A 919,919-nucleotide genomic window follows, 5' to 3' on the forward strand; every position below is an offset into this window, starting at 1 on the left:
GTGCTCTTAATCGAACGCATGGTAAAAACAAAATCTGGCTTGATGTTTCCTGGGGGTGTGAAAACCTTTGTTTAGAGCCCTTGTGGTTCAAGTAAAGTAAAGAAAGGTCAATATATGTTCAGTGGGGAACTGGGGTGAAATCTGGACATAAATTTGCAGCCTTGTACCTTAGAGCATATTCATTTAAAATATTTGGGAGTGTTAACTTGTACTTTGAAATAAAATCATTTTTAAAGAAAGGTAAAGCCTGCTTGCATGAAATAGAAGCCAGGGTGAAATAGAAAATATGTCAGGAGACCAAGCCAGGCTTTGAATCCTTCCTAAGACATTGGATGAGGCTTCTGGAGGACTTCAGATTGATTATACATGTACTACCCTGAAAATAATTCTTCTATTCAAAGGTGTTGGAGAATATCTTTCTTCTAAAGCTACCAGGTGTGAGATCAGGTCTGGTCTAGCACATACCTAGGTTTTAATGTTATAGTATGCATTTTATTTAGTTTTACAATTTTATTTATTAATCCCATACAACCTAATTCTAGGAGCTTCGACTGGATTTTTTGGGATATTTCATGTTTAAAAATTTTGTTTCTGTAAGCAGTTGTGTAATCTTTTTTTTTTTTTTTTTTTTTTTTTTAATATTTTATTTCCCCATAAATCAACAGAAGTTTTGTAATGTTTACACGATTTTCTTCCAATTTTCCAAATATGCATTGTCTATATATTGGATACGTAGCTCCATCTAAATGAATTCGGGTCCAAAAATGCTTTCCAGGATGCTCTATATACAAAAGGATTTTATTTTAGATTTACATCAGAAATTTAGCTTCAGGTCTTAATTATTTGCTTTGATTTATATGATAACTTCAGAAGGGTACGTTTTGAGGCTGTAGCACATGATGTGTAGAAAAAAATAAAAGAAAACTTAAATGGCATTGGTAATGACTATGCTATCAAGAAAACCTGGTTTTCTTTCCTCACTTGCAATTCTTACTACTTTTGAATTTCTCCTTGACAGCTTTCCTTTCCTCGTGTTCCATCTACACTCAGATATCTGTGCACTGCCTTTACATGTGAATTGGATTTCTCTGAAGCACTCGTGTCTGGCTTTGTACACTATTTCTGCCTTGTCTGAATCCTAGGAGCAAAGCAGGTACGTTGCTGGAAGTCAGGGCATTTCTGTGCTACTGCTGAGAGCAGGGGGAACTACAGCCACCCTACTTCTCTTCCCCCAAGCAAAGAAAGAAAATCCCAGCTCTTGTCTCTCCCTTTTGAGTCTATTGTGAGGAAATCCAACCAAAGATTCCAAGAATAGCAGAAGAGTTATTTCCTTTATGAACCACAGATGGCTGCAGCATGCATCGATCATTTTAGCCTCGTTCAAGGCAGACTTCTCAGGAAATCCGGTGGTGAGAGCTGTTGTAAAGTGGTGGGTAATTCCCTGGTAAGTGTCTATTGCTCCTTGTAAAACACTGTGGAGAACTATAGCAGAGTTTGCTTTATCTCTGCTTTTGTAAACCTTCTTAGGAAACTCAAAGCTAATTTTACAGCATGTTTGCTGAAACCTACCATTCAGCTTTCCCTTAAAGATAGCCCATTTATCCCTAAAACATCCATGTAGGCACTTTTTATCTTCCATACAAGCGTTGTTGGCTTGTACTGGAGCCTTTCAGGAAGGAAAATAACTGATCCATTTCTGAACTGCATGTTTGTCTTTGATTCTGTCCATCATCTCCCCTCAAATCCCTTATGGCATCTCTCAGTTCTGTCCTACCATACTCAAGCTTTTCCCTACAGCGTAAGAGCAGTCGGTTATTTATTCATAGCCTGGCTTGCTAGAATACTTTGGGACACTTGTAGGATGGTACTGGCACTGCTGTTGTAGTAGTATGGGGAGTGCTCAGCCTTGTGCTGTCTGATGAAGGCTGCAGCTGCCTGGAAACACCAGGAAACACACAACAGAGCCCATGTCTCAGGCAGGGATGGGTCATGCTGATACCAGCACCGATTTGTGGGCAGGCAGCATGCTGTGTGCTGTCTGAGGTCTGTAACACAGGTTCATGGCTGTTCCTTTACTTTCTAAAGGATTAGGATTGTCCTAAAGCAAGAGATTTCACTGAACAGTCTGGGATACAGAGTGAGCAAGCCCCATGTTGTTAATTGTAGCTTTACCATGCTTGTATCTGTAAATTAGCAATGCCTCAGGCTGCTTTAGTTCTGTACTGTCTTTGACACCTGGTGTATTTCAGTGGACAGACCCTGCTACACTCACACTTAGCTCATCTTTCTCAACCATACTCAAAGCAGCCAGCTTTTTCCTATAACCTTCTTAGCCCATGAAGTGTGTTAATCTTTAAGAAGAATTTTTTACCTTGGTGAAACTGTCAAATCTTGCTCATTTTTTTTCCCCATTCTTTAGCATTTTTTTTCCAAATGTTCTCTTATTGTTCATCTACTGCAGGCACTGTCCATAGTTAAAAGGACACCCTGTATTTCACAGAGGTATTTGTTTCCGTCTGGCCTGTTTTCTTACATGGCTGAAGTAACAATGAGGTAGGGATTGATGCTGCCTGCTCTTGAATATCCTTGTCTTTTCATGGTAACTTGTGGATAGTGAATACTGAATTTTGAAACATACAAGAAAAACTTTTTTTGCTGCTCTTTATCAGAGGCTGGTTCGCATTAAGGAAGTGATCTTGTTAAAGGATCCCTGCTGGTAGAGTTCTTCCTTTGTGAAGTCTTACTGATTTTAATGGGACCCTACACATGCAGATCAGACTTGCAGGATCATGAGAAATGCCTTGCTTAGAAACTTCTCATTGTAAAATTGATAAAGCAGCCTGGAAGTACCATCTCCTGTATTTCTCTAACCTTTAAATGCATCCAAACAAAGCTAAACCTTCAAAATATCTAGGTTGACTGTTGGGTAATCATGAGGCTTTCCAAGGAATCTGGACTGGCTGAATCTCTGAGCTGTCAGGTCAGATGCACCATCAACTATGTACCTCCCTGGGACTTTCATCTGAGCCTTCAAGCTGAAGACTCGGTGGTGCAGAAGCACAGGGGTATGTGCCTGAAATCAGCACCTCTCCTAGAAGAAAATGATGTTTAATTTATAGAGAGAGGCAGCGATTTACTGAGTTTCTGGAAATCTCTTCTAAGAGGCCTTTAATGCTTGAAATGCTTGTTTTACAAATGGATACCCTTCCAATTCTTCAGTTAACCAAAAAAAGAAAAGAAACAAAAAGTGCTGAGTAGGTTAATAAGCTATGACTTTTCTGGACAGACACCTTGAAAATTTGGCTCCTTTTTTTTGTTCATCAATTTATACAATGATATTAAGCTGTTTATCTGGGTGCCAGGATACTTTGCTGCTGACTTCACAGAAAAGCTTGATGTTTTCTTTTGAGACTGCTTTTCACTGCCAAGACAAGGTCTCTGGGTGGATTCACACCTTGTAGCTGACCTTCTTGGCATATTAATTCGGAAACCATTAAAGCTGGGGGGAAATAAACAATGGTGGGTCCTAATGGACTCATTTTCCATGAGTTGGCAAACTGCGAATGGTAACTTCTTCTATCTCCTCTAGCAGACAAACATTTTTATTTTTGGTATATGCTGTTACTGAAGAAGGGACGTGTTCTGGGAGTCCTCTTTGCATTTAGGGCTTTAAATGTGACTCACTGAACACCCTTTTAAAAAGAGAAGGTCACGTTTCAGCAGATGATTCAAAACTTAAAAAGGTGCTGTGAAACCAGATCAACTCTAAGCCCATTCATTCCTTGCACTTCTCGACAGAAAAGGAATGAGAAAAATGATCTTTCACTTGCATTATTTCTATTTCACTGCTGAAGTTGAGGGCAAAAAATGCATTTTCTTATTTTTCTTTTTCTGTTTCAGAGGGAGATAAATTACTTAGGAAGGAATTCCATTCCACTGGGAGGAATATGATCAAATAAACTTTGCTGTTTACTAGCAAAGAATTATGACGAGAAAGAACTGTAACATAAATAAGTCAGAGTGATAAGATGGTGATAGAGAGCAGCAGATTTCTCCCATTCTGAAATGTCCATATCAATGTTGAATTCATGCCCCCCAATCTGCTTTATTTTTTTTGTTTGTTTGTTTTTAAAAAAATCAGACCAACAACTGGACACTGTGAGCTTTTAGGGAGCAAAGCTCTTGCTGTTAAATCTCTTCATAAACCTTTCAACAGGACCTCTTCCCTAACACCTTTAGGCTATTTATCTCATCAATATTGTTTTAATTAACAGTGAATGTTGAATCTGCTATGTTAAGAAAGCTGTGTTTCATCCATCTATTTAAAAATAATGAATTAAGCTTTCCTCTGCATATACCAGCTTTTTTTTTTAGGTGGTGGCATCCTCCATGCATAACATCTGTCTATAGTAGTATAGGCAGGATTTAGATTTATAAATAAGAAACAACCTAAGAAGACTGAAACATTCATAAATGAATTACATAGAAATGAATATTATCTCTCCACTTAAAAAAAAAAATAGTTTGATTTTTTTTTTTTTCCTTGGTCCTATAAGAAAGGACAGCATTTTACTCATTTTGAACTCCTTCAGTTGAGGTGTGAGGACATGCACCTGCTCCCCACTATGGTCCGTGGAGGTCTTACTCTGCTATTAGGTACTTGCACAGTGACTGGAAACCCAGCCCCCTCCCTGCTCATCCTCCCTTTCTTATTTCGTACACGTGTTGTTGGAGATCTTTGTCTGTTCAGCCCGCATGCAGACAGGTAGAATCTCATTTTTCTGCCTCAGCACAGGCTCAGAATAAATGCATGTGGATTTCTCAGGAACGCTGTTCTCATCTTGAAGAGTGCCCAGTTAAAAGCACCCGGCCCGGGTGGTGATGAAGGCTCTCACTCATGTCACATTTATTAATGCTGAGACCCTTGAAGTCTTCCATCTTCACAGCTGACTGCCTGCTGCCTTTGAGCCTTGGTATTTTCATCTCAAGAACTGGAACTTGAGACCTCTTGACTTTGTTTGCTAAATGCTTTTAGCACCTCCAGATGGCTTGTGAGTCAGTGAAAGCCAGCGTGCTGCAGAAATTATCACTTCCAAGAGAAGTTAAACACGTTTCAACTCTGTAGCTAGGATTTGTATCAAGACTTTTGAGCAGGCCATTAAAATTTGTCCTGATCATTCTCCTTAAATGAAATACTTCAGCTATTAAGCATGCACAGAAGGGCAGTAATCAAAACTTTTCCATAGCTGAACCCTATGGGGAGAGAGTTTAGACCTGAGCATCTCAAAAGTAATTTTTCTGTCTTGTGGTCAGGGCAGCCCTGTGACATGTAGGATCCTGAGCAAGGCAGAGGGAAGGTGTTGAGAGCAGCTGTGCTGTTCACCTGATTCCCATGAGTGGGAAACATAATTGTAACTCTGATTTTAAGTACATTTATAAACAAGGGCTTATATATTAGTGCTACAAATGTGGCAAGGGTTATAAGGAGCGGTAATATCTCTAATTAAACCATTTCACGGAACTGGAAAAACAGAAGAGCCTTGAGCCCTAAAGCTTTGGTATTAACAAATGGAATGGAGTGAATGAATAAGTGGATCAATTAACTTAATAGAAAAATTAAATGTCATTGTCTGCCTCTCCCTGGCTGAGCAGCTGAGCAGTGTCATTGAACCACAGTTTTCTTTCCTTCCAGCTGTGGATGGACATGCAGGGGGTGGGAGCGTGGTGGTGGGGAGACTGAGCTTGGCTCTTAGCCTGCCTCCTAGGGCTGCACTCACTGCTTCCTCGGGGCATCCACCCCAACTTCCCAGGCACTCGCAAGGGCTCCTTTGTGGCATGGAGAAGACAAAGGTGGAAATAGAAAATGATACACTTGCTCTACCATTATTTCATTTTAATCTAAAATTGATCACTAGGATGTACAGCTGTCCCCTTCCCTGCAAGATATTTCAAGAAAGTGGAGAATTAAGGTATTGCAAAATCCTTTGAAAGGAATTTAGATTTTAGTTCTCTGGCTTGCTTGCTGAATGCAGTCCGAGAACTGCGGCTGCACAAGACTATCACTTAGGAGACAAGTGTTTTCCAGTTGTGTTCAAGGCCCTGAGAGGTGAGGACTGCGTGCGCACATCCGAGCCAGCTTTCGTCCTGGAGCACGCAAGCGGTCGTACCAGAACAAGTGAAATCTGTCTCTAAGCTGTCTGCCTTGAAACTGGGAACTCCTATTTCATTGGGAAGAATGCAGGTGTGGAAAGAATGCGCGACTTAGCGGTCTTATCTAATCTGAGTCTCTTTCAAAAGTACTGGCCTGGCCATAAATATTAATTTTGAAAATTCTTTTAGCAATAATAGCCAAGAGTGGGTTCTAGCCATATGAGGTTCCAATACTGCTAAACAGCTAAAATGCTGAAACTAATCTGAAATATGAATTTTGCAATGCTGGTACATTGCAAACAAGCCAACCTCTGGATTTGGGCACAAACTTAAGCGGGCCCTTGGTAGAAATTTTTAGAAGTGGCTCAGGTGATGCTCACCAGTCCTCTTTCCGCACGGTAATTTGGAGACGGCTGTTGTGGCACCTGAGTTCACCTTGCAGCCTCTTTCTAGCCTTGCTCCTCCTTGCAGACTGTTCCTGTTTGTGGTGTTGGTGTTGCTGGGGCACCGCCACCTCCTGCACCCAGCAGCAGGGGCGGCTGCGGAGCCTTGCAGTTCTCCTCCCCGGAGACAGTTACTCTAAACAGCGGAGCCGCTGTTTATCCTGGGGGCCAGGACTCCATCAATTTGTCCAGTTTATGTTGGGAGGAGGCAGTAAAATGCAATGCTTACAAGAACTGACTGCATGCACTCCCGTATAGGAAGCCAAGAAAGCCCTGGTGTCGCTTGGCCGCTCACGAGGTGGGTGGCAGAGACCACCCTGGGAAGAGGTGCAGGGTATGGGGGGGCTGGATGGTGTCGAATCTGCAGCTGGGATGGGGAGAACACATCTCCCAGGTGTGGGGAGGCTCTAGGGAGGTGCTGGCAGCAGAAAAGGCTCCCTGGAAGGGAATGGGAGATGACATTTGGGCTCTTTTGTGGGTCTCCGCTAGACATTATAGGTGATGGGGAGTGTATGGGGAGCTGGTTTGGCTTGGGAGCAGTCAGGGTGACAGTGGGATGCTGATTGCTACTGAAAAAAAGGATGAGAATGGACTGGAGGGAGAAGGCTTTGGCATCTGGAGAAGCTGACAGCGAAGCCTTTACTCAGTGTGTCCTTGTCCAGAGCTGTGTGAAGGTGAAACCTCCCACTGCTGAGAAGGTACTGAGAAGCAAGTGCTAAATCCAGGTGATGGTGAGTGCTGAACAGCGCTGGTCTGAACAAATGGCACTTGGTGGGGACTGATATCACACCTGTACACACAATGGGCAAAAGTAAAACTGGTGAAGCTAATGAAATAGTTTTCAGAGACGATTCACACAGGATTGAGAGTTCAGAGCAGTTTGCAGCGTTTCTGCAGCTGTCTGTTGCTAACAGGACCCTGTAGATGTTGGCTTCTTGGCTTGCTGGCTACCAGCAAGGGAAGGAGGCCGATAGCAGAGACAGAAAACTCCTGCTGCCCTGGTGTGCTGCAGAATGACGTTTTGGCAGGGAAAACTAACAGGAAGAAAAGATCCTGACAGCACTGCTGTCCTCCTGTTCCCACCACAGCACCTCCCAAATCCAGCAGGTAATGTGAGGGAATGAGATCAGTGGCTGATCGTGGCAGATGTCTGCAGAAACCTGAGACACTCAGCAGGAAGAGCCAGAAAGTGCAAAGGCAAGTCCAAATGATGAAAACAATGGTGTGTGGGTTTTGTTCTTTTTTGTTCTAACTTGAAAGCTCCTCTGAAACTTGTTAAGCTAATTTGCAGAATGTGTTTTGCACAAAGCGTTACTTTAAAGCCAGAAGTTTCAGGAAGAACGGTTCAGAAAAAGTTCAGTTAGGGAGCTGTTTTGATTAAATACGTGTAGGGGGATCCATCCCTGTCTGACAGCGTGGTTGGGATCACGAGATGGCCCCAGCTGAGCACGTCCAAGGAGGGCAGCTCCTGGGGCCAGCAGCCCTGGTGCCAGCCCCACAGATGGGAACCTGGCTGCTGAAAACATGGTACTTTTCCTGGGGGGTAGGGGGAGGACATCCCATAACACTTCTCTCCTTGAAATCATAGCACTCTTGAAGAGCTGCTTTATGGCTGTCCCTTCTCAAAGAAGGAAAATAAAAAGTCAGCCAGATCCCCCCAGGAACTTCCCCATCCCCTCAGCAGCCCAAGCTCTGAATGGGCAAGGTCTGTTAATTTGGAGCAGTTTGGCAAAGCATTGAATTGGGCCCGAGCAGCATGCTTGGCTATTATTATTATTCCAGATCACTTGTTCCGCCTGTTTGAGAGCTACGATCCTCGACAGGTTTGGATTCCATTTCATTCAACAATTTTGTAACCACGGGTAACTGGAGAAATGACATGGCTTTGCACTGCTGCATGGAGGCTGTCAAGGTTGTCAGGTTTTACAATCAACCTGCTCTGACAGCTCTTCTGCTTTGCAGAATTTACCTTGCAGAGTCTGCTCAGAAAAAGCATTCTCTTTGCAGCATTTAATCTAAAAGGAGAACACAAAGGAACAGCTCACGAATGCTGCTGTAAAAGATGGGTATGTCTCCAGAGATACAGGATCTGGCTTCTTTTTTTTTTTTTTCTTTTTTTTTATGGAGTACACACTGGAATAAGTTTACTTTGTTCTGAGTCATATTGTGAAGGATGAGGTTCAGTATGGACTCATCCACTTTATTTTGTGTGTGTTTTTTTACAGACTGGATTGGAGAAGCCTGTAAATCTTGGAGACTTTGGAAGTGCAAAGGGGAAATAAGTCTGCCTGTGGTCAGCAAGGGTTTCAAGGCTTCACTTTTTTTTTTTTTTTCCCTCCTTTCTGAAAGTCTGCAATTGTCTTGCGTGATGGGAGGAGGGACACCCTGCCAGGTATCATGTGCCAGCTGACAGCCAAATCCCGTGGGCATTTGTGGTGGTAGTTACACCCGACTGATGTTGTGCATGAAGAATATCATGTGTTAAGTTTATCTAGGACAAAGGATTAAAGCACTTAACCTAGAACAATTAATAGTTTAATATAATTATTTTGCTTTGGGCTTCTTGTTTAAGTTGTACTCATCTTGATTCAAATGATATTTCAGTCTCTTCCTCAAAACTCTCCCCAAAAGTCTTCAAATAAAATCCTTTCAGTTGCAAGCCTGCCTGAATTCTCATACAGATACTTGACATTCTTCATGCACCAGTAAAAACATGACAATTTGCTGTAATGGATTTTTTTTCCTTGGTCTTGAGCACTGCCTTACAGACTCCCCAGAGCCCCTGGAAGTTTGTCCAGGCTCCAGAAAGCATCCTCTGGGTGATAAACTTGCTTCCCAAGCCTTAAATTATCTAAAGCCTGAAACAGGGGAAACGTGTGCCCAGCAACTGTGTTAGATCAGTAGCAGACAAGGGCTCTAAAGCTTTTCTCTTGCTCTCGCTTACTGGCCTCTATTAAATTCTCACACTTTGCCGTTCTGTCTCCTGTGCAGTTTTTTCATCGGATGAGAATTTGGTCCCAGAAGTGCCCAAGTGCTTGCTTACACATGAATTGTGTCTTGTTTACCATCTCATCAGAGATTGATAACAGCTTCAGAGAGATCTCAATGCCCATGAAGAAAAATGTGGAAGGGCCAGACCTAGTGGGGAATAAGGAACAAAAACATTGCACCAAAGGCCAAAGAGCAAGTGCCATCAACTTCAGTCAAAGAATAGAGATTGTTCCTGCTTCCCACCAGGAGTGTTGGTAAACAAAGGCTTTCAAATCCAGGTAAGGTGAGCACTGTTTTGGAAGGATAAATTTAGCAGTGATTAAGCGAGCTCTTAATTAACCAAATATTCCCCCTGCTTGGCTTTCCAAATTATTCAATAACTGAACAATTATAATGAGCTCAGCGAGTAATTACTATCCATTCCAGATACTGCCCTCGCCAACTGCAGCTTTCTAACCACCAGCTGTTAATGTGCCAGGAAATGAAGTCCACAAAGTGTGAGTCAAATAATTGAAAACCAAACAAGAAAAAAAAAAGAAAAAGTAGTTTTAGAGGCAATGGGAGGAAAACTGCCTCCACCCCCACTCTGTGCTGAGTCCTTAAGTGTGTGGTTGCTCCAAGACTTAGGAACCATTATACAAATTGTTAGTGTCGACCAAATCTGCAGTATGACGTTTTCAAGGGTGCTCTAGCAAAGATATAAAAGTTTGTGGTGTCCCTCAGGAAGGTCCCTGCTCTTTATTCTGCCTCAGAAGGCTTTACAGAGCCACCTGGGGGCTGACGTGCATCTCTGGAAGGGAAGCCACAGCATCACTTAGTGAGTAGGAAGGAGAAAACAGAAGGTAAAGCCCAAATCAAGCGCGAGCACAGATTTTAAAGATAGTTCTGGTTGCTGTAGGGTAAAGGAAGCTGGATCATGAATTCAGCCGTTTACTGGTCTGAGTGATATTTAAACAAGCTCAAGTGCATCAAAGCTTCTCACACATGATTTTTGAAACAGATTTGAAGATGTGGTTTCATAACCACTTCTTTTCATGGCCCATCAGTTGTACTGGACTCACACAGGCTGGGGGGTGGACAGTAAATCAGATCGGCAGAAGCAACAGTTGGTTTGGGCTTGATTGGAGAGGAGAGAAAAGAAAAAGCTAGAAATCAGAAAGGCTTAACTCTTTAAAAACCTTAGGGCTGCAAAAACAGATGGACAGCCCAACCGAGGGGCCAGAAGAGGTTTAAGCTTGAGCCACTCCAAAGGAGATGTTTGTCACATCGTGCTCCTAGCTATGCAGATGTAACTTCTCTGCTGGAGTTGAAGGATTTGCTTAGAGCAATCACGCTTGCAGTGACATGCCCGCTTTCTGATTATGTTGTAGAAATCAATAAACACTTCTGCCTTCTCTGCAGGCAACCTGAAACAGCAGATTTGAAATTCAAGAGGTATAAAATTTTCCCCAAAGCCTCAAAACTCTCCCTGGGTGTTTCAGGGTCTGGCAGGGTTTGTTGCTGTGGAACAAAGTGGGGATGGGAGCAGAGTCCCTGGGAGAGACTGCAACTTGTTGCCCAGGAGGAAAAATAGCACAAAGGACAGAGCAGACAGAGACCAAAGAAAAACAGAAGATTAAAATAAGAACACCAAGGACAGGAACAAGCTAAAAGCAAACATATTTTCACTGAACAGACAAACTAAACGGTCACATTTGATCCATGATCTTTCTGTAAGAGCTTCGTTCAGTGTGGGCAGAAGATTCAGCCTGTGGAGAATGAGGGGAATGCAAAGTCGTTAAGGTAGGTCCAGGACTGAAGTCTGTAATTACACATGGACCCTCCACAGACAGAGTTTGAAACACATGCCTCAGAGCTCTCTAAGCTAAACATTTAGCTGAAGAATGAGGGAGGACAAAAACATCTATTAAGATGCAGCTTTTTTTTTTTTTTTTTTTTTTTTTTGAGGCCTGACCTAATGGTCTCTTTCTGTGCCCTGACACTGCTGGGGACTTCATGCTCCTGTTTCCCTGCCACCTCTGTAACTCCTCACCCTGCACCACAGAGCCAAAGCGGGATTCAGGGGCTCCCATACCGGCTCTCCTCATGCTCACAGCAAATGGGATGAGAAGAGAAGAAGATTTGCAAGGTTAGATCAAGTACTTTTCTGCAACAAAAACCTGCCAGGAGGTAAGATTTGGAGAAACTGTGAGGCATGAACCCACTCAGGACTGCCTACCTCTTTCCCCCTCCCTATTTCTCCACTGGGTGTACAGGTTTATCACTGGAGGCAGCGTGGAGCTGACACAGTACTGCCTTCCTAAACCTCCTGCCAGCCTAGAGCAATTCTCATTCAGGTTAATGAGTAATCTGGTGTGGCACATTAACTAGTTCATTTTTGCATATTGTAGGTAATGAAGCCTTTTCCCCCCACCCAAAGACCTTCTGGGATGACGAGCACAAAGGATGGGAGCAGGGGAACACAAGCGGTTCTCCCAGGCTGTGAAGTTACAGGCTTAAAGTTTTTTTCTTGCCTTTTATTGGACTAAACCCAAGACTTCTTGCAGGTTTTATATATATTTTTTTTTCTGAATAACAGAGATAGATAGTGAGTACCTGGTGCACACAGTGTATGGTAGAGAAAATACTCACTTGGATGAATGGAGGAATAAGGGCAAGTGCTGCTCCCGCTCCGTCCCCATCCCTCCAGTGTGGGCCCCCCGTTTAACCCAGGTCTGCAAAGAGCTTTACCCATAACTTTGGGCACTGGAGGCTGCAGAGCTTCACTTTCTCATCCTCCCTAAGAGCAGCTGCTGCAAAGACAGAGCGGCACTTTGAAATTAGGGAGATGCTTGCCATAGTAAACTCATGTTTGTATTAAAACAAACAGACAAATGAAAGCAGCGAAGCAAAGTTAGTCGGTTGCTATTTCCTCTGCTTCTGTTGTTGGGAATTACTCGTGCTGTGCCTAAGGCAGGCGGAGGTTCCTCGACAGATTTAATCACTCTAAAAGGATGCCAAGAACAAAATGACAGGGAAGCACTGCCGTGTTTAGCAATCAGGATCGTTCTCTCTGTTCAGCTTCCTCTGCATCAGGATCCAGCACTGGAGCAGGTCGTGGCACGGGCTGTGGCTGGGAGGGATGCGCTGCCCTTACCTTCACCAACTCCCGTGCTCCTAAACCACAATGTGGGGAAAAAGGCTGCCAGGAGGTAAAGAAGAAAGATTTTGCTTCTTTACCATAGCTCCTGCTATTGTTTCTTACCTGGGAAGAGGCTGTAGAGAGGGTATTGATGCAGTGAAATGATGATGCTTTTATCAGAACCATTTCAGCCATGCTCCCTGAGATGCCAGCCAAGCGCAGCTGCCATTGCTGGGGGCTAAATTATAATCTTTGATGAGCGGCTGCCATTAATCTAAAAATGGATGAGAAGTTCTTCTGGTACACAAACATTTCTTCCATCTGACCATTAATAGCGAACTGGAATCCTGAGTTACTCCTAAAAGGAGAGCTTTTAACTTTTGTACCTAAGACCAAGGATCTCAAAACTTATCACACACATTAGCGGTGTCTTAAGACACTCGTGCAGACCATGGAAATTACATCGCTGTTTTACAGGCAGCAAACTGAGCAGCAGCACAAGGGCGAGTGACTTCTCCGAGGTTACACAGCAAGTCTATGGTGATTCTGAAAGAGAAGCCCGGACTTCCCACCTCCTCCCATTCACAGTAATCTCCCTCTTCAGCTTGGATGTCAAACACTGTCTCGATAGGTGGCTGCAGCATGACAACCCCTGTAAATCTCCTCTGGATTTTATTAGCTATCATGCTTTCAAGCCTGCCTGGATTACTTATCAACAGCTTTCAGGATGAATGGCCTGTGAATCCCCACCAGCAGATGATGGGAAGGAAGATAAAGACACACTTGAGTGGGATCAGATAACTGCTGCTGCTGCCTGCACAGTGCTGCTACTGCTCCCGAACCAAGTGCCAAAAGCAGTTTTCAAAATGTGGGGGTAGAGGTAACTTGGGCTTCAGCTAATTTCATAGTAATGCCATTCATCTAAGACATTCGCTTCTACAGTGTTAAATGAAAAAAAAAACTGTTACGAAGGAAATAGCAGAAAGTCGATTTAAATCAGTGGGGTTTTGTTAGAAGCATTGCTATGTAGTGCCTCTTCCTGAGGGGCTTCTTGCACGAGCCAGGGGTGGCTCTCAAATGTGAAGTCAATATGGTAAACTGAAAGGTGTAGAAATGTTCTGAATTTGGTGGAAGTCCCTGATGAGGTTTGCAGGAGCATGTATATGAAGTTGTAACTGTCTCAAAAATTCGGTGTTTATGGACACACCACATTTAGTTTCAGGAATCTGCCTTGCTTTGTTTGGATGAAATCATATTTGTTTTCAGTTAAGAATTCAGGAGCTGAACTCAAGATCCTATCGGGCGTGCACAAGGAAAGGCTGACGACATCTTAGACGCTGGCCTAAACGCGCTGAGACAAACTTAGCAGATCCTACTTCTTCCCCATTTGCACCATTTTGGCTTAGGATTGTGTCCTCTGCCAAGCACAGCTGATATGCGGGGTGGTTTGCTGTTGCACCAAGTTATTTACTGATTTCCCTCCAGTGATCTTGATGGAGGGCTTGGGTGGGATCTTTCCCAATAGTGAAGTGCAGCCTTCCCTAATAAATTCAACAAGTGCTTAACTCTTCACCTTGCTTCTCACTTTTGAAGGGTTCCTAGTGTTAACTAAAATCTTTCATTTACATTAAAAATTAAATTACAAGTGAGTTCCAAAGAAAATTGGAAAAGTGGAACTTGAATGCCAGAAGAATTCTTCAGGATTCATTTTCCCCTTTCCTCTTTAAATTGTTTCTTTTCTCGTGTTGGGACAGGAGGAAGGAAAACATTGCAGCAGTTTTGCTTTGGTGTGTCCCATTGGGATCCTTTTCTCTGGGGCCAGGAGGGCTCCAGCTGGGACCGCAGATCACAGAGCTCAGTTCTGGGCACCCGAAACCCTCTAGGCTGCAGTGAGGATGCCCCAGGGGTGGCAAACACCACACCAGAAACTCTGCATGGTCTGGGTTCCTCAGTGGGGCTTTTGATATACATCCCTTTACAGTTTTAATACACCTCAGTAACTATTAATTTCACATGTCCTACTGCTGCCTGTTGTATCCTAAAGGTTTGGCCAAGTGAGCTGGTAGCGAGCTCCTTCCCCTGCCTTTGCAAAACTCACCCTGGGCCACCCAAATCCCCCAGATGCTTTGCTCCCAGCTGATGCATCCTTTCCCTCTGCTGTGCTTTAAGTACATTCCCCATCAAGGGCAAAAAAAGCTCATATAGCAATTATAATAATTTTAAAAGAGCACTTATTTTCTGTGAAGCTGCTGCTACAGTTCGGAAGACAAAGCAATTTATTTCTTCCAAGCCATAGCAATTAACTCCGAGTCTCTCCAATTCCTCTGAAAAACTTGAAACTGACAACAGCAACCAATATTATGTGGCAAAAGCAATCCGCAGCTGGGCTAAGCTGTAGTTAGTCACCAGCTCTGGGTGTTTCCGTGGGTGCTGCCAGCAAGGCTGCTGTGCAAAATGATAGGGATAAAGTTAGTCTGGGTTCGGCACAGGAAGAAAGGTGGGAGAGCAAAGTTAGCGCTTGGGAGTGAGTTTTCTCTGCCTAACAGACTTGTTCTGCTCAGGAGATGTTGTGGCAACATTATATTTTCAGTAAATTAAGTGTTGTTATGTAGTCAGGTTCTGTGCAACTGCTACATTTTAAAACCTGAAATAAAAAGCAAATTTCCTTCCTGAGAACCTCAGGAGGGAAGATTGCTCCTGCCACCAGAGGGACTCCAAAACACAACGGCCAACTTTCCGGGGATGACCAGCGTTTCTGAAATGTGTGTTATCTGCTTCCACTGCTCAGGGGCTGGGCTCAGATACAAAGTTCGTGCACTTTCTATTCGGATGCTGCTGGGGGAACAGATTCTGTATTTGCTTCTGAGCAGAGCAACCTTGTCACCCTGCCTGATCTCCTGGGCTAACAGAACTGGGCAGCATGCCTTGCGAGGTACAAAGCACTCATAAAACCACCTCCACTGCCTTTCCTGGTATTCCATCACACAATAGGCACCCAAAATGACTGCTAAATAGGAGTTCAAATGTTAATGATTTGCTTGCATACACAATTAAACTGTAATGTGGGGCTTTCAAGCGTTTATGGCAAATGTGTTGTTAAAAAGTGGGGAGGAAGATGAGCAAAGATGTGTGATACAAGGTGAAGTCTGCAAAAAGTCAGTAAGCTTCAAATGTATTCTCCTGAGCATGGGGAAAACAGGTATTCTCACTTGTCCCACAAAGGACCTGCCTTTTCTTTTTTCAAGTGAAAACAGAAAAATTGCTGTTGCTGCAGTAGATACTACCTTAGATTAAAGGAAGGAAAGAGCACTCAGGATGAAGCTGCTTTTCTTTCACAGCCTGCTCTTTCTGGTGAGCTGGGGAGGAACAGAGTGGGGCATACAGATTTAATACCAAGGGATGTTGGAGAAGATTTTCTAGTGATTAAGCTGTTAAGATGTTTTCTTTCCTATAAAGCCCATATGGAGTTTTGCAGTGACAACCTCTGTCCCAGCGACAAAAATACTGTCATCTTTCCTAAAATTACCATCTCCCGTTTAGAGACTAGCTATGTTGCTAAACCTGCAGTAGAATCGCATAGGGCACACACATCTTGCCTGCTTGAAATGTAGGAGAATAGCCAAAGCAATGCTGTTTTAAAATAATTCACAGCATTTTGCTTAGTTACAGCCCGATGGACTTCCCTGCTGTTATTTCATCCCAAGCTGAGATGCTTCAAGTTTACCTAAATAATAAGATGCTTGCAGTTTCCAGAGCCTCATCATCTGGATTCTGGTTATGTGACTCCCAGTTTCCGTATGAAACGATTTTGTAACCTCTCTGGTTGTGGAGAGCTGGTGTGTTTTTTATCTCATGATTTTGGGAGCCCTGACTCATTCTTTTTTTCAGTGTTGGACAGGTAATGCTCCTGCCTCATACAGAAAATAGCTTGGGCTGCTGTACAGAAGTTTTGTGGGGCCTGCATTGACTGTGTGCTTATGAACTGAGATCCCACCAACCCCAAAGAGCGGAGTCCCAAGTCCTCCCCAAAATACTCTGGGTGAGCAGCAGGCAGAGCTACCCCATATGGGAGCTTACAGGTTGTGTCAGCCCCGGACAAAGCTCTGTGCTATGGGCTGGCAGCAGCAATCCCAAAGTTAACTACCCCGTTTTTTTGTTAAAGGAAGATATATGAAGACTTTATGCCTGTTTCCAACATGTGAGCATACTGAGAACTGCCAAAGCTTCCGCAGTTACAGACAAGAGGAACTCGGTTAACGCATCTGCTCTTGCAGGATATTTATTAAGTGGGTCAAAGCTACTGACTTTTGGCAGTTTAACTGGTCCGATGAGACAATAAGAGAGATGTTGTTTACACAAATTTATCTCTTAAATTGAGCTCTGATCCCCGGGAGTACAAGAGGATCCCAAGGAATCACATTTGCAAAGGGCCGCGGCAGGCAGGGGGATGCCACATGCTGAGCTGCTGAAGGGCTGCTATTCATTACACACAGCAGTGTCTTCTGATCACTGGCCAGTTCTGCTTATTAAATAGGCTCTTGTCTGCCCGAATGACATGCTTTGTGGGTGTCATCAAATTTACTGGGTCTCTCCTTAGAGGAACCTCACGTGGGTTCATCAGAGCCTGACAGGTGAGGGGAGCAGCTCCGAGATGGGATGGGCTGAAGCTGGTCAAGAAACTTGACAGCGAAGAATACCTCATACTTGGTCTTTCATTTGGGTGCTTCTCCATCAGCCCTTTGGTGTCAGCAGCTCCAATGCTATGGCACAAAGTGTGCACCCCGTGTGCTGCTCAGCGGGGCAGCAGGAGCCTGCTAGGGGACAGCTCGTGGAGCGCAGCCCACCCTAACCAAACGCTTCTGTTGGCTATCCACTCACTCTGGTAGGACTGTGTATGTAACCCACTCTTCTTTTTTCTTTTTTTATTTTTTTTTTTCTCAAGCACAGCTCTCTTCCAGCTCCCCCTTCTCGTTACTAACTATGGTTTTAGGCTGTTTGGCACCAGATATTTTAGCACATGGTTGTTGAGGCAGGAAGTGTATTCCCCAATGCTCTTTTTGACACCTACACCGCTCTTCCATCCTTTGCTTTCCCTGCATGGCTGCTAACAGATATACGCTATTTCATACTGGATAACCATCCGTCCTACGGCTGCCTTGCAATGCTGGGGTGGGACAGTGGCTTTCAAGGACCTTCTCCTGAGGCCAAGCACTGGAAATCAAGACACACCAGGACTGTGTCAGGTTTTTCTTGTGCTCCATGAGCAGCACAGTGTGGCACACCTTGTGGATGACGCATGCACTCCAGCCTTTCCACACCGCCCTTTGAGTTAAGTCTTATCTGTGTTATTCTTACAGGGGAGTGACTTCCAGCCTTGGAAATGGGAAGCAAAGGGAAAGGAACAATGGCTTCAGAATTAATAATAAAAAGAAATGAATTAGTTCCTGAAAAGTTCTCTACAACTGTTGAAGCCCACTCTGCCCTGCCAGTTCCCAGCAAGAGCTGTGTTTTAGTCCCCTGCGTTTGTAAGGAAGCTGGCACCGCCACATCCCTTTCTACCACCCAGCTTGGCAGTCTGCACAACGCTGGAACATCACAAAGTGGGTCGCAAACGTTTTGAAGAAAGTCCTGTGATGAAAACTAATGTAAACAATGCTAAGGTGAGTTCCTTATTGCCCCTTCCTGAAAAGCACCCCAAAAACTCTGCCTATATGCCAGACTTTGGGCACAGGAACCTATTTCCCTGGTCTTTGTCCAACACGTGCCCTGAGGGGGTTATTTTTCTGCCTTTATGCATAAAATCCAGCATGTAGCCATGCTGTGTTCTCTGCTCCCCATCCTCGGCTGCTGTGTAGGCACTTTGTGTCTCTGCTTGAGCACAGACGTACCCTAAAGCTTGGCACATGCTGTGAGAGGATCACCCAAGGACACAGAAACCCAGTACCACTGTAGGGCTGCTGAGTTCCTCCTCTCAGTCAGGTCGAGGTAGGGAGGTGCCATAAAAAAGTGGAAATGACTGCTCCTTAAGCAGCTGTCTGTTGTTTCAGAAGTCCCTGGACATTGCCAGCTGCTGACAACAGTTTATGCAACTCTTGCTGTGCTTTAGTTATCCCCAGAGTCGGGGCAGATGGCTTGAACACAACTTTATCCCCACTTAAATGAGCTCCTTAGAGCACAGCTGAGAGCAGCAGCCTCTCCCCTGCTTAACGAACCCCTCGGGCTGGGTGAAGAGAACGTGGGAGGGGAAACCTGACATGGTCCACTTCTTAATCATAATTTATTTTATGAACTGAAGTTTTATAGTTGACAGGCATCGCTAGCATCTATGGTAGAGGTTTACCACTAGATGTTAAGTGGAAAGAGAATGAGCAAAATACATCAAAGCAAAATACTTTTGGTGAGATTTGCCAGGATTAAGTTTGTCCTTTTTATGATGAGTCTCACAGTACAGGTCTCAGTCATTTTTTTAGAGCCTCAGCTCTTTGAGTGACAGGATTATAAGAATGTTCTTTTTTCCTTTCTGAGATAAATTTTCAGTTTTTCAAACTCTGTTGACTGTAGAGAAAGGGACCAACTTAAAATCAGTGGCAGATTAAAATCATCTTGGGTAGAAAAGTTAAAATATGACATGCCTTTTTAGATAACCCAGTGTTTTCTGACAGCTTACCTCGTGGGTTTTAAATGCTTGGAGTTTGCAGTGCTGCTGCAATGAATTTTAAAATACAGACTTTGATCAAACTGTAGTGCACTACAATATAACAGGAAATAGAAAAAGGGGCTTAAAGGTCTCCTTACACACACTGTGAACAGATAACAGATATATATAGGGCAAACCCAGGGCTTGCAGCTACTTTAAGCAGTCCCAGGACAATTTCAGACCTTTGTGGATCTGGTCCAGCTGTAGCCGGAGGATAGCACTGAGAAGTCACACAGGAGAACCGGAGCAGAGCCAGAGCTTAGCAAAGCGCAGCAAAGCTTGTAAAGAGTTTGCCAAAGAACTGAACAAAGTATCCAACTCATCTTCTGCACCCAAACCAGAGAAGGATTCATCCACACCCGCGAATGGCAGGACCCTCCTGACAGCCCTAAGCCCCAAAAAAATGAAAAGCATCTCACTGTACCTGAGGTCACACGACTTTGTACCCTGACCTATAGCGACCACCAGAAACGAGTTCTTAGGACCCCGCAGCGCGAAAGGGTCCCAAAGCCCTACCTTGGCCAGACGCTCTTCTGGTCCTGATGTCTCCAGAGAGCCTCCTCTTCCTCACTTGTCCTTCAGCGTGGCCATGCCCAGGGCCTCCGAGCTGTAGTCGTACTGGTTGCTGGAGGACATGGAGCGTCCCCAGGAGCACTGCAGGTTGGAGCCCCGCTTGCGGAAGGAGGAGGTGAACCTGTAGAAGTTGCGGTGCCGGTTGCGCAGGTACTCCCGGTAGTTTTTGGTGAGCAGGGTGTAGAGGAAGGGGTTGATGCAGCTGTTGCTGTAGGTCAGGCAGGTCACCAGGTAGTTAATGCACTTTTGGGTTTGGGTGGTGAGCTGCAGGGAGCTGCTGTAGAGTCGCACCAGCTGCCAGATCCAGAAAGGCAGGAAGCAGGCCCAGAAGACCAGCACGATGCTGAAAATCATGATGAGGACCTTCTGCCGGGGGGACCTCTTGCTCTTCTCCTTGTGGGGTGGGTTCCTCTGGGACTCCAGGTAGGTCCTGGCCAGGCGCGTGTAGAGGAAGCCGATGATGATTCCCGGGGCCATGATGCTGGTGCTGAACAGCACCGTCAGGTAGGTCCGGTAGGCGTCCACGCTCCAGGTGGGCGCACACATCCTCTTCACCTTGCCCTCCGCCTTGCTCCCCTCCGTCAGGGTGACCATCAGCATCATGGGCAGCGTCAGCAGCAGCGAGACCGACCAGACGGCGCCCGCCGTCACCTTGCGGTAGCCCCGCGACCTCTTCAGGGTGTCCAGGGGCCGGGTGACGGCCAGGTAGCGCTCGGTGCACATGAGGGTGAGGGTGAAGATGCTGGCGTGCATGGTGAGCAGGTCGAGGCTGAGCAGGATGCGGCACCCCAGGTCCCCGAAGTACCAGTCCTGGGCCAGGTAGGTGCAGACGATGAAGGGGATGGTGGAGAGGTACAGCAGGTCCGCCAGGGCCAGGCTGACGATGGAGCTGTACATGGGGGCGGCGCAGCGCGCCGAGTGGCACATCACCACCAGCGTGTACACGTTGCCCGCCACCCCGGCCACGTACATCACCGACAGCACCGTCCCGAAAGCCGACGGGATCAGCAGGGGGCCTCCGCCCCCGGGGGGGCTTCCCCCGCCGCCCCCGCCGCCCCCCGCCGTCCCGTTGCCCCCCGCCGCCGCCGTCCCGTTGGGCTCCATGGGCGGCGGCGGCGGCCCCGCAGCCCCTCGCTCCGAGGCTCCGGGCCCCGCCGCTCCGCCCCCCGCGGGAGGGCAGCCCCCGGGGAAGGGCCGCCGCTGCCCCCCGCCCCGCTCCTCCCTCCCCCGGCCCGCTGGGGGCGCGGAGCGGCGCGGGGGGGACGGCGAGAGGGGGGCTCCCCAGCAGGCGGGGGCGACCCCCGCTGCTGGCCCCGGCCCCTGTCCTAATCCCGGGTCCTAATCCCGGGTCCTAATCCCGGGTCCTAATCCCGGTCCCGGCCCCGGCTGCGCCCCCCGCTCCCGGAGCTCCCCGCCGCCCCCGCCAGCCGCTCGCTGCCCTGCCCGAGGCCACCCGGCTGAGGCGGCTCCGGGGCGGCTGCGAGACGCGGTGCTCGGCGGTGAGGTGCGCTCAGAGACCGACCGAGGTGGAGACACTCAAAACTGGGGCTGAAACAGCCTCTTTTTTTTTTTTTTTTTTTTTCCTCCCCGTTTCCCTCCCCCCCCACCTCTTTTCCTTCTCTCTCTCTTTCTCTCTTTCTCTCTCTCTCTTTCTCTTTCTTTCTTTCTTTCTCTCTTCCTTTCTTCCTTTCTTTCCTTCTTTCCTTTTCTCTCTTTCTCTCTCTCTTTATCTCTCTTTCTCTTCCTTCTTTCCTTCTTTCCTTCCTTCCTGCCTGTCTGCCTGCCTGGAAATAGCTTGTATTTTGGACATGGGTTCCCCTTACTCTAAATATCACAGTATTATTATGGTGAGATTTAAGTTTGGGCTTCAGTGGCAGCTGATTCACTTGACGGGTGTGAAGTACAGATGGTGATGAATGAGGTTGACAGAAACAACTTTTCCAAAGCGTTAGATAGGAAATCGGGGGTAGCTGCAAAATCAATGAGCACCTTCCACTTCAATCTTGTTTTAGAGAAAGCAGAGATCAGGGCAATCCACAGTTAAGGGACAGCTTTCCAAGGGTACAGGAGAGCTGTATTTCCTCAGCTCCCATTGATTTCCGATAGGAATTAACTGTCTTTGATGCCTTCAAACATTTCTGCTTGCATCCAGCCTGCTAAAATGACTGTTCTGTGCTTATTTGCTTGTTTTAATCCCTGTCATCTGAGTCCCTGTAGCATGCTACAAAGTGGTGAAACTCTTGTTGACTCCTGTTGGAGCAGGATATAGCCCTTTAAAATACTGTATCGACTACTCGGCTCTAATTTGCAGTAAGTTAATAAGCACACACATAACTCTGCTTTGCTACCCAGCTCCTGCATGTACGTGTCTGTTTCTAAAGCCCTACAGAATGCCTAAAACTCAATTCAATAAAATAGCTGGTTCCAATACAAACTGAATGCTGGTGAGGGAGAAGAAACTCAACTGATTTTTTGTCAGGCAGGGATTAGCTTTATCAGCTTCAGCTAAAAGACAAAGTTGACATCCAGGTGCTGAGACGGAGATCTTTTTTCACTCAAAATTCGGCCTCGATCCCGTGCCAGCGCCCTCAGCAGCCCTGCATTCCTCTGCGGCAGCTGGACCGAGCAGCTGGGAATGCAGGCGGATACTTTACCAGGGCCAAATCCTGCCTGCATGGCAGGCAAGGGGATCGACTGCCACAGACTTCAAGTAAGATCCGGAGTTGGCATAAATAGACCATCTCTGAGAATTAGGTTGCATGCAACTTTTGCAGTCCTGTCTCCTTTTTGTTTTGAAGCCCTTTTCTACTCTGTTTTGTCTTCTGCCCTCATTTAACGGCTGGGATGGAGGGCCAAAAGGAATAGAATAGGCATTTTGTTGTCTGCCGTGTTGCCTGCTTTGTTTTGACTGGTCCCAGAAGATGCCAGAGACAAGCAGTGATACATTCTTCTAAGCAGAGAATTACTTAATCTGTTTACTGAGTACCCAATTTCAATTTCCCGTTTTTCTTTCCAGTAGAAGAATATTTAATTGAGCAACGCTAAGCATTAGTGAGTCCACAAGACACTTGTTTTCTTAAACATGTTGGATACTCACATGTAGCCATGGGAACTTACTCCTATTAAACTCTTAACAAATACTTTGCTGCCCGGAGTCATTCTGCAGCCTGCTCTTTGGGCACCATGCACTTCGCCCCTGTGGTGCTCTGCTCTTGCAATGCACCGAGTCTCTTCTGCACGCCCACACAAACAGACCCAGCCTGGTGGAATTGGGCCTTGGAGTGTATGACAACTGTGATCAATCAGAATTAGAAAAGGATGATGCAGGAGCCTTGGATACTGATGGCTCCTGTTTGGTTTGTACACAAGGTGCACATTTTGCAGCAGTGTGGGTGACAAACTACTGGGAGAAATGATTTTTCCATTTCACCAGATGTCTAAAAAAGGACTGCAAGAGTCTTGCTGGAAGATGTGTTTTAATCAAATAGAAATACTGAGTTCAGTGCAGAATTACTGTCAGAATAAGTCTTCAGGGACATATTGCACACAAAGTCAAGTAATCAAGGATTAATTTATCTTCTATGAACTTCAAAATCTGTTAATCCCCATGTGTTTTTTCCTGTAATATCCTAAAAAGTATCGATGGGAAAATGATTAATAATGTACTTCATGGACAAAATTTCCCCTTTGGTGGCATTTGTGCTAATGCACAAAAACATACCCAGCCACCTTAAAATACAGCTCCATTTTGTGTGTTATTGTCTATTTTGAATAGGAAGTTTTTTCAGGTGCTCAGTGCCTAATTTTAGAATTTCCTAACTAAATAGTCTGCTTATTAGGAAGTAGATAATAGCAGTCTATTTGAGTAGCCATGTCCAATGGCTTTTTTTATAAAGCTCTTGGTTTGCTTGGCGAATAAATAGCTGGTGCTCCATTGTTTGGCTGTGAAGGTCAACATATATATGGCGGAGCTGAAAGCTGCAATCCTGGAAAATGGCAGGGCAGCTCTAATTACTGCATTCAGCTGTGACAGGCTTCAAAACAAGAAGAGGAAGGGCAAGAGGAAGGCAGCGAGAGAGTGGTTGGAAGCAGAGGCTCCTTGTCAGGGACTGTGCTGTGAGCTGTTGTTCTCCTGCAGCACGATGCTGCTGGAATTCAGTTGCTGAGAGTGAATTATGGACTTCTGGATGGGGAAGGTATGAAATGCCTTCTTTTGGAGGAAATGCCTTCTTTATCTCCTCCTCAGAATACATCAGCTTCTTATGCTCTGAACATACCGATGCTGTGATCCAGCCTTTTGATGGACTGCCATTAGCTGCACTGACTCTGCCTGCCCAGGTGAGCACTGCCACCTCTTGCAATGTCCTTGGGCCCTGTCACCCCATGGCCACCGCTCTGGCCATTGGATTCTGGCTCAGCAGGAAGCAAAAAGATTTAACTGACCACTGGGCAAAACATCAGGAAAGTATTTCGCTTTTGCCAAATTCAGAGAGGTCTTGATACAGCTTCCATGTGAGAAAGGCAGAGACTGAGCCAGCTCTGGAGAAGCCCAAGGGTGAGGTTTGTCAGATCCCAAACACATGCTGCCAGATGAGATCCATACATTCACTTCTTAATCCCAAACTTAGGGGCTCAAAGTTATCATCTGTTGGTTTAGCGCCTGTAAACGGAATGTGATGTTGTAGTGAAAGCGGATGACAAAGAGGTATCGAAAGCAACTGCAGTATAATATCCCCAGGGATACCAGAGACTGATCTGGTTGCATTGCTCAAATGAATAGCGTACACCATGCAGAGCCTTTTCTCAAGTTACAAACATGCTAATATATAATCTCTGCAGCTTGGCAATTGAAGCTCAGTGGAACAATGTTTACTCTCTGCCATAATACGCATAGGTCTTCATCTGTCTTTGAAATTGTTTCTGAACCGGAATCTTCACTCAGGTGCGAAGGATTATGTAAACCCACAGACCGTGCGCAGCATAACCCGCTCAGCTCAGTGGAATCACTCCTGAGCTGCAAAGCTATAAGCACAACCAAATTTGATCCACTTCTTCTGAAAGCTTGTCATTAATACTTACATTTACAGTTGTCTTCTGCAGTCAAACATCCCTTTAAACACAACTTTACAGGTACACTTTAATTTACCATTCGGGCTCTCTCTCTCCCTGCTCACGTTTTTAAGAGGGAGGCATGGGAGGAATTTCTGGGGAGAACCTGAGCCCTACCCGAGATCTAAAACGACCGCTTAACATATTTCAGGCAGCATTATTTCAGGAACGTAATTGAGTGGGTTTTTAAAAACCCTCTCGTATTTAAAGAACATAGGAGGGACTTGACTTTGTATCTCTTAACTGCAGCGCTCACGAGCAAGTGCCTTGCTCTGGCGTTCCTCTGCTGTGGCTGAAGGAGAAGCCTCTGCTGGAGGCTGCCTCAGAGGCACGCTGCGGGCTCTCCACGGGAAGGCACAGCCAGGGCTACCATGGCTCGTGCCATGTAATTGCAAACAACCGTGTAATAGATTTGGGTCCAGAAAATCTGCTCCTCACCTGCTGTACATCCAAGGCCGTCAAGGCTTTTGTGGAGTGCTGTGGTAAGCCTGAGATCTTTGCTTCTGAGGATTATCTCTGACAAAGACCATGGTGTGCCACAAGAAAAGAGGGGAGATCAAAGGCTTTCTTCAGCGGAGGAAGAGTGCAAATTGTGTGCTATTATAGTGACTTAGAGCAGTCAGGGCTCTGGCAGGGTTTTTAGGATCTTCTTGTGTTATAGCATTTGAGCAGAGATCATTTTACAATGGAAAAAATATGTGTTAATAACCCCAAGTCATTTCCTGGGGAAACTCAAGCCACTCTTACGCTTAGATTGTGCAAACTCTTTCTCCCTCACCTAACAGACAGAATTGTGCCCTGAAAGTCCTCTGCCTCCACACACACAAGAACAAAGAAGACAGTTCTGGCAGGTTTCGGGGTTTTGCTCTCTTGCCATGCAGTGACCTGCACGGTCCTGTGCCCCGCAGCAGGTTTGGTCTGGCGATCTCTGTGACTTCTCCTACAGCTGAAGATGCTCTGGAAGTAGCATGCTCTGTGCAGTGCTGCTTCTGGTGCTTGGCTTGGTTTTGTTCACTTTAAGTACCCTGTTCTACTGATGGAAATATTGTAGCATTTGTGTCTGCAAATTTCTCCCCCAAAGAAGGATCAGCTCCTGCTGCAGCTCTAGCTCTGCTTGGAGAGGTGTGCAGAACCTGTGGCATGCCTGCACTGCTGTAACTCGACCTTTTGTCAATAAAGGGTTTCAGATACTGGAAGCTCTCTTTTAATTCCTGATTTAGGCAGTATTTCTCCGTGTCCACGCACAGCCGTTACCTTCAGCTCAGTCTGCATTTCGTAAAAGCAACCGCAGGAGGAGCTGGTGGGGAGCAGCCAGCTCCGTGCCCTGCACGCCGGAGAGGGAAACTCTTTCGGCTTTGGAGGAGCGATTAATAGGAGAACGGATGTTATTTCATCTTGATTTTATAAAAAATATAGAAAAGCACTTGACAGATGTGAGGAAAGGGTGGAAGTCCAAGGAATCTCCTTTTACCAAAGAAAGAGTTCACAGTCAAGCCTCATGCTCAGTGTCTGGGTCGGAGCTTGCTTGAGTGAGCGTGAGCTTGTCCCTTTGTTTCAATGGGCTTTGTGGCCAGTAATTAAAAAAATCCCCAAACCAAACAAGAACCCTTAGCCCCCTCTCTGAACAGAGGTTCAGGCCAGAGCTGGACCCAGTTTCGGGGATGGAATGGAGCGTGACGTGGCAGCACAGGATGCTTTTTAGGGCAGGATGCCTGAACCTTGTCCAGCAGTAGCCATGCTTGGTGCTTGGGCAGTGCTCCCACTCCTGGCACAGCTTTTGGGGTGAGGGTGCAGGGGTGTGGGTGACTCAGCGCCTCTCGCCTCTGCTTAGTCATTCCTCTCCCTCCTCCTCTAGATGTCTTCCTCCCAAACCCCTCGGGGACGCGGTGCAGGTGTGCATGGTATGAGCAGAGCAGGCTGTGGAGCAGCCTGGCAGCACCAGGCAGGGACTCTGCTCGCTGCCAGGTTTTTTCCATAAGCTGACTTTTGCCTCCAGATTTCAGTGCCTCTGGAGAAGCTGGGAACCATCTGATATATTTTTATGTTAACTTAATTATTTGAGGGTATGTGTCGGAGTCTATTGCTGTCAGATGCTGCTGCTTAAAGGGGAATTACAGCCAGGGAAAACTCCATCTGGGTGGGTACTTACATGGGTTTAATGAGAGCAATGAAATCCTTTTTGTTCCAGGTTTTCCATTGCCTTTGGATCAGGCCCAGACTTTGTCTCTCCTTAGATCTGCCTTCAACTTGTTTTAAAAAAACCTTGACAAAACGGAGCAGAAGCATTGCTCCATGTGCCTTACATCAAGTCCTGAAATTGTTCCCCAGATGGCTTTGTTGGTGAGCCTGCCACCTGGGACGGCTGCAGTGGCAATCCCTGGGGCAAGGTATCTTGTTCCCATCCTGCCCAGTGAAGCTGCACCAAGGTGTCACAGAAGGGTGCTGCTGCTCCTTGGTCATCGTGGTGAGCCGGAGACGTTGGTTCCCAGGAGGCTGGTGGCCGTGCTGGGCAGGGGTGAGCAGGGTAGGATGGGGATGAAAAGAAACCTGGGCGAGGAACACTGATAAAGGAACCGCAGGGATCTGTTTGTTTGTTTATTGGAGGGGATTGAACCTATTTTTAAATTCCATTGTAGATTGTAGGCAATCAGAAAATCAGTGTTCAGAAACTCAAAGACTTAAGAGCTAACCACTCAGAGCACAGCTTTTTCCCCACTGGCTGCGGATAGCCAGGTACACTTATTATTCTTTACTAATCAGCCTGGGACTAGACCAGCATATTTATGTAGGAACACTAAGACTTTTATTACTGAAGACAACCCAGAGCTCAGGCCCCTACAGTTTGTCTAGCAAATTGAATATTTGATTTTCCCCCAGTAATAGTATGTTTTTCTTGTCTCCTGGCAGTTTGCATAAAAGCTCTGAAGTACGTGACAGACGGCAAAGGGAACATCCAAATCTGCTGTGCCATATGAGCAGCTCTCCTTGCAGTGGGCATGTTCCTGGCTTCGCAAGGCTTCACAGCCCTAAAACTGTTCCGTGCTTCCTGATGGGAATTCATGCCTTTGCCTTAACTGTCAGCAATAATTCATACGTATTTGCTCCCAAAACATGCAATGTTAATGCTTCCCTTTAATATAAAATGTACCTAGGGTTGGTAAAGAGGGGGGTCAGTAGCCCTGATTGCTGCTGTTGTCTAGGCACTTCCAGAAGAGATGCTGTGGTGATACACACTTCCCCAAATGATGGCTTTGATGTGAAGAATACATCCCCAATGGTAAGTTGGTATTTGGAGTCAGCTGCATTTGTGCAGCAGTGTCAAAATAGGGTGAAGCCCTTTTTTTTTCTCCCCACTTGGGTGACAGATACTTATGTGGGATCCCTAGAGATCTCCCCTACTTTCTGTCATCCTTCCCTTAGTAAATTTGCTGCTGCTTATGATAACCAGGCATTTATCTGGTAGCAACTGCGAGGGTGACTCGGGCAGTGGTGGCCCACGGATGTGTGGCTGCAGTGGACAGGAGCAATTGAATGTTTTTTTAGGGGCAGTAGCTCACAGAAGCCACCTCAGAAACCTCTACAAGATTAAGCAAAAAAAAAAAAAAAAAAAAAAAAAAAAAAAAAAGGAAAAAAAAAGGGGATTTATCATCAGCTGGATTTCCCTGCAATGGGCTTAACAGGAGAAACAAAACACAAGCATGGCTCTGGCAGGCAGAGCACGGGGAGGGAAAGCTGCAGCCATGTAGCTGCAGGTTTGTGTTCCTTCTGGGGGGAGCTGCGGCTGGATAAAGGGCTGGGGAGCTCTGCATGGGATGTCACTGAGCTCTGACAAAATGCCACATCTCAGAGTGGTTTTTATCAGATTGAAAAATGCAGCCTTTTTGAGACTTACTTGGACTTGAGAGCAGGATATTTACTTCCGTGAAGGCTTGCAGGAGAGCTCCTATACCCCGAGCTACAGGTAGAAATAGAAATACCTTCAAGTTTGCAAAAAGTGGGCCAGAAGCAAGTGTGTGTGAGGTGTGGGACTCCTGCAAGGAAGGGATAGGAGGTGGTGTTGGAGCAAAGAACCGGCCCTGACAGTTTTGCTTCGCAGCCACCAATTAGGGGGTGGATTTTTGCTGAAGTCCAGAAGCGGGGCTGGGATTTCTCCGCCTCCCTCAGTGCTCAGAGGGAGGATGTGTGGGGACACCAGCAGTTTTACCTGTCAGCTTCAGGGGAGATCTGACTGCTGAAGAAGAGCCTTATCTTGAATCCCAAATAGCTTGGATGAGAGAAGGATAGAAGAGAGGTATTCTCTGCTAGGGGCAATAATCAACTTTTCTTTTTCAGGGTCCGGGCTGTAGCTTGGAATATTTTAATTTAAACAGGAGAAATAGCAGAAGACATGGTATTCTTCACTTTCCAAAGGGCTCCCTGTTCCCTCCTACCTTTCCTAATCTGTTTTTAAAAAGTCTCACTCTTGGTAGCATGGAGTTGAAAGAAGGTAAAAGAGTATCTGACAGACCCGCTGGGACTCAGGGTGGATTTTAGAGACCTTTACATCTGGCAGTTTAGAGACTGGAGACCATTATGTCTGGCAGTGCTATGACTCGATTTGCCTAGCCTTCACGCTGCTGGTGGCCCCAGGAGTTGTTCTCTGCACTGCCACTTTGAATTAGCACGACACCAAAGGGAAGGAGGCTCTCAGAGCATTTGCCTCCCAGAGAAGTGCTGAGATGTCAGCTCACGTTGACAGTTTTCCTGGCACGTCCTTTGTTGTTTGAAGGTGCCATCGCTGCTCAGTCCTTGGGGTGTCACAGCTCTGTTACTTGGCTGAGAGTCAAACACAGATTTCCAGAACCTCAAATATTGATTACGCACTTGAAAGAAATAGTTGCTTTTCAATTGGTGTAGCAACAGCATTTCTCAGTGAAGAGAAGAGCCTCTTCCAGCCCCTGTGATGCTCCTCAAATGGGCAGTTTCATTACTCAAGAAAAGGGGCCACTGTAAAGGTTTTTCATAGATACCTAACATGCTTTTAAAAACCTACACCTTCTGTTTTCATAAAGCTCTTAGGGATATAGGGCCATGCATTTGATTGACCATCAGTGGGATTTAGGCACTGAAACAGCTCTGAGGGGCCAAGCTGCCCCAGCTGCAGCGTGTAACCCTGCAGGGTCCTGGCGGAGTGCTCCTTGGGAAGGGCTCTGGTCGTCAGACAGCGTGGCTGGAGGTTTCTGCATCTACTGCAGAAAGTGGCTGAAAAAGGAGCTGCTGGTGGCAGGAAAGGAAAGGGGCTGAACATTTGTGTGTTCCTCTTTCCAACAACAAGCCCTGCCTTGTAGCACCCCCCTCTGCACAGGCTAGCTGTGCTTCCCTCATCACTTGCTGTCAAAGCCACTTCTGCTGGGGGTCCCCGCGTTTTGGCTTCCTGCTGCAATTCTGTAAGACCCAGAGAGTTCTTGATGAAGACCCATTTCCATTTTGAAATGAGACTTAAAACATTTTTTTGATTTTACTCTGTATGTATTCCATGCTATTTTTCTCCAGCAAGGGAAGCTGTCTGCACTGCATTATGCATTAGGCTCTTGAAAGCATAACTAGTTATGTAATTATTAGAATTATATTTGCATTCACAACTAGGATGTATATAACTCATATGTTAATGCATGCTAATTAAATACCAATTAATCATTTTAAAAAATGAGGTTTGAATCTATACAGCTATCACAGATGTAGTAAATACTCATTGCTTATGAAGAATAAATCAGGTGTGTTTTAATATGCAACCCCAGTCCCATATAAACACATACTGCCAATTATTTAGAAAGGATTTAAAGTGTTTCTTATTCATATTACACAGCTACTGCTGACTGAGTGGCAGTCATTATAACATATTTTACTACTTTTACATTATTGCACATTAATACTTCCAGCTGTTCACACTGGGCTGGCTTGTGTTTCAGCCATCAGAAAATGTGCAAATTCATTACGTTTTACCCTATGAGGTAGAAGATTTACTCATGTTTAATCCTTCAGATAGGCTGCTGAAAACCAGTCACCTTTGTACGGTTTGAAGCTTTATGGCTTCGGTACCTGGCAGGGTATCTTGCATTGCTTTATCTGCAGGCTTCAGAAATTCTGCGGAAGATGCTTCGAGTTCACATAGAGCTGAGAGTGTTTGATGCTTCTGATTTAAGAAACATTCGAAGTTGCTGCTGCCAGAGAGGGAAACAAGCTTTTGTAAACTCTGTCTCTTGTAGAAGTTTCTGCTGCAAGGGTAGAGCTGTGTTATCGGCCAGCCGGCCCCTGGGGGGGTGAGTCCAAGCTCAATTAGCAGACTGTGCTGGCTGCTGCCCACGGTAAACTGATAATGAGCAAACTGGAAGGCTTGTAGTGTGTCAGCAGGCAGGGTACTGAAGAGAACATGTCACCCACCGGTGACCCTTACAGCAGACAGACTTGTAAAGCCACGGGTGCATTCACTGAGGACTGAGGACAACGCACTTGTCCTCCCCTGCCAAGGGATGCCTGGAATGACAGAGGGCAGCAGCACAATGATGGTGGGGATGTGAAGCAGTGAAGAGAAAAGGAGCTGCAGGTGGTGGTGACATGTTTGAGATGGCTCCGCACTTCTTGTGACACCTGGGATTTGGCTTGTTGGGGGTATTTTCCAGGCTTTTGCCATGCTGGGTGCTTGCTTTTGATGGAGTTTTGCCTTGGAAGCCATTTGCTCCATGCAGAAACAGGCTAAATGTGGTTTTAGCCCAGCAGGATGCGTAGTGCAGAAGATGCACCCCTCAGTGGTCCTGTGCTTGCTCACTTGCACGGGGCTCTGCCACGTGGGACACCTCTGTCACGCTGCCCAGGGAAGCTGTGCCTGGGAATTTCCTCGCCTTGGTCCCCAGGAGCATCCACAGCAGCGGGCTCCTGGTGCTCCTCGGCCACCCCTGGCACAAAGGACACTGAAGCCAGCTGGAGACCAAGGCAGACAGAAGGACAGGAGGGATTTAATTAAGAACTGGCACGCTGTGCAACCGGGAAAGAGCTAATGACCCCTGGGGTGGCATTAGTGCATGCCCCACAGCCCCCTAAAGGGGCTGCAGCTCCTGAGGCACGTTCACCCCCGTGTCTGGCTCCTAATCGAGGCCTCCCGAATCCCTGCCTTCGGCACTTGTCCACAGACAGCTGCAAGGCCTCTGGAGCAGAGCCCTGCTCCTTCCCTGGCCTGGCTGCTGCTGGCGAGGCTGACAGCTGATCGCTGCTGTCAGTTTGTCATTAACCCTGGGCTCACCTCACCGGGCTTCACCCGGAGCTTCCTTGGGCTGGGCCCTGCAGAGAGCTGCTGTGGCCTTTCCTGGGCTTGACTGCCTTGTTATTCTCCCCTGCATTTTATTTTTTTTTTTTTTTAATTGAGAAATAATGTAGCAAAAATCTGTTTAATATACACAAATTTATACATGTATATACAAATTCTGCGAGTTTCTCAAATCCAAGCAGTAACAAGTTAGGTAATGACAGAATTAAAGGCTTAGGGTTTTCATGCAGCCTCTGCTATGTATTTAGATATTTCTTTAACATTTCTTTCATGTAGTTTCAGTAGTTGCTAATTCCTGATGCATTTACTCTCCCTTAAAATATCCCTAAATTCCATACAACCCAGGGTTGGGCTGAAGCACAAGAAGTTGTCCTTCTTTTGCTAAACTATCCCCATTTTAAAGTCTATATTCCAGTGTCAGAACAGTTAGAGATTTACTTCCCATGTTTATTTTTTTTTTGCTTACTTTGTTTGTCCTCTCTTCTAGGAATTAGGCTCACTGTTTTTCAGGATCTTTACCTTTAATTTCTGGAGATGGTGATATCTTAAATGGATGATCTCAGCTCATTTGGTTTCATTCAGAAACCAATCAACCTAAATCATCTTCAGTGGTAAGTAATGAAACCAAGTTCAAGCGCTTCTCAAAATGTTTTCCAGAGAGCCCTGTCTGAGCTCAGAGTGTGCTGTGTTTATAGGATGATTTAGGTCTGAAGCTCACTTGAGAATTCATCAACAAGGTAAGAGAGTGCTAGTAATGATTCTAATTTTTCAAGTCAGGACGTGAGTGTGCCAGAAAAGCTCTGTGCATCCTTTCAAGTTACTGCAGCTCTCTTCTGTTCTGAGAACTGGGAACATGAAGGACATTTGGATGTTACTTATTTTTCTGATCATGTTATTTTTCAACAGAGAAATGTAAGTTTCCTGTTTCCAGCAGCAAGATTTATTGCTGTGTATTAGCAAGAAAAAAAGTCCCGTTTTACTAAAAGTTCAATTCTGATAGCTCTGAACAAAGTCAAGCCTGGATGGTAGATACAGGAGCAGCAACAAACGTGATGTGACCACTTTTTGTTCAAGTAACATAAATGTAAAAATAATGGGGATGTTAGGATAGTTTACCACTGTGGAAAACAAACATAATTCTGCATCCTGAACAGTTTTTTGCCTCAGAGGTATTAGGCTGGCTGGTTGTATTCTGACAGGCTCAGAAAATTGGTGATGATGCACTGGAAGAGGTATATTCTCACATGTTTCAGGCAGGTAGGTTCCCCCCTGGTGGGAATAGCCCTTTCTCCCCTATTGAGGCATAGGTCCTCCAGCTCATAGCATGTAGCGATCACCACAAATTACTTTAAGGCAGTCTTGGCATGGATATATCAGGAGAATTGATGAAGAGCCTTTAACCTTTGAGTCATGAACTCATTTGTGAACACAGCTGATGTTAACCCTGTGTTAATTAATGCTCCATGGCTCTTGGGTGTGATCTGTTGATGGATGTCAAACCAGTTCCCAGAGAACAACCAAGCCGTGTGTAAACCCACCAAAGCTGGAGCTAATGGAGCTGGTCTGGGAATACATGTAATTAAATCACAGAGAACCAACTTGAAGCAAATTTCTAAGTTGGTATGGGGAGTATACATATGCTGTTTCTTTTCGAAAGATAAATAAATGATTTTAAATGCTATACAGACTTCTCTTGTTAGGCTAAATTCACTTGAAAGTGTTTATTTCCTTCAGAAGAACATCATGTGGAATAGAAATTGTTCAGTAACAAAGTAAGCTATAAAAAGGTTAATGATTTTAAGGTGAACTTAGATATAAGCACTGATATCTTTACAAGTCATGCTATTTCATTTTTTGTGATAATGTACTGAAATGAAAGAAACAGATGAGCACGTTTTTGTCTACATAAAATTGCTTTGAAGTCAGGGGCAGACTACATGTCTGTGCTTCTTTGCTTGACATTTTAAAGGCCTGGTACTAGCATTTAGCTATTTAAACTTTTGCCTTCTAGCTTTGTTTTAGGAATAATGAGCATCTTTAGTGATTTGTAAGTGGAATTTAATGGTACTTCTTGCAAATTAAAAAAAAAAAAAAAAAATCCTATTTCTGTCCTTTTCAGATGTCTGGGTTAAAAGCACCTCCCGCTACCCTTTTAGTCCCCGTGTCCCAATGGAAATGGTGAAAACTTGGACAGGGAGAAGAGCAGGTTGCTGCAGTAGTCTACAGGCCTGATGTGATGGGAAGAGGAGGGAGAAATCCCCCCATACCTCTACAATAATTCTCAGTGATCCCTGTCATAGGGATTTTACTGTGTGCAGTTCATATAGAGGGAGCTGAGGCATGAGAATGACACACGTTATTTTTTGTAGTTGCATTAAAAAAAAGTATTTGGGCTAGAGATCAGCTTCTAAACACATCTTCTGTCACTGCACATGAAGTGAATCCTGCTCTGAGCACTTCTCGTGCTGTCCATTTGGAAGAATTATTGCAGGATAGGTGGTTTCATCAGCGGGACTCTGACATTTGTTAGAGGCTTCCAACAAAAGGTGGTGAGGTGGAGGCTGGTGATGAATGAGCCAGGACAAGGACCGGGGCTGCTCTGCTGTCGGTGCCTTTTTCCAGAAAGGAGCAGGGAGCGTGGCGAGCAGGAAGGAAGAATTTGCTGAGAATAAATTCAACACAGTGGAACAAAGTGTTCCCCTTAAATGTGTTCTTCAGCCAGAATAGCAGCAGCGTTTCTGCCAAGTATGGGGCCTGCTGCAGGAACAGTTTGGCAAGGGGAAAAATATAGCCAAATTTGTGTGAAGCAGTCTGATAGTGGGTGGCTGGATTATGCAATTTTACTGATATCCAGACTTTATTATCCCTCACAAAGTGTTTCTGAATTAAGCAAAATGGTAGAGCAGCTGACTCTTATTTTTTCTTCTTCGCTGCCCCCTTTCCAAAAGTTGTGCATTTAAACACCTCTGTTCCTATTCTTGAAACCTGAGACGGAAAGCTGGGAGGACAGAGCTTGTAATGAAATCCTCCTCAGGAACCTGAGGGCAGGGCTGCAATATGAGCTGTTGCAGTGTCGGAAATTCTTGGCTTTGTTGAAGCTTGGTCCTGGAAGGGATAGGCCAGAAAATAACCCCCCCTCTTTAAAATTTAAAAAAAAAAAAAAAAAAAAAAAAAAAGAGAGAGAGGAAAAATATGATATCCCTTCACTTCAGTGTACTCTTTTGTAAGTGTAGTCATTTCTGGGAGAAGTATCAAGATTTACAGTTATTCTCGACACTGCCATGAGGGATGAATGAGCTCTCATGAATGGAAGAATCATCATCATCATGTGGAAATCAGTGTGGTTTTGCCTTGGGAAGAGTGATTGTAGCTCAACTGCTTGTGTACAAACAGGAGTCCTCTTTTAATTGCCTGACTTGCAAATTAAGGAAATCCAGACAGTTTGTTCTCACTGTGAGTAGCTTTGACTTCATGTGGATATGAGTTTAGTTAAGGTGTATTTAGGAACACATCTGTCTCATCCCTTGTGAGGCCTTATTCTAGGAACAAGGGAGGACTCAGCTTGGGGTTTCATCTGCCACGAAGATGTCAGAGCTGGAAAAAAAAAACGCTGCTGCTGTAACATGCTCTTATTGATTTAGCCAGTATGTTCTGGAGCCCGTGAGAGGTGACAAACAAAGGCGACCCACGGAGACATTTTGCACTGTGGTGCTTTTCAAAGCACAGCCCAGCGCTGAAGCAGAACCTTCCCCTGAATGTAAGACGTGGAGCCAGTGGTCGGCTCTGCAGGAACCAGGCACAGCAATGATAGCCAGCATAAATGAACCCTCAAAGGAATTAATAAGGGAATGCTGCAGCCCAGGTCTGAATACTTGATTTGTGAAACTGAATAGGAGCAGTATTAAATTAGAAGTACCTTTCATCACAGCCTAAATCTGGTCAGAGCTTTGGTCTCCTGTGGCATCTAGAGGCTGTTATCAGTGTGATTTGTCCCCAGCCTTTTGACCTGGGGTTTAAAAACATCTATCCCAACTAGCACAGTGACTGAGTGGATGCAGGTGGGCAAATGCGTGTGATACCACTACCATACCAGAACCTGTGACTGTGAGTTTCGAGCTGAAACAATCCTGCAGAGAGCAAGAAAAAACACTTCTGGCTCCAGAACTTTGCTGCTCTGAGGCCGGATCCTTTTTGGTGGCTGCTGCCAGAGAGGGGGACCTATAAACGGTCTGAGTGGAGCGTCCCTGGGTTTTGATCCTCTGTCTGACTGTGTAAACTTGGACCAGCTGCTTCCACCTTCTGTGCTTCCCGGAGCAGTTCCTAAACAAAAGCACACTTGCTATAAATTTCCAGTGCCACTTTGGCAGTGCGCTTATTGAGTTTTCCATTTTCCTTTTCTGGATTTTGTTTCCTTTCACCTTTTTAAGTTTCTTCCCTTTTCCCCAGTGGAGTGCTTATGTTCCCAGATTAAAAACAGAAGTTTGTTCAGGTTGATTTGTTAAAAATGTAGTTTTATTATGCTTTCAAATGGTATTTTCCATATAAAAATATTTACTTTACTAAAACCACATCTTTCTGATGGAAGAATGTCTGGGTTTAAAAAAAAAAAAGTCTAGTAGCTTGAGTACATAAATGTTTCAGTGGTTCTGTAATTTCATAGAGCAAAACAATTAGGTAGGGATAACAGAATTCTTCATTTTAGTGAAACCCAATTATAAAATTATTTTCTCATTGGCTGAAGTGTGAAAGCTTCATGCACTATAAAGACCTTTTGAATCCTAGAAATGTTAATGTTGAAAGTGTGAAACCTGGCTGTTCTCAAGTTTTTATCAATGCACTAAAGTAATGGGTGAAATTTTAATCTTTGTGGCATGCCGCCCACAGATAGCGAAACTGTAATTTGTAGTTGCTTGTTATTAGTAAGTACAGCTCTGTGGTGGTCAGAACTGGAGGATTTTAGGCCTCATGTTTTGGGAGCTGATCTCTTGGTCTGTGGCTGCAATCAGGCCTGGCAAGCCTGCAGTAAAAGCTCTGACACCAGCCTGTTGGCTTGTGATGTCTGTGCTGGAGACCAAATCCAGCCTGGGCTGATAGTGGGTTGTTTTTATTACAGGGCTAACAGCATCCTGACCTCCTCCTCCTGCAAGGGATTTTGAAAATTGCCCCTCAGGTATTAAATCCCACAGCTCTCCTCAGCAAGGCTCCTTGCTCCAGAGCTCTGTTAGCAAGTGGTGGCCAGAAAAACAGTTAGAAGCTGAAATATATTATTGTGAGAGAAGGATTAGAAACTAAACGATAACCTTAAGTCTTAAGGAAATTCTTTTGGTGGTCTGGATGTAGCTGGCTTCCTCCAGCCCAGTGTCATGCTCTTCCTCCCTGAAATGACCATTCCTCCTTTTGGGACAGAAACTCCTTCTGCACGTTGCAGTGTCTTGGCTCTTTCATCGCTACTGTGAATGCAAAGGAGTGGCTCACCTGCTGCTGCTGACTCTTTACCTTCTGGTGATGTGCAGAGAGGTGGTGAGAGCTTGTAGAAGATGGGAAATGGTTCCTGAGCTGATCTGCTGGCAGCACATGACATGATACTTAAGTACGACATCTGTTGCATTTCTAAACAGCAGAACAGATGAACAAGCAACTCAGTGCTGCCAATTCCCCAAACCATTACCCCCAAAATGGATTATTCAGTATACGTAAACAAGCATCACCCATATCGCTCCTTGGACACAATGCCTGGTCTCTGGCAGCTTTGTAAACCCAGCAAAACAAGTACAAGCCTATGTCTAGCAGGCGTTTCAAGGTGGTGTTGTTTTAGCTATGCTAGAACATAAAAGCTGTGTTAAATAACTGGGGGAGAACGTGGTTTAATTAGACAACATGTATATCTCCATTGAAACAGATCTTGTGAGGCTACCTATTGATTTTCAATCTGCAGTAAAGATTAAGGCTGTTACTGATTAAATATCACTTTGTCTTTCTCTGAGGACAAAAAGTTTACCTCTTTAACTGCTTGAACTCTTAGGGAGACTTCCAGAAGGAAGAAGAAAAAAGGGTGAAGAAAAATCTTAATTTTCTTGTTGTTCGAAAGGGGTAGTGCTATCAAACCTATTCCTCTTCCCAGGTCCCCAGTGTATATTTTGCATAAAAAGCTCAGCCTTCCAGATTTTTCCAGATTTGTACAGATGGCAAGGAAGAACACTAACTGATGTTTTTCAGGGTTTTCTGAGTGTCTGGAGTGATATTTCCAAGCAGCTGGAGGCACAGCGTGGTTGTGTGTTGCAAGGTAGTGTGAAAAGTCCTTCATCTCAATGCACTGGCTTTTCATATATGGGCACGAATATTTCCTCTGCTGCACTGACAGTATCCATTTTGCAGAAAACAATAATGCAAGCAAGAAAACAGGAGGTTTTCTGCCAGGGCCATGTCACCAAAGGCCAGACTAGAGCCTGATGCTTGGTTGTAAAGATATCAGCTTGTCTTTAACTTGTTGTTCCTGCTCCTCTGTGCAATTTGGAGACTTTGTCACGAATGAGGACTGCAAAGTGCTGCACGACGTACAAATCCAGAATCAAAGAGCCTCTTCTGTGCGAAGCCTGCATTGCCTCTGCCACCCGTGCCTGACAAACTGAAAGTTAGCAAAGCCTCCTAGTAGCACCGAGAATGAAACTCCTGGCTTAGAGCAATATAAAGCTTTTCTGGGAGAGGGGCTGGTTACAAACACCTAGTTGGTGCCAAAAACTTTAAGCCCAACTATTTTTTAATTGCAGCCCATGAGGAGTCTCTAGAGACTCTAGGCAGACGTGCCTGAGATACCATCCCATGGCCTGGCACTGCACAGGTAATGATGGAGAAAAGACAGAAAGGGGAGGCAGGAGGGCTTGCCAGCTGATGCCTGGACAACCAGCAGCAGCCACTGGTGAGTGAAAGCTGCCCATAACCCCCCCTCTCCTTGCAGGGGCCACCCAAAGCATCACAGGGAATGCAGCAGATCACATCTGGAAGTGTAAAAGCAACTTGAGCATTTTGGTGATGCGGATCCCTGGTTCCTACTTTCTCTTCAGCGGAAGATCTTGTCCACCCCGACCTTCTCCCTGCTCCCTGTCTGTGCTAATTAGACTGGGCTTTGAGGTATCCAGCCTTTACATTAGTGATGCTGTTATAGAATTTCTCTTAATTTAGCCAATTGTGTTAGAAATTAACCTTTGGCATTGGAAGACCCTCTTGCAAAGAAATTGTGTTGATCCTTGATTAGTGTAGTGAAAAGCAGCTGGCAGCCACTGCTGCAAGTTAATTCTACTGGGCCAATAAATTTAGGGCAGTTTTTTCTGTTGCAGTTAAAATACAGGACCTGCAATATTGTTGCACTCGTGGCAGCCGCATGTGAACAAACACGCTGACCCAGCAATTTTGCAAGCATCCTGAATGATAGATTCAGGTTTCTTTTGTCTATCATATATCTAAGCAATAAAGTGGAACTTGCAGAATCCAGAATGGTGATTTTTACCTTAATTTTCAATGTAATGAAGGTCAGAACTCAGCTCAGAGATACTGCATTTTTCGTGGCTCTGGAAAGCAGAGAATATGGATTAATTATTTAACTGAAATCTAAGTTTGCAATACTTCATGTGTTACATTGGCGGATGAGCTTCAGGTTTGGAACAAGGCCATGCGTTTGCACTAGCAGGAAATTAAAACTATCAACTACAAGCTGGTACTAAGTGCTGGTGAGTCAAAATGTGATGATAATAGGAGCCATGTTTCAGAAACAAAATGTTCTTCACTGTCAGCAAAAGAAGGTGCTGGTTGCTGAGACATGGGATCCTTTTCAGTTTATAATGCCTTATGAGACTTTTTTAAAAGAAATGTAATGTGCATTTTCATGGATAATGGCCCATACTAATTACTTTGAAGGTCTGCAGAGAGCTCTGTAATATCGCTGCATAGTGGTGCATGTATGCAGGCAGATAAGCTAGTAGTCTACCTGGTCACTGTTGCAGGAAGCACGGCCGAAAGCACGACAGACACCAGTAGAGTCAGATCATGCTCCACTTCATTGCCTGAATAGCCTAACTTTTATAGTGAACTTAACAGGGGCAGATAGTGTTTCACACAAGATCATTGGTCAAAAGCACTCAGACAAACAATTACAAGAAAATAACCCCACCTGCAAGAAAACAACCCCCTTGTGATTAACAGTCACGTAGACCTTGTCCTTGAAGCCGGATGCTGGTAACAATATTTTTCTAAATTCCAGAATTGGGCGACGTGGGAACACTGTTATGGGAACTTCTCAGTTGCCCTGGTAGCTTGGTTTGCTCAGCTGCAGCAAGACATGGGATTTTTGCTGTTTCAAAAAAATCCCTCAACAAGTCACCAACACTGAAGCTTCTAAAAACATCATGATCTTTAATTTGCTTTTTTTCTTTCTTTCTTTGTTATTATTTTTTTTAATTCCCAATCTCTGATGTTTCTTTGCAACTACCTGTGCATTCTCTGCATGGAATTCACACAGATATTTTGGCAGTGGATGCTAGCTGTTAGATTTCAGATGGTTTTTAGACATCGATGTCAAGAAATGTTACAGGATCATCAGTTGGTTGTTTTTTTGTTTTTTTTTGTTTGCGGGGGAGGTGGAGGTATTGTGATTGAATAAGAGTATTTGTCTTTAATCTTTCCACACTAGCTGCTATCATAGTAGTTTGGAGAAATACCAAAAAAAAAGAAAAAGCCTTATTTCTTATTGTCCTTTCATGTTGGAGCAATGAGAGAAACTGCTGGAGAAAGGTCACTGAGCTGTCAGCAGTGCTTCTATAGCAACCTACAAGGAGAGGACTTTCTGGCTTTATTTATTGAGGGCAAGAAGGGTTCAAGATGGTTTTGCTGATGGTAGGGCTGCTCTGCTAGGAAACCTTGAAGGAGGGTGGGGAAAAAAAAACCTTGGGCAGCAGGGCACCCTGTGCACAGCTGAAGGTTAGCAAACCCTCCCTGGGCTGGTGACCAGAGTGGCAAAAATTATGTTGTGAGCCTGACAAGTGGTATTTGGCACCGTAGTGGAAGTCATTGCTTCCTGCCATATGCTGTCTCTGCAGGAAGAGAGATTGCTGTGTATTTAAAGCAGCAGTTGGGAAGCTTTCCTCATGCAGATGAGGCCAAGCACTAAATTTCAGGCTTTTGTCTGGACTGGGCATGTCCTGGGGTCTCCTGATGGCATCAGGTGGGCTTGGAGCAAGGTGGGACCCTGTGGAAGTGGTGGTGGATTGTGCTGTAACCAGGATGTGCTGTAGAGCATGAAATTCAGTGTAGGAATAATCAAAATGACAAATGTAATTTCCACTATTAATTTATTTAAAGTGCTGTTTATTGTAGTTGGAGTAAAACCAAGCATAATACACCAGTAATCTCTTAAATCCAGTTTTCCCCGATGAACCATTTGTATTGGGCATGTTCTTTAACAGCTGGAGAAATCTGAACAACCTGTTGTATTCCCATTCCAGGCAGAGAGCTTCATAGGAAATGTGTTAAATTCTCCCTTTACTGATCAGATAAAAAGGGTGAATGAAGAGAGAAATTACACTGCAACATCATTGTTTTTAATCTGATGTTAATAACTAGGCGAATAGATTTTTTTCTTTCTTCCCCTGTGATAAATCTTACTCAGTTTACCTTTATACCACTCTTCACACTTGCCTGGATTATTCTTTTCACAGCAGAGCAGCTTTTAATATAGTGACAGGATCTGTGACAGAAGAAAGTGTGATATATGTCATTGCTCATCTGTGTGCATGAGTCCTCAAATGTAAAAGGAAAAAAAGCCCCCTAGAGATTTTTTGCATTCTTCTTTCTAAGTGGTAATTATGAAAGATCTTGAGAATCTGTTTGAAAATTCTCTGAATAAACTGTTTCAGGAAATACTTGCTCAGGGGAAAAAAAGAAGTATTTTACAGGAACACAGATTTCCATCTGAACTTTCAGTGAGAATTTTTTCAGGGTAACTCATTTTGATTACATTTTGATCTAATGTGCTAGCAGGAAATCATGATATTTAGACCAAAATTACCAAGTAAGGCACTTTTGAGGAGGAAAGTTAGAATATTGGGGGGAAAATAGTTTTTATTTTTTTCTTCCTCCAGTTTAGGAGAACCAATAGAAGTTGACTAAGCCTAAAAGCCTGTGTTTTGGCTAGTCCAGCTTAAAAGGATCATCAGAAATTGTGCAGCATTGACGTGTAAGAATTCAGTAGGCATTTCAGGTTAGTCATCAGAAACTTCAGACTCATAATGAGGATTGTCAGCAATAATTGATAGTGAAAGCAGTCAGCTTTCCTTAACTCCTTCATTAGGTTGCCACTCAACTACCAGTGGGTGTCTGTGCTGCATTTTGAGATGCTCTGATAGAGTACCGTTAAGAAGTGGTTATCTGCCCAGCCAGAGGAAGGATATGTAAATGGAAAAGCCATTTATATTAAAAAAAAATAAAATAAAATACATATTTCATGGAGACTCTCTGCTTTTCTGAATATTTTGGACTTGTGCAAAGAGCCAGAGGAATTTGCACTGGGCCAGGTTTGCTTTTCTGCTGCAGTGTGTTGGGCTGCCCCTGCCATCATCCCCTCCCTCTTGCGAGTGTGGGATTTGTGCCTCGGGTTCTTTTTCTCTCTTTCTGCTTTTCTCTTCCACTAGTTCTGGATTCCTGTTTGGGGAACAAAATGCCTTTAAAAATAACTCCATTCTTGGGGGATCTTGCTGGGAAGATAGCGGGGGGTGCCCTTCGTGCCTGCACTAAAGTTCACTCTGTAGCTGGAGGAGAAGTACCTGCTTCCCTTTAGCTGTTGAAAAAGCCCAGAGCCCCAGTGTGCTGCTGCTTTTCCCCTGGGAAACTTCACTACAGGCTCTGGGTGAAGATTAACTCAGCCATGTTTAGGGTAGGCCAAAAGCATGCAGGAGTACTGGGGTACAGGAATAACACCTGCTGAAGCATGTGGAGTGCCCCACAACCATTTTGCACGTTCCTCATCTACTAAAACATCAGTTTTTGCAGAAATTGCTGATTTCCCCTTAGTTCCCCCTGTTGCCTATCATGGATGCTCTCTGTGTTCCTCTATCCATGATAAATGAGGCAACAAACTCCCACGTTTCCCTGTCACCTGAGTTGCTTTTTAGTATAATTTTTGTTCTCATGAGGCTTTAGTACCAAAATATTTTATTAGAGGGCCTGAAGAACTGTCAGTCTTTTATTTTTTTTTTTTTAAGCTTGAAGATGAGGTAACACAGGCTCTGTTTCACTTTTTTTTTTTTTTTTTTTTTTTTTTATTCAATGACAAGTGGTGCAAAATAGTAATTTGTGTATAATATTTTAGAAAAGTGCTGGGGGTCCAGTTTAATTTATATAAAAAAAAAAAAAAAAAGATTCAGTTTGCTTAAATAAATAGATGAATTCCCCTGGGTAGAAGATGCTTGCAGACTGCAGCAGCAGGCATGGGACAGGTCTCTGCTCATCACAGAGACTTCCCTGCCCTTGGCAGCCACCCCATAGCTACCTCGCTGCATCCCATGTTGCTGGCCAAATTCTTACTGGTTGCAACAGATGTGCTGGTGGGGTTGTTATTACAGTGCTGCAGGGCAGAAACAACAATTTCTGATATGTTCTGGAGAGTTTTGAGCATGGTCCCAGGGCACCCAGCATTGCATCTTGGATGAGCATCTGTGAAGTGCTCATGTACCAGCCTCTGCATCCCAGCTCTCCGCTTCATCAGATGATGTATGGTTACATGGGCAATGTAGATATGGAAAATGTAACTTTCAGCTAGCAAACTTATCAAATCCATGCTTTGCCCCAATTATGACTATTGCTTTTATTAATTTGTGTTTTACATTTATCATTAACAACAAGCTGTTAACAAGTATATAATGTTATTTGGAAACTAGCTCACAGAAGCATAACGCAAAGCTTATAGAGGATTTGAGAAACCCTGGGTGGGGATAGGAAATCCTCATGGAGGGGGTGGGCTTGAAAAAGCTCTCTGATCGACGTCTTCAAATGCAGCACTTGTCGCATCCTGCCAGCCAGCGCTGCTGCAGTGCACGTGATGGCTCAAGGGCCCAGAGTTCTCAGTAAAACATGATTATTTTTTTTTTCACCTCTCTTTCTGAAGCTATCCAGATTCACAGCCCCAAAAGAAAAGAGACAGAGCATGGAATATTGAAGAGTTCTGATAATAATTCTGCATCTCCTCTTTGAAATGAGGCAGTTTCACACCTGCCAAAAAAAAAAAAAACACCGCATTTTAGCCATGTTTTGCAAGAAAATGTGGGCAAAGTGTAATTTTAAGAGTACATCAGCCTTTCTGGCAGTTCACCATGTAAATTTTGAGTGCCTTGGCCAATTTCAGCTAGAACAAACAAAAGTTTCAGAAATGCAAGGCTTGTAGTTAAATAAAAAGGGCACTTGAGGAAAACACCATCAGAGGACCCACTGAGGGAAGGGAGTGCAACCCCAGGATTTATTAAGCTTAGAGGTAGCTACAAAGGAGAAGTTATGGATCGCTCAGCAGTGGCAAAGCCATCAGCAGGAATCTGTCACAGCTCAGAGCACAAAACCTGACCTGGCACCAGGTGGGGGCTTGCTCCTCTTTGCATTCTCTGCTGTGTTGTAAGGAGCAGCTGCAGCATAACTGTGTACAAACCCTGTCAGGTTGGACTCACAGGTTCATTGCAAACAGGATTTATAACTTTTGGCAATCTTGGAAATAGTTGTTTACTCTAACAGGATAGCTCATTTAGACTCCAAAACCAAGACACTTTTTTTTTTTTTCTCCTTAATCTTTTCTCCTTTAGGACTGTGTTGCTTCCTCAGTGCTTCCCTTGTGCTGCTCTCAGTGCTTTTCGAGCTCACTAATTGCATTTCTTCCCATGCTATTGCTCAAATCTTCTCTGTCAACCTGAATCTAAGCTCTAGCAGCTTGAAATCAGAGACGGGCAAGCATGTCTGTGTGATTAAAGGCTTGCTCCAGCACCGGATGATGTTTGAACAGGTTTGCCCACGTGAATTCATACTACTTGTAGGATGTAATTGTGGACAACTTGACAGCGTTTTCTGTCTGTGAAGATTTGAGCTGACTTGAGCTGTGTTTTCTCTAGATGTAGTCCTCAGTTGTTTCCCTGGCTCTTGCGTGATAGGAAAGAAAAATCATTGACGTAAGACAAATCCTGAGGAAAGAAAATCGAGAGACCTCAGGTTAATGAAGTTCATGTTCTTCCTGGACTGACTGCTGCAGGATCTTGAGGAAATCACTTCTAGATGATGATGATCTCCTTGTATGCGTCTTCAGGAGTAACAGACAAAAGAAAAAAAAATCACTTGGTACATTGATCCTCAGAAAACTGGGGATGTGGTTTTGAGTAGTGTTGGCTTCTCACTGGCTTTTGGCTACAACATCCCAGCACAGCCCATTCCCCAGTTTAATTACTTGTTGCTGCTATGAAGTGCTTCTGTGTTTTTGTTTAAAACCTCTTGCCCTGTAGTTTCATGTGATGTTCTCTGGTTCTTGAGTTGCAGGAGGTGGTGAACAGCTAGGCATGTTTGATTTGTGGAAAACCACTTATCCCTTTGACTTGAAGTTGTCCTATCTACATCTTCTACCTGCCAGCTTTCAACTGTGAAAGCTCACAGTCCTTAATGGAAGAACAGCTGCTTGTTGGTGGTTTGTTTATTTATTTATTTTTAGATTATTATTTTTTAAGTACTGTTATTATTTATTACTATTATTTTGCTCAGAAAAGGGTGCAAGATTCAGCCAATACTGGATATCCAACCACCACCCTGTTCTCCTATAGCACTTCTTCCCAGTGCTATAGAATGGGATTTCCACACCCCATTTCCTTTCCACGTTGTTTTTAGGGAATATTCTGCCTTACTACAGGCATGTAGGTTTATGAGATGTGCTGAGGGGTTATCTCTTCTCAGATGCTGCATTTGCATTCTGCAGGAACCATGCTGTTATTCTCTTCCTGCATTTGTAAACCATCTACAAGTTAAAAGAAATGCAGATTTTATTCTAAATAGGGTGGAGGTGATTAGCAATGTTCATACTGGTTCACAAACAAGGAGCCCAATTTGCTTAGCTTTTGCAAACCAATGAAATTTCTGTGATCCTTAGTGAAAAGATTGGGACGTCAAAATGTTGTCTTGACCTTGTTAAGTCATTGATTTTTTTTTTTTTCTAATTGAAGCCTTAATCAAAGAAAAATGAGGATGCTTCAACTCGCTTCTCACCCTCACAACAAATAAGAATGCTAACTGCCAGAAAAATGTTCTAATGACTATGTCATGTTGGTCCTCTGAAAAAAGACAAATGCTTTAAATGGAATTATGATAATGATGTGATCATTGTCTGGGTTGGCTTAATGAGTTTAGCAGCTGTTACAATATTAAATACTTTGCACTTAAGAAAAATAATTCCTCTTCCATTCTAAAAAAAAAAAAAAAAGAAGATCAGAAAAAACTGTTAGAGCTTTTGCTGTTGTGCTAGATACAGCCCATTTAGCTCTAACCAGTGCCAAAATAACTGCTGGTTTGGACACTGTGGTCTTCACTGGGTGTGACAGCTTAGATGCTTCAACCCAAACAGAAGAATGGGGTCTTAGATGCTGCATCCTGAACTAACCAATGACTTATAGGAAAGCCTGACATATCCTAAAAGGGTGGAAAGATGATTGGGACGTGTGTTATATGTGAGCATATGCATAAAAATCTGAACTGAGAGCGTCAGGAAAAAGAAAGTTCTCTGTCAGCCATAATTAATCTGGGTGTTGGTGGGATTGCAAAGAGGAAAAACAAGGTGAAATGTGTAGGGAACAGGAGAGGAATGACTGTAGGAGACTCATCCCTTATCTGGGTCTGTTAAGCCCCCTTATCATTCTGACAGATGGCAGAGGGTACCCCAAGGCCACTTCCACCACTGGCACTACTTTGCCTCCCCTTGGCAGTGCTGCCCTGGGGATCAACAACTCCTGGAATAACTTCCTACATCTCAGCAGGTAACCTGCAGAGCTCAGGGAGGGGCAAACAGCAGGTGCTGATGGAGACAGCTTGCGTGGCTTTGCTGGAGAGCTCTTCTTGACCTGTCCCAGTCCAGCTGAACACCGCAGGGTCTGCTGAAAATGCCAGGCAAGAGTCAGAAAATGTGCATGCAAGAAAGTCCAATTTCAGTGGAGTTTCTTCCTTGAGAACAAAGTAGTTCATAACTCAAACTGTGGAAAAACTTTCTTTATGCCATGGATAATTTTAAACTGTAATGAAGAGAGTTTACATACATCATTGTTAACTTCAACGCTCAAATGTGTGATATCCTGCAGAATGAGATTTCCTGTCGTTGTGCTCTGTTTTGAATGAGGGTATTTGGTTAGTGTGCCTGATTGCTTGGGACAGCTCTTCAGCACTGATTTCACTTTTAAGCACACAATGTAAATGCTTCCATCCTGTGTTGTCACTGTGAAGGGGCCGTGTCAGGCCAGGGAATGGTGTCTGAGGGAAGTAAAGCTTTTGTACTGGAAATCTGAAATGATTTTCCAGGCTGTTGAAATTTAATTAGTTTTACTGCTTAATAATGATTCTTTGTATCTTTTGTTAATCCTTAACAAAAATGAATTCAAACATCCGTGACTTCTGACGGAGATGTAAATAAGAGCTGCATACATTTTCTGGGTACTGTGTAAAAAGCAATCTCTTTGCCCTCACCATTGGAAACTCATTCACCATCTCTAAAAGTTTGGAATTAAATAAAAATGTTGAGTCATGCCCAGAACATTAGAAAATATTGGGAGTATTAAAATACAGTCATAGGCTTCATGGTGTCATTTGCATGGGAAAGTTAATGAAGTGTTAAGGAATACTCAAGAGATTGAAGATACACAATAGGTCACAGTTCAGAGTCCTATGAGTAGGGTGACAGTGGTCTGAGTCACGGCATGACTCTGTCTAGACACGCACACCTTCCTTCATGCCAGGAAAAAAAGTAAGGTTTCATTGGTACCTGGGTAGAGATCCAGGCATAAATACTGTAACTACATGCAGGGTTTTTGGTACAAAGGATTTACTGATGTGTTCAGGTATTTATTCTTTTCCTAATGCCTATTCTTGAAAACATGGTAGGAGACATCAAAAAATACCTACTTATTTGTTAGACGGAGCAAATGTTCTGCTTTTTTCATTTAGTCAATTAAGATGCTGTTAGTAAGTACAAAATGTTTGTTCTAGACAAACTGATATATGAAGTTGAGCTGGGTCTGCATTTTCCAGGAACAAACAGTCCCGTGGAATGCGTACTCACTGCTTGGAGCCGGGAGAAATGTCAAATGCAAGTAGGTTTTGAAAAATCTCTCCAGTTGCTCAGTGTGAATATCAATGATGGTGGTTTGGTTTTGCATGATAAACTCATTCAGCTATTAAATTACTGGAAAGAAATCCACCACTTCAATAAAGAAGCCTGAATGAATTATGTGCATTTATAAATACAAAGGATGTCATTATGATTAGTTTCTGACCCTAAAAAAAAAAAAAGCCACTTCACAATTTTCCTGTGGTTTTCATTTATTTAAAAAAAAAAAAAAGGCATTTTTTTTTCCTTTTCTCTTAACATAAATTACACTGCTATCAAAATCCTGATTGTGGACCTCTGAACCTCTGTTTGTTTTGGTATAAAATTCTACATTAACTTTTGGGGGATTGTCTAGCCTATAAAGGTACTTATTGATATGTATGGCTGAACATAGCAGGTCTATACAAGGTGAGTGTGCTTATACTTATGTGTGACAATATCACATGTAGTAACTTTGTTTTCACCTGTATACAGAAATGTAGTAGCTACACCTTGTGTAGCTTCTGGAGTTATTTAAAGGCTTAATGGAAATAGACATATGAAACCATATTGTTAGGAGGACATGAGGAAAAAAAATCAGATGGCTTCTGCAGTTCTGATATGATAAATCTTTGGGCCTACAAGATAAATCTTGTTTTCTTGATGGGTTTGTTCCCAGTGGCTAACAACGGAGTGTTCCTTCCCCTGATGGGCAAAAGGCAGTGCACCCTGACTTTTCCTGGCCCCCTCTTGCCTACCCAGGCCAACCACAGATTTCCTTCTTGAGAAGCGTGACTTGGATTAAAATTCTCTCACTTCTGACTGCAGAAGCATATCCTCAAGCTCAAACCCTCTGATTTTTAGGGTTTTCTAGCCAGGACAAGGTTTGAAAATTCCTCATACCCTCCCTCCCAGCTTTTTGAAATTATTTTTAAATACTGCTTTTGGAAACTCTCCAGAGGGATGCAGAAAAGAATACTTAATCAGGGTGTATAAAACATCCAGTATTTGTTTCTCAAATGGTCCCACAATTCATCAAGATACCTACTTAAATGCCCCTTTCCTCCTCCCAAGAACCCTCATGTCTATTTTTTTTGAAAACAGAAACTGATAAAGAGGAATCTCTTCAAAGCTGTGAGAGTAACCAGTAAGAGACCAGAGTCTAAAGCTATTTTGGGTCTCTGGGAAAGGTGATGGCTCTGTGTAGTGTTTGTGCAGTGTCCAGCTTTGGCACAGCCCCTGGCTGGTACCCAAGCCACAGTTCCTTGAGCGCTTCTGCAACACCCATCCAGTGCTTGTACCTGGCTTTCCTTCCCAGGGCAGCCCTTCTGTGCTCTTGGGTGTAGATGTAGCTTAAAAGCCATTTTCTGGAGGAAAATTGCTTCTAAAAATGTGCTTTCAGGCTAGTAGACACAGAGCTAATTCCTGTCAGCTTCAACCTGGAGTGGCTTCTGACGAGCTCCCTGGCTTGCGTGGCACAGGAAGCCAAAGCAGATGAGCACAAGAGCCTCTTGTCTTTTATAATTAACAAAGACAGAAGCAGTTTTGCCCTTGATATTTGACATTTATAGAGCATGACACTATGTCATCTGCTGCTGATCTTGTCTGGAGGGAATTCAAGGGTGAGGTGTCCTGGCTGACTGAGACTGATTTGGTTTGGTTTTGGATAAACATCAACTAATTTTCCATCACGATGTTGAGCCCTTGGAGATCCTTCCTTGCATGACTGATGTAGGTTTGTAAATACAGAGCTGGGCTGGGCTTGGGGATGAGTCGGGCCCTCGGACAAGCAACACAGGAGAGATGGTGAGGCCTTGCGCATCCCTCACCTGCTGATGGTCTAGGCAAAGGCTGCAGGTCTGTGATGTTTTAGTAACACATCTCCAGCTCTGCTTTTTTTTTTTTTTTTTTTGGGTGCTCTGGGTGCAAGCCCAGGAGACGCTGTGGGTTTCATCAGCATGAGGTGCTGCACCAGCTCTGCCTGGTGCTTTCTGCTTGTCTGAGTAAATGAGATGACAAAACCTCGTGGGGTGGAAAACCTCTCAGGGTGGTGAGCTGGGCAGGGGACACCACGTGGCTGTGATGTTGGCCCTGCAGCAGGTGCTGGCTTGCTGTTGTTTTCAGCTCTTTGTTTTATTTAACAAAATAGACCTGATTTATATTGAGAAGGTGTTGAACAGGAATGTGACATTTTTATTTCTTTTTTAATTTTGACAAAGTACTCAAGTTGCATGCCAAGTTGGTATGAAACTTTGATTTTAAATAAAATGCAATGGTACTATGTGAAAATCCCAGGAAACCTTGAAGGTAGCTAAGGGGTGTGTGTAAATATGCAATGCCCTGTAGCTGGGAAGTTTATGAGGCATTAAAGCAGTGCCTGGAGCCCTCCAGTGCCATATAAACTGTTCTGTTACATAAGCATGTTGGCTGATGGCTGGGCTCGTGGATATAAATTCCCTCCAGGCTGCTAAAGGGACCATGCTGCAGCCTAGAAATGCCTGCTATTTATTATTTTATGGGTCTGGGGGCAGTGAGACGGCTTAGCTATGCTTAACCCTCCCAGCGCTTCACAGCCACTCCAATGCAGAAATCACCACTAAGCCTTTACTCGAATCATATTTCTAGCCTCAAATTGCTTCAATCCCACTAAGGATTTTTCTAATCGTAAAATCTGCCCCAAAGTTTGTACAATAAGGTAAGGGCATCCAGGAGCAATCAGTTTGGGTTTGGACCTGACAAACCCCCTGGGATGCTGCCAGTACCTCTGGAGGAAGCTGAGCTGGGGACGGGTGGCACAGCTGCACCAGTGGGGCCGGCCTGGACCACGGATTCTGTGGGGTGGCAGCATCCCCGCAGCCTGGCTGCCCACCTGAAAGTAGTGCCTGAGCAGTTCCCACAGCTGGAGCCATTTCAGCGGCTTTTTGCCTTGAGTGGGCTTCAAGCGGTTTAATCCAAGTGATCCTAAGGAAAAGCGATACTTGATGAAGCTTCCTCTGCGCTCCTAGTACAGGCATGAAAGCAGTGTTGGACGGCTCAGAAATGTCTCAAAGTAATTTTTGTATCAAGCCAGTTCATGTATTCTGGCAATCCCAGTGGTGATGATGATGTTGGAGCAGCCGAAGCTCAGTGATGCCCAGGAGATGGGTCGCTTATTTGCCAGACCTTCAATATTTCTGCCTCTGCAGTGACACCGGCTGGCAGGTGGCACCGCCATGCCAGAGGGTGCTTTGGGGGATGATTATTTTTGGGTTGGCATAAGCTCGTGACCCTCTGTGCTTAGACTGCAAAATGAAGAGCTTTTAGCACGTGGAGAGTTTTGGGTATATTTGTGTTTAACATCCACACTGCTGTGCTTGTGCACTGAAGAAGAGGTGATGGCCTTTGGAGAAGTCAGTGGTGTTTTCTCATACTTAGGGGCGATCTCAGGCCATCAGACAGCCATGTCCTGCTGAGATGAGGTGGAACCCACTGTGTGGTCCATCTCCAGCTGTCTGTCCCACCTGCACCTTCCTTACTGGTGTGTCACCATGAAGTCAGCACGTGGTTTCCCCACCTGAATTCAGCTGCTGGTGCTTTCTGATGGAACACTGGAATTTGGATTCAAAACATAATCCACAAACCCTTCCAGCTTCTTTTCAGACAACTGAAAGTGAACTGTTCTTGGCCAAACCTGAGCTTTTGTAGGGTTTGGCTGAAGAGTGTCTATTTCCAATGGTTTATTTCCAAAAATAACTCAGTTTTTGGCTGATAGGAAGCAGAAAGATAAGATTTTTTCCTCCATAGCAATGCCTCTTCTTACAGCTGAAATTAATCATGTGATAAAGATATCTGCTGCATCTAATCTCAACATTTTGGAGTTGCAGTGTGGATAAATACTTTGACACTTGCCCAGTTTGCTGTCTCAATATAGATGGCTCTGAGAGTTATATCATTGTCTTGGTATTACTATTGGGCAGGGAAATACACAGAGGTCTGGCACAAAACTCACTCGGAAATGTTTAAACACTTTCAGTATAAGTGTGACTGAGCAGATAACTTGCATTGAAAATAGGAAGGGAACATTTCTTCTACTGGTTCTCATTCTAATACATCTGATGTATTGCAGTTACTTAAAGCTAGCAGAAGTGAATGCCATGCTCAGTAACAGCAGTGCACATTTTTATTACTCTTCATCCTCAGTGTTTTGATGTTCCTGGTCACCTGTCAGTTATTTCCCTTCCCCAGAAGGCACAGGGTTGGGTGCAGAACGCTGAAGTGGGCACCAGGAGGTTTGTGCAATTCCTGTCTCTCTTACTGCTTTGCTGGATTTTGGATAAATTCTTTGCTGTGCCTCAGCCTTTCTGTTCTAAACAGATCATAATGTTTACCGCCACTGTGCAGTGCTTTGATTTCTACAGGTAAGATGCTAGGAATAAATTAGTCTTATTTTGCTGTAACATAGTATGCCTTTCTTACATCTCTTCACCCTGTAGCACCTCTTTTGATGATCCCCTTGTTTACTGCTTGTCTTTTAATTAAATAATTTATTTATTTATTCCCCTTTCAGTTGCAATGCAAGATCCCAAGGTACGATTTTCACAAAGCAATTTGGCTCTGTGAAAGATGGGGTGGAAAGGGAGAGGGTTTCCACCCACGTCCTGTTTGTGCAGCTCCATGAGGTGTCTGGGCTCAGCCCGGTCGCTGGTCCAGGTCTGGATAAAAGCTCTGTAGTGCATCAGGGTGGCTCGGGGAAAAGACTGGGAGATTTGGGGGGAGCTTTTCTGCTTCTCTTGTTTAGAAAGCAGTTCTTTTTGGGCTGTTTTCACCTGGTCAAGGATCAGAACCCTGGTCTACCAACCAGCTAGCTGCTGTTACTGCAAGCTGGATGGAAACATTTCCCTGGTGTTTGTTTGTTTATTTATTTTTCCCCATAAAGAAACCTCATAGGACACCTGTATCAGAGCCTTCCCAGCTCAAACCAGCCATTCGTGCTGGGTTAAGCAAGGCTTGGACCTGAGCAGCATGTTTAACCTCCTCCCAACCTTTCTTTGCTTTCCAGCAGCCTTGCAGGTGTTAGCAAGTAAATACTGTATGCAGTAATTTTCCCAGTAATATCCCCATGTAGTTGCCATTAATATTAATAGCAGCTATTATTTGCTAAATGGACTTCTTGGTTAACTGTGTATTTATTGTAGGTTGTTTGAATAAAGTCAGAGTGTGATCATTGCTATGTAGCAGGCTTGAACGTGGGGGAAAGAGAAGAAATAATTAGTTGGCAGGTAGCCTGTAATTACCTGGATAGCATGGTCCTGCTATGCAATTAAGTGCTCAGCACTTGCTATGTAAATAAAGTGACCAGCCTGGCTAATATGTCCGAGACAGTAGGTTAACATTCAGCGCACTTCCACCTGCAAATCTTTGTAAAAAAGCTGATTTCCTTCCTAAGCTTAATTCCCCACTGGTGTAAGTCCTGCACGAGTCTTCCTATGGAAGCTGAGTACAACGGGCAAAAGTCAGACTTCAGGTCACTTTGCTGGCTTTCCTAGTTGATTAATCTGGCAGGGATTTATGTTAATGCGGTGGAGCTTTGCAAAATTGAGTTCCTGTATTTTGGCAGCTGGAGTCATTCTGAGTTATAATTTAAATGTCTGTTTAATAATCAGAAATGTTTTTTTGGTCAGTGAATCTGATTAATATTTCATAAGAGGTAGAATCCCATTTCTCTCATGCTTCCTTACACTGGCACACTTTAATTTATTCTTCAGTCATTAGAATGGTAAATGGGAAGGAAGGAGGGGGATTAAGGGTGTGATTTTCTAGGTTGTTATTCATCTTAAAGAGATGGAGCTAATTATAAAGCACCTTTAGCGCTAAGAAAGGCCTGGTGGTTGTGAGGGGATGTGATTTGCTCTTCTGTGCTGAACTGTGTTGTTTATAATGAGTGTGCATAAACAAGATGTGGCTTCTTCAGCCACAGCCATTGATGGCTCTAAAATTCTATTCTTAAGTGCATTTGAGCATTTTGTAGCTCTTATCCAGGGCTAGATGTTACATGGGGCATCCTTGTAGAAGACTCAAGGGTCCTTCACTGCAGGGAGTCCCTGCTCCAGCTCAGTTCTCCTCCAAATTATCATCAACTTCTGATGTGGTACTGGAGAATTTGCTTAAATGATGGGTTTCATGAATGGGGATCAGCCACATGCTCCTTATTTTGAGTGCTCTCAAAATAAGACACCACACTTTTGGTAGTCTGGTGTTTTATTTGCTGATGTCCCAGGTCCTTTAGCTGTAGTTTATGGTGGACGTTCCCAAAAACTCACTTGATGCAGTGAGGTCAGGCAGTGGAGGGATGCAGGCATTGCCAAAAGGCACCCAGGGGGCTGATGTTATGCTCAGTGGGTGCAGTTCTGAGCATAAAAATTTCAGAGCACTCGAAAACAGAACCTGTTATAAAGTTAGTATCATAAAGTGTACCTGCTGGGAGACAAACTTGATTTCTTGCATTTCCTGTCTTCTGACTGCTTGACTTGGCAGCTGTAATAATGTTTAATAATAAGGTATACCTTATTGATGTTCTCACTGGAATGATGGAAAATACAGTTATCCTACAATGAAAAGAATAAAAGCAACAACCCTGTGTAACATTTAAATGACTTCCTTTTGCAAATAAATAGGATGGAAACCCTTTTTCTTTGTGTTGTATTAGTATTCCAGTTCAGAAAGAAGCAAGCAATCTTAAATGGACAGAATTGCTACTGTTAGGAGGAGTAAAATGTATATTTTAAGATTGTTAGTGTATGCATGCACTTAAAATTACATGTTATACATTGTAAAATAAACTGAAAGAATAATTCCTGTTTTTTTGCTTCTGTCTAAAGTGCAATCCAGAATTGATATACTGAGAGAAAGAAAGGAGAAAAAAAAAAAAAGTAAAACTGTTTCCTGAAAAATAATAAGCACAATGCTTTAGGGAAGAGGAGAATTACTATGAGAAACCGATTCTAGGCAATACCTAATGTTGCAATGGCCAAAGCATGATATCTAATTACTTCTTGTTTTCCTCAAGTGGAGGAATGCTGCAAATCAAATGTTTTATTCATTGGAAGAATGGTAGTGTCTAAATCAAAGCCGAAAGGCATCATACCAGTGTGATTTGTATTGCCGGAGAGATGTATAGGAATCCTTCAAACCTCCTGATTAAATGTTGTTTGACAATAGACTCAAATTATTCATCAACTATTTGTCTGTGCACAGTAGCATTTTCTTTTGATCCTCTTTGGGTTATCCATCAGGCTCCAGCTTACCAGAACTGAAGTGGAGATAAAAATTCTGTTGTGCCAAGGAAAGAGGAGGACAAAGCTCTCGAGGCAGACTTGCAGGCTGTATTGCATGCAGTTGTTCTGCATCCATCCTTGGCAGTGGGGGAGGATAATGAAACAGAAGTCTTATGTTGTAAATATGCAACTGTACAGCTCGTGGTTAGGATTTTAGGATTTGTATGGTAGCAGTGTGATTTGCTTTGACTACAAGTGTCTGAATGCCTGTTTAATAATTTGGTCTAGAGCTGCCTTTGCCTCCTTGGGTTGGCTTTTTTTTTTTTTTTTTATAGCCTGGATGTGGATTGATGGAAAATATTTCCCAGGTCGCTGCACAAATTGGAAAAAAAGATTGTGGTTTTCTTTCACCTTTCTCTTAAGCCTGGCCTTCTGTGGTCTTTCTTTATAATTTGAGCCCTGTCTTAGAATCCCGAAACTCATGGAAGACATTTGCTTTGTATATATATAAAGGGTATTTATTAACCGTTGGATGCTGTACCATGAGTATAGACTGCAGGGAATCCTCCTGGCCACTGAGTGTCATTGTTAACTCAGGAGAAGTGGGGTGTTGAGAAAAAACTCTCTCACTGGGGAGATGAATCTGTGTGGGCAGCTTGGGAAAGCATTGAGTGTGCTGAAATGGTTTGCTGAATGGCAAGGTCGGTCTTTAAAGAAAAACTGCTGCATGTTCCCAAGCACTCTGGGAGCTAGATTCATAAAAATTCACAAAATGCATTACCGTGGTCCTGTCACGGAGCAGGATCCTTGGCTGAGATGAGCTTAATGCTCTGAATTTTGGGGATTCCCATGTTTGGGCACCTAAGGCTGCTCCCTGTTGCTTTTGGTTCTCTCCTACTCAACTGAGGTCCCATATTGAGTTCCCCTCCCAGACTCCCTGGGCCCTCTTCCTTGGGGCTTGTGCCTACTGAAGTCAGCTCTGTCATGCAGGATGAGATGATGATGCTTTTCTGCCCTGTGCTGTTATGTGCCCGTGTAGTGCCCTAGTGCAATGCCCAGTACTGTGCAGCAGTGAGGGTGTGGGGCTGGTGCTCTTGTGCAAGCACAGGATCTTCTTCCAGCTTGCAAAGCCTTGAAATGCAATAGTCTAGAAGAGAGCCATCACCACCAGAAGCAAAATTATTTCCATAGAAGGAAAAATACTTGAAGAAAAGTAGTTCAAACAGTGGTTTGTGCAGCTGTTTTCAAATAGCCAGTGAGTTTTATTACCTGAGTATTGCTACTTCTCTTTATGGCCACGTGTTATGTGAGCAGAGTGCAATTTCCTGATATCTAAACTTGTGAATTAATGCTTTTACTGAATGTATTATTCATAGGGTTGGTTGGGAGCCTTGAAATTCCCTCGCCTTACTATGGACTATTTGCTGTGCAAGGTAAGCTGATCTTCATCAGCAACAGCATCAACACTGGGACTAAGATAAGGACTCTCTTTTGGACTCTGGGCTTGAAATGTGCCCTGCATTCGTGTTAATAACACTGACTTCAGTGATGGCAAGAGGAAAGGACATGGCTGGAAGGCATCAGCCTGGTGTTCAGAGAAGGAAACTATCGCAGGTAGGAAGGAATGTGATGGCTGGGGTTGCCAAGCTAGTGCACTTTAATGCCTCTTCTGAAAACCATCTCACTCTTACCTCTGTGTGCTGCCTCTCATTGAGCAGTTCTCTGCAAGTTTCTCTTCAACTGGGAAAAGAAGGGTCCTTTCTCTGCAGGATGGCAAATCTATTTTAAAACTCCTATATTATTGGAAATAAGATACTGGTGTTTTACTGACTGAGCAGGAGAGGAAGCCCTCTTCAGCTGCATTAACTTCTGTAGGGTTAACAGCAACATTGCTATTGCCTAGTAGTTATGTTGCCACAAAAACACCACCTTTCTGGCCTCAAAACCTCCTTAAACCAGGAAAGGGCTTTGCACAACCCATCTGGGTGGTGTGGCTGGAGCAGGACAGTCAGGAGAAATTCCACAGTCTGCCCATGTCTAGCCGGCTCGGTGAGGGTGGAGAGGAGTGGGGTGGAGGGAGACGATGGTGCTGTGCCAGAAACCACCTCCTTCCCCTGCCGTAGCCCCATAGCTGTGGTTTAGCTCCTCACAATCCCAAAGTTGAGGTGGTTCTCACACAGTCGTGCTAAATCACTTTTCTTCTGGCAGGGATTGGGTCAGACAGTGGAAGAGCATTCTGCATGGCATTTAAGGCCATCAGTTTCACTCACTTGCTGTGGGGTTTCTGTGATTTCTGGGTGCCTCTTTGTGCAGAGTCCTAAGTGCCCTCAAGTGCTGGAGGAGCAGCCGAGAAGCTGTTCTGCCCAAATTGATTTGCTGTAAATTATGAGTAAAAAAAAAAAAAGTATTTGAACCAATCTCTACATTCTTGACTACTTTTTCTTCTCTCTCTCTCTCTCTCTTTTTTTTTTTCTTCTCCCCTCGAAGTCACTTTTCCTTAGTGGATGAAGACGTAGTTCAACTCTGCTTTAATCTGTGACCAGCTCAGAGCCCTCTGGGAATACCGGCATATTTTTGCTCCTCTCTCAATGTTCCCTGCCCACTTGATTCACAACCACTTATCTCAAAGGTTTCTTGCACAGCTTTATTCAACGCAGGCTGCAGAGAGACCTTATCTATTCTGGGCAAGAGGTAGCACAAGCCTAGCCTTACACCAGCATGTCCCTGCAGCAACTGGGGGAAGCACTGAGCGGAGACAAAGTAGAATGGGCATTAGAACAGGAAAGAAAGATAATGTTGAAAAAATATAGAAGCACTGTGTTTCCTCTCTTCTGGCAATACTTTTTTTTTTTTTTTTTTTTTTTAAATTCTTTCCTGTTTAGCCAATTAAAGTCCTTAATTGCCACCCTGTCTCTATTGACTCTAGCAATTGGCACCATGCTGCTCGTGTCTGCTGCCCTGTGAGCTGACCGCTTGCACTCAGGGAAAAAAAATCAAATAGAGCTGTTTGGAAAGAGTAAATGTAAATGACATAAAATTACAACATCTGAACCCAAATCAGCATCACTTCCACATATAGATGTCTTGTTTCCTATGAGAATATTTCTAAAATGTGTTTCAATGTCAATCTTCCCTAGAAACTTCTGTTCTACAACAAAAGCCACTTACCCTGCAGCAGCTGCATGGTGCTGGGCTTTCAAGGAATGGTGTCCTTTGGTGCTTGGTGTTTGCCCTTATTCTTGGGGGTGGTGATGGAGGATGGTGTTTTGTGAGGGATTTACTTTTAAAAGTCTTCCCTGTTGCTTTGGTCTAACACATCTGCCAGATGCAGTGATGGCTCTTTAATAAGAACGATCCTCTCTGTGAAATTTTGCCTTTGGACAGGCGCTTTATTAAGAAGGACATGAGCAGGGGAGTGATTTCACGCTCACAGACCTCAGCTAGGTGATGCGTGATTGAACCCTTCCTCAGGCTGTCGGCTCCCAAACCACAGTGATATAATGCGGGTGTTTCTGGCTGACCGGCCGCAGCAGGAGCTCTCCTGCTTTTAATTTTTGCAACGGCTTCAGCATCCCCCCCAGTTCCTGCATGCTGCTTTGCTTCTCATTCAATTTGTTTCCTGATTGATGGTTAGCACAGAGCTTTTTAAATAGGCTGTTTCAATATGCAAAGTTGCAAAATGTTCACCTGATGTGCGGCACTTGTGCCAGTTCATGACTTTGGAATGGATTGCTGGTTCCTTAGTGAAATTCTTCTTGAATGAGAGAGACTTGGAAAGAAGGCAGCATAACGTGCATTAGGGCGAGGAGACCTTATCTGCTGCTTTCTGTCATTAATCTTCAGCTTTTCTCATTCTCTTCCCAACTGTTCCAGTATTATCATGCCTTCTCCTGGGGACAACACGTGCTCTGCTCCGTTACTCAGTGCTCCAGGAGGGATCAGGGAAGGCTTCCATGGGACCTGCCATCCTTCACCAGATGTGACCATGGGCAGGATCAGCCTCAGAGCCGAGATAGCAAGCAGCAGGGATTGTTTTTGCAGCCGCTGAAATCAGCCATGCTTGGGTTGAGGAAAGGTGTCTGCTGACCCGGTGTAAAAGGTGACTAATTGTCATCTCCCTGTGCCTCCCAGAGCTGTGGCAGTTTGTAAGGCCAGCTCAACGCATTGTCACAGGCGGACAGGATTGTAAAGGTTAGACAAAAGCTGCTGCTCAGCTGCTGCTTCTCCTAAATCAAAGTGCCTCAGCTGTTGACATCTTGGAGAATTTGTTGGGGGTTTAAAAAATTAAAATAAAAGGGCATTAAAAATATTAAAGTTGCTGTATTTAACTTAAATGAGTCATTCTATAGCGGCCCCCACGTTAGGCTGGTGTATAATACTTTGAGGTGATTGCATTAGTCAACTAACTTCAAGGCAGGGCTGGATGCATCTTGTCTTTTCTATTTGGACTCAATTTTATCCCGATTATAAGAACAAAAAAACAAATCCAAACAAAAAACTCTCTAAAACCAACCAACCAAATAAAACCCCAAACAAACCAAGAAGGTAAATACATTCCCCCTAATGCAATGAAATATGACATGGCTTTGGGCTTGGCGCCTTGCTCCTTCTTTATGAAATAGTGTTTGGGTGACCTTTGTGTTCATGAGGCTGAAGGGGGCAGTGACTAAGACCTGGCAAGGCGAGGATCTGCTCTGCCAGCTTTTTCCACAGCACTGCTGCCAGAGACCTGAGGAGAAGCTGCTTTTTGCAGACTGCTCCCTTTGGATGGTGCTGAGGGTTATTTGTGGTCTGCAAGTGACCACCTGAGCCACGGGGCGTTCCTTTGGACTGAAACTCCTGATTTTCCTCTGCTTGTTTCTGAAAGTCTCGGGGTTAACTCTTCCAGCAATGAAGGTTTACGTGGCGGTGGGTTATATTTGCATGCATTTTCATCATTTGCTAGGCTTTTTCTGATCAAAAATACAACTTGTATGCACGGCTACAAAGGCTACAGGATGCTGTGCAACTAAAGGGAATGTTTGCAGAGCATGTTGTGGTGCAGGCTGTGCTCTGGGTGATGCTTTTGGGAGGTTTGTTGGCATTGCCCCTTGCTGGGAAGCAGACAAGGGTAGTGGCATACAGCCACTTATTTTTCTTTTCCACACCAATATTTCTGAAAACACATTTCAGTCTCAAAAAATACACCTTTAAAAGTAATTATATGTTTCACAACTCTGTAATATTCAGCATCAAAAGCAGTATTTTTTTTTCCAACAGTTTCCCTATTTGAGAAAGCAGTGGCTTTTTTTTTTTTTTTTTTTTTTTTTTTATATTTGGGGTGCGAAGTGGTGAAGTGCTTTAGCCACAGCCCAAACTGAAGTCACTGCTGCAGGTGCCAAAACCATATTTGCATCCCTGGGTGCACCCGTCCCCTCACAGCACCTGACATCTGCAGTGGCCACGTGTGCTCACACTCTCTTCATGTGTTTATTTGTGTACACACATCTGGCCGTGGCTGTGTTGTTATTTCACAGCCTGGTGCTGTTTGGGGTTCTCAACAAGTCTTGGGGACAGCCCCAGGCAGCAGGGGCTGCAGCAGCAGTGCTAATTTGGAGTCAGGGATTGGGCCCTCATCCTCTTGTGTTTAGCAGTGCTGGTCTGAAGATTTTTAACCTGCTGGAGCCTTTGTGATGTTGTCCATCAGCCTCATACCAATGCCCTAAGCCCTGGATGGGGGCTGCGATGCACCCAAAATAAATACATGATGCAAGTGAATGGTAGTTCGTGTGGGGATGGCTGCCTGCCATGAAAGGCACAGGCATGTCAGGTCTGTCGGCTGCTTTCCTGTCTCATTTTGAAAACAGGTGAAGCAGTGAGGAAAATTAAACGTCTGGGGTTTTCATAGCAAAAACTTAATATAAATAATTCTGCTTGCTAGCACTTCCCGCCCCCAGCATCTCCCCATGTGTTTATATTCTGTCTGCATGCCAAAGGGTTTACATTTTGCAAGATAAAAGCAATTTTAATTCTAACGTAGTGCTTAAGTACTTTTTATTTTGACTCAGCAAGATCCTCTATTGTTGGTAAAACTTCGTTTCTGCGCCATGCTCCCAGGCAGTTGTTGGAATGACGTGGGCTGGGGCCGCCAGCAGCTTCCCCCAGCATGCCAGGGATGGTCACCCTGCTCCTGGCCCCTGCCCCAGCCTGGCAGAGGAGCTGCAGCCTCCTTCTCTCATTCCCGGGGAGAGGAGTTCTTCGCCCCCGTTCCCATCTACATTTGCATGCTGCAGAGCTCTCCATCCCCAATTATTGTTATATTATCTTGCTCTGGAGCGGTAGCATTTCTTTGATGAAAGAAAATGAAAAAAAGTTGAAAAGTGTGATTTTTTTTTAAAATTTATTTTTGTTTTTAATTGGCTGACACTTTCTCCTTCCTACTTAAAGGGCTTTCAACAGTAGGCTTTTCAGCTGCATTGGTGTCCTCTAATCTCCTCACTGCCCCTGATCACCTGGGAGGCTTTTGGTTAAATCAGACCCGTTCTCTGGGCAAGGCTGTGTTCCTGAACTCCAGAGGAGCACAAAATCCTGCCAGGGTTGAACTTAGCAGGAGAGCTTCACATTCCAGCATGTTGCAGTAGTGCTGGCACCTTTATGCCCAAGTAATTCAATAATCTACTGAAAGCACGAAATCTTCTAACCAGTCCCTTTCCTTCGGACTTCCCAGATGCAGAACAACAAAGCCCATGGTGAGCATTGTGGCAGTTGCTGCATGGTCAAAAACTGTCTATGTTTAATTGAAAACAGGCTTGCAGGGTTATGGGAAGACATTTGTCCTGTTGCCTTAATCCATCCTCGAGCAATCGAGTCACTGATGGATGTAGTGACACATGCACATACATGATAGCACGTGTGGACACATGAAGGCACTGGGTCCAAAGGAGGAGTGGCACGAGTGGGTGTAGGGTGTGCATGGGGCCAGGACTGGGAGTTGTGGTGTAGCAGGGACCTCCCCTGGCTTCTCCTTCCTGTCAGAGGGGAGTTAAATCCATGTCAGCTGGGATTGCTTTGCAACACAAATTGAGGACAAAGCTATTAGCATACCATGCTTTGCTGCTAGGTCTTATCTCTGAATTACAGGTCAATGAACATGTTTATTTGCTAAGTTTTCTGCTTACACTGACAAACTACTGATGGTTTATTCTTATAATAGCTCCAAGGTCAGAGCTGACCATTAGATGCTGGGAGCAGCACTGCTTTTTGCTTTGGAGAGAGTGTGGAGTGCATTCCTCATGCTCATTGCCATGGTGCTGCTCGCTGAGAAGTTCATTACGGTTCTTGGAAAAATATGTCCTGTCCCCACGCAGGACTTGCAGGCTGTCAGGGCACAAATAGCACAAGGCCTCCAATTTGCTTAGAAGATAGTTAACAAAGCATACAACAATAAATGCAAAGGGAACAGGAAGGTTTTTAACAACCTGTTGAAGAGACTAATTAGTCTGAGTTGGGGGACAATAAAAGATGAAAACATGAATTGGAGAAAACAATGAGCCAGTCTTTCATTTCCTGTAAATGGGCTTTGAAGTGAGAGGAGCCATTCTCCCCTGAGAATTTGCCTTACTGTACTTCACTTCTGATTTTTTTTTTTTTTTTTTTTTTTAAAGTACAGTCCTCTCCCAAGGTCTACATGTCTGTGAGAGGTAGTTTAATTTATTAGTTTGAATTCCAAGCCTGAAGTCTGTCTGTGCAGGACTTCAGATGCTGAGGCCTCCAAGCCTTTTTTGAATAATGAACCAAAAGAAACAGCAGCTCTGATAGTTTAAATTGGCTTCCTCTTTTTTTTTTTTTTCTTTTTTTCTTCTTCTTCTTGTTACTGCCTCCAATTTTAAGGATCTAAACTTCTTTAAGGGGATAGTGTGATTTTATTACTTGAAACAGCTTACAGGTATAAAAAGCTTATGAGTCTCAAAAGGTACACCTTCTTATGAAGTGCCTTCGTGTGTTTAAAAAACAACAACAACAACAACAAACACAAAACAAACAAACCTTGCTAAATTCTGAAAATGAACTACTAGTGGCAAGTAGTCAGAATGGAAAAGAACAGCCAGGTGCCCTTCAGGTAGGGGCAGCTCCCTGTCCGTGCCTGTTTTATGAGGCAGCTTGAAAAGGGCTGCAGAAAGAACCAGGAGCAGCCACTGTGAATCTCAGCATAGTCTTAAGACAATAGCCTACTGTGGATCTCCACCTCCATGCAGTAGTGAATCCAGCTGCAGCTTTTGGGTACAGACCCAGTGAAACCGTGGACCTTTAATTTCTATCAGTAACAGAAATAAGAGCAGGTTAACAGGGCTGGTGCTGCTGGGAAAGAATGACAAATGCAGGTTTGGGAGTGGGGTCTGTCAGTGGGATACAGGAACAGGAAGGGAGAGGTTAAAAGCTCCAAGTGACCCCACAAGCCCTTAAGCTAAGCATAGCATGCAAAGAGTAAAATGAGATGAATAAATTCAAAAGACTCACTGAAGCCCTATCCCTTAGTTCAGATAACAGGAACAGGCAAAAACTTTTTTTTGTGCATAGAAAAATTGGAGATGTAGCAGAGCAGAACTTGTTAGAGGGCGCCTTGCTTAGTTAGATTTTTTTTTTTTTTTTTGTAAGGTAGGAAATGGTTTTAAATACACTCATCTACCAAAAGTGATAGACACATTCTCCTTAAGTTTAAAACTTTAGGTTTATCCCTTCTCTTAGGTATATCAGGAAAAAAATCTAAATACAGAGAAGTATATTTAGTATTGTTTTATAAACTGGGGAAACTGAGGTATGGAACTGCTTGACTGAAAGACCTGGGTGCTGCAGGACACAAGGTGTGTGCCTCTGCTCACTTGCAAGCAGGTCAGCTCATGGCTCTTCCCAGCTGGTCCTCTTCTGGAGGCAAACACCTGTGTAAACCCTTTTTTTTTCCTCTCCCCTCTGCCTGTTCTGAAGTAATCATCTTCCCAAAGGAAGATCCATTAATTTATGGCCCCAAGTTTCTGTGCCGGCTCTTTTATGGGAAGCAGTTAATAATCTTAATCTCTGTGAATCACACGCTTGGTCAGAAAGGCCCTTCAGAGAGGTGTTTGAGGAACATGTAGATGTTCCTTGAATAATGCCATTTATTTATTTATTTATTTTACTTCCCCCTCCCCTCCTGGTCTCTGTAAAAAGCACAGCCTGCATCTATGTAGCTAATCAGATTTTCTTGCTGATTGGACCCTAAACAATTACTGCATCTTTGGCTTCCTAATAGCTGGGCTGTTAAGAACAGAAGAGGCTCTATTAGGAGACAGAGACGCAACTGGGAGCATCACAGGTGATGCCAACTAATGTTCTCTCTAGAGTGCACCAGGAGTTCAACCCTATATGACTAATTAATCACATTGTGAAACACCTGCAGTGCTGGATTGGTGTTAATCAGACCAGGCTGGGGACCAGCACGCTGCCCTGGGCAGCACATGCTGCCGAGGAGGGGAAGCATCTCTCAGCTGAGAGGTGGGTGCTCATCCATTTATTAGAAGCAGCTTTAGGCCTTTGCCCTCCCTTCCTTGTTTCCTAGTGCAGATTAACTAAGAGACAAAAGGTTACTTCTGACAGCTTTCTGGGCTGCTGCTGTGACCAAAAAAAGTCTCGGTGACGGTGTTTTGTTTCTCCAGAATAAATGATGTGCTGTTTTCTCTTCTTGTAACGACACAACAAAGCACTGCCAGGAGCCTGGTGTGTCTGAGGATCCCTGTGATAATGAACAGGAAAATGAAGCCTAGTTCTTGTGAACAATCTTGTGTGTTAAACAACCAGAACAGCAAGATGTTGAGACCGTTAGGATGAATGTACGTTGCTCATCGGTAAGAGGATCTGAAATAATAATACAGAATTGTTATTTTTACTATGTTTAGATACTGATCAGCAAGCAAAAGCCCCCATGTTGATCCTGTAAAAAGGTTTCAGGATGAGACATGTCTGAATCCCTAACTCAGCTGGTTTTAAGGAGGGAGAATGAAAAAGAGAAGCTCAGTTTGCTTCCTGCTGCTGCTTGCCCCAGGGCTCTGCAGAACTGTTTCTCCCCCATGCATCTCTCATCCCTTTGCTGGTTCTTCAGATGCTCTTGAAATCTCTACCCAGGTGTTGTTCCTCCTCTTGGGACTGTGGTTCTCTTTAGTTTTGGTCATGTAGCAAACAAATGAGGTGTGAAGAACTGAGCAGAGGGAATGGAAGCTGTTCATGGGGTGTCTGCCTTTGGTCCATAGCAGCCCAAGTCTGCTAGCATCAAAAGTACGCTTTGAGTTCCCATCTTCTCTGTATTCTTCAGGGAGACGGGTGAATCTGTGGAACTTGCCTGATATTTCTGGTGGGATTTTCACTTATAGCATGATAAGTCACTCCGTGATTTAGTGATTGTTATTGATTTTATTTACAGTACAACTCTGCCACCAGATATTAGAATAAGAATGATGGGAGCTATCAAAGCGTATTAGAAAGGAGGTCTGGGGAGAATTGGAACTTGATATGATACTATTGCTGTTGGTTGTTTTTCATCTGGTATGTGAACTGCTTTGAATCCGGGGACTTCACAAATGGAATAGGTCATTAATCCTAGAAAAGCTTGCAAATTTCTACCAGGTTGGTTAATACTGGAATTTCTGACGTTATAGACATTCCTTCTTGTGCCTTGGTGTTTAATGTGTGATGGAGCTTTGTTCAGAGCCTCTTTTTTTCACACATGTTGTAACACTTTCCTAAACCATTTGCTCTTAAATTAGCATCAGGGTGTGGAAGATTTCTTTTGTTTCTTTGCCTTTCTGTGGTAATGCTTTGTTGCACAGCTTTCTTCTACATATTTAATTACAAAAAACATTCCTCAAACCGTTTCCACCTGAGACTCATCACTGCAAAATTAATTTATTTTTTTCTCCTAGAAACAAGTTTATTCCCCTAAAGATGGGGATGTGTAGAGATGTATCAAGTCCCACTAAACACCTATGCATTAGGTATGACATCAGGGGGGCTTTGCCACACTGCAGGTGGCTCTGACCTTTATTTCAGAGGTGATCCAGCACCACAGAGCTGAGGGCCCAAATGGTTCTGCCTGTGTACTGAAAGACTTCAGTTGATGTGAACGTGGGGATTGCCTCTGGAGGTGCTCTGGAAAGAAAAGCAGCTGGGACTGGAAAACAAATGGGGATTTCTTGTAGTTCCTAGCCTTATTGGTTTCCTGGTGTCAAATATTTTGATTTCCTTTATTGTTCTAAAGGCTTGATTCTGGCTTTAATGAAGCTGTGGGTAAGGTGTGTTATCTAATCAGGCTAAAGCTTGTGTTCCCAGAAGGAGCATCTAATCCATTAAGCCTCTCTGTCATCAAAACACTTCACTTCCCTTTTCAAACCTCCTTCTTAGCTCTGCCAGGTATTTTTGTTTTCCTGTCAGGTTAGGTCTTCAGTCTCTTTTTCTTCTCTTTTCTGGATCTCTTCCAATTTGTCTCCACTTTTTTTTTTTTTTTTTTTTTTTAATCTTCAAACATTAACTTAATCTACAGGAACTGGAGACTCCCTCCTGGGAGAACAAGCAGCAAGTATTTGAAGTGTTGCATTGTTTGTTATCGAGGTTGAATTGTCTGCTAATTAGAGAGTAGGATTAGTATATTGCTACTGGGGAATATACTGGGAAACCATAAAGGTGGTGTTTTTGTCCTTTTACCCCTTGTTTTGTAGCTCTTCATATTAGCGGCTGTTTCAATTGCTGTATGGCTCTTCCTCTTGGATCTTGTGATGTGCAGTTCTCTGTGCTCCCTGTCAGGGCTGGAGGACCTCTGTTGGTCGATCAAAGTATTTTTGTAATAAATGAAAGGTATTTAAATATAATCATACTGTGGTTACATGACTTATACTGAACTGTATCTCCTCTGGCTGGAATGCATATGATTTTTGTCTGCCACTGGGATGGCTACTTCAGCTGATCAGTGCTCCATAATAAAATGTTAATGGGCCAAAATAAGGGGGAAACATCACATGAGAAAGGAGATAGGCTGTTCTGATTTTAGGTGTGTGTATTTGTGTGGAGTCACAAATAAATTGTGACTCCAGCTGCAGTACAGGACTGGACTTGTGTTTGAAGTGATGTCTGATGGATGGGATGCTGAGATGTATTAAAGAAAGATGCTGGTAGCAATTTATTTGTTTTATGGAAGTAGCTCTTTTCCCTGCTAAGGACAGGTGCCAGCAGCTGCCTGTGGTTACCTCTCTAAATTTGTATCAAGTAGGAGGGAAAGAGAAGAGGAAGACTGATTTGAAAAGGAAGTTCTTTGGCTTTATTGATAGAGAACCAAGATCCATCTGAAAGCAAGGGTTTCTGAAGACTTGAAAATGTGCCATGAATTTTTAACATCGGCTTCTCCTGCACAAAGTAGGAAAGCTTTTTGCTGCCAGTATTCCCTATAGGTTGAAAAGGCAAGGAGCAATTACGAAAGGGAACTTTTTTTAGCAAAAAAGCTGCTAGGAAGAAAATGTCTGTGGCTCTGAGTGTCAGGGAAATCTATGGCAGGATCTTGTCCAGAGCTTTGGTCTGTCCTTCAGAGTGCTCATATACTGTGGGCACAGGGAGAAGGTTCCTGTGAGAGCCAGCTCTTATCTGCCTCTGCTGCTTCGTCTGCCTGTTCTCAGCAGATTTGGAGGTCTCTGGGGGCTTTAATGGTGAGGATTTTCCATGTTTCCTAATGAAGATGCTCCTACAACTCTTACAAGGCTGATAATCTTTATGTGATTTATACAGTCTTAAATATGTTTCTTCTTAATGCTATGGGTGGTTTAGCACAAATAAATGTCATTTGAATGTACCGATCCACTGCTCAGCCTAGGAATTTCCAGAGGAAACATTTTATTTGTGTAGACATGCACGTACACACACCCAAATGTGCAAATGGGCACGTGTATATATAATTTCTGCTCTTATGTTGCTGGAACACCCTAAAATAGCCTAAATGTATGTGAGTAGCTCCAGCAAACAAATCTAAGATGTAAGAGTTCATGATTATGCTATGCAATAAGCAGCAGTTTTCCAAATTGAGGGTCCCTCAGTGATTATGAATGCTTCTCTTGCACCTGTTTTCCCCTGATAAGGGACAGGAGTAATAAATTCTTCTGAAGATTGCTTTTTCCCTGGCCAGGTAGTCAGGTGGATGAAAGACTGCAGGCTTCGATTTGTAATGCCACCTGTTGGGACACTTATACTGAGCAGCAGTAAGGAAGAGGAAAGGAAAATTGGAAAGAAGACGCACAAAAAGGCAAACCAACCCAAATGTTCTGCAGGAACAGCCAGATGAATTACAGGAACATACCCCTCTTCTGGAGTGTAAGCTTCAAAGCTATGCAGCTCTGGCTAAGAGGGAATCCAAACCCACATGCTGTTTTCCCTTTGCTGATGTGAAGCCCAGGTGGTGTGCAACCATCAGCACATGCTGCTCCAAACTTCTTGAAAAGTTGATATATTTTTTCTAGGGAGGGTCTGGATTGTGCCCACCCTGCTCTGCAGCAATTCCCCTAACTCATGGTCTCTCCCAGCAATCTATCCTCCTTTTTCTTTCTTGTTCCATGGAAATGGCAGTAAGAACGGCGGGTTAAAGCTGTGTGCTTTCCTACTATTGTTTTTCTTAACATCTGTCTATACTGAAAGCCTCTAATAATGAGTGGAAAGTTATTGATGACTACAGTAGGGTAATTAATCTGGCCAAACCTTAAAGGAATTTTTACTTGGGAATAAGCTGCTGCTACAGTCCCACTTTCTTTGCATTTTATCATTTTGTCAGTTTTTCTATCTGTTGTCTACATCGTACTTTTGGTAAAAGATGTATATATATATTTTATTCTTCAAGTCTTTTCATTTTTGAAAGTTCTAAAGTGTTATTGCAGAACTCAGAAATGAGTCTACTGAATAGAAAGGCCTGTTGGGGGCAGGGGGGCAAGGCGTAGGGGTGAGTGGAATTCCTAAGGCAAAACATAGCAGTAATTGACAACTGAGCTGATAAAAGATCAGCTCTGTGAGTGCAATATTTATTCACTGTATAACATCAAGCTGTGTCTTCACAGAGCACCGTAGTTGTGTTGCAGGAAACTTTAATAAGGAAAATGACCTTGTTAAGTGATCAAAATGTGATGCTTAGGAGAAACTAAATGATCTTGTTAGAAATTCAGCTAAAATATTTGCTTAAGCAATTGACTAGAAGCCTCCTAGACAATGCACATCTTTATTTTCCACTGCTGGTAAGTGCCACAGGGTTGGTGCAGAGTAGTAGGAACCAGCCTTGGAGCAGCTGCTGCTGTGAAATGCTGCCTGCATGGGGTGAGCTGGAGCTCGGCAGTTTGCCTCTTCAAAGAGGAGCTGGAGCACAGCAGAGTCAGCAGCTGGAAGAGCTTTGAGTAGAGTTGTCATTTGGGGATCAGGCTCTGATATGTCCCCTTTTCTTTCTGCTCTTTGTGAGCACATGACTGACCCAACTGGGACAGTTGTGGAACAGCATCAGTAGCACCAGGCACAGGAATGTCTTACACCTTATGGTATAAAGCACTGGTTGTACAGGCAATGCTCTCACCTCCTCTGTGTGGCCTCAGGTGGACCTGGATATAACGGGCAGAGAAGCCTGTGGAGTGTGGGGGTGTGTGTTTGTTTTGGAAAACAAACAAACAAAAAAACTGTACTGGACCTCATGGTTTCTTCTGCCTCTTGTATGTGCTGCACAGTCTCCTGGCTGGAAGTTTGTCCTGTCAAGTAGCCTTCTGAGTAACTTGTCACTACTCCTTGTAAAACATTCTTGAGGCTGACATAATAAAATCTAGGTTGATTAAACCATGAGATGCAGTGAAAGACACGATTATTAACTTTCCAGCTGTTCACTTACAGCCTTCTGTTTCTCTGCTTTATTGGTGGTTGGAAAATGATCTTCTTTCTTTCTTTTTTTTTTTTTTTTCCCTTCCTCCTCACCCTTTCTCTGGCAGGAAGGGTTGTCTTATTCTAAAAACCACTATGAGAAACCACAGCTCATAAAGTCAGTATAGGCATCTTTGTGGGGAAAAAAAATAAAAAATTAACCTGGATTCAAATCCAACTTCCTAGCAAAAGGCAGTTTTGCTCAAATATGTGAGCAGCTTTGCTCTCATTGAGATAGATAAAGTTGCCTATATTGAGCCTGTGTCTAACTGGGCAGGACTCACTGTTTTTGAATTAAGTTTTGATTAAATAAGGCCAGTGGCATTTGGACTGTGTAATGCTCCTTGCTCTGACTGTAAGCTTTTCAGGGTGTAGCTCTATCATTGACTGGCATCTTCTGCTTTTTTTTCTTTCAGATAAAGAATTCTTTTTTTTCCCTATGAAACCATGAGAAGGCAAATGCTGCTTCTCAGCACTCATGTGGATATCTAAACCTCACTATAAACAAAACACAGAATTAGGATTTTTGTCTTGTTTTGCTGCTTCTCATCCTGGCTCCTATTTCTAACTTGCAAATTCTCCCCTTGCCCCAGTGGCCAATCCATGTGTCCCTTGGTAGAAGGTGGTGTGTCTTTCTTTTTTGAAGTTCCTATAATTAGGTTGGCTGAGACCAACCTCTTTAAGTCCTTTCTTGAGACTTAGTGCATCTTGGGAAAACATGGAATAATTTCAGCTTGCAAAGCATACAGTATCGTTCTTTACTGACAGGTTGTGATGGAGGGACAAAATCTTTCTTCAGGCTCATGGTTTCAATGGGAGGGGAAGTAATTGAAGTGCAGCAGAAATGACAATTAATGGCTGTTTAATAACTGAAAGGTAGGGCTTGATTTCTGCCTTTGTGTTATGAGAAATAATGAGGAATATATCAGCATGAAGGTTGCCTGAGGCATGGAAGGCTTTGCTCCTGGGTGGGCAATGGGAGCATTCAGCTGTGTACAATTGCTGTTGGGAAAATCCACAGGACAAATGCAACAATTTCACGTGCCATTTCCCAATTTTTATGCTTTTCTTGTTTTTGACTTATTAAGGTTTTCTACAGAATGTGAAAATTGCTGTTTATTTTTTTCCAGTTGCAGCTGGCAAATCACTTGTTTGAAGCTGGACTGTGTTGCAAAGTGTTTGCTTACTTAAGTGGTTTATTATTTTTTTAATGAATTTCTATGATCCTTATATTTCAGTCACCCTGGCTTGGTGCTGTGTCCATGTTGTTCTAGGACATCCCTGCTTGTCCCTGCAACTGCTTTTCAGGTTTGATCTTGAAAGTTCTTGTGACCTTCAAGGTATTGCTCAAGAGATCAGTCCTGAAACTTTGAGGGATTTGGACTCCTTTTGATTTATGGCATCTGCTCTTATGGGCCAGGATGACTCTTTACCAAAAGACTTAGAAAGGAAAAGGAGAGGAGTCTAACAATACCCAGTTTTCAGCTTAATAGATGTACAGGCTCTTTAGATGTCTGCAGTCTCATTCTGAAGTTTCAGAGGCATTAACACTGATTGGATCAGGCAGGGTGGAAGCACAGTATTCAGATGTTTCTGTTTCTGGGATTTGCACATGGAGAGCTTTGTGCCTGAAGCATCCTTGGCCACCAGCAGCATAGGCTATTGCAATCTTTTTCCCATCCCACCGTGAAACTCAAGACTAGAGGACTGCTATGAAGAAGCGTGTCTTGTTTTGTGCACTGGGAGGTCACATGCCTTCATTTTTGTGGCAATTTCCCAGCTCCCAGTGGGCACCATTAGAGCAGACAGGAGGGGTGGCATTTCCCAAGCGCATCCTTGCTTGTGGCAACTGCTGCTCCCCGCTCGTGGTTGGTTAGGACTGTTTGTCCTTCCTTCTTTTCCTGCAATCCAGAAAGATATCAGTGCAAGTCAGCTCCTCTTTAATGGTACTTTCAGTGCCATAAACTCTTTTGAAGGCCGCAAAATTGTGGTTGTTCCCCAGAGTCTTTCTCAAATGATCTGAAGTCTGGAAGTGATGGCACTGTGCCGCCGTGGTGTCAGATGGCCTCAGCTGTTCTATCTTAAATATCTGCTTTACCACACCTTCCAGGAATGCATTTGGTTCACTGCATCTTTCAGATAAATGTTTCTTATTGCAGCTCTTGTCTCCATTTCTAAGTGATAAGGAGACCTATTTTTTAACTTATGAGATCATGTAACATGAATTTGTTGGAGGGTAATTTCACTAATTCTCGTTGTGTACACTGACAGCACAATTATCATCTCACTTGACAGCTGTTCCCTTGAATTTTAAACATCCAAAACACATCCCAAGTTCACTGGAGGAAACCAGCGGTGTTACAGTCTGTGGTAGAGAAGCAGTTAGATTTTAGAGAGGAGAAAGTGTATTTCTGCAGTCCCAGAGAAGGCATATAAAGTGCATAAATGCCAGATATCTGATGAGACAAGATTTGGGAAATATCAGTTTTAAGAATGATAATTTAAACCAGGGAATTTCCTGAGGCAGAAGTTATGATCAAACACAAGGAGATAAAATAGAAAAATAAGGAATGTTAATTTAGTAAAACTTTGGCAATCTTTGACCAAATTTTCTATAGAATGAATGGGGAAGAGGCAGCTTCCTGTGATGTTTCCTTTGACTTTCTCTTGCAGCGTGAGCCAATTCTGCTGTGTGTTGTTCACTTCAAGTGTTGTGTGGGAAAAGGAGCTAAAGCATAATTAGGTGCTACTGGGGATCGTGGTGATGTTTCCAGTGACACTGATACACACTGGACTTGGTCTCCTAGAGTAAATCTTTCAAAAACAGCAGTGTGAATGAAGAAAATGCCAGTTGGTGAGTCTTCATTACTAAATGAACCCCAATTTTGATGGCCCAAACTCAAATGTGGTGTCTTGAAGGTATCAGAATTAGGCTGTGTCTATTTGTTGGTTGGGGCTGAAACTCTGATACAAGGCAGATGACAAAGGGTGAGACTTCAGTGTTTCCAGAATTATTTCTGTTATCCATCACTTCTTTTCTCCTCTCTCTTGCTAGGATTCTGCTTATTTTCTTCAGCTGAGAAGGGGGGGGACGGGGGACGGTCAAAACTTCCAGGAGGAGCCAGATGTACAAATCTCATAAAGTATTACTTATTAGGGGTTGGATAGTAGAAATCTGAATCTCTGATAGGTATTGTGAGTCAAGCTGTTTAAACAGACGGTTTGAGTATTTGATGCATAAAAAATACTGAGGATCGGTAAATAGGTATGAAAATCTTGGCTACTTATGATGAATTGCATTTCATTTTAACTTTTTCTTTCTGAGGGCTGGGTTGCCCACAGGGTGTTGTATCAGGGTTTTGGAGAAGAAAAGCTTGGGACCTCTTCACTGCTCGATGTATTCCCCCAACCACAATGGACCAGACGATCTTCTGGTGCCTGTAGCGTGTTCTGTATTAACTGGTGAAATAGTAAACCGGGAATGAACTTTAAGATAATTTCATTTAACACAGTGCTGAGTTCCTCTTCTGTAAACTGAAGAAGTTAAAAACCCAGTTGCCTTGGAGACAACACAGCTATTACCTGGCAGGGAAATGAAGGGGCCGTATAGGATTTGTGTGAAAAGCGCACTTGAATTTGTTCTGCACCTTTTCAGGGAGTTCATCTAGCTTCTGCTATAGTTCTGTTCTAGGAACAGTGGTTCTCTGTGTCCTTTTTGCATCAGAAATAGGGAAATATTTGTCAATAGATGGATTTCCTTTTCTATTTATGTTTGACTAGAAACTGAGATTAGAAAACTTGGTTTTATGGTACTGTTTTAGTAGAAGAGATGGTCTAAGATTGTCAAGCATGATGCCTCTTTAATAGCACCAGTTACGGATGGGTGCTTAGGACAGAGTTTGCCTTGATGCAGAGCACCTGTACTTCAAACTTCAGTGACCATGAACAGAGTGGGTGGGATCCTGCAGTCCTCTCCTGGAGGTGTTCAGCAGCTGCAGTAATTAATGTCTGTATAGCAGAGATCCTGGTTATCCTCTGTGTCACTGCATGGATCATTCTGTAGTATTACATACTTGGCCTTTTTGTGCATTCTGTTGAGCACTTCTGTAGCAAGTGCTGCTGGACAGCTCAAGTATTCAAGAACAAGGCGGGATTAATTCACTTAATCTTGCTAACCAGCGTTCAACAAATTTGGCAAGTTTCCTCTCATTATGTGAAATTAATCTAATTTGTTCCTTACTCCTATTGCCAAGAAATGAGGTTTTGTCCTGATCAGCCCTTTTGATAGCCAGTTGCTTACTGGATTTTCCCCCTTTCTGCTCTTAAATCTTTGCCCTGGCTTCACCTTTTGCTCCCCATTACCTCTGCAAAAGTTTCCCAAGTCTTCTCTGGTGGATGTCTGTCTTCATCTCCATTTCCCATCTGCTCTGATTCCTCCTAGCAGTATCTGTTGCTCCAAGTGTGGTGCTGCTTCCACGGCATTAGACAAGAGTAGTTTACTGATGAATGCACACTGACTGATACCTTTCCCTTTAGAACACAATTTTTTTTTTTTTTTTGTAATATTATTAACTACGGTGATTGTTCAGGCTTGTTTGCCATTGTGTATGTTGTACTTACTGTGCTTTCAGTCTGTGCAATCAGCAGGACATGGAGGGGATGCTTTGGCACCTTCACTTAGTGATTAGTATTTGTATAGCACTTTGAAAGCTTAAAATGCTATAAGAGGGATAAGTAATATTACTAATAACAACATGCTCTGCTATACAGAATGGAGCTCCTGTGTATTCATGGTGATAATCCACAATCTCCTCTTTTCTAAATGCTGTTGTCTGTGTGATCTGCCTCTAGCTTATCTTCCTCACACCTGTCAGAGTGCTTTTCAAACAGCTTTTCGTCCTCCTCTGATTAAAGGCACAGAGTGGGTGGTGGGGGGGGGAAGATTCTGCTCAACACAATTCAGTCCTCTGGTTTCAGTGGCCATGTCCAGATGTGGTCATTAGACCATGTCAGGGGACTTTTGTCTAATGAGTTTTTCACTAATCTGTCTGATTATGTATTGTTGGCTGAAGACCTGCCATTTATTAAAGCCCATTTGGTTTTCCTCAGCATGTGAGGTTTCATATTACTGGAGGAGTGCTCTCCTGAATCCAGGTAATGTTTCATCTGAGTTCTTTTTGAATTCATTTATTCTTGTCACTCCTTGGAAGATGAGCTTTGTGGTAGAGGGAGAGATCAACACAGGCACAGAGAACATCAGCCATTAAGAGAACAAAAGCCTCTGAAGATGAAATGCAAAGCTTCCTCCCTCCTTTTTCCAGTTCAGAAAGCGGGGTGAATTTTGTGTTTGCTCCTCAGCGCATTACTGCTGGGTCTTAGCGTAGGTAGGGTTGTAAAATTCCCATAGGAACTTGTGTGCTTGGGATTGCGTGGGCTGACTTGGTCAGACCTTTCTGGCCAGGATGCTCCAGGTTTTAGCTTGTTATTTTTGTCCTAGTAAAGCTTTTCTGGTAGTTTCTAATGCCTGAGCCCCAAGCCCTGGAGCTTCAGCGCTGAGGACATCTTTCTGCCAAGCACCCTGAGCTGCCTCAGGATTGCAAGAGCTCTTAAACCTTCTGCATGTGCTTGGGGGATCTAATTTTGTGGGTGCTGTGCCACAGACACCTGCAGGGTGAGGTGGGAGGTTATTTTCAGAAGACGACAAGACCCATGTTTGGCACTGCTTTTAATCTCCTCATAAGGTGGTGACACCAGCTTTATTGCGCTCTTCTCCAAATTTCATTATAACTGCTTTTGAAACAGTTGATTTAGGTGACAGCAGCGAGGCTGTGGCAATTCCACTTCTTCCAGGTTAAGTAATATACTGCACAGTGTGACCCCCTTTTGCACTCATATGCTTGAATTTTGAGGGGGTTAAGGCAGGATATCCAGAAGAGAGAAGTCCTGATGGAATCAGTGGAATCGTGCGCTTGTTAAATGACTGTTCTCCTTTGGCAGGACCCCTTCCAGTGCACAAATAGATGTGTGCTCAGTAGCACACTGGCATCGTCAGACTTCAAAAAGCATGCTTTAAAACTAAGCAGAGCAAGTGGCTTTGTTCATTGCGGGCTGATTGATCTTGGATGTTTTCGCAGGACCTGCTCAGGTTTCCAATGCTGGTAGCAAAATTTTGGTGTACTGGTAACCTTTGCTGCTTTACCAGGAGACGAAAAAGATGATAGTATCTTTTATTTTTTTTTAAAGGGAGACATAAAGCCAATAATCTAGATAATGTGATGTATTTATGGAGCTTTTGACCATGAATTAGAAGAAGGGCTAATTCAGGGACAGCTGTGTTTCTGAGGAGCTGTTGAAGGGAAGTTTTCTTGCTGAGCTTTTAAGTGTGCTCTCTGGGGATAACGGGAGCAGAGGAGCTGAAGATGGAAAACAGTGAGCAGTGGCTGAATCCCTGGAGAAAATGTAAGTGCTCTCAAGCAATGCTTTGGAAGCTGGTCCCACTCCCCTGTGTGACCAGAATAGGATTAGAAGTTGGGACGCAAGACTTGAAAGTGTACTTCAGTTTTGTGGGCTTTTAAAAATGATAGCTGGGGCATTTGAACTGTGGAGGTGTCTATCACAACAAGTTTGACGGTGTTGTCAGCTCGTGTTGTGGGAGGACTGGCACCACAGTATTTAATGTGCCCATCAGCAAGAAGGTGCAGAAGAGCTGGACTGGGCTGCATTTTTTCTTCTGCCTGGAAGAGCTGGTGAGTTACTACAGCCTTGGAGTTCTTCAGGTGGGTTTGTGGGACTGTGCAAGTGAACTGCCCAGTTCTGTGCCCCTCATTTTGATGTGCTGGGGTGCAATCCCCTTGCTGAGGTACCTGCTGTGAGCAGTCTGAAATGCAGAAAGCCAGCCTGAAATACATGGGTCTTTTTAGTATACTGTCCCCATTTTGACTCAATTCTTTAAGAACTTCCAAGTATCAGTATAGTAGAGCAATCTCACAGAAATGTGGAAGAAGGTACGTGGAGTGTGATGAAGGGGAGAATCAGGCTTTCTGAGGAAACTCATTATCTATTTTTAGAACATGCAATAACCAAAATCAAATTATTGAACCCTTACCAATAAAAAAATCAACAATATTGGGCAGAGGCTTCTCTTTCAATTACCTGCAGCATGTTCAGAGACTTGAGTGTAAATAGCAATTCAAAGCTGCCTACTGCATAGAGGCTTTAATTAACTCTAATGATAATTGCAGAGCATGCGTTGCCATTTTGGGCAACAATTACCCAGCTTATGTGGGAAATCTTGTGTGGGTGGAAAGTGGTGGGGGGATGGGACTTGAATATTTTTTCTCATTGCTAACTGGGACTTTTAGATAGAGGAATATGCTTTCAGCCCTGAGAACTGAAAAATGCCTGACCCTTGCTGCATGTGTTCTTCTGGCCTTGCAAACTCAGGAGAAATGGAGCCTGGTTTAGTAATCATTTTTATTGTGAAAAAGCAGGACTGGTCTCTTCATTTACCTTTCAACATTTCAAGGATCCTTCTGAATGGGAACAGAAAGACAGCTTTTCTCTGCTAAAAGAATAATTGCTTTGAAAATCCAGAGGGTGAGGATGGGTATGTGCTGCTGTAGGAAACCCAGGTCTTTGCAAATGAGCTCATCTTGATAAGGGTGGCACCTGTGGGATTGGGCTCCAGGCTTTCTTCAGCTGTCTTGGAAAGCCTGCCCTAAATGTAGCTGTTTCTGAGAGCACAGCCTCCTTCTGTGGATAGTGTTGTACAGACCTGTCTGTAAATCTTGGAAGTTTTCTTGCATGTAAGTGGGGATGTGTCTTTAGTGAACAAACATAATTCAGCTATAAACAAAAACTCAATTTTAGTAGCTTTTCTTAAATGTACCTTTCTTCTAATACTCCATCAGAATTAAAAGTAATGAAGACTTGGGGCTCCAGTTCTAGGGCAAGAAGAACACACCACAACTCCTTGGGGTTCCTGTTATTGCCCATTGTTGTAGGAAAGCTGTTTCAAGTTGTCTTCTTGGAAGCATTACTTTTTTAAAAGTGAACAACTTATTTTTATTTCAAGAAGCTAAACCTAGTGGAAAAACTTGCTCAATGTTCATTTTTTTGGTCACTGTTTGATGGACTTCAAGAATGCTCTTATTTCTGTAATACAAGGACTGAAAGGATCTCTAAATGTTGCATTTCACATCTATGTTGTTACCTAAGCATAAAAAAGTGGATGAAAAGCTGTTTTTTTTTTTTTTTTTTTTTATTTTTGACTAGAAGAGTTTGAAAAAGAACCGGTGCTGCAAAGGCACAAAAGAAGCTCCCCTACAAAGACTGGTGTGAATGGGAAGCTGTGTATATCAACACTTTGAAAACTCAAGTAATAGCCTTATTTCAGAAGTCAAAATGGCACTATGAAGATGACTTTTTTTTTCTGCTTCCTGATCTTAAAGCATATCAGATGGGCAAGATTCCTTCTAGAGTATAAAAATACAATTAATGCTTTGCTCCAAAGTTTGTATTAATTGCACATTGACCCTAAGCTGTAGTTATTGCTTGGAAAGGATGAAAAAGAAATAAAGATAATCTTTACAGACTGTATTAGAGGTACCATGCCTGGTGTTTGCTAAAAACCTGCTTAACCTGAAAAGACCATGAAGTGATTTAATAAAGCTTTCTATATCTAAGCTCTGCTCTGGTCTTAGGTGAAATAAGCTTGACGCAAACTGAGGGTAAGATTACTTGTGTAATTCATACCTCCCTTATTAGCTTAGATTTATTTCCTTGGCCTCACCTCTCTTGCAGAGGTGACTTCTAGTTCAGCTGGCAGTATCCACCACTTGCTTTGATGCCTTTTTAGGACTTCCTGATGGGTCATGGCTAATAACTTTGGTGTGAGGTGGGGCAGAACCAATAGAGAGAACTCTGAACCAATTACTATGCTACTGTAGTAATAGTCATGTTTGATGTTTTGAGTTCAAAGGGAGATAAAGGACCATTTCGGATGCAGATTACAGTTGCTGGGTGTCATTGCAAATATATTTCTTGGTGACTATTTCATGCTGAGGCTCCCTGGAGCGTTTGAGCTGATAAAAGGTTGCCAAGCTCTGTTTTGCATCAACTCTAATCGTGCACTGATTCTACAATAAAAGGGCTGGAAATGATTCTGAAATCATTATACTACCACAGGAGATATGCTTGCTGAGGATGTGCGTGTGCTTGTATTCATTGCCTGATTGAGGGGGTGGGACAAACACACAACCGTTTAAACCTACGCTTTATACATGCCCATTTATGAATTCCTCAGCTGTGCTCATTTTCCTGGAATTTTATAAACTGTTCTTGACTCTTACCGTGACTTAAAACCATATCTAGTCACAAAGAAGGTCAAACCTAGAAGTTGAAAGTGGCTTTAAGTTCTGCTAGCAATGCTGATGGAGAGCAGTGTTTTAAATTGTGTGCCTTAAAGTAACATGGCAATGCAGGCGTTTCCCAAGGTTATAATATATGTGGGAACTTTGCAATTATTCTTAGCTATTGTGTGGTAATCATGACTGTGGCACTGCTGTGCTACAGCTATTTTTTCCCTCTTTTCTGTTCTGCTAGGAAAAGACCATTAATTAAAGCTTCAACACTACAGCAACCCGCCACTCTGGTCTCAAAAGTTGTGCTTTCTTTTCTTTTGTTCATCTCCTGGAACTTATTTATTTTCAAGACTGGAGCTAATCAAAGGTGAAAAATATACAGACTCCAGCAACAGTGTGAAGCTTGTAAGTCCTCAAAGAATAGTTTTTCAAGAAAAATACCTGTTCATGTGTCCCATTGACTTTTAGAGGTAAAACATTTTAACTACAGTACTTTTTGCACCATAAAATGACTGGGTGAGAGTGGGTAGTCTTGTGTGTGTCAGTGGAACTGTTACAGTAATTGTTTTTGTCATGTGGAGCCTGGGAAATGATGCATCCAAAATGATCTTCGGAATCACCTTGCAATGGGAAGGATATGACTTCTTAGGACATAAGAAAACAAAGGAAAGATTTAGGTCACAGGAAAACAAAGAACCTAGGTTTTTCCTGGTTTGCAGGGCTGAGGTGCTGGTCTTGACAGAAAATATGTCAAAATGATGTGTTGAGTTAAGCAGCAAATAATAAAGGGAAAAATAGAACAGTTGTATTTCTGGTCTTAAAGCAGTTGATTCTTTTTTTCTCTGCTGTGTGATAATCTCACTATCTCTATTGCTTATCAGAACAGAATTTCATAATGTAACATGCAGAGAATGTGGTTTCCATCATAGTGCTGCAGGTGCTTTCTATTTTATCTGTTTAGCAGTTTTATCTGCTCTTGCAAACAAACAGGTTCAGAGCTGATCACTGAGCGTGGGTAACCTTAGGGCACTGCAGAACTATCTAGTGCTACACTGGTTGCTTGTGCTATGAGCAGCCCTAAGTTTAACCTCGGATCCTGATCTCAAGTCTATCTTCAGGTATGTATTAGCAGTGCTCTCACCTAGTCTTAGTGTGAGGCTGATCACCATCAGACTAGAAAACCTTGAAGTGTTTTCCAGTCACCTGTTCTCCTGTTAGGGCTGTAATCAAGCTGAGATTCAAGCCCATTTCTCTTAGTTTCTGTCCAGATCTGCATATGTTTAATAACACTTTAATAACACTTCTTTGGGTCTAACAGATTCTGCCATCACTTTTTTTTTAAACCTTCTCTGCTAAGACTCTGCCTGAAGGATTTCAGGGTTGCTACTATTGCAGTCCATATCCCCATGTTTTTGTTTTTGTTTTTGTTTTTTTTTTTTTTTCTTTTTTTTTCCTTGTCTCTGAGTGGAGAAGCTTTTGCATCCTTGTTTGACTTTTCTGGTTTCATGTCCTTCCCCAGATCTGAATCACCACAGTCTTGTGCATGTGCTTCAGTATCATCTGTATCCACTAGTATGCAGGAGTCTCATGCAGAGACAATTTCTTTGCCATGCCTGGTGAGTAGGCATTTGACTTGGAGGTATAATAGTGGTGGCAGGAGGATTTTCTCTGCTAGTCCAATTTTCTGACTAGGCTTGTGCAACCACTGCTCTCCAATGATCCTCATGATGATGTGGCAGTTTTCCTTAATAATAGTGATCCTATTCTGAAAGGTGACTTAAAACGTATATTTCATTTCCTGCTGCTCAGCACTTTTTGTGCATGTAGTAATTCCTCTTTGGTTGATGAGAACCTGTCTTTACAATTTACAAGATGTCATAGTTAATTTGCCTCTTTGCCCTTGTACTAGGAAAAGCAGTTGGGTAGCAGAGCAATAAAGGTTCCTGAACAGGATCCCATGCTTGTCATAGAAAAATATATATACTGAAATGAATGAAGGGTAACAGACTGGATGGGAGTTGATCTGAGTGCCTTTCCTGGTAGCTGTTAATGAGCACAGGGGAGGATGTTGTCAGATCTCTATATAAATAACTTGTCCTGTCACTTCTTTTGCTGATCAAGAAGTATGGGGACAAAGCTGGAGGTGACTTTGGTACTTCAGACGATTTTATTAAGATATGTGGAAAGAGGAACCTGAAGTCTGCAGTGAGCTGAGCAAGGCTGGATTATGGGCTGTCCTGCTGCTCTGAATCTGCTAGACAGCCCTTGCTCACAGCTCTGCTGTGCAGCATTTCCCAACCTGTTCTTGCTCGCAGGTCTTTCATGGTGTTAACCTGGTGCTTCTGTTAGAGCCTGGTAAGCAGCTTAACTAAATCATATAACTCAGACTGGCTGTTGACTTTGCTTGCCTAAACTGCTTGTGGTGCACAACAGACTTCCAAGTGTAACCTATTGATTGCATTCACAATATGTGGCTTCTGAGAAGTCTTACATCACTGCTCTGCAAGAAGGCTGTATGCTGCTAATTATTCTGACTTAAGGGTAAAGTGAACTTTTAAGTTTGTAATTGCTTTGTAGCTAGAACTTTTATTGGTTTCTCACAGGTCATTTTGTTGCTGGCAACTTCTCTGATCAGGAACCAAATCACAAGATTTAATAGCACCCAATTTTAAAGATACAGGGGCATTGTCAAAAACACTGGAGCAAATGCTGCAGCCATCGGTAAGAGAAATAAGTCATGCAAACTCCAAATATGTACAGGTACAGTATCCTGTAACAGCTGTAATGAATACAATTTTGGGGTCTGCAAATAAACAGATAAGACCTAGAAATGAGGAAGAATGTCTTTTTTTGGCACTTGGAAAGAGAAGGCAAAACCTTCCCAGCTCTGTTGTGAAGAGAGACTCATCCTCATTTAGAGACTCCATCTGCAGATGTTCCAGATATGCAAAACACGTCCCTCTTTGATAGTTGTCTGCTTGAAGCTTGGACCAATGGAGCTGAAATGTTCCTGTACTGCAACATATGGATGTCTCAATAACTTCATCGATGTATGGGAGCAATTCAGCAGCGTGTTACCATTGCAAAATGCAATTGCACAGTTGTGCTGCCATTGACCTCCAGCCAAGTTCTTGGGAATTTTAAATAAGATGCAGCTGAGCTACCCAGCATACACTGATACAGAAATAACAGTAGTACAGAGTTTCTGGTTCAGAGGGAGAAATACAGAATTTTGTTTCCCTTTAAAGACTGCAGCTGCACTTATTTGTAAGACATTACCAGTGCTTGTTGAAGCACTCATGTTTTGCACAGCTCTGCAGCTCCTTGGCCGATGACTTATGGGGCTCGAGAAACCAAAAAGATGCCCTTTCCTGCTGAATACTGTCTGATGTAATTTCTAAAAGAACTACACTTTCATACGAAAAGCACTTTCATACCATTTTAACTAGCATTAATTTTATGATTATATGTGTGAAAGCCACATCTCCAGTCCCTAATTAGGATTTAGATTCCCATTAGTCAGACTGATCTAATGACAATGAGGCATCTGATAATGACATGAGACATTGGAAAGGCAGCATTTCTTATCAAATAGCTCATTTGTTTTCCAAATGGTCAGCAAGCACTAATGAGCAAGTCCTCCCCAGGCTTCCTTTTAGGAAAATAACTCTGGGTAAAGAGCTGGGTGTTATTAGGCCATTTGTTTCCATCAGCAGCAGAACTACCAGGCTGGCATTACACCTGCAGTTGTATGTGGTGCTCAACACCTGAGACTTCTGGAGTGGTAGCTGGAGAGAAGCTTTACGTGGAAATCTTTGACATTAAAAGCATAAAGAAGCAAGAAGCCCATCACTGTTAACAGCTTATATGTCCTGGAGACAGCGTCCTTAAAGAAAGAAAGTGTTTGGGCTTTTGGATAAGGACTTGGTGGAGCTGCAGAAGGTGAGGTGCTGAGCTGAGGCTCTTCAGTGAGGGGAGGAGAGCACGCACTGAGGCATTTACTTCTCATTGCCTTAGTCAGAAAGTGCCCAGTCCTACAGGGAAGCACTGGGGAAATGTATTTGTGAGGAATGAAGTGCGTTGCTAGCCTCTGTCAAGTGTAATCTGTAGCAGGCAATTAACAGTGAGCTTGCTCACTCAGTGCCAGAAGAGGATGGGTATGGGTGAGGGCTGCCAATTCTCGTGCTTGTTATTCTCCCAGGGAAAGAGGGTGAGCTGAGCCTGGTTCCAATGTCCACACTGGTCACACCTCTTTCTGGCAGGGTAATTTTATTTTTCCCTTTTGCTGTGAATATTCTTAAGTAATGCTATGCAGATGGAGGGGGGAGAGCTTGTTTTCCCAGGGAGCTGCTGATGTCCTTCTGCCAAACATCTGTTGCGGTGCCTTTGTAAGCTGCTGCATCTTCTTGCACCTGCCAAATCTGAGCTGGTGTCTGAGGACCACTTCATTGCAACTGGGGGGGGATGAATGGAAGCCCTGGCAAGGTGAGAAATCAGGTCAGTGCTGCCCCTGGAGACAAGGCAGGCAGAGCCAGGGCAGGTGCTAGAGAGCAGCAAAAGAGAAATTGGGTACTTTTTGTCCAGGAGTAAGCAACTGTGTGGCAATCCATGAAAACAGCAATCGCAACAAAAGGGTACAATTGCCCCAAGGGTCTGGAGGCCATGAACTCTAAGCTGTGGATAAAATTTAATCTCTCCTGAGATGTAGGAAATTGAGAATTGGCTTCAGCATTCCTTCACTGGAGGAATAGTTCAGAGCTATTCAAGAGCTTTGAAAACTCATACAGAACTAGACTGAACTCTGAAAGATATCAGTTTGAGCACATTTTGGTTAGAAAACCAGCAAACCACAAAAGATGATGCAAGCTCCCTTTAGTAGCAATGGTAATAATGTGCTGTAGTGTCCTATGGCCCCTTTTGAAACAGTTAGGGCCAGCCTGAGTCCTGGCTCATCCCATTCTTGTTTTGAATCCTGCAGGTTAGTCCTTTGCCCTTTAAACGAAAATCTTGTTCTACAATGAATGCATCATTTACCTGAGTAAATGCTGGCAATTGCATTTTTCTTCATCACCGTCAATAGACATGTCTTTTCAAACAAACAGAAGCAAATTTCTTTTCTTTCTCTAATGATTCTCCAGAGGAAGTGAGCATGTAATATACATGCAAATGGACTTTATTCAGATTATTCAGTTTTAAGAGTTGTTTTTTCACCTCTTACTACTTGGTTGAGCAGCATAAACTTCATCTGCTTCCCAAGTCCTGACTCTGCTGTAGTGAGTCTCTCTGTGTGAAGTTACAGCAGGAGCACAGGGCCCTTCCAGGCATTGGAAAGCTGAGCAAATAGACTGGTTAGAAGCAGTCAGCAAGCGTCTGAGCAAAGTTCAACCCTGTGCCCCGGTTGCCTGAGGATTCCAGCTATAAAAAGTCCTGCTGTCAGCTTTTACTTCAGGAAGAGGCATATCTGCTCCCAGTGAGGTCCCTGACCTGCTTTCAGCTATATCACTCGCACCTTGCAGGCGTCCCTGACATATAAGGTGGCAGCAAATTACATGGGGACTTGGGGCATCCTTTCTTATGGAAAGTAGGTCTAGCTTTCAGGTGACTTATGATCTTTCAAAAATCAAAACATATTTCATGAAGAGTCTAGAGTTTGTTCTTTCTATGAATAATAACGTATTGGAGGCAGTGGGAAAGAGCAATGAAGAGCACACGCTGCAAGCTGATTCTAAGACCATTGCTTAAACCTGAATGTCCATCAGTGGTCACTCAAGTGAACCGTGAAGGCCTTCATGTGAGGAGCTTTGGGTTGTTGTTAGGTGTTCACTGTCACCACCTAATGTAAAGTTCATGCACTTGCTGTTCAAAATTCAGGCTGGACAATAAACCAATGGGTATTGCTTGATGTTTGCAACAACAGGCATCAGAGAAATACTTTTGTCTTGGTGAAACTGATGCAAGTCCAGAGCAAATGCACTCACTGCAGCTGCTCCACCCATTGTATGTATTCTCCAATAATAAAAAAAAAGTCTAGAATAGACTTTTACACTACATTTTAAAAGTAAGTTTCTTGTGGTTTATGATAAAATTACTTTTGTCTAGGAAATTGCAATCATTTGCTATGCACTTAAATCAGTCCTCTATGACTATATGTGCTCCTAGTAGACACTAATTAGATGTTAGGACACAAAATTACAAGCCAGAAATACCAGCCATGTTTTTGTCTTGCAGTAGTTACTAAACACTTAAAGAACTACAGTATGTCTGAGGCTGTGTGGTATTTGTTGCACTTAGTGCACATTGGTACTTGTTAGCCACACTGAAGAGCAAAATCAGTGGGAATAAGTGGTGTTTGCCTACGGGACAGTGATTCAAATCCACCTCCAGTAAGAACTTGAGCAACTGAGATCTGGATTTGATGTCGGCCTCTGTCCCTTCCTGTGTTTTGAAAAGCTGCATCCTCAAACGTGGCCATTCACAAATACGTTTCAGCCTGTTAGAATCCAGGCATCAATCACTTATTGTAGGAGTGTGCTATTTTTTCATCTGTTTGATGGAAATGCTTTATTTCACAGCTCTCATTTATGCCTTTAATGAGGTACTATTTTTTTAATAATAGGTACTAACAGGCCCTTGATAATACAAATTAAGATCTTTAAGGTCCAATATATATAATTGTCAAATCATTTTGTTCTTGACAGTACCAGGGGGTGTGGAACAGGAACAGTATGTGCTATTTCAGTACCAAAATATTCCTCCAGAGGGAGAGAGCAGAGGCCCAGGAACACTTGTGGTCTCTGCCCTGAGCCACTGAAAGGTTTGAAATGATCTCATATCTGCCTTGGCTTTGAAATGGAGGAAGCAGAAGCCCAGCTGTGGATAGTCCTGTGCTATAGAAGATACCAGTCTATAGCTAGGATGTGTGCTTTGACTAATCTTTCTGTAATGTAGCAACACCTTCTGGCTCCATGTGTCTTGTCATTCCTCTGGCAAGTTCACCCTCTTTCACACAGACAACGTGACAATAACTTCATTTAGTTACGGGTTAAAGAATCACTTTTCATTGTAGAATTTTTTTATTTTTATTTTTATTTTTTCCATTTGAAAGCTTACGTATAACGGAGTTGTCACCGATGGCCTGCTACTTTGTTAGCTCAGTATGAATCATTCCAGCAGTGCCTTCCCCATGCCATATGGTCCTAATGCCCTGGCTTTGATAACGTGCCCGCAAACAGCAGGTACCACTGGTTGTAAACTGAGAGATCTGTGAATCTTTCCTTCCCCCAGCTGGACACATGCTGATTTGATTCATTAAATGGCTTTTGCAGAGTGTTTTTTGAACTGCAGAACGGCTCAAATGGGAGTTGTGGGTACCATCTGTGGTAAGAGACGACCATTTTTTTGTCTTTTTTTTTTTTTTTTCATTTGAGTTAGAGCTCCTCCTAATTCTTTGCTTAGAAATAATGGGGGATTGCAGTAGCCATTCAGGCTATACAGAAACGTAATTTTTCTGGGTTGCCAGATGGAAGTGGTCACTCACTGGGGGACTGCCACCACTTCAGCGAGCAGTTATTTCAGAAAAAAAAAGTCTCGTTTATCTGCTGTAGCAGTTGAGTGTTATGAAGTGCTTCAGACAGGCTCCTACACTTCTGCTTTCTAACCTAGATTTGGTCTAGTTTTACACAATCGTCAAGGCTATCCCCCTGAGAGATGAAGATTGTATGCTACTCAGGGAACCAGCTGAACTGTAAGACTTCAAAATGCTGGAGGTTATGAGGGAAGGGAAAACATTCAACAATTGTTAATTACACTTGGCTGCTCAAAATTGCCCAAAGGTGTGCATGGAGAAAGGAAATTGATGCTGCAGATAGGCATGTAACTTTGGTATTAGAAGGGAAGTAAGATAGAATAGAATCACTGAGGCTGGAAAAGTCTTTCAAGATCACCAAGCCCAACCATCAACCTGGAACTCTATTGAGTTCCATTGCTAAACCATGTCCCTTAGTGCCGTATTCATGTTTCTCTTAAATACCTTTAGGGATGGAGACTTCCACTTTCCTGGGCAGCCCATTACAATGTTTGACCACCCTCTCAGTGAAGAAACTCTTCCTAATATCCAATGTAAACCTCCCTTGATGCAACTTGAGACTGTAAGATATGGTAGAATTCAATCAGTTGCTAAAATATGGTGAATTTCTGGCATGTATCTAGAGCCAGTGCACAGTGATTAGCGCATCAGACTGAGACAAATGTGCATTGGAAGGTGACCTCATGTTGAGAATGGAGTTTTACTGGTTTCTTTCTTCTTTAAAGAAAGAACATAGTGATGCCAGGCTGTATGTAAGCTACTGTTAGTTAGCCAAGTAAAGTGTAGGTGTTAACATCATTTAGTGTCCTTTCTATCCAAACATCAGAGGACTGCTTTTGCCTTATAATGGCTGTGGCTGAGCTACAGCACTTTGTTTCCTTCTTAGTCATTTATGGTGCTCATCCATTAAACTTACTACAGTGAAATTAAAGAACTGTGTCTATAAGTCTTTTAATTAAAAAAGAAGTCAGGAAGTGCATTAATGAGCTTATCATAATGGTTGCTTTTATAATGCAGACAAAACACTGTTTAATATTAATCAGAGAGGAAAGAAATTGAAGGCCAAATGTCAACAGCTTCGATTGAGCAAATAAGAAATTTTTTAAGAAAGCCCATGTGAGCTCCAGAACCCACAAGCCTGCAGGGGAAGGCTGGAAAGGATATGTTTTGTCACAGGGTGGCACCTTGTAAAGTGATTTGCCTCTGTGTCTACAGATAAGGAAGAAAATCCATGAAATTTACTGTTTCTTTGGCTTACGTGGGGAAAATCACTGCTCACAGAGGAAGTCTGGCTTCTGGGTTTCAAGGGGTGCCTGAAGTCAGTATTTAAAAGTAGATGGATGTGTAGGCTAGGCTTTCATCGTACTTTTTTTTTGTTTGTTTGTTTGTTTGACTAAAGCAGGAAGAAAAGGTAGATTTTTCTTTCTGGTCACTCAAATACTTTCTAGTTTTTTTAAGGGTCATGTGATTAGAAAGGCATTTGATAATGTTACTGACAACTTTTATGCCTCATTGAAATGTGGAGTGTGATATAGGAAATGACAGTTGTGCGTGACATTGCTTTCTCCTGTGTGGAAAAACTGCAGCTAGTTGTCAGTGATGCTGCTAGAAATTCCTTCCTCATGGAAGGAATTGTCTGTTAGGAAGGGACCCAGATAGCTGGAAGAGGAGGCAGATCTGGGAGCTATTAGAAAAAGCATCCTTAGTTGGGCAGAAATCTTGAATCTTAAAGAGATTGTAATATGCAATTGAAATTGTAAGCAAACAGAAAACAGATCTCTTCTGTGCCCCTCTACCCCCTCTGATTCTGAGAAATTCCTCCCTTTTGGCATTGCATCCTCAGTTATCCAAATAAGCACTGCTGTCTAGGTTTGGGATACCAGAGAAGCATTAACTATGTGAGCTAGACAGGATTATTGCACCTCATTGGAACTTAAGAAGGAACTTAAGAAATCACTGGCAACTGCTGCAGGAAACCTGAGCTTGCCAGGTACATGGTGTAACCACTGGTGATCTCAGTGGTTTTGATAACCTGCCTATTCCTCTTGCCTCCCTGTGCCTAAGGAGCCCAGATAATTGAGTCCTGTAAAATCTTCCACATAAGACTTAATTTTCATGGTCACATTGGTGTTCGCATATATATATATATATATGTAAATATAAAAGCAAATCTCTCTCTACCTGCCTTTAGTTTTCTGTTGTTTGAACTGGTTTTGCTCTGTTGCGTTAAAGGGGTGTAGCTGATTAACCGTTATGGGCCCGGTTGGATTCAGAGTACTGAACCAGTCGGACATTCACCAAAACTGGGGGTCCGTTCGGACATTCACCAAAAACGTAATAACCGCCTGGGGGTCCGCTCAGACATTCACCAAAAACGTATTAACCACCTGGGGGTCCGTTCAGACATTCACCAACAATGCATTAACCGTCTGGGGGTCTGGTTAGATTCAGAACACTGAACTATCACGGATAACCACCCTCACCCTAGTTGCATTAATGAGAGCTATCACAATGCAATCAAGTATGGTTTATTACAGCAACAGATAATCAGGTTCTTTTGGATTGCCAGTGATAGTGACTATCTGCAAAAGCAAGCTAGTATGCATGAAATACACAGGTGTTACAGGTGTTCTAGGTGTGGGTTCTAGGTGTGGGTTCTAGGTGTGGGTTCTAGGTGTGGGTTCTAGGTGTGGGTTCTAGGTGTGGGTTCTAGGTGTGGGTTCTAGGTGTGGGTTCTAGGTGTGGGTTCTAGGTGTGGGTTCTAGGTGTGGGTTCTAGGTGTGGGTTCTAGGTGTGGGTTCTAGGTGTGGGTTCTAGGTGTTACAGGTGCGCAGCCTAGAAATAAACGCGTTAAAAGGATCAAAGACTCTATAGAGATTTATAAGCAAATATTCAGATCTCACCCAAAGGCGTCCCAATGGGGGGGGGAAGAGAGGCTCAGCCCGTCGACTGATCCCAGGAGTCACGAGGTCCTAAGGATGTTGTATGTCCTCGGGATGGTATCTCCCCTGACGATGGTATCTTCCCTAACATCCCCTCTCTCTTGGGCCAATTTATATTATTTTCTATCTTTTAGGTGGAGCTTGAGTGGCTCTAGTCAAGCATATCTTAGTTATGATTGGTGTAAAGTTTTCCCGTTTCCGTTTAAAGTAATAGGCTCCGAGAAATTCAGGGCGCATGCTCAGTGAGGGGTGGTCGCACCTTGGAGGCGGGTAGCGTTTGGGATGGAGGTGTGTTTTGGTATTATAATGATATTATAATGAGCAAAAAGTACACTAGGGTACAGCATTTGTCAAAACATGACAGGTCTTTGGCTTAGGGTGGCAAAAAGTGCAGCTTTGTGCACAAGAACAATCGAGGCCCCACCTGATTACAGAGCCTAGCCGTGGTGTCTCCACTCCACTCTACGCTCCGTGGTGTTCCTTAGAGCTAGCACACCAAGTTTCCCCAGCGCGATAGCATCTAAGGTTGGGAGCCTAGGGAACGCTCAGATAATGCAGTTATGCCCTACCCTGAAAGCCTCTTCAATGCTGTACCTTTTCCTTAAAAGTGTGAATGTTAGTTTTATTTTCCTAGTTACTTCAGGCATTTACACCACATGCTCATCACCTGTTTATTACATACATAGCAGTTCAGTGCATTTATGACAATGTATAGTGCTATCTTATTTTGTGTGATACTGCTAATACGTAACTGGGAGAAGTCACATAATAAGACCTTGGACTTGAACAGCAAGTGGGTGTTGCAGGAGTTTGGTCTGCACCAAAAAGCAGGGATGTGTTTTCTGTGGTGCTTAGAGCCTACAGTGCCCAGGTGTGTTAAGTTAAATTCTTGACTATTTTTACAGTTTTCTTTAAGAAAGCTTAGGCAGGACAGCCTGTGTCCAGAGGGTTGACAGGGCAGCAGCAGCATGAGTGCTGTAATTCTTCTGTATGGGCAGTGTAGGCAGAGCCCAGCCTTCTGTACAGCCTCCCGTACATTAAAGCCATGAATCAACTTCAACAGAATTAATGGAAGAAAGGGAGCTTGTTGCTGGGTTTTGGATTGGGCCTATTTCCAGAAAAGACCATTTGCATCAGACATTTCATTTGAGAGCTGGAGGTTACTGGTCTGTGACGAGCTTGATATCTCACTTCTGCCCTTTAACTCAGTTTTTATCTCCATCCTCTGCTGTGGACTCATGCCAGGTCATAACTAGTTATGTCAAAATTCAGTAAACTATTCTAAGCTGAACTGGCATTGTGTCCTGCATGCGTAGAGCTTGGCCAGTTTGGTTGAACTGACATATGCCATCTCTTTTTGTGTATACAGAACAGCACGTGAGTCCCCATGTCACGTGTGCGTGGGCTCTGCTGGCCTCTCTGGTGGAATGTGATGTTTAGCCCAGCTCCCAGCCCCTTCTCAAAATTCAGGCATCTTTAGACTTCTTTTTCTGCAGTCCTTGACTGTCATCAGCTCAATTGTCTGTCTCCAGCTTTCTTATTGTCCTTTGCATTATTTTTTTTTTCTAATTTGCTTGGTTATCTCTAAGGATGTAATAAATGAGAAGGATGAAGGTGACTTGGCATAATTATCATCTGGTAGGTTAATGGGGCCCTTCAACACACACAGTGATTATAAACATTAAGTCCAATTAGGAACATGGATAACAGTTCTGGAGAGAGCTGCATTTCTATATTTTCTGAACTGTGATGGATTTCCGCCCTTGCAGGGCTCAGTGTGTTTAGCTTCTCTGTATTTATGTATCTCCTAGGAGCAGGAAAAATACCCATAAATACTGGGCAACGTCCCCAGTACTGTGGCAAAAAGAGTACATTTTAACATCTTTGACCACTAGCCCTGGGGATTGCAATAGGATACTCCAGGAGGAGGAGGAATATATCAGACTAGCAAAGTGAAATGAAGAAAAGGGGGGGAAAAAAAAAAGAAAGTAGAGAAAATTGCAAGGCCAAAAAAAAAGCAAGGATAATAATAATGAAGGGCTCAGGAGAGGATGTGTAACAAGCAGCTAATTCATGAGTACAGGAGGATGAAACTTGCTTAGAAATCCTTTATCGGGCAGCCAAGGTCAGGTGTAGAAGGTCGGGGGGAGGTTTTAGAGAAGGCACAGTATGTGAAGAAGAAGGGTTCAGAACTGTCTCAAATACTGATGAAATGTTAGTTTATTAGTCACCTAGATTGCAGGAATTGTGTGGCATCTGAGCTGTACCAGTCTATATAGATTTACTAGGGAGGTATAAAGCAAGGAGACAGAGGAGCCACCTTGGAAGGCCACACTGTGCATGGAGGTGAGGGCAGAAAGTGGTTCCAGCTGTGTGCCAGTGGTAGCAAATCAGAGTGCTTTGCTTTTGTAGTCTAGCTATTGTAACATTTAGCATCAAATATCTTAATGCAGCGTGCAGAAAATGAATTCTCAGACTGTGGAAGTCTGCAAGTAACTACTTTTTGTTTTTAGTGACTCCAGCCATAAAATCACACTGACTGCTTTGTATTGCTGGCTTACAAAGTGCTTGGATATCTATGGGTAAAAAAACAACTCATAGGAATAGATTGAAAAATCTCCTCTGGACTTTATGTGCAGCGCTTATCAAGAAATGGGCTATGAATGTAGTTACGTGCTTCAGATGGTGTAGGTCTATGGAGTCCGTCCTTTATGCAAAGGATGTACTGTGAGACCTGAAGTATAGCAGAAAGTATAAATCCAAGTACCGTGTGAGCCTTTAATAGGAATGAGAAGAAGTGGGCAGGAATGTGAAATACACAGGGTCATATTCTGCTAGTTTTACACAAAGCAGATGCTGCTGACAGTAAGTGAGGTAAGGCAGAGCTGTAAGATGGCAAGTGATTTGTCTGCCAGGCATTTGTGACCAAGGAAAGTACTCTTTGCTCTGCCAGGCTGCCCATGCAGAGAACTGTGGCTCCAGTTACGTGGTTAAATACTCCCCTGCATAGCTGGCTCATATAGCTTGTGCAGCAAGGAGTGATAAAGTACTGGGAGCCATGACGAGTCTGTTTAAGGTCACGACCATAAAATTTGCTAAGCAAACTGTTAAACTTAACAGCATGTGTGAAGAGGGGTCTCAAGCTGGGCTTTAGGAGGTGAACCAACAGGCCAATGGGGCAGGGAAGATACCAAGCTGTTAAACAGTCTGCTAGAAATACACCTGCAGGGCAAGTCCTCTTGGAAAAATAAGCTTGGGCTCCCAAGAAAATGGCTGTGGGGTGGTGCCTGTGGCAGGGGCTGAGGCTGAGCCTGGCATACCTGCAGGGTTGGACCTGAGGGGAGGTGGAGGCCTCATGCCAAGGCTGCCTCTGGATTTCTTTGGGAGAGTTGACTCAATGACTTGGTGAAATGAATGAGCTTAATCCTGCATAGCAGAGGGCCTGCAGGTGTGGACAGGCTGTTGTGTTGTCTGTGACCTCCACGGAAGGTGAGCTGCCAAATGCAGCTCCATGGCAGATCAACAGTGTGAGGCTGTGCTCGTCTCGGACCACCCCAGCAGAAATACTCTGCGATGTAGTTTTAAAGGTCAGAGACATACAGAGATAGAAGATCTCCCCAAGGTACAAGCTCTTAGCTTGTGTGCTAAGAAATAAATGGCACTGAAAGGCTCTGTGGCCAGTGCTCCTCTTTCTTGGAGAAGTGATTTAGGGAGCAGTCTCAAGGCAGAAACAACACAGTTAAAGCTCAGCTACAAATCAACCAAACCGACACCTGAAAAGTCACTTCAGGACAAAGGAAGAACAAGGCAAAGAGCAGAAAGCAGGAAGGGTAGAAAGCAACAGGTGGGTAAAAGGTGGGAATTCAAGAAAAATGCTAGAGAAAGATTTTTTGTAAGGCTCTGTCCCTGTGTGGGACTTCAGCTTAGCTTGCTGACTGAAACCTTGCAGCTTCAGTGCAAATGAATTTGTCTTCATCAGTCCCTCCTGTAATTAAACAATTTGAAAGAATCCTCCCCAAATCCCCAACCCTGCCTGTTGTACTGCATCTCACCCCAGTCTGCTTTCCTCCTGGACTGGTAGCTTGTCAGAAGGGTTTTGGAGTTGGCTGGCTTTGCCCTGAGCTGTCTCTGATTCATATTTAATCAGATACTGGACAAGATACTGGGTCTGAGCCCAAACCACTAATGCTCAATCAAAGGTTATGGTTCAGAGATCTCTGCTTAACTACAGCTTGCATATAGGTGGATATATTTTTCACCAGTCTCTGGACTAATTATCTTCTGTTAGTTGTCTTTGCTCTCAGTGCCCTGTACCTAACTTGTACTCCAGGAATGCAAATATGGTTTAGCTTGGCTTGAGTTCCCCTATCTCTCTGAAATGTTGTGGGTTTTGCTTTCCTTTGCATTCAGAGCATTGCTTTGCTCCTCTAATGCTGTGATTGATGCCATACTGCTGTGTCCATCTCGGCCAGGAATGGCACAAGTAGGCTAAAACTTCTCTGTAAGTTCTGGCTGTGGAGATGGAGAGCATCCTGCAACAGAGGGAAGCTCTGGGTCTGCTCAGCCTCTGCACTGCTGCAAGTGCCTGGACTATTTTTACTGGGGACAGTTATTTAAGTCAATGTCCCTGTGGGCTTCTACAAGCTAATAGTCTGAAATGAAGAGCTCTGAATGTGTCCTATTTTTGGATCCTTGTGTAGCACAGGAAAGGGATGAGACTTTTATTCCCTGGGGAAAACCTATTAAGTAATTTCAGATGTAATTCATTTTCAACCATGATAAATATTCTATGGGATTCATGCTGTAATCACAGAGCTGAAAAGATCCTTGGGATCGAGTCCAACATTGCATTTTATCTTTGTGTACCATCTCCACATCATCTTGGAACTCTAGCTCCAGGAGCTATTTTGAGAGAGATTGTAGCTGCCAGGGCTGCGCAGCTCTGTGCCCAGCCGCTGCCCTCCTGGCACCACCAGCTCATGTCACACTGTGCTTAGTTTAACTGGAAAAGTCTAACTGGAGCTTGTGGTAAGCTGATGCTGTCCAGTCTGGAGTTTTGGTTGTGTCATGTGTTATGACGGCTTTCTTTTCCCTCTCTTCAAAGTGCTGCCAGAGTAATTTTTCTTTTCTAATCCTTCATCTGGTGAATGTTAAACTGTTTTTTTTTTTTTTTTTTTTGTTTTTTTCTAGTGTGCATGACCTCCCAGGCTAGTTTGATTCCTTGGATCTCGGTGAATGTTGCATCAGGGCATGGAATAGCAACTGTGTTCACAGTAACCAAAATAAAAGTGTCACAGACTGTTAATCAAGAGAAGTCAGCTGGGGTCAGAGGAGCATTCCCAGCCACTTTGCATAAATGAGATATGAGTTTGAAATCTTGCTGCTCAACAAGATTAAATGTGCCTGTGGCCTTTTCCACCATAGGAATTCTGACATCCCTGCGTGAAAATGCCAAATGTTTTTTCTCTCGCTGTAACCTTGTGAAGCGTGGCAGCCAATGTTATCGGCCAGAAAGCACTACATTTGCTTTATCCAGGCCCCAAATTCCCATGGCAGGCTGAACTTATCCCATGTAGTTTTAAGCATGTGAAACGCCTGCTTCATGTCTATCTAGTCAAGGAAGTGAGATTGGCCAAAGGACAGCCAGACAGATGGCATAGGGAAAACACTGTGGGCAATGAAACTTCTTAAGTCTGTCTTCGGGAGTCACAGTGGAAGAGCACCGCTTTGGGTGGAAGAGTGCTGATTTTTGTCAGAGGTATGTCGGTCTTGCCCAAAAGTGCTGTGTTTTCTCCTGGCAGGGAATTTCACAGCATGGTATTTAAACCATTGAACTGGGCCACGTTAGAGGTGCATTGGATGTGTCTGTAGCTCTATCCAGTGCTACTGAAGCATTGCAGATCATCACATGGTTCTGAGCAAGGCCTATTTAAATCTTCCTTTCCCTCCTGCTCCCATTTGTCCTCCACTTTCTCAGTGTTTCCCTTGGCACTTTGACTGATTAAGCTATATCTTGTTTGACCAAGTTGTTCCTTGTCTGCTTTCTTTAGCTCCCTTCTCTTAGCCAAGCCATAAATCTGGATTTATAACTCTTATTGTTTCCAGAGAACCAGACTGCAAAACTGCAGACAAAAGGTTATGACTTCCCTAAGGGATGTGTTTGAGAGGAAGAATTGGCCTATCAAGTGGAATAGATGCAAAGTAGTAGTTGAAAATAATGGATGAATGATTTGGAAGGAAATCATCCCTGTTTTAAGTAGTCTTCAAAGGAAAGCCCTTTAACCTACACATTTTCCCTTTCAAGATCTCTGGCTGTTCTGGGATCTGATTCACGTCAATTGTTTCATCATTTGCATAGCGTTATTTTTTGAGAGACTTCTCCTCTGCCCCTGGGTCATTTACAAACCTGAGCTACAACAAAGTGATTCCCCAGGGATTGTCCCCATGTGGGAGTGAAGTGGCCATGGAAGTGGGTCAGACTGCTGTGATCTCAAAGCTCTCAGTGTAAAGGTTTGCTAAAAGCAAAGACACAGCATGACTTTCTCGCGTGCTGTCTAACTTTTGGCTTGGTTGGGATTAGGGCTGCTAATCAGCTCCTGTTTGTGGTGTCGGTGAGGAGTGAACTTAGGGGGTTAGTGGGGTAGCACTGTTATTTCCAGCTGCTGTAACCTGCTCAGTGGTTATTACCCCTGTCTCACTCTGGGTTTTTCTTTCAGATGAAGGGAGTTCTGAAAGGGAAATACAGGAACCCAGCTGCATTCATAGGATATCTGCATGCTTTTAAACAAATAGCGAAGAAATCTTCCAATGTAGCTTATTGCAAGGTAATTGTGCAATGCATCTGGCTTTTCACCTGTGTGAATGCGTTGTTTGATAGCAAGGGTTCTGTGGACATGGAGTGTATCCTGGCTGGTCATTATGATGGAGCATGGGAGAGCATCATCTCTCCCATGAATATCCTTTGCCAGTGAGTCTCAGTGCTGCAGCTCCCACCTGGGCACGCACCGGCTGCTTTCCTCCTCCTCTCTGATTGAGCATCCTTCTAGAGCAGCTGCTGTCATCATTTCAGTGTAATTGAGCAGTGCCTGAACACAATGGTGCCTCACGACTCCATTGTTATACAAATGCTGATAATAAAGGCTTTTATGCACGTTATTGGACTCGGTATCATCTGTTTGGGACAGATAAACTGTAGATCAGTGAGGCTGTCTTAGCTGAGACCATATATTGGTGAGCATGCAGTAAATCTATGATTAGCAGTGGCTGGTTCTGCTGTGGAGCTCTGTGTAGAGGCCGTTGTATCTTCCTCTGCAGGAATAGAATAGTTGGAGGAGGAGAGTGGTTAAATCTGCTTGGTGAACCCTTCAAAATCCTTGGATTTGATGCTACTTACTAAGAGGATCTCTGCTTATTGCAACCATAAAAATGTTTTTGTGCTGTCAGCAGCCGAGTGGCAGTCCTGGCAGCAATGCTAGACTGCTTAGCATTTAGGATTGCAGGGAACAATCATTGCAAACAGCCTCTGAACTAGGGTCCCAAAGGAGCAGAGAGGAGTCCCAGACCTCTCTTCTCTGGGTTTGGCCTTGAATGTTCTCCTCTGCACATGGTGGATGCGGGCTAAAGAAATCTGTCTTGCAGCTTGATGGAGATGGACTTATGTATAGATCAAATTTCATACAATTTCACACAATTTCATAGATTCATAGAATGGCTTGAGTTGGAAGGGACCTTAGAGATCTTCTAGTCCCAACCCCTTTGCCATAGGCAGGGATGCCTCTCACTAGATCACGTTGCTGAGGGCAACCTGGCCTTGAACACCTTCAGGGATGGGGCATCCACAGCTTCTCTGGGCAATCTGGTCCAGTGAAGCATTTCCTTGAACTCCATTATTACTGGGTGATGTCTTTGTCACTTTTTCTTCAAATAAATGGGAATCACAGCCCTGAGACAGCAAGCTGGGCTCTGCTATCACTGCATTTCATTGCCCCTCTGCAGGAGCTGGCAGCCTGCTACCCAGAAAACTTCAAAAAACAAAGCCCTGCAAACCCTGTTTCCATAAAACCCTAGAGCTTCCGAAGTGCCGGAGACAGGAAATTGTTGTGCTTCAGTGGCGAAGCTGAAGGAGTCTCTGGGTATATGCAAAAAGCAATCAATGCAAATTTGGAAATCTAAGTTGGCATACACTTATGGAGTTGCAAATCAAACCCATTACTGGAAGGCTGTTTATTAGCTATTGTGTTTTGGTAATTGTTATCGTCATGCATTAAAGCCTTCGGTTAATTCCACCTTTTTCCCCCTGACAAATTAAGACTACTTTGCTCCTTAAGGTCTGGTCTAGTGGCAAGCAACAGCAGTACAGAATATAGATGGAAAATGTTTTGATGTTAGGTGCAGCACTTGCATAGCTCAGAAGCTCCAGGGAGAGAGCAGTTTGTTAACTCTTCATGCCCTGCAATGGGAATGAGCACCAAGCCTGGCTCTCAGCAACTGTGTGCTGAGACCAGCTGCTCATTTCACCTCACTTTTGAGAAGGAAAAGCTTTTCTGGTATGAACTAGCAGTTTCCAATCTGTGTGGGCTGTCTCATCCTAGAGAGGAGGCTGCAAATCGGCTCAGTGCTTGCTGCATGTGGTGATCTGTGACAAGCTCCGAGGGTAGCTCTCAGGTTAAGTGTTTAGGAAATCATTGCTCTGTGTTTATAAATCATTGCGCTCTCTGTTTATGTAAGGTTTCTGGTAATGTACAACCAGTGCAATACTGTGGCTGAGGCTAGTACTAATTCAGAGTGCAAATTTGCCCCATATCCAGTAGTTTAGTGACTTTACTCTATATTTGCACATCCATGGAAACAATCACTTTTGCCTGTAAATTGACTTGCTTTTCTTCAATGTCATGAGTCATTCACAAGCAGTTTAAAATCTGTCAATACCTGTATGAAGTATTTCACGAAGTAACTTCTGGTTTGTAAACTGAGGCAAGCAGTGCAGCAGCTCATAAGCAATGCTGGAATTTGGATCCCTGTTGGTTGGTACAGGTTGGCAAAGCAGAGCTGCAGCCTGCTCTTTGTGCAGTTTGGAGTGCAACCAGTTCAAACTTCTCACAGCAAAAAGTTTTCTAGAGTAGATTCCAAATGACTGTCAAAAGATCCTTAGCTGATGTGAATGAAAACAAAAAGCCCATCTCTCTCCCCACCAAAAATTTTTCAATAGTTTTTTTTTTTTTTTCCTAGTGAAGAATTAAAACCTGTTTTGCTGCTTAGAGCAGTCACATCTCCAAAAATTGCATGTGTTTTTTGGCAAGTGCTGTCTGAATCTGATAATCCTGGCAATCTGTTGCATTGAGATTCTCTGTTTCAGAAGATGGCATTTTCAGAATTGCTGTTGAGATCCCAGCTGAAGGAAGTAGCAGCCTCATCATTTTGCTGCCCAATAAAACATCAATGAAAGGAGGAAAACAGCTGGCAGACTGAGCTGAAATCTACTTACGGCCAGGCTCCTGAGCCCATCCTCCTTGAAGCATCCCTCCCTAAGAAGTGTTTTGAAATAGGAGTGATTTTGAAGGGTTTTAGCTGTGAACTAGAAGCATGATCTTTGGATCTACCTAGTAAACTCTTTCATGGTGACTTTGCCCTAATTGAAATCAACACCTGTGTGAAGACCGGCTGTGCCAGCTGCAGAGTTTTAACTGGAGCTGTAGGACCAGAACATCAGCTGAGTTTGCATGCTCAGCAGCCTTTGCTACAAAAAGCTTTCACTGTCTTCTCTGTAGCATGAAGATCATTCAGGTCCAGGGCAGGAGAATGGGGCAGTGTCTCAATGCAGAAAGCTGGTGTGTGTTTATTTCTGGCTGGTGAGCCATTTATCTGTGTGGCTCTTCTCTTCACAGCCATGTGCTAACAACAGTGTCTGCTCTGCTGAGAGCTGGGGTGAGACTCATCCCATCTAATCCAGCAATGTAAAGCTACTTTCCTATGGGAATCCGCTGGGATTCCTGTGGGCCCCAGGAAAGCTTTCCGCTGGGGCCCCTGCGGAACCAGCAAGGACGGGTTGAGCTGGATGCTCATTTTGAGGTGGCAGAAACGATGCTACCAATGATAGCTTAAAGATGAGTTCATTGTGATGGAGCTGCTGGATGTATTAGTTGCCAAGACCACTAGGCATCAGCACTGAGACCTCTGCTCTGCCATGCCCAGTGAATACTGCTCTAGTGACCAAGTGATGTGCATGTGCTTGCTGTTTTCACTCTTGATTTCACTGCAGACCATGCAGAGGGTTGAGGCCCTGGGTTCGTATTTGGGCTGAGTGTTGGACCCAGTGCTGAACAGCAGTGTCAGGCTCTCCTCCAAAGGCTCTCCCCTGCTCTCACTGGTATTGCAGACTCAAGTGCTCACTGGCTTGCGGTTCACTCTCCTGGTCACTGTCCAGTGCTGTCTGCAACCCAGTAATGAAAATAAACTGCCTAAGATCCCCCATTGAATTGCATAAACATTTGTGGTGACAGAGAGCTTTTGTGGGGTAGTGTAGGTCTGTGATGGGCAAGATTTCAGCCTCCACTTACAATAATCCAAAACCTGATATTAGCTGGAGAAGAAACTATTGCTAATGCAATTCTCTAGGCAAATTCTGTGCTTACGAACCTCCTGCCTGCTGTATCCCACTGATCTGACTATGGATGCTCAAATTCAGCATCAGTAGAAATCCTGACTGTTCACTGTGTATGCTTGTGGCTGCTGTGTGGCTGTTTATCTCCCCGTGTCTGTTACTGAGGCTTAAGAACTTGGTTTGTTTAGTCCCAGAGTCTGCCCTTGACCGTGATGATGTCAAGGATTTTTCTGCGGCTTGTAAAATTGCTCATTCATATAAATGCAGCCGAATGGTTCCCATGGTGACAGGGCGCTCAGCTTGCTCCATGCTGGGAAAAAAAGGATTTGCATTTATGAATAAATATGATGCCCTGTTGGAGAGTCTGGGCTGGGAGAGGGGGAAACAACTGCCATAGCAGATGGTGGAGGGGCCAGTGTCTGGGTGAGGAGGGGCTCCTGGAGGTTGGAAAAGATTTGGACTTTGCATGCTCTCACTGCGAGACTCACCAAGGTGTCTCACGTCTTACCATCACCGCAGTGTTAATTGGTTATCTATTGGAAGAGGCTGGTCTCCTGTGTGGAGGACTCAGGAGCCTGAGTTGAAGCTGTTCGGTTACCTAGCCGTGCACTAGGGCACTGTGAGGTCTGCAGCTGGAGAAGGACAGGCTGTCCTAGTGTGTGTGTGGGGGGAGGTGGTGAGGAGCCCATGCTGTGAGTGGGAATTATTTTTGATAGTTTTTTGCTTAAGCTTTGCTCTGGAGAGAATTAAAGTAGCTGTGCATCCTGTCGGGAGGGCTTCTTTGCCCGTTAGAGGACAGCCTGTGTTGGAGGACATAGAGGCACTGAAATTCAGGTGTCTGCATCCATGCAGCAGCTCACGGTGTTGGAACTCTTCAGGTGCCCTTGCCACAAAGGCTGTGAGCAGAATTTTGTCAAATTGCTTTTGCCTGGTAACCTGAATGAATCACAAAGCAGCCACTAAAGATGAGATCATCCTTGTTTTAATTTTTACTTTTTGTCAAACTGAGTGTTAGTGTGTCCCAGCGCTGGCAGACCTAGCCTAGGTAAGGCTGGCAGCTGGGAGCTGTGTTGGTGAGGAGCTCATAGTGGGAAGCTTAATTTACAGCTTAGCTGTGGTTTTCAGTCCCCCTAGCATTAGCTGAATCAGAGAGTTGTGAATATAAATTCCAAGGCAGTTATAAACATACAGGACTAAACCTATTCCTCTGTCTCTGGGGTGTTCAAGGAGACACATCAGGGATGGGTTTTCCTTTTCTAGCTTATTTGTGCTTTTGTAGAGGATGGACCTGAAATTGCTTGGGAGCTGTCAAATTGACAGGAATTCCTGTACCTTTTCACTGTCATTTTGTGTGCTTTCATCTCCCCAGCAGATAATGCCCTCCTGAAGTTCTCAGTTATTCCAGGACCCCCTGTCCTGTGTGCCAGAGCTGTAACCCCATCCTTCTGGGGCTATAGCTGCCGTGGGAAAATGTCTTGAGTATTGGTCACTGGCTACAGGGCCATATTTTATGGCAACTTGTTAGGTCATCTTCTTCCTCATATTAACTGCTCTCACCTTCCTTCTCCAACTCACTCCTGTTTTCTTCATTTTAACCTTTTTCGTTTTCTCTCTCAACTCAGTGCTGCTTTACCCCACGGCTCTGTTTCTGCCTCAGTGACTGCCCTGTTGCTGCTGTGTCTGGGTCTGCCTGTGTCCAGCCTGTGGTGCTCGATAGCCTCTGAGACAAATTCATTATCCCTAGTCCTTGTTCTCTCCCTGGACATATGCAGAGGGAGAGCTTTCTGGCTTTACCAATTCCAGGGCGTGCTAAGCTAGGAGAAGAGTGAAAACAGAGCTGAGGAATGCAGCACACACTGGTACACTTACCTAGTGTCTGTGCTAAAATGGGGGAGATAATTGCATGCCATTGCTGCTTGCTGCGTTTCATTAAATCTGATTTTTTTTCAAGGGAGATGCTTGCTTAGGCAGGAAAGGTGCGCAGAGGAGAGCGCTGTGGTAGGTTCAAGCAGCAGAGGTCAGCAGAGGGATCCTCTGCCTGCTGCTTCCCTCCTTTTGGGTTCTGGAGAAATTCCAGGTGTGACAGACATGAAAATGCAGTGTTGGGAGGGCTTCCATCGGCTGCTGGTGTGTCCAGGCTGCTGGAAGCAATCTGCTGATGCTTTGTCTGCCCTAACCCCCACCCCTGTGGTGCTCCGTGTGTTTGTGCTGGTTGACTTCAGCTGGCAGCTCAGGCTGGGATTGATTTACCAGGAGGAGGGAAAGGCTTTTGTGGAGCCAGAGTGACCCTATCCTTGACCCTGTTGGAGCTGGTGCAGTGCCCGCATGCCACGGATGCTGCGCAAGTATGGAGAGCGAGGATCATTTCGGGAAAATGGGGTTTTATTTTCCATCTCTTCTCAACACAGGAATTACAGTAACATGAGTCCTTCCGAGTGACAGCATAGCCCTCTGATGCGCTCATGGGCTGGGTACCAAGTTCCTGCTCTGGCACTGTGAAACGGCCGCAAATAGCGGGCGAGGGCACGAGCTGTTCCTTCGTTTCTTCCTCTGTATCACGAATTTCGTGGAGGTCAGCACGGCGGTACCAGCCCCACTCCTGCGCTCTCAGCCTCCGTCATCGCCACCGGCTGCGTGCGGTGCTGAGGCTCCCCGGAGCATCCTGGTGGTGCTGACTCACCGGCGGTGTTTGGAGCTGGATCCTGCTCTTTGCTTTTGACTCATCTTTCAGCTGAGAGCGCAGCCGTACTCCTTTCCAGTTGTTCATACGCCTTTCCGCTTATTTGTGGTTACAGAAGGACAGGCCCTGTTGCACGCTGAGCACTGGTGGGGCAATGTTATCACAGCTGGTGATGTGTGGCTGTGCCGTGGTGTCACACACAATGGCGAAGGGTTTGCTTTGGTGTACAAGTGGTGCCTTGAGGACCAGCTGAATGTCACCGCTCTGTGATGTTCATGCTCCAGGTCTGCTTAGGTCTCCACTGCATTCCTCGGTGCCATGTGGCTGTGCCCTGACCCTAACACCACCTCGCTTGCAGGCCTTCCATGCCCTAAGATCTGTTCGGCACCAGTTTGAGCAGAGGTCTGGGCAGCAGTTAGCTATAAGCTAGCACCATGAAGCCAGCTCCCTGCTGAACATACAGCTTTACATTCACCTTCTTTGCCTTTGAGACATAACTCTGAATTTTTACATCGCTCGTATCCTTTTCAGGATGGCTATTTTGTAGAGAGTTTGGTAAAATGGCTCCACAAATCATGACCGCTATTAACTGAATGCTGTTTTCCTTTAGTGGCAGCACGTCTGTTTCAGGAATGGCACGCAAAACCTTGTAATTTCACTTGAAAAGCTGTCATAAAACAGTCTGTCTCACCCTGACATCCTGAAGACCACAGACCGCTTAACATTTGATGCGTTTTGGCACCCTGACTAGTTTGTGGCCACTTCTTGGTGTGTTATTTAAGATGCATTTTGGCAACCTGACTAATGTGTGGCTGTTTTTCTGTGTTATTTGAACTTTCATGAAAATGTGTGATCTATTACCAGCAAGGCCCAGCGGCAGACCAATGGCACAATTTATTATCTTCTAGAACTAGAAAACAGCCTCTCTCTGTAAGGGTTTTATGTATCACTCACTATCTGTAACTCTTCTATCTGACAAATAGTTAAATAAAACTTTTTATTTTGTTTTAAATCTTCTGGGTTTCAGGCCCTGGAGGATGGTTTAATGGTTAAAGCTGGATAGCTGTAAGACCTACAGGTCTGTTACTCAAAAGAGGTATCTTTTAAGTTTTAGGGTATATTTCAGGATTCTCTGTAATAGAGGCACATACATTTGTCAGCAGAGAACTACTTAGCTACCTCAATTATATATATTTTTTAAGATAATAAGTATATCAGAAGGCACTTAAGATCCTGTAGGGTTAACTAAACATCCTGTTACTACACACAGAAAATAACAGTTTGCATCTACGCAGAGGCTTTGAGTCATTTTATCAATGGTTGTTGCAGCAATCTGCTCTTGGTAGCATTAAAAAAAAAAAAGCCACAGTGAAATTTCTTATCTGTTTTTCAAAACTGGGGGCCAGATTTCCAAAGGAAAATGCCTTTGTGCTTGCTGAACAGGGCAAAGGCAGGCAAGATGCAGCCCTGTGAGGGATGCTGCGTGGCAGGCCAGGGCGTGGGGAATGGTAGTTTTGTTCCGATTTGGCCTATTTTGCCCTGCTGTGCTGGTGAAGTGCTTTCCTGACTGTAGGAATGTTTCTGTTGAGCAATACAGAGCTGCCACTGGGATGAATAATTCATAGAGTAATCAGTCATGGCAGAAAGTTTCAACACTCAATCAGGTATCTTTGCTTTTTTCCCCTCTTAATTCAGGATATTGCTGACCTAATTTATCTAGGGGATGATCTTAGCTGATCTGGATAGACAGGGATTAATTTAACATTAGAAACTGCGGGGAATGATGTGATAATGAAATATTAAACCCTTTACCTCGATGCTGCCTCTCTCCCCAGGCGGCAGGGCGGTACCGTGTTTGGTGTCCCCACCAGCCCTATGGCCCTGGGTCGCACACGTGGCTCTGTACATCAAGTGTTGGACCGCGTTTTGGGGCTTTGGATCCTATTTCAGCTTTGCCACTGCCCTGTTGAGTGAATTTGGAAAAGTTGCTTCGCTTTCCTGTGCTGATGTCACTGACTGTTGTAGGTTGCTTTGGCTGGTGGAAAACACAATGGCAAAGGATTGCTCCACGAGGGAGAGAGGTTGTGCTCCAGGGATAGAGATGTCTTCAGTGCTGGGAGCACAATGGGACTCTCGTTTTAGGAAATAAGGATGGTGGAGTTGTTGTTCTTTGTGCCACTGTTGGTGGTTTTGGGTCTTAAGGTTTCCCTTGGTGGGCTGGAACATGGCAAAGCACAGCCTGCTTTCTGAGCAGGAGCAAAGCTTAGAGCAGTGCCCATGAAGAAGGGGAACCCTGTCCCACAGCAGCCCGGGAGCCCCACTTTCTGATTACTTTCTGCATTTTCTTCAGTGTTTCTTTCACTGTGCGCTGTATGACTGACAACTTTGATATCAGTCATGTTTAATTTAACCCCTAAATTGGCTCTGAATAAAGCCACCTTCCATAAGATGCCAATAAAGAAAACGTGTGACTTCTGATGCTCCAAACAGGCTCCTGAGGCCATGGAGGCATCTACAAGCACCAGCAGTGAGGGCAGCAAGGTTGTGAGCATGGCACAGGCCCCTTGGCTTTCTGCAGCGACATCAAACTTTGCCCTTGTTTGTGGCTGGCTCTTGGCCTGGCTGCTGTGTGCTGTTTACTTTAAATATTTTTTATTTTGAAGAAATTATACGAAGCGGGACTGCTGAAAATGCTTAATTTGTAATTTCATCCTAATACAACAGGGCTGGGATAAAATCTCATAGCTGCTAGCGAGATGCTAGCTAAGTATGCTGGTTATATTTTGATCTCAGATGTTAGTGCTTTTACTGGCTGAATATATTGGTTTGCTCTGGGGGTTTCTCCACATGACTTTCAGCCAATATTGATACTGTCTCAAACCACCGCTGCTATATGCTCTTACTCTTTACTTTATCTGAAGGAACTGTGTGTTTTCGTGCCTACTGCAGGTCTGTCCTGGCATATCCTCTCACCTCCTGTGATGGCTCGGGGCTCTGCACTGTTTGTAGGAACAGCTTCCCTGCCACATCCACCCAAAGCAAAGGGGTTTGTGCGTGTCCTGCAGGTCATACAGTCCTCCTCAAAGCCCGCAGTGGGTAGCACTGAGTTAATCGACTGTCAGTGTTTTTGCAGGCTGGCACAAGGTTTTTTTCCAGCCCTAGCAGCCACCGTGTGCTTTCCATCCACGCGTTCTCTGAGAAACGCTCGGCAGTTTCCCCTTAACTCTTCACGTGTCCTGAAGTGCAAGAAAAGGCCCACAAGGGAGCAAGTTAGGATTTTCTGTAGAGAGGTAAAAGCATGAAGAACTTGAGGTCTTCACTATAAATTTGGAAACAAACAAATACAATCAGTCCTAGATATTTTTTCCCGGTTACTTTTGTATGTCCTGGCATTGTGGGCTGGAAGGAGTTTTGCATGCTGCTTACCCTTTGAGTAGTGCTTGGAAATTGAGTTTTTTTTTTCTTTTAGTGTGGTATCTCAGGGTAAGGAGAACAGAGTTCACCTTTCCTGCCTGTATTGTCTTTTAAATTACTTCTGCCCTGCTTTGGCTGAGATGGCTTCATAAGCATTCCTGGGCTCGTATGAGAATAACAGTCAATTTTTTGCATTATACAGCAGGGGGGAAAAAAAAAGAGGTTAATTATAAATGCCTTCTGGGAAGCTTATGTGGTGCATTAATTACACTCCGTGGAGAGTGCACAGGATTTCTGTAAGCACTGCTAACAAGGTGCTCTGTCTGGGTATGCCTGTAAGAGCAAACACAGCGGTCCCAAAGCTCATGCTAGGACCTCGTGTGTTACCATTTCCTGGATCAGGCTGGAACTGGGGAAAAAGCTGGGGTGGTGTGTAGTGAAGGGTTTGCCTTGGTTGGGTGCATGAGGGCTTGAGGATGAGTGTTCTGACTGCCTCGGGGAAATTGTGAAAGGGAAGAGGAGCCCACGGTGGGCTGACAAGCCTGGTTAGCTCCCCGGCCAGCCTTGTTAGCCTGCCTTAGGCAGATGGCTGAGGGAGAGCATCTGTTGGGCTGGGGGATTTGACCTGGAGAGCAGAGATAGGAGACGGGGTTGTGAAATGCAGGGACGGGATGTTCATCCCCACAAAACTTGGGGATGGGCCTGAGCTGTGCACGTTACCAGGACTTCTTCCTGGAACTACAGTCACACGTGAAGTTATTTTTACAATGGGTACAGTGTACAAAGGGTCACAGGACATTATATCCACCCTTGCCAAACCAGACTTGGTCTAATTATAGCAGTCATTGCACTCCTTCTGAAATCACCACCACCACAGAGGAATTCCTCACCCCAGCCTAACCTCAGCAGACCTTTACTTGCAAAATTAAGTGGAAAGTGAAACTTAAGTGTCAGGTGAAGCCTCTTGTCTCACCACAGTACCTACTGTAGCCTTATCGAGTTACCAAGCCCCAAGAGAGTGCTGCAATATCTGGCTGCCCTGGCAGGGCTATTTGCATGAAAGGCTCAGACAGAAGATCTCCGGTGGGGCAGGTTGGGCTGCCCTGGGTCAGCAAGGTCCTGCCTGCAGAGGGAGACTGTCTGTCTGTCTGGAGCAGTCCCCCAGCGAGGGGAGACAAGGGACAGTCCCAGCCTGTCCTGGCTGGGGGCCCTGCCCACATGGGCACAGTGCTGAGGAGTTATGGCCCCAAGTCCTGCTGGACTATGCTAGTCCCTATGGGGTGGGCTGTGGCACAGGGGCATGGTGAGCAATGAGCTGGTGGGATAACCTCCTGAGCCACCTGTTGGTCTAGTGAGTTTGTTTGAGAGTCCTTTTCCAGATAAATCCAAGAACTGATGGGAGAGAAAATTTGACTCATACCACCTCATCTTCACGTCACAGGAGGAGGATAAATAAGTGTGAGAAGATTCCTTGAGCTTTCATTTAAAGTGATTTTGACTGTTTCATTGAGCTAACATCCCACACTGATGCACTTCTACGCTATGTATCTGAGTCATGTCATGGTAGTTAATCAAAACTACCTCTATTACTACTGCTGTTCCCCTGATCAGGCTGATAAAATCTAAGAGAAGCCATATGGCTGCTTAGTTTGCAACGCAGAATGCTACTGAGCTCAGCTTTTACGACCTGTGCTTTATTTTAATGCTTCTTGCTGCTCAGTGCAACTTAGCTGGCAGTTGTACAGGTACACCCCACATCGTAAGAATTTAATGTCAATAAGCTTATGGAAAAACGGACTGGCTGGCTTCCTCATGGGGAGGGATGAAGAGTCTGCTCAACCATGAGCTGAGCAGGTTCTGTAGTCTGTCCACCCTGCATGCTTCTCCATGAGAAGCTTGTGCCTGTCCTGGGTGACAGAGCCAGACGGACTCTGGTACCTCTGCAAATTGCTGTGGGTGGCCTAGGTCCTACTTAGGTTTAAGTCGCATTGTAGATCAGCAGTCCTCACTGTCCTAAAACTTTCTGAAACTAATTGAAAACTTTCTCTCTTGGTTTCTACTGATGCTGTTACAGGCACTTCTGTTCCTACACCCTAGTCCCGTGCCCTTTTACATTGCAGTTCCCAACTGAGGGTTGTCCAAATGTAAGTGGAGTCAGGGGCAGAGAAACTTTGTGCTCAAGAACACTGCTAAATTTTGTAATTCCTCCTCCTTATTTAGAAGGTTTGGGGATAGGTTCAGAGCTACAGCCACTTCAATGGTCTTGTTGCAGAAGCTGAGAGCTTCTGAAGCTCAGGTCTATCCACAACTTAATATATGACTTCAATACTCATGCAAGTATTGTAGATCAGGTTACGGAGCTGGTTTTGGTATTCTGGGACTTTGTTTTAATGTGGGCCGATAAAGGTTAATTCTAGAAGCATCCTGGTTTTGGTAGCTGCTATGTTTTGGAGCAACCATAGCCTAGACAAGATGCTGCAAAGTCCAAATGAGGGTGTCCCTGTGTGTGCCAGGCAGTTCTTGTAGGTGTTCCTCAACTTTGTGGAGGATACCTACTGTGTTAGTGGCATCCTTTATCACCAAACTTTGGCTACCAACTATACCTGTCACTGTTGATTTTATTTTGATTTTTTCGAGCTTTAGGCAACAGAGCCGTGTGAATTGAACAATCTCCTGTATCATCTGTCCTAGAAACTTCATGCATTTTCTGTTTCTTTTTATCTTTGTTATAGATCTATGTATGGATCAGGGCAATTATTTATTAAGGGATCAAGCTGCTATTGCAGTTTTCTTCAAAAAGCTGTGAGCAACATCCTGTGATCTTCTGGTCAGCCATAAACTTTCCAGCTGAAATCCCCATTTTGTTATATCATTGAGGTCCCTTTTAGTGGGTTACAAACTCCAGCTCAGCTGGAGGCAATTATTATCTGATATGTATCCTGAGTAGAACATAATTATACTTGTCACTAAGTGGCACTGTGTAAATTACTCTTTAATTGCTACACATCAAATCAGCAGCTACCCGGTCATTTTTCTGTGAAGATGGAGTTCCAGTACTAGCTTTGTCACTCTGGCGTCTGCCTTCACCCAATCTCTAGTATGTTCTTTTTAGGGCCTAAGAAGTAATTTTATGTGATGAAACCTTTTAAACGTATCTGGCATTTGTCCATTAAAGCCTTTGTTGGCCTTAAATGTGTTGGTAGAAAGTTTAATGTTAAAAACATAGGGAGCATGGTAGAAGATATGTCCTTCAAGGACCGCTGTCAAGATAATTATTGCATATCATTTGGGGCCAAAACCTCTTTTCTGGCTGGTATGCTCATAAAAGAGGGGCCGTTGGCAGGGGCTGAGGAGTGTAGCCATTTGTCATGATTTAGTTGGGCTATGCTAAATTTTTTGGCCTTACTACGGTGTAGATAACTGCATTTGAACACTATTGAAGTGGATGCAGTTTTAGCCCTCTTAACCCTTCCTGGGTTCAGAGTGACCAGAGGGGAGGAAAATGCTGATCTGTAGGAGTGTTTGGATCTTGGTGTGAAGCTGTTTATCTTACATAACAACATCTGGAGGCCAGGCCTCAAACCAGACTGCTTCGTTTGGCTGCCTTCCCATTTGGGGCGGATCGACACACATCCTGCTGGTTCTTGCAGCTCAGGCTGTGGTGGACGAGCCTGTGGTCCGTGCTGCCCTCCTTCAGGACCTCTTTGTGGCAGCAGCTCTGAGCGTTTGTTACATACAATCACCCTGCAGGCTTCCTACCTTGATGCTGGGGGATTGAGAAATGAGTTCAAGTTGCTCTGTTATAGAATGTCAGGTTGAAATCCAGACATAGAGTGGAAATCTGAGGGCACTGTGTTACAGAAGAATCGCAGGACTTTGCCTGCTTTGTCTGAGAAGGGGGCTCTGCCTGTCCCTCTTGAAGCACGAAGCAGATGGGCCTGCTCATGTGGATGGCTGCTGGAGCAAGGTCCTTGCCTTGTGCTTCTGTCCCTCTTCCTGCTGCTGACACCAGATACCCTTGGCAAAGAGGCTGCAAGGAAAAGCCAGGGCGAGCAGCCAGCCAGCCCTGCTTTTACATTCCAAGGCTGTAATTTCTAAAGCAGTTTATGCCATCAAGCGTGGACAGACTGTTCAGAATAAAAGAAGGAACATTTCCAGTTAGAGGAAACCTCAATAGTGTGCCTATGCAAAGCCTGTCCAGTCTCCCTCCTCCAGCAGGGGCAGGGAGCAAGCCCTGCAGCTGGAGCAAAGCTGCTTGTCAAGGCAAGGAGCTGCTGCTCTGGCAGAGCATGGGCGTTAAATTTAAAGTGTTATTAATTCAGTGTACGCAGCTATATTTCATAATCTACATAGAAGAGTAATTGAAAGCCAATATTTCAAATTCCTTGCTATCTGTGTGCCTCTTGTTGTAGGGTTTTGATTTGGGTCCTTTCTGATGGGACTTTCTCCAAGAACTTTCCACGTTTCTGAGTAACCACCATGTCAGAAGGACCCAAACAGTCTTTTTAGTTTTCTTTTTCATTAGCTTCTTTCTCTTATCCTGCCCTTGTCTTTGTTGCGAGGCTTCCCTGAGATGTGTGTGCTGTGTTGGGGCTGAGGGTGGACAGTGAAGTCAAGTGTTTGCTGTGAACTGAAGCTGTCTTGGGGCTGACTTGGGTAGCACAGGACTCTGAGAAAATAGCCTTGAGTTTCTCTTCTTGTCATGCTTATGAGCTAACCTGTACAACCCTAGGAGCTAGGAACTTAATAGCACGTATTATATATTTAAAGAAAGATGAAATTTTCCAGCAGTGAGGGGATTTCAGGAACCAGAGCATTTTAAATAAAAATAAAATCACTCTGTATCTGACACTTATATCTGCCACTTGGTAGAAAACTCTGGGAGCTGGTGACACAGTGTCTTATAGTCCTGATGGGTCAGTGAGAAGTCTGGTTTTAAAAGTCCTTGATTTACATCCCTGTGGATTCATGATTTCTGCCCTGTGAGAGCACTAAGTAACATAGATGGACCTTGACATTTATTTTCCATATATTTGATTCATTGAAAGCTCAGTTGGGGTGGTATTTATATGATAAAATTAATGTTATGCAACACTGGGGAAATTCATGGCCATGGCTAGGACTCCTGTGATTTATAGCTGCAGACCTTTTCTATAGACGCCCTTACCCCTATGTGGAACCTCAACACACTACATTTAATACGTTCAAACCATAAAAATTATTGCAGACTAACCGCACAAATGTGCACCATTAATGAGAAGTCTTGGCAAACTCGTTGCCTTCTATAACAAGTTTCTTTTATCTGCCCTCTAGAAATAAAACCCGCCTGCTGGTTGCCAGCTTCAGCTGCTTTTCCTGCACCCCAGGGTGCTGGGCTGGCGGGAGCCTCTTGTGCTGTGTCTGCCTCTTTCAAGAGTGAGGTTGCTTTTTTCTAACCTGACCAAACTCTGAAGCCAGTCACTTATTTACCGCGTGGGTATAATCATCCAGCCCTCATCCAAGGAAGTCATTACATTTTTCTTCTGTTCAGTACTCTGCGCTGAGAGCTCCAGGACAGCGATGAACCTCCTGGAACTGTAGGAGATATAAATCTCTATAATTATATAAAGCAGTTTTCTCAAAGTACCCTTTGAGAAGTTCCTCACTGTCAGCAGTGACAAGTATAAATCTGTGCGCTCCCTCAGACTGGTGGCTTTCAGAAAATGCCACACTTCTCCTTCACACTGCTTCCAGAGGCTTACTTAACAAGTCAGTGCTTATTTAACATGGTCTTCTCTAGTCCACAGCTGCCAAAATTCATCCTTGAGCTCTGCTGGGCTTTTGCTGGCTGGTTGCATGAGTTTGATTTTATGCAAGGTCAATTGTTTCCCTAAAAGAATACAGATATTTTCCTTCCATGCAAGCTTTCTAAATCGGACACGGATGCAAGGAGTATAATTGTTGTGTGATGTCTGCCAGTGAGGCTGGGTGCCATTTTTTGGGTAAATATTTGTCATATTAAATTTTGCGTTTGCTTCTGCTGTTTTCTTTTTGTGTGTGTGAGATCCTCTTTGTGGTCTAATCCCCAAATACTTCAGCTAATGCATTTTCTGGTAAGAATGCCTTCAGGGAAAAGCTAATGTGAGATATCACTCGCAGGAAGCAAACGTCAATTCGCAAGTGTGAAAATGTTCATCAGAAATCAAGTGTGTTTCACTTGCAAGTGGAGTTTTATCCAGTTTGAGACCAATAGCAATCTCATCTGATACTGGTTTCCAGTTTAACTGAGCACCAAACATCAGAGCTTACATGCCGAATCCTTACCATGAAGCGCCTCGTTAGGCGAGGCATACTTCAAAGAAATACATGCTTGAAGTTAATCCAGTTGTGAAAGTTATAACTGGATTTTTTGTAAGTCATGAAGGAAAAACAAGCTGGATACATGGTGGAAATTTTGTCTCACTCTGAGATGACTGTGACCACCTTGCACTGGCTGATTGAAGCTATGCTAGGGTCCTTCGGTACCACAGCTTTTCTGGGTGCAGAAAAGCTGTGTCACAGGATGGGAATTGGATTCAGGATCCAGTTAATAACATCATAGCAGTTATTTTCCTGGTCTTATTGTGGCAAATGAGGGCTGTTGCCACTGTGTGGTTTCTTTGAACTTGTCACTCCTAATGCACCATTCATACATCAGTTGCCGACAGCGTGAAGGTGACTGCTGTCTCCATCGTGGTGCCAGCGAGCTCTTCCCATATCGGTCCTTTCTTCTTCCCCATACTCATTAACTGAGGGGCAAGAAGTGTTCAGGGGCAAACACATTATGCTTATGGTTTAATGAGTTTGTGTACTTCTGTTTCATAGCGCAAATGAATCGATTTGGGGAAGATCATGAGAGGGAACGGTGTGTCTGGTGGCTTTAGTGCTTCTGCAAGAGAAGTACAGCTCCTTTCTGCTTGTCAAGTGAGCCTGACAGCCAGCTAGCTAAACATACGTTGGGGGAACACAGATGATTACACCTTACATTTTGATCGTCTCAAAAGCTGCTTTTTCCTGTGTGTTTGATCTGTTCCAACCGGGAGTATCAAAGGAAAAGCTGTTCTTTATTAAATACTTGATAAAGGAATATAGATGCCCCTGGCTGTATGTACATGCCGTAGCTTGGTGTGTGTGCCTGCTGCTTGTATCACAAAGTGATGCAAGATTTTTAAGAAAGCTGTGGTGTCAGATGCACTGGCCCAGGCAGTGTTGTTGCACAATAGCATCTTTCTTCCGCTCATCAGGTGCTTCAAGCTGTATCTGTTGCTGTCTCAGCTTTTCCCTTATCTGCAGTTGTTAAAGCTAAGCAGTATTTGCTTTCCAAGTATTTTTAATATATGGCATGAGGCGAAGAGGGAATTACTTCAGGATGACCAGAAATCAGGATTTGACTGGGGTAGCCACAGGGCAAGGGTCCCTTTCCTCGTGCCAAAGGCTTCTCCAGGATACACACGCTCGTGATTTTGGTCTTGGCCACAACATTTCCCCCAGTTGTCCTTCAGATCATGACTGCAGCAATTTTCCTGCTCCCGATGCGTGGCGCCAGAGCAGGAGATGATGCCAGGCGAGTAGGAAGCCTGGCAGGAGATGTGTGCCTGTTGAGCTCCTGTGCCAGGTCCATGCCAAGTGCATGCTTGGTACAGAGCCCCTTGTTCTGCTCCAGTAGGTTTAATTTGCTGCCATTTTCTTAATGATGGGGAAGCTGAGTGGGAAAGGCTTAGGATAGGATCTGCTTCTGTACCTAGATCCACTTTAAAGTCCCTGCACTGCCTAAATGCTTGCACTTAAGCCAGTGGACAGACTTTTGTTGTCCCCTCAAGGCTTTCAGGCAGCAGCAAAGGCAGACCACTGTGAGCAAGAGGAGCACTTTGGCTTTCATTTGTTCCTGTGACAGATTTCATTACTTTCCTATAGTGTTCCCCACTGCTGCATGCAGCCAAGCAGTGCTGGGCTCTGGAGGAGATCCCATCCCACTGCTTGCTGGATGAGTAGAGAACAGTTGTGCTCGCTGGATGGGCAGAAGGGATGGGAGAAAGTGGCTTTTCCCAGCCCAGAGGCAGAAGGTTCCTTGTTGAATGTGAATGATCAGCTTCCAAGTTATTTGTGGGATTTTAAATTCATGGTAGTTTGTGCTTTTCTTTTTCAAACATGAAGGCGCTGGATTTCTTAGGAATATACCTAAGCAGTGTGATCTATTTGCTTTTTCTCTTTTAAAGTTTGTTTTTATTTTTAAAGAAATGTGAAATAACAACGTGTAATTTTATGTTCACACATTATACTATCAGAGCAGTGAAGGAGTGAACAGAGATGTAGATGGGTGGAGAAACATCCTAGATCACCGGAAGAGACATTGCTGGTAGGAAAGCTCAAGCAACTGGGAGCACATCTCTGAAAAGCTCCTGCTTTGTCACTCAGTCAAATTTATATAAATTTACCAAATCACATAGGACTTGATTCAAAGGCTCCCACTGGCTGAGTCTCAGTCTCCCATATGAGCAGACAGTGCTTTTAGACTACCAATGTGACACTTGTTAAAAAGGTCCATATACAGAAAGAGGTAATGGCCAAATAACGAGCCATGTTAAATAGCTGATTTAAAAAAAAATCATCTCAGCATCTGGATAGAGAAGTTTTTTGAATGCCAAGTCTGTCAGCCAAATAATTAGCATTAAATTATATGATCTTCTCTTACTACTGGGTGGTGCAGAAGCAGGATATGATTCAGATGCCTTTTGCCTGCTGTCAGCACAGGTCGAGTTTCACCTGCTGAGAATAACATGGCTAATAGACCAGGACAGCTGTGGAATAACAGGGGCAGGAGAGCTCTTACTTATCCCTCAGGATGCATCCTCCCAGCATCCCCAGCCCTGTCGGTGGTCCCACTTGATGCTGAAGGCATGTTTGTTCCCTTGGAGGTGAAGGAGCTCATTAAAACTGGCTCTTGTGGTGGAGGAAGGCAGTGCCAGCCTCTGCAGCATGCTGTCCTGCTGGCATCAGAAGGTCTGGCACTGGCTCCTGCTTTTCCTCTGGCTCAGCTGCAGCGATCGTTGCGGGCTGGGGCATGGTGCTGGAGGAAGGAGCAGGACGGAACAGCCACCGTCAGGTTTTGGGTGCCAAAGGGGAGCCTGGTGCTGTCTCCTGCAGTGTATCCCCAGGTCTGCTGGGGGGTCTGACTATAGAAGGTGAGGGTACAGCATCTCTTGGTGTTGCTTGCTTGTCCCATTTTTTTTCTTTATGTTAAGGGCAGGATATGCCCTAGGTTTACTTGCGAGGTCAGACTTGCCCACCTCCTTGCCATCAGCAGACCATGTCCCTGCATCTGCAGCAATGCAGCAGCCTGAACATGGCTGAACCTCAGTAGTAAGACAAGAGGATCCCACTTGGTGCTACCCTACGAAGTCATGCCCCTCAATTTGGGTCGCCTCCCATGGAGGGGAGTTTCCAGTCCTAAGCACAATCAATAAAGAAGACTTTAAATGGCTGCAAAGCAGACAGACTCCAAAACCTAGGCTCCTTTGGTCCATTCTGTCCCTGCAGTTTGGGGAGAAAGGACAGGGAGAGATGCAGAACACAGAGTTTGTTCCATTTGGGCTCTCAGAGGCCAGAATTCCTGAGTGCGAATTGCACCCAAGTGCTTTGGATGGCTGCTGCTTCTGGAAGTAAATGATACTGAGCCACTAAATTCTTTCAAATCTCTCTTCAGCATGACATCAGTGCTGGCACTAGGATGTCTGTGTTTTGTTTCCTCCACTGCTATCTGCTTTTTCACTCTGCTTTTTGCAGTCCAAAACCCGCTACTATTGCTGCTGATCGGATTAAAACAAAATGCAGTCCTGCTGGAGACTTATGGTCATTTGGGGGGAGGGGGGAGGAAATGGAATAAACTTGACTGCTCATGGGAGATGGAAGTGCAGAACCAAGAGTCCTCTCCAGCACAGGTGTGACATAGGTGCAGATTTCTCCCCCTCTCGCTGCTGTGCCAACCCTCCTCCTCCTCACACTCTGCAGGGATTTCAGTCCGTCCTCTGTCTTGGATAGAAAGAGGAATTAAAAAGGCTGTTGACTCCATAAGGAAGAAAGATGTCCATTAGGGAGAAAGTTTAATCTACCAAAGTCTTCTGAAAAGGCCTGTACTGAACGCCAAGGTAACGTTTCCATAAAACTTGATGTTCCAGGATGACTGCTAGCTAAAAAATTAGTGATGCTGATACTCCGTTCTTTCTGGAGTTTGGGGCGGATTCAGATTCTTTTCTTGCCTGATGTGTATCAGCTTAGTTACTGGACATCTGTCTACTTCATTTGTTCTCATCTCTGTAGTACCACCACTAGCCAAAGTATTTGATTTCTGTCTCTAGGTTCCAAGCATTCAAATGGTCATTTGTTCCTCCTTGGGCTTCAGAAATGATGGGACCTCGATGCTTTCCTCATCCCACGGTCTTGGGGTCTGTCTGTTCCTGCTGGCAGTGGGAGATTTTATCTCTGGTACTTCCAGCCCAATGCTGTCGGTGGCTGTCTGGGCTCAACGCAGCAGCCTCAGCTCTGTAGGAAGGTTGTCCTTAAGGTTCTTTCAGTGATTTGACTAACTGGTGACAACTCTAGAGGCTGATCTTCATGTAAATGCAGCTGCCCAAGGAAGCATGGAACAACCCATTCCTTTTTGTGGGAGCCTTGCTTGAAAAAGCTTGGGGTTGTTTCCTAGGCTGTGAGCTTAGAGGTTGGTCTGCAGTGGTTTTAAATTGCTGTGGTGTGTCTCTGATTCTGGATGGGCTTCCACGTCTTGAGCATGTGGCAGAGCTTTTTGCTAGACTCTCGAGGCAATCTCGTGCAGTTAAATATGATGGCTTGATGAGGGTTTGATGAGAAGAGGAAGGCAACAGTATCTAGAGAAACAAGTGAATGCGTGAGCCTGCAAAGCCAAGAGCACATTTCTGAGAATGCACCAGGCATTTTTGCTTGAACTCCAGCCCTGGGGACTAGGGGTACAAGGGAGGAGCTGGGTGTGTAACTGGGCAAACAGCTCTCCTTGCTTTCAGAGTGCTTTGAGGGGAAACGAGAAGAAAACCTTCATAGAGATGTGAATTGCCCCTGGCATGGCTGGGGGACAAAGCACGCACTTCTGGTGTGCCTGTGTGAGCAGAGCAGGCACCCTGCCGGTCCTGCCAGCTGGTAATGGGCCAGTATCTAAGTAGCCTCAGATCCAGCATTGTCATCTAATAAGTAATTTAGAAGTGCTTATTTTAAGTCTCTCTCAACCATACGTGCCCACTGTTTCTGTATAATAGCTTTTTTAATTTATGATGTATTGAATGCCATGGGGATAGTCACAGAAACCACTAGTAGTGGAGGGAAAAAAATGATTTTCTCCCTCTGTGTGCTGTCTCTTGCTTTTCCTGTCTCCCTCTCATTGAAATCAGGCAGAAGCCCCAACATTTGACTGAGTTGGGGCTCTGCAAGAGGTCCCTGTGTGCTGCAGAACATGGGCAGGGGCTCAAGCCAGCAGGAGGCTCAGTCCTGCGGGGGCTGATCCAAAGCCTACCGAGGTCAGCAGGATGCCCTGCACTGTCTGTGGTGCCCTTTGAATTGGTCTCATACGTATTGTACTTTAAATAACAGTGTTTTGCTCTAGGGCCCCAGTGCATTGAGCTGCAGAGCTATATCAAGGTCTTTTATTGTGGCAGGGTCCAGCAAGGTGCAATTTCCTGTGTGATAACCACATACCACACCATGCCAATTACACTGATTTCCCGTTGTTGTCAGGTACTAATGGCATTCAGACTCCACGAGTTCCAGAGGGTGCACGCTGTTCCTGCTAGATTGGGTTTCAGAACTGTCCAAGTTCCTGTAACTCCTGTGCTATCTACGAAATTATGAACCAAGCTGAGGATCCCTCATGTTCGTGCCCTGATGCAGGTCTATCCCAGTGTTAAAGATCTCCTCTAGGTCTAGCCCCTACGAAAAGGCAAGTCCTTCCCGGGATGGAGAGGAGGCAAGTGGTGCACCTACAACATGGTCTGTATGAGGACATAGTTGTTGAGGTCTCCTGCTTGAGGCTGGGGTGGGGTCTCACCCCCATGCCTCTGGATGTTTAACAGACTGTGCTTCTGGACAACGTCGGATATGAGCAATCTTCACACCCATTTGCATATTCCTGTAATTGCAGGTGTAGCAAAGGGCTTGCAAATGGTGCTTTCCTCCTGCTTTGCGTGCAGAGCCTGGCCCTTGTTCTCTGAGTGTTCTGTGCTGTGTCGAGCTGGGTTTGCCTGTTATAATGGCACTCCTGGCGTATTGCTGCCGTTGAGGGTATTTCAATGTAGTGGATGTAGGAAATCATAGAAATTCACAGTAGTACAATTTAGCTTTCTGTTATAGGAATGATGAAGGACAAATTGTTCCTCCCTGCGGGGGTTTTAGGTGCTGTTGTTGTAAGGCTTTTGTATTCCCTATGCTGTGCAAAGCTGCTTTGGCACCTTGCAGCAGGAGATGCTTTGAGGCTGCGGGGCAGTGCTAGGCAGATATGATACGCATCTCTGTGGTTGTGGAAGTCTTAGAAAATTCCTTGGATGAATGTCTGTTTGAGTGGCTTTTGATTGTCTCATTGTGACCCTGTACCCAAAGCTTATACTTGCTCCTGCCAAGACTGAAAGGCGGCTCTGTTATCTTTGCTGCTGATCTACCAGGAATGTTAACAAAGCTGCTTTGGAGCTGCCTAGGAGGAATGCGGTGCTTTTGCTCATGTGCCTGGCCATATGTGTGCGCTGAACCCCACACACTGCCTCTGTCATGTACAAAAGGATGATGCAGTAGCTCTTCCACTCTCTTTCACAGTGATAGGACCATGTGCACGTACCCTCTGATATGCATCCTCTCCCCTATGTTGTTGTTCTGCTGTCTATAGATGATTTCCAGTTCCCTCATCAGTAGTCAGCATGAGTCCCTTCCACCCTGCGCCATGCAGGCGCTGCGCAGCCCCCAGGGAGAGCTACAAATTCACAAGAAGCACATAAAAAAATAAAACGGTGTCAGAGAAGCCTCCACAAGAGTACCGCCTTAGTTGGTGCCAGAACAATCCTGTTCTGCATCCCCTGCCAAACTTCGGTCCAAAGAAACATCTGCCATTTAACTCAGCTGGGGTATATTTTTCTTTCATTTAAAAGAGCGCCCTCATAAACATCACTTCAGCTTCTGGGAGGCACGCCAAGGATAACTCGGCATTGTCCTGCTCCTGGGTGAGTGGCAGCATGCTGAGCAGTCTTCACATTTCAGCTCGCCTCCCAGAAGGGCGGGTTTTTCCCTAAGCTCACCCATTCCTGCAGCAAGGAGCTGCTAAATCAAACCTCCTGGTGCTGCAGCTGTTTTGCACTATGCTGAGTAGATGGCTTTGGGGCCTTGGGCGCAGCTCTCAGGTCTCCCTGCTTGTACCCCAATGTTTCTTGCTCCCTGTCCCAACCAACTTGGCAGCTCCTCTCTCTTCTTGAGAATTATTTATTTCAGAAATAAAGGAGGCACAGAACTGGGTGTTAGTTTATGCTAAAGAGAAGGTCCAAGAAGTATACAGCAAGCTGTACTGTTGTTTCATGTGTTGATCTCAAAGGACTGCAGTAAGGAAAGTAAATATAAGCTTTTCTTTATGGACAGGAATGTGGTGGTCCTTGTTCGAGGTCCAGACCTGAGATGGGACCTCAGCTACCCTGCAGGAGAGGCAGAGGGGACGTCCCCACACACTGTCCCTCCTGTTAGGAGCTGAGCAGTTTGAGATGTGTTTTCTTCTGGAGGAGTTTGCTAACCCATAGGAGATGGATATACACAGCCCTTTCACATCCCTGCCTGGCAAACTCAGATACCCAAAGCAGAAGATGTCCTTTCCTCTGTGCACACCTCATCTCACAGCTGTGCATTTAGGATTGCTGTGGGCTGATGTTTCCAGCTCCTCTCCTGGGCAAGCGCTTTTATAAAGGTTGTTGAACCATGGCACATGCGGAGAAGCCCTGTGAGTGGCAGTTTCTCAGCCTTTCAACACTGATATTCAGGTGTAGCTTGTAGGCTTGGATTGGTTGTGGGTGGCTACAGAGGGCAGCAGAGCAGCGCTGGGCAGTGCCATGGATGCTTCGTGCTCCTGAAGCTGAAAATTCAACTCGTGTCTCCTAGAAGAAACAACTGCGTTTAACTAACACCAGGGTCATCTGACAGCAGCCTGCTTTCCTTAGCCGAGATATGCAGGGTAATAGCTAATCCAGTTGGGCAGTGGTTTTACATGTCAGTGATGGATTTCCCTGACCAGCCAGAGAAGCCCTGAATATGCCCAAGCAACTCTTCTGCATGAGCAGCTATTCAGAGAGATCCATTCATTTCACAGCAGGGCAGAAAGGTTGCTTTATTATTCATTGGGAGGAAAAAAAAGTGAAAAAAGATATTCGCTATAATGACTGCGGAGGCATCTGTATAATCTGGCTCAGGGCAGAGCTGCTTTTGAAGACATTGGTCACATTTGTTGCCACCTAAATACCTGCATGTGCTTTGCAGGAGATGCTCAGCATCCTGGGGAGTTTAGATCCTAAATAGGAAAGATGGACAAAGGTTGAGGGAACGTAGGGAACAACAAAGGAAGGGAAACTTTGATAAGAGAATCTTACACAGAAAAAAATGAGTGACTGGCATGGGTTTGCATGAAAATTCTGTGTGTAAGACCCTTTAACTAGAATTTACTGAAGTTCAGCCAACTGTTTGCAGCGCATCCCTGTTGTTTTTCTCTGTTCTGTGGGAATGCACTGAATTTCCTGCTGTGGGAAAGGTACAGGAACCACCTCCTGTCCCTAGGAATGGTATTTTGTTTTGCTGTGGTGGTATAGACTAAGCCTTTGCACCACCAAGGCTTGGGTTTCTTTTTTTTCCCTGATCTGAGAAAAATCCTGGAGCAGTTATTGGTGATTCTCAGCACATCCAGTATCTTCAGAAACTCTACACCCTGTTATCAAAGGCTCTGGGCTTCTCTTTTCAGTTAAGGATTTTAATAGTATAGTTCCTGTAGAATAGGAGAAATAAAATTTTAGTTTTGCAGGGGCTGAATATAGCTTCTGCATATGTTAGTTAAACTTTTTCCTTTATATTACATGGAGCTGCATGGATGGGATGGGGCTGTGAAGCCCTTTCCCAGCTGGGCATACCCCTTACATCCCAGCCCAACCTCCCAGGCAAGGGCAACCACAAAAATCAAGTATATGGGGGTCATTGTGAGCACTGACTGTCCAAAATCCTGCGTTTTGTCCTGCTGCATGGTGCTTTGGTGCCTGTTGTTTTTTCTTAGAGGTTATTTAGCTCCTAAGTCCATCCATTGATCGGGGATAAATGCATAAATGGAAGCTCATCTCTTGCCGTGGTACAGAAGTGTGGCAGCATTAGGGTTTGCTTCAGGGCATGTTCTGTCTTGGCTGGCCCAAGGACAGGTTGTTTTCAGACATAAGTTTCAAATCAAGAATTTTCAGACAGTAGGCAGTGAATCAAGCCCCAGCAGCTTACAAAAATGTTTTCTTCTTGAATTAGCTAAATTAAAGTGTAATCAGTCCTCCAGATAGCACTGATTAATGAGGGTTTGCTAAATGGGAACTGCTCTTACTATTTTTGGTCCATCAAAAAGGGCTGGGGACATGACAATGCTTTAATGAAGCCAGATGGCCAGAGCTGCTCTACTGAAATCCAGCCATGAAGGAGAAGGCTGGAACAGCACAGGCTGCCATGAGAGAAGGGAAGTGTACCATTTTCTGATGCTCCAAGGATTGGAAATTCCACCTTTATGTTATTTTGCATTGTCTCTAATGTGACTTGTGGGTAGACCTCACATCAAATACGGCAAGTCCTAGTAAAGGAATTTGTCGTTCACAAGATCATTTGCTATTTGCTGTCTTGATTGTTATTGATGTGGACAATTGAAGTTTATGTTAAGCAGAGTCAGAATCCAAAACATTTTTTTTTAGCATAACTTTCTATAATAGCATTGGCTCCAATGGAAATCAACTTGTTTGTGTTTTTTAGAGGCTCTAGGGGTTTTTCCCCTGGTAAGCTCGGTTTGCATACAATAAGAAATTCATAACAGACTTTGTACTAACTTTAAAACCTAATTCTTCCGGAGATCCCATCGTGGGCTGTGATGTATCTCTGTCAGCTCTGGGGCTCCCTGGGTGGCCTGGCCTACAACTTTCCCTTGTCCATGGCCTGCATTTTTCAGCCAACACCATTTGGGATCCATCTGCAGCTGCTGATTCCCGTGCAAGTTGTCTGAATATTTTGGCAACGTGCAGAACAAGGATGAAATCCACGAAACTCTTTTCCTCCCTTGCCTTCAGTGAAATTGCTTCTCTTATTTTGAAGTCAGGTCTCCAAAGCAGCTTGGCTGGAGGGATCTCGTAGTGCATCTCTGGTCCCACAGAGAGATTTTCCTGGGGGCAGCTGGGGCTTGCAGCGCCTTTCTCGCCAGTCTGGTTACCCTTGGTACTGAGCCCTGTCCCCACTCTGGGAACAGAACTAAAATTTGCCTCCAAAGATATCACGGAGTGCTAGTGAGTCACCAGCTCACATCAACGTTTTGGATGCAGCAATTCTGTTTGTGTAATGCTTGCAGTTAATGAATTAATGGTGTTATACTCTCTTTCAAGCAATGAACTATAAACTAAACAAGTAATCAGCAGGAGGTTGGCTGGGTGCGTTTCCCTTAGCATTTCAAATAAATGCAAGCACAGGAAAAGCTGGAGCTGCACCGTTGCTATCCATTTGTGCATTGGGATCAGTAACTGAAAGCGATCAAAGCTCCTTGCAAAGGAAAGCCTGGGGAAGGGGTGATTGCTGCTTTGGTTCCCAAAGCTTGTGGGTACCTGCTGCTGCTCTGCTGCGGAAGAAACCCTCTCTGCTCATTTTTCCTTTTGTGGCACAGTGATGAAGAGTTGGGAATCCTTGTAATGTTTCATCTTCAGTTTTACAGGACTCAAATGCTCTACTGATGCTGCTACTTGGCTACTGGCGCTTGCCTTTCTTTTCCATGAGGATTAATTTATTCTGAGGTTCTGTCCATCAGTGGGTGCACCGCTTGTGCTGCCTTTGGCACATCTGCAAAACTGGGTCTGGGATGGTTTGTGGCTGGAGCTGCCACTGGTGCCAGCGAGTTAACTCTCTCCCAGGAGTCAGAGACTGGCTGTGTGACACGGGTGGTGCCTGAACCAGCCAGGCTGCTTGGTAGTCAGACCTGCTGTGATAAATCCTGCCCTGTGTTAGTGGAAGTAATTTTTCTCTATCATCGTGGCAGCTTCTTTCACTGATTTGGTATATATTTGCTGTTATTGTATTATTTGATCATATTTCTAGACAGCTTTATACCAGTCACAGCAGCTACTTGATGTGTAATTAAATCTAATGGCAGTAAAAATTCTGAATGCTTGAGTGTTTTGCTCTTTGAAACTAAATTTATGAGATTTGCACTTCCTCTTGTGGCACAAACATGAGCTCTGCTGGCAGACAGATGGATTTCCAGATGATAAACATTCAGACTGGATTTAGCAGCAAGCCTTCAGCTCACGTATAAAATGCTAACTTTTTTTTTTGCCTGCTGGATTCCCTGCTCTCTGACTGTGGTGCTGGGGTGTCTGTTCCTGGGAACAAACAGTGCACCTCCTGCATTTACCCAGCTGCTGCAGGTCAGTCCCAAAGCTGCACGGGGAGACTTGCAGGAGGTTGGCTGGTGAGGCTCTTGCACACAGTGTGTCGATGTGCTTGTCCTGCAGCATTTTGTGTCAGTGGCTGCTTGAAGTACGGGCTGAAGGAGGCGAAGTAGCTTTGGTGATAGTGTGTGACAGCCTGATGGACTGCAGAACATGAGAGGTGATAAAGTGAGGGAAATATCTCAATTGTGAATGAGAAGTGGCTGGAGTGGCTGAACCATTCTTGATCTTGGTGCCTCTCTGCACAGCTGCCGTGTTTGCTTCTTGCATTGCTGCTGAGCATGCACCTGGTGACTAATTACAGCCCCAAGGTCTCTTTGCTAACGAGTAATGAGTTAGTGGAGAGTCCACTGCTGGACGTGTACAACTAAGATTACATTTCCTCCTATGCATTTCTTTGTTAATATCAGCAATGGATTTATCTGCTGCTCACCACCCACTCAACCATGTATGATTTTTTTCTGCAACATTTGCAGTTGGCTCTCAGCTTTACTATACACTGGAAAATCTAAAATCAGCAACAAATTGCATGCTTTTATTTTACCTCCCCTTCTGCAGCCTGCCTTCAAATATACCTCTCTATTCTTGCAGAATGATGTGTTCTGTGCTGTTACACTGTTTCCTCAATTATCTTGATTCCACCACATTTCTGATATGCCCAAATCAACACCCTTAGCTGCAAACCAGGTGTAGCAGAGCAGAAGGGGGACTTACAGCTCAGGTGTTGAATTTAGAGATGCAAAAGCAATCGGAATGGTTTAGAGGTGAGACTTTCTCCAGGATGTGACAGCTCATGCAGGAAGGAGATGGCACAGCTCCAAATGCCACCCATCACAACCTGGCCACCTGCTGAACCCATGAGGTAGAGCTGGAAAGCATATTTTAACCCAGGCAGACCTTGCACATTTTGTAGTGTAAATGACCCAAAATACAGGTGACCGTTTATTGCCCAGGTGCTTGGGTGCAGGAGCAGCTGTGGAGGAGGGATTGGGCCCTGCTCTGCACATAGGAATTGGGCAGAGGGTGGGTTCTGCGGTGCTCCCTGCCACGGGCACCCACCGTGTCCCAGCAGGGTTTGGACAGATGGATGCACAGCACCATGAGCTGTCCTCTGAGCAGTGCTACTGGAGACCTGGGATGCTTTGTAAAAATCCTGTGGTTTGAGCAAAACAGAGAGAAGGCATCCTAAAAATCAAATGTAAGCGAACAGAGGAGTAAAACTTCATTCTGAAGTGAGAAATTGTGCTGTTTTGCCTCCTAAAGGCTAAAATGAGACAATTCAGTATTTGAGGGGAAGAAAAAAAAAAAAAGATTCTTCAATTTCTGGGCAAATTTGCAAATAGTTTAAATAAACAGAAACGTCATCCTTTTGTGGCAAAGGCACTGTCCAGCTGAAAACCTTGCCTGGCCCCAGCTGTGCTTTGTGCCTGTTTCAGCCACCAGAGTGGGTACTGACCCTTCCCAGCCTGCAGAAGCACAGAAAGAGCTGGCCTCTGTGTCCTGGTCCTTTTGAACAGCCTGCACTGCTCTGCTTGCAACTAGACTTTTGTTGAATCTTAAGATGTTGCTAAATGTTCACTGGCTTAAACTAGAAAAAAATAAAATTATATATAATGCATAAATTGCATAAATAAATATTTTTATTATATCTATAATTTTTATTTATTTATTTATTTTGCATTTTGACTTCTAGCGTCTGGAGTCGAGCTGGTACCATCCAGCCTGTGGAGCACTGAATGCCCTGGGGATGGTGGGATTTAAGACATCAGGTTGTTGAATTCACTCCTGTTCTCACTCAGTGGAGACGAACCAAGGAGTAAATATTAGGATGCAGGTGTAGGGGCATGGTCTGGGGTCAGCAGGTACACAGCCATGCATGCACACATTCAATTTCATATTCCTGTGATCTGTTTATACAAACCCAGTGGCAAAAATTAGCTCTCAGATCTGTGACTGATAATAGTTTTCTGCAAGGAGGAATAATTGCTTTATGGCTGTAATTAACAAGGAATTCATCTGCGTCTCGGAGGAGGCAGTTCCTCCTTTGGATTTCACAGGCTCACCCATTTACATGCAGAGGCTGTTTGGTTTCAGGAACAGGACAGCTGCCTGATGTTTGGTGTCTGCGTGGCTGATACCCCAGAAGTTAGCTGGGGACACAGAGCTGAGGCAGAAGCTGCTTGTGAATAGCTCAGAGCCTTGCTTTTACCTGCAGACTTGGAATAATATTCCTTATTGTTGCCTGTGCTGGATGTTTTGCGGAAAAAAAAATGTTTTTTGCATCAGAATTGGTAATGTAAGCATGGGAAGTGCAAGGCATGTTTCTTCCTGGGATTCCACGATGTATGGGGGGAAACAAATATCGGGCTGATAGTCAATGGAAAAGGACTGATGGGGTGTATGGGACCAAAAGGCTAAAAAGCCGTTAAAAACAATAAGAAGGTTGCAAAAGGTAAGAAAAACAAAGGGAGGAATTAAAGATTAATAGCAGTTGTATGAAATGAGTAACAGATACCTGATAGTCTGTGAACCCGTAGCACTCAGCCAGTGAGGAACCAGGGGATAAGAGTGAGAGTTAGGAAACAGGGTGTAGAGGATGTGAAAGCTGAGATGCCTGCCATTGCAATCAAGAATAAAACGTTACTTCACTGGGGTCCTTGCCTGAGCCTGTGCTGTTGGCTAGTGAGTGTTTCACAGATGTGAATGTTTGAAGGTGGGGAGAGAAAAAAAAAAAAAGAGAAAATAAAAACATAAAAGCCAGCCTGGTGTGGGAATTGAAAGGCTTGAATGAAACATCTCATCTTTCAAGGAGGATCCAGTATTGACAGAAAGTCACCTGCAGTCATTCCCTGACTTGGGGGTGTCATTATTTCTCTTGCCTTTATTGTGCTGATTTGACAAACACACTGCCAGCCCCTGCGGAGAGCGCAGCTCCGGCTGCAATCGAGAGCCGGGGCTGGGTAACCTCTGGGGAGGCAGGGAGCCCCGGTCTCCTCCCTGGGCATGGCAGGACCTCCAGCATGGTCCCACTCCTGCTGTTTTTAGGGTGTTTGGATGTTTTTGCAGTGGCAGACTTGTTGCAAATGTTTTCTGTGAGATGCATTGGTTGTGGTGGGCTTGGGGAAATTAACGGAGCAGTCCTGCTGGGGACAGGGGGTTTTGGCTGACCAGCTCTGGTGACAGATCCCCTCCTGTGCCTTTTGGTCATTCTTTGGCACCGTCCTCATTGCTGTGCAAAGCCTAGATGAGCTGAGATCTTTCCAAACACCCACCCTTTTTGACTCTGATCTTAGAAAATATAGACTCTGCTTTCCAAGAGCTCAACCCACCGTGTCTTTCCTTCATAGTGAGGGGAGCTGCTGGTGCTGAGCTTGGCTTGAGCTATTCCTGAGCAAGAAGCAATTAAAATTGCAATCTCAAAAAGAAAGAAAAGAGGCCAGATTTTACATTGTCTTATGATAAAGACCTAACTACATAAGTGACCATGTTAACTGCCCTGAAGAGGAATAGGTGGTTAAAAACTAAATTCAATTCCTGTATAAGCAAATTCAGCTTGCTGCACGCCGGAGGATTGCACTGCAGTTCTGAATTTGCTCCTGAGCATTAGTCTGTGACCGGCTCCATGGCTTGGTTAGAGTTGTGCTGGCACTGCATCCCTGTATCCTTGCTAACGAGGTAACAGGGCTAATGCAAGCAGAGGACTCCTGCACGGATGTTGGCAGCGCCCCAGAGAAGGGACTTTTAGACTCGCTGGAGAAGCGCCAAGCATCACGGAGGGGATATTTAGCCTAATGATGCTTTATCATCAGTGAAAGCCAGGACAGGCAAAGTGTTCTCAGTGCAGGCAGGACCACATTCGCATTTTGTAGCAGTAAAGCAAAATCATCTGTGAACAGAGCAAGTGATCTTGGTAATTAGGGAACTTTTGCTTTTATAATTGAGTGTATTAGAGACTTCTGCTAGCACAGCTCACCGGAGCTCACATCTCCTCACCCCCTCTTCTCCCTCTGTCCTTTCTCCCCGGACTCAGGGATGGAGGTCTGGTTCGTCTGGCTGTGTTTGATGATGGGAGCCCTGAGAACAACAGAAGTGGAGGTTCCTGATCCTTGCTTGAAGGAGGGAAGAGGGCAGATACACTGGCAAAGGAAACTGGAGCTGGAAACTGGAAAGCTTTCCACCGGCAAAGGAAAGGTTTGTCAAGGACAGATGATACTCCCCCCCGTTAGTGCTCATGTTTTTGGGGGTCAGTGCATGAGGGGATGCTGAGTGTCCCCTGAATTTGGCACTGTCATGGGAATTCTGTCTCGTTAGCAGGAGTCACAATATACTGCAGCAGCTGCTCAGCTACAGACATCCATGTGAGTTAAGCATTAAGCCCAGCGCATACGTGAGAGTGTACAATAAATGTGAAGGCAACCAAAACCAGGAAAAACACCCCTGGACATCCCTCATCCAAGCTGTCCAATTCTACCCCAAATTCAAGCTGGATTGCATATCACAACCATCAGCTGCTTTGTCTTTATTTCACTGTTTTCAGTTCTCATACAAGTACTAATCTAGCATTACTGCTTTAAAAAGAACAAACTACAGCCATTCACGGGATAACATAATTTTAAACTCTGTGAGACAGCTGATACTATTAAAAAACATGGCCCTATAATAGGTTTTCATTATTGATAGCTACTTGAGGAGACACACACTATAAAATATAAAGATGAAAAGCGAAAGGCTATTTGCGAGCTTCAAATCAGCGGCGTTGGAGGAAATGAGAACAGACAAACGGCACAGCCTCTGGACTAAATGTGTGCACATTATGGAGCTGCTAAGGCTTTGCCTTTACAATATACACTTTAAATCAAAGCAACATTGAAGTCAATATTGATTGTTCTTCGAGATGTGTTTTACCTTCAGGCACTGCTGTTTCCCAAAGGAGCATGAGCAAGAACGTACGTCTCTGTGCAGTGCTGGCTGCTTGTGGACAGGGATCTCCCTGAAATCCTCTGAAACCGATTTCTCCTTTGGAAGTACCCACTGCTGCTGCTGAGGGTCCGCTGCCTGTTCTTCAGGTACTCCCGGTAGTTTTTGGTGAGCAGGGTGTAGAGGAAGGGGTTGATGCAGCTGTTGCTGTAGGTCAGGCAGGTTGTCAGGTAATTAATGTTCTTCATCACCTTGGGAGATAGAGGGAAGGATTCGTAATACTGGAAGAGGAGCTGCCATATCCAGAAAGGCAGGAAGCAAGCCCAGAACACCAGCACGATTGTGAAGATTAAATAGAGCACCTTTTGGTTTGGCAGCCGCTTGGTCTGCTTGAAGGATGCTGTTTGTGACACCCAGTAAATCTTAGCTAGTCGGATGTAGAGGTAGCCAATGATTACCCCTGGGCCCACAATGCTGGTGCCAAAGAGGATGGTAAGATAGACTTTGTAGGACAGCTTGCTCCAGGTGGGCAGGCAGATGCTTTTGTTGTCCCTTTGCACCAGCTGGATCATGATGAGCATTGGGAGAGTGAGCAGCAGCGATACCAGCCAGATGACAACAGCAATGGCCTTACGGTAGCTCTTGGACCTCTTCACCGTGTCAAGGGGCTTCAGCACAGCAAAGTAGCGCTCTGTGCTCATGACTGTAAGGGTGAAGATGCTGGCGTGCATGGTGAGGAAGTCCAGACTGAACAGGATGCGACAGCCAACATCCCCAAAGTACCATTTCTGGATGAAGTAGGTCCCAACGATGAAGGGGATGGTGAGAAGGTAGAGGAGGTCTGCCAGGGCGAGGTTGATGATGTAAATATACATGGAGGCAGATGACCGCAAGTAGTGGCACATCACCAGCAAGGTGTAGACATTGCCGGTCACCCCAATCACACACATCAGGGAGAGGATGGTCCCGATGGTGCAGATGGCAATCATGTCCTCCATAGAACCAGTGGCTGGCACGCCGGCCCCGGTGGCGTTGGTGGAGGCATTGGGTCTGATTCTGAACAGGCTGCTCTCGCTGGTGTCTGTCACCATGTAGGGGGTTGCAGAGAAGTGGCTCTCCAGCTCGTCGGTTAGGGACATCCTCCTGGCCTTTGAATGTCAGAGGCTTTGCTCATGCCACAGGTTTTTGGAGAGCTGTTCTTCCTGTTCTGAGAAACGCGACTGCTGGGAGCTGGTGAACCATTGCTCAGTGGGGTCTCATCCAAGGAAGATCTGCATCGTCCACTAGAGGAAAGACATCAGAAACCAACAGATTAGAATCTGGCAGAGCAACACAACCTATTGGTCAGAAGCTACCTGTCCCTGAGTATGTCTTTACTGCCTGCACATACCAAAGGTCTGCATTGAGGCCACTCATGCAAGGCTTATGCTGTCATTACGAGAGCACAGCTCTGAGGAGTGACATTTTTTAGTGTGCATGGAAAAGAGAGGAGAGATCGTGCAGATATTTGGAACCACTTGCTGCAATCTTTAAAGTTAGTTTGGGGTTGGGGAAGAAAAGTATCCTTCCTAAATTCATAGTGCAAGTGCTGATAAGCTCTTTGCTAAGCTCTTAACGTGAAGGAGTCCAAGACCCAAAAGGGAAAACAAACTTCTTATTTACCATTTGCAGCTAAAGGGAATGTATCACAGGGAATAGATGACAAAGTCCAGCATTTCTGCAGTGCTTTCCCTGAACAGCTTTCCTTGAATGAGAAGCTCCTGCTATGTCGTGACCTGCAGTTTCCAGTTGTCGAGTGATGGAGAAAAAATGCATTTTCTGTACATAGCGCAAGCTGTAGGTTGCGCTGTGAGCTTCAGGTATGTGTAAACATGGTTCTTTTCATGTGCTCTGTCAAGTGTGAGCCCACAGATGTTTGTGTGCCCATGCAGAGAGATCTATTTCAGACAGTCCTGTCTGCGAATATGTCTTATGCAGCGGGCTGTGAGATTGTTTTGCAGCGCTTTAGGCAGGTAGTCGCTCTTTGTACACGGGAGCTTTTGGTTAGCTCAAGCCCAGTGTTGTATAAATCATGACTGTTGCTTTGAATTTGTGCTGGCTTGGGGTGTAGGCAAAAGAATATCGAACCTGCTTCAGAAAAACACACGAAAAAGTACGTAAAACACCAGGATTTTAAGGCATAACGAGAAGCCTGTACCAACGTAAAGGTCACTGCACTCAGAAATGTTTGCAGTACATATTTTACGCAGCTCAGGTTGTCTATTCATTTAGAAAATGCTGTGAGAGCAGGTGCTGGACTGCCTTGTCCTTGCAGGGCTCCACAGGCAAAGACATCCCTCTGCCTGTTCTGTGGGGCAGGTTGGGTTGGTTTTACTGACTCCATTGCCATCTTCATCCTGCTTGCTCCTTGGCAGGACGGCAGCACCGTGCCCTGCTCCAGCTGTCCTTGGGTCAGAGACCCTGCCAGTGACCACAGTAGCACTAGAGGACAGGTAATGTTCATCCTCTTCATGACTTGCCCTCATTTTATCTTCTTCCCATTACCAGGTGATGGAGATTTCATGCAGAAAGTCTGCAGAAAAGAGGGCAACCTAGCACAGACAGATTTCTCCTTCCTGAATGGTTGGGATAGGGGTGCAAAGAAGGCAGAAATGCTACACAAAGCCCATTTCCCTCCCATGTCCCTCAGGTACAGACATCCGAGGGGGAGAGGTGACGCATGGTCTGGCAGTGGTCAGTTCTTTGGGAGGTTGCTTCTCTTGACTGATCTCCATCAGCTTCACTCAGCTTTTCTGCACCCTGCAAACCCAAATCTGCCTTCTCCCTGCCGTGCTGTGCAATCCCTCCTGCTTGGCTTTGGGCATGTGCAGCCAGCCCATCCACGCACCGGCTGGCTCCCTCATCGTCTGCCTCATCTATGCTCCTGTACGAGCTGTGCTGGCAGCACTAGCGTCAATGCGTGGAGGAGACGCAGATGCTCAGGGGCTCTGCCTGCTCCTCTGCCACACGGTCACCAGCAGGCTTGGTTGGAAGGGAAGAGCTCTGCATGGGATGCTCCAGCTAAGCCAAGCTCCGGTGACACGCAGCTCTTGGGTACGGTTGGATTTGTGCTAGCTTGTTTTCAGGAGCAAGTTTCCATGACCCAGGTGCTGGCTCTTTGCAGCTGCCTTACTTTGTGCTCTGGGCACTTGTAGCAGGTTTGTGTCGTGCCTGTGCTCATAGGTGCAGGTCCCTGTGTGACAGCTCCTGCTAGAGAGAGCTCCCGCACCACGACTGCCTGCTCTGCTCCTTCACCAAACCTGCATTTTGCTTCATTCATAAAATCACTACAGCGCTAATTCAATTCAAACACTCCAGCTATCTGCAGGCAGAGCTCAGAGCTAGGCAGGTCCTCGTTCCTAGAGGATGAAAATTGTACAGATTGGGGAAACCTTGCATCGCTTTAAAGTTATTGGCATTGCTGCACTCAAACATGCATGCATACACACAAACACATGCAGACACACACAATAAAGAGCCTGCTCTTCCAAGCAGCCATTCAAAGTGTCTTACGGTCTAAGCAATTTTCTCAGCCATTCCTGCCTTTTCTTCTATGTTATCAGCACCGAGGGGCACCGTGCACATTCCAGTAGCAACGAACATAAAGGAATTCGTTCTGTTCAAATCTTGCTTTTATATCCAGCAGGTGAAGTTTCCTACAAGAAACAGAATAAAAATGTAGCTGGTACTTCTAAAGCTGAAACTTAAAAAAAAAAATAAAAAAAAAATAAAAAAGAGAATCCTCTTTCATGGGAAGACAACGCCAGCTCCCCGTGCTCCGTCGCATCTGGAAAGGCAGCAGCAGAAAGGAGCGTGCTACCTCTCTAAGTATGTTTGAAATCTGTGCGCTCTTAATACTCTCATTCTCCTCCCTTCACTCACGCCTGCTATTTCTGTTACTCGGTGACGTTAGGCATAGCGTGGCTTTGACTGCAGCCGGCAAAGAGCCTTTTTAAAGCAGCAGTATTTGGATAGCTGGGGCTGGCTGAACCCACTCTCCCTGCCTGGCTGTGAGCCAGCTGGGGCTGCGAGGTGTTGGTGCTGTGTTCATCTCAGGGCTGGTGATAAAAGAGCTGCCCCTCCTTATGTCACAGAGAAGGGCACAAACATCTTGTGTTGCCTGAGCAAAATCACTGTGTCTGGGCACAGTGGCTGGGCCAGGGAGGGTTAAATTCCTGCGGGAGGGTCGGCTGCCCACGGAAATGGCGAGCTCCTCCATTCGGAGATCAATTCCAAAACGAAGCCAAAGTTTATTTGGGTTGGACAGCGTATTCACAAACGAATCTGTGCGGTGGTATCATGCACGACAGCATCTGAGATATTTCAGGCTGGCAATAACAAAACGCTGTCCAGGTTGTTTGGGGGTCGGCTGCTTGCCTTTCCCTGCGGATCTCGAGGAGGTAAAGACAGAGCAGGATCACCCAAGCTCCTCGAAAACCTCATTGTGAGGAAGGGGCTGGTGCTGAGAAATGCTGAAGCTAACTTGAGATTATTTTGTTAGCATCTGAATATTGGGTTGGTGACCTGTACACCATGGGATTGCTTTTCCTCACGGTTCCCTGCTCTAGCTCTGTGCAACGGGGGAATTGCTTCTGATGTATGGGAGGTGAGGAGCATCTCCCAGGGTCGCTGCAGCTGGACATGGGTGTGTGGGAGATACCCACTGCAGTTTCACCTGTTTTTATTCAGGTGGCTACTAAAAGGAGGTGCCAATTCCTGGCACGGGGCTCCAGGGAGGCAGCAGCTGTCCCTGGCTCTGCACTCGGTCCCTCCTGCATTGCCCTGAGAAACTAAGAGCTGTTTCCTCCTCAATCTCTTTCTCTGGGTGCATGTGTTGTGTTGTCTCTGTTCTTGGTCTTTTATACTCCGCCTTCTGGGAACTTCCAGATGCATCTCCTCTCCAAGGTCTTGGCTTCCTGCAGCATGAGCCCAGTTTGGGAAAGCACTCACTGTCTAAATGGTGCTTGGGCTGCCTGGGGGACAGTGGTGACACCTGGGAAGGGTCTTGATGACCAACTGCAGCTGTGCCCGCATGGGGCAGCTGGTGCTCAAAGCAGAGACCTGGGCTTTTGCATCTGGGGAGGATTCAGGTTAGGAACAAATCCTCATGGGGAGGCTGGAGTTTGCAATGAAAATACATTTCATGTTAGTGGCTCTTAGAAGGACTGGCTGAGCCCTAAAACCCCAGCCCAAGCACCTCGGTGTAAGGGTGTTTTGCTCCAAAGATTTGCTCTAACTCTGCATTTTGTGTGTCTCTCTTGGCAAATCTTTGGCAAAGTGTGAAGGCAATTCATGTGGCACGTTCTTCTTCCCATACAAAGCAGGGACAACCTGCTGGTGTCCTGAAATCCCTTGCTGGTCTTCGTGTAACCCAAAGGATGTGTCCCCATCTGGCCAACCCATCGCTTCCCTGGACCTGTTGGTCCCAACCTGCTAGTTTCTTTTAGGTGTTCAGACCTGGAAAATGTTGTACCAGTGCGTGCTGGTTTTTCAGGAAACGTTATTGCTGTTGGGGCTGCTGTCAGAGCAAGCTGAGCCCCCAAATGGTCGGAAAACTCCTGTGGGCTGCTGGAGCCATTTGAGGAGGTGTCTGGAGAGATGCTTGAGAGCGATGTTGTGGTGTCAGGTTCACAGCCCTGGCTCAGAGGGTTGTTTGTGATTGTAGTTTTCTTCTCCTGTTTCCTTTACTTTCCTCATCTGTAAAACAGAGATCATTGCACTCACTCATCTCCCGGTGCCTCAAGTTTCAGGGTTTTTCACATTTGTCAGATGCTTTTAGAGCTATAGGCAGGAGTCCCAGCCAGCAGGATTTGTAACAGGGCTGGGAACCGTGCAGTAAATATCGGATGAAGGTAGGAGCCCTCTGAGATATGGACTAGGTCTGTTTAATTATTCAGGCAGCATCTGTAGCCACGGGGTTCAAGTTCTGCACAGGAGCCTTCTGAAGGGACTGCAGTGGCAATAGCTGTTGTTATTCTTTTAAACGCAGGCAAAAAAAACCTGTTTACATCTTCAACATAACTTACGCCAGCAGTTCGTGAGTTTGATTGTGTTTGGTTACTGGTTCAAACTTCACTGAACCAGACAAACCCCTCATGCCCCCCGAGCTGGGCTGTGCACCCCACCAGTCCTGTACCTGCCTCCCCCTGTCTGCACAGGGCCCGTGGACACTTTTGTTCTGCTTTTGCTGGGACAGCTTTGAGACCAGCCTCACTAGCAGCCGTGGGCTCCCTTATGCTGCAAGCTGAGGGATTCCTGCAGGACAGCTTGCCTACAAATCACATTTTCAAAATGTAAGTGCTGCTCCCCCCGTGCAGGGAAGAGCTTGTAGAAATGCAGCCAGAAATTGATAAAAGAAACAAATCTCATAAATGTGTCTGCATTCTTGGTCTGGGTCAGGTCTAGAAACATGCAAGCCTGGATAAGACGGGATTCTCATTTGCCTGACTTGGTTTACTCATTTCTGCACGCGACCTCCACTAATGCTCGTAGCAGTCAGGACGCCGTGTGTGCCTTGTCTCTGCTTCAGATGTTATCGTGGTCGCACAGAAATTCGTTTTAGCTTCAGAGAAACTGCCTGACTTTGGGGCAGCCCAGAGGAGACCGAGCATTTGCTGATGTGGATTAAACTGAGGTCTCGGGAGGGCTTCACATGACTCGTCTTCCTCCGCTAGGGTCACAGCGGGCGGTCGGGGGCAGGCTCTTCCCATGTCATACCTTGTGTGACAGCACCCAGGAGACAAGTGCTGAGCCCAGGACCACCACCGTGAGCACCACGCTGACAGCCGGAAGCAGCTCCCAAGGCAGAACACTGCTGAGGTGGTGACTCCAGCAGGACACGGTGCTCCCTGGGTCACCTCTTTAAATCCCAGACTTAAATCCCTGTTCCAGCTCTTAATGGTCTTGGCACATGTAAATGCGATGTCCAAATTCCCAACTGCTTTTCTCATTCTTCCTGTTATTTGTCCCCAACAGTGAAAGAGCCACCCAAACTTAGCCAACGCATTTGGAGACCTCACTTAACTTTTTGGTATTTTTGTTTCCTTCCTTTCTTTTTTTTTTTTTTTTTTTTCTTCTCCTCCTCCCCCAAACAAGAAACTTCCGTTGTCCTTTCCGAGGCGGTATTGCTTTGTTCTTGGCTAGTCTGTATGAAAGTGAGACTCTGGAGGCTGCAATAACCAGCTTGTTTTCCCTCATCCAGGATCCCTTACAGGGACACCAGGTTTACAGATGCTCTGCTTGGGGAGGGCATTCATCTCTTGCTGAGCTCTGCCAGCCCAGGATTTCTGTGCTGCTGACAGCTTTTCTGTTGCACGGAGGTGAATTGCACAGACAGTCCAAGAGGTGGTGCTGGAAGGGGACCGAGAAGTGCCATGCCAGGCTGTTAGCTACCTCATCTGTGCTGGTTTTGGCCCAAACAGTGCCACTGCCCAGGGCAGGGAAGCAAATGAGGCATTCTGTGCTGGTGTACTGGATTTTGTGTAGGGAAAAGGGCTCAAGCTCTGACTCCCTGGGATTTGTAGGTAAAAGCTGCACAAACCCCATCCCTGGATCTTTGTGCAAGCTGGTCCTGCAGGGATGGGGCCAGAGCTCCTCTAGCTCTCCTCTTGGGACTGCTGCTGAATCTCTAATGAACTGTTGCTCCTCTGTCTCCTGAATTTCACCTTGCTGTTACTGGGATCTCATCAAGCTCCCAGAAATGGCATAGATTTAGGACTCCTGTGAGGTCCGAAGCTTGCTGTAGGATGCTGGAAGCTGCCCTGAATCCATTTGGGGTGTGGTGGGGTGAACTCTTCCAGGACGATGTGGTCATGGGCTGGTCCCTGCAGTGCTGGTGTTCCCCTTGAGGCTCAGGTCACTGCGTTCCTGGGAGGCTGCGGCGTGTGCTGGGGGCTTGACCAAACAGCACGGCTGGGTGAAAACCTTCCTGCTAGCGGGGAGGCAGAGCAGTGGCCACGCTGCTTGGTGGTTTGCACCTAACGCTTGTGCTGTTTACAAATTTCTAAAGTACTTATGATAATACCAAAGGACCACCTTACAAATGCAAACAAGAACTTAAATACATTGATTTGCAATAGATTTAAGCTTGACAAGTCTGCTTTGCCCAATCCATTTACCCCTCAGTGTGTTCACAAATGCAGCCTACAGGGACAGGATCAGTGATTAGATCTAGCCCAAGTCCTGTGATTTTCATCAGCATACCAGCAGTGCCTTACTGGAGCACAGGTTTCTGAGGCTTTGCCCCCTAACTGATTACAGTTACACGCACCCATTGTTACTCACTTGTTCTGCCTTTTTTTTTTTTTTTTTTTTTTTTTTCCAAGCTCTTTGGTCCTCTGCCACCATTAGAAACCGTCACGTAACCGCCTGCGTCCCAGACCTGAGATCTGTGAAAAAGACAAAGTGCCCAGGACATACCAAGGATGGAGATAAGGTTGCATATATTTCATACCAGTAGAGGAAATTGTGATCAGCTGTAAGTGGGTTTTATATCTCACATCAGTAATTAATACGGCTGCTTGTTCGTTTGTCTCAGTCAAGCATGTCCCTGGATGGGTGCTGATGTCTGCAGGGGGAGGGACGGATCCTGTCCGTGCCTGCCTGTGCTAAGTTGTAGGCTGATCTGAGCCTCGACCACTTCTGGGAGAGGTTTTAGCAGTGCTAAAACTGTTTTGGCAGTGTTATAGCTACTTTGGCAGTGCTTATAACTGGGTGCTGCTACAGGAAATAAGCTGGTGGCTTTGATGACAGCCGTCTGCACTACATGGCATGGTTGTTTTGTCATTTGCCCAGCTGCCTCATGAAAACCTTTAAATCAAGAGCCACAGAGGTGTGGGTGCTCAGGGCAGGCAGGTATAGGTGGACAGAGGAGGTCTCGGGGTAGAACCTCTGCAGCACAAAGGGGTTTGTCCTCAGCAATATTTCACATTTCCCTCTGCACCCAGTCATTGTATTTAAGTTATTTTGAGAGTAACTGGAATAGGAGGGCACAGTGCCTTTATTCTCTTTATTTGAATGCACTCAAGATTAACAAACAAACAAACCAAAAACTGCACTAGCCTTCTGGAAATCTTCCAAAGCATCATCAGAAAAGCCTTGGGGAGTTGAGCTAAGCTCAGCCAAGCCCTTTCCACAGGATAAAACTTATGCAAAAGACAAAAGTTTCTCCCCATTGTTACCCATATCTTGCACAGCACCTCCCAGTTCATGTCTGCGTGGCTGTGCTGACTGCTCCAATGCTTTGTAGTTTGGCTCAGTGTCCTCAGCCATCCCACCCTTCCCTCCAGCACTCTGTTCCCTCCTGGGGGAGTATTCCACGTTTCTCAGTCTGGTTCCTCCTTGTGGCTAGGAATTAGAGGATTCTGGAAAATCTTTGTGAGGTCAGAAAGCTTGTGGGAAAAGTCAGGCTCCCACCATTTCCAGCAGAATCTCCTGTTGCTGATCCTGAGTGTTTTCCCAGCTCTGGCTGCCTGTGGCTGGCAGCAAACGTTTCTCCTGGAGCCTTCAAAAACCTCTCACAAGACACGCAAGGTGCAGCAGGAAGGGTTGTCTGGCAGCATGTAAAAATAGCAAATGTCATTGCACAGAGCGTGTGCTGCTGCGGTGGCATTTGCCGTGCTGTACACTTGGGAGCAGGGCCCGAAGGACCGGGGATGGTGGCAGGTGGTAAAGGCCACCCCATGAAGCGGTGGATGGAGATGGAGACGTGCCCTGCTGAAGGTCACAGTGGTGCTGCTGATGGGGATGGACAGCAGTGGTTCAAGTGGGCTGCAGGACAGGCTGGGCCTCCCACTGACCAGATGATTTGATAAAGGCTCACTTTTCATTGAAATCCAGCAGTGCAGCACCTGCCCAGGCATGGTGAGCCCCAGGCTGCTGGAAAGAGGAAGATCCTGAGCTAAAAGCGCTGCCAGAAGTGGCAGGCGTTAGTTCAAAGACACCAAAGCTCATGCTAGTTTTAGGCAGAGAGGTTTCCCCCCTGCAGGTTGCGTCCTGTGATGAGGAGCAGGCAGCATGCGTGTCTCTGTGCCAGTGAGTCAGTCCCTCACTGTGGGGACCGGTGTGTCCCCAGGACGGGGTCTGGGTGGCAGAGATGGACCCAGCAGGGCTGGGATGGCTGTGTGGCTGCTGGCCACAGAAGCCAGAAGGGCCACAGCATTTATTCCTTTGTTGTTTTTCTAGTTAGAAGGATGAAGCATTCATTTAGTCATTGGCATGTTATTCCAGAGGGAAATTCTCCTGGAAATGCTCTAATGGTGACAAAGGGGCTTAATTCCCCAGTAGAAAGCAGAAGGAAGATCCAGCAGGTGCCTGGTTTCACAGTCAGAGCATCTATTTATTGTTTCAAAATGCTTCTTTGTGCCTCGATTTGGTCCCAAGTAATGCTTTGATTAACAGAGGTAGCGAACATAGTGATCTGGGGCCTGAGGATGGGCTTGGAGATGGGATAACTGAGGGCAGCTCCCAGCACTGATCTGGAGCTGCAAAGGTCTGCAAAGGGCATTCTGCCTGGCCACAGTCCGATCAATGCCTTTTGCCCCTGTGGGACCCACCGGTTGTGCGTAACTCGATTTATCAAGTATTTGCACCATTGTGGTGCAGCACAGCAGTGGCAGCCCACGCCTGGGGAGATGCTGCCAGTGCTGGGCGCATCCTGCCCCGGCTGTGCTGAGCTGCTCAGACAGTATCCGCCGGCACTAAGAGGATGTCCTCCTCCTCCTCAGTGCTCCTTCACTGCTCTCACCTCTCTTTACCTCTGTGTGTAGGCACAGCATCCTTCCCGGATATCCCCACCACCCATCCTTTATTTTTCCTCTGCTGATTTCCCAGCCGGAGCTGAGCCCAGCTGCTCCGTATCATGGGAAAGCTTCTGGCAGCAGGCACTGTGAAGCCACCATGTAAAAGTCACCACAGAGCTCTGTCATAAAATGCCCTTGTGGCGTCAGAACATTTTAATTGTCCTTTTGATGCACATTTGGAGGCATTGTAAAATCTTTATGTTCAAGACAGAGCGTTCCCCATGGGCTGGGGACCCGCCTCCAAAATGTGCCGCTGCCGTTTGGGGATGTGTGTGGCTGAAGGGGTTGTTTCCTCAGGGTTTGGAACTGGTGTCAAAGCCACAACTGTTTTATTGATGAGTCAAAGGGAGCAGCGTCCCTTGCTTCTCAGACTATAAATGCCAGAGTATGCAAACACCTGCCTCGCTAAAAAATAAAGACTAAAAATATATATAAAAACCAAAAACCCAGATCACATCACCTCTTGGTTCCTTTCAAGGTGATGTAGGATGCAATTTTTGGCCATGATTGAGTTTTCAGTGCTGGGAGTGGCTATTACAGCTGCACCTGTGCTCTCTCCTGTGTTATCCCCAGGTTTTGGATCCTGCCTCGCTCTGCAGCATCCCGGCTTGTACAAACGGAGGGAAGTGCTCCATTTCACGTGTGTATTCACTGCAGCTGTGCTGAAAAACGCTCCTGTTTCGCTGTGAAGGCTGCTCCCTGAGCAAGCAGAAGGGAAGATTGCTTCCGATATGAGCGCTCGGCGCTGCAGCTGGGTTCTCTGTGTACCTTCAGGGCTCTGGGAGCTGCAGGCTGCAGCGTGGTGCCTGCTTGGGTCCCCATTCCCTGCCCAGCTCCCAGAGCCCTGTGGTTTCTTGTTAACCCAAAATTTAGCTTTTCCCACATTGCCAGCACTGTTTTCATGCCCTATTTTGAATACAATCATTCTTTGTGCCAGCACACTGACAGTCAGAAATACAGATGGGCTTTTGGGGCTGGGGCTGGCAGGATGCGTTTAAGCGATTTCCACTTTGCAAGTCATCTGTGTCCTGCACAAATGAGAGAAATTGGGCACCTGCTGTGCAGGATGATGAATATAAGTGGTTGGTGCACAGCCCAGTGCTGTTGTGAGCCTTTACACACCCCCAACATTAATTCCAAACAAAATATTTAAGGGTCGTAGTGGCTTTCAGCTACTTCTGCCAGTCTGCATTCATAGTGCATGACTCGGTGCAATTAGGTATCCCAAAACATTTTGCAAAGATGCTCTCAGTGACCTGTGCTGAGTCCCAGTCTTCTTGGGACATTGCCCAGGTGTTGATCCAGGACGTAGTGCTGCTGCAACACCTGGCCGTGCCTCCTTGCAGTGCAGCATTGCCCTGAATTTCTCAGTTGTGCGCAGAATTCAATGGGAGCTGACAGCATTTCACTCGAGCAGAAGGGAGGGGGATCTTTGCTACCTGTGCCAGATTGGAGCTCCTGCCAGCGGTGAGAAGCAATTCCCTTTCAAACTCATTTATCTTCCACTGCTAGCCCTTCTCGTGATCTGCTCCTTGCAGCTGGCTCCGTCGTGCCCAGGGCACACAGCGCAGGGACTCGCTTGACTGCTTTAATTGCCTCAAATTAATTACATCACTATGAATTATATAAGAGTAACGTTTTTAGGGAACTAAGGTCCATGTCTTGGTGATAAGAAGAAACTACTGGCGTTTACGTCTCACCTGAGCAATTCACACTCTCCTTGGCTGAGCCTGGTCCCTCATTTTAGGGTCTTGCTTCTTCTGCAACACCATCACTGGGCTCGCTTCTCTTTTCTAAACAAGATATCCTGTACTGGCGTGGGCAATGTTTACTCTGAGCTGATTGAGTTTCAAGTTAAAATTCTCCTCCAGTTTGTAAGATTTTCATGAAAAGTAAACCTTTCCAAACTGTTGAAATACTGAAATTCTCCCGGTGGCTGGGGTTGTTGCTCTTACAAGTTCATTTGCAAATGCCAGGTCTGGGCTGCTGGCCTGTGGTGGGTGCGCTCTATGCCTGCGCTTGCCATTAGTCTTGCTCAGGTTTATGAGCTGCAGCATGCCTCGATGCGATCGTTCCTTGAATTGGACAGCTCGTTAATAATGGAGCGTCAGGCAGATGCTCAATGCCATGAAATCCCTCATGGGAAAGTGACGAATCACAGTGAAGTCCAGGAACATGATAAAGGATCTGAGTTTGACTATGAGTCAATCACTTTATCTAATAAAATGGCACGGCATCATCCCTTTGTTATCTGTGATTCAAGGAAAATCTGTCACAGCCTCTTTCCTCCAGTCTTTACAGAGTGTGGTGCAGCCTGACACTGCATCGCTCCCCCATTATTTGTGCAAAACAGGCACGGGACAATCAGCCCCCCTCCTCCCCCCAGCCATAAATGTGTGATGTAACTAATTGGCAAAAGTGCAAATTAAGTGCTAAGGGGAGAGGGATATTGCACAACCTGAAACACCAAGTGAAAGGGACCTGAACCCTGAAAAACTGCTGAATAAAGTAAATTATCTCACGATCCTACAAATAACAATCCCAAGCAAGAACTCTTTGAGCTCTCTGGGTGACAGCAGCAGGCTGTGCCCCCGATGTCCCCCTGGGCTGGGACATCTCTCAGGGCACTCCCGGAAGGAAACGTCTCTTGTGGCTGACTCCTCGAGGAACAAGTCAAATGCAGGTAAATGACAACAAAGAAGAGGGGTGAGAAACTTACCTTAAAGGGGATCTTAGAAGTGCCCATCTGAATTTAACCCCCCCCCCCAGCCCACAGTAAGTCTTGGGTGAACCTTGCCTTTCTGTAATTAAGTCACTGTTTGCATTGTAGTAAACTCTTTAAACTCATTGTGTTAATTGACTAATACTTAAATGCAGATTAAGTGCTGTTAAAAATCATATAGTCTAATCTTGTGATTTATCATAGAAGTATATAATAAATCCTTAATTACTGCTACATTGCAGTTGTGTAAAATCAATTCTGTGACATGATGCCAGGTCCTTTTTGGAGGGGTAAAGGAGCTGCTAAATGCAGCAAAGAGTGCTCTTTGACGTCTGCAACTGTTAATACATAACGAGAGTTACCAGGGAGGGGGCAGCTTAGAAAGAAAAGGCACAATAAACAGGAAGAAAAATTATAATAATTTTTGCACTGTACAGAAAATACTCTTTCCTGCTAGGACATGTTGTGCCCGGAGTTCTCCCTGTTCCAGGCTGCTTGTTTTACAGCTCTTTGTCTGCTTTCTCTGATAATAAATCTTGTAAATCTCATTGCTTCCATGCCTTTACACATCCTTCTCAGAAATGTTTTCTGCAAATTTTGCATCTGTGGAAAATAAATCCCTATGGAGGCTGTTAATGCAAATTGGCTGTGTTTAAGTGAGTGGCTGATGTCTGTCAGCTGTGGTGAGAGGTGGCTGTAGTGTATCTGCTCCAGCTGTAATTAGGGGCTGAACCATGAAGAAGGGGTATGTGCTTTGGTTGAGCTGTCCCAGGCTTGGGGGTGGCTGTGGGAAGCTGCTGAAGCCCTAGAGGTCCAGGAGGGCTGATAGGTGACAGGAGCTGTGAAAGAGGAGTGTGAGCTTGCTGCAACTGTAAGTTTTCTTATTCCTGAGGAGGGGTATTGCTGTTTTTTATGCTTGCATCCTGTGACAATTGGGTTGGGGGGTGGCAGAAGCCACAGAGGGAGTATTACCCTTATAGTATATGAAAACTGGGAATGATTCTTGAGCTATTTGCAAGGTATGTTGCTTTCTCCCTGTGTGTGTGTGGTACCTACCCACTAGCTGCTTTTCTGTGAGTCGGGATGTCCTTGAAGGTGCAGGTTTTCTTGCTCTGTGTGTGTGCCTCTGGGTTGCTTGGTTACAAGGGGCAGCTTTAGGGTGCAAGGGGGAAGGTAGGAGGGCCACCAGAGTGCAGAGGAATGGAGCGGAATGGCCTCAGCAGCTTCTGAAATCTCAGCAGTGGAGCCTGATCTGTGGCAGAAGAAGGGATTTGGTGTTCACTTGTAGCTGAGGGCACCCAGTGTCCCACTGGGGCAGTGTACCTGCCTCATCTCCCACTGAGCAGCCTCCAGCGGGGTGGAGAACCTCATCTTCTTTGCCTCTCAGCTGGGAAGTTCCCTGTTTCCTCACAACACTTTCTCCAGTTTTGCACAAAGAAGCATTTTATTATTATTTTTTTGTGTGTGTGTGTAGTCCCTTCCTGCTTCCAGGTGACTACATTGGGGCATGTGCAGCCTATATAATCCTAAAGCACTCCAGCTCTCCTTTTCCACTGTTGAATCCTCCTTTTGCCTTCAATATTTTGTTTTTGCAGTATTTGCGCATGTAGTACTTTCTCATTCCCTTCTTCCTGGAGTAAGATAAAGTTGCCTCAGTGGCTCTTTTCTTTTATATATCTAATTTAAAGTGCAGCTCTCCATCTCCTGCTGCCGTGGTTCAGGCTGATAAAGCAGATCATAATGTAGGCTTTTGTCAGGAGGGACTAAGACCTGGGATTCAAAGCTGGGCAGAAAGTTTTTTATGTCTGACATGCTGCTCGTGCCCTCAATATGACAGCAAACCCACGGGGGAGCAAACTCTGCTTCTTCCACATCTGGAAGATGTTGAGACCAGGAAGGCTCCCATGGCTTTTGCTGACGATGGTTGTGTGGGTTTCCCATCTGATGGTCTCTAAGCAGACATTGCATAACAGCCAGTGGTGCTGCCCCTTCTCAGGCTTTGCTGCAGATCCATGGTAGGGAACCCTAAAACTTGCTCAGCTGCATTTCATTACCAAGTAGAGTGGGCCAAAGTGCTTGGTGGAAGCTCCCCTCTGGCTGCCTGAACTCAATCCCAAATCCCAGCATGATGGGGCTGGAACAGGAGATGTGCGTACGCTTGTGCCTCTTTCCCACAAGAATGTCCTATGAGAATAGCTTTGCTGAAGCCAAGAGAATGAGGAAACTTGAAAATAAACAAACAAAAAAACAATGCACACACAAAAACTTGCTGCTGGAGCATTTCTCAGTAGCAGTGCTGGCTGTTCCCTGAAGCTGTGATTCGCAGCTGAACAACGCTGAGCTTTCTCATGCAGAAGAGCTTTCAAGATTTTGGAACGTAGAAGGGGTAGGAGAAAAGGGGTGCTCTGCTGTTCTGACCGGAGCTACCAGCTGTCTCAAAGCTCATAGCACATACTCCAGAAATTTTCCAGCTCTCATCGGTCAGCATTTCCTGGCAAAGCTTCTCGTCAGAGCATCAGACAAGTTTTGCTGTGATTTCCGCTGGCATGTGCCCGCACCTGGCAGATGGAGTGTTTCTCAAATGCATCCATCTGCATTGCTTGTTCCTCTGCCACATGCCAGGTTCTACCTCACCTGTTTATCTGTCTTGCACGACATTTGCTTTGTGCCAGACTTCTTTGCATCTCTGTCACTGCTTCCTTCCTATCTGTATCCATGCTCCATTTGTTTCATGTGAGCAAAATCCCAAATGCACTAATACGGGTGGGAGTCCAGTAACTGGGCAGCACAGGTAGCTTTTAACTCTCCAGAGCCTCCCATGTGTGCATCTTTGAAGAGCTTTCTTTACTTGTGGGCTGCTTAGAGATTTACCCTTTCCAGGAACTGCTCTTCCCAACCCTGTGCCAACCTGGCAGTCCCTGTGTCTGTGGCACCATTGGCACCAGCAAAAACCTGGGCCCTTGGCAGCCAGCGAGTAGGGCCTGGTGGCTTGTAGGAGAGCGTGGTAAAAGATGACAGTGTGGAGGAACAGTGAAGTCACAGATTGAGGACAGAGAGGGGAAGGTGAAAATATGGTGGATGAAACTTCAGATTGCCCCAGTTCAGAGAACTGCTTGAACTTCTAGACTTTTCTTTAAATGCTTTTAAAACCCCTCCAGATTTGAAACCTTTAAATGGGGCTGCTTGCACAGCTGAGCACATGCCGGGTGCACCCAGGTTTGGTCTGTGGGGATCTTTGAGCCCGGAGCTAGGGTTTCATATGTGCACACCTACTGTGTGCTCCTGGCGTGAGGGCTGGGGAGGAAGCAGTGGTTGTCGGAACTAATTAGATCAGACTGTGTGTATGTCCTGGGCTCTACCTGATGGCAGGTGGAAGGGGAACTTTGTGCTGCTTGTTATAGAAATGTCCCTGCTCAGGATGGAGCTCAGGACAAATCCATGACAAACTCTAGTTCCAAAAGCAGGACGGACACGCTCCGTCCCCATGCAGGCTTGTGTGCAGCATTGCAGTAATTTTTGGAGATAGCATGTAGCAGGGAGGGACCAGGAGGTCTTCAGGGAACAAATGAGAACACATCCTCCCTTCTTGTGGTTTGTAAAAGAAAAGAAACCTCTGGGAACAGTCTCCCAGGGTGAGGAACAGTTGCATTTGATGTGTGGAGTGATGAAATAACTTTGAAGCAGACTGGAGCCTTTCCAGGAAGAGCAGTAATGCCACGATTGCCAGGCTGCCTGCAGGGGGTAAAAATAGCTGAGCTGGGCAATGTAATGCCTTGGCAGCAACAGCTTCTGCACTAGTTCTGGAGATGTTTGAACTCTTTGACCTGTAGTTCAGTTGTGTTCCGCTTTGATGCTGTGTTGGTTTTATGTGGCAAGGTTTTGGTAGCAGGGCAGTGGGGTGGCTTCTGAGCAGAGCCCAGCAGCTGCCCCGTGTCAGATCAGAGCCAGCTCCAGACAGCTCCAAAACGGACCTGCTGCTGGCAGGAGCCAGGGCATGAACGACGTTGGTTGTGCCTCTGTGAGAGCAGATTTAAGGAAGGGGGGGGTCAAAACCTGCTGCATAGCAGCTAGGAGACAGGAATGAGAAGCAGCCCTTCAGACCCCAAGGGCAGTGCAGCAAGAGGGCAGGAGGTGCTCCAGGCACGCAGCAGCAGTTCCCCTGTGGCCTGTGCAGAGGCCCCTGGTGGAGCAGGCTGTTCCCTTGCACCCATGGGTCCCACATGGAGCAGATCTCCACGCTGCAGCCCATGGAGGAGCCCCTGGTGGAGCAGGTGGATGTGGCCTGGAGGAGGCTGTGGCCCATGGAGAGCCCCTGCAGGAGCAGGCCCCAGGACGGAGCTGCAACCCATGGAGAGGAGCCCACGCAGGAGCAGGGGGTCTGGGAGGAGCTGCTGCCTGTGGGGGGACCTGTTTGCTCCTGATGGATGGACCCCATGGTATAGAGCCATGTGGGAGTAGTTCTTGAAGAGCTGCTGCCTGTGGGTAGCCCCCACAGGATCAGTTTGGGAAGGATCCCGCGTTGAGTAGGGGCAGAGAGTGACCATGAAGGAGTGGTGTGCAGCTCGGGTGGGAGGATGTGGAAGAAAGTGGATGGGGAGAGGTGTATTTACTTAGCTTTTAGTTTCTCACTGCTCTAATCTATTAGTAATAGGCAATAAATTACATTAATTTCTCTGTGCTGAGTCTGTTTTGCCCATGATGGTAATTTCTGAGTGATCTCCCTGTCCTTATCTCAACCCTTGAGTCACAGAATCATCTAGGTTGGAAGAGACCTCCAAGATCACCTAGTCCAACCTCTGACCTAACGCTAACTAGTCCTCCACTAAACCATATCACTAAGCTCTAAATCTAGACGTCTTTTAAAGACCCCCAGGGATGGTGACTCAACCCTTTCCATTGTATTTTTTCTCCCTTGCCCTTTGAGGAGGGGGAGTGAGAGAGAGCGGTCAGGTGGAGTTCAGCTGCCCGGCTGGGTGCAACCACCACAGATGCTCACTCTCATCAGCACAGGCTCCCAGCCACAGGCAGTGTAATCTGCCCCAATTCTCCTGTGGCTGGGCAGTTCTAACATCTCCTGTAATCATGTGCTGCTCACACTAATGAGCCCAGGTCTCAGCTGCGTGCACATGGAATAACAGCATAACCACAAACTAATTCTTCGCAGACAGCTCTGTTGCGTTACTTCTGTGTATGAAGTAACAGTCCAAAACCTGTAACTAGTAAGACTTTAACTTGGAAAAAAAAATAGGGATCTGTCCCACGGGTATTGACTTGTTAACCTGTAACTACCATGCTATTGGTGTTACCTCCTAGTCTGAAATCCTGTTTGTAGTTACACCTCAATCATGTAAGCAGAGCAGTCCCTACACATCTCATGCTCCTTTTCTTGCCACGTTCCCTACCTACAGATGATGTAAAGATGACGTGATTGCCCTCTTCATGTGGTGCTTTCCAGCTCCGAGACTTGCAGTGCTCCTGCCAAGTTAATCAACTCGTGCACCTCCTCCAAAATCTCAACCATCTCCAAAGCTCCTTTAATAAAACAGATGGGAGATGTCAGAGAAAAGGCTTTTCTTCCTGAAAAATGTGATTCTGCTAATATCTTCTGTAGTAAACATTCATTGATGTTTTTTTTAAAGCTTTTCTTTCTATTGCTTTATCTGGGCAAGAAAGAGTACTTAGATTTAGCTGAGCATTATGGTTTCTATTGAAAAGAAATTTTCCATTTCAGTATTTTTTTACCAAGAACTTCTTAATTTCTCATTTTCCAGTTCATGAAAAATCTCAGCAGTCTAGTTTTCTATTTCAGTTTGGAGAAGTAATTTCACATTTCTATATAGAAAATCATTGCTTCCCCCCTCAAAAAAGGAATTGAAACTAGGAAGAAGGTATGTTAGTTAGTGTCCTTGCTCTTCTGCCCAGTTTTAACTGTGTGTACAAGCATTTCCCTGATCTGAAGAAAATGAGAATCTACAAGAAAAAAAAAAAACACAACACACTCTTCCTTTGTGGTGGTACCAGGATGTTTTAATTTTGCTAGGAACCACCTTCTGCCTCGTGCTTCCTAGTATGAATTGTATTTGCAAATCTAATGGTTTTCCCAGTATTAGGTCTAACCAAGAGAGTCCTCCCATAAAACTAAAGTGGTTTATTTAATAGCTTTAATCCTATTTTAAGTATGTAGACAAAATACAGATGTTATCAAGTACCATTTTCCTCTTTTCCCTGTGCATGGAGCCTGACTGCTCGTGCTTGGAAGGCTGGAGCTGAAGTGTAGGGGGGGAGCTGAAACACCTGCAGCCGCCCCATCTGGCTCTGCTGGAGGACACTGATGGGATTAAAACAGCTGTAGCTCATGGTCGGAGCCTTTCTACAGCACTAGTAACAGCAATCCGGTTCCCTGGTCCCATGTTCAGATCTGCAGTTCTCCCTTTTCCTAATATGAATGCTCTTTCCTAGTTCCTGAAGCCAGTCTTGAGCATGGCATGAAATTCTACAGGGTGTTGCTTGTCTCAGTAAAGCAGAAAGCCGCAAGGGCCTCTATCTTGCGGACAGCTCCCCAGTTCTGGGTGCTTCTGTCCCAGTCTCTGCTCTGGGTTTTGTGATAGTGGCTTAATGTGCTCTCTGCCTGCTGGTCTGCTTTGGGCTGTGCTCTGCCCAGCTGCTTTTCCACTTTGAAGCATGGATGAGGCTGTGATCAAGCAAAGTTTTGGCTGGCTCCTATAGGAAAGTGTCTTGGCACACTCCCCATCCCAGGGAATGTGAAGAGGTTACAAAAGTCTGCCATGCAGGCTCCTACCAGCAGGGAAAGAAGGAGGAAAATAGGATTAAAACCAATTTCCTCTGTATTTCCAGTTTTTAGGCCGTTAATTCTTCCTGGATGTTGTTTTTGCTCAGAATAGCAGTCTAAGAAGAATTGTTGTCTTGGCCAAAGGTTCAAGCTCTCTGGGCTGCTCAGCTCACCCAAACGCTCCTCCTGTCTCTGGCTCTGCTTTGTGTCAACACTTTCAAAATCGCAGCTGCACTGGGGAGCAGAGGCTCTTCTCCCTGGAGGTTTGCACGGCTCTGGTCATGCACACTGGGCAAGCTGCTACCAGCTCCTTCTGTGGCAGCCCTGGGGTCTTCTCATGGGCTTTTCTTGGCTGTTGCTGCAGACGATGGTACCAGAAGACAGTCCTCTGTGTGCCATGAAGTGATTTGTTGGCAGTGTGTCACCTCTGCCTTGCAGCAAGCAGTTTAGAAATCAATTTCCACAATCTTTTTATCAGTAGCTATTTAAAATGGGAGTCGGTAGTGCTTTGCATCAGTCCTGACAGCAGCACATCCTGGAGTTTCATAGAATCACAGAATTTCTGTTTTCATACAGTACATCATGGTCCTCTACAAAAAGTCCATGATCAGATCACGGGGATGTTAATCTCTTCTTGCCTATTCCTTCCAGATATTTTAGCTTTGGGACCATCAGCTGGGCTTGGAGGTTATGGCTGTCATGGGGATGGAAAGGGAAGAAGATGACCTTCTGCCTCGATTTTGTGTTGCTCCCATCCTGGGTTTCTCATGCTGTGTGGGCTGGCTGGGTGCAGGCGAGGCTGCTTGGATTTCCTGCTTTCCGCTTCCATAGTTTATCCAGATGTATGCACAGGAGAGGAGGATTACCGTAAAGCCAGCCCTCGCCTCTTCAGACTGAAGAATCAGGGTGGAAAATTGGGGGCCTGTGAACCCTGAGCTGCCTCTCTGACCCCTTCTTGGGACGGGACGTGGAGGTGTTTCCTCTTCTGAAGCAAGCCCTTCAAGAGGGGGTGGCTGTCTTATTTTAAGATAATCAGGACTTTGAGTAATATAGCGGGGTCCAAACTGCAGGTTGGTCTTAAATCTTTCTGGGGAAATAAGAGGAGTATATGGCTGTCCTGACTTTGAGGGAGAATGTGGAATTTGAGCTGGACAGGTGCAGGAAGGGTTAAGTGTGGCTGTTCGCTTGGTGGGGAACAGGGAGGCTTGGCTGGGGCTCATCCTGCCTGGTGGAGCAGAGGCTGGGGTATGGGTGAAGACAAGGGGAGGAAAATGCTGCTTCAACTGAAGTACTGCATCAGACCACTAACGTGATGAGGGGATGGTTTGGGGTGTTTCTGGGGACCCTGCCTGCCTGAGCAGCTGCTCAGAGGAGGCTGTAGGGACAAAATACGAGCTGTTCTTGGGACTGAGGTTGATTGTATTAACAAAAGCAGTGTCTGCCCTGTCCCATACTTCTGTCGTATCACAGATAACAAACTTGTCTCGATCTGTGTTGAGCACTTCCCAGCTCCCAGGCAGCTGGGGCCAGCTCAATGCAAGCAGGAGCTTGCTCAGGGGATGCGAAATCCTCAGCTCCACAGGCATCCACGGGGCTCTGATGCTTCAGTGCCTTTCCTCATTGCAGATTAGTTCAGTGATTAATTCTTGCTCTGAAGAACCAAATGGCAGCAGAGGAGAGCAGCTCTGTGGATGCTGTGTGCTGTCACCTCTGTCATGTATCACCCTGTGCACTGCTTCCCATCCCAAAGCAGCTGGCAGCACCCAGACCTGGGACTCTCACTGTGCTGAGAAACTTCCATGGGGAAAGGAGTGAGTGCAGCCACCCTCCTATCTCTGAAACACAGAGCTTGGAAAGCTCTCCTGTCTGGAACTCGTCTCTGGCTCTGTGAACCTTGGCACATCCTACTTATCCCCTCCTAGGCTGGGAAACCTTAATCCAGCAGGGTGGAGGAGTGCAGTAGGGGATGGAATACTTACCCCCCTTTCTTTTTTTCTTTCAGTGTGTTATCAGAACGTGCCCAGCAGCACTACTTGCTTGGGCAGCTCTTATTTTCTCATTGCTTCCAGTCAGACCTGCCTGGCATCTCAATTCCTCCATTAGCCATATTTTCTGCAGGATAAGAGGCAGCACCACAGCTACCCCCGGCTTTTGGGGGAGCTCTGTGTTGTTTCTCATCTGCTGGTTTCCCGTGACATTTCCACCCAGACAAGTGCAGCAAAATGACAGAGCTGCTGCTGGCTGATGTGTGAATTAATTCTGTTCCTCGAGCACCATCCAAGGGCTTGAGGGGGGATTTAGTTGTCCCTCTAGGCTTGCTGTCCTGGCATCCTGCCCTCCTGGTCTTGTTTCTGACATGTTTTCACCCTGTAGGTCCCACAGAACTGTAGCTCAGGCATGGCGCAGGAAAGCTGATGGGGACAATGTCCATTAACAGCTGCTCCTTGGCCACTGATGTGTACATGGCCAGTACTTGCTCAAATGGCTTCACCCAGCCCTGCTCACAGTGCTGCAAAGGTAGGTGGCTGCTCTGCAGCAGCCCTGGGGCAGCTGTGGGAAACTTTAGAGCAAGCAAGGAAAAGGGACGCAGCTCTCAGCAGGAGCAGTGCTTTTCTTGAGAACACTTAATGAAATACATGTCTGTTTTCCCTCAGCTTACCCAGTCCTTGTTCTCTTCTAGCTTGTGTCTCCTTGCAGCTACTATATTTGTGTCCTGCTAATTTCCTAAGTGGTACTGTAAAAATAACTAAGGCCTCATTGATTTTTCCTATTGTTATTAAACACAGTCTCAGGATTTTACTTTTAAAGAACAGAAAGTCAAGTAGAACTGGCAGAAAGGCTCGCAACAAATTTGTGTGCCATAGGAGATGGCTCCAAGTCCAGTGAAATGATCAACCTTTATCTCAGTGGACTCTTCGGTCAGGCCTGTAGCTCTATCAAATCTCTTGTTTGTTGCCTCTTTCAAGGTTATCAGATACCTTGTTCACCACCTGGTCACCTCCTCAAAGGTCAGGATTTGTACAGGTTTTTGTCCTTTGGAGGACCAGTCTCTTTAAAAGCCCTGCCAGCATGTCACAGCCAGCCTCCGTTTTGAAGTGGGTGAAGTTGAAGCAGCAGACTGCAAGCACTAAGATATTAATTTCCTCATTTCTATGCAACTGTGAGTTGGTTGTTGGCAACCTCCGAAAGTGTAATGTCAGCTGTTCTCTTGATGTCTGTGAGTGTAAGGATGCCCTGGTGCCAGCCCCAAATGACTGCTTATTTTTGCACCTGTGGGCAGGCAGCAGCATGCAGATGTCCTGTGGTAGCTCTTCCTGCTGTTTTTATCACAGCTGAATAAAGTTGTATGCGTTGAAGAAAGAGCAGAAGACCCCTGTGGGGCTGTCTGTGTTATGACTGCCCTGGGGAGCTTCTGCTGTGGGCCAAGACTTTGTCATGGTGACCTGCAAGGGATTGTAAGAAGAAATTGGAATTGGTCTCAAGCTTTGGGGTGCTTACTTATTTGTTTTTCTGTTTTTGTAATGCTTTGCAATGGCTGTTGCTGAACAAGCTTGGTGGTACATCCGTGGTGGCAATGGGAGGAGCAGGGGTCTGCCAGGAGCTGGCCGGAGGGGCTAAGCAGGTCTTTGTGCTGGGGATGAGAGGGCTGTGGGAGAGGAGCACGGCTGTCCCTTCCTTCTTGCACATCCATCAGCTGGGGGATTTCTGTGCTCACAAGCAAGGGATTTGTGTGTCACACTTAATATTGGACCTTATTGAGCTGCTTAAAGCAGCTGGGCTCTGAAGCTGAAGCTCTCAATCTCTGTTTCGGTGTGAATACAGACCGAGTGGCAGGTAAGCAGCTCCTTTCTCTTGGGCACCGTGGTTACCCTAGCACTACACTAGGTGCTGTAGTATCATCATTATTCCTGGTCTGCAGTGTGTTCCAAGATCTCTAAATAGATAGAGGTTTGATTAATGCCTTTGCCAATCATGGTTTAGTCCAGCTAGCAGCCCTACCTTGCCTGACCCCAATTTCAGTGCTTCTGATGGGAATGGCTCTGTTACTCCCCCTACCTCTCCTGCAGTCTCTTCTAATAAATAACCCAGCATCAGGGATGGGGAAAAACAACCCACTGTCCTTTACAACCGAATTTTTCTGTGGGTGTAGGAAACCCTTGCTTATGAGGGTTTAGATCTTTCTCTCTTGCAGTGGAGGGTGATTTGTGTGGCCCCGTGCAGTGCTGAAACAAGGCCTTGAGTTCGATGTTTCCCATGCAAGAGTGCCAATGTTTCTATCTGCTGAGGGAGGTTTGGCCTGACTGGTGAAAGCTTCATAACTGCTGTTGCAGAGTGAGTTGACAACAGCAAGGGAGCAACCTGTAATCCTCAGGGATTAGTTCCACACTTGGGGTGCGTGCACTTTATTATTATCTACTATTTTTTTATGAAGACTTTTCTTAATGTGTCTGTTGAGGAGAGAGTGAGGAGCTAATGAGGCATGAATCTGAGACTTAGGAGGGATGTGTTCAGGTCCTAGTCCTAGTAATCCTTTGTGCATGACCCTGCATGACTCCTGTCAGAAGGAATTCACCTCCCTTAAGTTATCCATGTATCCAGCTACAAGCCCAGCTGGAGCCAGCCCTTTAGAACCCCTCTAAGCTCATGTGGAGCTGGAAGCTTCTGGAGAGCTGGGCCCCAGTGAGCAACATGCTTAAAAAATCCAGTCAATATGAGGCTTGGATGTGGCAAAGTATTCCAGGGCAGTGAGATGCATGTCCACTGGGAAGAGGATCACCTGGATGGTGACTTATGCCTCGATCCAGACACAGTTGTTGTCATCTCTGCTGTCCCAAAGAGCTCCGTCCCTGGTGCTTTGCCCATTGCAACTGACTTGTGGCTGGGGATGGCTGCCTTGGCTCACAGCTGTGTTGGAGCAGCCACCTGGAAGCAGAGGGGGAGCTGTAAAGGGCTATAAAGTGCAAGATTCAAAATAAAGCAGTAACCTTCCCAGCAAGAAGAAATCTGATCTGCTCAGAGAATAATCTTCACAGGCCTTTACCTTCCCAGGAAGCCTCAGGGTCACTTACTGATTACTCCTCCTCCCTGGCACAAATTCCTGGCTGTTGTCTGGGGCTAAAAAGGGGCATTTTGGGTACTGAATCACCTGGGCTCTTCCCCCCTGAGCTGACGAGGGTCCCTGCAGCAGCACCCAAGAAATGACCTGGGGAAGGAGGAGCAGACTTGAATGTCCCCTCTGCAGTTGTCCCTGTGATGAAAGGATTAAAAGGGCTGTAGCAAACCCAATGGGCTCTGGATCTTTCCAAGAACTGCTGAGGGGGAAAAGTCCAGCCTGTGGACTTCTCTCTTCCTGGAGTTGCTAGTTCCCCTAAAAAAGGAACTAGGTATCTGCTATGGTTCATGATTCATCTCCACGTATCAGCCATGGTGGCATCCCCTGTAGGATGCATTCTGCTCTTGGATGGCTTCTTGAGATGGATGGATCTGGAGCCACCCACCAGGGGTAGCAGTGGGTGTCGCGTTAAAGGGGTGTAGCTGATTAACCGTTACGGGCCCGGTTGGATTCAGAGTACTGAACCAGTCGGACATTCACCAAAACTGGGGGTCCGCTCAGACATTCACCAAAAACGTATTAACCACCTGGGGGTCCGCTCAGACATTCACCAAAAACGTAATAACCACCTGGGGGTCCGCTCAGACATTCACCAACAATGCATTAACCGTCTGGGGGTCTGGTTAGATTCAGAACACTGAACTATCACGGATAACCACCCTCACCCTAGTTGCATTAATGAGAGCTATCACAATGCAATCAAGTATGGTTTATTACAGCAACAGATAATCAGGTTCTTTTGGATTGCCGGTGATAGTGACTATCTGCAAAAGCAAGCTAGTATGCATGAAATACACAGGTGTTACAGGTGTTCTAGGTGTGGGTTCTAGGTGTGGGTTCTAGGTGTGGGTTCTAGGTGTGGGTTCTAGGTGTGGGTTCTAGGTGTGGGTTCTAGGTGTGGGTTCTAGGTGTTCTAGGTGCGCAGCCTAGAAATAAACGCGTTAAAAGGATCAAAGACTCTATAGAGATTTATAAGCAAATATTCAGATCTCACCCAAAGGCATCCCAATGGGGGGGGAAGAGAGGCTCAGCCCGTTGACTGATCCCAGGAGTCAGGAGGTCCTAAGGATGTTGTATGTCCTCGGGATGGTATCTCCCCTGACGATGGTATCTTCCCTAACATCCCCTCTCTCTTGGGCCAATTTATATTATTTTCTATCTTTTAGGTGGAGCTTGAGTGGCTCTAGTCATGCATATCTTAGTTATGATTGGTGTAAAGTTTTCCCGTCTCCGTTTAAAGTAATAGGCTCCGAGAAATTCAGGGCGCATGCTCAGTGAGGGGTGGTCGCACCTTGGAGGCGGGTAGCTTTTGGGATGGAGGTGTGTTTTGGTATTATAATGATATTATAATGAGCAAAAAGTACACTAGGGTACAGCATTTGTCAAAACATGACAGGTCTTTGGCTTAGGGTGGCAAAAAGTGCAGCTTTGTGCACAAGAACAATCGAGGCCCCACCTGATCACAGAGCCTAGCCGTGGTGTCTCCACTCCACTCCGCGCTCTGTGGTGTTCCTTAGAGCTAGCACACCAAGTTTCCCCAGCGCGATAGCATCTAAGGTTGGGAGCCTAGGGAATGCTCAGATAATGCAGTTATGCCCTACCCTGAAAGCCTCTTCAATGCTGTACCTTTTCCTTAAAAGTGTGAATGTTAGTTTTATTTTCCTAGTTACTTCAGGCATTTACACCACAGTGGGCGACCTGGGGGATGCAAGAGTGACCAAATCATTTCCCAAAGAGCTGTCACTTCCCAGGAACATGTGAGAGTCCTGGGATTATTAACAACCTTAGGTACACCATGGGCCTGAGATAGTTGCAGTGAAGAACAGAAAGAAGGCATACTTGACTTCCTTCTTTCTTAGAAGCTAATAAGGCTACAAATAAATCTCACCCCTCCTCAGTTTCTGCAGAGTGACAAGATCTTTCCCCTTCATGGGGCTGTGTTCCTCAACCCAATACCCTCTTTTTTTTTCCCCTTTGGTTTTTGTGGTACTGCGAAGGCACATGGCTTATGTCAGAGGGATGTCCTGTTGGAGGTGTGTTTGGCCATGCTCCTTGTGCAGCGGTTATGAGATGAGCAGGTTTGCTCCTGCTGCTGCATTAATGAAGAACTGGGCTGTAGGGATACGTCTCACATCACTGGTGATTCAACATGTCACCGAGTTGTGGCATTAGCATTAGAGTGAATTAACACAACTAGAAGTGTGCACACCAACCATGAGAAAGGATTTCAATAGCAATATTGTGGAAAAAAAAAAAAAGTGCTTGTGTTAGCAGGGTGGTGTGTAAGCATCACTTGCCTGGTTGGGGATGTATTTAAGAATTTCTATATGCCAATAAGAAAAGCCTGCTGGGGAATAAAGACACAAAATAATGACTAAAAGCCTTTGTAAGGCTCTAGGGTTGTCTGCTGTCAAATACTGCATTAGTTAATGATCATGATGATTACAGGAATGAGTGAAATTTATTATTAAAACAGTTTTCATGTAGAAGTAAATCTTCATGTATTGTGGGCAATGGCTGGGAAAGATGCTTATGTTCAATATGCATCAATTGCTGAAACGTTTTTAAGGACTCAAGATGTACAGTGCTCAATGTTCCTCCTCCATTACAAGTATTTCTAAGAAGGTATGTGCAGTTTTGTCGGTACGTGACAATCCTTTGGCGGCTTCATGCCCACAACAACTCATGCTTGAGTCATCACCTTGGCCAGCTATTTTAAGCTTTGAGAACTCAAATTTTTTTTATTGTATTTATTTTAAAATCCCAGTTTCCATATTAGGCAGGGTGATCTGCAAGAAAGTGGTCCATCCTGAGAGCACGGATGTGTTAAACTTGTAGATTTGTGACTGTGTTCTGAGAAGTTCATCCTGTTTTCTCATGTCTTCTGAATGTCCTTTCAGTTTGTTGCAATCTCTTAAAACCTTATTTTGTACTCCTGCCCCTTACAGGTATGTTGCATTGTACCAGTCATACTTCTGATAATTCACTGTGCTGTTCTTCAGCTCTTCTTTTCCTGGCTTCTGGTTTCTTTAAACATATCTTTCATCCATTTTGTAATTAAGAATAGGGGGCTGTCTTCACAGATGCAACCACTTCTTTTAAAAGCCTCAGACTTGATCCGGAGGAAACCTTTAGAAATCATGCTGTCCTTAAATAATTGCACATTCTGAACCAGACAGATGGGAAGAGCAGCTGTCACCCTCAGTCACCTTTTCATCTGCCGTGATTTTGATTTGTGTAACCCTGGGAGGGCTGTCACCTTCGTTCAGGTCCTTCATGATGTTCACGTCCCTGCTGGGGTGTTGGCTGAGCTGGTCCGTCACTTTGATCCTGGTTACAGCTCTGAAAACTTGAGGGCTGGTTTGAGCTTAGAGGTGGCATGAACAGGTACCTGACTGAGGGAAGGTAGTGGCTGTCTGTAACGGGCTAAGTCTGTTGGAAGAAGTCTTTCCCCCTTTGATTTGGATGGAGCCAAGCTGAAGCAGACAGAAATGGCAGCAGGTTCTGGGAAGTGAGCACTGAGATCCTGCCTGCACTGCTTCTGTTTGCTGTTGTCATTACTCTTCGTTTGCTTGCCTGCTAAGGACTGAAGTTATGATTATTTTTTAAAAGTGATCTGATAAAGGCTAGTTTTCAAAATCTGTCTTCAAGGTAGTAATTATCTTGTTTCTTGCAGAAGGCTTGCAGTTTAATGTCCCAAAAGTTGTAATACAAGGCAGTGATTTGAGTCTCTTGTGACTTACGTGCTCAATTTTTATCCTCATGAGTCAGTACAGATGTGGTACTGCTACACAGCGGGGAACTGCACACCCTGGCCTGCCCTGCATCCTGTGGTGGTGTAGGGTTAACGCTGCTTTCCTATCTGTTTCATTGTGTGAGATTGGCTTTATTTATTTATTTATTTATTTTTGTGGCACTGGGAGCAAACAGTAATTAGGTCTCTGGTTTCTGAGGTAGTGCAGGAAGCGGCTTTTGGTGCTTTCAGAGAGGGGAAATCACAAAATACAGAATTGTAGGGGTTGGAAGGGACCTCAAGAGATCATTGGTTCCAACCCCCCCGGCCAAAGCAGGTTCCCTTGAGCAGGCTGCCCAGGTAGGCATCCAGACAAGCCTTGAATATCTCCAGAGAAGACTCCACAGCCTCCCTGGGCAGCCTGTCCCAGTGCTCTGTCATCCTCACCGAGTTCTTTCACACGTTGGTGCGGAACTTCCTGGGCTCCATTTTGTGGCCATTTTTGTGTCCCCACAAACCACTGAAAAGAGGTTGGCCAAACCGCTCTGTCTCCCACACAAATGAAGGCAGTTAGTTTTGCTTGGTGGTGGGAGGAGAGACGGTGAGGTGAATGATGTATATTCTGAGTTGAGCCTCTTTGCTAAAGGACATATAAAAGAAAGAAAAGGAAAAAAACTAATGAAATTTCTAAATCAAATTGGGCATAACTGCAGTGCTGGTTTCTAGGCTGACCTCTCCTGGCTTCCTCTGCCTGCTGGTGAAGACTGTACAGCCCTTCTCACCCTTCTGCTCTGTCTGCAACACAGGCCCCAGCCTGCTGGTTGCTTCAGGTGTGTGCTTCTTGCTTTTCCCTTTTGCTGGGGAAGAACTGGGGCTGTAATGGGGGGCTGAGGTAGAAGCTGGGGTTGGGCTTGGCCTTCTGCACTGGGATCTGCTTGCTGCTGAGCGTCTGTTAGCCAGATGTTGTTGGTCGCTTTTGGGTGTCAATGAGCAGCAGAGCCTTGGTCTCCCCTTATGGGTCTTGGCAGGTCCCTCCTTGTAATATTGACCTTGTCCTGCCTTGGCGTGGAAGAACAGCACGTTCTTTCACTGGCACTTGTGTGCTGTGCCCAGCAGAGCAGCTCTCTGTGGGCATGGAGGCTGCCTCCTTGGTCAGCTCTTCAGGAATGCGCTGGGACTTTGAAGTGCTGTGTTTGGGGATGGGCTGCGTGGGTTTCTCTGTTCCTTCGGGGTTCATAGCAGTCACGGCCAGTGCCTCCATACAGAGCCAGTGGTGTGCGGTGCCATTCACCGTAAGGCTTCTTCATTTGCAAACGCTGCTTGGAAGGCCTTTGTGGTAGCTGCCCTAGGTGGATTTGGAGAAGGCAAAATCAATCTGCCAAAATCCAGTGTCTCATGAGCTGAGTTTCTTTTGGCACGTTAAATAGAAGCAGTATTGTTGACAATGGCTTGCCTTATTCCTTATGCTTTTGGGGCAGGGGGAGGGAAATCCCTGCTTGTGGCAGGGACATCTTTCTGCCCCATATTTTTTTTTCTTGAGATGAGGATTTTAAATCTCACTCTACTATAACTCCCTTTTGTAATTTAGGGACAAAAAGTTATTTCAACTCATCCAACAGCAGCGTCTGCACTGCCCAAGGCATTTGGGCTGGGTGTGAAGTTTCCTGGAGCTGCCTTGCAGGGTGGACATCTCCCTGGGGAGGGGAAAGGGAAGAAGGCTTCAGCAGAGATTGTGCTGAGCTGACAAAGGATGCAGAGATGCCTTTAGCCAAGGGAGGTTGTACTGCTTCTCCAGAAGCCAAGTTGCATACTACAGTCTTGAGGATAGTCTACAGGAAGCTCATTTAATAACTATTTAACATGAATTATTCTTGTAACAAGGTCAGGAACTGCAATTATCAACAAGCGCATTATCCAGTATTTTTCTGATGAAAGGGAGCAGAGGCTGCAGTACACGCTTGGGGAGCCTGCCAAGGTCAAGAAACCACTCTGCAAGCCTCAGCCAGGGTCCTCGCCATCAGGCCTGGCTCCATGGTGAGCTGGAGATGTTCACCACGAGGTTGGCTGGAAAGGCTCGGTGGTCCTCTCTGCCAGCAGCGCTACCGCAGAAATGAGCGGCATCTTCACTGGCTGAGCCAGACAGCTGTTTTATTGAGACAAGCATTGGTTTTGTGTTACATCCCTGCTTTCAAACCATGGGCTTTCTACCTCTGACTGCCAAAATGTCAGTCTTTTGAGGGGAGTGGGGGAAACGAGCAAAATGCCTCAAGTTTTAAAGATCCAAACAACAAATACAGAATCCCATTCAGCCTGACTCAGGAACTGTTTTTCTTTAAAGCCAGTAGGAAAACATTTAGAAAACACACAAGGCAACAAAACAAATGTGCAATCAAAAGCTGTTTCTCACCACTGACAGTCTACTCACCAAAAATGGGATTCTCCAGTTCAAAGCCTGGCTCTTCAGGCTGGGGAGGTGCAAAGTAAAACCAAAGCTGCCCAGAACAGAGTGACTCGTGTTTCCTCTAATGGCCAACTTTGATTTCAGCTCCTGTTTTCCCTGGAAAGCAAGCAGCGTCTTATTTCTTTTGGATATAATAGATTTAGGGGATGCCAGAACGTTTTTCATTTCAGTTCTCTCTGACTTCAGGCATGTGAGCAGCGCTGTTGTTCGGAGGGAGAGGATCCACCACGTGCAGCTGGGGATTGAGCCCCGTGAGACTGGACAGACTTCAGTGGTGTTTTTGGCTCTCCTGTTGAGTTGCTGCCTGAGGCGGGCTTGTGCATCAGGTAGAAGTCCTGGATTAGAAATAATTAGTGAAGCTGAAGGGAGACCCAGAATATGTGAGCACTAGCGAGATAGGGATCCAAACTATCACAGGCTTGGCTTCATTTTGTCAGGCTCCTGGTGAGGTGTGGACTTGTGGCAATACTCCTGAACCAGGGTGCGTGATGCTTCACCAGGCTGAAAGCCTGCTTGGTCAAAGATGACCCTACGAAACTATTACACAAGACATGTGTCTTGCATCTTACAGCCATGGTGTTTGAAAGTACTTCTGGGATTTTCTTTATAGTCAAAGTTGCAGTCTCTCCACCAGTTTAGTGTGTCCTGCTTGCATCTCCACAGCTCACTGGAGGGGTAGAAGGAGATAAGGAAATAAGGCAAGATCTGTGCCCAAAGGAGCTTCTTTGGTTGAACCTTTCGAAGGAAAGGCTTCTTCGACTTGTCCTTAGCAGGAAAGAGGATGTCAGAGGTGAGGCCTGTGAGCTGGGTGCTCCATCGCCCTTACTGGAGAGCAGGCCCTTGGGGAGGAAGGGGATGGGGGTGTTTGGCAGAGGTAGAAGCTCCCCCCTGAGGCTGATTGACTTAGAAGTATGCTACTTTGTTATTTGTTTATCTTAAAAAATCTGCTTCCTGTGGAAAACATCCTTCTTTAGCCTCCTGAGCTGCCAGAGGAGATTTTGTGTTACTGTGAACCTCTGTGGCTGGTGGAGTGATGAAGTGAGCTGGTTCCCCTTTGGTCTTCTAATACTTGCTGCACAAGGAGTAAAGAGGAGCAAGCGTGGCTTTAGCTGGCTGGGTCTTCCATCACTGCTGGAAGCTTCTTGTTCTGACTCTTCATCATCTGCTGAATGAGATGCTTTGAGTAAACACCAGTGACACCGCGAGAAACCAGAGAAATCTGTGTTGCTGGGGTTTTCCTGTATTGACACTGGGATAAAAACAAAAGCTAAACAAAAAGTCATGTCAGGAATTCCTGAACAGCTTTTTTTGCAGCCTGATTAGCCTGAGGATTGTGGATGTTGGGTTGTGCAACAGAAAGCTGTGAGAATAAATATTGTGGCTTTAGGAGCATGTTGCAGAAAGTTTTAAGCAGATGAAGCTTAACTCTTTGTGTTGGTCACCACAATCCTGCCCATTAAAACTGATCCAGGAGTTGCACAGCAACTCTCAACAGCTTTTTGTCCCCAAAGCAGCAGTCTGGGGGGATGCTGCAGTGCATAGCTAGGATTTGGTATGCCCAGCTGGGACCGAAATGGATGGATGCACTTTTGAGATTGAGCATGTGCTAGATTTAGAATTAAATGGTAACTCAGTCTAACTCGAATCGCACATGTAATGCTTGTTTTTGCAGTTTATGGCTATTTTTTTGAATTGCACTATCATGTAGGGCCCCTGGCTGCAGTGGGGATCCTGTTAAAAAGGCATCCTGTAGAGGGATGTAATGAAAAACAATCATTTGAGGTCATGTAGGACTTGATCGTTTTGATTCCTTGTGCACGGCATTTAGAGGTAGAATGGCTTAGGAAAAGCTTCTGGAGAAAGGTCAAAGCAGGCAGATGTGATGCTAAACTCCTTGAAAATGGCACAAGTATGGTCTCTAATTTAAAGACATCTGTGTAATGACATCTCTCTGCGTGCCCTGTTATCTGTTTGGTGTGCTTCTTGAGCAAAACTGTGCTTTTAGAGAATGTATTGAGAGAGAATGACAAAATGAGATATTGGCTCTTGTTATGGAGTGGTCTCACTCCACTGCAAGCACAGAGGTGAGGGCATGGCCAGTCTTTCTTACACATTGTAGCTGGTTCTTGAGAAACCATGAAAACGAGTCACGAAGCCATAGGAATCTTAGAAACCTCAGAAAACTAGTGAACAGTTAATAAACTCAAACCAGGAAGCAAAGCTACATTTTTTCCCCCTTTTTTTCCCCCTAGTGAGTGAGACAGCCTTTTCATGTAAAAATGAGAACTTGTCACCTGCAAAATTCATGGCTTTTAAATCTTTATTTTCATGAACCATGGATGCTTTTCATAAGCTGTATGAATATTTCACTTCCTCTCCTTGGCATGCTGCTATGGACACTCTCCCTGTGTGCTCCCTGGTTCACCCACCTGCAGATCCCTCCCCTTTGGATTTACACACAAAATGAGGCACCATTGCTGCTAACAGGAGCTCTCTGATTTTAAAATCTCAAATGCGATATAGCGTTCAACACGCTGCACAGGTTTTTAATTACCTCACAGTGATCAGCAGTCCAGAAAATCCCATCAAACCAATTAAAAAATGTGCACCTGGCTGAAGGTGCTGCAGGCTCCAGGAGTTGCTTTAGTGCAAAGCCCTGTTTGTGCCCCGTGCTGAGAACTTGCCCCAGCCTGGGCAGCTCCTGCCAAGGGGAGGAGAAGCCTTCAGCTTTTTGCACTGTGCTCCTCTCTTGGGCGAGGAAGAAAGGCAAAGTGCTACGGGTATCAGGTCGTAAGGATGTTTGTTTGACTGGGTTTGTTTGTTAAATGTACTTGCATTTCATTTGGCTATATTAAAATCCATTTAAAGCTGATAGTGGAGGTTATGATAAGATTAGGATTAAGATAATGATGGCTAGTGGATGACAAGCTGTATGAAAAAGAGAAACCTGCTGCTTGTCACTGCCACCCTGGCACACTCATCTTTTTGTCACTCTGTTTTCCCCAGGAGACAGTAAGACAGACACCATCCTCAAGCTTCACTGCTCCAATTCACGACTGCGAGCAAAGGGAAAGCAAAGATTTGGTGTGAAACAGAGCCATGGTCGGGAACATCCACTTGTGTGGGGAGTGGCACCTGGTGTCATGTGTAATTACTCATCCTGCCTGGATAAAATGGATCATCATAAAATAAGCACTGAGCTACATGAACTCTCGCAGCTGGGGTGAAAGAGCAGGTACAGTTGTCAGCGTTTGTAACATGCATTTCCTTGTCAATTTTAGAGGTACCCTGTTAATGATTTTATCTATTTCAGTATTTTTTTTTTTAACTCAAACAGTAGTTGATTTGGGTTTATTCAAGCTGCTGCTGTTATTATTATCTACAGTAGTAATATTTCGTCTAAGAGCTCCCCTCTCTGGGCTGAGGACCTAAACTGTGTGGGCAGTGGCTTTTCTGACTCCTGAATTAGTCCTGCAGTACAGTTTCTCAGGAAACGGTTTGACCCTGGAGCTTTGGTGTTAGTTTCCTATGTGCCCTGTGTGGGTGCCCTGTTTACCTTGTGTGATCAACTGGAATGAACTTGGCACTTAATAAAAATCATTAACTCAAGCAGGCAAAGCGTGTGGAGCTTTTTGGCACTTTGTTTTTCAAGGAACTGAGCTTTGCTTTCTAGGTAGGCAAGGTACAGAAGGAATTGTGCCCAGGAGCATGTGCACGCTCCCACACCACCCACCAGCGTGTCTTAGCCCTCTCCTCACTTCATCCCAGTGACAGCAGTCCCAGAAATGTGGTGTGTTTTTTTTTTTGTTATTTTTTTTTTCCTTGCTTTATACTTCTAGCCTAAGAGGAAGCTAGATGGCCCCACAATGCCAATTCCTCCACACATACCCACAGCACCCACAGAGCTGATGTATGTCCCCAGATAGTGTCAGAGGATGTTGGCAGTGGTGTGTCCTGCTCCGGGTTTGTGAGCTGGTGTACTTGGTGCCAGTGGGAAGCTGTGCACATCCAGTGCCATGTGGGTGTTGCCCAGTGGGACCTGGGTGTCGTGCCTCTGCCAGGTCCTGAGCTGCCAACACGGTGTGCCCCAACAAGCCCTGGATAAAGAAGTGCTGTGATGCAATCAAGCAACATCTCCAGATTGTGTTAGGGAAATAAAAAGCAACTGGGGAGTTGGTAACTGAGATGGGGGAGGCTGAGATGGAGTTGTACAGACGTGCCCCAGCTGCTGGGCTGTTTTCTCAGAGCAGGGGCAGGAGCACTGCAGGGTCCTTTGTTCTGGAGACCAAGCTGAGCCAAATCATAGCATCAGAGGCCAGCTGGTGTTTAGTGCTCCCATGTTTCAAATGCCCCCTTGCAGCCTTTCAACATACTTTCCTCAGTGTATTCACCACTTGTCTACAGAAATGGACCCAGAGCAAAACATTGCTGAATAAAACAGGAAATATCAAGAAATTTATTTGCTGCTTTAAGAAATACCAGTTCCTCCTCAGGCTTTCTGGTCATGCAACCTACCTGCTCTGTGCCACCTCAGGTGGCTTTTGGGAACATGCTGACTTCTAAAAACACCCCGGGTGGCTGCGGCAGCCAGGGGAGCGTGGCGGTGCCTTTGAGTCCTGCTTGGGAAGTGTTTGGGGACCCCTTGGCTCCCCACTTGCTGGTGGGGTCCCGGGTAGGTTCCCAGCTTGGGGGGCTCGCTCTGATCCTGTTGCTGCCCTTCTGCAAAGCAGGATGGCCATCAAGTGGCTGATGCTGGGACTGGCACAGGAGCTTATCCCAAGCTGTTCCAGGTGTGAAATTTCAGCCCTGCTCTGCAGTCAGAAGCATCAGGCTGGCAAAGGGCGCTTCTTCTCTGATCACTGGGTCAATCTGAAATTAGCTGCTGTCCACACTGTCCCCACTAAGGGTGAGAGTCTTAGGGGGAGAGTGTTTATGTTCGGTGCAGCCTTTAATCAGAGGCTGCACATGGCATCAGGCACAGATGTATTACAGGGACCGTGGTGGGGCTGTGAGGTGGCCGGTGAGCGAAGGGGAGAGCCTGCAGGTGGCTTTGTAGCAGATACCTGCTGCCGAAGAGAAGCTTAGTATTAGAGCAATAATTACTTCAAATTAGTGTATGCATCTTCTTCAACCCTCCCCCCACACACAGCCTGGGAATGCAGCACAACACCCAAATTACAAGAGCACAAAGAGAAACTTTGCTTGGATCGTTTTGGAGCAGAAGCAGCTTTAATGGACAACTTTTGTACTTTCTTTTGTGTCGATAGGACTACTGACTCTGGCTGTGTTACGACTGGTTTCTCATTTGGGGTTCAGAGGCTGTTGTTTCTTCCTGTTGTTTTTCTTTTCAATAAGTTGTAGGAACTTCTGGATTGCAAAGATTAGAAATAACAATTGCTTAGGCTTTTGTTTCTGTATTTGTGCAGTGTTGAGCATAATGTGATTGTGTGCCAGGCCTGGTGGAACTACTGTGACAGAGAACAGTTAGTTAGGAAGTTGTAAAAGCTTTTTCTGATGCCTGTAAGCAAGCATCATTCCACTAACATGCTTTTCGTACTTCTGGCCCTTTTGAAACAGGAGGAGAGAAATTAATCCCTGCAAGTGTATTTCTAGAAAAGGAATGAAAAGCATCTTGTCTCCTAGCTGGTTTCATCTGTAAGTGCTTTCACATCTTACCCAGCTCTGTTTCAAAGCCTGTCCACAGAACAACCTGCAGAAAACATCAGGAGCTGCCAGAGTGCCTGGGTGGTAGCTACAAAAGCCTGGGATGAGGGAGAGTGATTCCCTGCCCTGGGAATGGGAACGGGAGGCAGAGCAAGCTCATGGAGAGGAGAGGAAGGGGCAAAGGCAGCTCTGCTTTTTCATTCTTCTCTGAATGAGATTTCGAGCAGCTGTTTTGGATTCAGCCTGTCGATGTTCCCACTTTCAAAATTCCCCCAGCACTAAGACGGAAAGTGAATCTGAGGCTGTGTTGTAACTTTATTGTCCTTTTTAAAGTTATGGCCCTGGGGAAGATTGGAGAAGTCTCCCATAGTAAAGACTTTCCATCTTCTCATCTGTGAAGAAATCTGGTGAATTTTGGCCTCCCCCCTCCTTTCTGTGATGCACTGATAACAATTTGGAAGGGAGCGGGTGCTGATCGCTTACAACTCTCTGCATTTGGGTTTCTCATATTTGAGTTGAAGAAAGCGTAAAACCTCAGCTCTGAATTATTTCAGCCTTTCATAGGATAAAGAGACATTGGGCTGCTAGCCAGCCTTCATTGCACACAACTGTAAGGTAAGGAAATGCCTGGTTTTCTTATGAAAGTAGAAAAAACTTGGGGAAGGTCTCATTCCTGACTTATCTAAACACACAGTTCTTGGAGCTTTTGCAGGGAAGACTTTTTCAAGATTTTTTTTTCAAGAGTTTGGGAAGAGACAGGTACCTTCTGTGGTTCAGTCTCATTATCTGTTTAATATATCTTCCACTAGACAGACAATCAGGGAAATTTTGACTCAATTCAGGGCCAATCATTAAATCACATCCAAAGCTGGAAGGAACCCACGAGGACCACGGAGTCCGCATCCTGGCTCCACACAGAACCACCCAAAAACCACACCCTGTGCCTGAGAGTATTGCCCAAATGCTCCTTGACCTGGAGCAGGCTCAGGGCTGTGACCATGTATCTCGGCAGCCTGTCCCAGTGCCCGACCACCTCTGGGTGCAGAACCTTTCCCTAACCCCCAGCCTGACCCTCCCCTGTCCCGGCCCCATGCTGTTCCCTTGGGTCCTGGTGCTGTCCCCAGAGAGCAGAGCTCAGCACCTGCCCCTTGTGACGAAATTAGAACGCTAAAACAAATAAAAGGATTAGTGATTTTGTTTTGGCAAGAAAGCGCTGTGTGAAAATACCACGGTAATCCAAATCATACTGCTGCCTTTGCTTTCTGGATTAAAATCTGATCTATTAGTTTGCTATCTACTTGGACCTGTGCAAGTGGGCACCAGCACTATGACGTGTGGAAGCCAGTAGGGAAAGGTGGTTGCTTATTTGTGCGGGGGTTGTTTTCTGTTTTCTTTTTAACCAGGAGAGTTGACAGCCAAACCAGGTAAATGCAGTGAGCAGAACTCCTAACCAGGTGCTCTGAAGCCTGTGAGTGGCAGGAGAGGCTCACGCAGCAGCATCCAGCCCCTGGGAGGCAGTGGGTGTGGGGCAGCATCTCAGTGCCACCACCCCAGGATGTGTGACAGTTTCCCCATCTGTATCCTGATGCTTCTGCCCAGACCTTTCCCCTGCTCCTGTGTCTCCTTCCCAAGCTGTCTCTGTTGCTCCAGGCACCCTACCCCTCAGCTCAAGTGCTATGTGTGTGTGATTTTTGCTTGTTCCTTCCCTGCTGTTTCAGGTCTGTAAGCAATGACAGCAGGTGGAGTGTTTCTGGGGCACCCCAGGTGTTTTTTGGGGGGGTACAGTTGGACAGGGCAGCCATGCTCTGGCGCTGCCCATTGCATCCTGCGGTGTGTCTGGGGACCAGGGTACCTGAAGGCTGCAGACAGCTGCAGGCATCCAATGGAGCACTGTGAAAGGGGCGGTGTCTGTTAGTATTAACGATGCCTTTGGGTGCTAATTGTTTCTCAGAAAGGTGGTGCCTCCTCTTAGGGTGATGAATGTTGAGCCAGAGGCTATGGTGTCTGAACCAGGCTGAGCTCCAAAGGCATGAGTTGCATGTGGTTCCAACTGAGACAAATTTGCTAACTCTCAATCTATTTCCTTGCTAGCCCCAGGCACTGTAGACATCCTGATCCTCTGCAGAAGGGTGTGTGGATGAGTAAGGAGATCTGTGTGAGACAGCAGAGTACCCAGGCATGGGGTTCCAGGGGCAGAGCGTGCCCTGCAGCTCTGCCATCGCTCCCGCTGCCACTCGTGTGCTGTCTGTGGTCGTGGGGCTGTGTGGCAGCAGCCTGCATAGAGCTGTGTGTCCAGTTTGCTCCATCTTAGACTGCTTCCGTGAGAAAAGGGACTGGTGTTAGCAACTCCAATTCTTTGTGAATGCTTTTTTTTTTTTTTTTTCTTTCCCAAATATACGTCTTAAAAACAAGTCAGCCAGTTCAAGTTTGCCCTCTGGGCTTTTCCAGGCTTACGAGAAAACCACTAGTGAGTAATGCTTAAAATCAAAATACTGCGGGTAAGGACACAGCACTCTCACATGAACACCCGGGTACTTGGATGCAAGGAGAGCTGCAGCAAAATGTTAGGTGAAATGCCTACGTAGATCTCACAATATTCTCTCCAGCCCCACTTTTTCACCATCTATCTACTAAATGTGCTGGTCACTCAGCAGCTTAGCATCCCTTTTCACCATGTAATGAATATATTCATAATAAATCAGGCTTGCAGTGTTATCCCAGCCTCCCTGCATCTGAGATAACTTCTGATAAGTCAGATAACTTCTGAGATAAAGGTTTTATGGTATGTGTTTGTACAGCACTTCCACCGTGGGGCAGGGGTTCAGAGTTTAACACCATTGTACTGTAGGAGTATGTAGTGTATTTAGAAAAACATTATAGGAAATGCAGATCTGAAATAGAGATGTTACTCTATATATCCTACAGCAGTGGTGGCTGTGACCATGTGTGACTCTGCTGATGACAGTTTATTTGTTCAACTTGGCTTTGCAAGAATTTAGGAAGAAAAAAGTTAACAAAGATCACCGCATTACTTAGCAGACCCAAAGAGTTGTCAACTTCTTGAGAAGTGTGAAGGGACCAAGCTTTGCCTCTGAAAAAGAGCTAAGAGCTAAGACCCTGCGTTGCTGGTGACTTGTGATGTGACTGCATGGTGTTAGTGGTACCTGAGTGCCAAATACATGTTCCTCCTCCTCTAGCAGCTTTGTCCTCCTGCCACCTCCCTGGGTGCAAGGCCATTTGCCTGGGCTTTGAAGCCTCTTATGAAAGCTCAAATGTGGTATAATGATCCTAAACAAACATAACATGTTTTAAAATAATTAGGCAATAACTTGAAGCAGAAAGTTCTTGAAAGATGCAACTTTACTGCACCAGGATGGGTAATTGTGGACTCTAAATGAATGGCATCTGCAGTACTGCTGGCCTCTACCCAAGGAGCTGATGTCCCCTGCAGTGATATGGGGCAGAGAGGGAAGTTGAGAGACCTGTTAGAGACAGAGTTTCAGCAAGGAAAATACTTCAAATATGGATACATCTGAAACTCCTTCTGTTCTGAGCAGCCTGTGGCTTTTCCCTCTGCTGTGCTGAGCACTTCATTTTTGCACAATGAGCTCTTCCCTTCGTTCCTCACTTGTGGGCTCCAGCCGTGCAGTTTCTGCCCTGCTCATCTGCCCCAAGCTCTGTGGCTGTCTCCTCTTTCCTATGGCAAATGTGACGCTCTTAATTCCAATGTCATTACCTCTTCCTGGCTTTCCATAAAAACAAAATCCAGCTTCCTGAAGTGACAGAGAAATGGTGGCTGATTATCGGATTTAGCAAGTCAAGTTCTTCTGTGTACATTTGCAGATACTATCACATCAACAATATTGGTTTACTCTCTCTGCTTTATCACATCAAAACATTGTTTTCCTTTCTGCTTGTATTATTTAAAAGCAAACTGGAAGAACAAGCTGTATTTATGCTGAGGTAATCGCATTAACTTTCCAGCTAAGCAAAGGCAGGTGCAGCACAAAGGCTGCCAGCAGCTCTCCAGTGTGCTCTGTCTGCTTGGAGCAACTCCTGCAGCTGCTCCCTTTACCGCAGGGTTTCTGCAATGTTGCTGGGACCAGTGGTCCTCCAGCTTCTTCAAGAGGCAATGGACGATGAATCTGTTTGAACCTGGCATTGCTCGATCTCTTTTAGCTTTGTTTTCTCCCCCAACCCTACAGCGATGATGGGAACCCATCAGAAAAAAAGAAAGTGATGTTTGTTTTGCAGTGGTTGGGCCTTACAGCTGTTTGTCTTTGGCAAAACTTCATGCCTGTGGCAGTCCTAGGCCTGGTTGGCAGCAAAGGATTTATAAATCCACCAGCTTCAGCAGGGGTTGTCCCCAGGGGAGTGCCGCAGCAGGGCCATGCAGAGGAAGGTCCCCAGCGGTGCGGGGCAGGCAGCCAGGAGCCCAGTGGCTGTGACTTGGAGCTTGCTGAGCCGGGGTCTTTAATTCTTTGCAACAAAACCACTCCAGCTTGTGATCCTCAGCTCTAGATTTGTTCTCGGTGCCTGTAAAGGGATTATTTCATGATCACCTGAAGGCAGTGCATTGTGCTCCTCCGCTCCTCTGCATTCCTTGCTCTGTGGTCTCCAAGTCTTTATGAGTTCATTTACCTTTGCAAGGGGCAGGAAGAGAAAGGCTTTGTGCTATTTGTTTCACAGAACGGTGAGGAAAAAACTGTATTTGTTCCTGAGCAACGTATGAGACTATGAAGCACAGAGAAGGAAGACCTTTTGCTTTGAAGCTATTTCCTGGATTATTTTTTTTTCCCCGCTTAGCCTTTAAAAAAAAAAAAAAAATCTTAGATAGTATCTGCAGACAATAATCTGAGCATGGAAGGGATAACTCAACAATCAAACCCACAGGAAAGCCGGGCGCGGTCTGACACGAAAGCACATGTCCTATTTGTGAATGAAGCCTAGGGAAATGGGGACTCTGGGGCTCTGGTTCAGTTCCTGATGGAAATGTGTAAGCTGTCAGTGTGCTGCTGTAGTCTTGTGGTGTGAATTTTGATGGCTTCTGTGACTAAACAAACTTCAGGGTAGGTTAAATGAACCTTGTGTCTAGTTTGGAGGTTTCACTACTACTTTTAATTATTTCAGGAGATGCTAGACTACACTGGGAGGCCTGCGGAGACTCTAGGGCGCACTGGGAAGCCTCTGGGTGCAGTGGGGTTCCTGGGAGGCCTCACGGGCATCTGAGAGCTACTCGTGGGGCCTACCTTCTCCTGTTGTGAGCGCCATTTCATGGGAGCCTTAGGTGGAGTGGGTATTAAGTTAGGGTCTTAATTAGGGTTAGGATTTGGAGAGAGAGAAAGCGGAGAGTCCCGTTGTGAGTGGGGCCATGTGAGGGAAGTTGAGGGCTACCAAAAGGCTTCCGTTGTGAGCACTGTTTCATGGGAGAATTTTGTAAGGTATGTGTTGGGTCATAATTAGGGTTAAGGTTTGGAGGGGAGAAAGTGCATGGTCTCACAAATTCTGTGGTATTAAATAACAGAATTATTTGTGTATGTTTCTGTGTGGAAAATCCAAATATAATTCCTCTTGTCTAACTTCATTGCCTCTCACCACCTTAGTCCCAAAACCTTGGGGGTGTTTCTATTCGTGCTTGTTGATTGAACCTCCTCATTCACGCTTTTTCTGTGTCCAGTGATCTTCTAATGAAAAAATGGAAGCAAGGTTAAAGCCCCAAGGCTGCTTATAAACTCAACTGTCTAATTTAGACAGAAATTGCATCTTGACTTGGTGTCTACTCTGCTGCCTTGGGTTGAACCCCAACATCTAGTCCATGTATGCAACTGTCTGCAAATGCCTTGGGAGGCAGTGTACCTCTGGATTGTATCTTTTGGACAAATAGTAGTTGAGAGACTCCCTGAGCTGGAGTTTGCATTGAAGCCATGGCATTTGAGCTTCTGTTGGGCTTTTCATCCATGAATAAGTCCGATCCTTAAATGAACTAATAGTTTCTAGGATGTCACTTTGTGCTGTAGCAAAGGGCTCTTCTTCTGGTCATTTTAATCATGTTGTTCTTGACCCTTCCTCCTGCAGCCCATGTTTCACCTCCTGCCCCAACTTCCATCTTTTTAAGTGCTGTTCTATGCTTCTGAAACATGAGCTAACATGTACGTAGATGTGGGCATGCTGTATTTCATTTTGTTCTGTTTCTTTCCTTGTGTTTTCTGATGTTATATTTCACTTTGTAGCTTGGTGCTACCTGTAGTTATATTTTTAAAATATGTGTCATAATCCCATTGTCTGTCTAGCGGATTGAGAGCTCATGGCTGTGCCAAGGGATGGTCAGACACTGTGTCAGCCCACGCAGCCTCTTTTCCATTCCTTTTGGAAAAACTCCTTTCCTGGTTGCACCTTCACATGTACACGTTTGGATAACGGATCTCTCTTCATTCTAGAAAACAATAGGCTAGACGCAGTAATGGCTAGTTAAGGTCTATCTCTATTTCTAGAGCAGGAAGGAAAAACCTTTAACCTGTCCTTCCTCTTGTTTAACTTGTTCAGTCCCTGCTTGGTAAGCAGTCTTGGGAAATACTGAATTGTGAGCTGCCTGAAGTCGCTCATTTGTGTGTTTTCTTTCTGAAACTTAAATCTCTTCTGTATAGAACAGTTGGAAGGGCTTTGACTAAAAGATGCTAGCAAGAATGACAGCAACAAGGAAAACGTGTGGAGAGTGAGTTGTCCCGAGGGATCTGAGCTATAGTTTGCCAGTGTCTGACTGCATTATGGAAGAAAAACATCTCTGCAGATTGAAAGATTTCAGAAAGGTGAAAGCCACTGTCACAGGATATTGTATGAGTCCTCAGAGGGCTGTAGTTATGGCAAATGGAGGAAGGAGGGGGAAAAAAGTGTGTCCTCAGTAAGAGTCAGACTTTGGTGTGAAAAGGTTGATTGAGAACATCAGGATAAATAGATCTAAGCCACTTTCTTGTTGGGCACAAAGGGAAATATGTGCTCGAACAAGGAAGCCTTTGGCTGCAATAAATGCAGTGTTGCTTTATGTAGCTGTTAATTTTGCTTGAGAGGCTAGGTCTCTCACAAGCCACTGAGCTGTTGCAGTGTGCCTCCCATGCACATGGGAAGAACTAAAGCTCTGACCTCTGGTCTCAGCCAGATGGTGGATCCTCACAGGTTCATCCTTGCTTTTTCTATTCTTCTTCATGATTGTTTTTGTGCCATGCCAATGGGATCTGGAGATGGCGCCTGGAGCAGGACAGGTTCCTGCAGAGCAAAGGGGTCCTGTGGGAGTTCCAGTGCCCAGCATCAGCCCTGGTCTGTGTCCTCCTCCTCCTCTTCTGTTTGTGTACCGGAAAGGCATCCATCAGCAAGTGGTGGCTTAGTGTCCCTTGCTGGGAAAAGAAAAGCTGTCAGATGGGTCATTTTGAGGTGCATTAGCTATAACATTTTGTCTGGAGCTAATGCTTGAGTGAACGAAGGGGCGATTCACCTGGTGTTTGCTGGGGGGTGGGAAAAAGCTCATCTTACACTGAAACAGCTGCCTTGTGCAGCTTTTACACTGCTCAGCCTGAAGTAGTTTGTGCTCTTCAATGTTTCATGCTCTGACAGGTCGTGCCAATAAAAATACTGTTTAAATATTTCCTCTGAATGCTTAAAAAAACAAAAACCAAAGCAATCTGTTTGCCCGATCAACTTTTCAAATAAAATACACATCCTTAATGCAGGTCCTGCATGTGATACTTCAGCCAGATTTCATTAGTTACATTCAAGTCATGGAGAATGAAATTCTCCTTTACTGAATTGAATGCATTCCGCTTTAACTGCAGAGACTCCTACTTCATCCATGTTATGCACAAACCCGGACTTCTCTGCTGTTTAGATGTTTCCTTTTATAGTAGTGAAGTTGGGCTTGGAAGTGCTTCCCTGTCACGGTAGATGTGTTTTCACTGGCTCGTGTGTGCACCAAGGCTTGGGAGCCTGACTAGAAACAGAAAGTAAAAATGCTTGTTTTTGTGTCCCCTTCTCCTGGTTAACCATGGCAGATGTTGTCTGGGGATTTTTCTCTGCCTCTGAGTGCAAGACTCATGACAGTGTAAACCAGCTGCTCTCAACTAGGAAATGAGCTTTACTCATTGCTTGCTTCCTTGTAAACAATGTCCTTAAGTTCTAGGCATTAAAAAAATCATAGTAGTTTCCCTGACATCGGTTCAAGAATCTTGTTTAAAAGTAGATGTTAAAGATTAACCTTTCATGGGAATAAATATTACCTGCCAAAGCTGCTGATGTGAGACATCCTCAGCCAGTGGTCTTGAAACAAGATAAGAGAAGCAGTAATCTTAGATCTTAAAAACTGCTGTTTATGTGATGCTTTCAATAGTCTTACTTTCAAGATGATGGTTAAAGGGGGATTGGATTCCCCTTGCTGGGTGGCAGACTGCATTATAGAAGCTCCCTGAGCTCTGTCTGGGGAGCAGCATCTGGCCACACAGCTTGTTACCTGGGGACCCACCTCACTTTGGATCTTCTCTGGTGTGCCCTGTCCAAGAGGCACAAGTGGCCACGGAGTGAACTCATGGCCTGCCTGGCATGTGTGGGTGTAGTTGTGAGTCTTGTAGTACTGTTTGAGTAAGCAGCAGTGCTGGTGCAGGCTGGGGGGTGACCTGCTGGTGGCAGCTCCACAAGAGCTGTGAGTCGTAAGGGATCCCAAACTGAATGTAACTGTAGTAACTCGCTTGGTTACTTCAGTGGGACCTCCGCTGGAACACGGTGTCCTGTTTCATGAGTTTATTCAGGGAAGATCTCAATATTCCAAATTATTAAGTCATGGCCTTTCTCTAGAGACAGCTCTGTTGGCACAGTTGCATCACTTATGAAACCAGGGCAATCTTTTGCTGGGATTCCCATCTTTTATCCTGATGGTACAGAGATCTGCTCTGATGCTTCAGAAACAGTGTCGGCAACAACACAGCAGTTACAAGGTCCTTTTCCACCATGAGCTCATATGTCTCCACAGTTGGAAGGGAGACCCCAACACCAGCTTTGTCATGGTCGGAGAGTGCTTGGGGTGCTTGTGGCACAGAGCACACCAGAGAGGGAAACCTGGTGCAAAAGAAGGCATAAGCCTTCTTGTGGACAGCATCTGCAAGGTAACTGTGTTGGAGAGGGAGTGTGAGTGCCCTCTGGGGTCAGAGGAGGCAGTATGGTGCCCTCCACCTGCCTGCCCAGGCTGGTGAATGCAACAGCCATCAAGGGGCTTGGGTTGCTTCAGGATGGACGGCTCCTATCTTCTCAGTGAATGGTAAAGTCCTAAATACCCAAATTAGTGATTAAACAACCCTTCTAGAGAGAAAAAAAGTTAAACTTCTACAGATATCTGGTACCGGTGCATTCTATTCAGAAGGGGCAGCAGAAAAGGCCCACTTGTGTCAGAGGTTGGCTGTGTGTATTGTTAAATGTGTCTATTTATCCTCTGGAAAGTGTATGGGGAGAGGGAGATGTTAGCTGGTTCTCCCTTACTTGAGGGAAGCAGTGGTAAGGGAAACACGGGAACTTGTTGGGTCGCTGGACTCCAGCACAATACCAGAGGTCAAGGAAGTAGCCCAAAATCCCCTGTCTTATGTTCCAGGGCTTTAGTAACTTCCTCCAAAAGCGAAATCCACATCGCATAAATCCAATTCTTATAAACAGCCAAATGAGCAGCAATAGTCAGATGTGGAGTGTGAGTCATAGGAGGAAAAACAAGGGCTCAGGGGAAACGGACAGGGTGCCGTGGCTGTTTCCTTTGCTTTGCTCTTTGAGGAGTGCCGCCAGCTCTCACACGGAGAGAGATTGATCCCTATCTATAGGCAAAGGTTTTGCATGCAACATTTGTAACCTTTGTGTTTCTCTTATTCCCTGGGCCACATCTAGGTTTAAGCTTTTCAGAAGGCACACGGGATGAGGCACCCTGAGATGCAGAGGATTATGTTAGCAAGGTCATCGCCTTTAAGTATTCAGTTGCCTTCTGTAGTTTAGAGCAAATATACAGTTGTTGTTATTTGCATGAGTGGTATTGTTATGCAATTCTTCCATTTTAGGCTTGATGAAGAAATATCCAAAGATGCAGAATTTTCTTTTCATCAATGCAAACACAAACAAGACTGACTGGTGTCAGAAGGTGGCTGGGTAGGTTACAAAATCCTTGTCCAGCACACAGACACAGCAAGCTGTGGCACTCCGTAGCCATCTCAGGGGTGACTTTCTCAGGCGGAAGATGCTCTATGCCCCCTCTGAGACCAAGAGGTGCTTGTGCTTTTGCAGAGGGTAGACCAGACCATGGGAAGGGGGGGGGGGGGGGGGTTGCTCCAGGTCATGCTGTGTGTCCACTTGAGAGCTGGAGTTATTTGGTGATCTTGGCTTTTAAGCTTGCAGGCTTGTCATGTGGCATAAGTTTGCATATTGGCAGCGTATTTGTGTTTTGAACTTGTGTGTTTTCCGGGCTGCCAGCCCCCCCACCCTCTGGCAGTGGTTCCCAAGGGAATGCATTACTGCTGTTTGTTCAGGCTGAGAACAATAACCAAGACCTGCGGCCAGGGCTTGCATTGCCAGGCCTGGATCAGAGTAGAGTTGTGGTTGCACTTCTCTCCTCCCAGTCATGCTTTTCATTAACTGGGGATTTTCATAGTGGCATAAAGCAGATTTTGCTCTGCTTAAGCATTTCCCCTCACAGAAGGGAAATTGTTGTCTGCTGCTCCAGCCAGTGCCGTGCTTGGCAGGGCAGGATGCCACACTGACAAGCGGTGTTTTTAGCCAGGTGAATGAAACCTGGTGTGCTGAGGTGGGAAAGGATTGCACTGCTATTTTTGTCGGACCTGCACACCTGGAGAAACCTTGTCTCCTATGGATACCATGTGATGTGTTTAAAAGAAAGTATAAACTCTGAAGATGGGTTATCAGTCAGCCTGTGCTGGAGGTGCTTTCAGTTATGGTTCAAAATGTGTGATGGGAGAACGAATAATGCTCCCTTCGCTGCTTCTGTGTGCCATCACCATGTCAGCAGTCAGCAGAACATACTTGTATTTAGATCTCTCTTCATGTTAGTTAGCTGGGAGTCAATGTATTTCTGGCTGTAACTCCCAGATCCACTGTGCCTGGCGCTGGCAGTGCCCCCAGTCTGCACAGACAGAATTGCCAGTGAGGGCTGCGTTACATGGGCTGGCTGGGGAGGCTCTGATCTGGGATATCTGCATTGAGACTTACAGGGAATTCCTCTGGGCTTTCCTGCCAGTGCTCGAGCACAACCGTGTCACTGCGCTGCAGCCACACTGTGCTTTGCTACGCTTTATCTACCTGTCGCAGTGCCAAGTGCCATGTCAAATAAAAGGACTTGGAAAAGCAAACACTAGGTCAAGTATTGCCAGAAGGTCAAGAGATGTGATACCTCTCCTTGACTTGGTGTTGGTGTGGCTGTACCTGGAGTGCTGTGTCCAGTTCTGGGACCCCAGAACAAGGCAGACTGGCCATACTGGAGAGAGCCCAGCAGAAGGGTGCCAGGATGCTGAAGGGACTGGAGCAGCTCTGCTGCGAGGAGGGGCAGGGACAGCTGGGGCTCCTCATTGATGGGGGATCTCATCGATGTCTGTTAATATCTGAGGGAAGGGAGCAGAGAAGACAGCCAGGCTGGGTGCCAGCTGGAGAACAGGGGCTCCCTCCCAACACCAGGAGTGCTCCTGTGCTGCTGGGCAGATGCTGGAGCCCTGGCACAGGCTGCCCCGAGAGGTGCTGGGTGCTTCTCCTTGGGGGTCTCCCAACACCACCTGCACATGGTACTGGGTGGCACCCTGCTCTGGGTGGCCCTGCTGGGGCAGGGCTTGGGCCAGGTGGACTCAGAGGTCCCTGCTGACCTCAACTGTTCTGTGAAGCCCCATATTTGCTGATATCCATGGTAATCCCCTGCTGGCATCCACTGCACTAATCCCAGAGTGGAGACTGGATGCTAAACCTGCAGCAAAGAGTGCTAAATAGGTTTTAATTCAGATTGGCTTAACGCTCTTATTCAGTTGTCTACCCAATCAGCCTGCTTTTCCTCACTTCTGCTAATGAGCACAAACACAAACATGCTGTATAATCATGTAGTGGCTGCTTGGGTACACAAGCTCTCCCTTCCAGAGCAGTACGTATTACATCCAGCTATGGGGCAATTGCAAAGCAAATTGAGCAATGCTGAAACTATGCCTGTATGTTTCAGAATGCAATTGGTAGGTGAAGGGAGCTGCAGCCAGCTGCCAATGTTCCTCAGCAGTGACTTTTCACAGAACTGCTCCAGTAAAACCTTTTTTTTTTTTTTTTTTATAGGTTACAAGAAAAAGCAGAGTGAGACTAATTTTTTCTCTTGGCAAAAAAAGAAAGAGAGGGTACATGGAAGTCATACACCCCCAAGCAAGAGCAAGGCTGGACGCAGAGATGGGCTCCGTGGACTGAAGGTGGGTAGGGGGCAGCCCCCAGGCGCAGGTGCTCTCAGCCGCTCTGTGTGGTTCTGATAGCTGTGTCCTGATGTGATGCTGCTGCGGGATGGGCACAGAGCATTGTCGGTTCCACCTCTGCTGTCTGGTCTCGGGCTGTGAACTTTTGGGACTTGCAGCTCAAAGATGAGGTGCTGGGGCTGGGGTACGCACATTTGGCTGATGTGCTGGTTGGGGTGGGCAGGCTGTCTGTGGGTCTGTGCAAAGAGACAGGACAGCTCTCTTGGGAGCTGCGTGCATAAATCCTGGCGGGTTTGGTGGCTGTAGGGTGAATCTGGAAGTAAGTGGTGCTGGTTTTAAAGAGCGGTAAAAAAAATAAAGTAGAAAGGTTTGATGCAATGCATCTAGGGTTTTTCGAGAGGGTGGTGGCCTGAACTAAAGCTAACAGTAGTGGAAGAAAAACTAGGTGTAAGGGTGTAAGAACATACTGAAGAGAGATGTTAATTCAACCTTGTGCATGAGATTATACCATGGGTCTTAGCCAGGGCCAGCATGCCTGCCAGAGAAAACAGGAGTTGTTGTTTTATTTTTAATTTAGAGGAAATAACTCTAATTGAATGTTCTGAGCCCGGAATGCGAGTATAACAATAAACGAATCACCCAGTGTTTGAAGTGCTTTTCTAATAGAGTAGTTGTAGCCCTGAACTGGGACTGTAAGAGCAAAATAAATTATCCATAGATGCTCCAAAACGGCAGCAGTTGTCTTGCAGCACTGTGATTTAAACTGAAGCCTGATTGTGTATGTATGATACTTGCTAAAAGACCCGAAGCTAGCTTTCCAAGAAGTGTGCCTTATTCCCAGAGTACAATTTGTAAACACAATTAGCTGGTTCAGACCTTTTGGTTTGTGGGTCAGGTGACAGAAAGAGGAACAAAGTGCACACAAGCATGTCACAACTTTCTGTCCTGGGCTAAAATGGACTGTGGACTGGGAGGAGACATCGCTCCCTGGCGTGTAGAGCTCGTGGCAGTGCCAAGCTGAGGCTGTCACGCGCGCCCCTGCACTGCATGAGGGTGGTGAGTGTGGAGTAATTGCCTAAAGTAATTAGGAAAATTACGTGAGACAGCACAAACTTTGGGCATAACACCTGCTCAACACAGGGTTAAATTCACAGGAATCTGTGGTGTGGAAAAAGAATGCCCCACTGCAAAAATTTCCCTTTGGCTGCCAGAGGAACAAAATTAATCAGGGCAGGAGTATTAGTAGGTGCTGCATATACTAATATTTTAGGATTTGACATACTACATGGGCAAATGAAGAAACTCGCAGATGGGATTGTGCAGAGTTTGTTGACACATAAAAGGGATTCAGGCATAGTGAAACTGAGTCTGTTACAAACATCCATGACCTTACACCCTGCAAAAATCGCTCGTTTGGCAATATTAGTTGCCAGCAACAGCACTTATGGGAATTGATGGGGTGGTAACGGAATTGGAAGAAAGAGGCATTATTAAAAGGACTCATTCACCTTACAATTCACTGGTGTGGCTGGTAAAGAAAATAAACAGGCAATGCTGTTCTGCAGGAGATTACAGACAGTTAACTGCTAACCTGTGCTTGTGAAAATGCCTCATGTTGGAACAGTAGCAATGGTACTAACTAGTCCCAAATATCCCTACACATGGGAAGCCTAAAATTGTTATTTCACCCTCTTTCTAACCCTGCTGGCTGAATACAACTGAGCATATTTTGTTTCCTTTTGTAATTTCCTTCGATCAGCATGGTTACATAGACGTTTTCTGAAACAATCTTAGCACATGTTATGGGATGCAACTGGGTTATTTGGAACAGGATTAGGTATACTAAATAGCGTTGATGCTGAAGTCCCGATGAATAGAATAACCGCTACTACGGATGACCTAAGGAAATTGGAATGACCGATAAAATCATCCTTATTGGCCTTAGGAGCAAGTCAATGGCTTCTATCAGACATTTTATCCCATTGGGAACAAACTGAAGAAAATGATCATCAGTTTATTTTAAATGCCCTCAACACATTCGAAGCCCAAGACATTTGTTTTGACAGTAAACAAAATATTTGTCACTTTGAGATACACCTAATGAAACCCTTGAAACTGTACTTGTATATATTGGGAAAGGTTGTGTTTGCATGAGAACCTGTGGTGATTCTATAGTCATAGATAATACTATTGAAGATACCAGTAATCACTCTGTTTATGTTTGTAATTTTACCAAAATTCTAGGATGTGATTTTAGTTACTCAGCTTCTGTCACCTCTTAGCAACTTACTACATCCAATTATATTCTGCTTCCTGATCTGCCACCTACTCCTATTGGAATGAACCTTACCTTGGTGAAGAAATTGCTGTTACATGAAGACTTGAAGTGACTGATGAAACAAGCTTGAGAAAATGGAATGAAAGACTCTGCTGTCCATCATGATATACAAGAAATACATCGAGTGACAGAAAGAGTAAAGAAAGATGATAAGGGTAAGAGCTTATGGCTCTGTGGAGCTACACAGGCAGATAGGGGAAGGAGCGGGGTCAACCACCCTGTAGGTCTCTGGCCTGTTGTAACCTTATAATGCACTGGTCAGTAACTAAAATGAACGTTGATAGTTTTTGCCCCTCCCATCCCCTCAAAAAACAGAAATAGAAAGAAAGAAATTCTGTTAGGGATTAGGGAAAGAAAGAAATGGTTAGGGATTATCCACATCCCTAAACCTGTGCTCGCAGGCTTTGAAGTCTTCCTCCCCTTGTTCTCCCGATGCCAGCAGCAGCACATTTTACTGTAAAAGGCTCGGTTTATTGGCAAGCCACATTGCATCTTGTCATCATTAAGCAAGAAATAAAGATCAGAACAGAAACGATAATCACACGAACCTGCTAGTGAAATAGGAGCTTTGAACTTTCCCTGTCTGAGAACAGACAGGTCTGAAAGCTCTCCTTATCAGCAGTGGGGCTTTACCCCTTAACAGCTTCTGATAAGGAATGAAATGGGCAGCTGCAGCTGGATGCAGCAAACAGGGCAGAAATGTGCTGTATTGGCATGGGGATGATGCTCTGGCACAGTTGCTAGCCCCCAAATCTTGCTCTTTCCGTTGAGGAAACCCATCCAAACAGTAGTAGCTGAATTGCTGGTCTCCACAGAAAGGTACGTGGTGAAACTTTGAAGCGCTGCAAGCAGTGCTTTCTAAGCAGCTATAAAGCGGAGCAGTTCAGTGGTTTTGCTTGGATCTGCTTCCTGACAATGGAGGGATGTCCATGAAAACAAAAAGAGCAGTTTCCTGGGGGAAAAACAACAGGGGAGGGAGATGCACAGACTTTGTCTTGTTTCCTAAATGCTTGGATTCCCTAAGGGAAGGATGCCCACAGCTCTTTCCCTTAGGTGCCTGCTGGTGGGTGCAGGCACCTCTCCTGCTGTGCATAAGGTTCCGCGGGCACTGGTGCATTGGAGCAGCAGCTGCCTAGGGCAAAGCAGGGCTCTTGCCTTCATGCCGTGATGCCAAAGGGAAGGGAGGAAAGTGGGTTGATGTGGCACACAGAAGCCAGAAGGATCATTAACAAGAAGGTTGTATTGGCCATGTGTCAGGAACATAAAACCCAGAGTTTCCTTTGTAGTTAAAGGAGATGTGAGGAGGACCATCAGGGAATGGCGCCTTGTGTATTTACTTAAACATGGGTTTCCTTGCTGTGCTGTTGAGCTTGGCTGTGGTTTTCTGGTGCTGCCTTTGAAAGCTCTGAAACCTCTTATCTGGAAGTAGCAGTTGGTGCTGGTAGCCACCACAAAGAGCTTTGTCCCACAGAAAGGAAGACCTTGTCAGTGGAGTTTTATCAACCAGGCTTAATACTACAAATCCTTCCTCAGAGGTTGTCTTTATTTCTCTTTTCAGTTTTGATTTCACAGTTGTTATAGGTGTGCTTCAAAGGGGTAAGCCTGAATTTCAGTAATCACCCAATAGTATTCTTAGTCCTATGGCCAGGCAGATGAGATCGGAGCAGTGTCTGTGTCCTGCTCCAGGGACCCTAATGTTCCTTCCTTCTTCCTTTTCTTCTTCTTAGTCTGTGAAAAGCTGTGCTTTTTAATGCATCTAAAAATCTGTACTGAAGGAAAAGTAACTCATGCATTTTGGCTCATGGTCTCAGAAATTTGATTTCTCAGTAGGCAAGAGATTTCCTGATGTCCTACCGTAGGAAAATAGGTATCAGCTTAGCCCTAGTAGCTACAATTAATGGAGCCTTAGGCCATGGGAATGTAGTTTTATCCTTTTGGTTTTAAGCAGAGAAACTGTAACCCAGCCCCAGTTGAAACTAGAATACAAGGGAGTAGAAATAAAACTTTTACCTAAAAGTTTCCTAATCCTGAGGCAAGAGGAAAAGACAAGTCACACTTGCAAAGAATCGCCTGGAGACAGGAGACCAGCCAGGAGAAGATGAAGCCCCAGGCCCAGAAATGCAGCTGGACAACACAGACGGCGTGCACTGGGGATGTGGAGGAGGGAGGACTGTAAACTGGAAGGCTATCAGAAAATCAGGGTTGCTCCTTGGAGGCACCTAGCTTGATCTGTAGCTGTAATTTAACTCAGTAGAAGACTTCTTGTTGGCTTATTAACATTGAGAAAACCTAGACTCAAACCCTCTTATGGTGATGGGCTTGCATAATTTCCATAACACCTACTTAGCAATGGAGGAAAAAAAAAAAAAAAAAAAAAAAAAGAAGAGGAGTTACGGTCACCATTTCGTTTTTTTCAGGGAGAAATCAAAGTGACCATGAACCAAGCCCTGCATTTTAACTGCAGTTTCTTTTCTCTAGTCCTTGGTCTCTACAATTAAAGGGAAAATTTTAATAGCTAGTTTTGATATTAAGCAGTAATAATTGTGCTAAATTCTTTCAGTTTCCTTTTACAGAACACTTTGTATTTTGTTTTAATTTATTGACTGGCTGTGGCCAAACTGGTTCACCTATAATGTTGGCTGTGAGTGTGCTTATAACACTTCAAACATCTTAGATCTGAGCTCCCTTTCTTTTCTGATCAGTGAGATGCTTTTGGATATTACTTGTGCTATGTGTCTTTGGTCAAAATCTCCCTTGGTGTTTGGTGCGTGGTGTCTGTCCTGAAAACCCAACAAATTGTGTCTAGGTTAAAGGTTCACAGTTGCAGATGTGGTTCCAGTTTGGCACCATCTGGGAACTTTTGCTCCTCTGGAAAACAATCTGCCTTTTTGAAGAAGCTCAGCTGTGCATGTGCCTTTAGACACTGATGTAAACTCTGGAGTTGACACCATTCATTTCTTCCAGCAGATGAGGTCGCCTCACGTGGGAATTTTCCAAGTGCTGCTCTAAGCCAGTACAGACACGGTTCACCTCTGGAGAGCTGCTTTTTTTCAGACTTTTTCTCTCCCCAGATATGACAACATCACTGTTTCAACCTGATTCAGCCAATGTCTGCAGCTCTACACAGACTGACAGTGAAACGAAGCAGAAATACAAGCAGTGTGTGAGCATGGTATATGTAGTGTATAGCTAGAGCCGCTTTTATGCAGGCTTCAAAATAATTCTCCTATCACTTTCCTTAAACAAAATGCCAGTCATAACAGAAGCTGCCTGGTGCTAGGGAAGGCAAAAATCACAGTTGTCATTCTGCAGTGAATCTGAATGCTACAGAAGGTATGACCAGGTCTGTGAAAAATGCGAACATTTCCCAGGCTGCTGCCAGCTTCTGCTGTTTCCTTAGGGCTTTTGGTAGAGGGGACCTTTTGCAGCTGGGTGACTGTGATTTGGCTGCTTCTCTGCATGGCTGTGTGTGTGCTGGCCTTGGCAGTGGTAGATGCTCAGCATGCCATGAAATGGCCCAGCCTGGCAAGCAAACACTGGCTTGGTCCTTGCTCCCTCATGATGTTCAAAGTTGTTTTGATTTGTGCCTTTCATCAGCTTTCAGATATTAAGTAATTTTGCTGTAGAAAGTTCAACAGTATTAAGATGAAGCAGGACACAGAGGGAAAAGGGGGGAGTCTGTGTTTCCAGAGGAGGCTCAGCAGCTGGCTACAGTGGTGTTGTACTCATCACACACTCCAGAAAGAGGCCCCTCAGCTGTCTGGCTCTTGTGCAGCACCCACTCTGCGCTGCTGACTCCTCCAGCTCCCTGCAGTGTCCTGGAGCAGGAGGCATCGCACCATTTCTGGCTTTGTTCACAGCACTTTGGTACAAATCTGGTGAAAACCCTGTGTCCTGTCAGGGCAGTCCTGGTGAACAGCAGGTTGGCTGTGAGGCAGCAATGTAGGCTGATGGCATCCTGGGGTGCATTTAAAAGTGTGTGACCAGCAGGCCGAGGGAGGTGATCCTTTCCCTCTGCTCTGCCCTGGTGAGGCCACATCTGGAATACTGTGTCCAGTTGTGGGCTCCTCTGTTAAAAAAGGATCTTCTAGAGAGAGTCCAAAGGAGGGCCACAAAGATGTTTAAGGGCTTGCAGCGTCTCCAGTATGAGGAGAGGCTGAGAGACCTGGGTCTGATCAGCACAGGGGAGACTGAAAGGTGTGATCTGATCAATGTTTATAAATATCTGAAGTACAGGAGGCAAATGGATGGGGCCAGGCTCTTTTCAGTGTCATGCAGTGATAGGACAAGGGGCAATGGCCAAAAACTGGAACACAGAAGTTCCACACAAACACGCATAAGAAATTCATCACAGTGAGGGTCACAGAGCACTGACACAGGCTCCCAGAAAGGTTGTAAATTCTCCTTCTCTGTAGATATTCAGGACCTGCCTGGATGCTTTCCTGCTCAACCTACTGTAGCGAACTTGCTTTTAGCAGGGGGGGCTGGACTTGATGATCTCCAGAGGTCCCTCCTAACCCCTACGATTCTGTGATCCTGTGCTTGGCTGGTGTGCAGCTTCCTGGCATGGCCACCAGCCCTGGCTAGCTGGGAGCTAGCGAGGCTGCGTCTCTGTTACTGACCGTGGCCTTGACATCAAAGAAGTCAAGGATCAAAATTACTGCTATAATCTTTCTGTGAGACTTCCCCATCCACAGGATTAAAAGGAAATCTCTCTTTCTTTTTGCCCTGGTTCCATCTTCTCTGCTTCAAGGGCAGCACCTTTGGGGTACAGTTTGCCTCATGGGCTGTTTGCCCAAGGGGCTCTCATTTTCTGCCAAGCCCACAAAGTACCAATTTTGCATAAACACTGAATGATACTGCAGGTGTGAGATGCAGAATTGGAGAGTGAATTGGTGATATATAAATGTCAGGGAACTGCATTCGGTGAATTCTTACTCAGTTGTCCATCTGGTGAAGAATCAACTGTGATATTTCTTTCTCAAAGTAGTGGACTCCTATGAGGGATGAATTCTGGCCTTTTAAGAAAATTTTAAATATATATGGAGACTTTAAAACCTAACAGCTGTCTGAACACCATGATGTGGTTCTTATGCTGACCTACAAAAGCTCTTTCTGCTAGTGGTATTTTGAGTAGTTGCATTGGTTTCTGTTGCATTGTTGTTTCTGTTTCTCCACTGCCAAGAGATACTTGTGGCTGCTGTTTTTCATTGCAACATCTCTTACACTTCTCATGAATAAAATTTACTGTGTAAAATTTTGTAAGGCAATGTTGCCAGAAAAAGTTTTTTTTCCCTTTTGTTCACAGCCTGGATGGGTGAATTACTTTAGCAGTAACGATCACTTTTACGATACTATTTAGATTGTCATAAACAATTATGGTTCTCGTTTTATATTTCAGCTGTAAATGATTACATGAGCTATCTTCCTGACGTATCAGGTTAGCAGACCATCCTATTGCATATATGAAACAGGAAGTTTTGTCAGAAAGTAAGATTTGGAAAGCAAAACACACTGGGATCAATGACATAATGATACAGTGACTATCAATGCACAGGTCTGGGATAGATCCCTGGTCTTTATTATTACCCTCTCAACTTCCCAGAACATAGAATCACAGAATCATTCAGGTTGGAAAACACCTCTAAGATCATCTAGTCAAACCTTTAACCTAATAATGAAATAAGATATGTAAATAAACATCACATGAAAAAAGATATGTTAAAAAAGCAGGTAGAAAGTTCTCTGATGGGACAAGGAACAGAAACCCTAAATACTACTTGTAGTGTTTTACTACTTGTAGTAAACACTACTTGCCTTAGAAAAAGTCTTGCTTTTTCTGTATTCATAGTATTTTATTTTCATCTCCTGTCCATTTCTGACATTGAGTTCCTGGGTAAAGTTCTGGCCAAGGTTAATGTTAATGTTTTGGGCTGGTATTTCTGTAGTAAAGGAAAAGAATTTTGTAGTGTCGGGATGAATCAAAGAAAGCAGAAAATTGCTTGGCCATAGGAGAATGTTCAAGGTGGAGGATTTCTGGAAGTCAAAATAAAGCCTGATTCAACAGTACAGTTTCTAGTATCACTGCTGTATACATAAGGACCCTAATGGTGGTGACATCAGTAAAGCACAATACAAATGTCTGTCCCTCACCCATTGGCTTGGTTGCCTCCATGTTGGTTGGACTTTGAGGACAAAACTGTCAGGGACTGAAAATTTTGCCTTAAGTGGGAATTGGTGCATATGGAGGAGTAGGCTGATGTTCAGCTCTTACTTTGTACTCCATGGTTTTATATATGTTTTAGCAGATTATTGTCATGTTGCAACCTTATTTGCAGAAGATCTTGTATTGCTAACATAAGATAAGGCTTGGCAGCCCACAGAAAACCATTAATTTCTAAAGCATCTTTTTGGTATATAAAAGGAGGAGAATTTCATCACTGAGGACAGATGTTAAAATATTTTTCCTGTTTATCAGGTACTGAATTTATAGTTAAAGGTTGCAGTGCTAGCTACATCTGTAAAAGGCTGAGTGGCAGGATGGACATTATGAGAATAAGCAGTTCTCAGAGAAGTTCTTGGATACTGAAGTTCTTTGCCTGTTCCCGGATTTATAGTATAGGCAATGTATGTTTTCCCTAGATTCTGTTCTATGCTTGTAGAAAATATTACCAATGGTTTGTCCTTCACGGAATCACAAAATGGCTGAGGTTGGAAGGGATCTCTGCACGTCTAGTCCCCTGTGGAGCAGGATAACCCAGAGCACCTTGCGCAGGATGGCGTCTAGGTGGGTTTTGAATATCTCCAAGGAAGGAAACTCCACAGACTCTCTGGGCAACCTGTTCAGTGCTTTGTCACCCTCACAGTAAAGAAATGCCTTGTCATATTCAGCTGTAACCTCCTGTGCTTCAGTTTTTGCCCTTTTTTCCCTCTCATCTTCTCATTGGGCACAACTGAAAGGAGACTGGCTCCATCCTCTTGACACCCTCCCCTCAGATATTTACACACATTGATGAGGTAACTCTTCAGTCTTTTATTTTCCAGTCTTCTCTTTTTTTCTTTAACTTCAAAGGTAACTTCTTTTTCTGTGGGGAAAAAAAATGCGGGGCAAAAGAAAAGTAGATTTTTGAGTCAGTTTCTCAGATTATTGATATATTTTGGACTGACAGCATGCACTGGAAGTTAAATCATAAACTATTTGAACTAGCTGTTTTCACATGAAGAGTTTGGTCCTACCAGCACTTCCCCACACCACTCAGTCATCCAGAAGAACAGAAAAATCGACCACTGGATTGCTTGGCTGTAATGTGCTCCCTTGTGCTGCTATTTGCAGCTGTCACACTTAGCAGCTGGCAAAAATAGGAAGTTTAGAAATAACCATGATGTTTATGTTAAAAATAAAAAATAAACTCTTGTCCAGCAAGGAAAAGGGTTTGTTCACCCTGAGTGCCTCTCAGTAGAGCTGCTCAGGACTGCTCATTGGAGCTTCGAAAGGAATGAGCTCTGAAGTGCTCTCTGCACTGCATGGGCCAGTGTGTGCCTTCAGGGAGAGTCCGTGAGGTGGTATCTGAGACAGACAGCAGGGTGCAACAGTGCACATGACTGAAAATTCATTCTTGGTGGGAAATGTAAGGGGATTCATCTCAGGCATAGGGAGTGGCAGCGTGCTTTTCCTGCCCTTGTTTTTTTCTGTCACTTGAGACCACTTGCAACCAGGAAACGGGATCAGACGGTGATGTAGCAGAGAAAAGGGGTCAGGGCAGGATTCACAGGGGCCATAAGGGCCCTTAACTCCTAATGGAGGAGCTGTATGCTGCAGTACGTGTGACTGGCCAAGTCTGTCAAAGGTAGCAGCTTGGACTTGGGCCAGCTCTACTTGTTTGTGCTGGGTTTATGTGACAAGGGCTTGGTAGCTGGGGCTGTGGGGGCGGCCTCTGTAAGTAGAGCCCAGCAGCTGCCCCATGTCAGATCAGAGCAGGCTGATCAGAGCTCCAGACAGCTCCAAAAGGGACCCGCTGCTGGCCAAGGCTGAGCTAGTGCAGTGTTAGTGACAGCTCTGTGAGAGCAGATTTAAGGAAGGAGGACAAAACCTGCTGCATAGCAGCTGGGAGAGAGGAGTGAGAAGCGGCCCTTCAGACCCCGAGGGCAGTGTGGCAGGAGGTGCTCCAGGCACGCACCAGCAGTTCCCCTGCAGCCTGTGCAGAGGCCCCTGGTGGAGCAGGCTGTCCCCTTGCACCCATGGGTCTCACGTGGAGCAGATCTCCACGCTGCAGCCCATGGAGAACTCTCGCAGGAGTAGGCCCCAGGACGAAGCTGCAGCCTGTGGAGAGGAGCCCAGGCGGGAGCAGAGGGCCTGGGGGAAGCTGCCGCCCATGGGGGACCCATGCTGGAGCAGTTTGCTCCTGACAGATGTACGCCATGTGGTATGGAGCCATATGGCCCATGTGGGAGCACTTCTTGAAGAGCTGCTGCCTGTGGGCAGCCCCTGCAGGATCAGTTTGGGAAGGAGAGCATCCCGTGGGGGGGACCCCACGTGGAGCATGGGCAGAGAGAGGATGAAGGAGCAGCAGCTACAAAACGTTGTGGACTGACTGCAGCCCCCGTTCCCCTGTGCCATTCAGCATGAGGAGGGAGAAGAGAGTGGACTGGGTGGAGGTGTGGTGTTTTGTTTGCTTCTAGATTCTCCCTGTTCTTATCTGTTAGTAATAAGCATAGGGAGATTAATGTAACTTATTGCTGTATCTGTTCTACCCATGACGATAATTGTTGAGTGATATCTCTGTCCTTATCTCAAAGGCTCCCCTGAGCCCTTTCTGTTCTATTTACTCCCCGTTTCCCGCTGAGGAGGGAGAGCAAGAGTGCAATGAGGTGAAGTTCAGCTCCCCAGCAAGGTAAAACCTCCACACCACTCCCACTGGTGGTAATGAGTCATGGTTGGCCTGTCTGCTGTAAACATTTCAAAGTACAACTGGTGATATACAGTCACTGAGAACTTCACGCACAGGTTTACATTTAGTTTATCAACTGAATTGACGTTGACAGTTGCCCTTACAGAGGCATGTTTTTCTTCTGTAGAGGCACTCCATTTTTCAGTGCTAGGTTCCAGGTTGTCTCAGGTGGCAGAGAGAGGTGCAACAGGTGAGGGGTTGTTTGAGGTGGACCGAGCAGCCCAAATGTGCCAGCAGCAGCCTGTGGGTGCTAGAATCCTCATCTGCCAGTGGTCCTGAGGGAGCTCCAACCACCCCCATAGTGCGTGTATGCCTAGTCCCACCCCAAAGCACCCGTGCTCAAATCTGGAGCCTTTCCTGTGGGGCTGTGCCCTGGCCAGGGGCTGGGCAGGGAAGGTGCTCAGCCCCATGGCCAGGGGCCAGGAGCAGGTTGTGCTGTCTGTGCGGGCTGTGGCAGGAGTACTGGGATTTAGAGCACAAGTCACCTCCTGCTGCTCCCAGGCTTGGCTGGATCTCACTTTCTCTGAAATATTTTTGACACAAAGTGGTTCTAAGTAAGGAAGTACAAGCTCTTCTGTGTATCCTGAGCTTAGAAAGAGCAAAACTGTGATGGTTTGATTGTTCATTGTGAAAATTGACTTGAACGGCAACCAAAACCACTTCCTCTTCTTGTCCAAGCCTGCTCATGGGGATGTTTGGGCAAAGGCACAAGAGCAACCCTCCCTGCAGCTACTTGCTCCAGTCTCAGGCCATGGGGATTGAGAGAGGAGGCTGGTCTCAGGAGAAGGCTGGGGAGGATTGGTCTCTCTCTGGCTGTACCCTGGCTTTGAGATGAGGAGGCTCCACAGATTGAGGTGTCCTGAGAGGTGCCGTTTACCATTTAATACAGTGCAACTCTTTCGTCTCAGCCACCAATGTTGGCCCAGCAGTGGGCTTTGGCCGTCAATTCCTATATCAGCTCCATGGGGTTCTCCTCGCATGCTGCCATGTGTCATGCCTTTTACTGGGTTCCTGAGACAAGAACTGATTTGCCCCAGGCAAGATCCCAGCCTCCCTCCAGGACAAGCTATATGACAGCAGGCTGATATTTGGTATATGTGAAATCTCTTAGTACCAGCTGTTCTACCTGATTAAATTATAGTATGTGGTAGTATATTATAGTATACAATTTTATCAGGTCACACTCCTATGTAGCCCTGCTGAACTCTGCACTCCCTTTTCATTTCAGAAGCCACACTGAGCTCTGTCGTGCAGGCTGGAGAGGGCAGCATCCCTCCTAGAGACTGCCACAGCACCTAATTTTTGGTGGAGCTGCTTCTGGCTACCAGCTGAGCAGTAGCACAGCTACCAAGGAGCCAGAGGCCCAGGCGAAAGAAAGTCTTTAATATGTGAGACTGTGACATGTAACTGGTATTGTATGTTTTTCTCAAAGAAACATTTAGGAGGAAAAGGAAGAGCCTTAGCCGTGAGGAAATAAAATAAGAAAAACCTACAAAAGAGGTAATGGCTTACTATAACAATATTGACTTACTGGAACAACTCCCTGCTAGCTCGTTACCAGTTATTGGTTCTAGAAAGCCGTTGGCTCATCCTACTGCCTTTGTTTCTCTGCTACAGATAGCATGAGCTGCCCAGAGGTGCAGGAAAGTCTGTCCTTTTCTATTTCCCTACTAGTGTTTTCTGACTGCTTCAGTGCACTCATGGTGTGGGAACCAAATGTTGAATATAGGCAGCAATTCCCAACACGGTTTCTCAGGCCACTGCAAGACCCAAAGTTCTGCCTGGAAAATTAACTTAGACCTGTTACTAGTGTTTTTTCTGTCTCCCTCCTACTGAGTCAGGAGCTGCCCATGCTGAGGGATGCATTAGCTTGGGGTTCCCAGAAAAACTGACAGAATGCGCAACACTTTTCCTCCCATGCTGTCATTCACATTTGCTTGTTTCATTTCTAATTTGTGGAGTATTAATATTTTATTGATTTATTTTCATATTCACATTTTAAAAAAAAATCTCTTGTTTTTAGTTCTCAAGATATTTATTTGAATGTTATGGATAAAGCTTCATCTTGGGTCTTTATTGGGATTCCATGTCTTTGAGCACAAGTATTTTGTCCTCTTTATACTTTTCTTCTGTCTATAATAACTTCTCAGGAGGCTGAGTTAAAACCCAAATAGAAATTTGTTTGGAGCCTAGGAGGGTGGGAGAATCCTTTTCTCTCCTTTCCTGGGGCTTATTGTGGAGGACATTGTCATATTTCTGCTTATTCCTCTTTGGAATAAGCTTTTGGATAAGAAACATGGGCATTATACTGGATTCACTGTCTTTCCACTTTTCCAATATGCAGCAAATTTATGTGCTGGAGTTACTCAAAAGTATATGCTTGTCATGTCAGAACTAGAAAGGCTTTACGGGAAATCTGACTCCAGTCTGTGCAGGCAAAGAATGTAACAGGTAAGGTATGGATGCATATCTGGCACAGAAAAGGAAAAAAAAATATACGTAGATGAGAGCAATTCTGGAAAAATTTGGGTAAGGTATTTGTCCTGAACTCTGAGAGCAGGCAACAGAAAAGGAAAATAGAAAGGAAATCTTGTAGCTACAGTGATAATGCACCTCAGGGATTGTTTTTTGTGTTGTATTGGTGCTGAGCTGCAGCCCACGGGGACTTTCTCTGCTTTTCCCTGAGCCTAATAACTGGAGAATGTGCTCCCAGTCCAGCTGCAGTCTGTAAGCAGCCAGCTCAGGGATACACCTGCCTGTCCCCTGTCCCCAGCCTCCTCTTCCTTGGCAATAGGGCACTCTCTGCTGATCCTACACAGATGTCTTCCACAACACAGACAGGAAGACAGGCAACAAATGTCTGCATCTAGCTTTAATGTGTGTGAATTTGGCAGTCTGGACTATTCGTGCATGGGACAAATATTTGTTTTGAATCTAAGCTCGCCCCTAAACAGACTGTGCTGAGAGCCGGGGCGGCAGGCTGTATTTAAGAAAATGTAGTCCTACTGGGAGAGTGTCTGCATCATCAGATGTTCTGGTATTGGGAGCTGATGCACCTCTTCGCTCCCTGATATCGCTCAAAACCCGCCTGGGTACCATCCTGCACAAGGTGCTTTAGGTGATCCTTGTTGGCTGGGGGTTGGACTGGGTGATTTTCAGAGGTCCCTGCCAACCTCGGCTGTTCTGGGATTCTCTGACATATTGAGGACAGCATTTAAAGAAATCTTCCACAAGCCCTATTAGTTGCTGCAGAGAAGATAAACACACCACATAGTATGTGGAATACTGCAGAACAGGTGCTTGAAGATTTTATTCTATGGTCAGAGTTAACAAATAATATTTTCTCTATTAAACAGCGACTATAAAAGTGGTCAGCTACAAATGAATACCTGTGGCGTTAACCTCAAAGTGCTTTGCCAAGGCTAGTGAGCTTGTTTTACCTGAGTTGTGATGATTCCAGAGATTAGAGAGGTTTCCTTGCTGTCCCAAGGGCTGTGCAGACTTGCTGCCTGTTATGTGGCAGCAGAGCCAGGTGCAGGTCCCAAACCCACTCAGCTCACATCCCTGCTGCAGTACACAGAGAGGCAGCCTTCGTGCCCAGCTCCTGTGCGGGGGGCACATCCCGTGAGTGGGTTTTGGCAGGGGAGGCTGCGGTGCTTTCCAGCTGCAACATCCTATGCAGCAGTGTGGACGTACCTTGCTGATACTGCACCAGCTGCCCTGCCTATAGCAAAAAGTGAAAGTGAAAATGGAGTTGCCTTTAAAAGGAGGAAAAAGCCGTCAGTCTGCCTTATCTCAGGGACCCACGCTCCTGGAATCAGAGCTCGATGTCCTGGGCGAGGGAGAAGCTGCTCAGGAGCCACAGCTTCCAGCTCCGGGGCTTGCTGCAGAGGAAGAGGCACTTGAAGGCTTCCTTGGACACAAATCACTTTTGAGGTACTTGTACTGTGCTTTTCTTTAGGAGGTCCTGTCTATAGTCTATAGCTGGTCTTTTTTCTTTCAAATACTTGTGGTTCCTCTTTGTAAGGAGACGTTTAGAAAGAGCCACTAAAAGCGTGACTGTGGTGGAAGGGAAACCTTGTGTCTTCTCTGTAGGGGAAAACGTGCCTTACTCTGTCAGTGACCGTGGCAGACAAATAGCACCACACTTTCTTCCCTGCCTGCCAACCTCTGAGCAGCTCTGCACTGCTGTCCCATTGTTGATGCAAGTGCAAAAACCTAACAGCTTCATTATTTAGTGCAATTTTATGTAGGTGGGAGCGACTGCAGAAATCACAGAATAAATCTATTACAGTACTTTATCTCCTGTTACCCCCGAATAATTTTTCTGTCATCCAGTTAACCACTGTTTTTTTTCCTCTTCATTGTTTTTTTCCTTAACTTTTTTGCAAGTTTTTCTAAGATCCCCTTACCGAAATTGTCATCCTGCTAAACTTGCACGTAAAGGATAATTTGCCAGAAGGGTGCAGTAGAAATCTTTGCAGCTCTCTCCTTCTCTGTTGAGAAGCTATCACCCAACCTGCTGCTGATGGTGCTATGTTTTCCTGGGGCTGCTGCTGCACCCCAAATGGACCTGTGGGGATCCAGACCCTGATGGCTCTGGGTTCAGAACTAAACATAACAGAAAACCAAAACAGAAAGGGTCAAGCAGTAAGGATATTAGTTTCAAAATAAAAGAAACGAAACTAGGGGAACAGTTAATTCTACTTGCCTTAATGTGCTGCAAACCGCAAAATCTCAGCAATGTTTTCCACTGGCTGTGATGGAAGAAATTTTTAATTTTGGTTTCTGAAGAAGTTTTCTCAGCTCAAGGACCGAGTCCTCCTGATTGCTTGCTGGAACTACTGGTAACAAACTGCACTTGCAGGCTTGCTCTGGAAATAGCTTGTTTGCCTCCTTTCTCTGGTTTTGTTTATGTGTTTTCTTTATTGCAAAGGCTTGTTGAGAGTGGCAGTCAGGAGATCAGTAAGGTGAAATGGGTACTGTGAGCAATACTCATGTTATCTCTTATGTAAAGTCCACTCCTTTTCCCGGAAAGCACAGAGTGTAAAAAAATCTGTAGTCACTTACGAAGTTCTTTGATTGTTGTTGTTGCTTCCTTCTGACCATTTTCTTCAAACTGAAATTTCAATCCAGGCTGCTTAGGGTAACGCATAAAACTTTTCTGACAATATACTGTGTTATTCCACCAAGACAGTCCTGCCTGACTGTGAGAGCCATATGCTAAAGTGCTCAGAAAGCTGCACAGGTGTGTGGCTGTGTGGAGGAGCGAGGAGGGACAGGGAAATGCCGTGTTTGCAGCTGGGGGAGAAAGGGGGCTCCCATGGGCTGGTGACTGTGTGTCAGGATCAATTGGAGGGGGAAGTGCTCCAGAAGCCTGGGGCAGCAGCTCTGCTCCCCCCAGCCCTACAGGGGGCTACGGGGACGCCCTGCAGCCCTGTGCTCATCACCCTGGTGTCCCTGCAGAAGGGGCAGCCCCACCTGAGCCCGGATGGAGGGGGAGGACAGGGAGCGTGAGGGTGCACGCCAAGGAAGCAGTGAGCTGGTTTGGCTTGTGCTGGGACAGGAAAACACATGTGGCTCACCAGGACATTGCGTCTCAGCTTTATCTTTGAAAGAGGACCTTTCCTTTGGGGGAAGTGATGCTGTTGCTTCATTGACTCTCTTTCTTGGCTTGATGAACACTGGAGTTGTCTATTGCATCTCTGGGAGAAGGAAAAGCAGGAGGGTTTCAGGTGGGGATTTGTTCTCCAGTAGCTCCTTTCAAAAATAAAGCCAGAGCACCTCATTAGGGCTCTCCACACAGCTGATGCTTCACTCATCTGCTGCTGCTGGCTGGTCTGCATTTAGGGTCTGGTGTTCCCTTGTTCCAGCTCTGCAGGCAGCTTGAGCAGCTCTGAACCTGGGAATTCATATTGCCCCCAAAAGCAAAGTAAGCTGGGGTAAAACCTTGATGAAAAATGTTTTCCATCCAAAGCAAGTGTTCTGTTTTAGATCTGAGTGTTTTGTTTTTAGCGATAATTTAACATAAATCGTAGGAGGTGGCCAAGAGGACTCTTGGAAACCTGCCAAAAGAGGATCATTAAGACAGGGCAGTGTTAGGAGGCAGGGGTTTGCAGATAGGGTTATGGGTTTTAGACATAAAGAAAAGAGAAGGAGGAGAAGGCAGGAATGTTTCCAGAGGAGGAGGAGCAAGGATGAGGCAAGGAGACTGCAGAGGGAAGGAGAAAACAGAACATAGAGATGGGAGGCTGAAAACTGGACCAGAAGTCCCATGGTGTCCCTCACCTCGGGGCAGTAACCACCAGGTGTGCTGCAGCTGGTCTGGGGACGCTGTGTTGGGCCAGGCTTCAAGGACGACAAGGTTGGTGACAGTACCTGGGACCCGAGGGGACAGGGACAGCCGACTGATGCTTTGCAGAGCAGGAAACAAGCTTTAAGTGAGCATTGTGTGGAAGGGCACTGAATGATGTGGTTTTTTTTGGGGAAAAAAGAAGAACAGAACTAGTTGCAGATGTATGGATAGATAAAGAGAGAAGACCCTGTGCTCACGCGATGCTCTGAATGGTGCTGATAGCTGCTGGGACCCGGAGAAATTCTTGCAAGATCGTGTGAGAACAGCAGCAGCACCCACAGAGCGGAGGAACTGGTCCCTCGTGTGGTGCGAAGTGGAAGCGGACGGGTGGCAGCTCCAGGACCTCCGCGCCATGCCCAGCATCAACTGGGCTCTGCGAGGGCATCGAGAGCTCGGGGAGCTGCATGGCGGGGCCCGGATTTTATTCCGTGGGAAATTTTGCAGCCGGTCTCCAAGATCAGCTGCGTCCCTCCTGTGCCAGCTGGAAGGGGCTTGTTTTGGGGATGGGGTTTCTCCTGTCTTGTCTACTCCTGGGGACTGGGGATTGTGATCATTAACTCCTGCTGAGGATTTTGTGCATAAATTGAAAACTCACTCAAGGTACTTCTCGGGCAGTGACATATCAAGAAAATTATTTTACTGAAAACTTCTAAAAAAAAAAAAGCTCCAAAGGGCAAAGTGTTTGTTGGAGCTTGCCTGGTGAGAAAAGTTAGGTTACTTCTCTGGGAGTTTTTCTCCTTTGGAAATTAAAAGTCATGTTTTACTAAAACATACTTTACAAATTTGTTATTGTTTAATTGAAATGATCTAGGATGTTTTTCTAACTAAATCCAAGATATTAGTGGGAAAGAAATACTAAGGGTTGTTTGGTTTCATTTTTAATTTGAACAGATATTTCCCATCAGCTTTTCCAAATTAAAATGCCCTTTAACAGTAAATATTTCATATCGGGTTAAACAAAACATTCCTTTGGCACAGAACGCCAGCAAGTGATTTGTTGTATGTATTGCTGAGGGACGTGCATAGGGCCACTGAATTCCAGTTTTCTTGGCTTGAATCTTTACAGCACTTGCCCTGGATACAGTTTTCTTTTAGACTACGGAAAGATAACAGAAAGGAGGTAATGGATGCTATTTAATGTCCAAACAGGGAGATGAGTTTGGGAGGAGCCCGGTGAGCCTGCCCCAGGATCGTGGAGCATCCAACAGCACCGGAGCTGTGCTCCCAGGTGGACAGATGGGCTCTGCCTGCTTCCCGTGGCTGAGCTTGCTGCTTCTCAGTGGCCTCGCTCTGCGGCCAGGTGAGTCTCCTGCTGGAGCTCCTTGCTTTTCACTGCACTTCTGTAGCTAACAACTTTTCAGCTGTTAATAGAAAGCTCAGTTGTGTCCAGTTGAAGCTAAGAGCACAGAACAACTCAGGTGAGAAAAGGAATTAAGAAGGGGAAGGTGATTCACTTCTCTAACACAACTGCCTGCCTTGGCAGGAATGACTTTTCCTTTGGCTCTGCCTGAAGCCAGGTGGGGTGAGTCCTTTCTTGAAGGACTGGCCCTTTACCAGGAGAGTCTGAAAGAGCAAAACCCCTCTGTCAGCTGTCAGAGCCCAGCCCTGGCATGCTCCAACACCGGACTGAGTCAGTGGTGCTGCATCCAGCTGCAGGCTGACAGCTCAGCTGGCAGCATGGCCCTGGGATCTCGTATGTGCTGGAGAGGCACCTGGTGGGATTGTGCCAAGGAGTTTTGGGAGGAGAGAAGACAAGGAGGGATGACTCGTCTGAATGTGCCTGGGCAGGGGGTGTCTTAGCTCAGGAGGGGAGATGTCTCTCAGCTCACTTCCCAAGCCGCCAGCTTCCTAGGTCAAACCCCCATGGCAGCAGTGAGGGAGCTGTATCATATTTCTACTCCAAAAACTATTCCGGCTACTGGACCCAGTCCCTTACAAAACTTCCCCATTGGCAGACAGTGCCTCCTAAGCCACAACTGGGTTTGTCCACCAGAACTCATCCCTCAAGAAATCTGGGGAGGAAACCGTTGTTTAACAGTTTTCTTTGTTTTCTCCTGTAGGTATTGCTGCGCCAACAGGTGGCCCTGCTGAACGGACAAATGGCTTTTCCTCTGACAATACACATGTGACAGTTTATCGTTGTAAAGATTGTGACAGCGAAATTTGCCGATTATCCAATTATGAGAGCTTTGATAAAATTGGAGAAACGCAAAATGGGACATTTTCAAATGACATAATTCAGTTGTTGACCACTGAAACTCAAATCATTATGTGCTTTCAGCAAGAAATTCAGTATCTTAATGAAGTTTATGCCATCGTCGTGCAGACAGACTGGGGAATAGGAGAATCCTGTGGCAACCTGGAGCTTGGAGGTAAACTCTCCTGGGAGTCTAGCTATGAATATATATATAATACTTTTCAGGTCATGAAAGCAAACTGTAATATATTTGGATGGACAGTGAGATTAATGAGAAAACTAACTTATCAAAACGAGTCTTGTTTTGTTTTGTTTTGTTTGTTTGTTTTTTAAATTGTGAAACATGTTAACCTGATTTATGAAGATACCATTTATTTTCCAATGGCAGTTCTAATGATCAAGTTCTGTGTTGGTTTGCAATGTATGAATCCATCTACTTAGTCAGTACACACTGAAATCCAGGTCTAGCCTAATGAGCCATTTTGTGTTGTTCTTCTGTACAATTCAGTAAATAATCCTGCCAGTTTTCTCACAAAACTGTCATGATGAGAAATGAAAATGCCAGTCACTACGTGTAGGACATGGCTGCAAGAGCGCAAAGTGTACAAAGCAGGTGATGTATAACGCAATTGCTCATGACCTGCTGAATGATGCCAAACCCGTCCCTGAACAACGGTGTCTCCCCGCCCCCTTCGTCCCCCCCCAAATTTCATATACTTAATTACATATGAAAACTTTTTCCTATCTTCATATTTGAAGACTTTGACTATTGGTTCAAAGCAGGGTTCATCAGCTTTAGTGAGAAGAAAATCTGAACACCTAGTGAACTAAGGATGATTGTAGCAACCTCAGCATTGTATGGCACACAAGGAATCTAAGTTGTTGACCTGTAAGCATTGGTTAAAGATTTTAAAATGATCCATATTTATATTCAATGCTGCTTTTATCTTTCACCTTCCCTAGAAAATGAGGTGCATCACATCACAGAAGAGGAGAAAATCTGCTGTGCAGTAGAGACAGAAGAAATCCAACCACACGTGGCTAACCTGAACTGCTACGTTGAAAATAAGATAAGCTCAATATACCAGACCCCCGATAATATAACTCCAGGTTAGTCTCTTCATGTGTTTGTCTGCCTTTAGCTTTGAGACAGTTTTGCTCAGACAGCTTGCTGTGATAGTTTTACAGGTGTAAATTGGGAGGAATGTTCTGTACATTCTTATCTTGGACCCACATGTGCTGTAGCATCCAAACTCAGGGGCTTTCCCCCAGCCTATGCAGGTGCCTGGCCCTAGGCATATTGATCCATATATACCAGTCCTGGATGTAGGCATAAGTGGCTGCAGCTGTAGTTATCCAGCAATAGATACAGGGATGCTGAGGGGGAAGTTGGTATGTGGTGGGCGTGTAACAAGATTCCAGAATTCCACTTACTAGTGAACAGTAAATGGGACTTTACCACCAGACTAAGAGAATACTTGTCATGTGTACGCTTATTAAAGTATTCAAATAACTGCTTATGAGGCAGGCTCATTTCCTGGCATACCTGGTTTGATCATTTGGATCCTGTATTTTCTTCTGCTCTGCAGATAATCCAACAGATCCAGACAGCAGCAAGACAATTGGCATCACTGCCACTTTCCTGATTCTTGGGGTTTGTGCAGCAGCACTGGCACTGTATTGCGTTCAAAGAACCCGAAGTGGTCAAGGTACAGTCTGACAAAGCATTATGTTTCCCTTGGGTAACGTGCCTCTACAAGCAGCCCTGGGAGTGCAAAAGGAAGTGCACAGCATTTCCTTTCTGTATCTTGTTTCCATAAAATTGTTTAGGAAGTTGCTAAGTGATATTCATTGTGAAGGGGGGAGGCTGGGCTAGCACATGGCCTGGACTCCACCTCTGCGTTTGGTGCTGTGACATAGTCCATGGCCAGCAGGCTTTAGTACGAAAAATAAGCTCAAAATAAACTTCCTCACCACCACACTAATGCAGCCAAGTGATCGCACTTGAGAGGCAGTTTTAACTTAGAGAAGAATATATTTTAAATGTTTTTATTGGTGGTGTGGTTTTTTGTTTGTTTGTTTGTTTGTTTTTTGCAAAATAATATGCACAGAAAGGGGTGGGATGGGCTGTATGGACTGAATAGGGAGCATAGTGCAGTGTTCTTATGTGCAGTAGTGTTAAAGCAGCTTTTCAGAAATTGTTGTGCTACAGCAGAGTGCAGAACTTGGGGTGCAGCTGTGCTGTCATGTGGCAAACAAAGCGTTATCCCTGCCAAGAGGTACCCCTCTCAGGTTATTTATACATCACACTTGGTGCAGAGTTGTGGAGAAACACAAGGCCTGTGGATCTGTATTAGATACATAGCAGTTGCTCAGACATTCTGGGTAAGTAGGGAAAAACAACTGCAGGTCTATTAGTTTTAAACCTTCTAAGTAAATCTTTGCTAATGCTGGTACTTTCTTGCTCTTGTTTTCCTAGGACGTGTCGTAGTGCTCTATCAGATTTTTAAAGGTAAGCAATGACTTTTATTTTTTTTGGGGGTGGGTTAATTATGATAAATGGTAATATCATTTAGTTATGAGGGCAGGAGGTTGTTCAGCAAAAGGCTAGGTGTGTTTACCAGGACTAAGCCCAGTGGATGCAAGTTTCCTTACTGCATCAAGGCTGTGTTAATAGATTTTAATCCCATATAGATTTTATAGATTTAGGTCTGTAGATTTATATCCCATATAGATTTTATAGATTTTATAGATTTATGGGATTTTTAATCCCATAGATTTTAATCCCATACTTTCAGCCTGCAGCTGCCTCCCCTACATCCCTGGCTCCAAGGTTTATGGGACCTGAAGCTGTATTGCCAGAAGCTGAGATGTCTCCTCTCAGCTACTGAACTACCTCATCCTTCTTCAGAACCAAATGCTCCTGTTGGCTTTTCCCTGGTAGTTGGTTGTTTCCTTCTAAGAGTCTAGGAATTACATTTCCAGATCAATTTGTTTAAGGTTAACTTGCTTAGAAGTTAGTTACAGCCTAAGCTTCTTTTCTTTTACTCCCTTTCTAGTGAATGGAGAGAGACAGCTGTCTTCAGAAGGTGATTCATCCCACTTAAAATGAGTTTTAAGATGTGACATGACTGTGAAGATGCCTGTTGCTCTCTGTTAACTATAAAGGAAGCCAATGGTACCAAGCAGAGACTGTTGAACATCTACAGTTAGATAAAGCACAAGGCTACCTGGGATAAACAAGAGCTATGCAAGCGCTTGTACAACTCACTAAAGACAACGTGATGGTAGTGTCACGGTGGTTATGCTAACCGCTATGGTGGTGTGATAGGCAAAAAACATTCTGCTGGTGGCTCTCCTGACGTCCTGCCCTGTGGTGTAACACTCGGTGATGTTTCAGAGCTGTCCCAGACCCCCCTGAGGCACAGGCTGATGGCTGCAGCAACCAGGGCATGGTTTAAGCGGAGAGGCTGTGAACTCGCTGGGTGAAGAAGCTGCAAACTTTCCCCTTTCAGAGCAACAGGCAGTCCGGAAGCAGATGGGGCAGGGCAGCTTCTCTGAGGACTTCACATCTCCAAACCTATCAGGCAATCTGATTTTATTTCACAATGAGATCGATCTGTGCCTTTGCCTCACAGATGTTTTTCCTTCAATTCTGCAGGTGCTATAAAACCCAATCAGGCTTGTGAAAGTGGAAGGTCACAGCCATTTGAAGCATCATCTACAAATGAGACAAACCAGGCCCTTATGCCAGCAGCATCCTCAAACAAAGTCTAGCCATCACCTGAAGAAACACGTTTATTTTATACCTCACAATAGTTCTCACAAACGTACTTTCACAATTCCCATGCATTCACTGAGGACTGCAATTGCCCTAGTTATCCAACTCCAGACTTTTGCAAGCAATAAGAAAAGCTTCCAGGGGCTCTTGTCCTCTCCCGGTACTTGTCTGAGAAGCCCCAGCATCACAAGATGAATGGCTTGTTTGGCAGCACAGACTTATACCAACTGAATCCTCCCTTTTTTTTTTATGGTTGAAACTATCGGTTCTCCTAAAATTCTTTGGAGAATTGCATCTTTGCTCAGGCAGGCCGTGTTGAACCTTAATGGAGATGTTTTCTGCATATCTTCCATGTCATAACACAGTAGCGTGGCCATAGTTTTTCATCTGTTAAGTCCCAGGCTAGTTCTAGGTTTCCCTGAGAAGGAGTTTTGTAGAGCCATGTGTAGGAAGGGACCTTAAAGACCACCCACTAGCTCAGGCTGTCCAGAGCCTCATCCAGCCCGTACAGGTGACTGGTTTGTTTTTAGAGTGGTTTAGCCTTCTGAGCCAAAAGTCTGGTTTTGCAGCCACCTGCAGGTTGAAGGCTACTCTGCAGGCTCTGTCCTGTGCAGCCGAGACAGAAAGGCGTGCACTTCAGGGGTGCACAAACGGTAGTTCACAGGTAGCATGTCATCTTCAAGTGATTTACTGCTCATGCTTGATTTGAGTAAATCTTCAACATTTGCGTTATACCCAAACAAATATCAGGCTTTTGAGCAAAGAACACCAGCATCCAAATTGCAAAAGCACATCCCTGAAGTGGAATGGATGCTTGTTGAATTATTTTTTTGCATAGTTTAACCAATCATAAATCTATAAATTGGTAGTTTCATCAGGAAATCTCAAAGGATGTAGGATGTAACATGACTCTAAACAGATAAAAAAAAAAATAGCAAAAAAAAAAATACAAAAAGGTATATTAAAAAGTTATGGACATTTTCTTTTTCCTTTGACCTCAAAACTTTGGAAGGTCCTTCAAATGCAAGTAGGAAATTTCTGTGGTGTTGTGCAACAGTATGATGAGTTCAATGTTTGTTTTACCAAGGCAGCTCTCATGGGTGTTGCTTTTGGTTTTGTTTTTCTGCTGTAAGTCATTTCTGCGAGAGCCTCTCAGGAAGTGCCGAGCATTCCCATTGATGCATGGAGCTGCGTGCTGGGCTTCAGGAGATTCCAGTGATGCATATCTGATTTTCCTGGACCTAGAAAAAGACTGTCTTAAAATTAAAGGCTGTTGCAGTTCTCTGAAGTGGTCTCGTAATGGGGAAAAACAAATGTGTGTATACATATTTGTGTGTGCATGTTAGGGCAGTCAAACTGATGACTGACACTGCTCTTTTTTTGTGTACCCTCAGATTTTGAGTTTTTTGAAACAGAGATAACATGCTATTTGACAACTTATGTTGTAGTAATTCAAGAGATTCAAATTTAAGAGTGTGCAAATTTAATTTCTAATCTTTAACACTAGTTGGGGCCAGAGAGCTAGTCAAGCCTTGGGAATAGAAGTTACCTGCCCAGTTCTGCCCAGTGACAGTTGCTCAGCTAAATCTGTCACAAGATGTAATTCACAAACTGACTTTGGGGTGCACACACTTTCCTTCCCATCTTTTCTGCCTTCGTACTGCTGATTTTGCAGACAGTGATATTCAGAGGTGTCAGTCCCAGCTGCTCTGATTTGTGCCTCCTGAGCTGCATTTTGCCTGTAATGCCAATCATCCGATGTCTTGGGAAAAGGGCTTTAATGATCCTCTTGGCTCTCAGCAAGTGCCTGATGTTGCTTTATGTGCCTGATGTTACTTTATGTGTCTTTTTACAAATACATATATCCACACAAATAGTTCTGAAATAAAAATCAACTGAAAATATCAGGTAGCCTGACTCGACAGATGGCATAATTTGATAGTTGCAGTTTTATTTTGATGTGCTTTGTTTTGTGTTCTTGTAGTCACCACAATGCCATGCCAACTTGAAAACTGGCTATTCACTGGTAACTCTGCATCGATCATTTTGTTCTTTGGCTTCTTCATGTCCTTTACAAAACATCACCATCATGTGAGCCCCACACTCATTACCCAGCATTATTGGGATGATCCACTTCTTGAGTATTGCAAAATCAAAGCCCAGGAGCAGGAAATCCCTCCTGCCATCTGCTTTTGTATCTAGCAGTGAGTCTTCATAGGGCTAATTGAAAGCCCATTTCACAACCCACCTGAACTCGGTTTTCTTTACAAGGATTGATGACCCTTATCAGCTGTCAGGCAATCATTCCTTCAAGAAAAGCTGTTTGTTTTATCAGGGAGAGAGTAGGGTGTGAGCTATGACTGAGCTTCCCTTTTGCTGGTGGCTTGCAGCTACAGAACATCTCTAAGCGTGAAGCCATGGGAGAGGTACACACTGTACTGCTGCTCTGAAAACACTCACCATCCCATTGCTGGGAGAACACAGGCTCGTCATTGGCAAAATACAGGTCAAGCCTGCAAGTTTGTGAGCAGGCTTTGTATATTAATTTAAGGTTTAGCTGAAGTAGCGGTGTATCTTTCTCCCTCTTGCCCCTTACAAAGCCAACGCTTTCAATTGCAGCCTGCAGCAGGGCTGGCTGCTGAGCCTGGGGGCATTGACAGTCTGTATCGACTGCAGCTGGTGCTGATGTTTCCACTAACAGCCCCCACACCTGGGGCTTGTTCTGTGGTAGTAAAGTGTGGGCGTTGCCAGTGTGAAGTCAACAACAGAATACACCTCTCTCTAAATCTCTCGCTCCCCTCTCTGTCACAGTGTCTGTGATGTGAAGACAGAAGAAGCAAGTTGCTGGGGAGGGGGAGAGAACTTCAGTTAGAAAGCAGCTGACATAGCTAGAAGATAACAGCCAGGTTTTGGCACACAATCCTTTCTTCAGTTCTTCAGCTCATCAGTTGGGCTATTAAGTGGGGATTGGGAGGAGACCTCATCATGGTCTGCATCTTCTTCATGAGGGGGAACGGAAGGGCAGGCGCCAATCTCTTCTCTCTGGTGACCAGTGAGAGGACCCGAGGGAACGGAGTCAAGCTGTGACAGGGTAGGTTCAGGTTGGATATCAGGAAAATGTTCTTGTACTTGCCAACGCGATCAGCTCCAAGGCAGACTTGTTCTTCAGCAGAGTCGGGAATCGAGGTAGGCAGGGCTTTTTTTCTGGCATGGAGGCTACTCGAGGCAGCTGAGGGAGCTGCCAGAGCTCAGCAGCCCTGCGAGGGAGGCTGACCAGGAGTGGGTAGAGCCAGCAGCGTCCCCTCCCTGGCCGTACAAATGTAGCCCCTAGGGAGCACGAGCGACCAGGACAGGCAAACAGGGCGGGGTGTGGCAGTTTGCACAGCAGTGAGCAAAGGGAGGGCAGGGCGCCCTCACTGCTCTTTTCCAATGGTGGTTGTAACCTGCTTGTGAAGAGACCAACCATGGTATCCACCTGGCAGAAAGCCATGGCCTGATGTGAATAGAGATAGGAGGACCAGAGAAAATGTAGGTCCACTGCTTGATTATCTTCCTTGAAGCGCACCTGGGGGACAATGCAGTCATCGGGCCCAGCCAACATGGGTTCACAAAGGGTGGGTCCTGTTTAACTAACTTGATTTCCTTTTATGATAAGATCACCTATCTAGTCGATCAAGGGAAACCAGCTGATATGATCTTTTTGGATTTCAGTAAAGATTTTGACAGTTTCCCGTAGGATCCTACTGGACAAAATGTCCAGCATACAGCTAAAGATGGGTGAGCATATGATGGGTGAGCAATTGGCTGACAGGCAGGGCTCAAAGGGTTGTGGTACTGCAGACTGTCACTAGAGGGGTTCCCCAAGGCTCCATTTTTGGGCCAGTTCTCTTCAATGTTTTTATAAATGATTTGGATATAGGACTAGAAGGTGTTTTGATCAAATTTGCTGATGACACTAAACTTGGAGGAGTTGTTGACTCTGTTGAGGGTGGAAAGGCCTTGCAGAGAGATCTGGACAGACTGGAGAGCTGGGCAATCACCAACCACATGAAGTTCAATAAGAGCAAGTGCCAGGTCCTGCACGTGGGATGGGACAACCCTGGCTTTACGTACAGACTGGGCAATGAGATGCTGGAGAGCAGCCCTGCAGAGAGGGATCTGGGGGTTGTGGTTGACAGCAAGTTGAATATGAGCCAGCGGTGTGCCCTGGCAGCCAGGAAGGCCAACCATATCCTGGGTTGCATTGGGATTGACATTGCTAGTTGGTCAAGGGAAGTGATTGTCCCGCTCTACTCTGCGCCGGTGCAGCCTCACCTCAAGTATTGTGTGCAGTTCTGGGCACTACAGTACAAGAAGGACATTAAACTGTTGGAGAGTGTCCGGAGAAGGGCTATGAAAATAGTGAAGGACCTAGAGGGGAAGACGTATGAGGAGCGGTTGAGGTCACTTGGCCCGTCCAGCCTGGAAAAGAGGGGGCTGAGGGGAGAGCTCATCATGGCTTACAGCTTCCTCACGAGGGGGAGTGGAGGGGAAGGCGCCGATCTGTTCTCCTTAGTGGCAAATGATAGGACCCACGGAACGGTGTCAAGCTGCGATGGGAGGTTCAGGATGAATATCAGGATAACAGGCTGGAGAGTTGGGCAGAGAGGAACCTCATGAGGTTCAACAAGGGCAAGTGCAGGGTCCTGCACCTAGGGAGGAAAAACCCCAGGCACCAGTCAGGTGTGGGGCTGACCTGCTGAGGGCAGGTTCTGCAGAGAGAACAGAGAGCAGTCCTGTGGAGAGGGACCTATGTGTCATAGGGGACAACAAATTAATCATGAGCCAGCAGTGTTCCTTTGTGGCCAAGAAGACCAATGGGATCCTAGCCTGTATCAAGAGGAGTGCGGACAGCAGGTAAAGAGAGGTGATCCTCCCGCTCTACTCAGCTCTGGTGAGGCCACACCTGGAATTTTGTTTGCAGTTCTGGGCTCCCCAGTACAAGAGAGACATAGAACTTCTAGAGAGGGTCCAGCGTAGAGCCATGAAGATGATTAAGGGATTGGAGCATCTGTCTTATGAAGAAAGATTAAGTGAGCTGGGCACGTTTAACCTAGAGAAGAGGAGCTTGAGAAGCAGTTGACTAAGTTAGTTCTGGAAACTCGTCTCACCTCAATGAAGTGCTTACCCTTGGCACTTCTCTAAATTCAAACAGTCAAGAAAAGATGTGGGAGTCTCACCATATGAAATATTAGCTGGATCGTTGAAATATTACCTGGGCAAAGGGAATGAACTACCTCGATTCAAGACAAAAGATGCTTTTCTTAAAAAACTATATACTTGGACTGTCATCCTCTTTGTCATCTCTCAGGACCCATGGATTGTTAGCTCAGACCCCACCCTTGGAAGTCCCGATCCATCCATTCCAAGCAGGAGATTGGGTTCTGATGCGAACATGGAGGGAATCGAAGCTACAACCTGGGTGGGACTGACCATTCCAAGTACTCCTGACTCCTGAGATGACAGTAAGAACAGCTGAGAAATGGTGGACTCATTACACTAATTACACCTGGGTGAGGCATAAGGTGACCCCGAGATCTGAGAGAATATAGGAGAACCTTTAAAAATAAAAATTAGGAGGAGGTGCGAATCATAGTTGTAAACTAACCTTTAATTTCTTCTTAAGAAAAAATAATGAATACCATATGTAATTGGGGAGAATACTTGGATTACATCGAATTACACAGGGTATTCTGGTTTTTATATTAGTATGCATATCATTCTTCATACTGATGGAAATTCAGGGGGCAATAATACTGACCTTGGGTGTGGAAATCTTACCTGTGAGGTAGACAATTATCTATACTGTACTGAATATGGTAATTGTGGGAGTGCTAATATATATAATGCACACCAAACACAGCACAGGAATCATTCAGTAACCGGATGGCCAGTCCCGAATAGCATAGGTTGGTATTAGCTATGTGATAATAGGGCCAGGAATGTGTTACCCCTAAGATGGAAGGGAGCTTGCACCCTGGGGGCAATAATTCTGAACATAACCATTACTGAGTTTATGCAAAACCAAAACCTGTCTTTATCTCAACCCTTGAGCCCTTTCCATTATATGCTCTCCCACTTTCTCTTTGAGCAAGGGGAGTGACAGAGCAGTCAAATGGAGTTCAGTTGCCCAGCAGGGTAAAACCTCCACACCACTCCCACTGGTGGTGGTGACTCCGCAAAGTGCAAGGGTTGTCCTGTTGATATCCTTGTCGTTATCTTGGTAGATATTTCAACGTACAACTGGTGCCACACAGTCACGGAGAACCTCGTGTACAGGGCTGATTTTAGTTTCTCTATTAACTGAATTGGCAGTTGTCCTGACGGAGGCATGTTTTTCTTCCATAGAGGCACTTACTGGAACAACTCCCTGCTAGCTCGTTACCAGTTATTGGTTCTAGAAAGCCGTTGGCTCATCCTACTGCCTTTGTTTCTCTGCTACAGATAGCATGAGCTGCCCAGAGGTGCAGGAAAGTCTGTCCTTTTCTATTTCCCTACTAGTGTTTTCTGACTGCTTCAGTGCACTCATGGTGTGGGAACCAAATGTTGAATATAGGCAGCAATTCCCAACACGGTTTCTCAGGCCACTGCAAGACCCGAAATTCTGCCTGGAAAATTAACTTAGACTTGTTACTAGTGTTTTTTCTGTCTCCCTCCTATTGAGTCAGGAGTTACCCATGCTGAGGGATGCACTAGCTTGGGGTTCCCAGACAAACTGACAGAATGCACAACCCTTTTCCTCCCTTGCTGCCATTCACATTTGCTTGTTTCATTTCTAATTTGTGGAGTATTAGTTATTTTGTTGATTTATTGTCACATTTACATTTAAAGAAATCTCTTGTTTTATGTTTAGTTCTCAAAATATTTATTTGAATGTTATGGATAAAGCTTCATCTTGGGTCTTTTTTGGGATTCCATGGTTTAAATACAATGGATAGTCTTTGAGCACAAGTATTTCGTCCTCTTTATACTTTTCTTCTGTCTATAATAACTTCTCAGGAGACTGAGTTAAAACCCATTTGTTTTAAATCTAAGCTCACCACTAAACTGACTGTACTGAGAGCCAGGATGGCAGGCTGTAATAAAAAACTTGCAGTCCTAGGACCTACTGGGAGAGTGTCTGCATCATCTGGTGTTCTATTACAGGAAGCTGTAAAAAAAACATTTTATCTGTTAAACGGCAGATGTAAAAGTGGTCAACTACAAATGAATACCTGTGGCGCTAACCTCAAAGTGCTTTTCCAAGGCCAGTGAGCCTGTTCTACCTGAGTTGCTGTTTTCATTTAACCCGGTTGGCAACTAGACACCACAAAGCCATTTGCTCATCCTTCCCCCTCCCTCTCTGGAATGGGGGAGAGAAACGGGAAAGTGAAGCCTGTGAGTTGAGATAAAGACAGTTTATAGAGACAGGAAAATAGTAATGATAATAGTACTACTACTAATAATGTGCATGAAATAAGTGATACCCAATGCAATTCCTCACCACCCGCTGACTGATGCTCAGCCTATCCCTGAGCAGCTATCCCCCACCCTCACCCAAGCTAGCCACCTCTATATATTGTTCAGTGTGATATCCTATGGTGTGGAATACCCCTTTGACCAGTTTGGGTCAGCTGTCCTGGGTCTGTCCCCTCCCAGCTCCTGTTGAACCTCCAGCCTGCCCGTTGGCGGGACAGAGTGAGAAGCTGAAAGTCCTTGGCTTGGTGTAAGCAGTGCTCTGCAACAATTAAAACATCAGCATGTTATCAGCTCTCTTCTCATCCTAATCCAAAACATAGCACCCTACCAGCTACTAGGAGGAAAATTAACTTTATCCTAACTGAAACCAGGACAGCTGTGATGATTTCAGGGATTAGAGAGGTTTATTTGCTGTTCCTAGTGCTGTGCAGACTTGCTGCCTGTTATGTGGCAGCAGAGCCAGGTGCAGGTCTCAGACCCACTCAGCTCATATCTTTGCAGCAGCACACGGAGAGGCAGCCTTCTTGCCCAGCTCCTGTGTGGGGGGCACATCCCGTGAGTGGGTTTTGGCAGGGGAGGCTGCGGTGCTATTCCATGATTTCCAGGACGTACCTTGCTGATACTGCACCAGCTGCCCTGCCTATAACAAGAAGTGAAAGTGAAAATGGAGTTGCCCTTAAAACAAGGGAAAAGCCGTTGGTCTGCCTTTATCTCAGGAATCCACACTCCTGGAATCAGAGCTCGATGTCCTGGGCAAAGGAGAAGCTGCTCAGGAGCCACAGCTTCCAGCTGTGGGGCTTGCTGCAAAGGAAGAGGCATTGAAGGCTTCCTTGGACACAAATCACCTTTCAGGTACTTGTACTGAGGTTTTCTTTAGGAGGTCCTGTCTATAGTCTATAGCTGGTCTTTTTTCTTTCAAATACTTAGTGGTTCCTCTTTGTAAGGAGACGTTTAGAAAGAGCCACTAAAAGCGTGACTGTGGTGGAAGGGAAACCTTCAGTGTCTTCTCTGTAGGGGAAAACGTGCCTTACTGTGTCAGTGACCGTGGCAGACAAATAGCACCACACTTTCTTCCCTGCCTGCCAACCTCTGAGCAGCTCTGCACTGCTGTCCCATTGTTGATGCAAGTGCAAAAACATAACAGCTTCATTATTTAGTGCAATTTTATGTAGGTGGGAGCGACTGCAGAAATCACAGAATACATCTGTTACAGTATTTTCATCTCATATGACTCCCAAATAATTTTTCCAACATCCAGTTAAGCATTATTTATTTTTTTCATAATGTCTTCGCATGTTTTTCTAACATCCCCTGACTGTAATGGAAGAACTTTTTAATTCTGGTTTCTAAAGAAGCTTTCTCAGCTCCAGGACCATGTCCTGCTGATTGCTTGCTGGAACTAGTGGCAGCAAACTGCACTTGTAGGCTTGCTCTGGAAATAGCTGTTTTGCCTCTGCCTCTGATTTTGTTTATGTGTTTTCTTTATTGCAAAGACTTGTTGAGAGTGGCAGTCAGCAGATCGAGAAGGTGAAACAGGTACTGTAAGCAATACTGATGTTATCTCTTATGTAAAGTCCACTCCTTTTCCTGGAAAGAACTTAGAGTGTAAAGAAATCCATAGTCACTTGTGAAGTTACTTGATTTTTTTTTTAGCCTGTTTTGTTGTCACTTTTTTCCTTTCTTCCAACTGCATTCCTCAAACTGTTTGAAACTTAAGTCCTTTACACAGGCTGCTTAGGGTAACACACAAACCTTTTCTGAAAATATACTGTGTTATTCCACCAAGACCGTCCTGCCTGACCATATTAGCCATATACTAAATTGCTCAGAAAGCTGCAAAGCCCCAAGTTATGTGTGGCTGCGTGGAGGAGCGAGGAGGGGCAGGGAAATGCCGTGCTTGCAGCTGGGGGAGAACGGGAACTCCCATGGGCTGGTGACTGTGTGTCAGGATCAATCGGAGGGGGAAGTGCTCCAGAAGCCTGGGGCAGCAGCCCTGATAGCCCCCAGTCCTACAGGGGACTACGGGGACCCCCCCTACAGCTTCATCAAGGGGAAGTCATGCTTAACCAACCTGATAGCTTTTTATGAAGACATAACCAGGTGGATAGATGATGGTAAAGCAACGGATGTGGTCTATCTTGATTTCAGTAAAGCCTTTGACACCATCTCCCACAGCATCTTCGCAGCTAACCTGAGGATGTGTGATCTGAATGATTGGGTAGTGAGATGGACTGTAAACTGGCTGAAGGGAAGAAGCCAGAGGGTTGTGGTCAATGGGATGAAGTTGAGTTAGAGTCCCATATCTAGTGGAGTCCATCAAGGGTTGGTACTGGCACCAGTACTATTCAATATATTCATCAACAACTTGGATGAGGGAATGGAGTGCACTGTCAGCAAGTTTGCTGTTGACACTAAACTGGGAGGAGTGGCTGATAAAACAGAAGGCTCTGCTGCCATCCAGTGACACCAGTGAGGCTGGAGAGTTGGGCAGGGAGAAATTTAGTGAAATATAATGAAGGCAAGAGCCCTGCATTTGGGCAAGAACAACTCCAGATAACAATGTAAGTTGGAGACTCAGCTGTTGGAGAGCAGCATAGGGGAAAAGGACCTGGTGGTCCTGGGGGACAGCTGGATGACCATGTGCCAGCACTTTGCCCTTGTGGCCATGAAGGCCAATAGCATCCAGGGGTGTATCAGATGGGGTGTGGTTAGTAGGTCGAGAGGGGTTCTCCTCCCCCTCTACTCTGTGTTGGGGAGACCACATCTGGAATATTGTCTCCAGTTCTGGGCCCCTCAGTTCCAGAAGGACAGGGAACTGCTTGAGAGAGTGTAGCGCAGAGGATGAGAAGGGAGTGGACATCTCCCTGAGGAGGAAAGGCTGAGGGAGCTGGGTCTCTTTAGCTTGGAGAAGAGGAGATTGAAGAGGAGATTGAGGAGAATGTTTACAAATATGTTAAGGGTGAGTGTCAGGAGGACAGAGCCAGGCTCTTCTCGGTGACACCCAAAGACAGGACAAAGGGCAATGGGTGGAAGCTGGAACACAGGAAGTTCTGCTTAAATATGAGATGAAATGTTTTCACAGTGAGGGTGACAGAGCACTGGAACAGGCTGCCCAGGGGGTTGTGGAGTCTCCTCTGGAGAAATTCAAAACCCACCTGGACTCATTCCTGTGTGACATGATCTAGGTGTTCCTGCTTCAACAGGAGGATTAGACTAGATGATCTTTCATTATAGTTTCATTGAAATGATCTAGGATGCTTTTCTGACTAAATCCAAGATATTTATGGGATTTTTTTTTTTTTTTTTTTTTTTTTTTGGGGGGGGGGGTATTTTTCCTTTGAACAGATATCCCATCAGCTTTTCCAAATTAAAATTCCATTTAACACTAAATATTTCATACTGAGTTAAACAAAACATTCATTCAACACAGAACACCTTTCTTGTCTATTTCTTTGATGTTGTTTTGGAACTGGCAACAAGTGATTTGTTGTATGTATTACTGAGTGATGTGCATAGGGCCACTGCCTTGAGGAGCCTCCATCTGGGATTTCCCCATCTCTGCAGAAAGACCTTGTGGCTGCCAAGGGCCCAGGGCTGGAAGGGGTGCGAGTTCAGCATACGCATGAGGCAGCTCAAGGTGCTGAGCAGTATAAGTGTTTCTCTGCCTGAATTCCAGCTTTCTTAGCTTGAAGCTTCACAGCACTCAGCCTTAAGGCTGTATTCTCTTTGACAAGGGAAAGATAAGAGAAAAGAGGTAATGAATGCTATTTAATGTCCGAATAGGGAAACAAGTGCGGGAGGAGCCCAGTGAGCCTGCCTTGGGACTGTGGAGCATCCAACAGCACCGGAGCCGTGCTCCCAGGTGGACAGATGGGCTCTGCCTGCTTCCCGTGGCTGAGCTTGCTGCTTCTCAGTGGCCTCGCTCTGCGGCCAGGTGAGTCTCCTGCTGGAGCTCCTTGCTTTTCACTGCACTTCTGTAGCTAACAACTTTTCAGCTGTTAATAGAAAGCTCAGCTGTGTCCAGTTGAAGCTAAGAGCACAGAACAACGCAGGTGAGAAAAGGAATTAAGAAGGGGAAGGTGATTCACTTCTCTAACACAACTGCCTGCCTTGGCAGGAATGACTTTTCCTTTGGCTCTGCCTGAAGCCAGGTGGGGTGAGTCCTTTCTTGAAGGACTGGCCCTTTACCAGGAGAGTCTGAAAGAGCAAAACCCCTCTGTCAGCTGTCAGAGCCCAGCCCTGGCATGCTCCAACACCGGGCTGAGTCAGTGGTGCTGCATCCAGCTGCAGGCTGACAGCTCGGCTGGCAGCGTGGCCCTGGGATCTCGTATGTGCTGGAGAGGCACCTGGTGGGATTGTGCCAAGGAGTTTTGGGAGAAGACAAGGAGGGATGACTCGTCTGAATGTGCCTGGGCAGGGGGTGTCTTAGCTCAGGAGGGGAGATGTCTCTCAGCTCACTTCCCAAGCCGCCAGCTTCCTAGGTCAAACCCCCATGGCAGCAGTGAGGGAGCTGTATCATATTTCTACTCCAAAAACTATTCCGGGGACTGGACCCAGTCCCTTACAAAACTTCCCCATTGGCAGACAATGCCTCCTAAGCCACAACTGGGTTTGTCCACCAGAACTCATCTCTCCAGAAATCTGGGGAGGAAACCGTTGATTAACAGTTTTCTTTGTTTTCTCCTGTAGGTATTGCTGTGCCAACAGGTGACCCTGCTGAAGGGACAAATGGCTTTTTCTCTGACAAAACAACCGTAATAGTCTACCGCTGTAAAGATTGTGACAGCAAAATTTGCCGATTATCCAGTTATGAGATCTTTGATAAAATTGGAGAAACTAAAAATGGAACATTATCAAATGACATAATTCAGTTGGTGACCACTGAAACTCACATCATTATGTGCTTTCAGCAAGAAATTAAGTATCTTAATGAAGTTTATGCCATCTTCTGGCAGAAAAACTGGGGAATAGGAGAATCCTGTGGCAACCTGGAGCTTGGAGGTAAACTCTGCTGGGAGTCTAGCTATGAATATATAGATAATACTTTTCAGGTCATGAAAGCAAACTGTAATATATTTGGGTGGACAGTGAGATTAATGAGAAAACTAACTTGTCAAAATGAGTGGGTTTTTTATTGTGAAGAAAAGTCTTTACATCATTTACAAAAATAAATGAAGTTCAGGTCCAACTCTGCTTAACACAACACTAGTAGAGATTCAGATAAATTCATGTTAACCTGATTTATAAAGATACTTTTTTATTTTTATTTTTATTTTTTTTCCTTTTTGATGGCAGTTCTAATGATCAAGTTCTGTGTTGGTTTGCAATGTATGAATCCAATCTACTTCAGTCAGTACACACTGAAATCCAGGTTTGGCCTAACAAGCTTTTCTGTGTTGCTATTCTGTATAATTCAGTAAATAATCCCGCCAGTTTTCTCAAAAAACTGTTAGGGTGAGAAATGAAAATGCCAGTCACTACGTGTAGGACATGGCTCCAGGAAGTGCAAAGCTTCATGGTAGATGAGGCTGCACAGGCATAAATGAGTTGAACTCCATCCATGTTGATGGCACATCACCAGTTTATGTCTGGTTGAGTACATTTTTAGTTTTGCTCTCCTGGCTGCAGACAAGTCTCTGAAAAGGGATTTCCTCACCTCCTTTGTGAGACTGAGAGCATTCTTTCTCTTGTCACTGAAGATAAAGGAGAACTTAAAAAAAAAAATCAGCCTGGAAATCGATGTAAAGGTAGACGGCTAAATGCTTTGAGGAGGGTAACAGCTAGGTGTGCTGAGTATGGGATGTGCTGTGGTTTAACCTGACAGGCAGCCTTCCACATACACATACCTGCCTCCCAGTGGGATGTGGGAGAGAATCTGGGGGGATGGGGGGGAATTATGGGTTGAGATAAAGACAGTTTAACAGGACAGAAAAGGAAAAGAAATAATAATAATAGTAATGATAATAGTATTATGTACAAAGAAAGTGATGTACAATGTAATTGCTCATGACCTGCTGAATGATGCCCATCCCATCCCTGAGCAGAGGTGTTCCTCCCCCTCTAAAATTTCATGTTCTTAATTGCATATGAAAACTTTTTGCTGTCTGCAGATTTGAAGACTTTCAATATTGGTTCATAGAAGAGTTCATCAGCTTCAGTGAGAAGAAAATCTGACACCTATTGAACTAAGGATGATTGTAGCAACCTCAGCATTGTGTGGCACACAAGGAATCTAAGTTGTTGAGCTATAAGCATTGGTTAAAGATTTTAAAATGATCCATATTTATATTCAATGCTGCTTTTATCTTTCACCTTCCCTAGAAAATGAGGTGCATCACATCACAGAGGAGGAGAAAATCTGCTGTGCAGTAGAGGCAGAAGAAATCCAACCACATGTGGCTAACCTGAACTGCTTCGTTAAAAGCAAGAGTACAAGCTTAATATACGAGACCCACGATGATATAACTCTAGGTTAGTCTCTTCATGTGTTTGTCTGCCTTTAGCTTTGAGACAGTTTTGCTCAGAGAGCTTGCTGTGAGTAGTTTTACAGGTGTTTTGGGAGGAATGTTCTGTACATTCTTATATTGGACCCACATGTGCTGTAGCATCCAAACTCAGGGGCTTTCCCCCAGCCTCTGCAGGTGCCTGGCCCTAGGCATATTTATCCATATATACCAGTCCTGGATGTAGGCATAAGTGGCTGCAACTGTAGCTATCCAGCAATAGATACAGGGATGCTGAGGGGAAAGTTGGTATGTGGTGGGCGAGCAACAAGATTCCAGAATTCCACTTACTAGTGAATAGTAAATGAGACATTACCTCCGGGCTAAGAGGACACTTGTCATGTGTACGCTTATTAAAGTATTAAAATAACTGCTTATGAGGCAGGCTCATTTCCTGGCATACCTGTTTGATCATTTGGATCCTGTGTTTTCTCCTGCTCTGCAGATAATCCAACAGATCCAGGCAGCGGCAAGACAATTGTCATCACTGTCACTTTCCTGTTTCTTGGGGTTTGTGCAGCAGCACTGGCACTGTATCATGTTCAAAGAATCCTAAGTGGTCAAGGTACAGTCTGACAAAGCATTATGTTTCCCACGTGCCTCTACAAGCAGCCCTGGGAGTGGAAAAGGAAGTGCACAGCGTTTCCTTTCTGTATCTTGTTTCCATAAAATTGTTTAGGAAGTTGCTAAGTGATATTCATTGTGAAGGGGGGAGGCTGGGACAGCACATGGCCTGGACTCCACCTCTGTGTTTGGTGCTGTGACATAGTCCATGGCCAGCAGGCTTTAGTACGAAAAATAAGCTCAAAATAAACTTCCTCACCACCACACTAATGCAGCCAAGTGATCGCACTTGAGAGGCAGTTTTGACTTAGAGAAGAATATATTGTAAATGTTTTTATTGGTGGTGTGGTTTTTTTTGTTTGTTTGTTTGTTTGTTTTTTGCAAAATAATATGCACAGAAAGGGGTGGGATGGGCTGTATGGACTGAATAGGGAGCATAGTGCAGTGTTCTTAAGTGCAGTAGTGTTAAAGCAGCTTTTCAGAAATTGTTGTGCTACAGCAGAGTGCAGAACTTGGGGTGCAGCTGTGCTGTCATGTGGCAAACAAAGCATTATCCCTGCCGAGAGGTACCCCTCTCAGGTTATTTATACATCACACTTGGTGCAGAGTTGTGGAGAAACACAAGGCCTGTGGATCTGTATTAGACAGATAGCAGTTGCTCAGGCATTCTGGATAAATGTAAGTAGGGAAAAACAACTGCAGGTCTATTAGTTTTAAACCTTCTAACCTTCTAAGTAAATCTTTGCTAATGCTGGTACTTTCTTGCTCTTGTTTTCCTAGGACCTGTCGTAGTGCTCTATCAGATTTTTAAAGGTAAGCAATGACTTTTTTTTTTTTTGGGGGGGGGGTTAATTATTAAAAATGGTAATATCATTTAGTTACGAGGGCAGGAGGTTGTTCAGCAAAAGGCTAGGTGTGTTTACCAGGACTAAGCCCAGTGGAAGCCCATTTCCACACTGCATCAAGGCTGTGTTAATAGATTTTAATCCCATAGATTTTATAGCCTGAGGCACAGGCTGATGGCTGCAGCAACCAGGGCATGGTTTCAGCAGAGAGACTGTGAACTTGCTGGGTGAAGAAGCTGCAAACTTTCCCCTTTCAGAGCAACAGGCAGTCTGGAAGCAGATGGGGCAGGGCAGCTTCTCTGAGGACTTTACATCTCCAAACCTATCAGGCAATCTGATTTTATTTCACAATGAGATCGATCTGTGCCTTTGCCTCACAGATGTTTTTCCTTCAATTCTGCAGGTGCTATGAAACCCAATCAGGCTTGTGAAAGTGGAAGGTCACAGCCATTTGAAGCATCATCTACAAATGAGACAAAGCAGGCCCTTATGCCAGCAGCATCCTTCTTAAACAAAGTCTAGCCATCACCTGAAGAAACACGTTTATTTTATACCTCACAATAGTTCTCACAAACGTACTTTCACAATTCCCATGCATTCACCGAGGACTGCAATTGCCCTAGTTATCCAACTCCAGGCTTTTGCAAGCAATAAGAAAAGCTTCCAGGGGCTCTTGTCCTCTCCCTGTACTTGTCTGAGAAGCCCCAGCATCACAAGATGCATGGCTTGTTTGGCAGCACAGACTTTTATCAGGCTTTTGAGCAAAGAGCACCAGCATCCAGATTGCAAAAACACATTCCTGAAGCGGAATGGATGCTTGTTGAATTATTTTTTTGCATAGTATAACCAATCATAAACCTATAAATTGGTAGTTTTGTCAGGAAATCTCAAAGGATGTAGGATGTAACATGACTCTATATAGATTAAAAACAATAGCAAAAAAAATAATAATAATACAAAAAGGTATATTAAAAAGTTATGGACATTTTCTTTTTCCCTTGACCTCAAAACTTTGGAAGGTCCTTCAAATGCAAGTAGGAAAGTTCTGTGTTGTTTTGAAACAGTATGATTAGTTCAATGTATGTTTTACCATGGCAGCTATCATGGGTGTTGCTATTGGTTTTGTTTTTCTGCTGTAAGTCATTTCTGCGAGAGCCTCTCAGGAAGTGCCAAGCATTCCCATTGATGCATGGAGCTGTGTGCTGGGCTTCAGGAGATTCCAGTGATGCATACCTGATTTTCCTGGACCTAGAAAAAGACTGTCTAAAAATTAAAGGCTGTTGCAGTTCTCTGAAGTGGTCTCTAAATGGGGAAAAACAAATGTGTGTATACATATTAGTGTGTGCATGTTAGGGCGGTCAAACTGATGACTGACACTGCTCTTTTTTTGTGTACCCTCAGATTTTGAGATTTTTGAAACAGAGATAACATGCTATTTGACAATTTATGTTGTAGTAATTCAAGAGATTAAAATTTGAGAGTGTTCAAATTTAATTTCTAATCTTTAACACCAGTTGGGGCCAGAGAGCTAGCCAAGCCTTGGGAATAGAGGTTACCTGCCTAGTTCTGCCCAGTGACAGTTGCTCAGCTAAATCTGTCACAAGATGCAATTCACAAACTGACTTTGGGGTGCACACACTTTCCTTCCCATCTTTTCTGCCTTCCTACTGCTGATTTTGCAGACAGTGATATTCAGAGGTGTCAGTCCCAGCTGTTCTGATTTGTGCCTCCTGAGCTGCATCTTGCCTGTAATGCCAATCATCCGATGTCTTGGGAAAAGGGCTTTAATGATCCTCTTGGCTCTCAGCAAGTGCCTGATGTTGCTTTATGTGCCTGATGTTGCTTTATGTGCCTTTTTACAAATAAATATATCCACACAAATAGTTCTGAAATAAAAATCAACTGAAAATATCAGGTAGCCTGACTCGACAGATGGCATAATTTGATAGTTGCAGTTTCATTTTGATGTGCTTTGTTTTGTGTTCTTGTAGTCACCACAATGCCATGCCAACTTGAACACTGGCTATTCACTGGTAACTCTGCATCGATCATTTTGTTCTTTGGCTTCTTCATGTCCTTTACAAAACATCACCATCACGTGAGTCCCATACTCATTACCCAGCATTATTGGGATGATCCACTTCTTGAGTATTGCAAAATCAAAGCCCAGGAGCAGGAAATCCCTCCTGCCATCTGCTTTTGTATCTAGCAGTGAGTCTTCATAGGGCTAATTGAAAGCCCATTTCACAACCCACCTGAACTCAGTTTTCTTTACAAGGATTGATGACCCTTATCAGCTGTCAGGCAATCATTCCTTCAAGAGAAGCTGTTTGTTGTATCAGGGAGAGAGTAGGGTGTGAGCTATGACTGAGCTTCCCTTTTGCTGGTGGCTTGCAGCTACAGAACATCTCTAAGCGTGAAGCCACGGGAGAGGTACACACTGAACTGCTGCTCTGAAAACACTCACCATCCCATTGCTGGGAGAACACAGGCTCATCATTGGCAAAACACAGGTCAAGCCTGCAAGTTTGTGAGCAGGCTTTGTATATTAATTTAAGGTTTAGCTGAAGTAGCAGTGTATCTTTCTCCCACTTGCCCCTTACAAAGCCAATGCTTCCAATTGCAGCCTGCAGCAGGGCTGGCTGCTGAGCCTGGGGGCATTGACAGTCTGTATCGACTGCAGCTGGTGCTGATGTTTCCACTAACAGCCCCCACAACTGGGGCTTGTTCTGTGGTAGTAAAGTGTGGGCGTTGCCAGTGTGAAGTCAACAACAGAATACACCTCTCTCTAAATCTCTCGCTCCCCTCTCTGTCACAGTCTCTGTGATGTGAAGACAGAAGAAGCAAGTTGCTGGGGAGGGGAAGAGAACTTCAGTTAGAAAGCAGCTGACGTAGCTAGAAGATAACAGCCAGGTTTTGGCACATAAACCTGTCTTCAGCTCATCAGTTGGGTTATTGAGAAGATCAGCTAAAAAGACCTTGGAAAATGCCGCAGACATCACCTCTCCCAGCTGCATCTCTCTTTCTTCTGCTTCTCCGGTTCATCCCTGGCCTGAGTGGTATGTACATACAACACTGCTTCTCTTAAATTTCACAAGTTTCATTATATATATATATATATATATTTTTTTTTTTTTTTTCTCCTCCTTAGCTTATCCTCTCAAAGAGGTTCCTGGGTGTTTAACCATTAACAAAAGCAGGTGGTACTCTGAAAAAAGCATTCTCTAACATTTCACAATGCGTTTTCAGAAAAAAGTGAAAGAGTGTTATGCTCTGAAGCTTTCTTTTCTACACACTAATTACTCTCTATAACAATAGTGGAAGTTATTTTCCTAGTAATCCAGCATGAATTGTGTACATATTCTCAAGGCTGACATGGGGAGCTCGTTACTGGATAGAAATGAGTGTTGGTATTTACTAGGCATGTAATTGGTGAAGGTGTAATAAAGCCTTACTAGAAATATCAATTGTATGTTGTAGCTATTGAGAGCACAAGCCAGAGGCACACTTGGGGAAAACCATGAGGCTCTCTGAGGAGGAGAAACTGAGGAAAAAGATGCCTCAAACACCAGATAGCCCTTTTCTCCCCATGATGTCTGGTTTGTTTGTTAATGACCTGGAAGCATGGTGACTTGAGGGGGGAAAAAAAAAAGGAATCCACAAATCAACGTGTTTGAATTGAAGATGCATTGAAACTGGTGCTAATGTTTTAATGTGCTTTTGTCATTGTTGAGGAGTTGATACTGATTTCTGAAAATATAATTTAACCCTTGTACTTTTTAAAACTCTTGTCTTTTGGAGGAAATGATTAAGTGGTTGTGGCTGCTTGCCATAAAGTGCCTGGGTTCTTAGAACACATAAGTGGGGGTCAGCTTAGAAGTTCTGATTTTTGGTTGATGGGGATCAATTCCCTGGGCTTTCCTTCCCTGTTTGTTAAGGCAGAGTGCTTTGCACTTTTCCAGCCTTCTCCATTGCACCATTTATCTGTTGCTGAAAGATAATTGTTGATGACTCCTGGGTTGCTTTAATTTTCTTAATAGTGTAGGATGTAGAATGTCCTCATGTCTGGACAGGTTGGATTGACCTACATTATCTGAATTCCCATGATGCAGTCTTTCTGTGTTTGACTTCTGGGATTTTTCCCTTATTAAAATAAGTTGTTTTAAGTATATAGGGTACCTTACTCTGATTGTGAACACCTGAATATTCAACCCTTCCTATATTGTCTTCTTCCAAGATATCCAATATTCTGTATTTCAATTCTCTTTTTTTTTGTTTGTAATGTAATTTTTCTTATATTTATTTGATCTGTCCTTTGCTATTCATTCCATAAGTACTTTCTATTCTTTTTTTTTTTTTTTTTTTTTTTCTCCAGATGTTCAGGTTTTTAGAGAACTCAAAGGGTCTCCTTATGTGTTCTTACACCTTTGTTTCTTAAAATAGGCTGTAACATTATACCTTCTGCAGTTCTCTTCCTAAGAGGCTACATTGTCGAGTTCCCTGATATTGTTAAAGCTTTTTTTCTTTTCTTTGAAATATACAATTTTCTCCTGTTCTGTCATTTTGTCATCCCTTTGAACTCCAGATTTAGATCCTCAGTCAGCTCCAATTATTGGGCTCAGTTCAATGAAGCTGATATTTTAAGAGCTAAGAGGATCATACTGGGAACCTACAGTGCAGACTAAATTTTTTATGTGAGTGACAGAAGCCACTTTTTTCACCAGAAACTTTTGAGCTTTGGGTGTGTTGAATCATGCAGGTTAATGGGGATAAAAGACACTCTAGGGTTTAGGACAGTCAAGAGACTACATACACAGAATATTAAGACTAAGGTTCAGGTTTTCAGAGCTGTTCCACAGACATAAATGATTATATTTGCAACTTACTTTGATATTTATAGAACAAGAAATCTGATATTATCATTTCTATTGCATTTCTTATTTTAAGGTGAAGAAAATGCATTTCTTGAACAGTCAACAGATGTTGTCAGTGTTTGGGAAGGAGACTCCGTCAGCATAACTTGCTCAATGTACGATTCAGAAAATGAACTGGGGATGTACTTGAGGACTAGAGTACAACCAGAAAATGTTTTATATGTTCCCAAGGATAAGAAACCAACTGCTAATAAAGCTTTTGTGGATCGCATCAAGTATTCAAAGGAAGGAGCAAAACTCACAGTAACTCTGCTCAATGTACGGGAATCTGATTCAAATTTCTACCTATGCACCAGGTTTATTATGAGAAATGACCATCATGTCAGGCTGGATGGGAAGACAACCATTGTAGTGGTGAAAGCTCCTGTGGTTCCACCTCTTAAATTAGGAATTAATAAACGTGGAGGTATGTTTGAAATCAAAGATTGGAAGAAAGAATAGTGGGAGGGACAGTCTAAAAGAATTTTACCAATGTCTACTCAGGTGATGTATTGATTTGAAGGAAAGTGTAAGCCTGTTCTGTGAAAAGATGAAGAAGACATCTGAAACATCACTTCATGACTAATTTAATCCTAGCTACTTGCGTAAGACTTTCACATGAGTCAGAAGTGTTATGGCAGCAGGGTGGAAACAGTGAGGGCCCATAGCTGTTTTCAGAACCATCTGCTAAATCTTTATGAAAATGAACCAGCAATGAACCCTGATTTTGGTAGCAGCTTTTGCAAATCTCTTTTGGTTTTGCTATTCCATCTGGAATTATAAACCCAAAATAACTAAGAAGCGGATGCTAGGTAGGGTTTGTGAGTTGAACATCAGTGGATACAGGGATGCATGGTTTTTATCTTTTTAGAAAACAGTTGAATAATGGCCACATTTTCCTCTTGGTAGTCATTTCTGGTTAGGGGAAGAATTTTTCTGTTTTTGCCCTCCCCTCTCCTCCCCCCCCCCCTTTTTTTTTTTTTATTAAATTATAAGAGGGTTGAGTCCACTATAGTCTTTAGCAGCTTATTCCCAGGCATACCTACCCTACTTGTAAGACCATTTCATCTGAACTGTCTTTGCCAAAAATTACAGAGTTTTCTTCCTTTCCAGTTCCCAATGCATTTAAAAACTCTGGGTCAGTAGTATTCCCTTATATCTATAAAGACTTACTATGTTCTTTCTTAGACTTCTCTTTTCAAACTTCTTCACTGTGTTTTTTCAAATGAATTCTGCCTTGTTGATTATATGCTGTTAATCCAAATTACGTTTTTAAATTCTCTTATCTTTTTCTGATGCTGATCCTCTTCTCTGAAATACCTGCAACCTTTCCAGAATTACCTTTTGCACAGAAGCGATAAATTGTCTAATTCTTTTATTCCCTCATCCACATTGTTAATGATAATGTAAAGAGGTACAGGGCATGTCCTTAGAGGAACTCAGTGAAATGTGTTCCACATTGGACAGCAGACCATAAATAACTACCTTGAAGACCATTTTCAACTGTTGATGGTACACACTATGTATGATTTCATCCAGGCCAATGGTACCCAGATGCTTTATAGCTTAATCTCGCTTGAGAAGGCTGTACTCAGTCCTACTTTCAGAACCTGGGGCAGCAAAATATTCCAGGGTGCACTGAGATATATCTCTGTTCTGAAAGCATGTATAAAGGCAGGCTTTAAAATATCATTTTTTTTCTATATTTCTGTGCTAGGTTCTTTCTCTCATTGACCTCTGTATTTGCTCCCTAGTTAAAAAGCAATGTGTTAATTACATGGCAGTCATCAGTTTCTCTTGTTTTTAGCTGGAATTATTGAACAGTCACCACTCGTTGTCGATATTCAACAAGGCCAGTCTCTCAACATTACCTGTGCATTGAATAGTTCATATAAAGATGAAGAGATCTGCTTGCTCAAGACTCACACGCAACCTGAAGGAGTGCTATGTGTTTCAAGTCAGAAAGCTCTAGAAATCTTTCCTGTTTTTGCTAATCGCTTGGAGTATTCAAAGGAAGAGAAGAAACTAGTGATAACGTTACACAACCTACAGCAAAGTGACAATGATGTGTATGTGTGTGCTGCAGTGCTGAACAATTCCTTTCTCTTCTCAGTGAGCCAAAGAGGCACCATGGTGATGGTTAAAGGTATTGTGCTTTTGTTTGCTTAATCATAAATAATTATAGGCATGTTATAAAAGAAGACATGGACTAAAAGCTCACAGACCTATAGTCAGGCCAAGTAGAGCTCTAATTCATGACTAAAAATCCTTCAGGACCAGGGAAAGTCTGGGGAGATGCTCACGCTCCTCGGGGTCCTATACAACCAGAGGAGAATTTAAAAATAGAAAACTAGCGATAATCCCACATCTTCACTTAGGGAAAAAAAAATATAAAATCAATAATATATATTTTTACGTATATATATATATATATATATATATATACGTAAAAATATATATTATTGATTTTATTTATTTATATATATAAAAGTAAAATAATATAATAAGTATATAAGTAAACATATATAATATATATTATATCATAATATTATATAGTGTATAGTATACTATATAATTTATGATATAATGTAATGGTATAACATTATATATTATATATTTACTATTATTTATAATATATAATATAAATATGTAAGTATATAAGTAAAATAATAGTAAATAATATAATAGTAAAATATATAAAATAATATTAATATATAATAAAAATAATTATATAGATATAAATTATAGTATTATAATAATATTATAATAAATAATATGATATATAAGTAAAATAATATATATAAGTAAATTGAGCCTAAAAATAGGTCATACTAAGAAACACAGAACAAGTCCTTGGGCATTTTCTTTAAGTACCGAAGATAACAGCGATGATCTCACACATCCTTATTATACACTGAGCACACTGAGCATATTGTACTGGGACTTCATTTTCATGAGAGTTAGTTATAGCCATTTTTTAAGATGAATCCACAATGGTACTTGATTTTGACGTTCCTGGTGCAAAAACTGTGCATTGACAGTTTTGATGGGATCTTTGAGCAAATAAACTAAGGTTTACATAGGTGCTAGGAGCTGCAAAAGATCTATTTACAAATTGGTCTGCAAAAAAAGACTGGTCTCATGCTATGCTGCTGGCTATAACATGTGCAACAACTCAGTAGCGTGAGTTGGGGAAAATGACAGCTGCACATCAAAGCAGTGGGGTGATAACTAGATAGAATGTTATTTAAATTGAGATTTTAGAGAACTGTAACCCTTTCTACCAGCACTGTTCTATTCATTGTAGAATATTTTTTTTAATTGTCTGTACTGTTTGCACCCTCCCAACCCTAGTTGTTAATTCCTATGTACTCCTGGTGGAGCCCTCAATGGTGATATAACAGTGCAGTAAACTTTTTTTTTTTTTTTTTTTTCCCCGTTATGAGTGTGTGGTTTTGCTTCTGAGCTGTGGTACAGAAGCTGTCACCTTTGTAGAATGCTCCTCCCTGACCCTTCATTTGCCACTGACAGTTGTCACCTGCCTCCAAGAGAGCAGAGGCGATGCCAGCTAGAATACTAATGGCATGACTAACGTGGCTGTGGAGCATGCTGTTCACATTTGATTTCCTGCTGACCAGAGCCCCACACATACCTAAATATTTTTTCCATAATAAAAATATAATTCTACCTCTCTTCATATTATTAATAATAATATAACTCCACATGCAGGAGGGGAGGAGACAGCATTCACTAATAGTTCCTGGGCCTACTATGGTCTTATCATCATGGCAGTGCTGCTGCTTTCTGTGCTGATGTGCTACGCCCTGTACCGTGTCCATGTAAGTATGCTGTTACAGTCCCAAAGGAAAAATGAATCCATGTTAACTGAATAGGTGCCTTTTCAGTCACAGCCAAAGGTATTATTTGTAAATAGTGATTGAGTCAAGCAAATGCTCGATAAACCTAGAGAATCATGGCTTTGTGTTGTCTACTCTTTGCTCTTGTTTAATGTCCACTAGATGTAAATTTTCAGAAGTAAAGACTGTTTTATGTTTTTGTAGCTCTTAGTAAATCATGAGACATTCTTTGCCTTTCAATATGGAAGCTCAAGTAATCCCTGCAGTCAACAAAGCAGCCATGCATTGTATCTGTTTCCCTGAACAAGGCAACTCACTATTCTGTTTTGCTTCTTTTTTACTTATTTGTTGTCAGTCAAGAATGGAGACGTGTGTGTATGTATGTGTGTATATATATATATATACACACATGTACACATATTATACTAGAGTGTTTTGGGGGAAATCTGGTACAACACAATGTCATTAAATATCCCTGTGTGTGGAAGTATCTCTGGGAGAATGTTTTTGACCTGTCCTAGAAAAAAAAAAAAGGGTGATCAAGAAACTTTTCATTTATAGGGATTTTTTGGATCCATTTTCTATAGAAAGCATGTTTTGTTTTGTTTTTTTCCTCCCCACTTTGATAGATCCTCACAGTCCAAAACAATTACTCAAAACAACATAGTAGGATTCACAGGCCAGACCCTTATCCTGTACCTCCCCTTTTAGCTTCAGTACTGCTAAAGCCAGTGGTATAATATCACCCTGGCAAAGACAAGTGACCCTGTGGGAACTGGTCTCATATGTCTCTGGTAACAAACTACAGTTTAAGGCTCAGCATTATTTATGTAGGGGCTGCAGTTGCATACAAATCTTGAAGGAACTTTTAGTGGAATTGCATCAGACTGACAACACAGATTGAAATGACTAGGTCATAAATTTCAACCTAAATCTGTAAGACCTCATTGTGTTATGAGAGAAATCTTAGCAGCTGGACTCCTAAGATGTAAATTGGCAACTTGGTCGGGGTCTTTTCAAGCTTTGTTCTGAATGGTTGTTTGCTTTCTTTTGCAGATGAAGAAATATTTCCAGAAAAGAAAAACAAATGCAGTGTATGAAGATATGTCTTACAGTTCTAGACGCAACACTTTTGTCAAACCTAACGTTTACAACGATTGCACTTAAGCTGGGACCATGCTGGATCAACTGTCCTCTTCCAGGTGCCTCTGAGAGCTGCGTTGGCAACTCAATGTAGTAGCTGAACTGAAAACGCTATCGTATACCTTCTTTAGTTGCAGGAAAAATCTGCCTTATTTCCAAAGCTGTTTTTACTTATTTTTATCACTCGTGAAATACCTTTTACTTTTCCTTGTACAGAAAATGCATGTACCCTGCACATGTGTTTGCAGTGTAGAGTGGAAAGCAGTATTTTTGGAGTGTACGTTTGGCTAGATGCAATATATGGGATTGTTTCTGTGATGATAGATAACCCTTTCAGGGAAGGTGAGATAGTTTGAGAGGTCTCATTTTGCGCTTTCATAAGTGCTCAGAAAGACCATAACAGGCTTGTTTAATAATTTGCAGTGTATCCATGTATGAATGAAGTACAGTTTTCGAAAGAATCTGTGTGGGGTCTACCCAAAAGCTCTGGTAGCTAAAACTACTCATGAGTTAAAGCAACATTTATTTTTTTTCTGAATAGAATTCAGAAACTTTGTGACAAGAATGCATTAGAAGTGAGGTGCTAGATATGTGTGGGTTTAACTATTCAAAGATCAGAATGGTCCCACAAAAATGCAATCAAGTGTACATATTAAATTATTAACCTTGCTGTGCCAAGCCTGCTGCTCAGGAGAGGTCATTTCCCTTCAAATGACAGTTGTGAAATCCTGTTTACCAGACTTGAGGAGGAAATCTGCTCACCCAAATGGCTGGATTTCCCTTGTAGCAGAGGGGCGTCTGTTGACTGCAGAACCTGCAATCATTGCATAGCTCTACATGAATAAACCAATACAATCTGATTGTGGAAACTGATCGTGGTCTGAGCCTGAGGGTTTTATACAGTTGCTTGCTACTTTTGTACATGTATTAAAGACTTTTTTATGTCTCTTGCAATTGAGTGCTAGTTATTGAATGGACTGGTTCATGTAGATTTTATAATAGAGTGAAATTAAGTCTTTTTGCAAAATGCACCTAGCAATACCTCAAAGGATATGATAATCATTTGCCACTTTTTTTTTACACAACCTATATCTTTTTTTTTTTCTTTTGAAAAATCACTGAATCACTAATCACTGAAAAAAATATTAAAGAACAATCTGGATGATGTATACTCCTGCAATCCTTTCATGGTGGCTAAGAAAAAACTCCTGAAGAGCTAAAAACTTCAAATGGTGATGGGGAGGAAACAGATGGCACTGGGGAAGCTTGGCCCCTCCTTTGGACAGCCCCCTGCACCCTGTCACAATGGCTGAGGGTCACAGGGTCAGCTAAATCTAGAGGAGATAGCCGTGCCACTTTGGGCTTTGTCTAATGTTTGCCTCGTGTATTCACCTGCCTTCCCACAGGAGTGCTGAAGGAGATTTCAGAGGGAAACGGGCAAGCTTTGGGAATAAATCTGCTGTCACCCTTCCCACAGTTAGCAGCTAACACAGGTGCCCGTTTTGTGAGCTGTTGATGGCTGTGGATGGGGGTAATGTGATGGCTGCTGACACTATGCTCAAGCCCGGTGGGCACAGCTGTGGGATCCCATGGCCGGGCAAGCACGGCCCCATCTGGGTCCCATGTTCCCCTTGTGAGGTCTGGTGTCCCTCTGTCCCCAGCCCAGGCCCTGTCTCCTGCCCTGCAACAGGTCCCATTACCCCAGCAAGGGGTATCCCTGTGGCCTGCTGACTGCGTGGGGCCTTGGCCTGGGGATGGCTGGAAGAAGGCACTGGGGAGTTGGACCAAGGTAGAGCCCCAAGGAACTGTGCAGCCACTTGTCTGGGGACCTCAGCACCCTCTTCTCCATGCATCAGAGCTGCTTGCGGTTGTCACTCAGAGAGGATGGGGTTCCTCCATTTCCGCCTTTGTCCCTGATAAGCCCAGCTCAGGCACGGATGCAGATGATGCGTCAGATCTGGGAGCTAAAGCACCTATGCTCAGTCATGTTTTGTCACAAGCTCCGCTACCTGATTTAGGCTGCTTCCTCCCACTGACAGTCATGCCAGTGAAAAGCCTGAAGACATCAGTGGGTCTTGTCCCTAAGGCCTCCTCTACCTGTGTCACACACGTGAAATGGGATTTAACAGGGTTCTGCTAAAGCGGATCTCATTGAAACCAAGCACACATCTGCCTGGGAAGGAAAATAGCACCTCACCTCCCAGGATTTTAAACTGATCTTTGCCTTGTGCAAATAAAAGGCTTCATCTTTGCAAAAGAAGTGGTGGTATAGTATTAAAGAGCTACACTCACAGAGAAACGCTGCATGAAGTTCAAATAAACAAACTGGCATTTAACATTAGCTTTCTGTAGCAAGGCTGCTGTGCAAGCATGACCACAATTGTGGAAAAAAACGAGCTGTGAAAGAAAACAGTAGTGGAGGTGGTTTCTTTGGTTTAGCATACATAAAAATAAGTATAGCCTAGCTGAAGGAAATGACATATAGTGAGACATTTTGTGAGTTGTACCGGTGTAGAGGTGTAGAGCAACAAATCCTCCCAAATTAACTCAAGCGGCAGTGAATTAACAGCTTGGAGAGGGCTGCCAGGGAAATAAGTTTACAGCAGCAGTCACAGGAAAGGGCTGGGTATTTGGCTGTTAGAGGGTAGTGGGAGGTGCTAAGATGCAGCATGGTCTCAGAGCTTCCCTGGTAGGCAGACAAAGTCAATTTTTCATCTCCAGAGTGGACAGCAGAAATACACTGGGGTTGTCTTGTTGCCTCTGCTGTTGTTCATTCTCTTGCCTCTGCACTGGAGAGGGACAAGGGGAAAAGTAAATGTACTATAGGGCTCTGAGACTGTGTCAGTAGCCACCACAGTGAGAATGGTATCAGATTATTAGTGTGGGCCCCTGCCCCATTTAAAGGGCTAAATGACAGAAAATGCAACTAGGAGCAAAGCATCTTCAGATGGCAAAGCAGCAGCTCTTGTTTCAGAGTTTACCAAAGAGATGAAGAAAGCAGAGGCAGCTAAGTGAGGACAATACATGAGAAGCAGAAAAGACATGACAGGGAAGGTACGGCCATGCCAGAAGTGACTCAGGGTGCTGCATCAATCAGTATGGAGGGCCCAGGGATGAGCTCTTGGGAATGGGAAAGCTCATCAGGAATAATCTTTGGTTATTCACAAAACTGGAGAGAGCAGCCAGCACGTATAAATTACTGCTGATGAAGTTCATAGATTGATTTAAGCAAGAAAGTGTTTTTATCCTTTGACTAAGGCTAATCTGACAAGTTCATGCTTGAAATCAGATGCCAAGGAACAGCACAAGGAGCTTGTTACGCAGAATGACTGACATGTGGTAGAGAAAAGAGTTGACTGTCCATGTGGCAGAGTCCTGGAGTCCTGCTCCCTGCTGGGAGTTGATGAAGTGCCTGCCACTTCCCGGCAGCCTCATGGACAAGCAAAGGTTAGCCGAGTACTGCTGTGACAGCGCTGAGAGAATGAGGGGTTGGAATCTGTCCAGAATGGTGGGACATGGAGTTGAGCCACAAAACATTTTCCAGGCCTGTATATGGGGTGGTAGTAGGTTCTCTTGTTGTGCATTGTGCTATATTGTAGCACACGGGACTATTTCCAACAATCTGCAAGCAAATGCTCGTATGCTGCTAGCAGTTTTAGATGCTACGTGCCATATTTCTGAAGTCTACACTGGTAGAGTGGTCTGGAGTTAGTTTCTTCTACCCATTTATCACTGGTTGCTGCTTGTGATCATTTTCCATCCAATAACTTTCTGTTGGTATTTGAAGCATATACCCAGCATTACTGCTGACTGATTATATCACGAGGTCTCTGTTAGTGACAAAGTATTTCCATTCATGGCATACAGTCTTTTGTAAGCACTTGTCTTTCAAGGCATTTAGGTTTATCTTTGAATGTTTGGTAACACTCAGCTAGCAGTCAGCTTACAGTCAAGTTGAAAACTTGTAGTTATTTCAGGTAGCTCACAGATTTGGTTTTCACACGGTTTAGAGCTCTGAAAATGCATTCTTGGTGTCGTTTTGTTTTGTATGCTTCTTTGTTTACCTGACATTATTGGTTAATATGCTTCTACTCTAACTAAAGAATTCTTTGACTGCTTGACATCTAATTTTAACAGTATTTATTTCTGTTGCCATACATGTGTTGTTTTTTTTTAACACTGCTTTGAATGCTCCAGTAATGCCTGAGTAGTGGCTATGTGAAGCATGCAAGGAATCTCCCAGATTCCACTCAAAATCTCAACAGGTTTTAATTATCTGGCAGCTTAAGTATTCTACCTTCTCTAGAATATCCCCACGTGGATAAGTGGCTTAATATTAGAAGCTCATAATTTTTTATTCAATAAAGTGAAATACAGCAACTCACCTAAATCTTAATCAGATTGAACAAAACACTTTTCCTAACATGTATTGTTAGGAAATTGCTGGTGTATTTTTGAAATTCTCCCCAGGTATCAAGTCCTGAGAGAAGATATTCACCCGAGTTATTAGAAATCGTCTACTATTCTCTAGAATTTCTGACCATAGTGAGAATAACATCTAGGCATTGCGGATGCCAAGTAGAAGATGCTCTCATTTTTTTTCTGTGAATTAGTAACTGTAATTAGTAAACCACTGGGAAAGAAAGCCTTGAAGTTCATTTCTCCCTGCAGTTCATGCCACCCTGAGACATCAGGTCTGTCTCCTCTTAACACAATGGAATAGGTAAGGAAAGATACCTTAATTAGATCATAGAATCGTAGAATATCCTGAGTTGGAAGGGACCCTGAAGGGTGTCTGGCTGAGATTCTGGGGTGCAGGAGCCAGTATTTCATCCACAAATCTGTTAAGACATATTTCTAAATTATGCAGCCCTTTTCCATATGAGGCATAAAAGCTTATGCTGGGGCTACTTGTACAGATAATACAATGGGAGTAATAATTTCATCCACAGATGACATAATTTATAACTCTGTTGTGACAGAAGAAATAGCTTTGTTGGGGGGAGAGGAGGAGGTTCTCTTTCCTTACACATAGCACCTTGCAGCTCTCAGACAAGTCCTATAAGAAACCACAAAGGGCAGTTCTCATGGTTTGCATTTGCATCGCTATCTTCACTCAGAGGCATAGCTGACAGCAAGACCGCAGATAAATGGCATATAAAGTAGACAGCTATGTTCTCAACCAATTTTTAAGGCTGGATGGTGAGCTCACATTACACCCAAATGGCCATGACTTCTAGGAAAGAGACTTACTAAGAAACACTGTGTAACATCTCTGTGGATTTCTCTGCTACTCTAATTCTCATATGATATAACACTCACGGTGCAGATTCTTGTAGAGAGTCTCCTAAAGTGGACACAGCCATTGACCAAACTCTAACAGCTTTTGGACTCAAAACCCTTAAAAAAGGTAAACAACTCAAGGTTTTGAAAAAAGTCATTAGCAAGAAGCTATGCATGTATGTGTATACACACCAGAGGCAAAGAAACTACAGCTCCTAACGGCTGTCAGGACTAAAATTAAGAACAGGCCGTCTGCAGAGAGCTGTATGTTCCTCCCTTGTAGAAGCTGTTTTGGAAATTAAGGTGTTGCATGCAGACAACTATATTTCTTTCTTAGCCAAAAGAGGATATAGAGGAGAATTTCCAGGTTTTCAGCTCAGAGAAGCTTGAATGAACAGTTCAAACTGAGGGTTTGCACCTTTTAGACTTGTTCAGAATTAGGCAAACTAGGAGGGAGCCATTCTTGAAAGCGTCATTTTTCAAAATGTTCTTATCTCTATTGTCCTGGCTCTTTTGCTGGTAAATCTCACCATTGTGGTCATGGTGAGTTACCAAATAAGCTACTTCATGTGGCTGTAGGCAGAGATGGGCTGTCCTCTCAATGCTACTTATTCAATGGCAATCTCTAACACTTGGACCTGAGGGCACCACTCTGATGGAACAAAAAGAGAGGCAGAAACAGTCATAATAAAATTAATCATGTTCATTAATAACATGCCTTCTTCAGCTAGCTTCTCTTAGGCTGCTGTCATACCTCGAGAAAAAAAACTGTGGTCTTTATGGTAAAAATACAGGAGCCTGGGTGCTACAGGGATGCTTCCTGAGGTGTTGTGTTTCTGAACATACGTTCACATAATAAAAAAGAGCCATGTGAATGCATTAACGGGCCTCGGAGGCTTAGCACGGCCACACTGAGCTCTGATAGGTGCTGCAGGCTGGGACCAGCTGCAGTCCTACTGGCCATGGTGTTTGGCTCGGGTTGATCTGCTCAGAGCATCACACATTTGCTAATTAAAGCCATCTTCTATCTTTTCCATTTGAAAGAGGAGAAGCTGAAGGACTAGATAGCTGATGCAACTGCACCAAGGCCATGAAAGATGTCGGAGGCTGGTTAAGAGTTTTCTTTCCTGCATGTCATGCAAAGCCACCAACACAAACAGTCCCACCATATTTCTGTTCTGTAGTTATGTGGAATGACATAAAGGAGGGTGATGGGACAACCAAACCTGTTCAGCCTTCAGTTGGCATCACTTTAATTGACTTACATTCAAAGGTCTTTATTTATTTATTTATTTACTTATGATTTCATCTACCTCCTAGCACGAAGACCTGAGAGAAAGAACCTCCCGGTTTTACACCATGCCTGATTTTTCTGTGCAGCAGAACTTCAGGCATGTGCCAGTGGCACGCTGAGTGTGGCTGGTCTCTGTGGCTGCTGACAGGAACATCTCTGGAACTGAAACATATTATCAGAGGGTAACCTTACTCTGTCAGTCACTGCCGATAAGATCTGAGGTTTTCTCTTTTGCTGTGGTTTTTTATCATGCATAGGACCTCTGACATTAGAGCGGAGATTTTGTATATATGTCTGACCACTTACTACGTACCCTGTTTAGAGGAAAAGCCTTTTGGCTCACAGTCTGCAGCACTTTATTTGGGCATTTCTACATTACACTTGTACGACTTTGCCTCTGCATATGGCTGTATGGCTGCAGCAGCTCTTTCTGGGCTCACACGCTCTGCCCGTGGTCAGGCCACTTCTGATGCATCATTATGCTCGGGTTTCACCCACACACTGCAAGCAAGGTACTGCAGGGTATCTCAGCGTGGAGCTCATGTAAGCATGTGAACGAGCACCGCTCAAATACTGATGCAGCAGTATTGCCTTTCACAAGGCTTGGTATCTGTGTAGGTCCTGAATAAACCCACCAGTATCTGTCAGGCGCTCAGCACCAAGTGTGCCCCAGCTATGTTGTTATCAGTGCTCAGGCTTGCTAGGTTGAAGCCACACATCTCACCTGCAGCCTAGATGCACCCCACGTAACATAAAGTCCTGAGCTCGCAGTCTGACAGTGAATAAGTGAAGAGAAGGAACCACCGTGGCCTAGAGTATTTAAAGTGATGCTATTTAAGAGACAGAAACTAAACATGAAAGTTGCTTCTGTTTTGTTTTGTTCTAAGCAGAGCTATTTTAGTAATACAAAACCAGTGTCTGGGTGATAAAAATTGATTGCTGGATGGGAAAATCATGCTCCCACATGTGTTACTATGCCTGCTAGGTTCATAGTCAGTAATTTTATTTGAAATATTGTGCATGTATAGGAGTATAGGAAAAGGAGGGGTATTCGTGCAGGAGTGGGTACTTCCAGGTATGAGCCAATGGCTCAATAATCTGAAATGGAAAATGTTATCAAATGCTCAATTCCTTTAAAAGCTGTGCAATTACTTTTTTTTGATGCACTCTCATGCATTGGTGTGCCGTGCTTTCTGCCCAACAGTCCCGGCCTGCTCTTGATCAGAGAGGATACCTCTGGCCACCCTGAGTTGTGATGTGGTGGCCATGGTCTGCTGCTCTGAGGTGGCCCAGCTGGCTGATTATCCCAAGGGCCATGCTAAGATGCATTAAATTCATATGAAAGAGGTTCTTGAAATGCTTTTTAGCCTGAATCATATATGGACCAACTTGCTGATTACGTGTATCTGCTTAGGCAATATATTCTCAGCTCTGACAGATCCTTTGTTGGCTGAACTCACTTTTTCAATATAAATTTTTAAGTGTGCTCAGCTGTTATCCTTTAAGATCCCCTTTTAACAGACTCAAACTTAGTTGCATTATACAGCTGGGTATAGAGGCCATTCAGGCAGGAAACTAATTCCCCACTTCTGGTTCTTCGCAGTTTAAGTGGACAGGTAATGAAGCACAGCTGAGGCTTCTTAGGCACACAGGGATTCGCAATACAAAAGAGAGGCACAGAAGGAGAGGGGGCTGCTTTGTTTGAACCAGAAGTCAGTATTTTTATTTATTTTTTAGGTAAGTAGTTTTTATTGTTGGTTCTAAAGCAGTATCAGAGAAGCTTTAGAAGCCTGTTCCCTGGTCCTGTCCTATGCTCCTTTCTTTCCCTTAGTGAGACCTTCCAGTAATCAAACACCCTGTAGCACCAGGATAGAAGTACTGATAGAGCAAAGCTGGCTTCCTGCCTTTTTAGTGCTGGCTGTGGTAATTAAGTGGCAGAATGTGATCAGATAGGTGTGTAAAGCTCCACTGCTGTATTTCAGCAGAGACTTGGCCTCAGGGAAACAACCCAGCTTTGTACGTCAACCTGCCATGCTGAATGACGTATGGAGCCTGAGCTCATGTGAGCAGGTAGGCAATGGGTTTCTGAAGCTGAGTTAGTTATGAGTGATTAGACAAGAGGCCTTAAGTTGTGCCTGGAGAGGTTTAGGTTGGATATGAGAAAAAACTTCTTCACTGAAAGGGTTGTGAAATATTGGAACAGGCTGCCTAGGGAAGTAGTTGAGTCCCCATCCCTGGAGGTCTTCAAAAAATACGTAGAACTGAGTGGCATGGCTTAATGGTAGACTTGGCAGTGCTAGGTTAAGGGCTGGGCTGTGTGATCTTAGAGGTCTCTTCCAACCTGAATGATTCTATAATACTTTGTCAGTGCAATGTGACTCTAGGAAGAGAGTGAGAGCTAATAGCTGCAGTCCCTGAGATGTTTGGGAAAGGCAGCAAGCACAGATGCTTTTCTGCCCTGATGGAGGCTTATTGCAGTGGCACTGGGTGAAGGAAGGTGTTGTACTCTCTGCACATCTCTGGCAAATCCAGCAGCCAGAAGGGCTCTGAGCCTACATCGTGCTTATGCTGGGAGCAGCCTCAACCCACCTAGCAAGAGAAGAAGGTGACTTAGTATCTTCTGCAGCTCTGCTCTTTGTTTTTTGCTAAAGCCAAGCACCCTGCATCTTGCATGGTGGTATGCATCTGCTTCCTGACAGAGCACTCTTCTGTTGTGGGTGTCTAAATTAGCCTGAGGTCATTTTACCATTTTCAACTATGCTGCAAGCCTGGGATCAAAAAAGCAGGTAAATGTAGTGCCAGTACAGCAAGACATTTTTGTTGTGAAGTTTTCCCTGAAGTTTATCTTGGAAATGTATTTCCTTGGCAGCAAGATCAGTTTGTAAGAGTCAGAAGATATAACTCTGTTCTTTGCTAGCTTTTCTCTCCCCGCTTTCTTGTTTCCTTTGCAGCAAAACAGGACATCTCATCAAGACCACAAGAGCAAGTGTTGTCTGTGAGGTGTTTTAGTTTTCTGCATCTAACCTCAGCCAAAGAGCTACCTTTAACACCATCAAAGAGCCTGGCCAGCTGGGTAGAAAGGAAAGGGGTGTGGGTGCTGTGAGGTTCTTCACAGCTGGGGAAAATGAAAATACCAGAAGCTATTAGAAGGAAATCTTAATACCCTGTGGGCTCAAGTGGTTTAACTTGCTTTTTTTATATCTGTGAAAATTTAAAAGACTTTTAAATGGTGGATTTCATAGTGGTTTGCATCAGTATTTAACAGGAAAACCCTTTTTTACATACTGATATTTGATTGTGTAACACTATAAATGTTTTTGTTAATATCTGTTCCCATTCTTGGCTTGAGACACCACTTTCCACCCCTCTTGGTTTATAAACTAATGAGAGAGGGAACCCTCTGGTATGTTTAAAAAACAAGTGAAAACAAACAACCCTTCCGTTAAGAGAATGGAGAGAGATCCTGGGACACTACCAAAGTGTGGGAAGAGGCATTTTTGAGGATGTTAAAGCAATAGTAATAGGCTAGGACCAGCAAAGAAGATCATAAAACTAATGTAGGGCATGTATGGCTAGAAAGGAATTGAAGAGGTGATTTGATCCATGTGTTTACTATGGAAAACAATCTGGTACACCTGAATCTAGACCATCCCAAGAGTTAAGTGCTTGCCTAACCTGTTCCTGAAGGCTCCAGCTGATGGCATAATCCATACAGTCTGTTCTAAAGCTGAACTTCCCTTGTAACTGGTCTCACCTGACACTATGCCAAAAATGCATTATGTGACTAGGTGTGACAGGCAAGGCAGCTTCTCTGGGGAATATCAGTGGTATGGTTTGGCCCAGAATGGGGAACGTTGAGGATGCTGCTGCCTGAGAGGAAGCAAACTCATAACAAACCCTGTGTAGAGTTGGTAGCAATGCAAGAGCTGTTATGAAAAGGAAAGTAATGATGTTCAATTTGCATTTAATCAGAAAATATAATTCCTAAAACTGTCTGGAATGGAGCAGATAAATGAGTCGTGGAGGCACTTGATGTGATCAGAGTCAAAGGGACAGACTGATTCTATACTGGGCACCATAGTGAGAAAGAAGGTGTGCTCCCATGGCTGGACAGTGAAAACCAAACTGACAGCTGTGCTCTTACATCTCATTGGCAGTGCTTGAATCTCTGGAGCTTTCTGTATGTATATATAGACATGTGGGTGCAGATGCACACTCTACCTTCTACCCTGAGCCTATTCCTATCAAATATTCATCAGAGGAAGATTTTCATCTGCACATTTTACATTATTCAAGCTTAGCAGTATTTCATCTTGCCTACAGGATTTAGATACCAGGGATAAAACAGAAGCCTCTTTAATTTTCTACATTTAGGATTTCTGCTTCATTAAAAATTCTTTTGAAGATTAGTCTTAATGATAGATCTTTAACTTGCAGTCTTTCTCCCAGGAAAAATATGCTCACAGCAGAAAACAGATGAACCCACTCCAGAGAAATCTCTACAGTTTGACCATCAGCCATAGGTGGATAACATAGGTAGCTCTCTTTCTTTTCAATATTTGCCTTACTCCAAAGGGCCTGCATTTAACCCCAGTGTGTAATAGATTGCTGCTGCTTCTATGTGTTCCCCCAGGATTAAAATAGGAGCATTCTCCTTGGAGTAATTCCTTCTGATGCACTGAAACAGAACAGAGCCAATTTGAACTAAGTTTTAAACTGTTAATATTCAGTACTTTTTTTTACATGCCAAAACTTGATTGTTGTTATAGAGCCCGACTTCTCAGAGGCTGCAAAGCACTTAATGCTCTGCTTAGATGCTAAGGATGCTTCCCTTCCTGTGAAAGGCAGGTGTGCTATTCACTGCCATAAAACTTGAATTTAGATCTAGGGTCAGACAATAGATGGTCCCAAATTTATTGAGAAACATGATGCTACTTCTGGCCTTTTATGAAGGAGCATGCAAAGATTCTGGAGAGGTTGAACTCAGCTATCGTGTTTGATTACTTGTTAGCAAACAAACCAGGATGTTTGGCATAAGGGACAACAGTTACAGTTGCCATGTGCACAAAGGGCTCAGATTTTGTCACTTCTCATGCTCTTCTTTGCCGGAAGAGTATTATTAGGTAAGTGCTATATAACCTTGTGCACAGCTTCCTCCCTACTGAAGTTGGTAGAGTAAGGCTGCATTATATTGGTTACTGGTAGTTGCTACGAAAAATCCTAAATGAGACAGGCTTGGTTCTGAACACTGCTTGGGCTGTCTGATTCCCAAGGACATAGGCTTTGGCTGGGACTGGGGATGGTGCTGGGATCTTCTTTTTCATTTGCTTTCTTTAAAAAAAAAAAAAATAAATCACTTTTTTTTTTTTTCATTTCTGGCTTCTAGGGAAACAAATCTGAAGCACATCACTCTGATAGGAAACAGAAGAAGAATTATATTGCTGCTTTTTCAAAGATCACTTGCCATGAGGACCACCCCTCCCCCCCTTCCCCCCCCCCCCCCCCCCCCCCCCCCCCAAAAAAAAAAAAAGCTAGGCAGGCTTGCTTTACAGGCTGCTCTGAGGAGCTCTTGGGTTACTCTCTTAGTGCTTAGCAAAATTTCTTTATCTGCTTATGTTGGAGTCTGCTGTGACTATATCCCACTGGTTTTGCATTATCAAATCTTACTCCGGTTTAGCAGAAGCATTAGACAGATATAAGCTAGTCAAGTGTTTTTAACATCCAGTGGTTAAAGCAGACAGTGTTTTTTTTTTATCTAAAGAAAATGAAAGCTATTAGAGCAATGTTTATTTTAAGCTACGAGCAAAATGTATGAGCTTAGATGCTCCTAAGTTATCTGTCTGCACATCTTGTGGACAATCTCCAGGAAGTCAAAGAGCTCTGAGCCTCAGTGGCTGTCATTACATCTCCCCTCGTAATGTGTCCACCCTACCTGTGTATTTGCCTGAGGTTTGGGAGCTGGTGTTATGAATATATGTGGATATGTAGTAAGAATTGTCCAGATTCTTTTCTATTTTCTGTAAATATCTATGCAGTTGATTTTTTGGTATCTGGATCTTGGCACAAAAGAGTTAAAATTCTCATAGCGGCAGTAAAAAAAAACCTTGAGCACACAGCAGAGGTCCTCATTTGTAAGCAAAGTTTCAAGTTGTGCTGCTGAGAGTTGATGACAAGCTAGCCTTAAGACACCTGGTGTGGTAATTCCCAAAGGCTGCCAAAGCTGCTTCACATAGGCAGGCTCCTCCATGGAAGAGCTCCAAAAGATCCTTGCCTTTGTCTCTCTTAATCAGAGCTAACTGGAGGTGAACAGCACCACACAGCTGCCTTGTATGCCATGGGCCAATTAGCAAATCTCCCCAGGTGAAGCTAACCTTTCAATGAGGATGAAATCTAGAGTTAAATAGATTAAACAGGTGGTGTAAAAATAGGCAGGACTCATCTTGTTGACCATCACATGTCTGCAGTGGAGAATCAGAGGCACATCAGAGGTGGTCATCCAGGCTGCTTTTGGAGTCTGCAGATTTGCAGGATGCTTGCAGTACAAGATCCCTAGGAGCTGGATGTCCCCTATAGAAGAAAACACAGCATCCCCTGCCCATGCAGCACAGGCTCTCTAAAGCCTGGGCAGTAGAGCTGGAAGCACCCCAGCACCACCAGGATGTGTGGGAGGGAGTGAAAACAATGAAGCAGCTTCTGATGGTTTAATTTCCATTAGGTCTTTCATGAAAGGACTTCAGTATGCTTTACACTGAGATTGGAAGAGACTGTTGTTAATTAAATAATTAGCTGTTTAAAATGTATTTATTAAGGCTTAACAGCCAGGCCACAGATATGCATCAGTTACAGAGCCACAATATCTGCAATAAATGTTTTTCACCCCATAATCAAATATGGTTTAATTAGGCAATGCTGGGAGAACAGTTGCAATAAATAGTGGGTAAGACTTGCCTTTATAATTGAGATTTAATCAGCCAACTCTCGTATGTTCATTGAATAATTGATTATTCTGCGCATTTATCAAGGATTAAAAACTCAGTGGTAGACATGCAAATCTGCTTGTATTAAATACATCTGAAATTCTCAAATACCATTTAATGCATATTAACGTTCTGATTCAATCTAAATGGCAGACACATTGGAGATCTCGCATCTGACGTAGGCTTCTTTATTGGCATTTATCAATTTTTTCTAAATTGAACTGTTTGCATTTGTTGCTTTGGAAGTAGTTGTAGGAGATGAACAGAAACATAGTAAGGGGAAGTGAAAGGGAGATAGCTTGCTCATTCCAGGAACGTGCAAGATGCCATCCTGGATGGGACAGCAGGGAATATTTTTACATTGGCTGCCAGTGAGCATACTAAACCAAGTGAAGCAGCCAAACAGATTGGAAGTGGGAACTCTCCCCACAATGTTTTAGTGTTTGTTTCATACAACAAGCATGTAAAAATGTCCGTGGATAGTTTTTGTAACTCCTAAAAAAAAAAAATAAATAAATAAATAAAATGCATTTGGGTGAACAGTGCTGGGGTTATCAAGAACCAGCACAAGGTGTGTCTCACTGGCTAGCTGCAGCTTTTGCTGCAAAGCCTGGGGGAAGCAAACAACCCTGGGGCTGCCAGGGTTGTTAGAAGACCTTTTTTTTTTTTTTTTTTTTTTTTTTTCTGAAGGTTAAGGATGGAGTAAGAACAAGAAAGAACATGACATTGTGGTTAATGGTGGTGGCTCACTTCTGAAGCGAGAGGAGTGCCAGATTAACATCCCAATTAAAAGTGAAAGCAAAACTTAAACCAAGGTGTAGGGCACAAGCCTGCACCTTGGTGAATCCCTTTTTGCTTTTATATCCCATGCAGCTCATACAGTGTTGCAGTCAGTGCTGGAAGCACAGGAGGTGCTCAGCTTCTGGGAAGCAAACAGATTTGTCACAGGTGTGGGACACCTCAAGCTTATACATTCTTTAAAAGCTTAGCTGTTAGTGGCAGAGCACTGGTAACAACAGATTAGTATTTAATTTGTGTGGTCGAAGGCTCGGACATCAATGATACATGCTGGACAGTGAGGGCAGGAGCAAGTGTGTAGCCTGAAGATCTCAGGGCAAAGCCAGTATGCAAGGCTGATTTGTGTTACCGGTTGTTTGTGGCATCAGTGCTCTTTAGGGGAAAAAAAACAACAACTTGTAGATTTGAACATTTTCCAGTGGGGTGAGCCTCTTCATTAGCGAAGTGAAACCGATAAATGTAGCGTATGTTCCTTCCATCTTCTGCAGTCATTCTGGAGAGCATGTCCTCTACATCTGCCCTCTGAGCCCCACGTCCACAGCCTGAACACCACTTTTCCAAATCCAAGACTAATGAGCCAAATGGCTGCTGTGTGCAGACTGCTTGCTTGATTTTCCGCTTTGTGAACCATTCCTTGCTAGCTACAACTTGAACACAAGAGGGTGATGTTTCTTCAGGAATTTGCTGCAAGGACAACCAGTTTATAGAGAAATGTGCTCAGTGGGAGAAAATAACCATATCTTGTTTTCTTCCATATTGGTAGGGCCAGCCTTGCTCTTGTTTGGCACTTGTTACAGTGCTGGGTGGACAATGGGATATGCTGTCCTACTACTGCTCATCCCTGAGCAAACCTGCTGCCTGGGATGCTGCAAAACCACTTAATCTGACCAGTGGCATTTTTTTTTCAGGGTTTCCCTTCTGAGGACCCCTTCCCTTGTCTTTTTCCAGAGGTGCAAGCTGTTGCTGAGTCTCTGGGGGCTGTGGCCATTCCTTCTGTGCATGCGTCTCATTTGTATTGCACAAATACCTGGGTGCCCATTGCTGACTGCGCTGCCTTTAAGTGCTTGGGAAGTACAGAGGAGAAGCTGTTTCAGCCCCAGGCAGGGATTACAGTTCCTGATTGCATATGGAGCAGTGTTGAGAGAAGAGCTGTCTCCAGGATCAGCATATCCTGTTCCTGCAGATCAGCTCTCGCTTTCCCCAGGCCAGGCTCACTGCAGCGTGCTGGTTTGGGGATGTAGGTCTTGGGCTGGGGGCACTGGTGGCTCTGCTGAATTCTGACCAATTTCCCAAACTGGAGAGAGGATTTGGGCAAGTCCCCATGTCAGCAAGGATAATGTTAACTCTCTCCCTGCTCTGTACACCATCAGGCAGATGTGGATTTGGGATCGTCTCCCTGACTTGCCATTTGCCTCCTCTGTCTCATAGCTGTGCCCTGGACCAGGCAATGTCTCGGCCTCCAGCAGCAGCATGGCGATGAGCTGAATCTCTGAAATGACAGGCCCTCAGTGAGGCTGCTGGATGCCTTGCTGGATATGTAATCCCTGCGCTTGGAACCCGCACGAGACAATGCAAAGCAAATTGCTGCAGACTAAATATATGGTCAGGATGTGTTGGGAGTTGGCAGTGCAGCTGGTTGGGGCAGCCAGGGAAGGAGGAGGGGAATGGTCAGCTTTCTCTTTCTATTGCTCTGTACGATGCTCGGGGTCCTTTAAAAGACTTTAACATGGTTTTGGAAAGGAAGAGCTGGAGGAGACTCAGCCACAAAAAGCTGGATGGTGGCTGAAGGGCGCAGCGTGCCTGGGAACTGTGAGAAGGGATCAGCGGCCAGCTCTGATCAGAGGATGAATTTGGGAGCAGATTGTTTCACAGCAGCTCAGAACAGGGCTCTGGCACCTCCTATGAACTGGGGGGAGATGGAGTTCTGCTGTGGCCCACTCCATGATCACAGCTCACACGTGATCCTTTGTATGAGCTGTGCTGCACGCGGGCAGCTGGCTGAGGCAGGGAATGTCCTTCTGAGAAGAACACAACCAAAATAGAGATCAGTTGTCTTGCCTGGTTTACTGTAACTAATTGCTAATGTTGTCACAGTGGAACAGATACTTAAAAACTCAATCAGAGCTTTGTATTTTAAATTGACTTATTTTTATATTTCACCTGGCTCGCTCAGAAATTAGAATGGACTTTGCTTTTTTCTGTTCAGAATCATTTTCTGGCCCTTCGCCCAGACCAGAAGAGCCCCAAGCTCTCCCATACTGAATGCTGGCAGGAGTTGAACAGTACAGTTTGGCCTCAACTGTTTAAAGTGTTCTGCCTTGAATAAGGACACAGCTGTAATGATGACTGACCTCTTCTTTTACTGTTCCTCAAACTGGAAAATCCAACGTGATAGCACTCAAAAATCTTGGGTTTTGTCTTTGGGTAGCACTTCTTATGGTACATAATGATAAAAAGGGAAATTACAAATTTTTATCGGTACTTTGAAGGCAAATACCCACCTGAACATTCTAGTTTTGCAGCGTTTGAGAAGATGTGTGACACGTTGGATGATGTCTAAAGGTTGAAGTGGCTTTTTCAGCTGAGCATCCTGCCGGCGGGCAGCGGTAGCAGAGGAGATCTCCTATGAGTCGTGCTAGTTGTACTCTTCCTGTTAAGTGAAGAAAGTGCTTTGGCTCAGAGCTTATTCATGAAACAAACCTGTGTTTGATCACCTTTGTCCTCACCCTGCAGGTAGAGAGGGTATGTCAATAGATCATATTGTAGAGCTTCAAATGTAATGTGCAGCTTCTGGAGCACTGCTCAGCTGCCTAGTAAGTTCTCAGACAAGATCACTTTGCTTGCTAGGCATTTATCCATCCTGGAAAGAGGCTTGTGGGACACTCCTCATTTGAATCCCCACCATTTGTAGGCACAGCAACTCCACTGCTGAACCCTCTATAGAAGGCAAGAGCAGGCAGGTAAATTGTGCTCCACCTGGTGCAACAAGGGCATGGAAACAGCTGTATATGATCAGCAGGCAAACCTCAGTGACAGTCCTAAAACACCATGGGTCAGCTGAAATAAATCACCTCTTCTAATGTCCCTAGAGCTATGCAGGCTTCCATCACCTGAGACCTGAGTTCTGTGTTCATCTGAATCATTCCCAAGGTGGCCCTGCTCTGGCTCTGCTGCCTGCTGACCTGGACTTTTTTCAAAGCAGATCTCACTATCTCGAAATCAGCAGGCACTCCATGCCTCCTGCTGTTGAGTTTGAGGGCACCACCACCTATGCTGACAGCTCTTCCCTGCCCCTTTGTGGGGCTGCAGGCAGGACCTGGGGCACAAAAGACCTTGTGTGCTGGCTAGCTGCCCATGAGATGGGGTCTGTGCTGTGTTGGGAGCCGCGTGGCTCAGCAAACTGGTAAAGTGTGCTGTAGGTGAGGTGGTAATAGCAGCGATTGCAATGTTCTTTATGTTACAGCTTTCATTAAGCTATCAGCCTGTTTATCTATAGCTCAATGCATTTGCCTGTTGGAGCATATTGAGTAACCAGTTATAAATGGTAGGCTTTGCTGATGTTGGCGTTTCTGGTGTTGAAATCTAATGCTAGTGCTATTCTGCTCGTGTTGATGCATGTTCACATGTGTGGTTTGGTTTCCCTCACACACACAAGTTTAACTTCTGAAGGAGGGACACCTCCTGTGTAAATATGCACTGTGCTTAAAACGAATGTGTTTTTACAGGGCTGTTTCCCTTTCATAAGTGAACAGGACTGTGCTTGCAGCCATAAAATAATTTTACACCTTTCTTTCTTGTTTGCAGTCTCCCTGTGTAGGATAGAAATAATAAACAGATAAGTTATCTCCCTAAATGGTTAAGGGACAATAAGAAGACTTCAAAACCATTAATATATGTGTATATATATATATATATATATATATATATATATATAATGCCTAGATCCTATTTTTTAGCAAAGCTGCTAAATAAATAGCCCTCCTTGTTCATGGTACAGTACCTAGACACACCATAAAGCAATTCCAGCTTCATCCAGTGGTTTGGGGTATATAATAGTTTACAATTCTTTTGCTGTTTCATCTGACAGTGATGGATCAACCCAGGAAAATGAGGGAGCAGGAGGAAAGGGGATTAAGATCTTAGCCTCACCAGCTTCTCCCGTGTTTTGTCCCTATGGGCAAGTGCTGATGAGAGTTCCCCGTTTTGTTTCTTCCCTGATTAAACTAAGAAACCAAACCAAAGGATGCAGGAGAAAAGGGTTAAAGGATTAGGAGATGGTCTTTGAACTGCCATGTGGCAAGGTAATGAGGCATGAATTATTAAAATTATTTCAATTATAACTGGCAGCCACACGCACCGCTTTTGCATTGCCTTTCTTCCTTTCTGTAAGAAGACAGATTTGCTACTGCTCGTGGTTTCTTGGAAAAGAGACGCTTGTCCAGAAATGTTAGGTGTACACACAATGTAATTTGGGCTAAACTGCATTTGTGGTTAGATAAATTGAAGTGTCAATGAAATGGGCATGGTTCAGCAGCAAGACAATTACTGCTTGAAAACCTATGGGGATGGATTGCTGTCATGTTGATGGAAGGCCGTAGGTATTAGTGGCCTCCATTACCTGTATCAGAACAGTAAGCTGTGAGGCACTGGTCATACATCACTAATGATAATTAAACAGTTTTTGGCTTTGGGAAGCGATGGAAGAAGCAGTATTTTCATACTGTGTATTCTTCTGTGCATAGCGTGCTCAACAAATGAGCTTTGGGTGCATTGAATGTGGATTTGTAGACAGTGCTTGGACTACTCCTGCTGGGAAGACAGGCATCACACTGCTAGCTGCCTTTTCCATATTTCTTTGTGATGTGCCTGTAGAAATGTAAATATTACCAGGCACAGCTCCATCTAGTGACTGCTAAGAACTTTGCGCTAAAGCCTGTGTTTTGGGTCAATGGACAATGATCTGAGGTCTTGGCTCCTTTGGCCACAAAACCCAATCATCACGAGTAAGACTTGCCAGGTTTGCTACGGAATAAAAATGTAGAGATGATCTGGTGAAATCAGAACTTGATGAATGTTTCAGAATGACTTATTTAAAGGGATTTAATTTATTTTTGGTACTCGTGAATTGCGGGTGGGGTGAGTGGGCAGGGAAGAAGTAAGTCTATCAGGGGCTCAGAGCACAGTGAAATCAGAGGTATCCTGAAGCTGCGTCTCTAGCAGTTCAGCCAAACTGTTCCTTTCCACTCCTCTTCTCCATACCAAGGCCATGCTTGTCCATACTCCATCCTGAAAGATGACAGTTAAAGGCTATTGCCATGTGAATGTATCTCTGCAGTTTTTACTTTCTGTACTTTTTATCTTAATAGGGAGAGAAATCAAAAAAGTAGCATTACTGGTTGACTTTGGCACACACAGATGAACTCATCAGGAAAGGAGCAGTGGGCAGCACTGGATGCAATTAATAGATTGAAGTTCTGAGCCCATGAACTTTGCGGGGGAGCATCTGATCTATGGGGCAGCTGAGAGTGGACAAGACGGTAACACAAAAACCTGAATGAAAATTAATCCTTCAGGCAGGGAAACAACTGCATGAAGGCAGCTGCCGTGCCAGACTGCCAAGCCTGGAAGGGGAACGGGGCCGTGGGCCAGGCTGGGAGCTCACTGGGCGAGCAATGAATGGGAAACCTCTGCGGGGTCCGGCTGGGGCCATTGTTCGCAGTCACGGCAGGCAGCCTTCAGCCCCGCTCCTCTCGGAAATATGAGTTATTAAAATGTAACAACAGCAGGAAGGCGCTTGCACTAGAACTTACACAATATCCCTCTTATAGTTCCTGGTTTCCCCCCCTCCTTGGAGCGGAGCCACTTTCCTTAGGCCACGGGTGAGAGGAGGGTTTGTTCGTGCTGTGACCCTGCCAGCAGGTGACCATTTCTGCAGCTACTCCACTGAGTTTCCTTCTGCAGCCTGGGTGGAAATGGAGGCCAGGCTCCCCCCGGGGTTTCTGGATGACAACTTTTCCCAATCTGTTAAGTGCAACCTCATCTCAGGAGCCGAGGAGAGGCGCTGGGGGATGAGGAAGGAGCAGGCATTCCTTGCTGCTACATTCACGTAGTTCCTGGCACCCGCCAGCTCAGCAAGCTCCTCCTGAAACCGCTCCAGACTCTGAAATCATTTCTATTAGGAAACCATTCATGCTCTAGCTAGAGCCCTAGGTGACTCTTTAAAGCCCCAAAATTGCTAAAATGCTGTCAGTGGTCAGGAGTCTGACGCTGCCTGGCTTACTTTGGCAGAGCTGTGGCTGGGCTGTAGTGAGACCCGAGTCCTCTGCTCTTAGGCAGTGCTGTCCCTGCACAATTTTGTGCTTCCTGCTGGTTAGCACAGAGCTGGAATCCAATTCTGTTTCCTTAGTTACCCTTAATGCTATCCCTGTCCCCCTCTCTGTGACAAAGGCTGTGGTTTTTTTGCAGCATGACTGTGCTCGCTCACTTCATTACCAGTGCTGCCATCACAGCTCTGGAGGACAGGGACTGTCTGCAGAGCACAAGTGTCAGTGCTGAAATAATAGAAATTGGCATTTCTTCAAGTTGAGGAAATCTTCAAGGTGAAAGTAGATATTTAGACTCCAAGGGACTGCCACTTGTGGGGACATGGAGGACCTGGTGCCTGACAAGCCTCCTGCTGCCTGCGGCTCTGGTACGTGCTACCTCCGCCCTCCCTCTCAGCTCTGTTTTCAAGTCCCCCATGAGACGGATGTGTTAGCCCAGTCATGCTGTTACCTGCTGAACTGCAGCGGGCTTGTTTCAGTGCGTAAATTACCTCTCTGCTTGTCTCACTCAAGTGATGATTCATTTTGATTGATCAGCTCTGAGCTGGGTGTGAAGGCAGCTCGGGCTGCTTCACTCCTGGCACTGCCGTGCTCTGGGTGAAGCTGGGTTTTATGCTTTAAAGCCACTGCGTGTTGCAGCTCCTCTGCCTGGTGGCTTCCTCCTGTTGCTGTAAACGGGGAAATTCCCCTGGAGCTTTCTGTCAGTATTTATACCCAGCTAGTTTGGAAGTTTGGATGAAGTGTGAGCTTAGGGTTTGCTCATTGCATGAGGTGGCTGGAAATGAACGTACTGGTTCTGAGAGGTTGGTTGGTCTGCTGCTGTAAGTCTTGTGTGGGAACTTTAGTCTGCTAGCAGATGGCAAAAAATCCTTTTAAATTCAGGAGTAAAAGGTGTAGGTGGAAGATAAAGAGCAATGGAAAGTAAAACTATGCAAGTGTAAGAACAGAATAACAAATAATCATTAGCAAGCATGGAGGAGACAAGATGTAAGTGATGGATAATGCTGGGTGACAGTATATCACAGAGAAACCTACACCAGTTTCCAGAAACACTGAGTAATATGTGTAATAATGCTCCAGGACTACAATTCCAGCCCTAGGTTAAAAATGCTGCTTTCTGTAGCTCTTTTGTGTGTCCATTTCCCCACCTGTGAAGCTGTATAATAGTAATTTCCTCCCAGAAGAGCTGCAAACTCTGGCTAGAAGTTACAGTATGTTATAGCATTAAGGAAACGGTGGCTATTATTAATCATTCCTTATATTTTTTCAACATTCTGCATAAATAAATTTTGTTTGTTTTGGTTTTTAAAACTTGGAATCCATGGCTGGACCAAATTAGAGCTGGAAGCTGAGAGGTGCAAGGAAAGACATCCAAAATGCTGCTCAGTTTGCTCTGTATGGGACAGAACTGCTGAGGCTGCATCACTTGCAGCTCTCGAGCCTGGTGCCAGCATACAGAATTCCCTCCTTACAGCTTTTCCATTTTGCGTGCCAAGTATCCAGCTCCTCAGTCTGTTATAAATCTTCCCTAATTCTGTAATTGCTTTGGTAGTGATTATAGGCAGACTCTTGTTGATCCTTCTGTGGTTTTCCTTTATCCACATTTTCTGTGGGCTTTTTTTTATTGTTGTTGATTCTTTTTTCCAGTTCCTTTTCTCCCTTTTTCCAGTTCTAGCAGGCCTCATGGCTCCAGTCCAGTGTCTTCCCTCCAAGCAACAGGCAGAGCCCCTCTACATCTGGGTCTGCCTTTCCAGTACAAGCCTTCGGGGGAAGGGGCACCTTGTGCCTCTTCTGCACTCACAAATACGGGAAGCAAACATGTAAGTTCATGCTTTAAGAACATGCTCTGAATCAAACTGGGAGCCGCATGCAGCGATGGATTTAGAAGTTGTGGCAGGAAGACAATTAAGCATAGCTTTAAGCATGATTGTTCCATTCTCTAAATACCCGTGGATATCTCTAAACATAAGCAGTTACAACAACAGTGAAGTGGTTGGGCCTGGCTTAAGCTTGGCACACGCTTGGGTTGCACCAGGTTGGCTGCTGCTCCGAGAACAGGTTGGAGTAGGCAATGTGTGGTCTCTGCCCTGCAGCAGATTTGTCCCATGCTTACTTCTGCACAGCAGGTCCAGCAAACCTCACTATTCAAAACCCTATTACTCCTGTTCTCCCTCCCCAGGGATGTAGGCTCACTTGAGTAAAATGAACTTGTGAAAACATACCTGATAATCCACCCTGACCAAGTGCAGGCAGTGGGGTGAGCCCCTGCCCTGGTTCATGTGTGATGCTTTGATAAAAATCAGTGATACTCTCACTTGGTGGCAAGATCCAGATCTCTCATGAACATGGTTGATGCAAAGCTATGGTTCCTGCTTTGTTCCTATAGTTTCAGCGAGAACTCGGGCCATAAAAGCCATAAAACTGGGTTGTACATTTGTGGAAAATGGATTAAGCTTTGAGGGGTTTGAGAGTTTGACTTTGACCTGTTTTTGTTTTTCAAACTTGCAGCTTGTTTCAGAAGTGCTCAGCTGGCATTTCTGAAAGCAGCTGAGGGATTTCAGTGGTTATTAAGAGGGATATTCCTGTAGGTCAGCTCAGGAAGCACTTCCAGGAGTTTTATTTTCAGAGGTGGATGCTATTAAGGATGGGAAAACTCTTATGACCTCTCATTAGGCTACCAGTGGCTTTGTTCTACAATATAGGCATTGACTTCTGCCTTTTTTTGTCTGTTAATATATCCTTCAGCTTTCATTTCAGCCTGAAGTATCCCCTTCCCTACCCATGGGAGAGGCTGTTCTATGAAAATGTCCATCTGATGTACCTCGTGGTTGAGCAGATGTTATCTTACTTGGTAATGAAATTCTGCCTTGAGTAATTGGACATTCTTCCTGGTTCCTCATAATTAAGGCGGGAGAAAAGAACAAAACCTGCTGATATGATATGAGTAATTGCTTCATTAAGTTATTTGCTTCCTCACCATAACCATCAGCCCGAAGATGAGAATAGCGTGGCCATCAGACCATATATGCCTACACCGTAACGCTGCGGGTCTCGGTGCTGCCTTGTCAGATGGAATCACAGGCAGAAGAGTTGGGAAACACGCTGCTGAATTATTTACCTCTTAACCATATGCACTTAAAACCACAGAGAGTCTGGCTGTTGTTAGCTGTGCTGTGTCCCAACCAAGTGAATCAGCCCCTGGAAATAGCAGAGAGCTCATGTGTGAGGCTTTAGATCAACACAGCTGCCTTGCCTCCTGTATCTGAGCACTGTGAGATGATGTTTAGAGGCTGAACATCTGTGTCCTGCTGTGGAGCAGGCAAAATGCTATGTGAGATCCTGGTTGGTGCTGAGAAGAAAGCAGCTCAGAACTGGAACGTGGCAGCATCTTAGCTCTGGCCCTTGGTGATGGCGTATGGCACTGCTGTCATTTAGTTTTCTGGCTTGTATTTGTGTTTGGACGCACATGGAGCCACTGGTGATCACGCTGTACCAGGTATCACTGGGGATGGGTAATTGTGCCTTGTTCATTTCATCAGTTACATGGGCTTAGCTGAAACCTCAGCCATAACTTGAAGTAGGAGATTCTGGATCCCTGTGGACCTGAGCTCCTCTCAGACATGACTGCCCCCTCTCTGTGATGCTGTTGCTCCTGAATAGCAAGTCACCCCAAATGCACTTCATAAATCTCTTTATTTCCTTGTTGCAACCTTGAGAATTGGCTTCTGAATGGGGCAGGCACAGGATTTATGTGTGCCCCTGCTTGGGGCTCAGAAGCTCCTTGGCTGGGAAGTCTCTGAGTTACCCCGGGTGTGGGACAAGCAGGTGAGGCAGTTCCAGGTCACTGCTAGTCAGTCCCTGAGACCTCTGCATGCTGTGCCCTGCCAAGCCCGTATTTTCCAGGAATGCTATCAGAAACTGATTATGCAGCTGATTCCTATCTCCTTGAGGATCTGGGAAGGTATGTTTTTGTAAGAGACCAGCTCGGAGCTGACAGTCCCAATATTCCTACAGCTGCAAAGCTAGGTAGTAACAAGCTAGCCCAGAGCTGTAATTCCTGCTTTGACATTTTTATTTTTTTTCCCCCCCTGAGCCATTAGAAATAAAAATCTGTGTTTTCAGTTTTTTTGAAGTAAATGAGGATAATGATGAACTTAAATAACCAGGGCATTGTAAGGATTAAGTAACTGCCGCACAACCAGCACTTTGTATGAGTGAATGCTCCTTTAGGGCTGCGGGGAAAAGGAAGAGCAATCAGAGATGCCACAATATTTCAATTTCCTCAAGACAGTAGCGGAAAGAAGGGCAGATCCTGCCAGTGCTGCAAGTGACTGGCACTGGTTGCTTGGCTCTTGTCCCTTCTCACAAGCATCGTGCTGTCCTGGGCACCAACAGGGGAGGCTGCAGGTTGTGCAAAGCAGGGACCGTGCAAAGCCTCCAGCACGGCTCCAGTGGCCAGGCCCCTGGCACAGGGCTCTTCTGGCTGCCCAGAAGGGCAGCAGTCAGCTGCCTGGCTTTTTTTTTTTTCTGATTTGGTGCATCTGGGCTGCTGGACTTTGCAAACTACATGGTGTGAGTCAGGCCCTGCTGCTCATGCAGCACCCAAAGCAGCTTCTCCTGCCTGCCTCTTTCTGCTGGAAGCTCCAAGGTCTCATCTGTGTGGTCTCCTTCCCCTCTTGTTTTCTTTCTCTCCACTCTGAAGGCTGTCTGAGCTGAGTTTCGTAGGGCTTTTAGGTGAGCAGCACCGACAAGGCTTGGTTTGGCAGCTGCCTGCCTGTGCTGGGGAGGCTGGGTTGTTGGCAGAGAGCAGGGCTGGAAAATTTTTGCATCCTCTCTTGCAGCCACGAAAGAGCAGTTGGTCAGGGGAATGTTGCTCTGAGGATCATATGTAAAACAAACAGAGCTGGAGAAGATGTGGGTGGCTTACAGCCCGGACACCTGAGTTTCCACTTCTAAATCACTCAGAGATACTGTTCCCCAAAGAGGAGGCTGAGGCCTGCCCTGTGCTCACCAGCGGGTCTTTGCAGCATAAATTCTGGTTTCTCCTCCTTGCTAGTCACCCAGGGAGCTCTGCTCCTTGCTGTAACAGTGACTTCTGCCTACCAGGCAATGCCTGCAAGCCGCAGGGCAGCACTGAGTAATGCTCAGCCTCCCCCCGCCCTGGGAAAACTCAACTTCCCTTTTGCAAGCTGAGAAACTTGGTCAGGGAGGTTGAATGAGTCAGTTGGAGAGATGCATTCATGCAGCTCAGCATACCAAACTGTCTAGCTTTATTCCAGTCCATGAGATTGTATTTTTCTTTCCCCAGATCCTCTCCCCTTCCTCCTTTCTGCTCTCCCCTCCTCACTGCTCCATGCATTACTTGGTGCTGTTGCCTCCCCCAGTTTCTCCCTCACCTTGACCCTTCCCTGAGCCTCTGGCTCCCCGCCACAGCCCACCACACGTAGCAGGCAGTGCTTGTCTCTCGCTCCTCTGATCGCTGCACGATGTTTAGCTTGGGAGATTGCATATCTCAGTGCAGGACCCCCACGTGCTGGGGAACGTGCTTGCCTGGAGGATGCTACTGGGGGAGACAGCACACACTGCTCACAGAAAATGCTTCTCGTGCCTATCACAGAGCTACAGTGTGGGTGTTAGCAGCAGTGGAGGGCATCACAGCTGGGCTGGGCTCAGCAGCGGGAGGTGCAGGCAGTGCTCAGGTGAGCCCTCCCGTGCTCGTGCCTCATGGAAATCAATGCCATGTGCACGGAGTTGGGCATGGCCAGGCAGGGATGAATGAGATTGGTGCAGCCTCCAGCAGCTGCTGCCAGCTGTGCACTTCCAGCAACGCTGTGCTGGAGCAGGATGGGTTCTGCAGGGGGGGTTCCTGCAGGAGCAGGGTCAGGGTTAGGTGCAGGGGGCTCGGTGGTGTCTGCCTCTGCTGCAGCTGGGCTGAGCCTGCAGCCTGAACCCCTTGCTTTCAGGAGCAATAAATTCCCTTGCTGATCTTACGAAACTGGAGGAAAAAAAAAGCTATAAATGACTTACCTATTCGAAGCCTGTGGGCTCTGTATTGTATTAAACATTAACCTGCCCTTCTGAGCCGAAGTGCTGACTCTCTTGGTAATTCCAAGGCCTGGGCAGCCAAATAAAAGGATCCTTTGTCAGCCGATATTTCAGAGAAATCCCTTCGGCCATTTTCTGTCTCATCGTGTTTGTTTGGCCCCGCGGTGGAAAGCCTGCTGCACAATTTGCTGTTTGTATTTGTGCAGCCAAGCCGATCGGACGGCTGTACCCCAGCCGTGGCTCGATGTGCTGGTCACCAGCAGCCCCGCAGAGGCACAGGCACACGTTGCACAAAATCACACACATGTGTAACCGTATGCTTCAGTGCACCCCTGCACGTGCAATCACACTTAACCAGGCACATGTGCACATACACCCACGTGCAAGAAGAGCTGAAAATTCTTTTGACGTTCTGCAAAATGTATCCCCATGAGCACAGGGTATGAAAAGTTGCCGTGCCCATGGGAGAGATGCAGGCAGGAGCAGAGCTGTGCTCAGGAGTGGGTTCTGCCCCTGACTTTGCCCTTGCTTGGTGTGCAAGGTGGGGCAAGCCATTGTGCTATTGTTTCTCCTCCATGGATTGTGACTAATGGTTACAAAAGAACTTGTGGAAAGGGTAATATCTTGTTACTATGGGCTTAGAGATATGTTTACTTAAGTAACAAGGGCTTTGGTGGTTCAAAAGTTTTTGTGATGACAGAGCTCTGTGAAAACCTCCCTGCTGGGACCGCAGTGTTGCGGTAATTCAACGTGGCCATGCAGCAGTGATAGGGTTGCTGCTGGCACCCCAGGAACAAGTTAGGGGCTCCCAAGTTGTTTCAGTGCAAAGCCTGAGTGCTCAGCACTGGCTGCCCCAGAAATTTCAGATGGTCTTCAAATTGTGTTTTAAATGACCAAGAGAGGTTCAGACAGTTTTTTTTTTTTTTTGGTTTTGTTTTGTCTTCATATCTATTATAGAGGTGATAATCTGCGGCTGAGAAATGGTATCAAATACAGATGGCACTGTAACCTTGCAAACCATCCACTGTTTCTCTGTCCCTGGCAGATGCCAGCATTAGGGCTGGGGCGAAGAAGAGTTCTACTATGGAGAAGTCCAAAACTACAAAGAGAAAACAAGAGGGAGCAAACAAAAAACCCCTTCATAGCAACCCCTGCCTTTAAGCTGGTGGAAGTGTCTCATGGCTGGGACTCAGGCTCCGCACCTCTGTGGGTGACTCATCTCCCAATCTCCCAGGCAGGGGAAATCTCTGCCATGATCAGCTCCGTCCCTCTTCCTGCACCTCAGTGTGCCTTTAGTCATCGCTAGCCTTAATTTGCTGCTCCTTCCCGTCTGTGTTAATAATGCCCCCAGCTTTACTGCGTTTGTGTCACTAATTGTCCAACAGGTGTTTCACCAGGGACTGATCCGGAGCACGCCTGCTCTCCCCACAGCCCCGTGTGCTGAGGCACAGGAGGAATTCCACCTTGAGCCTCCCTTCCCCAAATAAAAGCTGGGTAACAGGGAGGGGGCTGCCAGATCCCCGTGCATTTGGGAAGCCAGTTATTTGATCCGGGACTCGTGGGGAGCTCTCCCCATGGTGTGAGCCTGCAGGAGCGTCTCACTCGACCTGCAGCCCTGAATGAGCCCTTTACGCCTGGGCTCGGCGAGGGGAGAGGTGTTGGTGCTGCTGGGCGCCGACGGCCGCTCGTGCACTTTGAGCTGGGAACTGCCAGGCTCGAGAACAGCGCTGACCTGAGCTCTTTTGGCAGCCGGGGGCCGAGTCAAAGCTGTGGGGTGTGCCGGGCTGGAGGCACGAAATTCCCTTTCTTCTCCCCCTGCCGCGCTGACCGACCGCTCCGCGTCTTCCAGGGCTGGCTGCCGGCAGCAGTAACCCACAGATCCCCTTTGTTCCCTAGGGCGATAACGTGCAGCCGCCGGGGAGGCTGAGCCCTGCTCTACCCCTGCCGGTGCCAGGAGAGTTGGAACAGCCCATAACCGAGTGCGTGATTAGGGAAGGTGTGCGCTAATTAATGGGAGCGCGGGGCTGCCCCTCGGCTGCAGCCGCGCGCGTGGATGCGGTGGCGGCGTGCGCGTCTCCTCCCCGGCCCTGCCTGCGCCAACAAAAGGACTGAGCCCGTGGCACAGCACCCCGGGGACAGCTGGCGGAGCCGTCCCGGCGCTGGCTGCCCTTCCTATGAGCAGCTCGAAGGAACAGCATGAGGAAATCAGCGTATTCAGGTGAGCAAGCGGCCGCCCCGTCTGCGCCTCTCTCCTCTCGGCTCTCTCCCTTTGGGTCTGTCCTGGGAAAAGAAGAAAGTTTAAAAACTCAAGTCTGGCTTGCACGAGCCCCTCTCCCTGCAAGTGGCTCTGTACTGGAGAAAGGGGCTGTTTTGCTCTGTGTAAACAAACCTTGTTGACAAGTAGAAAAGGCTTAAAAAGCAAAACAAATCAAGGGAAGTAGCTTGTGAGAGCCAAAACTCAGCTGTTGTGGCACGGAGCTTGTTGTTCAGAAAGCACCTGGGCCATACAAGGCTGACTCCAGTGCCGAGTGGCAGCCTGAAATTAAAACAGGACAGTGCCATTGCTTGTGACACCAGCCTCAGGGCTGGTGGGGCTCCCGGCTGCCCTGTGCAGAAGAGCTGGGACCCCCAGACACCACGGGATTCTGATTCTTCCTCCCTCCTCCTCCTCCTCCCCCAGCTTTGTGGTCTTGCCCTGCCAGGTGAGGGCTCCATGCCCTTGGCTTCCTGGGGCTCCCTCGGGCTCCTTCCTCCCCAGCTGACCTGGGAGCGAGCAGCCACGGCTGCCAGCTTTTCTCGGAGCTTTCTCTGAAGTCTTGCCAGCAGCCCTGAGAGGTGGCTGGTGCATGACAGCACGGACGTGTGCCCTGTGACAGGTCCGTGGCTCGCCCCATGCAGCTTGGTGCCCTCTGGCAGCTCTTCTTGGTGCAGACTTTGGCTCTGCAGCATATTTCTGTTTGGCTCCGGCTTCCAGCCCATGACTCTGCTCTGCAAGCCCTGTTCTGCCCTGGCTTCACCCTGCCTGCTTTGGGAACACGGTGTCATGGTGCTGGTCTCCGTCCTGAGTCACGCGTCTGGGCAGCCGCTGTGCGGCGGTCACCGGAGCCACGTAATGGCCTGTGGGACTCGGTGGAGCTGAGGGAGCTGGTGGTTGTGCTCAGAAACTCCCGTGTGATGCTGCTGCCTGTTTGTTAGAGTCAGGAGCATTTCCCCGTAGTACATTTCTCTTACACAAGTGGCTGAATGGACTGCCAGGGAGTTTTTCTTAGGGCGTATGTGCCAGGAACCTGGGAAGGGCTAAGAATGGTTATTAACGTGTTGTAATAGATTAAAGTTGGTGTTAATGGTGACGAATTGCACCTAGGGAAAGCTGCTGTTTGTACAGGCCTCCTGAGGTGCTGCTCACAGTGGCTGAAGGGGCCCTGGAGCAGACCAGAACAGGTGTGGGGGTAGCTGGGGGGCTGAAGGAAAAGCTGTTAGTTTTGTGACCTGAAATTAAGGCTTCTCAGGGATGAAGCTGTGTATTCCTTAATTGTTTTGTTTGCTTTGAGCTAATTGTGCTGGAGTGAAGCTGTGGCACCTCAAAGCCCATGATGTGATTGTATCTCTGGTCAGTGTCTAAATTAGCATTAGCTTGGTGTTGCAACGAAGATCAACTGACATCTGGCCAGTACCTTTAATTCAGAAAGGGACTGCAATCATATTTTGGAAACACTGTTTGCCTGGAGTTTTGATTTGGTACACGGCAGCTATTTACAGAAACAAACAAACAAAAAAAAAAAAGAAGTTAAAGGAAGGGAAGAATTGCATTAGCCAGTTAGAACAACAGCACAATTGCACTCTGACCACCACCAAAGCACAGACAGCTCTTGCAAGCAGCCCTGATGTGTGTGTTGCAGAGGCTCTGCTTCTGGTTGTGAAAATCCCCGTTGTGCTGAGCTGGGGCCTTACCTCCCCTGGCTCATGGGGAACAAAAGCACTCGGTGAATCACCCACTGCGCCGTGGAGGCCTTTGGAGAGCTGCCACCTGCATGCCGGGCAGAGCCAGCCCTCCTTATCCTGTAAATCTGATGTCTTTACAAATCGGGGAGCAGCAGCGGTGACTGGCTTTGGTGAAATTCATTTGGAATCCAAGAGACAAGTAAGAGGTACAGAGTGCTGCAGAGCCTCCAGGCTTTCTATGGATAGAGAAAGCAAGGAGATGACAGATGAGCAAGTTCTCAGTGCAAAGCCTCACTTCTCAAGCACCGTGCTGGCAGCCTTGACAGCCTGGAAACTCATTGCTTTGCTGAGAAACTGCCCTAAAATTAGGACAAAAGAAACAGCTTCCTCAACCCCTCTTTGAGGTTAGGGAGCATCCCTTCCTTGCCTCTTCCATATATTCTGAATTTATATATTCCATATATTCTGAATTACCAGCTTCCAATGAACCTAACCAGAAGATTTCATGACTTCGTAGGGCTGAAGCTCCAGCCCTGTCCTCCTCTGTTAACACAGCAACGCTTTGTGGTGTGCTCTGTTAGCAGGCTGCTCCCCACCTCAGGCAAGGTTTACCTTTGCTGAAGACCTTCAGGGGAAATTATTACCCATCTGCTACAGCTCTTGAGCACATGCCATATAGGTGCGGTTGGGATAGCGCTCGCCTTCGGATGCTTTACCTCTTACTGATAATGAGAGGTTCAGACCTTTGTGCTGTAGCTGCAGGCGCTGGAGCTCAGCCCACAGCTCTCTTCTGGAACTTCCTGGCAAGAGGAGAGAAGAGGGCAAAAAAAGGGATTTTACACAGCAAGTTAAAAATGAGCAATAACCACTGCTGAAGCCAACTCCTAAATGTTTGCTTTAGGGATGTCTATTATTTCAGATGCTTGAGGAAAGGAGAGTTTCTTCTGAGTTATTTTAGTTGTCCTGAAATATTATTTTTTAAAGAGTTTTTGGGTTCTCATTTTCCATTACTCAAGCACAGTTGCATTGCCAAAGAAGCAACAGATGGGATTCATGACAAATGCCACAATATTTTATAGGCATTTTCAAGGATGATGCAAACTGTTTTAGCCAAAGACTGCTTATAGTTTCAGGTTTGTAAGTTGGCATATGCTGAAATAAGGGTTGCACTAATTGCAGTAGCTGCAGAACTGTCATATGTGACCCACCCTTACCTTAATTATCAAGTCCTAATTTATTGGTAAGGCACGTATTTAGAAATAACTGCTTGTATATGAGCTAAGGTTATAGGGAAACATGCAGAAGTAACAGGGAACTGACCTGATGGTTGCATTAGGATTCGAGATTTTTTTCCCCCTCATCATGACTCACAAACAGATTCCCTATAAAACATGCACAATAGGATAGGGAAGGCAAGGGACTGAAGACAAGGCCCTGATAAATCTGCTTTGCCGTGTGGCTGAAGACAGCAAACAGCTGAGGTGCATTTCCAGGGACATGTGGGTGACCTTGAGCTCCAACTCGAAGTGCCCAATGCCAGCTGCTCGGTGCCTGCTGCCAGAGCCACGTCCCCAAAGCACCGGGCAGCTGCCTCCAGGGAAGTGCTGCTCTTGGTGGTGACGGGAGCGCTGCAGAGCACGGCAGCTGGGCTAGCCCAGGGACGTGCAGTGCAGCAAGAGATCATCTGGCAGGAAATGCAGGAGCTCACTGAAGCACAGTGAAGGGCGGTGGGTAGGCTTGGTCCCCCCTAAAAGCAAGCATCAGGGGTTGTGGCTGGGCAGGCGCCTGCTGAGAGGGGCCTCGGTACAGCTGAGATGGGAAAATTCAAGAGGGAATCTTTTCCAGGCTGACACTGCACGTGAGAGGCCCAGTGTAATTCCCCCCATGGCTTTTAACCTCGCTGTGATAAAAGCTGCTAGGTGTGGCGGAGATGACACGGGGCTTGCAGAGCCCCATTGTTCTCTCCTGAGCCGGACCCGGTGTCCTCAGAGCCAAGTGGCATTTTGTTTGTCTAAGCCATGGAAAAATCAGCAAGGTTGTTCAGGCTGATTTTTTTTTATTATTATTTCGTAGTTCCTTGATCAAGCTGTAGTATCAAGGGAAAAAGAAAAATAGAGCTTGGATCCAACAAAAACATTGATTTAATTTAAATTGTCATTTTTTTAACAGAAACTTCCAATATTTTGTTTTGAAATATGTAGAAAGCCATTTCCTTGAGCTCAAACTCCCAGATAGCTCTTAGTCTCCCAAAGCTGTGTTGCTGGGCCAACAAGCTCTCACAAATAAATGACTGCACTGGGGATTTGCGAGCAGCCAGAGGAAGCTGCATCCTCAGTCTGCGGCTGTTCAAACCTATTGCTCCAAACCTGAATTCGGTGCAAGCAATGCCTCTGCCAGGTCAGCTGAACGAACTGCCCCCTCGCACCATTTCCACTTGTTATCCCTGGATGAAACAAAGCTGCCTGATGCACTGAAGCATATTCCTGGTGCATCTGTTGCAAGGCAGTGGTCAGCCTCTGTGTATTGAGACAGAAGCACTTTGCAGTTATTCAGCAGGGAACTGGTGAAGGAGCAGGTACGGCTGTCACTGGCACAGCTGCGTAGTGCTTGTGCAAACAGCCTGCAGTGAGGGAAATGCACCAGCCTTTGGGAAGGCTTCTTCAGAACAGCAGGAACAACAAAAATCCCCTGCACCCAGAAAATGGGCAGAGCAGTGAAGCCCAAGCTGGCTTCTTGCCTTTTCTTCCAGCAGCAGAGCTGAAGCACTTGTCAAGTCAATGCAAATGCTGGAGACCTGAAAGGGCAGGAGGAAAGTGGGGAGAGGATGGGATGGCACTGGCAGTGCCACTGTGGGGTGAACTTCCCCAGGAGTGCCAGTCCTAACATCACGGTCAAAGCTTCAGGCTTTACAAGTTGTGAGTACTGGGTTTGGTGTGGGCATTGTGATACCTTGTGTTACTGACGTAACAGGAAGGAAAATAAGGACTGCAAAATGAACTTTATTGATAATCCAAGAATAGCAGGAGGCTGGTGCACAAAGGGCTTTGTATCTTGTTTTCAGGATGCTGAAAGGTCTACAGGTTGGCTTGGTCAGCTGCGTGGACTTAAAAGAAGCCATAAGTCAGATCTGTGTGAAAGCTGGCTGATACCAAATGTCCACGGCCCCCTATTCTTGCTTTAAATCCCCAAACAAAAGAGAAAACAGGCACGATCCAGTTTCTGTATGGCAAACACTTGCTTATTGTTTTAGGAACTGCATCTCTGATTAGTCCATGCATCACTCACATTTTCCAACCAGTAAACAACGGCCTCGGTGCCTCGTCGTGTTTACACGTTCTGCCTGGTGGGCTTTCTTCCCCAGCCACCTTCATTTATTTATTTTTTTACCACTTGATCCATCACAACAAGCCAGTTGCTGCTCCGTCCTTGCCGGAGCCACTTCCCTTCGCTGTGTGAGGGTTGGATGTGGCCTTTGACATCTTTGCTGGTTGCTGCCCCGGTGTTGTATGAGCTACAGCAGCATTCAGGGGCATGCAGAGAGAAGGGCTACCACAGGCTGAGTGCTGCAGGGCTATAGGGTGAAAATGCACATCTTTCCCTCCCCGTGCCTCCAGATTTCTCAATAGCAGGTTTGCACTATGAAGTTAACGTCCAAAAACCTTTGAGTACTTTGATTATTTCTAAAATGGAGCAGGTGTGCGTTACAGAACTAGATCTCTAATGTGCCTATCCTCTTTTGTTAGTAATTTTCCCAGAGTCCTACAAGTTCTTGGTGTCTCCAAGGGGCAAAGCACCTTGGTGCTTGGACAGACTGTCAGCAGCCTTTGAGGCCTCACCGTGCCTTTCTGTGGCTCAGCAGATGTGAGAGCTGTTGATGGTACCTGGCGTCACTCCTGGAAAACTCACCTCTCTGCTTGTTGCAGAAATTGAAAGGCAAGCACGGGAGGTTCAACACAAAGCACAGTTGTTATATCGTACCCACATGCTGACAGAATATATTGCTCTAGGTGTCAACACACCCTGTGTTGCAGTCATGTTTCTGATGGCTTGAGATGATTGATGTGATGTTAGCAGAGCAGTTCTCCAGCGGCAGTGTCACACGGAGCCAGGGTGGCAGGATCGGTGTGACGGGTTGGGCTGGGTGCTCTGCCACTGCCAGGTTTGGCTGCGTGTACGGGCAGTGCTGGAGCTTTGCTTTGGGTAGGAAACATCCCAATGACTGCTAGGAAGGTTCAGAGAAGCAGAGGAATCCAGCCTGCTGAGAAAGCCACATTTAGAAATTGTGATATGTAGAAAGAAGAAAGCTGTCCAGGGCCTGATGGGGTGAGAAACTCTTCTCACAGAATACCGTCATCATCTTCAGTGCTGCTCAGGATGAGCAAGGACAAGAAGTGCCATGTGCAGTGAGGAAATGCTGCAGAGCAATTCCATGGCAAGCAGGTACGCAAGTGACAAGGAAAGGGGAGCTAAGGACGTTCCCTTCTTTCCTCCTGCACTTCCATCACTGTTGGCATGCTCCTGGGCTTGCCCCTGGCCTGTGTGCAGCTCCTGCTCCCTTCCCTGCTGCTGCCCAGTGCAGAAGTTGTGCCTGGCCACAGCTCAGACTGGTGGAGGCTCAGCGTTGGCTCCCCTCTGCCCAGCCACTGCTTGCTGTGAGGCAGGGAAAGCCCTTAGGGAGCGGTGCTGCTCGTACCAGATAGCGAGCAGAGCTTTCTGCATGACGTTAACGTGCCTCCTACATGCCTCCTTTTAGCACGTGCCAGAGTGGTAATGGCTTTTGCAGCTTAAGGCCAGAACGACATCCGGGGCAAAGTCTGTGGAATAGCACAGGACTTTGTATTGCCATGGATGGAAGTGCAGCTTCTGAAGCTTTAACACATGTGCAGATCTCTAGAGCAGAGAACAGCATTGGTGTGTGATGGTAACAGGAGGAAGGGAAAGGTTTTTTTTTTTGCCCAGTGGTACAACATTTGGGAAAACAGCTGGGCAGAAGGGGCTCACTGACATTATCACTCTAGCATTAGCACTGCTTGTTGTGTTACCGCAGTGTGAGGCACAGTACATGTTACCTCTGACCTGAGTTTCCCATTCTGGGGAGGGCAGCTTCAGAGCTGCTGTCCAGAGCATGCAACTGTCCCTTTCCTTCCCCTACAAGATGGTACTGCCTTCAGACTCCCAGATGGGAGTTGAACTGGAGAGGCTGTTGCAAGCTGCAACTAGCAGCAAAAGGGTTTTGTTCCCCTCTCCTTGTCCATGCCAGATGAGTATTATTTACAGGAAACACTTTGTGCAGCTTGGAGGTTTGTTTAGAGAAGGAGTGTAGAGGGAGGAGTCAGTTAAAAGCATAATGGAAATAAAATAAAATAAAAAGGTCATGGTAATGCTCGAGAAGGTCCATAATTTCCTGGTGTGGGAGTTTTGCTATTCTGGGGACTGAGGGAACAGCAGAGCTCGGGCTCTGGTTCCCAGGGGGAGACAGTGTTTGTTGGGGCTGGTGAGCAGAGGAACCAAACCAGCTTTCCCTGGGAAGAGATCAGATCCTGCTGTGGCCACGGGGCTGAACCCAAATCAGCTGCTGGAGACACAGTGAGTCCCTGGCATGGTGTTGTCCTCTTGCAGGGCCTGAAGCCACGTCCCTTACATCCCTTATGTCCCTTTGCAGGCTGCAGCAGCAGTGCTGGAGAAACCCCAAGCATGCCTGCCTGGGGAGCAAGCTGGAGTCCTAATCCTCAAGAGCAGCCCCTGGGTGCGAGTTTATTTTTGCCGTTATCAAGGGAAATGGGGATTGCCTATAGCCTTATATAATGCACAGAATAAACAAAGGAAATGAGTACAAGATGCCCTCGGCAATTACAGCCAAGAGTTGTCATTGAGTGACTCAGCAGCCGAGTTGAAAGTGCCTGGACACGTACAGAGAAAAGTTGCTGAGAAGAATAACAGATCTCGGCGAGTTACAAGTCAGGACAAAGGAGCTGCACGTGATAGACCAGGGGAGGTTGCAGGGATTTAGTCAAGTGAGTTTAAGGCCGATGAAAAGCTGTGAGTTAACACGGCTGGAGGCTTTGGCTTGCCTGCAGGAAGGATACAGATGTGGGCATGAAGAGCATGCGCTGATGTGAGGAGCAAGTGTCCTGCACTGGCTCGGATGGGGGGCACACCCAGCTTCTCTGGGGCTGGCATGCTCCAGGTCTATCCGAGGGCTTTGCTTCCTAATATCTGATTGCCCTTTTTCCCCTCCAAGATGACTTTCAATCTTTAAAATCAAAAGCAACTGTTTTTTCAAATCAGTGAGGCTGAAACTCTATTCATTAACTTGGAGTGTGGAAATCTGACCTTGCTGCTTTTCCTGAAACACTGTGGTTCTCCCAGTCCTCTGCTTTGCTTTGGGGAAGCTTTCTGACCTCCCTGATCTTTGGTGTCCTGACAATAAAGGGAGTCACGTGTGCTGTATTGCTTTTATCTGAGGTCAGTTGCTAGAAGCACCAGGAAATCCTTAAAATCAGACCTTTGCTATGTGCTCTCACAGCCCTGTTTGCCGCATGAAGGGTTTTTTCCCCTCTGGTGTCCTGCCTTCACGTGTTTAAGAACGTGTTTTTATCAAAGCGGGCATAACACAGAGATGTGAGTTTGAGTTGTGCCCAAGCTGTACCAAACCCACTGCATCCTACCCTTTGATTTCAAGTGCCTGTTTTTGTTTTCAGTGGGTAGGTTACAGCTTTCGGAAGTGCTGAGTATTTACTGAATAGATCAGACTTGCGCAGCCCGAAGGGCTAACATTGCTGTAGCTAATTGTCCTTTGACATTAATTGTCATTCAGCTACATCTGCATCTGTAAACATTTTCTCAGATTGCTGTACTGACAAGTGAGATGCTTTAGTTGGCAAGTCCCACGTCTGAGCAGGGCAAGGCTGTTGGTGCTGCGCGGTTCTAAGGGGATGTCATGGCTTGGGTGGTCTCTCCCTTCCCCTTGGCAGCTGCAACACGAGGCTGGGATTTATCTCCTGGAGCGGATTTTTGTTGTCAGATAAACCTCTGAACAGTGATGTGAAATAATCCGACGGCTGATTTCTGCAGCTCAGGGTATGAAGGATGAGCTCAGCTGTCCTGCCTTCGATCTATCCACAAAGGCTTTGAGTGCTCCTGCATGGCAGAGCCGCTCTGCTGCCCGTGTCAGCCCCTGTCCTGGGAATCAGCATCACGCAGCAAGGTTTTGTAATAAATGCCATGATTTTGGGGGGCAATGGGGAAGGTGGGTGGCAGAGGGGAGGATAGCTGAATTATTTTTTTGTTGTTGTTGTTTTTTCTGACTTCTTTAAGATCATCATGGAATAACAAGAGCCCTGTGCTTAAGTCATGGTGGAGAAGGAATGGTTAAGAAGCTGTTTCATAATCTGTCAGGATTAATGTTCAGATTTTACTGAGCCTCTTATGCCCTTTGGGGCATGAATATAAGCACAGGAGCACCCAGGAATGGATATAGGCCAGAAAAACCTCTTGTGGTAACATGCTGGGTGCTTATTATGGGAGGCATCTGCATTAGATCCTTTCACAAACTGCTCCTGTTCACTTGTGGGACTTTTGTGGGATGCTGTTGGCAGGGTTTGTAGCACAGGAGGAGGGCTGGCAGCTCCGTACATGGGAAGCAAGGAGCTGGAGGATTGGTGTGGGACACAGCCACAGTCTCTAGGAGGAAAACCCAACCTTAGTCCTGGGTAAAAGCCAAGTGCCCTCATTCCCTGCCCTGGGGACACTTCTGTGTGTGAAGCCCCTCCATGAGCCCCCCTCCTGCGGGGCAGGGATGGCAGAAGCATGTGTCAGGGAATGGAAAAGCAGAAGCAGAGCTGGCTGGCCCTGTGTACCACACAAATCTGGGAGAAAAGAGCCTCCAGGAGAAGGGCAGGAGAGAGGGCAGAGCAGGAGGGGAGGATGAGACCCTGGAGGATGCAGCTCTGGGATGAGGAGCAGCGAAGGAAGAAACAGAAACTTTCCGGACAAACCGAGCATGTTCACTCCTCAGACACCCCGGGCATGTGGGTGAGATCTAGGACATGCTGTTCTTTGCTCTAAGCCTTGATTGTGGAGGGTTTACAGATATTTTTATCATTTCTGCAGTGTGTTCTTAACTTGCCCTGAAGGCAGGGAACTTGAGGACAGGAAGCAAACCGGGTGCTGTGGGCTGCTGGGCCAAAGCTGCTCAGCTCCAGGGCAGGTAGAGGAGAGGTGTGAACTCTTGTGAAGATGCAAGAGAAAAGTAAGCAAATTCTTTAGCGAGGTGTGCAAAAATGAATCAGAATACCCAGAAGTTTTACTGGGTCATACTGGGTAGGATGCAGGAAGAGAGCTGTGATGCCCTCCAAGGAGGTAACAGCTCTACAAGTAGCACCTGGGTTATTTCAGTTGTATTTGTGTTGTTACAGGTAGTCTGATGAGGAGGTAGTTTGAGTTCTTGTGAGCAGAGAGAGAAGCTTTTATTGATGATTTCTGCTCTTTGAACACTTCATGGCGAGGTTAAACACCTGCATGGGAGTTCACCCTTCCCATCACTAGCACAGGAGCCATAAACAGTTTGTAGGGTCGTCTTTGGAGCTTCCCTTGTATAAGCGCAGCACAGGTAGAGGATGCAGGGCTCTCTTTGTACTTGCCAGACAGAGCCCAGGCCCCTAAACACAGGAATTGTGCTGCTTTTGATGATATACCTTAGAACGTGTGGGGTTGGTTTTAATTCTCAGCTGGACAGCCAAAATGACAACTACAGGAAAAAAAAACAAACCCACAGGTTTCTTAGGTCAAGCCCTTCAGGACCAGGAGTTGGATGGTGTTTGAACGTGCACGTTTTATGGCAAAAGGTACTACTGGATGGAGCACAGTGGGTCAGGAGAGGGGGAGAGCTGGTGTTCAGACACCTTGAGCTCAGCGTGGCAATAAGCGCGTGGGGAGGAGGCTGCTGAGATGCGTGCCGGTGAGCTGCGCCTTTCCTCCTCCTGCTCGCCTCTGCCTCTGGGCTGCTGGCACCAGGGTGGCTGCTTTACCCCGGCTGTTCTGTGCCCTCCTGCCTGCCATCTGGAGACGACCTTGTTTGAATTTCTCGGAGGCGTGCAGGGGTGGGTTTGTTTGCGTTTCCCTCTAAGCCGATACCTGGCAGTCACGTGGAGCCGAGCAGGTGGCACACGGCGTGTTGTCCAATTCCAAGGAGCTTTCAGTTTTGTGGCAAAATCGGGGCTTATTAACACAGCCTGGAGGGCCTTCTGCTGGCCCTGTTGGATGGGGAATGCCTGGGTGTTTCCAGGAGGCTCTATGCTTGTGGGGCTGCAGGGATGTGCGGGCTCTGGAGGTATCAGCTGTGTGGATCTGCTGGGAGTGGGCAGGCTGCTGCAAAGCATGCAGCACGGGGTCAGGCTTTCTGGCTCTTGTAGCTGCTCTGTCCTGGTTTCTTACACAGGAGGAATGCCTGAGCACGTGGTAGGACCCCAGGCAAACTGTCTGATTAAGTGCAACAAGCTCTGGAAGCAGAACTGCTCTGCCTGGTACCCGGTGGCTTTTCATGTTGAGGATCCAGCGCACGGCGTTAGAGGTTTGCGGAGGGAGCAGCTCTAATCCACAGCTTCTGCAAGGTGAATTTCTGCTCCTGGGGCAGGAGAAGCCAGCCTGGATGCTGCCAGCCCTCTCTCACAGGGCTCTGACAGCCTCCCACACCTCGAGTCGGCTCCATCCCACCTCCCTGCGAGCACCTGCTTGGAGAACTTGTCACCCTCAGCTATTTCTGTAGCTGCTGCTGATAAAATCTGGTGATTCAGCCCACACAAGATCTGAATCTTTCGTAGGAACCTCCTGCAGCCACTGGCTTGAGGGCATCTAGGATGTGGGTTAGACCTCTGTGCTGGTCCTTGCTGAATCGCACCGCATCCTGTTTGGGTGGTTTTTGTCCATTTCCACTGTATTGGGATTTATTTGAATTCTAGTATTTTCTAACATGCTACCATTTCATCCCAGTATGGGATCATTTTTGTCTTTTATAATACTGTATTTCACATTTCAGGTGGTTAATGAATGCTGTATCCTTAGGTCAAAGCACAGCTGAGAAATCAGGCTTTGGGTTAAAACCCCTCAGCAAAGTCCCTCAGAGCATCCTGGAGGCATCCAAGCCCTGCTGCCTGTAGATTTGTGGGCAAAATAAGACTGTGAACCAAGCCAAGACCTGTGTTTTGGGTACTCCATAGCCTCAGCTGCTTTTCAAATTGTGTCATAATCTTTGTGAGATTAAACACTGGTTCAGCTGGTTTTTGTTTCTAAATCCCTCACTTATGGAATAAGCTGGTGGTGGCAGATGCCCAGCACCTGGAGGTTACACGCAGGGCACTTGGGGTGTGACAGGTCCCCCTGGGGAGGGACGTGGCCATTCCTCATGGTCCCCTGGAGCATGAGGCTCCCCTGGTAGGGGCCGTGCTCCCTGCTTGTCCCCGGTGCGGAGCCCTGCAGAGGGGCTGGGGCACTGTGAATACACATCACTTTTCCCTGGTGCCTTCCTGAGTGTCTGGGGGAGGCACCTCACAGACACTGTGTAGGAGATGTGATTACGGCCACCTTACTGCTGAGGAAAACGAGCTACGGAGAAAGAAGTTGTTTCATTCCGTTTGTGAGGCCAGATTATGCCCTAATCAGATATCCTGCCTCTGCTCCTTGTCTAATGACTGTCAGATAACCCAAGGGGTGATTATTACTGCAAATTTAAGTCCCGAGTCTTTCATACATTGCTCGTAAAGCTCCAAAAGAGCCAATCTGCTGTATTACAGAGGACTGAGGCTGGGAAAAGTCCAAGGTTGAATTTAATTTTGCCATCTACGTTCATCCATCTAAAAGCAGCTCTGGATCAGAGCCGGTCCCTGCAGACTCTCCAGCCGGGGGCTGTGGGGCTGATCCCCCTATCTTCCATCTCAGGGTGGAGGTGAATCAGCAGCTGTGGTGCCTGTTTCTGCTCTGTGAAGGATGTCTGGGGCTCTTGCTCAAATGTTGTGTCTATAAATGCTCAGGCAGGTGCCTGGGGCTCCAAGCATCTGCGGCAGAGAGAGGAGTCAAACCCAGGCCTGCTGAGATTCGGGTTGTCATCCTGCAGAGCAGGCATCCTTCCTTCACAGGGCTAAAGCACGTGGCTACTGGTTGGTAGCCGTGCAGGAGGGGGCTGCTTTGTGTCACGCGTGGCAGCATCCCTCAGGGCTGGTCCCGTTCACCTGGCTGAGGCACAGCTGTGCCGCGTTAAGGAGAGGCACCGCCACAGGTCCTGAGTCTCAGAACTGCTAAATCTGTTTAGTCTGTACCAAGGAACAGCACTTTCTGGCTCCAGAAGTGTTCACAAAAAGGTGCTTTTGTGGAGAGGAAGAGAGATGCCAGCAGGAAGCTGGCTGAGACAACACAGAAACATTTTCTCCCCGTGAACTCAGCCCCTGGAGATAAGGCAGGAATTCCAGCCCCCCCAGAGCATCCTCCCCTGGTCGATCCTGCGGTTAGGGCTGCCTGGGGATGCTGCAGCCTGGGCGATGCTCCCCCAGGAGAAGCCAAGGGCTGGGGCAGGTTGAGCTGGAGGTCTTGGAGTCATCTCCAGAGGCATCAGAAGGTGTGGCTCATGAGAAGCCAGCTTGTCTAATAAGCTCTGGCAGTGGTCAGTGGTGGTGATCTGAGCCTCCGGGCAGGGAAAACCCTTCCAGGTGTGGCCAGCAGCAGTTTGTGTGTGTGCCATGCCCATGGCACGAGGCAGCCGGGCATCGTGGTGTGCTCGAGGCCTTGCTGCCACACCACACAGAGCCCAGGGGAGCTCTGAATTATTAACCCCCTGCCTTTCAGTTCTTCTCACCCACTTCATCCCACTGCTGATTAGGCAAAGGAAAGGAAAACAAAGTAAATCTTACTATTCCTGGAGATGAAGAGGGTTCAGACTGGGTTGCTATTCACTCAGCTCCCTTCAGATTAATAACCTGTACCTCCTCTCTGACCCAAAATGTCTGGAAATGGTTCAAACTGATCAGTAGCAGGTCACGCACAGCCTGTTTCACTGCATGTGCTGCAGGTCCATGCATTTTGCAGTGCTGGGGTCCTCTGCATGATGAGGGGGCTTGGCATACGTCCATGCCACCTAAATAGCAGCAGCAGCATTTTTTTGCTGAGTATTTTCATAGTGGAGGCTGAAAATTTGTATCTTCGTGGTGAGTGACTCGTGGAAGGAATTTTGGATTCTGCCTCGACCTCTGCTGCCTGGCTCCGTTACACCGGGCAGGCTGTGTACAATGCTGCCTTTCAGGCATACAGAATAGGCTTTGTGTCTCTGTGCGAGCCCTCTTCTATCAGAGAAAAGCTTCCTCAAAGGTTGCAGGCAGTGCTCAGTGCTTTGAAATGGTTTCCACCTGTGCCAGGAGTGATTTCACCCTGCCTTTCGCCAGGGCTGAGCTGTGCCCAGGTGCCAGGTGCTTTACGCTGCCCTCCCAGAGCCCACTCCTTGCTGCCAGCTGCAGTAATCCCTTAGAGGAAGGGGCTGCACGGGGTCTGCTCGTGGCCCAGGAGGAGAGCATGCCATCAGGGTGATATTGTGGGGGGCTCCTAAAACTGGGTGCATGTAGCTGAGCCCCCTTTTTTTTTCCTTCTGCCTCTCTGCAGAGCCGATGGCTGGGAGAGCCTAGTTCTGTGTTGGGCCGAGACTTATTTGCTCCCTGACAAAGCTTTAACAGGATAAGCTAATAAGATATTAACACATAGGTTGTTTCCGTGTCTTGTTTTCGATCAATAAAGTCTGAAGTTAGTGCTCTCATGCTGGGGGTGTGCTTTACTCAGCAGGACACGACAGATGTGGGGCTCGGTACGGGCCATGGGTGCTCCCCAGAAGCCAGCCCCTCTGCGAGCGCCTTTAAACGTGTTTTGAATGAGGGATGGGGGAGGTGGGAGCTCGCAGGAAATTCAATCTCACTGCTGAGGCCTCCCAGACACAGCCCCTAGTGCTCATGTAGCTGCCCTGGGGGCTGCGGTCTGTCTTTCTGCGGGTCTGTCGGACTTGGAAGAGGGAACTGGAAATGCAGCATCGATGTTTTGGAGATGTTCAGGCCCTCTCAGGATAGAGATGGAGTCACACTACTGTTCAGAAAGGCGCTTTTGCAAACTCTGGTGTAAGCTGATCTGCAGCATTAGGCACTCAAATACTTCCTAAGAATTGGCTGAAGTCCTCTTCTATTCCAATTTCCCTGCTACAGCCACTATTAAATATAATTGTAAGATACAAGGGAAAACATTCAAAGAATGTTACTAGCTTATGAAATTGGATTGCCTTGGCTACTTCTGGGCAGATTTTATAGGGGGGAAAAAACTCAATTATATGAATCTAGGGCCTCATGGTAGTCTCAAATTGTAACTTCCCTTCTTCCCTGATATTTAAGGGCAGTGGACGTTGCTTCTGGAAGCTATAGATAGTGCCTGAGTCATCCCTTACAGTACAGCTGAAATGTAAAAATGTTAAATAATATAGGAGCAGGAAGGATATAAGCAGAGGAAAGTGTTTGACACCTCATTTTAAAAGCAGAGAAAAGGATACGTGGAGGAGGAGAGTTACGTGCGCTGAGCTGTGGCAGCAGCGGAGAGTTCCTGGCTCGTGGCCGTGCCGATGGCTTCTCCCTGCAGCTGAGCTCGTCCTCCCCAGCCATCCTCCGTGTCTTCTTCCTGGGGCAGCTGCTTTTCAAATGAGCAGAGCATCAGGATGCTGCTGGGGTTGTTGTTAAAGACAGATGAAAGAACGGGGGTGTTTGTCCCAAGGGGATAGCTGCAATCTGAGCTTAAATTTCTTATGCGGGGCTACCAAGGGAGCTGGTTTCTGGGCTGCAGTTTGGGTGTAGGGTTTTCTGGCTTCCAGGCAGCTCTGTGTAATAGCAGCAGATCACAGGGCTCCCACTGAAGCGATCCAGATGGCCGAGTGTGTGTGCTCAGGCTGCTGTTAGGGATGCTTTGCTGAATCAGCTCCAGGTGGAACCCACGGCACGTTGGTGTGGGTGTTTGATGCGGAGAGAAAAGTTTGCTCGTGCTTTTACAGCTTTTCCCACCTTACTTGTTGTTAAGCACGTGGCCAGACTGTTGAAAATTGTGACCCTGTGTATCTGTCAGAGACTCTGGCTAGGGAGGAGTAGGGTTTAGTGACTGCGGTCTCTTGGCTGCTCCTTTACCTGCCCCAAGTGCCTTTGTCTGGACGCTGCACAGTGGCAGCGGAGCAGCTCTTGGACCAGGTGGAGGAAAAGGGCATTTGGACTTGAACTTGTGTGCTTGCATCTAAGCAAAATTCCTGGCTGAGTTTCTCCCTCAGCAGTGTCTCCAGAGACAGACTCTGGTCTGAAAACCTAATTGGTGAAGGCTGCCCCTTACCTCCTCCAGATGTGAACAAGCAGTTGCTCATTTAGGCTGGGCAATCTTCAGGGCTGTTCCTGGAGTCCTGCTGGCCAAGCACACCGGCTGGTCACCCTGCCTGGTCACCCTGGCTCAGGAGAACTCCTCACCTCCGCCCTTTGTTGGCGGCAGCACTTTGGTCAGTGAGCCGCTGCCTCTTTGTTCTGCCTTTTCTCCCTTATGCACTCCCATTACTCTGGGAAAAATCAACATTTGCCTTTCAGAGCGTGGCAAACAGAAGGGGTCTGTATTACATCCCGATGGCAGCCTCAGGCTTGCAGGGCTCCGACGATAAATCCAGGGATGCTTGCTGCAGGGGGACCCTCTGGAGTAGTAGTTCGGGACCTGTGCTTGTCCAAAATAAGAGCAGGAAAGCAGTGTGTGCAGCTGGAAAATAAAATTTGCATTGGTGCTGCACAAAGGTGGCAAGAAATGGATTTAAAATCTTAACTAAGGATGATTTCTTCCCTCCCCCCCAAAAAATAACATGCTGCTGCTTAGTGTGATAAAGCTGTGCAGCGTTGGAGCACAGCAGACAGCCAGATGCAGGGGTGGGAAGCTTGCACCAGTTCTGCTGCGTGGCCAGAGCGGTGCGGGCCTGCGGGGAGAGGGGAGGAGAGCAGCGGGGTGCCTTGGTGGGAGTATTCGATCCATATGGAAATACCACACTGCAGTTTTAAAATTCCTTTCCCGTCTTTTAAATCTGACAGCGTTTTTCTCCAACTAATCGATGGCTATTGCCAGATGAACCTGGGAAAGTCCGGGGCACGCATGAGTCTGGCTGCTGTAAATGTTTGGGGGTTTTTGGAACTCGAGGGGAAAGGGGTAAGCAGCAATCATTTGTTTCATTCTCTGTTCGCTTAGTGCTTTGCATGCTAAGCCCTCTCCCTCATCCATTCAGGCACTCGGGTACTCTCGTGCTATTAAAGGTAATCATTAACTAACACATTTTTAGCTTGCAGAAGCTCTTGTGGCAGCTGGTTAATGTAAGAGGTTGATTATTTCCTTCTTTGAGCAAGGCCACAGCGTGGGTGAGTTCAGTGCCTTCCCCCTCTCCTCTCTGCCGGGAGGCTGCAGGTTCTGCAGAAATGCAGGGACCCGGCCCAAGCAGCTGTGTGGAGGCTGAGCCCTGCACATCCCACTCAGTTAGCAAAGAGGCCACGAGGACACTGTGGAACCTCACAGGTCCTGCTGCTTCCCTCTCTTGGGTTTCAGAAGGTGACAGCTGCTTGCAGATGAGAGTGGTGAGGACAGGTTGGATTTAGAGGGACAACATCTCTTCAGAAATCTGGTTAACTTCAGCAGTGAACTGGAAATGATTTTAGACTTGACAGTACACACAAGTTCCTTTCCCAGTCAGCATGGCTTCGCAAGAAGTTTTCTGTTCCTTTATAATCTTTTTCTCTACCATCCTGCTGCTATAGAAAAGAATTGTGTAAATCAGCAAAACTGACAGCACATACGCAAGATCCACTTTTGGCAGTCCCTTCCAATCTGTGTGGATGCTTGCATTATAAACATGCATTTGTGCAAATCCTCGGATATGTCGGTGTGGTGACGTGGCACCCTTCCTGCTGCCCTGTCAGATTACTAAAATGCTCCAACCAGACGGATCACAGATGATGACTAACAGGCTTTTTCATAAGAAAAACCGCTTGTGCTAATTTTTTTGCGCTTTCATGGTTGGCCAGCATATCTCTCAATGGCTATCAGCTGTCTAGGGCTTTGTGGACAGTAAAGAGCAGACGGTGACATACAGTGGTGAAATGCTGTATTTCTGTCAACTCAGTACCTGAGGGTTTAGTTTGCTCACCCAAGAACAAATATGCAGGGAAGGGGATGGTCTCTGCACTGTTTGAAGGATGTTTTAGGTATTGAGCAACCTACCAAAGCAGCTGGGGTTGTTGTGGTGTTTCAGTCTTGACACAGAGGTTGAATGTCTCTGACAAACCTTAGGTTTGAGCATGATCTGCCGGGCATGGCTCAGGATGTCTGGGCACAAACGCGTGGTGTGGGTTTGGGGGTCAGGCCGGGCAGCTTTAACTGATCTTCCCTGGCCTCAAGTTCTGTGGCTGTGTTAATTGATTTCCTGAGAGCTGCTGCAGTTGGGGTTAAAAGCTTGAATCAAAGCCTAAATGTGATGGGAGGTGGAATGCCAGGCCAAGCCCGTTCCCTGCTTAGCCTTTTGCTGTGTCCAGCAGCCCAGTTGTTGGCTGGGGGAAACCATTCGAAATTCAGGGGAAAAAAAAAAAAAAAAAGGCTTAACTCCTGCTGCCTCTTATCATTACCATAAGCTTTTGGAGTGATATTTTTTTTTAGCGTGAGCATGCACTTGGCACCTGCCAGAAGCATAACGTAGGAGGAATGTTTGCATTTTGCTCATGCCATTTTTCCTGAGGTTTCCTCAAGGGCTCTCTGATCCAGCTCTGGGCCCTTTTTTTCCTACATGTGAACTCATGGCTCTGGTTGTGTTAACGGTGCTGTGCTGCTGAGCAGGGCTGTCTGGTGCCTGTAAACATGAGCAAGCTGGTGATGGCACAGGGTTCATGGGACAAGGTGTGGAACTGCTTGTGGTGCCCGCAGGGGAGTAGCTGCATCGATCCCTCCCGAGTTGGTCACTTGTGCCCCTTGGGAACAGCCAAGGCATCCTCCATCCCTGTGAAAAGCTCAGTTTGCTGCCAGAGATATTTGATCCAGAATGGAGCCGTGCACATGGGTTGAAGTTTCTGTCTAGCTGTGCTCAGCTTCTTTGGAAAGAGTCTCCATTACACAGAAACGAGAAAAGTGTCTTTATCCTTCAGCGCATGTTTCTGATTAGTGCTGGAAATAGGCATGATTTTTTTTCCTTTTTTTTTTTTATACATACTCCTTTTGAGGTTAATGTTGCAAGTGGATTTCAAGTTAATAAAAGTGAAGCTGTAATTGTGTGGTTCGCTGGAGCTGGGTTTGAAGCAATAGAGACTTATTTTCCTGCTCTGCAAGCAGGCGCCTTTCCCTCGCAGTCCCCAGCTGCCTCCAGTGACCCTGTGGCTCTGCAAGCTCTGACTGCAGGGCTCTGCTTCTGAAGGTGAAGCCCAATGTTGGCATTACAAAATGTGCAGCTCAGTCTCCAGCACCTCCTCTGGTACGCTGGAGAAGCCACCGTTGGTTGTGCACTGCGGATCGAGCCCCGGGTGGGGTCTCCTCCCTCTGCTCACAGCTCTGTTACTGGTGAAGACCTCTCCAGTCATTTAGCTAAGGAGCTTTTAGAGCTTGTCCGTGTGGAGCAGGAAGGGATGCAGCTGCTGGTGATGACAGGTCTCTTGCTATCTGGGCAGTACCTGCGATGTAGATAAAATGAGGGAGAATTCATGCTGTAGGGTCCTGAACAGATGGTCCTGAGAGTAATGTGATGGATATGCAGATCCCAAAAGGGGATGGAAAACTGTCCCAGCAGTCCATCCGGACACCTGTGCCAGCTGTGCATTCCCTGCAGGGCAAGCGAGGTGACATCCTTGGTGCCATGTCCTCCCCAGCAGGCAGCATTGGTGACAACGGAGGGCAGGGTGGATTAGAGGAGATGGGGTTGGGGGCCACTACTGGAGAGAGCAGAGCCTAAAATGTCATCTTTTGCTCCAAAACTGCTTGTGCTGTGGACACCACTGAGGTGGTGTTGTGCTGGGGGTCTCCCAACCCCAGGTCCTCTGTTGGTGGGGCCTGGGGAGGGCTCTGTGGCCTGGCCCAGACCCACACACCCCAGGAGGGAGCTTGGGTGTCTGTGGGAGGGCGCTGGTCTTGGATGGAGACGTCTCCAGTGCTGTCCGGACACCCTGCCGTGCTCATGCTGAAGAAGGAAGCTGAGTTCTCTGACCTCAGACCCACCAGAAACTACATTTAACGGAAGCAAAGGTCGTGCTGGCTGCTCGGGTGAGCTGGTGCCGCTTTGCTGACTCCAGCAGCATGGGACGACTCCTGCTGGTTTTGGCCCATCCTGTTCCACCGCGACCCTTGCTTGGTTTGGGTTCCTTTGTTTGTTTGTTTTTTGTTTTTACTGGAATGTGTAGAGAGCGAGTTCCTGGGCTACATCTTCTATTGTTTGTCCTCACCCCATGGTTTCTCTTCTTAATGGAAATTGCTCATTTGTTCTTTGATTTCTGCATGGTATGAGTGTAGTGGCATGAAGCACTCACTGCGAGGCGAAAATAGATTTCAAGTGGCCTTGTTACCAGTGCATGTAGAAAGTTTGGGATTTACCATGCAAAAACTCTGATTTGCTTTGGAGAATGTACATGCTGCCCGTATTGCTGTTGAACATCTCTGGCATGTCTGACATCTTGTTCGTGCTAGCCAAGCCAACTGGAAAGGACACACTGCAGTAGGGATAGCTTTCCCAGACACACTGAATCCAGTCTCTGTGCTGCCCTGCACCATGTCTGCACCCCCACATCGGGGCAAGGATCTATGAAATGCTCCCATCACGGTGCTGGAATGCTGTACGTGTGTTATGTTACGGAGTTGTAGGGGTTGGAAGGGACCTCAAGAGATCATCGGGTCCAACCCCTTGCCAAAGCAGGTTCCCTACAGCCTTCAGTGCTGCTGCTCCTCTTGGGTGCCATGTGGTCCTAGCCTGAGGATCTGGAGGGAATTAGTCCTCGATTATGGAATGTGAGAAAGTATTGCCCAGCCAGCCAGCCAAGGTGAGGCGAAGCTCTGTGAAAGTTATAATTCTGTGCTGCTCTGACACATCCGCCGGGCTGAATGAGCTGTTCTTGGATCGACCTATTTTAGCTGCTGGACTCTTCCAGTTTGAAGTCATCCTGCTGGGGTGTGGGGAAGCATTCCAAATTTCAACCAAATAAAGCACATTTCATTATGTTTCTTAGGCCAGTGTGCTACAATAAATTTATAGGATGGCCCGAGGGCACTTGAACAGTGTGGAGAGGGAGGGCTCATAGACGCTATGTCTGGGGTGGAAACCTTTGATTTTTGGTTCACAGCCCCACAGCCGAAAACTGGGGCTCAGCCTGCTGCGTCCACACTAAATAGAGGTAACCCCGGAATGCTGTCAGCACGCCACATTGCTGGCTTCCTGGCAGCGTGTTCAGAGCAGCATATTTTTAGCTATTGCTTTCTCATTTATTTATTTTTTGACAGATCTTCTCCTCTGTCTTGCTTGCCCGCCAGCTTTCCCTGCTGTTTATCTGCTTTCCAGGACGGAGTCAGGATCCTCGCTCAGTGGCGGGGCAGCGTGGCACCACGGGTAGCCTGCTGTGCTTGGACCCAAGGCCACTACCTCCCCTTTCCAGATTTGCTCTTAAGGTGTTGGCCAGCCTGGATGAATTGGTGTTTTGCTCCTTGTTTTCCCTTCTGTTGAAAGGGGATTAACAGCATTATTGTGGGTTATTGTGTGACCCAGGGGCTGGAGCAGCAGCCGTCAGGAAAACTTCCTTCTACTCCTGCCTCCAATACAAGTCTGTTTTTTGCCCACCTTTTCAGTTACCTGTTTAAAAAGCTTGCAAATGGTATTTGCACATCCCCAGAGAAAACCTGCGAGACAGGGCAGATAAGCAAACCTCTCAGAAATGTTTGCATAAAAGTACACGCTCAGCCAGTCGTGCATGGATGCTCTGACGGCCGGGCTGCCTTGGACACTCCAAGTCGTATGTGTGTTTTTCCACTGGAGTTGTTGCTAAAGGGAATAAAGCCTATTTCCTATGTGCGATCCTGTCCAAGCTTGTAAGCTCCTCGCTCTGCTTCCATCCTGCTTTCCCGCAGACTGAATGAAGTCTTTGAACATGAAAGGATGTATTTAACTAGCTCAGCATGGCTGCATATCTGCGTTGTTCAGCATGCCACCCATAAGGGACCTTTTCCTCCTCTTTTTTTCAGCAATTATGAAAGCCAGGTTTCAGTGCCTCACCTTGCCTGCACACAGAGCAGAGGTGTTGTTTCCCTGCAAGGAGCTGAGCCAGGGCTCAAGTTCTCTTGCAGCTCATCTGAAGAAGAGGCATTTAAAACCCTGCTGGGCACGGGAAACGTGCCCTGTCATCCCTGCCAGAGCAACAGGCATTTAGGAGGAGGAAATAATTGAGAAAAAATGAGGCACTGTGTTTAAAAGAAACAAAAATATGATGCTGGTTAAAATGTTTAATGCTGATTATAGTGCACGAGCGCCTGGAAATTCCAGCCTATCTCTCAGAGTAATGGAAGCTGCGGGCTGAGGGATGTGCGCAGCAGCAGAGCGCTCTGTGGCAGTGCAGGTGAAGCTCTCGGTAGGATGACCTGGGTGTTTGCAGCGTGGCTGGATGGTCCCAGATGGGTTTCTGGCTGGTGGGGGCCAGGACCTGCTGGCAGGGTGCAGATCTGGGTGGGGGGGAACGGCTCTGGGTGGTGCTGGCCAGGGCTCCCTGCGGCCAGGCAGCTCTGCCGCTCCCTGGGACCAGCCCTGCGGTTCAGCCGCCTGGCTTCGTAGGCACAGAGGCTTTTTATATTAAAAAAGGAAAGGGAGAGAGAAAATGCACACACGTATGCATATATACAAGCAGAGGCTTCTGAGTGTGAGGCATTTTTTCCATGTCGAGTTGCCAGGCAGCACTTTTCCCTTCCCTCCCTCCCTCCGTCGCGGGCTCACTGGTATGAAAGTTTTCCTGCCTTTTATATTTTTTTTTCCTCTTTTGTGTATGATGCAAATTCCTACAGCTGACGAGGTTTGTAAGGTTGTGGCTGTGTCAGATATCACAGTTTCAGGATGTTTTGCAGCTTATAATGGTGCTGCTGCTTTATTCTTTTTGCGTATTGTCCAACAGATCTGGTAGACATTGAGAAGAGGGGATATTTGTTTAAAGTCTATCACTTGTAATTATATAACACTGCCTAACGAATCTGGAAGTCTCTTACCTGTTGGCAGAGTAGATATCCCAACTGACAGTCTTGGTGTGTGCTCTGGCAGGCTTTGTGCTGATTCTTTTCCTGTCCACTTCTATTGTGCAAAAAAATAAAAAAAATAAATAAAAGAAGGGAAGCTGAGGCACTGATCGGGTTACAGTTTCTGCAGATGGCTAAGCTTTAATCAAAGGCTTGTTGCCATGAAATTTTGTTCTCGTTGATTTTTTTTTTTTGGCCCACCAGGGGGCTGAGCATTGTGACCTTCACCAAAAAGCTGCTGGGAGTGCAGAGAAAGTGAGTGAGTTGCTGACGGATTAGAAATGATGCTGTAGCTGCGTGCCCTTCTGTCTTGCGTGAAGCGAGAAAGCAGTCACAGGTTGATCTGGGGAGGTTTAGATTGGGCGTTCGGAAGAATTTCTCCACGGAGAGGGTGGCCAAGTGTTGGAATGGGCTGCCCAGGGAGGTGGTGGAGTTCCCATCCCCGAAGGCATTTAAGAGATGTGCAGATGTGGCTCTGAGGGACATGATTTAGTGATGAGACTCAGTAGGTCCAGGTGTTGGTTGGACTCAGTGATCCTGAAGGTGATTTCCATCCTGAGTGATCCTGTTGTGATTCTGTGAGCCTGGGAGACCGGCAGGCATGCAGGCATTACCTATTTCAGACAGCAATTGCTATGGGAGTGAAGGAGACAGGTCTGTCTGCTTTTTGTCTTTCAAAATAATGTGTGATGAAGGGTGAGTTAAGCTTTCCGCACGATCTTTCTCCAGCACAATGCATGTGAATTAACCATCTGCTACCCCAGTGAACACAAAGGAAACATTTTAGTTGAAAAAAAGACTTAGCAAAATTAGCCCAACATCTGGATCGCTGTATTCTGGTTTAGCATCTGCCTGCAACAAGTGATGCATCAGGTGTTTTGGCCAGTCCTGTCCCACAGCAGGGTTCTCAGAGACAGTGCGTTCCCAGGATGCTACATCCAAAGGGACTGAAAAAGGGGCTTATAAAAAAGATGGAGAGCAACTTTTTGCTCAGGCAGATAATGATAGGACAAGGGGGAACGGTTTTAAACTAAAAGATGGGAGTGTTAGATTAGATATAAGGAGGAAATTCTTCACTCATAGGGTGGCGAGGCACTGGAACAGGTTGCCCAGAGCAGCTGTGGATGCCCCATCCCTGAGGTGCTCATTTTTATTACATGCAACATTCCTTCCCTCGCAGATTGCACAGGAGATTCCCAACACAATACGTGCCTTACCAGCTGTAGTCGTAGCGTGGAGATTGCTCCACATATGCTCTCCACATGAACTCCCTTAGCCCATGCAAACCTTCTTCTTGCTTTAGGAATCACCCGGACTTCCAGTGGGAGACTGCGGAGGCTCAGTGACCAGACGAGTCCAAGTAAGTTACGTGAATCTTTCCTTGTGAATCTGCCTCATCCAATAAAAACAAACAACGATAACAAAACGGGCTGGGAGAATGCAAGAGGTGACTGCAGAAAGCACATCTCCTGCCTCCTGTGCGTTGAATACTGGCTGCCAATAAATGCAGAGCTCTCTGCTGCAGGGAGAGAGCAGCGTGTATGGAAAAGAGAGCAGTATATATAAAATAACTGAAAAGAGAGAGCAATATAAAATAAAAGATTAATTACTTACTGAATAATGATCCAGAGAGAATAATTAGAAAGCCATCTCAACTCAAGGGGTCTGACACCAGGTAGCAGAAAGCAGGAATGGCCTGAGGTTGAAATATAGCTTTAGCAATTAGTGGCTCTCTCTTGCTCTCCTTAGCTATTATTTTTTATTGGATGTGGAGATTTATGGATTATGTGTGCTTGTGACTAATTTACACTCCTAATTGCAGTTTAATGTTTCTGAGGCTGTTTCTGATTCAGAAGGAAATGAGTGGGAGGGTTCCTTTCTCAGAGAAGGTGTTTCCCAGCCTCTGGAAAGCAGCGGCAGCAGTCTCAGTGCCTGGGGTACCTGGGACTGTTTGCTGAGTTGTTCATGTGTGTGACACTGCTGGGAGCGCTCAGGCACACAGACAGGTCCCTGATGCTGGCAGAAAATTTCCCTCTTATCTAAAGCACACAACAGGAAGCTGGGACAGCCCCGTTCTAGGCTTTTCCTTTTTGCTGGCCCTTTTTGCTGGCTCTGCTAGTCCCTCTGATGGACTTGTGCTGCTCCACGTGGGGCAGCATCTGGCTCTGGAACCGCGGTCCCCTGTATACCACGGATTTTCACCTCTGTTTTGGTGCAGCTGATATCTTCCTTCACCTCTTCCTTCCTTTAGTCTGTTCAACCTCCCCTTTGGCATTGCCTCTTCACTTTCTCTGGGCAGACAGTCACCTCTGCTGCTTGCTGCACCCCGAGAGCCCCGCTTGCCTCCTCAGCACCCTGTGCTGGCCACATTTGCTTCAGGACTTCCACCCACTGCTGTTCCCTTGGTCTCTGTCACTCACAGTCACTCCCTCTGGGCTCTGTTTGCTATTTCAATTCATCTTCTCAGCCCTCATATCCTGTCTCAGCTCCCAGATGTACTTATCAAAACAGTCTTTGTCAGCTTTTCCCTCCGTGCTGGGGGAAAGCCACCCTCGGGAAGCCTTCCTGGAGCGGTGACTTCAGCATTTTGCTGTATCGAGGCTTGAGCACACGCGGCATGGGGATTAGTCACAGACATCTGGACAAGGGTGCACTTAGCCACTTGGGAAGCTGTGACACTGCCTGCCTGGCCTTCATCAAAAGCTAGAGATAAACACAGAGGCAGGTCTTCCAGATACAGCCCAGGCAAGGTGACAGGGGACGTCGTGCGCCATGACACGATCCTGCTGCTGGGACGCTCACTGCTCCGGATTGGGAGCCTCCTACGGACCTCAGAGGTCTCCGACGTGGGCGTTGTGATGTATCGGTGGGAGGACGTAAATATGGTCAGAGCAGGCCTTTGTGCCACAAGCTAATAGCAAATGGCTGGGGAAATGCGTTGCGTGGAGTCGCAATGCTGGTCTGGGCCCGGGAGCAGGGAGCTGAGCTGCGCTTCAAAGCTGCCGCTCCAAAACTTGGCCACCGGTGCAGAAGCTGCTGGTTCTGAACTGAATCGCGTGTTTATCTCCTGCATGTGCGAAAACAAAGCTGCCGTCGCAGCCCTCGCATCGTGTGTTTTTGTATACATATGTCCAAGGACAGAAAGGGGATTTGGTACAGCTCCAAAGGTAACTGGAGTGTGGAGAATCTAAATTGAAAGACACAGCACGTTTGTTCAAGCCTGTTTTCTTTAGGCTCTAATTATATACTTTTCCACTTTTCTGGTGAGAGACCTTTTAAATTTTAATGTATTTTTTTCAAGTTAAAATCAAATGAGCAACTCAGTGCTCCGGTTTACGCTGCAGTAAATATTTATGGCTCTGTATAACTGCAGCTCAATTTCCCCTTGTTTCGGATCCAAATGTTCTCCTCTGCACATCTGGCCCTGCACCCAGAAGTTTTTATTCTTGTGAAAGATAAATTGGGACTGGGATGACTGAGCAGTGGCTGTAAATGAAGCGTCACAGAAGGAGGGGGGGTTGTTTTGGGCTCCTTGCCACCCTAAACAAAGAAAGGGATGACATGCATTTCCACAGCCACTGACTCTCGGGCTCTAGATAGCTCCACAGTCATCCGCAGACCACGTTTAGCCCTGGGACATGCAGTGACATTAGGACACTGGATCTGGCCTTGACTTCTTCTGGGAACCCTATTATGCGACTCCTCTTGGTTTTTCCTGTCCCTTTGACAGCAGTCGTGTGGCAGTGGCATCCAGTGTAGCTCAGAGAGCTGCAATTCTGGGACTCGAGAGCTTCAGCTTTTGTTTGGTGTGGGTCTGCTGGGTAGTCCTGGGAAAGCCGCTGTGCTGGGACCCATCTGGGCTTCTTGTGAGGCCGTGGAGAGAGCTGGGGGCTGTCAGAAAGCATCCAGAGTACCTATTGGAGGTTGGGAGGTGTAAGCTTCTTGGAGAAACCCAAGTCCTCATAGGATTATAGGGGAGTGTAACTTCTTTAGGTAGTTATATTCAGGAGTATGGGAATCCTGTGCTTTGTCTCAATTTTTTTCTTTCACTGCAAAAATGGAGTCAGCCTCCTGAGAGCTGTGCTGGGGAGGAGATGCCAGGATAAGGCAATGTTCGAGTACCCCAAGCTTGTAGAGGGGCCTTGGGCTGCTATGTGAAGAGATGCTGTGGTTGCTGGTCCTTCTGCCCTACAGATCTGCCGTGGGCTGGGGTGATGCTGGCCATGGGTTCCCGGCTCCCTCCAGCAGCAGTGGGGCTGGAGGGGCTTCAGCATGAGATCCTGGGCAGGGGAATTTGGGGTTTGGCACTGCCACCCCTCGTTTAAGGCGCACAAACCCTGCCCTTGGGAACATTTTGTGAGTGGTTTGGAGGCTCCGTTCAATGCACGACTGGAAACAGGCAGCAAGAGGAGTGGGAAGCCCTTCCTAAAAGGCTCTGCTGTGGTTTGGGATTTTGGCCCCTAAAATGCCACCGTCACCTGATTTTTGGTAGCTTAGGGTAATATTTTTGCAAGGCTAAGAGCGGTGTGTTAGGGAAGTTACTCCCACCTCATTTTCCTACAACCGTACCTGATGAATTTGAAGGAGAGAAATATTTGCTGACATTTGCCATCCGGAGCAGGGCTGCATTCCCGAGCAGGCCAGAAAACAGCCCCAGAGCGGTTGGAGTGGAAGAAATCGGCATCGTGTTCCTCGTGGGCAGCCAGCTGCGCTCCGGACTTTGATTTGCTTCCAGGCTTACAGGTTGGGCTTTGCGAAGAGGAAGGAACTCCTCTTGCAGGGGCAACACAGGAGGGTCCAAAAAAAAAAAAAAAAGCTAGAATTTACTGATTTAGCTAAAACAACATGTCTCTGCGAAGGTAAAGGCAGCTTGGGGCGGGAGGAGAATGCCTTCCCCTTGTGCTACGGCAGAGCTGCTGCCACACTGCTGCTGTGTTAGGGTCAGGTGCTTTGTTGGTGAGAAACCCCGCAGGGCCAGCAGGGGAACAGGTGCCTCTGCTTTTCCCTGCACCAGCTTTTCTCTCGCTGCTCGGCCGCCCGGAGCCGAGCGGGGCAGGGGCAGGCTGCCAGGGCCAGCTGCAGCGGGGCAGGCACAGCGCTCCCAGCCAGGGGCGCAGGGCGCGAGCGGCCTCACTTCTGCATCCTCAGCAGTTGGCCGGGGATCAACCACAGCTTGTCTCGGCGCTTTTTGGAAGCACAGGGCATAATTTTAGGGAGGCGTAAAGCTCCAGGCCAGCTATCTGGGTTGCATTATAAAGGGGCACTCGCTGATGTCATGAAAGCCTTCATCAGAGCGGTTTGTCTCATGGTGTTTAAATATTTCTGCTGGGTATAAATCCTGGAGGCAGTCCTGTGCCAGGCCGTGTGTTTTTTTGGGTCAGTTCGGGCTCCTTGTCTATACTTTAGGTTGTCAGTAGCCCCAGTGGGTGGGCAAGCTGGGGCTGCGGGACACGAGAGAAAAGTTTCTGGTCATGGTGTGAGCCTGTGCCTTGTCCTGGGGGTGGTGGCACCACGCTGCAGAGGGCCCCAGGATGTCCCTGCAGGGGCTGGTAGCTGTTGCCGGTGGCTGGTGGTGTCAAGCCCAATTACAGCTCTACATTCAGGGCTGTGGAATTAAAACAGGCTGAAGAACTCCCTTGCTAATGACACCAATCCTTGTGAAAAGGCTCTGGCAGTGCCAGAGGAAAGCAATGCTTCCTCAGTTGTCTGTCAGCCAGGGACCATGTGTGTGAGTCCTTACCAAAGCTGTTGCTGTGCTGTTTACTGACAGCCCTAAGTCTTAATAGAAGTGGGGAGAACGTAGTTTTATAGGAAACAACATGCCCAGATACTTCTTATTTTGCTTTTCCTGGGTTAAGCCTTGCTGTTTCCCTTTAATAGTTATTGATGTTCCTATTTCACAGACAGAGCAGCAGAGAAGCTGCAAGCAGTGCTGTTTGCCCATAGATCTGGGGATCCTTCCCCATGGCACTGGAATGGGAAGCTGTGTGTCCTGGGGGTGGGTGCACAGCTGTGGGCACAGCTTAAATTGGAGCATCCCAAACTGGTGAACCCTGTTGAAGCCAGCTGTTGCAGTGATGTACCCAATCATGCAGTGAGTTGAAGGTAATCACGGCAATAGCTCTTGCTGTTTCCATCTCTCGGTTCAGTCCCTTGGCCTGAGGCTTTCTCCTCTCTTTATGCTTGGAGTCTGCAAGAGAGCAGCTTTAGAAGGGGGTTATGTTGGGCTGCAGGTGAACCAGAATAGTGGAAATAAAAGAAATCTCCAAAGCCAGGGGCTCAATAGACAAATGTATGTAGTTACATAAGCTGATTCAGAGTGCTATAAAAGCCATTAGGTCTTTTGATTTTTTTTCCCCAGGGAAATACTGCCAGGACTGTCAAGTACCTCCTGGAGCTCCCATGTGGGCACCCCCACTACACAGCGCAGCCGTTTGTGTATAATCGTGGCATCTGAGCGAGCTGAGTGTGGGAGCCCCTCCTGTAAACCTTTGTCCAGACCTTCAGACAGTCCTAACTTTACTGAATCCTACTTTAGTTTCCCCTCGGCCCACCGGGGTCCAGGCTGGGAGCGCAGCACTGGTGCTGCAGCCGGGAGCTGCGGGCACACACAGCGTCCTGGCGCTGCTGCCTTCTCCCAGCCTGCTCCTTTCTCCCTGGCAGAGCTGCAGAAGGGTTAACTCGAGGCTCGTGGTTGCGGCCTGGTTGCTTTGGATGTGTCCCTAGATGAGGTCATGCGGATTTCTTTGGGCAGTCTCTATTCCCCTTTGTTTCGAGCACCACACTGGTCACACCAGCTGCGCGGGTCTCTGTGCCAAAGAGCGTCCCCGTGCACATGCACCACTTGCTCTCCTCGGGCTCCCGAGTGACAAGCCCTCATTTGACACGTGTCCTCTCGGTCATCCTCATCCAGAGGCAAAGCAGCAAAAGGTGAAGCCTGGTCATTTTAGAGTCCCTTCTGCAGTAGGGCAGCTCCAGGAGTGTGGCTCTGCAGGAAAGCCAGAGCCCAGGCAGCAAGAAGTTAAAAAGAAAAGGCTGCTCCTGGTTCAGGTGCTGGGTTTCCTGCACGGACACAAGCACTGTGCTTGCATAACGCAGACACGTGGACTCAGAGCTGCCTGGGATGGTCCTGTGGGGATGCCACGTGCTTCGAGTGGAGATGTGCATTAGTTACAGTGAATGATGGACCAAGGCTTGTGTGCAAGCTAAGAAATTAAGGAGTAGTGATAGGTGCCCTGGGCCTATTTGCTGTAGAGATGTGCTGAGCACTGGCTTGTCATCCTGTTCCTTTACAATATCTGTGAATCATCTCCAGCCTTGTGTGCTGTGATGGGCTGAGTGAGTCCCAAAAGGCCGCTGGACAGGTGAGCAGGCAGATTGCTTGGCTTTCATCCTGCAGCACCTGGCACCGGGGGCTCTGGTGGGAGGACAAGAGAGGTGGTAACGATATAAATCAGCAGGTGAGGAATGACTGCAGAGTTGTTGCTCTGTAGTGTTTGGGGGACAAAAAACAGCTTCAGCTGCTGGCTGTATTTTAGGATATTTGTCTTCCTCACTGTAGCTGTTGCTGAGTGCTGACAAGCCCCGTAGCGCTGCCCCGAGGACAGGAGAGGCAGAAGTGCAGCGAGCACCTGCTCCTAGGCTGGCCCTGGGGAGGTTTCTGATGGCCCCTGGACCTCTCTGGAGGGAGCTCCCAGGGCCCTTTCAGGAGATGCTCACATCAGCTGCGGCAGGGAGGAGCTGGGGGAGCAGAGAAACAACACAGAAATATGGTTTTATCTGATTCACTTAATTTGCCTCATCCTGTTGTGAAGGATGGAGGAATAACAGCCTCTAGAGCAGGACGCAGAGCAGTAAGTTTGCTGTCACCTCTGCCAGCTCCAGCACGGATCCTGCGAGGGGCACGGCTGCCCTGGGACGTTGCTGACCCAAGGTGCCACGCAGAGCCCGTGCGGGGAGCTGATGGAGGCAGCGAGGATCCTTCTGGGGGCTGGAGGGAGCCAAAGGTGCTGCTTGCAGCCCAGGGGTGGGGTGTGGAGCAGGGCACCCCTGCTCATAGGAGGAAGGAGCACCCTGGTGTGCCTGGACCTGGTTTGGGTGTGCTAACTCCCGTGGTGCTGTTACCTAAGCAGCTGCATGCGGTCACATTTCTCTCCGTTGGCTACGTGCGTCTCCCCATGGTGTTTGTTTTCCCCGTCCCTTTTGTTGCTGAAACGTCAGTTTGCAAATTGCTCTTGGGCACGTTGGCAGAGCTGCTCAGCTTTCCCTCTTCCCCTCAAAGCCTTTGGGCATGGCGGCGAGGTCCCGAGCCCCGGCTGCACACCACAGGCATGCTCTGAGCCGGCGCGTCCGGCGGTGTCTGGCCTTCACCAAAACCCCTAATTGCACCTTGGGCAGGGAGCACCGATTTACTCCCAGCTATATTTATCTTGTGCCCGGGACTGCAAAAAGGATGGGAGCGCAGCCTTTCCTGCCCGTCTCTGCAATGAGAGGGCTGTGTCTGCCGGGCAGCTCCACAGCTGGGTGTTTGAGGCTGAGCTGCAAAGCGTGAGGTCTCCCTGCCAAAATTTGGTAGCCGTGAAAGCAACACATGAGGTCCAAGGCTCCTTGGCTTCAGTTTTTTGTAACTGACTCTCTGATCCAAAGCAGGTTATGGTGTGCAAGTCCCCGGGCTGCTACAGGGGAGCTGGATGTGCCATAGCGGGCTGCTCGGAGGATGCTGGAGGGGAGCGGGGTGCAGCACAGCCTGGGCACTGCCTGCTGAAGTAAGCCCAGAAAATAAGAAAGGCAGCTCCTGAAGGTGCGTGCAGCTCTTGGTGCAGTCTGTCTTAATTTATTTTACTCTGCCTGCTTCAGAGACCCTCTTACACTCTCTTAAAGGCTTCGTTTGCTCCTCAATGGGTCCTTCTGCCAGGGGGAATCACCGCAGCCCTGCAGGAGCCCCCTGCTTTTGTGGGGTCCCTGAGCACTGAGCTGGGGCAGGGTGGCTGGGGAGAGGGCTCCAGGGCCAGGCTGGAGAGGGTCTGGGCTGGAGAGCGGCCGTGGAGGGCCCTGGAAGAGTTAAGGTTTATCTGGGAGGGTGCGAGCCCGGTTCCTCCTGCCTTGCCTTTCGTTCAGCGCTGCCAGCTGCTATTAATACTTCAGCACATGAGTGTTAAAGCGCGAGCAGAAAGCCCGGGGAGGATATGCTAGGGATTTCCGGCAGTTTGAGGCTTGCAGGCAGAGGAGAGAGGTTGGGAGCCAGCAGAGAGGAGAGCCCGAAGAGGGGCTCTTCTTAAAGACACACTGCTCCCGGCACGGATGGGATGGGATGGGATGGGATCGGGGAGATGTGTGTGCAGGGGCTCGGGGCAGGAGGGGATGTGCTGTGCTGCTGCCACCACTTCAGCAATCCCCTGCTCTGACCGTCAGGCACGCTTTGGATTGTGTCCTGGACATGCTCTTTGGCTTGGGAAAAGTAATAACCCGAGAGGCTCTGTGTTTCCCTGGGTTGAACAAATGTGATTTTTCATAAAAATAATCAGGGAGGGGCAGAACTGCGCTTGGCAGCAAATGTGGAGTGAGAGCCCCGCGCTCCGGGGCTGGGCAGCTCCGCGTCTGCCGGATGGGAGAGGGGGAAGGAGAGGGGAGGGAGAGGAAAAATCCCCGGCAAAGAGCAGGGCAGCAGCACCCGGAGGCTAAGTACCTCCCTTGGAAAGAGGGGCATCTCCTTGGTTCTCTCTCTTCAAATGAAGAAGAGAATTTTAGCCAGCGCTTCCTTTCTTCTCCATCCCTGGGGCTCATAACTGTAAATGAAAGGTTCCTGGAGCAAGCGGTGGAGGCTCAGCCACTGTCATCTTCTGGCGAGATTCAGCCTGCGGATAAATGGCATGGAGGGAGTGTGATGGAGCAACACTTGATTGCACTGTTTGAGTTCGGCCCTGTGTTGTCTCCTGTGAAAATGCTTCGCCGAACATAATTTGATTTAGGTGTGCTCCACGCAGCCCCGCTGTCCTCCCCCTCTGCTCTCCCTCCCATCTCACTAGCCTTGCAGACAGCCGAGCAGGAGAAAGAACCCCTTGAATCCCCGTTTTCCCCGGCCTCCCCAGGCCCTCCAGGTCTTTGGCGGCTCTGGCTGCTTTTGGCACCTGTGTCAGCGCGCTCGGAGGCTGCGATCCCTGCGCTGACTTGCAGCGTGCGTCCTTTCCAGCTCCCCCAGCGCCAGGGCTGGGGTTACCGGGTGATGCCTGGCTGCATGAAGCTGCAGGCTCCAGCTCTGGGGCTGTGAGGGAGCCGGGTGGAAAAGAAAATCGCGCTTCTGCTTGGTGAAATGCTACGGGAATATAATCCTGGCATGAACCTGGGAAGGCAGGGACACCACACATAGCATCTGCTGGAGTATTTGCAGGGGTCTGCACCGCGGTAGCTGCTGCTGCAGCTGCTGTCAGTGCCGAGAGCCCCAACTTCCCTGCCAGCATCCCCAGATTTGGGCCTGGGGCTCCATGGCCATGCTCGGGGCTGAGCTTTTGCTGTTGTCCCAGCAGCTTCTCTGCACGCTCAAACAGTTCACCACAAACAGTTCATTGCTTAGCAAAGGGCTGGGGCATTGCTGGGCCAGCATCGGAAAGGTGTGAGAGCGATAAAATGTGAGCTGATCTGCTATCAGGGTTTGCTTTACCTTCCTGCAGTTTCCTTCCTAGCTTTCTCTGCAAATGAAGTTGTTTTTTTTTTTGTCTTTGCAGCAGACAGTGGTTTGTCTTAAAAGCTGTTCCTCTGCTGCTGGTTCTGCTTCTTCCCTGAGAAGCAGCCCCAGGCTGGGAAGAGCCTCCTCTGCCCCTTCCCAAACCTTGGATGTGTTCCTGGCTTCCCCTGCCCTTCTAAAGGTGGTTCTAGGAAATGCAGTGTATTTTATTGTTCTCTATATAGGCTCATACAGTGCACCAAAACCCAGTCACTCCTCAACAGCCACGGGCACCTCGGTGCCACCTGCAGCGGTGGCAGGGCAGCCTGGTGGGCGCTGCTACAAGGGGAGGCGCCTGGCTGTGCCTTTAAAGAGAATCCTTCAAAATTCACTCGAGGACTTGAGTCTGAATGAGAGCATCAACCTTGAGGTTTTGTGAAATTAAAGCTCGCTAGCATTAATCATCATTTGGATCCGCTTCACTGGGTGCCTCACGCTGATTTACCCTGCGAGAAATAATGCCTTTGCTTCGTCACGGCTAATCACCTGGGTCCCGACGGGTTAAAATCAGCAGGCTGAAACATGCGTGCTGCCCCGTCCCTCCTTCCTTTCCATTCACCTTCTTCCTTTCTTGATACTTCCCCTGAGTTTTTTCCCTTCCTCTCCGGCGCAGGCCTGCTCATGTTGTAAGGAGCCCCATGATAAAGGCTGCTCGGTGGTGCTGTGGGCTGCGGCTTGTGCTCACGGGGCCGTGCGGCTCCCCTGGGCTCTCGCTTTGTGTTCAGCACCTTCGCGGTCTCGGGCAGGAAGCAGGGTTTGGGCTGTGCATGGGAAAGCATCGCTTATTGTCCCCTCTCTGCTGCCTTAGGCACTGGCAGCAGGAGCACGCAAAGCTTTCACAGCAAATGGAGAACAAACAGGAATTTGGGCAGGAATCTGATGCTCCCTGTGCACAGAATGTGCCCAGCTCTGGGGATTAGGAACTTTGCTGGGGACTGGTGTGCTCGAGAGCTGCCTCTCCCTGTCTGTTGTGACCCCAACGTGTGTCTGCTCCCGTGTGGCATTCGCTTTGTTCCTCCCTCTGTTTGATGACAGCAATGCTCCGTCAGTGGCTGTCTGGGGAAACATGCGAGTTTACCGGGATTTTTCGTGTTGCCCCTGAAAAGCAACGCGAGGGGGGTTCAGGCTGTGAAAGCCAAGGTCCTAGCAGCGCTCTGGGCTTCGGGCCTGCAGCTGGTTTGTTCTCCAGCCCGGGGACGGAGGCTGTGCCCTCGCAGCTGGCCGGGTGACTCAGGCTGCAGAGCGTCAATAGGAATCGGCGGTGGGTGGCACGGGGGGTGGCCGCTGGCAGCCAGCTTCACTGCTCAGCCTTACCCATATCCTACAGCAGGTCTGTGCCAGGGGTGCCTGCAGTGTCCCTGCCCTCGAGCCAGCAGCTTTGGGGGCGCAGAGCCATGGTGGTGACCCCCACGTTAGTAGGGCAGCATCCCCCCGCTCTGTGCCTGATGGCAGTGCTCACAGGGGGACCGTGTGTGGGATCTGGGCAGAGGGCAGGCGCCGTGTCCTGGAGGTGTTACAGCTGCGTCCCCGCCGCCTGCCTGCCCTGCCCTGGCTGCCGGCCAAGTGGAAGTTTCCGTGAAGGCCAGCCCATCGCTGCGGCCGCGCATCCATCCCTCCAGCCCGCCGGGGAGGCGAGGAGCTGGCCGCTGCTCGCTGCGTGCCCCGCGCCCCTCGGGAAGGGACGGGCGCCTCCAAAGCCCCCCTGCGCTCCACCTTGGGAGCGAGGAGGAAGGCCGAGGGCTTTGGTTATCGCTCCGAGGCTGGCTGCAGGAATCCTCCCCTTATCGCGGCGTCGCCAAGGGGACTGCCAAGGCGGAGCGGGGACTCCTCGCCAGGACCAGGCGTTGAAGCTCTCTGGAGGGGCACAGGGGAAGCGTGAACGTGCGCAGGGCTCGGGTCCTGCCCGGGAGCGGCAGCCCCGTGATGCTGCGCCGGGAGTGAAGTCAGCCTTCATCAGCCGAATAGTTTATGCATGAATCGAAACTTCAGACCTGGCAGGGTGGGGGAACGCGCAGGATCTTTGCTCTTTTCAAATGCTCTCGCCAAGGAAGGAGGAGGGGATAGAGGAAATAGCAGCAAAATAGGACTGGGGAAGCGGGGAGAGATTTGAGAAGCTGGATGAGTTGTTCGCTCTGTTCTTGCGAGGAGCCAAGTTCCTTAAGCATCTCCTGGTGGATGTTAACAGAGAGCTGTGGAGACCGGAGCATTCCCCTGGACTCTCGCAAGCTGTAGCTTTAAGACTGTTTTACAGAGGACTTGGGATTTCCAGTTTTCCTGCGCCTGCTGGAGTATTTCAGGGAGTTACAGGATTTTCGGGTCATGCACCCCCTTTTTCCTTTTTCTTCCTCCTTTCTCTTCCTCTCTTACTCTTTCTTTTCATTTCAAAGAGACAAAGCTACTTCAGTTTGGAGCACAAACATATGATCAGCACATGGAAATGTGGTAATTTGGATGCATTCATGATTGCAACAGATTGAAGAAATTAGACCAGACAAAGAGCTTTTTTTGGAGGAGGAGGAGGCAAGGCAAGGAGGGAGGGAGAGTGGGTGAAAGAAGGGGACGCCACCGAAAAAAGGGACGGCCGTGACACGCGGATGCTAAATATATCCCGTAGTAATGGAGAAGGACCGGATTTCAGGTAGGCTATTGATCTTTTAATATGTTCTGTTCTGCCTCTGCCTCCCTACCTTTCCAGTAGCTTCTGCACTTTAAGAAGAGAAACAGCCACGCTCCGGCTCGGTTTCAGCAGTTTCTTTAATTTATTTATTTTCTGCAACGTTTCCTTTTTGCATTTTTTTTTTCCATCCTCCTGAGCCCTCTAGACAGAAGGTGGTTCCAGCAGAAACCGGGGGGGAGCGGGGGAAAAAAGAAACTGCTCTCTAGGTCTGGATTTCATTTGAGCCTCCCTCTCCCCCCCTCCGTTCCCATGTGCCGCCCGGCGCGGGGGGATGAATGCTGAGCCTGTTAGCTCGGGGCTGCGAGTCGGGAAGAGGGAGGAAAAGAGCCGAGCTCTTGGCATGGAGACGCATTTCTGCTCTGAAGGTTGGCTCCTGGCTTTGTGTGGCTGTGCGTCGGGGTTGAGCTTTCTCTGTCCGTCTCTCGCCCTCCGGTGCCCGCTGCCTTGCTGGGGGGGAGCTGCAGGATGGGGAGCTGCAGGATGCGGCCCCGCGGGTGCCTGCGTGTCCTGCACCGCTGCTGCTCGCCCTGCAGCGCTGCCAGCTCGTGCTTCGCTCCCCTTGCTGGCCGAGCACGGGGTGCTTGGGGTGGCTGGGGGGCGGGCGGAGGGCGCTGCGAGGAGGAAGGAATAACTCTGTCTTGGTCCCCAGCTTCCCTGCAAATCCCAGCTAATGGTGCGTGCCTGAGTGCTTCCAAAACCCGCTCCCAGGTGTGCCGAGCTGGTGGGGAGCGGTGTCTCTGCAAGCTGCTCCTGCAGCAGTTGCAGGGTGGCTGCTCCTGGGACCCTTTATCCTGAGGGAGCAGCGGGGAGATGGGATGGGCAGCACAGTGGCACCGTGAGGCTCTGGCTTGGTGGGTGTGAGCAGGACAGCCGGGATCAAAGAGGGACGGCGAGGGGCAGGGGCCAGCAGTAAAATCCCCGGTGTGCTGCAGCCGACGGGATGCCACCGTGGGTCTCCCTCCTCTGTGCTGAGCCGGCGCGGGCACAAGGCCTCTCCTGGGCGTTCCCAGGCGGCTGCTGGGCATCGGCGCTGGAAGTGAAACCACAGGGATGAGAGGAAACGCTTAAGCCAGGGTGGAGCGAACTGTGGCCAGAGAAAGCTGCTGCCATGGCTGGCCCCACACAAACCTGTGGGGCCCCATCTGGGCACATGCTGAGAGCCGCTGGGAAGGGAACTTACCTGCAGGAGCATCCTCCGCTCCTCACTGCCTTCGAAGAGCGCAGCTGATGCCTCCTCATCCCTCTCTCCATCTCTCTTGCTTGTGCTTTCTGCTCTGGTTTGAGCCACTTCAAAGCATTCCTGAGAGCTGCTCCTAACGCAGCGGCTGGCGTGCGTTTTGGCAAGGCAGTGCCTTGGGCTGGGAAGCCCTCTGCCACTGCGTGCAGGCCTCTGCAAGGCAGGGTTTGGGGGAACAGGAGGAGGTGGCAGGGTGGCTTTGTTCCCCTTGTGGTTTGGCCTTCCACAGCTCCTGTTGCACTCTCTGTGCACCCCTGGGCCCCTTCCTGCTGTGCAGAGGAGGGGGTTGCAAAAGGTTGCTGGTGTGAAAGGGAACTCTGATTTAGGGATGTGGTTTAGTGGATGGTAGGGAGAATGTTGGACTGGATGATCTTGGAGGTCTTGTCCAAACTTCTAAGATTTCTGGCTGTGGTGATGTGATCTGAGGCTCTTTGTTCCCAAAAAGCATCACAGGTGGGTCTCTCCCAGCCCGTAAGATGCTGCGAGAACCCCCTGCCTGGGCTGGCTCTGCTTTTGGGGCTGCAGGCAGGAGGACTCTGGGGAGCACGGTTGTGCAGAGGTGCACGAACTCATGCTAAGGCATGAGCATGAGCAGCGTCTGTGAATTACCAGTGTCCAAGTGCGTGCGTGTTTCACTGGCCCTTGCTGGAATTGACTCAGCTGCGGGTGGTTCAGATGTGGTAGAGCTAGGGCTACGTCATTTTGGGGTCAGAATGCACAAACTGGGCATGGGGAGCGCGCCCCGAGCCTTACCCCAAGGAGCCGTGCCTGGGGGCTGGAGGTGGGGCACGTGTGTGGCTGCTCCGCTCGGCTCAGGCAGGAGCAGGCTGTGCCTGGCAGGATGGGGAATGTAATGATGTAGGAAAATCATCCCTAATGGGGCTTCAGGCACAAAACTGGCAATATCACAGGGGAGAAGAGGAGCTCGGCTGGCTCTATGTCTCGTTCAGAAGGCGCTGCCCACGACATGGGCAGCCGTGCTCTCCCCCCGTGGCCGGGCAGGCAGCGCTCCCAGCACAGGGAGAGCCAGAGCTCCGGCCTCGGTGACTAAACCGAAACATGACTCAGATGAAAGCAGATCTGTGCAGCGCTGGGGGCCACGTTCGTCACTGTTCTGGCCCTAAGCATGCTTTTAATTAATATTCTGCTGTGGGTGGGAAGAGCTGACTCCAGATCTGACTGTGTCGCTGCTGGACGGGGTGAGGGCACCTCGGAGCGGGTGGGAATTGGGCCTCTCCTCCTCCTCGAGGGCTGTTTTCCCACAGCTGCTGCAGCTCAGCACGTCCCATGGGGTCTGTGCCGCCCAAGCAGAGCCCAGGCTTCCTCGCAGCGGAGCAGTGTCCCCAGTCTGAGATCCCATGACGATGATGGGCGCTGCGGGTGAAGGCCCTGAATGCACGGGGTGATGCTGGCGCTGTGCCTTGCTCCAAGCAGCGAGGTCTTCCTCAGGCTCTGTAAGGAGGCACCGGGCTCCGGTGGTGCCTTTGGGTGCAGGTATAAGAAATACCCTCTCATACAACTTGCTGATTCCTTTTAATCCAGTTAAACTATCTCTCGCACGTTTCCACACGCTAATCCTGCATGAAAAGCCTAAATCAAATTGGTTTCCAGGCATCCTGCTCTGGTGGTTTGGGGCCGGGCAGCTGTGCTGGGGGCTGCGGCCCTGCTCACATCTGTGCCCCGCTCTGCCTTTCCGAGCACTTTGGTGGCAGCAGGGGTGCTCCTCGGCTGGAGGTGGCTTTCCTCAGCAGATGGCTGGTTTGATTAGTCCAGATCTTTCTACAAAGCCCTGATTGTTAATGCCACGGGGCCCTTTACCTCTTCTTGAAAGGAAAGGGTCAGCAGCATGCCAGGCGGCCGGGGTCTGATTACTGCGATGAGGGAGTGATGGGATCGGTGCAGCCACCGTGGGAAAGGAAGTCTGATCTCCCAGGTAAATTATTAATGCTGCCTTTAAAATTACACTTGGAGAACCCAGTGTAGAAGTTACTAAATGATTAGCAGGTAATTATAACACCTGGATGCAATGAGTGGCATGTATGAGGTGCAGGGCCCAGGAGCAGGCAGCTGGGAGTGCTGGAGGTGCTTGTAAGCAATGTGCTGGACTCCAGAACAAACGGGGAACTGTTTATTAACCCACTGGTGATCCTTTTGTAATCTTTCAGTTATACAAAGCACCACCTGTGGGTATATGCTTGTGTGTGCGCATGCATCCAGAATTTAACATGTTTTATGTGTCATTTGTGCACCTCAATGATCAGAGCAGTGAGAAGACGGCCCCTGCTTGCAGCACAGGGCTTTTGGAGGCTGCCCAGGCAGCAGCTCTCACACTGAGTACATCACAACCGAGCATCTTCGGTGGTCCTCAGAGCCCCGTGGGATGCACCACGTGCCTGCCCTGAGCACTAGAGAAGGGGAGAAGTGATACTGTGTGTGAGTGTTGGAGGTGTGAAGGGTTGGTAGGAGGGAATGTGCCTTTTTGTCACTTTTTTATCCAAGTTAATCTTTAAAAAGCATGCAGCAGGGTTGGGATTGCTTCTTATCACTCTGTCTTTTCTGCTTCAAGATTTTTGGTGCCGCTGTTGTTCCTGGGAGATGGCAGTTAGGACAGTGACATACTGCTTTTTCATGGTCCTCACACACCTGTAGGCTCTCCTTTACCAAACGTGTTTCTCTTTGCTCTGGCTTGTGGCATGGGACACCAGGTCAGGCATTTGCAGTGTGGGTGCTTCTACCTTCTGTTAGATCCCACCCCCTCCATCCAGCCCTGGCACACTGGATGCTTTTTCCTGCCTGTCCCACCTTTGCTGTCAGCCACTGGGCTGTCCTTAGTTCTCCCCTCACTGTCCCCTGCTCCTACCTGGTGCCCACAGCCATGGTTTATTGCGGTGTTCAATGCCCTGTCCCCCGAGTGCCATGCACTGCAAAAAAGCCTGCAGCTTTTTTTTGCTGGTGTTCTTGTTCAAGCATCTGCCTTCACCCACTTCGGAGGTGCTGCACTGTGACCTGCAATGACTGCGGGTTTTGGCTCAGTTAATAACCAGATAGGTCCCGTTGGGCCTCCTCTCGGGAAGGGTTTGGGTTTCTTGGGGCTGCAGAGCTGCCTCTGCAGACAGCTATGTTTGCAGCGTGCTCGGCTGCTCCCAGCCTGCTCTCGCCTGGCCGGTGGATGCATTCCCGCAGTTGTCTGAGGCATGTCAAGGTATGAAGCATTATCCATTTCCTGATGTCTGCTTTTAAATCTGCTGGAATTTCTGCTCATCTCCATTAAATACGATCCCGCTGTGGCGCACAGCTCATCTCTGGCCTGACAGCGGAGGTAACACTTCTCAGCACCGCTCTGCTGAGCTTGGTGAAGCCCGGGGCAGGAGCTCCCTTCCCGCCTGCCCTTCTGCTCCGTGCTTCGCTGGATGACTCGGAGCCTCCCAGCAGAGCGATTCCCATGCTGCTGGGGTGAGGGAGGACGTTTCTCATGCAAGTCAGGGCGCTTCCAAGGTCCAGCATACCATAATGCTGAGTAGGAGCAAGTACGTAGTTAGGGAAGTATGTCTGGGTCAACACATGTCTTCTGTTGCCTTAATGATCTCAGAATCACAATATCTTTGTCCTGTTGGCTTCTCCATGCTGTAGTGCAGCTGTAACTAATGGACAGAATAATTTGTTAGAGAGCAGCGATGCCTTGGGCTGCGAGCACTGCAGTGGGGCGCGGGGCCCCAGCATCGTATGCACAGCAGTGAAGGTTTAATGGGTAGCGAGTCCCGTTGCACGGTATGATGCCTGAGAAAATTCAGGCTAGATTTCTTGCTCTGCCTCAGATTTGCTGTAACTCCTTGGAAAATGGCATTTGTGGTCCCGTTACCCCTTGATTTTTGAGGCAGGATCTGGCCTTTGGGGGTCTGTGCTGAAGCTCTCTGCAGGCAAAGGAGCTTCCAGCTGTGCTGTTAGTGCTTGGTGGGTACCCCACCGAGAACAGCTGAGGGAGGTGGTACCCCGTCCTTTACTACGTGCTCAACCCACGTCCCTCGAGACCATCCCCTTTGCACCGAGCTTCTTGGGAGCCAGGCTCTGCCCCTGCTTCTTACCAGAATGCATTAGTTTTACAAGCAATAATCACGCAATAAACCTGAAAGTGGATTAATTTTTTTTATTTTTTTTTTTGCTAGGCCTGGTCTGTATCCACGAGAAGTTGGTGCTACATAAACAGGCCTGTGTTGGTTTAGTGATCACATCCCTACCAGAGAGCGTCTAAACTAAAGCAGTAGTTCTGTGAGAAAGCTCTGGGTTCCAGAGAAGCTGATTTGGGGAGTGATAAGCGTGATTCCTCACATGGGATCTGTGGGCTTGGCTGCGTGTGACATGCTCTCCTTCGCTTTCGATGAGTGCAGTTCAGTGAGCGCAGGACATGCTTTTTTATCAGTTTCAGATGCTTTTTCTTTCCAGGGCTGCATGTTTTGAGTTCTTAGCCCCGGTGCTGGCGCGGTGGCTTTGGTGACATTGGCTGGTGTGGGGCAGGTGTTGGGGCTGGACTTTCTGAGCTCCTGAGCGAGCACAGGGCTGGGCCGGCAGATGTGGGATGGGGAGCTCGCAGCGGCTGGGCTGCTCGGGTGAATGTAGTGCCTTGGCTTGCAGGTGAAGTACGTTGGAGTCTGTCTGGGTCATTTATAAAACAAAGGGAAAGAGTTAAAAAAGAGCTGTTCCTGATGTTACTGGGACAGTAACTGGGACAGTAATATCAGGAACAGACAATTTGCACAGAACTGGTCAGCCTTTGGGTGCTGACTGCTGGGTGCCCCCCGAAACAAGGTCCTGACACCACGTACAGCGATGGGGCGAGCTGCCCCAAGTGTCTGCATCAGGCTCCCAGCCCAGAGACCCATGTCCTTGACTATGCTGCCTGTAAAGGAGAGGGGAGGCCATTTTAACAGCTTCAGCCGGTCTTTGCAAAGCTACACTCCATAAACAGTGCTCTCTGGGAACTCACTGCTGCTTTTTAGCATGCATGCAGGGGGGGTGCCCGCAGAAATGTCTCAGTGGGCTTCCTTGAACCACCTGGGTGCCTCTGAGGGGCTCAGGTGGCTGCTGACCCTGAGCTGACTGTGAGACCCCAGCATGGGTCATCCAACGTTTCCAGAGAGCCCGTCGGCAGCTGCATCCCAGCAGCACCAGTCACTGCTTGCCAGCAGGCTAAGGGTGAGTGTCCCCCTCCCCAGACACTTGCACCTCGGATCTCCTCTGGCACAGCTCCTTTGCTCCCAGCGACCCATTCCCTGCTCGGAGGGGCTGGGAGAGCCGGGGTTGTGCAGCTTGGGTGGGTGACGATGGGTGCAAGGCAGTGGTGGCCTGGGGCATGCAGCTGGGCCTGTGGCCACCCAGGCCGGGAGGGGGCGGCGTGAGCCTGCTGCTGCTGCTGCGCCTCTGCTGCTGCTGCGCCTCTGCTGCTGCAACGTCCCACACTGTCCGCGTTGGATTTTGCTTCCAGAAGTAGGCACAGGACTACATTCCGCCTCTGGAGAAAGATAAATGATTGTTGAGGATTGCAGCTGAGGGAAGTCCTTTGTGTGTGTATACGGAGGCACTTTGTTTGATAAAAATAGATGGGTGTTTTTTCACCGCGTTGCTAAAAGCATCTGGGTTCCCCTCTCCTAAGCTGATCAGATTTTGGCACAGCTTTTATTTAGCAGTGAGTCAGGATTTAAACTGTACCAGGAGGGAGTGATCGTGCGGCAATTAGAAGCAGGAATTTTGGAGTCCTTTTCCTGCTCCTCCACTAAATTACTCCGCATCCTTATGTAAATCATTTAACACATGTGCTCTAACTTCCTATATGGAAAATGAGGTAGATGCTTTCCGCTTTTCATAGACAGGCAATTCAGGATGCTCTGCCAGGCAGCTGGGAGGGATTTGTCGTGATAAAGCTGGGAATTTGACCCGTTTGAGATGCCGGCAACCCCGTGCAGGGCAGGGCTGAGGCTCCCTATGGGGTAGAGGCAACTCCTGCTGCTGATCTGAGCTGTGGGGCTCGCGAGTAGCTGCATGTCAGGCTGGAGACGTGAATGGATCTCACCGGACCCATCTTTCATCTGTGCTGGGGAGCATGGGCCAAAGAGCAGGAGTACGGGATTTATTCCCGGGCTGTGATGTCCATCCGTCGGTCATCACAGGCAGGGGAGGTGCAGGCAGAGCTTCCTCCAGGGGGACTTTGGTGCTGAGTGGTACAAAATCACCGGCCAGTGCCTTGTTCCAGCAGGAGCAGCACCAAACCCAGGATCATGGCTCTGCTCTGCTCATCAGCAAGAGCCGTGTGGATCTCCTGCCTTCACCAGGCAGACAGGAGGGGATGTAAACCTTCTCGGCCTCCCCTGCTGCCTGCAGCTGGCCTGTCAGTGCTGCCCCCTCTCTGCTAGGGGAAGATGATGTTGTCCTGGTGCGACGTGCCATCGCCCCCCATTTGTCACCCTGAGTCCTCTTCCCCTGACCATAAAGGGTTTAGCGGTTTTGCTCTCTTGCTTTTCTTTTGCCTGTGGCTTCTCTCACCTCTGTGAGGTCTGTAGGACTTGGAGCAAGTGAGGCATGTAGAAATGCTCACAAGGAGGGCTTGTGTTTAAGAGTTTAGCGGCTTATTTCGGTAGAGACAAAGCAGAGAACTGCTAGGCTGGGAAGCAGGGGTTCTTCAGCACCTGAAATATTTACCATTTCATTCCCCTCTCACATTTCTAACACTTCAAGTGGAGAACTGGTCAGACCTGGCTCTGGCTACCTGAGAGGCGCTTTCTGACCCCCTGCTCTCCGGGGAAGGGGCCCTCCTGGAAAGTGCCGTGGTTGGTGAGCAGTTCCTTGTGTGTAGGGTAGGGTGTTTTTTTTTGTTGTTTTGTTTTTTTTTTTTTCCAGAAAACTTTAAAAATTCCCAGTGGGTGGAGAGGGAAAGTGAGCTATGGAAATTAATTGTGTGTCTCGTGCTCTCAAATGAAACACACCCTGGGGAAGGCAATATCCTCCACCAGAGGAGCAGCAGTGTTGGCCTCAGACCAGGAAACCCTTCCCTCTCCGCTCCCCTGCGCAGCAAGGGGTGAGTGCTGTAGGGAAAAGCAGCTCCTGGGGTCCTCTCTCCTGGCTCTTCACCCCTCGGGACACCCCTGGAGTGCCCTGCTGAGTGCGGGTTGTACTCTGCCATCGCTTTGCCCTTCACCCATCAGTTTTTTTCTATCGGACTGGTGTTACTGGTAGCACAGGGCTCTGTACCGGGGCTGCTCACTGGTTGTGCTCTGAGAGTGTAGGCGGTGTGGCTGGATCTCCAGCAATGCCCCAGGTTGGCTCGGGTGCATGGCTTGGATGTCTGCTCCCAGCCTTTCTCCAAAATGAGACAGCAAGAGGTAGGTCACAGCATCGGTGAGATACACCCATGCACCTGGGGCTGTCCTGAAGCTGGGTTGCCAAAACCAGCCTTTTGTCTCCCAGTCAGCCCCAAAATGGGGTAAGACCCACCTCTGGTGTCTTGTGCTCATTTATATTGCTGCTCCCTTAGCTAGGAGCCACGTGCAGGTCTGGGGCAGCTGCTGAGGCTGTGCCAGTGCCGCACAAAGTGGGCCACGTCCCCACTGAGGGGCTGCAGCCGTGTTTTGGAGAAGGGGAAACTTCCCCGCTAGCCCCGACAGTGCTGGAGGCAGCTCTGAAACGGGGCCCTTCGCCTGCAGCTGGAGAGGAAACCTAATCTTGCTCTGTACAAAGGCAAGGAGCTGACAGCCAGATGTGCAGGGGACACGGGGGGGCGGGGGAAGGGGATGCGCAAGGGCGGGCGGTGGGGAGTTTTTGGTGGTGGGGGCTGGAAGGGGGCGAGGGAATTGCACGGGTGGGAGCGCTGCAGCCCGCTCTGACCTGCGGGAAGAGAAGATGGAGCGTTTGGGAAAAAAACAGCTGTGAGAGGCAGAAAGAGGAGCACCAGGAGTGCTCTGCAGGAGCGGGGACTTTGAGCTCTCCCTGGTTTTGGCTCGGTGCCTTCCTCCCCCTCCTCTCTGCGTGCAGCGTTTCCTCCCTGGGGGCCAGCGCAGCCCCAGACCCTGCTCCATGGCTGGCAAAGCTCAGGCTGCACAGCTCCCCGAGCTCTGCCAGAAGCAGTGCTCCTGGCTCAGCGGGCAGGGCCAGGGGTTTGGGAGGTTTGTTCTGCTGCTGGTTACCAGCTTAAACTACTCTGGGAGCCTGAGCAGCGCCCAGACAGCCCGGCCCTGCTTTTCTGCATTGAGAGGGCTCCTTGTGCAGCACTGCTACATCCCAACCAAGCAAGTTATTTATTCCTTTTCCTCGTCAAACTCTTTTTGTGCAAGGCTGAGCCTTCCCTAGCTGGCTGCTGGTGCCCCGCTGCTGGCCCGAGCCCCTCTGTGCCCTGACAACAGCAAGCGGTGAACGTTGCACAACACAAATAATGGGAAATCCGGTCCTGTGTCAGAAGTCCCGTTCAAAGGCACCTTGGCTGTGCTCAGGACGTTCTGGCTGACAGATTTTCCCATGAAATAAAAAGCGCTAGCTGTTGACATACAAATGCAGCTGAAGTGTAAGCTTTTACTGTCACATTTTGCTGCTTCTGGCTTAAAATCCTTAGGGCACGGCAGTGTAAACGAAGGATAGCTTTAGGGGGCAGAATTTGCCTGAACTTGTGCAGGAGTTCACTTAGTTTCGAGTTGGAGTTCAGGTCGTTTCTCTGCCTCTGTCGCTTTGGGAGCCGCGTGCAGGAGGAGCTGGGGGCTCAGCAGGACCAGCAGCAGGGCTGTGCCCTCGCTTGCCTCCAGCCACCTGGGAGAAGCTCTTGGAGTAATGGAACTCTCTCACGCTTCCTTCCCCGTTTGTAATAGCGTAATATTGTAATAATGTAAGAGTAATTACGTTAAACTGTGCAAGTCAGCAGTGTCTGCAGGACGCACAGAGTGCGGCAACACTTGTGAGAAGGGCGAGGATCACGCGAGAGGCTTGGAGGCACCACATCCCCCCGGAGCCCACAGTCCTCTGCTGCAGTTGGCAGTGGGGTGCTTCAATCAGTGGGACAGGAATTAATCCAAACCTGCCTCTGTGCAGAGCACAATCCAAAACTCCATCCCCCCACAGGAAGCCTCCCTGCACTGGTGAAGCTGTGTGTTCTCACAAATAAAGGTTTCGCATCTCTGTCTAGTTGAAAAAAAAAAAAAAAAAAGAGAGAGAGAGAGATGAGATGTTGCTACTGGAAAGATTTATTACTATATTTTCTGACTATAGGAATATCACAGGTAAGGCAGTACAGGCACTCGGTATACTTGTGAGACCCCATGCTCGTGCAGACATTCCCTGGGTCCTCAGCTCCTGGTGACCGTCACACCTTTCCCTCTGGCTGCTTTGGGTCTTAGCTCACAGCTCCCTGACGTACTTGTTCACGTCCTCTTGGACGGGCAAGTATTTTTCTCATCTTTGGAAAAGCAAATTACTGTCTAGGATTGCCAATATCTGTTACGTTGTGAAGCTTGTGTGGATAGAAGAGTTTTTGAGTTAGTATGTCTGGTCCATCACTTAACCCATCAAATATGTCCCCTTCGTGACCCTCTCCATTTGTACTGCATGGATTTAAACAATAAAGCCGGTCTGGTTTTCAATCATTTTCCTGGCTTGGAAAAGAAAGCATTGGAGAGAAAAAAAAAAAAAAAAAAAAAAAAAAAAAAAACAGAAGAGAAAGGCCCTCCTGTTTTCCACCAGAGATGCAGAATTTGCTTAGTGGGGAGCTGGTCTCTCAGGAAGCGCTGGAAGTGGCCCGCTGGATTTAACACCCTGCTCATCAGCTGCATCTGGTGTGAACAGGAGGATCTTGTGTTGCAAGGACTTTGCTTTTTTCTGCTGAATAGGAAGTTGTCCTTTTAATGTTAAGAGTTAAAGACAGGCTCTCGGCTGATGTGGGCTCACAGCTCTGCCGACTCCAGCAGCTGAAAGCGTCTTCCCTGGCAATGCTGCTGCGCTCGGCGTTTCCCTGGGGTTATGTAAACAGCTCTGCTTTATGGATGGGGCTGGGACGTGCGATCTGCAGCTTGCTGACTGTCCCGTGTAGGACACGGAGCTGCTGGAGAGCCTTGGGCAGCGCCAAGGGAGGGAGGAGGTGGGTGCTCAGCTCCGGCGGTGGCTGCAGCTCGGCCCAGTGCCTGCTGCTGCTGGAGAAGTGCTGGGAGCTGAAAACGGAGCGTGTGTAGGCAGGGTGCCCAAAACGTGCTTTGGTGCTTGGCTGGAGGTGTCCCTCTGGAAACGTGGGCTCGTGATGCCAGAAGTCACCGAGTGTGTGACATGGAGGAGGTAGGAGGGGATTGTCCCCTCTACTCCGCTCTCATGGGACCCCCCCTGGAGCCCTGAGTGCAGCTCTGGGACACCCAGGACAGAGATAGGGACCTGTGGGAGTGGGGCTAGAGGAGGCTGCGAGGATGCTCAGAGGGCTGGAGCATCTCTCCTACAAAGAAAGGCTGAGAAGGTTGATGTTGTTCAGCCTGGAGAAGGGAAGGCTCCAGGGAGACCTTAGAGTGGCCTTCCAGTGCATAAATGGGGCTACAGGACAGCTGGGGAGGGAGTATGGTGACAGGACAAGGGGTAACAGCTTTAAACTAGGGGGTGTAGGAGCAGATTACACATTAGGAAGAAATTCGTTCCTCAAGAGGGTGGTGAGGCACCAGGCTGCCCCAAGAAGCTGTGGGTGCCCCATCCATGGCAGTGCCTGAGGGCAGGCTGGATGGGGCTGGGGGCAGCCTGGGCTGGTGGGAAGTGCCCATGCCCATGGCAGGGGTGTTGGAATGAGGTGGTCTTTAAGGTCCCTTCCAACCCAACCCATTCTCTGGTTCTATGACATTCCGGACCTACAGAAATCCAGCAGGAAAGGTGCCAAGAAAGCCAGGCTGTGCAGCATCCGTGCTCCTCAGGAGTACCTGGGGATGCACAATTGTCTTGTAGGTTCAGGCACAGCAGGAGGATCAGGTCAACAGGCACAGCAAGTTCATCCCCAGGAGTTTTGGCTTCTTTGTGTGGCTCCACCTGAAGTCCCATGCCTCGTACTTCTGTTGACAGCTCCCATGCCTCCCTAAACCCCTGTTGCAGATGCAACTTTCCACCGGTTCAGGATGCTGCAGGAGCTTGACCTGCACATCTGCGGCACCACAGGCACCACCATCAGGTTTTCCTCTCCGTGAAAGCGTAGGAGTTGTGTTTATCTCCACGCTGGCAGGCCGGGGAGGATGCCACACCTCTGGGAGCTTCTGGGGGCTGGGTGGAGCGGGGCAGCAGAGGAGCAGCACGCGGGCTTGGAGCTGCTTTCGTGGCTCTGCCTTGAAGCCAGACGCTGGGATCTGGCACGTGTTTCCAGGGGCCCTGGGGAAGGAGGGTGACAATAAATCTGGGCCGTGAATAACAGCCCCTTGCCCTTCTAGCGATTTCTGACACGCTGCTTTTTGATGACAAATGGAGCCCCGGGGGGTAATCCATGGGGGCTCCTCTTGGCTCTCACGCTGAGAAAGCGCTCGCTGTGCGCAGGCTTGGCTGCGAGGAGCTCCCAGCTCTGGGTGTGAAGGTTGGAAGGGAAAGGAAGCAAAAGCACAGATAACGCGTTGTGGGGCTTTCTTATTGCCAGGCTTGGAGATTTTGTTGTCCTCAAAATGTGACTGTGGCCCTCTGCTCCGGGGTGACACCTTGGCTGTTCCTAGGGGACCTGCCGGTGTGTGTGGTTCCCCCAGGAGAGGCCCGAAAGGGAAATGCCGACCAAGCACACCCTGCGAATGCCTAACAGGTCTGACTGCTGGGGCAGGAAATTCGTCCTGGGGTGACTGGTGTGCAATGGGGGAGCCCTTGTGATAGGAGAAAGACATCCAGTCCTCAGATATGGCCGAAAGATTGAGTTACTGTCTTGTAAAAGACCAGGAGTGGTAACGAGGGAGCTGCAAAAAGTCCCCATTTGGGGAGCAGAAGCTCTGCAGGAAGCCCCAGCTGGTGTGGGACACCTTTGACCATGGTTGGCTTGGGCCGTTTCCCCTAGAAGAAGCCCGATTCACCCCTGGCTAAACCATCCTGCTGCTTAACCACAGCGTGAGCGCCGTGCCCCTTCCACCTCCCCAGAGACCTTCCCGGCAACCCCCTGGCCATGCCTCTGCGCAGGGCTTGTGCCTGCTCCCATTGCTGTCTCCTTACAAGACGGGGTTTTATTTCACTTCGTTCCTTGCCAGCCTTCCTTGAGTTTTGCCAGCTCTTTTCCCTGTGAGCCAGAAGACTGTTAGACATAGAAGGAAAGCGCTGCGTTCAATCTGCCTTTTAAATGCCTAATTCAGGAAAATTAAATTCGTTAGCGCTGCCCTGCCTCTGAGCAGATGCACTGCGAGGGGTGTGCTGAAGGAGCTGTCTGGTTCTCAGGATGGGGATGGGTTGTCCTCGCATTCTTAAGACCATAGATACTCGGCATATCTGGCATGAGAGAGCTGGGCTGGACTATTTGCCTTCTTTAGCTACTGGAAGCAATCCAGCCTGCCAGTTCCTGCAAGCTCATCCTGTGGTTTAGTGGATAATACTGATCCTTGTTCAACTCCCACGCCTTTGTGCCTTCCAAGTGGATGGGGAAGGCTTTGCAGGGCTTGAACTGCGCACAGATCCCGGCTCTTTGCTGTGGAAGGCACAAGTTTTCATTATGCTGTGGAGTGCTCGCTCCAGAGTTTTAATAAAACGTTAATTATTGCACGGGAATGACCATGAGAATCATGGCAGGTTGTAACCGGTCAGCGCGTCTGAGTGGTGTAGGGTGGTAGCAATAACTGAGGAGGGATGGCTGCTGCTTTGAACTTAATGAAATGTCTTCAGGTGCTTCAACAGGAGTTGGTCTCCTCTGCTAGGACGAGCCTTTGGTGTCTGTGGCAGCTTCTCGTGCGTTTGTGCAGCCGACTGCAGGCGGCACAGGGCTGGCAGCTGATCAGCCTCTGGCTGCATTGAGGAGGTGATCAAGCCCAAGTTTTCTCGAGCAGGCAGCAAGGCTGCTGAGTGCTGTGACTCAATGGGGTGGCTGTGCCAAGGTTGATCCGCCGGGGATGAGTGTGCAGGCTTTATTCTGTGACTGCACCCATGGGGCTCAAAGCCACATGTCCCAAACCATGCGTTGCTCCCAGCAGGTCGGGCTGGTGTGTTCGTATCTCAGCTCCTGAGCAGCACGGGGCTGTTGGTGAGGCCGTTCCTTGTCTGCAGGACAGCTTCGGGCTGGCCTTTCCCCGCGAGGTGCCCAGTGTGCAGCAGGGCTTTGGCGAGCAAGAGGTGACATTGGCTTCAGGTGCTGGGATGTCCCCTGGCCTCTGCACCCAGGGTGGCAGCAGGGTGCAGATGTGTCCCCTACAACGGCACCAAAAGCAGTGAGAAAATTGCAATTCTGCTCCCCCTTTACCTCAATCTGGGGATGTATAGAAGATATATGAGGTGAGCAGATTTTGGTATGAATGTGGCTGGCAGCAGACTCAGATCTTGGATTCAACATGTGCCTTGCAAGAAAGAGGCTTTCTTGAAGCGGACAGAGAGTTGCTGTTGCCGTGCAGCCGTGCTCATCACCAGCACTGATGCTAACATCATTATCAACATGTTTATGTGAAGCTTGGCTGCAAAATAGCTCATCATCCTCAAGATTTCTCAAGCGAGTTTGCTAAATACTTCTTTTACTGTGCTGCCAGGGGCTCTCCTGGCGGCCAGTGAAGGAGGAGGTGTTTGGCCAAAGCAGTGCCTGGCCCGGAGGTCCAATTCCCGTGTGCCTTAAATCCATCTGCAGGCTGGCAGGGGAACAACTGGGTGCTCTTTTCTCCCGGTAATTGTCTGCTTTATGTGCAGCCCAGCGGCGAGCTGCTTCTATGGCACCTGTTTTGCTGGAGTTGCATGTGAACGTGCCCCTGGCAGCACCGCTGCATCCCTCGCCAAGCTGCCCCAGCCCTTGGGGGCTGGTGCAGGCATGATGAGGATGGGCACAGCCTGACCCTGCTCCTGCAGCGGGTCAGCACCCTTTGTCTGAGCTGCCCCGGGCTGCTCTGCGCCCTGAGCGCTGCTCTGTGCTGTGCGAGGGCCCTGTCAGCCCTCCAGCTGGCAGGCACCACGCTGCCGAGTTGTAAGCAGGCATTGTGGAGAAGTCTGGTTTGGAAACTGCTGGCAGCGGCGGGGCCGTAGCTGCAGACTTTGGACGCGAGGTGCCCCTGGCAGGAGATGTGCAGCTCTGAATGGAGAGCCGGCGGCAGCCACGCCGAGCCCTGGGCGCAGCTGCGGGTGATGGAGGACCCGTGTGGGAGGTGTTGCTGATGCTTGGAGGCTCGTGTTCCTGCCGGGGAGGGCTCAGCGCTGACCCGGGCGCAGGATCCAGGCAGCAGGGCAGTTTTATTCGACTCCGAGGAATGCTGTCTGGTCGTTAAACCAGCCAAATTGGAGTACTGCGGGGTGCGGGGATTTTTCTGGAGGAGGGGGAGGAGGAAGATATGTAGAGACAGAGCTCAGGTCTGGCAGATTACTCCTGTGCGTTAACATAAATGCCGGCTGTATCGGTCGGCCCCGTGATTCCTCGTCTGGGAGGAACAGCACCCTTGAGCTTACAGACACTGACAGTCCCTGCCGAACGGGATGGGCTGATGCTTAATGCAGGCAGCTCCTTCCTCCCTTCCTTCCTTTGCACATAAAAACACTTCACGTTTGGTTTCTCCCTCGTCTGAACTTCTCCTGAAGAAGAGCACTTCGATTCTGCTGGTGGAACGTCTGGGGTGTGACAGGTGCCAGTGGTGCAAATAAAAATGAGTGAACAACAAATGAGTGCGGCGAGGCCGAGTTTGTGGGAGGCTGGGGCTTGTGGAAGCGATGCAGTGTGCAGGCACTGTGCGGATTTCATTTTGTGGGCTGCTCTGATTCATTTTGGGTGTGATGGCGGTGGCCACAGCCCATCGGAGGTGGTGTTTGGCCTCTTCCCTGCTGGGCTTGGCTGCAGGGGTCATGGGTGTGAGCGGAGCGCGGGCTGTGTGCAGGTGGAGATAAAGCAGCCCTGGTTGTCACTACAAGGGAGCGGGCCAAGCTCGGCTCGTTCAGGAAATTTTGAGGCTGTGATCTTCATTTACAAACAAAAGCAGCAGAGGTAGGCGTCCTGGGGCCTGCAGCACGATGCCTGAGCTTTTTGTACGCCTGCCCAGGGAGGGGTTTTGGCTCGCAGCTGATGGCCGGAGCCTTTTCCTCTGCGTGGGGGCAGAGATCAGCTTGTGACAGCGCCTCGTGGTGCCAAATGCAAGCTGAAAACCCACAGCCAGCCCCACGCCAGGCTGGATCCTCCATCCTGCCCAGGTGTGTGTGTCCAGCTGGTAACACACTGCTCCAAACCTCTCCCAGCTCCAGGACCTCCCCAGATTTTTACTCTCCCTCTTTGCGGGCGAGCATTGCCCATGGGGATTTTCTCCACCCCCTCCATAGTGCTCTGGGCAGAGCTGGAGCCCCCTGCTCCTCTCCTGCTGCTCTGGGCTGGCTCGGTGCCGCCTCGCTCCAGAGCTGGTGCTCAGCCCCCAGCACGCTCCCGGGCCCCTTTCCATCTAGGGCAAACTCTGCAAGGCAAAACGCTGCTTTTGGCCTGCTTGCAGCAGATCTCTGAACTGATTTTGGATCCTCGTTTGTTTGTGGAGGCTGAAATCCCCAGCGTCTCCCACCCACGTGTGCCAGCTGCGGCTCCTGCCAAGGGGGGCGCGTGGAAAGGAGCACCAGAGGTGGGAGGAAGCCCGAGGTGCCCTGCCCTGCCTGAGCCTCGGTGCTGACCCCATCCCCTGGCAAAAGAGGCTGTGCCAACATCATCGAGTCCATCATGTGGTAATGGCTTAATCTTAGGAAAAAGAAAAAAAAAAAAAGTGCTCTGTGCCAGGGAGCCCATGGGCACAGCTGTGTGCATGAGAGGTGGGGGCAAGCACAAGTGGCTGAACATGTGAAAGGGAGACAGGGCTAAAAGGAAATTCTCAAACCTTGTATTTGGATCAATAATTTGCTTTTTAATTGATGGTGCAATTTCAGCACCTGGTGTCACAGAGGTCGGGGAGGCAGAAGCGGGGGGCTGGGGGCTGGGGGCAGCCTGGCGAGAGGGGCCCTTTGTGGTCCCCTTTGCCCTGCGCTGCTTTCCCAGCAGGAGAGTTGCTGCAGTCCAGCTCCGGCTGCTTTTGGGGGATTTCCCTCACACGTGCAGCCCGTGGCTCTGCTGGGGCCCTGGAGCCAGTGCAATTATCCTGGGGTCTGGCTGGGGGGGATTATCTTGGTAGGTCAAGCAGCGTTTGCGGTGAATTGAGTGAGGGAGCTGAAGGCAAAAGCCCTGCTGTGTGCGTGGGCTTGCTGCAGTGGGTTTGGGCAGTGCTGCCTGTGTCCTTGTGCCCCCTTCCCGTCCCTGTGTCCTTGTGCCTCTTCCCATCCCTCTCTGCTGGAGCCAGGGGAACAGGAGAGCTACTGGTGGTGCTCAGCACTGCGTGGATCCGCACCTCAGCATCCTCACTGCGGGGTCTGACAGGGACTCGTGCTCTCAGAGGGACCGGTGGCAGCTCCACCACTGTTTTCAAAGAAAAGGAAAAAAGAGGGAAAAGTTTTTTCCCTCGTTCCTCTCCTCCTGCCCTCGCTTCCTTCCCCATCTCAGCGCCATGCGCCAAGCTCCCGGCGCTTTGTCCCTGCTGCGCGGAGGAAGCCGAGTGGGCGTGGGGCTGCGGCCGGTGTGGGAATTGTTCTTATCAAGCTGCTTTTCGTCAAGAAAGAATAATAATAATAATAAAATCTTTGATGGTACCAAGGGAACTCGGGAGGCGCAGCTGCCCCCGAGGCCTGATCCGCGGCTCGTGGTGTTTCCTGAGCCTTGGCCGTGAGTTTTTAGGGTCTTTGTGCTGCGGCAGATTTTGCTGCGTGCCTGAAATATCTCGGAGGAGCCGGGAGAGCTGGCCGGGGGCTGGCACAGGGAGAACGAGCTGCCGGACACGGCTCGCTGAGAAGCAGGGGAGAAGTATCAGAAAAAGCAAGTTTCCTGCCACTCGCTGGGGTATTTATGACTGGAAAGTTTGGGGTCGGAAAGGTCGCGAGCAGGCAGCAGAAAGCGGCGGTGGCTACAAAAGCACAGGACACGGGTCTGCAGCCGAGTGCGTGCATGCGGCTCTGCCCACTCACCCCTTCCTGCAAATTCTCCCGAATTAGGGACTGCCGGGAAGCTTTCAGAAATGGAGAAGCCTGTTTGTGACGGGTTCAATATGAGGCTGATGCTCACCTCCCCCTTTTTACCTTGCACCCACCGTAGTGCACGCACGGTGGAAATGGCTGGGGGCGCTTCTCTGCCTCTGGGAGCAGGAACCCTGAATCCTTCTGGAGCCGGGGGCACCCCACAAGCAAGCAAGAGGGTTTTGCAAAGGGGAACTCGCCATGCCATGTGTGTGTTGAACTCGCCAGGGGGTGAGCAAGGTTTCTGAAGCTTCTCGTTTCCATGAAAACGTCTGTGCTGTCACGCAACCGGGCCTTCATGCCTCTTTGGTCTTAATATTAAAATGGAGTGGTTAATAATTAATACTTTATTTAATAATTGAAGTAATTAAGTAGGTTTGCTTCTTGGATCCTAAACCACTGTACCTCCCCTTTCCTTAAGAAAGACTAACCTGAAAATAAACGAGGAGAGCAAGGCCACGAGGCTGGGGCTGTTTTCCCCACGTGAGGCTCAGGCAGATGCGATTGCTGACCCTCTTCCCATTTCCTTCCCATGCAGGCGTCCCCCGCCGCTTAATCAACACCAGAGAACTGCGCTTCCCTTCCCTTCCCAGGCACTGCAGGCTCCCAGCCCTCTCCACCAGCGTGCTGGGGACCCTGTGCTCCAGCCGGTGGCAGGGGGACATCTCTGTCCCCATACGCCTGCTGCCGTGGGCACCGTGCCTCATTCCTTCCTAGGGCCGGCTGTGCCCCACCTCGAAAACTGTTTCACTTTTTGCCCCCTTGATTTTGTGCAAGTCCTGCTATTGCTCCCGTTACTGGCTGTTAAAAATCTTCCTCTAATTTCCAGCCTGCAGCTCTTACCGACCTGTTTATGCTCCGGCCCTGTTTGGGTTTGGATTGGGTTTTTATTTGTTCCCTTGGTGACGGTGATCTTTGCCCGCAACACCTCTTCCCTGCGGCGCATCCGCGTGCGATGTTTCCAGCGGTCACATCCCCTCCCCTCCCAGCCTTCCTTTCTGCCTGCTTTCACCGGTGCTGGGTGGGCAGGATGAGTCAGGACAGAGCATTAGTGATTTCCGCTTTGCTGCTGAAAGTACCTAATTTACTGCGTTTTAGGAGCGCCCTCACTTTCTCTGCACCGCACCAGTGGCTCGTGGCCATGCTGGGATCCTCAGTGCAGCGAGGTCCTTCCCGCTGCTTCCCTCTGCTCAGGGGGACAAAGACTTTGCAAAAGCCCTTTAGGTACTGACCTTCAGTCCCTCTTCCAGATTTCATCTGTTTCTGTTTTCCAGGCTCCAACGTCATCCAGGGTTTTTTTTGTTTTTTGTTTGTTTTTTTTTTTTTCTGCAGCACCCAGGCTCTGTTTTTGCAGCCGTGGTTTCACAGCTTTGTGGCACTGGGGGATGCGATTTGGCTGCGTTTCCTTTATCTAGTAAACCAGTCAATTGTCCAGCAGTCTCAAATCAGCAAACCCGTTCTGCTTTTTTTTTTTTTTTTAAGCTTTTCCCATGATTTTAGTTTCCTTCCAGAGGAAGGGAAGCGTGACTAGCACTGAAATATGGCTGTCCTCACTGCACTTCCCACTGCTTAGGAAGCAGGAAGGGTCTGAAGTCTTGTGAAGGACTATTTTTTTGTGACAATTCCTGTGTAATCAGAGGGGCTGGATTTGTGGCGTCATTGACATGAAAGCCTGGGCGGAGGCGATGGGAACCAGTGTCGGGGTTTCCTTCCAGTGTCCCCCACGTCCCCTGCCAGGCACGCTGCCCTTCCCAGCGAGCGCCCCAGCCAGGCCAGCTTTTCCTGTGAATTTATTACTCGCCAGCTCCCCATTTCTCAGTGCTGGATGCTGTGTGCCTCAGTTTCCCCACCTGTAAAATAGTGATCATTGCACCTCAATCCCAGGGGATTGGCAACAAAAATGGTGTTGAGCAGAAGCACAGGAACTCAGAAGCTGCAGGGAGCACACGAGTGGAAGGGAAAGTAGATGCAAGAGCTTTTTAAATTTTATTTATCTGGTTAGAAAGGTGTGACTTGCCATTCCCTCTCCTCCAAAATCTGCCTTGTGTGGGTTGTCATGCCTTTGTTTCTGGATATTATCCTGCATTGGTGCTGCCCGTCTGAGAGGAGCTGCTACCAGCGCTGTGTTGAGCTTAGGGACAAAATGATGCTGTGGGGATGTGGGTGGTGGGGGCTGGTGCCACGAGAGCCTCCACCTACACATCACACCAACCTGAAAAGGCTGGGAAGGGCATTTCATCCTCCATCAGCAGCAAGAAAAGATATTGGATTCTCAAAAGAAGCATTAGGTAGTTAATGACAGTATTTAGCTGCTCCTGCCTGGTACTTTTGGTCAGTAAGTCTCCAAGCATTTTATTAGAAGCAGCCACAGTTATAAAGAGCTCTGTTTTCTAATTAAAACAGGAGGAGGAAAAGGAAGATGCTGTGGATGAATTACTGGCTTTTGTGAACTAGGTAATTTGATTCATGCAGCCACAGTGACTCATGCCACCTCGTCTGACCAAGTCTGATGCTCATAACTGCAGCAGATTGTGAGAATGATAAGAGAGCTGCTCAGAAAAACCTCTGCTTGTGGGAGGAAGAAAATCTGCCCCAAAACCTGCAGCTTGCGAGCAGACGGTACAGTGCTGCTCAAAGCTTGTGCATGGATAGGAAAGTCCCCTTTCTGCCCTCACCTGTCCTGATGAGGGGTGTTGTAATGCTGGTGCCTTCCCTCTCCAAAAAAAAAAGACATTTTTTTTCCTCCCATTTGGCACAGCCTTTACCAAAACCTGTGCTGGGAAGTGCAGCTGCCTTGCTGGGGTTTCACCAGCCTGGGAGAAAGAGGCTGTGGAAGAAAAGTTTGGAGAAAAACATTTAAAAAGTCAGGACAATACCCCTCCATCCACTAGTGGCAGCACAGGGATGGTGCCACGGGGACAAGGGTTGAGGTTTCTTGCCAGCTATCGCGGCATCATGCCACTTTGAGCTGGGTGACTGATCAGCAGATTTCACAGGCTGTGTTTTCGGGACAGGAAATCACTTCTAGGCCAGCAAAACAGCTTTGCAGGAAGCTTGCTGCTCATCTGAAGAGCAGTGACGGTGGAAGAAGGAGGGCTGGGCAGTCGGTGGCCTGGGTGGGTTAGGAAACCAGGAGCTGTAACATGGTGAGCAGGGCCACTTCAAACCCTCCTGCAGCCGGTGGTTTTTAAACAGGGATCGTGTCTGGGGCAGCAGTTACTGTGTGAGATGTTCTGGGGGTCCCAGCTAGCAGGGAACTCCAGGTGAGTCCCATGGTTTATAAACCCGAGTGAGGCCCTTGGCAAGGGAGCAGCCAGGACGAGAGATTTGCACTGAGCACAGCGCAAGTATACGGTGTTTGCCCCCTGTTTTAAAAGCAAATCCAACAACAAACAGTTGTGGAAAGCTGGGACAAAGGAGCAGCAAAGCTGAATAAATGACTAAGAGGCCAAAGAAAACACCTGCCCCGGAGGACAGAAGGAACAGAACCCGATTCACTTACCAGGAGGAAGGTGGGTGACGTGCTCAGTGCGGGAGTGTCAGCAGCAGGCTCAGGGTCCTTAATCTCTGCCATCTGCCAGGCAAGGGCAAAGCAGGGCCTCGTCGAAGCTAAATTGGGATGAGCAGTACCACACGTGCTTCTGAGGGGCTGCTGGGGAGCCCCAGGAAGGAGCTGCAGGGAGGTGGATGCTCCATCCCATTGGGATCGTGCTCTCTTGCCAGGGTTGCCTGCCTGCCCGGCACCTCAGCTCAGCACAAGCTTTGGGGTGCAGGAGGTGGCTAGCAAAGCAGATGATGTGCTGTTTGGTTGTTACATGTGGGCTGGATGAGGGAGTTTTTTTTGGTCTTGCAAAGCCTCTGGCAGTGGCTAAATCAGATAAAGGTGCATGAAAGTCTCCAGGAGAGAGAAGGACAGGCTTGTGTACCCCAGAAAGCCCGCTCCTTCCCCGCGTAGCAGGCACTGGGGTTACGCTCTGTGGGGCGAGTTGGTTACACACCTCCCTGCTTTAAATATTTACTGTGAGAACTCTGGACATCCCCGTGATTAGTCGTGCTGCTTTTCCATCTTCCACTCCCCAGCTCAGTGCCTTAGGTGCGCATGGGTGCAATATTTACCCTCCTGGCAGCCGGTTGTAATGAAAATGAACTCTAATAGTCGGGTTATTACTTGACACTTCTTGGGGCTCTTCTCCAGGCCTGTTGGCTTGCTAAAACCTTTATTAGCAGCAGATATTAGATCCAGGGTGATTGCGGAGTGGCACAGCAAGCAAACCAAACTGCCTGAACTCTTCTGCTGGAAAGCTTTGAGCTTCCTCACTGGCGTCCTGGGAATTTTACCTCTTATTGCCTCCAGTGGGCCTCAGAAACAGTCCCCATCACCGTGCCACACATTCCCCATGGGATGCGGTGCAGAGGGTGCCACCAAGCTCCAAGCAGCAGGCCTGATGCTGAATCTTGTGAGGGTTACAGGGGAGAGACTGAACATTAAAGTGTGCTCAGTCCTTCCTAACATTGGCCCTATCTTTTTTTTTTTTTTTTTTACAGTATTGCTTTTGAGTTTGTCTTGATGAGTTCATTTTTCCCTTTTAAACTCTTTCTGGAGCCTTGTGATGAGGGTGCAGCAGGGACTGATGATCCTTAACAGCCTCCACAACAGCCCAATGTCGGTAACAGCTCCGGCCAGGGAGTCATCGACAGCTCCTAACAAAGCAGCTTTTACTCCTCTGCTAGCTCCAGCTGAATATCGACAGCGATGTTTTACTCGCTTGGAATGGACTGCGGATGTGACCTGCATGCTAGCACTTGGCAAGAGAGAAACAAACCCACTTTCGTCTGAAATTCAGTGCTGGTGATGCAGGTCAGCCAGCACAGGATCGGGTGTAAGGGGGCAATCGGCACCATCCTACGAGTGGCTGTGAACCTGGCACAGACCTGGCACAGAGAGCTGCAGCCCCCACTGTGAATCCAGGCTGGTTCTTGGTCTCCTCTAGGAAATCCAGAGCAGGTGAGGGGTCCAGGCAGTGGGACTGTCAGGGAGATTTGCACCGATGTCTTTACGGACAGCATATCGAGCAGGGCTGTGTTTACGTTTCCGTATCTGCAACTGCACGGAGGTGCAAAGTGTGCTCCTCGCTGCACTGTTGTGGTATGGTGGTTCCTGCCATCACCAAGTATGCAAGAAATGAAAGAGCTGAGCACTTTTCTTTGCGAAAGCAGAAGAAAACCACTGCCTCTGCCTTAGAATACCATACCTCTACTTTAAAGGTGCGTTCTCAAGGCTGGTTGAAGAGTTCTCATGTTTTAAAATAATGCCTTTCCGTGTATTAAAACCTCAAGCTATTACCAGTATGTAAAACCTGGCCTTCTATCCTCCTATTATTATTATTATTTTTGACATGGAATTTCTTGAGTCTGGGAAATTGGCGCTGTTGGTTTCATTTTCTGGTTCACATACACTATTGGAGAGCCTGTGGTGTCTGCAGACTTCTTTGGAGGTGGGAGGGCTGTAAAATTAAGAGTATGACACATGTGATGAAGCAGGCACTTTCGGCGGTGGTGTACGGTAGCAGTACCACTGCTTTGCATAGCGTTTCTTTATGGTTTGCCCCAGGTGGAGTAAAATCCAAGCCCATTAATTGTGCTTTTCCTGTTGATGTGTCTGGACGCATTTTCAGGGGTATCATCGCTTTTAAATGAGGTTGCAAAAGCGTGGGGTGGGGAGGATAAAAAGAGAGGGTCAAGAGGGCAAAATGTGAATCGACGTGGGAGGGGAGAAACATCCGATGAGGAGCAGAGATGCAGAAACCCAGAGAGGGTGAGACGTGGCGAGCGGGCTGATGTGCATGGAAGGGACTCGTGTCGGTGCCTGGAACTGCCGTGTGCCTTGGTGTTTTGGGGCAGAGGGAGACGCTTTTGGTGCTGCCGGGCTTGGGGCAGGCCCCCAGCCTCCCCGGTTGTGTTGGTGGTGATTTTCCAGAGCTGCGGATGCGGCCTGGGGTCTGTAGTGCTGGGTACCTGCTTCGGGTTTGAGAACAAAGAGCAGGACTGGGGGAGCTGCAGGGCTGTGGGATTGAGAAGGACTTAGGGGGTGCTTGAGAGCATCCCTGGTGTGACCCAGCAGCTGGCATCGCTTGTGGGGGTGGCTCGGTGAGGGTGACACCGCTGGTGGCAGCCACTGCGGGCTGGGAGGGACCGCGAGAGGAGCCCTGCTTAGGGTCTGAAAAGGGGCATCTGGAGTCCTGCTTAGGGCCAGTGAAGAGACCTCTGGGGTCCTGTTTATGGCCAGTGAAGGGACCTCAGGAGGAGCCCTGTTTAGGGCCAGCAAAGGGGGGTATCTGGAGTCCTGTTTAGGGCCAGTGAAGGGATCCTGGGAGGAGCCCTGCTGAGGGCCAGTGAAGGGTCCTCTAGCAGTGTCCTGTTTAGGGCCAGCAAAGGGACCTCCAGAGGCCTGTTTAGGGCCAGCAAAGGGACCTTTGGACTCCTGTTTATGGCCAGTGAAAGGACCTCAGGAGAAACCCTGCTTCGGGCCAGCAAAGGGACCTCCGAAGCTCAGTTTAGGGCCAGCGAAGGGCCCTCCAGAGCCCTTCTCAGGACCCCCAAAGTCACCTCCAGCAGCCAAACCCCCCCCTTCACCCACCCCACCAGCACCCCCACGCCCCCCTCCCCACGGGGGCTGCGTGCGTGTGGGGCAACCCCAAGACCCCACTTCCCCAGCCCCCTAAGGCCCCCAAATCCGTCTCCCCCAGCCCCATTCTCTATGGGACCCCCCCCTCGTAGACCCCCCCCGTTTTGGGGCGGGCCGTGCTGACGGGCTGTGCGAGCAGCCAGTGGGCGGGGCGGGGCGGGCCAGGCCGGGCCGGGCCGGGCCGTGGCAGCGGGCCCGGGGCTGGGGGTGGGTAGGGGGGGGTCGGGGAAGGGGGGAGGCGGCGGCTGCCGCTCGGCCTCCGCCATTCATTCGGCCGCGGGAGGCAGCGGGCAGGGATGGGAGACCCGGCCGTCAACGCCCAGCTCGAGGGCATCATCTCCGACTTTGAAGGTAAAGGAATGGGGGGGGGGGGGGTTAGAGGGGGTGGAACGGGGGAAAAGTTGGGGGTCAGCGGGGTTTTTGTAGGGTTTTGGACTGGTCGTGGTCAGGGGGGGAGCTCCGAGACTTGCCTGGGGTCCTACAGTTTTGGCCGGGACCCCACAGCCCTACAGGGAGCCTTTAGTTTTTCCCCGGACCCCACAGCCCTCCTGGGGTTCCACAGCCCTACTGGGACCCTGCAGTTCTATTGGGGTCTTACAGCCCTACCCAGGACCCCACAGCCCTACTGGAGCCCCACAGCCCTCCTGGAGCCCCACAACCGTCCCCGGGATCCTACAGCCCTATGGGGGTCCCACAACCCTACCAGGATCCCACAGCCCTCCCCAGGACCCTACAGTCCTGTTGGGGTCCCACAGCCCTACCCAGGACCCCCCAGCCATCTCCGGGATCCTACAGCCCTATCGGGGTCCCACAGCTCTCCTTGGGGTCCCACAGCCCTATTGGGGTCCCACAGCCCTTCCTGTCCCCATCCCATTCCCTGCAGCCCCCCGGAGCTGCCAGCTGTGTGATTCCAGCTGTGCGTTTCCAGCTGTGTGGGTCCAGCTGTGCGGGACCAGCCGTGGGGCTCAGCAGGGCTGGGAAGGGGGAACGGGGACGGGCTCATGCTCGGCTCTGCCTCAGCTCCGTGGCTTTGTCTGGAGCAGCACTGCGCCCCGCTGCCGGCTGCTAACACAAGTCCTGCGGGACGCTTCGCTTTCCTGCCTTTCCCCCTTGCTTTCGGGGGGTTTTCAGCCGAGGACGCGCGCGTGACGCAGTGAAAAGTTTGTGGATCCCCCGGCGCTGGCCCTTCTGTCGGTTCCCTGAATTTTGGATGCAAGCTGTGCCGTGGGTACCGAGTCTGAGCTACAACAACGGCTGTAGCGGGAGCTGCCTGCGGCAGAAAGCTTTGGGTTTGTCCTGTGGCACAGCTCCAGCTGCCTGCTAGCGCTGCACCGCTCCCCGCTGGGGTATCTCCTTGCAGTTCCTGGCGAGCTGCAGGGGATGATGCCGGCAACCCGGGCGGCTGCGGCTCTTGGCCTGGGTTTTTGGGGAAGGGACGAGAAAATGGGTTTGTGGAGAGGGTGCTGCTGCCAGCCAGGGAGAGGCAGGCGAGAGGAGAGAGGGGGATTTGCCTGGAGCAGGCATCGAGGGGGTGGTTTGGGGGGAGCTCATCTTCCAGAGCGGAGTTGTGGAAAAGCAGCAGCGTCCCTGCACGCATGCACTCCCGCGTCCTGGCAGCGACCCAAGGCGAGCTCCGTGCAGCGGCTTTTAGAAAAGAAAAAAAAACAAAAAAGAAGTCGTAGGGATCGGGGGCCGCGATGAAAGCTTGTCCAGGGGCCGTGTGCGTTGCCATAGGCTGAGGCAGCTTCACTGCCTCCTGCCTCGCTCCTTCTTGCCTTCCGCGGAGGAGCAAAGTGTTGTTTTTCCTGCTGGGCAGACGAGGAAGCCAAAAACCCCGCGGTTCCTCTTCCAGGTTGGGCAGGAAATGGGTGGCAGGGCTGGGGTGTCAACGGGCTGCTCCGGGGCTCTGGGGTGCCCTCGTCCTAAAACGCAGCCCCGTCTGCCACCCCTTTGTGCCGCCCCCGGCTCTGCCGCAGCGCCGGGGTGGGGGCGGAGGGTTAGCGGGAGGCCGAGGGAAGCCACATCCTGTAGGAAGGCCGGGGCCAAGGGGAACGGGGACAGGGAGCAGCCCAAATGTCCGTGGGGTTGTTACCCCGGGGCTCATGGGGATGGTCATGACCCCTCTTTGGGGGCTGGGGAGCGTCCCCACGCAGGGCTCTGTGCTGCTGATGTGGTTGTAGCTGTGGTTATAGCTGTGTATATCAGGTCTCCTGCCTGCCCCTGTTGTGTTTAAATCCCCGAGGAAGGAGTAATTCCCAGCTCGGGTACGGTAAAGGCTCTGCGGGGAGCCCTGGGGCTGCTTGCTCTGAGCCAGGCGTGTTCCTTGGTGAGGCTGAGCCGTGCGTGGTGCCACTCTGTGCTGCACGGTGCCTCGTGGCTTGGAGAGGCTGAGGAAAGCTCTGTGCAGCTGCAGCCAAAAAAAGGCCTGCCCTTGCCCTTGAGCAGGGATCCGGGGACTGGTTCATGATTCAGTTCGCTCTCTGGGCTGCTCAGCAGCATCCCAAGTACAGAGCAATTAATTTCTGGCCTGTAGGGCAGTAGGGGCAGCATCCATGACTGCCATCACCCCCAGCTCTGTGGGGGATGCAGGGGCCTTTTTGGAGAAGGAAAGAGTACCAAATACTCATAGTTTAGCAGGCTTTGTGCCTGGCGCTGCGGTGGGGATGGCCACGTCCAGGCAGCAGCAGCGCGCCCACCTTGTGCCGAGCCAGCAGCACCTCAGGGGAGCCCTAACCCCGCTCATTCCTCTGGCAAGGGCTTCCCCCCCTTCAGCTGGGGGAGAGCAGCATCAGGTCTGCGGTTTGCCAAGCTTTGCAGGACGTGAGTTAGGGCTTTATAGATTCTGGCAGGTCTTCGGCAGCGCCGCTGGCTCAGCCGCGGTTGTGCCAGGACTTCCCAAGCTCGCCTCTGCTGGGGCTGCAGGAACCTGCCGCAGGGGGGTCAAGCTGGGTGGTGGGGCGAGGGGCGGCGTGAGCATCGTGTGAAGCCCAAACCATCCTGATCCTGCTCAGGGTGAGCCCTGCTGCAGCGTCGGTGTCCTCGGCGCTCAGCTGCAGGCCCTCGGCGTGGGACTGGAGAGAGGAGGATGCTCCCCTCGTGGCTGGTGGTTGCTGGTGGTGATTCAGGGAGATAACTCCGCGGTGCAGGCCTCCTGCTCGCTGCCACCGAGTTAAAAGCAGCGCGTGGCCTGATGAAAGGGGGAGCAGAGACGAGCTGCTCTCTTGGGAGTGCGGCTGCAGCCGAGGCTCTGGCGTGCTGGAAGGTGCTGGTGGCGCTGGCAGCGGTGACGCCGAGCGCTCTGCCAGTGCTGCGGGTCAGCGCCAGGCCCCTCGCCGCGTGCTGATGCCGAAGCACAAAGATCCCAGGAGATGCGAGCGGTGCTGAGCGGGGCTGTCACTGCAGAAATCACAGGGCAGCGTGGCGGGGTCAGACGCCAGAGCCTGGGCTCGCAGCTCCGCTCCGGCAGAAACCTCCAGCCAGCCTTCATCCACAGCGGCTGAGCCCCTGGGGAGCTTTCCCTGCCTTACTCATTCCCCTGGCCCAACTCTTGGGAAATCTGGGACAACGTTAAGAAGCCGAACCCCCGGCTGCCGGCGAGTGACGGGCTCGCTGGTGCCCAAACCTTGGCATTGTGGGGCTGAGGGCGTGGGGTGCCCAGCCCACCAGCACCCCTCAGTGCTGCTGGAAGGGTTTCTCATCATCACTTCTGTTTTTCTTTCTCCCCTGTCGCCACCTTTCCCTCAGGTAGGTACCTCTCGCGCTGCCTGGCGAGTGCTAGTTGTAGGATTTCAGCCACAGGCTCTGTCTCAATGAGTTGGGCTGTGATGTTGTGTTTTTTGGGGTCATTCAAGACGAAAAGAGGCGGCCAGGTGGCTTGCAGAAATCACCTTTTCTATGCCTGTGAATCTCACGGGCTCGTCCTCAGGGCTGTCCCGAGCAGAGATGTGGGTGCCCGGGGCTACACATGCTGGCTCGGGGCTGGTGTCCCTGCTGCGCCCGGCGGCAGCTGCTGCCCGTGGAGGGCTCAGCCCCGTGCTAATCTTAGCAGCAGCCCGCGGAGGGATGGTCGTGGTGTTATGTGGGTGGTGTGCCTCGAATTCAATACGGGGAAAGGCCCTGTATTGACAGCGGGGCTGTCTCGCCTTTCCCTAAGTGCCTCCCTAGATCCAGGCTCCTCCGTCCCTCCGGCAGGGGTTTTGTAGGCTCAGCGCAGGGGGCCGGGCTGCGTGACTCACGGCCCCGGGTGTGCGGAGGCTCAATGCCTGGAAAAGGAAATGCAAAAAGATCTTGGAGATTACATCGAGGATCATCGCAACCCGGAGAGTGAGGCAAAGCTCCTGGACTCCACTTGTTGGGTTTCCTGGGCCATCCCCCCAAAAAAATTCATCCTGCAGCCGGGGCATCCGATGCTCCTTACCACCAGGATGGTGCGGGAAGGGCTGGCAGCGCTCTCCCAGCTGGCTGATCAGTTGTGTCCTGCTCCAAGACAGCCACCGCCTCCAGCAGGTCCAGAGATGAGCTTCACAGACACTTCTGAGCCCGAGACAAAAGGACGGGCTGGTGGGGAGCTTTCTGCCAAATCTGCCCTTGTGGGGAGAGGCAGGAGCTGGGGAAGGTGCCGCTGGGAAGGCAGGAGCCACGTCTCCTCCGGAGGAACTGGCCTTTCACGTGCCAAGTGGAAAAACTGCATCTGCCTGGATACAGCAGCGGAGACCTGCAGTTGTGGCTTGTTTTCTTTTTTTTTTTTTTTTTTTTTCCCGTGTATATTTGGTTTCTTGGGAATAGAGAGGCTGTGAGGGAGTGGGAACGGGAAGAACAGGACGTGGATCTCTCCATCCACGTGAGCGGGGCTCTGGGGATAGCCTCTGGCCCCGGCTAGGATGTAGGATCGGCCAGAGGTTGTTGTTTATGGCCATCTTATGCAACGAGGGCTGGGCCGCGTGCCCTCAGGGACGGGCAAAGCACTGCAGCGTGGAGCAGAGCGTCCTTGGCAGGAGCTGTGTCAGCGGGGATGGTGAGCTCTGGTGCCCGTCTGAGATCCCTCTTGGGCCCAGCGAGCACGGTGCCGCAGTAATTAGAAAGGAACCTGGCAAAGTGGCTGCAGGGAAGGGACGGAGGGTGGACGGGTCTGTGCGCCAGGGCCAGGCTGAGTGCTTTGGCTGCACGGCACGGCTGGTGCCTGGAGGGAAGTCAAGCTTTGGAGCACGTCTGCTGAGTGCTCGCCGCTCTCTGGGGTCTTGGTAGCATCTTTCCCTGAGCTATCACCCAAACTGTAGCCGTGCCGCTCTGCTCCTTGGTGCCTCTTGTTTATGGCAGCAGTGAGGGGAAGCGCTCCTGGAGCACTCAGGGTCACGCCGTTGTGTCCGAGGGACTGTGCCTATGTCTCTTGGCTAACAAACGCCAGCAAACCTGCTGCTGAGCGAGCGCCCTGACACCTCCGGGTGCCCTGCGGCCCCGCTGCCTGCTGCTGGGTCCATTTCTGCTTTGCAGCCCTTCCTCGCTCAGCCCCTTTTCCCAGGAGCCAGACCCCAGACAGCAGCCGCGAGAGCCTGCGCTGGGACTTGTCAGAAATCCAAAGGCAATAATGGAGGCTTCAGAGCCCATAATCACCCCAGATATTCACGTTTCTAGCTCTGATATTTGATATTTAAGGCGCTGTCGTTCTGCAGTGCCATTACACAGGCTCTTCCCCTTCCCCTTCCTCCCTCCTCGTGCTGCAGCCCCTGCAGGGCACCTCCTGGCCATCAGAGCTGGGCCGGGGAGGCAGCAGTGATGCTGAGCCCTGGTTCAGCTCCTTTGAAGCCTGCAAAGGGAGCAGATGGGTCTTAGGCTGCTTGCTGATGGGGACGTGTCTTTTTGGTGGGGGCAGCATCCATCAGGGGCCCCTTTATGGGGCAAGGCCGGGTTGCATCATCATGCCCGTTGGCACGGGGCTGGGGTTGTGTCCTGGCCACCTCTTGTTCCACATTTATAGGGTGCCTTTTGGTGCTGGCACCCCTCCTTTTGCTCATGGGGGCACGGCACCCACCCGCTGTGCCGCTGAGCCCTCCCTGCCCCAAAGGGCAGCGGTTGGGAGCAGCCCTGGGGCAGTGGCAATGTGCCGCCTTGTCCTTGGCTTGTCCCCAAAAGCTGCCCCCCGGATGAAGGAGGGCTCTCAGCTCCCGATGCCGTGACTCAGGCTTTTACTGTGATTGCTTCTGTGAGGCTGCTGGACGGCGCTCAGCCCTTGGGGCTCCTGGGGACATGTTGGCTGGTGGCAGGGCTGGTGGCGGTGCCACCTGTCCCCTGCATCCCCCAGCCTAGAGGCTCCGGTTTTGGCACCCGAATTAAGGTCACGCTGGCCTGGGGACATCTCCACGAGGTGCTGCTGCTCCTCGGGTGGCCCTGCAGCTGACAGGCACCCAGGGGTGCTCTTGGTGTTGGCAGCACCAGCACCGGGGAGTTCTCAGCTCTCACTGGGGTGAAGCTCCCTCCGATCGGTAGTTCGGGGGTACCTGCTCTTGGGGTTTGGTTCCTTGGGGTCAGCGGGCAGGGAGCTGTGTCTGGAGTTACTGCCGGTGGAGGTGCCCCCCTCCTCTAACCCCTTGTGCTGATTTATCCTTTTCTGTAGCATTTTAACCAGCCGTGTTGCAACTCCGCCTGCCGGAGCACATTATGGAGCTGAGATGTAATCACCGAATGATTGAATCAGCTTAATCACCCAGCGCCCCGTCCCCGGGGCTCGTCGCCCACCCGAGTCACTCCTGATGTCCCCTCTGTGTGCCTGGGGATGTGACTCAGCCCTGGCCGCATCTGGCAGCGCCTCTGACGCCACTCAGTGCTTTGGGCTCTCTCAGGCCGGCTGTAACCCTTTGCAGCACCGGTGCCCTGCAAGCCAGCGCCGAAACTGGCGGTGGTGTGGGGCTGCAGCACCATCTGCATCACAGTTCGGCCCTCTGGGCGATAATTGCAAAGCGTCTGATAAACCCCGGTGGGTCAAACCAAAGCTGCAGTCCCCTGGGAGGCAGGGAGGATTTATTTCCCTCTTCCCTCTCCCCTCCTGAAAGTGGAGCACAGAGCGGAGGCGAAAGCTGTGCGGAGAGCCAGTAACACGATCTGTGGGGCTGGGTGCCCTGCACGGCGCGGGGTTGTGTGTGTGAAGCCCAAATATTCGTTTCATAAGGGAAGTCAAATAGCTGCTGTGATCTGGAAGCGTTTTGCTGAGGGTTAGTGGTGATATGAAACAACGTGCAATGGAGAATCGCAGCTAAAACCCTTCTAGAGCTCCCTTATAGGGACTGGAAATCTGGGATTTTGACTTAATCTGAGCGTGGATTATTTTTTTTTTTCTATTCTTAGTTCCAACTTTGCTCTTGCGTGCTGACAAATGGCTGGGTCTGCTGCACCGCTCCCAGAGGCTGTCTGTGTAATTTGCTGCGCCGGAGTGAAATGCTGCTCGGATGGCCTCGCTGAACGGCAGAGCTCCGAGCTTGCATTTATCCCCACATTTCCCCCGTAATTCAGTTCGTGTTACGGTTTGCACAGCTCACGAAGCGCTGCATGGTGACAGCGCGGCGCCGCTGATGTCGCCCCGTGTCAGGCCACGAAACGTGTGGGAGCTTCTCGTTGACCCTGCTTTTGGAGTCAAAGGAAGGGTTTTTGTGTTTGCACAAACCATTCACAGCAGCAGCTCTCATTATACAGGTGGATTTGGGGGCTCTTGGGTCCTGGCACCGCCGGGAGCCCCCTGCTGCGGGGACGGGTGGACGCGCACCCTGCTGCAGGAGCTTTAGGGCTGGAGCACACCATACACGTGGCCTGCAGGTAGGTGAAGAGCATCGTGTTGTTCCCATAGCCAAGGCGTCTCGCTCCTAAAGGCGTCCTGGATGCTGGCAGCTATCCATCAGCAGCTCCCTGTCAGCACCCCGGGCGGTGATTTTGGGTAAGCACCGCTAAAAACCAAACCCGGGTGTCCCCACGGTGACACGGGGAGGGTGCCAGCGGGGCCAGTCGAGGCAGGGAGCTTCCTGCTGCCGGGGGACGGGGCTCCGGGCAGCTCGGATGGCCACAAACAGCCAGGAACAGTTACTGGCATGGGGTCCGGGGGGGCTGCTGAAAGAGGACACCTGCGGCCGCTGCCTCCCCCTTTTTCCTCCCCGGGAACAGGAGGTCGCCATCTGGTAGCAGTTTAGAGAAAGTCAGCGCTCTGAAACGAGCCCATTGTATCGTGTGAAACACCGGGGCGACTGGCTGCCCCGTTCCCATAAGGCTCTTATGTGTCTGAAAGCGCAAGGAAAGCTTTCAGTGCTTAAGCAAGCAAGCAAACGTAACCCCTGGGTTACAGAAACCACGCGAGGGGCAGAGGATGTTTAATGGGAAGCAGCTCAGCACCGCGGCACAGCCCGGGGCTCGAGTTGCAAAGCAGCTAGCGCAGGTCCGGGAGGAGCCAGCGTCCCTCGCTGTTTATTTTGGTCTCCTCCGGAGCTCTGGGCATAGAGGTTTCCTTGTGTAAAGCATCCCCTCGGCTGTTACTTGGGGTGTTGTGTTGAAAAGGAAAAGGAAAGAAAGAAGGAGCAGATGTTGCTGCGCTGACAGCCCCTTCCCACGTGCTGCCCGAGGCAGGGCGAGCCGCAGCGCCCCCGGTTCCCAGCACCCACAGGGATGCTTGGGGCCTTGGGGCAGGAGCCTCCGAGCCCTCCGTGTCCCTGGGGTGCCTTTGCCTCGATCCCAGGGCTTGGGACGTGGTGGGGAACTGGACTGCAGGGAGGGGAGCGATGAGACGCGACCCCCAGCCCCCAGCACTGCTTGGCTGTGGTTTCTCTGGAAACTTGGCTGTTGTTGTACGTGCTTCTGGGATCTGAACCAGACCTCTGCCCCCTCTTCCCAGTTTGCAGGATCCCCCAAAGAGCAGCTTTAACCACCACCAGGACCCACTGGGGCCTGACCTTTACACAACCATGAGGGCGCAGCAGCCGCACTGTGCGAGCATCCCCAGCACGCAGCAGCCGGGGGCACGAGCGTTTTGCTGCTTCTCTGGCAGTGCTCGAGCCCGGGATGAAGGCGTGTGTGTCTTGCCCCCAGCACCAGGCTGGCGGGGAGCAGCCCACGGGCATTGCAGCCACTTGGCTCGAGCCCCCTGGGTGGCAGAGGCAGGGCAGAGGGGATGGAGGCACCAGGACGGGATGCGGCCGTGCCAGGAGGGGCGCAGGGGGGAAGCGGCGTTTCCAGACCGGGGCTTGAAGCAGGGGGGAAAGCATCGGCAGCAGAAGGAAATTGTGAAACTTGAAGTGCAGATTTGCTTTCTTCCATGTGTCAAAACATTTTTGGAGGATAAAATTACTTCCCAGAGCGGTGACGGCCCCCGCGCGCGCTGGCATTTGCTCCAGCCGGGCTGCCAAGCCGGGGGGTCGAGGCCGGGGGCTGGCAGGAGCCGCAGTTGTGTGCAGGCAGCAGGCAGCAGGTGCTGCCACGCACAGCCCCACGTGCCAGGATTAATGCGGGGGCTGCCCGGCTGTCCCTGCCTGCAGGGCTTTGGGAAGGGGCCGAGCAAGAGATCCGCAGCACAGGCACGAGGGGCCAAGGGTGGTGCTGCCCGGGTTGGGTTGGCACCAAAAGGGAGCACTTGGGAACCCGGCTTTAGGGGATTTCCAGCTTGTTGTGCTATGGGATGGGAGCCACTGCCTTCCCGCAGCACGGATTGAAGCAGTGGCTGCCCGAATTGGGTCGGAATCAGTTAAAAGGAAAGGCGTGTAGATGACAACCCCGCTTGGCGCTCACGCCCCGCGGCGCAGGCACCTCGAGAGGAAGAGGAGGAAGGGCAGAGGAGGAAGGGCGACGCTCCGCCACCACCCCCAGCGGGAGGGATGCTGCTGCCGGGGCAGGGGAAGCCCTGCTAACACCAAACAGCCCCAGGAAAACGTCACAGCGGGGATATAACCCCACAGCGGGGCCGTCCCGCTCCCTGCTCAGCCTGGGACATCAGGGACGTGGCCCTGGAGCCTGCAGGGACCCCGGGCACTGCCCACGGCTGCCAGCAGGGCCTCGGGCTCCTGTTGTTTTAATTAATACGCCAGCTTCCCCGCAGGAAGCCGGGGGAGGGTCCTGCGGAGCAGAGGCTGTTTGCTTTCCTTTCTTGGCTCTGGACAGGACAGGCTATTTTTAAGCTTTTCTCCTTTTTTTTTTTTTTTTAATTTTTTTGGCCGTTGTTTTGCTTCCCAAGCTCTTTCTCTTTTCTGCTCGAGGATCAGGAGCGTGGTGATGCTGTGCAGGGCAGCTCCGGCCGTGCTGGGGACCAGCGTCACCGGAGGTGACATCCCTGAGGACCCCCCTGGAGACCCCCTCACTGCTGCTCGTGGGCGCAGCATGGGCATGGGCAGCGATCTTTGGCTGGGTCCAGTCCTTTGTGCCCCTAATCACGGCTTTGCAGCTCTTCCTCAGACTTTGGGACCCCCCTTTGTGTCTGGGCTTTGACCTTTTCCTCATTTATTTTGCCCAGAAAGACCTGGAGAAAAGCCATTTGTGGGTGTTGTACCCAGGCCAGCCCTGAGATAAGGACAGGGGGTGGCAGCGCTCCAGGGGCCGTGCTGCGGGTGCGGGTTTGCCCCGGGCTTAGGGCGCTTGGAGAGGCTTGGGGTCAGCAGGAAGGGCTGCAGGCAGCGGCTCCTGCAGTGCCACCGCGTTCCTCACCACCAGGTCGCTGCTGCCCTCGTTTCTTTTGGCGCTGGCAAATCCCACGAGGGCTGAAGGGAGCTGGGATGATGGGAGGCTCACACCACAAACCCCGGAGGTCAGCGGGGCTCTTCGTACCCAAAACTCGCTGCCAGCTCAGGAGGAAATCCCCGAGCTGCTGGGTGCAGAGACATTTCCAGAGGGACGTTCACAAAGGGGAGAAACTCGCCAGCATTTCCTTCGCTATCAGGTTCCTTGAGAGCATTTGCTTCAGGCGTCAGCTCCTCCAGACATGTCTGTCGCCAGCCTGTCAGGCTGCTTTGTTGAAGGGAATAAAACGCGACCGAGTTTGCTGGCAGGAGGAGTGGCGAGCAGGTTCCAAAAGCCTGATGTGGACAAAACCCTGATCCCATCCATCAGGGAGCTGGCAGCTCGTGGCTATGTCCTGTGCCCGTGTCCCCTTCCCCGCGTGGCTCTGCCTGGGGACAGGAGGGGCTGCTCTCGGGACTTCCCTACTGCTCCGTTGGCTCCCTGCAAAGTGCAGCCTGGGCTTCTCTGCAGTGTTTGAAACCTGGGGTTTGGGGCAGGGGGCTGAAATGTGAATAGGGGACGTGATGGGGAGTGGGAGTGGTGATGTCTGCGCTCCCGCTCGGTTTTGGAGAGCTTTGGACCCGTCAGAGCAGCTCCCAGGCTGGGGCTGCTGTGAATCGGTCGCTTGTTCTTGGGTGCTGGTAATGGGGTCGGATGCAGCTCTGCCGGGCCTGCCATGCAGCCTTTTCGGGGATTCAGGAAACAGAGCAGATAAAATGGAGGAAAACGCAAGTTTCCTTGCCAGCTTCCCCATTTCCTCCCTGCAGGTGCGGTGGCTCCGCAGGTGGCAGCCCCCGCGTGGCTCTGGCTGTGCCGCGGGGAACGGCCCCTCTCCGTGGGGCAGGACAATTCCCCGTCCTCTGCTTTGCCTCCTGCCCTCTGCCCCTGGATATTTTGCGGTGCAGGGTTTATCACTGCTAGTTGGCCCCCCCGGGGCTCCTCCTGTCATTGCTGTTCATTACCGGGGGGCACAAACGAGCAGCTCGGATGCCGTACCCAAACGGCACCGCAGGGTTTCCAGGCTTGGGCAGCCTCTCTGCACGTGGGGCAGGAGCCCGTCCCATGCATGCTGTTGCTTTCCAGCATTTCCCATGTGGGATTTCGGGCTGCAGAGGAGGGACTGAGATGTTTGCCCACGTCTGTATGTCTCTTTGTGCTTGCTGCTGGGCGTGGAGGGCTCCCGGGAGCCGCGTTTGCGGGGTCACTCACACCAAGCATCCCGGGGAGGCTCCTGCCCCCAGCCAGCATGGATTTTAAAGCCTGGTGTTCGTATTTCCCAGTTCTTTGGGTATTCCCCCTAAAAGGAGAACAGCCCAGAGCCGTGCGTGTCAGCAGCTGTGATTGCGATCTGCTGGCAGAGCGGAGCCGAGCGGCTGCCACGTGGACGCTTCCCTGCCCCTGCTCGCAGCCGGCAGCCGCCTCCCATGGCCCAGGCCGGGGCTGCTCCGCAGCGCACAGACACCTCCAGGGTGCTGCAGGACAAGGGGGGACCAGGGGGGGCCGGACAGCAAGGGGTGAGGGAAAGCCACATGCGAGGCTCTCCCCCCATCCCTGGCATCCCGGGGGATCTCGGGGTGGATTTTAAAGGCGATTTCTTTTTCTTTGAAAGGCGGGTGTCTGTGCCGCCTGCAACCTGGGCATCCACATCAGGGCAGCACGTGGCTCGGGTGGTGGTGGGAGCGGTGTCAGAGCCTGCCTGGTGCTGAAAGTGGGGCTGTGCTGCCTCTGGACGTGTTAGGTGGGAAATCGGCTCTTAAATCTCACCGCTCACTGGTGTTACATCTCTCAATCTCTCTCTCTCTCTCACCTCTTAATTTCCCTGTTGGTTAAAACGGGGGTGATGCTGTTTAGATTTTGGATGTCCCTCACACCTCCTGGTTTGCCCCTTCCTGCACTGGGGGTCTCGTGCTGTTGTTTGTGAAGCACTGCAGCCTTTGGCTCCGACGGTCTCTGGGCTTGTTTTTAAGGATGTGCGCTCCTGGGGCTACCACCTTTGTTTTTGTAGCTGCGTTATTTGGGTTCAGGGCTCTTCGGAGATTGTTTGCACGTTCCGGACGAGGATTTTGCTGGCAGGGGTCACCGGGAAGCCGGTGTTTATCTGCGCATCCTCTGGGCGCGAGAGGCAAAGGAAAAGACTTGGAGCGGGGCCGCCGGGCCCGGGGCTGTGCCGTGGTGGGGAGCGGGGCCGGGTGGGCTGGGGGGCAGTGTAGGGGACGCTGGCACTCCGGGTTATGCTTCTGGGGTTGAATTTCCTGGTCCAAGTGCCAGCTTTGTCTCTGGGTCTGGAGCTTCTCTGAAGAGGCCAAGCCTGGCCCTCAGTCCCCGGAGGCAGTCAATGGGGCGGTGAATCCTCGCGTGGCAGCAATAGGGCCACGACTCTCAGACAGTTCCTGTAAGTGTCCCTTGAGGTGTGCTGATGGCTGGTAACTAAATTCTGCCTTCCCCTTAATGTCTTTCAGCTCTGAAAAGATCTTTTGAGGTCGAGGAGGTAGATCAATCTTCAAATTCCTCCACCCCACAGAGACGGACCCCGAACCCCCTCCTCAGGTCCACGGTGTCCAGCTCCACGCAGAAGTTTCAGGAACTCGGTGCCAGGAACTCGGAGCCGCCTGCCCGGCATGCAGACCCCACGGGCCAGCGATCCCCCAAGTCCTCTCTGAGGAGAGTGGAGCTCTCCGGACCCAAACTGCCCGAGCCGGTGTCCAGAAGAACAGAAATCTCCATTGACATCTCGTCCAAGCAGGTGGAGAACTCCACCTCGGCCTTGTCGAGGTTCGGCCTCAAACGAGCAGATGTGCTGGGGCACAAACCCCCGGAGCCCACCCCGCGGAGGACTGAGATCACGCTCGGCAAGCCCCAGGAGCCCGGGCTCCGCAGGGCGGAGGCGCCGGCCTCAAAGATCCCCGAGATGCCCCAGCGCCGAGCCGAGCTGGCCAACACCGCCCTGCCCGACGTGGCCACCAAGCGAGTGGAAATCCAGGTAGCCAAGGCCACCGAGCTCCCGGCCCCGCCGGCGCGGCAGGTGGAGGGGTTGGAGCCTGCCCCAGCCCCGCAGCCGCCCCAGGCAGAGCCAAAACCGCAGCCGGTGCTGGTCGAGAGCCCACCAAAGAGAGAAGAGGGTGAGTACAGCTGCGGACGGGGGTGGGAGGCAGGTTCACAGCTGCCCTCGCTCCTCGCTGCGGGTTCAACGCCTGTGCAGGGTGCTGAGCCCGGGGTGCTGCTCCTCCAGCCCAGGCGGTGATGGTTTTCGGGGCTGGGCTCGGCTCTGGGCTCACACGTGTCTGAATACATGGCTGTTAGCTTGGTTTTATTTGGGCTGAAAGAGCTGTCAGTTTGAATAAGAGATGCTATCGAGCCCCGGAGAAATAAAATGAGAGAGTGCCAAAAGCGCGCTGCTCGCAGAAAAGGGCGCTCAGGCCAGCTCTGCCCACAGAGCCAGCGCCTGCGCAGCGCCCAGAGCAGCTTCTGGTGGGATGGGGACCAAGGTGTCCCTTCGGAGGTGGCTTTGGAGGTGTCTCTGGGATGGTTTTTGTTCATCTTGTTGCTCGGGGTTGCAAGCAGAAACCTGGTTGCCGGAGCCAAAGCCTGATAACGTCAGGGACCGGAGCATCCCTCGGGCTCCAGCTGAGGTCTGAGCACAACTTCAGTGGTGGCTCAGCCTGGGCCGCCCTGCCAGGTGCCCTGTCCCCAGCAGCAGTGTGGATGATGCCCAGGACCTGTTTTTTTTCCCTGTGCTTGGCCTCATCCTGCTGGGTTCGGGTTTCGGGGAGCTCTCTGGGCTCAGGGCTGCAGGCAGTTGGGCGCTTTAAGAGCAGGAAACCATCTCAGCTGCTGAATGCCCCAGCTGCCCAGGGGGGAAAGGGAGGGCTCTTTGCATCAAAAAGGACTCCAGAAACCCAGGGCAGCTGCTGGGGATGAGTTTTACCAAAGAGCCCAGCTGTCTGGGGTCTGCCTTACAGAGCAGGACGGCCTGGCACTGCCACAAAAGGGGCTTTCAGTCTAAATCCGGCCGAGAAGAGGCAGAAGCAGAGCTGCAGGAGCAGGAAGGGCCCTGGCTGCTTCTCCCCCCTGGTCAGCACAGGAGCCCGCCCGGGGGGTGATGCTGGGCAGGGGGTGGCATCTCTCCATCTCCCCCTGCTGCTGCCAGAGGCTCAATCAGAGCTGAGCCTCGTTAAGTGGGGGGCTGAGACCGCAGTGGTGGAGATGCTTTTGCTGTCTGGATGAAGCTCCCCTTCCACTGGTGCCTCCCGTCACTGAGCTGAGGATGTGAGAGCTCTAAAAATACCCCGTAACTCTGTGTCCGGGTACGTGTGCTCTGTCCAGCCTACCCAGGCAGGCACACAGAGCCGTGCCTGTGCTCAGGGGGGAGCTGCAGAGCTGTCCAGAGCCGTGTCCCTCCTTGGGGGGGCACCAGGCGAGGGGCCCCCTGTTCGGCTGCCGCGTGCCCCAGCGGGGCACTGAGCGGCACAGCCCGTCCCTCGGGAAGGGGGCCTGGAAATCCTGGCCAGGGTGCCAGAGGTTGGGTAAATGCCAGGCTTAGAAACGTGTTTTCAGAGGCATGTTGGAGGATTCGCAAGTTTGGGGTTGTTACTCGAGGGCTTGTGAAGCATCGCTTCGGTGGCTTACTCGTCCAGGAGGAGATCTCGTTTGCTGTTCTTTGTGTCTTGCAAACTGGTGATGGTTGGGAGGGGAAGGCATCGCTGTGCACAGCAAGGTTCGTGTCTTTCATGTCAGCTTTATCCTCTATCTGTGCTGCCCCCAGACCTGGACCTGTTTGTAGTTGGGGTTGAGGCTGGTGACATGAGAAGTGAGCCCAGATGAGAAATGGAAGCCGCTTTGACCTGATGATTTGATGTGATCCTTTTTGTCCCTGCCCGTGGCTTTGCTGCCAGAGCCTCCCCTTGCCCCTCTCGCTGCTCCTGCACGCCAGGAAGGCCATGGTGGTTCCCCCTGGGATCCTTCCTCGCAGGGAGGCTCTGCAGCTTGGGTTGGTGAATTGAGGTAAATGTGGTGAGTAATGGGGAGTAATGGGAACCTTCACCCAAAACAGGAGCCTGACCGTCCTCTGCAGTGAGTTTGTCCAGCCGTCAGTCTGAACAAAGCTCAGCTCTGCTGATCCGTGGTGGTCTGTGGGTAAAACTGGCTGCAAAGAGCCCGAGGTTCCAGCTTTTTGGAGCCTTGTCCCACCGCTGCCCCCCCGGTCCCTTTGGGACAGCCACGTGGGTGCCAGGGTCCCTGAAATAGCAGTGAGGTCCCCGCTCCTCTTCTTCAGCAGAGAGCGTGACAACTTCAGAAGAACGAAGCAGCTCAACTTTTCCACTCTTTTTTCCAGCCCTGGACCCCTACGGCGAGCCTTGTCTTCAGAACTTGCTGTTTTTCACTTGGAGGCTCCGTGAGAGTGAGCAGAGAGGGAGAGGACTTAGCTAGCCGCAGCTCTCCTTGGGGAGGACGTAGCCAAAAACTGGGGACCCTGCAGCGAGCCTCGAGCCCCCAGCTCGTAGCAGAGCCTCGGGCACCTTTCCTTTGGTGCCCTTCTGTAGGGATGAGAGCAGGGCTGGAGCAAGGGGTTTGGAGAGATCCAGAGACGACGAGCACGGCTCTGCCCACAATAAAGAGGCCAGGCCTGTGTGCATAAACAGTGAGTAATCATTTCCAGCTCCCTGAGCTGCACAGCAATTTAACTGTACGGAGAGATTAAAGCTGTAGGGAAACGTTTCCTTAAAACCAGCTGACACATTTGGGCTACGTTACGGGTAGCCTTTTTTTTTTTTTTTTTTTCTTTCTGTTGTTATTATTTTTAACAGGAAAGTGCCTCCAGCCCAAGATCCCAAACGGGGAGGCTCTGAATGAGAAATGCAGAGAGTCCCAAATCCGCGTGCTCGGGGCAGGCGCCAGAAATGAGATAATCTGGAAAAACGGAGCCCTGCCGCGCCAGCCACTTGGAAGGAGGGCGTGCGAGGAGCCCGATGCGTGGGAGATGCTCGTGTCCCCTCGCAGGGATGCCGGCAGCCACGCGAGGCCACGTGCACGGCCGTGTGCCTGTGCGGGGAGGGCAGCGGGGGGCTGGCAGCTTTCTGGTTGCTCCTTCCCACCCTGCTCTCTTCCCCTTGGCTGTGCAGGGAACAGCTCAGCTCGTTTTGGGGTGTATTTGGGGCAGGAAAGGGGCCAGGGGATGTGGATGTGCTGGCACTCTGCTGCGCGTCCTTACCCACCGTGAGCACTGCTCCCAAACTAACAATGCGTGAGCTGCCGTCGTGTCCAGCTGTGGTCATCGGGGTGAGTGTGAGCATTCGTGTGCCCATTGCTGTGTTTCCTCTGGACGCCTTCAGGTGACCTAGGGGGGAGCCAGGGCAGTCTCCGAGCTGCTGCTGCTGCCTCCTGCACCGTGCAAGACCTGCAGGAGATGCGGGCTGTGCCTTGGAGTCAAATACAAGCAGGGAGTTCATCTGCCCCATTGCAGGTCCCTGAGGGCCTGTAATCAAAGCAGCGATCTCAGCAGCCGGATTCATTATGGGATGCAGGAGGTTCCCATCGGAGATGTGACAGCTCCTCCTGCCTGAGAGGGGAATGGGACGAAGCCCTGGGTGCTGAGCCGTGGGGTGCTCGTGGCCCCGTGCAGTGACCTGACAGGGCTCCTCCAAGTCTGGTTTGGGCCTGGGGATGGGATTGTGCATCGAGGACGAGGTTGTGCATCAACATCAGTGCTCCCAGAAACCTGCAGGGAGCGTGTAAGGCTGAGCGTGTTCATGCAGAGGTCAAAACCTCCCAGTGCAGGCAGAAGGTGACCAGCGGTACCCCGGGGGCACCAGGTCGGAGCGTTGGCCCTGCAGGCCCATGGGGTCCCATGGGGCTCCTCACGGTGGCCTTGGAGCCTCGTGGGGCTGCAGGGCCCTTCCTGAGCTGCACCCAAGCCCGTGGGTGAGCACCATGGCCTGTGGCCACAGGGCCCGCAGCCATGGCCGGGCGTCGCGTGCAGGCCGGGGCGAGGGCCTGCTCTGTGCCTCGTCTGAAGCCTGCAGCAGTTGTGCTCTGGGACATGCTCCCCACCCTTGAGCTCCTCTGGCATCTTGAAGCTTTCTCACATTTAGGTTAATCATCCTGCAGGCTGATAAGGCAAATAAAACCCATTATCTTGACCGAGATAAAAACAAAGGGTTTGCTTTGATCTCTTGCAGTAAGGCCCGGCCGCTCGTTTTGTGTCTTGGCTGGGGGAGGGAAGTGATGGCAATGGTGATGAACCTTCTGCCGCGAAGAAATAGTTTTCTTCTGAACTATTTCTAGAGCTCTGTCCCTGCCTGAGATGTTTCTGTTGGCCTGCAGCTGGGAGGACACCACAGGCTGCATACGGTGCCAGCGCCATAAACCGTGACGGAGGAACCGCGTGGAGATGGGTCGGAGATAAACTTGTTTGGGGAAGATCAAACGTTGTTGTGACCAAAGCAGATAACTTGACAGCTGGCCAGTCATGTTCCTTGCTCCCCCAGCAAACAAACAGCCCCACAGACGCTCTCGTCTTGTCCAAGACGTTGCGGTGGAGGCGAGGGGAGCGTGGCTATAAATGGAAGCAGCGGCTCTGCACGGGTGGCTGCCTCTGCTCGCCTCCCAGCTGCTCGTGCAGGGGGCTTGGGCAGAGGGCTGCTGTCCTCCGGCTTAGTTCATTTTTGGGCTTTTGTTTTGTCCGTCTTCTGGACGGGTCTCAGAGCAGAAACAACCTGGATTGCTGTAGGATCACACAAACATTCCCATCCTCGATTGTTTCTTCTTGTCTTGGCATGAAGGCAGCAGAGGACATTCGGAGAGACAGAGCCCGACGGAAGGGACTGCTCCAAAGTGTTGTACAAACAGCAGAAGTTGGCGTGTTTATGAATTTATGAAAAGCACATAATTTTAACAAACTGTGCAAGGTCGCTGTGCCAGCTCAGCCGTGCTGCCATGGGGTTCTCACTCGCTTGGCTCCTCCTTGGTTTTATTGCCTGCAGTTTGTTCGGTAGAAGCAGCAGGTCGGTCCTTGCATAGCGCAGGCAATTTGTTTAATGGGGATTACAAATGACTAAAAGCATCTTTCAACATCTTGAGCTCCAAAGATTGTTGATGCTTTAGCAAAAATGAGCATAACCTTGGATTTATGTTCTAGCTTGTCAGCCCCAGAGAGCGCATCCAGGCTGTGTGCGAGCTGTGGGGTCCTGGCAGCCCTGGCCCTTGTGAGGTCTGGAGCTGCATGGGCTCCGTGGTGCACCTCCAGCACGGCCTCTGGCTGGTGTTCACAGGGGGCACGGAAATATTTAGTGGGATCCGAGCACCTGCCTCCTTTTGCCTCTTTGTGAGCGAGAGAGACCTGTGCAGGGAAGGCTCCCAGTGGCTCCGTGTGTGTGTGCTGTGTGGCGTTCTCCCCATCTCAGCGGAGAGCTCTGTGCTTGAGCTGACCGCCTGCGTGTCCATCTGGGTCTCCAAAAGGCTTTTTCTCTGCTGAGTGTGAAGAGAGAGGCCCTGGGCACTCAGTTCAGCTGGAGACGCATCCACTTCAGCGAGGCACATTTTCCCCTTGGCCGCTATTCCCAGAGACGGAGGTGGGTGAGGATGCTGCAGCAGGACAGAGCTGTGCGAGCTGCTGGTCCTGGTTATCCGCAGTGCTTCACAGCCCCCCTGCAAAGCTGCTGCCCTTGGGTCGGGTTGTTCTGCCAGCGGGTTGCTGTGGGCTGTCATTCACTTAGGTTCGGGGATCAGACTGGCTTTGATGCTTATCGACGGTACTTTAAGGTTTTATGGTGGCTCTGCCTTCTGCCCTTCCCTCCTCCCTTGCTGTGCGTGGAGCAGGACGCACGTTCCTCCCCTCCCACATTAAGGCTCCCTTTGGGGAGCTCTCAGCCAACGGAGGTTAGGTGGGAATCCCAAATGGTGCCTAGCAGAGGGCAGTGATAAAAGTTAACGATACGTAAGGTCTTTAAGGAGCGTTCTCAGTTGTTAGCTCACTTAACTTAAATTGTGGGGCTTTTTATACTCCTTTTAACTCCAGCACGAATGCAGCTGGGTGTATTTCATGTGTGACGGGGAGCTCTGGAGGGGACTGCGGGTACTGCCCACCCAGATTGGGCTGGGACCCTGCCTGCTCGCTTCCCTTGCACGTTTTTGCTCTGGAGGGAGTTTGTGTTTACCCTGTGTGCCGTTCTCTCTCCAGGAGGCCGTGCTGCTTTTAACCAATGCACCAAGGTGCTGGTGTCCTCTGCAGCCTTCTGCTGGTACGTGGGAGTGCAGAATGAGTCCCCACTTACAGCCTACTGTGCAGCTCCTGCCACTACGGCACGGAGGGTGCTGTGCTCCATCATACACACAACGTGTTTTGGAGGTTCACGGCCATCTGTAGCGGAAATAAATTCAGGGACTGGGAGCCTGGAAAACACTGAGAAGATGACTGAAGGTTGGGAGGCAGGAGAGCCTGGCCAGGAGCTGCTCTTGGTGTTCAGTCGCTCATCACCTCGGGTGAATCCCTCTGCCCTTCACCCCTTCCAGTTTCTGTCCTAATAATGAGCTGGTGGATGTGGCAAGAGGTCTGGGGTTTGGTCCTTGCATGGACTGCTTGCTCCATCCAGGAGGGGTCCTGCAGCTGGCCCGGGGGAGAGGGAGGATGTCCGCCTGTTTCTGCATCGAGCCCTCTCCAGGCTGCTCTGCCCTTCTGTCTGCTTTCTCCTAAATTTGAAAATCAGCGGGTGGTCTCCAGAAACCCATGTGTTTAGTGATCTGTTTGCCTTTTTCTCTTGGATTTTCTTAGGTGGTTAGATGACAAGGGGCAGTTCGGGGCTGCAGTGAAGTCATTTACGGGTCGTGCAGCCCAGGGAAGGTAACCTCTGGATGCGTGTGAATGGGAGGGAGCAAGGGATGGATGCATGCATGGATGGATGCATGGATGGATGCTGCCTCCTGATTTACGGTGATGGAGATTGCTGATGCTGGGAGGGGTGGAGCAGGCGCGGGCGGGGCGTTTGGGATGCTTTCTGCCTCGTGTCCTCCCTGTTTCCATCTTGTGCAGATAGGAAGGAGAATGGAGATTACCTTGGAGTTGTCCAGATTTGTCCTGGGAAAAGAAGGAGTAGATGTGAGCAGCGTTTCTGATAAAACTGAATTGTTTAGACAAACTCTGGCTGAACTCACTTCCTCCTGCAGCCCAACGCGCTGATAAATGGGGGGGGGGGAAGCGGGAGGCCGAGTTCACTGGCTGCTGAGCCCTTCCCTGGGGTCGTGCCACCCCCGAGCTCCCCCATCTGCCCCTTGTTGTGGCCTCGGAGGAGACGAGAGGACGCCCGTGATGGGCTGGGGGCACCTGGCTGGGATGAGGCCGTGGTGGTGCCGGTGCCCTGCGTGGCCCCTGCTGTCTCCAGGGATCGTTTTATGGAGGAGTGGGGACGAAATCTGAGCTCCTGCCCTAACGCTGCTGTCCCTCCTGCCGTCCCTCAGGGACACCATCCCCCCTGCCCTACTTCGAGTAGGACACAGAAGTTCCCTTACAGCTCGGGAGCGCGCACCCCGAGGTTGGGAGGTGAAGGGTTCCTGCCCGGCCCCAAAGGAGCTCTGGGATTTCCTCTCTGCTCCCTGGCTTCGTTTCCTGGGCAGAAAAAGCCTCGCAAAGGATGAGCTCGGTGAATCAGATGCCTCTTTGTGGACCCTGGGAGCCTTTGTCCCCCGGCAGCAAGGCGGTGCCCCCATGTGTCACCCGGGGAAGGAGCACAGGGAGGCGATGGGAGCAGTGCAGGCGTCTGCCTGTGCCCCAAAACCGCTCTGCAGAGCCCTGGGGGAGCAGGAATCATTGCTCTGGCCTCATCTCAGCCTCTCGACTTGTTTGTGGGGTGGTCGCTAGAACAGGGAGCAAACTGAGGCTGTCTCATTTTTAGGCACGCAAAGTTGGGTTTTTCTCTCTTACTGCCTGCTCTGGGGAAGCAGGGACTGGACGGGTTGCACGGATTTTCCCTAGGAGAGCCCCTCCTCTGCTCTCACAGCCCCAGCTGCCAGGCTTGCTTCCCCAAACGATTTGCAGAGGCGCAAATATTGGAAGGGCAAAGCGGTGCCTGCAGGAAATGGCTGAAGCTTCCTGCTCCCGTGGTGTCAGCGCGGCTCCGGAGCGATCCTGGGTGTCCTGCACCCGGCGAGGAGCCTGGGGTGAGCCAGGGCAGCCTGAAAAATGGGCAAAGGGTCCCCTGCTGCTCTGGGCTCGGGGTTTGGGCTTTGTGGGGAGATGGGGGCAGCGTGGCAGCGGGAGGGCTTTTTGCATCCGGAAAATGAGGGAGGTTGGGTCAGGGTGGAGGCGGTGCATGGAGAGGCGCTGAGTTTTGGTGCGGCGTTTGCTGCGGTTTTATCTGCCACCGAGAGGGCCCCTGCCATCCCCAAGTGACAGGGGAAAGTCTGGAAGAGAGGAATGACGAGGATCTGAGTCAGCCTCGCGCGGTTGGGGCCAGGAGCGGGACCTCCTGCATCTGTCAGCAGGAACAATGCTGAATGACGGCCTCAGGCAGGGCCAGAAAACTGTCTCCCAAAGCAGTTTTGCACTTCGTGCTGGCTGAGCACCATCTACCTGGCCAGGCAGGGAATAGCAGCTCCCTGCCTGTCCGTGCCGGACGGGGATGCACAGAAATGGAAGAGAAATGGGAGGTTTGGGGAGCTTTGGGGAAGGTTGTGTGCCTCCAGATATGACTCAGCTCACAGGGGATTGCCGCACCACTAGGGAAGGCTGCTCCAAACCCCAGCTTGTTGGTTGGAGCATGGAAATGTAGGTAATTTTAATCAAATTTAATCAAATTGCAATTGGGAGGCTGAAAAGGACCTAAGTAATGTGGGTGGGAACCCACAGTTAAAGAAGAGCACTGAGATGGGAGCTGGAACCCCAACGCCTCTGAGGCTGTGCCCTACAGCAACTCTGATCTCACTCGTGCTGCCTTTCCCCTGGTAGTCACTGATAATCCCCAAAATTGCCCATAATGGAAGACAAACGAAGGCTGTTGTGTCTGCGCTGGGACGTCTCGTTCCAGTGGCAGGAGCCGAAGCAGCGCCTGCGGTGCCCTGCTGGGTGGGTGCACGGCGCCATGCACAGAGCGGCCTCCTTTGGGGGTTTTGTCCTCAGTCCCTTCTTTCCCCGTGCGGGATGGTTTCAGGGGGTGTGGGGGAAGAGCTGTCCCCGTTCCCTGTACGTGGTGCAAGGAGCAGGAGGGCAGCCACATGCCAGGGGCTGGGAGGGCTTCGCTGTCCCCGGGTGGAAGGCAGCAGCTGCCCTGCTTGCCTGTCTCAGAGCAAAACCTCGAGGAAGAAGTCCGTGAAGCAATTCCCCGTGTGGGTTCCTGGGGCCATAGGCATCCTCAGGGAATTCAGCAGGAGAGGAAATGTCCTTCTTGGGGCCGCTGAGGCATTTCGAGCCTTGCTGCTTTCTGCCGAGCAGCTGTGGCGAAGCCGTGGCTCTGCGGGAAGGGGGAATTTTGTGCGAATCGCCGGGCGGCTGATTTATTTCTCTTCTTTCTGGCTGACCTCCGGGGTCCCCTCCGAGCCCTTCTGCGGGCCAGTTCGACCTGGTGTGGGACGTGCCCCCCTTCCCACGGCTCTGCAGGGACGGGAGAGCCGGGTTGTGGTGCTGGGGGAACCAGCTGGGAAGGCTTTGGGAAGGGCTCAGCCAAACGCTGCACAGAGGTCGGTGCATCGCGCCCAGCTGCGGCTATCAGGGAGCCAAAGCTGCTCCCTACGGGGGCCTTGATCCAAAATGGGGGGGAACTCGGGGTGCAGGGGGTGAGTTTCAGCAGGTTTTCATGCAGCCCTGAGATGATGCTTTGTTCAGAGTTTGCTTAAAAAAATACCCTAAATGATAGGTTTGCACCTCAGCCTGTGCTTGGATGCCCCCAAGCTCCGGATCCAGGGTCTGGTCTTGGATGCCTCTGCAATGCTTGGCCTTCAGCACCAAAATGGTCCAATTCTGCCTTGTGTCTGAGCAGGGGCTGGTGCCTCGAGTCTTATCGGTGCTGCGGGGACACGGGGCACAGCGGGGTTTGGGGCCCAGGAAGCGCTGAAGTCAGCAGCACTGGGGCAAGAAGCGAGCACGGCGCCCTGCAGAGCCGCAGAGCGAGGCGCTGCTCTTATCTGCCTTCATCTGCAGCTTGCGGCGCCGCTTCCTGGGGACAGAGGCAGCTCTGAGAGGGTTTGGGGCTGCTATGGGGCCCGTCTGGTTGCGCTGGCTGGGGGGGGCAGTGGGGCTCGCTGCAGCTTGGGGCTGGGTTTGTGGGATGGGGCTGTGCAAGCTGGTGGGGAGCGCGGTGCCGAGCCCCTGGGGACTGCTGCGTGGAGCATCCCCAGCCCCGGTCCTGCAGCCTGCTGCAAGCTCTGGTCATTGTAGGAAAGGGGGAGGAGGCCAGGGAGGGACCCTTGGTGTCTGAGAGGTTTGTGTCCAGGAGAGCTGCTCCGAATTTATCCTGTGGGAGGGCTTCTTCAGCAGCAGCTGCTCACTGGGGTGCCTCAGCTTGCCCAGAGACAGCATCCTCAGGCTTTTCTGCCTTCTGCCACGTGTGTGTGGTGCTGTGCTCCTGGTGCTGAGCTCCTGTCCTGTGTAGTGCCGGGGTGATGCTGAGCCCCGGGCACTCGGTTCCCACTCAGCTCCAAATTATGGCTGTGGATGTGGTATATTCTGAGATGGCTTGGGGGCTGTTAGAGCCAGCAAAATTGGGATTAGGTGACCAAGCACCTCTTTGGCAGTCAGTCCTAACCCCTCCGCATCCCCCAGCACAGCTCTGCCCCAGCTGGAGGAACAAATGCCCCAAACCCCACGGTGTGCTCCGTGGCGGGGAGCTGGGTGAAGGGCGAGGAGGGGGCTGGATGCTGCTCTGGGGGGGCTGCGAGCCCCACAGGGGTTAAACACCACCATCAGCCCTTCCCTCGGGGCTGGTCCTGGTGGTGGGGTGCCTGATGTGAAGGATGGAGCCCGTGGCAGGCAGCCCTCCCGGTAGGGCTCAGCACCGCCGCCGTGGCAGCTCCCGCAGGCAGCAGGAGAGGGGCAGGGCAGGGCTCGGCTCCATCCTGAACCTCTTCCAAACTCCTTCTTGGGCGCAGGACGTCCCGTGGGATTTACGGGGCCCGTGAATGGGGGGCTTTCTTAGAAGAGGCTGAGCAGCCCCCAGAGGGCTCGCACGCAGAAGGAAGAGCACGTTGCCAAATCGTAGGAGGAATTCCCACGTTCCCGTTCCTTCCCCTGGCTGCCAAGCCCTCCTCCTTTCCTCCAGAGCTGATGTATTTAGCTGGATTTAACCTTTGCTCAAAGAAGTGAATAACGGGGGTCTTTTACTTTTGGTTTCTGGGTGTAAATTTACGATTCAGAGACGGTTTTGCACGCACGGCACGATTCTGTTGGCAGAAAAGCCGGGGGAGAGCCCAGCCGGGAGCGAGCGCATCACTCGGGGCTCCTTTGTAACCGGGACTTTCCGGGGGCCTGCCGAGAGCTTTCTCTTCCTTCCTGCTCAAACAAACTCCGCCAGGGCAGGCTTTAGGTGTCAGGCAGACCTCGCTGTTTCAGCAGGGACGGAAGGGCAGCGCCGTGGGACTTGGACTCCTCCTGCCTGCGGTCAGCGCGGCGCTGCCCGGCCCTGCTGCAGCTCGCCCGACTCGGCACGGCGGCGGTGAGTGACGGTGCTTTGGGGAGGAGGAATTGTTTCCTTGCTGTTTTTTGCAGCTGAATGCTACAAAGCCGGGTACGGGCTGCTCGGGGTGCCCAGGTTTGAGGTTTCCAGGAGGGGGAGAAGCAGGCGGGGCTGCTGTGCGGCAGGGAGGCACGGCTCCTGCTGGTGCCCTCTGCCCTGGGTGCTATTTGTTTGTCTCCTGTGGTCCTATCCCCGGTGACAATGATGCTAGCAAGTGTCACCAGTCATATAATCAGTAGTGCTCAGCTCTGCCGGTGTGTGGGCCAGGGCCTGGGTACCTCTTGTAGGTTTGGTGCGATGTATGGGGAGCCCTAAAGGTGGAACTGGCACTGTCCTCTGCTCCGGTGCGTGGGCAGATGCCCCGTCTCTCTGGCCAGGAGAAGCCCTGACGGAGCTCAGCTCTATCCCAGGACACTGTGTGGCCTGTAAAGAGCTGCGATGGCCATTTCCAACGCAGCAGGATTTGGCTCCTTCTTTTTTCCAAAGACCAGCCCCTCTGGAACTCATTAGCAGGACGCCCACGTCGGTGACCCCGAGGTGCTCCTGGCAGCAGCCAGCCGTGGGGGAGCTGCCGCTGGAGCGGGGTGCTTCAGGGGGCTGTGGGGGTGCCGTACACTCGCTGCAGGATCCCTGAGGCAGCACAGGGTGTTTGGGGTCCCCCGTGCCCCTTCCCAGTGCCCCTTAGGTGCCGGGAGCAGGCTGGCCCCAGGCAAGTGATGCCCTCCTCCAGCCAGACCTCTGGGGAGCCGCTGGATGCCTCCGAGCTGTGGAGCTCACGTGGTCACAGCCCAAGCTGTGGGATTTGGGAACTTCAGAGTGGGATTTGGAGTAATTGCCAACAAAATACCAACTCATTGATGATAAAAAAGCACAGCCAGTGGCATCACAGCCAGCCTGGGGTGCTGACCCGGGCAGTGACCCCACAGGATCTTTTTCTCAGAGCCCTGTGCGCATCTGTGTAAATCTCTGCTCTCCCTTTAGCTCCTGCCCGCAGCACTCCCTGCAAGTTGCCCAAAAATTCCACCCTGGTGTAATTTAGGATACGCTCCAGCCTGCCCCGAGAACATCTGGTATCTGTGCGCTGGATGATATTAATCATAGCACAAACACAGCCAAGTGTTAAATGGCACAGCCCTCCCACCTCCCCCTTTAAGCGAAGGCTCTTTCAGTGCTCCAGCCATAAAATTAACCTAGCAGCCCGGGCGAGCGGTGATCTGGCAGGAACAACTGCTGTGTGGGATGGAGGGATGAGCAGCGCTCCGACGTGGGCCAAGAAACCATGTGCTGCTCCGGCTCTTGTAAATCCCTGCGGAGCTGGAAGCTATTTCCTGGTGTTCCGCACCTCCCGAAGCCACGAAGGTTGGTGCTGAGTGGAAGCTGCGTGCACGGCTTCGCTCCCAGAGCATCGCCTGGAGCTGGATCCTGCTGCCCGTTTGCAGGAGGGCAGACAGCCCCCTCCTCGCCCTGCTCTGCTGCACTTGGTCAAAGCGCAAAGGGGCGAGACGCGGCAGGCTCTGCTCTGCAGATGGAGGCGCAGAGCTGCAGAGCTTCTTTCTGGGCAGGGTCACACCGCCAAAATGTGTTGACTCGCTCCTGCGTGCTTGAGTTTCTGCTCCCTGGACTCCAGGTTTCCCATAAAGTCAGGGCAGTGAGCACCCAGGACCGACCCAGGAGGTTTTTTTAATCCCGTTTTCCTCGGTAGCAGCCACTGCCCGGGTGGCAGACAGCGGGCAGACCCACAGCAGCCACTCCCTGGCTGCTGTGGGACTCTGATTTGCTGTGGGGCTCTGATTTGCCCCAAGTTACCCAGGAAATGTGTGGCTGAGTTTAAAACAGAGACAGAAAAAAAAAAATCACAGCCACGTCTCGAGTGCTGGTGCAGCCGGCACCTTAACCACGGAGCCGTGCCTGGCGAGGAGGCAGCCCCGGCCTCGCTGCACGGGGGGGGAGAGCTCCTCTGTGCTGCCTTTGATGTTGGCAGGATTTACCCGCGCTGCCCTGGGAGAAACCCGAGTGCTTTTCATGTCTGGCTGCGAGGCAGGCAGCGAGCCAGGAGGGATTTGGTTCGCCAGCCCCGTGCGAGGGGAACTGGGCGAAAACTCCTCCGAAGTTTGGGAGACGCGGGGCGGGGAGCCGGGACGCAGCGGGCCCACGTGCTTGGTAGGCGGGGGGCAGCAGGGACGGGCGCTGCAGCATCCTCAGCTCCGGCGAGCGTTGGCCTTCCCCTGCTCCCCGGCTGCGTAAGTCTCTGCCCGAGCAATCCCCGAACCCTGGGGAGCAAATCCCCGTGGCGAGGGCCGGGCTGGGGTCTCCGCGGCTCAGTGCAGGCGAGTTGGAGCCCGAGGGGCGCACGCAGGAAGGGAAAGGGCAGGAGGGGGGAGCAGAGCAGTGGCTGAGCACGGGGGAGGAAGCGAGGGAGAAATACCAGGGGCATGATGCAGGCGTCGGCACAGGGAAACGCTTTGTCAGGGCCTGCGGGACGGGGAGGATTTTCTGAGCACGTGGCTCTGCGCACCGGGGTGGGCACCGGGCTTGTGCCCATGGCTTAGGGGGAGGCAGCACCGGCCTCCTGCGGGGCTGGAGCACCCAGGGAGCAGGAAAACGGGGTCGCAGAGGCTGGTTCTGAGCAATGGGGGCTCCTTTCCCAGCCTCGCCTGCCTGGCACGTGCGTGCCCGTGTCGGCCCCGCCGTCTGTGTTGGCGTGGCTCCTGCGCTGCCGCTGCTGGAAAACCCGGCCCTGCAGCACCCCGGGGAGCCTGCACGGCTGCGTAAGGGGGGCTGGCGGCCTCTGCGCTGGAGGCTGGTGGTGGAGAGGGGGTGATAGGGCTTGGGTGGGTAAGGAGGGGGGGTTAAAGGAAGCTGGAGGGGCCCTGGGACCCCAACTCGCTGCCTGTGGAGGGGACGCAGTTGCTGACAGGACGGATTTCCCCATAGCAGAACTGCCGGTCCTCGGGCTGTGCCCAGGGCTGTGCTCAGGCTGGGCAGTCTGCAGGCACCTCAGAGCCCCTCTGAGCCTGGGGAAACCCCCCAAAAATAAAATAAAAAATAAAGAAAAGGCAGGGGGAGGGGCAGGGCTAATTCCTTCCAGCTGGGGAAATGCTTGGGCTCTTGCCCCAGGGCGCCGGCCCCACAGGGGGGCCCTTCCTGTGTCGCCCTCCCCATCCCCCTTTGCTTTTCTCTGGAACTGGCTCTTTTGGAACGACCCCATCCAGCCTCTCCTGGGCTGCTTTTGGGGCTGGGGTGGGCAGCACAGGCCCTGATCCTGCTGCCAGCTCCCAGCGCCGTGCCGCAGGCCGGTGAGCGCTGCCTGCTCCACGGGGTGCACGGCTGCCTTGCTTGTGCATCAGGAGCATGCATCAGTGGGAACCGTCACAGCTGGGGAGGGGGTGCTTTTCTTCCTTCTTTTTTTTAGGATAATATTTTAATAACAGCTCCTTATTCTTCTCCTGCCACTCGGGACGGCTGCTTGCACAACGATCGTGGGAGAGCGGGAACTCGTGTGTTTAAGTGGCACGACGGGAACCCTCAGGATGCGCTGAGCGCGGTTTGTCCCGGGTTTGCTCATGGGCAGCTCGGGGTGCAGGCAGCTTGGGGTGCAGGCAGAGCGGGGTACCAGCCCAGCCAGCTGTGCAGCTGAAGTTTCATGGCCCGTGCCTGCAGGCAATGTTCTTTCTTTCCCTGCTGTCCCCAGGGCGCGTGTCCTCACCCGGCACCTTTACACGCAGCGGGGGGCTCCTGCCTGGGAAGGGCTTGTTCTGGACAGCTTCAGTCCTCGCTGGCTAAATCCGCCCCTTGTGCAACCAGACCAGAAGCATTCGGGGTGGGTCTGGCTGGACACGCTCAGGGCCGAGAGCTCTCCGGCTCCGTGAAGGCGCTGCCTGCCCCGCTCGGGGCTGAGGAGCAGCTGGGCGCCAACGGGGCCATTGTTGGTGCCGTGCTGCGGCACACTGAGCTGTCTGTCTGTGGCTTTCATCGTTTAGGGCCAGGGGGCACTGACGGAGCGTCGTGGTGGCTGCCCTCGTGCACATCCCAGGTCCCTGCTCCTCTTTGCAGCCCGCTCTGTGCCGTGCACCACGAGCTGGGCTCACACTCGCTGCTTTTGGGGGTGGACTTGTGTGACCGCACGGATCAGAGGAGCTCAGGAGCATCTCACTGCAGCACCAGGCTCCTTTGGGGGCCACTATCCCGTGTGGTAAGCGAGCTGCTTTATTTTCTGGCGTTCCCACTGCTGGGCTGTGCAGATGCTGCGTGGGGCAGAGAGGGAGCGGCGCTGCAGCCCCAGCTCGTGTGCCGCTGCCGGAGGGTCCGTGCTCCCCGGCACTAGGGCCGGGCGTTTGTTTGCCTGAATTCCCCCGCAGGGTGCGTGGGCCTGGCTGGGGCGATGAGAGATTTGCATGCGCAGGCAACGCTTGATGGAGTTTGTGGTTTTGAGCCGAGCGATGACTTGGGCACCGCCTTGTGAAAGCACGAGCTGCCTCCGTCGGGCTCGGCCTCCGCCGCGGGTACGTGCGAACCCCTGCGGACTGCTTCCCTGTGCAGACGTGGCTGCAGGTGGTAGGGAACAGCCCCATCATGCACCCAGGATGCGTGCCCCGGTCGCAGCCCCATTTCAGGGCCCTTCAGGACGTCAGGGACAAAAAAAAAGAAACAAAACAAACGTGTGGAGCACGTGGAGGGCTGCGTAGCCAAGAGCTCGGGGAGCTGGGGCCCCTGTGCTGCTTTTGTGGTTACGCTGCATGACTTTCTGTGCTGAGAGCAGAATACCTGTGGGGTCACGGGGCTCGTGGGCAGCTCCAGGGGGATGTACCCAGCCTCAGAGCCATTAGAAGAGAGGTTCTGCTGGGGGAGCAGACACATCCTGCTGGGAGCAGACATACGGCAGGCGGTGTCTCAGGGTAACAGAAGCACGAGGGGCACAAATCCCGTGTGTCCCATGGGTGGGGGGATGCTCCTGCTGCCCCCGTAGCACGTGTGGGTGCTGTGGGTGCTGTCCCTGGCTCGCAGGCTGGGTGGTGGCTCCGGGGTCGCAGCCTCTCTCCCCAGATCTGCTGAAAATCCCCCTGTGAAGGAGCTGCTGTGGCTGGGGGGGGCTCTGGGCTGGCAGGGGGCTCTGTGTGCGCGGGGCACCCAGGTGGAGTTTGGGGGCAGCGCTGCCTCCAGCCTGGGGGAAATGGCAGAAAAATGATGCTGGGATCTGGGGACGTGTCCCCCTTGTTCCCCAGCACTGCTCAGGGGCTGTCACCTTCATCCAGCTCTCCCTCCTGGTGCAGAATGATTTATGTTCAGCTTTCTGGCCTCCCCCCGGTGGGTTCCACTGGCCGTGGGTTCCCAGCCCGCTGCGCGGGGCTGTAAAAGCCACATTTTCTTTGGGAATCGGATTAGGGCCCCTTCGTCTGCGCTGGCGGATGGCAGGACATGAAGCCTCCCTTTGTCCTGCAGCATTGCTGGCCCAGCTGCAGCGCGTTAACCCCTTGTGACCGGGGGGGACACAGAGCTGCTGGTGAACGGCCCTGTGCTGGGCGCCAGGACCTTCCCCGAGCGGTGCTGCAGGAGATGAGCAGGGGGCAGGGTGGGCTCGGGGTCCTTCCCCAGCATCAGAAACCCTAAAACAGCCCTTACGGGGCTGGCAGCAGGAGTGAGGTGGGGCTGGTGCCCAGCCAGGCGCTGGCACAGGCTGGGGCAGAGGCATCCTTGGGGCAAGGGAGCTGAGGGCTCGATCGCCGCCTGTAGCAGGGCTGTTAAAAACCCAAAGTGCCTGTATGGCTCCCGGGAAGCTCCCAGCTCCCCTGCCCAGGGTGTGAGGAGGTGGTTTGGTTGGGTTGGGTTTGGTTTGGTTGGGTTTTTTGGTTGGGTTTGGTGCCCGCTGCTTGGCTCTGACCTGCTGTGGCCGAGCACGAGTGAAGGTGGCCGTGCCTGATGCTGGTTATCGGGGCAGCTCCCGGTAAGGGCAGAGCAGGGATTTCCCCACTGGGATCCCAGATGAGTCAAACCGACGCCAGGAGCAGTTGGTAGGGCCCCCGACAGCCGCCCTTTAGGACTTTGAGGGATGCCCACTGCATTCTCCCGCACCCCTCCGCTCCTTACACGCAGAGATGTGATCGCCCCGAGGCAAACGGCCGCGGCCGTGCTCTGCAGCACCCCGCAGCTGCACCCAATTATCCCGCTGACCCTGGCCCCACGCAGGGCTTGGGAGAGGCCTCGGGGCCAGCACAACCCCAAGGGCCACCGGCCCCGGCACAGCTGGGACCGAGCAGGGCTAGCTGACATCCCCGGGGGCTGCGGGCAGGGAGCAGCGTGCCTCATGCTCCTGTGTCTCCATCCCACCCGTCGCTCCGGGCACAAGAGCGAGGTGCCTTTCCTTCCCTCTGGGCTGTGCCATCTGTCCCAGGTCCCTCTCAGACACAGCCATCAATGCACAAAGTCAGATCAGCCCCCAACGAGCACAATCTGTGCCCAAATCTGCGACATCGGGGGAGCAGATCCCAGGTGCCCTCTGCCTCTGTCCAAACTGGCACGCCAGCAGCAATATTACCCCTGCAAGCGGGAGGATGTTGAGACGAACTTTTTTTTTCCTGCTTTTTTTTTTTTCCAAACATGTGTGACCCTGGAGCAGCTTCCAGCAGAGTCCCTTCCCTGCTGGAAAACGCTGGGTTGCTCGAGCACAGTGAGGAGCTGTGGGAGGGCAGGGTGCTGAGGTGCGGCCTCCCCATGCAGCGCTGACTCGTGCCAAGGACGCGGTGCCAGCTGCACGCGTGCGAAATAATTCCTGCCTGCCTCTCTCCTGCCTTCCTGGGGCCAGAGGAGCCGCTTGCTCCCGGTGTGCCTCGGGGGTGGGACACGGAAGGATGAGGGGGTGTTGGTGGGAGGGAGGAGACGCCGGGGCCGCGCTGGGCTCTGCACCACGGGGTCCTCGGGATGTGCAGAGGGCACCGAGGGCTTATCAGCCCCAGTGCTTCCTGCCTGGGGGCTGGGGCAGGCCTGCAGCAGGGCTGCTGGGGAGAGCTGCTTTGCTTGAGGTGCTGCTGGCAATGAGGAATGCTCTGCTCTTGCTGGCAGGGATGATTTCTTTTGGTGTTCAATTTTGGGATCTCTGATCCACGAGGCCATGTCCTTTTCCACGATCACGCTGCTTCGACAGCATCTGCTGGTGCTCCCCCCGGGTCTCTGGCTGTGCTTTTCCTTCTGCTATTGATTCGGGGTTATGATAAATACAGCTGGGAAGGTAAATGCATCAATACACTGCCAGGGTGGCTGAGCGCCTGGCGCATCCACCGGAGTCAGCGGGGCCGTGCGGGTGGTCAGCACGGCTGCACCATTAGGAAATACAAAATGTTTGCGAAGCCCAAACGCTGCACTTCGTGCCGGGGCTCGGCGGGGCGCAGCGTGGTGAATATCGCCAATATTGCATCGTGCACCCAGGGAAAGCTGTCCCCCCTCCCTGTGCTCCAGGGATTTGGTGCAGGTCCCCCTCGCAGGCCGGTGAGTCCTGGTAAAGCTGCCTTCGCCTGCAGGTTTGGGGTCTTCCCCAGTGCTGGGCAGCGGTGGAGCCGGGTGGCTGTGCCCAGGGCTGGCCCTGCTGCTGGGCAGCTCTCTGGTGCAAGATAAAGGACAATGGCTGGGATCTCCCCCAGAACTCGTTGCAGCCAGTTCAAATCCCCTGGTGCTTACAACACCAGCAGGGCCTCGCCAGAATTGCTCCTAACCCTGTGCTTCTATTTGATTTTATTTCAGAGGAGAACAATGACTTTGTGGTTAGGAGCTCTGAGCCGGGGGTTTGGATGCGGCTGTAAGTTGTGTGTGACCTTGGGCAAGTCGCTTAATGCTTCTCCTCCTCGTTTTAAGGCAGGGATGAGGCTGCCTCCCTCCCCCCTGCTCGCTCCCAGCTCCGAGCCAGGAATGGGCACGGGCAGAAGCAGTGCAGCAGGGCTCCTGCTTTGGGAACAGGGAGATGCCCCTGGGAAAACAAATCCCGGAGGCTGCTGCCGTCCCTGTGTGGGTGCCTCCTCCATGCCGACAGCCCCCAAACTGCCGGGAGGAAAGGCACGCTTACGAAAGCCCCGTGGTTTTATTTCTCTGAGCCCAAGGATGCCGCAGCGCTGACCTTCGCTGCTGCTCGCTCCCCCCCCACCTTTGGCGCTCCTCGGGAGGAGGAGGAGGCGCGCGGAGGCAAAGCGCTGAGTCGAAACAAAACATTTTGCACGAGTTGACTTGGAGAGCAGCCTGTGCGCCGCGGCAGCTCGCCTCCTGCCCCAAATGGCTTTGCAGAGCTGCGGCGACCGCGGGGAGGACCCTGGCGGTAGGTTGGGGCTGGGTGCTTCCACCTGCGTGGAGCTGCAGACGTGCCGCTGCGTGGCGGCGAGCCGGCGGCGTGGGCAGGAGCAGAGGGGCCCGGCTGCAAAGTGGGGTGCAGCCGGGCTCTTGCTCCCCTGCTTCCCCTGGGAAGCTCCCGATGGAGCCGGGCAGCGCCGCTCCCCAGCTCCACGTCCCTCTCCTGCCTCGTGCCGAGCTCTCGCAAGGCTGGAGCGTCCCACAAGCAGCCCCCGCTGCTGCTTGGGCAAGCCCGCTCTGGCATCGAGCGCTGGATTTTCCTGGAGATTAGGGAGATTAAAGCACTAATGCCCATTGATAGGGGTTAAGGCTTTTTTTTTTTTAAGTCATAAAACGCGGCGTAATCTAGCAGAAAGCTGCGCACAGCTGCAGCGTAAGCAGACCGAGGCTGGATTTCCTGCCTCGGCGCTGGGGTGGAGGTTTCTCAGAAACTGCAATTTGTGGCACTTGCTGAAGTGGGGGAGCGCCAGGCTCGCCCACGGGCTGCAGCCAGTGTTTTCAGGGCAGTCTCAGCCGCGGTGGCGGCTGGAAGTGGTCGGGAAGGGGAGACGGGGGGCGGCACTGCTGCTGGCGGTGGGGTGCTCACCGTGGGGACCCTGCTCCACCGGCTGCTGAGTGTGGGGAGTTCTTGGGTGCCCTGCTCCTGGGTGCCCTGCTCCTGGGTGCCCTGCTCCTGGTTGTGCTGCTCCTGGTCCCGTGCAGTTTTGCAGGGAGCAGCAGAGCCAAGGACGTGCCCGGTGCCTGCAGGCAGTACATGTCCCCCAGAGGCTGTGCCCTTTGGGGTCTGGAGGGCCAAGATGTGATCCTTCTTCACCCTTCCATCATCCTCAGGCCCTCTCCTGGTAATGGGACCTCCGAGAACTGTAGGGTCAGGGGTAGGGGATTAGGGAAGGGGTCCAGCTCCGGGCACCTCGCAGCCTCCCCCCTCCAGCCGCCCCCTTCCCTCTCCCCACCAGGAGAGGAGGAGAAGCCCCGGTGGTGCGGGTGTAGGGCGGGGGGGTTTGTAGGGCCCCATAACGTCTGTATTCAGCTCCAGGGGCTGGATTTTAGGAAGCAGCCAGACTGTGGGGTGGGCAGTGCCCAGGGCAGGGCGCCTCGCGTCCTTGTCCCCGCAGTGTCCCTGCATCAACCCCTTTGTCCCGGGCTGCAGCGGCCGGGATGGAGGGGGGGGAATTGGGGGGGGGGGGGAGGAAGGGAGCGGAACAGAGCTGGGGGAGGGGAAGGGGGGTGGGGGAGGGAGGGGGATGGAGGGAGAGGAAGGGTGAAGGGGGAGGAAGGGTGATGGGGGAAGAGGAGGGTGATGGGGTGAGAGGAGGGGGAGGAGGAAGGGTGATGGAGCGGGAGGAGGAGGAGGAGGAGGGGTGATGGGGGAGGAGGAGGCAGCAGGAGGGCAGGGGGAGGAGGAGGAGGAGGAGGAGGAGGAGGCAGGGCAGCAGCAGGAGGCGGGGAGCTGCCGGAGCCGCCGCCGCCGCGGGTGAGTCGCCGGTGCCCGGGGCAGGAGGAGCGGGCGGGGGGGGATTTTTTTTTTTGGGGGAGGGGGGGGGGCGCATTTAGGGTGCCATGCTCTGGGGCACCCCAAAGGGGCTCGCTGCTGCCGGCGGGGGTGCAAACTCCCCGAGTTCGCCTGGAGGGGAAGGGGGGCACCCCGGCTTGGGCTGGGTGCTCTCCACCCCTACCCCCCCTGCTGACCCCCCCCGGACCTTCCTTGCGGGCTGTGGGACCCCCAAGGGGGGGCTGCTGTTCCCCCGGCCCCCCGTGGTGATGCTGGGACTGTTTGGGGCTGGGGGGGCGGGGATGGGGGCTTGGAGCAGGGGGCGAGATGCTGGGGAGCCTGCATCTGGGGAGCCCCCCCCGGCCTGAGCCTGGCCCTGCAGCGTGGTGTTCCGGGGCACCCGGACACAATTGGCCTTTGTGAACAGGAGAAGGAAAAAGGCAAGGAAAAAAAATAAAAAAAAAAAGCAGCCCTGGGCGTAAATTGCTCCTGCACAACTCGGTCCCGGGGTGCCCCCTCCTCGTCTGGGGCTGCAGATGGGGGGGGGGGGGCGCAGGCAGGGAGCCCCAGCCCCGGGTGCGTGCAGTGGGAGCATCCCGCAGCGCCTCAGCAGCTTTGTGTTCCCCTTGCACAAAAGCACAAAGCTCTGCAGATGAGCAGCGGCGGGGTCAGAGGTGCTTTCTGCCCCCCCCGGGGCCTCGCTGTCCCTCCCGTGCTGAGCATCCTCACCCAGTGGGGGGCTGGCACCGCGTCCCCTCCTGCAGCGGGGCAGAAAGTGGGGCAGAAATTATACCGGGCTTCATGGGCCCTGGTGTTTCACTGCATGGGGTTGCACGGTGTGGGTACAGGAGTACAGGAGAGCCCCCAGCAAGAGGGGGGGGCTCTCTGATGGAGCAGGGCATTTGTTCGGGCTGGGTGCCCGGAGACCCCCGCGTGCGTGCCCAGCGCTCGGTGCTCAGCCGGCGAGGCGAGCCTGGCGGTCGGCTCTGACCTCCTCTTCTCTTTCAAGTTTCTCCCGGCGAACGGAAAAGGCCGACAGCAACAACAACTCCTCCTTGCAGGTCTCGGTGAGCGGTTTCCTGTCTGTCAGCCCAGCGTTGGCCTCACGTGGTCGCAGAAACGAGGCCGGGCGGCCGCTGTCTGCGGCGGGAGGGAGGGCGAGCACGTGGCCGGCGCTGGCACCGCGCGGTGGGTCCCGGCACCAGCGCTCTGCTTCCCAGCCCTGCAGCCCCTGCAGCAGCCGGAGGGTTAATCCTAGAAGGGAAGCGGCACTGTGGGGTCCCAGTCTGGTGTAAAATGGGGAAAAAGTGGGGCTGGGCTGTGGGGGGCTGCTTTCGGAGCCCAAAAGGGGGAAGCGCATCAGTGGGGACGGCTGCGCCTCTGCGCATGCACATGGTGTGTGCCCAGGGCTCGGCACCACGTCCCCCTGGGGGTGCTTGTCCCAAAGCAGGAACCACTGCTTGCTTTGCTTTGTTTTGCTTTGTTTTGCTTTTTTTTTTTCCCCAGAGTTTGCTATGAAAATGTATTTCCCCCTCACGTGAGTCAGAAGGCTTTGCACCCAGAGCTGCTCAGGAGCATCCCGTGCAGCCGTGTTTCGTAGGGCAGTGTTAATGCTGCGGGGGGGGGGGGCCCGCCTCCTGAATTCGTCTGCTTCAGATGAATTCATGCTGTGGGCTGACCGCCCCCCCTGCCCCAACGGGGAGAGCAGGACCTGGCTGTGCCTCTGTTTCCACCCAGGCTGCCCCACGAGGGTGCAAAGGGAAGGGGTTTGCTCTTATCTTGTAGGCCACCTGGCTGCCGCTCCGCCGGCTCTCTGGAGGATTTGGTCTGGTGAGGTGTAGCTGAGCGTCCCCTGCTATTTCTGGGTCACGGCTGTTGTCAGCCTGGTGGAAGTTCAAGCCGAGGAGGAAGCGTAACCAACGGGTAGATGGCCACGGGCTGGCGGCCAGCCCAAAACCATAGCCTGGTGCCCAGGGACGGGAGCAGACGGCTCCAGCTCGGGGCCTGGCTGTGCCAGCTGGGCTCGGCTGACTGCACGCACACAACAGCAACGTCCCTTAGGTACCCTCGGCTGCTGCTGCCTGGCTTCGGGACACCAGGCTGGGCCCTCTGCCAGGACACTGACATTTCGGGGGGCTGCCTCGTGCTCCTGCACCCCCGTGTCGGGGCCAGCATGGGTGGGCTGCAGTCGGGGCTGGGGGACCCCGCGATGGCTCCGAGGGTGAGCTGCGGGCAGCTCCTGGGCCATGCAGGGTTTGCATCCAGCCCTGGCTCTGCTGCCTGCCTCCTGCCCTCCCCTCGGAGGGGAAAGCTGTGGCTTTGCAACCTGCTGCATGGGCTGGATCCGTTTCTGCAGCTTGTTTCAGGAAGCAGAGGGGGGACGCACAGAGGGGCTGCCCACAAGGGCTCAGCCTTCCCCTCCATCATCATCATCATCACTTGGGGCACAGCCGAGCAGCTGTGCTCAGCTCGAGAGAGCTTGGTGCTGATTCGGAAGATCAGGGGAAAGTTGTGCCCTTCTCCGGGGCTCCTGGAGAACAGCCCTTCCCCGATGCTCAAACGGTGCCAAAGCCTTCAGAGCCGACAGCTTGTGAGTTTGGCGTGCAAGGTAGAAAAGCCCTGGAAGCGGCGTGCTCTGCAGCCCTGCCAGTCTGCTCTGAGCTAGCTGGGAGCTATAAATTCACTCTTTGCTTCTAAAAATGTCTCTGTTACACCCAACAGTCATAATTTTGGAGGGTTGTTTCTCCCAATCACTGGAAGGTTAGTTGGTCTGCGCTGCTCTCTTGAAAACATCTGTGGATGCTCAGCTGCCTGGGAAGCTGTTATGTTTTCCTGCCCTCAGCTGACTGATACACGCTGTTGTTCCCTGCTAGGAATCTGCTCTCCGTGATAGCACAAACCCGTCCAGCAGACCTGGAAGCCTGATGTGTTCCCAGTCTAGCACTGAGGCGAGTTATCCCCGCCCCAGAAAGCTCTGTGCAGCATCCTCGTCTTCTACGGGCTGGTCGTGGGGCTGCCCGAGACGTTCCTGCTTCAGCCTCTGCGAAGCTTGTCCAGCTTTGTGCCCCCGCAGTGCAAGTTCTGGTCTCCCACTGGCCCCTCTCCCAAACTTTCCGTGAGGATTCCACGAGGTGGGCTGTTTTGGGGGAGCAGGGAGCCCACCCTGGTGTTTGCAACCCTGCCTGCAGCCTGTTGTCGGAGCAGCAGTTCCCCAAAGTCTTTTTACGAAACCCACCCCACGGGGACCCTCTCGCTGTGTCCCCCTTGGTGCTCCCCGCTCTGGGGGTGCCTTTTGGCGGCTGTTGGCCTTGGCTCCCATCTCACGTGCATTAATTACAGAGCAACAGCCCCGAGCCTTTGGCAAAACAAACTGGGGAGCAGCTGGCCGAAGTCACCCCGCAGCCCATGCTGCAGCCACGCGTTGCCTTGTGCTCGGCGCTGCCCTGCGGTCTCCAGTGCCTGCATGGAGGGCTTTCCATGGCCGAGGACACCTGGGAACGGCTGTGCACAACTTGCTGCACAGCTTGTGTTTGTCCAGGGACACGTGCAGGGGAGCTGGAGGGAGCGCAGGGCTCCCAGTCCCATGGGCAACCCGAGCAGCCCCCGCGCTTCCCGGCTGCCCCCGCAGGGGAGGCCTGGAGCAGCTGGGTCCCGGTGGCACAGAAAGGCAGCGCTGTTTGAGGCCTGATCCTGCTGCTGCCAGGGCTCAGCACCAACCCGGCCGTTTCTCACAGCGCTGTGTGTGTTAATCCATCCCTTCCCACCGCGCTGTGGCCAGGCAGGCGGTGCTGGCACACCGAGTGCCGCCGTTTTGGCGCCGTCCCCGTGGAGAACACGAGGGTTGGATCCAGCTCTCTGGGGCAGCCACTGCTCCTGTTCCAACTTCATTCCGGGGTCTTTCTACTTCAGATGAGTGGGCAGCCACCACTTCTGCTCCAATTTCATTCCAGGATCTTTTCTACTTCAGACAAACGCCTTCCAAGAGCGCTCCCTGGCACCCATCAGCGCAGCCCCCTGTGCCTGCGCCCTGTGCCACAGAGGTCCCATGGCTCGGCCGCATCCTGCCTCTAAAGCTGGCACAAATTTCTTGCAGCCGAGCGGGATGCTCGGCTCCGTGCTTGCTGGCAGAGGCTCAGCTCCTTCCCGGCTGCTGCCTCGATGGGAAGCTCAAAGGGAAGAGCGAATGTGTGGGTTGCAACATTTCCTTGGGGAGCCTGCCGGGCAGTTGGTGTCTGTGCATCCCTGTTGGCCCGCAGATCCCTCCTCGTTGCAACATATTTATTTATTATTTCCCCAAGCCGTGGCCAGATGCTGGGACGCTTTGTCCTTTAACTCCCTTCTTCCTGCAGGCCAGCTGCAGCAGCAGGGGCCGTGCCGCTGGCCGTGCCGCACGGGTGCACCTTGGGGGCCGCGCGCCTGCGCACTCTGCGGCCACAAACCGTGGTGCGTGGGAACCCCTCGCCTCCCGTGGCTTTTGGCCCCACCACCAGAAGCTGATTTCCCACTCCGTTTGTTTAATTTTCCTCACCTGTAGCAGTTTCCCTGTCCTACAGGGCCAGTGTGCTTCGGGCTCTCCCACGTGGGTGCCCTACCTGCAGCCCTCCCGCTGCTGGCAGCAGCTGAAGTGTTTCATAACCTCGTGCTTCTGGTGGCAGCACACTTCCCACCTGATTTATCATTTTTCTAGCAGTATGTTGTGTTTTTTTTTTTCCCACTTCTGGCCTTGCCACTTTGAAACAGCGCTAACCCAGGGCCCGTGCAAGGGGCTCTGGCGTGCCAGACCTGTGATCTGTGCAGGGAGCAGCCGGCAGCGTGCTGCCAGCTGTGCTACAGCCCGAATCTGTGTGTGTGTGCCTGGTGCAGAGCCGGGAGGAGCCGATTGCTGCTGCGTGGGCCAGACCTGCGTGTTTGTTCCCCAGTGGCCCCGTGAGTAACGCTGCTCTGCACAGCCCGGGGCTGGGGGGTGGAAAAAAGCGCTCAGAGCCACCCGTATCGGTCTGGGTGATCAGTTCTGGTTTGGTTTGTTTTTTTCCTGCTTGACTCAAAGCGCGCTGTGCTCGCAGGATGTGAGGGCTTCTGCCTCGCAGCTGGCTCTGAGCTGGTGCTGGGCCCCGGGCTGTGCCGGTCACCGGGGGGGGAAGGGACGGGGGGAGTTGTGCCGGGAGGGAGCCCCTCGGCACCGCCTGCACCCTGCACTCAGATCCCTTGGGAGGCAGGGAGAGGAGGGCACGCAGCACCTCATCGGAGGCCAACAAGCTGGGAGAAGAACTGAAGTCCGTAGTGATGCTTTAGGATACAAGAACAGAGAGCTTGGCAAAAAGCTACAAGGAAATGAAACGCTTTGGCTGGCCATGCGGGGAGCTGGGCATCGAGCAGCAGCAGCCCGGGCTAGGGGAGGTTCTCGCTGTGCCTCTGGACCCCTCGGCTGCTTCCCTTTCCACGCCTGTGTTCCAGGAGCATCCTCACCGTGGCTCACGGCTCCACCAGGAGCCTGCAAAGAGCCGGGGCCGAGCTTGTGCACGCTCCGTGCTTGGGCTGCGAGCAGAGTGCGTTGCCCTGTGACCCCCACAGCCGCCTGCCTGCCTGCCAGTGGGGGTCCTGCCCAGCGGGAGAGGACGGTGCCACCACCTTTTCTAGTGAGGAGATGAAAAGAGGCAGCAGATTGGTGCACGTTTTTCTCCCTCATCCTCCAGAGACCTCTGCCTCCTTTATAGCCGGAGCCCCAAAGCACATTGGTGAGCTGCACGCCCCGTAGCCCCCCTGCGGGTGGGACAAGCGCCCTGTTTCTCCAGGAAGCTGAAGGCTTTTTGCTTTCCCTCTGACGGGTGGCGGCAGAACTGGGGCAGCATTGTGACAGCTCCATTACTGCGTGGGCGCTTTCTGCTGCGGCCCATTTTGGGGCAGATGTGTTGGTTTTTGGTTCTTGGCAGTGTGCGCTGGGGTAGGACGGTGAGGGGCGAGCTGGGGCCTGCGGGCACCGTGTCAGAGGCAGCTCGGAGTGGGCATGGGACTTGGAGACCTTCGTTGTGTGACAGGGAGCCATCCAGCTCCCCAGAACGTGGCCGTGAGGCATTTATGCCGGCAGCCAGTTTACTGCTGTAATTACAGCCGTAGGATAATGTAGGAATGCAAGTTTTTAGTGGCAGTGTCCTGGCACAGGGCTGTTCTGCTGAAAGCCCTCAGCACCCTCGTGGCATGAACTCCAGGCTCGTGCTGAGGGCTTCCCTGGTGCCGGGAGCGGGGCACCCCGGGGTGCTCCCCCTGCACACCCGGCTGCAGGGCCGCATCCTTTTGCTGTGCTCCAGTAGTCTCAGTAGTGGGGGCAGGGATCAAGGTGCACGTGTTAAGAAGTGAAATCCCAGATTGGAGGTAATTACAGGCGAAGGACGATGCTGGGTGCCTGCTCCCAGCCTCCAGATGCCCCAAATCCCCGCTTGGTGCGGAGATGCCGCATGCGCCTCGTTCCTTCTTGGCACAGGGCAGGCAGCTCCTCCCGGAGGAGCACCACGATGTGCTCGGCCCTTTTCCACCCCTGACCTTTCTCTCTCTGCCTCCCCAGGTCCCGAGGCCGTTCCCAGCCACGCACCCGGCATGACGGACGCCCCACGGGATGCCGGCCCCAAGCAGGCGGCGCCGGCGCGGCCGGAGAAGCCGGCGGCAGACTTCGGCTACGTGGGGATAGACGCCATCCTGGAGCAGATGAGACGGAAAGCCATGAAGCAGGGCTTCGAGTTCAACATCATGGTCGTGGGTGAGCGCTCCCCCCGGGCCAGCTGCCGGCCGCGTGCTCAGCGAGCTGTTTGTTTGCTGCTGGGACAGGGTTTGTCCTCTCCGTGCCCTCCCCAGGCGCAGCAGTTCAGCTCCGTGGCGGTGGCTCTGCTGCAGGAGCCAGCAAATCCTGCTTCCAGGAGGGCTGGGACGCAGCCTGGAGCTGGCTGTGGTCCCGTGCACCTTCCTGCAGTGCATTCCCTGTAGGCACAACCCCAAGGAGAGAGGGCTGGGGGGGCAGCAGGGCAGGGGAAGGACGGGCTCGGTAAGCCAGGGAGGAAACGCTGCGGGTGTTTGGCGGTGCAGATCCAGAAGAGGTTTGGGTGGCTGGGCTTGTTCGGCTCACAGCTGGGTGCTGGTGGCTCTTCTGGGGGTGTGAAACTTGATAAAAGAGTTTGGGGGTTCTTGGGAAAGGGGGAAGGCTGTGGCCGTGGTGTGATGGGGGCCTTCCCATCATTTCGTCCTGCGAGGAGCTGTGTGGGGCTGCAGCCTCGGGTAGGGATGTGCTGAGAAACTCCTCCAGGAGCCCTGGGGAGCATCCTGGGGATGCAGGAGGGCCTGACCCGAGGAGTTTATTAATTCCATGAAGCACAGGAGTGCCGTGGTGGTGCTGGAAGCTGCCGGGGTGCTGGTGCTGGCTGCTGGTAACGCCGTCGTGGCCCCAGAGCGGTGCCTGGCCCTGCTCACCCCTTTCTGACATCTTTTAACAAGCCTCGGGGTGCAGCTTGGCACCTCTTGGCTCCCTCCTGCAGCTCTGCTGCGGGCTGGGTCTCGTCAGCCTCTCCATCTGCCGTCCCCTTAAAAAAACCTGACCCGGAAAGGGCCGGTGCTGACTGTGCCTTGTCCTGCTGCTTTCCAGGTCAGAGCGGCCTGGGGAAATCCACGTTAATCAACACCCTCTTCAAGTCCAAAATCAGCCGGAAATCTGTGCAGCCAACTGCTGAGGAGCGGATCCCCAAGACCATTGAAATCAAATCCATCACTCACGGTGAGACCCCGCAGAGCCCGGCTGGCACTTTGGCTTTCGGTCCTGCTCTGCCTCGTGGCCTGGGGGGGCTGGGGGGGCTGGGGGCCCCCCAAACCTCCGCTCCCATCTGCACGAGGGGGCTTTGGCCATCCAGAGGTGCTCACGGGGCTGGGAAGACGCCTCTCTTCTTTTTACCCTCTAGCACTGACCTAATGATGATGGGGAACAAGGAGGGGTTGGTGGTGGGGGGCTGAGTTTCAAGGCAGAAGTGGTGCTGAGTTCCCTGGAGGGCTGATTTGTGCCTGGGAAAGCTGTAAAGGCGCTTTTCTTCCCTGGGGGGGGGGCCAGTCCGGACCTACAGGTGTTTTCGGGAGCTGCCTCACACAGCTGCTTCCTTCTCATTGCAGAGATCGAGGAGAAGGGGGTTCGCATGAAGCTGACCGTCATCGACACCCCGGGCTTTGGGGACCACATCAACAACGAGAACTGGTGAGCTGCCTGGGCAGCCATGCCTGTAGGGGCGGGGGGGGAAAGTGTCTGATCCCTGGGACACCCTGCCCCAGAGCTGGTCCTGGGGGCCGAGCTGTGTCCCTGTGCTGTCCCTGTGCTGTCCCTGCCGAGCAGCAGGGCTGGTGCGGGTGGCAGCGCGGTGCCGCGTTCCCTGGCCCTGCTGCTGGACCCACAAACACCGTGCTGTCCGTGCCGTGAGATGCCCTTTGTTTGGGGCCGGGAGCAGCTGTGTGCCAGCAGGGCTTGTCCCTGGGCCTCGCTCATGTGGCCCCGAGGCTGGGCCCTGCCACATGGCCCCGGGACAGTGGCTCTCTGTGCTGGGCAGGGCTGTGCCGGGTGGCTGCAGGATGTGCCGAACGCGAGCCCCCGTGTGTGTGCACACATCTCCGGGGCAGGGAGGAACGGGGGGTTTTTGGACCCCGGCTGCATTCAGCTCCCCTCTCCTGTCCCATATTCGCTCCCCATGTAGCTGGCATTTCCAGGACGCCCTGGAAGCCGCCTTGTCCTGCTCTGGGCACGGGGGGCTGTCCAAAAATGCCCCCAAGGACCTGCTCTGCTGCGGCGCTGCCCCAAAGCACAAACCAGGAGGCCCCGCAGTGGGGTACAGGGATGGGATTGGGAGGATGGGGACATGGCCGTGCCTGGTAGGGCTTCCTGGGCCCTTTTGGTGTTGGAAAGGACCGGACAACTTCAGGAGCTCCCACCCATACTGAGCTGGGGTGGATGCTCCTGCTCCCGGGCTACGAGGCATCCCCTGCTCAGAGGCCGGGGGGTTGAGGCTGAGGGTGGTCCCGGTCCCTCCCCCGAGCCCAACCTCGTGTCTGTGGCTCTCTGCAGCTGGCAGCCCATCATGAAGTTCATCAACGACCAGTACGAGAAGTACCTGCAGGAGGAGATCAACATCAACCGCAAGAAGCGGATCCCCGACACGCGGGTGCACTGCTGTATATACTTCATCCCCGCCACCGGCCACTCGTACGTACCCACCGCCCGCCCTCAGCCCCTCGGCCTTCCCCTTTCTGCCTCCAGTCTCGCAGCTCAGCTGCTCGGGGACGTCCTTTGGGTCCCTCGGGATCTCTGAGGGGACTTGGAGGAGCTCGGGGCCCTTCAGGAGCGTCTGGCTGCAGGCAGTCGGGGCAGGTCAGGTAGGGCTCCTGCGCGAGGCTGCTGCAGCCCCTCGGGCAGCCACATGAAGCTGTTTTTCCTAAGGCTGTAGCATCTGCACTCCTTACGACCCCACAGAGCTGCTTTAGCCAAGAAAAATGTGGTGTTTCCTCTTCTCCCCAAGGGCCCTTACTGCCTCTCAGGGCTTCGGTTGATCGCTTTGCCCTGGCCACCTTGCCCAGCCGATGGGCATCAGGCAGTCAGCGAGCTCTCAGGTTTGTTGGGGCTGCCTCTGCAAACAGGAGAATTTTATTTATTTTTTTTCCCCAGCTCCCCTGCCTGTGTAAGGGGCGAAGTGCTGCCGCTCGGAGGGAGCAAACACCCTAACCCTTTTAGGGCATTTTGTAGGTTGTTTGATTAGTCTGCGAGTGGGATGCCGTTTATTCTGCGCAGCGCCTTCCTGGCTCTGGCATTTCTCAAGTGACAGCATCAAAGGGCTAAACCTGGTGCTTTTCGTTACCCCACCCCCTCTTTTTTTTTTTTTTTTTTTAAAGACACAGCCTCTAGTGGAAATCTTGGGAACTTTAGTGTTTTGAAAGCTGCAACGTAAAGCACCGCGACACGAACTGAGACTGAAGTTTCCTTTTGATTTGTGTCAATTCCTTCCACTTCTGGCTTTGTCTGCCCGGGGATTTTTTTTTTGTGTCTGTTTTCAAAGGTTAGATTCGGACTGCCAGAGCTGTATTAATGCCAGCCCTTTCCTCTTCCCCATGTAGAGATTTATTCCGATAGAAAAGATTTTGTTTTGCTTCTGTCAGTGGGTAGACCAAAAATGCATTCTTCGCTGGAATAGAATGACTGCATGGGCCAGTTATGTTCTGCTTGTGTAACAGGCACGGCTCGCGTGTGCGGATGAGGCTGGAAAGCCTCCGAGGAGGGAGCAGGAGCCTCACCACCGGGCCGGTCAGGACTTTCCCTTTACACCCCTCTCTGCTTGGGGCAGCTGAGCAGGAGCAGGGGCCGTGCCGACACGTGAGAGAACCCGGTAAAGCAAAAACCCTTTAAGAGGGGCCGATGTTTTGGGCCAGTCTGGCTCGCTGGTCCTGCTCATCTCGGGACCGATCTGCAAACCATCTGCACACCAGGTCCTGCAGGTCGGGGTGTTGCAGCAGGAGCCACGCTCTGGCTTTTTCTCCTGGCTTCAGGCGTTTAACCCTTGGCAGCGCGTGCGCTGCAGGCACAGAGCGCTGAGAGGTGGCAGATTTGGGTGTGCTGCGCTGGAGGAGCGCAGGCACTGCTTCCCTCAGCTCCCCCGGGATGTGCAGCCCCCCCAGGGGCGCAGTTTTCGGGTCGGGGAGCAGTGGTGCAGAGCCCGTCCCCTGCCGGAGCCTCTCCAGCGGCGCGTTCTGGTTTCTCTCACCCGCCGGCTAGCAGTAATTGCGGGGAAGTTCAGCTGCTTTTTTTCTTTCTCTGCACTCAACATGTGTTTCCAATATCCGAGCTAGCCTGGCGGTTGGAGGACGTTGTTGCTGAGCCGTGCACAGACCCTGCTCCCCCTGCTGCAGCCTCGGCCGGGCGGGTCCTGGTGGCCCGCCTGGGGCCAGCGCTCGCTGTGGCCACTGCTCGGGGACCTTCCCTGCCCAGGGGTCCCCACCCGCAGCTGGCTCACACATCCCCTCCTGGAAGGGGATGGGAATAGATTAAGAGCGAAGCTGCTGGTTGCAGAAAGGGGGGCAAACCCCACAGGGTGCGAGAAATCCGTGGGAAGTGGTGCTGCTCTGAAAGCTCGAGGCAGTGGCTCCCCTTCTGCCCCTTGTGAACCCCCCTTACAGTGCTCATCGCCCCAACAGGCTCCCCCCGCACTGCCCACCATGAGCCATGGGTCCCGTCCTGCAGCAGGGACAGGGCTCTGAGCTCGTTTTGGAGCACAGAGGCTCGGGACGCTGCTCCACACGGGTGCTGCAGCGTTCAGTGCAGGCTGGTGCCTCCCCGCCGTGCTGCTCAAGGGTTAATCCAGGGAGAGATTTCCTCTCTGCTGCCGCTGTCTCTCCCCTCGCAGGGAGGTCAGGGTAGGATTTGCAACCCATCTAGCTTGCACACACCCTGTCCTTCTTGTAACACTCCCGTAAAACCATGTTTGCAAAGGCTAAGTAACCTGCTGGCAGGGGCTTTTGGCTGTAGCTGCGCAAGCCGAGCTCTTTGCCACCCAATAAATTTCTCAGCTCTGACCCCTGTGAAGCACCGCCAGGCTGCGAAACGTGACTCTGAAATACTGCCCTGGGCTCGGCAGCCCCCTTTGCTGCGTGTGCCGGAGGTGCTGGCTGACATACGGACACCTCACGGCCGCTTTCCACCTCTCACAGCCTCGGTTGGGTGCCCCGAGGGTGCTGGCGGGGCTGGGTGGCCGCTGGGTGCTCGCTGGTGTGGGCTGGAAGCACGGCTCAGCTTCTTGCTGAGCTCCTTGGCACAACCTGAAGGAAATACCTGCAGTTTGTGGGGAATTTTTATTCCTCTAATGGCAGTTCAAGGGGACCTGTGCTGCGGGCTGTGCAGGCACGGTGTGTGCCCAGCCACCGGGACGCGTGCCCGGGTGCGCTGCTCTCCCCAGCCCCATAGCGAGGGGGGACCCGGGAGCAACCAGCACCCGCTGGGGTGGGCTGGAGCCCCTCCTGCAGCCCCTGCTCCAGCTCGCTCGCTCCCTTTTTGTTCCTCCAGCCCCTCCCAGCACAGTCCAAAGCATGCGTGTGTCTAGTTGCAAGCTTGCACAGTTAAGGAGCACCTGGAGAAGGGGAAGAAAACACGTGCTGCTTCTTCCTGAGCATCTGTTTCATGATGTGCTTGTGAAAAGAGCGGATCTCACGGACCTGGAAAGAAATAACTCACTTTCTCTTGCTGTTTTGCTCATTGGTATATTTAGTGGTTTCATTGCTGATGCTCTTTGAGCTCTGGTGTCGATGCTTTGAACCTGGTTTGGACTCCCAGGGGATGACGGTGGTGCTGGGGGCATCCTGGTGGCAGGACGGTGGTGGCGGAGCACCAGAACTGTCCCTGCCCTCCCGGGTGGTGCCGAGCAGCAGGAATTTCAGAGGAATTACATGTAGGGAGCTGCCCCCTGGTGCTGCTGGCTCACGGGGCTCCTGTGCTCATCCCCTCCTGTCCCACCCAGTCCTCGTGTGTCCTGGGAGCAGCTTCGTGGTGCTGCTTCGCCACCCTCACGTCCTCAGCAGGCGTCGGGGGGGCTTGGTGGCGGGGCGGGTGGGCTCGGTGCCCCCCGGCCTGAAACTCAGCTACGTGGGCATCCCAAAAGGAGAGCTGGAGGAGGAGGCAGCAGCACAGTCTCGGTGGGGAAGAGGCTTTTAAAGGGGAAAAACTGTTTGAAAAATGGTAAAAAGAAAGGAGGGGAAAGAAATCTGCTGGGAAAGGAACATGAGTGCAGGGCTTCCTTGGAGGTCTGGGAAATACATTCTGCAGAGCTCCAAACAATGCTTGCCAGCAGCACTCTGCTTGGATGTGTCCGTGGGGGTTTCCTTGTGCTTTTTTCATTCTTTTTTTATTTTTTAATTTTTTTAAATAGCCAAACTCCTTTTCTTTCCCGGGGCCCAGGGTGAGCTGTGGCTCCTGAGCTCGTGGTAGGAACTTGGTTGTCCTCACGCTGCCTGCCCAGCGCCCGGGGCCGTGCGTGCAAACAGCACGGGGGGCTCGGGGCAGGTCCTGGGGGACTTGGGGCAGGTCCTCGTGGTGTGGGGTGTGCCCAGCCCCAAGGAGGAGATGGGGTTTGGCCGGGGACGGGCTCTGATGTCTGCACTGGAATAGCCTCGAGCTGTGGTTTTAGGATCAGCAGGAGCGCCGTGCCGGGTCTCTCTGGGCCAGGTGTCCCTGCGGGGCCAGGCAGGGGTGGCCTTGTGGGGTGGAGATGCCACCTGGGGACTGCCAAGGAGCAGCATCAGCCCCTTCCCTTTGGGCTCACAAGGCTCTCATCGGGTTCGTGGGAGCTGTGTGGGGTCTGTAGGAGCCTCTGAGCCCTTTGTAGGGCCTGAGGGGACCACCCCGGTGGGGTTTGGCTTGAGCGTGCTGGCAGCAGGTGCTCTCTTGGCCCTCTCCTCCCTGCTTCTAAGCACGTTTTTGGCTTCCCTGGGCACTGGGCTCTGCTCTGTGCTCCCCCACACCGGGAGCACCTGAGCACCCTAAGTCACAGCCCCGTTTATTTGGGTTTCTCCCCAGGTGCTGAGCAGCATTTGCTCAGCTCTCACGTGGCCACCGTGTCCCCGTCACCTCCAGAGCCACCGATGGGGACCCGCAGCAGGCAGAGGCATCCCCAGGCAGGCTTTTATCTGGCCAGCTTGGGATCCCCCAGCGATAAAAATACCTCCAGGGAGCAGAGAGGACAGAGGGGCAGAGGGAAGGGTCAGGGCCAGCCGCTGCATGGCACCGGGGGTCATGGCCACGCTGTCAGCAGGAGCCCGGAGCAGCGAGGGATTTCCCCAGGGGCTGACGGCTCGGCTGTGCAATCGCTGCAGCTTTGCTCTGCTGAGACTTTGGTTGTAGAAGTTTCCCAACGTTTTTGCCCTCTGGAACAAGCAGCATCTCTTCTGTGCCGCGTGAGAATGGGCAGAGCCTTTTTTTCATCCGAGCCAGTGGGTGAGGGATGAAATCTTGGCTCGCGTGTGACAGAGCAAGAGTGAATCAGAGCAGGGACCCGTGGCCACGTCCCCATCGTGCTGGCCTGGCCCTGGCCCTTGCCAGTGTGTCCTCGTGGGCACAGCTGGAGGTTTTGCACCGTGGTCTCTCCCCAGCTTGATGTGTGCCGCGGGCAGGCTGCGGCGCTGTGCTCGCATCCCGGCTTTGCCGAGGACACACTTGGCTTTGGGCACCTTGCTGCCACATGCTGCCGAGCTTCTGAGAAAATGCCTCTCCTTTTCCTCTCCGAAAGCAAAGAGGCTGAGCCCTTTTTTTCTCCTGCCGTGTTTTGCAGCCTCCGACCGCTGGACATCGAGTTCATGAAGCGCCTGAGCAAGGTGGTCAACATCGTCCCGGTGATCGCCAAAGCTGACACGTTAACGCTGGAGGAGAGGGATTACTTCAAGCAGAGGGTAAGGAAGGGGCCGGGGGTGCTCGGGGGGGCTCCGCAGCTCCCCCTGCCCCTCTCCCCAGGCAGCTTTGGGAAGCCGAGCGCCTGGCTGGGAGCCCGGCGCATTCCTCGGGCTGCAGCCCTGAGCGATCCCATGTGGCAGGAGGGAAGGCCCTCGCTCCAAACGCTTCCTTGTGTTTCTCTTGGATCGCTGTCAGCGCGGAGTACGTTTGGAGCTCGTGGTCTCGGGGCCTGTTCCTCCTGCCTCCTTTGTTGTTGTTGTTGTTGTTGTTTTGGGGCTGGGTTGGGTTATTTCAGGAGGCGGACAGCGCTGCACGCACAGCCTGGAGAACCCTCCCTGTGCCACACAGCAACCAGGCAAAAACTGGGGGGTTGCTGAGCTCAGCCGGGCAAGATTTATGGGGAAACGAGCCACAAAATTCCCTTGATCGCGTTGGTGGGGAGCCGAGGAGCGGCGGCTGAGCCCACCGAAGGTGTGTGCTTGGTGTGTGCTCGCTTCCCTCCCTGTGGGCCCCGTGCTGCTGGGAGCTGGGGGCTGCTCACACAGCGCTGAAAGCCGCGGCGTGGCTGCGGCCGTGCCGGCCCCGGCACTGCACAAAGCAGCGAGCCCCCGGCCACCGCGTGGCTCGTTGCTCTGAGCCAGAATCGCATTTTTGAGCAGGAACCGGCCAGGTTTTGCCGAAACCGGTCGCTCAGCCAGCATTCCCCAAACTGCAATGCAGATGGTTCGGGCACCGGGTGCTGTAGGGCAGGGAGGAGCTGGGCAGGAATTGGGTCCTGCAGCCTGGTACCCACACGCAGACCCAGAACGGGACCGGGTCAGCCTGAGCAGCCTCCGCTTCTCAGTGCTTGCCAGGGTGCAGCACATCTCCCCTCTGGGCATGGAGTGGAGCAAAGGGAAAGGGGCAGCGTGGCCTCGCCAAAAGGACAGCTTTAGGGACGGGGATTTAGGATGGGGAGTGCAGGAGGTGAGGAGCTGCCTGGGGCTGCGGGCACCGCGTCAGGTTGGTGCCTGCACGGCACTGAGTTGGTCAAATGGGATCCAACGCCCTGTGGAGCTGGCTCTGCTGGGTTGTTCACATAAAACAGGGGGTCATCCCCAGCAGGTATGTGTGTGGGGACTGGTTTGGGGTTTTTCTGGCCTGATTTCTTTGCTAGCCTGCAGTGCAGGCTGATGTGGGGGAGTAGGTGGCCATAGCAAGCGACAGGAGCAGGCGCACGGGTGTGGGTTTGGGTTTGCAGCTTTGCTCAAGGCTGAACCTCTGTGCTCCTGGTGCTGACCTGAGCTAAGCCTCACCCTAACCCTAACCCCAACCCTAACCCTAACCCTAACCTCCCAGGACTCGGATTTTGGCACCCCTTTGCCCTGCACAGAGGCAGTGTCCTGGAGACTGCTCCAGGCAGTTGTGTCCCTGGCTGCTCAGGGCAGGCAGTGCTGTGAAACCTTTCCAGGCAGGGCAGCAAGTGCCAAAAAGCAACGTGAGGGCCAGCACCGCGTGCCTGGCAGCTGTGTTCCCATCGCTTGGTGCACCCTGTGTTTTTGTACTCTTAAATGCCAACACAAAGCCCAGCTCATCCAACTGCAGCTCCCTCTCAGCCTGGCTTGGCACCAGGTTCCTGCAGACCTCACAGGGCAGGCTCTTAGAGGTGTGTGGCACTTAAACATAGGTCCCTGTCCCCCAGGTGGGCAATATTTGGGGGAGAGAGGGAAGATGACGGTGCCTGGGCACTGCTGTGCCCTGCGGGCTTGCTCCTGAATCCTCCTGCAGGGGCTGGGGCAGCGCCGTGATGGGAGCGAGCTCCTCTGCCCGAATCTTCACATGTCCCCTGCTCCTCCCCTCCCAGATCACGGCCGATCTTCTCGCCAACGGGATCGACGTGTACCCGCAGAAGGAGTTTGATGAAGACTCTGAAGATCGGCTAGTGAACGAGAAATTCAGGGTTAGTGCCTGGCGTCGCTGTTAAATGTGCTCGGCTGGGGGGGTCTGCGGCTCCGAGCACCTGGGGTGCCGCGGGGTCCTCTTCCCAGGGTCTGTGGTTTCTTTCTGAAGGCGCTGAGCCCCGCAGCAGCCTGCCTGGGGTCATGGCAGAGCTCAGAGCAGGGACAAAAAGAGTACAAAAAAGGCAGCCGGGGAAGGCTGCCTCTCTGTTGCTGCTCCTTCCCTCAGCTCTGTATCTTAACGTGCCCTCAGGAAGCAGCAGGCAGGGAGGCCTGGGGTCTTTGTGCCCCCCCCAGGTGCAGGGGATGCCCCCTGCAGCACGGGGAGCCCCCTTCCTGGCGGCTGGAGGGGATCTGCCCGCAGCCTGCTCTGCTTCTGTGGAGGTGAATTCCCTGCTGCAGAAAGCAGCGAACAAGTGTCTAACTTGGAAAATTGGATCGGGCAAAATCAAGGAAGAGAAATAAGAATTAGGGACTCCAAAGTACCAAGACGGCACCTGGGGTCAGGGGGTGAGCGAGCCCCGGGTTGCTGCCTTCCTCTGGCTGGGTGCTGCCCAGGTCCCCGGCATCAGGGGCAGGCTGGCCCGTCCCGTGAAGGTCTCTCCTGAAAACAGCCTGGCCCAGGGCTTTGCTCACCAGCTCGGTTTCCTGACTCGTTTCTCGGGAGGAAAACGTGACCTTGTTTTTGTCTGTCCTCAGGAAATGATCCCGTTTGCAGTGGTGGGCAGCGACCAGGAGTACCAGGTTAATGGAAGAAGAATCCTTGGAAGGAAGACCAAGTGGGGCACCATTGAAGGTAGCTTGCCCTTGTTTCCCCACCTCCCGAGCCTGACTCCCTGCCCTGGCAGAAGGTGATGAGCTCCAAAAGCAGCAGTGGAAATCGAGGTGGACCCAGAGCTTCCCTGCTCCTCCGGGAGAGCCACCTCCCCCGTCTCTGGGACTGGAAATAACTCGGCCACTTCTGTGCTGAGGTCCAGGGGGCAGCTGAGGGTGTGAGGGGACACTTCTCAGTGTCTTGTCTCCCCCTCTGGCCAGGCTCCTGCTTCTCACACTGGGTTTGAGGGCAGACAAGCTCAGTGCTGAGGTCTCTTTCTCGAGCCCAGCTTGGAGCCTTCCCCACCATCCAGAGGTCTCCATGCATTTAGTGGTGCCCTGGTCGGATCTCGTCCTTCTGTCTTCATCTCATCGATGTCTTCCTTCTTTTTTAATATTTTTTTCTCCTCCTTCCACCATTTTAAGTCAGAGTTTAAAGGTTAGGCAAAGGCTTATGTCTGCAGCCCATCAGCACGTTACCTGGTCCCTGGCTGTGGGCAGCCGGCTGACTGGTGCCACCCCCCTGCCTTCCTCCCCTTCATTTGACAGCTTTCTCTCATTTATGATTCTCTTTTATAGGAATCCCGCGTTGAAGGATTGCTTAACAAAGCTGCCAGGAAAATCAGTGTATTTTAAATCTCTGCTGCCCTCTTGTGCTGTGTCCTTGGAAGCTCTGAGTTTATGGGGCTCAGGGAGGGCTAAGAGACACGAATTGCCTTCCGTGTCAGTCTCCCCGTGCCAAAGGCAGATGCCACACAAGGAGCCAGTGTGCCCGTGGGCAGCCTTTGCAGAACAATGTTACTTATTCTCTTACGAACAGAATGCAGAAATCATTTTGGGTGGAAAAAAATCAAAAAGGGGAGTTGAGATTCTAAATTGAAATGCCTGGCAAAGTGCTGGCTGTCAGTACTTGCGGCAGAGCAGCGCCCCTTGCTTTGCCCCCAGCCTCTTGCTCCTTGCTCTAAGCCTCGTTAGTACGGGGTCGTGCTGAGCTGGGCGGGCGGGTGGGGAAATCGCTGGCCTCACGGCAGCAAGGAGGACTCCTGAGCATCCTGGGGCTGGGTCCCTGTCTCAGCTCCCTGCGCCCCGGTGAAGCCCGGTCGCGCTCTCCCTCCCTGGCTGGTTGCCATGTGTGCCCTGGCTGCTTGCTGATGGGTTTTTCTCTCTCTTTTGTCCCCCTCGCAGTGGAGAACACGACACACTGTGAGTTCGCCTACCTGCGGGACCTCCTCATCAGGTCAGTAGGGCCGTGCTGCTCCCCGGAGCCTGCGCTCAGCGGGTGGCATCCAGGGAAAGGGGAGAGCCCCCCCCGGGATGCAGCCACTGCTTCGCTCCCCTCCATCCCACCTGCCTGGAGCACCCAAGGGATATTTCTGCCCTGCTGACCCCTCACCAGCCCCAGGTCTTCCCCAGTGCACCATTCCCAGTCCCAAAGCATCACCCTCTTGCATCGTGCTGTTGTGAGGTCTGCGTGTCCCTGCTGGGGGAGCGGGGCGCTGAGCCCCTTGGCTGGCTGGAGGGGACGTTGGTCTCAATTTGGCTGCCCCACACGTGGAGCTGCTGCTGGCAGAGCTGTGCAGGGCTTCAAAGCCTCACCCCAGGGATTTGTAGGACCGGGGTCTTCCCAGGAGGGGGGGGGGCTGGAAAGCAGAGGGTGAGGGGTGCGAGGTGGCAGCTGGGGCTGGTGCTGGGTGAGCCCCCGGCCCCCTGCAACCACCCCCTGTCTGTGTTGGTGCAGGACACACATGCAGAACATAAAGGACATCACCAGCAACATCCACTTCGAAGCCTACAGGGTGAAGAGGCTGAACGAGGGCCAGAGCTCGCTCTCCAATGGCGTGACCGACAAGGAGCTGGTGGCTAACGAAATGTAACCGTCTCGCTCTGTAGCCAGGACCTCGCTCGCTCACGCTCGCTATTTCTCCCCTCTTCCCCCCCCTTTATTTTTATATAAATCCTCTGCCACTGTTCCTCCTTGCCCCCAGCCCCCCGCCCATATTAACTGACCAAATAACCAGCTGTCGTGCAGTGGGGTGACCGCTCGTCCCCCCACCTCATGGGACGGCTTTCCGTCTCGGCCCCATTCAGGCAGGAGGGGGTGGCCGGGCTGGGGACCGTCCCCCCGTTGGGGTCGGGCTCTCGCCATCCTCCAGCCTAATGGGGCAGCCTCCTCCCGCTGCCCCATGGCCGCGGGGTTTAGGGGTAGGGCAGCGGGCGGGGGTCTCCTGCCCCCTCCGTGGCTGTCCCCAGGGGGCATTTGCCAAAGGCTGAGGACCTCTGCCCCGTGGCTTTGCCGTTTTTTCTTCTCCGTCCATTGAAGGCAAGGGTTTCTCCGTGTGAATGTAGCCTCCAGAAGCAAGGTACGGTGGTATGAAGAGAGCAAGACGGTGACATCCTTGTCTCCTGCCTCCTCCTCCTCCTCCTCCTCCTCCTCCTCCTCCTCCTCGCGAGCCCTCTGCGGTCCTCCAGGAGCAGCCAGCCCCAACCCCGACCCCCCCCTGCCTACACGCAATAACCTGGGAGCCTTTAGGGGTTTCCCGCAGCCCGGCAGAGCTGCCCGCTCTGGGAGAAGTGCCTTTTGGGACTGGTACCTTGCAATGGTGGAACTGGGGGGCGGGGGGCTCGCGCTGGCCGTCTTTGCAGCCTGGAAAATGCTTCCCCGAGCTGCGGCGCTTTGCAGAGACTCCTTTTCCCCTCTTGCTTGGACCACAGGTGTGGCTGAGCTCCTGGGAAGCCTTGTATATTTATTTGTAATTCGGTGGGGTGCTGTATGCCATCGAAGGCTCCAAGTTTCTTTGTCCGAAGGGGGCTGAGAGCGGAACATCTCTGCAAAGCGGCGGTGGGGAGTTTGTCCTGTCTGACCCTTGTCATTATCAGGCTTTTCCATAAGACAGAGGAGGCCGTTAGGTATTTTTTTATTTTTTATTTTTTATTTTTTTGCATCCCCTGTGTGATGTGTATGTGCGTAACATGCTCCTCCATCTGCCTAGCCCTCGTGCAAGGAGACCGTGCCCGTATTGGACTGAGCCCCGCATGCCCGTGTGCACGGCCCTGGCCCTGGGGAGGGCTCCTGGGACCCCCCAGCCCTGGGGCACTCTCCCTTCAGCTGTGCCCCCCCGTGTGCCTCCTGTTTCCGTGGGTCTGCAGTAAAAAAGACCCTGCAAGGGTGTTCAACAACACCGCGTGGCATGCGAGTGGGTGCTCTTGGCACAGAGCTCTGCAGCCCTTCTGCCCTGCCTGCTGCTCTGCTGTCAGCCCCATCAGTCTCCGCTCCCCTCTCCAAGGGACGAAACTTTACCCAAATCACCCTTTTTTCGGCATGTGCTAAGGGGGCAGCGCGTCCCCAGCACCGGGGGACAGCCGCGGAGCCCACCCAGCGGCTTCATCGCAGGTGGCCAGAAGGAGAGGAGAGGAGAGGGGCTGCGCTCGCCCTGCTCAGGCTGCCCAAACCTTGTGCTGGGGGGGCGATTTGCAGATTTTCCCCGCACCTCACCCCCGTGGGCAGCCAGAGGGGTGCTCGGGGCTGTCCCTGGGCCGTGCCCAGCCCTGTGCTGCCCCGGGGAAGCTGTGGTGTTGGCGCAGGGTGCGCATGGCACGGAGGCTGCGCTCTCCCCCTCCGCGTGTTTTCCCCTCCGCAGCAGCACTGGGAGGGCTGCTGGGGAGGAGCAGTTATGTACTTGCTGACTTGCTATATTTTAGCAAAAACAAAACAAAATGTATTAACTGAAAAAAAAAAGTATATATATTTCAAGTGTTAAAAAGACTTTTAAGGGGGAGAAAAATCTCTTGTGTGAGGCACTTCTGCAAATGTCATCTTCAACTTTTTTTTTTTCCTCTAGTCGATATCTCAAGCTGGGCCAAGCAAGACACGCCGCTTTCTCCTTTGTAACCTGATTTTTTTTTTTTTGAAGAAAAAAAAAGAAAATAATACAATAAAAAAAAAACTTCATCCAGATCTATTAAAATGGCCTTTTGGGGGTTATAAGCATTATGACAAATTTAGTCCATTTTTGTATAAATAATAGTGTTTAATATGTATTTCCCAAAATAAATGTTTCGAATGCAAATAGAAGGAGGCTTGTTTGGAAACGTCTGGTTTTTGGGGACATCACCAGCTGGGATGGGGTCGCTCCTGCACGGATCCTGTGGGGCTGGGGGTGAGGGCAGAGGCCAAAAGGGCTGTGTCCAGTTTGGGGGGAAGGTTTCATTTATTGCTCATCTCCATCAGCTTTGGGCTGGGTTAGGCTCCCTGGGGGGCTGTAGGGTGCAGGACCAGCTTTATGGACCTGTTCTTTCTGCTGGCAGCTGGGATTCAGAGCAGAGGAGATCGGACCAGGATGGGCACTTTTGGGGACCAAGAAATGGTTTCTCACCATGGCGAGGGGCAAAGGTCCCTGCTCAGCACTAGGGGCAGCTTTGTGTAGCCCAAGGGAAGAGCTCTTGGGGTCGGAGGTGGGTTTGTGGGGGTGGCTCCCAGGTGCTCTGAGGCTCTGGAGCAGGGAAGAGCCAGGACGCCCCGATGGGCTGCAGGAGCAGGGGGCTGTGGGGTGCCACAGCAAAACCCCAGCTTGGGGAAGGGTTCGCTGCTGTGAAATCGCCCCCTCTCCCCCAGGGCGTCCCAGGAGGGGTGGCTGGGGAGGTTTGGGGCCGAGCCGTCAGTCAGGGGCTGCGTGCACGGCCTCGGCTGTCCCGGGGGGACGTTCGCCTGACGATGCCATGGCTGGCAGAGGGCCTTGCACTAACGCCTCGTGGAGTGGCCTCACTTCAGCAAACGAGGGAAGTGAAGATGAGTGAGGCTTTAATTACTGACAGAGCAGGGCTTTCCACAGCGATGGGCGCTTGCTCCCATTTGCTTTGCAGAGCTGGGGGAACCTGAGCACGGCCGGGTGGCACCGGGGGGACAGGGACATGGCCAGGGGGCTCCTGGTCCAGCCGACCCCATGAGCATCTCGTGCAGAGGCTGCCTGCAGATCGTAAGAGTGAAAGGGAGCATAAATAATTAAAGCAGCTCATAGCCAGTACTCCCTAAAACGCTTGCCTGATTTAAAAACTAATTACTCAGAGGGTAATCACCTCCAGAAGCACATGGATTTACCCACAGTGCTGCCCTGCCTCTCTCTCACCTGCTCCTGACTGATTCCAGGCATCGGCACCCAGATTTATCGCCCCCCCGCAGCACTCAATACCCGGCATTGTACTCACCCATCTCCCTCGTTAGTAACCTCATTGGAGACCTGCCCAGGGATGGACAAACCCTCTCTGGGAAGGAGTCCAGCAGTGCTCAAGGCCCTTTCGGATGAGCCTTTGGTACCCGAGAGGCCGGGCACCTTTGCCCACGGCTGCACATCGCCCGCACAGCCTGAGCTGCTGCCAAGGGGCTCTCCTGGCCGGTAACTTCCACGCTGATCGTGGTGCTCATCAAAACCCCACCGCAGCGACGTGGGACCTGTCCTCATGGGAAGCTCTGCTGTTTGATGTGCGAGCCGGCCTGCAGCAGGCACAGGCAGAGCTGCCTCGCTCCAGCTTTAATTACCGTGAGGCTGCTGCACTGCAGTTGGGAGCAGTTTTTGATCATCTCTGATCTGGCTGCAGTGGGAAGGATTTGTCTGTCCGTCCGTCCCCGCTGCCCCCTCACACCACCCCACCACCGCTGCTCCTTCTCAAAGCCAGAGCAGAAGGGTTTCCTCCTTGCAGCCAGCAAATCCCAGTCTGTAGCTCTTTGCTCTGTGTTTGCCTGGCCGAGCTCTGGCTGGTCCTGCACAAATTGCTAATTCTCACCGGCAGCCCGGTGGAGGAGCAGCGCTGCACTGCGCTGCTTCATTTAGGAAAACAGAATAATTTATTTCTAACTTATGGGATTTGGGAGACTTCCACCTGCAGCCCACAGTATTTTCTCATTAACACTCCCCGGCTAAGCTAAAAACTGCGATTTCAGAAGTGGTGCTTCCATCAGAGGCACGTTACGAGCTTCCCAGGGACTCCAAAAGTTTACTGAAGCTTAAAGCCATACCCCGCAGCACATGGTAGTGTACCGAATTCCCCCTTCGGATAACCACTGGAACCATTTTTTTTCCCATGGGTTTTGCTCCCCTACACTGTCCCCATAGCCCCCAGCAGCTCCCCCCTGCACAGGAGCAGGTACGTGCCTGCAGCACCGACAGCAAGCAGGAATCTTGTGGCTTCATTTTGTCCATCACAGCTGGAAACCCTCACTAACAAAGTTGGCGGACCTTATTTTAGATATAAAACCTGTAGCCTGGGTGAACTACATCCTGAAATAGCTTTGCTGAGGGCAAGGATGGAGGGGCTCAAGGAGCCTTCATCCCCTCGTGCTCTGGCCCCGCCAGGCATCAGCTCAGCCCTTGGCCCCTCCCTGCCCTTCTCTCCGCTGCAGCAGAAAGCCCAGATTAAAACCATGTTCCTAAAGCCAAATTACACACCGGAGGCTCCACGGCCCTCTTGGGAGGATCAGGGCACTCCTCTATAAATAACTGTCTCAATATGTTTAATTTGCAGATGAAATTAAGGCTGGGAAGAAAGGGAAGCCTGCCTTTTCATGTGTGGGCTGTCCGGCTTCGCCTTGAATATCAAAGTGAGAGGAGTTACAAAGCACCGGCTCTCCGGGATTATCCGAGGAACCTTGTAGGTCCCAAGTGGCAGCGGTTACAGGATCAAAAGGTGTGGGACTTATGCGGGAAGCCAGACAAAGCCCAGGTGGCTCCCAGGTCAGCCCCGGAGAGCCCAACCTCAGGGCAGCTCGCAGCGCTGAGAGCTCCAGCGAGACGAGGAGCTAGATGAGGAGCCAGGTTGGGGTTTCACATGGGCTTTGGATTAAATATTAGCTCACTACGGCAGGTCACAGGGATAAACATTTTCATTAATCATGTATGTGCTCATAATGATGCTGACAACAGGCTGCAAGAGCCCCGGCTGCGCACCCACCTCCCCGTCTCTGCGCAGCGCTCTCCGAAGTCACCAGCCTTCAGGCTGCCTTCAGCTGGAACATTTTTCCCACAAGCAATTTGCCAAGATTTTACAGGTTACATTTGGAAAACAGCAGCAGAAAAGCTTTTGGATAAGGCTGAAGGGACAGGCGATGTCCCCCTAAGAAGCCCCACTGCGGGGGCTTCACGTGCGCCGTGCTCAGCGGTGCCAATGTGTCTGCACAGAGCAGAAACCGAGTGGGGCACTGCACTGGGCCTGCACTGCAGTTACAGCCCGGTGACATTTTTCACAGTAAAAATACTTAGCTGAAAAAAGGCCCTTTTCATCATCCATTTTGTTAGAAAACAGGATTTTTCCGTCTTTCCTCTGATTTTATTGAACCTTTCAATCACGTTAACTTTCTTCGGCTTCCCTGCCCTTCTGTTTTTAGCTGCTCCTTTCAATTATTTTGTGCTTTTCTTTTTATTCCAGTAATTTATTTTTTTTAAAGACTCGAACAGAAGGAAGAGGGAAGATTGATGAAGATTTACACTAGAACAGAAAGTGGATGTACGGCAGAGAGTCTAAAAACCTTCCATTAGCAATATTTAATAAGGAAAAGAATCACTGAGAAAGCTGAGATGTCTGCAAATGACTCCTGAAGCTCCCCAAAAGGGAAAGGAGCTCAGCTAGCAGAGGAGAAAGCCATCTGATGGATGAAGGTGCGGAGCACTGGGAAGGAGGTGGAACTGGCATCGCTGGTGGTGTTCCTCCCTGCTCTGACGCCTTAAGGACGCTGAGCAGGGCTGCCCAGGGGCACCCACTCATGGGTGAGGGGTGCTGGGGAGCATTCCCAGCAAGGGGGCTGCAGTTGGAGAGCAGGAGGAGCTGCATGAGCATTTTATTTAAGCACATCTCCTCTGCTCCTTTCCCCATCACATGTGGGACGGGTGATGGATGCTCTGTGCATTTTCTGAGCACTTCTGCAGCGCAGGAGCAGAGGGCAGGTGCTGCCCCACGTCCCACTGCTCTGGGGGCTCTGGTCCTGCCACCAACCTGCCCCAGTGCGGCTTCTCTTCTATTTTTAGCAGGGTGCAGCACACGCTTTGTGCTCCTCGCTGCAGGAGAGAGCTGATTAAAACAGTTTGTTAGTTTGTTTTTCCCTATCATCAGCTAAGCTAGTGTGTCGGAGCACGAATGTCAGCTGTGGAGTATCTGCGCCATGACCTTTGGTGGGATGAGCGCCGCTGAGATGTCATAAAGTGCTTTGGGTCATGCAAGCGTTGCTGGAGAGACAGCACACAGACAAGGTTTGTGCAACAGCGAGGGGTGTGGGGACAAATCCTCCGAGCCTCCTGCACCTGCAGGGCCACCACGATGCTCTCCTGCTCCTGCTGCTTGCTGGGCACTGAGGTGCTGGGTGCTGCAGCAAGTGTCACCTGCCCATGTCCTGCTGTCACCATGCGAGACCAGGGGAGCTGGAGGTGCCCCGGTGAGTGGCTGCACAGTTGTGCCCCCTCCTGCTGCAAAATGAGCTTCAGTGAGGAGCAGTAAGTGCTATCAGCTGCTGGTGCAGGTGCTCCACTCCTAAACTCCCCAGAGGGCTTAAAAGCAGCAGCTGTTTGCTCTTAGAAGTGCTGGGTGGGAGGTGAAGCAGAGTGGTGCTGAGCCAGGCTGCACGTCTGGGTCCTGCTGGCAACACCTGAGGGATCCGGAGCTGTGTTTGGGAACTGCTGTACGTGGTGAGGTGAGCTCAGTCTGTTTGGTTTAAATGCGAGGGTAACTTTCCCCCTCGTGGGCCAGCTTTGTGCCAAGGCTGGGGCTGTGCTGGCGTCTTGCTGCATGTGCTTTACCCTGAGAAGGAGTTAAATGATCTGGGGTGTTTGCTACCAGCTATGAGGAAGAAAATTAACTCTGTCCTAACTGAAACCAGGACAGTTCTGATCATATAAAGTGGGATATTTGGGGAGAAGAAGAAATAAGTGTTTAAACTAAGCCTGCTGAGCAGATCCAAGCTGGGCCAGGTGAGCAGTAGGGCTGGTGGAGGGGAGCAGCACCGCATCCTCTGCAGGAACGTGGCTGTCTCCACCAGCTGGTGGCACTGAGCGCCCCTGTGCCTCCACAATGTGCTTTGGGTGGGATGGAGAGGGCAGGGAGCTGTCATCAAACATGTGCCTGTCTCCTGTGATCCTGTGCTTGTGATGAGTGATCAAACTGCAGACACTCAGCTTCGTAACCTCAGCAAGCACTCAAAGAAGCATTGCTCCCTAAATGTCGTAGGAAAGGTGTTCTGAGCCTTGGCTGCTTTGCCTGGGAAACGGTCTCTTCTGATTCAGCGTGTTCAAATCATCTTAACAGTTCTTAGTGAGAAAAACCCGCTGTATCCTCAAGGCAAGTATATTTGGGCAAAGCAATAAGACTTTAAGAGGTTTGGAGGTTACAGTGGGAAATAGCAGTTATTCCCAATAAGCAGTGTTAAATGAAGTGCTGCTGACAGTAGCCTGAGGCAGGTTCAAGAGTTTCAAGATTTGCAACTAAGAGATTAACCAAAATAGATGTCTTATTACAGGCAAGTTTGTATCTAAATCATTTAAAGTGCCTTTAGATGCTGTAATGTTTTTCCTCCTAAGTGCTCACAGTATATCTGCGGCTTCCTCCTGGCTCTTGCGAGCAAGTCAGGAAAGGGACCTTGATGTTGGTGAGTTCAAGTCCCTCTGATGAGGGGGCAAGGAGCGTCGTGTTGGCAGATCCCGGTTTGATGGGAGGCTGTGTTAGTGATGCTTGGATGCACAGAGAGCCTGGCTGTGTTCTCCTTCCCATTCCCTGCTGGATGCTTGGCTGTATGGCTGGATAAGGGGTACAGCCAGGGAAGGTGCACTGAGCAGGGGAGTTTGCCAAAAGTCAGTAGTAAAATGCCTGTGGAAGATTAGCAGCCATGTGCTGTGAGTTTTCTGTGCTGAGCTGGCACTGGAAGGAAGTTTGGTGTAGGGCTGGTGTTACAGGGTTACTTAGCACAAATGATCTGCTGTCGATACAGGCAGTCACTGGCATTTAGTCATGGCTCCAACTACCACCAGCAGTTTTTCCTTTCAGTAACATGGACCAACATCGGATGTTGCGTTTGTTTCTGGGCTCTTCCATGCTACATGAATGACAGCTGCCTCCCTACTTCTTTAAATGTAAAAGGCTGTAATATATAATATTATATAATATGTAATAAGTACTGCCTACATGCTTGCCTTACTGTGGGAGCTGGGGTTCAGGCACACCAATAGCTGAAATATTCCTGCCCTGGGGCCTTTGAGGAGAGTCAGGGAGGCCGCCTCCCTCCTTGGGAGGGTGGAGCCTAGGCCCCCCAAAGCTATTTGTTTCTGCAAGTAACCAGTATCCCAAGCTTATAATAGCAAAATACCATCAAATTAGCTGTAAAATGAAGTATTTGGAAACACTATTTGTTTTCAGAGTGCTTGGAGCAGCAAGGCAGAGCCTGGCACTGCCCCGCTGGGCCCCTCAGGGCTGCTGGCAGTGCCTCAGGCCTGTGTGCAGGGGAAATACCAGAGCTGTGGCCTGGGGGCAGGCAGGACATGAGAGCTCAGCCTTGGTGAGTCCATCACCACCCCTGAGGTGTTGGGGTGGTTGGGAGGGTGGGCCCTGAGGTGTCAGGGTGCAGTGCGAGCAGAACTGGGTTTTGGGGACCACCAGAGACTGTCCTTGGCTTTCTCCCAAGGGAGCCTCAGGCATTTGGGTCATGATCCCCCTGAGAGAGATCTAGGGAGAGGCAGCTCTTGTCTCAGAAATGTTTCACAAAGTCTGTCTCTTGCTGGATTTCTGGCAAGAGAGACACTGATTTAGCATGAGGTTTTAAAACTGGGGAATGTGAAACAGCTGCTCTGGTTGTAAGCCAGCCAGGAGCTGAGAGAAGGGCAAGGCCTGCGGGTGTTTCACTTGCAGATGTTGGCTAACAGGAGGCTTTTCTTTTTAATTGGCATCAGGAAGATCTCTGGGGCCTTGGGATCCCAAATGCCAGCCCGGAGGGCTGGGTGGGTCTGAAGGGTGCTTGCATTCTGAGGCCTTGAGGGTGGTGTTAAAGGAAGGGGCAGAAGAAGCTGCAGGGGTTTGGGAGGTGTGTAAGAGCAGATGAGACTTCTGTGCATCTTTACATGGACTTGTGAAGGCTTTAAAATACCCCAAACTCTACAGCCCATTGATTTCATTGAGCTGTGTGGCTTTGTGTCCCAGCCTGGAGTACCCTGAGGTGTGTCCCATCCATGCATGCCACCAGGAGCAGTTTGTGGGGTCAGTACACACTGGGACTGGCACCTTACAAGGACAATTCACCTGGGGTGAGATGAATTGTTGCCTGGAAGGGCTGGTCCTCAGCTCATAACAAAGGCAGTGAGGATGATTAGTCTCCCACTTCATGCCCTTGCTGAAGCAGTAAAGTTACTCCTATAGGCTCTACTAGAGATCTGACCTGGACAGAGTCTTAGAGAGGGGCTCATCCAGCCCATGTTCTCCTTTCTGACCATCAGATGCTGTGGTGGAAGATGTAAGAAATCTATAATCCTCCTGGAGAGGAGCCTTGTCCTGGTTAGGATGCAGCAGGTTTTATCCTTTTCATTAGATGAGTATTCAAATAATTTAACAGTGGATGTTCTCATTCTTCATATAACTATGGAGTTGTTTTTGTGGCTCTAATGCTCTCATGACCTCAATAATATCTTCTGTGAGTGTGTGTGTCAGGTTAATTATGCATTAAGTTTGCATAAGGCTTTTCCTTTTTTAATCAGTTTTAAACCTGCTGCCTTCAGATGTGCTGGTGCTGTCAGGACTGCTCCCACCTTCGTATCCTGCTGTTTCTTTTGAGCACCCTTAGTCCCCTTTGTGACCTTGCTAAATAAGCAGTCCTGGGATTTCTGGCTGTTTCTCTTTCTTCTGGAGATCTGTCTTTCTCTTTGCTTTCCTCCTCGTTTTATCTTTCATTTGCTAACAATCTCCTTTTGAGGAGGACAAGCTGTAGCTTTCCTTCTCTGCAGACTAAGACACCTTGCAAGTAAGGGTTATTTTAAGGTCACAGAAGCGAGTTGAGTAATGCTGGGTTCTTTCTTCAAGGCAAGCATTTGTTTGCAAAGTAACTTGGCAGTCTTGTGTATTTTGGAATTAGGCATCCTGGTGTATAAGCCAAAGCTAACAGGCATTAATTAGCTGGAGGACTGGAACTGTAATGAGGGCAGTCACTCATAAGTTGGCATTTTTACTTTAAATGCAAGTGGTTAAAGAAAAAGTGTGCTGAAAATGTCAGTGTTAAAAGATGTTACATAAATAACATGCTCTGGGTGAGAGTCAGGAGGAGGAGTAGCAACCAGGTTGCTGGTGCAGCAGTGCCCTGGTGGGGTTATTTCTATAACAGGAAAAAGTGGCTTTAAAACCATGGCATAGGGAAGGTTGGTGGGAGTTGGAAGGTTTTCGCTGGCATATTAGGAAATGCACAGGGAAGTTATGTCTCTGGAGAATCCCAAAAAGCTGGCGTGTGAAAGTGATGTAGGACTGGATTCTGCAATGTAGACTCTGGGTTGGAGAAACAGCTTGAGGTCCTGTGTGTGCAGCCCAGTATTTAATGGGGGTCCTATAAACCCATAAGTCACCCCTGAGACCCTGCTGGGCTCAGGACTAAGCTCCCTCAGGTGAAGTCTGTATGGAGGAGAAGCTCTGAGCAAAGCCCAGTGGGAGGTGAAGCTGAACACCAGCATGGCATAGCTGGGGCCAGGGACACTTGGAGGCCGTGTGCCAAAACCAGTGATGAATCCATGGAGTGGCTTTAGGCACAGCCATACCTTTAGGTCACAGCCCCAGGTGTGTAAAATGGGAGGAGGAAGAAAGCAGTCAGCTCCCAGATACCTGGCAGGGTGCCCTGGTGATGCCCGGAGCATCTCTGGTGCAGGGGATTTGGGACTGGCCTGCGGTGGGGACAGCCGTGGCACTGAGTGCTCCCCATCACACGTGGGCTCTGCTGCCACCCGAGCAAGGCCTGGCAAATCGGGATCCCCACCGAGATCATGTCCCAGGTCAGGGTCTGGCCAACTGGGACTGCTGAGCATGGACCCAGAGCTCATCTCTGAGCTGCGTGGGGGTGCTGTAGCCAGTGTGTGACCTGATAGCCTCGTGTGGAGGCTGCGTGTGACAAATAGCACTGACCACCACTGTCATTTGTGGGTTTTAACCATTTTTTCCCCTTTTCCGAGACCCAGCTGTCTGTAACAATGACCAGGTCCTTTTTCTCCGGCTGCTGTGTGGTGAACGGGGGTGCAGAATGCAAACCAAACCTCAGCAGCGCCCTTTGCTGCCTTTCCTTCAGAAGCTTCACATTTTTAACTAATTATCTGCCAACAACCTCCACACACAAAGCAGAATGTTCCGGTCCCCTGGCATCACCCACTCCGAGCTCCGCCACTAACCCCTCCCGAGCGGCCATTTTGGGCTGTGCAGAGTCCATGTGGTGTTCGGCCTGTGTGGCGAGAGAAGATGGCGGCGTGGAGCCGCGGGCGCTGCTCCTGCTCCCTGCGTCCCGGCGGACGGCTGGGCGCCGCGGTGCCTTCTGGCGAGGAACAAACGTGTGGCGGCCCCTCCTCGGGTGATGCCTGCAGCACCAGGACCCCCGCCTCCCGCCCCCCCCTTCGTGCGTGTCTTCTCTTAATTAATTAACGCCGCATTCATCACCGCTTAATTCCTGTTTCCGTAGCACCCGGGGAGGGGGGCTGTCGGTGCAGGCGGGCGCTGAGGTGGTCCAGAGCTGCTGGCCTCGTCAAGGAGCTTAATTAGCCTCTGGGATGGTGTGGGGTTGTTTTCTACAGCCCCGTAATACCCAGTTTCAAACTGGTTTCGTGCACACGGGTGGAGAGCTTGTGCTGAGATGTGCCCCTGTCCCTGTGGGGCTGGTCTGTGAGTGTTTGGGGAAAGGTGATCTCTGGCTGCCCGAGATAAAAACATCCCAAATTGGTCATTTTTGTGTGGTGATGGAAGGGAAGCAGAGCACAAGGTGCTGCCACTGTGGGGTTGCCCTTGGGGTGTTGGTGCAGGGGATGGGCAGGCTGCGTGCCGGGGTGTGAAGGATCCGGTCCAACCTTCTCTGCTCGTAGCTGCCACTGCCGGGCTGCCCTTCCCTTTATTTCTTTCCCTTAACCATGAGCTGTAGGCGCTCCTGGTGCCTCTTTCCGACCTTGCCACATGGCCTTGATGGCCGCAAAGCCAGTGAGGGCAGCTGCACAGCACGGCTGGGGCGAACCAGGCAGCAATCTGGCAATATGAGCTGCTGTGGTGCTTTCAGGAGGCGCACACGGGGCTGAGTGCGCTCTGTGGAGCACAGAACAAATACCACTTCTGGAGCAGTCTGGAACGGCAGCCGACATGCTTGTCAGCATCGCTTTGCAGTGTTAGATGTTAGAGGGACACCTTATTTTTTAGGGTTTCCCCCCATTTTTGAACAGATACCCATACAAATCCCATCCACCGGGCACCATAAGCCCGAACTCCCCAACCCGTGCCCGGGGAGTGAAGGCAGAGGGGGAACAAAAGCTGCAAACCCACCGCGACGCTGGGCCGGGCTCGGTGCCAGAGCTTTGGGGTGCCGTGTGTCCCCCTCCCCGGGGGCACAGGGTGCCGGGTGTCCCCCCCCGAGGGCGCACACTGCTGCGGGGTGCCACGGCGCCCTGCCCACCGCCAGACGGGACCGCGGCATCGCCGCTCCGGCAGCCCGACGCGCGCCCGTGCCGCGTGACTTGCATACGCAATGCAGCCATGCTTAACGAGCGTGAGTAATTATGCCAGGCGGAGGGTTGGGGCGTGGGGGGGTGGTCAGGGTTGGGTGTGTTGTTTTGTTATTTTGCGTTTTCTCATTTTTTTTCTCCCCCTTCCCGTTCCTCTTCTCTCCCCCCTCCGCCCTTTTTTCCCACCCCCAGCCCGCGGCGTTGAACCTTGGCCACCTCCTTGGCGGTGGCTTCGGGCGGGCCGGGGCCGCGGGGGTCAGTTGGCACAGCAACTGCTGCTCGGGGACAAAAGGAGGCTTTTTTGCAGCGACAGTAGCAGCTGCCAGCCAGAATAGCAAATCCGCGCGACTTGGCACCACTCCAGCTTCCTTGAGGGTTGCAGAGGGATGGTATGTTGGAGGGTAAGACTAGCTAATTAATCTTCCGGCAGGGAACAATGTAATATCAGACAATTACAAAGACAGAATGAAATTACTATAGTGGGAAGGCTGGCATACGAATTTCTCAAAGGGTCCATCCCTCACCCGCTGCCGTGGTACTTTATATGCGGGAAAGGCGCCGACTGTACATGCGCTTTTCTGTGGTGTGGGTTTTTTTTGTGTATGGATTGAATTAGATGCTTGAGGAGGGGCAAGGGGATCCGGGCTCGATTGCCGGAGCTTTTGAGGAGCAAAAGGCAGAAAGAGTCATTCCAAGCAGAAAGGTTCCCCGTCAACCTGTCGGTGCGTCGCTGGTGCTGGGGGCTTACGGGGTTGTTTTTTTTTTTCCTGTTCTTTTTTTAATGATCGCGCCGTGATGCCTGATGATGAGAGGCTTTGGGAGGGGGGTCTGGCTGCCAAGCAGAGGGGAGAGCAGTTTCCTTCCTCCTTCCAGCATGGAGAAGCCCTCAAAGAGGTTTGGGAACTGCTGAAAGTTATTGGGGAAACACACCTACCAGCTCAGCGGTGGTAATTGCCAATAATTAGCTGTAATCACCGCTACCTACAGTCGGGATGCTGTGATGAATAGGGCAGTACAAGCCGCATGGTGCAGGCTCCCCGTCTGTTTATTTGCAGTGGGGAAAGAATTAGGAAAGTCTCATTTATTCTGGAGCACAGGAAAGCATCGGTGGGAGCTCAGCCTGCGCAGCATTAGCATAGGAAACCCCTCCTCCTCCTCCTCCTCTTCCTTGCAGGGCGTCAGGGATAAGCTAATGACTCTCCTCCCTCCGCATCCCTCTCCCAGGATGAGGCTTAATGCGGCGGGATCTGTGACTGTCATTAAAACCCAACGTGAGAACAGGCTTGTTCCAATCCTCTGCAACGCTGGGGCCAGGAGGGGGCCGGGCTGGGACATGGGGCTGTGGCCGGGAGCCTCTCCGAGCCAGGAGAGGGCTTGGAGCAGCTCCAGCTCGGTCGCTCTGCCTCCGAAGGAATCTGAGTGGGTTTTTGTTTGGTGCCTCCACCGATCAGACAGTGCAGAGCTGATGCTTAAACCCTGCTGCAAGCCCCCTCCTGCCCTTCTTGGCGGCTGTGCTGTTGCAGGAGCTCATGCAAAGCTTAGGCTGAATGGGATTTTCTATTTCAGGCACTGCCAAGTGCTGGGCTGGCGGGCTGGGACCTCTTTCCCGAGTTATAAACTAGTGGGAGCTAGGTGCTGCCCAGGTCAGCACCCTGACCGGCATCCTGGTGGGTGCCCGTTGTGGGGGTGTGAAGATAATACACAAACAATTCAGCTGGGTTTAGGGTTGGGTTCTGGCACTACTGGAAGCAGTGATGCTTTGTCCCCATTGGGATGGCGCTAGGAGCCCTGGGCAGGCTGGGCTTGCCTTGTTCAGGCCCAGCTCTGTGCCTGGAGCTCTGTGCACATCCGTCCCGCTCCAGCAGTGCTCTCCCAAGCAGAAGACGTCCTGAACCACTTCCTCGTCACCACCTGACACCATAGATGCTTCTGCAAATTAATGACTGCATCTTCTTGGCTATGCTTCAAAGTTTTCACTTTATGAATTTTTTATGGAGCTCTCCTTACGCAGGAAGCCTGTAGTGCTGCAATTTTACCTTTTAAAGCCCTACAACAGTAAGAACCAGGCTTTCACCTTCAGTTGCCTGGAGAAAGGCCACCCAGTGTGGTCCTGCTCGTGTTGGTGCTGCGGGGCCAGGTTGGACAGCACAGATGGGCACATGGAAACATTTGTGCTAAGGGGCACTGAGACCTGGAGCTGCTGAGGCTCCCCCTGACATCAGGGTGTCTCACCTCGAGTCCTGCTGAGCCTCTCCAAGTCAACCTCTGGAGTTGGGAAATTTAATTTGTAATAAATCTGCATTACAGTACGAGTAAATCTGCTCCAGTGGCTATAAAAATTAATTCCTGATCCTAAACATTATTATATAGCTTTCAAAATGAATTGGCTGTAGTCGGTACCATGGTATGTGCCATTATTGGTAATTAGTGCAACAAAACATTGCTGTAATATTTCCTGCCTGCCCCTCCCCCAGTTGGGAGCCATTTCCTATTAGAGGCTCCGAATTGCAAATGCAAGGCTTGTATGCAAACTGCTGGCTTTGATTTCCTTCTGTGTGCTGGGAGGCGATCTGCTCCTCTCTGCGACTTTGCCTGGTTTTCCTGGGAGCTTTTTCAGAAGAAAAAGCTGTGGGTTGGGGCAGGGCAGTGCTGAAATGTGGAGCTGGAGGGTGCCGGTCCCTGCCCTGCTGCCTCTGGGGCTCCTCAGAGCTTCAGCTTGTGCTCGGCTGGTTCTGAGGCTGCTCGCTGCCTCCCAGGGTCTGGCCTTCGTGTTGGCTTGCTGACAATGTGGATCTTGATGCTGTGCATGGAGATCCACCATGCCCCTGTTGGCCTCATATCAAAGCTCAGCTTGTCCTAGGAGATCAGTTGGGTTGGGCTGTGGAGGCACCGGAGCAGCTCCATGCCCGCTGGGAGATGGGATCCTGGCGATTTGGGTCCCTCAGCCTGGACAGAGACCTCACCCCGCAGCCTTCAGAGCTGCCATCGCCCCCCTCAGACACGGGGACGGAGCAGGGGCAGCACCACCAAGTTTCAGGTTGCTGCTCAGGCCCCGGTCCCACTTGGGCTCCTGGTTGTGTGTGTGGTGTCCTGGCCTTTTGGGGACACCTGCGCTGAGCAGGGGGTGCTGACCAAAACCACTGCAGGTGTTGTATTTGTTCCCGATGGATCTTTTTTGACCATCCTACATTTTTCCTCCTGAATTTGAAGCTTCCAGTGTTACCTCTCTCTGTAGCCTTGAAGGTCAGGAGCTCGATTCTTAGTGGGTGTAAGCTGAGATTCTTCTGTGGTCTTCTGAGTCTGGATCTAGGACTTTCATGTGAAATCTTCGATTTAGATATTACCATCTCTGCAGTAAAAGCCAAGGAGCAGAGAAATGGGAAGCCAAGAGGAAGGCCTGGTTCTCATGCTATCCCCAGCATGTGTGTGGTGTTATTTCTGGAGTTTTGATGACATGACAGCTTCAGAAATCTGGTTATATGCCCTAGGCTCCGTCACCCCATCTATTAGAGCTGAAAAATGCAGAAACTAAGCAGTAAAACTGAGTGGTGGATAGCTTTGCCAGCCTGGAAAACATTCAAGGCTTAGCTACAGTAATAATAATAATATCAGTACTGTTCTTGGCCCAGATGAGGGTGGTAAATCATAACTCCAAGTTCCAGTGAGTCACAAAGGGAACAGGCTGTGCCAGCTGAAACCTTTGATTTGGTCCAGGCTGGGTTTGGTAGCTGAGCCTGGGGTTTTGTGTTTCGGTTGGTGTTGTACAATTGCAGTTCGCTGGGGCCTGGGGATACAAATTCCCTCCAAGCTGGGGGGATTGCGTGTCAGAAGATGATATCCTGATGACTTCAGAGCTTTCTCCGGCAGTTTTTTTCCTTCTGTCAAAAGATACCAAACTGATTCAAAACAGGATTTTGCTAGGGACGAGTGGCTGTGTGCTTTTTTATGTAGCAACCCCAGGGCAGTATCAGGTAGGGCCACTGCAGTGCTTTGAAGCCTCGGTCCCCATCGCTCCTGCAGGACCAGAGCAGCGCTTTGTAGCTTCCCCGTGGCTTCCCAGTGACGGCTGCTGGGCAGGGAGCAGCCTGTCAGTACTGGCCAGGAAAAACAGGATATTTTCCTCTCTTTAGCTTCCTTATTGAAGGGTCTGTATCTCAAGCGTTTGTCTGGAATGAAGCATTTTGAAGCACGTTGACCAGTTTTTCCCATCCTCTTGCTTTTGAGAAAAATGTGACTTTCCTGTGATGCCAAATGTCTTTCTGGCTGGAAGTTTATTTTTCCTTTGCTGCCCCTTCTCATGTCACTGTCGCGTTAAAGGGGTGTAGCTGATTAACCGTTACGGGCCCGGTTGGATTCAGAGTACTGAACCAGTCGGACATTCACCAAAACTGGGGGTCCGCTCAGACATTCACCAAAAACGTATTAACCACCTGGGGGTCCGCTCAGACATTCACCAAAAACGTAATAACCACCTGGGGGTCCGCTCAGACATTCACCAACAATGCATTAACCGTCTGGGGGTCTGGTTAGATTCAGAACACTGAACTATCACGGATAACCACCCTCACCCTAGTTGCATTAATGAGAGCTATCACAATGCAATCAAGTATGGTTTATTACAGCAACAGATAATCAGGTTCTTTTGGATTGCCGGTGATAGTGACTATCTGCAAAAGCAAGCTAGTATGCATGAAATACACAGGTGTTACAGGGGTTCTAGGTGTGGGTTCTAGGTGTGGGTTCTAGGTGTGGGTTCTAGGTGTGGGTTCTAGGTGTGGGTTCTAGGTGTGGGTTCTAGGTGTGGGTTCTAGGTGTGGGTTCTAGGTGTGGGTTCTAGGTGTGGGTTCTAGGTGTGGGTTCTAGGTGTGGGTTCTAGGTGTGGGTTCTAGGTGTGGGTTCTAGGTGTGGGTTCTAGGTGTGGGTTCTAGGTGTGGGTTCTAGGTGTGGGTTCTAGGTGTGGGTTCTAGGTGTGGGTTCTAGGTGTGGGTTCTAGGTGTGGGTTCTAGGTGTGGGTTCTAGGTGTGGGTTCTAGGTGTGGGTTCTAGGTGTGGGTTCTAGGTGTGGGTTCTAGGTGTGGGTTCTAGGTGTGGGTTCTAGGTGTGGGTTCTAGGTGTGGGTTCTAGGTGTGGGTTCTAGGTGTGGGTTCTAGGTGTGGGTTCTAGGTGTGGGTTCTAGGTGTGGGTTCTAGGTGTGGGTTCTAGGTGTGGGTTCTAGGTGTGGGTTCTAGGTGTGGGTTCTAGGTGTGGGTTCTAGGTGTGGGTTCTAGGTGTGGGTTCTAGGTGTGGGTTCTAGGTGTGGGTTCTAGGTGTGGGTTCTAGGTGTGGGTTCTAGGTGTGGGTTCTAGGTGTGGGTTCTAGGTGTGGGTTCTAGGTGTGGGTTCTAGGTGTGGGTTCTAGGTGTGGGTTCTAGGTGTGGGTTCTAGGTGTGGGTTCTAGGTGTGGGTTCTAGGTGTGGGTTCTAGGTGTGGGTTCTAGGTGTGGGTTCTAGGTGTGGGTTCTAGGTGTGGGTTCTAGGTGTGGGTTCTAGGTGTGGGTTCTAGGTGTGGGTTCTAGGTGTGGGTTCTAGGTGTGGGTTCTAGGTGTGGGTTCTAGGTGTGCAGCCTAGAAATAAACGCGTTAAAAGGATCAAAGACTCTATAGAGATTTATAAGCAAATATTCAGATCTCACCCAAAGGCGTCCCAATGGGGGGGTAAGAGAGGCTCAGCCCGTCGACTGATCCCAGGAGTCAGGAGGTCCTAAGGATGTTGTATGTCCTCGGGATGGTATCTCCCCTGACGATGGTATCTTCCCTAACATCCCCTCTCTCTTGGGCCAATTTATATTATTTTCTATCTTTTAGGTGGAGCTTGAGTGGCTCTAGTCAAGCATATCTTAGTTATGATTGGTGTAAAGTTTTCCCGTCTCCGTTTAAAGTAATAGGCTCCGAGAAATTCAGAGCGCATGCTCAGTGAGGGGCGTTCGCACCTTGGAGGCGGGTAGCTTTTGGGATGGAGGTGTGTTTTGGTATTATAATGATATTATAATGAGCAAAAAGTACACTAGGGTACAGCATTTGTCAAAACATGACAGGTCTTTGGCTTAGGGTGGCAAAAAGTGCAGCTTTGTGCACAAGAACAATCGAGGCCCCACCTGATTACAGAGCCTAGCCGTGGTGTCTCCACTCCACTCTGCGCTCCGTGGTGTTCCTTAGAGCTAGCACACCAAGTTTCCCCAGCGCGATAGCATCTAAGGTTGGGAGCCTAGGGAACGCTCAGATGATGCAGTTATGCCCTACCCTGAAAGCCTCTTCAATGCTGTACCTTTTCCTTAAAAGTGTGAATGTTAGTTTTATTTTCCTAGTTACTTCAGGCATTTACACCACAGTCACTGGCAGCGCATTTTGCTGAAGTCTTTGTGCATAGACTTCAGAATGCTCAGATTTTTCATCAAAGTGGGAAGCCTGTTTTTCTTCCTATGCATATTTCTGTGTTTTTTCTCAGTGCTTTTCCTCCAAAACCTCTGCCTTGCCTCTGCTGTGCTGATTGCTCAGCTGTTTCAAAGGACCGATCAAAGTTATTCCAGCTTCCTTCTTGGTGTGAGCCTGATTCTTCTGTGGCCTTTAATGACTGGTATAACTTTGCAGGAGAAAATTTAAGAAAACAAAAGCAGTAGTAAGGCAGTACAGCGAATGCATCCTTGCTAATGCTGGGAAGAAATCAGATCTGTTTGCCTGGAGAACTCTGCAATCTTTGATTTCTCAAATGAATCTAGTCTCAAAGATCAAAAAAAAATCTGAAAGTGTTTTGGGTCAAATTAAATATTTTATTTCAATAAAATCAAAGTATTTCCAAGACATTTCTTTGTTCATTTAATATTTTATGAGATAAGCCTAAAATTATCCACAAAGTTGTTTCTCAGTGGGGAAAAAGAGGTTGTGTTGTGTTTTTAATATAATCTGAAAGTACTTTTTTCTTTTTCCATTTAAAAAAAATACAGGATTTCTGTGTGAAGCTGTGTCACAGCAGCCTTTTCAAAAAGGTGGTGCCTCTCTGGGTGTCGGTCCCCTGGTGCTCCAGGGTCAAGGATGAGCTCTTGCTGCTGCAGCATGGTCTAGAGAACTAGGTCGTCTGTGTTTTTCTTTTAACTCTGCTCCTGCTGCAGTAGAGCTGCAGAAATAGGTAAGGCCAAGGCACAAGAAGTCACTGGAGCATCTCCTGGCACTGTGTGCAGGCCCAGCAGTTGCCCTTGACTCTGAGACTTTTACTTCTCGGGACTTGGCTGCAATTTGCTTAAGGAACGTTGGCACGTGTGGTAAGGAGTCTACAAATTGGTCTCGTCTTCAGTTGTGTAAATGTGGTTTTTATTCTTTGTGTGTACATGAAAAGGCGTCTTATGAAATCCAGAAGGCGGCGAGGCTGAGGGATAATGTGAGAATTTGTGGATGCTTCCAAGGGAAAAACCTCTAATCTTGGCCTGGCTTTATGTATGGGAAGATTTGTTTGCTTGAGTTTTTAAAATGAGGAGATGGCACTTGGTTAGTATTGTTATTATGCAGAGTGCTTCCTAAAACCATGCTTGTTTGAGGCCCAGTTCCTGAGCTCTTGTCCAGGCTTTTGATGTGGTAGCTGAAAGGCTTGGCTTCGTACAGCAGTACCGGCAAGGCAGCGCAGGACAAATACAGCGCAGATCCCTTCTCTTTAATGTGGGTCCCTTATGCATGTGCCAGTCTGGTTGTATTTCTCCCCTGATGTTTGGCAAACGTGCTATTTACCTGTTTTCTCTGACTCTAAATCACTCTTTCTCTGCACTTGTCATGCACTTCTGCTGGCAGGTTTGCGGAGGGAAGCCAGCTTGCTTAACATCTTCTCCACGTCACGTTTCTGACAATGCAGATAGATTGTTGCACTGGCAAAAATCATTCTGATTATATTGATCATGTGCCCTCAAGCTTTTCTTTTTTTTTGCTCGTTTTGCCCTCTGTTGATAGCTGCTAAAACGGATGCAGACCTCCCAGGGAGCCAGCCAGAGTCCATGCAATGGCACCCACTGCAAATCCGAGCCTGATTGCCATGGGCACACGTGACAGAGCAGGAATATAACGGGACTGCAGACCTCTGCCCCCCGGCACTCCAGCTGCTGCAGTTCTGCTGGTGCCAGCAGCCCTCGAAATCTTAGGGGGAAGAAGTTGTCAGGTTGAGCTTCTGTCCCCATTCAAGCCAAGAGGTGACTTTGGCCCGGGGGCTTTGTGGGAGGGTGCCCGTGCTCTCAAGGCATGGCTGTGCTCAGCTTGCTGCTCGTGTGCTGTTCCTGGGGCACGAGCTGGCAGCTCAGCCTCACCTCTGCAGTGGAAAGGCAAAGCTACCAGAGGGAAGCGATTTCCCCGTGCTGCAGCTGATGCAGAGCGAGGTGCTGTCTGCAGGAGGGCAGGAGCAATGCAAACAATTTACTCTCCTGCTGCAAGGATGCTACAAGGAGGCCGGTAAATGGCCACATAAAGGGAATCCGGGTGGGAGCTGGGAATACACTGACAAACACAATTCTCCCTTAATTTAATAGAACGGCCCATTCAGCAGAGAATATATTGTAAAGCGCTCTCAGGTTGGATGGCCTCCTATTGTGTCTGGCCTTTGAAGTGCTGATTAGCCGGGCTGGGAACACGCTGATAAAAAGTTAATTTCTATTTGCTGTTGCTTTGTAATTGGATGAACACGAAAGCAATTAAATATTAAAACATACAAACAAATAACGAAGTCACTGTAATTAGCCAAAGTTTGATCACTGTCATATTTATTTAGAAGGAGATGATACGTCTCAGCAGGTGACATTTTAAATACCCTTGGCTGCTTTGGTGTTGTCTTCAGAGAATACTGAATAATGTACGGAGGATTTAATTAAACCCCATTGTAAATCAGCTGTGATGACAGGGAAGTGACAGCCACATGTTGAAAAGAGAATTAGGCCGCAGCACGAGAGATTAATTAACTATTTTCTGTAGAGTTCAACCTAGGTGGCGTGCCCCAAGCTTGTCCGAGGAAGGGAACTTCATTTTTGAGTTGCCGCACTCGAGGCTGGAGCCCGTGTCGCACCTGAGATGCCTCAGCCCCTCGGAGAGGTGGCTGCAGCTCCTCCTGTGTATTGAGAGGGAAACTGAGGCACGCAGTGCTGCTGGCTGGGTCCCAGCACCTTTACATCCCCTCGGCAGGACGAGGCCAGCAGCACCGAGCCAAAACCAGCTGGGGACCTGTGGAATCCAGTTTGGCAGAGGTTTGTGGGACTGGTTTTTGATGGGCTGTGCTGGTTCAGCAGCTGCTCCCAGTGCTGCTGCTGCTGCTCTTGCAGGCTGTGTGGTGCTGAAGGCTTCCTGGGCCTGGGGGGATGTGAGAAAAAGGGGCCATGAGCACCTGAGCCATGTATCCTCTGCATGTAGGGTGGCACGGAGCTTGTGGTGGCAGCAGCCTGCTTCAGGGCAGGGCCTGGGGAAACCCTTAGTAAAAATCACCCTGAGGGGCCTGCTAGGGGAGCACCAGCTCTGGTGCCACCTCCAGGAAGGTTCTGGAGCACGCCAGGCTCTTCCTGCTCTCCTCTCAGGCAGTATTTCAATAGCATGTGAGAAAGAAAATGCGTCCCCGGCTGTGCCCATGTGTGTTTGGTAAATGAAAGCACTTCCATGCAGGTAGCTGCTGGGGGACGGGGTTTGTCCGGCACCGAGCAGCCAAAGCAGATTAAACAGACTGAAATGTTGTAGCAACGCAGGAGGAAGTTGGGCTGAGGAACCTCAGGTCAGCAAAATGTGCTCTGTAGGCCTGGCAGCAGCCCTGCGCTGGGTTTTACCCCGTTGTGCTCTGTGCTGGGGTTGTGGTTAAGCTCTGCAGGCTCCAGCTCTGAGCTGGAAGCTTAAAAACTAGAAACAGGGAGGGCAGCGGGGCTGCTGTGAGGGGGTGTTGCAGAGGGTGATTCAATCTTTAACTGAGCCATCCCCACCTATCCTGGCAGGGCCATCGCTGACCGCCAGGGACCTGGTGCGAGGATGAGCCGGGCGGGTTGCTGCAGAAGAGGCCGAGGCCCATCCTGCCCAGGTAAGATGCTGCCCGCCTGTGTTAGCAGCACACGGGCAGAGCTTTCGCTGCTGGAGATGATGATTTGCACATATGACTTTGCATTTCAAAGCCCCTCTCTCCTCCTCTCTTACCAATGAAAACTGGGAATAATTGTACACATCGCAGGAAAAAATTCGTTGTATTCCCAGAGGTGTGAATTAATTGATTCAGCCCAGGAAAAAGACCTGGGCACTGTTACAGCCAGCTCCCTGAAGGCATCTCCTCAGCGTATGGGTCTGATCAAAAATGCAAATAAGATCTTAAGAGGAGTGAGGGATGGGAAAGGATGGAAAGTAATGAGGAAATGTAATATTGTCACGATGCAAACGAGTGGTGCTGCCTTCTCTGAATACAACAAAAAATGAGTTCTGTACCCTGAAAGGGTCTTGCAGTTCTGCTGGGTGTGAAGAGCAGAATGAGAACAGTGACTGGGGGATGGAAAATTCCCCTGTCAGGGCAGAATGAATGTCTGATTTGGCAGAGCCCTGGGCTGGCATGATGCACTAGCCTGGGAGAGGGATTAAAGTGCTACCCCTACCAAAAGGCTGTGGTGATGTGAGGCGGCTGCTGGCTGTGAGCCTCTCCTGGGTGGATGCCAGGACTACAGCCCGGCATCAGGACTGTGTGGGCAGCAGTAGGTGTCAAGAAGGGATTTATCCTTTCCCTGTCCTTGTCCCTGACTTGCCGGCTGTGCTCTGGCTTGTTTTACCTTCTTCTGAAGCTTCAGAGAGTTGCTGGGCTCCGTTGAATCAGCAGGGACTATTTATTATTTAGCAATGGCCAGACCTCTACGTTCTTGTGATGCTCTTGGTCTCTCTGCCTTTGGCACACTTCTGCCACAGCTTCTGGTCATCTGCTGCCATCCTGCAGCCTGCCAGAGGTGTGCTCAGAAGTGTTTTGTGGCAGGTTGTTGTGACAAAGATGTTCCATAGGAAGTATGTAACTAACTGCCCTGGTTTGTCCCATGGAGGCAATTATTTCAGCTGTCTGTGCAGTCTGTGGGGAGAGAAAACCATCCCAGAAGGAGGCATCGCTCCTGGGGGCTGTCTCTGCAGGCATTAGGGCAGCCTGGATGCTTGCAGCAGACTTGCTAGATGTGATCTCAGATGCAGAGAAGCTTCTTTTCAGATGAACCCCAGCACTGCTGTGTTCCCAGCCACTGTGGGAGGTGGCACTGGGCACAAGTGGGGAAGCTGCAGGCTCGTAGCTGGCTGTGGAGGCTGTGAGAGCAGTGCTCTGAATGCACTGAAAGCTTTGGTTCCCAAAGCTCTGAGAAATGAGTCCTTCCCGCATCCCAAACGCAGCACCCCAGCATGCTGTGCCCGTCTGATTTTATTGTGGCCGTGCCCAAGTCCCCCATCTGTACGGGGATAATTCCACCATTCCTCGCAGGGCTGTTGTAAGGCAAATTAATGTTTGCAAAGCACTCAGATACTATGATAATAAATGCTGTGAAAGCCCAGGAGAAAATTAATAGCTCATTATTTAGAGCAGGACTTCAATAGCATGCCATACACAGGACATGGAGCTACATATTGAATGATGAGGATAAAGAAAAATATTGAATAGCTGCTCATTAAGAGAGCACGATCCATCTGGTGTATGAAAGGGGGCTTTTTCGTGCAGAAAGTGCTCCCTGACCACGTCATTACAGAGCGTGTTCTGATGCATTTATGCAAGGGGACCGGGCTTGTGCTGTGTGTGCAGTCCGGGCTCTGGCATTTTTCTGCTTCCAAGTGCTTGACTGCAACCTGACTGCTCTTTTAACACTGGGGTTGGGTTTAATATATAGCAGAGAGATAAAAATGCCAGTAGATGGCACTCAAGAATATGGAGCATCATTCTCGGGTGTGCGAGACCAATAAAAACGATGTGCCACAAATGGCTTCCTCTGCACAGCTCTCTATATCAGCTCCTCTTTACTCTTTCAGGTCTGTAAGTTTGATGATGCCCAGAGCAGAGGAAGAACATGAATGTGAAGCAGGAGTGGTTAGGTGGTCCGTGCTCTTCCCTGATCTCAATTTTCTTTTTACCCTTTGGTTTTAAATTACTTAACAGTCTAGGAATCCTGGGCCGCGCTCTCCTCAGCTGACCCTTTTTCTGCTTTGCTTACAGCTTGTCTGTAAAATGAGATGAGAACTTAATTTGAAAGCCGAAGTTAATTGACCTAAATAAACTAAGAGCCTTCTGTTGGCTTTATGGGGGGGAAATGCATAACCCTCACTCTCCTCAAACAGCAGAGAGGCTTTCACGGTGCAGCCTCAAGCTGCTGCTGTTACTGACAGCTATTTGGGGTGTAGTTCTGAGAGCCCTGAGCTGAGGAAGGTGTGCTCAGCGAGGAGGCAGCACCAACCTGGAGCAGTGGGGTTTCAGTAGGGAAGATGGGTTGGGGTAGTGAATTAAAATGAAAGGCTCTGGCTGCAGACCCCTGTGGCTACACAAAGTGAGCCCTGCAGCTGCAGGGAGGTCTCCCCACATCTGCTCTGATGCTTGAGCATCTCATCTGGTGCCCCGTCTGGAGCAGACCCACAGCTGGGGCAGGTGTTGGGAAAGCAGCTGGTCCTGCTCCTGCTGCCTGAGCCTGACCTCGGAGATCTGGGCTGACTGTTCTGTGCCTGCACCCTGCTCTGGGAGAGCAGCCTTGGGCCAGGAGTGCTGCCCAGCTCTCGGCCGTGTGCTGAGCTGTGCTGTGAGAAGCTCAGTTCTGTTCTGCTGGCATAACGCTGATTGCCCTGGGCAAGCCAAAGAGCAGGTGCTCTCGTACCAGTGCTAGCCAAAAGCAGGGTGAGTAGGGCCGTGTCTGTATCTATGTCAGCACAGTGATTTAAGATGCTTTTTGGCTGCACTCATGATATTGTCTAATCTAGACAAGTCCTGTGTCTAGGCTGGGGGATGCTTTTCTGGTGGGTGCAGAGGAGAGGATGAGCAGCAGGGCACAGCCATCCTGCAGCTCCTGGGAGAGGCTGCAGGGCTGGGCAGGAGCAGCAGAACTTCTTGGTTTTACCTTGAGCCTGCTGGTAACCTGTCACAGGAGCTTGGTAGGCCAGGGGTTAGCCACTTCCCTCCTCTGCTGCAGGAGCTGTGGCAGCCTGCTCCTTTGTGCAAGCCCTGGGGGCTCTGCGTGTGATTTCCCCGCTTTACACCTTGTGAAATGACTCATTCCCAGCAGGTAAAAACTCAACACAACAATAAGGAGCTCACAGATCTAGATCCAGGACAGCTGTTTGGGTATGGCACTTCACAAACACTTCAGGTTTCCTCCAAACCTCTCCTCTTGGCAACTCGCAGGAGCCGGCTGGGAGGTGGCAGCGGCAGGAGCCCTCTTGCGGCAAGTGCTGAGCGTGCCCGAGGTCGTGTACCGGTGGCTTGGGCGTGTGGGTAGAGAAGAGAAATTGAGTTAAATACATGCCTGTGCGTCCAGGAATCACCAACTGAACAGATCTTCTGTTTCTAAAGCCCCGCTGCTCTAGAGTAACGCAGTAGCAGCAGACAAGATTTGCTTGTGGAAAAGCAAATGCTGCTGAGGAATTGGCAGTGCACTTCAGGACTAGCTGGGAGAGGAGGTTTGAGGTCACCTTGCACAAGCAGAGTGGGAAGGGAGCAGCTAGGCTGCAGGATGCTTACCCAGGGCCCTGCGGATGGCTTTCTTAGCATAGTCAGTGCTGTTCTGGTTGTGCTAATCAATGATGCTGGGAAAGAGGGTGGTGAGAGCAGAGCTGGCCTGGGATGTGCAGGTTGACTCGTGACTTTGCCCATATAGAGAGCTCTGGGTTGTTTTTCAGGTGTAGTTTGGTGACAGGAGCTTGGTTCGAGCTAGAATTTGCTTAATAACCTGTCAGCTGAGCACAGGGGGGAGTGCTCAGGGCTAAGGCAAATGCCCTGCAGGGGTTCAGAGAAGATCAGTTGTGCAGCGTGACCCTAAGACTTCACAGCAGCCTCCCCCCTTCAGGTGTAAGTACTTGGAAGTCCCTTGGCTGGGGGACACGAGCTCCCAGAGGGAAATGCTGGCCAAGCAGCATGGTTTGCTGTGCATCACCTGAGCCGTAACAAAGGCAGCCAGCCACAATCCCAGGCTGCTTTGTGGGCCAGCAGCCTGATCCGTGCACAGGTACCACCCTGTGTCTGGGGCAGGGAGCTGCCTGTGGGTCTGGAGACCTCAGGGCTGCTGCCTTTTCACAAGGAGCCCTCATTTCTCCCTTTCCATTATCTGCTGGGACAAGCTCTTGCCTGTGGCCCCTTTTCCCCAGCTGGATTTCCTCTCCTGCTGGCTGATGATGGCTTCTCCACAAAATGGAGGCAACATCTGCGTCCAGACTGGCATCTCTCCCCTCTGTTAGAAGAGTGGAATGAAAATGACCGGCGTTAGGTAATGTCTGCTTGAAAAGCTGGGCCAGGACTTGTACCTGTTGCTGCAGGGACCTCTCCCTCTGACGGCAATTGGAACAATTAAAGCCCACTGTAACGAGGGCGAAATCGCTGGCCGGGGAATGTCGCATCAGGCAGCAGCAGCAAACAGATGTTCCCCACTACATTTACTCTCTAAGTGGAAGTACAGCAGATGCAAACCAGCATTAAAATGGTATCATGGCTGTAAATACCGCTTCTAATTACTGCAGCAGGTAATGGCGATCACAGCCATGCGGATTCCTCCCAAGGATGCTCTGCAGACAGGCAGGATGTACGGAGTCTTTTTAAAAAATGGACTTGTTGTTTTTTCTTCCCCTGGAATGCAGCATATGTGGGCTTGCTCGCTTAGGGCAGCAGAGGAGAGTGTCACAGCCCTTCTGCCTGGCGTGTCTTTGGCGCATGGTGCTGAGAATAAACAAGGAGACGGGAATGGAGCATTAAATGCGGAGATCTGGGGATGGGGAGAGGTGGGTGGAGGAGGAATGAGAGTAGTGTGAGCAGGGAGGGAAAGAGGGGAGCAGAAGTGAGATTACAAGAGACAGCACGAGTGATGGGAAGAGAAAATAGCACCGCAGTATCCTCAGCTGGCCCCGTAGCTGTGGGGCTCGTGGTGTCAGCGGTGGGATTTTGTAGCTTTGGGTTTGATTTCCCTGAGGCTGGGCATTGGCTGTCGGGTGCTCACTGTTGGTGTCATCCTGCTGGGACTGGGGCCGTGGAGCTGAGCTAAGGCCCAGCTTGGTCTGGGGTAAGGGGAAGGAGATGATGAGCCCTGGAGAGGAGACAGCAGCACAGACACAACGAGGTCTGCACCAGCAGCCTGCCAGGTCTGAGCGATTGCTTACCTACCAGGGCACTGGTTGGAGGCTCCTGTGTCCCTCTGGCAGGCTGGGCATGTTTTGTGGGGAAAATGCAGCTTATAAAGAGCTATTTGGAGCCTGAGTATACTATGCAAGAGAAATTGTTTCCTTTTCCCTCACCCCACAAGTGCTTCTCCAACTTCCTTGCTCTGTCGATGGCTGCTGGCACTAACACGTAGGTGCTGAATGGAGGACTTTCAGGACAGCCAAACATTCCATGAGGTGTGACGGTTAGTAGAGGGTTTTACCTGTCCAGGGTTTGTTTTTTGGATGATGTTACGGATAATTTTGGAGGTGGTCAGCTCCTGGTCATGCTCTGGAGCCTGCAGCCCTTCACGCAAAGCTGAAGCAGCAGCCTGGTGGGGCCACCTGCAGGTGCTGGGAGAGCCGCAACACAGACACAAACCCTCCTCTCCCCTCCCCTCCCCTCCTGATCAAATTAGGAGGAGAGACCAACAGAAAGTGCATTAACTAATCAAACCCTGATTTCAAATTGATTATTGCAAATTGCTAACCATTATTCCACTAATGGCACTCATTTAAAAATAAAATATTAGGGGGGGAAAAAAAAAAAAACAAAACAGAGCCTCCTTCAGGCAGCGTGCCACCCTGTCCTTGCTGAGAGCTCTCTGAACCTCGTGGCCTTGGTTCAGGAGCCTCAGCTCCTGACCCGGGTGCTGCAGGAGCAGCTCCGTGGCTTGGTGCTGCCACCAGGGCATGGGGCTGGTGGCCCAGGGGGGCAGTGGCAGCGGGCAGCCTTGCTGCGGGCACTGCTCCCTGCTGCCAGCAGGCGTTTCCCCGCCTGGCTGCGGGCAGCAGCCCCGTGCACCTTCACAGCAGTTTCCCTGGCAACCGAGTCCTCCTGCCAGCAGGCTGCGATGGCAAAAAATAAAACAAGATGACACCGGAGCCCCAAAAAATAAAAAGGGAACCCAACAACCTGCCTCCCTCCACCCCGAGGGGTTGGTTCCCTTTTTCCCCGCTCCCGTGGTGTTTTTGCAGGGTGTCTGGGTGTGCTCTTGTGCAAGGAGGAGTGGGAAGTGATGTGCTTTGAAGGCTGCTGCCACAGACTGCTTGGCTGGGAGCTGGGGAATGGCTCCTGTGCCAGCTGGGAGCGTGACACTGCCTGGGTGTTTGGACCCACAGCCATCTGATTGGGGCAGAGCAGCGTTCCCCTGCTGTCACAAACATGTGCCCATCACTTCTTGGGCTTCCCACGCTCCTGTTGTCGCTGCCATCCCCGTGGGGCTTCTGTGTTGCCTGCGGCAGGGTCCTTGGACCTGAGCCCTTCTCACCAAAGGCTTCAGATGAGGTCTGGTCCTCTGACAGAGCATGGTAGCAGTGTGTTTCATGGAGTTGGAGGCGCTTACTTTGCAGGGGTGTAATTAGGAGCACTTCCAGGTGTATAATCTGTGTACTTGTGGGTTTTGGTGTGAAATTAACCCTACTACTGCCCATAACAGTAGGTCTCTAGGCCTCTTTTTTGGAGGCCAACAGCTGGTCTCGTTGGCTGGATCACGCACTCATCGTCCTCCTTTGTCTCTCTGCTGCTGCCTTGGTGCAGTGTTTTCCTCCAAGCGTTCTGGTACAAAATCCAGAGCAGGCATTTCCCAGCATGTATTTTTCTCCTGCTTTCTGACAGTTCTCCCAAGGACACGAGCTCCTGTAGGTTGTGGAAAGTAACTCTGGAGACTGGAAGTAGCTGATAGCAATGGACTAAATCAGTTAAAGGCTCCCCTTCTGAACAACGTGCAGCTGTTTTTGACTGATGCTCAGAGCTTTCCTACTTCAAGCAATGCAGAGACAAAGCAGAGGCATTTTTTGGATTCATTTCATGGGTGATTAGTACTTCTCATTGATTTTTTTTTTATTTAAAAAAATAACAAACACAGGGACTAGAAAGCTTAGGTAGCACAGTAAAAAGCTCTGAAGTAAAAAGCTCTTTCAGAGCTGGACTCATGTGGACATGTGCAGTGATGCTTTTTAGAGGTCAATCCAAACAGTGTTGGGCAGTCTCGTGTTTCTCAGGCCATGATATTTTTTTTAAAGTGTACTAAGTATATTGATATGAAGGTCTGTCTCTTAGTCTGATGACATGGACCAGCTCTAACCCCTTATCTGAACTGCTTTGGGCAATTCCTGCAGATTTTACAAGGTATCTTGCTAATGTACCTTGTTCCCTAGTGAAGCAAGCCCAGACTGCCCATGTGTTATGAATCTAACTACACCTTCACTGTGTGCAAAACCTCATTGCTCACTGCTGGGAGGGCTTCCTCGGAGGCAGTTGGCCTCCCACACTGAGCATTGCACCGGCAAGAGTAAAAGCCGTGGTTCTCCCTTCTCCATGCCTGGGGTGAAAGTCGAGACCTTCAGCTGCACACATGGAGTAATAAGCCTTGTGTCTGTCAGCTGTTTGCCAGGCATGTTTCTCTGTTTAAAGCAGTGCTGCTAGATGTTGAAACCCGCTTCTTCCAGCTTTTAGATGAAATTCACTCAACTGGTAGAGTTGTTTGGGAACAGAGCTCCTGGTTTCACTTGCCGCTGATGCCTCTGTTTATATCTGATCTGTTTCATTAAGCCAGGAGCTCATAACCATGAGTACTTGTGCCCATGTTGCTTGATATTCATGCTAACCCATTGGGGTTGACTGTAATCACCTGCTCTTGATTACCATAAACATTTGATAACCTGGCTGTTTCCGGCTGCTGGAGAGGTCTTATCGCTGCTCTTGGGGGAATTTGTTCCTCTGGCTCGGGAATACCTGCCTCCCGTGGAGGAGATAATTTCTATGGAGAGGCTTATCCTGTTTGTACAGGACAAGTCTTGGGACTATAGAGTTACCAGGTAGGTACTGTTTGTCTCTGTGCAAGCAAGGTATTTCTTAAACAGTGAATCCACTACTGCTGCCTTCAGCTGCGTATTTGGAGGCTCTGCCCCCTCCTTGCTTGGGGCCTGTTAGCGCTCACAGAGGCTTGAAGACCCCTCTCTCATTGCCCTCCTCAGGCAGGAAGGGAAGAAAGCATCCCTCCAGGGAAGATGAACGAGCTGGATTGCTGATCCACCTCTAGTTAGACACGTCCAGAGTCTAATCCTCACTTTGCAAAGACCAGGCCCTTCTCCCAGTCGTGTCCCATCAGTGCTGTCACCGCGTGTTGCACGGCTCGTGAGCCCTGTCCTGCTCGGGTGTGCTGCCTGCTCGAGATCGTTGGCCTTGTCAGAGAAAGAGCAAGAGGGCAGACTTGTGGCGAGCAGCTGCTCCTGGGGGAACGGCTAACAGGGTCATTGTCACTTGGTTTTCCTTTCTAGTATTTTTTTCCTTTTCCTTTCTTATGGCTGTAGACAGAAAGGGGAAAAAAAGAAGGAAAAGAGAGAAGATGTGGTAGGCAATCTGAACTTACAAACTTCTCTGCATGAGAGGGGAAGCATAAATAATTAGAGGAGACATTCAAAGTCGTGGTTTATTCTGCACACAGAAAACCAAACCCAGCTTCTCCATGTTATGCGTTACTTTTTCTGTTTTCCCTACCAGCTCCGTTAAAGCCCAAATAATATACAGGAGTCTATTAAAGGTTTTCAAGATGAAGCCAAGTTTGGTCATTATCACTAAACGGCTCTTTGGTGGGCTGTATAAAAAGAGGGAATGGTCTCTCTGTGGTTCTTAGTGGAAACATGCCCAAATCGCAAACCTGAGATTTCTGCTGGTCTCACATCAGGACTAGCAGATGCTGCTCGGGGTGGGGTTCTGACTCCATTGCTGGCTGCACTAACACCCCATTTCCAGGACTAGCTGTGCCCCAGGCACTGAGGAGGCAGCAGCTCTGGCTCCAGAGCCGTTTCTAGAGGCAACTCTTCCAGTTTGAGCCCTGCAGCCCCTTGGGGAGCTGGCGCTGTGGCTGCACTTGCTGCTTCTGTGGGGCTTTCCTGGGAGCCAGAGCCCAAAGCTTTCATCTGCACTGAAGTCAGTCTCTTACTTTGTATTTTTTTAAACCTGCACATCTCCCATGAACGCAGCATTTCTGGCAGTCTTTTGTCTCTAATGCCTTTCTTAGGACTCTGTGAAATACCTGAAGTGCCAAACCTTCCTTCACGCTGGGTGCTGCCAGCAGGACTCCTGGGTGGTGGTGGGGGGGCTTACAGCGAAACCCCACTGATCCTTGGCTGCGTTCACATCCACAGCAGCATGACGCAGAGCCCATTTGTTTTCCTACTGCTAGAGGAGACCCCAAAGGAATGTGGGGGGCTGACTGACTCTTACAGGTTTTATAGAGTTGTATAAGTCCAACTGCTGTATCACTGTGCTCTTTGAGAAGACGAGGGAGGCAGATTTGGAGCTGAGAACGAGGCTTGTCCTGTGGGACAGCAGCAAAGCCAGCTCTGTCTCTTGGCAATGAACAGCAGAGACAGTCAAGGAAGAGATTTGCTGGGATCTGGCAGTTTATACTGTCATTTTCCTTGGTCTATTGCCAAACAGATACAGTCTGTGCTTGGGGAAAACAAGGCGATGAGTCAGTCTTCTCTGCTCAGGTTGTTACAGGCACCTCTTGCAGGCTCTCATTTGGGCTCTGCTTTGTGAATTCGAGCTCTCGGTTCCCAGCTGTCCTGCTGCTCTGGGTACGACAGGTCGTTAGCCTTAGGGTCTGGCCATCTTTATGCAGCCAAAGCAGGTCCAGTCCATTAGAGGTTTAGTGGAAGTGAGAAATTAAAATCTCCCTCAGCCAGGCTCTGGGACAGCTGCCCAGCTTTGAGGCCAAGGCAGACAAATTCCTCACGGTGGAGGCTTTTGGTCTCAAAATGGATTTGACATTGGATCAGTGGCAGAGGAATGTTGTGCCTGCAAGGCTCGTGCCACGCTCAGCTCCTTGTACAAGGAGCATGGGGGCTGAGCTGGGCAGGATCTCCTCTGCAGGGCCGTTTGCTGGCCCAGCTGCAGCACCACGGCTCAGCCACCCACCACGCAGACAGCTTTGGCCTCGGGAGCAGCTGGGGTCTCTGCAGAGCACTGAGCTGCAATCAGGTAACGTGGCAGCTGGCCCTGCATTGTTGCTGCACGTTTTCCCTTTTTTAGGAAAAAGGCTGAGAGGGGTGAAATCCAGGAGGGATTTCCTTAGGATTTTTGTGTGAGGTTATCCACATCCGAAGCTGCCCAAGACCCAGCATCCCAGCACAGGCACCTCACTGTGCTCAGCCCATGCTGGATGCAGACGTTGCTCTTTGGATCATCACCGTGATGGGCTCTAAGGGGCCAGGCTCATGTTGTGGAAGGGGACGATGCCCTGGCATGCACCAAAAACTGCCACGGTGTCTTTGGTACAGCTAAGAAGGAAGCGCAGTATTTTTTTTTTAATGCTGTGTTACATCTTAATGGCAAGCAGCTGGTTGGATGTATAACCCGGGCCTGCAAGGACACTGCCTGCACAACCTGAACCTGTCTGCCCATCCTTACGAGAAGCTGACTGAGTAAATACCCAAATACCCTGTAAAGGTGAGGAGCGGGTAGGTCTGTGCTCGCTGCCCATGGGCTGCTGCAGCAGCGTGTGCCTGCACCGCTTGGCTTCGTGTCTGCAGAAGTGCTGCTCCATCATAAACAAGGGAGGCAAACGCGAGGCTTGGTCTGTGTGGAAATTTCCCTGTCTTTTTAATCTATCATTCATCAAGTCTTGATGAATGCCTTGTGAGTCAGAGAATTGCTCTTCTCTATCACAGCTCTGAGTTGCCGGCCTGCCGAAAAAATGTACCCGTGTCTTTTCAGAGGGTGGCATGCTTTCTTTGAGACTTCTTGTATATACTGTTGTGGTTGCTTGTGGATGGAGATGGGAAATTATCTCATAGTGAATAATTAATAATAAAAAACTGCATTTCTCTGTTCCCAGCAGAGAGCTGGAAAGTTTGTCTTGCATATTGAGTTGCAAATATAAAATCCAGTGGAATTAAAAAATTATTCCGAGCTTAGTTTCTCCTAAAATGCAGGTCTGAATGCAAATTGTTCTAATTACCTAGGTGGCTTGTAATCAGTTCTGCCCTGGCAGGGCTGAAAGTGGCTAGCTCAATGTCATACTCATGAAAATACTGCCTTGAACGTGGCTTTATAACCAGACAAAAGAATTCTCCTCAAATGCGTGCTCATTTCCAAAGCTAATTTCAATGCTAAACCTGCAAGATATTAAGATATTTTTAGGTGTTTTGCTCCTGTTTGGAAGCTAGTGCTGTTTAACTCTGTAACTACCTGTTTATTTGGCTGAATTAAACACTGCTGCATTCGTTAGCATTTACAAGAGCTTAGTAATACAATCAGGCACTAATGCATTCATTTTCTACTTGACTGCTCATTCATTGAGATGTTAGTACATAGGAAGAATATGATCAGGGTGACTGTGGGATGAACTAATCAATTCATAATGAATAATCTGAAAATACAGATGTCTGAGGGAGACGTCTTCAGCATGCAGCGAGCCCGGCAGGCCTGGAGGAGACCCCAGCAAGGTGGGGTGCTGAGCTCGGTGCTGAGATGCCTCCACCTCCCTTCCACTTGGGCAGAGCTTACCAGGAGCTGGTTCAAAAGCTGTGAATTGAGTACCTCTGGAGCCGTCTTCCCCCACATACAAGCCCTGGTGACCTTTGCTAAAGCTGTGGAGATCTTTATCTGTGAGAGATGGTGGGAGGAGAGCTGCTGGGGGTTCCTCGTGACAGTCCCTCCTTGCTGCTTGCCTTTCCTCATCCCAGCCTCTGCCAGGGTTTTGTGGTCGTCTTTTCTGGTTCTCAGCAGCCTCTCAGTGGTTTTATTTTAACTTCTCTCTTGGGAGTTAATTGTTGCAGATGGTCCTGCATAATCCTTCTGATGGCAAATAGGAAAGCTGAGCCGAGGTGCGGACCGAGGGCTGGAATCCCTTTTAGGTCAGAGCAGGCTTCAGAGGTGCATAAGACACTGGTACAGTGACCCGAGCAGGTGTGCCACGGCTGTCTCAAATGAGAACAGTGATTTTGAAAACCACTTTGTTTACTGCAGGCACAGCTCCAGCTATCTGATAGGGCTGTGGCAACGGGGGCAATGCTCGGTTCCTTCATCACCGTGTTTCAGTAGAAAGTGTGCCACCCCATCAGGGCTGGGCTGTTTTCTGAGGGTTGTTGCATGTGTGCTACATCTGGCAAAGCAGTCCTTGCTGCTGTTCCCCGTGTACAGTAGCACAAACTATATCCATGTAGACCGGCAAAGCTGAGACGTCCCCTCCTCAGCCAGCCTTGCTGATACTGCTGGGGTGTGCTTGCTTACACTTGGGCAAGGAAATGCTTTTTCTCTTTTTCTTTTTGGCACCTCTTTGGTTCCTACAGATGAGAATGTCATCTTGATTGCTTTGATTAGCAGGTGTGAGTGGAACCATTTCATTTCTTGAGCCCTGGCACATCCTGAATTTCTTGGGTAAAAGTGAGATCAGGGCTGCTGCCTGACACCTCCTGTTCCCTGAACCCAGGAGCAGTGCACCCCAGTCTGTTGGCCCGGTCCCAGAGAAGGGATGTGGCAGTGTGACACCTTCTGCCTTTGTTTCAAAACAAAACAAGATTCAGTCTGGGAAGGGTTCTTATGGTGTCCAGGAGCACTTCAGTGATCCCATCGTGTGCAGTGATTCCTGCTGGTGCAGATTGCTGTGAGTGATAGGATGATGAATGTCGTTGAGATTAACCTCAAAGCAGTGTGTGTGTGTGTACATAACCATCTGAGATCTATCCTGCCCCTCTCTGTGTTGTGCACACAGTGTGTGTACATTTCAACCCCTTCAGCCCCACTTCGTTTTTTCCAGAGGGCTGTGGCAGGGACCGCAAGGAAAAAGGGGCTGTGCCTGCCTGCCCATCTCGTGCTTCCTTCTTGTAAAAACTTAAGTCTTGCAAATAAATTCCTAGCGGTCTTCAGTCAGAGCAGGTGACTGGCAGGAGGGCACCCGTCCTGCAGAGGACACTTGTCCTGCCCAAGGGGGAGACTTCAGAGAGATTTAGGAGGACAGGGGAGGTTCAGCCTGAGCAGTGCGTGCCTGCACACCTCTCCCTGTGGGGGATTTTTTTCTTCCCCCTTCTTTCACCGCCCGGCGTTCTTTATTGTCTCTCGCAGGTAGATCACTCATTGCTATAAATTTTCTTATCTCCAGTGCTTTTCCAATTACGGATAACAACAGGAAAGCAGTCATTGGTTTCTAAAAGGTCATCAAGATATAGGGCCCGGTTGGGAAGGGGATGACTTATGGAGTTAGCTTGTGTAAATCTGGGGAAGTTTTATGCACAAGTCAGGCACGAAATGTAAGTGAGATTCATAGAAGACAAATTTACACTGGCTTCAGTTAGTAGAAATCAAAACGGTTATGAAAATTTCCCCTTCTCTCTACGCCTGTGTGTGCAAAGAAAAAGACTGAACTGTGTTCTCCCAGCGCCTGTGGGGCTGGGGAAGGGCTGCCCGGGGCTGTGGGCTGCCCTCTTGGTCCAGAGGACATTTAGGGGGTGAGGCAGGGATAAACACAAGCTGCTCCCACCACCTGCTTTGCTGGGCCTCCAGAGGTGACCTCCTCCACGAGGGCAGCTCGGTCTCGGCTGTGTGCCGTTTGTCACCACGTTTCTGTGCCCCCATCACTGAAGTGATGTTCGTCATCAGGTCAGCAACAGGAGTGTCAGAGGGGAGGGAGGAAGAGGAATATCTGCCCCCAAATGAGCTGCTCCACCTGGAGTCCTGGAGGTGTTAGCCAGGGAGGGGGAGCTGGGTGGCTGCTGTCCCACCAGTGCCAAGCCACGGGGGGGAATTTGGGCAGCGGGGATGAGGTGGCAGGACATGGGCCTTGGCCTTGCTGAGCACCAGCAGCTGGAGGGAAGCCCTGGGAGCCAAGCCCTGGCTCTGTGGAGCAGGGCACAGCCCCACACAGCACCCCCCACGGCTGAGAGCTGCAGGCCGGGTGGCATCCAGCCACGGCAGCTGGGATGGAGACAGGGCAGAAGCTTTGGCTCGCAAGGCAGGGCTGTTCTCCAGATGGTCTGTTGTCCTCTTTCAGAAAAAAGGAATACCAATAATGCTGTGTAGAGCCACTTTCCAGTATCCTTGACATGGCAAATGGCTGGGAGCACACCAAGTAGCCAGGGACGTGGGCGTTTCTGACCAAGCTGCCTCTCTGCACCCGAACACAATGTACGGCACGGGGCATCGCCCCCCTGAACCTGCTCCAAAGCCCGATTCAGTTGGTACAGAGGCGCCTGGCAGCAGGAAGTGCTGGGAGCTGCCATGAGCTACTTAACCTTCGGACTAATGCACGAAGTCACTTCTGTCACAGCTGCCTGAACAATACATTTGCCAATTAAGTTAATTCGATCAAATCCCTTGTATCCAGCAGAAAGGGCAGAGCAAATCCAGGTGAGGGAGAGAGAGCAGAGCCAAACTTCTCCTCTATGTCACATGCAGGCAGAACAAAGGGCGTGCGTGTGTGTATAAATATTTATGGATAATTGCACTGCGCAGCCACAGCATAATTGACGAGTTGAAGTCCAGTTCCTGGGACGTGCCCTCCCTACCTGCAGCACGACAGGGCCACTTGGGGAGCCTGCAGCTTCTGCACTCAGGGCTTCAGTGTTTTCACTGAGGACTAGTTAAAATACTTAATTTCTCATCTTGGTAAACTGATTTTCTTTCTCTGCCCTTCTGTGCACAGTGCTGGGTTTGTTCAAGCCCTGCAGAAAGCGTGCCTTGGCGTGGAGATACTGTTGGGTTTCTTGACATAAATGCAGCTCCAGGCTTTCCCCACTTACCTAAAGCTGTTGTGAGAGCAGGTTGCTGCCACAAAAGCATCTGGTGTAATGAGATGATACATGTAACTTTCCTGATGAATGCCAGGATCTCCTCCAACCTCACCTAGGAAGCCATGTGCTTTGGACACAGCCTGTGACACTTTGCGTTATCACCCAGATAACTGCAGCACACCCCAAATCCTGGAAAATGGCCAAGTTTAGCAGTTCTTGGTTGAAATGCAGAATGCAATGAACCAGGCTCCTCTCCCTTGACCGGTTCTGCCCCACAGATGAGGGCATGATCCAGCCTGACTGCAGGAAGGGTCACTCAGGGGCTGCCCAGCGGCTGACGCAGCAGTGATGAAGTTGTGCTTTGCTAGGTTTTGTTGCGTTGTGTTGCAATTTGGCTTGCTGCCCATCTGTCTTGCCATTTTAAATACACCCGTAGTCTTGTGGAGGTCATGGTCAAATCCAAGAGAACCCAGATCATGTAAATTATCCTCCTCACCCCCCAGTCTCTCAAGAGATTGTAAGAGTGCTTGTAGCTGGAGCATCCCCTCCCTGACACGGGCGCTTATATAGAGTCTGGACCTGGTAATAGCTTTCCCATCTGGGAAGGAGGTAAGAGAAAAATTCCCTTTGTCAGTTCTTTTTTTTTTTTTTCCTTAAGCTTTTTTTCCTCCCTCTTTAATTCGCCCTGTTGGCAGGACAAAGAATGGCAACGGCGTCGCCGTGCTGCTTTCCAGATTGACACCGAGTGAATGCGGCCGCTCGTAATCACTGCCTGCAAGCATTTATCACTTCCCCAGATTACAACGTGGGGAGCAGGTGTCTGACCTGCGATGACAAAAACATGGAGTGGTGCTAGGGAGGAAGGAAATAGATAAGATGTCATTTTTCAGCACAATTTTTCTCTCTTTAATGTTCCCCTAGATTATGGGAAACAATCATGGGATGTGGAGCACTGATGCTTTATGGTGTCAGTAGGGTTTAAGGTTTTAGGTGCAAAAAAAAAAGTGATGTTGGATCTTGTATATTATGGAGTATTTATAGGACACACTAACTTTTTAAAATTTATTTACTTGAGGCAAGGAAGATAAATGGGATTCTGTATCCAAGTACTTGTATCCAGAGGAAATTAAAAGGAGCGCCTCTTGAACTTGGCCTCCACTTAGGACAGAAAAATGACACAGAAATGACCCTTTGTAAATTAAAGAGCTGCTCACGCCTCAAAGGAGGTGGTAGAAATCAGTTGTAAAAAAATAAAAATCTTCCTTTCGCATATTACACGTTTTCTGCTTCTCTTCAACTCTACGTTTTTCCTACTAAAAGTACCACAAAAAAAAAATCCCCCAACTTTTCTGTGTTACCTTCTGCCCTACCCTTAAACACTCCTTTGTGACCTGTGACTGCTGCTTCAAAGCTGACTTCAGTTCTTGATCACTGAACGTATCTCAAGACGGATGCTGAAAGTGGTTTTGACTTTCCTGAGCTGCAGCTTGGGGTTTAAAACCTCATCTCTCATCTTAATAATAGTAATTTTGCCCTGAGCTGCTTTCATGCTTTCCATCTGAGTAGCTGGCAAACGTCCTGCACATTTAAGCATCACAGTGTCCTAGGATCAGAGTGCGAACCCCCAAAACTCAGCTCCAGTTCTTAAACATTGCCCAAATCAGAGCTACTTGTGTCTGAAAGCTCCTTGGAGATCTGTTGTTGCTGTGTACAGGTGGGGAAGGAGGAGCTGAGGGGTCAGGGGATCTTCCTGAGGATCCCACGCTGGATATGACCAGGCACTATGAGAGCAACTCAACCCTACACCTCTGGGTTCTCTGCTCTGCCTTCCAGTCAGTGCTTCACTGGTTAAAGCAGCAGCCAACCACCTAGATTCCTATCTTAAATGTTTTGAGTGATGAAAACATGATAGCAGCTGGGAAGGGTTCTCTCCACAGCCTAGCACCTGCGCAGGTCATTGCTGTGAAAGTTTTAAGAGCTGGCAGCATCTCCTGCACTGAGAGGCAAGAAATGTGTGGGCATTGCATGCTCCTGGGCAGGAGGAGCTGGTTCTCGAGCAGCCTGGCTGTTGTGGGCTGCTGGAGATGCTGAGAGGAAGGCAGTCCTTGTGGTGTGTCCAGATGCATGAGAGTTGGTTCCAGACTCCTTGGGATAGTTGTGGGTTTGGTGCTGCTTTTGAGTTAATGCCCAAAAGGCTTCTGCGAGGAGTGATTTCCTCCCGCTGGGTGCTTTGGTTGGTGGGTGCTCACTAACGCCAGGCAAGATTTGGAACCGGAGGCTGCACGCTGATCCCTCTCTTCTTGTGAAATGGAAACAAACTGGATTTTCCTTCCCTTCCTTCCCTGCAAATTTCCAAGCAGTGCACCCATTGCACGTCCTGACCCTTGCTCTGACAGCTGCGGGGTGCTAGGCCAGTGCCAGGATCCCTGGTGCAGAACGAGCGCTGTCCTTGCCAGGCCTGCTCCAGGCGTCCTTTCTGTGCCAGGGAATAACCCACAGGGAAGGCAGCTTGTAACTAGGGGATGGAGGAGCAGCGTCTCAGAGATGCCAGCGCTGTGAGCTTTCCCTGAGCAGCGTGCAAGGGTGCAGAGGAGAATCCAGTGCACCTCTGTGAGCAAGGAGAGGACAGGGACAGAAACCTTGCTGTGCAGGGGCTGTCTCTGCACGCACCCAGAGACTTTGCTACGAGCAGAAGCACGGTGAGAGCATCAGCACAGCTGCTCCTCGCTGTGCTGTGTTGCACTTTGGTGCCACAAGGTGATCTCTACATGTTCCGAGCAGCCTCCAGAGCAGATCTCCGTGTCCTTGAAGGTCAGCCCATCAGCAGTGACAAGGGGAAAAGAAGAATTTCAAAGCACGCCTCCTTTCGTCCTTGTCGGGGTGTTCTTTGATGCTAGGGGAGGCTTTTCATGTTGTTCTACCAAAACTAAATAAAAACAAAGATAAAATTTTGGGGATGGCGGTAATGACGTTGAGGACTTTGCTTGTCTCTGTCTATAACAGCCTTCTGGCTAGTAATCTGAACGGAAATAATAATTTGAAAGGGAAGATAATTAAATTAAACAGGCAACCAAACTGGAGGAATGAGACTTCTGATGAAGGAGGGTGGCTGGGGAAAAAGTAGAGGAGGTGGCGGAGGAAAGCAGCACATCTCTTTAAATTGTCAATCTCTCAGGGCAAGGTTGCTGCAGACATAATGAGTGTCCTGGTGAATTATCTCCCACTTTTATTGTCTGTTGCTACCACGGAAAGATGGGGAGGTGGGGAAACTAACTTTTTTTTTTTTTTTTGAATTTGGACAGACTTAAAGAAGTGGCATCAAATTTGAAGGGCACCCAATCAATCTGTTGTCCTAGCTGCATGAAATTGTATTTCCCTGCCACTTCATATCTTATTTGCAGCAGCTGGGCTGTAAGTCATTGGTGATAACATTCTTTATTATGCAGCCGTGTTTATGAACTGTGCCTGGAAAGAGATGATAGAAATATGCAGCAATATGCAAAGGGGGGGATGCTGGGGGGAGGGGGAATAAATGCTAGTTGCTAGGGCAACCGTGGGGCTATTTTGGGCATCAAATTTTACAGATGATGAAAAGCATTTTCATGTGATGGTTGGTCTCTCCGGGAAGAGAAGGGGAGAGAGGGCACACAATAAACCAAGAAGATAATATTCAAGAAGGCAGGCATTTAATTTTTTGTATCTGAATACGTGTATAGTTTTAGCTGTATGGAAAAGGAGAGGTGTTTAACTAAATGGGAAATGGCCCGGTAGTAATTTGGGGGCCTTTCCTACACCACTTGGCACAGTCTAAATCTGACCGGCGCTCTCCAGAAGCGTTGCGTGAGCCGTGCTGGTGTCTGCAGCTACCCCTGCTTGCCCACGGGCTGTCTCACCACAGGCATCTGACTGCTTTTTCCCCAAAAGGCTTCTCCACTCACATCGCAGCAGCAACTGAGCCGATTAACTCACAGCCCCTTCTGCCACAGGTTAAAAAAAACAACAAATTATTGAAGACCGCTCTTGACTCCTTCAAGGATCAGGTGATACCCATGCTTGACACCCATTAAAATGCTAAGATTGACTAAAAAAAATAAAAAACTGGTCTCAGGTCACTGCCCTCAGGCAGAGATCACCAGCATGGAGCATTTGGGGTGCTCCTGCCGTGCCACCATGCAGCGATAGAGGAAGGGGCTGGGACCCCCATGTGAGCAGGAGCTCCTGGTGAGGAAGATGATGATGAGGAAGATGATGATGGGGAGCCTGGACCTCGCTGCCTGGGGCTTTGCAATGCTTTGAGCTGAAGGGAGTAGCAAAGAGTCATCAGGGCTGAGGGTGCTTGTACAAACGGAGCACAGGTTTCCCCTTTTTTGGCCTGGAGGAGTGGGTCAGGAGGTGCAATCACCTTGATTAGCACAAGCTGGGACCTGGTATATCTGCCCCTGCTGATAGGTCCTTGGTGGAAATGCAGAGGGCAGCCCCAGTTTGGGTGCCCACCTGCACCTGTGGGCATTTGGCACCAGCAGAAGGGGCAGGAGCTGGGGGATGCTCCAGCGCTTGGGGAGCACCAGCAGGGTAAGAGCTTGTCCAGGCCTCTCAGCCTCTGACTTCCCCGGGGGTAAAGCTTGCTTATTTTCTGGACTAGTTCTGTTGTGGTGATGCTTTTCTTAATTTGATTTTGCTGGAGCTGCCTAGGCTCTGAAGAAGAACAAGCTTATGGGCGTCGTTTGCAGCCCCTGGACGATGGCTGCTGCTCCAGCCATTCTTAAAATCCTCGGGACTCTGAATATATCGGCACATTAAGCTGGTGAAAGTAAACAGCGCCTGGTTTTGGCATGAAATCTATTTCAAATACAATATAACATGACTCCCTTATTGCTCTAAAGTTGTGTTTTTAATTAAGTAGTTAGCGGTGGCGGTGAGATTCTTCTCGAATAATTAAATCAAGGTAGTTTAGTGAGTAATTGTAAAGCGAATTGCTAAGACCATAAGGCTGCTGTTGAGACAGCCTGTTTTCTCTCCGAAAATTAATCTAAGTGATGTGCGTTGCTAAGAAAGTAGTAGCACACTTTGCTGGATAATGGCCATTTGTCTTGGTGCACTTTGATTTTCCAGCTGCATCTTCCCACCTCCACCTTCCCGTCCTTCAGTTGTCTTTCCCAGACACGAGCCCTTCTGCTCAGCACGTTCTCCAGCCCTTACCCTCTTGTCCTTGGTAGCTCAACACGAAAGGCTGAGAAGGGAGCCTGCAGGAGTTTAGTTAGTTAATAATAATAACTAGGGCCCGATGTGATGGGTTCCTGTGTGTGTGTGGGGCTGGGATTTTGAGTCTGGCTTTCCCAGCTTCTGGCCAAGCCGGGGCTGAGCCAGCCCTGCCTGTGTCTTACACCCCATCTAATCCAGGGCTGTTGTTTGTGTGCCAAGCTGCTATTTAAGTAGCTCAATTGGCATGTAGTAATTCTCTCGCTGCTGCGGATTCCAAATAAAGGCAGGCAGCAGATTATCTGCTGTCCTGTTACATTTCCTTTGCCAGGAGAGCAAAGGGAAATCCTCCCCACAGCCCCTGCATGCGCGTGGGTGCCTCCCCCTGTGGTTTGTGCAGCCTGTCTGCAGCGTCCTGGCCGTCCACGTGCACGATAAAAGGAAACAGCAGACTTCTATGTTGTTAGCGCCAGGCTCGTTATTTTTGAGAGCCCGCCTCGTGTTCTCTTAGGAGCTCTCCTTGCTGTGCCTGAGGAACGCGTCCAACAAACACGACAAGTTTTAGGGAAGTTAGGCTGGCTCCAGACCATGCCTGGGGATGTTTTCAAAGGCAAAATGAAAAATTAAGTGAGGAAAGCCTGACCACCCTCCCAGAAACATCCTCAGCAGCCACGCAATAGCTCACAGCTGACGTTTTGTTGGGGTGTTTGTTCCCTAACCGCAAAGTCCACCAGGGCTGATGGGGACGCTGATACCTTGTGGATTTACGTCAATGAAGTGGGATTTTTCTGAAGTGCCTCAATAATTTAGGAGTGCAGCCTTAGTGAAACGCGTTTGGGTACCTTTGGAAATCCCGTTCATGACTCTCCGTTATGCTTTATGAACCTGCAGTCCTCAGTGGGGACGTTATTTCATGCTCTAGGTAACAGTGGAAAACTCCGTGGTTTTTAGCACCGGCCTGGCTCTCTACCAGGAGAACAATTGACAGGGATGATGTTGTTAGGGCGGCCTCAATTCCCTACACCTTCCCTTTTCTGAAGGAGGCGAGGCTGCAGAACTGCAGAGTGTTCTCAGCCATCATCAGCCAGCCAAGTTTTGATGAAATGTTAGCACTTGAGAGTTTTTCTTTTAGTTTAAAAAAAAAAAAAAAAAAAAAAGTCCCTATTTCCCTCTTCTTACCACAGAAGGTGGCAGATATCTCAGTGTTTTCAGATGCAGATGTTTGTTTTTTTTTTTTTTAAAGGCAATATTTTTTCACATATTAGGTTTTATGTTTGGGTTTCCAATAGCTTTGTCCACGAAGAGTTTGTGTCTCATCACTGATTCAGGTGTTGTACAATGAGAAACTGGAGATTTTCATTTCATTCCTGGTCCCTCCTGCACTTGAACCAGCAGAAACACCCAGCACAAAGCTGAAGCCATCTTTCTGTGTGCTGTGCGGTGCAGCCTCTGTTGGTACAAACATGGGTGTAAAACATGCGAATAACACCAATTCAGTTTTATTATTTTTTATTTTTCAGGACATGGAAGCTTCTGGCGGTGAATTTAAATCCAAAGACAGTCGAGATCTCAGTGACAGACAGGTCAGTGCCTCTGTATTTTTTTTCTTAATCAAAAAGTTTGTTGTGATTCTTCATACTGACTGCGTTGATGTCTTGCGAGTTGCAGAAGAAAGATAAGTGCTCTGCTTTACAAAAATTGGTCTTCCCCATTGCTGGATGGGGGTGATGTTGCTGTCAGCAGTCCTAAACACAGAACCCAGGCTCAGATTTACTTGGAGCTCGGGTTCAGGATTGCCACAAGCTCTCTGTGTAACTGTTTGGTGAGAGATGCAAGGACAGATACATGCCCATTGGTTTGTGTGCGGCTCAGGGTGTAAATCTTGCCTATGGACCTGAAGATCTATGCTCATCCAGATCTTGCCCGGTCGCGTAGATGTCCCTGTTCCCTTTTTACAAGGGAACAAAGAAGAGGTGTTTCATGAAACTCTGTGTGGTCTGTGGATTCCTTCTGGAGGAGGCCAAGTATTTAAAAACAAACAAAACCCTCTTGCAAATATTTGTTTAAATGTTCCGCTTTTACTGTTTATATTCCATTTGCATGTGGGATGTGGAAAGATGCATTTTAATCCAAACAGTGTAAATGAGAATAGGAAAGAAATTGCATTTTCACGTGCCGGTTTCTATCAGACCACTTCCACGTTGGGTTCAGTTTACATACGTGTGTATTGTTGATAAATTTATATATGTGTGTGTATATATATAAAAAACCTATGCATATGCAATTTAGAAACGTGTTTTGCAGTAACCTAAATGATGGTCCCAAATCTGCCAGCTCTCCAGCCTGAGTCTTGGTTCCTGCCTTTGGCAGGAGCTGTGTGGTTACCCCTTAGCAGATGCTCTTAGTGGTTGGTGCCAGAACCTTCAGGAGTCCCTTGAAGTTTAGGAATACTTCACAGACTTGATGTTAGATGAAGTAGAAAAATCAAACAAAGCTTCTAAAGGCCATCCCTAAGCAATTGTAGCATAGCCAGAGCAGCTGGTATTCCCTACAGCAATAAGGTGATTAAAAAGAAAAGGCAGCAAACACCAGAAATCATTACTGGAATAAGGACTGCCCCAGAGGTGGCTTTTGTAATTTTTAATTTTTTATTTTTTTGAAGTGCTCAGATAATGTTCACTGCACTCTGGTTATCTGACCCCTATAGCTGGCAGCTCAAGCCAGGTATAGAATTGTAGAATCATGAAAGTCGGGAAAGCCCTCCAGGATCACCTGGTCCAACCATCACCCTATCACCCACTGAACCACGTCCCCAAGCACCACGTCCAACCTTTCCTTGAACACCCCCAGGGACGGTGATGCCACCACCTCCCTGGGCAACCTGTCCCAACGCCTGACTGCTCTTTCTGAGCAGAAATGGCTCCTCATTTCCACCCTGAATGTCCCCAGCACAATTTGAGGCCATTCCCTCTTGTCCTACAAGGGTAGGTGACCCCTCCACCATTCCTTGCTCTTGCTATCTGGGATCGAGTCAAAACCTATTGACCGTGAGCTGAAGACTGCTGGTGTAGCTCTTGTCTATGGGAAGAGTTGAGGTGTGTTGGTGCTGCTAAAGAACTGTTTTATTACTGGGCTTGGACAGAGAAATGGTTCGGCCGCGTCCTGTGCTGATAAGGTCCTATAGGAAATGTTGGGATTTGATGGAAAAGCACCACAATCCTACCATTTGCAGCGTGACCCACATCTGCAGCTTTCTGGGGGGGATGTGACCCTCTGCTGTCTGTGAATCCCAGTTCCCTGGAGCTGCAGCCCCCCAGTGACCCCAGGAGATGGGAGGGATGCCACAATGCTCCCAGCGCAGCCTCGCTCCCTGCCTGAGCAGCCTTTCCCCTCCAGGCAATTCAGAATTCCCTCTCCGAGGCTGACTCCCCTCTTTAGATGTGCTGTACAATGTCTCTCCACTGGATACCCACTGAATGCCTAATTTTTAACCACTCTGTCTGTCAGATCCACAAAAGCTGTTACTGGAGGTGTTTGCATAAAAGAGCTCCACTATAGGTATCTGAGAGCAGCTGGTGATGCTCTAGACAGTATCCAGCAGCGCTGATCCAGGCAGGATGCTTTAGTCTCCCTGGCTTAATGGTTATGTGCATTTTCTTAATGTACCCTCCCCCTCAATTGCCTCCTAAATTAGCATTCAGGATGTGTCCAGCCCTGGAAAGAAAAGAAGTTTGGAGCCTCTTCCTTTCAGATGAGGCGAGGTTCGGTGTTACTGGAAATAAAGCAGGGATCTGAGATGGGTTGTGTGAGAAACACTCCGTAGCCAATAACTTAGGCTCAGGCGAGGATCTCAGTGAAGTAGTAATTTATTCGCGATTGCAATGGCGGGCGCCCCACAAGCAGGAGAGAGCGCATCTACTAGTTCCAAAACACAGTTTATATACCTTTTGATGGCAGGACCCTCCCCTGTTTCCCCACTGAGTGGGTAATCCAGGTTCACAATCTATCTGATGCTTCACAAACAATGCATAGTCTTCAGTTGCCGGCCTGTTAAATTTCAAATTTCTTTTGACATTTTTACTGCTTGAAGTGGTAATGTTTCTTCACTTATCTGACTTGACTTGACACCGTGATTTTCACCTAATTGTCCTAAGGAGACTGGTTGTCTGCATTTTACTAGGTCGCCTGCTAAACTTTCTTATCACTGTAAGCATATCTCAGTACCACATTCCCTCCTTCTAAACAATGTAACTCTGCAAAAACAACATTTCTATTCCCACAATTCCCCCCTTTTCTTTTTTTTTATAAACTGTTGATTTTTGCAAAACCTTTCTCTAAGGTGCAATTTGATAGACTTCTTCTTCTTTGCTTTCCATCTCCTCACTATCTCCTTATCTGAGTAAGGTGGTAGCTCCATGGTCATTTGTTTCAATAGTGCGGTTTCAGTTAACCACTGTACTAGTCCTCTTACACAGGGGATAATGCAGCAACCAATGGCTGTCAAAACTCCTACAACTATGATCAATGTTGCAAATATGCCTATTTTTTTTTTTTTTTTTTTTTTTTTTTTTTTCTGCCAATTCACTGGCAAGGGTGGTAAGCCCTTGCAATGCTCTTGTTACCGAGCCATCTGGGACACTATTGTTGGGTATAAGAGTGCAACAATGGTTGCTCAGTATTACACACACAAACACACCTACTTCCTCTGCGAGCATCATATCTAATGCTATCCTGTTTTCCCAAGCCATTTTGCTGATGGCATCTAGTTGTTCAGCGATTCCTCTCATCGCATCCTTGGTATAATTGATGAATCTCTGCTGATTATAATAGAAATAATTAATCCAATCCACATTTTTATTGATTGTTACCCACCAGAACAGTGACTCAAACCCTGCAGCAATTTGATTTCTGGCTTTATGTTCATCTGGAACTCCTCTAGGTACCCCAATAGAATCTATATATACTCTATCATCAAATGATATTCCTAAGCCTCTTTTACTTCTGGGTATTTGTGATGTTTCTCTTTCAAATGCCAGGGTGAAGGGTATAGCTAATTGAACAAGTGCTCAAGTGCCTTCCCAATTAGATGGTAGGGTGGACCGTAAGATCTTCCCTCCACCGTACCACCAGAGATCTGCCCTGGGGATCTCTAGTCTTGAGCAGTTTCCCATCAAGTCCTTGGTAGCACAAGGCAAATTCTCCCAGACGCCAGGTAGCACTCACACCCTGCCGTGAGAGGCAAGCTGTATGGTTACCTATAGCTGTAGAGAATGCAGGGGGAACCGTGATATTGTTATCATGCAAGAAACAGCAAAGAGAGACTTACAGGCCTCATTTCCCCAGGCAGTCTTTTCTTGGTACAATGCAATCATACATCGCATCTCTTGGGAGTCTTTGGTCCACCCCCCATGGGAAGGGCACTATCTGGGCAATCAGTCATCCCGAGGCACAAGCATAGCAGTAGCTACAGTTGAGACTCTGGACGGTATATTTGACCCATTCTATCCAGGCATTCACATCCCTGTACCTCGTTTGAACTGACACATTTCAGAGGGCCTCCTGTTTTCTCTCCTGTTTTCTCCTTGAGTTTCTCCCTTTCTCTGATGGCAATAGAGGATTGTTTCCATACAGCTGTTCTCAATCTGGCTGTTGGGTCTCTCCCAGTTATTTGTTCTCTCTGCTCAATTGTCGTTGGGCATTTAAATCTCCACAAGCTAACACCTCACAAACATCAAACGTGACAGATTGTGGTATATAACCCTCTGTCACAGTCACCCATATTTTGATGGGGTATCCCATTTTTGCTATTATCTGGTCATGCCTTTTCCAAGTTGCCAATTGACCGAGGCCTTCTCTGAGGCCTAGAATCACTAAAAACAAAATTAGTAATCTATTTTTTTCCCTGTCATTATTTTTAAACCTTAGGTTTCCAAATAATTATCGATACAAAAAATAAGATGTACACTACTACTATAACAACCCCCCCCTTGGGAGCACTGCAATTCACTATAGGTCTGTTCTTTCTCTCAATCACAAGTCACAGTCGTTAGTTACCTGTGAAAATAAAAGGTTAGTTTACAATTGTAAGCTCTTATCCTGCTCAGAGTCCACTATGAGATTTTTCTCTTCAATTTCAACTTCCAACAAGTCTTTCGTAGGAACAGCTTCCCAGGTACTAGCGTCGACGGATGCCTTCACTCGAGTATAGTGAGTCCAACCTTTTCCGCAGTTCTTATGGCTGTTTCAGTGGTCAGTAATTGTTCTTCCCATTCAGGCCGGAGTTGACTCTTTCCAGGTCCGAATCAGGACCCGGTTTCCTGGGTGATGGTGGTGAATGGGGAATTCCAAAGGTGGGGTTTGAGCCAACAACCCACAGGTCCTGAGAAATGACAAAGAAGAGGACAACCCCAGAATACAGTTCTTAAGAAAAGTCTCTTGTTTTGAATTGTGGTATCTCATCCCTTCTGCCCAGATAGGGCAATCTGAACAGCATCTCATATGGTAAAATTCCTGTATCCTTTCTTGGTGCTGTTTAAACCTGTAGGAGTAAGCATTTTACCCAAGGAAGTTGAGTTTCTAACACTAGTTTAGTTAATTGCTTCTTTAATGTCTGATTCATTCGCTCCACCTTCCCAGAAGAGGAGGGGTGCCAGGGGCTGTGAAAATCCCACTCAATCTCTAAGGCCTGCTTTAACCCTTGCAGTAAAGCTTTACGCCCATCCATTCACGTGGTCAATTAGGACAAACAAGTAACTCAGTAAAATTTACCCGTATACTTTGGAAAGGTCAAATCCCTGGCTCCCGTCCTCTTCTAGATGGGTTACAGAAGACCTTTTTATTTACCTTTTGACATATGGTACATCCTCTGCATATGTGCTTCGCTAAAGTGTATATTCCTACACAGACATACTTTCGTAGCACAACATCACACATTGCTTGCACCTCCCAATGACTCTTCTGATGTAAAACAGTTAATATTTGCCTCATTATCACTTTATTCAGCATTTCTGTCCCATCAGGGAGTATCCATTTTCCTTCAGACTTCATAGCTCCTGATTCCTTAAAAAATCTTTCTTTTAAAACTTTTTAGTTCTTTCTTAATTTTCAACAATTCCCTGAATCCTCTCTGCATTTATTCTTTGTTTTCCTTCAGACATTAGATGCCTTAAATACCTGACTTCTCTTTCTCCGTATTGTAATTTATTTATTTTTTTTAATACTCCCAAGCCCTGCTTTCCCAGAAAGTTGAATAGCTTGTTAGTAGCTTTCTTCACAACTCTTTTCTCCTGTCCTGACAATAGAAAACGATCCATATATTTGTTAACATTAATACCCCCTTGGGAGGTTGTAGTTGCTCCAAAATCTTTTTTTTTTAGAACTTAACCAAATAGATAGGTGGCCCAGTAAACCCTTGGGGTAAAATTGTCCACCTATATTGTTGCTTCCGCCCCCATTTCAGGGTCTTTCCAGTCAGAGGTGAATATACATGTATGTTTGCTCTCAGGGCCTGAGAGCACTCCATTAATAACACTGTTATTCCAGTCTAACAATTTACTATTTGAATGCCCAATTTAATCATTAAATCCCTTCTCAACAAGTTAGTCCCTGCCTTGGGTACATACAATAATTACCCAGTGATCATTTTATCCCCTGGTCTCAGGTTGGTATCCCCCAAAAGTGGCACTGTTATTCCAGCCCCTTCTACCCCCATCACTTTTTAGGGTTTCATTAGTTAAGTTAATCCCTGATGCTTTACAAGTCAGTAATGACCCCAGTGTATTGGGTTTGATGGCAAGGTTCGGGGGGGTGTGAGTGGGGGGGGCGTGGGAAACTGCAGTGGCAGCACCCGTGAGAAAAACCCAGAAGCCTCCCCGTGGCAGGTAAGGGACAATTTCATCTGGCCCCTAAGGGGCTCACTGCCGCCCAGAGCCAAGCCATGAGCAATACAGTCCGTGCCTCTGTGAGAGCACATCCACGAAAACAAACAAACAAAGAAACAAACAAAAACCTGCTGCTCAACAGCAGTTGGGAGAGCGAGAAACCCCCCCGCAGGCACCAAAGTCAGTGCAGAAGGAGGGGGAGGAGGCGCTCCAGGTGCTGGAGCCGAAGCCCCCCTGCGGCCGCTGGAGAGGCCCCTGGTGGAGCAGGCTGTTCCCCCCTCCCCGATGCTTGGGAAGCTGACCAAACACCACAGCAAATATACCAAAACTTCTAGACTGTTACTTAGATAATGCCTACATCACCTTTCCCTGCTCATTCAACTTCAGACAGCTCTGTTAAATATTACATGCCACACCTTTAACCCCTTCAGCAACCCTTTTAACACTTCCTTTATCTTTCTCCAGCCTGTACTTTTCTAATACCAGCACCAAAGGCTCAGTCAGGGTCCAACTTAATTCCATACCTTTTCCCTCCAAGATAAACAACATATCAATATAGCATATTTCATCCCATTTTCCTTCTTTCCTCCTTCTTCCACTCCAGATATTCCTGTTTGAAGTGGCCAGCCTGGCCACACTTAAAACATCTTATCAAAGCCTGTCCCTGCTAGGACTCAGGCCACAACACAGGCAGCCTTCTTTGCCTGCCATTCCTTCATCTCTCTTCCTCTCCTTTCCATCCTGGCCCTAACTCCCCCGAAGATTTTCTTCCTCTTTCTCCGACCCTCTGCCTCACTACCCGCTGCACTGTCAATACCATTAGTTTCACTCTCTTTTTTTTTTTTTTTTTTTTTTCCTTCTTATCTCCCCTCCAGACACACGCCTCCAGGGCCTCCCGCAGGAGGGTCCCCCAGTGACTGTTCACTACATCCCCCCACCTTCTGAAGCATTTTCTGCGTATTTTGCCAGGCTTTAATCACACAATGAACTTTCAAGAGCCCTTGGGATACTGGGTCCTCAGGTCTCATCCCCAAGTACTTTCTCATTCTGACCCCAAGTCTCTCATATGATTTCTGTGTTGTACACTATTATTATTCCAGCCAGGATTGGCAAGTGGGTATTTCTGCCCTGCCGGAATTACCCCTGGTCCTGGAGGATGAGCTCTTTCCCATTCTTGTATAGCAGCTCTCCTCCTGATCATTCCCATTTCTTTCCCTGTAAACAACATACTTACAGACATAATTCCCTCCCCCAAGAGTATAAATCAGGTCGTAGGAACTGGTCTAATTGTTCAACTAGGCTGTTGGGGTCCTCAAATAAAGACTTCCTCTCCTTCTTAAAAGTCCTAACCTCTCTGCTGGTAAGGAGGAGGGGGTAGTTCACCGAAGAGGATACACAGTTAGCGTTAGTACTGTTAGTATCAGGGAAGGCAAAATTCTCAATATCTCTTCTACCTTGTTCTAATTCTTGCCGGAGCCTAGGGTACGATACTTCTTTAGGGACAGTGTTAATTACAGTCCCTGTCTCCCTTCCCGGAGTGACTGCTGCTGCCAACAGTTCAATATTAAGATTATAGGGAGCATAACTTGGCTCCTTCTCTAAAAAAAGGAATCTTCTTGTTTACACATAAATTTAAAGCCTGAATTTTCATCAGACCCGTATTTTGGCCAAAATACTGCTGTTTCCTTAATTGGTTCTTTTGTCCAGACTGATACACAATATTTAACCTTTTTTAAAATTATTTTTCTTTTACAATCCCTCTAATTTTGGGATTATGTTTCCAATTTCTTATCATTCTTCAGGAAGAACTATTAGTAGGCACTCCCCCAGGGATATCTCCCTGTCCCCTGGAACTCATATTTTCCCATTTTTCCTAACCCTCGCCAGTATGTGCTACAGAAATTTCCCTTCTGCAGTGTACCACACACCAACGTACTGAAAAATGGGGGTGTACCGCCAAGCACTTCCCCGTGCAAGCGTTACCGCACACCTATGAGTTTACCAGATTCCCTGGAACTCGTACTTCCCATCTTTCCTAACCCTCGCCAGTATGTGCTACAGAAATTTCCCTTCTGCAGTTTACCACACACTAACGTACTGAAAGATGGGGGTGTACCGCCAAGCACTTCCCCATGCCAGCGTTACCGCACACCTGAGTTTACCAGATTCCCTGGTGTACTTCCAAGCACTTCCCCGTGCAAGGATTACCGTACACCAGATTCCCCTGGTGTAGTGCCAGCACTTCCCCGTGCAAGGGCTTACCATACACCAGATACCCGACCCCCAAGGCAATACTTAATATTTCTTACCTTGGTCTGTGCACAGAGTTACCGGATCGATTCTTAAAAACCCGGAGTGCCTACCTTCTTCCTTTCCCCACTACTTCACGGATCCTGCCTCTTTAACCAGTCTCGGGCCCTCTGTCAGCTTTCCGCAGAACCGCCACCGTCGATGCACAGGACCGCTGAAATCAGCGGGGCATGCCTTCCTGCTGCTGCGGCGGTGGGGCTCCCCAGTAGGTGACTGGATCCCGGACGAGCCCCCAAATTGTGAGAAACACTCCGTAGCCAATAACTTAGGCTCAGGCGAGGATCTCAGTGAAGTAGTAATTTATTCGCGATTGCAATGGCGGGCGCCCCACAAGCAGGAGAGAGCGCATCTACTAGTTCCAAAACACAGTTTATATACCTTTTGATGGCAGGACCCTCCCCTGTTTCCCCACTGAGTGGGTAATCCAGGTTCACAATCTATCTGATGCTTCACAAACAATGCATAGTCTTCAGTTGCCGGCCTGTTAAATTTCAAATTTCTTTTGACATTTTTACTGCTTGAAGTGGTAATGTTTCTTCACTTATCTGACTTGACTTGACACCGTGATTTTCACCTAATTGTCCTAAGGAGACTGGTTGTCTGCATTTTACTAGGTCGCCTGCTAAACTTTCTTATCACTGTAAGCATATCTCAGTACCACATTCCCTCCTTCTAAACAATGTAACTCTGCAAAAACAACATTTCTATTCCCACAGGTTGGGGCAGAGGGTGCTGGGCTGGGCTCGGCACCATGGGGCCAGCCTGGGCTCAGCCTCGCCTCTGGGCAGAAGTGATGCTGTGGTGTTTTTTTTTTCCTGGTCTGAGCCCCTGATGGGGGTCCCCAGGGTGCTGTAAGCAGCTGGGTGCTGCTTACGAGGCAGCAAGGGGCCTGGGTACAAAGCCTCGAGTAACCCACGTCCCTCTGCGAGGGGCAGGGTGCGTGCTGCTCGGGCTTTGCTGGGCATCTCTGGCAGTTTCCTGGCTGCGTGAGTGTTTAAAATGCTGAATGATTTCTTCATCAAGCCTTTCTGCATAATTAATGACCGTGCTATGAAAGTGCAGCACTTGTAGGATTTGATTGGTTTTGTAGTTTTTTGTTGTTTTTTTTTTTTTTCTTAATGTCCTTTTCTTCCTTTTGTCTTCCACCTCTCCTGCCCTTCATCAATGCTGCGCTTTTAAATATGAAATTGGTTTGGGTTTAGGTTAAGGGAAATGTGTAACAAATGAGTAAAAGTCCCTTAGGAGATGGTCACTGGGCAGTGGAGCCCTGACGTGCAGCTGAGATCCTTGGCTCCCCTCACCCCGTGCTCTGCTCTGCTTCCTTGGGCTGCTGGCCAGGAGCACTTGTGGCTCGTGTTAAACACAGAAGTGGTCCTGAAGAACTCGTGCTTGAAGTCTCAGGTTTTTAGGGCTGTTCGTGCCCTCAGGAGCAGCATTTCCCTGGGAATGGGAGCGTGTGCTCGGTGCCCCACGTTGCCTTGCTGCGGTGGCAACCTCTGGGGTAACTGGAGGATTCAAGACGAGACGTGGTAATGGAGGTGGTGAAAAATGCTGAAGGGTGATGTGCCTTAACGAGGACAGATGCACGAGGAGGCAGGTGCTGTTCTGCTGCTGCGGCTCACAGGAAACCAACCACAGAAGTAGATTTAGTGCATGCAGGGCTTGTGGTGCGCTCGGAGGTGCAAATATCTGATTCCAAAGTTGATATAATCAAAGAGTGAGAGGAGATTGGATGTGAGAGGTTAAGTTGCTGTAAATTAAAGCAGCTCTGCTGAACTCATTGCAGTTGTCCGGGGTGTTTGCAAATGTGACCGAGAGGACTCGGCTCTGTCTCTCCAGCTGATGGTTGGCTGGAAAATGTCTTTTTTCCAGTAAGTAAAAGTGAGCGGGGCAACTTTGTCTTTGAATCACAGGATACTTCGTGCTCAAGTCTTTCTGCGTGTACTGTGAGCCAGACAGACCTGTTGTCCTCTTACAAGCTGCAAATTACGCAGGCAAATGTAATTACCCATTCCCTTTGTTATTAGTGTGCAGCGAGGAAGCTTCAAGCTATCGGCCCTTTCTTGGTATTTCAAAGCTTCCTTGCAAGATGCATCCTTGATATTGAACACAATGAGATGTCCTTTTTTTTAAATTCAATTAAACATTTGCCTACTGTGACTCTTTATTCACTGCAAATTGTCTCTGTAAATAATCTTCATCAAAAGTCAGAACCAATCCCCATTAGTTGTTTAGATTAATTAATGAGTCCCCCTGGAGCCACCCAAATGAATTCAATTTAAACGTCAACAACTTGGCTATGGAGTTTCCCAGGTTGGCATTAAGACAATATTAAACCTGCAATAAGTCACATTTAAAATGTTAATTCAAAGAAGCTCTCCATTTAGAGCATTTAATTAAATCCTTAAATAAACTGCATGGGCTCAATACCAGATGGTTCTGCATTTTCATTGCAGCAGAGAGCCTTGAAGTCATTGAGGGAAGTAATATTGGAGGCATGGTGAAGATAACCAGGATATATAGTGTAATAAAATCTAATCTTGTTTCCAGCAGGGAGATTCAGTGTATGTACACAACCTAGGCTAAAATTGTAAGTTAATTACATTAACCCCAGTGTACTCTGGTATCTGAGCAGCCAGAGATGAAATTAGTCTTTTTCCTATCATAAGATTCTTTTCAACTTCACTATATTAATTTTTAGCCAAATACTTACTCATAAGGAAAATTGAAGTTAATGTAACCAAAGACAAAGTAATGCAGTCTTAATATTCTGAAGGGATTACGGAGGGCCGTGAAAATACACTTTGCAAATGTCACTCACTTTGAATGGATTTGTGGTGGGAAGGTGGGGGAAAAGAATTATGGCTGTGAGCCACGCCGTGCTGGGGCTTAATGAAAGTCGTGATTTAAGAAACTGGGGCCTGAGGAAAATAAGTAAATAAAAGATCCAGACCTCTGTCTGGGGCCCCGGGGCCTGGAGGAGGCTTGGTGAGTTGCCTGCTCTATCAGGTGGCAGAGGCGTAGGAGCTGTGAAATGGGGCTGTGCTGGAGGGAAGGGTCCGAACCTTGGTGTTGTTGCAGGAAATGTCCCTTTGGCATCACGAGCTTCGTGCTGCCTGCTGACAGTTCCTGCAGTAAGCTGAGACTACGATCCTTCACCTCTCTAGCTAAAAACTTGAAATGCCGTTGGGAAGATGGGGCTTTTTCCCTCAGTTGTGTTTGTTTAAAAGTTAAAATTATGCTCCGAGTCCTTGGGTACAAGATGCTGGTGGTTCAGAAGATGTCTGTCAGTTCCTGTCCTGCCTCTGTCCCCTAAATGCTGCTTTCCACGTGCCGTGGGTGCCTCCTCTCTGGTGCTTGCTGTAAGCTCCTCCAGCAGCCTCTCACCATGAGACCAACACCTCGAGTCTTAACTGAAAGTCACAAGAAAATACAGGTCGTGTTTTACAGCTCGTGGGGAGGGAGCAGGCATTATTCATGTGGCTCAGTGAGAGGAACAACTTTTATATCTTAATATTCCAGAATGCGTAATTCAGTTTCCAAAAAAATACGGGTTCCTTTCTGTTGGGTGATGAAGTGCAGCAGGGATGGGAGGCACAGGTGGAGGTGCAGGTTTGCTCTGCTCGGATTTTGCCTGCAGGAGGACTTGAGCCCTGTCCGTGGGCACAAACTTTGCACGTCCGATTGCACGAGGGCATTGAGCTGGTGACGGCTGCTCCGCGTCTGCTCGTGCTGCTTGCCCAGTGCTGGGGTCAAAAGGACCCCGAAGGGCTGTGTTTCCTCGGAGGGGCTTTGGGATTCTTCTTGTGGTTGCCCTTTCTCTCCTCACCCCATCCCACAGTGTTTGGGGGGGACTTTCCCTGTGCCCCCAGTCCCTTCCTGTTGTTGCAGCACAGCCAGGATGCGGTCGCTTCTGCACGGCGGCTGCTTCCCAGGGGCCTCGTGCTGAGCGATTTGTGGTGTGCTGGGGGAGGGAAGACCCAAGTCTTGTCACTTCGGTAACTGCAAGCTCCTGAGCTGCCCCGAAACTGGAGCAGAGGCTGAAATAACCCTTCTGGTGTGGATCTGAGCACCACTGTGCACATGGTGTGCCTCTGGCAGGGACGGGAGGAGCTTGCACAGCTTCCCCTCTCCTGCTTAGAGAAGCCCCGGTTGAAACGCTCTGGAAATCCCCTGATTCTGGACCCATGTGAAAAATAACTCCGGTTTAAACAGCCTGGTGAATTCACAGTCATCAAAACTGAGAGCTTCTCCACCAAGGGAGGCATCAGAATGTGTCGGTGAATTTTACCTGTTCTTTTGCCTTCTCAGGTGGCTTTTGTCTCAGGGTCACCTGCATGCCCGAGAAGGCTGGAAGCACTCAGGGTTTGGCTTGATTCTGTCCTCAGGGTATCTTGGTGGTCAGCACTGAGCATCTGTGAGGAGCTCCGTACAGCCTGCTGGCTGGGGAGCTGTACAGGGATCAGTCTGGGAGGTGGAGGAGAAATGCAGAAGTCCTATTTCAGCAGGCACTGGCAGCAGTCGGCCACGGCCCCGCTTGCTGAGCTGCAGATGTTGCTCGCCTTCCGTGCTCGTGCAGCACTGCAGTTCCCAGCCCAGGTAACTCCCTGCCCATGGAGGACTCGCACTGGGTTGTCCCCCGAGGCTTAGGTGTTGTGCCATCATCCATGAACTGAAAATACCCGCTGTGAGTTTCTCTCCTACATCGCCCCAGGGTGCACCCACAGGAGCTCCCGCTGCATCGCTGAGGTGTGAGCAGGCTGAGGGGTGAGCAGGCTCCTCTCCGTGCTGCACCCCGGGCATCTGATTAAGTCCCATCAGAGGTGGAGGGTGCCAGGCTCACCCTGCTGCTTCTGCTCCCGCTTCTGATGTGGTCCTTGTGCCTCTAACAGCTCGTAGCATTGTGTTTAAACATGAGGAGGGCGTTCAGAGCAGTGTGAACGTGCTGGTGCCTTGTTGGCGTGGGGATGGGGAGGCGCTGGGAAGGCTCCTGGAGCCCTCTCCCTTCCTTCGGGGGTGATGGACTGGCAGGAGGACAGGGCATGGGGTGTGCCTGGTCGCAGGGAGCTGGTGATTTGGTCACTGGGCTGACTGCCTGATTTCTTCCTATTGATTAATGAGGATTCATTTGATAATGTTAGGCAGCTCTCCAGGTATTAGAGATGACAGCTTGGTGTCTCTGGGTGCCTCTAGCACCGGTGTGCACCCTGCCCCTCTCGCTCGCCGTGCTGCGTGTTGCCGTGTATCCTGTGGCTGCTGCTCTGCTGTCTGCGGCTTGATTGAGTTAGCTGGTGCTGTGGGGATGCAAAACCAATGAGGAGAAAAACAACAACCCCAGAATGATGCTTCCAGTACCGAGTGAGCTGTTTCCCTGGCAACACCAAGTTCTCGTGATGTGACTGCTCTGGCACTGCCCTTCTCACCCCGAGGTACCCGCTCCGAGCTGCAGGGACACCTCGTGCTGCCCGGGGGCGATGGGGGCACCAGCACAGCCCTGGGCTGGGAAGCAAAAGGACGAGGAACACCGGTGTAGCTGTTCATGGCTTCTTATTATATCTCCTTCTTCTGAGTCCATCTCTGCCCAGTTTCCTCTTTCCTCCTCACCAGATCTGGCATTTTGAGCCTCCTCTCCTCCACGTTTCTGCCTCTTCATCTCTGCCACAGGATGACTGCGTGAACGCGTGGCAAAATGTTGTGCCAGCATGCTGGCAGAGGCGCTGCAAATGCCACTCTGTGCTGGCTTAGGTCCTAAAGAGCTGGCAAGCTCTTCATTTCCTAACACCATTTTAAAGTGTCAAAGCTGTGTAGAAGCTCATCCAGCCACGGAGTCTCGATGGCAGGGCTCCGACTAACAAGTTGCTGTGCCTTTTACAGCTCTGCGTGACCTCTGCATCGGCAGCCCCTTCCCTCAGTGCCTGCGTGGCCGCAGCCAGCGCGGGCATGCGGGGAGGTTTCTGGAGCTGCCCCTAGCTGGTATTTACCTGCAGTTTTCTCTGTTTGACTCCAGCAATTATGTTTGTCCTTTCCTCTGCCTGTCTCCTCTCAGTTCTGCTGCTCCCCTCTCTTTATGAAGAGGTAGGGCAGCTTATATTTAAAGCCTCTTTTATTTCTCTAGGGCTTGCTGGGCAGGGATTTACGAGTGTCTTAATTCTGCAGAGCATGGGGCAGGGGCGAGCTCGCTCACCTCTTGGTGGTCAAAATAGCTCCCATTATTTGGATGTACTCTTAAAATCTTCCCAGCTACTGGTATTTAGGACGTTGTCTGTAGGTTTTAAGCTTTAACCATGCGATAAGAACAATGGCTTGCCTGCAGCGTAGTACCCGAGCTCCCAAGTACGGAGGGCTCAGATAAACGAATGCCTAAATCTGTGGATTTGCTCTGTCCCACTCCCTGACCTGCAAACAGAGTCTTAGTATGAAAATATGCTTTTAAATGTTTTAAATGTTAAAAGCTGTTTCAAATGCTTTAAAATATATAGCAGGTCTTGCCTGCTAGAACCTCCTTTGCCCCCTGGTGTCTGCACTGTAGCAGAAGGGATGGCTCCTGCAAGGGCTGCCTCAGCTCTTCTCTTGGTGAAGTCAACGACAATCCTCTGCTTGCCTTTGAGGGTGCCAAGGAGCTGCTGCTGTGTCCAGCCAACAATCCCACCCGCTGTGGGGAAAGTTGGGAGGTCTCTCTGCTGTGCTATGAGACCCCTAAACAAAGCCCATCCTGAGCTATTGGTGGGAAATGAGTATTTTAGTGCAGAATGAGTACTTTAGCAACTTTTGGTGGCTTTACCTTTTATTTTCCCAGCCCAGCTGCATTGTGCAGTGCTGTAGCAGTGAGGTGGTGGAGCTCCGTGTTCCTCTCACTCCTCCTGAGCATCCCGGGGTCCCCTCAAGCTTCTGCTCAGCAAACCCGACAAGGGGTCCTGCAACAAGTGGGGGGAGCACCGCCAGGCGGTCCAAAGCCTTGCAGGAAAGTGGAAAGAATAAAAAGAATGCCTTGGGGGAGGCTGTTTTTTTTTTCTTTTTTTTTCTTTTGTTTGCTTTCTATTCTGCATGCCTACCTTCAGATGGGAAGTAAAAACAAGATTTTCCTCGCCTGTGGTCATTACACGTCTTGTGGCATTTTTCGTAAGACACGGGGATCTTGGTGAAATCCCCCCCTGGTTAATGACGTGCTGCCTCCCCGCAGAAGTTCCCGCAGTTGTGAGTAGCTGCTGCCTTCCCCCTCCTCTCCCTGCCATCAATTAGCGCGCTGCCTCGTTAGCTCTTTTATTGCGTTTCCCTGTAAAGAGGCTCGGAGGTGGTTCTGTCAGGGCTGAAGGAAACACGCGGTAAATAGTTTGTGTACTGCAATATTGGGCTTAAGGAAGCTTTTAGGAGATCTGGGGGTGAAGATTTGTGTGCTTCCCCCCCCCTTAATGAGGGCGAGCGTAGCAAACGTCTCAAAGGTATCAACCGCCAAGCACCTGAGTCCACCTGCGGCTGGAAAAGCAGCCGGGGAGCTCATCTGCGAGCTGTGTCGGGCTGGGGAACCTCTCCGCTTGCTTTTTGTCCTCCTGTGTTTGCATCTTCCTTATCTGAGCGTGGCGACAGGCAGCGCCTGGCACCAAATCCCAAAGGGGCTGAGTGGGGTGGCGATGGCAGGGACTCTGCTGGAGCCCAAAGCTTCCCATACGGCTTCTGGGGCTCTCCAAAAAGTTGAGCGAGTAGTTCCATTTAAAAGTTATTATTATTTATTTATTTATTTTAACCTTCACATTCAAGAATTAAAACTTGCGTTTACTGCTGTGGTGGTCGGGAGGGGGATGTGGACTACCCCTGGCCAAGGCACTGCACAAATAGGGCTCTGGAAGCTCTGAGCCCTTCATCCTGGGGTCAGGATCATAAAACGGAGTCAGGACCACCTGCGGGGTCTGGCTGATAAAATGCTCCTGGCCGCAGCTAACAGCAAGCACAGTGCAGCAAATACCCCGTGCAGTGGCCATTCCTCCAAACCACCACTTAAATATAAGTTCCTGAAACACCACAGGTCTGTGACTTTCTCCTGTTCCCCTCAAATGCTCGTGGTTGCCCAGAAAAGGCGGTTTGGGGAGCGGGGGGAGCTTTCTGCTGCATCTGTCAGCACCTCCCCGATGCTGGGCTCGCTGCTCCTGCAGTAAGAGTGGGGCTGTTGGCTTCTGGAGAGGGAGAAAACATCTCGGAGGGCTTTGTTCTGTGAACAATCAGTGCTCCTGCCCACAGGCATTAGTGCAAGTGGTGAACAAGCCGGTTAATTACACTGAAATCAATGCTATTTGCCTGGATTTAAAGCATTCTTCTTGCATCGACTCTGTCCTTCCTGGTTCAGCTGCCGTGCAGGAGGCAGGCGCTGCTGGGCTGCCCGCGCTCCTGCACAGCCACGATGCCACGGTGATGGGCACGTGGACCTCTTCCGAGCCCTGGCAGCCAGGGAAGGGGCTCAGCTCCAGACACACAGCCTAAATTTGAGCCTTTAGCCTTCCTCCTGAAGGCTGGGGCACGGGGATGCGGGGCAAGCCCTGCTCCCTGCGGGTGGGTGCTGGCAGCGCTGCTCCGTGCCCGAGGGGCTCCTGGCCCCGACCTGCTCAGCCCAGGGACAACGGGCAGGGGAGGCTCCTTGACACAGTTGTGGCATGTCAAGCACAGCTCCGTTCTGGTAGCTTCTCCCACCTTTGACTAATTGCTGACCTGACATCTTTCTGATAGTGACCTTGTTTCAGCTAGTAATTCAAATATCTTTCAGTGTCAGAAATAATAAGTGCCACAGTGAGATGAACAAGCAGAGCTTAAGTTGAGCACAGATTAATGGGGTTTTAATATTCCTAATTTAATCACTCCTTTCTGTCTGAATGTGTGCAACATGATGTAGCAGCTAATTATTTTTTTAACCATGATGAGGATCTTTCCTAATCATTTTTATATTTAACATGAATGAAGGGAGGGCAGTGATTAATGAGGGAATAAATCTTATGAAACAGAAGCAAGCACATGATCAGTTAAAAATACAGCTGTCTGATTTTTTTTTTTCCCCCCCTGCTTTCCCTGTACTGCAAAAATACTTCAGCAGCTGCACCTTTTCAGCTCAGTAACGAGCTGTCCTCAGCCCTAAGAAAGACCTGAAACTTTGCTTATCCCTCTGGTGGTTCTGCTGGCATTTCTGTGCAAGAACATCTCTGTGATGAATGCAGCATTTATTTTTCTTTTTTTTTTTTTAAAAAAAAAAAAAAGCCCCACTAGATACATTAATGGTTGGATAGATGTCTTTTCAAATATTTGTTCCTGACAGGGTGTTTGGAATTGCAGATGAGAAGCAAACCAGCTCTCAGCATCTGTCTGTTGCTACTGTACGTTTCCATTGTGTGAGGCAGAGACAAAGCCAGGCAATTCAAAGCTTAAGTGGATACTCTTGAGAGGTTTTTATTTTCCCCTCTCCCTCCGTTTTCTCACATTCGGCTGCTTCCCATCTCTCTCTAACCTCCAGCTTTTCCCCCCCCCAGCCCTCAGGCTTTGGTTCTGGGAGCCTGTCTTCTGCCTGCGATGCCCTGCTCCCCCCAGGGTCCCTTTGTGCATCCCAATGGGTGATTGGATTTTTTTAGGGTTTCTTCCATGCTCTCAGGCTGTAGGGCAACCCAGGCATGATCAGAGGTGTGGCACTGAGCTCTTTCCCCACCGTTTAAGTGCAGTGGTTTGTCAGTAGCATCAGCCAACGATTTACTTTGTTGTTTTTTTTAATTTTATTTTTTTTTTTGGTGGGGAAATTCTGTGCAGAAGCTCCTTTCCATCACGGAGACCACTCCGTGGGTTCTCAGCAGCGTGAGGTTGTTTTGGACGTGTCTCTTCTCACCAGCTAACGAGGAGAGTTTTAATAGCTGATCGGGATGAGCGGGGCCCCAGCAGTGCTGGCAGCTCCCCTCTAACCTCGGTGTCTCCCGCAGATTGCCAAATGGATCTAATTGGCTAAAAAAGAAAGATGGGCTTAAACACAGCTCCTGTTGCTGAACGCCTTGTCACTCCTCGCTCCTTGAGCAAAGAGCACCAAGCTCAGGGATCAGCACCTCGGGTGCCAGTGACACACGACCGTGGCTTGATGGACATAACAGAGTGCACTGGACCAGTTCCTAAAATTAGGGCTCCTCTTCTGTGAGACACTGAACTAAAGTTTTGCTCAGATCTGGGTTCTGCAGCAGAAGCATTGTGCAATCAAAAGCGATCCCAGGGGCGCTGGGTGCTTGCTGATCTGCGATCGGCAACGTGTGCTGGGCGCAGGTGGAGGACACAAGATCCTGTTCACGTGAGCCCATAACTGGCAGCAAAGATCCCTTGCGAGGGGAAGGGAGAGACTCAAAGCAGGAGCATGAGAGCTTCCAAATAGTTTTTTCTGTTTGTTTGTTGTGTTTTTTTGTTGTTGTTGTTCTTTGTTTGTTTTTTTGTTTTGACATGAGGTTTCCTCATCCACTTTCTGCATTGCAAATAAGTGGTAAATTGCATTTGACTTCCAAACTGCCTTTCCTTGAGGACAAGCTCCACTTTGGCCTTGAGTCAGTTGTGAGCTTTTAAAATTATTGTATTTTGTATTTTAAAATTGTATTTTATATGGTCAGCGCCTCCTGTTACCATTACAGGTTCCAGCCGACTGTTGTCTTTCTTCTCTAATTCCAGTTTTCTTGCAGCACAACTCTTGAGTCTTATGCTCCTGAAGCTTTTCCACATTCGTGTAATAAATAAATAATCGCACTTATTCTGCTGCCAAAGCCGAAAGCATGCACAGCTGTTTGCCACAAGGTACACTGGGACCGCAAGGTACAACGTTTCTTAATTAGACTGACCTGAGGTTGTAGGAGGCTTTTTCTTTTTTCTTTTTCTTGCAGCTTCATTAGCACAGGAACTTAATTGCAAATGACTAGACAAGCTCTGCTCTTGGTTACTGGCAGAGGTTAGAGCGTTTCTCACTGGGGTTTTGGTCCGGGGAGACGTTTTGCAGCTTGATTTTTGTGACGAAGGCTCTGGGTGTGCTCAGAGCTTCTGAGTGCCGGGCTCAGAATTAGCAAAGTAATTAGAGGCTCAAAGCAGAGGTAGGGGCTGAGCACAGCCAACTTTTTGCCTCTTAGAAGCCACACTGCAGAATCTACATGATGTTGGGAGGGCCGGGACGTGGACGGGGAGCTCTGGAAGCAGCTCAGGGGACGTGACAGCTTTCTGTGCCGCCGTGGGGCAGGGGGGGCTGAGCTGCCTGCTGGCCAGAAGTCACGGTGGCCTTCTGCCACCTGCTCTGTGCCACGGAACTGGTCCGTGAGCGATGCCCCAGCAGGGTGGCACCGTTATTAGCAGCATTAATAACATCGGTAACGCTTCCAGCAGGCACTGAGCTTTCCTGACCTGAGTCAGAAAGACTGAGCCAGCGTGGCTGGCTGTCCTGTCGTTAGTTTCTGAGTCATAAAATCCTCGTGTGCCTGTCGCTTGCGGTTCTGAAGATGCCTGCAGGGGTTGTGAGCCTGCTCGGGACGGGCAGTGGCTGCCCCAGGGGTCCTGCTTTGCCCAGAGGTGGGGATGGGACTTCTCTGTCCCTGCTGCGACCCTCCCCAGGCACCTCGGGAAGGTGTGATCCTGAGACGGGGCTGTCTGTGGAGCTCTGTGCAGTTGGTGTGGCCGGAGACTTTGGAGCTCGTTGCTTGGAGAAGCGCACAGCCAGCCTGCCCTGGGGCCTCCCGTGGCACAGGCAGTGCCGGGGCTGTTCCTGCTGCTCCCTGCCCCTTGTAGGAGCTGCCAGCGAGGTGCCCGCTGAGGAGCGGGGTGTGGGGGCTGCGTGCAGGGGGTTGCAGTGCGACCCGGCCCTTCCTTGCCCAGCACAAAGCCGTGAGCGAGCTCTGATTTCAACTGGTGAGGTATCCGCGTGATTTGCCTAGAGGAGAGAGAACCTGTGACCCTGTTCCTCAAGTCCCTCAGTCTTTCAGCCCTTCGGACTGCCAGAAGCCCGAGTAATTCCCGTCCCTGATTAGTCTGCCTCAAGGAACGGGGTTTGAGATGCCTGCGTGCCACCCGGCTTCTGCTGCACGGCAAACACACTCGAAAGCCTTTGTCGTATATAACCCACTCAAAGCGAGAGCATTCAGGTAAGGAAATGAAGGGCTGCAGGGCTCAGCTGTGCAAGATGAAAATAATTAGGGCATGTTTATCTCCTGCTCAGACCTACAGAGGTGAAAAGCAAGGGATGGGGAGGCTGGTTCAGAGGGAGCAGGGGGCGGGGAGGGAAGGACCTGACACAGGAGTGAATTAAACCTCTCCAAAAGGTTCTGAGACTTGGATGAATCCCCCTCCCTGCCTGGTCCTGCTCTAATGGAGGATGATCTGTGCCTCACCGCCTTTCCCTTTCAAGGTCTCAGGACCTGTTGTTTTCAAAGGTTAAAGCCCAGGAGCTATGAGGGATGGGGACACTGTTTAAAAGGTACAGGGCGAGGAACACTTTCAGATTTTGATGGGGTTCAGGTGTGCTAACATAAAGGAGAAGGGGGAAAAAAATCTTCAAAAAGTGAAATAAGCCTCTGCTCCCGTAGTTCTTTCAGCACAGCCGAGCCCTGGCTCAGAGGCTCCTGTTTCTCCTCGGGTTTGATGTTTTTCACAGGCCTTCCCTGCACACCACAGAGCTCAGGGCACAGCCGTAGCCAGGGCGAAGCCACTCTGCGGAGCTGTGGCTGCTCCTGCCTCTGTCCTGCCCTGGGCTAGGTGATACAGCACCCGTGGGGCACAGCTGTGCCAGCTCTCCCTTCCCTTCTCCCAGAAGAGGGCTGTGGAGCCCGCAGCAGTTTTTGCAGATCTTCTCGGATCAAAGTGCTTGGCTCATCCTCTGCTTGCTCTGTGCTCTTTGTTCTCGAGCCTCCTGTTCTTCCCGGCTCTCAGACCTGGCTTTCGTGGTGTGCACAGGCACGGTCAGAGCAGATGCAGCCCTTGGGGTCTGCAGGTCTGGTCCAGTGGCAGAACCCCAAAGAGAAGCCTTTTATCCCGGGCTTAGCTGCAAATCTCCCGAAGCCCTGAGGAGTTTGTGGTTTCTTTTTCTCGAAGGACTGCACATTCTCCCGCTGTCCCAACGTGCGTTGGTGCAGCCTGGTCCTCTGGCACCTCTCCGTGCTCCTCCTTTGGTCCCCAGAAAGGCTTTTTGTAGGCTCACAGGAGGGGCAGGGAGGGAGCTGCTTGCCCAGGCAGGTGCTGGGTGGCGCGGTGCTGTGCAGGGGCAGCCCGGGCAAAAAGCCCGACGCCGTGCTGTGAGTCTGGAAGCGTGGTTCCTGCTGTCCCTGGGTAACAGTGACGAGGTGAAGGGGAAGACGGGAAGGGATTTTCATTTAGGAAGGCTGTGCCCTGGCCCCAGGGACTTCTCCTTTATCTCCTCGCAGCGAGGTGCGGATTGCCGTGCGCATCTCTGTGGCTCTGCCGCCTCCCCTGCAATAAAAACAAAACTGGACGCCTCTTCGTTTGCACAGCTCACCTTTATTTTGGGCCAAAAAGATAATCTGCTTAATCCTACCGCATCCTCCATGAGACGCTGCTTCCTACATCAGTTCTGTGCCCCTGAGGGTAAAGAATTATTCAAGGCATCGAGCCTGACCTGGATTTTGTGTGATGTGATCGCATCCAGAGCATGGAAATCCGTGCGATCAAATGGCAAATCTCTGAGCCTTGGCAGATATGCCTCCTGCTCTGCAGCAGCACGTTGCCATGGCTACGTCTCGGTGCGAGCATCTCTCTCCTTATCCCAGCCATTTTTCCTGCCAGGGTCGCTGCCTGCGCTCGCAGCGCTCTGGCACAGGGCAGCCTCGGGCTGCAGCTCTGCACGGGCAGCGAGAGAGCCCCTGGTTTGAAACGGGGGGGAGCTGCTGCCAGAGATGCCTCACGTAGAAAAATAGAAGGGGAAAAAAATAAAGAAAACCCAGCAGGAGCTTGAAATACCTGTCAAAAATGCTGCCCCTGTTCATGGCCCGGGAATGGCGAGCGGAGTGCCTTGTGCCGCAAGCTGAGCTCTGTCCCAGCCCTTCCCGACGGTGACAGCAACCTGCCTCCTGGGGACAGCTCGTGATTTGTGGATGCAAGTCCCTGAAACTGCACTTCAGGCTGAGCTGTGCTTGTTCTGAGAGCAGGTCTTGTGCCACACAGCGATAGCTGTGGGTTTGTGCCCCCAAAAATGCCCGTTTATGGGATACGATCGAGGATGGGTCTATTGGGAGCAGAGCTCCCAAAGCACTGGGCTGTGTTTGGGAGGACGATGCTAACAGGGTGCCTGGGCTCTCTGTCAGCCCCGCACAGAAATCCTGTACAAGGCCCTGAGACCCATAGGGTGGTGTGAAAAGTCCAGGGTGGTTCCAGCTGGGAATGGCAAATGTCCCAGCTCAGGGCTGGGAGGAGGGAATGGGGCAGCCACTGCTCTGCTGGAAGCAAAACTCAGCTCCGGGACATCCTCATGGGATGTTCATAGCATCGGACTGCTGCTTAGTTAGCTGCAGGGCTGGGGTTTTTCACAGCCACCTCCACTGAACGAGGGTTACTTTGCCTGGGGACGCTGACTGGGAAGGAGCTGCCGGGTTTGTTGGCCGAGGGAGCTGTGCAGAGAGGGAAACCCAGGTTGTTCCTGGCTGCATGTCGGGCTGTCTCATGGATGTCAGGCATGTGTCATCACCTGTGTGTGTCCAAATCAACACCGAGAGCCACTGGGGCTGGGGATCAAAACTTCCAGACAGCAAGGGCATGGGAAACAGGGGAGAACTTCAGGTGGTTGGGAGGAATCTGCTTCGTTTCCCCCCAGGTTTCTGGAGTTTCTTCTCAAGGGAGATCGAGAGCATGGATTTTTTTTTTCCTCTTTGCTTTTAATTGTGTATTCTAATGTGAAACTGCACTGTAGGTGCTTATTAAAGTGGCCTTCTGCTGCCAGAGTCGCTGTGTTTGATAGAAACCCCAGAAAATCCCCTGAGCCACAACGTGGGAATCCAATTCTTTTCAGTTGATGAGACTGTAAACACATTTCCTTGGATTTGCAAGAACCATAGCAAGACTTTCAATCATTTGAATAAAGCAAAAGAATATCTGATGGGGGAATATTCCTGCTTTGCATATTCAAAACTTGCAGCCTTATTCTTAGGCAGCATCTATTCAGAGGAACGGGCCGTAAAGAGGCAAAGAAATATTGCCCAGGGGATTTAGGGGAAGATCCTCCAAAATTAGCGCCGTGGGGGGGTTTGAAATCAGTTAGGTTTGATGCCAAAATTTGTAGCGCAAACGCCTGCTGTGTGCCTCTACAGACAACTTGTGCTCCCTGCTCATTGCCCAGTGGCGCTGGAAAACTTTATTAAAAAAAAAAAAAAAATAGCTCAGAGGTAGGGTGAGCATCCTGCCGTGGGGCTGAACTCCTGCGTCCTGGTGCTCCCCGTTCCCCTGGGGCCGGCTGTGCCTGTGCCACTGCTGTGGTTCCTCAGCAGGGAGAGGGACCTATAAATGCCTGACCCACGGTGTTTGCTCTACTGGAGAAGTCCCAAAACACCAGATACCTGCCACTTTTTTTTTCCTTTTTGTACCTTAAAAACAAATAGCAGCAGTTGGTTCTAAAAATGAATCCCGTTTTGGTGAAAAGCTCCCACTTTTCCAATCTAATTTTCTAGTCTTTTGTGTGTAAGTTTCTTTACTGCTGGTCTACAAATTCTCTGTGAGTCTGGCTAAAAAAATATGATTGTAATACTTCTCCGTGCCGGTTAGGGATGCCTTTAAAAAAGACAAATCCAAATTATTAATGAATTCTTTGCTTAAAAGCGAAGCATCTCCCAGTTTGTATTTCAATTTTTTGAACTCTTATGGAGGAAAAAAAAACAGATTTTAATTTCTCTGCATATTGAAATCCCCATTTGCTGAAGAGGCAGGGTGTTTCCCTGCTCAGGGCTGTTCTGGGTTCGGATGAGGGCTGCTTTGCTGTGAAGGCAACGTGCTGGAGGAGCACAGCAGCTCGGGGAAGCCTTGCTGTGGCTGTGATAACTCCCCGCCAGCTGCAGCCCGGCTTGTAGCTTGGTCTGGCACTGAAACGATGACTTCAAGGGCTGTTGGTGTCTCATCCCCCATCCTTTGGTGTCCAAACTCGGTGATGTGCAGGAAATTGCCCAAATGCAAGCAGGGGGCGATAAGCGGCCGGGCCGGCCCCGCGTTGGTCCCCGGGCATTTTGGCTGCTTCCCGCTTCCACCAGCTCTGCCCAGCCACTTTTCTGGAATCCGCTTGATCAGAGCATCTTACAAAGCCTTAAATGGAAGATAGTAGCATTTCTGATCTCATTTTCCAGTATTTCAGCTGTGCCATAATCTATTTACCACACAATTTGTGTCACTTTGATAAGCGGCTGCTTCAAGACTGCATTTATTAAAATCAAGAGCAGGGAGAGCTTTCAAGTCTCTCAAGTGTTGTAATAAATGTTTGAAATTAGTCATTACAGTGTTTGCCATGGTTCATATCATGGAGTCTATCTAAATGACAGATGATCACAGCCTGGACATGCACTTTTTTTTCTTTTAGTGGTGCGTTCGCAGCGGGGTGGAGGTGGCGTCGCGCCGGCCCGTGGCGGGGCAGGGGTGGGAAGGGAGGAGTGGGGAAAGAGGGAAAGCTTCGGTGGGAACCCTTGTAGGAGTCTCAGGGCGACGGCTCTGAGCAGAGAAATGCTGGCTCAGCTCTTATGTCGCTGGCGAAAAGTGAAATAAATCTGGAAAACAGCCCAAAGCTGCCGCCGTGCGATGCTTGTGATGGGGAGCAGGGGGTGCTGAGCACCTCTGGGCTCTGCAGGGTTTGGCTCTCCCACATCAAAAAGCTCCAGTTTGGGAAATTCTCCTCGTTGCTGTGTTGCAGGTGGCTTCTCAGTGCCTGGCCACGAGTTCATGCTGATGTGGTCGTTTGAGAAGGGAAGGAAAAAACCTCTCTTTGCTAAATGTAGGCATGTGTACGTCTGTGTATTCACACGTATAGGCACGTAGATGTATTAAACACATACAGCATAGAGAAGAGACAATTATTAAGACAAATATTCTGTCTCGATTCATTTTGTTCTTCGTTTTCCCATCAGGAAAGTAATAGCTAAATTTATAGTGTTGAGTCTGGGCTATAAATTCCATTATTTTCAGTGACTGTATCAATTACATCCCTTGAAAGGGACCCCAAGGCAAGGGGAGAAAATTGGAGACAAAATCTTCGGAAGGGAGGACGCGGGAGGTGGAGGAGCAGAGCGTTGCCGCCTCGATTTTTCCTTCCTCGTTACCACGAAGCAGCACTTCATCCCTACGTAGGGCTCGGGGGGGCTTCCTGGTGATGCAGCCGGCGTGGTACCCGCACGCGGCGCATGGAAGATCCCGCGGAAATAATCGCAGTGCTGACAGTAAAGGGGAGCAGGGAAAGGGCTCGTCTGAATGTGAATTCCATGTGTATCTGTGCTTTGCTTTAAATTGAATCGTTGGGGAGGAAAAGAGTGAATCTGTTTGAAAAGAAAGCGAAATGAGTGAAGTACTCATCTCTTGGCCTTGAGCTGAGAATGATTTTTGGTTTTTGCATTTGAAGGCCTTTTGCACTGGGACAAGCTTGAGAAGGGAAGCACGATAACCATTAGCAGTGAGCTGACATGAGAAGTTTCTCTGGCAAACCCTATGGTGTTTTATGGGGATTTGCTATTTCTCCTCTCAGTGCAAGTGACTGAATAGCTCTGAGCGCTCTTGGGACGGACGTGGCTGTTGAGGACACGCTGTTTGCTCCAGGGCTGGGTTTCTTCCCCGCTTCTCTCTCAGCGTTGCAGAGCTGGGCTGTGAAAGGCAGGTCGGAGAGCGAAAGCTGTTTTAATCTCCCCTTGTAACGTGGCCTTTTTGCTCCCTTCGTCGCCTTGAAGGTTGCTGTGACTTGCTTGGATGCGGGTGGGGAGACTTGCTGGGATATTGCCCACGTGCAGTGGTGGCACAACCGATGCCTCCAGGCATCGCAGTGGTCTTCTGCGTCTTCTCTGTCGCTTCCACGTGATTAAATTAACAGCAGAAATTGTTGTTGATTGTCCAGGGCATCATACCCGTGTCTGGCCTCAGCCCTGGGACAGGGGAGAAGGGCAGCAGAGCTCCAACCTTGGTGCTGAGCTCTCCTGCTTCGCTCTCTGCCATTCCCAGCTCTCTGCTGCCCTGGCGAGCCCTCTGGTTTTCTTAGCTGTGGTCAGTTCCCCAGGACATCAGATCAGATGAATTCTTGGGGATCTCAATCAAACGTTTCCTTCTTCCCGGGGCTGTGCCCTTCAAGCTCCTCTTGAGCCTTTCACCTGTGTCACAGCTTCCTAAATCCTGGCTTCTCGAGCTGAGCTAATGACAAATGCTCTGTGGAAATCTGGCCGAAACCTGCTGCATCTCATTTGCCTAGAAAATCTCTCCCGGAAAGCCAGCAGCTTGTGCTGCTTAGAAAGAGATGGGGCATGGATGGGGAGGTTGTCCTTGTGATAAAGATTAAACTTAATGAAGAGTGCTGGTGGGCACCGCTGTGTCCTGGTGTCCTTTGTTTCCCGGTGTCGGGTGCGTGGTGGTTTCCAGGACCTCCTCCAGGCTCCACGAGCCTCCCGCTGGATCATCTGCCCTGACACCCAGCCCTGCAGAAGCTGCCAATTTGTGCCAATCGCTGCTTTATCCCTCCCCTGTTCCTACTTGGAGTGACCTGGTCTTGTAATTTTTTTTTTTCTTTTAATGTATTAGCTTATAATTAAAGGATTTTGTATCGAGAGCGTTAAGGTATGACCTGCCTTACCTCCATAAATACTTTTTTTTTTTTCCTTACTCGCTGGGAAGGCTTTAAAAACATCCTCTTGGAAATTCATGCAGATGATATTTAGACATGCAGATATGCACTCCTGTTTTGCATGAATGTTTGACCTTGGGCAGAGCCGTTCAATGCAGGATGGATGTGTTGTGGCTGCATTTAATCATCTGAAGCAGAGATGAAGCCTTGAAAAACCACATAGACCCAATTCCCAATTCCCAGCCTCTGGATGGTAATGAACTTCTGAGAAATAGCTAATCAATAAATTGAACAAAAGACTCAGGCAGCTAAACCACTTTGTCAGGGCCTTAATTACAATTGCAGAAATAAATCGGGCAGGGGGGGTGGTTGGGAGCCTTTGCCAGACAGAGCTAACCCTTTGTAAACTGAGCACAGCGCGGCTGCGGGAGCGCCGGGGCTTCATGTGTGCCCTCGGGGTGCTCTGTGCGGGCAAATGGCCCGAGCCAGGTGGCTACCACGTGCCCAGCAAGCCCTCACGGGGTGGCATCAGGGCTGGCCCTGAGCTCTGTGGCTGATAAAGGAGCTGGAGTGAGGGCGTATTTAATGCATTGGGGTCTGCCCTTGGGATAGGTGGGAGGATGATCCTAAACAGCAGGCCACGCCAGGGTGAGGTGGGCTGTTTAGGGCCAGATGCAGCCAGTAGGATGAGGAAGGACATCTGGGGACGAGCCCATAGCTGGTCTTCCCCTCGCATCCCTCGGCAAGTTTCCCAGTTGTCCCAGTAGCAGGGGTGGTGGAGCTGGGGAAGCTGTGGGGGCTGCCGGCTAAACCCTCGGAGGCTTGTTCTTGGTGCAGTGACAGCAGCAGGCATTTCACGGGCACGTCTCCTGGCAGCGCGTGCTGGAAAACAAAGGGATTTTTCCTCGGGGATTGTCTGGGAGCCGGGTTTTTGCCTTCAGGAGTGTTACAGAACAGCAGCACGGCCGGGCTGATGCAAGCGTGCAGAGTCGAGATTGTGGGCAGGAGGGCGAGAGGGGGCACCAGGGGCTGGGAGGGCACACGGGGGCTGGGAAAAACCACGGTGCTGAGGGGTTTGGGGCTGTCCCAGGCATCCCTGTGGCCTGGGCACTGCACTGCCCAAGCACTTGCCCTTCGGTGGCGCAGAGAGGTGGTGATGCCTTGCAGGAGCATGTCCCTGAGTGCATAAAATATTTAAAATCGGACAGGACAGCGCCACTTGACAGCCCCATCCACCTGGCCTGGAGACCCAGAGCCCAAGGGACGTGGCATGGGGACGCTGGCTGTGCCACATGGTGGCTCCGTGAGCCCATCAGCAGCTGATTTGGGGGAAAAATTGCCCCAGGGATGGGTGCAGAGGTTGTGCATGCAGGGTACAGTTAGCCCCTAAAGCAGGGTGCGGGGTCAGGCTGGTGGCATTGGGTCATCTTCTGCTCATCTGCAGAAATGGGAATTAGCCATCACCTCACAGCCCTCAAAACCTGTGCATTAGGGTCTTCAAAAAAATAAAATAAAATTCCCGGTGCCATAAAGCAGCCGGGGGCCACCTGGTGCCAGCACACCCCGGCCGTTTCAGCACCGTGCTGGGTCGGGAGCGGTGCGCAGCAGCCTGGCTCCGTGCTCCCACAGATCCGGGGACGGGCTGCGTGAGGAGCTGGGGGCACGAAGCTGCTGGTCATGAGCTCTCGGTGAGCCTCTGCACCTCAGTGGCCAGGTCCCTGCCGAAGCAGCAGGTAAATAAATCTCCAGCCCAGCCCAGCCCAGCGGCCGTGCTGGCGGAGCAGTCCCCGGGCCGTGAGTGAGTTGCTGCTGTCGGCACCGTGTTTACTGCACAGATAAAATATTTACAGCTCCAGCTTTGGTGGGAGCTGCGACTCTTCCCGGCCTCGTGAAGGTCACGGGAAAGTCAGTAAAATTTATGGATGGTTTATAGCACTTCTGTGCCGGGAGGCAAGGTTACGGGGCTGTACGGGGCTGTACGCCGACACGTGGAGGCACGGAGGGAGAGAGGGAAGGAGGAGAGGCTCAGTCGCACCCTCGGCTTGGCAGTCGCTCCGTGCCTGCCTCTCAGTTGTTATCAGTTGTGGTTCCTGTCGGTGGATTGGTGTTAAGGTTGTGTTGTACCAGGCGTGGTGGGATACTCAGCACAAAGGTGGCTCCAGCCTGGGAGAAGCAGGAGCCCTCTGGACTCACCGGACCTTTACCAGCAGGGCTGAGAGGAGCTGGAAGCATCCACAGGTGCCTGGGGTCCGCACCCAGCTGCGGGCAGGGTGTGCTGCGCTCAGCCCCCTCCGAAATGCCCTTTCTTCGGGCACCAGCCTTCCCTCCAGGTGCTCCGGCACCACCAGATGGGTGCAGTGCGTTTCCACTTGGTGTCTTGTCTGCCCACGGCTGGGCAGGGTGCGATGCTCCACGTGCTTTCCTTCCCAAAAAACGGCGATGCTCACGGTTGCCAAACACTGCCTGTGGCAGAGGGCAGGCAGTGCCACAGCTCTCCCCAACAGGAACCGTTCCCTGCTTTGCTTGCTGCGAAACGATTTGCATTTCAATGAGCCCCGGTAAAAACTCGATCAGTGGGGCTCTCTTCTCATCAGATTGTTGGAGATGTCAGCAGCGAGCAGAGAATTCCTTCAGCTGCGGGAGCAAACTCATGGGCTGCTCTGAATAACCGAGCAGGCGCTGGCCGGGCAAGCTCATGGGTCAGGGAGAGCCGCGGCAACTTGCCTCTTCCTGAGCCAAACGCACGGTGCTCTCATGCAAAGCCCTCAAATGCCCGAGTAATTCGGTTGCACGGTGGTGGCTCCAGCCCCTGCCACCGTCCTTCTCTGAGGGCTACGAAGTGTTTATTTCTGAAGCGGGGTGTTTCATTTAACGAGGCAGGCTGGAAGTCGGATAAATGAGAAATACAGGAAGGAGCTGGGAATTAAGTGCTGCCTGTTTCTATCAGCTCCTGGTCCCTTTTAAAGCCTGATAATCGAAAGGCTTCTCTGTGATCTTACTGCTAAGAAGGCTGGAGTCTGAGCATGTCACAAAACCAAGCCCTGCCGGCGGTTTCTAACACCCGTCTGCGCCCTAACGCGCTGCAGGGAAGTTGAGGCTGGCCCCGAGTTCCCACTGGGACGCCGGCGTCGTGATGCAAATTCCCTCCGCCTCGTTCTGACCTCACCCTAAAAAATGATCTGCTGGAAGCTGAAGGCGTCTGTCTGATCTGCTACCGGGGAAAGGAAATCTTAAGAACATTTGACAAAGAACGCCGAGTTGAAATTAAATATCGTAATGATATAAAACAGTAAGCAGATCTGCTTGACAGCCTTGACAGCTATTTGTTATAGAAAACAGCGTTTATGATGTCAGTCCTATAAGGGAATGTGTTTGAATTAAAATAATTACAGCAGATAGTACAACAAAGACTCCCTGTAGTCAATCATCCTGCACAAATACACGCCACAAAATCTTCCCAAGGAGCGAGGGAAGCGCCGGGGCTGGAGCCTGGCAAATAAACACGGAGAGGAAGCTCCGTGGCAAAGGCAGGGGGCTGCTGTCAGAGTCACGAGATTTCCTACTTTTTTCAAATTTTAGGTGATGCAAATGGGGATTTTTATCTGTTTTTCATATTTTCCCTTTCAAATTCCACTTATTTCCAGATGGGGAATGGAGAACCCATCTGGAAAGGGTGCCAAGGGACAGGTCCGGGTTTTGTTTCTTGTGTTGCGCCTTTCCTCATGTCCATTGCCTCCTTCTGTATTCCCAAAGAGATGACGTGGGTTAACTTCCTGCTAAAACTCAGCTGTGAAATACCTTGTCCTTGGTGTCTGTGCCCTGCAGGCACTGGTGTGTGCAGGGGGCAGATGTGGTAAGAAGTGTCCCTAAGGGTGCCCAGCGGCTCCGTGTCACGTAAACCTCGGGCTGCAGGCTCTGCTTGGCCTCCTATCAGAGGGATGGGTTTGCTTTAGTCAGGGGAAAACGGCTCAGCTACCTCTTGGGAGACTTGGGGGGAAAATGTATACGGGGTAAAACAAACAACCCCACCCCAAATATTGCAGTGACCGATTCCTGTGCAGGAGCCCCATCCACACGGCGCCTTGCCAAGGGGGGGGACGCTCTGCTGGGATGTGCCCCGGCCGCCCCTCAGGAGCCCGCTGCTGATTGCCACTGAGAGCCTGCAGCCAGCAAACCCAGCGAGAGGTGCTGGCACCGACCTGCTGCAAGCGGTGCAGATTTGGCCCCTGCCAAGCACACTTATGCTGCGTGTCGCATTTTAGCGTCGTGTTGGTGTGCGCTGAGTGCTCGTGAGGATGTGCCCGCTCCTGAGAGCGGTGCGTTGGTGGCTCTGCTGCTGCTAAGTCGAGTCTAGCTTTATTTGAAAGACAATACTTCCACCCTTCCAGCTTCAGATTGCATGTAAATTGCTTAGCGAGTTGTATAAAAAGAGGCAGGAGAGGATTTTTTTTTTTTTCCAGGGAATTTCAAACGTTTTACAGGTTTGCAAGGCTGGAACGTTTGTCAGCACTTCAGAGCTCTTGCATAAAAGCAATTACCAGCGTTTCTCTCTCTCCTCCTTTCTTTTGTTCGCTCCTGGTCAGCCCTTTCCAGCAGCATATTCATTGCCGAGACGTGCTCTTGGCTGCCCAGCTGGTGTTTTCACAGGTGTGTGATGCGGGAGCGCAGAGCCGCAGACAAAAAAAAAAACAACAGAGCCCAAATGAAAGGAGCAGAGAGAACATTTCATTGTTTGCCTTCTGCTTCCCGTGCCCTTCCTGCTCTCCCCAAGAAATGCTGCCCCTGTCTTTTGCCAAAGACTGCCTTTATAGCTTAGTCCTGGTACAGAGCTTTGACAAATGGAGACCCCCCAAAAAAATATATATATATGTATACATCTCCTTGTTTTTTCTGATGGCTTTAAAGTGAAAGTGGTTCAAGCAGTGGCCTGCTGATCCTCTGTGGCTCCTAAATCCCATCACAGGCCTGGTGATAACGTTCCCTACCCTGCCTTTTGCACCCCAGCAGCACTATCAGGACCAGAAGCACCCCGGTACTGGTGACCTAACGCTGCCCCCTCTGCCAGCAAAACCTCCTCGCAGGGGCTCGCTGTCCCCTCGTGTCCCCAGCCCATCGTGCCGGAGCCTTACTGGGGCTCTTTGCTTTGCTGAGAGGTGAGTGAGCCCCGGGAGTATCCCGGCCTCCTGCAGCTTGGCATCGCTGTGTCTCGGGGTCGCCCTGTGCTGCGAGGTGAAGTCCTTCTGTGCGTTGTGTTGGCAGCCGGGGGAAGGCCTGTCCGTGCCTGCCACTGAGGTGCCCCTGTGTTAGAGTGGGTTGAGATCCTGAGCTAAGTGCCTCTGCAGGGAGGCACTGAGGGTTGTTCTTGGCCTCGGCTCCGTGAAAGCTTGGAGAAGTGATTCGGGAGGTCACCGCCTGTGCCTGGAGGTGCTGCTCCCAGCAGAGCGGTGCCCTCCCTGTGCCCCGCCAGCAGGGCTTGGGTCAGCATCTCCAAAGCCACCAACAAATTCCTACAAAATGAGTGCCTGCTCCTGTATTTCTGCTGGCCTCCGTGGCCTCCTGTGGAAGCACTGCCCAGAAATGATGTGCCAAGGGCAAAAGTGATCCTGTAACCAAAACGAGGGAGCCTGTCCCTCTTCCAGCCTAAATTTACGTGTGTGACACCTGCAGGGAGTGAGTTTTATTTAATCCCCTGGAAGCTGTGAAAATAGGGAATCTGCAGAGCATCTCGGCTCTGCACCACCCAGCTCCATAACAGGGGAAGCTGTTCTGCTGCCGTTCCTTTTCTTGGCTCCAAATAGTTGCAGTGAAACCCTTGATGCTATTTGAGCACTGGGTGGGTTGAGATTTTTTTTTTCTTGGTGTGTAGTTTAATTACAGTGAGGCTGTGCGCTGACTCTCCATTAATAATACAGTGAATTTCAGCAGCAGATTAAATTTCTCTAAAGTAGTAAATTGCAGGGGAAAGTGGAGGAAAGTCATGGTCGAGGAAAATAAGTACATTATAGGTCCTTTATTAGATAGAAGCCCATGGCATCAGGCAGACGGGTTCTTACAAACACACACATATGAGAAAAACAGGGAGTGCATCAATCAGCTTATCAAAATCACTTAAAAGAAATGGGCTTCTGCTGAATGTGTGCAGTGCAATAAAACATCGGTGTAACGCCGGGCGTATATTAACTGGCACAGAAAGATTATGGCACGTCCATTACTGAGCTGCCTCTTCCTGCTGGCTGCAGAGAGGTCCGGGTTCCTGCATAATGCGGTCCTCACCCCCAAACTTTATTTTATTACCCTTGTTATATGCAGGCATGCCATAAAATGACATTAGAGGCAGAACAGCCACATGAGAGCTGCTGAGTCTGCCCTGAACATCAAATGCACTTCGTAAGGGGTATGTAAATAGTCTGCTAATCCGGGGCACCCTGAGAATGCAAAAGAAACGAGAAGTGGGTGAAAGCCCCGCGCACGTGCTTCTGGTTGCGGTCCCGCAGCGCTGCCCCCTCTGGTGTCACCGTGCCACCAAGTGCCCTGTGCTGGGCCTGTGCTGGGGCTGGCCTTGCTTTGGCCAAAGTCAGTGCCCAAGCGAGTGTTAGAGGCTGTGATAGGCAGGGGAAGGCTTTCCTTGGAAGCCGGGGGCTCTCGGTACATCAGCAGTGGAGCTGAGACCACAGCTCGGCGCGACGAGGGCGCACAGAGCCAGGAGGCGATGGAGGCGCTGGGGTGCCCGAGGGGCTGGAGAGCAGCTCAGGCTTTCAGCCCTGTCCCTGCACCCGGGTCTTGCTGAGAGCTGCCGGCGCTTCAGGTATGAATTATGCAGGCTTTAAAGAGTCACCCAGCAGCTGTAGGCACTCGGGACGGTACAGAAATGGGGAGCTGCCCTACTGAATGGTCCATGCAGGGAGACGGGTGCGAGCGGCTGCAGCAGGGCTTTGGGCAGGCCCCACGTGAACACACACACACGTGAGGACACACGAGGTACCGGGGGTGCACACAGGACGTACCAGAAGCCCATTTTTACAGCCACTTTTTGGCCCTAGCAAGTGTGCATAAAATCAAATGAGATGAAGGAATTTTTCAACCCAAACCGTAAGAGACCCCGGGGGGGAAAGGGGGGACACACAGGATTATGGACACTTATAACTAATGCAAAATAAACAAGGCAAAATTATATGTAATTACTCCTAAAGTCATTTGCTTGTTTCAGTAATTGACCTGTGCATTCTTTAATCTTTAATGCTCCTTTAAAATTCAGCCTCAGGGACTCATAACATTTATTGACGTTTGTCATGGTTAAGGCTCTAGAGGAACTGGGCTTTATTAGAAGTCTTCAAAGAAATATCAATTTCGGGATAAGCGGCATTAATATTTTGTACACAACATCATCTGCTTAGAAAGCTTTACTAGACTTTTTTTTTTTTTATGTCTTACGAAAAGCAAGTGAAAGTAAAAAAAAAAAAAAAGAGGCAGTTCTGGGAGTGGCTGTGCATGAACTGCCGCTGCTTGGGGGAAATTTATTAATCAAAATGTGAGGCTGTGGTGAAAAGGAGAAAAAAAAAAGCTGATGGAGGAGACTTGCTGTGTGTGTTTGGGGTAGGCTGGGTGGAGAGGGCACTGGCGGTGCACCTGCAGGAGCTGATCTCTGCACGCCCTTGCTGCTCGTGCTCCTCGTGCTCTCCCCCCTGCAGCAACGCTGCCCGCTGCTCCTGAACCGGGGCCGTGAAGCTCACAGCCCAGCCCCGAGCGTTTGGGATCCTGCAGGCCAGAGGCACTGCACGTGTCCGAGCGCCAAGCAGAATTAACGAGAATTTTTCAGTGCTTCCATTGCTTTGTCATCGGGGAACTTTGCAAAAACCAGCAAAGAAACCAAACGCAGCCACCAGGGAGCACAGGCTACGTGCAACGTGGCAGTTTGGAGGGCTGCTGCCCTCTGAACCTGTTTCTTACCTGCACAGTAAGAAACCTGCCTGCTTTGCCCTCTGTAAAATAACAGCGAGGTGTGTATGGCAGGAGGCTGCGGTTCTGTGGCTGTGGGAGGCTGGGAGGATGTTGCAAATGAAGCTCTGAAACCCTGTGCCACTGCTCCTCGGCACAGCTGCTGCCTCCCCTGGGCATTGGGGATCTGCAGGACGGGGTGTCCCTGCCTGCGTCCCGGTGGCACTGCCTCTGCTGGGAGAGGGATTGGCACCGCTTGGCTTCTGGCAGCTTTTCTTCCTCTTTCTTGTCCTGCAGCACACGGGGTGTAGTTTGGAGGAGCCAAAGAGCTCCCGATTACACCACGAACTCTTACACTGAAAACTGGGCTCGACAAAGGGCGTTTCTGAGGGATTGGTCCAGCTTTTCCTCCAACGTAACAGAAACCAGGGGTTTTTGTTAAAGAAATGACGGGTTTGAGTTCATAATGACTGGCATAGCCCTGGAGCTGCTAGAGTAATGGACTTGGGTTTAAACACTAGGGCCAGGCTGCAAACCCTCGTGGCTGTGCAGTCATCACCAGAAACATTTGGGGAGCTGCCAGCGAGGCTCCTGGTGGATGCCAGGTTTGGAGATGCGAGCAGCCTTCTTAGGGAGCTTCCGTGTGCTCTGGCTATTGCTGTCCCTGCCTCTCCACCTGAGGTGACAGCAGATCAGCTGCTAGCACTGATGATTTTGAACGGAGGCATCCTTTTTGTCCGTGATGGCTTTCCCTGCCTGCGCCTCAGCCGTGCCATGGCTGTGCCCGAGCGGGGCTTCCAGCAGAGTGGCGGAGTGGAGCTGCCTCTCGTATTAAGCACCAGAGATTTCATTAAATGGCAGAGGAGGGAGCTTGTGTGGAGGGGAGGTTCACCCCAGAGACATTACAGATTGTCTCATGCTATTTAAGTGGGCTAAAATTAGAGGGAAAGAATCTGCAGCTAATTGGACTCGTGCATTAATCATAGTCTGCTGCTGGAGTACTTCACCCATTAGAATGTGTTAATTTGGTAATTACAAGGTGGGGGGGAGGTCTCTCTTTGTAATCCAGAGCCCTTCTTCATGCTTCCTGCACATATCAGAAGCAGGTACAGCGAGGGGTTGGAGGCAGGGCTGGAGGGGGAGCGAGCTGCCTGAACCACCTCCTGCCGCACACGTGAGCGCGCAGCCTCCCCGGCTGCAGACACCTATAATTAAACTGGGTTAGATATTGGGAGCAGAAGGTCCTTGGTTTTCAGTTAACAGGTAATTAATTGCATCTCCGTCTCCGTTGTAACCTTCCCCCCCCCTCTCTCGTTAGGAGAAATAATGCAAATGTTTGGTGGCCTCCTGCGCTGGGGAGAGGAGGAATTTCTCCTTGTTCCTTTTTTTCTAAGGCACCTCCGAAGCTCGTGGCAGATCTGCTCCTGCTGCTCGCCCAGGGCTGATGTGCTCAGCCTGCTGGCAGAGACCCTTCGGCTGGGGTGCGGTGCTCCAGCTCCTCCCTGTGCCATGCCCTGGGCTGCAGCTGTGCTGGCTGCGGTCGTGCTCCTGCCAGCCCTGCTCCTGGTGGGTTTGCTGGGCTCGGGGGTGCTTCCGAAAACCAGGGCAGGTGGAAAAATAGGGAAGAGAGTTAACAAGATAGGCAACAGGCAGAAAGCTCAGCCTGGAAAATGTAAGAGACAAAACACTGAGCCAGCCAGCACAAAATATGGGTTTTCAGAGGGGTGTGAAACACTAATGAGTAAAAACACTGTGAAGGATGTGCTCTAATGAGAAGCAGAGCGGAGCTTGCGAGGCAGCACAGCCCCCGGTGCCTGCGTTGTAGCAGGCGGCTCCGTTCCCAGCTCTCCCCGTGGAGGCAGTCACTGAGAAGGGGCCTTTCATGTGAAATCTTTTTTTTTTTTTTTTTTCCTCTCCCCATGCATTTGCTGGTTCACCCACGGGGTGGTAGCTGCTCGGGGTGGGTGATGTCTGCTGCCCCGCGCATCCGGGCAGGTTGATGCTTGCTGGCCCGATTCCAGCACCCCTCCAGAGCGCTGTGCAATCCTCGCCGCCGCTCCCCAGCAGATTTCCTTGCACTCCCAGCTGCTCTGTGATCTCTGCCAAGGTCGCAGCCCTGTGTGAGGAGGTGATGGATCTGCGGGAAGTCTGGGCCGTCGCAGGCAGCGCTCAGGAACCGCCCTGAAGTGCTGACCTCCACAAACCACATCATTTTCCACTTGGGCACCTCCAGATTGGCTCTCCGGATCTGCAGAACCAGGAGGCCAGTTTTGACTCGATTGCAATCATTTGCTGGCTCATTAGCACTAACTCTTTAAAGGGGCACCTTTAATGTTAGTAAGCCTAAAATGCGGCTGCTATTGCCCCCCTCTGTCACATCTCCTGGCAAATTCCAGGCTGTCAGCCTGGGAGTGCTCTCATCCCATCCACAGCCACTGAAGATCAGCAGTTGCGTGAGCAAAATAGGGAAGGTGCCCTGAAAGGGGCCCAAAGCTGCATTGCAGCCAAAGAAAAACCTTGCCGAATGCTTGATTTACTGATGATGGAAGTGGTGCTAGAGGAAGGTGAAGGTGAGCTCAGCCTTCGTCTCAGGTCTGCCTGCTCTGTAGTGCTGTGGTTTGGGGCTGTTGAAGGGCCTCTTCGTCTTGTGAAGTGACAATAAATGGACAGCGGGTACGAGGGGAAGTGTGTTTGTACAGCAGAGCTTTGTTTTAAATTTGAACAGGATTGCAATGTACGGTAAGAAAACAAAGGTGGTTAAAACAGCCCAGTCTTGCTAAAAAGTTATTTGCTGCTCCTGGAGCTCGTTAAACCAAACTGGAATTCAGAGCCGAGCTTCTTGTGAGAACGATCCTTGTAGTGCCATAAGTGTGTCTGTGGGCTGTACCCGTCGGGTTAACGCGATTACCGCCCTGTTAAGAACAAAAACCATCCCCTGACTTCTGTTGTGGGGATGGCTGATGTGAAGCCTCACTCAGCAAAATGGATGATTAAGGGATAATTTGGCTGGAACAAGTTCACCATGAGCAGTGACCGGGTGTGACGGGCCCGGGCTGGGCTTCTGGGCCTCGCCAGCAAACCCGCGCTGGTAGGAGCCACTCCTCAACGGGCTTCCCAGTCGCTTGCTGGCAGGTGATAACCAAGTGCTTCAAATGATATGACCAACCTTGGTCTTTGCCAGGAGCAGCGACAGTCGGCTGCTTCCAAACAGCTGTGAAAAAAGTTCCTCTTCCATGGTGGCAAAGCAATAAAACCCTTAGGTAAGCTCCAAGCCTTGGCGCTGCTCCTGCTGAGGGTGTGGGTTTCCATTGCACCAGAGTTGGAGCTGTTCCCAAACGTGCCCCCGTTTGTGCATTTATTTACCTGCTCACTGAAAAGATATTTTTCCCAGGAAAACTCATCTCTGAGAGATTTCTGGTTTAAACTTGAAAATGAAATTTTGGCATCGTGACTATTCGCTTGGAGACGTGCGTAGCGCATCACCCGTCACGCTCCGCTCCTCCGCCGTGTCAGCCTGGCAGGTGCCTGTTACCGGAGGCACCGCGCCTCCCCGCAGATACCATGTTTTGATCAGTGTTCAGTGGATTCCATTACTTTAAAAAAAGAAGGAAAAAAAAAGGCAAATAAAAGGTAACATTTCACCTCCTATTTCTGTAGGTTACCGCTAGTCACAATAGGCAAAGTAATGCACAATTATCATAAATATGAGAACGCGATGCGTGTTGCACTGACATTTCAGGCTGTTCTTAAACAGAAGGCTTTACAAAATGCCATCATTTCATGGGAAATTTGTCGGGAACACTTTTCAGTGACTGTTTTCCTTATGAAAAGTCCCAGGTTTCGCTTCTCCTGCAAGCCTGGAGGCAGCGTGCGATGCGAGTGTGTTTGTGGGGTAGGGCAGAGCTGTCACCCCCGCGTCCCAGGGGCTGTTTGTCAGCCTTGGGTCCTGCCCTGCTGTCAGTGCCCGGTTCTTGTTAGCAGCAGGGATGCTGAAGGCGCAGGCGAGGTTATGAGCTGGGTCACCCCAGCGTGTCACAAACCCGGCTGGAGCTTGTGACCAGCCAGCAGTGCGTGAGCCACAGGTTGGGGAACAATTCTGTAACCTCTTGGGCTCGGGTGCGTTGTAGCAGCTCTGCGTGGAAGGTTTTGTCCTCGGAACAAACGGGGAGCTCCTTTGGGAGGGTGGCTTTCAGATGTTCTGGGGCCCAGGATTTGAACAACTGCAAACAAAATTCCTTTTTCCAAGTTGGCATCAACAAGTTCTCAATGTGGAGGCTGAGTGCAAGTGTCTTGGGATAACCTTATGGCAACACCAAGACTTTGGTTGCATTAAAAACAAAAAAAAAAAGGCAGCCTTACACTAGGAGATAAGAGCCGCCAGATAAATGTGTTTTTTTTTTTTTAAATTATTTTTTATTTATTTAACTACCTAACTTTGTTTAAACTCCGTATTAAAAAAAAAAACGCATTTCAGTGCATTTTTGAAATACAGACAGAGCTAATGCCAGCATGCATTGCATGTGTGCGTTCAGGTTTGTGTGTGTGTGCTTTGCAGTGAGCTAGCGCTGCTTTTAGAGCAGTGGCCCTGGGAACCTGTTGTGTTTTCAGCATTTTATGCAAACGCATCGTCTCGCACCCAGTAGCACGTCACGTAGCATAAATCTGCAGGAAGCCAGCGTTTGTGTGGCTCCTCGCTTCTAATGCATCCTGATGCCAGGCAATTAGTCTGCGCTGCTTGCAGCTCTTAAAGCCTTCCCGGGCAGATTGCGGTGTTGGGGCGGTGCAGTCCTCGTCCTGTGCTTCTCAGCCCTGGCAAATTTGCCCCGAGAGCCAGGAGCTGTGAAATTGGGCTGTGTGTGAAGGCGGTGGTGGAGGCTGAGGTCTTTGCACTTGCATGGCAATTCTCCTGGGGACAGACCGGGTGACAGCAGGGGCCGTGGGAGGCAGGTGGATGCTGCAGCACCCAGGAGGAGCACCTGGAAGGAGCACAGCTCCGGGCCAGTTCATCCCTCTTGGTCTGTTTGGTCTGTTACCTTTTTTTTTTTTTTTTTTTTTTAATAAATAAATAAAACGAAATGAGGCAGAAAAGTTATCTGCTGTGAGTGTCGCAGAGGGGAGTGCTGGTGCTGGAAGCGCGCCTACGAGCCCTGGTGCCTCCTTCCCTTTAATTGTGTCCGTCGAAAGCAGAGTCCTCGAGCGCTAAAGGAAGATGATGGCAAACTGCCTTGTTAACCTATTTTAAGTAAATCTGTATTGAGTTTCCTGCTGTGCCTAAGAGCTGGAAGTCCCAGTAGAGTTTTATATTTTATCCCTGCGCCAGCTTGCTCTGGACTTTAATTCCCCACTTCCTTTCTCTCCTACCCCAAAAGAAATGCAAATTTAATTTCACAGGAAATAAGAATATACTTGAATAAGACTTTTTTTTTTTTTTTTTTGCCAATATCTCAGTGTCTCCCACTGGTTAGTAACTAATTTTGAGGGATCTAACATCTTGCCTTTCTTAAAACAAATTCTTTGCATAAAGCAGCCTCCCACAGGCTCCGTTAGCACAGAAAGGCAAAATATTTTAGCAGGGAAAAGAATTTTGCATAGAAGAAAAGACGGCAGCGCAGGCCACCTGGAAGATACCGGTAGGCCAATGAGGGAAGAGAGATTGCAGATTTTTATTAATAAATTTAATTTAATCTTCTGTAGCCTTCTTGTAAAAGTCCCTCACCAAATTGGCAGAGGGTGTGATGTATGCGCTGGCTACGCTGAATTGTCGCCGTTCCTGGAGTACTTCATCTGTTCCACTGGAGACCTGGCGATGGTGTTTAATAGTTGAGGTCAGTAAGTCATTATGAAAGCCTCCGCTGAAATAACACTCTTGAAATAATAGTATCGCTGTGGACTACGTTGTAAAAAATTCGGCTTTTCTTCCCCTCTTTGTTAGGATTTTTTTTTTCTGTTGTGATGCGCCACAAAGGTTGTAGCGAGAGCCATCGCAGCTCCAGGGAAGGGCTGAACGCACGGGCAGCCTGCTCGGGGGGGGATTTAGCCTGAGAAATGAAGAATGAGGTGGAGCAATGGTCTGCTACGAAGCGTCCAGGTTGTGTCCTTACCAAATAAAACACCCAGAGAGACCCCTGGGGGGATCTCAGTTCCTCCTCGCAGAATTTGGCGCAGAGGTGTGGGCACTGGCAGCGTTCTCCAAACAGCCGTGGGGCGAGTTGTGATTTATGGCCCTGGATCGTGCGCTTGCTCTGAAATAAAGCTGGTGCTGGGGGTGCTGCTGCTGGGCTTGGAAGGCGGGTGTCAGCCCTCGGCTGTGGAGCTGGGGCGAGTCCAGCCCCGCTCGGCCAACCCCATCCTCACCTTGTGCCGAATCGCTCTGCCAGCTCGGGGCTTGTTTTACCCCCACAGCTCCCCGGTTATTTTGCTCAGCCTTTTCTCCCGGACCTCCAAAACAGCTCCTCCCTGGGCATCGGGCGATGCTCTCCAGCCGTGCTGGGGCTGGCAGCGGAGCCCCAGGCGCGGGGTGCCGGCAGCGTGGCTAGGCAACGGCGCGGGGAGCGCAGGAATGATCTCTCTTTGTCAGGCAGCCGAGCTGTTAGAGGTTATGAGATTCTTTTATTGCACTAATTTGCAGTGCGATGTGCTGACATTCTCTCCCTGTTGCACAGAGAATATATAAATTATGCCTGCAGGACGATTAACTGTTTGTCCAGGCTAATTGTCAGTATTAAATCTTGCTCAGTCACAGTTTTAAAGCTTAATTTAAACTCTCTATCTTTAAGGAATCTGCACTCCCACTCCCCCTCCCACCACGGCGAAAAAAAAAATAATAAAGATTTAATGGTTTAAGTCAGTTCCCTTTGTAAGAGCTAAAGTTATAATTGGGCGTGTGGATAGTGGAAGCATCTGCACATGATGAGCCTGTGGAGCTCTCCTTTTGCTTTGGCCGATAATGTTCATTTCAAATCCCATTGTCTTTGCTACCCTGTATTAATTTCTGAATTATGTATTATTGTTCTGAGCCCCTGGAGCCACAGCTATTCCCCACATCTATTACCGCATAAATCTTTGCTGTGTGCTTAAAACAGCGATGATTCATCCTGAAAGACGGAGAGGAACACAAGCGCTAATGAAACATCCCAGCCCCCCGAAAACGGGCAAAGAAAAAGCAAAAAAGCTCCGCAGAGCTCCTGGTGCTGCTGGGGAGCTGGGGCAGGAGGGGGCCGGCTGGGGCTGGGCCTGGCTGGGAGCCCCCGGCTGAGCCCCTGCCACGGGACACCCCTCGGAGCAGGGACTGTGAGGGCGCAGGAGGATCTCTGGCAGTGATGGCATGGATTTTCTGCTTCTGATCGCTTGTGTTTAATTCTTCCTCTGGCTGTAGCTGATTTATCCCACCGTGAGGAGAGACAGATGCATGCGGGTGCCCGTATCCTGAATCAGGGAGGAGCGGTGCTGTGAGGTGGCTGGTTCCCAGCCCTGCTTGTCCCCAGGTTTGGTTTCCTGAAGCTCTCCTGCAGGGTTCAGCTCTCTACCACCCCGTCCTTGCTGGGACAGTCAGAGGCCACGTTGGCTGTCGGTACGCTGCCCTCGGCACCCTAATTAGCTAATTGGGGAACCAAAGCGTGGCGTCACACCTGGGCTTTAAAACTTACTGCATTTCTCCTTGCCTGGCTCGGCTGGCAGTGACTGCCATCTGTAGGGACCCCAGGCTTTGGGGACACCGTGTCCCCCCCAGGGACAGGTGGGGGTGGCTCGGGGGGACTGCTGAGGACACAGCACCTTGGGGTGCAAAATTAGGGTGAGTGAAAGGTGGGGGGAGGAGGAGGGAGCACGTGAGGCTCGGAGAGAAATGCCCGAGAAGCACAGACGCCTGAAGGAAGGGGAGGAAAATCAGCAGATGAGAAGGTACCAGGGTGGTAATTAGCAGCCTGGCTGCGTGGTGGCAAAGCACTGACGAAGTGACAAGAACCGGAGACCTCGGCCCGGCTGGCAGAGGAACAAGGAGGCCAAGGAAAGGAGGCTCTGCAGGGGCCGGGTGTGGTGCAGCCGCTCGCTCCTTGCTGCTGTGCCGTGGCCCAGAGCTGTGGGACTGCGGGTGTCCCCTGAGGGGTTTTATTTCTTGCTTTTATCCCCCCGGCTCCCAGAGCAAACATTCCTGCTCGCCATCAGAAATCTCCTTCCCTTTCCTGTGGCTCAGACCTTGCTCTGACTGCTCGGCTGCAAACAGCAGAGCTGGGGCAGTGGCTGAGGCTGGCTTTCTGCTCCCCTGCTGCCACCTCGATGCCTCCCCAGGAGGCTGAGCACGGGGAAGCCGCCGCTGCTGGCCCAGCATTTCGGGTGCCTCCCCGCAGCCGCCCTCCTTTCCCTCCCCTCTGATGGGGCCGAGCAGTCAGGGGAAGCCCCAGCCACCACCGGTGGGTGTAAGGTCAAGCCCTTCGAAGCACAAAAGTGGCTTGGGAGGAGGGAACCATCAAATACCTTTCCCTGGAGAAGAACAAAGGCCAGGGGCTGAGCTACCTGGGGTGGGCAGCCCGAGCCAGCCCGAGAGCGCGCAGGGGGAGGGCTGCTCGGGAAGAGCTTTCCTTAGCATATGCTCTGCATATTTTACTGCCAGCGAAGATGTGGCGATGATTTAATATGCAAAGGTAGATATGGCATTGATATGCATCCACACTGCATAACATGTGCATACATATTTCAGAGGAGGTACGAGGCAGTGCCGAGCTGAAGGCGAGCATTTATCAGGCTCGCGGTCAGACGTGCGAGACCTTCACAGCCGGAGGAGATCCTGTGAAGGAGAAACAACAGCGCCTTGGTTCTTATTAGTTGCATTTTTAAATAGAAAATTGTCAAGGTGCTGGGGAGCCAGGGGAGCAGAGGGGGCTGGAGAAATGCTGGGATGTGGCAGAGGAGCCCGGCGCGGGTAAACGAGCCTTGGTGGCACAGGGAGATGGAGCGAGGCAAATCCTTCACCTGCCGCCCGTGCCCTCCTCCCCGTAGCGAGCCTGTGCTCAAGCCACAGCAAATGAGACGAGCGCGTCTGAGAGCTCTGCTGCTGGGGCCGGCTTGCGTTGTTGTGGTTTCCTTGTTTGTTTTGTTTTCTGTGGGTTTCATCGTGTTTTATTCCGGGAGCCCAGCTCAGCTGCACAGGAAGAGGCAGGTTGGGCACGCGGCTGCGCGGGGCGAGCCCACACACCTCGCAGGGCTGCCCGCCTGTACCACGTCCCTGCTTGGATCCTCTCTCTTCTTGTAGAAAAGCCAGCAAAAGCTTCTGACACCTCCGTATGGGCCCGCAGAAGGCTGCAGCAAGCTAAAAAACGGGCTGTCCCTTTAGACAGCCCTGAGGAGCACCTGGATGCTCGGTGGCCCCCAGGGGAGTGCGGTGTGGTGCTGGCTGCGGGGTGCTGCGGGGTGGGAGTGCTGACAGCCTGTGCTTGCTGTGCTCCGTGACAGCTCTGGAGCTCAGTGGTTGCTCACAGCAGGGACTTGGAGTCATGCAGGGACTCCAAGCGATGCTCCGTGCCCGCACATCGAGGCGCAGTTTGCTTACGCTGAGCGGATGCCTCTCACCTCCCTCGCTGGGAAAAAAAAAATGGTTTTGGCTAATGCAAACATGGTTTGGTGCAAGCGTGAGATCCTCACTGCTGCTGCTGGGAATCTGCCAGGTTCTGCGGTGTCTCTGTGCAGCAGGGCTCCCTGCAGGCTGCCCAAGCACTGCACCACGGTCCTGCACTGCCACCGGCCCCTCTGGGGGACCTCACATCCCCCTTGGGCACAGTCCCAGTTCCTCCTGTCCTGCCAACATGCTGTGGGCAGCTCGGGGTTGCGCTCGTGGTTCCCCATGCTCCAAGGTCCTCCTGGAGCAGCAGAGGTTTGAGAGGAGGCCGCTGAGCTGGGCGCTGGGAACAGCTGAGGTTTGTGGTGGCCGAGATGGGTACATGCAGTAGCTCGCATCGTCACCCAAAAAGCGCTGGCTTTCGGTACCACAGCTGGGTGCTGGGTGGTGTCTGGGGAGCTGGGAGGATGGAGAGGGCTCCTCCAGCGCCTCCGACAGCACAGGGGAAGCTCCCATAACTCGATGGCTCTTTAATTATCTGGAATTATAGCGCTGCTCTCACCCTTTTTATGTTACGATGGAAGAAATCAGGACATACATTAATTATCTAATCCGTATGTAAAGTGTCACATATAATTTTCCCAGAGCAAAAGGTTCTAGCTTTTAAGACCTGCATCATCTCTTAATAACCATCTGTGAAGGAAGGAAATAATACCCAGACATGGGATTATTACCATGGCCAGTGCCCACGGTTGCTCTTTTTCCCACTTTTTGGGTGTCTCTGTTGCGTGGGGCCGTTTGCAGGGTGACCTTTGAATGTCCCCAGAGCACAGCCTGCAGCCTGCAGGGTCCCTTCGGAGAGCCAAGCCCGAGCTTCTTGTTGTTGTGCAGGAGTTGAACCAGGAGCACCTCTGGGGCTCTTCAGTGATGTATTTTATTTTTTATTTTATTTTATTTTATTTTATTTTATTTTATTTTATTTTATTTTATTTTATTTTATTTTATTTTATTTTATTTTATATTTTATTTTTATTTTATTTTCCTTGGTGAGTACAGCAAGAGGGGAAGACCCCACAGCTTCCCTTTGACTAAGACGCATGGCAGCTGAAGAAGCCGATTAAGAAAATCAGCATTGCGTTTATTAGCCTCCATCCATGATGCATGGTGTTATGCTAATATGCATGAATTAATTACTGTTATTAATTCAATTGAATTAATTTGATAGCGCTGATGTGCGCGGTGGAGGTTTGTTGGGAGGGAGCGGGAGCTGCTTCTAAGAGGTGGCGCAAAGAAGGGGCGGTGGGGAGGGGGCACAGCCCCAGCACATCTGCTGGCACCACCTGATGCAGCGGGAGCCCAGCCGTGCCTCGCTCCCAGCTCCTTCCCTGCCCTCCGTGCTCCAACCACGGCTTCGTCCCCTTCTGCACGTAGCGGCTGAGAACAGGGAACGATTCCCTTCTCCTGTGCGCCCTCAGAGTTTGGCTGCCTGACCCCAGCAGCTCTGCGTGGGGAGGTGCCCAAAACTTCCCCACTGCTCCAAGAGGTCTGCAGGGAGCGAGGGAGGGAGCCCGACCCTCGTCCCAGGCACACGGAGACAATCTTGGTGCTCGGAGAAGCACGGGGCATGGATAGAGGACCGGTGCCAGGCTGTGCAGTGTTTGCGTTAGGGGTAAATCTGGCCGAGCCTGAGCAAGCTGCAGCGTGCGGGCTGCTCGGCAGCAAAAGTGAAACTCATTGAGTGAATGTTGCTAGAGGTTTGCGCTCAGATCGTGGCACGGGAGCTGTGTTGTTAAACAGAAGGGCCCCCGACGTGTGCCATAAAACAACCCCGGTCCCTATTCCCATCATAAAACCCGTTGGTGCCAGCAGCACTGAGAAGCGCTGGGGAGCATCCCCATAAACTGGGGCCCGAGGGGCTGGGGCAGGGCTGTGCAAACCCTCCCGCAGTGCCTGCACCCTCAGGGGATGCTGGAAGCCCCGAGGCTTAGGGAAGGAAGGTGCTTGGAGCTGCCTCACACCAGTCCTGCAGGCGCTGCTTGTGTTGCTGTGTTGTTTTTTTTTCTATTATTATTATTATTTTAAAAATCTGAAATAAATAAGAGGCAGCAGCAGGCCGGGATTATCCATCCCCATTTGCAGCCCAAACCCCGACTCGTTACCCACCTTTCCTTGCAGGTGGTTGTGCCTCTGCTGCAACAAACCTCTCGCCTGTTCGTGCTGCTCTTCCCTTCCCAGCCTGCTCTTCCTGCAGTTTGCTGGCCCAGGCAGAGTGTGCCAGGGCTCCTGGAGCTGTGGGGTGGTGGAAAGGTTGGAAAAGCTGAAAAAATAAATAATAATAATAATAACAATAATAATAAACCCTAGCATCCTATTCTGAGCACCCTGATGTAGAGAAGGGGATGTCCCCTGCCCGAGCCCTCCCTGCATGCTGGGGCTGTGCAACTTTTTTTATCTATTTTTATTTGAAGGATGCTCGGTGTCAGGCAGTGAGGGAGCACTTGTGGCTAACACCTCAACCCCAGAATAGCCTGTACCAGAGGCAGGGTGCAGAAGAAGAACAAACATGTGTATTTTTAGAGTAACTGACATAGCTGGAAGAAGCAAGTGAGAGTTGAGGCATGCAAACTGCTTTCCCAGTCTGAAATATTTCACTCGAGGGGGCCAGTTTTGCCCAAATTACTCCTTTTTTGGGGGTTCTGGAGCAGGCTTTGGCCCCGAAGGTCAAACAGCTCCGTATTCACAGCCCTTCAGCTCGAGAGCTACAACCATGCTCTGTCCCAAATGCCCACATCAGCTCCCACAACCGGGCCATCGCGTGCCTCACCCTGGCCGTGCTCCTGCTGCCGCCCTCCTGGCAGAGCTGCAGAGCCAGGTAGGAGCCCCCCGATCCCCGGCAGTAATTAGCAGTGATCCCACTGCTTTTCTCTCTATTTTTTTTTCCTTTCCTTTGTTCTTCTGCTGTATGACACACAGAAAACTTGTAAGACTCCGTTCCCTTTCACCTGGATTTGCTCTGCCCTTTCTGGGAGATGTGAGGGATTTGACTGTATTAACTTAATTGGCAAATGCATTGCTCAGACAGCTGTGACAGAGCTGACGGCGTGTGTTAGGCGTCAGGTTAAGTAGCTCCTGGAAGCTTTCGACACCTCTTGCGATGGCTACGAGCCTCCCCACCGGCTCGGGATCATCCAGCTTTGAAGTGGGCTTGAGAAAATGTGGCTGCTTTGGGCAAGGGTGGGAATAAACAGCAAAAGGAGGAGGCAAAGGAGCCTCCGAGAGCGTGTGAGATGCATTGGTAATGTGGTGTGCAGCACGGGCAATGGGGATGGAACCCGCCACCAGGTTCCTGATTGTGCTAATGAGTATCAGCCACCAAATCCGATAAATAGATTCTTAAATCTCAGCTAATTGCCATTTTGTGCTTAGAAAAACGGACCTGGAGTGACCTTTGATAGCCCAGGTCCCCTCAGTTCACTGGGTGCTCTGTGCACGCTGTGCAGAGCTCTCATTTGGGGGCTGGTTGGTCTCAAAGATGGCAACAGAGATGATGGATCCAGCTTTTGGGCATGGACCTGGCATCTCAGAACGCTTCCCTCCCTCTCCTGCCAGCTTGGTTTCCGCAGGTGATGGTCCTGGTGCAGCCAGCCAAGTGCTGGGCTGCTCCGCCGCGAGCTGCTGCACCCCGGGGTTGCTGCAGAAGCAGAGGTCGATGCGAATTTCACAGCTGGGAACGAGGCAGAAGTGCCTCCTTTCTGATCCCTTGGCGATGCGGGAGGCTGCAGCACGTGCAGAGGCTTTGGCGTTTGCTCAGGAGGAGGCAGCTCCCCAGCAGACAGCGAGCTGTGACAAGAAAAATAGCGACACCTCTCCGGCTGTATTGATGGCCTCGCGGAGAAGCGCTGTCAATCCAAAAAGGAACCGTCCCCTTCAGTCAGACGTGTCGCTAATGAAAAATATATACCCCCAGACTTCCTTTCAGCCTCTATTATTAATGTGACCTTTACTCAACTGCTTCCCTCTCCTTTTGATTTCTGTGAATAAACGTAATGAGGAAGGTGTGCGCTTCACACGCTGCCGCCGCCATCCAGCAAGGGGCTCCGCTGGCGGGGCGGCAGAGGAGACGGATCCCAATTAGCGCCGGCGGTAATGAGGGGGCAGTGGCAAGCAGGGGCGTCGCCTGTGCTTTAAAAGGCCCTCGAGGAGGTGGAGAGGGTCTCGAGGTGGGGTGTGAGGAGGCAGCCCCTGGTGGAGCACGTAGCGCCAACGCCGGGCTCCTTCAGGGTGGAGGAAAGCACAGCTGAAGCTTTTGGCCAGAAGTGGTTTGGTTGTGGGGCTGTGAGGAGAAGGGAGCAGGATCCTGTGGGGGAAGAGGGATGGGATTTTGTGTTAGGAACATGCGCTTCTGGGGAGTTGCTCTGTTCAGGTGCTCTCAGACAAACTCGCTGCTTGAAATGAAACTGTGCTGTCTGAAAAGCTTCGGCAGCCTGAAGATGAGTGACCCAAAATCAGGATGGATGGAGAGCTTAAAATAGCCTGAGTCCTACTAGTGGTGAGTCTGGCTGACAACAAAAACACTATTAAAAGGGGAAGGAAAACAACAAAACATCAGCTTTGCCCTGTTTTACTCAACAGCCCATCGGGGTGTGCGGGCAGCCAGGGCAGAGCTCTCCCTCAAACGCTCTGAGAGGTGCCAGGACCACAGCCAGCGGGGTGCAGCAGCTGCTGAGCCTCCAGCTAGGGCCTCATTTGTCCTTAATCCTTCCCTGGCCTTTGCACCATTTTCTTCCAGAAAAAAATCTTTCAGCCAAGTGGGAGAAATCGGCTTGGGCACCTCCAGCAGCCTCCGGGGTCCTTGTGCGTACTCGTAGCCAAAACATTTTGGAAAAGGCTCCTGGAATCTGGCAGGAGCTGGCTTTTGGAGAACAACGTTGGCTTTTGCTGGGCTGTTTGAAACCTTTAAAAAAATCATAATTCCAGTGATTTGCTTGAAGTCCCTTGGACAAACCTTTCCCTGACAGTGCCCCCCGTGTGCTGCCCTTTCCAGAGCTGGGCTTTGTTCTGTGGGTGAGGTGGGCAGGAGATGGCCCCGCAGCGTGTTCGCTGGCATCCAGAGCTAATTCATGCCTGGAAAAAGAAGCCCTGGGCATCCCAACCCCATAACGCTCTTCCCTCCTAAGTCTTTGGTTCCTTCCAAAAGGCAATGCATGTATTAATATTGTCTGTTGTGGCGTATAATAAATCCATTCATGTTTCGGAGGCACTGGATGCTGCGGTTGCAGCACTGTGGGCAGGCCGGTGAAAAATGAGGAATTCTGGCTTCCAGGCAGGGCTGGTGTGTCTGAAGGCCCGAGAGCGCCCGACAGCAGTGAGGGGAAAGCAAACCATGGGTAGCTCCTCGCCCCACGGGCATCCCCTGCGTGCAGCAGCGAGGCCGGGGTCCCGCGTGCTCCTCGGTGCCGCCTTACCCATAGCGCAGGGCAGCCAGCCCTCGGCACTCCGAAACCTCATTCCCAGGCGCTTGCTTTGCAACCCCGTGTTCATTTTACTTCTTGCAACGAGGGGACAAGTCACAAATAAGCGGCAGCAGCAGCCGTGGCCGCCCGGTGCTGGCCTTGCCATCGCCGCCTGCGTCACCGCTCCCTGGGGAGGCAAAAGGGGATGGCAGAGTTGGGAAGAGGCGGTTCCAGCACCGCCTGCTAGCACCGGGAGCCTGCTGGCTGTTTGCAGACGTTGTCCAAAAAGGGAAAAAAAAAATATATCTCTATAGATACGGGGGTGGAGGGAATCGTTGCATAAATTATTCACTCTAAATTCTTTGCTAGGCTTTAGGAGGTGCGTGGCCATGGGCATGTGTGTGCGTGGGGGGGTTGTGCCGGAACCATCCTGCGGGCCACAACTGAGCTGTGTTTTCGAGTCCTTTACCCCTGCTTGGTGTAATCCATTAGGGTATTTTTCTTGCCTTCCAGATCTAATCACAGCCAGCAATGCAGGTTGAAGCATTTCAAGTGTTTTTCCTCGTCTTATCTGGCTGCCCTTTTAACGTTGTTATTGAACGCCGGGGCTTGTGTTGATTTGCATGCCATTTTGCTTTTGATCTCCATGGCAACCGCTACCAAATGGCCTGAGAATAATAGAGGTGCTTTTTGGAGCTGTAAGCAGGCTCTGTGCAGAGCGCTGACGCCGGAGGTTTTCACAAAAATAAATAAATAAAGCGGAGATGAAGACAGCTATTGTGGCAAGCAGCCTCGTGAGCTGGGCAGCCCCGTTCCCTCTCCCCATCCCCGCGCCCCGGCTGGTTGTTACACATGACAGATGTTTTTGACAGCCACTTAAAAGAAATAAATACGCGGGGAGAGGGATGCAGGGAGGGACGGGCTGGCCTGGCAGCAGCTCCCGGCAGCGGGCAGATGAGGCTGTGCTGGTTGGTGCTTGCTGCACGGCGCGGGATGCTCGCCCCGCTGCCCCAGCACAAAGTTTGGGGTCACTTTGGTGCTGTCCTGCCCTCGGGTGCCTTTTCCCTTCTCTAGCTCACCTCAGCGAGCTGCGGTTTGGCAGAGTGCCCTCTTTAGGGCTCGTCTTGCAGGTGGGACACGTGGGGCTGGCACGTGGGACGGAGCAGCCTCGTGTGCCCGTGCTGAGGTGCCCCAGCCCACGCCGTTCCCAACCCCAAACACCAGCAGCACTGCTGAGGCCATTTGTCCTCCCTGGGCTGGAGCTGGCACGGGGCAGCGGGCCCAGCTGCTGGGTTTTGGGGTGCGATTCCCCTTCCTGCTCAAGGTTTCCCCCAAGTTTTAAGGATGCTCATTCAGCCCTCCCCTGTCGCGCCTCCTTCCCAGCCCCGTTAGAGGTCCCCCCGCGGTGGCACAGGGGCTTTGCTCCGCTCCTTCCCCTGCCTGGCCGCCAGCCAGGACAAACAAACCTCAGGGCAGCAGCTCCGCGGAGCAGGAAACCAGGGAGCTGTCTGGCTTGGTGGCTACTTCAGATCTCTCCGGAGCACGGCTGCAGTTCAGGTTTGCCGTTTCCCCTTCCCACCTCCGCCGCTGGCCGTGGCCGGCTGCCCGCAGCCATGGGCACGGGGAGCAAGCGTGGATGGCTGCAAGAATTGACGTGGCAAAAGTTGGAGATTTTTGCTCAAAACCTGCTCCAGCTCCTTCCCTCGCTGCTTTCAGAGAGCTCAAAGAGCAGAATGCTGGATGCAGGCGGCGGGGAAGCTGCTCTTTGAGGGCAGGGGCTGCAGGAGGTGCCGGAGGCCCCTTCCCGTGCCAGCCGAGGTGCCCAGCGTCCCCGTGGCAGGGTGGCCGTGCCAGCAGAGCAGCACAAAAAGCCCCCCCTGTGCCCTCCCTCCTCAATTAACACCGCAACCACAACTTTGTTAGGACAGGCGTGGAATAAGGGTAATGAATCACGTCGCTCAGGGAAGCCAGGCCGGACCTGGACCCGCCACGAGCTGGTACATGGATGTCACTCCGCCCCCTCGTTTTTTTCCTCCTTGTCGCCCCCTCAGCTCCCCCCAAGCCGAGGCAGGCCGTCGCACTGTTTACCTGTCAGTCAGCGGAGGAATTTGCATGTTAGTTAAGCTGTTAGCATGAGTAATTACCGAGGGGGTCAGCGACTCCTCCCTGCAAGCCGGCCTGAAACGCTTCAGACCCGGCGTGCGACGTCTCTATCGCTGGAGGCCTGGCAGCTTGCAGCCGGGGAAATGAATGCAAACGATGACTCAGGGCTAATTGCACGCTTTCACTATCGCTGGGGTGTACCCTGCGGGCTTAATTAGGAGACAGATTGGTCCCTCAAAGTGTGGATGAGAAGCGGCACGGTCGGGATGGTCAGGACAGGGTGGGCGAGGGCCAAGGGGAGCCGTCCCGTGGCGCTGGGGCCGGGGAGCCACTGGGCTGCCCCTGGGCTGGGGTTTCCAGCGGGGAGCAGGAGCAGTGTGACAGCTCCTTGCCTCCTTCCCAGGTAGCAAGCACCGTCCCTCCTGTTCCAGCTAACCCCAGTAGGTTTCAGGGTGTCTGTGCGGGGCTTTGGTCTTGCCTGCAATAGCGTATTTCCCAAATTCCATCAGTCTAACATAGGATTTACTCATCTCACGGCCTTTGGTGCTTTTCCTCTCCTCTACGAGGAAGGGAGATGCGTGGCAGTGGCTCCCAGCACCCCGGGAGGTGTTCAGGAGTGACCCTTCCAGCGGCTGGGAGATGTTCTCCCTCGCTCAGCCCCAGCCACGAGCTGTCACCGCGCGGGTGGATCTCCGACCTGCGTGGGAGCCTCCCTGACCTGCACTCGTGCCTCTCAGCCTGTGTCACGGTGCAGCTGCCTGCCAGCTGCTTGAAATTGCAGATTTGCCAGGACGTCTCCCGGAGATCGGCAGCCCCCATCTCCCCAGAGCTCATATTAGCGGAGCAGGCAGGGAAACTTCGGTTCCCGACAGCCTCCGACCGCGGGCGTGCGCGGGAGGCATCGCAGCCGCAGAATAAATTCTCAGGTCATCCCGGGATCAAAAGGAATGATAAAAACTAATTGGGAAGGAAGCCGCCCCGGGGACTGGTGGTGGAGGAGCGGCAGGCAGGACTCCAGAAGGGGAAATGTTGTGGGGACGTGTCCTGTTGGGGGGGATTTTCCATAAGGTCACGCTGTGGGGCTGGGGCAAAAGAGGCTGCGGTGGGGGCTCCAGGTGGGGGCTCGGCTCCCCTTGTCCTGGGGGTGTCACCAACAGAGCCCAGCACCAGGGCTGGGGGGATCCATGCCGTGTCCTGGGGCTGCGTGTGCACAGCCCGAGCAGCCTGGAGGGGCTTTGCACAAGGAGACACCACGGGGACATTTTTGTCTCCTTTGCTCACAAGTTTGCTCTTGTTTGGCCTGCTCAGAAACTGGAGTTGAAACGTTTTTTGTTAGGAAAGGGCGCTTGCAGCTTTTGGTAAACTTAAGGTGCAAAAATAGTACAAAACAAAACGTTACTTCAGGAAATTGTGATGTTTTGGGATTGTTACCTTCAAACAGAGCTGTTGAATTTATACATAGATTTCTATTTATACATATGAATTTTTTATATTTGTATCATAACAGCACACTGAACAACCTCGGATATCAAGGTGCGGCACTGAGCTGGGTGTTTTATTAATGTCATTGCTCAGTCGTTTATGGGATGCGGGTATTTAGCACTGCTTGGAGGAACTGCTTCGCCAGATGAGTTTGTCAGCTGTGAGCGTGGTGCCTCCTTTCCTTCTCCTGAATTTTCCTCTCTCACTCACAAGTTTTCATTGCACTGTAAATGGGAATCCCTGTGAAGTAGGTATTTTTTTCAGTGGGGGCTGGGTTGATCTGACTGACTGAGAAATAAAAATACCCCAGAGTTTCAAGTCCTGCATTAGGAATACGTCACTAAAACATGCTGCTCGCTGCTCTTCCTGCTACCCAGTAATGTAAAATTGTAACAGAAGAAGAGAAAAATAAACCTTAGGTAACGTTACCTCAAAGTTTAAATGTCTTGAAATTTGCGTTAGACTAAGGGTTTTTCAAGGGGATGTTTTGTAGGGATTTCTCAAACACTGGGAACATGTCGCCAGCCCCCAGTTCTGATTCCAGGGTTTTTTAAACATCCGCACCTGGTGTCGAACAGCAGCCCGGTGTTTTGGCTGCCTTTGCTCCTTGACCGCGCTTACCAGCAGCCCGTGCAGCAGAGCCCGCGCCTTTTACAATTCACGAAGGCTCCAGAATCAATCTCTTTAAGGTGGTGTTTGTTCTGAGAATAAATCACGGTTGTTTGGAATGCTTAAACTTTCAAAAGGACCTGCTCTAAAAGCCCAATTTTTAAACAATTGGATCGTGAGTGTAATATGAATGCAGTTAAGATGATAAATGCAGCTAATTTTCTCCCTCTATTAGCCCCTTTCACATGCTACTTACAAATGCCAGTCAAACTCGGCAATCCTTTCATTTTATTATGCGGTGACGAGGCAGTCGGATTAAAAATACATGATGGCATTTTCTAACTTGGATTTATACGTCCCGCTACCGTAGCTAATTTGGGGCTGACATTTGCCGCTTGTTGGGGACAGCGGGGCAGCGCTGCCTTCCCTGCCGCGGCCTCTCCCAGCCCTTGGCCCCTCCGATCGCAGCCCGTGGAGCACCAAAAGCCTCTTCTGTGTGCTGTGCTGGGCAGCGTTGGCCTCAGCTGGTGGGAGTGCTGCTCAGAAGCTCGGGTATGACCCTAAGCAAGCAAGAAGCTGCGTTTCTTGGGCTCCTTCTCAGTAATTATTTGCGTCCTTAGGACAGTAGCTTCCATCCACTGCTGTAACCTCCATCTCTTTTGGCCAGTCCTGGTGCTTTTTCCTTTTTGTTCTGAAGCCGGTGGTCCTGGCAGCTCCTGCCCTACTCCAAACACCAGCCGTATCCCAGCCCGGCTGTAGCCCATCCCGACTCCTCCACCCTGAAGCTGTGCCTTTCCACCCCTGTCTTGGTGCAGCGTCGTTGCACGAGTGCTACCACAGATCCCAAAAGGAGGATCTGTGGTGCATTGGTCTGCTTTTGCTTGTTATTATTATTATTATTTCCACACGAGTGAGGTACTTGCTATTCCGGGTTCATCCAATTATAGTCAGGTCTGTGACTGGGGTCCCAGAGGTGAAAAGCCCGGTGTCCAGGCGATCAGCTCTCCAGATCAGCTATTGTTTCTTTAAATGAAAGGGACACTAAAGTCCAATTATTGCAATAGAATGGGCTGCTTCTTTAAACTGAAGAATTTGACTCAGCTCAAGGGATATTTGTGATTGCCTCTGGCTTCCCTGAAGCTAAAAAATTATATGCTTTCCCTCTTCACTAAATTAAAACATAGTTGGATTGGTAGTGGGACTGAAGGAAGTCCCTGCCTGAAACCCCAAGTGTCAGCCTGCTTTGCAAACTGTAAGCTAGTAATTGGTTTGGAAATAGAGTGAGTAGGTAAAAGGGCTTCCGAGCGGTCTGTGCTGGGTAACACAGCCTGCCTGCAACGGCGGGTTTGGCTCTCTTTTTTTCGGGTTTTATAGCATGAGTTGTTGATGTTGGGTTCTGAGATGTAAACACAATTAAGGTTTGTGCTCTGTAAACACCAGATATAACTCTGTTTTAACTACAACGCATCCTTGTTTAAGTTCTCATGAAGCAATCCCTTTGTTTCCCAAATACCAGCCCCGTGCTGCTGTTCTCCCAGCTCCCTGCTGGGCTGGAACGGGGCAATTCCTGGAGAGAGGGAATCGCCAGCAGGAGCAGAAAGGCGCTCAGATCACTGATCCCTGCCCACCACCAGGACACCGAGCTGTGCCCGAGGAGCCCAGCCTGTCCCCACAGTCAGCCTGCAGCGGGGGGTCCCTGCTGGGATGGACTGGATTTGGGGGGCTGTTTTGGGAATAGGGGAGGGACTGAAGGCAATGCCTTATCAGAAATGATGCTAAGCCAAGAGTCACTTTTGGGAACGATGGAGCTGCTCCTGGTGATTTAGCGAGCTTGTGAAAGCATCTGTCACTCCCGAAGCACCAGTACATGCACGCAGGAGTTCATGAGATGGGCTGAGAGACCTGCCCTGGGTGCACTTGCTGGTTTGTGTCTGTCTAGGGGGGGAACCTTCTGCTGAATTTTTGGAAGAGCGTTGCCCGTAGGCACAGGCGGGTGGATGCTGTTGGGCTGGGGGTGGCTGGGAGGTGGCCGAGCCATCGCCGTGGGTCTGAGCAAAAACCTCCCCGTCCTCCAGACAGCTCCGCGTGCCTTCCCTCTGCTCAGGCCAAGCTCTGGCTGAACCCACAGGTACACCTGGCCCGTGTCAGACCAAGGAACAGGGTTGGCTCCCAGAGCTGTGTGCTGATGTTAACATCTCAGCAGCAGTTTCAGATGCCTTCAGAAACACGAAGGAAAGCTTGGAGGCCTGCTGTGCGAGGACCCGGCACACGAATGTTTCCCCACATCCACACAGAGTCTGAAACTTAGAATCAGAGACCTGAACTGCAGCAGTCAGCTGAAAAAGCTGCTTTTCTGGGGAGTTCCTTCCCTGCTTCTGCCCGGCTTTGCCCACCAGGCAGGGCCAGCTCCTAGCAGGCTGCTCAGCAAACCCGGCTGCGGGGCCGTGTCCTGCGCCCAGCCCATCCACGGGGCGCTGACATAACGGCTATGCAAAGCAGTGTCTCTTTTCCTTTTTTTTTTCCTTTTTTTTCCCTCTAGTAAGTGAAAGTAAGTCTTCTAAGCCAAGGTTAACAATATATATTTATGAGTTGTAGCCAGCTGCTTCTGTGTTTGCACATGTGTTTGTTAATGAAGAGTAACCTAAGGGTCAGGTTATTATGTAAATAACCATTGTCAAGGGTAAAGGTGAAGAACCCAGTAATGAGTTGTGTGTCTCTGTCTCTCTCACAAGCCACTAATGAATATTGGATATTGCCATTTGCAGGGCTTTTTACCCTCATTTTATCAGGGGGTGAGGGGCAGGGGTGGAAAGACAGGAAAGAGAAAGAAGTAAATTTGTAATTAAGTCGAGGTCTCTTTTCGCCTCTCTCCAAACCAGCTAACGCAAGTTATTTCCTCTGTAGGAATCATATGTGTGCGAATGTGTATATATACACACATATGTATGTGAGGTTGTTATATTTTTATATTTGATATAAAATAAAAACTGTCATGAGCTGCGCCTGGGCAAAAACTGCCTCCCATCACTGGCTCCAGGCTGCATCGAGCCGTTTCTTTTGAGCCTCTGCAGCTCTCACTTTAGAGGATGCCCACAAATCAACAGTCTGCATCTTTGCAGATAATACTTAACTGAGGCAAAGCCAGCAAGCCATCGAACAGACTTTCCATTAGGAAGGTTAACAGCAAACCTGCCTGCGCGGGATTACTGACAGAGTGCGAACAGAAGGTGCAGTCTCATTGCATATGCTTTTAATATCGTGGCGCAGACAGGGAAGCCTTTAGCTCGCAGACACCTGACACCCCGCGCTGTTGTTAGGGTAATAGTGCAAATAGAGCCGGGAGTCGTTCTCGCTGCTGTGTGAAAGCACAGATGCCAAGGTAGCACAGCGCTGATTTTATTATCTCCCGCGCAGGATACGGCCAGGCAGGCTTGCGCCGGGAAGGGAAGAGCAGCCTTGCCCCAAAGCAACGTATCTCTGCAAGCCTCCGTGTCATTTTCTTTCTTTTTTTAAATTATAGATGGTCGCTGCTCGCCTGTAACACGTGGAGGATTTGCCCCACGTAGTTTGGGGCAGGGACCAGCGTTGCTCTGCACGTGGGGCACCCAAAACCAGAATCTCCCAGCGGTTGTGCACGTTGGGTGCCCAGCTCCCCTGCCTGCCTTGGGATGTGGGAACCAGAGCGCTTTGCTGGCAAATCCTGGTGGTTTCCTCCCTCTCCTCCGTGCTCCCTTAGACTCCTGCCTCTCTGTGTAAGCCTGGCCCTTGGGACCCCCTGGGCACGGGGAGGACGAGTGGCGTGTCCGTGATTCGGTGCGGGCGCATCCCGCTGTGCCTTGTGGTGCTGCTGGCCACGAACCTCAGCAAGGCGGGACCCGGGGGGGCATCTGTCAGAAAATAAACAGCAAAAATAGTCAGAAGAAGATGCAACGGTCAATAATTACCCGCCAGACGATGACAGCATTGCTGTTTAAATGGGGTTTTGTTCACCATCCCTGAATGTCAAAACCGGGAGCTGGCGGTGGTGGGGGGCACGGTGGGACCCGTAACGCCGTGCTGCCTGCGTGAGCCTGGCTGGGTGCTTTGAGTAATGTCGTGTTGCCACTAGGGTGTCTCTGCAAACAAGATATTGCGTCTCCGAAGAGTTCCTAGCACACATAAAAAGCTAAAGAGAAATGATGGGCTGACTGGCTGAGCCTGGGCTTTTTGCTTTAATGATTGAGAAATAGTTGTTGAAATTGTCAATAAAAATAAATAAAATTAAGTTTCTCTAGTTAGGTGAGGAAAGGCGAGCCTACCTTTCTTTGCTGACAGGCCTTTTTGTTCTGTGTTGGCTTTTATATACGTGAAAAAAACACCATTGAGAGCTTCCAGGGAGCTGCACTGGGGCGGTTATAGCCATTTTTACATCCTTTATATGGGCTTAAATCCATTTACAGATGTGCTGGAGACAGAGAGACATTTTTTACAAGTAATTGTCATGTATACAAGGGTCCTTATGTGTCACAAAAAGATCTCACTTAAGAGAAATAAATGTGCTTTTCATCTTTTGTTGGCAGGAGCCTGGTGGTTGAGAAGAGGGTAATTGGTGATCTTTTCCAGGCCGATAACCAGGACAAACAGGGGGGAGCTCAGGGCTGTGGTGTCAGGATGCCGAGCTCTGCCTCCGTGGTGCCTGTACCTGGAGGTCAGAATTTCCCTGTTGTAATAAGTCCCGAATGGGCACTTTTGACAACCATGGCTCTTCTCAGGGGCTGAGATTTCGAAGACTCCCCGGAGGCAGGACAGCTTTGCTAACGTCGTGCATGGCCTGGCCCCAGCGTCCTGCAGGGCCTGGGGGGCTGCAGATGCCGATGGGAGCACTCACGTGGTGAGGGTGCTGGTCCCCCAGATCAGAGGTGGGATGATCCCTGGCTTTGCACGAGGTGTTCCACAATATCTGGGTGGTTTTCCCTGGAGCTCTGTGCTGTGATGGGGCTCTGGAGGAACGTGGTCGATAACACAATCGAGCTGTGTGCAGGAAGCCCTGGTGAGCACCCAGAAACCAGTCAGGCTAAGGAAATAGCAGATGCAGGCTGCCTTTGCTGATGGAGGGTGAAAGCAGGCCCCAATTGAGGCCAAACAGCAAAACGCAGAGCCTTCATTTCATAGAGTTACGTATAAATAGCTGCTCGGTCAATAGAAGGCAAAGCAGGAGCGGGACCGGGGGGCTGGTGTTGAGAAATGCAGGACGGTTCAAATGCTACGAAATCGCCACGTGCAGCACAGCAAGTTTCATGTTTCCAATCCATAATTCCTGTTTAATGAACGCCTTATGCAGAAGGTGCTCCACACCGTGAGGTGGGGTTGGAGCAGGAGGGAGCACGGCCTTGAAATCAGGGACAGGTGAGCACTGAGCCCGCCCTGATAAATAATGGATGCGTTGCGCTTGGTTTTGCTGATGATGGAGTGACCTTTTGGGAGGCAAGAAACAAAGAAACAGCAAATGACCAGCAATACTGATGAACAGGCTAAGTGAACCGGACACATCATTAACACCGGCATACCAAAATAATTACATGCAACGGGGAGTCACGCGGTCAGCAAAAACAGGGAAGAGGAAAAGTGTTGAGCGTGGGTTTGTGCTTTCCATCGTGCAGTGGCAAAGAGGTTTGGGGGATGCGGTTTTGTGGTGGTTGGGGAGGTCAGACCTTGGCGTTTGGCCCAGAGCAGAAATGGGCAGGGCACAGGGGGTTGCAGAAGTCCCAAAAGCAATCCAACGGGATGAGAGAAGCACCCACGAGAGCAGGAGTGAGCCTGTACTGCAGGGAGGGATTGTCAATGCCCAGGAGAGACCAAAAAAACCCAAAGCAATATGTGGCTGGTCAGCGTGTATTGTAGAAAACAAGGGTGTTCGTTTTATTTTATTTATTTTCTTCTTGTCTCATCTTTGTAAAGACAACAGCTCGGCCCCAAAGTGGCCAGCTCCGTATTTCAAGCAGGCTCGTTGGTGGTTTTGGTAAGGCAGCAAAACTGGAGCTGGTGAACGGGCAGAGGTTTGGCTGGATCAGGCATCTGCTTGCACTTTCCTGTTGGAGAACATGACTGTGAAAGGGGATCTGCTGGCAAGAAAGTGGAGAGAGCTGCTGCTTTTCACATGCTCATCTGTTTTCACACGAAAACAAGAGTATTCATTATTGGTTATTCATTATTCTCCCATCTAATAAACTTGCTGCCAGGCAGGCAGCGAGCGGGAGCTGCAGCATGCTGCCTGGTGCAGCCCGTCCCACATCCGGAGTAGCAGATAATGAATGGGCAAATCAAACGTCTTTCCCAAAAATGCCGTCTGAAAATTATTCAGCCCAGCAAATATTCTCGAATAGCAGAAATATCTGCAGAAATTGGGCTTGGTTACGGTGGGCTTACAAACAGAAGACCTGAATTTGCAGTGACCACTTGAGGTAGCTTTGCTTGGCGGTTTCACTTACGGAAAGTAATGATAATTTTCCCTTTGTTTAGCACCTTCCATCCGAAGGTCTCCTCATACAGACTCGGTTGGTTGTGGTAAGACCCCTCCCCTGCTGATTTTGACAGTACGTGCACCCTTTTAATGCTGAAATGTAGAGTCGTTTCTTACGCTTGTGTACAGCAAAGCAGTGGCAGAGCCGCGGGCACAGCCCAGCTCTCCTCCTGGACCCTATTTCTTCTTTTATTGTTTGAACTGATCTGAAACTTCCCGGGAAGGTCAGCATGACAGCAAACGTGCACCTGCTAGCGCCACATGAAATCTACCAAAAAAGCATGCAAAATGATCTTCGTTATTTGTGCTAACTGGGCAAAACCAGAGGGGAAGATGTAACAACTTTAAAGAAGCAATCTCCTTTGCGTCAAGGCAGCAACAATTTCAGTTGTTTTTTTTTTCTCTTTGAGGTTTCCGAATTAAAAAGCAGTCAAGCAATTTCTACTGTCGGTTGAAAAAGAGCAGCAATATTTTGTGGAAAACCCACTTTGTTCTGGGTTTTCTGCTTATTTAACAGCTGTGTTGGAAACAAAACGCCAGAATTAGCACGTATTGCTCAGCTCTGCTCTCCGGCCGGAACCAAATCTCTGGGTTTGCCGGGGCTGCGTTGAGGCTGTGCCTGTTCTGGAGCCGGGATGAGTGCAGTTGAGCAACCAGCACTGGCTGCATTGCAAGAAGAGTTAATCCACTGCCATCTGTCTTTATTACGCTGCCTTTGTTGGACACCACAGCCTGGAAATCCAGCAATGAAACCCAGTTGTTCATTGCCATTCATCATAGTTATTGCTGGAGTTGTGTAATGAAGAGGGGAAGTGCTGTTTATTGCTCTCCCCTCTTTAGAAACTATCCTTGGGGGTAGTTATGGATGGTTATTGAATTCAAGCGCGGGGCTCTGGGAGGGCCTCCCTTCGTTCTGTTTATGCCTTGAACCACGAGGTCTAATGTGGTTTTATGTCTCCTTTTGCTTTGAGGCTGCTCTGCTGCCTGCTTTTGTTCTCAGCGGTGTGGAGTTTGGCTACCTGGCTCCTGGCATGAAGGGAAAACGGAGCTGGTCGGAGCTTTTATTGTGGCAAAAACGCAGGAGGTGCGTGGCCACCGTTCTGCCCTGCAGAAAGACACCGAGCAGACGGCAGTCAGAGTTTAAGGCATCGGCATGGTCAGGAGTGGGGCTTACCCCTGATGGGTTGGGAGCAGGACATCAGCATCTCGGGCCAGGCACTGGCTGTGTGGGAGGGATGGAGGAGGGAGGTGGAAGACCCAAACGTAGCTCTTCAGGGAGAATTGCAGCGTGTCCCACTGGGGGCTGTACGGATAAAACTTTGGAGCCATTGGAAAATAACTGTAATGAAGTCATTCAATAAGTTGGTTGCACATCATACTTGCTATGTAGCAGAATGAGGTTTCGGAGGATTTGGGGTGCAATACGCTCCCTCTAGGCTTTGTGTCCTCACAGAAGTTCCCAGAATACCGATGGCTGATCCGCCGGTCTGAGCTGATTCCCCGAAGCAGCAGACTTCAGGGGAGTTTCCAGAGCCTCAAAGCTGTTGGGCTAAAAGTGAATGAAAACGGGATTCTGTGCAACAAGAAACACATTCGGGATATGTCTGCTGAGCAGATAGGCACTGTGACTGAATTACCAACAGCTTGTTTGTGCAAACAAGAAGGGAAGGGAGGAGGGCTCATGGATGCTAAGTTATGGAGGGAAGGAGCTGCCTGTCAGTGTCTGAGCCCATATTCCAGCAGTGGTTCTAAGGATGGTGTGTAATGGGTATGAGGCCAGCTTCAAGGAAGGGTTTGAAGGCGTGGAAATAGTCAGAGTCTCAGTGGTGCTCCCAGATAGCAGATAGCCGGCACCTGCCAAAGTTGCTGCTGATAAGGGGATTCTGCAGCAAGTAATTAAAACTCAACCCCCTGGTACTTACCGAAAGGGGAAACTGCTGGGACTTGATAGGATTTTGTTGAAAATGACCAGGAAGCTGATTCTTAACGTGCTATGGGAAAGCTCAGAGAATTCAATCTAAGAGAGAGGCCAGGCAGGTTTCAGACTGCCTTGGCACAGCAGCAGCGCTGCAGGAGCCGTTGGGGTCTGCCAAAAAGCCAGGGTAAGGCCAGCAAACAAAACAAAACTGCGGGTGACACAGGAAGAATTCCTTCCCGGAGAAAAGTGTACATTGACTTGGAAAGAAACCTGTGCAGTGATTTTGGACTACAGTTAGTTCTCTTTTCCCTGAGGTAGCTTTACTGGAAGACAGATAGATCTAAACAGACAGCTTTGCATATTAAGTACATTTTTGCTAGACACCGGTTGTCTGAGAAACTAATTTGTGACAATAGAGTATAGTTTAGTAGACATTATCTTAAACAGTTTGCAGTGAAGTGTGGGTTCAGCAATATAACCCTGCTGCCTGCAAAGTCTCATCTGAGGGGTGGTGGAAAATTATGCCCCAGTAATAGAGTACTTATTGATGGGGTTTGCAGACTCCAAGCCTGATATATTGCTGGCTCTTTCAATTATGGAACGGCACCAATGAAGCATGGATTGTTATCTGCTGACATCTTGTACAGCAGAAAAATGAAAAGCAGGAATTCCTATGTCAGAGCCACTTGGGACACAGAGAAGTATAAAGAAACAGATGAGGCAAAACAAAAAACTCAGCGTGGCTCGGGTCCCAGGAGCTGCCATCACTTGATCGTTTTCCAGAAAGTGGAGGCTCAGCACTGGGGAATGGCAGGGGTAAGGAGAAGGGGTGTCACAAGAAGTTTCGCACAGCTGTGTGGTCCTGTCCCCTCCGGCAGGCTTAGCAAAGAGCACGAGGTGCTACTGCTGCCCGGAGCATCAGGGTGGGAAGAGGGAAGGCGATGGCACGAGCAGCCAGGACAGGCGGCTCCCTGGCAGTCGTAACGCTCATGTCAGGAGGCAGAGCCCAGAGCCCAGCAGCCCTGCACACACCGAAGGCTCATCGACAGGCGTTACGGGAGTGACTTCTCCTCAAGTGCCTCTGCTGTTGAGTTTTGGGACAGATGTTGTTGGATCCTGCGCCTCCAAGGGCTGAGCTTCCTTAGTAATGGGTGGCCGCGATGCTGTGGATATCGCAGCGTAATCTCATCTTGGTGCAGGCACTAAAGGAAGGAGCCCTTGGCCAAGAGCTCTTTAAGCACCGAGAAGATGCTTGTAAAGGCTCCTTTGAAGGAGAGTGCCTGTGCGAAGGTGAGGCATTACAGATCCAGCTCAACTCCAAGCCAGGGAATATTTTCCATTTTGTTCCTGTTTCACCCTAATAGTTATAATTTCATTATGAACATTGGTTTCCAGAAAAACATCCCAAGTGAAACAGTCTTCCTAATGGAAAGCTTTAGGTACACATTCATCTTCAAGTCCATGATAATCCTTTTCAGTTCTAAGACAAGTCATGCTTCAGGTCTTAGCAAGGCTCAGCCCCTGGACTGCTTTTCCTCTGAATCATTCTTCCACTTTACGTCGGAATTAAAAAATCCCATGAGAGATGCTTGTTTTTTAGGAAATACCCAGACAATCTGAGAACAATTAGACTATATGCAGTCACTGGAATTTCAGAAAGTTTATTTGAAAGAAGCCCCTGGACTACAGCTTCCCCTCACCATAGTTAATGGTCGAGCAGATCGCTGCACGTACCCGCACAGCTGATCTTACAAGAAACACCTGGGTGGCACTGCTGGAGATGGCAGCCCGACGCCTTGATGCCTGCTTGCCAAAAGAAGTTGTTTTCTGGTTAGGATGAGGATCCAAATCAGCCTTTGCAGAAGAAAGTCAGGCGTAATAAACTATGAGGAGTGGGGGAAAGGCAGGGGCTTTGTAACACAGCAGAGATGGGGGCTCTGGGCCCTGCGACCTCCTTTGCTGCTGGTTAGCTTTGTCTCCATCATCCTGCTGTTTGATCTCACCTCTCCTCCGCTTATTCATCTGGAAGATTCGCTTAATTATATTAGTCAACTTCACGGAGGTGTCGTGAAGCTTAATTAAGGCCTGGCAAGCCTGTCAAGAGCCGCTGGCAGAAGGCTGCGAAGCGCCTTTCAGACACGGACACGGGGAAGGGGAAGGCGTCGCGGTGGGGTTGGCCATATGGAGCTGTCGATCCCCTGCCACTGCGCTGGACCACGGATTCAGGGAAATACCGAGTGTGCTGAGGAGTTACCCGTGTAAAGACTGATCTTCTTGTCCTGTGGTAGGTGAGCCTGTGTTACCCTCGTGTTCCCATGCAGCTAATTTGGAGAGGGGAGCGCGTGCATCAGCGCTGCGCATGGAAATGCAGCAAGCACAGCTCCGCTCCTCCTGACTCCTTGCGAAAGCGGCCGGAGCTTGAAAGTTCAGCCGGGCACCTGTGGCTGGCTGCTGTCAGCTCTCGTTTCACCCTCGGGAGGGTTTTCGCATGACGCACCCCAAGGGGTGAATTGACATTCATCGCTCCTCCAGGGGAAGAAGCATATGGAGGCTCCGCCGGGACGGGCTCCATGATCTGCATTGCCAATCAGCGCCTGTCTGAGCCTCAGCTGGGAGCACCGTGCTGCTAACGAGCCTCCCTGCTCCCCCGCTTCCCGCTGCAATCTGTCAGCTGCTAAATACGGCTTCGGCAGCGCTCGAGCCGATGAGCAACCTCCAGCAGCAGCTTATTACGGAGAGGTGGTAGCCTCTGCGTATTTGAGGTGCAGCCGGTTTCTATTATACAAACCTGCTCGGTCTTTCCTGTAACTTGGTAAAACTGGATCAGCCTTAAAAATGAATATTTAGTTGGAAAGTAAAAGAGAATGGTTCTGCTTAGCTTGAGGAATATTTCTCAGAGTGGTTGTATTTAGGGCATTTAAAAATACCACTCCCTGTAGAAGCTCAGAGTTTGTCTACTTGTTTATGTTTCTTTCACTCCGGATGCTATTGTTTCCTTACAGTTTCCACTGAGCTTGAAATTGCTGGCTACGCAGGAGGAAATTAGTTTGTAATTAAAGCCAAGTTAATAACGATTCCCGCAGAGTCTGCTGGTCCTATTGCTCGGAGCGAGGCGCTGTGCCTTTGTCCTGCCTGTGAGCGCGGTCAGGCCCCGCTGCCCAGCTCCATGCGTGGGCAGGGATCGTTTCCACGCGGCGCTAACTGCACCAGCACACACATGGGCAGGACTTGAGGTCTTTCAGGTCCTTGCACCCCACAACTTAGAGCTGATGGCGTTACATCAAAACAAGATGAGGAGAAATAGCGCAGTTTTCGACCCTGCAGCCCGAGGATTGTTTTTGGAAGGTTCAGGACTGGAAGCTTTGGGCTCAGACTTGCCATGTGTGAGTCTGTGCCTCCACCGGGGATCTTTTATTTTTAAGGGGATGTAAAAACTAAAAGCTGCTTGGATACTCGCTCATTGCAATGTGCTGCCCTGTTGGTGTGGACAGAGGTGGCGTGCTGCTGATGTGCCACTGTGCGAGGACTGAGGGGCTGCGCTCACCTGCCGTGGGTGTCCCTCACCCCTATACATGCCCAGTGCATTGCCTCTCCCATTGCTCCACCCTCACGTGCCATACGTCCATGAGCACGGTGGTGCCACAGCACCTCTGGCACCTCGAGGAGCCCGTACGCGGGGCACACCATGCCCCCATCCCTGCAGCAGCTCCATCACCAGTCCCAGCAGCTCAGAAAGATCTGTGTAGTTGGAGGTTTCCTGTAGCTGGACACCCCCTGAGCACTTGCTTAATGGAGTCCCTTGAATTCCCAGTGTGACTTGATTGCATTTTTAGGCTGATTTTGATTCCCTCTTTCCAGTTAAAGATTTTCCTGCTTTCAGATGTTGTGGATGAAGTCCTGAGGGCGGCTGGAAAATGTTCTGACTTGTTTTGATGTTGAGGTTCACCGTGTTTGCAGGGAAACGAGCCTTATCCAGGCATGTCTCACGAGCGTGCCTGCCTGCTTCTCTTACAAACTTCCAGATTGGCTGGCTGTTTTCTAGACAATTTGGTAATGAGGTGGTGGACGTCAGCTAAATGATTTCCTTGTGTAAAGATGACCAGCAAACTGTCTTCCCAGTGCGCAGGTAACACAGACACGGTTTTGGTACCTGAGTTTAGCAGAAGGAGGGAAGGGGTGCGTGTGTCTGTGTTCTGGACTGCAAGGAAAAAGTAAAAAATCTCAGCAGAAATCCTTATTTTCTGAGTGACCGCAGCACTTGGCCAGGATCACGTGGGGCTTGGTTCCAGGTCTGATGCAAGCACTTAATCTGGTCCTGGAACTGGGGACTATTGGGCACATGAAGCAACAAAATGTACTCGCGTACTTGTGCGTAGCTGCGCCCGAGAGCCTGTGTCTGAGCCGTGTTTGGGTTCTTGAGCATCGAGGTCAGGCTCTGAGGATGGGATGTAGGCTGGATTCAAGTGGGCTGAGAAATCTGAATGCAAATAATTAAACTGAAGGCTTACTCCCAGCTCCTGTCATACCCTACAGGCACCCAAAGTTGTCACTCTTTAAATTTTTCCTTTTCCACAGAGTCACAGGCTGGGTGAGGCTGGAAGGGACCCCTGGAGGTCACCTCGTTGTTTTTGGAGGTTGTCTGATCTTGTCCTTTTGACCTGCCGTATCTCGTGATCTTTATCTGGGGGAAAGGAGCGTTTGAACACCCCTAAGATGAATTTGCAGCCGGCCTATGGGGATGGGTTTGACCCACCCTTGAGCTGGATCTCTGCCTGGATGAGCCTTTGGAGCATCAGCTCTGGGCTGGGCTGCAAGAGAAAACCACGAGCCCTGCTGGGAAAGATTGTCTGCCAAAATGGGGAGAGAGACCAAAAGATACTGGACAGAAATGAAAACTTGGGAATTTCCCCAGGGGGTTAAAATAAACTCCACGGCCCAATTAAAAGAAAAAAAAAAAAAGTGACTCCTTTTGAAAGGTTGCAATTAGGTGGATAGGATCTGTCCCACCTGACCCGAGAGACAGCCCGCAGGTCTCAGCATCCGCACTGATCACTCAGACCTCATTTACTGTCGATGGAGAGAAATGGGCACCTCCAGCAGGCAATTGCACTCGTCTGGCAGCGGCTGCCTAAAATAGGTCAGACAAATCACTCCTATTTCTCTCCACTTAGGCACTTAAGAGACTAACTCAAGTACAGCCACTTGCCTTGGGGACCTCTGGCAGCGGGGGAGTCCTCCTGAAGTGCCAGCAGCAGAACGCCCCCTCCCAGCCCCTCCGAAACCCCCAAAGCAAGGAGGGGACGAGTGGGGACTTCCCAAACCCCACACTAATTGCATACTGGGTCAGTCCATACAGAGCAGTGAGTATTTCCCCAGAACAGCCCAGCCTGAGCTCTGGCTGCTTGGAGGATCTGGGAACTTTGGAAAGGGCGATCGGGATCGATCCATTTCCCTGGGTAAATCACTTGGAGAACCTTAGATGTGAAACCATGTTGGTTATCGGCGTCCTAGTGCAGTGATATGGGGTTTGGTGAGTTCTGGAAAGATTTTCCTGTGAAACAGCCTTTTTACGCTTTCCCTGAGTGAAGTATTTTGCTACTCAGATTTGTGATTTAATAATCATAAATAATGGAGCCCTTAGTGCTATATTTTTAAATGACTGAATGGTGAGAATCTACTTTAAGAAATTGTATGAATGCCTATCACTTGTGTGCATATAAATGTATTCAATTAGCACTCAAATCTTGAGTTATCTCCTGATGGAAGGCAAAACCTTTTGAATTCAGTCCCATGCAAGAAATACTGTGTCATTTAACTCACAAAAGGATGCCATGCACTTAACAGATAATGACTGAAGAGGATTTTGCTGTATTGCCTGCTCAGCTGCTTGTGAGGACAAAGAAAATAATTCCCCTTTTAGGATCCGATGGGGTAATGAGGAAGCCCTCTCTGCACTGATCTCACCTAATACCAAGAGGGGAAAGGCAATAGCCCAAACGGCTGCGGTTTCACTGTCGGGCTCTTCCACGTACTTTCCGTGTTTTGGCTGTGGTGCTCAGCCCGTGGCTAACCTGCCTCTGAACCTGCCACCAGCACACGGAGATTACTCACCCTGGATACTGCACTTCAGCAAACGCAGAATTAGCCCTGGCTAAGTAATCTTGTTAGCGTGATTCAGTGTTAAATGGATCTCGATTAAATGGGCCTTTATATTGTCCCAGCTGGAGATGATAAGCCTCCACAAGGAAATGGCAGGAGACCGAAGGAAATTGCTTTACTCCAGGCTGGGACGTTTAACCCCATAAAACGCTTCCTGCTCCCCTCTGCCTCTGCTGCTGCTCCCTTGCCCAGGACCGTTTGCTTTAGTCCTTGGTGGCCATGGGGGACAGCGGGGACACAGGACGAGGGCTGAGGGATCTCCTCCTGCCACCTTTTTGTTGGGACAAGAATAGGGTGGCCCTGAGGGACTAGGTAGAGATGATCTCCTCGGTGCTTATTTTATGATCCTAATAACTCCTTCATCAGCACAGGTGGGTTTTTTTCCAAGCTCTCGCTCCAGATGCTGGTGCCGGGTGCCCAAGCATCCCGCAGGCAGTGCAACTGGTGCCACCCATAGTTTGTTCAGCACCAAACTCCAGGAGAGGGGAATCTTGAGTCTCATGTGAAGAGAAATAGATTGCTTAAATGTGCCGCTGAGACTTCTTGGGAATGGCTTGGGGTTTATCTGTGTGAGATAGAAATCAGCACGGTGCGTTGTGCATCAGAACCTGACACCTCATTTCTCCTCGCTATTAGATTTGGCAGCACGTGCGTGGTCTGGGTAAGAGGGAAATGGCATTGAAATCCCCAAAGGGATTCAAACGTGGGGGAGAATTGTGGGGCACTGCTGTGACAGGGACAGGAGAGCTGGGATGGCAGTACCGGGGTTCATTCCTCCTGGTGGGAAGGGGCTTTGCCCTCCAAGGAGCCCTGAAACAAGGGTGGGCGAGATGCTGTATTGCAGATGTAAGCAGGCAAGATTAGGGAGGAAAAAAATCAAATAAAGAGCCTCATCTATGGCCCGTGCTAGTGGGCATTGTTAGTAAAGGTTTCCTGGGCCAGATGACAAGGTAGTCACCGAACTGCCCTGCATCTCTGCTCTCAGCCTGCCCGGCGTTACCCCATGGGTGCTCTCAGTCCCTGCCTGCTGTGACTCCACAAGGCAGATTCCCTGTGGGGGGAGGCACACGGGAGGTCTCTGCTCTGTTGCAAGTCAGATGGTCTGACATCTTTTTTTCCAGACCTTTGACAAAAATACGGTAAACATTCAATTATTTGAATTTTTCCATAAACTTTGCATTTGAGGTGGCTCTGCATGCCTGTGATATTTTCCAGACGTGGATCCCAGCACTGCGAAGGCAGCCGCTTGGAGAGTGGCTGCAGAAGGGCAAGAAATTACATAATCTATTAAAGATTTCCTTCATTATCCCTCTAATCAAGGCTTCTATCAGTCTCCTTTGATGCGCTGCTGGAAAAAAAAGAAAAAAAAAAGGATCTTCAAGTAAACTGATGCTGGAGATAATTAATTAACTTGCCATCCTCCTGCCTTACAGACAGAGACAGTGAAGGAAAGAAGAAGTGTCCTTTGCAATTACTGAGCTGCGCTTTTCCATCCTAGTGCTGACAGCTTGTAGGACATGGAGTGGAAAAGCATTTTACCAAACTTTCAGGCTCTGACCATCAATTCCGGCACTTGAGAATATTTTCTCCTGCTTGTATTTCTCATGCTGTTAGATAACGCTCCTGATGGTGAAAAATGGGTTTAATACTCGGACAGTTAAAGTTGCGCGTGGTCTCGCCTGGTAATGTTATTTTCCTTATGCTTTCCTTACAGCAAATACCCTCACCTCTGCTATCTCCTGATTATTGTACATGAAGTCCCTCTTTAGTAGGATAGAATAGAAAATCAAGAATGAGAATTGGGTCAGTGACACCGATGCTGCACGCGGCTGTCGGCATTCGCCAAAATTCTTCCTGGGGTTTGGCAGGAGGTGGGGGGGTGGCTTCCATCCCTCCCATCCCGGGAACCCAGCTTTTTCATGCAAAAAGGCAGATGGCTTTCCAGGTGTCTTTGCTGGACTTGAGATCGCACAGTTATGGTTTCTCTCTGCAATGATGTGCAAGCAGCGTTTAAACTTGGCTGTCACCTCGGACCAAGGCTGGGACAGCAGGAGGAGCTTTGCTGGCCACTTTACCCAGCTGAGACTTCTCCTTTTACAAAGGATGTCCTTTTTGCTTAGGATCTCCTGTGTTTCCAGCTCTGTGAGCCCTTGAAATAACATTTTGAATTCTAAACTAGCCTGTCTGTCTTTAAACTTCCCATTTTTGGTACTGCTTGAGCAGCTAGAGCCGAGCACGGACGGCTGGGCAGGCTGTCAGGGCTTGGCGCACGGTGCTGCTCAACCCCACAGCACCCTCAGCAAAACCCCTTGGTGGTAAACCAAGGAAAAAGCACTTAATATAGGCAGTGCTTTTAGGAAGTTATCTGGGAAAATGAGAGGTTTCACTTGTTGGTAGCCAGCAGCATGTAAATGCGGGGTGGATTTATGGCAAAGGAAAACTTCATTCATTTGGTTCGGATCTAGCAATTTGTATGTAAATCAGTTGGTGCTTGTATGTAAATCAGTATGGAGTTGTATGTAAATCAGACGGTTCTCGCAGGACGTATTAAAGACCAAGGAAGCCAGGGATGGGATTGCTGCAGCAGCAGAAACTTTTACACTTCTCTTTCTGGAGGAAGCGCCGCTATTGCTGCCATCAGGCAGCCCGGCAGCTCTCGCCTCCCTGTGCACACCCGTTCAGAAAAGGGGGGTCAGGAGGCACTGACACACACCACACATTTGCTCATTTGTCTTTTTCTCTTCCACGTGCTGGTGCCCGTCCTCTCCTTGTGTGCTGCCGGGGTCGTGCCAACATTGGCGCGCTCTGCAAACAGCCCTGCAAGGTCATGAAATGAATCAGCGTGGGAGCAAAGCCTTGAAGAAGATTTTTGAGTTGTTTGCTTAGCTGGACGGATGCCTTGCCTTCTAGTCATGCTTTTGGAGCAGCCGTGGTGGGTGCTGGTGCAGAAGGAGCTTGTTGGTTGTGGCCAGCACTCAGCTCTCAGCAGCTGAAGGCTGCGGTGGCTGCTCGCGGGGACGTCCTCGTCACCTCCCGCTGCTGCTGGGCTGTGGCTCTCTGGAAACGGAGACCCAAGGGGACAGAGGCTTTCTGGTAGAAGTGGTCACCTTTAGGAAACTGGGGACCTGTCCCTTCTTCGTGGCTTGCTGGGAACGTTCTCAGCTTTGAAGCATCTGCTGGCAACCTCTAATGGTTTCAGCTGGCCCCTTCTAACAGCAGCTCTCTCGCAAATCGTAATTCCTTGCCCGGCCTGTAAGTACCGAAAAGCTCCTAATGAACGCCCTTTCTCACACGCTCCTTGTACACAGACCTCACAAGAATAAATAAATAAATAAATCTGCTAATTAATTTTAAGCCTCTTTGTGGCAAAGCCTAAGAACCGGATTTACCAAGATACCAGGGGGTCCATCTGGTGCAAAAAGCTCGCCCTCTTGCCAAGGTATTTGTTTTACTGAGGCCTTTGGGCCCAGAAATTTCCCGCTGGCAGCAGCAGTGCCAGCTGTACTGACCCGGGAAGTTGCATAATGTGCTGATGGATGGTGACAAGTGGCTTCTTGACCAGAAGCCAGAGTGGTTTCTCTTGGGCTGCTCCCACACGTGAAACCTGTGCACAATGGCTTCATGGCACCCATCGCATCGCGCCAAGTGATGGGATCAAACCTGGTGGCAGTGCTGGTTTTTAGAAGCAGGGGATGAGAAGCAGAGTGGGAGCCTAATGAGGCTTTGGGGGTTTTATTATCCAGACTCCTTAGGATATCCTTTAAAACAAAACAAAAAAAAAACAGCTGCATAAAGGCAGGCTCCTGATGTCTTTGCCCTTCCCTTGCCAAGCAGGTTTGGCCGGGAAATGCAGAGGCTTGGTAACGAAACTCATGGTCTTACACTGCAGCAGGTTCAGACAGAGACCTTCATGGTGGCAGAGGGCACGAGTGCCGGTCGCTCTGCTTCTGCAGCAAGGGCACTTTTCAAACTGAGACCGATTCTGAACAGCGCCTGCAGCACACCACCATGGGGCTCCTGTGGCGGAGCAGTGGCACACACGTGCCCCTTGCAGCTCCCCTGTGCTGTTCTGTGCCTTTCATCGTCCTGGCCACCCTTCCTTGCCATTTCTAATCCTGACGCATCTTTTTCAAGGAGCATATTACAGCTTCGTTAGTGCTAACTTGGTTCGGTTCCCCAAAAGATTTGGGTTGACTGTGGGATTGGAGAGAGAGAGGGAGCAACCAATGAGGAGAGTTATTTATTTTGACTTAATCTATCCTTCTGTGCTAATTAGCAGGACATTTGCTCATGGTGAGAGAAGAGTTTGCCAAATAGAAAAATAAAATAAGCTGGGCAGGGAACGTTGTGCCAGTTTTGAAGTGTTGAATGCAACAGAGAGTGACAAAAGTAAACACAAAATGCATCTTTCCTCCCCATGTAGGAACACCCCATCCTTCCCAAGTGAGCTGCTGCCTGACAGTCTTTTTCTTGTCTTATTTTTTGTCTTTCAGCAAAGAATAAACCAGCAGACAGGCCCTTACCAGAAAACAGCTTTTGAAGGACTCAAGAGCAGGTAGGGATTCTGCTTCGGACGATATCCATGAGAAATGTTTGCTTGTAAATTTGGTGCCGTGCAACCGTGTGGGACCCGACGAGAGGAGCGGGGCTGGGCTGGAGCCCCCCCCCTCAGCCAGTCCCAAGCTGTCGGCAGACCCCAGCCCACCGCTGGCAGGAGGGCTCGTGCTGCAGGCACGTGTCTGTGGGGTCGTGCGAGGAGCCTGGTGGGTCGTGCCCAGCCCTGCACCGTGCTGCCCTCCTGGCCCAGCAGGGGATGGTGAGGGGCTGTGCGTGGCCTCAAGTGCTGCTCACAGCACTACTGGAGATATATGGAGATACCCATCGGCTTGTTCAGCTGCTGGTTTTGTCTTCTCTTCCCCCTTTTCTATGCTTGTAATGAAAATCTGGGGTAGGGTTATATATTGCATCCCACATTTGTGTGCGTAGAAAACACTGCTGCTGTGAGCAATGTAGGAATGTCTCTTTCTGTAGAGTAACCTTGAAGGGTTAAGCTCAAGCACCTGGATTAGGAGGACTCGGATGTTGTGCCATGTGTCGTGCAAATGGTTACTCCAAATGTTTGCAATCTTGGCAAGGCTTTCTTGCAGACAAGCTGAAGTAATTTTCCTTACATGCACAAAACAGTCTGCAGAAGCGCTGAAATTGTTAAAAAAGACCTGAGCATGCTGCTAAAATTCAAGTGATTGTGCTGTATTTTGTTTGAATTTTTAATTCATCTCCTGCTAGCTTCCCTTGGTTAGTGGTCAAGTCTGACTTCACCTCCAAGTTGAGTCTTGCGAGACACAGCTTGTGGCTGATTGCATCTGACGGGGGGGAAAGGGACTTGCTCTGGAATCTTGCTTTAATCTTCAGGGATAATTTAGGATAAATTAGGGCTGTGTGGGCCAGGCAGCTGGTGATGGCTTGCCCACAATGTGATCCCCACGCCAGATAGTGCTGAGAGGGGGGAAAGGGCCCGATGGCTCTGCTGGCAAACCCCAGCTGGGTGAGAGCAGCTCACGGGAGAAGGCAGGGCATGGGCATGGAAATGGGCTCAAAAGACCAAAACCATCGGTGAACTGGATTTCAGAGCTGGCTCAATGTTCCCTGTCTGAGCTTTTTTTTCTTAGATACAGCTCTGAGAACTAAAATCAGTCAGATACTGGGCTTGCTTTAGGCAGATGCTAACTTGCTCTTCTATCCTCCAAGTCATCCAGAGGTGATGCAAGCGTGTTTCGGGCGATGCTGAGCTCATCAGCCAGCATTTCAGCTTCAGCTTGGTGCCAGGTGATAGCATCCTGGCTGACATGGGGACAGCAGGAGTGTATCTGCCCATGAGGCTTAGTGCAGGCAGCGCCAGACACGGGGCCGGGGGCTCCGTGGAGCAAGCAGCGGCTGCGGATCCCCTGCAGGGAGCACGGCTCAGAGCAGCAGCGTGCCCCTGTGCCCCAGCACCACGTGCCGGGCTCCTCGGGGGCTTGAGTCGGGAATCTTCCTGGCCTGGGTTTTCCCATCCACGTGTCACCAAGGGCACATTCGAGTATTTAGCTCGCTGGAGCTTTCAGCACGGGCTGAAGTTTTGCTGCTGTCAGCGAGATGTGCATAAGGGTCTTCTCCCCGGAGAGCAGTTCCCAATGTGGTTGCGTTTGCGCTCACGTCACAGCCGTGCAGGTGTAGCAGTGGGAGCAGTGCTCATTGTAACTGAAAGGCAACGCGGGTTCCTTCTCCGTATTTTATCTCCACGGGCTCTGCCCTTCTGCTGCCCGCTGGGTTACAGGGGCTGGCACCAGCACTGCCAAAAACGGGCCAGAGCTGACAGCCGGCAGAGCCATGCAGAGATTTCCTAGGGGCTGGTGGCACAGGGGCAACCTGGAGCAAGTTTCAGAGCATGCAGCAAGGGGTTGTTACCGGGGCAGACCTGGCACCGGGTCACCTGAGGGCAGCCAGATTGCCTCGGCTGCCTTTAAAGGGTTTATCCCAGGAGGCAGCTGTCCTGCTCTTGAAATCCAGCCGGCAGCGGGTGGGATCCATCCCTCCCCTGCTGCACCCCGGTGCTCCCAGCCCTGCAGCCTGCTGCAATGTTTGCATCGGCTCTTTGGGATGTGGCTGGGATGGGATGGGCCCTGCATGGTGCCCCTGGCTGGGATTCTCCAGCTGTACCCCCAAAGGGCAGCGCTGAGCTCTCGAGAGCTCTCCCGCGAAGGATTAGAATATGCTGAACTATGAAGACTTGTCTTAATTAATGCTTTAAATAAGGTTACAGCTAGAGCTGGGGAAATAATCAATAGTGAATCATCTAGTCGGCAAATTCAGCTCTTTTCGGTCGGTGAGTTATCTGTAAGCAGCCTGCAGTTTTCTGCGTTCATCCATTATTTAGAATTATTTCCCGAATAATTCCCTCGAATCGCTTTTGGCTTGCAAGCAGCCAGCTGGGGGTGGCTGATGCTCGCTGCTCAGGCTCTGTTTGTCACTCGGGAGGGATGAGCAGGTCCCGTGGCCTCACGCCGAGTCCCCGAGAGGAGCAGCCTGGCTCTCGCTGCCCTCCTTAATGAAAGCAAACAGCTTTGGCAAACGCTCCCTGCTCCCTGCCAGCAGCCTCGTTAGCCGGGTCCTTCACTCAGAGACTCACCAAGACAGCGGCTGCAGCGAGGTTTTGCTGCCTGGCTCTTCTGGGGGGTTCCTGACCCACTCCCCTCATGCTCTCTTGGTGGTGGCAGCAACACGAGCCCCAAAGCAAGCGCATTGCAGTGGCCATCTGGTGCCCCTTTATCCCCTGCTTGGCTCTCGCAGCCCCAAACAAATCTTGCCAGGGCTCTGTGGCCAAATGCCACCCGTCCGGAGCGGCTGTGACCCTGGAAGGGAGCCACCAGCAACCCCAGGGCTCGCGCCGTGTCCCAGGCTTGCAGCGCGCCTCTCCCCGTTCCCATCCCCATGCCGTTGCAGCTCCGAGGAGGTGCTGGCAGTCGGGCTGATTAAAAGGATTTCTGCCTGCTAAGAACTGGAGCGAAACTCATTTCAGGTGGCAGCCCAGCAGCTGCCGGATGGTACACAGTTTCATTTACTGCTGACACGAACGGGATTGTTTTAAGCAGAGGACATAAATAGGCTGTGACATAAATCAAAGAGAACACCAGCTGCAGGTCAGCCGTGCTCCGGGGACGGGCTGCTGAGGACAAGGCTGCTGCTGCTCCGGGCTGGGCACGTCGGCAGCACCAAGGGCTGCCAGGGCCTGGGCATCACCCCTGCTGCAGGCGGTGACGTGGGGAGTGTGGGGAGGTAACGGGGTTTGGTGCCTGCGGTGGTGTAGTCTGGAGGCAGGCGGGGATTGCTCCGGCTGTCTGTTCTCTGGAAGAAAGGCGGAGGATGGAGGAAAGGAGCGCTGCCCCAAAATGAGCAAATCCTGCCCTCTGTGGCGGGAAGCCCAGCACAAAAAGCCACCGGGCACCAAGCGGTGCTGTCTGCTCTCCAGCAGAGCACCCCTGTAGCCCGCAGCGGGGTCCCAGGGCTGCAAACCCACCCTGCTGGGGGCAGCGAGCGCTCCTGGCACGCTGCTTGCGTCCCTCCCAGCCCAGGCACAATCAAAGCCTTCCCAGTGGCCTGCGCCTCCCTGCCCAACGGCCCCTTGGCAGCTGAGCCTCCCTACCCCAGCGCTGCATGAGCAGGGAGAGAGGGCTCTCAGAGGGCTCTCTCAGAGGGCTCTCTCTGTCTCTTTTTTTTTTTTTTCCTTAAGTCAAAATCAATGATGATGACAGAGTTATAAGGTGAGCGATGGGAAAGGAGAAGAAAGCACCCGGTGTCAAATTTGATGCAGGAGGCAGTTAGAGGAACCTATTACTAGTTCTGTTGCCTTAGGGTATGTTGGTGGGTACATAGGAGAGTGTAATGTCAGCGAAACGGGAGAGCAGCCTCTTTCCCCTTGAACCCTTATCATTAATGTGGAAGGCATACATTGTCAGCTATTAGTCTGGAGGGGAGGGAGAAGCGCACGCGAGATGTCTTAGTTTGGAAATGGAGCCTGACTCGCCGCCGTCTGGTGCCTGAAAAATTAGGGTGGCTGTAACGGGTGGTGGCGGCGCGGGGAGGGGAGTGCAGCCTCTGGGGGGGACGGGGCAGCGAGGGTCCTGCTGCCAGCCCCACACAGCTCCTGGTGCGTGAAGGCTGCGGAGAGCAGGGCGGCTGCAGTGCTGGTCCTTGCCCTGGTCCTGCCACCGCTGCACCCCTGCCCTGCGGGGGAAGGCACCTTGGGGAGCTCCATGGGGTCGGCCAGGGGGGTCCCCTGATCCTGAGGCACTGCCTCATGGTGTAGAATTTGGCAGCGAGCCCCAGGACAGCCTCAGTCCATCCACACTGCACCTCAGCAGCAGTTTGTGTCCAAAGGCACCAGACACCTCATGCAACCTCAAACCAAAAACCTCAAACGAGCGCTTTTCGAGGGAAATCGCGGCGGCTCCTGACGATGCCGGCAGCGCGTCGCCCTCCCGCACCTCGGCTGCCTGTCTCTGACTTACCCGCTTGATACAGTTTCCCTCATTTAGGAAATGTAAATAATTCCTCGGGCTCTGCTAATCCCCAGATTACACGAGTAATTCCTGTTTGCATTAATGGGAGGATCTCTCAAATTCTCTGCATGTGAATGAGCAGCACTCGAGCACCGAGCCCGAGCGAGCCCCCTCCTCCAGCAGCGATGGTGCTCGGATGACCTGAAATAAACACAAAATTAGCTTTTTTTGCCTTAGGACTTTTTTTTTTTTTTTTTTTTGGAGTCCCATGGGTGCTGCTGCAGCACAGGGAGATGGAAAACGTGGTTCTGCTCCTTGAGACAGAGAAAACTGGGGGCTGTGCAAGTGAGGTGAAGCCATCCCTGTTGGCACATGCGTGCTCACCAAAATCCCAGATTTTGGGTTCTTGTGGTGCCCGTTTTGGGGTACTGCTTTACCCCAGGTCTCACTGCCAGCCTGTTTGGATGGGATAAGCCAGGTGTAAGGGTGGCTGGGGCTCCCCTGAACCCATCTGCAGCTCTCCTGGTGCTCAGACCCCAAAAGCAGAGGAACCCCTCACTGCCACGGCACCGGGGTCTCGCAGCAGCCTCAGCTCGCTGCCTCGCGCCTCCTCGCTGCTGCTCTTGACCACAGCTCCCGCCGCTGTTCACAGGGGGAAATAACGCATTAATCCAATTAATGAAGATAAATTGGAGCGGCGGCTCTGGAAAAATACCATCAGTCAACAGCGAGCTGCTCCCTGGGGCCAGGGGACAGCGCTGTCCTCCCGTGCTACTCCCCCGTCCTCGCTGCGGCCCCGCAGGGGAAAGTCACCCAGAGATCGGCACTGACCCATCCCACGGCTGGGATGCTGGCGTGCTGGGAGGTGTGTGTGCTTAAGATTAAAAAATATAAGGAAAAATCCCCAAATATCCCCCCAGATTGCCACGCATCAGTCAGTCCTCCTCTCTGGTCCCTTCAGCTCAGCGCCGAGGCAGGTTGGTACAAATGTGTTGAGGATGCTGCCAGCCCTCCAGCCTCGGGGGCTGTCACTCAGCTCCTTCATTAGGAGGAAAAAAGAGCTCGGGAGCCGCCGCTTCCCACAGTGATTTCATTTCAAAGCGCTCGCAAATCAGGGTGGAGAGGGGACGAGGTTCGCCTTTGCGTTGGGGCTGCCAAATGGAAACGTTCCTCATTCTGGGAATGATTTGGTAGTTTCATGGAGTGGAAACCCAGGTGGGCATGCGGAGATCTAGGGATGGTTTGGGAGAGAGTGAGATGGAAAAGCCAGAAAACCCTGTGTGCTGCAAAGCTGTGAAATCTGTGTGCCACCGTCATCCACTGCAAAGGAAAAAAGGGAAAAAAAGAAACAGGCTGTTAGCTGGGCAGCAAAATTGGTTTTCTTGTCTTATTCCAAAAACACTGGGCTGATATTTATTTCATTAGTGTAGAGCTTTCTGTAGCTGGTAAATGAATTCCAAGAAGTGAGAGGAACCCCGGGATCAGGGACTTTGCTTCATTTGGGTTTGTGTGCAGCTAATATTCTGGTTAAATAAATACGTTTTACTAATTGGATTACTCAGACAGAGCAATATACCGCTGGATTTCCAACATGATGCTAATAAATTGTGTGAAGAACTTAATCATGTTAGCTTCCAAAAAGCTTGTAAGAGATGAAATTAAAAAATAAGTAGAAGTTGACATCTATTGCATTTCACAGTGTCTTCATTCCCCTCATCCTTCTTAGGGTTCTCCTTGCCGTAGCGTGGCTGATGTGGATTTCTGGTAATCTGCTGGTGATTAGGGAGGACACGGCGGCAGAGCAGCCCCGTGGGGCGGCGGCACCCAGCTCCTCTTCACCTCCTCTGACGCTGATTCGTATCGGAACAGAGGGCTGAGACCTTGACTTAATTTTTCGGAGGCAAAGATGCTCCCAAAACTGAGGAAGGGGGACGCTGGGGCTGCGCATCCATGGCCCCGGGCTGGGTGCTCCATGCAGGGCACGGCGCGGGTGGCCCCGCTCGGCACCGGGGTGTCCCAGGGCAGCACGGGGCAGGTACCCAAATGCTGGAGCAGGAGGCGCTGCCACCAGCACTCAGCATCACCCAACCACCACTGCCACTAAATCCACCTGTGTGTCTCCACCAGGAAGAGGGAACGGAACAAATCCTTCTCTTCCCCTTTTTTTTCTTCTTTATTCTTTGATAGAAATAGGCAGTGAGAGAGGGAAGAGCTCTCCCTCTCCAGGAATCGGTGACAAATGGCCTGTTAAAAACAGATAAGTTGGAGCCCCATCAATAGAGCAGCACCACGGGTTATAGAGAGAGCTGGAGATGTATTATTTAAGCCCCAGCCAGCTGTCAATAGGGTCTGCTCTTTAGTGAGAAATAAATGCCAGGCAAAGGGAGTTTTGTGGCTCGAGCCCAGCAGCCGGGGAAGCTGCTGATGGATGAAGTGTGGCGAGGGCAGCACCCCCAGGGCAGCACCCACCGCGTTCCCCCGGGGCAGGGATGCTTGGTGCCAGCTCCAGTCATTCCCCAGCACTCCCCAAAGCGTTTCCTCTGTTGCGCTCAGGCCTGGCACCGTGCTGGGAGGTGTGCGCTGCCCCCTCCGTGCGTTTCCAACCCCTCCATACGATGGGAATAGTTTTCTGTGCGCCTGCCTTCCCAAAGACCCAAATGGTTCTGCGGCACTGGGAGCTAAGGGGTTAAAGTGCCCTTCCCTTGCTGCCGGTTTGGGCCCCCCTAAATTTCGTGGCTGCATTTGCTGCATCAAACAGTGATAATTGGTGTATCAAAGGGGCGCGGGGGGGATTAATTTGCCTCTCTGAAGTGCTGTGAGATCTTCAGATGAAACGTTTGGCTGCTGTGATTGGCGCTGAAGAGAAGGGATTGATTGGCACTGCTGGAATTGGGCTGGTTCCCCAATATAGGGCCGAAATGTGTCCTGGCGGGCACATTGCGTCCCCACAGGTCCTTCCCTGTGCAAGCACAGGCAGCCTGAGCACAGCTCCTGAGGCTCAGAGCACAGCAGCACCTCCTGCTCCTGCCTGTGTCTGGGCGCTCCAACCCCAAACCCCCTGAGCACACGACGTGCCTGGGAGCCCCTTGGAAATCCTAAAAGCAGCGTCCAGCACCTGCAGTGGGTCTGCAGAGCAGCGCCGAGCCCGCAGCACCTCTGCGCTGCTGCGCTCCCCCTTCCTCTCGCCGTTAGATCTGTTCCTGATCAAAGTTCCCCTCGGTTTTTCATTCCCCCTTTAAAAGGAGCATTGTCTGCGTGAGGCCTCGCCCTGCATTTATTTATATTTTCGCTCACAGCAGGACTTAAAAACAACAAACCAGCCCCTGAAATGGCAGCAGCTTCCCCATAACCCGAGCCTCATTGAAATACTAATAACTAGGTTTTGATGCAGCTTTGTGGGTATTAATGCAAATGTTTTTCTGACTCTCCAGGTTTAATAGCAACAGCTTATACAACTCTAATTAGCATAACAAAATTCAGTGATGAGGAGTAAAACGCTTGTCTTGTTTGATGTTTCCTGGTAATTAGCAAGAATAATGATGTGTGCAGCGCTCCCGGGTCCGGCTCACAGGAGATGGCAGAGAGCAGCCTCAGCAGCCAGCCCGGGGCCTGGGGGCCGTGGTTGGTGGGAACACGCGTGTCCCCGTGCCCCCACACCCAGGTGAGCTCACGGGGTCGTGTGTGTGAGCAGACACCCACACGGGGCTGCAGCCCAACATCTCCAGGAGGTTCCCGTGTCGGTCGGTGTGGCTGGGTGTGCGCACGGTGCGTGGGAGCTCTCTGCGAGCCCTAAATGCCTGTGCTGCCCTTTGGGGACGGCTGGGCAGCGGGTGTGCAGAGCCAGGGCAGGGTTTCAGGTGTGGAGATGGGATCCGTGGGGCTGAGTTGTCCTTTGTGCGTGCAGCCAGGGAGGTTTCCTTCTCCCACAGCAAATCTTGGAGGTGCGGAGCAGGGGAGGGGGTTTCTGCCCCACAGCACCCGTCAGTGCCAGCGCTCGCACGGCGAGGAGGCGAAGCTGCTGCTGCACAGCCCGCGCTCAGCCCGGCAGCAGCATGTGGCACGCAGCCCAAAATAAACCTTTTCTCTCTGCATTTGGGGAGAAGTTTGACCCCAGGCTTTGTAAAACACAGCAACGTGACCTGTGTGCTCGGCTTGCGGCCAGAAGTAAAAGGTCAGGAGAGAAGAGGCTGTGGCAGTGCCGCCTCCCAGGCTGCACAACCCTGCCTGCTCACCCCCTGTTTGCAGGCACGAGGCTTTGTGTTGCCTTCAAGGCTTCTTCGTGGCTACAAACCCTTTTTCTGGGGTCCGTGGGGAGCAGCAGCTTTGCCCCACCAAGACTTCATCCCCCGTCTCAATTTGCACAAGAGGGGAAGGGTTGCAAGGCTCCGAGGTGCAGCCCCTGCAGGACCCACAGTGCTCCAACACCCACCACGGGGCGCTGGAGGTGCCGGCCGTGCCGTGCTCCTCTCTGGGGGATGCTGTGGTGCTCCTGCTGCTCGCCCCTGCCACGAAACGTGTCCTGAGTTACGGCCTTCCCGTCAGCCCCACATCACAGCCCGGGATCTTTGTCTCCTGCCGGCTCCTGCGCTGCCGATCCCCCAGCGCCATCCTCGCCTTACAAAAGCTGCATTGTGTCAGCGGCCGCACAGCAAAGCGTGCAGGGCAGTAAATCCCGAGCTGGTAAAAAGAAACCCTCCTTTCATGTGGCGGGCAGCCGGCGTCACGAAGGGCAGCGCTGAAGGCGCTTATTGAGATAAATTCTCCGGCTGAGTTTTTAAAAGGACTGAATAACGCTGGCCGTTTGTGGGTATGTAAGGTGACAGAATTAGGAGAGAAGTTAAACTACCTGCTGCTGAGCAGCAGATGAATTTCTGGGGCAATCTGGAAGCAATCTCAGGCCGTGCACACGGCTTTCCAGGCAGGGACTTGGCCGGCACAGCGGAGGAGAGCCGCGGGTGTCTGAAGGGCTGGAGCTTGGCTGCAGCAGCAGACATGTCGGTAGCCGGATCCAATCCAGCAAATCCTTTGTTTCCTTGCTAAGAAAGCTAATTTTGCAAAGCAAAAGACTGAATGATGTATAATCTGTGAGCGCCTCTAGTCTGTGGCACTCCTGGGAGAGAGAAATTGTCATCTGCGGAACAGGACAGATGCAGCCAGGGCTGCTCAGCTGCGCTGCCTCCTTCCCTCCGCCCTCGCAGCACTGCTGAAATGGCTCCTGCCACGAGACACCCCGAGACAAGATGCATTCATTCATACTAATAGCAGTGGAGTATTTGCATGGGTAAGGTGGCTCATAGAGAGGCGGCCACGATGAGGAGAATGATTTGGCCCAGCCAGGCTTTGCAAACGGCCGTGGGGAAAGGCTTTGTGCCCTGCCTGCAGCGGGCAGCTCCCATCGGAGAGCACGAGCCGACCTGGCAAGCTGTGAGTGCCAGCCTGCACATCTCCCCTCTGTAGCCCTGTGGCTTCCCGGGGCTCTTCACACCAAAAGCACCAAAAACTGGGCCAGGTGGGGGCTGGCGAGGAGACCTGAGGTCACAGTGCTTTCTCCAGTGTAACTGAATTGTTGCTGGGCCTTAACCCAGAGAGCTCAGCACCGGCAGGAGGAGGACCCGAGAGGCAGGTGGGCAGAACACGGCCTGGCCGAGCACTGGATGCTTGTGCAAACACGGATAGGTGGGGGACTGCATTTTAAAGAATTGCCCTTGTCACCGTGTGTCAGCCAGCTTACGGAGTGCCACTTTCTTTGGGCTTTCCAGGGGGCCGTGTAACCCGCTGAGAAATGTAGTGTGGAGCTTGGTGCTCCTCCGGATTTCAGCCAAGACAGCCAAGCTGTGAGCAGGGCTGCAGTCTGGCTCCCAGTGTCAGTGGTGATGGGTTTCAGCAAGCCTGGAGGATCCTTGTGGGTCCCCTCCAGCTCAGCACGTTCTGTGATTCTGTGACCGTGCAAGCTGTGGGTGGGTTTTTACCTGAACCGACTCACTTGGTCCCCACAGCATCCTTTTCCATGGCCAGGGCAGGCCCTTTGGAAGGGATTTGTGTGTTTTAAATTCAGCCACCAGAAAACCAAATGTCTTAGAGGCTCATCCAAGCTTTTCTCTGCAGACCATCTCCAAGATGGTCATCCTGGACCTAGGTGGTGTCTGCAGCTCAGCCAGCTGCCGGCTTCCCACCGCTAAGGACCAGGTAGCAGAGACGAGCCCCTCGTGTGTGTGACCCCACTGCTGGGACCTACCCATGGCCGGGGGGGGGCAAAATGAGCCTTTAGGGGATTTGCAGGGACCTGGGTGTGCAGTAAGGAGCTGGCCGTGAGGTGCCAGCCCGTGACGAGGTGGAGGGAGGAGAGCTGCTGGGGGATGTTTGCTCTCTGGTCGGGAAGGTTTTGGGGTCCCCCAGAGCCAGCGTGTGCGGGGACGTGAGCGATATAAATGTCAAACCGGCCTTCGCGCCTCCCGAGGAGCGCCGCTTGCAGCTGGAGATGGATCACCAATCTTCCAGGGAATGGTGCTCTACAAGGTTAAGCATGTTTGCAGAAGAAATATGGATAATGCTCTTATCATGTATGACCTTTACTATGCGTGTAACATTGTCAGTGACAAAAATGCCGTTTTTTAAATGGTTTTCACACCATGGTATCCAGCCATTAATCATGATGTATGTGAGTGACTCTGTATTGTTTCTCTGAAATTGCAGCATTAGATTACTTTCCATCCCGGCTGCTCACATGAATTGTACCCCGTGTTACCACGAGCAAGGCTCCTATTTTCCATGCCTAATGTGGTCCTGGCCCCACGTTTACCCAGAGGACGGGAGGGAAACTTCCACGGCGCGGGGACTGCCGCTCTCCTCTCCTTCCCCAGCAGACAATTTGTGCGTACGTGCGTGTAAATGGTGCACTTACTTTGAGATGTCTCTCTAATCCAGGGGTTGATAAACGACTCTTTCAGACGCCTCTGCTGATGTTGCATTTTTAATGTAGACAAACTGTAGCTCTGGCTCCAGTCCCCGCAGCCCCACTCCTGCCATCCCCACTCCTCGTGGCTTCATTTCATCTCGCCTGCCGTAACTTGGGAGGTTTTACCTCCAAAGTGTATTTTGATTTACAAAACCTACAAAGCTCTTGGCAGGGGGCTGGTTTTTTTCTTTCAGCACAAGGCGCTTTCAGGTGTGAGCGCTGTCTCCCACTGTACTTTACTTCTCTTTATCCTCCGTGCCCGAGTGAAGATGCCACCAAGGGGACGCCAGGCAGACGCCTCTCGTCCTGCCTGCGCCGTGGCTGTGCCCCAGCAGCGGGTCAGAGCCCAGACCTGCTGCCAGCACGGGGCTAGGGCAGAGACCAAAGAGAAAACCAAGCTTTTAAGTGGCATCTAAGCATGTCGTCATGATTTGTAGCCCTACAAGCCGGCGGTGCGGTGCGCTGGGAGGTGCTGTGCACATTGTGCATGCCCTGCGTGCCCACAGCAGCAGCACGAGGGCAGTGCTCCTGCTGGCAGCTGGGAGATGGCACCGCGGGCTGCGTAAACCTCGCTTTGGAGGGGTCTGTTGGGAAGGACACAATGCCCACGGTGTCACTGTGGGCTCCCTGGGAGCTGAGTGCCCTTTGCTGCTGGAGCAGGAGTGGATGCAGTGAGTCGAAGGGAAGGGAAGGCTTCCTGATGGGAGTAACGTGGACGTGCTCCGTCCATGTGGAGCCGTGTGTATCCATGGGGGAAGAGTTCTCAGCATTTCCCATCCAGATGTTGAACTCGTTAAGGTCGGATCTTGCTCATTCTGTCAAACAGGAGTGAGGCCAGCGACATCACCGGGCTTCTCCGTGTGGGTCGAGAATTTGGCTCTCGGGACAAAAACGGTTTTATGGTACCCAAAAAGGTCTGTGGTGTCGTACCCCACTGATTTGTAAGAAGACCTTGTTAAGCCTTTGGCTTCCTGCATGACCTCGGGTGAACCAGGAGCACCTGTCTCAGGGGTGGCACAGGAGGGGCTGATTTCCCTACTGATTTTTTATTTTTCACCTTCCACAAGGCTCAGTAACGTCTTTGTGCTGGTTTTGTACGCAACCCTTTGGTCCTGCAGGACAATATAAGCCCAAGAATCAGGTCCCCTGGTGCAGGGTGCTGGCCCTTCCCCTTCCCCTGCGGGCAGCCTGTCCCCACCAGGCAGATCAGATCCCCTCTCGGCCTCCCCAGGGGAATCTGGGCAAGGTGACCCCAGGATTTGGCTGGCAGTGCCCTGGGATCGCTGCCGCAGCCCCGCACCGCTGCGCTCCCCAGCCTGAGCCTTCCCCAGCCGGCTCCCCTGCGACGGCACCACGGGAGCATCTTGAGATGAATAAATTATGTGTGTGTGGGAGCAAATGCAAAACAAATTGCAGATGCACACGAGATCAGGCGTGTCTCTTGTCTCTTTGTCTCCGTATCGCCGTGTGCTTTTGTTTCAAACTCTTGCTTTTCTAATGAGCTTCTGCAGGCCACGTGCGCTGAACTTTTAGGCTGGTGGCGCTGCGGGAGCTCCCCGTGGTGCCACCTAAAGACAAAACGCGCCTCTCTGCCTGCCTCAAACACGTCTCAGGCCCATCCCAAACCTTATTTCCTCAACTTGCCGGTTCTCTTCCCTCGTTGCTTTACCTGAACACCGAGCCCTGGAGGAAGGTTTGGGATCTTGACCGAGGATGGGTGCAAAGGGCGTCTGGGGGCACGGAGCTCCTCCCTGCCTCCCCTCGGCAGGCTTGGCGTCGGAGGCGTTCCTGTGGCTTGTTCCACGCCACGCCGCAAGTCAAACTCTGCTAAGTAACTAAATAAAGATGTAATTTTAATGATGATTAAATTGAAGCACCTCATTAATTTCATGTGAGAGGTGGGGAAGTACACGGCGGCGCTTTCCCTAAATTCATTGTTTGTCTGGCCGCGAGACGTCCCCTCTCAACGTCTGGTTGAGTCTAATTTAAGTATGTAAATTTAATGGTTCAGTAAGTAAAATTGCCTTTATTGTTTGGAATGGTTTGCACAGTAATTTACGAGCTAGCAAGGCTCATTTGATAGGAGTGTATGATGGAGTAGGTGACTACAGTGAAGGACGTGTTTATCTTAAGGAGACGGGGGGACAGCGCGGACACGGAGCGTCCCTCGCCGGGGACCTGGGGTCACAGCACCAACGGGAGCCTTGGGCGTGCGCCAGCTCCCTGGGACGAAGGAGCCCTGAGATGAGGCTGCCGAGGCAGGGCACGGTGGCATCCCTCTCCCTGGTGTGGCTGCAGCAGCAGCAGGAGGTCCCAGCACCCCTAGGGCAGCCCCTCTGCAGGGGAATGTCACCCCGGTGCCCCACAGACAGATTTTTGCTGTCAAAGCAAGGAAGAGGAGGAGGAGACTTTGCGGGCTGCAGGAGGGGCGCGGAGATGTTTACAGCTGCATTCAAGTCTTTTTTCCCCCCACCGTGTTGCTTCTTGCTGGGATGCGCGGTGGCCTCAGGCAGTCTGTGTGAGGAATCGAAGCTTGCTCCGAGTTTGGGGACGAATTGCCCTGGAAGCACCAGGGGCTCAGCCCTCACCCGAGGGCAATCCTTGTGCCTTCTCTTTGCCACCCCGCCGCTCCTCGCTGCGCATCACTCGCTCTTCAAGGCTCCTCCGTGGTGCAGCCAGCTTGTTATTACAGCATGTCTTATTTAAAACAGCTTGTGCTGAGGAGCTGCGGGTGCTTTTCCACTTGAATTTAGCCTCGTTGCACGCTCGTGTTCGGGGAAGCTGTGATCCCCCTCACCCTGTGGGCTGCCCCGGGAGGTGCCATGGCAGGGCTGGGCAGAGCCCCAGGGCAAGGGGCTGCCCCCCAGCCCCCCGGCAGCATCCTTGCCACTGAGAGCTGCTTCCTGAAGCTGTCATTCAGACAAACGAAGGCAGCAGACGCTGGTTTGCCTGGCTGCAGTCTGACTTGCAGAAGATCTATGTAGGGCACGCTGCAGTCACGGGGAAATAAAGAGAGGAGGAAGGGTTGCCGCCAGCAGCTGCTCGTTGTAAGGAGCTGCGGTGACATGGGGTGGGCAGGAAAGCCTCATCCTTGGGAAGGACTCGGTGTCTGGTGGAGATGGAGGCTGTGAGACCCCTTCTCGTTACAGTCAAACCCCAGAAAAGCTCGGATCTGGAGAGCTGTGTGCGCACCGGGCTCTGCTGGGGGCTTCCCCCTCCTGCCAGCGGGGTGGGAGCGGGCACTCGGAGCAGAGCTTGCCCAGCACCAAATCTCTCAGGTGGGGGGCTCTGCTCTGCACCCCCTCGTGCACCACCGTGCCCCCTGACAGCGCTGCATTTGGAGGAACACCCTGCCTTTTTCTCTGGCTTTTTGCAAACTTTTATTGAACTGGGTGATGGCAGCAGCATCTCCCCGTCGTGGGTGGCTGGGGAGATGCAGCCCAAGGGCAGCGTTTGCTGCAGCTGGTGGGAGCAGGGCCGGGCTCCCCACGGCTGTTCGGCTCAGCGTTTGGATCAATGGTGAAAAAATTCAGGCTGTGTAAGGAATAATTCGGGTCCTGCTTTCACTCCAAGGGAGAGAAGCAAGAGGGCAAACACCTCGCCACGCGTTTGCCCTTTGAGTGCCCTGTGGATGGGCTCAGGGTGGAAGCAGATCGCTGCCCCCAAAGCTGTCCGGGTTGCAGACATCCCTGCTGTGCTGCCGTGCCCCGGGCACAGCCCTGCAGCCCTGGGATGTGTTTAACCCCCTGCTTAACCCCCGGGCTGCTGCCATGCGGCGGGGAGCATTAGCCAGCCCCAGGCATTAACGTCCCCCTGTGCTGGGAGCGCAGCCATTTATTTTGCTAAGTAGACAGTGTGTAGTGGAGAGTGTGATGAGAAAGGAGGGAGGGCTGGGCGCCGGGGAGAAAGGGATAATTAAAGGAATGAAAGGGAAATCTACCTAATTGCATGGGCTGTTTGAAGGGGGTTGTGTTCCTGGGCTACGCAGGAGACCTCAGGGTCCTCCCTGTGTTATGTCCTGCTGCTGGGTGGGACAGGGAGGGATGGGGCAGCTTCAGCCCAGAAGTGGTGGCCAGGGAAGGTGGGGAGCTCCTGTCCTCCCCTGCTCTTTTCCAGTGAGCAGGACCCGCTAACCATGGTGGTGGTGGAAAAGGAAACAATCGTGCTTTCCCCGTGGTCTTCCATTGAAATCAGCTAATGCTTTGCTCTCAGGGGCTTTAAAAACTGAGTTTGGGATTTGGTGCTTCCCTGCCTCCCTCACCTGCTGACCACGCACCCAAAAGCTGTGGAAGGCTCCTCTGCAGGAGGAGGCTCAGCAGGTTGGGCTCAGCTCTAGTGCTTGTTTGTCGTGGTTTCGCCTCGTCTTGTCTGCTTCTGAGGTCCTCGTAGGAAGAGCACACCCCGGGCTGCTGAATGGATCTTCTTTCTGTGCAGTTGTTGCCTGTGCTGCTTTCTGAGGCCTCGCAGACTCTGACCCTTACCCAGTCTGGGAAAGGTTGCTCAGATGAGGATGACAACCCAAAAGGAAAAAAAAGAAGGAAAAGGAAAAAGGGGAACAGGAAACTGTGGCATGCAAATTGGTTCTTGTGTCTGTGAAATGTGTTGCTCTGCCTGGGCTTATAGGACTTACCGATTTTGGGATCTGTAAAAGTTGTACCGGCAGCAAGGAGAGGCTGTGGGTGCTCCACAAAGCTTTCCCTGAGACCTGTCCTGGCCGTGGTGGGGCAGGGGATGAGCTGCCAGCCCTGCACAAAGCTCGGTGCTGGAAATGGCAACGGCAATTTTGGCTTCGCCTCAATTTGTATTTTGCACAGTGAAAGGAGGGAGATTTCTGCCCAAGTTTTGAGACAGTGGCAAATGTTTTCGGGTTCTTTGTTTTAAATTTGGGGAAAGGGGGAGTTGTGGAGGGAGTAGATTTTTTGTGGGGGGAGGCTGATATTTATGTTCTGGTAATAGGGTGCGGAGCAGAGGCTGGTAGTTGGGTTCGTTTTGTATGGAGAGGATATAAAAGTTTAATGATGGGAAACAGATATGGAAAACAACAAATTATCTGCTGGAGTTGTGCTGCTTTTCCCAAGCAAAGCATGAATAAAGAAGAACATAAATGATAATGAACTGCAATGTCAATAATTGAAGGTCTGCGTCACGTGGGTAGGGAAATTTTGCATTATCCAGGCCTCAGTCTTGCAGCGTCTCCCCCCAGACAGGGAGGATTTTGCTCATCCCTTGGTCATGCAAACGCCCATTGAAAGAAATTCATTTTTCTCCCGTGCTTTCCAGCTCTTTTCCATAGCCCTGGGATGTGGCTGTCTTTATATTAATAGGAGCTGCTGCCTGACAACCATTAAATGTGCATTTAAGCCTTTTGCATACCCTGAACATGCTATAGCTGCTCCATGTCATGCCTGCTGACGAGCGGGGTCAGGCCCTTTCCTCGGTAGCTATCGCGGAGCCTATTAGGCTCTAACGGGGTTAGAACAATTGATATTTACAGCCCTGCTGCTGCAGGGACGGGGCTCAGCTCCGGTCCCCCCCGGCGGTGGCACAGGTAGCGTGCGCGGGGGGCAGCAGGGGACACAGACAGGGCGATGCGTGGCGGTGATCACCACGTGCCAAAACATCCCCGTGCTGCCTGCTCCGAGGTTTTGGTGCTGGCGTGGTCACAACACAAGCAGTGAGCTGTGGTCCATGGATATTTTTGGATAAGGGACAGACAAAACAGCAGCTCCTCAGCGTGTGCAGGGTGAGTGCTCCCCCGGCCCTTTAGGTGGTGGGTTGGGAGGTGGCCAGAGGAGCACAGAGGCCGTGCTGGCTGCTGGTGCCCGCGGTGCTCGCACCCTGCGGGTGTCCCCAGCCGTGCCAGCGGCCGGAGATTTGCGCGTCCCGGTGCCACGGGGACAGGCAGGGGGGCAGCTCGCTGGCAGGTTGTTACTTGAATTCAGGGCGGGTTTTGTTTCTTCACATCCAGGCAGAAGTGGAAAGCAGGGCACAGCCTGACCTGGTTATGTAAGAGAAGGCATAAAAATAACCCGGGAGCAGGGGGAGCGCAGAGAAGCGGGCTCCTGTGACCGCTCCAGCTCCAGCGGGGACCCCAGGCGCGTCCCCAGCCTCTGCTGGAGCTCTCACAGAGGATGAATATTGCAGCCTGTGGAAGTTTGTTGTTGCAATTAAATACAAGGAGTGAAAACCAGAAGGGAATAGAGCAAATAGAGCAGTTAGAGCCTCGCTGTGCTGAGCGTTGGGTAAGAAATACTCTGCTGCAAAATGCTTTGGGCCCAGAAGAGGAGGCACAGGAGGGAGGCGATGGGCTCAGCCAGGAGCTGGGGTTTGGGGGGACACAAAGAGCCCTGCAAAGTGGAGCCCAGGCAGGATTTTGGGGTTGGGATGAGACCCACGGCAGCAGTAGGCGCTCAGGTCTGTCACTGCTCCCATTCACAGAGGTGACTTAGGGGACGGGATGGGGCAGGTGAAACGTTCCTGTCTGGTAAAGGGAGAGCAGAGCTCAGGGGTGGAGTGAGCTGGGCCACCAGCAAGGCAGCAAGGCCTTGGCAAACAGCAATCAGAGCTCCAGAGCCTCGTGCTTCCCATTCGTGCAGCTAAACCACACGAAATACAGAAGAAACCTGAGTAAAACCCGTTCTGCCAGCTAAGGGCACACGACCACTTTCCCAAGGCGTTTATTCCCCTTTTTCCCCTCCCTTTCACATTCTCGGTGCTCAAGCCGTGGGCTTGCTTCCTCTCCTCAGGATGCCCGTGTCTTCCAGGACAACGAAAATCTGAATCCCTCGGGTCCCAGCACGGCAGGGTGGCCTGGGCAGCATTCAAGGAGAGAGGGCAAAGGCTCCTTTTTCCCTTCTATTTTTAAAACCATATTTTGGCAGAGCTGCGGGCAAGGTGGAGATGTGAAGTTGCATTACAGAAAAGCACCCGGCCTGCACAGGCAGGTCCCTGAGGCTAGGGACACGTGCCATGCCTGGTGGCCCGGCCACCACTGGTGATGCCACGGGGCTGGGGCTCCCCGGCAGAGGGGGGCTCCCGGCTCAGCCCCCCATTTCCAGCCCGGCCACCCCTCTCTGCCCACCCCAGCCTCCGGCGCCGCCTGCTTTTGTCTCTGTGCGGCGCGGGCGAGGCGCTTTGCTGAATATTAACGCTGCAGCTCCTGCCCCACCGCTCTGCCCACGGCTCCTCCAGCACCAATCCACCCCGCGTCCACCCCGGGGGCGCAGATCAGCGGGCAAAACACGGGCACGGCTCACCCACTGCCTGTCATTTACCCCTCCCCTTGATTTATTCCTTTTATTTCTGGTTGTCCTGCTGCTTCCATCCACCCTGGGGCAGCCTGCACTGACTGGGGGGGTGTTGATCAGCCTCTTGTCCATGAGGACGGGCTCATTTTGGCCAAATATCCCACAAAACGGCGCAGTCCCCGGCCTGGCAATCCGTGTCCGCTGCCAACGTTGTCACCGCGCTGCTGGGTGCCCCCCGCCGCCGCGCTCCCCCCACCACCCGTGCCTCCTCTGCTGGCAGCATCGCTCCCTCCGCATCCGCCGTAATTGACATTTTCCATCTGACAGCTTCTGCTTTCCCTTCCCGCAGTTGCTAAGGAAACGGGAGAGAGGGCCCGGGAGCCATTAGCTGCCGTCATCGCCTGCCCGTCCGCAGAAATGTCACTTCTGCTAACGAACGCCAGGGAAAGAAGAGAAAAAAAGAGGGAAAAAAAAAAAAAAGTTAAAACCTGAACAAAATGCAGCGCCCAGCCCCTGTCGTGGTAAAGGGGAAGGGTGCGATGGGAGCCGCGTCCCGGACACCGTGTGCCCAAGCACCGCGCTGGCAGGGCTCAGCATCCTTCGCCTGCACGGTGCCGGGGGCTGCTCCCTCTTACAGAGTCTCTGGAAGCGATTTGTTTGTTGAAAAAGTCAGTGGGTGCCCTTCGTCACGGGGGGGGGACAGGCTGTGACAGCCCTCCCAGCTCCCGCTCGGATCCAGTTTGCAAAAAGCAAACATCCTTCGCCTGAACCGCCGCGGTTCTGCGTCGTGCTCTGCAGGTTTGTGCCTCGTGTGGCCTTGCTGCCCTCCTCCTGGTGCTCCCTCCCCTTCCTTCTGGAAAGTTTTATTCCCTGCGATTGTTTCTTGATCTGCTTCCCCTCTTATTTAGCGAAATGCCAATATTCTGGTAATTAGAAAACCAGATGCAGCGGGATCGAGCGGCTCGTTGGGCAGCACGCGGGCAGCCTGCGCTGGAGCTGGGGAGAAAGCTCAAATTTCCCGCAGCCCGTTTGGAGCATCTCCCACAGCCCCCTCCTTCTTTGTCCCTCACCCAAACACCGAGCTGAAGCAGAGCCAGGTTCCTCGGGGTGCTGCAGCTCCACCACAGCCCGGGTTGTCCTCCCCAGCCCTGCTCCAAATGAAGACAGAAATCCCTCTCTTGTATCAGGTCTGCGTGACCAATGCGATTACTGCAGATTCAATGAAAATTTATTTCTTTTGCTCCTGGAAGTGCTCACATGCACCAAAACCTTCAGGGACGTTGGCTTTATTGGCTGACATAACTCAGCGCACGTTTGCAGAATACATTTCCAAGCGTTTGTCCCACCTCTGGTGTTGGTGAGGCCGTGCTACGCGACGTGCGAGACCGAGAGCTGTTTGGCTTTGCCAAATGTCAACTTTTGAGAAAAAAATGAACTTCCTGCAGGCTCCATTGACCTCTGAGAAGTTTGGGTTCCAGGAGCCGGGTGAGGAGTAGTGGGCAGGATGCAATTTCGTGCCTCATTTGCCTCGGCTGGGCTTCAGCTCCCCCGGGCGTTTGGGTGCTGCTGGTTGCAGATGAACGAGGAGCAAAAGCATCGCGCAGCTCCCCGGGATGGGCACGGGGGAAACTCCTTCGGGATGGGCGCAGGAGACCAGCGAGGCCACGTGGTGTTGGAGGGGACAGGAAGGTGAGTCGGGGGATTTCTCCCCAATTTGCCACCACGAGCCTGCTCCTTCCCAAGCCCCAGCCGTGTCAGCAGGGGCTCAGCCCCGTGCTGCTGCCGCCGGCACCGTGGGGCCATCGCCTCCTGCACGTGGCCACCATGGTCACCCCCGTGCTGCATTTCCCTGCCTTTGGGGCCAGAAATGGCCCTGGGAGGTAAACTAAAACTCCGTGCCGAGGAGGTGAGGCTGGTGCCATCCGGCTGCGGGGCGAGGAGCAGGAGGAAGAGGAGGAAGAGGAGGGACGAGCCTGGGCTGCCTGCCCCCAGGGGCTCGTTGGCCGCGGTTTGGGTGCTCGGTTTCTGATTTTATTTGTTTTGCTTTGCGGAGAGCGAGCGAGCCCCAAGGAGACACCTGATGTGTAGAGCTTTATTTCCATCCCCTGCCTGCGTTATGGTGTTCTTCCTTACCTCTGTGGGTAAATGTTGGCTCTTTAGTGGCAATGACTGCATCCATTATGCAAGGCTGAGGAAGTGGTGAAATAACAGCATGAGAAATGTGCTCGAATGAGTATTCAAATGCGCACATAACGAGTGCAGTCAGTGTAGCGTGGAGTCCTGGGGGACGTGGGAGCTTTGGTTCGACTTTTATTTCTTTAAAAAGAAAGCCTTAACCCTCCCACCCCCTGGGTATTATTTTCAAATTAATTACTCTCATTACATTAATTGTGTGAGTGCCTGTTCCATTTTCCCCCCTTTCAGTGGGTTTGAGTAGAACAGGGCTGCTAAAAATATAAAACCTAGGAATCGCACGGCAACAATTAATCCAGAAAAAGGAATGCTATTGCTGCACACGCTGTCCTTGTTTAACAGATAATAAATAACAATTAATAAATGATCCCGTGTTGGAGCGCTCCCTCCCCCCAGATGTAATGCTGATAAATTTCTCCCTCGCTTGGGGGTTAGGGAGCTCTGGCTGTTTAAAGGCAAACTACAAATCTAAAATGAAAATTGAGTTCTGCCTTGTCATATGGCTCAACTGCCCTCCCGTCTAGGCTGGGGTGGGCATTCATCGCAGCCGTGATGTATGTTTTAATTTACCTAGTATATGTTATTAGATTATAAGCCCCTTAGGGCAGGGATCTCATGTTTTATACCTCTAAAGCACTGCACACACCTATTGAACTATATAAATACCTTTTACAGAATGAATTTGTCCTCCTGCTGTGAAATCCTGCCATGCCTCCTGGTTTGCATAAATATCCGAGGTCCTATCAGTCTGCAGCTGCTTTGACACGGGGGCTCGCACGGAAATTGTGGCGGTGCCGACGTCCCAAATGCCGTGACAAATCTGTGCCAGAGAGAGGAGAAGGGCCCGGCTGATTATTTTATTTTATTTTACTTCTCCAAAAGCTGAAGGCTTTGCTAGTGAATTTAATGGGGACGGTCCTGGAAGCCTGGTGAATTGGGGTATCGAGGGAGCGTCTCGTGTCTCGGCTCCGTTTCCATCTTGGTGCTGTTTCTCAGGGCTGCCCAGTTCCCCCCATAGGTGATTCCTCCCCACTTTGCCCAGTGATGGACAAATTTCACTTCTGCATTTTTATTTATTTATTTATTTATTTTCATCTTATCCCACTTCTTCCATTTTCTGCTCTGGTCCTGAAGCATCCCTCTCCCCCCGGGGTGCTGTAGGGCAGCAGATCCTTGGTGCGAGTTCCCAGGGCACCTGGAGGGACAATGTGCCTGGGCTCAGCAGCTCATGCTGGGAGAGGAGCTCAGCCCCCGGTATTTCTGTCCGAACCCCAGCATCGGGCTCTGAGCTGCTGCCCAGCCACGATCCCAGCAGCCTGGCCCGATCCTGAACCCGAGCACTCCATCACTGATCTCCTGCTGCAGTTACAAACATCTGAATGGCAAATGCGCAGGCTGCAAACGCTTCAGAAGCTGCTGTGTCTTGTAAGTCGATTTTAATTAAGCTTTTGGTTTTTCACGTTGGTATGCATCACTCTTCTGGTCTAAGCAATTGGGCCGTCTTTTTTTTCTTCTTTTATTTATATTGAATTATTCAGAGGAACAGGCAGATTCCTGTCTCCAGACTTTCTTCTCTGGCCATGGCCATGTGCAGGCTTTCTGTCCCTGATGTGGAAATGCCAGCTCGGAAAAGATCATTAGTTTGTTCTCACCAAGACAAAATATTTATTTTGAGAGCAGAGAAAACCGGAGTTAATGCCTGACTTGAGTGGAGGTGCTTGCTCTTTACACCATTTTAAATGTCATAATCCTTACCAAGTGCTCACGTCCCCATGCTCCCAGCACAGCAGCGCTCTGAGCAATGACCGATCCCCCGAGCTGGTCAAAGCAGAATTCCTTCCTGTGTGAGGAAGCCAGAACAAAAGTTGAGCCAACAGTCAAGTGGGATTAGATGCTAAAATATTTTTTGCTTGCCCTGCTTCTGCAAATGTAGCTCACATGGCGGCCGGGTTCTGGGGGGGCTGAGCCGCTCAGTGCAAAATCCGAGCATGATTTCAGCCGGTGGATCTCCGAGGAGATGATTCATGGGTCCGGGTGACTCTGGGTTGAGCACAGCCCTGCTCGTCCCCAGCGCTCAGCAGGACGCCTCCCTGCTGCTCCAGGTGCATCCTCAAATCTCGGGGAGCCGCCGCGTGAGAACCTCTGGTCAGCAAGCTCCCGCCGTGCAATTGCATAATTAAATAATCCTTGGGATATTTGAAGAGGATTTTCACAGTAGCATTTAGTACCTAAGCTCTAGGTTTCTCTTAATGGCTGCTGTCTGAAGGGAGCAAGGGGAAGCAAGATCTTCGAATCCGCCCAGACTTTAATTTTCGATGAGCTGTTGGGGGCTTGCAATGGAGCGGGGAGATGAAAATCAGGCAGGGGACACCGCTGTCCTGCAGGAAGGTGGTCACAGGGCTCAATCTCTTCTTCCCTACCACCTCTGCACATGGAGGGCACGGGCTGTGCGAGGCCAGGGTGCATGGCACAGGGCTGAACCGCGACCCTTCCTTCCCATTCCCTCCCTCCCAAAACCCCAGCGTCGCGTTAGGAGCCAGAGGAGAGCTCAAGGCACAGGGCAGCTGTGCCAAACGCTGCGCCCTCAGCTGCCCCAAATCTCTGCCCTGGCTGCCTGCGATGGCAGGAGAGCCATCGGGAGAGCTGAGGAGGAGGCTGAGCTCATTCCCCGAGGTGCACCGGCCGCACAGGCGTGCGGGTTTGCCTGTGAGCAAGCAGGGTGAGGTCGGCTGCGCTCCTCCGCGGGACAGGCAGCTTGTCCAGCACGCTGCTTCGCCCAGCGCCTCTGCGGACCCTTCCTCTTCCCCAGGAACATAACTGGGAGGTGAGCTTTGGCCAGAATTAATCAGTAGGTTTTAATTTGGCAGCCTCGTACGCACTGCTAAGGGTGGCTGAGTTGCAGGTCACTTGCAGTAGCATCGGGCAGAAGCTTCTTCCAACAGGAGTGGACCCAGGGCTCTGCCTGGTGCTGTGTCTTTTCCATGAACCCCGTGGAAGGGAAATCGGCACCCAGGAGCCCCAGGAGCCCCAGGCTAATGCAGCTGCTCTGCACAGGGTCCCACCTCCATGAAGATGCCCAGGAAAGGATTTTTCCACAGGCAAGAGACTCTTGGTTTTCTGTTCCAGGTGTTTCTAAGCCTTAAATCTCTGCTAAGATTTTGTGGTCTCAGCAGAGGAGGACGAGCTGGGGGCTCTGCAGCTTTTGGCAATGTCAGAGCAAGAGCCAGGGAAGGCCTGGGGAGAGGAGAGCAATAGGTGCTTAAAAAATCACCATTTCTTTTGTATTGCCTGCAGACTTGGGGTGACTCTCACCCTTTTATAATTACCGAGTTTCTTATCGGGCAATTCCCATTCCCCAAACAGAGGCTGCAAGTTGTGTCTGCGGCAGGGATGCTGGTAGAGCCGTGTGGTACCAACGGGCTGGTTTGGCTGTTTCTTAAAGGGAGGATGTTTTCTATTAATTATCTTTTATATACTCAACCACTGTCTCCCATTACTCTTCCAAGTCAGGGACAGTGAGAGATGTGTCAGGGCTGGGGAACAACACGCAAGCAGTAAGATTAATTGACACTTAGAAATCAGATGGTGATGAATAGATCCCGGCCTCCCGAGGAGATCCATCTTCTTTAGGGTGCATTTAGGGCTCAGGCTGCCTTTAATATATGCAATGAAGCATCTTTACCTTGCATATGACACTGCTGCTAACCCCGTGGCATGACATCCGCGCCGCGTACGGCTGGCTGCTGATGGGATATTTTACAGCCCGCCGGGTAGCGGTTTCTTGCTTTTTTAGGCAATTCCATCTGAAAGGGATAAAGCACGGTGTACACCAACCCAGTGGCCAACAGCCTAAGGGCTCGAGAACCTCTGGAGGGGCCAAAGTTGTTTTTTTTTTTTCCTCTTTCCCTTCCTGCTCTTCAAGGCAGACACATTTCATTTTGAGTGTTAGAGACGTTGTCGCCCTCGGGCGAGCTGCCCCCTCCCCAAACTGTTTTAATCAGGCTGCTTTCTGATGGGCTCCTCTCAGCTCCCTGCTCCGAGCACCGCAGATGCTCCTGTGGCAGCGATTACGATTTCATTAGCTGCATGAGCCAGGCAGGAGGAGGAGAGCTGCAGGAGGGCCTGATCCAGCCCCAGGAGGAGGACACAGCACAGAGCTATCGGGGGAAGGCAGAAAAATCTTGCCCTGACCATGCAAAGCCACGGCTAGAAGACGCCGGTGCCAATAGGCGGCCCTGGGGGAATAAATCCCCCGCTGGAGCCAGCAGCTGGCACACAGCTGAGGGATGCGCTGCTGGCAGGGGCTGTGGGTTTGTCTTTTGGGCTGTCTCTTCCTGAAAGTAAAGCTGGGGAGCAGGGGGCTATGTCTTGCTGGTGGCACCTGCACAAGGCTCCTGCAGCCGCGCGCCTTCGCCCACCCTCTGCCTGCCTTGTGCTGCGCTCCTCGCCCCGCGCTGCTTGTTCAGCTGCGCATCCTGCAGCTCCCCCTCGGAAAAACAAATAAGGGGTTGAAAACAAACACGCTTAGCTAGCCATTTACACGGCACTTGACAAACAGATTACAGCCTCTTCCTGCCCCCAAAGGCTTTTCTGTCCGGGGCTGTGCTCCACAGGCAGTGCTCGCTGCAGGACGGGGCTGCGCTGTCCCCGTGTGCGCTTCCCTTTTCATATCGCCGCGCTTTAAAACCCAGCGGCGACAAGAAGGGAGGAGAAGAGGATAGAGCATTTGGGCATTAGCGCTGCTCTCCCATTGGTAATAACACGCTGGTACTTTTAGGAGTATCTCGGAGCTTAAGGGGTGAGAGGTGAAGTTATCTTCCAAGAGCAGCGCTAACACCACAGAGCTACTTAATGCGAGCCGGGAATAATGCAGGGCTGCCGGCTGAACCCAGCAACGTCCTCCTGGGTTGGTTTCATCCCTTCTGCGATGGTTTCCCATTGAGTCGGGGGTTTAGTCCTTTCCCCCCTCTCTCCCTCGGTCGTGCAGCAGACCCGGTTGGAGCATCGCTTGCAGTACAGCCGTGGGTCCTGCTGCTGCTCCTGCAGCCGTGGCTCGGCTCGCCCAGCCCTGCTGCCAGCCCCGCGGTGCCAGCGGGAGCTCAGGGTGTGATTTGTGTGTGTGTGTGTGCACCAAATGGCTTCCTCTCCCAGCGAGCTGTGTTGGGGACAGGAATGCAGAGGCCATGGCACCTGCAGGGGACTCTGCACAAGAAGGAAACTCTGCAAATCCTCTGCACTTAGCGATTTTCCCTCATTTAATATGGCAGGGTGCAAATGCTGCCGTTAGCCCTCGTGCTGTGCAGGTCTCCTCGAGGCTGGGGGCTGCGAGCAGGCTGAGCCCAAGGGGCCCTGGAGTGCTGCGCTGGGCAAGGAGCTGGGGCCTTGCTCCTTTTCCTTGCTCTGGAGAATTCACCTGCATCATCCAGTGCTGCCCAGCAGGCTGAGCAGATGCTTGTGGACCCAGGCTGACATTTCTGAGGGCTGGGGTTAGCCAAAACCTCGGGAATGTTTCTGTCTGCCTGCCTAGGATGTGGGCACAAGCGAAGGAGCCCGGCGATGCTGCCTCCCTCTTGTAATTCTCCTTCGTTCAGCTCTGGGCTGGGCGAGTAGGGAGCGGATGTTTCTGTAGCTGATTTTGTTTGTTTTTAATCTGGCTCCTAAAAATTGTGGCTTAAGAGATTGCACTCCCTGCGCTCAGCAGCCCGGCCTGCTGACTGCTCAGCGCTTGGCTGCGGTGCCGTGAGGTCGGAGGAGTGAAATCGCAGAGCTGTTAACTACGTGCTTCATGGAAGTCGGTGGGCAGGCAGGGGGAAGAGACTTGAAGTAAAAGACCCCACCGAGAAGGGCTGCAGCCTGGGTTCTGGCTGCGAGACATCAGAGCCTGCCTGGGAAAAGAAAACTTAAAGGCAGACTCAAAATCCCATTACTTGGTGGGATATCGGAGTATCAGGCACCAGAGAATCTGTTCCAGAACAGGGTTTCTCTAAGTGCAGTGCCCGATATCTGTATCGGGATGGTCTCTGGAGCCTTTCCTGTGCTCAGGACATTCGTGTCGTCTGCCTTCTGTGTCTATGAAGGGCTTGAACCCACAATCTCACTTGGTTTAAATCAGATAAAATGTCATAGGAGTCATGAGGAGGAACTAGGAAATGCATAGGAATGATGCACTTGAAATGGGGCATTTTTAGTCCTGTTCAGAGCTACTTTCCTGTGCCAGTGGGATCAGACACATTCAGCAAGTGCCCATCTCCCTGGCTGCCAGCACAACAAATGTTCTTCAAGCCCCCGGCCCTGCAACCCAAAACTCCCCACACATCGGGAGGAATCAGCCTGCAGCACCTCCAGAGCAACTGGGCAGCATCGGAGGGTTGAGTTTTCCTGCAAAGTTGGCTTTTTTACTTCTTCAAACTTTCTTTTACTTCTTCAAACTCTTTGTGCTAGAAGCAGGGTGGCCAGACAGGTATTTGCTCGCTGACTCCCTCCCTGCTGTGACTCCCTCCCATCCTGTTGCTTGCGGCCTGGGTCCTGTCCTGGGGCAGGGGGTTGTAGGGTGGCTGCTGTAACCCTGCTCACACAGAGGCGTGCCGTGGGGCTGCTCGTCCTCATCATCTTCTCTTGCCCAGGTTATACGTGTTCTCTTTTTGCCCTGTGCCAGGAGCCACTTTTTGCTGTGATGGATCAGGAATTGAGCGCGTGGCGTTTGCTGGGATGAAAATGCCCTGAAGGGAGCACAAAACCCACCTGGCATCGACACCCCCTGGGCAGGGAGGCTCAGCCTGGCCCCCTGCAAGGCCTCCTTGTGCCCTGGGGCCAGCAGGGAAGCAGCAGTACCCATTCCTCACCAAAATTATCTTGGCCAGCATCAGGATGCTCAGCCAGAGGCTTTTGCTCAAACTGCTCCATGGTGAGAGGCAGAGAAGTCCGGGAGAAGGGGAATTTCAGATTCTCCAGGGCTAAACCTTTCTTTGGACTATGGGGTCTCATTGGGGCAGTGCCATCCAAAGGGCGGAGAGGTGTGCCTGGCAGGAGGCTGTGGCTGCTCTGGGGGCGATGCTGCAGGCACAGCGGGCTGCTCGTCCTCACGGCGCTGCGCAGGACAGGCGGCTTTCACGACGAGGAGGAAGAGAGCTCGGCTCTGCTGCCTGATGGAGCTGCGAGATAGCAGCTCCTCGCACAGCTGCGGTTTGTATAATCCCTCTGATGCTTCCTCCTACCTGCAGCTTCTTCCCACTGGCTTTTAATGAGCGGAGGAGACGGCGAAGTTACGTAACGAAGGGCAAAGTCTAATTGCAGCTTGATCTTTCCTTTGCAAGGCACTTTTGTGGCTCTGCACCCCATGCCAGCGACGCCTCGCGCTGCCTCAGCTGCTTGTCCCTGCCGATGAGATGCTGCCTCAGGAGGGCCCAGCCCGGCACTTAGCAGCTTAAGGCAGATTAAGATCTTAATTCTTCAGAGAACGATCTTCTGATCTCCTTCCCTCCCTGCCAGTCAGCAGCAGCTTTGCAGCCCCGCATCTCGGCTTTCTGAGAGGTGATGACAGCAGAAGTGCTGGCAGGGGAGCCGGGGTATCCACGGTGTGAGATGTACGTGAGGAGAAAGAGGTCGTCCTCCCCGAATCCGGAGGTCCCCCAGTGCTACGAGGTGCCGGTGACCCAGAGCCAGGAGTTGGAGCTGGAGGACGGGGCGACCTCACCACCCTGCAGGATGCCAGCCTGGCCAGGATACTTGCAGTAACCACACACCCTGATTAATGTGTCCTTTTCCTGGAGGTGCCCTGTGCCTGAAGGACAAGCCGAAGGACGAGGCCATCGGTCAGCAAGTGAGGGGCTGGGAGGGGGCCCCCTCCTGCCTGCTCCTGCTGCCCAGTGGTGTCTGAACCCGCAGAGCTCCACGGGGTGAAACTGCTGCGGGTGGAACGGGAAAAGCCTGGCATTAGGGAGACAGGAACAGAGATAAATGACACGGGGATGGATGGATAAAGGTATCACAATGAGCAAATGCAGCACGAAATGCTGTGCAGGGAGACTGTCATGGGTGGCCGGGGCACTGCCCTGCTCCTTTCCCTGGCAGCGCGAGGCTGCGTTTGGGCAGTGCCTCTCCTGGGCCTTTCCAGCTCCTGTTTTGCTGTGAGGTGCTGGCTGCAAAGGGCCTCACTGCAGCAATGAGGAGAAGCAACGCAGGCAGTCACACTAAGCAGGTAACACATCTCAAACGGTGCTTTCATGCGGAATTCATCACAAGAGCAGGTGAAGCTCGCATGCAGCCCCTGCTCTCCCTGTCCCCCAAGCAGCGATTTGGGTATGGAGAGCAGGACCTTGTCCCCGGGCAGTTTTTCCCTCTTGTTGCTGAGCTGCAGCCGGGCAGCCCACTGTGTGCACAACCCCGCTGTGGGCTCCGGGGGCTTTGGGGTGAGGGGGCAGAGGGCTGCGGTGCCATTTCGAGGTGCCCCCAGCTGCTCGGAGGGCTCAGCCATCATTCTTCTGTCCTGGCAGCTTGCGCGGTCCTCGCCATGAACCCAAAGAGGAATAAAAAGGCTGCTCACCCCATCCTTTTCCTCCTTGGATCACAACTTTTGATTTTGTCATAAAGCTGCTTGACTTGATTGAGAGTGCCATAATAATGATACTTACCGAGGGGTTTCATCCAGCTGGCTGAAATTGAGGTCCAACGATCCCCAGTAATGAGCCTTTTATTGCAGCCACCCAGCCCCCTGCTCTGCCCGTCTGCAGCCCCATGGACATTCAGGGGGTTTGGGGAGGGTCTCTTCTGTGTTTGAAGGCACCGGGCTTGTTGTGCCTCCCTTTGCAGAGCTCCCTGCAGGAGGCAGAGTCACCAGGTGGAAATTAGTCCCAGGAGTCACCAGCAAGGATGCTGTGGGTGTTGCTGCGTTTGCACTCGCTGGATCCGTAAGTGCATTTGGAAAAGAAAAGGGGGAAAAATGTCTGGTGGCTCCCAGCAGCTTGCAGAAGTCCTCAAGCTGGCAGAGCCTTCAGCAGCAGCAAGGTTTAATTTGGCTGCTGCTTCACTGGATTTGGAGCCCCTTAAATCTCCTGCTCTGTAAACCATCCAGGGCTGCCGTGTCTTCCTGCCGCTACTCCCCCGAGCTCCCCAAGGACTGTGCACAAGGAAAGGACGTCCCAGACAGCAAACGTGTGTTTATTCCTTTAACCCTCCCCTGCTGAAGGGGGGTGGCATCGCCTTGTGTGCCACCTCGATGGGGACAGGGGTGCCCTGGTGGCCGTGCACCCACCTGGGGCCTCGCAGAGGCAGGGACCGAACACAGGTGTGGGACACAAGTGCTGGGAGGGCTGCTGAGCTAAAAGGGTCTGCAAAGAAAGGGAGAAAAGCAAAGGGAGGCAGGAATAGCTTTGCTCAGCTGGCCACAGGGTTTGGCTGCAGGCTCAGCAGGTCGTGGTGCTGGCTTGTGCTCCCTGGGAGCAGCAGGATGGGGCCGTGCAGTTCTCTGTTGGGCCACGACAAATCTGGCAAGTGCTGGGCTGAATTTTGTGCCCCCCCAGCAGCTTCTGGCCCCAGCTGAGGTCTGTCTGTGCCATATTCAGGGGTCACCCTTCGTCTTCCATGGGGGAAGGTTCCCATGGTGTCTGGGCAAGAGAACAGCTTTAACACTTCCACTATTTTGGGGATTTTATTGGTTATAAGTCATTTGGGGCAGGGGAAAAAAAGGCACAAAGAGAAACCAAACCGTGCTTGTGCTCTGAGGGGTTTGCTGAGAGCTGCCGGGCACTGCTGCTGCTGCCCTCCCAGCTCCCTCCCCTGCTTCTCCTGCAGCCGCTGTGCCCAAACCAAAGCTCGGTGAGGTGCCTGGGGGGGCTCCTTGCCGCTGGGCTTCCATCAGCCCCACTGCAGAGGAGGCTCGGGGCTGTACCGGGGTGTCACAGTGTGTCCCCAAGGGCAGCTGCTGGTTTCTTGCACAGGGTCAGCCATTCACAGCAAGCGCCCCGACAAATCCCTGTTTTCTCTCATCTGCTCGTGTCCATGTTCCTTCCCCTGGCCTTTCCTTGGGGGTTTGCGGGGCAAACCCAGGCTCCCGCCCCCAGGAGTGGGGAGGATGCCCCGAGCAGAGGCTCCGTGCCTCGGGGCTGGGACACGCAGCACCCCTCTGCTCACCGTGCTCCTGGCTGGCAGCTCTGCTCAACGTGCAGCGTACCTGCCGCCACGACAGCCTGACGGCCATGTGGCATTATAATAGGATTTGCTCCGTGTCTATAAACTGTTATCCTAAATATCATCCCAAATCCTTTGATGCCCAGTGACAACCTGTCTCTTTAAATCTTTTCCCCCACCCTGAGCAGGGTGGCGTGCTCTCAAATCATCGGGAATTCCACGTATCCGGCATATAATTGGATTATATTTTAGATGTCTCCTAAAATAATGATATACTTACATCTTATTCTAACAATGAAGCGACTCGGAGCAGAGCCGAGGCTCCCCGTGCCTGTATTATAAATAATGCTGCCAAGCTGGTCGGGATTATCAGCAAAAGAACTTGTTAGCCTCTTGGAGAGCAGATGCTTAATTAGAGCTGGGTGACACAGATGGGTGCCTAATAAGGGGAAAACACCTGTTTGGGTCTTCGGAAAGAGCCGGGCCCACTTGGGGAGGCTTTTCCCACCTCATAGCTGCCTGTTTGCCAACCGGCTTCTCCCCTACCCTCCAGGTGGGAGCCCCAGGTCCAATTCCATCGTTGGCTCTGGTGGCAGAAATCACGAGCAGGTAGATATTGTCGGAGATACAGAGCCTCCAAGTGGGTAATAAGGCAGGTACAGGGACTCCAGGTGGGTAATAAGGCAGGTGCAATTAAGGACAGGTTGGACGAGAGCTTTATTAGCTACGAGCACAGCGAGAGAACCTCTGGCAGCATCTCCCTCTGCTCCCCTCGCTTCTACTGCTTCGGAGGACAAAGAGGTGAGGAAATAAAAACAATTCTGCTGTTAACAGGGCCAGGTACCATCCCTGGGAGGGATGGACACCAGGCAGTCATTTATATGTTAACAAGGCCGAAAACCCATCCCTGGAGGGGATGGAGGCCCTAAGGGTTGTTGTCTTAGCTGGGAGAGGGGGCTTGGAAACATCACAGGTTGGCAGCTTTTAGGTGAAAAAACCATAAATGTTAATCATTGTACCGGCGTGATTTCAGGGGGGATGGATGTCAAGCTGGGGCCAGGTTCAGGTGCTGATTTTGGGGTTCCAGGGGCCCAGCAATGTTTCAGGAGCCCCAGTGGCCAGGCTGGAAGCTCGGGGGCTTGGTGTGGCTGCAGCGGGCAGGGGGCACCGGAGGAGGGTCCTGGTCCAGCTGCTGTGGGACCGGGTCTGGATTCAGAGGAGCCACCCTGGGACCCTTTACACTGCCCTGCTCCGCTTGGAGGCAGAGTAAAGCTGGCTGCTCTCGGCCTCTGCAGGTGCACGGTGGATAACAAAATTGCTGCCAGCAGTGAGGGGAGGAAAGGTTCAGAAGTGCTGAAATCTCCCAGAAAGGTTGGTGTGAGCTGGAGCTTACAGAGTTGGCATTTGGGGGAATTTTTGCCAAGGTCTTGCCTCCTGTGCCATAACTCGCCAGGGCTGCTTACCCATGCAGGTGTCCGACTTGTCTTGCTGGCTCTCTGGTGAGCAATCTGGAAATGAAAACTAAAATCATCCAGGCCCTGTTATCTGCGTCTGCTTCAGAACCAGGGCTTCAGGAACCACACACACACAAATCAAAACATGTTTTCAGGAGTTTGTAGTACAAATTACCCCATTAAAAAGTACCCTGCTTATAAAAGGGAAAAAAAAATGGTTTTCTGAGGGAGGAAGTGTGGAAAGTATTCAGCAGTGAGTGATCTTCACAGAATACATTTTCTCTGGGCCATTGTAACTGCTGGAACTTATCAAAAGAGAGGGTTATTTTGATCATGAATGCAGTGGGTGGTATGATTTCCTTGGCATTTATTTGGCTTTAAGTTGAACAAATCTTTCCTGTAAGGAGAAAAAGAAAAAACAAGAATCAGAAAGGTAGGTAATTAGCGTGCAGTAGTTAATGGGTAATTTCAAAGTAAATGAGCAGAGCCTGTAACTTCGTTCTGGATGGTGTTTGTGCTCTCGGGATATGCTTCGTGCTTTGCAGATGAGTTTCCCTGCCTTCCCGTGGCGATGCAGTGCTCCTGGAGGATCCCTGGGGGCACCTCGCAGGTCCCTGGGGCTTTGTGGGGCTGTGTCGGGTCGCTGTGTAGGGCGATTCCTGTAACGAGGGGCAGGCTGAGGTGGGAGCTCACTTTCCTCCATGCTGATTCTGACCTACTGAATAAGGCGCTTTTCCTTACCGAAATGCTAATGCAATTTGTCAGTAAGGCAGGGGCATTTTGCAAAGCTGTGTGTGCAGGTGAGCTGTGCTCTGTGGCTGAGGCACCATAACGAGCAGTTCCAGACCTTATCTCCCTGACGAGCCCCATCACCTTATCAGCTGCAGGCCTGGCAAGGCTGAGGTTTCTTTGATGGCCTTGGGATGAGGCTTGCCTCACCTCTGTGTTCAGCCCCCTGTTTCTCTTTCTCTGGCAAGCCCCTGAGGATGGGTGCTTGATACTCACCCCAAGGCCTGTGCTCTGGGGCTCCTCTCAGTTTCACCCCCAGAGGCCTGGCTCCAGGCTTTGTCAGGGCCCCGCCTGCCATTGGAAACACAAAGGCCAAAACGTGCCCCTGAGCTGCTGCCTGTGCTTTGGAAAAGCCTTTTCCCCTTCCAAAGGCCTCATTTCCGACCCCATCCCCGCTCCCCCTCAGCATCCCCGAGGCCCAGCAGGCGGAAAATGGGGCCGGGAGCCGGGCAGGGCCTGAGGGCTGGCAGCCCGCCTGCTCTTGGCTTTCCAGGGTATAAATAGCTGAACAATCGAGCCCCAGCTATTTGTAGCTATCGCCCTTAACATCACCAGGGAGTCCCTGAGAACAATAGGGCTTGGCTCCCGGGAGGAGCGGGGGATTTGGGGATTCCAGCAGCTCGCCCTGGCTGCACTCCGCGGCTCCTGGTGTCTTGGGGGGGACTTGGGGACGTCCGGACCAGGGGGTGCTGCAGGATGAAAGCCGTGCTAGGCACTGAAATGTCTCCTGAGGTGGCACTGCTGGGCACTAAGGAGAACAATGTCTTTTGAATGGGGATGATTAAATCTTTGCTATTTATGTTCCCCTTCCTGTGTACCTTGCATGGAGGAAGAGAGGAATCTGTGCAGGCAACGCTGAATGCGCTGCCAAGTAAGACCTCCCTGGCAGTCACGAGTGCTTAAAATGATATATTTTCTTATTGTGCAAAACCAAAATCCTGCAAATATTATCTCCAAGACGCAGGAGACTGACCTGAGCCGCGTGTACCAGAACCGAATCTGGGCTGCTCGTGCAGCACGACCCCTGGGTGGGGAAATCTTGGGTTTCTGAGTCACCCAAGTGACTCTGCCGCAGGACAACGCCTGCACCAGCCCCGGACCCGGACCCTCCAGCCAAAACCCTCTGCTGGGAAGGAGCCCAGATAAACCGCCTCCAAAAGGAGGCAGCCAGGGCCATCCTCCCTCTGTAATCGTTCTGTGGGCAGCTTCCTTGCTTGGGATGAGAGCCTGAGGTTTGGCTTCCACCCTGCTGGAGAGGCTGACGCCCACCTCGTGGCAGTGCCCTACAATTCGGTGAGTGGCCGTCCTGGTGGGGAGCACACGGACCAGCTTGGGGACAGAGAGCAGCAACCCGGGGTTGTGGCTCCTCAAGTGTGCCCGGCAGCTCTGCGGGTGCCGTCCTCTCCTCCATCCATCAGCTCGGTGAGGCCATGTGGGATGGACAGACAGGCTGCAGGAGGGGGTTTGTACCTCACCTGTAGGGTGAGGAGGGAATCAAACCTCAGTCTGTGCTTTGGGGCTGGATGCTCTCTGTTAGATGCTCCCCGGGCACCGCTGGGTTGCTCTGCCTGCGATGCGGCCGGGAGGTCGCTCAGTGCCTTTGGAGGAGGGCGGTGAGGAAGCGAGATCCTGGACAGGAAAGTTATGCTGAAGGGCAGGAAGCCAAGAAAACAAACCAAAATAAAAACCAAGGAAAAAGGTTTCTGCAGCCCCAGCAGGGCTGTGCCAGCAGACGTGCCATCGGTCTGTGCCATGTGCCCCGAGCAGGGCGGCTCCCGTCCCGCTCTGGGCAGGCTCCAAAGCCAGGGCTCCGTGGGGAGTTGAGCAGGGAGCAGCTTCCAGCAGGAAAGGGCTTCAGTTCGCCTAAAATTTATGTAGAATTGCACTGAGCTCAGAGAAATCTCCTCTAAAAACTGTCGGCAAAGCTTTTCTCTGCGAGGAGGAGGAGCACCCCTTCTGGCATCCTTCGCCTACTCCAAGTTTGTTGTTGTTTAAAATTTAAATTTTACATATATTAAGTCTTATTTTAAAAGCTGACAACTAAAAAGGCTTTCATTGGGCATGTGAATTGTTCTTTGCTCTTAGTTTTAAATTCTGTTTTGCACAAAGAACTGTAATGTTGGCTTTGTATCCATGTGTGAGCCTGTTGGGTGGCAAGGAAAAGCAGTTCCCTGAGTGACTCTGGGTCTGTTTGGGCTGACAGCAGCCGAGCCTCCTCTCTTGCACGGAGCAGCCCTCGGGGCATTCAGTCAGCACTGCTGGGTTACCCGGGCTTTGCTCGGAATAAAATCTGTGCCAGCCAGATTTCCGCGTATGCTTCCAAGGGCATTTTAATTTTTATCATCCCTGGGATCCACCGGCGGACCTGCTGCTGATGTTCTGGATTGCCAGATGCGCATCGCCCTGTGCTTTCATTGCTCCCCAAGAATAACTCCCCAAACCACACCGTGCTGAAGCTGCTCTTCCTCGGCTCCCCGCATGCCACCGAGCCGGTCTTGTCTGAAGCCACTCGGTGCTGACGCGCAGCCTGGGCGCCGTCGTGCCCACGGGGCCGTCCTGCCGGGCTGGGTCCCGGCTGCTGACGGGGCCGAGATCTGCCCCGATAGAGGAATCCTCCTGACGAAGCGTTTGGCCCCACAGGGTGCTCGGCTCCCTAACTCCAGGGCGAGAGGCTTGGGTGTAGGCAGTGTCCTGCCAGACCCTGTACCCAACGTGTGGCCACGGGTGGTGTCCTGCAGGTTGAACTTGGCTCTTGGTGTTCCCCAAGTTGTCATTCTTACCCGGATGCTGGTTTCAGACATCCCAAATGGAGAGACTGAGGGGATATGGCTTCCCATGCTGACGTTATCGGGTCAGGTTTTGCAGCCACGATGGCTGAGTGCCCACGGACCCGAGGAGATGCTGGGGGGGGCTGGTGCGGGCAGGGTGCTCAGAGAGGGTCCCGGGTGCTGCAGTCAGCAGCTTCCCTTCCGACGGGCTCCCTCATGCAGAAATGCAATGACGTGATTGCAAGTGTCTGCCTGGTCCTTAGGTTAAGTCGCGAGGAGTGTCCTGGCAGGGCAGAGGTCTGCAGAGATGCAAATTTAACGTGTAATCAACCCAACGAGATCAAGCGAGCGGCGGACGCTTCCCCTTGCATCCTTCTGTGCAGTGGTTCTGAGATTTAATTACTGGCTCGAAAGCACTTCAGGACTTTCAGGTGGAAACTACTACATAGAGGAAGGGGAGAGTACAAAAGCAGCCCACGTAATTAAGTGCTGCTTGTTTAATTTAATTTTCTCCTTCATTTGATCCTCTCCTAGAATCTCGAAAGTCACAGTCTCTACTGCCAGCTGGGTCCTTCGGCACGCGTGGCACCTCCACACGCTGAGGGGAGCACCAGCAGAAAAAGGGTGGTTTGTTAGGGAGAGCTGCCCCATGTGCCCTTGGGAGGCTGGGTCTGTGCTGTGCCATGACCGTACCGTGGAGGAGATGCCCCCTCTGGTTGTGCAGGGACATCCACCTCCCAAATTGAGGCTTGCGAGGGGTGCAGCTTTTTGGTTCCAAACCGGGTTTGGGGAAGGTGTGGGGAGCTTGGCTTTCACGTAGCAGTGCGCTAGAAGGGCTCGCCGATAGCACCCGATAAATAATTTGCATTTGGTAATCCTGATGAGAGCTGTAAAGGGAAAAAAAACAAATGGGTTAAGCTGTAAATTACTGCTGTTCCTCGCTTCCCCTTCTCCTCGCTCCCTTGGAAATTAGCCAGTCACTCTCTGGAATTACTAATTCCTGCAAGCTGCCGGTGCCAGCCTAGCACCAGAAAAACAAGGAGGAGGTTTATTTAATATTTGTTTCTTTGCTTAACACTCCCTTCTTTCCAAACATTTTAAAATGAAAGATGCTTACAAAAATTTTAAGAGACCTGAGTGTATTGCAACCTCTGCAACACCCCTGAGCCCACCGGTACGGGAAAACAGGAGCAGCACAGCCCCGGCTGTCTCACTGCAGGGCAGCAGCCGTCACGGCGCGAGAGGAGGGCACCGGGGCGAGGTGCAGGTCCTCGCACACCGCCTCCGAGCAGGGCTCCCGTGGCCGTGTGTTAGGGCACCGGGTAACGGGCCTGGGAGCCCTCCTTGGGCACGGAGCGCTCTGGCAGCGCAGGGGGTGTCTGGTTTGGGTTGGGGGTTGCGTGAATTGGGTTTTGCTTTTTTTTTTAATTGTATTCAGCTTTGAAATAAGTGTGTGCTGCATTGAGGTGTGGCTGACAGCTGGGCTTGGCAATACCGCCTTGAGTCTGCGGGATGGCCGAGTGCCTGAGAAACACCAGGAGCTCCGAAATGTCCCAAATACATCGTTAGAGTCCCATTTTTGCACCCCTCTAGGTACGGTAGGGTCTGAAGGCAAAGGAACCAAACAGAACCAGGTGCTGGGAGCTCATCCCTTCTCTCCCTGCTGGAAGGAAAGAGATCAGGAGGCAGAGCAGGGAGGCGGATCCAGGGGGATCTCCCTGGGCGCGAATCCTTCGGGGCTTCCTATCTCATCCCTCTGAGGGGTGGAGAGATTTGAATACATTAAAGCTATCAGGCGCTGCTGCTCAGGGGCATGAGACCCTTGAAGCTGAATGCAGAGAATGAGTATTAATTAAGAGTAAAAAGAGAGAAGAATGGGGCTGAAGGAAGGCAGGGAATGGCCTGGCCTTTGTGCCACCCCAATGTAACTCCCCAATTTCCGTGGTGTCCCCTCAGCACCGCGGCTCCCCCTTGCTGTATGATGCCAGGCCTCTGTAGGAGCGGTTGTGTCTGTGTTCAGTAAGGTAACACAAGGTTTTCTTCCACACACCGTGGTTATTTCAGGCCTTGAAGTGTGTGCAGACCCGAGGACATTGGAAGGCATTGGGACGCTTTGGATTTGGGTTTTTGGTGCCCAGAGAGAAGCCCATGCATGAGGATGGGCCTCAAAATGCCCTTCATCCCCCCAGCCCCTTCCAACCTGCCCCAAAAGGGGGGTTTGGGGCTGGGGCTCCCCACCCAAGGGCTGTAGGAGGGGGAGATGGGTTTGGGGCTTCCCCGAAATGGCTCATTGGTGGTCACCAGCCTTTTCTTTGGGCCCTCCACCTGAGGTGTAACACCACAGCCCCCTCCCTCCTCCACGGGCATTCCCCCTCAGGTGGCTCCATGATGTGTGGGGCCAACCTCAGTGCAGCGTGTCGTGTCCCTGTGGTCGCTGCAGGGACACGAAGTGGTTCGGAGGGAGCCACCTTCCTCCTTTCTCCTCTCTTCCCTCTCTCCCCCCACCCCAGCCCCTTTAGCAGCGATGCCGCATGGGGCTGCCCTGCTGGCCCCACACCGGTTTCCCCTCGCCGTCCCCTCCCGTTCCCTTCTATTTCCTCGTGCTCTCTGCAAGCCAAGCCCCAGGGCTGAGCCAAGGGCTCTGCTCTCCCCTTTCCCCGTTTTGAGCCCTGTGTGGCAGTGCCAGGCCGGGAGCTGCCTTGTGATCCGCGCGTCAAGGTGAACCCGCGGCAGGATAATCACGGCGCTATCCCCAGAAGGCAGGCGGTAAAAGATACTAATTGCATTTCACTGAAGGCTTCAGAAACACTCAGCAGCTGGGAAGCTGAGGAGAATTTTGATGCTATTCTTATAAGGGAAGATTTTTTTTTTTATTTTTTTTCCCCTTGCACTGTTTGTAAATCTATTACAGAACATGGGGAGTGGGAGCGGGGGAAGGGAAGGGATAAAACCAGTTAAAGGCTTAATGTTTCCCATTATATTTTGCGAGCTGTAGGTGGTCTGGAGCTTATAAAAATGTAGCGCATTCCCTTGTAATCAACCATAATAATTTATTATTATTATTTATTATGATTTGCTGTTATTTTGCACATAGAAAGGCCCCTGCCAAGGCACTGAGAGCCTGCACAAATAGTTAACATTTATTATGGTGGTAGTAATGTTTAAAAATATTAACTAAATAAAATAAAAATACCAGCTCTAAAGAGCCGGGGACAGCTTTGTTATGGGAAAATGTATGCAGGAAAGCAAATATCTCGCAGAATGGCTGATAGTGATTTGAATAGAAACGTGCCCAGCGAGGGGGGGACACGGCTTCTGTTGTTCGAGAAATGCCGAGGGTTTAGCTCCAAGACGCCTCTGTTTCTGCACCCATGGCTTCACCCAGCAGAATCGGGGACCCCCTTGCTGGCCAGAAGAGCAGACAGCTGTGAGAGGAGAGTCCTCTGGCCAAAAGGAGGGCTCTCCTTAAACACAGCGGATTTATTTGGCCCCAGATGGCTGCAATCCTATTTCCCATCCATTTTGCACCATTGTGCCTTTCTGCTGTGCTCTTTGCATCCAGGAAACCGAAGCTCCAGCGTGGGGTCCCCACTTGGTGGTTCCCAACATCTTCGCCATCCCGTGCATTTGTTTCGGTTCAAATCCTTTGTCCCAGAGCGGGTGGGAAAGGCTCCAGCCTCTGCTCCATGGGCTGTGCGTTGGGTGGTCGGCACTGGGGGAATGTTCCTGCCCTTTGTGCAGCCTGGGCTGAGGGGAGGATGCTGCCATGGGCGAGGAACCATCCGAGAGGCCACAAGAGGGAAGATTTTGCTGGAGATTTGCCAGCAGGATGCTACAGGGATGCGCATGGGACCTGGTTCCATGCACTGCATTTGTTAGTGATTTGGGTAAAAACAGGGTGAATGGATGAATAGCAAAACTTGTAAGTGTGGGAGATTTCTTTGGTTTGGACAAGAAAAGAGGTGGAAAGCCTTGCCAGGGCCAGAGGAAGCTGGAGGTTGGGCAGGGGGTGGGAGGGCAGAGAGGTAAAAGCAGTGTGCTGGGAGGAGCACCGGGCGCCTGCTGTCAAGGTCTGAATGAGCTGCAACCACCTGGGAAGGGACGAGCAGCATCGACAGAGACGTCTGGGTGTGAATCTCTCCTCTCCATGTACAGCTGCTGCCAGATAGGCAAAGAAGATTTGGGGAAGAATGGGATTAAAAATATTGCTGAGAGTATTATAATGCCAGCACATAAATCAGGGCTGCAGTCCTGCCTGGAACAGTGTGTTCGCTCCTAGTCGATCCGTCTGAAAAAGATATAGCAGGGATAGAGGGGTCAAGAGATAGGCAACAAAAATTATCGGAGACACAGAGAGACTTCCGTGTGAGGAGAGGCTGAAGGATGAGGGGGAACATTTATTTTAAAGATGAGATAAATGTGAAGGGATATGATCCATGCACATAAAAAGCCGGCAGTAAATGGCACAGGGGAGGTAAATCAGGCTCTGGCGGTCGCCCGCCCCGTGAGACAGGAACCAGGGAGCACCCGATGGGACCCAACGTTGAATATTGACCAAAGGGCTGGTTTGTCCGAGGTATTTGCTGCCGGGACTGGCCCTGGTGCTGGGGCTAATGGGATTCAGAGAGGCCTGAAAGGCGACGTGGGTACCCAGAGGGTACCCAGAGCATCCCAGCGAGGACAGCGTGGGGGTATCACCGCCCTGGGGCTGCTTCTGCTGCCTGCAAGAAGAGGAGGAGGAGGGATGCAGGGCTGCACCCGGTGATGGGTGGGAAGCAGGAGGCAGGTTGCAGGGTGCAGCACCTTGCTGCAGCTCTATCTGATCTCCCTGGCTCTCTGATCTCCGTGTCACCGTGCAGCCCTGGCCCTGGGTCGCTCGCGGGGTGCCCCGGGGCCATGCCGGTGACGCAGCCGCACGCCCACACTCCCCACCCCGCCTGCTGCTCCCAAGCTTCAAAGGCCGGGCGTAAACTGGCGTGAATCAAACCGCTCGGCTGTGCCCTTCTTTCTGTGTTTAGGATTACGGCGTTCGGCCCAGTTCTGCACTGTCAGGCAAGGGTCGGCTCCTGCCCAGGCGTGCAGGCGGAGCCCCGGCCCATCGGCAGGGTGCTGAGCGAGCATCGTGCTCCCAGCGCCCTGAACCTCCAGCCCGTGGAGCTGGAGCAACTGGTCTGTGATAACGTGATGGGCTGAGAACAGGCTGTGCTGTGGCAGTGCACGTGTGTGTGTGTGTGTGTGTGCACATGTACGTACACACACGTCCCCAAATCCCACTGCGCCCACCCAGTGTGCGAGCATCCAAGCCCTGCCCGCACCGCGCTGAGCACTGGGGCTCACAGCTCGCACTCAGGGTTTCCTCTCCCCAGGGGCAGAAGCATGTGCAGTGAAGCATCTTGTTTTGGTAGGGGTAAGGTTTGTTTTGTTTTGAAAAAAAAAAAAAGATGTTTTAAATACACCGGTTGCTCCGTGTGTGTGTCGGAGCGAGCCGTCTCAGGGGTGCCGAGTGCTTGAAGCAGAAGTGGTGGGTTTTGCAGGCACTCTCGGTTTCTGGTTTGCTCTAGGTTTGGCCTCCCCCAGGTTGTTTCTCACGCAGATGAGCGCTATTTTTAAGGTAAAGGGGGGGAAAAAAAAAGAGCCAAACCCTGGGGAGTCGCTGTCAGTAAGGGCTCACCCCATAGCTGTGCCTGGTGGCGGTGTGGGAAGAGGAGGCACAGGGAGGGCAGGGACTTCATCCCCATGAACTTCTGTACTTCATGATTACGCTGGAGGAATCCTTGCCAGTGTAACTCTAAAAGGAGCCTTTCAAATCTGGCTTAAAATTAAGCGCTGGACTTTTGAAGCTGATGAGATGAATCTCACCCCGCAGGTAACACCTTACCTGCCCAGCGTGCAGATCCCTGCAAAGCCCCTACAGGAACAAGCTCGCTAGAGAACCAGGTGCTGCGTTCATTTCAGTAGGGTGAAATTAAGTCTGTGAGCTTTCAGCTAGGCTGCAAAGCTTCTTTCTTGCTGAAATGCCCGGGGGCTCCTTGGCCCTCTCTCAACTGACCAAGAGTGGCCGGGGAGCTGGTGCTCTGCACCCATGCGCCCTCGAGTGAGCGGCCCCAGGCCAGGCTGTGTCCCACCAGTGTCTGGCCCCAAAATGTGCCCAGGAAAAGCCCTTCCTTGGGGTTCTGTTCCTATGCCGTGTGTAGGCAGGTTGTCAAAGGTGTTTATTTGCCTAAAGTTGCAAAAAGGCATTTATTGAATAAGCCTTGGTGGGATTTACTGAAGTTCCCCACCTGCCTGGTTTTGGAGGTGCTGTAATCTTGTGCAGGAACCCACTCACAGCTTCAGGTTCCTTGGGGAATTCTCTCCTGAGCATCGAGTTGTTGTCCTAGTGAGAGCGTTAAACTTTGGTTTAACAGTGGCTGGTCCTGTGTGGTTTGAGCTACAGCAAATTTACTGACAGGCTTCGTTCCTGGGAAGTTCAGGAGAAGGCGTTATCCCACCAGGGAGTGCTGTTTAATTTCTGAGGAACCATTTCCTCGTTCTGATACAAATTTGATTGTAATGACAGGTGATTGTGGCAGTGGTTCAACAGGGATAAACCATTGTGCCAATAGCAGTATTTGCAGTGCAACTTTGTGAAAATCCTTCGTAATGTCGGGTAAATGAAACACGGACCCAGCACACGGGGACTCAGTGTTTTATGCCGTGTTCGGTTCACTTTTCTCTCAACAAAGAGGCACGGATCCCGGATGGGGGCTGATCTCAGGATTTGGATTTATCCTTCTCTTTCACTGAGGTCGTTATAATTCATGTTGAGGTTGCGTTGAGATCTAAAAGCGTCAGCAATTTCCACTTCCCACGCACAGGAGTCCCGGAATAGGGCAGGAGAAGGTCGGTGAGGGCTGGGTGCAGCGAGGCTTCATTAGTGTGAGCCGTGCCCGTGGCTGGACCTCCGCAGAAGTGCCAGTATTGCCCTGACAGACCCCAGAAACACGGGAGTATTGAAATCTGTAAGGCAGAGGCTAGGACCTAGCATGCAGAATTGCACAGGTACTCGTGGTTTAGAGCAGACAGCTCCCTCCTTCTCCAGGGAGATGTTGCAGAGCTGCTCAGCACAGCTCCACCGGGACCTCTGCAGCACGCCTGGCTGTGGTTGTGCCGCCTGCCCGTCCTGTCCCATCCTGTCCTGTTCCATCCCGTCCCCATTGCTGGGTTTGCTGCAGGTGGGAAAATGTGGTGCTTGCAAAACGCGTTGCACAGCACAGCCGCTGTCCCCAGCAAGCCTCCTCCCGTGCTGATGCAGGCACGCACAACGCCCAGCGGCTGCCTGGCTGCCCGGGCAGGGATTTCCCCCAGCACTGCTTACCGTGCCTTTTTGGGGTGGCAGCTCGCCAAGCAGGGAGAGCAGCTCAGCAGAACCAGGCAGATCAACAGCACGGACATTTTCAGCCCGTGCAAGCCCTTGGCCAAGCCCCTGCTGCACACTCCGGGCTGCGTCGCGGCAGCATCGGCGCAGCCTCGGCCTCCCTGGTGTGCCTGGTCCCCTAATGCACGTCCCGTGCCAGCCCCGTGAAATGAGAGGGGCAGGAGGGGAAATGCAGGGCGCACGAGTGGGAATTGTCAGCTTTGGGCTTAGAAAGGGAAGCTGGGAACATGTGCGTGCCGGGAGAAGGAACAGGGTAGCCAAGGCGGGAGAAATTGGTAGGGAATTATCCGATGAACCCACTTGACGGGATTAAATAAAAAAGTGAAATATAAATGCTTTTTTTCCATGTTTCTTTGTCACTATTGCTAAAATATTGAAGTTTAAACAAGAAGGCTTTTAATGGAGGGTTGTCTCACAGGGTGTATTGTATTCACTGGAGTTTGCTCTCTCCTTGGCTAATTATATATATTTATCCATCTTATTGAAAGCTTCTCCAGGGCAAAGAGATGCCGGTTTATTTCTTTATTTAATAAAGAGAAAGAATAGCGGGGAGAGATCTGTTAAACATGAAGGCAGCTCAGTTGCTGACACTCCAGCTCTGGGGGGGCTGTGGGAGCAGAGGCTGGGACCTTCCCGAGGAGGTGGGAGCCCCCCAGCGAGGTCTGTCCTGCAGGCTCCTTGGCCTCCTGGACCAGTTTTTGTCCAGCAGGGACTGGAAGGTGGGTCCCTGGCAGCTTCCATCGCCCCGCAAACATCCGTACCTGGCAGTAGGATCCTGTCACATTCCTGGAAATGGCACAAACGTGGGGGCTTATTTCCTTTTTTTTAATCTTTTTTTTTTTTTTTTTGAGCTTGGGGAAAAATCTGTGCTCTTCACTTGAAGGTGCAGCTATGTGCTGGCTCCTTCGACTTATTTATATCCTAATGGTGCTGCTTTATTTATTTCTTTTTTTGTTTAGCTACCCGTTCGAGCACCGTATGTTTTCTTCTGCAGGAAGATGAGCTCTCAGGAGTATCCTCTGCTTTACAGCTTTGTGCCGGTTCTGCAGCTTGGCTTTGTCACTGACTGTCACTTACTCATTTGCTTTTTGATTCAAAGGGGAGCGAGTCTTTGTACCTGGAGCATGTGTGTGGGGACAGCAGAAGGGTTGTGTTGCTCTTTGGGTTGCTCTTTGGATGCGCCAGACTGTCTGATGTCACAGCTGGCACTGGGGCACGTAGGGATGGCATCAAGATTGCCATCTTTTTTTACCCATCTGGGCCAGAAAATGGGTCAACAGCACGGCACTGCTTCTTTTCCGAGTGGTGCTGGTGTGCACAGATGCAGGAAGGCGAGGCAGGACCTGGCCGCTGATGGCCTCCTGTTCCTGCGGTCTCCCACCGCCCTAAAGCCCCGTCCTGCCAGGTCTGGGTGGCAGCCACGAGCCCTCTCCAGGGACCGGGCTGCTCTGCATGCTGGGTGGAGAAAATCAGCAGCAGGGCATGGTCAGTGTGCTGAGCTGGTGGCGTTTAGTACCAGCCACGATAACCTGTGGCCCCAGCACTCCTCGATGGCAAACTGCAGTTCGGAGAGCTGCTCAGGGCTAGATCCCAGGCTGGGGAGGGGAGCAGGGGAACAGCCCAGTTCTGGTGCCCCAGCACCGAGCCTCAGCCCAGGTTATGGCTCCTGCTGCCCCTCCTGTCCCCCTCCAGCCTGGGCAAGCGAATTATTGTCTCAGTGTCTTTCAGAGTAACATAGCATGGAGCTGGGAACCTCTCCCTGTGCCCTGCGCTTCCCCTTATGAAACTCTCGCTTCTGGCAGCAGCAGGGTTGCCTTCTGCAAGGGCAGGAGGAGGCAGCGCAGCCCCCAGCCCCCTGCCTCCCCTCCCTGGGCTGTGCCATGCAGGCAAGTCCAGGAGAAGGGCCAAGGGGCATCGAGCATTAAAATGCAGCCGGGCTCGGTCCTGGTCCATCTGCCAGACGTGAGCTGGAAGGGGAGCGTGGGCAGTGCACGGGGACTGACGTGGTTTTGGGGATATTTAGAGAAGGGACTGCCATTGCATTAGGGCAGGACCTGGCCCTGTGGGGCAGCAGTTATTCCATCCCAGTGAGTAACGCTGGGAGGGGATGGTGATGCTGGGCACTGGGTGCAGGACGTACCGGGGGTACCCAGGAGTCCAGGGGCAGCATGCTGGCGGTGCCTGCACACACAGGTGGACACCCAGCAGCTGCTGCCACAGCCCCGAGCTGCCAGTGCTCTGCAAGGCGAGTTCATGGGGGAACAGAGGAAAAGGTACCAATAATAATTTCCCTCTCTGCTGTCCAAGGAGCCGTGCGCTTTTGAGCCGATGCTGAGGGATGTACACGTGGTGACGCCGCCCCTAACGCACACCACTTGCAACCAGAGCATTGGATTTGGGGCAAGGGGTGTGAAGGGGCTGGCGAGGTGGGAATGGGGGAGGAAGGAGGAGCAGGAGGGCACCGCAGCCACGTGGGGACCCAGCAGAGCCCTGACCCTGGCACCGTGGCCTGGCCGCTCCGGCCGGTGCCCTTCGGGGACGGGCAGCACGAGCAGAGCGATGCTCCCAGCAGCACCGGGTTACGCACGGGGCAGGCAGCTGGAGACGACAGGCTATTGTCTGCGAGAGGAAATTTATTACAGGGCACCGTGCAAAGCCCAAATTAGGCTATCCAGGAGAAGGGAAAAAACCCTCGGTGTGCGTTATATGTATGCAGAGCTTGTCATGCCGAGTAATGCAGGGCAATAAGGCTGAACCGGGCGGTAATGGGGTGCGTGGCTGCCTTTCTCTGCTTCTCTCCCTCTTGTTTTGTTGTGGTGGTGGTGGGACCTTAATGAGCTTCCTTAAACAGATGCTCGAAGAGTCGCACTCCAGTGCCCAGCGATTAAAAAAAAAAATAAAGAAAGAAAAAGAGAGAGGAGGAAAAAAAAAATGAGAGAGAGAGGAGAAAAAATGTTAAAAGCACAAGATTGGCAGAAATCATTTTTCAAAAGAAAAGAGCTTGGGGGTGGGGACGAGCTGGGAGAAGACTGTCAGGCTGTGGAAAAGTTTAATAAATTCCATGTCACTCTAAAGACCGTCGTGTGCAGAGTTGCCCAAGGCCAATAAAAGCCGATAAACCTCTGATAGGCTGGCTCCGCTGCACTGGCACACGTTATTGCTTTGATACTTTACACAAAAATAGGGTGCTTTTTTTTTGTTGTTTTTGATATGGTAAGAGGCCTTGCAGTGCGCTGTTCTTTATAATATATATATATAAAATCCGTGATAAAAACACCAAAGGATTTAAGCGTGTAGCTGTCATCAGTTACTATTTAACTGAGCGAAACATGTTAAAAGCAGCAACAATACAATCTAGCAGGGAACGCATGAGGGCTCAGGCAATCTTCCTCCCACATTTAAGCGAGAGTGCTTTTTAAAACCGTAATCGTGGTGGGATCTGCGGGGAGGGGAGCGGGAAGCCGGGGCTGCTCTGCAAAGCAGGGAGAAGCAGCTCGGAGTTGTGTTGAACTTGAGCCACGTTTGGCTGCTGTGGCACCCCCGGGGGCGTTTGCTGGGTTTCTCTCCCAGGAGCCGCCCGGCTCTGCTGGTGGGGGACCGCAGCCACCACCTGCCCGGCTCACGCTGCACGATTTGGGGCTCAGTTTGTAAAAATATTCATTTTCTGTGCACGTGGCAGCTTTGGGAGCATGAGCAGGCTCCTGTGCTCGTACCCTCGGCGTTTCAGCGGGGCTCCCCAAGCCGTTAGGTCCCTCCATCCTCCTGTTCACGGCGCTGGGTCTGGGGGCATCTTGCACAATGCACCCTTCCCAGAGCAAGCATTTCAGAGGGCTCGCGTTGTTGCAGTGATGGCAAATCTGTTGGTTTCTCCTTGCTAGGGCTCCTGGAGGGCTTTCCTCCAGCTTTGGCGTGGGTTTAGGTCCCTGCCCGTGAGCCCTGAGCTTGAAGTGAGCAGGGAATTGCTGCTAAAACCTAATGCAGAGCTGCTGCTCCTGGTGCACGCTGTCCGTGGGGTCGGGCTGGATGCTGATCCCAGATGGCCCAGGAGGGCAGCTGAGAGCTCCGTGCCCGGGCCAGGCTGTTGGAAGGCAGCGGCTGGCTGAGGTCTGGGTCTCTGTACAGCACTGAGTGGTTGGAGCATTTGGGCGAGATCACAGTCTGGCCTTACTGGAGGCAGGAAAATACGTCTTGTGTTTATTTATTCATTCGTTTATTTGTTATTACACAGGAATTATTTGCAGGGTTATTTTCAAAAGAAATTTGGCCTGGGAAGAGCCCTCATTGAGAAGCGCTTCTCAGTGCTCTGAAAGAAATTGGTTCGGATTTGGCTGAGTTTGGTAACGACGTGCTCAGTGTGCCCAGGACATTTCTTCATCTGAACTGCCAGCTGCTTCCTTCCCCTCTCCTCACCCAGACACCCGCTTCACAGGGGAAGGGAGAACTCCAGGAAAATCCTCCTCTTCCACCTCCGAAAAATAGTGATTTGCTTTGATTTGGAGCAAAAGCTGCACGGTGTAAAATGTAATTCCGACAACCTGGGAGATGCAGGTTGAATTCCCTTTTATCTGGCTAAGCGTACAGGTCACCCCACCCCTTGGTTTCTCCCCATGGCTTTTTTCCCAGCCCTCGGTGCTTTTCCTTATTAAACCCCAAACCCCGTGGGCCTGGAGGTCGCAGACCTGGCCGGTTCCTCTCTCTTAGGTGTGTTTGCAGCTCCTGTCTCAGGACGAGCCATGAGCATCCCAGCAGCATTTCACAGAGGGGAAAAAAAAAAAAAACGTGGCTTTATCCAACGTGTTACTCCTGGTCAGATAAATAGCGATTCCCTGGCAAAATTCCCATTTTTGTGCAGTGCCAAAAAGCTTTGCATCACCTCCCCTCTGCCTCCCTTCTGGCTGCAGCTCAGCGGGCTTGGTGCGGGGAGGAGGCAGTGGGATGGTACGGGTACCTGGGGAAGGGAAAGGTAAAGAAAAGAGGCTGCGAATGTTTAATGCTGTCCACATATCAGCAGCTCTCGCTCTGTTCATCATAATCCCATTTTCTGCCTCAGACGTGTCATTACTGCCCACCGGATTTGGGGAGATAGCAGCAGGAAATGAGCTGGAAAAACATCAGACAGTTTGGGTCTTTTTTAAAAAGTCATTAGCACCTTTAAGATACTTAATGAACTGCGGGCAGCTCTCGGAGAGAAGGATAAATTTGCTGCGGGTATGGCCGTGACGCCAGCCTCTGCAGCGAGGTAAGAGGAAAGGTGCCGGAGGGCAAGGCGAGCCGAGGGCAAACCCTGTCCAAATGGCACACAGGAGGGGAATTAAAAGGGGGAAACCTGGGGGGGCCTCTCCCTAGGACCCCCGTAGGTAAGTGGAGATGTGCGGGGGTGCCCGTATGTGTTCTCCCCACCCTCAGCAGCACTTGCAGAGCCATAGGTCGATGGAGGAGCTGGGCAGAGCCCTCCTGTGAGCAGCCTGGAACAAGGAGGTGAAGCCAGGCTGCGATCCCAGGGGACGCCGAGCCAAATTCCTGGCTGCCTGCACCGCTCCACAGCGACATCCATAAAACCTGACGTGCCTTAAGCAGCGAGAGGCAGGGGCAGCAAACCCCTGGAGCTGCACGGGGGCTTCTGCCATCGCCCCCTCCCCTGCTGGCTGCAGCCGGATCTGATTTTAACAAAGCGCTGGGGCTGTTGTTCTGCCGCTGCTGTGCACTTGCCGTGCCGCCCGCACACCTACGAGAGTGTCTCATTTGCAGCTGGGGTGGGAAGAGGCATTTATCCTCCTGACAGGCGCAGAGGGGCCGAGCCACTTGTCCAAAGCAGCGCGGCTCTGCTGATCAGCAGGGGCCTGAACCCGGAGCTGAGATGGTGCCCGGGGTGCTGGCGCACGCATCCTGCCTGCTGGGGGCACGAGGTGGGGAGCAGGCATTTGTTTGGCAGGTTGCTGTGATTTATAAGGAAAGGCGCTCTTTTTTTGGCAATGCTTTATAATTTACAATTGCCAGGGGTATCGTGTCTGTGTGTGAGAAGCAGGGAGGAACCCAGGGGGTGCACAAGATGCTGAGGGCTTTGGTGGGGCAGGACAGAGCCACGCGCTCACCACCAAAACTTCCAACCCCACTTAAATCCCCAAAGGAATTTCCCAAAGCGCCTAAGCAGGTTACGTGCCCAGTTCTCAGAGCCTGCTGGGACTTGGCCATCTAATCTGCTTAGCTGCTTTTGCAGATCTTGCTAGGTGCCTGCTCAAAAACTTCTGCAAGTCCGGGCTGTGACGGGTGGCCGGTTTGGGTCGGGGCAGGGCTGCAGCACATCCCCTTTGGGGGCGGTTGTGGGCTTCGGGCAGAGCTGGGGAGGCAGCGCTTCCACCCAGCCCTGCCACGGGACACCGTGCGCTGCCCAGCCCTAGATCATCTCACGTTATTTGGCTTTGTGCAGAATTACTGTGGGGAGGCAGGAGGGCAGCGTGTTCCCGTCCTCTCCCTGCCTCAAGAGCAGTGCTTCTGCAGTGGTTGGACTTTGAGAAGCGCCCCTTGTGCCGTGTTTTTTTGGAAATCTGGCCCGTCGTGACCATCGCGGTGTGGGACCAGAGCTCCAGGTTGGAAAGGGCAAAGGAAAAACCTCTCAGCAAAGCTCGGCGTTGCTGAAACATGACAAGAGCAGCTCTCCTCCAGGAGCAGCGCTTCTGTCCTCGCAGTGGTGTTCGAAATCAGAAAGCTGCTTTGTAGCTGTGCAAAGCGCTGAGCACCTGGCCAGAGCCGCTACGGAGGGAGCAGGAACCTTCTGCTGCATCAGGCCACAGGGTTGGATTGTGAGAGCTGTGTGAAAGCCCTGGCTGCAGGACACCAAGCACTGCCCCGGGCAGCTGCAGCCCCCACCAGCCCCGAGGGCATCCCCCGCTGGATCCCAGGGCCTCTGCTTGTCCAAACCTGCCCCCAGAAGCTGACCCCATTTTCCGAGACCTTATTACCAGCACGGTAATTGCGGGCTGGAAATGAGACCCCAGCCTTCAAAGCGCGGCTCAGTGCCGGCAGGATGAGCTGCCCGGCCAGCCCTGCTCGGCTCCTGCCTGAAATGATGTTTGACTACAGGCCATGAAATGTTATTCATCCTTCCCCATCTCCCTCCCATCTGCTTCTATTCAGATTCAGCTCCGAGCGGCAGCAGCAGCAGGTATATGAAACGGATTTTCAGGTGTTCGTGTGCCTTTCTCTTCTCTTTCTTTTCCCCCCAGCTCCCCTTTTATCCATCAGGAAGCAGCATGAAAGGCAACGCAAATGAGAATCGGAGAGAAAGTGCTGGATTTCAGGCAATCTGTTCACACAGCGGTGTGTGATCTGCTAACACGGGGCTGTGGGGTCCCAAAATCTGCCTCTGCCAGGGGGTGACGGCCACGGGCGGCGTGGGAAGGGTGCGCGGAGGCAGCCGCTGGGCACCGGCTCCTCTCTCCCCCCGCTCCCTGGCAGGAGCAATTTCACGGCTCCCGTCATCTGTGGACAGTCAGAGAAAGGGGAGATCAGAAATGACAAATATCTGCATTACCTTCGGAGATTAAAATGCCACCAAATGTTCTTTTAATAGGAAACCCCCAGTGGTTCTGTGTAAGAGACGGCTTCCTTTTTTATTTATTTGAAAGGACAAAATGTGCAGGAAAAAAAAAAAAAACAGGCAAAAATGTGGAGGGAGGGGGAACGGGGAGGCTACCGTGAAAAGCAGGCTGGATATCGGAGCCGGACATCTCCCATTTGCATGGATAATTGATAATCATCTATTTTCCCCCACCAGTCAAAAAACAGAGCACATTTTAAATAGACAGCACCGGCTCTTGCCATTTCCTCGTCAGCGTTATCTCATTAGGATCAATACTTCTCTTTGCCTTTCTCTAAGCCTGGGAAAATCAGGGGGATGGATTTCCTCTAACAGGATAAAACCCTCGCAGAGTACTTTGGAGAGGTGAGATAAGAAATTAACATTAGGAAACGCGATGGCTATCGCGAGCAGAGGGTTTGCATCTGAATGGTGTCGGAAGCTGCTCCCAGCACATCTACATCCTCAACCAGGAGCCGCCCACCCCGATTTGCAGCCCCAGGGTACAGAAGCTCACCGGGGCGTTGCTTTGTCCAGATGTGCCCCCCAGAGTGAGCACCCTGCTCCAAAATCCGCTGTCTGCAGGGTTTGCAGGGCGAATGTGGGCAGGGGAAAAGGGATGGGGTGGTGCAGAGGGCGTGCAGCTGGGGGGGCTTGTGCTGAGCATGGGGTACGACCACAGGAGAGGGCGAGGGGAGTGCCCGTGGAGCTGCCCTGGCTGGGGGAAGTTTAAAGTGTTGAAGGAGGTGAGGGGATCACTCCCCGGTGCCTGCGGGGAGCCCTGCTCCTGGGCCTGCTTTGGCTGCGGATGGTGAATGGAGCAGGAGGATGCTGGAGCCGGCTGAGGAGGGGTGGGAGCTGACAGCTCGGGAGCAAATGAGACATGACAGAAAGGGGGGAGATAATTTAACAGGCTTGGCCTGATGTTGTCCTTCAAAGCCGTGTCTTGATTTTCTCTTGCTTTAGATTTGTCAGATCTGATTTTCCCCAGAAGGCGGAGGGGGAGCGCTCTGCTCTGCGCACTGCACGGAGGTGCCCGCGCAGCCTCCTCTTGCTCTGCCAAGCCACGAGCGCTCACGAGGGTTTGATTTTAAAGGACTGGACGCACTTCAGTGTTGTTCTAATGACTCCTCCCTCATCAATTGCCTCCTCGAGAGCCGCTGTGCTATTTTTGCTCAGAGTTTCAAAACAATTCCCCCTGCCCAAAGCAGAAACCGAGTGCAGGAAATGTCAGGAGCTGCCAGCTTCACCACGGGCACCAAAAAACGAGATTTGGAGCAAAAGCATTTGGCAACCTTGGCTTTCTGGGACACCGAGGGCTGGCTGGGGACAGTTCCTCTTCCCCTGGGATCACACAGTCTCTTTTGTGACTGGATTCCCCCATGGCAGGATTGCTGTGCGCAGGCAGTGGGAAACCTGGCAGTGTTTGGGGACGGGCTGTGCCCCCTGCTCCGAGGGGCTGAACCCCTTGAGGGCTTTTGCCGTTCACCCCAAAGGCGAGGTTTGTATCTGCAGGTTTGTGGGTGCCCGTATCTCCATGCTGTGCCCCACACGGTGTGCTCGTGGCAGGGGGTTGAGGTCGATGTGTAAAACCGAGCCCTGCTGGGCATGGGTTCGTGCCATCCTGGTGCTACCCTGCCCTTATTTTGTACCTGAAGTGCTGGTATTGAAGCATTTCTTAAACTTGCCTGTGGCAAATGGCTTGGGAAGACATAAAAAGCTCTCATAAAAAGCTTTTTTGTGTGGCTGGTCCTGGCGCAGCTCCTGTGCCGCGGGGTCCTACGGAGCTGAGGCTGCAGCCTGCCCCGCGGGAGGGCAGAGGCTGCGTGCAGCTTCCCCAAACCCAAACCTGCCCGCAGCCAGGAGCTCTGTGGTGCAGGGGGAGGTGAGGTTTGCGTTGTCATTTCCCCGGGGGTGTCTGTTTTGTCTCTTTGGGCCGGGCTGTCCGGAGCCCCAGGTGAGAAATGCGGCCGGTGCCCAGGGCACCGCGCGGCTGCTAAGGCACAGCCCCACGGGAGCTCTGATGTGGGGCTCGTGTGTCTGCACGGTGGTTTAAGATCCTTCCCCACATCCCAACCTTCTGGCCAGAGCCAGGCAGGGATTAGAAGAGGTTTGCCACAAAAAGCAAACTGAATGAATGAAAGCAACCAAAGCACGTCCTGGTGGTGAACTCAGCGAGGGCAGAAGCTGCTGCTTGTGGGAGGTGGTGGCGCCCGGCCCTCGCTGCTGCCCTGGGGACACCCGCGTGTTCTGCGGGGGCTGCCCCGTCCCAAATCCATCGCTTTGGGGGCAGACAATGCAGCAGGAAGGCTGGGGAGCCCGGCCTGCAGAGCACCAGCTCCTGGGTGGGTTTGCAAACACGGCTTTACTCGCTCGGTTGCAAAGTGCAGGACCACTGAGCTGACCGAGAGCCACATCCACGGCATTGTCTGATGCCCTCCTCAGTAGGTGAGGGAAGCTGCCCCAGGACCTGGCGCACGAGGGAGGTGAGGCCTTTGCTTGCCAGGATGCTGCCTGGTGATTTTTCACACCCCTTCGAGCCGTTTTGCTGATTCTTTTATTTTTAATTGGTTCCCCGTGGAGAACCCATGCTTGCAGCCTGTGTCCTCGCAGCGTTTTGTGCCAATGCTGATGGCAGCAGCGAGCTGGGCACTGCACAGGGCGTGTGAGGGGCTGGGGTCACCTCACCCAGCCCGTCCCTAGCCTTGGAAGGCGTTTTGCACGGAGATTTTAGCCTGCGGCGGGTCTGGTGCTAGCAGGGATGCCCACATGTTGCATGCTGCTGTAGGGGCGGTGACGAGCAGGTTTGCTTTGCCCCTGGAAGAGCAGGGGAAGCCTCTCCTCAGCCTTGCACTGGAGCAGCACGGTGCTGCAATGCAAAGGAAGGCGAGTGGTGGGACGCTCTTCAGAAATTGGGTGGAAATTGGGATACTGGGAGGAAATCAGGGTCTGCTGCCTGTCCCTCGCCATGCAGAAGGGACACGTGTGATAGCAGTGGGGTTCACTTTAGGAAGGATGCTGTGCACAACGCCCTGTTTGTTTCACTTGGCTGAGGTTTGGCTACGTGCAGCGTGGCTCTGTGGGGATCAGCCGTGATTTCTCCGCTGTGTGTGTAGGTGCAGTGAGGCAGCACCCACCTGCCCTCACTGCCACCATCGTCCTTCTACAAAACACCCCCTGGGAGCCGTGGCTCCCATCTCAGCATCGCCCCCGGGTGCTGCGTCCCCCTTGCAAGCAGCCCCTTGCAGTGGGGTTTGCAGCAGGGCTCAGCCCGCGGCTGCCAGGAGCCGGCACAAAGAGCAGCCGAGCAAAGGCAGCAAACAAAAAGAAATCCTTTGCACGCTTCGCTGCCTCCCCTTCCTCCCTCGCTCTCCTCGTCTCTCCCCAGCCCCCATTTCAGTTCAATGCTGCTGGGACCTGTTGCTGCTGCGGCTGGCTCAGGACAGAGCCCGCAGCCACAAATGTCTCCGTCCCCTCTGTCCCCTCCGTCCCCCAGGCAGGCTGCCTGCCTGCTGCTGTAGACGTGCTTTTAACCAGCCTTTAAAGATAATAAAAGGACCTACAAAGCCTAATGTGAGTCAAAGTGTTTTCAAGAAATGTCAGCTGCCACACGTCTCTATTTAAATAGGATTTTTTTCTTCTTTTTTTCTCCAGCCTGCATTTGTAAAGCAGAAAAAAAAAAAAAAAAGGACAAAACTACCACACTGCTGTGCTAATTCATGAAAATGCCATGGAAAGTGGTGGTGAGAAGTAAAAAGGGAAAAGGAGAAATGACCAGGTCAGCTGCACTGCCAAGGATGAGTGAGGCGCTGAGAGGCTGAACAGAAAACGTGGTGTTTGAAGGGATTTGGGGCCTGATGGAACGCCTTGCTTTGCTCTGTGCTTCCCCTGCTATTGTATTGCACATGAGGCACATGTGAGCAGACATGGCCCCTGCCTCTGTGCTCCAGCAGTGCACTTTTGTACCTCGCAAGGAAAAAGATAGATGCAAAAAAAATGTGGGTTTTATATTTTTGTAAGTGACATCTTGCTTTCAAAGCCTTTGTCTCCTGTCCCGGTGCAAGGCCTGGGCTGTAATCTGGGTTTGATCTAGTTCCTGGGCAACAAATCTCCTCGTGGCCTGCTCTGCCCTGCTCTCACTCAGCGTGCTTCCTGCTGGAGACCTCCCTCCAGCATGAGCCCTGGGTTGAGATTTCCGTTTGCAGGTTAAAAAAAATAATAATAATAATAATACTAAAAATGTCCTTGCCTTGGCCAGAGCTCTGCTCTGCGCTTCCTTTCGCCAGCTGGGTGTAACCGCTGGGGTGAGCATCCTGGGGAGGAGGAGAGCCAGCGCTTGGTGCAGTGTGTGCAGGCGTTGCACCCAGCTGGCAGGGAGGTGGGCTTGGGCTGGGCAATCCCTTGTGGCCGTAGGCACAGAGCAGAATTGTCCCCAGGGAGCTGTCACCCCAGAGGGATGTCCCCCCAGGGGCTGGCTGCGGCATCCCTGCTTTGGAGGGATTTTCATCCCCAGGGCAGCAGGGGATGACCCAGCGCTGCGTGGTGCCCCCTTTCCCTCTGATCCTGGAGCTCGGATGCTCCTCGGAGTAACAAAACCTCGTGTCCATGCGGGGAAGGACCCGTGGTCCCAACCGGCCGAGCGCTCCTGCGTGACCGTGCGCCAGCAGCCCCAGTGGCTGTTGGCACGGAGCGAGCCCATTAGCTGAGTTACTGCTGTCATTTCATAATGGGATGGGGAGCGCTCGGGAGATGATAGAAGTGTGTAATTAAACCAAGTCTATCTGAGGATCTTCCATTACGGCATGGTAATTTCTGGATCTCGACATCCTTCTTTCCTTTTTTTAGAAGTCGGAGAAAAGGGAGATGTGAGCACGGTTGCGCTTGAAGCCTTAGGTAGTGCACCTTCATGGTCATAAATCCCTGCATATTTATCATCCAGGGCAGTTAACCTTGCAAATCAGATTACACAGATGATGATATGCCTTGCCTCTACCTGGCTGGCAGGAAGGAGAGCTGCCGGGGAGGAGAGGCGCGCGTTGCTGCGGCGGAATGTGTCGTGTATAGGAATTTAGCAGCATCCTTCTGAATAAATGGAGAGCTCTCCTCTGGGACTCACTGTTTTTTATTGCAGAAGCTATTAAAACTCCATCAGAGCAGTAGGGTTCAGGGCAGCAGGTTTTGTGTGTTTGCAGATGGTAGTTAACCTGGTTATTTAGAGTCCAGCTGTAGATGTTTCTCCGTATCCATGAGCTGCAAAGAGTCAAGGCACAGCAGTTTGCAAATTCCCCTTCCGTGCTCCACTTCCAAAATTTGCCGTTCTTTGGCCGTTGCTCGGGGATCTTTTTGTGATTCTTGCTGCAGGTTTGTGAATACCCGGTGTGACAAAATGCTGCAGGAATCAGCAAAACCTAGGAGCAGATCTGCAACGTTCCCCCTGTCTGCCTTAAGCGGGCAGGAGCCAGCGGTTTAAAGACAAAGCCAAAAGCCCGGGTTTTTCCTGAGAAAAGGCTGTGCTGGAAGATGCTAGGAGGCTGATGACAGCTGACCTGCACAAAACAGGGATGCCTGGCCCATGGCAGTGCTGGCTGAAATGCAGCATTTGGCTCTGTGCCTGCACTGCCAGTGGCTGTCCAGGCAGCTCCGCATACAGCAGCGGTCACGAAGCGCATCTGCACCCACAAAAGTGAGCGCCTGGCATGCGGAGCTCCAAACGCCCTTGTGCAATCCCAGCCCTGTACTCGCAGGGAATGGCAGCGCCTGCTTGGCCCCGTTCTGACCCAGGCTGTTGTTGTTGGGAGGAGATAAGCCTTACTTCATGCAGACGGGTGTGTTGGGGCAGGGAGGGATCTGAGCTTGCAAAGTTTGGATTCTCATGAAAGAATGTCTCCGGGCTTGCACTGAGTTTGGCTCAGGGCTCTCAGGATTACAGGGAGACGAGAAGAATGGTAGATTTGCATGACCCTTCTTTTCTTTCAGCTGAAGCTCTCGGCATTTTGATGCAAACAAGTGACCCGTGAGGCTGCGGCCGCTGGAGTGCCACTTGCTGAGATGTGTGCGAGTGCTCGGCACGTCCTGCTCTCTGCCGCCAGGGCCTTTTGTTATCCCATAACTCTTCCACCAACTTCCCAGGTCCTTTTCTTCTGTTGCTTTGAAAACTTCGGCTCCCCTTGCTAATTAAATATCCCTTTTCCAGCACCACCATCGCCTGCTGCTCCCAGGCTCGCAGCACGAGCAGGACAGCGGCAGCACCCTGGTAGTGGAGGGGTGGGCACCGGGGGGGCGGTCAGACAGCACGGGGTGATGAGAACTGGGCAGTGAGGGACTGCAGCAAGAGAAAGGCAGCACAAAAGGCCAAGTCTGGTGAAAAAACTCGAGTCTGGTGTCAGAAAGCATGACCCTGGCTTGTTAAGCAATCCATACAGGGTTTCCTTTTCTTCTCCTGTGGCTTTTCAGGTTTTTTATAGAGATGCCTGGGTCATATTTCCCCCCTTGTTGTGGCAGCAAAGACAGGGGTGTGCCCCTCCTTCCTGCCTGCTTTTATGAAGCTTTCCTTACCCGGTGACCACAACCCCTCCGGCAGGGCTGTGTCGCTGCAGGAATTGGGGCTTTTTGAGCAGATCTTGGGCACGCTGGCAATTTGGGGTGAATTTCCCCTCGCTGCCCTGCATTAAGACAAAGGCGGAGCAGGCTGAAGCACGGTGGAGATGCAGCAGCTGTGAGACAGAGCACAACCTCCCAGGTTTTACGGTGGGAGTCCGACCCCCAGGAGTTGGTTTTCGATGTCCAATGAGTTCCTATTGCAACTGGCAAGCCGCTGGGACGTGGATCTGAGTAAAATCCTCTCCTCCCCATATATCTTACAATTTTGCTAATGGGAAAGGAGTAATGAGTGCAATCATTGCTGCAGCCTGCCCTCTCCATCAGGAGTATCTATTGCGTGGACTTTATTACACTGCCCCACAGAAACGAGGTTAGGGAGAGTGGTCAAGAGGTGATGCGATCCTTTATTTCTAAATGCCCGTAGAAGTGTGTCCTGGGAAGTGGGGATCTGATTTGCAATTGCTCAAAGGACGCAGGAGAGAGAGAAATGAACAAATCAGCTATGGAAATTATACCCTTGCCTTCCCACTTAGGAAAACATTATCTGTTCACCCTCGTAGAGGTCTGGATAATGATAAATGGGTACTAATGGAAAAGAGTAAGTAGACCTGCCACTCATCGTTACGTACTTCCCATTCCTTAACCCAGCCCGTGTCAGGAGCATTGGGCTGGGGGCTGAACCTTTGTGCTCTTGCTCACTTGTGGAAAGAATTAGAGGGGCTGCTTAGAGTTGCCTTCGTTTTGCAGCAGCCCCTTGTTTTGAGTTTTGCTTCCTTTCCTTAGCATGGCTACAGCGATTAGATTTGCCCCAGTGTGACAATGAGAAGACCTTTTTTTTTTTTTTAAATCATTTTTGCAAATGATTCTACTTTAATACTTTATATACTTCACTGAAGAGTGAATTCTCTCAGTGCTGATCGTCACTGCGAGCAGAAGTAGGGCTGGGGCTGAGAGTTTCTGAATTTGGGTATGTTTGAACCAAACCCGAGCCTCACGATGGATGGGATCAGCCAAACCCATCCCTCAAACCTTCAGGGCAGGTTGTAACTCATTGAAAATCCACAGCAGTTTCCTTTCTCCTTGCTCCTTTCTCCTTCACTAAACATGCAAACCCCATTCTTTTGACAATTAGTCTCAAGCATGTTCGTGCTCTTCCTATCTATTATTGCTTACCTTAGTAATCTCCTTCCATTGTATGGCACTTCTTCTATCAGGCATTAATATATTTCTCTAAGGTAATCTTTAAATATCCAGGCTGGTTTTGGAAAGGGGAAGATATTGTTGGTCTTTTCTAATTCATTTGTTTTAAGGGAGTCTTAGAGAAAGGGTTACATGTATTTATTATGAAAACGCAGCATCATTTTAATAAGAAAATGCTGCGTTAAATATATATCTCGTGTATTTATTTCTGCGAAAATTCATATTGTTCAATCTTTGGGTGAAAGCCAAGCACTTGTAATAGTTACCTGACATGATGTGGCCCTGTGACAGAAAGTCTAATGAAGACTTTCTTGATAGGAATGTAATTGTAAAGAAAAAAAATGATTAAAAAATTGGTTCCAGTGCTCTGCGATCCAAGAGTTCATTTGTTTCCTCATTCATGCACTAAACAAGTCCCTAATTAATCTTGAACCTTGGAGAAAGGAGACTAGATTGGCATCTTCTGAATATGAACGCACTTCTCATTTTGGAAAGTTTGAAGAGGCTCTTAAGCATTCTCTTTTAATGGTATTTTTGCAAGGGTTTAAAGTGGCTTCATTAGCCTGCCAAAGCCGCTAATTGCATTACCATATTTTTAAACTTCGGAGGTTCGTTTTTTTTCCAAAAAGAAAAAAAAAAAAAAGGAAAGAAAGAAAGAAAAAAAAAAAGCTTAATCTGCTGGCTTCAAGGACCCGAAGTGCTCGGTGAATTGCGCAGTCCCCAGGCAGTGGCGGTGCCTGGTCCGTGCGGTGCCGGCTGTGCCCAGGGCACGGCCACGGTGACCTGAGGGTGCCTGGAGCTCACCGCCGAAGGCCTCAGCTTGAGACCACGCTGCTTTGGCTTTACGTTAGGCACCAAGGCACTGATCGTGTGTCATCGATGCCCTTCTGCATCCAGGGGAGCTTGCATGGGGCCAGAGCCCGCAGGAGCATGCCGTGAGGGTCTGCGGGCAGCAGCCCTCTGAAGGGTCGGGCTGTAAGGAGAACAAGTGGCGGTGCTGTTGACTCGGGTCCCTCTGTGCTTTGAGGTGGGAAGGATCAGGTAAAAGCTTCAGCCGGAAAGTGGCGGCCAAGTTCAGAGCATGGTGGCGTTGGCCCAGCTGCTCTCGCTGCAGCAAATTGCCATCTGAACACCAACGGGGTCACTTCCCCCAGCCGTGCTTGTGTGCGGCCCCGGGGCGGCTTATCTAAGGTAATATGAAGAATACGAACAAGATAAGATAAGGTTGTTAGCCCCAAACAATGCTATCAGCCTGTGATTTTAGCTGCCAACCCACTCCATACTGACAGCGAGGGATAAAAGAAAAACTAAAACTCCAGCCTTGGAGACTTCTAACAGCCGTGCTAAAACCCGCACGAGAGCTGCGAGAAGAAATATTATCCTGGCGGGGGGAAGGGGGTGGAGGAGAACCAAGGGCACCAAGAAGAAAATACAGCTCACGGTTGAGGGAGTCTTTTTTTTTTTTTTCCTTTGCAAATGTGTTCTTGCTCATTTCATTGTGAGCACCGCGATATATTATCAGCTCTCACGGAAGGGAAGAGTCGTCGGGGTTTCATTAGTTATGTTTATGCCAATAGAAATAAATCTTGGCCGTCATCGGAACAGGTTTGTTCGCACTCCCAGCCCCGTCTGGGGAATTTGCCTGGCCACGTCCCTGTTGTGCTGGTGGAGCAGATACAGTTTGAGATATACTTTGGCCTTATTGATTTGAAGGCTTCTTCATTACTTCTACAGCGCTGCAGATCAATAGCTGAGCCTAGAGCAGCATAATAGATTTTTTTAGAAAATCAATTAAACAGAATATTTTTAACAGAGCCGAGTGCGGAATGGTGTTGCATTTTGATGTGTGTGCCTTCAGCTCTGCTGCAGTCACCTGCCAGCCCCAACGCCACGCTGAGGGACGGCAGCCTTTGTTCGGTGTCCGCGTGCTGTGGTATTCGTGCCTAACCTCCACAGGAGGAGGAAAGATTGGAGATTAGAAACGAGAACCACCCAGCTTTTCTCCTGCAAAACCCATATTCATCACCGCAGCCTTGCTGGAAAGTGAAATAATGTTTGTGGTCTTAGCTCAGTCCCCGGTGGACAATAACTCAGTAAAAATATACCCAAATCTGTCATGCTTTTTCCTTGCTCCGTGTCTCTGAACACAAGAGACACGAGCTCCTTTTAAATTAGCTTTCATGCTTGAAGGGTTTCCTGGGGCGTGCAGAGCCCCATCGTGCCCCCCTGGGGACGAGGACAGATTCCCCACTGATTTTGCTGGGGACTGGGGGCAGGCAGCAACGTGGTCAGACTAAAAGCCACCCGGGAGGTGGGATGGGGTCACTGCAGGCGTGCTGGCCTGCAGGGTGAGGAAGTGCTTGCCCAGCTGCTGGCTGCCCTTAGCTTTTTTGAGAAAATGAGCAGTGTTTGAAGGAAATGAGGTCCTTGGCCCAGAGGACGGGTCCTGAGCACCGTGTCGGTGGTGGCCCTGTCCCAGGGGAGGTGGCTCTGGTGGCTGCGAGGCTCCCATGTCCCTGCCACGAGGCACGTGGTGGTCTCCCTGGGGGCTTTCACAGCAGCACGAGGGGTTAATGTGCTGTAGCAGAGGAAGGTAAATCCTCAAGGCAAGGAAAGCACCTGTTTTCCAAAAGCTTTTCCCCAGTGGTAGGACAGACCAAAGGATCCTGGCGACCTTCTGAATGGTGACGGCGAGACCTTTCTTCAGTCACCAGGGCCCCCAGACGGGGCCGCTCGGGATCATCTTACAGGAAGCTAAACCCAACCTTTCCCTCCCTTATTCTTCTTACTCCTTCCTTCCAACCTTCTCCGGCTCGACGCCAGCTGCTCTGGGCTGCCTCCCAGCCACTCTCCCACCATTTCGTCACGAGAGAGAGGTTGATTTATTTCTCTGACATATTTGCATGCCAAATGGCACAGGTGGGTATTTCCAGCACCTGCACCTTGAGGTCCCAGCACAGCAGCTGTAGCCGCATCGGGTTTGTTTGGTCGAGGCTTTTTTTGCTTTGCAAAGCGCAAATATTTGTAGACGCAATTACAAACATACTTAGACCTGCTGCTGGAGGCTGCCGGGCTGCGAGGATTCCTCATCGATCTGAGCCAGCATCGATCCGCACGCTGGGTAGGTGCTGAGGGGCTCCAGCTGCGGTGCTGCTCCCGCTGTCCCACAGGCAGCAGCAGGAGAGCCCAGCCGTGGCCTTCATGAGCTGCAGGGAGGGAAGGAAACAGTCCAGGGACTGGGGATGAGGCTTACAGATCGGTGTGGTGGCCCCACTGAAGCTGTGGGTCACACCAGCTCACGGTGGAATCACGCAGGGTCACAATGGGTTGGCCCCCCGGTAGTCAGCCCCATGGCCTTTGTGCCATGTGTTTGCGATGGCTCAGGGCTTGGTGGGTTCAGCCTTTTTGTGGTGTAGGGCTGAGGTGAGTCTCTGGCCTTTCCAAGGGCCATCACACACCATGATCCCACAGCAACCTTCCCCGCTGTGTACCCCAAAGGTGCAAACACTCTTTGCCAGAAGGTCCCATCCAGAGCACCCCAAATCACCTTCAAGCAAGGAGCCAAGGGGTTGTTTCCTGTCCAAGCCCCCATCTAGCCCAGAGAAGGGTGATGAGAGGTGGCTGATCCCATACCCAGGACTGGCTTTGCCTCCAGCACAGGTCCTGGTGCCGGTCCTGCCCCACACATCTTCACCCAGGCAGCGCCGAGCTCCCAAGGGTGCCAGCACCATGGGTGATCCACCAGGCCGCTGAGAAGAAGCTTCATCATTAGGAAGCCTTTTTTTTTTCCCCCAGTTATTTTTCAGCTCTTTATTTTCTTCCTGTTCTTAATTTGAGCTGTGTTCCTCAGAGCAGCTTCAGATCTGTCAGCCGCGCTGGAGGAACGCTTGTTTGTGTTTGAGTAACACGTGCTGGGGGAGGCGGCCGCGCCGTGCCTTGGAAGAGCGGGTCTGTTTGCTTTGGTGATAGCAGTGATATTTGGGAGAGACAGATGGAAGGCACTTTTTATTTTCTGCAGACACTTCATGATCCAAGCTGCTCATATTGTATAAGAGAGGCCAGATGCCTTGTTAATTCATAGACATGTTTACAGCATGGAGCTTCTAATAGGTGAATATGAATACTAAATAGTGATTAGTGCTTGTCTGACAGACGTCTCCCTCCTGACTGAAATTGGATCTAAGTTTGACCTTTGGTGAGGGAGGAAGGTATTCCGGTATATAACAAGCTTTTTATTTATTTATTTATTATCTTCTCTGCATGTAGAAAGCCAAATCCTTCTCCCTTCAGCTGAAGGATAGATCTGCCCTTCAGACGTGCGTCCCTGTCCCCGTGCCACCGCGGCTGCCTTGGGGTCCTGAAACCAAACCAGGATTAAAGGATTAGGGATGGGAGAGTCCACGGGCAGGGAAAAAAAAATTAGCAGAGAGACTTAATTTAAGTGTAATCTGCAGTGCTGCTGGTGGAAGGGGCAGCATCCCTAAGGCATGGGCCACAGAGCAGCACGGAGATGCTGGGGGCCGTTTGTCCCATCCATGAGGCTCTGCATCTCCTCCCTGCAGGACCCCAGCCGTCCTTGCAGGAAAAAGTCATCGAGGAGAAGTATCCAGGGGATCATTAGCTGTCCTCGATGTGATATAGGCCCTGAAAACAAGAAGTGACCCAGGACCCCAGGAGGAGAGCGCTGTTCAGGGCAGGGGCAGCAGAGTGGTTTGTGGAAAAGAAAGCGAGGAAAGCAGAAGCAAGTCTCAAAAGTATTTTTTGGGGGGTAAACTGTTCTTTGGAGATAAGCAAGCACACACCTCTCATCATTTCTGAAGGAGGCCCTCGCACTTAGGGAATTGCAGCTTGCCTTTGGGAGGCTTGGGGGGTTCTGGGTGAGCTGCAAAGCGAGGGCTGGCCCATGTAAGGACCTCCCTGGGGAACGTGACAGGTACTCTGCCCCCCTCAGTGCCATGGGGGCAGCCGAGGACGTTCATTGTGTTTGATGAGCATCGGAGCTCATCACGGAGCTTTCCCCACGGCGGCAGGCACCCAGGACACAGCAGCTGCATGTGAAGTGGCCGGATCCTGCCTCCTCCATGCTGGCTTTGAGCCTGCAAACCAGCACTGCCGACTCCTCAGGAGACACAGACACAGCCCCTGCTCGTGATCACAGCAGGGTACAGCGCTTGGCTTGACTTGCTTTTATCCTTTCCTTTGCACTTTGTCCTGAAAGTGAGTTAAGCTTATTCCCCAATTAAGCCAGGACAGGATAAAATGTTTGCTCGGGGGAGGACTCTGTTTTGCTTTGTTTTTAAAAGGCTTGCTCTTGCTGTGAATGTGTTGGGTACAGCTGTCTGCAGAGGAAATCGTGTGGTTTTCTTCCCCTGCTTGTTGTTCAGATGTGAAGGTGCCGGGGATGTCTGCGCCCGGGGCAAGCCCAGCTCGGCTGTGAGGCAGCCACGGCCCCTGGCCTGCTCCCAGCCTCCCCCCACAGCGACACGGCTTTGGCAAACACACTCAAGGAGTAAACCTCTTGCTCCACGGACCAAAAGCCACATTTGCCCTCACACTGTGGCCTCTTGGCATGCAAAAAGGCCGATGAGTGAACAAGAAGGGAGGTCCTGGGCTAGGCCGCAGCGGGGCCACGCTCCCTCAGGTGGGAGCTGGCGGGGCAGGGACCTGGCCTTGGCCCTGGGGAGGAGGAGGAGGAGGAAGAGGAATTGCTGCATGAAACACCACAAAGCCTTGCTGGGAGCAGTGCTTTGGCAGCCAGAATCAGAACGATGTGCATCTATTGTCCACGTGTATAAATTACAGAAGCCTGTTGCAGGTTCTTCAGGGGTGCCAAAATGGCTCCTCGGTTCTGCGTCCCTAATGTTTGCACAGAGGCCCCGGCTCGGCTCCGGCTCTGAAGTTTGCCAAAGAAAATGACGGTGTTTGGAGCTGGGACGTTGGCTCAGACCTATCCTGAGTAATATTGTTTCTCTTGCTGCTGAAACCATCATGTGGTGCACTTGGTGGTGATGTCAGGTACTTGGGGACTGTAATTACTGTGTAACCCAGCAGCCTGCTGAGAGATGTCTCAGGAGGGGCAGCCATAGGGGAAAGAAAGAAAGAAAGAAAGAAAGAAAGAAAGTTCTTTATGAAATGCAGATGTTTTTAAATAGCTGTAATTAACTGAAAGGGATGCAGAGCGTTGCAGATATAAAAGCTAAATAGGCTTTTGTTTTTAGCCTTTTGCTGTGTGCTTTGAGGGGTCACTCAGTTGTGGTGCACAATTCCAGTCCTGTTTCATTGCCCCCTGCATCACCCTCGTGGTTTGGGTTCGGATTTTGTCAGGTTGCTTTTCCTTCCCCATCCGAAAGCTGAAAACCACCCAAATGTTGTGTGCAGGGCTCCATCCCCCCGCAGCGCTGCCTGGACAGTGGGTTCGGGGGAAGTGGGGAACGAGGCGGGACGGAGACCGTGGAAAAGAAAAACAAAACCCCCAGCGCCCGTAGCTGAATAGGAGCGGGCTCTCCAACCCCAAGTTATGAATTTTGTCAATGAAATTAGCCAACAATGTTTGGGAAAGAATAAAAATAAAGCAGCATGGGCTCAAAGGAAAGCCAGCAGAGCCGGGCAGTGAATGGGGGCTTTGTTCGGCCCCGACCCCTTCAATAGGCAGCCGGGAGCCCTGTGAGTCACTGCGAGGCGCTGGGGCTCCGCTAATGGGCCAGCGGAAAAATCCGCCTTGCTCTCGTTTGTCAGGCTGGCCAGCAAAAGGATAAAGTTAATTTACTGGTAAAGTCAGTTTGTTGGGTACGAAGAGGAAACCAGAGGCATGCTACTATAAATGTGTGGGCAGGAGGGGCTGTGCAAGGCAGGGGCTGTTCCTCTCCCCTCTTGGAGCTCGGTGTCCCCACTACCACCCGCAGCAGTGGATGCGGGCGTGGGGATGTGCGGCACCCCAGGCACTGCCTGTGTGTTGGGGTGCCACCAGCATGAGGGGCTACAGCTTTGTGCAAAACCACCTTTGTGTGTAACGTGGGTTTTTGCACGAGCAAACAGCACCGGCATGTTTTTGTGGGAGTACCTGCTGTTCCCAAACAAAGGACTCCTTTCTCCCAAGCAAGCAGGGGCTGGTGTGTGCTGAATGCAACCTTCAGCCTTTGTTCTGCAATACCTCAAGTGCCCCTGCTCCTTGGTGCTGGCATCCTGCAGATATAGGATGGGAGGAGACGGTGCATTCCCGGGGGCTTGGCTTGCTCTGGTCAGCATCCACCCACCACGCATGAACCTGCGCTAGGTCCGGCTTTGCTGCCTCCCAGCAGACGTTTGGTCCCATCACCACCACAAGCCTTGTCCCATAACCCGGTCTCAGATAAAGCAGAGAGGCTTCAGAACAGTTTGGGGATCACAAGTCATTCAGGAGGAAATTTTAATACTTTGTTACAGTGGTTTAAAATCTGGGTTAAGCCCAGAAACAACAGCACGGAGGAAGCCACGGAGGGTATGGAACAAAACTGTGACATCTCCCCTCTCTCACGTTGAGAGGCCATGTTGTGACCGAAGTAATCCTCCTTTCTGCTCACATCACCTTTCTGGATTTATCATTTTAATGTTCTCTGGGCCACCAAGCCCCACAGCTGTAAATTAATTTTTAAAGTAATACAGGTTTTAAAACTTCCATCTGCTTTAATGAGCTTGGGGGAATCCTGTTGTATTAAAAAACATGCATGCAATTATTTTTCCATCTTGGGCTTCACCAGTTCCCAGTACCACTCTGCGATGACATCTTCTTCCCCTCTCCAAAGTGTTTTCTTGTGATAATGTGGCATTGTATCCTGATGGTGTGTGTTTTGCCGCACATGGGCAAGGCTAGAGAGGACTCCTCTAAGGACGAGGCAGGATCATTAGCAGGTACCTCGGTGGCTTCCCCGTCACCTTTCCATTAATCCAGTTCTGCATCACAGAATTACGAAGCGGCTAATGAACAGCTCCAGCGCCGGGAGCCTGGAGGTACCGTATTAACCGGACGTCTCTTTGAACTGCATGATTTCTGGTGGGAAAACCTCATGGAAAAACGAGGCGGTGTTTGTTTTCACAGCCTTCTGTGTCTGTTTTTAAATATTTTCTCACAGTAGTTCTGTTTCCTTTTTTTTTTTTTTTATTAGCAATTAGCCTAATAAGCCACCTTTTCATTGCTCCGCATGTAGATTAACCACTTCAGAGAGTACAAAATAAACATTTTGCAATGCATGTATGTATCTTCTGGAAAAGATGAGTAACCTGCTTCCACAGAGACTACGTCCTCCTAGCATCAGGGTTTTGCTCTAATCATTAGTGCCCGGGTTGATTTTTTTTTCTTTCATTTCCCCTAAGACGGCTTCTTACAGCATTCGTTAACCTGAATTTTGAAAACAATTAGTTCTTATTTAGCCAGTGCATTCAAATTGACTTTCTTCATATGTAACAAATAAATAGCCTGGGAATGTGCAACCACCTCGCGGTACATCAACATTCAGAAGATTTGTCTCTGCTGAGATCAGCCAGCATTGAGCAACCCCAGCAGATTCCAGCAGCTGCATTAAAGGTGAGCCCACAGCAGGCAGCGCTTCCATTGGACCTGGATGGGCATTTGGGAGGAGGGGGAGATCCCAAAAGAGCACATGTGCGAGGAATCAGTATGCTGATGGAAATCAAGCCCCGCTTAACAGCTAAGTGACAGCGGCTGAAACACCGAAGGGCATCCCGATGGGTGACAATGGCTTGTTAAAAGAACAATGTGGCTTGTTTTTTTGAACTTGCAGACAGTTTCAGAGTAAATTGTTCCGTAACCAGTAGGGTAAATTAAGTCTTTTCTCTAAATCTGAGATAAGCCCCTATCTCTTTCCTACTCCAGCACCCACAGCTCCTCTGCCATCCCCTGGGGAAATGCCAGTGGTGACAAGGACAGGGCCAGCACGATGCAGAGCAGCCTGGTGCTGCCTGTCAGTCAAACAAGAAGTGGGGACATTCATCTGGTCTTTTTTCATCCTACATGCAACGTCTGTAGGAACTTTGCATTTTCTGCGAAGTGTTGTACATGCAGTTTTCCAAAATGAGTGGGGATCAGCAGGAAGAACCGGACAGTATGACCGCATGAGCCTGACTTCTTTGGCACATCAGGTTAAAAGCAAGCAGGTTGGTTTTGCTGCTTCCGTGCCACCACAGCACTGCCACTCCTGTAGTAAAGCTGAGGTCCTGGCTGCAGCAGTCCAGATTTTCAGGTCGATTTTTGCTGAGCAGCCTGAGCTACCTGGCAGTCACTCGAGATGTCCCAAGCACCAGCGATGCGCTGAGGCTGCAGGGGAGCTGTGCTTCTGCAAAGCAGACCCTGGGTGGCTGATGGTGAGCATCCCAAATGCCTGGAGCGGTGAGAAGTGCCCTGCACCGAGCCCCTGGGGATGCACACAGCAGCCCCCCCGCTGCCCGGGCATGGCCTGAGCTCTAATAAGATCAGTCCTGCAGTGTTGTTTCCTGAGCAGCCCGAACAATGGACCTCTGTCCCATGGCTGCCACAGGGAGAACAAGGACCAGACTGAAAGAAAAACGGAAAAAAAAAAAAAAGGAATAAAGGGGAAAGGAGAACGAACTTCATCTTGCAGCAGTGCTGCGCTCACCTTCACCTCTTGCAACGCTCGGTGCAGATGGGCAGCGAGTTATCGGTGCTGCTGAGGGCGAGGGTTTTCTCCAGCACCGGCCCCGACAGCCCTCGGGAGCCATGGCTCTGGTGCCCACGCAGCCATTCCCCGAGCTGGTGACAAAACCACATCACCATGGAGGAATTTCCCTTCACCAGGGCGAGGAGGGAGGGCACAGGCATCGCTGCCCTCCCTGCGGGGTGGCACAAAGCCCCGCTGCCACCGCTGTCATCCCATGCCCACTGCCCAGCACTGCCTCCCCTTCTCAGCAAGGGGGGCCCAGCGGGCCAAATTTGGCAGATAACAGATAAGAGAAACAGAGATCAGGATTTGGCTGGACACCAGACTGCCTCAAACCCTCAATCCGCTGCCGTGTAAGCCCCTGAATGCCAGCTGCAGATTCCTGCGGAATTTGAGCTCCATTTTCTTTGGAGAGGTTTTCAGGAAAGAAGCGCTCGGAGGAAAGTCCTCAAAGCGTGGCACAAGTCCTGCCTTCCTCTGTGGCTTTTTTTTTGCCCAAAGCTTCCCCGTGGGCCACGTTACGGGGCAGTGTGGCTCAGGAGCTTTGGTGGAACAGCACGGATTTACACCCGGCGATGAGCCGCTCTGATTTCCTCACAGAAAATCACCGCCAGGCTGTTACACTTAACCTGCACTAAACTGCGCATGAATGATTTATTGTGTACTTCTCATGCAAATGACATTAATAGACTGTCATACATAGGAAAAGATGCTAGAAGATTACTAAAAGCTGCTGCACTTAGGCTGTTTCAGAAGAAAATAGCGTCTTATCTGGTATTATCTGAGGACTGTGTCTGCCTCTCTCCTTGAAGGCAGGTACATGAAAGAACAGTGTGAAGGTTGCGTCGCGTCGCATTGTGCGCGGAGCTCCTCGAGGCTCTAACAGAAAGCTACAAGAAATGTTTAAAAGGAATACGTGTGGATAACCAGGGCTGCATTACAGGGAGGGAGAGAGCTGCACCCTCGCCACTCTCCGCCACCCGGCAGCGCTCCGTGTCGGGATCAGGCTGCAGAGAAGAATCAGACCCAAACTCGCCCCGTCTAATTACCCGAACGTATTTACATGTGTAAAACTCTCCTGTAGTCCTTGTAATGACAAATGCATAATTATGCGCAGACAAATCCCCACAGTAAACACAAATATTTTGGTTGGTGATTGTTTATCTGGGGAGAGCTCAGCAATTTGTCAGGGCTGCGCCGAGCTCCCCAGCTGCGCCGAGCGAGGTGGCCTCGTGGTGCCGGAGGAGGGCAGCCCCCGGGGTTTTGCACTGAGAAATGTGCATTTGGGTCAAAACAAAGGATTTTGGAAGTTTGTTCCGATTTCACAGAAATATTGTGGCTTCCCTCAAGTTTGAAAAACATTCCCAACCTTGGGAGTATTACTGCCCTCTTTTGTATGCGCTGCCTCCCGCGAGCTGCTGGGATGGGGCCGGGCTCCCATCGTCTCTGGGTGCCCTGAACTACCAGGGAACCTTTCTCCACCAAGAAAAGCCATTTTCCAGGGGCTCCTTCCTCCTGCCTGCCCTCACTTTGTTTCTGTGGTGCAAGGAGCCTTCCCAAACCCACCGGGAGCCACCCGGCGCCTGGGCTGCTCTCTGAGCCCTCCCTGTCATCTTAGTCCATGGAGCCACGCCACCCCGGTGATAAATTCACCGCTTAGTCGATGGCTTTCCTCCTAAAATCCTCTTCAGGGAACAATTCTCCGATGTCGGATGCAGTGACTAATTGATAACTTTCTTTAAGGGGACTGCACGATAACTTTCCTTAAAGCAGTATATTATCATCAGTGGGTTTTCAAAGGAGCGTGCTGCTCTCTTAATTCTCACCTTCATTATTTTAATACCTCTGTAAAATGGATTTCTAATGGATCTATATTGCCATAAAACTTTAGGGATGGCGGGTGGGTGTCAATAAATTCTTTGCGATCCGAATGACTCGGGTAAGGAGCGGTGACAGGCTCCGAGGAGCTGACTTGGGGCTGCACCTTCCAGCACCGCGACCTTCCCAGGTTTGACCCCATCCCGCTGCCTAAGAACACCCTGCGGAGCTTCACTGAGCAGCACGACTCGTGTCTGTCCCAAGCAATTCTTCCTCTCCCCGGTTCTCAGCTCAGGGATAAATCATATCAGCTCTGTCAGGAAGGCAGCAGCTGCCCCGGGTACAGTCCTACCCAAAACCCTGGTGTCTGTGCAGTGCAGTCATCAAAACAGAGCATTTTCACCCAAAGATCCCCAGGTGTGCAGTAAATGTCTATTGCGTTGCTATCACTGCCTTCAGAAGATCTCTGCCACCAGCAGGACGGAGCACAGCAAATGCTGTCCCCGGATTAATGAAAGAAAGGCAGAAGCGGGTGTTAAGGTCTGCTGAAAACGCTGGTTTTTTTTGGAGAAGTTGGATTAGGATGATGAGCCAGAACACCGGGACAAACACCATCGGATCCATCACCTGGACTCATCAAAACCACCCAGGGATCTTGGTTTGGTTCAGCCGGGTTCTCAGGCTAGAACAACTCGGTTTTGCTCTGGACATTGATGTGGTGGGGGGGCAGCAATTGCTGAGAAATGAGCTAGAGGAGGAAGCGTTTGCCATTTTGCAATGCGTTGAGAGCTGCCGGGGTGCTGGGAGATATTCCCTTCCCCACCACTCGTTTCAGGAGTATTTTTGTCCTTCGGGTTCTTTGTGCTGGTGCAGCTGTTGGAGTTATCCGTGTCAGAAAAGGTCAGGCTGCTCTGCGCAGCGACTTAACCTCGTCGTGGGCTGCCTCCAGCCCCGCTCTGCCTCGCTCAGGCTGAGACTCGCAGCGCCGAAGCCAGCTGGGTACCGAGCACATCGTGAAAATAGCTCCAGTGCTTCCCGTGCCTGCTTGGGGCTCCCTGTGGGGTGAAGACAAAACCTGGCAGCCTTCAGGAGGCTCTGGGAAACCTTCTGGGCTTCTAGGAAAAAGTACCGCATTCCTCTGGCTTATTTTTTTCATCCCTTTGCCTACAAACGATGGCCACGAATGCAGAAACCAGAGCGAGAGAAACGCATTCTTGGAAACACTCCTACCATCGGGAGCAGGATGGGAAACACACATCCCTGCACGGTTTTCAAGCCTACAGACCCAACACAGGGAGCTGTGTTCACGTGTTACAACCACTAAAATGTTGTTTCCTCTCCTCCGGAGCGAGCTATAGGGTCAAGTCCTGGGCTCTGCCTCCTCTGGTCGGGGCACATTATGTATTTAATGTTAAACAGCTATTGATAATAAGCAGAACGTGTTATCACAGCTGCTGTGTGCCGTGGCAAGAAGGGTAGAGAGTCATGCGCTTCTTGTTTGCTTTTTGGCCTCGGGACATTCGTGTTCTTGTTTATACAATAGCTCTGCTTGGAAAGCAAGAATAAAAAATACCTTGTTTTTCCCCCTTACCAGACTGCTGTTTAGCATCGTGCTACATCTCTCCCACGGGAAATACAGGTTGGAGCCTCGCAGGTTGGGGAGGGAATTGAATCCAGATGTGCCATTTGCTGCTTGTTGTGCGGAAAGGGGGAAGCAGTGCGGCCGGCCCCGGGGCGAGAGGTGGGCTTCCAGCTCCTGCCCCGCTGCTCGCTGCGCTGGCTGTGCTCGTGCTGAGTGCCTGGGCCAGACGTGGGGCACGGGGCTTTTTTTGTGGGGTGCAGAGCTTTTTATGGGGTGCAGAGCTTTCCGAGCCCCCTCGGCAGAGCCCCACAGGCACCGTGCCACGGAGAGGACCCTTCCAGCTGGGCCCAGCTGCCCCGGGGCTGGTTGTCTGACACCAGGGCATGGTCCCACCACGGTCCCACTATTCTTCCTGGGTAAAAATGAGGGGAGAGAAGTCTAAGTTATTACAATCAGTGTTTCCGTAAGCAGAAGGATCTATAAGCTCATTTAATCGCTCACCCTCACGATGCAGTGTGCTAGGAGGGCGGCCAGGAGGGATGTGCTGCATCCTTCAGGGGGAAATGGACTCACCGTGCCTTGCACATCCCAAACTCCCTTGGAAACCTGTGACAAACCTGCTTAGTTCCTCGCCCTCACGTCCATCGTGCCCAGCGCCCTACGAGCATTTTAATCCCAGCCCTTTCCCCGAGACCCGAGGAAGTCAGAGGTCTGCAAGCGGCAGGAATTCCTCCTCCCCTAGCAGCAAGCCACGTGCATCACACGTCCCCTTGCTTCCCTTCACACCACACCACATCTGTTCCCACTCACGCGTGCCAGCAGCAGGTTACCTGCGGGGTGGGGGAAGGCGGCAGCGGGCGCCCGGAGCGCTGGGTCTGCAACGGGCACCACAGCCCCGGGGCTGCAAGCGTGCCTGGAGGGCAAAAACTGGGGCAAAACGCTGCAGGGAGAGCAAAGCAGGAAAGGAATTGCGGGTTTATAGCATGGAGCCCTGTATTTAGTGGTAAAGAGCTCAGGTAGAAAGAAATGGTTGCTTTACTAGAGGGAATTTTTACCCGTTGCAGATCGCGTTGTAGAACCCGGTGTATCAGGAACAATGGGCGCTCTGTGTCTGCGGCTCAGGTTACGTCATGCTCTTATGGTAATTTTGCCAGAGCCAAGAACACATATTAGTACACAAATCACTTTCAGGTTTATTCTGTTTTGACATTTCAGGGTCTCCAGCAACTTGGCATCACCCCGCGGAGCTGGCCATTCTTGGAAATCACTGCGCGTTGGAAGGGTGTTTCGAATTAGAAATATTTTCACATTCACAATTTCGGGCCAAATTTGACCAGGAACATTCCCTTGGGCAATAATCATCAGGGTTTTGGGGCTGGGGCAGCCTCCTTGGGGCACGCTGTGACCGTGGCCAGGCGCTTCCACCGCGCTTGGCGTGCGCGCAGGAGGGAGGGCGCGGGGCTTGGCGTGCTCGGGGCCTCTGCCTCTCGGCGAGCAGCAGTGCTGTCGAAAGCAGCGGTGTGGCAACCTCCGTGCTGCCCGGGGTGGCCACTGCGGGAAGGAGCCCGCGGGTGCCGAGCTGCATTGCACAACGCCCGGGAGCTGCGCCGAGCCCTCCCGCTGCCGGGGCTGCCCGAGCCAAGGGGCAAGAGGGCGCCCGTGCTTCATTGCGCGCTGCCACCAGCGCTCCTGTGAATGGTGCTGGATTCAAAACAGGGAAAGAAATCTCAGTTCTTCCTTGTTTTTTCCCCTTCCTTTGCGTTGATGAAGCAGAATGGGGTTTTAGGTCTGATTCCTACAATGCCGTGCGTGGCAGCAGGTCGCGGCGCGGCCTCCCCAAGACGTTTTGTTGTGATGCCAAGGCCGCGTCACGGGCTGTGGGTTTTGTGCTCCAGGTTGCGTTGGGGTGGCGCTGGCACAAGATGGGCTCCCTCCAGTGGTCAAGGGACAGCTGCGAGGGGGCTGCGGTGCCCGGTGTGGGCGCGAGCCGAGATGCCCCGGGCTGCGCTGCTCCCCTTGGCCCCGTCCTGCTGCAGCGAGCGCCCTGCCCTCACCCCCAGCCTGCTCATAGCGCCATGAACGGGCTGCACAAATTAAGGGTCAGGCTCTAGATTGCCTTGCGCTTCCCAAAATCATTCCCTGCAGAACGGGGAAAAGGAAGCAGCAGAGGAGAGGGAACCAGGGAGGACCTGGTGCCGGACCCAGACACAACAACTCGCAGCGAAAATGACTCATTTTCGCATTCCTTTCCTCCCCGCGGCACTTTGGCAATAGACCCTGACTCTCTCCTCGATCCCGTGGGGAAAAACAATCCCTGGGAAAGGCCCCGCGCCCTTCCCCGGGCACAAAGCCCCGGCTGATGCATGGGGCCAGGCTGACCGGGGCAGCCCTGTGCACCCGGGGAGCGCTGTAGGGTGGCCGGGCCCTATAGACCCATGCGCAGGGGCTGAACCAAGCACTGCACACGCGTCAGGGCACACATGGCACGGGTGCATGGGTGCATTTGGCTGCTGCACGCCTCTACACATCTGCACAGGTGCAGCTGCTCAGAGCCTGCCGTGGGGGGGTGCACGCGTCGGGGCTGCCCCTGTTGGCACAGCGGGGGCACCCACAGCACCCCAGGGTGCAGCAGGGCCGTGCTTCGCCCCCTCTGTTGGCCTCCCCTGGCTGCTCTGTGTCCCCCCCCCCAGCAAGGAGCTGTTCCAGCTGATGCTTTTTTGCAGCATTAGCTTGCAAGGGGGGGGTGTGGGGAAATGCATCGGTGCCTGATTGCATGGCTGGTGTGCGCGAGTGCACCAACGCCTGTTTGCCCGGGGGGGGGGGGGTGTTTAGGAACGCATCAATGCCGTTTGCACGGCGGGGGGGGGGCGGTGTGCATGCACTGCACGGATGCCAGTTTGCACGGGGAGGAGGGGGGTGCATAAACAAACGCACCTTTGCCCGGGGAGGGGGTGCATGCACGGACACCCCTTTGCACGGGGGGGGTGCTAGGAGCGTAGGAATGCCTTTAGCACGGGGGGGGGCGGTGATGGTGTAAATGCACAGAGCGCGTTTGCGCGGGGGTGCGTGCACGAACACCGCTTTGCACGGGGGGGGGGGGGAGGTGCATGGTGCATGCACAGAGTGCTGTTTGCACGGGGGGGGGGGGCAGGGATTACGAATGCACGGCCACCCTTTGCACGGGGGGGTTGGAATTAAGGATGCACGGCCACCCTTTGCACAGGGGGTGCCCGTGCACAGCCCCCCCCCCCCCAGCAGTTCCCGCCCCGCCGCCCTTTTCCCGCGGGGGGGGGGTTGGCGCGCGCCCCATTGTGGGCGTGTCCAGGCGCGCGCCCTGCGCTCCGATTGGCTGCGGCCGCCGCGCTCATTTGCATGTGGCGGGGGCTCCCCGGTCACGTGGGCGTTGGGGGGGGCAGGATAAGGAGGCGGGGCCTGGGGGCGGGGCCTGGGGGCGGGGCGGTGCCGGGGCCTCCCCTGGCTGTGGCGCTGCCTGGCGGGGCTCGGGGCAGTGCGCGACAAAATGGCCGCGGCGGCAGCACCGGCGGCTGCGCTGCGCCCGGGGGCGGTGGTGGCGGCGGTGGCCGCCGTGTCCGTGTCGCTGTCGCTGTCCCTGGCTCTGTCCCTGCCCGTGGTGTCCCTGGAGGCGGCTGCGGCGGCATCAGCGCGGAGGAGCGGGGCAGCGGCGGCCCGGAGGCGCTGAGCGCGGCCCCCTCCTGCCTGCGGAGAGACAGAGAGAGAGAGGGGAAGGACGCGCGGACACCGCCGGACCCCAGCCGGACCCCGCCGGGCACACAGAGCCCCCCCGCTGCCGCCCCGGCCTCCCCCTGCAGCCGAGGCTCTGCTGGAGGAGGCAGCGTTGAGGCTTCGCCCCGCGGCCCCCCCCCCCCTCCTCCTCCTCCTCCTCCTCCTCCTCCCTTCGTTGCTCCCCCTGCCGGGCCCTTCCTCCTCCTCCTCCTCCTCCTCCTCCTCCTCCGCCTCCTGCTGCTGCTGCCGGGGCTCCTCTGGATCCTCCTCCCCCGGAGCCCCCTCCCCGCGCCCGCTGCTTCCTGCGGGATCGGCTGCGGGATCCTCCCTCCTCCTGCGAGACGGACAGACGGACACCCGGACAGACGGACAGAGCGCTGCCGCCGGGCTCGGTGGGACCCCGCAGCCCCATGTGAGGCTCCCGGCCTCCCTCTGCCTCTTTTCTTTTATTTTTTTTTAATTTTTTTAATATTTTTTTCCGGAGCGGGGATCCATTTTTTTTATTTTTTTTTATCCTCTCTCCCCCAAAACACAACGAAACTGTTTCCCCGAATTCTCCTCGTTATTCTTTTTAATTTTATTATTATTTTTTTTTTAATTTGCACTTTCTGCCCGTGCCCCCCCCATGCGGACTGAGCCCCCCCCTCGGCTGCCGCCCCGCTCCGCAGCCCGGAGCCCCGGGGCCGAGCCGGGCGCGACCCCGAGGCGCGCTCCCGCGGCCGCTTAGCCGGGGGCTCCGGGTCTCGGTTTCTCCGTCTCGAGGTTTATTTTTTATATTTTTTTGGGCTCCACTGGAAATCAAAAGCTCCTTCTGGGATTGGACCTGCCTTGGCTGCGCTCCTCCGGGCTGGATACCACCGAGGCTCCTGGCGACTCCGCGTGGACAGCGTGTTCCTGTTGAGCTCTTGGGTTTTCTTCTGTGTGGCAGACTTCTGGTTTTTATTTTTATATTATTTTTTTTTGGAGGGGGAGGGTGTATAAACGAACGAACGACAACAACAAAAAAACTTAATTTTTTGGCCGTGTGAGATTTTTTTTCGTATTCAGATTCGTGAAATTACGGGTACACTTACGAAAACAAAAATAAGAGAAAGCATTAAAATAAGAGAGGAACACGTCAGAAAGACCCCTACACGGTAGACAAAATACTCACTCGTTTCCTTACAGCAAGACTGAACCGAAAGCTGCCAAAGAGCCCCATAAAGAAAAGACTAAAAGGTAAGCAGGGGTAGCAGGAGCAGCCTGCTAAGTTGGAGGTGGAAGGGGGCTGCCTCCCTTTCACCCCCCCAAGTCAGCGAAGCAGCCACAGCACAAAACGTTTCACCCCCTCCTTTATCTCACCCCCTTTTTTTTTTTTTTTTTTTTTTTTTCCCTCGAAACTTATGAAAATACTTCCAGGCGTGCCAGAATGCATTCACTGTTTTTCCATCTGCCATTTTTCCGTGCACAACCCCCCCCCTGGGGGCACGCTGCATCCCTTTGAGGCGAGCCCCAAAACTCCTGGGGCTGTGCTCCCCAGCTTTGTCCCCAGTGGTGGCTCACCCTTGTGAGTCCCCAGCTCCAGATCCGCTTCTTTTTATTTTTTCCCTCCTTTCCCCCCGCCTCCTGGCACGGTGGGAGCTGCTGTCATTTCTCCTCCAGGCGTGCTGGCGTGTGCCACCCTGAGCCAAGGGGCTGGAGGGGAGGAAGAGGAGGGAGGGGAGGAAAGGGGGGGGGATGGTGTTTGGTTTCCTGGGGTCCCCTTTGTGCAGAGGTGGTGGTCCTGCTGGGGGTTACTGGGATGTACTGGACGTGCACATATGTGTTTTGTTTTTTTTTACCCCGCTTTCCATCAGCTATAGGCGCCGCGGCCACCTCCTGTGCTGCTAACACCGGAGCGAGGAGGTCGCCCCTGTTCACAGCGGAGCCACCTGGAAGCGAGAAATAACCGTTATTACGTCAGCCCGCTTCTGGGGCACTTTCCCCCGTTTTGGGGCCAGGGCTCGGTGTTTCCCCAGAGGCTCCTTGGGGCTCCCCGGAGCCCCTCCACTTCCCCAGGTGCATCCCGAGGATGCAGTGGGCTCAGCCCCAAACAGCTGCAGGTCCCTGGGCTCAGGGGGTGCTGGTGGTGCACCCCAACTTATGGCATCATCTCTGCTCTTGTTTTGGCCAGAATTACTCACAAAATGGTAAAATGGGCATGCCAGGCTTGCACCCACCAGCTGGCAGAGCTGCTGTAGACTCTTGGGGTCTCTGCTGATGGACCACTGGTGTTTTGGGGGATGAGCCCCGCGCGGGTCTGGGCTAACCTGGCTTCTTCTGCCCCTCACCCCGAGCCCACGAAGGCAGCCGCAGTGAATGGGGTCGACGGGAGCTTGTCCAGCAGAGCTGAACCATGCAGGGACCAGCAGGGACCCCGCAGCACTGCGGCACGTCCCCTGTCCCCTCGTCCCCAAGCGGTCCCCATGGTGGTGCCCAGCTGTACGGTGCTGGGGGGTCGCAGGGGCCAGCCCCTCTCCTGACCCCACATTTTGTTCCTAGCGATGAGAAGACGCGGGCAGGCCAGCTTCGTAGAGCTGTCCCAGATGGCAGGACCAAATGAGGCTTTATTGATGTTTCTGTCCTCTGTACACGCGGATTCGTGCATTGACAGCCATGAGGGTGCATCTGGGACTAGAAGCTGGTCTAAGCAGGCAGTGTCCTACAGGGCTGGTTTGTCCTACAGGGCTGGTTTGCGGGTGCTGGTGGGGCTGTTGCAGCCTGGGGGTGATTTGGAGGCTGCTCGGTGTGATGCTGAGCGTTGGTTCCCCAGCCCTGTGGGGGAAGCCCTGGTCTGTGCCACTTCTGTGCTGGCACAGGGCTGTGGGATTTTCTTCGGGATGCTGCCCTCGAGCCTTGTTGCAGTGGTCAGAAGCATTGGGTGACTTTGGGGTTTGCCTTCGTGGCTGAGCCGGGATGTGTTTGCAGAGATGGATGTCTTTGGGTCTTTCACAATCTGCCTCTGATCCCCTGTGAGTGGGATGAGGTTTTTACCCTGTCTGCTGCTCCAGAGCCTGCTGGAGCTTGCTGGGATGAATGCAAAATCCACCTGTCTTTTTTTTTTTTCCCCCTAATAGTTTTTCCTGTTTAAGTAACAAGCTATGCATTTGATGATTTTCATGATCTTTTGCTTATGTCTAAAGGAAGAAAGGTAATTCCAGCCTTTTTTTTACTTGAAGGTGCATTTTAAGACAGTGAAAAACAATAGGGTGAAATTTCCTTAAGATGAGGAATGGAATAACTGGGCATGAGAGTACTTTCAGCCTGGAACTCCTTTGTTGAAGTTCTCAAAGCTTTCAAGTTTGGTACCTTAGCAAACTGGAGTAGCAGTGGCACAGGGTAAGGCTAAAGGTTTTGTTAAGCAGAGGCCGTCATCTTTTTGTATCGTAAAAAACTGTTGCTGAATGTTAACCATATGGAAAGTACGCCTGTGACTTAGCCTGGAAGTAAAACCTCCTATTGCTGTTTTTTACTCGCTTCATTCAGAAAGGCCGGGAAATTATATTCATCATGGCAGGGATTTACTGCCTGCTGTTAACTCAGAATGACCTCAATTCTGCAATCAATTCAGATGCAACGCAGAGTCCTTTTTTCGTTAGTGGCAAGCTCGTTATTAAAAGCCCAACAGAGGAGTTTACTTTCAGTTTTAGCTGCTACGACTTAACCAAGAGCGGTGTTATGTGGGACCGGATAATATGTTAACTTACATTTATTTCCTCTCAGCAGCTGGCCTTGCCGAGATAAACATGCGCTTTTCCAAATGCTGTCATCTGGCCCCTTTCCAAAACAAGCCGAAGGAGGAGGTCAGGGGTGGAGCCATCCTTTGCTTTAGTAAAAAGAGGCTTTCATTTGGAAAGAATTGCTAGATAGTGCTGGCTACGAGAGCTGCGGGTTTAAAAATAAAATGGCCAATCCTTCCCGAAGTAAACAAAATGCGCCGTGCCTATTGCTCGGGTCTTTGCTGTGCTGCTTCTGAAGGTGTAGCAACCGAAATGCAGGATGCACATTGCTTATGTAAAAAAAAAAAATAATAAATAAATCAGTGCTTTATGTATGACTTCGAACACGAGAAGCGATTAAAAATTTATCGTCTTTGGTTACAGAGGAGATGTGCAGCACAAAAGTGTTATTGTTTTAATTGTTTAAAATTCAGATGACAAGATAACGGTAATGCCATTAGAAGGGTTCCCTTTGGCCTGGAAGCTGCAGGTAGGAGCCTGTCGATCCCTTACTATTAAAGATGAATGATAAGGAAACCTCTTAAATGCCTGTGACGCTGCAGTCTAGCCAATTTAGGATCAGCTGATGCCTTCTAGTGATAATGGCTTGAGGTTTTCAGCTGTATTATGAAGATATCAGCCAGGGCAAATAGTATTTAGAGGAGAAGTATACTTTATTGAATGGGGAGATGATCCAGAAGTGACAGTAAATTGCATTACTTAATGATCTATGTGCTTTGCACAGTCTCTTCGCTGGTAAATGCTGGTGGTGGAATGAAAGATGGTTCTTCTGAACGTGTGAAAGCAGGGGAATCAAAGTACTATTTGATCTTGCCTTAGGAATCTGAGCTGTTTATGAAAATTGTCTACCGAAGGCATAGCTTAGTTTTACATCTTAATTACCGGATGCAGATCTGCTCATTTTATCGCTGCTTAATGACGGCCAGCTTGCTTGGATCCCAGCACCCAGTGCTAACTGCGTCTTCTGAAACTTCCCTCGTGCAGTTTCCTGCTCTGGCACTAACATACTTTAAAATCTGCACAAGGTGAAGGTGTCTAAATTTGATCATAATAACAAACTGCCAGCTCTTGCCCAGAACGGTGGCAGAGCTTTTTAAGATGATAGCAAAGAACACACCGTTTGTGGAAAATGCAGCAGCAGCGCTTTAAAGTGCACTGCTGATTCTTTTGTCTTTTTCTGCAGCGTGACATCCCTCCATCCAAATCCCAGCCGCCTCTCAGAGGGGCGCTGGGTCTCCCTGAAGCTCTGCAATAACTCGCAGCTCTGAGCTCTCAGCACACCGAGCATCACCACCGGAGTCAGTGCTGGATATGAGTCCGCGCTGTAATTTTTCAGCCGAGCCCTGACTGGAGCTGCAGTTGGAGCTCATAAAACACGAGAAGCCTTGGCGGCGGTGAGGTCTGCGCTCTGGAGCTCTTCCCTGTGGGTTTGCAGCCAAGGATGGCTCGAGAGCGAGAGCAGTTATCTGTGCTGCGGCAGGGATGTTTTATGGCTGGCTGCCCAGATTGCCGAGCTCTGCGCACAGCTTTATAGTTTGCCTTTGAGGGCTATGGAGGTGGAAGTCATTTGTAATAAACAGCGATCTGCAGCTTGCTTTCCTGTGCTCTGAAATATACATCCACTTGAAAAACCAAAAATTAGATTCGCATTTACTTAGATTTCAATCAGGAAATCTTACGTTTCGGAAGCTAGAGTATGAGAAATGTTAACAATTGCTTATTGCTTTGTCTTCAGAATAGCTGATATTTATCCCGTGGCTGTTTGTGTGATTCTGTTTCCCATTTAGCAATAAGCACTGAATGGCTAGAGAACATCTTTTTTTTTTTTTTTTTTTTTTTTCATTTGGGAGAAAAATTGACTTGTCAAGTCGATTGGCATCCCTTTGTGGTAATTAAGCCCCAGAGAAAAATATGTTTATAGATCTCAAAGTAGTTATCGTGCAGCTACCAGCCATAGGCTCGGTTAAGGAAGGAGAGCCCCCACCCCCAGGAAAAAAACACCCTGGGCTGTGAAGTGCTCAGTGCCTGCCGTGGGCATCTTCCTGCTGGGCAGATCCATACTTCTTTTTCCCTAGCTTCTTGTTAGTGGGGTCTGTGTGTGCCTTGCCATAATGGCTTTCTGGGGGCATGGCAGCAGTGCCTTTTGTTGTGCTCTTGGTCCAGAAAACTCCCCTGGCATGGCACGTCTGCTCCCAGCCACTGCGCTCCCTGCGATGCCTTCCCCTCCTGCGTGCTGCTGCTGGACCTCGCTTGCTGCTTTCTGTTTGTGCAAGAGGGAAGGCGAAGCAGGAGAGCTTTTTGTTTTGTCTGGGGGCTATATATAGTGCTCGCGGAGGCCTGGATGCTGTTCTGGGTGGTCAGCGTGTGCGCCCATCAGTAATGAGTTGAGACTGGCTGCTGCCTGCTCTATTTCAGGCTCAGCCTGGCAGCGCCGTGCCCCATCCCAGGCCTCTTCCTTCTTCGGAGTTCCCAAACGTTCCCGTTGGTGGCTGATGCTAATTCCAGGGCCACTGACAACAGGGATGTTTTTAAACAGGAGCTGGCTATTGGGAAACAAAGGAGTAGGGTGGTGGGGTGCAGTGCCAGCCACAGGAAGCACTTCAGCGTTCAAGAAAGCGGGGTGCGGGAGGTGCTGTGCTGCCTGCCATTTTGCTGCCATTCCTTCCCTGCTGTTAGCAGAAAACCCAAGGAGGTCTCGGGCATTGCTTGCAGTGGTTTTGGTTGAGCTCAGCGTGCTCAGAAGGGGAGCCTCGTAGGTGGTGCTTGTGTGAAAGGTGAAGTTGGTTTCCTAACGCTGCAAGCGTAGCCTGCAGGAGTGCATGTAAGTTAGGGAGGACTCTTCAGGTAGCTTGCTACCAAAACTGGTCTCTGCTTGCAGGTCTCAATTTCCTTCTTAATATTTTGCTCAGTTGCACAAGCATACTTAATCTAGGAGAATTGCTTCCAACACCCACAGTCTGAATTTTGCCCTATGTTCAGCTTTGAGATGGATGGGTTACTTGACAGCTGCTCTGGCTGCAAATGAAAGCCCTTACCCCGCTGCAAAAAAAGCCCTTACCTTGCTGCAAAAAGCCACTACCTCGCTGCAGGTCTGCTTCTGCCTCGTCTCTGATGTCATGCAGACGGTGTTGTACCTCCTCCTGGTTTTGTGACGCTGCAAAAACTTGCTGGCAGCTGAAAATAACCTGTTGGCATCAGAGTGCTGATCACATCTCTTTTTAATGTCCCTCTGCGTTTTCCTGCTTGTGGAAGTGTTTGGTTTCTCTTTGTCATATTAGCTGATAATGCACTATAAAGAGGTTTATCTTTTAAAGTCGTTTAAAAATGAATGAATGTGGAAAATAACACATGTTCTTCTGGTACAATAGCCTAGTAGTGGCAACCTAAATGGTATTTGAGATTTTCTAATATGATCCTAAAATGTGGGTGTCTGGTGCAGGTGTGGAACTAAATTTGGGCTGTCACAGTAGCAGGATTGCTGCACTCGAGGAGACTGCATAAATAGCACTGTTATGAAAGACGTTCTGTGGGGCTCACTCGAGCTTTATGGTTCATAAACGTGTGATATTTGTTACTTCTGTGATAGTTCTGCTGCTAATCAAGGTTTTTGAAACTGTCACTTTTAGAACAATCCAATTAAGTCTCACTGGGTACCAAGAACTCATTAGTCTTGATGCTGTGCTACTACACTTAAGCATAATAACTGAATAAAGCGGTGGCTGTATTATTGAGTGGATGCTTACGTAACTATTTGCTTAAAAAAAAAAGGACCCTCGGTTGTTTTTATTGCATTGGTGAAGATGAAATGTTCTTCCCAAACTTGTAGATGAATTAGAGTGGCAGAAAACCCTGTCCTTTTGCAGAAAATAGAATAGATGGTGTCTGCCAGCCCGGGCTGGCTGGGCGGTGCTGCGATGCTCTGAGAGTCCAACTGCATCGCAGCTGTGATGCCCCGGCCCCTCTGTCAGCATCCAGGCGAGCAAGAACTGATTTTTCTGGAATTCTGTCAGCTTCTGCTGATCAGATAACACGCGTAGAGACATTTTGACTATCTTTCTGAGGATATTTGCTCCCCTGGGCATTTCGGGGACTAACCGAAGACATGAAATAGTCATTACTGGGATTGTGATTCACTCTAAATTGATTTCCAAAGTGGTGTTTACTGCAGCTGGTTTTCTTGTCCTGGAAGATCATTTATGGTTGTTTCCATTCCCCAACTCTCTCATCACCCCCTTTCGCCTTCCCTCATGGGGAGAGGCTGTTCGTTTGCTAAGCTGAAAGATGGGATCCCACAGGCTGTTCTGATCATGGGTCTGATAGTTAAATATAAAATGAAAATGCTCTGTTTGGCTGTCACTTGCTAGATTTATTATCAGCAGGAATTGGTGCCCAGACACCTTAATTTTGGAAAGCGAGGTGGAGAAACAGAACTTTCAAACTCTATGAATGTAATGGAAATAAGGATTACCTTTTCAGCAACACAGAATTAATCTTTTAAATTCTTTGGTAGAGCTGTGGAGGAGGTGCTAGCCTAGACCTTTCTGCCTCCTCAATATTTGCCCAATAGAGCAAGCCTTGTTCTGAAATCTGTGAGTTCAGTTTCCAGCCTAAGGGTAGCTAGACAGTAATGCAAGGTGTTTGTTTTTTTTTGTCTAACTTGTGTTGTATTGCTGTAGTAGTTTTGAAAACAGCATTGCAGCTGAAGATGCACTGGAACAAAAACTAAACGGATGCAAAACGTATTATCCTTAAGTTGAAAGAAATGTTCATGGAGGGCAATGTTTTGATTTTTGCAGTTAAACAGGAGGGATGTATTAAAAAGAGCACAAACCCAGTATTTTTTTCATTTGTTTAAACTTCCGTATATTTGCAGTGCACAATTTTTGAGTACAGTTTATTAGTCTGTAGTATGTTTTGTCTTCCTTTACTCACATCACATTTGGTGTTAACCTCCTGTGGAGAATTCCAGGACCCCTGACATTTTATTGTGACTCTTGATTAGCTCACCAGGGTTCCTGCTAAGAATTCTTCTTTCATTCATTTGATAAATTGAATTCCCTATTCACAGTGCCTTTAAATAGAATGGTATTTGGAAAACTCGAAGACAACAACTTGAATGTTCAATGAGCTCACCCAACATATTTAAAAATGCAGAAGGAGGATGTTGAGGGTTTGTGTATTCTGAAATCTTTTAAAGGAATAAACTTTAACAACAGCTTGCAGCTCTGTCTCCGCGTTCCCATTAAACTTACTGTCCTCCTGGCTCCGGCAAGGAATCTGCTTTCCCTTTTCCATCTTACCTCCTGCTGGTGCTGCTTGTACCGTGGAGGACCATTCGGAGCTCTTACATCGCGAGGGATAGCGTTGTTATTTATTTTTTCCCAATTCTAGACCAGGAGGCACATCCTGCCTCGTGGGCCATGGCCGTGCCCATGGTCTCCCTGGTGCTTTTGTGCTCAGAGGTACTCGGGGGTGGTGGAGCAGGATGCCACAAGCCTACAGACCCTTCCACGGGCTCCCACTGCTTGGCTCTGGACCAGTTTTGGCACCGTAGGACAGTGTGGACTGGAGGAGTCGTGCGGAGGTCACAGATAGGTCTGTGCTGAAGTCGGGCACATGCACGGCTGGTAAATAGCTGCGTGCTGGCACACGACTGATGCAAAGGGGGAAATAAGGACTGGGGCACTGGAAGCCCTGCAGGCAAAACTGTACATCATTCTAGCAATGTAAACGTGCCTTTCCTGTCTGGTAAGAGAGAAACACAAACATTCAGCTGTGTTGCTTGAAGGAATCCTCCACAGAAGCTGTTCTGTGCCTGGCCGTGTCCCTCCGACCCCGTCTCTGGGAGCAGTCAGCTCACGCGGAGAGCCCGGGGGCAAAACATCCTGCGGAGCTGCTGCTCCTGTTCCTATTTCCTGGCCTCCTCCTCTGCAGCCTCCCCGCAGGAAGCAGCGCTGCCCTGCGTGTTCTGCAGGTCCAGGCAAAGAGCTCGAGCCTGGAGCCTTGTCCACGGGCTGTGTCTGCGCCGGGGTCAGGCGATGGGTGGTAGTTAGCCGAGCACTTGGCCGGCGTGGGGGCTTTGCCTTGCTTGGCATAGAGCTCTCATCTCCTCGTGTAGTTGTAGAAGCCAAAATAGCAAACCTAGTGTTTGGGAAAGACGCATAGGCTGTGCTCTTGCTGAGCTGCTGGATTGCAAAGCTGCTTCCCTTTGGGTATTATGTCCCAGGAAGGCTGGGGAAGAGCTCCGCACCACATGCTCCATCAGCTGCTGGTAAATATGGGCCGGCCTGGGAGGGAGGCAGCACTGAAGCTGAGTCTCATTGTGCTCACTGTTCATAGTCTGGAGCTTAATTTTCCAAGAGAGGAGTCGGTTCTGTTTGCTGGGGGAGGGGAGTGTTGCTCGTAGCATGTTTCTAGCTGTTCACAGCCTGCGTTGGGTGGTGAATGTAATGGAAACCCTTCTGGTTTTTGGTTGGTTGGGTGTTTGTTGGTTTGTTTTTATTTCTTTGCTCGATCCTTGCATAGGCTGAGCAGTGCACAGGGTGGGGTGCTTGAGGTCTGGTCTGCTGGGGTGTTCTCAGCGGGCTGGAGGGGTGAGTTCTGGTCTGGCTCATGCCTGAACGGTGCGTAAGGGAGAGGCTCAGCGTGCCCTGCTCCAGCCTGCGCCTGCGTTTCCCTACCAGGGACTTGGCTGCCTCGGAGCAGAGCTTGTAGGTGCATCGAGGGGATGGATGCCCTGTGGAGAGCAGCGCCTCCGCAGAAGGGGCAGTGTGCCTGTGTGACAGCAGCATTGGGCCCTATAGGATCATCTGTGCTGGAGTGTTAATTTGGATCAGCGTCGTGTTTAAGCAAACTTTGTGATTGCCCTCAGTGATAATGTGCTTCAGTTCACGTTACAGAGCATTTCTGAGCATGGCAATTGCTCTTAAATAAAAGCAGATTCCTTTAAATGGAACTGAGCTGGATGACGAGCTCCAAGCGTGCATTTAGTGCTTTCCTGCCACAAGTGAGCTTTTGGTACCTGGGGGCAGACTGGCTGTAATTTCAAGTGATCAACTCACCAGGAGTGGGGCACAGTGGCTGTCAAGGCCTCTGCACCCAGTTTTGGTGTACAAATCCACTTGGTATCAGTCTGCACTCACTACTTCATAATGAAGGCGTTGCACAGCTATTGAAGCATTCTCATTAGTACTCTCATTAGTACTCTATCTGGTAACAATCCAGGAGAGCGAACAAAAGGAAGTCTGTAGCTGAAAAACAAAACCCCTAAACCCCACAAACATGCTCTGGGACTGGGGCAGTGCTCGAACAGGGAGCCTCGGACATCTGACCTACCCGTCACAGTTAACCTGCGTTCCCTGTTTGCAAAGGGTTTTTCTTTGAGATTTTCTTCTCTGCCTCTGGTAACTGGTAGGCAACTAGCAGAGGCTAGAACAAGGCCAGGCGGCTGTGTGGGTTTCTTTGGTTGTTTTGTTTTTAATCTCCAATTGAATGATAGTTGCTATTGAGCCTGCTTTATTTTTATTCTAATCTAATTTGCTTCAGTGGTTGCTTATCTTATGTGTGTATGGAGGAGGGTCACACGTTAACGCTGGGTGAACTGGAAGCCTCCAGCGAGAGCCTTGGTCCTGCAGGGAGCAGCAGTCGGTGCTTTCCTCACCGTGCTGTCAGGCTGTAATTGCTCTTCAACCAGGAGTCCAAAATGGCCCAGTTTAGGACACTGGTGCCGCTGGAGATGCAGCCTTTGGCCGAGGCGTGTAAGGCAAGCACTCTTTTTCTCTCCTGATCGTGGAATTTCTATTTTACAGGTTGTAAGAGCAAGATTATTAACTCAGTCTCTTGGGCAACCTATAATCTCCCCATAGTTTCAGTATGATATTTTAATTGAATATGGCGCTTTTCACATCCTGTTCTCAACTAAAGCTGTAATGTTTCTGGTGTGTCTCTAAATGGCAGCTTCGTTGTGCTCCTGCACAGGTTTCAGCAGTGAGTTAAGTTGTCTGTGCATGTCTTGCACCTTAGGAAAAGGGGCTGAGATTTCAAAAGAGCCTGGAAGGGGGTTTGTGGGGATCATGTCTGAGCCCTCACAGTTACAGGTGGCTGCGGACAAGGGTCTAGAGAGTGTCATAGGCCTGAAGGTACCTACAGGAATCTGTAAACAAATCAAATGAAAACAAATAAAAATGCACACAAAGAGGACTTGGAGCCAAAACGGCATTGTAGAGTAAAAGGAAAGATCGAGGACAGTCTTACAGAGGTCAGCTTCTGTGCAGGAATTTTGGTGGAATTTCTGGGTGGCCTCAGAAGTCAGACAATCGACTGCTCCTGCTAGGCGAGCAGCTTTGCCTTCCATGCTTCGAGAGAGGTTGACCAGATACTGGAAAAATAAGGTACCAGACCCACAGTTAGCCGTGGATGATAATTTGATGTTTCAGATGAAGGGAGAAATCCCATCAAGTCAAATTATGTATTAAGGAGTGACAAGTGCAGGACAGGAATGTAATTTGGCAGCTGGAAACCCCAGAGCCTGGGATTAATAAGTCATAAATTGAGGTCAAACAGAAATGCTCCTCAAGCTTCACTTATGACTCTTCACAGGCACAAGTTTTTTCCACCCAGACTTTCAAGTTACAGGGTTTAGTTTCAAGCTGCATGATCCCACCTACACATGTAACACATCCACAGTGCTGTAGCTGAAGGCTTTTCCCCTATTAACTTCTGTGAAAGGATATTGTAGGATTTTACTTCACAAATGGGTAGAGGCCTCTGATTTCCAGACTCGTTGTCTTTGTGTCGCTTCGGCCTTGTATTGATGTTATTTTTTTAAATAAAAATGTATTCCTTTATTCAGATACTCTCTTTACTCTCCACAAATGTGTTTAGAAAGATTTCGTATGTCTCCTAATGTTTGTTTTGTTTGTTTGTTTGTTTTTATAAAGCTACAGTGTGGAAAGTTCCATGCAGTTTAAATTGTTGAAGCACTTTGTTCAAAACTGGACTTAGTACACCAGCAGTGGCTTCCTGAGTGCTTCTGTCATTGTTGCCTTGCCTTTGGTTTAAGATCTGGTGTAAAAACTTTTTTTTTTTCTCTCCCCAAAGCTGGTGTTCAGGCAGTTGTTCCCCCTGCTGTACTGAGGCACATGATTATCCCTACTGAACGCGGTGCCCTGCATCTCCTACTGCATTACACTTCACTTTTTGTCACACTACACCTCAATTTTATCCAGTTCTGGATTCTGCCCTTAAATGTTTTGCAGCCCCATGCCTTAACATCTTCTGGAAATTTAACACACACGTTATTCCAGCAGCAAAGTGATTAATAAAACTACTGAAAGCTGCTGGACACGTGTACTGCAACAAAACCCAGTGGCACTCTGCCTTGTTGGAGGGGGAAGTGCTGAGTCTGCTTGCTTTGCAGGCATCTTACTGGATTTTCTTTTAGCTTATGGTCCCTACCTTGTTCTTTGAAAATGAATAAAGCATCTGTGTTTTTATTAACAAAGCTTTACATTTTGCTTGAACAGTCAATAAATTACCTGTGTTGCATCCCCTTTCTTCCTTGTTAAAAATGCCTGTAGCTATGCCATAGAGGGGAAAGAAATCAGGCTGATTTGATGTAGCTTTTCTTCAGAAATCCTTGTTAGCTGGTACTGATGTTTTTACGCCTTCCCTTTTTACGTTATAGGCACAATCTTTGCCATTTGTTAGTCTTGTAGGGTGCCATCCATCTTCTGCAGATTCTTCAAGGTAATTGGTGAGGACTTAGACACAGTTGTTCTTACAGTAAATTGCATCAGGCCCAGCCAGTGGAAAAACATCCAGTTTCTCTGAGGACTTTTTAAGCTGTTCTTATATTGCTGGCCCAATCTCCTGTTTGGAGTGGTAGTAAAGTGTTTAGTTCCATTTTCTGTTTTGTTTGTTCTTCTTCTGCCAGTCCCCACGTGGAGCTGTCGCCCCTTGCACGCACAGCACCACTTCGGGGGGGTGGCAGCCTTCAGTGGAGACTGAGGCAGGAAGAGCAAGGCCATCACTGCGGCCTTCAGTTATCATCTGTCACTAGAGGCCCCTTTTTCCACAAAGTATCACAAATTGTTGCCCTGCTTATTCCAGAAGCACTTAGAGATTGCTTTACTATTACTTTTTACATGCGCAGTGCTGATTGTTGACCTTCCTCATTTTTGTACCCATGTTTGTACAGTTTTTTTATATTCATTCTTATTTATTTGACCTAGTTTTGCGTGTCGCTTTCTGGTTTTGAGGTGATTGGAGAGCTCGTAGTTAGGGACTGGTTTGACTCTTCCTGATTAACAAAAGCTCAGACTCCAAGGGGGAAAGCCTGGCACTTTGTGAAGCCATGCCAGCTCTTTGCCTTGCCCCGGCGTGTCCTCTAGCAGGGTCATGGAGGGCTGGGTGGAATTAGGACACCAGAGGAAACCCAAGGAGCAGCAGGCGGACATGGAGCCTTGCTTTAGCCCCTCTGGTAGCCCTGGTGGTGTGGTGATCCCCTGCTCCTCCTCCAGGGTAGGGCGTCCACATTCGCCTTTGGATTCGTGTGATTTCCAAGACTTATCACCTCTTTTCCTGTGTGACAGTGCTCTTCAGTTGTCCTGAAGCAATCAAAACCTGCCTTTCCAGTGTTCACTGCTCTTTATTTTGTGTGTTTTTTCCCTTTTCTGTTTCTACTCTTTAAGCCGCGTTCTGCCTTCATGATCTCAGCCACTTCTTTCTGACCTTTTGGAGTCAGATCTTAAAGAACCTTTTGAACAGTAATTTTCTTTGTTTTTAATTGAAACCGTACCATGCTAGGTGGCTGTTTTGTGTTTCATGTCTGTGCTGTCCAGACCCCCCCGTTACCAGCACATGCTCCTGTAGAGGCCTCCAGAAGGCCTTTGGGCCGCGATTGCCTCTCGCATCCATGCAAGTTTAGCTTAAAGACCCCCCCCCCCATCGCTGTGAGGACAAATGCTCATGTCCAGAAGCACCTGCTGCCCTATTGTGAGGTGGGGGAAGTCAAAACCACAGTAATACTTAAGGAAGTGTAGGTAATGTGTAGGATTTCTGTCAGTAACAGCAACTTTTGTTGCTGACGCGGGAAGCAGAAGAGCTGTGCTGGAATTTCAGGTACTAGAGCAATTCCCTCATTGGGCTGAACCAGGCAAAGGCACCATGATCACAGATGCTGTGCTGGAGCAGTATTCCAGACAGTTTTTGTGTGTAGAGAAACCCTCAGCAGCTTAAATACACGCCAAAAAAAATCCCTCAGGCCGCTGGGTTTGGAGCTGTGGGGCGCGGAGGGGCAGGCGAGGGCCTTGCCTCTGCCTGGTCCTTGGCTGATGCCAAATGTCTGAAGTAAGGCACTGGATGGGCAATAACCTGCCTATAACAACGTGGATAGGCTCTGCTTTAGGTTTGTGAAAGAATACGAAATCCCCAAAAGGCTTGTTGCAGAATCCTGTTAGTGTCACTGCGGTGCTGGCACAAAATGCCAGCTGCACTTGCAGATGTGAAAGCGATCCCATGCCTGATGCAAGTAGAAAACTCGAGTTTTCATTTAGCTTAAAAAATAAAATCCACCTAGATTTGTTACTTATTTTAGTGGAAAAAAAATAAGCCCTTGTATAATAGACACTGACTCAAAGTAACCGTAGTTCTCTCGCGTTGTACTGTGACCTCGCATCTTGCTTTACTATTCTGAGCAAGCTTCCTAAGCTTGAGTACTTTAAAGATAGCCTTGGTTTTAGGTTCAGATTTAATAAGCTAATTTCAATTTTTAAACCAACACTTGACGTTAAAGTAAAGCCGATTTGTGCTTATAAAAATCCCCCATGATTTTGATACTTCAGATCTATATATATGAAAAAGGCAAACTCATACAAATATATGACACTTCTAGTTTAAATCACGAGCTTTGTATTCATTTTTTTAGCATGTTTCCTGTAATAAAGATTAAATTGTCACTCAGGAAGTACAACTACAACACATGCCTTTGACAATGTAATCAAACTTTATATAGCAATGTTTTTATTGTTTTCCTTTTGTTTTGCTCTTAGATGACTAATTTCTGCCTAGAAGTGACAGCAAGAGTTGCCATCTGAGAGGCCACTTGGAGCTTTATTTCTATTTTAAGCATATTTAAAGCATATGTATTCAGAAGTGTCATTATGTAAATCAGTTTTGAAAATTGAACTCCATTAAAAATTATAGTATCATTTTCTGAGTTAATTTGAGGCTATTTTAAACTCAGAAATGAAATAAAAAACAGGTTTCCACTAGGAGTGGCACTTCTACCTCTTATGTTGTAATTGATATGATAATATGGTAATAAAATACATTGTATTTTTAATGGAGCAAAATGTTTGCTGTTCTTTCATTTAGAAAATGCTCTGATACAGTGTATTACCTGCAGAAGGGAGGGAATGACACCTAGCAGTGCTTGGGAAATATCAAAACAGAACCAGCTTTAGAGGACAGAAAGGCAGATTTTGACAGACAGGACAAATAGAGATGTGTGCACTGGAGTCCGACTTAAGCAACGAGACTTTGGCAGTGATTAAGGGAAGTTGGTATAAAAAAAAAAAGGCCTAACAAGAAAGTTGGGAAGTACGTACTTCATAGTTTAAAGAAAACTGCAAATTAAGCAGTTGTGGTTTCTAGGTATTTTGTTTCTATGTTTTAGTTTTTTATTTTGTTTTGTTTTTAATACCCCACTGATTATTAAAAGGGATCTGAATGTAATTGTGGTGTTCTGGAATTGCTATAACATCATCGGTTTACTTAAGTCATAGCAAGAGGAAACCAAAAAGTTTCCTACTTTGCGCTGACTTGCTTCAGTCACCTGCTGTTTTAATAAAACAAAAAAAGGCTAGAACTTCCCTTGGTAGTAGTCTGGCAGCTTGGGACAGATCGCTTGAAGACACGGGCTTTGTAGAGTCTGGTAGGACTTAGGCAGGGGGCACTGAAAACGTAGGGAGTGGATGTTGTTCTTTGTAGTTACTGAAATCCAGGGGACTTCTGTTCTACTGAGCTAACGGGAAAAAAGTCAAATTATTACGGTTTCAACTCGGTTCCTTTTGGCAGTGTAAGTCATTGCTTTCTGCAAAGCCCTAGAACAATCCATTTAAAGCTGCAGTTTTAAACCCATCCCAAATTCAGTGTTTGTGCGATCTCGATACCTGTCTGCAGCTCTTCAGAGCAAGTGCTCCTCGAGCACAGATTTACAGCGCCGTGTCTGCAACGTGGCCCTTGGAAACTGGTGTGTGTTTGGGCAGTTGTGCAGGTGATGAATTTTGGGTTGTGACAGGAAGGGATTGAGGTATTCAAACTACAGCTGCCTGATGCCACCTCAGGTGTCCTGAGCTGCAGTGGTGCAGCAGGCACCCCAGCTGTGCCTGGCCTCCAGCTGCTCTGCCAGCCTGGGTCTCCTGCAGGTCTCACCATAGCTGTCATTTCTGTAAATACTTTGGATACCCTAACGTGTCTGAAAAGGTCACCAACACCTGTCTTTAGACCTCTGAATTGCTTACTGTAACGTTTACTGTTGGGAAACACAGGGAAAGGGAAGCTGCTTCTGGTTTAGTCTGGAGCCCTGTGCAGGATCTCCGTAAGCATTAAAGTGTCTACAGTGGCCAAAATCCCTATTTGCAGGCAACTGAAAAAGCCAAAAACTGGATCACCCCTCAACAGCTGCAGCCCTAAACCACACAATATTCCTTGTTTAAAAAGCTGTGTAAGAATGCGCAAACTCAAAAATGAGCAAAAGGAAAATAAAAGAAACAACTAAAAGGTAAAAATGGGCACTGCTTGAAAACACCACATGCAGAATCTGTAGAGTATCTGTTTCTATACCTAAAGTGCTGGCCTTCCAAATAGATCTTTTGTGGCAAAAGCAAGCAAGCAAAAGGTATGATAAGTAAAGAAAAAAAGAAAGAAAAAAAAAAAAAGCCAATCTAAACAATAATGAAGGATGTAAGCTTTGGCAAGTTCAACGCAAAGCAATAATAAGTTAGGCTAAGAGTAATCTTGATGAATAATTTGAAGGCATCTAATCCAATAATAATAGTAATGGTTTCAGCCCCTCAGAAACAGAGTATTCTCAGAAGATCTGTAAGGCTGATAAATGATCGGGCCCTAAAGAGCTGTCAAAGAAGATAAAATAGTTATTGAAAAGTAAATGAATTATTTGCATTGGTATTTGCTTGGAAGGATGCTGGGGGAGGTTTGGTGTTACAACCACTTACTACAGTGAGTGTGCTACAAAGCACAAGTGGGGAGGTTTCAAATACAGTTTTGTCTTGATCTGGGACAACTTCCTAGTTATAAGTTTTAACCATGATGACACTGGAACAGTCTTTTTATAGTCATGCAAATTCTTCAGCTAGAGTTTATAACAGAAAATAAACAAAATACGGTAATTTGAATTCGTCTGGGCCTTGTTTTACAGTTGTTTTTTCCCTTGAGAGCAAAATTGATGTGTATGAGAAATGAAGTATTTAATGAAAAAAGAAAAATAATTCAAAAATAATGTACTCATGCATAATCTTTAAGGTACGTTGTGAATCATAGCTACAGAAAGCCAATATTAGCTATTTTTGTTCCTTTTTTTCAAGTTTTCTTTCCATAGAACATACTAATATTAAGTAGTACTTTGGAGTGTTTGAGGAAAGGAGTTTCAAATAAGACCTATTATTTTTGAATTTGCATTCCCTACTGTTTTGTTCATTATGCATTTCAGTTTCAGAACAGCTTTTTCATAATGGTTTTATTACAGCATTAAAAGCAGCCCATTGTAGACATGAGAGTTCGGAAACTAGCAACATTAGTATGGGTTGTTTAGCTTCCTAGATAAACTTGATCTTACTGAAAAGCTCTTCCCAACCTTTATTCCATCAGGGAGAAAGAACAAGAAACACAAGAAGAGGAACATTTGATGGAAGAAAAGAAAAAGAAAAAGCAGGAAGAAAAGAAAAAGAAGGAAGGTGCTCAGAAAAAGGTTTGTTTATATTACTGCTTTTAATGATATATACACACTTCTTGTAACTTACATATACTGACTTTGCAACCTTTATTTCTGTGAATAATTCTGACACAATTCAGCAGTCCCGTGGAGTTTGAGTGAGGTTGTGGTCAAAAGATCTCAGCAGAAGTAGTTGTGACGGTTCATTAGCAAGCCCCAAGCTGCTTACCATCCACTGATGGTAGATTACTGCTTCCACAGCTGTATCATGTGAGTGCTCCCTGGCAACCTCAATGCAAAGTTAACTGGATTAGGCTAAACTGATACTGAAGTGACTGGGGATTCCAAGGCCATTGCACATTTTCTGTGGTTTGCGTTCTCTTGCCTTTTTTTTTTTTTTTCAAGTATATGAAGTTAGTTTTCATCCTATGTGGCCTTTGGGATGTGGATGGAAATTGCTCTCTTTTTCAGTATAAAAATTCCACATCGAGTAAAAAGAAAAGCAGGTAGATTTAAAAAGATGGGTTGTCACAAAATGTGTAGTTATTCTTTGTGAGCTAGTAATATATATGGATTCAAAGGGATATTGGACAAATTCATTGAACTGAATTCTCTTGAGTTCTAGAAGGGTCACAGACATCCTGTTTACTTCAGGACAACTCAGAATCTCTAGTGATGGAAGGCTGGGTGGGTATGTGGGGGTCCCATCATTCTGCTTGCCATGTTTTTTACTGTCTTGTAGGCATGTGCTTTTGGCTCTTGTCAGACAGCAATAGCCATTCTGACCTTCCTGGTTTACAGAGTTAAATTAACGTTCTCTGATCATTAATTAGAACTAATGCCTGATTTATATAAGCATTTTCTGCAAAAAAGTCAGGAGCACAGCCATACAATTACTAGTTATCCCTTTGAATATTGACAAGCAGTTGATTTTTTTTTTCTTTTCTTCTTTCAGGCTGCTGAACAAAAAACCAAAGGTAAATTAATTTTTGTTCTTCTGTGAACCATCTGATATTGTTAAGGCATGCTTAAAAATGTGCTTGTACTTTTAATTACATTCTCTTTTAAAAAGGAGAGAATATCTTGTTAGGATAGTTCTATTCCTAAAGCTTGGTTGGAGGAACTGACTTTTCATGTTGGGATTCCCAGTGTAAGCTTTCACTTTGCTGATCTTGCTGGATAACATACTTTTTGTCAGGAATATATGGATTAAATATCTCTGCAACTTAGCACAATGTATATTATATTTTTCCTTTAATGTTCAGGACAGATGTAGTTTTTCATTTAGATATTTCAAAGACAGCTAATTGCCACCAAGGGTAAACCTCTCCCTCTCTATGCACGATTCAACTCAATTCAGTGAGTAAATTCAATACATTGAACTCATGAGAAAGCTATTACCCCATAGCCACCACCACCTCTTTTTTTTCTTTCTTTCTCTGTGTTTTTTTTTTTCATTCTGGATAAGTGAATTGAACTGGTTTGCAGAATGGTCCAGGAAGCAGCAGAAATAAGCAAAACACTCTCCTCTTTGGGGCAGTGAGCTACTAGAGCTGTGCCCTAGGAGAAAGGTTGGTGAAGCTACAGCCTTAAAAAAAAGGTGAGGAAGAAAGCCGAGGTAATGCCTCTCTTCTGCAGCTGTTGGCTTCTTTTGTTTTTTTTTTCTCCTCCTAGCCTGTCCTTTGCCACCCAAAGAACTCAGGGTTGTAGAACAGTTCTGGACTTGTTAATATACACTCCTATTTATTGCTACATAATTAGGTGACAGACAAGGAAGTACAGCTTCCCAGATTCCCGAGACTGGGAATTGCCAAGCCTAACATATGGGATTGGCAAAACAACTTATGTTTCAAAAGCTTTTTATGTATTTATATAGCAGAAATTAATTTTCACTCCAGTGATACTGAATTCAGAAAAATAGTCTTTGAACTACCCGATGAAGAAACTGACAAGCAATTTATTGAAACTCCATCTTTTTCTTTTCAAACTTTTTGTCATGAAGAAAGCGTGTGAAATCAGAAAATTTGAATCTGAATTCTGTAGCATCTGCCTTGTAAGATGTTTTGTAGTTTGTAACAGTAGATTTTGCTTTCAGTAGAGAAGATGGCAGAAGTAGTTAAGCCTCTTGAAATCTTAAGCACGTGAAAAATTTGAAATTCAGATATATGATGGGTTTCTATCTAAATGGAGTATTTCTGTTTCCGAGTAATACATATTTTGTTCTATGAATCAACTCATTTCTGTGCAAAGATGTTTCAGTTTTATAATGTATTGTAATGACTTTTGATATCATAATTCTATGGCAGATGTTTTTGTTGTCAAAGTAACTAATTAAGCTCATTTTCACATGATAATACAATGGGTCTTGATTTCTGTTATACTGAAACACAGTGCCATCTCCTTTCCTGGGTGAGATACTATTTCTGTCTTTGTTGTGATAGCTTTGCTTTTAATTGTTTGAAAATATAAAGTTTAATGTAAGTTTTTAAAAATAGCATGATAGGAATTCAGTTTTTTTCAGGTACAGCTGTGAGTTCATTTGTTTTAAATTGAGGGACTGCATTTCTCCGTGAGACCTTTGTCTGTTATCTTTAAGTGTCTTATGCTACTGCTATAAATGCAGTAGTGCACTGGGTATTTTGTTTTGTGTTCATGGCTGAATGACAAATGCTGCTAGAACTAAAGGCAACACAGGGATTATCACTGAATTTAGTTAATTTATTATATGAGGGACAAAGCAATTAAATGCATTGTAAAGATGAGATGACACTAAAACTGGGTGAAGTGACTGCAGCAGCTACTGCATATACATGGTGTTTGAAACAAGGATTAAAACCGAGCTGGGACTGAACATTTTGCAAAACATCACCATATGCAGAGTTTGGTAGGTAAGACGTAACTTCATGCAGTTGCTTACAGTATGGATGTGACTTTTTTACTCTGACCTTTCCAATAACTGAGACCAGCCTGGATGTGCAGGGGAAGCTGTATCCTGCCTCAAAATGTGGTAACTTAGGGTTTAAAAAAAAAAAAAAAAAAAGACAAGTTTAAATTTATCATTCAGTTCTGCAGCTGGGTAGTTGTGGCAATGAGAGGCACTCACATGCTTTGGGTCTGTTGAAGAAGAATTAAGAAAACTGTACAACCAGAGGTGAGATGGGGAACAATTCTTCAGTTCCTGTTTTTCAGCTGATTAGGACAACGTGCTTATGCTGTTTCTTACTTGCTCTCAGCTGCGTTTTTGAAGAAGGCACTTTCTTTGAGGTAACTAGAATGAGGGAAGCTGCAGGACTTGCCAAGAAGGAGAAAAGGTTGTTAGCCTTTTTGGTTGGCTTACGGTGTGCTAGAAAGCTATGGTGTGATCGAGGTGCTTTTAAAATCTCGTATTACTTTTTTTTTTTTTTTCCTTGTACAACAGAAAATATAAAGTTCCTGCCCCATCTCGTGTAGTTACGTTTTGTTGTAAACCGATGCTAGCTGTTGCATGTTCAGTCTCTGGGGAGGCCTCAGGAAAGAGAAACTGGTGAGGAGGAAGGAGGTTTCCTGTGGGTGTGTGTACGTGGTGTGTTGTCAGTTAACTATTGCTCTGAGGCCTCAAACCCAGCCGAATGTTTTCATTTGTGATGCAGAGCACAAAACCCTTCCAAAATAAACACGGGTTTCCACCAACAGAGGGAAGGTATGTGGCTGCTTCTGAAGGTGCAGGGATAGGAAGCGCTCCCTTACATTGCTCTTGTGTCTATTTAAACAACTTAAGTTATTTTTTCTGGTTAAACAAAGAACCATCTCTTTAAGTCTTCTCCACATAACAGCTTAAGTTTCCATTTATTTTTTCCTGCAGCTTTGTTTGCTGGAGTATTTTATTTTTTTTTAGTCTGAATCTTTCATGGATATACTGTTGGCAACAATTGTAGGCAATGTGTGAAAGGAAAACAGATTAGAAGAACTGATAAGGAGCTGAGATGTTTCTCAATTACTTGAAAACAAATTAAAGTCGTCTTCCTGTTCAGCTGGAGAGCAGTGCTGCCGAATTAGATGAGGTGGGAAATGAGCGTGTTTGTATTGCACGCTGTGCACTGTACTTCCACGTTACTGTTCTTTTATGGTGAATTTTTTATTTTTTTTTTGAGAACGGGACCATTGAACAAAGCCTATTAGTGTTTATTTTGAATGCATAAACTCTTGGCATTTTATACGCACTTGATGAAGAAACTTTGTACATAAAGGCTTTTGTAATGGAAACATTCAGCTCTAACTACCAGTAAGAGTTCTGCACAGTGCACTAAGCAATCCCTGGTATGGTAAATGGCTGTTACTTAATAACTACAGGAGACTTTTTATAGAGAGCTATTGTGATAAATACTGGGAGGTCAAGGCATTCTGCTGCCTGCTTTTCTTCCAGCCAGCTGCTGCAGATTTAGCCAGCACACAGGTGACCACGTCCCTGACTGCTTTGCCCCATCCCAGCTGAATTCTATGCTCTTAATCTAAATTGAAGCTGAAGTGCAGGTATAGAATAGCTTAAGTGGCAATAAAACTCTGTTACCCAAACATCTGCTGTGGTTAGTGACAGGCAAAGTGTCTACCCAATTCTCTAACATTACCTACATTGAAGGTACGTGTAAAATCTACACATGTAGAAGGAAAAAGAGTTAACTATTTACCATTTTCAGCTGAATCTAGAAAATATTTTGGTAAATCTTTGGTTAGGAATGAATGTTAGTCTGGAAAATATTTTTCCTGCAGTCTAAAGGATCTTTATGATGCCTGTAGGTCTGTCTTTAGTGCGTTCATGGCATCAGACCAGGGAGAAGGGTGTGGGCTTTCCAAGCAGAAAATGGGAAAGCAGGGAAGACTTAAAAGAAGAGAAAGCAGTTAACAGTATGTGTTTGCTTGATTAAAAAAAGACTTCTGGTGCTGCAAATATTGACATAACTTCTTCAGATACTTCTTAAAATTTGCATAACATTTTCTATACTACAAGCAATCCAGTGTATTTTAACTGGAGGGACGTGATCTGCTGTATTATAAATGGAAGTTAAAAGGGAAAAAGAGTAGGTGGAAAGATACAAGAATCTGTCCCCTGCTCTGGCATTTCTATTTTGATGGCAGAAGTAGTGGCATACCTTTTTTCAAAGCCTGGTATTTTCATTTGAAAAATTCTGTTTCTGCAGAAATGCAGTTTTATGTATGTTACCAGCCACTTTCTGGCTGTTATCCACATTTAAGGGTAGTTCCATAGGAAATAAGAAAGTGTAGGCTTTTTGGAGAACCTCACCAGTACTTTTAAGTAGAATTATGACTATGTAACACAGTTAGTCTTTTGTTTTGTTTTTAAGGTTTGAACTTTTCTAGTTTGTGCCCTATTATTATAGGGGCCAACAGAGGTTTTTAGACAAGATTAGGAAATGTGTTTCAACCTACAAATCAGGTATGATTTACAACAGACTGAAAACCTCTGATTCATTTGAGTATTTATAGCTTATTCTTGAATATCTGCCTCTGCCATCTTGTTAGTTAAGTGCTGTGTTTGTACTGAACGCTTTAACATTGTAGTGACAAAACGTGCCATAAATCATCATTGCAGAAGGAAGGGGGGCACTGTAATAAGTTCTTCAATTAGATCGTAATACGCAGTCATTTGATAACCTAATGATAACCCGGTGCCGCACGCTAAGGCTTTATAACATAAATATGTTTTCTTTTTGATAAATGTTATCATTGTGTTGTTTTGCTATTATAAGAATCTTTAAACAAACATGAATTTGTTCTCACAGCTGACTGAGATAGCAGTTCTCTGATAGAGAAGTAATTACAATTTTACAATCTACAAAGAGCAGAATGTGAAGATAATTTGTACAGTCCCTGCTGTAACACTGGTTCAGAAGAGTAGAAAATGCTATAAAGGTGGGAGTGCATTAGGAGGAGAAATTTGCATATAGAAGAAGACAAAGCATGCAGAATGACTGTGGAGGCTTGAAGTTAACTCGTAGAGAAAAAAAACACAACACTTGGTTTCTTGTTTTTTCTTTCATGTGGGATGGCTGTAATGAGCCATCTTGAGTTTCTGGAGTTTTAGTTCAGTGAGGCAATGTCACAAGGATCTCTGTTCAACCCCTACCATTATGAAGTGAAGGAGAAAAATTTAGGGTAGCAAGTAAGTGTATGGATAATCCTTATTACAAGCTCTGTTTTGCTTTGTGAGCATTATTTATATTGGTCTGTGTTGATTTCGTAGTTTAGAGACTAATTGTGGCATGAGCATCAGTGTCTTTTTGCAGGAGAGTATGTCAAGGCTTGATACCCTGAACCCTGCAGCCAAGGACAGTTGTGAAGCTTTAGGTCTTCTATAGCTCTTGTGAAGTTACAGACTCTTCAGCATTCAAATAAACACCATTTTCAGACAATGAGGCACTGAAACTAGTGGTACTGGATTTTGGCAAAAAGTAATTCTCTTTTTAAAGAAAACAAACACAAAACTTGAGGGTTATTTGAAAATAAAGCGGAAACGATACTCTTCCTGATGTGCTCCTGTCCTGAGCAGGATTTACAGGACAGCTGACCTCTGAAGAAGCGAAGTGCTTCAGCTTCTTTGCGGAGTTGCTTCTTTTCCTTATAGCTCAAGTAAGCACCTCCAGTCTCATTCGGTGGTTGCCTTGGAAGGCTTCTCAGGTTCCTCAGCTGGGCATAGGAAAGTGGGTAAGAGCTCAAATCAGAGGTCCTGATAGTGTTGGTACTCCTCAGAGACAGTGCTTATCTCCTGCTTTATACAGTCTGTTGTAGTTTCCTATCATGAAAATTTAGGCATGTGCTTGTCTTATAAATACAGGCAGAGTATTTATCTGCTTTTCTATGTGGTTTCCCTTTTCTCAGTTTCCTCAATTAGAAAATGACGTGGGCTTATCAGATTTGAGATGGTAACAGCCCTACCTGTGCATATTTATTTTTAAAACAGGGTGAAAATGGGAGCTTTCAGACCCTAGGCACAAATGAAAGTATTTTTCAAATGCTGTAACCGTTGTACTGTTTAAAGGCAGTAGGACTACATGCTTTCTTCAGATTTGTCTTTACGATGTCCATTGCCTGATAAATTTCAAGTCTGGACATTATAAGAGTACCCTGTGAAGAGACTAAGAACAAATGAGGTAACACCAGTTTGGCTTTTCGCATCTGGAGCTAATTCTCTTGGTGCCCCTTGGTGCTAATGCCTCTCAGATAAATCCCTGACTTGCTTTCTGAAAGGCACAACAACTGCCAATACAGTTGTTGATAACTGTACATTCTAGAATATCAATTTTAGCACAGCTACACAATGATAATAGTGGCTGTTATGATCAAACTGCATGCTGTTTTATGATTATTTATCTGCCCACGGTGTGTACTTCCATACTCAGCAATAGACCTCTCTTTCTGTAATGGGCATTGCCTAATGTAGTACATTTAAACACGGAGACTGTGAGACAGTCAAACTGTTGCACTTTCTGACGTCACGACAGTTGAGACAATAGCATGCATTCTGTTCTTTATCAGCCTGCTTATTTAAAATTGGTAAATACGTATTCGATAGGCAGTTGTCTGAGATTTCTTGTCCACCAGAGCATATATGCCCTAGTACTGGAGAGCAGATGCATTTTTCATTTTTGACATGCCATCACTCTGTTCTGTGTTTGCTGAGAAGCATGGACCAGGAGCATCTCTTAGTTTTCTTTCCCACCCAGCAGCCCGAGATGTGTTTTCTTGCAAGTGATGTTATGGCTCTGCTTACTTATTGGTTCGGTTCTTTTACCTTCTGAACTAAAGTCTGTCATTAGCTTTTAGCCTTATTTAAAGATGTGTGTATATAAAGGCAGTTTCTTGTCTGCCTCAAGGACTATCTCATTTAGGTCACTCTTTCATGGGAAACACTCAGCTGCTGTGATGTTTTCTCCATGAAAACCTATCAACTTTCCTTCAACTGCAACGTGATGGCTACTTTCTATTGATAGATTATCACACCACTGCCTGGAGGAGGCTTGTATCCCATATAATATCTGTGGGATCTGCAAGTTACAAGCTTGAAGAGAGGTTCATCAGGCGAGAGCAAATGTCTTGGCTCAGTTTGGTACACGGGATGCCAGACTGTTTTGAGGCATATGCCAGCTTTCTAAGGTTTCTTGGTCCACTCCTTGGGAAGGATGAAACCAGCTTTATGCTGTGACACCGGTGCACATTCTCATGGTAGTTACTGTGCAGATGCTGGAGAGGGTTATTTTGGGAAAACGAAGGAAATGAAGAAGTGTTTTGATTCTTTTGCAAAGCGTGGAGCCTCTGGCTGGAGGGACCTTGTGTTCTCCTGCTGGCTATCTGGTGTTGACATTCCTCTGCTCTGAGAATCCGGTCTGCCTCCTGACTTCCTTGTGTTTTGCTAGATTATTTTAATGCTTTTCCTGAGTTGTTAGAGATGGTAGCCCATACTTTACGAATTCTGCACGACTACTTAAAGTGTCTGTTTAACCAGCTCACGCTTCGGTAAGTGCTCTGAAGCATTCTGGCCGTGTTTGTGCCGTGCATCCCATCATTCCAGTTCTTCCTGAACAGGTTTAGGCAGCGCAGTGCGCATTACCTTCCTGGAGGTGCTTACTCACACGGCTGATTGCAGGTCCAAGATCACCAGGAGAGGAGGTAATGTCCTTGCTAAGCATCCTGCCCTTGCTTTTGAAGCACGGCAGCAGGGGCTGACACTCAGCACTTGTGGGACCTGTGTTTAACAGCAACACCAAATGCTTTTGGCACTCCTCAGCTGCCCCGAGCATGTCGGCAACTATTGCTGCTCGCCCAAGGGGCCCGGCTGAACCTGAGGAATGGTTCCAGCTCTTGATGGCCTCTTCCTTGTTGGCAGTAGTAATTCTCCTGTCACATCACAGAGCTTCCTGAAGATCCATCCTCCCGTTTTCAGGATGCCCTTAACACTTCTGACATAGCAAAAGCAGCCAAATCCAAAGTGTCTTTTTTTTTTTCTTTCCAGTAGTTTTTACGGAGCCAGACCTTTGTCCTCTCCAAGGCTGTGCAGGCTCTCCCAGGACAGTTTTGAAGCATAGAGGTTACAAAGCTCCAGAATCGACAAGCCCTCAACTCCGTTAAAAACTCCAAATTTCACACTGAAGCCTTAGGCTCGCAGGACTGGCTACAGCCCTTCAGACAAACAAGAAGGGATTGTCTTACCCATGTCCGCACTGTCAGACAGGCCCAACAGATGTTCTTGAAAGACATTTTGTTTATTGTTGGAAAGTAGTCTCGGGCTCAGCCTGAACAGTCTTTCCTGTAATTTAAGCCCATTCTTGTCTGATTTGCCGGTAAGTGCAGAGCAGAGCAGGCCTTCCCCTCCCCGCAGCAGCCTTTTGTGTGTCCTCTTTTTGACTCAAGCCTTCGTGCAGCCTCTCTTCGTGCTGGTGTTTTCAAGCCATTTTTCAAACCATAGTCATTTATGTTTCTCTCCTCTAGAAATCCTTCCACTTGGTCTAGAATTATTTTTAAATGCAATATCTGTAATTGGAGGATTATTAAATAACGTCTGAGTTAAGCTATGTAGCAGTAATTTTACTACTGCTGTTTACAAGGAAAATCCGAGTCCTTTTTATGCCTTTCAAGCTGAGTCCGGCGTTCAGCTCTGTAATCTGAACTGCCTCATAGCAGTGCTGCTGCTGGTTCTTGTAGCTCAGTTATTTCTCTCTGAACTCAGCTTGCATTAAGGAGCTCCTAAATTTCAGGTGGCCTCTTCTCTAATTCCGTAAGCATCTTGAATTGATAACGCGGAGTTTCTTCCAACTCTCCTTTCCCCCTCTTTCCTCTTTGTTCTCTAACCGTTTGCTCTCTGCAGGTAGACCTCTGAAGTAGACATTCAGATCTATCACTTGCTGTAATTCCCAGCAGCTCGCGCTGCAGTTGTTTAGGCCCAGTTGGCAGAAGATGAGAAGGCTTCCTGAGGGTGCTGCAGGTGCTGGGCCCACCCAGCCCTCCTTCAGCTCTTCTCAAGCACGTCTGAGGGAGGCTGTTCTCGTCCCCTCTGTCTGTCTGGCATCTCTCCTCAACAAGAGAAAGTCTTCTGAACGAAACAGAAAGAAAATAATATATCCAATGCTATATTTCTGACATGGGCTCCATACTTTAATATCTGCCATCTTCCAAGAGTCATGATTTTTTTTGTTTGTTTGTTCTATAGTTATTTCTGATTTGTGCAATAGTTACTGTGGGAAATCAAATCTTGGAGATAATCTTCAGTTGCCTCAGTTGTTCAGTTCTGATGTTCTTTTTTCCTTCCCAGAGAATGTGAACCAGACCAGGGTGCCCATTCTTCACCTTTTTTCTCCTTTGCCAAACAGCAAGCCCCATGGCTCTGTCTCACCTTTCGTTCAGTATACATTTCAGAAATGTGTTGCCTTGGCAGTAACATTTTTGTACAGAGAAGGTCCTTAGTTACTTTCTTAGACGTAAGATAAAGCATTTTATTTCCCTCCAGAGGGTACTAATGAAAAGCCATTTACATCAGGAAAAATGCTTAAACACTTGATCCGTAGTGTTCTGTCCATTCACATTATTTTATGAGGGGTTAGGATAACTGAGTTGATGCCACGAGTGTGTATAGTATTTCTCCAGTTTGGACCTTGAATGGTAAAATACATTTTGAATGTGAAGACCTTGTGATGTGGTGCCTTATTATGGCTACAAAGACTTTAAAAAGTCTAATTCTAACTTAAAGTTTCTGGACAATAAATCAGACACATAATAACAGTGGAAACTTAAATCCATAATCTCCTTTTACTGATACTTGGGATCTAGGCAGTATTTTATTCCAGGTTACAACTTTCCAATCCATTAAATGGTCACTGCATTACTGCACCCGTGCTTTGCACATTTGTTTTTATGGCTGTTTTTTAATTGCAATCCAGAACATGCTTTAAAACACTTGCCATATTTTACACAGTGTTCTTTTTATGGCAGCGCTGACTTCCCTCGGGGTGCTGAGCAGAACCTGGACCGAGCCTGCTCTGGGGGCCACGTCATTGTCCCCCGTCACTGTCCCCCGGGGGTGGCAGATCTGGAGCCGTGTGCTCCCCCTGCTGTCGCAGCTGCCTGCTCACGCAGCGGAGGAGGAATGCTTAAATGGCGCTGGGTAATTCTGGCCTGGAGTGTTTGGGTGAGTCTTTAATAACGTCAGGGTCAGGCAGCATGAACACCATCAGCTGGCACTTACAGCCTGCCCTTACCGACACGGGGCGATGGAGGCATCGTGGATTTGTCTCCCTGCTGACTGCCCTACGCTAACGTGCAGGAAGCAACATATTAAAAAACAAAGTTAATACAATAATAGGTAGCTCTGTAAAGCCATTAAAGACCTGTTGTTTTTGTGGCCTGCCTAGACAGCTTTGGTATTTTCCTCTTTTTCTGCACTTGGACTTGGTGCAAAATGTTTTCAGCAGAAATAAAACTTTATAGAAACTGGACACAATCCTTGAAGGCTTGGAAAATTTATCAGCAGTTATCAACAGTGATCAGTGAACAGTGCGTGTGTGGGGAAAGAAAAGCTTAGGATTTCACATGTTAAACCAAGCAGTATTTCGCAGGTGAACAGTCCTTACAATGCTGGTCTGTTTTCCTTTGGATAAGTCTAAGTACGTGTATACAAAATAAATATGTGCATATAATATAAATTAAATCTGTGCATATATGCACGTAAATGCATGTGCTATAATTAGGTATTCCTTCCTAGTAAGGGGAAGACATGTGTCTAAAATAAACTCAGCAGAATTTTTGAATTAAAATGAAGTAATAATATTAAGTTATTATTAGTAATCTTTATTAAAACATCTTTAATTTCTTTTAACATTCATGTAATAGAATCTGATTTACTGGGAGTGGCATTTAATTAATTTAATTCAATTTAGAGAGTTAACTCCATTACATATTAGTACAGAAAATTACCTCTGAACAGTCATTTCTCACTGGTGACATGCAATAAGTTAATTTAGCTCGGAGTTCGTTTGGGTGCATTGTGAGTTCTTACCGAAAGTTGCTATGGTGACAGGCTGCTGCAGCAGGAGCTGTCATCCCAAACAACAAACACAGCAGCCCTGCTTTGCAGAGCGGCACCGCTGCTGCCGCCCTACGAGCGCTGGCAGATGGATCAGCGCCGCTCGGCGCTTTTTTTTCCCCCTTCGCCGTCTTTTTAGTGAACTTGGTTGCTTCGATCTTTTAGAGATGCCAAAGTCGCATCTCAAGGAGCAGGGAAAAGCTTCCCTGGGAATGCCCGGCCATTAATGGACCTGCTGGGGCTGCAGCCCTCTCACAAAAGAGGTTTTCTGCCAGGCTGTGTTCAACAAATTGAGCTGAGCATTTTTTTTTTTTTTTTTGCTTCATCTTAGCTGCTGCAAAGTGATTGCAGAAATGCACTCAGAATTTAGTTTGCTTTTATTTAAGGCATTTTCTTGAAGATTTGCAGCCTGAAGAAGGCAGCCTGAAAACTGCTGGAACTACTTTCTTTGTGTTTCTGAATAATTTAAATCTTTTTTTTCATATATGGCATTAATGCACGATGGCCTTGGAGACATAAAAAATCCGTTCAGTTTAAGCTGCGTTAATGAAGAGTTTGCTTCAGGTTCTGTGTCAGCCTGGGCTTCGCTATCAGGTAGACAAACTCTTTGTTCTAAACAAAAAAACTTCCAGTCTTTGGGAAACTCGCTCGGAAAAACCTGGCTGCATATTTGAAATCTTATTTAGATTTAAAAGGGAGGTATCAAAAGAACTGAAATACACGTTTTATGTTTGGTGTATTTTTTCGTCTAGGTCAGTATGCTGCAAGTTAGACTTATTATTTTTTTTTCCTCTTTAGAGCATGACTTTAATTGGGTTTATTTGAGCAATAAAGCATTTTGGGGGTCCAGATTTTATTCATCTGATCATTTTAAAGCCACAGGAATGACACACACACAGCTTGTGTTTCCAGTATTAGGATCTGCATCCAGAACAAGATGTGGAACCTCAAACATTTTTCTAGGAACAAAAATCTGTGAAATTTTGTGAAGCACGAGGATTCATTCAGACCGGGAAATCTAAGGCCAAAATACTTCAGTTTGAGCTTTCCATAAGTTGCAATGCCCAGTTCCCCTGGGTCGAGGGACCTGAGGCTCGCAGTAGAGCCTCCTGCTGAGGAGGGGAGGCCGGTCCCTGCAAAGCCGTGTGCTGACTGATGCAGGCGATAGCTCAGCCATCCCTCTGCTATCTGCAGGGCTGCACTATAAACATACTCTTAAGCCTTGTCTTGCAGTAGAATGTGAACTTAAAGGCTTGTGCCAAACTTGCAGGGTCTTTTTACTGCTTTATTTAAAACATTGCTCTTGCCCACAAAATTGTTACTATTTTAGTATTGCACTTAAAATATTTATTTGGTACCATAAATGTACATGACAGTGGAGCCAAGGCTTTGTGTTTATACAGGGCTCTAGTTGATTTGACATGTATGCGTAGTGCCGTGATTTCAGCAACACAGCCAATGTCAATAAAAATTAAACTTCATCTCATGATCATGTCGAGCACGTTACCTTCACCAGCAGGCCTGCAATCAGCAAGCAGTCGATCTCCGTGCTTACACAGGAACGTCTGGAGGGAGCTAAATGCCAATGCAATTGTTCCTCCTGCCTCCGCCCCCTGAAACATGAAGCCATTTGAGTAGCTATATTTGTATTTTCCAGAACAAAAATGTGTGCACGTGTAGTGAATCTGACGGGTCTAGGTTATGTTAGACCCAGAATGGATTTGCTACAAATTTTTGCGTGTGCATGCATTATAGGCCTAGGGCCTCTCTCGTGTATTGATCTGCAGCTTGCATGCACACTCTCTTTGTAGCCAGTAGGTCTGATGTGTCCTGGTGCACGAGTTAAGGAATTGATCCATAAATACATGCCGGCAATTTCCAGACACTCAGAAAATTAGCCAGAGTCCTTACCTGCTTTCCAGCTCAGATTTCAAATTGGAAAAGCAGGTCGACATAGCATGAATATTTAGTGTTTCCAGTCCTCCCGCAGCCTGGCTGGGATACTAGCACTGACTGTGCCCTGGGACACCCTAAAATTCGTACACCAGGTACATGCCTTGCATGCACAGACGTTGGTGCAGCGTGTTCCAGGTGTGATGTGGTCTCTGGACATCCCTACAGCATCTGTACCAGATACTGACACTGAGTGTGTTTCTGTAGAGGCAATCCAAGATGGAAATGGTGGGTATGTGAGGTATCTCTTTGCAGTATACAACCACTTACTGGTTTGGAACTGGCAGAATTTGTGCTCTGATTCACTGCCTTCCCTTCAACCCCAACGTGAAGAGCTGCCTCCAGCATCTTTGCAGAACGCAGCAGCCATTCAGGGTGAGCTCTGACCTCCAGACCTTGAATGTATTCTGCAACAAAAGGGCTGGTGCTAACAGTCTTTTTAATATAACACAGGCATTAACCACATCCAAAGACATGGATCTGTTTATAAGATTTTTGCTTCTGTTATAAAAACTCCATGTTAATGTGTAATCTGGTGATCCACCAGCTTGCCCAGCTTACTGTGTGGTTTTAAACAAGTCTCGAGACTTGTTTGTGTGAGCTGTAACCTGGAGATGTGTCACTGTTCAAGGTGCAAATGAAGTGGTAGGCTTTTGCTGTATACGGTAAACTGGTCAATACTGTGATAATTCTAGTTGTTAATTATGTATGAAGTGAGTTACTGTGGGTTTTCATATTCATCTGCTCGTACAAGTGATTTAACAATGAGCAGATCTCTGCTGTACAGAATACTTGCTATTCAGTCTGGAGATGGCTTTTATTGAATGAAGGAAAAATACTGTTGCCAGTTTGCCTTAGCACTACTTGTAAATTTGCTTTTAAAAAATCCTTTAAATATGAAAACTGTGTGTAAAATGTTGTCTAATAAGATTAAATGCACACAGTCAGCTTAAATTAAAGGATTCAGTTGCTGGTTCTGCCCAGAATTCTTATGTGGCTCTGTATGAAGTTATTTAATCTGTTATTATTGTGCCTGGATTTTCCCACCAGCACTTGCAGTGATGATAGTGTTAGCATTGTATAATTTAGCTGTAAGCTGTTTCCTGTCTCTGACTCTCATTGTGCGGTTACTGACGGGTTGCATTGCCTGGAGCAACGCTTGGGAAGGGTTTGGAGGGCAAGAGCAGAGGAGAGAGGGGCCCTGTAACAAGTTGTCCTGTTGGTGAACTACAACTTCACATGTGTGTCCCTGGTGGGTCTTTGTGAACTCAGCGGATGGGATTTAGATGTTTTAAAAATAATTTGAGGAAGTATCCAAGACGTGACTTCTCTATCTATTAGGGGCTGAACTTGTTTTATATGAAAACCTCCTTCAGAAACCTGAGAAAACTCTGCAAATGCTGCTGAGCTCTAGCAGAGCAATCCTCCTCACTGAGCTGCCCTCTCACTTGGTTGTTGAGCACCTTGTTGTACCTTGCACAAGTGTATTCATCTCAGCAATCTCTTATCTCTTCTCCATCCTTCTCAGACAATTCTTAATGCTAATGTTTCTTATTGTTATTAACATGAGTGATTAAAAACTTTCAATAGCTTTATTATTTTCCTTTTTTTAATAGTTAAGTTGGCTTTCTAATGTCGGTGTATTGTTTAGAGGGACGAGTCTGCCTGATAGTGTCCTGCTTTGGAGGTGGGAGTTGAGTTCAGACAAGAGTCTGAATTCAAAGTTAATGTACAATGACATGTTGGACGAAATATGTCTGTGCTGAAATGTCTGAGGCTTACTCTTAAGGACAAATGGTAGCCTGGGGACCAGCTTCTAGCAAGATGTATTTATTTATTTATTTGTCTTTTGCTTTACAGTGGGTGCATATTTGAACAAATCTGTGAGTAGAGAGATGTATATGATTAACACTGGAATTTGAGTTACATGAATTCATAAATACTGCTTAACATCATCTGTAAATTGAAGAACTATCGCTTGAAAGAAACCAGACGAATTGTTAAGCCTTGAAAGTTACCATCTGTTATCAGTTCACATCCTGAAGGAATGTAGCTGTGATAATTTAACTGTTCCATTACCCAGAATTTTGATTCATGACCTGGACTTCGAAATTCGAGGTCTGATGTATGCAATCCAATTTCCATTCATCAACCAGGCCATGGTAAACCATGTGTGTGCACTCACAACCTACAATAAACATTACAGGGTGAAAGAATACAATGCTAAACAACATCGTATTTGCTTTGAATTATCAATCTATTGTTGATGACAACCTATCAACCTAATTAGCTGTACCATTTTTAATGGCACAGCTAATTAATTGTGAATTTAAAATTAAAATTATAATCAGTGCTAACATGGAAGAAAGCAGCGAGGAAATTGTTGGAAGCTGTTTAAAGTATAAGTATTCTTCAGGAGCCTGCTGCGTGTGAAACCAAACCAGAATAACAGCACGGGGTTGAAGAAAACTTTTAAAAATGCAGATTGCATCACAAAGTAAACAGGTTTTGTATCTTTCTGTCAAGAGAAGTATTTGGCACTTTCTCTGCTGAGTGATAAGAAAGAAAAATGTGTAGAAGTTGTTTAAGGAAGTGAAACAGAATCTAGTATCTGAGCGCAGAAGTATGCAAGGATGTATGGTTTTTATTAGGAGCTTCTCCAGCTCATACGAGAAGTTAAATCTGTGAATATAGGGTCATATATGGCAGGGTTAGGACTCCTTGTTGCTGGGTGGTTCTGTGGCTGGGTGGGCTGCGTAGGGCTTACAAAGAGAAGGCAAACTTAATTGCATTGGAGTGGAGGGATAAAAGGTAGTTTGGGAACGAGACAGTTTGAAGTTAATCAAGAGCAAAGCAGGCTGGGTTTGGACGAGTAGTGCTGAAGAATAAGGAGCACATCTTCAACTGGAAAACCAGCGGGTGAGGACAATACCGTGATTACCAACCTGAGAGAAAATGATTTCTTTGTCATTACTGAAGAAAGTGGGAGGACTGGATTTGGAGCTCTGTGTTATGGTGGGATTGTAGGAGATATGCCTGGGGAGGTTCTGGAGAGGTCGCCTGTTCCAGCCTCTTGCCCTAAGGTAATATCACCGGACCTGTAGCGTGTCTTCAGATACACCTTCATCATCGTTACTGTTAGAAACGTAAATCTTAGTATTTGCAGCTGCTATTTAAACTCAGCATGTTTTGTCCTATTCACCCTGGGATGGAACAATTATTTCTTTCTTTGTATTTTATTCTCTGCTGTGTGTACCCAGGGTCTTCTAGACTGAGCTCCCACCTTGCCTTCTGCGTGCTGCGGTCCCTCATGGTTCCACATCCCTCTTCGCTTTGTATTCCTTCCAGGTGGTCAGGCTCCTTCTCAAAGAGAGATGCCCAACCGCGGGTACTGGCAGTGCTTTAGGGAAGGTTTTAAGGTGCCATATGGATGTAGGAGGGTTACTTTAAGCCTCATAGCTAGTTGTTCCATCACAATGCTTGTTTCCTTACAAGCCTGACCTTTTCACGCTGGTTTGGTTTGCGATGTGCTAAAACACGGCACCTTTTTCTGCAAAACTGCTGTGGGATCAGGTGTTGGATGTTCTGCATTTAATTCTTCCTGCCTAATAAGGTGGCTTTCCTTACTGAATTGCAGCCAACTTTCTTTCACAGCACTTCATTGTTAGTTTCCCATCGGTTTATCAGAATTTGGATCCTGTGCCGCGGCAGTCTCATCACCCCGATATTGTTTCTTCCTAGCCTGGGGGTAGTTGGGGGATTTAATAAGGATATTATCTAGTCCATCGTGCAGTTGTTAATGAAAATATTGAACAGCATAGGTGTAGATCGAGTCCCTGTGGAATATATTCTGAAATACGCTTTTGTTATGACAACAAACCATTGATTCTCCCAGAGAATATTTCAACCAATTTTACATTTAGCTCGCGTTCCCCAGTTTGCTTATGACAATGTCGTGTAAAAATTCCGTGTCAGAAACCATCACTGGTACAAAATTAGCAGTATTAACTTCTGTAAGAACAGTGCAGACTCATAGTGTTAGAGGCATTTTATGTATGACTCTGGGAAAATGCCCTAATAAACCGATTGCTATGGGTATATTTTTGGTTTCCTCTGGAAGTGAGGCTTATGAGATTGGGTTGTGAGAGAGATTCCTGTCTGTCTCCCCCCTCAGCTTTAGACATTTCTGGTGAATTCTGACCAAATTTTGTAGGATGTCCACAGAGGCCCCTAGGTACAAAGTCACTGAGATGTGCAGCTGGGTGCAGGGCAGAGGCTTAATAAGTGCTGTTGTTTCCCTTTCCTACCTATCTGCTGAGGTCTGGAGGAATGTCCTTAATGTGAATATACTGGCTGTGTCTGCTGGTGAGTCTGCCAGCTGGCCAGCCAGCCAGCAGGGAGCTTTTGAACAAGCCACAGTGCTGTTAATACCAATGTATGTTTAAGAAAAGAATGTTTAGTTCTTCAAAAATTGTGAAATACAACCAAACGGAATACGCTTTCCAGCTTTCTTTAATATTTATATGGCTCTAGCAGATCCAGCTATGAAGATTAAAATAAAACCTTTAATTTATAAGAAGTAATGTGGAAGTCTTACTCCTGGGAAGATGATTTGCGACTGACTTGTCACTGTGGGCCCTATAAGTTATTATGATTTCCTCATAAAATATTGATTTCCCACAGATGGTTGTAAAATCTTTCTGGATGACATATTTTCAAAGGAGGTTTTCCAGCATCAAAATTAGGAATTAATTTTTGACTGAATTGAAACCCACTGAATAGATAACAAATACATTTCAACATTTAATATATATCAATTTATGGTGGGTAGTTATCTGCTAACTTCACGCAATGATCATATGTCTGAATATAGTCTTAGAATAAATTATGCCCATATCTTGATGAAGCCTGTGAAATGTCTTCAGATGAATGGATCAGACTGCAAAAAATAGGAGCTGCAGAGTGGCTTTTGGATTGATCCTAGCATAGATCCTTCTCATGGAAAACCCAGGAGCATTTATTTAAGGTTGGAGAGCTCCATCAGCCAACAAACATAACGGTTGGTAAGCATGATGTAAAAACTGCTCCAGAACAAGCAAGAAAGCACTCACCTGTAGCTGCTCCCTGCATAAAATGTCGGTCTTTTGTAGAATCAATTAACAAAACTGTCATTTCTCCTGTTATTGCAAAAATACTTATCCAAAGTGATTTGGGGGTGGATGGATGGATGTGTATTCAGAGGCTGATTCCTTTCTCTATTGTAGAATTCTAAACTCTGGCTGTTCAAATAAAGTGTGCGGTGTGTAACAATCAGTAACTTCACAGTATTTTTATTCAGTTGCATTTAGCTAATAGACGAATCCTGGCAGACATCACCGAACTAAAGCTGCTTTCTAAAGGCGCAAGGCTAAGATGGGCTGAATGACCACATCGTACACAGCCCTCTTCCTAAAGCAGGAAGATGATCCGGGATGAGGGATTAGATGGTACTTCTCTCCATGGAGCCTCCTTGGCTTTAGCCCACCGCTAAATTACAAATGTTAGTGGGACGACAGAGAAATCCTAACAGTTAATGCAGAGGTTTTCTATGAATGCTGCAACTTCCTGTTCAATCCCATTCTGACTCCAAATTTCCTGGCAAAAAAAGTGGAATTCTGCAGAGTAGGTCTGCCCAAGAAGTTGGTAGACATGAGAAAAGGCTGTAGAGCTTTTTAGGAAAAATAGGTTGTGGTGAGAGGCTTTAGCAGTGGGATGTTGAAAGGGTAAGAAAGGAGGCAGGAATCATTGCAAAACTCAAGAGAAGGAAGGGGAGAGAAAAGCAAAAGGTGGGGGGGGGGGGGAGCGGATAAAAAATAAATGAGGAAAGACTTTATTTGTTCTTGCTGTTTCTTAAATGGTACGTGCAGGAATTAATACAAAATTGAAGTGTTTCTTTAAATAATGGTAAAGTTGTAAGGCTTTATTTTTAATAAGGCCTTACTTTTACCCTGGTTGTAGGCTTTGTTGTCAAATAGCAGCTTCTGGTTACAGTTTTAAAGTTGTTTTCATGAATTTTGCAATTTCTGTTCGCATTAGACTAACATTTCTGCAGTTTTTTTTCCCAATAAATTTATTTGCTGGGAAAAGAAAAGAGCAAGACAAAACTGCCCGCTTTTGTATAGAAACATTGAGAAGTATTAGGTTTTTACGCAATAGTTTTCTGAAATACCTTTGCTTTTGCCAGTAGATGTCACTGTGGATAAAAAATACCAGTGCTTAGTAGACAAAGGAGGTAATTTGCTAAATGAAAATTCATCCTTTGAAAGTAGATTGGGGGGCAACATTTTTTTCTTTAAAAAAATAATACATTTTTCAGCATACAAAAAGGGATTTCTCAGCAATCAGGCGTCAGCTTTTTGCCCTCCACAACCCTGCGTTTTCTCTTTGCCTTCGCCCGAGTTGGGTAAGTTCGTGCCTTTCTGTCTGACTCGGGGGGGTGCCGGTGGTCACCTTTATGGCACAGCAGCTCCGGGTCCGAGGTTGCCTCGCTAAGCACCGGCTCTCGGTGCAGTGTATGTGTGCGGGGAATCGGACATGGAGGAAGTGGCTTCATTAAGGTTGATTTGGAGGGGGGAGCGAGATGAGGAAAAAAAAAAATTGCCCATATGATTGGCTGGGAGAATAGCTCTGAATTATGGGATCCATCTGTTTCCTGTAATGAATTCATAAACCCATCAAACAATGACCTGAACGAATTGCTGAAGGAAAAAAATAATACACTGGCATGATATGTTTAACGCAGTGAGGCATTGGCATTGTATAATCAAAAATTCTTCTCACATACAGCACTTTGTAATGGAGCTGCTGTGTTTAATAGAAGCTGTAAATAAATCCTGTCACAGTAGCAGCCAAGAATGCGTTTCTGGCTTTAACTGTTTCTCTTCTGGAATGTCTGCTCCTTAAAGGCTTTAGAAATGCAAGTTTTACAGAGCCGGAGTGTGGGATTCTGAAATACAGAGAAATGTTAATGAGGTGAATGAAAGGAAAAAGCTGCCATAAATCAGTATTATGTGGCTTAACCAGTTTCTTTCATTTATGCATGTTCTTCCCTTATGTCATAGAAATGTACTTAAAAGCTATTGTTGTAATTGAAATCTGTTAGACTGATCCTATTCATTATATTAATAAAATCCACCTACAATTGCACATAACACTTTTTTATGCAGTTGGGATTCCCGAGATTGTAATCATCAAAAAGCATATGGAGTAATTATTGGATTTGTTTGGGTGAAATTGGATTACGAAGTTTAGATACCATTAAGTACTGATAATTATTACAAGCAAGCTCATTGTTTCGCACGTGCACAGCTCTCAGAACGCAGAAGCAGCAGATACCCATCACAAACATCGTAAGAGCAAGCAATATCAAGGCTCTTATTTGATGCCTTTAATTGTATTTTTGCAAGATTCTCTCCACTTAAATGTCTTTGCTTTAGCTCTTTAATCATGTGTTTCTAATGGCGATGGAAACCACTTTGTATTAAATTATCTTCCCCATATATTTTAAACCATATTTTTAGCCTTCAAACAAATTTAGCCGTAAAGGCAGCCTTTTAATCCCCGGGTTTCCAGCAGCTGCCCACATAACATTAGCCGTGACAGCGTATTACTTTCAGGTGAAAGGGTAGACAGGCTGCTCCTTCGGGGACCGGCGAGGTCTCTCCCTAGATTGGCAGCCCGGCCCCTGGGGCTGATTACAGACGTACAACGCACAGAGCATCGCACAGAGCATCGCTGTTCTCGGCAGCCCCTGCTGACCACCGGCGCTGCTCCGAGCCTGCAGCGTGCTCCGTGTTACGGCTCCACACCTCCTGTGCTCTGCAAAGGGGAGCCGTCAGCTCAAAACGCACCCAGTGGAGGAGGGAGGGGGTCTGGCTGGCATAGAAGGGAGCCCTTCGAGCGAGCGCCATATGACAATTAATAATTAGTGAATCCGATGGAGACGCTTTGAACAGGAGGTGCTTCTCGGTGCACATCAAACAAAAATTGCTGCTTAAACATTGCTGGGGATGGCCTTAATAAATTGTTGTTTTTTCAGAACACAACCATGTTGTATTGTCTTTGTACTGTATATTCTCCAAACGTTATTGCTGTATTTGAAGGCTGAATTCCAGCCTGATATGAAGCCAGGTTTTAGGAACCAAGCCTGTCCTAGGTTGTTGACACTTTCTGCTTTATTTCCTGCCAATGGTGTAATTAAATGGTTATTTTCCAGCTACCGTGCCTGTATACACGGTGCTCTCCCAAGAGCTTCCTATTCGTTGCTAGTCTTGAAGAGCTTTTGGTGTGCAAAACAAAAAACACTTCGGCATGCTGATTAGAGAAAAATCAGTATTATTAATATGCAGGAATATTTTTTAAATTACAGTGTGTTTGATATTTTGATTTTCTTTGTTCTTTTCTCTCATGTATGATTCAGATATTTAGAGGGAAACGTTCCTGATGCTGAAACTGGCTCTCTGGCCACACCTCCATGATGAAACTGCTTTGTTAATTGGCATTAAAGCAAAATCTTGCATCCGCTCTGACTGAGATGAGCAGTGTATTTCATCTGCATGCCTACTTGGAGGTATCTGATGTGATTTCTATGCATCGCAGAGAGAAAGTGATGCTTGATAAAAAGCAGCCTGCCTTGCTCTTTCAAATATGTTTCCAATTAATTAATATTCCTTAAGAAAATCTTAGGGCCAGACAAATACTGCCTCTGTTGACATTGTGCCGGTTAATGGTTTTTAATTCTCCTGCAATTTTTCTTTTATTCCATTGAAGAAATGTTGTTAAATTCCATTGAAGAGTTGTCGTAGGTTCTTTTTTGGCCTTGAAAGGGCAAATCAGGGCAGGCACCAGGGCATGATGGGTCTCTCACCCACCTTGCCATGGGGTTGTCCCTTCCAGCCTCGTCTCCAGACGATCCGGACCTGCAGCATCCCCAGCCCTGCAGCACGATGAGGGGCCGGGTGCGAGGCGCGGTGGCACTGGATGGGGCTGTGGCTCCTGTCCCTCCCCTTCCCGCTGGGCCCTCGGTGGCGCTGGCACAGGTGCTCATGCGGCTGGTCCGTCATCCGAGTTGGAGAAATTTCCTGGCTGAAGCAGCTTGTTATTTTTGGTAGATCAGCCTGTGTCCTGAGTGCTCGTTTTGGCCATGGGCAAATCACGTACAGCTTCGTCTTTTCCAGAAGTACTGAGCGCTTGTCAGTAAATGCTTACATGATGCATGCTTACATCTCTGCCTTTAAATAAATAAATAAGCCCAGCTCTCTTAATTTTTTTGCTTTCCGCTCTCCATCTCCCAAATGAAATGGGAATATTTACTGTGTTCAAACGCACAAAAAGTTGCCTCCATTTTATTTATCCCTTTGATTTGTCAAAGCAAGCAGAACGAGGCAGGAGTTGGCTTTTTATGTGGCTTGGTTTGGAAACCAGGCATTTAGGTCTGAGTACAGACGTGTGCCAAGGGTGATGCAGCCCTCTTGGAACAGAGCACGGGGGGTGGCAGGAGCCTGAGCCTGGACAGACTGCACAGGAGGCATGGACACGGGGCATTTCCCATTCCAGGCTGCCCAGGGGGCCCACTAACCCCAGAGATTCCTTGCATGAAGATTGCTGTCCAGCAACAGGATGGGTTTGATCCATAGCACGCTACAATTCTTGAAGGCCAGGAGGAATGGTGAAGTCAGCATTGCTTACTAAAAAACAAAAACCATTAAAACCAAGCAGTACTACCCCACGTGGGTGACAGGTTTAGGTATATCATGAAAACAATAGTTTTCACATATGTGTTGAAGTTGCAGACTTTGTATTTCAAGTGAATAGTTCTGCATTTTGTGATGGCTTTCATCCACATTTTCAATCCTCAGTGTGTGGACAAGCTGTTTGTTTCCAAAGCTGCTGGTATATTTTGAAAAGGCAAAGCAGGTTTTATTCTCTGCTCTTGAGATATTACAGGCATTTTTGGTATTTTTTTAGATAAAGTTCCTGTTTTGTTACAGAATGATGGGATTTGATATTAATATTAGCAACCTCACAGCCCAAAATGAAAAACTGCTGAGCGCAAAAGGCAGTGGATGCTGTAGACACACGTGTACAGCAGCTCACCATTCAGTTGAAATGCCTCGTCTGTTCCGTAATAACTTGTTGCTTCTCCTCTCCTCTTCCTGGTTTAAACCACACAGATTTGTTACAAGAAGGAATAAAAAGTTCAGGTACTCTAACAGGCAGTGTGTTTTGTGGAGAATAACCAGAATTTATCCTTATTTTTCAATAAGGCTGTTCAGGCTGTTTTAATTGCAGTGGTTTTTATAAGACATTTTATTTTGTGCTGCTCATAAAGAAGAGGCTAAAGCTATGGAAAAGGAACAGTTAAGACAGTATGTAATGTGTTTAAAGGTTTAAGGCTTAAAAGATTCAAGAAAAGCTGTGTTAATCTTGTGCTGAAATACTGACCTACAAATAACTGTATGAATTTATTTCTCTGCAATGTAAACTCCAGCCACAGATTGCTCTGGGCAGCCTGTCCTGGTGCAGGTCCTGAACCAGAAAGGTGCTGCTCGGGCACCTGCAAGTGCTTGCCCTGCACACCGTGAGGGATTAGTGCCGCTCATTGATGATAAAAGAAGATTTTGTCTTTCAAAAGTAGTGCTGACTGATTACAGTAATGTTCATGGTTTACACATTTGAATCCATTTTGCAGCTTCAGTTGAGTGATGCTTACAACAGACGAGGCGATTTTCCTTTGGTCATTGTGATACGGGGAGGACCAGTGCTGTCAGCTTGATCTTCCTCGTGCCCATTCACCTGTGTGCCTGCAAAGGTGGAGCTTGCATAAAGCACTGAAATGCTGTTGGCTTTTTTCAGCTACTACATTTCAGTGTCAGTTTGGAAACGAGCAATGCTTTACAGAGAAGCAGCTGTTAACCAAGGTTGTGAAGCGCGGGGATGATGCTCGTGCTCTTTAGTGATGTAAAACCTGACTCATTTCTCAGGCACCAGATTAAAACAGTCTCCCCCAAATAGCCTTGTTATAGCACAAGAGTTGTGCAGGTCAGTCATTCTTTCCAATTAAAGGTGGTAATTGTGATCAGGATTTTAATTGTAACTTTTAAAAACGTAAGCTCCATGTTTTTAAAGTGTTTAAATATTATGTACTGGATAAATTGCCTTCAATTATAATTATTTTTTTAATCCCAATACATAGAATGCATTTGTGCATCAGTATAGGTACAAAGTATTTGCACATGTGTCTAAATCTACAGATTGAGTAAAGCAGGAGTAAAGAAAATTAATCTTGACTTGAAAGCTTTTCATTATCTGGAATTCCCCCCACCTCACCCCGGTATCCGCTCCTTTTAAATTTTGATTCATTTTCTAAAATTCAAATTTCACAGCATGCTACTTCCTCAGTGTCATAATAAGTCCTACCATTAAAAAAACAAACTCTGTGAAACTATTTCTTGTTTAATAATTAATTTTCCTGTGTGCTATGTGAGAATAACAACAGTCATTTCTAGCCATCCTCTTGTTGGGCTTTTATTTTACTTACTGTTTGAAGGTAAGTATTGGACATCTTGTTTCTATAATAATCCGAGAAGCCTTAGAAATGCTTAGAAAACCTGCAAGAAGATTTTTTTTACCTCTTCAGTTGCCGGGTTCTTGTAAGTCAGTGTTTTTTCTTAGTGTTGTACTTTCCTGGGTCATATTTAGTATCAGCACCCAGGCCTGTGTGTAGCCCTGTGTTTGTACAGTGGGGATAGGTGTGAGTGTGGTGTGTGCTGCCTGCAGCCAGCAGCTCTCCCTGCCTGTGCCAGGCTGTTGCTGCACTGCTGACTTCCAAAAAGTGCACGAGATGAGACTAAGAAAAGAAAACTTTGCTCCTTTGAGTATGCTGTATGTAATTTATGTTCTCTGTTTGCTTAGGAGAGTAAAAAGCATCATCCCTTTGCTCAGTTACACAAAATTTTGATATTAAAACAATTTTTATTTTTTTTAATGCAGTGCCAGAACCTATTAAGACCAGTTTAAGCCAGCCCCAACCTGCCGGTACCGGTACCAGTACTTCCACCAGCACTATTACCAACAGCAGCAATGGCAAGCGTGCATCTGCTAATGGGCAGCAGCCAGCTGCGTCCCGTTACCTGCCTCGCGAGGTGCCTCCACGCTTCCGCCAGCAAGAACAGAAGCAGCTCCTAAAGAGAGGGCAGCCACTGCCTCCTGGCACTCTGACTGGCACCAGCCCAGCGCAAGGTACCGGACAAGCAGGGGCGAGTCCTCCTCCGCAGCAGGGAGCAGGAGGACAGCATCATCCCAGTAAGACCCAAGCAGGTAAGAGCTGAAAGCCAGCGGGATGCTGGTGTGCTCTCATTGTAATTCTAGCCCTCGCTGCCAGCACAGGTGTTGCAGAAATGTCAGGAATGTTAAGAATTGTCTTAAAATGACAGGTTTTAAAGTGAAGTATGTGCTGTTGCTTTTTTGTCTTTTGTGGTTAAAAAATCAATGTCTTGTGTAATTTCCAGGCTCCAGTTCTCAAGGTTTTCTTTTACATGCTCAGACGTGTTGTTTTTTTCCCCATCTTTTTTCCTTTTTGTTTGTTTTTATTTGGGGGTAGTTGTAATGGATATGATCGTCAGGAAATTTAAGTATTTCTTTAGTGATCATTCTTCCCAAAGTAATGTTAATTTGTGTTTTTCCAAGATTTTAAGTATCGCTTTGGCAATTTTAACTTTCTTTAAAGAGTTTTGCACATACTTATGTAAATTAAAATTGGGAACTGTGCTTATGTCGTTCTCTGACACTTCAATGCTTTTACTTGCTTGTGTTCCCAGTTGTTACTCTTGCACTAGGACAACAGTATTTTGGGAAAAGCAGTTGAGTATCTTAGGCCTTTCTACCACTTTGTTCTGTCCTCCGCAGCCAGGTGCACTGACCTTTGAAAGCAGCGTACTGAGGAGTAAGTCTCTTAGCTGCCTGTCTTTCTCTGAAGCTGCTAATGAGAATGTAAGAATCACAGAAGCATTCGGGTTGGAAAAGACCTCTAGGCAGCTTGTGTCTCATTTGCCCTTCTGTGCCAGAGAGCAGGTAACTCCAGAGTGGAGCTGAGCTCGGTCAGGAGGTGCAGCAGATCCCCACGGTCACCACACCGCTGTGTACATGTGTATCATGCCTTAGCAATCCAAGGCACAATTTTCTGTGGCTCAGAAAAAATTACCTGGACAAAGTCAAAAGGGTGTTGTTTATATTGTTTATAATTTGAGTGTTAGTAATTCATGGTCTCGAGAGTTGCTCACTGTCACTCATTAATGGTGTCAGACATCACAAAGTTGTGATCTGAACTGTCTGCAGTTTTTCCTTCTGGACATTAGTAAATCTTTCACAATTTTTGTTGTACTTGCTGCCTGTGATGCAGAACTCCAGCAGGGAAAATTACTCGGCATTGTCCGTAGAAGTTCTGGTTAGATCAGAAAACAGTCTCTTTCAAAAACTGTAGATTTTATGGTTATCTAAATCCATTTGAAAATATTATTCAACTACTCCCCAAAGCCACAGACCAAAATAAAACAATTTTGTATTTACATAAAGTGTTAAGATGTTTTTCTAGGGAGAGGAAGAGGTTCTTCTGTATGCTGGAGTATTTGGCCTTAGTGACATGGGAAGTAATCCACCAGTTGGAGCTCTATTCTCATCCTCTTTGCAAATCACAGTTCATTGGGGAAGGTAGTTGGTGTCTGTGGCTTCTTTTTTGTGTGGAGATGTTTCTTAACTGTCACGCTAATCTTTGTTAGGTACTGATATTTAGTTGTTCATTACCAGATTTCTGAAAGCACAATGATTATTTATGTGGTAGGGACAGGATGACCAACTCAAGTGGCTGAGGCTGGCTGAGGGTCAGTGTTATTGTTCCAAGCATCAGTACAGATGTATCCTGAGAATCTTTCTTTGATCTTGAAGAAACATACTGTAAATCATAGAACAAAGTCCACTGTAAATTATAGCATAACATAACATAATCCATAAAAGAACTTGGCTTGTAAGAGCACAGTACTAGCTGTCTGACTTTGATCTTGCCAGCTGCATTTGTACCTTGAGGTTTTAGACCTCTTTACCTAACTCTTATTTGAACTTGCTGTATAAAGTAAGCACTTATTTCTGGAGTTCCTCAGCCTAGCAACTATCAGCCAGTGTTTTACACTGTTGAATTAGTTTGCTTTCTTGTTCTTTTGCTACATCTATGTCACCTTTGGAAAAATTCAGAACAATAAAATTTAAAATTCCGTAACAAGTAGAAGTACAAACTGGAGGAAGGCTGCAGTGGCTTTTCCACTTGTAATTATACTCCGTATTGCACAAAACAAGTTAATGGACATCAAAATCTTTGTAAAAGTATTACTGTAAAACAGCAGTTTATTTTTAACAGCTCACAATTAGTGCACAGGAACAAAGGTTGTTTATTATATAAAGTCAAAGCAACAGCTTTAAAGGGCACCTGAAAATGTGTGCAACAGTTCTTGGAGTGGGGAAGACATTCTCAAACAAGCTAAATGCTTGACTCCTTTTTCTTTGTCTGCTGCCAGCAAGAGATTGTGTTTTGAGACTTAAATGGTTGCATCTTCCTCATCAAAAGCAAGTACTGAATACAGACCTCGCTTATTTCTCTTACCAGCAGGTGGAGCATCAGTTCATTTACTAAGAACAGATACAGGAGAAAAAAATCTAGCTCAGATTATAACGTCAACAACTGCACCTGTGTGCTTAGTGAGGCTGGGAGAGGAGTACAGCACATCTCACTCCTCAGGGACCCTTGTAGCCATGAAATACGCATGCTGACAGTCTTTCTCTTCAAAACTGGTCTTTCATACTGGCTTTGTCTTCATCTTGACAAGCACAAAGACGAAAGAAGTGAGGAGTAGTCAGGGAAGGTCAAAGCCTTTTCATCTCAGCTATCAGGATTTAAGTAACTGAAAACATTTTAGGATTTGATATCCTGAAAAACTCTTACAGTTAACTGTGAATTTTCCATGAAATTTAATCCAGGCTGTGGTTCATAGTTTTGTGAATATGAAAATAAAGATTTCTTAAAATGAGCATTCTGAACGAGCAGTGCTCTATCAGAAGGAGACTGCTCTGCTTTATTTTATCCTCGGGAAGGACCGTGTTCTAACACTGGCTCCCAGGGTATTTCATTTACTCAAGTCTTTGGGAGTAAAAGTTCTCTGGGGAAGTGAAGAGAAGGAGCAACCTAACCAAAGTTGTCCAGACAAATGAGCGTATGTGCCTGATCCACTAGAAATGGGAATTTTGTCTGTCAGACAGCACCTGCATTGCAGCAGAGCAGTCGCTTTGTGAACATTACGAGACCTTTTCAAAGCTTGGAGGCTGTCAATAGAACATCAGTCGCTTCGGGCTTTCTCCCTCTGGTCGCCTGATTGCCTGAGCAGAGCTTGTTAGACACACACTGGATTCTGTCCAAGCAGGGCTCCGTGTGTGGCTCCTTTATACTTAGGCTGAGCAAAAGTAGCCGTCTTCTGATGGATGGCCTGGTATTAATCAAAGAGCCAGGATCATTGTAAGCTAGCATCCTATATCCTGAAGATGCTTAATGTAAATTCATGTCTGTAGCTTTTCTTTTTATAGGGTCATATTCCTTCAGAGTTAACTTGAAATTATGCAACCACGTTCTTTCCAGGACCTATTTATAGCTATCTGGATACAGGGAAAGCTGTTAGAGAGGCACTGCCAGGCTCTTCACTGTGAAAATTGCCCTATTTTATCTCTTTATTCTCTTATCATCAGTCTCCGTTATCTACTGCCTTGGCCTATCCAAAACACTTATCAGAACTCTTAACTGCAACGTTGTGAATTAAAAAGGATGTTCTGCCAATGTAAGGGAAGTGGGAATTAATGACCACTAATATATTCTTTGTCAGGTTTATCATTTAGAAATATCAGTGAAGTGGATGAGAGTACTGATTTTTTTGTTTCCCTTTTAATGTAATCTGTAAAATATTAACTAAGCAAACTGTTAAGATACTGAAATATTTCAAATCGCACAAAGTATTTTAGATACCTTACCCTTGGAAACACTCCTTTATTCATTGTTAACTACTCTGAAACTATATTCTGTAGGAGCATTTTCTGTAGATTAGTAATTTTCCAGAACCTTATCTTGAGCAACAAAGCTGGCTCTTCACATGCCACTTCTGTAATCCTTTTCCAGATTACAAAGAAGTTAAACTATTTCTATAATTTAAGGGCAGTACTCTGATACCTAGTCTAGTTTGCTATTTTTACTCAAAGGTGGTGCTCTTTATCTCTTCCCTCCACACTTGGTCAACTAACTCCAACATATGTGGTGAACAGTTCACTTCCTTCATCGAGGTGTAGGGCATTACTGGAATGGTCCTTTTGCCATGTTATCTACAAGAATTGAGGCAACTGCTGGAAACTACCACGGGAGAGTAAAAATAATGAGTAATGCATCCTCCTTTGTTTCTGTACAAATTGCGAAGTTTGTAGAGGAGTCTCCAGGCAACCACTGTGTTTGATGATTGTAAGAACAAAGATCAAAAAGAAGTAATCAGGTTTTCTTGAAGATACCTTTCACTTTTCTGCAATTCAGCAATGTAAAACCAATATCCCTCAACTCAAAGGAAATGTAGCATGTCCTGCAGGAGTTAGGAGTTATGATGAAACTTCTGCACTTCTTTTGCATTGGCAAAGAGAGTATTTTGTGGAACTGATCTGTAACACATTTCCAAATTCTAAAAAGAAATAAAAGCAAGTAATTCATGCAGTAGACAAAATGATACACACCACATCAGCATTGTGGAAACTGAAGAGTTACACTTTTAATTTGTTGTATCTGTTGTTCTGGAGGAAATGTGAATTTGACAGCAGTTACAGATTTATTTTCCTATTGTGGGCTGGTGCCGAATTCTGTGCTGATTTTTTTTTCCTTCTGAAACTGGAAGTTTTATTTCATATTTAAAATATATTTTTAGTTGCAGTTCTCATATTGACGCCTCTGGCATGGTGTGTACATGCTGAAATAAGTGTTCTGGGCAGTTGGAAGCTGCTGGATGCCATCGTGTGGCAGGTTAAATCTTCTTATAAATGTGCGTGTATTCACGTTATTTCAGATAAATTTTGAGGAAGCAGGATAAAAGAACCCTTACTGTTAAAATGATGTCTGACAATCCTTGTTTCCATCCTGCCCTGCTGTAACATCCTATCCTCTAGCTGTGGGTTACTTTAGAGTTCCTTCTAATAGAGTGGTCTTGTAAGGTGGTGAAGTCAAATCTGGGAAAACATTTTAGGGAGAGGCAATATCTCTTCGAAAAGCAGTCAGTATAGCTGGACAACACAGATAAGCTTTGACATGCAGTTCTTTCATCAGATCTAGCAAAGCAATACTGACCTTCAAACTAAACAGTTAAACATGCTTAAAGAGTTGCTCAGTTTAACTTAAAGAACTTTTCTGATCACTGCAGGTAAGGCATGTTATATGCGTAATTAGTTCTGAAGCATATAAATAAAGTCTCATTTCAAGAGTCTGAAATAAGATTTAGCTTGATTTCCTGGAGGCATGGCAAACAGGTTGATTTTTTTTTTTAATGGACAAAGCACATGTGAAAACTGCCTCGATGGAAATGATGAGCTGAATGTTATCTCTATGGGACAATATTGTGTAATTTTGTTAGCAGAATGTCTCTGTTGGCAAAACATTACTGTGACTTTGCTTTTACTTGGCAAGTTATGGAATTAAAACCAGGAACTTTCAAAATTGATTATTTTTTTCTGGATCCTTTGTAAAGGATACATATAAAGGGACTACAGGAAAGCTGGGGAGGGACACTTTGCCAGGGGGTGTAGTGATAGGACAAGGAGTAATGGCTTTAAATTAAAAGAGGGTAGATTTAGATTAGATATAAGGAAGAAATTCTTTACTTCGAGGGTGGTGAGGCACTGGTCCAGGCTGCCCAGAGGAGCTCTGGCTGCCCCATCCCTGGCCCAAGGCCAGGCTGGATGGGGCTGGGGGCAGCCTGGGCTGTGGGAGGGGGCCCTGCCCATGGCAGGGGGGTTAGAACAAGGTGGTCTTGAAGGTCCCTTCCAAACCAAACCACTTTCTATAGCAAATAACAGTTGTAGAATTAATATGTTAATATAGCAGTCATCCTTTCCTCCATTTTTATTTTAATAATACCCTGAAGATGTTCCTTTTTGTATATTGGCTGTTGATCTTAAATGAAAGACACAAGGATGGGCTATTTCTTCTTCACTTCTGCGAAAGGTAACTGTATAGCAAATACACGATGCGTATCTACAATAGAACTGAAAGCTTTCAATGTTTACATCACTTGACAGGGTGTTGACAGTAACTTGCAGAGCAGTTCCCCGTGCAACTCATCATTATTCACAAGTTTTCTGCAGCGCGGTTATGTAAAAGTTTTCCTATTAGGGGGATCCAATTTGATGTTATGCATCACAAAATGCAGAATTTACAAGTATTTTTTTTTATTCAACTTCTTGCTAATAGTCTCATCAAATTAGCATTCTAAAAGGATATCCTGATACCACAGGAGGTTGCACAAGTGGTGACCACCTTTGTTAATTTTGCTTTTTTTCCTCAGGGCTTGGTTTAGCATTCAGTATTGCCTACAGTCTGGTGCATATCCCTGGAAATCACACAATGTTGCCAAAGGTCACTCGTGTCAGGTATATGTTTAGACAAAAGGAAGCTTAAAAACATCATGCAAGGAAGAAAATACACAGTTAACATGGAAATGGGATCCAGCCAGTAGGTACTGTCTGGAATTTGCTCCCGAATGATTAATATTTTCTGAAATACAGTAATGGGAAAGTCTGTGGAAAGTGAGTCACAGCTAGTAAGGGTTTTTGTCTCACATATAAACTTTCAAAAAAAAACATATAATGCTTTGAATGTAGATAGAGAAGTAGAAACCTCAGTGTAGCATAAATATGGGCATTATGAATGAAAAATGATGGTAAAAACTCATCAGCAAACTAATCTTTGGAATGAATTTTTCTGTATTGTGTATGTTATCTGACATCAGGCAGCAGAGCATGAAAAATAAATCTGCTGCTTCAAATCTATTTGACAGTGATTAGAATTTTTCACTGGGAGAAGGAAAAATAGAAATCTGTAAAAGGATAAATAACTGAGGTGCCTTTATATTTTGCTGCCCTCATTTTCAAAGAGTATGGCTGCACAAAAACATCATGAATCAAAGGCCACTGCATTTGCTTTGGAATCAGTAGATCTGTATCCTATCTCTAGTTTTTCTGTAGAAGGCTGTGATTTAGTGGTAGCCAGATAAATAAACTGCCCAGGTGTCTGTTGGGAAAAAAAGAAAAAAAAAAAAGATCAGGAAACAAAGAGTCTGGCAAGTTTCTAGAATGTGCAGATGACAGTTTTCTGACAAAGCTTGTGCAGATACCCAGTAGCAGGAGAAATAAAAGGTAGAAAGCAACTAACTAAGGTCAAAATGAGAAGGAAATAGGAGTCTGGTCTTTGTGGGAAGAGCAGAAAGAGAGTAACGCAACATGAAAAGTGATGGAAAGGTGAATTCATACAGCTTACAAAACAGATGTGATACTACAAGCAGCTATAAAGGAAGTTTGTAGGTACTAGAGAGGGAAAAACAAAAGAAAACAAAAAACAAAACATTTTCTTAAGTCCATTAGTAATAAAAGGCAGGCCAAGGGAGCTGGTGTGATGTTCAACAGGGAGAACCATTGATGGATAGCCTCAAGAATACTTTAAGTGCCTTCTCCCTCATCTGTAAAGTGATGACTGACTTAAAACTTAAGGCTACAGTAAGTTAGAGTACTTAAGGAAATGGTTCAAATTGTCTGGAACCGATGAAATTCATAGTGGAATACACTGAGGATGGTTGGAGCAATTGGCCCCATGGCACTCTTTAAGCGTTCGAAGGCTACAAAACAGAAAATAAAACAACTGATTTTAAAAAGCAGGAAAGGAGAAACTGGGGAATTATAGATCCATCAGTGTAACCCTCTAGAACAATACTAGGAAAAAATAATCAAAACAGCTATTTGTATGTGTTTAGAATTTAGTAAAGAAATAAGAGCAGAGCCAACATGGATTTACCGAGAGCAGATTGTGTCAAAGGAGAGCAGTTCCTGTTCGAGCAGTGTGACAGGCATTGCGAAATGGGGGGGAGAATATGTCATAGAAGTCAACTGTGCAAATTTGTATTCTTCAGTATTTGCATCAGTCATTTGGCTATAAACAGCCCTCGTTAAGTTGTTGAATGATGCCAAACTAGAGAAGACTGCAAGGCAACTGGAAGACATTTACCATATGGAATAGTGGTGACAAAATCGTGCAATTGCTTGAATAAGAAACAAAGAAAACGGAAAGGTTCTTTATTTTGACCAGAACAAGTAGGTACAGAAATAGAATTACATGAGGAATATGCTGCAGAGGTAGATCTGGAGGTGGTGACATGGCCGTGCTGTTGGAAGGAAGACGGGCACACTGAGGCATGCAGACGGTGCTGCTTTCTGCGAGGCACAGGTGCTGCTTATCTCTGATGAGTGCAGGTTGGGGTGCTGTGCTGTGCTGTGCTGTCAAAAGGAGGTGAACAATCTGGAGAGAGACCAAAGGAACACAGCAGGAATGAGGAGAGGTCTTGAGAACAAGATCTGCAAAGAGTTGAGAGAACTGGAGCTGCTAAGTCTAGAGAAAACTATAGAGTTACACACACAGCAATGCCTAAATGGTGCAACGAAGAAAATGACGTGCTGTATGCCTATGATGGATCAGATGAGAAATATTATTTCTTAATTTTCAGCAAGGAAGATGAAGGGTAGATATTAGGAAAAGCTTAAGAGTACAAAAACTATAGAACACTTTGGGAATCTGCAGTCTGTTGTTACAGGGCATCATTGGTAGGTTGGGGAAATATCACCTGGTGCGTATCAGGTCAGGGGAGAGGTCATAACCTCCCAGATCCCCTTTTTTAGTCTTCAGGAATCTATAGGGATTTCAGGTTTATCGGACACGTGCTCTGCAGAGGTGGTTGGAGATGGGTTGGGCAGGGAAGGGCAGCTGCAGTGCTTTGCCCCCAGACTTGGTTGTGGGCTCTGGAGTGCTGTCTGGGGTCCTGTGTTGCCTCCCTGGGTGTCCCAGCCCAGCAAACACGGCCACATTGATTAGATGTTGTCTATAAGCACCTCCTCCATAAGTTGAAGGAGATTTCAGAAAATTTTTACTGTATTTTTAAGAAAATTACAAGGGCCGTGGGAATGTGCCTTCTCTTCCACTTTTGGCATATTTTAACTAATGAAAATTTCCATCACTTATAGTTGGTATAAAAGGAATATAACGATCCACAACAATGTGTTGGCCTTTGAAGTTACTGACTCTCGAGCTTAGTTCCCAATTACATGTGGAAGAGTTCTCCGAATGGAAGCAAAAACAAGCAGAAGATTTCATTTTTGTGTGTCTCTGGTTTTTAAAAAGAGATTTGAACCCATCCAGCATTCAGACACTATTGCAAAGAAGCGGGGAGCAAATGTCTTCAGAGGGAAGCCAACTATTTTCAGGAGTACTTCAGTGGAACAGTTCTGGAGCCAAGAATAGCAGCAGTGATTGTGCCGTGGTGGTGAAGTGGCAGCGATTCGGAGAGCGCAGCCAAACCTTTAAAGAGACATCGGCTGCGTACGGTCCCGCGCGAAGGGAGAAAGCTGCTGGGATGAACACCTGACAAGAATTGAGACAGCACATTTAAAACGTGCTGCGTTTGCTGTGTGATTAGTATGTATTTGGGACAGACCGGAGGAAGAGAAGGGAAATGAGGAGGGGAAGTAGTTGTGAAGAGCGTACTAGACGTACTGGAAGGTTGTGTATAAATTATCCTTGGAGATCTTTGTGTGCACCCTGATAAAAGTTCCCCGCGTGTGCTCATGCATAATTTGTGGTGCTGTGTGGGGCCCAGCAGCGCGAGGCTGTTCCCCCTTGTGCTCAGGGTGTGTTTGAGGGGTGAAGGTCTCCGGGTGGCTTTGGAGATCTCCCCCTTGCGCAGGAGGCAGAGCGAGGTGTTGTCTGGGGCAGTTGCTGCCTACGTTTATAAACAGCCAGGGCCCTGATTAATATGCTCTCCTGTTGGCTGCCTAGATCTCTTGGAGATAGAGGCAGGGAAGTAATTAAGCTTCTGGCAGCGGGCCAATACACATATGGGACTTGTTCTGAGCGCTGTGGCTCTGCCCGCTCCCCAGCGCCTGAGAGGAGGAGGAGGAGGAAGATGGCGAGGAGGAGGAGGAGGAGGAGGGTGGTGAGGAGGAGGAGGAGGATGGCGAGGAGGAGGATGGCGGCGGGAGGCAGCGGCGCAGCGCCTCAGCACCACGCGCCCGCGCTTTTGGCTGACTTTCAAAACCTGAAGAAAAGCGGCCGGGGCGCTAATTGTAGCTGGGTCCCGAAGTGAAAATGTTTTGTGACAGTTGCGAGAATTTAAAGAGGAAGGAAGATCGGTTTAGTGTCAGCTGCAATTAGATAATCAAAGCTTAGAACTGCGGCTCGGCTGGTAGCTGGCCCCGCAGCCGAGCGAGGGGCCGGGAGGCTGAGCCTGCCGAGGGCACGGCCCGAGCCAGCGGCGCTGAGGCCCGGCCCGGCGCGCAGGTTGTCTGGGCGCTCGCTGCATGGAGAGATTTTCTTGGCAGCTCTACAGGATGAGGCTCACACTGTGCACAGCCGACATATTGAAGCACAGAGCCCCGGAGAACGTAGATGCAGGAGCGGGAACAGCTCTGCACACAATGTAGCGTCTCCTAGGATGGTTGGGCGGCTCCTTTCTTCAGGTATTTTATTACCCATCAGCCCTTTTTAGAGCCAAAGGGGGAGGAAAAAAAAAAAAAAGTAACCCTAACCCTGAGAAAATAGCATCTGCTTCTGTTAAATCAATTTATTACATAACATTTCAGAGAGAGAGCAGCAGCGCGGCGTCCTAAGCTTTTGGCTGCATTTCAGGTTTGATAAAATGGCGTCTTCACAGCGAGCTGCTTGCTAAAGATCCATTGCAGCGAGCAGAAAAATGAAACGACTCGGTGTTTGCTGCTGCTGCTTTGTCTCGAAGAGCTAGCGTTTAGTGCAGTCTCTGCTAATAATGTGAATGTTGTTTATTTTGTGCTTGTTTTCTTAATGCATTTAAAAGGTTTCAGCATCAGAGGAAATGAGCTGCATTTTGATGTCGTAGTGCAGAAAATTAAAACGGGCTAACAGGCTTTCCCATTCGTGTACTTAACCATGGCTTCATTTTAAAATAAAGCTGTTTTATTCCATGCTTCCATCTTTTGTCTGTTTTTCCAGATTATGTATGCTTTTCAAGATTTCAGCTTCATAACACATAGGAGACTTGTTGTAAGTTAGCTTTGTAAGTTACTTCAAATAGATGACAGTTCCTAGATTTGTCCTCAGCCTCAGACAGTGAAGGCATAGAGCTGAATGTGGCAGGTAACCTTAAATGTTAGCACCACAATTGACAGATTTTCTACTTCATTATATTTCATTCTTCAGAATAGATGCCTGTGTCATTTTTTTTCTTTCTTTTATAAATTTAGCCTACATTTGATCTAATGCTTCAATATTTCTGGCAATTCCTATTAAACTGAGAATTAGAAAAATTCATTTATAGTCTGTTTTAAAGATCATCTCCCGTTAACTTGAATTGAAAATTAAACTATTTATTTCAGATGAAGAAAGCAATGTGTCCTTTATTCTTGACTTCCTGCTCAGAATCACTAAACTTTGTGTGATGATTACAATCCCCAGTCGGACTGTCACAAGCCTCGGGGATTTTTTTTTCTCTCTCGCATGTCAAAGCAAAGAACAACACCGTCTGTAAGCTGTCATTTGTGCAGAGCAGAACGAGCCAATGAATCTGGTGGTTGTTATGCTGACTAAAATGAATAGAAAAATAAAACTAGTAATAAGAAGGGGGTAGTCTGTTTTGTTCATCTGATTTTAAATCAAATCTAATACATATCATATGGCTGTCATTAAAAATTTATCCCAGGCTTTGCCATTTTGCACCATCTCTATACTTTGGCTTTTAAATCAGCTGAATGTTATATCATAGCTGAGGATGCATAATTTTACTGCATACTGTTCAAACTAATTACAGTAATGGAAGTTATGAAGATAGAGTTACTTTTAACTTAGTTGAAAAAAATTAAAAGGAATATTATAATAAACAACGTTTTTAGAGGAGGATCAAAGTGTTTGCCTTTGTGCAGGCCAAGTGTTTTGCTTTTCAAAGAAATGCATGCATGCAACAGTTCCTCACATTTCAGTCTACTCATACTTTACATTTGTAATCTGTGTAAACATTAACCTGATTTTGCAACTAATTATTTATATTATCAAACACAGCTAAAAATGTTTTCTATTTTTAAGAACAACTGAATTGAAATTTGTAAAGCATGCTGGCTGCAGTGCCTACCACCAGCAATCTCCCCCCATCTTGTTATATTATTTAGGGGACGGGGGGGGGGGGCATACTTATTGGTAACATTGATCTACCTGAAAAAGCTTTGCATTTCTCAGGTAGCCTGTATTCTTGCAGTTTGACAGAAGTTGTGTGTTTAAAACAAATTTGAGTTGTTAATCTCAGTATTAGATTAATTTTTCATTCCTGATTGCTGGAGATTTTTTTTTTAATCAAGGGAACTCTATTTTGTAAAAGATGCATTATTAAGATTTTTCAAACACAAAGTACTAATTTAAAGATCAATTTGACTTTGTGGTGTACCAGAACTACAATTTGCTGACATAAAATACCTGTGGTTCCTGTTCGTAATGCTTTGTTTAAAATCTTTCATAAGAAAGACAGAAATGCTTCTGGTAGACTGCAGTGCTTTATTTCAGATCTTTGCATGAATAAAGAGGAACTGATTCTTAAGAACCAACACTTTAATGGTTTTCCCGTTTCAGTCTTAACAGCTTATAAAATAAAATATTGGCAATTTTTATGAAGACTCGGTTTCCTAGAGAGTTGGAAGGAATTTGTGTTCAAAAGAAATCCCAAACAAACAAAAAAAAATTCCCCTAGATTTAATCATATAAAAATATTTTCCTTTCATCATTTTTTCTATTTGTGTAAAATCCTTATGGATTAAGTAGGACCTTGCTACTCTATGCTTATTTATTTTATAGAAATGAACTACTTTTAGTCTGGAGAAAATGGAAAAATATCTTTTGGGTATTTGTTTCTAGAGACAAAAGTATAAAAAAAATTACTTTCTTCAGGATCAGTCTGTGGCTGAAGTCTGTTATCTGCCTAGCAGTAGAGTCACAGTCTTGCAGCTGCATGTTTGTTCTGTGATTTTTATTTTTAATCTGCCCTGTTTCTTACTAGTTTTATAGCAGCAGCCTTTTGGTGTTAGAAGCAATTGTTCCAGTACCTATTCAGAGACTGTGAAGCAATTGTTTCTGAAAAGCTCTTCCTCTCTGAGGCCTGAAGTTATTTCCAAGGAGCTCTTGCAGGTCATTTGTGTAGACGGGTTGTTAGCTATGTGGTAGCCACCGTCACGTTTTAACACACAAGAAAATCAAGGTGGAGTTTCAGACCCCAGGAGCTAAAGTGAAATACCTAATGCTGGTTACTGAAGGAGCTTTTGGGGGCAACTTCTATCCTGAATCTGCAAGAAACTACCTTTGAGTATGTTTTTCAGTTTTGTTGTTGTTGTTTTTAACTTGATAGTCCTGTTGCTGTAGAGGTTATACTGGAAGGGATTGGATTTAGGTTTTGTTTGGCTTTTGAGCACATTACTTGTGAAAGCTGCCAGCACAATACTGCTGACTGCAGATCAGGGACCGAGGAACACAGGTACACTGCTGTTAACGGGAGTACTTATTTTATGTCATCTAACAGAATTATTTTAATCCTTATCAGAGTAACCACTTTCAGATTAGTCAGTTGTTATTGTTGAGGGCATAATCTGAACCTCAGTAAAAGGAACAATGCTGTTAGAAGGAAGCAACTATTGCAAACCCTTGAAAAGTGAAGGGCGTTTGATCTGCGTGGATGCTGCTTCCTGAGCCAAACTTGGTGTTTGTGTGATGCTGTCTGGAGTGATGGGCTTAGCCAAGCTCAGGTACCTGGCCATTTGCTATATTTTAATAGGGCCATCTGTTGGTCTGTGTAGTTCTTTCACATCATAATTTTGTTTGTTTGTTTGTTCGCTGGCAGCTCTTCAAAATCCCACTATCTCATATAATGAATGGTTTTGCTCCTTTGAATCTTTCACAGCTTTGTCATCTTCCTCTTCTGTTCCCACCCCTTCCCTTTACCTTCTATCACTTAAATGCTTTCATACTTGCACATTGCTTTAACTACCATCTTTGTTTAAAAAATAAAAGAAAAGGTTAATCAAGCAGCTGCCTTTGATTTCATCTTGTTGGTCTTTGTGTCACCTCGGTGAGTATCGAGCCATCCTGCACTGTGCTGTTGACCTTTCTCCATAAACCTGCCCTGCACACAGACTCTCGCTTGCTTTGGGCAGCACCGTTGTTCTCCCAGGCACTCACATGTGTACCTGAGGTTTCAGCTTTGACAAGACCCTTTTATTGAAAGTATGTATTTCAAGGCACTTTCAAATCTTTTTTGACATGTCTGAAACATACTGCTGAATCTCACCACCCACTGTGTTGAAAAAAATCTCACATAACTCCTCTTATCTGATTCCTTGGTTACCTCAACTTCTTATCTTCTGGCCTTGGCTGCTGCAGCTTTTTTCCTTTGTTCATTTGTGCTCTGCTAAGAATGCTGCTTGGCTCATATTTCTGACCCTGTTGACCCATTTTAAGTCATTTCACAGGCTTCCTTTCACCTTCCATGTCTTATCTGGGATTCTGGTCTCTATTTAACACCTGTGTAGCAAACCTAGATTATCAGGTGAATTTTCAACCTTCTTCCTCAGCTCTGTAACCAGTCAGTTTTGTCCAGGAGCAATATGATGCTTTCTTCCTTTCTAGCCATCGCATGTAGGGGCAGGAATCCAGGTCAGTCCAAGTGGCTGGTTCATATTCTCTGTAGGATTTGTCGTACAAATGCCAATTATTTAGCTCTTTCTGTGAAACACTAGGCTTTTCCTGGCATCGTAAGAAGACAGGTGATGAGCTAAGACTGTTTTCCCTTCCTTTCTTTATCACGCATACTTTTGTTACAATTGATTAAAAAAAAAAAAGATGCAATCTGGCCAGGTTTAGTGTGTTCTTTCTTCATCTTGATAATCTGCATGAGGCAACTGAGTAATCACTGCTCTTGCTTGCACAGCCACAGGTGAAACGTGTGAATAATGAGACTTTGTCAAAGAGAGAGCGCTTTTTCTATTCTTGGAATCATTTTTTCATAGTGTTGGAATACCTTTAATTGGAAGCAGTTAGAGGAGCTAATCACACCAAAATATTTGTGATTCAAATCAATGTATATTAGTCATCCACTGTTAGCAGCTTATTTGGGAGGTTTGTTATATACATCTTACCCTCAAAACAGTCATGCACTTCTTATTCAAATCTAATCTAGACTAATTGGTCATAAAAATAAGTCATGTTTCTGCAGATTTACAGCAAGTAAAAATAATTGACATCTGAAATTTGTAACGTGTATGTGTATGCAGTTTTCTCCCTTCTTTAGATAGCCAGTTAGAAGAACTGTTCTGCAGATGGCCTCCAGTATGTATGCCTAGGATCAGACTGAATCCCTTGCAATAAAATTTCCATCAAAAGAAACTAAAAGGAGTAATCTGTACTAAAAATCCTTTGTAGAGAGCAACTGGGATAGAAAATAAAAGTAAAAACTTGACTAAGCTTGAGTTCTTACCATGAGAATGGTTGTGTCTTTCTGTTTAACTTTACGCCCTGGCAAGCAATTAGAGGTTTGAGAGTTTTTAAAAATTGTTTGGATTAGCACCTACATTTGATGATGTGGGAGGTGCTCTGAATAGACTGTCTTCTGAATATGTGTAATATAATGTTAGTTTTCACTGGTTTGGGGGTTGGAATTAGGGCTGTATGTGCAAGTTAAAAAGCATGTTTAAACCCCTTGTAAATCCTTTAAGAGCGAAGTTTCTTAACAAAGCTGTTATTAAGAAATGCCTATGTTCTCTGCTAAAATGTAGGTTGTAGTAATGGCGTTTAAATTTATAATTGATGCTGTATAGTGAAGATGGCTGTCAGTTTTTGTTCCTTTATTTACAGGAAGGGTTGAAAACCTAAATTAATTGTGTTGGGGGGAGGGGGGGGAAGGACGGGTGTGTGCATATAATGTCTAATGGTAGACAGACATTTATTTTTATTGGATGTTCTTTGTTTCTCTGAAGAATGAAAACAGTAAAATAATGAGTCTTACAGATCTTCTGTGTTTTTTCCAAATTCACTTCTTAAATTTTTCGTGTAGGTTTAGCGTATTTGCTATCCGTATTTATTGTCTATTATTTTAACTAGTATACCAAGAAATTAAAAATATTTTTACTGCTCTGTTCTAAAATGGAATTATTCCATTATTTTAATTGAGAATTTTGTCAGATTAAAAAACAAAACAAACAAAAAAACAACAACAAAAAAAACCCACACTAAATATGAGCATGGTAGTTTGTAGTGGAAAAAGTTACTGTATTATATTCGAAACTGTGCTCCAAATTTTAGCGTGATTTAGACTTCAGTGCAGAGCTCATCATTACAGCTAGCGATGTAAAACAGTATTTAAAAGCGTGTTTTTGTAGTACTTGAACAGTGGACTCATTTTCAACCTTATCGGATCCTTTCAGATCTCAGTCACAGTGGATTGGGAGACCATTATGAAAATTCCCACTGGGGACAGCAGCCCACTTTCAGGAGTGAAGGCAACTGCAGCTGGGATAAAGTGATAATAGACAGGACTGACAAGGAAGCGTGGCCTTCCATCACAGGAGCTGAGACTGAATCTGCCTCAGAATGTACTACAGACACTGACTCTGCCTCCAACTGTGGCTCAGAGAACAGTAGCATGGCTACAGGGAGTGCCCAAGGCAACTTCACTGGACATACAAAGAAAACTAATGGCAATAATGGCGCCAACGGAGCACTCGTCCAAAGCACTTCTAACCAGAGTGCCCTTGGAGCTGGTGGAGCAAACGGTAACGGAAACTCGGCCAGGGTGTGGGGGGTGGCTGCAGGCTCCGGCTCTGGCCTAGCTCACTGCTCTGCCAGCGGTGGGGATGGAAAGATGGACAACATGATTGGAGACGGTAGAAGTCAAAACTGCTGGGGTGCTTCCAACTCAAATGCTGGCATTAATCTTAACCTTAACCCTAATGCCAATCCAGCTGCCTGGCCTGTACTCGGACATGAAGGAACTGTGGGAGCAGGCAACCCTTCCAGTATTTGCAGTCCAGTCAGTGCCATAGGTCAGAACATGGGCAACCAGAATGGGAACCCAACAGGCACCTTAGGTGCTTGGGGAAACTTGCTGCCGCAAGAGAGCACAGAACCACAAACGTCCACTTCTCAGAATGTGTCTTTCAGCGTACAACCTCAGAACCTTAACACTGATGGACCAAATAACACTAACCCCATGAACTCTTCACCAAACCCTATCAATGCAATGCAGACAAATGGACTGCCGAACTGGGGGATGGCTGTTGGTATGGGGGCCATCATCCCGCCCCACCTGCAAGGCCTTCCTGGTGCTAATGGAACATCAGTTTCTCAAGTCAGTGGGGGCAGTGGTGAAGGAATGGGCAGTTCAGTATGGGGGATGTCCCCCAGTAATCCTGCCACAGGAAACAGCAATTCTGGGTTCAGTCAGGGGAATGGAGACACTGTGAACTCAGCATTAAGTGCTAAACAAAATGGATCCAGCAGTGCTGTGCAAAAGGAAGGAAACGGAGCGAGTGCGTGGGATTCGGGGCCTCCTTCTGGCCCTGGGGTACTAGCGTGGGGCAGGGGCGGTGGCAACAGCGGTGTTGGTAGCATGCATTCTGGAGCTTGGGGCCACCCCAACCGTAATGCCAGTAACGGTGTAAACGGTGAATGGGGCAAGCCCCCAAACCAGCATTCCAATAGTGACATCAACGGGAAAGGATCAACGGGGTGGGATGGCTCAAGTGTTACCAGTCCGAATCCTGCCATGCAGCAGGGCAATGAACAAATGAACTCTTGGGCCAAAGCTGCAGCATCTGGCACCACAGCTAGCGAAGGAAGTAACGATAGCGGTGGAAGTCAAAATGAAGGCAGTACTGGGAGGGAGGGGGCTGGAGAAGGCAGGAGGAGAGATAAAGGGATGATAGACCAAGGGCAAGTTCAGTTGCCAAGAAATGACCTTGACCCCAGGGTCCTGTCCAATACAGGGTGGGGACAGACCCCTGTAAAGCAAAACACTGCCTGGGAATTTGAAGAGTCCCCAAGGTCTGAACGAAAGAATGACAATGGAACGGAGGCCTGGGGTTGTGCAGCTACTCAATCTTCAAACTCAGGGGGGAAGAACGATGGGTCCATCATGAACAGTACAAATACCTCTTCAGTATCTGGGTGGGTCAACTCTCCACCTGCAGCTGTTCCAACAAATACAGGTTGGGGAGACAGTAACAACAAAGCACCAAATGGCCCAGGGGGATGGGGAGAGTCAGCAAGCTCTACTACTGTTAATAATGCTGCTGCTGCCAAAAGCGGCCACGCTTGGAGTGGGACCGCAAATCAGGAGGACAAATCACCTACCTGGGGTGAACCTCAGAAACCCAAAACTCAAAACTGGGGAGATGGACAGAAATCAAATCCAAGCTGGACTTCAGGAGGTGGAGATTGGACAGATTCGTCATCTGTTCCTGGACACTTGGGTGATGGGAAGAAGAATGGATCTGGATGGGACTCTGACAATAGGTCAGGGTCTGGTTGGAATGATTCCACGAGGTCTGGGACCAGTGGGTGGGGAAATGGCACAAACAGCAAGGCAAATACAGGTACAAGTTGGGGGGAATCGTTAAAGCCAGGCCCCCAACAAAATTGGGCTAACAAACCCCAGGACAACAATGTGAGTAACTGGGGAGGAGCTGCTTCTGTAAAACAGACGGGGTCGGGGTGGGTTGGTGGGCCGGTGCCAGCCAAACAAAAAGAGAACTGTGAGGCAACTGGCTGGGAAGAGCCATCTCCACCGTCCATTCGCCGCAAGATGGAAATCGATGATGGTACCTCAGCTTGGGGCGACCCAAATTACAACAACAACAAGACTGTAAACATGTGGGATAGAAATAATCCTATAATTCAGAGCAGTACCACAACCAATACCACCACCACTAGCACCATTATCAACACAAACATGGTTGAACCTCAGCCATCGCACCAGTCAAGTGCCCAGCCGAACCGGTCCCCGCTGCTTGGTCCAGGTATGAAAATAGTTTTATAAGCTACGTTATACCAGTTCCATTATTGCTGAATGCTGTCTAGCCTGATCACTGTGTAATTGTGCAGTAGAGAGAGAAACCCTGTATTTGTGTCATAGCATAAATGCATTCATTTACTCTGAGGCAGTGTTAACAGTTAACAACGCTGTTACCTTAAGTTCAAATACCTTATTTTTAATTCTTTATATAGACATGATACAGGCAAGGGATTTTCTGTTTCTCTAAATTTCTGTTGCCTTTAATGATCTTTTTGCCAGTGCTGCACTGGTGTATGTGAGAATAACTGAAATGTGCTTGCAGCAGGTCCCAATGAGCAAATCTGGAAAACTGCGTATCTAAGTGAAACCAGTTGACTGTACCTTTTTGCAATAGAAAATGTTTTAAAAGTAGGACCAGAAAGGAATTTGGCTGGCTGCACAATGAGTGTAAGAAAAGCTTTAAACAATATCTGGTCAATAAAGCTCTGCAACCCGAGCTTGTTGATCCATATTTATTTTGTCAGGTGTTCCATGGTTAGTTAGCACCTTCTTTTAATTCAGCCATTTGAGAGCTCCGTGTCTTTTTGCTAACCTCTCTTCTCTTGTCTTCTGTTACTATTAGTCAGTCTTTGTTCTTGTTTAGACACTAAGCATCTGTTTCTTTTCTACCAACCATATCTCTTGGCAGCAGATGTTTTTTAACAGTTGTATGAATCCAGGCTGATGCTGTTTCTCTGTCTTCTGTTTGTTGTCTTTTATGAAGAAACAGTTCTCTTCCGTACTTCAGGTCTCAAGCACGGAGAGTATCCTGGATTTTTATGATGTTCTCATAAAGCTGGATTGGTTAAAGATGTTAACATTCAGGGTGGCTGGGAAGAATTAGTCTACCTTTAGCTCTGTTCCAAAGACAAGGTTTTTGAGCATCCGAAAAGAGTATAAGAATTTTTCTAATCAAAACCAAGGTACTTGTAGACAAGCAGCAAGGAATGAAAATTGGGGGGGCGAAGAGAAAAAAAGTGTTTAGGAGGGAGGTATTTAAATAAATGTCACTAGAAGCCCTGCTCTATGTCACGACCACAGACTTCTCAAAAGAAACCTAATCTTGCAGTGCTCTTAAAAATTCTTCATTTGATTTTGTGTCCAAGTTTTTGTTTCGTCTTGGTCGTGGCTAAATATTGACTTTTTAACTGTGCTTTTCTCCAAGTGGGATTTGTTCCACTTCTCTTATTTCCATCGTTTTTGTCTTTGATGTTTTGAAATAATTCAAACTTACTGTAATGTCTGTATAAAAATAGTCTTGCATTCCTTTCTCTGGTCAAATATTTTAATAGTTGAGGGTATCTATTTTTATAAAATAAAGTGTGTTCCACATAGAGAAATCTTTAAAGAGATTTGTACACAGCCAGTCTAACGTAGTTATTTTATAATTTGCTTGTTTTCAGTTTACATCATCCATATTTAAACCTTCACCCATGAAACCAACAATGCAAATTTCTGAATTTTAGTAGAGGTGTCTTTTTTTTAGTGTTTTTGTTTGTTTTCTTTTTTCCCCCAGTAAGCTGACTTTTGGATAATTACATATGTTTTTAAAACTGTTCGTGTACAGTGATGTGTCATTAATGCTATTCAAATAATTAACACCTTGCAGAGGAAAATTCTCTGTTCTGAGTCCTTCAGATTGTGAAAATGGAATTTCAAAACTGGTGTTAATCTTCAGGGGTTACCTCTGGAGACTAGATGGTAGCAAAGGAAGGGTTTCTTTGAAGTAATATGTTTATGCAGTCAGAGAACAGCTTATTTATTTGAAGTGATCCACTCGAGATAGCACACGGCTAGGTTAAAATGACAGTACTGTGCATCTTGCAAACATTTCCATTACAAATATCCTAAGGTATTAAACCAAAACAACTTGCAGAATGTACTGAAGATCGTATGCAAGAAAGAGGATAAATTTAAGTGAGGACAATTCAAAATACACTTCAGATATTCTTAAAAGTTATCAAAGGCATAAGTTGTGCTTTGCATATTTTTGCCTACATACGGTGGTTTGTGTGTGCATGGATATAAGAGCCCCACGTGGAAATGTTTTGAAGGTCTATCATCGAATCTGCAAATGAGCAGAAGCTAGGTACTGCCCTCTGTGCCTTTTTGTGCCATGACCAGCTTTACTTCTGGCTGTGCCTGAGAGGAGCTACTCTTGTGCTTATTTCCCACACAGAAAGCAAAAAAGAGTGCAGTTTAAAATGACCCTATTTGCTTCCCAAAGTGAGAAGACCTATTTTTAACGCTGCATATAGCACGTAGCAGCTTTTGAGCACTATCCTATTGATGTGTGTTGAAATTACACAGACCTACAACACCTGCAAATCATAGAATTATCTATGACATTAAAAAAAAAACACCAAACCACCACACACACACAAAAGCAAGTAATGAATGGCTTTCCTACATCATGAGCAGACACGGTCTTACAGTCTGTTGTCGCACCATTTAACCTAATTTTTTCATACCTCAATTTCCTGCCCCATGGGACAGGGAATATGCATTTCCAGCCACTGCCGTAGGGGAAACTAGAGTCTTGAAGCCAGGAGACTTCTGTAAAACAAAGCCAAATTTTATCCAATAGCAATTCTTTTCCGTGCACAGTATTTCTGTGTAAAACCTGATTGTATAATTAAAGGCCATGCCATAGGGCACAGATAAGTGCTCATATAAAATCTTCCAGCACTTGAACTTAGTAGTTAACATTGGCATTTCATCATCTACGAGGCTCTTGACATGCTTTGCCAATCATTTTTATCATTTACTGTTATTCAGGGAATTAGGAACACTGAATTCTCTTCCTGTATTGCTGCAGAAGCCTGTTGGATAGCTGTAAGATGGCACAGTCACACATACCAAAAGCAAAGTGGATTTTAATTTCACTGCACAGCTCTAGTTAATGGTTCTCCAAGCAGCAGCAGTGCCTTTAGAATTGTGCATTTATACTATGTTAGTTTAGAAATGGGGGCCAAGTCACAGTCTTGTTATTCACGTTGTCGCCCATCCTCAGAAGTTCTCGGAATTCTTTGAGTGCAGAACTTAAAAGCTACTGATGGGAAGCAGATGTTGGTACACACTTGATGAAATGCGTAATGCTCTGCGGAGTTTCTATTGTAAATAAAAACACACAAAAAAGGGGTGGATAATGTGATGAATATACTCCTTTCTGGTTTGGGGAGCTTCCTCCCAAGCCACTGATGAGTTATTTAGAAAGACAAGCAGAAGTGACAAAAAGTTCTGCAAATGGGGATGAGAGAACAAAGGGAGATTTTTGGATCCCAAACACCAACAGCTCTTTCCTCCAAATGCTAAGAAGTGGGCTTGATGCATTCCTGTTAGATCGAGGAGAGGTACCAGATAGGTGGAGACTGGCAGGGTTCCAACAGATGGTCTTCCATCCACGAAACGAAGCCAGCAGAAGGAAATACGGTCTTCCCTCTGAAGATTGTATGTCAAAAATTAAGGTCTTTGTGGTTCCTAGAGAGCAAGCAGCTCCACCTTTAAAATCCGAACAAAGTATAAATTATTTTCTCCATTTCTTTTATAATCTTGTGACATTGTGTCAGTAGCAAATTCAGTGCCACTCTTAACATGTGATTTACACAAAACAGAAAATAGAAAGGATGCATTTTTTTTTTACTTCGCACTTTCATCACAGTGGACATGAAACCAGATCAGCTTCGAGCTCCTTTAGAGGCTGCTCATGTGAAAACCTAAAATCCTGTGGTGTGCACTCAGCCTTCCAACAATTAAGTACTGGGGGACAGCTAGGTGATCCTGAGAAACCTGTCCTCTGCTCTCACGCAGGGATGATCTCGTTGCTGACAGCCAAATAAGAGCTTCCCTAATGCTGAGTAATGCAAGAAAGCATTGAGCTCCACTGCCTGAACTGCAATACCTGTTAGGAAAGTAGGACGTGAAAGGTTGAGGGTTATAGGTGACTATTAAAAACATCTGTAACCTTTCCTTACACACGTACATGTATGAATGAATACACTGCTAGAGATAATTTATTTTCTTTTATAAGCAGACTAATGAGTGACTATTTAGTAAACAGTTTCATTTTTTTGTCTGTTATCTTCCTTTTTCATCTGCATAAGGTTCTGATATTTTGGTTTGCCTTTATTGTAGTCGTACACTGGTATTTATCACGGACCAAACAACCTCAAGAAAAACAAATTCTGTCGTCCAAATGGCTATAGGGTTATTTTGAGGGAAAACAACTGCATCCTGCCATAACTTAGTTAACATTTCACTTTCCCTTGAGGATTTCCTGTTGGCAGAGGCCCAATGTTAATTATGTTTTTATTTCTATAAAACAAAACTCTGCCAATGTGGCCATATTTATTACTCACTGCGATCTCTTTGTTTCTTGCAGTTCTAACAGTTTTAAAAGTTCCGTATTAAAGCCTCGCTTTCTTGCCAAGGTAGCTGTTAGCAGAGCTTATCCTGCTGCAAAACAACATTCATGCGGATCTGTTTGTTGCTTTTTTTCTTGTGGTTTTTGGTGGTGGTGGATTTTTTTTTTTTTTTAAAGCATGAGGCTTTTTCTTAAGAAAGCCTTACATGCATCTTATTTTCATAAAGAAAATTGTGAGAATTTTTGAAAATTTGAAGATTGGCTCAGATTTGAGACCATCACGAAGGTGTTTTCCTTCCAAACAGCTGTGTAAAGGAGCTTGAAAGTAGCTTTCTGTGTTCGTTCAGCCCACTCCGATGCCATTTGCAATCTGCTCGTGTTGGGTAATGTGGAGCGTTGGAAAGCATCGTGCTCCTGGAGGCAAGCTGCTTGGACTGCAGATTCTTTGAACTAATATTCCACCCATGTCTGTTTCGAATATGAGGCACACTAGGTTGTTGTAAAAATCAAGGAAAAACCTCATTTAAAAGAAGGTAGGCTTCTGGACAATAATAAATATGAATTATTATATTATATAAATATATTATTTCCTCTTACCTGTAGAATTTTGCATCATCCATTTCAAAACATATCAACCTTTTAAAGCTTTTAAAATAAAGCCATGTAGAGACATAAAAAGGTAGCATAAAGATAATAACAAAGTGAGTACCTACCTTGGAGGGAAAAACAGCTCCATAAATGGTAGCTACTCAGGCATTTATGTAGAGGATAATTTTTGTTGTGCACAACCTAGTTCTCTAGCACCATTCAGGTTTTATTTACTGATTTCCTTCACTTAATATGATGTATTAAGACAAATTTGAAAACTTTTGTTTAATACATTTAGCTTGTTTATGTGTACCTGCAAGCATTATCTTTTAGTAAAGGCTAGTTCCCTCATTATTTGTAATCCCATCTTATTTACTGCTCAGCGCACTTAAAGCACTTAACTCAAAATAACTTGGACGTTGCACGTCTGTGATCTCTTTAATCAATGTTGTTGAATTTCTAGTAAAGAGCATCAGAAGGACCAGTTCTTTTGAATTTTTTAGTTTAAAACCTAGTATGCTTTGCCTTTTCCATTTATGAATTTTGTTTTAAGGTTGACTTCTTGAATTGAATTGCTTAAAATATTACCAGTATGTTTTGTAGGGACTCAGGGGAATATTAGAGTTCTGCAGCCTCTGCATGTTGTGCTCCAGTTGGTGCTCCAGAAATGTTTTGGGTTTTGGTTCATGTGCCTGCGGTTACTCATTTTCAGATGTCAACATGATTGAATCCATGCAGTTACAAGGTTGCCTCCTGAGTAACTAAGGCAAAAAATCAGATAAAAAATTCCTTAAATTAATTTGACGTAAAGATGCAAGCAGTAAGCTTGAACAAGTGTTAGGTGAAACACCAAGGGAAGTATTCAGGTTAAGTAGTGGTTCACCTACATGCACACACGTTTGTGTGCTTATCTTTTGTACACATTTTAAAATGAACCAGAAGTTTCAGCTGGGCTAATACAGCTTAGAACAGAACACAGCATTTCTGCTTTGAATGAAAACCTGCTTAATAAAAGAGTGAATTTGGGGTTTGGTCAGGAATATGTTTTAAAACACGATGAATCTCGCTGGTAGCAAAGGAGCTTTGTTAAGCTACGTGTTCCTGAGCATGTAGGCTTTGTTTGGGTATGGTTTATGTCATGTACGCTTTTATCATTAGATGAGAGAACTTTAGTTGCTTTAAGAAGTGGAGCCTAAAATAAATAATGCAATACAGTAACACTGCAGTGGTCAACAGGTATGAGTCCACGATTTGAAAGGATTTTTTTTTTCCACTGCTAGTCACTATTCAAATTGTTTTTGGAGGTATATTTTGCCTGCAGTTTCTAGTAACAGAAATTCTGTTGAAATTGGTAAATTGTGCAAAGACTTGTAGCAAGCCTGCTCAACCTGTTGCTTAATGAAACATTATTGCTTAGACAGTTTAATCTATTTCAGGATACTCTTAAGCTCTTCTGTGGTGACTTCCTTGCCATTGTATACCTTCTTTAGTTATTAGCTGGTATAGAAAATCTTAAGTTTCTTCTCTTTGAAGCTTTCTGGAGTATTTTTACAGATAGCACTGGGGAGCAAAAAAAAAAGAATAATGCTGCAGCAAAGTAGGCATCTAGCCCTTAAGTTATGAAATCTGTTTTAAAAAAAAAAGTAATGATACTCTTTTTTTGAGTAGCAGTAAAACCAGTTTTCCTTCTTAAGCAGATCTGTTTCCATTTTGTGAGCCAGAAGTTACAGATTTGGCAGGGCCATCATTTACTGGAATAAAATACTTAATAATACTTAATAATATTCATCTCCAATGAAGAGAAGGCAGCTTTCTTGAATTGGCAGCCTAGTGATAGTGGACATTTTAAGCAGACAGCATAATACTGAATTCTGCAATACTTTGAGATCTGTGTTGTCATGTAATATGATGTGTTTTTTGTAGTAATTGTAGAAAAATAGGTTTATATTGGATAGATGTAAAAGCTTTGTTTTCTTGCCTGCTATGTATCTGGCACTCTCGCATGTTTTCAAAAAGTACCTTGAAATCCATCTGTGATCCAAATCTGACCTTCTGGAAAATTCGATGAAGCAAATAGTCCTCTGTGAGAGTCAGAAGCTGCTCTTCTGTACGTTAGATATTGTTTTGGGGAGAAAGAACTGAAAACGCTTTTCTCAAGTGCTGATATTCAACAAAACTTCTGAATTCTTATGTACAACAGGAAAAAAGAAAAAGAAAAAAACTTCAGGAAAAAAAAGACTTTTTGTAAGAGGTAATGGGCATTTAAAATTCAAGTTACGCTTTTGTTGTGTTGGTCTGTGTTGCTCTTTGGGACTCTGAAGCTATGTGGCAGCTCCTGGCACATTTAACTGTAGTGCTAAAATGGGTGTGATGCGGATTTAAGTGCATTACGTTCAAGCCAGACTAAGGCTGTTCCTGTAGAGTAGCTTACATCTTTCGATGAGCTGAAGTAATACTCTGCAGGAAAACAGTGACTTCTACGTGCCATTCCTCATGATTTGACTGTGGGTTCTAATTGCATTTTTGTAAGTTCTCCCATTAAAACCGTATTGGTTATAACCTAAAGCTTCAGTGATGAAGGGGCAGGGAGTGAACACAATCAAACACAAGCTGTAATAAAAGCTTTAAGGAATGTTAACACACGTAATCTGCACTGAAAGTGGTGTATCATCTTGTGCACAGGGCATGAGAAAAGAGATTGGATAATTTGACAGTAGTTAAAACAACTTAAAATGCTACATTGAGCAAGGCCCAACTCAAATCTGGGTCTTGGTCTTGTGAGTGCTTCCCCTGCTGTGTTCCCCGAGCCCTGCTTGGTCTGCTCCGAGAAGAGCCGCGGGAAGCAGCTGCTTGGTGTGGGCTGCATCTGGGCCTCACCTGGCTGCCCCGGCTGTGCTCAGAAATATTCTTTCCATCTTGACAACTTGACATTACTATTAAATTAAGAAAAAGACTTTTGAGTCTAAATCAAAGGCTTTTTAAAATATGCTTAATTAGAGTCACTGTGCCTGCTTACTGGTTCATGCTCTTTCCAGATAAAGACTTTTAATAAAATGTCTGTCTTTGAAATTATTGACAAAAGAAGCCTTTCCTCTCATCGCTCTTCTTCCCTCCTTCCCCTCGCTTCAGCAGGCTGGGGAGAAATGCCTAACGTCCACACAAAGACCGAAGCTTCTTGGGGAGAGCCGTCATCCCCTTCTGCTGCAGTTGATAATGGCACTTCAGCGTGGGGGAAGCCCCCCAGCAGTGGTACAGGGTGGGGAGATAATCCTGCCGAGTCGGCAGGGACATACGGAAGAACAAATGCTCCAGCTGCTGCCCCAGCACTGTGCAAACCAGGTACGTGCACGGACGTCACTGAAGGAGCTGGGGAAAAAGGGCAAATCGTGTTTGCTTCTGCCGGTGTCTTTAAACAGGACTGCTTCTGATTTTTCTGTGCAGCTAAATCAGAGGCTTTCTTAATTTTCAAAACTCCCATTAGCTCTCAAAATTTCTGATGTTCCAAATTCATTTAAAATTATGAATTTGATGCATTGGTCCCGTAAATATAAAGGTGCTATGAAAGCCAAAACTTCTGCTTTGGCTGCGGTAATCTTTTAATTTTATTCCTACTAAATAGCAGATACAGTCAGAGGTCCCAGAAAACCTAAAAAGAGGACTGATAGGTCTCAGAATGAATAATCTTTGCTTTAAACAGAGTAAACAGAAAAAAACAGATTGAGCTGACGCAACCTCATCATTTAATGTAAAGTGTTCCTTGCAGCCTGCTTGCTCCTTTCAGATCCCATTCTTCTGAGATGTGAATGAATTTCTGACCGTTAGTAACCTTGTAATTTGGTTTTGTTCACTGGAAGAATGTGGTCGCCAAAATGGTGAGATTCATTGAAAGCAAAATTGCACATTACAAGTGTGTGGTCATACTTTTGGTTCACCGTTCCTAGGAGACTGGAATGATCACAGATCTTACTTGTTCAGGAAAAAGTAAGACTTGCCATTGCTAGACTTTTTCTATTATAGCAGTATTTAGAGCACTTTTCTTTTTTTGCTAGCTTCAAAGGAAGAGTTCTTATCATTTAATGCCAATTAAGCTATTTGATGAACCTCTCTATATATCTCTTGAAAATACTTAAATGCTGGCATACAGGATATGGTATAAAAGGATATTTCTGTAAGATTTGCATAAAATTAAATCTGATTTTCTTCTCCCTCTTTCCCTCCAGCTTCAAAATCTATGCAAGAAGGCTGGGGCAGTGGTGGGGATGAAGTGAATCTCAGTACTAGTCAGTGGGAAGATGAAGAAGGAGATATGTGGAATAATACTGCTTCACAAGAGAGCAGCTCCTCCTGTAACTCCTGGGGGAATGCCCCAAAGAAAGGACTTCAAAAGGTAAGACAAAAATAAAAATAATCTCTAGGAACGAGTGGAATTACAGTGCAACATTTCTAGAATCAGTTGTCACACGTTTTCTCGTGCATTACACCTGGCATTAGACCTCTGACACCAGAACACAAAAAGAGCGTGGTACTTCAGTGGTTTGAGTATAGCTTACCTTGTCTACAGGGGCAAGGGAAAGATACTTGACTTCCAGCGTGTCTGATGCTTCAGGAGGTCTTGTTCTTGTTGTCTTTGTTTTTTGTAAGTTTTATAAGCATTCATGGATTCTGAAAAAGTGGTAGCACATTAACAGAAAGAAGTGTTGAGTGGGTCTTCAGACACTTTCTGTGGTGGTAGAAAAGCAAATGGTAGTTTGTGATGAAGTGATCCAGCAAAGATATCTATTTCCTATTTGGAGAAACAAACAGATAATTTTTAAGGTATGTACTGGTGTGAGAAAGAAGCAATTTTGTAGTGACTTCATGCTTAACCAAGAACATACACAATTATGTTAGGAAGTTTTGTATTGCACAGTTATTATTTCAGGACAAGGCCAGCCTACAATTTAAAAGGGATTTGGAACACATACAGTCAATCAGTTTGTTATTCCATTAGCCAACATAGGCCAGTGATTCAATCAAATATATAGTGTTGTGGTATTTCAGATTTTTGTATTTCATTGTGGTTTTCTGCAAAAGATTAAAATCAAATACTTAAAATGAAAGGTGGCTTTATTTCAGTGGTCAGCAAATCACATCATAAACAGTACACTGAACATCTATTCAGCTGAGATAAAGTTTGAATGATATGTAGAGTAAGAGACTCATAGTTACATTGTTTGTAGTTTCTTGAATACTTTATAAATAAATGTATTAATATATCATTTAATAACATTTATATTAATGTGGAAAACTGATCACATTTGATGTACATCTCACCAGTATGGATATGGGAAGCAGACCATTAATGGAATCTCTCGCTTGTTTACCAAGGGCATGAAGACATCTAGCAAGCAAGATGAGGCCTGGATCATGAACCGCCTGATAAAACAGCTCACAGACATGGGCTTCCCTGTGAGTAGTGTACCTACTTCCCTGTGAGTTCAGTGTACCTGTGGCTTAGCCTTTGTAGCTTTTACTTGTCCTGTCTTTCACTGTCTCAGACTGTAACTACAAAAAGATACTCAGTGTTCTTCAGACTGGGAAGAAGTTCTGTTACCTAGAATTAGAAATTTACTCCAATTTCAGAAATCTATCATAAGCTGTATCATAAGAGTGCTCTCCGAGATTGCTTGGTGACATTTATAGAACTTGAGAAGTTCAGTTTTATAACAGGTGTTATTTGAACTTCAGCAGTAATTCCACTTCTGTGCCTCACTCCTTATTAAAGTGATGACATTAGAGTATTGCTGTTTTTTATTTTTTCAAGAGAGACACATAATAATAATATTTAAGTTGCCACTAGAAAACGGGAAGAAATTTAAATAGCTGAAGAATGTGGCTTGACCTTGTAGAAATGGTACTTACTTGAGAAACTGAAGCTAAATTGCCGTTGGAATTGGTAAAAGCCAAAGAAAAAAAATAGTGTGCAGGCGTTGTGTGTGCCACTGAGTAAATACTGAATCCAGTACTTTGAGATGTATCTGTTTTCTCAGTTTTCATTGAAATTATAGAAGCATGATTACTTTTTCTCTTAACATAATCCCTGTTTTTGACAGAGAGAGCCAGCGGAAGAGGCCTTGAAGAGCAACAATATGAATCTCGATCAGGCCATGAGTAAGTGTCTGTGTAAATAATTTTTTTTCCTCGAAAGCAACAAAACAAAAGCTCATGATTCTGAGAATTTGCTCTTATCCAGTTCAAATGGATAACATTACTTTTCTAAAGATGTTTTTGCTTTTGTAAGCAAGACACCCTTTTGTGAACTTCTGTTGGCAAATTCACTCTCTTTGTGTCACCTTATTCAATCCATTTCCTCTTTCTATGAAGGTGCTCTGCTGGAAAAGAAGGTGGAAATGGACAAGCGTGGAATGGGAGTGACCGACTATAATGGAATGGTCACCAAACCCCTTGGCTGCCGCCCACCACCAATCTCCAAAGAGTCTTCCATGGACCGCCCCACCTTCCTTGACAAGGTAAGTTCAGAAATGTGAATGTGGTTTGCAGGTTAAAACCATACACTGTAGTAATACTGATGATTACCACAGTCTGTTTATAAAGCTCTAGAGAGAGATGTGATATGTAATTACATATTTCTATATTCTTTTTCTTCTCTCTTTCAATTTTGCGTGAATTGAGTCCATGTGGAAAGAACCAATGATTTGATTTCCACAGAGAAACAAATAATTGTTATCCCAAGAGTTACACTCAAAAATAAAGCCTACTAAGATATTACTAGTGCAACAGAATTAGAAATGCAAAAAGCAAAGAAATGGAGCAGGGAAAGCCTTTCACTCCGTAAGTCCTGGGAGCCAGTGAGTGACCCTTGCTCAGATTAATGATCAAGTACAATCAAGCCCAAAATCTTCAAGAACTAAGCTTCTAATTTTTGTTTTGATTTTGAGCTCCGTAAAGATTTCAGTGAAAGTTCAGTATGTACACAGGAATGAGGAGCTGAGGTATTTTTAAGTCAAAGAGCAGACGCGCGCAGTCATAAATAGCTTCTCAGATGAGCTTCCTCTTCTGTGGTCACGTATTACAAATTTTCCATCACCGTGCAGTGACCGAGGAGAAGGCTGCAGGAGTTAGTGGTGTCCAAGATTCAACAAAGTGCCTGAAGAACAGGATGTAGGGAAAAGTGCAGCCAGATCTTCAGTAGGAAATGGGATTTACAACCTGACACAAAGTCCTACAAATAGACTACAAAACACCTCAGAATCCTCCCCATCTAAAATTGTTACTAAGGAAGGAGCTTTCAGCAGTGCCATTCTTTATTTCTTGAGTTATCTGAAATGTTCCTAAAGGTGGTGGTGTTCTTTTTCTTTTCTGGATGCAGAAATCAGTACCTTTCACAAACTGTGCTGAAACCAATTCATTTTACATAAGCTGTTTACAGGATGTGAGACAGTAGTGATATCTAGTCTTGATAACACATATTGTATTAAAATCTTTATTTTCCAGTTGCCCGCCCTGTGTTTTTTTGTAGTCTTATGTTTAGTACTATGAAAGTTACAGTTTGAGCTGTGACAGGTTCCTAAGTGTTGTGGTGAGAAAATTAGCATGGCACTGTGCTGGGACATCTGATAAATGCTGACCTCTTAATGACAACTAGTGCTATTTCTGCTGTCATCATAGCCTAAACAGTTTGAGTTCCTGTTCTGGTACAGTGCAAACTGTAAATTAATTTGACTAAACACAAATGTATCTTACATAATAAGGAAAAACAAGCATCTGTATAAAATTTTCTTTACAAGGTCTTTACATACCACTATTCTTCGTGGTAGTTCAAATACTGCCACAGTGTCATGGCAGTTTCTTCCAAAGGTGGTATGTTAGAAAAATGCTCTTTTGCTTTTGAGGGAAAAACATTTGTTGTTTGTGGGCTCCCCTCTCCTTGGAATGATATGGTGTCCATTATGGCATTGCGCCCTAACCCAGACATGTCAGGCTTAACCTGACTCTTCTTTCTTCTTTTCCTCTTTCTACCACGTAAAATTCATTCTGAACTGTAGCCAAACTGTTTGCTTATGGCAAACCTTAATGAGTATGTTAATTGAAAGATCCCTCTCCTGATGAAGGTCACAAAATTAGTGTATTCATGCCAGTTAGCCTTTTCTTTTCTAGGATAACAATATCTTGAGCAGATTGTGAAAGAGAGAGGTGCATTATGTGAGGCATAACACATAATTATGGAAACATATGTTAAACACAACTTGAGAAGGGAGTACTAAAATCATTAGTATTCATACAGCAAGTAAAATCTGTCAGTCTAGGCATAATCTGTCACAGTGAGTTTAGTATAACAAAGGAAATAATCCCAAACTATATTTGTTAGCTATCAAGAGTGTTGAGCAACTTGCTAAGTGAATTAAACAAATAGAGTTTCTACACTAAGAATAGATTTTTATTTTTTTTCTCCCAAAGTTACTCTTTTCATATTTGCATCTTATGCTACTGGAGCAACTCCTTTTCTCCAGAACCCTATGGGGTGATATTTCAGAGCATGAACGTGGAGCTGCATCAGTTTCTGATCAGGTCATCCATCCTTTTCCATGGTTGGTGAATGAACTCTCTGCCATGGCCGCACAAAGCAATTCAGCCAATGTTCCTGATTTTACCTATTCTCTTACTAGGCCATTATCCTTTTGCTTGGCGTTGCTGAGTCTTCAATAAGTTATGCAAGGTTCTTCTAAACAAAATTGTAAGCTGGGTTAGTGTGCTCATTACTACCTCTTTATCGGCTGATTCTCTTAACACTTGTCACACACATTCTTTATTTTGTGTTGCACTGAGTCAGTCTTTGGCATTCAGTGCTTTGTTAATTGTATTATTTTTCAGGATGTTATCTTGCCCTGTAGCACCATAAATGGAGAAAGGGGAAAATCCAATGGCTTTGAGAAAATAAATATCCAGCCTAACAGCACCATGATATATGATCTCAACCATGTTATCTCATACTTGGTGGCGAGTGTGCTGTACTTACAGGTTTGCTAGAAGATGTTACCTGATGTCTTCTGGAGCCATCAAATTTGTAAGAAAAACATGTAAGATTTTCCTGGAAGCATCCTGAAAGACAAATAACCCCAGTGTGTTTCAAAGAATCTTTTCTAAAAGTGTAGGGATTGGCCTTGGGTACCACTCCTGAGTACTAGGACTCACATTTGGTGTGTATTCTCGTACACCTATTGAGCGTTCTGTGCTCAGAAGAAAAACGTGTTGTTTTGCTGATCTGTGCTGACCACCCCTTAGTTGAAAACCTTGAACCACACAGATGCCTTCTAATATTTTATCACAATTCAGATGCAAGCACTGAACTCGGGACCATTGAGAAAAGGCAAGGTATTTATCAAAGATACAAAAACAGAGCAGAGAAAGAACATCAGTTTTTTGAAACCAATGCCAAAGTGTGTATGCTGCGTACAGCACCAGGGTACTTCTCTCCAGTAAATGTGCAGTTTTATGGTCTTTATGGTGCTACATTGCACCAGTGTTGTTGGTTTGCTTGCCTTCATACGGCTTCATGGCCAAGGCTGCTGAAGCATCAGTAGAATCTTTGGTGCCAGCTTGGAAGATGTATAGAGCAATTGATATGGGTGCCAAAACTGTAACAGAGTACAGCTGTGCTCCTTATTTCTAATCTGCCATATCCTGCCATAATGCTACTTGTTCTAGCCGGTAAAGGAAAAGATAAAAAAAAAAAAGAGCTTTCTTCAGGGCTCACAGTCTATTCCCTGTTGTCATTTCCCACATTTGTTTTGGTGCTGTAGATGTTTTTTGCAAAAGAAAAGATTTAGCAAATTGATGTCAGTGCATCCCATAATCTGAATTACAACACTGTTTTATTTTGTCATATACTTTGTTCCTTGCAGTATGTAGATTATCAGATGAATATCAACAAAACTCAGATGAACTCACTGAAGAGAAGTATCATCAGCCAGCCTTAGCATTAGTTCAAGCTCGCCTTCTACAGGGCTTCTGTTCCTTCTCTGTGGCCGGCTCACTTTCCCCCCTTCTTTACCTTCACTTTTTTATGCTTTCTCCCTTATCACCAGCATAGAGTACTGTCTTCTTTGCTCTGATGCTGCTTGCAAACTTTCTCCCAAATTCTTGAGAATGTAGGAAATTCTCCGCTAACAAATTAAGCCCTTTTTCACTACCGTCTTGGTTGCCAATCAGCTCTTTTTTTCTACCGTTGACAAATCCAGGTCTACAAGGCCTGATGCTCGTTGGCTGCACTCATGTTTTTCCACAAATATTCTATTTGGCTATGCTATTTCCTTGTTTCTAATTCAAAGACAGTATTTGTTGGAATTTTTTTCCAACCTCTTCTTTTGCATTCTGGTTCCACTTGTCTCTCATGAATGTCATAGTTTTTTCTCTTGGGGATAATGAATGAGATATTTTATCATCATGCAGAAACACCTCTTGAGGCTTACAATTAGATGTTGATTGCTGGATTTTCAAGTTCGATTTTTTTCTTAATTTCTCCATTCCTGTTTCCTATGATCCAGTAATTGTTTCTATTCTGTGCTTTCAAGCTTTGAAACCTCTCTCAAATTCTCATTTTCAAAATAAAAAACCCCAATGATAAGCACTTCAAGTATTACTTTTACTGCAAATTTCTTCTGCCTGTATCTATCTCACAGTAGGTTTGAAAAGAGCTTATTTTAAGGTGAGATTTTCTTTCTTTTGCTTCCTTCTTTGGAAAAGGTGGTTTGTTTTTGGTTCATTTTTTTCTGTTTTAAGAAGATATTGACATGTCTTTTTTACTAAGTACTTTTGCAACTGACTTTGTATAAAGACCTTTGGCAAATTCCGCAGTCTGGCATCTGTCTGTTGGGCTGTCTTGATTCATGAAGTGGCAGTTGTTGTGGGCAGGTGACTGCCCAAGTGCCCAGGAATCCTCTGCTAAGTCGTCTGTACCTCACAGGGCTGAAAGATCTTTATGTCTTATTTAGCACATGAGACTCTTGTGAGAGACATTCTGAAGTCCTAGAAGTAATATTTTGTTGAGCATCAGTATGGTGCTTTGTGTCCAGGAAATATAGAAGGAAATAGTGCTGCTGCTAGGATTTTCCACTTGTGTCAAGTCCCTTCAAAGAGCTGCCATACAGGGCTGGGTTGAGCAGGATTCTGGCGAGTCAGATGCGGGGAGGGGGCTTAGTTGATGAGCCTCGGTGAGAAATGTAACATAAATTTGTGAGGAAATCACTGAAGAGGGATGGACAGGAAAAGTCAGGTTAGAAAAGATTATTTTTTGAGTAACAATAACTGCAGAAAGAGCCTGAAAAACATCAGATTACAAACTGCTGTCAGCAGTAAAGGTGTCACCTAGTCTGGATTGAGAATGACTGATGACTGCTTTATGTTGACCGGCTGAACAGTTTATGTGAAATGAATTGCTTTCAGTTCCCTTTGCAGGGTACATTTGTGGAGCACAGTTGGCCTCTTCTGATAAGTTCAAATTCAGAAAATTAGAACCGAGTCAATGCGAACAATGTGTGATAAACTTGCTACAAAAGACACGTGCTGTAGTTCAGCCAAAGAACACGTTTGTGATGAAGGTGGCCTTGCAGAGCACGTCTGGTCTGGAAATCAGATGCCCAGATCTCTAGCGTGGCTTCTCCTCCACCATCCTCAGCCCTGCTATAATCCTACAATGAGAAAAATAGTACCAGTGGGACAATATTTGAGTAAAGTTTGGGGACAGGAAGGGATTGCACTGGTCTCTCTCGGTCAATAGTTGTTCACAAAGGAAACAATGGCACCTGAAAGAGAGCACGCACGGAGCTTGAAATTATTTTTGCTTTAAAGGGGGAAGGGTAGAATTGTAAACATATGTCTGTGATCTAAGGAGAAATCCTTGAACCTGTTACTGTCATGCAAGCTGCAGTTGTTTGTAGAGTGTGACTGATGTCCAGTAGAATGTAAAATATCTTGAGCTGAAAGGCCTTGGGGATATCATTAGAAAATGTCAGTGTCCCCCTCAGGATAGTCAGATAGCATGTCAAGTGTCACTTCGCCTGATGGTAAAGAAACTTTTTCTTTGCATCAAAGGAGAGCTGTTGAAAATGCATTTTTCAGGATTAACTTAGAACGTAAAATTTACGGAGCGTGCCTGCCGCATTAGGTCATTTGTTTGGGGATCTGGGTAGAGGACTGGGCTGCTTTTTTAACAAAGGAGGTTTATTGGTATCCCACAATCTTCAGGGGGATTGCATTTAATGGTTGAAATAACCTAGCTCCTCACCTATACAAAAGCCTTTCTTTGCAGTGAAAATATTGCCTGAAAAATACCAATCCAGTACGTTGCAAATTAAAGGGTTTTTTTTTCCCCCCTCTGCCTGTTTTTGGAGTTGTACTTTGTACACAGTGTTATTTGATCATGCCTGCCGCAGGCTTCCCAGACATCAAAGCACAGTTTGAGATAGAATTGAGTACCCCACTGTAACACTAGCTAGATACCTACCTGTTTGATTGGGGATTATATGATTTATTTTCTTTTCTGACTCGCTGTTTGCCCCCCACAGGGGCTGCCTTCTGTTCATCATATCCATGTTCAACCACGGTTTCTTACAGCCCCGTGGTGAGAGGGGGGCTCCTTACGTCTTGCTAAAATCTGCCTCCTCCTGGGGGATGTTCAGGCAGTGTCTTAATCACTTCCCTAGGAAGGCTACAGAGGCAACATTATCATTATTGTTTTTAAGTATTTTTGTGTTCTGCGGGCGTGTTGGAGAGTAATGTTTCAGAGTGGATATTAATAAGTCACTGCTATGTGAATATTAAAAGAGGCTCATGTGTCTCAGTTAGGAAAGGGGATTAATGCAAACGTGTTTGTTTTAAAGCAGAGCTGTGATGTAGAACCAAATACAGACTGGTGTCAAATTAGCTTTTCTAGCCTTTCTGGGTTAGCAGAAGTGGTGGTTAGGTTGGACAGGTGGCTAGAGCCCCCCCTGTCCTGCTGGGAGGTAGATGAGGGTGGTTGTGCATTTGTGGATGAAGTGCAACACAGTAAAGGAAAACAGTACCTTAATCCTGTTTCTCTTTCTCTTCTTCCTTCACTCCATACTTTTCATTCCCCATCATTCATACCTCTTTTTTTTATTATTATTATTTTTTAACATTTTGATTTTTTTTTTCCACTCATCCATGCCCTTTTATATTTCCATGGGAAACTGTTTTGTGCGCTGCCCACTCCTGGGCACTGCACACAGCTCACCCTTTCTTTCTCCAATCAGGATGGCGGCCTAGTGGAAGAGCCCACTACTTCACCATTTTTGCCTTCACCAAGCCTGAAGCTCCCCCTTTCAAACAGTGCACTCCCTAATCAGACCCTGGGCGGGATTGCCTCAGGGCTGGGCATGCAAAACTTGAATTCTTCTCGACAGGTAAGGCTGTTCGGGGAGGTCGCAGGTTGAATTTGAGTGCGCACAGAGTCACAGCTAGCTCGTCTCTTCCCCCTGGGAAACGGGGGTTTAAACTGGAAATGTGCACAAAATCTTTGTTCACGTGAAATACCAGTGAAGAAACTACCTGCTGTGTAAACGTCTCGCATTATAGGACATAAAGCAACTGCTCAGTTGTAATCAGCCTGCTAATTACACGCGTCCATTGAGAAGAGACTGTAGCATTATGGATTTATACCTCCAAGTCCTGGAATAGCTCTGCCTTGATTGATGTGAGGTTTCTTTTTTGAGGCATTTTTAATTGTCTCAGACCTTAAGACAGAGGCATTGCTCTAATTCATCTTTCCTGGCTGGTGTAATTATTCAGTGATGAGATGGGTGAGAAGTGATGGCTTTTTTTTATTCTTGTCATAAGTGTCAAGACAGCTCATAGCTTTGACAGGTGGTAAGAAAGGAACTGTGCTTCTAGCACCTCTGGTCAAATAAAGCACTGTGGCAGGAGGGTTGTTTTGGCCCCTGGATAGAACGTGCTGAAAGGGAAAGAAAGGGAGGGGGAAGGCTCATAAACAGGTCGAGACTGAGAGGTCATAAACTACTGCTGATTATGAAAAGGTTATTTTTGCTATATAAATTGAAGTGCTAGTAAAGATCAGGAAAAAAACAAACACAACCACACAACACTGTAAAATTCTATATATCATTCGGTGGTGTCTTTTATTACATATATTCTTTGAAGTTAGTTCTCTAAAGGCAATACTTGTCCAGCACTTACAGCCCGTTACACAATCAGGAGCACAGGCTGCTCTAATAGCACGTCCATTATCAGTGGCTTCATAAAATGAATACGTATAAAAACTGCCTAGATAATTCAATAAATAGGATGCAGTGAGTTTAAGGACTTCATTTTCCTATTCTTTCCTGCACATACACAAACACTTTTTGGTGACTACTTCTCATTGTTCATCTTGTGACCCTCTAGGGTTACTCATCCTAATAAAAGAGATCTTCAGCTTCGGCTACCGTTTGTTCAGATGTCTGTACAAAGTTTGGGCAGGTGCAGGATGTTACTGGGTATGTGGTGATCTCTGCTGTGCCTGATGCTGAGCCTGTTTGTCAACAAGGCAACCCGCAGAACAGTCTGCACGTTCTGGTTTCTTTATCCACGCCTGTCGTAATCATTGAGGATAATCAAGACTGCACAGATAAGGAACTTTCAGGTTATACATTGAGCGATGTGTTTCAAGGCCAATGTCCTTCTTGTCCTGTTGTAGATACCGAGTGGCAATCTGGGTATGTTTGGCAATAGCGGAGCAGCACAAGCCAGGACCATGCAACAGCCGCAGCAACCGCCAGTGCAACCTCTTAATTCATCCCAGCCTAGTCTTCGTGCTCAAGTGCCTCAGTTTCTATCCCCTCAGGTGAGATGAAACTTCCAGTCTTGTATTTGTCCTTCCCCTGGAACTCTCCCGTGTGTTTTTTCCTCTGCATTCTCATTTTGTGATTGTCCTGAGGCTTTGCAGCTGCTGTTGCTTTACTGTGTCTTTTGATTTACTAGTCAGTAAGCACATTACATGGGTGAGATGTTCTCACATGTGTAGTTTGTTATCTGTGTGTGCAGATTCTCTCGCTCCTTTTTGCAAAAAAACAATGTTTCTAGAGATCTAAGGAGTATATGCTTAGGATTTGTGTTTTTTTCTTTTTTTTTCTTCTGTAATTGGATGTGTAAGTATTGCTATTAAAATTGTATTTTACTATTGTTAATTTTTTGATCATTTATACTGCAGTTCAGGTAATAGTAGTATTATTCAGCTACTGTCTTATGGCTCTTATTTATGGCTTATGCAGTTGCCAGTGCTAAAAGTGAATGTACAAGGTTTAATACACTGCTATTCCTTAGGTTCAAGCACAGCTTTTGCAGTTTGCAGCAAAAAACATTGGTCTCAACCCTGCACTATTAACCTCGCCAATTAATCCTCAGCATATGACGATGTTGAACCAGCTCTATCAGCTGCAGCTGGTAAGTTGAAGAACATGGCAAGTAAGCTGTAGATCAGAATTGACAATAAGAGAGCAATGAATTAAATCTTTAAATGGACACGACAGATCTTTAAAGCAATCAAATGGTGATTTCTTTAGTAGAGTTTCTTTTCAAAGAAACAAAATCATGTTTTTGCCTCAGGCTTTATAAATAGTAATTTGTGGGAATAATTATTCTTTACAGTGTATCAGTGGAACTAAAAAGTCAGTTGTCTTCATGCTATTGTATATTATCAAACAGCACTATTCTGCATATTATATGCAACTCATTGAGCAACTAGGAAATTTGAGTCAAACCATAGCAAGAGAGGAATCTGGCGGTGCTGGTCACCTGAGTTACCTGAAGAACTTTATTTGATTGCCTCCTAAATAACAAAGTATATGGTGAATTTCCTGTAATTAATGGAATGAATATTAATCACACCATGGGATAAGAACTACTTGCTTTTGAAAAGTTGTGTATTTTTTGAGATGTTTGCATGCACACATATCTATATTATTTAGTTTCGTTTTATGAATATTGTTAAAAGCGGTATTCTGCGCTAACATTATTTTAGTATTTATTAGTGATAAATATTACATTGTGCATGATAAACTATCTTAATTGACTATGTCAATGTGCCAGCCTAACTCTTCTCTTAGTGACAATATTTGATACCATTGTTTGTTTCTAATCATTGGAGAAGCACAGTATTGATCTCATGTCATAATAATTTGACAGTATGAAGCTAATTGAAAAATACCCAAACAGATCTCCTTTGGATTTTAAGTTCAGGAGATCAGAAGAAATAATACCTTGCCCATTTAGTGATGTTAAAATTGTGGAATTTTTCCAGAGTGGAGCAGCACAATTGATTAAATGCAGTGTGTTGTCAGAATTTAAAATGAGCAAAACAAAGTAACTATTGGTTCTTTACTTATTTGTACAATAGTATAAACTTATATTTCAATTTTTGCTTCCTCTTACAAACTTCTCAGAAGTAAAGCAGGTTCCTATCTTTAATGAATATTCATTGCTGACAAACTGACTCATCAATGTTTTTATTGACCTCTTTGGTTCAAAAAATAAACACAAAAGCACACACAATTCTGGACTTAAATGTTTTATATAATACATTCTTAACAAGAATGTTATATCTGCTTCATTGTCCGTTTTCAGAAAACTCCAGTGTTTCTCCATTATTTTGTATTGTGCCAGATCAGTTCAGGCAAGCTTTTTAGACTTCTTGTATATGTTAGGACCTCTGACCTCTCATTTCCATCTTGTAGGCGTACCAACGTTTACAAATCCAGCAGCAGATGTTACAGGCTCAGCGTAATGTTTCCGGACCCATGAGACAACAGGAGCAGCAAGTAGGTTTGACTGCCAATTCAATTTCTCCATTAGAATTTGGTTTCAATAGCTTAAAGAGATTGTACTACATTATACCAAACCAGCTAAAGCGTTCTTAGAACAATAATAGTGCGTGGTTTGAATATTGAAATGGAAAGAGTACTAGAGGAATAAAGCTACTTCACAGCATTCAGCTATTGGAGGAAAGCTCTTCAACCCCTAATTCAGTCAATTTTTATTTGTGAGGAGATCTTATGCTTTTTTCTACCCTGAAATAACACAAAAAAAATCTTGCATCCTTGTGTTGAATTGATCATTTATTGATTCATTCTCTTTTGTTGCCAGGTTGCACGTACAATCAATAACATGCAGCAGCAGATCCAGCAGCACCAGCGCCAGCTGGCCCAGGCCCTGCTTATGAAGCAGCAGCCTCCCCCTCCACATCTATCTTTGCACCCCTCTGCAGGCAAATCAGCCATGGATAGCTTTTCACCCCATCCCCAGGCTCCCGGCCTTCCTGACCTGCAGACCAAAGAGCAACAGTCTTCACCGAACACCTTTGCTCCTTACCCTCTTGGTATGTGTCCTTCATTAAAGCAGTTCCGTACACAAAAGGCAGAGGGAGTGTATTTCATTATTTAAGTGTCAAAGTACTTTGCTCTACAGTATAGTAAAGACAGAAACACAAAAGATATGTTTATTAAGTAACGTTGAAATGCCTAAACAAAATCATGGTACTACGTGCCTATCTGGTAGTAATAAAAGTGAGCTCTCTGCTCACCTGTGCTTTGCAGAGCAGAAGATCTGCTCAGTTAACTATCTAGGCACGTTGCTGTTCATGAACTACATTCAAAATAACTGTATCATATTGTAAAATACACAAATGTCACCTTATAAGGAGGAATATTGTCTTGAAATTGCTTAATTTTCTTTCCACTCTAATCAGTAAGGCATGAACTTTGGTATTTTGAGACAGATACAGATGATTTTGAAGGAATGCAAAAACGAGTGTTGTATAGATGACTAGATGTTTTGAGAATTTGACTGGTGAGGAAAAAATGAAATTCTTTGGTCACTTGAGACAGAAGACTTAGAGGCATGCAGCAATCTTCAAAAATATAAAAGATAGCTTCAAAGAAGTTGTCTTGCATGTGGCTAATGGAAGAGGTAATTATGTTGCATAAGAGAGGTCCTTAAACATTAAGAATCATTTATTTGCTGTAAGAAAAGTAGCAAACTGGAATAAATGGTCTGGGAAGTTTGTGAAAACTTCTTCACCAGGCATTTCATGATCTGCCAAGTATGATCGATGTGAAAATAAATCAATTCAGCATTGAGACAGGGTGAACGGAACAACTTTCAGAACTGTTTTCTGTGATTGTTCAATGTGTGCCATAGACTTTATGACATAGGGGAATTAATTTAATCTCTCCGCCTCTCTTTAATGCTGTGTACAATAGAATTGCAAAGCTTCCTCTACCATTCAGCAATTAAGAAGGTGATTCGGACTGCTGTGGGAAGCTGTTACAGCAGGGAGTATCAGAAGGCAAAAGTATTTGTGAATTAAGGGCCTAAGTCTAAGAGGTTCTTATCATATCTTAGCTTCCTGTGATCTGCTAACATTCAGAATTATATATGAGAAAGGATCCAGCTCCTTGTCACGGAAGCATGTTAAAATTATTCCCTAAATATTATATGTACTATATGAAAACAGGGTGGTTTTGTTTGATCTATTCCAAAATATATATGTCCATGCCTGCCCTGACGATTAGCAGCTCTTTGTGTGACCTTTTAATTGCTTCATTTGGGATTTTTAAAATGTTGTTAACAAAATAAAATGGCAGACATCACAGGGGTATGCTGGTGAGACATTAGGAATACTTTGGCTTAACAGTGGAATGTTGTAAATTCTTTACTGGTTTAAACTTAGCATTCCAGTGCATTTTTCTAGAAGGCCTTTTCTGGGGCAAGTAAAGAGACTGCAAGTAGAAATACTGACAGCTTTAAAATATATCCCTACATGTGTTTTTTTCGTTGTTGTTTTTGTTTTGTTTTCCTTTTTAGCAATGTTCGAATATTTTCTGAATCCATAGGGGTATTAGGAGTGTTCTCATAACAGCTAGTTTTTGACAGCAGATGGAAAACGTGCATAGTGAATTACTGCATGTATGTATAAATGTCTAAACAATCAATGTTTAATAATTCCTTTAGTTGGATTTTTGAACAGAGACTTCTTTTTTAATCCTCCAGTTTATTAGGGATATGTAATGACCTGTTTCCCCTTAGCTGGACTGAACCCGAACATGAATGTAAATAACATGGACATTACTGGTGGTTTGTCAGTGAAGGACACTTCTCAGTCCCAGTCTCGCCTTCCTCAGTGGACACACCCCAACTCAATGGATAATCTGTCTAGTGCTGCTTCTTCTCTTGACCAGAACTCCAGCAAGCACGGTATGTCACATTTAATCTCCATCTCAGTTTGGCTTTTTGAAACTTGAGTCACGTTGCAATTACATTTTTTTCTCATGTTACTCTTTTCTGTAAGTGCTGATAAATGGTTGATACAGAGCAGCACCTGTTGAGACTGACTTCTTTTTTTAAGATTTCTGTAGTCTCATTCAGCAATGCATTGAAGTTCTTGCAGCTAGAACATCATACATACAGACCTTTCTGCTGGTTTCATTTAGTGACTTTTACTGCTCAGAACATGGAGTAAAATAAGCCATTAGTGCTGGCAACATGTGCAAACAAGTCCCACAGGCTTTCCCATACTCCAGATCTGCATACTTTAATTCTAAAAAATTTTACATCGACTTTACCCCACAGTTTTTCCAATATCACCAACTTTTCACAGCCAGTCACGTACAAAGGTATGATGGGTTATATAATTGCCCACACTGGGAGTTAGGAACACAAAATTCAGTCTTCCAGAAGTGATTGCTAATCTGTTGGAACACCTTTATCCCTGTTTCCTCCAGTATCCTGAGTTATTTATTCCTTTACCTCCTTTATGCAAACTTACTCTGTTAGAACATGACATTGTTAACAGTCTTGTATGCTGCTTTTTATTATTAGCAATAGGAATTATTTCTCTATTATGATAGTTTCTTATTCTGCAAATAGCTTTACTGCTTATGCCAAATTGTTGTCTGATAATTTGTAGGAACATGGGATTGGCTATTAGAAATCATCCATACTGTCAGTAATAAAAACCTAGAGAACGATAAGAAGGGGGAATGCCTACAAAGATATTCCGTAGTATGCTGTCAGCAAATTCCTATTTACCATCCCTATGATGATTTGAATGACTTACTTTCTTTTTGGCAGTAATGTAGCCTAAATTTCCATAGCTAACTTGAGTCTGGATTTTACCAGCAGTATCTCACAGCTGTATTTCCTAGTAAGGCTTCAGAGGCTGTTAAGCATTGTTCATAGTGTTTGTATGTTATTTTTTAATTTTAATACAGAAATAACCCAAATTAGACCCACTCCTAAACAAAGCCTTTCTGTTCTGTTCTTTAAAGGTGCTATACCTGGAGGTTTAAGTATTGGTCCTCCGGGAAAGTCCTCCATTGATGACTCTTACGGCCGGTATGATCTGATTCAAAACAGTGAATCGCCTGCCAGTCCACCCGTAGCTGTTCCTCACAGCTGGTCACGTGCCAAAACTGATAGTGATAAAATTTCCAATGGCTCCAGCATAAACTGGCCACCAGGTAACAAAATGCAAAGCATTCATGTTAAACTGATGTCATTAAATCACACTGTTTGGTTTTATTTATTGCATCCTTCTGATATGAAGAATGAAACTTTGGGGAACTATGACTTTATATGCCCTTGTTTGTTTATTTTCTTATATTTGGAACAGAATTTCATCCAGGAGTGCCATGGAAAGGACTGCAGAATATTGATCCTGAAAATGACCCTGATGTTACTCCTGGAAGTGTTCCAACTGGGCCTACCATAAACACCACAATACAGGATGTTAATCGCTATCTTCTCAAGAGTGGAGGTAAACACACAAATTACTTTTGTATTTATATTTACTTTCTTCTTTCCAACAAAGTTGACTTCATATAATATGGGTATGGTATTTATATTTATGTTTTTATATATTATAGTATTTTTATATATTTTAGTATTTACATATATATATTTTTGCACATAGTCCTGATCTAATAAAGCTTCAGCTCCGAACTTAAACTGAAAATCCAGAAATACATTAGCTAAATATGGGACTATGAAGGTTCTGGTTTTCCTTGGGAATGTGAATATTTTTATGTTGGAAAGGGTTGGAATATGTAATAAAACTTCCAGTGACCACAAAATCTTTTTGTAACATGTATAATTCCTACCACTTTGCTTTGAACAAGATTTTATGCTCCATACTGACCAACTTCTTGCACTTCAGGAAATATTTAAGAAGTCACAATACAAAAGTTCCACGGTTGTAGCTGAGGCAGCAGTCTTCTGTCATGCATAACTGTGGCTTGGTTTTATATCCAAAACCATCAAAGAAAATAAAAAAATAAAAAAGGGAATTAACTTGTAGACTAGAATTTCTCAGTGCCATTTCCATTCCTTTTGTCCTGACATTGTTTACCCCAGAATTAAGAGGGTATTCTCTAAAACAATAAACCTGTGGGACTATGCTATTTACTAATTAGATACAGTGAAAGTGGATCAATGGAGCGATGGCTTGGTTTAATTGTGATCTGTGTGCCCTAATTGGCCAGTTATCTGTACTCCATGAAAGCACTCCAACATGCATTGGGATATTACAATCAGGTTATCAATAAGGACCTGTCAGGGTTAAAAATGTGGATTTTGTTATAGTAGCTACATCAGTGATATCTGCATAGATTATAAGCCAAAATTAAATCAGAAACTAGTTTCCAGCTCTGAACATGTCAGCTCATGTGAAAGGATGTGAGATATGAGGGAAGGGAGGAGTGTTTTTCATTGCCTTGAATGATTTTGAGTTGTCTCTTACCAGAAAACTGTCTTTATTTAAACCGAACTACGAAGTATTTGTGCACATAAGTAATGTTGAATTAACTTTTTAATGACCCAGATATACTTCAAGGGGCAGACAGCCTCAGTCATTTGAAGTTACCTCTACAGTGCTAAATAAAAGAAGTATAAAGACATAATTCAGCCACAGTTCAGATATGGTGCACCCAAGAAATACTCCCTTTGGGCCAAAAACATAGCTCTACAGAACTGTACCTCTAAGTGAAATGCTACCTGCTCCAGGTCTTACCTCTTCATGGAATTGAAGCATACATTAGCTCTGCTGGTATACAATCTGTGTGGAGTGAGGAAATAATTGCACCACTTGTAGAGGGTCAGTATAGATGATCTTTGCAGAGGTAAACAGGCTGCCAGGAGACAAAACCTTTTGAAAAGCAATGACTGCTGGGGTTCATAATAGGTTTACTTTTTTTTTTTTTAAATCTTTATATAAGTAATATAATTTTAATAAAAAAAAAATTAGTTGCTTTGTTTTTTTTTCTTTATGCTTGTATATCCTGGTGTTTGCTTCTGGGTAGAATTATTTGTTATTGTCAGTACTCCTTTGAATGAAATTGGATTTTCATGACACACTGACACAAAAAGACTGTCTTTGTATACTACAGCTTGAAGTTCACAGGTTGTATTAATGGAGCTGAGATCCATTCACAGGGCTAGACTGTGGCTTATATATACACTGTACACTTAGAAACAGATAAAACCTGAGCTTTTGGTTTGATTGTTGTTTTGCCCTATTTGCTAAAGATGCTTTGCAGGATCATCTACTACAAACTGAAAGCCTTTAGCCATGTGGAACCAGGGCTGCTTTCAGCGCTGTGAGCATATGGGCCTTTGAGTCTGATATAATTCCCTTCCCCAGCCTTCCTCAGAGGTGTCTGCATGGGGAATAGATTATTTCCAGAGAAGGCCTTGATGCAGTTATTTTGCTGGAGACTGATGTCTGTATTGGTGTGTCCTGAGAGCAGCACAGTGAGTCTGGGTGAGGTAAAGTTTGCTTGGTCTCTGTTACAGGTGAACGTACATAGCCTGTGATTTTTATTGAGCTGTGAGGGATGATAATGTCCTTTTGCTTCCTCCCTTCTGCCTCAATACATCACTCTGTCTTCTTCCAAAAAACTCACCTGTAGTTTTATTTGTCAGGTAAAGATGTTTTGGTATCACAGTATATCTGTGTATGTCCGGAATGATAAGTCACCTGGGATACACAATTTTGTTGGTGGCTAGAAAGAACACTTCGACTTCTTCTGGCCCTTATAATGAAGATATTTTTTTATGTTCTGTCTCTTTCATTTGCTGCCAGTAAGGAAATTGTATGTATGCTTAGATAGCTCCTCAGATTGTAAATGATTTACCAAGATGGTTTCAGGCTATTTCGTTTAATGTTATTAGTTTGAGAAGAGATTGCTAAAATATATCCTTGCTTTACTGAAAGCCTGCAAAAATCTAAAGATGCTTGTGGGCATTAAAATGTGGGAGAAGTGCTCACCTCAAGTAATTTAGGACAAATCACCCATGGTAAGAGGTTAGTTTATCATATACATTTATGCTCATCTACAGTTGCCATTGCTTAAGTCAGCCAGCAAAGCACCTTTATAAATGAGGCCTGTTCCTTGAGACTAAACAGTTTAATGCTGATTTTTTAGAGTCGCGTATCTTAAACGAAAAGCAGAATTTATCTTCTGCACAGGCGCTAGTACATTTACTACTGTGCCAGCTTTCTTTTCTCTTCTACTAAAGACTTCTGCTTCACTTTATCATGCTTTCTGTAACATTTCATTCCTAGACTTCTGAGACCAGGCTGATTAAGGAAAATGCCTTGCATGGTTTGTATTTGCACATAATAGATTTGCTTATGTCACACCAAACATCATTATGCCCATCTTTCTTAGTTGCTTCTCTGCTGGTTCTGCAGGGTCATCCCCAACATCATCTCAGAATGCCACGCTGCCTTCATCGAGTGCCTGGCCGCTTAGTGCCTCCGGCTACAGTAGCTCTTTCAGCAGCATTGCATCCGCACCTAGCATTGCAGGTACGAAAAATGGCCTTTCTACTTTCACATTCCCCTGCATTCTGAGAAAAGGCCCTAGGAGAAGTGCTTTCCCAGTTATTGCAGTAGTGCTACTATAGACAGAAGCACATTTTTCAGTCCTGTGCCAGGTAGGCAGCTCTCCTGGCAGCTCTTCAGTGGTGAGCTCTGTATGCTATGCCTGGAATTGTGCTAAGGAAAAATGTATTTACTCCACTTGATGGCACATGCCGTCACTCTGTATTGGCATTGAGGTGTCTTAACGACTATTTCCATTGCAACTTTGCAGAGGAATGTTCTATTTTCTAAGACCTCGGTAGTAACTCCCCTACTAGACCCTTCCAGTGCGAGCTCATAGGAATTTTTTGTTAACAAACTCACTGTTAGCAGTAAAATGTCTTCAGCTCAGGAGAAAGTTAAGTTGTACCTCAAGGAGGTATTCTGCCTCGAAATGGGTTTTGTTTTGGGGGCTCTGTATTTAAATATTGAAGAAAGCTTCATAAAGCACAAGCTTGTTTTCTTCGTATGTCCCCTTACTTAAGCAGATCAAAACACCTGTTTAAATGTCTTTTAATTGTCATTCCAAAGTGTGGTGCTTACCTATTTACCTGAGCTTGCATATGGTGTAAACAATATGCAAATTGCCCCATTTTTTCCAATGAGCTATAAATTCTGAGGTATCTCTCTTTGCAAATCATAGAAAATTAGCTTGCAAACCAACTACATAAATATCCAGTTTGTCCCATTATAAAAATGTGTAGGGGCTGTTGCATGGTTTATATTATCACTTTCATATCTAATCAATGAACACTCTCCACTTCTTTGAATCAAAGAAGCCACAGCCTGTAGGTCATACTGCAGGTAGCAAAGCAAAAAGGGTTTGTTTGAAATGTTTTACTCCATTAAAATGAAAAGAAAGGAATATCTTGCTTTTCTTTTATCTGTCATGCATTTCTGCTTTACTTGCTTTTATTTTTTGCAGTCTCATCTAATCTTTGTGTTAACCCCATGGGAATTAGTGAGATAGCAACATCTAATCTGTGGTAACGTGCATGCATCATGTGCTACATTGCAGGTTGAGCCTGCTCTGAGTTCTAAAACTCAGACTTTCCTCCTCACTCCCACCCTTTTTCCCTTTGTTAATGTCTTGATCATCATTGTTAAATTATTTTTGTCGCCACAGTTTTGCAGGAAGAGGAGAGAGCGATTGCCCTTTCACTTGAATTACTATGATTCAGTATGAAATCATTGAGTTAGATGATACGGATAAATAGGAACAATTTTGAGTGTGTGTGTGTGTATATATATAACTTGAGGCTGTGATTTGTGACTGGTAAATTTGGCTTCAGGGTCCCTCATACAAAGACTGCTATGACTACCTGCTGCAAAGCACTGATTCAATACAAAATTAATCTGGCAGTTCAAATCTGGTTTTAAAAAAGTCCACAGGATTTATGTATCTTCAACATTGTCAGATGAAGTATTTTCTTATTGTCTGCTGCCAAAATAAAAACGTTAAGCCAGCATAAGCACAGTATCACTTGGTCATGCAGAATATGCAGCAATGTGACCATTTCAGCCCATTCCAGTGAAAATGTGTGCTGCTAATGGCAGTAATGGGGGGACTGTGTCATGGCAAGGAAATTATTGCACTCTTGACTTTCATAACTTATGTTGTCACAAGGAAGAAAGGCAGAGATGTGCAAGTCTAAAGGTGAATAAAGGATTTTGGTTTACTATCTGTAATTTCTATAATTTCAATTGATTTTGTGTGCCTCTCACAGCTAAACAGTACTCGTTATTCTTGGGTTTTGTACTATTTTATAAAGCTCTGATTTGGTGGGAACAATAGTAAAATAGTTGAACTACTGATTGAGGAAATAAACAGTAAAAAGTTTCAAAGAGTTGACAGATTGCAAAATGGTCTACTCTTCTGCAGACTTCAGTTTCTCAGAGACACTTGAAAAAAGACTATCTGTTATTTTGAATATTCTGAAATCAAATTTTTGCTGGTCTTTCATCTTTGGAATTTTAATAATATATCAGAAGAACATATGGTTGTGCTGCTTACTTTATATTAGATAAAATGAGTTATGTGGAAAACAAGTGTTTAGGTTCTAAAGTCTTTAAGAGAGATAATCCTAAAGTTATAATTTTGATGAAATTAGATTTCAAATTTCTGGTCTTTTTTCATGTATTGACTTTCGCAAGAAAGCAAGTAGGAGATTTAAAAAAAAAAAGGGTCTGTATATGTAGCAGGTGGTTTTAGAATCATTATTTAAAAATGTCTTTGAAAATGTGAATAGCAGTGTAAGCAGGTTACACGTATATAGGATTTGTTTCGCTGACTTGTTGCAGAATTCTCTTGTTTTCTCTCCTGAAAAGCTGGAAGAATGTAGTCAGTTCAGAAGCTTGATGACTACCCATCCTATTTGATTTAACCATTGTTGCTAACAGAAAATACACTAATTTATTTTGTTCTGTTGCAGGTAAATTGTCAGACATCAAGTCTACGTGGTCCTCTGGCCCAATCTCTCACACACAAGCCTCTTTATCCCATGAACTGTGGAAGGTACCCAGAAACACTACTGCTCCTACAAGACCTCCTCCAGGCTTAACAAACACCAAGCCATCGTCTACATGGGGTGCCAGTCCCCTGGGTTGGACCAGCTCTTACTCCTCTGGTACTCCTGACTTCTATATCCTATAGCACCACAGCGCCTTCCTTTTGTAATTGTTTGTTGTTTTTCTGTCTTACAATAGTGAGACGCCCTGCAGCTTTGTATCAGACTCCAGATGGTTGAGGTTTAATACAAGCAGAGCGTATCCATTTTGAGGATGAAGCTCGTGTTTGTTTATTTTAGTTAGAATAGGTTGTAAATGAAGCCGTCATCTTTCAGGTCATCATATTAGTAATTTTACCTGTGAATTGCCAAATACTTTCATTCCTACTCACGATTAGGATTTTTTCCCTGTTTTCTTATTTTTAAAAATAGATTTTAAGTGTGTTTCTTGTTTTGTGCTATGATCTGTGACTTCCTACAAGACTTTGATAAGTGAATCATCCTATGAAATTTAACATGGAACACGTTTGTGGATGTGAAGCATTTAGGACCTGATGGCGTTTCAGGGCCCGCAGGGAATGTCTTGATTTTTTCATACAGACTCCTTTTTAGATGTCATTATTTTGCTTAAATACAAATATGAGAAACCACAATTATGTCTATATAAATGTATGTATCGTATTTGTCTGCAAAGTATTGTCAGCTTCAAAAGAAAGCAGTACACATATTTTATCTAGCTGAATATTTTATTATTATGCTTTCACTAAGATGGAAATTAAACCTTCTTACCATTTATTTTGAATGTTTTCTGCACCAAAGCCCCACCTGCTGGCCAGATACTGTTAGTGCCAGTATTCTGTCTGAAGCCAGTGTGGTCACACATGTGACTACAGAAGTACTGCAGTTTTTCAAATGCCACTAATAAATACCAAGCTTGTACAGTTTCTCATTGTAAAACATCAGGCTGAGGTTGGAAAAGCAGGTTTTGCTGGTGATACCCATGTATCTTTAATCAGAACGTTGTCAGTGCAGAAATATCTGTTTTGAATAACTCATATACATTAATCTATCATTGGCAACATAGCAGAGTGCTGCAGAGCTATAAAAATCTTTAATAGCAACCAGCAATCTGAGCTTGGACATCTGAATTGCTTTTAAAATGTTTCTTCCAAAGTAATTTTAATGTAACCTGAAGATGCAGTTTATTGCAGTGACGTACCTGCATCCCAAAGTTATTGTGGGAATGTGAAAAATGCCACAGATCTTCTAAATGTAACAAAAGCAGGTTTTCTTTTGGCAACCTTTCATTCCAAAGCAGACAATAAATCAAGTTGCAAGTAAACTGCTGTAAGATTTGTTTATGGTAGCAATTTCTCTTGCTAGTATGTTGCAATTCCAGATAAGTTTTCTTCTTGTAATATGTTCTCCACACAGTGATTAAATGTTTTGTTGCGGAATTTGTATTGTAGGTTCAGCATGGAGTACTGACAGCTCAGGGAGAACAAGCAGCTGGCTGGTTCTTCGAAACCTCACACCCCAGGTAACTAGAATTGTACATAACTAGTTATGGAAAGAGACTTGTCATATTTGAGAGATGAGAAGAACATTCATCAGCCTTGGTAATTTGGTTCATTTGAAGGGAAAATAATTATTCTGCATTTATTCCAATTGTCTGTCTTCTGCAGGCAATCTGTTAAGTTTTTAAAGCGCTGTCAAATCAAATATGAGCTTTAAGACCATGTAATTAGTCATTCAGTATGCACCACTTCTGTATGTGTAAGCTTAGAGGTGAATAATGTCTTATATCAGGTTCAGAGGTATAAAAGCTGCATATTCTCTGGGGTTTTATTTTTCTTCTAAGTCTGTCAAATTCTCTAGTCCTCGCTGTAGTATCATTCACAAGGAAGATCATAAGGTACAAAGCATCTAAAGTAATACTGGGGAAAAAATAGTTAAATTTATGAGTGCTGCTTTTTCTTTACCTTTTAGACTTCTGATTGTAAATATAGCTTGTGTCACATAATTGGGGAAGTTTTGTGTGCTGGACTGCAGGGAAGCCTTAAGACAGATGTCACTCTCAATGAAGACAGTGATAAGTCTATAATTAAATTCCTCTTATGTAAATCAAGCATATTTTTTTCTTTCACACCTGCTTAGTCTTTAGCTTTAAACTTGTTCAGCTGGCAATAATTATGAAGTGAAACCGCAAAAGCACAGATAAATCTTTTTCCCTTTCTCTCTTACCAGATTGATGGTTCCACACTGCGGACACTGTGTTTGCAGCATGGCCCTCTAATAACATTCCACCTGAACCTGACACAAGGGAATGCTGTGGTCCGATACAGTTCCAAGGAAGAAGCAGCCAAGGCCCAAAAGTCTCTGCATATGTACGTTTCTACTTTGTTTGTCCTTTGTTATGAAGCTACTTTTATGTCGGAACTACTTCTCTTAAGGAACAAAATGAGCAATTTTAGCTGTTTTAAAATCCACGGGACTAACTGGTATAGTACACAAGAGCTGGAGAATTTGAGTGATAAAATCAGTGATGTTAGGAAGGATTGAAAATATAACAAATATAACAAATATAACAACTGATGTTTGAAACTTAACTGCTTAGAAAGGAAATTTCTTTATCAACATCTGTAGCATGAGTGTGATTAAAACACTGATTGTAGAAGAAATAGTTTGCTCTATGCCCAAACAATAAGGGTAGACCTTTCCTTAATAAAATGTTACAAAGCAGCATTCAGAGCTGATTGGAGATGAAAATTGACCCATCTTAGTTACATCAATTTAAATGTGGCATCAGGTAAAAGAAATGCTGCCAAATGCGAAATTGGTATCTGACTTTAAAGATGAGTACTTATATTAAATATGTACATATTAAAGTCCTTATGTTATCAGTGATTTGGAAGGCCTCCATTTAATTGTTTTTTAATAGGTTGTGGCATACCTCTGGTTGCACTGCTGGCAAAGAACAGGACAGACCTTTCTGAATGACAGAAAGGCACAGCAATATGTGCCTTTGGGTTGCTGGCAGAGCGACAGCGGCAAAATACAGTGGGATTTGTGGAAGCCAGCAGGATAGTATTAAAGATAACAGCCACTGTCTGTTTCACAGATGAATGTTTACATGGACTTGATTGCTGGAAAATACATCTCAGAGTCAACAGGCTCAGATCCCATCCCTCCCATCTGATTTGATAAGGGAATGGCTCACTCACTCTCTCTCAAGTTGCGTGGGGGGTTTTGTTATGTAAATTAGAAAGAGCAGTGATTAAATACTTCTTGAAAATTAATTTAAAATTCTATGAAAATTCAAGCCTATAGTGCAGACTGTCTCCTGTGATGTATGTTGGCTAAATGTAGTCTCCACACACATGGCTTTGTGTTTGCCTGCGAATATAGACAGGTAAATACGGAAGGGGTCTTTTTTAAGAGAGTGGGATTCCTAAAAGTGAGTAGATTTGGCCTAATCCTTCATCTCAAATTTAACATGTGGCAGGTAACATATACAGAAATCTCGGATATCTCCAAAAGCGCCACCTGCGCCCCTCGCTTCATGTCGCCTTTTGCTCTTGTCCCTAGGTGTGTCCTGGGAAACACTACCATCTTGGCCGAGTTTGCTGGTGAAGAGGAAGTAAACCGTTTCTTAGCACAAGGCCAGCCCCTGCCGCCCACCTCCAGCTGGCAGTCCAACACTGGAAGCAACCAGACGCGCCTGGGCTCGGCGGGCGGCTCGCACGGCTTGGTGCGCGGTGACGCCGGCCACTGGAACAGCCCCTGCCTGGGGGGCAAGGGCAGCAGCGACCTGCTGTGGGGTGGGGTGCCCCAGTACTCCAGCAGCCTCTGGGGACCCCCCAGCACCGACGACGGCCGAGTTATCGGGAGCCCCACACCTCTGAATACTCTTCTTCCAGGTGACCTTCTCAGTGGGGAGTCCATCTAGGAAACGAGAGAAACAAAATGGAAATAACAATCATCAGCACTAAAGGAAAAAATAAAAGTTGTAACCCTTTCCAGTCCCGGGCTTGATGAAGAATCCAGCTTTAACAGATCAGACTGGCAGCCCTTTTTTAGTACCTCTGTCCAATATCAAATATGAAACTGCAGAAGTCCTTGTGAACTGTTAATGAAACAGTATGGGCTACTTTTGGTCAGTGTCACATGCTAATGACAGGTTTTATTTTTTTCATGGCTTTTTGTTTTATGTTGTCTTTTTATGTTTGTATGGTGATTTTAAAAACAAACTATAAAAGCTGCTTAGAATAGGTCTATCATGAAGGGCACTTTTCAGAATTTGGGCTGGAAAGGGTTATTTTATCAACTTGGGGGGGGAAGGGGAAATGAAAGCCTATTTAAAATGAGCCTGTGACTATTATGCACATTACCAGAGGCGGACCCAATAATCAGAAAGGGTGAAGTGTGATATTTACCATTGGTACAGAAAAGTAATGAATCTGAATGGTAACTCTTGACTGTACAGGTTGAATGGGGGGAGGGCGGGCGGGGGCTGGGGTATCTCTGTGTCCACTACTCCCATGGATCTGCCTATGCACATTACCCTTGTTTCATTACTTTTTCATGTCATTTTTTTAATCCCAAAAATATAAAAAGTCAAAAAAAAAAAAACAAAAAAAAAACATATCAAACATGCAAATACTTGAATCCAGCAGGCCAATAACAAAATGTGAACACTTTCTAAGTCTAATTATTACACTTCCAGGTTGGCATCAGTACACAAAAAACAGGCTCTAAGATTTTTTTTTAAAGTTCAGACTATATGTTTTTGTTTGAACAGATGTATGTATGTGAGTGTGCTTGTGTGTATGTGTGTGTACGTGTGCGCCCACGTGTGATTTAACTAAAAGTGTGAACTTTTTCCTTTTATTCAGTATATGCTTTTTATTTGCTCATTGGTCAAATGTTTAATTGTTATTAGCTTCTAACTTTGCACTGAGTGTCCGCAGCCCTTCTTGTAGCTAATCCTATAACGGTAAAAAAGGAGAAAAAAAAAAAAAAAAAAAAAGGAAAGAAAAAAAAAAAAGAAAAAAAAAGAAAGAAACTGATAGAAGGGGCCGGCGACAATTCACGTGTAAATGTTTACTCAAGGACTCTTATCGCATTTTAAAAATTACAGTGTGTATCTCTGGAGAATAATATGTATATCTACCTTTAGCGGCTTTTTATTGTGGACTAATGCAAGAAAATTATTACCGGAGTATTGCACCATTTTTCCATTCGGAATATAAAGTTTAAAAAAATACTCTTGTTGAACTGTGGCCATAGATAATTGTAAAGAGTGGATAGTTCCCTTGCAAGCAGGAACAGAAACAAGCACTTGGACATAGGTTTTGACTGCTTTTGGAGGAGCCAGGAGTTTTGGCTCTCACCTGTTTACAGACCTTTTTTCTCCTTCAAACTTTAAAATAAAAAAGGAATTAAAAAAAAAAGAAAAAAAAAGAAAAAAAAAAAAAGACTTCCATCGTAAAGAAAACTATTTTCAGAATGAAGATATGCTACTTCAGAGCTCTGGGATTGAACAGTGTTGTTGTATTATTCTTTTCTTTGGCCATTGCTGTGTACTATTTTTGTTGTTGTTTTCCTCCTCTTCGTCAAAGTGGCGAAAACTTTGTGATCACTATCTTGCACATGGTGGAAGATGTCTCAGGAAAGCCGGGTTTCCCGAGGAGCAACTCCACACCATTTCATGTATTTTTAAAACCCAACTCCTAGCACTGAAGATATTATTAAAAAACAAAATAAAATAAAAAAAGACAGTAAGAAAGAAGAAAATACCTAATCTAATGTGTAGCAGTTACATATTTACCAAATAATGGACTCAAAAGAAATAGATGTTTGAAGAGTGCTTTATATATTAAAAAATTGCTTTATGTTTAAAAAAAGATCAATGTTTTTGATTGTTTTGAAAGGAAGAAAGACAATGGAATAACATACACTTCAAGTATGTTTTAAAAATTATATGAACATTGTGCTCCCTGCCTGCTTGGATCAGGAAACTTGTGCATTACATTTTTTTTTTTTTTTTGGAAGATTAGCTTTTTAATGGTTTTATCAGATTTAAAGGGTCCTGCAAGATTGCAAATTAACAAAAGCTGGTTTTATAGAGGATCATGAACTATGCACAAACTGGGTTCAAGACTTGTTTTTTTCTCAAGTTTTAGTAGTGTATTTAGCTGAATAACCTTTCCTCAGAGTAATTGCATCTCATTGCCATTACACGCCTCCTACATATATATATTTTATATATATATACACACACACTCTCTTATATAAAATATGTATGTGTGTATGTGCGTGTTTACATACAATTTTTCATGCTGAAGTTTAGCATTGAGTTGTAGAAAAACTCCTGATATTTTGAAATTGGGAATGGAAATTTCTGTTTAGGGTTTGTTGGGGTGGGTTTTTGTTTGGGGGCGCTTTTTTTTTTTTTTGCCTTTCCTTTTGGATTAAAGATGTCTGTAACTCTGAGATTAAAAACAAACAAACAAACAATTGTGGCTTTTAATGTTCTTTCTCCTCATAGAATGTGATTGTTAAAGAACATGCACCGAAAGTTGCTTTCAAGAGTACGAAGATTCTTTGAAACTTAATAAATTGCAGTTTTTTCTTGGCTGTTCAAATAATGTGTATTTTTCTTTTATGCAGGGGATACTAAAAAGAAAAAAAAAAAAGTAAAATCTCATGAGGTATTTCATGGAGGAAGTTTAACACTTTCACTATTAATGAGATTTAAGTGTAAAGCCAGGCAAATCACTCCTGTAAGTGTAGTCACACACTTGGAGTATGTGCTTGTTGATGATGGCTTGTACCACAAATGCTTTGCATATCACATCCAAAAGAGTGATGCATAAAAAGCAGTAATCATTTTTTGTTGTTTTTCTCATTTATTCATGTCTTTGATTAATGGCTAACACTGAGTATGGAGACGGGAGGCCGAAGGCTCCTCTCCAGCTCCACTGTTCAGTCATGCTGTAGCTTCCCATTTTCTGGACTTAATGTCTCTAGATCAAAATGGCCAGTTCTGCTAAATTTTATGAGGTGGGCAGATAGCCCATAAATAAGATAGGAAAAAAATAAATATATATATATATATATATATTCATGTTTTGGCCTTTCAGATTTGAACTCAAGGGAGATAAGTTGAGTAGCTAACCAGGGGTAGCAGGCAAATCGCAGAAGGTTCCTGGAGGAACCCAAACTTGCTCCATCTCCCTAGCTTAAAGACGAGCTTACGTTCTCCTCCCACCTCCCTAAAACCAGTTCTTTACTTCTTGGTGGTGTTACGGTGATTTATACTGAAAGCATGATTTATCCCAAGTTTCCAGTGGTTGATTCTGGTCAGTATAACTCATTGCACTTCTTTTAAGAAGGAAAGTAACTCGTGAAGAACTGGATTACTGAGGAAGCAGCTCGCAGCACCCAGCAGCTCTGCCAGCACTGGGCCTTCAGCCCAGCTTTCTGCTGGGGGGTCTTTTCTCTCGCTAGGCTACTCTGCCATGGGCTGTGCGTGCAAGGAGAAAGACCCCTGGGCAGGGGGAAACCCAAGCAACTCTTGAGTTTGCAGTTTGCTGGCAGGTATGATAAAGTTACAAATTACCAAACCTAGATTTTGGGGTCAGTTCTGTTACTTAAATGGCTAAAATTTCCAATCTGCAGCCTGTTCAGTGAATCTCATCCAGTATCAATACTGCCCCAATATTGCACAGTTATTGTCACAGTTGTTTTTTCACTGTGAACTGCTTCCCCTTCCTATCCCGTTTGTTTTTTTTTTATTTTTTTTTTCTCTTCCAGGTGTTGGTATTGAAATTCTTGGAAGAGTTTCTATTTTTATTTTTCTTTGAGCAAGGAGGGCTTTCAGTTTCAGCTTTCCTGAGTTTTGTTTGCCTAGACATCAAAGTCCATCACAGAGTCAGATGTTTCAGCAAATGAGAGCTTTTGTCAGATGACTTTTTGTAAATCTGAAACACTCTTAAAATTTAGTATCCACCCTGGTATATTAAAAGAAATGTAGCTTTTGGCCAAAATCGATCTTATAGCGTTTGGGTAGAATTTTTATTTTCAGTGTCATACTCTCTCCTGCTTTAATGTTATCAAATATTTCTGAAATTGTAAAGATAGCTCCTGATGCTAAGGATGATCCTTGTGTCTCAAGAATCTTTACAAGAGAACATTTTAAACAATTTGTGTTTTTAATGTATATTGCATTTACTGTATCTTCCATAGCACTTTCACTGCATGGCTTCCCTATCTTCTAGGCCAAGAGAATTTCTCTTTCCTAAGTGGTCTGAAACTGTCAAACTTCTTAGTTATTTGTCTAGTTTGTGGGTGGCACTGGCAGAGCAGATTGTTTTTGCTACTTCTGCTCCAAAAATATATTATTGTCCTTGATAATTCAATATATGATTGTGTATGTGAAGGAGCATTTTAATTAAAAATGTATATGGCTATCTGTATATGTTAAGACTTATTGGAGTTGGAAGAGTCTGGAAATGGAATGGAAATGCCCTTTCAGACGGGGGTTTTGGGCAGCTATAGCGTGGAGCATACCTGTGGTACCAGATCAAAGATCACCACGGCGCCCCGCAAGGATCGTCTCACGCCGCCGTATACGAACTGCTGCTAGATGTCTGTTAGCGTCCTCGCGTTGTCAAAATGACAGGTGTACGAATTGTATCACTGTATTGATGCTGAATGTACAATCTCTGCAAAAGTCCTGCGTAGCCAGCTTCAGGGAAGGGGAGTTCTGGGAGCTCAAACGGAGATCGGACGGACTCTGTTCGCGAACTGTCCGGGTGCCTGACTTACCCGCGTTCCCCACGAAAACCCAAGGTAAACGACAGCTCCGTAAATGTGTGGAAATGTCTGTGATGCGTGATGTTACCTTTAGCGGGAAGTCGGAGGAGACCATGGGCCCGTCCACGGACCACACAGGACGATTTTAGCTCCCTGCAGGTCTCTTGGACTGTTTTACCCAGGTCCTTGGGTGGCTTCGAAGGCGGTAACATACCCGGGAAACCTTAAAGTCTACGGGAGCAGCCAAACTTCTGTCCTCTCACATCCCCCCCTTGTTCCCAGGGGGTCTCTTCCAGTAATATTGTGCTCTTGGAATTTGGGAGAGGCGCCTCCAGCACTCATCCACATTGTAGCTTTCCTGAGGGAGGACGGACTGCTAACGTGCCCATGTTCTAGTGGGCTCTAGGTGTCTTCCTCCAGCGGATACACCCATTCTCAGGTTAACTATTGCTTGCTGCAAGTTGCCAGACTACATGCTCTAACGGCCCCTCCAGCCTGTGCAAAGACAGTAAAGTTGACCATTTTCAATTACTCACGCTCCCACCGTTTTCTCCTCTCTAATGACGACGTTTCATTAGGAGCGAATATGACACTTTGTCCTGTGTGTGCCCCCGGTGTTTGTTTTTTACTGTCAGATGCATTGGAAACAAGTTGCTTGTAAATTTTCTCTGATGAAAACGTGGTCCCAGTGCAGTCATGATTTCAGGGTTATTAAAATGTTATAAAACACAATAAGCTGGAAGATTGCTTTGCTTTCAATAAATAGTAGTAGTAGTAAAGGTGGCTTGCCTTGAACTAGCGGTGAGGCTGGGACTGCTGATCAGAAATCCCCCAGCTGCTGCCTGCCTTTAGGCACTTCACATCAAATAGTGACCTGTCCTAAATCGTTTCTGTCGGGGGACTGACTCAGTAGTGACAGTCCAAACTGTGTCGGATTCCTCTCTCGCTGCTCTATAGTTCTTTCTCCTTTTCTCACTCCTTCATTTACGTTGGAAAAATATTTTCAAGCAGACTAAAGACCTGTGTGCTGACAGTGCTGGAAAGGAGCAGATGCTGTTTCTGGTTTTGCAGTGGTCTCCTTGTGACTACAGTACTTCTGTTTTCTTTTTTTTTTTTTCCTGTCTGTACCTTACATGAGTAGGAACAATCCGATTTGGCATTATTTTATCCGATTTGAAGTGGCGCCCACTTTTCTTGCTTTTTCTGTCTCCTTCCCAACTCTTCTTTCCCTACAGATTACAGGAGATTTCTGACAGAGGCAGAAGAAATCAGTATTTTGCAGGTAAAGAACTGCAGGTTCTACCCGTGTGAAGTACACAGAAATGTATTTCTACTCCAGAAATGCAGTCACAGTACTGGGTGGGAGATTCAGCACGAGCATAAAATACCTGAATGAAGAGGGACGGACACCAGTCCCCGTAGCTGAGCGGGCCTTGCCTCTCCAGGACAAACCAATGTTCGGAAGCTTGATTGTAGGAGGAACAGTGGTAGGCAAATAGTTCTGATTACCTTGTAATGCTTTTATTGCTAAATGGTTAGAAAATAAATAAACAAATCTTCCAGGATGGGGAGAGTTGCACTTTCCCAGCCTGTGTAAGCGAGCAGCAGCAAAGGTAAGATGCAATAGGGAAATGAGGCAAGCTGGTGAGGCCAGGAGCACGGGGATGAAAAAAACATAAGGAACTGCTGATTGGGGTCATTTCTGAGTATCACCCCCCAGAGAAGTGTTCCCTACTACCTCTTATCTCAGTGAAGGTTTTCTTTGTACATCAGCCTGTAAACACGAGCACGCAGCAAAGCTGTTCTAAAGCTGAGTTCAACATGTTGCATTATTCTGATATCCTTTATTTCTTGCTCTTCCGCTTTCCTACTATATGTTTTGGTGCTGTCTTCCCCACCTGCATTTTAAACTTTTGCTGTATGTAGAAGAAATTTCAAAATTATTTTCCCATTGTGCTTTACCAGCCTTGAAAAAATACAGTTTCCTGGGGCTTTCCTGAAAGACAAGTGCAAGAACTGAAGTCAAGCTCTCAGGGATACAGGGACCACCTGGCCCGTGACAGCCCCTGGTGCTGCTTTCAAGCCCAACCATTATAGACTAAAATTGGGGTTGACACAGAATAAAGCTTAGTATTTAGTCTGCGGTGCACTGGTTGCTCATGGTTTAGTGCAGATTCAGGAGCAAAGCACCAAACCCTGGAAATATGAGGAAGAGAAACTATCCCAAAATAATGGGATCCCAGTACATAGGTGAGGGATTTTGTTGTCTTCTAGTGAAGACACTCCCAATAAAAAGTAATGCTCTTTATCACCTTACAGTTCCAACACCCATTTCTGATCCGTGTTTTGGAATCCAGGTTCCAAAACATTGGGTTTACCCCTGTAGGTTCCAGCTCTAGCTGAGAAGAAATGGAAGCTTTTCGGATATAAGCCTAGTGAGAAGTGGTTGGAGAATTCTCCTTTTCCACTTGGACCTTCAACAAGGCTGGGAGGCCAAATAGCATATTTTCCAGATGGGTGTGTTCTTGCGGTTCTTGTCAACAGGGTGCATTTAAAGTGCACTGTTGCACCTGGCAGAAGTGACTGAAATATTCTTAAAAATGCTTTGCCATTTTCATTGGCAGTGGTGGAACTGTAGAGGCAACAGGTGTGTGTCCCACTTCTATGCTACATGGGAACTACACCTAAAGGAGAGAAAATGCCAAGCTGGAGGACTGATCCAGTCCTTTAGAGGCCACAGTGATGCTGCTGGTTTTGGTCACTGCAGGAGATCAAATGACAAATGTTACCTCCCTTCTTTCTCTTTGTAGCATGGTCAGGCAATGTAGAAGTTCCCCAAGCAGATCCTTCACTTATTCTCGGTAAGTATCTCCCAAGCTTGGGAAACCTGTGGGTTTTTGGTGATCAGTCTATAAAACTGTGACTCTGGGAAGAGGGGATAACGTGCTGTGCTGGTGCCCTCCATTCTGTCTGCCAGCTCAGGCAGCTTCTGCGCCCACTCTGCACGGGCAGTGCCTAAATCAGGCAGGGTTCAACTCAAATCAAACAAATTTGTGCCTGCTTGTCCCCTGTCAGCTGAGAGGTTATTAAAAGGCTAAGTGCTGTAAAGGTGCCTTGCAGATGCTTCAAGTCCTGCAGCACGCATTTCCTAGGGGTCATGCAGGTATCGGGGCGCCGGGCCCCTGGGAGGTAGCAGGATGGGCACTGCTGGTGCTGAGCAGCCCGCAGCCTCACCCCTATGGCTTCACACACTGAAATGTCCCCTCAGAAAAAAGCTGGGCAGGTGTGTGAGGCATGGCTGCCCCCCCCAAAGTCCTCCCCAAAATCCTCCCCCAAAAAGTTCTTTCACAACTCCTCCCCAAAGTCCTCCCCCAAAGCCCACCCCACAGGCTCACACTGAGCCACGTATTTGACCACGCTCCTTGCTTGGAAGCCATCTCAGGCCGAGCTTGTGCCATTGCCGGGAGGGTGCAACGTGACAGAGCACGGCCTGGAGCACAACTCCTGTGAGGAGCGGCTGGGGGACCTGGGGGGGTTTGGGCTGGAGAAGAGGAGGCTCGGGGCAGAGCTCATTGCTCTCTGCAACTGCCTGAAGCGAAGGGGTGGGGAGCTGGGGGGCGGCCTCTGCTCACAGGTAACTGTGACAGGACCAGAGGGAACGGGAACGGCCTCAAGTTGTGCCAGGGGAGGTTCAGGTTGGCAATGAGGAGCCATTTCTCCTCAGAAAGAGCAGTCAGGCATTGGGACGGGCTGCCAGGGGGGTGGTGGAGGCACCGTCCCTGGGGGTGTTCAAGGAAAGGTTGGACGTGGTGCTTGGGGACATGGCTTGGTGGGTGATGGTGGTGGAAGGGGGACAGTAGGACCAGATGGTCCTGGAGGTGTGTTCCAAGCCGAATGATTCTGGGGTTTTAGGATCCTGTGACCCATCGGAGCTCCCAAGGGAGCAGGGCAGGGCGCTGGGGCCTGCTGCTGCTGCCCTCAGGCCACCCCTCTCGTGGCTGCCCGGCCACGCAGAGCAGGGCCCCGAGGACCCCTCGGGAGCGCCCTGGTGCCGCTCCTGGGGTGCGAGGACGGTGGGGCCAGGCTCTGCAGAGCACTCAGCCCTCCAGCTTGTTTTCCCCAGCGCTGCACCTCGCTCAGCGCAAGGCCCTGAAGACAAACACGGCTAATTATACCCCCAACAAGTGCGTGCCGCTCTCCCTTTTAAAATGTTTTGCTTTCCCGTTCAGTGTCCTTGGCTGAAGTGTTTGTGCCACCGCTCCCCATCAATCACACCCCGAGCAAGCCGCAGCAGCCAGCACCAATTAGGCCCAGCACCCCCGCGCAGCTGAGGCCTCCCCCCGCGGGCAGCGCCGCTGTCACCGGCGTGCAGCTCTCGCGGGCGGCATCTTGATTCCCCCTGATTGTTTGTGCACACAAATTAAGCGGGAGCATCTCGCCGCGGTTTGATGGGCTGTGCCACATGATGTGGAACAGAACCGGGGCGAGCGCACGGCGCTCTGCTCCCGGGGGACATGGGCGAGAGCAGGGACAGGGCTGAAGGCTGCTCAGGCTGCGAGTCCAAGCAGGGAAAGGAGGGGGAGAAAGGGAGAGCTGCCATGGGAAGATGCTTGAGATCTTTCCAGCATCTCGGGGATGGGAAAAGCAGCCTTTGGTTCTGCATGGGATGGGGTCAAGCTGCTTCAAAGGGTTTTTCTTTTTTTTTTTGTAGAAAAGCAGCACCAGGGATCTCAGCAGAAGCCAGGGCTGGGTTGTGACTGCTGCATGCCCAGCACACAGGGGCTGTGGTGCTTGGAGCTGCTCGTGGAGGGACAGCAACTGGGGCACTGCCACCCCCACAGGGCAGGGATGTGTCCTCATCCTGCTGTCCTTGGGCACAGCCACCCCACAGGGGCAGGGACATGTCCCCATCCCTCTGTCCTCTGCCACCCACATGGTGTCACACACAGCAGAACGTCTCCTCTGGGCCTCCTGGATGTAATGGATCACCTGTGGGAAAAAAAAAAAAAAAAAAAGAAAAAAAAAAGAAAAAAAAAGGACCTTAAACTACAGCTAAATTATGAGGAACGGTGTGAGGAGACCTGCAGTCTCAGAGGTGGGATGGGGAGCACAAGCACCGCCGCTGCCTGGGATGGGGGGACTCACTGGGCACAGAGGCTTTTCCCAGATCCCCCATCCCTTGTTACAGCAGCCTCCAGCACACAGCTAAGAGCGCTGAGGACCCTTCAGCCCCAGCAAGTCCCAATTCCCCCTGGCCACGCTGATGGGCATCATCCCTTCCCCGTGCTGCATCTTCACACACAGGAGATGCTCTGGAGGCGAAAGCCCCTTCCCTGCTCCCCACGGCCCCCAGAGAAGCCCCCAGGCTGCAGGTGCCCAGGATTAATCCTGTCCCCACAGGTGTGCTGGGTTCAGCAGCGTGCTTCAATGCTGAGCTGGGCTTCCACAAAGCCCCAGCACGAAGCGTCCGACCTGGCTGCTCACTCCTACAGGCTGGGGAAGCAGCTGGGTGGGCAAATCTTGCTCCTCTTTCCACTCAGGTGCCCGTGGGGTGGTGGCAGCCCTCACCATCCCCAGTGTGCACCGCCTGGGCTCTGCTCCATCGGTGATCACCTGCCCTCAGCTTCCTGCTGCCAGCTGTTGGATTTTGTAGCCGTGATCCAGGAAGCAAAAGCCAGCTCGCTTCCTGCCTCGATACCACCAGGTATGATCCAGCTGCCTGCAAGGGCCCTCAGCTGCATCCTTCTGCTAAAGCAAAGGATGAACCCTATTGTGTGCCCACGTCTCAGGCCACCAGGCACAGGACCTTCAGATTTTTAACCTCCCTTGGTGCATTTGCAGTCAGGCCACCTCTTGGCACATGGCTGTGTGCAGGCGGAAAGCAGGGGAAGGGCTCACGGGACAGGCACCAGGAGCTTTTAGGGTGCTTCCTGACTCGTGTGGCTCTCCCAGGTCCCACAAACACCCCAAGGAGCAAAGCCAGGGCCCCGTGCAGAGCCCCAGGAGGCTGGCATCCCCCCGCACACCCCTGCAGCCAGGCCATGGCTGTGCAGTGCCTCCCAGGCACTGCAGCCCCCAGACAGGGCTGCCCTGCTGCAGCCCCCTCCCAGCCATCTCCCCTTCCCCAGCGTGCCGGGTGAGGGGGACCCCAGAGCTGGGGTGTTTGGGGGGCTGTATAACACAGCCAGGCATTGGGTGTGCTGCTCCAATGGCCCTGCTCATTGCTGAGCATCCCGCCCCCAAATCCAGGGCTTTGGGCTGGTGGGGGAGAGGGTTGGGGGGACAGGGGGGCTCTGCCTGCTGCCTGTGGGCTGCCAAAGGCACCGGAGCTTCGTGCATCGCCCTCGTGCCCCGGCAGCCACCTCTCCTTGCGCTTCGTCTCCTACAGGTCGGAGCCCCCCTTTTCCCCAGGATCGCTTCTGCCCGAGCCATGCCGTGTGCCCTGGCACTGCTGGGCCAGGAACAACTGCTGCCTGCCTGCCTCCCCGCCCGGCACAGCACCACGAGGTAGGTGCACAGGGGGTCCCCGACCCCCACGGCCACAACTGGCACCAAGGGGGTCCCACCCGAGGCTGCCCACCCTTCCAGTGCCTCTCCCAGCACCCTCCCAGTGCCTCAGCCCGTGACAGGCTCTGGGAGGGGGATTTGTGCCTTCCCAGAGCTGCCACTGAGGCAGTGCCCATGGGGACAGTACCCATGGGGACACACGAGGTTTGGCCTTGGGGAGGGTCAGCTCCTGCATCAGGGTCAGCCCTGCTCGGGGAGGATCCATGAGATCCCAGGGTGCGATCCCCACGGATCCAGGCTGGTGCGGGCAGGGGCTCACCACCTTTTGGGCTGGGTTTCTGACCCCAGCTCCTGTGGGCACGGGACAGGTTGGGTGGCTCTTTAATCTGCCAGGCTGTGACATTTTTATGGTGTTTGTGTGGCTGCCAGGCAGGGTGAACACGCCTTACAGCAAGGGTGGGCTGTACGAGGGGAGAGGAAATCGGTGCGCGCTGCAGCATTGTAAATACTGCCCGTCTGTGCGCTTCTCCCGCTCCTTTTGTTATCGCTTTTTAATGTGTTTATGGCTTTTATTACAGTGGATCAGGTGTCTTTTAAGGGCTGTTGTTCTTTTCTGTACTTGGACGCGAGACGAGCTGTTTTATTTTTAGTTACTCACTGCTTGGTAAAAAAATGCAGCGGTTGAGTTATCAGCAAAATCACTCCACCGAGTGCACCGACAGTGCCAGGGCAGCTGGGGCTGTGCCAGGACGCACCAGATAAGGGTAGGGCACGGGGGAGGGAAAGCAAATGCAGAGATAAGGGGTCTGGGCACACAGCGCTTGTATCAGATACTACGGCATTGGAGGCACCGCAGAAAGAAACCCACACGTTTTCCAGCTCCACTTTGCAACAACACGTTTATTGGGTGCACTTAAAAAAAAACAGACATAGAAAAGAGAAAACTGAAGAGGTGCATAGACCATGATATTGCCTGCTCTACGCGTCTACTCAAGTACAAAACCAAAACTACTTTGGACACTGGATGTGCCGGTGTTAACGTAGCTGCCCCAGAGCATGGCACGTGCCTGTGCTGGGGCCAGGTGGACGCAGGACCTGGAGGAGACCCAGGAGGGTGGCACTGGCAGGGTGCAGCGCGGCACACGGATGCCCACGTCTGCTTTTTGATGTGAGCAGCCAGAGCCCCGTTGCTTGTCCCCCTTCCTAGCGGACGAGGAGCCTCCTGCCCACCCACAAGCTCGCCACCACTGCAGCCCCAGCACTTCGAGCCCCCCTTGCCTCGGCTCACCTCCACCTGCTGGCTCGCACGGCGGTTTCTCAGGTGGGTGTCCTGCTTTTTTGGGAACTCACCCTCTCCCCGCACCTTCCCGGCACTGACCAAACCAAAGTGACCGGCATCCCATCCGAGGGTCTCCTCCTTTCGTTCCGCAAACCCTCTCCGGTCCCAGCGGGCTGGGTGGGGACGAGGAGGGCAGGGGTGGGAGGGAGCAGGGTCGCTTTTGGCCGAGGCAGCACCTCTCCCCCACCCAGCCCACCTGAGTTCCCAGCCGGCCCCGGGCGGCCGGCTCAGCACACCGAGCAGCTGTTGGTCTTGTTCATGGGCGGCCGCAGCATGTGCTCCTTGGGGAACGTCTCCCTCCTCTTGCAGAGCGCGGGGCTGAGCCAGCTGGGCAGGTTGGCTTGCTGCAGCAGCTCCCTGAAGACCTCCAGCACGTTCTCGTTGTCCTTGGCTGAGGTCTCCACGAAGCGGCTGTTCCAGTCCAGCTCCACCAGCGACAGCGCGTCCTCTGCCGGCACCTGCCGCTCGCCGCCGCTCTCCGCCTTGTTGCCGACCACCACGATGGGGGGGAACTTGTCCTCCTTCACCTCCAGGATCTCCTCCCGCAGGCTCTTGACGCTCTCGAAGGACTCAGCATCGTTGACGGCGTAGACCAGGGCGAAGGCGTCACTGTTCTGGATGGAGAGCTTCCTCATGGCCGGGAAGGAGTAGCTGCCACTGGTGTCCAAGATTTCCACCGTCACCGTGGCGCCACTCACCTCGTACTCCTTGCTGTGCAGCTCCTCCACCGTGCGCCGGTGCTTGGGCTCGAAGGTGTCCAGCAGGAAGCGGCGGATCAGCGCGGTCTTGCCCACGCCGGCGGCGCCCAAGAAGACCAGGCGCACGTGGTTCTTCTCCTTCACCACCAGGGACATGGCTGGGCGCGGAGGCTCTCCAGGGGACGGGATGCTCGGCAGCTGGTGCTCAAGCCGTGGGTGTCCCTTGGTGGCTGCAGCCCCGGTGTCTGTCCGTCTGTCTGTCCCTGCAGCCTTGTGCCCCAGCTCCGTGCAGCCGGCAAAGTTTGGTGCCACCTCCCTGCAAACTTCTCCCGGCCGTTCTGCTGCAGACGCTCCCGTTCCCCGGACCTGCTCATCTTTTATCCTGGTTCCTCTCTGCCATGTGGCACCCCGCTGTCCAATCTCCGTGGGTTGAGGGTGCTGAAGGAGGAGGGCAGGGAGGGAGGAGAGCGGGGTGCTCCGGGCCAATCCGCGGCGCTCAGCCCTGGAAAGCTACTCCAGCCCTGGAGAGCACCGCGCTGCGTTGCACATCGCGCTTGCATCTCTCGCCGCTGCCGGGGAGCTGGCAGCCTTGCAGCCGGCCAGCCCTGCCCAGAGAGCAGCCTGTGCTTCTTGGCATGGGATTGTTCTCGGCAGGGGAGCCGTTTCGTGCTCGCCCTCCCGTTGGGTGGCTCATGGGCGGACATGGCAGGGGGACATCTGCAGCATTCCCCACGCCTGTCTCGGTCCGGAGCTCGTTTTTGGAGCGGCCCGCTGCAAACATGCCCAACCGCTCCGTGATCCTATGAAATGTTTGACCTGAGGGGGAAAGTAAGATCTCCCTGAAAGCCGTGTGTCATAGTCTCCATGTTCAGCTGTCAGTTATGCTGTGATTTTATGAAATATTTAGCCTGGGGGGAAAAATAAAATCTCCCTGCAAACAGTGCGCTGTCATCTCCAGGAGCAAATCCCAGACAGTCACGGGTGGGATCGCTGACACTGCCCAGGCTTTGACCCAGAGCTGCCAAGGTCTCCACAGGACCCAGGACAGTTCAGGCTCTTGCACAGAAGCTGCAAACCAGTGAACAGAGGGCAGCAGTGGGCAGAGGTGCTGCGTGTCCCTGACACCAGCAGCTGAGAGGTTTTGGAAGTGGGATGTGTTCCCAGGGCAGCAGCGTGGCGAAAATGGGGTCAGAGCTAGGGTGCGAGCTCAGCAGTGCGTGTACCCTCCGAGGGCAGGGAGAGATGCTGACCCCATGGTTCTGGGGGACCTCTCAGCACCGGGAAATGATTTTTGAACCACACAACCCTCCTGTCCCAATACCAGTGTTCAGCTTGTGGGTTCAGGCTGAGCACACGGTGTCGGGAGGGAAGGGGTGGTTGATTTACCAGGCAGAGCAGCGGGGTGCGTGGTGCTCCCCTTCTCTGGGCAGCCAGACATCACATCGGGAAGCGGGTTTGCTGGTGGGCGTGCAGGTTACCCTGTCTGGACACTTTTCCTCAGCAGCCTCCTCTTCTTCTTGCTGCTGAAGTCATCGCTTTTCATCACTCGTGCAGCTGATTTATGAAAAGTGCAAATACAGAGGGAGCTTGTTGACAAGACAGAATAAGTCTTTATCAAAATTTTGTGTGTGTGTGTGTGTGTGCTTTTCCTAGCTGTGGACTAGTTTCTGTAATTTTCATGCAGTTGGTTTTCTTTTGCTAGCAAACTACCAGTTTCATCATTTAGTTTTGGTTGTGTTTGTTCTGCTGATTTCAAAAGCCCTTTTCACAAGAGTTACTCCTGCCTCTTAATTCCCCAACTGCAACTGTGTTTTAGCAGTATGAGCACTTTCCTTCTCTGATCCTATTACAAGGAAAGCCAGGTGGTTTCCCTGGGATTAGCAGGGTCCCTGCTCAGGAAGAAGAGGAAGGTTGGGTGCCCGCTGGGATGGGTGGTGGTGTCCAAAACCACCCGTGGCATCCGTGGGGTTTGGCAGCACCCAGCAGTGCACCACCCGCTGTGGTATTAAAAGGAGCTGAGGATGCAGAAGGCATCCTGGTGTGATCACAGGGCTGCTGTTAGCCAAAAACTGGGAGGAGGGATGGATTCATACTGAGTGCCTGGGGACTGCCAGCTTTGGGCATGGGACTGAAGGGAGGGCTTGTAGCTGAAGCAGTGGCTGATTTTGGTGCCTGGCGTGCCACTGACTCCAGTGGCGATGAAGACCCCAAGGCAGCATGGAGCAGGGCACGACAAACCACCTCACCCCAGCTCTGGAACCTGGTTAAAGTCAAAAATGAGGTGAAGCAGGAAGGAATTCTGCTCATGTTTCTTTGTGCTCAGGGCTTTTCACGCACCCTACAGTGGCTCCCAGCTGGCTCTGGGGCCAAAGCTATCCCCGAGGCAGGGGGTCCCATGGGGACACCAGTCTCCAAATGCCCCGTCCTGGCTCCGAACCTTCACCACTACTGCCAGCAGCCTCCAAGATGAAGCTGCAGCCGATGGACACAATGGGAAACACCGAGCTGCTCCTCTGGCCCAAATGTCATAGGGAAGGTGACCCTGGTGCCACCACACAGGTCATGGTGCTCAGACCCTGTGGGTCTGCATGGCTGGGGACAGCCATCAGGGAGATGCACCAGCAGAGCAAGCAGTCCTCGTGTGCATGCAGAAACACGACAATATCACCAGGGATGTCAGCAGCCGGAGGCATTTCTGCCAAGAAATGTGTTCTGGATGCTCGTGATAGGAGTGAATAGGCCGCCCCTGGTTGTGGTGAGTTTCTGTAAAGGTTACGCAGAGTTAAACAGAGAAATTTGCTGCAGATAAGGCAGTCCCCAGCCTTTGTGCTGCACCGCACGCAGTGTGTGCACGGCCCACATGATTTTTCACATCAGTTGTCCCCTGTTAGTTTTCACATCCGTGCTGCTATGGTTACCGAGAGCCTGAAAGGTTTTAAATCTCCCTCAGAGCAATGGAGGATTTCAGAGGTAATCTTGTTAAGAGATGAGCAATGAATATTTCCAAAGGCCTTTCGCATGAATATCTTGTTCCACATTAGCTGATGTCCACTGGCAGAAGGAAAGCAAAGCGCAAGGGGGACCCTGTGAAGACAAGGGAGAAACCAGGAGGGACGAGGGCAGCAACTCAATTTCCATCGCAGCCTTTTGTGTGCACAGCAATGTGCTTAGACACAATATTTTTTCAGGAGGGGTTTGGCAGGCCGCCTTGGGGCAGGTAGTACAAAACCAGCCCTAGGTTCAGCCTGTGATTGCCCCAGGGGAAGACCCAGGGGACATTTATGGGACCTTCAGCAAAGCCCCTGCTGAGCGGGGCCGAGCTGGCTCCTGCCTTCAGCGGGGCTGTGGGGAGCGGGCAGGATCCAGCACCTCGTGGCGCTGGGCTTGATAACGGAGATGGAGAGGGACTGTTCCACCTCGCTCTGCAGGCACAGGCAGGGCACACACCGTGACCACGGCTCCTGCTGCCATCCCAGCAGGGACAAGGGGACCTTGGCGCCCCGAGGGGACCGTGACGCCCTGATGGACATCACGGTGACCTGCAGGAACCAGAGCGTGGAGGGAAAACAGCGCTGAGCTGCCAGCAGGGAGGAGCGAGGGAGGCAGGAGGGGAGGACAAAGCAGCGAGGCCAGAGCGTGTTGGGTTGGGGCAGGAGGAGCCCCGCTCCTTTGGGGAGCTGGAGCAGGGGAGCCTGGTTGGGCATCCTCAGCCGCAGTCCTCATCAGACCTGGAGCAATTTGGGGAAGGATGCTGGAAAATGATAGGTGTGCTGCTTCTTGCCATAAGCCCATCAGGGTTTCTACAGCAGCTGGGCACTGCTCGAGGTGGGCTGGGAGGAGGATGGGTGCAGGGGGGAGAAGAGACCGTGGGCCACAGGGGCAGGGACAGTGCCAGGCAGGTGCTGAGCAGGACCTAGAGGGGGAGCAGGGATGAGGGCAGAGCAGGGAGCTGGCCCCGTGTCCATGAAAAAAGCCAAGAACACCTGGTACGGGGGGCACAGGGCTCTGCACACACAAGCACGCTGCGCTCCCAGTGCTCGTAGTGGGATGGGAAAGGTGATGCAGCGGTGCCTCGGCCATACAGCTCCCGAAGCAGCCTTTACAGGAGTGAGGGAGCGCCTTTTTGTTTGGCATTTGAGCTGAGTTCTTCCAAAAGAGGTCTTAAAGTCCTGCCAGGTCCCCTGCAGCCCTGTGCTCCCCAGCCCTGCTGCCAGGACACGACTCCTGCAGAAGGGCAATCTGCAGATTCCAGCAGGGACCAGCCCCTGCTGCATCAAGGTGGGTTTTTGGGGAGCTCCTGCCTCGGGGCTCAGCTGTGGAGCTCCTTCCGTGCACCAGCACCGTGCTGGGCACCGCCAGCACCCCACTCACTGCTGTGTGTGGTGCCCCAGCAGCCTGCCTGTGCCCAGCCCAGCACCCCGTGGCTCTGCACCCCACGGCGAGGCAGGGATGCAGCCCGTGCCCGCAGGATGCTCCCACCCCATGCGACCCGCCAGCCTCCTGGTTGTGCAGATGGTTAAATGCATGGTGTACGTGAGAGGGGCTGCGTGTGCAGGAGGCCTTGCTGGTGTTCCCGCTGAGACGCTGAGAAGGAAGCAGCAGTAATGAGAAACCAGGAGAGATCATCCCCACAAGCAGCATGGCCCCAGCTGCTTCCCTTCACCACAGACACAAGCCCAGAGGGGTCCGGGGTGGGGGGCAAAGCATCATTTCTTCCTCCGGGACTGATCCCTGGGTTGGAAACCTGAAAACACCGGGGTAGCAGCGTGCTGGCACCCCCAGCCAGAGCGACAGGAGGGGGTTAAACCCACCTGTCCCCCGGCAGGAGATTAAATCCCACTGGCCTTTGATTTCTCGACAGGTGAGAGGAGAAATCTGAACCTTCGTATAGCTTCGCCCCCCCGCGCAGGGGATGCATAGATGTACCAGCCATACGTGGGGCGCCGTGGCACCGCCGGCTGGAACAGCGTGTCGCCCGACAGATCCTGTTCCCGGGGCTGCCGCAGGGACGTGCAGGCTCAGCCGCCTGCTGACCCCGGTGCCGGATGGGGCTGGTGGCTTAATTAAAGGCTCTAATTGCACGGGGGGCACCAGGGCTGAGGTTTGCTCCCGGCCAGGCATCAGCGGGGCGATGAGGGATGGAGAACGGGGCGGGGGTCCCCTGGTGCTGCTGGAATAGGGACCAAGGAGATTGGTGCTGGTGTCACCAACCAATTTGAGGGGGCTGAGGGCATCCTTGTGGCACATCCTGCCCTGCCGAGGGGGCTCTGCTGTCCCTGGGGACAGGGTTGATCCAGGCCACTGCTGAGCTCTTGGGAGCTGGTGGCACGCACATAGCTGGCAGAACGGACACCTGCCAGCTCGCCTCCTGCCCAAACCCTCCAGTTGCTCATCCCTGCACAAATCCTTCCCAGCAGGGAGAGCCCCTTGGTTTTAAAGTCCTCCGTGACCAGGCTTTTGGGGTCGTGCCACTGCCCTCCCCGCTGCCCCCATGGGACCCTCACCGAGGGGCCGGGGAGGCTGCGAACGGCATGTACTGGCGGGCGGTGAAAGCCAGGCTGCCTGTAAACAGACGTCCTGCCCAGGACTAAAGGGATTTAGCGCAGCTGTTCTCAGGTTCGGAGGAGCTCCTGCTGCGTCTCTTATCTTGCTCTGGTCAGGATTATTAATGGGAGTGAGAAGCTGGCCTCACTCCGGGCCACCGAGACGGCTTTTCCCAAGGTGATGCGGGGTGAGGCAATGCGGCAGCGCGCTCGGGTCACCAGCGGGTGAGGGCTGTGACAGCAGGCGTGCAGCCTCTGTGTCCCCAGGGCTGGGGAGCAGGGGCCCAGCCTGGCACCTTCCATGCCCTGTGTGAGCAGGAGATGGGCTGCAGCCTGCGGGCTTTATGGTGCCTGTGCTCCCAGTGCTCCCAGTGCTCCCAGCAGCTGATTCTGCCCAGCTTTGTGGTGGCCTCAAGGAGGGATGTGAAGCCTTGGCATAAGCCTTGGCATCAGCTCTGCCTCCCCATGGGTGCTGGGCACCCCACAGGGCAGCCACAGAGGGCGAGCCCAGGCTCAGGACACCAGAGCACAGGGCTGGGCAGCACGGGCACCTCCAGCTTGCTGTGGGGCCGGAGCAACGCCTCCTGCCTGGCTTCAGACCCTCGGGGTGCCCCCGTGGCCCAGCTCTGGGCATGGTCTGTGTCTTGGGACCAGAGCATCCCCCTGGCTGTCACCACGGCGTCACGTCTCGCCTCCCGTCCCCGAGCAGTGTTGGTGGCAGTGCCTCCCCTGACCCGTGCCTTAATGCATCGTGCCCCTCGCCGAGGCGGGGAGCCGTGACACCCTCGCCCTGAAAAACCAAGCGCTTGCTTTTTTTTCAGAGTGCATGGAAATGTCACGCTGTAAACATCCTCCCCGGGTGACGCTGCCTGCCCGCAGACACTGTCATTTGCCATGAAGACAGCATCCTCTGACCGCACAGCCTTGGTTCCTCGGGCTTTCATCACACAGCATCCTCTGCCCTTTCCCCACTGGCTCCTTGTCCTTCAATAGCAAAAGAAACTTTTGCATCGTGCAGTAAAAGCAAGCTCCGTGCTGTCCCGAATCCAGTGCAGGGTGAGCTGGTTGCCGCTTCTGTAGCTGTATTTGTGGTCAAGCTTCTCCTTTTCCACTCCCCCCCCCCCCCCCCAAGGGCATGTGCAAAGGAAGGTTTTGTCAGAGCAAGGTGAAAAGCTGAGGTTTTCATTCACTGCATGGGGCAGTTTGGTGTTGGAACGTGCCAGGTCCCTGGCCCTGATGGGGAGCTTGGTGTCCCCAGTCACACGTGGGCTCGGCCACCTGCTGACCCCGGTGCCAGATGGGGCTGGTGATGTGGCCTGGGTTTGGCTGGAGTTTTGCTGTTGTGAGGCTCTGCAGTGTCCCCAGGGACGAACCTTGCTTTTTGCTGCTTCTCCTGGTTCTGGAGCACTCCGTCCATCAGTAGAGCTGCCACAAACCAGAGGAGGGGGCCGATGGGGCTGCTGCATCCCATGAGGATCCCTGTGTCACTGCCCAGCAGGACAGAGACCCCCCAGCTGGCACGGCTGTGGGGATGCTCTCAGAATAGAAGCACCCAAAAGCACGTGTGCAAGAGGAGCAGGAGGACATAGAGCCCATGCACTTTTGTCCCTTGTCCCCACGTGCACGTCAGCACCCCACGGGGCAATCCAGCAGGAGGGGCGCGAGGCCAGGAGCAGCAACATCCCCTGGATCGGCATCACGTCAAGCACCCGAGCCGAGCTCCCCGGCTCCGAGGAGGGGGCCGACGTGCACTTCGCTTCCATCAGCCTCCTTCAGCATCAGCGGGAAGCGGAGAGGAGCTGGCAGAGCAAGATACCCCTTGTAGCTGCTTTCTGCTCAAAATCAGGTCTCGTTTCCATCACGGGCAGCATGGCTCCAGCGGCGCCGGGAGGGATGGAGATGCTGAGCCAACACCGGGAGGTGAAGAGCCCTTCCCAGGCCCAGTGCTAGCCGAGCAAGGGTCACACTCGCCCTGTGCCAGGTGGAATTGCCTTTATTTTCCTTGTGCAATGACCTGTGTGCATGTGTGCCAATGTGCTTCAGCTCCTTTCCAGTAATGTTTAAAACAATTGTCTGCGGATCAGCCCCGGCTGATGGATGTGGTTCGGTGCTCTGACCCCGGCCAAGATCCTGCTTGTTTCACAACAGAGACGTGGGAAGGAGCAAAGTGCCAGCCTGCAGAGCGTGGCCCCGTTACCCAGATCCTGCTTGGCCCTCCCTCTGCCTCTGTGCTGCCAAAGCCTCCAGAGGAGCAGCAGCAAGGGGAAAAGAAGTGGATTTCAGCAGGTGAACTGAGTCAGGAGGGCAACGTGCCAGAAACCAAAGCACTGCTGTGCTCCCTGCTCACAGAGCAGCTTCTGTGAAGGCAGAAGGAGCGCAGCCCCCATCGCACCCTGCTCTGCCTTCTGCACTGTCTGCAGGTGGTTTTCACGAGGCCCCGGCAGCCGCACGCAGTTTCACAAGGGCAGCAGCTTTTTTCTCATCTTCAGTTGCCAAGTGATGGCAAAGGAGACGTGGTGCGAGACCCAGAGCCGAGGCGGAAAGCTGAATTTTCTGCAAAACACACCCCCAGGCAACTGTGTAGCTGCTAATGTCTGCCAGGGCTCCAAAGGGCTGGGGGGAGCAGGTGAAAAGCAGCATCTCCAGCCTCCCTGGCCTGCAGCTGCAATCCCAGTGGGTGCTGAGCCTGGCACAGCCCTGGGGAATGTTTCTGCACAGGTACCTGCCCTTACGTGTGCCAAATCCACGTGCTGGTACCTGGCAAATGTGCCACTGTGTGGCTTGCCATGGCTGAACAGCACACAGCCCCTCCTGCTCACTGGGCACCCCCAGTCCCTGCGCAGTTTGGCACGGTCAGCAGGGGAAAAAACACAACTAAGGCCCTTATAGGGCCACATATAGGAATATAAGAATCTCTGGAAGAGAGCAGTACAAGTCAGAAACGCTCTGACAAACAACTTCGTTTCCAAAAGCCCTGCAGACTCTGTCACTCACAGCTCCCCATAACCACAGCAGAGCCCCAGTGCCTGCTCCAGGCGCTGATTTCCCCGGGCGACGTGCCACGGATCTCTGCAAACCAGGACGTGGGCAGGATGCGTCCCCCCGAAGGCACCTCCTGTGACGCAGAGCTGCAGCACCCTGAGCTTCGCCTTCGGTGAAGGACATCACGCTCCAGAGCCTCCGCGAGGTCCTGGGGTGCTGGGGCTGCTCCCCCACAGGGATTCATTGCTGTGCTGGGGCCAAGGAGCTGCCACCCCCATCTGCTCTGAGCTGTGCTCTGCTGCAGGACCCCATAGCTCTGTCCGTGGTCGAGCATCTCCTCTTCTCCCCCCTCCTGGATCCGTTTGACCATCACCTGCTCTGCGGGCTGGTGGTGGTCCTGCCAGTGTCCCCCCTCAGTGGTCACCTCCGATGTCCCTGCCCCATTCGGAGTCACCCGGCTCAGCCCAGCCCAGCTCGAGCTTGTTTATTAGCGAAACCATCCAGACTGAACGCGTTCCTCCAAGGGTGCCGTGCCTCGTCTCTTTGTCATGGCCACAAAACGCCAAGGCAGTCCCGTGAAGCAGAACTGACACGTTCTGGCAGCTGACATCTCCACGAAGACTCCAGCATGAAGACAAAATAACCCTACGGTGAGTTAATGTTCCCAAGCTGCCGTCCTACAAACCCAGACCTCTCGTGATGCCCGGAGAGGAGAAAACAAAGGAGGCTGCTTGTCCTAGATCTGTGTAACGAGGGCCAGCGGCGCGGGGTGACCTGGCACGGCCGGCTGCGCCGTGCTGGCCTCACAAAGCTCATGTTTGAAGGCATCGCTTCTGTCCTCACCACCAAGGAGGCTCAGCACGAAGAGGGCTTTACCTCTGCCCAGGCAGGGATGTAGCTTCGGGGCTGACGGCTGCTTTGCTGCATGAGCCCATGGGACTTTGCAGTTTATAGGGCATTAAGAAGCCTCCTCCTCCAGGACCACACTGGCTCTTTGCACTGAGGGTCTACAGGAGGTCAGAGAAAGCAGGAGGTTAGAGAACTCCTCGCATGGGGGCTGAAACTCGCCAGCAGGCACCTCTGCCCCATGCTGGCTGCAGATTTGTGCCCTCCCTGCCCTCAGCCAGGGCTTTCAACACATTTCTGGCAGCGATTTCTGTGCAACTGCAGAGCACAAACAGGCAAAATTTATGAGTTTGCCCTCCCTGAACCAGGAGGCTGAAGCTCGTGCCATTAAGGCAGCAGCTCAGCTCCTCGCCCCGTGTTCACCTGCTGGGTTGTGAGTTTTCGGGGTCACAGTTTCTGAGCTCTGCCTTGCTTTGCTGCACCCCCTCCAGCTCCCTCTGGCCTCAGCAGCCCCCAGTGGCCACCATGGGGCTCTTGGGGCCAGCCTGGACACGGGGCTGTCCCCAAACAGAGCCCTGCAAGAGCTGGGGATCCCGGCAGGTGGCTGGGGGAGGGATCCAGAGCAGTACCGGAGCAGTACACACACAGTGCCCAGCAGCAGCAGTGTGCCCCATGGGGTTTTGGCCCTAATTCCAGCGGGTTTCTCACTATCTGCTTGCACAGGCTGGGGGCTCTTCTCCAAGCCCACCAGGTCCCCGAGGGGAAGCTCCTGGAGTTGTGTCTGCTCCGTGCCCAGTGTCCTGCTGGTCGGAGGTCCTGCAGGCACCAGGAGAGGTAACTGGGCCAGCTGCCTTCACACCAGTGCCTCACTGGTCCCTGTGCCTTGCAATTCCTCGGGAGCCTCAGCAGCATGTAGGTCTCGGGAGAGAGGCAGAGAGGCAGGCGGAAAACGGGTTTATTTCTCTTTGTGGCACAGCAGAGCATGAAACATCTTCAAAGAGACTTGCTTAGAGCAGCCGCTGCCAGCCTGCCGGCACGGGGAGCCCTGCACAGCCCAAGCCCCATGCTTGGGAAGGAGGAGGAGGAGGATGGTGCGGCATGGACCCACTTTTCCCAACCCTGCTGCCTTGTTCCCTGCAGCCAGGGGACGGATCCGGCTCCTGGAGAGCACAGAGCCATCTTCTGCTGCTGCTTTTAATTCTCGTGAAGGACAAACAAACACAGGCAGCCGTGGCTGCCCGGAGCTGGCTCAAGGCATCAGTGCTATCATGCAAGTGTGTCCTATTTGATCTTCAGAAACAAAGGCGAGGCACGCAGCCAGCTCCTTAGCGAGATTACTGCGGAGGGGCTGATGAAAACAGGCTGGCAGATAGATTGGCCTTTCCCTTGCTGAGGAAAATATGTTGGTTTTTTTTGAGGGAAAACCATGCAGAGGAGGAGGCTGCAGCTGGCCCCTCTCTAGGGCTGGGACTGCCCCAGGAGCTCTCACAGGTCCCCGTCCATCCATCGAGATACCTGCTTTGGTTGGGTCTGGCATGGCAATGGGGGCTATTGTCCTGCAGGGCCACCCCACCCCACCCCACCCCTGCTCCATTTTGGGTGAGCAATGCTTGGGCTGGGCAAATGTCAGTGGCCAAACAGCAGCAGCAGGCAGCAGGCACTGTCTAGAAACCTGTCCTCATGGGTCCCCAACAGCAGCCCCTGTCCCTGCAGGGATGGCATCGGTGTGCCCCGCACAGCTGAGGAATAGGAGGGCGAGGAAATGAGCCCCGAGAAGCTCCCCATGTACAAGCTGTAACAGGGAAAGGTTTCTGGGAGCTGTTATGAAACAGATCAATCACGCAGCGTTGAGGGATTTCAGGGAAATCCGCTGGAGCAAGAGCAATCAATTAAACAGCCGCATTTACAGCTGCGTTCGCCGGGCAGCGCGCGGCCTCTGCGCAGGAGGCAGATGGGCTTTGCAGTTCGACCGGGGCCACGGTCAGATAAACCGGCGGTGTTTGGCCTCTCCAGCCGGCCGGAGATAACAGGGGCTTCACCGGGGACGCGGTCACGCTCTGCCCATCGCCTCGGGGCCATGAGGCACCTGCCCAGGACCAGCAGTCCTGCCCTGCTTGCTCTGCCCAGCACAGTTTGGCTCCAGGAGCCCTTCAGCCCCCTTGCTGCTCTTTAGCACCTCCAGGAAGAGGCAGTGCATTAGAGTAAGAAAAAGAAGCATGCAAAAGGAAAAACACACAGAGAAGCATCTTCTCTTTTGTCCCTTCCAGGCTCCTTATTTTTTTTTTTTGGGGGGGGGGGGGGGGAACAGGCGTGCAGAGGCTGCAGCAGCGCTGCTGCACGGGGTGCTCGCAGCCGGCGGCTGGACTTGGGCCTCACCATGGGAACCACTCGCCAGGCGCTGTTTGCCTTTGCACGGGGTGTTCCTCTATGCAAAAATGAAAAATTAACGGCGCTAATGAGGTGAACCTGGAAGTGCTGACTGGTATCTGCTTGCTCCTGCCCATGAGCTGACAGGGGGCCCGCCAAAGTGCACATGTGGGAGTAAGCAGGTGTCCGCCCGATCCCAGATGGGTTGCAGAGGGTGCAAACATTTCCTAGCAGCTCCCTGCAAGCTGGATGCCCTGTGCCAGATGCAGAAGGGCTGGGGAGGGGCTGTGATGCTGGTGGGACGGTCCTGCACAATGGGGTGATGCTGAGATAAGCTCAGGACCACAGATCTGGGCCCCCGGTGTGCAGGGAGCAGGAGGTCGGCACACACCGCCCTGGGGACCCCCCATAGCCACCAGGACAAAGTGCGTGGGGCCAAGAAGGTGGCAACCAAGCACCAGCCCCTGATGTCCTGCCATGCTCACATGGTTGGAGAAGGGAAACTGAATGGAGACAACTGCTTTGGTTTGCCCCAGCTTCAGGTGCGGGGCTTTGCTCCGTTGGCCGTCCAAGCGCCAGGCGTTGAGCAGCCCTGCAGCACCGCAGGGACAGCAACTGCTCTCTCGCTGTCTGTCTGCTCCTGACAACGGGGCTGAGAAGAAGCAGACACCCAGCCCCGATCGGGGCTGGTTTATTGCTGATAATGATGTGTCGCTGTGCATGAATTACAGCGTCAGTCAAAGGGCACGCGGTTAGGTGTGTACGCTCACCAATATTAATTGGCAGAGGCTGGTCTTCCCGTGCTAAACAGCTGTGCTTGATATAAAGCACAGAAATTCATTTATTGGAAAGAGCGCTAATTAACCTCTTCAGAGCTGAACTCGGCTAGCCCTGTGACCGGGATGTGTGTACAGTTATTTATTTTAATGCTAAGTGCAGGTGCCGGAGGACAGCCTCTCCTGGCTCTGGAGAAGCGAGCGCTGGGGTTGTGGCTCAGCTCAGTGTGCCAGGCAGCACACGGCAGGGTGGATTCAAACTGCCCAAAACGCTGCTTTTTTGACCATCCCTGGCACCAGGGAGCCTGCAAGCAGCCCAGGGAAGCCTGGTGCAGAGGAACAAGGCCTACACGGCCATGTTATTGTAGGGTCTAGGGAAATGCACGTGTCAGAGAGCCGGGCCCCGGCTGCCCCATGGCCAGTGCCTCCCAGCCACTGCCTGGCTTTGCCAAATGTGGGTACACCCTCGGCTCCCTGACATTTATTGATGCATTGCTCTGTCTCTGAGCCTTGTTTGCCATGAGTGCCAGACGAATTGCTGCATTTTCCTATTTACGCCACATTCTGATTGCCAGAACTCAGCAAATATGATACAAACTCGCACCACACGTGGAGACCATTCCCCTCCCGATTCCCCCAGGAGCGGGCTCTGCCCTGGTGAAGGCCTCCAAGCTGGAGGAATTCACAGCGAGACGAAGCCCTTTTTCTTTGCGAGAAGGATTTCCCTAAAATGCCAGTTTATGCACTGAGCTGGGGAACCAGAGGGTGACTGCCTCGCAGCTGTGTCGTGCTGCAACACCACCAGCCTCTGGCCCTGCTGGAATCGCTTGGCCTTGCCCCCACAAGGGTCACTGCGGGTCCCAGAGGGGTTTACACGCAGGCTGAGCAGGGAGCTGAGGGCTCAGGAGGGCAGTGAGCCCGGAACCACCCAAAAACCCCCCAAATCCCCGTGTGTGGGCCCGCAGCGGGGCCTCCAGGGCCGGGCGCGGGCCGCGGGCACCCCCTGGCGGGGCCTCGCCGCCTCCCGGAGCCACCGGGACGAGAGCGGGGCCGGGGCCTGAGGGGGAGCGGGGCCGGGCAGGGCCCAGGCGGAGCCGGGGAAGGGGAAGAAGAGGAAGGAGAATGGGAAGGAGAAGGGGAAGGGGTAGGGGAAGGGCCCGGGGCCGAGGCTGCGGCTGCCGGTGCTCCGGGAGCTGCTGGGCAGCGGCGGGGTGAGCGGTGCAGAAAGCGTCAGCTCCGCTTTCTGCCTGCTCCCTTCTTTTTTTTTTTTCTTTTTCTTTCTTTTTCTTTTTCTTTTTCTTTTTCCTTTTCCTTTTCTTTTTCCTTTCCTTTTTTCTTTTCTTTTTCCTTTCCTTTTTCCTTTTCTCTCTCTCTTTTTCTTTTCTTCCCTCCCTCCCTCCCTCCCTTTCTTTCCTCTCTCTTTCTTTTTCTCCTTTATTTTATTCTTTTTTTTTTTTTTTTTTTTGCTTTTGCTTTCCCTTATTTTATTTTCATTTTTTCATCCTTTACTTTCTTTTTCTTTCTTTCCCTTTCCCCTCTCCCCTCCTCTCCCCTTCCCCTCTCCCCTTCCCCTCCCCTCCCCTCCATGCCCCTCAGACACGGGGCAGTGCTGGGGGCTGTAGCCCCCCCAAGCCCCACACTGGGCACTTTGGGATCCCGGAGCCCCCAGGGCTCCGCCTTTCAGGGGTCACCACATCGCAGTGATGTGCATACCCAATGCAGGCCACCCCATGACCTTGGTCCAGCCTTCCCAACTGAGCGGGATTTCTCCCTTTGCTCGTTTCTGAAGCCAGGAGGGGCTGGGGGAGGCTCAGCTCTGTGCCCCCATTGGCACCAGCACAGGTCCTTGGGGTCTTCTCTGCTCTGCCGAAGTGGGTCAGCGGCAGCCCCGTCTCCGAAGGCACAGATGAATGGGATAAATCGGATTCAGCAAGCCAGGGGCCCTGCCTTGCTCCCCTTGGGCCCAGGGGTGCCGGCTGCCACCAGAGGGACCAGAGCTTAAAGCACAGCATGGGGTGAATTCAGCATCACTTGTAGGGGATATGGAAGAAAAACAAAAGAACCTAGAAAATACCGACCTTTGATTTCTCACTGTCTGACCTTCCCAGAACAGAATTAGTTAGCAAGGAAAAAAAAATATCTTCTTACATCCTCACATAGCAATTTTCTTTTTTTTTTTTTCCTTTTTTTTTTTTTTTTTTTAAAGAAAAGCCTGAATTGTGCTGGATCTTAATGACTTTTGGAAGACAGCCAAACCCCTAACACCGCAGGCGTATGATTTTTCTCTCCTGGAAGCACCAAACCACCCCCAGGAAGCAGCTTTCCTGGCTGCTGCACGCTGCACCAGCCTCACACCTTCCCCCCAGACACTTCCAATACAGGGCGGAAAATTGGCGTTTGCTGCCTGAAATAACTTGTGCAGGAGGTGACGGCACATTGCTGAACGCGGTGGGGAGGAGGCAGCCCTGGTGCTGTCCCTTGGGCATGAGGTGAGGCTGGGTTGTAGGGATGGAAGAGATGGAAGTGTTGAGCACCCCCTTGGCCCCAAAACACACCGTGGTGCCCGCTCCCGCAGCAGCACCACCACAGCGAGGGCTCCACTTGCCTTGTGTGTGCCAGCAGGGATTTTCCCTTTTCCCCTTCATTTTAACCTACCTTCTCCAAGCACCAGAATCAGGCTGCCCTGCAAAGCCATGGGAACGGCAAGTGGTCCAGCAAGCCCACTCCGTTACCACCTACTCAGCTCAAACAAGGTCTGAGGCTCTCTCTCTTAATTGCTGTTTCAAGAGAGGAAATTCGGCAGCTTTTTCATCGCCTCCCTGGGCATAGCACCGCTGAGCAGGTGAAGCCGCCCTCTCATGTGATGTCTTTTCAAGGGCTTTTGTTATTTAGGAATGTCCAGAGCAGCAGTAAGCCAGTCCGTTATAATTATGCACTGGCATGAAAACATTGGCCACGTTAAAACTTTAAGTAGGTCAGGCAGCCATCTGGTCTTGCTGACAGACCTCCACAACCAGTTAAAGATTCTCATTTTAGAAACTTTATAGCTTGGACAAAAGCTGAAAGACCAACCATAAATGGATGTTTCAGCCACTGCTCCAACTGCAGCGGTTATAAAAACCACAGCCTGACATTTATTGGCTCCTGTTTTAAAAATAGCGAAAGCTTTGTCTACCAGTGAAAAAAAAACAACTCCCCACATGTGATTGTCTCAGCCTCCCACCCAAAAGGCATCAGTGGAGGAGGCAGCCGATGAGGATGTGTGAGCCACCACGGAGCCCAGCTCCCTTGTGCTATACGCCTCGATCCTGGAACAGGGCGGCATCAAACCCCGTACGGGGGGGTGGGGGGGGTTGTGGATCTGCTTTGAACAAGAAAAAATTCTTGTACCTTTATATTGTTAATTTCAGTTGAAAAACTCCCAACCTTCACAGCCTTCTAGCAGCTGCATCAGCCAACCTAAACCACGGAGTGGTGCAGCTGAATGCTCAGCTTTAAAGGTTCCCCTCCCCAAGCACCACACCAAGGCAAATCCTGGAGAGCTTGGTGCGATTGGAAAGAGCAGGATTTATGGGCAGTTTGACTGCTCAGGCAGCTGTGCCTGCACTAAGACCGCTCAACTTTTCCCAGGACTGTACACGCTCCACCTAGGGCAACATTCAGCCGTCTATTCTGCCAAGAAGTCTACGGCACACGGTGGTTAAAAAGAAATCAGCATGTGGAAGAAGAAAGAATTATTGCACTTGCTGGTTCAGGTGACCAGCCCCATTTCAGGCTGCACAAAGGGCAAATGAAACACACGTATTTGTACCCCCGCTGTGCTAAGCTTGCCAGTGAAAGCCTTTTACATAATACACATAATGCACTCCCCAACAAACGCTGCTGTGAGCAGCTCAGCTGTGGCTGCAGCTCCCTTTCAAACAGGGATGAAGGACTATAAAGTCATCACATAATCCATAAAAGCATGAAAACCCTTTCTCTTTTAGGGCTACCTGAAGACTTTTCCAGCACAGTGTTTTGTTCCTTTTGGCTATTCACAGACTAGTAAAAAACAAAGCGTGTGCACCTGTGTACATGTGCACTGTGGGGATGATAAGATTTTGTTGTAACGTGACAAGGAAGTGCCCAACAGGAGTAGTTTTCCCCCTAAAACCGCATTTCCTTTTACTTCTCAGGTTTCTATTCCCAACAAAGAGAGGCTGCTTTGCTGAAGCTGCACCACAGAAGCAGAGAGCCTCGCCTTCCCATAACAGCACACTCAACTACCAGGAAGCTTTACATGCAGCTGAATGGAATAAAGAGCCTGACCCCTTTTTCCAAACAGTTCACATTTATTATCGATAACAATAAAAAAATCTTTTAAAGACTATCTGTATTTTATTACCAAGAATGAGGTATTATGTATACAAAACATTTACAGAATTTGATATGCAGTTCATGAGTACAGACAGGTAAGTGCAGAGGGACACTGATAACAGGAAAAAAGCCAACAGAATTTGTTGGCTGAGAGAAGTAAGAAGAACAATAATATCACACAAGAAAAGACCAGGATATGGGAAATTAATTAGTCAGACTGTAATGATCAAGTCATATTGCCAGAGCACTTTGCTTAGAGGAGGATAAACTACTGGTTTTCTGGAATTTTATCCCCCCCAGCTATTTGTGCTGTCATGTGCTTTGAGCTCTAAAAGGAGTGTTAAGATTTACAGCCGGAAAAACCCAAAGTGCCACTTTTGAGCCAGCTCAAGTGAAAAACAAAACAGATCTTCAGACTTGGAAAGTGACTGCAACTCAAAAAGGTCTACAAAGCCAGACACCTCTGGAGAGATATGGAGTGTTGAGTGAAGCAGTTTCCTTACAGTTGTCAGCAAAATCGCCATCTGAGAGAGAGAGAGAGAGAGAGAGAGAGAGAGAAGAAAGAAAGAAAGAAAGGGGACCATCTTCAACCCTCACAGCCTGGTAAATGGAAAGCGCCACTTGCAGAGAGCTGTGAGTGCCTTTGTTAGCCTCACAGTGCCACCTGCTGCACTCGCTTCCCTCAGCCTGGGAATTCTGGCTCCTGCACATCAAGCACGAAACCACCTCTTCAGCAAGCTGTGTTCCTCCTAGACAGACAGCTCCTACGAACAGAACCACAGCCTGCTGGTCTGTCTGCTGTGCAGACATCGGGTGGGAGCTGTTTGACACCGAAGCGGTGGCCTGTCTTACACAACAGCACACTTTGGCAGACTCAGTGATAGTCTAACCTCCATCTTCAACTTCTAAGCCCAAAAGAGACAAAATTGACCATCTCGGTTCAGTATAAGGAGACAGGCCCCTCAACCTCTGAATCTGTTGCTAAAATACTTCTTTGTCAGCTCTATCTGCCAGGTTCCGCAGCCAGAACTGATCTGCAGGTGAGGTGCTTCTAGTTAGAAGTTAGTAACCTGCATCTCAGAAGCTTTGCAGTTATAAAAAAAATAAAATAAAATAAAATTTATTCTGAACCAGCTTTCCTCAGGCAGGATATCCAGTATCTTAAGCGAGTTCTGTTTTGAAAGAGCAAGACTGTAGCAAGCTCCTCTACCACTTACCCACGACAGTGCTAATTCCTCAGGAGTTAATAGAGCCTGTCCAGCTTTCTAGCAAGGACTTAGCAGAGAAGCTCTTTTTTTTTTGTCTAGATGGATAGTTTAGCTCTAAAATGGACAGACCAGGCAGGGTCTAAACAAAACAAACCCTGCTGCATTCCACACTGAAATCTTGGCTCCACTGCTAGGTATGGTTTGTAGCTGTCTGCTGACAGCCCCTTGCTCAGCACTTCAGTCTTCTGTGCCCTTTGCTGTGCTTGGGAGAGAGGGCCCCAAGTGGAAGAACACCTGAACCAACTTCAACAAAAAGAGTTCAGGTAGGACTACTTGGGCCCGGGTAGAATAGGGACAAAACCTAATATGGCAATTCATCACTAGCAGTAGCAATGGTGAAAATTGCTGAGCAGGCACCACTTTGAGTGTCTTCTACTGTATCACTTAGAGTGAAGATCCCCATGCACCCTGCCTACTTTAAAGCTTCTGCTGCTTAGAACTAAAGTGCTCTATTTCTGACACACACAGAGAGGGATAGGCAAGAGGGATTGAAAAGTGCACCGGAAGGATGTAAGCCATACCTCCTCTCGACTGATTTAAGAAGCAAGCTTAAACTCTGCAGAAATTCCTGATAAGAGCAAAGTCGCAGTAAGATCAATTCATGGGGAGCGTACTAAGGAAGTGGAGTGAAGCTTCAGCACAGAACTGGGAACAAATCCCCAGGCCAGTTCGGGATCAGTGAGGGAGAGCCTGCTCTCTGCCTCTCTCTCCACAGTGCTTTAAGCGCAAATCCAAGGAAAGAATGAATTGCTTTAACCCATCAATACCCAGAGCTCAAATTCCCCAAAAATGTGCTCATACAAAAGGTATTAGTGTTTACAGCCTGTCCACAACTCTGTGGGCATGCCTTGAAAAAAATGGACTCACAAAGTCAAGTATCTGGCAACTGCTTTTCTTTGTCTCGGACATCGCTTAGTGGCAATGGGAGAACAGTTTGCAGCACTGGAAGATCACAGGGGATTTCATAAGATGGCAAGGAATGTCCTGACAGGAGACTTGCAGTTGATCTCTAATGCACTACGGAGAATTTTTGGTAGGGTTTTTCTCTTTTTTGCCTTTTTTTTTTTTTTTTTTTTAACATTTACACAATTAAAAAATTATCTTAACTGATGTACAGATAATTTTTCCTTCCAAGAGAGCCCTTGTGTTCAGAGTTAGGATTTGTGCAAGCACACTTGCAAAAATATTTATGGCTGAGTTAGGAAAAAGGGTTAGAGTTAAGAGACAAGCTGTTGGATCTAACAAGGACCAAAAACACTAAGTTTAAAATTTGAACAGCTACTTTACTATCTATAAAAGGCTTTTTCTGGGGTAGGGTTTTTTTTGTTTGTTTCTTTTTTGCTTTTTTTGCACAATTGCCACTTGTATTGCAGTCAGCTGCCACAGACGAGGGTCCAGCCATCTCATCCATTTGCTTTTCATCTGTTGTGGCACTACCTGGAAATCATGGAGCTGGAATGGGACTGGCTGGAAGAGGTGGTGGCAGCACTGAGCTGGGAGAATCCACTGTGGCTTGATTCAAGGCTGGTCATAGATCCTCTGCAAAAAAAAACAAAGTAGCTTTACACTTCAGAATACACAATGACTTTGATTTCTGCAGCGTATATACATACTATTTCTTTGCATACTCAAAAAGCTTTCCTGCCTCACCACATAAGATAACAGGGACACCAGAAAACCTTCTTGCAAAAACCATGTGCTGTTCAAAGAGTTTGAATTTCAGTAGGTATTTCAATTGGCAGGCAACTGAACTGACTCAACTCCTTTTTGAGTTGCATCCGTTTCTGCATGATGACCTGCCAAGCCCTACAACTCACACAAATACTTTCAAAGAGCAAACTGACCAATGATTAGAATGAGATAACTAACCCCTTTTTGATATTAGTCACCCCCATTGCCAATACTGGTTGGACTTTTTTTTTTTTTTTTGAGGCCTATAAATAGTTATCTAGCTTGCTGATAATGACACTCCATTAAAAAGTACAAGTCCTCACAATTTACTTGTATTTAAGTGAACTTGATGCTAGCTTGATACTGATAGTATAGCAAGGGAGAGCCTGTATCAGAAAGGTTCTTCTACACTGGCTGACCTTTATGATCCCTTGGCTAGACATACCTGAAATCTTCAGATCCTATTACTTCTGTATAGTACATCACTTTGCATTTGTGAGAGGAGACCTGTAGAGATGCTAGTACATCATCCACACGAGGCAGGTTGGTTGTAGCACAGGCAGGCATGCTATGAAATTTCCACTGGAGAATGTAGAAGCCAGGCCACCTGGTCACATGTGATCCCTAGATGTAGACACAGCCAAAATTGAAAATAAACTTTGTTAACACAAAGATCTGTAGAGTCAAAATTTCTTTTCCATGCTTAGAAACACTGCATATACGCTCCCATTTTTTTTCCTCAATACCAGTATTTCAGCTCATCAGCCAACTGGCAGTGCTGTGCAGCTGGGCTTTCCCCACACAATATACTTATAAAAGTTGTAACAGAACACCAGAGGTTCCTCCTCCTTTTTTTCCAGTGTCAAGGGGGTTAGGATTTATATACACTGAAAGTACAAAGTTCTCTTTTAAAACAATAACCTTTTCTCCCATTTATTTTTATCAATGGCTGTCCTTTGAGACTGAACAGAGCTGTCAAGAGTCCTGCTTCAGAGAAAGAGCAGTTCAAAAAGTCACCGCCCATATTTCTGAAGTTTAACACTTCCAACTAGATCACTTAGAGGAACACCTTTATCAAAGGCTGTTCAACTCTTATTTCAAGTCAAAGAGAATAGCAGTGGCAGAGTGTGATTGTAAACATGCTGCATGTAATAGCGTATTTCGTAATTAACCACAAAGTTGCAAATGCCATAAAAACAAACAAACAAAAAAACAAACAAACAACTTTTTAGGACCCTTGGCCATAGGGACCTTCCTAAGGTGCCTATTACAGACACACATGGAGCTCAATCTTAAATTCTAGACTTCTCTCCTTACTGAGGTAAGACATTATGATATTCTTCAAACACAGACTGTTTCAGAAAATAGCACGTCTTGCTACTTTCTGCACATGCACTGTGTTCCAGGTAGCTTCCCTATCACTACCAGACTGATGCAACCTCCCCTCGCACCAGATCCCATGTATCCCCCCTTCCATGAAGCGTGCAGCCAGGAACAGAAGCTGAAATGTCGGCCAAAAGCAAGCAGACAATCCGGAGCTGAATCACCACTCAGTCATCAATAACATTTGTGAATTAGAACGTCTAGTTTTGGAGCTGGCTTCCATCTGCTCTTGCACAAGGATTTGGCGGGCTTACCTGCACGCTTTCCCCTTCTTTGCAGATAAGAGGCGACTCCACCATGCTGTAGTCACGCCCCAATTGCCAGACTTTGTCTATCAACTGGACATTGTTCCCACCAGGAGATGTAATGCTGTGAGCTCCCAGAGAGTCCTTTTTAGGAGGCTGTGGGGCTCTCTTGGAATGAAAGATGTTAAAAACAATGTCGCCTTTGCACACATCAAAATCCCATGTGATCACTGATGAAGCATCCACAATCTGAATGAGAACCTGAGACAGGAGAGAAGTTGTATTAGACAACAGCAGTTTGCTCACTAGAGACAGAAACTTTTACCAGAAAAGAACAGAACTTTGTATTGCTGGTCTTAATTTAGACTATTAAAAGGCATTCTAAATACCTTTTCTAAATCATTCTAAATCACTTTTCTCCTGATGGAGTGTCCTTATTTTAACACATGACCTTCAGAAGGTCTCAAGTTGCTTCTGAGAATATCATTCATCTTTGTTATTCATTCCATTCAAGTCTATGTCCTTCTAAGCAATGATATTCTCTAAAGGGCAATGAGATGATACCAGAAATGGTCAGAAACTTCAGCTGTTAAAGCATCGTTACGTATCAGAACTATAAAAGAACAAGCTGAAAGCAGAGCAACTGAACAATCAAGTTCTAAACCATTTTCAGACCAAGAGACAGACTCCAAAGCAGAGGGCTGAGATGAAAGAAAAGAAGGGTAGGGCTGCAATCATACCTCATGGGGAGCTCCTTTGAAGACACTTGCAGACTGGTAGATTGTTTCAGTCCAGAGCTTTATGTCTTCGTTTTCCAACTCTTCTGCTGTCCGGTAGAGGGACTTGGGAACCAGCCCACCCTCTGGTACTTCGCACTGAAAGCATAAATAGCCATTAAAAAGTATCCCCTCTGTACATCCACCCACTGTCATGCTGCCTGCTAGTTGCAGAAACAAAAACTCACAGCAAGTATTTTGAAGAATGAGATATGAACAGAATTTGAAAGCAATTTTACAGCTTGCACATCACATATATGTACACGTATTTTACACAAGATACTAAAATAAGTGATCTAGTTTGCATGAGTTTGCAGACTCAAACACCAGAGGAACAGATCTTCTTTATACACAAGAGCCACTATTGCAGAAAAAAAACTGTGCAAATGCTATGCCCTACACTGAAAACAGACATGAGCCACTTGAGAATCATGAGAAGAGTCCCAATAATGACTCAGAGTGCAAAAAATATCGCCTACAGAGAACTAGAGGAAATGGGGTAGAGTGGACTTATTTTAAGTTCCCAAACAGGTGAAAGGATATTGCAGTGAGGAAGTTAACAATTTTCAAGCTACAGCTGTCTTCAGCTGAGTACTGGAACTGGTTACACAACTTCCCTAAGCAAACTTCTTATTTTTTTTTTTTAAAAAAGTCTCCAGCAATGAAGTTCAACAACTGCCTACAGGAATGGGTTCCATAGGAGTGTTTGGGGCAGCAGTAGTTTGGGGCAGCAAAACTGAACTACATAAGAGAACTGAAAGGACTTTTGATAAATCATTTTTGTTCAAACATCCAGAAGTAAAGAAGAGAAGGAAAAGACCCTGTTATTGTCTGTGACCAGCAGGAAGTATTGTAGCAATTTGCTTTCTGGTAATGTTCACTTTTGCTTACTTCAGCAGTGGATTTTGCCAGCTTCTCAAGCTCTGAATTAGATGGTACAAACTCTTTGAAAGTTACTGTGGCTGTATAAAGCAGCCCACTGAAGATAAACGCATGGTCTGCTTTAAAACATCTAGCAGTACTCCATTATAATGAGGCTGGATTAACAGAACTAGATACATTTTCAATAATAGTACAGAAATTAATGTAGAAAATGTAACAGGGGCTTAAAAAGCAAGCCTGAAATGACCGTGTTTTAACACAGCTAAGTCAAAAAAAAAAAAAAAAAAATCTAAGCGTCACTGTAATGGAAGCTCCAGAAAATGACTAAGTTGTATTCCTACACCTCAGTCACACCAGCAAGCCTGCATTGTCAGGAACATTATGAAGGAAATTATCTTACAGTACCATTGAGATGTTAAATTGATGGATTTGATAGGCACCTATAGTCTAGGCAGGATGCAGTTATTAAGGCACATGACAAAGGAATGGGAAATTACAGTACACCACAGTAAAACTCATGTTTCAGTTTGTTGTGGGCAACACAGATCCCAATGTATCACACATGTGAGTCCCAGCTGTCTGTTAAACCCTACTAGCAGATGTGGCACTCATTTCCTCAGGTTCCTCATGGTATCAGTAAGTTCTTTTAGGTCACACAGACTCTTCTGATTAGTTGGTGGTGATGGTGGCCAATGAAGCCTGGTAGTCAGAATTAGATACTTTCAAGTGGGATCATGCACATGGGAACCTTTTTTGACCATCAACTTTTCTGGGACAGTTAAGGCCACTATAGATGCATAGTTAAGTGAGAATAAGATTAAACAGCTCTTACACGGACAAGCACTGTCATTCTGACATGCTGAATCACTGGTATCACATGGTCACTGATGGTGACAACAGATCTTGCTGGTCTATCAGACTGGTGAAGATAATTTAACACTGATGCTTCTGAATGTCCAGAGCATTTCAAATCAGGGTGGGGGCAGACCATAAAATCGTACAGTCTGGCATAATGGATACAACTAACCTTTCATCTCACTGCCATGAAAAAGAGGCAATGAAAGATGGATCTAATACTGCATCTTATGCCTTCAGAAAGATGCAAACAACAGAACCACGCACAGCTCCAGGCACCTATGTATCATGCAACAAATGCTAAGCTTGGGAACTGTGATAACACAATGGTTTAGTCACCCGCTGTGGCTGTAAGCTCATAATTCAGTTCTCCCCTTCAAAGACTTCCCTTTGAATTCTGACCAGAACCAATAGCAACAGAACAAGAATACAAGCATCAAAACTGAAGAGTTTAAAAGTTACATTGGTTTATGGATTATTGGAGATACTTTAAAAATGAAGGCAAAGATTTAAAATATTTGGGAAACTTGTAGCATATTTAATAGTCATCCTTGGTTAGTACAGGGGTTTTTAGACAGCAATTTATATTCTTTAATCTGCCTAAAACCTCCTGCCACCCTGAGATTGCTGAAAACACTGTACGCCAAGCTTTTCAACCTGGGTCATGCACAAGGTCTGCTCCACAATCTTCTTAATGCATCAAGGAACACAATCCTCTTCTTGCTCACTGCTGTACTACCATAGGTACTTTAACCTGACAGGTAACGGACACTGTGCATTTTAACTGTGCCTAGCTATTTTGCTAGTTATTTGAGAATTGCTGTAAAAGTAGTACTGTATTTCTCCTTTGAAAGTGCATCCAGAAGAAAATGCTAACTCTGGAATCCTACATCATAGCTCCCCCCAAAATTAAACATAGTAGAGAAAAGACTGCATTCCAGTCTTTTCTAGGTATCACTCTGTGCTTCTAGGCTTCTTTGTTCAGAGGAATGAGGGAAAAAAAAATAAAATTCACAAATAAGTTGCTATATGCAGTAATTTAAATTCATACCATGCACTCTCCACCAAGGAAATCAGGGATAATTTCTTTATCAATGTAATCCAGCAGTCCCCCAGGACCCTGGTAGTCATTTCCAGCATAAATAAGGAATTTCTTTCTAGTGTTGTCATCAATGAATGGACTAACCTATAAATAAAGAAAAAAACAACAACAAAAAACACAGAATAGATCAGGTTCCCAAATTTTTCTTGAGTAAATTTTGAAGGATCAGTTTGTATGAAGCGCTACCATCCTTGTTATGCAAAATTCACATTATGAAGAAGCTAAATTAATTTACTATATAAGCAAGTTCTTAGGTAGGGTTTTTAAATCCATTCCAGGAATCCCACAAAAGATACATATCCAAACGTTAACATTTCCTGCTAATAAAGTCTGATTTCTGAAGTGCTTTTACAAACTACAAATGTGTAGCAGTGTACTGAGAGAACTGTGAGAGACCTTAAATTACAAACATACCAGTGTCCAAAGAACTGGAAATACTCGAGGCGCTCTCAGGATAAGAAGGCGACCCAAAGTCTCAGGGTAATTAGCTTCAACCACCTCAATGATTCTCAGCAATGCTTTGACGCCAGGTCGCCATAAATGCCGCATGTTCAAGCCTTCTAGATCTACTAGACAGGTCCAAGAGCTAAGTTTCAGAGAGATGAAAAGGGAAAAAAAATAAATCTTAGTGGCATCAAAATTCTCCTGTCTTATGCACATGTCCAGTGTTTTTGAAATGTGTGGACTCCACCGTATGATTTATTTCCCATATTTTAGCTCCGTGTTTTGTACTAACTGTTCACACTGGAGTTATAAATTCTTAGGATGGAAATGTTGTACAGCATGCCAAGCATGCTTACAGAGTATGTGCAATGATCACTCTGCACATCGTGCACATCTCCCCAGACATTTCAAACTCCAGGCAAAGGCTAACACAAAGCCAAAACACAGTGTTGTCAACAGTCAGCCCAGATGTTAAACCATTGCTTTTACTGGGAAATCAACTAAGTGGCTGTGCTGCTACAACATAATCTAACATTCCGGGTGTTGATTTCCTACTAAGACAGTACAGTAAGAGTGCTATTACAACTCAAAGCTAATTCTGTTATCAGATCTCAGGATGGGCAGCTTTTTCCATAGGAACAGATGTGTTCTTAAAACTAAATATCGAGATTCAGCATATGCTCTAGTTATTTTCTAAGCTCCATCTCACCCTGGGCATGGACTCAAGATTTACAGCTGTGCTGCACCAGACAGTATCCACAAAATGATGCACAAGATTCCTATGAAACAGCAAGCACTTCTTCGTTTCACTTTAAATGTTTAATATGTAGTCCTTCAGGACTGCTTCTAGAAATGAAGATTCAGTAGACAGCACAAGTCCACAGTCATACACATGAAACCTACCTCTTGGATTCTATTTCTCACTGGGAGCTAGCACAGCAAGTTCTTTAGCAAGAAAAGATAAGCAGACATACCATGCATCCCTGAACCTTTACAGATTAAGGGAGGGAGTCAGAAATTGAAAAGAGTTCAAGAAACACAGTTTCATTTCAGAGCCAAGTCCTGCATTCATTCCACACCCTTAAATCCACTTTTCAGTTACTGCTCTCCTAAGTGACCCCTAAAATGACTTAAAGATGGGATAGCAAGCCATTTTTGGCTCAACTTTACATGAAGTCATGCAAGCATGTGGAAAACTAAATTGCAGGTTTCACTGGAGCCTCACAACCTTACCTTGATCAATAGTTGAATAACTGCATATAATGAATCGTGGCTGACAGAAGAATGCAAACAAGAATTGAGAGTAATGATCCTTGGTATGGACCATGGATCAAAAAGTGACATGAAAACAATACCTGAAACTACTGGAAAGGTTACACTGTGATATTATCACAGCCTGACCTTACTGGCAGCCTGTACCAACATCTGGCTATAAAATTCCCCAGAATTAGAGATGGGGAGTGGGCTGCATTGCTTTGCAGACTTCCAACAGCGTGCAGAAGCAGAATATTCCATATAGCACCATTATGGGCATGACTGCTGGAGCAAGTATTGTGTTTCCCTCAGGCCTGACCATGCCAATTCACTCAAGTGGTAATTGGAGTAGGTCTCAGTTAACTCTAACTGTGCTTATATATGTATGTGAGACACAGAGCCTACCCTTTGCTTGGTCTATTTAATAAACTGGCCTCAACAGGGTGATATTGCACGATGTTTTGTCCTGTCCACCCCCTACCCTCCCACCACTGTGACCTGGTAATCCCTGAAGAGATCTAATTGATGTATTTTACCTTATTGGTCTGCCAAATACTTTTGTGTTCTCTTCACATCGCCTCAGTCCTTCTTCATTTATAGAAAGAACCTGTCCAAGAAAATATGCTGTTTAGAGAAGAGCCTAAAACTCAGTAGGTAGGATAAGGAAAAAAACGTTCTTAACCAAAGTCTAATTAAAACTACAAGCTCAAAGTGAAAAAAGTATTACGAGAGACTTACAACGACTGATTTTCAGAAAGATTACACAGAATAAAAACCAAAAAAATCAAAAAAATTGCTGATCCTACTTGAATACTTCAGCAAAGAGCTCTATCTGATAACGTGGCATCAGCTTTTTCCAAAGAATAAACTAGAAATCACTGTATTTAGCCCATCGGTTGATCTTGCTGAGAAATAAATATGCCTTTCCTTAAAACCTGGAACATGTAAACAAGATCCTCTTGAAAAGTGAGACCCAGGAATTATACAGACAAGAAACCTCCCTAAGCTTCTGTCCCTTTAAGCTTTGATTTCCTATTTACTCAGAAATTAAAGCCCCTTTCAGCCATAGAAAGTAACCTTGAAACAAAACTAGGGCAAACAAATAAAACTTAATATGTGCCTCGAAAAGCTACTGGAAGAGAAAAAGTAGAATTCAAACCCTGCTTCTAGTAGTTACTACGGCCATGACTGTCATTACTTGGAGGAAAAAAATATTATTGAAAACCTGGAATTCTGCCAGCTTTCTGCCTGGAAACTGAGCAGATCCACAATAACAGTCTGAGCGCTGCCTTCAGAGAAGGCAACACTGCAAGAAAGTACTTTTTCTTTAAAAATAAGTTATCTTTATCCTTGGTACATAGGCTTGAAAAATCTGAACATGGCACTTTCTCTTCTGCACAAATGCAGAGACTTAAGTTCAAAGCAGTGCACAAACTGCAGAAGAATCTGTGAAAATGCTAACCAACAACTACAGGAGCTGCCAAGAACTACGCCTTTCCGCCATCAGTTTGCAGTTGGAAAGAATGCAGAAGACCAGCTACCAGGAGCTTTCAGATGTATTCAAACCGAAAACAGACGGCCAGAGAGTACATCAAAATATCCAGTGTGATGAATGTTCTGGCAGAGAAGGAAGTTTCTAAATGAAAATATCACATTGTTAGCAACTTGCTGGCTCCAAAAACACTTACGTATCGAAGCAAGGCCTCTTCCCCAAGAGCTCGCACTAAGCCTTTGGTATCCATCTGTCCCAATCTCAGCACATACAGCGGGCGACCATCTGAATAACAAGAAAAAAAAATCAACATAACCTTTATTTTTACAATAATAAATAAAATTGAGTGAATTACCTTTATGCTAAAAATCCAAATGGAAACAAATTATAGTCAGTTCAAATTCTGCTGCACAGGTGAAAGAGGGAGTAACTGGAACAGATGGCAATACAATCTTTACTCTGTCCACCTACAGCACAAGATTACCTGTATGTGAACTGCAAAGGTTTAATGGAGACATCTTGATGCAAAAATAGCTACCCTATCTACAAGGAAAGTCCAAAGGACTTCAACAAGTACAGTTATAGATCTCAGTACATACAATTAAAGACACAGGTCTATGTTTACCTTCCAGCACAGCTAAGATAAAAGAACAACTTTAGCCTATTAGCGTAACTAAAGAGTTGCAACAAATGATGAAAGCCTTCTATCACACATGACAACACAACAGGATAGCTTACAGGACCCTTTTTGGGCAAGTAGCTACACTAAGTGCTGCGAATTAATGAAACAGTGTTAACCCCAGACTTGCTTTCTGCAGTATTTGCTGAAGTCACACCTTTCAGCTATGTCATTGCATATTATGCGGAACTGGCACTCAGCCTACAGCCTCACTCATGCAGTTTAAGTCTGGTGAGAACAGACTCTGCTCCAGATACTGGCTTCAGATGACCCTCTGCATTCAAAGACTTGCCTTTCCACAGTACTCTTGCCACACACCAGGGTATCGTGATACTGACCCAGGATACAAAGGCATTAAGCTTAACAACTGCAATAGGTGAATTTGGGAACAAAAGCTTGCATTTCTGGTTCTTCATAATAAAAGCTAGTTGTCTGAAATAGTTTCCATCCTCCTCCCAAAGCTGTGATGTATTTGTTAAGCATTTGCTCCACCTGTTATAGCACACAAGCTAAATAATCATCATCTTATAAAACTTAATATGCTAAAACACAAAAAAAATAAATGTTTTCTGCAGTTCTGATGTCTGTTTAGCTTCACTTCCCTCCAAGAACTGCAAAGAGAAATAGCAAATTATCCTCAAGTCCTTTGGGAGACAAGGAAAGAAACTATCGGGATGCACTATTTAAAAATTAAAAAAGATTTGCAGAGTCAAACAAGGTTATTTATTTCGCGAGGACACTACCCTCATGCAAGTTCACAGAGTCTTTTGTATTTTATCAGATGGTCTAAAAGACAGTATTATTTTAACATCAGCTCACTCTTATCTTGGAATGTATTGTTTAGTGTCTAAAACACTGAACAAAAAGTGCTATTAAACTTCATTGCGGGTCTCCCTCCCTCACAGATGCACACGCATGCAAAGCCAAATAGTTCATTAACCCTCCTCCACTCAAATGACACAGGAAGAAAAGTCTCAATTGACAGTGCTACATTTTCACTGTATATTTTATATTTCATTTGAGCTTTGTGATTTAAAATAAGCATTTGACTGAAGCACTCTTGACAAACTAAAAGCCGCTCAGATATAAAGAAAACCATGCTAGTTGCAAACCAAAATAACTTTTATTCTTTTGCATTAACAGCTCATTTGAGACAGCATGCTTTATACCACTGCTGCCTTTGCTTTAGTGCTAAAATCTATACAGAACTCAGCCAGCTTCAGTTTGGCAGATTTTGCTTATGTGGGAGGAAAGAAGCTTATGAAAGGAGCAATACTGGAATAGAGGGTTTAAAAAAAGAAACTACCCACTGCAAAAATTTAAATTATAGAGAATTGTTCGGTTTTGAAATTCTCTGTTTCCACTAGTGACAACTGCTATACTTGAGGGCATGGCACAGAAGAGACCTAAGGAACTGTGGGGGAAGAGAGAGGCACATGAAGCTCACGATAAGACTGAAGAACTTCCCAGAAAAACATTAAATTATTTTCTGTTGCATTCTACACCCTTCTACTCACTGGCAGGAACCTGCTATGTGCTACTGACAGAAATCGTCTTTGGAAAGTAAGGAAAAGGAACAGACAGAAAGGGAGAAAGTATTCACAATCCTTTTCCCTACAGTCTTTACAATCATATTGTTATTTTCCACTTTCTCAGTCAAACCCAGCAACAGGAAGAGCCATTCAAGCATTACAGCAATTAAACTTCTGCTGTGCCCCCCCTGTCTCCTGGCCACTAGCGCAGCCAGCTTCCTGTCCTCTCCTTGTAACAGGAAGAGCTCGCAGAAACAATGGTGCCTGGTGGGGAAAGGACTAAATCAGAACACAGATAGCTCACAGTAAGAGACCATTTCCGTATCTAAAGAGCCCAGCTAGCCTCAAGCAATGAATTCCAAAATGATTCATTTCTGTGCATGTATTAGCAACAAGACCAGTGCACGATAAAGCAAGCTGAGGGAGGGGGACGTATCAGGCACATATCCACGGTTTAAAGATCTGGCCATGCCTCACCATATGAAGTGAATTTAACTAAAACTTCTTCCCTTCTTAAATAAACCTGCTCTATTTGGTCTTTCAGCACTTCTTTTCATTAAGCTGATTGTAATGACAAATAAGTATTCACTTATGACATCTGCAGACTTATCCAACTTATTTACACTTATTTACAAACATCTTTTAATCACTGGAAGGGAAGAGTCAGTATTTGCATAACACCCTTCTAAGCATCTCAGAGCAGTATAGAAGTGTGATTTTTTAAAGCTACTGGCATAGCAGAGCTCGTCACAGAGTTAAATATGGTGCTATTTGTCAGACAGATTAGGACCTAAAAGTATGCTGCCACCAACTAACGAGCTGGCAACATCAATTTTAATGTGTTTAGTACATAATAACTGAGAAGTTCTACCCAGCTTTCTAGCCAGCTCCAGCTAACAGAGGAACAACCATCACCTTTAATTCAGAACATGAAAAGGCTGTTCAATATCCACAGGATAGAGCATACCTTTGTCATGGTGATGCCAGCCTCCTGCATAGTAATCCTGGAGTACTTGAGGAGGATTCCAAGTGTCTAAAATATAGTCTACCTGGTGCTGCTTGCGCCATGTCAAGGACTGGCAAAGGATCTCTCTTGCTTTATCAATGTTGAAGTCCCGGGCACGCAGGAATCTTAAAATGTGCTCATCCTTTGGGATCTATTAAAAACAAAAATTAAACAAAAACAAACAAGCAATGCAACTTTGTATTCAAGGTTTGAAACAAGGTGAAAAGAATGAATAATAAAAGCTGACAAAGGTGCAGCCTAGTGCCAATAAAGAGGATGGTATACAACACTGGAAGTTACTCAGGAAAGTCAGTCTTTTTTGCAAAAAAAAACAAAAACCCTGTCACATATTGCAACTACCTTCATTTGAGGGATATAAAGACTACAAGAACTCTAACAATGATTTACACTTGTATGACCATAGTAATTCAGTCCAATTTAAATGAATTTAGCGATGAAACACAGACTGTGTTTCATTGCTATGTAACAGGAAGGCCTGGAAACTGAGACACATGCTCAAATCACAAGCCACTGGAAAACCCTTAGACTTGCTCTTCGTGTTTTAACAGACCACATTGCTTCCTTTGCACATATAGATATAAGAATATGTTTGACCAAAACAAACAGAAGTAAAAATAAGGTTGTTCTAGAATGAGGAAGACCTGCAAAACTGATGGTATTCCCCTTTGCTGGATTACTGGCAGTCTAGGAGGCAGTCACACTAATCATTTAAGCACCTCAGCACGCAAAGTCAGATGGACAGTAGCAATAAAATTCAATTACCACTGTAAAAACTTAATTTAGGTACTTTGTTTTGAGTTTGGAGGGCTACTTACCGCAACTAGTTAGCCACGTCAGGTTTGGCATGATGTTTTATGAGGTCCACCTTGCATCTCATGTACTGAGAGAGACACAAGAGACCAACAGTAGCTTACCTTGCCCTTGTGTGTCTCCTGAAGCCACTGTCTCAGCCGAATGAGGCAGCTTTCCTGCATTGGGGTCAAGTCACCCAGATACCGCTTGATGTAGTCTGCATCTAGCTTGTCTAAAAGGAGATGTACATGTGATTAGAGTGGTCCTGAAGTGACTGTGTCAAAGCAGCAAATGATTTTATATGCTGATATCTGAGGCAGAGAAGTTCTGTGCAGAGCTGAATAAGGTTTCTTTGAATCATTGAAAAGATGAGCAAAGGAACCTCCACAGTTATCTTAACCTGAAACTAGGAAGATTAATTTTCCTTCTGCAACTAAGAAAGGAGTAAAACCAGACATTTACAAAAGTGTTTTCATGTTATATTCAGATTTGTCTGTTCACAGCAAGTATAGGGCATGCTTCTTCTGGAAATACTTAAAGAAGCTTTGACCTAAACCTTCCAGTACAAGAATTCTTCCAAATTCCCTTACAGGGAAAAGAAGGTAACATCAGAAGACTGTGGCCAGGGAAGCTTCAGCCTTTCCCTCCCCGTTATTGGCATAGTTACACCCATCCCTGAGTTTCTGGGCAAGAAATAGGCTACTGATTTGCAGCCTAATGAACAGCAAAGAGAAAAGTTTCTCCACTCCTCTGAAGTTCACTCACTAAAAAGACCAGCTGATAGCAGCTATTCGAGCTCTCGCACAGGTCAGTGCTTTGCAAGCAATAACTTTATATGTTACCAAACAAGTAGCTGACATGTAAGTTTTCAGCTACCCAAGAGCAGCAGCACTGCGCTGAGAGCCTCTACCGAACAAAGAATCCCACTAAGCAAGGCAAACAACCATACCATCGGGTGTTCCTGCTGTAGGCTCGGAGGGGCTGCTTGAGGTGTTGAGGATCTCCTTATTGTTCAAGCCCTCCTTTGTGGCAGAGTCTGGTATATTAATAGCAGGTGAAACTGGCCGTCTTGTGTGGGTTGTGCTGCTCTCCGATTTACATGCAACGGGGGGAGTCCAACGAGGAACAAAAGTTATTCCTTCTTCCTCCAGCTGCTTCAGGTAGTACTCAATTATTTCTTTTCCCTTTAAAAAGAAGGCTTTATTTCAGCTACTAAAAATACTCATTTAGACACTGAAATGATTAGACTGGAAACACATTTAGCAGCCAGGCATCTCTAAAGATTCCACTTCCAAATACAGACTTACACACACGTACTGCCCTAGGCTAAAGAGTAAACAGCCCAGCTTTTTGACCACAGCAGCCTGTTACTTAGCAGCAGCTACATTATCTTTTGGTAACTTAGAGCCAGGCACTTCCTTCCCAACTGCAAGCTCACCTTTTTAATATTGCTGGTGTACTGCTTCATGGCAATCTTTTCCACTGTGCTTTCAAAACCAAAAAAAGATTTTATATCCAGACTTGCTGACTGTTCAAAACAGGTCCAGTCTTCATTGTCTGGATGAACCTATTAGTTAAAAGGAGATCATACAACCTTGTTATCTATTTGGCATTCTTTTTCCTCAAAATATTTGAAATGACTGTCTCTTCTTTTTCAGGTTCATATAATCAAACACACGCAAGAAGAATTTGCAGTCTTTTGCTTCATTCGCAAAACACAGATCGGAAAAGCCAACACTAAAGAACACAAAGTTGAGAAGCCCTCCTGTAGTCCCATGGCTAGCACAGCACATTGTCTTAACAAGCAAGGGGAGCATTGGAAAATACTAGTGCACAAGGGACTCACACATTTACACAATTAACAGTATCTCACTGTAGATATGGGCTGCGACTGTAGTGTATCAGTGGAACAGAGTAAATATTCTGCAGTGAACTTTCTGCTTCTGCAGGTTGGACTGATAGAGCAAGGCCAGCTAGCTTCAAGACTGCAGAGAGTACAGTGTACACATTCCCCAGCACTGCAGTCTAGACATGTTTGCAACAGACATACCACAACAGGTCGTTCCCTCTTTAACTTAAGTACCTCAGTATTTTGTAGACAGGAAAATGTTTTACTTTGCTCTGCTGTGACAATGCTACAGAAGGACTGTGAACTTCTCATTTGTTTCACAGCTGAATAAACTATCAGGGAGGCCTTTGCTACTTTCTTGCCTTTTTAAGTTTAGAGGACTTCCAACTTTCTTCATAACTTACATAGCAATCCAGTCTGGGCTCAGAACACACTGTTATAAAGAAACATCATGGCACGCTGCAATTCTGAGTATGCAGCTGTCCTGGCACCTTAAGGTTCCCCTCCACCTCACAACATGCCAGAACTGCCTAGAACGGTATTAATACTTCATAACAAGACAACTACAGGAAAAACAAAGCAAACAAACACCTCCTCTCTTTTGTTTCTTCTGCACTGGGGAACCAGAGGTACAAGAATAGCTTGTACCAACTAAATAAACACAAACCATAATAATAATGTTTAAGAATCTTTCTGTCCTTCCATTATTTTGATCAAAGTAATTTATTTTAATTAAAAAAAAAAAAAAGGATTTTTAAAAAATAATTTATCCTTTAAAAAGTTTCTGGTTTTATATTTACCTACCACTACTAGTTTCTTGATCAAGTAGAGCTAGGCCATGGAGAAGCATCATGTTTTGTACATATTTACCACGTGCACTTTTTTGTGCCACATTTCCCCTATTTAAATGCATCTTTCGCCAAAAAATTTCAGGTGGAAGAGTATTTTTAAACATGCCTTGGAAATAATTGCAGAAATAATAATGAAAAAATAGGCTATTAGCATCAAGTCGGTTTGAATTCTAGTGACCTTTCAGCCATGGTTCTGTAGACAATAGGAAACAATTTATTAGCTGAGCTAAAAAAGAATGCTACAGTGCTACTAAGTGGGTTCCATTTGCTAGCTTGCACCTGACCTTTAAAATCCATCCAGTTTTACTTCCACGAACATGTGCTGCATCAGCCTATGGGTACGGGCTAAGACGCTATGAAAAGCCATGACCAGAAGGTAGCAGTAAGCACACCACCAAACTCCTTTGTATCAGAAAACATCTGCACTAAAGGCCAAAAACAGCCACGATGGAAAGAGCTAGGTTAAAACACTGCTGACAACGAACATTTGAGTTGAGCAGAAGGCAAATAAGCTATGCTGAACTTTGCTTTAACAGTTCTGTCAGGGTATCATCAGCCTCGACAAGCCCCACACTGCTATTACAGACCACAGATTTGCTTAAACAGAGCTGTCAAGCACCGCAAATTATGTTGTGTTCTGCTATCTGAGAAGATGCTCAAGCAAGAGGGTGCCAAACTTGTTTCAGTTCTTCAAGCAAGCGTGTTACATTTAACACTAACAACAATTATCACTCATGGCACTGTGTTGGTTATTTTTTCTTGCAAGGCAAAAGCCAAGAACAACCCAACTTCTGTTTGAGTTTTGAAATCTAAACACTGACTTAATTCCATCTGTGGCACCATCAAGAGCCTGTTACTCACTGTGTAACAGCAGTGCTCGTTAATAATGACTCTATTAGAGAAGGTTTCATTGTAGGCTTCTATATGCAAAGTCCTTTCTCGTCTGTTCAGTGAGTTCTTCTGGACAAAGTAGACGTAATCCACTCCTGCAATCTGAGGAGGATAACATAGATTTTGTTAAGATATAACATTCACGTGAAATAACATCCAAGAATGCAAAACAGGCACTTCAAATCTAATCACCTTTTTCAACAGTCGTGGTGCGTCTATATCCAGCTTGCAGCGCCGTTCAATGACATGGATGGCTTCATCCTCGCTCTTGTATTCATTCACTGTGTCACTGGCTACAAACATAGGAATCAGAGGACATGTAGGAAACCTTCTTTCATAAGCCTACAAAGATGGGAAGAGAAGAAAACAAGCTATTATCACAATTAAGTCTTGAGGGTCTGTGTAGTGTTCCTTCACCGACATCACCAGCATTAGAAGGCAGCTTCAAATTTTTACACATTTAGTAGAAGGGATCCTTCCTGGAGCCTACATTATAGCTCAAAAATCACAGTTCACAATCACATGGTTCCAAACCAACCATTTCTTAAGAAGTTCTTAACACAGCTCCACTCCAGTAAAGTAATTTCTAAAACAACACATGAAACACCTCATTCCACCTCCCACCCCTTTCCCCCAAAAGGAAATTGTTCATTATGCACAATGACAATCCTCCTGTCAGGAGTAACAGGAAAATAAGACCCTCTAGTTCTAAAATACCACAAGACAAAACAATTATATGTTGGATTAAAAAAAACCTCACTAGCTAATTATCGGTGTTTCACCAAGCTGTCTAGAGGGTTTTCCATACAGCTCCCAGAGGCCTAATAAAAACATTTCAAAGCCTATTTCTTAAGCTAATGGAGCTCTCAAGCTCCCTACGCAGAGTGTTCATAACGCTTTCACTGCACAGTTTATCAGCTTACAATTTTGTTCAACAACATACAGTAAGTCTTTCCAATAAAACGAGGCCATTTCATACTTTGGAAAGTTTGAAGTTTTTGTCACAATGCAAGACAGCAATAGCTGTGGCTCTAGTTAAAGAACGGAGTCATGTAAATGAGTTGATCCCCAAAGTACCTGATGCACACTGGGAAGATGGGGTTAAATCAGACACATTCAGACAGGGATAGCTAAAAATTGGGAAGTGGTAACATAGACAAAAGGAAAACGGGAGTTACCCCATTAGCAATGTTGATGAAGTTTAGTTTTAGAACTGACCGTGGCTGGAGAATAAGATGTTTTTGTTTTTTTTTCTCCTTTTCTTTCACAGTTGGTGGTATACCTCCACTTCCCTTGGGATTTTTTTGTTTTATCCCTCATGGGGACTAGTGACATAACTAATTCTTTTAGCCTTCCTTCCAAACTGTGAATTCTTTCCTTTTTGCTATTAGTTTCAAAATCCTGTAAGACAGGTAGGATTTGCAAGGTGTCCCAACGCAGAAGAAAACTCCAGTGACAAAGTAAATCTGAGAGGAGAACATGAAACAAAATCCTTTAGAAAGAGCTAAAATATCCACTCTGCCCTTTTAAATAGTTTTAACTGCTCTTAATATAGTTGGGTTACAGCACAGGAACAGCATCAAGAGGGAGAGGGTGTGGAAGAAAATAAGCAGCAGCTGCAAGAAGTATGCAACGATAGCACTGGAAGAGAAAAGGTCTCTTAATTTTCCCTTTATAAGAATAAAAATACTTCGTTTGCTACCAGGGTTCAAATGTAGCAGTGTTGCTATGGTGACAGTGGTGCGAGGCACTAAAACAATGCCAGCTTTTTTCCCCTTCATGAATATTTTTCGAACATTTTTGCAGCATGATTGCCCTGAGTTCATGAAGCTCCTCTGTACTATGCTACAAGTACAAGCAGCGAGCACACATGAGCCTTTTTGCAAACTTCTCATTTGTGCACAGCTGGTATTGTTTAAATTAAGAATAGAAATAATTTCTGGGTTCAGAGACGAGCACAATAGAAGTGACAGAGCATTAGTGTTCTAACACAATAGCAAGCAGTAGGGAAAAAACTTTTACAGCTCCAGGAGAAAGGGAGGATGGATCCTATTAATACTGTATGAATTTTCTTATTTGTTTTATGAGGGTCTTCTTGTTCTGGACAAAGGCTATGCATTTTACAGTTGTTCAGGAATACCTCAGCCCTCTCGATGAATTATTTGGAATACAGGCTTGTTAATCACTATTGCAACTACATTAACTGCCCTTAAATGCTGCCCTAAAGCCAAGGGCGGGGGGGGCAAGGAGGGGAAATTTCCAGCAGAAGCAGAATTGAGAAGCGCTTCTGGTTTTCAGCCTTCTTTAAAATAAAATTCTGCTTTTATTCGGGGAACTTATGTTACAACAATTATCTACTTCCTTTTCAGCTTGCAAAATATCCGTAATATTACTCCTTACTTTTGAAGGTGTTTTTGTTGTTCATTTGTTTTGTTTTTTACACTTTTGTATCAGAATATCTCCCCTTCTGAGGAACCTCTACAAAAAGCCTTTGCAAGCACCATCCATAGCACATGTTGATGCATTTCTCATCTCAGTCCTCAAAAAGCTTCACAATTGCCCTGTGAACACTTTCAACAGTACCTGCTAGAAGTGTTTACTGAACTGCAAGCAAAAAAAAAAAAAGCCTAATAAGAATTTGTTCTGAATGGGATGACTGAATTGAACGTGTTCAAGCTGGAAGAGAACAAAATAATTATCTGCCAAAAGTTGGCACACTCACTGCTTACAGCAAAGTACTCAAAGGTTTCAAAGAGATTAACAGCAACACAGGATTCTTTCTTTCCTAAAGAATGTGCACACATACTATTGAAAACTGTTCACAGTAAATTTTATTGGGCTCTTAAATTAGGCTGGTTTTATTCAAGTTATGTACCACTGCCATATGTTCTTGTAATGCATCATTTCTCAGCACAGCATTGTTTGAAGAAAAAGCGATTATAGTAAACTGTAGCCACATCAAAATTGTCAATCTGGTTTAAGCATAGCTGTCTCCTCCACATGTGGCAAACAGTTCTCCTTCACACTGCAGAGCAGGCAAGAAAAAGCTGCTAAAGACTACAAGATACTGAGAGAGAGGTCTTGCTTCGCCACGGACCAACAGAGCACAGGAGGAAAACCTGCAATTTAAGAATGGTACAGCAATCAATAGACCACACGGGTCAAAGCAGAGTACGTATGGCCAAAACCGTAGCTATTAAAAGAGCCTGAGAATATTCAAAAAAATCAAATCCTGCTTTTTTTCTAGAAATTGATCGTTGAATTGATTGTTCAGCATCGAGGTGTTTTGAACAAACTTTCAAGTCCAGCTTTGCTAACACAAAACAACTAAACTGCATTATCCAATATACCTTCAGCAGTCTGATAAAGCAGAGTGTAAGATGACACCTATTCTTCTGTATAATAGGTCTCTTCACAAATAAAAATGTTAGATACTACACATCTCCTTTCAGGTTTGTATCTATTACAGTACAATTGCAATCACAAAAGCCAATTAGTTCCTCAAAAGCAGAGCAGCTGCAGCAGTACTGCTGGATGAGGTTTGAATGCAAGAGGACAATGCTGTTGACCTGGGACTAAATGTGTCTAGGAAGGATGTTGCAAGGACGGTACTTAAAATGTTATTTTATTCTGCCACATTTAAAAAAAAAAGTAGGGTAAGTGGAGATTCTGACACGTAACAAAATAAAAGCTGGTGTGCACATTCTCAAGATGGTGCTGGACATGACCTGGGAAGTCGGTGCCTCTTTCACTAGGATAGATGTGGATGCACAGACCTTTAAAAAGATTTTAGCCTACAATTCTGTTGTTCCCTAATAACATACATTTAAGATTTCCCACCAGCCTTGACCATTTATGTACTCTGATTTACTAAAAGCTGGCATTGTGTATCAAGAAAAACACAGTATGGTGAAGCAGCTTGAACTTCAAATTTAATGCGCTCATTATATAAACCCCTAACTTCCTTAATGCATGTGAACAGCGAGGACATTGACAAGCATAATTTCAACCAAAATAGCACTGCATTAAAGCCTCTTCTCCAACTGCTTCCCTTAGCAACTCATGTTCGGGGTAGAGTCAAAATAACAGGATTTATTTTACTTTTATCTTTGCTAGTATTTCAGCTGTGTTTAAAGACATGAAAGCAATTCAGAAGTAAGACTATTTTAATCCCACTGCAGTCATTTCTCGTGTCCAAGGGAATTATGCTTGTTGCTGCCATCCTTAGATTGCAATCGGAGCAATACCAGGATCCTTTCAAAATACCAGCTTTAGGACTGCGTTTAGGTAGGACCCCAACCCAAGTTTCAGCAAGACCAAAGATGTTCTGCCTTTTGCCTCTCATGCCTACAACTAACAAAATTATGTTGACAATTTAAGAATGGCATGTGCCCAGATCTCTGAAAGGTCAGTCATTTATCTAAGTAAGTCACCCATATAATAAGTTCTGGCCAGATTAATATATTCAGTAGGGAATATATATTTCCTATACAAGGGCCCCAGTCTCTTGCCTTAAAGGAAAGGGACCACTCAGTTTTTCCATTAGAAGTAACTTCTACATACAGAAGAAAACAGCCTGACAAAGCTTGCAAGTGATCTTGTACTGTCCTGTTATTCTTCTAGTAGCTGAATCCTCCAAATAAAGATGAAAATCTGCTAAAATGCAAGTAGGAATCTTAGTCATCATTCAGAAGATTAAGCACATTGAGTATTTTAATAGCTAAATTACATGAAACAAGCTGCTAGGATGCTGCATTTTTTAGCTTTCTGTTCAAAACTGCTATAAAAAGTAACCTTTTAAGAGCAGCACAACATTCTCCAAGGGAGACTCATTGTGACAACTGAATGCAGTCCTTTGCTTTTTAGTTGTGCCACACACAAACTAATTTACGCCTGCAGTACCGGACCACGCTTGGGTGCTACTTTGCAGATGCATGCCAGTGTTCACCATGCTTTTCTACCCACTGCAAGTGTTGAATTCCTGAATTATTCATAAACACACAAGAAGCAAAAAGGGTCACTGAACCACTAGCTTGACAGACTGCATTCCAGCAGCTGGAGCGTTGCTGTATATCGCTATATCCCCTTCCTTCCCCCCTGCATTAGAGCACAGCAGATCAATAGGAAAAACATTGACTCCTGGGAGGCCAACCAAAAGGCTTCAAATTCTTGGCAGCTGCATTTGGAAAGAAACAACTCTGGATTAACTCACAAATCAGCAACTACCTTCTCAGCTCTCATATATTGCTGTTCACCTCTTCAAAATAAAGATCAAAGTTTAAAAATCATTACACCTCTACGAAGGAGCTCGCATCTCAATGCTAGTGCATCTCATGCACGCTAGTTGCTGTGTTAGTTATCAACTGGAGGTGGGTGGGAGAAAGCAGATGGCTAGAGAGGATATACCTCAGAAAGCACCAGAAATAGTCTCTGGAGAAAGTAGTATTCCCAGTCACGGGAAAAGAAAGCGAACTGGACTGCAATTTGGGAAACAAATTCTTTAATGTAGGAGTAGTCAGCTCTTTAGAAAGGAACACTTTGGTGAAGCAAATTCTGGAAGGACAAACAGACCTCAAAATTCCCTGCTACGAGCCAAGACCCTGCTATCAGGCAAGGAGCACAGCTAAACTTCACTTTTCTGCAGTCAGCTCTCCGCATCAGCATGGCTTTCCACACCAGCTGCCTGTTCAGAAATAGGCTTAAGTGTTTCTTTCCCCTCTGCACTCTATTTTCAGTTCATTAATTGCTCTAATTTCCAAAGAGAAGTTATTTTCTTATTTCTGCAGAACAAAGGCTGCTTGGCAGTGACTCAGTTCTAAGAACTCTCTTTATCTGGAAAAGACCAAGGCAGCTTTAGTTACACGAGATTACAAACGAGGCTTATATGGGACTACAATGAGCATGAAAGAAGCAGATTCAGACCAATGAATGAATTACTGGGCATCATCTGACACAGAAGTGATCTATACGCAGGTTTCTAGTCCTTGACACAGATGAGGTGGTTTGACCAACCTTATTTTTCACTTGTTTGCAAATCTTGGCCCAGCCTTTGCCATCAATAGATGAAATCCGGATTTCCAACTCAGGTTGGAAATGAGGAGACATTTCTTCTCAGAAAGAGAAGTCAGGCGTTGGTACAGGTTGCCCAGGGAGGTGGTGGAGGCACCGTCCCTGGGAGTGTTCAAGGGAAGGTTGGACGTGGTGCCTGGGGACATGGTTAGGTGGGTGACATTGGTGGTAGGGGAATGGTTGGACCAGATGATCTTGGAGGGCTTTTCCGACCTTAATGATTCTATGACTGATCAGATTTTTAATACTGGGAACATGACCCACAGCACAACTGGTATTTGTAAGAGCAGGTACTAGATGCAACAGACCTTTCCCTGCTACTTTTCTTAACAGTGTAGAGAAGAAACACTGACTTACTTTACAAGTAGGGGAAAAAAAGTTTAGGCCTTCTATTGCAAATTCTGCTAAGGAAAGTTTTTAGAAGGTTCAAATTAGGATCGTAATGCAATATGCTCTTCAAGAGCTTCTACAGGAAGATTCACCAGTGGTTAAGCTGCCAGCTATCACAACAGTACTAGGAAACAAAATGCTTGCATAACCACTTATCACTGAACTAGATTTAAGCAATGAAGTACATCAGGAAATACTTCGTATGGGAACCCTTTGTTTGAATTCAGATAATCCTTCACCTGAATGAGAGATACTTTAAAGATTTTTAAAATCCAGAACATTGAAGTAGGCAGCAAGCATCCATTAAAAAAGGTCTTGTGTTCCATTTTGTTTTGTTAAAAAGAAAACTAAGACTCGACATTTGTGTATACCTTCATTTTAATGTATGAATTTTGGAAGGAAAAAAATCTTCCACTCTCTGGAGAGAAGAATTTCACTGAAGAGACAAAACTCCAGCCTTTACAAACTGAGCTATACTTGAGGAGGGTGTGAATAGCAAAGAACTGGCAGAACATTCAATCCGACAGCCTCGCAGATGGCTGAGGGGACAGCTGTATCACACGGCGGGATGTATGCTGGTGAAGCTCTTCAAGTGAGAACTGGCTGATATTCACCTGGCTACTCACCAAAAGCAAGTAGCTGAGTAGCCCCTTACCCTGAACTCCAGGAAAAGTAACTGCACTACAACTCCTCCTACCCAGCACGCTTCAAGCTTGCAACTGCATCTGGTCCTCACTTTGGTCATCTTCTATGCTCCCTCCATTGCAGTCCAAAAGCATTTCGCCCTGGTGTTGCACAATGACCTCGGGAGCAGGAATGCTGTATTCACCCTCTGGTCCCTGGCACGAGATGAAACTTGGCCTTTAAGTATTAATGAGAGCTATTAAGTATATCCAAGATAAAATAAATAACCCATCCATAAGTTACACAGAAAAATCAATAATACAAGTCAACAGCAATAAGACAAGAATTCTGCTTCATTTTAGAGGCTAAAGAGTTCTTGTTCATTACACAAGTGTACGAAGTGTTATTGACCTAGGACTTCCTGATTAAATGCTCATTAGTGCATTTAGACTAGAAGCTTACAGCACTCGAGCAAGCAGTACCTGTACTGTTCGCATACCCTGTTCCAAAGCAAAGCATCCCCTACGTAATTCAAATACTTATGAACTATACAATGGCTTTTCAGGATTTGAAGTTTTATTTTTTTTTTAAAAGTTTAGACTATACAAGTACACAATTGTACCATTTATGAGACAAGTACTAACAAGAGCCTACTCCACACAGACTGTTCACTAATTAGCCTTTAGCATAGAATTAATTTCTCAAATGGTGAGAGAAGATTGAAATATGATCCCAGATGCTCTCAATGCCATGAGCAGAGCTTTCCGGCAGATAACTGGGAAAAAAGTTATCACTGGTTTGAGAACTCACTGCAGCACGATATTCAGATTCCTATGAAACTGAATGGGAAACTTATTGTGCTATACTGTTCGACAGATGCCCGTAAAGCCTTCAAACATTTCTATACCTCACACTATTTATAATATTGCACTAAAGTGGAGCTCAGAATTACAGCCCAGATCCATTTCTCATCTTAAAAATACCGGTGGTCTCACAGACTCACATCCTGGATCGGTCACTGCCGCATATTTCCCTGGATCCTGCGCAGATCCTGAAGTATTTGCAGATCTTGAAGTATTCACAGTGCTTCAGACACCCACAGGCGTTAAACAACCTATGCTCTACACAGCCCAACTGACCCTACAAACACGAAGATCGCTACAGAAAGCATTTCATTAACACCACCAGGGCTCCACTTGATCTTGTAGGAAGTGCTAAGATGACTTGCTGTTTACTGTATCCTTGTCTCTAGAGCAGCATTTGGAAACAGTCAAGACAACAAACTGAGCTGCCTCAGCTCTCCTCTCCTTCAGTGGAATGGAAATTCCTGAGAAATTCTCCAGGAAACCAAGAGCTGAGGGAACTGAAACCAACTATAAGCAGAGGTGAACAAGAAAACATTTCTTTCCCTGGCATTCACCAAAGCCATTAAGTTTTCACCACTGACAGCTACTCTTGTCACTCAAGAGTTGGGTATAGAATCAAAGTTTTTATTAGGTGTACAAAAGAGTATGAACCCTAATCCACCTTGTCTTCTTTTGATGCTCTTATACTTGTTCAAAGGGGTCCTTTTGATTTATTCAAGTTTCAGTGGAAAGGATTTAAGACCCTACGTTGCTATGAATGACCCTCTCATACCTGTGCAAACATCCACGTAGAAACAGGAAGGGAGGAGAAGGGAGAGTTATTCCAGTACATTTAAATTTGCACCTCAGCTTAACTATATAAAGCCTTGGGTTCCAATACTTTGTATGAAGAGAGCAGGACTCTTCTGTCCATTTTCACATTTTGCTGTTTTAGAAGCCTGTAGTACTTTAAAGTTAAATTAAGTACCTGTCATGCTTCCTTCAGGTTTCATATATCCTACCCCTAGACAACATGAAAAGATCCAATGAAAAGCTTCTAAAATAATCCTGCAGATGTCAGAGAATAAACAATACCTCCTTTTCTACTAAGAAGGTTTAAGAGGCCTGCCACATGCAAAGCAGGCAAAGACATTTGCTGCTTAAAAATCAAAAACAGCAAGAAAGCTTCTGACCTTCACATCCATTCCACAAATTCCTGAAGCCAAGTTGAAAGTGTCTGAAAGCAATGAAGGCATTGTTCACGAGCTTGACAAAACAAACCAGCACAGAGTAAACTCAATTTCAGTAGCTCCTCTGTAATATTAAATGAAGGGATTTGATTTAACTGGAAGCAACAATAAATTTAAAATCTCTCTGGAGTCAGACAGAAACAGCACAGAAGCTATTCCTGCGCTTTTGCTCAAATAAGATACTCTGCTTGAGACTACAAAAATCTAGAGGTAATTCTTTGTTTGCTTTCGGATCACCATCGTTCCCAACAGCACTTACCACCCGTCATACAAACACATACAGCGGATGTACACAGTGGAATCACAACCACCTTTCAGAAGAGCCCTTGTAGCCTTTCCACAAGGAACAAAGCAGTTACACGTAACAGGAGGTATCAGCGCTTATCTCAGCACAGCTCTGTAGACACAGCCCAGGCCACTTCACACCTATTTTATGTCTCTGAAGGTTTCTGCAGGGTGAAAGGAACAGCTCCACGTTAAATTTCAGGCGTAACAATAGCTTATACGCACCAGAAGCCATAAAAATTATTAGGAAACAGCACTGAAATATTATAAATAAAATGGCGTTCCGAAGAGCTCGGCGTGCTGCTTACACAGCACATATCGCACACTACCCCAGATTTCTGCCAAGAGGACCTTTCATGTGGTAACACTGCTACAAAGCACTCAAGCGAGTGGAATAAACTAACACAAACAGGCATTTCTGTTCACCTCCTCAGCTCAAGCAGCATTGCCATGGTTACCATGTTGATCACCATTGCCTTTAAGTACATTCTAAATACAGACAAACACAGAGCTTGGCAGTTTAAACAGCCCTAATAACCACCCAGCAGGCTAGATCTTGGGAACTGGCTTTCAGTCTAAGGTGCAATGCACTCAAATATGTTACAGTGATGTCTGGAAACTTAGCAAGCATCCTCTTTATTGTATCTTCCAGATCATTTGTAAAAGCAGTCACAAAAACTGGACAGATCAATAAGGAATCTCATCACATCACCTGCATCAGGCTCCAAGAAGTATGTACCCATCTTAAAAAGGTTTGTCTTATGTGTGGTTGAAGTTGTTTCCTTTGAGGCCACCATGCTGGGATAGCAAGAGTCCAACTGAAATCAAAATATGCCTACTGCAAAAGCCATTAGTCACTCACAGTATACTGCTTGCAGTAAATATGCCCCTAGGAACGCGTTGCAGAGATTGATTTCTGAGAAGTTCATCCTGAACATGCGCTGACTAGATAGGATTATGCTTATTGGTATCACTTTCATTAACAGGATTTAGAACTACCTACCTTCTACTACTATTAAAAGTTACAGAAAACATCAAACCAAACCTCAGGAAGATAGAAACACATTTCAGAAAAACTCCCATTTCCTTGTAGGAATTTAAAAAGTTTACAGTTTTAGTTTGTATTCTACATGAAGAACCAGTACAGAATTCATTTTTCTAACAGCACACAAGAGCATACAAGCCAGAAAAGAAAAAGCCTTCATGGGCATCTTGTTAAAAGGATGCTCCATTTAGATAGCCCCTGCAACTGCAAATATCAATAAAACTCTGAGCTTACAACTCCGTAATACATATTCATAAAGCCTTCTTGACAAATTTGAATTATACTAAAAAAAATATATATATTTGCTTAAGCCTGCCTCAAACCAGAAGCAGGATAGGGCATAAAATGCAGAAAGCAGAAACAAAGTTAAGGGGCTCAGGAAGGCCTGGAGTAAGCTTCCTCTGTAGTGGACGTGTAGGCTACAGAGCAAGTGATTTAGCTTTGGCATCCAGTGTTTCCAAGCATGAATAAAGTTAGTTTAATATTTTAATATTTCATTAAAATAATTTAGACCTCATAAATAAAGCAGGAGATTCAAAACAGGCTATGAAGCAATCTTCTGGGTCAGTGGAATTTTACTGGTAATTCACCGTTGAGTTATGCAACTGCAGGAACCCACGTACGGCAGCGAGCAGAGCCTCTGCCTTCCTGCACCACAAGCAACAGCCAGACACAGAAAACCTCTGTTCTCGAGGGTGATGTGACCAGTCAAGCCACCCACACGGGCTCTTTCTGTACGGTTTAGCATTTAACCCTCTCAATATGTGCATGGATACTGTTTGATTCCCCTTCCTGCACGGCTACTATTCATTAGCTGGTCATTTTCATTGCAGAGAAGTGGTCCCACAGAGAAGCTTTACCAGCAGCATTAGAGCAGCGTGATTCTTCTGTACAGCTGTGTGGAATAAGACTGGGAGGCAACTGGCTCTTAACAACCTCAGAACCATTCTGCTACATGCAGAGACACAGTCTTCTTCCTTCTTCTACAAAATAAACATGTCAATGATTTAATGCAGCTTTATTCAAGCTTTTGGCAGTAAAGGTACACTGATTCAGCAGGCAAAAAAAACAGTTTGGGGATAATGAATCTGACCCTGACACAAGAGCTAGCATTCTGTCTCTTATCTACTAAAAAATGACCTTTAACAACCACAGGCATGCCTCAACAGTACTTTAATTGAAGAGTGGTTTCTTTAAAACAGATACGAGTCATTTGTGGTTTGCTCGAATACATTTGCACCCCTGACACTGTGCAATACTTGCTTCTCTGTACGGGAGTCTGAACGCCCATCTTCAGAGACCAGATGGATGATTGGGGTAGGACCTAAGGAGAAACTGGATAGCCACTACAAGAAGTTAGGAGTTACACCTGCTTGCTCCAGAGATGCTCACAAGAGGATTATTCATTCTTTTCCTCCCTTCAATAAGTCCAGAGAGCCCAGGGCACAGCGCCACTCCGCTGAACAGTGAGGCTAACAGCTTACAACTCCAATGATAGCCTCTGCACAATCTTGAGATGTGAATCTCTAAACCAAAAAGCTAGAAAAAGAGAAGTTGGGCAAGTACCACTTCTTCCTCTAGGGAAAAAAAAAAACAAAACAGAACAAAAAAAAAACAGAAGACTCCAACAGGCTGCATGTAAATCAAGTAATTTTCATCCTTCTTTCCTCCGGAGGAAGCTAGGAAAGCCTCACCACTCAGGTTAGGCTGGCTTGTGACAGGTAGACCAGTATTAAAATGTTGGTTGGAATGAAAAACAAAGAAAAACGGACACTGCTGTGGTCTAGGCTGAAGGTAGAACACCAAGGACAGACCTTACAGCCATACTGGTGTACGTTGCTCTTTAGTACACCCCCACTATGACTACTAAGGTCGGGGTAAGAACGACATCAGGTTGACTTGCAATTTCCCTTTATTTGTATTAAATGTACACGCAGAACTATTTTACACAGAAAATGAGTCTTTGCACTGCTCATGTTCCAAGCAAGACAGATGGAAATCAGTTCTGGCTCAGAAGCCACGTAGCTGTGAGCACACCACTTGGTTTGACAGAATGTGCCTTGCAATTAGAATCAGCTCCACTGGTTTCTAGGAGAGGAAACTTGGCTTCTGACCCCAGTCGCACAGGACACGACTGTTTTGGTTCAAGGTTAAAGTACTCCAGAGGAGAGGCTGACCTCCAAAAAAGCATCACAGAAGAGCTGGCAAGAGGCCAGCGAAAGCTTAAATGCTCGGCGACCAACATGTGATTACTGGGGAATGTGAGCTATTCTCAAGCACTTCCCCTTTCTCTGCAACAATGGCAATATATAAACCCTTAAACAACACAGAAACATCTCTTTGAGATTAAGAGACGCATACTGAAGGACTGTAAACCATTAAAAGCTTGTCTTACTCTTGCTTGCAAATAATCATTACACATCTTACAGCAGCTGAACAACGACAACTATGTTCTGCCTTGCCAACAGGCATCTCAGAAGCGTGCGGGGTTCTGCCACACTGATACACTGAGAGCAGATCTTGGTATTTAGTTTCTCCATTCCTTCCCAGTTAACATCATCCTGCAGGCCTGGATCCTCTGCAGTCAGTTCTGCTTTAAAATTCTGCTGCAATTCTACTGTGTCCATTGAGGATCTATTTTTGGATCTGTCAAATATTCCTTGCTGATTGTTCCACGCTTAAGTCTTGCCTTTTTAAAAGCTAAAATTGGTATTCGACGCTTTTTTGGTCTTAAAAATCACAAACACTTTCAACAAGCAGTCCTATTAAAACACGTTGAACATCTGGAATGTGTTTTTCTTAAATAAAATTATTGCTGCATAGACAAAATATAATTTAATAGTGGGGGAGGAAAGGATGACTACAACATCGTTACAGGATAAGCTCAGAATTCCTCATTAAAGCATTAGCTGAAAGGTTAAAGGCTTGTACTGCACAAAGAACAAAGTCTCCTGATCTCCATTCAGATCAACACCCCCCTTCCCTGCCGCCCCAGGAAGGCTCAGCCGAACAGGTTTGACTTCATTGTCTCAGACTGCACCCACCAGGTTTTAATTTGGCCCAGAGGCAAGCGGTCTCTAACTACTGCACCAGTGATTTCACTCTACCAGGAGCACAACCAGCACAGGAAGGAAATCTTTGCCAAGAAGGTAGAATTCAAGATAAGTTGTGTGGCTCAAATGTCTGGGTCTGGCCTGTGGGCCAGCAAAATATCTGCTGCCAGGTAAAACGCAGCTGTAGTCTATTAAGTGCATCAATTGCATCTTGAGTATTCATTGATGTCAAAGTAATGTCAGCCAAGTGCACAGGACAGGGTCTGGGGCCTGGAAAAAAATAGCTCAAGCTAGGAAGTTAAATAAAATTGAATAAAATATAGATCTTAGCCTTACATACGTGTCTGATGTAGCAGACGGCTCAAAAAGGTTTGAAGGTGATGGCGGAAGATCAACAGCACAGAACAAGAGCAGTTCCACCTAGGGAATCAAACTATTAAAGAGCCGAGGACTCACCAGCATGGAAAAGAAGAATTGCAGGGCTGAGGGAGGCAACACACGGATCTATAACTGAGCAAGCAGCATGAAGAATGCGAGAGGGTTGCACTGTCTCTTCCAATACAGGGAGCAGGTGGTGTGAAACCGAGCCAGGCTCTGGATAAAGGATATCTCTCTTGACAGGATGTGTCATGAAGCACAGGCTCCTGCTGCAGGGTGTCATGTCAGGGAGCTCGCTTAGTTCCAGAAAGGAATTGGGCAGGCCCGGGAAGCCAACCACATACGGTGCTATCACACACCACGGGTGCACTCTGGACCAGAAGGGCTGTCCGGACACACCACCATGGGTTGAAAGAGCATCAGAGAGGAGCATTACCACGATCAGCTCACTCGTATTTCCTCCCCTGAAGGGGGACAGCCACTGGCCACTGCCAGCCACACAGCGCACTAGCTAGCTGGGCCTCCCAGTACAATTCAGAACCGTGGTGCTCATTAAGAGACAGCATGCAATTCTTTTCCCCACATCCAAACAGATCACCAAGATATGGAGAACCAGGTAATAGCAATGCACTGGCAGGTAAAGGTGGTGCAGCTTGTATGCCTCAGGTCTGCTTACCGCTAAAATAAAGAGAAGAATATCACTAGCTTCAAAAGACAAGTCAATTAAAATAAAAAACAGTTGGGATTCCTTTGTTTCTTTTCTAAAAGGTTCTTAAAACCCTAGATACAAACAATCGCTTCTTTGTTCTTTACCCTCCTTTACAGCAAGGAAAGGCAGACAAACAAAAGCAGGAATCAGTTCAGTCAACACAACAACCAAGCTCGAGTGAAATTGCATTAAATCCTGTTCATTACGGCATCAGTAGCTGCACCACGCAGACCATGAAACACTTCAATAGAAATAAGTAATTTCATAGAGCCATGAGTTCAGTAATGAAGAATTTATCCACAGGCCAATGAATTGCGCAGCAAAGAGAGAGTTTTGCAAATTAAGAAGTACAATTTACACGCTGAATGAAATAGCCAGCAAAATGTCCTCTGGAACAGATTCCGCTGACTGCTGTTCCCAAACTGGACTAATGGTTATGGCACCCGCATTTTGCACTAACTGAAAACACACAATATACCCAAGGAAGGAAGTGCTCTCATCAGGAAACTAATTGTTCCCTTTCTGCTGTGGCATAAACAAATATAAATGACACGTTACCATCCTCACCATCACCACAGAAATACTCATTTTCACAAAATGATATCTATTAGGCTCAAAGCAATCTAATATTCCAGCAGCAGCAGGCAAGACAAAGTTACTGGTTAGAGAGGCCAAGATGTTAAGAGAATTTTGCAATATATATTTCAAACTGTTACACAGAACGATCTGCATGTACTCCAAGGAAACTCCTGTACTCGAATGCTGAGACTCCAAACAATGTCAGACTGAGAACACCGTTGTAATTATCCAACAAGAAATTTAAAAAATAGATCTGGGGGGCTAACTTTATAAGTCTGATCATGACAAAGTCTTGAAATGCTAATTTTAGAGAAGCCAAACGTATATAATTAAGAAATAATTAAGCTAGCTGAAACATTCATTTTAATGCAGAAAGGTAGCTTCCCTTTGCCCTCTCCCACAATTCCTGTGCTATCCTCAGAAGTAGAGCTGTTAGGAGCCAACAGACTGATATTTTTATTTTCATGTTTACTGATTCACACACTCCACACCTAGTTACCATAAAGCCAAACCCAAGAGGAATCCAAGACACAATGTTCAAGTCATGAATACAAAACACGGAAGACAACCCAGTGAGACTGCAAGCTTGCGCATTAGATCATACAAAATAACACCTTCATTTTATTTTTCTAAGATAAGGGCAGATTCCCATTTACACCAACTCACAAAAATCGATATTTGCAAGCTGTTAAGCACAATGTGCAAATACCCTGCGCTGCTCAATAGCAGCAGGCCCCAGGAGTGCTGAATCCAGTTTCTAATGCCCTCCCATTTACTGGTACAGCAGTCAGTTTCTGCGTTTCTCCAACCACAGAGCCCTAATTATTCCCCGTGGAACCAGGGGCTCCTGCAGTGCAACATGCACTGACAAACGCCGTGCTGACTCGCTCCTGCTCTTTCTTTCTTGTGGCCAGCTGCCATCATCTCACCAGCAGTGCAGGAGGGGATGAGCACCTGCTCCCACAGGGGTGCTCATCAGCCTGAAGTGAGGCAGCTGAGGGAAGCAGGCAGTCAACATTTATTTGGTTTTCCCCCCAGGATGGCTTTTGACCAACCTACCTCCCTGAACTGGCTTGCCAATGAACTGCAGTGCCTTTGTAAGACAGCTACAAGAACACAGGATACACTGAGCTGTACTGGGAAGCCACACGTTTTGTTAGCTTCCTCTGGCCCTTAAAAAAGAGAACCCATGAAGCACAGATTGAAAACCTCTACAAACTGGGCTGAAATCAGTATAACTTGACCAAAAGTGACACAGAGAGAAGCCATGAGCTCAGGACCTGATCTCAGCTTTCGATGGCTTGTGCTTGCTTGTCTTTTGGCAACATTGCTCCACACTGCAGCAGAGCCCAGGTGATGCCAGCCAGCCCTTCCAAGACAGGCTTTGCACCGACGCTGCCACCATCTCTTCTACCACTGAGTTATTGATGTGACTCATCTCAAACATCACTGACATTACAACAGAAACAAGTGGCATGCAAATAGACTATGAGAAAGCAGAATGATTAAATTACCTGTAATAGGCCCTGCTTAACATTTTACCTGAGCTGCTAACCTTACCTGTCTCAACTACATACAAAAATGAGATAAAAAGAGCTAGTAATTCAGCTCGACAGTCTAATTCCTCATTTAAAATATATACACAGTAATTTTAAGCTACATGAAAAACTTGAAGATGAGTTCACTGGGGAGAATACAGACCATTTAAGACTAACCTGTAATTAATTTTAACTTGAGCTAATTAACAGATTTTGTTGCAAATTCTCAGAAGGTTCATTCTATATTCAGAACAGAAGAGTTTAAAGATCACATCTCCTTCCTGAAACTTAATGAATTCAAAGCAAGTGCAAAGCAAAAACATCTTGTTTACAAAGAATCACAACGAATATCCCTAAATTCTGTGTTCCAAAATCTGGACTCAGACCAAATATGAGCTGGGGAAAGTCATCTGGGATTGTCTCCAAAACTTCAGGCTCTCCTATGCCCTCTTTCATCCTGAACTTGTTTCTTAGAAGCATCTGAGCTCCCATCTTCTTCTGTCTGCAGCTCCTTCAGTTCACAGCAGTAAGAGCTCCCCAGGAAGAGGAAGCACAGATTATTCAAGCTGGAGGCGCACGTAACTGGCCACACCATACGGAAACATCTCATGCTACGTCTGAAGCTGAAGCCTTTGATCTCTAAATAACCCCAGGTTCCTCATTGGACGTGTTTTTAGAATCAACAAGAAAAAGCAATATACAATATCTCTGTCCCACAGGGTTTCAAAAGCTTTTACGTGTGTTTCTTAATGGCTAACCACACATTAAATTACGAGCATGAAGCTCGACGTTTTCCAGATCATAACTGTAATACCATGGGTGTCTAGGACTCTGCAGAGTGTGTTAACCACTTCCTTTCTGCCAGGTTCCCAACGGATATTTTTGACTCAAGACGTCAGTTAGTTGCTTAACAGATCCTAGAGCAGCATTTCACTCCTGTCTCGGTGATAAAAAACCTGCAAAGGGTGAAATACTTGGAGTGCTTTCAGAACAAAGCAACAGGACCCGTTTTCATACATATTTTTTCTTCCATTGACACCTTTCAGAGCTTAACAGAAGTGGTGTTTTAGCTTTTAAAGTGTAAAAGACTTGTCAAAAAAATGACTAAAAGCATTTGGTGAAGAAAAGAACTGCAGCCATCAACTACAGGCAGGTCATGTGTTTGCCCACAAAAACAGGAAACAGCTAGCCATGGAAATATCTAAGCATGCCATGAAATAATATGCAAAGTGCACAGTAAGCAGGCTGCTCAAGTCAATATTTCTCCCCAGTGCTTTGCTTAACTCCTATGTTTGTTAACTACAGCTCATTCCAAACAAGTGGCCAAAAATTCATTTGTTTTTGCAGCGCGTGCTAACACAAGAGACCATCAACAATGACATAAAACAGCAGTTAAGCTGCAGACACTTATTCCAAAACAAGAAAATCCATACAAGGTGCTGTTCCACAGCTCTTTTTGTAATGTGTTTCCAACAGTAAATATGCCTGAATTTTCAACAAAGACAGGAAGCAAAGTAGATGAGAGCCTGGGAATCAAACAATGGGAGGGAAAACAGCTGAGCCTTTTCAGTAGTGGGCACCGAGCTTGTTCCCCTCCCCAGGCTTCAAGCATCGAAGACGAATCATCAAGAACGCAACGGGGAAATAAAATACTTCTCTGTATTTTTAAAGCTTACTTTTTGTTTTCAGGAGTACTTGAGAATGGCTTTCTTCCTAGCTTCCTTTTTCTCATGGGCCTGTCAGCCCCTCCCCTCTTCACGTAAGCAGAACGCATTTTTCCAAGAAAAAGACTAAAATGAAGAAAAAACTTAGGGATTTATGAGCAGGTGCGGCACTTCACTTGATATATAGTTATTTTTAATGCCATTTTAAAATAATAAGCTTTAAAATGATGTGGTGCTTGATCAGGAATCTCATTACAATCCAGATCGAGGGATTATATTTTGCTTTGTCAATCTGGAAACAGGCAATTTCTTTCTGATGCACTCTATCATTGAAGTGTATTTATGCCATCTAGAATCTTATTACTTTCCTGTAATTTAGAGATACTTTAACTCATGGAGATTTATCCTAAATGTAGTGCTTTTTTTTGGTCCTGTATAACCAAAGAAATCCAGTCAGCCTGTTGTCTCAAAGCAGCAAATTTAAACCATTAATATTACCCGATAAGCAAAAGGGCACCACATGTTACACTAAAGACAGATTCATGCTTTAGCTACTTCAGCTATTCTAGTAGAACAAAGGAAAAAAGTGATCAATTTTTTACAGGATTTTAATGAAAACATGCAGCTTGGAGGGGGAAAAGGTTTCAGCCACAAAAATATCAATAAATCTTGCATTGCTTATTTTAAAATAAAATTTAAAGGTATTTCCACAACAAGCTCCTGCCATCGATGGCCAGTTTACCTACAGGCTTCTCCTCACTGGCTCCAGTGGAGGCTGACAGATACCAGGCACTTTAACGGGGTGGAAATGTTATTTCAGATATTCAAAAAGACAGCAAACTACCTTTGAAAGTCCGTCTCCTGTCACAGAGAGATCTGAAAAATCTCAGTTTTCACAGAGCTATAAGCTCTTAAAACGCACTTTAAATTGACTAACATAACAGGACGGGTTTAAAGCACGTTGGCTGTGTTTAGTCATGGTACTATTCACACTTACTTCCAAAACCAATTAATCCACGGCTGCAAATAAGACAGTTTCTAGATTAGCCATAACAGATTTTCCAGAGCTTCCAGCGGCTCCCAAAAAAACCCTCTGGTCTCAGGACATTTGATGTATTGTTTTCAAAATCTTACTTTTTTTTTGCCACTTGCATATGCTCCACCTTTGGAATGCCATAATAGCTGATTATTCGTTATCTAATATTATTTTGGAAATTAAACTCAAAGGGAATTATCTAATGCACGTCAGACTGAAAACAAGCTGTGAATCTTTAAAGTTAATTTTAGCTTTACACACAGTTAAAAAGGCTTCAAGATTCAAATTCTTAACTGCCTTCTAACATGAAGAACTATTTATTCGGCTAAGTCACCATATTACTTTAAATGAAAACTTCTTAAAGGTAGCATTAAAAATTGCATCTTGTCTTTAAGAGTTTTATAAAAGCAGCTTCTTAGTTTTTTCCCCCCCAATATTTTTAACCATGGTAACTTGACAAGAGTCTAAGTAAACAGTCATTTCTCCACATTTCAGCCACTTTCAGCATTAGTAAATTTCAATATGAGCAGGAGGAAAGATAAGCCGAGATTCTATTCAGTCTGATAAACATCTGGACAAGTTTCTCTTTCTATAAATGTATGTATACACGCAATTTTCAATAAGTTATGACAGATATACCACAGAACTGCCCAAAATCCATCACGTCACAAAGTGCAGCCACTCAGTGAAGGTGTATCACCTGCGTTAGGCATGCCAGACTACGGCATGATAACTCCTAGACTGTAATTCCAGCCTCTTTCCAAGTTCAGGAGATAACTTAATTAAAATATTTGCATCCAGCCCTTACTGTTTTCAAAGCAAGTTAGATACTATCTGAAACCACACAACTCATAGGTAAAAATTAATTGCCTTCAAGCTTACATTAGATTTTATGTAGCTTGCTTCAATATTAAAGGAAGGCACAAAGCATGCAGCAACAAATCTCCCAACTCACTTCCTACAACAGCACTTCACAAGTTCTGTTTCAGACTTGATAGACAAGGTTTGTGCCTTGAAGTACATCGTCAGGGATGTGTTACGGTTCAATAAGCTCATTTTTGGATTTCAGTGGAAGAGCATAAAGAGAAACCATTTTCAGCATCAACTTAAAAAGAAAAAAATCCTACTGCATCTATTTTAAAGTCTTTATATCATAGTTTTCTGCAAAACACTTGTCAGTCTCGGTTCAGGTCAAAATGGAATCAAAACCAGTTTTTGTCTTAATATAGCGGCACTCACCCTCCACAGAGCTTCACAAAGCTCTCCCAAAACACACTAGAGCTGTGTGAAAGGAATGCTGATTGCACTTTACTCTCCTTCAAGCACTTCTTTGAAGCCCAGGATGGGAAAAGTGGGCAAATAGGAAGCTTGTAGTGTAAATGACCCATTCCGAAAGTGGCATTCCCTTGGTTGCCTGGGGAAAGCAACAATTTCATGCTTGCTTCTCTAGCTGAAAACCGGGTATTAGTTTGACTTCATTGGTTCCAATCCAAAGAACTGGAAGACGCATCATCCAGGAAGTCTTCAAGGTCCACAGGGGCTTTGCTAGCACTGGTGATATTCATTTCCAGCTACTGCATCAACTGAACTACCTCTCCAGCTGCAGGAACTCTCAGGTAAGGAGAAAGGATTTTGCAGGTAAGTTGCTGAGTACTTTTAAAAATTTTAAGACCAAGATAACATCCCACACAACACAAGTCAAGCCAGAAACGGTGACCTTTGTTAGACAACTCGGCATAACGAACACTGATGCCACGCTGAGTAAAGGTTTCCTCTGTAGGAGGAAGAAAAGAAAAAGCCTAACAGCTGAGCATCTCGGGGTGAGTTTAAGCCTCTATTTGAAGAGACATTCTCTGAAAGGCTTGGGGGCAAATAAACGATAGCAACAGAAAAATCAAACATACTGTTAAAGTCATTTGCTGGGTGCCTTAAATTCAGGCTTGGTACACGCCAGCATTTGTTACTCATTTAAGTCGAGCTGCTGGAACAGTTAAAATAACATCACAGCACTTTGCTGCTGAGACTATGCAATATAATACTTCCACTTTAGCAATCACAGAAGTTGACACGAACACTCCTTCCAGAAATATTTGATCAAATTATGCAATCACGATTCAACCAAAGGAAAATAGTAACAAAAAATGTCAAGCTATCAGATACTGTTTATATTCTTGAAAAAAATTGGCTCACAGTGACACTCCTCTACATACTTCGGAAGAAACATTAACAGTTTGGACAGATTACCAACAGGAATAGATTACTGCATGTTTTTAAAAACAGTAACGTAACAGAAGCAACAGAAGAGGTATGTTCATTTAGCAATCACACTCTGAACAAGTTCAAGTGATAACACACTGCCCTGGCGTAAGAAATAAATCATATGTACTACCACTAATATGAATTGTCTCGGAAAGCATCCTGTTCAGCTGACTTTCTTTTTATAAACATTCTTCTCCTCTTAGTTCACTGTTGTTATTTTTCAACTACCATTTTCTCCTAGTTGCATATGTAGTACAGCCTCTTTCTTTTTACAGAAGGGAAAAAAAGCATTAATGTAAGAACAAGCTAAATATTCATTAAAAATTACTCTGGAAATTTTATTATGCCCAAGATACAGAAGAGTTTGAGAGCTCAAACTTAATACCAATAGTCTGAAGTGATTCCCATTACACCCAATAAAGCATTGTGAAAAATCCTGATGTCAGCACTTGAATTCAAAGCATCCTTGAAGAAATAGCTTAAAAGAAATTTTGCCTTCAACAGCAAGCTAAGGACTCCTCAGCTCAGCAAACAACTAGAGATTTTTTTTTCAAGGAAATCGTTTCTTCTCTGGTGTAAGAACAAGAGCCAGTATATTTCACTGAAGGCTAAAGAGTTGCATACACAATCAAATTTAAATTTAAAAAAATCAAGTTTAATCGTCAAAATGTAGTAGTGCATCAAAAGACCTTCCACATATATCACAGTCAGATTCTCCACCACTTATGAAAATAACCGCCCTCTGCCTTGACGTGTTTGCAAGAGCAAGACCTGCATGCATAATCCTGGACACAGCTTCAGGAATATGATAGAGAAATGGAAGGATTTCACGCAGAACAATTTAATCCTTTTTTTGCCCTGCAACTGCAGAAGATCACTTCCGTAAGGAACTCTGCACTCCAAACCATGTGATCTCTCTCAATATTTACACTAAGAACACTATTAAAACTCTCCTCTGAAGCCATTAAGCACAGCATTTTCAGTGAAACAAAATAGCTATTTAGATTATTTAGGTTTTAACTGCTCTTATCAAGTAGAAGTTGGCCTGATGGCTCCCCCTCAGCTGCTCTTCCTAACTCATGACAGCCACACAGCTGTGGTTTTGGCTGAATATACTTTAAAAGACCTACTTCCTCTGTTTTCTAAAAGAGGAAAAAACATGGGGAGAAAGAGAAAAAGAAGAGAGAAGCAGGGACCCTAAGTAGGATTTAAGTCTTTTTCAGTTACAGTTTTAACACTAGTATACAAATGAGCAGCCATGCACCCAAGAGGTTTTTTGTTCATCTTTCTGGCCTCCCTTGGTTTTTTGTTCTCCCCACAAAGCATTGACACTGCTCCTGATGCTTTTTCCTCTTCTGTTCGCTTATCTTGCTTTCATGATATTCTCTGTGTTCTCTACTCTTTTCCACTCCATACTGTGGAAGATGCAACCCCAACCATCCTTTAATCAACGTACTTCATGCTTTCTCCCAGGCCAGATTCAATTGCTCCCAATTACCAACAGGGAAGTACGCTTCAAACCCACTTTGGCTGTAAGTTTAAAACAAATCTGTCTATGAATTGTATGTAAAGTGTCAGGGAAAAGAGAACACATTAGGTAAAAAATACACCAGGGAAAGAAGAAACCATCAAAACACATCTCCTGTACTTGGAACACCATCTCACACTTGTGTGTTTCACAGCACCTAGCAAACAGTGCCCAGTTAGTACTTAGCAACACAAAGAACTGTTGAGTAAGAAAATGATAGCAAAACTTAATACTCACAGCCATAATCAACTCAAAAGGGTGTTTATACACCCGCACGGGAGACTGGTACTTCTGCACCATTGTTGTGGTTACTATGGTCAACTCAAACCTGAAAAAAAAAAATGTTTAAAAATCATTCATCAAACATAAGAAGCTAGTTTTAATCCTCAGACAAATATTTTGAGTATGATATCATGCTTGCAGTTCTATCCGCAACTCCATGAAGACCTTTTTTTTTTTTTTAAATGAAACAACGGGTCTCTGAAAAGCTATGTGTATTTTTGTCGGAAATGACTCGTTATAATTTCTTCCAAAAAAAGACTTGAAATTAGCACATTTTCAGTCCAGTTTTAGTAACAAGCCTTCAACAGACTTGACGACTATTCATCTGGGTGGTGAGACTTCCTGCACTGCTGCTGAGAACCAAACATTAGCACATACAAGCCAAAGGCAGAGAAGCTTTGCCTGGCTCCCCAGCACAGTAACTGGGCTGCTTATGGCTCATTCTGAATTGGGATTAGTTTAAAAAAAAAAAAGTTTTAAAATACTCCAAACTTTAAAAGCCCTCACTTTCAGAAATAATAAAAAAAATATTACAGCAAACTAAGACCATGCATTCCTACATCACTTCCAAATCAAAATAACCAGGATTTTTTAAGAGAGAGGCTTAAGAAATAGCTGGGGAGGAAGCAAACCTTAGAGCAACTACAGATATTCCAACATCATCAGAAAGAAATTCACCAGCGAACCGAACAGGAGCTACTCCAGCAGCGTTATATCTGCTTACCCCAGCAAAGTGTTTGACCCAAACTTTCTTGAAGGCAATTACATTTATTGAAGAATACTGGCAGCCGCGCTTGTAGATGAGAACTCTGGCTGCTAGCCAGCCTAATTTTAGCGAGAAATGGCTTTATTACAATAAGTTAATTTTGCTTTCTTCTTTTTTTTATCCTTTTTTTATTTTTCGAGCGCGTTCTCACATTACCTACAGCACTTCTGGAAGGAGTTACCAACTCGGAGCGCTGAGCGCCGGCACCGCAGCTCCTCGGAAACCCACCAAACCCCGGACTCCCAGGAAATTTAAGGAATTTCCCCGCGGCTGACCCCATCTTCCAACCCCCCCGAAGCAGCAGCAAAGCCCAGCACCCTGCCAAAGCCTCGAGCAAACAAAGAGCCCAGCACCTGCAGCGGGCTGAGGTGCCCGGGGGGGGGCTCGGGGCTGCCCCCGGTAACGGCCTGGAGGGTGCTGGGGGACGACAAGGGGGGGCTGAGGGGACTGAAGGGGGGCTGGAGGGGGTGGAGGAGAGAGGGAAGGGAACGGGGAGAGGGGCTGAGGGGGGACAGAGGGGGCTGAGGGGGAGCTGGGGGGGGGCTGAGGGAAGGGAGCTGGGCGTGGGGCTGAGGTGGGCGGGAGGTGGTTGAGGGGGACGGGGGCTGAGGGGGCACAGAGGGGGTCGGGAGGTGGCTGAGGGAGAATGGGGGGGTGAGAGGGGCTGAGGGGGACCGGGGCTGAAGGGACAGAAGGGGACTGAGGGGACCGGGGGAAGGAGGCGGACGGAAGGTGGCTGTGAGGGACGGGTAGCGGCTGAGGGGACCGGGGGGAGGCTGAGGGAGGACTGGAGGTGGCCGGGGGGGTATTAGAGGTGTCTGAGGAGGCTGAGGGGACCGGGGGGGACCGCGGGACCGCGCCGAGGGCCGCCTTACCGCCTCGCCGCCCGCCGCGCTCTGCCCTCCTCATGCCGGCGCGGGGCAGCGCCGCCGCCGGTTCCGGCGGGGGAGGGGCGGGGGCGCCGCCGCCTGTTGTTACTGGTGACGGGGCGGGGGGGGGAGGGAGCACTGCGCATGCGCGCCCGGCCTCACGATGGGAGGGGGGAGGAGGAGGAGGAGGAGGAGGGAGGCGGGCGCTGTCTCCCCGCGCGGCCGTTTGCGCATGCGCAGTGTGTGAGGGGAGCGTGGTCGCTGAGGGGCTGTGGTCGCCCCCCCCCCCTTTTCCTCACTAAGCGTCCCTCAGCCCAAGCTCGGTGTTAAACCCTTCAGTTCTGCCCCCTCTGTGTGAGGCTTCAGCTGATAATGTTTAATAACGTCCCTCACAAAGGCACGGCTGTGGCTCTGCCGAGCTCCTTATCGTTATCTGCGGCTCCTCAGGGCTTCGAAGTGGGGCAGAGTGCCTCAGGAGGGAGGGGAGAGGTTCGGGGTGAGGCAGGGCGGGGGGACACCGGGAGCTGTGCTGGGTGTGAGGGGACAGGGTAATGGGACAGGGCGTGGGGCAGCACCGCTGGGGTCACCAGGCACTGTGGGGTGACCTGACGGGGGGAACAAGTGGGGAAAAAACTGACCCAAAAGCCTGCCTGAGGCTTGAAGTGGTGAAGGGCTCCAAGAAGGGAGAGAAACTGCCCCCAAAACCTGGCAGGGCTGAAAGAGGGGTGAGAAGCGGTCTGGAAAGCCTGTCCAGGGGCTTGAAATGATGAAGGACTAGCAGCAGGGTGAGAAACTCTCAAAGCCCCTCCTGGGACTTGAAATGGCAAAGGACTGAAGCCTAGCGTCTTCTAGGTATTTTCTCAGGGCAAGCACTGTACCATTTTAGTAGAGATAACAGCAGCCCTGTTTGGGTTCTTTGCCTGAGGAGGAGTAGAAGCCGTCCTGGGACCTGGAGGCACACAGAGCACAGCCCTGCCAGCGCAGTGGGAGCACAGAACCAGGCCTCCAACACGCCTGAGCCGCCACCTGCCTCGCTCTGCTGTCCCCAGGCAGCCATCACCCAGCTCAGGATGCCTCGCAGCTCCACGTGTCTAAACGACAAGCTCCGCTGTCTTAATCCGTGTCTGACACGGCCATAACATGATGTACTGAAAGCAGGAAATACAGCCGTGTTTTGTCCTGTACCAGTGTGTTACAAGCTGTTAAAATAAGGACTTGAAAATTAGGGGCAAACTGTTCTGTTCCCTTCTATGACTCCACCAAGGCGATGCTTTCGCCCTGAATATGTTTTATTATTACCTGCTTGCCTCAAAAAATAAATCTGGCCACTAAAATTTAGTGTCATTATCCTGTCCTTTTGGTGCAATTATTTCTCTAGGAAGGCTGAATTTGTGGTAGCTATTAAGTAGTGAATCAGCTACAGTACTTTCTTACACAAAGCATGTGTCTTAAAGTTAGTCAGGAAAGGCCTGTTGTCTGATCCGAAACTAGTCCTTACAAGTAGTTCTTTAACGTGTTGAGAAATCGTGTCTAAATCTGGTTTCTCTCGTGGCACTTAGCCAGTCACATTCATATAACCAGTTAGCTAGTTAATCTAGTAACTTCATAATTAGATTTAGGTACCTGATTGATATTCCCTGCCATTACGCCTGCAACATCCTTTTCCTGCTCCGAAGGCCTGAGATATAATCCTACCAGTATAGCAGGGCGAGGAATGTACGCCCACTCAGATTCCTCTTTGTTCATAATGCTTCTCCCTTTACAGTCTGGGAAATCTTATTAACCACCTCTATTTCATTTAACCAAATAGCCGTATAACCTGAAAAGCTTCGTTAAGACTCCTAAAGGCATTTGGAGTTTATTGATAAGGTGAAGGCATTATCAATGCATCATTTAATGTTTAAGTCAGTCGTAGTAGGTGTCTTGCCTCTCTTCTGTAGCAATAATCTTAACGAGATAGACACAGCAGAGGAGAGCAGTATGTTTTAAAATGTTTCTATTATTGTTCATATTCCCGATACGCCTTCTCTTATGGAAGCTCCAGCACTGCATCGTTAGAAGGAGTGTAAATAAATGAATAAGTGGGTGAAATGTTTAAGGAATGCTGTGAGGGGTGATAAAAATTTAATCCCAAAGGACACAGGCTGAAAGTGCAAACCGGTATTTTCAGAAAATAAGGAATGCAGCATGCTAGAAATGGAGGGAATATGGGTCTTGTGGAGGTTATGCAAGGTCAGTCACTCCCCACCACGTGAAATTTCCTGGGTTTCATTCCTTCACGTTACAAAGTCTGGTTACACAACTCAAAGCCCAGTCATTTATCCTGTTTCAGGCAATATTCCCATGGAAATTAGTTTGAACCATCGTCAGCCAATCCCTTATTACTAATAACAGCTAAGTTAACATGCAATTGCCTGGGAGCAGCACGGGGCTGATGTGTACACAAAAAGACTCAAAATGCCTCTGGGCCTTTCTGTAGCTGGGCGCAAGCCCGTGGAATTCAGCCGGCAGGGACTCGCTCTGTTCCCTGTCGTTTGCATCCCAGAGAGTCCTAATAAAAGTGGAGCGGACATTGCTTCTTACTGTCCAGCAGGTCTCATCTTCACAGCTTTTGTACGAAGGAGAAGGGGTTGTTAGGAGTTCTCAGCAAGACAGGGCATGCATTCATTGAGGTTGTGGCTGCTAAGCAGTAAGCATATTAAGGAATGTGAAAGAAGGGATGAGATTTTGAGTTCAGATATAAGGAAGATCTTCCAGAGTCGTTCCCTAATAAATCAGCTCCGTCTGACTCAGTGGAATTTTTTCTGTTCCACTGGCTAAATTGAAATAAATGTGCTCTTCCTAAACATCTAAAGTCATGAAAAAGCTCCCAGATGATAATGTTTCCAGATAAAATAAGCAGGATAGCTGACAGGCAGTTAGTAGGACAGAGTTGCGCCCTGCAGGCATGCGATTCTGGTTTACACACACTTCTTATTAGGCACAGTTATATGCACTTAACTAGGTGTCACAATTCGCTCTTTCCTTTGTCAGTCTAGGGAGCAATACCTGGTGGTGGGGCTGGCTCTCAGCTGGTTTGAATTCCTTCGCTCTAAGAACCAAAGCAGTTGTGACATCCCAGTTGGGTCCTCCAGACATACGGGAACGTGCTCCTCTGGGTGTATTTTTGAAAGCTCAACCTGGGGAAATGATGCACATGCATCTCTGGAGATCCTCAAGCCCTTCGTAAAGTCAGGGTACATACTAATTATCCCAACATGCAGACAGAAATATTCAGGCTCAAAGTGCTACACAAAAGCTCATGCAGAGGGTCAGTGTCAGAAGGCAGCGCAGAGCTCTGTGCTTCCAGGGGGATGCCCTTATTCCCCCGTGCTGCTGCCTTTGCCCTTTGTGGTACTTTTCCACCATCGACAAGACTGGGAACAGAGCAAAACGTGCCTGGACTGATCTGTGTTCAGAGAGATGATGTTAATGTAAGAAACCTAAAAGACATTAAACTCTTGCGCAGAGATGTTCATCCAGGATGAAGCTGGCCTTAGCTTACAGTAGTTTAGCGCAGTATAGATGAGGGTGTCACTTCTATACCATTATTCGATTTTTCTGAGCTTTCCCATGTGTCACAGCGTGGAAGAGCCTTAAATGAACTTGTAGCCTGGAGCCCTTTGTGATTTGGTGTCACAAACAGACAGAAATGTGTTTTTTTCCTGTCTTCCGAAGTGACTGATGGGGAAATTGAATTGCAGGCTGGGAGCTGGCCAGGGACACCAGCTGCCAGCGCCTGGGCTCCAGCAGCTGACATCAGAGCCCGGATACCAATGACATTAACAGCTACGTAGGCAAGCGTTACCAAACAGGACTAAGTTCTGATTCATAAAATACGTGAATCAGGATGAGCACGTGGAAAGCACCCACAGCCTCTCCTGCGAAGCCCATAACTGTGCAGCGCTTCCTGCGTGCTTCCCTCACCTGTGAGCAGGGCAGTGCTAAAGCCAAGGTGGGCAGTTGGGAGGCTGCTGGCACTGCGATAATTAAATCATGAGGAGAGCTAACAGCATCAAATCCAACACTCGTTTCAGCGCAGGAAACGGGTTACCAACATGCAGGATGCTTGTAACACAGCACAGCCTTCTTGGGGGAGCGTGGGGAGAGAGGGGTCGCTCTTTGGGGCCCTCCCAAAATGATTTTGTCCCTGAGACCTCAGGAGGTGGCACAGGAAAACCAAAGTGCCTCAAGGAACACGGCCCCCTCCCCTTCTCTTTTTTTCAGCATAAAGGGAAAAGTCACTTGGATGATAACATATTTTTCGGGGTATTTTACTATCGGTGAGGCTGCTGCCATGCACGTGGTACAGGAAGCTGGGACTGCAATCAAAGGAGGCTTTACTGGGCTTTGGGGAATGCTTTACTTTCCTAAAGTGCCTTTGGAAGTGCTACTCATGCCCATCTGCCACTGCCTAGCAGCCTTCTGGTACTAGCCTCGCAGGGAAGCTCCTGGTACCAGTCGAATCTCGAAGTGCCTTAAAGGACTGCCTGGAACTCATCTAGTCATTAACGACACTTTTCAGTCCTTAGAAAAAACACCAGCGTTGACTAAGAGGCATTGCTAACGCAGAGCTGAGTACGTTTCCCATAAAAATAAAAACAAAGCCGTTTACTATCCCTCCTTCAAATCAGTCTGACAGCACAAACACCCTCAGCTGCTTTAACAAGCCCTGAATGAGCTACTGAGCTGTTCGCTAGCTAGATGCTTTGTCTTTATTTGTCTGTAAAATACTGTGATTTTTTTTTTCCCTTTTATAATACCAGGGGATTAATAAGAAACAATTGCTGGTTGTTAAAGCATTCCACAAACTTAGCTCCTTTCACTGACTGCACCAGTACTCGGCCCCTCCAACGGGGGCTCCCTCAGGACGAGCCTTCTCTGTGGGTGCTGCTCTGCTGGTACAGAAGAGCTCACTTCTGTATTGCCTATTGCCAAGCCTCAAGGAAAATGTGACGTATTACGAGGCACTTCCCCACCAAAATAACCACCAGCACAGCTATTCCAGGGTTTATTTTTTAAATCACGCTCCTAAGTGTAATAGCTAAAGCAGCTCAATCCGTCCCTGGATCGGGCCTCTGCTGGCAGCCTCCATCCAAGCATCTCTGAGAAAACACTTGAGAAACACGAGCCTCGTGACGCTGCTCGCAGGCCACGGAACTGCTGCTTATCTCCTCTGATCAGCACAATTCTTTGCATGAATTCCGCCGCCGTATCCAAGGCGATCTCATTATTTGCTGTACACGCTCGATCTGCTCGCTGATTTCTTTTTCCTTGTCACAGGGGAGGAACCTTCCTGTGCTCCACAGGCGTGCCTGTGGCTGGGGATGAAAGAAAGCCAGCAAGATGCATCAAAATGTCCCCCACTTGCTGCAGCAGCAGCCTGAATGGGAGCATGGTGCAGACAGATGTCCCTTACAGCTGAACCGCCCGTGTCACCGGCCCCAGCATCTTCCACGTCCTACAGAGCATGGGTCCGGCTGAGCAGAAGCATCTGGGGAGCTGCTCTGCCCCTCCTCACGTGGCTGCAGCACGGATCTGTCTCGGCCTTGAGAACCCACTGGCTGCCTCGCCGCCCTGGAATTAATTTTGGCTAATGCGCCGCGTGATGGGAAGCCACGTTTGCAGCCTCTCTGCTAGACGGGAACGAGCAGAGATCGATGGCATCCTCTGCCCCTGGCTAAGCAAACTGGGAGCAGAGCTGTGCTGAAGGGACACCCGGCCTCGGCTCTGTAGGGATGAGAGATGAAATATTTAACGCCTCACGGCTCCTGCAGCTGTCAGCGTGGGGAAGGGGGAGCAGGAGCAGAGAGGGAAGGGGTGGAATTGCCTTCTGGGCACAGCACTGGCTCCACAACCCCTGTGCAAGTGGGATGAGGAGATTTTGGGAGGGCAGCTTCCAAACGGCATCCTCAAAATAACTTGGTTTCATGAAGGGAACGGTCTCCAGCACAGGAAGCCTGTTTGCAGCCGTGGTTTCAAGCTGGTAGCTACAGACTGACGCGTGGCCACTGAGTAGGTCAGATTAGCTAATGAACAGCTGCTCGTTTTATTTGCTTTTGAGCAATAAAATTTAGTTGAGACTCAGAAATGAGTCTCAATGAAAGGAGCCCCAGGGCAGAGCCTGGAAACACAGCCCAACATCCTACTGTGTGTACACTGCAAGCCAGGAGCTCTGCAGGAGCCTGCCCTGAAACCGGGGCTGGCAAATCCCCATTTTGTATCCCAATCCACAGAAGAGGACACTTTTAGGGCAGCCGTGTGCCTTCCCTCCTCGCTGTGACCCCATCCAGCGTGGGCAGCGACACGTGGAGAACTACAGGAGACTGCAAAACCCCATCAGCACGGGGATGGAAGCTGCACCACCACGGCACGGCTCAAACCGGCCCAGGAGGAGGTTTTAAACACAGGCAAGCAAACTGCTGAAATAAAACCACCCAGCCCACCACGGCTGCTGCACCGTGCCATGGGAACGATGCTGTGCATACGATCAGATTTAGGACGCAAGCAGCCTGAGGGTCTTTTTACATTTGGCTTGAAAAGGCTAAAAATAGCACCCAAATCACACTTTTTTTTTTTCTTCTTTGCTTTGCCACCTCCTCCCCCTGTCCCTGTTCCATGCAAAGCAGGATTTGGGATCCGAGGCCCGGTAATTAGACTCCAGCCCAGCAACTGCGAGAGGAACAGCTGGAAGTGTTATTTTTGCAGGTTATTAATTGACTCCATAGGAGAAAAAAAAGAAAAAGAGCCCAGCAAACCCAGAGCCAGCAAGCCACAGCCCATAGCCACATGACAAGGTCTTAACGACATAAAAAAGATAAAATAAAAGAGCGAGCCCAGTATCCTAAAGCCGATTAGTTATAGCAATTTCTCCGAAGCTAAATATAGAAAAAAAATCCTCCCCCATCTTCAGCTCTGTTGGCAGAGATCAGAAAGCATGAGGAAGGAGATAGAGATAAATTTCATTTTTCACTTAACTTCCTTATCGGCTGCAGAGGAAAACTGCTGCTTTGGTGATGCTCCCAGCTCCAAAAAGCAGATTTCTGGGCCAGTTACAGCCCTTACCCGGAGCACGGGCAGCTGTGGAGCTGTTTTGAGCCCTGCCATCACGGGTAGGGGCGCAAAGCAGGGACCCTCCTGTGGCAGCATTAACGTAGCCCCCATCTGGACACTGAGAGCCAGCAAGGTCCTGTCCCCAGTGCTGCTGTAGCCTCTTTCACCAAGACTCAGGTTGAACTAAAAATCAGCCACCACTGTAGAGCCGAGGCGAGGCGGCACCTCTTGCAGGTCACGCACGAGCTGTCCCTGAGCTGTATGGAGAGGATGGTGAGGAACATCATGCCCAAGCATCTCCTGTGATGACAGAGAAGTGGCAGCAGGTCCTGCTGCCCCAACACCACCCAGAACCCAGACAAGCGGGCAGCGAGCACGCTGCCAGGAGCTGCATGTCCCCAAGTCCCCACTCAGGGGCTCGCACATTGCTCATGTACCCGGTGCCCTGGCAGGACCACATCTCCCCAGGCGTTTCCCTAGTGAGGCTCGGTACGTGCCACCTGGGCTGCCATCACGCCTCTCCACAAGCTCCGAAGTGGTGCTTGCACAAGGACAGATGGCGCTTTGGGGGCAGCAGAAGGAAAGGAGACTTCTCCAAAGGTGTTGGAGCCGCAGGTGAGCTCCCTGCGAGCAGCCTGGGCTGGGCCCTGCCCCTCTGCAGAAGCTCCTGCCTGCCCCAGGACGGGGACTGGAGAGCAAAGCTCCCGGAGCTGGCTGAAGGATGGGGACGTTCCCTTCCCAGCTGCTCCAGCCTTGCCCACACAGCCGGTGGGATGGATCCGTGCAGCTAATGATGCGACGTGATTAGTAAACAAATGATGTGCTCGCACCGGGAGGAAAAAGAGAGGAAGGGAGGAGGAAGGCAAGGGAACAAGGCACATAGAGGATAGGAGCATGCAGCAGGGAGCTCTTTAAAAATCTGCTGAGGAAGGCACTTGCACAGCACATGGTTTGGTCAGATCAATGAAGCTGCAGAGCGGCTTGCTGCTGGCAGGCACACAAATCCACTTTCTAATGAAATTTACAGCAAGTGGAATTTAGGTCACTACTCGGAAGCATTCAGTTTATTCCAGGCAGCTTTTTAAATATTTAAGGAATAGCTGTCAAATTAAGCCTGAGCACCTCTGGCTGGAAGGTCCAACTTGGAGCCACTGCCACTTTCATAGCTAGAGCTTAAAAACAACATTTTGTAAAGCTTCCTTCAGTTGCCCTCTGCCATTATCACGGCACGGTGACTGACACCAGGCTGGCTCCTACCACCCAGCAGTGCTCGTGCTGCACCCAGCTCTGCTCCCCAGAGCTCAGCCTGGCCTCGACCCCCAAGATGAGACCTGGGTGGGCAACGAGCCCTCCCTGCAGCTCATTCTCTCCCTCCTTAAGTGCTGCTGAGGGAAGAGCAGTGCTGCAGCCAGACCCAGAGACTGAGAACAGCTCTCCAGGGAGCAGCTGGAAGCAAGCTCTTAGCAGAGGGGGTCCTTAGCTAAGGGCTGAGTGATGCTCAGTGGGAAGGAGCCGGCCTGGAGCTGTGCTTGCTAACACTCCCCCGATGTGTCCTAAGAGAGCGGCCGAGGCTCCCTGATGGGCGATGGAGGGAGGAGAGGTGGGAACCAGGCGGTGCTGTGGCTGCTTGAGCAGCAGAAGCAACCCCAGCCCTTGCTCTCCACGCACTCAATTCCTTTGAGTTTCTTTTTCTGAGATGCAAAGTTCAGCAGTTTGCATAACATACTGATAGCATTGACTGATTCCTGTCCCAGCTCAAGGTCCAGCTCCCCAGGCACAGACCTCTTGCATTTTCCTACGTGCACACAGGCAGGAGGCAAGGTGGGAGCTGCTCCCCTTCCCTGGGGCCCAGCTTTCCTCCTCCAGCACAGGCTGTCTGGAGCAGAGGTAGAGCACAAGTGCCTGTACAGACACCTCTTCCTCTTTTTGACTGATTTGGTGCTTGTGCACATAAATACCCATTTCACGCTCAGCCGCCGGAGGCTTTGCTTGGCTGGCTGACGGCGCTGGCTGCTGCCCTGCCGCTGGCTTTGCACCAGGACCTGGCCCTGAAGATGCAGCCGGTCCCTGTCCCACCTCACAGCACCCCTGCTGGGCTCCAGGCTAGGTCAAGCATGCAGGAATGTGGCTGCCGGCACTGCTGTTGTATGGCTCCACGTTTTGGGGAAGCAGCGGTCACGTCCCTCTGCCCCGTGATGGCCAAGGCTGCGCACAGGGAGGGCTGCAGTTGCATTTGCCCTCCGGTCAATCCCCAGGGGTGCCGTTCACCCAGGCTGTGGTGTTGGCTCTATGTGGGAGAAAAACATCCTGAGACAGGAAAACCTCCCACTGGCACAGCACACAGCAAAACAAAGGCAGGCAGCAGGTGCCTCGCTGCCCTTCACACCCATTGCCCTCACACATTTTTATGACAGCTTGGCCAAGCACAGATTTTCTATCCCACAGGGGATCCCAGCACTGAAAAATTCAAGTCAGGCCAAATTCAGGTTTCTTTTTTTTTCCTCTGGAAACTTTAAAGAAGGAAGAAGCTGTAGTTCTAGAGCACTGGGATCAGGATCGGGCTCACAGCCAGCTTTGCTGAGGGCAGCCTGGCAGCACATGCCCCTTCTCCAAGACTGATTTTCCTCCTTTTTCCATTTCACAGATCCCAACCAGCTCCCACTAGTCTGAAAAGACAATGAACGTGGCAGCTCTGGCCCAGGAGGTCATACAGACAAGCACAAATCTCATCAGGCCACGCTGGAGGGTGGCAGAGCTGTTGTGGCACCATCAGCTATCGCCGGTGTCTGCGAGAAGGTACTGACTGCCTTTACTGCACCTGCAACCAGATCTTTCCAGTAGAGACAGACCACGAGCTGACTCCAGGACTGCCACGGTTCAGCAAACCCAGCAGTGACACACTCTGACCCCGCTGCAGGAGCTCAGCCTGCCCAGATCACCGCACCTTGCCTGCACAATGTCAGCTCCCTCTGCTTCTCCCAGTACTTTCCAAGCCCAAGGAGATCCTGGAGACATGAAATCACCAAGGATGCTGTCCCTGCAGAGCTACACCTGGAAGGCATCATTCCTATTTCTTGTCCGCACACAAAACACCGTCCATGGTGTTGCTGGCACCCCAGCGGAGCCAGCCACAGCAGGGACATGGTTATACCCCGTGTTCTTTCACTCACACTGATATTTCAGCTGTATTGCTGTTGGGAGGAGCAGCTGGCTTTTGTAGGATTTGGCCCAGCACCTCCCCACAGTCATTTGGCATTCCCTGCTGTCACAGGGGTGAGCCAGAGCAGCCAGAGAAGGAACAGCACCTCGCTGAGCACCGGGTTAGAAACAATTTCCCTTTTGGACGAGCCCGGTGCTAATCCCGTTGGGGGTTTACACATTTACCCCACCAGTGGGCAAAACTTCTGGGAAAACAGGACAGGGTTAAAACATATCCGTGTGATCCCAACGCTTCACAACCAGGGTGTTCACATGCTCTGCCTTGGCATTACATTCTCAATTGCTATTTAAAAGGCTCACAGCAGCTGCAGGCTGTAGGACAACCCCATGGGTGTCTGACAAGCAAAACTGGGTGCATCCTCCTTCCCAGGGCACGAGAGGCTCCGGAGAGGGGACACAGGGAGGCAACACTCACTGCTCCCGACAGACGTAAGCCACCTTCACAATGCAGTTGGAGTCACTTCAGCCGATGAACAAGGAAGATGCTTCAGCATGATGAGCAGTTTCCAGAGCCCCAAAGGCAGAACTGACTCATTCCCCCCCAAGTCAGTTGAGCTTCCCTCAAATGACGGCTGCTTGCAATCTCTAATCCACTTTCCATGTCAGCAGCAGAGGCCTCAGCAAACCGAGCATGGAAGCTGTGCCCTGCCTGTTAGTCAGCCCCAGGAGGATTTCACCAGAGCAGCACTGCCAGGGTCACTAACCGGCTCAGCTCTGCCCTCAGAAAAACCTGGGTAAGCTGGGAACCACACGTGGCAGTCGTGCACATGACTGTGACACAGCGTCTCCCAGCAGAAGCTGGGAAAAAGCATTTAAAAAAAAAAAAAAAAAAAAGGGAACAGAGTGACCAACTCCCTGCTGACCTACTCTGAATTCAAATCTCCAGAGTACGCATTATCATTATTTTTTGCAGAAGGCACGAGGTCAAATAGATGTAAAGTTTCCTTAAAAACAAAGCAAAAGCAGAAAAGGCACTGCAGGACTGCCCTGCCTCCAGGCGCTGCCGATTCCTCACCATCCGCAGGGGCATTCCTGTTAGCCCAGTGAGCACCAACGCGTTTCCACCACATCCCCATTGCTCCCCAGCAAGCCTCCACCCCAAAGCAGAGCTGGCAGCAGTAGGCAAAGGAACTGCTTCCCTCTCAGATGCAAAAAGTGAGCTTTAAGTGTCCCCAGACCCCATCCAGTACCAGCAGAGAGGAGCACACACTCAAGCTGCAGCAATCCAGTATTCTGAGATGGCCATCACTCCTCCTGACACCTCTTTTCAAGCTCTCACTGCTCTAGCAAAGGCAGCACTGCTCAAGAACAGGGCCAGGCTTGGCTCTGCTCAGGAATTTGTCCCGAACATGACACTTAGAGGCAAAATTTAGCAATGAAGAAGTTCTTTACTTGGCCACGGAGCAGTGTGGCTGCTGCGGCACCAGGAAGAGGCTCCACCTGTCAGCTCAGCAGCCAGCGTGGTTTCACAACACACCAGCCTCAGGCTTGGCTTGGCCTGGGAATCTTGCAGATTCAGTGGAAATTCCCCCTACGAAAAGAATCCTAGAAGCTGGGCTCTTTGAAATACAAATACAAAATTACTGTTTGCTTAGCAAGGGCAGATTTTACGACTCAGATGAAAGGGAAGGGAACGTGGTGCTGTACCAACGCAGAGCAGAGCTGCCTCTCCCGGGGCGCACGCGTGCATTGCCTGAGAGCACAAGAGGATGCACGACGGCCAGGGCTGAGCATCACATGGGCTTCACGGCGAGTGCAGCTGATGGGTTACATAAAGCAGATGTAACCTGGGCTGCTGCCAACACAAAGAGCAGAGTTCTTCAGCTGGAACATAATCCTGCCACAGCCTCGCTGCTCGCGCATCCGATTAAAGGAAGTCTCCCAGTTTCAGGGAAATGCCACCGTTCTGCAGCCCTTCACACCCTCTAGTGGAAATCAGAGCTTGGCACACCAAGATGCTCAGATTCTTTCAGGAATACGTTAGTGACTGTCAAGATTGAATTACCCCCACAGATCCCTGAAGCACCACACCTAGAGAACACCATGCACCCCCAGCGTGACTGCCCTGGGCACAGGTGTCAGCACAGGAGAAGGTTTTATGTGCCTACCTGTCTATGTGCATGCTTCCAGGGAGTTAAAAACCTTTTTGCTTTGTTCGCACATACTAGCAGGCATTAAATACGAAGACAGCCAGCTTGGAGAACTGGATTTTATTAACGTTTACCATCTACTTAGACAAAATTACCTTCTATAACCTGAAGAGACCACGCGGATATAACCAAAGGGAACTGCAAGGGCAGCACTCCCACCGTCACACAGAGACCTTCAGTTCAGCCACCTGTAAAGAAACAACCAGGACATTGAAGCAGAACAAGCACACAGCAGGGAAAGCTGCACACAGCAGTCAGAGCTGTTCAGTGCACATGCCAGGGCACCAGACCCAAAAAGTGCCACCAACAGCTAGGGATCCCTCCCACAAATGGTTACACTGCACATTAATTGAAATGAGAAAATGCTTTATCCTTTAAAAGTTAGTTGACAGGAAAGTCCTCAGTCAGAGGACTTTTAAAAAGGAATATTTTTCAAGCTTAGAAGATTTATTTATTACTCATATCCAACTTACCCTCCTTTATTAGAAACCTGTCAAGTTTTAAATATAGCTATGTATTTATATATTGTTTGATTTAATGGATAAGTACAGCTCAATTTCCCAGTGCAGTAAAGATCAGGATATTTGCAATCACCCTATACGGGTCTCCATGCACTTTGACAGCCCATGTGGCAGAAAATACCAGTCTGTAACCCAGGAAGAGTGTGACATTAGTGAAAGGAAAGGGAAAAGCTTGTGTCAGTAATAATGAACAGTCAGTCTGCAGGAGTACAAAAGTGAAATGCTTTTTAACTGCAGTCTGACACCGTCAGACAGCTCTGTCCAGGTGAGTTCAGTGTTAGAAGACGAAGCAGACAGGGAGGATTGGCTGCAGATCCAAAGCACACAGCTTTGCCTCCAGCAAGCGGAGAGCACAGCTGAGCTCCTTTACCTCGGCCTGGGACAGGGCGCAGCCCCAGCAGCCTCTGTGGTGAGCAGGAACACCTACACAAGGAGCAGCGAGTGTTAAGCACAGCATTTCGGGGCACACCGCAAAGCTGTCATTTCTAAGCTTCAGATGAGAGCCTGGCACAAAAGCCCGGGAGCCAACCAACCCCCCTCCCTCCCCCAGGTGCCACTGGAAAGCCCAACATCTTTCAGCCACTGCGCAGCTGAACCCAAGCATGATTGTCACAGTTGACTGAAGTCATTCAAAGGGCAGGAAATTCACCTTACACAGTCCAAAGGATCAAAAAGGGGGGTGTTAAACTGCATCACCTCTGCAGCTTTACCTAAGGTACAGCACTCACTGTTAGGTGAGGCCTGCAGGAAGAAGCAATACCTTCTGCTTCCTGATAAGAGTCGATACAGGTGAGGAAAAAACATTAAGCTCTCATGCCCATCTGCTGAACACTGCACTAGGGAGCGCTCTGTTACACCTGCACGTGCCTTGCAAGCCTAAAGAGAGCTGCAGGTAGCCTGGCAGACTGTTAAAAGAGATGCAGTGAACCCAGGTTACTCCAAACACGTGCTCCTACTTACCCTGATGAAACAAACACTCTGCCACCGACGCCTGCCTTTTAAAACGGCAGTGCTTTTATCAGCTCAGAAGCTTACACAGGCTTTGGTTTCAACCCTGCTGCAGAAGAGGGCCTGACAAGCTGGACCTCTAAGCAAGACCTTCCCCAGGCACGGCCAGCCATGGCAGCTGCTCACACACGGGGCTGCTGGCAACTGGGCAGGATTTAACTGGAAAGCCTCCCAGTCTAGATCCCTGTTCAGCTCACTTACTGGAGAGTGGAGAACCAGACTTTTATTATCTCAGAACTGTGCTGTACTCAGCCTTCCCTGCTGCCGGCCAGTTTTAGATACGAAAGCTATACTCTAAGCCTCCTTGTGTTACCAGGCAAGCTTCAAATGAAAGCCCAGAGGCTTCCCTGTTGGTCTTACACAAACAACTCCCAGCTCTAGCTAGTACACAGCAAGCTCAAAGGAACCCCTTGAGACTGCTCCTTGCCTCAGTAAAACAAAACAACCCCAAACTGACTGGCACAAAACATCCCGCAATGTTTTTTGAACAAAGAACATTACCCAGGCAGGGCGTTAGCTAAAGCTATGGACCACTGCCGTGCACAGATCCATCTTCTCTGTATCAGCCCCACTGAAACACCTGAGAAAAGCAGCACACCACCCCCCAGCTGCCTTTAAAATCCTTCCCCGTAGCATTTTAACCTTGAAAAATGCCGAAAGTGTTTTAGTGCTGAGCACCTGATGGACACCAAAAACCAAACAAGAGAAGCGCCTTGCTTTCTCTTGGAAAAGTATTTTTTTTTCCAGAAGCCCAGACCGCTTTGGGGCCAGGGTCACAACCCAGGCCTGTGAGGACGCATGGCTGCCTTAGCTGGGACCTCAGCTGCACTCCTCGGTTGAAGGATAAAAGTCAAACTAAAGAGAAGCTCAGATGTAACAGGAGAGCAAAGTACACAGCTTCCAGCAGAACCTCACAGGCTGTTCGAGTATAGAACCCCGCCTGCCAGCGTTCCCTGCTACCTGGGAACTAAAGCTCGGGAACTAGATAAATCAATAACTCATTCCTGCGATAAATCAAGGGAAAAATAAAATATCAGCAGTGTGTCTAAATTCTACCTTCCATGTCTGTAAAACTTGCCTGTGAAGGAAGCGCAACGCCACTTAGCTCTACGATTTGATTCTTAACCCAGGATGGTACAGGATAAAGAAAGGAATCCAGCGGCCATATAGGGACATCCCCCCGGCCGAGGGCAGGCTCGCACTGTGTGCAGTATCATACATGACCACCAAAATGCTGCATGGATGCTCACACCTGTTACTGCACGGGAGGAACCCCGGCGGGGAGCCCGCGGGGGGTTGATCTGGGGCACGGGGCAGGCCGGCAGGCACGGGCTGAGAGGCAGCCGCCAGCGGTCGGCCCCAAGCCCCACCACACCAACCCGCAGACCCCAGCCCACCTGTGGACAGCACGGGCCTGAATCCCGCTCACCTGAGGGACACGGGCATCCCACGCAGACTCAGAGACCTTCGATCACAACTCGAGGCTGTGGCTCCTCAGGAGCTGCCCCCCAGCACGGATCCTGCAACACACAGAGCTCAGGGAGAAGCTGCCTGAGCCCCCACCCCTTCCAGCCCCCCACTCTCTGACCCCCAGCCTCAACATAATCCCTCATCTTTCCCCCAGCCCCCACTGCCATCCCCAAACCCCAATGACCCCCCCAGCTCTGCATACCCTGAACCCCAACCCCCCACATAGCCCCCAAGCCCTCCCCCATCTTCCCCCCACCCCCAGTTCTCCATAACCAACCCCCAGCCCCAGTACGACCCCCCCAGCCCTGCCACAGCCCCCATATGCCCCCAGCCCACCAACTGCTGATCCCAGACCTCCTATATAAGCCTCCCAGCCCCCCCCAAAGCACCCCCCGCCTCCACCTCCCTCTCAGTCTCCCGTAACCAGCCCCCAGCCCGACCCCCTCAGGCCCCATAAACCACCCCCAGACCCCCACAACCTCACTCCCAGACCCAGGACAACCCCCCTCCACCGCCTACCTCCCCCTCAGCCCCCCATAAATCACCCCCAGCCCCCCAGAACCTAACCCCCAGCCCCAGTATAACCCCCCCAGGCCCCCACCTCCCCCTCAGCACCCCCCCATAACCAGCCCCCATCACCAGTACGACCCCCTCAGGCCCCATAACCACCCTCAGCGCCCCATGACCACCCCCAGGCCCTATAAACCCCCCCCCCGCCCCCTCCACCACGCGGCCCCCCTCCCCACCGGAAGCAGGAAGAGCAGCGAGACGAGGAGGAGCCCAGAGCGCCTCGGGGGAGCACTTCCGGCCTCCAAGGCCTGCCTTCAAGGGGCGGCTTCCTGCAAACGGCCCGGCGTTGCCATGGCAACGCGCGGCGCCGCCAGGCCCGAGCTAGGCCCCAGCCAGGAAAATCGCACGGAGAACAGGAAATGCGACGTGGTCCAGAAAATAAAACAAAAATAAAAGGTGTATTCTAGGAAAGCACCCGTTTTCAGTCTTGTTTTTTTCCAAAAAACAGGCACATAAGCATTAAATCTCTCTGTATGGAGTGTTTGGAGGCTGGATTTGCTCGGAGCTGGGGTTGGAGTTAATGTGGAGTAAATCAGTATTTAGCTCTAATTTGCTCTTTATGGTTTCCGACGCCCCCTATTCACGGTGAATTGTGCTCCGCTTTCAGTGGCTTTGACAGCTCCGCTCATGGCTAAGTGAGAGGCTTTTCAGCATGAATGAAGGTATCTCAGTCATGTAATTTAATCACAGATTTCCCTCCAAGACATCTCGGTACAAACAGCCCAACAGAAGGAAAACACCACAACAAGCATGCAAGGGCTTTCTCCCCGATGACTGATTAAAAATGAATAAGCGCTTAGTTTTATTTCTGCAATAACACATTTTAGCAGACCTTTTATAAAATATAGACACAGATCTAAATGATGCATGTTGGACCTGGGTGGAAGGAGCAGCTTGCAAAGCCGAGCTCCACACTGCTCACAAACCCTCGCCTTCAGGTTGCTGCAGAGCCCTGGCAGCCTGACCCGACCCGCTGACAGAGCAGGGAAATCAACCTTTAGGCTCTCGTTAGTGGCCCTATATCCCGTGCCATGCTGTCTGTACGCTCACAGAGCTGCTCTGTGCAATAAACTGTTCATCCGCTCATGTCTTTCTTCTGGTGTTTGTAAATACATGCTCAGACTGCTTCACAAGTACCAAGAAAAGTCTTTTCTGTCCTTGTGAAATGAGAGCCCTTGTTTTGGACACACACAATTGCCACGCAAAAGGACAAATGGAAACATGAATATCCACAGATTTGGGGAGCTCGGTTTGCATAGCCTGCGTCCCCTTTTTCAGGGTGCCAAGCCCTTACCTTCTGCCCTTTGAACAGTGGTCACAAGCCCAGGGATGTTGACCTCTCTCCCCACATGGCCCAGCTTTTCATCTGTTGCTTGTTTAGTATGGGGTGAGGCAATGCTCAGTGTTGTTTTTTTTTTTTTTTTTTTTTATTCTTCCTTCCACTCAGAGTACAACTCTGTAACAATACCAGAAGGTGTCCAGAGTGTGGTGGAAGAGGTGGACAGCAGGCAGGCTGTCAGAGGCCGGACCCCAAACCTCTCTGTCCCTCTGTGCGGTGGCTGTGCTGGGCAGGCTGGCAGCCCGGCACCCTCATAGCAGAAAGGGGCTTCTCCAACCACGTCAAAGGGTCTCTGAGCTCCCCACAACCTGCTTAACATTGTGGGACTGAGTACACCCTGATACACATGCAGTGGTGCGGACGGATGTGAAGACAGAAAAAATGGGAGTCAGTTTGGCAGATTTCATTTTAATTATTTAAAAATGCAACTTGGCCTTTCAGAAGGGACAAGCACCTTGGCACTGGGAGGATGCAGCTGGACACCCTGTTCCAGACAGGCACCTCCTTCCCTCTCCATCCTGCATCAGGACAGCACAGGGGCACATGTGTGCAGAACTTGAGAGCAGAGGCACACCACCTCCTTTTCTTTCCTCTTACTCTTAACACTGCTGAATAAGGCACAGTGCCACCCAGCTCTGACCGACAGCTCCCACGCCCCCGTACTTTCATTTTTCCTCGATATAATACTGCCAGGGTTGCAGCCAGCTTTAAATGTTATACATCTCATTTGTACAGCTGAACCCGTGCTGTCTGGGTCTGAAAACAAACTATTTTTTTTTTTTTTTTCCTTTTGGTAAAAGAAAGCATTACCTTTCTGAGATTTACACACTAGATCAAGCATAAACCTGAATTATCTTCTTCTCCTTTTTTTTTCCAGGGAGTAGATAATAAGTAGATCTATCTATCCATCTGCTCTGTTACACGCCGCCCAGCTTGGCAGCATTTCTGTTGCTATTAAACCGCGTTCATCCCCCTTGACATTTAAAGGGCCGTTATATGATTACTGTCACAGTCTCATACGTGGATCCTTAAACCAATTCTCTCCTCCTCTTCCCCCTCTGATGATGGATTTGCTCGTTTATGCCATAGTAATTTGTTTTTCTCATGCTGTGCTCCAGCAAAACGTTTTCACTGTCAAACATGGTTTTCAGTATAGACCTTCCCTGCAGTGCCATGTTGTAACTGAGCAGCTCCGGGCAAATTGGAGCTGTCCTGTCTTTCAACAGCATTAGCAAAACAAAATAGCAGGAGCCTGGGTCGGATCCTCCTCGTTTGGAGTCACTGCTGCAGCACAGTGAGCGGGGACAGAGAACAGCAGTGCAACTCCTGGGAACAGGGACCATTGTCCACGGTGACTGCTCCCCTGCCCTGATGCAGGATGTACCATGGGACACGCAGTCATCAGCTCTGCAGCAAGGAGCATGGGGCACCTGCAAGCAGAGACTCAATGCTTTCTGGCCTCTTTGGGAGCAGGTTTCCAGCATTTGGAAGCCACCATCCAGCATGTACAAATGTCAGCTGTTTCTAGAATTCCTCCCAGCAGCAGATCCTCTGCTCCCAATCCCCAGCCTCAGAGAAGGACACAAAGGTTTCTGAACCTAATGGCTTGCTATTGAACACCCTTGCTCACAGAGAAACATCCTTGTCCAAATCCAGCTGTGCTGGAGAGAGATGTTTTCTCTCTCAGCCACTTGTCACTGTCCCCAGCTGGAGGCTTTTCCTGCTATCAACCTGCCAGCAGCACTGTTTGCGTGCTCACTCTGACAAACCCAGCTGCCCACGTGCCCTGCAATGATAACCACCAGGGCAGGCGGTGTGGTGGCCAGGCAAAGTGATGCGTTGTGTAAATTAATGTGCAAAACTGCAGCTCTTCAAGGAGCTGAAACAAACCCTGAAGTGGGATGGAAATTCCTCCCCACTGCTCAACCAGCACATCTGTGAGGTACAGACCCAGGCCACGAGGGGCTGTGGGGTGCCAATGCCTTCAAGAAGCACATCTGGATTGCAAAGATGACATTTCCTGGCTGCAGGGGCATCTGTAGGGCAGGAGGCCAACACCAGCAGTTACTCACCCAGCATCCCCACCAAGCCAGGGGGACACAATCAGCTCCGTGGGCTGACAGACGTCAGGGATAACAACCGGCCTTAACCACGCCTGGCCCCTGGCTTGGCAGGATAGCAGCAGGAAGGCCAGGCACCTCATAAACGTATGTTAGCTGGGGCCAGCCCAGGAAGGACCGTGCTAATCCCCCTTAATTTGCTGCTGTGGTAGCCCCACTCTGAAATACCTTAGAAATACTCTGGAACACTTGTCCCAGCTCACAGCACACAAGGACACCCCAGCCAGGTTCCCCAACCCTGTGCCTGGACATGCAGCTGCCCTTTGAGATCTCTTTCTGTTGCGTTCAGTCAGAATTTGTCCAGTTTACTGCAGATGGCTGGAGCCTGTCAGGCTGGGAACATTGCCTGCCCAGCTCCTCAAGGCTGTGCATGAGCCCAGCATCCATCTCGTGGCCGCCTAGGAGCTCCAGCTTCTCCCATGGGATCCTTATCAGCTCTGCCATTGTGTTCTACTGCATGGTACGAGTGGATCCGGGGAGGAGAGAAAAAAACACATCTGGAGCCAGGAGATGGAGTATAGGAACAAGCGCTGGAAGGGCAAGAGCTGGCCAAAGTGACTCTAAAAAGCACATGGCATTCCTCTCTGGTGAGGTGCAGGCAAACCCTACCAAACTTCCCAGCTGTTCTCCATGCCAGCATCATCCACTGCCTCCAGCGGGGCAGGTTTGGTGCTAAGAGCCTTTTAGAATCCCTGAAGCACCACTTTCCATTTAATTCTGCAAATGCAAATGGTGATTTGCAGGAAACTGTTTGATTCACAGGTTCATCCTTTATTTTGGCAGATAACATCAGTTAAACGCCTGCTTATTTCTGCTTTGTGAGAACAATATAAACCACTTAAGTACACATACAAGATAGACTGATCCGTAAGTGCTTATGAGCTCTTTGATTTACTGGGGCATCTTTATCTTTGCTGAGTATCTTACAATGTCATTTATTATTTAGCAGTAAATTAAAGCAGAGGGTCTGTGATTTTCAACAACAGAAATTAATATCCCAGCACTCCTTTGTACCATATATATCTATAATTTACAGCCCTGAAATCAGCCAGATAGAGCTGGAAGATAATCCGCTTCCCCTTCTCCCTTGTTACCTTCTGATTACTGCTGCACAGGGGGAAATAAAATATAGGCTTGCAGGAGAGATGCACAAGTCAGTGAAGGATAGTTTTAAATTAAAAGTCCGGTTTTTGTGGCTCTCGTGAGATCCCCTTCTCTCCCCACCCCACCCTTGTGCGCACACCACTTACTGATAATATATATCGAACAGGCTGTGATCTCGCCCAGAGACCTCTGAATTTTAATCTCAGCGATTCTATGCTCAGAGATAATCATTAATAAATAATAATAAGAACAACAACAATTCTTCCAGCTGCAAGCGTCAAGCATGCGCTGCAGGGTGCTTTGGCACGGGAGGGGTGGGCATGGCCCCTGCAGAGCTGGAACAGGTTGGAGGCTGTTTGGGAAGGGGTCGGCAGCCGGGACAGGTCTCTCCCCTTTGAGGCTGCACTGTGCTAGAAAGACGTGCTCACAGAGCCTGTGGGCGATCCTGGGGACAAGGATGGGGACATGCTGGAGAATAACGCATCCTTTGAGCTGGCAACCTCTCCCCTGGGCAGCTTGCTGCCAGCAGCCCGGTGCCATGCTCCAGCGCAATAACATGGCCAGAAAGTTTTATGGGCTGCGTCGGGCTCCGGCTGACACAAAGAAGCTAATAATTTACAGCGATCTCCTGTAGCACAAAGGCGAAACATGCCCCGCTTGGATGTAGCTGTGCAGGCTGCAGGAATAAATCAGCTCCAGCAGGGAGCAAAGATGAGAAGCAGAAAAACGATCCCAAACTCACTGCTTTTCCCTACAGGCGCTGTGGCTGCGCTGGGCATCGGGCTGGGGCAGGGGCTGCAGCTTCACCCGGCTGGGCCAGCACCTGTGGGGACATCCCGGTGACATCCCTTGCATCACACCAATGTGATGCTGTCACCATGCTTCCACTTACACATGCACCCTCTGATTCCCCCACTAAATTAAGCGAGCCGTTCCCTTTGCCTCGGAACAGATAACAAGAAAGGAAGACATCAAGGAAAGGAATTCAGCAATTAACAAATCATGCTTTCACGCTCTCTTCTTCTTGGAAACGCGTGGAAGTTTCCAAGGAGAAACCGTTGTGGTATTGTTTGTTTTTCAGAAGAAACGCAAGCTGATTAAAAGCAAACACAAAGCAATAGCTGTGGGGTCTCAGAGGCTTCCTCGCAGGAGTTCAAAGGAAAAAGGGAATGACAATGGAAGCATCGCACCAAGATGTATTTAAGCTTTGAAGATTATATTGGTTATGGATGAATTAAAACACGCAAGAATTAGCACTGAAAGCTACAACACCTGCAGACATGGGGAGAACTGTTCTCTTCACGCTAAGCCCTTCCAGCGATGCCAGTGCCAGGCTGGGTTACGGTCACACAATCTCCAGCAGCATCTGTGCCGTGCTGTGCTGGATAAGGTTTATCCAAAAAACCACATCGCTTGGGATGGCAGCACGCCCTCGGACACTGTGCATGGGACAGCAGTGCTCTGTCAGGTTTTTTTTTGGGGGGGACAGCCACTGCAGGCCCTTCATCCCCTCAAATGGGGACACAGGAGCATGGGGCAAGAGCTTCTGGGCTACTTGGGGAGGGTCCCAGCTCCTCGGGGAGTTTCACCTCCAGGTAATTCCAGCACAAAGTCACAACAGGCTGCTCACGCCGTGCTCCTCCTGCTGTTGAGCCAGGATTGGGACATTCACACCACACGTTCCTGTCTGAGGCCTGCAAACCAACCACATCTCTAGTGTGAGGGAGCAAAGGAGCTCCTTCCCTGTGTGCACACCACTCTGGGCAGCAATAAGGACATTTGAAAGGAAGAAAAAAAAAATATCTGTGAGATTTATATCCACTCCTGTTACAGCAACAGCAATTCTCAGCAGCATGGAGGCCGAGCTGGGCGTTGTGTCACCTCAGGAGGGAAGTTCAGATCCCTGTTGCTAAAAATAAATAAATAACCCCTGTAAAACCATTTCCACTGCAACAAAGTCAACCAGATTTGGCTTTTTTTTTTTTTTTTTTTTTTTTGGTGGAGGAGGTAAAACCTTTCCAGGCACCAAGGCTCAGCCCCAGCCTGAGAATCCCTTCCCGTGGGGGCAGTGCTAAGGGATGGATGGGGCTGGGTGGCTGCACCAGCTCAGGTTTTGCTGGTGGCATTTGCAGGTACAGGTCGGCATCGCCTCTTGTCCTTGTCATGCATTGAGGCCAGGTGGTGTACCATCCACTCCAGGAGGAGAAAACCCAACTGCATGCATCCTGCAGCATCAACACCCCTTCACCTGCTGCTGCCTCCTTTTCCCTTTCCCTTTTGATCTCTTCACTCAAGGAGCTGAGCAGATCAAAGCTGAACCCAGCTAGCCTGTCCTGCCAAAACTTCCTCTCTTTAGGTGCAAAATAGCAAAAAAAAAAAAAAGACTTTGTGATTGAAGTCACAAGTGGGATGCTCCGAAACCCACCTGCGCCCACCCATGCAGACGCCCTCCTGTCTGTCGGAGGAGGGATGCGGAGCCATAACCCACAAAGCTGTGCAGATGAATTTTAAACCCTTAGGGGATAATAAAAAAAAGCCTCGTCACCCTGAGCCAGTGCTGGGGGTGTCCCCGCTGCCACTAGGTGTCACTGAAGGCTGGCTCTGGGCTCGCCACCTTCCCCCGCATCCCTCGGGGCCAACAGCCCTTGGCCAAGGCCTTGGGCATCGCTGGGGGCCCGGGGGGGCTGCAGGAGGTGGGGGGAGGTCCCAGGCCCTGAGCTTCATTGCTGGGGGCTCAGCAGACTCTCGGCAGGGAGGCAGTGGCTGCCCGGGCTGCTGGAAGCCTTGTGGGGGAACAGCAGAGAGAAATGGGTCAGTGCCTTGGGAGGAATTGCCACTGGCAGCTCGGTGGCATGCCAAAAGGATGATTTCGGGGCAGCGAGGGGTCTGCAGGTTGGCACAGGGCATGGTGCTCTGAGCAGCAGGGCCACGAGCTTGGCTGAGCTCCCCCCAAAGCCACAAACCCACCTGCTTGTTTAGTGTCTCCCTAATAAATAGCATCCTTTCCTTCCCAATTTTGGCCACATCCTGGGCTGCACCATTGCAGGAGGCTTCGCCCTGAGCACAGGGAGTGACTGCGGTGCTCTCCCAAGGGACGGGGGGGTGCTCCTGGGGGCAGTGGGTGACCTCCAGGCAGCTCCTCCACCCCAGCCTCCCCGTCCTGCCTCCACAGCCCCCCTGGCACAGCCACTGCCCCAGGGAGCTGCTCACCGAGCCCAGGGAGTAATTTGGTTTTTCACTTCAAGGCAGCACATCAGCTTCAGCTCCAAATGAAAAGCAATTTTGCACCAGCAACGAACGATGTAGGCAAAGTTGGAAATACTCCCCAGCTTCCCTCACTAAAAAACAGGCCTTCTCCCTGCAAATATCTCCTGTAACTATCATTTTCTAGTTTAAAAAAAAAAAAAAAAAAAGCAACAAATTCCAAATTAGATATCTGTAGTTGTAGGTTAAAGTTCACATGACAGATATTAAATATTACAGGAGAGTAAAAGCCCCATTCTCCTGCTAACCTTCCTCAATGAATTTGGGGACTCCCTGATTCCACCACCCCGACACCCAGCCACGTGTGCTCTGACATTCCTCTAACACAAAAAATAGAAAAAAAAAAAAGCAATTTCCAAGCCCATTTCTATTCTTACAAGTGTCATTCAACACGTAGCAGAGCAGTCCCTGCTCTGCAATAGAAACCCATAAATCAATCCAAAAGTCCATGCTGATTAAAGATGAGATTTTCACTTTTTTTAATCCATTTATTCAAGGTGCTCCTGTAGGCAAAGATTTCCTCACGTCCACCAGGGCAGGATGGGGAATGGGTGGGCTGCAGTAACCCAGAATGATATAGCAGGATGCTTTGCCAGGCTTCCTGAGGAGTTCCCGAGGATATTTTTTTTCCCCCCAAGTGTCTTGGGGCAGGGCTCGGTGGCTTCAGAGAAGAGCCATCGCTGAGCACCTTTGCCATCCCTGTGACAAACCTTGTGGTCAGTGATAACAAACACCCAGAGGCAGCTTTTAGAGATGTGAGCATTGGGGAAGGCCCCAAAGGGACGCGCTGGGCTGAGCCCTGACTGCCCAATGCCAGGGTGGTCCCATGGCAGGGTGACAGCTCCTCACCACCACACCCAGGGACAGAGCAAGGCCACCCCCAGGCTGTCCCCACAGCCAGGGACGAAGGGGACAGCTCACCAGCAGCTTCATTATCCTCACTCCTGGACTCAAATTGTGACACTTATTGGGAAGGGGTAATAAAAAAAACAACCCAACCACCAAGGCCACAGAGCCCAGGAGAGCTGGGGGCCGAATCTGAGCTAATTTCATGCAAGAAAACAGCTATTAAGCTTTCTGAGGCCTTCTGAAGAGAATTAAAAGGGAATTAAGTTGCTCACTTCAGCTTAGTCAGTACAAATAAACCCTCAGCTGTTGGATTAGCGAAGCAGGAGCAAGAGTGGTGGCTGCTGGAATTTTTTTTTTCTTTTGATTCTTGTCATTCGGGGGAACATAGTGTCAAACCAGCCTGGCTCTTCTCCAAGAAACCGCTGCCTTTGTGGCTGCGATGCTGCTGCTTTCATTCCTGGCAGAAATAAAGGAAGCAGCAGAAAACCAAACAAAACCCTCCCCGGTCCCAGTTCACACCGGTACCTTCTGTCCCCACAAGGGCCCATGCGGATCTCATTTGGAGGAGAAATCCTTTTCCAAACAATATTGGACAAGGAAATGTACCTGGCACATAAAGAAACCCTCACTCCCTGCGTGCGAGCAGCTCGCTCTGCACAATTGAACTCACGCTGCACCTGACAAAAGAGATGAGCCGAAGCAGGGAACGAACTGCCAAAGAGCAGCTGCTTGCAAATGGTCCCAGAAATAAAGATTAGATGGGCTTAATGAACACATCCTCTGTCAATGGCACCAAGGCACAATCAGAGAGGAGTGACCCCCTGGGCACCGAGCTGCTGCCCCGAGCCCGGTGTGGTTTTGTGCACTGAGATCCGAGGGTCTGCAGAGCCCGGCTGGAGCGGCCGAGCAGGCAGGGCTGGCACCAAGGTGGCCACAGGGGCTCGTCCCTTTGCTGGGGCAAGTCGAATAAAATCTCAGCAGCTTTGTTTCTGCACCCAGGGACTCCAAGTGCAAGCCAGCCTCCCCGTGCCTCAGTTTCCCTACATGAAAAAATACACTTTTCTCCAGCGCATTGATGGATATCAACTCGCAAATCTATCTATGCACACACAAATACACACACACACACGCAATTATAGTGGGATAAGTAAGAATCCCTGGCTAAGTTGCAGGATATATACCCCACCCTACACACATGCTTAGCAGGGTCACAGACTCGCAGTGTTTATGTACATTTGCAGAGTTAATCCAAGGCAGAAAGCAGGAAAACTGCTGTGCTGGGGCAGAGGGGGGGCTGCTGGGGTGTGCTGGATCCTGCCAGCCCCTGGGTGCCCGCAGTGCTGGAGCTGCAGGTTCACAACCACAGGCAGGATGTGTGCTCCCTCGATGCTTTTGTGGGGTACCTGTGGATACAGGCACAGCTGAACAAACATGACCACTACCTGCCATCATTAACGGGACAGATTTCTTATTTTGGTGCTTGTGGGGCTCTTTCATGGAGGTGTGAATGGCTGAGAGGTTGCTCCTCTCTGCCTCCACCATGCCAAGTGGCTTGGTTGTGGTGGGTGCTGTGAGCCACCCGGGCTCCTTGCCATGCCCAGGCATTTTGGGAATAAAAGTCCTGGTGTGCAAGTGTCCGTGTGTGAGAATACAACGACCTGGGGCAGAGGGGAGGTGTGATGGGGACAGAATTGGGACTTACCCACCTGCAGCATCCATCGCACCCCAGCTCCCCGAATCCCCTCCCCAAGGGGCTGTTGGACCCTTTGAAGGGGGCAACCACAAGTTCAAAGACTGCAAAAGCATTAAAAAACAGCACAAGTTAACACTCACAGCCCCTGGCATTTGTTCTGGATCAGGCAGCCCTCGCACTGCCGCCCTTCCCCTGCCTCGGAGCCCTTTTCTCTTCCTCCTCCTCACCTCCCATGCCTCCCATTCCCAGGAGCTCTAGAAAGCAACGAGCTCAAAGGGGAGCAGAACGGGAGGGAGCTGCGGAGCCTTGCTGGCCAGGGAGGTGACACACGTGGCATCTTTATGCACCGATAATGATCTGCACAGGCAGCACTCCCTGCCTGACCCTGATGGCAAATAAAACCTCTCGCTCCATTAGCACTTGCCACTTGAGCCAGCAGCCGATTTTCCTCTTACAGAGCCAGCAGGCAGGGGAGGGATGAGCAATTTTGACCCCAGAAGGGAGAAGCTTTGCGGAGTGAAAGGGCGAGGCACTGAAGGGCAGGGCGAGGGCTGTGGGCAACAGCCAGGAGTGGTGGCACCGTCACCCTGGGGACAGGGAGCTGTGGGTCCCAGCCAGGGGCTGTGACAGGAGTGTCACCAGCCACCCCCTGGGCTTTAGCAGGGATCCTTCCTTCCCTGCACCTGTGGGGTGCATCCCATGGCTGTGCCAAAGCTTTCTGCATCTCATTTTAGAAGCTTTTCTGCGTGCAAATAACTCTTCCCCCGCCACAGCACCACCTGGGGACAAGTCCCAGAGGTGTCACCTTCAGTGGCATGAGAAGGAAGCTGACCAAGCTGACCCAGCCCGGCTCCAGGGCTTGCCTCACTCCAAGCACCCCTGGTTGAAACACTTAAGCACCGACCCCAAAAATCAGTAGGAACCAACCTGCCAAAACTTGAGCCAAGACAACACCAGCAGGAAAACCTTCACATGTCCATGCCCAGGCTGCAAGGAGCAAGCAGAGCTGGCTGTGCCCAGGGCTTGCTGTCACCACGAGCCCTCGAAACAGGAGCATTTCGGGTCCTGAGTGCCAAGCTGAGTCTGGCACCTTCTCCGCAGCTGCTGCTGCCACCACGATGCCGAGCCTGGGTGCCTCTCCTGCTGATGCGATTTGGGCTGACAGTGTCTTTTTGATTAAATGCTGCAGCTTGCAGGGTGCCGTGCTGCCTGGCATGTAACGCTTACACCGTTACGGGGGGTGTTCATCGCCGCCTTCTCCTCCTCTGTGCTGCTCGCCTCTGGGCAGCGCTAAGGACTACGTGTGCTCCCTTCCCGGCTTTGATTGCACGCTCCATCGGGGCTTTTCCCTTCCTCAGCTGTGAGACAGGGGTAGCAGGGCCTCAGAGGATGCTCAGGCTTATTTGAGGGTGGCAATAAAGCAAGTTTGCTTTGTCCTAGCCTCCTGGGCTGCTTGCTGCAGGAGAAATGGATGAATCAGGGCTGGGGAGATCCTGGATATGGACCGCCATTTGTATCATATTTAAGATTTGTATCATATTTAAGATAGAAAAAAATAGCAATCCTTTCATTTTAAGCAGCTGCCAGGTGGCCCAGCCCGTCCACGGGACAGAGGCAGCTCCGGACCTGGGAGTGGGCACAGCACCGAGCTGCAGTCCCAGCAATGAGCCACATCTAATAAAATAATTGAACGTGATCGCCTGCCCTACTGGGATTGTGGCCAATATCCATCGCAGGAACCTCATCTGCGAGGAGATTGTTCATGAAAGGGGGAGAGGGGAAATAAAAGCCAGTGCCAGGCCCAGTTCTGCCAGGAGCCAGGCTGGGTGCAGCTGCAGGACCTGCCCCTGGAGCTGGGGGGGCTGGCAGCACTTTGGTGGGGATCAGAGGGGCACGAGAGCCTGCCCAGGCATCCCAGGCTGCTGCTGAGCTGGGAGCACTGGTTGTTCTGGGATGGCAGAGGCCTGAAGGAGACAGCTTAGGCAATGCCTCAGCGCTGTCTGCACCCTGCAGGGAGCAGCATGGCCATGCCACGTGCCCATCCTTGGGATAGCCTGGGGATGGAGGGGACTGAATGTGCCCACCATCCCTTTTTAGCACCCCGTGCCATACCCACACATCCCCAAAAGCTGTAACTCTTGGCCCAGCCCCACCGCACCACACAGTGAAGGGAAAGGTGGCGGCTGTTGCGGGAAAACAATGAGAAAGCAGAAAGAATAATGCCAGTGATATAACTTTGCTAATAAAAGACATGACAGGGATAATAAATGCAATCCTTCCTCGGCTGCCCTCGCTGTTCCAGAAGCCATCCGTTACTCTAAAGCGCCGGATGAATTTTTTCTCCTTTTCAATAGCGAGCAGGCTCGGCTGCCCAGCACGTCGTTTGTTTCCAGCATGGTGCAAGTGTCTGGCTCTGCTGGCAGCAGCTCCCCGCTGCTGGGATCCTTACAAAGGTTTTTTTTTTTTTTTTTCCCCCTTTTTTTCTCCCTCTTGGAAACCTGCGTGTGAGCGCACAGGGCAGACAGACGGCTGCTCGGCGCTGAGCTAAATGACAAAGTGCTCCGACGGCTGCTGGGAGGGGATTTCGGAAGGTTCTGCATGTTCTCAAGTGGTGTCCTCTGCACTTGGCTCCAGCTGCTTTAGGTTTTGGTATTATGTATTAACTGCTCCTGGATACGATCGAGTTAACCAACGAGCCAGGACCCAGAGGCACAATCCAGCATCCCTAAACTGCACCGAAAAGAACTGTAAGGATTTTGCCCTAGGAGAAAAAAATAAAACATAGATCCTCTTGCTCCCGGCAGCAAGCTCTGCCCTGAGTAGCCCTGACAATCCAGCAGGGCCTTGTTCCCCTCCCCAGGAGGGGACAGCGGGATGGCTGCTCCTTCCAGCCCAGACCCAGGGCTGGAGGCACAAAGGGAGGCGCCCCCTTTGTGGGATGAGTTTTCTCTCTTATTTTCTACCTTTTATATTCCCCGCACAGACCGTGCGCCTGGCAGTATGCTAACACCGCCACCACATTGAAGTTGGAAGATGAGAGCAATCAAATCCATTTCCACAGGATACATTTAACTGGACAGGTTTTGCTTTAAACCTAAGTACCCTACCGGGGATTCATTACCCAAATCCATCCACTTCCCATTTGTTTTTAACAGGAGGGAAGATGAGCTCTGAATAATTAAAGGCAGCTCCTCTCTGCGCGCTGCCCGTGCCTGCTCGCCCCGCTGCAGGGCCCAAGCCCAGCACCATCTAGAGACCCCACAAAGCCCAAAATTTTGGGGAATTCCACATAAAAACCTACCCGGATCCTCTTTGCATGACTCATGCAAGATCCCAGCTGGGACATGAGTTGCCTCATTCACACATTAAACCAGGTACCCAGCAAAATCAGTGCTAAAAACTAAACAATCACCCTAAAAAGGGGAGCTGGGGAACAGGCACTGACGTTTTCCAGCTTCAAGCTCATCCAGATTCTGGTCTGCAGTCACATCGTCTGCCCAAGGCTGGGCTGCCCAGGCACGTCTGATGGCAATCGCTTCCCCTCGCAGGGGCAGCGGGGGAAGTGGTGACAAATCCCTCCAGTTAATTAAAAAGCCCCACTCCCAACAACACAGCCGAGCTTTTGAAGTAATTTATGATCGCTTATTCATTTTGTCCCAGCACAATCTCGGTGGAAATGTAAAATTCAGCTACTGTATGATTTTCTCTTCGCATTGACTGGAAGAAGAGAGAACGAATAGATTGTGTTAAATTAATTATCAGCATTGATTTCTTGTCTTTTTTATATTTTTATCCCAAGACAGAGCCTTCAGTAACTTTGAAGAATCTCAAGCACTCAGGCTTGGAAAATTGATCTAGTGGTTTCTGTGAAGCAGCGTTTCCAAGCTCCCCTTCCTCAAAATACACTCTAAATGTTAATTTGCATGCTCGAGAGGACCTGGGTGATTCGTCATCATACCTCCCTCCTCTCCCCTCTCCCAGATGTAGCTACTAGTTCCCTTCTTAATTGATTTTCATATTTAGATTCAGTTCCAGGGAAAGTAATTTGGAGACTGAATCGGGGACTGAATTAATAGCTGACAACAAACGGGAACTTTGATGGGACTTCATTAGGCCATCGGAGCACCCGAACTCGCGCTCTCTTCCTCCAGCAGTTTAATTTTCTTGATCCATTATAAATCATTATATTGAAAAATAGCTGCTAAATAGACTCCTCACTTCTTTTGCAGCGGGGCCTAAAGCTGCTAGATAAGGGGAAGGAATTGCTTGCAAATATTGATTTGAGCACCAGCCCTGGAGGGCCTCTTGGCATCAGCGAAGGGGTTGGCGGCCAGGTGGCAGCTCAGGTGTACGGGATCAGGGCAGCACCGAGCCCCAAAGCAGGGGCTATGAAGGCTCGTGCCGTGCCTTTCCTACTCGGATTCCCCATCCTGATGCGCTCACAGCACCGGGATGTGCCTGGGGACCCCAGGGCACGAGGGATGTTCGTGGTGGCCAAATCGCTGCAAGCTGCAGCTGGAGAAACCCTCCCATGGCCCTGGGCTGCTCAGCACCTGCTGGCACAGCATGGGAAGGAGTTGGCTGGCCTCTATCATCCCAGGGCCCTCATTAACACTGCTTAATTAACGCTCACAGGCACTCCAGGCAGTGTGGCAGTGCTCCAGCTGATGACATTTTCCTATCACCAGCATTTTCCTGCACTGGCCTGCCCAGGGAGCTTCAATCCCACCGCAGCTCTGGGTCCACTTATTGCACTTTTAGCACCTGAATGTGCACAAAACCCTTTTGCAGGGAAGAAATGTTTCTCTGCCAGTCCATTTCAAAGGAAGAAATGTTTCTCTGCCAGTCCATTTCATTTTAGGGCCGCTCCAACGCTGGCTGGAGGAGGCAACTTCTTCCTCTAACTGCTCTAAACACAGTTAATTCTTTTATAAATTAACTCGCACAGTGTCACACTACATTACCTCACCTTGGAATATTTTTATTCTGAACTTTGCATGGCTGATAAACGGAACGATGCTTGAATTTTCTCTGGGGATATTTTACCCACACCGCAACTTATTAAAATACAGCTGACTGCGGAAGAAACGGCGCTTCTCCAGCAGGGCCCAGGTTACCCAGCGAAACACAGATAATGAATAATGGTTTATGGCAAAACTGATAATTCAGCAGCTAGTACGTAGCCCGGCGGCTTCCTTTAATCACATGAAAGTGCTGGGCAAGGTGCCATGCCCCAGGGGCCCTTTGGGAAGCAGAGGTCCCAAGGAGGGGTGGCACCAGGTCACCTCGAGGGGTGGCACTGGGCACCTGAGGGAGCTTTGTTGGCCACAGAGTCCCTGCCCAGCTGCTGTGACTGACTGCAGCACTTTATCCCTGGCTGTGAAATGCCTTTATATTTTATTTTATTTATGGCAGGGGCCAGGAGCTAGAGCCATGCAGCTCTGTTTCGGGCTGTGTTTGCTGCCTCCCATGCACAGGGCAGGAGGGGGCATCTGGGGCTTTCAAGAGGGCAACAGCAGAGCTGCTGTATCTGTTTTGGGGCTGCAGCCCCCACCAAAAGCACCCCAAGCACCCAGCCGCAGAGCTCAGCCCCATACCTTGTTGCTGAACAACAGCAGGTCCCACCCCACCTCCCCATAACCCCAAATCCAAGCCTCCCACCCCAAAACCTATCCCCAAATCCCAGCAGCTGTGCACAACAGGGCCACCAGACAGCAGAGAAGAGCATCTCCTTGAGGGGGGGGGGAGAGCACCGTTGGCACCTGCCAGCCCCATCCCAGCCTGGCCACCAAACCAGCAAACAAACTGGGTTTGGCCACCGCATCCTCCCTGGGTCCCAAAATCCCCTAAAAGACAATTTCAGCAGCTGAAAAGAAAGAAGCAGCTTTCAGCCAGAGCCAAGAAGCAGGCACAACCCCTGGTGCCTCTGGCTACGTACCCAGGGACAGCAGGAAACGTGTGCCACCAGTACCTCTGGGTGCCAGGGGACACCGGTGGCTGCAGACCACAGTCCCCGGCAGCTCAGCATCACGGAGCAGGGCCAGGAGGAAGCCCCTGAGCAGCTCCTGGCTCTGCCTCCCCAGCACCATCACAGGAGATGTCAAACCCTGCTGCTCCCCAGCCCTCCCCTTTATAGCACCTGAGCCCCATTAACCCCCAGCTGCCCACCTGTGCGGGGAGAGCTGTCACCCCAGTGCTGTCCCCATCCCTTTCTTCCCTTTCCAGCCTTCCCCACTACCCAGGGCATTGCTGGGCTGTTTCCAGTGGCGGTGGGATCAAGCAGGTGGTAAATAGCTCGTTTTCCTAAACACTGCTAACCCAGAGGGTAAGCAGCAGGGGTACAAACAGGGCTGTTTGGGTGTTTGGCTGTTTGAAAAACAGATCAGGGGGGTGCAATGGGCAGGGGGTGCTCTGCTGGAGGGGGTTTGGCAGAGACCCAAATTGGGTGACACCCTGGGATGGTGTGGAGACAGCCCCGGGCTCTGCTCGGTGCTGCCAATCAGCCCCATCAGTGCCGTGCCTCAGTTTCCCTGAGGCACCCAGAGCCCAACCTCAGTTCCCAGCAGGGTCGGCAGCTCCTGGTGCAGGGAGAGTCTTACAGAGGGCTGTGCATCTGAGCCAGGCAAGGGATTTATATCTGAGCCAAGCAAGGGGTGTGCATCCGAGTCAAACCCTTTTTCCTCACCTCTCCTGGGCAGAGCGGACACTAACGAGACCTGACAGTGCCCGTACCTAGCGGGAGGGCAGGAGCAGAGCCCTGGGGTGGAGCTGGCTCCCCCAGCCTTGACCCTGCTCCTGGAGGATGTTTCCCCCCTCCAAAAATTCCTCCTTCGCCCCCAGCTCCAAAGCCACTGCTGGGGCAGAGGAAGGCGGCGCGGCAGCCCCGGGCCCCGCTGCTGTCGAAAACTCGGGTTTAATTATGAACGATGAACACTTGAGAATCTGACCCGAGGTAGCTGTTGTTGAGTCAGCCTCTGTTTAATTGCTTGCAAATATTACACTGGCTCACAGTGTGGGCTGTAAATTACCAGCAAATAAAGTGCGGAAGCTGCTTTACAGCTGATATATTGCTTCTTGGGCGAGTTTGGGATGGGAGGCATCGTTTTGCTGAGATACCCGTGCCTTCCCCGGGATCTGGCTGTGGTGAGGGGTGCAGGGGGATGCCAGCATCCCTCCGGTCTGTGCCTGCTCCTCACGGGCAGGGAGATCCACGGGAAGTGAAACGTGGAGGCATCCAGGCTGAGTGCTGCAGCAGTGTTTGTGCCACTTGCTGAGAGCCTCAGAAGTGCCAAGTGCTATTTATCAATATTTTCCAATACCCCCTAAGGTGAGTCTTTCTGAAGATTTCAGCATGAGGGTTCGTTAAGTGACTTCAAGTGAAAAAGAAGAAAAAAAAAAAAAAAAAAAAGAAGAAGAATCCGTTATTCAGCAGCGCAAATTTCCCCCGAGGCTCCTGTTATTACTGCCTTCCAGTTATGAGTGATTTATCCGTGATGCTCCTGGCTTGGCACACACTTCGCAAATGACTGTTCCCAGCGTGTGCATGGCATGAGCGCCAGGCTGGGCACCCCGCGGGGTGCTCAGCTGGGGGTGACAGCTGGGGGGGCTCTGCTGGGGGATGCTGAAGCCTCGGGGGGGCTCCTTGGCAGCCCCAAATGTCAGCTGGTGGAGGGGTTCCCACCTCTGTGACCAGGTGGGGATGTCCTGAGGACTGGTTCTGGTCCCGATGGTGGTGGCTTAGGACTGTGGCTGTATCTCGAGTCCCATTAAGTGACAAATATTTGACTGGTGGCCAGCACGGAGCGATGGCTGGTGCAGTCTGTAGGTGACTAAGAGGAAATAATCGCGCATCGTTTCTAGATCGTTCTTAGTAATGCTCAAAGGAAACCCTGCTCTTTGAAGCAGCCCCCCCCAAAAAAAAAGCAAGGTTATTTCAGGGCTTCGTAACTTCCCCTTGGCCAGCAGAAAACAGGAGGCAAAACCAACAGCAGCCTCAGCCACGCTCACCAAGGCCACCGCGTGCCCCTGTTTCCCTAGAAAAGGCACATTAAGCATTAAAACCTCTGCCACTTTCTCCCCATCTTCCTCCGAAACTCTGAGACGAAGGATTATTAATTGATGAAGGAGCCTCTCTCCATGAAAGCCCTCGCTCTCCTGCGCACAGAAATGCAAACTATAATTAGCGAGGCTTTTTTCCTTTCGGTGCGCACGGCCCGGGTGCGCTGCGAAGCCCTGGGGAGGCTGCTGCACTGGGGGCTACGTGAGTGGGGGGAGCAGGGGCTGGTGGCACGAGCAGGGATTGTTCCCAACCATCCCGGTGAGCTCAGCTCTGCTCAAGCCCCGAGCGTCACCCCGAGGCAAAAGGGGACGTGTCCGCTGTCTGTCTGTCCCCATGGATGGTTTTGGGATGTTTTGCAGGTGCCCCCTCCTCCCCGTCTGCTTCTGATGTTTCTGTCTGACTCAGGACTGCAGGGGAAAAGCACAGATCCTACAAAACGCAGGGAGGAGATGGGGTTTAGGTTTATATCAAGGATGACAGATGTGGGGTCACATCCCCGTGGCTGGGGGTGCTCAGCCTGGCATCGCTGCAAACCCAACCCAGGCGGGCACCCCATGGGCTGGACAGCGCTGCCCATCTCCTAGACACAGCCCGGGGCAGCCAGAAAGGCATTTCCTCTGCCAGAAATACCTGGAAGAGAGCAGAAGAAGTGGGGTGGAAGGAAGCTATAAAGCAGAGGAAGCGCTAAGGCGTTCAAAGCCTCGGTACGGCGACTGGCAGGGGCTGGAAACGGATAAAAGCCTATCTGGTCTTTGTTCGCTCCCAGAGCTGCACTTCTGGCAGAGGGGAACAAAAACAATAAAAATTCCCCCAGTCCTAGCGTTTCCTTGAATAATGCTAGGGATTTTCTCAGGAAGAGCTCTGAATGGTGTGAAAATTGTACTGGAGTGCGTTTCTGTTGCCCGTGGGCAGGAAGATGCTCGCCAAGAGGCTTCCCCAGCCACTGGCAGCTCCCCGGGTGCTCGCAGCTGCAGCCCTCACCTCAGCCCCTGGGGTCTCGGGGCAGAGAAGAGCTGGGCAGGGGGCACCCACCAGCACCTCCCAGCCCTTGGAGCCCCCAGCTGCACCCCTTGTCCTGCTCCTCGCCATCCCCAGCTGTGTTCTCGGGCTCAGGGAGCGCTCTGCCATCACCCTTGGCACAGGTTCCAGGAGATGCCCTTGGAGAAGCGCCGTAAGGAAACGCATCTTTCCCTCCTTCCCGCTCTCCTCCGGCTCAGCTAATTCCGTATTTCTCTTTCTGGCTGTGCTGCAGAGAGTAATGAACGTGGCTGATTTGCCATCAGATAAATGGCATGCCATTAGCTGCCTGTTTAGAGACCATATTTCCTCTTTGTGATGAGAGCTCAATATCTTTCCGATGAGTTATTACTTGGAGATCTTCTAGACCTGGACTTTAAGTACCAAGCAATTACTGCGCCATAATTCCAGGGCTGCTTGCCTCCCTGTTAGACACAGTCTCCTGAGCCTCACCAGGCTGGCTGGAGGAGGCGTTTTTAGGTTTAAAAGGGTGGCTGAACAGCAGCAGGCTGCTGCACCCCCCTTTTCCCAGGTTGTCCTGGGTGCATCATCCCCCTGCTCCTCCCCACTGCTCTGGGGTCATGGACAAACCCCTCCCTGCTCCAGGGCATTGCCCCTGTTGGCACAGCAGGAAAAAAAAGGTCTTATTTTCTTTGGGAAAAGCCCTTTGCCTTGGGACAGAGGTCCAGAGCCATGCCTGCAGCATTATTACAAATAATTTTTGCCTTCTGAGTACCCCATGGGGGCTGGAGGTCAGCGTGACAACATGAACAGGGTTGTGGCATTTTATTTTGTATTTTTTTATTTTTATTTTTCTACTTTAAACCTCATTGTTAGAGTATTTAGTGCATCCTGACATTTTCTAGATCTCAGCGGAGTGGTGGATGATGTTGGGGACCACGTCTGGAGTTGCTAGAACAAAAGGTTCCCAAGTTATGGTCATCTCCCCCTCCTACAAATGGTTTTACAAAAGCAATAGGCACTTGTTTGACACAGGCACAGCCCCTGCTGCCTTTTCAGAAATCCATCCTGCCACCAAGCCCTGGAGGAGCTGCACACTCTTGAACCCTGCCCAAACCCCAACAAAAATTGCCCAAAGCAAGTGCCCACACCACAGGGCTCAACGGCTTCCAAGCCCTGTCCTCGAGAAAGGTTTTGGGGGAATCACTGCGGCTGTGGGACATTAATGCTGTAAAATCTAGGGCAAAGCACCCAAAGCGCCGAGGCAGCTCCTCTGCTTGCAGAGCTGTGCGATCTCTGCTGGAGATTTACTCTCCAAAAGCACATCTCTTCTCTGCTAAAGAAAACAGCAACAACAAGTGGGAAACTCAGGGCTAAAACTGTTGATGCAGAGTTCAGGTTGCCTGGGGCATCTCCTGCATTTTTCAACAGCTCTGCCTGCAGAAATGGAAAACAAGACAGCCCGGCACCCTGGGGAGGTGCTGCTGCCTGCCCTGCTCCAGCCCCGGGCACCTCTGCTCCCTCTGAGCTCCGGAACACCCAGGCAGCGTGGACAGGGGGATGGGATGGGATGGGATGGGATGGGATGGGATGGGATGGGATGGGATGGGATGGGATGGGATGGGATGGGATGGGGGGGACAGGATGCAGCAGGATGTGATTAACAGGATAGGAACAGTGGGATAGGATGCAGGGGGGTGGATTAAAGCAGGAAGGGCTGCAGTGGGATGGGATCAGCAGGATGGGATCAGCAGATGCCACACAGCAGGAGGAGGGATGGGACAAGCAGGACAGGACACAGCCGGACAGGATGAGGCAGAGGCCGGGTACCTGCGGGTGCTTCCCAGCCCGGCTCTTGCAGCAGCCCCAGCTGCTGTCAGCAAACACATTTATTCACTAATGATGGACTTAAGAAGAGCTGATGAGCAATAAACCACCTAACTATGCCTCGGGCGCACATTTTTGTCCTAATAAGTGATAGAAACAGAGAACTATTGTCCCTCTTAGTGGTCGTGCTGCTCAGCTCTGCCAGGAGGGACCTGATTCTGCTCAGCAGCATCGGAGCACCCCAGGGCTGGTGCTGAGAGCCCCCAGCCCCATGGCTGCTCCCCTTGGCCCCGTGTTGTGTATTCAGAGCAGCCCCAGGTGCACGCAGCCAGCCGCCGGTGAGCCTGCATTGCCGGGGACCTGCTCTGGGTCAGTCGGGGCTTAAGGAAGGTAACGAAATGAAAAGCAAACGGGAGGAATGGTTTGGGGATCACTCACAGCTGGGCTTCCCCCGTGAGCTGCTCAGCTGCAGCCCGTGGGCATCCCCTGGCCAGCCCCTACCCAGCCACCAAATGCAAAGGAGAGGAGACGTTTCCACCCCCAGGTGGAAACTCTCCTACAAACTCTCTCCTACACTAGGAATAGGAAATTGAACTATCCAGGAAACCTCTTTTTCTTTTTTTTTTTTTTTCCTTTTCCTTTTCCTTAAACACCTCCTCTTACTTGTCACACCAAATTCAGTGTCTGCAAAGTGCCTGAGAGGCTCGGTGGTGCGCCTTGCCTGCTCGTCTGGGGAAGCGCCATGAACCCAAACCTCTTTCTATTCTTCCTATTGCTTTATTCCCAAAACTGGTCACAAGAAGGTGTCAGAAAGAGGCCACGTGCCATTCACAGTAGTGGTATTCACCACGCCGAGGCTTCAGTTCCTAGGAATTAGAGAATGGCAGAAGATTTTTCTTTTTCTTTTTTCTTTTGAATGACCTAGAGGAGCTATTTCAGCCTCCCAAACTGCTGACGTTGAAATGTATCCAGGAGACCAGGCTAATACTGGAAGTATTTTAAATAGATCAAATAATCGGTGCTTTGCAAAGCCAGATTTTTCTGTCTGAGGCCTCAGGCAGGTAAGTTCAAGTGCGTTTCCACAGCGTATTAAAAGCGTGTTAATGAAGCTCGCAGACTCTGCTCGCGATCTTCAAAGGCTCTCTTGTTTTTGAACTGTAATTGTCCACTGAGAAATGACAAAACAAACAGCAATTACACTGGAAAAGGGTTTTAAAAAAAATGATGCCAGTGGGACCGGAGCTCATAAAACTGTGTTAGTGATATATACACGTTAAACTGTTGCCAATTGCTGGAGACGTGAAAGCGCCGGAGTGAAGGATTTGGGTGCATTTTTTTTTTAATGGTTTATTATTTTTTTTTTTTTCTCCCTTTTTATTTTTGTTTTTTTGAGTGATGCTCAGGGATGAAGGCAGGTGGTGCATCTCTGCCCAGCCCCATAGGATGCTCCCCAGACGGCCTCGGGATGAGACGGGGACCGGTGCAGGTCCTTGGTCGCTGTGCTCAGAGGAGCTGCAGACCCTGGAAATGCCAAATAATTCCTCAGCTCTGCTGCCTTTTGGGAGGGAATCTACAGACCTGCCCGAGCTCTCCAAAAGGCTGAGAGCTTCCCCACCGACAGCAGGTTTTCATTAGCTCGGTGCTAATAATTCCCTGGTTTTGGTAGGGCAGCGCTGTCCGGCTTTTTGTGCCATCTGCAGAATTCCTTTCCACGAGATAAAATAACCCACGCCGGGTGCAGAAAGCTGCTGATAGCAACACGGGGCCATTTATTCGGTGCGGTATTGTTAAAGCGAAAACAGCAGCCAGGCAGCGGCGGCCAATTACTGTCAGACAGGACCTGCAAATAGGAAAAAATTACCCTTGCTAGGAAGGAGAGAGACAAGTTATGGACCGGACTCGATGCCGTGGCAAGGCAAATAATAATAATTTCGGTGTCGGGAGAGATTATGGGATGGAGAGCTGCCTGCCTGCCCACCAGCTGTAGCTCTTGCTCTGTAATATTGGGTTTGTGCACAAGGGGAAAAGCCAGTGGGGCTGCAGTGGAGCATCAGCTGCAGCTCCGGGCAAAACAAAGGGCACTTTTGCTCAAAACGCAGCTTTCCAGGGGTTTCTCCACCAGGACCGTCCCTGGAAATGGGGTATTTTGCTGCAAAACAGCTCAGCTGGGTGCCACAGCTTCTTTTACTTCTGCCAGGGCTGCCCAGGGAAGGGATTGTGTGTTTGCCCCCTGGTTTTGCAGGGCGGTGCACTGGGAAGGGATTTGGTGCCTGGGGAGGCAGGCAGCCCTGCACGTGTCCATGGTCACATCCAGGCAGCTCGGTGACACCCGCTGCTGCTGCCCAAATGGGGACATGCCCGTCAGAGTGGGTCCCTGTCCCCACACAGCACATCCTTCCCAGTCCCAGCCCATTTTCTGGTTACCCACTTCCCTGAAAAACACCGAGAAATGTCATGCTGCCACTTAAACCACTGGCATTTAAGGGACTTGCATAAAGACACCGAGCAGCACGTGCTGGCTGTTGGCACGGCGAAGAAGCCAAAACCTGGGAGGTGCTGGGAGGCTCCAGCTCAGCACCAGGAGCGTTGCGGTGCCGTCAGCCAGCCCCAGCCAGCACCACTGCCCCCAAAACCACCAACAAAACAACTCTGCATCCACACTCCCCACTGATTTAGTCCCACCAACCAAGCCACTGGAATTAGGGATGAGAATAAAATGGAAAACCTCATTTTCCCTTTTCCACCTGCAAGTAAAACCAAAGTAATACATTAATTTTGAAACCATCCAGAATATGAAAATTCAGAACAAAGAGCTCGGCTCCCTCGTTGCAGATAGCACTTATCTTGTTTAGGGAATCAGCTTTAAATGCGTGCTCAGATAAGCTTATATTTTTGTCGATAGCTAGCACATTTTAAATGGTTTTATTTAACTAATAAAAAACATTTTTGATGCTGGTTTTTAGGTGTTTTAAATTGAAAACCGATTTCCATCCAAATAGGCCATGACGCAAGTTGTGAGTCCAAAATTAATAATCAGCTCATAAAAACGCGATGCATCATTCCCTATATTATAACACCATAAAAAGTAAAAATGAAGAATCCCCGTAAATATACATTAAGCCAGATAATTGCTTAAGTAAACTTGCAAACATAGTTTTCTCTGTTTAGCTAAAAAAAAAAAGTGTTGCCAAACGTTGTGTAAAAGAAGGAAAACTGCAGATTAATGGTTGCCAACCGAGAGGAATTGCGTTCGGGAAATAATTAAATTGTACAAATGAGAAACAAGATTGAAAGTGATCATTTAAATCAGGCTTTCTGGTTTACTGACTTAAACCGTGATTAAAACCCTTTCCCCCCGGGGTGGGTTTGGGCTGGGGGACACGTGGCCGTGGCGTGTGGCAGCACCTGCCCTGGGAAGCCACCAAATGCGTCCCCTCTCCACGGCTCCCATCACATCCAAAGGGCAGGATCACGCCTCGTCTGTAGGGAAGCACCCACGGGATGCTCCCAGTAGGCATCCTACAAGATGAATGTGGGAAAAGGGGCAGCTGCTTCCCATCCATCAGCCCGTCATGGGAATAGGGGCAGGGGATGGGAGCCCCCTTGCTGCTGCCTTCGCTTTCAGGGTGCTGGGCAGAGCCTGGGGTGCTCAGGGCTTGCTCAGCCCCGCAGCAGCACCAGCACCAGTCCCCGACTCCAGGGGGACAGGGAGGGTTTCCCCATCTACACCCAGTGCTCGTAGTCCCTCACGTTGCCCTCCAGGACACTCAGACTTTTGGGATTCGGTAGGAAGCACCTGCAGTGCCCAAAAACCCATTTGGGATTTTGGCAGGACCTGGGGCAGCTCAGAGGAAGGGCAGGGGCACAGCCCTACAGCTTTCCCCTGGCTAAGGGCAGCATCCTGGGAAGATGCCGGGGTAGGAAAATCGTGATTCCTTCCTGGCATCTCCTGCCCTGACTCTTCCAAAACATGCAGCCCCGCTCCTGAGCAAAATCGACCCTCTTTCTTTTATGTGGAGGAGAGAGGCTCGGCAAGATGCAGCAATAATCTGTCGTTTTCTATTCTGCTGCTCAGCTAGAAGCCTCTGGGGATGACGGCGAAGGAGAGGGACCTCAAAATAGCAGCAGGCTTTCTGTGCAGCTGGAGAGGCTTTCAAGAACAAAGCAAAACCTGGAGCAGAGCAAACAGATCCCTTCCCCTTCCCCATCCCCATCCCCATCCCAAGGAAACGGCTTGGGTGCCAGCGGCAGGAAACATCCCCTGGCTGGCAGCAACCTGGTCTGTCCATTTGTGGGGTCAGAGGAGCTGTCAGCAGCTCTGGGTCTCTATCTGAGCCCTTGTTGGAGAGCAATCCTAAAACAATCTTCATTTAAAAACACCTTGGGCAACCTGCTCTGGTGGGTGGCATCTCTGCCCATGGCAGGGGGTCGGAACCAGGTGTTTTATAAGGTCCCTTCCAACCCAAACTGTTCAGTGATGGCCTCTGCGAGCAACATCTGCCTTCCTCTGGCCAGGCTGGCTGCAGGAGGGGAGCACCAGCCTGTGGGCAGCAGGTCTGGCTGCCCCTGCTTTCATCTGACACCTGAGGAAGGGGCGCATCCTGCCCTGGTCCCCCACAGCCAGCAGAGCTGCCTCGCCTGGAATTCTCCACCCTTGGATTCCAACACATCCCCAGGATGGGCAGCAAACATCAGAGCATCTCCTTCCAGTTCAGACCTTCATAGTGGGGGAAAAAAAAAAAAAAAAAAAAAAGGATCAGCTCAGGCTGTGGATGAGTCTGTGCTGCACCGTGCGTGCCAGGAGCCAGCCCTCAGCACCAGCAGCCTCCGGCTCTTCCTCCAGCTCTTGAGCTGCCTCCAGCAAATGTCATTTTGGATGGAGCAGGATGATGCTCGAGGGTCTGCAGCTCCCACAGAGGGAAGCCCCAAGGGAGGAATTAGCTCAAGATTTATCACCCTGACAAGTCTTGGCTCTTTGTAACTTCCCTAGGGCTGCAGCGGGGCTGGGGAGGGAAGCAGCCCACCCGGGGGCTTGCCTCGTTTGCCCTCCCCAGTTTGTTGGTAGAGCAAAATACCCAAAGCTGAGCCGGCTGGGAGGAAGCAGGGAGGCAATGGAAAAGGAGCAGGCTCAAACCCCCAGACCTCAGCAGGCTGCAGAGTGGGGTCTCGGGAAGGAAATGTGCAAAACCAATGATGCTGGGATGAAATCCTGCTTTTCTGTGAACCCAGAGCTTTAGAAGCTGGCACAGCCCAAAGGACATTGCACAAACCAGCAAGGAGACAACCCCAGCCTCCTGCAAGCCAGCCCCTTCTTACTCCTCATCAAATGCTGCTGGCCTTCATCCCCTCTCCATCCCCAGGGAGAGGAGATGCTCCGAGCCCACACAGGATAGCTGCCATGCCGTGCGTGGTGCCTCATTTCAGTGCCCCTCTCCAGCTCTGGCCACGTCCCAGCTCAGTAATTTCTGAGTTCCTACCACCACCTCATTAAACCAAACAAGGAGCAATCGGGGAAAAAAAAAAAAAAAAAGTCCGTGGCAAGAAGAGGGGTTGCAAAGCACCAGCAACAGATGCCCCAGGTCCCGGGTGAGCTCTGTCTACCCTAGAAAGCAGCCAGCTCCAGGCTTTCTTTGTCTCGCCAACAAACAAGTGGTAGGGTTGAGCACAGCCCCGCGCTGCCAAGGGGTATAAATTGGCACCTATTAGCCAGCCTCAAAATAACTCTAACTTGTTTGACATAATGAGGTGATTAAATCAGCATGAGAAATTCTGCTTCTCAAAGCCAACAGGACACGGCGATTTAAGTCGCGTTTCAAACCCCAGCGCAATTAGGGGAAGGACAGAGCAGGGGCTCAGGAGGGAGGCGTCCGCGCAGGCTTCGTTAAGCTCGCTGCGCCGTGACAGCAGCTCGCCCGCACGCATCCACAGCCTGGCTGCCTTCGTTAGCGCTCCCAGGGCTGGGAAAACACAGAGGTTGCCCAATCTGTCTGGTTTCGCCCCCTTTTCACCCCCCTCAAAGGCAGTAGGGCACATGAGGACACTGCAGCGAGGGATGCCAGCTCGGGACCCGCCACCATCTCCCACGTGTTTTCCTGCTGGCAAACTCTTGGAGGAACTCCACGCGTGGCACCGGTGGGCAGACACCGTGGGGACAGGCTCTGGGCGGGTGACAGAGAGGATTTTGGCCAAGAGTTTGTTTTTCCTTCACCAGGCACAGGAAAAGGAGCAGGAAAGACGTTGCACGGCGCATAGGTTGTGCAGTAAATGAAATAAATTCACCCACGTTCAGGAGGGGATCCTGAGCAGGCTCGGTGTCCTCAGCTGCTGGAGCAGCAGATCTTCACACCACGCAGCAGGAGAACATGAGCACAGCGACAAGTGATCCTGAAATCAGCCTTCTGCTGACACCAGCCCACCCAGAAGCTCCCCAAAATCCAGGGGAAGCGCCCAGCCCCCCATCCCTGTGTTGCTATAGGAGATCTTCAGGGTCTCCATGCCGGAGTGGATCCGCAGATCTCCCCGTGGCTGCTCCAGCCCAGCAGCTCCTCCGTGTCCACACATTTCCAGAAGATTTTCAGTGACCTCCAAATGGCCAGCTCTGCTCGGCCAGCTCTCCTCTCCGAGGATTTGGTGCCTCTCCTGCTCCTGTCACGCAGACGCAGGGATGGTAAATCCTTGGCCAGCAGCAATTCGCATCCAGGCAGTGGGGACTGGAGATAATGAAGGTTTTTGAAATCCAATAGTCCCTAAACACTTTAAGGTGCTGCCTTTGCCTTTCTGTCCTCATGCTCCGAGGACAGATCATCCCTTACAATCTGTGTTCCCATACCCTCTTGCCTGAACTCCGGCGAAGGATTTCATTTAGGTCTGGCGCAGAGTATGGCCATTTGTCATGGAATTATTTTTGTTCATTTATCTCCATTCTGCCTTTTCAAGTCCTTTTCTTGCGTGCTACTTCGGCCAAATTCCCAATTCCCTGAATTTATTATCACTATAAAATGGTTGCCTGCTCCACAGCATGACCTAGACGTGCACCCCACCGCGATGCTTTAGAGGCCTTCGTCTGTTCCTATGGCAACTGGAAAAAAGAGGCGAGCGCCGCAGCCAGCTCGGGGACGGATCCTGCGTGGATGCTGACACCCCTCGCCGGCTGGGAGGAGCCCAGAAGGAGCCGGGGGCCATGCAGTGATGGGATGGACGGGGCACAGACACCTGCCTGCTGTTTGCCGATGCCCAGACACACAGCACCTGGCTTTCCTGGTGCTGCTCTCCACTTTGGGCTTGGACCGAGCCAACAGAGCCCCACGGGCGGTGGGACATGGCCAAAACCAGGGGTACGCAAACACCCGCTCCCTCCAACCCAGCCAGCTTTGTACCAAAGAGCTGCTTTTGCAAAGCCAACCGTCTCTACACCTGTTGATAGACATTAGCACCGTTACTTTCATTTACTGATGTTACTCGCTTTTAATTCTTTATTAATCAATTCCCACGTCAGCCACTCGATCAGCCTGCGCGGGATCGAAGCAGAGCTGACAGGCCCGTAATTATCCAGGTCACCTCGTTTATCCCTCTTAAATGTTGGCAGAGGTCTCACCTGGGAAATCAGCGGAGCGGATTCAGCTTTTGCTTGTGACACCAGCAGAGTTTTGGTTTCCCACCCGTGATGGGTCCATCCCAGGCCCCTTCTGGCCTCTTCCTCTATGCTGAGCAATGAGAAACAAATCTCAGGGGATCGGCGGTGCTGAAACCAGGCTCTGCCTCTGTGCCAAGCCCTGATGGGGGCCGCAAGGAGGAAGCGTTGGTGCAGCTCCTGGATGTGCAACGCCAAAACAGAGCAGACGCTAGGATGTGGATTTAACCTCCTGTGGGTTGTCCCAGCCATCACCATGTGTACAGCCAGAGATACCTCCTGTAGCATCCCTGGCTTTCCTTAAAGCTGGGACATCAGCATGGACATGTCCTTTAACCCCTCCATGGCACCGAACCAGCTCCTCTGCTGCTTGCAGAGCAAGAGCTGGGCTCCGGCTGTTGGAAAAAAAAAAGCCAGGAGAAAAACCAATGCTCAAAACTGCCAGGCTGCTCTCAACACTGGCCAAGGAACATGAAAAAGTGAAGGGGAAGGTAAAGAGAGCCCTGCTGCAGAGCGGCACCCCGGCTTCATGGCACGAGGGCAGCACATTTACACACCCTTGTTGCCTTTGATTTGGCACTTTTTTCTTCTTTTAATTTTCAGATGACAAAGGACACAGCCTGCTCAGGCAGCACCTCGAGCCGCGGGCTCCTGCTGCAGACGGTACAAAGCACTCGAGATGGATGGAAGCAGCATCTCCTCCGTACGCAGCCAAGTGGTCGTGACATGCTGGCAGGAGAGCCGGGCACAGAAGCCTTCACTCGCAGCCATCTGGCAGCCGCAGAGCAGGGAGCCAGGGCTGGAGGTGAAGGAGAAAATAGCTTTTCTGTTTACCCACCCATAGGAAGGAGGAGGAGGAGGTTAAACGGCGACCAAGAGCCAGTTTGAAGGCTGGCAGGGAGCATGGAGCAGCTTTCGCCACCTCTGCCCACTGCTGCAAGAACCTCTCCCGGACAGCAGATGGAAATGTGGGATTTTGGGTGCTGGGATACACCAGGATCCAGAGCAGACATCACCAGCCTGGGTGTGACATTGATCAAAATCCCTCTGGGAAGCAGCTTTGTTCTGAAGGATCTGTGCAGGATTTTGTTTTGTACGAGCAGAGGCGCAGCGGGACGGCTACCAGGGGATGAAGGCAGCCGGGAAGGAGCTCGTCTGCTGGTCCAGCCTGGCTCTGGGGCAGGATGCCAAGGGCTGAGCACCGTGCCCAGGGCAGCACAGCACCTATGGGGATGTGTCCACACTCTGCAGCCCTGCAGAGCTTGAAAACGAGTGAAGGCACCGTCCTTGGAGGAACCATACGGGTACCAGCTGCGGAGTGAGCGCTGCTCCAAGGACCTTCTGGAAAAAGCTCAGTGCTGCTTCAAGTGGCTGAAATTTGGGTTGAGGAAGGGATAGACAACTGCCTCCCCTTCACCCACGTGTGGGGTCCCTGGGGACAGGAGAGGATGACCCTTGCTGCAGGACAGCCTGCTGGGGACATCGTGGCACCCCGTGCCAAGCAGCACCGCTCCAACACCTACATCAACACAGCATTAGTGTTTCCCACCCTGACCTCCAAACACAAAGACCACAGCCACCTGTGCCCAGGCTCCCTCATTTCTCACCTTGCTCCTCTCGAGCTGCTCTGCTCCTTTCTGTGCCGAAAGTGGGCTCCTCTTCCCACCCATCCCCTGCTGCCAGCTGAGCCCATTGCCGGGCAGGTAGGACACATTCCTCTAGCCACAATGCAAGGGATGCCTGAGGGCAGCACAAACACCATGATTTAGGGAACCCTGCACAGCTGGGCAGCAGGGCTGGGTGTGCAGGACCTTCCCCAGGCTGTGAGTGGCACCAGCAGCAGCTTTGTCTCTTTGAGGAGCCAAACCCTCGCACTGCAATTCGGAGAAACGCCACGAGGATGAATGCTGAGCGCTCTCTACGCCCAGCCCTCAGCAATTCCACACATCCTCGTCTTGTGATAAACCCCAGCACATTACAAGAGGGAGCCCACTGCTTTCTGAAAGTCTTTTAAAGGGCTTTGTTCAATACACATGCATAGCTGTTAAAAAAAAAAAAAAGCCCTGCATCGATTCTCCTGGCACATCTCCACCATCCCTCCCCTCACCTCCCAAACCCGCCGTTCTGCATCGCCCTTTGTACGGCAGCATTTCACATAACACGCTCACTGTGATGAAGATATGCAGCTGAACTCAAAGAAATGCCTTCTGAGCACACCTAAGCTGCTTTTTAACCAGGAAGGAGACACAAAGAGCACACACTACTCACAGGGATATTATGGCTTGCGAGCGCTGCTTGCGCGCAGCCCCACAAACTTCTCCAGGATTCAATAGCGCCGAGGATTTAATAACTGTGGGGATGGAGCTGTGAAAAATAAGTGGGCTTTGTTTGGTAGCTTCCTGCCACTTGTGGAAAACAAAGCGGTTTCGAACACTGTGGCTTTAAAGCTGGTTATTTTTAATACACAGATTGAAGGAGGCTTCCAGCTGACACGCGGGCCCACGGGATGATCTTGTTTGTGAAGCGCTGGTGAGCAGCTGGAGACTCCAGAAACATTCGTCCCTGCTTCTCTGCTCTGAAAGCACCTGTGCAGGACAAACCAAAGGAGAATTTGGCCTGAGGGGTCCATGCAGCTCACCAGCAGGGCAGCAGCGAGGAGAAGCCAGGAGGTGACGTCCCCTGCTGGGATCAGCAGTCCCCCGGCATCACCCAGGGGAGAAATGGAGCAGGGCACAACCTCTGGCCCATGCCAAGCAGGCTGCAAAGCAAAGACTGCTCACCTTTGGTACAAAAGCCCCACAGCTCACTCGCTGCATGGGGAGGAAGCCTTGCTCTTATTTACAGCAGCAGCCCAGGACCCGAGGTCTGAACTGAAAGCATTTGCTCTCTTTTCGAGAAGCTATTTAGTCCTCTGCAGGGGAACGCGCAGCATCTTCATAAATTTCTGCAATGTCCAGAGGGCAGCAAGATCAGAGAGAATGGCCTGACCAAGAATCCATCAATCTTTTCAAGAAAGAATCAATTTTTATGTGCTTGTAGCTGTGGGGATTATTGTTGACCTTGTGAAATCATAAATAGAAGGCAGCGCTGGCAAAGTCCCCGCTTTCATCCAGCTTGTTTCTCTCCTCCTTCACCTCCCTGTTTGAAGGAGGTAACGGCTCCCTTCGTGGGCAGCCTGGAGCAACCTCCCCTGGTCACATCCCCGTGGGATTTTTTTGGCAGAGGGGCACAAGCTCTCGCTGCTTGCAGGCTGTCTCCTGCCTGGGGAGCACAACCAGCACTCAGCTCCCCAGTGGGGCAAGGCAGTGAAGCAACCTGAGAGATGCACCCAACATCTTTCCTGTGCTCATTTAACCCATTCCCACGTCTGTGCCTTTTTCTCCACCGTGCACCCACAGGCTTAATGCTCCCAGGTCAAGTTGTGTTGTTCAGTTAGAGGGCTGAGCACAGCGCGCATCTCTAACGATGGAGCTTGTTTAAGTCACCGCAGTCTCAAAGACATCTGCAACGCCCAGTTCTGCTCCAGGCATGCCCAATGCCCCTCAAAGGGGCACTCAGTGTGTGTAAATATTCCTGCAGAAGAAGCACAAGCCCCAGAGAAGCCATTTAGAAACAGGATCAGCAACCCATGCCATTCATCCTCGGCACCCATCGGGCTTCCAGGGTCCTTCCCTGCACTCCCACCTCCCAGGGCATCCTGTAGGAAGAGCTCCAGGTCTATCTACAGCAGCCCAGGCTGGCATTACAGCACGTTACACCAGAGTGCTGGAGTAAAACAGCACCAAGAAAATGCTCCTTCTCCTGGGTTTTAACGGCCGCTTGCCACCCACGCCAAGGCAGCCGTGTGGGATGTGCTGAGAGCTGGCCCAGCCTTGGACAGGTGCCTGGCACCTCCTGGGCGACACTAGGCAGACAGGCAGGTTGCAAAGCTTGGAGGAGGCTGCGGAAGGAGAACACAAAGGGAAAAGGTTTCCTTCTGCTGGCTTTGTGGAGCATCCCTACCTGCTTGCTTCACACGGGCTGTACCTCGGAGCCGAGCCCTGCTTGTCAGGCAGCGCAGGGCCCCTGCCTCTTACAAACCTGTTTTGCCTTGCCATAAATCATCCACCTAAGGAAGCGGCAAGCATTTTCCCACGTCATGCTTCAGTGGCAAAAAATAAACAAGTCAGCATCCACGTGAAATTGTTGAGATGGGGACCGTGAGCAGCAGCAGCAGCGTGGCCAGGAGCACACAGGCTGCTGCAGAGAGCTACAGCGTGGAGCAGATTTCCTGAGCCAGGATTCATACGAGGCAGGTCCCAGGCTGCCAGACACCTGCACGTCACAAAATGAACCTCACATGCACTGCAGGGTCACCTGAGCCTCCTTTTCCCAGCATCTTCAAGGAAAAGGAGAATATTCCCTACCTGCCTGCATAGGGCTGGAGATGCTGCTCTGGGACTGCTCTGCCTGCTGCACAGGCTCTGGGCAAGCTGTGGTTTTGGGGAGGCAGCCCCCATGCCAAGGGCATTGCCTGTCACCCCCTCACTCTCTCCTGGGCTCTGTGGGGCCAGAAGCTGAGTGCCACCAGGCTCCCCTTGAGCAGGCTCAAAGTGCGCTGACATTGCTGCACCATGCTGGGTCCTACCCTGAGAGCCACAGAGGAGGAGGCTCAAGAAGGTCCCAGAAAAAAAGATTTCATGGCATTCCCCCTCAGCACAGAGCTGTTGGCATCCCCCTGAGGCTCCCCGCATGGCTCTGCGTGCCCAGCAGGTTGCAGAAGCAGGGTGAGATCAAATGCCCCCAGGGGAGCTGCTGCTGGGCAGATTTGGCTGCGCTCAGCCCCCTCTGGCCCCACTCTCCCCTCGCTCCCCGCCTGCCATATAGCACACGGATCACTGGGAACCAAAGCAGGGCTCAGGGCAGGATCTAAAGAAAGTGAGAGCAGGGCCTGAGCCCCGTGCAGGAAGGGGCTGGGTGCTGCCCCCCAGCAACATCCTTGCTGTCCCTCCACGGAGAGCGAAGCCAACGCCGTGCCCCAGCAGAACACAGGGAAATGAATAAACCATGTGCCAGGCAGGCAGCACGAGCAGGGCTTTAATCAGGTCAAATGAAATTTAAGATAAGCTAAATATGAATCAAGCTTCTTTTTTTTTTTTTTTTTTTTTAATATCCTATTAACAGATTGTGAATGGCTCAGCTCCAGAATATGAGCAAGAAAAGAAGCGGAGGGCTCTGCAAGCACAAGGAGACACATCTCACCCTGCTCCCCTCTGCTCGGCACAGCCCGGCTCTTAATGCAGGTCCTGTGGGGATGTGCACGTCCGAGCCCTCACATCCCTGCTCACCTGCCCCATTACCAAGTTCTGGGGCTTTTGGACTTGCTCACAGAGCTTCTCCCACCTCGAGCAGCCGCAAGGACTCAGCAGCATTAATTCACCGTCATTAACAACTGGAAGTTCTCAAAGTGGGGACAAACGCAGCAAGCTGAGCTGGGCTGGCACAGGAGCACAGCACCGGGCAGACAGGACCACAGCACTGCTCTCGCTGGATGCACAGCACCCAGCACCCAACCCACTAATTAAATACAGAAGGGAACAGCAGCAACCCCCACCAAACTCTTCCTATTTCCTCCAGCTCAGGGATTCGTGCCACAGCAGCACAGATGCTTTGCTGGGAGGCTTCGACAGACCCTGCAGGAATGGGGCAAGGCACGGGATTCGTAAACCTAAAAGATTTTGCAGACCTGTCTTCTACTCAAACTACCTGCCCTTTGAAAGCTGGAGCGCCTCGTAAAATCTGGGTCACTGCCGAGAGATTATTTTGGAACAGTGGAAAATTGTTTTGACAACTCCGAACCACCCCACTGTGGCAGGTTTTTGTGTTTTTTTTTTTTGGGGGGGGAATAAAGTGCTCTGGAATGACTTCTTGTCTTTATGATCTAAAGAAGATAAATCCAAGGTAAGACCCAAACAAGATGCCCCCAGTGGTTCGTGGCAGAGCTCCGTGCGCTCGCCCCCGTGCAGCCGGTAAGGTCTCACCCAGGCCAACACTGTCAGAACTGATTAACTGTGTCCCTTAACTCATCCCTTGTCTCACAATGTTCCTAATTTAAGTCAGAAAAAGAGATATTTCCAGCCCAGCAGACAGAACCCTGAGGAGAATCTTTCCCATCCAGGGAACTGCTGATGCCCTGCGTAATAAATGGGAATGAGAAAATATTCCTGTTACAGTGGGAAACGAAGGGGGGGGACCAGAACTGCTGCCCCACAAGTGGGGACCCACCTGGGAACGTGCTCGCCCAGCGAGCCCCCGGAGCAGATATTCCCATCCTGCAGGGAGCCCTGGCCAGCAGTATTTTCTTTCCACCTCATTGCAGGCAATCGAGCTGACAGGTTGGCTTATTAATGAAGTTATTAAGATTAACTATTAATAACAGCAACAACTTGCTTTTCCAGCAAACATGCTTCCCCGAGACCCCACAGGCGCCAGTCGCTGCAGGCTGGCTCCATAGGGACACCCAGCTGCACCGCTCAGGAGGGGATGCTTTATGGGGCTGCCGTCCACCTGAGAAAGGGGCTTTGTGGGGCCAGGCAGAGGGATGAGGTGCGAGATGTCCCTGCCCTTACCTGGTTGACCTAACGGAGTGGTTCCCCCCATCTCTCCAACCCTTCTGCCCCCATCAATGCTTTCCCACCCCATAGCCATCACGGTGCGGGGACCGGACCTTCCCAGCTCAGATCCCCATCAGAAGACAGGGAGACGATGCCAGGTCGAGCAGCAGCCAGCCCAAATCCCCGCTTTTTGGCAGAACACCGACTGTTTTGCTGCTTTTGAATAGCCCTGAAAGCGCCCCTGACCTTAACAGCCCCACTCCCCAGCACAGCTGCTTTTGAACCACACCATGCCAGACCAAATTAAAAGCAATTAAAGGCATAAGACCAATTAAAAACTAGACCAAAGCCTCCCCAGGGATTTTGGTTATGGTTCCCCAAAGCCCCATAAAGCAAAGTCGTGGGGTTAGCAGGTTCCCTTGCAGACCAGGGCACGGCCACCCCCCAGGTGCCGTGCCTCAGTTTCCCCAAGTACACCCTTAGGGGCACCAACACATCACTGTCCCAGCCTGGATCCCCCGTGTCCCTGCCTGGTCCCCACGAAGAGAGCGATGCTGGCCCCGCCAGGGAAAAGCAGGATCCAGCCCCGCTTTCATTAATTTCTGTTGAATAATTAAACCCTGGGAAGTTAATACTTCCTACTTAAAAACTCAAACTGCAGTGTTTGTAATTACCGTTTTATTGAAGCATTAAAAATTAAAGGGCATCCCGAGGTTGCTGTTAGCACGAGAGCCGCACTCAGCCCCGGGGAGGAGGGAAGGCAACGCTTTTGCTTGTGCCAGAGCCCGGCTGTGGATGGCATCGCTGCTCCATGGGGCAGGTTTTGGGGACTAGACACAGGAGGACCAGCTCCCCAAAAGTTGGGGTCCCAGCTACAAGCCCAGCTCAGCTTGGGGCTGGTCCTGAGCTGTGTCCGGGATCCAGAAGTGTCCAGACCCCAGGATGAGGGACCCCAAACCACCACTTGTATCCCTGTAGGGCCAACTCACCGAGCCAGCCGTGGTGACCCCACACCATCCCTTCTCTTGCAGCCAGGCTTTGGGGCTCCTCCATGACTTCCCCTATCAGCCCTTTATAGGCTTCAGCTGCTCCCACCCACCTGCCCCATGCTGGGAGCCCTGGGAACAGGTAACGAGGGCAGAAAGGAGCTTTTAGGGTCACAGCTATGAGGAATCCTCCTCACCTCCCTCCTCAGCGGGCAGAGCCCTGTGTGCCCACCTGGCAGCGCACGGAGGCATCCCGGGGTGTCCCCAGGGTGTCCCACCGAGGACACCTCCCCTTGCAAAAATTTGACCTCCCTTGTTTTCCCCGAGCCCTTTGGTGACTATTTTGGGAAGCCAAACAACCACGGAACCCAAACAGGAGGTGCTTTATTGGCTCAGGGTGGGGAGGAAGAGCAGTTCAGTGCGATCCACATCGCGGCACCGCTGCCAAGCCAAGGGCACCCCTGGCCCCTCCTGCCGGCCCCTGCCTGGCCCTGCTCTTCCCTCCCTGTCTCCGTGTAATTTCTCCCCAGAGGCAGCTGCATTTCCACCCTCGGCCACTTCAAGGCTCACATTTCTACACAATTTGCAGTCCTGAGCATCAGCAAGCTGCGTGGCCCAGGAGCATCCATCAGACCTTTCCCCCACCAGCCCACGCTGCTCCGGTTTGGGGTGCTCAGCCACCAGTTTGGGGTCTGCCTTACTCCGGTTTGCGCCCCCCAGCACCCATATCCCATCCCATGCCCAACGGACCAGCACCATCCCCACCGTGCAGGTCCAGCCCCAGCAGGATGGTCCCTAAGTCCCCAACTCGTTTCCATGGCAGCTCAACTGGCTCTTTGGTTTCCATGGCAATGAGGTTTTTCCTTCCCCATCCTCAGTGCTGGGGAGTTCCCATGGCAGCTCCCCCTAGTTTGGGACCCCCCCAGTTCCCTCAGCAGCTCTGCCCAGTGAGCAAACCAGTACAACCAGTGCCTTCCCTGCGCGGGCAGGATGCGGGACCCAAGCCTGCTGCCAGCACGGGGGACGCTCTCCTAACTCACAGGGAGACAGCATCAATTTTTCACCCTTCTGCCACCCCCTCACACCCATCCCTGGTGGTTTCCTGCTGCTGGCGGCTGGAGCCGTGGCTGCGGATGCCTGGCAGGTACTTGGCTCTCCCTCAGACTGAAAGGAGCTGCCTCTTAAAGCATCCCTCCGGCTGCAGGAGGAGGCAAGCTTCGTAAAAGTGATGCATGGCAGATGCAGATTAATTTTATTTCACAGTCCTGTGGAGGATTTTGAGCTAGTCACCGAGAGGGGACTAAAAATACCACCGGGGTCCTTGAGTTTTTATTTGCCTGTTCAGCGGCGCTTATAATGGCGTTTTCCTAAACACCGGCCAAAATCACATCTAGGATTGCAGAGAGAGACCCAGCGGGATGGCAGGAGCCAGGGTGGCGCAGCACCAAGCACTGGCTGCGTTTGGGATGGCTGGAGGATGAAAAACAGTGTCACACCAATCATACTTCCATTTCACATCACCCACGAGATCCACGGCACAAACCTCTGCAGCTTTGGGTAAAGCTGAGCTGCAGAGTAAGAAACATCAGCCTGGATTTGTCAGGCTGCTAAATGTTGGTGGTAACAATTCATGGGGCTGCTGCAGCAAGTTTGGGGTTTTGGGGGTATTTATACATCCTGGGCACAGGCACACAACACGTCCTGTAGGGTCAGCCCTTGGGGGAAATGTTCGCAGCATCTCCTGAAGGCAAATCGTGTGCTCTTCCCCAGGGCACCAGCAGCATCTTTGGCTTTTTGGGTGTTCCCTCCCCTGTTTCACCCATGGCACTTCTGGAGCCAGGTCTGGGCTTGGTCCTGAGCTGTCTCTGGGGTCTGGAGAGGCCAAGACCCCAACAACAGGGAACGGCAGAGAAGGAGGGGAGGTGTGCTCCTCAGTCCCACTGAGACAAAGCCATCGCTGGAGGATGCTGCTTAATTAACAGGCTCAGAAAGAGCGTGCCAGAAAAATGTCACAAAAAAAGCCGACGGTGCAGCCCTGGGGTGCCATCCACTGCCCACCACCACCCCGGGAGCAGCACCTCGAGGGGACCAGACCTCGAGGACCCCTTTTGGGATCCCCACTCCCCTGGGGCTGTGCCCGGCGCTGCGTAACGCCACGTCCCCGGCTTTCCTGGTGACGCTAACGGAGATAGCGCGGCTCTTGCTCGGGGTGGAAAGATGATTAACCACTGTAATCCCAATTACAGCTTTTAATTGGGATTAATCTGTGGAGTCAATTAAGTGTGGAAATGCGTTGCCTCCCACATTTCTTTTATGAACGGTTTGCTCTCCAAACCCGGTCCAGAGCCACAGCCGGGGGGGAAGAGGGCTCACCTCTCCTTGCCTAAGGACAAAAAACTGCCAAGAACAGGGCCAGCAGTGGGGACATCCAGCAGGGCTCCTCATTTAGCCCTCAGCAGCTGCTTTTTTTTTTTTTTTTTTCCTCCTATAACTGGAGGGGGCCAGGTTTGCAGAAATAAAACCAAGGTGGCAGATCAGACAGCTGCTCCCACCGCCCTGCACCCAGTACGACAGCCAACAACACTGCTGGCAGTCCCTATTATTTTTCTCCTCACTCTCATGAAAATTAATTAATTCAATTAATTGATTAAATAAACAAACCCCCCACGCTCGATGACACCGAGCCAGCTGCGCGCCGTGGCAAGCTGCAGGAACATCACCCGTTCCCGAGCTGACTTGCCAAGAGATGCCTTGGAGAGGGCTTGAGGACATGAAATGGGGGGAATTTAGGAACAAATCAGGCCTGGGGAGTGAGGGGCAAAGCTCAGCAGAAAAAAAAAAACAACAAATAGTTGTATTTTCACGCAAGTTGCGAAGCCTTCACTCATTTCTCAGAGATGCCGTCGGATGCTTTGAATCCTTGGATGAAAGGCACCAAATCAGGGCAGATTGTTATTTCCTGTCTTCGAGCTTGTATTTATGGAAAGGCTGATAGGTCTGGTGGCTCTCCTTAAACAAGCACAAGCTAAAAATAAGCCGCTGTTTCATTCCGGCCTCCACCAGGAGCTGGACGTGAGACGTGAGAGGCGCTGGCGCGGTGGCTGTGGGGTCCCCGGGGGATGGAGAGGAAGAGGCTGGCGGCGGCTCTGCGGGGAGACGGGGTTCAGATCCTGGCTGCTTTCCTCCATCGTCATCAGGACAGGGGCAGAACGCTCCAAGCCCCTTTTCTCCTGGCTTTCCAAAGCCAGCACTCGGCAGTGGGGGCATCATCAATGCGTTTTGTCCCCCCTTGTAGGCAGCATTGGCACCTGCACTGCGTGGCCATGACTTGGGATCACACCCCACAAAAACACCTAACCCTCCCCAAATCCTCCTCTAGCTCTCCCCATCCTCCCTAACTTTATTTTTACCTCCTTTCCGGAAAATCTGGGTGCTGGACTGCAGCAGCGCCCAGGCCGGGGATGCTCCAGCCCCCCTGCAGGTGCTGGTGGCAGAAGCTGCAGCCTCAGCACTTCTGCTCCGCGCTGTCAGCGGGTCCTTGGTATTTCTTTGCCTGCCTGGGGAACGGTATTGAACAGTCCCTATCTCTCCTGAGAAAGTATTGAGCTGGAGTTTTAATGGCTTTCCATTAACTACCCACAATAGGTGTCACTGGGAATTATTGCTTGATCTGATAAGAAAGGGAGCACTCAGTCCCGCGGCTTCAAAAGGGGTTTTCACCCCCTCCCCAAATTCTTTCTTCCAGAGGAAGAAAAAAAAAAAAAAAAAAGAGAGAGAGAGAAAAAAAAAGAAAAAAAAAAAAGGTAAAAGATTTCGCTGCTCTTTTCACTCGGAGGCTGCGGACAGATTTCCGATTTGTTAACTTTCTTTATGGCTCTGCGTTTGCCAAAAGGAGCAAGAGATGAGGGAAAGAGACAGGAGATTAAATGCACGAGTTTATTTTGGGAAGGCCTTCTAAAGGAGGGAGGGGGAAAAAACGTAAAGAGCAAAAGCAAAAAAAAAGAATTAAAAAAAAAGAAAAAAGGCATGACAACGGGGAGACAGCACTCAATTAAAGCCAGACCTTGAGGCACACGAGCCGGCGGTCCGGCCCGCGGGTCCGTGTCAGGCAGCGTGCTGTGCTTAACGGAGCCGTGTGGCAGCTAGATCCATCACCTGGGGAAATAAACAGCGCTGCTTACATCTTCAGCAGCTCCTTGATCTAGCGATAAACCCGTAAGGGGAAATAAATGGGCTTCTCTTCCCCGGCCTGTCCACCCCGGGATGCAATTTGCCATTTTACCCGGACTGCTGATAAGCAGGGGATTGGGAGGGAAAAGCCGCTTAACGATTTCCTAATAAAGCCCCAGATAAGAGCGGAGCAGCCCTATTACCTCCGTCCCCGGGTGATTTACAGCCCAGACAGCTGCTCCGTGTGGCCGACATTGGCAGGACGTGGGGCTGGTAGGGAGAAGCACCCGGCCTGCAGCCCTGTGGGACACTACTTGGGGACACCAGGACAGGCACCGCCAGCCTCATCCCCCAAAATTATCCCTGTGGCCACGGAGGTGAAACCCAAAGCTCTCGTTGAACCACAGCAGCTTCATTGTATAGGGCCAGGCACCTGCAGCTGGGTGGAGAACCGGGTCCCCATGTCAGGCTCAGACCCCACATGTGCGTGTCCCAGGATTTAGCCGAACAGCCCTGTCCACCAGCAGCTGGGTGAGCAGCTCTCAGCTCCTCATGTGATTTTTAATTGTTTGATTTTATTCACGGTTTTATCAGTTTCTCTTCCCCTCTCTCCCCCCCCCCCCCCACCTGCCCCTCCCGCTGGGGATTTATTCTTTGTAATTAGCTGCGGTAATTAGAATCCCTTTCATTCGCCAGCTCTTCAGCTCCCCTTTAGGTCTCTTCCATGTTCCTGCTTGATAAAATGTGAAGTCAACGCCTGGGTCAGGCTCAGGTCTCCCACCCAGACAGAAATGTGTCCTGGATGGGAGAGTGGGGTGAGCACTGTAGGGCCGTGGGGTGCTGCGGTGACATCTCGGGCACAGCCGGGACCAGAAACCCCAATGTGCACAGAAACAGCAGCACTTTGGGACGATGCAGCCCCTTTTTCCAGCCAGTTCCCCTGCAAAAAGAGGCTTTTCCCCAGGCAGCATCCACCCCCAGGGTGGCACCAGGGACGGGTGACAGCCTGTGGGGCTGATGGATAGCAGCAGAGCATCGCCGAGACCATCACCCCGGTGTCGATGCTGGCCCCAGATCCCCACAGGCCCCTGACAGGTCGTTATTTACCGTGACAGCGGCTGAGGTGAGCGAGCTGCCTTTTATTTCAGCTCGGAGAAAACGGTCCTGACAGCGGGTAATTGGGGCTGAACAGCACCAGGCAGGCGCCCGGCTGCCAAGAGGTGAGGGCTGCTTTAAAAGCAGCTGAGCAGAAAGCGCAGCAAGGGCTGCCCTGGGGGCTGCCATGCAACGAGAGCTGTCCCGAGCCAGGTTTGGGATCCGGAGCTCTAAATCTCCTTTGGATCCCCATAAATCAGGTCTTATTTGGTCCTTACAGCGCTGGGAGCTGGATCACCATCACCGCCTGCTTGCCAAGCAGCAGCCAGGGCGATAGCCTGGGAGCCTTTGCAAGGTGCTGCCTTGAGCCCTGGCCGAGAGGTGCCAGGGAAAGGCACAGAGGATTGCTGCTCAGCTCTGCGGGGAGAGGCTCTCTCCGCTTTTATTTACACACACGCTTGCCGCAAGACACAAAAATTACTTAATCAATCCTTTCCCTTGTCGGTGTCGCTGGCTGGCTGGAGGCTGCCTGTGCAATTTCGCGCTGAAGCTGACAAATTGCTCCAGGATAACGGCGATGACTCCAGCTCTTGCCTCGCCTGGGTCGACAAGCACCCCGTGGTGCCCCCTGCCCGGGTTGGAAGGGGGGTGGCGAGAGCAGTGTTGTGCCAAAACGGGGCTCGCACTCATCCTGCTCGCTCCAGCAGTGACCTCGAGCCAGGTGGGGACAATGCTCCCCGGTGTCACTGCAGGGGCTGTCACCGCAGCACGGCTCCCCGCCTGGTATGGGAGTTATTCCACACGGGAATGGGTTGGGAGTGAGTTTTTCTGGGATGTCAGAGCCTCCCTCTCCAGCATTTCTGAGCAGAAGGAGGGCTGAGCACCAACCCTGCACCTCCTTCTGGTGAGCAACCCTACAAAAACACAGTGGCTGGTTCACCCCCGGGCTCCACAGCCAGCGCTAAGGCAGCAAGAGGGCAGCCAGGAGAGGGACAGAAGCAGCACTGAGCTCCTCTCTGAAGCGAGGCTGATGACAAGCATGAAGAGAAGGTAAAGAAGCGAAGATGCTGCTTGGAAGATCTCAGGGGGACCCCTGAGAGCAGCATCCTCTGCAGAGCCCCCCAAAGGGCTGCTCACTCCAGCCCCAGCCTGCCCCTAAATTCCTGGGGGGCACCATGGGCACAGCCCCCCTTGAACCCACCCGACGCAGCCCCCATCCTCAGGCTTCGTCCTCCCCAGCCAGGACGGGCACCGGCAGCCCCCCCCGAGCAGCCCAATAACTCCTTGCAGAAGGGCTGGGTGTTGTTTCCCCTTTAATTTACCACTTGTCAGGGAGGGAGTGGTTAAAAAATAAATAAATAAAACGACCTCGGATGCTTCAAGAGGCTGAAAACCCTGAAACTGCAGTCTGCTGGTGGCTCGTCCCCGTCGCCAGAAGAGGGGAAAGTTGTCCCCCACCTCCCCAAGCCCCCTTTTTCTGCCACCCTGCCCCAGCCCCACCACGGTCCGGGTGGGTTCGGATGCGGACGGGCGCTGCGGCCTCGAGAAGAAAAGGAAACCAAACGTCGGGACACGGTCATTCACAGCCGGCTGGAGGACGAAACAACCCACGAGAGTCCGGCACCCCCGGCTCAGCGCGCGTCCCGCCGGGAGGGACCCGTCCTGGTCCTGCTGCCCGGCTGTTGCAGAAGCTTTGAGCCCAAGCCACCGCCTGCAGCACGTGGCCGAGTCACACGCAGTCCCTGCACAGAGCCACTTGTCCTTCGCGGTAGTCGCGGCAGGGGCAGAGGCGCCGGTACTTGGAGTTGTGGCCGGCACAGCTGAAGAGCAGCGGCTCCTTCTGGAGGTAGCACTCGTGGACGTTCTCGGCCACCGCCGGGTAGAGGTGGTTCATCTCGTACTCCGTGCTGTCGCAGGTGATGCTGAGCCTGGGAATGAAGGAAAAAAAGCATGGGTGGGCTTCGGTGCCCCCTCTCCGGGTGGGAAGGCTGCCTGGTGCTTCGCCATGGGGTCTTTAATTCTCTGTCCATCCTCCCCGGGGTGTACCCTGGGTGAGATTTGGGCTCTTTGCTGGTTGCAGGAACCACAAGCACTGTGCTTGGCACCTTGATGTGGATGCCAGCTGCCAGCCCAAAACACCCCAAAACCAAACCATGCAACCTGAGGACCGCCCCAAACCTCATGCAGGCCATAGATGGAAGACTCAGGGAATCACAGGCAAAATCCCACTAAAACCCCTTACATCCCCCCTGGGCCAAGGGGGATGCCTGCACCCTGCGGGCACCGTCCCCTGGGAGTGCACCCAAGTCAGATGCACGCCCTGGTGTCCCCTGAGAGCCCAAAGCAGGAAAATGAAGATGGGAACCCACAAAGACCCCAAGGAGCAGCAGGATCCCAGCTTCGTCCTTCTCCAGGCTCGTGTCTGCAGCAGGAGCTCCAGCACCAGAGCTGCCCCTGCTCTGTGCCCCTCAGCCCCCCGAGCCCACCCGCAGCTCCCCCAGGGCTCCAGGCACTGGGGCACAGAGCGAAACGCACGCCCCAGCTCTAATTCCTCATATAAAACTGTCACCAGGCCCCAAATTGCCTGCCCGGCCGGCGTGACGGAAATGGTAATACTCGCATCTTAATTGTCCACGCAGCAGCACGGAGCCCGGTGACAGATTTATACTCTATTAAAACTTCACTGCTGTGTGTTCAAAAGGCAGTTTTATGGAGAAAGACGTAAAAAAAAAAAAAAAAAGGACAGAAAGGCAGAAAGGGAGAGAGCACGCGGGAGGCGGAGAGAAGCGGGGTGGGAGAGGGATGGTGGCACGCCTGGATGTGCCAGCGCTGCTTTGGGAAGGACAAAACCGTTCAGTGTTTGGGGTTTTAGGGGGAGGACACGGGGACAACGGGGGTGCAGGACAAAGCGTCCAGCCCTGGGGAATGGGGGAGCACCTCCGGCAGCCCCCCAGGGTGTCACCGCACCGTGCCAAGGAGTGGGACAGGACTTACTGGAGGAAGACCTCCTTCTTGTTGAGGAACCTGAAGAAGGTGGGCTCGCAGACCAGCCCGTGCCGCCGGCACGTCTCGGTGCAGGCGTGCCGCGTCTCCGACACCCACACCTGCAGCGAGTCCACCGGTGGCCAGGCGTGGGGGTCCCGGCTGGCGCTGGGGGACCACACCAGGTGGGTGGCGTTAGGGGACAGGGCCAGCACGCTCGGGGGGCTTTGCATAGCAGGGCTCTTGGCCCTGGGAGGTGGAGGAGGAGACGTCGTGGTGCAGAAATCCTAGGAGGGAAAGGCAACAGGTCAGTGCCCAAAGGGAAAGGGGGTGGTGGTGGGGATGGGGGCACGGCAGGACGCTCAGGCTGCTGGTGGCTCCTGCCCCAGCCTCCCTCCGCCAGCCCCCAAGCATCTTTGCTTTGTGTCCCCCCCAGGAGCCCCCATGGGCCAGGGGTCCCTTCCCCAGCAGAACAGGGACGGTGCCAACCTGGTGCTGAATGTAGGCGTGGATCCGCTCCAGCATCCCCTCGCAGGTGTACTCGTAAGGCAGGTAGGGCTCCACCTGTGCAGGGGAAGAGCAGAGCGCTGCAGCAGGAGGGAAAGGCTCGCCCATCCCAGCCAGCACCGGGCTGGAGAGCACAGGAACAGTGGGGAAATACAGAATAAATAATGCTCCTGTCCCTCCATCTACTGCCAGAGCAGAAGGACATGGAAGAAAACCATCCAGTTCCTGAATTAATTCGCCTCCTTTTCCTAAAAATAGCAAGTTCCACGCAAGGGCGCTGCAGGAATCAGACCCCTCCCAGGGCTGGGACCTCCGCTTGGAAATCTTCGATCCAATTTGGAGGAAAACTAGGACTGCAAAAACCTGGCACTGCAAAACCTTGGCAAGCAGCAAAGCATTTGAGAGAAAGAGGGTGAAGGATTAACTGGGGTTTGACCCATATATTGGTTAAAATGAGGTCACCTTGCTCTATTGTCTTTTTTTTTTTTCTTGGTGTTGTTTGTAAAATAAAACTGCAAAATAAATTCAGTTTAATGCAAGAAGTCACTTCCAAAGGAAAGCTTGAACACTGCCAGCCCAACCAAGTGTCCAGGAGCTCAATAGATTTGCTCCACCCCAGTTTCCCAACCATTTTCAGGGGCATTTCCCTGGCCCCCTGGAGATGTCAGTGCCTGGCGTGTTGGACACGGGGGACCACAGGACGTGTCCTGACCCTGGGATGGAGCAAATGCCTCCCACAGCCCCGTCCTGCTGTTTGTGCAGAGCCAGCAGCACTCCGGTGTATTTTTAGCGCGGGTTATGAAACGCTGCTGCTCTCCTCTTGCTTTTCCACATCGCACCTCCCTCCCCCACAGCTGCCCTCGCATCCCGCTGTGGAAATCAGCTCCCTCCTCTGCCTCCCGGCCCCCACAACACCCCCAGACCCTGTGGGGTCACCTTATCCCTCCCTCCGTGGGGTTTGGTGCGGGAAGGGGCTGGTGCTGGAGCCCCCCCCCTTCCCCTGCGCATCTCTGCTGAGCTTCGTGCGAGGGATGGATTAGAAGCAAAAATACCCCAAAGATAGTTCAGACGGAAAACACAGCTTCTCCTATTCCTGCGCATCCAAAATAGCTGTCTCCTTTGAAGTACCTGTCAAAGCCGAGCTCAAAAGGCTCAGCCTGCCAAGAAGATCCCTCCAAGCGTCTCCCCACCAGAAATATCCCACCTGAGATCTCGGCAAGGCTGGAAATCGCGGCTGCTCCGTCTCATTACAGGTGTGCAGCGTAATCGGGGCTGACACCTTGGTAGGCACTGATCCTGCCTCTGAATTAGCAGTGAGTTAACTGGGACCGAGTCCTTCACAGAGCACGGTGCTGCTGCATGAAGCCCGAGCAGGGCTGGGGGCTGCCTGGGGTGGATTTGGGGCTGCCTGGCACAGCTTTGGGGCTGCTTGGAGTGGATTTGGGGCTGCCCAGCTACAAAGCATCACCAGCGCTGTGCTCACAGCAGTGATGCTGGGGAACTTCGCTCAGGATGCTGCCATGCAGACAGAAGCCTGTAAAACAGCCTCTTTCCCCCCAAAACACCACGCCTGCAGGGCACAGTGTGACCGATGATGGGATGCGACCCCCCCACAGCGCACCCACCACCCCGGAGTTACCCCAAAACCTCTCGCTGCCCCTGCCACCCCTCACCCACACTCGTTAAAATTCAGCTCCCGCCACCACAACTGCAGGAAAATGCCAATTTCGGGAAGATAATTGTTTAATTAAAACCTGACAGGCTTGGCCTCCCCTTGACAGCCGCGGTGTTAATGCTGCTCCCCGCACCAGGAGCTCGGGCTCTGCCCTGGGGGATGCTCTGAGCTAGAGGCAGGCAGGACTGGGGGTGCTCATCCCATCACCCCAACCCCACAGCTCGAGGTTTGGGGGACACAGTGGTCCCCCCCGGATGGGTTCTGCCACCCCTTCCTGCACACATCACTGGGGAACCCAGGGCCAAAGCAAGGCGCGAAGGCGCTTTGGTATTTTTACAGTCCCGCTCTGGAATCCCAGAGCTGGAGGGAGGAATGAGCCTCCTTGGGTCCAAAGGGAACAAAAGAGAAAAAAATAAATCCAAACGTCACCAGAGAAATAAGTAGAAAAGTAATGCAATTGTCTGCCAGCACGTAGCAGCAGGCTGGGAACGCTTTAACCAGCTATTTTGGCGGTGATGTTTAATACGCCACTCTTTCAAGCATAGTCTGAAATGTATAATTTTCCATTATATTCCTGTATGTTTGACTTTAATATAATGAAGCCTTCTCCCTTCGCTACACCAGAATATTGGGTCTATTAAATTGCTTGTGCGGGGACTGGTTTTGACAAGGGAAGAAGCTGAAGGCCGAGGAAATGACCACACATGGAAACCTCTCCCCTCCTCGCCCCCAGCCCCTGCCTGGTGTCACCTCTCTGGGGGGCAATTTGTCTCGTGTTTTTCCCTCTGCTGGGTGGTGGTTTGCTGTCTGGGTTATATGGGTTTGGCTGTTATATGGAGCTGCCATGCTCCAAATCCTCCTTACAGCCAGGTTGGGGTTGGCAGCAATCGGGGAGCACAAAGCGGCTCCACCGTGGGACGAGCTCCAAAGGGGCCACCCGCAGGGGGTGCTGCCTCTTGCAGAGAGGCATTGCAAACCCAAGCCGTGTTCAGACCTCTAGCAAGAGGGAAAAAAAGTTTTTTTTCTTCCTGCAAACCTCAGCTGGCTCACGGAGGATGCCTGCTGCATCTCAACGCCGCTATTTGCAGGGCACACAGACCCAGCAGGCGAGCGCAGCCTCAGGGTTGCTGCCACCTCCACACTGGTGGCAGCAGCTCCCAAGCCCCTCGAGGGGTCCCAGCACCCCTGGTCCCAGCACCCCTGGGTGCCAGCACCCCACATGAAGCCTCTTGTGGAGGCACATCAAAGCAGACACCTCGCGGCTTCCCCAGCTTCGCCTCTGGAAAATGTTTTACCAACACCTGCCTCAAAGCTTCAAAGCCAAAGGTGTGCGATGAGTGATCTTTCAGTGTCACGATGGAAAAAAAAAAAAAAAAAAAAAAAGGAAAAAAATCAGTTTTGGGTCGGATTTCAATTTCCAGTGTTTCCACCCATCAAGGAGAAAAATGTGTTGTTTCAGGTCAGGCAATCTGTTTTGCTTGGGGAGGCAAAGGGAAATGCATCATTTCGGATCCAAGCCTCCCTTTCAATGAGCGAGCCGGGCAGTTTCAGACAAAGCCATGCAGATGGGAAACCAAAACACATCACCTCATTTCAGCAATGTTGAAATGAAATGTTTCCAGTGAAAATAAAATTATAAATAGATGGTCATTATTCTGAAAGACAAATTTGCCAAATATTCAGATGACACAATGTCCCTTTCTGCCTTGGGGAGAAAAGGAGCCAGGAAAACTGTTCCTCCTACCTGGCTGGGAGCAGCAGCACTGAACCACCCGCTCCTGCCGCTAAGACATTTGTTTTCATTTCCTGCTGTAACAAACATTACTTTAAAGACAAGATACCAAGGGATTCCTGAAGCCAAAGCCCATAATGGGGCTTTTAAACCTGTGAGGGAGGTCAATTTTAGACTTAATTGCCTTGACAGCATCTCTAGTATTGCAGACCTTTCTATTTAACAAAAAAAAAAAAAAGGAAGAAAAAAAAAAAAAAAAAAAAGCAGTTGCTCATCCTTGGTCCCTGCTCTGCTTCCAGAGGATTTATAGATCATGTAAAAAAACCCCAAAACACAAACCAGCAGAGGTGTGTTGTGGGATTATCCCAGCACCCTTCTTGGTGGACAGGACCTCCTTGGTTTTGGGAGGCAGCCTGAGCTTCCCTCCCTGCTCCCCTTCAAGGTTTAATTTAATAGGACCACGAAGCCCCATTTCCAGTGCGGGTGTCGCACTGTAACGGGGAAGGCACAAGAAACCCCATACAGCACCCAGCCCCAGGTTCCCGCACCATGGACCTGGCACCCCCACGCTACCCATTCAGGTCCCACGTTTTTTGTGCTCCCCTGCCTCCCACCAGCTGTTCTGCAATGTGAGAAATGTTAATTAAGGGAGGGAGGAAGGATGTGTTGTGACTGCACCGCAACTGCATTTGCATGAACAGCTGACGGTGGGAACAGGGAGAAAACTGGTGATGGGAACTCATCAGCCTGAGGCAGAACTTCCCAAAATCCCCCCCTTTTTTTTTTTTTTTTTTCATTTTAAACCCTGGGCTTACCATTAAACTCCTAAATTACCCAGTCCATATTCAGTCCACATTTCAGCATGACACAGCTGCCCAGGGACCGGCTCACCCCAAAAGCCAGCACTTCCCCCACACTTAATTCTAATTCTCCCCTTTTTATGCCCCTGATGGCAGGGCAGCCCCAGACACCTCTATTTTCTCTCTCCAACACCTCTCCCCTTCTCCTGCACACCCTGCAGCATCTCCCCGAGCAGATGGTGCCGGGTCGCTCGCTGCCGCTGGCGCACGCCGACAGCTGGCCTGGCGGCACGGCAGCAGGGATGGAATCATTTTTAATTTCATTTTAATCGAGATCCCACAACGCGTGCGCAAAAGGACAGAATGTTTTCCTAGAGTCAGTTTTGTTCGTTCTTTGCAGGCTCTTAGGGAAGGTGAGGGAGATGAAGAGCCACAACAGGCACCGGTGGCAGAGCCGGGCAGTGACTGCGTTGGCTGGCCGAGGTCCCCAGGCTGTCACTGGCACTGGTGCCTCTCGTGCAGGGACAGGCAGCGATGACAGGGACCTTTCCTGTGTTTTCAGCCCCAGTAAGACCAAGATGCTGGGTTTATTGGATTTCTACAAGTATGTCTGTGTCTGCTTTGTGTTAAGCCAGGAGGAGCAAAGATGAACGTTTCCGCTGGTGACCTCGCCAACAAGCAGGTGACCAGCGAAGCCTGCGGTCACCCCCTGGTCAGCATCACCCCAGCACCCTCCAAAATCCCAGCCCGTGAGCCCCAAAGCCCAGCCCAATCTCTGCAACACATCGCTATCACAAGGGGACAATTCATCGTAACCAAAGTAAATCGTGAGAGATCAGAGACCAGCACTTCTCCCTCCTGACTTTAAGTCAGAAAACTGACTTTACAAACTCGGAGAGGCTCCAACCCCAGCACGGGAGGTAAATATTTGCAGCAGTGTGGTTCAGTGCCAGGTGCCACCCCTGCCACGCATCTCCAGCCACCCCCTGGTCCCAAACCTCATCTCCCTCACCCCAGCACCGCCTTGCTCCATCTGACCCGCACCAACACAAGCAGCACCGTGAGCTGCCCTGCAGGCTGAAGGAGGTCAGGGCTGCTGCCTTGCACGTGCAAATAATCCCAGAGGGGAAGCCAGGAGGGAAAAGCACCTCGTGCTCAACAGGGAGAGCCAGCCACCAGCACCACCGCTGCTCTAAGTCCTGCAAACCATTGGTGACCACCCCCCAGCCCTTTCTCCGAGCCTCACCTGGGTCCTCATGATTGCTTTGATAGCAGCTTCGAACTCCTCGGAGTTATTGTAGTCCACAGTCCACACGTGGGGCTTCCCAATGAAGTCCTCGGCATATGGGTGCTGGGAGGACACCTACAAGGCAGCAGCGGGGGCTGTTTTTTCTTGCAGTCCCTGCCAGAAGCAGCGCTGCTGTCTGGCACCCGCAGCCACAGCGGCAGAGAGGAGCAGACTGCCACCGGCTCAGCCGTGTTTGGTTTTAACCCACTGCACATGGAGATGTGCTGGGAAGAGAGCAGCTCCTCCGAGCCCAGCTGCTCCCCAGCGTTAGGCTGATGCCCTAAAATTCCCGCTGGGTCGGGATGCCTCGTTCCCGTCAGTGCCAAAAGTGCCCCAGCTGCTCCAAATGTCCCCATCTCCATAATTTGGGTAAAACCTAACCTTGCCCTGAATCATTCATGGGAGGCAGGGGGCAAAACAGGCATCTCTCATTGCCAGATCAAGAAACAGGTCAGAGGCAAAAACCTATCCCCACTGAAGGCACCGAGAAGTTGTCACCAGGAGAAAGTGGTGCTGGCAGATGCTGCAGGAAGCCACTCATTGGTACCCCACTGCCACCCACCTCTCACCAGGCAATTTTGGGGGAACTTGCCTCTTTTATTTAAACCTCTGACACTGCCTTTCCAGCCCCACATTGCTGTAAGGCAGCCAGAGCCCAAAATCTCCACGTGGGACATGAAGAGAGAGGATGCTGAGCTGTTTTGGGGAGCACTGCAGAGCAGGAAAACCTGCCAGGAAGAGGAGAGCCACACACACTCCTCAGTTTATTCCCCAGCTTGCTCTCCCTTCCCTTTTTTTCCCCCAGCAGGTTGCCAAACCTCCTTCCCTTCCCCTTTGTGACCACCCTGGGGCATTTCACAGCCCTGGCAGCCGGTGGGGACAGGCACAATTGGGGACGGAGTGGCCCAGCCACCGGGCACACCACAGCCACTGCCAGGCTGAGCGCAGGGAGCGAGCGCTGCATTATCCACTTCATTAATAATGAAAGAGGCAATTTTCTCAACCCTTTAACTTTTAAAGAGTTCCTGCTTCGCTCAGATTGAATTCCCAGCGACAGGCAAGCCCGGGAGGGATTTTGTCCCCCTGCAGTTGTGCTGAGGTCCCGGCATCCTTCTCGTTTTGCAGAATGAGGGGGGAGTTGCTGGGCTCAGGCTGCAGGGGAGCACCAGACCCTGTCCAGGAGAGGTGTGCGTGGATCTGCCCCGATCAGAAGGGAATTAGCACGGGGTTTTGGGGTCTGCAAGCATCTCCCACACCACGCTCTCCTTTGCAACCCCCGACAGGGCCCCTTCCATCCAAACACTCTGGATACTTCTGCACCTGAGGGTTTGGAGAAAACCTCTCCAAAAAATCCCATTTTAACACCTTTTTTCCCCCTACACACACACACTTGCCTCTCTCGACGTCGGCTTCCCGCGGAAGAACTCGTGGTTGAGGGAGCTGTGCGGGGGGTTGAAGCGCGCCTGCAGGAACACGCAGCCGTTGGCGATCGCCTCCAGCGGGGCAGGGCCCTCGTAGGGGAACCCGAAGCCAATAAAGAGCTGCAAGGAGCAAACCCAGGTGATGTGAGTTAATGCTGCCTTGGTTTCTGGCACGCCAGCCCTGTGGAAAGGCTCCTGAATAACCCACCAGCATCTTGTGCTGCTACCGAGCCACCATGGCAGCTCTACGCGGTTCAACACCCCATAGCTTAAACATGTTAAAAACTACCCCCGTGGTCAGATGGATGCTCTGTGGCTCACAGCCCACTGGTACAAGGTAATGGGGTGTTTGTAGAAGGGGGACCTGCAGAGATCACCCACAGTGGCTGCAACCACCGAGGTCCTGCAGGGAGATATGCTGCTCTGCTTGGGGAACCGGGGGCGCCGTGCCAGCACCCTGCACCTTGCTCTGAGGTTTGTCCCATTTCGTTTTATCGAGGCAAGGGGAAGAAGAAAAAGAACTAAAAAAGCCTGAGCATGAAATTAATTAATCAAGAAACTTTTCACTCCGTGTGCAAGGAGGAGAAACTCGTCGGACACATCTCGAGTTGCAATGAGGTGCTCTGCTCCGCTCCCGGGTAATTAGTCCTGCTGACATCGAACCTGGGAGGCGAGCAGGCACAGGGCTCTCCCCCCACCGCCCTCGCCTTTAATTAGAGCTCGTTTCTCAAGGCCTGCTTAATGAGGGGCCGTGGCAGAGAGCTCGAGGGTCGCCCACCTTCGCCTTCCTCAGCAGCTGCTGGAACTCGTGCTGCGGCAGCAGCCCGTGGTTCTTCACGAAGGCCGGCACCTCCGGCGGCCTCTGCGTCTCGTAGTACACCGTGCCGTGGATCTCCATGTACTTGTTGAGGATGGCCAGGAACCTCTCCTTGCCCTGCGGAGGAGTGACGCAAGAATTTGGGGGGCTGACCCCCCCAAACTCCTTGGGGTGGGTGAGATTTGGTTCTGAAACCGCTCGCTTGGAACAGCCAAAAACCACCAAACCCACCCCCAACCCTTTTAGGAAGGGAAAAACTTGTACCCTCTCCTCCCCCACGGATCCCTCAAGACATATATTTAGAGGAGGGGGTCCCCAAAATCCAGCACCCCAAAACATGCCACGAACACCAGCACCCCAAGCCCGGCTTTCCCCGCAGCGTCCGCGGGCAGCTTTAGTGCCGGAGCTGCTGAATTACAGATGAGTGGAGGCAGGGGGAGGTTTGCAAAGCCAGGGCTTGTTAATGGCCTCTCATTCCACGTAACAAGTCCCCAGGATGTTCTCACTTGGGTTTAATCCCTCAGCCTGTTTTACTACCTGGAAAATCAAGAGGGTCATCATTTTTCTTCTTTTAGAGGCTTTCTAGCTTTTGCTCTCCGAAGCAGCCTTCCATTTTAACAATTTCTCTGCTGCAGATTTTTTTTTATTTTTTTTTTCTTTTTTTGCTCGGAAAAGCACAGAGGGACCATACTTTGGATGCTGTGCTTTCAGCTTATTCCAGGGCTGCGATAGGCCCCTAAGGAGCAGGCTGGGAGGGAATCAGGAGGTATAAAGGAGGAATTTGAGAAAACTCCACACGTTGCCTGAAAGCCTCTCTGAACACAGCATTTCTGCACTCAGCTGCGTAGCCCTGGACTTCTCTAAGGCTAAAAACCAGAGCTGCATACAGAGGAAAGAAGCCAAGCAGCAGTTCCTGGTGAGACAAGGCTGCGGGGTGCAATCTTGGCCACAAAGGGCCTGGGGAGATGGAGGTAAAACATCACCGGTGGGGAGAACCTGACCCAGCTCTGCTGAGCATAATCTAACCCCGACATGCTGTTGGGGGCGTTGGATATTATTTGTGGATTCTAGCTAAAGGGAGAAAGTGTTTGTAGCACTAAAGGCAGGCAAATGGTGATTTTCTCCGTCTTGAATCCCCTCCCAGATGAACCTAACAAAGCTCAAGTGAAGCTTCTGGACAAGAAGAGGTTCAGGGGGGTCAAATGAGATGACAAAACATCTTCACCTCTCCCTGTAACACGCCCAGGGCAGAGGCACAAGGGATGGGCAGGGGGCACGATGGCAAAGCCATGAACCCATGGGCAGGAGGAGGTGCCATGGGGAGGTTGGATCCGGGCTCACCATGGATTTCCAGGGCTTTGCCCCAGGATTTCCAGGGCTACCAATGTGGAAAGCCGGGCATGGGGGCAGATGCAGCCCCCCATCCACTTGGGGGCAAACAAGAGGCAAACATGACATTCCCCCCCCCTTTAGACAGTGCACAGGGCTAACACGGGACAGCAGCGGGGTGCAGCACCCTACCTGCAGCTGGAACATCCCCAGTGGTGCGCAAAGGGGGAAGGAAAAAAGAAAACAAACACAAAATCAAGAGTTAGCTCCTTGTTTTCAAACCCTGGGAGGAAAAACAACTCTGGAAGAGAGAGGAGGGGAGGCAGAGCCAGTACCAAGAGCCCAGAACCCCCTATGAATGGGAGAAGGATGTCTTATTTTTTTATGGATACATGGAAAGTGGCACCCAAGGACACGCACCTTCCAGATGCTGGCCTCCTTCCCGTACACCACCGCCATGCTGCCCACTTTGTTGGACTTGATGAGCTGCCTCTCCGTCTTGTTGAGCTCCTCCGACACGAAGCCCATGAAGGAGTTGTCGGGGGTGTGAGCTGCGGACACCAAAAGAGGGACACGGCTCGGACCTCGTGGGGCTGAGATGAGCCCGGCTCCAGCGCCTTGATGGAGCTTGGAGGAAAAATAACGTGAAATCCCAGGAGAGCACCTCAAAAAATAAAGGCTTTGCACCTGCTCGAGGGGCTCTTTAAAACAAAAGGCATTTTTAAGGATAATAAATGGGTTTCCAGACAGGAAAAAGTAATGTTTGAGTCACTGAGCACCCAAAGGGTCACCGGGCTTGGCTCGAGTGCAGCTCCCCTCCACGGCACGGCATATCAGGTAAATCCAAGCCCTGGGCTGCCTCCTGCCTCAAAAATCCCAGCTGAGGAAAAATCACACTGCAAACCAGACTGTGCCATGGGAGCTGGCAGCATGCTGGAGCCACCTCTCCTGCATCTCACACTCCCACAGCAGGAGAGGCACCAGGGGCTGTGGTGCCTCAGCGCCCACCTGGATGCCTCGGGGAGCGGGATCGCAGCCAGGGAGGACAGCACGGACCCTGTAGCTCCTTCTAAAGGCAGCCAGAGCTGCTTCTGCGGCACCTACAAACACCCAAAATTGCCCCCAAAATCACCCCCGTGGGTCCCCGTCCCCAGCTTACGGAACATGGTCATGAACTGGGAGGGGTGCAGGTTCCAGTAGCCCCAGTTGGTGCGGAAGCCGCGCAGCGTGGCGTACTCCTCGTGGTTGTAGGCTGGCTCCGTCCCAAAGGTATCGATGACTCGGACACGGCACCTGGGAGAGGAGACAGGACATGGTCACATCCCCACGCCTGCCTAAGGAGCGATTTCCCACCCCAGGGCTTTCTCTCCCCGTTGTTTTCCAGAATGATGCACGTCCTGGAGACTTGCTAATGCTTTTCCCTATATCCCAGGAATGCTGAGGCAGGCATTACCGGCACAAGACCGAGGAGAGAAAGGGAAACATCAAGCCGGGGAAGAGAAAAACAAGCTGAATGTGAGAGCAAATGCATTTATAATAAAAGCAATAACATTGCTTGTCATTTTTCTCTCTAATAAAATTGTGCAGGATAGTGGAAGAGATGGGAGAAAACATAATAAATAGCAGGACTATCAGCACTAAATTAAATCGCATATTTTCCTGCCTGGTGATATACCAGGGGATGATGACATTTGTCTTGGTGCTGAAGGAGCCAGGGCCAGGGCTCTGCTTCTCGCAGACACAAAGGGCTCCCGCTCCCTTTGTGGCACAGCAACCCATGCCCGCGGGCTTGCAGCTTGGAGGCACACACATGTGCCGCAGACATCCATAAGGGTGTGGGTTTTCTTCCCAGTTCAGACTCTTCTAACGAGGTTTTGTTTCAAATACGTGAGGCTCTGGAGCGAGCAGACCCCCTCGTGTCACTGCAGCAGGGGCTGCAGCTGGTAAAGCCAGGCAAAAATCCGAGCTGCCATAAAAAAGGGAGAGATTGCCTGGATGAGGCCAGGGGCTCCTGGGGAGGGGAGGCTGCCCCAGGGGCAGAGCTGGGCTGGGGGCAGAAGCGGTGATGGAGACCCCACAGCTCAGCCCCTGAGGCGCAGCAGCTGGGTGATGATGAGTTTTGCAGCATCTCTTGTTGCCCGTTGTTGTTTGAGGTCACCAGCACCTGCCTTTGCTTGCTCGGTAAGGAGGGTTGGAGAAAGAAGGGGTTTGCTTACCTGTATTTCTTAAAGGACAGCCCCATGTGCTGCTTCATCTGTTGGAGACCGTGGTAGTCGGTGTAGATCAGGTCAAAAGGCAAAGGGTTGGTCAAGGGACAGTTTCCCCGTCCTGGAGGCACCCCTAAATTGCTGGAGAGAACCAGGAGGGCCCATCAGCTCCAAACAACACAAGTGCACACCCCTCAGAGGGCCTTAGGCAGGGTCATCAGCCAGCTCCATGCTCTCCACGTTGTCCTCATGCCCTGGGGACTCGGGGACAGCCTTGTCCTCACATCTGTCCCCAGGCAGAGCTCCCTGTGCAAGGTGAGGTGAGGCTGGAGCTCCTCTCTCAGCGCTTGGAAAGGCAGGAAAATAGCATTTCTCTGCTCAGCCTTCATTTCCTGGGCCAAAAAATTGAGGTTTGGGGGAGTCCTGGTCCCTCCCCATCTTCACACCCGCTCCAGCCAAGTTCCTGCTGCGCACACATGGATGATGAAGCTTTTGCAGAGCAAGAAGCAAGAGCGCACCAGCATCTCGTCTGACACACGTGCTCCCCTGGCCCTACAGGACTGGCCTCAAGTTGAAAACACCAGTTTGCTTTGCTTTGCTTTGTTGGCGATCACATCAGCACCAACAGGCTTAACACAACCGTGTCCTTGCGTCCCCCGTGCACCCGAGTTCTCCAGCTTGGTCACCGGTCCCAAATCCACCCCGTGCAGACCACACACACCCTGTTCCTCTCCAGCCCTTACAGGTACCAATCACATCCCACAGGACCCTCACATTCCCCTCTGCCTGCCCCTGAATTTTGGGTACATTTATTACTATTTCTGACTTTTTGTCCCATTCGTGGAACAGCTCACAAACCAGGGCAGTCAGACCGGGGGTCTCATTCGGTGCCATTTCCAGGGATTTTCAGCCAGTTCCTTAAAATAACCCCTCTCAGCCCCCTCTTCCCTCCTGCAGCAGATAAGGTGCGTTCTGAAAACCCAGATAAACTAGATCGACTGCAATCTCTTTATCAAGATCATCAGTTACCTCGCCGCCAACGTGCAACGTGATTAATCTGGCGTGATACATGGCTGGCAAACCTGCGGCACGTCTCCTTCCATTTTCAATTACCTCTGTGAACTGATGAATCCCTCTCCCCAAAGCTGTTCCATTAAGTGTACCACTGATGTCAGCCTGACAGCCCATCTGCTTGTCTGGACCACGTTTCCTCCTCAGGAAGAAAAAAAAGTGACACCTTCCAACTTCAGCAGGTTTCTCAAAAACCCTTGCAACATGTACGTGTGATTTCAGAGTGCCAGCGTGCTCAGAAATACAGGCGAGCCGCCCCTCAGTGGCAATGTTCTTGTGCCTTTTTCCTCCTAAACACTGACTCCTCCATTACTGTGAAACAAAAACATCCACAAAAATAAAGAAATAAATAAAAATAAATAAAAATAAATGCTGAGGCCATTTGGCCCAGCTGGGTCCTGCCCCACTCCCACCACGCTGCAGCCCCCGTTCTGCCTCAGTTCTTCTATCGGGGGGATTTTTTATCTGTGATTTTTTGTATTTTTGCAAAGCTGAGCCCAGCACCATCGGAAATCCTGACTGCTGAGATGTCTGGCTTTGTTTTCTTCTGGGCTCCTCGCTAACTCCTAATGGGAATTTATCCCACCCATCCCTATGGGTATTTTCCCTTTTCTTAGGAATAAAAGACCCAGATGGTTTTTAGATGTCCAGACTTCGAAGCCTTCATTCTTATATCACCTCTCTCATGGGTTCTCTTAATTTCTCTACATTTCTTCTTCCAAAACTGAGCATCCCCACTGCATCCCTACAAGAGCCATCCCAAACCCTGGGCACTCCACAAAGCGAGTAACCACAGAATCACACCACTCACCCAAGCCAGGGAAAGCACAGATTTTCAATTCAAGGCAAAGAGCTGTGTCTGCAGCTGCTTCGCTGCTCCTGTCACAAGGAATATCAGCATCAGCTCCGGGCAGAGCGGCCGGGTCAGCCGCAGGGGAAACAAGCTGCACTTTTATCACTTTTATGGGTGATTTTACACGACGCAGCAGATTGGGAAGATGGCAGGAATAGAAAGGCTCTCACCTCCGCGAGCCACCTCAATGAGATAAATAGGGCAGCAAGGTGACCCGGCCTCATGGGGGTGGAGATGTTTCCTCCTGATGGGAGATGCTGCCCCTGCGCCCCCCAGGGCGGGCAGGATGCGGTCCCAGAGGTGGGTTTGGGCTGGGTACAGGCTGCACCCAGCTGGAGCAACAGGGCACAGCCTGGCTGTCTCTGCACTAGGGAGAAAGGGAATTTTAAAGCCACTAAAAATCCCCAGGATTTTATAGAGATGCAATAGTAAATGCCACGTTTGCTTGCCTACATGTCGCTTCTGCCTCGGGCATCAAGCGGTGTGTATTCAGGAGTTATGGAAACCATGCCGTTCCTTTCCCCGAGCCCTCTGCACCTCTGCTCTTCAACCCAGCCCTGAGTTTTGGCTGCAGGCACCCCTGCCCAGAGCCTGGCAGCAGTGCTGGCTTGCGCCAAAGCGCACAGCCATGGAGCCAAGCAAACCTTGCATTTAACCAAACCAGATCTTTTCACTTTTTCTACTTCTTTTCCAGCACACACGTGCCATACGTTCTGTAATGAGGCTGCTCATGAGATGCATCCAAGCGAGATGCCACAAGCTCGGACGTGTCACACAGGCACCCTTGTTTCAGAATCATCCAGGATTTGAACAAAGCCCTGACCAGGCTTGACAAGGAGCTGCAGGAGGCAGCAGGCAGCGCAGCTTGTGCCAAAGCCTCTGCAAACTTCCCCCTGGGTACGTGCCACGGGGCCAGCCCAGCCCTGCCACCTCTCCCCAGATGTCTGGGACTTCTCCACATCCACCCGTGCTCCAAGGCAGGAAGGAATCTGAAGGCAGGGCCGGTGGCTTTGAAGCAGAGCATCTCTCTCTCACTTACTTATCCTTCCTAAACACTTCTGAACCACTGATTTTAATATTCCAATCACGCAAATGCAGGCCGCACCTCCTAGGTGGCGGGACTTTTTTCCCCCTTTCCTCCTTATTTAAACATTCTTTATTCAAGCTTTCATAATTTGCCAGTTAAGTCAACTAATTTTCTACTAAACCCAATTTCACTCATGGCTGGAGTGAAATTTCCGTGATTTTTCCTCGTGCCGTGTACCATTAATGGCGCTTGAAATTACGCAAATAAAACTGAAGAGCACAAACGCCTTTTTTTCTCAGCGAGCTCAGCCAGGAGATTTGTTTTCAAGAACCCCTCGATCCCGGTCCTGCTCCTGCAGAAACCTCCCCTCCGAGACGCCCAGCGCATCCCCACGGCCAGCATCCTCAGCCCTCGCTTCCCACGAGGGCTCACATCGCCTCCGACGCCAGCAGACACGAGCACCGAGCTTCCCCCTCCGCCAGCTGCCTCCACCAGCTGTGCCCACTCCAGAATAAATCTCCAGCAGCTTCTTGTCCTGCTATTTTCCCCTTGTAGGTACTTCAATCAACCAGGGGACGCGTTCCCTTCCCGAGCGCGGGGCAGGCTCTCTGAATTCAGATGACTGCAGGCTTATCTTTACATCCCGTTGACCTATTTTCAAATTAACCCAACCTTTCCCTCTGAGCCATCGCTCCTGGGGCTGAGAAGCCCAGCAGCAAACAGCTCTCGTGGGAACCTACTGACAGCCTGAGCCAATATCCCACGTTACATCCCACTGCACCCTCTCTGCCTGCATCTGCTGGCATCAGCCAGCTGGGGGACCGCAGGAGGGCTCGTGCCCTTTCTGCTCCCTGTTTGCGGAGGCACAGGGAATTACCCGAGGGACAAAGGGTGCTGGAGACAGCCCGAGCAATGTGCTGGCCCCTGGGACAGCCCCGTCACCAGCGATTTAAAGAGCAAAGCAGAGGCTGTGAGACGCACGCCCTGCTGCGTGGCCTCTGCTCCCTGCTCCTCCTCCTGCCAGAAGGGAGGAGATGATCTCAGAAGCAAAAAAAAAAAAAAGGGGGTTTCCAGCAATTACAGGACTCTTTGTTAAGCCACCTGCACATTTCTTACACCTGCCACGTGCCACAGGCATCCGGGCTCCTTTCCTGGCCTGTGGTTGTGTGCTGTAGCCCAGCTGGGGGAGGGTGCCAGCAATGCTGTTTTCTTCTGAGGTTCAGCAGCACCCCGCTTCCCCATCGTGGCAGGAGGCACAGCTCCTCTCACCTTTCTAAATTTTGCCGTGATTACCAAGGTTACGATAACCTCTACGTGATTAAAGCAGAAGTTTCTGCAAAGGCGAAGAAGCCAGCATAGCGAGTCCTCATTTGGCTACAAAATAAACATATTTCACGAAGGAGGGCAATTTAACAGCTCGGTAATTCGCGCTAATTTATGCACCTTCCTCTCCTACGGGATGGAGCCCTCCGAGGTGGCAGAAATCCCTCCCCATTGTGCCGAGGCGGCTCCATCCCTGCTCCCCACATGGGAGCCACCAGCAAAGCTCCGAGCAGGGAGATGCTGAGTTAATGGGAGCAGCACTCGTGGCATTTTTCGGCTGGAATTGGCCAGGAGAAGCCAGAAGTGGTGCTCGAGCTGGGCAGAGCTGAACCCCGGCGAAGCGCAGAGGGCGCAAAGCTGCTGATTTCAGCCCTGCTTGCTCTGAACGGCTCCCACAGGGTTCAGTGCCAAGTTAAATGAACTGCGGAAAATTACCTGTGTTTGGAGATGTGCTGGCAGAGAGAATGGCTCTTCCTGGTCAGAAATTCAGCAAATAGCCAAGAAAGTTCCCAGGAAAGGGAAAGAAATGTTTGGGCTAACGCAGGAAGCAGCCGGGGTGCTGTCGTGCCAGCAGTGCCTGTGCACACCTCTCCTTGCTGGGCTGCCTCCTGCTGCCCCAGCGACATCTGCGGCAGCCCAAAATAAAGGATATTTTCAGCCAAATCGTCACAGGCACCACTAGAGCAAAGCCGGTTCCTACCCACTGATGTCCCAGGCCCCTGGGTGCTGCATCACCTAGGATGTACCTGCTGGAAACACGCCCTGATTAAATTACAGATAGAAAAAAATAAATAAAAAATACACCCAGCCTCCCCCCGGCGTGCAGCATCCAGCCCGATGCCCCAGCATGGACACGAAACCCGCTTATAGAAACACACGGTCTCCAGGAATGGGAAGAGCAGACTCTACACAAAACGCATTTCATCCCCAAAAGAGCTGGTCAGTCCCACGACCTTGCCGTGCCATCAGCACCACGCGTGTCTGGCCACTGCTGGACATCTGCACGAGCAGTCCCCAGCTCGTCCCTGCACGATGCCAGGGCCGCGTTTGCCAGCTGGAGAGGGAAGGTGAAGCCTGGAGGCCGGGCACCGCGCTGGTTTGCGTGCGAACAGATGCGAGGCAGAGAGATGGCTTTTATCTGCCAGAAAATAACTAGAAATGCCTTCATCTGGCCATCGCCTTTCCATTCGAATGGCCCTTCTTGCAGCCTGAATACACCTCAGTGACCGTGGAAAGCACGGGAAAATAGCGGCTCTAATTAAGTAGATGCCAGGCAGCGAGATGAGAGCGGTGGCTGCGCTGGCTGCAAGCGCTGGGATGCAGCCTGGGGCCGAGCAGAGCCCCGTGCCGTGGCCGTGCCCCACTTGTTGGGATGATCCTCGCCTGCACCCCGTGGCTCAGAGCCACCGCTGCTCACCAGGGAGAAGGCTGCCAGCAGGGGAACGAGCACATGCCTAAAATTAAGTGCCCTGCCAGGGCCTGTGCTGTGAGTCCAGGACTTGACACCGGAGCAATTAAGCTCCGAGAACACTTTGTAAAGCCCTGACCCCGCGAGGCATCAAATCCTGTTTTCTTCGACTTTCTGTCCTGCCTTATGAGCTGTTAATTTCAAGGGGGCGATTTCAAAAGCACCTTTCAGCGCTGCCAGGATCAATACTCCCCATCGCTTCAGCAGCGTGCAGAACTGCCCCCAGCTCCTGAAACCTTCCCCAGCAGCCCCCCGAAAGCAGCCGGAGGTGTCGGTGTGACCGTGCCCACCAGCACCCAAGGACAGGGCAGGAGCCCAGTGCCCATCCTGCCACATCCCCGAGGTGCTGGGGGATGCTCAGCTGTGTGCACCCAGTGACGACTGTGGGTTTGTGATGGCACAGCCACTGCTCCAAAGGCTCTCCTTGTAATTTTCCAGCATCTCCTACGAGCTGCCTCATTAGGAACCCAGCTCAGGTCCTGCAGACAACCCTCCCCTCCCCTCCCCTGCCTCGCACAGCGAGCCTGGTTCTTGTCTCCCTGCAAGCGCATCTGGGCTACCAAAGCAGCACGGGGGGGCTTCAAGCAAGAACCGAGTGCTTATATTTGGATTTGGGGGTGTCTCTTTATTTTATTCAGGCCTCAAAATGCTGCTGTCTCCCTCTCCTCCCCCTGCACACCTGGCACACCTCGTAACCCACCTGGTCCCCTCCCGGCACATTGCAGCACAGCCAACACGTGCCCAGTGATGCTCTGCGCCCGTGTTTCACCTCCAGCCTGGCAAGATGCATCAGAAGGCAGCTAACAAATGAACCAAGAAATGCAGGAGAGGACAAACGCCTGCCTTTGGTTCAACAGCAGGAGAAAAATTAAGCTCTGGCAGGACACAGCGGAGTGATTAGCAGATCTTGAAGCTCCAGAGTGGGCAAAAACAAGGCTGGATTTGGTGTGGTGCGGTAATTCGGCAGCCCCTGCAGCTCACAGGGAAGTGCTGGCACTAAGCTACAAGATCTGCCCGAGACAGAAACATCTGCAGCCCAGACAGGACAGACAGACAGACAGTCAGTGGGTGTGATGGGGACAGAGAAGTTCAGGGACGTGGAGAAGGACACGCAGCAGCAAGGTGGGGACACGGCCTCCTGCCTCCCCTGCGAAGGTGAGCAACCTGATCGATTCCTGGAGCCTGGTTTGGAGCCAGGCCATGGAAAAAAACAGGGCTGGGCTCAGCAAATCCTTCGCTCCGGGTTCGCTTTCATCCCCAAAGCACCTGGGGAAGGCCAGCTCAGCACCTGGGCACTTCACCGTTTGCAGTTTGGCCGCTGCTGCTCTCCGCCTTGGAGCACCGTGCAGATGCCATGCTCCAGATCCCTTTGCACACCCAGCCCGCCAGGTGCCACCTTTAGGGGCCAGGGACTTTCTCTTCATCCTGTTTACCCAATCCCCATACTTTAGACCCAATCCTGACCACTGCCTCCGGGCATTGCTGCATTGCAATCAATAAACACACCGATAACGAGCAGCTGGCAGGTAACTGCTGGCTGAAGAGTGCGCACACAAACCTTTTAGCCATCCCTTGCCAATGATCAATACAGGTATAAAAACCAGCTCAGAAACGTGAAGAAGCAAAAACAGACCAGGAGAGAGGTTATTCCGTGCTGAATAATGTATGGGCACCAGGTTTTGCTCCACGAAGCCGTGCTGGGCAGGAGCAGCCACAGCTCCGAGCTGTGAAGGGAGCAGGGGGGTGCCAGAGAGAAATCAACAAAAAGCGGAATCAACATTTCACATTTCTGGAGCGAAATATCCCCAGACCCAGCCCAAAGCTGGATCCTGGCTGCGGGCTGAGCTGGTGATCGCAATGATGAGATGTGAGCCAGGGGAACCCCAAAAAACCTGCAAGGTGGTGCTGCTGGAGGGGCTTCACCCGAGGCACCTGCAGCCACGTGTGAGCTCCCTGAGCCACCCCAGGGGGCTGCACGGGGTCAGCAGGAGGGGGAATCGGAGCACTTGGGCAGGTTTATCTTTGCTGCCCACCCTCAGCAGACCCAACTGAGGGGCTGAGCAGGGACAGAAGCATCACAACGCATTCCTGATGCAGGCTGCAGCCAGTTTTCCCTTGCACAGTGTAAGGAGGGAGCAGAGGGGGGGTCCTGGGTCTGTCCCAGCACTGCAGCCCCCTCCTCGCACATCCCCAGCTCTCTGCACAGCATCCCGTGCCCACAGCCACCAGCAAAGCCCCCTCGGGACCTTGGCTAAGCACGCAAGATTAACGGCCAGCACAGCTCGTTATTAATCACACACATTCAGTTAAGCCTCCCGCTTGCTCCCGGCAGCACGGGGGCTTATCTCAGCCCCCCTCCATGGCACGGTGGCAGGGAGCTTTCCAAAAGGTCAGCAGGTACCGAGCCGGCTCCCATCCAGCACCGGGATGGGTCTGCAAAGCAGGACCCAGCTCTGGCCCCAGCTCCTGCCCCGCTCACCCCAGCTGTGGAGGATCTGTGTGTCCAGGCATCTCGGGGAACAGGTCCAAAGCCACACAGCCAGAGCAGATTTCATCATGGCCAAGTGGTGCCAGAGCTCCTACGCTTCTTACAAAGCTGGAACCTTCCAGGGCCTCTCCCCAGGGTGGCTCGCAGGGGGAAACAAACCCTGCACAACCCCCGGGAAGCCTCAGCCAGCTCCTTCCCCTCATTAAACAACCACCGTGAGGCCCTCCATCAAAAAACACAGGCAAGAACGAGGCAGCAACAACAAAAGCCTCCCAGCCATTAACTTCCCCCATCCTGGAGCACACGGATCCGATTCAGCACGTCGATTTAGCTCAGCACGCAGCGCAGCACAGGGATGGCCACGATGCGCGCCCGTGCCTCCTTGAGAAGCTGCTGCATCTTGCAGCAGGACCAGGATTATTTTTTTTTTTGGAGTTAATTACTCGGGAGCTAATTCTGTTCATTAATTCTGAATGCTGCAGGGACTGGGTTGGGTTTTTCTTTTCTTTTCTTTCTTTTTTTTTTTTTCCTTCCCAGGATTGTTATTTATTTTTTGCACTCCCTTCCCAGCACAGCTCATTATGCAGCAGATGCTGGCTTAAGCATCGCCCCAAATCTCCCCGGTCCACGAGGCGACTTCAGGCTTTTCTCCATTTACATCCCGCCCTCGTTTGCATTTTCATTGGCACTTGCCCTCCAACTTGACATCTCTGGCAGGAGCCCAGGAAACCTTGCGAGAAGCCCGGCGATAACTCAACCTCAACAGCAGAGCCCCACGCCTGCTCAGGCATCTCCTGTATGATCACCTCCTCCTTTTTAATTTTTTCACTTAATATTGGTCTCTCTTGGAGACTGGGTGCTGAGGGTGGCAGGGTGCAGCTGTTTGCACACTCCCAATCTGCCTCTATCCATGGCACACCGCAGAAAGCACCCCAAAATTCCCCTACAGGTCCCCAAACCACCCCCAGGACCTCCAAAGGAGGGCTCCTTGGTGGCTGCCACCCCCTCAAAAGGGACACGGGTTATTTTTGGCAGCCTTACTCAGCTGCCCTACAGCCGAGCAGGAAGGGAGGGAGGGAGGGAAGGAAGGAAGGGAGCACGGCTGCTGCTCAGACACTGCCGGCACAGCCACGTACCTGCTGTGGTGTGGAGGGAAGAGCCCCCGACCCATGGGACATCCTGCAGCCACACGGCCCCCAGAGAGCATCACTGGGGAACGGGGACCAGAATGGACACGGGAGATGCCGTGTGCTGCCAGCAAGGGACTAACATTGCTCAGATCCAGCCCCAGGACCACGCAATCAGCCCTACACAAAGCCTTAAATTTGTACCGATCTCTCCCACCTCCTTGGGATGCGGAGGGGATGGGATCGAGCCCAGCCGTGACAGTGCTGGGCTGCACCAACCCACAGCCATCACCAGCCACGGGCAAGGGAAAAGCCAGCCCCAAGCTTTGCAGATCTCATGATTTCAGACAAGTGCACGCCTCGAGGGCATCGCGGCACCCACGGCACCCACCTCTGCAGCTCCTTCAGCGACACCGTCACCCTCAGGCTGTGTCCCAGGAGGAAGAGGGCAGCCAGGATGTCCGCCCACTGCACCATCTCGCCCAGCGGGCCCCCCTTCAGCACCCGCGGGCTGAAAACGTCCCCCGACTCCTCCGTCAGGAAGCCGATGTGAACCAGGATCTGGGGACGGGAGGAGAGGGGTCAGTGCCCAACGGGTGGGTGGGTAGGGGGGAATGATGTTGTCACCGTCAGGCAGTTTGGTTTTTAAAGGCTTTGGCCAAAAATGACTGATGATTGTGCCCCCCTCCACCTCCTCCTGCAGGCTGTAATTACACAGGGAAATCACTCGGGTGTGAAGACAAACAATCTATGCCCAATTAGCAAGGACCCAATATTCAGAGGCTCGCAGCAGCAGAGGGAAAATGCCAACAGGAGGGCCAACAGCCTCCAGCACCCCTAGGAGCTGTGCCACCCCCTCCCCAAATTGCAGTATCCAGCTGCAAAATTCTGCCCAGATTTTGGTCATGCTTGTCCTGTGACATCCTGAGCACACACAAAGCCACAGCCAAGGCCACCCTGCTGGGAATCACAGAATATTAGGGATTGGAAGGGACCCTAAAAGACCATCTAGTCCAATCCTGCTGCTGGAGAAGGACCAAAACCCACAGGAACACTGCCCAGCCTCTGCAACCACTGGAGCTGAACACTCCATGTCCCCATCCCCACGCCAACACCCCCCCTGCAAGCTGTTCCTACGTGTTTCTGGTCTCGTTGCCGCCCCTTCAGCTTCTGCTCGAGGCGCCGGGCGGCCCGCAGCCACTGCTGGGCCAGGTGCCGGATCCTTTTCTTCATGAAGCTGAGCGACTCCTTGCCCGTGCCCACCAGCTCCAGCAGGCGAGCCAGGTCGCTCCGGAAAGCTGCCTGCAGGAGAAGGGAGAGATGCTTTGTGCCTACTGGCAAGAAAAGTACTGATTTTTATTTTTTTTTCCCCCAAAAAAATAAAAAAACAGTTGGAGAGGGATGGCTTCACTTGGGAAGCCTGGTGCAGAGGACAGGTGGGAGAAGCGGGGGATTTTAGGGGTTGCTTCCTCTTCTTGTTGCCTCTCAGCTCGGCTCTTGATGTCAGGGACATGGGAAACAGCCCTTGGACTGCCCACGCCTGGGGATGGCAGTGACATTGGGGTGCCCAGGGCAGCCCCAACCAGCCCCCCTTGTGCCACGGTGAATGCCACACATCCAAGGTGCCTTCCCAACCGAACCACCCCCCTCTCATGAGAATTGGTGCTGGGGACTGCCCCAGAGACATTTATTGCAGCAGCCCTGTGCCTGTCACATCCCCCCCCAGTGTCCCCAACCTTACCTGGGCGCGGGGTGGTGGCGGGGGGGACGGGGCGGCTGCCGTCTGGTTCCTCCAGGGCAGGGGAGGGCAGAACCACTCGACTTCGCTGAGGTAGATGAGGAATGAGCACTCGGTGCCGTCCACGCCAAAAAATGCATAGCAGGGGTCAGAGGTCCACCGGGCCCTCATCCACTGCAAAGGGGGCAAAGAAACATGGGGGGCTCGTCCCTGGCGTGGGGACCCTCGGTCCTCTCCCCCTTGAGCTACATTGGGGTTTGGAGGTGAAGGCAGGGGGACAGATGGTGCAGAGCTGCTGGAAAAGGATGGGGTGGTTGTGCTCCTCTTTTTGTGATTTTTTTTTGTGTGTGTGGTTTTTTTTTTTTTCCCACCAGCTCCAGTTCTTCCCCCAGACCAGAGTCATTACCTCCTAGGAAACGATGCGCTATGGGGACTTCTTCCCATCCCCTGTGCCAGGGCTGCGGATTTCACAGCCCCAGGCACACGGCGGGGTGAGGAGGCAGATCCAGCAGCCATCCCATCCCCGTGAAGGATTTCACGTGCAGGAGAACAACCAGCGACCGCAGCCCCCATTCATCATCCCCCCCGCCCGGCTCCTGCCAGCCTCTTCCTAATTCAACTCCAAAACCAAATCTCCTCGGGAGACAGGTCGCAGCGCCTGCTATGTAAAATGCACCAATCACCCAGACAGAAGATCGAATTACAGCCTTCCACAATTAAATTACATCCCGAATTCGCTCCAATCGTGGACAGAAAGGGTGCCTCGTGCTAGGGGAGGTGGAAAACGCAACACCCCGGTGTCATTTCAATGTACCCTTCAGTGTCTTTGCAGGGAGACTCAGCCCTGCAGGATCCAGAGCTGGAAGCAGGAGGCCGGGGAGGGGAAAGGAGAGGGAGATGCTTTTAATTAGTTCATGTAAATATGCTCTCTGACAAAGCAATCGTGCTCCAGGCCAAATGCCAGGCTGCGCCGAGGTGTAAGGAGCGCGCCGTGGCGGGCAGGACACGGTGTTTGCGATCGAGGTCCCTGCCACCTTAACAAGATGCTCTTCTGCGACACGCTGAGGTTATTCCCCAGACACCGGCACTGCTCCAGATATTTAAAGAAGATGTGACAGTGCTTTCTCCTCGCCGTGCTTCTGTCATTAAACACAGAAAATACCGGCAGGGAGAGACAGACTCAGGGAGCTGAGCCCGCTGCTGGCTGCCAGCCTCCGGGTCCCAGCCCTTCCCCGCTGCTCGAAGCCTTTCCCAGCAGTTTCCAGTTGGGGTCAGCCCCGACTCACCTCCACCTTCCCAGCGCAGTCAGGGTACTTGGGGTCCCTGGGCACCTCGCACTGGTCCCTCCTGCCGTCCCCCACTGCGGAGAGAGGAGTCGGGTGAGGCAGCGCCGGCTGGAGCCACACGAGGGGATGGGATGGGATGGGGCTGGCAGCCCCCGGGCATCACGAGGCAATGTTTTTAGGAGAAAACTAGGGCTGCCAGAGACCAGGAGTGGCAGTTCCCACCCAGGCTCCTCTTCCTGGCTGTAACAGCAAGGCGAGAGCTCTGGAAACCACGCTCAGATCAAAGATGCTGCGACCACGCGCTGCATCCGCACTGAGCTGCCCCGAGCGGTGCCAGGAGCTCTGCCCAAGGGCTCCGTGTGCTCCCCTTGGTTTTGCATTCTGGGCTGGGTTATGTAGCCGCAGATCAGCATCCACCCCGCATTTTTACCAAGTTCTCCAGGGCAGGATCTCCCTATTGCACCCTTGTACCGTGTCGGAGCCCGGCTGTGCGCAGGACACTTACTTTTTGCGCTCATGAGGCTGTTCCGGAGAATCTGATCTACTTTTATTGCGATGTCCGAGACGTTTTGAGCGATAGCTTGGATTCTCTCCATCAAACCAGCTGCTGGCTGGAACCTGGGAATAAAGCAGAGACACCCTGAAAACAGCCCCAAAACCCAGGCAGAGCTGAGCTGTGGGGTGCAACACGGGAGCGCCTCGTCCTGCGCGGGCTTGGCACCAAGCTCAGTAGCTTCAAAGAGATTAGGCTTTAAAACAGCATAAATCGGTTTTCTGCTATTTTTTTTTCCAGTGTGCTCATAAACACAGATATAGCCATGCATTTTACATGGGGAAGTATTAAATATGCCGGGGAAATCTGTTTTCCTTATTTCAGACGTGCTATGTTTGAAAATCCTCTGCTGCGATTGTTGGTCTCGCAGTGCGTGCAGGAAGGTTGGGGGGAGAAAAGAACCAAAAATCAAACCAAAGGATGAACAAAACAACAAAGGGTGAAGGACAGAGCCACATCACAACATGTGGATGGCCCAAACCACCACCAATTGGCGGGTGGATTTCCACTCCCCCTGGTGAGGTGCAGTGCATGAGGGCTTTGGGGACAGGGGGACGGCAATGGGGACAGCTTCGGGGACAGGGCCATCGGCAGCACAGCCTGAGCTGGCCTTGAGCTCAGTGTCACAGCCCCCACAGAGCATGTGGGGACCTTCCTGGTACAGCTGGAGATCAAATGCCACCGGTGTGAGTTGCTGTAACATGTACATGAGCTAAGGCTCCTGATCAATGCCGTCCTGGGTAAGCAGCACCATTAAACCCCTCTACACCACACACCAAGCGGCACAAGTGACAGCACTGCGAAGATGCCCAATGTCAATTAAAACCTGATATAATTTACACAAAGGCAGGAAAATTCAATCCACTAGCAGTGGTGCCCTGCCTTGCTTGGTGAGGGGCAGGATCTCCACCCCCGATGCCTCGCTTACCGTTTCTACTGCAAACGATGCCCTGATGGGCTCAGTTATCATGGAAAATAATTTTCCCTTCTGTAGCATCAGGGCCATGAGCTTTTCCTGCTGCTGTTGAGATCGTTATAATACAAAGAAATGTCCTAAGCAGGGAGCAAACCCAAAAGGACTACCTTGAATACTCCCGGCACAGAAATAGGGACTGATACCAGGTCCTTCCCCCTGAAGTTTTATGCTTTTTCTCCAGCGGATCACTGAACCTGGAGGCTGGGATTTAAAGCACCTCTGTCCTCAAGGCTAAAAAAATCCTGGTTTTATGAACCGATACTGCTCCGGCTGTTGATTTAAAGTCCATTCTCCGGCAGCAAGCAGCCCACATTTTTCCTTCTGGCATGGTTTATGACCATCGATACTCAAGCTGCATACCTCTACGGGGAGCCACATATCTTAGGCTTTTAAGAAATAATAATTAAATGCAGAGGACACCATTGCCCCCAAGTAACTTCCAACCTTTCACAGAGAATAAAGCCCAGGTCTCCTGCCAGCTGCTGTAACTGCTGAAACAGGGAGATTCCTCGTGAGACCCTGGCAAAATACAGACACAGAAATGACCTACGACAAGCTTGGCTTGTGAGCGTGGCTCTGAGGAGACAAAATGCTCCCAGTCTGAGGGCAAAAGTGCTCAGCCAGCCCTGAAAGCTCTCAAAGCCCTGGTTTTTGGTAGCTTTTTTCCACCAGGAAGCCGTGGTCAGTTCATGCAGGTGATGAGCACGCACGGACTAAAACATAAAAGGCCAGGACGGGCAGGTGAGGATCAAACATCTCCAGAATTACTGAATTTACAGCCAACGAGCCCAGCCTCCTGCTGTAACAACAGGAGGGGGACGAAGGCTTGGCAGGAATGCTCCTCGGGTTTCTCCAGCACTCACAGCAAAGCGAAAGGATGGGCACAGACACAGCAGCCCTGCTCCAAAACACCTAAATCAGGGCACGGTCCAACCTCTACCTGCAGCCAGAAGCTGCCCCAAGACCTGGCCAAGTCCAATCCAGCCCCCAGCAGTCAGGAGAACCCCAATGATCGAAGGCAGCCTCGGTCTCCATCTCCTCCCTGAGAACCTCCTGACATCAGCAAGGACCAAGCACGGGCACTTCCAAACATAAAATCAAGATCTTCACCCCAAATAAATGGCTCAGCCCCACAGCCAGCACCGATCCTGCTCACTGCCACCAGATCTGGCCCGGTGCCTGTCAGTTCACCCAGCTCCAGCCGCAGCTCTTCCCCGAACACAAAGGCTTCGAGGCTTTGATGTAAGATGTGTGTTTGATCACGGCATGCCAGCAGCACTCGCAGCTCTCCGAAACAAGACAGCCGTGTCGTGTTGGGCTTCCCACAAGGCACAGGAGGGTTACCTGAGAGGAGACGAAAACCGAACTGACCTGGATCCAGAAGCCAAGGGGATATTTCGCTCCCTTCAGCTATTCTGGAGCTGAAATGTCCAGTGCGGTCCTTGGCACGTTTTATATATTAAAAGGAAGGAGTAACTGCAGAAAACATCCTGAATCATGCTCAGTCTCACACCAACCTGCACCTTTACTCTTCAAATCAACCTCCTCCAACCTCCCCCCCTGCTTTGGGCACTGGGTTCCAAGGGCTTTGGGTGCAGCACCCAGCCCGCCGCCTCCTCTGCTGGGCAGCAAGGCACAGCTCGAGCAGCAAATTTCATTTGAGGTGCTAACGAGACGAGAAAGAGGTTAAGCAGAAGTTACATCAGCTATCATTAAAGCGATTTGTCACCTGGGTAGAGGACAAGGAAATAAAACACCAAAGGCAAAACCTCCAAGGCAAAGAGGTTTCCTGCAGCTCCTCAGAATTCGATACCTTAATTCTTAGCACCTGGAGACACTGGGAAGGACAAGGTAAGTGGCTCGTTCTGCTAAATGACAGCTCAGCAGAACGGAAAGGTGGCTCATTATCCAAAAACAGCAGCGAGATCACAAAATGTTTACCCAGAACGAGAAGCAGGGTGCGGAGTCACGGCATGTGGCTGGAGCAGGACGGTGCCTGGAAGGGACTGGGCAGGACACGCTCCATGTGCCACAAAGCCCGGTCCCTGCGGGGTCTCAGGCTGTGGGTGCAGCCCCCACCAACACAGCAGGATGAAAAGCTCTTTCCCAGCAACCCTGCTGCACAGGGAGCAGCAACGGGCCCCTTCTTTCCTTCTTGCTTTTTAAATTTTTCTCTAGCGACGATATAAATGCCACCGAAACGCACTGGGGCTATGCCAGCTATTGAAACTATAGTAAATTACTACAGGTTTTCTAGAAGAAATTTTTCCCTGGGACCTTAAAACCATTTACTACGGCAAATACAGTACTTTTACTTCTAACCATCAATATTGATTTCATCTTTATTATTTTCAGATTTATACTTCCCCGTGTTGATTACGATTCAGATCACACGGTGGCTTATAACGCACTGTATACAGTATTCATCTCATTTCAAAAACTGCTATTAAGATGTATCTTTCCCCACAGGCAGATCATTTGCCATATAATGTAGCCAGAGGTTGAATTTTCCTTTACTTTTTTATACATTAATTTGGTTCCCTTCACTTTGTCTCTCGCTCGCAACCCTGCAGCAGCGGCTCAGACTCAAGCTTGTTTATCCCTTTACAAGGCACCGTATTTTTATTGCCTTTTATAAAAAGTGGCATTATGAAAAGATGAATCTCTTTCTCTTTGTGCGTTGTCTTCATAATACAAACCCTAAGCATATTTGTTTGCTCATCCTATATTTCTTGCTATTAACTGCTGAAAGCAGTGACTTTGGAGGACTGCTACAGATGGGGAAAAGCAGATGTTTTGAAGATGCATCAACAAACGCAACGTTCGTACAGAGCCGTTTACCAAAGGACTTCAACTTGTTCATGGTGATGTGCTGTCATTTGCCTCTTTAAAGATTTTTTTTTGCCCAAAGACACGAGGCAGAAGAGACAGCCGAGCACAAACCGTGTCTGCCCAGCTGCACCACAGGACAGGGAACCCAAATCCCAAGGGCCACTGATGGCAAACCTTCTATCCACATCCTTGTGTGCATCCCCAAGTCCCCTCCAAGGGGATGGCTTGCACTCAAAAACACAAAGAGGAAATAAAAAAAAAAACTTAGGGCAGGGAGGTTGCCTGCTGGCTGCTGCTCTCCCCAAATTTCGGATTGCTGCCCCCTGTACCGCAGCTCACAACAGGGGCTGCGGGGGTTGGCCAGGTGCCCCATTCATGAGGACCAGCCACACATCTTGTGTTTATTTAAGTTCTGAACCTGGATTTATCGCCAGAAATCTGGTACTGGAGCACGTCTACAAGCTTTGCTTGGCCTTAGCACACAGCCATGGGTGGCCATGAGAAACACTGAGCCCCGTGGGGTGCCACGATGGGAGTTTGGAAAGGTTCAAAGCCATAGGGAGCAGAGGAAAAGCCCAAAGCCTTTCTATCAACCTGGCAGAAAAGCACAGTTAAAGGAGAAAAAAAAAAAAAAAAAAAAAAAGAGGGAAAAATAGGGAAAAAAACAGGCAAAAGCGAGCAAAACACAGGGCAGCAGCAAGTCCTGCTGCACACCACATTTTTGGGAATCCCATAGCTGACAAGGCACAAAGTTCAGCAAGATGTGGGGCTGGGGCACGCTCCCCATGCTCCCCAGCCTCATTACGGCCCCTGGTGGCCCCCTGGGTGCCCCAGATCCCATCCCAGCACAGGTACGGTGCCGCTGATCCCCAGGAGCTGTGCACTAAACCCTGTGCAACCGAGAAGGGTTTTATGCTCCACAGGCAGCCCCGGCCGGTCAACCAGATAAAAATAAAAAATTGCATTAAAAAAAAAAATATCACAGAACCGTGCACGCTTCAAATATAATTTCTGGTATCTCTGTATTCAGCAATCTTTTTCATTACATCTCAGGGCTGAGACAAACAGCTCAATCTCCTCTCCGTGAATACTTGAATAAAGACCCGAGATCGCTCGGGCTCTGTTTGCACTCTTTGTGAATTCATATCGGGCAAATAACCCAGAGAATGTATTATTTCAGGACAGGACCATGCCAGGGAAACTCATTTGAAGCAAATATTGGATGCTGCACGAGCAGAGCCGCTGCTGAGCTCCTCCAGTCGAGCTACTTCAGCAAATTGTGGGAAGGAAACCACGCGGGTGACCGGCCCCGGCTGTCCGAATGACAGATCACGTTGTAAATACCGGGGCATTTTCCTCACTGAAGTGCTTCGATTTCTTTTAATTTCCATTTACCGCAGGTGACGTTCTGCACAAAAATGCATTTAAAGGCTCAGGCCCTGAGCGAGCTGCGGTGCCCCTTGGGGAGCCTCTGCCTTCGCAGGGAGCAGGCAGCACATTTCCCAGGAAATAAGGTCCCTGATGAAAACCTGGCCCAGCTTCCCAATCAGGGGGGTATCGCAGCCCTGCACCGAGCACCCAGCGCGTATTTCCACACAAGCAGAACTTGCCAGCGATGTGCAATCAAGATTGTTAATTAAAATATTTTACGAATGCTATAAGCTGCTGGGGGAGCCTTCCCGAGCTGGATACGAGGCTGCAGCCACAACCCCAGCCCTCTTCTCCCTAACGCCTTGTGGAGCAGAACAGAGCCCAGCCCTAAGCACAGGTGTCAGCGAGTTTTATTCCTGTGAACACGAAGGGTCAGAGATACAAGGGTTACAGGCTCAGTCACCTCGATGTACCTTAATCTTTGCTTTATTGGGGCATAAATCAGAGGTATTTGCTGCTCGGGCAGTCTGATGCCTGCAGGCTGCCAGAAATGGCCTTTGGGGGGCCCTGGAGATGTCACCACGCACGGCAAGCTACTGAGAATGACATCCAAAAGCAACCTGCCCAAAAGTTAGACGAAAATACCCATTTTGCCCACGTGGGGCTGTGCTGTGGGCACTGTGGGAGGATGCCCCCCATCTCCTGCAGGTACCGAGGGCTCTCCAGCCGCAAGCTGCCCGAGGTGACTCAAGCACAGCTCCAAACCAACAGGAAAGCACTTTAACTCCACGTGCCAACCCATTGAGAAACCTCCTTGGCGAAGCCCTGCGTAAGGCAGCCCCTGGCACATCGACATTTCGGGCTGAAAATGAACAAAAAGCAAAGCCTGCTGAGGAACTGACCACAGCAAACAGAGCTGGAGGTGCTGGGGGGGTGCAAACCCAGGAGCAAGGGGGGAGAGGAGCCGGGTGCTGCCACGGGGACCCCAACATCAGCAGCAGCATCCCCAAGGTGCTCCTCGATGGCAGCGATTTGGGGACAAACGGAGCCGGGCAGGACGCAGGAACCCCATCCGTTCGGTGACACGCTGTGAGACCTGTAATTACCGGGGGAATTTGGAGTCATGTAACGATTACAAGAACAAATACTTTAAGCGCATGGAAATTAACCGAGCCCTGGCAGTAATTAAGCTTGAAGATTAATCAGTCATTAGCAAATAACACTCTTCGTCTGCTAACCACTACGCAGGGCCGAGGGGCAGCAGGGCAGGGCACCGGCACGCAGACCCCAGCCTGGGACCCCTGCTGCCACCTCCCATGTGGGGACAGCCCCAGGATGGGGACCAGGGCTCCCCCAAGCCCCCAGCTCTGGCATTTTTGGGGTCCATTTAGGATCAGCCACCTCGCACCCGCTCCATCCTTCCCCAAACTCTTTCCAACAGGGCACTGGCGTTTCCCCTGCTGGCTAACATTTCCCCTGCCCAGCAAACAGCTCTCCAGGAGGCTTCCATAAGTACTTCTAATTTCCTTCCCTCCGATGATTTACGAGGGTTGCATTCAATTAACAGTGGCATTGATTTTCCTGCAGCTGACTGGCAGCCTGCTGGCGCTCGGTACAAAAGCCACCGCTCACCTTCCCGCACGGGCAGGGAGCACAAACGGCTGGAAAAGGGCTCAGGAATCCCAGGGACAGGCAGGGTGCTGCAGCTGATGCCCCCTAACCCAGCGTAAAAAAACAGAGATCTTCCCAAAAAAACTTTGGGCACCTCCTCTAGGGCAGATTTTGGATGCTTGGGTGTACCAAAACCATCCCTAAAGCCCTGCAGGGGTGATGCACAGAGGCACCCACGCATGCTCAGCCTCAGGCAGAACCTACGGAGCTGAAGATGATTTTTGCCATCTTGGGGAGCCTTCCAGCTGTGTAAAGACACTAAGGACCATCAACCCCACCAGCTTCATCCACTGTTTGGGATGCTCCCAGGGGATAATTTATAAGGAGCAAAAGGTGAGGAGCTGGCAGAAGTTGCCCCTGCCGTGGGATATTCTGCCCCTGAAAACGGAGGCAGCTGTAATTGCCAGCACTCGGTGCCATCTCAGAGGAGTCACAAAACACAGAGGATGCTCTGAGGAGGTCTGTCAGCCCTCATCCTCCATGGTCTCTCTGCCCCAAACTCAGCAGATGAATCAGCCCCCCCCCTCAGCCCTGCCATTAGAAACCCAGAGCTGTGACACCCCACAGCCAGGGTCACTGCTGGGTGTCACCCCCACGTGTCCCCAAGGGCCACTCGTCCCTCCGAGGTGCCTGAGACCACCCTGGACCCACCCGGGACAAGCAGCTCCGCAGGGCTGCTGCCACCCAGAGTGACGTTTCCCTCCAAAGCGATCGCTGCCAGCTCACAGAAACACTTCTAAGCTCATCTTTTGGCTGCTGATGTCCAGAAATTACCATAACCTGGAATCGCTCGTTCATTTAATGAGAAATTGGCCAAAAACGTCATCAGATCGGAGCCAGCGCCTTCCAGTCTAGCAGCCACGTCCCTTCCTGGGCAGGATTGCTGCTGTCCTGCTCATGCCCCCAGCCACCAGCCAGCCCCGCGACGACAACATCCCCAGCAGCTGCCGTCACGCAGACGAACGATGTTTTTCAGTGGTTCAAATCACATTACTGAAAAGGCAGGAGTGCGCACTCGCAGGCTTCCTGTGCAACTCTAATTCGTGCGTGCACTCAGTTCAGCGCAGCCCAGCCTTTAATTGCAGGCTCTCTTACTCTGTTTTCCATTAGAGGTGCAGAAGAGACTCGGAAGGAAAGCGAGGGAGAGGAGTGGAAATGATCGTGGAAACACCGAGGTGCAGAAACCCTCGCCAGCCGCCGAGCAGAAACAAAACGCTGCAGCCTCGGTGACCTTGGTGACAAGGTGCAGGGCAGCGGGGACAATTGCGTGTCACATCCCTGCACCGTGTCACCGTGTCACCACTCCGCCTGAGCAAAGCCTGCTCTGCATTCTCCCAGCCTCGCAGACCTTGCCACAAGCACTGCCCTTTGTTTTTTTTTCCCACCTCTGCCCCTCCATATTCAAGTTCCTTTACCTACTATATTTTTGCAGGCTGTGGAGTGACAGCAAATTGGTATGAATAAAGGTTCAAAGCCTCCCTAGCAAAGGGTAAATCTCTTTGGTAAATCAGCACGTTGTGATTTGAAGGCTCCTTTCACGCCATCGGCACGTGGCACGGAGGCAGCCCGCATACCATGGGAGCACCAGCGCCGTGCCACGAGTGTTTCAGGGCCGGCCAGTTTGCTGCTATTTCATTTTTAGCCTCTCTCAGCTCCAACAGTGGACATCTCAGCCCCGTGTCCCAAAGCACAGCCATTTCAGTGGCTGTTTCAGCTTGGCATTTCCGAAAGGGAGGATGGAGAGGGCGGGAGAGGAAGCTGTGGGGCTGGTGGCTCGGTGCCAGGCAGGACACCCGGGCTTTGTTCCCTCCAAAACCCATATTAGATTAATTTTTATCGCTTTACATCCTGGGCAGACCATACAACCACCACCCACCTGGGGCTGCTGCCTGCACGGGAGGCGAGACACCTCCTTACCCTCTGCAGGACACAGCAGCACCGGGTGAGGCTGGGATTTCCCAGATCCTCCCCATGGTGCCAGGCATCACCTGAGCAGCGATTTGGAGCCTCAGCTGCAGGCAACCCATTCCCTGCAGTGCTCCTGCAGCGGCAGCAAGCCTGATGGAGACGTGTTTGCAGGGAGAACGGGAGCGCAGAGCAGCAGAGCTCGCTCTGGGGGTTGATGGCAGAGGGAGCACAGCCCCTTTGCACCATGTCCTGCTCCAACCCACCTCCAGCTCTGCCACGGCACAGCGGTGAAGAGAGGCTCCTCCACGCTGCCACACCACCAGTGGGCACAAGGTAACCCCAAAGTTCATGGGAACTTCAGAAATCCCCCCAAAAACCTTTCCAAACACCACCGATGCAGATCTTTCCATACCCCGTGCCCTGGGGAGCTGTGCCAGCAGCTCAGCCCAGGAGTCTTGACACCGCAGAACACACTGGGGGGCTTTTTGCTTCTGCAATTCCCCCGTGCCCATGAACTGGAGGCCAGCAGCAGTGCCCGGGGGCGCAGCCGACTGACCTGTCCAGAGGGAAGCGCGCTTCGTCCCCTTTGTGGAAGTCGGTGCTGTTCTCCAGCCTGGCCAGGATGTCCATCCTCTTCATCAGCAGCTCCAGCATGTCGCTCATCCGCCGCAGCACCCCTCGGGACTCCAGCGCGCCCATCACTGCGGGGCACAAAGAGCAAGGGGACACGGTCAGAGCCGGGTGATGAGACAGCGAGACCCCCCCGCGACACTTCAACCCCGAGTGCCCCTGTGCAGCCAGCCCCACGGGTGGGTTTGGGGTGTTTGGGGCTGTCTCCGTGCCCTGCACATCCCCTCCCTGGCTTTTCAGCCCCATACCCATCGTCGTGCCCAAGGTGCAGAGCTCAGACTAATCCCTGCCTGTGCCCAAATTTATCCGGGCTGCTGCAGATCCCATCAGCCAGCAGCTGCACCAGCCCCAGCCCTGTCTAGGCACAAACTCCCGGCACACCCACCCGATCCTGCCTGTCCCAAGTGCTTACAGAAACCAAACTTCATTCTGGAGCACTGAACAAGCCTCCTTTTGTTACACGCTTCTATTTTTCACTCTGCAGGACCCACCTAGCCCAGCATCCTGCCTTTGGCAGCAGCCTAAGGTGAATTGTTTAGGGAAAAGCACAAGAAACAGAGCAAATCCCCACTCCTCCCTCAGCACATCCTCCCAGCAACACCAATTTTCCTACTGCAGAGAAAAAAAAGAAATCCTTTCTACCCAAACCAACTACAGGATGGGTGCCCCAGGCTCTGGAAATAGCTGGCTGTTTGTGCATTGCATCTCAGCAAATTCCTCCAGCAGGGAAAAACCCCTGATTCCCAGCCCCATTTTGCACTCTGCTTGCTTCGGGCTGGCACGGCACCAACCAGCGTTGTGCTGAAATTGCTGGCGGCCGAGCTCCCTGAGCCCCCAGACCGGCAACACGCGGGGTCCTGGTTTGATCTTCTGCCTGGTGACAGGCAGCCCCGAGCCCCGAGCCAAGGAACGGAAAATAAAGCTCCCGTTTCATCTCAGCGTGCTTCATTTCATGTCCGTAATAACTTAATCAGCGCATAATCCCCCAACTTCTCCCGTTTAGCTTATCTCCACTCACATGTGCTTGTCGAGAGGCAGCACACATTTCGTTTACGGAGCAGCAGGAGATGCACAGACGGATGCTCCGGGGGGCTATCGGGATCTGGGCACCTCTCCTGCTGCCACAGACGGCCACAAACCTGGCTGTGGGAAGGTCGGAGTGCAGCCCCCTGCCCACATCAAGCAGCACAGGGACCGGCCTGAACGTAGGATCTGTATGTTTGTGGCATCCAAAGGACCGTGGTGTTTATGGCCATGCTGGGATCTGGCTGCCCCAGGAAATCTCCCAAGGTTTGACTCCTGATGCTGTGGTGCTGGAGCCGTGCAGGCAGCAGGATGGGATTCCCAGCTCCGACACGGGAGGGCTGCATCGGGCACTGCAGCTGATCCAGGGGCTTTGGCACCCACGTCCCCCCCTGCACCGGGCTCCTGAGCACCCCAAGGAGCCGGGCAGCGCTGGGTGCTCGCCCCAGCAGCTCTGTGGGTGCTGTGGGAGCATCACATTGCTGCCACGTGCACCTGAGTGTGGTTACATCCGAGCCCTAAACCCTACGGGAAGCTGATGGCAGGCCAGCAGGACCTCGCCAAGGCCAGCAGGAATCTTGCTGCTTGGCTGGGATTATCAACAACACATTATTTTTTTTTCTGGCGCTATCCAATAAAACGGAAGAAAAACAAAGAGCGAAAGAAATTCCTAAAAATAAAAAAAAAAAGTCCCATCCATTCCTGGGACTTTCAAACACTCCCTGCGCTCCCATGGCAAGAAGCCAGAGATTTCTGCAGGTGCTCGGGGTCCTGAGCAGCCCCAGACCACCCCGGCCAGGTCCAGGAACGCAGCAGCCACCTTTGCCTACCCTATCACCCAAGCCAGAGCCCAATCCTCTGGGTGGGACAGGAGTCACAGCCTTCCTCACTAAAACACAGAACTGCTGAAAAATGTGCAATTAAAAGGTGCTGTGGGGGACAAAAGCGGAAATTTGGAACCTGGAGCCCAATTTGCAGGGGCCAGGGACATCCCCAGACACAGCTGGGCAAATATGGCAAAGACAGAACCGATAAAAATGCTTTGAAATGGGCTTGAGTCAAAAAATCCACCCCAAAAACGTGTCCTGGGTGGATCAGGAGCCCGCAGCTGTGCTGGGAATTGGTGAGGGAGATCCCGGCAGGGGAGCAGGGATGACTTAGAGCCGCTGCTGCCTGCCCCGCTCAGAGCCGGGCTGCCCTCGTTTAATTAAGAACACTCATTTAGCCCTGCTGCTCGTTTGAAATTTAAATGGCCGCTCGCAAAGCCCAGGGAGCAGCCAGCTCGGCCCCTTATTAGCCCCGAGCCCCACACAGGTCCCCGTGGAGGAGAGCCAGGAAAAGCCCTCCCGGGGGGCTGCCACCTCCCCACGGAGCCCCCCAGGGTCACCCATGGGCATCCCCCATATCCCAACCCCCCCCGGGACCCTGCTGCAACCCCCCTGTGCCGGGGGGGTCTCTGCTTTAACGCAGGGCTGTCCTGGCACACGTGTCCCCCCCCTCCGTGCCCTCCCCTGGCTCCTGGAGCGAAGTCCCAGCTCTGCCCATCGCCGCCTCTCCTCTGCCGGCGTTGGCTTTTCCCCTTGTTGTTGTTGTTCCAGGAGCTTAAGGAGGATAACGAGGACAATTTGACATTTTTGGCAACCATTATTACATCTCTTGGAAAGCCTGCCTCATTAAGAGCCCCAAAGAAAGGAGGAAAAGTGCTGAAGCCACTCTTTTAAAACACGCAGGAGCCGGGGTTCATTTGTCACCCCGACGCGGGCACTCGCAGCAGCCAGGCAGGGGCTGCGCTGCCCCCAGCCCCCACCTGCATTTTGCCTGCTCCCCCTCGGATAAAACTCCTTAAAATAATTCACCAGCAAGCTCAGAACACGCCACATCCCCAGACACCTGCCTAGGGTGAGGGCTCCTGCCTGGCTGCGGGGATTTGAGCCTCCAAACCCGTGATGAAGATCCTCGAGAGCATGGCAGGAGGCAGGAAAAACCCAAACCTGAACCAAAACAGCACGAAAACCCAGCGAAACGGCCTCGCAAGCCACTTTCCTCTAAAAAACAAAAAGCGAGAGAGCTGCTAATTACAAAAGAGAAATATTCTAATTACCCTCGATAATCAGCAATGATGGGAGAGAAAACACAAGTAAAACTGCTCAACGGATTAATTGGAGTTTGCCAAAGTGTGACAGGTTCCTGACAGTCTGCTGAGTGGCAGACACTCTTTAAAGGCAATCACCGAACCTGACAGAGGTTTTCATAGTAGCACTATGAAATAATGATTGCAATCAATCATATCTTACTGGATTTCGTGAGACATGCTGGTAAACACAGCGGAGGGAGGAGAATTATTTATGGTGTTTCAGAAGAGCACACAGCTCGGTAATTGGATGAAATCAGGGGAAAAAAGAGAAAGCATCCCCTCCGGGTGATATCTATTGGAAGGAGAAATAGTTTCTCTGCAGAACCGCTGGAGGAGATGGCCAATATGCTCAGATTTGGATGGGTCAGATCCCCAGGGAAGGCACTAATGACGCTGGTGTCTTTAAAGCACCTTCTGGGAGCATCTCTGGGCGAGCATCCCACCCACGCGCCCACCTGGCACCAAAAGCTGCAGTGGCAGGAGCCAGGAAGCACACGGGTGGATCCTGCTCCGTGTGCAGGTGGACCTGGTGGGGACAGCAAAATTTGGTGCTGGGTGTCCTGGTGGGGGCTGCAGGAGAGCCCAACGTGGGGCTGGGGGCTGTGGGGAGGGAGTGGGGCAAAGTCCAGGCTGCGCTGGGGGGAAGCAGCACATGGGAAGGAGGTTTTCTTGCTGGAGCATCACATCTGGGGACCCTGAGCATCTTCGCCATGCCACCCCAGGCTGCTACACCATTGCTCGTACTCACCCAGAGCTTCTCCAGGTTTTCAGAAGGTTTCTCCTAGGAGAAACACCCGCACTGAGCAGCACGGTCCCCTCAGCTTCTAGGGCTGATTTCAGCCTCCTGGCCCTGCTCAGTGCCCGGACCCAGATGGCAGCTCCCATCCCTGGGTCAGCTCAGACTCATTCTGCCCAGGACAGGTCTCACGCTGCTCAGCACCAGCCCAGCAGCCCCAGCTTCATGTCGAGGAGCCAGGGAAAAGAGAGGAACACGTTGGGGAAACGGTGCTTGGGGTGGCACCCAGCCTTCTGCACCCCTTGTGGTGTCCTCCTCATGGGTGCAGGACCCCAGCGCCACTCGGGGATGCAGCAGTAGCACCTCACCTCACCCTGATCCTTCTCACACCGCCCTGCATGGGGCTTTTCTACCCAAAACCAGCCCAGTTTCCAGAGCATCAAAAGCCTCCCTAACCCAGCAGCCCCAAGATCCCAGCCCAGCCCTGCTGGGGAAACCGAGGCACAGCCTCAACCCCCCTCTGCACGGCCTTGAACATCCTCCTGACATTTAAGATGTGATTCTGCAGTCTCTCTCTGCTGTTCATAACATGGCTGATTTGCTGGGGATTTTTTTTCCTCCTTCTCAGACATAAGTCACATCCCTGCCTGGCTGTCTTGCAACAGCTGAACGCTCCACTACGAGAAGGGAATTTGCTCAGAGATGGTAAGATATTACTTACATCCACCGAAAATACCAGCTGAATTAATTTCAATCTAAAGCATCATTTGCTTTGCTTTGTTTTTCTCCTTTAAAGGACAACTCCAGGCTACTTAAACTCCTCCAAAGGACAGCAGGCTCCTGAAGGAGCAGATGTTCCCGGGGTTCCTCAGCACAGCCCCAGCCCCGTACCCTCTGCCAGGACCACGGCAGCTGGGAGATGCACTGGGAGATGTCCTGGGCCAGCAGCCAGCCCCGTGGCTGATCCTAAAACAACAAACCATGGAGACTTGGAGCTGGAAAGCTGGTGGCCACCTTCCCAGGGAGCAGGGCAGCAGCCCCCCGCTACTCTCCTGCACTCCTCCATTTACCTTCACTATCATTTTTGATTCAAGCAGCTTAAAAGGCCACAGAGCCAACCAGCCCAGGGCTGGCCCCAGTATAATCCATTCAAATCACAGCCCAGAAGCCCAGCACCACGTAAGTCCCAGGGCAGACCCGAACTAGTGGCCCCTGGGTCCCTTTGGGGTCCCCAGCCTCGCCTCCTCCCCGGAGGCAGCCTCCACTCACCGACCCGTGTCCATGCCTGGCAGGGAGCAGAGGGGGCTCCGGGAGCTTCCCCCCACCCCATCACCTCGCCTTTTCCCCCACCATCCTCACAGAAACCGGGCTGCAGCTCCGTACCTCCCCGCTGACACGTGCCCACTCCGCATTTCCATAGAAATAAGAAAAGGCAGGAGGCTGAGCAGTACAAACAGCCACTTGCATTTAGAGACAGGAGCGTTTCGATACCACAACACAGAGCACAGGGCTGCGCCCTCCCCATTTTTATTACTTCTTTACCCTCCCACCCACCAAGGGACGGAGATCTGCCCTGGGGGCCGTGGGGACGGTCCCAGAAGCCCTGCCACAAGCTGTCACACCGCAGGGAAAACAAGCCCGGTTGTCTCCTCCTGTCCCCAGTCCCATGGGAGAGAGGACAAGAACACGCCCAAACCCAGCATAAGCTGCAGGTCAGCATTTTATTTATTTACTTTTAAAAAAAAAATTAAAAAAAAAAAAAAACTCTTCCCCATCCCCCTCTCCACTTTTTTTTAAATGGGTGCTCGCAGGGTATTTTTAGTTGCTCCTCTCTCGCCAGCCAGCACTATTTTAAATTGCATCTTAAGCTATTCTGCAGCACTGCAAACACCTCGTGCCGCAGGCGAGGCTGCTCCAAACAACAAGATTAACATCGATTTTAAATTGCTTCCTAAAACACAAGGACTGGATCAGCTGCGGTCACGGCGGTGCCCCAGCCCGAAGGACACAGAGCTCCGGGGCTGCGCTGGGCAAATTCAGCACCGAGGGGCAAAGCTGGACCCCAGAATTGGAGCTGGGACCCCCGCTTAGGTGGCAGCCCCAACATCTCTTCGTCCAGCATCTTTACAAGAGAGGCACCCCCTGAGGGTACCAGCACCTAACCAGCTGGTTGTCCTGCAGCCCCCATTGCTGGCCCAGGGAAAATGGCATTTTTGGGGAGCCGATGTGCCACGGATGGCAGGAAATTGGCTCAAAGGTTTCCAGGCTGGCATTCACGTGCCCCATCCGCTCCCTCTGCCTCACCGCACGCCCAACTTTATTTACGACCTCACATTTGAGAGCTTCTCTAATTTAACATTCCCAAAATGACCACCGGTTTTGTTCCAGCCAAAACTACCGGCCAAACAGCTCTGGGCAGCCTGCCACTGCGTTTCAGGGGGGCAAAGAACTCATCCCTCCCTCCAAACCACCCCGCTCAGCGGCCGCATCCAGCTGGGCATCAGCAGAGCCATGGGAAGGGGCTGAGCTAACATCTGCCCGGGCTGGATGAAGCCCTGGGCCCCCAATTTTGGCCACAGCAACAAATAAATCAGTGGGGAAAATTCCAGCTTTTAGCGGTTGCTCCGGTTCCCGCTGTGCTAGCTTTCTTTTCTGAAGTACCTGCTGCCTCCCGGGCTCAGGATGAATTTTGATTTAGGAGTGAAAGGGGTAATAAAAGCACAGAGAGCCATTAACATTCCTCCTGGCCGTGGTGGGGTGTTTGCTCATCGCAGGTTGATGGAAATGCCATTTGACTTCCTTAGGAGCTATAGAAAATCAATTAATTGATTTAATCATTCCCCAGGGAGCCGCTGCTCATGGAGATAATGGAGCGCCGGGGGCCAGCGGGGCGCTGCTGGTCCCACACAGGGGGGACGTGGGCAGGAGGGGGCCACAGCCCTGGGCTTTGCTTGGACAAAGGGCTCACCCCAAAGGGACAAGGACCAAGGGGACAGCGCTTCCTGAGCCCCACAGCCACCCCATGCAGCGCCGGGGGACACGGCACACAGCGGGACCATCGCTCACCTCCGCTCCCACCCCATCACAATTAGCTGCTCCATCAATTCACGGCTTGTGAACCAGCACTGCTGTCTTTCACTAAGTTTGGTGGCATTTAAATTTATTTTTTTCAAGCCTGCAGGCATCCGGTGCTGGGCAGTGATTGTGCCAAGCGGACACTCGGGGAGGAGACGTGCGCCCAGGGGGGGTTAAGCCTCACCCACCACTTCAGCCCCGGCTTCGTTCCACACCTCTTTGCCCTGCAAAGTGCCCATCTGCGTCTTACTCCCATGTGCATCCCATCTGTGTGCTGAGCCCTCCTCAAGCACACAGAAACCATGCAGGGTGCCCCATCCCTCCCCAAAAACCTGCCACTGGGAGAAACCATCTCCAAGCTAACGCAGCTGAGCCACTGAGATAAATGGGGACCCCACACGGATGTCTTTATTTTCCCCCTATTCCAACAGGGCTCCTTTCCCTGCCCGGAATAGCAATTTAATAAGAGCTGTGAAGTTTTATGCTTCCACTTTAAGCTCCCTTTTCAGAAGGGGGCTGGAGGCTCGAGCACGGCTTGTGCACCCCAAGCACGGGGGTGTGCTGAGCTGGGAGCAAAGCGCCCAACAGGCAGCACGGCCTTGCACAGGGACCAACACTCCCAGCCCCTCTGCTACATCCCTGCCTGGCATCCTAGGGGACTCCAGAAGACTCAGGCACAAGGAGAGGATGGGTATTTTTAACCAAATTCCACTTTTTCCACCTGATCCCGGTGCCAGCAGCACCCGCACCCCCAGACAGAGCTGCTGCCACCCGCAGCTGCTCCCCGTGGCCACTTCTTATCACCGAGCATGGCTTTAACCAATAATTAACAAAGCCTCCCTGTACCCAACAGCCAGAGCAGCAGAAGTCATCACTGCAGCTGCGTGCAGAGCTATCTACTAAAAAGAGCCCCTGGAGCACCCGAGCATCTGCCAGGAGCGGCAGGGAGCGGGGCTGGGGTGGGGGAGGCAGAAAGCCCTCGCTCCACATTTGGGATCTGCTTCCTGAGCCAAGGAGGTGCTCCAGCACCAGCCGGTTTGCCTTGGCACTGGCCAGGCAGCCTGGTCCAGGATCAGCTTTGGATGGGGGCAACAGCAGCAGAGCCAGCCACGAGGCACTGCAGGGGCTGGAGGACCTCACCCGCAGCTGCAGGCAGGCTCCGGGTACCAAAGAGCTGCCTGGCACACTTCTCCAGGCAGGTTTCACCTGGCTGGCATCCCTCCAGCTGCCTGCAAGCTCCAGCAGACTCAAACCCAGCTCTCGATGCAGCAGCAGCAGAAATAACCTGCGGGGATGTGCAGGACCCGCACCCTCCTAGCAGCCTTGGTGCCACCAGCACCCACCCCAGGGACCTGGGGAAGCCACCAGCCACCCCGCTGGGGTAGATATCAGGCAGGGGAGCCTCCCGCTGCCTTTTGCCAGAGTTTTGCATAAGCCAAATCTGAATTCAGGTCACAGTGCTGCGACAGCGCTCCCGTCCCCCCGCCTGCACACGCGCCCCGCTGCTGCCCAGGCGAAGCGCTCACGCTCCAGCAGTGGATCCTGACAAGGTGCTTACAAGCCACTGCAGATGGTTATCCGGCCCTGCTCAGCAAACAACGACAAAACATAGCCAAGGCAGCCCTGGGGAGAGCTGGAACTCACCCAGGAAGAAACTGGGAATAATTATTGCTGAGTCTGCCCAGCTGAACCCGCCCAGCTCTGTCCCAGCTCTGCTCATGTCCCCCCATCACCGCCACTTGGGGGCACGAGGCTTTGCAAGCAGTTCTCTCCTGGCATCATCAGCATGCACTAAAGGCAGTAAGACAAATTGATAACCCTGCACGACCTTTTGAAAGCAAAGGGAACGTGAGCATCGCTGGAAAGGTACATGCGTGCCCTTCATCCCCAGCCCAGGAGGCAGCAGCCCAAGCACTTGCTCCCAGGGGGTTTCTCCAGCAAGACCCAGACGGTCGGCTGAGAGGGGCTGGCAAAGCTACTTGGAGGGGTTTTGCTCATCCCAAGCCACGTTCCCATCAAAAGAGCTTCATTCCCTGCCTGAAGGCAGGGGAAAAAGCAGCAATAACCCTTCCCAGGACAGAAGGAGGGGGGATTTATAAGGACAGACACCTGTGCGCTGTTTTAACCCCCCAGGCTGAGCAGCGCCTCGCTGCAGCCAGGACCCCACAAGCAGAGCCCAGCCACCCCCACACAATCAGCTCCACAGAGAGGTCAGGGCTACACGCACACCTCCTCCTCCCCCAGCTGCAGGAGGACGACAGCTCCTCGAGCTCTCTCTGATCATTAGCGATGCTCAGCTTGACCTTTCCGCATCTCCTGCGAGAACAAAGGACGGAGGTACCCGGCCAGGCTGAGCCAGCCGGGGAGCTGCCGGAGCGGGAGGGGAGCCAGCAGAGGCAGGAGTGAGAGCAAAGGACCCTTCTTAGGGGATCACCTCGGTTTTCTCACGTTTCTGCTCAGCCTCTTCGCTCAGCTCCTCAGGGAGCCATTCAGGGCATTGAAGGAACACGAGATCCCGTCGTTTCATGGTGCTGTGACTCCGGAACGGCAGAGATGCCCTACAAAACCCTCCGCAACCTTCACCATTATCTGCTGCGGCACAACTCCCCCTCCGTGAGCATCCCTCCTCCTGAGGGAGGAATCCCAGCCCCGAGGTACTGAGCTGTGCTGCACAGCCCTGAACAACCTCTCCGCTTCTGTGTTCACTGAGGGAAGAAATTGCTTTAAGCAGGTGAGACTCCGGGATCCGGAGCAAGCCACGACCGCAGGAGAGGCGCAGAGCTTTGGTAGCTGTAAAACAGGACAAGGGCTGGTTTCGGGAGAGCAGGGGGGGATTTCTGCCAGGTGATGCTCAGAATCGTTTCCAGCACAAAGTGCTTTGGCTGCTAGCTCTCTCCTGAGAGTCCTCAAGTCCCGAGCAATGAACCGGAGCCATCCTGGCAGCCCAGGAAAGCAGCACTGCAGATCAGGATGCCTGGGAAACCTGGTACTCATCCCATAAGGTGGTCAGTAACCTCAACCCCAAGGAGATCTGGCCCCAAAACACATCTCAGCAACCCAGGACGAGGTGCAGCAGCCTTACAGAGGACGTGCTAAAAGCAGCTCAGCACCACCCTTCCCTTCCTTCGTCCCATTTCCCATTAGGCTGAGAAAACACAATGTAGGAGCCACGGCCACCAGCAGGAAGCCATCTGGAGACACTGCTGGGGGATTGTTTTGGGGGAAAAAAGGCAGGTGCTGAGCTTCTCAAGCCGAGCATCAGCCGGACAGGAACCGCTTGAGGCTGGGTTGGAGAGGCAGCTGCAGGAGCAGCATCAGTAGGCACAGCCCCAGTGCTCAGCCAGCAAACACATCCCAAAGGTGTCGATGAGAGCTGCTCGAAGCACTCACACCCAAGCACCACCAGCATCAGCAGAACTCAGCCCATGCTCTCGGAGCCAGCAGCGAGGGCTGGTTTGGGAATTCAGACCCATCCTACACATCCCCAGGGCTGCTGCAGCACCTTCCGCTCCAGCATATGGGAGAAAAACAACAATCAGAAGTCCTGCCGCTCCTAAACTAGCTACAGCAGTTGCAGGCGATATTCCAGCCACTTGTAATCACGGTTTAACACTTAATAACCTATTTTCCTCTGCTAAGCCCCGCAGCAGCAGGCTGTGCATCATCACCGAGACCAGCCCAGGGCCCCAGAGCCGCCATCGCCCTGCCAGCGCTCGCTGCTCCGCTCTGCCCATTAAACATTTTGGTGAGGTTTTCGGATCAGACCCCTGCCCCAGGCCAGCTCTACTCCAGCAGTAAAATAAAGCAGAGAAGCTCGGGAGGAGAAAGAATAAGAAAAACATTTCAAATTCTAAGCAGGAGGAGAGACGAGGGCACAGAAACCTGAATCTCTCGAGTCTCGAGCTGCTCCCAAAGCGTCTCCCACATTCAAAATTTATAGACTTGTCTGTTCTCTCTTTCTCATCTGGATCTTTGTTTGTAGAACAAATTCTCTCGGTGGCCATTTCAAAACAAAGGAACCTTTGTCTGTGTTTACTTGACGGCAGCGGATTAGGATAAAATAACTCGCATTTCTGAAGGTTTTTATTTATCGTTAAGAGGCAAAGCCTCTGCTGCATCGAATCGCCAGGCAGAGAACCCATCCGAGGCATGATTTCTGGCACACACCAGAAAACTTGGAGAAAGCCTCCTGGAAGCGGATTCACGTATAAAAATAAAATTAAAAAGGGGATTAGCTCCTAGATTGTGACATTATCCATTTCTCCTTTTCACACTCTGGCCTTACATCTGTCTTCATTTGGCTTTGATTGTTGCTCACGCAGCTCCAAGCCAAGACAGCCCTGGGTGAGTCCGTGCCATTCCCCTAAGCCCCCTGCTCTGCTCGGAGCACCCTTTGGGTGAGCACACATCAGACCCAGGGGCAGATTTTGGGTTGCAGCACCCGAGAGGCAGGGCTGGGCTGGGCAGGACACGGAGGAGAAGCAGGAACAGCCCCAGCCTGGGTTATAAATTAGCAGCACGATGGGTGCTCCACAAGCCAGCAGGATTTCTCCAGTAGGAATTATTTTGAAGCCCCTGGGTGCCCGGTCCAATCCCTGGCTCTCCACAGCCACCCACAAATTCTGGGACATGGGATTATTCACTCACAGAATGATCATATAATTACATAGGATTACATAGGATAGAATAATCACATGGGATTATTTGCAGGCCAGGATGTTCCAGTTCCACCCTGCGGACACAACCAGCACCAACACAGGGACCAGAGCAGGATGGGACCCTGGCTAGCCAAGCAGCCCAGTAAAAGCTCCTGTTCTGTCGGATCAGCCCACAAATGAGTAGATGGGAAGGATGCTGCTGGCTTGCAGTACAAAATTAATCTGTTAACGAAGGATGCTCAGAAGGGGCCGCTGAACCCAGCACCCCGAGGAGCCCAAGCACCCCTTGCCCAGCCAGGCAGCACTGCAGAGGACCTCGGTTCATTGTAGATGGGGAGCCTGTCCCAGGACTCCCAAACCAGGGGGCTCAGCAGATCTGAGCACGCTCCCAGGAATTCCTCCAGAGCCACTGGGCTTGGACCCGTGCGGGTTTGTGAGTGCTGGCCCGCTTCCCATCGCTGCTTGCATCAAAGCTCATCAGCCCAGCAAAATTAACCTGCTCCTCCGAGCTCGTCTCCAGTCCGGCATCGTGCTCTTAACAGCAACGGTAACAGCCAGCAATATTTCTTGGGATCTGTAACACGTGTTAATTAAATGCCCGTGTATTATTCAAACAGACCTGTTGAGACCTCGCGGCGCTAATAAAAGCGCATCTGTCTCTGTCCCACCGCCCCTTGCCCCATCACACAGGAGTCCAGCGCAGCTCAGCACCCCTCCATGGGGTCGGGCTCACGTCCCTGCCCCAAGCAGAGCAGCCCCAGAGCTCTGACCGAGGTTCCTGCAGCCTCACATCGCCCAGAGGGGCTTTGGACATCCAGGGATGGGGTTTTCCCACACGCAGGGACCCCAGCACCAAACAGCACCCCTGCTTCAGGTACAGGAGAGGAGCCCTCCCTCCTCTTCCAGGCAGTGTGTTGGACAATAAATGGACCAAACCTCCCCCAAGAAGAGGCAAGGCAGCAGCCACACCTGCAGCAAACCATCTGGAAGCAGTGACTGGGTCGGCAAATCCACCCAGTGACTTAAAATGGATTTGGCCACAATTCCTGAGCTTGCTAACAAAGCAGCACTTGCCTTGCCCGGAGTTACAGACCAACCAAAGACAAGAAAAATTAGAAGGCTTAGGTCATAGATGTTTTTCTCTTTTTATAAATGAAACACACCCAGACCGTGCAGCCCCCGAGCAGAGCCGGGGACATCTCTCCCTGCTGGTGAGGAGCACCCCAGAGCTCAGGGGCAGCATGGGGAGCCAGCTCACACATCTTGGCTTCATCGCCTACAGCAGGGAGCCCAGCTGAGTCAGAGGTGTGCTAAAAGGCTCCTGCTGCTCCCTGATCCATCTCACCTGGCAAAGGAGACACACAAAGGTGGGAGGCAGGGGACTCGGGTTTGGGTTAAATTGGTGACTGGAGTGAGGATGGGAAAAGGGACCCCACTACCCCATCCAGAAAGGGGAGAAAGAGGCTGAAGAATAGTTTTGCCACAGCTTTATAAAGTTTTTTGGGGATGGGACCAGGAACTTCTGCCCTTCCAGTGTTCACCCCTTCTCCTCAAGCTCCCGAGGCTGCTGGGGCTCTCCTGGGACAGAGGGGAATGTCCCGGGCAGGTGAATTTAAGCACACCTCCTCTAAAAGGATAACCACAGCAAAGCTTCTGCTCACCTTCCTCATATGCATCTTCTCATCCCCAGCAGCCCAAAATCCCTCCTAACCAGACTTTAGTAAGCACGACCCAGACTGGTTGCACTCAGCATGGGGACAGGGATGCTAACAGGCTCCGTGACCCTGCTGCGGGACCAGGGGGAGCTCTGGGATGTACCAAGCACCATCCTCTCGGCATCCCCAGCGCTCTCCAGCTGGACCACGGGCAGTCATCGAGCAGGCAGGATGGGCAGGATGCTTACCTTCAGTTCGGATGGTGAAGGGCGAGTCCCCCAGGCGCTTGGCTGAGAACTGCCCTCCCAGAGACGTCATCAAGAAGCACAGGGTGAAAAATCCAATGCCCAGCACGAATATCCTGCAGGAGGGAAAGCAGCGCTGTAAGGAGGCGTGCAGGGTGCCCCAGGACATCCCCACCACCCTGTGCACTGTGGGTCCACAGGGCAGCCCCTCAGCACCCCAGCACAAGTTGCTTTGCTTGGGGACACGTGGCAGAGGTGGCCAGGGCAGCCCCTGCTCACTCCTCCAGCCTGGGGAAGGAGCATCCCTGCTGCCCCTGCAGTGCAAAAGCAGCACCTTGCCTCCCACCACAGCCAGAGCCACGCACACTTAATGAGAGCCCCAGGATGCTCCTGCCTGAAGCCCGGCAGCAAACCAGTGGGTTTAGCCCAAATCCACCCTCCAAAATCACTGCGACCTGCTCAGATGGACAGGCCTAGAGAGGGAGCCGAGGGCCCGTGCCTGGGGTGGGAAAGCTCGGGCAGAGCAGGCTGCAGGAACCGCTCAGACAATAGCCATTCTCCTTCAGAGGGGGCCCAGAGAAAAGACAGACCTTGTGCCTTCCCTTCCTTCCACAGGAGCTAAAAAGAAAACCACACAGGACCCTTTTGTTCCCCCCATGGCTAGACCACCGGTGTTTCCCCTTGTGTCTGCTTCGCACGCAAGGCACAGGCAGCCCTGTTCCAGGGAGGGACCTCTGCTGACTGGGAAATCATCCCCCAAATCCCCTGGTCCCTCTGTGGGCAGGATGAGAGCTCTCCGGGATGCTCCTCTCTATGCCAGAGCTCTCTGGGGTGCTGCTCTCCAATTTAGAGGTGAAAAGCCTGAGGGCAGGGCTCTGCACAAGCAGCAGGGTGAGCACACACCATAGGAGCATCACACAAAGCCTCCCTGGAGGGCAAGCACACAAGGACAGCACGCTGCGCTTGGGGACAGCCAGGAGAGGAGCGCAGAGCCCACTCCACGTCACCCTGCACCTTGGGAGGTTTCTCCCAGAAAGGATTTTCGGAAAATCCTGTCCATGAGGGACCCTCAGTGTAGATTTGTGAGCGTTACAGCCTCTCCTCTGAGAGATATAAAAGGGTTCTTCAGCACTAGCTCGTGCTGAAGGGTGCTTTCCAGAGGCCAGGAAGCCCTCTCAGGCTTTCAGACATGGACTTGGCCACCGCTGGCGGGATCACAGCGTGCCCAAACAGCCGAGCCCAGCAAGCGCCTGGCCGCCTTCCACTGCCAGTTCCAAGGAGGAGAGACAGCAGCCAAACATCCTGATGGAGCACAGGGTTTGACTTTAAATAGCTGCACCCCACAGGTGCTGAACAGCCCCGTACAGGTGCTCGTTGGCATTTCTGCCTCGCTGAGCCCCAGGGAAGCGAGCCACGGACACCGGGCAGCAGCAGCGCACTCCCCAGCTCACAGCATTAACCACAGGGTGCAGGACTCACACGTGGAAATACAGCACAGCTACCTAACACCAAAATCACGCTTTTCCAAAGAAAAGCTCAGAAAGGAACTCTGCAGCCCTCCATCTAACCGTTATTTTGTAGTTAAAAGGCAGGGATTAGGAGCCAGCCATAAACCTAGCCTCCGGCACATCAGCACTGCTATTACCCGCTGCTGGTAAAACACAGCGCCTGCCTTCAACACATCTTCACTACAGGAGATGCTTCGGAGAGCTAAAGCACAGCACTAGGAGGCTGGAGAAGGACTGGGATTCCCAGGGAACGTACAGAGGAGCCCCCAGGGCTGCCCCCTAGAAGAAGAGCCTTTGGGGACACCACCAGCATCGCGCTGGCTCCGACGCTCCTCTCACCCCAGAGTTACACACCCCAGACCCAGCCAGCTCACAAGCAAAGCATTTCCTCTGCTGGAAGCCCTCTGCTCCAAGGAGCCCCTGCCAAAAAGCAGCCACCTGCCCCCCCACTCACATTTATCCTCCCCAACCCCTCCCCAGCTGGGTCCCGCAGCAGATCAGGGTCACCTGGGCACCGGCTCTGCAGCTCCCCAGCCCTTTCTCACAACCTGCTCATCAAGAGAAAAAGCAATGCCCTGCCTCGTTAGCATTCATTTGGTGGCCCTGGAGGAGAAGCTGCTGCCCGTGGGGTGTGTGGCATCTCTGGCCCTGCTCCATGGCCCAGGCTGGGGCACAGCCCTGCTGAATGCCACCGGGAAGGCTCACGGATCTCTTTGGATACCCACGGCCAGGCACAAGGACAGCTGCCTTCACCAAGGGAGGGGATGTTCAAACGCCTGAGTAAAACAGCCTAAAATCCCATGCAGACACTCCAGGAATGAAGCAGACCAAGGCCCTTTTATTTGTGAATGAGCCTGCCCCAGGGGATGGGAAGCAGTTTAGCCAAGCTATAAAAAACATCACACCCAGACCTGCATCCCTAAAGGCTCGTTTGTGGCCGATGCTTGTGAGCACGCAGGGATGACCCCGGGGAGCTCAGCCCCCTCCCAAAGCAGACCTTGTGGAAGGGTTCCCAGGGAGCTTTCGGCTCAGCTCGGGCAGGGAGGTGACTGCAGAGGCTGCGGAGCATCCCTGATGCTACAAAGCATCGGGGCTTCGCATGACCTGCTTGGGGAGGTGATGATTTGGGGACCGTGGGCACACCACACTGCCTGTCCCCATCACCCTGCCCTGTGCCCAGGGGAGAGGCAAAGCAGGGGTGGCAGAATTCACCCCTGGGGCAGAGGACAACAGCCTCGCGGAGGAGGCACAAGCAGGAGGAGGAGGTCAAAGCTCAGCCCGTGACCAAGGGTCCCCCGGGGGCACAAGGTGCTGCGGAGCCCACCTGCTGCCTGCTGCCCCTTCCCAAGGGGCACCCAGGGATGCATCGCCCGAGGGAGGGCTGCTGAAGGAACCGGAGCTGCTCCCGCTCTTTATCCTCACCCCTCCTATTGACAGTATCTTCATCGTTATGCAAGAGCTTGTTTACGCATTTTTAATCTTCATAATTATAACCTGGCAAGGAGCGGTGGTTCAACTCCGGGAAGAAAGGGAGGGAAGAGGGAAAGGCTGGGAGGTGAGCTGTGCTCAGGCATCTCATTAGCAGACAAAATCTTTTTGATTTGGACTGGATTACAGAGAGTGGCGGAGACACAGGAAGCTTTTTTTTTTCTTCTTTTTTAAATAAAAATGAGGATCAGAGCCTAACCCAAATTAAGGTGCTTAGGAGGAGAAGCAGACCCAGCCCGACGGCAGCAGGGAGCTTCCAGGGGCGGCTCGCAGCAGAGGACCCCGTCTTGTTCACCTCATGCTGCCCTGCTCCTGGGGAATAAAGACATTTGGCCCAGCCTTAATCGAGCAGAAATTTTCCTTGTCCGGAAAATGAACGGCACGAAGTAGGTAAATCTACCAGAGCTCAGCTCTTCCAGCAACTGAGCTGGGAGCTCTGTGGGACCCAAATGACATCCGCCCCCCCTGCTCGCTGGCTCTGCCTGCCACCTGTAATCCACCACCACGGCGCTCTGACGGGGCCACGGCTCTGGTGCCAAATCCCTCCACACGTCCACCTCGCGCTGCAATGTTCACAAATCAGGGCTGTGGCTCCGTGCCCAAACCAGGAGGAAGCCAAATTCCCTGGCTCGTCAGTGCGGAGCAGAAGCATTGCCCACTCATCGCAGGTTTTAGCCCTGCAGGTAAGAGCTGGAGGCACCCGGAGGGACCGAGCACCACGAGGGGGCCAGCAGCACCCAGCAGGATGGGGCTGTGCCACCGGGGCCAGCTGCACGCGGTGCTGCGGTGCCTTGCTGGGACAAAATTGGGAATATCACCCGAGTGCACAGGGATGCCGAGGGCTGGTATCTCGTATCAGACAGGTTTTCAATGCCCGAGTCTCCGGAGCCCAAAGGCTGAAGCACAATTTCCAACAGCAGCAGCCGGACTAACGCCAACTGCTCTGTCTCCTACAGAAATATCACGGGGGAAATATTCCCCCACGAGGGGCCGCGGAGCAAATTCTCCTTCTGACCAGCGTTGTAGATGCGCTAAAAGCCTGCCCTCGGTACCCAGCAGGCAAACTCCCCCAAACACCCCACGCTCCACAAAACCCAGCACCAGGCGAGCTGCAGCAGGGCGCTCCCAGCCCCGTGGTAAATCCCAGCCTGACCCCAGCACTCACAAACCGCCCTCCTTTCGCTGCTGAGGCTGAGGTCAGAGCCATCCATGGGCACTTCCACAACCCGTTCACACGCTGGCTTGCTCTCTCTCTCCCTTTTCCACTTGCCGCAGGCGCTTTCACGGCTCAGGGCTTCGCGTTGCTTTGCTAAGCATGTCTGGAGCGTGATTAATGAAATGTTTTGGTGCAAAGGGTCAGGTTCCCTGCTCGCTGTTTGCTGATGGCACCGCTGCCAGGAGCCTACACCAGGCAGGGGATCACACCACGGGTTTCTGCTGAGCAGCGCAGCTTTGCCCAGACAGAAACAAGGATCTGATTTATGGGACCCATCCCCAATGCCCCCACAGCAGCACCTTCCCTGGCTCCTGCACATTGTCCCCAGTTCACATCGGCTGGGGGTGCTGATTTTAGGGGAGCAGAGCTGATTTGCACCGGGTTACAGCTGGACCAGGGCACAGCCAACACTCGCCCAGGGTGGGAGCAAGGTGACAGCCCCACAGGGCCACGGCACAGCGGGGTCCGGATCAGCAGGGCACCAACACAGGGGGTGCTGAGCTGGGCACTGGGACAGCTGGGAGAGGGTCTCAGGACTTTCTCCTCTTATAGAAGAAAACCTGACTGGTCCACAGAGAAACCCTGCTGGTCGCAGTGGTGTCCTTACTGGTCTGCACTGGTTTGAGAGCAGAAGCCAGCTCAGGGCATGCAGGCAGGACTGTGTGGGACACCAGAAAAACCCCAGCCTGGAGCATTCTCACCCTCACAGCCCCCCACCCACATCCTCATCTCTAACAGGTCTTTGTGACCACCCTGAGACTCAATCCCTGATCCCAGGTCACTGCTGAGGATGAGCTTGCCCTGCCCCAGGAGCGATGCTCGGGGCACAGGGGGAGGGATGCTCAACCCAGTCCCTTCCACCTGGGGACTTCAAACCCACTTGAGGAAGCAAGCAGCCGCTGTCAAAGCTGTGCTGAGCACACCCCTGGGGTGCAAGCATCCTTCCCACCTCTCACGGCTGTTGCCCTCCCACAGCTGCACGCTCACAGCCCCAAAGCTTTGCCCCTTTTCATCCTACTGAGCCACCCATGCACCCCACACCCTGAGCTGCAGGGACCCTCACACCTCTGCTCCGCCACCACTTTCCCTTGTGACCTTGGCCAAGTCCCTGAGCCCCAGGGCGCTGCCAAAGGATCCGGCAGCAAGAATCCCTCCAGGCAAGCAACACAGAGCCAGGCGGAGCCGGACATCTCCAAAACACGAGCGCAAGCGAGCGGCACAAGCACAGCCCCATCCTCCCGACCGACCGTCTGCGAGCAGCAGCCTGGGCTCAGCAGAAAGGCAGTGGTCAGACCCCTCCGGTGGTCCCAGGCTCCCCCATACAGGGGGGAGCACTGCCAGCCTCAGCTCACCCCACGCCACGCTTCGCTTTCCCCTCGTGTGTTGTTTTTTTTTTTTTGCTCCCCTTAGAAAACATAAAACAAATCCAAGCAATTACCGGTGCCTCCCATGTGGCGCAGGTCTGGGAGCGACCAAAAAGCATCCCTGGCGAAATGAGGGTGCTGGAGAGCAAGGAGAAGAGGGGGAAAGCCAGTGCATGGAGGCAAGGATGAGGAGAGTTCAACCACGGGGGGAAGAAAAAGCCAGGAGTGGGCACGGACGTGCTGGGTTTCAGGCACGGATACGGTATCAGCCCCAGCCCTGCTGCCAGTTCAGGTGTGGGTTTCAAAATCCCCGTCAGCAGCAGCGGATCCAAGCCAGAGGAACCAATTCTCCCGTGAGTACCGACACCTCCGACGGAGGTATTAAAAAAAAAGGCAGCCACAAACAGCCCTGAAATGAATCCCCCAAAAGGTACCGGTGTGAGGAGTGAACGGGGAGCTGGTGGGCAGCGAGCGCTGCAGGACCAGCACGGCACTGACCTGCGGGCAAACTTGCCTGGACGCCTGGTATTTCCAGGTGGCACCAATGCCCCCGGTAAGCCCCATGCAGAAATAAAAATGAAATTAAAATAAGAAGAAGAAGCAAGGTGCAAACACCAGGCACAAATAACAATAAAATTAAAATAATAAGAAGCAGCGAGCCGCAAACCCCAGGCGCAAATAAGAATAAAATAATGATAATAATGGTAAAATAAAGAAAATAAAAAATAAAATAATAATAATAATATTAATGCTTTCCATCCCAGAGCCAAGACAACCAACTTTACCTAAAGGGTCTCAAGGTGACGAGACATCTTCTGACCATTATCTTGCCATCCGCGTTGACTGTGATCATCCTTCAAAGGCGGGGGGGCGGCGGGGAGGGGGCGACCCTCGCCCCCCCCCCCCCACCCCAATCCCCCAAAGGGGAACCTCAGCAGCGAGCTGGGGAGACTTGGGGGGGGGGGGGGTCCTCAGCGGGGCCGCATGGTGCGGAGCGGGGCGCGGAGCGGGTGCGGAGCGGGGCGCGGAGCGGGGCCAGCGGTGCCCCCCCAGCCGCCCGGCGCGCCCCCGGCGGGGCCGCCCCGCTCCGCTCCGCGCAGCCCCGCGGGCAGCTCCGCACCGCTCCGCTCCGCCCCGCTCCGCGCAGCCTGCGCCGGGGATGCTCGGCCACCGTGTGCCATCTAGCGGCCCCGGCGCCGGAGTAATTGGGGAGATTTAGAGGGGTTTTTAGCCCTTTTTTTTTATTATTATTTTTTTTTTTGGAGTCACGGGGTTTTGGGGATGGATGGGAGAGGCTGGAAAAGCGGGGAGGGATGAAGTTGGGGTGTTGCGTTGGGGGGCGGTTTTGCGGTGAGATATGATTTTGTATTATGATGGGGGTTTGGGGAGGTGGTTCGTGCAGCAAAAATGTGGTTTTGCAGTGGAAAATTCCACTAATCTTGCATATTCCAAAGTGATTGTTCAGGTATAACGGTGTGGGGTATGTTAAGCAGGTAAAGGGACGGCAGGAGGTCCCCAGTGGAAGGTCCCACTGTCCCAAAACAAAGAGGATAGCTGAGAAGAAAGGAGACGAGCAGCGCGAAATGTGTAAAAACAAAAAATCACCAGCCCTCTAAAGGAAAAAGAAAAGAAAAAGGAGAAATTAACGGCTGGTCAAATAAAATTGTACGTATAGGGTATAGTAATAAGCATCCAGTAGGTTGTGAACCTGTAGTGCTGGGCCGATGAGGAAACAGGAGGAATTAAGTGTAAAAACAGGGAATATAAGGTTAGGAGGTTAATAGGGAATAATAGGGAACCTAAGGTTATATTTAAGGTTATAATAAGGGGATATAAGGTTATAATAAGGGGATATAAGGTTATAATACACTTTTGCTCCTGCTTCAGGCTGTCTGGTGTTGCAGTCACAAATAAAAATGCCACTCCAGCAGCTGCAGGTGGTTCCTCACAGTGCTTTACTCCGTGTGCCTGGTTCAGGAGGAGCACGCTTATCCCTGGGGCAGGCTGAGCTCAGGGGGAGCGTGGCCGTCCCTGGTCCCTGCAGCCACCCCCTGGGGGGGCGGAGAGCCCAGGAGGCCGGCAGCACCCCCAGGAGCTGGGTGCCCTGTGCTCAGTGCGGGGCTGTGAGCACGGTTCCCCCTTGCTTTAGGGGAACTGGGGAGTCCTTGGGTCTGGAATTGGGCTCTGGCTGTGGTTTTGCTTCCCCATCGACCTCTTTGCTCACTGCTACATCCCACGGTGCAGCTTCCCTGGGCACCCCTGGGTGCTGCCAAAAGGAGTGCCCGGGCACAGGGCCAGGCAGGGGGGCAGAGACGTGACCTTGGTGGCCGTAGGAGCTGAGGCAGGAGAAGCAGCTGCTGAGCTCAGCAGAGGTCCTCCCATCCTCCCCCAGCTCGTGCACCAGGGAGGTGACAAAGGTGAGGAGCACAAAGAGCATCCCCATGCTTAAAGCAGCCCGAGGCTCACAGACCCCATGGGTGCCCCATGTCCAGCCCCCAGCGGGGATCCCCCTGCTTCCTTTTCCCTAAAAGCAGTGACCTAAGCCAGCGATGCTCCAGGTAGCGCGTGCTGCGACAGCCCCAGACACAGGCGAGCTCACAGACAAAAGGCAGCTAGAAATTTCCCATGAAACAGCACTTTTTGCCGAGGAGAAGTAAGGAAAAAAAAATCCTCTCTCAGAGTTTCCTGAGCACAAAAGGGATTTTGTGCTCATCCACCCTTTTTATAGCGAAAGGGGCACTGCCGCACCCGCTCTGAGCAGGATGGTGCTGGGCCAAGGCAGATGGACATAAGGACGTGCTGTGGATTTGCAGGAGGAGTGGATCAGAAGCAGCAGCCAGCCCTGTCCAAGCCGAATTGAACCCCCTGGGACAGCTCTCCCTGCTCTCCAAAGCAGGCAGCCCAACGTCCCAGCAGGACACCCCTCCTCGAAGCCGTTCCTGGGGGCACCTCATGGAAACGGCCTTCCCGAGGAGCTGGGAGGAAATTCGGGCATCCTGCCCAAAAGGTGCAAAGCAGGGGGATGGGAGAGTTACTGAACTGAGTTTTGGTGCAGGACAGGACCCCCCCACCTCTCCTAAGGATGACTCTGGACTGTGCCAAGCAGCAGGCAAAGGGCAGGCAGGGACCAGGGAGGAGATGGTGGCCCCAAACACCTTGATCTGGGGCTGCCCCAGGCTGGTTCAGTCCCCTCTGCCCCGCAAGGGGAATTTTCTCCAGCAGGCAGAAGGCAGCTCTGACACCTTGGCTCCCTCCAGGTGCCTCCTGCAGCGCCAGCCAGCCAAAAATACACAGCAGAATAAAACGCAGAAATCCGTTTTTGGCAATCCCAGTTTAACAAGCTTTTGTCCTGGCTCCAGCCAGCACGTTAAGTGGCAACTGGCCATTACCCTGCATGGGATCGCGGAGGCATTAGTGATGTGGTAACAGCCCTATTAACGATGTGCAAAACCCCATAAACACTGCGATTAGAGGGAAACCCTGACTCAAAAGGACAAGTCCAGGTCTCCTTGGCACAGACCTCAAGCCTTCGCCTGCTCCCAGCTCCACGGGACCCCGCTGGGGGAATCACCCGGGGAGGAGGCAAGGCATTTCCCATACACACAGCCCAGGAGGGTGCAGGGGACAACAGGGAGCCACTGGGGCTCCGAGAGATGGATGTGGTGGGCCACGGCCCAGGCAGAGCCCTCGGTGCTGCTGGGTGCAGGATTTGCCCCCCGTGATGGAGACGTGGCGCTCACCAGCCCCGGGGGGCTCCCGTCCCCAAGGAGCAGCGCTGCAGCAGCCGGTCCCTTCCCTGTGCTGCTGCTGGAAAGAAAGCTTAATTAACCACCAGCCCGCTGGCTGTTTAACGCAATAAATCTAAAACCCAAGGATGGAAAAAAAAAAAAAGGTAGTGAATTATCTTCTACAGAGGCCGGAAAGCAATGCCCCCCAGGTGATGAAGTTACACACGCAATGTGTGTGCATTTGTTGTGAATTGGGCAGCGCAGGGAACGGAGGGAGCTTGCTCAGCAGACAAGTGGTACCAAATAAAACAGTTTTACACCAGCTCAAGCCCCTTCCCAGTCAGAGATGGGCTGGGAGCATCTCTGTTGAGGGGTGTGAACAGGAACCTTTGTGGTCCTGTCCTCATAACTCCAGCCAGAGCCGCAGCTCCATCTCCTGCACGTGCCCAGCAAAAGACTCGGGAATTTCCAACTCATCCCAAGCACCCAGTTACTGAGTCCCAAGACTCCCTGAGCTGGCCAGTGCTGGGTGAAACAGTGGCTTAGATCACCACAGCTAGAGAAAAGGGGCTGTAAGTGCAAGGGGGGGCTGTAAACCACTACAGATGGTGCTTAAAGCACAACAGCCCAGCACAGGGTGACCACCACCACTGCTCAGCTGAGGGTAACGCGCCCTTGGGCAGTGCCAGTGCTTATATTGGGTTCGGGGTGCAATGCCCTGGGGTTACAAAAGCACCCAAAGCCTCCAGAGACTGCTCTGCTCCAGCCCAGGGCCCCTCTTCCATGCCTGGGGCTCCGACCCTGCCCACGTTTCTCCTTGGAGCCTTCCAGCTGCTCGGCCTTCATGGAAAAATAATGATCAGAGCAGAGGAGAACCACAGCAAGCCAGCGAGCTGTAATGTGCTCCGACAAGCTACTTGTCTCAAGTTCTCCCTGCACACAATTTTACCCTTGAGATAGGAAATATAATTTGATTGCCGGAGCTGCGATGCCCAAATGCTTTGGGCAATAAGATCACTTAGTCACAGCAACTTCTCCGTCCCCCTCGAGCGACGCTGCTGCGTACAAGGACCTCTTTATTGGTACGCAGCCACTCGGCTCCGGCGCTGGCTCAGCCTCAATTACAGCATTCACGCCTCTGTCCATCTCTGTAGCAACAAGGCGGAAAGGCTCCCAGCCTGGTGCTGATCTCCTGCACCAGCGAGCCCCCCGTGCTGCTCCGAGCTGCCTGCCAGTGCCGCGACGTGCTCCAGCTGCACCAGGCAACGTAGAGCTGTGATGCACCTCCCTGCACCACCAAAAGCATCGAGGATTTTAGCCCATTCTCAGCAAAAAAAGCGCCCCAGGTTTGCTTTGTCAGCACTCAGGGCACTGAGCTAAGCTCTGGCTGGAGCCACAGCTTAAAAACAGGGGCACTTGGTACCTGTGACCACTCAGGACATCTTTGCCCCAAAGACCTGGGGAAGAATAACGTCAGCGGTGGGGCCAGGAACAGGGGAACACGCCAGTTTTGGCGCTGGCAAGCACAGCATTTTAAGAGCAGACCAAAATTTAACCACAAGATTTTAACAGGCAGAGCACACCCTGGGAGAGCAGCAGCACCCAACACCCCTGGGGATGCTGCACTGGGGGGGTCCAACCACAGACCCCAAGCAGGGACCTGCCCGAGTGCCCCCAGGGGATGCAGAGGCTGCAATTTTCTGGTGGCCTCGGGAGCTTTTGGCCACCCTGCTCCCCCAGAGCTGCAAAAAAGCAAGGCTGTAGGACATTTGTTTTCTGGGGAGCCCGGTGTCCCCACACCAGGTCCCCCAAGGCTGCTGGTGGAGAACAAGGGTCAGGCAGGGACTGTGGCTGATGGGGACATCCCCACACTGCTGATCACACAGCCCAGGGGCTCCAGAACCTGCTGGAGATGTGCAGTGGGAGCACAGCACCCTCTGCTCCCAGCACAGCCCTGCTCGGGGAGCTCAGGGAGCTCCTGCCCTCGCCAGCCCATCAGCACCACAAATCCTCTGCTGCCTGCAGCTGCTGACTCAAGTCCAGCTTGGGAGAATGATAGGAAGGTAAGGAGGGCTCCGTGGGTCCCAACAGGATTGTGTGTTTTGAGGGAAAAAGCAGCTGAGTTTCCCTTCTTTTTAGGGAAGGGAATTAGTGCGTTTGTCTTATGGTGTTAATTAAAAACAGCAACGACCCTTGCTTAACCAAGGAGAAAAAAAAAAAAAAGCAAGAGGTAAAAGGAAAGCCTGAACCAGCTTTATCAATCCAAAACATTTCCTGGCTGCCCTGCTGCGGAGGGTAGTGCCCAGTGGAAACGAAAGCAGCAATTAAAAATTAAAGAGAGGGAATGAGACGCGGCAGAGCACGGAGGTGCCCTTGTGCCACCGTGGGGCGTCAACAGGGCTGCAGCTCCCCTTCGCCGGACACCAGTGGAGATGCTCCCGGTCCTCACAGCCGTGGGCAGCTCCCAGCAGCCCAGAGTCGGGCAGGGAAGAGGAAATGAAAATGGGACTGAGCCCGAAATCCCCCTTTGGGTGAGGTTGGTTGAGGCTACGCCCCTGGAGAGCCGAAGCCAGGCTGGGGGGCAGGCAGCCCCTGCTGGGTTGGGTCCAGATGCCTCCGAAGCAGGTCTTGGATCCATCCTTTGGCCAAGCAGGTTCCTCGGGGCTGCCACTTCAGCTTTTTGCCTCCTCCTCCACGCTGCTGGCACACGCAGCAGAGCAGCATTCTACAGCCCAGCACGGTCCCAGAGGACGCTCCATTGCTCAGGCACTGAATTAGCATTGGAAGGACGTCGCACAGGGGAGACCAGAAGAAAAATAGGCTGGAGGAGCCTCGCAGGCTGGATAGCTCCTGCTGCAAGCTCTGCCTCCCCTGACAGGGGCTGCCCAGGGCCAACTGGTGCCCCCCAGCAGGGCTGTTTGTCCCCCAGGGTTCAGCCAAAGGAGCTCGCTTGCCTGGCAGCACCAAACGAAGGGTTTGGAGAGGTGTCGGAGCCTGAGAATGGGAGAGGATGCCAAGAGCTGGGAGGAAGGAAGAGCTTACAGCCTGCCACAACTACCTCCTGCTCACCAAAACCCAGCCCTGGGCTGTGAGCACCACGTCCTGCAAAGAGCCGAGGCGCAGGGGAGCCAAAATCCTTCCCAGCCCTCCAGCACCTGGACACATCCGCAGCCTGCTCACCTCCCCAGGGACACGGTGTGCGGTCACCGCCTCTGCCAGCGGCTGAGCCCCACACATCCCATCTCATACACCCACCCTGCTCCCTTCATTTTCCCTCTCCTAACAACCCCAGCGGGATCAGACCCCACGCAGGGGCTTCACTTGCCTCTCCCACATGCAGCAGAGGGAGACCCCCAGGGCACCCTCATTGCAGCCAGCCCCTCACTCCTGCTGGGTTTTCCTCCCACCCCCTCTCAGTACCCCCAAACCTCCACAACCATTACCCCACAATTAACACCAGGCAATCCCAGAGCCCTCCCATGCCCTGGAGACCACCCAGACCCATTGCACCCCAGCACCCCAAAACCTCCCGGCTGTGCGCAGCATCAGGACAGCACCAAGCAAACTGAGTGCACCAGCTCAGGGCAGAGGGAGGCACAAAAGGACATCAGGCACAGCTTGTTTTATCATTATCAAGCCTCTTTCCTAACACAAAGCACCTGGGAGACCCTGGCAGCACATCCCACAGCCTCCCAGCCCCATCCAGCCCCAGGAGCTGGTGATGCTCTGGATTATTTGGGCACACAGAGCTGGGGGCAGCAGCCCAGAGGCTTCTCCAGCCAGCACGGGGTGATGCTCAAGGGGATTTCATCGGGTACCTGCTGTGCTCGAGGCTGCTGTGTCGGGAGGCACCTCCCAGACACGGGGAGAAGTCGCATTTTGCAGCCCTGCCCCTGCCAAAAGACTTAAAAATCACCCAGGGAGTTTTATGTTGTCCTGACACGTTCAAATTCATAGAGCACCAAATGCAAAGCCCCCAGCTACAGGCTGAGATCATGCAATTAGGCCATTGAAAAAATAAAGCCCTGAAACCCTCAGACATTTAAACCTGATAGGCGAGATGAAGAAAAATGGTCGCTTTTCACATGCGATGAGTGGAAATCATTTTAGGTTTTTATTATTATTATTTTAGAATCACAGAATCACAGAATCACAGAATCTCTAGGTTGGAAGAGACCTCAAGATCATCGAGTCCAACCTCTGACCTAACACTAACAGTCCCCACTAAACCATATCCCTAAGTTCTACATCTAAACGTCTTTTGAAGACTTCCAGGGATGGTGACTCAACCACCTCCCTGGGCAGCCTGTTCCAATGTCTAACAACCCTTTCAGTAAAGAAATTCTTCCTAACATCTAACCTAAAACTCCCCTGGCGCAACTTTAGCCCATTCCCCCTCGTCCTGTCACCAGGCACATGGGAGAACAGGCCAACCCCCATCTCGCTAGAGCCTCCTTTAATATACTTATACAGAGTGATAAGGTCACCCCTGAGCCTCCTTTTCTCTAGGCTGAACAAGCCCAGCTCCTTCAGCCGCTCCTCATAGGACTTGCTCTCCAGGCCCCTCACCAGCTTCGTCGCCCTTCTCTGGACCCGCTCAAGCACCTCCATGTCCTTCTTGTAGCGAGGGGCCCAGAACTGAACACAGTACTCGAGGTGCGGCCTCACCAGAGCCGAGTACAGGGGGACAATCACCTCCCTAGCCCTGCTGGTCACAGTGTTTCTGATACAAGCCAGGATGCCGTTGGCCTTCTTGGCCACCTGAGCACACTGCTGGCTCATATTCAGCCGACTGTCCACCATCACTCCCAAGTCCTTCTCTGCCTGGCAGCTCTCCAGCCATTCCTCTCCCAGCCTGTAGCTCTTCTTGGGGTTATTGCGCCCCAGGTGCAGGACCCGGCACTTGGCCTTGTTAAACTTCATCCAGTTGACCTCAGCCCATCGGTGCAGCCTATCCAGATCCTCCTGCAGCGCCTTCCTACCCTCGAGCAGATCGACACACGCACCTAGCTTGGTGTCATCTGCAAACTTACTGAGGGTGCACTCAATGCCCTCATCCAGATCATTGATGAAGATGTTAAAGAGGACCGGCCCCAGCACCGAGCCCTGGGGGACGCCACTAGTGACTGGCCTCCAACTGGACTTGGCTCCATTTACCACAACTCTTTGGGCCCGGCTATCCAGCCAGTTTCTAACCCAACGAAGCGTGCGCCAGTCCAAGCCAAGAGCAGCCAGTTTCTTGAGGAGAATACTGTGGGAAACGGTGTCAAAAGCCTTGCTGAAGTCAAGGTAGACCACATCCACAGCCTTTCCCTCGTCCACCCAGCGCGTCACTTTGTCGTAGAAGGAGATCAGGTTCGTCAAGGGAAATAAGAATAGAAATAGAAGGAAATAGGAAATAGAAGGAAATAGGAAATAGAAGGGAAATAAGCATATTTCAATCCAGTCAAGAGTGAAATTGAGTTTAACAACAAAGCAATTTGTATTAGTAGAGACCCAGGGAAAAAGCACAGATGAATAGAGGACCGGGAGATACAGAGACGTGTCAGACAACGGTGGGATTAGGAACTAAAAGCGACTTTGCTTTACCGCTGCTAATATAAGCACATAATGATCCACCTCGTTGCTCTCTTCCCAAATAAACACCATAAAAGCACAACAGCAGAAAAAACATCAGGCCCGTGAGGCTGCAGCCTCCCCTTCAGCCCGCAGCCCCGGTTTTGCCCCTGGTGGACAATAAAACCTTTACTGGGAGCTTTGTTCGCCCTGCTTTGGTGTGCAGCTTGGTTTTGGGACGGACACCTGGCACGGCAGCGTCTCTGCGGGATGCTGAAGGTCCTCGTCGTGCCTTGTTCCTCCTTTTGAATCAGCTCCATTGCACGGGATCGAGGCCACTAGGTCAAAACTTGGCCATGTGAACAGGTTGAAGCATCAAATGCAGAAGCAATGGCAGTGTCCTACATCCTCCCTGGCTTCAAGGATTCGCCTCACCGGGCAGCTCCGCTTGCATCCCCCCAGCACAATTCATGACTTGAATAGGGAGACAAGCAAATATTGATTACGTGCATTATTAAGTGGAATTTTGGAGGCTGTTTTCTTTCATTTTTCTTTCTCTCCATCACTCTTTTCCTGCAGACGAGTTGGCCACCAGACAAGAAGGTTTTTCTTCTTCTCTTCTCATGGGGAGGAGCGCAGCCGGCAGCGCTGCGCTCCCACGTCTGCCCACACCAGCGCCCTTGCCAGGCCCTTTCTTCTCCAATTTCCCAAAACTGAGAGGAGCAAATCAGAACCAGCAAACTGAGGAGACATCAGAGCCGTGCGTGGCATTGGCAAGGATTGATAAATCTCCCCCAACACGAGCAAACCACCAGCCTTCGCTGCTCGCTCGGGGGGAGCACCCCCCAAACCTCCGCAGTTACGCCTTTGTCTCCTGGAAGCTAGTAAATAATTCAAACTCTCTCTCTCTCTCTCTTTTTTTTTTTTTTTTTTTTTTTTTTTTTTTTTTTTGTTGCTTTTGTTTCCATTTTAATTAATCCACATAGAATTTTGTCCTCCAAACACAATCGCGGCAGCGCAGGAACAGCAGGTAGAGAATCTCATTACCCAGCCTGGCAGCCAGCTCCTCGCACCATTATTAATAGAGACGTCACCGCGCGAGGAATTAATAAAACCCGACTGCGAGGGGGAAGGGAAGGGCTTCTCCTGGAGCTCGTCACCCTCTGCCTGGTCCCCAGGGTGCAGGAGACACCGGGGGGGGTGCTGGGCTCCATCCTGTCCCCATCCTGGTGTCTGCAGCCCCTTTGTGGCTCCTCGTCCTCTCCAAGCCCAGCTGTGCCACCTCGCCGGCTGCAGTGGGATCCCAAAGCAAGGCGAGGAGATGGAGAAGCCCATCCCCAGATATTTGGATGGTGCCTCAGCATCAGGACCTGATATCACCCATGGGTGGCTTTGCAGGGGCACGAGCAGCTCCGAGGTGATGCCAGAAGGACGCAGCGGGGTCGTTCCTGTGCCCGATCCCATACCCGTGTCCCGGGATGTCCTCATTCCCCACCCCCAGCTCCTGCCCTCGCAGCTCCCCACAGGGCTGTGACCCGCTCGGGCTGGTGGCTCATTGCCTTCATCAGCTGCACTCAGCAGCACATCGCTTAGCAGCTTTAATTAGAGGTGTTAATAGCGCCGGGAGCTCAGGGAAAGAGCAGCGAGGCAGGAGGGAGCACAGTTTGCAGCCCGATAAGATAACAACAGGAGGAGCTGGGAGACCCCGACCTCCCCAGGGCTTCCCCTCCTGCTGCAGGAGAGCCGCTGGTGCCGGCACGGGGACCACGGAGCTCCAGGAGGCCGCGTGAGATTGCTGGGGAACATCACCCGCGCTGATTATCCTGAATAATTTATGCAGATGTTGTTACGCATCCGTATTTCAGGGAAGGCTCACAAAGCCACCATTCTAGTTATCTGCAACCATTTGCTGCGTTCCCAAAAGATCTTGTGGCAGGGCAGGGAGGGGGGATCAGGGGGCAGGTTGCACCTCGGGGTCCTCAGCTCCCCGCAGCACCGGGGGCGGCCGTGTCCCCGGGCACCTGCAGCTCCCTGGTGGCTGGGACCTTCCTCCCAGGGGTTCCCCGACAATGAAAAACAGGGAATAAGGGAAAATTTGAGGTGTGTAGACCGTGCTGGAGGAGGACACAGCCCAGGGAAGCCTGCTGTTACCCAGCGGAGAGGGTGCCAAAGGAAATATCTGCTGGGTATTTTGCTCCCCGTGGCTCCAGCATCCCTGTCCCCTACATCCCGGCAGGGTCACCCCACCCTGGCCGCCTTTTCTTGGTTTCGTTTCTTTCCCTCTGGAGGCGCGCCAGGGAAGTTTCACCCAAGCCAGGCTGCCTGTGCCTTCTGTGAGCCTCACCTTTTAATTACAGACACAGCCCAAACGAGGAGGCCAGCCACCTGAGCTCCTGCCAGGCAGGACTACGGAGACAAGCGGGTTCTGCTGTGCTCGGAGCCTCATTTATCACTCACAAGGACGCCGGCGTGCCGAGCCCCCCGCTGTGGGCAGGGAGCCAGCAGCACCCCCAGCAGGGGGAATTTCATCCAGCTTGGCCCCTGCAGCACAGGGCAATGGGGTACGGAGCTCGGGGAAGGAGCTGGTGCCTGCCCCAAGGCGAGCACGAACCCGGGGACTTGCCCAGAGCCCAAATCCCTCCGGGAGCTCGCAGCGTGAGCTGCTACAGCACAGCACGGCTGATTTATGGGAAGAGCTGCTGTCTGCGGCAACTGAGAGCTGTGAGGCTGGAGTACCAGCATCTGCTTCAGCACGGAGGGGTCGGCAACAACACGGCGTGATTTACAGGGGGGAGCTGCTGTTTGGGCACAGGGAGACCCTCCTGCATGGCTGAGAGCTGCCACCAAGGGTCTTGGGGGTGACAAGCCGGGGGTGGCAGCACAGGGAGGGCACGATGCTCACCTGCAGCCCCCCAGCCAGCTGCCACCTCCTCACAGCTCCACCAAAAGGATGGAAATTTGGAAATGCCACCTCTGCAAGAGGCCACCAAGCCCCAGTGGCAGGTGTGTGCTCTTTGGGGTTTTGCAGGAGGCAGGGAAAACCTAAACACAGCACGGATCAGGAATTGCTGCCAATTAAAGCCCGTAGGGATGCTGGCCATGCATTAAAGGATCCATGCAGCCCGAGCATCCTCCTGTCCTGACCCCTAGAGCTTCACATGGGGCTGAGAAGTCAGCTCCACCTGAGCAGGGCTCTCGTAGCCCCAGGGAGGCAGGAAAACACAGAAGGGGTGGAAATCAGGACCCATCCCTCCTGTTCCCTGGCCCCGATGCAGCAAACCAGGCTGCAGAGGACTAAAGGAGCACAGCACACAGCAGCTGAGGGCAGGGAGAGCACTCCTCAGCTCCAAACATACAAAAGAAGCCTTTTTTTTAAATCTTTTCTAGGGAAACAGCTTCATTTTTTTTTTGTCTGGAGCAGCCAATCAAGCCCAAAGAGTTGCATCCAACTGCGAGAGGGGAAAAAAAAATACAGGTCTATTAAAAATGATGAAAGACACCTTGACAGTGTCCTTTTAATGTAATTAAAAACCTATTTAAAGGCATGCCAAATGTTTACTAATTAAATGAGCGCTTCATTCTGTAGACATAATGGGGAAAAAAGTAATCACGATACTTTTAGCAAATCCCAGGTTTTTAAAGAAATAATTACTTGATAGAAAATGAGTTACTAAATTAAACCATTCTTTACCAACTGCGGTGCTTTTTTTCTTCTTTTCTCTTTTTGCTCATTTTGTGCAGCAAGTCGAATCCCCAAACTGCCTGGGATGGGTTTTTATTCTGAATAACAAATGGTTCGGATGAAAGGAATGAAGAAGGGAGAGGAGTGGGACTGACCAGCGGGTCCCCAGGCCCTAGCCCGTGGCTACTAAAGGGAAAAGGGTGATGTGCTTGGAACAAACTTTGGGGTTTCAGCCTCCCTTGGGAACGGGGGACTTCTGGAAGGTGCCTGCGGGGCTGATGCTTCGTGATGCCCTGGCTCTGCTCCACCACAGCCACCAGCGGAGGCTCAGCCCCCGGGCAGGATGGCCACGAGGTTGGCCGTGGGTTGTCAGGAGGTGTTCAGAAGCCCCCCAGACACGGTTTGGGGTGGCCCCACAGTGGGTTTGGAGCCTCCCAGGTCCCTTCCCAGCCCAGGCGCCCTGCGATGGCCCAGGAGGGCAGGAGAGGGGCTGGTGCCAAAGGCTACGCTGCAGCCCCCAGCCCTGCCCACCAGTCCCAGCTCCCAGATCCAGCACACGGGGAGGGAAAAAGGAATCCAGGCACCTCACAACCAACAGAAACCAGCACGTCCCCTCCTCCCGCAGGCACTTGCAAAAGCAATTCTGGCCAAGCCAGCTCTTATTTCCGCGCATCGAGCGCACGGCACTTAACAGAACACGGCTCCATAAACCACCTGGCACTTATTTTTTTCAGCCCAGCAGCTCTACCTGGCTTTTTCCAGGCGAGGCACGGACCACAAACACGAGCCTGCTAATTTAAGGTGACACCAGCCCGAGAGGAGAGGTGGCAGAGGCGCGGCGGCGGCCGACATCTGCGCAGGCAGGCGGCTGGCGGCTGGCTCCGAGCTGTCGGCTCGCAGGGCACTTTGATAGCAGATGGCGAGTCTGATTGCATTTGCTGATAGCGGCTTAGGAGGCTTAGCTTTGATCTTGACTTTCCCCCGGTTAGCCGATTTCTGGCGGGGCGCTGCGGGGAGGTGTTACGAGAGATTTATTAACAAGATAAAGCGCAACGCCAGGAAAAGCTGCTCCGGCAAAACGCGCTCCCCCCCTCACGCACGCACAGACATAAATCCAGCCCCTGCTCGACTACGCTCAGCATCTCTCCTCCTCGGGGGACTCGAGCAGACCGGCTCTTCCCCTCTCCGTGTGCTGCTGGAGCTTCACAGGTGCAGGGGGAAGCTGCTGCAGCCCCCCTGCCCAGCTCATCCGACAAAACCCAACGTGCATCCATCTCCCCAGCCAGGCATCCAGGGCAGAAAAAACTGGGGTAACTCCATGGCACAGCCTCTCCCAGCCTCAACTTCTCCCATCTGCTTTTGCAATCAGCCCCCAGAGCCCAGCTCGCCCCAAGCCCCCTTCCAGGAGCTGGGGGCACGCACACAGCCCTTTATAGGGGTTACGCTGCTGGCCCCTTGCACAAAAACCAGCCTGGAGAGAGCTGCTGAAGCCAAGTCATTAATTTTCAGGTGTTCTTCCTCGAGCTCAGCCCACCAGGCAGCCCGCACGCTCTCCAGAAGCGGACTTGTGGTCTCAATGCTCCCATGGTGCGGGGGGAAAGCTGGGACAGGCTTTAAGTCACTTGCCCAAGACCAGCCAAGGAGCAAGGATTGGAGGCACGGAGCTCAAAGCTGTGTCTCTTTTGTGCCATGCACCCTCTGCTCCAGGAGCAGGACTCGCTGGCACTGCGGGGGGACAATCCCAAACCCCCTCGCAGACCCCACACCAGCAGCCACGGCCACCAGCGTCCTCCAGAGGAAGGGGCCCTCTCAGCAGCTCACAGCACGAGAAGCAGCAGCTCTAAAAGCAACCGACAGCTGCCGCATATTTAATCTCACGCTTGGCTACAAGCTGCAGAAATTGGCTTTCCTGTGCAACAGCAGCTGTCACCGTGCCAGCCACACCGGAGTGCCCGCAGCATCCCCAAACCTGCAGCCAGGGCGATCTGCTCAGCCTGACAAACCCCTCGGTTTGCTGCCTTCCAGCAGCCCGCTTGCTCTCTGAGGATTCACCTGATCTTGTCGCTCCGTTTCCCTGAGGGAGGCTGGGGAGAGGCGTCGCCTGGTCCCCAGTGCCACCGAGCAAAGTGCCACAAAGCACGAGCGACCTTCTGGGACGCGGATCTACAAGCCTGCTCTGCTCTCTCTGTCAGTGCCCGGGGTATTTGCAACAACCCAGGCCCTGTGCAGAGGAAGGATGGCACCAGAGGCTGTTCCCGTGTCTGCCTTCAGCCCCGAGAATGATAAATGACTCCCGCAGCCCAGCCGCAATTCATCTCAGCTGGCTGCCTGCTGCCTTTAGAGCCTGGATCCGAGCACAGCCACCACTTAGCCTGGCCAATTTCCTCTGCTGATGCTTCACCCGTGACCCTGGCGGGAGAGACTCATTAATTACAGAGGCTGGACTCGTCTCCCCGGTAGATGAGGGGGGAGCCAAACGTGGGTCAGCAGCCGCACGGCCCCAGCAGAGCTCTGAACTCACCAGCAGTGCTGGGCTGCTCGGTTTGGGCAGTGAGGATGCCTCGGGGAGGGGAGATGCTGCCACGTTCGGGGCTTCTTTGGCAGCTGGAAGAGGCTCCCTGCCCACCTGGGGGCTCCCAGCACCTGCTGTGGTTTTTTTTATTTTTTTAATATATTTTTATTTTTTACAAGGTGCATTTTGAGAATCTTCTAACCTCATGTCATGAGGGAGGCTGCCTGGCAAGAGCTGGGCTGGATTTAACTGGAAGCCCTTTGCTGGCAGTGGGAGCAGAGGACCCAAGAGGGCACTTTCCAAGGTACTGGGGGAAGTATTTTACATCCCAAAGAGGGGAGAGCTGTTAACGGGTACAGGCTCCCAGGACGGGAGCACGGGCTGGGGACCTGCAAGCAAAGACTGCTAACGTCAGCTCCACCGCTGAGGATGCCCAGAGCCCTGGGCACAACTTCACTGTGCTCCAAAATTATCCTGCTCTGCAATATTTATCCTGTGTGAACTTTTTAGGACAGTTTATTGGCAGAGGAAAAGCGAATCAAGTATTTCAGAGCAGTGCTTTGGAGCAGGAAGACCGAGTATTATTGACACCAAGTCTGTAACTCCACCAGAGACAAAACAAATTCATGTGAGAGCTTGTCAATGACCCCCGAACACCATCGTTCTCGCTAAATACAGCCTCCTGTTAAAATATTGACTGTCAAACTCCACTTCCAGCTGCTTGGGATATAGCACAGGGTCCCAGCTCCTTGCACACTTTGTGTCCTCCCTTCCCCATCCCTGGCAGTGGTGCTTTATTTTTTTTTACCGCTGAACACAAGCCTTCTTATCACCCAGCAAACTTTTAAAATCCAATTGCTTTCTGCATGAAACGAAACTCAGCGTGCACAGTGCCCTTTCCTCCGCCTCCAGCCACTTCTGGTGCGTGCATCAAACCCCAGCAGCGCTAGCAGGGAGCGTACCCAGCGCCGAACACCCGCAGGGGCACCACGCACCGGCCTCTGCTGGGAAAGGGCAGCGCTGCGTGTATTCCTGACACAGCTGAGAAGTTGCAGAATTAGGCTCTTACGAGGTGTGATTATTATAATTATTCATAACTGTCATTGAGCTCTGCCTGTGATTGCTGCTCTACTTCGCTCCGCATTGAGGTAGGGGCAGCACACGAATGTGAGCACGGGAACTTTCCTGTTTGGAAAAAAAGAGTTTCACTTGTGCCATATTTTCCTCCAGAAATCCCAATTACAGCACAAGTGGCCCTAGTGCTGATGAGTTCCTAGTGCCTGCTCACTGCACAGCCCAACACGCCAAGGGAGAGCATTGGTCTCACACCAGTGCCTGCAGCTCCAGAGGCAGAGGAAGAGTCCCAGCGCCCAGGGGAGGAAGAGGAGGGAGGAGGAGCAGCCACCTTCATCACGGTGTGCACGGAGAACACCCCGAACTGCAAGCACCAGCTGCTGCGTGTGTTGTCTGAGCGCAGGAATACATCAGAACAGTGGTCATTTATATTCCGTACAAGTATTTCACAGGAATCACGTATTGGGAAGAAAGATCATTTAAAAATGTAGTCTGCAAATTTCAGATTAGTGTCACAGATAAATTAGCAGTAAGGGGAAATGCTGAGCCTTCACAGCTGTCCTCCACCTGCACTCCTCCATCACTCACGCTGTCCAAAGAGGAGAGAGGTGCCCTGGCAGCTTGTGATTCCTCCCAGTTCCTCCCCCTTTTAGCACCATGCTGTCACAGAAGTGAGCACAACACGCAGCCCGGGGCATCCTCAGCTGCTGAGAGGTGTGACACCAGCAGCAAAGCCACCATCAGATGGCTCCCAGCTGGATATCCCGCTCCCACCTCTGGACAGACGCCTGCAGGGTGTCTGACAGCTGCCTCCAGGCTGGCGTTGCACCCATCGCACCGACTCCTCATCCCCAAATCACAGGGCCAACCAGCACGTCTGCTCGTAAAACACATTTAATAAAAAAAATCAGCAATTAGATATTTAGTCTGGAAAACGTAAGGTCACAGCAGTTCACTGGTTCAACTGGAGGACTGCTCGTTTTATTTCCTTAGCAGAACCATTCAGCACAGGAGCAGGTAAATGCTCTGTACCAGTTATACTTCTGCAAGCACGAAACAAATCGTGATGTACGGAGGCGAGGCTCTTTTAAACAAGCTATTATCTGTGTAATTGTTTTTGTTTTCTTTACATGAAGATTATTAATCATAACAAAGTCCACAGGTCAGGCGTTGCAAGATGAGTGGCTCTGACAATAAGCAGTCACCTTTGCCTTCAGTAAAGTTGCTTAATTGAAGCTAATTTCATTGAGTGACCTTAGCAAATAGCTGTTTCCCTTCATTATGACAGAATGAATGATTCTTCATTTAAGGCACAAGCTTTTCTATTCTCTCCCCCCTTTACGATTTAACTTTGAAGCACGAACTCCTGAATGTCCTTTTATCCAAAGCCTCAAAAGGGCTGAGTGCAATGAAAGCCAACCTAGGAGGTTCTTCTATTTGCACATATAAAGGATTTTGCAGTCAGCAATTGAATGTAGATAATTTATCTCAGAAATGAGAACACCAAGGCCACCTAGATGTCACACTATGGAACCAGAGAGGATTTTTGAGGAATTTGCAAGTGACAGCATCTTCAGGGAAAAATGCAGTGGGGAAAATCTGTCTGTCCTAGCCTCATGCCACTGGCACCTTCCCCTCTGCAGTCATGTTTTCACATACAAGCCAGTGCAACTGCATCACAGTTTCTGATGGGACAACCACCCTCCTCACCTCCACCTGATTTTAGATAAGCAGGATCCAAACAGCCAGCTGCAAGCCACAGTTCTGACAATTCCATGGAGTATCAGGCATGCAACACTTGAATTCAGAGAAAAGTAGCAGCAGAAAAGGACCCAAAGTCATGGGAAAGGGGAATGGAAGAGGAATCAAAAAAAATTGGATCATTCTCTTCTTACCAACAGGATCACTTTGTGAAAGATGGGTTCTTAAATCCACACAGAGATGGAATGGGCCAGGACTGAATCAGCCACCCTCATTTTCTCATGACATTTCTCTAGCCTATGCCATAGCTAGAATTAAGTTGCTCAGAAAGGCTGCCTAGCACAAAACATTTGTTTTCCTAAGCAGGCCCTTACAGATGACAAAATACTTCAGAGATCCATCAGTTCAGACCATCTCTTTTCCTTTACAAAGTTGTTCCCCCACCACCACCACCCTGGAGTGTTTAAAACAGTTTAAGAGCAATTCAGATGACTTCACCAGCACATTAACAAAATCATTGTCTGTCATTTTTATTTGCGTGGCTGTGACCATATAAAGAAATATAATAGAGGCTGTTTTCATTTGATACACTTGAAATCAGTGTTTTCATTAAGATAAATGTGAGCCTGTTCTCAATTAATGCATCATCAATTCAAACATAAACACACCTTCTATAAAAGTAAAAAAAAATCTCAACCATTAGACTTAAAATGAATTTGACAATGTCAAAGTGTAAAGAAATGACAGGATAGCTCAGAAGAGGACATTCAACAACAGAAGTAACTAAGACAGCAGAGAAAGCATGAAACAAACAGAAATTGAGTTAATTCCAGCAGCTGCAGCTATGTGCCCAAACTCAACTGCACAAAGCATCCCCTCCACATGCCTGCTGGGAAGCGTTATCCTCAGTTCAGTCTCGTTCTGTTCCTCTTTAGGGCAGTTTCTTCCACTGTCATTAGTGCTTCTCTTGTGGCATCAACATAATTTCCAAAATTAAGCTTATCAAAGTGTCATTCTGAATTTATCTGCAAAAACAACAGCCAACAGAGACTCACCCCTGCTCCTGAACCAATGCGGACACATCAGAATGACAAGCAGCTAACTTCTTGACTTCAGCTCCACCTTTAACTCTGCCTTTTTGGTTTTCTTCCTTTTGCTGACAGCAAACAATTAAACATTGCTCTAGAAAACGTGAAGTTCTCTTCATGCGTGGCCTACTTTTCAAGCAGAGGCAAACTCCTAGGCAACCCCCGCAGCATTACTCACTGGCATTTAATGGAGCCTGTCAGGGAGCCACATTCCCCAGCTAAAGCAAGCTAGTGGGGTTAGCAGAAAGGCAAGTGGAGCTTTCTCAGTCTGGTCAACTCATGCAAGGCCCCAGATTTACAGTTTTCTACACTAAAATTATTATTCACAAAGCTCAACCAACAAACGCCACCAGGAAGGTCTTTCCCATACAGCTTAAACTGGTCACAAAAATGTAAGGAACTTTACCAGCAGACTTGTAGCTTTTAAATAGGCACACCACAGGAGGGCTTCTACTAAGACAGGACCTCAGTAAAAGTCACGGCTTCCCCCCAAATATCCCTTATTAGTTTAGATGTATCAGCAGAAGATTATAAAGATCAGACTTAAAAAGAACATTTTAGAAATGATTCCCTTCTTTATCTCAGCTTTCTAACATATGTTGTACCAAATGAAATGATCACAACAAAAACAAGAAGGACATAACTTAATTATGAACAAGGTCTAAAGCTGTAGAAATTCTCTTTGCATACATTCATATTATATCAGAAGGAAATCCAACTGGCAAGACAAAAATATAGATATGTTTATACGATATGCATGAAAGACTAATTTACAGCAGCTTCTTTGGCACTCAGAAGTCATGAATATCGGTTTTCATTTCCTCTTAGCATTTGTTTGAAAAACTTGGATGTGATACGTCAGGATATTAGACTTCAGTAACAATGTAAAAGGATACAAGCAGCAAAAGAGATGTTTTTAATAAACCTAAGCAAATTAATGTGTACTTTCACTTAAAGATAAAATCTCTAACATAAAACAAAACCATGATAGCACAAATACAGCAAAAGCCTTTTTTCAGATCCCACTGAAATAAACAGTAAGCTTACAACTCAGATTAATGTGAAATTGTTCAAAGATCAAGGAAGCGAAATGAATGGGGTATCATCTCAGGGCTGGTAAATACTGATAAAAAGATTAAGAGATGGAATGATAATGGATGCCAGCATTCCTATTCTTCATACTGCTCTACCAAAAATTCTGACCAAGCTATTGAGTTCTGCTGTGTGGATTTTTATTACCCAACAAATCAAGAAAATAAGTGAAAGGCAATCATGTGTCATGGCCAACTTGATTAACTGAGAACAGTTTCTTAAGATCAAAAGGTACAAGGTACACTTCGATAGTTAATAGTAAAATAAAAAATGAAATCCACGAAATTCTCTAAACTGCATCACAGATAGCCTTGTAAAACTTGTCAGAGCAATAATACTTCACTTCAATAACCCAATAAATAGTTCTGAATGACCTTCTAATATCATCCAATATTGAGTCAGACCAAGCAGAACAGAAAGAGGGGAAAAACGAGTAAGACATCTGATTCACATACACACTGAACGTGCACAAGTCCTAGTTCATTAGGATCCCTGAAAGCCGGTTTCGAAATGCTTGCTGAAGCTACACAAACTTAGAGATTTCCTTCAATTTCTAATAAAATACTTGATATGATTCTTATGCTGCAGATGAACACCACAGCAGTTCATTAAAAGGGATCAATTTTAAAAGCAACCTCATGAGAGGCATTACCTAGCTAAAATTAAGCTGCATCATTTTAAATGAGTTTGTAAGTTACTCATTACCACAAGACCTGAGAATCATTTTCCCTTCCCATGTACTGTAGGACAAAGTTGTTTCTTGTGGACGTTCAGTCCTTCTCTTGTTGATATGTACAGCAAAAACAGGTCCCACAAATAATCAGACAGAAAAGAACTCCGTATCTTAAAAAAAAGACTTGATCACTTACAGTATTTGGGAGAAAATACAAATACATAGCAACAAGAGAAGTGTCATCACTGACAGTGTCCTGTCATCCACGATGTATAACCTACCACCTAAGATGTATACCTTCAGGTGTTCAAGTTATAAATAGTATGGTTCCAATTACAGGAGAACAGGAGTGGATAAGAGCATTAGAGTGCTGCTACTCACTTTTGACTGAATACTGAACATCCAGTTTGACAAATTGGAATGACTTCAATAACCCCTCAGTCAACGTGTGCTTTTTTTTTTCCTTAACATTATTCATTAAATCTCCTGGGAATACACAAGGGCTTTCCTGCCTGTCCTTACATTTCTTTGCTTGCCAAATGTTCAGGTGCCCTCTAATCCTCCCTAACACCCTCTGAACTAACTCACAGCAAGAACCTGGAGTGAATTTAAAATCTTTCTGTCTGCCTCTAAAATAATTCTTTGCTATTTTATTGTGCATGAAGACAGCTGTGCTTCACGGGAGTAGTGTTGCATGCCCTGTGAGAGTAAAAGTGACAGCAAATGTCACGGGAGATACTGCACTCCCTCAACAAGTCCAACCTTGGGTACACCTACGTAGTTATGACATGTAGGAGCTACTGACAAATACTCTGAGTCAACTTTTTTTTTTAAATGTCTTCAAAAATAAGACATTTGCATTCTGACTCTACATAAAAAGGCTAACAGTACTTTTCTAAAAATAGGAGTGTCGAAAGACACGCCTTTCTCAGTCTTCCATATCTGCTCTCAGCTGCATCTTGTCTGCTGGATGGAAACAATGCTGCAAGAATTAAAGTCATGTAGATGGATAAAATCAAGGTGGTTTTGCGTTTGCTGCCTACATTAGACTACCATCTACAACAGTTCTGGATTAAGAGTTAGTTGCTGTGCTATTCAGCTTGTTTTCACATTTTGCAGAATGAGATTACAGTACAGTATTCCCAAAATATAGTGAACGAAACGCTTACGTCAATCACCTCAGGTATTTTTAGACTATGCTGTAGAATAAACACCACAAGATTATTCTTACAGTTCACATTCTGGGTCTGTTTGACAATGCTTCCATCACAGATTACGATGAAGGTTTCAGCAAACTCAAAAGGACTATTTGGAAGTCTAAGATGGAAGCCATGCCTTGTGGTCCTTCATATGGCACCACCCTGAGAAAGTTACAGCAGCAACCCCAACGCAGTTCAATGCTGATAGATGCTGAGCCTACAAGCTGTTTCTAAATACCAGTACTTCACAGGATCATGTCTTTAAGATGACTAAGTGAAGCAAATTCTTGTAAACAAGAATTTGAAGACTTTCAGTTAAAGTAGTAAGGCAACATTTCCCACAGAAATACTTCTGCATATCTAATTGCTGAACAAGTCAATGACGAATTCATTTTTCAGTTGTACAGACACACTCTGTAATAACACCTAATGAAAGTATTGCTCGTTCAATAGAAGAACTCAAGTGTCTGCAGAACTAGAACATAGGTAAAAAATAATATATGAAAAAATAATTCTGTAGTGAATAATAGAGTGAAATTAGGCAATTACACCTTCAGAAAGGTACGGCTTAGAACAGAATTGTTCAATACATAAGTCCCTATTTGCTTCCATCTCTAACACGGGATTTTTAAGAGCATGCATACCACACTCAGCTGATTAAAGAAAAAAGGCTATCAGACTTGGCATTTTTTCCTCCCATGTTTCGTGTTCAGTTAGACTGATGGCAGTTTAGGAGTAGCTTCCTCCATCTTAATCTCTTCAACTCGATCTTTTCACCTTCTCACATCACTTGGCAGTAGTGTGCCTCTGCTTTTCCTTACGTTGGACTACGTGTGGTGTATCTAGATCAAATGCTGCTGTACTCAGAGCCACGGGCACGAAGAGCCGCTGCTTTCCACTCCACTGTAAAGAAGGTGACTGTTCCGAAGAAGCCCACAATCACCATGATGAGAAGTTGCCACTGCAGAAGGAAGTAGTTGCTGTAGAAATATGCAACTGCTGCACAGATGGACTGAGAAAACAAAAGCAAAGATAAAGACCGTATGTGTAGATATCCAGTCCAGCATTGGTATAAGGATGATCAAAGTGATATATGAACTGATACACATAGTTAACATGCATCCCTTGATACACTTTTTTAGAAGGTATGCCATCTTAAACTTCATTATACCTCAACATATGCCTTGATTTCATATACAACAGATTTAGTTTTAACTTGTTATTTAAATAGCATAAGCTATAGAAAGCGAACACCACATCCAAAAGCGTGTGTTGCATAGCAAGTGCAGCTCTCTGGTATTTCAAAACATTTTGTCTGGAAGCAACACAGCCAAGGCTTTAGGACAAAATCCAGAAAACCTATTTTCAGTTTTACAGCATCACAAAATATTCTATACCAAAATAGCTGGAAGTTTTGACAGGCATTGCTGCTCGCTTGCAGTATATCCTTTTTAAGGGTAAAGTTTTCATTAGAGCTTGCATAAAGAATCTACCTTTCCTGTCTATCTCAGATTTTAAATATCACTGAGAAGATATATAAGATGGAGCGGTGCACCAGAAAAAAAAATATCACAGAAGATAAAAGCCCTAAGGCAAGCAATGATAATCTTTTAAACTGGACACACCCTGGACTCTCCTCCCAGCACTAATTTACTATGGCGTGACCATCCATGAATAGTTTCAATGCCTTGTACCTCAGTTTTCCTACTGACACCTCTGATTAACACAGATCTTAACCCATCAGTATCAAACAAGGTTAATTCCTGTGAGCAAAGTGATCTACCCAAAACACACATATGAAGACTTTTCACTGAGTCTCCAGCTAGCATAAATCCATCCATTTTGGCATTATGACAACTTAAAAACAGGTTAAAAAAATATTTTTCTTTTGTCTGCATACCCACCTGGTAACGCCCAATGACATAACAACACCTGCAAACTCTCCAACCACTACTTAAACTTTTTTTCCTTTTAACTCAATCCTGTAACTAAAAACTTAAGTAAATAAATTCCATAGACAAATATTTGCATAAAACCTCAAACCTGCTTAACTGTGCAAGTCTTCTGACATTAAACAAGAGTTTCCAGTATTTCTAATCTCCCTCACAACTTGTAATAGCAGTTTGATTACATAATCACAGCAAGCTATACAATCAAGCTACTCCTACTTGAAAACTCTTCTGTGAAAAGCCGGTTCACATCCTTTGTGGAAATAACATTTTCTTGAGCTCAATAAAGAAGCCAACATGATACTTCAATAATATTCCAACAACCTTACATTCAAAAAACTGTGAGAGGTAGTACCTGAACAAACTTAAAGATGGCAAAGGCAGGAGCACTGTCTTCAGAATACAGGAATCCTAAAATGCTGAGGAGTTGGGTATTAAAGCAGCTGTCTCCCAGGCCCAACAGAAAGCTGCAGAATATGGCCACCTCTTTGCTGAAGGAAAAAGCAAAACAAATTTGAGAATCATTCATTCAAACAGCTTACACAGCTACAAACTAATGTATGAGCCTACGAACTATTTTTTGGCAGACTTACTTGGAAATGGAGAATGGAAGAAAGTTATCAAACTTTAAATTTCACTGGAAAAGAACTGGGAACATTTGGCTGGCAAAAAGAATAGTTTCATCAGATTTTAATCTCTTGAATGCCAAGACTTCTGTTAGTATTACCAACAATTGATTCTAAACTGAATTAGAATTGCTAAAAACTCATTTTGGTGCCTAGAGCCACAAAGCCCACATGGTAGTGATCGAAAGCTAAGACACATATGGTAAAGTCACAGAAACTGTGGGAATACGAAAGAAAGACCAATTCATATTGCAGAACGATACTCCAGTTAAAAAAAAAAAAAAAGGTGCCTGTACAGGCACAAATGCTTATGATTGCATCTTAGCAGCTGTGCCTGCACAAACTGACAACATGAGCTTCATGCAAACTGGCAAAGATACACCCCAAAAGAAGCTTGCAGTGATGAGATAAGAAAGCTCCCTATGTTCTTCCCCTAACATTGAGCAGTATAAGACAGGCAGAGCACGGCTCAAACTAGATCAAGTGGACTTCAACAAAGAGCTTTCAAAGGCTTTGGAAACTAGAGCTAGAGGACAAGGCTGGTGCTCTATGCTATTGTAAAACTGAGCCCAACAGTTAAACTGAGTTCCTGACATCTAGCACTACAGTTGTTGGTCACACCCATAAGAGTCATGTTCTCAAATGGCATAATTGCTGCCAAATATCCTCATGCTTTTTTAAATTCTTAAAATGAGTGTACACTGGTAGAATATCTAACAAATATACCAAGAACTCCCAAAAGCCTTTTCTACAGGCTTAGTCTCTACAAAGGGAAGCAGCTTCAAGGAGTTTTCTGTTAGAAGCACAGGCTGTTTATATACATCTTGAGATATACCAGCCAGAGCAAAGAGCTTACATACCTTGGAATCATATAAGCAACACCATCTGTTCCTTCCATGGGAGCAATAGGGGCATCACTTGGCATGTTTATAAAAATTAAATAGAAGGCTATGAAATGAATAATGATGCCTAGCATCACAACAGGGTTCCTGCCAAAGCGATTATTCTTGCTCAGTAAACCAAAGATTCCTCCACCTGTAGAAATGGAAAAGGTCAAATAATTAAACCAGAACTGAAGAGATAAAGAACAGAACCAAACTTAAAATACTGAAAACTGAAAAAGGATGAAAACATGCGGCAACTTTCCCCATGTTAAATGAAACCAGCCCCAAGGAGTTTGCCAGCTCTGCCAGACGACAGAACCTCTGGGTTGCTAGAGATGTCTGAGAAAACGTAGGCAGGGGATTTATCAGATGAGTGCTGAAGACAACACTTAACCTTTTTGCAAGATATTTTGCCAGGCTACTGTTTCCTCCAGGATCACAATGTTATGAAGTAAAAAGGGACAACCTTGTTTTTAGCTTTAGTAGTTGCAAAAGCATGCATCTCTCTATGCAGCCAAGCTACTTGCCAACAGAAAATATGTTTAAATGCTGCAATACTTGAGTTTAAACAAGAACTATATATTAATACTATCTATATTCAGTTTTATTTAAAAATCAAATATCATTTAACACAAGCTTTTAAGAAAAATCTTGCGTATTTAATGAAAAACAGTTATTTAAATAATAAATGTAAAGAGAATACAATATAAGAGCAAAATATCAAAAATGCTGAAAATTACCAAATGCAAGTTTCTCCCATCCTAAATTTTGTGTTCCTGTGCACTAACCCAAGAACACCACAAAATCTTAAGATTCATAGCCAGCAGTATTTCACATCCTACTTTGCATTCATTTTACATGGCGTACGATATAATTCACAGTGCAATAAAGAACCATGCTGACAATTTTATTTGAGATTTTATTTTTTGTTCATGTAATCGTTGCTAAAAGCTTGAAAGGCACTATTCAGCCAAACAAAAAAAAACATTTTGAATAACTACAACATCTTAAACCCTTTCTCCTCTAGAAAGTGGTAAGTTTAGACTCACCTAAAATTTCTCCAACGCCAATAAAAATACCAGAGAGACCAATAAGGCTTTTCTCGTCACCACCAAACCTATTCACAGCACCAATACATGTTCCATATACTCCAGAAAAGAATGTTAATTCCAAACCTTTGAAGAAAACCAAACAAAACTGACAGATGAGCTATTACAAAGCTAATGAAAAAACATTGTGTCTAAATGTTTTTCCCCTAAAGTAACTTTCAAATACATATTTTAATGAGGTAAACATAACAGAATGAAACGAGGATTTTTAAGCTAGGTAATTACAATAATTTCCTATGCCAGTTTATGTAAACATTAGAAAAAACTGCCACTCTAATTAGTGTCAGATGCACTTAGAGTCAGTACTGCTGCTGTTGACAGTTCCTGTATACCCTTAATATATAGTTTGCATCTTTAATTCAAGATCTTTGGAGTTTCATTCAAATGGAAAGCACCATGTGAAACAACACTTAAAATAACCGAGGAAATGAAGCAATTTCAGTTTAAGATGGTTTTCCCTAGATTATAGTATTTGTAAGACCCCTGCATCTCCAAATCCCAATAAATAGGTAGTATTTCTAGACTGAATTGCTTACTTTTTCCAAACACACATAATGAACTAAAACTGAGCAAGAACAACTATTTTTTAAAATTCTTCTTTCTTTCTATTGTCATTGTTGTGAAGAAAAGTAATGTAGCTGAGCCCAACAAAAGGAACCGGTGTTAAAATACTAGCTTCTTAAAAGAAGTTATATTTAAAAGAATATAAAGTGTAATGCTTAATAAAAAAAGTTATAAACTAAATCTGTTTCTCATTCACCTGTCTTTTTTTATTGCAAAAACACAGTACACCATTTACTGGTCTACCAGTAGCAGGATATCTGACATGGTGTGTGAACTGCACAGCCTCAAAGCTGTGATCAGTCTTATTAATCAGACCATATTGTGGGGGGATGTAAAAACTTTTGTTGACCTTAAACTGAGCTTTCCTATAAACTGGCAATATTGACCAAGAGCCACCAGATGGCAGCAGATGGTTCTTCCAAGCTGAACTGACTTTTCCCACATACCTTCAAGACCTATTTCAAATTAATCAGGCAAGACCAAACTCCCCGTTGCCTCATTATCTTGCTTCACATTCCTATTGTATGAGGACTTCAAGTTAATTTGGGTTAACACAACACTGGAAATGCTGTTAAGTAACTTGCAACTCAAATTAGTAGCTCTTAAGTCAGTTTGCACCACTATCACTACTTCCACTGGAAAGTGACTGCAAACTTTGGCAGACCTTATGGCACCATTTCTAATTTATTCACATTTTAAAGTTTCTTTTCACCTACAGGACTTAATTTTTCATAATAGAAACTCAGAGTTGAGGTTTGAAAGATACATCTATCTTTCCGAAAACTTAATTTGAATATTTTGAACATTTTATTTATTTTTGTGGAAGAAGTGCTTTAATATACAGCAAAAATAAATGCATTTTTATTCTACAGCTCATAATTTGGTCTAACGATGGCAGGTCAAGTTTAACTAAAGTTGATAAAAAGAGAGCTCCTACCACTGTAAATACTAAAGACAAAAATGGCTTAACTTTTACTTAGTCTTTGTTTTAGCCTAGGTTCTATTGGGAAATTCCCCACATCTCATTACAAGCCTAGTGAAGGTGATACTGAAAGTGTAATCTGCAAAAATTGTAATTCAAATGCAATGTAGTTGGATTGAATATAAACTATAACCTACTGATAGCACAACACCAAATTACATTAAAATTAGCCACATAAATTTTGCCTAACTCTCAATTTGGGTGACCCTGAAGTGTATCAAAACAAGTATCATATGCCAGTGTTAGCAGCGTTAGGTACACCTCTCCTCTCGTACAGAAACACTTTCCAGAACATAGAAATGCCAAAAACGAGTAACTCATTCAAAGATAACTGAAATGTTCAAGTAACATTTGTGGAGATACAGAATCACAATTCACTTTATTTGGTTATTGGTTAAAATCCCTAACAATGCCCCAACACTGCTACATCATTACACACTCTGCTTGCTTCATACCTGTGTAGGCTGTTGTAACACTGAGAAGCAGAATCTCCTTGGTGAAGCTTAGCTTTACAGATCTCTCTATAAAGACATAATAATAGAAATTAATACAACTTCCACTAACATTATGAAGAGTATCTGCACTTTCTTTTTCTCTTTGCTTAAAGCAGAAATAAGTTGAAATTATTCAAACTGTGACTTTACTGAAATAAAAAAAAATTACAGAGTGCTAAACAGACAGACCTTGACTTGTGCTTTTAAAAAAAAAAAAAAAAAAGGTTTGATCCTAAAACTTTTTTTTGTAAGAAATGTGAGAGAGGGAAATATTAAAGCAGGAGATGCAGTTTTCAAACAACCTCAGAATTAGCAGACAGTTTTTTTGTTCTTGTTTTTTCCTTAAACTCACTGTATTTTTGTACTCTCAGTTCATGGTGATTATCTCCAAAAAAGAATACATACTTTTTTTTTTCCATGAAGGTCTCCATGTTCTCAAAACAAACAGTCACTAACATGCCATATCAAACTTTGTAAAACTGTGGACAGTCCAGTTCAAAAATGTTGACTTAAATGGTATCATTTGGTGACAAAATAAAACAATATACAACTTCTCTACTAACAAAACAGCATAAAGGAGAAGAGAACTTCACTTTCATGCACTAGCTTTCCCAAGCAGTGACCTGCTGTTTTTGAGCTTATCTGTATAAGTCACTGTAAATCTTTGCTTGCAGTCCAACTTTGTTTCTATGATACAGCCATCTGGAAGGAGCACTTCTGAAGCATAAGAAGCCAGCCCAATATCCATATAGAAAACTGAATTCTTATGAGGCTCAGAATTCAGTCCCATAACCCTATGTGAGCGGTCATTGCTGGTCTGAAAACCATTGCCATTTATTTTCTCCTGTAGACCAGACCTGAAGTTCTATATTTGAAGTGAAATAACTTCTTAACCTCATCTGCCTGCAATTTTTTTTTTGTTCTCAATGATTTGGACATGATCACACCTCAGCAGAATCATGGAAAGTTGTAAAAGATATGTTAGTATTTTTTTTGAAGCAACTCATTTTAAATAGTACTTACTAAAGGCATCCACTGCTTTTGTCATTTTGTTTTGTGCAGACCTGGGGAAGCAAATGACTCAGTCAAAATGGGAAAAGAATAGCCACATTTCATTGCCAAGCTGGAAAGCAACTGAACTCATTTTTCAAAGTGACTGTATATTTTTAGGCCAGCATTATATACCAGAATATGCCAATATATTGTTAGAAGTTTGAGACTTTAAACTACTGACCACAAGTTGTATTTGCTTTCTGGGCAAGTGAATGCCATTCAAAAATTAACCTACTCAACAGACCTTCTTCTGAGCATTTTTCACAATGAGCACTTTTTTCACTACTTGTTCATGATGTTCTAACAAATTCATTGTTCTTTTAATTAAACAAAGATATCTAATGTATCTAATGTAAGATATCTAATCTAAAATGATGTCTCAGACAAAACTGGACGGAATCTGTCTGCCTACCTAAGCATGTCTAACGTATTCAGCTGTGGCATCTATACATTTAGAGAAGATGCAACAAACGTATCCGTATGCAAGAGAACTTATAAAAAGGAAGGGAATAATTTCTACTTGTTACATCTCTTAACCTGGACTGATGAGGGTAAGAAAGATGATGAAAGGTAGCTATATGTTTAACAATCAGCAAAGAAAACACTTGCCATAAACACTTACGAGCTTTCCCCTGGGATTTCATTAGTAGAATCTGCCTCCCCTGGAGCTTTTGTGTCCTCTTGTTTCCTAATCAGAAAGAAGAGAACTGTGCCCACCAGACTGATAACAGTCAGCGCAATGAAGACAGTTCTGCGATCGCTCTCTGGAAAAGCAAGTAAGAGTCATAACTAGATGTGCAGAAGTAATTCAAAGTAAGACAACTACCCCCACAGAACTAATATAGGGATACTTCATTGTGTTTAAAATGCATACCAATTTTCAAAACTTACGTTGCATATGGAGCAAAAAGAACCCAGCTGCTGTTAAATTCCTATCTCAGTTTTATGATGCTCATAAAATATTGTTATGTTAAAGAGCGTTCCTTAATTCTCTCACATGCTATAGCCAAGGAGGAGCCAATTAGCAATGGAAGTGCATAAATTATTAGAAGAATAAAGTATGTCTTTCAAGACTTGTATAATTTAGAGTAGAGATGACAAGCTATGCCAAAACCTTTCAAATTTCTAAAAAAAACTCTTACCAGCATCACAAATGTTAACACTGTAACATCAAACTGTTAGGCCTGTAAACTACAAAGGCCTTAAAACCACTGAAACCTCAATAACTGACGCAGGACATAATGTGTAGATGGAAGAAGGTAACTACTGCCCTCTGCACCTGCTCTGGCACACTACTCAACTTGTTTGGCATAGGAAAACCTGCAACACCAAAGTCATTCCTATTTGCAAACATTAGTGAGGGGAAAAAAACACCAAGAAACAGCAAATAACTGTGACAGAACTAATTAAAAACCTGAGGACATTGCCTATGCTTATATGTACCGCACTTTAGCTTAAAGGTAAGCAGGAAGCTGTTCTATGGCAATTAAAAATAACCAGTGAATGATTATAGATCAAGAAGAAAATGTCTATAATGTTCTCATAGAGGTAGTAAAAGGAAGGAGGAATTGATTTTTAAACAATGTCAAACCTTCCAAAACCTACAGCTATCTTTTAATAAAGAGAAGTCTCAAGACATCAAGAGTGTCTTCCATTTAAAGATGAAGGTAAATGTAACAGCAGAACTCTGATAATAAATCGCTGTATTCTGTGGTTAGCAAGGGCAATGAAATCTAGAATGCACAGAACTTCAAGGCCTCCTGCACTTTCAGTAGCGTTCAAGTCTCTGTGCTAAAGATGATGGAATGTGGGAGCTGACCTTTCAAAACTAACCTGTGCATTGCTACCAAGCCCACGTCTGTAGAGAACCTGAGAAGATATATCTAACAGAGACATTACTCATTTCAACAGAGCAGCATTTCTAAAGCATGATAATTATCATTTAAAAGTTAAAATCTTATTCCTGATCGAACAACTTTTCTAACATATAAAAGACAAGGCTATTTCTGCTGTAGTCATTCAGCTAGATATTTTAGTTTGTAAGACCACAATAATAATAAAAAAAAAACCCTCTCACAATCATTACAGACCAGGTCAATTAACCCTGTTTATTAATAAATTTCCAGCAATTTTTTTTGGGGGGGTAATTAAAATCTTACAATTTGCTCTGTTTTCACTATTGCAGCTTTCTTAGCAGATAGCCCTACACAGCTTGCCTTACTGACTTCAGCAGTTGCCAGAAAACTTTATTCCTTTATTTCATAGGTTAATCAGTCTCCAATCTGATTTATAAGGGTGATCTACACTGGGAACTTACTCTGGAATGGGATAGCATTCATATTAAACACAGGCATTCCAGAACACCTTTCCCAACAAACATAAGTGTTTTGGCATGCGTGTGCACAGAGGAAAATCCCAGGGTAGCTACCACAGAAAACTTCATTCTGAACTAGCACTCTGAACAACTTTGTAGGAAATATCCTAAAAGAAGTTATCCGAAGAGCACTGCATGCAGAAAACCAACATACAAAATACAAGGGCTGTGCATACTGTGGAACACTGAATCAAAACATCCTCTAAAAATACAGTCTATTGGGAATTGTAGAAGTTTCTTGCTGCTTTCCAGTTATTTCATATGTTTGTTCATGTTACTATACACTGAAGGATAGTTTCCCACAAAGAAGTAATACCCACCTGTTATGTAAGTTTTTCCTTGCCAAGCAAAGTATATGTAGAGGTTTCCAAAAAACAAGCTGCAAATAAAAAAGACAGCACAGGTAAGCAGCACTTTCTGTGGTTAGATTAAGGTTATAGCATCATGGTAATACTATTATATGCAAAAGTAGTGAAAGAATTGTGAAAGAAAAAGAAGCTAATCATTCTCCACATCAACTGCTAACTCCATACAATATTTCAAAGAGATTTTTTTTGCCATAATAGTAGGCATTCATTTTTAGGAATCAATACACAACAAGATAACAAAACCAAGGAAATTAACCATCTAAGTTGCCTCTCTCCCTGATTTTGTTGAGCATAGCTTAGAAAATTGGCCTATCTATAGAAAGAATGTTGCAGTGCTTCCCTAGCAATCACGTGCCTTGCCTGAAATATTGGCCCAGCAATGCTAAATTGGTTGTCAACAGCTCGAGGGAAATTCTGTTTCTACCTATAGTTTCCTGAAGTACATTAACTCACAATGAACAATGACTCAAAACAGCCTAAGAGTGAAGCTTCCTCATGTAAAGCCATGCATTTTATTTCCTGTAAAGCACGATTAGTTGGGATTGTAGAAATTGCTCCTCTGGTAAAGTACCAAGATGTTAATTCCTGAACATGAAACTTAAAGGACACAACAAGCACACCACTGCCTCATACTGATGTTCCATTAATGCAGCATTCTATCTCCCCAACAGTATTAGCAAGGCAATTTAGCACAAGCTCAGCAGCCCAAACACTGTGATTCATTCCCCTCATTACCTCCCAATATCCAGAATTACTGTACAAGCAGTGGTAAGAGGTATCTGCCTTCAGGATACATTTGTGGACCTGCCATCAATGAATTTCTTTGCTCCCTTTTGGTTTTGCTGACACTGCCCAACTTCAAACTCTCCTGTGGCAGCAAGTTCCACAAGTTTATAATCCGTTGTGGGAATAAGCACCTAGGCTGTTCCAAACCAATCCTCCTCCAGCCTCACCAAGCAACTAGAGCTCCAGCATTTGGTGAGTAACAGCTTTACACCCAGCTCATCTGCCACCTTCATGTTTTGGTAACCTATGAGCAACCCTCCTCAGCCACCTTCTCTCCAAACTGACTGGCCCAGCCTTTTTAATGTCTCTTCAAATCTAGAGTTCTATTTTCAAGCACGTTGCTGTTATTTTTCCCTACATTTAAACTGCATTACATTCTCCCAAGATGGATAAACCCTATCTGCACAAAACATTCAGGGGCAAGGTTTCTTAAGGCAGGAACACAGCATCCACTGCCCTTCTTGAGGCTGAACATTTTGTTGGCTTTTTTTAGTTGCTGCAACACATTGAGCTTAACTTCAGAGAACTATCAACAAAAAACATACGCTTTCTTCTCTGACTTCCAGCTGCCAGTTCTACCTTCAGCATCTTCCTTTTGGAAGCTCATCAGGGAGCAGCATGGTTCAACTGCTCCCTCAGGGCGAGAAGGCTAGGAGCCAAGGGGGGGTAACACAGCCAGCTGGGAAGGTGCCTTACCAGCTAGAGGCCAACTCCACGTCCCCAGGTAAAGAAAGCCAAAAGATAGACTGTAGATAGGGTCACCCAAGAGACCAGAGCATCAAACAAGCTTGTGGTGATAAGGCAAGCCAGAGATCAAGACAAAAAAAACAATCCACAGGCCAGAGTCATAATCAATAATTGCCACACAGGTCCACAGTAACAATGCAGAACTAATATGGGAAATCAGTTTGTGGATTGTGGTCCAGATCAACAGGGCTTAAACCAGACGCAGGCATGCATGTATCTGAACTGGAGACCAGTTCTCCTCTAGCACAGCTCCAGAAGAAGTAAGGGCTCAGCACTGAGCTTAAATGGGGGCACATGGGTGGGGTGGGGAGGTGGTGGTCCCAAGTGAAGCAGTTCAAGGTCATTAGGGCTCATTAGTACACTCAGGATCCTCAAACAAATTAACACAGCCCTCCGAAATCAACAAGATTTCTGTTACATACACCAAATGGTCCCAAAACTGAAATGTGTATTTTTAGCACATCAAAGCCGAGACTTGCAATAGGTAGCTCTCATTTGCTGTTCTGTAATGCACAATAGCAACAGTATTTTTGCTTCTAACTTTCCCTTCTGCTTCATTGACTGCAACATGCCAGTGGAGGTTTTTTGTTTTTTTGGTTTTTGTTTTTTGATGCAGTCTACCATTTATCAAAAAATATAAAAAGTAGAAAGCGTACACAACCAAAAATATTAACAAACAAAGATTACCTGGACTGTAAGAGTGCCCAAAATACTCCACTGTTCCTTCCAATGCTGTTTTCATCAGAATTTACAGTCAAGCAATTTCCCTGTGCTGTCCATAGTACTGTCATATACAAAAGATATTGGTCAAGAAATAGAAGTGTTTTAGAGATATATTCAAATATAGCAAAGAATAGTGAGCAGGGTAAGAGCAACGCTTACCAGCAGCTGCAATGCCAATAAAAACAGAAGCAGTGTAGAAACTCCACGTAGAAGGTTGGATAAAAACTGCAATGTACAAGCTGGAAGAGAACAGATCTGTTTATTGAATGTAGACTTAAAGTGGACAGAATTCTTTGACAAATGGGTGTCTCACTTGGCTTCTTCTAAATCCTCTACTGTCACCCAAATGACCTTGGAAAATAGTTAAGGTCATGTGTGAAAAAGGTAAGCTTTTAACTCCACCAGGCGTGCAGAATGTTGTTACTGTAGCCATTAACCTGAGACCACAAACTGAAATCCACAGTCAGCAAAGTCCGGAAATGCTGAGGAAAAAATGGACTCTGTTTCCAGTAGCCTGAAGGACCTTGAAGTTACTCACCTCCTGACACCTACACTAGCTCTGCGAGACACTCCGCTTAGCCAGTGCAATTTCATGTATGGCAGAGTACTTTCATGTGAAAAAATGACAGAAAGATATTTCAAAGAAAGCAGACAAAATCAAAAATAATACTTGCCTATAAAATAGGCCACTAACAACCATGGAGAGTTGAGGTCCCACTATTGCAACCACTGAAGGTGAGAAAAGGTTTGATGCCGAGAATACTCCATAAATAATGGACATGCTGCATAAATAAAAAACAGAGATGGTTAAGTACTTAAAATACAGGTTATAAATGCAGCTGGTTTAAGAAGACTGCTTAGTTGATTTCTAAGTATCAGTATAGATAACTTATGTAACTGCCTAACTTTCATATTCAAACATTCCCTTCCTTTCTCTTACTAATTACCTGCAATCATTGCACTCTGTCTAGGAATATAGGAGTGTACAATGTTTCTAGGACTGATGAATCACGTCCCAAACTATTGCAGGCCAGCACATCCTGTCATTTACAAGATGGATTTGTCAAATTGTGCCTTACCAACAGTTACTGTATTTTGTGCCCAGTACTTCTACAAGAGAAGGTACCAAAACCTCTTTCATCTATTATTGAGGTTTTCAGCGTCTGTCAAATACACCATGGAAATTGTATAGATATATTTTGTGCTAGCAATACTTTTAATTTATATTGAGACTGTAAATCTTTCACAGCAGCAACCAGGTTTTCCTATATGACAGATCAATTGGTTTACAAAAGCTCCCTGATTGTACCTGGTGAGTCTGGCTATGCCAGTGCAATAAACAATCAGATTGGTATTTTGCAGCTTTGAACCTTGCTTCTCTTCTTGTCTTTCTGATTACTCCTTAAACATTTACATTGCAGTATTTCCTGCAAGTTGATCCAAACAACCCATTCTACACAAAGGCACAGAGGTGTACATGGACAAACAACCAAGGCTTTAGCAAGTTTTAAACTTCATTCTTCATCTCCTAAGACAAAAAGCTGAGAATGTGATGACTGCATGTCTTTTCTCCCTACAAAGAAAATATCCAAAACGGGCATGTAGCTCAATTAGAAATTAATAATTCAGGATAAAACTAGACTAAGTGTGAGAATGCCACATTTTAAACTGCTTTGAGTCAGCAGAATGCTAGAATCTCTTGAGATTATATTTCTACCAGATGTAATTATAGCTAGCTTCACCCTGCAAGGAGCAAAGTAGTAAGATCTGTGTAAATTACCTCGTGTAGCCGCTGCCATGAAAATCTGTGCTGTTTAAATTTGTTATAACAGTTTGCTGTGAGGAGAAATCAAATGAAATAATGTTAGAATGTCTCTTGTAATTTGAAAACATTTGCATTAGTTTGAAGTCAGTATTAAATGTTAGAAATCATCATTAACAGACCCTACAAAGTACTTAATTTAGAGTGTTAATTACAACTCACAACACCTCCACACTGACGATGAAGGAGATATTTGGCAGGGAAACATTTATGTTTGAAGCAGTAATAAGTATTTTAGGATTATACTATGATTTCACCAGAGACCTTCAAGTATTTTCCAAAACTTGTTTCACAAAACACCTCTCTTAGATAACTATGCATGACTATCTTCATGTAAAAAGTGGGGGGAAAAAAGGCTGAAGCTGTACTCTTAATTTAGCCTGACTCTTGGACTTCAGCTAAGAGTTTCCATTCTTTCTGTCTTCCTGTCAACACCCTGTTCCGTTTTTTTTTCCCTTGAATCAGCTTTAGTGATCATGAGACCATGTAATGAGCTGGATTCTCTGGCAGATCTTATTGAAAATCACTTTTAATGACTTTAATGACAATACAGTACATGATTGCATGATTACTAGGTCCAGTTCAGTGAGATGCTATAAATTCATGGCATAACAGAACTTCTATGTTTGCTGTCCTGTACTTAAGTACTGATATATGGTATCATGCTGTGCAATGATTTTAACAAGAACTGTTGTAAGCAATTATTTCTATAATGCAAGGAAGGGCATTTATACGTCTGAATCCAGAAAGGATTCTTCTTACACGCAAGAAAAGAGAAGCTCTAAGGCCTGTAAGCTCAAGAGGTATGTTGAAATCTAACAGCCTTTCAAGCATAAAACTATATTGAAAGTAACATCAACAACTAAGTCAGAGGATCTGGTCTATCAGATTCTAAGCATTTAATCAGTAAGAGTGCAGTGTGCTTGTATTAGTAAATGTGGATTATGTTATTCCCAATTTTGCTTCAGCATGCAAAGATGCACAAGATATACTAGCAGTAAATTTCTTCTTCAGATGGAACGTGACTTGGCAGATCTAGCAATTGTGGAAGTCTGACTATTTGTCAGATGTTATCCTCATACCCCTCAATGTCTAAAGAAACTCTAGGAGAAACTACAGACATATTAAAAAGGGGATAATAATAACATCTTAGTCAAATATTCTGAAAGGGACTGTGTAGGAAAATCAGAAATATGAAAGATACAACTGTTAAATATTGCAAGTGTCAAAGCAGACATTGAAGTTCTAACATTTAACATGATTAATTAATTTTCTAAGCAATCAGGCACAGCTACATATGTAGCTATATTAAAGAAATAAACCGCTTAAATATCCAGTTGATCAACTTAATCTAGTTAATGCTAAACCTAAAGAAAGGAGAAAAAATTATGTATTGTATATTAAAAAATCTCCAGTAAAGCAAAAGACAATAAAACTGTGATACAAATGCGGCATGTTTTGAAATTCACACCTACCGCAATATTTCCACATGTTTGAAAAGCCGTAAATATAAACATAAATGAGACTCCCAAAATAAGTACATTGAAAAGTTTTTTTGATTCAGGAGACATTTTGTGTTTTCTTGCCAAGTCCTCAGCTTCAGTCTGGAAAACCTCTATTTCCCTTGAAATAAAGTCCGTTTTCCCTTCAGTTTCCACTGAAAGTCCTGTTTAAAAAAGAAAAAAAAAAAAAGAAAAAGAAAGAAAGAATGCTTCAAAAATTACGATTACTTATTGCTTCTTGTTAGTTCTAACAAGAAATCTAGCGACTGTCTTAAATAATGTACAGCAAAGGCAGTAGCTTGGAAAACAAAAAGGAAAATAAAGGTTCAAAAGGTAACGTTCAAGCTTCTCCCTACCTTCTCCCATGAAGTTAACAGAGCAGGCTGCAGTTACTTCGTGACATCTCTTGCCACCAAACGAAGCTGTTTTCCAAATATCAAGCTAGTTAATCAACGCAGTTTCTTGCCATTGTTCTGGATCAGAATTCCAGCCAAAAGCTGTTAAATCACCTGACAAAGGGAAGATGAGACATTTGTACACACAAGTCATTTCCATGTATGTTGGACAGGAAATCGGGAACATTTCACAATACGGATCAGCTGACCCTGCCCAGAAAGCCCTTGTGCACTATGGGAAATGCAGTTTTATGAAAGTACACTTTTTTTTCTTCTCTACTTGAAAGTGTGGAAATCTGCTGAGTGACTCCTAAGGGCAAAAGATTCCCACTTCAGAGAAACCAATGCTAAGTGCTTCAGTGCTACCAATGCACATGTTCTGCTCATTGCTTCTGCCTTTCATTATCTTAATGATTCAGGAGAGGAAAGTCTTTATAACATTTCACTGCTTTGTCTCAAGCAACTACATCCATTTTTAGCGACGATAAACGCTTAATATTCTGTTGTTTGTTTGTTTTTATGGTATTTTTCGCTAATAAATTCAAGATCAATTGATCTTTTCATTTTGAAGATCTCTGTTAAAATATCAGCAAAATTAAAACAGCGAATCACACACCTTCTATGGACCTAATTGTTGCTTTTTACTGTTAGAATCTTGTGTATGTTCTATCGAAACATAAGCCCCTCTTAACTGCCAGACAGAGAAAGGGATGGAAATCCAGAATTGGAGTAAATGGCAAATCACAAAATTTTACACCTGCTATCTACAGTAAAGGACTAAAACAAAATCCATACCTCAGCTACCGTGTTTAATATTATTTTTAAATTCTTGAGTTGTATTTTCTAAAAATATAAATTTTACCTTTTAAACAACTTTTACTTGAAAAAAGTCAATGGGACTATGCAGAAGTCGCTTTACAAAGATGAAATATCAAGGTGCTGTTTTTAATTCAGGTGAAGCTAACTTATTTTCCTACATTAAGTATGTACAGTTCAGTTGGATTTTTAAGATCCAGCATTTATGGTTAATTTAAGCTGTTAATAAAAAAATAAAAATAAATCCCATGTTTCCAATGTCTCTAGCCGCTGTGTTCCACTCACGCTGCTTTTTTCCCCTTGTACTAGCAAAAACATTCACCCAGCTACACGGAAAATTGAACTGGTATGCTGGCCACAGTAGGTTATACTGATTTGAACTTATTCTGAAACTCATTTCAAATCAATATAAGGGGAAAAGGAACAGAGGAAGCTCCCTGTGTCATTTTAAGGAAATCGTTGGAAAGATAGGATTTTGAAGGATTTCAGCAGATGAATCAGAAAATTTTGAATCAAAAGAATCTGAGCAGGGAAAGAACAATATAGCATAAAGCAATAAAGTATGTTTAAAAAGCTAGGTTATTTAAGTCCTTTGTAGCAAGAAACAAATCATTGCTTCTGGGTTTGTATCCATGTAATTTTATTTTGTGCTTCAGTGTAAAGAAAAAAAAATGTATTAAACACAATTACAGTAAGAATAAGGATTTTAATACTAAATCTGAAATTGCTTTCTCTTTTTTTTTTTTTTTTTTCTCTTTACTCATACCTATACTGTGGTTTTATTTCTATTAATAAGGGATTTCAGAACAGACGAGTAGAAAGATTCAGTGTTGTTTTAAGAAGTAGATATTGCAGTTTATGTTTGTGGCTTTTATTGAGTGCCTAAAGTGATGTAGAGAGTGACAACTTGGAGGGCTTTTATGACTTCTCTAGCAAAACCCAGGGCACTTGCTCGCCCTCCTTCCACAAGGGCAGATCTCCCTCGCTCCGCTTTCACCACGCACGTTGCCTGGGCACAAACTTTCAGCGTATCCGACGGCACCAGCAGCTTAAAGCTCCATAATTTCTCAGCTTTGATTCCCCCAGGCCTCAACACGCCGGGTGGAGACCGCTGTAGTGCCAGGAGTGTCCTCAGGCACCGAGGTGTGCCTGAGGTGTACCCACTCCCCTCCGCCAGCACCCCACTTCGTGCCCCCACCACAGCGTGGCTAGGAGCTCGAGCAAACCGGGGCGGCTTTAGGGGAAGGTTCCCCCGTTTTAGGGGAAGCCGAGGGCAGGACGAGGCGGCACGGAGCAGCGGGCAGCCCGCCGGGCCCAGCCGCAGCCCCGCACGCTGCCTCCCCCCTCACCTCCCCTCAGCGGCCGCCATTTTAAACCGTCATCTCCCCCCTCCCTCACGGGGGGCGCTTCCCTTCGTTCAGTTTATTTTTTATTATTTTGTTTTCCCACACGGTAGGGGTTGCCCACCCCTCTCCCTCCCACCCTTAGAATAGCCAACCCTCGGCTTATTTCCGATTTTGGGCCGTTTTCAGCACAAATCGTTCAAATTTTCCCCGCCTCCTCCCATTCTTTCCGGGTCACCCCACAGCAGCCTTCAACGGCCGCTTTAAAACGGCGGCGAGCCGGGCACTTCAACACTGAATTTCCACCTTCCGCCTCAGGGAAGGGCAGCTGATTAAAAAAAGAGAGAAAAAAATAGAAAAAATAGTTAAAAAAAAAAAAGTGTCGGGGAGAGGTGAATCCCCACCACCACCCCCCTGGTTCTCTTCCGGGGCGGCGGCGGCCATTTTGTGGCGTTAAGTAGGCGCGCGCGGGCGGCGCCCCGCTCATTTCCTCACAGCGGCGGGCGCGGGCGGTGGCTGCCGGCGCCTCGTCCCCGCTCCGGCCCTCGGCCGCCTCCCGGAGCCCCGAGGTGGGTGCCTGCCCCCTTCGTCTCCCCGTTGAGGAGCTCTTCTCTTTCCTTTCTCCGTGTTTTTTATTTTTTTTTTATTTCCCTCCCCCTCCCTCTATGTGCTGTGAGGCCGCTGTGAGGCCTCTCCCCCCCCTCTCGCGCCGGGCCGCGCCGCCTCCTGCCGGCTCCCCACACGCACACGCCGCTTTCCTTCGGGTTTCTTCTCCTCAGCCGCCGCTGCCCCTCGGGGGTCGTTGCCCGCCATGAGCTACGGGCGCCCCCCGCCGGACGTGGAGGGCATGACGTCCCTCAAGGTGGACAACCTGACCTACCGCACCTCCCCGGACACCCTCCGGAGGGTCTTCGAGAAATACGGCCGGGTCGGCGACGTCTACATCCCCCGGGACCGCTACACTAAGGAGAGCCGAGGCTTCGCCTTCGTCCGTTTCCACGACAAACGCGACGCCGAGGACGCCATGGACGCGATGGACGGGGCCGTGCTGGATGGCCGGGAGCTGCGGGTGCAGATGGCCCGCTACGGCCGGCCCCCCGACTCGCACCACAGCCGCCGGGGGCCGCCGCCACGCCGCTATGGGAGCAGCGGCTACGGCCGCCGCAGCCGCAGGTGAGCGCCTGGAAGGGTGGAAGGGACCGGCGGTGTTTCAGGAGCAAAGCAAGGAGCCCCGGCTGATACACGTGTGTGTGCGGTGGGGCTGCTTCGTTTTGTTTCCCTTCCCAAGTGAGTTTCGACCTGGGGAGGGAGCGAGGGGGTTGGCGCTGAGAGCACGTGGAGTTGTCTCGTGGAGTTGTCTGGGAGCGGGAGGGTTTTGCTACTAGATTTAGCCCCCGGCCACTCACTCTGAACAATGGCGCCCTCTTAACTCGCTTTCTCGCCCACGTGGGGCCCGTTTCGCCTGCCCTGTCCCGAAGTAGTCGCGGCAGACTGTTGCGCCGCCTGCGTTCAACTTTTAACGTTCTTTTTTTCCCCCTTTCTTGTTATGTTTTAGCCCTAGAAGACGCCGTCGCAGCCGATCTAGGAGCAGGAGCCGCTCTAGGTCCCGCAGTCGGTCTCGTTACAGTCGGTCCAAATCCCGCTCCCGCACACGCTCTCGGTCTCGCTCCACATCCAAGTCCAGATCTGCCAGGAGATCCAAGTCAAAGTCCTCATCTGTGTCCAGATCCCGGTCCAGATCAAGATCTAGGTCTAGATCTAGAAGCCCTCCACCTGCATCAAAGAGGGAATCCAACTCCAGATCCAGGTCTAAGAGCCCTCCCAAGTCTCCGGAAGAAGAAGGAGCTGTATCCTCCTAGGAAAATGGTAATGTACCTCGGGATCAGCACACCTTGCATGTTACTTTATTGTAGCACTTCAGTGGGGTGTTGGGTAGTTTTTAGCATTAATAGCCTGAACCAAGTGGATCCTAATGGGGCACGTTGTTAGCTTTTTTTCTTTCTTGAGCAGTGCTTTTTGGTTATTGGTTTAGGGAAATTAATACCAAAGGGCTTTCTACACAGAAAATTTTCATGTTTTGTTGAGAGATTAATGGCTTGATTTTAATAAAATATTGTATGAGACGCAACCTATGATGAAAATGACTATTTCTTACTGTATTTATCCAACATCTGCATTTTCCCCTTTAAAGCTGCGGTCTCCTGTTTGCTAAAAGAATATTGGCCAGTATTGCAGATTTTAACTGATTTGGCTGATCCTCCAGGGACCAGTTTCTGTGGGCGTGTGTTGGAGCAGGTTTGTCTTTAAATGTTAAAGATACACTATCCTTTTATAATGGAAGATCGGTTCAGTGGCCATTGTACTGACTGGAGGTAACTGTTCTAGAAAAGTGGCAAATTCATTGCAACGAGAAAACAACGGAAACTTAATTTTTCCTCAAGTGGACAACTTGAAGAGGCTTCTAAGGATACACACCGGGTGGGGAAAGGATAGTGTGTCTTTAACCCTTCAAACTGTTTGGTCCTATTTTTTAAAAGGAAAGGGCCTGAGCTAGCTCTGAAGTTAGATAATTGTAGCCAAAGTAGTGACACTTTGTTTTGAATGCTAATTAGAGTTTAGTTAAGTTTTTATCGAGCAGTATTAGATTTATAACTTTTATTTAACTTTTAATAATTTATCGTTAAACAGGCTGGTTTCAAGTTAATGGTGGCTCGACCTACAGCCTGATGCTTATTCTTCTTTGTAACTTAATGCTTCGGCAGAACCTTACGTTTGGCCTCTGAATTAAAGCAACACCCGGGGGGAGGTGGAACACTGTGGTAATTCCTAAAACTTTAAGAAATTAGGCAAAGCCAGTTGAAACACAACTAGAAATATACGTGAAGTCATCCACACAAGTGAAAAAAAAACAAACATACAAGGTTAGAAACCTAGCTGAACTCTTCTTTCTTCAAACCTAGATGCATCAGATAAATGAGAGCCTACCTAAAGGACGCCTTTGGGGGGAAAAGATCGCTTGAGTCTTCAGTCCATGGGAGAGACCCCTGGCCCGAGCAACCAGCTGTTGAAAAGGTTATTTTGTAACATTTTGTCTAACTTTTTACTTGTTTAAGTTGCGCCTCAAGTGGCAGATTTTACATTTTTATGTGCCATTTTGTTGCTGTTATTCAAATTTCTTGTAATTTAGTGAAGTGAACGACTACCGATTTCATTATTGGCTTGGATATTTGAGGTAAAACTTCATTTTTGTTTATATAGTGCTGACTTTTATTTGAAATTAAACTGATGGCAACTTGCTGCCTCAAGTTTCATACTGAGGAAATATGCAGCCGTTACATGCTGAGTAGCTAACTGTCAAAAAAAAAAAAGAAGGAAAGAAAGTATGCTCAATTTTGTCTTTATTACTTAAATAAAAATCTGCAAAACTACAATTTGAAATTTACTGTAAATGCTTTTTTACTTTGAATTCAAATAGTATCTTCAAATCCAAATTGGTAGAAATCTTTTCAGGTGACAGTTGATGTTTGAAAGGATTGTTTTATCAGACTCAATTCTAATCTCTTCTCTTATGTATTTTTGTGCACTAGGCGCAGTTGTGTAGCAGTTGAGTAATGCTGGTTAGCTGTTAAGGTGGCGTGTTGCAGTGCAGAGTGCTTGGCTGTTTCCTGTTTTCTCCTGATTGCTCCTGTGTAACGATGCCTTGTCGTGCAGAAACAAATGGCTGTCCAGTTAATTAAAATGCCTGACAACTGCACTTCCAGTCACCCGGGCCTTGCATAAAAATAACGGAGCATACAGTGAGCACATCTAGCTGATGGTATACACACCTTATTTTTTCCAGAATGGTAAATCTTGCCAACATGCATATATGAACTTGCATTTGAGAAATGTAATGTTAAGAAAGAAATGGTTCATTCCTCTGTAAGTACTGATTGGTGTATCTTTTGCTTAAGATATCCTGTACTATACCCACTGTCTCTGTAGTTAATATTAAACATTTTTCTGTGTTAACTTTTCTCAACGTAATGTCCGAGTCAGCTTATTTTTAGCTTGAAAAGATTTCTGCAATTATACTGTCAATGTTTAACTTCTATATAGTAACTGAATGCATTCTACTGCTTCTAAATTTTATCCACTGGGGTTGCTTTTAAGTTACTATGGGCAAACTTACTAGTATTGTGACTAACCCGAATGCTGTATGACTAGTGTTACACACCAGACGATAAACATGAACTCAGACAGGTCTGTTGGACATTGTTATGGAAGATACACACTGAGCAGTACTAATTGCATTTGCTGTGTGCTTGCCCTGCCTCAACAGGCTGCTGCTTGATGGTAGCTAATCTTACAGTGATGATTTTTTCTTCTTGATTTGGATACCAACTGAATTGTAATGTCAACTGTCACATGTCAAGGGTTATTGTAATGCCTTGTTAACTTTATGCATGTATGTTTTAACGGGAATGGGAAGATCTGAATACTTGCAATCTGGCTTGACTGAGGATTAAAAGTACTTTTCTACAAACTGAGGAGCTTGTGTGTTCCAGGACTGCGTGTCTAACAGCAGTCTACATAGTCACTTAAAAACAAAGGGACTGGCTTTTTGTATACAACCCTTCAGGAAAGAGCTTCAGTCCTGGGCAACCAATCCTAAGGGGATATTTTTTTATCTTGAAAGAGTGCGGTTAACCTTTCTTCATAGCTGAAGTTGTGAATTTAAGTTGGATCTTGTGGATTGTCAGGTTGTTAAGCTATGTTGTGTAGTGGCTTACATAATGGAATTGAGTCTTTTGAACTATTACATGGTCTTTGGGAAGGAGGACAAATTTCTCAAAAGCCATAGTTAAACAAATGAACAGCTTTATTTTTACAATGCATGTTTTAAGTACTGCTAAGGGGGGGGTCTGCTTCCCAAAAAAATACGCATGAGGTTTGCTGTAAATCAGACTGTTCTCTGCAGATCCATGCTAAAGTAAAAGTTAAATATCATCTTGTATTGGAACCAACAAGTGGAATAAACTTAAGTACCATCTGATCTTGCCAGTGAGATGATCATCATTTCAATTGTATGTCTGCCTGGTAGAGAAGAGCCGGCCAGGTGCTCTTTGTCTGCACCGAAGGAATGTAACGGAACGGGGGTGTTCTTCAGCTTCCACTTGTAGAGCAAAGCCTCAATAGACCAGTCAGCACTGAGGGGAGGGAACATGAATGCATGAAAACACAACCCGAGTGGGGAACTTGTGGGGAACTTCGGCAGGGATTAGAGGAGGCTGTCACCAAAGTTAAATGATGCCCCAACACTGAGTCTGTTTACTGTTCTCTATTCGACAATAAACTTGGGGTCAGCTGCTTTTCTCTGATGCTCCCAGGATTTATTTGGCTAATACCAACCCGATTCACAGTCTGAGAGCAGCTTAGCCTTTGGAATCAGTGCAGTTGTGCCTCTGAGAAGTTGGCATTCTCTGGTGATGTAAACGAGCTGAGGCAGGATTAAAGTTCTCAGTCCTACAGGTACAAAAATGCTTACCTTCGGACTTGGTAAGTAGTCCAGAACTGAGCTTGTGGATTCTTTTCCAGCAAGAAGTAAACTGTAGTTAAAATATCTTCGAAGTCTGCATAGTTGGGAGGAGATAAAGCAATCTTCATTAGTCTCCAGGTTCATAGAGTAGTTAAATGTCTGCTTCTATGAAACAGTGGTTGAAAATCAACGTAAAGTGCATCTGTAGGAGAAATTTGAGAAGGATGGTCTTAAGCAGTTAGCTAATTATTCCAATTTTCTGATAATTTATCTTCCAGCAGTATTTATGATAGTTTCATATTACTTACCCCAAGAATAATGAGTTCATTTACAGTATCCCTGTAAAAATCTGTCATTTGATTTTTTTTGACAGTGTTTGGAAAGAAGTCCTTGCAGTTTGTCCCAAACCAAAGCCACCTGAGAATGTCACCCTACCTTTTGGGTCAAAAAAGACATCAGACCCTAAAATAACATCTACGGGAGGCAGAGAGAGCAGCTGGGGAGACATCCTCCCCCAGGTGATGCCAAGGACGGGTACGTGGGGCAGGGCGTTCATCAGGCAGCTCCGCCGGCAGTTCTCCAGGCACTGGGGCAGCTCCTCGCTGTCCGACAGCAGCACCTCGGCCCCGCACTTGGCAGCCACTATTCCGGGGAGGCTCACGCCTGCTCCGAGCTGGAAGGAGAGGGAAAGGAGAGGGGTTCCGTGAGGGATTCTGTGAACGAGGGGGAATGTAGGAGGGGGAAGGGTGGTGGTGGCGGGGCACCCTGCTGCCCCACAGCCCCTCACACCCTGCGGCTCAGGGAAGATGCTCCCCTGGGAGAGAGAGAGCAGTTACCTGAGGGGTAACTGCTTGGGGGCTTGTCTGAGTAGCTGATTAACTTGATTAATTAATTAACCAATTAATTAATTAAGCAGTTGATCAATTAAGCAATTAATTAAGCAATTAATTGCAGAAGTGTGGCTCTAGGAGCTGCAGGAGGGCTGCCCTGCCCTGCCTGTGAAGCAAAGCATCGCACGAGGCCCATTTTTCAGCAATTCTCACGCATTTCACAGCCCACCCCTGGGGTGCTCAGAGCACCCTGTGCCCCCCCCGCTCTGTTCCCCCGTTACCTCCAGCACCCTGCGGCCGGGCAGCGCTCCCCGCCGGGACCAGACGAACTGTGCCAGCACGGCGGCGCAGGGCCAGACGTAGAGGCCGTAGCGGCGGTCGGGAACCTGCAACACGACCGCGCTGCAACCGGGACCCCCCCGAATCCCCCCCCCGCTCCCTTCCCCCCCCCCCCCGTACCTCGGGCACGCGCAGCGTCAGCGCCTCCCGCCGCCCGCCCCCCTCCTCCGCGAACCGGAACCGCCGCGGCTCCGCCATGGCCTCGCCCAATCGGCAGCCGCCACGTCACGGCAGCGGGAGCCGCTGGCCAATGAGAGCCTTGCCAGGTCGTTGCCTCACGCGGAGCGCCGCCGGGATGGCTTCGCCTCCGCGAAGCCCGGCGCTAGGCCGCAGTGTGGCCTCAGCCCGTACGGTCCCACCGAGCGGCCGGCTGGCCCCGGGAGGCTGAGGGGGAGGCGAGGGGAAGCGGGGCGGCGGGCGGCCCTCCCCGCTCGGGGCGCGCCCCGCCAGGCCACCTCCTCTCCTCTCCCCTCCCGCCCGCCGCCAGCACCGCCCTTCCCAAGATGGCCGCCGCGCCGCGCCTCTTTCCCCTCCTTCCCCCTCTCCGCCCAATCAGCGGGCGAGGCGTGGCGGAAGCCGGCGGCGGCGCTGGCCAATGGGAGCGCGGCGAGGGCGGGCTCTCGGCGGCGGCGGCCGGGGGGTGAAATTTCTGGAAGGTGCGGGCGGGGCCGGGCCGCGCGCACGGTGAGGGGGGGGGCGGAGGGGGGGGTCTCGGGGACCCCCTCAGGTGTCGGCCATGAACCACAAGAGCAAGAAGCGGATCCGCGAGGCGAAGCGCAGCGCCCGGCCCGAGCTGAAGGATTCGCTCGATTGGACCCGGCACAACTACTGCGAGACCTTCCCGCTCAGCCCCGCCGCCTGCAAGGTGAGGGGGGGCCTGAGGGGATCTGGGGGGGGTCCTGAGGGGATTTTTGGGGGAAACGGGGTCCTGAAGGGGGTGAGGGGGGTCCTGAGGGGATTGAGGGAGGTTCTGAGGGGAATGGGGGGCTGGGAGGGGGTCCTGAGGGGATTGGGGGGCTGTGAGGGGATTAGGGGGGGTGAACGGGGTCTGAAGGGGATGGGGGGGGGTCCTGAGGGGAATTCGGGGGCTGGAGGGGTCCTGAGGGTAATGGGGGGGTGGCTGAGGGGTATGGGGGGGTAGCTCTGAGGGGGATGTTGGGGTCCTGAGGGGAATGGGGGGGGCTGAGGGGGTTCTGAAGAGGGTGAGGGGGTCCTGAGGGGATTGGGGGGTGGGAGGCTGAAGGGAATAAGGGAGCTCTGAGGGGAAATAGGGGGGTGGGGGTGAAGGGGGCACTGAAAGGAGCGAGAGGGGGGTCCTGAGGGAAAAGGGGGAGGCTGATGGAGGGGGGGATAAGGGGACGTGAAAAAAGCGTGGAGGGGTCCTGAGGGGAATGGGAGCAAACCAGGGGGGTCCTGAGGGGAATGGGGGGAAGTGGGGGGGGTTCTTAAAGGGAAGTGGGGGGTTCTGAGGGGAAGGGGGGGGGTGAGGGAGTTCTGAAAGGAATTGGGGGGGGCTGAAGAGGGTGGGAGGAGGCTGAGGGGAACGGGGTGCTCGAGGGGAGTAGTGGGGCCCTGAAAGGAATTGGGGGTGGAGGGAAGGCTGAGGGGAAGCTGGGGGCTGGGGAATCATGGTGAGCCCAGGAGCTCCCTGTACCAGAGGCTGGAGCTGCCTCAGAGCTGCCCTTGGGATGTGCTGGCCGTGGAAGCTCGAGGGGGAGCACGTGTGCTCTGTCCTTCCCTAATTCCTCCCTCCTTTCTTCCCTCGGGGAGCAACGGGAGAGGGGGCGAGGAGGGAGCAGTGACCCCTGAAACAGGGTGAGGGTCTGTCAGCCCAGAGGGCGGGGAGTTACCGTGCTGGGGACTGGTGCCAAACGCTGCCTCAGCCCGCTGGTGTTACCGCTGGGCACGGAGAGCAGGGCTGCAGCCTTCAGGAGCTTAAAATAACGCACAGGCAGCTCGATGTCCTCGTGGTGCGTGGTACGGAGTGTGAGTGCCTCCGCGCCGATGCAGAGAGCGCAGCTCGGGGATGTTAAAGGCTGTCCCAACCTTCTGTATTCTCCGTGTTCCCCTCTCGGTTCCCCAGGATAACGTGGAGAGGGCAGATGCGCTCCAGTTAACGGTGGAAGAATTCGTGGAGCGTTACGAAAAGCCTTACAAGCCCGTAGTCCTGCTGAACGCTCAGGTGGGCTGGTCTGCCCAGGAGAAGTGGACTCTGGAACGGCTGAAACGCAAGTACAGGAACCAGAAGTTCAAATGCGGGGAGGACAACGACGGGTATTCTGTGAAGATGAAGATGAAATACTACATAGAGTACATGGAGACCACGCGCGACGACAGCCCGCTGTACATATTCGACAGCAGTTACGGAGAGCATCCCAAGCGCAGGAAACTCCTGGAGGACTACAAAGTGCCCAAGTTCTTCACTGATGACCTGTTCCAGTATGCGGGGGAGAAACGAAGGCCTCCGTACAGGTGTGTATGGTACAGACACCAACATACAAGTAGGTGTTTTCCCCATCATTAGTTATTCCCACATGGGTACCACTTTCTTTTGAATCAAGCAATCATAGTTTTATATCAGCTGTTCTGAAATGAGCACGTGCCTGGAACCCAGAAGAAAGGAAGAGCTGATTTGTATGTTGAGACTTCTGGCCCTGTCACCGGTGTAATTATTTTTTTTTTTAATTAGTTTACCTCACTTGTGTGATTTAAATAAATAGGGACATAGCTTCCTGAAACCTATGAAGATTCCTTTCTTGCTGCGTGTGACGTTGCCTTCTGGCCTTCGCATTTTCAAGTACCTCAGGGCTAGCTCCTGGGCCTTGCTGCAGTGGCTCAAGTGCAGTGTGGGAATTGGTTTAATTATGAGTCAGTCCTTTCAAGGTAAAGATCTTAAGCTAGATTAGTAAGTGTGGAGGCTGACTCTTAGCTCCCCTTCAGGGGATACAGGACAATATTTTCCCATCTCTTTTTGCATCTGGTTTGAAGACAATGGAGGTTGGCACTTCATTCCTGAAGCCAGGTGCAGCAAGCTGGTATTTTGGCTAGTAGATGCTCAAGTAATCGCCATTTGCATTAATGTAGTGCTTCATAGCATAGAATAAGCTGAACGTTCCCAAGTAATTAAAGCCTTTATAGCCACGTTATAATTGTCAGAGAAAGCCTTGCCCTTTGAATGACACGAGGCTCTGATGTGGATGGTTTTTTGTTCTTAAATATAATAGAACAAGTAATGAATAATAGTAGAAGTAATAGTTCAGTTGTGCTTTTCCAGGAATGAAGTGTGAAACCAGTTCTGTTTAAGAGCGGGTGTCTTTACAGAGTTGTAACCAAACCTTTTATCATGAGCTTAGGGCATCTGGTGCTGGGATCAGATGCGAAAGCAGGGCGGGTGTAGTCTCCAGCAGTAACTGAATGCTCTGACAGGACAGGGAATGGTTTGTCAGACCTAGAGATAAACCAGGTAACCTAGCTGTGACTCACACTGATATTTCTTACCCCATGTCCTCCCCACCTACAGGCACGTGCTGAGCTCATCGCTTGTGAGCTTAGCGTTTGTAATTCTTGCACCTTGCTCTGGAAAATGTAAGTTTGGTCTCACTTTTTTGAGACAAGTGATGCAGTAGAGCACACCTGATGCCTCCTGGGGGTAGAAGTTTTGTCTAGGTGCAGAAGTGGTTGAAGATTATTCAGTAGTTCAGTGCCACAAGGGAAAAATCAACCAGAAGTGATGCTTTCCAATCGTGTGATCAAGACATGCGCTCTACAGATTGACTTCTGGTCTGAGAGGTGTGGTAGTGTACAGGTCTTAAATAAGAACTCATGCCTTTTAGACCATCTTCACTGGAATTGTTCCTCCTTAAATAAGAGCAATAATTCCTGGAAGCTGTTCCCTGAAGTAGCTGTTTTGTTTCGGGGGATTTTTATGATGCTGCTGTCATTTGTTTTAAGTTGACATTACAGGCCTTGAAGTTTTTAATGGTAAATTTGGTGTGGCCAACTGGGTTATGTTCATCATAAACTAAATTCCTGCAGAAAGATGCCAGTAAGTGAGAGTGTTGCTAAGGAAGAATTTTAAAGCCTTCCCTGTGTAAATTCTGACAAGAGAAGTGACAAACGGCCTGGTTTTTATGGTACTTTCATGAAGCAGGAAGTACCCAGTGTGCTAACAAAACTTAGTCCTATAGTCGGTGCTAGCAAACAGTGTGTAGAGACCAGCTGAATTTCTACCTGGATTGGGAAAGGAGATGGAGTGTTCTGTGACTGGTGGTATTTTTTGAACGTTTGAGCTCCTCTTGCTCAGTATCAGTGCCCGTCAGCCACCCAGTGGAGGGGTCTTAGTGGAAGAAGACTCAGATCCATGGTTTTGTAGTTTCTCCCCTCTAAACAGCTACTGCCATTTCTTCCTCCTGCTGGGTGGTAATAAATCACCTGGCTTACCCTGGTTTATCTGGTATAGTAGGTCTTACTGTTTTGTTACGCAGCGATTGGAGGTGCTGCTGCTGTTAAATATCTGTAGCAGCTAAACTTCATCCTAGAGAGAAACAGGCTTTGCAAATTGGGAATGAGAATATACACACCAAATCCCGAATTGCCACAAAAGAATAAGCCCCAGTGAGTTAAATATAGGAATAAAAAGCCTTTTGTACATGAACAGAAGGCACAGAGGCAGGCCTGGGTTGCATAACTTCACTCTCCTCTTTATTTGTGTCGCTTTTTGTTTGTTCCTCATTGTTCTGTAGTTCTGGTTCTATTTATGAGTAGCAAATTTTAGAAAAACAGAGGCTTAGGAGCATCCTCCTGCATAGCAAGAACCCTGATGCGGGCCGTTGTGACTTAATCACATTCATAAACATTGCTGCAAAAACATGAAGGCTTAAACCTTGAGGCCAGTGTGTATTTTCTTGAAGAACTGCTTACGTTTCATAGCTGTATTTTGTGTTACAAAGCTATCTACTGTCTTGGCCTAGAGATCTTCCTGTCCTGATTAATTTTAGTTCTTAGCTTAAACCCGTGTCATATCATTTGCTGTAGCCTGAGCCTAACAATCTCAAGAAGGTAAATGAAGAAAGCAATCAAAGTAACTGATATGAGAACTTAACAGCTGTAAATGCCTGTCGAAATGTGAGGAAAAGAGAAGGCAGCAGCTTGCTTTCTGCCTAAAGGATTTTTTCTTCCTCTCCGTGCAGGTGGTTTGTGATGGGCCCGCCTCGGTCCGGCACAGGAATTCACATCGACCCCTTGGGAACTAGCGCGTGGAATGCCTTAGTCCAGGGACACAAGCGTTGGTGCCTGTTCCCCACCAGCACCCCCAGAGAGCTGATCAAAGTGACGCGAGAGGAGGGAGGGAACCAGCAGGATGAAGCTATCACGTGGTTCAACGTCATCTATCCCAGGACGCAGCTCCCCACCTGGCCCCCTGAGTTCAAACCCTTGGAAATCTTACAGAAACCAGGCGAGACGGTCTTTGTACCAGGTACGTACAGTATCTCTGGTAGGTGAATCTGGCAGAGAAAAACGTGTTTTTAACATGTATAATAGAGATAAAGAGAATATTTCAGATTATTTTGTGGCTCATCTCTTAGGAAAGAGAGGACTATATATTGTGAGGCCCTCTTTGAGACTGTTCAGTGGTTTTCTGAATGTCTTGACATATAAATGGCCTATAGCATAGGATTGCGTGTGGTACAGATGGCAAACCAAATGGGAATCGAGTTGCAGAGTCATAGGAATGTGATCCCGAACTAAATTACATAAATAAGAAGAGATCGAAGCATAAAAGAATAGAGCTGTTTGAGTATTAGTAACGCTCAGACAAAAAATATTTGAGTTTATACACACTGTACCAAATTCATTAGTGAATTTTGTAGCCTGGGTAGGCTGACTGCATATGTGTTTTTCTTGGCTGTGGGAAAAGAACTTGGAGTCACTGACGCATTCCGCCCACTTCTCTGTGGTTATGCTTAATCTGGTGTTTGAAATCAAAAGCTAAAGAAAGATCTGATAAGGATGCTGTTCCTGGAGGGTGGCTGTGCAGTGTGTCCCCACTAACTGGGAGGTGAGGTGGCTAGTGGATAGAGTGGGTGAGTTCAGCGCCTAGCTTCCAACCCCTAAATCTTGCATTGTTTCTGTGCAACATGCCACATAGCATCTATCCGCCCTGCTCAGCTCTAATAGCTGACTTCATGTTTGAAGGGTGCCTTGTGATTGTCTTGGCACTTATTAGCGACTCCTCGGTGTACCTTCTGTTAGGATTTTGTAGCTGTCGGTTTCCATTAAACCATAGTCTTTTTATGAGGTTATAAGTGGGGTGTAGGAACATTGCTGCCTATTTTTATTCTGTGTGGGGAACCAATTTGCATCTATTTTTAAATGAAAGGTTGGTCTGTGATCATAAGAACCTTACTAATTCAGTGTGGAAAGTGTTCTCTAGCTTAACAGAGAGGATCTCTGTGCTGTCTGGGTTACAATGGCTCTTGCTATTAAATACACTGTCAGCAGCCAGTGTGTTGCTGTCGAGCCAGATCTTAAGTACTGTTCACGATCTGCATGACTTGCTCAGAGCATTGTGCAGCCTTCTATAATAAGAACCTGCAGAGGATTGGAATGAATCCTGAAATAAGACTGAGGACAGAAGACCCTGTGGCAAACTCACCTGGGCTCAGGAGATGAGGTCTAATTTCCTGTGGGGCAAAAGATGAGTGGCTGTTCTCCAGCGTGCTTTCTGCTGCGTAGCCAGAAGTGGTCACTGGTTTTGTGTTTACAGGGGGCTGGTGGCACGTGGTTCTCAATCTCGACACGACGATTGCCATCACGCAGAACTTTGCCAGCTGCACCAACTTCCCCGTGGTGTGGCACAAGACAGTAAGAGGGAGACCCAAGCTGTCACGGAAGTGGTACAGGTAAGAGAGTTAGTAACTCTTTTTGTGTTCTCTAAAACAGAGAAGCAAAACTGTTACTGTTCAAGGGTTAATGCTGATGTTTGAACTGTGTTTAGGATCTTAAAGCAGGAGCACCCTGACTTGGCAGCCTTGGCTGATTCGGTTGATCTCCAGGAATCTACTGGTATTGCTTCTGACAGCTCTAGTGATTCGTCCAGTTCCTCAAGTTCTAGCTCCTCCGACTCTGATTCAGAGGTAATGGGTTTGATTTTTTTTTTTTTAACTATAGTAGGTAATCCGTATTCTGCAGTTGGTTATTTACGTACCTGATGGTGTGTTATCTTGAATCATAACCCACATCCTAAGATTCACATCTTATGGAAGAATTTTTTAGAAAGCAACTAAAAAAACTGTGGAAGAATCTGTGCTCCCAGCAGGTTCTGTCTGCTGAAGCCCATCCTTGTGTTGGGAAATTAACTTGGCTTCTTTGATTTGTGCTTCTCTAATATATAAATCTGTCACATATTTTGCTAAGCCATGCTTGTATAAAATGGCAGCAAACTGGATGCCTTTCAAATGGGAAGGGGGATTGAGGTCCAGAACAGAGACTATCGGTTAGTCTCTTCACTGTAGTGGCATAAACTTGTCGGAAAGTGCTGAATCTGTTCTTAGATGATTAGATCCTTCTAGGAGCCAAACTGAATGCATCAGTCTTGCCACCAAGCTGCATTAGCCAACGACCAAATCTAAGAATGTGCCAGTTTCTGGGTTTTGATCACTAAATTTAAAATTGATTTCATGTGTTTAATCTAGGCTGGTCTTTGAATATTCATTATTCTGGGTTGCTGAGACAGCTCTTGTGCTGAATTCTGTAGCACAAACGTTTTACCAAGTTTTTCTGAATTCTGGTCATCTCTTCGTATTTCAGTGTGACTCTGGCTCTGAGACAGAGGGCATGATGCACCGGAGGAAAAAGAGGCGAACATGCAGTATGATGGGTAACGGTGACACGACTTCCCAAGACGACTGTGTCAGCAAAGAGCGCAGCTCCTCCAGGTGACCCGATGGCAACTGTTTTTCTTTTAAACAAGCAAAAGACAATGCAGGGCAGAGCTGTCAGTAGGATAGGACAAGTCCTGAGCTGAGTAGAGGGGTGGAGAGCAAGGGGATCCTTAGGGGGTGTGACACTGTTGGCTAGGGGTGATACCCTCCTTCCATGAAGTTGCTCCAAACTGAAAACTAAGATTCTTGGTGTTTTTAAAAAGAAAATGAATTTTCTACATTATTTAATAAACAGTTTTATTACTTTTTCTAGTTGTCTTTTTAATAGAGAAAGCATATTTTTTAATCAGAGAGGTGGGGTATTTTAATTGGCAGCACAAATAACGAGTTGGAGCACAAATAACGAATTGGAGCACAAATAACGAGTGAACAGTTATGGAATGGTCAGGCCAGACTCTGTTTCAGATGTCTTGCTGTCCAAACAGAAAACCTTCAAGTAGTTGCATGGTGTCTCTTGTTTTATTGTGGCCTGGATTACTTCAGTTTGGCGCACTCTTTCATCTGTTAAAGGCAGAATTCATCCAAAATCACAGATGTCTGTGTTTACCTGTTCAAAAAAAAAAAAAGAGCAGGCTTCTCATCAGTTCTCATCAGTCAAGATGGATGGAGGGAATACTAACACTGCAGAACCAAGAATAGATAATTGCTGGGGGGTGAAATTAATGAGGAAGTTCTGAGTTGTCAGGCTAAAAGCAGAGAAACAGTAGGAAACTGAGTATACTGCAGGGGAGAACAAACACAAAGTCTTTGCTAAATGAAGCGTTTTTCCTCATATAAGAGAAGCTTGCCAAAATTCTGAAGCAAACTAACTCCTGGTGGTTTGGGTAACCAGTGCTCCTGCAATAGCTGTCTGCCTGCACTAGGGTGCTGTCTAGTTCCTGAGCTGTTGGATTCTCCAGGTTTGGCACGGGTACAAGTGCTGTGGTGACTTAGTGCATGGTCTGCTAGAGAGGGTGTGCAAAAGTAATTTATCAGAGAAAGTCCAGATTCTCAGCCTTACACCCTACCTATTAGGCCAGGTACTGCCGAAAGACCTGGTTGCTCCTGTCCGTGTTGCCACTTCTCTGGCTGGGATATTTTGCTCTCTTCTTTTCAGGAGTTGCTCGTAGCTGGATACAATTGAGTTAAAGTGCAGAGCATCCTTAAACAGTTGGAGTGAGCTGTGCTGACTGCTTATTTTCCCCTTGAGGTTTTAATAATTTGTCACAGCGCTGTCAAATCCCATTTCAGCAGACAGTTGTGATTTCAGGCAGGGAACAAGCAGCAGGTGATAACAAATCATAATGCAGCCCCTGCTTTAAATAAAGCTGCAAAAGCAGACCATGCGTGCAGATCTGCTCTGCTGAAAGTCCTGTGTGTTCTTCTGTTCTTTGCCCTTCACATTTTGATTATCTTAAGTACTAAAAATTAGCACCTTGCCTAGAACCTCCTCTTTCCGGGTTTCATTCTTTCTGAATGTTGATTGTTCCTCTCTGTGAGGATGGGTGGGATTTCTGCTCCAGCTGTGTGACGGATCAGTTAACAGAAACAGTTTCAAGCACAAAATCTTACCTAGTCTGAACGATCATGGGGGAAGTAAAATCATACAATTAACCTGCATGCTGTGATCTTGCGCCCTGGTATGAGGGGAAATGCTATAGTTGATGACAGGCAGTTGTACCTTTTTTTGACAGGATTAGGGAATCTTGTGGAGGCCGCAGTTACCCCTGAGAGATAACAGCACCCGCCTAGAGGCAGCTGCCGATTGAAGCTCCGTTAGCAGCCAGCCAGCTCTGTTCTACCCCCCTCTGCTCCTGTTTCTCACGGTCCTTACGTTTGTTTGTCATTCTTCAGTCCAAACATCCATCCTCATTACGTGCTGTCGAAGGTTGGCTCCTTACTAACTGAAAGGGGAACTCCCCACCTCCATTATTGTGCAATGCTTTGTCCCCTCCGCGCCCCAAGTGAGTGCACTAAGAGCCCATCTTTGGGTAAGGACGCGCCGAGTATTTAATGGTTCACGTAACTGGCGAGGAAGACAACGGTCAGTTTTTAAAGAACTCTTTTTAAAACCAGCAGGTAAACCTAGAAACCTGCCTTGCTTTGACACTGTCATATGTTTACATGTTGTCCTGTACACTTGAGGAAAGGAACACCAGCCCTTCTGGCCCGTCTGAACGTCTGGCAGATCTCACACCAGAATTTCAGGAAAGGAAGGTGGTACGGATGCTCCAAATGCTGAAGCAACTTCTGTGGAGGTGGCCACCTACCTGAAGCATCTTTTGTGGTCCTTACCTCCAAATGTGCATCAAAGGTGTGACGCACTAACCAGCAGCAGGCGGTTTACTTCTGCTCTGTGTGGTAACAAAGATGCACTAGCACCTTGCGATAGGAAGCTCGATGGAGCAGGAGAATCCTGGAGTTTCTTGCACAGCAAAAACGAGGGAGAAAAGTCAGTGTTTGCAGGTAATTACACTCCTCTAGGTGCAGGTGTGTTGTTTAGCACTGGGTACCAACTGACAAAGTCAGGCTGACTCTTAAGTGGTAACAACAGTTGTTGGGCTTTAAATACCAAACAATTTCAAGGCCGTGGGCTTGTTCAGGCCAGTGCAGTTCACAAACAGAAACGGCTTTTCTTTGAGGCTATGGGTTCAGAAATCTCCAGACCCTGCAGTGCCAATTTTAAAGGACTGGGAGGGGGGACGTTGTTTTACGCTTTTTAAAAAAAAAAATGCAATGTGATGCTTAAGTCTGTGTTAGGTGCATTTCTGTTATGCCAGGTGAAGCGCTCATCCCCAAGGGATCTGTTGGAGCTGCTTTCTTTTGCAGGGGCTTGTGCTGGTAGTGTCAGCAGCGAGGTCTGTCTTGCCAGAGGTATGCTGCAAGGAGGTGAGGAGGTGATCCTTCTTGATCTGAGCAGCGCAGCCAGAAGCCAGCTGTTGTTTGGGATGCTTCCTTGGGTGCTCTCCTGAGACCCAGGAGGTGGGATTGGAGCTCACATCAGCCGTCCTTCTTTAGGAAGCAGAAACGGTCACATTTACTAATCATGAAGGCCCAGGCACTGGTACCTGGATTAAGAAGCAGATTGGCAGTCTTTAATTATGACTTTCTTACACACGTTGGGTTTGATGGAAGTCAGAACATTGCTTGTCTGTTCTGTTGGGGTGTTTGTTTTGTTTTCAAGCCTGTCTCTTCCTATTTAAATGCTCTCTCCTTTCTTGGAGACTGGGCCATATCCTGTTGTACGAGGGAATCCTAACTCCATTCATCAGGATCTCTGTTTCTGAAACTTCTGTACCAGTCAGTTATGTCGGAGCAGTGTGATGAAAAAACAGAGGGAGTGAAGGTTTAGTGGTGCATTCCTTAGCTGTCCTGACTCCTGAATTTCCTGTGATAGCCAGACATACGTGAGCATGCTCGCTCCATACAGTGTTGCAGATTCTTCCAGGAAACTACTTCCCAAACATTTAGCATTTCTGGCCAAGGTTGCCTTTTTTTTTTTCCTGCCCAGCTGAACAGCCTGGGAGCCTGCACAACCCATTTAGTCCTTCCTAGACAGAACAGGCTTCAGCTGCTACCTTTTGGAAGAACATAGTGGCCTCAGGAGGCGAAGGCTCAGCACTCAGCTCTGTCCTGGTGAGGTGAGCCCTTATTAAACAACCACCTGCTGTTTGAGCAAGGCTGCCTGCCCTCCTTGGTGGCTTGATGGTTAGTACGTATGGAAGATGGCTCATGCAGTAGCTTGCTGCTGTTTGGCTGCATGGTTCAGCTTTGGGTTCAGCTTTGCAAAAACCTGAAGCATGCTTGGAAGGCTGATCACTGCGCCTGGAATCCCATGCCTCTTCCCCCCAGAAGCACAGCGGGAAGATGAGGGGGAGCGCAGAGTGTTCCTCTGTGCCTGTGAGCTCATCGTGGTGTGGAATAAAACCATTTCAGTTCACAGCCTGTGTAAACGTGATGTCCCTCACAAGGAAATGTGTTTGAAACGGGCCGCAGGCATCAGGATACCAGCAACACCGTGCTGACTGCTCCATGAGGCGCTCTGTGATACGACACGAGGCTGTGTGTGCCTAGGCAGCAAGGGAATTGCAGCTCCTGGGGCCTCTGGGTCTTCCTCTTAAAGGTTCTTGCCTCGACCAGACCAATGAGCCTCTCTTTGTCTCTGTAGACAGGAAAACACCTACCTCACAGGGGTGTTGTGAGGCTGAAATGTACTAACTGTAACCTGCTTTGACATCCTCCTCCCACAAGAAGTGTTCCAGAAATACCGAGCAAGCCGAGACTCCCTAACCTGGCGTTAGCTTTTCCTAGCAGAAAACATCAGGGATGTTGTTCAGCAGTTTTGGCCCTGGGGTGTTCTCTGGTGGCCCTTCCAGAATTGCTCTGTGGTACGTCAGCTGGGGCAGAATGAGGCTTTTTGTCTCACTGGGGTTTAACTGGTGGTGTTTCATGGCCTGCTCTAACCAGATCAGGATTTCTTTTAAGTCGGGCTGGGTACGTTATTCCTAGCAGGGAGTTAGCCTTGCAGGAAGGTGGGGGTGCTTCCAGGCCCTCTTCCCAAGCCACGTGTGTTGGGCACGGAGTTAAAATCAGCTCCCCTGTGCCTACATCTACATCCCTGCTTGTGGGAGGCTGACCGTGGAGAGTGAGTTTTGTGCTCTCACCTCTCCGTGCTGTGCTTCCCATGGCTCTGATGCCTCAACGCCAGTGTCTGTGTATTGTGGAGCCCCTGCATGTAGCAGGCTGCTGCGGGCTGTGCCCAGGCCCAGCGAGCCCCTCGGAGCCCCTCATTTCCCTGAGCCCCAGAGCAGCACCAGCAGGGGCTGTCAGCCTCCCCTGGGGGCTGCCTTGCTGCCCAGCCTGAGAGAGCCACGTGCTGGTTTGTTCCATGGGCTTCTTCTCCAGGCTGTGTTGGTGCCAGTGTTCTGACTGCCCTCACAAAATCTAAGGGCTTTGTGAGCTCTGGTCACCAACGCGGGCTCGTCTGCTCCGATATTTCAGGAGGAAATTAACTCATAGCCCCACGGAGCTGTTGATGTGAGCATGCACACTGAACCCAGCGCATGCTCTCTGCACAAGCGCTCTGGGAGCAGGCGATGCCGAGGAGGCGCTGCCCTGCCTGGGCACTGCCCTCCCTTCCTCCCCTTCCTCCCCTTCCTCCCCTTCCCAGTGAGCTCAAGCTGGCTCCAGTTCGTCTCCTCAGCTCCACTCAGCCTCCCAGCACGCCTAGAAGGAAGACAGCGACCTCTTTCATAGCTAACCCAGACCCTTCTCCTCCCCGAATCCCCAGCCATCACGGGGCAGGAAGCGAGACTGTTGATTGAATCAGAGCTGAAATGCCTGAAATGTTGGGCTCATTGGAACAGCAAGGTTTTGGCATTCCCCTCATGAAGGGAAAGGAAAAAGTTTACCCGATTCCTTTGACAGTCACGCTGTCAGCCCCGAGCCCTGCCACTGCCATTAGCTGCTTTTATCACCCCGTCCAGCAGAGCTGGGATACTCTTGTCTTGTTTGGATGATTGTGGTTTTGCTTTTTATTTTAAATAAAATCAATTATTTTGCATTACCCTGCTTGCTGGTCACTTTTTCTTTTGCATGATGATCTGAAAGGACTACAGGCACCCGTGTCTCCTGCAGTAGGGTGGTGTACCTCGTCACTGAGCTCTGTTAAAAACAGGAGCCGTGGATAAACAGGAGTGTGGGACGCAGCCTGGAGGCTTTTGAAGTATTTATATATATATTGTGGATTGAAACACTGGAGAATTGTGTTGGCAACAGACAAGTTTGCTGATTTCCACATAAACCTCTGTCCTTCCCTCGCCAAACACCGCTGTAAGAACTCCTCTTGTTTATTGTTGGTTAAAAAATAAAGCTTTTTTTTTCTCCTTTCCAGCAGCTCTCCCCCGGTGCCCTGTTGGTACCCTCTGCTGGCTGCTGCCTCGCTCGGGGCAGCCGTGCTCAGGGACGAGCCTCTGTGCGGGCTCTCTGGGGGGGGGGACACAGCACTTAAAAGCCCCGATTCCAGCAAGCTGTGGTGGCTGAGAGCAGTGCAGAGCCACTGTAGAAATGTTCTTCTAACATCTCTCCTGCTTCTCTTCCCCAGGAGAGGTGACTTTGTGTGTTTAGCTTTAAAATAATCCCTTTGTTCTTCCTAATCTGCAGGTGCTGAGGGCACCTCCTTCAGCGCCACTGCGGCCTTGATTTGATTTTATTCCCCTGATTTACTTACCTGGCTTCCTTTTTGTGACAATTGCAAGCTAATATCTTATTTAAACAAGAGCAACAGCATGTGCGGAGCTTTTCCTTGCTCCTGGGGAGCCAACACAAGGTTATGAGTGGGGATGCGGAGAGCTGATAGCGCTGCGCCTCGCTGATGTCCTTGTGCCTTCCAGGTTGGTGTAAAAGCAAATCACTGCAGGATGACACTTCTAGCTGGGTGTTAGCCACAGCACCAAGTGACTGTGCAATTTGGGATGGTTTGGGATTAAACTAATGTGTTTGCAGAGCCTCCGCTGCTTTCCGAGCCGTGCAAAGGCTCCTCTGTGGGGCTGCCCCTCTGCTGCTGGCTTCTGCTTTCTGGTGCCACGGCAGAGAGGACGTGGGGAGCATGAGTGGGGCTTGCAGAAACAGTTCAGACAATGGGCCCGGTGTGTGCTCGTGCTGCATTGGGAGGGAAATGGGATCTGGGATGACTTGGGGGCACAGTCAGCTCCCTGGACGAGGCGCTGCACTGCTCGTGTGCTGGGGGGCAGAGCTGGCCGTGGCACAGCAGCCCTTGTGTTAGGGTGCTCTGCCAGTCAGCACCCATGGGACCCCCCCAGCCGCAGCCAGCTCCCTGCTGCAGAGCTGGGCTTCTCCCAAGAGAGGGCAGCCTGCCCGTTCGGCTTGGCTCCCACGCAGAGCATCACCACGAAGAGCATCACTCATGGGAGCCCCCCTGGCGCTCCCCCTGCTCCAAGCCGGCCCCGCAGCGCGTGGTGTAACAGCAGGAGCCGATCCCGTTCATCCCGCTGTTGGGATGCTGCACAACAGGAGCTGATCCCATTAATTCCCGTGTTGGGATACAGCACAGCGGGAGCTGATCCCGTTCATCCCGCTGTTGGGATGCTGCACGGCAGGAGCCGATCCCATTCACCCCCCTGTCGGGATGCAACCCCCTCTCCGTGGTCTTGCAGACCCTCTGGGTGACACCAAGCCTGGCTCCTGGGAACACAAAGGAGCTGCCGCCAGTTTCTGTGGGCCTCCCACCCTGCTGGACGTGCGGATTTCCCATCCCTGTGGCAGCTCAGAGGGACAGCAGCGTATTTTTATGAGTAAATTGATGGGGGAACCATATGGATACCCTCCGTCCCTGCCAGTGGGATCCTGGCTGCACTGGGGCAAGTTTTCTCTATCCCATTGCCTCTGGAACGCCACAGAGGGGACAAGAGGGCACCACACGGGGCACGCTGGGTCTGGGTTCTGCTCGGGGCATCATCCCTGTCAGATCCTACTCTGCAGGAGAGGAAATCCCTCCTTGTCTCCAGATCCGACTGCACACCCGCACAGGGGAGCAGGGAGCCAGTCCGAGAGCCTCGGTGCTGTGGGTTTTGTAGGTTTTTGTGGGTTTTTGTGTGTTTTTTTTTTTTTCTGCTCCCTGGCAGAGTCCCCCAGAAACTGCTTGAGGAAGGATTTCAATCCGACTGTCCTTGGAGCCACTTGTGCTGCTTTGTATTTCTCTGCTGAGCACGGCTGGCAGGCGTGCGCCTCGTGCTTTTCCTCCTGGTGAGTCAAACTTCTGGAAGCCGGTAGCTTTGCTGAGATAAAGAGCAGATTTGGAGGAGAAGGGACCAAATACGCATCCCAAACCGACGCTGAACCCACCCTCTGCTGAATGGTGCTGAGATGCCACCAGGCTCTGGAGGTTTTGGCCGAGCTCTCGAGCAGCTCTGACGATCGGCGCCCACAAACCGCAACGCAGGAGAGGGGAGGATAAGTGCCGGGCTCGATTGTTACTAAGAATACAATTATCCATACGCTGACGGTTGCCTGCCTGATAGGATTACCAGTAAAGACAAACGGCAGTGAGGATCACGGCTTCGCTTCCTTCCTCCCACCCTGGGGATTTAATCCCCTCTTTGTCCCTGGCTTGTTTTTAGCCCTGTCCATAACGAAATTCTGCTCTCACAGACAGCTCCCAAAGCTTTTCCCTGGAGGCGGCTCTGGGGGCACATTCCCATGTCTGCTCCCCGTGCGTGCAGCTGGGAGAAAGCTGGGGGCTGGCTTTGCCCTGGCAGGAATAGCTCAGACCTTCTAATTTCAGCCCACCCCGCGGACCGGTGCCTAATCCTCCCCGCGGTCCCCAGAGGCAGGAAATCCTCGGCGGCAGGGCCTGGGAGGACCTGGCAAGCCCTTAGGCAGCCTCCCTGCCGGCTCACGGTGGGTTTCCAGCACCCAGGCTTTGAATATTCCCATTTTCTAGCCCCCCCAGCAGCAAGGTGCCGGGGGGAGGCTCCTGCAGCCCACCTGCCCCTGGCACCCGCTGGCATCGTGTCGTGGCATCGGGGGCACCCGAGGGTGCTGTGGGCAGGGGGCAAATGGCATGGGCATGGCCTGGGGAGTTCGGGCATTGCTTGGAGAGCTTGGACACCACCTGGGGAGCTTGGGCATGGCCTGGAGACCATGGGCATGGCCTGGAGAGCTTGGACATCTCCTGGGGAGCTTGGGCATTACTTGGAGAGCTCGGGCATTGCCTGGGGAGCTCGGGCATTGCCTGGGGAATGTGGGCATCTCCTGCAGCCCCCCGGGCAGGTGGAGCAATGCTCCATGCCCTCACACAGATGCCCCTTGCTGAGGGTGGCACAGCCTCCCCTCGCCACCCCAGCCCCTGCGCCTCCCGAGCGAGGGCCAAAAAGGTGCAAACGCTCCCCAAGGAGCATCGCCCGCAGCCCGGCTGCCACCCCCAGATCCCACAAAGCCTCCCCGGGGAGCTTTGCCAGGCGTGA

At 49.0% G+C, this 919,919-nt stretch overlaps 14 protein-coding genes, 3 long non-coding RNA genes and 1 other non-coding gene across 72 annotated transcripts in view; 8 read left to right on the forward strand and 10 right to left on the reverse strand.

Moving 5' to 3' along the window:
• Window positions 1-21,150, reverse strand: part of LOC101802295 (urotensin-2 receptor) — a 51,134-nt gene extending 29,984 nt beyond the window's left edge. The window contains exon 1 of one of the 2 annotated variants that reach the window (XM_027471492.3): window positions 19,919-21,150. In XM_027471492.3, coding sequence (XP_027327293.1) covers window positions 19,970-21,079 — 1,110 coding nt within the window. In that variant the 5' untranslated portion in view covers window positions 21,080-21,150 and the 3' untranslated portion in view covers window positions 19,919-19,969. The remainder of the gene's footprint in view (window positions 1-19,918) is intronic. The other variant, XM_013097951.5, reaches the window with a different exon arrangement.
• Window positions 21,151-32,994: 11,844 nt separating this feature from the next.
• Window positions 32,995-35,354, forward strand: LOC106016587 (uncharacterized). The gene is made up of 2 exons (XR_002401311.4): window positions 32,995-33,121; window positions 34,504-35,354. It is a non-coding gene; the product is annotated as an uncharacterized lncRNA (long non-coding RNA).
• Window positions 35,355-129,717: 94,363 nt separating this feature from the next.
• Window positions 129,718-134,118, reverse strand: LOC139999068 (urotensin-2 receptor-like). 2 transcript variants are annotated; one of them, XM_072025652.1, is made up of 2 exons: window positions 133,692-134,118; window positions 129,718-131,422 (listed from the first exon to the last, which is right to left on the reverse strand). In XM_072025652.1, exon 2 carries the CDS (start codon window positions 131,276-131,278, stop codon window positions 130,130-130,132), a length of 1,149 nt encoding a protein of 382 aa, XP_071881753.1. In that variant the 5' UTR covers window positions 131,279-131,422; window positions 133,692-134,118; the 3' UTR covers window positions 129,718-130,129. The 2 variants fall into 2 exon arrangements, with proteins under 2 accessions (XP_071881753.1, XP_071881754.1); XM_072025653.1 differs by lacking the exon at window positions 133,692-134,118 and adding an exon at window positions 131,802-133,638.
• Window positions 134,119-143,518: 9,400 nt separating this feature from the next.
• LOC106016586 (uncharacterized) lies at window positions 143,519-204,825 on the forward strand. Of its 9 annotated transcripts, none has more exons than XM_072025656.1 (10): window positions 143,519-143,660; window positions 164,803-165,031; window positions 179,791-179,918; window positions 198,709-198,859; window positions 199,620-199,931; window positions 200,720-200,866; window positions 201,346-201,465; window positions 202,236-202,268; window positions 202,816-202,845; window positions 203,418-204,825. In XM_072025656.1, exons 2-10 carry the CDS (start codon window positions 165,001-165,003, stop codon window positions 203,531-203,533), a joined length of 1,068 nt encoding a protein of 355 aa, XP_071881757.1. In that variant the 5' UTR covers window positions 143,519-143,660; window positions 164,803-165,000; the 3' UTR covers window positions 203,534-204,825. The 9 variants fall into 9 exon arrangements, with proteins under 9 accessions (XP_071881757.1, XP_071881760.1, XP_071881756.1 ...); XM_072025655.1 differs by lacking the exon at window positions 143,519-143,660 and adding an exon at window positions 144,416-144,570; XM_072025657.1 differs by lacking the exons at window positions 143,519-143,660; window positions 202,816-202,845 and adding an exon at window positions 144,416-144,570.
• Window positions 204,826-206,133: 1,308 nt separating this feature from the next.
• On the forward strand, window positions 206,134-220,857 carry LOC119713151 (uncharacterized). Of its 3 annotated transcripts, XM_038165293.2 has the most exons (8): window positions 211,606-211,886; window positions 212,528-212,570; window positions 214,818-214,968; window positions 215,724-216,035; window positions 217,356-217,505; window positions 217,983-218,102; window positions 218,882-218,914; window positions 219,350-220,857. In XM_038165293.2, the coding sequence occupies exons 1-8, from the start codon at window positions 211,699-211,701 to the stop codon at window positions 219,466-219,468; spliced, it is 1,116 nt and encodes a 371-aa protein (XP_038021221.2). In that variant the 5' UTR covers window positions 211,606-211,698; the 3' UTR covers window positions 219,469-220,857. The 3 variants fall into 3 exon arrangements, with proteins under 3 accessions (XP_071881755.1, XP_038021221.2, XP_038021220.2); XM_072025654.1 differs by lacking the exons at window positions 211,606-211,886; window positions 212,528-212,570 and adding an exon at window positions 206,134-206,628; XM_038165292.2 differs by lacking the exon at window positions 212,528-212,570 and having other exon boundaries at window positions 211,751-211,886.
• A 707-nt stretch (window positions 220,858-221,564) lies between these two features.
• Window positions 221,565-229,813, forward strand: CD7 (CD7 molecule). 2 transcript variants are annotated; one of them, XM_027471278.3, is made up of 5 exons: window positions 221,565-222,005; window positions 223,894-224,286; window positions 225,667-226,005; window positions 227,589-227,698; window positions 228,773-229,813. In XM_027471278.3, exons 1-5 carry the CDS (start codon window positions 221,933-221,935, stop codon window positions 228,881-228,883), a joined length of 1,026 nt encoding a protein of 341 aa, XP_027327079.3. In that variant the 5' UTR covers window positions 221,565-221,932; the 3' UTR covers window positions 228,884-229,813. The 2 variants fall into 2 exon arrangements, with proteins under 2 accessions (XP_027327079.3, XP_021126914.4); XM_021271239.4 differs by lacking the exon at window positions 221,565-222,005 and adding an exon at window positions 222,418-222,545.
• Window positions 229,814-257,413: 27,600 nt separating this feature from the next.
• SEPTIN9 (septin 9) lies at window positions 257,414-375,818 on the forward strand. 12 transcript variants are annotated; one of them, XM_038165212.2, is made up of 12 exons: window positions 257,414-257,797; window positions 282,134-282,190; window positions 332,542-333,201; window positions 361,116-361,307; window positions 362,184-362,312; window positions 362,699-362,780; window positions 363,639-363,776; window positions 368,878-368,995; window positions 370,840-370,935; window positions 371,633-371,729; window positions 372,932-372,983; window positions 373,485-375,818. In XM_038165212.2, the coding sequence occupies exons 1-12, from the start codon at window positions 257,776-257,778 to the stop codon at window positions 373,618-373,620; spliced, it is 1,779 nt and encodes a 592-aa protein (XP_038021140.1). In that variant the 5' UTR covers window positions 257,414-257,775; the 3' UTR covers window positions 373,621-375,818. The 12 variants fall into 12 exon arrangements, with proteins under 12 accessions (XP_038021140.1, XP_038021144.1, XP_038021143.1 ...); XM_038165216.2 differs by lacking the exon at window positions 282,134-282,190 and having other exon boundaries at window positions 257,485-257,797; XM_038165215.2 differs by lacking the exons at window positions 257,414-257,797; window positions 282,134-282,190 and adding an exon at window positions 293,178-294,188.
• A 4,494-nt stretch (window positions 375,819-380,312) lies between these two features.
• TNRC6C (trinucleotide repeat containing adaptor 6C) lies at window positions 380,313-668,234 on the forward strand. Of its 12 annotated transcripts, XM_072025708.1 has the most exons (27): window positions 380,313-380,417; window positions 396,407-396,489; window positions 418,256-418,318; window positions 491,902-491,963; window positions 586,233-586,332; window positions 587,252-587,273; window positions 612,347-612,673; window positions 629,156-631,747; window positions 638,934-638,984; window positions 639,863-640,072; window positions 640,954-641,120; window positions 642,101-642,181; window positions 642,826-642,883; window positions 643,097-643,242; window positions 649,981-650,154; window positions 651,444-651,590; window positions 652,070-652,189; window positions 653,479-653,562; window positions 653,888-654,119; window positions 655,829-655,996; window positions 657,070-657,261; window positions 657,414-657,557; window positions 660,492-660,608; window positions 663,095-663,289; window positions 664,639-664,709; window positions 665,417-665,556; window positions 666,758-668,234. In XM_072025708.1, the coding sequence occupies exons 3-27, from the start codon at window positions 418,259-418,261 to the stop codon at window positions 667,116-667,118; spliced, it is 6,021 nt and encodes a 2,006-aa protein (XP_071881809.1). In that variant the 5' UTR covers window positions 380,313-380,417; window positions 396,407-396,489; window positions 418,256-418,258; the 3' UTR covers window positions 667,119-668,234. The 12 variants fall into 12 exon arrangements, with proteins under 12 accessions (XP_071881809.1, XP_071881806.1, XP_071881807.1 ...); XM_072025705.1 differs by lacking the exons at window positions 380,313-380,417; window positions 396,407-396,489 and adding an exon at window positions 416,019-416,108; XM_072025706.1 differs by lacking the exons at window positions 380,313-380,417; window positions 396,407-396,489 and adding an exon at window positions 416,019-416,108 and having other exon boundaries at window positions 639,866-640,072.
• Window positions 668,235-679,378: 11,144 nt separating this feature from the next.
• LOC101805201 (GTP-binding protein Rhes) lies at window positions 679,379-681,016 on the reverse strand. The gene has a single exon (XM_021272477.4). The coding sequence runs from the start codon at window positions 680,687-680,689 to the stop codon at window positions 680,063-680,065; it is 627 nt and encodes a 208-aa protein (XP_021128152.4). The 5' UTR covers window positions 680,690-681,016; the 3' UTR covers window positions 679,379-680,062.
• Window positions 681,017-697,358: 16,342 nt separating this feature from the next.
• SEC14L1 (SEC14 like lipid binding 1) lies at window positions 697,359-741,706 on the reverse strand. The gene is made up of 16 exons (XM_038165281.2): window positions 741,572-741,706; window positions 739,886-739,976; window positions 716,589-716,738; window positions 716,367-716,498; window positions 714,244-714,372; window positions 713,755-713,989; window positions 712,928-713,037; window positions 711,954-712,143; window positions 708,972-709,060; window positions 707,820-707,890; window positions 706,000-706,171; window positions 705,535-705,669; window positions 702,711-702,845; window positions 701,980-702,231; window positions 700,788-700,966; window positions 697,359-700,210 (listed from the first exon to the last, which is right to left on the reverse strand). The coding sequence occupies exons 2-16, from the start codon at window positions 739,946-739,948 to the stop codon at window positions 700,105-700,107; spliced, it is 2,148 nt and encodes a 715-aa protein (XP_038021209.1). The 5' UTR covers window positions 739,949-739,976; window positions 741,572-741,706; the 3' UTR covers window positions 697,359-700,104.
• Window positions 741,707-743,544: 1,838 nt separating this feature from the next.
• On the reverse strand, window positions 743,545-757,898 carry LOC101789477 (uncharacterized). Of its 6 annotated transcripts, none has more exons than XR_005260079.2 (6): window positions 756,985-757,298; window positions 754,918-754,970; window positions 754,122-754,214; window positions 753,524-753,671; window positions 753,067-753,435; window positions 743,545-747,334 (listed from the first exon to the last, which is right to left on the reverse strand). It is a non-coding gene; the product is annotated as an uncharacterized lncRNA (long non-coding RNA). The 6 variants fall into 6 exon arrangements; XR_005260080.2 differs by having other exon boundaries at window positions 753,067-753,407; window positions 756,985-757,297; XR_003501189.3 differs by lacking the exon at window positions 753,067-753,435 and having other exon boundaries at window positions 753,461-753,671; window positions 756,985-757,284.
• LOC113845570 (small Cajal body-specific RNA 16) lies at window positions 756,755-756,924 on the reverse strand. The gene has a single exon (XR_003501268.3). It is a non-coding gene; the product is annotated as a small Cajal body-specific RNA 16 (non-coding RNA).
• Window positions 757,899-768,837: 10,939 nt separating the features above from the next.
• On the reverse strand, window positions 768,838-774,055 carry LOC119713119 (uncharacterized). The gene is made up of 3 exons (XR_011804105.1): window positions 773,903-774,055; window positions 771,266-771,681; window positions 768,838-770,694 (listed from the first exon to the last, which is right to left on the reverse strand). It is a non-coding gene; the product is annotated as an uncharacterized lncRNA (long non-coding RNA).
• A 26,543-nt stretch (window positions 774,056-800,598) lies between these two features.
• Window positions 800,599-856,557, reverse strand: MGAT5B (alpha-1,6-mannosylglycoprotein 6-beta-N-acetylglucosaminyltransferase B). Of its 6 annotated transcripts, none has more exons than XM_027471463.3 (17): window positions 856,270-856,557; window positions 849,912-850,024; window positions 836,309-836,453; window positions 826,947-827,059; window positions 826,442-826,515; window positions 825,159-825,329; window positions 824,555-824,719; window positions 823,809-823,978; window positions 814,070-814,201; window positions 813,013-813,146; window positions 812,274-812,404; window positions 810,486-810,641; window positions 809,681-809,827; window positions 808,245-808,361; window positions 802,774-802,848; window positions 802,297-802,571; window positions 800,599-801,230 (listed from the first exon to the last, which is right to left on the reverse strand). In XM_027471463.3, exons 1-17 carry the CDS (start codon window positions 856,335-856,337, stop codon window positions 801,032-801,034), a joined length of 2,385 nt encoding a protein of 794 aa, XP_027327264.1. In that variant the 5' UTR covers window positions 856,338-856,557; the 3' UTR covers window positions 800,599-801,031. The 6 variants fall into 6 exon arrangements, with proteins under 6 accessions (XP_027327264.1, XP_071881789.1, XP_071881790.1 ...); XM_072025688.1 differs by lacking the exon at window positions 856,270-856,557 and adding an exon at window positions 855,559-855,696; XM_072025689.1 differs by lacking the exon at window positions 856,270-856,557 and adding an exon at window positions 851,791-851,840.
• A 17,694-nt stretch (window positions 856,558-874,251) lies between these two features.
• Window positions 874,252-894,374, reverse strand: MFSD11 (major facilitator superfamily domain containing 11). 2 transcript variants are annotated; one of them, XM_038165343.2, is made up of 14 exons: window positions 894,129-894,374; window positions 893,746-893,936; window positions 892,229-892,284; window positions 891,123-891,230; window positions 890,608-890,687; window positions 890,413-890,509; window positions 888,145-888,203; window positions 886,073-886,214; window positions 885,421-885,461; window positions 884,359-884,424; window positions 882,298-882,423; window positions 881,225-881,399; window positions 880,094-880,229; window positions 874,252-878,801 (listed from the first exon to the last, which is right to left on the reverse strand). In XM_038165343.2, the coding sequence occupies exons 1-14, from the start codon at window positions 894,136-894,138 to the stop codon at window positions 878,637-878,639; spliced, it is 1,452 nt and encodes a 483-aa protein (XP_038021271.1). In that variant the 5' UTR covers window positions 894,139-894,374; the 3' UTR covers window positions 874,252-878,636. The 2 variants fall into 2 exon arrangements, with proteins under 2 accessions (XP_038021271.1, XP_071881769.1); XM_072025668.1 differs by lacking the exons at window positions 874,252-878,801; window positions 880,094-880,229 and adding an exon at window positions 880,358-880,400.
• A 2,360-nt stretch (window positions 894,375-896,734) lies between these two features.
• Window positions 896,735-900,347, forward strand: SRSF2 (serine and arginine rich splicing factor 2). 8 transcript variants are annotated; one of them, XR_003501173.3, is made up of 5 exons: window positions 896,735-896,895; window positions 897,106-897,499; window positions 897,882-898,621; window positions 899,287-899,398; window positions 899,914-900,347. XR_003501173.3 is itself a non-coding variant. In XM_027471435.3 (4 exons), the coding sequence occupies exons 2-3, from the start codon at window positions 897,138-897,140 to the stop codon at window positions 898,183-898,185; spliced, it is 666 nt and encodes a 221-aa protein (XP_027327236.1). In that variant the 5' UTR covers window positions 896,735-896,895; window positions 897,106-897,137; the 3' UTR covers window positions 898,186-898,192; window positions 898,518-900,347. The 8 variants fall into 8 exon arrangements, 3 of the variants coding, with proteins under 3 accessions (XP_027327236.1, XP_027327237.1, XP_027327235.1); XR_003501171.3 differs by having other exon boundaries at window positions 897,882-898,192; window positions 898,518-898,621; window positions 899,287-900,347; XR_003501172.3 differs by having other exon boundaries at window positions 897,882-898,192.
• An 822-nt stretch (window positions 900,348-901,169) lies between these two features.
• METTL23 (methyltransferase 23, arginine) lies at window positions 901,170-903,498 on the reverse strand. 2 transcript variants are annotated; one of them, XM_027471431.3, is made up of 5 exons: window positions 903,134-903,498; window positions 902,956-903,060; window positions 902,280-902,517; window positions 901,854-901,938; window positions 901,170-901,515 (listed from the first exon to the last, which is right to left on the reverse strand). In XM_027471431.3, exons 1-5 carry the CDS (start codon window positions 903,209-903,211, stop codon window positions 901,347-901,349), a joined length of 675 nt encoding a protein of 224 aa, XP_027327232.1. In that variant the 5' UTR covers window positions 903,212-903,498; the 3' UTR covers window positions 901,170-901,346. The 2 variants fall into 2 exon arrangements, with proteins under 2 accessions (XP_027327232.1, XP_027327233.1); XM_027471432.3 differs by lacking the exon at window positions 902,956-903,060.
• A 138-nt stretch (window positions 903,499-903,636) lies between these two features.
• JMJD6 (jumonji domain containing 6, arginine demethylase and lysine hydroxylase) lies at window positions 903,637-916,501 on the forward strand. Its single transcript, XM_038165413.2, has 7 exons — window positions 903,637-903,878; window positions 905,097-905,485; window positions 908,203-908,489; window positions 909,780-909,915; window positions 910,011-910,149; window positions 910,823-910,950; window positions 912,630-916,501. Exons 1-7 carry the CDS (start codon window positions 903,750-903,752, stop codon window positions 912,664-912,666), a joined length of 1,245 nt encoding a protein of 414 aa, XP_038021341.1. The 5' UTR covers window positions 903,637-903,749; the 3' UTR covers window positions 912,667-916,501.
• The last annotated feature ends 3,418 nt before the right edge of the window (window positions 916,502-919,919 follow it).

Source organism: Anas platyrhynchos, chromosome 19, assembly GCF_047663525.1.
Source record: "Anas platyrhynchos isolate ZD024472 breed Pekin duck chromosome 19, IASCAAS_PekinDuck_T2T, whole genome shotgun sequence".
Classification (NCBI taxonomy): Eukaryota; Metazoa; Chordata; class Aves; order Anseriformes; family Anatidae; genus Anas; species Anas platyrhynchos.

Excerpts from the sequence above, each read along its gene's own strand:
- LOC139999068 (XM_072025652.1), bottom strand. The coding sequence starts at position 131,278 with ATGTCCCTAACCGACGAGCTGGAGAGCCACTTCTCTGCAACCCCCTAC.
- LOC106016586 (XM_072025656.1), top strand. The coding sequence starts at position 165,001 with ATGAACTCTCGCAGCTGGGGTGAAAGAGCAG. Across the intron at positions 199,932-200,719 it reads TGGCAACCTGGAGCTTGGAG|AAAATGAGGTGCATCACATC; the intron begins GTAAACTCTCCT and ends CACCTTCCCTAG. Across the intron at positions 202,846-203,417 it reads GAGACAGCTGTCTTCAGAAG|GTGCTATAAAACCCAATCAG; the intron begins GTGATTCATCCC and ends TCAATTCTGCAG.
- LOC119713151 (XM_038165293.2), top strand. The coding sequence starts at position 211,699 with ATGGAGTTGCCCTTAAAACAAGGGAAAAGCCGTTGGTCTGCCTTTATC. Across the intron at positions 218,103-218,881 it reads AAGAATCCTAAGTGGTCAAG|GACCTGTCGTAGTGCTCTAT; the intron begins GTACAGTCTGAC and ends TTGTTTTCCTAG. Across the intron at positions 218,915-219,349 it reads GCTCTATCAGATTTTTAAAG|GTGCTATGAAACCCAATCAG; the intron begins GTAAGCAATGAC and ends TCAATTCTGCAG.
- CD7 (XM_021271239.4), top strand. The coding sequence starts at position 222,467 with ATGAGGCTCTCTGAGGAGGAGAAACTGAGGAAAAAGATGCCTCAAACA. Across the intron at positions 222,546-223,893 it reads TTTTCTCCCCATGATGTCTG|GTGAAGAAAATGCATTTCTT; the intron begins GTTTGTTTGTTA and ends TCTTATTTTAAG. Across the intron at positions 226,006-227,588 it reads CACCATGGTGATGGTTAAAG|GAGGGGAGGAGACAGCATTC; the intron begins GTATTGTGCTTT and ends CTCCACATGCAG.
- SEPTIN9 (XM_038165210.2), top strand. The coding sequence starts at position 323,620 with ATGCAAAAAGATCTTGGAGATTACATCGAGGATCATCGCAACCCGGAG. Across the intron at positions 363,777-368,877 it reads ATCCCCGCCACCGGCCACTC|CCTCCGACCGCTGGACATCG; the intron begins GTACGTACCCAC and ends CGTGTTTTGCAG. Across the intron at positions 370,936-371,632 it reads TAGTGAACGAGAAATTCAGG|GAAATGATCCCGTTTGCAGT; the intron begins GTTAGTGCCTGG and ends GTCTGTCCTCAG.
- TNRC6C (XM_072025705.1), top strand. The coding sequence starts at position 416,079 with ATGCTCCAGCGCTTGGGGAGCACCAGCAGG. Across the intron at positions 416,109-418,255 it reads GCTTGGGGAGCACCAGCAGG|GACATGGAAGCTTCTGGCGG; the intron begins GTAAGAGCTTGT and ends TTTATTTTTCAG. Across the intron at positions 653,563-653,887 it reads TGAGACAACAGGAGCAGCAA|GTTGCACGTACAATCAATAA; the intron begins GTAGGTTTGACT and ends TTTTGTTGCCAG.
- LOC101805201 (XM_021272477.4), bottom strand. The coding sequence starts at position 680,689 with ATGTCCCTGGTGGTGAAGGAGAAGAACCACGTGCGCCTGGTCTTCTTG.
- SEC14L1 (XM_038165281.2), bottom strand. The coding sequence starts at position 739,948 with ATGGTGCAGAAGTACCAGTCTCCCGTGCGGGTGTATAAACACCCTTTT. Across the intron at positions 713,990-714,243 it reads ACACCAGCAATATTAAAAAG|GGAAAAGAAATAATTGAGTA; the intron begins GTGAGCTTGCAG and ends TTCTTTTTAAAG. Across the intron at positions 705,670-705,999 it reads TTCCAGTTCTTTGGACACTG|GTTAGTCCATTCATTGATGA; the intron begins GTATGTTTGTAA and ends CTTTATTTATAG.
- MGAT5B (XM_072025688.1), bottom strand. The coding sequence starts at position 855,659 with ATGCACTGGCTTTCCCCCTCTTCTCCTTGCTCTCCAGCACCCTCATTT. Across the intron at positions 827,060-836,308 it reads GCGCGCTTCCCTCTGGACAG|GTTCCAGCCAGCAGCTGGTT; the intron begins GTCAGTCGGCTG and ends CTTTATTCCCAG. Across the intron at positions 824,720-825,158 it reads CGCCACCACCCCGCGCCCAG|GCAGCTTTCCGGAGCGACCT; the intron begins GTAAGGTTGGGG and ends CTTCTCCTGCAG.
- MFSD11 (XM_038165343.2), bottom strand. Across the intron at positions 891,231-892,228 it reads CATGGCAGCGGCTACACGAG|CATGTCCATTATTTATGGAG; the intron begins GTAATTTACACA and ends TTATTTATGCAG. Across the intron at positions 890,688-891,122 it reads GTTAGTGGCCTATTTTATAG|CTTGTACATTGCAGTTTTTA; the intron begins GCAAGTATTATT and ends GTTCTCTTCCAG.
- SRSF2 (XM_027471434.3), top strand. The coding sequence starts at position 897,138 with ATGAGCTACGGGCGCCCCCCGCCGGACGTGGAGGGCATGACGTCCCTC. Across the intron at positions 897,500-897,881 it reads TACGGCCGCCGCAGCCGCAG|CCCTAGAAGACGCCGTCGCA; the intron begins GTGAGCGCCTGG and ends GTTATGTTTTAG.
- METTL23 (XM_027471431.3), bottom strand. The coding sequence starts at position 903,211 with ATGGCGGAGCCGCGGCGGTTCCGGTTCGCGGAGGAGGGGGGCGGGCGG. Across the intron at positions 902,518-902,955 it reads CCGGCCGCAGGGTGCTGGAG|CTCGGAGCAGGCGTGAGCCT; the intron begins GTAACGGGGGAA and ends CTCTCCTTCCAG. Across the intron at positions 901,939-902,279 it reads TGTCTTTTTTGACCCAAAAG|ACTTCGAAGATATTTTAACT; the intron begins GTAGGGTGACAT and ends CCAACTATGCAG.
- JMJD6 (XM_038165413.2), top strand. The coding sequence starts at position 903,750 with ATGAACCACAAGAGCAAGAAGCGGATCCGCGAGGCGAAGCGCAGCGCC. Across the intron at positions 908,490-909,779 it reads CGAGACGGTCTTTGTACCAG|GGGGCTGGTGGCACGTGGTT; the intron begins GTACGTACAGTA and ends TTGTGTTTACAG. Across the intron at positions 910,150-910,822 it reads CCTCCGACTCTGATTCAGAG|TGTGACTCTGGCTCTGAGAC; the intron begins GTAATGGGTTTG and ends TTCGTATTTCAG.